Source organism: Hemiscyllium ocellatum, chromosome 20 (assembly GCF_020745735.1).
Source record: "Hemiscyllium ocellatum isolate sHemOce1 chromosome 20, sHemOce1.pat.X.cur, whole genome shotgun sequence".
Classification (NCBI taxonomy): domain Eukaryota; kingdom Metazoa; phylum Chordata; class Chondrichthyes; order Orectolobiformes; family Hemiscylliidae; genus Hemiscyllium; species Hemiscyllium ocellatum.
The window spans coordinates 17663213-18606869 of record NC_083420.1 but is presented as its reverse complement, the minus strand read 5'-3'; the positions used below and the strand labels follow the sequence as shown (position 1 = coordinate 18606869).

Sequence of the window (943657 nt, the reverse complement as noted above, 5' to 3'; positions counted from 1 at the left end):
TTTTACTCTGTTTCATTTCACCTTAACATATCCTTCTAGCTTGACTTTTAATGGTTCCTCCACATGTTTAACTCGACCATTCAATGCAAGCTCCAGATTCTAAACATCTTCAATCCTTTCAGAAAAGATGGGTTGGATATTACTTGGCAACATGACCTCAATCGTGAGGTTGGGGAGTGTATAGTGGACAGGAATGAAATAAAGAAAAATCCAAAGGCATTTTGTAAGAATATTAGGGGTGAAGGGATAATCAAGAAAAATGTAGAGTTGATTAAGGATCAAAGTGGCAATATATGCATGAAGAAGTAGGCTGTGTAATTATAAATACAATTTGAAAATAGAGATATGTGCCTTTCCAGCCTATGTCCAGAGGTCTACATAGGGTTTGGTACTGTGTCCTTTGCTCTTTGCAGTATAAATGTATGATCTAGACATGTGTAGGAGATATGACCTGTAAGTTCACAGATGACACATAGAACATAAGAAATCACAACAGGGTAGGCCATTAGAGCCCTTCAGCTTGTCCCACCATTCAATACAATTACAGCTCATGTGCTATTTCAACTCCACAATATTTCAAAAAATAATCTGCATCCTTTTTAATTACTTTGTGATTTAGATTCAAACACTGCAGCAGTTAAGTCAAAGCATTCATTATTCTGACAGCAAAAATTCTTTTGAATCTAGGTTTTAAATGAATGTCGTTTTATTCTGCAACCTTGTCCCCTAGTTAGAGGCTTCCCTCTCTAATGGAAACATCTTAACATCTATCCTGTCGAGCCCTCTCAGAGTCAAATAAGTTTCAGTCTGGTCACCCCTCATTCTAAACTCTAATGAATAAAAACCTAACCCATTTAAATATCATTCACAAGTCAAACCTTTTGTTTCAGGAGTCAGCCGAGTTAATCTCGAACACAGATATATCCTTCTTTAAATACTTGACTAAATCTAAACAGTCCTCTAGTGTGGGTTTCACTAGCACCCTGTACCAGTTGTAACAACCTGTAGCAATTACAACCAAAATTGCATTTGCCTTAATTACTTGCTGCACCAGCATGCAAACTTGAGTTACATGCACAGAACACTCCGTTCCCTCTGATGTACCTTTTTGGAGTCTCTCGAAACAATAGTCTACATTTTCATTCTTCATACTAAAGTGCATGATCTCAATTTGTTACATCAAACACCATCAGCCAAGTATTTCTTTCCCATTAGGAGAAAGTGAGGACGGCAGATGCTAGGGATCAGAGCTTAAAAATGTGTTGCTGGAAAAGCACAGCAAGTCAGGCAGCATCAAAGGAGAAGGAGAATCGATGTTTCAGGCATAAACCCTTCTTCAGGAATGAGGAGGGTGTGCCAAGCAGGCTAAGATAAAAGGTAGGGAGGAGAGATGTTGGGAATGCGATAGGTGGAAGGAGGTTAAGGTGAGGGTGATAGGCTGGAGAGGGGGTGGGGGCGGAGAGGTCAGGAAGGCGATGCTGAGTCTGAGGGTTGGGACTGAGATAAGGTGGTGAGGGGAAATGAGGAAGCTGGAGAAATCTGCCTTCATTCCTTGTGGTTGGAGGGTTCCTAGGCGGAAGATGAGTCGCTCTTCCTCCAGGAGTCATGTTGCTATGGTCTGGCGATGGAGGAGGCCAAGGATCTGCATGTCCTTGGCGGAGTGGGAGGGGGAGTTAAAGTGTTCATCGACTGGGCGGTTGGGTTGGTTGGTGCGGGTGTCCCAGAGGTGTTCTCTGAAACGTTCCGCAAGTAGGCGGCCTGTCTCCCCAATATATAGGAGGCCACATCGGGTGCAGTAAGGGGATGGGGTTCAAGGGCGGAGGAGCGGGAAGTGGAGGAGGTGCGGTGAAGAGCATCGTCAACCATGTCTGAGGGGAAATTGCGGTCTTTGAAGAAGGAGGTCATCTGGGTTGTTCGGTATTGGAATTGGTCCTCCTGGGAGAGACGTGGTGAAGACGAAGGAATTGGGAACATGGGATGGCGTTTTTACAGGGGGCAGGGTGGAAAGAGGTGTAATCTAGGTACACCTCTTCCCACCCTGTCCCCTGTAAAAACGCCATCCCGTACTCCCAATTCCTTCGCCTTCACCGCATCTGCTCCCAGGAGGACCAATTCCAATACCGAACAACCCAGATGGCCTCTTTCTTCAAAGACCGCAATTTCCCCTCAGACGTGGTTGACGATGCTCTCCACCACGTTCCCTCCAATCGCCACCAGGACAGAACCCCACTAGCCCTCACCTACCACCCCACCAACCTCCAGATACATCGGATCATCCTTCGTCATTTCCGCCACCTCCAAACGAACCCCATAACCAAGGATATATTTCCCTCCCCACCCCTATCAGTGTTCCGGAAAGACCACTCCCTCTGCGACTCCCTTGTCAGATCCACATCCCCCACAAACCCAACCTCCACTCCCAGCACCTTCCCCTGCCACTGCAAAAAATGCAAAACTTGCGCCCACACCTCCCCCCTCACTTCCCTCCAAGGCCCCAAGGGATCCTTCAATATCCATCAGAAATTCACCTGCACCTCCACACACATCATTTACTGCATCCACTGCACCCGATGTGGCCTCCTATACATTGGGGACACAGGCCGTCTACTTGCGGAATGTTTCAGAGAACACCTCTGGGACACGCACCAACTCAGATTTCTCCAGCTTCCTCATTTCCCCTCCCCCCTTTTCTCAGTCCCAATTCTCAGACTCAGCACTGCCTTCTTGACCTCTCCACCCCCACCCTATCTCCCTCACCTTAACCTCCTTCCACCGATCGCATTCCTAATGCCCCTCCTCCCTACCTTTTATCTTCACCTGCTTGGCACACCCTCCTCATTCCTGAAAGGCTTATGCCCGAAATGTCGATTCTCCTTGTCCTTGGATGCTGCCTGACCTGCTGCGCTTTTCCAGCAACACAATTTTAATTTCTTTCCCATTCACTTAATCTTTATGTATAACCTTGCAGGTTTCAAAGGTCCTCATCACAACACACCCTTCCACTTATTTATGTATTAGCAGTAAATTGGGACATATTACACTGCCCTTGCCATATCATTTACAGAATACAGGCCCTAGGACTGATCCTTATGGCATGCCATTAGTTATGTCTTTCCAAACTGAAAAAGACCCATTAATCCCACTCAGCTGTATATGCATTAGCCTATCTTCAGTCTATTATTCCCCACTATTGAGAGTTCCCAGCTTGTGCAAAAAGCTTTTACATAGTAAACCTGGAATTCAGAAGACATTCAATTTTCTATACACATACACAACCAAAATGGTTCCTTTTTAACCCTGTTTATATCAAGTAAATTACCAGAATGTCAAGTGTCAAACATGTTCTCCCTTTAATGAAACAATATTGATTAATTTTACTAGCTTTTCTTAAATGTCCTATTATTTCTTTAATAATAAACTGCAATTTCCCAATGGCAGTTGTCAGGCTAACTAGTCCATGGTTTCCTGCCTTCTGTATATGTCCATCCTTAAAAAGGGGTGTCACATTGGCAAACAACCAAGCTGCTGGAACCCTTCCAGAATCGTGAGTTCTGGAACATTTCAACCAACACTTCTTTCTGCAGCCAATTCTTTTAAATCATTGGATATAGGCCATCACATCCTAGTGAGCTGTCTTCTAAGTTGGTGAAAGTTTTCCCTCATTATAGACTTTTACAATATGCTTTATGGCTCTTGAACATAAACGTTAGAAATAAGAACAACAGGACACCATTTGTCACCTCAAGTCTGCTCCCCATCTTGGTTGATCTGCTATTCCTCACACTTATTTTCCTGTAACCTTTGATTCCCATACTGATTGGGAATCTCAGCCTTAAATGTGGAGCAGACACCACCCTCAAAACAAATCCCTCAAATCTTAAATGGACACCCCTTTAGTGTTCTCTACCTTAAAGATTGATGTAAATATTGGCATGTTATTTCCAAGTTATCTATCCCCCAGTCACATCCTTCAAGGGACCAGAACACATTAGCTTTAAATATTTCTTGCCAATTTCAGTCAATTGTCCCTTTTTGTTAGCTTAAGTCAACTGCTGCTGATTCCCAAAGGAGTCCTGGCCAATTTGTAGGTCTTAATTTTTAAAATGTAAACTCCTCTGCTCCACATTTTCAGCCAGTGGTCCATTTTACACCACAGTCCTTTAATGGAAGATTTCTATTTAGATTAGATTACTTACAGTGTGGAAACAGGGTCTTTGGCCCAACAAGTCCACACCGGCCCACCGGGGCGCAACCCACCCATACCCCTACATTTACCCAACACTACCAACAATTTAGCATGGTCAATCCACCTGACCTGCACATTTTTGGACTGTGGGAGGAAACCAGAGCACCCGAAGGAAACCCACAGACAGTCGCCCGAGTCGGGAATTGAACCCTGGTCTCTAGCGCTGTGAGGCAGCAGTGCTAACCGCTGTGTTGCCCACAATCTGCTTAAATGCCTACCACTGCTCATCTGCAGACCTTCTTCATCCACTTGCCTAACCTGCTTAGATAACTTTCTGCATACTTCCAAGTGCCCTGATTTAATTGGATGACACTGACTGGAGACTAAATTATACACCCTCAAACGGAATTTGAAATTCTACCGGTTTGCAATCAGGTCTCAACTATCCCTTTATTAATGCAGCATCATTACATCTAACTCGAAGATCTGGCAGTAGGCTATACAACATACCGCTCTAAGAACAAAGTGTGATGCACTCATGCTTTGTGACTTCCATAGCATACTTGCCCTTTGACCTGTCCAGTCAACTTGCAAATAAAAAACAATGGAATTTGCATTATCCTTCTTACATACCATTACTCAGCAATTTAGTCTGTTAGGTTAGATTAGATTCTCTACAATATGGAAACAGGCCCTTCAACCCAACAAGTCCACACTGACCCTCTGAAGAGCAACCCACCCTGACCCATTCCCCTATAATTACCCCTGACTAATGCACCTAACACTATGGGGCAATTTAGCATGGCCAATTCACCTGACCTGCACATCTTTGGACTGCAGGAGGAAACCAGAGTATTCAGAGGAAATCCACGCAGACACAGGAAGAATGTGCTAACATTATATACACACACACCCACACACAGTTGCCAGAGGCAGGAATTGAACCCGGGTCCCTGGCGCTGTGAGGCAGCAGTGCTAACCACTGAGCCACCATGCCGAGGTATTCTTGATAGGTCTGTAGATGACTCCCAACTGTGACTTCCTTACCTGGGTGTTTCTACATTTCACAATCAATTGCATCTTAACCACTATTACCAGTATACGGAGATCTTCAAAGAATGCTATCTCCCCTCATTTTCCTGCAGGATGTAGAATAGTTCTATTACGTTTCCAGTCCTGATCATCTTGCAACTACATTTCTGTAGTAGTTATCAAAGCATATTTATTTTTGTTTGTGCTGTCAATTCACCTATTGTTAGAGAGTGCAAATGATTAAATAAAGCAGGCAGGGCAGTAAATAAACTGAAAGTACAGAAGTTACTATTGCTACTCATTCTGGCTCAAATTCCTGCAGCAATATTTTCCTCCCTTCCTGTCATTTATTCACCCCTACAATACCTTGTGCCTGACTTCTGAAAAGCAAAAACTACCCTATGGTCTTCATTTGGTGTAAAGCCTCCTACCACCAGGACATTTGAACCATGCGGGGATTAATGAAAAACAAAAATGTTGGAAATCCAAAATATTGCAGGAGAAATTCCATGGAACTGTTAAGTGCCTTTGAAGATAAAAGAGTTGGGTCATTTGTCTTCAGAATTACATTTCTCCTACTCAAATCAAAGCCAGACATTTAATTGAGTTTTAGTCATACAAAAGCAGGCCCTTGGACCCAACCTATCCACAATGACCAGGTTTTCTAGACTGAACTAGCCCTATTTGCCTTCATTTGGCCATTTCTTACCCACACACTTGTCCTAATGCCTGTAATGTTGTAATTGTACCCACCTCTATCAATTTCTCTGGCAGTTTGTTCCACACACCACCCTCTGAAAAAGTTGCTCCTCAGACCCCTCATCTTTCCTCACTGGATTTAAACCTATGGCATCTAGTTTTGGACACTCCCTACCCTGGGGAAAAGACCTGGCTATTCATCCTTTCCATGCCAGTCATTTTAATACATCTCTAAAGAAGTCATCCCTCCACTTCCTACACACCAGATGCCCCAGTCTATCCTTTTAGGTTAAACCGTATTCTCTGTAGCTTGTAAAATCTTTTGCTTCCTTTTAGCTTAAAGACATTCTTCCCATACTAGGACACCCAGAACTGAACACAGTACTCCAATGTGGCCTACCAATTTCTTGTACAGTGACAATGCACTGACCGATGAAGAAAAGCAGGTCAAACTCCTCCTTTACTACCCATAGCAACAGTTTCACGTACGGATCTGCACACCAGGTCTGTAATGCTCACTATGCAAGTCCTGCTCTGGTTTAGCTTACCAAAATGCAACACCTCATTTACCTGCAGTAAACTCCTTGGCTCACTGCATCAAAATCCCCATTGTATTCTCAACTTTTTTTCACTATCCACTATACCAATTTTGGCTTCATCCACAAACTTACAAACCATACTTCCTATATAGTCACATCTAAAATTGTTTTATACATTGGAAACTGACCTAGCACTAATCCTTGCAGCACATCACTTGTCACATGGCTTCAATCTGAACAACCTATCACAACTGTCCCCTGGTCAAGCTAGCTTGATTTCCAATTGGCTAGTTTGCCCCATACCCATGTGATCTGACCTTCCCCCAACTAATCTAACATGAGAACATTGTCAAATATTTGCTGAAGTCCACTACTGCCTTTATCTTGATCACTTTAAAAAACTTAAGCTGTTCAAGCAGATTTCTAAAATATATATAGATCCTGTCTCAATACCTCCAATTTACCCACTACTGACATGTTAGTCTCACGAGTCTAATGCCTGGCTGTTCATTACAGCCTTTAAATCGCAGAAAATGAGCCACCCTCCAGTATTCTGGCACCCCACTCATGGCAGGTGATACAAATCACCACTAGAGGACCCCACAATGTCCTGGATACACTTCCAACTGATTTGCATGCTGCTCTGGTAGTAATCCAAAATTAAGTAGAGCATTTCAAAATTTTAAACTGCTCAAAGCTTCACAGCTATTTTGTATCATTCCATGAACCACACATGGATCCTTTGTCCAAGTTCCTCTACAGTCTAAAGCAGTTGACTGTGCTAAGGTTTCAGGATATAGCTAGAGAACTATCACTATCATTCTCTATTAGGATTTTCTCTAAACCACCCCATTCTGCACTCCCAATGGAAAAGAATGTTATGAAACTGGAAAGGGTTCAGAAAAGATTTAATCAGGTTGCCAGGATTGGAAGGTTTGAGCTATTGAGAGGCTGAATAGGCTGGTGCTGGTTTCCCTGGAGTGACAGCTGAGGGGTGTCAATGTAGACACTTATAAAATCATGAGGGACATGGTTAGGGTCAGTAGACAACATCATTCCCCTGATCTGGATGAATCCAGAACACAAGGGCATAGATTTATGATGGGGAAGACTCAAGAAGGACCTAAAAAAAGTCCAACTTTTTGCAGAGGGTGGTATATATCTAGAATGAGCAGACTCAATTCTGCTTCACTCCAGGAGACTTGCTGTTATTCCATTCAAACTACACCAGCTGCCTTAATATATTCTAATCAGACAAGCTATTCAATACTGAACCATTTTAAAAAGGCATCTAGACAAATAAGGAGTTGAGGGATATGGGGCATGTGCTAGTAAATGGGACTGGATTAGTTTAGCATCTCTGGTTCAAATTGTTCATGCAGACTAAAGGGTCAGTTTTTGTGCTATAAACCTGACTGACCAGTCCTTTGGTTAGTTTGCAGTCCCCCTAATCCTCTGTAGACCAGGTGGGAGAAGAAAAAAAACAAACTATTCTAAAAGATTTGGCTTCAGATCATTCTTACACTTAATTTCAGACTCAATTCTGCTCCACTCCAGAGACTTGCTGTTATTCCATTCAAACTACACCAGCTGTCTTAATATATTCTAATCAGACAAGCTATTCAATACTGAACCCCACAATATTCAATTACATGCTCTTTTAGCCATTTAATTCCAGTACTGGTTAGTTTTGCAATGAAGTAGTGCTCAAGGGCCTATGCTCATTAACAGATCAGCAATTCTTAAATCCAGATATTGTGGGACTAAGAACAGATTAAGTGCTGTAGATTACTTGAATATTTACTACTTCTTGCAAGATAGATGCCATAGAATTTTTTTTTTTTAAAAAAAACATTGTTGTTATTTTCTTAGGCAAAAAGAAAGTGCATACAGAATTATGCCTGTGACACTGGGATAGCTAGTCATCATGACAATTGTTTGACAAGTTTTACACCAAGTTCAGAGTCAAAATTTGGAACAATAAAGTCAATTGAACTACTCAATCTAGTAACAACCAGAATTATGGACATAGCATCCTCATGAACCCTGTTGGCACCAATGAACAACTACACATACATTAAAATGAACTTTTATTCAAAAACAGACAAAGCACAGATAAAACATCCTGAATGTGCATCTCAAGCAGTTAGCGGTGTTGCAATTAAGGATTGGATCAACCATTCTGTACCAGTTTCAGAATTCATCCAAATTCATAACCTGCAACAAGAAATATTTGGTCAGTATCATACTAACTGATTCAAAAAGTGCAAATGAGCCTCAGCCACAAAAATATTAATCATGTATTGCTAAATGCAACACTTTCATTGGAGATGTCAGAAATAAAGAAAGGCTCATCACAGGCTCAGCACTTGCAGATTTCCAAGAGTTGCTTTTAAAACTTAAAGTGCAATTTCATCTACAGCTTCTGTCAAAATGTTACACTGATTAAAAAGCCACAAGTGTAGCCAGGAACTGTTAAATCTTAATACATACAGGACAGTGCCTACATAGGCATACTTGACAGCCAACTGCCACACACTATCACAGTATGGTAGAAAATACATGTGATCAAGAGAAATTCAGTTCAATCTGGAGTAATCTGTGTTCTACATTGGATAGCACCTCAAACCTGCCCTCCCATTAGAGGAATTTTATTCCTGGCCCCAAAAGAAAGTTACCAATACAAATGGACCTTTAATTGTGTAGAATTAGAGATGTTATTCAAGACATTATAATTATGCAGTCACCATCCACCACAGCCTCCAAGTTAACATTTAACAGTTCTCACCATTAGCCTGCCACAAGTTGATGCTGAAATATAATCTGGGCTGCTAGTCAGTATTCCATTAGTTACCATGGCACCTGAAATTACATGAAAGTCTTATGTTTGATTAGATGGCATTTTTAAAAAATTAAGCCTCCGACTACACAATGACCAGCCATTTTAATAAGCCACTCATTAAACAGGTCAGAAAAAAAGTTTAACCACAAGTTCAGCATTTGTAAAGTTCAATACAAACATTAATTCTACAAAATGCATTCTTTTGAATGTCTGGTATTTAAGACTTATAATAACATTTTATTACCAGGTACTTCACCTGTGGAACATACAAGATGGCATGGCCCATTAGTGAGCAGTGCATATGATCTGGATTCTGAAATTGCCAACTTCAATCACCCGTCTTGACTTTTCAAAACACCATCCAATTTGCTATTGGTAGTGGTCCATTGGTCTTCAACTGCATGAAAACAATGAGCCAAATTATAAAACTTCAGCAAATTAAGTTGTCAGAAATCAGCATTATTTTTAACAATACCAGGTGCCAGAAAAACATCTCAGACTGAATACTTGTAAAGTTCTTTAAAATCTTGCTTAATACTTGAAACGGTTAAAGGTGGATAAATCCCTAGGACCTGATCAGGTGTACCTGAGATCTCTGTGGGAAGCTAGAGAAGTGATTGCTGGGCCTCTTGCTGAGATATTTGTATCATCGATAGTCACAGGTGAGGTGCCAGAAGACTAGAGGTTGGCAAATGTGGTGTCACTGTTTAAGGAGGGCAGTAAAGACAAGCCAAGGAACTATAGACCGGCTAGCCTGACCTCAGTGGGGGCAAGTTGGAGGAAATCCCGAGGGACAGAACGTACATGTATTTGGAAAGCCAAGGACTGATTAGGGATAGTCAACATAGGTTTGTGCATGGGAAATCATGTCTCACAAACTTGATTGAGTTTTTTTTGAAGTAGTAACAAAGACTGATTAGGGCAGAGCAGTAGATGTGATCTATATGGACTTCAGTAAGGCATTCGACAAGGTTCCCCATGGGAGACTGATTAGCAAGGTTAGATCTCATGGAATACAGGGAGAACTAGCCATTTGGATACAGAACTGGCTCAAAGGTAGAATACAGACGATGGTGGCAGAGGGCTGCTTTCCAGCATGGAGGCCTGTGACCAGTAGAGTGCCACAAGGACTGGTGCTGGGTCCTCTATTTTGTCATTTACACAAAAGATTTGGATGCAAGCAGAAGAGGTACAGTTAGTTAGCAAGTTTACAGATGACCCCAAAATTGGAGGTGTAGTGGACAGCAAAGAGGGTTACCTCAGATTACAACAGGATCTGAATCAGATAACCAATGGGCTGAGGAGTGGCAGATGACATTTAATTCAGATAAATGCAAGGTGCTGCATTTTGGGAAAGCAAATCTAAGCAGGACTTATACTAGGTTTGTAACTCGGTTAAGGTTTAGGCTGTAGGTTTGATATCCAGATGATGTTACCTAGCCAGGTAATGAAACATCTGGATATCAAACCTACAGCCTAAAGGGCTTATACACTTAATGACAAGGTCCTAGGGAGTGTTGCTAAACAAAGACTTTGTGGAGTGCAGGTTCATAGCTCCTTGAAAGGAGAGTCACAGGTAGATAAGATAGTGAAGGCAGCGTTTGGTATGCTTTCCTTTATTGGTCAGAGTACTGAGTACAGGAGTTGGAGGTCACGTTGCAGTTGTACAGGACATTGGTTAGGCCACCGTTGGAATATTGTGTGTAATTCTCATCTCCTTCTCTAGGAAGGATGTTGTGAAACTTGAAAGGTTCAGAAAAAAGATTTACAAGAATGTTGCCAAGGTTGGTGGACCTGAGCTCCCTGGAGCGTCAGAGGCTGAGGGGCCAGAATTAGGAGGGACATTGATAGGATAAATAGACACAGTCTTTTCCCTGGGGTCATGGAGTCCAGAACTAGAGGGCATAGGTTTAGGGTGAGGGTGGGGGAAAGAAGATATAAAAGACCTAAGGGGCAACTTTTTCCACAGAGGGTGGTACATGTATGGAATGAACTGCCAGAGGCTAGTACAATTGCAACATTAAGAAGCATTTGAATGGGTATATGAATAAGGGTTGGGAGGGATATGGGCTGGGTGCTGACAGGTGGGATTAGATTGGGTTGGGATATCTGATCAGCATGGACTGAAGGGTCTGTTTCCATGCTGTAAATCTGACTTTACACTGGCACCTCACCTAACAAGATAGAAAGGCACATTACGCGAGCAATGTAATTAACCCATTTGATGAACTCAAGACTCCAGTTATCCCACTTCAAGTAATTAATCTTTACCTGTTTGCACTGCTGATAGACTGGTCAAGTTTCAGAGATACTGCTGTCAGTGATCCATCAGCATCTTAGCATGGTTAGCCTAAGATTACATAAAACTGTATAAGCTGATATTAAAACTATTAATTTAAAACTGTCCTTAAAATTAAGCCTCAGCCACAAAAACAGTAATCAAGCATTGCTGTGATGCAACACTTTCATTGGAGATGTCAGAAAGAAAGGCTCATCACAGGCTTTGCAATCTACTTAAAGACAGTCACAGGCCAAACTATCTTGACCAATGCTTCAACTTTAATTCAAGACACCTTCAAACACCGTCCACAAATGGACAAAACAATTTACTGTTTTAAATCAAGCTATTTCACTTGAAACATTAGCTTCCTTTGACAATTAAACAATTTAATTTATACAGCATGGCAATATCCTTTACCCCACAAGAGGTAAGTTAGACATCTTCTCCAAATGAACTTACCACAATTGTGCCAATTTGCAGGCACAGTGCACTTCTTCCAATTCATATCTACAGGATCTAGAAATAAAAAAAGTTTTCAAACTTCAAATGAACAAAACTATGCTGAGCTGGCAAATAGTAAAAAGCATCTTTGCAAGGGTTTTTAAGCCTCAAGTTTTTGACTATTTCCTGAGACAGAAAAATACCTAAATATATGCAAAATAACCAAACCCAGCATTACATCATGTTTAGCAGCATGGCTTTAGCACTTTTTCCACACTGATTCTAGCATGGTTATTTATGGTAGTCAACAACAGTTTGGCCACCAGATGGAAACAATACATGGCAATTCAGTATACATCCAACCAAGTCAGGGAATTGCATACTTAGTGGTCATGTAAAATACTAACATCACAGTCACAATTTAAAATATTTAGTAGGCAATTCAGCCCAATGTTACTTCTTTGACCTATGTTGGGCTCAACCCATAAAAAAAACTGATATACACCTGTCAGTCTTTGTATTTAGACAGTAATCAAGCATTACTTATATGCACCATTGACTGATTAAGGTTGTACAATTCAGTGAATGCTGTCAGACGTGCTTAGCTTCAAAATTTCCAGCATATGCAGTTTTGTTTTACTATCAAATCTATCCTTGCTCATGCACTTAAGGAATGCATCTGCTACCCACCTCAACCACGAACCTGAATTTACAAGCTATTACACAATCAATGCTTCAAGCTAATTTTAATGCACTTCCAAGCATGGTTAAGAGTAGGCTCAATTGAGACATGCAAGCACATGTTGGACAATTACTTAGGTACAAGGAGAAACAAGAGTCTGGGATTAAAATGAAGCAGATTCTAAGCAACAAGCCAAACATTGCAAGTTTGAAGAGCTGAACAGCCCCTTTTGAAGTTTTCTGGAGTCAGTCTCTCGAAGGGTTCATAAGAAACCAGGGATCAAAGCTGCTTCATTAATTTCCCTTTGTTACAACTGTATAGGACATTGCTCCACAAGTGGCCTAACCATTGTGTGTAGTTCTGGTCGCTCCATCAGGAGATTGTGAAACTTGAACGGGATCAGAAAAGATTTACAAAGATGTTGCCAGGGTTTGGAGAGTTTGAGTAAAAAGTGAGGTCTGCAGATGCTGGAGATCAGAGCTGAAAATGTGTTGCTGGTTAAAGCACAGCAGGTCAGGCAGCATCCAAGGAACAGGAAATTCGACGTTTCGGGCCTGAGCCCTTCATCAGGAATAGAGAGTTTGAGCCAAGGGAGGGGCTGGGGCTGTTTTCCAGTGTGTGTCAGAGGCTGAGGGGAACTTTAAGTATAAAATCATTGGGGGGGGGGGGGGGGGGGGGGGGGAGAGAAAGGGGAAAGGGAGGACGGGCACATGGTTAGGGTAAATAGATAAGGACTTTTCACCAAGAGGGCCCAAAAACTAAAGAGAGCATAGGTTTCGGGTGAGGCAGAAGATTGAAAGGGACAACATTTTCACACACAGGGTGCCACGTGCATTCAATGAGCTGCTAGAGGAAATGGTGGAGGCTGGTACAGTTACATTTAAAAGTTAGGTGGATGGCTATGAGTAGGAAGGGTTTAGAGGGATAACCCTCATATAGTTTGTGAGGAGGATCAAACTAAGCATTTATTGCACAAAAAAAAAAGTGCAGGTTAAGCTATGTTAAATTGCCCGTAGCGTTAGGGGAGGGTGTAAATATAGGGGAATGGGTCTGGGTGGACTTGTTGGACAGAAAAGCCTGTTTCCACACTAAGTAATCTAATCTAACGGCTGCAAACGGACGGCGCGGCAACACATCGACAGGAGAAACCCGGCAGTAAGTGAGATACTCCCCACCTCATTTAAAACACCGCTTTCTTTAAAAAAAAATTTTTAACCTCGCAAATGCGCGATACTAGGACTGATGGCTAACAATTACAGATGCTAACAGCCCAGCATTACCTTATCGTTTCTTTTTATTACCTTAACGCTACCTCAGTTCAACCCAGTCTCCGGCGTAAAGAGGACGATCTTCGCGCACGTTCGAGAATATACGATGGCCGCCTGTCAATCACCCACCCAACCCTCATGCCTATTGGCTCATTAGTTTAATTGACGTCTCAGTTAGCCAATAGAATCCGGGCCATGGGAATAGTACGACCGCATTCCGTCCAATCCCTGTTGACGGGGGTGGTGCTCGGTCTCGGGGGTCGGCGTCCGCCGTGTCGCCGCGCCGCCAGCTGGGTAATATAGTCCGGGCGTTCGCCCACCGCCGTAAGTAGCGGCCCCTGGAAACTACAGACCCCGGCATGCTCCACGAAAGTCGCGCATGCGCAGCCACGGGGTCTCGGTCAGTTCCTTGAAATTCCGGGCAGTTGGTAGACGATGGTGTTTGAACATGTCAAGCGTAGCGATTTGCGGGTAAGGACATAAGTTTGGGTGAATGGAGTTTTCCTCTCCCTTTCCCTTCTGCGTGTGCGGGAGTACTTTTCACACTGTTTATGCAAATGGTTGGAGTTACATGTCTGGAAAATGGATCCAGACTTGGAGGAGGATCTGTCAACACAATCCACCCGAGAAGTGGTTCCGACAGGAAGGGGGGACATGGTCTAGACTTTCCAGGGTCTCCCGATGGACGGATCTGGTCACTCGCTGTCTTCTCCCCTTCCCTCAGACCTCGTCAGTGACGGCTGAAATCCTGGGCCGTCTGTCACCGCCACCCTGGGTCCTGCCGCCCGCCTCAACCCTGGGTCCCATCTTTTGTCAACCATCAGGTGCTGTGCATTGCCAATTCATTGCCAGGCTGCTGTGTGCAAGAGAGAGAGAAGCAGATGACCTGTCCTGCTTGCATTCACATCGATAGCCTGAGAAACACCCCCACCAAGCGTGCTCTTGCAGATCAAATATTTGCAGTGATGCAAATCTATGGATTGCATCCACCCTCCCATACGCACACACACACACTTTTGCAAAAGGCCTTTGTAATTGCTACCTCTTCCTAATCGTAAATTATGGTCTTGCATAACCTATCTCCTTTTTAAGATGCTCCTTTAAAATTTTCCCCTTGTCCCAATTCATCTTGCCTGCGCAGTACTTTGAGACTTTTTTTTTACATTGTTAAAGGTCATACACAAGGTGCAATTTATAAGATCTACAATAAATACATCTGCTTTTAGAGAAGGTGTAATGTTCGAGTCTGGCGTCCAAAGTTTGCGTTAAGTAGGGAGTTATTATTTTATTGGAGAAACACGAAAGGAAGACTACTGCTCTGGGTTTAAAAAAAGTGAGTGGCGCATAGTTTTATATCTTTTATATCTAAAACCGTCATATTGCAAGTTGCCACAACAAATACAAATAAAGCCTTAGGACAAGCTCTGCCTGACCACATCACCATACTGGATAGTTTATCACTGTAAAGGGGAAATGCTTAGATGAGTGTCAGGACTTGTGCAATAAATATGTCCTTTAAAATTACTGCATACAGAAGTATAATTGTTGATGATACTAGCCTATTATTTATAAATAATTGAAAGTCAATTAGTCTGCAAATACAGTATATGAATTTATAGGGAGAAATATACTTTTAACAATGTTTTTGAACTTTTTTAAAAAGACACTACTCAATTATTAGACTTTCTCTTAAATGCTGGGCAAATTCGGCAGGTCTGGCAGCATCTGTAAAACGAAATTGAGTTAGTAGCTCAATGTAACTGTTTGTCTCTTCTCAGCTGCTGTTGGACCTGAGCTTTTCTAGCATTTTCTGTTATTTCAGATTTCCAGCATCTGCAGTATTTTTGCTTTTAGTTTGTCTTAATATCTGTAACAATCTTTACGGGTGGAGGTAGGACCTAATTTTTATTGTGCCATTTATCTGCAATTTTTTACTGTAAGTGCTATTTGCTGTCCTTATGATCACTAATTCGGTTGAATATTGTACAGCCCCTGGTACATTAGGTCTTTCCATCATTTATTACTATCTCCCAGTCAAGAATATTGATAAATTATGTAAGTAAGAGTGATCTCCTAAATATGCCATTGCAATAGCTAGTATATTTAAAAGTAATTTATAGCTGTCTATCTTTTATCCATTTCACAGCTTATCCTTTCATACTTTTACCTGTAATTCCTTCATAGATTCTTAGTCAAATGCTTTCTAGACCTGTAATTTGATGTAAAATGATTTGTCCCCACATCCTGCTGTCACTTAAAATGGTTTTAAATTAATTTTTACAGCACATTACAGGTGACGCGGTGGCTTAGTGGCTAGCACTGCTGCATGGGTTTGATTCAGCCTTGGGTGACCATCTATGTGGAGTTTACACATTCTGCTTTGTTTGCATGGATACTCTGGTTTCCTCTCACAGTCAAAAGCTGTATGGGTTAGGTGAAGTGACCATGCTAAATTGTCCATCATGTCCAGGGCTGTGTGAGCTAGGTGAATTAGCCATGGGAAATGCAGGGTTAGGGGTAGGGGTAGAGGGCTGGAATGCTCTTCAGAGGGTTGGTGCAGACTCAATGGGCCAATTGGCATCTTGCCACACTCTAGGGATTCTATGATTCTAATTTGAGTGATTTAATTTTTCATGTAGTGACCAGTAACGGTCAATTAAGATCAAGAAATAGTCTTCTCGTTCTGCAACCGTATCATGTAGAAATTCACTGTTTTAAAAATCCTAAGGGAGGAGTAAGCTAATAAATTACCTTGAGCAGACCACATTCTCCTGGCATGATTTCCAGATCAAACACTACAGCTTAAATATTAAAGCAGCCACCATCAAATTGTCCATGTATGGCCACAATCTACTGTCCCATCTGCTTTCAATTGCAGCTTGAGTTTTTTTTTCCGAGTCTGCACCAATGTGTATTTTACAATTGTGGAACTGATTCTGGAGTGCATGCAATCTGTGGAATGTTACTTCAAAGATTTGTCAACTTTTAGCTGCGTACTGAGTTTAAGCTGTTAAATATTTTTATTTGCTTTTGGGAATCAAGTGTTGCTGCCGAGGCTAGCATTTATTGCCAATCTTTAATAGCCTTTATGAAGGTGGTGAACTGCCTTCCTGAACCGGTGCAGCCCGTTTGGTTCAGATCACCAAAGTGTTGTAAGGAAGGTGGTTCTGGGATTTTGACCCAGTGACAGTGTAGGAACTGCAATATCAATTCAGTCAAGAACACTTGAAAGAAAATTTGCAGGTAATTGTGCTGCTATGTTTCTTTTGCTCTTGTCCATCTATGTGGTAGTGGATGCAGGTTTGGAAGGTGCCGTCTTTGCAAGTTGCTGCAGTGCACCTTTTAGATGGCACACACTGGATCAGTTGAGCTGCTTTCTCTTGGATGGAGTCAACAGTACTTTTGGAGATGCACTATTCAGGCAAGTGAAGAGCATTTCATTGTGCTCCCGAACTGAGACTTGATGCAGTCTTTGGGAAGGCAGGAAGTGTCACTCACTGCAGAATTCCCAGCCTCTAACCTGCACCGGTACTCAGTATTCAAATGTTCATTCAGTTCAGAAATTGATCATTGGTAACCTCCAGAATGTCGAAGACAGGGTACTCAGTGGTGGTACTGCCGTTAAATGTTGAGAAGAGGTTGTAAATTATCATTGCCTGCCACTTGTATGATCTGAATGTTACTTGCAATTATTAATTCTTCCAAACTGATATACAAACAAAGTTTGGGAGAAGATTTGTAGCTCGGGTGCTCGTTGTTGTGGTTCTGTTCGCCGAGCTGGGAGTTTGTGTTGCAAACGTTTCGTCCCCTTTCTAGGTGACATCCTCAGTGCTTGGGAGCCTCCTGTGAAGCGCTTCTATGATGTTTCCTCCGGCATTTACAGTGGCTTATCTCTGCTGCTTCCGGTTGTCAGTTCTTGCTGTCCGCTGCGGTGGCCGGTATATTGGGTCCAGGTCGATGGGCTTGTTGATAGAATCTGTGGATGAGTGCCATCAACAAACACATCGACCTGGACCCAATATACCGGCCACTGCAGCGGACAGCAAGAACTGACAACCGGAAGCAGCAGAGACAAGCCACTGTAAATGCTGGAGGAAACATCACAGAAGCGCTTCACAGGAGGCTCCCAAGCTCTGAGGATGTCACCTAGAAAGGGGACAAAACATTTGCAACACAAACTCCCAGCTCGGTGATATACAAACAGGTTAACAGAGTTGATGTTTCTAGTTAGAATATATGGCACAACATTTAAGAACCATCAATGTGATTGTGAAGAGTGAAACAAATTTAAAACTCTAGAGAAATTATTTTAACTCTCCATTTGAATTAGCTTTGCAATGACTTAATTTTCAATGAATAATGTTCATATTTTAAAAACTTGGATACATTATCAAACATTGTTTCTGGTTATTAAATGGATGTTATTTTTGCCTTTTATTGATCAACTAACTTGACCTCTTCTTGGCCATGACATTTATTCCTGTCTGAAGGTTGGAAGAATCTTTATCTTTGCTGCTTCCAAGTTAATCTAATTTTGAAGTCATTACACGAGGTTCATATTCCTGCCAGAGGGCTCTGAGTTTTCTGTTATTATATGTTGCATTTTACAGTATTCTGATGCTTTATTAAATATGTGCTTTATAAAAGTCAGTAAATTTTCTTCATTTTCTGCAAAATGATAGTTCTAAATATGTCCTGACACTAACAAAATAGCATTTTAAAGATTTCAAATTGCCAACGGTGCCTGTAGTATGCAGAAACGTTACTGAGAGCTGGAAAACCCACCTTCAATTTCTAGGTTTTTTTTGCACCTTCCTATACTTATTCTATCTAGTTCACGTACAAACCTGGGCTATAATGACAGTAACACATTGCAGCTATCTGTATGATCATGTTAATCCTATCCTTCTGCTGTAGTGTCATTGATCCTTAGCTTTTGAATTCAGGTACCAGTCTATGAAAATGCTATGAAATGAAGTCTTTGTCTTCTTTCAAACTGAATAATTGACAAATTATTTCTTGTCTTTATATGTTTAGATTTTTGTTTATTTCTGTAACTTGAGTGCTAACTTTGTCTATTTGTTGTTGAAAGTTCCATTTTTTTTACACAAAACATTACTTTCATCAGTGAATTCCTTACAAAATGTGTCCAGTAGTTGCCATTCCTTATGTCCCACTGAGTGATATTGTATCAAAGCTTCACATTATTACACTGACTAATCGTACTGACTTGTTGCAATATATATACTTGGCTTTTCCACACTGTGACTCCTCGCTGAAATTGGTCACTTTTTTTTAAAAAGGTTAAAAATCACACAACATCAGGTTATAGTCCAACAGGTTTAATTGGAAGCATTAGCTTTCGGAGTGGCGCTTCTTCATCAGGTGGTTGTGGAGGACACAATTGAAAGACACAGAATTTATAGCAAAAGTTTACAGTGTGATGTAACTGAAATTATACATTGAAAAATATCTTGATTGTTTGTTAGGTCTCTCCTCTCATGCCCTTCTTATTAAAGTTAAGTGCAATTTAGTTCTTCCAGTTTTGCCTTGGAAACAGTCTACTTTGTAATTTTTAACTTTTGCCTGTTTTTTTTGTAAAGAAACATTTATTATTCCATCCTATGCCCTTAGAATAAAATCCAACCTAAAAGTCATTGAAATGATAAATTATAGATCACCTGCTTACTAAGATAATACTCCTAAAAAATAGGGGTACTGCCACAAAATACATAAGAACGGAAAATTATGTTTGATGGGCTACACATGAAGCAACTCCTGCAATAAAGTAGTATCAGATTTATTTTGAGCGAAGTAATCACTTAACATAAATTCCCATGGGGGAAATATTGTGATGTGAAACATGACATTGACTGTTTCTGCCATGAAATAATAAGACCATAAGATATACAAGCAGAAATTAGGCCATTCAGCCCATCGAGTCTGCTCCGCCATTCAATCGTGGCTGATAAGTTTCTCAACCCCATTCTCCTTTCTCCCTGTAACCCTTGATCCCCTTGATACTCAAGAACCTATCTATTTCAGTCTCAAGTATCCTCACTGACCTGGCCTCCACAGTCTTCTATGGCAGTGAATTACTTAGATTCTCCACTCTCTCGCTGAGGAAGTTTCTTCTTATCTCTGTTCTAAAAGGCTGTGCTTTTACTCTATGGCTGTGCCGTCAGGTCCTAGTCGCTCTTACCAATGGAAACATCTTCCCAACATCAACTATATCCAGGCCGTTCAGTATTCTGTATGTTTCCATTATATCTCCACTCATCCTTCTAAACTCCAAGTACAAACCCAGAGTCCTCAAATGTTCCCCATATGTTAAGCTTTTCATTCCTGGAACCATTCTCGTGAACCTCCTCTGAACATGCTCCAGGGCCAATACATCCTTCCTGAGGCTTCACCTACATAAAAGGAGATGGTGTGCCATTTGCCATCTGCCATTTGCAATGTCTGAATTGTACAGATAACTGCTTATGAGTGAGCAGAATTTAAAACTCCGTTGTATGTTTTAGATTTTAACTAATTAGAGTGAAATAATTTCATTTGTTTAATTTCAGTAACTTAGAATTACTTCGCTGTGACTGTACAGACTATTGTGAGGGAATGACAAGTACCATACAGTGGTTCTGATTCTTTGTTGCTCTGGTTGCTGAATGATATTTCAACATTCAAGCTTTCTTATTGAAAGATAATATTGAATGGAGATTTGCTGCTTCAGTTTAGACCACTTTGAGAGTTAGTGTGTGTCGGTATGCAATTTGACTATCACTTTTGTGTAAAAATATGAAGGGTTTGGAGAGATATGGGGTGGGTGTTGGCAGGTGGGACTAGATTGGGTTGGGATATCTCTTCGGCATGGACAAGTTGGGCGGAAGGGTCTGTTTCTGTGCTGTATATCTCTGATCTATCTAAAAAAATGAAAAACTATTCAACAGATTGAAATCTGATTTCCAAATAAATGGTGCTATTGTACAGGAATCAAAAGCTGAGATTAATTTAAAAGTAATATGTTCCTATTGCATGTCATGATAATGTCCTGTTTCTCAAGTTGAAATGTACCACTGTTTTCTTACTTTGCCTATCAGTCCTGTAGATCTTGATCTCAAGTATAGCAAAGCAATACTTGACAGACTGAGTACTTTTGAAATTGAGAAAGACTGCTTCAGTTTGATGTGACATAGCCCTATGGTTTAGATGTAACAAACTAGAAACTTTGGCATTTGTAACCTTAACGAGGAGCAATGTGATTAAGCACTTCTTATCTTTGTAAATTACTCACTGTCCAGATGATCAGTCCATTAGGGAAAATCATTTCCTGTACCCCAATATACTGTTCTGTTTATTACATGCTAATAAAGAATTTATCACCTGAGTAAGTTATTACTGCAAGATTTTCTTCACCAATATTTTAAGATTGAATTAATTGATTTAAATGTATTTCTCCTGTGAGGTAAACCTCATTGTTTGCTTATTGTCCTTGACAACATTTTTATTTTAATGGAGGAAATCTTTAGTGAAGTGAGAAAAACAGAGTTAGCATTTCAAATCCGTGATTTCACCCAAACTGGGAAAAGTTGGATATTAGGTGTTAAGCAAGTGAAGTGAAGTGGGATGGTGCCAAAGAAAAAACAGAGGGAAGCTTAGAATAGAAAGTAGGAGAAATGATGTAATTTGAAGTGAAAAAGCTAGGTCACAAGCATTGGTATGGAGACTAGAAATAAAAGCAGTATCTCTAGTGGAGGTGTGAATGGCAGAATGACGAACAAAACCACAAAACAAATGGGAATATAGCCGAAGCCTACAATTGAAGGAAAAAGGAATGGATACCATGATCTGAATTAGTTGAACTCCTCGTTGAGTCTGGAAGTCTACAATGTGCCTAAATGAAATATAAAATCCTGTTCCTCAAGTGTTGGCCTGGGTGAGAACATTGTAGGACGATGATTCTCAACCATTTTTTGGCCAGGGCCCCCTGAGGAGCTCTCCTCTGGCTCCAGGGCCCCCCTTTCAAACAGGGACACAATACAAACAGACAGAAAATAATTTATTATTAAACACCAAGAAAACTTGAACATTCTGACATACTGGGCAAAACTTAAAAAAATACTATGAAATTAAACACCCATCAGGCCTAATGTGATCCTTGAGCTTGATGCTTTTCTGCGTTGAAACTGGCTGCTATAGGAAGCTGTGGTTGGAGAACTCTGCATGTAACCTAGGTGGAAAATTAAAATGACAGGATTCTGGAAGCTTGGCAAAGTTTGTGGGCTGAGTGGAGGTGTTTGGCAAAGTGGTCCTCTGCTTTCTATTTGGCCTCCTCTGTAAACCAGATCTTGAGCTAATTCGAAAACTGTAAAAGAAACATCTCTATTTTAGAAAGGAGATACACATAAAGTAGGAAACTGTAGGCTAGTTGGACTAACATCTGTCTTTGTCTCATTTCTACTCATTCAATAACAGATTCCAACATTTTCACAATCAGGTAGAATAAAAATGGTTTTATGAAACTGCAATCCCTGTTTGACAATTTCTTTGGTGTTTTATGGATGTAACAAGCTAGCTGGATAAAAGGAAGCCAGTACATGTTGTATGTGTGTATTTCCAAAAGATATATGGTAAGACTTGACTTAAAAAGTCATTACCAAGATGAGAATTAAAGTAAATATGAGCAGAGAACTATGGGCTAATGGGAATCAGATGAGAACAAATGGTTATTTTAACATTGGCAAAGTACAGCTAGAGAGATCCAATAGATTTGGGTGGGGCCTCAACTAATAATTTATATTAAATGATATATAAAAAAGGAATTGATTATAATGTAACCAAATTTCCTGAAAGTGTAAAACTAGGTACGGAAGTATGTAGGGACATTGGAAGAGGAGTAGGCCATTCACCCCCTTGAGCCTGTTCCACTTCCACCTGTGAGATCATGGCTGATCAGTGGCCTTTACCTAATAGTCCCTAAAACCTTTGCTTAACCAAAAAAAACTATCTTAGATTTAAAATTAACAGCTGATCTTGCGTCCAATGTCTTTTACGGAAGAGAGTTCCAAATATATATTCTTTGTGTGCAAAAGTGCTTCTAACTTTTCTCCTGATTGCTTTGGTCTATGTTCATAGCATTTTAAAGATCTCTGCACCTGAACCCCCAAGCCTGTTCGACATTGACCGCCTTTAACTTCATACCATCTAGAAAGCATCCTGATCTATACATTTTCAGTCCAAAATGGATTACCTCACACTTGCTTACATTGAACTCCCATCTACCACAGTTCTGTCTATTTACCTAGTCTACTAATATCCCTATCATCTATATTGTCTACAATGCCATCCATCTTTGTGTCATCAGCAAATTTGGATACATGACTCTATATGCCATTATCCAAATCATTAATAAATAAAGTATATAATTGAGGCCCCAACACAGATCCTTGTGGGACGCCACTTTTATGTCCTGTCAATTAGAGTACCTATCTATTATCTCTACGTTCTGTCATCTGCCACACAACCAATTGCCCAGTCATATCAGTAATTTGCCTTCAGTTCCATGGGCTTTAATTAACTGTCTGTTATCTGGGACTTCATCAAATGCCTTCTGGAAGTCCATATGCACAACAGCCACAGACATTCCCCTGTCCACAAACTTAAGTCACTTCATTAAAACAAAAAATCATTTAGGTTTGTCAGCATGACTGATGTGTTGTAAATCTACGTTGATTCTCCCTGATAGGGTAAGTGATTAAAATTTTTCAAAAATCTTTGATTATAGACAATTTCCCCACCACTGATGTTAGGCTTGCTTTCTGTAATTCCTTGTTTTTTCTCCTTTGCCCTTCTCAAAAAGCACAGTGACATGCAGTTTTTCAATTCAGAGGAATGACTCTTGTATCTAGAGAACTCTGAACGATATAGCTAAGGCATCCTGAATGTGCTGCCCTCTTTCTTTTAACTCCCTGTGACAGAAACCATCAGCTCCTGGGGATTTGACATGTTATAATTCCATTAATTTCCTTGTGACTTCTAGCAAACTATCCTCCCTTTCTACTGTAACTACAAAGGAAATGTTATATTCAACATGTCTGCCATTTTTCCATAGTCATTGACAATGACCTCACTTTCAGTGTCTAATGGATCAAATTGCTTATGACCACCCATTTTCCCTTTCTGTCACTTTAAAATTTCTTCTTATTGATTTTGTAAGTCCTTCCTTTTTCTTTTAGGCTGTCCCTTGTCTCTTTAATTGTCCAGGACTGTATTTTCTGTGAAGTGGAGCCTTTCCCCCTCTGCTATAAACTGGTATTGTATCATGTTAAATATTCCTTTAAACATCCTCCACTGTTCTTCAGTTGTTTCACCCATTAGCAGATGTTCTCAATTTACTGTGGAAAGTATATTGTGAAGAGGATACAAAGTCAACAGTTATGGTTTTGATATCCTTGACTGGGGAGGAATCTACTTACTCTGGAAGCAGTAAAGAGAATGTTCACCACATTGATTATTGGGGCGAAGAGCTTGAATAAGGAAAAAGGACATAGGAGCTCAGAAGATTCAGACGTGAAGTTCTTACATACATAAAATTCTGAACAGTCTTGACATCAGTGTTGAGGAGATCTCTTCTCATGGGAAATCTAGAATTAGGGGGCACAGTAAAGATGAAGTCACTATAGACTTACCAGACCATAGGACTGCTGTCTTTTTGCAGAGAAGCGGCACAGTGGCTCAGTGGTTAGCACTGCTGCCTCACTGCGCCAGGGACTCTGGTTTAATTCCACCCTCTGGTGTCTATCTGTGTGGAGTTGGCACATTCTCCCCATGTCTACGTGGGTTTCCTCTGGGTACTCCGGTTACCTCTCACAATCCAAAGATGTGCATGTTAGGTGCATTGGCCATGCTAAATTGCTAGTGTTCAGGGATGTGTAGGTTAAGTGCATTAGTTAGGGGTAAATATAGGATAATTAGGTAGGGGGAATGGGTCTGGGTGGGTTACGTTTCAGAGGGTCATTGTGGACTTGTTGGACCGAAGGGCCTGTTTCCACACTGTAGGGATTCTCTGGACTTCAGAGATGACTGCGGGTGGCTTAACCTGAGGATCACCCAACTTGAGACGAGCCTTGCAAAGGTTGAGAAGGAGAGTCTTTCATGGTAACCTCAGCCAAATAAGCAATCTTCCTTTAATATGGAGATGAGAAATTTCTTATCAGAGAGATTGTTAGTCTTTGGAATTATTGATGCAAGCCAACAGTGGAATTGGGTCATCGTATTTACTGTTCTTTCAGTGTTGTTGGGTGAAAAACTGAGAATTCACACCTAAATTGTATTGTGGGTCGACCTAATCAGCATTTAAAGAAGGAAGCCCACCAACACATTCTCAAGCGCAACTAGGAATGGGCAATAAATGCTGGCCCAGCCAATGATGGCTATGATGCATGAATGAATTAAAGAGAGTTAAAGGCTGACTTAGAATAGATTATTGATCTACAAGGTAGTCAAGGTTATGGGAGCAGGGTGGAATTAAGGGTACAATCACACAAACTATGGACAGGTTTGAGGGACAAAATAGCCAACTCCTGCTTCTATTTCTTGTGCTGTTATATTGCTACAATGAGATCAGCAAATACAGTGTAATAAATTTAAAGAACATTTCAGGAAACCGAGCAAAGTTTGAGTGACCCTTTGTGCAAGATTTCAGTTTTGTGCACGGGCAGGACTCCAAGCTCTTGGTTATGTTAGTTTGTTTCTCCAACATTCAGTTGCACTGTCTCCAACATCAGAGAGCAATGTAAACTTGAGGAACGAAATTTGCATAGTTAGAGTCATGGAGTATTACAGCACGGAAACAGACCCTTCAGTCCAAGCAGCCCAGGCTGAACATAATCCCAAACTAACCTAGTCCCACCTGCCTGCTCCTGGCACATTTCCCTCCAAACTTTTGTATTCTTTTAAACATTGTAATTGTACCCATATCCACAGCTTTCTCAGGAAGTTGATTCCATACACAAACTACCCTGTGTGTAAAAATAAAAATTGCGTCATGTCTTTTTTAAATCTCTCCCCTCTCACTTTAAAAAAGGTCCCCAGTCGTGAAATTCCCCCACCCTTGGGAAAAGGCAACTACTATTAACTCTATCTATACCTCTCATTATTTTATAAACTTCTATCAGGATGCCTCTCAACCTCCTACGTTCCAGTGAAAAACATCCCAACCTATCCAATCTATCTTTATAACCCAAACCTTCCATACCCGGCAGTATCCTGGTAAATCTTGTCTGAATCCTCTCCAGCTTAACAATATCCTTCCTCTATCTGGGCAACCAGGACTGGACACAGTATTCCAGAATAGGCCTCACCAAAGGCTTGTACAACCTCAACATGATTTCCTAACTCCTACACTCAAAGGGCTGTATAATGAAGGTAAATGTGCCAAATGCCTTTTTAACCACTCTGTCTATGTGTGATGCAAACTTCAAAGAATTATATAGCTGCACCTCTAGCTCCCTCTGTTCTACAACACTACCCAAGGCCCTACAATTAGTAGTATAAGCCCTATCCTTGTTTGTTGTACCAAAATGCAGTTCCTTGCATTTAGAGTCATAGAGATGAACAGTGTGGATACAGACACCTTAACCTGTCCATGCTGACCAAATATCCGAAGCTAATCTAGTCCCATTTGTCAGCACTTGGTCCATATCCGTCCAACCCCTTCCTATTCATATATCCATCCAGATGCGTCTTAAATGTTACAATTGTACCAACCTCCACCGCTTCCTCTGGCAGCTCATTCCATACACGCACCAACCCCGGCACCATCCTTTTAAATCTTTTCTGAACCCTTTCAAGTTTCACAACATCCTTCCAATAGGAAGGAGACCAGAATTGCACATAATATTCTAGAAGTGGCCTAACCAATGTCCTGTACAGCTGCAACATGACCTCCCAACTCCTATACTCAATACTTTGACCAATAAAGGAAAGCATACCAAATGACTCCTTCACTATCTTATCTACCTGCAACTACTTTCAAGTATTCAGATTAAACTTTATCTGCTGTTTTCAGTCCATTTACCCATTTGCTCAAGATCCCTTTGTAATCTTAGAAAACCTGTTTCACTATCTACAATGCCACCAATTTTGGTGTCATCCATAAACTCACTAACCATGCCTTCTATATTATCCTCCAAATCATATACATATGCAGCACGATGGCTCAGTGGTTAGCACTGCTGCCTCACAGCACTAGGCACCCAGGTTCAATTCCCGCCTCGGACAACTGTCTGTGTGGAGTTTGCACATTCTCCCCGTGTCTGTGTGGGTTTCCTCCGGGTGATCCGGTTTCCTCCCACAGTCAGGTCAGGTGAATTGGTCATGCTAAATTGGTGCATTAGTCAAGAGTAAATGTAGGGGAATGGATCTGGCTGGGTTTGTCTTTGGAGGGCCGGTGTGGACTTGCTGGGCTGAAGGGCCTGTTTCCACACAGTAGGGAATCTAATCTAGTCATAAATGACAAACAAAAGAGGATCCAGAACAACCCTCCACCATTACACTGTGTCCTGTTGTTAACCAATTATGTATGCAATTGGGAGACTCACCCAAAATTCTGTGTGACCTAACTTTACTGATTAGTCTACCATACAGAACCTTGTCAAAGACAACTAAAATCCAAACAAATGTCTTACCAATCTACCATCATCAATCTTTTTGGTAATTTCCTTAAAAAACTCAATCAAGTTTGTGAGACACTATTTTCCGCACACAAAACCATATTGACTATCCTTAATCAATTTTTTGCCTCTCTAAATGTCCATAAATCCTATCTTTTACATTCACCTCCAACAACTTACCCACAACTGAAGTCAGATTCACAGGTCTTTATTTCCCTAGTTTCTCCTTACAATCTTTCTGAAACAAAGGTACAACATTAGCCACCCTCCAGTCATCAGGCTCTTCCTGTCTTACTTTCCACAACGTTCTGGGATACATTAGATCGGCTCCCAAAGATTTATCCATCTTTATTTTCTCAAAGACCACCCAAACTTCCTCTTCTGTAATGTGAACTGTTTTTAAAACTTCAAAGTTATTTTTTCTGCATTCCCTAGATTCCATTTCTTTCTCCACAGTAAAAACTTGCAGAAAATATTCATTTAGTGTGTCTCCCATCTACTGGCTTCAACACAAAGATAACCTCCTTGATCTTTAAGAGGCCCGACCCTTTCTTTAGTTACCCCCTAGCTTTTAATGTATTTGTTGAATCTCTTTGGCAGATAAGGGTAAGGATAATCCAATGTTATCTCATATTCTCCTCTTTGCCTTCCTGATTTCTCTCCTAAGAATGCTCCTACACTCTTTATATTGATTAAGAGATTTAATTAAACCAAGTTGTCTATACTTAAAATAAGATTCTCTTTTATTCTTAACTAGAACCTCAATATTTTTATTCATCCATTGTTCCTTAATCCAACCAGTCTTACATTCATTCTAATAGGAACAAAATGCTTCTGAATTCTCATCATCACGCTCTTGAACTCCCTCCACCTATTAGATGTCCTTTTAACTGCAAACTGTCTACTCCAAAAACCTTTTGAAGTTCTTGTCCCCGTCATTAAAATATGCTATATTCCGATTAAAAGCTTTAACTTTAATGGAAGGCTTATCCTTTTCCATAACCATTTGTGTAAAACGTTTTCACATAATAACTCCTGCACTCATTTGTTTCCTTTATCTTCACAGCTTTCAATGTTGTTCCTTTGCTTTTGTGTTGCAGCTGTTCATCATTTTGTCATTCACATTTCCTCTCAACGTATATTTGTCCCACTGCCGCTCGCTTTTGCCTGGTACCATCAACTAATCTGCTGTGAAGTAATCATGTAATCTATCCTGTCTTCTATACAATTGTGCCTCTTGTTGTTTTTCCACCCTTTCTCCTTTCACTTGCTTAAAACTTCCTTGCATCTGAATCCCAATTCTGATGAAGGGTTACTGATTAGTTACTGAACTAATTTTTCTCTTTTTACAAATGCTGTCTTTCTGCTGAGTATTTGCAGCATTTTCTGTTTTTATTTCTTATTTCCAACATTTGCAGTGTTTCTGGACAGGTTGGGCCTCCTTAAGTTAGTTGTTGGAAATGTGTTTTACCCTCTGGAGTTTGTGATCCGCTGACGTCAGTTTTTCAGTGGTGTAACCTTTAGTGTCTGCCAGACAAACTCTATTGGATCAAATCTGGGTTTTTCCAGTTTATTTGCATATCATTCTGTCAGCCACATGCCTTTCTATGTACATCATTGGCAAACTGACTGCCTCCGAAAGCAGCTGAAAACCAAGGGAAGATAATTCTCTGCAGTCAACACTTTTGTTGTTCTGAAGTTGCTTTTAAAATCATACTGTTGCATTGTTTTTCTTTACACCGTAATAATCAGTATTTCTGTGCTGCAGGTAATGTGGGTTTGAACACTTTCAGATTAGATTAGATTATTTATAGTGTGAAAACAGGCCCTTCGGCCCAACAAATCCACACTGACCTGCCGAAGCGCAACCCACCCTGACCCATTCCCCTCATTTATCCCTTCACTAACACTACGGGCAATTTAGCCTGGCCAATTCACCTAACCTGCCCATCTTTGTAACTGTGTGGGAGGAAACCGAAGCACCCGGAGGAAACCCACGCAGACACGTGTGGAGTTTGCACAGTCGCCTGAGGCGGGAATTGAACCTGGGTCTCTGGCACTGTGAGGCAGCAGGGCTAACCACTGTGCCACCCACTATACACTGGGCTTGTATTTTGGAAGAGTGAGATGAAAAATTCTCAATATTGATACGAGAACTCTTGAACAAGTAGGAGAATCAGAGTCAAAACTTTTTTTCTAAAAGCAAGGTCCAACTTTTGAGAAAAGAAATGTTTATTTCTGAGCAGTTTATTACACTTTAATGTGTTTCAGCAACTTGTCTTGTTTTTAAAGCCTTTCTCTTGCCTGCAAACAGTCTACTCCAATCAACTTTTGAAAGTTTTTGTCTCCTGCCATTAAAATTTGCTATACTCCAATTAAAAGCTTTAACTTTTATGAAAAGTTTATCCTTTTCCATAACCATTTGTGTGAAACATTTTCACATCATAACTCCTGCACTCATTTGTTTCCTTTATCTTCACAGCTTTCAATTTTGTTCTGACTTTTTTTGCTTCGGAGTTGCAGCTGTTCATCATTTTGTCATTCATATTTCCTCTCAACATTTTTTATTCTTTATTTGTCCCACTGCCGCTCGCTTTTGCCTGGTGCCATCAACTAATCTGCTGTGAAGTAATCATGTAATCTATCCTGTCTTCTATACAATTGTGCCTCATGTTGTTTTTCCACCCTTTCTCCTTTCACTTGCTTAAAACTTCCTTGCATCTGAATCCCAATTCTGATGAAGGGTTACTGATTAGTTACTGAACTAATTTTTCTCTTTTTACAAATGCTGTCTTTCTGCTGAGTATTTGCAGCATTTTCTGTTTTTATTTCTTATTTCCAACATTTGCAGTGTTTCTGGACAGGTTGGGCCTCCTTATGTTAGTTGTTGGAAATGTTTTACCCTCTGGAGTTTGTGATCCGGTGACGTCAGGTTTTCAGTGGTGTAACCTTTAGTGTCTGCCAGACAAACTCTATTGGATCAAATCTGGGTTTTTCCAGTTTATTTGCATATCATTCTGTCAGCCACATGCCCTTCTATGTACATCATTGGCAAACTGACTGCCTCCGAAAGCAGCTGAAAACCAGGGGAAGACAATTCTCTGCAGTCAACTTATTTCTTTTGTTGTTGTTTTTAAAATCATACTGTTGCATTGTTTTTCTTTACACCGTGATAATTGGCATTTCTGTGCTGCAGGTAATGTGGGTTTGAACAGTGGCTTGTATTTTAGAAGAGTGAAATGAAAAATTCTCAATATTGATACGAGAACTCTTGAACAAGCAGGAGAATCAGAGTCAACACTTTTTTTTAAAAGCAAGGTCCATCGTTTGAGAAAAATGTTTTTTCTGAGCACTTTTTTTTAAAAGCAAGGTCCATCGTTTGAGAAAAATGTTTATTTCTGAGCAGTTTATTAAGCTTTAATGTGTTTCAGCAACTTGTCTTGTTTTTAAAGTCTTTTCCTTTCTTGTATTTCTTCCTTGTTTTACAATATTGAATCAGACTGCAACACTCAAAGAAAAACAATCTGGCAAGTTTAGCCATATTCTCTTTCAGAAGTGCAGTCTGATTAGACCAACATGTTTGAAGATTTCCAGGCTAACATTTTTCAGAAATCGGATTTTCTGGTTCCGAATAGAGTGAAGCGTCCTTGCTGCGTCTGAAATGTGTGCTTTTTTTTCAAGTATGTTTGAATCTGGATATTCTGAGTTCCCCACTAATGTGACGTTTAGACTTGAAATGCAAAATAAACAGTTAAACTCTGAGGTCATTTTCCCCACCCTGTGGATGCAAGCACAGTTTGTGTTGCATCATTTTGTTCCATTCAGTTTTGTGTTATTAGATTGGAGCAGATTAGATTCGCTTCATTGCTGCAATGTTATATTTTGGTTCCTCCTTTTGATTTTAACCATCATCTTAGAATTCTGAATATGAAATTGAGTTAAAATTAACACCAAACTGATACAATCAAGCAAAACAATTTGAGATCAAGAAGATTTGAATATTGATTGAGCAGATTTGCAAAACTGTAAGCCAGTGTGCCCAAGCTGCAATGTCTTTAAGATACTTGGACCTTCTGTTTTCTGTATTTGTCAAGTTACAAGTTCGTTATTTGACTTTTAACATTGTATTCTGTGCGGTTTATCCAATGATAACCTGACTTCCGTTGGGTTGCTGCCACTGCATTTTAGAGGTTGGGACGTTCAGGTCCGTTTGTGTGTTTGTGCTTACAGCAGGAAAGTTTGTAAAATGTTTGCTTTGAGAATACAGGAGAAACTTTTCACTGCTTCTGCAAAATACATCAGTGAGGGACTGATGTTACTTTGTGTAAAGAGATGACTAAACATTCCAGTTTTTCCCTCCTTATTGTTTTATAGTCTAAAGAGTTATTTACTGTTGCTCAAAGTACAAGATGAATAGTATTTTCTATGATTGACAGTGATGCCCATCATTATTTGGTGTGTGCAGAAAGTGATCTAGAGTGATAGTGATGCTCATTTTGATACTGCATTTCTGCTTCTTTTCACTGTGTTCAACCACACATATTTGAATCTTGAATAAAGATATTTGTGTCTGTCTGAGAATGTAATCATAGCATTTGGTTGAGTTGTGAAGAGCATGTAAGAGTCAGCCACATAACTGTGGGTCTAGGGTCACATGTAGGTCAGACTCGGTAAACATGACAGATTTCCTTTGCTGTTAATTGAAGTTAAATTCCACAAGCTGCCATGGTGGGATAGGAATCAGTGTCTGAGTGAGCATGGGTTCCTTGTTTACTAGTCCCGAGCTCTCCAGCACCTGCACTGGATTAATTGTTAGTACCTGCAGATTCAAAGAAGATGCTCTCATGTTAGCTAGTTAATTTCAGATTTTGAGAAAAATAACCATACATCTGCTTCCCTTCTTTATCTTGATCTTATTCTGCACCTTGAGTTAGAAACCCTGTTTATATATAGGCTTCTGCTTCTGCTGCTACAATAAGTCAAGTGATTATTGCAATATAAACAGAGAGGGGGTGGATTTTATGTTCTTCCACTGGCCATTTTGAAAGCGGGGGGCGGCGTGCAAATTCCTGTAGGTAGTCTTCCTATCTGTTTAAAAATTCCCAGTGGGAATGGGGAAGGTGTTAGGTAGTCTTGAATCTATTAGTATTCTTAACTGGCTAATTTGCAGCCTTCTGTCATTCCTGCTATTATTTTAGGGCAAAGGAAGTGGGGCAAAACCACATGCTTTGCCAAACAAGAATCCCAGCAACTTCAATTCTCTCTAGGCTGGTGTTGAGCAGTTACTAGGTGGAACCTCCCTTGCATACAAATCCTTCCTGCCAGCAACTTTGTTAATAAGCAGCCTCGGGGCAGAGGTAGGATTCTCGAAGTTCTGTGCTGTAGATTGCAACATGTAGCTGTTTCTCTTTACCTGTGCTAACTTGCTTTTGTTCATTTGGAAATCTTCTTTGTTTCACTGGGTGGTGCAATTAGTTATTTACCTCTGGGCTTGAAATTAACTCAAATTATATAAATGAAACAATCTCCTAGCTGTTAGGATTTGAAATGAAATAAGTTTGCATTATTCTTGATCTAGAATAAACTGGAATGTGCGCAATTTCTCTTTATTTCAAAAATATACTTTATTCGTAAATTGTCTTTGTATACATGGTAACTGAAGCAGTTTGCTTCTCTACAGTACCATTTGAAGAAGCAAACCAACATTGGAATTTGACTCAATTCAATAAACAAACCAAAGGCATCTCTTACTTGTACAAGGCTATTTGAATATATTAAAGGCACTGGGAGGATCCAATAACTGAACAGAGCCCCCCCATTTAACTTTGGCAGAGACACCTTGGATGGTGGTCTTTCCCCAATGCACTTTGGCAGCAGCACCCTAAGCTTTAGTGCATCCCTCAGCATGTATTCTTAGACCTTGGAATGTACCAATCGGCAACACTCAGATGAGGTCAACTCTTTGCTAGAAGACCAAAGAGCATCTTTCACTGAGTTAATGGTCCTCCAAATGCAGTCAATGTTTACCCAGATGTGCATCCTGGGGAACAGTCCATACAGCACAGAGTCCTGCATCTTGGAGATGCTCAGTATAAACCTTGACCTGCATCTTTTTCCAGACTTTCTTTGCAAAGACAAATCCCAGACGAAGATGTATGTCAGTGTCACCATCCCCCGCCCCCTGCAGCTGCTTCAAGGGCAGTGTGCGGTGGTGCAGACCGACCAGGAGTACATGAAGGATCTCACAGCTGGTGCTCTTCTCATCACCTGCCAAGCAATGTCTTGATACTTGTTGGAAAGTTCAGGTGATGTGGCATTCTGTCAAATGACTTTGACAGTGTGCTCAGGAAACCAAGCAACAGGATCCACCTTCTGCTTTTCCAGCAGGGTCTTGAGGACGCTACATGCTGACCATCACTTTATGGACTTGTGGTGTTTTTCTTTGCAGGTATCTCCATGAAGGTCAGATGATATGGAATAGTCCAACCGTTTGGAGCATTCCACGACAATGGGGCCAGACCCCTCTTTCACAACATTAGGAATAGTTAGAACCTCAGAATGCCATGACCCTTGATGTTTGCGTACTTGTGTACGCACAACTTGATGCATCTGCACACAAAGGTGGCTATCCAGATGAGAGCAGTGATGGGTACGTTTCCCCCTGCCCATCCAGGTGTCCTTGCAGACGCAGTTCATCTTTAGACTTCCAGATGAAGTGGAAGATGGCTCGGGTAACTGCCACGGCACAGGTTCTGCAAATGGGCCAGACCTGCACTATGTACAACAACAGACAGAGTGCCTTGCACCTGATGACTCGGTGTAAATCTGCAATGGAGAGAGAATGGTGCTCCCAAAAGGCCAATTTCTTCTTCACCTTGGCAACACGCTCCTCTCAAATATTTGCGCAAGCCCCAGCCCTTCCAAACCATATTTCCAGCACCTTCAGGTGAAGGCGATAATGGATTGGTCGCTCCAGTTCCTAAAGAACAAGCGTCCCTCTTACCTTGACTGACTTTGACACCTGAGGCCAGTTCAAACTGGTCAAATCCACACACACAACTGCTGAGAATTGTCTTTGCGGCAGTCAGTTCTGATCTGACTGAAAGATTGCCTGAATTTAGAAATGGGCAGAGAGTAAATATTGTGATCTCTTCCAGCTTTCACTTCTTGTTTTATTGCTCAAAAAGCAAATCATTGCAGAAAGATATTTTAACTACAAACTCTCTGTTTGCAAAAGCAAGATGTAGGTGTGCATCCTATACCTTTTCAGGTGTACCCACTCTCTGACTTGACTGCACACTTTGTTAACAGAATAGCTGAATGGCCCAATTGTAATGTCTGAACACTGGGGCTTTTTTTCTTTATAAAGGCTTAAGGGGTGTATTTAGTTTTTGGAATGATACTCATGGCTGTCAATTTGACTGTATTACCTTGCAGTACCTGTTCCATATCCAAATTTTTGTCTTTCCTGACTGTATGCAATTCATAGCATTGAATGATTAAACTGTACTTGGTCTCCTTTTACTCATGACTCAGAATAACGCGCACTCGTTTACAGGGCAGCATATCTTCAATCAGAAGTTACGCATTTTGAAATTCTAAAAGTAGTCTTAATTGATTAAGCATGTCACATACAACAGTTAAGTTGAGATTGAACCAGGGATTTTCTTTGAAAATTAATTACTCACCTAGTGTATGTGTAAACACTGTCTATGTGAATTAATGTGACTTACACGTGGAGTATGTTGAGGGGCAACTGCTTCCCAAGAGTAATAACAACCTTAAACTGACAACTAGACAACTGCAACGGATGGTGAGGAGAGCTGAGAGAAGATCAGTGGGGTCTCTCTTCCCTCCATTACAGGCATTTATTCCACATGCTAGTTTGGAAAGGCTACAAGCCCCACGCACCCCTCACTCAAATTCTTCTCCCTCCTGCCATTTGGCAGAAGATAATGGCACATTCAATCTCTCACGGCCACACTGTGCAACAGTTTCTTCCCCCAAGCCATCAGGCTCCTTAACACTGTGATTGGACTCTTTCCCATCTGAAATTCATTGCACAAACTCGAATTGGTGCTAGGAAAATATCTATTATTTATCATTCTTCGATTACACTGTAACTTGAATGTTTTGCACTTCTTATGCACTTTATGCCGCGTATGATTATGTAGTTTGTGCTGCCCATGTAGCACCCTTGGTAGAGTCATAGAGATGTACAGCACGGAAACAGATCCTTCGGTCCAACCTGCCCATGCCGACCAGATATCCCAACCCAATCTAGTCCCACCTACCAGCACCTGGCCCATATCCCTCCAAACCCTTCCTATTCATATACCCATCCAAATGCCTCCTAAATGTTGCAATTGTACCAGCCTCCACCACTTCCTCTGGCAACTCCATTCCATACACATATCACCCTCTGTGTGAAAAAAGTTGTCCCTTAGGCCTCTTTTATATCTTTCCCCTCTCACCTTAAACCTATGCCATATAGTTCCGGACTCCCCCACCCCAGAGAAAAGACCTGGTCTATTTATCCTATCCATGCCTCTCATAATTTTGTAAACCTCTATAAGGTCATCCCTCAGCCTCCGACGCTCCAGAGAAAACAGACCCAGCCTGTTCAACCTCTCCCTATAGCTCAAATCCTCCAACCCTGGCAACATCCTTGTAAATCTTTTCTGAACCCTTTCAAGATTCGCAACATCTTTCCGATAAGAAGGAGGAACATTGTCTTGTTTTTATTGTATCTGTTGTATATGGTAGAAATGACAAATAAAAACTACTGTACTGTCTACTCTCGAGAGCAAAACAAGTTGGAAAGCAAATTGATTAAAGTGATTTCTTGTCCCTGATAAACATTGAACTGTATATGGATTCTTTTGCTGTTTCTTGACATTATTGTGTTGAGCTATTTTAAAATTGACTTTTCAATTATGGCTTTTCTGTCTGTCTTAGCCTTTAAAGAAGTTAACATTATCTGATTAAATTTCTGGTCAAATGACCAGAAGCTTGGACAAAGGAAAGTTGGGAGGAATGTTTAAAGGAGGAGTGTGAGCTCGAGGTGTTAGGGGGAATTCTGGAGCTTTGTGCATGGTCACCTGAAGGTACAGTCACCAATGGTACAGCAGTTAAAACTGGGGGTGGACAAGATGCTAGATGTCAAGAAGCACAATATTTGCAAGGGTAGTGTGGCTGCTGGTGCTTAGAGATAAGGTTAGGCCACGGCGTGACTTGAAAACCCAAATAACATTTAAAAAATCGGCGGTTGCTTGACCGAGAGCTAATGTACCTTAGGAAGTATGTGCATAGTAGATTTGCTTTGAGTTAAACACTGGTAATAGAGTTTGGGTGACTGCAGGATCAGAGGAATTAAAACATGGGAGACATGCTGGGATGCATTGGTACAGTCAGGTCTAGAGGTAGTAGGATACCAGTGAGCTACAGGTGAAGTTGGGTGGTGTTAAGGAGGTGGAAGTTGGTAATCTTAATGGCATGAATATAAGTTTGAAGGCGTATATCTAGATCATTAAACACTGAAATTGCAAACTGACATTTTTACTCTGACTGTCAGGCAGGGGGATGAATTCTGTAGCTAGGGAACAGAGTTTGGAGCAGGGTTTTAACAAAAAAAAACCATGGCTTCAGTCTTCGACAATTGGAAAACATTTCTGTCCACCCAGTACTAGTTGTCAGGTGAACAAGCTGATAATTTAGCAACAGTAAATGAGTCAAAAGAGGTGGAGGTTTGGGTGTCATCATTGTACATGTGAAAACTAACACAGCATTTTTGGGTGGCATGTACGTAGGAAACAAGGAGCCAAGCTATGTCCTTGTGAGATACCAGAGGTACTAGTGTGGTTTTGAGAAGAGAAGCATTTGAAAGTGATTCTTTAACTACCATTCCATAGATAAGAATGGGACCTCAAGTGATAATCTACCCAGCTAAAAGGCTGTCGAGTTGGAATGGGATGGTATTATCAAGCATGTCAAAGATGCAGACAGGTTCCTCTCTTGATTTCTGTTTTATTACTTTATGCATATGATTTTACATTGGATTCAGTTAAAAATCACATAACACCAGGTTATAATCCAACAGGTATATTTGGAAGCACTAGCTTTTAGAGCGCTGCTCCTTCAGCAGGTGGTTGTGGAATATAAGATCGTAAGTCCCACAATTTATAGCAAAAGTTTACAGTGTGATGTAACTGAAACTATATAGTGAAAAAGCCCTGGACTGTTTGTTCAGTCTCTCATCTTTTAGAATGAACATGTTAGTTTCAGTTCTTTCATATGTAAATCACAGAACTTTTTTAAAGTTGTGTTCTCAAGTGAACTTTAACAGTTGGTGTCATGTCGGCCCAGATAATACATTGAAGGTGTTAGCTGCCCTGTGTGACACTCTCTGGGCCACAATGGTCAGACTGATTCTAATCTTAAAAAAATGGATTTACAGAATCTTACATGGATTCATGCAGTTTTTGAGCACAATAAAATTTACTTCTGCAAGTACAGATTCACCCCCAAACTTAGATGCGTGTGTGCATGTGGGTGTGTTCATAGGTGGGGTTTGTGTGTGAGAGAATGTGAATTTAGAGGTATAAGTCTGAGAGGGTGCGCGTGAGTATGGGAGTGTATGAGAGAGAGCCTGTACATGAGTGTGAGTGTGAGTGTGAGTGTGTGTGTATTATATATAGTGCAGTGGGGTCACCTGTAGTGTGACATGAACCTAAGGTTCCGGTTGAGGCCATCGCCATGGTTATCGAACTTGGCTATCAGCCTCTGCTCAGCCACTCTGCATTGTCGCTTGTCCCGAAATCTGCCTTGGAGGACAGTCACCCGAAGGTCTGAGGTCAAATGTCCCAGACTGCTGAAGTGTTCTCCAACTGGGAGGGAAGACTCCTGTCTGTTGATTGTTGTGCAATGTCCATTCATCCGTTGCTGTAGCCTCTGCTTGGTCTCACCAATGTACCATGCCTCAGGGCGTCCTTGCCTGCAGCGTATGAGATCAACAATGTTGGCTGAGTCGCATGAGTACATGCCATGTACATGGTGGGTGGTGTCCCGATGTGTAACGGTGGACGCTCTGACACATCTTGCAGTGTCTACTGTGACAGGATTGTACGGAGTTGTCCTGAAAGCCAGGCAGATAGCTAAAAAAAATGATCTGTTTGAGGTTTAGCGGTTGTTTAAAAGTGAGGAGTGGAGACGTGGGGAAGGTCTTGGCGAGTGCTCATCCGCCTTGATAAGGTGTTGCAGGTCACAAAGAACATGGCGTGGTTTTATTTGGCTACTGGGAAGTACTGAACAATGAAGGGTCCCCTGTCGGTTGCCTGTCTCCTGAGGAGGTCATTTCAGTTTCTCGCAGTGGCACGTTGGAACTAGCAGTCAATGAGTTGAGCATCATACCCCATTCCTATGAGGGCACCCTTGAGTACTTCCAAATGCCTGCAACATTCCTCATCTGAACAGATCCTGTGTGTGTAGGGCTTGTCCTTAGGGGGTGGCTGTTTTTGTATGTTTCGGGTGGAAGCTGGAGAAGTGTACCATTGATGTTATCCATTGGTTTACGGTAGAGTGAGGTGCCCATCCTTGATGGAGATGCATGTGTCCAAGAATGAGACAGATAGTTGAGAGTAGTCCATGTTGAGTTTGATGGTGGAATGAAACTTGTTGATGTCACTATGTAGTTTTATCAGTGACTCCTTGCCATGTGTCCAGAGAAAGAAAATGTCGTCAATGTACTAGTTATATAGTGTTGGTTGGAGGTCCTGCATTGAGAAGAAGTCTTGTTCGAACCTGTGCATGAAAATGTTGGCATATTGGGGGGCAGATGTGGCCCCCATGATTGTTCCGTGTGTCTGGATGAAGAACTGGTTGTCAAAGGTGAAAATGTTGTGGTTGAGGATAAAGTGGATGAGTTGTAGGACATTGCTTGGAGATTGGCAGTTGTTGGTGTTGAGTGCTGAGGATGTTGCTGTGATGTCGTCACCGTGGGGAATGCTGGTGTAAAGTACTGAAATGTCCATTGTGACGAGAAATGCTCCCAGTTCGACTGGTCCGTGGGTGCTGAGTTTCTGCTGGAAATCTGTAGTGTCGCGACAGAAGCTGAGGTTCCCAGCTATTTTAGTTTGTGCATCCTGGTTTATAATCTGAATGTCAGCATAGATTCTTAAATCTGGTAGAAGAGCCAGACTGTTGTTTGCTCTAAGCACATGGGTCCCTGCTGTGCTGAATCAGATGTCTGATGGTAGCAAGTTGCCACTCAATAGCCCTCAAGGTCAATGATCAGTTGTAAAATAAACAAAGACTTGCATGCTTAGAGCACATTCCATGACCAATAAATGTTTCAAAGTGCTTTACTAACTTTTGTCATGCAGTAGTGTAAGGAACCATGTAATGAACATTTGTGCACCATTCTTTTCTTCAATGACCATAATATTTTGCCTAATAAATTTAATGTTGGAGAAAAAAATTGGGCTAGCTGGTGTGGTTAAATCACATTTGACAATAAACTCTGGATAGTCCAAGTATTCAGTCCTGGGAAACTGCAGAAAAATAAAAGCAAATTACTGCGGATGCTGGAATCTGAAACCAAAAGAGAAAATGCTGGAAAATCTCAGCAGGTCTGGCAGCATCTGTAAAGGAGAGAAAAGAGCTGATGTTTCGAGTCGAACTGACCCTTTGTCAAAGCTAAAAAAAAGGGATACTGCAGCATTGAATAGTGAAATGATCTCCCAAAGAGTAAGTTAATCATTTTAATCATGCTGTCACAAATAGGGATCTATGCTAAAGGCAAACACTAGCCAAGGTTCACTTATAAATAGAACTGTCTCTGGTGTAGGATTAATTTTTGTTGAAGGATTAATTTTTGTATTATGTTTTAATGTGCCTTAACTGTTACTGTCATAAATGACTTGTACCTTCAAACAAAATTGTTTTCTGTAAGGATCTTCATTAATCATTTGCATCACATGATATTTCTGTATATTTAATAGGGTTTGATCATTTTTAATAATGTGCAAAAGTAAAGGGCTGTATTACTGGTACAGCAATGTCCTTTTTTGAAATATTTGTTTTAAAAGTATGTCATCTGCTATTTATTCTTTTACTTGTTGCTTTTACAAATATTTTGAAGATTTTCCCCAGCTTCAATATATCCCTTGCCTTACCAAAGAAAACCAAATAATTTGAATATAGGCGTAGTAAAGTCATGCTCCAATAGCACAGGAGCTTGGTTAGACCACTCTTGGAGTACCGTATATAGTTTTGGTCTTCTATCAATCACCCAGACGTGTTCCCAGGATGTTGGGTCAATTGTAAGAAAAGAGAATGAGCAAACCCAGCCTATATTCTCTAGAGTTTAGAAGAATGAGATGCAATCTCATCAAAATTGACAAAAACATAAAGGGGTAGACATGGTCAATGCAGGTAAGATATTTGCCTGGGTTAGGGAGTCCAGATCCAGTGATATAATTTAAAGATAAGAGAGGTGCCACTTACGCCCAAGATGAGGGCAATTTCTTCTACTCAGAGGATTGTGAATCTGTGGACTTTACAGCAGAAGGCTGTGGAAGCTTTTTATTTGTTGGTTAAGGTAGTGATTGATAGATATTTGATTATCAGTGGCATCAAGTTATGAGGATGGGTGAATAAAAGTCATTGAAGTGTAAGATTAGACATGAACGTGTCAAGTGATGGACAGATTCAACAGGCTGAATGGCCTACTACTGTTCCTACATTCCGACTCGAATACTGCCATTAAGTTGATCTATTTGTGGAATACTACAGGTGCTGGAAATCTGAAATAAAAACGAAATGCTGGAAACTCTCTGTGTCAAGCTGCATCTTCCCCTCACCTCCATTAGCAACCTTTTTATCTTGAGCTCTGAGCACCCTAACAGCCTGTTCCTTCTGTCTTTCTGTCCGCAGCTTTTTAAAAAAAACACAATTTTCCAACCCCTTTGAGTTCTGGAGAAGAGTAGTTTTGGACGTGAAATGTTGAATCTGGTTGAGCACTTTAGTTTTAATTTGAACAACGAAGGGTACCCTGTCGGTTGCCTGTCTCCTGAGGAGGTGATCACAGTTTCTCGCTGTGGCACATTGGAACTGGCAGTCAATGAGTTGACTGCAGGATTTTGCTTTTATTGAGACCTTACCACATTACCACAAACTCTCCACTCCCCTCATTCTTTTTGTCATGTTACTTATATTTGAATGCTGTCACTTGAGTAAGAGAAATGGCAGATCACGTTGTGTGAGGAAATTGAGTAATCTGTTTGCTGTTAATTACTGCTCAAGAAGGAAGTGTTGCTGAACAAAGAGTACAGGTTCACAGCTTCTTGAAAGTGGAGTCGCAGGTGGATAGGACAGTGAAGAAGGCGTTTGGTATGCTTTCCTTTTATTGTCAGAGTATTGAGAACAGGGGCTGGAAGGTCATGATGCGGCTGTACAGGACATCGGTTAGGCCACTTTTGGAATATTGCATGCAGTTCTGGTCTCCTTCCTATTGTAAAGATGTTGTGAAACTTGAAAGGGTTCAGAAAAGTTTACAAGGATGTCGCAAGGGTTGGAGGATTTGAGCTACAGGGAGAGGCTGAACAGGCTGGGGCTGTTTTCCCTGGAGCATCGAAGGCTATAGGGTGATGTTATAGAAGTTTATAAAATCATGAAGGGCATAGATATGATAAATAGACAAAGTCTCTTCCCTGGCTTGGAGGAGTTCAGAACTAGAGGGCATAGGTTTAGAGTGAGAGGGGAAAGATATAGAAAAGACCTAAGGGGCAACTTCTTCACGCAGAGGGTGGTACGGGTATGGAATGAGCTGCCAGAGGAAGTGGTGGAAGCTGGTACAATTGCAACATTTAAGAGACATTTGGATGTATATGAATAGGAAGGGTTTGGAGGGATATGGGCCAGGTGCTGACAGGTGGGACTAGATTGGGTTGGGATATCTAAGCGACATGGACAAGTTGAACCGAAGGGTCTGTTTCCGTGCTGCACATTTCTAGGACTCTAATCAAATTGACACAAAAGGAGGGCATTTGACCCATCATGTCCAAAATGATCAGGTCACTTTCCATTCCTGTTCTATCCCTGTAGCCATGTGGGTTTATTTCCATCAAGTGTTTATCTGGTTTCCTTTTGAAATCATTCACAGTCTCCGCTCCTACGTTCATAGTAGCAGCGGGTTTGAGGTCATCCCCTCCCATTGCATAAAACAAGAAAAGGTCTTCACCACAGAAGTTCTTTCCTGCCTTCTTCTTCTCTTCTCTCTCCAACCCCTCCCCCCAGTATCTCTTTCCAAAATCTTCAATCTATGCCCCCAGTCCTTATAGCATGAACAAATGGTAACAACTTTTTTCTTTATTTATCATCCATACCTTTAATTTCTGCACACCTCTAGCAAGTATAATTGGCTCTTTTGGAGGATGAGGAGTGGGTGGAATTACCCACTTTGTTCATTTACCTCCTCTTCACGTATCCCTCATGATGGTTAACAAAACCATTTTATTAGTCACATTTAATTAATGGGCATTTGGTGAAATGAGTACTTATATTTATTACTGGTAACTTAATATTTCATTTTAAAGATGTGATATTCTGATGTGTGGTGTCATAAAGATGGTTGCTAATTAGATGCAGGTTTAAGTTATACATGCTTTCCCTTGATCGTTAAGCTCATTTTAGTTGGAATCAGGAGCAGGAGGATGTCATTCAGCCTATCCAGCCTGCTCTGCCACTTTCCAGCATTATTCCCCATGGACTTTGACACCTTCAATATCTAGAAATCCGTTGAACTCTGTCATGACATAGTCCATGACTAAGCATTCACAGTCCTGTGGGGAAGAGGATTCTAAAGATTCACCGCCATCCGATTGAAGAAATTCCTCCTCATCTCAGTCCTGTATGGCCTACAGCTTACCAGATGTTCCATCCTCTCAAACTGGACAACAACAATCCTTATCCATATGAAACAACCTTCCTGCATCCACCCTGGAAGAAGTTTGTTTGTCAAAAAGATCTCCCCTCTCCCTTCTCAGCTGTGAAGAATATAGCCAGTGTCCTCATTGTCTCCTTACCTAACAATCCTACATCCTAGAATCACCTGATAAGGAGCAGCGCTCCGAAAGCTAGTACTTCCAAATAAATCTGTTGGACGATAACCTGGTGTTGTATGATTTTTAACTTTGTGCACCCCAGGCTAACACCAGCATCTCCAAATCATCCTAGAATCAGTCTGGCGAATCTTCCTTGGGTAAAGAAATCTGTTCTACTGGGACTGTCTCATAGCTTTATAAACCAAAATTGTAAATTCAAGGACATTGGGCGGCACGGTGGCACAGTGGTTAGCACTGCTGCCTCACAGCGCCTGAGACCCGGGTTCAATTCCCGACTCAGGCGACTGACTGTGTGGAGTTTGCACGTTCTCCCCGTGTCTGTGTGGGTTTCCTCCGGGTGCTCCGATTTCCTCCCACAGTCCAAAGATGTGCGGGTTAGGTGAATTGGCCATGCTAAATTGCCCGTAATGTTAGGTAAGGGGTAAATGTAGGGGTATGGGTGGGTTGCGCTTCGGTGGGTCGGTGTGGACTTGTTGGGCCGAAGGGCCGGTTTCCACACTGTAAGTAATCTAATCTGAAGACATTAATATTACTACTTTGAATTTACTCAGTTTATCTTGCATCTTAACAAAGTGTTAACTTTTGGTAATTTAGGGGCATTCAGTAGTACTGTAAATGAATGCATGCTGTTTATCAAGAGCAAGTCATACCTGCAGCATTGAATGGTAAGGATAGAGGTCCGCTTGATTTTGATACTGGTTTGCTGTTTTGAACTGGGTCAAGCTACAGTTGTTAAGTGAAACCTCTCACATCTCATCCTAACTGCAATTAAAACAGTGCAAACATAAGGACTTCTAAAGAAGGGTCACTGGACTTGAAAAGTTAATTCTCCTTTCTCTCCACGCATGATGCCAGACCTGCTGAGTTTCTCCCAGTCATTTCTGTTTCAGATCTTCAGCATCCTCTGTTCTTTATTGTGTTCAGGAATAGGGTCATGATTGACTTCTCATCCCCCGAGTGTATTCGTCTTTTATTATTCAGATAGCTAAGTACATTCCAGCTGTTTGTGTCTGTGTTCCATAGTACTCCTCTCTCTTCCCCAGCTCCCGGATAATGAAACAAAATGCTGCAAAATGCAGAAGGATGTTTGAAAGCATGCTTAGTAAACGCACATTGTTTCATTCACTAGCTGATGTTGCAACATCTGACTGCATCGCAGCCCTTTGCACAGAGGACTGTGTCTGACTTTACATGCATTTGAATAGTAATTAGTAACCTTCAGAAGGAAGTTGCATATTCATTGATATTGTGGATGTTGCTGCAGGAGAATGGAGGGAAAGGCCTGCACCTGGTATTCCGGTTCACTCTGCACATCAGCCCATTTATCTCGCTGCTGTGTGAGTGGTTTTGTACAGCTGCAAATATGAAGGCCTTAGCCAGATTCGGAAAAAAAAACATTTCTTGGAATAAGCTGCCATTGGTAGAGACGGGTGCAATTACAGTGCAAGATTTAAAAGATGTTTGGACAGGTACGTGAAATAGGAAAGGTTTAGAGGGCTATGGATGAGATGCAGGCCAATGGGACTCGTTTAGTTTGGGATACCTGATTGGCAAGGACGAATTGGACTAAAGGGTTTGTTTCTGCACTCTGACTCTACTTCAAAGCTGATATCTGCTTTTGTATCAGCAACCTAACCAGTGATGGGAAGTGATAGTGATAACTAAATTCCCTCACCCTTGTGGCAGCTGTTCTTTTGATCCCCTGGGACTGAATGAGTTGATACTTCATGGTCATGCTGCTGTTGGAGGCACAGCTGATGCTGACACTGCATGGTCATGACGATAACTGACTGCAACTTCCAACCAAATCACAAGGGACTAATTTTAAGCAGGGCTCTTTCTTGACTTGCTTGCAATATAAATCCTCCAGGCTAACCTGCTATCCCAAACTAAATGCTCCCATGTCCCTGCATTTGCTCCATATCCCAATAAGCCTTTCTTATCACTGGGGTCAAGGGAGTCCAGAACTAGAGGGCATAGGTTTAGGCTGAGAGGGGAAAGATATAAAGGAGACCTATGGCACGCCTTTTTCATACACCGGTGGTACGTGTATGGAATGAGCTGCCAGAGGAAGTGGTGGAGGCTGGTACAATTGCAACATTTAGGAGGCATTTGGATGGGTATATGAATAGGAAGGGCTTGGAGGGATATGGGCCAGGTGGGACTTGATTGGGTTGGGATATCTGGTTGGCATGGACAAGTTAGACCGAAGGGTCTGTTTCCATGCACTTCTCTATAACTCTATGCATGTATCTGCCCAAATATCTTTTACATCTTGTAATTGTACCCATCTCTCCCATTTCCACTGGTAGCTTATTCCATGAAATGGTTATTTTTATCAATATAAATTGCAAGCATGAAATGGTTCCAATTTACACAGGACTTTACCAGTTGAATTTTTGTTAAATATTCTTGAGGATAACCTGTATTTGGTTGCCATCTTGTGAGCCTCACTGTAACGTGGAGACATTTTGAGACCAGGTTTCGGTATAGCTCGGAGGACATCGTCATCTTGGCTGTTGTGGCCAGCTGAGCTTCACTCCTTGCCATGATTTTAGTGTTTCAGATGGTAGAGATGTTTTAGTGGCTCAAGGGGTGAACCGGTATCATCGCATACTCCCCATTTATCCTTTGCTGATAGCCACTGTGTTAATGTGGGTTGTCTAGGTGTTAGACTCACCAGATAGGATTATTAGCGCAGACCAGGTATTGCAAATGTTTCTTTCTGGATTTGTAGTGTTCAACCACTTACCACTCAGTTGAACTATCAGGGGAAAACTTTGTGTTTCTCATTAATGGTCCAGTGATATCCATAATTCTTTCGAATTGACCAGAAATTTTTTTTTTTTTAATTGACTCCTCTGAAATTGATTGGAGTTTAGAAGATGTATTAAAGGTACTTCGGTTTTTGTTAGTTCTAAAATGCTTTGGCGGGTCGATGTGGACTTGTTGGGCCGAAGGGCCTGTTTCCACACTGTAAGTAATTTAAGTAAAGTTGGTGTTGATGTGCAAATAGTTTTTTTTGTCAAATTGAAGAGCAGAAAATGGAATAAAAAGACATCTCTTATAACATCATGCCACTTTTGAATCATGTAAACAGTAGGCCACTTCGAGGAAACTAATCTGGACTGCATTATTTCCTCTGCGGATTGCAGATGGAAAGGAATGTAGGGATATTTCTGGGAAATCCAGTGTTTGATTTCAGCTAATGAAAAGCAGACATTCTCTAGCAAATATGGCTAGAACAGATGTAAATAAATTAGGACCTTAAAAAAGAAATCAAGTGGTGCCAGAGTGGCTCAGTGGTTAGTACTCACAACCTCAGGGATCTGGGTTCAAATCATCCATTGGGTGACTGACTGTTTAGAGTTTGCATGGTCTCCCTGTGTTTGTGTGGGTTTCCACTGGGTTCTCCACAGTTCAAAGATGGGCAGTTAGGTGGATTGGCCATGCTTAAAATACCTATAGTATCCAGGGGTGTGCAAGCGAGATGGATTAGCCATGGGAAATGCTGGGTTACAGGGATAGAGTAGGAAGGTGGGTTGGTATTTGGAGGGCTGGTGTGAACTCGATCGGCTGAATAGCCTGCATCCACACTGTTATGATTATATGATAAATATTGATTGCCTAATGTAATCTTTTGGCCTTTATTGGTTGCTTCATTTTTCTTGCCTTCTCTATTACCTGCTGAACCCGTATACTGTTTTTTTTTGTGATTTATGCATGAGGGCTCCCAAAGCCCTGAAGCATTTTACTACAAGATTGTTGTAATGTACATTTTTCTGGGTGAATTTATACTAAATACATTCTCCTCAAAAAAAATGGTCAAGTGGAGGTTGTGTGAATGGCAAAATATCAATTTTTTGTAACCCAGAGAATGTTGGTGTCTAGAAGTTGCTGCTCAAAATGGGGGTGAGGCTCATTTAAGCAATACTTAGAAGTACCTTGAAATATTTTAAACTATAAGGTCTGAGATAAAGCTGGAAAATGAAATTAGCCTGAACGTTTTCTTTCTCAACTAGCACAGACTATAACTATCTGCCTAAGTCCTTACTGTCCTTTGCATTTTACCTTCTTGATTGGTCCGTGGGGACTAATACAGGTTCGTGACCTTGGCAAAGTTCCAGATTCCAGTCATGTTCAGCATTTCACATGGTGGCTGCAACTCTAAGCTTCAGCATAAGCTTGGAACAAATAGCTGTAGACCAACACTATTATTACATCCATAATTTTACTTTATCCTGCTGAAAAAATTTCATACTAAATGAAGTTAATTTTTTTTTTGGATTAATGCTGTATGTGCTTCACCTAATCCATCAGGAAGTGACATGGATGAACTCTGCAGTACTCCCTCTGATTTACATTGAGAGTCCTGTGTAACATTGCTCTTTCTGCCTGTAGATCTATTGATGCAGAGCTGATACCATGTTATGATACTAGGCAACAGGCCTGGGATTGGTACAGAACTAACTCTTGTATGTTTCTGAAAAAAAATGTTGCTAATACTCCACAAGACAAATCAAAAATGCCAAATTTCAAATGATCTCAATTTATCCTTTGGGAGAATTAATTGCTAATTGATTGTAAAGTCAACACTGATACATTCATTAATGATCTGGATGAAAGAACTGAGGGCATTGTTGCTGCATCTTCAGATGACAGAAAAACAGGTTGATGGACAAGTAGTGTTGAGATGGCAGGGAGGCTGCAGATGGATTTGGACAGTCTGGGAGAGTGGGCAAAAAGGTGGCAGATGGAATACAATGTGGGAAAGTGTGAAGTTATGCACTTTGTAGGAAGAATTGAAGTGTAAATTATTTTCTAAATGGGGAAAGCACAAAGGGATTTAGGAATTCTAGTTCAGGATTCTAATTCCGTGTAGGTTCAATTGACATTTAGGAAGGCAGACACATGTTAGGCATTCATTTCGGGAGGACTAGAATACAAGGTTGGGGATTTACTGCTGAGGCTCTGGTCAGACTACATTTGGAACCTTGTAAGCAGTTTTGGGCCCCAAACCTTAAGAACGGTTATGTTGGCTTTGAAGCGAATACAGAGGACGCTTGCAAGAATAAACCTGGGGATAAAGGGCGTGTCATATGTGCAGCAGTTGAAAACTCTGGATCTGTACTCAGTGGATGAGGAGAGATCTGATTGAAACTGAAAGAATACTGAGAGGTCTGGATAGAGTGAATGTGAAGAAGATGTTTCTATTAATAGGAGAAGTGGAGGGTATAGACACAGTGTGAAGGGATGACCCTTTAGCACTGAGCTGAGGAGGAATTTCCTCAACCAGAGGGTGGTGAATCTGTAGAATTCATTGCTGCAGAGAGCTGTAGAGGGCAGGTCATTGAGTATTTTTAAGACAGAATGGATAGATAGATTCTTGATTAGTAACGGGATTAAAAGTTAGGGAGAGAGAGCAGGAGAATGGGGTTGAGAATCATGTCAGCCGTGATCGGATTGTAGAGCAGTCTCGATGGGCTGAATGATCTATTCCAATATCTCATGGTCTTTTGACATGTTGCCGAGGAGAAAACACCAGGGAACCATAGGCTCCCCACCTTCTGGGTAATTCAAAAAAGTTGCGAAGACTGAACATTTTCTTTTCTTCGCAGGGAATGGGTCTCTGAGAGTGAATGCCCACTGCCCATTTAAAACAGATGAGGCAAAATGATTTCTCAGTTGAGATTCTTTGGAACTCTGCTTCCACTACCTTTTAAAAGTAGAGTCTTAGAATATTTTTAAGGCAGGGTGGGGTGAGGAAGGTTATCAGATGTAGGTCCGAGTGCAAAGTTAAAGTTCAAATCACATCAGCCATAACCTTTATTGAGAGAAGGAGCAGACTCGAGGGATTGAATGGCCTACTTTTGGTTGTAATTCCTGTGTTCACCTCTGGCAAGCATAAATGAACCATGTTATGAGCTTGACTATCTTCAGTTGGTTGTTAGTGTAGCTGTAAGCGCCATTAAAGATTGAAGAGTCCTATGAAATGAGTTTTCGGTTTTGAACAATGACCTGGCTGAACCTGGTCTGCGTATTTCAAATAATGAAAGAAACATCTTTCATTTGAGTAGTCAGTCACTGGGATTTATAGCATATATACTTAGTATTGTACAGGCACTGCAATTCATATGTGACAGTGCACTTTGTATGATCGGCAGAATGTACTTTGAGCCTTGCAGTTTTATTTTTCTTGTTTGTCACAAAGACTGAAAGAGAAAAAGCTTTATCAACATGTAACACCTTTCAGCTATTCTGTGATGGAGAGTACGATTCAGAGTTTTGATTGTGGAAATAAGTTAAAATTCAGATTCCTTCCACTGTGCAATTTTCCTTTTTTCTAAAAAAAAGTATATAATGTTCTAACATTGTTTTCTGTGATCTCTGGGTAATGTTTTGTTTTCTGAATATTCTACTCAAACTGAAAATGTGTGATCGATACTATGTTTTGAAAGAATTTCTCACTGTCCAAATACAGTATAAAATATGCACATGCGTGCACACACACCACGAGCAGTTCATAATTTATATTTTCTTCCCCAATAATAGGGAATGGACTTAAAGTAGAAGACTGGGTGTTGCTCTAGATTATGACCTCAACCAAGAACAATCGCTACAACCGTTTCTCTGGAGGTGCCGCGAACATACCTGTGATAGACAATACCAGCATTGTAAGTGCCATGTATCATGCCAAGTAGATGGAGTTGATCTGTTAGGAGGTAAACCCAAGAATTTCTACATTATTTCCCTGGAACAATAAGTTTTTATGGCATTTTCTGAAATTTGAAACCGCAAATTGAATAGCAGAGCATGTGCAGAAAGCATGGAGAACTGTAGGGCCTGTCCTTTTTGTTGTTTTAGCAACCCTCAAGTCCTTTTCAATCACTAATTGCCAGAGGGAAGGGAACCAAGCAAATACTACCCAAATACGTTGTGTCGGAGTCTGAATTTCAATGGGAAAATAGCGGGGATTGTAACTTGGAAGACAGCCAACAAAATTTTATAGTAATCTAGTGAATATAGGTGAGTAATTGGTACTGCCATTGCCATCAACATCTCTGGCTCCCATTGTTGCTGTTATTAAATACGAATGGATATTGGACGATAATATGGTCAGAATTGACAGCAAATGTTTTTGCCATTCCCCAAAGTAGATAACCTGTTGACGTGCACATAAGACATGCGTATGGGTAATGGACCCTGGGGAATTTTTATTGGTAGACTCACTTATGGAGACTGACTTCAGTAAAGAATCAATCCTGTCTAGAAAGTGGAGGTGGACAGTATTAGCTGAAAAAGCAGGTTAATGGTATTCACCCAGAAAGCCTCCATTCCTACAATAGTATGCTTGAAAATTTACCCAATACAGATGCTACAGCATAGAAGCCTTTTTACTATGTAACACTTTTCTTTTAGTTTATTATATATTTTGTTAATTACAGGAGTTATGAAAGAGATCATCAACCAGTCAGGAACCGTTATTAAAATTAGTTTTATTGAATTGTGTTACATTGCTGCAGCAAATCCAACTGTCAGGTGTTTGAATGAGTGCCATCATGCTGCCACTCCTTTCTCTTCTAGTGGTGCTCACATTGGGGAGAAATGTGGTGGAACTTAGCTAGATACAAATCCAGTCAACCCAAAATTCTAGCTAGGGATCTAAACTGATTGCATTACCACTGCATCCTCTTCTCCAGACCAGGAATTTAAACCTTTTTTATTTTCCTTCAAAAACAGACAAGGATGGAAACTACTTTTGGTCCAGCGTATTCTACTGTTACAACCATCACTAAAGGTAAGCATGACTGTTATTTGAAGACCACACAGGATTGAGTGAGTGTAGTGAAACTTTAATCATCTGATAAGTTTGAAAGTCTCACCAATTCTTGATAGTCTATCCATAAAAGAAGACTGAAAAGAAGGTACTGTGGTTAGCACTGCTGCCTCGCAGCACCAGGGACCCGAGTTCAATTCCACCTTCGGGTGACTGTCTGCGTGGAGTTTCTACATTCTCCCCATATCTGCGTGGGTTTCTTTCGGGTGTTCCGGTTTCCTCCCACAGTCCAAAAATGTTCAGGTTACTTAGATTGGCCATGCTCAATTGCCCATAGTGTCCAGTGGTCTGCAGGCTTGGTGGGTTAATCATGCGAAATATAGGGTAACAGGGATAGGATAGTGGGGTTGGGATGCTGTTTGGAGGGTCACTGTGGACTTGATGGGCCAAATGGCTTGTTTCCACACTAGAAATTCCATGATTCTATCTGTGTTGAATTATCCTTCTGAGCTCGTCAGCTGCGGTCTACAGTCTTTTTATTTGTGTGATTGAAGTTTTAAAGAGTAAAATGTATAATTCCACAGCACTTTCTTGGTTCACTTACTACTGATTCTAAATGTTACCATATGTTGTGGATTGGTCTATAGCAAAATGAAGTACTGTTCAGTCAAAGTGGTCGAAATAAATGCACAGCTATCAATTTATTATTAATTCATTGCTAAGTATGTCAGCCTATAATGACAAGATTGCACTGTATGGACATATTAAAATCTAAAGTTAGTCAGGACGCTAAAGTGAGTCACCATTAGAATACCCTTGAGTACAAAATTTGCTGTTGGCACATTTTATTTGATTACAAGTAATGAAATATTTGTCTAGCAGTTAATTTTGATGAAGTACTGACAGGAAATGATTTTATTATTATGATAATGATCCTCCGTGATAGATTTGAAGGAGAAACTAAACTGAGGCAGCCCTGGCCTGGTGTACCACATGAGAAAAATAGAAATATTGCTGTGACATGCAACTTTAATCACACATTAATTTTCAGGCATGCTAGGTCCATATATATGAAATGTTATGTTTATGCCAAACCATAAACCAACAAATAATAGTTACACCAGCCTTGACATTTTTAGTGAAACTGTCAGGAATGTGCCTGTGCAAAGGTCTGTAGAGAGATGCAATGATTTTTATTGAGGTTTGACCCAGCAGCTCTGTGACGGAGGACTTGGCGCAATACGGCTGTTCACCAAGATCCACACAGAGACAAACATTGATCAAACCTGAAGGACCATCAATTCAGAGAAGGACGCTGTTTGGTCTGTCTGAAACTTATTGCTGTTCCAGTGCAAAGAGTTGATCTTGACTGGCACATTCCATGGTCCAGGGCTATGTGCTGAGGGACACCATAAAGCTTAGTGCAACTGCCAACTAGGTGCAGTGGGGAAAGACCACAGTCTAAGATCTTTCGGCTGAAGTATAGCAGGGGTCTAAGAAGATCTGAGACCCCCTCATTTGCCTTAAAGAAATGTAAAAGGTTTCCTTTCATGATTATAAAATGCCTTTTTGTTGCAACTGGATTCAGATTGTAACTAGGAATATCAAAAGTTCGTTGTATTTTCTGCAAAGTCTTGTATTTTTATAATAATTTGTGAATCAAATATATTTTTGATATTAAAAACCCGTATTGACTAGAGAGAGAAAGAATCTATGCGTTCCTTTAGCTAAGGCAAATGGCAATGGGGAATGCATGAAATATCATGCAATTCCCCCACTTTCTAGTTGTTTTCTTATCCCACCATTTACATTCACCTTTTTCTCAATGTTTCCTTTTTTCCTTTCCTTCCTACAACATTTTCCTCTACCTTTCTTTCCTCTCCACCATTCCTGTATTTTCACGCTTCTTTCAGTGTGTTTCTGTCTTGCCTTTCCTCCATTATTATTTCTTATCTCTTCCTTTTGCCTCCCTATCATCATCATCATCTTTATTTAAGCTTCATGTCATGCTGTATTGCTTGGCTTACTTCCTGCAGTATTGGAAAGGAATAGATTGTGTGTAACAGTGCAAAAATGCACAGTTTGAACAGATCTGTTAATCTGGGCATGGCAGTTTTAAAGTAGCCTGGAGAAAACTGTTTAAATGAATATTAGCAAGTTGGCTTGCAGAGAGTTCTGGTCAGGGCTTCCAGACTGTGATAGGCACAGGCTGCAGCAGTGACTTCAGTTGCAGTACCTAGGAAGTATTTCTCATTATTCAGCAACCAGCATTTGAAATGCTAGATTTTTCTGTGATTGGCCATAACCAATACATAACTTGACAATAAAATGCTTGACCAAGTACAAGTTGATGCATTAAAAGTATTTAGATTTTGTACTGTGAGAAAACACAATAAAAATACACTTTGTGGAATGTTGAAGTGCCAGTTTTAGACCATTTTAAATGAAGGAGGGATAATTTTATTCTGTTGGTGTACAGCTGATGGGACAAATACCTTCAAGCAGCATCGACGGACCCCTTCATCGTCCAGCACCTTGACCTATTCACCAAGGGATGAGGATGATGTAATGGTAGGTACTTTGCAGCTACAGTTTCTTTCAATATCTTTAGTATTGAACTCTACCACCATGTCCTCAAATCCTGTACTCAGTTGGAAAAACTCCAAAGGGTCCAAGTTCTCTAGCCTTCTGAAAATGTTACAGACCTCCTCTGAAGCTCCCCCTGTTCTCTGGATAGTAATGACTTACGAGTGCAAAAATATTCCTGATAGCTTGATTCTTTATGTTTAGGAATTGGCCTCCTATCCCACTGTGTCGCTTCTTCTATTTCTGTGTCCTTTTGAGTAATACAGGTAACCATGATACAACATTCCAGTTGCCTCATCAGGATCAGGCACAATTTTAACGTCTCAAATTCAAAGTCACAACCTTAGCTGTGTATGCCAATGTTTTGTTTTCTTTCCTTGCCGTGTTTGTTTTTTCGCTGTATATTTTGAACTGAGTTTTAATGACCTTTCCACCGAACTTTCTAAAAGTGCTTTTCCTACTATGACCTCATGTAAATCCCATTAAAGGTATAACCTATGGTCTCACCTCTACTTAATCTCATGACATTATGTTTGCTCCTGTTGGGTTGTATCAGCCACCTCACTCTCTGCCCAAAGACCTTGCATGCCTGTATCTTTCTGGTGATCGCACTATATCAAGGTTAGAATTACCTAACTTGAACATCTTGAGCAATATTCTTACTTCTAAATAATTAATAAACATTTAAGTCAATGATTGTTCCAATGGCAACTCTATGGGACTCTACTGCTTGTACTCTGACACTTTTTGACATCATCTCAGACACACATCAGTCCACTTCATTATTTTACATGTTCTATGGTCATGCACCAAGTAAAACACTAAAAAATAGGAACAAGAGTAGGTCATTTGACTTTTTGAGCCTGCTCTGCAACTCAATAGGACCATGGCTTGTCATCTATTTAGAACCCTGTTTCTGCTTTTGCCCCATACCCTTCAATCCCTTTAGCCCTAACAACCATATCTGTCTCCTTGAAAACATTCAACGTCTTGGCCTCCACTGTTTTCTGTGACAGAGAATTCCATAGACTTATTATTCTCTAGGACAAGAATTTTTTCCTCACTTTGGACCTAAATGGCCTACCCCTTATCCTTTAGAGGGTGACCCCTTGTACTGGACTGCCTTGTCATCAGGAACATGTTTCCTGAATTTTTCTGTGTTGCAGTGTTAGAATTTTATAGGCTTCCATGAGATTCCCCCCTTATTCTTCTGACCTCCAGTGAATATAATCCTAACTGATCTAGTCTCTTTTCATATGTCAGTCCTGCCATCCCAGGAATCAGTCTATCATGAATACTAGTATCAACTGTTTTCATCAAATGCAGATGGATAGTAGCTGCTTTGTCACCCGCATGATCCGTAAGCTCCTCCAAGCATAACTAAAATTAGCCAGCAATAACCTGGCTTTTCCGAATTCATATTGCCTTTCTCTCATCACACTGTAACTTTTCATATGATCCTTTGATCCTCTCTCATAGCTTTCCAAAATTCTCCCCCACAATTGAGGAAAGTCCATAAGTCTCTCGTTTTTGAAGGTCTATTTATCTTCTATTTTTGTTTAAACAGTTCCACTTTGTTTGCTAACTCTGTGATGATGACTGCATTCTTGTGAACTTTGAACAATTACTATATTAAATGTATTAAATATGTCAAGAATCAAATCTAATTTTTTAAAAACCTTGTTACAGACTTACAGGCTTACTGTTTGTAAGTATTATTGGAATAGGTGCTGTTGAAAGAAGTAGTCACTGGGAGAGTGGAATTTGGCAAATGTCCACAGTTTTCACCTCAGGAAATGGTTGCTCCATATCTGAGCATTTTCAGAGAAATGGGACATTATATATATAGGATTGAGCTATTACATTTTAACAGCTCCGTTTGGGTTATACTTTGTGTCCCTAAGGTTGTGGGAAAGCTGTGTTCTCGTTGCAACTCCTAATTAAGTAGCATGAAACTTAGAGTGGACCCTGCAATTCATCATGCTTTTAAATAAATGAAGACCTGCTGAATTTTTCTCTTCACCTACCATTCTATATTCAACTTTAGATTAGATCAACGACATAGTGTAAATTTGAATGATAATAAGTTAACTTTTTTTTGACCAAAACTTGCCTTGCTTGTCCTAAGTACCTTCCTGAACTGTTTCTGAAAGTTAAATGCAAATTTTTAAGTTGTCTGTGCAAAATATGTCAATGGCATATTTTATTGCCCTTGGTTAGGCCCCCAGTGCAGGAAACAGCAAAGTGCGACTCATGTTAATTGAATAGCAGGAAATCACCAGATTTGCTGGGATAGAAAGGTTGCAGTGATTAGGACAAGTGCTGCTGCAGAGTGCTAATGTTGTCGTAGTTAGCCCAGCAAATGCCTTTACTAAGTTATTAGAATGTGGAGATAAAGCGATTTTTAACTGAAGTCCCAAGGTAATTTCTTGTGTATTTTCTTGTTTGAAGTGAAGTACAAGATACTAGGTTTTATTTATCTTGTGTTTGAGTTACCTTTATGGCTGACTGCTTTTGTGCCATTACAACGAGTTGGTCTTTGATGTGCTTTTCCCAGCACTTGAATCCTGTGGTAGCATGGCTACGTTTTATAAATAGTTAGGTAAATGGAACTGCGGAATAGTTTATAGTTTTTGCTCCTTTTGGATCTGTGAAATATATATTATTACTCACTGAATGTTGCATTGAAATGGGATTTAATGCTGAATTTGTTAGACCAACTCAAAATGTATTCAACACATTAGCTGCATTGTTAAATTGTTTATTAATGATTTGTATAGAAAGTGTTCAGTTTAATTCTGACTATTTCTGTTTTGAGCCTGCACTTAAAATAAACAATAGTGTTAAATGGTGTAAATGATAATGATCAGAGTTATATAAGTAGAAAATAAATCCTGTTTGTGTATAGTGTATGAAATGCAAACAATAGTGATGCCTTTTTGCAGCCTCCTATCAGTACTCCACGTCGGTCAGACTCAGCGATATCTGTTAGGTCACTACACTCAGAATCCAGTATGTCCCTACGATCTACATTTTCTCTGCATGAAGAGGAAGATGAGCAGGTGTGTGAATTGTCAGTCTTGGGAATTGTTTGGGGAAGGGAGGGCAGTTAAAATGAGATTTAGTTATACTTAAAACAGGCAAGAGCTTAGATTTCCGCATCCGTAACGTTTTCTTCTGTGCATTTTTATCGCTTTATGATTTAAATATAAATGTAACTAAATCCAGTCAAGAGATACAAAATTCAAGCTACCACTAAAATGTTTCAGACTTTTGTCTAGAACTAGAAACATAACAATTGACTTAGTCTGGTGATCAACTAACAAAATTGCTGAAATGACAGAAAAGTTTCCTTTGCTGAGTCCTTCAAAACTGCCACTTATCTTGCTATTTATTTGTAAGATTTTATTTAGAAATTTTTTAATGAAAATGAAGTGAGGAAGATAAAGTCAAACTAAGTTAATAGCTTGTTAAATAAACTTAAACTTAAAAGCAAGCTAATTTGCATTCTCTGTGAAGTAAATCATAATTTTAAATTGTCAGCATGTCACTCTGGTTTGACTTTTTTGGTGTCCATACCATGAATAATAATCTAATTTGTTTATTCCAGGGACCATTGGTTTTTGCAGAACAGCCTTCGGTGAAGTTATGCTGCCAACTTTGTTGCAGTGTGTTCAAGGATCCTGTCATCACAACATGTGGAGTAGGCATTATAATTCTGAATTTTATTATATACTCTTTTTATTTTAAAGTTTGGAATGCATTAATGAATTGTTGATGCAATCAATACCCCAGCAGTAACGATCCCATGCAAGATAGTAGCATTTTTACAGGACAGTAAAATGATAAGAAATTTCATGTAATATTCTTTCAATGAGAAAAGTCCACAGCTTTTGTAGTTCAGTTGAAGCACTGCAGTATTTGAATTGACCATACCTTGCACTCCAAATGCTAAAGATGAGTGGGCAAGAATGTGGCAAAACTAGCTGTCTGACTTGAGTCTCTGGCATCTTTGAGAACCAAGAGTTCATCTGGAGTGATGGCCGGAATTTCTGCGTTGTTCTTTTTGCTGGGGAGTTTTCCCACTGAGAGTGGGCACTCATTAAATGACTGCAATGTGAAAATAGTGCACTTAGGTTGTACTGCGTTCCTTTCCCTTTTTAACAATGTGTATCACTTTGCTCGCTAAGTTGGTGGGTTTGTTCTCACCAGTTCAGTAATCAAACCAACAACCTGAGCTACAAATCTCCAAAATCTTAATGTGAATCGTGTTAATCTTTTTGATTCCTTGCATATAATTTTTATTTCTTGTGGTTATTATTCAATGTGATTCTGATTGTAATTAGTTACTTTTTGTGTGGAGTAAAGAAGTTATTCAGTGTTTGGTTTTTGTATGTGCCCATGAACTTAGCTTCAAACAAAAGATAATTCCAATAAATAAAGATAATGATGTTTTTGGTATGGCATTTAACAATAATCATATTTGGGTTCAACTTTAGTATATAATATTGCTTTGTTACCAGTCCGCTAGTTTTTTTTTTGGAGATATCATTTACAGAATGGTCTCCTTGTTAGCTGCATAATGTTAAAGCTCTCACTCAGGAAACTGAATTTTCCTTGTTAGCATGGAAAATCCCTTCAGGAAGCAGGCATGTTGGACATGATATCCAAGTTTGACAAGTGTTTTCAACATACTGTGCAGCTGCAGGAATTAGAATGGGGAGGTAGTTAAATACCAACAAAATGAAGCTTGCAGTCCCATGCCAGTAGCTGGTACTGAGGAATAAGTTGCATGTTTTGCACGATCTTGTAAATTAGTCATGGCTTTTACTGTAATTTGGGTGAATCATGGATGTTTGGCTGGGGGGAGGGGATCACCCTGTGCAGAGTTGGCACTTTTTTGTTTCTTTTCAGTTGAGTCAGGAAGGAAACCCTTGTAATGTATCAACTTAGTACATTAAACATGCTGCTGGAATGAACCAGTTTGAAACACAGCTTTCAATTCTTGTGAATCTTTCTTGCAATAATTGAAATGGCACTTGGTAACACCAGTGTTTCTTTTTCTTTAAAATAGCACACATTTTGTAGAAGGTGCGCCTTAACATCTGGTAAGTGCCAGCTTTTCTGTACTAAACTACTGTATCTTTCACTAACTGCACACCTTTCACAGGGATTGATAAAATTTAATGTTTTAAGCCACCTATGAGCATTTTTTAAAAAACTACATTCACAAAGACCTGTCACAGCAGTTTATAGTTTGAACATCATAAGTTGCAACATTTTGTTTTGCAGAGAATAAATGAACCATACAGCACAGCACCACTGTCTTGAATATTTTTGCTTCCTTTTAACTACTTCTTTTTGTGCTTTCAGAAAAGTGCCCTGTTGACAATGCAAAGCTGACAGTTGTAGTTAATAACATAGCTGTGGCTGAGCAGATTGGAGAGTTGTTTGTCCATTGTAAATATGGCTGCCGGCCAGGTTCAAATGGAAAACCAGGGGCCTTTGAAGTTGACCCATGTGGATGTCCCTTCACTGTTAAATTGAGTGGTAGAAAGTAAGTTGAACTTCTTAAAAAATAAATGTGTATCATCACTCAGCTAATTTAACAAATCACTTTTCAGCAAAACTCTGCAATTTGCAGTTTTTACGATTTTTAAAAAACTGGGCAAATATCCAGTCAGATCTAAAGCATGTGTTGATTGTACTCATCGCACTAATTTATGAGAAAATGTTTTCCAGTGTTTGAAATTATCCTTCTTGGGAGACAGCATCTTTGCGCACAGCAAGCAGTCTCATTCTTTAGTTGAAAAGCTTGGCATACATGACTTCCTGTTTTACTGTCACTGTCCCTAGACATTATTCACGTCTCTTGAAGGCCACTATCTGGTTCTTCAGATAAGCTGACTCTGGCAGAGAATGGATTATGTTTTTAATACAAAAGATAATGCATGTTAGTAGATACTGAATGTTAGTAAATTAGACAAAGTAATAACGTGTTTCAATTGGCTGCTCAATTACATTAATCTGCATTAAAAAATTAACCTCAAACTTGATTAAACTTTAAAATTGTCAACATATTATTTGAGAATAAGAAGTCAACTATGCAAAAAAAAAGCAGTAATTCCTATCCAGCTGTGGCTGTAAACAATATTCCCATATCTTTTGTACATACACTCGGGTTTTGGGATCAAGAGTTTGAAGGCTATAATTAGCTCAAGAACTTTGATTCCTATCAAACAGGTTTGAAAGTTAAGATAATGGATCTATCTTGATCTAAGGTGCATTTTTAAACTAAACATACATTATACTGCTTTTGATTTCTAGCCACGTAGATTATACTAAACATATTTGCAAATATCCTCCCAGAATAATCTAGTGCACAAGGTGTTTGTCATATTTTTCAAGTGGTTGCTTGAGTTTTGTCTCATTGCTGGTAAATCTGGGGTCAAACCTTAGTACTAAAGTTTACCATGTAACCCATGCTATTGCTTCATTGCAGTACTGAGGGCTTGCTGTTTTGTTGAAGATTCTCTCCTTTAAATAAAGACCAAAGTTCGAGGCAATTAACGTAAATAATTCGATGTCATATTATTGAGAAAGAGCAAAGCCATCTCCCACATAAATGAATTGAATATTAATTTTACTTAAAAAAGACTGCGGATGCAGAAATGCTTGCGAAACTCAGCATCAGTTATAAAGAGGAGCTTTTGGACTCAAAATGTTAACTGTTTCTGTCTCCACAGATGCTATCAGATCTGAGTTATTCCAGCATTTTCTGCCGTCATTCATCTTGATTGTTTCAGCATGTTACTTTTGTGCAAACTGGCTGCAGTGCTCGCAAGTAACAGTAGTGGCTGTTTCACCATCCTTCTCTTTGTGAAATGTTTTGGGAGATTTTGAAATCGGGAAAGGCACTAAACGAATACAAGTTTCCGTTTTCTCTCGTCCTTTTTTCTCTGTCCTGTAGATTGTAATTCTTCACTACTGTTTCATTACGGCCAATGATTTTTGGGGGCAAGCATTCGTACCACAGTCCCTCAAACCTCCCCCACCCTCACAAATACAAAGGTGTAATATTGGCTTAATCAAACTTTCACTAATGAACTCTGCCTGCCAGAGTGTGTCAGATTCCTGCACTTGAGGCAGACTATTTGAATCTGAAGTGCCAGCTTCCCATTTTCAGTGCAGTCCGCCTGTTAATCGTTGTTATTGTGGATCAGATAGGTCAATCAAACCATGGCTAATATAACAGTCTTGGTTGAAAACATAACCTTATTTCAATAGTGACACCATGTGCTTTTATTATAGTCTACTTGACGCTGGAGTATGTGCAGAAGGGGCATTTTATAATGTGATCTCAAAATTTCTCCTATTTCAGTTTTTGTGACAAATCCTTTTTGTTAACTAAATTCAAAGGTCTTAGAAATAGATGAAGGCTTAACGAAGTAGAGCACATGAAATAACTGCTTTTTAATTGCAAACCTTGTGTGTAACTGCTGAGAGTTGAGGGTGATGAGTTGCTTTTACATTTGCAATACAGATCAGAGAGTACGTGTACTGATACAAATTGAATGCGCGTTTCCTCATTAAAGGTTTCATAGAAAAATTGTAAACTGATCTGTTTATGAAATTCATTTATAATCTTGCTACAAATAACAACAGAATTGATTCCTGAATTAAATAATCTTATCAGAATGAGTTGTGTTGCTGCAGAGACCATGAGGGCAGCTGTGACTACCGACCATTTCGTTGTCCTAACAATCCAAATTGTCCCCCACTCTTAAAAATGAACCTTGATGCTCATCTTAAAGAATGTGAACACATCAAATGTCCTCACTCCAAGTACGGGTGAGTATTAGTGCTTCTGCACAGTATCAGCTCTTCACTTGCTCATTTTGTTTTAATCCGCTAACATGAAGTTTTATTTCTCTGAAACTTGGTTAATGTTTTATTCACTAACTCTAAAGGACAATCAATGTGGCACCATTATTCAAGGTATAAAGGGATAAGCCAGAAAACTTCAGGCCAGTCAGCCTAAATTCAATGGTGGGGAACCTATTTTGAGGGGCAGGCTTAATCTGCACTTGAAGAGGCATGGAATAATCAAGAGCAGTCAGCATGGTTTTGTTTAGCAAGATGTTTTTGTGATTTGTATCCAGTGGTTTTCAGCAATCAGTGTTGTGGTCCTTGATGTTTGTGGTTCGACTTTAATGTAAGAGGTTTGATCACTGAGTTCATAGATGATACGAAAATTACTGGAGTGGTAAATAGTGAGGAGGATAGCCTTAGATTACTGGAGAGTGTAGATAGACTGGTCAGTTGGGCAAATCGGTGACAAATGGAATTCAATCTTGGTAAGTGAGAGGTGATGCACATAGGCAGAACAATATGGCAAGGGAATGCATGACGAGCAGTAAGACCCTTGGAAGGACTGAGAATCAGGGTGGCGTGCTGTGCAAATCCACCAGTCCCTTAAGATAGCTGAACGGGCAGATAAAGTAGTTACAAAGGCACATGAGATACTACCTTTTATTAGCTGAGTCAGAGTTTAAGGGCAAGGAGGTTATGCTAAAACTGTACAAAAAGTTGGTTAGGCCACAACTAGAATATAGTGTACAGTTTTGTAATCCGTATTGTGGGAGAGATGTGATTGCACTGGAGAAAGTGCAGAGGAGATTTACCAAGGTGTTGCCTGGCTTGATGCTCTAAGGAAGAGGGATTCGTTAGTTTGGGGTTGTTTTCCTTTAATCACGGGAGATTGAAGGGGGAATTGATTGAAAGGAATAGAATTTATGAAGGGGCTAGACAAGTTGACAGGAGAAAGCTTTTCCCCTTGATGGACAGATCAGTGACCAGAGACTGTAGATTCAAGGTAAGGGGCAGAAGGTTTAGAGGAGATTGGCTGAAAGATATTTCTTCATGAGTGTGATGGGAATCTGGAACTCTCTGCCTGTAAGGCTGGTAGAAACAGAAATCTGCATTTAAAAAGTATTTAGATGTGTACTTGTGATGCCATGGAATGCAAAGCTACAGGCCAATTGCTGGAATATGGGATCAGAATAGATAAATAGTTGTTTTTGACGAGCACAGACTCTATGGTTGGGGGGCTTTCTCGGTGCTGTAGGTCTCTGTGACTCTACGAGACATAAGTTGAATATAGTGAATTACATGTCTGTATATTACCAGATAAATTGCAAGTGAACAGAGCACCAAGCTATTTTTATTTCGTGATTTCATCATTTGAATAAAAGTTTCTCACAGACTGCATGTAAACTACAATCAGTATTGCATCCATCAGTCAACCATCAAGCCATCACTTGTTTTGTGAACTGGAGCTTGTTAAATCAAGGAATGTATAGATCAGAAAATCTGCAGATAGTTCAGAGATTTGCAGCAATTATGATGTAATATTAACTGAGTAACTTCCAGTAGCCCAAAGTAGACTGGAACACAAGTGGTGCACATAGTTAAACAAGGGAATGGTACTTGGACTGCATTCAGGACCACATTTTTGATATTTCTGGTTTTAGTCCAATAGAGGAAGAAATATTGCTCAATTTAATTCTGGGAAATGAAGTAAATCAACTCATCAAACAGCAAAAAGCTGAAGGACAATAGAATTAGTTTTGTTTTTGTGAAGAATGACAATTATGCTAGTATGAATAACCTCTGGCTATGCTATAAGATGATTTTCGGTACAGACTATGCACTGTCATTCATTTTTTACTGTGAAATTGTTTAATTGGCTTCAATCCTGCCTTTACAAAGAAAGTTTCAGAATTCTCATTTACGAATAGAGTATTAATATATATGTAAACGAGCAGTTGATACTTTCCAGCATATTCGAGGTAAACCCAATCATCTTGAGAAATCTTTTTTTTAAACTTTTGTCAGTCAGGAATGAAGTACCCGTGTCTCCGATCATTGCAAACCCAAAGCTCCACCCAGTTAATTTTCCCAGGCCATAAGCAAACCTGTGGAACTACGTGAAGAAAAGGAAGCTCTGATTGTGTTCTAGTCAGCATTACTCCTTTAAAGAAGCATTACCCAAAGTTACTTAACTTGCCTTTGTCACATTTGTTGTTTGTGGGTGTGTGCTTTGTAGAAAAAATTCCAACTTGATTTCCAGATAATTAATTCTTTTGAGATATTTCTGAGAAATATGGTAAGATGCCTTATTTCACTTCCTTCTGTTGTTGTCTCAACTTTTTTCCCCTTTTTGTGCTTGCACTTCCTCATTTTGGCTCCTTTCTTTCTGGAAAGAAATTGCAAAGTACAGCAGAACGAAACAGAATACTTGATTCCTGTTTCATTTGCCAATGTTAAAATTCTTTGATCTCTGATTCAGTGCTGCTGTAATTTTATTTATCTGACATTACTTTTCACCAAACCAATTATAACTATCATAAGCTTAATTGAGCTTTCAGTTGTGTCATTATGCAAATACCTATTTAAGCCATTCAAGAGTTGAGCATTACATTAAACGCAGTAGGAACCATAATGCTAAGTTTGTTAATATTAAATTATGACTTCCACAGGGCCAATCTTTTCCTTTATGCATTCATAAGAAATGTTCTTAATTCGGTAGGTACTAGGAAAATGGCTATATCACATCCTGCAAATGCAATAGATAGAAGCCAATAAATTGTTGGCTTATAATTGATTTGCTCATTACATTTTTGCCCTGTCTTTCTACCCACTCCTGAATCAGATGCACGTTTGTTGGAAATCAGGACACCTATGAAGCCCACCTGGAGGTGTGCAAGTTTGAGGGTCTGAAGGAGTTCCTGCAGCAAACTGATGACCGCTTTCATGAGATGCAAGTAGGCCTGGCTCAAAAAGACCAAGAGATTGCCTTCCTTCGATCAATGCTTGGGAAACTCTCTGAGAAACTTGACCAGTTGGAGAAATCATTGGAGCTAAAGTTTGGTAAATAAAACTTACCAGGAGATTCTCATAACTCAAAACCCAAGAATGCCTTACATTTATTACTGTTAGCAGAGAATGACTGTAAAATTTTGAGTCATAATGATGCTAAAAATCAGTCTGTATATTTAATTCTTTAAGATGCAGTATTGTTTTAGTTCCAAAATGCTCCAGTCTTGTTTCCAGGTTATAAATGTTGAGTATTTTGTTAATTTTCTAAAAGCTAACATTTATTAATGTGCCAAGTCAGACTGATTGACTGTTTCTAACTCCAGATAGACCTTTCCCAGCAGACTTTCAATTTTTAAACAACATAAAACAGATAAATGATATTGTCTTGTTGTTCAAGGGAAGAGGCAACTGAAAATGATTGAAAGCCAGCACAAAATTCTTAACTGAGAAGAGGAAAAAAAGAAAAGCAGTAAAGCAACTTATTCATGTTAAACTTAATTGCTTTTTTGTGATGGCACAGTATGTTAGCTCATTGGCATGAGGTGATTTGCTGGATTACTTGCATTCGTCCTGCCATTAAGAATGGATGATGCTATTGGCCGCAAAGGTCACAGTGCTTTTGATATCGCAGTTTCATTAAGGCATGTTCCTCAAGAGAAGAAATCAAAACTGTATCAAGTGGCTTCTTATTCAGGTTGGAATCTTGACTAAGTTGTTGATGTTCTGTAACTTTTAGAAAATAAGCTTTCCAAGCTCTGTTATTAAACCTATTCATTGTGTCAGTAACTTGAGAAGGCAACTGTTGGAAACAAAATAATGCATATGGACATTGCCGGACCCTTTTGGCACTGCAAGTGTTAACTGATGTCTTAGTGATGTAGCCAGTTCATTACAACATGAGGTTTGTAATTATAATGGACTGGTGAATGTGTTATTTATTGTGGACTGGGAATTCACATGAAGATGATCTGGTGTTTCAGATGTTTTGGATGAGAACCAAAGTAAACTTGGTGAGGATCTAATGGAGTTCCGAAGAGACGCATCAATGCTAAGTGTAAGATCCATGAAGTTTGTTTCTTGATATCAAGTTGTAGCTGAGGTTGAAATACTGTTTTATGACTCAAACTCAAAATGCTGGTTCTGTTTACTGTGCCTGCAGCTCTTGAGTTTACTTGCCTATGTCAGACAATCCATACTTCTGGGAAATGAGGATGTTTGTTTTCTGCAGAGTGTACAGATGGCACATCCTGATAGTCTTGAGATTGCTGGCAGCTGTACACAGCAATAGAGTTCAAAAACGCATTTAGAGTATTGTTGCAAAACATGGAAAGATGTAAAACAGGACAGTATGTGTTCAGTTCCTATTTCCTAAAATTGTCTATTAAGCTAAACGTGGCACAAAGCTTCATTCCACAATTTGTTTTTTGGGAAATTGGATTTTTTAAAAATTTAACCATTAAATCTGTTGTCCTGGATTTTCAGGACAACTCTTTAAGCGTTGGTGTTCTTATAGCCCTGAAATAAGCAGTTCAGCTTAGAATGGCAGTTACTGTAAGATATTTCTGTAACTTAAAATTTTATAGAAGGACAACATTGGAGAAAATTGTCATTAAATAGCACAAACGAAAATCTGTATCCTCCAAAGTATGTACGTGTAATTGGGAGTACATTATGTATCATAAGTAAATTTTGTGTTTTAAAATCAAAGCAATTTGAATTTTTTATAATTTTCTCTTGAAAGATTGTGAATCTTTGAAATTCACCATCCTAGAGTGCAGTGGATACAGGACACCGAGTAAATGTCAGGAGAAGATAGACAGATTTTTAGTTAGTGAGAGCTTAAAGACTTAAGGAGAGCATACAGGAAAGTAGAATTGAGGCAAAAATGAGATCGGCCATAATCCTGTTAGATGGTGCAGCGGGGTCAAAGGATTGAATTTCCTGCTCCCAGTTCTTATACTGTTGCATAACTAATAGGTGGAGAGTGAATCTTTTAAGAGTAGGCCTCCTCAGTGCTTTTGATTGATACCAGTCTTTTGCATACTCCCAAAGCATAGCTTTGAACTGGCTTCTTTGACGTCGGCTCTATAAATAGACAGGTCATCTTGTTTATAAGAAAGCTTAATTTACATACAGTGGTATGTAAATGCAATATAGTAATCACTGCAGAATATCAATACAATGCAATAAAATAGAACCATTTGTTATTGATTCCATTCCGTCATTTGTATTTCAAAACAGAATACAGATGTTGTAAATACCTTTTTTGTAAAATTAATTCAGGGCATGTGGCTTCATGCCTGGACTAGCATTTATTGCCCAGAAAGGGGTTAAGAATCAAATCATATTGCAGTGAGTTTGGAATCACATGTAGGCCAGACCAGGTAATGATAGCAGATTTCCTTCCCTAAAGGATATTAGCAAATGTGAGCCAGTGAGTTTTTCCTGGTAATCATCAATGGGTTCATGGCCATTATTAGCCTCTTATTTCCAGATTATTATTGAGTCCAAATTCCACCATCTTCCATGGCAGGATTGGAGGCCAGGTTCCCCAAGCATTACGTGGATCTCTGGATTAATAGTCTCGCATTAATACCAATAGGCTATGGATTATCCCTAACTTTACCTGTGGTGGAATTTAACCTTTGTGTATAATTTCCAATATCCTAATGCTTTTTTGCTTTGTCTTCTGATCAGATTGTCTTTGGTCATTGTCTATAATCTGAAACAAAAAAAAATGAAATCTTGAGGATACTTTGCAGATGACACAGTCATTTTTAAAAAATCAATTCAAAATATTAGTATGACTTCAGTATGGTTTTGAAATGTATAAGACAATGTAGAAAGAATCTTTTCAACGTATAAACCTTGTTGTCCTAATATAATGTCCCCATAATATGCTAATATGTAGTTTGATAGTAATGTGAATTTCATTTTATTACAGGATGAACTTTCACACATCAATGCCAGGTTAAACATGGGAATCCTGGGCTGTAAGTACTTTTTTAAACAATGCTTGCTTTCAAAATGTACACAGTTACAAACATAATTCCTATATACTTTGTGAATGTTGAGTAATGTAAAATGGATATATAGGGTAAGTCTGTTAATTTCCTCCATGAAATGTATCATCATGATGGTTTTTGATAAATAATATTGGCATAAACCTTCTGGCTCCAATAGCCCAGATGCTGATGTTCTTTCATTCTGTTTACAGCTTATGACCCTCAGCAAATATTTAAGTGTAAGGGTACCTTTGTGGGCCACCAGGGTCCAGTTTGGTGTTTATGTGTCCACTCTACTGGCGATCTGCTCTTCAGTGGCTCTTCAGATAAAACTATCAAGGTATGCTTTTGAACATTTGTTAGAAGCTGGGCACTTATTGTCTCTCCACAAAGCACCTCAAGAATATCAAAAATTATAACTGTTGTAAATCCTCCCTCAAACTCCACCTACTATTTGGAAACTATTTTTCTAAACTCTGTGTATATCGTTTCATTTAACTTATCTGTTCATGAAATATAGGCCTCATCGGCAACTCTCGCATTTATTTCATCCCTATTTGCCATTGAAAATGGTAATGAGCTGCCTTCTTGAACTTCTGTCTTTGGGTTACCTTCGGCGCTATTAGGAAAGGGCTTCCATGGCTTTTACTCAGCGACAGAGAAGGAACAGCAATATAGTTCCAACTCTGGGTGGGGTGTGTCTTGAAGGGAACTTGCAGGTCATGGCATTCTTGTATGCCTCTCCTTCTCCTTTTAGGTGATAGCGATCGAGGGTTTGGAATGTGCTGCCCTGAATTACTGTAGTCCATGTATTATCAGGACATCTGCAGCATTGTTAGGATCGGCTCAATGCTTTCCCTTATTGACTCATTACTTTTGCAAATTAATGTGATTCGAAAGACCCCCCATCCATCCCTTCCCCCAAACTATGCTTTGTCACTTTAATTATTGTTCAATGTCTGTGAAGGAAATTGGGACAGTTCAATATTGAACAAATTGTAAAAGTATAAGTTGTCATCTGTTTTCATTGTCACTAAATTATTGGCTTTTGTGCATGCTCCACAGTGCATAGTGAATTGTAACTTCTATAACTTTGAAAGGTTTCCTTCATGCATGCCATCAAACTCCTTTTTAAAAAAAAGTATACCAAAAACTGTGCACTTGAGAACATTTGCAGTTTTGTATGCTATTAAAAATAATTTTATAAAAATATCAGCTCTTTCTTAACCATATCGGCTTTGCATTAAATATTCAGTAATGAGGCAATGTGATGCTAAGACAATTTAATGAAGACGTCTTCCAAGTTGGTTCACAGATGTTTAGCAATTTTAGAAATGACTTTTAAAATAACCAAGAAAGTATGTCATCAGATGAAATTAAGTATTTAAATGTTTTGTTAAATCAGCAGTCAAAGATGTTTGTATGTGCATGTTAAGTATTCATATGTTAATACTACAAAGCAAATGTTATTCCTGGTTGCTTTTAATGGTTGTTGAGTTGGAAGAATTAAATTGTCATTCATACAGACAAAATAGAGTTTCTACTCCATTATTAAAGATTAAGTCTGGATCTTTGACATCCGTTTTAGGTATGGGATACATGTACTACATACAAATGTCAGAAGACTCTGGAAGGACACGATGGTATAGTTTTGGCTCTGTGCATTCAAGGGTATGTAATGTTGTACGAATTTTACACTAATCAGTTTGAAAACTAAAGCTATCCTTACTTGGCTCCTATTCCTTTTGTAGATAAACAGTCAGTTGTTTATCTTACCCTTTTGCACATTATTACTTCCACAGTATTGATCTCCAAGCATCACCTATTTCTCATGTCCCTCATTGACATCATCCAAAAACATAGTAGACATGGGGAACTAATGCAGTGGCCTCAGCACCATTTCTGTGGACTGCCTCTTTGCCTCTGGTTTATCATGCTGTTTGCTCAATATTTGCATATATGATGAGCAGAAATTCCCTTCAGTTAAGATTTGGGAAGATTGAAACTAATTACCCCTGTCTCCGCTTGTCAGTAACAGAAATACTTCTTCCAAACTTCTGTTAACTCAACGCTTGTCCGTTCCGGTGCTCTCCTAGCTGGAACCCATCTTGCACCTTTCATAAACCTGTTCAACCAAAACTTTATCCTTGGTGTCCTAATGTCCTCTTTGCTAATCACTGCTGTGCTCATTGATCTACATGGGCTTCAAGTAAAATTTGGTTGCAAAACAGTTCAGTGAAGCGTAATGGGAAGTGTTGCTCTGTTTAAAGGTGCCATATAAAAACTATTTGTTCTTCAGGCATTTATAACATGTGGCTTTCTAAGTATAAATTTAAGTAAAATGTGCACTCAAAATTAATTTTGAATTTTTGTTTACAGGAACAAGTTGTACAGTGGCTCTGCAGATTGTACAATAATTGTAAGTCTGCCAATTGCAATATGTAAGGAACTTAAAAATCTCTCATGACTTGTATTTGAATTAGTTAAAATTACAATTTCACAACTATATTACTTTACAAATACGTTTTTGGAAATTGTTATGGGATATTTATTACATTTTGTTTCTGTGCATGTGTATCAGTGTGTGCTCTCCATCCTTCTCCCTCCCTGTGGCTGGCCCCTTGTAAAACTGCTTATTGTTGGAGTTGTTGATGAATTTCTCCTATTGAATCGTTTCCTCTCCAGGTTTGGGATATTCCAGCTTTGCAAAAAGTCAATACCATCAGAGCACATGACAATCCAGTTTGCACTTTGGTATCATCTCACAATATGCTCTTCAGTGGCTCGCTCAAAGCTATTAAGGTATTTAATCAGTTGAAAGATCACACACACTGACCTCAATGCTTGCACGTTTGAAATGTAAAATATTTGTTCTGCACACTGGCTTATGTAAACCATAACGAGTGACCTTTTTGGTCATTTGTTTGAATCCCACATTTTGTGAAAGACTGGACAGTTGTCTTACCAATAATACATATCAATGCAGAAATGGGCACTGCACATTTTTTATATATTAATTATCTAGGAGGTTTTCCATTTTATTAAGTTATTTTCATGTAATTTCTTCTTAAGGTTTGGGATATTGTGGGAACAGATCTAAATCTGAAGAAAGAACTCACCGGTTTGAATCATTGGGTGCGTGCGCTGGTGGCCTCTCAAAACCATCTTTACAGTGGATCCTACCAGACTATCAAGGTTACTTTAAAGACCCTTTATCTTTACACGTAGTACATTTTTCATATTTTGTGTTCCATTCACAAGGTTAATGGTTCTATGTATTAAATAACTGCTCTGCAAATTGTGAGAATAACATTTTCAGTAATGCTTTTTGAATGATGATTAAGCTTTATAGTATGGCAGCTACTAATCTAATATATATAGCTTTTTTTAATATTGGTACTTTAACTAAATAATAGGCATTTTAAATGCCTTGAAATCTCTTGTAGTTAATACGTTAACCCCTTCCAGGGCTAATATTGGACCATATTCGTATTTTCCCTTCTACTGTTTACAGAGCTGCAAACTTCTTTAATGGTTGAAAATCTAATGTTTTGACTGGCTATCAGATGGCTTTGTATTTTATATCAATATTAGAATCAAAATACTTGGGCTTTTATCTTTGGAAGGAATATGGAGGCAAAGTTGAAATTGCAGTATGTGTGGACTTTGTAGCAATCATTGCATTTAACCTTTATAAGTCAGAAATTATCATCAGCTCTTAAAAGTTGATTAAATCTGAAATATAAGCTCTGCAACTGTATTTTTCATGGGAAATATCTGTACACAGAATGCTGTTCCAAGATTCTTTTTGCAGCATTCTTTGCAAATAACCAGTGCTGAATGTCATGCTAAGAAGTTAAAATAAAACACAAGTATCTATGGTAACAATTTGATAAATCTTAACAGATGTAGTACTGTTCAATTTTTCCACTTGTATGATTTGTGATGATGAGGATCCACTACATTAAAATTACTATTTAAAAGGCCTCATCCCATTCATATTTACAAGCAGATCTTAAAACTCAAGTTAAGCTCTCATCTATGCACTATTGTTGTAATGTTTACTGAGTTATCATTTCATAATCATATTATATAGCTACAGAAATTACTTGCCAATGATGCTAAAAAAAATCTAAATTTGCTTAGTGGATTAACCTGAAGTGTGTATACGCCATTTAATCATATTTAATCTTTAAGCATTGATGAATTATAATGAGAAGTATTGAGTTCTATACCTGCTTGCAGACTGAGTGCTTTGTGTCCATTGGATTGTCAATTACATTAAATAAAGGTCAAAGTAGATCAGACATCATTAATTATAGTGTTGCAGAGATTTGATGTGTTGCTAACTTCAGTGCTATAGGGTCCTTGTCTTTTTCTCATATTTTACATTATTCTGCTTACAATGATAATTTGCATCATTTACATGCACTTATGCATCTTTTTCTTGATGAAGATTTTTTAACAGTATTAATAGCCACCTTTTACTCTGAACTATAAAGTGTCTCTGAATTTCATTTTTAGATCTGGGACATAAGGACTCTAGAGTGTGTGCATGTACTGCAGACTTCTGGTGGTAGTGTATACTCCATCGCAGTTACTAACCACCACATTGTATGTGGAACCTATGAATATCTTATCCATGTAAGTATTACTCTTTTGAAAGATGAACTTTATGACTCTGTACTTCAAAGGATTTGGTTGACCAAGTATGACGATGGTTTTCTTCACAGGTATGGGATATAGAATCAAAAGAACAGGTTCGAACGCTGACTGGCCATGTCGGCACAGTGTATGCATTGGCTGTAATTTCAACACCAGACCAGACCAAAGTCTTCAGTGCATCTTATGACCGATCACTTAGGGTAAGTTATGGTTTCATGTGAAACTGTAAGTAATTCAGGCAAGCAGATCCAATTCCTGAAAACCCGGTGCCAATATCCTTCCTACTTGTGTCATCATGTACAAAATCAGAAATTGCTGGAAAATTGCGCTTCGGCAGGTCTGACAGGAAATGTGGAGAGAATTCAGAGCAAGCGTTTTGGGTCCTGAGGAAGAACTGTTCTTAGCAAGGGTCACTGGACCTGAGCTATTAACTCTGATTTCCCTCCCCAGGTGCTGCTGGACCTACTAAGCTTTTCCAGTAATTTATGCTCTGTTTCTGATGTACAGCATCTACAACTCTTTTTGGTTTTAATTTAGATTGGATTACTTACAGTGTGGAAACAGACCCTTTGCCCCAACAAGTCCTCACTGACCTGCCGAAGCGCAACCCATCCAGATCCATTTCCCTACATTTACCCTTTCACCTAACACTACGGGCAATTTAGCATGGCCAATTGACCTGCACATTTTTGAATTGTGGAAGGAAACCGGAGCACCCGGAGGAAACCCACGCAGACACTGGGAGAACGTGCTAACTCCACACAGACAGTCGCCTGAGGCGGGAATTGAACCCGGGTCTCTGGCGCTGTGAGGCAGCATTGCTAACCACTGTGTCACCGTGCCGCCCTTACCATCATGTAGTTGTGCAAAATATACTTGCAATTAACATTTGCACCATTTACAGCAACTCAAACACATGAAGCAACACCATCAGAATGGCTGCCTATTGATGTGGGAGAATATGTTTGCATTGCTGTAATGTCAGTGCTAGCTGCAGTTAGATTTATTTCCCTATGACAGTCTCTATATGATCCCATTATTACATTTCCCCCTAATAGCTGTTCGGATAGCTATTGTGTTCTGTCAGACTAAATTCGTAAAGATTCTAGGCTTCAATGCTTTCCTTTTGGGGCTTGGTATCCCATGAAACCTTTAATTATGCAACAATCCTAGTGCCTTCCCTGTTGTTGTTTAGATGCATACAGAACAAATCAAACAAAGAAAAGCACTAATCAGGCCTTTAGACAGAGATTGAGTCAGCTGCAGTCTGATGCAGACTTTTAAATAGTTCCATGGATATTTTAGGGCTAAAGTAAGGGTTCTGTTGTACTAATGTGAAATGTAACTGTGCCAAATTGATAGTTGATGCTTTCCTCACCAACAATAAAGAAAAAGTGATTAAAGTAATGTAGTTATTTTATCACTGGTAGAAGAAGTGCCTTGTAACGTTGTACAAATTAATCCTGTCATTTCCCAGAATAAAAGTTTCTTGTACAAATAAATATTTTAAATTAAATGGCTGTTCCAATCACATCTGTTATTCTGTGAAATTGACTCTGAAAATAAAACACAGGAAAGGAGCGCAAGAGCAAAGGGGATGGTCCCACAAAGTGTGCAGAATAAACAAGATCATGGCTGGGCTGAGTTTGACCTCCCTTCTCCCGCCTGTTCCCCATTACCTTTGACTCACCTACATTTTGATTCAATTCACATTTTGAATACAAGATTAGGAAGGGCGTGAACAGAATGGATAAGGAGCAACTATTCTCCTTAGTTGAAGGGTCAGTTACGAGAGCACACAGGTTCACGGTGAGGGGCAGGAGGTTTGGGGGGGAGATACAAGGAAAAGCTGTTTCACCCAGATGGTGGTGACAGTTTGGAATATGCTGCCTGGGCGGGTGAAAGAAGCGAATTGCCTCACATCCTTTAAAAAGTATCTGGATGAGCACTTGGCATGTCATAACATCCCGGGCTTTGGACCAAATGCTGATAAATGGGATTAATTTAGAGGTCAGGAGTTTCTCATTTGTCGGTGCAAAATCGATGGGCAAAGGGAATCTAGAAAGTATATGATTCTATGAAATTACTTTTCCTTGGCTCTCTCCCTCGTTCTAAATTTCTTTCCTTCCTGCTCCCTCAACATTGACCCTGTCACGTCCCCTCAGAACTTGTCTTTCAATAACTTGAACTTCTTTGTGTTTCACACAAGTTCCCTCTGTACTGCATTATCCTGTAGTCTCTCTCCATTTAAATATTTTCCTTTAGTTATTTTTCTAACCTACAGTTTGTCAATTTTGTTTTGATCTCCTTGCTTATCATACCTTATATCCCTTTGCAGATTCTTTGTATCCATTTCGCAACTTGCTTTCCTATCTATTGTCTGCAAATTTTATTAGTCCATTCAGTCCCTTCATGCAAGTTTTTGACATCGATTGTAAATAGTTTTGATGCATGCCAGTAATTCTTAAAGGTAAATTAGAGGCACGGTACTTGGAAAAGCAAAGTTTAACTTTGGCACGCTTGCTGTGCGCTCAAAGGGCCATCATGTCTTTAAACTTAAATACATCCATGTACTATCTCAAGTTGTTAATGTGTTTTATATTCTTTAAAATATAGTGCTGTTTCCGTTCCTCATATCCGTAATTATAATTTGGTCTAGGTTTGGAGTATGGACAACATGATCTGTACACAGACATTGCTCCGTCACCAAGGCAGTGTTACTGCTCTTGCTGTGTCCAGAGGGCGACTCTTCTCCGGTGCTGTGGACAGTACAGTTAAAGTAAGCAACTTTGGTTTATTTTATAAAGTGATGTAGCAAACTGTTAATGCTGGGTGTAGCGATGTAAAAAAAAATACAACAGATCTGTCAATATCTGTAAGGACCATATGACATTTAAGATCCCTACATTGCAAAATAAGATCAAGGTGCAAGAGAAACACAGCAGATGAGGCAGCTTCTTGGGAAAGGAACAAAATTAAGATTTTGAGTCAAATGGCTCTATTATGGCTACATTATATTTTCTTTGCAATAACAGAAGCAATTTGCCAGGATTCATACTATAGAAAGGGGATATTATTCAGTCTGACCTGAGAAGAGCTAAAGAAATGCTTGATTGGAAAGTTTTTTATGAAGTCGAGAGATGGAGGCTTAAGAAAGTTCAGGAGTGCAGGAATGAGCGAGCTTGAGACTCTCCAGTAGATGTTGGACAGAAGAGGGAAGCTGAACCATGGACAAGCCAGAAAAGTACAAGGTTTCAGAGTTAGTGATAGGGTCCTGGAGATTATGGTCCAACAGAGAAACCCAAGGAGTTCAGTTCCATCATTCCTTGAAAGTGGTATCACAGGCAAACAAGGTGGTGAAGAAGTGTTTGGCAGACTGTCTTCATTGTAGGGTTTGAATTACAAGGATAGACTGGAACTTTTTCTCCCTGGAGTGTAGGTGGTTAAGGGCTGACCTTAAAGATGTCTACTAACTCATGAAGGGCATTGAGAAGGTGAATAGAAAATATCCCTAGGATAGGTTAGAGGTGAAGGGGAAAAGATTTAAAAAGTACCTGAGAGGCAACCTTTTCACACAACGGGTAGTGCGTGTATGGAATGAACTGCCAGCGGACGTGGTCGATACAGTTACTACATTTAAAAGGTGTTTAAACAGGTATGTGAATAGGTGGGGTTTCGAGGGCTATGGACCTAACACAGGCAAATGGGACTAGTTTAGTTTGGGAAACCTGGTCAGCATGGTCGAGTTGGACCGAAGGGTCTGTTTCTGTGCTGTAAGGCTCTGTAACTCTATGTAAGTGAGGGTGTAGAAAAGATAGGGTTTTTAGTGCATCAAAGCCATGGAAGGATTTAGGAACTAATCTTCAGACCCCAGGGCTCTGCTACTGCTTTAAATTCTTGGTCTTCACATCTATTACCTTTCTGCATGAGCACGGTTGGGGCGTAGGGAATATCAGTATGGGAACTTGCCCTGATGAAATCATAACCTGTTGCACTGGAGCTGCAATACACAGCCTATTGGAGCATGTCTATATTGCACAAAACTTGACCTATAAGTCCTTCTTTTAGGGCATATAATACTTAGACAACATCTGGAGCTTGTTTTATTGTTGAATGTTTGGGTCATTTTAATACAAGTCAACCAAATTTGGTTAAGGGAGCGCGGAACTTGTTGAATCACTCTTGCTTGAGACACACTAACCCTTACATTGCTTTTCCTTCCCTTCCAGGTCTGGACCTGTTAGGACACAAGGTTGTATTAAATGTTTGGAACGTTGTCCTGTGGCTCACCTTTGTAGATTTATTTTGGAATGGAAGTGATGCCACTGCAACTTGGTGCCACAGTGCAATCTGTTCTAAGATTGCTATCTGATTTCAAGACCGACCAATATGGCATGCTTTCTACAATAGTGAAAACCATTGCAATACAATGGGGAAAATCACGCTCTGATATTGTCAGTTTATGAAGTTAACAGTGTTCTTAATTAATTGATTGGTGACAGTAGGAGAGCAGAAGGCTTAAATACACACTGTGGAATAGCTTTGGAAAACTTTTTATGGGTCGAAGATTTTGCATGTGTGTGTGTTTGTGAAAATTGCTGGGAAATTTCTGTAGTTCATTTCAGAGCTTCAGCTACAAATTGTCCACTGCAGCATTGGAGGTGACGTACCTTCCAGTAGACTGGCAGTCTCTGCCTATCATTTTAGAGATGCTGATTTAGATAGTGACAAGCGCACACACATGCACACGCACAATTTTGTGGGCCGCAGCGAAGTAAGTGATTCAACTGATGCATTTGCTAACCTTAATTTGACCTGTGTTTACTTCTACAAGAATAAATTGTAATATAATAAGGTAGGCAGATTATTGAAGCTGTGATCTTCTTACCTTCTGAATGCTGCCTTAAAAGAATTGTAATGAAACAGCTGTAATGAGGTACGATTTTTCCATCACTATTTCCTCTCAAAGGCAAATTCCATATTCCAAAGTTCTACTTTTGCCAATGTACTTGTGGCTGAGGCATAAGAACAATTTCACATTGAAAGTAAAATATACTGCTGCTAAATTTTGACTTGTTTTATAGCGATTTATAAAACAAAATCGCTGTGTAATTGCTGTAATAATGAATTAATAAGGCTTTAAACCTAGACTGTTCCAGAACAAGCTTACTGCAATCAGTGTTGTACATTTATTGATCTTCAACATGCAGTATATGAATTTTAATACTTTAAGAATGATTAAGTCGACCTGACTAGAAGTACGGGACCTTCTGAAGAAAATGTAAACTCTTGTTGCGTTGTTTTGAAAATTGTAACTGTATAAAGTCTTCCTGCTCCCATTTGACTTCCTAAAACACCTTCATAGGGCTTCTCTGAAAATTCACCAAGTTAATGGACGTCATGATGTGGTACTGAGCTCCATTATCTGAGACTTTCTCTACGTCCGTCCCTGCTAGTTAGCTTCTGGCTAGCTGGGCGAGCAGTCACTGTACTAGCTGACTTCTAGCTGAGCAAGGCAGAGCTCAAAATTATCCAGGCTTCCCACTCTTGACTGTCATGCAATGATCATTTTTAAAAGTCATATGGATTTCAGGTCATAGAATCCCAACCGTGTGAAAGCCAGCCATTCAGCCCACTGTGTCCGCACTACCTGCTGAAAAGTATCCCACCCATACCAACACCGTCCCTGTAACCCTGGTTAATCCAATTAGCCTGCACATCCTTGGACACTATGAGCAATTTAACATAGCCAATCCACTTAGATTGCACATCTTGGACTGAGGAAGGAAACTGGAGCACCCGGAGGAAACTCACGCAGACACGGGGACAATGTGCAAACATGCAGTCGACTGAGAGTGGAAATGAACTGGGTCACTGGTGCTGTTCCCCCACCCATACATAGCCAGTTGTCAACTTTTGAATTGCCTACTTGAGAGGACACCGAGAAGAGTTAGTTGCAGGGTGTGGAAGTGTCCCTCCCATAGTCACATGCTACTAAGGTTAGCAAGATTGGGTGAGGAGATATTATGCAGTGACCATAAGGTAGTGACTTCCAGTACTGGGAAGTACTCTGGAAGTAGCATTCAATGTGAATGATGTATTGATGTACAAAGTTGCTTCTTGTTACAACTCAAGAGAATGTTTTGTTTACCTGTTTGAGTGCATATTAATCCACATTTAACAAGCATCTCATTCATGTGGACCTAATGCAGCAAAGCAACACCCATATAAATCTTCATCTTTCATAAGTGGTCCCAGTCCTAAAACTTATTAAACAAATCTACTTGTTTAGCTATTCTGTAGTATAGTGTAAGTCTAATCAATTGACTTTTGGAAAGATAGATTTCAACTAGAATAAGGTTGATGTGTATAGATTTGCCTGAGTAAACGTCCATGAGCTAAGAAGATAGTATGAATTTGAATAGATCATGTATTTCAATGAGTTACTTATAAAAGTATAAGTATCATGTGCTTTCAGATTCTGAATGGAAATCAATATTCAATAACAAAATGTGACAGGATGTTGAATGTGTTAACTATGTATATGAGAATTACAGGTATACATTTGCAGTTTACAATGCAAACATATATTTCATCAGTGAAATATAGTATTTACAGTGAGAATATTTGGTTTAAAATTAGCCTGTTTTAAAAATTTGTTTTTACTAATGTAACAAGTGCCTAATTTTTAGAATCTGTTTGTACGTGAATTTAGCCCTTAATGCATCACTCTTGGCTTTGGTTGTGCTGATTTTTCTTTTGTTTTTGTATATTCATTTGAGATATTGGTATTGCTGTTAAGGCTACTCTTCATTGTCCATCCTTAATTTCCCTTGAGAGAGTAATGAGCCTTGAACTGCTGTAATCCATATGGTGAAGGTACCCACAATGCAGTACAGCATTGAACTTTGAACTAGTAGAAGGTAAAGAATTAAAGCATTTCTGCACATCCTTTTTACACATTTCCAAAAAGTGCCCTAGGTGAAGAAAAAGAGCTAGGCTCCAACAGCTGAAGGTGAGAGATAACTGACAGCTGCAACCAAGTACATTTGTAAGGCACAGTGCCATGAACTAGTTCAAATATTCGTCTCATCTCCTTCCTGTTGATAGAAAAGGCATAATCACCATGGTTTATCAATCAGAGGATCTGCATTGCATGCATATGAACATATGTGCTTAGCATGGATGTATTTTGTATTGAAATAGAGAATGTCCTTTTAAATGCCTAATTTTCTAAAACGTAAGTGTCTTGGAGAATGAACAGTTGGAAATAAAACAGAAGAGGAGAATGCTAACTTTTTGCATGGTTTGTATTGTCTTGGTTTCAAAGAAACACTGTTCAGAAATGCTTCATTTGTTTTCTTCAGGAGTTCAGTAATTGAAAGCCAGACCATTATCTCAGAAATGCGGTTTGAACTCTTGGTTTGAGGATACCTTTTAGAGAGATTGTTCAAAGGTAAAGTATTTTGTTGCAGTCTTGCTGAGTGCATACCTGATTGAGATATAGATTATAACTTGTCACCCCAATTCACTCATTTATAGCAACAGCCTTATGATAGCAGAGCCCTAGTTTAAGCAGAACACAGTGTGGCTAATCAGTAATGCATTTATTGAGATTTCATTATGAGTAATAAGGCCTAAAGTAAAAGTGTAATCGTGAAGCATAGCAACTCTGAACCACTGCAATTGGAGAGCATACATCCATCCATTTAGCTGCTGCTTTAAACATCTGGTACCCACTAACTTAAAGAAGCAACCAAAGTTCCCTTCAGTTATTTTGCACCTGTATTGTATTGTAAAAGTTATGACACTCGATTAATGGAACCGATGTATCACGTGACTGTAAATTTTTATCATTTTGTTAATATTTACAACAATAAATCTTCCTCCTGAATTTTTGTGTATAATTTGCACTAGTAGCTCAGTGCTGGAGTAATTCTGTGTAAGATATAAGTGGTGAGGTAGGGAGGAGTTCTGGGAGTACCGGTGTCCGTTATATCATATACATATCTATACTAGTGAGTGGTTTTCTGTAAAATGTAAAGGGTGTGCATATAGGTCTTCTTGTCATCCTTTTATCCATCCAGTTTTCTGTACATTTGCACCTCTTGGGCATCATCTGTAAATGGAGATGTGTGTTTCCATCGAACAGAGGTAAGCAGCAGAGTCCCCTGCAGGATCTTTGCTTTTCCAATCAATAGCATCATTCATAGACCATAGGAACTTGGGAATATTTGCTTGGTTCTGTTTCTCACCCTCTGAAGCCCTCTCTCACTCATCCCACCCCAAAACAAAAGCTCTCCCCCTACTCTAAGGGATCTATGTTACAGTCAAGTCAGTGATCTACAATGTGTTTTCAAAAATAAACCCAAATCTTATGGTCCATATTCATTGCTGAAAGTGTAGTTGTTCAGCATTTAATTATCTAGCTAGTTTTGGATTAAACTGAATTCTAAATGAAGTATTAACTGTTTGCTTAATCTTTAAGAAAAGCCCCCAGTTTTAATTCCTGGCTAGTCCTGGGATCGCAGCGTGCAATGTAATGACTGACCTCTGCGCGTGTACTCAGGAGGATGACAGTAGCCTCCTTCCTGATCCCTTTCTGCAAATGCTGCAGGAAAATGTATGTCAGGTGGAATCAAAATTATATTCTACTGTCGCCCCTCCAGTCTTTCCCTCCACCCATTCACCCTTCCCCACTACCACTGTCCCAGGCAAGTAGTGTGCTGCTTTTATCAATGTTTAGTTTAAAAACTTGAATTTCCATTGTGTCTTTACAATCTCAAAGCTGTCAAAATGCTTAACAGTCAACAGCCGAAGTCACAGAGCTGATGTGAGGAAACTGAGCAACCAGTTTGAGCACAGTAAAATTCCACAGATAGTTATCAGACTGGGTGTTAATCTGCCTTGAGTGACTTTTGTTTGGGGGATGAATATTGAGGTTTCCCAGACTAATTCCTGGGATGACAGGACTGGAGAGATCACTGGAGTTTAGAAGAATTATTTGTGCCCCCAATAACAAGGTGGTGAATCCCATAGAAAACGATAATATTCTAACAGGACAAATGCAAGAAGCATGTTCCTGATGACTGGGCTGTCCAGAAACAGGTCATGGTGTAAGGCCACTGGATAAGCCATTTAGGACCTAGCAAATGAGGACTTTCTTCACCCAGAGAATGGTGTAGCTGTGGGATTCTGTGCCACAGAATGTAGTTGAGTCCCAAGCATTGGTTTTCAAAAAGAGTTAGATATAGTTCTTGGGGCTAAAAGGACCAAAGAGAGAGTGGGGAAAAGGATCCTGAGATAGGTAGTCAGCCATGATCATTGTGAATGACAGAGCAAGGTTTTGGGGCCAGATGGCCTATTCCTGCTCCTGTTTTCTGTTATGACTAAGAGGGCGAATGGAGGCCTTGGCTTAACCGCAATTTCAAAAAGAATAAATAGGTAAAACACCAAAATTGGATTTTGTGTGCAAATAATATCCTTCTGGCAAGCGCCGGCTTTAGCTCAGTAGTTACTTCGATTTCACTCAAATCCTTCTGGCAGATGACTGTATCGGCGCTGCCTCGTGCTCCCACGAGGAGGTTGAACAGTTCATCAACTTTACCAACACCTTCCATCCTGACCTCAAATTCACCTGGACTGTCTCAGACTCCTTCCTCCCCTTCCTAGACCTTTCCATTTCCATCTCAGGCGACCGAATCAACACAGACATCTACAATAAACCGACTGACTCCCACAGCTACCTGGACTACACCTCCTCCCACCCTGCCCCCTGTGAAAACGCCATCCCATATTCCCAATTCCTTCGTCTCTGCCGCATCTGCTCCTAGGAGGACCAGTTCCAATACCAAACAACCCAGATGGCCTCCTTCTTCAAAGACCGCAGATTCCCCCCAGATGTGATCGACGATGCCCTCCACCGCATCTCCTCCACTTCCCGCTCCTCCGCCCTTGAGCCCCGCCCCCCCCCAACCGCCACCAGGACAGAACCCCACTGGTTCTCACCTACCACCCCACCAACCTCCGTATACAGCGTATCATCCACCGTCATTTCCGCCACCTCCAAACGGACCCCACCCACCACCAGGGATATATTTCCCTCCCCTCCCCTATCAGCGTTCCGCAAAGACCACTCCCTTCATGACTCCCTCGTCAGGTCCACACCCCCCACCAACCCAACCTCCACTCCAGGCACCTTCCCCTGCAACTGCAGGAAATGCAAAACTTGCACCCACACCTCCTCCCTTACCTCTCTCCAAGGCCCCAAGGGATCCTTCCATATCCGCCACAAATTCACCTGCACCTCCACACACATCATCTATTGCATCCACTGCACCCGATGTGGCCTCCTCTATATTGGGGAGATGGGCCGCCTACTTGCAGAACGCTTCAGGAACACCTCTGGAATGCCCGGACCAACCAACCCAACCACCCCGTGGCTCAACACTTTAACTCTCCCTCCCACTCCACCAAGGACATGCAGGTCCTTGGACTCCTCCATCGCCAGAACATAACAACACGACGGTTGGAGGAAGAGCGTCTCATCTTCCGCCTGGGAACCCTCCAACCACAAGGGATGAACTCAGATTTGTCCAGTTTCCTCATTTCCCCTCCCCCCACCTTGTCTCAGTCGATTTCTTCGAACTCAGCACCGCCCTCCTAACCTGCAATTTTCTTCCTGACCTCTCCGCCCCCACCCCACTCCAGCCTATCACCCTCACCTTGACCTCCTTCCACCTATCACATCTCCATCACCCCTCCCCCAAGTCCCTCCTCCCTACCTTTTATCTTAGCCTGCTGAACACATTTTCCTCATTTCTGATGAAGGGCTTTTGCCCGAAACGTCGAATTCCCTGTTCCTTGGATGCTGCCTGACCTGCTGTGCTTTAACCAGCAACACATTTTCAGCTGTGTAAAAGAGCAACAGCAATATTAAAAAGTGGGCATTGAGAACATTCTGACCCAGTTGAAAGCAAAGGCAATGTTTATTCTGACATCAGTAAATCTAGTTCATCTGGTATTTACACACTCCAACTCTCACAATAGATCAAGTGGCTGCCTTTCTATATTTAACCAGTTGAAAACAGAACAAAAGCACTGTATTAGTCTGGAGATGGCAGAGGTGCCTGAGATTGTGAATTTTTTTTTGTGAATATAAGTCTTCCAAAACAGATTTAATACTTTTGAGATACAGATGTCCAATTAATTGTAACCACAAGAAAGACTGCTCAAAATACACAATGGAAGAAGATCGTATCTTTCCATGAGCCTCCAAGATCAGATCAAAGCAGTTTCCCAACACTTATCTTGCTTCCCTCTTTGCTGCTCTTGATTTCAATCATATCCTGCACCTCTTTAAAATAAATCTTGGATTTTTCCTACACCTGCAGTCACCATGAGTAGAGTCATAGAGATGTACAGCATGGAAACAGACCCTTCGGTCCACCCCGTCCATGCCAACCAGATATCCCAACCCAATCTAGTTCCACCTGCCAGCACCTGGCCCATATCCCTCCAAACGTTCTTCCTAGCCCTTAAGTGACACAGGCTTCGATCAGTCATTTGGGAAACTGGCAGCAAACAGCCAACCAAGTTTTGAACAGTGAGATGAGAACTTTACTTGAGTGACAAGTGACCTGTTTGCATCCTTCCTTATCCATTACCATGCTATTGTTATCCAGTCTTGCCTCAATTATATGCAATTTCCTATTCTCTCACCTGCTGGATAGAAACTAGACACACTGCTTGCTGTTTCAGACAGTAGTCCTCAGCATCTCAGGGAACACTTCATAGGCAGTGGCTATCCCCACTCAAACATGTTCAGAAGTTTGTGCTGGATCTGTAACTTCACTCCACCTGTATGGCACATCTCTGACATACACAGTTCTGCTGTTTGGAGCGAGCTGGCAACTTTCATTGTAATGCTGCTGCTAGGACATTGAGCATAGGGACAGGCACCAGCTGATGGGTTTGACCAGGCTGCAACTCCAAACTCCTCACTTGTACTCTTAGCACGGAGTCACTGTTCGCCGACTTGAACACTCTCAGCATCTCTGTCTTGCCTTGCATTTTTGCTCTTTATCTCCTCAGAGCATGTGAGCTAAACCTTGCAAGACTCTTAGGGTACAATTGCATTTATCATTCATTGCACACTTTCACAAAGAGTTCAAAGTTATCTGTAGTCCTGGGTGTGAAATATATGCAGAATGGAATGCAAATCTTAGTCATAAACAACCAAGTCAACTCCATTTGAGGATAGTCCTCCATCTGAAAAAGAAGTGATTGCAGCAAACTTTAAAGTGCTTCTGTCTTCCCTTGCTGTTTAGAACAAACAAGGAAGTAGACATGTTGCCAAATAGTCTGTGTTATGCCAATCTCTCACCTGCACCATGTGCAAGCAGCATATGGAATCCCTACATTGCGGAAGCAGATCGTTCAGCCCATCAGGTTCTCACCAACCATCCAAAGAGCATCCACCCAGACTCATCTTGTAACCCTGCATTTCCCACGGTAATCCACCTAGCTGCCCATCCCTGAACACAATGGGAAATTTAGCATAGCCAATCTACCCAAACTGCACATCATTGGATTATGGGAGAAAACTGGAGCACCCAAAGGAGACTTATGTAGACAGGAAGAGAACATGCAAACTCCACACAGTCAGCTGATGTACAAACAGACTGATTAAAAATATCTATTAACTAGTCCTTTCTAATTGCGGTAAATCCGTAATACTCTGTTCCCTAGTTGGGTCCTTAAAATATTGCTTCAGAAAGGCATCTTGTACACACTGCAGAAATTCACCAGTCCAGGGAGCTGTGGTAAATCAGCAAGCACATGGAGAGATCAGTCAGTACTGTCCATCCAGTTTGTCAGGGGGTGGGCCATTAAGAGTCCTGGGGCCATCAACAGTCTCAACCACTTTGACTTTGACAGGGGGCCAGTGCAGAACCATAATTAACCTAACGAAGCTGCAAGGCCAGGATTGGGGTAATGTTGAGAGCTTAAGTCATTATTCAAAAGGGTGTGTGGTAACGTGTGGAAAATCAGCACTGTGGGGCACAACAGGGAGTGCAAGGACAAAAGGAACTTGATAGGGGGATACGGGTTGGAGGGTCATTGATTGCTGAACAATTTCCTATTTTAAATGTGCACTAGAAATGGAAAATGGCTGTGACCACACCCGAAGTGGGTACAGTAAGTGTTTATTTCCTGACTGAGTGTGCAAGTTATAGATGTGAGGCCCTTAAGGTGCAATTACCTTCACCATACATTTTCACAAAGAGATTGAGTTCTCTGCCTGCCTAGATGTGAAATACAGGCAGTATCCAACTGTGTGGGATATAAACTTTAGTCATAAGGAATTTTGAGTCATTGCAGATTGAAGATTGTCATCTCTTTAAAAGAGATGACAATGACAAGCAACCTTAAAATGGCATCTGAGGGCGATTAATTACAAAGGCAATCCGAAATTCACAGGCCTCCTGAAATTGTAGAACTGATTCCCTCTCACCTTAAATTGTAAGTATTCACCAACATGCTCTTACATGCAATGTTGCTGTTCTTGGGAGGGGATCTCCTACTGTATTTATGCAATGGTTTGTGTTGTAATCATTGGAATATAGTCACTATGTCAAAGATAGCTAATAAAACTTAAGTGTGACCCATCAAAAGAAATTGAGATGAAACAAGAGAAAACCCTTCGAGCTCAGTCCAAGCTGCTATTATCTACATTACAAGCAACCTTTTGTTTTAATATATATGAAAAATTCAAACTGAGACTTTTATGAGCAACTCAGGTCTCATACAGTACTTTAGGACTCAGACTCCAGGAGCCAGCTATGAAGCACTGTGCCTATTATAATTAAGGCCTCTTGATGCTCAAGGTCACAGCTGCATAAGCTTAATTTTGCACTATACAAGAGATCCAAACACATTCAGAAAGAAACTTCTGCTGGGAAGCATGTATCGGGGAACAAACCTGGAGGCAGATGAACAATATCTATGTAACAGACAATACAAGCTTTGAGAAGGAGAAGCCAAAGGAGTTACAAGCATTAAAAAAAACATGGGGATGAATTTTACCAGTAAAAGCTGTGTCAATTTTGACAACTTTCATGGAGGGCTTCCCTCTGTGAACACTAGAGAATTTTCTCAATACTATTCTTAATAACCCGTCTTTTTAGCAATGTGTCCTATCTTCTCACTTGCCAAAGGTGGGAGTAATCATCATTGCTGGTGATAAGGTATTGGGGAATCAATGATTGAAAGCCTCCATTTTAAATCTCCAATAGTTTGTCTAACAAGTTTAAAATGGAAGTCGCAGTGATCATGAGAAAGAAATAAGGAATGTGAGACTCTTGGCACAAATTTGTAATTCTGCTCCCCCAGGCACAGCAAATGAATAGAATACTGATAAATGTTTAGCTTTATCTGCTTTGACACAAGTAGATGAAGAAACATTTTAAAATCAATAGCTTTGCTTTAGGTCTGTGAGAACCGGACTAAAATGTGCTAATCATCGAATTTTAATTATGGGAACATTAATTAGAGGTAGAAACACAATGTTGTGGGCGATGAAAGAATACAAAATCGTTAAGTACATAAGGGCTAGAAAATATGCTGTCTTTTTGCTAAAAATTAGAGATCTCTCATTAGTCCATCCAGGGATATCTCGATTGATACTCTGAACTATAGACTACTGATCTCTCGCTGGCTTAATCAAAATAAAGTAAGTTTTAATATTGAAAGTTTTGTGTGGTCTGAGATTTTCTTTTTGAGTCAACACTGGGACCTCCCAGGATTTCTTGCACTGATCTCTTTTTAAAGCCTGGCCAGGTATTATCCTTCACTATATAGATAATGGCAGAGCAACCAATAGAAACACTTCAGGATCCATAGCTCACATAACGTCATTGGAAGATTGCTGCTGTTCTCCGAGCTCTGCAGCATCCATCAGCTCCTTTCATTGCCTGCTGCAGTTATGCAACATATTCTGTCTGAACTATACTGCAAAGACTCTTCCAGATTGATCCAAACATTGGAATCTCATCTTCATCAGACTATTGCCTGCTCCACAACTGCTCTGGTCAATGAATGGGCAGTATTGCAGGTTAGAAGCATCAAGTAATGATTGCAGAGGGTAGCCCTTGTCTCCCAGTATGCATGGCATCCGTCACTTGACTGTTTAGCATAATCTTCCAAACGGTAGGACATAGAGGACTCTGACATGGACAGCAGTATAGTACCCCTAGATGGGTCAAACTCCTAGAATCCTCACCAAGCAGCCTTATGGGAGCTAAACTCAGAAAAGCAACTCCCCAACATATCCTCAAGGATGGGTAATGCATAATTGGTGTGTCAATCATGACTACATATTCTAGACTGCAAGAAAGTACTGCACTGGACAACACAACAACATGTTAAATCTGGCAGCATCTATGGAGAGAAGTCAGAGTTCATGTTTCAGGTTCAGTGACCCTATGTCAGAACTGTTTTGTTCAGTTCCAAGCAAGCATCACTGGACCAGAAACGTTAACTCTGATTTTTTTTTCCACAAATGCTGCCAGATTGGGTGGTGGTGATGGTCCAGTGGTATTAATACTAGACTCTTAACCCAGAGACCCAGGTAATATCCCTGGGACCTGGGTTCAAATCCCACATTGGGCTCAAGCCCTGGATGAGGCTTGAACCAATTCAGATCTGAAGGGTTATACCTGAAATGTCGACTTCTCCACCTCCTAATGCTGCCTGGCTTGCTGTGTTCCTCCAGCTTGTATACTACAGGCGGCCAAATAAGCAGAGAATTTGTGTTAATGCTGAAAATTGTTGACATGAAGCACTACAACCGTATGGTTCCAAATTGATTGTACCTGCAGCTGAGGGAACCTCATGGAGTTAAAATGGCAATCTATTCACCTTGATGGTGTTACAATGTTAGTGTAAGCAGTGCCTGGCAGGATTAATATAAAATGTTACATTGAAATACATCAGGTCTATTTGTTTGATGCAGATGGTGTTCTCCTCAGTAAACTTCAGCTTGACACTGCTGCATTCACATTTTGAAGTCCTCGAGTCAAATACTGATCCAAAGCACTGTTTTTAAACTCATCATTTTTACTCAGACTTGAAACATGAAGCTGCAGAATTGGGATACGAAAGAAAATCTTGGGACCAGACAAAGTTGTGAAACCTTGTGCTCCCTGTGAAGGGTCGCAGAGTCTAGCAAGGGAACACTTTCCCAAATAGAGTTAAACAGCACAGAAACAGACCCTTTTGTCCAACTCAACCATGTCGACCATAAACTAGTCCCATTTGCACAATATGACAGAGTATCAAGGAAGAAATAAGGGGATGCTGTCAAAAAGGTACGGCATTTATCACGGGGGTTTTTAACCTACTTATACATTGGAAAAACCATACAGAGAAAAACCGTTTGGATAAGGATTTCATTGAATGTTTTCAGGACAATTTCTTAGACCAACATCATATGTCACCAATCAGACTGCAGGCTATACTAGACCTGGTTTTGACCAACAAGATAAGATTCATTAAAGAAAGTGTCCCCGGACAGCAGTGAGCATAATATGATGCATATAGTATGATAATGTAATATTTACATACAGTTTAAGGGGAAGAAGTGTAGGTCCAAGACTAGTCAAATAGAAAGGCATGGTGCACAACAACTCATTCAAAACTGGTGTGAAAGGAAGACCTGTATTTCTGTAGCGCCTTTCACAGCGTAAGGATGTCCTGAAGCATGCTGCAACCAATGAAATTCCCCAGAAGTTCTTTTGCTGTTGTAGGAATGGAAGAAACAAATATTATTGTGATTTGATCTGTTTCAGTGATGTTGGTTGAGAGGTAAATATTGAACAGACACTCAACCTTTCAAAAAAAAACAAAATTTGTTCACGTTCCAATTGGTGTGGGGAGTCAGGGGACACAGACTGTGGGCATTGTAAGTGGTCAATGGGAAAAGTGTAGGTGCTATAGTCTTTCAAGGCCATCAGCTGCTCTGTCAGAAAAAGAGAGAGAGAGAGGACCGTGGGACAAGCAGCAACAGTGCAGCAACACCATGGCATTAACAGGATGAGAAACTGCAGGGGGCCAGGAGCATGGAATTGACAGCAGTCTTCGGAGGCCATTGGTGTAGCACAGACTGCAACAAAACAGGAAACTGATCCTGTGAATGTACATTGAGCAACAGATCTGTTAGCAAGCTGGTGTTCATAATGAATTGGGATGAGAAAGGATTAAATGCTTCCAGGATGTTTATTTACCTCCACTACTTTATCTGAAAGCCCATTCCATTGTCTGATATCTCTGTGTGAAGGATCATGTTCTGACTGTCACTAGTACCTCACCCATTTTGATTTCTGTGTCCTCCTCCAACCTGCATCAGGCCTCTTGTCTGTATCTCTGAATCTTAACCAATCTATTATTGATAGCTGTCCCCTCAGCTGCCTGAAATTCCCTCTCCAAACCCCTAATTCCAGTTTTATCTTTTCAATATTATTGGACATTTTCCACGTTGCTATGCAACTATTTCTCTGCATGAAGTTAGCTCCAATATTTCCATATAACACTTGATACTATGTATTAACCTCACTGTATTGCCTAAGTGCTCAAACGCCTCCTTAATTTCTTGGCAGCTAGAGGACATAGAGTACTCGAGATGTAATCTGAACAGCATTCTGGTCAACTTCCTCGGAACTGTATTGTAATATTTTGGCTCCTGTAATTTAATCTTCTCCTGACATTAGGCGGGCGTTTTAAGCATCAAATCTGCAAATGTTTCCAACTTAGATCTTAACTGTTTCGATATCATTCAGTGTGTAAACACCACACACTGTTCCACTTATCAGCATTAAACATCATGAACCATTATTCTGCCTATTTACGTCAAGCTTATTCACCAGTTTCTGAGCTGCCATTGATGATATCTGCAATTTGCAGTGAGTCTCTGATGCCGGTCCATTGATGTGAATGACAGATGACCGAGGTTTACAACTTAGTACCTTTATCCTGCCTCAACGTGGCCTTTCCAACAAGTACCCATTATTTCCAATGGGTGTGTGTGTGTGTGTGTGTGTGTGTGTGTGTGTGTGTGTGTGTGTGTCTTCCTAACACAGGCTGGCATTACAGGTGGTGGATGGTGGATGTATTCCCCTTGGCTCTTCTACTGAGTGTGGCTTCACCTTCACGTTTGGCTGGACTGATTGATACTCCATTTGCCTTTTTGTAATTTTACCACAAAGGAATCGGTTCATTAGATCTCTGGCCCTACCCTGTGATCGCTTCTTACTTTTCTTGGCTCTTCCTTCCTCATTTCATGGCTATTGACCCAGCTGCTCTGGCCTGTCCTGATCCTGTTCACTGGATGTTAATCCTGTTTAACTCCTCAGCTCATTTTTCAACCACTCCAGAGGGTAGCTCTGAATCATCTACAGTTTTGAGTGGAACAAAAAAAAAAGCCTCTCGTCATCAATTTGGTCAAGAGGACAGTGCTGTGTGAGGTCTGGAGAAAAAGGTGGTCAAGACATTAAAAAATATTAAGACGTTTTAAAAAAAGATTTTGTTTTGCCATTTTCTTTGAACCCAGATACATTGAAAATAGCAATGAAAATAAATCAATTGTCTATTAGCCAACCATCAGCCATTAATTATAAGGGTCTGTTTCTGCTTTCCAATTCTTCCAGTGAATCATAAAGGTGGTTGGATTGGTTGACCAAAGGCTGGAATGTTTAATTTTTAAAATTTATTAATTGGATATGGGTAATTGCTGGCTAAGCCAACATTTATTGCCCACAGGACAATTGAGAGTCAACCATATTGCTCTGGGTCTGGAGTCACATATAGGCCAGACTGGGTAAGGTTGGCAGTCTCCACCTGACTGAAGGGAGGAGTGACCCAGGTGAGCTTTTGTTTCCTGACAATCAGTAAGCCTTTCACAGTGATCATTAGACCTATAATTGCCAATTTTATTTTGTTTTAAATTGTATTCAAATTCCACTATTTGCTAATGGCAGTATTTGAACCTGTGTTCCCTAGAACATGACCTGGATTAATAGTTATAATATCAATAGACCATCACCTACCCAATGGGAGAATCTCCAGGAATAGTCACAACCAACAACCCAATTTATCAAATGTCTTTTGGAATTGACCCCAAGCCATGAGTTTGCTCAAGATGGCGCTGTCTCAAACAAGTTGACCCAGGCAGGATGCTCCCATTGTGATGTCAGCTGCCGACTAGGTCATTGTCAACCCAGCACTGGCTATACCTATACCTGGGGTTGGAAATTGCCATCGTGTTGTTTAAAGAGTGCATTGCTCAGTATTGCACTGTGTTTATTCCAGTGACCTTCAAAGCTTAGATGATATCAAGGGGGTTGGAATGTAAAAGCAGCGATGTGCTACTGAGACTTTATAAAACTCTAGGTAGGCGCCATTTGGAATACTGTGTCCAATTCTGGGCCCCACACCTCAGGAAGGACATACTGGCACTGGATCATGTCCAACAGAGATTCACACGAATGATCCCTGGAATGGTAAGCCGAACATATGATGAATGGCTGAGGATCCTGGGATTGTATTCATTAGAGTTTAGAAGGTGAGAAAAGATCTAATAGAAACTTAAAAGATAATGCATGGCTTAGAAAGGGTGGACGCTGGGAATTTGTTTCCATCAGGCGGGGATACTAGGACATGTGGGCACACCCTTAGAATTAGAGGGGGTCAAATTAGAATGGAAATGAGGAACCATTTCTTCAGCCAGAGAGTGTTGGGCCTGTGCAATTCATTGCCACAGAGCGCAGTGGAGACCTGGACATTAAATGTCTTCAAGGCAGAGATTGATAAATTCTTGATCTCGCGAGGAAGTAAGGGCTATGGGGAGAATGCGGGTGAGTGGCATTGAAATGCCTATCAGTCATGATTGAATGGCGGAGTGGACTCGATGGGCTGAATGGCCTTACTTCCACTCCTACGTCTTTTGGAAAGATGAAGACCATTTGTTCACGGGACCTTTGCCAGTTCTTAAATTATTGAGCGATTCACATTGCATATGCTTTTACTGCTATCGCCTTACAATTGTCCCCCCTTCAAGCATTTATCCAATTACCTTTTACCTCCCCCTCCCCCCAATCCAGCAATGCATTCCAGATCAGCATCTTCTCTGAAGAATTCACCCCTTCTCCCCTCTAGTGCTTTCGTCCAGTGACCTATAAGTCCTCTGGTTACCAATCCTACTGCTAATGAAGACTTCTTATTGTCAGCCATGATTCAGTCAGAGCGTCCTCATCTTCTGAGTCAGATGTTATGGATTCGAATCAAACGACTTGAAGACAAAATCTAGGGTGACAGTGTAGTACTGAGGGAGTCCGGCATTGTCACAGGTTTCATCCTTTAGATCGGAATCTCTTATCACTAATATGGGAAAGAGCTGGGACCATTTCCTGCCTAACCAGACTGAAGGTTAATGCTTTGATCAAGATCACAAAATCAGATTTCTTGAGCAGCACTAAAAAAAGGGAGTCACCCATTTAAAACTGAGATGAGGCAAAGCTTTTGTTTCTCTCACTGGAATCTTTGATGCTCTCTTCCTGAAAAGGTGACGGACGAAGACTCTTTGAATATTTTTTAGGAGAAGGTGGGTAAGCTCTTGGTAAGCCAGGGGGTGGAAGGTTATCAAGGGCAGGCAGGAATGTGGATTTGAGGTTACAATCCAACCAGCCATGATCTTATCAAATGGCAGAGCAGGCTCAAGGGGCTGAATGGCCTCCTCCTGTTCCAATGATCTATTCCTCTTTGTGGAAGATTACTGTTTGCGAATTGGCTCCTGTGCGTCTTTGTTATTTATTCACAGGATATGGGTGTTGCTAGTTAGGCCAGCATCTATTGGATGGGATGGGATTGACAGCACACACAGGCCAGAGTAGGTACAAATGGCAGATTTCCTTTACTAAAGGAGAACCAAAGGTAGTTTTCACAACAGTGTCTATATAGTCTAATATTTTATTACATTCAAATTTCACCATCTGTCACAGAATCCCTACAGTATAGAAGCAGGCCATTTAGCCCACTGAGTCCACACCAATCTTCCAAAGAGCATCCCACCCAGACACCCCATCCCTGTAACCCTACATGGCTAATCAAGCTAGCACATCCCAGGACACTATGGGCAATTTAACATGGGACGAAACCCACAGAGACAGGGGGAGAATGTGTAAACACACAGACAGTCACCCAAGGGTGGAATCAAACCTGGGTCCCTGGCACTGTAAGGCAGGAACGCTAACCACTGAGCCACTGTGCTGCCCTGTCATGGTGAGATTCAAACTCAAGTAGACAGAAGGATAGCCTTTGTCAATTACTAGTCCAGTGACATTACCACAAGACAACACCTCCACACATAGAACATGTCAATCTTGACTTAACATCAAGAAGCACCCAATTGGCTGTGAAGCACATTGAGATCTCCCGTGTCCTTGAAAGGTGCAATTATTAATGCAAGCTTTAATGTGTTAGCGATTAAAATAAGGGGAAAATTAGCCAAAAATAACCTTTTTTTCACATTTATTTAAAGCCAATGGCAGTAAATGCAATCAGTCAAGCACAACACTGCCACATGCCTGTCATGTTGGATATGATACAGGCATTGGCAGAGTTCAACAGGACATACACATTTTGCAGCCTGACGCTGGAGGAATTCCACTGAAAATGTAGTCCCTTGTTTTAAAAGATAAAAATAAACTGGCTTCCCAGAATACATTAAGTGGACAATTTTCTCTCCTTCTAACTCTCTGTATATAAGATTGAAGTTTTTTTTCTTGTAGATAAAACTGACAAGAAATGGAATCCTCTTCAAACACCACAACACACCTAATAACATTAATCACTCCCAATAGAGCACAGAGTAGCATGAAGCGTCAAGATGCATAGCTTTACATAATGAAAATACGATACAGTTTCATAACTTAATAAAAATATAACAGTCATACAATTTTTTTATGGGCTTTCTAAATTTTTTGTTTTTTTACAATTTACATCAGTTATTTTTCAGGCTTTGAAGAAATTTCAAAACTGTGACAAACACACTGGGTCATTGGACACGATATAAGACAATTAATACCTCAAATCCGAGAATTACAATTGACACTTTTTTTTCAAACCACAGGCAGATAGATGCATTCATTATAATTCAGGCGTTCAACCAGACTTTATATACGGTTTGTACAATTGTTAATACAACAGGTGTGTTCCTCCCCAACACACATACAAGTGAAAGTCAAAGTAAAACTCAATGTCATAAAGTCATTGACAAAAGAAATCTTCAACTTAAACAAGGCACGTCATTGTTCATTAAAAAAATGCATACAATGCTTTTGCTTCAACATTGAAAATCAAATGAAAAAAATCAACAAAATTAAAATGATAATCTAAAAACATCATTTATATATATCTTATTTAAAAATGGTTTCAAAATAAAGTAGAATTTAGCTTGTGCTCGAGTTAATATCTTAATATATAATTTAATATAGATAGAATCTTGGGTCAGTAAAATCTCTCACCTGTGAATGGGATCATTTGCAAGTTTTTAAAACGTTTTTCTGTTTTACTTTCAAAAGGGTGATGATGTAGTTTGGATTTCCATACTAGGAAATTCTAATACTTTTCCTTCATAAATCTCTATTTCTGCAATGACCTAAATCTGCCACAGGGAGGCAGAAGAAGCACATCCAGAACTACCTAACTGGCCAAACACTTTTTTAAAAAAAGTTTCCAACATACTTTAACCAATAAGGCTGGTGTAATTATAATGTGTGCAAAAGCCCCTAGGGATCCTTGAGCTTCCAACCACGCCAGGGAATTTAAAATGAATGTGTGAATAAAATGTTCCTTGTTCATAATCCTTTTGCAAGAGGAGAATATTGCGAGAGCATATTGCCCTGTCATACTATTTGCTTCTTTTGTACTCTCAACCCTGGTTTGAAAACAGACCAGACAACATGTTTAGGACAGCTTGGTATCATGGCTATATATCAAGGAATTATTTAACATTCCTCAACTAATTTGAATAAAATGATTTCTAACTTAAGGGCACATCCAGTTAGGACAACCTGTGATGTCTGCACTAAACCAGGGCTGTTGTGGATACATGATGCACAAATGGAAAAGGAAAATCTCTCCATAGTGCAACTGTGGCCACTAGAACAGACTAGGGAACACTGAATAACATGACGCCTCCCAGTGACATACTCAGCCATTCCTGACCCAGTTATCCGGCTTAACCACCTGAATGTAACATTATAGTTGTTGCTCTATATCTACAGCGACCATGAGAAAGAAGACAATGACTATATGACAAGCCTTGTGTGTCTCCGTTTTGTTTTTAATTTGCTACACTGCAGATGACGACAATTGAGTAGACGCCAGTTATATACAGGAGCGAAATCATAAAGGGGACGAAGGGGACAGATAGACCTTACGGTTGGGATTTCATTTCATTTTTTTCTTGTGAGTCAGTATGTCTTTCTTGCTACGGTTTTGCAGACAAGTGGTTTTGACCAAAGAAACCTCACTGGGTGAAAAAAATTACAGGGCTACAGTGTTGGCTTGACTGTAGACAAAAGGATATTTTGTGAGTACATTAAACAGACCTCTCCAGGTCCATAAAACATTGAAATTCTTGAACTGTTTGAATGAGGAACTCTTGATAAAACTGACTACAAAAAAGAATATGCAAACATTTTCCAAAACATGGCCCGATCTATATCAATATAAAGACGGCCTGGTGAGAAACATTAACTAACGGCTTCAAAATCACAGAGCACATCAAGCACAGGGTCTGAGTTCACTCAAAACAAATCAACATTTTTGAAAAGTATATTACGCTTTGTACTCTGCGGAAGGAAGACGCCCTTCCACCTTGGCAAACTAAATCCGTAAACTTTGGCAATTCAGCATCTCTGGCACTGACTAAGCATCCAGGTCTTTCCCTCTTACACTCCTTTAGGATTCTCTGTCTGTTTTACTGGGAAGTGAGCCCCAAGAATCTCAGTCAAGCGGAAAGGGTGCTGTACCATTTGATACTGATAGCAGGGGAATCCGAACAAATTGGTCCCCAGGGTTTAGGAGACATAATCAATGTCCAAACGGTTGATTGCTCTTAATAAAGTACTTTCCTTTCCCCCTCCAACTCTATGTTGATTTAATCCCTCCTCTCCCCTTCACTGTTTGATCACACAGCATTGCCCTTTGATGTGAACGGCACTGCTTGTCACTGGCCACTTGGGAGTTTCCTTTCTTCCTGGTGGAGGAATATCAATAAAGATTTACACACTAGTTGTTCTTCACTGTGTCCTATACCTGCGCACACATGACATGGGGGCTGGGGAAAAATAAGCATTACCACTTTCAGTGTGGGGAAGGAAAAAAAATGTAAAAATTAAAAAAAAAGTACTTTCCCTGATGCATACTTTAGATGTAGAGTCTTAGTCACTGATGTGCGCTCCCAGTGCATTGCTGAGGAGGTGCTGCACTGTTAGAGCTGCTATATTCCAGATAGATGTTAAACCAGGACCCTAATTGTGCTGTTAGGGATCCCACATGGCATCATTCAACACAGAGCAGGAGCGTTCTTTGAATCAAGATCGATGTGGCACTTACATTACTGAACCAGCTGAATTATGCGATTATTCCAATGCCATGTCCCTCGGTTAAGTGGGTGCAGCTCTGACCTTTGCCAGGTGGGGGCTGAAGTCCTGCTCCAGAGGATTGGAGCTAGGCTGACACTCTGCTGCGCTGTCTTTCTGGTGAGATGTTAAAGGTGTAAACGTGTTGCCTACCCTCTCAAATCAGTATGAGAAGATTTCATGACATTATTCTGAAGAAGAGTTAGGGACATCCTTCCTGCTGTCCTGACCACTCATCCATTCACTAAAAAAGATGATCTGGTCATTTATTTTGTTGCTTTTGGGAGCTTTCAGTGTACAAATACAAATGCTGTGTACCCTACGTTACAGCACTCTCTACATCTCAAATGGCTGGAGGCAGTGTGACAGCCTGAGGTCATGAAAAACATCATATAAACGCAAATTCTTTGCTTCTTAAACCCTGCTACTGACTGAGCATGCACCAAAATCCAGAGGAAGAAAATCAATGGAATAAAAGTTGCTCTCTTACAGCCCACACCTTTACAGCATTTACACAAATATTTTACACAGGTAACAAAATGTTCAAGAGGATGGAATTCAGATTATCCATTTTTAAGCTCTTAAATGAAACAATTCATGTGGAAAAAAAGAACTCTCATGATTACAACAGATTTGATGAACCGTTTGAGCGAATGGGAATGACTGCACTTTGACTGAATGAAGCTCAGCAATAGTTAGCCTTGAGTCAAGGACTTTATTCTAACTGTATTGACAACTCCTGGTTTCATTCAGTCTCACTTTCGGCTCAATCCTTCTTTCATAAGGTACTTTCAAAAGGTTTCGTCGACAATTTGTCAAACCTCATTCTCTGTCACCAAAGCTTTTGCCTGTCAATCTGAAATTCAGTTATATTTTTTCATTGCAATGATTTGAAATGAGAATTAATATGCTTTATATTCACATGTTTAATTTGTACTATTCCTCCCCACTCTTCCTCCTCAACAAAAATCGAGTTCTAATCAAATAACACTATAGACAGGCAATAAACTCTCTTGCTCATTTGAATGCTGTCATTTCAGATTATTGCACCTTATTTTTTGATTTACTTGTATTCCTGAAGGTTCAGATTCACTGGTCACTGTTCAAAAGCCCTCTGGCACATCCCAATTGGTCATTATTTAATTGGGAACCTGGACCCTGATGGTGGCCGTCCATTCCACTGTGGCAAAATTATGCTCCCACAGGCTATATGGATGTTTTGCAACAGAAGAGCCGATTCCGATCAGGAGCAGGAAATCTGACTGAACAGTTTTCGTCCCTGGGCCAGGGAGGCTACAGTGAAGCTACTGTTGCTGCCCTTTCTCCTGACACAGCTGCATGGAGCAAACACCCACTAAATCTTCCTGTGGGCTCAATTCCTCCGCTAATGTGTCAGCCTCTCCTTCCTCCTGAGCCAATCGAGCGTTGTTATACAAACATCGTACCTCCCTCTAACCCTGAATCGCAGAGTCACCTCTGCCAGATCTAAAAGGTCAGTGACCTAAAGTATTGGTTTGGTTTTTTTTCCTCCCAGAGATGCTGAGCATATCTGGCATCGTTCTGTTTACTATCTCCATTTGACCACCGATTGACAAAACTACTAATCCTATTAAACACAAGACATAATAAAAAAGCAGCCAGCCCAAATTAGCCTCTTGTCATTGTCATTGCACTCGGGGGATTAAAAAACAACTTGAAATTTAATGTCACAATTTAACCATGTCCTTGTGTGTCATCTCCATCATCTGTGATGAATGTTTACAAACCTATCTTATTTCTCATGCTTACAGTGTACATATACATCTCACATTAACACCTTGTCAAAAAAATGTATTCTAAGAATTTAAAGATCCTTGTCTTTGCAGGATCTGAGATCGAATGTTATAGCAATTTAACCTTGCATCATCTGTGTCTGCTGCAGATCCTGAATCATTAACTATTTCATTACTGGTTTGGTTGAAATGTGGTCTCAGTAAATCGAATCCTGCAGATCTTCATACAAGGAGATCCTGAGGTAATCGAATTGGGTTTTTTGTTCTCATTCAAATCATACAAACGTAAAAGGAAAAAAGAAACAGATGGGTTCATAGAGGGGAATTGTGTCTGAGACTGGTCTGGATAGGATTTTAAAGATCACTGTGCCCACTTTGAGTCCTGAGGTTTTCTTGCCTTTCACTGCTTCGCCTTCACTCTAACATGGCATCCAGTTGGTCAGCCAAGTCATCAAACATGCTCCCTATGTCGTCTAGAATGCTGCCTGTGCTCTTAACTTCAGATGCAGCCCTGTGGAGAGAAAAACCATTACAGTTCATCTGTATGAGTAATTGAAAAATTGAAAGCCTATTTATTTAGTCAGCCGAATCGTTGAGATATACTCTGTCTCAGTTATTACTTCAATATTTTTAAAATTTACTCCACTTTAGAGTCTGTCAAAAAGGCAGCAGGCATTTTTAGATGTGCCTATTTCTGCCATTGAGTGTTGAGATACAATATGGTAATCCACTTGTTCCTTTTAAATCAAATGCTTTCCTCATCAACAGCAGTAAGCTTTTATTTCCTCATCTGTTCCATTCCCCCACCTCCTCCATCTCTTGATTCCTTGCTAGAGCAGCAAACCGCCATCCATGTTTGCTCATTTATGTTTGTCTTCACAGTATGCTGTTTCATTTGTGGCAGTCATGAGAGAGAGAAGTTCAAGTCATTAGATCGGGGAGTGAATTCTTACTTCGCTTAGTCCCCTCAAGTCCCGCGGGCACGCCGTCAGACAACCCGATACCAAACGGGGCATCGACCCCCAGACCTGAGCCCAGTTTGTGTTGCTTCGTTTGGTGAACAACAACTACTTATCAATCAGAATAAAAGCTGGATTCTGGAAATACAAAATAAAAACATGAAGTGCTGGAGAAACTTAGCAGGTTTGGAAGCATCTGTGGAGAGAGAAACAGAGTTAACTTTTTGAGTCTGGTACAACTCTGCTTTGAAGACGAGTCGTATGGACTCAAAACATTAATCCTATTCTTTGTCCAGAGATGCGGTCCAACCTGATGAGCTTCTGTAGCATTCCCTGTGTCTGTTTCTCAACTAGGATTAAATTCCAACTTCTTGTCGAATTCCAGTTTTCATTGCCCCGCCATTTATAGCCCTATCCCGAACTCTGGAATTCCCACCTGTGTGCATGGATGAGACAGAGGCAGCTATGAAGGGAGATTAAATTGAATGGCGCAGTTGTAATTGTTGTTGTGTTTGAGGAGGTGAATGAGTGGGGGTTAGTGGTGTGGCATACAGCAGGTGAGGGAAGATGCTGCAGGAAATAGTGAGACCGACAGAGTTTCAGCCTTGGTGCGAGGTGGGTACAATAGCAGAGATGCATTCAGTGTGAAGTATCAGAGAAAAGACTTACATTGGTGGAGTGGAGATCATTGACCTTCTTTAAAGTTGACATGGTGGCTCAGTGGTTAATGCTGCTGCCTCATAACATTAGGGACCCAGGTTTGATTCCACTCTCAGTGACTGTGTGGAGTTTGCACGTTCTCCCTGTGTCTGCGTGGGTTTCCTCCAGGTGTCCTGGTTTCCTCCCACAATCCAAAGATGCGCCGGTTATGTGGTTTGGTCATGCTAAACTGCCCATAGTGTCCAGGGATGTGCAGGCTGGGTGCATGGGAAATGCAGGGTTACAGGGATAGGGGTTAGGTCTAGGTGAGTTGCTCTTCAGAGGGTCAGTGTGGACCCGATGGGCCAAATGGCCCTGTTTCCACACTTTAGGGATTCTATGACTTTTTCAACAGTGCTGGGCATTCTTCCAGATGGATGAGACTACATTGGTTGGGGGTGGGGACTAGACTGGCAGGCTCTGGTATTCCAGGTGGCACAGGTAAGGCAGCCTGGGCACTACCCTATCCAGAGGGTTGAGGAGATGCATTTGGAAAGAGGTGGGCAAGAAATTGTGCTACCTCTCATAATGAAAAGCCCCTCAGAAAGGGTGATGCAACTTGTATTCAACCAAATTTTTAAAAACGACATTCAGCCCAATATTTCCACATGTGGGGAGAAATTAAAAGAAAGCTCCTTAGGATAGTTACCAGGAAATCTCTGAAGGAATTCAGGAGAAAGGTGTTTACTCAGTGACTGATGGGAATGTGGAACTCCCTACAACAGGGAGGGGTCGATGTGCACAGTACGTAGACACATTTAAAGAGAGACTAAACAAGCAGCTGAGGGAGGAGCCAATGGAGGGTCACACTGACAGAGGAGGATGAGGAGAAGTGGGCATCAGATTAAGATCAAAATAGATCCCAGCAAAGACTGTTTTAGTTGAGTTGTCTGTATCCATTTGTGAAATCCTCTGTACATTGTGTACTGTCTGTACTGCTCTGTTACGTGGAAACAAACATCTCTTCAATTCAACCAGTTCTTGTCCTCCAGTTTCTCCCTTACGTTTCTAATAATCATGGCCCAAATTGTGGAAAAGCAGGAATATTTTGGTGGGAAATGACCAGCACAGATGTGATGGACCAAATGGCTTCCTGTCCTGTAATGTCCTCCGATGCCTTTGTCAGTTGTGCAGGAACAAACACATCTGCAACTTAGAGGGTCCTAACCCCAATCTCCGAAGACCAGCTGAATCAGTGCATTTTATTTTGCAGCTCTCCCTTCTTGTTGCTGCTGAATCTTGTGCCCGTTCCTGTGGTGAGATGTGTAGCTGGAAGGGAAGGGTGTCCTATTGACTTCCAGCCTTCACCAGGCTGAGATTACCCATGGATGGCCCTCAGTACCTGCCACCCTTTCGGGCCTCAATTGGCAAATTAGGGAAGACCCTCATCCCACTGCCCACTAGTACTAACCCAACCCAGACCCCATAATGGACCCTCTTGAGAGTGACTGATTGGCTCGGGAGACTTTTATTTTGAATAAAGGAGGTTGAGGCCATGTTTAATTGAAGTCATCGAGCCATATAGCACAGACAAGGCACTTTGGCCCATCATGTCTAAGCTGACCTACCTATATTAATCCCACTTTCCAGCACTTGGCCCATTGGGGAGCTCAAAACTATAGGACATAGGTTTAAGGTGAGAGGAGAAAGATTGAAAAGGACCTTTTCACACAGAGGGTGGTGCGTGTATGGAATGAGCCATCAGAGGAGGTGGTGGAGACTAGTACAATTACAACATTTCCATCTAGATGGGTATTTGAATAGGAATGGTTTGGAGGAATACAGGCTGGGTGCTGGACCGAGTGTAGAATATCTGGTCAGTGTGGACGGATTGGACTGAAGAGTCTGTTTCTGAGCTGTATGACTCTATGGCTGTCATTATTCTGTGCTCATTCACATAACGTTTTAAAGATTGTGAGGTTTCCCACTTCCACCACCTTCCCAAGCAGCGTATTCCTGATTCCAACCACCCTCTGGGTGGAAAAGCAATTCCTCAAATCCCCTCAAAACCTCCCACCTTACGCTTTAAGATTACTGCCTCTCATTACTGACTCTTAATCTAAGGGGAGGAGCTGCTTCTTATCTACTCTGTGCATGCCCCTCGTAATCTGACATGCCTCAGTCACATCTGCCTTCAGCCTCCTCTGCTCAAAGGGGAACTACCCAGGCTCACTCTGTGTCAACAGTATATCCAGCCCTGGCAACGTTCTGGTGGATCTCAGTCTGCACTCCTCCAGTGCAACCACATCTTTAGAGAGTACAAGAGTATACAATCCTGAGAGCTCTAGACAGAGTGGATAAGGAGACCTCGCTAGAGAGGACGACAAACAGTAAGCATAGAGGACGAGGCATCATTTTTACTTAGTCAGTAGAGGGGTTGGGGGATTTGGATGCCTTAAGAATTGTCGAGTCCCTACAGTGTTGAACCAGGCCCTTCAGCCCAATAAGTCCACATCAACCCTCTGAAGAATAACCCACCCTGGCCCATTCCCCTACCCTATATTTACCCCTGACCAATGCAACTAACCTGCACATCCCTGAACACTATGGGTAATTTAGCAAGGCCAATTCACCTGACCTGCATATCTTTGGACTGTGGGAGGAAACCAGAGCACCCAGAGGAAACCCACGCACACAGGGAGAATGTGCAAATTCGACACAGACAAACACTCGAGGGTGTAATCGAACCTGGGTCCCTAGTGCTGTGAGGCAGCAGTGCTAACCACTGTGCTACCATGCCGCTTAAAGGGCGGGAGAAATACTTATAGCATTTAAGAAGAAATCAGATCTGCTCTTGAAGTGCTATAAACTACAGGGGTTACAGACCTGAGGGCTGGAAAGTGGGGTCAGATGGTGTAGGTTCCTGTTAGCCAGCACACACACACACACATACACACACACACACATACACACACACACACTATGGGCTAAATGACCTCCTTCTGTGCTGCCCATGCCTACGGTTCTTTGCCCACCTTAACCGTGAGGCAAACCCAGGCACTATCAACCTCAGTTTGTCGCGCGCATGACCGAAGCTACACTGAGCGACTTACTCTACTTGTTGCCCCTCGTCGTGTTTGATCTTCTCCTCCACGGCCTGTAGAGCTGCTGCCAGTGAAGCGCTGGTCTCTTCCAGCTTCAGTTGTGCTACTTCAGTGGTGGCCATCTCAGTGGAAGAGCCAGCTATCGAGGACCTGGGTGGCTTGACCGGGACTTGCTGGGGCTGGGCACCGGCGATGGGTTTAGCTGGGCTCGAACACAGGGACGGCGGTGTGCTTGCTGCTTTGATGGTCGGTTGCTTGGCAGGAGAAGGGACAGGGGTGGGGCCTGCACTCAGGGACTGCAGAATGGTGTGGGGTTTGATGGGTTTGGGTGGGGTCAGGGGGGGAGGTAGGATTGGTTTCGGAGACACAGGGGGTGGGGCACGTTTCACTTCTGGGGAAAGAAAATGATGGAGAGAAATATCCATGTTAAGAAAACCAGCAATAGACACCGATTACATTTGAGCGTAGCTGAATAACTGGGCCTGAACAAGACACCTGCCAGACAGCTTGAGGGTTAGCACTGAAGAAACTACCCTCATGTGCTGTTTCACCATATATAACACTGTCCCCTTCATACTGACTCTATAAGCCCCTCCAAGCCACTCATGAATTCTGGGTCATCCAAGATGGAGGACAGGAAAAATTTCTGCCTGTAACAGCCTTTTTTTGAAGTATTTTAGGTGCTGGAGGTGATTCCCTCAAATTCCAGGAGCAGCAATTACTGTTTTATATGCTGTTGCATTGTTTTGGAACTTTCAAACAAAAAATCAAAACAACAGCAGTTTTGAAAAGGAGAGGGACAGACAAAGGAAGCACATGGTGAGGTCAGTGCAGGAGAGAGATAGAAAGAAAGAGAAAGAAACTGACACCAGAGAGAACCTGCACAGTTACCGCCTTTGCTGTTTGAACTCATGTATCGCTGGACATTGGAGTGCGTCTGGGAAAATTAACAAACAGTGAAATTCATAACTGATCTTGGAGGAACTGTTTGATCAAAGTTCACAGCACAGAATTAGATAAGTTAATCGCTGTTTTAAGTAGCCTACAGAGAATCTGCAGTAGTGAGCAGAGTGGGTTCTTTCTTGATTATATGTTTTTTGAGATATGTTTTTTGACTAAACTTAAAATATAAGCTGTAACTATTAATCTAATCTGGAGGACTGTTTTGTAGAGGAATAAGATGGTGTTATTTTCTGGGTCTGTAGATTGTGAAGGAGCAAAAATGCCCTTTAGTAGAGTGATACGTACTTCTTATCAGATGTGGGAGGTTAAAGAGAGTTTAAGGATTATTGTGGACTATATCTGCAATAAATGCTGTTGGTTGTAAATCTTATCAGATCGAATGCATCGGTTGGAGAGACAATTAGAAGCAATGAGGAATTTGCAACAGCAACAGTGTTGATGGATGGCAGTTATAGGAAGGGGGGAAAGTCTCAGATACAGTCACATAGATGGGTTAACTCCAGGAAGAGGTAGGCAGCTAGTGCAGGTGTGCTCTGTGGCTATACCCATTTCAAACAGGTATGCTGTATTGGAAAATGTAGGGGCTGATGGATTCTCAGGGGAACATAGCACGAACAGCTAAGTTTCTGGTATTGAGACTGGCTCTAAAGCAACGAGGGGTACATCAGCTTCCAAGAGATCAGTTGTGTTAGGGGATTCTGTAGTCCGAGGTACAGACAGACGTTTCTGTAGCCAGCAGCGAAAAATCAGATTGGTGTGTTGCTTCTCTAGTGCCAGGATTAAGGATGTCTCAGAAAAGGTGCAGAATGTTCTCAAAGGGGAGAGGGGCCAGCAAGAGGTCATTTTTTCACACTGGAACCAACAACATAGGAAGGGAAAAGGTTGGGATTCTGAAGGGTGATTACAGAGAGTTAGGCAGGAATTTAAAAAGGAGGTCCTCGAGAGTAGTAATATCTGGATTACTCCTAGCTAGTGCTACAAGCTAGTGAGGGCAGGAATAGGAGGATAGGACAGATGAATACATGGCTGAGGAGCTGGTGTATGGGAGAAGGAGTCACATTTTTGGATCATTGGAATCTCTTTTGGGGTAGAGGTGATCTGTACAAGAAGGACGGATAGCACCTAAATTGGAAGGGGACTAATATACTGGCAGGGAAATTTGCTAGAGCTGCTCAGGAGGATTAAAACTAGTAAAGTTGGGGGGGGGGGCGGGGGGGGGGGGGGGGGGGAGGTTGGGACCCATGGAGACAGTGAGGAAAGAGATCAATCTGAGACTGGTACAGTTGACAACAGAGTGAGTCAAACCGTCAGGGCAGACAGGGACAAGGTAGGACTAATAAATTAAACTGCATTTATTTCAATGCAAGGGGCCTAACAGGGAAAGCAGATGAACTCAGGGCATGGTTAGGAACATGGAACTGGGATATCATAGCAATTACAGAAACATGGCTCAGAGATGGGCAGGACTGGCAGCTTAACGTTCCAGGATACAAATGCTACAGGAAGGATAGAGATGAGGCAAAAGAGGAGGGGGAGTGGTGTTTTTGATAAGGGATAGCATTACAGCTGTGCTGAGGGAGGATATTCCTGGAAATACATCCAGGGAAGTTATTTGGGTGGAACTGAGAAACAAGAAAGGGATGATCACCTTATTGGGATTGTATTATAGACGCCCTAATAGTCAGAGGGAAATTGAGAAACAAACTGTAAGGAGATCTCAGCTATCTGTAAGAATAATAGAGTGGTTATGGTAGGGGATTTTAACTTTCCAAATATCAACTGAGACTGCCATAGTGGTAAAGGTTTAGATGGAGAGGAATTTCTTAAGTGTGTACGAGACAATTTTCTGATTCAGTATGTGGATGTACCTACTAGAGAAGGTGCAAAACTTGACCTCCTCTTGGGAAATAAGGCAGGGCAGGTGACTGAGGTGTCAGTGGGGGAGCACTTTGGGGCCAGCGACCATAATTCCATTAGATTTAAAATAGTGATGGAAAAGGATAGACCAGATCTAAAAGTTGAAGTTCTAAATTGGAGAAAGGCCAATTTTGACAGTATTAGGCAAGAACTTTCAAAAGCTGATTGGGGGCAGATGTTTGCAGGTAAAGGAACGGCTGGAAAATGGGAAGCCTTCAGGAATGAGATAACGAGAATCCAGAGAAAGTATATTCCTGTCAGGGTGAAAGAAAAGGCTGGTAGGTGTAAGGAATGCTGGATGACTAAAGAAATTGAGGGTTTGGTTAAGAAAAAGGAAGCATATGTCAGGTACAGACAGGATAGAGCGAGTGAATCCTTAGAAGAGTATAAAGGCAGTTGGAGTACACTTAAAGGGAAATCAGGAGGGCAAAAGGGGACACGAGATAGCTTTGGCAAATAGAATTAAGGAGAATCCAAAGGGTTTTTACAAATACATTAAGGACAAAAGGGTAACGAGGGAGAGAATAGGGCTCCTCAAAGATCAGTAAGGCGGCCTTTGTTTAGAGCCGCAGAAAATGGGGGAGATACTAAATGAGTATTTTGCATCAGTATTTACTGCGGAAAAGGATATGGAAGATATAAAATGTAGGGAAATAAATGGTGACATCTTGAAAAATGTCCATATTACAGAGGAGGAAGTGCTGGATGTCTTGAAACGCATAAAAGTGGATAAATCCCCAGGACCTGATCAGGTGTACCCTAGAACTCTGTGGGAAGCTAGAGAAGTGATTGCTGGGCCTCTTGCTGAGATATTTGTATCATTGGTAGTCACAGGTGAGGTGCCAGAAGACTGGAGCTTGGTTAAGAAGGGTGGTAAGGACAAGCCAGGGAACTATCGACCAGTGAGCCTGACGTCGGTGGGCAAGTTGTTGGAGGGAATCCTGAGAGACAGGATGTACGTGGAAAGGCAAGGACTGATTAGGGATAGTCAACATGGCTTTATGCGTAGGAAATGATGTCTCACAAACTTGATTGAGTTTTTCGAAGAAGTAACAAAGAGGATTGATGAGGGCAGAGCAGTAGATGTGATCTATGTGGACTTCAGTAAGGCATTCGACAAAGTTCCCCATGGGAGACTGGTTAGCAAGGTTAGATGTCACGGACTACAAGGAGAACTAGCCATTTGGATACAAAACTGGCTCAAAGGTAGAAGACAGAGGGTGGTGGTGGAGGGTTGTTTTTCAGACTGGAGGCCTGTGACCAGTGGAGTGCCACAAGGATCTGTGCTGGGTCCACTACTTTTTGTCATTTACATAAATGATTTGGATGTGCGCATAAGAGGTACAGTTAGTAAGTTTGCAGATGACACCAAAATTGAATGTGTAGTGGACAGCGAAGTTTACCTCAGACTACAATGGGATCTTGATCAGATGGGCCAATGGGCTGAGAAGTGGCAGATGGAGTTTAATTCAGATAAATGTAAGGTGCTGCAGTTTGGAAAAGTCACTTATACACTCAATGGTAAGGTCCTAGGGAGTGTTGCTGAACAAAGAGACCTTGGAGTGCAGGTTCATAGCTCCTTGAAGTAGAGTCACAAGTAGATAGGATAGTGAAGGTGTTTGGTCTGCTTTCCTTTATTGGTCAGAGTATTGAGTACAGGAGTTGGGAGGTCATGTTGCTGCTGTACAGAACATTGGTTAAGCCATTGTTGGAATATTGTGTGCAATTCTGGTCTCCTTCCTATTGGAAAGATGTTGTGAAACTTGAAAGGGTTCAGAAAAAATTTACAAGGGTGTTGCCACGGTTGGAGGATTTGAGCTATAGGGAGAGGCTGAACAGGCTTGGGCTGTTTTCCCTGAAGCATCTGACCCAAAACCATCCGAGGCACAAGGTTGTGGGTTCAAATCTTATACCAGAGACTTCAACACTAAAGCGAGGCAGAACACTCCAATGCAGCACTGAGAGTGAGCTGCACTGTCAGATCTTTCCAGCTCAGACCTTGAATCAAGTCTGTGATTGCCATTCAAGTTGATGTAAAGGGGCCCCATTTTGAAGAGTTGGAGAGTTCTCTCTGGTATCTGTGTCAATACTTAACCCTCAGTCAACACATCACAAAAACTGATGATCCGATTATTAATGCATGACACCAGTGAACACATAGTTTAATTTTTATTCCCATTCATTCATGGATTGGGGAGTCACTGGCTACGTCAGCATTTATTGTCCATCCCAGAGGGCAAATAAGAGTCAACCCCATGGCTGTGGATCTTATAGCATTCCCAGCTACCTTCACCACCCCCCCAGCCCCATCCCACCCTCCCATTTCTCTCTCAGCCCCCTTGGGCAACCCTACATTCCTGATGAAGAGCTTATGCTTGAAACATCAACTCTGCTGTTCCTTGGATGCTGCCTGACTGACTGTGCTTTTCCAGCACCACACCATTCGACTGTGGATCTGGAGTCAACATGCTTTCTTTCCTTAAAGGACAGGAGTGAACCAGTTGGGTTTGTCCAACAATCAACAATGGTTTCATTGTCACCATTATACTTTTAATGTCAAATTTTTATTGAATTTAAATTCTATGTAGCAGGAATTTGAACCCAAGTCCCTGGGACATTACCTGGGTTTCTGAATTAGCAGTCCAGTGATGATGCCATTAGGCCATTGCCTCCCTCTAATTGGCTGCAACATACTTTGGGGCATCCTATGGTTGTGAAAGATGCTATTTCAATGCAAGTTCTTACTTCCCTTTCTCTATTGGCACTTTGGTACCATGAAGGACTCTCTTTTACAACCCTGTCCCTTGCCTGAGGTTTGGTGGCCCTCAGACTAAATTGCCACCAGTCACTTGTCTCTAATGAGAACAGTCTCTGTGGTCTGGTAAGACTAAAGCGACACAATAACAACAACAACTGCCAGGGGCTGTGAACCCTTGCCTTCATAATTTGATTTCCTTTCCCTCAGGGGACTCAGCACGGAACCTCACAGTACATGACCTCGGATGGATATAAAGGCCTATCATATATCTCAAAAAACACCCCAAATTAGAAAACATATTACTTATTCTTTCAAACATGGGGGTGTTGAGTGCTGTGCTAAGCTGACAGAAAAGAGGAGTTGAGGCTTGGGGCAGATTAGATGTGATCTTGGGGAGGAGGGATGAGGAGCTGAATTGCCAACTCCTGTTCTATTTCTTACATTCTTCCTAATTTGTGGGCGCCCTAGGTTAAAAAACCATCATGTTTCCCTACAAAGGCTAGTGTCAGATTAACATAAGCGCATTCTCCTCTAAAATTTACTTCGACACGAGCATAATCTACTTTCTGAAGGCAGACCACACCATTACTATATTGCACTGTGACGATTAAATGGCCAAAGGTCAAAACATGCTTCTTTGAGCAGAGAAGTAGAATTGTTACTCTAATCATCCCCTGACAGGTTCATATTGTATATCTGCCCCCCGTCTGTACTTTGAAGATGATCGTTGACCTTTTACATTAACCAGTGGTGGTTACAGAGGTCAACAGTTCTATAGATCCCTTCAGAGAAATGTCAACCATGTTAGTGTGCAACTGGAGTCACACGCCCCTTAAAGTTGACCGTTTTCCGTCCATCATGGATGTGACTGAAAGTAGAAAATGGGAATAAATGCCACCATACAGCCCATCGAGTGTGGTTCACAATTGAATATGATCATAGCTGCTCCTCTCAATCAATGCCATATGCCCACTCTCTCTCAAACCTTTGACATCAAGATCATCAAGGGCACTGAAGCCTGGTGACTCTTTGTGAGCTCTCTACAGCAGATCTTATTCATACACATCTTACAATCGTTCTGCTCTTTTAAAACTCAATTCTAAGTCTGTAAAAGCTACTAACAATATTCTCTCTGTAACATTGCATTCTTAACTCTGTTACCCTAATGTACTCTGTAGGGTATAGAACATAGAACATAGAAAAGTACAGCACAGAACAGGCCCTTCGGCCCATGGTGATGTGCCAAAGATTGCTCCTAGTCTAAATTAAAATAACCTAACCTACACATCCCTCAACTCACTGCTATCCATGTGCATGAACAGCAGTCGCTTAAATGTCCCTAATGACCCTGCTTCCACCACCACCACTCTTAACACATTCCATGCATTCACAAATCTCTGCATAAAGAACCTAGCTCTGACACTTCCTCCATACCTTCCTCCTAATATCTTAAAACAATGACCCCTCGTGCCAGTCAATCCTGCCCTGGGGAAGAGTCTCTGGCTATTGACTCTATCCATGCCTCTCATTACCCTGTATACCTCAATGAGGTCACCTCTCTTCCTCCTTCTCTTCAGAGAGAAAAGTCAGAGCTTAGTCAACCTCTTTTTGTAAGTCATGCCCTCCAGTCCAGCAGCATCCTGGTAAACCTTCTTTGCACCTTCTCCAAAGTCTCCGTATCTTTCCTATAATAGGGTGACCAGAACTGGGCACAATATTCCAAGCGTGGTCTCAGAGCTGCAGCAAGACCTCACAGCTCTTAAACTCGATCCCCCTGTTAATGAAAGCCAAAACACCATTGGTTTCTTAACAACGCTATCCACTTGGGTGGCAACTTTGAGGGATCTATGTATTTGAACACCAAGATCCCTCTGTTCCTTCACACTGTCAAGAATCCTGTCTTTAAGCCTATATTCAGCATTCAAGCTCAACTTTCCAAAATGCATCACTTCGCCTTTATCCAGGTTAAACTCCAACTGCCATTTGTCAGCCCAGCTCTGCATCCTGTCGATGTCACACTGAAGCCTACAATAGCTCTTGGTAGTATCAACGGCACCTCCAACCTTTGTGTCATCGCCAAATTTACTAACCCCCCTCTCAATCTCCTCATCCAAGTCAATTATTAAAACTACAAAGAACAGAGGCCCAAGAACAGTGCCCTGCGGGACACCACTCACCACTGACCTCCAAGCAGAATATTTTCCATGTACAACCACTCTCTGTCTTCTGTCAGCCAACCAATTTTGAATCCAGATAGCCATATCTCACTGTATCCCATGCCTCCTGACTTTATGAACGAGCCTACCATGGGGAACATTATCAAATGCCTTGCTGAAGTTCATATACACCACATCCACTGATCGACTTTGTCGACCTGTCTCATCACCTCTTCAAAGAACTCAATAAGGTTTGTGAGGCATGACCTGCCCCTCAACAAAGCCACGCTGACTGCCTTTAATCACGTTATTCTTTCCCAAATAATCATAAACCCTATTCCTCAGAATTCTTTCCAAAGCCTTGCTGACCACAAATGTAAGACTGACTGGTCTGTAATTGCCAGGGATTTCCATATTCCCCTTCTTGAAAAGTGGAATAACATTTGCCTCCCTCCAATCTTCTGCTATCACCCGTGGAGAGTGAGGAAGCAAAGATCTTCGCCAGTGGCTTATCTACCTCCTTTCTCACTTCCTGGAGCAACCTAGGATAAATCTGGTCTGGCCCTTGGGACTTAACAATCTTAACGTGTGCCAAAATTTCCACCACATCAACTTCATCAATCTTGACCTGGTCAAGCCTGTTTCCCAACTCCTCAAAATTCTCATTCACAACAAGGTCCCTTTCTTTAGTGAAAACTGAAGTGAGAAACTCATTTAGGGCTTCCCCTATCTGCTCAGACTCCACACACATGTTCCCTACATTATCCCTGATCGGCCCTACCTTCTCCCTGGTTATTCTCTTATTCCCTAATCCTTCTTGCCAAACATTTTTCATGCCCCCTCCTGGCTCTCCTCAGTCCATTTCTGAGCTCCTTTCTAGTAGGCCTGTAATCCTCCAAAGCTGTGTTAGATCAATGCTTCCTCCACATTACGTAAGCTGCCTTCTTCCTTTTGACGAGAAGCTCCTCTGTTCTCATCATCCAAGGCTCCTTAGTCTTACCCCTTCTTGCCCCTTTCAGAGGAACAAATAGTGCATCACTCGCAACAACTGCTCCTTAAATAGTCTCCACATGTCTGCTGTGCCCTTTCTGTGGAACAATTGCTCCCAATCTGTACTTCCCAACACCTGTCTGATAGCATCATAATTTCCTTTTCCCCAATTAAATATCTTCCCTTGGTAACCGCTCCTTTCCCTCTCCAAGGCTATGGTAAATATGAGGCAGTTGTGGTTACTGTCACCAAAGTGTTCGCTCACCTCGAGATCTGACACCTGTCCTGGCTCATTGCCGAGCACCACATCCAAAATGGTCTTTCCCTTCGTTGGTCTGTCTCCTTACTGAGTAAGGAAACTCTCCTGAACACACCTGACAAAAACAGCTCCATCCAAACCATCTGCACTAAGGAGGTTCCAGTCAATATTGGGGAAGTTGAAATCACCCATAACAACAACCCTGATAAATTTACATTCTTCCAAAATTTGCCAGCCTCTGAGTTCTTCAATCTCCCTCAGGTATGATCTGCCTGTACAGCATGCAAAACAAAACGTTTCACTCTACCCAGGTACATCAAAACCTCTTTAGTGTCTAGAAAATTATTTCTCTCTTAAACATATTCAGTGATTTGGCCTGTGTGACAAATGTATCACTTTTTGGCTCTGGAGACCAAAATGGAATGAGTTGGGGTTTATTTAATCCAACAGCTTCACAGTCCCTTATAAATTAAAGAAGTCCTCAAACTGTTCCAGTGGGATTTAACCCCATTAACTCTGCTCTTCCAATGACATAACCACTAGTAAATTCATCATTGTCTCAGATCTGATAGAGAGATGTGACTGGTCATTAGCTTAACCTGAGGGTCACCACACTCAGCTGAAGGATAAGATTGAGAAGGCCACACTTTTATGATGACCTCAGCTGGTGTGCAAATGGAACTTGTGCTGTAGGGCAATGGATGACAAGTCAATCATCCAGGGTAACTGAGCTAACCAATCCTAAGCCAAGTTAGCTGGACAGTTGGCTTACGATGCCAAGTGACGCTAACAGCGTGGGTTCAATTCCCACACCGGCTGAGATTACCATGATGGACTGTCTTTGTGGACCTCTCCCCTTGCCTGAAATGTGGTGACCCTCAGGTTGGACCACCACCTGTCATCTCTCTCTCTAATGAGAGAGCAGTTCTACTGTCCTCTGAGATTATGATGACTTTACGTACCCTTGCACCATGTTACTGCTGAACCAAGTGAGCACTAACGCTGGATATCTAGCACATTAGGAACTAACCCGTCCAAAGTATTAGCTATTTTATCATACCTTATTTATTTCGCAATTCAAAACGTGTTATTTTTTGGCATGGCAGTGTAAATTTAAAAGGAAGATCTTCTATAATTACTGCATGTCTTTTGAGTGTTGGCTTGGCTTCTTAAAACTGAAAAAGCATGCAAAACATGGAGATGGAACAGTAATTATTGTAGAACAAAATGACCTCACAACAAAATACTATTTGATTTGGTGAGATTTAATTTATTAATGCTACAGTGTCTGCTGATAGCTAAATAAACACGCAAAAAAAAAAGCCAGGCTCCGAACTTGACACGTGAGAAATTCCTGTGTTCAAAACAATGTTGCTGTTGAGGATATGGAGGTGTCAAAGTCGGACTGGGGTGGACAAGGCCTAAGTCACACAATGCCAGGTTATAGTCCAACAGGTTTATTTGAAATCACAAGCCTTGGTAGCAGTGTTCTGAAAACTCATGATTTCAAATAAATCTGTTGGATTATAAAGCTGGTGTCTCATGACTTCTGACACTGCTGTTATGTCGTCAATATCTTGTTTCTTTTTAAAGGAAGGATTAATTTCTGGGTAAAACGAACCTACCCTCTACTTAGAATGAATTTGCCCACAGTTGCCCAATTCCAACTTTAAACCTTACAAATTGGAGGTCGCAATTGATAGGTTTGTTTTCCTAACAGTGACCAAAGATTTTGCACGTGTCCTTTAAGAAACTCTTTAAAACCTACCTCTTTGATCTAGCTTTTGTTTACCTACCCGTTACCTCCTTTTGTGGATGGGAGTGAAATTGCCCATGTTTTTGCTCATTTGGCCTAATATTTCCCTTTTTGTGGCTTGGTTTTATTATGCCTCTGAAAGGGCCTTGGGAAGTTCCATCACTTTAAAGATGCCTAATATTTGTTGTTGTTCTGTGTAGCATAGCAACATGCACTTCCCAGCATGCCTCTTGTCATTCTTACAGGTTAAGCTGCCATCTTTCAGAAACTCGTGAAATTTTGTAAGTGAAAACTCATGAATGAAAACAGTAATCATGGGATGGTCACCTTGGATAATTGTATCTATCAGTCATTCCAATGTGTGTGGGAAAACTAGCAAAAGAGAAATTAATTTCACAGGAATATTTTAAATGTTATCACATTCTCCATCCTAACACTCATTAAAACAGATTCAATTGGCTGATCTGACTGCATTCCTCAAATCCATGTTGCTACCTACCCTCAATAACCATTCATCCCTTTGCTTAATAAAAATTCAAATACGTCTGCCTTGAAATTGTCTGGAACCATTCTGGGAAATCTATTCTGCAAACTCTCAAGGATTTCATATCCTTCCTAAAGGCTGGAGTTCAGAACGAGACCCAATTTACCAATCGATGGCTAACCAAAGCTTTGAGTTCAGCATAACATCCCTTATTTAGTGAAGTCATCTACTACATTTGCTGCTCACAATGTGGTCTCCTCTACATTGTGGAAACGGAGTGTAGATTGGATGACCGCTTTACAGAACACTTATGTTCTTTCCACAAAAAAGACCCTGAGCTTCCAATGGCCTGCCACTTCAATACACCACACTGTTCCCTGGCAACATCTCAGGCTTGATGCAGTGCTCCAGCGAAACTCAGCACAAGCTGGAAGAATCGCACCACATTTTCTGTAAGGGAACTTCACAGCCTTCTGGATTCAATATCCAGTTCAACAACTTTAGGGTTTGAGACACCTTCTCCCATGTCCTTACCCCAAACCCCGACACACATTGGCCTTGTCCTCATATGGTCTGCTGTTACACACAACCCATTGTTAGCCACTGATTGTTCCTGTTAGTAGCTATTCATTCTCCCAGACTAATTGTTACCTACTCCTTTGTCTGTCCAACTGTTCTTATCTCTCCTTGGGCTCTATCACTTACTCCTTACCCCCCTGCCCATACCCTATCTTCTGAATAAAAAAAAACAAACTTTTCCAAGCTACCATCAGTTCTGAGGAAGGGTCATTGGAACCGAAACAGTAACTCTGATTTCTCTCCACAGATGGCGCCAGACCTGCTGAGCTTTTCCAGAAAAGAAATCTTAACTACATTACTGACAGCTAAAACTATGAAAAGCGATGACGTGGAGATGCCGGTGTTGGACTGGGGTGGACAAACTCACAAGTCACACGACACCAGGTTATAGTCCAACAGATTTGTTTGAAATCACAAGCTTTTGCACTTCACCCGACAAAGGAGCAGAAAGCTTGTGAATACAAATGAACCTGTTGGACTATAATCTGGTGTCATGGAGCTTCTAATGTTTTGCAAAAAGCAAGTATAACTAACAGAAACAATTTCCTCTGATGAAGCAATCTAAAGCAAATTCACCAAAGTTCCTCAGACAGCACCTTCCAATTGCTTCCATCTAGAAGGACAAGGGCAGCAGATACTTGGGAACCCACTACCACCTTCAAGCTCACCTCCAAACCACTCACCATCCTGACTTGGAAATATATCACCGCTCATTCACTGTCGCTGGGACAATACCCTGCAATTTCCTCCCTAAGGCCATTGTGGGTTAACCAACAGCAAGTGGAGTGCTGCGGTTCAAGAAGGCAGTTCACCACCACCTTCTCAAGGGGGCAACTAAGGACGGGCAATAAATAGGGACAGCCAGTGATGCCCACATCCCACAAAATTGTATAAATTATAGAAAAGGAATGTAGCATTAAAATGAATGGCCATTCAGGGGGGAAATTAGGAATCACATTTTCCATGCTGAGAGAAGTTACAATCTGGAGTTTATAACCATAAAAGGTGTGGAGTTTGTAAGATAGAGAATGAAAGATTTTTGTTAGGCTAGGGTAACTTGGAGTGGAAGTGGGTAACACAGGTGTAGAGAAGCTATGAACAAACTGAATGCTGGAGGAGCAGAAGAACATAATCCTGATGCTGCACATTGTCATTCTTCGGAAAACAATAGCATAGTTAGATTTAACAAACTCCAGCGTAACACTGAGGGAGTGCTGCACTGCCTGAGATACTGTCTTTTGAGTGAGAACACAAACCAAGGCCAAGTCTACTGGCCAATGTTACTCTCTCAACCACCATCATAGAAGTGGTTTATGTGGTCACTACGACATTGAGAGTTGTGAGAATTTGCTGCCACACTTCTGACATTGCGGCACTAACCACACTTCAAATCTGCTTAATTCTTGGTGTGCCATTTGGGACAACTGACAGTCACAGAAGGCATTATGTAAATGCAAGTCTTCCATTCTTTCAACAGTTGATTCTGGTCTGTAGTAATATTTGTCGACTCTGGGAATATTTATAGGCAATTTGAATGTTTGTCGACTGTAAGAATGTTTGTCGACTCTGGGAATATTTCTGGACCGTTGGAATATTTGAGGGCTCTTGGAATACTTCTGGACTGTAGTAATATTTGTAAAGTCTGGGAATAATTACGGACAATATGAATGTTTATGGACTGCAGGAATGGTTGTAGACTCTGGGATATTTCTGGACTGTCATAATTTTCAAATGACTGCAGGAACGTTTGTGGATTCTAGGAATATTTACAGACTATAGGAACGTTTCTGAACCATAGGAATGTTCCTTGACTGTAGGAAATGTTGTGGACTTAGAATATTTATGGACTGTCAGAATCAGAGGGGGAAGAGGATGACAGCAGAAATAAATGATAAGAAGTAGGAAAATGTACCTGGACTCCCAGGACCGGGCAATGGAGACTTCTTGGCACTCGCTGCTGATGGTCCATGTCTTTTTAAACCTGTTGGCTGGGTAAGGGAGGGTTTCGGAGACACTGGAGGTTTAACAGGTCTTTTTATCTCCCCGTCTGAAACGTGGGAGGCGTGATCTCCGCTGTTTCTTCGGGGGATCTCTCCTACAGTTAAGAAGCTCGGATATGTCTCTCCTCCTGTCATGTCTGACACCGGCCTTCTCTTGATGGTTCCTGTGCCATTCTGAAGCATCGCGTGGTGATAGGCCTCTGGAGGAGATTCCAGTTGATCCTTCTCCCTGGTTTTTGGACGCCGCTTGACGGTATTTGACTCTGTTAAATGGAAGGCCATGACCTCCTGCTGCTGGGTGGGTCTGGGCTTCCCTCTGCGTTTCAGTGTGCTCGTGAGTTCGAACGCAGTGAGGCTGGAATACTGTGGCCTCACGGCCTCGGAGTTGATCTGGAGGTGGGGTAGACATTCTACGCCGTTGGTTTTCAGCGGCTGGCGAGGCCGTTGCTTGATGGTCAGGTTTCCTTCCTCGGCGAAGGGCAGGTTCTCCGAGGAGCTGTTCCTTGATGATCCGGCCGGATCCACCTGAAGGCGGTCGGTGGGCGCCTCGGCTTCACGCGCGGGTTTCCCGCCGTTGGCTCGCTCCTTCTTGGCAGCGACGATCAGGCCCGTGACGGGTCCGCTGATGGTCCGCCTTCGGTTGATCACCTCGCCGTCCAGCCCGATGGCATCGCGGGACCTGTCGAGGGGCCCGCGCTTCACGGTGGCTAGCACGGTGGCCACTCTGGAATGTTCCGAGCTCACTGGCTGCACCATCGGGCCGTAGGTGCTGCCGCCGCCCTTTTCCGCCTTGAACGACCGGTGCAGAGTGAGGGCCCGGGCACCACCGCCGATGGACGACATTTCCAACATGGCGGCGATGCTCTTTACGCTGCCGACACTGCCCGTTTCCACGGTTCCCCCGACATCACTAGCTCTCCGCTGCTCCTTAAGCCTGGCCTTGGCGTCGGGATCCTTGAGGCTGCCCATCTCCTTCTCCTTTGGCAGGTCATCACCCAGGTTGGTGCTGGATATGGCTGAGCTCGACCGTTTCGGGGGCGGCGGCGGCGGCCCTTTCTTCTTCGGCCTCAGCGCAAACGACTGGCTTCGGTTGACGTTTTTGTCCGCAGCGGCTGAGTGCCCCCTGACCGAGTGGCTGCGGGCCACGTGCCTCTGGATCGTGGCATAAGGCCCAGCATCGGGCAAGGCCAGCTCGTCCTTCTCCTGCTCGCTGTCAGACATGGCGTAGCGGCTCACGCTGTGCGCCCGCTTCTTCGGTCTCGAGGGGTCTCCCTCGGAATCATCGGTGTGCGGAGGGAGGCAGAGCACGGGGACGGAGATGGGCAGCACAGGGACGGCCTGCGCCAGCGGGCTCGACGTGTGGCCAGGCGCTGCTGACCCCTCACCTTCCACGGGCTGTGGGACCACGTAGGCGAATCCTCGGTGGGTGGGCGACTGGGGCAGAGACCTCGGGGACATGGGCCGGTCTGTCTGCAGGAGCTGCGGGATGGGCTTCACTTTGGCCGTGGCCTGAGGGACATTGAGGGTCTGCGGAGAGGAAGGCCTGGGCTTTGTGGGCGTTTGCGGTGGGGTGAAGGTTGACATCGACACCAGCGCTTGGTGAGGGTGACAGAAGGACTCTCTTGGCTTCCCAGGTGCCGGTGGCACACTCGCTCTTTGAACCCCTTGCCGGTGACTGCGCCTTGTGGGACCGACCACTTCCGTGATGATGGATCGTTGGCTGGGGCCATCGAGGTTTTCCTGGCTTTTGGACAGGGCTGCCTTTTGCAGCTTGCTCCCTCCTCCTGCTCCTTCCTGAGCAGTGCCATTTGGCTTTACCTTGGCACTACTGCTGCTGTCACTCTCCTGGATGGCCCCCTCTGGTTGGTAGGCAGTGCCCTCTGCACCAGGTCCAGCGTGGTTGGCTTGCTTCGGCTCAAGGCCGTCCTTCCCATCTCCGGCACTGGTCATGGCAACTTGCAGCTCGTTGCTCAGCTCGCTGTCCTGGAAGGTAGACATCTTGGGAGACTGGCATTCAGCATTTTCACCCTGAGGAGACTCTATAGCCACAATTTCCAACGACTGGGGGGCTTTCTTCTTCAAGGTGCCAGACTCATAGCGGGTAGCTCGCTGGATTTCTGCCAATTTCTTCACAGCGAGCATAAACTTCTTTTGATGACCTAACAGAATTTTTAAAAATACAAACAAGTTAACTCCAAAATGACAACTTCCAATTTTCAATCATGATTCAACACAGGACAGGCTTCACAGGAAATACTACTGGCTAAATACTGTTTTGAAACACTGAATGCTTCTCTCTCTCTCTCTCTCTCTCTCTCTCTCTCTCCGTGTCTCTCTCTCTGTCTCTGTCTCTTTCATTCTCTCTCGGTCTGTCTCTGTCTCTCCCTCTCTCCCTCTCTTTCTGTCTCTTTTTTTCTCTCTCTCTCTCTTTGTGTTTCTCTCTCTGGCTCTATCTCTTTCATTCTCTCTCAGTCTGTTTCTGTCTCTCCCTCTCTGTGCCTCTCTCTTCCCTCTCTTTCTGTCTCTATGTCTCTCTCTCTCTCTCTCTCTATCTCTTTCATTCTCTCTCAGTCTGTCTCTGTCTCTCCCTCTCTATCTCTCGCTGTCTCTTTGTCTCTCTCTCTCTCCGTGTCTCTCTCTCTGACTCTGTCCCTTTCATTCTCTCTCAGTCTGTCTCTGGCTCTGTGCCTGTCTCTCTCTCTGTCTCTGTCCCTTTCATTCTCTCTCGGTCTGTCTCTGTCTCTCCCTCTCTGTGCCTGTCTCTCTCTCTCGCTGTCTCTTTGTCTCTCTCTCTCTCTCTCCCCCCATGTCTCTCTCTCTGTCCCTGTCTCTTTCATTCTCTCTCAGTCTGTCTCTGTATCTCCCTCTCTGTGCCTCTCTCTCTGTCTGCCTCTTTGTCTATCTCTGCTTCCGTTACAACTTTGAATTTATCTTGAACTTATCCTCAGGAATGATGCACTTTTGAAAAACAGTACATTTCACGAAACCATGACATTAGAAAGTAAAGCTTTGATTTTGCTTTTCGATCTGAAGCTAAAATATTTTAGGCAGGTCCAAATTTCTTTGTTTTCCATATTGTTTCAGATTTTAGGTGGTTTTGTAATTTGAGTCCATTGATTGTACTTTGACCATTATCTGCTTTGAAATAGGGCACTTTGAAAATGACAGAAGTGGTGCACGAAATCGTTGTTTGAACAGAGAGTCTGATTGGTTGACAATAATTGGGTTAGTGCTAGGTAAAAGGAGTAGACAAAGGCAACTTCACACAATTGTATTTGAGGTATTTAAACACTAATACTCAGAGGGCCTGAATTCAAACCAACTGCGACCCAGTCCTGGTTTAAATAGAACAGCCAAATGTTCTGCAGATCTACTTTCATCGGTTTAAATGACTCCTCTTCATATTGTAACTTCACACTGTCTGTAACTGCACTCTGCAATTGCAATCTGTCTCCAATTGCAACCTGACTGTAACATACCTGTAAATTGCAAACTGTAAATTCAGCCAGTTTGCAACAGCAATCTGTCTGTGACTGCAGTGTGTTGGTAACTACAACCTGGCTGGGACTGTAACCCAAGTTGTAATTGTAAATCCACCCGTAACTGCAATCTGCCTGTAGCTCCACCTTGCCTGTAATCACAACCTGTCAGTAATTGGTGGCACGGTGGCACAATGGGTGGCACGGTGGCACAGTGGTTAGCACTGCTGCCTCACAGCGCCAGAGACCCAGGTTCAATTCCCGACTCAGGCGACTGACTGCGTGGAGTTTGCACATTCTCCCCGTGTCTGCGTGGGTTTCCTCCGGTTTCCTCCCACAGTTACAAAGATGTGCAGGTCAGGTGAATTGGCCAGGCTAAATTGCCCGTAGTGTTGGGTGAATGGGATAAATGTAGGGGAATGGGTGGGTTGCGCTTTGGCAGGTCGGTGTGGACTTGTTGGGCTGAAGGGCCTGTTTCCACACTGTAAGTAATCTAATTGCAAGTTGTCTATAGAATCAGCTTGTCAGTATCTCCTCCAAGGAGGGGTCTTAGCATAGACTGGTATTAGAACACATTTGTGAACATGATTCAGGCAAAACTGTTAAAAATCACAGTGTTGCCAATTTGTTTCCTTTTTAATCTCTAATTCACACTGATTAAGAACATAAGTGCTCAAGGTCTAGCAAACAATAATGTGATAATGACCACATCATCTGTTTTAATTATGTTAGTTGAGGAATAAATAATGACCACAACACCAGGGAGAGTCTGACTCATCATGACAGTGCAATGTTTCCTAACATTTCAGAAGGAAGACTTGAGGGCCCTCATGAAGAAACCTTCAATTTAATATTTTGCCCAAAGGCCAGCACCTTGGGCAGTGCCCTAATCCTAACCCTAATGCATGAGATGCCCCATTGGCATTACTGCACCTTTACCAGCTTGCACTTTGAGTGAATACCAACAGCAGCAAAAATCTGAGCTGAACGGTGACAAATCTGACTGAGAACCTACGGAATGACCCACTCCCGGAAGGTCCATAAGACCATAACATATAGGGGCAGAGTTAGTTCATTCAGCCCATTGAATCTGCTCTGTCATTTAATCACGGTGGATGTGTTTCCCCACCCCACTCTCCTATCTTCTCCTCAAAACGCGTGATCACCTTACTGATCAAGAACCTATCTACGTCTCTCGTAAAGACACTCACTGACTTAGCCTTCTGTGGTAATGAGTTCCTCAGCTTCACCACCCTCCGACTAAAAAAATTCCTCCTCATTTTAGTTATATAGGGTTGCCCTTTCTCTTTGAGGCTGTGCCCTCAGGTCCTAGTCTCTCCTCCTGGGGAATCATCTTCTCCATGGACACTCTATCCACATCCAACCCAATCATTCATTGCAAATGTTTTCCCAGAAACATTAGATGTTGAAATACTGTGAGGAATTTGATATTGTGTGATAACATTAAACAGGCGACAGTGGCTCAGCACCATGTTTTATATTATGGGAAAACAAAATCAGAAGAGGCTGGCATGACCTTGGTTGGAACACCACATGCTAGCAACATTTAAAAGAGGACCGATACAGCCAAAATAGCTGCAGATGTAACTTATGTGCCTGTCTGTAGGGAAAGAGAGCAACTCACAGGATGTCACAACTGAAGATACAAATGGAACATCAAACAAGAACACTTCAGAGGGGCAAGAGATAAGTCAAAACAGGCTGAACTGTGATTTTCTTGTGAGTACAAAGATAATGAGGGCTGTTGACTCCCTAGTCAATAGCAACTCACACCAGCAGATTATATTCCAGACTGCAGACAATTTTTCTCTTTGAAGAATGCACAAAGAAAGGGGTTTAAAGGCCAGTTTCTACTCTACTGGAGTGTACTAGTGGGATTGAGTATTTTCCTTGTGTAATGTGTGTCCTAGTCTGGGTTTGTGAAAGGCACAGTGGAAGATTTATCCCTGTGGAAGCTTATCCCTGTATTATAGGCATGTGGACTCTCTCATTCTGACAGCTCGCAGCCAGTTCACTGGGAAGGCAAACAAAAACAAATGGAACAGCAAATTGGCTCTCTCTGGTCCTGAATGCTGGAGTTCATAGAACATAGAACATAAAACAGTACAGCATAGTACAGGCCCTCCAGCCCACGATGTTGTGCCGAGCATTTATCTTAATCTAAGATCAATCTAACCAACACATCCCTCAATTTACTGCCATCCATGTGCTTGTCCAGCAGTCGCTTAAATGTCCCTAATGTCTCTGACTCTACTATCACCACTGGCAGTGCGCTCCACGCAATCACCACTCTCTGCATAAAGAACCTACCTCTGACATCTCCCCTAAACTCTCCTCCAATCACGTTGAAATTAGGACTCCTTATGGCAGTCATTTCTGGCATGGGGAAAAGTCTCTGGCTATCTACTCTGTCTATGCCTCTCATTACCTTGTACGCCTCTATCAAGTCACATCTCTTCCTCCCTCTCTCCAATGTGAAAAACCCTAACTCACTCAACCTCTCTTCATAGGACAAGCCCTCCAATCCAGGCAGCATCCTGGTAATTCTTCTCCGCACCCTGTCTAAATTATCTACATCCTTCCTAAAATGAGGTGATCAGAACAATATTCCAAGTGTGGTCTAACCAGGGTTTCATAGAGTTGCAGCAAAAACTTGTAGTTCTTAAATTCAATCTCCCTTTTTAATGAAAGCCAAAACACCTTCTTAACAACCCTATCAACTTGGGTGGCAACTTTAAGGGATCTACGTACATGGACCCCAAGATCCCGCTGTTCCTTCATACTACCAAGAATCCTATCTTTAACCCTGTATTCAGCATTCAAATTCGACCTTCCAAAATGAATCACTTTGCACTCAACCAGGTTGAACTCCATCTGCCACTTCTCAGCCCAACTCTGCATTCTGTCAATGTCTTGTTGTAGCCTGCAACAGCCCTCAACACTATCTACAATACCACTGACCTTTGTGTCACCGGCAAACTTACTAACCCACCCTTCCACTTCTTCATCCAAGTCACTTATCAAAACTACAAAGAGCAAAGGCCCAATATCAGTTCCTTACCAACCTCCAGGCAGTATCAAAATTGAAAGGATTCACAACATCAAAATCTTAACCAACCTGAAAAACTTGAAATTGATGCTTGCTACCAATGCCAATGCCACAATATTTAATCACTTACCTTTTAGGTGAGAGAGTTCATCCTTTGTTAATGCTTTAGGGTTTCCTGTTTGGAGCTATAACAAACTGGGGAGCCTTGTCTGAAGGCTGGGCATAACAAGCTGTAAAGCAGACTGCCTAATGACTGATGTTATACTAGCACACAATCAGGTTGACTGCTAATGTGCCTCAATGAGTACACACTTCCCTCTCAAATCACATTGTTGTAGGTTGAAGTCCACTTGGGAGGCAGTGCTGCATTGAAACATTGAATTGACTTCTTCCTCACTAGGGTCCTTAAGTCTGCCCACTCACCTGGATGGAAAACAGCCTCTGGTGTGAATGAGCAGGGGTATCAGAAAAAATCCGCAAGGATGTTGCCATGATTGGAGGTTTTGAGCTATAGAGAGAGGCTGAAATGGCTGGGGTTATTTTACCTGGAGCGTCAGAGGCTGAGGGGTGACCTTATAGAGGCTTATAAAATCATGAGGGACATGGATAGGTTGAATAGTCGAGGTCTTTTCTCCACGGTGGGGATGTCCAAAACTAGAGGGCATATGTTTAAGGTGAGAGGGGAAAGATTTAAAAGGGGCCTAAGGGGCAACCTTTTCACACAGAATGCAGTGTGTGTATGGAATGAGCTGCCAGAGGAGCTGGTGGATACTGGTACAATTACACTTAAAAGGCATCTGAATGCTTATATGAATAGGAAGGGTTTGGAGGGATATGGGCTAGGTGCTGATAGATGGGACTGCATTAGTTCAGGATATCTGGTCGGCATGGACAGGTTGGACCGAAGGGTCTGTTTCCATAATATACATCTCTATGACATTAACATAATTAACAAAAAACTGAACAAAGAACTGCGGATGGTGTAAATCAGCAACAGAAACAAAAAATATCAGAAAAACTCAGCAGGTTTGGTAGCTTCTGTGGAGAGAAAACGGAGTTGACCTTTCTGAAGAACCTGTTCTGATGAAGGACCTCTGGTCCTGACATGTTAACTCTGTTGTCTCTCCACAGATGTTGCCAGAATTTTTCCCAGCAATTCCTGGTTTGGTAACAAAAGATTATCTGGTCATTAGCACGTTACTGCATGTTGGACCTTGCTGTGCAGAACTGACTGCCAGGATTCCTACATTACAACAGTGACTCCACTTTAACTGCATGTAGCTCGCGAGAAAGCAGGCAAGTTGTGGATTGGAAGGCACAAATTAAATGCAATATCTTCCTTAATCTTGTTTATTTAACTCACAACTAACACTACTGACATCAAATCAAATAATTATTCCTCTCATTTCAGTTAAAAAGAGATCACTATAACAATGGCCGCATTGCATATACATTCGTTGGCTGCATTAAATGCTTTGGAATGTTTTACAGAACGTGAAAAGTGTTCATTAAATTCAATAATATAAAGTAAAACAAAGAATTGCGGATGCTGAAGCACACCAAAACAGAAACTTGGAGAAATGTTGTTAACATTAACTCTGCCTTCTCTCCACAGATGCTGCCAGAGCTATTGAGTTTCTCCAGCAATTTCAGATAAATGTAAGTCCCTTCTCCCCATAGCTATGATCGAAGAACTTGCCCCAGCAAAAGGGTAATGATAGTTTCAAACTGTCTCTGAACCATATAAAGCAGGACAGAACATGCTGGGAAATAAACTGAAAGGGTTTGAGGTTGTGCTAATTGGCGAAAGGCAATGGCAAAAATCCCCCCGTATATTCCATTGCTTCCTCAGTAAGGAGCTTTGGTTTTGTTTCTTTGTGAGTAACTGCATGTCCAGTGCCAATAATACACTTCAAAGTGCTTCTTTATCCATTGACCTTTAAAATCAAGAGTTGCCTTATCCTCCCCACTCACAGAGACCCCACAAGTCAAGACACACTAACAAATTATGTGTCTCGATTCACATTCATCTGCTTTTAAGCGCTTTTTGGTGCTAAAAAGCAGGCCCTAACTTTGCTTCACCAGTGCATCTTGATGTGTTCATTTCGTAGCAGTCTTGCCGCTGAGTCAGAAGATGTGGGTTCAGACTTTAGCACAGAATTCCAGGCTAATTCCCAGGGCTGCACTGCAAGAGGTGATATCTTTCCAATAACATGCCAAGCTGATGCCTTGTCTGCCCTGACAAGTAGATGCAATTATGCTTTGGCACTATTTTGAAGAACAGAAGGAGTGCAGTCCCCAATGTCCCATTCAGCATCCATCTTTCCACCAAGATGGCTATAAATCAGATTATCTGGTTATGATTGCATTGCCATTTGTGGGATCTTGCTATGCTCAAAATGGCTGCTACATCTTCGACATTACAACAATATCTCAAAAGTACTTCACTGGCTCAGAAGCACTTTCAGCCATCCTCAGGTTGCGAACAACATTACTGAAGATTCCTGATGAAGGGCTTTTGCCCGAAACGTTGATTTTCCTGCTCCTCAGATGCTGCCTGACCTGTTGTGCTTTTCCAGCACCACTCTCATCTTGACTCTGATCTCCAGCATCTGCAGTCCTCACTTTCACCTTACAACATTACTGAAGTCTATCTTTATAAATATGAAATAAAGTATCACGACCAGGCATGCCCAACTTAATGAAATACTATTATTTGTGGGTGGCACGTTGGCACAGTGGTTAGCCCTGCTGCCTCACAATGCCAGAGACCCAGGTTCAATTCCTGCCTTAGGCAACTGTCTGTGTGGAGTTTGCACATTCTCCCCATGTCTGCGTGGGTTTCCTCCCACAATCCAAAAATGTGCAGGTTAGGTGAATTGGCCATGCTAAATTGCCTGTAGTGTTAGGCAAAGGGGTAAACGTCTGGGTGGGTGGCACGTTGGTGTGGACTTGTTGGGCTGAAGGGCCTGTTTCCACACTGTAAGCAATCTAATCTATTGTCTTCAAAATTCAATTGAGGCTGCTTTGTGAACAATAATAGTTAAATTACATTAATTTAGTTTTGCTGATGATTAATGTTCCAAATACACAGCAAAACAGAAACTGGTTACACAATCCATATCAGTATACATCCAATTGTAAATAATTACATTTGGAAAGGATCCCATCAAAAATGATGAAGGTTTAAACTTAACAGTAAAAACAATAACCAAAAGAGAAAATGCTGGAAAATCTCAGCAGATCTGGCAGCATCTGTAAGGAGAGAAAACAGCTGACGTTTCAAGTCTAATTGACCCTTTGTCAAAGCTAGACTGTAAACGTCAACTCATTTCTCTCCTTACAGATGCTGCCAGACTTGCTGAGATTTTCCAGCATTTTCTCTTTTGGTTTCAGATTCCAGCATCCGCAGTAATTTGCTTTTGTCCAGTAAAAACAGTAAACCTTTTACAAGTGTGACACATTAAAATATATTTCCAAACTATAGTCTGACACCAGTTCTGTTTTCATCCCAATGGGAATACCATGACCACCGATAAAATAGATGGGCTGGTCTGAGAATTAACTCAGACTGAGAATTAACAGTTAATTGTTCTTGCTAAATCTCCTTGTCAATGATGACCCAACCAACCAAGACTCTCTTCTCATGCTAATAAAATAATATTCCCTTTGTTCAACTCTTTTTTGTGTTCCAGCCCTGATGAGCTTCAATATCTGGTCTTTTTTCAGCAATATTTAAATTCTGTATGATCAAGCAATTAAGATAAAATTCTTGGAATCTGGGTTGTACTGATTGGAGTAGACTCAATCGTAATCTTTGAAAGGGAATTGAGTATCTACCTCAAAAATATAACGTCACAGAGCTAGGGGAGAAAATACAGGAAGGTGGGTCAGTGCATAAACATGGTGGCACAGTGGTTAGCACTGCTGCCTCACACACCAGAGACCCAGGTTCAATTCCCACCTCAGGTGACTGACTGTGTGGAGTTTGCACATTCTGTCTGGGTTTCCTCTGGGTGCTCCAGTTTCCTCCCACAGTCCAAGGATGTGCAGGCCAGGTGAATTAGTCATACTAAATTGCCTGCAGTATTAAGTGAAGGGGTAAATATAGGGGTATGGGTGGGTTGGTGTGGACTTGTTGGGCTGAAGGGCCTGTTTCCACACTATAAGTAATCTAATCTTTCTAAGAGCTAGCACAGGCAGGATGGGTCAAATCACCCACTCTGCTTTCCAGAGATTCTGTGTTTAATAAACCTTTTCCACTGACATGTGGGGGAGGTCATAAACATTCAGCACCTCAAGCAAAACATCTGGCATGAAAAGGACAACTATCACTCACCCAACTTTGTGATGCCAATTTCCTGGAGGTCCTCCCAGGTGATGTCAGTGATGAACTCAATGTTTTCATAACCGTTCTCCACTAGTGTCTTGTAATATTGAGCCAGGCCAATAATGGAGAGCCATTCCATCAGGTCATTCTTGAAAAAGGAAACAGAAAGCTGTTGAGAGCATCTTTGTGTTAGAATATGAAGAGTTTAAAGTGAAAAACCAATCTTTCCCCTGCCAATTGACAGGTGCCAATTGACAGGTTAGTTGTTTAGGATTTAAAATGTCACTGCAATCGAGCTTTTCGACATTGGTAAAGGGGTATTTGCATTTCCCACATCCAATGGAACTTCTGCTAATGTGTTTGCTTCAGACATTGAATACTTACTTGACGTCACCTTTAAATATGTTTCTGATTTGGAAGCATTTGTACAAAGTAGGCCATTCAGCCCCTTCGAAGCCTGATCTACCAATTCATAAGATCTTAACTGATCTGCATGCAGCCTCATCTCCACAATACCTTGTAACTTTTCTCCCCCTTCCTTATCTGCCTCTGCCTTAGAAATATTCAGTATCTGCCCCACCACCTTTTCAGAAAGAGAGCTCAAAGACTCAGGACCCTCAGTGAGAAAAAAAGTCTTCTCATCTCTGTCTCAGATAGACACCCCCTTAATTTTGAACAGTGACCCACTCCCAGCTCTAGATTCTCTTGTCAGAGAGAGCATCCGCTGTAGGATCCCTCAGGATCTTGCTTGTTACAAGCTGGGAATTGCAGCCAGAACTCAGTTGACATTTCATCGGTCAGGTTTCAGCTGAAGCTTCCTTGAAAATGGGATAAAACTTTCCACGAATCAGTGCAATGCCTCTTTATTACAGCCTTGGCTGCAAATGCTGCTTGCGTTCAGCAATCAAAGTGGTGAAATGATTTCAAATCACAGGAGCACACTGCTCGGTTTAACTGAAGTGCCAAATTTGCTTATCATTGTATTCGAGGCATCCGTTTAAATGACGTTACAATTTGGAAACATGCGTCAAAGGTTGCTTTGAAATAAATCAGCTGCTCAATTGCAGTGCGATTTATACCTGTCAAAGCATCTCATTTGACTGGGGTGCCTTGCACATTGGGGGATTCTGTTGGTCAGTTCCACAGGGAAGAGAAAGGAGGACAAGTTGCTACCACAAATACTGTACAGATATCCCCTCCCTCTCCCCAGTGCCCTCCCACCCCCCATCAGACACCATCCCGAACTTTTAATCACTCACCACAGAAATGCCTAATACTTCCATGAAACTCTCTCAAAGTTCACCGTTTTAGACCTCAGTATTAATGACAAAACCAACATTCGGTTAGCTGGAGAGTGACGGGTGTTGGAGGAATGGTGGGGATGAATATAAAGGGTATTTCTGGAAGTAGGAACTGGCAGATTTCAAGCACTCAGTTCAAAGCTCCATGGAGCTCTGGAGATTTTCCAGAGCTATTGTTGGTAGCAATTCTGTCGGAGTTCAGTCATGTCTCTTTTTCTCTCTTTCAGAGAAGCATGTTAACCACTGAATGGTATAAAAGGGAGGGTGGGGTGGGATCTGTTCTTTAGAAATCAACTTTCAGTCAAAGGAGATCAAAGTGAAAAATCAAAAGACACACTGAGCATAATTGAGGCAAGATAATAGGAGTCTTTCTCTCCTGCTATTTTGGTCAGCAAAGCAGTAAGGAAACTGTGACAGGCAGCCTGTGCAATGGACAGACAAAAAGCTTTTTGATTCTCTGATTTTCAAATGGCTGTATAATTTTGACAGGCATTCATGCAAAACAACTTACAGCGCTGACTATGCTGTGAGGAAAACTGGAACCAGTCTTGGGGTCCTCATTTTCTCAGCACGTGCTTACGAAACTGAAAATTCCACATCTATTTTTGCTCATCAGAGAACTATCGTGGCCCTTGATCCGTGTGTAAATAGGCAAAACCACCCATGCTTTTAGACAGTGAGACAACTGATGGTGGTTTAAACCTGAGGGTCACCACACCTCAGACAATGGGAGAGGGTGAGAAGGAGAGTCCTCATGGTAACCTCAGATACGAGAGTGTGGAGCTAGAAAAGCACAGCAAGTCAGGCAGTATCCAAGCAGCTGAAGAATTGACGTTTTGGGCATAAGCCCTTCATCGGGAAACGTTGATTCGCCTGCTCTTCAGATGCTGCCTGACCTGCTGTGCTTTTCCAGCAACACACTCGCGACTCTGATCTCCAGCATCTGCAGTCCTCACTTTCTCCCAGTAACCTCAGATAGTGTGGGAATTAAACCCACGCTGTTGTCATCACTTGCATCCCAATCCAGCCATTCAGCCAACTGAGCTAACCAAGTACCTTGTACAGCTAGAGACTAAAAGCAATAGCTATATGTCAGAAGGCAATAACAATATGTAGGCACAGCCTTACTGTAGCGGAGAAATTGAATATTGACCCTTCAGCCACTGAGGCTGACAACATTATAGCTGACATGTGAGAATTCAGTCTGACGTATCTCAAATATCTCTTGGTCCTTGTACATAAGGGCCTGGTATCCATGCCAGTGATAGATAATATAGAGAAAAATCTGTATTGTCTGCTACTCACTTTATGAATGAACTGTGACTCAGTCAGTAGCAGTCAGCTCTTGATCAGAAGGCCATGGATTCAAGTCTTACGCTAGGGATTTAAGCACTAATTCAGCATTAACACTCCCAAGATAGCATGAAGGGAACACTGCACCAATGTCTTTTGAGTGAGACATTAAATCAAAACTCTGTGTGTCCTCTTAGGTGAATGTAAAAGATCTTTTGCGTGGCACCATTTTAAAAATGAGCAGTGGATTTATTGCAGGCAACAGTTATCCTTCAGTTGATAGTACTAAACCAACAAGATCTAATCATTATAAAAAGCTTGCTGGGCGTCAGCTGGCCTTTTTTTTGTATGACTACAGTGATCTCACTTTCAAAGTGCTTTTTGTTCACTGTGAAGCATTTTGGAAGTGCTGAGGTAACAAAGAGTGAATATAAATCTTTACTTTGCATTCACCACAACACCTCTCTTCCCAGAGCAATATTTAACAAAGCTGATCTCTCCCTGTTGCAGAAATTGGGCAACTATTCCTTTTGCCAAAGAGGGAAAAAATGTTCCTTTTAATTTTCCATTTTACAGCATAAGGAATACTTCATATGGAAAAATGAACCCTCCCCCAAATTACTCTTAGTTTTATGTGTTCATACTATGATTGAGCTCACATGGAGCTCTGCTACATGTTGTGTTAAATTGTACCATTCACCCATCTGGTTTTGTGCTCATGACCTACATTGACTCTATCTGGCAATACCTCAATTTCAAAACTCTTACAAATGTTTTTGCATTCTTCCATAGCTTTACCTATCCCTTTCTGTGTAATCTCCTGCAGCCTACAACCCATTGGGATCTCTCTGTTTCTTCAAACCTGCTCTTTTGGTTTTCCCTGATTTTAATGCTTTACTAACCCCAAATCTTTAGTTGCCTAATCCTAAATTTGGGATTTTCTTCCCTGGATTCCTCTGCTTCTCTGTTTTAAGGAACTCCGACCTCTTTGGTCATCAATACTGACATCACCTCTTCCTTGATAACATTCCTGTGAGACACTAGATAAGTTTAACTACTATGTTAAAGGTGTTATATAAATTTAGACTTGCTTCAACGGCATACACATGGCTAAAGTAAAATGAATTCAAATAATTGTACTTTGAGAACAATGTGAGCACAGTGGTCAAAACATGCAGCTTTAAAAGAAAAATAAAGTAAACTAACTTTATTTTGTGTCTGCAAGCCACTTAGCCACTGATTAAAGAACAAAAAGTGTACACACAGCAAACACAGCACAGAAACATGCACTGCAAACGTAACGTTCCTTTCCACATGGGTTATTTATTTATAGTAATAGTGTCAACATTTCTGCAGATGTTGGAAATATGGGATTTTAAACATCTGTGGGAAAATGCAGTCTAATACATAATGGATAGAAAATGAACCCTCAGACAGGGCTGCTTACGCAGACCCTGTCAGGCAATCAAAGCTTTGGAATTATTTCAGGATAAAGCATTTCTATTATTAGTGAATAACTAATTTGCAATCTTATAATAATTATTACAACATACATGGTGTTTTAATTTTGTTTCCTTCCTCTGATAATATTGACAATTGTGTTAAAAATATATTAATCATCAAAATGTAAAACAAAACATTCAGGTTTGGCTGTTAATACAAAGCACTGTAGTGCAAGTCACACAGAAGTATTTATTTATACATTTTTATTTCCTTGAGATGATATATTATTGCTTTTCATGCTATGCAAAAGAAAGACAAATTACAATTTTCACAAATACACAAAAAGCACAATAAACACACGACACACAAAATGCAGTTATCTCTCAATCACACATGCAGGAGTATTTCGATGAATTAATTATTTTTTTCAGATTACATTTCAGACATCAAATTTTTAATTTTGTCAAGTTGGGAATAATTAAAGCCCAAACCGCAGCTTTACTCAAACTAGGATTTCCTAAGCTTCAAGTCCTTTGTATATTTTTTCATTCCTGTTGTGCATTATGACTTTTACTCATGGAGTAATTAACCTATGGAATTGATTTAAAATCTCCTATTAGAACCTCAGCAAAATTACACTGCAGCATTAAACCCAAGCTCATAACCCATGAATTAGCTATGGGCAGAAGCATTTTGGGAGTGTGTAAACTGACTTTTGGTTGTAAACTGATAAAAGAAATGGTCCTTGTTCATTAAGCCACATATAAAGGACAAAATAATGCTGGTTATGGTCACAGCTCACTGGAAAAATCCATCTCCTTGTGATTTATGTCCTCACTTTCTGTTCAGGTTGGCTACTCCACCAGGAAAACAATGGGATTCCATCTCATTCCCATGTGCCTTAATTTTAATCCTTTACTATTATTATCAGCTACACAACAATTATACAAGCCACTGATTGTTTATCCCCACAGTCAATATCCAACATAAACTTTACTTACAGAGCTTAAGCTCATGACCATTATAGGCTTCTGAGCATAATTGAGAGCGCTGGTCATTCAGGTAATCAATTATGAATTCATCCAACTCAACAGGAGAATAAAATCCTAGTTTCTAGATGAACAACATTGAGCAGTGCTGTTCCCAAAATGCCCAAAGGACAAAAGCTGGATGCAATGTTAATTGGACAGAGTTAGTCCAAATATTATGCTACGGTAGTTTTTATTCTGGTAAAGTGCTTTACTTCATACAGATTTATAGGTATAGCAAGCTTTCTCCATTATATTATCTTAAGGAACCACACAGAAGAGATAGGTACAGTGTGTTATAAATAGATACATCTTAGATGCATTCTTTTTATTAGCAAAGGGTTGATAACAATACAGCTTAAATGGATAGGCCATGCTGTCTTAGAGACTGTTGCCATTAGAACTTCCATAATCAAACGCAAAGAGTAGAACGTGCACGTTTGGGTACAACTAATTACTCAGGCTCTGGAACCCTGTCACCTCTCTAACCGGGTGCTCCTGGCAGCAACAGAATGACTAGAAGAAAATTTGGCCAGAGGCTTGAAGGAGTGTTGGAAGATCAGTTGTGTTGTCCTCTGCCCTCTCCTCCAGAGGGGTGCCACTTGGGCTAGAAGAGGATGAGAAAGAGGAGATAGAGTGAAACTGGACTAAAAGTGGGGAGAATATTATACTGCTAGGAAACGTAAGTAGCAATGGTAAAAGTAGGGTATTGAGTGATTGTTTCACCATTAATTCCAAATGCTAAAATATACTATCCTCATGGATTCGAACTGGTAACGAAGTGCAGACTGAGTCTTAGAATGCTGGTTTGGCTGGAAAAATGATGTTCCAGCATGAAGTGTACATTCCATCATTGAAAGCATATCAAAAGCTGTCTGACAAATTTTCAAAGGTGCTTCCTCCATTTCTGATTTGAATCTGGCTCTGCACCAGATGCTCAGATTTATTTTCAATGAATCTAATAGTATTCTATTGTAAACTGCACAGAATTGAAGTCTGACTTACTTGTACGATGAATCAGCCCAGAATTTGTTGAATGATAACAGCATGTAGCGCACACAGGCCAATATTAATGTACAAGTGATTCAGCAACTTCACTATAAGGAGGGATTCTGCATGAACTGTGAATTGCCACTTGTTACTTGGCAATTTGTGCCTCTCTTGCCGGCTATCTCTCCATGAAGCTGCTACATTTGGACATTTAACAATTAAATTCACCACAGCAAGTCTTATTTGGTAATTTACTCAATAAATTATGATAATTGTTAATGATTAGCATTCAGGGTCTTAAGCCTAGAAATTGAACAAGTCTCAATCCTTCAGGTAATGAACGTATCCAGAGATTTAAAAGATGCCTTACATCTTAAAATTTAACTTTTATCCCCTTTCCTCCCTGTCTTTTTCTTGCTCAATATAGTTTATTTTCCCCTATATTTATTTCTCTTTCTGTACCTAATTGAACATTGCTGTCATCTTCAAGTTACCATTCCTCTGAGTTTATTTTTCAATCCTTAGAATTTTATTTGGTCAAAGTAGAACTGTTGCTCTTGATTTTCATCGAGACCCCACATGACCTGTTGTCTTTGCCAAAGCACTATCAGTTCTTACATTCAGGAACTCTGTCAGCAAAAGTCTTTAAACTTAAGGATGCAGGAACATATTTATCTAACAGGACACATTACGAAATGCTCCTCTTCAGCAAATTCTGGGCTATATGTCTGAACAGGATCTATTTATGTTCAATCTGATTTGATTAGATTCCCTACAGGAATCTGTGGAAACAGGCCCTTTGGCCCATCAAGTTCGCACTGACTCCCTGAAGAGTAACCCACCCAGGCCCATTTCACTCTAACTAATACACCTAACACTATGGGCAACTTAGCATGGCCAATTCACCTGACCTGCACATCTTTGGACTATGGGAGGAAACTGGAGCACCTGGAGGAAACACACGTAGACACGGGGAAATGTACAAACTCCATACAGACAGTTGTCCGAGCTCGAATCGAACCTGGGACCCTGGTGCTGTGAGGCAGCAGTGCTAACCACTGAGCCTCTGTGCTGCCCGTAATTCTAAATCTCTTGATTTATCATTTTTTTGTTCTATGTAAAACCTGATCTTATTAAATTTCAGGTATTGATTCCCACATACAATTTTGAGTAACGTATTTGCAATTGTAAAATCATTAATTCTAGTTGGTAAGTGTTGTTTTGCAAATCTTTTTAAAGCGATCTAATGCTACGAAGATTCCTGTGAATGATTCCTAACTTTGGACTCTTATCCTCAGGAATGTCTTTAAATCAGTAGGGAAAGCAATTGCGTGCAATGCAGGGTGCAAGGATAAGGTTGGCATTCAGGAAGAATGTCCTCACTGTTTGCATGGTTTCTACTCCAGGTTGGGGAGACTTTAAAGAATCTTTTTGTGGGTAATTCAATGGTTGGGAGGGGTACAGTTCATGAGAGGCAGATTGTGCATGGTCTTTGGAAATGGAGGCTTGATGAGGTGAATGACCTTAGTTAAATCCAACATTTTTTTTACTGTGATAAATTCAAAGCTTATCGAGGCATGGGGAAGAAATTAAAACTAAGCAAACAATGGGAAAACCATCAAGTCGAGACTATAGTGAGAACTGTAATATTTGAAAAGGAAACGCATTGGAGTATTGCCTCTTATAGGGAGAGGTACTTAACACCCAATGACAAAGACACTCCTTGCTTAAGTCATGGAACTAAATCCAATTTCTGGCTAGATTTACCTTTACAGAAAATAATTTTACATTTTAGCCTTCAGCACAACAATCCACTTTAATGAGTAGCTCTTTGCCATTCAGAAAAAAAATGGTGAAGTTTCATTGGGTTATTGACATATTGACAATAAGTCTCAGTTTGGCTAATCTCACTGAGGAGTCAAAAAGTGTAGTGCTAGAAAAGCACAGATGGTCAGGTAGCGTCCGAGAAGGAGAATCGATGCTTCAAGCATGAGCTCTTTATCACGAATGAGTGGGTGGCCCAAGGGGGATGGGAGATAAATGGGAGGGTGTGGGGCTGGGGAGAAGATTGGTTGATGAAGGTGGAGGGTGATGGTGATAGGTCAGAGAGGAGGGTGGAGTAGACAGGTGGGAAGGAAGATGGACAGGTAAGATAGTTCAAGAGAGCAATGCTGAGTTGCAGAGATTGATTTGGGATAAGGTGAGGGAAAGGGAAATGAGGAAACTGGTGAAATTGACATTGAGCCCATGGGTCCCAAGATGGAAGATAAGGAGTTCTTCATCCAGGCATTGGGTGGCTAGAGTTTGGCGGTGGAGGAGGCCCAGGACTTGCATGTTCTTGCTGGAGGAGGAGGGGAATTTAGAGTGTTCAGCCACAGGGTGGTGGGGTCGTTTAGTGCATGTCCCAGAGATGTTCTCTGAAACATTCCCCAAGTTGGCATCCTGTCTTCTTGATGTAGAGGACACCACTTCAAGATCAATGGACACTGTAGATGACATGTGTGGAAGTGCAGGTAAATCTCTGTCAGATGTGGAAAGATCTTTCGGGGCTTTGGATGGAGGTGAGGTGGAAAGTGAGGACCGGGGGTTTCTGTCCTCGTTGCGATCGGAGGGGGAGAGTTCAAGTGCAGAGGTGTGGGAAGTGGAGGAGATGAGCTGAAGGGCATTGTCTTTCCAGCACCACACTTTTCGACTCTGATCTCCAGCATCTGTTGCCCTCGCTTTCTCCTAATCTGAGGAGCAGTATTCGTAGCAGGCACAGTTCTGGGCATTGTTGACTGTAGCTCCTAGTTGGCCATCCATCCAGGTATTGGCAGATATCTGGGCCAAGACTGTAGTGCCCCCCTGTAATGCGAGTTGCCCTCTCTATTTGAATGCATTTCTGAAAGCTGGACTTTGAACCACCCCACCTCAACATCTCTGCCTTTGGTCCATTCTGTGGATGCACTGCCTTGCTGTGGCTAATTAGAAAGGGAATAAACCCTTTGGCAGTCAATTTCATTAGCCTTGGCTGTTACTGCGATACACATCCATATGCCCAGTCTCCATATTTTAATCATGAATGAATGAATGAAAGGAGTTATACACAATGAGAAAATAAAAACATTTCTAATGCCACCTATGTCTTTTTTCTAGACTGTGCATAGCAGGTCTCAAGAGATTGATCTTCAATTCCTGGAAATTTCAGACAGTCTTGAAGGGTTTGCAACTGTGCTGGAACATCATGTTCCTTGCTGGAAGTAGCTAATTGGGAAATTAATGTTATTGTTTCACATTTATGGTAGAATATGGGGTGTGACCCTGTATAGCACTATAGTAAAGCATTACAAGTGCTGTGAACTACAAACATATTTCATAGCTCCATACATTCTGCTCAGTTATTTATCTGAGGAGTGTGCGTGTGTGTATTGCAAACTTTGCTGGCTGGGCATATAACCAGTCTGTTTGTTGCACAATACTCTGGATTTTTATTCCATCAGTTAGTCTTCACATACTTAGGCTCTAAGCTCTTAAGCTCACTCCTCAAACCTATCACTGTTCTTTAAGACATAACTAAATCTTATCCTCTTTGATTTCCTGTCCTTACAGATCCTCCTGTCCTCAATGATCTCATGATTATTATATGTTATTTTAGACACTGGCAATCATGGCTGGTGGGACTAGATTGTGTTGGGATATCTGGTCGGCATGGACAGGTTGCACTGAAGGGTCTGTTTCCATGCTGTACATCTCTATGACTCTATGAGCGAATCAACCAATGCTGCTGTATCAGTAAATCACAGGCACAAAGAGCAGATGTACCAGGATAGCATGATCAAAGTTAAGAACACATCAGAGGTCATGTTAATATCCATTGAATATTAATGGGGATGTTGCATGGTTATACCGTCACGAGACTAGTAATGTAATGTGTTGGGGGCATTCCAATCTCATGAAGGCAACTGGAACTTAAAGTTAATTCATAAATCTGGAAGTGAAAGCTCTTCTGAGTGGTAGTGATCATGCAACTACTGTTAATTGTTGTAAAGACCCACTTCACTTAACAATGTCCGTCAGGGTAGGAAATCTGCATTTGTTACCTTGTCTGGCCTCCACGTGATACCAGACCCACAGCAATATGGTCGATTCTTAACTCCCCTTTGAAATGGTGCTAGCAAGCCACTCAGACCAAAGCAATGGAAAATGGGCAACAAAGACTGGCCTTGCCAGCAACGCCCAAATCCAGTCAAAGAATAACAAAGCACAGACTTGCTGCGAACAATTTTCATTACTGAGAAACACAACGCCTGGTAGCCCCAGTTAAGCAATGAGGAGTGCATCTCTGCATGTTGATTTGCAATGGTCTTTCGTGCACATGACTATGGAGTAATACTGGAAGTAAAAGGAGTACGTTTAATGACTGGAACTCATTGCATTTGGCTCTTTAGACAAGGAATATGGTTAGCTGGCTGAGGAGTTCACATTAGGATATTCCTTCATGCATAGTTTCATTCTGCAGTCACAAAAGGATTCGGTTTTTAAACAGAGTGAATGGTTGGGATTAATGCGCAAAACCCTTCAAATAGGCAGTGATGTTTGTGAATTTGCCTGGTTGGATAATGGGAACAAACTATTCACATAATTCAAGTTGCAGTGTGACTGGTGCCTTCCGCAGTTCCCTACTCTTATACATCTTTTATTTACCTTCGAAATAAAGGCCACAGCCCATTTGTAATTTGTGGGTTTTTGTGATTCACACACTGGGACTCTCTAATCCCCCTGCATTGCAGCTCTCTGTAGTCTTTCTCCATTTAAATAACATGCAATCCTTCTATTCTTCCTGCCAAAGTACCAAAACTCATATTTTCCTACATTATACATTACATGGGTGGCACAGTGGCTCAGTGGTTAGCATTGCTGCCACACAGTGTCAAGGATCAGGTTTAATGTAACCCTCGGGTGACAGCCTGTGTGCAGTGTGCATGTTCTCCCAGTGTCTATGTGGGTTTCCTCTGGGTGCTCCAATTTCTTCCACAGTCCAATGATGTTTGGCCATGGGAAATGCAGGGTTATGGGGAAAGGGTGGGGGTCGGGCAGGGGTCTGAGTGGGATGCTCTTCAGAGGGTCAGTGTAGACTTGATGGGCCAAATGGTCTGCTTCCGCATCTCAGGGATTCTATATTTCTATGATAACTCTCTGGCATGTTTCTGCTCACTCGCCAAATACGTCTATATCCCTCTGTAGACTCTTTGTGTCATTCTCACTACTAGTCTTCTCAGCTATTTTAGAGTCATCTGCAAATGTGGCAATGGTACATTCACTTTCCTCTTCCAAGTCATTAATATATCAGCAATTGTCAATATGTATTGTCAGTAACTCTCACCTAGCACTGATACCTGTGGCACTCCACTAGTTATAGGTTGGCAGCCTGAAAATGCCCCTTTAACTCCAACTCTCTGCGTTCTATTAGTTCGATTGAGGCAGTGCCTTGGGTCATGTGTGTTCAAGGTGCTATACGAATGCAGGTATTGCTGTCTTCATGGGGGGTTACTGTGCATGACACAGGAACAAGCCTCAAAAGGGTCAAGATCTGCTGGCAACTTAGATCATGGAACAAAGTACCTGCTCGCCTCAGAGTTCACGCAATCATTTACAACCAAGCATCTTTACAGAAGGCCTGGCACAGAAAGGAAGCATTTAAAAAAGGGATCTAATTAACAGCTATGGCCACAGCTATCAGATTACGACACTTCCATTTACTCCTAGGCTTCTGGAGCACCTGTGTGAAATGGGCTGAAGTACTTAGGTTACTTACAGTGTGGAAACAGGCCCTTCGGCCAAACAAGTCCACACTGACCCTCCAAAGAGCAACCCACCCATACCGCTACATTTACCCCTTCACCTAACACTATGGGCAATTTAGCATGGCCAATTCGCCTAACCTGCACATTTTTGGATTGTGGGAGGAAACCGGAGGAAACTCACACAGACATGAGGAGAATGTGCAAACTCCACACAGCCAGTTGCCTGAGGCGGGAATTGAACCCAGGTCTCTAGCGCTATGAGGCAGCAGTGCTAACCACTGTGCTACCGTGCTGCCCATACTTAGATCTGTCCACAGTTAGCCACAACCTGGGGATGTGACCCAAAACTAGTAGAGCTCCTCATCAATGTGCAGAAGGAGATTTCTCCTTAATCTACAATACTTTTTGAATTCTGAGACTGTCAGTTTGGGTTCCCATTGCCTTGACAACCCTGACCTTGATTTGTGTGCACTGTTTAATTCCAGTCTCATCTCCATCCATTTTCACAAAAACTGTACGAAAATTGCAAAGCAACATTCAAACCATGTGACTGGCTGGCAAAACCCATTCACAGAATTTGATGCGAAAATAAACAGAAACAAACAAAGACTTATTCCAACTGAAGGTGCAATACTACCAATTGTTGAAGGTTTTTACAATTTATTTCAGTTCAACCCTTCCTAGTTACAGAAGCATGCAGCTGATTCGGGCAGCGCAGCACTGACAGTAGGTTGATAGGGATTGGGGGATGTGGACTCTGAAATTGGGTGCCTTGCCATGGGTATTGCTCCTGGTGCCAACTTAACCACTCAGCTACAGTTTTCGATATGGTGGAGGAGGTGTTGGGTAGCTGTGCATCTGTGGGTTAATTGAGGCCCTTAATTGGCCATTTGAATTCCCCTTCCTCCTCCCGTCACAATTTCTCCCACAGGTAGGAGCATTTAGTGCAAAGTGTGAAGCCCTAAAGCTTTCGCTGCACAGGTTGTGGTGGTACTTCCTTCCCAGACCTCTACATTGAGGCTGATCAGATTGTAACAAGGTCAGTCAGCTAGGCCTCATAGAATGAGTTCCCAAATTGAGGCTGTTAACCTGGTTCAATCAGGGAGCCCCGACTAACAGTTAAAAACAGGAATATATTGCCTTTTGATGTGAAGGGCACTGCTTGTCACAGGCCACTCGGGTGTTTCCTTTCTTCCTGGTGGTGGAAATTAAAGATTTGTACATTTTGTGTCTCTCACTGTGTCTCACACCTGCACACACACACCATGGGTGCTGGGGAAAATAAGCACTACCACAGTTAGGCGGTAGTGTGGGGGAAAAGGAAAAAAGAAAAATATAACCAGGAGTTGTAAGGGCAAAAAAAATAAAAAAAAATAAAAAAAAAGGAATATATTGCCTTTTGATGTGAAGGGCACTGCTTGTCACTGGCCACCCGGATGTTTTCCTATCTTCCTGGTGGTGGAAATTGAATAAAGATTCGTGCACCTTGTGTCTCTCAATGTGTCTCACACCTGCACACACACACCATGGGTGCTGGGGAAAAATAAGCATTGCCGCAGTTAGGCGGTAGTGTGGGGGTTAATAAAAAGAAAAAAAGGGAAAAAAAATAAACAGGGCATTTTGTGAAGGGCACTGCTTGTCACTGGCCACTTGGGTGTTTTCCTATCTTTCTGGTGGTGGAAATTGAATAAAGATTCGTGCACTTTGTGTCTCTCACCTGCACACACACACCATGGGCGCTGTGGAAAAAATAAGCACTACTGCAGTTAGGTGGTAGTGTGGGGGTTAATAAAAGAAAACAATAAAAAAAACAGGGGCGTTGTGAAAAAAAAGAAAAAAGGAAAAAAGAGAAGAAAAAAAAACAGGAATATCAGACATCCTATTTGCCCTTAGAGCTGGCTCTGAGGGAGCTGGATCAGCGTCACCATGTGTAAATAAATGGGGTCTTGCTGACGGGACACCAGTCTCTGTGGAGTTATTTCAAAGGCCTTCTCGCAAGGTCTCCAAACCCCACCTTCCATAATTTCTCCTACCCTCTCCTATTCACTCTGGCACCCTACCCATCCTCACCTGACTCTATTAGCCTGGCCCTGACAGTACCCTTCCCTTATCATTACATCTGGCTCCAGTGACGGTGACCATGGGATTGGATGCCGTCCCAGGAGTGGCCACTGCTCCCAGTGGCGCTGCTGCATCAAGAGAGATACTACTTGACTGACGACCAGCTCTCATAGGCAAGACGCACTCTGAGTTTGGAATGAATAGTTGCTCTCAAAGCACTCAGTATCCTGAAGATCAGTTACCCAGGAGCAATTCAAATTTCTATCTAGATGTCACCATTTAGTCCTTAAAATCTGTTTGTCCATTCAATGAGGTAATGGCTAATGTGCGACCTAATTCTGTAGATTCCTGTTACCATACTGAACACATTTAGCAGAACCTAGGGCATAGAGCCAACATTACAATTACACCTTTCCAGCTCCTTGTTTATCTAAGACAAATAAAATCAGGAAGTTTTTTATTGTTTCCTTTTATTCCCATTTCATAAAATTATTTTATGGTAATTATTATCATCAAATTTTATGTAAGCAATAATTTGAGATTAGATAAAAATGACATTACTCAAATTATATTGTGAAATACTCATAACAAATGCATGAAAGGTTTCAGGTGGAATCAATCTCCCCGCTATTTTAAGATGAATAGATTAACACTGATAAAATAATAAGCTGTTAATGTTATTTCACAAACAGCATTGCCTTTCTTACTAATAATGAAATACAGCAAGGCTCCTTTTAATGGGGTTTCAGTGACTGAATGGTCAATATTTGAAATGGTGTTACTAGGGAGACAATGGGAGCAGTCTGTATCAATTCATCGAGCTGCAACCTTAGATTGATTTCAGTAAATAATACTTTGAATGAACAATTTGAGAGATGGTATATAGTGGGCATAGCATACTTCAGAGGAACAGGGGACTTTAGGTCCATGTTCCCAAAGTTCTTCATCATTTTGCTGGGTCTGTCGTTAGCCAATTGATAGAGAATGATTGCTGTGATTGGACACCAAATCCATTATTGCAGCATCATATAACCAGTATGGCAGAAGGCAAACTAGCAAGACCTGGATCGTTTTACAGTAGTGATTCCTATATTATAGTGTTAAACAGGTGATAATGAGTCAGGGACCTGCTGTTGTCATAGAGGGTCTTAAGGCGCACCATTAGCACAGGTTCTGGGTTCAAATCCTACCTTTCCCAAAAGTGTGTTGTAACATATCTGAATCGGTTGATTAACTATATTAGTCATGATTTTCAATCCCACTGAAGTCAATGACAAGTGTTTCTTTTTCCGAATTTCCCTCTACTTAAAACCTCTATTCAAATGTGTTTTGATTTTGTTGTATAACATGTCACAGGGTTGTGAGCTGTTCAGCGAAGGGTATGACATTTAGTTCCATCACAGTATAAGGCCCCAAAAAATCGTGAACATAATTTTCTCTCCCAGGCTTAGTCTGATCTGTTCACTTTCCATCAATTTACAATATATGTTATCTTTAATTATTACCCAACACATACTTGGGTCCCAGGAATCAATCTCATTTGCCAAAGATTTACAATGCAAATTAGATTCAAGCATTTTGGAATGGATGGGATGGCAACTGAGATGGGAAAAATGATTTTGTTTTGGGTTAGGGTTGGATTAAGGATTAGAAGATGCTATGGATGGGTACTGGTGGGGGTGAGGTTTAGGGGTGCGGGTTGGGGGGGTGGTGGTGTGGTTAGTGGGAAGAAGGGTTGAGGACATACTGTCCCCTGGTTGTCAATGAACAGCCTTTTGAAACGGAAGTATGTGATAAGACTTACTGGCTGGTAGTTGGGCAGCCACTCTGAGAGATTCAGTCGATTTATTTCAATGGCAATCTTTTTCCTATGTCCAGGTTTTGTTACTCCAATTGCTGTTAGATCCTAGAACACAGAGTTTGTTACAATTGAAGATGCCATTGGTGAACCTGAAACTCACAAATGGAAGCAGTGCTAGGCCATCGCTTACAATTACTAAGTTCACTTCAGCAGGTCTTCAAAAGCTGGCCAAACCATGACACCCTTCCAGGGTCAACAGTGATTCGCTAAATTGTCAGGTTGTATATGTTTTAACACAACAATGCCACAACAGCACAGTCCTGTCAAAAAAAAGTTCAGAGTTAACAGGTATTTTAAATGGAGACCCAAGCACCTCAGGGTACAGTTGCCGATGAGTTTTAGGTCCGCAAGTGGAAAATTTCACTTTTATTTTGCAATGGCAGGGCACAATTTTAACCTAGCTGAAAATGTGTTGCTGGTTAAAGCACCGCAGGTCAGGCAGCATCCAAGGAATAGGAAATTCGACGTTTCGGGCATAAGCCCTTCATCAGGAATGAGGCCTCATTCCTGATGAAGGGCTTATGCCCGAAACGTTGAATTTCCTGTTCCTTGGATGCTGCCTGACCTGCTGTGCTTTAACCAGCAACACATTTTCAGCTGTGATCCCCAGCATCTGCAGACCTCATTTTTTACCCACAATTTTAACCTAGCTCACCCAGTGGGAAGCATAAGGCATGCGCACTTTCACATCAGGCACAATAACATAGTGGCACAAATGTATATAGTTTCTCTCTCAACAGGCCCTGCCAAACCTGCTGCGTTTCTCCAGCACTTCCTGTTTTTATTTCAGACTCACAGCATCTGCAGTAATTTGCTTTTATTATTCTCCCATGTTTTAAGTTTCCTGACTGGTTGACTTTGTCGAAAATTACCCTTCGAGCTTCTCAAAACCATTCAGCTGGATGCACGTTCCTCGTAGTGTCAGAATCTCAGATTTGGCCTCACTCTGCATTGAGTCTGCCACAGTCAAGAGTGTTGATGCAAGTGGCCTCACCATCTCTAGGTTGTGAAGGCACAAGAAATGTCACCTCTAAATCCCAATGTCTGAGTGCTGCTATCCCATAACCTCTCCGAGGGCAGACTGTATATGTGGAGACTAGAAGAAGTCAGTACAGGGACATATTGTGCTGGACTTCGGTTCTCAAAGAACTTGATTGAATTATCCACCAAAAGACCATGGAACAACACTGGAGCCAACAGTTTCCATCTGAACTCAGTCTAAACTGCGCCTGGAGGTAACCTGCAACCTCTCCGAAGCTCTGGATTCAGGTGCTGGATTGCAGTGATAAGATGACCACAGCAGTCCATAGTATCATGGTGAGGTGGGGGAAGGATGGTCATTTTAACACAAATTATCAAGACATTGGGGTGAGGGAATACTCATGAATTCAGATGAAATGCCAGTTGTAAACCAAGCTCAATATTGCTCTTGTCTGACTCCGAAACTCGTATTACATTGTTTCCTGGTGGGTGTACGTTGAAAGACTCCCCCATAAATAAGCTGGGAACCTCAGGGTTATCTAACACTTGAATCTGTGGTCTCAGGGCAGTCTTAGACTGTGTTTAGGGGCTGGGGCAACAAGGATGGGTCGGGCTTTCTGGAATGTTATGACTCCAGGATTTTGTAACTCCCCTGCTTTTAGGTAAGACCCTCAGGTCAGTGTTTGAGTGGGTTGGTTTGGCGGGGAGCGGGTTGAACCAGAATGCCTCAAATTGTTAGAATGTCTCACCTTCGGGGCAGGTAAATCTGGTTTAGAAAGTCTTGCCCCTAGGACAGCACGCCTCCTGTTGGTTGAGCTGATGCCAAAGTTGTGGAGACGTTCATCACTTGCTCGACACTCACCCTCCTTCTTAGCTGAAGGAGGGTGAATGGAGACGGGAGCCTTTGAGAGGGAAAAACGGGGAAAGATCAAGGGCAAAGTGTGAAGGAAGGAAGGAAGGAAAGTACAGCAGACAGTTGTATGTAGAGTCATTGACAAATCAAGGTTAATCTTGAGTTGCTACTGCCTTGCTACCGGGTTAACCTCGATTCCAACCTGACTGTACACACAAAGCCCAGTGCCATTCACTCACAACTTTCCAACTTCATCTGCCTACGCTCAATGCAGCTTCGACTGTTTGACTTCTTTATTAACCAGGCATCTTGAGTCTCCCTAAACAATTATGAAGCTGTTAACAGGGAAACCACAGGCTTCAGACAATTTCCACTCAATATACAGGGTAATTCCCAGCACCTTCATTTTAACATTTCATCAGCACAGGAACTGTGAAGGATTTTGGCTTGAGCAGACCAGCTGCTTTCTGATGGCACATGGTATTCCTGGTTGACATTATTCTGCTACCCACTGCCTGGCCAAAATACACAGGGAGATTGATGTGTGCAGGCATCATTCCCGATCTGCAGATTTCTTAATAGATTGCCATGAAGTATTGCTTGTTTCATTTTTAAGAGACTGTCCGGCACTTTAGTTTTAAAATATCATAGAAAACTGAAGCATCCGCCTGACCTCAAAAGCATATACAAACAACCAAGGAACAAGAGTAGACCACTTAGACCTTCAAGCCTTTTCTCAATAAGATCGTGGCTGATCTGCTTTTAACCTCAACTCTCCATTTCTGCACATCTCCAGTAAACCTTTAGCCCCTTGGTCATCAAAAATCTATCTCTGCAGAAAAACATGTAAAGCATTTGTCTCAAATGAGATTCCACTCAGTGCTGGGTTAACCTTAAAACTTAAGGTGTCACAACATGCCATGGACCTTGTATCTGGACAGTGGATATCTGCTCCTTATCACTGTTAGTTTGACCCTTAATGTGGTATAAAATCAGCTGTCTTGACTGTCAATGTGACATTATCCATTAAAACCCCACTAAATGGTGCTCTACAGAACTGTTTGCTCTTTCCATGGAGCCTTTGAACTACAAGTTGCACCTTTTTGTAATTCTGCCTTTGCAGAGTTTGCCAGGCCAAACCGATATATTTTTAGAGGCTTTTTCGCCAAAGGCATCAATATGCAATCAGCGGAGCTGGAGAAATAATTTTGACTGGTCCGAGAGTCAAGAAGGAGAGGACATAATGTTAGAATCAATGCCAGGGCATTGAGGGACGAAACCAAGGAACACCTTCAAATACACTAAGGGTAGCAGGGATGCGGAATTCTCTTTTCCCAAAAGAGTGTGGATGCTGCAACAACTGGACCTTGCAAGACAGCTCTGATTATTAAAATAAATGGAGAAAGGGCATTAACTGCAGCTGAGATACGGCCAAGTGGCGGTAATTCAAGAAAGTGGCAGTTCTCAGTAATTCCCTGATTCTCACCCCAATTCTTTCTGTCCTTGGACCTACTTTATCAAACACCAGCTTTTAAAGAACCCAATTGGTGTTGAGTTTTTAAACTTTTGAAAATATAGGTTCTGTTGCTTTTGAAGAGAGTGGTGGAAGATTACAGACGATTAGCATGATTAGTATGAGTCACTGAGTCAGGAAGGATGATTGAAGGGAGACAATTGCAGGCATACCTGAACAGCAGTGAATGAGGAGTCAGACTACACAACAAAACCTTCTAATGATCTTCGTAATAAACAATGACAGTCCTCAATAAAAGAAAATCTGTAAATGAAACTCGATAAATGAATTAATACGGGATGTCAGGAATCTTATCTTCTGCATATTAGGTAGACACTGGAAAGAAGCCTGCAGTTTCCCTTAAGGCTGTTCTGAGTGAATAATTGAGAACAATTTTCAACTCCTACGGGTTCAAATGATGTGCAGTGGAATATGAATACAAAGCCTAGTACTTCTATTCCATTAAGGTTTAGCGCACAAATCTTGTGTGCGGTATTAGCATATGAACCACTATTGAGTTTGTCAGAAATTGTTTTGTCTGCCATTTTAATCAATTTGTTACTGCTAAGGAAGCAGGCACAGCCATTTCATTCCAACACAAGATCCATTTGGAGGCCAATAGCGTACAGAGAGATTTTGCTCACCAGCACCTCTTTTTAACTGCTATCTCCTCCTGCCGTTTGTGGACTTACCTCAGGGGTCATGCGGCTGATAGTTGGAATGTCATAGCCAGCATTGATAAAGTTAGCAGCATACTGCTGGAGTTGGAATTCACTAAGCCAGTTATAAACTGTCTCTGGGCTCTGGATAAAGGATGACAAAAAAAAATGGAACGTGAAAAGCGCGTTAGAATTCGGCGGTAAAAATCTAACCTTAAGACATTCCTTCCTCTAGAAATCTGTTTAATACTGGAGATAGTCAAGCTCATCACAATAACGTTAAAGGGACCATGTCATATTGCAGAGAGAATGTGTAAGGCACGAAACTCTATGGAGCCAACTGGATGGAAGAATGGGTTGACATGACGACAGCCATACAATCATGAGCATCCATTGCATTTTTTGAAACTGCTCAGGGCACCCTCATCATTACTAAGGATTCCATTCTCCCTCGGTAGTCTCCTTGTTCAAACCTGTGGAGATTCTGTCAAGGAAGAAGACATTTTTCTGCAGACCGATACAAATCTTTCAAGTCTTCTTTGACTAACTCCAGCTGCTATGGCAACGCAAGGTGCCATGGCCTGAGTGGACTAGGCTTGTTGAAGATTTGGGACCCAAGATAAATAAGTTCCCATGGCAGTGCCTGTAACTATTACTGACCTGTAAATGAGCGCAATCAGAAATTCAGCGAGCTTTTTTGTTGTGTCCCATCATTCCACATCCTTCCCCTCTGCCAAGCTAAATAAAGAATGGCTTTGTGTTATCAGATCATGAGTGGACCATTCCATTAGGCTACTGAACTTTAAATCTGTTCTCTGGTTTTTGCCAACTAAAGTAAAAGTGATGCATAAGAATAACAGAGCCACTCTAATGTGTTACAAAACTACAGAGGTTACACGAGAGGGAGGCTGGTGGAAACAGGGTTGAAGGGTCAAAGCATGAAGTCTCAGAATGGGATGAACGTGGAGAAGAGTAGGAGGTGGATTGCAAATGAGAGAGTGCCTGATGTTCAGGGCTATGGTAGGAAGTATACTGTGGGAGGCTCTAAAAGGTTGATTGAGGAGACAGTACAACGGGAAATGTTTGAAGTTAGTAATGAATGGTATCTGCCATAAAGTTGAAGAACCTGAGAGCACCTCCCACGTATTGGAGGTGAGAATGAAATGCAGGGGTGAGGAGTTCAGGAAACGGTGGATTTGTTCACAGTTTACATTGATACCCACCATAACTCATAGGATTGAAACTAAGAGCTCCTTTTGTCAAAGTCACTGTCCATGTGGAACTTACTCAACAAAAGTCAGAGCATCTCTGGTTTCGTTGGATCGCAGCTGGGACAATCTTATGGATGTTGGCAAAGACTTCAAGGTCCCCAGGCTGGGGAGAGGAAGCTCAAAGAGGAACGCTCCTGTTCATGACACATATCTTGATGCTTGTGTGTGCATGTGGTCTTTGAGTATTGACGGTAGCATTCCTAACAATACAAACTGCCCTGTGGCTCAGCAAGTGATAACCAGAGTATTGAATACAGGAGTTGGGAGGTCATGTTGCGGCTGTACAGAACATTGTTTAGGCTACTGTTGGAATATTGCATGCAATTCTAGTCTCCTTCCTATCGGAAGGATGTTGTGAAACTTAAAAGGGTTCAGAATAGATTGCCAGGGTTGGAGGATTTGAGCTACAGGGAGAGGCTGAACAGGCTGGGACTGTTTTCCCTAGAGCGTCAGAGGCTGAGGGGTGACCTTATAGAGGTTGATAAAATCATGAGGGGCATGGATAGGATAAATAGACAAAATCTCTTTCCTGGGGTGGGGGAGTCCAGAACTAGAGGGCATAGATATAGGGTGAGAGGGGAAAGATATAAAAGAGACCTGAGGGGCAATGTTTTCACGCAGAGGGTGGTACGTGTATGGAATGAGTTGCTAGAGGATGTGGTGGAGGCTGGTACAATTGCAACATTTAAAAGGCATCTGGATGGGTATATGAATAGGAAGGATTGGAGGGATATGGGCCGGGTGCTGGCAGGTGGGACTAGATTGGGTTGGGATATCTGGTCGGCATGGACGGGTTGGACCGAAGGAACTGTTTCTATGCTGGACATCTCTATGACTCTCAGAACTGGCAATTAGAACTTAGTCACATAGAACAAGAAATCTCCTGGCTTTGTGGAATTAATTGGGCTTAATCGTAACAGCAGTCCCTATGGTTATGATGGAAACTACCTACCCAAATGTAATTCCTAAATTATATACCGTAGTACAAAGAATATCTCTTTTGAGGGAGAGGCTGGAACCAGAGACACGGTTTAAGCAGTCTCCCATTTAAGAAGAAGAGGAGGAGAAATGTTAGCTTGTGGAATTGTCTTCTCCAGAGAGGAAAGTCATTGACTATTTTGAGGGCCAAGTTAGATTCTTGAGTGACAAGGGAGGCGTGATCATCAGGGAATACAGGAATGTGATTAGATTAGAAACAGATTAGCCATGACCTTATTAAATGGTGCAGCAGGCTTGATGGACCAAATGGCCTGGTTCTGCTTCTAATTCACATGTATATACATATGAATAGTATGTCTCCATTGGTACGGGGTTCTAATTACACCATGACAGTTTTCATTCCAAATGTGCACAGCCAAATGGGACACAATGAATGGCTCTAAACTAGAGACTGAAGAACTACGCAAATACTACCCCCTTCTCACTAACGCTAACTCCCTCTTTATAATATATTTGATCTTGGTGTGAGCCAATACAGAAACCGAATGGTAATGAGTACAATTACAACAGTGGATTTGCATATGACCTTTAACAACATAATCGTCAAACCCCTTGCAAAAAACTGCTTCACATTTGTAAGGTAACATTGACAACTGAATGATGTATGTGTGTGCCTGCATTCAAAATACGAGCATGATTTAAAAACAAAATCTTTCTGAAGCAATTCATGAAAATGTACACGATAGCCATGCTAATCTGACAAACTGATTATCTGGTAGAATACCAGTGGCCAGTAAGCGTATGCAGATTGAAGCAATTCCATTTTGGAATGGCTGTCATTTGAGTGAAATGGATTGTATTTGGAGAGAGGATATCATTGTATTTGTCCATTCGTCAGGATAAGCTGCTCCAGTTAAGGCGATCAAAGCAAATGTTAAATATGACATGGGTATAAAATTCAAACGATAATTAATTTTTTAACACAGAATTTATTGAAAATATTGGTTTAAAAAATGTCACTGCTCTCATACATCGCTTTGCTGAAAGTGTCGACTGAGATCATGGATTCAGGGCCTACTCCAACAGCATCAGATCAAAATCATCACAGAGGGTACAATACTGAGGGAGTGCTGCTCTGTCAGACATACAATCTTTCAGACAAGGTCTTCCCTCTCAGGTGAGTGTAAATAAACCCACAGCACTGGTTTCACACTGAGGAAAGAGTTCTCCCAGTGTTCTGGCAAATATATCCCTTATCCACTATCACTACAAACAGACTGTTTTAGTTTCTGTGAACACATTGCTCTTCATGGGATCTTGCTGTGCTCAAGTCAGCTGTCCTGGTCCCCATAATCCCACAGTGATTATGCTTTACAACTTATCTCATTGCGTTAAAGAGTACAGAGTTATCCAGCGATATATGTCCCTCCCCACCCCTATCAGCATTTCCACAGAGATCATTCCCTCCATGACTCCCTTGTTAGGTCCACCCCCTCCCCCGCCCCCCCAACAGCCCACCCTCCACTCCCAGCATCTGCTGTTGCCACTGGAAGAGGTATAAAACCTGCACCCACATCTCCCCACCTCACTACTGTCCAAGGCCCCAAAGGATCCTTCCAAATCCAGCAGAGATTTTCCTGCACATCTAACCACATCCCCTACTGTGTCTGTTGGTGTCGATGTGGTCTCCTCTACTTTGGAGAGGCAGGACACCAACTTGCGGAATGTTTCAGAGAATTCCCCAGGACACACGCACCTAACAACCCCACCGCCCTGTGACCAAACACTTCAATTCCCCATCCCACTCCATCAAGGACATGCAAGTCCTGGGACTCCTCCACCATCAAGTCCGAGCCACCCGACGACTGGAGGAAGAACATCTCATCTTCTGCCTTGGGACCCTGCAACTACGTAGCATCAATGTCAACTTTGCCAGTTTCCTCATCTCCCCACCCCCTACCTTATCCCAGATCCAACCCTCCAACTCTGCACCACCCTCTTGAACTATCCCACCTGTCCATCTTCCTTCCCAACGATCCGCTCCACCCTCCACTGCAACCTATCACAATCACCACCCCCCCCACCTGCATCCACTTATCGTCTTCCCAACTATCTTCACCCCACCCCTAACCCCACCCCTCGTATTTATGTCTCAGCTCCCTTCCTCTCCACATTCCTGATGAAGGGCTTATGCCCGAAACATCGATTCTCTTGCGCCTCAGATGCTACCTGACCTGCTGTGCTTTTCCAGCGCCAAACTTTTTGACTCTGAGTTATCCAGAGATCATCAAAGGTAATGTACCAGTCTCCTGACTGTTTATGAAGTTTGGAGTTCCAACAGGGATGCCGATCAACATTCCAGGGTCACGCCCCACCAGCTCCTATCCAAAGTTTTGGGGATGGGGTTATGTTGAACTCTTGGTGTGGAGGAACGTTTGTTGTGAGGGTTCATGAAATGGGGATGGACAGAATCCGCCCCTTGTGAAAGAATGAACTCAGTGCTATGGTAGTAAAGAATCGGGGTAACGCCGGCCAAACAGCTTTTGCTTGACAGGATTACTAAAATTTACAAGTATTGATTCCCTCAGAGATTGATCATTTTGCCAGTGACTTTACTGTGATTTGCACATGCTCAGAGTTGGGGTTATTTTCACTGAGAGCCTACTAAGTTACAACTCTAGGTAGAAGTGAAGAAAAGGGACACTTTGACATGAGGACCGAGGGGGTGAGGCTAAGCTGGGAGATGCTATCTGGACAGTGGGGTCAGGTCACTCAGATAAGAAAGCAATGTGTCCTTGAGTATTGTACTGACATAAGAATGAAAGATCTTCAGAGAGTGACAAGAGAGGGGCCACAACCAGCCTCCAGGTCACTAATACAGAAATATGGGACACGCCATTTGGCCCATCAAGTCCACACCAACCCCCTGAAGAGCATCTCACCCAGACCCACCCCTTACACTATCCCTGCAATCTTGCATTTCCCATGGCCAATCCACACTTTTGGACTGTGGGGGGGAAGTCCACGCAGAGAATGTACAAACTTCAAACAGTCACCCAAGGCTAGAACCAAACTCAGGTCCCTGGCGCTGTGAGGCAGCAATACTAACCACTGAGCTATCGCACTGTCAGGTCACTCTGGGAGATTTGCTGCTTAACCCTCAATACAACCACACTAAAAAATACCATTGTCCATCATGATCCTTCAGGGATATATCACCGTCCATAACCTAGTTGTCTGAAGTAAATTCCAATAATCACTGCAGTTAGTTTCCTGCTCTGTAATCACTGAGTTCCAGGATTTATCCTTTCATTCTATCTGTCTTCAGTTGATCAAAAATAAGCCTTTTCTGAGGCTGTTTCTCGACATTTTTTTGCAAAGTGATAAACTTAGCAACTCCTTTACGTCTTTAAATAATATAATTGAAGCAAGAAGAAATAATGGCTTTCTATTGTGTAGGACATTGCTATGTACAAATCAGCTGCTGTTCCTCTACATTAAAGCAATGACAGCACTTCAAAGAGGAATAAATTGACATCCTGAGGTCATTAAAGATACATATGTCTACATATAATTATTTTCTTCACTATCCCATCAATGGTTCCTGCCTGTTGCTTGCTATATATCACAATAACTAACCCAGTGATCGAATACTGCCTGTGCTAGCACTCCCACATATCTGTGGATCACTAATTAATTTACCAATTAATTACTGCCTGTAACTCACTCCCAATTCTCTGTGAATGCTTAATTAAGCCAGAGGTTAAATACTGCCTGTCTCTATTCCATATGTCCATTGATCAACAATCAACTATTCGATAACTCTTTGATATAACCAATCTCAAATTAAACAATTAATCTGCAAGATATATGTCATACCTCACTCACATGGGAGTTTTCTGTCAACGTATGTTCAGCTCGAAATGAAGCAAAATTCCGCCCCAGCCATTAACACTATTATTTCCCACACAGGTTAACCCAAGATCATTCACAGGAGACATCATATAATCAATTATTTTTCCAAAACAGCAGTGGAGCAAAGACCAGCGACGAAGAGACAGGAATAGAAGCAAGGCTCTAGTAGTTCCCATAGCAACACACACATCCATAAGTTTGTCTTTCAGCTTTCATTTTGAAACAAGTTACAGCGAGAGGGAGACACGGGCCATTGACAATATTATCCAGGCAGGGGCTGATTTTTACAATCCAATTTCAAACACTTACTCAATTTTAACAGTGATCAAGCAATAATCAAGCATCTGTTCTGCAATAGGATATGCCCAATGGCTTTAAAAATATCATGCTTTGGATATACTTACAACATGAAGGGTTCGTGTGGCACAGTGATAGTGTCCCTACGTCTGTGCCAGAAGACCCAGTTCAAGACTCCAGAGATGTATCATTACATCCTTGAACAGGTCAGTTTAAAAAAAAACTTACAACTTAATGCTGCAAGACACGCTGGTAATGAAGGACTTTCTTGAACTTTATCGGCACCCTCCTTGAAAGATGATGTCAGTGGTTTAATAAACAGCTACTGCTAGCTATTTGTGTAACTGGATATTGCACGAATACACAGACTTAACCTCTCACCTTGAACCGATCAAAATGCTAATTGGTATCAATCTTTCCCTGGCTCTGATTATCATTTTTATTGATGGCCTCTTTATGTTCTGCCGGGGTATGTTGATTTCAGTTCCTCACAGTGTCACTGACTGGTGCTGACCTGAAATGTTGGCCAGAATTATCCAGGTCTTTTGCCAAAATGTTTCAGAAAGCCTTTTGTCTGAGTGGGGACAGAGTGTATGTGTGTGTCTGTATGTCCGTCTGTGTGCATGTATGTGGCTGTGTGTATGGTGTGTGCGTGTGTGTGTGGCTGTGTGGTCATGTGTGTGCATGTGTATGGCTGTGTACATGGTGTGTGTGTGTGTGTGTGGCTCTGTGCACGGTGTGCGCATGTGTATGGCTGTGTGCATGGTGTGTGCATGTGTGTGGCTGTGTGCACGGTGTGTGTGCAAGTGTGTGTCTGTATGCATGGTGTGTGTGTGTGTGGCTTTGTGCATGGTGTGTGCGCATGTGTGCGGCTGTGTGTGGGTGGGTGTGTGCATGTGTGTGTCTGTGTGCACGGTGTGTGTGCACGCGAGTGTGGCTGTGTATGAATGGCGTGTGTGAATGTCTGTGTGCATGTATGTATGCCTGCTTGTGTGCACGTGTGTGTGTGTGTGTAAGTCTGTCTCTGTGTGTGCATGTATGTGTGTGTGTCTGTGTCAGTGTGTCTGTATGTGTGTGTTTGTATTGGAGTGTGGAGAGGGGTGCCCAATGTCTTTCTATCACCATGACATCTTTCCAGCAGTGGGAATAGTGGCTGAATGGCAGTTAATGGCCACTTTCAATCTCCAGGAGAATTTTGCCCGCATCAACCTGTGGGCTGAGTGGGTTGTTTTTGGGAGCGGGGCCGAGGTGGGGGAGGAGCAGTGGTTGCATTTGGCTCCTCCCTAATGGTTGCTCCAAGGCCTTAGGACAGGATCTTCAGATGCTATGGCACTGCTTTTCATAATGACCAAACTGCCTTTCCGATCGCTAAGGCCTCTCTGCCTGGCTCTGTGAGCAAAAACCAAACATCCTGCAGTGAATTCATTAAGGGACGGCACGGTGGCACAGTGGTTAGCACTGCTGCCTCACAGCGCCAGAGACCTGGGTTCAATTCCTACCTCAGGCAACTATCTGCACATTCTCTCTGTGTCTGTGTGGGTTTCCTCCCACTGTCCAAAAATGTGCAGGTTACGTGAATTGGCCATGCTAAATTGCCCGTGGTGTTAGGTGTAGGGGTATGGGCGGGTTAGTCTTTGGAGGGTCGGTGTGGACTTGTTGGGCCGAAGGGCCTGTTTCCACACTGTAAGTAATCTAATCTTTAAAAAAAGGGACCAAAAACAGTGATTGTGCAGCAGCCCAAACATTAAGAGACCGACAGGTGCCACAAGGTAAGCTTTTAACCTTGGTTCATCTGTCTCCCTTGGCTGGCTGCTGCGACCTCTCAACCCTTGCAGAGGACACTAACAAGTGTGGTTTCTGAATCCAAACTCTAAATTTTTAGAATGGACTGTGATTTGAGCATAGTGCGTCAGGGATCCAGTTGTTGGCTGGATGGAATTGTGCGCAGGAGATTTTGTTTACGTCTTTTTTGGGGAGTTGGCTAATTTTCCCATCAGGCAATCTTAACTGTTTCCCAAAATTCCACACATTGTTGTCAATTCCAGTTACCTTTTATCAACGGTCTCCAGCCATTGAATTGGATTGATCCTGGGGTTGCAGTTCCGGCAACAGTCATCACTACTGGTGGCGCTGTTGAGGCTGCTGAGCTGCTGACCATCAGTGGCACAATGTCTCCTGGGATTCTGTCACCAGCCAAAGTGGAGTCACTTCCTGCTTTCTGCTTTAGGGGGTGTGACTATCGCCTTCTCCAAAAATTTCAGTTTGATACTTCTGTCACTTCCTGCACAGATGTTGCCTGACCTGCTCGGAATTTCGACCATGTTCCATTTGCAGTCCAAGTTTCAAGCACTTGTTGTATGTATTGTACTGAATTCAAAACTGTACTGAAGGTGCCTTGGTTTGTCAGAGAAACAGAACTCAACATGGTCACATCCAACTGCAGGCCAAACCTTGAGTGCATGAGCATTTTTAAATAACCACCATTATGTCTCAGACCCTTGAGCCATTGGAGCCACCACTGGCAGAATGGGGTTGATGTATTTCTCTTCATCTTTCCCAGCACTTCTATACCACAAGAGTCTGCTTGGTTTTAGTAGCGTGTGCTGCTTCCATTTCAACCATATTCCCTCCTAATGCTCCACTACAACATCTTACAATCTCTATGTCTTACAGATGTCATTACTTACTCTCACAGTGTCTTCAATTGTCTTATGTTAATATCACTTCAGCTGTTTAACCTATATTCTGTTTTCCACTTAAGTAATTTGCAGATTACTCTGTTTCTTTGAGCTTGTATGCATGCATGCAAGTGTGTGTTTGAATACAACATGTGTCTGAAATATGTGTACATGCATGTGTGTGCATGTGTATATTTGGGCAAATAACTGTATGTGTTTGATGGTGTGTGTGTGTGTGTCTGTGTAAGTGGGTCAGCATCTGTGTGTAGGTGCATAGGTTGGTAGGTGTATGGTTGTACAGGTGTGTGGGTGTGTGTATGGTTGGGGAGGTGTGAGTGTAGGTGGGCAGATGAATGGATGTGTAGGCATGTGTGTAGAGATACGTGTGTAGGTTGGTGTGTGTGCATGTGTAGGTTTGTGTAAGAGCGCATGTGGGGGTTTATATATAGATGGGTGCATAAGTGCGAGTGTGTGAGTGGAGGTTTTTGTGCAGGTGGGTTTGCGTGGATATTAATGTCTGTAGGTATGTGTGTGCGGGAGGGGCGTGTGAGTGTGTGGGTGGGTGTGAGTGTGTGTGTAGGTAGGTGTGCGTGTGTGTCAGTGTGAGTGTATGTGTGCAGATGTGTAGTGTGACTGTGAGTGTAGGTATGTTTGGGTGGGTGTAGGTGTGTGAATAATATGCGTGTGTTGTTTGTGTGGGTATGGGTGAGTATGGAGTTTGTGTGGGTGAGATTGTGTGTGGGTGTAACTGTGTGTGGATGTGAGTGTGAGTGGGTGGGTGTGTAGGTGAGTGTTTATTGTGCCTGGGTGTGTGTGAGTGTGGAGGTGAGTGTGTAATATGTGTGGGTGTTTATTGTGTGTGGGTGTGTGTGTGAACATGTAGGTGGGCATGTAATGTGTGTGGGTGTGTGGGTGTGAGTGTGGAGGTGAGTGTGTAATGTGTGTGGATGTTTATTTTGTGTGAGTGTATGTGAGTGTGCAGGTGGGTGTTTATTGTGTGTGGGTGTATGTGAGTGTGGAGGTGGGTGTTTATTGTATGTGGGTGTGTGTGAGTGTGCAGGTGGGTGTTTATTGTGTGTGGGTGTGTGTAATGTGTGTAGGTGGGTGTTTGTTGTGTGTGGGTGTGTGTAACGTGTTTAGTTGGTTGTTTGTTGTGTGGGAGCAGCTGAGGATGTGACACATTCTCTTAAGGACATTAATGAACAAGTTAAATGTTTACAAAATTCTGGCTGATTTCACCGTCATTCTGCAGTGTGTAATTTTACCAGATTTAATTAACTGAATTCACAATGTGCCTCTGTGGAATTTAGATTCACATCTGCTGGATTACTGGTCAAGTATCACATACATGAGACCAAGACACTCAGATTAAAGGGACTAGAAGCAGCAGCTTCAGCCAAACCATCAAATAGAGCAAAGTAGCCACAGGAACATACATGAATCTGGCATCGATCAGTCTGAGACTCAGTCATTTCTTGTGATACCAATTTTGCAGCTTGTCTTAATAATATCAATAAGTACATGATTAAATACAATCCCAGAGGGGAGACTGAAAGTTCATTCTGACTACAGGGAAACTGTCCAAAAGACAAGGAAGTCTTTCAGCTTTCCCAGAGAACCGATTGGCAGCAAGTGGAATGTTTGATTTTATAATACAGCCCCTGAGCAGCAGATGCACTGTTTGTTTTCTTGGCATGGCTTCGGGGCCTTATTGCTAGGCAAGCTGTCACTTGGTGGCTGCTCTCATATGGCACAAACAGCAACCATGAGCCACGAGTGGATAAAGAACAGAATGTCACAATCTAGAGTGGGTCAGTAGAAAGACTGAGAAACAACTTTTATATTATTGCCAATGGCTTTCTCAAAGAGTGAGCAGAGACATGATGGGCTGATTGGCCTCCTTAGGGTCGTGTGGGATTCCATCGAGCCCCGCCAATACTGTGGGAGACTCGGCACATTCTTATTGAAGGTACCGTGCAAATACATTTGTCAGGGAAGGGTTAAGAGCACATTCTCAAAGGCGACAGTTACTCACTTGAAAAACCTGTACATCAGTCTCACAATGAAGTGAAATGCAATGTAAATTGGATTGGTTATGTCTGTCAGCTCATTGAAAGGAATTTCAGCAGATCCAAGTCTTTTACAAGAATAAACGATTACTCACCGTCTTCCTGCTCCGCTCTCACCAGAGATTTAACTGCGTGGAATGAAAGAGAGAGAAAGAGAGAGAGGTAGAGAGAGAGAGAGAGAGAGAGAAAGAGAGAGAGGCGTGGAAACCAAAGGCTGACAGCTCTGAACCACTGCAGCTTTATTTAGAGAGTCTCTATCACGGTGGCTCCCACACTTACTTACCTTCGTTTCTGACTGTGCCTCAGCTTTCTTCAGCTGTGGCTCACTGTATGGTTGTTCTGCCAAGGGGCAGCTGGATCCGCTCTGGTGCCGGGCAGCTCCTGCAACAAAACAAATCGAGAATATCAAACAGGCCACATTTACATCTTTGTGCATGCATCAAACCTAAACTAGAACTGCATAGATTTGACAGCGTGCAAACAGGTCATTGCACGCTGGTGTTTGTGAGGTGTATGAATCTCCTCCCACTTATCTTCATCTCACCCTATCAGCAAAACCATTCGTTCATTTCCCACTCATCACTCTGTTCGGTACATCTTGTGCCTCTGCGCCACTTAGCTCTAGGTTCAAGTTTAACTCCAGTGCCATTCCAGTGCAGTGCTGAGACAGTGCTGCATTGGCAGAGGTGCTGTCTTGTAGATGAGACATTAAGTCAAGGCTGCATCTGTCTGCTTTGGTGGATGCAATATGTTACGTGGCACTATTTCGAAGCAGGGGAGATCTTCCCCGTGTTCAGGCAAACACTTGTCTCTTGGTCAATATCACAAAAAATAATGAACTATCTGGTTATTACCCACACTGCTGTCTGTGGGAGTTTGCTCTGTACAAATAAGCTCTTGTGTTGTTTGAATAATGTATGATGTGACTTCACTTTAACAGTATTTAATTGGCTGCAAAGTGCTGCGAGCTTTTCAGTCGTCATGGAAAGCACAATATAAATGCATCTTTTTAAAAAAATCAACACATCTATGTTGTAGGGGTATGGGTGGGTTGCGTTTCGGCGGGTCGGTGTGGACTTGTTGAGTTTCCACACTGTAAGTAATCTAATCTAATCTAAAAAATTACCAATCTCAACTCTTCTCTGTGTCAGTAAGCCCCAGTTTTTCTAAGCAGGTTTTCCTGAGTTTTCTGTCGCATTAACTTATATTTATCACACCAAGTTCTCGTCTTCCCTGTAAATGGAAACATGCTCCCCAATTCTACCCCATCAAATCCTTTCCAAATGTTAAAGATATCCATCTGACCTCACCTTAAGCAGGAAGAATCAAGCTTATCCAATCTTTACTGATAGAGAGAGCACCTCTGTTCTGGTTTCGTGCACGGTATGTGCCTCAGCTGGCTAAACAGAATCTAACCATGTGTTTGAACCAGTCCACACTTGGGGGATACCATTATCAAAGGGTTAATGAGGCCTGTTTTCCAAAGGTACAGTGTGAAGAAAAAAGGTGGAAGAATAATTTCACATCAGGCAGTATTCCCGTCAACCGATGACCGGTATTCCATTGTGAATGAGCTGAGTGCACGGCTTTGTAAAATGCTATTTGTGTTGGACTTCTTTTGATAACTTAATAAATCTGTGAACCTTGTCAAAACATACTTGTATCTATTGTGGATTTGTACTTGACCAGATCCTTAAGTCTTACAATTGGATTTCAAAATTGGACAATATATCGAGGCAAAACCTTTCCTGCCTGATTAATGTGAGCATTGGAGAGAAATTTGTGGAAATGGGGTGAAATCCAGCAAGGAGCTTCCTGATGTTGGGAAGAAAGAACCCCTTTTCCAAATCAAGTGTTGGATGGTGAACTGAAATTCTCACTGGTGAGCAGGAGCATGTCTATTTGCATGGAATCTTGCCCATTAATCTCTCATCTCACTTCATCCAATTGCAGTTTCCCATCTGCAGAACAGGAACTTGAGACTGAGAATTCCCAACATGAAAGTCAGAGTAGGTACCTGGTGACTCTGACTGGCTCCTCTGGCACCCAGCTCCAACATTCAGGGCACACTACATGGGCAGCAACCGCATGCACCTCACATCCATAGACCTGTGCCAGTCTCTAAACACCCTCCAGGCACATTTCCTATCCACTTACACCTTATCACCTTGGAATGCAACTACAAATTGGACTGTTGCTGCTATAACAGTCTGTGTGTACCCAGCTCACAGTGTGGGTTAGGCATCATCTCAGGGCTGCTCACTTGCTCTCTTAGTGCTCACTCACATTGTGCCTACCTCAATTCCTGCAGCATCCCTGCCCTGCCTTTTGGCACTTTGGCCCCTCATCTTAAAGGATCAAAGTACTTGCATCTTGCTGAGTACAGGCAGCTTGTCGTGCTGATCCACAGTGACCAGTCAAACTGGATGGCACGGTCTGAAGTGAATTGCAGACCGACAGCATGTGTCAGCAGCCCACACTGTATGGGCATCAACAATGTGCCAGACTCGATGTGGAGATTAATCCTCAGTCAAGTCAAAGGTGGGGTGGGGACCTGGGCTGCTCTCAGACAAGGGGTCCCAATACAGTGAGACAAAGCGACATCTGCAATCTGTCCAATGGCTTGGCCACAGTCAGTTGTCCACTTGGGCAGTCAGGACTCTGGGGAGAGCCTGTCTCATTACAGTCCCCAGTCAGTACCGCACGTTCAGTCAAGGGATGCACACATTCAGCATTCAGGGGTCTGCACTGGGTTGAAGCTGTCCATCCGTCCAAGTTAGTCAGTGGATGGGCTAGGAGGTCAGCACAATGAAAATCAAGGAGGGTTACCACAGGAACACAGCAGTGGTAGGAAAGTGGTGCGATTTGATACTGGAGATTTGAGTCAGCAAGCTGGGATGCTGAGGGGACAAAGATGGTGAAGGGGTCAATTTAGTAAAAAGGGGGAAAGCCAATAGCGCCTGGGAGGTTATGGGATGTGTGGGGAGGGTGCCAAGTATGAGCTGTGTTGCTTTTCATAATCGCTGAAATTCCCCAACGTGAACAATGAATGGAAATGGCTGTGGCCATGCCCATATTGCACAGTCAGTGTTATCTTTTCTTCACTTCTGATGGTCAGGATTCAGGATGGTGATCAAGAGGTGACCACATCAATAGTGCAGTTACACAGGACCATGTGCAAACATATCATTGGGCATCTGAAAGGCATGCACTGTCCAATGTTCTTTCTAACCCCTTCACAGGATGAAGGCATCTCATTTATTGCCCAGAGGGCCACTGTTGTGAGCTGCAAACGCTCCTGATTGTGTCATTCATTGGTCACTGCAAGTTAAAGATAGTCATGTCTGTGAAGTATAATTCTTCAAGGGTGACCTTAAAAATTGCAGCTGCTGGCCAGAAAGTGCAAAAATAATGCTAGATCTCCTGCAACTATACTTATATCCTATCACTTGGTGTAGTAAGTATAATGCAACATGTTCTTACATGTAACTATGCCATTTCTGGGTGTGATGGGCCTGGTAGGTCCCAATTTTAGTTTTCATGCAATCTCTAACTCTCTGCAATATGAGTGCTGATATATTTCTTGGAATAAGGTCCAATCTCAAAGGGATCTCAAGGCTTTTCACAGCCCTTCGTTGTCAGAGTGCTCTGGTTCGGCTGTCCAGAGGACTATGTTAAGCCATCATTTCTAAGTGATGTAGAGCACTGACTGCTCACACTGATAAATACCTGCTTTGTTCCTTGCATTGACCATGCAGGATCATTGAAAGGGTGACTGTTGGATCCAGCCACAGCAGGGGCTGTCATTGCCGTTGCTGTGATGCAACCGAAGTGCAGAGAAATTCAGATTAAACCAGCACCAGTTGTCTTTCTTTAATAAGAGAGCAACTCTGTGGTCTGTGAGACTATGGCGACTTCACCTTTACATCTATGATCATCGATACCAAGTCTTAGAAGTCTATGCCAGGCGTCCAGGGGTTTTTCATGATGCCTTTATGTTTAACTGGAAATCTATGAATAGCATATGTTACAACACAGGGTAAACCCCTTCGCTTAATTTAAACCAGCAACACAGAAAAGATTTATCCCATGCGGTAATCTGTGAAAATTGGAGAGGCCAAGAACTATTCCCAAAAGTCACTACTTAAAATAAAAATTAACATCATTTTAAAGGTCTAAGAGAGAATAATTAACCAACAACTATTTACAACTCTTTCCTCTAACCTATCATTTATTTTCCTTTCTATAATACTAGTCCGATAAACCCCTGATTAAGATTTACTAAAATTCAACTTTCAAAACCCGGCAGCTGTCAAATCTTCCCTTTGTATCTTCCTCTGTAGATTTTCTTCTTCTTAGGGATTTCTGTTTCACAGGGCACTGATCGATTAAGGTACCTTTAAGAGAGCAAATTTTCCGGGCAGTCTGCAGATGTTGGAGGCTTAGCAAATCTCTCTCAACTGTTTACATTTTCCCCATCTTATAACCCCAAAGTATCGGATTGTGTTATTGGCTTTTGATATTGTCAATTTAGTAAGTTTAAACTGGATTGGAGGTTTTTTTTGGGGTATAATTTAAACAGATTGGCCTAATTCAAAAATTTTTTATGTCTCCATGCAACCAGCTACACTAGCTGCTGGATCAAAAGGTTACATTGTATCTTATTCAGAACACTTGGTGCTGACAGGTAGTTCAGCTAGCTTTTAACTCTCTTAATGATACAGTACACTTCTACACCTTTATAACACCTCCCCCTTAAGAAAAAATGAACCCATCATAATGAAAAGATTTTTTTTCTATTCTTTAAATACATTATCCGAACATATAGATAAATTTAATCTAAGTTGACCTTAACTTCTTTTCAAACAAATACAAATCTAATCTCAACGTTATCAGTTAAATCTGCGATTACATTCTTACCACTCGCAACATGTACGTTTTTTAAATTAAAGGTGTGTAACATAAAACGCCAACAAAATAGTCTCATATTCTTGTCTTTATAGTGTTCTAAGAATGTAAGTGGATTGTGATCTGTGTACACCACCGTCTCTGACACATTGTTCATGACATACACATTAAGATGTTGTAAGGCCATTGTTTCTAGGCGGTTTGCGGATCATGTCGGGCAGAGGGAAAGGTAGCAAGGGTTTGGGCAGGGCAGAGTGAAGTGGCACAGCAAGTTCTTTGAGACAACATCCAAGAGATCACTGAACCCACTATTCAGTGCCTGGCTTGCCTTGGTGGTGTCAAACGCATCTCTGGCCTCATATACGAGGAGATGCGTGGGGTGTTGAAGGTGCTCCTGGAGAATGTCATCAGGGATTCAGTCACCTACACGGAGCATGCCAAGTGCAAGACTGTTATCACCATGAATGTCGTGTATGCGTTAAAGTGCCAGGGGTGGACCTGTACAGTTTTGGCGCTTGAAGATAGCCTCTAAGAAGAAACGTGACTTGTAAACCAAAAGGTGACATTGTACCTTGTTCAGAACACTTGGTGCTGTCAGGTAGTTCTGCTAGCTTTTAACTCTCGTAAACATACAGTACACTTCTACATCATCATAACACATACAACCTGAAAGATAGGTCACCTCATTTGAAAGGTAGCTGGGAAGTTAGAGTGGCTGGAAGATGTTTTGACCTTCATGTTACAGGTTATAGCTATGAATGTGTTCACCAGTTTGTTAGAAGGGTAATCTGTAGACTGTGAAGTTGTTAAAAGAGCAATACTCAATGCTTAACAACTTACCTCTGAAGCTTGTCAAATAAATTTAAGATCAAAGTTGGTGAGAAGATTTGTAGCTCGGGTGCTCGTTGTTGTGGTTCTGTTTGCCGAGCTGGGAATTTGTGTTGCAGATGTTTCGTCCCCTATCTAGGTGACATCCTCAGTGCTTGGGAGCCTCCTGTGGAGCGCTTCTGTGATCTTTCCTCTGGCATTTGTATTGGTTTGAATCTGACGCTTCCGGTTGTCAGTTCCAGCTGTCCGTTGCAGTGGTCGGTATATTGGGTCCAGATCGATGTGATTATTGATTGAATCTGTGGACGAGTGCCATGCCTTTATGAATTCCCTGGCTGTTTTCTGTTTGGCTTGTCTTATAATAGTAGTGTTGTCCCAGTCGAATTCATGTTGCTTGTCATCTGCGTGTGTGGCTACTAAGGATAGCTGGTTGTGTCGTTTCGTGGCTAGTTGGTGTTCATGGATACAGATCGTTAGCTGTCTTCCTGTTTGTCCTGTGTAGTGTTTTGTGCAGTCCAAAATCCCATGCAAGGACAGAAGGTGTCAGTACACTTACCTGTTAATACTCGTACCTGTCTCTGGGAAGCCACTAAAAGTAAGGTTCATTGGACCTTATCAAATCAAAAAGAAATTTAATGATGTGAAAAATGTTATGTCACGTTGATATATTCATGATATTATGACAGGGAGGATCCTCAAAACAGGTGTCTTTACAGTGGTGAAAAATGTAGTAAGTGAATTCGGATAATAAGAGAAATAAGAAACGATTGGATAAGGGTGGCACAGTGGCTCAGTGGTTAGCACTACTGCCTCCCAGCACCAGGGACCCAGGTTCAATTCTTGCCTCAGGCGACTGTTTGTGTGGAGTTTGCACATGCGCCCTGAGTCTGTGTAGGTCTCCTCCCACCATCCAAAGATGTGCAGGTCACGTGAATTGGCCACAGTAATTTGCACATAGTGTTAGGTACATTAGTCAGAGGGAAATGAGTCTGGGTGGTGGAGTGTCGGTGTGAACTAGTTGGGCCAAAGGGCCTGTTTCCAGACTGGAGGGTATCTAATCTAATATCTAAAAATAATATGGAGATGCTGGGAAAGTTAGGTAGATTATTCCAGAAAAGTAACACAGTTTCTTACTCAAGCTATACAGACAAATAAACTAATAAACCAATTTTTGTAAACAGGACAGGAAAATATTCTTGGCTATGCATCATATTAATGTAGGGGATATATTACCCATAAAACAATATACTTATTGACTCAATCTAGAGATGTTTGCCAAAGAAAGAGAATAACTCAAATTCGTAATGCCCAATGATGTTATTAAACTGAGAAATAGTAGTTGAAGCTCACTTATTGTGATGTTGCTGAAACTAAATGGATCACAATAATTATATGACAATAATCACAAAATCAACAGAGTAATGAAGCTGCATTCATACCGGATTTCACATTTGAAGAATTGCATTGTGATGACTGGACAAGGATGGTTTGTTTCAAAATTTGACTTTTTCAAAGGAAAATAGTAAGTTCTTTTTAACTGATACAGCCCAAGAAATATCAGATTTTGTCACACCGGACAGATTTTATCATTATTAAAGTTATATGATTTGAATGAGAAGATGCAGCAAAAAGAAAACAACAAGATTATCAAAGGATAATCTAACTGTGTTGTATCCAGAGGTATTCAGTCAAACCAAAGAAGAATGTTTACAACACTTGACAAATTGTTTGAGTACAAAGAGACCATTTGGTCATAAATTTGATTAAAAGTGGATCAGCCAAAGTAACTTCGAGTGAAAAATGAGGTCTGCAGATGCTGGAGATCACAGCTGAAAATGTGTCGCTGGTCAAAGCACAGCAGGTTAGGCAGCATCTCCTATTCTTGAGATGCTGCCTGGCCTGCTGTGCTTTGACCAGCAACACATTTTCAGCAGCCAAAGTAACTTATTTGGGTCACTCTGTGGGACAATACCAAGTAGCTCTTAACAGAGCAAAATACAAGGGACATCTTGGATTTTCTCATGCCAAAGACAAAACATAAAATTAGGTTGTTATTGAAAGTTCATTCTAATCTTCAGAACTTTAATGGTTCCTTTGACAAGCTTGTTAAAGAAAAGCTAAACATTTGAATGGTCAACAGAATTTCGAAGTGTCTTTGACAACTTGAATGCTGTATTGACTACCATAACAGTTTTAGGGGCATCAAATTATGCCAAGCTGTTTAACCTGGCTGTTGATGTCAGCAATGTCAGAGTTGGTGCAGTGCTTTGATTGAAGGTCAAAATAGGCATTGAATAACTAGAATCCTTGCAGTCTGAAAGCAGGCCATTCAACCCACTGACCCTCCAAACAGCATCCCACTCAGAGCCCCAATCTAACCTGTAATCCTGCATTTTCCATTGCTAATCCACTTAGCCAGCACACCCTTAGATACTATCAGCAATTCAGCGTGATCTATCCACCTAACCTGCACATGTTTAGACCATAGGAGGAAACCATAGAATGTGGGAGAAGTCAATGTAGAAATGGGAAGAATGTACAAACTTCATGCAATCACCTGAGGGTGGAATTGAACCCAAGTCTTTGATGCTATGAGACGGTAGCTCTAATCACTGAGCCACCAGGCCACCCAACTACTCAGTTATTTCTCTACAGAATTGAATTTGTGCCAACAGAAATATTCATCAGTGGGGAAACAGATACCAAACCTGGTGCTGGCTCTGCAACATTTTGAAATCTATAAATTCAACATTTCTGCAAAGGCTGTAATTTACATGATCTTCAACTTCCTTGAATAATTTTATAACAACCTGAGAACTGTTTTGTCACAGTTTAATGTTAAAACCATACATTTTGAAAACCATTATTAGAATCATACGGTGTCGAAGAAACCCTTTGGCTCACTTAGGCCTGCTTTTCAGAACTACTCTAAATCTGCACTAGTCCCACTTTACAGCAGTTAACCCATAACTCTGAATGTTACAATATTTCAAGAGACATTTGTGGTGTAGCAAAAAGAGATAATACTGTGGTGGATGTGAATTTAAGAGCAAATATTGAGCCAAACAACATGAACATGCATAGAATATCATTGTGTGGTTAATGTAAACATATTATCGCATTTAAAGTAAACTGCAAATAGTAATGAGAAAATTTTAATCAAAAATCAAAATGCCTTTTAAAGATATCGTTTTAATTTTGTGATGAACGTTTATAATAGAGTGTTATTATTTTGGGGGAACTTGTATTTAGACAGAAATGGATTTTTGATGTTTAGTTCTCTGAAAATTTTATAAAGGGCCAGAAACAATTTCTTTCAGAATTTGGTGAAGACAGCGTTTTCAATAAATCATGCAACTTAGGCTAAATAACTAGACAAGCTACCTGGTCAGACTAAGTTGAACCAAGTTAGAGTCATAGAGTCATAGAGATGTACAGTAGGGAAACAGACCCTTCGGTCCAACCCGTCCATGCTGGCCAAATATCCCAACCCAATCTAGTCCCACCTGCCAGCACCCAGCCCATATCCCTCCAAACCCTTCCTATTCACATACCCATCCAGAGCCTCTTAAATGTTGCAATTGTACCAGCCTCCACCACATCCTCTGGCAGCTCATTCCATACATGTACCACCCTCTGTGTGAAAAAGTTGCCCCTTACGTCTCTTTTATATCTTTCCCCTCTCACCCTAAACTTATGCCCTCTAGTTCTGGACTCCCTGAACCCAGGGAAAAGACTTTGTCTATTTATCCTATCCATGCCCCTCATAATTTTGTAAACCTCTATAAGGTCACCCTTCAGCCTCCGATGCTTCAGGGAAAACAGCCCCAGCCTGTTCAGCCTCTCCCTGTAGCTCAGATCCTCCAACTCTCGCAACATCCTTGTAAATCTTTTCTGAACCCTTTCAAGTTTCACAACATCTTTCCGATAGGAAGGAGACTAGAATTGTACTCAATATTCCAACAGTGGCCTAACCAATGTCCTGTACAGCCACAAGATGACCTCCCAACTCCTGTACTCAATCTCTGACCAATAAAGGAAAGCATACCAAACGCCTTCTTCACTACCCTATCTACCTGCGACTCCACTTTCAAGGAGCTATGAACCTGCACTCCAGGGTCTCTTTGTTCAGCAACACTCCCTAGAACCTTACCATTAAGTGTATAAGTCCTGCTAAGATTTGCTTTCCCAAAATGCAGCACCTCGCATTTATTTGAATTAAACTCCATCTGCCACTTCTCAGCCCACTGGCCCATCTGGTGCAGATCCTGTTGTAATCTGAGGTAGCCCTCTTCACTAAGTGTAAAATATGAGGTCTGCAGATGCTGGAGATCAGAGCTGAAAATGTGTTGCTGGTTAAAGCACAGCAGGTCAGGCAGCATCCAAGGAACAGGAAATTCGACGTTTCGGGCATAAGCCCTTCCTGATGAAGGGCTTATGCCCGAAACATCGAATTTCCTGTTCCTTGGATGCTGCCTGACCTGCTGCGCTTTAACCAGCAACACATTTTCAGCCCTCTTCACTGTCCACTACACCTCCAATTTTGGTGTCATCTGCAAACTTACTAACTTGAACTTTTACAAATCAGAAAAGAAAGAGATCAGTGGCTAGAAGATTGAGCTCAGAAGAAAACGATACCACCGCATATGCCGGTCAGCAGCTGCAAAGCAGTCAATGTAACTGGAAAATGCACTAAGGGTTTCCCCTAGAGTTCAGTGAGAATGTGTGTCTTGGGGAGATACAGAACCAACCACATCTGGTGAATGTACAGAAAATCACCAAGAGATAATGTTACAATCTCGTCAGTTAAGTAAGAAATTAGAGAGAGACGGTAAGCATCTTACCTAACAGGGGTTGAGTATCTGTAAAGAACATTGCTGGGGATAAGGGTTAAAACTTTTTTTTATGCTTATGATACAATCTTTACAGGTTGTCACACATACAGAGCTTTGTTTTATTTATTTCACTGTGGAATAAACTTATGTTTTTTTATTTTAAAGTACATTGGCACCATTGCGTAAACCATGTTCTCTGGCTGACCAATCTTCAAAAATAAAATTTCTGGTCTATCAATCTATTCACTCGAGGGACTGACTTATCCAGCATGATCAATCAGCTGGAATGATGAAAGTGCGTGTACATTTCCATTGATAAGAGCTGCCCATTGGCACATCATCCAAATGCACACATCTGAGACTTTTTACAATTCATTTGTGGGACTTGGCCATTACTGGTTGGCCCGCATTGACAGCCCATCCTTAATTGCCCTTGAGAAGGTGGTGGTGAGCTGTCTTCTTGAATCATTGTAGTCCACTTGGTGTGGGTTGACCCATAATGCAATAGGGAGGGAATTCCAGGATTTTGACCCAACATCTGTGAAGGAACAGCAGTATATTTCCAAGTCAGGGTGGTGAGTGGCTTGGAGGGAAACTTGCAGATGGTGGTTTTCCAATACCTGCTGCCCTTGTCCCTCTAGATGGAAGTGGTCAGGGGTTGGAAGGTGCTGTCTAAGGACGTTTGGTGAATTTCTGAGATGAATGATAAGGCCTCCATGCCTGCCTGTACTTGCATTCATTCTTTCATGACATGTAGGCATTTCTGGCAAGTTCAGCATTTATTGTTCATCCCTAATTGCCCTTGAATGGAATAGGGTCTTCGCACCATTTCAAAAGATGGTTAAGAGTCAACCACAGTGCTGTGGACCTAGAATCTCAAGTCAAATCCAGGCGAGGTCAAGATGACAAGTGTCCCTCAGTTGAGTTTTAACAATGATGAAGGTGAGTTTAATGATTCTATTACAGATTTTAATTCTAGATTTAATATTAATTTAATTCTATTACCACCAGCTGCCAAAGTGGGATTTGAACCTGTATCTCCAGAACATTAGTTACAGACTATCCAGTGACATTACCACTCCATTCTCATAGCCCCATGCACTTGCAGTGTGCACCTTCCAGCAGGAGTTACTAGAGTCAAGCTTTGCTTGAGCAATAACTTGTGATTGGGAACAGTTGGGCAGTATATCACTGGCTGCAGGGTGCAGACAGTGGTGGTGTTAGTTAAATAATCTGGTATCCAGCATCTCTTGTGGCAAGGCAGTACAATGATCACCGCAATGCCTCTCCAGGTGAAGTAACTGGTCAACACTACCACATGAAGAAAGGTGCGAGGACATGTGAGTTGCTTATGAAATAGCTCCCACTTTCTGAAGCAGTAAAAAGAGAGAAAAGCAAATGCAGCTTATTTACCTTATTAATCGAACTGGAATTATTCCCAAAATCAATGCATATATTCCATCATGTCAAGTCACACATCAGGTGGCTGGTGAAATTATCCTCATCTTAGAGGAGAGGGGAGGAGGAATTGGCATGCAGCAGTAAGAAGTTCAGGCACCCATTTACCGCAGCATGAATTAAATACATTAATTTTTAAAAGCGATTAAAGTTATCTTTGTGACAAATTAAATCTCCCAGTAATACACAATAAATCTCATCAATGTAATGTCTTATCATAAATTGCTCAATTATATTATGTTACCACATCAGAGCTCATGTATAAACAGTAACATCTGAGTCCATTCCTTGCAGCGTATATACTCACCAATCTGTCAGTCTCCTCATAAATGGAATGGAACACAAATAACATGCTGCAAGTTGTTCACTCATTTCCCACTTTGTGTCCCCACTGAAGACATTTTAAATGATGCAGCGAACAGTTTCACTTGCACTTTACTGAAAAGGCCCAAAGCTCAAGGCCTACCTGCAGGCTGCTCTGACTTGGTGACTCCTTCACCTCCTGCAGTCTCTGGTGCGGATCCCTTCGGAGTTAGCACTGTTTGTAGTAACTGTAACATTTATAAAAAGACAACAGCTCAGGTTTGTTCTGGCAGAGCCACCGACGGCATCAACAATGATTGTTGGCATCTTAATAAAAAGAATCTTTCCAGGTTGAAGAGACACAGCCGAGGATGGGCGGCAGGTTTCTTTCAGAAACAGTTGTGGTTACAACAGCTCAGGGCACTTCAGCGTGTTCCCATTCTGTCACAATGTCTGCAAAAACAGCTTCCCTTCAGTTTGGTTGCTATTTAAGGGATAGCTCTAGGTTGCGCGACACAGAGACAGCTCCTGGTGAGTGAATTGCCTTCCGTGTGCTAAATCCCCTTTCTCCTTAAAGTCACAGACATTCTCTCAGGTGGTTACATGTTTAGTCTGTAGCATCAGAAAGCATATGGAGGGTAAATGAAAGTTACCGTTTACAAAAAGGCAATAGCTTTGGATTAGGAAGTTGCACATGTATAAGGGATTGTAAAAGGTGATGAAGTTGTATTGATATATAATATGTTGGTACATTTGCTCAATGATTATGCTACAGGCCAGGCATCCCAGAGCATAGCAGTTCAAATCTCACCATGGGAAGTTTGGACATTCAATCACAAAAGTGATCCTGTTGTCAGACTGGAGTGAAAATCCATCTGGTTCATTCATATCCTCAGGGATCCAAAACCTACCATCCTTATGTGCGTTGGTGTCCATGGGAGTCCAGTTCATTGTTGTGAAATCAAGGACTATTTAGCTCTAGAAAATAACGCAATGTAGATCTTTGGTGAGACCACATCTTCAGTACTGTGCAGTATACTCAATACTTGCCTCAGAGAGAATGCGTCAAAGATTCACGATGTTGATTCTTGCAATGAGACCACTATTCTATGAGGAGAGATTGAATGGGAGGGGCCTGTGCTGGTACTTAAAATGATGAGAGGTGATCTCATGCAAACATATGAGATCCTGGGAGGGTTTTACAAGGTAGGTGCTGAGGGGCTGCTTTTCCTTCCTGGAGAGTCTAGAATGCAGTGTTTCAGGATAAATCAGCCTTTTAGACTGAGCTAAGGAGAAATTTCTTCACTCAGAAAGGTTGTGAATCTTTGGAATTCTCTCCCACAGAAAGCTGTGGATGTTCAGTTATTGGGTACAATCAAGACTGAGATCGTTGTTCATGAAGGAAATCAAGGAATATGGGAATTGGATAGGAAAGTTAGGTTGCAGTGGAATATTCTAGAAGAAAGTGAGGACTGCAGATGCTGGAGATCAGAGCTGAAAATATGTTGTAGGAAAAGCACAGCAGGTCAGGCAGCATCCAAGGAGCAGGATAATCGACGTTTCGGGCATGAGCCCTTCTTCCTCATTCCGGAAGAAGGGCTCATGCCCGAAATGTCAATTCTCCTGCTCCTTGGATGCTGCCTGATCTGCTGCACTTTTCCAGCAACACATTTTCTGCAGTGGAATATTGTACTGAATCGTGGAACACGCTGAAATGTTCTCTTCCTGTGCCTATATTTTTTCTTCTTATAAACACAAGATGAGCAATAACTGCTACCTGGGGATGGTAAACATGACCTAATAAATGGTCGATTTGTCACAAAAGCCAATGTACTAAAAATTGGTCTCTGTTATGCCTTGCCCCTTACAATATATAACCCACTGACTACTCCTTTACACCTTTGAGAATGTTTAGCAAGTCTAGCAATTGCTGTCCATCCGTAACTGCCCTTGAACTGAGTAGCTTGCGAGGTTATTTCAGTGAGTAAACCACATTGCTGTGGGTCTAGAGTCACATGTAGACCAGACAGGGTAAGGATGACAGGTTTCCACCTCTGAAACAGATCAGGGAACCAAATGGGTTTTTACAATAATCTGGTAGTTTCCTGATTACTATTACTGAGGCTCACATTTTATTCCAGATTTATTAATTGTATTTAGATTTTCCTCAGCTGTGACAGTGTGATTTTCAGCTCATGTTTCTGGAGTTTTGCTCCAGGTCTGATTAGGAACCCAACAATACATTCACAACATCTTATTTCCCAATCTTCTGCTTCTGGAGTGTTTATTATGCCGTGACTATGCAATAGGAGGTGACAAACATTTGGCTGATAATACAGGCAGTCCCTGAGTGGTGAATGAGTTCTGTTCTCGAGCCCACTTGCGAGTTGGTTTGTACACAAGTTGCAGCACAATTTAAAGTAGCCATTCGTAAGTACAGGAAACATTCATGTATTGGATGGTTAAAATTACAATCGTTTTAAAGTGGGGACATTGTTAAGTTGATGGTCATAAGCCAAGGAGCTGATGACTGTATGGAGCTACTTTTGATAATCAGTGCAGCTCCATTGCTGCCCTGAACCTTGAAGCCAAACATCTCCAAGAGAATTGCAGCAGCTTTTAGATGTTAAGGACTGAGGCTGGTTCCTCTCTAAATGGGGCAGGATGCTATTCGGCCAGCACTGAGTCTTGCATGGAGCTGTCTCCACACTACCCCAGTGCTCCAACCCTACCCTCCACCACCACCACCACCACCACTATCAATGAGTCTCAAGCCTTGCAGTAGCACGTTTCGCACTGGCCTGCACATCCCAACTATTTAGAAGAGCAGACTACACGATACAATATTTGCTTGCTGTCTTCCTCGATGGTACTGACTGGGGGGGGGGGCGGGGTCATCATGCAATCTAACCAAACTTTCGTGCAATCTAATGTTTATGTCACTCTCTAAATAAACATTCTGCTTCCACGCTGCCAAATAAGAAGATATTTTAAGGCTCCCTTAGTTTGGGAAGGCAGAAGCATTGATGAAGTTTGTGGTCAGAATGAAGATTTTATAAGGGGGCAGCACATTTTAAGCCTTAATGTACATTAATTTCCCTTAAAGGCTCATCCACATTCCTGTTAAGTTGTCTGTGAGTGGTGATCAAAACATTACAAAAACCTGGCAAATCATCCATACTACTGTTAACATCAAGCAGTTGGAGAGGGTTTTAATTAAAGGGTCCAGTCTACATACTTTCGAATCAACCTGTTTATGACATACCTCTGCAGCTGGTGGGTCTTCAACCTGGGCCTTCTAGCTTCAAGTTAGGGACACAGGCAGCCTCTGAGGGACAGTCTATTTTAAATAGCAACACAGGTAACGACAGTGACAATGTGTATAGTTTCTGTGACCTTAATTGAGTCACATTGCAATTTGTCTGATCAGTCTAGAAGATAAACTCGCTCTGGGAAAGGAATATCTATAATTTATAGAATTGAAACTCCATGTATTTCAGATCATATGGCTATTTTTTCAACCAACCTGTTCAAAAGAATTATTACCACTTTTGGAGCAGGTGGGACTTCAACCCAATTTTTTGGCTCAGACATAAGGACACTACCATTTATGCCACAATAGCCCCAGATTGTGTAGCTATGTCAGTAATCATAATGGTATTCAGAGGCAGTTAAATATGAAATGAAGTCATCTTCAATTGTTGGCCTATTCCTATTATATACTGCAGGCAGGAGATTGATAAATCATCACTAAATTTCTATTTTTTTTATTCTGAATCTCCTGTTTCTTTTTAATCTATTCCCCAATCACTATATTTCTATTGGTTGCCAGCACAGACCCCCCACCAATTGGATAATGAGTTTTTAATTGGTATCTTAAAGCTTCCAAAATTGAGGCAATCATGTCCAGATTGGCAACTCATCAGCTTACTGATCAAAGGATGATTATTCATTAACCGCGATAGAGAAAGTGTAGGGATATAGATCTCTGGCTTTGTTTCTACTGCAGTGTTGCAGTGTTTCCAACCTCCAAGCTTCTGAGCTCCTAGTCCCCAAGCTACAGAGTATTTTATCTTGGTCACACTGTAGAGAGCTGCTGAGGTGTCCCCACCTCCATCACATAAGGTAATCAGCCCAGGTTGTCATAGAGAAAATGACTCACAACAAAACCCATAATGGCGGGCATGGCCAAACAGGCAGCAGGAGAGGTATGAAAGGATGAAGGAAATAACTATGGGTTCATGTGCGTGTTGCATACAGCATTATAGGCACTGAGGGTTCATTCCAGAATCAATCTGACCTGTCACAGGACAGGCTCAGGGCTGGCCTTGCTTGATGAGCTCAAACACAAATGCCAACAGCAAGTAGCACAGTGCTTCCCAAACCTTTCCCCATTGTGAGCCCATAGCGACTGCTCAGTGAGTTGCCTGCTAGGGCAAGGGCGCGGCTGTTATAATGCACTTGGTGTCTCTCAATGGTCACAGCTACCTTTGAGCTCTTGACCCCAAGATTTCAGCTCCTATGGGAAACCCGGCCATAGTGACCCAACAGCAGCTTTCCCTGGCTGATTCTGATCAAGGTCTTCGGGATTAGTTGTCATGACAACCCTGTCTGAGCATGGCTGGTTAAGGGCAGAGCAGAGAGTGAGCTGGAGCCTGGGTAAGTTTGGAAGGGAGGCAGAGGTTGTGGTGCACTGGTGATGTTAGTGGACTAGCAATCTAGGACCCTCATTTCCTACATGTGGCGATATTGGTTCAAATCCCATCGTGGCAGGGCAAATTCAATAAAAAGCTAGTCCAATGGTAACCATAGAAACACTGTTAATTGTTATTAAAAACCCATCTTGTTCCCTTTAGCAAAGGGAATCTGCCATTCTTACCAATGTGACTCTAGAACCACAACAATGTGGGTTCATTCAATGACAATGACTGGACAATAAATGCTGACCTAGCCAGTGATGCCTGCACCCCGTGAACAAACTTATAAAAATCAATTTGGACATTTATTGTTGCGAATCATAAGGTGAATGAAATAACCAAAGCCTGTAGGATGTAAGAAACTGTGGTGCAGTTGTTGGAGAAACTCAGTAGGTCCATTCGGTGACTGTCTAGAGAAGGGTCACTGGTATCAAGACGTTAACTCTGCTTTCTCTCCACAGGTCCTGCTGAGTTTCTCCAGCATCTGCTGTTTGTTATTTCAGATTTTCAGCCTCCAGCGTTTTGTACGTGGCTGTGTCCCACATACAGAACCTCATTCTGGCACTCGGTGAGCGAGAATACAATGAGGAATACATGCCACTTCTGAAAGAGCACGTCATAGGATAGTAGTCCATGAATACATGACAGTCACATCATATTCCTTCACTTTAACTATTTCCTCCATGTAACGTCCATGGCCTCTGATCACTGGTATGGAAAGTAGTTTATCTACTGAAGTAAGATCTCCAGTGGAAACTTCAAAGTACCTTACTCCCTTCGGGAGCCGAGGCTGTAGCGGTGCCTCCTGCACTCTGTCCACTTCCTGAGCTCCGAACGCTGGCCACGCTTCCTGTGCTCCCTGCACTGCTGCGGTCCCCACCTGCAACAAAAAGATCAGAGCCGGGTTCAGGGTGCTGCTTAATGCTGCTGCTTGTCAGAAACACACAAGTGTACCAGTGGGAAACAACAGCTTTTGGTACACGATTGCTGCGGTAAGTGTTTTCCCAGTCTGATCCCACTCTCCCTGATTCCCAAAACAGGTGCACCAATCTCTGACCTAACTGCCCTCTTTCGAGAATCCCATACTTGCAACTGTCCTGGATAATGGAGCATGTACGGAGCGGACAGGAAAAGCCAGGTCATGGTGTTGATATTTTCCTTTGACTGGACTCCATAGAATCTGCCAGTGAATGGATACCATGTACACAGAGAGAGTGACTGGAACCTGAAATAACTCCAAAGAGGCCAGTATTCCATCATCAAGTCACCCTTTATTTACACATGGAGAGCCCTTGACCCTGATCCATCTCCCTCAGAGCCAGCTCTCAGAGTGAACAGAACCTCTGACTCTCTTGTTTCTATCTGTCAGCCAGGACTCCCTGATTGGACCAGGTTAACAGCCCCAACCAGGGAACTCATTCTACAAGGACCACCTGGCTGACCTCAGCCAGAGAGTGGTGAATCTATGGAATTCATTGCCACAGAAGCCTGAAGTGCAAAGAGACTTGGGAGTTCTAGTCCAGGATTCTTTCAAGGTAAACTTGCAGGTTGAGTTGGTAGATAGGAAGGCAAATGCAATGATGGCATTTATATGAGAGGACTTGAATAAAAAAGCAGGACTTTACTTCTGAGGCTATATAGTGCTCTGGTCAGACCACATTTGGAGTATTGCTCACAGTTTGGGGCCCCATACCTCAGGAAGGATGTACTGGCACTGGCGTGGGTTCAGAGGAAGTCCAGGAGAATGGTCCCAGGAATGAAAAGTTCAGCATATGAGGAATGTTTGTTGATGGAGTTTAGAAGGATGAGGGGAGGAATCTAATTGAAACATACAGAATGGCCTGGACAGAACAGATTTTGGGAAGAAGTTTCCATTGGTAGAGGAGGCTAGGACCTGAGGGCATAGCCTTAGAGTAAAGGAACAACTTTTTAGAACAGAGATAAGGAGAAACTTCCTCAGCCAGAGAGTGGTAAATCTGTGGAATTCATTGCCACAGAAGGCTGTGGAGGCCAGGTCATTGAGTATATTTAAGAGATAGATAGGATCTTGAGTATCAAAGGGATCAAGGGTTACAGGGAGAACATGGGAGAATGGGGTTGAGAAACTTATCAGCCATGATTGAATGGTGGAGCATACTTGATGGGCTAAATGACCTAATTTCTGCTCCTATGTCTTATGTTCTTATCACCTCGTTCCAATCACTGCAGAAGCTATGACAACTGTCTGTTAACTAGGGGCAAATCTGCTCAGAGTGGGTGCAGTGAGATAGGTTGCCCCTTCAGTCCGTGTTCCACTGGGTGCTAAGCAGAATGTAACTGAATGAGTCTGCACACCATCACTTGCCTGGCATCTGTCACTGAGAGTGGATTGATCCCCTAGCTATCAGTGCGTGCTGGTCGGAAGGGGTAAACGGTAACTGTTCTCATGTGCTTGGCCACTGAGGTAGCTTTAAGGAGCATCTTAAAATGTGAGCAACAGAGAGAGGGAGAGATGAAAGCAGCACATTTCGGAGCTAATGGCCTCGGGAGTTAAAGCCATGGTCCCCCAAGGTGTGGAAATTCAAATCAGAGCCGATCACTTATTTATTGCTTCAGGATCACTTCCTGAAACACAGACAGCCATTTCTAGGTGGGATGTTTTCTGCTTCTGACTGTGTTCCCCCATTAGCTCCAACCTTTTGAGATCTCTGAGGTACTTCATACAACTTGCAAATCTTGATATTGAAACAAAAACAAATCCTCCAAGGATATCGATTCTCAGTCTTTGGTTGGTTTCGCAATGCTTTTGCAGCCCATTGACGAACAGGATATTTTTAATCTGCATCACGCTGTACCTCAATGAGAAACAATGTGAAACTGTACAGAAAGATGCCACAGTTTCCACTGTGCCCATGCTGGCTCCTTGTAAACCACCCTGTCCTACTCTCCTCTCCTCTTCCCTCAGAGCTCTTCAAATGTTTCTCCTTCAACCACTGATCCACTTCCCTTTGGAAATATGCTATAGAATCTGTGCTCACCTCCCTTTCATGTGATGCATACCTGATTATATTAACTCTGCGAAAATAAATCTCCCCACTGGTCTTTCATTGATTATCTCTAAAAGTGTCCTCTGCTTACTAACCACCTGCCAGAGAAAATCATTTCTTCTTTATTACTCCCTATCAGTCCAGCCCCCTCATCATGTGAAGGCCTCTCTCACATTAATATTCCTGGATTCATCTGCAGGTCTCAAGAGGAATGATCCCAGCATTTCCAGTCTTTCCGCATTATCCCAGATTTAGCCAATCCCCATTCACAATGTGGGATAGTAATTCCTTTGGCAACTTCAGAGAGTGATTATATTCCGAATAGTATGGGAAGGAGGACGGAAATATAGATGGATGTGCCAGGTGACTAATGGGGAAGTGACCATTGGAAGCAGGAGCATGTGGTGATAAATCCAGGAATTTATCCAACTAGAAATTTCAGAAAGCTTTTGAACATAGAGAACCAGTTTCCTACCTTGTCCTGAAAACACAGGCCTACAATATAGTGGAGGCTGGTTCTGTGCTTGCTGTTCAGTGCCGCAGCTGTATCATGGCTGGCACATCTGCCATTGTGTGAAATTGTTTTCAATGCACCCTCCCCATCCACCCATAGAATGAAGCCAAATACAACAGTCTTGCCACAGACATTACTTCAGTAATTAAGGCAGGACATCTCTCTGTGAGGAATTAACAAGCAGTGAAAACAGGCACAGACTAGGAGCTGTTACATTCACACCTTGTCAGTACATTTAAGAAGCTGAACCAATTCATTATCTTTCACATATATATCGACTTTCAGGAGTAGGTTGTGACAGGACTTTTTGTGTAAGTAACAGGCTCCAGTCACAGAGCCTTTAAGTGCTAGTGTTATGTAAAATTTAAAATCTACTCTGTACATTTTAAGTACATTCAGTGAATTGTGTTAATAGCTTGCCTCAAAATGAGCTAATTTAATCTCTTTAAAGGTTTGCATGCTTGAGCAGACCACTTTTTTTTTAAAAGCCTGTGTATTTTTAAAACATTGCAATTAGAGTGGCCCAATCCTGGCTTTAACCTCCCTTGTATTCATTCTGAATTCTGTTGCACATTTTCCTAGCATTCCCATGTTTTAGATTAGAATCCCTACAGTATGGAAACAGGACCTTCGGCTCAATAATTCCACACCAACCCTCCGAAGAGTAACCCACCCAGACCCATTCCCCTACCCTATATTTACCGCTGACTAATGCACCTAACACTATGTGCAATTTAGCATGGCCAATTCATCTGACCTGCACATCTTTCGATTGTGGGAGGAAACCCACGCAGACACAGAAGAATGTGCAAACTCCACCTGGGTCCCTGGTGTTATGAGGCAGCAGTGCTAACCACAGAGCCACCATGCAACCCTTTTAGTGACCTACACATTAAGAAATGCTTCGATTTATAAACTCTCATCTTTGTTTCCAAATCTCTCCTTGGCCTCACCATTCCCAGACTGCAATCTCCTCCAGCCTCAGAACCCTCTAAGATATCTGCGCTCATCCAGTTCAGGCCTCCTGAACACCCCCTTGTTTAATTACGTTGACACTGGGGGCTGCACCCACAGCTACTGAGGTCCTAAGCTCTGCAATTCCATCTCTATCTCATCTAGCTCTCTCTCCATAATCAGGACACTCTTTAAAACATAACTCTAGCCAAGCTTTTGATTATCTGCTGTAATATCACCTTATTTATATAGCTCATTATCCAATGGATACCACTCCTCAGAAATGCCTTATATTATGTGTGCTCTAAGAACATAAAGTGTTGACTCTGATAAATTATACAGCTGCAAGTCAATCCAGAATACCATGTGCAATTCAAGAACTGAAGCTCTATGTGATGTTTATTTCCTTATATTTAAATTCAACCTCAGAAATCTCAAACATCTTTAACTTTGATATTATTCACTCTGAATTTGGACATGTATTATCTGTGAATATTAAGAGATTTCCCAAAACCCCTGCACAGAAGGAAGTACAGGGGTATGTCTTTGTAATATATTTGTAAGTGTTTTAGTCCTCACACACTGGTACTTGAAGCACAGGCTAATTTATGAGGTGTTAATAAAAGCTACAATTTGGAACTGGATGATTCTGCTTGGCTGCAAAATGCAGTAATTTGAGGGAAACTGGGTAAGATAAGAAGTCAGGTAACAAAAGGATTTCATATCCATCTGTAGACACATCGTGACTAAAATCGCACTGTCTGGTTTTGGACCCTGCAGCATTTTATTTGTGGCTGTGGGTTTTGTCTATGATTAGCATAGCTTCATATCTATGACCCCAAGGATTTTCAGGCCGGGTGAGATGTGAAAACCAGTCTTCTCTTTTTGTAGCCTGGCTTCATTAACATTCTGTCGATGAGCTGCTCATCGATCACCAGGGAGATGAAATCTGCAGGTACCATTACAGAATGAGGCTGAGCTTTGTGGGGAAGGAGGTTATGATACCTGTGGATGGGAGGTCCATGGACGGTAACATTATTTTTGTCTTAAAGCCTTTCATAGTGAGCGAATGAGGGAACTATCCACTTACCTTCTTTCTCGTGCTCCCTTGGCAGTTTCTGTCAAGTCACACAGAAAAGTGAAGGCAAAGTGAACCTCTGTAAAGCAGGCATTAAGTTTGGTTCTCCCATCATGGTGGCATTCCATACTGAGCAAGGCAAGGAAAATTGCCCCTCTCATTTTGATTTTGTCTAATCCTTTTGCACGCATATATGCGTCAATTAAAAGAAGCACTTTGGGCGTTTTTTTTCCAGCACTGAGGTCACATGATATCATCAAACCTAACCCAGACTCAAAATTAGGATGCACTCATCTACAGAATTTACTGGGGCCGGATGGCACTTAAGGAGGTGACAAAAGGACAAATGACAGATAACAGAAACAGGAGACATCGCTGGGTAGAATTCATGAAACCCAAAGACACGAGAATATAAGAGAGATTATTGCTTGTGATGGTTTTGTACAATAACAGTACTTCGACGTGATTTTTCTCTCTGGAGCTGTTCGCCCCTTTCTAATGAAATCAAGTAGTTTGCAAGTGTCTGATTCCATGCCTTAATTAAATGTAGCAGAAAATATTTTTGTTTGTCACACCCATACCTTGCAGCCACCCCGACTTGGCAACAGTTTTGTGAAAATATGACAAACACTCGGCCAAATATTTCAAACTAAAATCCAACTTCAGGGGATGAGCCAATGCAGAAGGGAGGCCATTTGGCCCATCATGTCAATATTGAGAGGTATTCAATTGGTCCCACATTCTTGGGCAGAATCCAAAATTGAGCAGGTCATTTGCTGTATGTTCTGTCCTGCACTAACCTGAACAGCAGAAGGTTAGGTTACATTTGACATTACATTGACATCAACACAATGAGGAAATTCGCAGGACGTGAGACTTTGATTCCTAGACGTATCTACCAAAGTGGTGAGTTGGCTTCAGTCTTTGTGATACATGAGTTATTCATGTGTGGCTGGTTGACTGGGTTGATTTGAGCCAAGCATTAACCCAATTGGCATCAAATTAAATTGAATGAATTCATGCTTGGGACAGGGTTCCCATAGCATGTTGCAGGCCAGGATTTGGAGTACATCCTACCTTTGAAGGATGGTATGGCATGATTGGCATCTCCTGCTGACAGGCCTGAAATATTCTGGGCTTTACAGGATAGTAATACAATCTGTAATGTTCAAGGGCAATTTGGATGCTGCAATTAAAGAAATGAAGCTACACTTGGTTATCAGAGAATGTGGTGACCACCAGCAAAGTGGACAATAAGTGCCAAAGGAATAAAAGGTACATCTGTATTTATATAGTGCCTTTTCCAACCTCAAAATGTCATTCTGTGAATCATAAATTACATTTTTTTATAGTGTGGCCATTTTGTAATATTGGAAACATAGCAGCAATCTGACCAATCTTTTAAAGTATTGAGTGAGGATAAATCTTGGCCAAAGCATTGCTGAGAACTTCTGGGGACAAAAAAACAATGCTTTCTCTTGGGGCTACAGCAGCAGATGTAGTGAGGCTCCCAGAATTCATTGCTGAAGCAGAAATGAAATGTGGCTGGAGACGCTTTCACCGAATCTACCTGCAAATGGCTTCCGTAGCACCCAGATCTCCTCAGGCGCGGTCGTGACTGGTTGCACTGGAGACAGATGGGAAGGACTCGACTCAGAACCACGGGAACCTGCAGGAATGTCAGTCACATTTTGAATGTGCTATTTTTTTTTAAAAAAACTTTCTCTCTCTTCCATTCCTTTTCACATTTCAGATTAAGTTGTGGTGTGTTAACAATACTAAGGCAAGATCTTGCTCTATCTGTCCATGGCACAGAGTGAAAGGGGGTTGGTTTGATATGAGACCCAGCAGCTCACCCGATCTCTAATTTTGTTTTTGTACAGTTCAGCAAAAATAAATGAGCAAAGAAAACAGATTCAGCACATTAAAATTCTTATCATCTAATGTTTGATGCCATTTCCCCACAGCTATAATTCAGAAGTTATAAGTGAGGCCGAGTGAATGATTATTCCCACCATTTTTTTTTCTAATTTGCTTTTACGGTTGTCGTCAAGTCCCAGTCTTTGAGAGAATTTGGTTTCAACGTTTGCCCAATTCATTGCTGTTGGTGATATCATATCATACGATGATGGGAAACATTCACTTGTGACATATCCTGGGAATAGGCCATTCTCCCTTTCCTCTCTCCATTGAAGGTGTTTTGGAATCATAAGAAGGTAAGGCATGATGTGAGAGGTCTGACTTCATTCTTGTGACCTACCAGAGTCCTAGAAAATGAAACATGCATGCCGAAGGCTCCAAGCCAGAGAAACAAATCCTTCACAACAACAGAGACACATAAAGCAGACAAATTACAGATGATGAGGAAGAATAGCACACATGAACACAAGCATCTTTGATAGTTCATCAGCTACTGTGCACAATATTTCACACAACTCCTCATTTTGATTCTGGTGTTGTTTCCATTTGGTCAAAAGTTTGCCTGACCAATGTCCACATACTATTAGATTAACAGCAGAAAATGATAAAGAGCCACTGGATCAAAATCTCAGACAGTGTAGGTTTACAGCAACTGGATCATCAAGGAAATGGATTAGAGAGCACGCGATCAGCTGGGGAATACAGGTAAAGGCAAATGGGTATCAATGACACTGAGTTGACAGTTGCTGGATCACCTGGAGAAACAGTACATCGCCTGGAAAAATGGAATAAAAACTGTTTCATTAGCTGTGGAGATAGTCGCATTGTCGACATTTTAAGGACAACAGTGTTCCCTGAAGGACAGCTTTACAAATGCAAACCATAAACATTGACAGCTATATTGTTTGAATAACAAAAAAATCAACCTTCTATTGGAGTTCATTTTATTCTATTGTAGTAACATTGCTGCAGCACTTTGAAAGGTTCATTTTGGAGATTTTCACAAGTAGGTCGGGAATGTATGATTGTTTAGCAACTCTAAAGCACAAGGAATCCAATGACTAGTTCCAACCACGTCTTCACTGCATTAATAACTTAATCTCCATCCACACACTAAAATCAGCCATAATTTGACAAAATCTTGAATCACACATGGACCATTATGCTTTACAAAATTCCTCTGTTCAAATATGCGTTCTGCTGAAGCTAGGTGAAGGAACAGTGTGTAGCTATTGTAAAATTACCATTCAAATCATTGATCTAAAACTGGGGGAAATACGTTTGATACAACCACATCACATTCATTATTTAATAAATTGAAGTAATTAACATTTGCATTAATATAGCTGCGTTCATCAGCTCAGAACTTCCCAAAATGCTTTACAATTAATGAAATCCTCCCACAAACACCAATGAGTACAAGCAGATAATCTGTCCTCTAATGCGGGTTGATGGACAAACATTGCCCAGGTCACAGAGTAACTCCTCTTCCTTACCAAATAACGTTGTGGGATCTTTTATGTCCATTTTAGAGGGTAGATGGGGCATGGGTTAATGTCCATTCCAAAAGCTGAATCATGCAGTACCCTTCAGCAGTGGCACTGGAGGACCAGTCCGAAATTGTGCTCAAGTCTCTGGAGTGGACCATGAAGAACCACTAACATTATAACTTAGAGGCAACCAAGCTACAGTTGACATGATTGCATGTGAGTTGAGAATTGTAATTGTTGTTGACCAAAACTTGAGAAAATGTTGAGGGATAATGTTAACATTAACACTGAAAATTAAGGAATCAACACTGCAGGGGAATGTCAGTTGTTTTCCCACTGTTTTCTCAATCTCTTACCCTGATTTTATTGTGCTTTGCAATTCTATGTACAAACTAGCATCAAAAAATTTAATCTGCTGATGTAGAATGCATGCTGACTAGATAAAGCACATTGTGCACATGTTTACTACTTCTGAATTAGTCTGCCTATACTGGGGTGGCATGGTGGCTCAGTGGTTAGCACTACTGCCTCACAGTGCCAGGGACCCAAGTTCAATTCCTGCCTTGTGTGGAGTTTGCACATTCTCCCTGTGTTTGCGTGGATTTGCTCTGGTTTCCCCCTGCAGGCCAGGTGAATTGGTCAAGCTAAATTGCCCGTAGTGTTAGGGAATGGGTCTGGGTGGGTTGTTCTTCGGAGGGTCAGTGTGGACTTGTTGGGCCGAAGGGCCTGATTCTACAGTGTAGGGAATCTAATTGAATCTTTTTCTAATCATAAACCTACTCCTGAGGTGGCTTTATCACTAGCCTGAGGTATTTCAGGGATGGAGTTGCATCAGAGGCTGAAGGGCAGGTGACCATTGTAATCTATTCAAACCCTCCCATTGCTCAAGCCCCTTGATACAACTCATGTACCACTGAGACCCACTGAGAAATTTTAAACAAAAGAAGTATGTTTCAAGCCAATGGAAGCATAGGTTCAAAGAAGAGGAAGTGCTCGTTGTAAAGATCCCAAATTGTATTTTCAAAAGGAGATGTCTAAGCTCGTCCAAGATGCATATTTTACAATTACTCAACATTATAACAAATGCTTTAGAGAGCATTTTAAAAATGTAAAAAGATGTTCAGAGATCTAATGAGCTACTTTGAATCTTCCTTATGTAATTCAGAATTCATGGAATATCATCCCTTCAAGTGAGGTTCTGCACCTGGACATGTAATGGGATTATAATTTAACATCCGTTTGGGAAAACCAGCTATGTTGAAGATCATTAAAGGATGGTATCTTCATTTCAAATTCACACATCAGGGAGTTTTAGTTTATATCTAATTGAAATGCTGCATGCAGTGCTTTCTGATCAGCTCTGGGGTGGTGAGGGAGTGGGTTGTTGAGTGCGACCCTGCCCCCCTTTATAGTTCACAGCTTTGACGACTGTTAATTACATGGTGTAATGTCTGTCAAAACGTGATGAAGCTAATAATCAATTTTGTCAGTTTCAATGAACAAAAAAAAAGCTGTCTGTCTCTCTCTCTCTCTCTCATTCATTCCCTGCTGTTACCTATTGTCATGGCAACAACGGAAAATGCAACTGGGTTTTTACTGGGTTGGTGAGATGGCAAGACCAGAGATGCAGGGGATCGGTATAGAGGGTTAAAGAGAGATTTAGTGGGGGCATCTAAAATTATGAAGGCTTTTGCTGGAGTAAATAGGGAGAAACTGCTTCCACCAGCAGGAGGGCCAGTAACCACAACACAGAGATTTAAGATGCTTTCAAAAGAACCATAGCCCCACAAGGAATAAAATAGTTAAGCAGGGAAGTGGTGTGAAGAAGAATGTACTGCTTGATACAGTGATTGCAGCAGATTCAACAACAATTTTCCATCAGGAAATTTGATAAATAATTGTCATTTTCAAGTCTATGGGGAAACAGCATAGAAAGTGGAATGACTGGGGAGATCTTTCAAGAAGCCAGTACAGATATGATGGGCTGAATAGTCTCCTTCTGCGCTATACGAGTTACTCAGATCAATGGTGCCAGCACTTAGCTTGTCAAACAAATGTACTGCTCGATGCACTGTAAGACTTTAAAATGTACCTGCTTCTTCCATGATTGAATTTGTTGGAAATATTATGTACTTACCAATAAAGATTATGTCAGGCAGAAAGTAAAGGGACTAGGGATAGGATGGCGGGAGGGGCTTGGTCTGGATGCGATGTCCTTTGGAGAGTTAGTGCAGACTTGAAGGGCCAAATGGCCTCTTTCTGCACTGTAGGGATTCTGTGATTCTACAACAAGCATAGATATATTTATTGGTATAGTTCTGAGGCTGTAGAGTGAGAGGTGTACTTTGCAGGAGCCCCCAGTAAAGATACGTTAACCAACTTGTTCAGAGATAGAACATAGAACATTCAGTGCAGTACAGGCCCTTCGGCCTTGATGTTGCACCAATCTGAGATGTGAGAAACCAATCTGAAGCCCATCTAACCTACACTATTCCATTCTCGTCCAAATGCCTATCCAATAACCATTTAAATGCCCTTAATGTTGGCGAGTCTACTACTGTTGCAGGCACTGCATTCCACGCCCCTATTACTCTCTGAGTAAAGAAACTATCTCTGACATCTTCGAGTAAAAAGTGAGGACTGCAGATGCTGGAGATCAGAACTGAAAATGTGTTGCTGGTTAAAGCGCAGCAGGTCAGGCAGCATCCAAGGAACAGGAAATTCGACGTTTCGGGCATAAGCATTCCTGATGAAGGGCTTATGCCCGAAACGTCGAATTTCCTGTTCCTTGGATGCTGCCTGACCTGCTGCGCTTTAACCAGCAACACATTTTTGCCTCTGACATCTGTCCTGTATCTATCACCCCTCAATTTAAAGCTATATACCCAATCTAGCCATCACCATCCGAGGAAGAAGGCTCTCACTGTCCACCCTAACTAACCCTCTGATTATCTTATATGTTTCAAATAAATCACCTCTCAACCTTCTTGTCTGTAATGAAAACAGCCTCAAGTCCCTCAGCCTTCCCTCGCAAGACCTTCCCTCCATATCAGGCAACATCCAAGTAAATCCCCTCTGAACCCTTTCCAAAGCTTCCACATCCTTCCGATAATGCAGTGACCAGAACTGTACTCAATTCTCCAAGTGCGGCAGCACCAGAGTTTTATACAGCTGCATAATCTCATGGTTCCGAAACTCAATCCCTCTACCAATAAAAGCCAACACACCGTATGTCTTCTTAACCAACCTAACAACCTGGCTGGCAACTTTCAAGGATCCATGTACATGGACACTGAGATCTCTCTGTTCATTTACACTACCAAGAATCTTACCATTACCCCAGTACTCTGTAATCCTATTACTCTTTCCAAAGTGAATCACCTAACACTTTTCAGCAGTAAACTCCATTTGCCACTTCTTAGCCCAGCTCTGCAGCTTCTCTATTTCCCTCTGTAACCTACAACATCCTTCATTACTATCCACAACTCTACCAACCTTAGTGTCATCCACAAATTTACTAACCCATCCTTCTATGCCCTCATTCAGGTCATTTATAAAAATGACAAACCACAGTGGACCCAAAACAGATTCTTGTGGTACACCATTAGTAAGTGAACTCCAGGATGAATATTTCCCATCAACTTCCACCCTCTGTCTTCTTTCAGCTAGCCGATAGCTGATCCAAACCACCAAATCACCCTCAATCCCATACCTCCATATTTTGTACAATAGCCTACAATGGGGAACATTAACAAACACCTTACTGAAATCCACATACACCACGTCAACTGCTTTACCCTCATCCACCTGTTTGGTCACCTTCTCAGAGAACTCAATAAGGTTTGTGAGGCACAACCTACCCTTCACAAAACTGTGTTGACTATCCCTAATCAGCTAATTCCTTTCTAGATGTTATAAATCCTATCTCTTATAACCCTTTTCAACACTTTACCCACAACCAAAGTAAGGCTAACTGGACTATAATTACCAGAGTTGCCTCTACTCCTCTTCTTGAACAAGGGAACGACATTTGCTATTCTCCAGTCTTCAGGTGTGACTCTGTAGATAATGACAACATTGAGATCAAAGCCAAAGGCTCAGCAATCTCCTCCCTAGCTTCCCAGAGAATCCTAGGATAATTCCCATCTGGCCCAGGATTCTTAGCTACACTTTCCATAATTGCCAGCACCTCCTCCTTGTGAACTTCAATCCCATCTAGTCTAGTAGCCTGTATCACAATATTCTCCTCGACAACATCACCTTTTCCAGTGTGAATACTGACAAGAAGTATTCATTTAGCGCTTCCCCTATCTCCTCTGACTCCATGCACAACTTTGCATTACTATCCTTGATTGGCCCTAATCTTACTGTAGTCATTCTTTTATTCCTGATATCCCCACAGAAAACCTTAGGGATCCTATCCGCCAACGGATCCTATTTCCATGTCTCCTCCTGGCTCTTCTTAGCTCTCTCTTTATATTTTTCCTGGCTAAACTGTAACTCTCAAGTGCCCTAACTGAGCCCATGTATCTGATCCTAACAAAAGCCTTCTTCGTCTTGACAAGAGATTCAAGTTCCTTAGCAAACCATGACTCCCCTCTCGACCACTTCCTCCCTGCCTGACAGGTACATACTTATCAAAGACACGCAGCAGTTATTTCTTGAAAAAGCTACACATTTCAATGGTGCCCATTCCCTGCAGTTCCCTTCCTCATCCTATGCAACCTAAATCTTGCGTAATCGAGTCGTACTTGCCTTTCCCCTAGCTACAAGTCTTGCCTTGCGGTATATACCTATCCCTTTCCATCACTAAAGTAAACATAACCAAATTGTGGTCACTATCACCAAAATGCTCACCTACCTCCAAATCTAACACCTGGCAGGGTTCATTACCCAGTAATGTGGCCTCGCCCCTTGTTGACCTGTCTACATACTGTGTCAGGAAACCCTTTTGCATACTTTGGACAAAAACTGACCCATCTAAAGTACTTGAACTATAGTATTCTCAGTCAATATTTGGAAAGTTAAAGTCCCCATAACAAATACCCTGCCACTTTCGCTCCTATCGAGAATCATCTTTGTTGTCATTTCCCCTACATCTCTGGAACTATTCGGGTGCCTATAGAAAATTCCCAACAGGGTGACCTCTCATTTCCTGTCTCTAATCTCATCCCAAACTACCTCAGTCGATAAGTCCTCAAACGTCCTTTCTGCCACCGTAACACTGTCCTTGACTAACAATGCTGCCCACCTTCCCGCGCCCCTGCCCTTTTACCATTTTCTCTGTTCTTACTGAAATATCTAACTCACAGAACCTTCAGTAAACATTCCTGTCCCTGCTCTATCCATGTCTCTGAAATGGCCACAACATCGAAATCCCGGGTACTAACCCATGCTGCAAGTTCACCCACCTTATTCCAGATGCTTCTGGTATTGAAGGAAACACACTTCAAACCAACTTCTTGCTTGCCGGTGCACTCTTGCGGCCCTCAAACCTTATTTCTGACTTCACTACTCTCAACCTCCTGTACACTGGAACTACAATTTTGGTTCCCATCCACCTGCTGGATTAGTTTAAACCCACCCCAATAGCCTTAGCGAATGTCCCCCCCACAGGATATTGGTATCCCTCTGGTTCAGGTGAAGATCATTCTGTTTGTAGAGGTCCTACCTACCCCAGAAAGAGCCCCACTTATCCAGGAATCCAAAACCCTCCACCCTGCACCATCCCTCTGTGTTCAACTCCTCTCTCTCCCTATACCTCGCCTCGCTAGCACATGGCACGGGCAACAAACCAGAGATAACATCTCTATTTTTTCTAGCTCTAAGCTTCCACCCTAGCTTCCTGAACATCTGCCTCAAATCCCCATCTCTTCCTACCTATGTCATTGGTGCCTATGTGGACCATGAATTGGGGCTGCTCCCCTCCCCCTCAAGGATCCCGAAAACATGATGGATGTTATTATACACTTTTGGAGCAGGTGGGACTTGAACCTGGGCCTCCTGGCTCAGTGGTATGGACACTAGCATTGTACCACAATAACCCCCAGCCCCTTTTCCATTATTAGACTGCCAGTCATATTGTTGCTGCCTAAGAGTCAGTTCGGGACGTACTGGCATGTATGTAGCCGGCTACTCCCAATCTTAAGGCTCCTGTCTTAAAGTTCCCATCTGCTGAAAGTATTCAAACAAGCCCCTTAATTAAGGTTCATAAAGTGAGTAGGTGCCACTTTGCCTGATCATACAGTAATCTGGGGTCACTGTGTCAAATCAACTGATGCAAGACTGCCTCAATCAGTGCTGAGTTGGGGGCTGGGTGGTGTGAGACAGTTGGAAGGGTGGAGGGATTGGATGCTCCCCGTTGTGTTTCACTGTTATTAAGGGGATACAGGGCAAATGTCAGCTTATGTGGTTTGGCCACAGATCAGCCACAATCTCACTGAATTCTAAATAGCTTATTCTATCAGTTATCAGTCAATATGCAGTGAAAAGAAACATGGTCCACTGAGGTAAAGTGTCAATATAGTAACAGTCTTCAATCATCCACCTCACCCTCTTGCTCCCTATTCTACTCCATCTGTTCTCAGTAACAGGTTTCCATGCACTGGAAATATTGATTTAACTTTGTTTTGTCTGTTTCCCATTAAATTACCATCTGTCTCATACATCAACGCACCCCTCGACGGTGACATTCTATTGTGGCAAATGGGATTTTATTACAAAATGATTGCCTGGAAGTATTGATTTCAACAACAGCAACCAGCCAGCTTTAACCTTCCTTTGTTTGGAGATGGTGATTGACTGGTTTCTAAAGGTCTTCAAGTTGACAGTGCCTGCAGCTTGAGGAATAGACAGAGCTTTGTTCCATCAGAACATGGCTGTTCTGTATCTCTATTCCATCTACTCACCTATGTTCCATATTGCTTCACCACCTTAACAAAAAAAAACTTTGGATGTTTCAATGACATTCATAGGCTTTTGGGGAGGCAAGAGTAGGAGATATCCCCTAGCCTTTAAGTGACAAACTGCTGTCAAATCTAACTGACCTGGCCTGCATTTATGTTCAGAGAACCTAAACCAACACAGCCAATTATTCCAATCTTGCTCTTGTTGTCATGTTACAACAACTTAAGAGCCTTTAATTGAAATCACAGAATCCCAGAAATGTAGGAGCAGGCCATTTGGCCCATCAAGTCCACACCAAACCCTCCAAAGAGCATCCCACCCAGACCTGCCCCATCCCTGTTACCTTGCATTTCCCATGTCTGTTCCGCTTAAAATTGACACGATGGACAATTTAGCATGGCCTAACCTGCACCTCTCTGGACTGTGGGAAGTAACTGGAGCATCCAGAGGAAACTCATGCAAATGTGGGGAGAATGTGCAAACTTCATACAATCAGTCACCCGAGGCTGGAATTGAACCCGGGTCCCTGGCACTGTGCTAACCACTGAGCCACTGTGCCGCCCCTGAAGTATGCTTTCTACAGTGGTTAAATATAACGAATAAGTGAATAAAGTCTATTTATACGTACTCTCCTCTTTCAGCATTACATTCCTCTTTCTCTTCTTCTCAATTTATCTTTCCCAATCTCTCCTGAAGATATTGACACTTGCTGTGTTTCTATTCTCATGTGGCAACTTCTAATACATTGTTTCAATGGTCATTCTCTACATACAATATAAGATGGTATGCAAGTATAGCTGGATAATACACAAGAAGCCTATATCTGCCTTTACCTGGGTTCCAAAAATGAACAGGGATCACTGAGTAATGGTCATCAGCAAGAATTGTGGCTGATTTCCCTTCTACTTCAAAATGGTACTGAGGCAATTTGCAGTCTTTTCCACTACTGATAACCAAATGAGATGAGTTATCTAATTACCTCCCAAACTCCCAAAATGGTATTGCCTAAAAGGGCGTTGCTGATGAGAGATTGGACAGACTGGGGTTGCTTTCCTTAGAGCAGAGGAGCTTGAGAGGGGAAACAATTGAGATAGATAAATAGATTATGGGCGGCACGGTGGCACAGTGGTTAGCACTGCTGCCTCACAGCGCCTGTAGACCCGGGTTCAATTCCCGACTCAGGCGACTGACTGTGTGGAGTTTGCACGTTCTCCCCGTGTCTGCGTGGGTTTCCTCCGGGTGCTCCAGTTTCCTCCCACAGTCATAAAGATGTGCGGGTCAGGTGAATTGGCCATGCTAAATTGCCCGTAGTGTTAGGTAAGGGGTAAATGTAGGGGTATGGGTGGGTTGCGCTTCGGCGGGTCGGTGTGGACTTGTTGGGCCGAAGGGCCTGTTTCCACACTGTAAGTCTAATCTAATAAAATTAAGAGGGTCATAGACAGGGCTGATAGGAAGCAAAACCCGCCCCCTGGATTGAGGGATAGGTGATCATGGGGATAGGTTTAAGGTAAGGCTGAGAGGCGATGAGAGGGAAAGCTTTTTCACCCAGAGGGTGGCTGGAATCTGGAACTTACTGCCTGGTAGAAGCAGAAATCCTCATAACATTGAAGAAGTATTTCAATGTACACTGGTGATGACAAGATCAAGTGCTGAAAAATGGGACTAGAATAGTCCCATAGTCCCAAAATAGGACTAGAAATAGGCAGCATGGTGGCGCAGTGGTTAACCCTGTTGCCTTACAGTGCCAGGGGCCTGGGCTCGATTCCTGATTGACTGTGTGGAGTTTGTACATTCTCCCCGTGTCTGTGTGGATTCCCTCTGGGTGCTCTGGTTTCCTCCAACAGTCCAAAGACTTGCAGGTCAGGTGAATTGACCTTGCTAAATTGCCCATAGTGTTAGACACAATATTCAGGGGTATGTATAGGGTGGGGGAATGGGTATGGGTCTGGATGGGTTACTGTCCGGAGACGGTGTGGACTTGTTGGGCTGAAGGGCCTGTTTCCATCCTGTAGGGAATCTAATCAATGGGTAGGTGATTGTTTTTGGCTGTCTCTTTCTGTGCTGTAGATCTCCATAATTCTTTGACAAGGGAATCATGTGCATTCGACTGTCAGCGCTTCCACCAAGCTGTCCTGAGTTGGAAATATATCACTATTCCTTCACCATGGCCACATCAAAATCCATAAACTCCCTTCTTAAGTGGAATGTGGGTGTGCCTATTGCACATGGATCACAGCAGTTTAAGAAGGCAGCACACTAACAACTTCTCAGGGCGACTGGGGATGAATAATAAAAGCTGCCCTTGTCACCAATGATGAAATACCACGAATAAGTAAAACCAAACTCAGCATCCCATTGGGTCAGCAAGGGAAGGACATTCTTAGAATCCAGGAAGAGGTCTTTCAGCCCATCAAGCCTGCACCAACCCTGTCCCCATAACCTTTCACTTCCCATGGCTAATCCACTTAGCCTACACATCACAAGAAACTATTGGACAGTCCACCTAACCAGCAGATCTTTGGATTGAGGGAGGAAACCATAGCACCCAGAGGAGACCAACGCAGATATGGGGAGAACTCCACACTGACAGTCACCCAAAGCTGGAATCGAACCCGGGTCCCTGGTACTGCGAGGCTGCTGTACCAAACTCTGAGTCACTGGGCCATCCATTCTGCTTATGCATTGGTTCATTACGTGTGTTTTTCCAAATGGAGGCAAGCAAATAATCAACTGTTGGAGATTGGGGTCCCTTTAAAACTGAATATTTTCCAGTATTCGCGACATGGCATGAACTGTTGTTTAACTGCTGTTACAAATGGGCAACTGCCTGAATTAAGGAACTGTGTTTCTGAAACTCCCATCATCTAACTTGCTCCTTTTGTTAAATCCACATTATATTTACAAAGGGAAAACAATCTGTTGGAGATCATAGCCAGGACTCCACGTCCGTTATTCCAGAACCCCTGCAGTGTGAGGCAGCATCCTCACTTCACTTGGCAGGAGAATGTGTACAATCAGATTGGGCATTTATTCTGTTCCTCAAACATTGCCCACTGCCAATCCAGCAGGTAGCCATTCTTTCTTTGTGCTTGTTGTTGAAAAAATTCGTTTCTGAAAAATATGTTTGTAGAGAGGCCACATGCATTTGGAAGGAAGTCTCTCCATAGGGCGGCACGGTGGCTCAGTGATTAGCACTGCTGCCTCACAGCACCAGGGACCCGGGTTCAATTCCAGCATTGGGCGACTGTCTGTGTGGAGTTTGCACATTCTCCCCGTGTCTGCGTGGGTTTCCTCCAGGTGCTCCGGTTTCTTCCCACAGTCCAAAGATGTGCAGGTCAGGTGAATTGGCCATGCTAAATTGTCCATAGCGTTAGGAGCATTAGTCAGGGGTAAATGTGGGTGGGTTACTCTTCGGAGGTTAGGTGTGGACTTGTTGGGCCAAAGGGCCTGTTTCTGCACTGTAAGTAATCTAATCTAATAAGTTCGTCTCTGATTTAGTTGCAGTTAACTCTTGTTCGATTTCATTAGCTTTCATATACATCCTTTCATGTATTCCTAAAGTTTCTGCAGAAAGAATTTCTTCATATTTATTTGTCTTAACTCTTTTCATTTATTTTTAAGTTTTAGAACTGTCCCTTTGAATATTATTGCTTATGCTCTTCGTGCTCAAGATCTTTTTTTGGTCATTGTCACTAGAGGTTGTCAAAAGAGACTGTGACTGTTTCAGACAAAGAAAAAACTGTTATCAAGTGCCAATAAATGTTTTGATGAGCACTTGCAAAATCCCACCAACCAGGCCTGATCCTGAACACAACTGTACATTTTTATTTCGAAAGTAACACATTGTAAAATCGACTTTGAGTCTTTAAAGTGTAAAATGGGTGATGCAAATTGATAGTCTGTCCACCATCTTTCCTGAGCTTGACTCCTGTTGACTTGACTAGAGATAAGACCTTGCAAGACAGAACATCAGTCAGAAGCATTCACTATTACCCACTGTGCACTGCTGCAATTGAAAACCATTCTCACAGTGCAGCTCACTTTTGTACATTTTCACAGAATCCTATTAGCACAGAAGGAGACCATTTAGCCCATCTTGACTCTCAGAAAAAGACAGTCCCATTGCTTGTTCCCCTGCTTTTCCTCTACAATCTTTCAACTTCTTTTTCTTCTTAAGTGTATGAGATATATTATATTAGACTCCCTACAGTGTGGAAACAGGCCATTCGGCCCAGCCAGTCCACACCGACCCTTTGAAGAGTAACCCACCCAGACCCATTTCCCTACATTTACCCCTGACTAATGCACCTAACACTACGGGCCAATTTAGCATGGCCAATTCATCTGACCTGCACATCTTTGGACTGTAGGAGGAAACCGGAGCACCGGAGGAAACCCACACAGACACGGGGAGAATGTGCAGACTCCACACAGACACCCTCCACACCCTTCCCCAAGGGTAGAAATGAACCTGGGACCCTGGTGCTGTGAGGCAACCACTGAGCCACCGTGCCACCCCATAAAAGGAGTATCTAATTCTCTTTTGAAAGTTACTATCTATTTCTACATTTTTCGCCTAAACAACCTGTTCAGGGATGTTATTACACACCTCTGAAGCAGGTGGGATTTGTAGCTGGGCCTCCCAATTCAGGGAGGAACATTACCACTGCACCATGAGATGAGATACCAGCCTTTCAAACAGTGCATTCCAAATTGTAACACATTGATACCAGAGAAAAAGGTTTTATCATCTGACCTCTAGATCTTTAATCTAATGAGACAAAAAAAAATTGCAGATGCTGGACTCCAGAATAGAAAAGCAGGATGCTGGAAGAACACAGCAGGCCAGGCAGCATCAGGAGGTGGAGAAGTCAACATTTCAGGTGTAACCCTCCGTCAGGACTGGGGGTGGGTGTGCAGATTACCCCCATACCACCCGTCTCTTGAGCCTATTGTTGCAGCAATGCTACCTGAATAAAGTCACTGTTAGTTTAGTACATGACCCTGCCAGTTCTTTTACACACGAGCCATCCTTTAAGAAAGCAAAGAAACTTGAAAAGTAAATACATGAAAATTAAGGCACATTAGCTTCTTATACAAATGATCCAGGGTTTCCCAGAAGGAGCCAATAAAGTCAAGGAGGAAAAGGCAACAGGTAGCTGGTTTTAGAATTTAGCAGATCGGAAATTTGTTGGTTCTCACAACATGTTGGGGCACACCTTATTGAGATGACCTTTTGGGAAACACTGGCAACAAAATAAAAATAAATAAGCATTTGATAAACTACCTTGTCCATGGGGTAATTCTTCTATACTGCTATTGGCTCTGTGATAACCAAAGGAACTGAAAAGTGGCTGATGATTGAAAGGTGGAGGTGGAGGGGGTGGTGGCAGGGAATTAAAGTGGTGAGTGGAGTCACCATTGACTACTGTTGTGCCATAGGCCGTGAGCTGTATCTTGTGATATTGCTGAGAACTGTGGGGATAAATAACTGCGTCCCAAGCACCTAAAATGTTGAAACAAAGAAAAAGTAAAAAGAAAAGCAAAATGTAGAAAGCAACAATGAAAAAAAATCTCAAACTTAAAATGTTGTAAGCAAACAATAGAAATGCCTTTTAATTGTTACCATGTCCTAGAATATCAACATGCGTTAGTACAACAGGAATACCGATGATGGTTCCAAATAATGCATCATTTTGTATATTCCTGATTTATCCTTTTAGCCATGCATTGATAAGCATTAGGTTTCTGTGCATAACACAAAACAATATTCATCCTTTCACTTATTTAGTAGCATAGGGGCTATTCACAGACCAGGAATCACTGTGCTATTTACGGCTTTTTCACTTAAATGGGAAGATAAGAACAGGAGGAGACCATTTAGTATGCCTTCCAATATACAATAAAATAACAGCTGATTTGAACCTTAGCTTCATTGGTTCCAGAACCCTTCATTTCCTTCACTAACAAAATAAAAGTCAATTTCAGGTTTTGCAAGCTTCAACTGATCTTCCCACTTAGCCTCCCAGTCCTTTAAAAATCAAGAAATACAGCTTGAGGCTATCAATTAGAATCAAAAATACATCTGTACCGCTTTGATTGACAGGCTATCTGGTGTAGGATAGAAAAAATATGTGATGTATTACTATAGATGAATTTGTTGATGTTTCCCACAGGCTGCTATTCTATCAGAGGTATTTACAAATGCTTGCCTCATGTTCCAACATCTCCAAAAGCATTGACCTGAGCAAGGGTTGCTGAGTTCATATTTTGATTGTCAGTTTAAAGAGGCTGCTAAACCACAGAAGTATGATTGTATAAACGGGAAAGAGTTTGTCTGCACTTGAACACTTGAAGGGATTTAAAATCTTCAAGCAGGTTTTGTGAATGAGAATTTTTTTTCTCCCTATCGCCCTCGAAAGTATTTTAAGAAGTTTGCTTTTCCCATCTTCAAGGGTGAGATTCTGAAGTCTGCCCAAAATGGAATCTGGGACAGGGGCTATGGGGGAGTGGAAATAGAGGTTCAGCTGAGTCGTGAGAACTGAGCGCTGGGAGAAGGTGTGTGAGGGACGATGGGCTGGTGACTGAATAAAATCTAACATAATTGTAATTATGTCCCAGGAAATTAGGCAACCACTCGAAGTAGCCTACATCCATTCCCATCATTCCCTTTGATCCACTTGCAGACCTGTTTAAAAAAGTGATTGGAATTTCTTTTTTTAAAAACTGACAGCAGTAAAAATGTTTACGAAAGCACTAGGTTGTTTGAAAACCGCAGCAGGCTGACGAGAGCGCATTAGAAAATTAAACCTGCCATTTTTTTTCCTGGGTTGGCATGTATACGACACATGACTCTTCAGAGACCTCTCAAACAGTCAAGCAAGTCACTCAGTCGTACTGCAGAAGACAGCTCACAATAACCCAGTCAGAAATATCCACACCCCAACAAACACTGTCCCCGTTAGTGGCATCCATACCTCAACACTGTCCCAGTTAGTGACATCCATATCCCACCAAACACTGCCCCAGTGAGTGACATCCAAAACCCAAAAAACACTGTCCCAGTTAGTGACATCCACACCCCAACAAACACTGACACAGTTAGTGACATCCATACCACAATAAACACTGTCCCAGTGAGTGATATCCACACCCAAACAATGACCCAGTTAATGACATCCACACCCCAACAAACATTGTCCCACTGAGTGACATCCACATCCCAACAAATACTGACGTACTTAGTGACATCCAAACCCCAACAAACACTGATCCAGTTAGTGACATAAAAACCCGAACAAAAACTGATCCAGTTAGTGACATCCAAACCCAAACAAATACTGTCCCCATTCATGATATCCACACCTCAGCAAACACTGACCCAGTTAGTGACATCCACACCACAACAAACACTGTCCCAGTTAGTAACATCCACACCTCAACAAACACTGACCCTGTTAATGACATCCACACCTCAACAAACACTGTCCCAGTTAGTAACATCCACACCCCAACAAAACACTGACCCAGTTAGTGACATTCACACCCCAACAAACACTGACCCAGTTAGGGACATCCACACCCCAACAAAAACTGACCCAGTTAGTGACATCCACACCTCAACAAACACTGACACAGTTGGTGACATCCACACACTAACAAACATTGACCCAGTTAGTGACATCTACATCCCAACACAAACTGCCCCAGTTAATGACATTCAAACTCCAACAGACACCGCACACCCCAACAAACACTGACCCAGTTAATGACATCCAAATCCCAACAAATACTGACCTACTTAGAGACATCCAAACCCGAACAAACAGTGACTCAATTAGTGATATACAAACCCCAACAAACACTGACCAGTCAGTGACATAAAAACCCGAAAAAAATCTGATCCAATCAGTGACATTAAAGTCCAAACAAATACTGTCCCCGTTCATGACATCCAAACTCCAAAAAACACTGATCCAGTTAGCGACACCACACCCCAGCAAACATTGACCCAGTGAGTGACGTCCACAGCCCAACACATACTTCTTCAGTTAATGACATTCAAACTCCAACAGACACCGCGCACACCAATAAACACTGACTCAGTTAATGACATCCAAATCCCAACAAACACAGACCTACTTAGTGACATCCAAACCCGAACGAACAGTGAACCAGTTCATGACATCCAAACCCCAATAAAAACTGACCCAGTTAGTGACATCCACACCTCAACAAACACTGACCCTGTTAGTGACATTCACACCCCAACAAACACTGACCCAATTAGTGACATCCACACCCCAACAAACACTGACCCTGTTAGTGACATTCACACCCCAACAAACACTGACCCAATTAGTGACATCCACATCCCAACAAATACTGAACCAGTGAGTGACATCCACACCCCAACAAGCACTGACCCATTTAGTGACATCCACACTCCAACAAACAATGACCCATTTAGTGACATCCACACCCCAACAAATACTGACCTAGTTAGAGACATGCACACCCTAACAGACACTGACCCAGTTAGAGCCATGCACACACCAACAAAAAGTGACCCAGTTAGTGACATCCACACCCCAACAAACACTGACCCAGTTAGTGACATCCACACCCCAACAAACACTGTCCCAGTTAGTGACACCCACATCCCAACAAACAATGACCCAGTTAGTGACATCACAACCCAATAAATGCTGTCCCAGTGAGTGACATCCACACCCCAACAAGCACTGACCCATTTAATGACATCCACACTCCAACAAACAATGACCCATTTAGTGACATCCACAACACAACAAATACTGTCCCAGTTAGTGACATCCACAACCCAACAAACACTGACCCAGTTAGTGACAGCCATATCCCAACAAACACTGTCCCAGTTAGTGACATCCACACCCCAACAAATACTGACCTAGTTAGAGACATGCATACCTTAACAAACACTGACCCAGTTAGGGACATCCACACAGCAACAAACACTGTCCCAGTTAGTGACATCCACACCCCAACAAAAACTGACCCAGTTCGTGGCATCCACACCCCAACAAACACTGACCCAGTTAGTGACATTCACACCCCAACAAACACTGACGCAATTAGTGACATCTATACCCCAACAAACACTGTCCCAGTTAGTGGCATCCTCACCTCAACAAACACTGACACAGTTAGTGTCATCAACCCCAACAAATACTATCCCAGTTGGTGGAATCCACACCCCAACAAAGATTGACCCAGTTAGTGACATCCACTGCCTGTCACTAACAAACACTGGCCCTGTTAGTGACATCACGCCTCATTAAACACTGACCCTTTCAGTGACATCCACACACCCATTAAGACTATCCGTTGAGTGACATCCACACGCTAACAAACACTGACCCAGTTAGCGACATCCACAACCCAACAAATACTGTCCCAGTTAGTGACATCCACACCCCAACAAACACTGTCCCAGTTAGTGACATCCACGCTCCATTAAACACTAACCCTGTTAGTGACATCCACACACCCATTAAGACTGTCCGTTGAGTGACATCCACACCACAACAAACTCTGACCCACTTAGTGACAGGCACACCCCAACATAACTGTCCCAGTCAGTGACATCCACACCCCAACAAACATTGACACAGTTAGTGACATCTATGCCCCAACAAACACTGCCCCGTGTCAGTGACATCCACACCCAACAAATGCAATCGCAGTTAGTGGCATCCAGACCCGAACAAAAACTGACCCAGTTAGTGACATCCACACCCCAAAATAACTGACCCCATAAGTGACATCCACACCCCAACAAACACTGACCCAGTTAGTGACATCTACACCTTAACAAACACTGACCCAGTTAGTGACATCCACACCCCAACAAAAACTGACCCAGTTAGTGACATCCACACCCCAACAAACACTACCCCAGTTAGTGACATCCACACACCAACAAATACTGTTCCTGTTAGTGACATCCACACCCTAACAGATAATTACCCAGTTGGAGCCATGCACACACCAACAAAAAGTGACCCAGTTAGTGACATCCACACCTCAACAAACACTGACCCAGTTACTGACATCGTCACCACAACAAACACTGTCCCAGTTAGTGACATCCACACCCCAACAAACTCTGACCCAGTTAGTGACACGCACAACCCAAGAAAACTCAACCAGCCAGTGACATCCACACACCAACAAACACTGTCCCAGTTAGTGACATCCACACCTCAACAAACACTGACCCAGTTAGTGACATCCACACACCAACAAACAGTGTCCCAGTTAGTGACATCCATACCACAACAAACACTGTTCCTGTTAGTGACATCCACACCCTAACAGATACTTACCCAGTTAGAGCCATGCACACACCAACAAAAAGTGACCCAGTTAGTGGCATCCACACCTCAACAAACACTGACCCAGTTAGTGACATTCACACCCCAACAAACACTGTCCCAGTTAGTAACACCCACATCCCAACAAACAATGACCCAGTTAGTAACATCCACAACCCAATAAATGCTGTCCCAGTTGGTGGCATCCACATCCCAACCAGTACTGACCCTGTTAGTGACATCCACACCCCAGCAAACCCTGTCCTAGTTAGTGACATCCACACCACAACAACATTGTCCCAGTTAGTGACATCCAAACTCCAACAAATACTGACCCAGTTAGTAACATCCACACTCCAACAAACAGTGACCCAGTTAGTGACATCCACACCACAACAAATACTGTCCCAGTTAGTGACATCCACACCCCAACAAATACTGACCCAGTGAGTGACATGCACACCCCAACAAAAACTGATCCAGTTAGTAACATCCACACCCCAACAAACAGTGACCCAGTTAGTGACATCCACACCCCAATAAAATCTGACCCAGTTAGTGACATGCACACCTCAACAAACACTGACCCAGTTAGTGACATCCACACCCCAACAAACACTGATCCTGTTAGTGACATCCACACCCCAACAAACAGTGACCCAGTTAGTGGCATCCAGACCCGAACAAAAACTGACCCAGTTAGTGACAGCCACACCCCAACAAAAAATGACCCAGTTAGTGACATCCACAACCCAACAAACACTGTCCCAGTTAGTGTCAGCCACACCCCAACAAACACTGATCCTGTTAGTGACATCCACACCCCAAAATAACTGACCCCGTTAGGGACATCCACACCTCAACAAACACTGACCCAGTTAGTGACATCCACAACCCAACAAACACTGACCCAGTTAGTGACAACCATACCCCAACAAACACTGACCCAGATAGTGACATTCACACCCCAACAAACACTGACCCAGTTAGTGACATCCACACACCAACAAACACTGACCCAGTTAGTGACAAACAAACCCCAACAAACACTGATCCAGTGAGTGACATCCACACCCCAACAAAAACTGACCCAGTTAGTGACATCCACACTCCAAAAAACACTGTCCCAGTTAGTGACATCCGCACCCCAACAACTACTGACCCAGTGAGTTACATGCACACCCCAACAAAAACTGACCCAGTTAGTGATATCCACACCCCAACAAACACTGTCCCAGTTAGTAACACCCACATCCCAACAAACAATGACCCAGTTAGTGACATCCACAACCCAACAAATGCTGTCCCAGTTAGAGACGTCTACACCCCAACAAATACTGACCCAGTTAGTGACAAACAAACCCCAACAAACACTGATTCAGTGAGTGACATCCACACCCCAACAAAAACTGACCCAGTTAGTGACATCCACACTCCAACAAATACTGACCCAGTTAGTGACAGGCACACCTCAACCAACACTGATTGAGTTACTGACATCCACACCCCAACAAACAATGACCCAGATAGTGACATCCATACACCGACAAACACTGAACCAGTAAGTGACATGCACACCCCAACAAAACTCTCCCAGCCAGTGACATCCACACCCCAACAAACAATGACCCAGATAGTGACATCCATACACCGACAAACACTGAACCAGTAAGTGACATGCACACCCCAACAAAACTCTCCCAGTTAGTGACATCCACACCCCAACAAACACTGACCCAGTTAATGACATCCTCACCCCAACAAAAACTGACCCAGGTCGTGACATCCACACCCCAACAAATGCTGACCCAGTGAGTGACATGTACACCCCAACAAAAACTGACCCAGTTAGTAACATCCACACCTCAACAAACACTGACCCAGTTAGTTACATCCACATCTCAACAAACACTGTGCCAGTTAGTGACATCCACACCTCAACAATAACTGACCCAGTTAGTGACATCCACACCTCAACCAACACTGATTGAGTTACTGACATCCACACCCCAAAATAACTGACCCCGTTAGTGACATCCACACACCAACAAACACTGACTCAGTTAGTGACATCCACACTCCAACAAACACTGACCCAGTTAGCGACATCCACAACCCAACAAATACAGTCCCAGTTAGTGACATCCACACCACAACAAACACTGTCCCAGTTAGTGGCATCCACACCCCAACAAACACTGACCCAGTTAGTGACATCCACAAACCAACAAGTACTGTCCCAGTTATTGATATCCACTCCCCAACAAACATTGACCCAGTTATTGACATCCACCTCCCAACAAACACTGGCCCAGTTAGTGACATCCATGCCTCATTAAACACTGACCCTTTCACTGGCATTCACACACCCATTAAGACTGTCCGTTGAGTGACATCCACACCACAACAAACTCTGACCCAGTTAGTGACAGGCACACTCCAACAAAACTCTCCCAGTCAGTGACATCCACACCCCAACAAACACTGACCCAGTTGGTGACATGCACACTCCAACAAACACAGGCCCAGTTAGTGACATCCGCACCCCAACAAACAATGACCCAGTTAGTGACATCCACAACCCAACGAACACTCTCCCAGTTAGTGACATCCACAACCCAACAAACGCTGTCCCAGATAGAGGCATCCAGACCCGAACAAAAACTGACCCAGTTAGTGACATCCACACCCCAGCAAAAACTGACCCAGTTAGTAACATCCACACCTTAACAAACACTGACCCAGTTAGTGACATTCACACCCCAACAAACCCTGACCCAGTTAGTGACATCCACACCCCAACAAACACTGATCCTGTTAGTGAAGTCCAAAACCCAACAAATACAGTCCCAATTAGTGACATCCACACCACAACAAACACGGACCACATTAGTGACATGCATACCCCAACAAACACTGACCCAGTTAGTGACATCCACACCCCAACAAACATTGACCCAGTTAGTGACATCCACACTCCAAGAAACACTGTCCCAGTTAGTGACCTCCACACACCAACAAACACAGACCCAATTAGTGACAACCACACCCCAACAAATACTGACTCAGTGAGTTGAAAATGTGTTGCTGGGTAAAGCACAGCAGGTCAGGCAGCATCCAAGGAATAGGAAATTCGACGTTTCGGGCATAAGCCCTTCATCAGGAATGAGGAGAGGGTGCCAGGCAGGCTAAGATAAAAGGTAGGGAGGAGGGACTTCGGGGAGGAGCGATGGAGATGTGACAGGTGGAAAGAGGTCAAGGTGAGGGTGATAGGCCTGAGTGGGGTGGGGGCGGAGAGGTTAGGAAGAAGATTGCAGGTTAGGAGGGTGGTGCTGAGTTGAGGGAACTGACTGAGACAAGGTAGGGGGAGGAGAAATGAGGAAACCGGAAAAATCCGAGTTCATCCCTTGTGGTTGGAGGGTTCCCAGGCGGAAGATGAGGCGTTCTTCCTCCAACCGTCGTGTTGTTATGTTTTGCCGGTAGAGGAGTTAGCCTGCCTGAACTCGGATTTCTCCAGTTTCCTCATTTCCCCTCCCCCCACCTTGTCTCAGTCGGTTCCCTCAACTCAGCACCGCCCTCCTAACCTGCAATCCTCTTCCTAACCTCTCCGCCCACACCCCACTCCGGCCTATCACCCTCACCTTGACCTCCTTCCACCTATCACATCTCCATCGCCCCTCCCCCAAGTCCCTCCTCCCTACCTTTTATCTTAGCCTGCCTGGCACCCTCTCCTCATTCCTGATGAAGGGCTTATGCCCGAAACGTCAAATTTCCTATTCCTTGGATGCTGCCTGACCCGCTGTGCTTTAACCAGCAACACATTTTCAACTGTAATCTCCAGCATCTGCAGACCTCACTTTTTACTCTGACCCAGTGAGTGACATGCACACCCCCAAAAAAAGTGACCCAGTTAGTAACATCCACACCTTAACAAACACTGGCCCAGTTCATGACATCCTCACCCCAACAAACCCTGTCCTAGTTAGTGATATCCACACACCAACAAACACTGACCCAGTTAGTGACATCCACACCCCAACAAATGCTGACTCAGTGAGTGACATGCACACCCCAAAAACACCTGACCCAGTTAGTGACATTCACACCCCAACAAACACTGACCCAGTTAGTGACATCCACACCACAACAAACACTGTCCCAGTTATGACATCCACACCCCAACAAACACTGACCCAGTTAGAGACAGGCACACCCCAACAAAACTCTCCCAGCCAGTGACATCCAGACCCCAACAAACACTGACCCAGATAGTGACATCCATACACCAACAAACACTGACCCAGTTAGTGACATACACACCCCAACAAAAACTGACCCAGTTAGTGACATCCACACCCCAACAAATACTGTCCCAGTTAGTGACATCCACACCTCAACAAACACTGACCCAGTTAGTGACATCCCCACCCCAACAAAAACTGACCCAGTTAGTGACATGCACAACCCAACAAACGCTGTCCCAGATAGAGGCATCCACACCCCAACAAAAACTGACCAAGTTAGTGACATCCACACCTCAACAAACACTGACCCATTTAGTGATATCCACTTACCAACAAACAGTGTCCAAGTTAGTGACATCCACACCCCAACAAACACTGACCCAATTAGTGACATCCACACCACAACAAACATTGATACAGTTCGTGACATCGACACCCCAACAAATACTGACCCAGTGAGTGACACCCACACCACAACAACACTGTCCCAATTATTGACAACCACACCTCAACAAACACTGTCCCTGTAAGTGACATCCACAACCCAACAAATGCTATTGCAGATAGTGGCATCCAGACCCGAACAAAAACTGGCCCAGTTAGTGACAGCCACATCCCAACAAAAACTGACCCAGTTAGTGACATCCACACCTCAAAATAACTGACCCCGTGAGTGACATCCACACCCCTACAAACACTGCCCCAGTAAGTGACATCCACACCTCAACATTGACCCAGTTAGTGACAGCCATACCCCAACAAACACTGACCCAGATAGTGACATTCACACCCCAACAAACACTGTCCCAGTTAGTGACATCCACACCCCAACAAACACTGAACCAGTTAGTGACATCCACACCACAACAAACACTGTTCCTGTTAGTGACATCCACAACACAATAAATGCTGTCCAAGTTGGTGGCATCCACACCCCAACAAACACTGAACCTGTGAGTGACATCCACACCCCAACAAGCACTGACCCAGTTAGTGACATCCACACCCCAACAAACAATGACCCATTTAGTGACATCCACACCCAAACAAATACTGTCCCAGTTAGTAAAACCCACATCCCAACAAACAATGACCCAGTTAGTGACATCCACACGTCAATAAATGCTGTCCCAGTTGGTGGGATCCACACCCCAACAAACACTGAACCAGTGAGTGACATCCACACCCCAACAAGCACTGACCCATTTCGTGACATCCACGCCCCAACAAACAATGACCCATTTAGTGACATCCACACCTCAACAAATACTGTCCCAGTTAGTGAAATCCAGACCCCAACAAACCTCTCCCAGTTAGTGGCATCCACACCACAACAATCTCTGACCCAATTAGTGAAATCCACACCAAAACAAACATTGACACAGTTCGTGACATCCACACCCCAACAAATACTGATCCAGTTAGTAACATCCACACCCGAACAAATACTTACCCAGTTAGTGACACCCACACCACAACAACACTGTCCCAGTTAGTGACATCCACACCTCAACAAACACTGTCCCAGTAAGTGACAGCCACAACCCAACAAACGCTGTCCCAGTTAGTGACATCCACACCCCAAAATCACTGACCCCGTGAGTGACATCCACACCCCTACAAACACTGCCCCAGTTAGTGACATCCACACCTCAACATTGACCCAGCTAGTGACAGCCATACCCCAACAAACACTGACCCAGTTAGTGACAGCCATACCCCAACAAACTCTGACACAGTTAGTGACAACCAAACCCCAAAAAGCACTGACACATTTAGTGACATCCACACCCCAACAAACAATGACCCATTTAGTGACATCCACACCCCAATAAATGCTGTCCCAGTTGTTGGCATCCACACCCCAACAAACACTGAACCAGTGAGTGACATCCACACCCCAACAAGCACTGACCCTTTTAGTGACATCCACACCCCAACAAACAATGACCCATTCAGTGACATCCACACCACAACAAACAATGACCCATTTAGTGACATCCACACCCCAACAAACCTCTCCCAGTTAGTGACATCCACACCCCAACAAACTCTGACCCAATTAGTGACATCCACAACCCAACAAATTAGTCCCAGTTAGTGACATCCACACCCCAACAAACACTGACCAAGTTAGTGACATCCACACCCCAACAAACACTGACCAAGTTAGTGACATCCACTCCCCATTAAACACTGACCCTGTTAATGACATCCACACTCCCATTAAGACTGTCCGTTGAGTGACATCCACACCACAACAAACTCTGACCCAGTTAGTGACAGGCACACTCCAACAAAACACTCCCAGTCAGGGACATCCACACCCCAACAAACACTGAACCAGTTAGTGACATCCACACCCCAACAAACACTGACCCAGTTGGTGACATGCACACTCCAACAAACACTGTCCCAGTTAGTGACATCCAGACCACAACAATCACAGACCCAGTTAGAGACATCCGCACCTCAACAAGCACTGACCCAGTTAGAGACATCCACACCTCAACAAACACTGTCCCGGTTAGTGACATCCACACCTCAACAAACACTGACCCAGTTAGTGACATCCACACCTCAACAAACACTGTCCCATTTAGTGACATCCACACCCAACAAAGGCCCAGTTAGTGACATCCACAACCCAACAAAGACTCTCCCAGTTAGTGACATCCACAACCCAACAAACGCTGTCCCACATAGAGTCATCCAGACCCGAACAAAAACTGACCCAGTTAGTGACAGCCACACCCCAACAAAAACTGACCCAGTTAGTAACATCCACACCTCAACAAACACTGATTGAGTTAGTGACATCCACACTCCAAAATAACTGACCCCGTTATTGACATCCACACCCCAACAAACACTGTCCCAGTTAGTGACCTCCACACCCCAACAAACACTGACCCAGTTAGTGACATGCATACCCCAACAAACACTGACCCAGCTAGTGACATCCACACCCCAACAAACACTGACACAGTTAGTGACATCCACACCTCAACAAACAATATCCCATTTAGTGACATCCACACCCCAACAAACAGTGACCCAATTAATGACATCCACACGCCAACAAATACTGACCCAATGAGTGACAGGCACACCCCAAAAAAACCTGACCCAGTTAGTGACAACCACACCCCAACAAACACTGACCGAGTTAGTGACATCCACACAACAAACACTGTCCCAGTTATGACATCCACACCCCAACAAACACTGGCCCATTTAGTGACATCCACACCTTAACAAACACTGACCCAGTTCATGATATCCTCACCCCAACAAACCCTGTCCCAGTTAGTGATATCCACACACCAACAAATACTGACACAGTGAGTGACATGCACACCCCAAAAAAACCTGACCCAGTTAGTGACATTCACACCCCAACAAACACTGACCCAGTTAGTGACATCCACACCACAACAAACACTGTCCCAGTTATGACATCCACACCCCAACAAACACTGACCCATTTAGTGACGTCCACACCCCAACAAACACTGACCCATTTAGTGACATCCACACCTTAACAAACACTGACCCAGTTCATGACATCCTCACCCCAACAAACCCTGTCCCAGTTAGTGATATCCACACACCAACAAACACTGACCCATTTAGTGACATTCACACCCCAACAAACACTGACCCAGTTAGTGACATCCACACCACAACAAACTGTCCCAGTTATGACATCCACACCCCAACAAACACTGACCCATTTAGTGACATCCACACCCCAACAAACACTGACCCATTTAGTGACGTCCACACCCCAACAAACACTGACCCAGATAGTGACATCCACACCCCAACAAAAACTGACCCAGTTAGTAACATCCACACCTCAACAAACACTGATTGAGTTAGTGACATCCACACTCCAAAATAACTGACCCCGTTATTGACATCCACACCCCAACAAACACTGTCCCAGTTAGTGACCTCCACACCCCAACAAACACTGACCCAGTTAGTGACATGCATACCCCAACAAACACTGACCCAGCTAGTGACATCCACACCCCAACAAACACTGACACAGTTAGTGACATCCACACCTCAACAAACAATATCCCATTTAGTGACATCCACACCCCAACAAACAGTGACCCAATTAATGACATCCACACGCCAACAAATACTGACCCAATGAGTGACAGGCACACCCCAAAAAAACCTGACCCAGTTAGTGACATTCACACCCCAACAAACACTGACCGAGTTAGTGACATCCACACAACAAACACTGTCCCAGTTATGACATCCACACCCCAACAAACACTGGCCCATTTAGTGACATCCACACCTTAACAAACACTGACCCAGTTCATGATATCCTCACCCCAACAAACCCTGTCCCAGTTAGTGATATCCACACACCAACAAATACTGACACAGTGAGTGACATGCACACCCCAAAAAAACCTGACCCAGTTAGTGACATTCACACCCCAACAAACACTGACCCAGTTAGTGACATCCACACCACAACAAACACTGTCCCAGTTATGACATCCACACCCCAACAAACACTGACCCATTTAGTGACGTCCACACCCCAACAAACACTGACCCATTTAGTGACATCCACACCTTAACAAACACTGACCCAGTTCATGACATCCTCACCCCAACAAACCCTGTCCCAGTTAGTGATATCCACACACCAACAAACACTGACCCATTTAGTGACATTCACACCCCAACAAACACTGACCCAGTTAGTGACATCCACACCACAACAAACTGTCCCAGTTATGACATCCACACCCCAACAAACACTGACCCATTTAGTGACATCCACACCCCAACAAACACTGACCCATTTAGTGACGTCCACACCCCAACAAACACTGACCCAGATAGTGACATCCACACCCCAACAAAAACTGACCCAGTTAGTAACATCCACACCTCAACAAACACTGATTGAGTTAGTGACATCCACACTCCAAAATAACTGACCCCGTTATTGACATCCACACCCCAACAAACACTGTCCCAGTTAGTGACCTCCACACCCCAACAAACACTGACACAGTTAGTGACATGCATACCCCAACAAACACTGACCCAGCTAGTGACTTCCTCACCCCAACAAACCCAATTGCAGTTAGTGACATCCACACTCCAACAAACTCTGACCCAGTTCGTGACCTCCACGCATCAACAAACACTGACCCAGTTAGTGACATTCACACCTCAACAAACAATATCCCATTTAGTGACATCCACACACCAACAAACACAGACGCAATTAGTGACAACCACACCCCAACAAACATTGACCCAGTGAGTGACATGCACACCCCAAAAAAAAGTGACCCAGTTAGTAACATCCACACCTTAACAAACACTGACCCAGTTCGTGACATCCTCACCCCAAAAAACCCTGTCCCAGTGAGTGACATGCACACCCCAAAAAACCTGACCCAGTTAGTGACATTCACACCCCAACAAACACAGACCCAGTTAGTGACATCCACACAACAAACACTGTCCCAGTTATGACATCCACACCCCAACAAACACTGACCCAGTTAGTGACATGCATACCCCAACAAACACTGACCCAGCTAGTGACATCCACACCCCAACAAACACTGACACAGTTAGTGACATCCACACCTCAACAAACAATATCCCATTTAGTGACATCCACACCCCAACAAACAGTGACCCAATTAATGACATCCACACGCCAACAAATACTGACCCAATGAGTGACAGGCACACCCCAAAAAAACCTGACCCAGTTAGTGACATTCACACCCCAACAAACACTGACCGAGTTAGTGACATCCACACAACAAACACTGTCCCAGTTATGACATCCACACCCCAACAAACACTGGCCCATTTAGTGACATCCACACCTTAACAAACAATGACCCAGTTCATGATATCCTCACCCCAACAAACCCTGTCCCAGTTAGTGATATCCACACACCAACAAATACTGACACAGTGAGTGACATGCACACCCCAAAAAAACCTGACCCAGTTAGTGACATTCACACCCCAACAAACACTGACCCAGTTAGTGACATCCACACCACAACAAACACTGTCCCAGTTATGACATCCACACCCCAACAAACACTGACCCATTTAGTGACGTCCACACCCCAACAAACACTGACCCATTTAGTGACATCCACACCTTAACAAACACTGACCCAGTTCATGACATCCTCACCCCAACAAACCCTGTCCCAGTTAGTGATATCCACACACCAACAAACACTGACCCATTTAGTGACATTCACACCCCAACAAACACTGACCCAGTTAGTGACATCCACACCACAACAAACTGTCCCAGTTATGACATCCACACCCCAACAAACACTGACCCATTTAGTGACATCCACACCCCAACAAACACTGACCCATTTAGTGACTTCCACACCCCAACAAACACTGACCCAGATAGTGACATCCACACCCCAACAAAAACTGACCCAGTTAGTAACATCCACACCTCAACAAACACTGATTGAGTTAGTGACATCCACACTCCAAAATAACTGACCCCGTTATTGACATCCACACCCCAACAAACACTGTCCCAGTTAGTGACCTCCACACCCCAACAAACACTGACCCAGTTAGTGACATGCATACCCCAACAAACACTGACCCAGCTAGTGACATCCACACCCCAACAAACACTGACACAGTTAGTGACATCCACACCTCAACAAACAATATCCCATTTAGTGACATCCACACCCCAACAAACAGTGACCCAATTAATGACATCCACACGCCAACAAATACTGACCCAATGAGTGACAGGCACACCCCAAAAAAACCTGACCCAGTTAGTGACATTCACACCCCAACAAACACTGACCGAGTTAGTGACATCCACACAACAAACACTGTCCCAGTTATGACATCCACACCCCAACAAACACTGGCCCATTTAGTGACATCCACACCTTAACAAACACTGACCCAGTTCATGATATCCTCACCCCAACAAACCCTGTCCCAGTTAGTGATATCCACACACCAACAAATACTGACACAGTGAGTGACATGCACACCCCAAAAAAACCTGACCCAGTTAGTGACATTCACACCCCAACAAACACTGACCCAGTTAGTGACATCCACACCACAACAAACACTGTCCCAGTTATGACATCCACACCCCAACAAACACTGACCCATTTAGTGACGTCCACACCCCAACAAACACTGACCCATTTAGTGACATCCACACCTTAACAAACACTGACCCAGTTCATGACATCCTCACCCCAACAAACCCTGTCCCAGTTAGTGATATCCACACACCAACAAACACTGACCCATTTAGTGACATTCACACCCCAACAAACACTGACCCAGTTAGTGACATCCACACCACAACAAACTGTCCCAGTTATGACATCCACACCCCAACAAACACTGACCCATTTAGTGACATCCACACCCCAACAAACACTGACCCATTTAGTGACGTCCACACCCCAACAAACACTGACCCAGATAGTGACATCCACACCCCAACAAAAACTGACCCAGTTAGTAACATCCACACCTCAACAAACACTGATTGAGTTAGTGACATCCACACTCCAAAATAACTGACCCCGTTATTGACATCCACACCCCAACAAACACTGTCCCAGTTAGTGACCTCCACACCCCAACAAACACTGACACAGTTAGTGACATGCATACCCCAACAAACACTGACCCAGCTAGTGACTTCCTCACCCCAACAAACCCAATTGCAGTTAGTGACATCCACACTCCAACAAACTCTGACCCAGTTCGTGACCTCCACGCATCAACAAACACTGACCCAGTTAGTGACATTCACACCTCAACAAACAATATCCCATTTAGTGACATCCACACACCAACAAACACAGACGCAATTAGTGACAACCACACCCCAACAAACATTGACCCAGTGAGTGACATGCACACCCCAAAAAAAAGTGACCCAGTTAGTAACATCCACACCTTAACAAACACTGACCCAGTTCGTGACATCCTCACCCCAAAAAACCCTGTCCCAGTGAGTGACATGCACACCCCAAAAAACCTGACCCAGTTAGTGACATTCACACCCCAACAAACACAGACCCAGTTAGTGACATCCACACAACAAACACTGTCCCAGTTATGACATCCACACCCCAACAAACACTGACCCATTTAGTGACATCCACACCTTAACAAACACTGACCCAGTTCATGACATCCTCACCCCAACAAACCCTGTCCCAGTTAGTGATACCCACACACCAACAAACACTGACCCATTTAGTGACATCCACACCCCAACAAATACTGACTCAGTGAGTGACATGCACACCCCAAAAAAACCTGACCCAGTTAGTGACATTCACACCCCAACAAACACTGACCCAGTTAGTGACATCCACACCACAACAAACACTGTCCCAGTTATGACAACCACACCCCAACAAACACTGACCCATTTAGTGACGTCCACACCCCAACAAACACTGACCCATTTAGTGACATCCACACCTTAACAAACACTGACCCAGTTCATGACATCCTCACCCCAACAAACCCTGTCCCAGTTAGTGATATCCACACACCAACAAACACTGACCCATTTAGTGACATTCACACCCCAACAAACACTGACCCAGTTAGTGACATCCACACCACAACAAACTGTCCCAGTTATGACATCCACACCCCAACAAACACTGACCCATTTAGTGACATCCACACCCCAACAAACACTGACCCATTTAGTGACGTCCACACCCCAACAAACACTGACCCAGATAGTGACATCCACACCCCAACAAAAACTGACCCAGTTAGTAACATCCACACCGCAACAAACACTGACCCAGTTAGTGACATCCACACTCCAAAATAACTGACCCCGTTATTGACATCCACACCCCAACAAACACTGTCCCAGTTAGTGACCTCCACACCCCAACAAACACTGACCCAGTTAGTGACATGCATACCCCAACAAACACTGACCCAGCTAGTGACATCCACACCCCAACAAACACTGACGCAGTTAGTGACATCCACACCTCAACAAACAATATCCCATTTAGTGACATCCACACCCCAACAAACAGTGACCCAATTAGTGACATCCACACCCCAACAAATACTGACCCAATGAGTGACAGGCACACCCAAAAAAGACTGACCCAGTTAGTAACATCCAGAACTCAACAAACATTGACCCAGTTAGTCATATGCACACCCCAACAAACCCTGTCCCAGTTAGTGACATCCACACACCAACAAACACTGACCCAGTTAGTGACGTCCACACACCAACAAACACTGACCCAGTGAGTGACTTGCACACCCCAAAAAACACTGACCCAGTTAGTGACATCCGCACCCCAACAAACACTGTCCCAGTTAATGACATCCTCACCCCAACAAACACTGACCCAGTTAGTGACATGCATACCCCAACAAACACTGACCCAGCTAGTGACATCCACACCCCAACAAACACTGACGCAGTTAGTGACATCCACACCTCAACAAAAAATATCCCAATTAGTGACATCCACACCCCAACAAATACTGACCCAATGAGTGACAGGCACACCCCAACAAATACTGACCCAATGAGTGACAGGCACACCCAAAAAAAAAATTGACCCAGTTAGAAACATCCAGAACTCAACAAACATTGACCCAGTTAGTCATATGCACACCCCAACAAACCCTGTCCCAGTTAGTGACATCCACACACCAACAAACACTGACCCAGTTAGTGACGTCCACACACCAACAAACACTGACCCAGTGAGTGACTTGCACACCCCAAAAAACACTGACCCAGTTAGTGACATCCGCACCCCAACAAACACTGTCCCAGTTAATGACATCCTCACCCCAACAAACCCTGTCCCAACCAGTGACGTCCACACCCCAACAAACACTGACCCAGATAGTAACATCTATACACCAACAAACACTGACCCAGTTAGTGACATGTACACCTCAACAAAACTCACCCAGTTAGTGACATCCACACCCCAACCAACACCGAACCAGTTAGTGACATCCACACCCCAACAAACACTGTCCCAGTTAGTGACACCCACACCCCAATAAACACTGACCCAGTTACTCACATCCACACTCCAATAATCACTGACCCAGTTAGTGACATCCACACTCCAACAAACACTGACCCAGTTAGGGACATCCACACCTCAACAAACACTGACCCAGTTAGTAACATCCACACCTCAACAAACACTGACCCAGTTAGTGACATCCACACCTCAATAAACACTGACCCAGTTAGGGACATCCACACCTCAACAAACACTTTACCAGTTAGTAACATCCACACCTAACAAATACTGTCCCAGTTAGTGACATCCACACCCAACAAACAATGACCCAGTTAGTGACATCCACAACCCAACAAATACTGTTCCAGTTAGTGGCATCCACATCACAACAAACACTGAACCAGTTAGTTACATCCACACCTCAACAATGTCCCATTTAGTGACATCCACACCCTAACAAATACTGACCAACGGAGTGACATGCACACCCCAACAAAAACTGACCCAGTTAGTAACATCAACACCTCAACAAACATTGACCCAGTTAGTGACATCCATACCCCAACAAACACTGACCCAGTTAATGACATCCTCACCCCAACAAACCCAATTGCAGTTAGTGACATCCACACTCCAACAAACTCTGTCCCAGTTCATGACCTCCACACACCAACAAACACTGACCCAGTTAGTGACATTCACACCTCAACAAACAATATCCCATTTAGTGACATCCACACACCAACAAACACAGACGCAATTAGTGACAACCACACCCCAACAAACATTGACCCAGTGAGTGACATGCACACCCCAAAAAAAAAGTGACCCAGTTAGTAACATCCACACCTTAACAAACACTGACCCAGTTCATGACATCCTCACCCCAACAAACCCTGTCCCAGTTAGTGATATCCACACACCAACAAACACTGACCCATTTAGTGACATCCACACCCCAACAAATACTGACTCAGTGAGTGACATGCACACCCCAAAAAAACCTGACCCAGTTAGTGACATTCACACCCCAACAAACACTGACCCAGTTAGTGACATCCACACCACAACAAACACTGTCCCAGTTATGACATCCACACCCCAACAAACACTGACCCATTTAGTGACGTCCACACCCCAACAAACACTGACCCATTTAGTGACATCCACACCTTAACAAACACTGACCCAGTTCATGACATCCTCACCCCAACAAACCCTGTCCCAGTTAGTGATATCCACACACCAACAAACACTGACCCATTTAGTGACATCCACACCCCAACAAATACTGACTCAGTGAGTGACATGCACACCCCAAAAAAACCTGACCCAGTTAGTGACATGCGCACCCCAACAAACACTGACCCAGTTAGTGACATCCACACCACAACAAACTGTCCCAGTTATGACATCCACACCCCAACAAACACTGACCCATTTAGTGACATCCACACCCCAACAAACACTGACCCATTTTGTGACGTCCACACCCCAACAAACACTGACCCAGATAGTGACATCCACACCCCAACAAATACTGTCCCAGTTAGTAAAACCCACATCCCAACAAACAATGACCCAGTTAGTGACATCCACACCCCAATAAATGCTGTCCCTGTTGTTGGCATCCACACCCCAACAAACACTGAACCAGTGAGTGACATCCACACCCCAACAAGCACTGACCCTTTTAGTGACATCCACACCTCAACAAACAATGACCCATTTAGTGACATCCACACCCCAACAAACCTCTCCCAGTTAGTGACATCCACACCCCAACAAACTCTGACCCAATTGGTGACATCCACAACCCAACAAATACTGACCAAGTTCGTGACATCCACACCCCAACAAACACTGACCAAGTTAGTGACATCCACTCCCAATTAAACACTGACCCTGTTAATGACATCCACACTCCCATTAAGACTGTCCGTTGAGTGACATCCACACCACAACAAACTCTGACCCAGTTAGTGACAGGCACACACCAACAAAACTCTCCCAGTAGTGACATCCACACCCCAACAAACACTGAACCAGTTAGTGACATCCACACCTCAACAAACACTGACCCAGTTAGGGACATCCACACCTCAACAAACACTGACCCAGTTAGTAACATCCACACCTCAACAAACACTGTCCCAGTTAGTGACATCCACACCCAACAAACACTGTCCCAGTTAGTGACATCCACAACCCAACAAATACTGTCCCAGTTAGTGACATCCACACCCAACAAACACTGTCCCAGTTAGTGACATCCACAACCCATCAAATACTGTCCCAGTTAGTGACATCCACAACCCAACAAATGCTGTCCCAGGTAGAGGCATCCAGACCCGAACAAAAACTGACCTAGTTAGTGACAGCCACACCCGAACAAAAACTGACCCAGTTAGTAACATCCACACCTCAACAAACACTGATTGAGTTAGTGACATCCACACTCCAAAATAACTGACCCCGTTATTGACATCCACACCCCAACAAACACTGTCCCAGTTAGTGACCTCCACACCCCAACAAACACTGACCCAGTTAGTGACATGCATACCCCAACAAACACTGACCCAGCTAGTGACATCCACACCCCAACAAACACTGACGCAGTTAGTGACATCCACACCTCAACAAACAATATCCCATTTAGTGACATCCACACCCCAACAAACAGTGACCCAATTAGTGACATCCACACCCCAACAAATACTGACCCAATGAGTGACAGGCACACCCAAAAAAAACTGACCCAGTTAGTAACATCCAGAACTCAACAAACATTGACCCAGTTAGTCATATGCACACCCCAACAAACCCTGTCCCAGTTAGTGACATCCACACACCAACAAACACTGACCCAGTTAGTGACGTCCACACACCAACAAACACTGACCCAGTGAGTGACTTGCACACGCCAAAAAACACTGACCCAGTTAGTGACATCCGCACCCCAGCAAACACTGTCCCAGTTAATGACATCCTCACCCCAACAAACCCTGTCCCAGCCAGTGACATCCACACCCCAACCAACACCGAACCAATTAGTGACATCCACAACCCAACAAACACTGACCCAGTTAGTGACATCCACACCCCAATAAACACTGACCCAGTTAGTGACATTCACATCACAACAAACACTGAACCAGTTAGTTACATCCACACCTCAACAATGTCCCATTTAGTGACATCCACACCCTAACAAATACTGACCAACGGAGTGACATGCACACCCCAACAAAAACTGACCCAGTTAGTAACATCCACACCTCAACAAACATTGACCCAGTTAGTGACATCCACACCCCAACAAACACTGACCCAGTTAATGACATCCTCACCCCAACAAACCCAATTGCAGTTAGTGACATCCACACTCCAACAAACTCTGTCCCAGTTCGTGACCCCCACACACCAACAAACACTGACCCAGTTAGTGACATTCACATCTCAACAAACAATATCCCATTTAGTGACATCCACACACCAACAAACACAGACGCAATTAGTGACAACCACACCCCAACAAACATTGACCCAGTGAGTGACATGCACACCCCAAAAAAAAAGTGACCCAGTTAGTAACATCCACACCTTAACAAACACTGACCCAGTTCATGACATCCTCACCCCAACAAACCCTGTCCCAGTTAGTGATATCCACACACCAACAAACACTGACCCATTTAGTGACATCCACACCCCAACAAATACGGACTCAGTGAGTGACATGCACACCCCAAAAAAACCTGACCCAGTTAGTGACATTCACACCCCAACAAACACTGACCCAGTTAGTGACATCCACACCACAACAAACACTGTCCCAGTTATGAAATCCACACCCCAACAAACACTGACCCATGTAGTGACATCCACACCCCAACAAACACTGGCCCATTTAGTGACGTCCACACCCCAACAAACACTGACCCAGATAGTGACATCCACACCTTAACAAACACTGACCCAGTTCATGACATCCTCACCCCAACAAACCCTGTCCCAGTTAGTGATATCCACACCCCAATAAACACTGACCCAGTTAGTCACTTCCACACTCCAATAAACACTGACCCAGTTAGTGACATCCACACTCCAACAAATGCTGACTCAATGGGTGACATGGACACCCCAACAAAAACTGACCCAGTTAGTAACATCCACACCCCAACAAACACTGACCAAGTTAGTGACATCCACTCCCCATTAAACACTGACCCTGTTAATGACATCCACACTCCCATTAAGACTGTCCGTTGAGTGACATCCACACCACAACAAACTCTGACCCAGTTAGTGACAGGCACACTCCAACAAAACACTCCCAGTCAGGGACATCCACACCCCAACAAACACTGAACCAGTTAGTGACATCCACACCCCAACAAACACTGACCCAGTTGGTGACATGCACACTCCAACAAACACTGTCCCAGTTAGTGACATCCAGACCACAACAATCACAGACCCAGTTAGAGACATCCGCACCTCAACAAGCACTGACCCAGTTAGAGACATCCACACCTCAACAAACACTGTCCCGGTTAGTGACATCCACACCTCAACAAACACTGACCCAGTTAGTGACATCCACACCTCAACAAACACTGTCCCATTTAGTGACATCCACACCCAACAAAGGCCCAGTTAGTGACATCCACAACCCAACAAAGACTCTCCCAGTTAGTGACATCCACAACCCAACAAACGCTGTCCCACATAGAGTCATCCAGACCCGAACAAAAACTGACCCAGTTAGTGACAGCCACACCCCAACAAAAACTGACCCAGTTAGTAACATCCACACCTCAACAAACACTGATTGAGTTAGTGACATCCACACTCCAAAATAACTGACCCCGTTATTGACATCCACACCCCAACAAACACTGTCCCAGTTAGTGACCTCCACACCCCAACAAACACTGACCCAGTTAGTGACATGCATACCCCAACAAACACTGACCCAGCTAGTGACATCCACACCCCAACAAACACTGACACAGTTAGTGACATCCACACCTCAACAAACAATATCCCATTTAGTGACATCCACACCCCAACAAACAGTGACCCAATTAATGACATCCACACGCCAACAAATACTGACCCAATGAGTGACAGGCACACCCCAAAAAAACCTGACCCAGTTAGTGACATTCACACCCCAACAAACACTGACCGAGTTAGTGACATCCACACAACAAACACTGTCCCAGTTATGACATCCACACCCCAACAAACACTGGCCCATTTAGTGACATCCACACCTTAACAAACAATGACCCAGTTCATGATATCCTCACCCCAACAAACCCTGTCCCAGTTAGTGATATCCACACACCAACAAATACTGACACAGTGAGTGACATGCACACCCCAAAAAAACCTGACCCAGTTAGTGACATTCACACCCCAACAAACACTGACCCAGTTAGTGACATCCACACCACAACAAACACTGTCCCAGTTATGACATCCACACCCCAACAAACACTGACCCATTTAGTGACGTCCACACCCCAACAAACACTGACCCATTTAGTGACATCCACACCTTAACAAACACTGACCCAGTTCATGACATCCTCACCCCAACAAACCCTGTCCCAGTTAGTGATATCCACACACCAACAAACACTGACCCATTTAGTGACATTCACACCCCAACAAACACTGACCCAGTTAGTGACATCCACACCACAACAAACTGTCCCAGTTATGACATCCACACCCCAACAAACACTGACCCATTTAGTGACATCCACACCCCAACAAACACTGACCCATTTAGTGACGTCCACACCCCAACAAACACTGACCCAGATAGTGACATCCACACCCCAACAAAAACTGACCCAGTTAGTAACATCCACACCTCAACAAACACTGATTGAGTTAGTGACATCCACACTCCAAAATAACTGACCCCGTTATTGACATCCACACCCCAACAAACACTGTCCCAGTTAGTGACCTCCACACCCCAACAAACACTGACCCAGTTAGTGACATGCATACCCCAACAAACACTGACCCAGCTAGTGACATCCACACCCCAACAAACACTGACACAGTTAGTGACATCCACACCTCAACAAACAATATCCCATTTAGTGACATCCACACCCCAACAAACAGTGACCCAATTAATGACATCCACACGCCAACAAATACTGACCCAATGAGTGACAGGCACACCCCAAAAAAACCTGACCCAGTTAGTGACATTCACACCCCAACAAACACTGACCGAGTTAGTGACATCCACACAACAAACACTGTCCCAGTTATGACATCCACACCCCAACAAACACTGGCCCATTTAGTGACATCCACACCTTAACAAACACTGACCCAGTTCATGATATCCTCACCCCAACAAACCCTGTCCCAGTTAGTGATATCCACACACCAACAAATACTGACACAGTGAGTGACATGCACACCCCAAAAAAACCTGACCCAGTTAGTGACATTCACACCCCAACAAACACTGACCCAGTTAGTGACATCCACACCACAACAAACACTGTCCCAGTTATGACATCCACACCCCAACAAACACTGACCCATTTAGTGACGTCCACACCCCAACAAACACTGACCCATTTAGTGACATCCACACCTTAACAAACACTGACCCAGTTCATGACATCCTCACCCCAACAAACCCTGTCCCAGTTAGTGATATCCACACACCAACAAACACTGACCCATTTAGTGACATTCACACCCCAACAAACACTGACCCAGTTAGTGACATCCACACCACAACAAACTGTCCCAGTTATGACATCCACACCCCAACAAACACTGACCCATTTAGTGACATCCACACCCCAACAAACACTGACCCATTTAGTGACGTCCACACCCCAACAAACACTGACCCAGATAGTGACATCCACACCCCAACAAAAACTGACCCAGTTAGTAACATCCACACCTCAACAAACACTGATTGAGTTAGTGACATCCACACTCCAAAATAACTGACCCCGTTATTGACATCCACACCCCAACAAACACTGTCCCAGTTAGTGACCTCCACACCCCAACAAACACTGACACAGTTAGTGACATGCATACCCCAACAAACACTGACCCAGCTAGTGACATCCTCACCCCAACAAACCCAATTGCAGTTAGTGACATCCACACTCCAACAAACTCTGACCCAGTTCGTGACCTCCACGCATCAACAAACACTGACCCAGTTAGTGACATTCACACCTCAACAAACAATATCCCATTTAGTGACATCCACACACCAACAAACACAGACGCAATTAGTGACAACCACACCCCAACAAACATTGACCCAGTGAGTGACATGCACACCCCAAAAAAAAGTGACCCAGTTAGTAACATCCACACCTTAACAAACACTGACCCAGTTCGTGACATCCTCACCCCAAAAAACCCTGTCCCAGTGAGTGACATGCACACCCCAAAAAACCTGACCCAGTTAGTGACATTCACACAACAAACACTGTCCCAGTTATGACATCCACACCCCAACAAACACTGACCCATTTAGTGACATCCACACCTTAACAAACACTGACCCAGTTCATGACATCCTCACCCCAACAAACCCTGTCCCAGTTAGTGATACCCACACACCAACAAACACTGACCCATTTAGTGACATCCACACCCCAACAAATACTGACTCAGTGAGTGACATGCACACCCCAAAAAAACCTGACCCAGTTAGTGACATTCACACCCCAACAAACACTGACCCAGTTAGTGACATCCACACCACAACAAACACTGTCCCAGTTATGACAACCACACCCCAACAAACACTGACCCATTTAGTGACGTCCACACCCCAACAAACACTGACCCATTTAGTGACATCCACACCTTAACAAACACTGACCCAGTTCATGACATCCTCACCCCAACAAACCCTGTCCCAGTTAGTGATATCCACACACCAACAAACACTGACCCATTTAGTGACATTCACACCCCAACAAACACTGACCCAGTTAGTGACATCCACACCACAACAAACTGTCCCAGTTATGACATCCACACCCCAACAAACACTGACCCATTTAGTGACATCCACACCCCAACAAACACTGACCCATTTAGTGACGTCCACACCCCAACAAACACTGACCCAGATAGTGACATCCACACCCCAACAAAAACTGACCCAGTTAGTAACATCCACACCTCAACAAACACTGATTGAGTTAGTGACATCCACACTCCAAAATAACTGACCCCGTTATTGACATCCACACCCCAACAAACACTGTCCCAGTTAGTGACCTCCACACCCCAACAAACACTGACCCAGTTAGTGACATGCATACCCCAACAAACACTGACCCAGCTAGTGACATCCACACCCCAACAAACACTGACGCAGTTAGTGACATCCACACCTCAACAAACAATATCCCATTTAGTGACATCCACACCCCAACAAACAGTGACCCAATTAGTGACATCCACACCCCAACAAATACTGACCCAATGAGTGACAGGCACACCCAAAAAAAACTGACCCAGTTAGTAACATCCAGAACTCAACAAACATTGACCCAGTTAGTCATATGCACACCCCAACAAACCCTGTCCCAGTTAGTGACATCCACACACCAACAAACACTGACCCAGTTAGTGACGTCCACACACCAACAAACACTGACCCAGTGAGTGACTTGCACACCCCAAAAAACACTGACCCAGTTAGTGACATCCGCACCCCAACAAACACTGTCCCAGTTAATGACATCCTCACCCCAACAAACACTGACCCAGTTAGTGACATGCATACCCCAACAAACACTGACCCAGCTAGTGACATCCACACCCCAACAAACACTGACGCAGTTAGTGACATCCACACCTCAACAAAAAATATCCCAATTAGTGACATCCACACCCCAACAAATACTGACCCAATGAGTGACAGGCACACCCCAACAAATACTGACCCAATGAGTGACAGGCACACCCAAAAAAAAAATTGACCCAGTTAGAAACATCCAGAACTCAACAAACATTGACCCAGTTAGTCATATGCACACCCCAACAAACCCTGTCCCAGTTAGTGACATCCACACACCAACAAACACTGACCCAGTTAGTGACGTCCACACACCAACAAACACTGACCCAGTGAGTGACTTGCACACCCCAAAAAACACTGACCCAGTTAGTGACATCCGCACCCCAACAAACACTGTCCCAGTTAATGACATCCTCACCCCAACAAACCCTGTCCCAACCAGTGACGTCCACACCCCAACAAACACTGACCCAGATAGTAACATCTATACACCAACAAACACTGACCCAGTTAGTGACATGTACACCTCAACAAAACTCACCCAGTTAGTGACATCCACACCCCAACCAACACCGAACCAGTTAGTGACATCCACACCCCAACAAACACTGTCCCAGTTAGTGACACCCACACCCCAATAAACACTGACCCAGTTACTCACATCCACACTCCAATAATCACTGACCCAGTTAGTGACATCCACACTCCAACAAACACTGACCCAGTTAGGGACATCCACACCTCAACAAACACTGACCCAGTTAGTAACATCCACACCTCAACAAACACTGACCCAGTTAGTGACATCCACACCTCAATAAACACTGACCCAGTTAGGGACATCCACACCTCAACAAACACTTTACCAGTTAGTAACATCCACACCTAACAAATACTGTCCCAGTTAGTGACATCCACACCCAACAAACAATGACCCAGTTAGTGACATCCACAACCCAACAAATACTGTTCCAGTTAGTGGCATCCACATCACAACAAACACTGAACCAGTTAGTTACATCCACACCTCAACAATGTCCCATTTAGTGACATCCACACCCTAACAAATACTGACCAACGGAGTGACATGCACACCCCAACAAAAACTGACCCAGTTAGTAACATCAACACCTCAACAAACATTGACCCAGTTAGTGACATCCATACCCCAACAAACACTGACCCAGTTAATGACATCCTCACCCCAACAAACCCAATTGCAGTTAGTGACATCCACACTCCAACAAACTCTGTCCCAGTTCATGACCTCCACACACCAACAAACACTGACCCAGTTAGTGACATTCACACCTCAACAAACAATATCCCATTTAGTGACATCCACACACCAACAAACACAGACGCAATTAGTGACAACCACACCCCAACAAACATTGACCCAGTGAGTGACATGCACACCCCAAAAAAAAAGTGACCCAGTTAGTAACATCCACACCTTAACAAACACTGACCCAGTCATGACATCCTCACCCCAACAAACCCTGTCCCAGTTAGTGATATCCACACACCAACAAACACTGACCCATTTAGTGACATCCACACCCCAACAAATACTGACTCAGTGAGTGACATGCACACCCCAAAAAAACCTGACCCAGTTAGTGACATTCACACCCCAACAAACACTGACCCAGTTAGTGACATCCACACCACAACAAACACTGTCCCAGTTATGACATCCACACCCCAACAAACACTGACCCATTTAGTGACGTCCACACCCCAACAAACACTGACCCATTTAGTGACATCCACACCTTAACAAACACTGACCCAGTTCATGACATCCTCACCCCAACAAACCCTGTCCCAGTTAGTGATATCCACACACCAACAAACACTGACCCATTTAGTGACATCCACACCCCAACAAATACTGACTCAGTGAGTGACATGCACACCCCAAAAAAACCTGACCCAGTTAGTGACATGCGCACCCCAACAAACACTGACCCAGTTAGTGACATCCACACCACAACAAACTGTCCCAGTTATGACATCCACACCCCAACAAACACTGACCCATTTAGTGACATCCACACCCCAACAAACACTGACCCATTTTGTGACGTCCACACCCCAACAAACACTGACCCAGATAGTGACATCCACACCCCAACAAATACTGTCCCAGTTAGTAAAACCCACATCCCAACAAACAATGACCCAGTTAGTGACATCCACACCCCAATAAATGCTGTCCCTGTTGTTGGCATCCACACCCCAACAAACACTGAACCAGTGAGTGACATCCACACCCCAACAAGCACTGACCCTTTTAGTGACATCCACACCTCAACAAACAATGACCCATTTAGTGACATCCACACCCCAACAAACCTCTCCCAGTTAGTGACATCCACACCCCAACAAACTCTGACCCAATTGGTGACATCCACAACCCAACAAATACTGACCAAGTTCGTGACATCCACACCCCAACAAACACTGACCAAGTTAGTGACATCCACTCCCAATTAAACACTGACCCTGTTAATGACATCCACACTCCCATTAAGACTGTCCGTTGAGTGACATCCACACCACAACAAACTCTGACCCAGTTAGTGACAGGCACACACCAACAAAACTCTCCCAGTAGTGACATCCACACCCCAACAAACACTGAACCAGTTAGTGACATCCACACCTCAACAAACACTGACCCAGTTAGGGACATCCACACCTCAACAAACACTGACCCAGTTAGTAACATCCACACCTCAACAAACACTGTCCCAGTTAGTGACATCCACACCCAACAAACACTGTCCCAGTTAGTGACATCCACAACCCAACAAATACTGTCCCAGTTAGTGACATCCACACCCAACAAACACTGTCCCAGTTAGTGACATCCACAACCCATCAAATACTGTCCCAGTTAGTGACATCCACAACCCAACAAATGCTGTCCCAGGTAGAGGCATCCAGACCCGAACAAAAACTGACCTAGTTAGTGACAGCCACACCCGAACAAAAACTGACCCAGTTAGTAACATCCACACCTCAACAAACACTGATTGAGTTAGTGACATCCACACTCCAAAATAACTGACCCCGTTATTGACATCCACACCCCAACAAACACTGTCCCAGTTAGTGACCTCCACACCCCAACAAACACTGACCCAGTTAGTGACATGCATACCCCAACAAACACTGACCCAGCTAGTGACATCCACACCCCAACAAACACTGACGCAGTTAGTGACATCCACACCTCAACAAACAATATCCCATTTAGTGACATCCACACCCCAACAAACAGTGACCCAATTAGTGACATCCACACCCCAACAAATACTGACCCAATGAGTGACAGGCACACCCAAAAAAAACTGACCCAGTTAGTAACATCCAGAACTCAACAAACATTGACCCAGTTAGTCATATGCACACCCCAACAAACCCTGTCCCAGTTAGTGACATCCACACACCAACAAACACTGACCCAGTTAGTGACGTCCACACACCAACAAACACTGACCCAGTGAGTGACTTGCACACGCCAAAAAACACTGACCCAGTTAGTGACATCCGCACCCCAGCAAACACTGTCCCAGTTAATGACATCCTCACCCCAACAAACCCTGTCCCAGCCAGTGACATCCACACCCCAACCAACACCGAACCAATTAGTGACATCCACAACCCAACAAACACTGACCCAGTTAGTGACATCCACACCCCAATAAACACTGACCCAGTTAGTGACATTCACATCACAACAAACACTGAACCAGTTAGTTACATCCACACCTCAACAATGTCCCATTTAGTGACATCCACACCCTAACAAATACTGACCAACGGAGTGACATGCACACCCCAACAAAAACTGACCCAGTTAGTAACATCCACACCTCAACAAACATTGACCCAGTTAGTGACATCCACACCCCAACAAACACTGACCCAGTTAATGACATCCTCACCCCAACAAACCCAATTGCAGTTAGTGACATCCACACTCCAACAAACTCTGTCCCAGTTCGTGAACCCCACACACCAACAAACACTGACCCAGTTAGTGACATTCACATCTCAACAAACAATATCCCATTTAGTGACATCCACACACCAACAAACACAGACGCAATTAGTGACAACCACACCCCAACAAACATTGACCCAGTGAGTGACATGCACACCCCAAAAAAAAAGTGACCCAGTTAGTAACATCCACACCTTAACAAACACTGACCCAGTTCATGACATCCTCACCCCAACAAACCCTGTCCCAGTTAGTGATATCCACACACCAACAAACACTGACCCATTTAGTGACATCCACACCCCAACAAATACGGACTCAGTGAGTGACATGCACACCCCAAAAAAACCTGACCCAGTTAGTGACATTCACACCCCAACAAACACTGACCCAGTTAGTGACGTCCACACACCAACAAACACTGACCCAGTGAGTGACTTGCACACGCCAAAAAACACTGACCCAGTTAGTGACATTCACACCCCAACAAACACTGACCCAGTTAGTGACATCCACACCACAACAAACACTGTCCCAGTTATGAAATCCACACCCCAACAAACACTGACCCATGTAGTGACATCCACACCCCAACAAACACTGGCCCATTTAGTGACGTCCACACCCCAACAAACACTGACCCAGATAGTGACATCCACACCTTAACAAACACTGACCCAGTTCATGACATCCTCACCCCAACAAACCCTGTCCCAGTTAGTGATATCCACACCCCAATAAACACTGACCCAGTTAGTCACTTCCACACTCCAATAAACACTGACCCAGTTAGTGACATCCACACTCCAACAAATGCTGACTCAATGGGTGACATGGACACCCCAACAAAAACTGACCCAGTTAGTAACATCCACACCTCAACAAACACTGACCCAGTTAGTGACATCCACACTCCAACACACACTGTCCCAGTTAGTGACATCCACACCTCAACAAACACTGACCCAGTTAGGGACATCCACACCTCAACAAACACTGACCCAGTTAGTGACATCCACACAGCAACAAACACTGACCCAGTTAGTGACATCCACACCCAACAAACAATGACCCAGTTAGTGACATCCACAACCCAACAAATACTGTCCCAGTTAGTGGCATCCACATCACAACAAACACTGAACCAGTTAGTGATATCCACAACCCAACAAACACTCTCCCAGTTAGTGACATTCACAACCCAACAAATGCTGTCCCAGGTAGAGGCATCCAGACCCGAACAAAAACTGACCTAGTTAGTGACAGCCACACCCAAACAAACACTGTCCCAGTTAGTGACATCCACACCTCAACCAACACTGATTGAGTTAGTGACATCCACACCCCAAAATAACTGACCCCGTTAGTGACATCCACACCCCAACAAATACCGTCCCAGCTAGTGACATTCACGCCCCAATAAACACTGATCCTGTTAGTGACGTTGAAATCCAACAAATACAATCCAGTACCGTCCCAGTTAGTTACATCCACACCTCAACAAACAATGTCCTATTTAGTGACATCCACACCCTAACAAGTACTGACCAACGGAGTGACATGCACACCCCAACAAAAACTGACCCAGTTAGTAACATCCACACCTCAACGAACATTGACCCAGTTAGTGACATCCACACCCCAACAAACCCAATTGCAGTTAGTGACATCCACACTCCAACAAACACTGACCCAGTTAGTGACATTCACATCTCAACAAACAATATCCCATTTAGTGACATCCACACACCAACAAACACAGACGCAATTAGTGACAACCACACCCCAACAAACATTGACCCAGTGAGTGACATGCACACCCCAAAAAAAAAAGTGACCCAGTTAGTAACATCCACACCTTAACAAACACTGACCCAGTTCATGACATCCTCACCCCAACAAACCCTGTCCCAGTTAGTGATATCCACACACCAACAAACACTGACCCATTTAGTGACATCCACACCCCAACAAATACGGACTCAGTGAGTGACATGCACACCCCAAAAAAACCTGACCCAGTTAGTGACATTCACACCCCAACAAACACTGACCCAGTTAGTGACATCCACACCACAACAAACACTGTCCCAGTTATGAAATCCACACCCCAACAAACACTGACCCATGTAGTGACATCCACACCCCAACAAACACTGGCCCATTTAGTGACGTCCACACCCCAACAAACACTGACCCAGATAGTGACATCCACACCTTAACAAATACTGTCCCAGTTAGTGACATCCACACCCCAATAAACACTGACCCAGTTAGTCACATCCACACTCCAATAAACACTGACCCAGTTAGGGACATCCACACTTCAACAAACACTGACCCAGTTAGTGACATCCACACAGCAACAAACACTGACCCAGTTAGTGACATCCACACACCAACAAATACTGACCGGGTGAGTGACATCCACACCCCAACAAACACTGTCCCAGATAGTGACATCCACACCTCAACAAACACTGACCCAGTTAGGGACATCCACACCTCAACAAACACTGACCCAGTTAGTAACATCCACACCTCAACAAACACTGTCCCAGTTAGTGACATCCACACCCAACAAACAATGACCCAGTTAGTGACATCCACAACCCAACAAATACTGTCCCAGTTAGTGGCATCCACATCACAACAAACACTGAACCAGTTAGTGATATCCACAACCCAACAAACACTCTCCCAGTTAGTGACATTCACAACTCAACAAATGCTGTCCCAGGTAGAGGCATCCAGACCCGAACAAAAACTGACCTAGTTAGTGACAGCCACACCCCAACAAACACTGTCCCAGTTAGTGACATCCACACCTCAACCAACACTGATTGAGTTAGTGACATCCACACCCCAAAATAACTGACCCCGTTAGTGACATCCACACCCCAACAAATACCGTCCCAGTTAGTGACATTCACGCCCCAACAAACACTGATCCTGTTAGTGACGTTGAAATCCAACAAATACAATCCCATTTAGTGACATCCACACCACAACTAACACTGTCCCAGTTATGACATCCACACCCCAACAAACACTGTCCCATTTAGTGACATCCACACCCCAACAAACACTGTCCCAGTTATGACATCCACACCCCAACAAACACTGACCCATTTAGTGACATCCACACCCCAACAAACACTGGCCCATTTAGTGACGTCCACACCCCAACAAACACTGACCCAGATAGTGACATCCACACCTTAACAAACACTGACCCAGTTCATGACATCCTCACCCCAACAAGCCTTGTCCCAGTTAGTGATATCCACACCCCAATAAACACTGACCCAGTTAGTCACATCCACACTCCAATAAACACTGATCCAGTTAGTGACATCCACACTCCAACAAATGCTGACCCAATGAGTGACATGGACACCCCAACAAAAACTGACCCAGTTAGTAACATCCACACCTCAACAAACACTGACCCAGTTAGGGACATCCACACCTCAACAAACACTGACCCAGTTAGTGACATCCACACTCCAACAAACACTGTCCCAGTTAGTGACATCCACACCTCAACAAACACTGACCCAGTTAGGGACATCCACACCTCAACAAACACTGACCCAGTTAGTAACATCCACATCTCAACAAACACTGACCCAGTTAGGGACATCCACACCTCAACAAACACTGATCCAGTTAGTGACATCCACACAGCAACAAACACTGACCCAGTTAGTGACATCCACACCCAACAAACAATGACCCAGTTAGTGACATCCACAACCCAACAAATACTGTCCCAGTTAGTGGCATCCACATCACAACAAACACTGACCCAGTTAGTTACATCCACACCTCAACAATGTCCCATTTAGTGACATCCACACCCTAACAAGTACTGACCAACGGAGTGACATGCACACCCCAACAAAAACTGACCCAGTTAGTAACATCCACACCTCAACAAACATTGACCCAGTTAGTGACATCCATACCCCAACAAACACTGACCCAGTTAATGACATCCTCACCCCAACAAACCCAATTGCAGTTAGTGACATCCACACTCCAACAAACTCTGTCCCAGTTAGTGACCTCCACACACCAACAAACACTTACCCAGTTAGTGACATTCACACCTCAACAAACAATATCCCATTTAGTGACATCCACACACCAACAAACACAGACGCAATTAGTGACAACCACACCCCAACAAACATTGACCCAGTGAGTGACATGCACACCCCAAAAAAAAAGTGACCCAGTTAGTAACATCCACACCTCAACAAACACTGACCCAGTTCATGACATCCTCACCCCAACAAACCCTGTCCCAGTTAGTGATATCCACACACCAACAAACACTGACCCATTTAGTGACATTCACACCCCAACAAATACTGACTCAGTGAGTGACATCCACACCCCAACAAACACTGACCCATTTAGTGACATCCACACCCCAACAAACACTGGCCCATTTAGTGACATCCACACCCCAACAAACACTGACCCATTTCGTGACGTCCACACCCCAACAAACACTGACCCAGATAGTGACATCCACACCCCAACAAAAACTGACCCAGTTAGTGACATCCACACCCCAACAAATACTGTCCCAGTTAGTGACATCCACACCCCAATAAACACTGACCCAGTTAGTCACATCCACACCCCAACAAACACTGACCCAATTAGTGACATCCACACCACAACAAACATTGATACAGTTCGTGACATCTACACCCCAACAAATACTGACCCAGTGAGTGACATGCACACCCCAACAAAAACTGATCCAGTTAGTAACATCCACACCCCAACAAATACTGACCCAGTTAGTGACACCCGCACCACAACAACACTGTCCCAATTATTGACATCCACACCTCAACAAACACTGTCCCTGTAAGTGACATTCACAACCCAACAAATGCTATCGCAGATAGTGGATCCAGACACGAACAAAAACTGACCCAGTTAGTGACAGCCACATCCCAACAAAAACTGACACAGTTAGTGACATCCACACCCAACAAACAATGACCCAGTTAGTGACATCCACAACCCAACAAATACTGTCCCAGTTAGTGGCATCCACATCACAACAAACACTGAACCAGTTAGTGATATCCACAACCCAACAAACACTCTCCCAGTTAGTGACATTCACAACTCAACAAATGCTGTCCCAGGTAGAGGCATCCAGACCCGAACAAAAACTGACCTAGTTAGTGACAGCCACACCCCAACAAACACTGTCCCAGTTAGTGACATCCACACCTCAACCAACACTGATTGAGTTAGTGACATCCACACCCCAAAATAACTGACCCCGTTAGTGACATCCACACCCCAACAAATACCGTCCCAGTTAGTGACATTCACGCCCCAACAAACACTGATCCTGTTAGTGACGTTGAAATCCAACAAATACAATCCCATTTAGTGACATCCACACCACAACTAACACTGTCCCAGTTATGACATCCACACCCCAACAAACACTGTCCCATTTAGTGACATCCACACCCCAACAAACACTGTCCCAGTTATGACATCCACACCCCAACAAACACTGACCCATTTAGTGACATCCACACCCCAACAAACACTGGCCCATTTAGTGACGTCCACACCCCAACAAACACTGACCCAGATAGTGACATCCACACCTTAACAAACACTGACCCAGTTCATGACATCCTCACCCCAACAAGCCTTGTCCCAGTTAGTGATATCCACACCCCAATAAACACTGACCCAGTTAGTCACATCCACACTCCAATAAACACTGATCCAGTTAGTGACATCCACACTCCAACAAATGCTGACCCAATGAGTGACATGGACACCCCAACAAAAACTGACCCAGTTAGTAACATCCACACCTCAACAAACACTGACCCAGTTAGGGACATCCACACCTCAACAAACACTGACCCAGTTAGTGACATCCACACTCCAACAAACACTGTCCCAGTTAGTGACATCCACACCTCAACAAACACTGACCCAGTTAGGGACATCCACACCTCAACAAACACTGACCCAGTTAGTAACATCCACACCTCAACAAACACTGACCCAGTTAGGGACATCCACACCTCAACAAACACTGATCCAGTTAGTGACATCCACACAGCAACAAACACTGACCCAGTTAGTGACATCCACACCCAACAAACAATGACCCAGTTAGTGACATCCACAACCCAACAAATACTGTCCCAGTTAGTGGCATCCACATCACAACAAACACTGACCCAGTTAGTTACATCCACACCTCAACAATGTCCCATTTAGTGACATCCACACCCTAACAAGTACTGACCAACGGAGTGACATGCACACCCCAACAAAAACTGACCCAGTTAGTAACATCCACACCTCAACAAACATTGACCCAGTTAGTGACATCCATACCCCAACAAACACTGACCCAGTTAATGACATCCTCACCCCAACAAACCCAATTGCAGTTAGTGACATCCACACTCCAACAAACTCTGTCCCAGTTAGTGACCTCCACACACCAACAAACACTTACCCAGTTAGTGACATTCACACCTCAACAAACAATATCCCATTTAGTGACATCCACACACCAACAAACACAGACGCAATTAGTGACAACCACACCCCAACAAACATTGACCCAGTGAGTGACATGCACACCCCCAAAAAAAAGTGACCCAGTTAGTAACATCCACACCTCAACAAACACTGACCCAGTTCATGACATCCTCACCCCAACAAACACTGGCCCATTTAGTGACATCCACACCCCAACAAACACTGACCCATTTAGTGACGTCCACACCCCAACAAAAACTGACCCAGTTAGTGACATCCACACCCCAACAAATACTGTCCCAGTTAGTGACATCCACACCCCAACAAATACTGTCCCAGTTAGTGACATCCACACCCCAATAAACACTGACCCAGTTAGTCACATCCACACCCCAACAAACACTGACCCAATTAGTGACATCCACACCACAACAAACATTGATACAGTTCGTGACATCTACACCCCAACAAATACTGACCCAGTGAGTGACATGCACACCCCAACAAAAACTGATCCAGTTAGTAACATCCACACCCCAACAAATACTGACCCAGTTAGTGACACCCACACCACAACAACACTGTCCCAATTATTGACATCCACACCTCAACAAACACTGTCCCTGTAAGTGACATTCACAACCCAACAAATGCTATCGCAGATAGTGGATCCAGACACGAACAAAAACTGACCCAGTTAGTGACATACACACCCCAACAAATGCTGTCCCAGTTAGTGGCATCCAAACCCGAACAAAAACTGACCCAGTTAGTGACAGCCACATCCCAACAAAAACTGACACAGTTAGTGACATCCACAACTCAACAAACACTGTCCCAGTTAGTGACAGCCACACCCTAACAAAAAATGACAGTTAGTGACATCCACACCACAAAATAACTGACCCCGTGAGTGACATCCACACCCCTACAAACACTGCCCCAGTTAGTGACATCCACACCTCAACATTGACCCAGTTAGTGACAGCCATACCCCAACAAACACTGACCCAGATAGTGACAACCAAACCCAAACAAACACTGACCCAGTTAGTGACATCCACAACCCAATAAATCGTGTCCCAGTTAGTGACATCCACACCCCACAAACACTAACCACAGTAGTGACATGCATACCCTAACAAACACTGACCAGTTAGTGACATCCACATCACAGCTGACACTGACCCAGTTAGTGACATCCACACCACAACAAACACTGTCCCAGTTAGTAACACTCCCATCCCAACAAACAATGACCCAGTTAGTGACATCCACAACACAATAAATGCTGTCCAAGTTGGTGGCATCCACACCCCAACAAACACTGAACCTGTGAGTGACATCCACACCCCAACAAGCACTGACCCAGTTAGTGACATCCACACCCCCACAAACAATGACCCATTTAGCGACATCCACACCCCAACAAATACTGTCCCAGTTAGTAAAACCCACATCCCAACAAACACTGACCCAGTTAGTTACATCCACACCTCAACAATGTCCCATTTAGTGACATCCACACCCTAACAAGTACTGACCAACGGAGTGACATCCACACCTCAACAAACACTGACCCAGTTAGTGACATCCACACTCCAACAAACACTGTCCCAGTTAGTGACATCCACACCTCAACAAACACTGACCCAGTTAGGGACATCCACACCTCAACAAACACTGACCCAGTTAGTAACATCCACACCTCAACAAACACTGACCCAGTTAGGGACATCCACACAGCAACAAACACTGACCCAGTTAGTGACATCATCACCCAACAAACATTGACCCAGTTAGTGACATCCATACCCCAACAAACACTGACCCAGTTAATGACATCTTCACCCCAACAAACCCAATTGCAGTTAGTGACATCCACACTCCAACAAACTCTGTCCCAGTTAGTGACCTCCACACATCAACAAACACTAACCCAGTTAGTGACATTCACACCTCAACAAACAATATCCCATTTCGTGACATCCACACACCAACAAACACAGACGCAATTAGTGACAACCACACCCCAACAAACATTGAGCCAGTGAGTGACATGCACACCCCAAAAAAAAAGTGTCCCAGTTAGTGACATCCACACCTTAACAAACACTGACCCAGTTCATGACATCCTCACCCCAACAAACCCTGTCCCAGTTAGTGATATCCACACCCCAACAAACACTGACCCAGTTAGTGACATCCACACCACAACAAACTGTCCCAGTTATGACATCCACACCCCAATAGACACTGACCCATTTAGTGACATCCACACCCCAACAAACACTGACCCATTTAGTGACATCCACACCCCAACAAATACTGACTCAGTGAGTGACATGCACACCCCAAAAAAACCTGACCCAGTTAGTGACATTCACACCCCAACAAACACTGACCCAGTTAGTGACATCCACACCCCAACAAACACTGACCCATTTAGTGACATCCACACCTGAACAAACACTGGCCCATTTAGTGACATCCACACCTTAACAAACACTGACCCAGTTCATGACATCCTCACCCCAACAAACCCTGTCCCAGTTAGTGATATCCACACACCAACAAACACTGACCCATTTAGTGACATCCACACCCCAACAAATACTCACTCAGTGAGTGACATGCACACCCCAAAAAAACCTGACCCAGTTAGTGACATCCACACAGCAACAAACACTGACTCAGTTAGTGACATCCACACCCAAAAAACAATGACTTGCGCCCACACCTCCACACTCACTTGCGGAACGCTTCAGAGAACACCTCTGGGCCGCCCGAACCAACCAACCCAATCACCCCGTGGCTCAACACTTTAACTCCCCCTCCCACTCCACCGAGGACATGCAGGTCCTTGGACTCCTCCACCGGCAGAACACAACTACACGACGGCTGGAGGAGGAGCGCCTCATCTTCCGCCTGGGAACCCTCCAACCACAAGGTATGAATTCAGATTTCTCCAGCTTCCTCATTTCCCCTCCCCCCACCTTGTCTCAGTCGGTTCCCTCAACTCAGCACCGCCCTCCTAACCTGCAATCCTCTTCCTGACCTCTCCGCCCCCACCCCACTCCGGCCTATCACCCTCACCTTGACCTCCTTCCACCTATCCCACCTCCATCGCCCCTCCCCCTAGTCCCTCCTCCCTACCTTTTATCTCAGCCTGCTTGGCTCTCTCTCTCTTATTCCTGATGAAGGGCTTATGCTCGAAACGTCGAATTCTCTATTCCTGAGATGCTGCCTAACCTGCTGTGCTTTGACCAGTGACATCCACACACCAACAAACACAGACGCAATTAGTGACAACCACACCCCAACAAACATTGACCCAGTGAGTGACATGCACACCCCAAAAAAAAGTGACCCAGTTAGTAACATCCACACCTTAACAAACACTGACCCAGTTCATGACATCCTCACCCCAACAAACCCTGTCCCAGTTAGTGATATCCACACACCAACAAACACTGACCCATTTAGTGACATCCACACCCCAACAAATACGGACTCAGTGAGTGACATGCACACCCCAAAAAAACCTGACCCAGTTAGTGACATTCACACCCCAACAAACACTGACCCAGTTAGTGACATCCACACCACAACAAACACTGTCCCAGTTATGAAATCCACACCCCAACAAACACTGACCCATTTAGTGACATCCACACCCCAACAAACACTGGCCCATTTAGTGACGTCCACACCCCAACAAACACTGACCCAGATAGTGACATCCACACCTTAACAAATACTGTCCCAGTTAGTGACATCCACACCCCAATAAACACTGACCCAGTTAGTCACATCCACACTCCAATAAACACTGACCCAGTTAGGGACATCCACACCTCAACAAACACTGACCCAGTTAGTGACATCCACACAGCAACAAACACTGACCCAGTTAGTGACATCCACACCCCAACAAATACTGACCGGGTGAGTGATATCCACACCCCAACAAACACTGACCCAGATAGTGACATCCACACCTCAACAAACACTGTCCCAGTTAGTGACATCCACACCCAACAAACAATGACCCAGTTAGTGACATCCACAACCCAACAAATACTGTCCCAGTTAGTGGCATCCACATCACAACAAACACTGAACCAGTTAGTGATATCCACAACCCAACAAACACTCTCCCAGTTAGTGACATTCACAACTCAACAAATGCTGTCCCAGGTAGAGGCATCCAGACCCGAACAAAAACTGACCTAGTTAGTGACAGCCACACCCCAACAAACACTGTCCCAGTTAGTGACATCCACACCTCAACCAACACTGATTGAGTTAGTGACATCCACACCCCAAAATAACTGACCCCGTTAGTGACATCCACACCCCAACAAATACCGTCCCAGTTAGTGACATTCACGCCCCAACAAACACTGATCCTGTTAGTGACGTTGAAACCCAACAAATACAATCCCATTTAGTGACATCCACACCACAACTAACACTGTCCCAGTTATGACATCCACACCCCAACAAACACTGTCCCATTTAGTGACATCCACACCCCAACAAACACTGTCCCAGTTATGACATCCACACCCCAACAAACACTGTCCCAGTTATGACATCCACACCCCAACAAACACTGACCCATTTAGTGACATCCACACCCCAACAAACACTGGCCCATTTAGTGACGTCCACACCCCAACAAACACTGACCCAGATAGTGACATCCACACCTTAACAAACACTGACCCAGTTCATGACATCCTCACCCCAACAAACCCTGTCCCAGTTAGTGATATCCACACCCCAATAAACACTGACCCAGTTAGTCACATCCACACTCCAATAAACACTGATCCAGTTAGTGACATCCACACTCCAACAAATGCTGACCCAATGAGTGACATGGACACCCCAACAAAAACTGACCCAGTTAGTAACATCCACACCTCAACAAACACTGACCCAGTTAGGGACATCCACACTCCAACAAACACTGACCCAGTTAGGGACATCCACACCTCAACAAACACTGACCCAGTTAGTAACATCCACACCTCAACAAACACTGACCCAGTTAGGGACATCCACACCTCAACAAACACTGATCCAGTTAGTGACATCCACACAGCAACAAACACTGACCCAGTTAGTGACATCCACACCCAACAAACAATGACCCAGTTAGTGACATCCACAACCCAACAAATACTGTCCCAGTTAGTGGCATCCACATCACAACAAACACTGACCCAGTTAGTTACATCCACACCTCAACAATGTCCCATTTAGTGACATCCACACCCTAACAAGTACTGACCAACGGAGTGACATGCACACCCCAACAAACACTGACCCAGTTAGTAACATCCACACCTCAACAAACATTGACCCAGTTAGTGACATCCATACCCCAACAAACACTGACCCAGTTAATGACATCCTCACCCCAACAAACCCAATTGCAGTTAGTGACATCCACACTCCAACAAACTCTGTCCCAGTTAGTGACCTCCACACACCAACAAACACTGACCCAGTTAGTCACATCCACACCCCAACAAACACTGACCCAGTTAGTGACATTCACACCCCAACAAATACTGACCCATTTAGTGACATCCACACCCCAACAAACACTGACCCATTTAGTGACATCCACTCTCCAACAAACACTGGCCCATTTAGCGACATCCACACCCCAACAAACACTGACCCAGATAGTGACATCCACACCCCAACAAAAACTGACCCAGTTAGTGACATCCACACCCCAACAAATACTGTCCCAGTTAGTGACATCCACACCCCAATAAACACTGACCCAGTTAGTCACATCCACACCCCAACAAACACTGACCCAATTAGTGACATCCACACCACAACAAACATTGATACAGTTCGTGACATCTACACCCCAACAAATACTGACCCAGTGAGTGACATGCACACCCCAACAAAAACTGATCCAGTTAGTAACATCCACACCCCAACAAATACTGACCCAGTTAGTGACACCCACACCACAACAACACTGTCCCAATTATTGACATCCACACCTCAACAAACACTGTCCCTGTAAGTGACATTCACAACCCAACAAATGCTATCGCAGATAGTGGATCCAGACACGAACAAAAACTGACCCAGTTAGTGACATACACACCCCAACAAATGCTGTCCCAGTTAGTGGCATCCAAACCCGAACAAAAACTGACCCAGTTAGTGACAGCCACATCCCAACAAAAACTGACACAGTTAGTGACATCCACAACCCAACAAACACTGTCCCAGTTAGTGACAGCCACACCCTAACAAAAAATGACACAGTTAGTGACATCCACACCCCAAAATAACTGACCCCGTGAGTGACATCCACACCCCTACAAACACTGCCCCAGTTAGTGACATCCACACCTCAACATTGACCCAGTTAGTGACAGCCATACCCCAACAAACACTGACCCAGATAGTGACAACCAAACCCAAACAAACACTGACCCAGTTAGTGACATCCACAACCCAATAAATCGTGTCCCAGTTAGTGACATCCACACCCCAACAAACACTGAACCTGTGAGTGACATCCACACCCCAACAAGCACTGACCCAGTTAGTAAAACCCACATCCCAACAAACAATGACCCAGTTCGTGACATCCACACCTCAATAAATGCTGTCCCAGTTGGTGGCATCCACACCCCAACAAACACTGAACCAGTGAGTGACATCCACACCCCAACAAGCACTGACCCATTTAGTGACATCCACACCCCAACAAACAATGACCCATTTAGTGACATCCACACCTCAACAAATACTGTCCCAGTTAGTGAAATCCAGACCCCAACAAACCTCTCCCGGTTAGTGGCATCCACACCACAACAAACTCTGACCCAATTAGTGAAATCCACAATCCAACAAACACTGACCAAGTTCGTGACATCCACACCCCAACAAACACTGACCCAGTTAGTGACATGCACAACCCAACAAATACTATCCCAATTAGTGACATGCACAACCCAACAAACGCTGTCCCGGACAGAGGCATCCACACCCCAACAAAAACTGACCCAATTAGTGACATCCACACCACAACAAACATTGACACAGTTCGTGACATCCACACCCCAACAAATACTGACCCAGTTAGTGACACCCACACCACAACAACACTGTCCCAGTTAGTGACATCCACACCTCAACAAACACTGTCCGTGTAAGTGACTTCCACAACCCAACAAATGCTATCGCAGATTGTGGCATCCAGACCCGAACAAAAACTGACCCAGTTCGTGACATACACACCCCAACAAAAACAGACCCAGTTAGTGACATCCACAACCCAACAAACACTGTCCCAGTTAGTGGTATCCAGACCCGAACAAAAACTGACCCAGTGAGTGACAGCCACATCCCAACAAAAACTGACACAGTTAGTGACATCCACACCCCAAAATAACTGACCCCATGAGTGACATCCACACCCCAACAAACACTGCCCCAGTTAGTGACGTTCACACCCCAACAAACACTGACTGAGTTAGTGACATCCACAACCCCAACAAACACTGACTGAGTTAGTGACATCCACAACCCCAACATAACTGACCCCGTTAGTGACATCCACACCCCAACAAACACTGACCCAGTTAGTGACATCCACACACCAACAAACACTGACTGAGTTAGTGACATCCACAACCCCAACATAACTGACCCCGTTAGTGACATCCACACCCCAACAAACACTGACTGAGTTAGTGACATCCACAACCCCAACATAACTGACCCCGTTAGTGACATCCACACCCCAACAAACACTGACCCAGTTAGTGACATCCACACACCAACAAACAGTGACCCAGTTAGTGACATCCACACCCCAACAAACACTGTCCCAGTTAGTAACACCCACATCCCAATAAACAATGACCCAGTTAGTGACATCCACAACCCAATAAATGCTGTCCCAGTTGTTGGCATCCACACCCCAACAGACACTGAACCAGTGAGTGACACCCACACCCCAACAAGCACTGACCCATTTAGTGACATCCACACCCCAACAAACAATGACCCATTTAGTGACATCCACACCCCAACAAACCTCTCCCAGTTAGTGGCATCCACACTACAACAAACTCTGACCCAATTAGTGAAATCCACAATCCAACAAACACTGTTCCAGGTAGTGACAACCACACCCCACAAACACTGACCAAGTTAGCGACATCCACACCCCAACAAACACTGACCAAGTTAGTGACTTCCACACCCCAACAAACACTGACCAAGTTAGTGACATCCACTCCCCATTAAACACTGACCCTGTTAGTGACATCCACACTCCCATTAAGACTGTCCGTTGAGTGACATCCACACCACAACAAACTCTGACCCAGTTAGTGACAGGCACACTCCAACAAAACTCTCCCAGTCAGTGACATCCACACCCCAACAAACACTGACTCAGTTAGTGACATCCACACCCCAACAAACACTGACCCAGTTGGTAACATGCACACTCCAACAAACACTGTCCCAGTTAGTGACATCCAGACCACAACAATCACAGACCCAGTTAGTGACATCCGCACCCCAACAAGCACTGACCCAGTTAGAGACATCCACACCTCAACAAACACTATCCCAGTTAGTGACATCCAGACCACAACAATCACAGACCCAGTTAGTGACATCCACACCCCAACAAGCACTGACCCAGTTAGAGACATCCACACCTCAACAAACACTGACCCAGTTAGTGACATCCACACCTCAACAAACACTGTCCCATTTAGTGACATCCACACCCAACAAACAGTGACCCAGTTAGTGACATCCACAACCCAACAAACACTCTCCCAGTTAGTGACATCCACAACCCAACAAACGCTGTCCCACATAGAGTCATCCAGACCCGAACAAAAACTGACCCAGTTTGTGACAGCCACACCCCAACAAAAACTGACCCAGTTAGTAACATCCACACCTCAACAAACACTGATTGAGTTAGTGACATCCACACTCCAAAATAACTGACCCCGTTATTGACATCCACACCCCAACAAACACTGTCCCAGTTAGTGACCTCCACACACCAACAAACACTGACGCAGTTAGTGACATCCACACCTCAACAAACACTGACCCAGTTAGTGACAGGCACACCCCAACAAAACTCTCCCAGCCAGTGACATCCACACCCCAACAAACAATGACCCAGATAGTGACATCCACACCCCAACAAACACTGACCCAGTTAGTGACATCCACACCCCAACAAATACTGTCCCAGTTAGTGACTTCCACACCCCAACAAATGCTGACCCAGTGAGTGACATGCACACCCCAACAAACACTGACCCAGTTAGGGACATCCACACCTCAACAAACACTGACACAGTTAATGGCATCCACACAGCAACAAACACTGATCCAGTTCTTGACATCCTCACCTCAACAAACACTGTTCCAGTTAGTGACATCCACACCCAACAAACAATGACCCAGTTAGTGACATCCACAACCTAATAAATACTGTCCCAGTTAGTGGCATCCACACCCCAACAAACACTCTCCCAGTTAGTGGCATCCACACCCCAACAAACGCTGTCCCAGATAGAGGCATCCAGACTCGAACAAAAACTGACCTAGTTAGTGACATCCACACCCCAACAATAACTGACCCAGTTAGTGACATCCACACCCCAACAAACACTGACCCAGTTAATGATATCCAGACACTAACAAACACTGACACAGTTAGTGACATTCACACCCCAACAAACACTGACCCAGTTGGTGACATCCACACTCCAACAAACACTGACCCAGTTAGTGACATCCACACCCCAGCAAATGAACAATAGGTACTGAAACTATGAGTGGCAACAACCTAGCACAAATGCTGCTCCGACATAAATACAGTTGTGTAGTCTGTGGCTGTGATGACATGAAGCATATTCCAAGCCTGTTGTTTTACTGAACTTCTCACTCTTGATAAGGCTGGGTGCATTCTTTGACACAATTGGATTAAGTGTAAAAGTCAAACCCGACCTAAGAACCCATTAAACTGTCCATCAAAGGCCAGCGCTCCGGTCCGAACAGCGCTGAAATGATTGCCTGTTTATTGATGAGAGATGGACCATATAATAATCCAAAATTATTTTCTATTCTAGACATCGATACATCTTCAAAGCAATCAACTGAATGGAAAAAGCAAAATATTCATGTGCCTGCACAAACACCTCAATGCTCTTCTCTCCAGGTCGACTGTGATTCTGTCATGGATATCTCATCTATCATGGAATCCAGAGTGGAGCTCCAGTACTGTTTCCATGCTTTAATCGTTAGATTAATATTTACTGAGATTAAAACATGTTTCCCAATGACAAATATTTAGAAATCCACTCAAGGGAACGTTGAGTTTGATCTCCAGCATGTGTGATGCCCACAATTTCTGCTGATTTTGCTATCTTATGTCTTCATTTTGGGTGCCTTATATAAAGTGTTAAAGAGTCGTGAGTGTGGTACTCAAAAAGCACAGCAGGTCAGGCAGCATCTGAGGAACAGGGGAAGCGACATTTCGGGCACAAGTCCTTTATCCTGATGAAGGGCTTCTGCTGGAAACGTCAATTCTCCTGCTCCTCAGATGCTGCCTGACCTGCTGTGCTTTTTCAGTACCACACTCTCGACTCTGATCTCCAGCATCTGCAGTCCTCACTGTCTCCTCCTTAAAGTGTTAAAGCCCTAGATTTACTAGAATGATACCAGGAATGAGGGATTTTAGATACAAGGAAAGATTACAGAGATTGGGTCTATTCTCCTTGGATCAGAGAGGATGAAGAGGTGACCTGATTGCGGTGTGCAAAATGATAAACGATTTTGACAGGGTAAAGAAGGATATTCTGTATCTGCTGGTTGGTATCTCAGTAACTAGGGGTTACAATTTCAAGAATGTCAGGAAGAGAACCAGGAGTGAGATGAAGAGAGCTGTTCACATTTGGAATGCGCTGCCTGGGAGAGTGGTGGAGATGGATTCCATATGAGGTTTCAAAAGAGACCTGGATATATATTTGAAAGTGATGAAGTTAGCGGGCTATGGAGATAGGGCTGGAGAGTAGGCCAAGCTAGGTTGCTCATTCAGGAACCAGTACAGACATGATGGCTCGAATGGCTTCCACTCTGTCCTGTAAAAGTCCACGGTTCTACGTGTTTGTGAAATGGGATGAGGGAACTCTGACTGGGCATGAGAATCTTGATTGTAGTGTTATTTTTCATCGGCAGGTGCACCCAAACATTCAGTCAGATCGGAAAGACATGAGCGATGATTTGATCTGTTTGTGTTAGACTCTGCCTGCACGTTAATAGTTCAGTTTTATTCAAGAATGAAGCCACCTTCAGCAAGAGATGGGAGCAATGATATGGGATAGGGGTGGGGGGGTGGCCGTTGTGGGGGGCGGGCAGGGGAATAGAAATCATCAGTCTCCTTTTCAGAGGCATTTTCCCACTCGTGAATGTTTAACACAGTACCACTTCATTTGCCTCTGACATGTTGGCCTCAATCACTGCGTCTATCCAAGCAGTCTCAACTCAATCACTGTTTGCACAGAGACTCTGATGCACTCAGACACTCCCACCTCAATCGCAGAATGTGAGAAGTTTAGCCTTGAATTGATGTTTAAGACCAGACAAATGATATTTGCTCAACTTCCAACAGATTGTGCCTTTTGTGAAGCTGCATTGTAAATCTATTTTTGAACCCAATGTGAATTTATCAATGTTCTTAACCGGAGCTGGTTAACCTGCAGGTATTTTAAAATGGTGGTTTAAAATATTAAAAAATATAAACCTAAAATTTGTAAGAGGAATTATTTTCTCTTTTATACAAGAGATAGCTACTAACACATACATCTGGAGGTGTTACAACTGATAAATTCCTAATTTTGGGTATAACTCAATAATTAATACAGGCATTAAATATGAACCAGGGCCCTTCAGTCCTGAACTGGTAGAATAGAAAGCAGTATTAAAAACAACTTAGTGGAGAAAACAACTTGATCCATATTTGTCTGACAGCTTGAAACACATTTATCAGGCTCCCTAACACAAAGATGAAGAGGCATTTCTGTGTTTTACCTGATCTCTTGTTAATCACCTCCGCAATAGACGATGGGAAATAGCCCACTCTATCATTGCCAGTCCTGTTGTCGTGGATACAGCCTTTCCACCTCCCATCAGGATGCTGCTCCAGAACCTGATTCAGGGAAATCAAAGAAACTATAAATTGAAACACCGTTGGAAGAAACTTTGATGGCTTTTGATCCATTTAGTGAATGCCATCAGGCACTGTCTGGCAGAATAATGTGTCTGATAAATCAACACTAGATCTAAAGCCTTCTCTCAGTCTAGACTTGCAGCTCTTAATCGGAGATGCCCCTCAAGCCATAATCCTACTACTCACTCTCTAAACTCTGCTGCCCTTTCTGATGGAAGCGTTGTATTGGCCTTCACGCACAGTTCTCGGTGTTGGCTCATGCACTCAAGGATTACATTTACGAACGAATTAAAGGACATAATTCCAGTCTATCCTAAAGCAAAATGAGACTTCTGCTGTGAGAGGTATGAGAAAAGGCAAACTAACCTGTAAAGATATGAAGACTGAGAAAGCAGGTTAAATCAAGATATGGGAACAGGGCAGGGAAAAATGAAAAATAAATACAAAGAATGAAGAACAATACAGCACAGGAATAGGCCCTTCGGCCCTCCAAGCCTATGCCTCCGCATTTTGTCCTTCCATGCTAAAACTGCCTTCACCTACAGGATCCCTGCCTTCACCTGCAGGATCCCTGTCCTGACCTACAGGATCCCTGTCCTCACCTACAGGATCCCTGCTTTCACCGACAGGATCCCTGTCCTCACCTACAGGATCCCTGTCCTCACCTACAGGATCCCTGTCTTCACCGACAGGATCCCTGTCCTCACCTACAGGATCCCTGCTTTCACCGACAGGATCCCTGCCCTCACCTACAGGATCCCTGTCCTCACCTACAGGATCCCTGTCCTCACCTACAGGATCCCTGTCCTCACCTACAGGATCCCTGTTTTCACCTACAGGATCCCTGTCCTCACCGACAGGATCCCTGCCCTCACCTACAGGATCCCTGTCCTCACCTACAGGATCCCTGCCCTCACCTACAGGATCCCTGTCCTCACCTACAGGATCCCTGTCTTCACCTACAGGATCCCTGTCTTCACCTACAGGATCCCTGCCCTCACCTACAGGATCCCTGTCCTCACCTACAGGATCCCTGCCTTCACCGACAGGATCCCTGCCCTCACCTACAGGATCCCTGTCCTCACCTACAGGATCCCTGCCTTCACCGACAGGATCCCTGCCCTCACCTACAGGATCCCTGTCCTCACCGACAGGATCCCTGTCCTCACCTACAGGATCCCTGCCTTCACCTACAGGATCCCTGTCCTCACCGACAGGATCCCTGCCTTCACCGACAGGATCCCTGTCCTCACCTACAGGATCCCTGTCCTCACCGGCAGGATCCCTGCCTTCACCGACAGGATCCCTGTCCTCACCTACAGGATCCCTGTCCTCACCTACAGGATCACTGCCTTCACCGGCAGGATCCCTGCCCTCACCGACAGGATCACTGCCTTCACTTACAGGATCACTGCCCTCATCTACAGGATCCCTGTCCTCACCGACAGGATCCCTGTCCTCACCTACAGGATCCCTGCCTTCATCGACAGGATCACTGCCTTCACCTACAGGATCCCTGTCCTCACCTACAGGATCCCTGCCTTCACCTACAGGATCCCTGTCCTCACTGGCAGGATCCCTGCCCTCACCTACAGGATCCCTGTCCTCACCTACAGGATCCCTGTCCTCACCTACAGGATCACTGCCTTCACCGACAGGATCCCTCTATTCCCTTCCTATTCATGTACTTGTCCAGATGTTTCTTGAAAGTTGCTATTGTGTCTGCTTCCACTACCGCCTCTTCCAGACACACACCACCCTTTCTGTGAAAAACGCGCCTTGCACATCTCTTTTAAATTTGCCCCCTCACACCCTGAACTTGTATCCCCTAGTAATTGACCCCTCCACCCTGGGAAAAAACCTCATACTTTCCACTCTATTCATGGCACTCACAATCCTATAAACTTGTATCAGGTCACCTCTCAACCCCCTGTTTTCCAGTGATAACAAACCCAGTCCATCCAATCTTTCTTCATAGCTAAAATCCCCGAGACCAGGAAACATCTTGCTAAACCTCTTCTGTACCCTCTCCAAAGCATCCACATCCTTCTGGCAATGTGGTGACCAGAACGTTGCAAGTACGGCCTAACTAAAGTTCTATAAAGCCGCAGCATAACTTGTCTATCGTTACATTCAATGCCCCTACCAAAGGCCTTTTTTGCCCCTTCCATATCCAGCTGTATCCTCTGACAATCCTCCCCACTGCTCCACCAATCCTTGTATCATCCACAAACTCACTAACTAGACCAGCTACATTTTCCTCCAAATCATTTGCATAGTATCCTTCCGCCACTACCCTCTGTCTCCAATGGCTAAGCCAGTTCCGTATCCATTTTGCCAGCTCACCCCTGATACCATGTGAATTCACCTTTTGTATCAGTCTGCCATGAGGAACCTTGTCAAAGGCTTCACTGAAATCCATGTAGACAACATCAACTGCTTTTCTCTCATCAATCATCTTTGTTGCCTCCTCAAAAACCTCAATCAGCTTAGTGAGGCACAACCTCCCCCACACAAAAACCATGCTGTCTATTGCCAATAAGTCCATTTGCTTTTAAATGTGCATCAATCTTATCCCTGAGGATCTTTTTGAATGATTTCCCTTCCATTGATGTGAGACTCACAGGTCTGTAATTTCCTGGATTATCCCTGGTACCCTTCTTAAACAAAGGGACAACACTGGCTGTTCTCCAATCCTCTGCAACCTCACCTCTGGCCAAAGAAGATACAAAGATAACCTTCAATGCTCCAGCAATTTATTCTCTTGTCTCCATCAATATTCTGGGATAGATCCCATCAGGAGCCAAGAGGACTTAGCTACTTTTTTAAGATGGACGACACCTCTTGGAAGCGTTTCTTAATTTCATTAATGCTTTCTGTAAGGCTTTAGGTGATTAAAACAAGCCTTCTAATTCATTTATTGGTGTCTTGATGAGATCTTTAAGGTATTGGGACAACTGTTACGAAAACCTGGTCCAACCATCCTTATGAAAGACTCTGACTCATATTTGATATAGTGGTTATTGGCCAATTGATTAAAAAGTGGCTAATCCCACAGCAATTCCTGTTTGTGATGATGACTTTGCTTACAGCACCACCTGCTGTATTTCTGTTGCACTGCTGGAGCCTTTCTTTTTAATTACAGCTATAATTTTTGGCAACAGAACATTCATTTGCAGTTTTCAAATCAGAACTTGATTCCCTTCAAAGTTTCAAACGAACAAATCGCCCTGCCACTAACGATGTTCTTTCATGGTACAAGCATGAGTTGGATTGACTGTTGAGGTACTTATGCTCATCACTCTCCAAGTTGTCACTGTCACTGTCATCTTCTGACTCAGTGTCTTCACATAAGATGACGTTTCTTTTAATTTGTTCTTGGGAAGTCATTGCTGTCTAAGATAGTTTGTGCCGTTAACCGACAAAACAAGTTCTGCCCATTAGATTAATGAAGGACAGGTCTGGCTATCAAGGTTTTGAGTGTGTATTTTAGTATTCCAGTTGTTGATGGAAGTGCAAAGTCCATGTAGCTGACAGTAATATGTGTTTACTCTCCATGGCTGCAGAACAACATCCTTACATCTCAAATCCTCTTGCAATGAAGGCTAACAAACAATTTGGCATCTTAATTGCTTGCTGCATATGGCTGGTTACTTTCATTGACTGGTGTGCAAGGGCACCCAGATCCCAAAGCAAGGGTCCATGTGGTATCCTGTACTAACGGTGAGGAATTTTCCTTTACTAGTGTTGGATATTTTTCTTTTTTTCTTTCTCTCCCAGCAACCCCCCCAACCCCAAGGCTAGGAAGAATGTATCTTACGATGAGCTTGCAGCCATCATGAGGTGTGGGGGTGGGCTTGGTAGCCAAGTGGGTCCTGTCCTGTTGTTCATGGTCTGCATTAGTACAAGGTCCCAAAGTGTTTCTGGGCCTTATCAAGCCTACTGAATCCAAGCTGGGTCACCAAAAGGGAATACAGGACTGGATGTTCCTGGGGTCAAAATAAGAGGATGCTGGAAAAGCACAGCAGGTCAGACAGCATCCGAGGTGCAGGAAAATCAACGTCTTAGGCAAAAGCCCTTCATCAGGAAGGGCTTTTGCCCAAAGTGTCGATTTTCCTGCTCCTCAGATACTGCCTGACCTGCTGCGCTTGTCCAGCACCAGTCTAATCTCCAGCACCTGCAGTACCCACTTTCGCCAAATGGATTTTCCTGGGGCTGGAAAAATTGAGAGGCAGAAGTCCCATTTCCAACAGAGCCCAGCTTTGCAGGTAGGGGAGAGGGATAAAGTAGGAACCACACAGGAGACTATGTGGAACTCAGCAGGCCATTTTCTTCTGTTACAAGGGCATGAACCTGCAGAGTAACAGTCATAAATTGTTGGTGTAGAGCTAAATTCTCTTGAAGGGCAGATAAGGTCATCATCTGAAGTTTTGTTAAATCCCTTACCCTTTAAACTTTGACAAAAAAAACAGGCTGCAACTGTCACTGAAAGTTAAAAAAAACTCAGTTGGATTGCTTTGATTAACGGCCATATGTAACAGGTTAGCAGCATCTGGTCGTGCCTTTCTGAGTTTGATCCTTTGCTGACATCCCCCCAGAGGCTATTAGATTTTTGTGAATGCTTGAATCAATTTCAAAAGCTACAAATATCAAAGCAAAGGGGTTATGACTTTATAGCTTGGCTATTAAAAGATAGCTGGCTTTGATATAGCATCAGAATAGAAGTTTTCTTATCTTTATAAGGAATTAATTACTCAAGGAGATATAAAAGCTTGGATTGGATTTTATGAATGGGAGTATGTTCTGTATTATGAACGAGTGAGAGGTAAAAACATAAGAAATAGGGCTAGACATGGGCTATTTAGCCAGTCTACGTGATTATGGATCAACACAACATCTCAAGAGTTTACTTAGCTCCTCTTTAAATGCTTTCAGTCATCTAGTGTCCACTAATCTCTGCGGTACAGAATTCCAGACATTCACTACCATTTCTCTAAAGAGATTGCTTTGCATCACTGTTTTAAACAAATTCCCCTTATTCTGTAACTATGTCCCTAATTAAAGATTCTCCCCATTAATGCAAACATCTTCTCAACATCTATCCTGCCAAGCCCCCTCTGAATCTTGCCTCTTTCAATATGATCGTCCCTTATTCTACTTAACTCAAATAAATAAGGGCCTAACCTGTTGAGCCATTCTTGACAAGACAACCTTTTCAAGTTAGGAATTAGCCTAGTTAATTCTACATTGAATCACCCTCAATGCTAGTATATCCTTTCTTTAAAATGGGGTCCAAAGCTGTACACAGTCCTCCACTTGCGGCCTTGCCCACACGTTATACAGATATAAAACTTTAAATTCCAATTCCATAGCAGTAATAGTCAAAATTCCATTTGCTTTCATAATTACTTACTGCACCTGCATGCCACCATTTTTATGTTTCTTGCACAAGAATACCCAGAATCCTATATTTTGAGTCTCTCTCCATTTAAATACTAATCCGACTTTCAATTGTTCCTACCGAAGTGCATGACCTCATACTTTCCTCCATTAAACTCTATCTGTCAAATTTTGCCCATTTATTCCTTATGACCTTCTCACGACATGCCCTCCCATCTACTTCTGTATCATTAGCAAATTTAGATACCTTACACCATTGCTCTTCCTCCAAGTTAATAATATAGATAGAACATAATTGAGGCCCTAGGAGTGATTCTTGTGGCACCCTGATTTTGACTCAAAACAAACCTGTTGGACTATAACCTGGTGTTGTGTGATTTTTAACTTTGTCCAACCCAGTACAACACTGGCTCCTCCAAAACATGGTATTAATTAGATTGTTAGTTTTTAATCTTCACATAGTTACTGAGGTATCCCTGGGGTCGATGCCAACTGAGTGGCTGTGGAGGTTGCAGGAAGTGTTGAGGGACCATGGGCATTGGTTGGTGGTGAGTTGGCACAGAGGCTGTGAGGCGGGAGGTATGGGATACAAGGGTTGGGTTCACAAGGCTTACCAGCTGCTGATATAACTGTAAGAACAGAGGTAGGTCTCCTAACCAGCCCACCTTGGCACACGCCCAGCTCTATGGCTGCCTATGCTCTGCTTCCAGCATTGATCAGCTCAACTCCAACCCGCACCCATCCCTCAGAACGAACATCATGTGCTTCCAGGTACCATTTTACTGAGGCACGTCCACCAGAGAGGGAGACTTCCAGACTCAAGGTAGCTTTTGCTGTAGCAAACACTTCACGTCAATCCACTTGTACTAGCCATGATTGAGGCCTTCCACACTGCACTGTCTCTTTCCTGATATTGGGGAAGGTCTCAACCAGAAGCCTGGGTAGTCATTGATATAACTATACTTCAGTTATTGCCGCACACCAGGGTAACCAGAGCACTATCCGCCTTAATGAGGACAGAGTTAGAGAGAGTCTCTAACACTAAAAACATAGCTCTGACGATCTCCTCCCGACACAGACCATTTCAGGCTTGTTAATTGGGATGGCCAGTTGAAGGGTAAAGGGCTGCAGAGAGGGACATGGCGAATGATAAAGTTCATGTCGGCCAGGAAGCTGCTTTTAAACAACAAAGGAAGGAGGGCCACAGTTTGAAAGACCTAGCAGTTCAGACCATTTGTGGGATAGCGTTTGGTTTCAATGCCTTAGCGAGGGACGATAGGGGGTAGGGTGCATCAGCAGTGAGAGCTGGGAATAGCCAAAAACAGCGTGCAAAATACAAAGCATTAACAGAATCAGGTAAACTGGGAGAGTCAAGAAAGGCAGGAGGAGAGAGAAGACAGTCTGAAGACTAAGTGCAAGAGAAGAGTCGCTTATCTTGGAAACGTGCTGCATCATACAACTCAAACAAATGAATACTTCCCATACAATGCTATGGGCTAAAGCAGTGGTCTATTGTGATGAGCACATACTACCATTAGAAAAGTATATGACCATTGTCAATAGGACAAACAGAAAATGCAGGAACAGCTCTTTATTTCATCCACATGAAAAAAACATTTGCAAGAGGTCTTGCAATCCTCAATATGCGAAATTATTTATTGATAATCTGTACTGTTCCAAAGTTAATCTGGAGAATCTTAGATACACTTCTCATCCTTTTGGGTTTATCTGACACATGAATGTGAACGTGTCAATCATAAACAAAGTTCGACAAAATCACAGGAAATGAAAGTTGATTAAATATCACACTTACTGTAATAACGTCCCCTGTTTTCACATTAAGGCTGGTCAGGTCGTAATTGTTACAGTAGTCTTTCACAGCCCTGACCTGCAGGGCAGCAGAGGCATCTGAAAAAGCATGAAGAGGAACTATTAATTATAGGAATTGAATTTGGTGGACCTGTGAAAATGCTGCAATGCGTTGCCAGGCACTGTGATAGGCTGCAGCAGCAGAAGCCATTTCCATTCATTTTTCTTGAATCATTTGTGATAGGAAATAGCTATTTGACTGTCAAACATCATTTGTTCAGGTAAGGAAGAGTTGATTCGCTTTCCAATTGGAGTGGGAAGTCAGGGTGCCATGAGACTGACGTGTCAAGCAGCCAATGATGGGAGTATTGGTTAGCTTTGAGTTCACAGCTTCAGTTGCACTGTCAGTGGTGTCAGCTTTTGGATGAGATATTACTTACAGAGTCATAGAGTTATACAGCATGGAAACAGACCAGATATCCCAAATCAATCTAGTCCCACTTGCCAACATTTAACCCATATCCCATAACTCCGTGGGGGCATGGGAACCAGGACTGTAGCTTTAGGGTACAGGACCTTGAGTGTAGGGAGGTTAGGAATAATGCAGTGATCTCTAAGGAGGGTGCCTGTAACCAGAAGGGTGGATTGAAGTGTGTATACTTCAATGCCAGAAGTATAAGGAATAAGGTAGGTGAACTTGCAGCGTGGGTTGGTACCTGGGACTTCAATGTTGTGGCCATTACAGAGACGTGGGTAGAACAGGGACAAGAATGGCTGTTGCACGTTCCAGGGTTCAAATGTTTTAGTAGGATCAGACATGGGGGTAAAAAAGGGGGAGGCGTGGCATTACTTGTCAAAGATAGTATCACAGCAGTGGAATGGACGATGGAAGAGGACTTGCCATCTGAGGTAGTTTGGGCTGAGGTTAGAAATAGGAAAGGTGAGGTCACCCTGTTAGGTGTTTTCTACAGGCCTCCTAATAGTCCTAGAGAAGTAGAGGATAATATTGCGAGGATGATTCAGGAAAAGAGTGAAGGTAGCAGGGTGGTTGTTATGGGGGACTTTAACTTCCCAGATATTGACTGGGAGAGCTATAGCTCGAGTTCATTAGATGGGTCGGTGTTTGTACAATGTGTGCAGGAGGGTTTCCTGACACAATATGTCGACAGGCCAACAAGAGGGGAGGCTATATTGGATTTGGTTCTAGGTAATGAACCAGGCCAGGTGTTAGACTTGGAGGTAGGTGAGCACTTCGGGGACAGTGACCACAACTCGGTGACTTTTACTTTAGTGATGGAGAGGGATAATCGTGCGCCGCAGGGCAAGAGTTATAGCTGGGGGCAGGGAAATTATGATGCAGTGAGGCATGACTTAGGATGTGTGGATTGGAAAAACAGTCTTCAAGAGAAGAACACTAATGAGATGTGGGGATTGTTCAAGGAGCAGCTACTGCGTGTCCTCGATAGGTATGTACCAGTCAGGCATAGTGTAAAGGGCCTTGTGAGGCAGCCGTGGTTTAGTAAGGAATTGGAGTCCCTTGTGAAAGGGAAGAAGGCGGCATATGTAAAGATGAGGCGTGAAGGTTCAGTAGGGGCGATTGAGAGTTATAAGGTAGCCAGGAAGGAGCTAAAGAGGGAGCTAAGAGAAGCGAGAAGGGGACATGAAAAGTCTTTAGCTGGTAGGATTAGGGAAAACCCAAAGGCTTTCTATAGGTATGTCAAGAATAAAAGGATGACTAGGGTAGGTATCGGTCCAGTCAAGGATAGTAGTGGGAAGTTGTGTGTGGAGGCGGAGGAGATTGGAGAGACATTAAATCAGTACTTTTCATCAGTATTTACTCAGGAACAGGACACTGTTGCTGATGTGAATATGGAATCACAAATAATTAGAATGGATGCCCTGGAAATATGCAGGGAAGAGGTTTTGGGAATATTGGAAAGGATGAATATAGATAAGTCTCCTGGGCCTGATGGCATTTACCCCAGGATCCTATGGGAAGCTAGGGAGGAGATAGCAGAGCCATTGGCCTGGATTTTTATGTCGTCATTGTCAACGGGAATAGTACCAGAGGACTGGAGGATAGCGAATGTGGTCCCATTGTTCAAGAAAGGGAGTAGGGATAGCCCTAGTAACTATAGGCCAGTGAGTCTGACTTCAGTGGTGGGCAAAGTCTTAGAGAGAATGGTAAGGGATAAGATTTATGAACATCTGGGTAGGAATAACGTGATCAGGGATAGCCAGCATGGTTTTGTGAAGGGCAGGTCGTGCCTCACAAACCTTATTGAGTTCTTTGAGAAGGTGACTAAGGAAGTGGACGAGGGTAAAGCAGTAGATGTTGTGTATATGGATTTTAGTAAGGCGTTCGATAAGGTTCCCCATGGTAGGCTAATGCTAAAACTACGGAGGTATGGCATTGAGGATACATTAGAGGTTTGGATTAGGAATTGGCTGGCTGGAAGGAGACAGAGGGTAGTAGTTGATGGATTATGTTCATCTTGGAGCGCAGTTACTAGCGGTGTACCACAAGGATCTGTTTTGGGACCATTGCTTTTTGTTATCTTTATAAATGATCTAGAGGAAGGACTTGAAAGCTGGGTAAGCAAGTTTGCGGATGACACAAAAGTCGGTGGAGTTGTGGATAGTGAGGAAGGAAGTGGTAGGTTACAGCGGGATATAGATAAGTTGCAGAGCTGGGCGGAAATGTGGCAAATGGAATTCAATGTAGCTAAGTGCGAAGTCGTTCACTTTGGTAGGAATAACAAGATGATGGATTACTGGGCTAATGGTAGGCTACTTGGTAGTGTGGATGAGCAGAGGGATCTTGGTGTCCATGTACACAGATCTCTGAAAGTTGCCACCCAGGTAAATAGTGCTGTGAGGAAGGCATATGGTGTACTGGGCTTTATTGGCAGAGGAATTGAGTTCCGGAGTCCTGAGGTCATGTTGCAGTTGTATAAGACTCTGGTGAGGCCTCATCTGGAGTATTGTGTGCAGTTTTGGTCGCCATACTATAGGAAGGATGTGGAAGCTTTAGAACGAGTGCAGAGGAGGTTTACCAGGATGTTGCCTGGAATGGTAGGAAAATCTTATGAGGAAAGGCTGAGGCACTTGGGGCTGTTCTCATTGGAGAAGAGAAGGTTTAGGGGAGATCTGATAGAAGTGTATAAGATGATTAGGGGTTTAGGTAGGGTAGATACTAAGAACCTTTTACCGCTAATGGAGTCAGGTGTTACTAGGGGACATAGCTTTAAATTAAGGGGTGGTAGGTATAGGACAGATGTTAGGGGTAGATTCTTCACACAGCGGGTTGTGAGTTCATGGAATGCCCTGCCCGTATCAGTGGTGAACTCTCCTTCTTTATGGTCATTTAAGCGGGCATTGGATAGGCATTTGGAAGTTATTGGGCTAGTATAGGTTAGGTAGGATTCGGTCGGCGCAACATCGAGGGCCGAAGGGCCTGTACTGCGCTGTATCCTTCTATGTTCTATGTTCTATCCCTCTAAACCCTTCTTAAACATATTACCACCTAGATGTCTTTTAAATGTTGTAATTGTACTTGCCTCCACCACTTCCTCTGGCAGCTCATTCCATACATGCTTTGCAAATTCAGTGTAATATTTCCCAAATTATGACACTTCAGAAGTATTTAATTGACCATGTTCACAGGGGCTTGGGCTCATGAAAGGTGCTACGTAAATGCGATCACTTTTCTTCTTTATCATCGATGGATAGCCCAACACAGGATGTACTTTCAGACTTACCTCTGAGCATTTGCTTGATCTCTTTGCTTGCTTGGGTTGCTGTAAACTGATGAACAATGTCCAGGGCCGTCTGATTGTAAGTGTTCTTGATGTGTGCATTAATCCCACTCTGAAACACGATTCAATTGATCAACGTTAAGTGTGTGAAATGCACAGTCATTTTCAAGCCCGTCTTTCTACAAATAGTAATTCCGCAGATTTCAAGTGAATCACGAGATGGAATGAATGAAGTGATTAAAAGCAACAGATTAATTTAAGTTTGAAATGGGAATCACTTCATGCTTTGCATCGAGAAGTACTGACAAATAGCTATGTCAGAAAAGGAAAAGATTACTTTGGAAGTAGACCAATTTTGTCTTCAATTCGCTGTAGTTCCAAAGACATCAAGAGGGGTCTGGATATCGTTTAATACATGTGAGAGGAAGTTGATATTCAGGTTTTACATCATTTCTGTTTTAATTTCCATTGAAATCTGATGTGCCTCACATGGATTTACACAATATTCACAAATTATTTGTACCTAAGAGCTCTGTCTGCTTTTTATGAAAGACAGCCTGGTTAACGTAAGGATGTTAACAGTGATATTAAAAAGCAAGGTGGCATTTCACACAAAGGTGTTGGTTGGTTCTTGATTGTCACACAAATGCCAACAAAAAGCATCCCTTAAGATCTAGATGCAAACCAAATCCCTTTTTTTCTGCCGAGATTCTTCCCGTGGTTGGGCGGCACGGTGGCACAGTGGTTAGCACTGCTGCCTCACAGCGCCTGAGACCCGGGTTCAATTCCCGACTCAGGCGACTGACTGTGTGGAGTTTGCACGTTCTCCCCGTGTCTGCGTGGGTTTCCTCCGGGTGCTCCGGTTTCCTCCCACAGTCCAAAGATGTGCGGGTCAGGTGAATTGGCCATGCTAAATTGCCCGTAGTGTTAGGTAAGGGGTAAATATAGGGGTATGGGTGGGTTGCGCTTCGGCGGGTCGGTGTGGACTTGTTGGGCCGAAGGGCCTGTTTCCACACTGTAAGTAATCTAATCTAATCTAAAAAAAGTCTGTCTGAGAAAGAATTTGAATGCAACGTTCACTCGTGGGTGGAAAATGTGATCATTCGAGCTTTTAACATGTTAATTTGCTGGGTAATTTAGTGACAGAGGCACCATGGTTGAGTTCAAAAACAGAAACTGAAACTGCAGGAAAAGCTCAGCAGGTCTGGCAGCATCTGTGGAGAGAAATCAGAGTTAGCATTTCAGGACCAGTGACAGTTCTGCAGAACTGATGGTAGCTTGTAAAAAGATATTTTTTGTGTAGAAGATAGGGTGTAGGGAAGGGGTAAGGAGTAAACAGTAGGTGGAGATTGAGAAGAACAGTCAGACAGACAAGGGAGTTGTTAAGAGTCAGCCTGGGAAAATGAATGGCTACTAACGGGGACAATTAGTGGCTAACAATAGGTTGCATATAACAGCAGACTACGTGATAATAAGGGGAAAGTAAGTACTGCAGAGGCTGGAGATTAGAGTCAAGAGTGTGGTGCTAGAAAAGCACAGCAGGTATGGCAGCATCCAAGGAGCAGGAGAATCGAAGTTTCAGGAAAAAGCGCTTCATCAGCATTTGGCAGCACGGTGGCTCAGTGGTAAGCACTGCTGCCTCGCAACACTAGGGCCCCAGGTTCAATTCCCACCTCGGGCAACAGTCTGTGTGGCATTTGCACATTCTCCCTGTGTCTGCATGAGTTCCCTCTGGGTGCTCTGGTTTCCTCCCACAGTCCAAAGATGTGCAGGTTAGGTGAATTGGTCATGCTAAATTGCCCGTAGTGCTAAGTGCATTAGTCAGGGTGGAATGGGTCTGAGTGGGTTGCTCTTCAGAGGGTCGGTGCGGACTTGTTGGGCCAAAGGGCCTGTTTCCACACTGTAGAGAATCTAATCTAATCAGGAATACAGGTGATAATAAGGCCTATTGTATGGGAGTTGGGGCAAGGACATGGGAGAAGGTGCCTCAAAGCCTTAAAGTTGTTGAACTGCATATTGAGGCCAGAAGGCTATAGAGTTCCAAAATGGAAAGTGAGGTGCTGTTCTTCTAGCGTGTGCTGAGCTTCGCTGGAGCACTGCAGCAAGCCTGAGACAGAGATGTTGGTTAGGGAACATAGTGGCATATCCAATAGCTGAGCTCAAACCAGCAGAAGTCTCTCTACTGTTCAACTGAGTCCAATCGACTTCTATCTATCCATCCAAAGAACTTTGAGGTCAAATATCAATGCCAATCCCCCTAATGAGCTCCAGCCGACCAATGCACTGTCGTCATCAGGCAGTACATGTACTCACTCAAGCAGAGCAATTCTTCCAAGTATTTTACTCAGGACACCATTTAAACTCCAAAGTATGGCCATATTACAAAAACATAATAAACGTACTGTAAACATATTGTAAAAAATTCTCACCAAAATATTCCAATGTTAGCATTATTTTCCCCACTCCCAGTAATTATCCATATTTTTCCAGAGAGCAGATGAATTGTATTATTAAAATGATTGAATAATAATGTGCAATGGGACATGGGTAGCAAATGTGAATTGTTGAGTCATATTCCTACAGGTGGCGAATTGTTGTTATTGTGGATTCTAAACAAAATTGTCTCATTTTTTTCCTTGACAGCTTTTCTCTACCTTTTCTTTATGCCGATTTCACTATCTCGTTTCAATCTTTCTCCACCTCTATTTCCTTTCTTCTCTCAGTGCCTAATTTGAGTTTGAGCTCTCTAGTTCCATCCTTCCTCTGTTTAGATAGAGTCATGCAGCACAGAAACAGACTCTTCAGTCTAACTTGTCCATGCCGACCAGGTTTCCCAAACCAAACGACTCCCATTTGTCTGTGTTTGACCCATAATGCTCTAAACCTTTCCTATTGTTGCACCTTCCAAATGTCTATTAAATATTGTAACTGTAGCTGCATCCACCACTCCCTCTGGCAGTTCATTCCACATATGATGGCCTAGTGGAATTATTGCTGCACTGTTAATCCAGAGACCCAGGTAATGTTCCAGGGATCCCACTACAGCAAAAGATGGAATTTGACTTTAATAAATATTAAGAATCTAATAACTACTATAAATTCATTGCCAATTGTCGGGAAAACCCCACCTGGCTCACTAATGTCCTTTAGGGAAGGATACTGCCATCCTTACTTGGTCTGGCCTACATGTGACTCCAGACCCACGACAATGTGGTTGACTCTCAATGGGCAATAGGGGATGAGCAATAAATGCTGGCCTAGCCAATGACACCCTCGTCCTGGTAAAGGAAAGAAAGAACCGTCCTGTGTGTGAAAAAGTTGTCTGTCAGATCCTATTTAAATCTTTCGCCTCTCACCTCAAAACAAATGCCCCCTTGTTTTGAACTCCACCACCCTAGGGAAAAGACCTTTGCTATTCACTTTATCTGCGCCTCATGGTTTTAAAAACCTCCATAACGTCACCTGTCAACCTCTTACGCTCCAGGGGAAAAAGTCTCTCCTTATCACTCAAACCCTCCAGTCCCATAAATATTTTCTGCACCCTTTCCAGTCTAATAACATCCTTCCTATAGCGGGGAGACCAGATCTGGACACAGTAATCCAAAAGTGGTCTCATCAACATCCTGTACACAACACAGTGCAAAGAAGCAAAATTAAGACCCTACATGGAGACAAGCAAGTCTGTCTAACTGGGCTAAAATTTGATTTAAAAGGTTTCTCTCAGAGCAATCCTTACTTCCAGTAGCAAACGGACCACTTCTGTCTTCCCACAGAGTGCGGCTTCATGTAGAGCTGTTCCAGCCTTGGTCTGACGATTGATATCAATTCCAGCTTGCAGCAGAAGCCTGTAACATACCAAAGAAAAATGCTAAGAGGAAGAAAACAAGAAAAATAAGAACTAAAATGATAAAATATATTTTATAGCAAGCATGCATTTCGATCTCACCACTTTGATTTATGCATACAATTTTTAAAACGTCAAAGGAAAGTTTATAGAGCATTTTAAAAAGAAATGTGTAAAGCTATAAAGATTTTTGTGATTATCTCCAGGAGAAAAGGGGGAGATTAGTTTTACAGTATCATCCTGAAAGGAAATCTTAGCCACTCACACTTCCCCTACATTAAGTGCTTAGTTCAGACCGACTCCCTCAGAAATGTGTCAAGTGTAAATGAAATCACTGAGGCATGCAGAAGCCACACTGTTAACAGCTGGAGGCAAGGAATGATTGACGTCAGCTGACAATAAATTCAATACAGAAAAGCACCTACCCAGGCCAAGATCACACAGCCCATCTTGTCCACTCTTTCAACCATGCTTGTTTGAAGAACTTCTCGAAACTCAGAGGCAAGAGTGTGGTGCCCTCCTCCACCTTTGTGTCCCATTGATGGACTCTTGTTGGAGTGGGTTTGTTACTGGGTCAGCAATCTCAAAACCTAGGGGGTGTGAGTTCACACTCCAGGGCTGGAGCTGAAAAGGTATGCTAACACGGCTATGTGGTCAGTGGTCCTGTCTTTCAGAAGTGCCCTGTCCAATCCATCAGGTGAATGTAAAAGATCCCATGGCAGTATTTTGCACAAGAGCAGGAGTGTTTGGTATCCTGGCCATCATTGTCACTCAATTGCTCTGATTAAGGACAAGGGAATGCACTGTTGTTTGATTCCACAGTTCTACAGGTTATAACACCAGATAAAAATACCTTTCCTTATCTATATCAAGTTTTAAATTTAAAAGTCTATCCATTAGGTTTCTGAAAGGCACAATAATTGGTTTATTATCAACACAATATTTTTCAATGAAGCTGCAGTCGTTGGCTAATGTAAGCAGTGAGTAATATAAAAATATAAATGCTCTGCCTTTCAACATCCCTATAAACACACACATGCACACATGAAAACATATACACACACACATATACAGACATTCACATACATTCACTCGCACTTTAGGAATAGAGAGGGGTAAAGAAAGATTTCCATGCAGAGGTTGGCATTCTGGAAGCAATATTCTTTGTCCATGATTGGTCATGAAGGGAAAAGAATAAAGTGTTGAATGTTTAAAGTCTGTCGCTCGCACGTATGTTCTAATCATTACCCATGCACGGCTGTGGCTGGAATCTTTCACACATCTCACATCAGGAGGATTTACTTTTCAGAACTGGGAGACATCAACTGGGTAGCATCTCATCGCAGGGTTTTTGATCTTAGTTAAAGGCCAAATGCAAAAGCACTCTCTATCTCCTCACTCATCATGTCCCAAGAGGCCCAACAGCAAAGCAAACAATTATCGCTTGTTGAAAAATAAATCTCCAATATGAACAATGATCTTTCAACAAACTCTTTTAAAGAAATCACTTCAGATATTGCCACAAAACTTGAAATAAAGCCATTTTCCACAATCCTTCAAACCTTAAGTCCTCTGAGAAATATTAAATTTAACAACTGTCTTCATAACAAAATCAACATAATGAGAAACAGATTTTCTGGGAATGATAATGCTGCTGTTTGTCACATTTTTTGTATTACAATGGTGACTATACTTGAAAAATACTTCACTGACTTTAAAATACTCGGAAATGTCTGGTGATCATGCTAGGTGCTATAGAAATGCAAGTCTTCCTATTAATCCAGAGATGAATTCCAATCCCACCATCCCAGTTTGAAGATATCAATTCAGTTTCAAAAGTCTGAAAGTATACTGACATCACTCAGGTTTCTGGACTTCAATCTCCCAAACTTAATATCCAGCCTGGTCACTCTGACCAGCAGATAAAATGTACTGCATAACAGGTTGCAACAGAGGAACAAGTGAGACTGTAGTGGAATTCAATAGAGGCAGTACCGTTGTGACTTTAAGAAGTTATTTTTTTAGATTAGATTACTTACAGTGTGGAAACAGGCCCTTCGGCCCAACAAGTCCACACCGACCCGCCGAAGCTCAACCCACCCATACCCCTACATTTACCCCTTACCTAACACTACGGGCAATTTAGTATGGCCAATTCACCTGACCTGCACATCTTTGGACTGTGGGAGGAAACCGGAGCACCCGGAGGAAACCCATGCAGACACGGGGAGAACGTGCAAACTGCACACAGTCAATCGCCTGAGGCGGGAATTGAACCCGGGTCTCTAGCGCTGTGAGGCAGCAGTGCTAACCACTGTGCCACCGTGCCGCCCTTCACGGATTTTCTCCTGGTGTTTTTCTTTTGAAGAGCAGAGGCACTGAGCAGTCTACCAGAGACAACAGAGTAAACAGCTTGGGAGGCCCTTGGCTTTTCTTTCAAGCAACCTGAATGGGTGTGGCCAGCTCTCACCAATCTGGATTTCTGGCTGTTTAGATTTAGCTGATAATGTGCTGCTGGAAAAGCGCAGCAGGTCAGGCAGCATCCAAGGAACAGGAAATTCGACATTTCGGGCATAAGCCCTTCATCATCCAAGGAACAGGAAATTCGACGTTTCGGGCATAAGCCCTTCATCAGGAATCCTGGTGAAGGGCTTATGCCCGAAATGTCGAATTTCCTGTTCCTTGGATGATGAAGGGCTTATGCCTGAAACGTCGAATTTCCTGTTCCTTGGATGCTGCCTGACCTGCTGCGCTTTTCCAGCATCACATTTTCAGCTCTGATACTCCAGCATCTGCAGACCTCACTTTCTCCTGTTTAGATTTAGCTTCAAGCAGAAGCTATTGGAGTCTCAATAGAGTTGGAGGCTTCAGTGAATATCTCCTGGCTGCTATTCTCTCTGATTTTCCTCTTGACGTTTTTGCCTCCTGGATTGAAAAACTTCATGTGAGAAGCCAGGTCTGAATTTTCCTTGTTGCCAAGGGATGTGTTTATGGGATGTTACTGCATTAGAACGGTTAATTAGTAATAGTTACTGTATCTATTAATCAGTTAAGCTTTCCAATAGAGTTAAGTTATTCTAAATGCCTCTTTCTTTGGTTGCATTTAAATAAACTATTTTGCTTAACGTCAAGTCGTTTGACCAGTCACAGCGGATCTGGAACAGACACTTCACATTTACCTTTAGGTTAGGGTCTAGGCTACCTCTTAAAATATTTTGAGGGGTTCTGGTCTGGTCCATAACACCATAAAGTGTAAATCAGACACACAAGTCTGAAGAAGATAACGTTTGCTTAGTTACACTGTCAAAGGCAATTAACATGACCAAGAAATGCCCGCCTTGCCAATGGTGCCCACAACCAGAGATTAAGAAGAATACTCAAAAGGCTGGAATCCTCCCAAAACGTATTGGTAACTGATGGGACAAGATCCTCCTGTGGTTGCTGGGCTTAGACTTTGTGGCATAAATGAGTTTTGAGCTCACATCACACCCAGAATAATACGGCCGTAGAAAAGGGCGGCTGGATTTCGACCAATATCTCAACTTTTACCAAAACCAGTCACTTTTATTTTTCCACCAATAGGTAATCGATCTCTTCCTCTTCAATGGCTTGCCCAGTTTCTGTTCTGCAGCAGGTACTCTAATTCCTTTTCCACCGCCTATTACATGTTGAAACCTCTCAATCACTGGACAATTTAGCCTTCACAACTAGCCTTTGTGAAGATTTTGAAAAACTGTATCATATCTAATCAGCCATGCTCTTGTTTCAGTTCCTGAGTTTCTCTGACCAAGTCTCGGTATAGACATGTTGCTTTTCCCTTTATTTCTTGTGAATTGTCCTGATGAGTACAAAACAAAACAAAACATTGACACAATGTATCTTTTTTCAGTGACACTGTTTATTGCTCTGTATCACCAAACTAATATTCTTCTAGGAATTTGTGAGGAATTGCTGAGCTAAAATAGACCACAATCTACACTTTGTGCTCACAGAGAACAGTTTCTAACATCTAATTCTCCTGTGAAGGACACTGTGAGGGTGATGCCAAAATGTGGAGAAGCTTTGAGATTCAGACACCCCCCCTCAATCCACTTACCTTCCCCTCCAAACAGTCTGGGTAGAGATCTAAATTGCAACCATATTCCAATTTGGTTATGTGACGGAGTGGGTGGGGGCGGGAGGAAGCAAAACTATCTCTTCCACTGAATCTTGCTCCTGAACATAACGAAGAATCTCGACAGAGCAGCTGTGATGAAGACCTTGCCACTCATGGAGAAGTACAAAACTGGGAGCCAGTCACTTATAAATCCAACAGGAATTCATATGAAACTTCTTTACTCAGCAGGTGGTCAGAATATGGAGGTCACTGCAACAAGAAGATGTGAATAATGTGGATATATCTAAAGGACCACCGATTTAAACATGTAAGGGAGAAGGAAGAAGGTTATGTTGATGTGAGATTAAATGGGATGTGAGAAGGCTAAACTCTGACAATAGTCCACTTAGTTCCAATGGCTTGCCTTTGCCCTGAAAATACTATGACAAAAAGGGAAGGACCAGGACTGTGTAGTCAATGTTATAGTAGGCAATGTTTGTGCATTTTCTGACCTCTTATAATTTTTTAAGAGAGTGACAAAAAACATACCAACCTGGCAGTGGTATTTTCACAATACAACAAAACAACTTTGCCCCCATTTTTGTGCTGAGCTGTAGAATGTTCAGCCCTGGCACGTTGGGCTGGATTTTGCGTTCCCCACAATGGATGTCCATGTGGTGTGGGTAGGCACAAATACAATGGGGGTGCTGAAATTGGTAGCCAGCCCACAGTTTGTCAATAAGCACCAGTGGGTCAACTGAACTTGTTACCAAATCAACGAACTCCAATAACATGCTGCCCTTATCATAGTAGATGTTGGAGTGGGTGTAACCTCTCTTAGGCAAACTGTTTACAAACCGTGAGGAAGTGGCATGTCTTTTTGATTGGGATGCCCAAAAGGCACCATCCTACCCATGCTGTTACTCCCCCCCTCGCCGATACTCCCCCTTGCCTGAGATCCAAAGGTAATACTCCCTCTCCTCCCCAAGGCCTCACCTGGGCTCCCCGATCCTTCTTTGTCTGATCTCACAGCCTCTTCCGACTATCCTCACTCCATGAGCCATGTTCTCTTCATTCATGAGATGACTTGCAGTCCAAGTCAGCTTTGACAAAGGGTCAGTTAGACTCGAAACGTCAGCTCTTTTCTCTCCTGACAGGTGCTGCCAGACCCGCTGAAACTTTCCAGCATTTTCTCTTTTGGTTTCAGATTCCAGCATCTGCAGTAATTTGCTTTTATTTTAGGCAATATACAGCCTTGAGAACACACTTTGGCCAGTCAGATGCATGCTAACCCTTTACAGAAGTTGTCCAACTTCACTTCACTTCCCTTGTATGTCAATCCTCTTTAACTGCACATCCAATTGCATTTCAAAGACTCGTGTGGAATCTGATTTCACCATCCTACCAACCAGTATATTCCAGATCTTGACAACCCAAGATTGAATAGCAACACTTACTTTAAACAATTCAATGGACACCATTTCCCTACGTATCCAACTACATTCACATGCTATGCTCTCAACCTCAAGTATCACTTGTGATAACTCATTTTATAATGGCTGCTCTTTTATTACTAACTTGCCATTCTGTGAAACCATAATTTAGATGTTCTTTGCCCTCCCTTTCTAGATTTCCCTGACCTATTTTTAACCACAAGAAAATTCTCCCCAAATCTTCAGAACTATAACCTCTCAGCCTTGCTGTCATTTTAATGAAATCTTGACATTTTGAGTTTTGATAGTTCATAGTTGAGATCTCCAGTTTAAGATTCTAATACCCTTCCTCTAATAGGGCAAGTCAGACTTGCACCAACACAAAAAGGTAAATATTTTAAATGTATCTATTTATTTTGGTACCTTACCAGAGTTTAACAACTTTGGCAGAAGGCATCTTCTCACGGCCAAGGCCTAGTGACAAGGCTTCCACTGGGCCAAAATGGTGGCATTGGATGGACTCCTAGTGGGGCGGTCTGCTAGTGCGGTGGTCTCTGAGTGGGGTGATCTCCGAGTGTGGTGGTCTACGAGTGTAGCAGTCTCCCAGTGTGGCAGTATCCTAATGGGGTGGTCTCCCAATGTGGCGATCTGTGAGTGGGCCAGTCTCCTAGTGGAGTGGTCGCCTAGTCATTGGTCTCTCAGTGGAACGGTCTCCTACTGTAGCGCTCTCCCAGTGGAGTGGTCTCTCAGTGGGGTGGTCACCTAATGTAGAGCTCTCCCAGTGGGGTGGTTTTCCAGTGGAGCGGTCTCCTAGTCAGGTGGTCTCCCAATGGGGTGGTCTCCCAGTGGGGCGATCTCCTAGTCGGGTGGTCTCCCAATGGAGCAATCTCCCAATGGGGTGGTCTCCCAGTGGAGGGATCTCCCAGTGGGGCAGTATCCTAGTGAGGCGGTCTCCTAGTGGAGTGATCTTCGAGTGTGGTGGTCTCACAGTGGGGTGGTCTTCCAGTGGAATAGTCTCCTACCTGGGTGATCCCCCAGTGGACTGGTCTCCCAGTGGGGCAGTATCCTGGTGAGGTGGTCTCCGAGTGGGGCAGTCTCCCAGTGGGGCAGTCTCCCAGTGTGATGGTCTCTTAGTGGGGTGGTTTCCCAGTGTGGCGGTCTCCCAGTGGGTTGGTCTCCCAGTGTGGTGATCTCCCAGTGGGGCGGTCTCCCAGTGGGGCGGTCTCCCAGTGTGGTGATCTCCCAGTGGGGTGGTCTCCCAGTGTGGCGGTCTCTCAGTGGGTTGGTCTCCAAGTAGGGTGGCCTCCCAATGCAGCAGTCTCCCAGTGTGATGGTCTCTTAGTGGGGTGGTCTCCCAGTGGGGTGGTCTCCCAGTGGGGTGATCTCCCAGTGGATTGGTCTCCCGGTGGGGTGGTCTCCCAGTGTGGTGGTCTCTCAGTGGGTTGGTCTTCCAGTGGGATGCTCTCCCAGTGTAGCAGTCTCCCATGTGATGGTCTCTTAGTGGGGTGGTTTCCCAGTGTGGTGGTCTCCCAGTGTGGCGGTCTCCGAGTGTGGCGGTCTCCCAGTGGGGTGGTTTCCTAATGGGGTGGTTTCCCAGTGGGGTGGTCTCCTAGTCGGGTGGTCTCCCAATGGAGCAATCTCCCAATGGGGTGGTCTCCCAGTGGAGGGGTCTCCCAGTGGAGCAGTCTCCTAGTGGAGTGATCTTCAAATGTGGTGGTCTCACAGTGGGGTGGTCTTCCAGTGGAATGGTCTCCTACCTGGGTGATCCCCCAGTGGACTGGTCTCCCAGTGGGGCAGTATCCTGGTGAGGTGGTCTCCGAGTGGGGCGGTCTCCCAATGGGTCAGGCTCCCAGTTGGGTGGCCGCCTAGTGGGGCGGTCTCCTAATGGTGCGCTCTCCCATTGGAGTGGTCTTCTACTTGGTTAGTCTCCCAATGGAACAGCCTCCCAGTGGGGCAGTCTCCCAGTGTGATGGTCTCTTAGTGGGGTGGTTTCCCAGTGTGGTGGTCTCGCAGTGAGTTGGTCTCCCAGTGGGGCGGTCTCCCAGTGGGTTGGTCTCCCAGTGTGGCGGTCTCCCAGTGTGGTGATCAACCAGTGGGGTGCTTTCCCAGTGGGTGATCTCCCAGTGTGGCGGTCTCTCAGTGGGTTGGTCTCCAAGTGGGGTGGCCTCCCAATGCAGCAGTCTCCCAGTGTGATGGTCTCTTAGTGGGGTGGTTTCCCAGTGGGGTGGTCTCCCAGTGTGGCGGTCTCCCAGTGTGGTGGTCTCCCAGTGGGGTAGTTTCCTAATGGGGTGGTTTCCCAGTGGAGTGGTCTCCCAGTGGGGTGGTCTCCCAGTGGGGTGGTCTCCCAGTGTGACAGTCTCCCAGGGTGATGGTCTCCAGTGGGGTGGCTTCCCAGTGAGGTGGTCTCCTAGTGGCATGGTTTCCCAGTGGGGTGGTCTCCCAGTGAGGTAGTCTACAAGTGTGGTGGTTTCCCAGTGGTGTGGTCTCTCAGTGGGGTGGTTTCCCAGTGGGGTGGTCTCCCACTATGGTGGTCTCTCAGTGGGGTGGTCTCCCACTATGGTGGTCTCCCAATGTAGGGCAGGAGAGGCAGTCTAATCCAGGAGAGGCAATCTTGGCCTGGAGTGGAGGTCTCATCTCCATCATGGAGGTTTCCTCCCGTGGTTCTGGGCCTTCCAGCAGCCCAATGTGATGGTCAAGACCTAGCAGAGAACTCTCATCCTTGCTTCAGAGGTGCTTCCAGGTTTTCCAATGACGCAGCCTGGAGACCCAGTCCCGAAGTGGCGGGGCGGTCTCAGCCCGGTTTTCCAGTCTACCCAGAACCCAGGAGCCGTTATTTGAACTGTGATGAACTTTGAATTTATTTTTCTTCTTATGTATGACTTCTATTTAGGTGCTGTGGTATCGCGACTTATAAATCTTTTCCGTTTTTTTATGTACCAACATGTGACAATAAATTTCTGTTCTATTCTATTCACAGTTGAGGTGAGGGTGGAACCTGCAAACTACAATTCAGAGCCAAGGTGATCCTTTCCTTCCCATTAATTATTAAGGGTCAATATTGTGGGCGGCACAGTGGCACAGTGGTTAGCACTGCTGCCTCACAGCGCCAGAAACTGGGGTTCAATTCCCGCCTCAGGTGACTGACTGTGTGGAGTTTGCACATTCTCCCTGTGTCTGTGTAGGTTTCCTCTAGGTGCTCTGGTTTCCTCCCACAGTCCAAGGATGTGCGGGTCAGGTGAATTGGCCAGGCTAAATTGCCCGTAGTGTTAGGTAAGGGGTAAATGTATGGGTGGGTTGTGCTTTGGCGGGTTGGTGTGGACTTGTTGGGCCGAAGGGCCTGTTTCCACACTGTAAGTAATCTAAACAAAAACATGGAGCTGGAAAGATATAACAGGTCAGGCAGCATCGGAAGAGCAAGACAGTCAACATCTCGGGACACTTCATCACTATTAAGATTGTTAAATTCCTTTCATAAGCTCTCAATTTGTGAAGCACTTAAAAAAACTCAAATATTTCTGAGTACACTTTCAGAAATATCACAGATTCAGCATGAGAGACAGCTGCTGCCACCTTGTGTTGAGTGTTTTAACTACAGCAGTCCCATCAACTCAACACAACAAGAATTGATTTAGCATAAACCAGGGCTTTGAAATTGAATGACGCCCTGCCCCTTACTCAATATGAACTAATCCTAATTCCTGCTGGACAGCCTAATTTCTCCTAAAAACATAACTTTATATTTGTGAAAAAATAAATTTCTCTGTTGTGCAGTGAGGTTTCAACAATTTTTGAAAGGATAATAATTATTGTTGAAGTTTGTTTATAATATGCAGCACCTGCTTTAATTATACTCTCAATCTTTATTTCACTATCTGTAAGAGTTCACCTTCTCTAAGTACGAGCTGGATATTTAACTAGTAATGGATTGAAGGTAATGGAGAGCGGGCAGGAGAGTGGAGTTGAGGCTGAGATGAGATCAGTCATAATCACATTGAGTGGTGAAACAGGCTTGAGGGTTTGAATTTCCAATCCTGCTCTGAATTCTCACTCTCCTATCACAAAAAGTGTATGTTAAGACATGAAGTTCCTGCTGAGAATTCTACGAAGTGATTGATGGGTGCTATAGGTGATGCTGAAATGAAATAATCACCAAGAAAGTATAAATCCACATTATTGATATGACAGGATCTTTGTTGGCAGTTTTGTTTTCCCAAGATTATCAGTGAGCGAGGTCAATTTGTTGCTGATTGAATAATCAGGGCCAATATTGTCACAGAAAAAGCTGAACTACACAATTCAGCTCTGAATGTGTCTGATCCCATCTGTGGTAATGAGTAGTTGACATCCTATCATTTCCACCCTCCTCCAGTACAAGATGTTTATTGCTAATCCATCATGTCAACTCCACACTGAAGACTTACAGGAACTTGGATTCAGACCCTGGTTATGGCACTGCCCTTTAAATAAAATGTTGAAAAGCACCGATATTTCACAAGAGAAAGGAACAATTTTTATCAATAACACCAAAACAGTGATTACTCTGTGCTCTGATTACAATGCTGCACTGGTATGAAATGACTTGTCCAGTCATGTTCTTACCAGTTTACCTAATGAGTTCCAGGTCAATTTCATGGTGATATCAGTGAGCTCCTTTCAGGGTCACAAATGACATCTAGATGACTGTGACAAAGGCAACACATCCTTCCTCATCCTTCTCGCACCCTGTTTGTAGCCATTGAGATGTTTGACCACACCATCCCCCACCAACTCCTCTCCATCATTGGCCAACTGGCTGGAATTGCTTTCAACTGGGTCCATTGCCATCCCATCAAAGCCAGAAAAACACATGCAATGGCTTCCCTTCCTGCCCATACCATCACAGATGGCAACAGTGGCACTGTAGGTAGCGTTCAGGCTCCTGTGCCTGTCTGCTTCAGACCAGTCATATCCTTCTCTCTCTCTTTCTCTCCCTCCTTTCTTGTCTTTTTCTTTCTCCGTTTTTGAGATTCTTCATCCTCTGACATTGTGGGGAAGCTGCAACGTTAGCGGCAGGGTGATGTTTTCACTGATAGCAATGCTCAGAGTAGGCACTCCTGGCTGCAGTAGGGCTGAAGCATGGAATGTTGGCAGGGTTGGCATTGCCGTACCCAGAGCAGGCACTCCTTGAGGCCAGGGACACCTTGTAGAGACCTTGTAGGAGCTTTGGAGCTGTGTATGAAGACCTCTTGTACAGAGGATGAACTCTATTTATGTAAGTTCTTTTCCTTCTCCTACTCAAAATGGCAATTGTTACAACATGGAGTAAACCCTCCTGCTTAATTTAAAACCAGCAACACAAAAAAGATTTGTTCCATGCAGTAATCTGTAAAAATTCGAGAAGACAAGAACTATTTAAAGTAAAAATTAACAACTTTATTTCTTAAAGTATAACAGAGAATAATTAACTAACAACTATGTACAAGTCCTTACTCTAACCTATCTGTTACCTTCCCTTCTATAAACTAGTCCAGAAAAACTCTCAATTAAGGTTTACAAAACAACACTTCTCTCAAAACCAGGCAGCTTTTGGTTCTTCTATTTGGATCTTCCTGTGTCTTTTCTTTTTAGGAATTTATGCTTCACAGGTTACTAATTGAAAAGGTACCTTTAAGAGAGCTATTTTACAAGCAGTCTGTTTACATGCTGGTGGTGTGGCAGTTCTCCTTCCAACTGTTCAATTTTCCCCAGTCTTATACCCCCAAAACATCGGATTGTGTCATTGGCTTTTAAAATTGTCAATAGACTCAATTCAAACTGGATTGGAGCTTGATATTTTTCGAGGTATAATTTAAACTGATGGGCTGAATTCAAATCTGTTTTTGTCTCCAAGCAATGAGCTAATTGAGTTCTTTGATCAAGTGTTACATTTTACCTTATTGAGAACACTTGGTGCTGTGTCCAACAGTTCTGCTAGCTTTTAACTCTCTTAAAGGTACAGTACACTTACATCTTCATAGCACACTCTTCACTGTATCTTTCTAGACATATGACAATAAATCACTCACTCACTCAATCGCTTCTGGTATCCCCTCAAGAATCTGTCTTTAGCCCCCACATAAATGCTGTCCCTTAGCTGACATCAGCCAATAACACAGCAATCTCCACAAGAACACTGCCCAGATAGACAGATTCTTGATCAGTAGGGGGACTATGGGTTACTGGGAAAGGGCAGTGAAGTGGATGTTGGATGTTAGATCGGCCATGATTCTATTGAATGGTGCAGCAGGCTCATGGGCCGAATGGTCTACTCCTGTTCCTACTGGATATGGTCTTAACATCCAGCTTTACTTCACCAGCACCTCTTCCGATCCTCCCACAGTTTGAGTACTGTTTGCCATCCAGCATAGGATGAGCAGAAGTTGCTTCCAGTTAAATATGGAGGAGATTGAAGCCCTTGTCTTTAGTCTCTACCGCAAACTGTGCACCCGAGTCATCAACTCCAGCCTTCTCCCCGGCAACTGTGTGAGACTGTCCCTAACTATGACTTTGGTGCCACGTTAGAACCAAATGAGCTTCCAACCACAAAGTCACGCCATCATAAAAACGGCCCACCTCCATCTCTGGAACTATGCCTGTCTTTGCTATTGGCTTGGCTCATCAGGGCTGTTGCAGAGCAGCACTTGTAGCCCTGCCTCTGAGCTAAAAGGTTTGGGTTCAAGTCCCATCCTCTCCAGAGATGTGTAACAATATCTGCATCTGAAAGCCCCATCCATGTTTTTGACTGGTCCCTACTTCTATTTCCAATGCACTCCTAGTGGCTACACCATACACTCATTGATGAAAACGTGACATCATCCAACTCTCCACTGACTGTATCACAACTAATACCAAGCCCAGTCTACAAAGCTCCCCCCGCACCCCCCCCCCACCCCGCCCCCATGCTCAGTGATCAACATTTAGCAATGCCCATGATTTTCACAGTCTCAAATTTGTCCATGGCTTCCTCCTTCCCGATCTCTGTACTCATCGCCAGCCTAACAACTCCTCAACAGTCCTGCATTGCTCCAAATCTGAACTCTTGGGCATCCCTGATTTTAATTGGCCCACCATTGGTCATTTGCCTCTGTTGACAAGACCCTCAACTCTGGAATCCCCTTTGCAAACCTCTCTGCCGTATTTTCTTCCCTTGATATACTGGTTAACAATTATCTCTATGACTAGGTTTCTGGTACATCTACCTTCATATCTTGTTATGTGGCTTTGCTTCATGGTGCACTTGTGAAGCAACTTAGGATGTTTTTGAAATAAATCAAAAGTGGCCAATATCCCATCACCAAGTCACCATTTATTTACGGAGTCTTTGACATTGATCCAGCTCCCTTCGAGTGAACAGGATGTCCAAAACTCCTGTTCTTCTCTGTCAGCCAGGATTCCCTGATTGGATCAGATTAACAGCCCCAATCAGGAACTCATATTCTATGAGATCCACCTGGCTGACCTCGTTACAATCACTACAGTTTTATAATATTAAAGGTGCTTTATGAAGCCTAATGGTTGTTACTGTTGAATCCAGTCTGACAGGGGATGAAACCATTTGCAGAAAATTTCCACTTGAATTAATTCAGTTAAATTTAATCAACAAGGGACTTAAAGAAAGGGTAAAAAGAAAGAGGGGCCAGTCTACATCAATGGGTTGTTGGCTGCTTTCCCATAACCTGCTCTCTGTTCTGTAGCAATGCTGTGACTGTAATATTGTTCCTTTTATTAGATTAGTATCTTTCTTATCTTCCACTTGGCATGTTACCAAGAGGAGATATTAAGAAGGTAGCACTTGAAAAAATCCAGCCAACATGGAACCAATCATTTGTCAATTACTCAGTCAATATTTGTTCTACTCAGAGCACATTTCACTTGAAGGCATATCTGTTTTATATCAGGGCATTAAGTTCAACTGTGAGTTTTAAAATTGAAAATTTGATCAAAACTACCCTAAAAAATGTTGGTTCAAAATTTCTTTATAAAAACACTCACCATCACATCAAGGCCCAAGGTCAATCTCAGCAGGAAACATCAGTGTAACAGGGTGTGTGTGTGTGTCGGAGTGTCTGTGTGTGTATGTCGGAGTGTGTCTGTGTGTGTTTGTGTGTGCGTGTGTGTGTGTCGGAGTGCGTGTGTGTCGGAGTGTGTGTGTGTGTGTGTGTGTGTGTGTGTGTGGTGTGTGTCAGAGTGTGTGTGTGGTGTGTGTCGGAGTGTGTGTGTGGTGTGTGTCAGAGTGCATGTGTGTGTCTGTGTGTGTGTCTGTGAGTGTGTGTGTGGTGTGTGTCGGAGTGTGAGTGTGTGTGTGTGCGGTGTGTGTCAGAGTGCGTGTGTGGTGTGTGTCGGCGTGTGCGTGTGTGAGTCGTGTGTGTCGGAGTGCGTCTGTGTGTGTGTGGTGTGTGTCGGAGTGTGTGTGTGCGCGCGTGTGTGCGGTGTGTGTCGAAGTGTCGGAGTGTGCGTGTGTGGGTGTGGTGTGTGTCAGAGTGTGTCTATGTATGTGTGTGTGTGGTGTGTGTCGGAGTGTGTGTGTGCGTGTGGTGTTTGCGGAGTGCGTGTGTGCGTGTGTGTGTCGGAGTGGTGTGTGTCAGAGTGTGTGTGTGTGTGTGTGTGTGTGTGTGGTGTGTATCAGAGTGCGTGTGTGTCTGGGTGTGTGTGTGGTGTGTGTCGGAGTGCATGTGTGTGTCTGTGTGTGTGTCTGTGAGTGTGTGTGTGGTGTGTGTCGGAGTGTGAGTGTGTGTGTGTGCGGTGTGTGTCAGAGTGCGTGTGTGGTGTGTGTCGGCGTGTGCGTGTGTGAGTCGTGTGTGTCGGAGTGCGTCTGTGTGTGTGTGGTGTGTGTCGGAGTGTGTGTGTGCGCGCGTGTGTGCGGTGTGTGTCGAAGTGTCGGAGTGTGCGTGTGTGGGTGTGGTGTGTGTCAGAGTGTGTCTATGTGTGTGTGTGTGTGGTGTGTGTCAGAGTGTGTGTGTGCGTGTGGTGTTTGCGGAGTGCGTGTGTGCGTGTGTGTGTCGGAGTGGTGTGTGTCAGAGTGTGTGTGTGTGTGTGTGTGTGTGTGTGGTGTGTATCAGAGTGCGTGTGTGTCTGGGTGTGTGTGTGGTGTGTGTCGGAGTGCATGTGTGTGTCTGTGTGTGCGTGTGTGGTGTGTGTCGGAGTGCGTGTGTGCGTCTGTGTATGTGTGTGGTGTGTGTCGGAGTATCGGAGTGCGTGCGTGTGTCTCTGTGTGTGTGGTGTGTGTCGGAGTGCGTGTGTGCGTGTGTGTGGTGTGTGTCAGAGTGCGTGTGTGGTGTGTGTCGAAGTGTCGGAGTGCGCATGTGTGTGTGGTGTGTGTTAGAGTGTGTCTGTGTGTGTGTGGTGTGTGTCGGAGTGTCGGAGTGTGTGTGTGTGTGTGTGTCTGTGTGTGGTGTATGTCGGAGTGCGTGTGTGTGTGTGTGTGTGTGTGGTGTGTGTCGGAGTGTCGGAGTGTGTGTGTGTGTGTGTGTCTGTGTGTGGTGTATGTCGGAGTGCGTGTGTGTGTGTCTGTGTGTGGTGTGTGTCGGAGTGTCGGAGTGTGTGTGTGTGTGTGTGGTGTGTGTCGGAGTGTCGGAGTTTGTGTGTAGGTATGTGTGTGTCGGAGTGTGTCTGTGTGTGTGTGGTGTGTCGGAGTGTGTGTGTGTGGTGTGTCGGAGTGTGTGTGTGGTGTGTCGGAGTGTGTATGTGTGTGTGTGTGGTGTGTCGGAGTGTGTGTGTGGTGTGTCGGAGTGTGTATGTGTGTGTGTGTGGTGTGTGTCGGAGTGTGTGTGTGGTGTGTCGGAGTGTGTGTGTGTGGTGTGTGTCGGAGTGTCGGAGTTTGTGTGTGTAGGTATGTGTGTGTCGGAGTGTGTCTGTGTGGGTGTTTGTGTGTGTTGGAGTGTGTGTATGTGCGCGTGTGTGTGTGTTGGAGTGTGTGTGTGTGCGTGTGCGTGTGTATGTGTGGTGTGTGTCGGAGTGTGAGTGTGAGTGTGTGTGTGTGTGTGTGTATATAGTCTGTGAGCTCTATAGTATGTTTTTTGAGGAGGTGACGAGGTGTGTAGATTAGAGTCATGCACTTCTAACCACTAAGTCACTGTGCCACGCCAAATGCCAACCATTCCATTCCCCCAGTTTCTCCATCTCTGTTCCAATCATGCTACTTTCTGTAACAGAAAGTCTGGTACACTTTGCTTCTTCCTCAACTGAGGATTCCACCCTTGCCCCCTCCCCAGTATCAGACAGGACCCTCAACTGTATCTGCCCCATTTCCCACACTTCTGCTCTCTACTCTTACCCTCCCTCACAGACCTGATAGGAGTTCCTCTTGTCCTCATTTTTCACCATATCAGCCTCCACATTCACAGTATCATTCTCTGCCACCTGCAGCATGATGCCAGCATCGAACACATTTTCCCTTCCTCTCCCTGTCGGCATTTCAAAGGACTATTCCCTCCGTGGCACCTGAGCGCATTCCTCATTGACCCCTAGCACCTCATACCTTTCCCATGCCCTTGCAGGAGCTGTAACGCCTGTCCTTTTCACCACCTCTCACCTCACTGCCTGGGTGAAGCAATGATATAGTTGAAAATGTGTTGCTGGTTAAAGCACAGCGGGTCAGGCAGCATCCAAGGAATAGGAAATTCGATGTTTCGGGCATAAGCCCTTCGTCAGGAATGAGGAGAGGGTGCCAGGCAGGCTAAGATAAAAGGTAGGGAGGAGGGACTTGGGGGAGGGGCGATGGAGATGTGATAGGTGGAAGGAGGTCAAGGTGAGGGTGATAGGCCGGAGTGGGGTGGGGGCGGAGAGGTTAGGAAGAAGATTGCAGGTTGGGAGGGTGGTGCTGAGTTGAGGGAACCGACTGAGACAAGGTGGGGGGAGGGGAAATGAGGAGACTGGAGAAATCCGAGTTCATCCCTTCTGGTTGGAGGGTTCCCAGGCGGAAGATGAGGCGCTCCTCCTCCAGCCGTCGTGTTGTTATGTTTTGCCGGTGGAGGAGTCCGAGGACCTGCATGTCCTCGGTGGAGTGGGAAGGAGAGTTAAAGTGTTGAGCCACGGGGTGGTTGGGTTGGTTGGTCCAGGCGTCCCTGAGGTGTTCTCTGAAGCGTTCCGCAAGTAAGCGGCCCGTCTCCCCAATGTAGAGGAGGCCACATCGGGTGCAGCGGATGCAATAGATGATGTGTGTGGAGGTACAGGTGAACTTGTGGCGGATATGGAAGGATCCCTTGGGGCCTTGGAGGGAAGTGAGGGAGGAGGTGTGGGCGCAAGTTTTACATTTCCTGCGGTTGCAGGGGAAGGTGCCGGGAGTGGAGGTTGGGTTGGTGGGGGGTGTGGACCTGACGAGGGAGTCACGAAGGGAGTGGTCTTTGCGGAACGCTGATAGGGGAGGGGAGGGAAATATATCCCTGGTGGTGGGGTCCGTTTGGAGGTGGCGGAAATGACGGCGGATGATACGCTGTATACGGAGGTTGGTGGGGTGGTAGGTGAGAACCAGTGGGGTTCTGTCTTGGTGGCGGTTGGAGGGGCGGGGCTCAAGGGCGGAGGAGCGGGAAGTGGAGGAGATGCGGTGGAGGGCATCGTTGATCACGTCTGGGGGAATCTGCGGTCCTTGAAGAAGGAGGCCATCTGGGCTGTGCGGTGTTGGAACTGGTCCTCCTGGGAGCAGATGCGGCGGAGACGAAGGAATTGGGAATATGGGATGGAGTTTTACAGGGGGCAGGGTGGGAGGAGGTGTAGTCCAGATAGCTGTGGGAGTCAGTCGGTTTATAGTAGATGTCTGTGTTGAGTCGGTCGCCTGAGATAGAAATGGAAAGGTCTAGGAAGGGGAGGGAGGAGTCTGAGACAGTCCAGGTGAATTTGAGGTCGGGATGGAAGGTGTTAGTAAAGTTGATGAACTGTTCAACCTCCTCATGGGAGCACGAGGCAGTGCCGATACAGTCATCAATGTAGCGGAGGAAAAGGTGGGGGGTGGTGCCAGTGTAGTTGCGGAAGATGGACTGTTCCACATATCCTACGATTGCGGTTGTTCGCAAGTTTTACATTTCCTGCGGTTGTTCGCAAGTTTTACATTTCCTGCGGTTGTCGCAAGTTTTACATTTCCTGTGGTTGTCGCAAGTTTTACATTTCCTGCCCCACACATTGCGCCCACATCTCCTCCCTCACTTCCCTCCAAGGCCCCAAGGGATCCTTCCATATCCGCCACAAGTTCACCTGTACCTCCACACACATCATCTATTGCATCCGCTGCACCCGATGTGGCCTCCTCTACATTGGGGAGACGGGCCGCTTACTTGCGGAACGCTTCAGAGAACACCTCAGGGACGCCTGGACCAACCAACCCAACCACCCCGTGGCTCAACACTTTAACTCTCCTTCCCACTCCACCGAGGACATGCAGGTCCTCGGACTCCTCCACCGGCAAAACATAACAACACGACGGTTGGAGGAAGAACGCCTCATCTTCTGCCTGGGAACCCTCCAACCAGAAGGGATGAACTCGGATTTCTCCAGTCTCCTCATTTCCCCTCCCCCCACCTTGTCTCAGTCGGTTCCCTCAACTCAGCACCGCCCTCCCAACCTGCAATCTTCTTCCTAACCTCTCCGCCCCCACCCCACTCCGGCCTATCACCCTCACCTTGACCTCCTTCCACCTATCACATCTCCATCGCCCCTCCCCCAAGTCCCTCCTCCCTACCTTTTATCTTAGCCTGCCTGGCACCCTCTCCTCATTCCTGATGAAGGGCTTATGCCCGAAACATCGAATTTCCTATTCCTTGGATGCTGCCTAACCTGCTGTGCTTCAACCAGCAACACATTTTCAACTGTGATCTCCAGCATCTGCAGACCTCACTTTTTACTCGAAGCAATGATATATTTGTATTTCTTTCAAATTAGCCACCTGTATTCGCTGGTCACATGGTTCTCCTCTGCATTGGGGAAACTAAATGCCGATGGGGATGACCTCTTGGCAGCGCGGCCTCAGTCTGTAAACACGAGCCAATCGCTCACCATTTTAATCCTCCATCTTGCCCTCGTGCTCACATTTCTCTCCTTGCGCTGTCTCAGTGTTTCAGGAAATCTAGATCGAGGTTTAGGGAACAGCAGCTCATCTTTTGATTGGGCACTTCACATTCTACTCAACAATCTATTCAACAACTTCACACCATGAAATCTGTTGCCCATTTTGACTTTGTTTTGCCATGTGCTGGCCTGAATCGTGTTTTCTTTTTTACATTTTCACTCTTGCTGAGAATTGTTCATAATTCCAGCATTCACACTCGGTCTGGACCAATACTTTTTTTCTTTACTTCTGGCATTACCAGTGCCTTTGTCTTTTGTTTTATGACATCTTTGACATTTTGTCCCACCTTCCAACTTATCCCTCTGTTCTTCTCCTTTCTGCCTTCCAACAGCATAAACCCCAGCACATTTCTACCTCCCTTCAATTCTGAAGAAACCATATTAGACTCAAGACGTTAACTCTTGTTTCTTTCTGCACAGATGATGCCAGACTGGCTGAGCATTTCTGGCATATTAATTTCATTTCATTTCCAGTATCTGCAGTGTTTTGCTTGTATTTTTATTATAGAGGCCTCAGAATTTGAATTTCATTGCAAAAAAAGATAGCATTGACAGAAGTGACCATCAAGCTGGGAAATCATCAAGGAACCTTATGACCTTAGTTGTCCAGCCTGGCCTACGAGTGATAAAAGCAGAAGTCGCTATAAAAGCTGAGCAGGTCTGGCAGCGTCTGGGGAGGGAAATCACAGTTAATGTTTCGAGTCGAGTGACCCTTCCTCAGTTCCAAATAAGTGGTTGGTTTAGCTCAATTAGCTAGATGACTGATCTCCGATACAGTGTGATGCCAACAGTGTGGGCTCAATTCCAAAACTTCACAATCTCTCCCTTTGCCGGAGGGACAATGACCCTCATGTTAAACCACCACCAGTCATCTCTCCCTAATGACAGACTAGTCCTATGGTCTGTTAAGACGATGGCAACTTTACCTTTATATATAGCTCCACTCTATTGTATTTGACTTTCAACCACTCTCTATAGTGACCGAGCAAGCCACTTGACTGTAGAAAATCTTCCATAGACTGCAACAGATTGAGGAATGCCACTAACATCTTCTCAAGAGCAACTAGTGCTGGATGATCAATTCCAGCCTTGCCAGTGGATAAATTAGAAAGCTACAAGACAAATTTTCCTTTGTTTCTTTAAATGATAGGTTTGCTCCACTCACAGTCAAACCTCATTTAATAGATTCACCAACAGCATGTACTGAGCACTCACTTATTAGAAAGTCATCATGACCTTGCAGATTGGCAGTGCTGTGATATCCCAGACCCACATCGTACAGTGGAATAAGTATTAGGGCCACAGCACCATCTTGATCCTCCTGTTGGTTCTGTTTATACTGTTGTCTGGAACAATGCCTTTAAAGAGCAGGGTAGGTTAGCTAGGCACTAAGTAAACATTTCTTATCATAGACAGTGGTTAGAATGTGGAACTCGCTCCCAGAAGAAACAGTTGAGGTGAATATTTGATGCATTTAAGGGGAAGTTAAATAAACACAAGAAAAGGAAAGAATATGAGGAAAGGGTGAGAAGGGGGACGTGGGAGATTAAAATCAGGGCAAGATTTATATGGCATCTAAACAGCTATATAGGTTAGATGGACTGAATGGCCTGCTGCTGTGCTGTAAATATTATGTTAAAGCTTGTTGTGGTTCTGTTCGCTGAGCTGGGAGTTTTTCTTGCAAACGTTTCGTCCCCTTTCTAGGTGACATCTTCAGTGCTTGGGAGCCTCCTGTGAAGCGCTTCTGTGCTGATTCCTCCGGCATTTATACTGGTTTGAATCTGCCGCTTCCGGTTGTCAGTTGCTGTCCGCTGCAGTGGCCGGTATATAGGGTCTAGGTCGATGTGTCTATTGATAGAATTTGTGGATGAGTGCCATGCCTCTCGGAATTCCCTGGCTGTTCTCTGTTTGGCCTGCCCTATAATAGCGGCAGATTCAAACCAGTATAAATGCCGGAGGAATCAGCACAGAAGCGCTTCACAGGAGGCTCCCAAGCACTGAAGATGTCACCTAGAAAGGGGACAAAACATTTGCAAGAAAAACTCCCAGCTCAGCGAACAGAACCACAACAACGAGCACCCGAGCTACAAATCTTCTCACAAACTTTGAACACCTACGGGCGAGAGACGCTAAGACAAGCCAGGAAATGGGAATCCTGTGCTAACCGCCTAAGCGCCACATATGAACAACTCCGATTCCTGCATGAATGCCGAAAGAATCGAATCCTTCCACCATGTGTCAGATACAGACCACCAGTCAACAATCCACAAGCCAGGGACACAGCCAGACAGAACGGACTCAGGATGATCCAGGTAATGATTACAGATGCTCACAACAGACTTCACAAATATAGACAAGAAATTGCGCGCCAAAAATCGTTAATTTCAAAAACCACCAATCAGGAATGGACCCGGACCATAGAACAGGCCATCACCATAGGGCAGAACAGGACCACACACCGCAGAAAAACGGCACTAAAAGAAAAAATGGCCAAACTAACACACAACGAAAAGGACACCACAACACATACCTGGGTTAAAAACCTTTCACACAGACAGCTCACAGACACGGAAAGAACAATACTGGCCAAGGGACTTAGCTACAACCACAGGGAGGCCAAGACAGCAGACTTCCTAGCAGCACTAGAATGCACACTCAGAAACAATGGATTGACAGAAGAGACACAACAAACAGTGAGACAAAGTATCGTACCCCTGATAACAAGGAAAACACAAACACACAACCTCAACACCAAGGAGAAAGAAGCACTAAAATCACTAAGAAAAGATAAGACCATAATCATACTACCAGCAGACAAAGGCAGAATGACGGTGATACTGGACAAATCAGATTACATTCAAAAAGCTGAAGAACTACTTGCAGACACCAACACCTACCAAAAGAGGGAGTTTGACCCCACTCCACAGCTCACCAATAGGATAAACAACACACTGAGGACGCTACAAAAAAAACGGACAGATAACCAGGACTGACCTACAAAGAATGAAACCGGAAAGCAACAACACCCCCAGATTCTATGGACTGCCTAAAGTACACAAACCAGACATCCCACTCAGACCCATAGTATCACTACCAGGAACACCATCACACAAACTGGCTAAAGAGCTACAACAGAAACTGAAACACCTGATCAGCGGATCCAGACACTCTATACAGTCAACACAAGAATTCTTGGACATTATCAGAAATATACACGTAGACAAGGAAGAAACCATAGTCTCATTCGATGTAACGGCACTGTTCACTTCTATTGACAAAACCCTAGCCAGAGAAACAATATCCAACCTGCTGGACATACACAACAGACAACAGGACGCTGAACCTATTAACAAAGACAGCATACTTAAACTACTGGACCTGTGCTTCACAACACACTTCACATTCAACAACCAGATATATGAACAAATCAACGGAACACCCATGGGCTCACCGATCTCCGGACTCATAGCAGAAGCAGTAATGCAAAGGTTAGAAAAAACAGTTTTAACGCAATTACAACCCAAACTCTGGGTCAGATACGTGGACGACACCTTTGTAATCATTAAAAACACAGAAATAGAGAACACACACCAGATCATCAACATCACACTCACAGGAATCCGATTCACGAGAGAGGAAGTAAAGGACAACCAGCTCCCATTCCTAGACGTGATGGTACAGAGAACACCGAACGGAGAATTCACCACAAAGGTATACAGGAAAGCCACACCCACAGACCGTCCTGAACTATGAAAGCAACCACCCCAACACACACAAAAGAAGTTGCATCAGGACACTATTCAAAAGGGCCACAGCACACTGCAGCACACCAGAACTACAAAAAGAGGAAGAAGAACACCTTTACAATGTATTCACCAAAAACGGATACCTGCGCAATTTCATCAACAGTTGCCTTAGGGAAAGACAATGAAATGAGGACATGCCACAACCCAAAGGACTGGCCACACTCCCATACATCAGGAGCATTTCTGAACTGACAGCCAGACTGCTGCGACCACTAGGACTCATAACAGCACACAAACCAACAGCCACCCTCAGACAACAACTCACCAGGACAAAGGACCCGATACCCAGCATGAGCAAAACCAACGTAGTGTACAAAATCCCACGCAAGGACTGCAAAAAACACTACATAGGACAAACAGGAAGACAGCTAACAACCCACATCCATGAACACCAACTAGCCATGAAACGGCACGACCAGCTATCCCTAGTAGCCATACACTCAGATGATAAACAACACGAATTCGATTGGGACAACACCACTATTATAGGGCAGGCCAAACAGAGAACAGCCAGGGAATTCCGAGAGGCATGGCACTCATCCACAAATTCTATCAACAGACACATCGACCTAGACCCTATATACCGGCCACTGCAGCGGACAGCAACTGACAACCAGAAGCGGCAGATTCAAACCAGTTTAAATGCCGGAGGAATCAGCACAGAAGCGCTTCACAGGAGGCTCCCAAGCACTGAAGATGTCACCTAGAAAGGGGACGAAACGTTTGCAAGAAAAACTCCCAGCTCGGTGAACGGAACCACAACAACGAGCACCCGAGCTACAAATCTTCTCACAAACTATGTTAAAGCTTATTCAGTTAGAAAATATTATTCAGATTCTTGCAGGTTCCTTCTGCATTCACAACCCACACCATATCAAATAGGCGCAGATCCTTAGAGATCTCAGTGTCAAGATTAGAATGGTGCTGGAAAAGCACAGCAGGAAAATCGACGTTTTGGGAAAAGCCCTTCATCAGGAATACTTCCAGCACCGCTCTAATCTTGACTCTAATCTCCAGCATCTGCACTACCTGATTCTGCCCTTGGAGACCTCAGTCAGATGTTTACAAACTTCTAATCATGTCACAGTCCCCTGACTGACTTCAGTAGCTCTTCTGACTTCGCCAGGGGCTACCTTAATCAAAGACTGCAGTTTGAAAACCTGTGTTTTTATGTTGCGTGGCCTGAAGCAGAGGTGCAGAGTAAATGAAGGATGTTGACCAGGTGGATTCCATTGAGGATGAGTTCCCCCGGTGGGGTTGTTAACCTGGGCCTATCAAGGAGCTGTGGCTGACAGATATAAACAGCAGTTCAAAGTTTGGGAGAAGATTTGTAGCTCGGGTGCTCGTTGTTGTGGTTCTGTTCGCTGAGCTGGGAATTTGTGTTGCAGACATTTCGTCCCCTTTCAGGATGTCACCTAGACAGGGGACGAAACGTTTGCAACACAAATTCCCAGCTCGGCGAACAGAACCACAACAATAAACAGCAGTTTCAGAAGGACTCTGCTTGTCACTGGGGCGTTTCCTTTCTTCCTGCTGGTGGAACATGAATAAAGTTTTATGCACTCACTGTTCATTCACTGTGTCTTACACCTGCACAGAAAAGAAAAAAAAAAGGAGTGTCAAACAACTTGTTCACGCTGACAGCTGGCTCTGAGGGGGCTGGATCAGTGGCAACAACTCTCCACATGCAAATGAAGGGTGACTTGGTGATGGGATACTGGCCTCTATGGAGGTATTCTTCTGCTCATAGCTGGCTGCAAAGAACCTCTATATTGTTCAACACAAACTATAAACAGCAGTCTCAGGGATTTTCCTCGCTCTAGGGGCTAGCTCTCAGCTAGCTGATCACAGCCCATGTGAGGGTGACTGGACCTCCGCAGAGTTATTTCACTATCCTGTACTTTTACCCTTGTGTGGCAAACTCTCTGTGGGCTTACACACTCTATACCCATAACCTCCTCCAACCCTACAACCCTCCAGGCTCTTTATGCTGCTCTGTCTCTAGACTCTTGTGTGTTCTCTACTTTCTCTGCTCCACCTGTTCATTCAACCTCTACACCCTCACAGCCATGTCTCTTCCTTCAAACCGAACTCTCTGATCAATCTCTTTAGTTACCCTGATTAATGAATTGTTTTTTGACTCCAGTGTTAAGTTTCAGCTGATAATTTTCCAATGAACTGGCAACAAAGAAGGGGCAATAAAAATACAAACATCCTACATAAATTCTGCACTCAAATTTGTGAGGGCTACTCCATCGACTAAAAACATGTTGTGATTATTTTACACTGCGGAGCTGGTTCCATTATTCCAATGCAACAGTTTCAAACTGTGGTCTCTAGGGGGTGATGCCAACTCAATATTTTTCAGAACACTGATTTTCAGTGCAATGTCCCACAGATACTTTGAGTACAACCACACCACTGTACAATACTGTCATACTGACGCACAGAGCTGGAGCAAGTGATTGATTACGACAAATGACTTGTTAATACTCAGATCCTGGAATTTTCACCATATCTGGAACTTATTTTGAACAACTCTTGGTACTTTTTTTTTGTTGTTCTTTCATGGGATGTGGCAAGGTCAGAATTTGCGGCGCTTGGATGAAGTGTGAAGATTTTTTTTTCTACTCAGTTGTTAACTGCATCAAATCAAACGCCTTGCTCACCTCGTGTCAGCCTTTTCACCTCTGGGTCATAAGATCAAAAGTAAAGTTCCTAATTGACAATTTTGAGGAAATTATCAAGGCTGATATTCCTGGCACAATACTGGGTTGGAGCTGGCAGAGGGTGCGGATGTGGTGGTGTCAACTTTCAGATGGAACATTAAATCAACACCGTTTTGCCCTACTTTAAGGAGGGCAGCTTCAAGCAGATCTCTCATTTTTGCGCCACAAAAAAAGTTTATTGTGGTCAAAAAACGACAAGAACTACCTGTGGTTCGCAACGTTGGTCAAGAATAGTATCCAATCAAAGCTAAGGTATACAAAGTGGCAAGAATTAGTTTTAGATCAGAGAGTTAAGTTTCTTTTCGAAACCTGCGGTGGATGACTAAAATGCTAATAAGAAAAATATTATGAAAGGAAAATGGCAAGCAATATATAAACAGCAAAAGATTCTGAGGCATACAAAAAGAAAAGGAGTATGGGTCCTTGGAGAGTGAGACTGGGGTTTGATAATGGGGAACAGATAATTCAATCCAATGTTTTGCACTGTCACTATCAACATCTCAAGGATAATGAATAAGCAACATGCTAATGGGAGGAAATGTCTCTATCAGAAGGGGCTAATTATTTGGATTAGAAGAGACACCTCTGTTCAAGATTGGAGGGAGACAGAAAGTAGGAAACTATAAGCCTAACAACTGTCACTGGGAAATTACTAGAATCGATTATTAATGAAGAAGTAGCAGGACATTCAGAAAAGTTTAATGCAATCAAACAACTAACATAAATATATGAAAAGGAAATCATGTTTGACAAACCTGATAGAGATTGTTGAGGATTCAAAAAGCAGAGTTGATGAAGGAAAACCAGTCAATGTGGTGTTTTTGGCATTCCAGAAGATTGTGATAAAGTGCCACATAAAAAGTTATCGAACAGATAGGAGTTCATGGTAATGGAGGTAATGTATTAGCATGGATTGAGGATTGGTTAAGACACAGCAGTCAGAGGGAAAGTGGATTGATGGGTATTATTCAGGTTAGGAAGATGTAACTAGTGGAGTACCCCAAGGATCAGTCCTAGAATCTCAATTATTTACTCTCCATATTAATGACTTGGATGATGGGGCAGAATGTAAATTATCCACATTTGCTGATGATACAAAAACAGGTGGGAGGGCATATTGTGACGAGGACAAAAGGAACCTGCAAGGGGATAGATATCCAGGTTGAGTGACAGGGAAAAGAAAACCCGGCAATTGAAGGTTAAGGCAGGAAAGTGAGAATTTATGCACTGGGAAGAGTCAAAAGGCAGATTGTTCTTTACTGGGAGAGACTTTCCAAAATAAAACCACAGGGGGTTTTGGGCTTTCTTATCTAAGCAAATCAGATTCAGTAAGCAATTAAGAAGGCAATAAGAATATTTTCCTTTATTGCTAGTGGGTTGGAGTTAAAAATAGGGAACTCTTACAACTGTACAGAGCGTTGGTGAGAATGCACCTGGAACACTGAGCACAGTTTCAGTTGCCATATTTAACGAAGGATATTCTAGTATTGGAGACAGTTCAAAACAGATCATTTGACTGATTCCTGGAATGAAGGGTTGACTTTCCAAGAATGGCTAAATAGGCTAGGCCTTTATTCAGCTGAGTTTAGAACAATGAGTGGTGATCTTATTGAGGCTTACAAGATTCTGAAGGGACTCGACAGAGTAGAAGTTGACATGATGTTTCCGCTAATGGGGGAGATCTCAAACTAGGGCACATTATTTAACACTGAAATCTGACAGAATTCTTTCTCCCAGAGAGCAGTGAATGTCTGGAACTCTCTACTTTAGAGTTTGGGGGGCCAGATCACTGGAAATGTTTAAAGACGAGGTAGATTGATTTTTGAACTATCGAGTGGTTGACAGCTATGATGAACTGACACAAAAGAGGAGTTGAGAGCTGCAGCAGATCAGCTTTGTGTAGGATAGGCTTGAGGGGCTGAGTGGCCTACTCCTGCTCCTATTTCTTATGTCCTTATGTTCAGAGAATAATAGCCTCAGTCATTGATTTTTAGTCATCTATCTATTACTATTTGTGGGATCTTACTGCACAGAAGCTGGACTCTGCATTTTGCTCATCACCCCAGTGACTACATTTCAGAATTAGTTCAATGGCCATAAACATTTTGGGAAGTCCTAAGGATGTGAAGGTTGCTTATAAATGCAAAACCGTTTTATGTATAGCGTGCAGCTACCATGATCAGTTCATCATCTTCAGTACAATCAACAGCTCGAATTTGACTAAAAGTTAGAGACAATGGTCAAATTTTAATTAGGATTATTCCTGGTGCTAAAAACAGAAGCAGCTTAATTGGACATTACCCAGAAACCTAAGGCTGGTTGCTGTGGAAACATCTCCTTGTATTCTGCTGTAGCATTAATTGTATTCAGGCATCTGTTTAATGAAGGTTCAATATGTTTCTCTGTTAGTGGACAAAATGTGTACAGTGGGATCATTCTTTCATTGTATTGGAGAAGGTGAGGAATTCTGACAGGAGCCACTTTTGCTGAACTATGCCAACAGTTCCCATGCTCTCAGGGCACCGGACTAGCCTCAATTCCAAATTCATACATTTTCGCAGCCTGATTGTTGCATACCATTTGCTGTTCTGCCAGAGACATTATGAACAAAGACCTTCAGTATTTAATTCAAGGTCATTGTTTGAAAGCCAAAGGAACATCGACTGCAGCAACTCTCAATCTTTCTGCTTCTGAGGAATTCTGAAAAATTCCACTGACATCCTAAATTATTAATATTTCTGAAATACAACAGTTATCAAATCATGTATATTTATTATTGTTGTACCAAACAACAATTCTCACACCAGTTTTCAAACCTTGGTTTCTACCCAGTGCAAGGCCATTTTAATTTAAATAATAACACCAAAGCAACACTCATATTGCTGTGAGGCAGAGATGGCTCTAAGAGAATATGAAGGCAGATTGGTGCCTTCCTAGCTGATAATTTTACCTTTTTCTGGTATGGCTGATGATTACATGACATTCTGTCTGATTAAAGTCATACTGATAACATTACGATCAAAATCAAGAACTTCCAAAGAGACACAAATTTCCCAAATGACTATTGGAAATAAATTGGCAAACAAGCGTTCACTATTCAGATTTTCTCTCACAAGCGAACTAAAGTTAACTTAGATCAAACATTCATTAGCAGAAAATCAATGCGCCAAATTAGAGAAAAGGCACTTCTTGCAATAACAAACTAATGCAATTCCTTTCACTGTGCGCTGCACTACTGCCAGATATGCAGCAACACTCAAAGCATCTCTCAGCTCTTCAGCTGGTTCACCTTTCCTTGTCATGCTAGGTTCAAAATGTTCATATCCTTTGAACATCATTTCACCAGCCTGAGTGTTTTGGATCCAATATTGAACGGCAAGACCCATCTCTGTGATACCCTTCTTTAAATCTCCAAGAATGTTGTTTATTTTCTTAGCTCCATTTTGATAGAAAACCAACTCTCACCAGCAGACTCTGTTTGGCTTTTAGTGGGACTATCTTTACCTCTTCTCCCCAGCAACATCTTCTTTGTCTCTCTGTTTCTCAAATAACAGCTGTCTTTTGCCTGTGAAGCGCTGAGAGTTAATTCTAAGTTAACAATCACACAACACCAGGTTATAGTCCAACAGGTTTAATTGGAAGCACTAGTTCACTTTGAATTCAAATATGTTTCCATTTGAGTTTCTTCCCCATGGCAACAAGATCCCATAAGCAAGTCTCTGAACAGGTCTTTATCATGACTCCAGTATCCCCCTTTTTATAGAGTTTTCTGCTTCACCTTAAGTTAAAGGGGACATTTCAATCATTGTCATCTTGTAAAGTTCAACATTCATAAGTCACAGTTGTATTAAACTTTTAATATAATCCGGATATTTCAAAATGTTTCACAGAGCAAACCAACTTCAGAATACAGAATTCAAATCTGCAAACCATGTGAATGTTCCCTCCTAATAGTATCCACTTAATTTATGGGGAATAATGGTGTTCTTTCTGAACATCCTTGGGTTATTTTTGGTGTGTAACCATCTACTCAATTGAAATACTATGATTCATAGTACATTTTGGATCAGTCATTCCGTCATGTTTGATTTAAAAGGGATTATTTTTAACCAAAATACTTGCTTAATGGGTACTATAAGCCATGCCTGTTTAAATTCCTGGATTTTACACACAATCTTGGTCCTAATTAATGATTACTATTCTTGAACTTGCCAAAGATGCTAAAAAGCTGCAGTTCTGAGGGTCATCAGACTTGAAACAATAACTTACATTTCTCTTCACAGATGTTGCTCGACCTGCTGAGTTTTTCTAGCAACTTCTGTATTTGTTAAAAATCTGCAGGTTTAGTACTCAAACCCTGATTAGACTCTTCTTGTACCCAATCCACTGAGGGTGTGCAATAATCCTGTTAACCTCACATTGGGACAGTGCTCGATTACTCAGGCTCTTGAGGGGAGGGAAGGGAACTGCCCCTGGAGTTCCTGATGCAGGAGGTCCAGAGTAGGAAAGATGTCTTCTAACTACAGGAGGGGAAGAAATTGAAGAAGACAAAGGCTTAGATAGCTGGGGGCTTGACAGAGCGTGCAGTTCTGGTCATCGCACTGAGGGAAAGGTGGGGAGGCTTTGGAGAGAGTGCAAAAGAGATTTACTCTGGTGTTGCCCGGATTGGAATTGTTTAGCAAGAAGGAGAGATCGGATGAACCTGGATTGTTTTCGCTACAGCGTCGGAGGCTGAGAATAGGTATAAAATTACGAGGGGCATGAATAGGGTGGAGTCTTTTTCCCTGGCTGGGATTACTCGGGGCATGGTTTTGAAGTGAGATGGGGAAAGTTTAAAGAAGATGGGTGAGGCATTTATTTTACACAGAAGGTGGTAAGTGCCTGGTACACGTGAGGTAATAGAAGCAGATACAATAGCAAGGTTTATGAGATATTTAGACAAACACATGGACAGACAAGGAATAGAGAGCGATACAGACCTTGTGCAGGCAGATGGGATTAGTTTACAATGACAACATGGTCAGACGTGGTGGGCTGAAGAGCTTGTTGCTGAGCTGTACTGTTCTATTTCTGTGCTGGGGCCTTGCTTTGGGGGTTAACAGACAGTTTCTGATTCATGGTGACAAAATAAGGTCAAGTTCCTTCTTATTAAATGGAGCTTCAGGATCTTAGACAGTGTTTTAGGGATTGAATTCCATGACTATTTTCATGACTCTGTGAAAAACGTTAGTTCTTCACCCGTTAAGTTACCCCTTTCAGTATTTCATTCATTTGAGTTGTCACTGCAGTTATCCCTGGTTTAATTAGATTAGATTCCCTTCAGTGTGGAAACAGGCCATTTGGCCCAACAAGTCCACACCAAACCTCCAAAGACTAACCTGCCCAGACCCATTTCCCACTGACTAATACACTTAAAATTATGGGCAATTTAGCATAGCCAATTCACCTGACTTGCATATCTTTGCACTGTGGGAGGAAACCAGAGAACCCGGAGGAAAAACACGCAGACACGGGGAGAATGTGCAAACTCCACACAGAGGCAGGAATTGAACCTGAGTCCCTGATGCTGTGAGGCAACAGTGCTAACCAGTGGGACATCCCCACAGACTTTATAATTCATCCCTAATTGTACTTGAGAAGGTGGGCAGGGTATATACCAATAGTTGGTAAGATGTGTCAGAAGGAATTATAAAGTAATGTTGGTGGCGATTGAGAATGTAATGTATTTAAATTCTTCCACCTTTAGTTGCAACTGGGTCGGCTCTTGGCTGTTCTGGAGGGAAGCTCAGGACAGGAGGTAGCATTCTCCTTCTTTAATATTATATTTCTAGCCATTAATAAAGTCAGGTGATAGTCTCATAAATTTTTAATGGAAGTGAGAATTGGCTGGGTATCATAACAGGAGAAAGTGAGAACTGCAGATGCTGGAGATCAGAGCTGAAAATGTTGTGCTGGAAAAGCACAGCAGGTCAGGCAGCATCCAAGGAGCAGGAGAATTGACGTTGCGGGCATGAGCCTGAAGAAGGGCTCATGCCCAAAACATCGATTCCCCTGCTCCTTGGATGCTGCCTGACCTGCTGTGCTTTTCCAGCAACACATTTTCAGCTCTGGGTATCATAACAGGAAAGTAATTATAGCCTAACTAAGTTCAGAAGCTGAAAATAACTCTTATTGTTTTCTCATTGTAAGAAGCTGACGTAAGGATTAATTTCAGTGTGACATGTTGACATACAGCAGTAGAGACATAGAGTCATGCCAACATGGAAAGACCCTTCAATTCAATCAGTCCATGCAGACCATAATCCCAAACTAAACTAGTCCCACCTGCCTGCACTTGGCCCATATCCCTCCAAATATTTCTTATTCACGTGCTTATCCAAACGTGCATGCCATACACAAGATTGTTACTGTTGTGCAATGTTTTGTGGTCAGTACGTCGGTATGTCTTTAAGAGACATGGTATCATGACTGTATCAAAGCATGTGATCAGAGTGTATAAAGTTTCAGGACACCGTTTTATTTGGGTTCACTGGAAGCATGCATTATTTTAATAGTTAAATAACACTATTAACTGTTATTTAATCATTTAACTTTAGCCCAGACATTGGTATGCCTGGGAAATGTAATATTTGCATATATGAGCAACTGTGATAAACACATATTGGATCTTTCAATCGCACATGATCTGGATCTAGTTTCTTATGTTATGATAGACAACATAAGCATCATGTGAGGATATCCTGATGGAGGAAAAACCAGAGCAATTACTAACATAGATTTAAACTTCATGTGGAAAGTCTTTGACACAGGGGCTGAGTAACTATTCTGGAAAGTAAAATTCTATAAGTATGATTAAGTGAGAAAATTAAAGATTATCACAGAACAAAGAGACAATTTAATATCCAGTCTCTGTATTTAAAAGCCACTATGAAAAAGAATAAATATTTAACTGCATGCATAATTAAAGGAACTCTAAAAGCAATGAGATAAATGTTCCCTCTTACTGAAATATCCTCCCTTTATTCTCAGGATGCAAGCCTTACTGATGCTGAACATTTATAGTCTTTCCCCAGCCATGACTGGGCTGGGACTGGAGAGGTTCCTATAACTGAGAGAGCAGCAGGAGCTTTCCAGTCGGGTGGTATGGTTCAAACAGCTTGCTGTGATTGTGGTTCTGTTCGCCGAGCTGGAAGTTTTTGCTGCAAACGTTTCGCTCCCTGTCTAGGGAACATCATCAGTGCTATTGGAGCCTCCTGTGAAGCGCTGCTTTGATGTTTCTTCCGGTATTTATAGTGGTTTGTTCTTGCCGCTTCCGGGTGTCAGTTTCAGCTGTAGTAGTTTGTATGTGGGGTCCAGGTCGATGTGTCTGTTGATGGATGTTCTTGCCGCTTCCGGGTGTCAGTTTCAGCTGTAGTGGTTTGTATATGGGGTCCAGGTCTATGTGTCTGTTAATGGAGTTTGTGGATGAATGCCATGCCTCTAGGAATTCCCTGGCTGTTCTCTGTCTGGCTTGTCCTATGATGGTAGTGTTCATATGATGTCCTACCATCATAGGACAAGCCAGACAGAGAACAGCCAGGGAATTCCTAGAGGCATGGCATTCATCCACAAACTCCATTAACAGACACAGAGACCTGGACCCCATATACAAACCACTACAGCTGAAACTGACACCCGGAAGCGGCAAGAACATCCATCAACAGACACATCGACCTGGACCCCACATACAAACTACTACAGCTGAAACTGACACCCGGAAGCGGCAAGAACAAACCACTATAAATACCGGAAGAAACATCAAAGCAGCGCTTCACAGGAGGCTCCAATAGCACTGATGATGTTCCCTAGCCAGGGAGCGAAACGTTTGCAGCAAAAACTTCCAGCTCGGCGAACAGAACCACAACAACGGACACCCGAGCTACAAATCTTCAACCAGACTTTAAGCTTGCTGTGAGTCTGGAGTCGCAGGTAAGAATGGCACATCTCCTTCTCTGAAGGGTAGGACTGAATTAGTGACTTTTTATGACAATCTAATAGCTTTGTGAAAATTATCAGTGAGATTAGAATTTATTCTAGATTTAGCAATTGATTGAACATTAATGTTGGATCCTATCCCAAATGCATTATTCCAGGTGTCAGGATTACTAGTCTGGTGATATTAGCAGTGTGCTACTATTCTGCTGTAATTAGGTGTCAGCACGGAGGAAGCAGACACAATATTATGCATTTATTTTTAAAATATTCATTAAAATAAAAGGATAACTAGTACTTCTATACACGAGTGACTGTCAGCTTGGATCTTCTCTGACATTGGGAGTTTTGGTGGTACATTCTCGCGCTATCTCCTGTAATTTAACTGTTCTCATGGCAATACTTGCACAGAGACAAATGTGATGGAGTCATCACTCCAAGTTTATCCTGGGAGTATCACTGAATCTGTAATCAGCTACATTGTTAACGTATTACTCTTAATTATCCTCAGCTTCCCCAAAATTCTCATGATGACGCTATATATGTTTTTGAATGAAATTATCTTCCACAAGACAATAATGACCATAATTTATAACAATACTCAAACATCAGGGTAAAAAGGAACAGATTAGACCGTAAGTGTTCAGAATAATTCATTTGGATTGCTTGCACATTCACGTTGCACGCAATACTGGTTTTCAGTAAAATTTCAAACCAAGGCCCTGACTTTTGCCATGATGGAGAATGTCTCTGTTACAGTGAAAGTGCTGGAAAAAGTTCTGGGATTCCAAAAACTGCCTGCAATCCTGGCATCTCTCATTTTCATGGGGGTGGGATTGCGAGGGTCCATAGTTCACACATGTGCAATTCCTGGAGACAGTTAGCCAGTTAGATGACCTGTTGTCTCCATTAAAATTGAATTTTAGAATTCCTGGCATCTGCAGTTCTGAGATTAGACCACACAAGTGTTCACAATACCTAACTTCCTGCTAGCCAGGGTATCTCTTTCAAGAGTTGAGGTGCCCTGTGGATATGGTACCAGGGCAACTTGAGGATGGGGGTCAGAGGTCTTTGAGGGAGAGATGTCATGTTTTCTTTGAAAGTAGGCTCAGAGATCCTTCAAAGGAGGGTCAGGTGCCTTTTGGGATTGTGTAGAAGGTTGTGTATAAATGATGCAGAAACAAATTGGAGTTGTTCAACTATTCACCACTTGCGAAGATGGGTCAACCAGCCAAGATGAGTCAATAATTGTTAATCTGTCACAAGTTTCAATAAGTGTCAAAATGCTCTTAATTAAAAAGAATGTTCTTCTCAATATAATCTACAATATATGCTTTCAACAATGTAACTATGTGCAGGGGTTGTAGTGGATACTCAATGAGTTGGAATTGTAGCTGAAGGCAGAAGATCAATGGGTGGAGACAGGCACTATTTGGGTATTGGGGTATGAGGGGCCATGTGGAATGAGGAGATAACTTAGGTTGCAATGATTGGCATGGGGGGGCGGGGGGGAAGGTGTACATAGGAACAATGAAGTGGGATAAGGAGTAAGGGCTGGGAGAACGTTTATATTTCTACTTTGTTGAAGAGCTAAGCTGCTCCTTTGGATCTGTTCCTGGGTCACCTTTTGGAATTGTGAAACAATATGCTGGTGCGTAAATAGTGCATGACTTCAAAGGAACTGATAGAGTTAGCAAAGAACTCTCCAAAAACTAAGTGGCGTTAAAGAAAACAGTGCAAAGTGTTTCATGGGATCTGTTCACAAAACAAACCATGATAAAATTTGTGTGGCATGACTATTTTCCCAAAGTATCATTTTACAATGAGGTACCTCTTAAGCCAACATTTTGATGGTCAGCTCTAACTGCTTATTAAATGGAAATGCTTGTTGACATCAGGGATTAAGTACTGTGAAATGTTTTTTTCTCAATAATGGATTGATTGACGGAATTTCACTTTATTTACTCTCGTTTTCTCATCAATGAGAGAGTGTGTTTTTCCGTTACTAACATCATCAATAGATGCTGCCAGCATGCTTCCTGGGTCTTCCCATGATGGATACTGGGTGAGTTGGCATGGAGATGGAGGAGCAAGGGATGACAGTTGGGGGCCATATAGGTTGGTATAGGATGACATTGACATCATAAAGAGCAATTGGGATGATTGGGGTAGTGGGTGGCACAGATGGTGTAAGGGGCTATGGGGGATGGTTAGGTGGGCATATGATGTCTTAAATGGGGCATGAGGAGCATGGGGTTGGGTGAAGGAGAGGGAGCAGGAGGGATGTTTTATGTTTTAGTCTTCAGTTTCAAACTTTTACCACAGTTCTGGAGTCCAAGTATCTCAATGCAACTTCCAATCCAGCCTGCCTCACCTCTGACCAAACAAGCAGGAGTGCAGCCTGCCATTCTGATAGGATAAACCCTGGTTCCACAAAGCTGACCTATCTCCAAGACTCAAACTAGGAGCAAAAATCAGAAGTAACATCTGCCAGGACAGTATTCAGGGAAACAGCAGAGAAGCTCCCACCCGTATGTCCTGATCAATGTTTATCCCTCAACTTCAAATTCACTCATTCGCACCTCAGTGTTTGAAGGATCATCCTGTATGTCAATTGGGTGCTGTGGTCCCTTCATGATAACAAGGACAACCCTTCAAAAGTACTGCATTGGTGTAACGTGCATTGAGATGTCCAGAGATTATTCAAGGTGCTATAGAAAAGCATAATATTTCTTTCATGATTTGAAGATGTCAGTGTTGGATTGGGGTGTAGAAAGTTAAAAATCACACAATACCAGGTTATAGTCCAACAGGTTTGATTGGAAGCACTAGCTTTCGGAGCGTCGCTCCTTCATCAGGTGGTAGTGGAGCCAAAAGTTATTGCTTCCAAATAAATCTGTTGGACTATAAACTATTGTTGTGTGATTTTTAACCTTATTCCTTTCATGCTATGTTATTTCTGAAAAACCCAAATCGGTAACTCAGCTGCATGCGATATTGACTCAGTGAAATCCCTGCAATCAGGACTGACATGTATAAGTAGGAGGCTAGGACTTGGAGGACAGCCACAACGTCTTTTAGTGGTGTTTGCAAGAGAGCAACTAGACCCTGGACTTTTACTGGCTATAATGTCATGCAAGGGTCTAGATTAGAGTGGTGCTGGAAAAGCACAGCAGGTCAGGCAGCATCTGAGGAGCAGGAAAATCGATGTTTCGGGCAAAATCCCTTTATCAGGAATACAGGCAGAGTGCCTGCAGAGTGGAGAGATCATTCATCTCTCCAGCTGCAGACTCCCTGCCTCTATTCCTGATGAAGGGCTTGTGCCCGAAACATCGATTTTCCTGCTCCTCAGATGCTGCCTGACCTGCTGTGCTTTTCCAGCACCACTCTAATCTAGACCCTGGTTTCCAACATCTGCAGTCATTGTTTTTACCTTTTACATAATGTCATGCAACTAAATCGTTTCCAGCAGATGTCACCAGCACTTTTCTGTCCCCAACACATTTTGCTGATTGTTCCATCTCAAAACCTTACAGCTTCCAGCCACCATGCATCCCTATTCATTCATCATTCATATCTAAAAAGCATCTTACACTCCTGCACATCCTATTATTTTCCTTCTCGTGGGGATTTCACTTTCCATTAACTCTACTTTCAGTTAAAAGTGTATTTTTAAAACATTGCGACAACAAACTGTAACATTGGAATGCAAAGTGCGTGCAAAATTCTGACTGACAATCTGTTTGTACAGGAGGAACAGGGACAGAAAGGTGCCTCAATCAGCCATCATGCACAATTTGGAATCCTGTCAATATTGAAGCAGGTTGTGGATGGAATTGAGTGACAGCATCATCAGTTTGACACACTCAACTGTCTGAATCAACACTGTTACACCAGTCGGCTGTGCAAGTTTGCCGTCCTGTATGAAAGAAAAAGCAATTTGCCTTCTGACTCCGGGAGAAAAGTGCGGTTTGGTGATGAGAGGATGCCTGACAACATCTGCGTTGCAAATAGCAGAGAACCGTGACAGTAATCTCACTTGCAAAGAGGTGCGGCTCCTCAGAGTTTCGAGGAGTGACAATGACAACCAGTCAGGATTGGTGACACAACAACAAAAGACATCGCTAGCTCTGCATGCTCCGGTGACTCAGTGGGTGACACTCTGACTTCTGAGGCCAGTGATTTAGGGAAAAAAACAATTGGCAGGCAGTGCTGAGGGATCTGTGGTACTTCTTTAAACATTGGCAGTAAACTCTTCTCCCTGATATCCTGACTAATACTAATCCCTTTGATCACCAGATTATCTGGTCATTATCACATTGCTGTTTGTGAGACCTTACTGCCTGCAAATTGATTGCTGTATTTCCTACAATTTGTGGGCGGCACGGTGGCACAGTGGTTAGCACTGCTGCCTCACAGCGCTTGAGACCCGGGTTCATTTCCTGACTCAGGCGACTGACTGTGTGGAGTTTGCACGTTCTCCCCGTGTCTGCGTGGGTTTCCTCCGGGTGCTCCGGTTTCCTCCCACAGTCCAAAGATGTGCGGGTCAGGTGAATTGGCCATGCTAAATTGCCCTTAGTGTTAAGTAAGGGGTAAATGTAGGGGTATGGGTGGGTTGCGCTTCGGCGGGTCGGTGTGGACTTGTTGGGCCGAAGGGCCTGTTTCCACACTGTAAGTAATCTAATCTAATTGAACCACATTTCAAAATGATTGGTTGTAAAGCATTTTCAAATGTACTGACATTGCAAAAGGTGCTACAGAAATACAAGTTCTCTTCTTTTTGTGTTGGGTGTACTGTGAAGATTTGCTTCTTTGTAAATGTTGCCATGTTGATGTTTGAAGGGGACAGTGCAGGTATTCCGGTCTCGATAGGATTCAATCTTCACTCTGTTAAGTTTGCCAAATCCAGGTTCAATCAAACACCGGGTTGCACATCCATTTGAAGAATCACACAATAGAAGTGGGCAAAGTTAAAAATCACACAACACCAGGTTATAGTCCAACAGGTTTAATTGGAAGCACACTAGCTTTCGGAGCGACGCTCCTTCATCAGGTGATTGAAGTGCTCAGTGTCCTGCTCTGTGTCAGTTCTCACTACCAAATGAAACAAAATCAATCTGAAGCTCTTTCAAAACCCATACCACAATAATATGAATGGCTTGCAATTATATATCACTTTAATGCAATAAGGTGTTCCAGGGCACTTTGCAGGATGACTCTGACAATGATTGATACCTGTAGCCAAAAGAGGTAATGGAAGATTGTCTCAAAATTGATCAGAGTTCTGTTTGAAGGAACATCATAAAAGTGGAGAGGGTGGAGAGTGGTTCGGAAGGGAAACACATACAAAGAACAAAGAACATTACAACACAGGAACAGGCCCTCCAGCCACCAAGACTGTGCCAACACATAACACCTTTCTAAACTAAAAAGCTTTTGCCTCCACTCAGTCATTATCTCTTTATTCCCTGCCTATTCATATATCTGCCAAGCTACTTCTTAAATGTTGCTATTGTATCTGTCTCCACCACCTCCACTCGCCATCCTCGGTGTCAAAAAACTTGCCTCTCACATCTCCTTTGAACTTACCCCTTTTACCTTATCTGTTTCTACCCTGGGAAAAAGACTTTGACTATCCATTCTATCCATGCCCTTCATAATTTTGTAAATTCCTAACAGGTGGCCCCTTACCCTCCAATGTTCAAGTGAAAGCAAAGCAAGTTGGTTCAAACTCTCCTCATAGCTAATACCCTTAAACCATGCAACAGTTTCTATATCCTCTCCATAGCCTCCACACCCTTCTGGGAGGGTGGTGACCAGAACTGTACACTTTTTCAAATGGAGCCTAACTAAATTTCTATACAGTTGCAACATGTCTTGCTCATTTTTATACTCTATGTCCTGATCAATGAAGGCAAGCATGGCATAAGTCCTTTTGGCCACCTTGTCCACTGTATTGCTACTTTCAAAGAATGGTAGACCTGTGCACGTAGATCCATCTATATGTTGATGCTACTATGGGCTCTGCCATTTACTGTCGACTTCCCCCTTACATTGGGTCTTCCAAATCATTTGGAAGATTTGTTTGTCTGGATTAACATCCATCTTCCATTCCTCCATCCAAATCTCCAGCCTCTCTATACCCTGCTGTATTATCTGGCAATCCTCCTCACTATCCACATCACCCCCCCCCCGCAATCTTTGTGTCATCTGCAAACTCACTAATCAGGTCACCTGCACTCTCTTCCAAATCATTTATATATATATATATATTACAGACAACAGGGGTTCCACTATCGATCCCTGTGGAACCTACAGGTCACAGATCTCCAGTCAAAAAAAACACCCTTTCACCACGACTCTGTCTTCTATGATTACGCCAATTCTGTGTCTATCTTACCAGCTCACTGCAGATCCCATGAGTCTTCATCTTTTGTATAAGCCTGCCAATGAGAGATCTTGTCAAAGGCCTTGCTATGGGCAACATCTACCACCCTGCCCTCAGCAATCACCTTTGTCACTTGCTCAAAAATTTCAGTCCAGTTTGTGAGACATGAACTTCCCTGCACAAAGCCATCACTAATAAGTCCATACTTTTCCAACTGTGAGTAAATTCTATCCATAAGAATCTTCTTCAATATTTTCCCTACCACTGATGTAAGGCTCACCAGCCTTAATTTTGCCAGATTATCCCTGTTGCCTTTCTTAAACAAAAGAACAATGTTGGCTATTTTCCGGTCCTCTGGGACCTTGCCTGTGACTGAAGAGGATGCAAAGATTTCATAAAAGACCTCAGTATTTTGGATATCTCCAATAAACAACGTTTTTTTGCCTGTCCTTTTAGAAATGGAGATCAACTGCACTCTGCACTCCTACAAATCTGCATGCTTCACCCTTTCAGAGATCTGAAATATCACCTCAGAAGCTTTGGTATCCATTTGAGAAGGTAGGTAGAGTGTTTGCTTGATTCCTGAAGGACAGCACCTCTGACAATACAGCACTCCATGATTTCCACACCAAACTGCCAACCCAGAGCAGTACTCACATCTCAAATATAAACCCTCCAGCTTTATGGCTCATTATTGAGCGTGCAATCTTTGAGTGGGGAGTGACAGTCAATGTTCACAGGTTTGGTTCTCCTGTCTCTACATGAACAAACTTTCTCAACTAGATAGAGTGATCCTGATCAAAGTCAGTTTCTCTTCAGCCCAAGTGCGATGCTGAACATTGTTTTTATTTTAATGCTGTTCCAAGTTCATACTTTGGAGAACTATTTTGTTTAGTAGCAGTCTCATAGAAGACATTATCTCTCCAATCATCAGAAGTGATACGTATTATAAAATGAGAAATTGAGTCTATTATGAATCATTAAAAGACAGGCACAGCAGTTGGTGTAAAATCTGTATTGCTATCGCCCTGAGTCTCTAATCCTTGCTCCCTTGGTGATTTTGATCTACAATCTGCTCTTGGATACTTACATGACCATTTGCCCTTAATTATAGCAAAATCTAACAGTAAATGCAGCCTGATGTGACACTATCATAACCATCTAAAATGGATGTATTATACACTGAACATACATACAGCTGCTAATGCATTTATTTAAATAGACTTATAAAGACAAATCATTTGGTTAAATATAGAGAGCAATATTAAATAAATACAAGCAAACCTTCATCAATTAACTACCCTTCTTAAAAAATGCATCAGTCATAAAATACAAGTCATAAAATTGTCATTTAGATTTTTCAAGATAAAATTCTAATTACTGGCAAAGCAAATTAAGTAGTTGTGTTGCCAGGTACCAATTTTCATGTCTGTGAAAAAATTGTTAATGGTGTAATGTTTGTAGATGCTGCATTATTTGGTTTCCAGATAAGAAATACTAAACCATAATCAACAATGACTTTGTATAAATATGCAAAGCAAGCTCAACTCGATCTACACAATCTGGTCAGCAGAAACTTTTGTGTGTACCTAATGGTATTTGTGCAATGCACAAGTTACCTCAAAAATTACCTTTATATCGCTCCTTTGAAAATGCGGAATGCCCCAGAGTGCTTCATAGCAGCATTATCACAAAACGTTTGATAAACAGCTACGTAAGGAGAGATAAAGGCAGTTAAATCAAAAGCTAGGCTAAAGGGGCATCAAGAATGAAGAGGGAGTAAATTTCATGAGGTAAGGGCCCTAGCAGCCGAAAGCATGAACACCAAAAATGTGGACCGATCAAACTCAGCCCTGAACAGAATGAGACCAGTGCAAAGAACTAGGAAGGCTGTTTGATGTTCCAGAGGTGGCAGGCGGTTGAAGCCATGTAAGAATGACACACATTTTTTAAAATGGGGCATTGTTGGATTTAGAGTCCAACTGGCAAGACAGCACAGGGACGATGGGCGAATGGAACTTGGCGTTAGTTAGGGCCCAAGTAGAAGAGTTTTTAATGTGCTCAAGTTTATTTAAGATGCAAGCTGGGCCAGAAAGCACTGGAATAGTTTGGCTTTCAATCAGTGCTTCCTCCACATTTTTTTGGATAACGTAAATCTAATCTTTAAAGCTTACAATTAACCTGGAATCAATTGCTTTTTGTTCAAGAGTGTTTCAAACTGTTTGTAAGAGAAGGCGTCTCTTCATTTCACTCCAGTAAGGTCTGGCTATACCCTATTCCGCACAATTAGTTCCAGTCTCACTGACCTGTGAAAATAGTTTCTGTCTCTATTGACCCTGTCACCCTTAATCACTGGGAAACCTCAGTCTAATCACATATATCCTTCCTTTGTGAGGTGATCAATTTGCATTCCCAACCAAAGGGGCAAGTATAGGCCATATGCATCTCAATTCTGGTCCAACATTCACTAAGCACATGGTTGATCCAATTGTGGCCTTCCCTCTGATTTCCCGCTTGGCTCCCATAATCCTTGACTCCCTCATAGACCAACAATTGGTCTTATTCAGTCTTGAATATATTCAATGAGCCAATGTTCTTGAATATATTCAATGAACAAACATCCCTCTGGTCCAAAAAAGTTCTCCTCACCTCGGTCTTATATGGGAGACTATATGACACCTCTTATGCTGAAACTGTGTTTGTCAGTTGTAGATGCTTTCACAAGGGGAGACATTCTCCCAACATGATACCCATCAAGCTCATTAATTACACAGCTTACAGAATTCTTGCCTCCTTACACATTGTCCAATTATCCACATTAAAATTCATTCTCCATCATTTCCCGCTCTTCCCAGCACCTTCTGTAAGAATTGGTCAGATCTACTCCAATCCTGTCCATATCATCAGTAACACTAAGTTTAATATTGGTGTCAACAATAAGATAGTATTTGTAATGCAGCGGGAATGTCCCTACTACTGAGCCAGGAAGCCCAGATTGAAGTCACACCTGTTCCAAAGATGTGTAACACCATCTCTGCTATATAAGCACCCCTTGTGGTGCAGTGGTTGTAGTAAATATTACAATCAGAACTATCTCGCTCTTCAATTTTAGTTATTGAAAATACAATGAGCAAGGGTCAAGCCCGCAATGCTTTGTGTGCACGTATTGATTACTGATTAGTTACCACTGGGCAGAATTTTCTCTTTGGAAGCTAACTGTCATGGCACGTCCAAAATGCAGGAGGAACCCAGGCTCAATGTTAGGTCAGATTTTGGATGCCGTATTTAGAAGGAGCACCACCAAACCTCTACTCATCATCACCAGTCACTCCTGGAGATGACAGAGACCGGGCAAAAAATGGTACCTCCTGCAGATTCTTCAAGAGCGAAGGATGTTCTTTTCTCTCTGGTTGGCAAGAAGAGGCCATCTTGAGTGACAAAGCAGCCTGGGAAGAGGCGGCTGCAGAGGTCAATGCCTGTGGGAAGCCCAAGATAATCCAGCCCAAGGGACGAACGATTCACCCTTGCTCTGCCAAGGTATGTGCCACTGTCCAGTCAATCCTTCTTGCCCCTGAGTGTGAGTGAGCTATTGCCAGGTTGCTACTGATGAGGATTGCAACACAGGAGGTTGGAAGCCTTATTTGCAGTCACACCCATTATTTCAGTTACCAGTGTAGCATTACTGACACCGCAGTGCCTTTCATACACCAACCAGAGATCACAGGTGAAATTTAAAAGGAACTGTTACAATCAACAGCATCATCAGGTCACCAACCTTTCAACACAACCAGGAAAACCAGCACAGCTTATAATTGATTACCAAAAGCCTGCATGGGACAAGAACACAGCCACAAAAGGTGCCCCTTTGAATTCACATGAGCAAGCTTGTTGGGCTTCACTTGTAACACTGTAAACATTTAATCACACATGAGACTGCATATGACTGTGAAAGGCTCATCCTGAATGCCAAGCATTTGTGTATAGTAACAGCTTGGGTTGTGGGTCCTGATGAAGAGTTCTTCCCGAAACATTGACTCTCCTGCTCCTCGGCTGCTGCTTGACCTGCTGTGCTTTTTCCAGCTCCACATTTTATCAACTCTGGGTTACAAAGGAGCCAAATAACTAAAGAAATGGGTCCTCACCCGGAGGTCTATCCCCTGGGTACACACCTCATATATACCCAGTTGGGTTTGTGGAGAGAAGTCTTTCCTGTTGCTAGTTTACAAAACCACAACGGCCTGGCGTGTTACAAATATTTATGACGTGCGAATGAATGCACACCAGGCAAACCCAGCCTACCTGAAAACCTCAAAATCTAACAGCAAAAAGTTAAGCAGGCATCAGGTAAGTCAATGTGTTGCCTCCTTCTTAACCAGGTAGGCTAGCCTGAAACATTCAGCCCATCCCTACTGTCCTACACACCTTGGGTACACAGAAATCCAAAGAAACAAGAGAGGTTGGAGTAAGTATTGGTCAGCAGCACATTCTAACAGGCTATAATAAAAAGCAAGGATACTGGAAATCTAAAATAAAAACAGAATATGCTGGAGAAAGTCAACAGGACAGGCAGCATCGTGCAGAGCGAAACAGAGTTTTGAGTCCAATATGACTCATCTTCACAAGAAAACATTATAACATTGGGTAATGTAATGAGACACTCTTGAATGTATTACCTCCACATCAACAATTAATTTTCCAATTATCTTTATCTTTGATTGTTACTAATTGGTTTTTGAGTGACAGTTTAGCAGGAGGAGACAAAAAGACCACCTTGAAACTACTTCAAAAGCCTTGAAGGGAAATAGAACAGGAAACATGGTGGAGGGAGCTAACCTTATTATGTCGATATGTCCATTCTTGGCAGCTAGGTGTAGAGGGCTGGTTCCATTGGGATCAGTGATGTCCCCAGGCTTTGCTTCAAGAAGAGCAGCACACATGTTACTGCTTAGGAGTAACTGTACCACCTGAATGAAATATCCGAGAGATTCAGTGAACACTAACATTCGAATAACCAACATATCACTCAAAGAACTGACAACAACTTCTATTTATATAGAGCAGTAAAATGTCCTATGTGTTAACGTCTGATCATTTTGTTTAGGGTTGTTGATGTCTTTGTTTAATGTCAGAGAATCAGGTGGCAGACGTTAACTGACTTTGAGTACGTATAAAACAGTAACAGTTTCCCACTAACTTGGGACTTAGATGAGGGAGTTTGAATGAGCTTGTCAATAAACTCCTCAAGTTGGGACAGGGATACAAACAGTTCACAGAGAAATATTAACATGTTAAGCAAGCGGGCAAAAAGCTGGCAAATGGGGCATAATGTGAGAAAATGTGAAGTTGTTCATTTTGGAAGGGACATCAAAAGAACAGAATATTAATTAAAAGGAGAAAAATAGCAGAAAGCTGCAACACAAAGGGATTGGGGGGTACTTGTACATGAAAGTGCAGCAGGTGATCAGGAAGGCTAATGGAATGTTGCCCCTTATTTCAAGGCAGGGGTGTGTAAGAGTAGGCAACTGTGAAAGATATTGGTGAGACCACATCTGGAGCACTGTTGGTATCTTTATTTAAGGAAAGATATCATTTCATTAAAAGCAGTTCAGAGAAGGTTCACTAGGATGATCCCCGGTATAGGGGGATTGTCTTGTAAACAAAGGCGAAACAGGTTGGGAATCTACTCACTGAAGTTTAGAAGAATGAGAGGTGATCTCATTGAAACATTGAGGATTCTTAAGGAGCTTGACAGGGTAAATGCTGAGAGAATGTTTCCTCTCCTGAGGGAGACTAGGGCCAGAGGGCAGCCTCAGAATAAAGGGGGCCAATTTAGTTTAAATGATGAGAAATTGCTTCTCTTAGAGAGTTGTGAGTTGTTGGAACTCCTGGTCATAGAGAGCTGTGGGGGAAGAGTCCTTGTTTATATTTAATCAGATATTTGATCAGGAGGGGAATCAAGGGTTACAGGGAAAATGCAAAAAAATGGATATGAGGAAAGTCAGATCAGCCATGATCCTACTTAATGGCGGATCAGGCTCGAGGGGCCAAATGGCCGACTCCTGTTCCTACTTCTTATTGAAACTAACCATCTTCTCACAAAGAAAAACGAATATGTCCTAGCTTCCAATTGGCTTGGATACTAATAAAACCTAAGTTTCTTCTAAGGAACAATAATCAAACCAAATTTCATATTGAGCAACATGAGGCAGTTGAAAGCTTGATCAAAAGGTAGGCTTGAAAATGAAGAAGATGTTTCAGGAGGGAGTCCCAGAATGCGGCTTTGATGGCTAAAGGTAGAGCATGGTTGAGCAATTAAAATCGGAGAATGGAAAATGAGAGGTGAGAAAGGCCTGGCCTGCTAGGTGTATCTTGGATTGTAAGCCAGGAATGTTCTTTTGTAATTGTCATGGTAACAAGGTTTGGTGTGCAGACGGAGCTCATGTATATCGCTCAGATTACTGCATTATTAAGTAAGCTCATCCATAAAGCTATGAATTGCTGAGCTCTAAGACATTTCCTGTGGATTTCCTGCAGAAAAGCCCTGAATTGTTGGTTGGTCTGGAACATGATGGCCACGGTTTCTGAGTATATTGCAGGCATCATCACTTGGTGTGGTATCATAACTTGGTGTGGAACCTGTTGCCAGGCTGACAGGTTTCACAGCTCAGAGACAGCTCACAACTAAGAGGTGTCAGATGTTACCGAAGTAGGAGCTGAAAAATGTGTTGCTGGAAAAGCACAGCAGGTCAGGCAGCATCCAAGGAGCAGGAGAATCGATGTTTCGGGCATAAGTCCTTCTTCAGGAATCTTCCTGAAGAAGGGCTTATGCCCGAAACGTCGATTCTCCTGCTCCTTGGATGCTGTCTGACCTGCTGCGCTTTTCCAGCAACACATTTTTCAGCTCGGATCTCCAGCATCTGAGTCCTCACTTTCTCCCCGTTACCTAAGTAGGACACATGTATCAACACTAGTACCTCAGATCTGAGGTATATAAAAAGAAAACAGAACACATGCTGTATGGCTTGCAGGAAATGAACACAATTACAGATTTTCCTTAAATACAACCTGTGAGCAGGGCTGAAACAGTTGGAATGGAATTCTAAATCACCAAAATAACTGCACCAAGCTATTTTTAGGAGGGGGGCTGTTTGCTACCATTTTGTTCTCTCCCCAGAATGAACACTGGAATTCCTGATTTCTCAAAGGAAGGCACAGCACTTAAAACAGAGAGCTCATTTTCAGACTTTACTGAAACTCTTAAAACCATGATGGACATTACCAGACTGCAATAGCTAATAATATCCTACAGTGGTGATAATTGACAACACTGAACTTACCCCAACTCTGCCAAATTCACAGGCCAGATCCAAAGGTGTCTTTCCAGCAATGTCCACTATACACGGGTTTGACTGATGTTGCAAAAGCATCTCGGACTAACACAAAAAAAAGAAGAAAACATGGGATTTAGTTGGGTCCTTTCTCAATTTATACCATCACAGTATTTCCTTGGGTATTCTCCTGCTTTGCTCTTGTGACTGTGGTGAAAGCCCAATTTAGGCCAGGAAATAGGGTTGCAACTAAGCCTTTTCAGTAAAGTTTTGGGTGGGGGGAGGAAGAGGGCCCAAAGAAACTGATCCTCAAACTTAACAAATCAGATGGGGGAAACCACCAGGAGGGTCTGCAACAGCTTTAGAAATAAAAAGAGAAAGTGTTGGAGTAACTCAGCAGGTCTGGCAGATCTTTAGAGTGAGAAACAGAATTAATACTTCATGTCTAGTATGACTCTTTGTCAGATATAAATATTTTCTTATAAATGGCAAAAGATTATAAAGCAGTCCTGTTAAGAAGGAGATAAGTGTTCATTAACTTTATGGAGCACATGACTTCTTGAGCCCATACAATGCTCTGAGTGCAGAGGCTGAGAGTTGCATGATTTGCTCCAAATATTTCCAGACAACCAGCATTTTCAAAAAATAGATTTCCAATTTTATACTGGAATTTCAATTAACAATATAATAGGCTCTATCGGTGGTTAGGTGAATATCAGTCTTTGTAATGATACTTAATCTCCTGGTAAGTGGTATTGGGTACTAGGAAACTTTGATTAAATTAACCACTATATTAGTGAATTTGATTGAGAATGGGTTGAATTTAACTGCTCAACAGTCTCAACAATTAAACAGGCTGAGGGTGCTCAAAGCACATATTCATAAATAATGATCAGAATTAGTCATAATAATGGAAAGGCATGTGTGCAACATAGACAAGCAAGAGACAAGAAAGAGAGACAATGAGCAAGCTAATAAAAAAGCAAATGCAGCAGAATACATAATACAGAATACATACTTTGAAGACTGGGGGGGGGGGGAGGCGATTGGTAACTTATGAAGTACATAGTATTTGTACTGTGCAACATCAGCCGAACTGAGATTAATGAATTTAAAAATCAAGACAGGCACATTGAACCAGCCAACACATCTACAGCTTTAAAAGATATACTGTATATACTCGTGTGTACGTTGATCTCATGCATAAGTCAACCCCTTATTTTGGCCAAAAAATCTTGTATTTTCTATATATATCATGTACAAGTCGACCCTAGTTCTTCATAGTTACAGAGCAACATTTATGTGTCAGTGTGCCTGCCCATTGCACTCTGCTCTGGCTTTCAAGTCTGCCGGTCGTACTGTTCCATTCCAGGTCTCTCAGTCTGCAGCCGTCGTGCTCCGCTCCAGTTTTCAGAATTACTGTAATGTTACGATGGTACAGAACGATCGCCGTATCTGCGGGGTTGGTTTCTGCTGTCTCAGTTACCTGTGGTTCACCATGGCCCAAATATATTACAGGGAACATTCCAGAATCAGAGACAGGGGGCTGCTGGGAAGGTAAATTTCCCATTGAAATGAATAGGTTCGCACCTACCTGCAGATTCTGGCTTCTGCAGTAGGTCTTGGAACATACCCCCCCCCCCCATGGATACAGAGGGAGTACTGGACCATTCTCCCATAGCAAGCAGAATGGAGACAATAACTATTCAATAATGGCCATAATTCTTTTTCCTTTTGTTGTTTATTATTTTATATGGAGATCTGGCTCTTGTTTGTCCATTTTTTGACTCATACAAAGCATGAATTTCATCCCCATGAAAACAATACATTGTATATTAGTCGACTCCCTAATTTCAGCTTTAAAAAACCATCTTCAAAATTTGACCTGTACACAAGTATATACGACATTTCAGTTTTCCTTTTAGTTTGAGTTTCTTTTCAGGGTTAAGAATATTTACAATCGTCAGAGCTAGTTGCGGAGCACATATAGTGTAATTAATACTTAAATTGACTACAGTGCTGTAAGATTTAGCAATAGAACCATAGAGTCAATGGAGATGTACAGCATGGAAACAGACCCTTCTGTCCAACCCGTCCATGCCGATCAAATATCCCAACCCAATCTAGTCCCACCTGCCAGCACCTGGCCCATATCCCTCCAAACCCTTCCTATTCATATACCCAACCAGATGCCTCTTAAATGTTGCAATTGTACCAGCATCCATCACTTCCTCTGGCAGCCCAATCCACACACGTACCCACCCTCTGCGTGAAAACATTGCCCCTTCGGTCTCTTTTATATCTTTCCCCTCTCACCCTAAACCTATGCCCTCTAGTTCTGAATTCCCCCAACCCCAGGGAAAAGACTTTGTCTATTTACCCAATCCATGCCCCTCATGATTTTATAACCTCTAATAAGGTCACCCCTCAGCCTCCAGCGCTCCAGGGAAAACAGCCCCAGCCTGTTCAGCCTCTCCCTATAGCTCAAATTCTCCAACCCTGGCAATATCCTTGTAAATCTTTTCTGAACCTTCTCAAGTTTCAGAACATCCAATAGGAAGGAGACCAGAATTGCACGCAATATTCCAACAGTGGCCTAACCAATGTCCTGTACATCCGCAACATGACCTCCCAACTCCTGTACTCAATACTCCGACCAATAAAAGAAACGCCTTCTTCACTATCCTATCTACCTGTGACTATACTTTCAAGTAGCTATGAACCTGCACTCCAAGGTCTCTTTATCCAGCAACACTCCCTAGGACCTTACCACTAAGTGTATAAATCCTTCGAAGATTTGCCTTCCCAAAATGCAGCACCTTGTGTTTATCTGAATAAAACTCCATCTGCCACTTTTCAGCCCATTGGCATAGAAAAGGTGAAGCAATATGAACTTGTTACTCTGCTGATATTTCATCCCTATATAAGATATCCAGAAAAAGTGGAATGATTTGGGTCTTTCACTGCATGTGATTGACCACTGTCCAAAATATAGAGTCAGGACACCAAGGTTCAAAACAAACATTACGTTTATTACAGATTAACTGGTGATTTTATTACAGGACCCATAACAACTGTAGTATAATAACATATATATGTTTATATAGAATAGGTGTACCCTGGAATGCAAGCTGATGAAACCCTGACTCTGGGTGTCCTGAAAGCTATAAAACAATTTTTGTCACTAGTTAACATTTATATATCATCTACACTTTTCCCCAACCTGTTATATCTGCGAGTGCCTGGTTCCTGTTGGACAAGATCAAGTTATTCCCAAACAAAGGTGTGTTGTGCTGTTTGACTTGTACATCAAAAGGCCCAAGGAGAGTGGAAGAGTCAGGCACTGGTCAAAAATCTGAACATTCATTCGGTATCAGACATTGGAGAGGCAATCTTAAAAATGTACACAAGATTATAAAGAGTGTCAAAAATCAAATCCAATTATAATTTTGCAAGAAGACATAAGTACAAACTAGTAAAAGGTAACTTTGGTACTGATATCGATTTCCGTTCTTCACATGCACCACATGTGGAATGGACTTGCTATCTAACTGAGGACAGAGGCTGTGCTCTTTCAGCATGGAGATGTCAGCATCTGCTGAGGCCAACTCAGAATGGAGCAACCTTTCACATTTTGAACAGTTTTCAACTATGAATGTACACAGCTGCCACTGTTGTGGCTGTGGCTGTGGTCATTGGTACAATTTCTGGAGTACTGATCATCCCCTCCATTCTCTGAAGGGGAACCTCTGTGTTACATCAGTCATGTTTCAGCCCCAACACCCAATGGGTAAATTCCATTCTGCATCTTCATGGCCCCATTGTTGCTTCAATTGGTTACCTGCCTCTTGTAGGTGAATAGTTGTTGTGCCTCTGACCTGGCTAACTCAAAAATGCCTGACAGGACTAGATACAGAAAAGCAGGAAAGCCACTCTCCCCTGACACTGACTGCCTCTGCCTTACATCCAAGGCCACTCAAAAATCTGTAACGGGTAGAAGTACTTCCCTTGTCCTTGCGTCACATCCAGGTTGATTCTCATGCTCCAACTGTTGCTTCTGTTTTCTGTGTGGACTGAACTATATACAGGAATACATCCATCCGAGATTTCAAAAAGTGCTTTCCCCATATCTTTGGGAAGTCTGGTATTTCAGATTTTTTTTTCTTGATTCTTTCATGTGATGAATGAATCAATAGCCAACTGAACTAACCCAACACCCATACCTTTACATAATACTTTGACTAACAGCGGTTAATTTATGAGGACAGCTTATATAATCCTGCTCTGAAACCCCCTGAGTATAAAAGATTTAGGGTTGAGGTATTTGATGTTTTTAAGATGATTAAAGGAGTTTATGGAATAGACAACAGGATATTTATTACCTCTGGGAAGCACATTCTAATGACAGGAAACAGTTTTTCACATAAAAGAAATGTCAAAATCTTGAATCTTTTCCTCAGCAAGGCCTTTGAGAATAGGCTTCAAGTGAAAACTGTAAAACTTTGAGACTGAAAGATCTTTGCTTGAGAAAAGTATTAAAGGATTTGGAAGAAAGGTGGGCAAATAGAATCAAGATTGAGATCAGGCATAATCTAATTGAAAAGTGAAACAGAGTTAAGGGGCCTCTCTGGGTCTCTGCGCTCCCACATCAATGCAATCCGAGAAATCGCTATGGTAATTATTGAGCAGTTCGGGAAGTTTGATGAGCAGTAGAGAGGATTAGACAGAGTTGTGAAGTAACACCAGGCTGGGAGGATCCGTGCAGCAGGGTGCTCTGTCAGCCTAACAATACAATGCAGGGAATTTATCAGAACTTTGCACGTCACTCGCATCCTTCAGGGGCTATAACAAGATTCTTGCACCAGGGCCCTGCAAAACTCAGTGTCCTCCACTTATTCAGAAAACATTCCGACAGAAAGGATGATTAGATTAGATTCCCTACAGTATGGAAACAGGCCCTTTGGCCCAACAAATCCACACCGACCCTCCGAAGAATAACCCACCCACACCCATTCCCCTACATTTACTCCTGACTAATGCACCTAACACGATGGGCAGTTTAGCATAGCCAATTCACCTGACCTGCACATCTTTGGATTGTGGGAAGAAACCGGAGCACCCGGAGGAAACCCACGCAGACACAAGGAGAATGTGCAAACTCCACACAGACAAACGTCCGAGGCAGGGATCAAACCTGGGTCCCTAGCGCTGTGAGTGCTAACCACTGAGCCACCGTGCCACCCTCAGATGGGTCCATTCCATTAGGGTAAATGGTGGTGAAGAGTAAAAGGAATTGATGCCCATTTTGAATGGGGTAGGGGGAGTCAAATGGCTGGATGAATCGGTAGAATTCTAATTGACATCGAACTCAGCAAGGTGGCTACCAAATTCCTTCTGCTGGGGTCTTCCTAGTTCTGTCCAGAATTCTGTGTCATTATGCAGCTGCTGTGCTTAGAACACAAAATGATTCTGAAATGTTGGAGATCTTGGAACGACTAAACACAGAAACGAAACTCTAGCTCATAGGCCTGTACTTGAACAACAAGCCCAGTTCTGCTTAGTCACAACGACACATCACCATAAGTCTCAGGAATCTGTCACTTGCACCCTTCACATCATTCTGGACTCAACCCTGCATCCAGTAATTTCAGACCAATGACTCTGTCCACTCATTTTGCTTCCATTTCTTTAAAAGCTTTGATCTTAGTCTTGTTGCTTTCGCTTTTGGATGGTAGTCCATTCTTTCAACTATTCATATCTCTTTAATAGTGATTTTATTATTCACAGGATGAGAACATCTCATTTATTGCCCAACACTAATTAGCCAGAGGGTAGTTAAGAGTCATCCACATTGCTGTGGGCCTGGAGTCACCAGGTAAGGGTGGCAGTTTCCTTCCCTAAGGACATTAGTGAACCAGATGGATGTTTCCTCTCCCTTGACAATTACTCTTAACGCCAGTCTTCTTTATTGAATTCAAATTCCACTACCTGCCATGGTGGGATTTGAACCCAGTCCCCGGAATGTTATCTGGGTTTCTGGATTAATGGTGTGGCGATAATAACACTAGGCCATCCCTTTCACGTTAACAAGTCATTTGTTTCTCAACTGTCTAATTTCCACTCCCTTTAAGTCTGTCCCAGCAACACTTCAATCAGTTAATGTTTCCCGTTATATTGCTAAAATCGTGCTCTTAGTCTTTTTCTACAGTCACCTAATTGCCTGACGCAAGGCCTGTTACATTTCTAATTTTTCCCAGCAGTATGAAACGTTAGCTCTGTTTCTCTTCCCACAGATGCTGGTGACCCACTGAGTAGTTCCAGCAATTTCTGTTTCTATTGCAGATTTCCTGCTTTAGTATTTTGCTTTTGCACCTATCCAGGTTTCTGGTTTAAAATGGCATCAGGGCATTTTAAATGCCAGTCATAGATGCCTTCCCCTGTGAAAGTGCGACATTCATACATCATTTCATACAGTTCCTTAGGTTGTGCAGAATCTGCACAAATGAATAAACATCATCCATTGTACAGAATCGGAAATATCTGAGGGCAAGAAGAAAGGGAGAGTTCAAATGTACCTACTTTGGGTGAACCATTTCAGTGATTTGGCATCATGTCACACAAGGCTACAGGTAATTCTTTGACATTTCATGATATTTTGAAATGAAAATTATTGAACTGGAACCAAATCCCTTCATTCAGCTTCCTGTTTGATCTTGCCTGGCTTTTCCTTCCTGCTCGACAGGACTCTTATGATGAAGAATGTCACAGCCACTTTGTGCTTTGTCTTTCATATAATAACTCTTGACAAATGAGACTGAAAAGGACATATTGAGATACCCAAAGAGCAAATCAGTTCCCATTTAGCATCAAAGGCTTTCTTTTCTTCTTGGATGCCACTGTTGAAAGGATGTTTCCAGCAGCTGTAGTTGAGATACACAGACTGCCAGTTCCTGTACACTAGGTGGCTATTCATGGGCAGATGGAGTCAAAAGCATTGAATTTCAGCAGGGCATGGTAGAAGCATTTCAATTTTACTTCGCAAACAACACCAGCTGTAAAGCAGACAGGTAGCCTCAGGGGTTTTGTGGATACAACCTCTGCAAATGTTAAAGGTCAATAACAGGCACACTAACCTCTGCAAATGTTAAAGGTCAATAAACAGGCGCACTGACCACTACAAATGTTAAAGGTCAATAAACAGGCGCACTGACCACTGCAAATGTTAAAGTCAATAAACGGGCACACTAATCCTGCACACTCTGATTAGTAACATGGCTGAGAATGTTAAAAATCCTACAACACCAGGTTATAGTCCAACAGGTCTATTTGGAAGCACTGGCTTTCGGAGTGCTATTCCTTCATCAGGTTGGATTATAACCTAGTGTTGTGTGATTTTTAACTTTGTCCACCCCAGTCCAACACCGGCACCTCCAAGTCACGGCTGAGAATGCGACAGTGGTGCAGAAGCGACACTGGGAGCCACAAATTGGAATGTAACATCTGAGATTAGGAATTCCAGGATTGAGCCTTCTCCTGAGGCACACTTGATGGCGGATCTCTGTTTAAGGTTTATCTAGCCTCAGCAATCCAGGCTTGAGTAAGGAACCTCAAGCAGACTAAAACTCCCTGAAGTTGTATATGCCTTTTCTCATTTGAGTGAATTATCTAACTTCATTACCCTGAACGTTTTTCATGCACAATCCAATTCCCAGTCAAATGTTTCAACTGACTCTGTTTCCTCACCACCTGCCCCCTTTCCTGGAGTGCATTCTGAAATCACATCAACTTGCTGTGTTTAAAAAAAGAATCCACCTCAAACCCTTAGAATTCTTTTGCCAAGTGTTTTCAGTCACGGTGCAACAGAGATAATGTATCATTTTGTATGGTGTGTTGGAATCTTTGATCCTGCAACTAAAAAAATTCCATGGCATAAAAATTGACTTTGCAAACTGCAGGAGATGAAAAGAAACATATCAGGAACTCTGCTCCTTGGCTTGTTTCTTCCCTTGGTGAAGGTTTAGCCCATTAAATCTGTTTAACACACGCATAATTCAATCATCTTTTGCTTCATCTTACTCAAGAGAGAAACAGAAAATATCTGACACAGAAAAAGTTCTCTCCTCACCACTTCATAGTGTCCGTGCTGCGCAGCAAGGTGCAATGGGATTTGGCCTTCATCTGATTGGGAGTTGAGACTCGACCCTGCCTTCAGGAGCATTTTCATTGGTTCAGCCTTCCCTTGCCACGCAGCATAGTGCAACGGCCTCATAGCTATTGGCAGGAGGGAGAAAAGAAAACAAGATTAACTCACCTCACAAAACATTTCACTAATTTATTTCAATAGTACACAGGTAATAATTTTTTTAGTACATATAGCTGACAAATCATCCCAACGGAATTAAACCGCCAATGATAGATCCCATCCTCGTTATACCTCAATTGTGTCCTAATTACCATAAAGTCCAACTTGGCTTAGTTGCATTGTGCCCAAAGAATGTCCTTCCCAATCTTCCAATAGCAAGTGTAAACTTGGGCCAAAAAATGGACGCATTCCAGTTTCAGTATTGTTACACCTCTTATTGTAGCTCTGCAGTGGTACAGGAAATGCTTACTCTTTATGGGACAGAAGGTATAGAATTGAAATAAAATTTTGAAGGGCAAATAGACTGGAATCCAAATGTACAAACAGTCAATCTAAGTTCAGTGATTGAAAAAAAAACCTGTTCAGCCTTGACCCGAACAATCACAAAGCCCAACCTCCCATCTTCAGAATCCATGTACCAGGCCCGCTGTCAAGGAAAGGCCGCCAGCATTCTCAAAGATCCATCCCACCCTGGCAATGCTTTTCTACAACCTCTATCATTGAGGAGAAGGTACAGAGGCCTGAACATACACACCAGCCAGTTTCGAAACAGTTTCTGAATGTAGTATTCTGAACAGAATACTGGATGAACTCAAAAACTCTTAACATTCACCTGCACCTGTGTTCTTGATTTTGCTGCTGCTTACCTATTATTTACTTATCTTTGCTACTTAACTCTGTGATCTGTCTGTATTGCTCACAAGACAAAGCTTTTCACTGTGCCTTGGTACACATGACAATAAATTCAATTCGATTCAATTCAACATTTCTGTGCAGCAAAATGATAAATTTACCGTGACGTTTTTGAACTAGTAATTAGTTTTCCCCTCTGAATATGCAATGAACATCACTGTATCTCCCTGCAACTTTGAAGGTATATGCAAAATGGATGAAGATTTATGCACGGTGGTGACACTTTTACTGCCAGATTACATTTTAATTCTCCAACACGACAAAACTGCGCATGAATCCATTAAAATCATACTTTTATAGTAAGTTATTCCAACTAATTTTTCACTGCAATGACAACTGAGCTCTGGCTAAGATTCTGTGTACGCTCATTTTGTGGCATTATTGCCTCTGAATGAGTAGATCCTTTTAATAATAATCAACTTCCTCAGTGCCCAGTTTCTTTCATGTTTTTGATTTGCTCTACTGATGTCAATTGCAGTGGATGTCTTAGAACAAGGCTTGCACAGTATCTTCCAGGAAGCTGCGCACTTGCGTTGGTTCATTAAAATATTGCCTGTGGGTTCAATCCCTATCCCAGCAGCTTGAACATATCACTGAGACTGACGGTCCCATTGCAGTGCTGAGGGAGTGTGCATTGTTGGTGGTTCCAACTTTCAGATGTGGTACTAAATCATGGCTTTACAAAGTATGGATCACAACCCCCACTGGGATCAAAAGACAGATTTTGAGGTTGCAAGAGGCTGTGAGGGCTGTGGTAGAGCTTAGGCTGAATGCTAAGAGGTGAAAGACCTGTTTAAACCATGCATTCTTTCTCACGGTAAATGACTGACAGATCTTCGAGGGCTAATTGCTGCTGCAAAAAAGAAGTTCTGTGAAATAGTAATTGCGCTTTTTCAAAAAGCTCTGCAGTTTAACACTTCCTATCATGCTCTACTGACACAGCAAACTGAAGGCCTTCATCTGTCCTGTCACACTCCCACCACAATCCAAACTCAGCAACCCTCCAAATTTTCACCCTGGACTCACAATAAACCTGGTGCAGCGAAATGGAATCACACTGGAAAAACATCTGGAAAGCTTTGTATTAAATCAAGGTCCCTTCTGCCCTGATACACAGATTTGAAAGAGGCATGGGGAAGAACCCCTTGGTGTCCCGCCTCTATTTATAGATAATCAACATTAATAAATAGATCATCTCGTCAATTGATACAATGTTGTTTGCAAATTGGTTGCCAGATTTCCTATGCTGTCAGTGTCTACACTTCAAACAGGAATTAGAGCCTTTAAAGCACTTCTTAAGTCCATGAAAGGTGATATATAAATGTAGGTTTTTACTTTCTTGTGAGAATGCTACTCATTGCGTTAAAAGAAACTGTGATATAGATTATATAACACTCCAGCCAGTGATGATTTCACTCAAGAAAAGTCGGTTATAATGGAAAATCGGATTAGCAGAGTTAGGCACTACAATAGCCTACTCTGATATTTTGGAAATATAAATTTTCTCTTTTTGAATTCTTAATTTCATTACAGTTAAGATAAAATCGTACACTTATTGGGACATACCACCTCACGGATTGTGTCTTCACGTTCCTCACTTTTATAGCACAGTCCCAGGACTGATAACAGATTAAACTGGTTGGGGATTTTAGAACCAGGGGGTCACAATCCGGCAATTAGGTTCTGGAGAGATGTTAGGAAGCACATCTACACAGAGGGTGGCAGTTGTTTGGAACTCTCTTCCACACTGGCTGCAGATGCTGGATCAGTTGTTAGTTTTAAATCAGAGGTAAACTTATGTTAAGCAAAGGTATTAAGAGTTCTGGGCCAAAAGCAGGTATATGGAGTTAAGCCACAGTTCAGCCATAATCTCACTGAATAGTGGAACAGGCTGAAGGGGCTGAATGACCTTCTTCTTTTCCTGTGTGACCTGATCAATTGCTGTCTTATTCAGTCAGATTCTAAAATTGAGAAATGGAGCTGATTATGTTGAATGGATGGTTATTGCCTGCTTAACACTAATGTCTAAAGTCAGAATTGTCCTCAAAGTGCTCTCACAAAAGCACTTTTATCCCAGATCGAGAGGTCCAGTTTGGTTTAAATATCCTCGACTGCACTGGCTATAGTAGACTCTGGCAAGTACCCAAATTGCATTTTGCACTGACTGGCATTCATTTAAGTGTGAGTACCCTCCCCTCTGTAGAACACCTTAACCTTCACTCCTGGGACCACATTCAGACCTCAGCCCAGACATAAAGAACCGGGGTTAATTCAAACACCATAACTAACTGTGCTCTCTGAAAACTGGAACGGAGACCTATCGACAGGCAAATCAGTTCAAACCATATTAACCATAATCAGTTATAACTGTATTTCAGCTAGGCTGTACCTTGGAGAACAGATTGCATTTTGTAAATTGTAAAACCAAAGAAAGCAATAATTGGAGTTAACCACATGAAATTACTGACGTCTTGTGCAGAATCTCTTTAATAAAACAGAATATACATTGTGCATGAGGCATTCAGGCAAGGCAATGAAACAAGTCCTGCAAGGTCTCACTGCAGTGTTGCTCGGTGAATACAGCATCTTGTTATTGGGCTGAGATTGCATTAATTGTATTGCCTTGGGAGAAAGTTAAAATCATAGAATTGAAATCTTAAGTGTCACCTTTATTGTCCTTGATATCCACCGTAGCCTGGGCTTCAATCAATAGGGAGATGAGCTCAGTGTTCCCATTGAGTGCAGCATGGTGCAGAGCAGAAAATCTGCAGAAGTAAAGAACGAGGAAGCCGTTAGCCTTACAAAGAGGTCAAATTTACCAGAGCTCTAAGCAGAGTATGCAGTATAACATTGCAGAGGACAGAAACACACTCACCATTTTGTGGCTTCCCTAATGCTTTAGTTGGTGTCATGAGCATGGAAGTGAGCTACATGAACAGAGAGGACCCTCAACTCTTTCCAACCCACCCCTCCCGTCTACTGTGAGTTTACAAATCCTGTTGGCTGTGGGGGAGGGTGAAAACTACAGGCTGAAAGCCAGGAAAAGAATTTGTCCAATCATTCTCACTGAAGAATGTATCTGTGTTGGGGTTCATTTGTAAAGCCTACCTGGCTACCCTGTCTTGGACCACACATGGAGAATGGTCACAGTAAAATAGATGCCTATGGAATTGTACTCCAGCATGACACAGTATTTTCTGAACAACAGGAGAGAAATCCTTCAGTTGGCTTAGAGAAGTCTGCTCTATAAACCACTAAATATCCCATATTGATGAATTTCCCTTGGCTTTAGGCATTTTTTGACAAGTATTACAAAAATGAGTAAGCATGAGGTATCCTTATCAGCAACACAAGAGTTCCCACTGTGCTAACTATGGTGGAGAGGAGATGAAAGAATCAGCTACATCATTATCATCATCAATAACTCCCATTCAGCTCTATGGAAATCCAAGTGAGCTACTTTTAAGTTTCTGACACTAGCAATTTGTCACGGTTGGGTATTAGCTCAGATTAACAGGGAACATTGGTGAAAAGGCACTTAAGTGAAATATGGAAACCTGTTGGTGCCGCATAATGATGGGTTCCACAATTAGAGCTTCTACTTTAGGTGCATCCAGTTTTGAAAGGCTTTGATACAGGAGCCACATATTTAACCCAACACTTTTAGTTTTACAACACATCTCAGCAGGGATGAATGAAAGACTGTTTTAATGAGCCTATCGCTGAATTTTATTCTAACACTTAGGCTCCATGGGCATTCTCAATCTCTAAATGATTGGAGCATTCCCACATTGAAAGTGCTGGGATAAAACAGTCTTTGTGGATATGATAAAAATTAACGAGCAGGTCTGATCTTGGTCACTGCTACCAAACCCATTCTGCAACAGGAATTTTAAAAGTAAGTATTTACCTATACACTCTAATTTAACAAAAAAAATCTTCAATGCATTGCCTTGGATACAAAGTCCTTGCTTCCTCACAGATATTGTTAATAATGATTCGCTCTCCTCAAATGCTGCCTTTTGGAAGCTCTGCCATATACATGATAGATAGGCAACTACATAAAGCACTAGATGAACACTGGTGGTCTGATGCTGTTCCAATGTAGAAACAGCTATGATAACTCATCGTACTTGACAGGTCTTCAAAATGCTAATGACTACATTAGTGCAGTGTTGAGTTAGTCACTGTGTAAGTTTGGAGCACACACATCAAATCTTGTTCCAGGCAAAGGGTTTTACGACCAAGCACACCTAGGGGTATTCACTTGAGTATAGAAGATTTAAATTGATTTAAAAATTTAACTGAACAGATTTGGAGGAAAATTATTTCCTCTGGTGTGGTAGCTCAGAGCCAAAAGCCTTAAAACAACTGATACATGATGGGAAAGAGTGTGTTAATGATGATGTAAGCGTGACAACAACAGTCAGATGTTGCCCAGATGAGGGGATTGAGAAAACTGCACCACATTAGCTGTCATGCACATTTAGAATGCAAACAAATAATTCACTGGAACTGCAGGGAGTCAGACACTTTTAAATAAGGTAAAGACGGGGGGGGATCCAAGATGGCGGCGACCCAGCAAGACTGAGTCCACAGTGCTCTACCCAAAACTTGGGAAAAGTGGGCTATCCACCCCCACTACACTCACTAAACCATTTATAATAGTTGTTAACCTTAAATAGTTACCTATTAGTACATTTAAATAGTCTAATACTAGCTGGAAAATGAGTAAAGGGAAGGGAACAGGCGGCTCTAAGAAAGCAGGGACCCCTCCCCCACCCTCTCCCTCTTCAGCTGCAACAAAGGTGTCTTCAGCTACTTCAGGAGATTTACCAATGAAGATGAGCTTTGAGGAGATGTTTGCCAGGTGGGAGGCGAAGATTGATGCTTTTATCGATGAGTCTCGGCAGAGCAGAGAAGCACTATCAGCCGAGCTGCAGAAGCAGGGCAGAGACATTCAGGAATTGGAGTGCCGAGTCAGAGAGGTGGAGTCAAAGGCCGCAGCCTCAGAGACTGGGATAAAATCAACAGCCGACCACATCCGTTTTCTCGAGAATCGAGTCCAGAACCTAGAAAACCACATTGATGACCTCGAAAATCGATGTCGTAGAAAAAATATTCGGTTGTTGGGCCTGCCCGAGCAGGAAGAGGGAGGTCAGCTGACAGCATTCTTAGAGCATTGGCTACCACAACTTTTAAATCTGCATAATGGATCAGGCCAGGTAAGGGTAGAATGGGCCTACCGGGTCACAGTACGTGGGCCCGGCTCAACCCAGCGCCCACGCCCGGTCCTGTTCCAGCTGCAGAGCTATAGGGAGAGGCAGATGCTCCTGGAAGCCTCAAGAAATCTGGGAAAAGATCCCCAAGCTATGACCCACAAAGGATCCAGGATCATGCTGTTCCAGGACTTCTCCCCAGCTTTGGTCCGAAAGAGGAAGGCATTCGATGAGGCGAAGAAGCGTTTAAGGGACTTAAATATCCAGTACTCCTTACGATATCCAGCGACGCTACGCCTTAGCCACGAAGGATCCATATATAACTTCGGATCACCGGAGAAGGCTAAGGAATTCTTGGACTCTCTTAAATAAACTGTAAGAGATTGTGGATGCTGGTCTGCCTTTCCCATTATTTTGGTTTACATCCCTTCATCTTTTCTTATCTTTCCCCCTATGTGTGTATGTATATATATATATATATGTTGGGGCGTTTGGTTAATGTTGATGGGGAGAGGTGGTTACCTTATTCTATTTTACTTCTGTTTTTAGGAGCGGGGTTGTTTTTCTTTCCCCTGTTATTTTGTGGTATTATATTTAAGTATTACATGTTGAGATTGTAATCTTATAGTTATATATGGTATTAATATTCCCAAATATATTTAGATGTGGGTGTGGGTGGGGGTGGGGTGTTCACTGTTAACTCTAGCTTTATATTATATTTGAATTCTCCTCATTTTATTGAGGAACACCTGGGTCAAGGGTGGGGCACTGGTTGGAAGAGGGTAAGATGAACTGTGGGAGAGGAAGTGACACTCCCTGGGAACAAGGGAGAAAATCTCCAATTCGGAATGTTTTATATTTTTTATACTTAGAAAGAGTTTTTTGTTATATTGTTTTGAGTGTATCAGAGAATCTTTACTTTTGTAAATCTTGTATGATCCATGCTCGGGATGTTCTAGATAGGGTTTCCCCTCCCGAGGGGTCTCGGATCTGTCCAGATGATTATGGCTGAGCAGTCGGTTAAGTGGTGCACCTGGAATGTCAGGGGGAGTAATTCGCCAGTTAAAAGGAAGAAAATATTATCAAATCTTAAGAAGGAGAGAGTTGATATAGCTCTCCTACAGGAGACACACCTGTCGGATAAAGAACACTTAAAATTACGACAGGGCGGATTTGATCAGGCCTTTTTTTCCTCTTTTAATTCAAAAAGCGGGGGAGTCGTTATCCTTGTCCGGAAGAACTTCCCTTTGAAAATTCTAAATCAGATAAAAGACGAATCTGGACGATATATTTTGATTAAAGCCCTCATAAATGGAGAGGAATATGGGATCTTAAATGTATACTGCCCCCCTGGCACACCCCTTTAAATTCATAACGGAAGCTTTTTCAAAACTGATGGCCTTTGGTGCCCGTCATACAATTATAGGGGGAGACTTTAATTGTATTATGGATCCGGAAATAGACAGGATTCCCAAGAGTGCCTGCCGCTGGAGTATCTCCCAGATATAGACAACTGGCGGACCTGAATAAAGAATTAGGATTGGTAGATGTATGGAGATGTCTCCATCCACAGGGTAGAGATTTTTCTTTCTACTCTAATCCACATAAATGTCACACAAGAATTGATATGTTTTTTGCCCCATCGATTTTTCTAAACTCTATAGCAATCTGTAAAATAGGTACTATAGCAATCTCTGACCATGCCGCTGTATACATGGAAACTAAGGTAAAGAACAATGGGACATCTGCTCGGCATTGGCGTATGGACCCCTTCCTGATAAAAGATAGCAAATTTTTAAAGTACTTCTCCCAAGAACTTAAAACTTTTTTAGAAATTAATACTGGTACGGCTAGCAATCCATCAATGATGTGGGAGACCATCAAAGCTTATGCACGAGGTTTGATCATCTCCTATTCAGTGACCCAGAGGAAAATGAAGGGAGAGCAACAGCATCTGCTCGAAGCTCGCCTAAAAGCAGCCGAAACAGCATACGCTGATAGACCTTCTATCACAAAATTGCAGAGGATTACAGCTCTTAGGACAGCTTTAAACACCACGCTTACTCAAACGGCTAAAAGGGAAATATTATTTGCGAAACAAAGATTATATGAATATGGCGACAAACCGGGAAGATACTTAGCATTTCTTGCAAAGAAAAAGAAAGCCCCTCAAACTATTCCGACCATCAAGGAAAGTACAGGTACCCTGACTCATGATCATAAAAAGATCAATGCGACCTTTAAAGAATTTTATTCTGAACTATATAGATCGCAGGATTGTGAAGATAGGATTAGGAGGATGCAGTCATTTTTAAAAAATTTGACCTTCCCGGGCCTGACTCCGGAACAGGTGTCGGCCCTAAATACCCCTTTAACAGTCCAAGAGATACTTGAGGCAATTAGGCAACTTCAGAGCGGAAAAGCACCGGGCCCGGATGGTTTTCAAGCTGAATTCTATAAAGAATTTACAGGAATATTGGTTGACCCACTTATGGATATGTATAATTTTGCGCATAGTCAGGTCTGTCTCCCGCCCACGCTGAAAGAAGCAAATATTTCTCTTATCCTCAAAAAAGGAAAAGACCCAGAAGATTGTGCATCTTACAGACCAATATCCTTACTAAATGTAGACTTTAAAATTCTCTCAAAAATGTTAGCACTAAGACTAGAAAGGGTACTGCCATATATTATAAAGGAGGACCAGACGGGATTTATTAAGGGCCGCAGATCATCCAATAATATCAGAAGGGTCTTGAATATGATCCAAGCCTGTCATCAGGAAAAGATACCAGGAGTAGTAATTTCATTGGATGCGGAAAAGGCATTTGATAGGGTTGAATGGTCATATTTATTTTACACATTGGAAAGGTTTGGCGTTGGACAGGTGTTTACCAAATGGGTTTCAACATTGTATAATGACCCCAAAGCAGCTGTTATTACTAATGGGTTAAGATCGGATGGCTTCAGTGTGGGTAGGGGCTGCCGTCAAGGATGTCCTCTCTCACCATTGTTGTTTAAGCTGATAATCGAACCATTAGCAGAAGCCATCCGGACTGATCCTAATATAACGGCCCCGAGGATTGGTACAGGTAAACACAAAATTACCCTCTATGCAGATGACGTTCTCTTATTCCTCAGTAATCCTTTAATGTCAGTGCCTCGTCTAATTCAAGTTATTAATACATTTAGTGCATTCTCAGGCTATAAAATTAATTTTTCAAAATCGGAAGCCATGCCAATGGGTGGTCTGGCTATGATACCCCACTTAATGGACGGATCCCCTTTTCCCTTCCGTTGGTCCCTGGAGGGCTTCTTATATTTAGGTATTTTTATCACGCCAGTATTTGATCAGCTGTATAGGGCTAATTTTGTACAATTAATGGAAAGGATAAGGCAGGACCTCCAGCGATGGAGAGACCTTCCGATTTCCTGGCTAGGGAGAATAGCATTAATTAAAATGAATGTTCTGCCCCGTCTCTTATATCCTATGAGAATGCTCCCGCTGATGCTGCCAAGGCTAGCCCTACGTAAATTATATGGCTGGTTGGGCTCCTTTATTTGGAACCATAGACGGCCCCTTATTAAGCTGAAGAAGCTACAGCTTCCACAGGCAAGGGGAGGACTGGACTTCCCAGACTTTAGGAAATATCAGTTAAGCTCCCTACTAAGTTACATAGCTGATTGGGTTTCATCTGATCCACAATCAATTTGGCTGGATATCGAAGCCTCCCAAGTAAAATACCCACTTATTAACCTTTTATTTTCAGATAAGAGGAAAATCATTACAGACCACTGTAAAAATCCCATAATATTAAACACAATTAAGGCCTGGAATATAATGCGGCAAAATGAGGGTAACTCACATAAAACATCCCCCCATGCACCAATAGTAGGCGCATGGGGATTCCAACCGGGGATTACAGATGCCACCTTTAAACTCTGGAGATCCAGGGGCATCTCATGCTTAGGGGACCTATTTAAAGATGGGATCCTGATGTCCTTTGAGCAGCTGCGTCTGAAATTCGGAATACCTAATGGGGATCTCTTTCGATACTTCCAAGTTCGAGATTATATACAGAGGAAGACTACATTAATAGATAGTCTTTATAAATCAGACAGAGAACGTAATGTCTTACGACCAGCGGGGGCATCCTCCGTTAGTACTATATACCATTTGCTACATGATGGAGTCTCAGGGGACATGGATGACCTGCTTAAAACATGGGAGCAGGACTTGGGGCTAGAAATCTCTGAGGATATGTGGAATGACATTTGGGAAAATGCTAGAAGAATTGCTATCTGTAACAGAACTCAGGCTATCCAACTAAAGATACTTCATAGGGCCCATATAGCTCCGGCTCGACTGGCAAAATTTAAGGCAGGAGCATCTCCAATGTGTCCTAAATGCAAAATAGAGGTGGGTACTCTTGTACATTGTCTGTGGACTTGTCAGAAAATCCGCAGATACTGGACTAAAGTGGCAAATACCCTGACAGAAATTTTAGGAACGGAAATTAGGGTGGACCCTGTATCTCTCCTTTTGGACTTTTCGAACCTCTCATCTCTGGATATGCATGGGAAGAGACTATTTTCTATTCTCTCTTTCTGTGCAAGGAAAAATATTTTGGTGAACTGGGTGGCTGAGGGCCCCCCTGGACTTTCAAATTGGCACAGATTAATTATGGAATATATCCCCCTTGACTTCCTCACAAATATGGTGCACCGAAAGACTGAATTATTTTATAAAATATGGCAGCCCTTTTTGAATTATATAAATGCAGATATTTCGGCTATCCTAACAAGGGCTTTTATTTAGTGAAGATTTCAGACCGGGCTGCTCCGGGGCCCCTTGGGAGAGGAATCCTGCGCGAATACGGGTTTTATTATATTTGATGTTTATACATTCCGAGCATGTAAGAGACTTAGGTATACACTCTGGTTAGTTATAGGTTAGATTAGTAGAAAGTTGAGTTTTTTTTCTTTCTTTTTTCGTTTTTTTTTTCCTTTTTTTTGTTTTCTTTCTTTCTCTTTTCTTTGTTAAATTATGACTATTGTATATATGATTTAATTGTACATCAATGTTTGTATTTGAGAGTTTTGTTTATTTTTGTAAATTTGCAAAAATGTTAAATTTCAATAAAAATATCTACAAAAAAAAAGGTAAAGACAGAGATGCATCAGACCGAGAGGTAGAGCAGCCTCAAGAATACAGTACAAACATCATAGGGTTGACACCCCACAGTAGGCAGGATCCCTGAGATCACAGTAGTGAGGCTGGAGTCCATGGGAGCTGCAAGGTCCGTGCAGTGAGTGGTCACAACACAATCCAATTACATTAAAATCAGAATTGGGCCATTTCGGGGTGACATCAGGATTAGTGCATGTCTGGAAATCTTCCCCAACAAGTTATTGAGGTTGAGGGTTGATTGGAAATTTCAAATTGACAGATGTTTGACAAATTGACAAAGATGGTAAGGGTTTGCAGAACCAGGATTACTAGACAGAGTTAGGAGGCAGATCAGACAAAATTTCATTGAATGGTGAGACAGGACCAGAGGAAGGTGCCTGGAGCCAACAATTTGGAACTCCCTGAGTTTCTGATGCTGCATAATACAAAACCCTAGCCATCAAGGAATTACTCAGTTTCCACTGCATTGACATGGGTTAATTCATTTAAGAGAGTGGTAAAAGGAGAAAGATTCAAAGAAATACAAAGGGTCGTTAAGTTAAACTAAGACATATTCATGTCTCAGGGACTGGGAAAGGGTCACGACTGAAATGTTTATTTATCTTTGCTTAAATGCGGATCAACGTACTGCATATTTCCACCACTTTCTGTATTTATTTGAATTGAGATGCCACACCATGAGAAATGGGATTTAAACTGTTTCCTAAACTACAGCACTTCAACAGGACCTGCTCAGCTGAGAAGTGCTTTACGACATCCTGAAATCATAAGAAGTGCAAACTAAATGTAAGTCCTCTCTTTCTCCTTTCACATTGTCATATCCACTTGCAGAGAGATTAGGAGTTTTGCCAAAGGTATAGTGCCCCATCATTAACAATGTGAATGTAATGAAAACAAAAAGCAGTGACAAATCATTTATTCATTTTTGATTTACATTTATAAATACTGGCATGCAAAGAATATCAACATGTTCTCCAGGACTTGAATTGCCATTAGTTTCCTGATAGATATTTGACATGCTGTTTGCTGCACTCTTGACATTGTCCAGTTTATTGATGGATCCCACCCTTTTGCCCTCAAAGGCTTCCTTATCCATATTGGGAAGACAACCTCAGTGAAAGCAGTTGCCCTCTGAAGTAGAGTCGTAACGCTGTCCCCAACTTCATTCAAAGAATGGGCGATGGGCATCATGGAGCATTAGTGCATTCAGGAGATTGACATCTGGTGAAGCTGGGATTTCAATCATCTTGACTGACTAAAATGTCAGCCATAAGCATGACATGTGGCAAATTGCTGCTATGCTCAGAAGCGAACCATCTGTCTCTACTTAGCCATGCCAATAAATGCTGATTGCTGTCCCTTCTTCCCATTTTGATTCAAGAAGGGTACACCAAACTGGGTAATGAGGACGAGAGCAGAATGGAAGCAACTTAAACAGTGTCAACAAACTGGGCATGGATTAGCACCAGTCCTTGATCGTTATCAGGTGGCAAGAGAGTTATTGTTGCAAAGCAGCTGCTTCCTGATGCATGTAGCAGCTGCATGTTGCACAGCCCTACACCGAGCAGAACCCAGCGATGCAGCATGCTTCTGGTGGATTCACTAGATGCAGCACATTGTTTAGAACAAGTCAAACAGTCACACAGCTTCCTTGCTATACTGCTTTTCAGCTCACTGGTACCAAAACTCTTCATAGATTTTAAAACATTCCTCGGGAATTATAAGAACAGTCCTTAGAGTGGTCTTCTTTGGTACAATTGTTGTCTTTTGAATGAATAATTCAGTAAATGGTTGAAACAAACTTTGTAAATGGAAAGTATCAGTTTTATTTGTGGACTTAGTCCATGATCCATCCCTCTGGATCACCATGTTAACGTAGTAGGACAGGCTTGGATGCTCCAGTGATCCCTGATACAATGGTGTTGCCTCTGTGTTATCTACTGAGCTTTTTAATATTTTTTCACTATTTCTTGCTGTTTCAATCTTCTGTGAGTAGGTTTAATACTTGGATTGCTTCTGCAGACTTGTTAACTGCAGGTTGCTGCATTCACAAAGACTGACTGGCTCTGCAAGCTCTTAAACTGTTGAAGACTGAAAATTACACTCTGACTGCACGTTTAACTTCTTTCTTCAGCTTGGATGGCTTTGGATAACTTTTCTTTCAGGTTATCACCGTGGCTTGCAGGTTCAAGAGATAGTGGTGGGCAATGCTTCTATATTGATTTCTGCTGAAACTATCTGGAATCACTTGGGTAGATTCTGTCATCAATCCTTCTTGCTGGCACCTGCCTAAGCCACTGACATCACGTGGGAGAGATGCCCACACAAACTCTTTGGCAGAAGGTAGTCATAATCATAAAGGATTATTAGATTAGATTAGATTCCCTACAGTGCGGAAACAAGCCCTTCGGCCCAACCAGTCCACACCGACCATTCAAAGAGTAACCCACCCAGACCCACCTCCCTCTGACTAATGCACCTAGCACAATGGACAATTTAGCATGGCCAATTCACCTAACCTGCACATCTTTGGACTGTGTGAGGAAACCAGTGCACCTGGAGGAAACCCACGCAGATCTTACTTAATATCTAGTTAAAATACACCTGAGATTGTCTCTCTTCTGATACTCAGATGATCAAATTAAGATTAAATACACATGAGCTACATACTGTTAACACTAAGAACAACCACTGTAGTACTATCCATCCTCTGGAGAACACTAATGTGGAACGCGGAGGATACACATCTTTGTTTCTCCCAGTTCTTTAGTTCTTAATTTCCTAATGGATAGAACTTATCTTGCAATGCTAGTTAACATGTTTCACTACTATCACTTACACAACACCTAGTGTTTTCATCTTCAGCAACACAAAATTTAGAGAGGAATAAAAATACCCAGTATTCCTCCTGTTTTTTTTTGGTTTATCAATCTTATGAAATATGTGATACTGCATACAGGTCTTTAACACAGTGCTTCAGATCCTCTTTGAACCTTGATCTCTTTGCTCTGCTAATGTCAGAGTAGCATTATCAATAGCATAGCCATAATCTTAAACATTGATAAAAGGAAATAAGTCAAAGATTTCTATCTTGCACTCATCAGGACTAAAACATAATAAAACAATAATTTTTGGTGGCACGGTGGCACAGTTGTTAGCACTGCTGCCTCACAGCGCCAGGGACCTGGGTTCAATTTCCGCCTCAGGTGACTGACTGTGTGGAGTTTGTACGTTCTCCCCGTGTCTGCGTGGGTTTCCTCCGGGTGCTCCGGTTTCCTCCCACAGTCCAAAGATGTGCGGGTCAGGTGAATTGGCCAAGCTAAATTGCCCGTAGTGTTAGGTAAGGGGTATATGTCGGGGTATGGGTGGGTTGCGCTTCGGCGGGTCGGTGTGGATTTGTTGGGCCGAAGGGCCTGTTTCCACACTGTAAGTAATCTAATCTAATCTAATAATGTTGTGAAGTTGCAGGCGTGCACTGTACCTTTAAGAGAGAGTGAATGCTGTTCTGAACTGAGAGATTATCTGTATATCTGCCTAGATGGCAATCCAAGAGTGTACTAGAAAATTGAAAATATGCAACTTTGGCTGTGGAATGGATACCTGAGTTTTGGTTGCTGTTTTGACAATAATTTGAACTTAACCAATCAGTTTAAATTATGCCCCAGGATACTAAAACCCAATCTAGTTTGAATTTGTTGTTTTGCCAACATTGAGCCAATGAGACGATCTGATGTTGGGGGTAAAAAAAATTAGAAAATTGGAGAGAGAGCAAGACTGAAATGCAATGAGAGCTAACATCTTGCCTACAAGAAATTAGGAAACACTATCCAAGGTACAGTACACACCTTCAACTTCATAACAATAAGAAATAGACTTGATAAAAGTCACACCAACTTACACAACAAGAGAAGAGGATAATGATCAGTTGGTTGTCATGGAGATGCTGCAAAATCCTTTATTCCTGCATCAAAGTCAGGAACAAAGATTGTAAATAATTGACACTCTAGTACCAATTCCCTGTTGTATCCAACTAGATCTGGTTTGCCAACCTGAAAATGACCCATCAATCACAACTCTCTGTATTAGTTGGCCAATCTTCTATCCATCTATTATTGCCAGCACCATGTCGTGCAGTCAACATTTAACGCCACCTTATCCAATGTCTTTTGGCAATTCAAATATGTCACATTGATGTGTTCCAACCCTGCTGTTTCATTCACAAAACTTTGAATGGGTTTTCCAAATATTATTTCCTTTTGTAAAACCACGCTACCTCTGCTTGATCGCATCATGATTTGGTAAATGTCTTCTAAATAATGAGTTCCAACATTTCCCAATGACAAGTATCTGGATAACTGACCTCTTTTCAGTTACCTACTTTTGTGAATAGAGGTCTCACATTTATCTTTTTCCAATTAAAATCTCTTCTTACTACACTCGTAGTCCCTTCTTTTAAGACTTTGTGCCCAGGCCATTAGGCCAGAGAACTTGTCAGGCTTCTGTCCCATTAGTTTGCCTCATTAAACATTGATAATGATTATTTTAACTTTGTCTCTTCCTTTTTTCCTCTTATTTTCTCCCATTAATCACATAGTTAAAAATCACACAACACCAGGTCGGACCTGTTGGACTATAACCTGGTGTTGTGTGCTTTTTAACTTTGTCCACCTCAGTCCAACATCTCCAAATCATTATTCACATAAATTTAGTGTCTTCTACCATGAAGACAGACACTAAATACTTGTTCAAATTCTCTGTCATTTCTTTATTTCCTGTTACTAATTACCAACTTATTATCTCAGGAAGAAATGTTTAATTTACTTATTTTCTTCCTTTTTTATATATTGTTGCAGAAGCTCTTACTGTCTGTTATTGTATTTCTTCCTAACTTACTCACATAATAATAACAACCTCATAATAATCATGATGGGAGACTAGAATAAACTGCCTAAAAGGGTAGTTGAGTCAGAGCCTCTTATAACATTTAAACAGTATTTAAACATTCATTCGTATTGCCATATCCCCCAGGGCTATGGGTCATGACCTTGAAAATGGGATGAATGTAATCAGTTCTTCGTTGAGGGACCCAGACACAGTGGAATGAATAGGCTCCTTTTGTGCTGTAAATGTCCATGAGTCTATAATCTATTTTAACTTATCCTTTGTTTCTAAATGCATCTCTAATCCTCTGGCTTTATACCACTCTCCATATTAATGTGTGCCTTTCCTTTGATTATGATAGCACCTTTAACTTGCTTAGTTATCATTCATTTTTTCTCATAGAACCTTTCTTTTTCAATGGAGTATATCTTTGTTCAGGATTATGAAATTTCACGTTTAGTCTGTGCCATTGCTTATCCAATGTTTATATTCTAACCTATTTTACCAGCCCACCCCTGCCAATTCTGTCTTGGTACTTGTGTAATTGTCTTTATTTACGCATAAGATACTTGATTCTGAGCTGACTTTCTCACCCTCAAACTCAATTTAAACGTGTACGATGTTATGATCATTCTCCCCTAATAGATTCCCTTTTCTATGAGATCATTAATTATTTGACGCTACTGGCCCTGCTTTACAATTATATTTTCTCACCCCCTGATTTTTGTACCACAGTTTATGGTCAAAACGAGATGGAATGCAGGACCACCCTGTTAATTTGAAAATTTTATTGCTTGACTTTGAAGATCGGAGTTGCTTGGGGCCACTCATACAAATGCAAAGTGTTTTTTGCAGAAAACAGCCAAGGAAACTGAAAAATTCTCATTAAATTTTGCAGCTCAGTGGACTCATTTGAAATGTTTGACATTTGAGAAACTGCAAATTGATCAGTCTAGAATGTCTAGGATTGGCAAACTGAACCCTATTGAATAAAGATGTACACATACAGCGTTGGAGGCATGTACAGAGGAGCACTTGCCAAAATTTGTGCATTCCCTCAGGGATAAAGAAAGGAAGATTTGGAGAAAGACAATTGCTGTGACACAAAATTTGAACCGTATAGGCTTCTTAAGCTTTGATTCGTAACTCGCCTTTCTCCCTGAGGAAAAGACCAAGATCAAAGCTTAGAAACTGTTTGACTTTGTACACCGTTGGGTACTAACTGAACAATATAAACCTGAGCTTCAGAAATAGATTATTTTATCAAAACGTGTTCACAGTGATATGTGCTTAGAAATTGGGCATGAACGAGATGTTAGGATCCAATGGAGATAATCTGAACCTTCCCTTGATCAATTCCAATGTTGTTGCTTTTCTTTCCCAATACAGATGCGTACAACTCTGAGGCACATAACAGAGCGTGTGAGCTGGAACCATACTTGGTAGCTGGTTTAATGTAGAAGTTGGCCTTTAGAAACGGACGATAGCCATGATGTGGAGGGACGGACAAAGTTAAAAATCACATGACTCCAGATTATAGTCCAACAGGTTTATTTGGAAGTACATGCTTTCAGAGCACTGCTCCTTCAGGCAGCACTCCCAAAGCTTGTATTTCCAAATTAACCTGTTTGGACCATAACCTGAGGTTGTGTAATTTTTTTCTTTTATGTAGATATCTTTATTAAACTTTTCTTTCTTTATAAAATCATAAAAAAGGAAGACAAATTACAACACCAGCAAACATTATTCTGTATACATATAACATGAAAAAAAAGAAAAAACTCCACAACAGCAACAATATGCCCAAAACACAACTATACCCAGTACAGACAAACCAATAAAGGTTGTTAATGAACAAATGAACAGCACAACAAAACACTAGCTCTCGACCTCCGACAGCACTAAGTCTTGCACATAAAATATTCAGAATTCTTCCTTCAAGGACATCAAAAACACTAAATCTGAATATCATGGCTACACGAGCCTTAGTTAAATGGCAGATAAATCTGCGTCCAAGTAGTCCAGAAAGGGCTGCCCTTTCCTATAAAATTTTCTGTTTTCTGATGCACCATATTTGTGAAAAGGTCAGAGGGATATATTCCATAATAAGCTTAAATCAGCCCAGCAAACCTGGAGGGGGTGTGGTTCCTAGTGCAGAAAGTGAGGATATTTAAAAACTACTTTCCCATGAGCATCCAAAGAGGGTATATTGGATAGGCCCAGGAGGAGAGAGATAGGATCCATCTTAACCTCAGCTTTTAAAACCCATTCTCCAACCCCTGCCACAGAACTCCAACATGTACCGAGCCTGTGGCAGGACCATAAACAATGAGTGAGTGTACTGATATTTATCTTACACTTAGGCCAAAAGGGGGGTGCTCCTATCTTAAACTTTTAGAGGCGGTCTGGGGCCAGATAGACCCAATGCAAAATCTTTAGCTGAATGGTATGGGTCCTATTACAAATTGAGATCTTTCTCACATTCTCACAAATGTCCCCTCATGTCTCCATAGAAATTTCAACCCCCACATTCCCTCTCCCAAACCCCACAAAGCCACTTAACGACCCCCCCCCCCCGCCATGATAAAGCGTACTAATGCAGAGAGTACTTTTTAGTATAAAGTACCCTCTTCTCCAAAGTAGATCTGCAGAGGTTGGTCAAGAGCGTGGTCTCTTTCTGAATAAAATCCCTGACCTGGAAAAAAGCGGACAAGATCTTTGCTAACTAGACTATATTTATGGATTATTTGGTCAAAGGACATCATTATTTCACCTCCAAATAAATCACCAAACAGGAGATTCCCCTGGCTGCCCAGAGCCTAAATTCAGGTATGGTAATATTCCATGGCCACTTTCATTTTATCTAAGAATAAAAGGCTGATGAGGAGACATTTTGTCTGGTAGGCCTCAATATCTAGCCACATCGATGCTGGGTCTTTACAGGCCCAAACACTAACAAACAGAAGAGAACCTAATTGGTATCTTCTAATATCTGGAAAATTTAATCCCCCAAACAATGAGACAACTGTAGTTTAGACAACTTGGTAAGATGCTGTCTACAGTGCATATAAAAGAGCTAAGGCAGCCATTAAGTCTCTGGAATATTTGCTTTGGGAAAATTAGAGGAAGCATTCGTATAGGATAGAGCAAACGGGGGAGGACATTCTTTTGATAAGAGATGCCTGGCCTAGCCAGGATATTGGAAGCACTTCTCATTGCTGAAAATCTTGCTTAATCCTGTCAAGCAAGTGAGCAAAATTGGACTTAAACAACCGATAAAAGACAGGAGTAATACAGATGCCTAAATAAGAAACACCCTCCTGTGAACAAAGAGGATTAATGAGGGTGGAGAGGTGGACATGATCTATATGGATTTCAGAAAGGTGTTCAACAAGGTTCCCCACAGGAGACTGATTAGCAAGGTTAGATCTCATGGAATACAGGAAGAACTAGCTATTTGGATACAGAACTGGTTCAAAGATAGAAGACAGAGGGTGGTGGTAGAAGGTTGTTTTTCAGATTGGAGGCCTGTGACCAGTGGAGTGTCACAAGGATCAGTGCTGGGTCCACAACCTTTCATCATTTATATAAATGATTTGGATATGAACATAGGAGTTATAATTAGTAAGTTTGCAGATGATACCAAAACTGGGGGTGTAATGGACAGTGAAGATGGTTTCTGTGCTGTACATCTCTATGACTCTATGAGATGGACCAATGGGATGAGGAGTCGCAGATGGACTTTAATTCAGATAGCTGGATTTTGGGAAAGCAAATCTTAGCAGGATTTATACACTTAATGGTAAGGTCCTAAGGGGTGTTGGTGAACAAAGAGACCTTGGTGTTCAGATTATAGCTCCTTGGAAGTGGAGTCACAGGTAGATAGGATAATGAAGAAGGCATTTGGCATGCTTTGCTTTATTGGTCAGAGTACTGAGTACAGGAGTTGGAAGGTCAGGTTGCGGCTGTACAGGGCATTGGTTAGGGCACTTTTGGAATATTGCGTGCAATTCTGGTCTCCTTCCTAAGGATGTTGTGAAACTTGAAAGGATTCAGAAAAGATTTGCAAGGATGTTGTCAAGGTTGGAGGATTTGAGCTATAAGAAGAGGGTTGAATAGACTGGGGCTGTTTTCCCTGGAGTATCGGAGGTTTAGGGGTGGCCTTATAGAGGTTTATAAAATCATGAGGAGCATGGATAGGACAAATAGACAAAGTCTTTTCCCTGGGAGTGGGGGAAATCCAGACCTAGAGGGCATAGATTTAGGGTGAGAGGGGAAAGATATAAAAGAGAACTAAGGGGCAACTTTTTCATGCAGAGGGTAGTATGTGTGTGGAATGGGCTGCCAGAGGATGTGGTGAAGACTAGTACATTTGCCACATTTAAAAGTCATCTGGATGGGTATATGAATAGGAAGGGTTTGGAGGGATATAGGCCCGGTGCTGGCAGGTTGAGTTGGGATATCTGGTTGGCGTGGACGGGTTGGACCGAAGGGTCTGTTTCCATGCTGTACATCTCTATGACCATTTGAAGGGGAACCATAGATCACGCTCGAGTTGTGTGATTTTTAACTTTCGAAATGGAAACAGAGCGTGTGGCAAGTGCAGACTGACACCTGAAAATGAATGGTGTTTATATTTTCAGGTAGCAGCCCATCATAAGAAGTGTGCAATCAAGCAGAAGAAAACGCTGTAAAATAGAGGCTAAATCTACACAAAGCAAGGAGGGAGAAAAGGTGAGAACAGTTGGAGGTCAGGTGGTCATTTCTATTTAGATTTAGAAAAGGCAGATTACATATAAATTACACTGAAATTGATCTCAACAGATAAACTGAGACAGGATCAAAAAACTAAGCAGCAACACACTCTTCTCCGTCATTCTCAACAAGCATCAATTGTACTTATTCTTATTAATCTTGAACCTCATCTATTTCTCTGTGAACATTGGCTATTGTCTATCTATCTGGGTATTGTCAGGCCTGTGTTCTGTGGTCTCAGCACAAGGCTGTGGAATTTCTTCACTCATCCTTTACCTAAAGTTTGAGGGACCTTTAAGATCTGGGATTTAAAATCATAGAATTCCTACAGTGTGGAAATAGGCCCTTCAGCCCAACAAGGCCACACCAACCCTCCAAACAGTAACCCACACCCAAACCTGTTCTCCCTGCCCTATATTTACCCCTAACCTACACATCCCAGAACACTATGGGCAATTTAGCAGGGCCAATTCACCTAACCTGCACATCTTTGGACTGTGGGTAGGAACCGGAGCACCCGGAAGAAACCCACGCAGACACTGGGAGAATGTGCAAACTCCACACAGTAGCTCAAGGTTGGAATTGAACCTGGTTCCCTGGTGCTGTGAGGCAGCAGAGCTAACCACTGAGCCAGTGTGCCACCCCAAGGGGGTAGAGAATGCCAGCATCAATCATTTAAGCCCCCAGATACAGAAACATCCCAGCAGAGCTGCTGGCCAGTCTGAGGCTGGCAGCTCTCCATTGGCAGAGGCAGTGCCACTGGGAGTGATGGCTGGTTCCAGTAACATGCCCAAGAAGAGACCCAAGCCAGCTAAAGGGACACAGGGGAATGAGGCTGAAGTAGGGGTGGGCACCTTTCAATAGAAACTTCTTCCCAATGCTAGGCTGCTCATTCAGACATGCAGTGCTTTTCATGAAGGACCCCCATTGGAAGGCCACAAACAAACTCAATAAGGTTTGATTCTTCATCTCCCTCATCCTTTGCCGGTTGAATACCAGTGGACATGGGATGGAGCTTCGAGGTGGACACAAGTCTTGCCAATCTGGTCTTGGTCAACTTGAGGTGAGATAGCAGCAGGGCACCTCAATGATTACTCTCCCAACCAACCTGGGGAAGGAGCTCAATTTACCTCAACCCCCCTCTTCCAAGTGTCAAGCAATATGGATTCTGTTTCCATTATTATTCCTGGTCCACATCCTAGTAACATGAGGGGTTTCCATACAATAGGTTAAGGTGGAAGCGTTTCTGGCCGGAGGATTTACAACAAGACGATGTGGATTAAGGATAAAGTGGATAATCAGGAGAGATATATTTACCTGGGAAGTTACGATGATCTGGAATATGCTGTCTGAAATAATGGTAGAAGGAAGCAACGTCGTAAATTTGAAATAACATATTAAATTGTAAATCAATTTTATAGAGTTTACAGTGAAGGAATAAGGGACTAGGAGTCACACAGGCACCTGTATAATAAACTTTGGGTTATATGACTCTGTGTCTGGACTTTTCTGGTCAGTGATGGACTTGAAGATGGGTAGTGAGGTGGGACGTATAACGTACCTGACCTTACCACATTCCCACCCCCACCAGAATTAAATTCCAGGTAAGAAGGTCTATGGTTAATCTTCTAGGCTTTGCTGCCATTGACTCCCTTAACTGACCAATTAATGAACAGATAAAAGCCTCTTCCCACCACCAATGAGATCAAGTTCCATTAACATGTAGCAAGAAGTGAAACTGCATAAAGTTGCTTGTTACTGGGGGAGCTGGTTGATGAAGGGGTCCCTCAATCAGAGACTGATCAAGGGACTGGACATTGAGGAAGGGGAATGTGACTGCTGAGAGCCCTTATCTCTAAAATCTTCTCACCATAACCCCACTCACCCTAACTCCGAACACATGAAACCCACATATTTTTTACACGGGTCCTGAGCCGAATCTAATCCTGGGACTCCAGGTGATGAGGGATGAGTGTCCTTCTCACAGCAAACACAGCCTTTTCAGAGGCTCTACTGAATGCAGGAGCTGCTGGTCACTTGTTGGAGTCCGTCTCTGGGGGTCTTGCACTCCAGGTGAAAGCCCAGCAGTGATCTCAGTTCTGCCTGATTGGTGTGCATCCTTCCATGGGCACCCCCTAGAGGGGGGGACAGCCAGCTCCCTCACCGGCTCTCCAGCCAGATCATGAGATCCCAGGGCCTTGACAATTCTGTGCTATGATTCTATTCAATGTGAAGAGAAACCTCTTCACCTCTGCTTTTGTTCCTTTGATGACAGTCTGAAAACTATGCCTTCTAGTTACTAACTCACTGTCTAGAGAAATAGCTTATTCAGTTCTTTTCATCAAGAGGTCTCCTCATTTCAAATGCCTGTTTTTGATCCGCATAGCACTTGGGAGAAGTAATTGGAAAAGCAGTGCAAGGCATTGAATTAAGCACACTGCACGAGGTACATACTGACGCACAATGAAGAGGACTAGCTTTTAAGTATGATTTTTGTTTTCTATTATGTATTCAAATCAATGGATTGGAATTAGCCTGTGACAACTCTGATTCATGAATAATTTGTTAGACACTCTTCCTTAAATTAGCGGTTATACATTTTGTTAATGGAACTTTCTTAGCCCAATCTAACACTATAACAATACTCCTTTGTTGAGCTCAATATTCTCTGAAATCATGCATCCTGTGAAGATGCTCGTAAATTACACTGAACTGACAACAAAGAAAAAGGCCGTTTTAAAACTTCCACAGAATGTGCGCAGTGTTGGCTATGTCAGCAATTATTCCCATCTTCAACTGTCCTTGAGAAGGTGGTGGTGAGCTGCTTTCTTGAACTGCTGCAGTCTGAAATAACTGCACAGAGACCCGTATTCTGTCACAAAGTCATCCTTTATTTACATGTACACTGGCTGTGGCCAGCCAGATCAGAGTCAGTCCCTGAAGTGAGGAGATTCTGAATCTCCTGTTTATATATTTTTTTCTTTTTTTTCTTTTTTCAGGTTCTCCCAAAATAAAGCAAAAACCAGCAGCAGCAGTAACACACTGACTGTAGCCCAACCAGCACAGAGTCAGTCCCCTGACCTGAGGGGATTCTAAATCCACTGTTAATTTCTTTTTCTTACCTCTGCACTACTGCCTAATTGCGGTACTGCTTATTTTTCCCCAGTACCCATGTTGTGTGTGTGCAGGTGTGAGACACAGTGAAAGACAAAACGGGTGTACAAATCTTTATTCAGTTTCCACCACCAGGAAGAAAGGAAACACCCGAGTGGCCGGTGACAAGCAGTGCCCTTCACACCAAAGGGCAATGCATTTTTTTTCCCTCAGAGCCAGCTCTCAGAGTTAGCAGGATGTCTGACACTTCTGGTTTTTTTTAGTGCTTGTCTTTTCCTCGGCACCCATGTTGTGTGTGTGCAGGTGTGAGACACAATGAAAGAGACACGGTGCATGAATTGTTATTCAAATTTCCACCACCAGGAAGAAAAGAAACACCCAAGTGGCCAGTGACAAGCAGTGCCCTTCACATCAAAGGGCAATGCTTTTCTTACTAGCCAGGGCTCCCTAATTGGACCAGATTAAAAACCCCAATCAAGGATCTCATCGTCAATGAGATCCACCTGGTTCCAATCACTACGTAGTTCATGTGGTGTAGATAGACCTGCTCTCAGGAAGAGGGTTCAAGGATTCAAGAAACACTTATAATTTTTAGTTTGGATGGTGGGTGGTTTAGAGGGGAACTTGGAGAGAACTTCCCATGCTTTTACTGCCTTTGCCCTTCTTGGTGTTAAATAGCAGAGGTTTAGAACATAATGTTGAAGGACTCTTAGTTAGTTGCTGCAGTACATCTCATTAGTGATACACAATGGTGTCACTGTGCTTTGGCAGTGGAGGGAGTAAATGTTGAAGGTGCCGAACTGGGTGCCAATCAAGTGGGCTGGTTTGTCCTCGATGGTGCGGAGCTTCTTGAGTTTGTTGGGCTTGCATTCATCCAGGCAAGTGGAGAGTATTTCATCATCTTTTATGACTTTTTGCCTTGTAGATGGTGGAGTGACTCGGGGATTGAGTTTGCAGGTGAATTACTTGTGACATAATTCCCAGCCTCTAACCTGGTCCATCTCTTACACCGTGAATAGAGAGAAGCCAACATTTCAATCACTTTTGCATGTAAGAAAATGGAAACTGCCCTAGTACATACTTGAAACTTTCTTGGGGTAAAAAATGGGGTCTGCAGATGCTGGAGATCACAGCTGAAAATGTGTTGCTGGTTAAAGCACAGCAGGTTAGGCAGCATCCTGAATTTCCTATTCCTTGGATGCTGCCTAACCTGCTGTGCTTTAACCAGCAACACATTTTCAGCTTGAAACTTTCTTGACCAGATTTACATATATATGGATTTCTCTTTAAAAGGCAGGTCAATACAACAATAAAATATGTGCATAAACTCACACTTTCCTGCATCAATTAAGACAGAGATCAATACCAAGTTTGTTTCTTTCTCGAGGGATGATTTTTTCATTCACTCTTTGCATTTGCAACATTTACCACTTACTCATTGGAATTTGAACCATTCAACTGAAGAAATTACATTTGAATTTTCAAGTTGTTTATCTTGACTGGGAATGTTTACAAAGGTTAGGTGGATACCACCCAAGATACTGAGCCTTGATAAAATTAGCAAGCCAAAAGCTAGACGTTGATTGAATTGTGTACCTGGACCTGTTTATGGATGATATAGGCTGTAGTGCATAACTTCCATTCTGTTCCTATCAAGGTCAATAGGATAGGTTCAATGTATATTGTAACAAGATCAGATGATTTGCAACCTCACAAAATTAGAAGCTTGACAGCCTAGGAACAACTTTTGATGTGTGGTCACTGTTACAATATGGGAAACAGGGCAGCCTGTATGAGTAGAGCACACTCTGAAAACTGCCTGATGTTCTGGACATTGGTTTGTACCAACAAGCAGAGATGACATTGGAATGTTAGAAGTGTGGGAACAGGAGTAGGCCATACAAGCCCTCACGCCTGATGCACCATTTGATGAGGTCATAGCTGATCTGCAGCCTGACTACTAAAAGATGTGCCACCAACTGGATGGGGAGGAACACAGTCCCAGTTCCTGTTGGACGTCTGCAAACAGAAACCCGCAGGCCTGAAAATGACCAACATTGTACAACTTAGCTTTTCTATCTGCCTGCAGTATGTTCTCTCTGATATAAGTATAGCATATGCATTCAGAGCTACATGCTAATAGCCAAACTGCATCATCAGTGTTGTCATATGATGTCAGATCACATGGAACTGGGACATGACTGAAGAGGTCTGGTCAAATCCTGTATGTTCAAGCTTCTGTAATTAGTGCAACTGCTTAATAAAGTTGCATCAGTTTTCATCTTCACGGTGCCCAATCCTCTTTATTTTTCTAAAGCTCTAAAAGTCCTGCTTGTGATAATTATACAACAAGGAAGAATTGTGAATCATAGTTTCTCCAGGAATTGCTTCATATCCAAGATACCACCACAAGAGACCCAGGAGAAAAAATAAATAAACTTTGTCTTTTTATTCCTTCATCTCCCCGAACACTTTGATCATTATTTAAAAATATTCAATGCAGCGAAAATGGCTGCTTCAGAAACAGGGAGAAAGTGAGGACTGCAGATGCTGGAGATCATTGACAACTGCAGGTGCTGGAGCAGGAGATTTGACGTTTCGGGCATAAGCCCTTCATTCCAGATTCTCCTGCTCCTCGGATGCTGCCTGACCTGCTGTGATTTTCAGCACCACACTCTCAGCTCTGCTTCAGAAATAGTCAAGATCAATCCATTGCAATAACAAGGAGTCTGTCCCATTTCAGTTGGCAATAGGAAGGAAGTGCATGGAGCATGGACCACCAGTAGGAGGTACAGTGATGTAGATCAGTAATCTTACTACATTATTAATGGAAACAAGCTAGTTAATGCTCTGGGCCTGTGAATTCAAAATCCACCAGGGCAGATGGAGAAATTTGAATTCATTTATGTTTAAAAGCCCATCCTTTCACTGATGCCCTTGAGGGGAAAGATATCTGCAGGCCTACATGTGATTCCTAACCAACAACCACGTGTTTGCCTCTGAAATGGGTTACCAAGCTATTCAGTTGTATCAAGCCACTATGGAACTGGATGGATTATTACCATCTGAGCACTGGGAAATGCTAACACTGGATATCCTTGTGGAGATAAAGTGAGGTGGGAAGTGAGAGACCTGGAAAAATGGTGCACTGAGAACAACCTAGCTCTCAGTCCCAGCAAAACCAAATAACTCATTATTGACTTTCAGTGGGATGTTACTCATGACCCCCTACACATTAACAACACAGAGGTGGAACGAGTGAAGAGTGTCAAGCTCCTGGGAGTGGTTATTCACAACAAGCTTTCTTGGACTATTCATGTGGGTGCACTGGTTACAAAGGCCCAACAACCTCTCTTCTTCCTCAGGCCCTTAAGCATGATGACAAATACCCTTGCCAACGTTTATAGCATTGATAGCATTCTGTCTGGATGTATCACTACCTGGTATGGCAACTGTACCATTCAAGATCAGAGATGGTTACAGAGAGTGGTGAACTTTGCCTGGACAATCACAAAGGCCAATGTCCCATTGAAAGAATCTATCTACCAGGTCCGCTGTCAAGGAAAGGCCACCAACATTCTCAAAGGTCCATCCCACCCTGGCAATGCTTTTCTACAACGTGTACCACTGAGGACATGGCACAAAAGCCTGAACCTTATGACTTGGCAAATTTACCAGTACTATCAAGCCAGGGGATCAGCCCTGATTGTGTGAAGAGTGCAGGAGGGCATTCCAAGGGCAGCACCAGGCAGACCCAAAAACGAGATGTCAACCTGGCGAAGCTACAACACAGGACTACCTGTGTGCCAAACAGCAGAACCAGCATTTGATAGTTATGGATAAGCAATCCCACAACCAACAGGTCAGATCTAAGATTTGCAGTCCTGCCACATTGAATTATGAACGGTAGAGAACTCATAAATAAATAAATAACAGAAGGAGGAGGCTTGACAAGTATTTCAATGATGGGCTGAACTCCAAAGCCGAGGGAAAAATGATTGTCCTTCACATGGAAGCCACCTTCGACCAAGTATGGCATCAAAGAGTCCTATAAAAACATGGGTCAATGGGGATCAGGGGAAAGCTCTCTGTTGTTTGGGGTCTTACCTGGCAGTAAGGAATATGGTTGTGATGGCAGTCATTTCAGTCCCAGGCCATCTCTGCAGGAGTTTCTCAGAGTGGTGACCTATGCCCAATCACCTTCAGTTGAAGCAGCCTATATCCATATGGAGCAAGACATGGACAACATTCACACTCAGACTGACAAGCAGCAAGCATTATTTGTGCCCAACAAAAGTGCCAGGCAATGCCCAACAATAGAGAATCTAACTTTCTTCACTTGCTGTTCGATTGCATTACTGAGTCCCCCACTCAACATCTTGTGGGTTACCAGTAACCGGCAAAGCCCACATCACCTGAATAAACTAAGAAATAATTCTGAGGTGAGGTGATTTGAGACAGGAGACTGTGCATGGGAATTTTCCTCTAGGCCTCTGGCCCTGGCCTTCAGCAACAAATGAGGGTCAGAAGACCACACTGTGTGGGCAGCAATCACTGAGCTAGGATTTTCCCAGGACTGTCTAATTATGATGGGCTCCCCAAGTTTGAGAGTCAGTGGGAGATCTCCAGTGTGGAAACAGCAGCAGAGTGGCTCAGTGCTTAGCATTGCTGCTTCACCGCACCAGGGACCTTGGTTCGATTCCACCCTCAGGTGACCGTCTGTGTGGAGTTAGCATATTCTCTCCATGTCTGCGTGGGCTTCCTCCGGGTGCTCTCATTTCCTCCCACATTCCAAAAATGTGTAGGCCAGGTGCATCAGCCATGGGAAATGCAGGGTTATGGGGATAGGATAGCAGGGTGGACTGAGTGGGATGCTCTTCAGAGGGTCAGTGTGGACCTGATGGGCTGAATAGCCTGTTTTCACAATGTGGGGATTCTATGTAGCAAAGTGAGGAACAGGGTGCTTTGAAAATGGAGAATGTCCTCTGGGGCCTCATATTTCTTGTGTGTCTGGGCCTCTCACTTTCCTCCCTCTTAACCCTTCCACCAAACATGCGTGTTATTTGTCTCCTTTTCATGATTCACTAAGCAATGACAAACAGCTGCTTGTAAAATGGTAATGTCCATTCTGGACAAACAATTACAGAAATAGTCCAATATTCGCAGCATGGGTCATTAATATCAAGAGCAAATATGATACAATGCAGTCTTAGTTTGTGTGCGCCCTGTAGGTGATCTTACTGTGACTAATAAACAAACCAGAGAGTACAAATTTTAATCTTAACAGCATTGTACATTATTGTGAATTTGACAGGAAGAAGTCCCATTAGCTATTTATAATGTGCAGATCCTAACATTGCTTTTGGTAGCTGTCTCATTAACGTGACTTGCACACTGCATTGTACATAATGATTGTAAATTCATATTTGCAGAAAAGGTTCAACACTTGCAATGCCGAATGCCAGACTTTATTTTACATATTATCCCTACCTGCTTGACACAGAAGGAAAACACCATGTTGCACCTCACTTGTTTCATTGGTGTAGGTTTGAAGGAGGGAGAGACAGGAGGTAGGAGAGGCAATGAAGGAAGAGAGAGGATGGCCCATAAACTCACTGCTACCTGGACCCTCCTCCCTCCCCAGGCAAGATCAGCCACTGAGGCAGGTCACTGCTAAAGAGCTTCGAGTAAAAAGTGAGGTCTGCAGATGCTGGAGATCAGAGCTGAAAATGTGTTGCTGGTTAAAGCACAGCAGGTTAGGCAGCATCCAAGGAACAGGAAATTCGACGTTTCGGGACGTTTCGACATTTCAGCCTTTCCTGATGAAGGGCTCTGGCCTGAAACGTCGAATTTCCTGTTCCTTGGATGCTGCCTAACCTGCTGTGCTTTAACCAGCAACACATTTTCAGCACTGCTAAAGAACTTCCCAATTACGTTAAGTATTAGGCTTGCTAACTAATGAGAACATTAGTTCAATGTTAGTTGAACTAATTAGATTCAATTAGTTAATTAGTGGTGAACTTATGCGTCATAAAATTAAATCTATTGTTGCAAGCATTTTGGTGAGCTCTGTGACACATATGCAGAGAGAAGGAAAAGTCTGCGATATTGCAGTTTTTCTCTCAACTTCTATACAGGCTGACTCCCGAAGCAGTTCCATATTAAATATCAGCACTTCTGATCCAAGATGGTCCATGCATTAAACAGTGGGAACATCCAAACCTTCTCTATCCTGATGCTTGCAGCTTCCCTCTCCCACTAGGGCCCGGAAAACGATGAGACTGGGGGGATCCCACAGCCCCAGGACCACCTCCTAGGGACTGGCAACGGCCTTGGTCTCGGGCTCCCATCCAGGGAATCTCTCCTGTACTGTTGCACTTCAGGCTGAAAGAGCAACTCCCAATCTCAAGTGTAACAAAGTCTTTAAGAGGGGATGCTTCTAACTACTGTTACTGTGGTTATATCTCACATCTGACATGCCATATACCTTTAAGAGACATCTTATGATATCATCACGATATCTTAACATGTGACCTGATGATGTCAAGGTCTCAGTCTCCATTTTAACTGAGCCACTTGCAGCATGACACGGTAATAGTTTGAAATTATTGGAGTATCTGTGAGTGTGATACATGCAGATACCAGGAGCTATGGTGAACATGTATTGAATCTTTCAGTACCATGTTACTCAAATCTAGTTCTGAAGTTTGGGGAGATAACATAAATATCACCTGATTGAATATGAATGACCCTCCTAAAAGTAAAAGGTTAAATTGCCAGAGTTCTACTTTCTCATAAGAGAGAGAGACACCTGGTAGTGGTTTATCCTGAGGGTCAATTGACTTAGGTGAGAGGAGGGGTTGAGAAGACAAATCCTTTGTGGTAATCTCAGCTGGTGTGGAATTGAACCCATGATGTTGGTATCATACTATATCGTAAACTAACTGCCCAGCCAACTGAGCTGAAAGGTTATTGCTGCATCTATGGCAGATCAGTTCAGTTACTTTTCTAACTGGTCCTTCTACATAGTGTACGGCATAATTTCTGCTTTGTTTTCAAGAACTATATCATACCTAACATGCAAACCATCACTTTGACAAATCCCACACCACATGGCTTCATTTTGCACTCTTCCACATCCACTATACCCATGTCTCTCTTTATACCATATCCTCCATCTGATTTAGTTTGGTTTCCCTGTATTCAGCCTTTCTTCCCTTTAGTATAAAGCTGCTGAGCTTACCCTTTACCTCAGCAGCAGCAACAATAAGGGGGAAGAAGGAATAGGAGAGATGTTAGCTCACCATGGAGCATTGTGGCTATTTCCTGAGACAGTACTCATTGTTTGTTCTGGACAATGTGAAGGACTCCATTGGTGACAATGAGCTGGGGAAGAGGTACACCAGTAGGCTAAGGGAGTGCCCCATATCAAGGCTGGAGCATGCAGCGAAGATCAGGGACCGAGGCTCCACATAGACAACCAATGTTTTGCATCTTGATTCATCTTGCCTCCCACTTCCCAAATTTGAAAGAATAAAAGGCCTTTGACCTTGGCCCATGGCAGTTGGGTTGAGGAGAACCAGTGTGTTGGGCAGATTGGAGGTACATATGCCAATGGGCAGGTGAGATGGTCTCTAGGCTCACTGCTGCACTCTACTGAAACCCCTTGTTCCCAATACCCTGATCTGCTGGAAAGTCACCTCCGGTCAGGTGGAGTTTGCCCTGCTGCTGTTGGATAGTGCAGCTGTGTCACAGCCTATCACCACCATCCAGCCTCCAGGAAAATGGCCAGAGGGCAAAATGGGGAGGGTGTGCCTCTTTATCTCTGTTCAGACCTTGATGGTGATGGGGGTCACAATTTAGCCCCTATGTGTTAAAACCTCCAGGAAGCCACTGTATCGCAGTTTGCGATTACACTGTAAGACTTTACTGTTTTGCAATCTATTTCACAGTTCAGCGACCATTTGATTGTGATGACAGAAGATTGGGATCCTCAAATAACCTGCGTAATGAGCACGACTACATTTTAACATTTCCAAAAAAACTTGATTAAGAACATTTATTTAGTGTAAATGCATTTTTTTAAAAATTGCACAGGAGATCAAATTGTGATCCAATCACTGTTCTAAATATTTTGTGGAAGAATAGTGCATGACAGTAAAGTCAGTGTTGGTCCGTGTCACACTTCGGAAATCCTTTCCCCATTGTGTACAGTGACTGCATCAGAGCCCAGCTGAATACAGACAGATTCTTACCCCTCGAAGCTTGAGGTTTTCCTACAGGACATGTCACAACCAATTGATAACAACTTGAATCTTGTCTTTCTTGAAAAGCAGACAAAAACCAAAGACACTCATTTTTAAACCCAGAATGAAGGATCAGGATTTGCCCATTCAAGCCATTGGTTCCTGTACCAAAGGTTAGTTCCAGATGACCCAATGAGTATACTATCAGATTCCTGTCGAACACTGGCAGTGTCCCTACCTCTGGACCAGGTTACAAATTGCACATACTCCAGAGATGTGTCATAACATGATTGGACAGGTTGATTATGTAAAAAAAGTCATATTTGATCTAATTCCATGTTGGTTCCATAACCGTTAATAAGAGTCAAAGAGATGTACAGTATGGAAACAGACCCTTTGGTCCAACTTATCCATGCTGGCCAGGTATTCCAAATCAATCCAGTCCCATTTGCCAGCATTTGGCCCATATCCCTCCAAACCCTTCCCATTCATATAGCCATCCAGATACCTTTTAAAATGTTATAATTGTACCAGCCTCCATCACTTCCTCTGGCAGCTCATTCCATAGACACACCGCCCTCTGCATGAAAAAGGTGCCTGTTAGGTCCCTTTTAAATCTTACCCCTCTCACCTTAAACCTATGACCTCTGGTTTTGGAATCCCCTGTTCTGGGGAAAAGACCTTGCCTATTTATTCTAACACTTGTTTAATAAAAATCTACAAATCTCAGTTTTGAAATTTTCATTTAACCACCAGTCTAACTAGCCCAGTTCTGAAGAAGGGTCACTAGATGTGAAATGCTAACTCTTGTTTTTTCTCTACAGGTATTGCCAGACCTGCAGAGTTTCTCCAGCACTTTCTGTTTCTCATTGTTTCAGCATCCACATTTTATTTTAGTCTCACTAATCTGCTCTATACTCATTTTTTAATTCTCAGAATCGACCCAGATTTATAGCACAATGATGTACATTCCAGTTTCCCATTATCCATAATTTGAAGAAATATTTCCTGATGGTGCTCCTGAACACATGAATAAAATAAATAAATGAGGGAATATATAAAATACATAAATTGAGAAAAATAACCACTCTGATATCCGGAGCCAAGACTTCCAAGTACTGAGATTTTCTTTGCAGTATTCAAAAGGATCTCTGTGCCTTTGAAATTTTTTGAGATAACTATTCTGAAAACAGTTTTGTTTTCCAAAGTAGGTATTTGCAGACTCACTAAAGAATATTTGAAGCTGTACATTTTAAACTTCAATGTTTCCCTGCAGCTGGAGGGAAAGGGGGGGTTGCCACAGAGCTGCATTATTCTGTTCTGTGTGAAGTTTCTTATTTTATATTCACTAACTGATAAAAGCCCCTTCGGGCTGCGCAAATAGCCGAAAGATAAACATCTTCAGAAATAGCAGGAAATGTATTGTTTTAGTTACTTAAGTGTCTACACGTTTTTCATTCGGATGATGAAGACCATCCATGCGTTCATGCAGATTTGATGAAATTGGAGGAGATACTGTCTCTGGACAATCCAGAGGCCCAGACTAAAGCTCTGTGTGACATGGGTTCAGATTTCACCACAATAGCAAACTGGAATCGAATTCAATTAATAAATCTGGAATATGAAGACGGTCTCAGTGATGGTGACCATTTCATCAATTGTTGTAAATCGATGATCTGATTCACTGTGTCCTTTAAGGGAAGGAAATCTGTCTTTCTACTTGGCCTGGTCTGTGTGTGACTCCAGACCCACGGCAATATGGCTGCTTTTTAACTGCCCTCTGCAGTGGCTGAGCAAGCCCTCAGTTCTGGGGCAACTGGCAATGGGCAACAAAGGCAGGCCATATTCCTGATGAAGGGCTTTTGCCCGAAGCGTCGATTTCGCTGCTGCTTGGATGCTGCCTGAACTGCTGTGCTCTTCCAGCACCACTAATCCAGAGTCTGGTTTCCAGCATCTGCAGTCATTGTTTTCACCTCGTTGATTTTAACCCTACTGCAAATCCTCTTGTAAGGATGCCTGACTTGAAGAAGTTTTCCTCCTCCCTCTGCAAGAATCTCAGGGAGTCCCTCTCCCACTGCAACTCCCAGGTCATTTCCTCTGCCCTGAAGCTCTTTAACCATGTCGTGAAACAAACTCGCTACCACAGCCACATTTGCTTCCTCATCAATGTGGACTTCAACAGTTTCCTCATTTCCCCTTCCCCCACCTCACCCTAGTTCCAAACTTCCAGCTCAGCACTGTCCCCATGACTTGTCTGGACTCGTCCGACCTGCCTATCTCCTTCATCCCCTCCCTCACTCACCCATTGTACTCTATGCTACTTTCTCCCCACCCCCACCCTCCTCTAGCTTATCTCTCCACACTTCAGGCTCACTGCCCTTATTCTTGATGAAGGGCTTTTGCCCGAAACGTCGATTTCGCTGCTCCTTGGATGCTGCATGAACTGCTGTGCTCTTCCAGCACCACTAATCCAGAATCTTGTTGGCAATATGCCTACATCCCAAAGAATATATTTGAAAAGGCCTATCTTTTGGCCTCCTTAATGAAGCAAACTGCCTGCCCTTATTTGTTCTGAAGAAGGGTCACTGGACCCAAAGCGTTAGCATTGTTTTCTCTCCAGTGATCTAACCAGACCTGCTGAGCTTTTCCTGCAATTTCTGTTTATGTTTCTGTCTTTATTTGGTATGTGCCTCTCTGTGACGCCAGCTCCACACCAATGAAGGAGCAGAGTGGAAATCTGTGTGGGATACACGTAGGAGATAGGATGAGACCTTTCAACCCCTCAGCCCTGCTATACTATCCAGGTTGTGGTTGGTCTGTACCTGTACCAGCCCATGCAGAAAAGCTGCCGGACTGCCCTCCAGGTGTATGACATCCCCCACCACAGATAAAATATCAGCAGAGCAGAATGAAGTAATTGGTGACAATTTATTGACCAAGAAAGAGTCTCAATAAGCCCTAAAGAGACCAGGTAATCTGACACCTCCTTCACAACCCCCCTGTAAAATGCCAGGTAGGTTGGTTTTAGACAGGAATGTAATGGGAACACCACTTGCTGCATTTTATGAATCACCCACCACCAACCCATTGACTGGATGGAGAAGGCAAAATCCAGACTGAGATATTTTGAGTTTGTTTCATCTGGAACAGCTCCTAACAGCCACTCCTATACTGATGAGTAACAGTGGATGCTGTTGACAGTAAGCCCTCAGTCTATGGCAATATGTCCAATTGACAAGCTTTCTGAAGACTGCTGTTGGATGCTACAGGCACAGCAGAATGGAGAGATCAATTTCCTTAGCTTGCTGCACTGACACTTCATCTATCTATATTTCTGAAAGAGCCAGCGGTCTATATTAGAAAAAATAAACAATGTTTTCCTCATTTGGATAGTTCATAGCAATTAATGTCACACCGAGTCCCCTCTCCTCCCCTTCTCAAGCTATGTGCACTTTTAGTGTGAAAATTGAACTGAATTGAATTAGTTTTATTGTCACATATATTCACATGAGTACAGTGAAAAGTTTCCAAGTCATCAGTTATGACGCCATCTTAGGTACAAACGTACCTAGTACAGGTTCTTGTGTTCAAATTCTTAGGAAAAAAATATGAAAATAAAGAAATAAGAAGTCCACCATTACAGACTGACACAATCAGTAAAGCATTTGATTTCTTTCCATTGGTCTGAATATAGTTTTCCTGTCTTTTTCCTCCTCTTCCTGAGCTTCTGTTTCTCTGTCTGCACTTCCTGAGTTACATCTCTTTCAACTCCTTTTTCTCTTTTATGCCTTCTCCCATCTGCCTCCATCTTTCCTTATCTTCTCTCCTTATCTCTCACCTCTTTGATCCAGTTACCTTTTCCCATGCATTCTCTCCTTTCTCCCTCTTACACAGCAGTTCACTCTGTTAAATTTGTCCTGTTGATACACATAATACTGTCTTTTCCTCACACACACTCATAAGAGCAATCAGTAGGACTCAGTGAGAACAATCAGATCACTGGGTTCTGCACACTAACTGCAGCTAATCTACCCTGTCACCAATTTAGACCATAAGACCATAAGACATAGGAGTGGAAGTAAGGCCATTCGGCCCATCGAGTCCACTCCGCCATTCAATCATGGCTGATGGGCATTTCAACTCCACTTACCAGCATTCTTCCCGTAGCCCTTAATTCCTTGTGACATCAAGAATTATTTCCAGCCTTATGATCATTAAATACCCCTTTGCACCAAGAAGCTCTATCTCTTTGTATTTACTTGCATTTTGAACTAGGTTTATATCAGGAACCAGACAGAAATCTGGCGGGCCCATCAGTGGCTACAGATGCAACCTTCCAGCTTTTCAGACTTTCATCAAAAGCATGTAAATAATTCACTTGAGTGAAAGCAAATCATGAATCTTCCTTGCACAATAAGCGCTTGTCAGTTCCAAACCAGTACATAATAAAATCAGAATAAGGACATCAACAAGAGTCACACATTGACATGGTCACAGACTCATACAGCATGGAAACAGACCCTTCGGTCCGACTAGTCTATGCTGACCACATTCCAAATGAATCTGGTCCCACCTGCCTGCTCCTAGCCCATATTCCTTCAATCCTTTCCTATTCATGTACTTATACAAATTTCTTTTAAATATTGCAACTGGACCTGCATCTCCCACTTTCTCTGGCAGCTCATTCCACACACTAATCACTCTCAGTGCAAAAAGGTTGCCCCCTCATGTCCTTTTTAAAATTTTTCTCCTCACATGTCCCCTAATTTTGAACTCACGCATCTTAGGGAAAAGACCTTTGCTGTTCACCTTATCTATGTCCCTCATGATTTTCTAAACATCTATAAGGTCACCCCTCAACACCCAGTGAAAAATGTCCCAGCCTATCCAGTCTATTGTTTGCAACTCAATCCCTCCATCCCTGGCAACATCCTGGTAAATCTTTTCTGAACCATCTCCAGTTTAAAGTCATCCTTCAATAACAGGATGAACTGCACACAGTACCTCATTAGAGGTCTCAGCAATGTCCTGTACAACTTTAATGTGACATCCCAACTCCTATACTGAAAGATCTGAACAATGAAGGCAAGTATACTAAATGCCTTTTTAACCACCCTGTGTATGTGTGACGCAAATTCTTTCTGAACGTCTCAAGACATCACCTCCAGTCTCTGACTGACCCATCAGCTCACCAGGCTTAAAGAACATTTAAGATATTTTGCCAGGTAATAAATAGTAGTACTGAAAAAGAATGTGAAAAGTAACCAATCTTCTTTCATACCCCAATGATTTTTGTCCAGGCTTTTACTCACACCAAGAGATGAATCTTTAAGTCCAAGAGTGTTCTGTGGGTCACTGGGAAATATAAATGGGCAGGAATCTGCAAACTGTAAATATAATTCGGATACTGCTGAATCCTCCAAAACAAACAGCTAGCTGAGCAAAATTCGGCCTGGATATGGATTTCTCTGGATTAAAAATAATCCACTTGAAGGTTTCATGCCACACTGCAATTTAATTTGACAATCAGAAAATCAATCCAAACAAAACATGAGGTTTAGAAAAAAACTGATTAGATTTTACCACCTGGTGGGGCATTTGAGTCATGTACTGGCAACAAATTAATTATACATATTGTATTATCATCAGCTGAAAAGGCGAGTGTGGGGTATTGCCATCCCTTAGTCCTTGGCCGTTTCATGTTTAGAAATTGAGCTGGAATAAAGTCCAGACCAATGCCATAAATCCTCTTCTCCCAACACTGCAGACTTTAAGTACTTTAACTCCAGCCAACTCTAAACCAAATCCTAAATAAAACATGAGACCCCAGAGTAAAACTGTGCGCAGTTCTGCAATATTTTTGAGCTTGGTGTCTTAGTCACATTTTTATGACGTACAAAGCTATAGGAGTGTGGATGATTAATGCAGCCTGAGCTCATACAGGATTTATACGTAGAACTTGTGAAACTATATGAAGTCAAGATGGCCGTTCTTTGATGACTCATCATCTTCCTCAAAGGCATTGATGACTGGTGTACTGGAGTTTCTTATCTGTCTGAAATGTTTGGTCAGAGTAAAACATAAAGTGGAAAATAGTCCTGTGATCCCTCAAACTGGACCCAGTATTAAAATGGACTACTTTCCTAAGATGCACTACACCTTACAATCGAAGATTGTATACCTTCCTGAAGATGAGCGCTATTTCTTTAGGCTCAGATGGATGAAGATTAGATTAATTTAGGATATCTGCTAGGTATCAACAAGTTGGACCAAAGGGCCTGTTTCTGTGCTGTACATCTCTATGACTCTATTTACTTTGGCTTTCGGCCTAATGTAATGGAACAGGAAATGTCAAATCCTGATGTGGATTGAGTAATATAATATTCGATCCCCAGGCCATTCAACTGTATCTTCTTCCTGATCAATGTAAAAAATGTCCAGAATAAATGGTTCCAGCTTGCGCCAAAAATTAAAAACCGTTATGAAGCATGTAGGTAAACTTTCTTATGCAGCTGTGATGACTATTTATTTTCCAGCTACCTGTCAGAAATCTTTACTTCAGAGCCTTTGGAGAGGCCTTTTCCAAACATCACTGAAATAGTTTCACTGGAGATCTACATGCCTCCTCAGTTCTTCCGGACAATTGCACTCCCTCTTTGCAACAATGTGAACAATACCACGTGACATCCAGCAAGATGGACATCAGAACACAGGTAAGCTATTCAGCCCCTCAAACCTATTCTGACATTCAATTAGATCTTAACTGTTAGTAATTGTAGAAACCTGAAGGCGTGCAGAGACTCCTAATTCCAGCCTCTTGAGTATTTCTGATTTTCAACTGTCCGCCATTGTCAGCTGTGTTGTTAACTCTTTGGACCCAACCCTCTGTAATCTCATCCTTAATCTTCCTGTTTCTCTCCTTCCTATAAGACACTCCTTCCAACCTACCTCTATGTATCCACAATTGGTTTCCATCCTTGGGGGTGGCATGGTAGCTCAGTGCCTCAGACCGAGAAAGACCCAGGTCTGATTCCACCTTCAGTCAACTGTCTTGTGTGAAGTTTGCACATTTTCCCCATGTGTGCATGAGTTTCCCCTGGGTGCTGCGATTTCCTCCCACAATCCAAAGCTGTGCAGGTTATGTGGATTGGTCATGCTAATTGCCCTATTGTGTCCAGGGAAGTGCAGGTTAGGTAGGTTAGAGTCATAGAGATATACAGCACGAAAACAGACCTTTCGGTCCAACTTGTCCATGCCGACCAGATATCCCATACCAATCTAGTCCCACCTGCCAGCACTCGGCCCATATCCCTGTAAACCCTTCCTATTCATATACCCATCCAAATGCCTCTTAAATGTTGCAATTATACTAGCCTCCACCACTTCCTTTGGCAGCTCATTCCATTCACATACCACCCTCTGCATGGAGTGTTCACAGATATCTTCAACCAATCCTTGCCATGATCTGAAGTCCCCACCAGCTTTAAGAAGATCACTGTCATCCCAGTATCAACAAAAAAAATGTAGCGTGCTTCAATGATTACAGTCAGGTAGCTCTAACATCCATAGTTATGAAGTGCTTCAAGAGACTGGTCATGGTTCACATCAACTCCAGCCTACCAACTGATTTGATTCTTTGCAATGGGAAATGCAGGGTTACAGAGATGGTCTTCACTGTGGACTCAATGGGCTGAATGGCCTGCTTTCCATACTGTAGTGATTCTATTAATAATGAAGTACATTGATCTGGTATCAAATTTTGCTTGATAAAGCCCCTATAATGCATCTTGAAAAGTCTTTTGTGACATTACAGGTGTTATACAAATACAAATTGTTACTATTAAGGCCATTGAGTGTTGCAATTTGGGTTATATCTTGACTTTCAATTTATGCTTAAAGACACTTTGAACAAACCATGATGGTTTAGAATATTTAACAAGGAAAGATTAGTCAGAGGCTGTAGAAACTATGTCGCAGCCTCGTGCTCATGATGGGAGTTCCATTCATCATGGTGGCCACTTTGCTATAACTAGAATGTCAATAGCAGAGGATGCAAGCTCAAATCCTATAACGGCAGCAGCTTGAGAAATTGAAGTCAGTTTTAAAAATCTGGAAATAAAATGCTGGTATCAGCTAGAAGTCATCATGATGCCATCGAAGTTTGGCAAAGATATCTGCTGTGTTATCCCAGCTGCTGTGGTTTCAGTCCCATTCCAACATGGGCAACCTTTAATACATAAGTGTGCAGTAAGTTTTGACCTAGTTAACAATGCAGATTTGACTACATTGCTGACTACACCACCCAGGCAACTGATTTTAATGCCAATTTGATATTACACATATAAACGATTCTGTTACTTTATACATGAGGGCAGCAGAGTGGCTCAGTGGTTAGCACTGCTGCCTCAAAGCGCCAGGGATCTGGGTTTGATTCCAGCCTTGGGTGACTGTGTGGAGTTTGCACGTTCTCCCTGTGTCTATGTGTGTTTCTTCCCACAATCCAAAGATGTGCAGGTTAGGTGAACTGGCCATGCTTAATTGCCCATAGTGTTCAGGGATGTATAGGTTTAGGGGCATTAGTCAGGGCAAATGTAGAGTAATGGGATGGGGAATGTAGAGTAATGGGATGGGGCATGGGTCTGGGTGGGTTACTCTACAGAGGGTCAGTGTGGACTTGTTGGGCTGAAGGGCGTGTTTCCACACTGTAGGTATTCTATGACAATCCTGGAGTACCTACTTCCTTTTGGCATAGAGTATGAGCAGTGTATTGTAAATTGTTCTTTTTAATTTGGCACTGTGACCTAACACAAGCATATTCTGCTTTGAGAAAAATTCAAAACAGGGTAAAGATTATTCCAAATTGAAGTCAAATGAAATAAACTTCCTTTTCCAGATATGCGCATCCCTAATTACACCCAGCCTTCCTGGTTGTTTTTACAACTGTTTCTTTACACAACACATGCCTTATTCAGCAAGAGCCCAGTTTGACTAGATGAAGAGTCAGCATTCATAGCAAAGATTAAAAATGTATTTGCCTTTGTGTTGAAACTCATTGACAGACACAGAGGCCATTGATCTGAAAATCTAATTGCCAAGAGCACTTTTTTTAACAGGTAATTCAAATTGTACCTCTTCCTTAACAACAACTTCCATACTTGAAAGTTACATGCACGGCTTCACTGTGCAGACAAGATAGCTGCAGTTTCAGGATAAGGAGTCAATCATTCAGGACTGATATGAAGAGAAATTCCTTTTGATCGGAGAGTTGTGAATCTTCAGAATTCTTTACCGCAGAGGGTTTGCGGGTGTTTCATTAGCGAATCTATTTGTGGCTGTTGAGAGAGATTTTTGGTCTGTCACAATATCAAGGAATATGGGGAATGGATGGGAAAGTGTATTTGAGGCTACATTAAACTGAGATAGTGTTGATACAATGTTTAAAAAGTATTTGGATAAGTTCATAAATAGGAAAGTTATGGAGGGATATCAGCCAGGCACAGGCAGATGGGAGTAGTTTAGTTTGGGAATATGACCCTCTGGTTGGACCAAAGGGTCAGTTTCTGTACAACTGAATGAATGGTGGATCAGACTCAATATTTTATATATCTCAGAGCAATCCACAGATGACAGTATTTGTTAGGTATGCAACGGGTTTATTTACAAAAGTCTTAAAATACCTCTGTAATCACAAAGTGTGTGTGCTCATGCTTTTAGATCAGTTTTTATTATGTGTGGGAAGATACAAGTAAAATTATCTTGTTGAATGGCACTGCAGGCTCGAAGGATTGAATTTCTTACCACTGCTCGTAATTCTTATCTTTTCACAAGGAAATTTGACATAGTTACCAGGTTTTTCCAGCATTATCTGTAATTACTTAGGGTAGGTCAAGCTTTATTTTCAAGACTTGCTTGCTGAATCAATTCACAACACGCCGTGAGATAAATGGAACATAAGTGGACACTAAGTTCTAGTGGCCAGTACCCAAAAAATCTGCTTGTGATACCAACTCATTTACTTGGGTACTTCTTCCATTAATGCCTTTTTTATCAGTATGTTTAAAAGTTCCATTCACAGTGTAAGTGATAAGAAATTCTTAAACACCCTGTCTCACTTAATTATGCACTTTGCTGGACTGCAAAATGAAATCTACCCTCCATTTTAAAAGTTTTTTCAAGAGGTTTAGTCCACTCAAGCAGATATGACTTGGGCAGTTCCAGAAATATTGTGAAGCTGCCCTGCGTGATGGATAACTTCAAAACATTTTGGAAGCACTTTCCCAAGCTATGATCCATGTTTCCTTAAATTCTTTGGGCAGATGACTCGCCTTTTAATTGGTGAGAAACGAAAAGCCACATTTTCTTTCCAGTTAATGTTTTGACAATGTCATTGCAGACACGTCAAACATCAAAATGGGCAGCTAACAAGGGTATCATTTTCTTAAATGGGCTTAATTGTTCAAAAAAAAGTTCTGTCTTAATGAGCTTGTTTGGATATCACTGGGAGACTAGAAACTGTGATTAAATGAACACCACTCATTGTGACTGAAATTTGTAACATGCATGTGTTTGATTAAATAGGAGAAAGTGAGGACTGCAGATGCTGGAGACCAGAGGTGAAAAATGTGGTGCTGGAAAAACACAGCAGGCCAGGCAGCATCCGAGGAGCAGGAGAATCGACATTTCGGGCGTAAGCCTTTCTTCAGGAATGAGGCTGGTGTGCCAAGCGGGCTGAGCGCCTCATCTTCTGCCTCGGAACCCTCCAACCACACAAGATGAATGTAGATTTCTCCAGCGTCCTCATTTCCCCTCCCCCCACCTTATCTCAGTCCCAACCCTCGGACTCAGCACCGCCCTCTTGACCTGCAATCTTCTTCCCGACCTCTCCGCCCCCACCCCCTCTCTGGCCTATCACCCTCACCCTCACCTCCTTCCACCTATCGTATTCCCAGCGCCCCTCCCCCAAATTCCCTCCCCCCTACCTTTTATCTCAGCCCGCTTGGCACAGCAGCCTCATTCCTGAAGAAGGGCTTATGCCCAAAACGTCAATTCTCCTGCTCCTCGGATGCTCCCTGGCCTGCTGTGTTTTTCCAGCACCACATTTTTCAACAGTGTTTGATTAAATCCAGGTTCCATTCAAGCTGCAAAGGGGCTCAGTAATGACTGTTCCCCAAGAGAGAATCGAACCATCTCCTTTGAATAGTCAACACATTACTGCTGCATTAGCAACATCCTTACTAGTTACTACCAACCAGAAACATAACTGCACCAGCTATATATATTCTGCAGCTACCAAAGTGGGTTAAATGCTGTAGTGAGTAACTCAACTTCTAACTCCCAAAGCCTGTCCATCATTTACATGGTGCAAATCATGAGCTGGAAGGAATACTCTCCACTTGCTTGGAGGAGTGTAGCTCCCAAAACACTTGAGAAGCACAACACCCATCCAGCACAAAGCAACTCACTTGATTGACGCCTTGTCCGCAATCTTCAACATTCACTTCCTCCAGCACTGAAGCAGAATTGCAGCAGCATACAACAGCCACAAGATGGACTGCAACAACTCACCCAGGCTCCATCAACACAACCATCGACACGTAGCCTCTGAAAGAGAGGCTTCCACATGTTAACGACGCAACATGCACACTCCTGTCCACGTCACAACCATCCTGACTTGAAGCAATGTTGCAGTTTCCTCATTAATTTTGGGTCAACAAATCTGGAGCTTCCTTTCATATAGCACTGTGGGCATGCTCTCCATATCCCCACGTCTCCTACGGTGTGCTGCATCTCAAAACAGCAGCTCAATACCATGGTCTCAAAATTTGCTGCGCACGTTTCCTACATCACAAGTGGGGATCTCATTTGAAAACTTCTTGATTGTTTTCCAAAGTGTCTTGTGATGCCCTGAGACAGTATAAAGAGTGATGCACTTCTGAGTTGATTTGACTTTGTTTTTGCTCAGCAGGCAAAGGTCTGAATTTAATGCCCCCACCTCCTTGAGAATGGACTGGGAGACTGTGGGAGTGTTCATGAGACAGGAAAGCAAGGGATGGAGAGCCTAACTTCTCCTCACCTCCCCAGTACCTCTCCTCCAAGGCCTTTACCCTGCTCCATGTCCTGCAATTGTTGCAGTTCCAGCAGTGGCCACCACTCCTGGTGGTGCTGTTGAGTGCAAAGAGCTGTGGGGCCCTCTGATTGGAGGCAGGATCATCCTCCTGGAGGCCTTTCAACACCAATAGCAGGGCAGGTTTTTAATCCAATTTGGACAGCCCAAGAAAGGCTATAGATGAGTTGTCAGGGACTCTCTGGGAGGCATAGAAGATGGCTAATACAGTCATTAAATTCAACCTCAAGTCTCTTTGTACTTTTCAAAATAGAATATTGCAGACAGTGGGAAATGTGAAATAAAAACAAAAAAGGTCACAAATAGTCAGCAGGTCTGGCAACCTCAGTGGAGACAGTAACACAGTTACCGTGATCTTCCATCTGAACAATATTAACTGTTTCTTTTTCTACAAGATGCTGCCTGATCCATTGAGAAATTCCAGCATTTTCCATATTTAATTGATTTGTATTTTAGTAATGCTGATGTGCAATTCTGGTCTCCTTCCTATCGGAAGGATGTTATGAAACTGGAAACGGTTCAGAAAAAATTTACGAGGATGTTGCCAGGGTTGGAGGATTTGAGCTACAGGGAGAGGCTGAATAGGCTGGAGCATCAGAACCTGAGGGGTGACCTTATAGAGGCTTACAAAATTATGAGGGGGCATGGATAGAGTAAATAGGCAAAGTGCTTTTCCTGGGATGGGGGAGTCCAGAACTAGAGGGCATGGATTTAGGGTGAGAGGGGAAAGCGAGTTTTGAGAAGATTTGTAGCTCAGATTGAGGTTCTAGATGTAGGCTTGCTCGCTGAGCTGGAACCAACATACTTAAACAGCAGCTCCTCAACTTGGAAGACCCTATACAAACAACGAGCAAGACTAATGTCATTTACAAAATACCAACTGTAACAAACACTACATTGGACAAACAGGCAGAAAACTTAGCCACCAGGATACATGAACATCAATTGGCCACAAAACGACATGACCCTCTCTCATTAGTATCCTCACATACAGATAAGGAAGGACACCACTTCTACTGGGACAACACATCCATCCTAGGACAAGCCAAGCAGAGACACACATGAGAATTCCTAGAAGCATGGCATTCCAACTGGAATCTATCAACAAATGCATTGAGTTAGACCCCATCTACCACCTGCTAAGAAAAAGAACAGGAAATTACATCACCACAGGGAATGACATCACCAAACCCAAACAAAACCCAAACATTAAAATAGAAAGCAGGAATCATCAGCAGTGCTTTGCCCGGAGGCCCACTGAAGATGTTACCTAATAGGGTGACGAAACGTTTGGACATGAACCTTCCAGCTGAGCGAGCAAACCTTCATCCTGAGAGGGGAAAGATTTAAAAAGGGACCTAAGGGGCAACTTTTTCATGCAAAGGGAACGAGCTGCCAGAGGTGGTGGAGGCTGGGATCATTACAACATTTAAAAGGCATCTGAATGGGTATATGAATAGGAATGTTTTAAAGGGGTATGGGCCAAGTGCTAAGAGATGGGACTAGATTAATTTAGGATATCTGGTCGACATGGATGAGTTGGACCTGTGAGTTTCTGTGCTGTACATCTCTATAACTCTATGACCCTATAACGGTGAATTGAATGATCAGCCACAATCATATTCAATGGAAGAACGGCCTCAAATATCTGAACAGCATACGTTTCTCTGCTTAACAATTACTTCAGATCAAGTTACTTTAACAGTTGGGTTGGGGGTGTTGTACTAATTTGCTGTTGTATGAACAAGCATCGCATGTTTAAAGCAACTTTGCTGCTAAAATTGCTCACACTCGTAAGTGGTTCAGCTGTGGTTTATTAATGTTTTATCACTAGATTCTTTATATCTCAAAGAAAACATCAAATGAGTGGAGAGAAGAGTCGGGCATGGTGAATAACAGATATCCAACTTGTTATCTCATGTTCTTGCTCAAATTTATAAGAAGCCTTTCAGATAGAAGTGAGTGCGCAGGTGCGGAGATTTTGGATACAAAAATAATCTGGAAAACACTGTCCAAAAGATTGATGGATATTGATTCAGCACTAACTTCCAAAAGGTCCAGGCGAGAAAAGCAATAAAATTGGTGAATGGTACAACTTGTATTAAATACTTCAAAATGGAGGACCATTGCATTCATTCCCAAGTACTGTTATTTTATCATGATTTCTCCCTCCATGGAAAGTTGGATACCTTAGAAAGGACAAAACTTGCAGGGGTGTTGGGAAAGAGCAGGGAATATCGGAAATCGGGCTGCACTTTCAAAGAAATGAGAGATGTGATGGGCCCCCGGTCTCCTTCCCATGGTATAGTTTTAATGGAGCGTGGCTCAGTGGTTAGCACTGCTGCCCCAAAGCACAAGGGATCCAGGTTCGATTCCAACTTGGGTCTGTGTGGAAAGTTACAAATCACACAACACCAGGTTATAGTCCAATCAGTTTAATTGGAAGCACTAGCTTTCAGAGCGCCACTCCTGCGTCAGGTGGTTGTGGAGGACACAATTGTAAAACACAGAATCTAAAGCAAAAGATTACAGCGTGATGTAATTGAAATTATACATTGAAAAATACCTTGATTGATGGTTGGGTCTTTCATCTGTTAGAATGACCATGATAGTTTCACTTCTTTCATGTGTAAATCACAAAACATTTTTAAAAAGTTACATTCTCAGGTTAACTGTAACAATTAGTGTCAGCCAGATAATATGTTGAAGGTGTTAGCTCCGTGTTCCCTGTCTGTGCCATAATGTTTAGACTGATTCTAACCTAAAAAGTGAGATAACAGAGTCTTACATGGATTCATGCAGTTTTTGAGCAAAGTACAATGTAACTCTGCAAGTACAAATTCACCCCACAAACGTATATATATATGTGTACATGTGGGTTTGTGTGTGTGTGTATGTCTGTCTGTCTGTCTGTCTGGGGTGGGGGGTTGTGAGGGTGAGAGAGTGTGCATATGTGTGTGTATGTGAGTGTAGAGTGTCTAAGTCTGTGAGAGGGTGCATGTGTGAGCGTGGGAGTGTGTGCCTGTAGGAGCGTGTGTGTATGTGTGAGTGTGTCTGGGGTGGGGGGTTGTGAGTCTCTATGAGAGAGAGTGTATATGTGTGTGTGTGAGGAAAAGTGCTCGAAGTCTGTGAGAGGATGCACGTGTGAGTGTGGGAGTGTGTGTGTCTGTAGGAGTGTGTGTGAGTGTCTGTGCGTATAGGAGTGTGTGTGTGTGTGTGTATAGTGCAATGGTGGTCACCTGTAGTGTGACATGACACACTACAGATGACCACCATTGTACGATACACAGACACTCCTACACACACACACAAACACACACACACATACGTATGCATCCTCTCACACTTAGACCACTTTACACTCACACACACACATATACACTCTCTCACAGACACACACAACCCCCACCTCAGACACATACACACACACTCCTACAGACACACACACTCCCACACTCACACATGCACCCTCTCACAGACTTAGACACTCTACACTCACATACACACACATATACACTCTCATACTTACAACCCACCACCCCAGACAGACAGACACACACACATGCACACATATACATACACGTTTGTGGGGTGAATTTGTACTTGCAGAGTTACATTGTTCTTTGCTCAAAAACTGCATGAATCCATATAAGACTCTGTTATCTCACTTTTTAGATGAGAATAAGTCTAAACCTTATGGCACAGACAGGGAACACGGAGCTAACACCTTCAACATATTATCTGGCTGACACTAATTGTTACAGTTAACCTGAGAATGTAACTTTTCAAAAAGGTTTTGTGATTTACACATGAAAGAAGTCTACGAATAGGAAGGGTTTGAAGGGATATGGGCCGGGTGCTGGCAGGTGGGACTAGATTGGGTTAGGATATCTGGTCTGCATGGAGGGGTTAGACCGAAGGGTCTGTTTCCATGCTGTACATCTCTATGACTCTAAGTGAAACTATCATGGTATTCTAACAGATGAAAGATTCAACATACAATCAAGGTATTTTTCAATGTATAATTTCAGTTACATCATACTGTAAACTTTTGCATACATACTGTGTCTTACAATTGTGTCCTTCACAACCATCTGATGAAGGAGCAGCGCTCTGAAAGCTAGTGCTTCCAATTAAATCTGTTGGACTATAACCTGGTGCTGTGCGATTTTTAACTTTGTACACTAGTCCAACACCAGCATTTCCGAATCATGCCTGTGTGGAGTTTGCACATTCTCCCCATGTCTGTGTGGGTTTCCTCCGGGTGCTCCAGTTTCCTTCCACAGGTTAGATGAATTGGCCAAGCTAAATTGCCCATTGTGTTCATGGATGTGTAGGTTAGGTGCAGTAGTCGAGGGAAATGTAGAATAATAAGGCAGGGGAATGGGTCTGGGTGGGTTACTCTTCAGAGGGTCAGTGTGGACCAGTTGGGCCAAATGGCCTGTTTCCACACTATAGGGATTCTATTCTATGAAATGGTATGGATTTAACAGAGCTGGTAGGCTCTAGGAGACATTCACAGAACAGGATAAGTTAGAGACCAGCCTGTTTTGAATCAGTAAACTGCTGTCAAATGCTTTGACTCCTGTCTAGTCTGAAGGAAGTTTCCAGTTGATAGCCACAGGGCTGCATTAGCAAGTAGTAGATTATTCCGATCACTTTTTAACTTGACAGGAATGCAGCTGATCCCATTCCCCAGAGTGGGAAGGGGATCCATTCCTGCATTCTGCCTATACCAAGAGCAACAGAGCTCTCAGTCAATGACATATCAGTCCACACCCATTTCTACAGGGACTTCTTACACACTGCAATATTTGCCAATTGTTTAAATGGTCATTTTTAAACACATTTCTATTGATTCCCCTAATCAGCATTACAAGCAGAAAGACTACCAGTAATGCGTGGTAACATTCAGATGAGCTAATCTCCTAGCTAATTCCTTTGGTATACAAGATAAAAATAGGTCATGAATGTCATAAATCATCATGCGATTATTTCCCAATTATTAGGAAATACTTTTGTTAGCATTTTTCCTGTTCATTTTAAATGCAGTTAAAGTTTCTTTGAAGAACCTAGCTTTCAGAGCCTTTGTCAAATGCATTATAATTATGTCTACTTTAGTACATTAAAATATTTATCTCAGTCAGACCAACTGGGAAAATTGTGGGAAATGTGTTCAATATATTTAGGAAGCTTTGAATAAGTGCTCCGTGTCTCAGATGAGGAGCGTGGACAAATTCTGGATTTGGGAATCTGTGACCCATGTAAATGTCAGTGAAAGTCAAGCCATTAGTGAGCTCATAGGGTTAACCCATATCCTGTCTATAGAGTCATAGAGTACGGAACCAGACCCTTTAGTCTAACCAGTCCATGCCGACCACATTCCCAAACCAAATTAGTCCCAGCTGCCTGCTCTTCGCCCATATCCCTCCAAGCATTTCTTAATAATGAACTTATCCAAACGTCCTATAAATGTTGTAACTGTACCTGCATCGACCACTTTCTCTGACAAATTGTTTCACGCAAAAAACACTCTCTATGTAAAAATGTTGCCCCTCATGTTCTTTTTAAATATTTCTCTTCTCACTTTAAAAATCATGAACTCCCCCAACCTAGGGAAAAAGATCCTTGTCATTCATCCTATCTATGCCCCTCATGATTTTATAAACCTCGATAAGGTCACCCCTCAACCTCCTACGCTCCAGTGAAAAAAGACCCAGCCTTTCCAGTCTATTTTTACATCTCAAAGTTAAAAATCATATAACACCAGGTTATATTCCAACAGGTTTAATTGGAAGCACACTAGCCTTTGGAGTGACGCTCCTTCATCGGGAGACAATCACCTGATGAAGGAGCATCGCTCCAAAAGCTAGTGTGCTTCCAATTAAACCTGTTGGACTATAACCTGGTGTAGTGTGATTTTTAACTTTGTACACCCCAGTCCAACACCGGCATCTCCAAATCTTTACATCTCAAAGTTTCCTTTCCTGGCAACATCCTGGTAAATCTTTTCTGAACCATTTCCAGTAAAATAATATCCTTCCTATAACAGTGCTTCAGGAGAGGTCTCACCAATGCTCTGCATAGCCACAACATGACGTCCCGACTCCTATACTCAAAGGTCTGAGCAGTGAAGGCAAGACTGCTAAGTGCCTTCTTAACCACTCTATCTGCTTGTGACACAACTTCCAAAGAATTATGTACCTGAACCCCTAGGTCTCTCTGTTCTACAAAACTACCCAGGGCTTGACCATCACTAGTACAAGTTCTGCCCTTGTCTGTTTTACCAAAATGCAATACCTATATACAGGTAAGAGGATGTTGTCAGGAATGGAGAATTTTAGTCATGAGGCAAGACTTGAAACAAGGAGGGCAAGAGGAGATTTCATTGATGTGCTAAAAATCACGAGGTGCAGACACAAAGTCTGAAAGCAGAGAGAGATGACATAGATCTCCGTTAATAGGCAGAAGGGTTGGAATCGGAGTTGAGGAGGAAATAGTGCCTCCCTTGACCGGCTATTGCCAGTCCTTTGGCAGCTCCTGTGCAAACAGATGACTTGAAAACATTAACCAGAGTTTCAGCACCTTCCTCAATCATTTCCAACCATCTGGTCTGGTGCCTGAGCACGTGTAATAATTTCATCTCACACGTGAATTATGTCTGAATGTAGACTGCACAGATGATTGTTTTGTGAGGTGATTGGAATATTTTGTAGGGGCTTAATTTCCTCGTTTCTATAGCGTCCCTCTCAAAATTCTTGTCTACACTTGTGAACCTGAATGTTTATTTAAGTATTTAATTGAAATACACCGAGGACTAAAGAGCAGATCTGGGACAAGTGAAATTGATGGTGGGAGTTTTATATAAAGGGTGATAAAACAAATCCCAATGAGTTTTAAATCTTAGCTGATTCATATTTCCATTGATATTTGTCTACAACAGAAAACATTTGTTCCAATCTACTTCACACTGACTGAAGTTCAGTTCTGTTACCCTGCATGACAACAGCAGATAAGGCGGATCTTGCTCTGACATATCCAGGTCTTTCCAACACCACCCCAGACCCCCAGCCCACCCCCCTCCCTTCCCATCCTGTCACCCTCACAGCTCACCCTCCCCACTCCTATCCCCACAAACCTCCATCCCAAATCCAGCAATCAAAACGTGTCTGGAAGTCTGAATACCTCTGGCCCTAGTACTTAAGTTTGTCTGGGCTTTGCTTTATGCAGTTCCTTAAGTCCAGCCATGGAAAGGAAGAACTGTATTTACATAGCACCTTTTGCAACCGCAGAACATTTTGAAGCACTTTACAATCAATGAGGTGCACTGAATGCATTTACTGCTGTGACGTGAGAAATTCAACAGTCAATTTACATGAACCAGACTCTGACAAATAATTAATGATTTGTTCTGCAATGTTTGATCAAACACAATCATTGGCCAGGTCACCTCAATCTTCTCCAAAGATGTGCAGGTTAGGTGGATTGGTCACGCTGACTTTCTGACGCTGACTATGGTGCCCAAGGCTCTGTAGGTTAAACAGATTATGGGTGCGATGGGGAAAGGGACTGGGTCAGGGTGAGATGCTCTTCAGAGGGTTGATGCAGACTCAATGGGCCAAATGGCCTCCTTCTGCACTGTAGGGATTCTATGGTTCTAATCTCTGGTTCTATGGGATTTTTCTTGCCTGGGTGGAAGGGCAGAAGAGGATTTCTGTTCAGCACCTTTTCTAAAAGATGCAACAGTACAGCATCCCCTCAGTGTACAATGTTTCACTGGACATGCCAGGCTGGGTTCACTGCTCCAGTCTCTCGGTTGGTCAAGAACAAAACTGAAGCCAATGGGAAATGGAAACAAATAAACCCATTCCCAGGCTGAGACAGAAACAGAAAGTGCAGGAGGAACTCAGCATCTGTGGAGAGAGAGAGAGAGAGAGACAGAGAGAGAGAGAGAGAGAGAGAAAGAGAGAGAGAGACAGAGAAAGGGTTAACATTTCGAGTCCAGCCTGACTCTTCATCAGAACCCAGGCCCCAGCTGAATTTGCTGCATTAATGATACGGTCAAACTGGAATTCAATCTGTAAAGGAGGAACCAAACTCCCCCACGAACATCCACAGACTGCGCAATGTATTCAGTTAAATGCATGACAGCCAATTATTTTTGACATCTAAGTGTCAAAATGCCCAAGCAAACCATGGCAACTAGTGAAAGATCACACAAGCAGCTCCATGCGTTTGTTCAGCCAAGTTAGCAGAAAAAAAGGGGCTGGAATCTTCAGAGGGGAAGGATAATGATAGGAGCTGGTTCTATCACCAGAAGTGACAATGAGAAATAGAAGGACCATTCATCTAACTGAAAGTCCCCAATAAAGGAAAATAAAGATTAGATTTCCTATTCAGTAGCATTGCTTCCTTGCTTGTGGTTTAACAATTTTCCCTAATATCTGTTTAAAATTGGCTCCAAAATGATGCAGGAATGCAACTGAGGATTGGAGGCAAGCAGCATAGGATAGACATAAGTTGTTAAAAAATTAGCTACAGGGCAGGATTTGCTGTTTATTACTTCTGTATGTTATTCAAATCCCATCAAATCTCAAGACTGGAGTTAGCACTCACAAGTACATTGGAGAAAGGTTGACACTCCCCCATGTGACTGACCTAAACTGAGACAAGCAAAACAACCTGGGGGAAGACCCACAAATGTAGCAGTGCTCACTACAAGCATCAGATTGTGGGGCTACCTCAAGCGTTTGTGGCACAGTAGCTCAGTGGTTAGGACTGCTGGGCAAAAGAGAGGACTGCAGATGCTGGAAACCAGAGTTGAGATTAGAATGGTACTGGAAAAGCACAGCAGGTCAGGCAGCATCTGAGGAGCAGGAAAGTCAACATTTCGGGCAAAAGCCCTTACATCAGGAATAGAGGCAGGAAGCCTCCGGGGTGGAGAGATAAATGGTGGGGGTGGGGGAAGAGAGAGAGATAAATGGGGGTGGGGTGGGGGTGGGGGGAGAAAGTAGCAACAAGTACAATAGGTGAATGCTGCCTCACAGTGCCAGGGACCTGGGTTTGATTCCACCCTTGGGCATCCATCTTCATGGACGTTGCCTTGTGTCTGGTGGGTTTCCTTTGGGTGCTCCAGTTTCCTCCTGCAGTCCAAAGATGTGCAGGTTAGGTGGATCGGCCATGCTAAATTGCCCATAGTATATAGGCTAGGTGGATTAGCCATGAGAAATGCAGGGTGACAGAGATGGGGTCTGTGTGAGATGTTCTTTGGAGTGGTGGTGTGGGCTTGTTGGGCCAAATGGCCTGTTTCTGCACTGTAGGGATTCTATAATTATTACAACATAATAAAGGAACTAAGTCACACAGAATGTCTCTGCTGTACTTGGCAAATTACTTCAAGATCCTTCCTTTTATCTTGCCTTTGAGACGATCATAGAGAATCCACTCTAGGGTATATTCTGGACTCTGATCAACGTGCTTTGCAATCTTTAATTGATGTCATTTTCCTCTTGAGAAAAATAAAGCTGCTTCTCTGGGTAAACATGGCCTCAATCACTTGCTTGATGCTGGAATAAACTGCAGATCAGTTTCAGTGGCAGGTGCCAGTGTTGGAGCAAGGTGCTTAATCCCACCATGACCCTTACACAGTATCTACAGCACAGAAACAGGCCATTCAGCCCAACATTTCCATGCCAGTATTTACAGCACAGGAACAGGCCATTCAGCCCAACATTTCCATGCCAGGTTAATGGTCCATATGAGGCTACTGCCATCACTCTTTATCTAAGTCCATCAGCATTGGTGAACTTCATTGGTTTACATTTCTGGCTGTTGTCGTTGCCATGGCTCTCCCTCAAGGTCGAGGATGATGATTGATGTATTTATGGGCTGTCAGGTACCTTATGAGTCCAACCTTAGTTTTGAAGGTTCTTCTGCACTCAGCACAGTAATTCCAGCTAGCAGATCGGTCTTTGCTTGCTGCTGCCTCGCTTTCCATTCTCTTCTCTTTTCTTCTAGTTCTACACATCTGTTGGCTTCGAAAGTTGCTGTTCCTTCTCAGATGATGATGTTTGCCAGAGTTGCCTGTCCTTGGCATTGGCTTCCCAATTGTTGATGTCGATGTTGCATTTCTTCATGTTGGCTTTTAAAAGGTCTTTAAATCTCTTCTGTTATTTGCCTCTTTTATGTTTACCTTCTTTAAGCTGGGAGTGGAAGATATGTTTCGGCAGACGTTTATTGTTCATCTGAATAATATGACCACGCCATCTTCATAGGTTCTTGATGATGTAGGCTTCAATGCTTGTTGTTCTTGCTTCATTCAGAATGCTGACATTGGTTCTTCTAACTTCCAAGCTGATCCTCAAGATGTTTCAAAGACAGCGTTGATGAAACTTTTCAAGTGCCTTCAGATGTCATCAGTATGTTGTTCCCGTTTCGGATACATATAGGAGCATTGGGATCACCACTGCTTTGTACACTACCATTTTGTTCTCAGTACAAATGTCACGATCATGAAAGATTCTTGTTTGGAGACATCCAAAAGCTGTTCCAGCACATTTAAGACGATGTTGGATCTTGTCACTAAGGTCGACATTGGAGGAGAGGTGACTTCCTAGATACAGAAAGTGGTCCACATTTTCCAGGGTTATTTTTCCAAGTTGAATTGATGGTTCTACCCAATTTGTCTCAGTTGGTGATGGTTGGTAGATCATCTGAGTCTTCTTGGAATTGATGGTAAGTCCAAGTTTTGTGTATGCACGGTTGAAGACAGTCAGAATCTGGTGTAGGTAGTTTTATGAGAGGGCTGCGACACTGTTGTCGTCTGCATATTGGAACTCAATGAGGGAACTCATCAATGACTTGTTTTTGGACTTAAGACGGGCTGGTTTGAAAAGTCTGCCATCTGTTCTGTAGACAACTTCAATTCCTGGGGGTAGATCATCCTTGATGATGAGGATGATTGTTGCAATACAGATGGTGAACAAAGTTGGGGCAATCATGCATCCCTGTTTTACTCCTGATCTGACTTGAGAAGGCTCACAGTTACTGTTGCTGACCATAACTGTGGCAAGCATGCCATCATGGACAAGCCTCAGGATTCAAATATACTTTTCAGGGCATCCAAAGGTGGACAGGACATCCCATGGACTTCCCCTGATACCGAGTCAAAGGCTTTGGTGAGGTTGATGAATGCCATGTATGAAGGTTGAAGTTGTTCATGACAGTTTTCTTGTGGTTGTCACATAGTGAAGATCACGTCGATTGTTCCACATGATGACCTAAAACCGGCTGATGTCTCCGGAAGGACCTTCTCAGCTACAGGCTTGAGCTGGTTGTTTATGACATGGGGGTGAGGATCTTTCCTGCTGTTGCTAACAGGGAAATTCCACGCAAGTTTCCACATTCAGATCGATCACCTTTCCTTTTGTAGATCGTAACAATTGCTGAATCTCTAAGATCTGTTGGTAGGTCTTCATTTATCCAGGTCTTGAGGAGAAGGTGATGCAGTTGGTAGTGAAGCAGATTACCTCCAATTTTGTAAACTTCAGCTGATATTCCATCGAGTCCAGCAGCCTTGTTGTTTTTCAAGTTTCTGATGGCTTCCTTGACTTCTTCAAGTGTTGGTATTTTGCTTAGAGAGTCATCAATGGGCTGTTTTGAAATGTTATTGATCACATTCCTGTCAAATGAGATGGTTTAATTTAGAAGATCTTCAAAGTGCTCCCTCCATCTAGAATTGATATCAGCATTGCTCTTCAGGATGGTTGAACCATCTTTGCCTTTGAGAGGGGCTTGACCATAAACGGATGGGCCAATAATAGCTTTAGCTGTGTTGACGGAGTCTCGAGTGTCATTGATGTCCGCTAGTTGTTGGATTTCCTGAGCTTTCTTCCTCCACCGTTGGCTTTTCAGGTTTCGGGTGCTCTTCTGCACTGCAGCCTTGAGTTCCTGATCGCGATTCCTTTCGTTAGCCGATTGTTGGTAATTCTGTTAGCTGATGAAAGCTTTTCTCTTTTCATTGATAAGATGTTGGAGTAGTTTGTTGTTATCATCAAATGAATCCTGATGTTTTCTTGTCTTGAACCTAATTGTTTCTTTGCAGGAGGTGATGATAGTCTTCTTCAATTGATTCCAGTAATCTTCTATGGATGGTGGGATTTGTTGAGGCAATTGTTCTTGAGAATGTTGTTGGAACATCTGTACACGGTTGATGTCTTAAAGGATGTCAACATTGAATTTCTTGATAGTGTTCTGATTTTAGTGTTTCCTTCTGGGCTGAATCCTCATTCTCATGGTGATGAGATGAGTCAATGGTCTGCCCAGTTCCCATCCGCACCAGTAACAGCTCTTGTTATCAGTACAACTTGTTGGCCCCAAGATGTTACGATGATGTAGTCGATGAGGTGCCAGTGTTTGGATACTGTCAGGAGATTTTATGCCTGTTTTCCTGGTGAAATAGGGTGTTTGTAATCTCCAGATTGTGTTCAGCACATATGGTGAGGCGGAATGTTCCACTGACATTGACCTTGCCAACTCCTTCCTTACTTATTATTCCAGCCCAGAGCCGATGAACTTTCCTGACTCTGGCATCAAAGTCTCCCAAGAGAACGATCATGTCATTGTCGGGAACAGGGGAAAGGACATTGTCAAGTTGGGCGTGGAAGTTCTCCTTTACTTGGTCTTCAGCGTCCAGAGTTGGAGCATAGGTGCTGATGATGGTGGCATGTTGGTTCTTAATGAGCTGGATTCACAGAGTCATGAAACATTCATTGATTCCCAGTGGTTATTCTATCAGCTTCTGAGTTGGGCTGTTTTGGATGGCAAAACCTACTGCATGGATCCTCGATTGTTCAGGATCAAGTCCTTTCCAGAAAAAAAGTGTATTGACCTTGTTCTTCCTTTAGTTGCCCTTCTCGAGCTCTGCAGATCTCACACAGAGCAACAATGTCAAAGTTGAAGTTTTGGAGTTGCCGTGCAACAAAGGCAGTTCTCCTCTCTGGCCTGTCTGAGTTTGGGTTATCCGTCAGAGTTCAGGTTCCCAATTTCATAGTTTCACTTCTTGATGTTTTCCGATCACATGATGTTGATCCCTCTGGACACGGCTTTCCAGACAGGATGGGGTGAAGCAGACTATTTTTAGGGCACCTTTTCTGGCCCCCTCCCAGTTCAGGATGAGCAGAGTGGATCCTAAATAGGGCTGCTCAGACATGAATACTGCTACTGAACAACTTTCCTGCTCCTGCCCAAACGCTGAGTGACTGAATCAAGTATTCACCGCTTTCATGCTGGTCCGTGACTGGGAGTTTCCAGCCATCCCATTGCCTGCTCCCGTCTTCCACCCCCCATCGCCGAAAGACTGGAAGAAGTAGCCTACAGAGTGAAGATACCTGTGCATGTATTTGTTTAACGTATCCTTGATGGTGCATTCCAAGAAGCCCACGATACTTCACAAATCAACCAACTGATTCCAATGGCATGGGTACCCACGACGAATGGAGCTGATGGTTTTGTTGCAGCTTCATCCACCTTCAGTGAGCCAGTGAGTTTGAAGTAACTTCATCCACCGTTGAGATCTTGGTTGGATTGTTCTTTGTCAGGGACTTCACCCTCGACCTTACCGCCATGGGTGACCCTACGAGGAGCACAGATCCAGGTGGCATCACTCACGAAACCTCATGACTACATAAGCTTCTCCACCACGACAAGGTGACAATGCACAGAGAGTTTTCTAGGTGTACGTTTTCTGTATTAAGATGGTGCTAGTGAGTGGCGATTCTAAACAACAGTTTTCACTGTATTTGTAATAAATACATGTGACAATAAATAAAATCAATATTCCTTTATTCACTTCTCCTTCATGTGCTTACCCAACTTCCCTTTAAACATGTCTATGTTCTACCTCTCAACTGCTCCATGTCATGGAATCACAGCATTATTAGGCCATTGTGCTTGAACTGGTTCTATTATCTACTGCCAATCCACCCTTCCCACCCCCCCCCCCCGCCGCCGCCCCCCCCCCGCCCCATCCCTGCACACCTTTACTATCTCAACAGCCCTCTTGAATGAATCAATATGGCAACAAGTTCCATATTTCAATTTCAATCCTGAACTCATGATTGATTTGTGAGTGATGATGCACTCCCCAGCTCCCCTGCCATGGTCTGGGGTGCTCAGACTCAATAGTAACCCAGAGTGTGTTAACCTCACCCCCTTGGCGGCAATGATGTCATTGATGGGTGTGAGCTGGTCACCACCGACAGAGCTCATGAACACCAGGCATGTGTCCTCTTCTAATTATAAACAGGGGTTGGACATGAACAAGTTACTCCTGCCCAAGTAATGTGAAATATTTAAGATATAAATCCAACAGCTGACAAAGAATAAAACAAATGGCCCCTTTCAGAAATGTTGGTGTATGGATCATAGGATCCCTACCATATGGAAGCACGTCATTTGGCCCATCAAGTCCACACCAACCCTCTGATGAGCATCGTACCTAGACCCATCTCCCTGCATTTCCCTGGCTAATCCATCTAATTTACACATCCCTGGACACTATGGGGCAATTTATGATGTCCAATCCACCTAACCTGCACATCTTTGGACTGTGGGAGGAAAGCAAAGCACCTGAAGGAAACCCACACAGACACGGGGAGAATGTGCAAACTCAACACAGATAGTGGTCCTGAGGATGGAACTGAACCCGGTTCCCTGGTGCGGTAAGGCAGCAGTGCTAACCACTGGGGTAGTGAGAGAGTGCCTCAATTCTCTACATTTTGGAGGTTTATCTGGATGATCGGGGAGATGGAGTTGGGAGTTCACATGGAGGCGCTGCACAATTGTAAATTCCTCCTTATCTTTGGAGGTAGCAGATTGAAGTAAACCGTGAAAGGCCCTTCAGTGAAAAGACCACTAGCCTCATCAGCTCCATTCTTATGTGTCTCAGGTTTCCTTTCTGTATGCACCATCTGTGTTGCCCTGACAGTGCTGCCTGGATTCAGTGTCCTGACAACTCATTGCTACGGACAGTGCCCACTTTGGAAGTCCATTACCATGCAGGTCTGGCACAAGTTTGCGATCACAATCAGGACCACGGCTGGTAAATATATATCGGCTAGCAATGCAGACTTGTGTCCATAACCTGACATTGTTAACAACACCAGACTTAACACAGAACAGGCTAATTATAAACTGGATCATTTGATGAACAGCCAAGTGAACAAAGTGAATGGCCACATGAGGTGTAAGTGATAACAAACAGGAAATATATATTGTATATATTCAATATGGTGGGAGAAATTTTAATTCCCCCCAAAAAACTTGGTTGGGTCAGGTGAGAATTTAAGGTGTTAAAACTCTCAACCCCAACCCTCACCCATATCCAATCTGTCCCCTTGGCGTTTAATGGAGGTGAATAAGGAAGTGAACAGATCACAGGTGCCAGTTTGGTTATTGAAATATTGTAACTAGTATCACATCAAATCCATTTTTCAGGTTTGACAGTGACTAGGGATATCTCAGGACTCAAAAAATTCAAATGCACAAAGGGACAGAGACATTGGGAGAAAACAGGTGTGTTTATAGCACAGCTTGGGGGCCAATAGAAAGAGGAGAGTTTACCTGCCACCACTGCCTCACTAGCTGCCTGCCTCCCTCTTATATTACCTCGGCTTATCCAAAGACCGTTCCCACCACATATGTCAAGGATATAGTATTCCCAGCCAACTGATCAATAAGGCTGACTTGCCAGTAATATCAGATGCTCCACCCAGCCCCAGACCTCACAGCTTGACAATCCCACCCCTGTCAATGGAGGTTTTGGTATCTAGAATAACTCAGGTTGAAGTTTCTGTGCTGGAGGGTGATTGTTGCAAAATGGCAGGGGTTTATTTGGCTTTCAGGGAATGAACACTTCTTGACAATGATATCCCCAGAGAGGTCATCAGGCTATTTTAGCCATCATAAGTAAGTCCACACTAACTAAGCCACATGGGGAATGGGGGCTATCTTGTCAAAATAATTTTACAGCTGCAAATGTGTTGCTGGTCAAAGCACAGCAGGCCAGGCAGCATTAGCCTGCTTGGCTCTCTCTCTTATTCCTGATGAAGGGCTTATGCTCGAAACGTCGAATTCTCTATTCCTGCGATGCTGCCTGGCCTGCTGTGCTTTGACCAGCAACACATTTGCAGCTGTGATCTCCAGCATCTGCAGACCTCGTTTTTTACTCGAAAATAATTTTACAGTATAGTGGGTTCAGAACAAGGAATATCCATGGATTTCCATCTTTTAATTTATGGACTGGAATCTGGGCAACCCGTTTGAAGCAAATGCAGGGTTCCGAATGAACTTTCACCCACACAGATTATCAAGCCGATGTCTGAAACAGATGCCATCCATCCAGAGTAGAAGTCATGCAAGGGAAGCTTCATTGGGTTAGATTTGATGAACTAGGGTAGGAGCTTAGCACAAACCAACTAGATCTCCTGACTGTAAATCCCATACAACATTTGATTAAAAGCAAAGTTGATTTAAAATATCAATATGGAAAAGTTTGCAAGGCTGTGCAGGTAGAAAAGGGCTGTACCAGGGATGGTAACAATGTAGCAATAACAATAAGACCATGAGATATAGGAACAGAATTAGGCCAGGTGACCTATCGAGTCTGTTACTCCACTCAATCATGACTGTTCCCGCCTTAAGCGACTGACTGTGTGGAGTTTGCACATTCTCCCCGTGTCTGCGTGGGTTTCCTCCGGGTGCTCCGGTTTCCTCCCACAGTCCAAAGATGTGCCGGTCAGGTGAATTGGCCATGCTAAATTACCGATAGTGTTGGGTAAGGGGTAAATGTAGGGGTATGGGTGGGTTGCACTTCGGCGGGTCGGTGTGGACTTGTTGGGCCAAAGGGCCTGTTGCCACACTGTAAGTAATCTAATCTAATCTAATACATTCCACAACTCCATTCTCCTGCCTTCTCTCAGTAACCCTTGATCCCCTTACTAATCAGGAAACTATCTATCTCTCTCTTAATACACACAATGACTTGGCCTCCACATTGTGGATTTTTATTCGTAATCAAATCTCTGTCATTTTCCTCTGGTATTTCTCACCTTTTATTTTATCAACTGGGCCAACTTTCAATGATCACATACCTTATTGTGGAACTTTGAACTACATACTCTCTATCTATTGGTATACAGGATCATCAATGGCACTGTATCCAGGCGAAAAGAAGACTGTTTCACATAGATTTGAAGTCAAGATGCATTACGGTCTGTGCACAGCTGAAGACCATGAGAGGTAGGAGCAGAATTAGGCCATTCAGCCCATCCGATCTGCTCTGCTAGTCGATCATATTTCTCAACCCCAATCTCCTGCCCTCTCCCCATAACCCTTGATCCACTGACTAATCAAGAACCTATCTATCACAAAATACCTAAATGATTTGGCCTCCACGTCACTCTGTTGTAATGAGTTCTACAGATTAACCATGCTTTGGCTGAATAAATTCTCCTGACTTCGGTTCTGTGGCTTCGGGTTCTAGTCTCTCCTACTATTGGAAACATTGTCTCCGCATCCACTCTATCCAGGCCTCTCTGTATTCTCAAAGTTTCGATCAGATTCCCCCGCATCCTTCTAACCTCCATTGAGTACAGACCCAGAGTTTTCAACCGCTCCTCATGTCACAAGCCTTTCATCCCTGAGATCATTTTTACAAACCTCCTCTGGACCCGTTCCAACACCACTACATCCTTCCTTAGATACAAGGCCCAAAACTACTCACAGTATTACAAATGTGGTCTGACCAGAGCCTTAAAAAGCCTAAGCAGTACATCTCTGATCATGTACTCTAGCCCTCTTGAAATGAATGTTAATATTGGTTTTGCCTTTCTAACTGCCAACTGAACCTGCATGCTAACCTTAAGAGAATCCTGGACTAGAACTCCCAAGTTGCTTTGTGTTTCAGATTTCTGAAGACTTTCCCAGTTAGAAAATACTGAATACCTTCATTCTTCCTGCCAAAGTGCATAAATTCATCCTTTCCCAGTAAAAAATGAGGTCTGCAGATGCTGGAGATCACAGCTGCAAATGTGTTGCTGGTCAAAGCACAGCAGGCCAGGCAGCATCTCAGGAATAGGGAATTCGACGTTTCGAGCATAAGCCCTTCATCAGGAATAAGAGAGAGTAGCCAAGCAGGCTAAGATAAAAGGTAGGGAGGAGGGACTAGGGGGAGGGGCGATGGAGGTGGGATAGGTGGAAGGAGGTCAAGGTGAGGGTGATAGGCCGGAGTGGGGTGGGGGCGGAGAGGTCAGGAAGAGGATTGCAGGTTAGGAGGGCGGTGCTGAGTTGAGGGAACCGACTGAGACAAGGTGGGGGGAGGGGAAATGAGGAAACTGGAGAAATCTGAATTCATACCTTGTGGTTGGAGGGTTCCCAGGCGGAAGATGAGGCGCTCCTCCTCCAGCCGTCGTGTTGTTATGTTCTGCCGGTGGAGGAGTCCAAGGACCTGCATGTCCTCGGTGGAGTGGGAGGGAGAGTTAAAGTGTTGAGCCACCGGGTGATTGGGTTGGTTGGTTCGGGCGGCCCAGAGGTGTTCTCTGAAGCGTTCCGCAAGTAAGCGGCCTGTCTCACCAATATAGAGGAGGCCACATCGGGTGCAGCGGATGCAATAGATGATGTGTGTGGAGGTACAGGTGAACTTGTGGCGGATATGGAAGGATCCCTTGGGGCCTTGGAGGGAAGTGAGTGTGGAGGTGTGGGCGCAAGTTTTACATTTCCTGCGGTTGCAGGGGAAGGTGCCGGGGGTGGAGGTTGGGTTGGTGGGGGGTGTGGATCTGACGAGGGAGTCACGAAGGGAGTGGTCCTTGCGGAACGCTGATAGGGGAGGGGAGGGAAATATATCCTTGGTGGTGGGGTCCGTTTGGAGGTGGCGGAAATGGCGGCGGATGATACGTTGTATGCGGAGGTTGGTGGGGTGGTAGGTGAGAACCAGTGGGGTTCTGTCTTGGTGGCGGTTGGAGGAGCGGGGCTCAAGGGCGGAGGAGCGGGAAGTGGAGGAGATGCGGTGGAGGGCATCGTCGATCACGTCTGGGGGGAGTCTGCGGTCACTGCATTCCATCTGCCTTTTCTTCACCTACTCTCCTAGCCTGTCTAAGTACTACTACAGCTTCCTTGTCTCCTCAACACTACCTGTTCCTCCACCTATCTTTGTGTCATCTGCAAACTTAGCAACAACGCCCTCAGTTACATTCATATAGTGCCTTTAAGGTTCTGAAACATTCCAAAGCATTCCCAGGACACCATTCACGACAAAACAGCTTGCTTGATTTGCACTCCATCCATTACCTTCAGTATTTACTCCCTTTGCCATGGATGCACAGTGTGGCAGAAGTGTGCATCATCTATAAGAAGATCTGCAGGTACACATCAAATGTCCTTTGACAGCATCTTCTAAACCCCCAACCTCCATCACCTCAAAGGACAAGGACAGCAGATACACAAAAATACCACCACTTGCAAAATCTCCTCCAATCTAGATTCCAATCTGATTTGGAACTATTTTGTTTTTCTTCATAAGTGTTGTGTCTAAAGGATTGCAAGGGGCCATTATGAGAGGGGAGCTGAGGTCTTGAGGGGGATAGTGACATCATGGACAGGTTTGAATTTGAGGATCAGCATTTTAAGTTTTTTTTCATGTAATGAAATCTTGTATCCTGCGCACATAGCAGATACATGGGAATGCCACCACCTATAAACTCCCCTCCAAGCCACTCACAATGCTGACATAATATATAGGAACTAATTACTGAAGATGCTGGAATCTGTACTGAAAACAACAAATGCTGGAGATCACAGCAGGTCAGGCTGCATCCATGGAGGGAGAGAAGACTTGCTCTCTCTCCATAGATACTGCCTGACCCGCTGTGATCTCCTGATTTGATATATCAGTGTTCTCTCACTGTGCTGGGCCAATGTTCTGAAGCTCCCTTCTTTACAACACTGTGGCTCCACCTACACTGAACATCATGTAGTGGTTCAAGAAAGTAGCTCACCACTACCTTCTCACGGGCAATTATGGATGGACAGTCAACATGAGCCTAGCCAGCAGCACTCATATCCCCTGAATGAAGTCTTATAAAATGGTAGGGAAGGTGAAAGGAGGGCACCAGCTGAAATAATGCAGCAGTAAATACAAGAGGTGCTCCAGGCCCCCTGACTGTTTACCCATCTATTACTCGCCTCTGATTGCTGGCTTTTCCATATATTTTTACAGGTCCTCAGCGTGTGACAAAATGGAATTTGTCCAACAGTTAATGCCAAATCAATCACTATAAAAACAGGAGGGGCCCACCAGAGAGGCTCTAATGTCAACCCAGACAAACGCACAGCTACACTACTTTATCGCCAACACCAACCACTATTGAAATCATGACTTTAAGTAAGCAACCCAATGATGCCAGCTGTGGGCTTAATGGTGGCATTGTTGTCCCCATTCTCCCAAGCCCACAAACCACTCCAGAGGGACCATCTAGATTGGTGCACCTTCGACCAAGCTAGACATTCTACCTCCAATCTCCTCTGCTTTAACTGATGTCCCTTTAAGCTGGACTCGATCTTTTGTTCCAAGTCAGAGGAGCTAAATGAGTACAAGTACTGAGGGAGCGCTGCAGTGTTGGAGGTGCTGTCTTTGGAATGAGTTGTTCAACAAAGACCTCTTTCCAGGCAGCCACAAAAGATCCCATGCTCATTGTTAAATGAAAGTTAACGTTAAAGCTTTAGCACAGTTGGCTTGGCAGCTGGTTTGTAATGTAGAGTGATGCCAACAGAATGGGTTCAATTCTCACACTGTCTTATGTTACCATGAAGAATTCCCCTTCTCAATCTTACCTGAAGTGTGGTGACTCTCAGGTGAAACCACCAGCAGTTGCCTCTTTAATAAGACAGCAGTCCTATGGTTCTGGTAAGACTACAGGTTGTTCTGCTATAACATGTTTTTCGTTAAAGTAAATTCACTGTAACCCAATTGATGAATTGGGGACACTGTTTCTAAAACGCGAACTTTAAAACATGTGGGTGGCATGGTGGCTCAGTGGTTAGCACTGCTGCCTCACAGCACCAGGGACTCGGGTTCGATTCCACCCACAGGCGGAGTTTGCACATTCTCCCCGTGTCTGCGTGGTTTCCTCCGGGTGCTCTGGTTTCTCCAACAGTCCAAGGATGTGCAGGCTGGGTGAATTGGCCATGCTAAATCCCCGTAGTGTTCGGTGCATTAGGCAAGGGTGAATATAGGGTCGGGGTGGGTTACTCTTCGGAGGGCCGATGTGGGCTTGTTGGGCTAAAGGGCCTGTTTCTGTATTGTAGGGAATCTAATCATGTCAGCTGTAGCACGACTACATCACCAACACTTTAAGCGCTGTTTCTAAAGCGTGATTTTTCTATGATGTAGGGTTGCACAAGAACACAACCATCACGGCATAGAAGAACGACTTGTAGAGTGATTTTACCCCTACAATGTTTTGTTTGTGGGAGCTTGCTGTGGGCGACAAAGCCTGACTTTATACAGAGACCTTCATTAACACAAGACATCCCATGCCTTCCAGCCACTGTTGATGTGTAGTCATTGTTCAATTATAATAATGCTTGCTGCATTCCCTCTGTTACAACAAACAAGAGTTTTATTGGCTGGAAAGCATTTTAGGACATTCGGGGGGCAATGCTAGATAAACATGGGCTCCTTATTTCTGAACAATGTAATAATGATGATGGCATCGTAATCGTGAAACTGCCAAAACCAACATCATTGAAAAGCAGCACTGACATTATTTCCTTCAGGCACTGCAGATGTTGCTGACTGAGTGAGTATCTCACCAAGGGGCAATCATCAATCTATTCAAATCCAACATACCTGTTCAAATTATACCTTTTGTAATGTGTAGACAAGTGGTGACACATCTTGACGTCAAATAGAAGCTCAAATGTAAATACATAACCAGAAGCACTTTAACTATAAATATTCTGCCTTCTTTTATAATTGCACAAGACATTTCTGTGAGAATGAATGGTGCGATGTCACCTGTGTTTCTATAGTGACACAAGCAAAAGGCCCAGAGGCTGGTAATATTTATTTAAGGCCGACAAAAAAAAAAGTTGAACTTTACCTGTTCACTGAAATCAGAATAATGGAATCATTCTACCGCTTGTAAAATATTCAGGGTTTTTAAATGATGATAGTGCCCAGCAGTTTAATAACAGACTAATAAGCATAACATACTGAGTAACAGAACAAATGAATAGCAGTGGATGCTACTACAGTTCAACCAAGGTTCATTTTTCTTTTCTCAAGAGCTGTTGCAATTCTCTCACATATTTCCAAAACCTCCAGCTGCAGGGAAGCCTGGCCCCAGTCCCAGTCATCACTGCTGCTCTGCATTGGTTGAGAGCAACTGAAGTAACTTGGTCTTGCCAAGCCGGACTTCCACAAGAAGTAACTACTTAACTAACACAATCAGTAGTTGGTTTAATTGATGGGTCGGTGGCAATGGATATATTCTTGTCTTCACCCAGATGGCTAGACATTTGGTTCGCTTTAATAGCTTTTCCTGCCTCCATTTTCCGCTGCTTTGGAGTCAGATGTTTTGACCATATGTACACACACATACACACACTCACACATACACTCTCACTCTCTCTCTCACACATAACACACACAAACACACTCTCACACATAACACACACACACACACACACACACACTTCTCTCCTCCTCCTCCTACCCCAAAAGGTTGGGGTGGTGGGAATCTGATGCTTATCTGTTTTAAATTATTCAACAGCTCCATTGGAGCGCAGTCACTTAAGGAAGGATCATGGCAATGATCCCTCACACCTCAAGAGTGTGGGGAGAGAGTGAATCCCAACACACGTTCAATGGATGGAATGGCCTCTTCCAGTGCCACAAATGATTCCACGGCATATTTCCCATTGACAGACACCACCTGACTTGGTTGGCCAGGGTTAAAATCACCCCGAAAGTGAGTTTGCATTGATGAGGCACCATTGCACTCTGTGTATAAATGCTGCCCAGTTGTCTTTTCTGTGGAGTTTTAACCGGTATTACACAATTACTCACGACGGCTTACACCCTTTTGTTATCTTCATTCAGCAGCTTTGAACTCTATCTAATTGAATTTCCATTGCTCTTTTTGTTAGGGAATGGCCAGAATGCATGAAGAGAAAATGTATTTTTTTATGCAAAGCTATATTCTCTTCACCATGCTCTTGTTTAAGTTTTTTTAAAGAAGCAAATGATCAACACTGCTACACTCTTAAGATGGTTGCTGCAAACACATAACATGCTATAAACCTTCCAGAACATTCTGCAAGTCAGAACCAACTGGGCCTTATGTACCTTGTTAATGCCTGGAGATTCACCCTGCTATCTATTGTGAATACAAAAGCCTAGAGATGTTCAGGCACACATGGAGACCATGACAGAGGTGAATTGCAAAGCACAATGGTCCAAGACCATGGTAATGGCAATTAGCTGTTGCAATTGACCATCAACACCACTGCAACAGGCAATGGCCATCTTGATGAGGATAATCAACATACCTCGTTTATCAGACTGGCTTTAGTAGAAATCACCCTGTCATGTGATTGAAACTGGGCTTTTTGAGCAACTTTTAAAATATTTTCATTCTGACTTCATTGCTGACTTAACATTCCAAGAAGAACAGCTCCAGGCCTTAGCAACTGGAAGGCCCGCTCTCCATCTCTCTTCCTCTTAAATGTCTCCTCGCTGGAAGGAACCTTGGGCTTCATCAACCACTCTGAACTAACTCTCCAAGACCAAAAACATCCATTTGCATTCAACTCCCAGGAAAAGAATTGCCACAAGATCACCAAACTGACAGACTTCCAACTGGACCGTGACTTTCTTGACTTAACAGTCAAGTAAATCTTTGCATTTTAAGGAATTCATAATTTAAAGTTCCTTCTATTTCTCTTTCTGTCTACCTTGTATGGTTGAGTTAAATAATGAAGCAACTTCCCCATATTTCAGACATTTTGTCAAATAAGCCCTAGTTTTGATTTCATCTTGAGGAATTCTGTGATGGGTTTATTTCTAAGATTAGAGGTCAAAAAAATACACAGTTTGGTGAACGTGCCTTGGCCTATTGGGATGGGGTTAAAATAAAAACGAAAACGGGATATCATACAATACAACGCAAGTTCAGGCATAAGAGGGGAAGAGTAATCACAATTTAAATTCAACCCATCGTTCCATTGTCGATGACACAACCTGCCAGTGATTTTGTCCTTCACCCTCTTTGTTGTGGAATGGAGGGCCAATTGCTCTTTTGTAAATGTGATGGGATGTCTTTACCCTCTCCGACATGAAATGTGCAGCTGAACTTTCCTTCACGTGTCAAGAATCTGATATTGGGACAATTTCCAGATTCTGACCACTCCAGTCTCTGAAGTCCACAATGATCTCATGAGAGGTGGCCAATTAATGAGCTGCCTCAATATTCGGTATTCAATAGCAGGCAGTGGATGGGAGGCCCAGTTGGAGAGCCTGCAGTGTTAGACAGCAGTCAGTCCAAACGGGACAGCTATCGTTGGTGAAGCAGAAAGGGGCAAGTCTTCAAAGTCACCTCAAATGGAGGATCTGTCAGAAATGTGAAGAAAATTGAAATGAACAAAAGCCCATGGCCACTCTTGCCATCAGCATAGCAAGGATAGCCTTTCGAAGGATTGACTGTGGCTGCAGTCTTTACATCCTTTGTATCCTCATCGGTAGGACATTAAGGAGACTCTCTGGGAGCCTCTGGCCTACTATTGTGAAGTCCCCTTGGTAGGTGCTGGGCTGTGGACTCAACTGACAGCTGAGTCTGATTCACGGGAAATGGTGACAATTTCCACCCATGATCTCCCGTGAATCACTGGTTTGCCTTTCTACTAAACCATTGAAAGGATGAGATAACACTCGATCTCAGGCCAATGCATGAAGAATAGCAGCCACCAGTCATGTGAATCAATGTCATATTCTGCTAGTTTTAGACATCCCAAAATCTCAAGTTCTTCTATTCACTGATCTTCATAATTATTACACTGAAAGCTAGACTTTCCTTGGGGGGGTGCCCAAAAGTGAGAGATCCAAGGAGCACCAGAATTCCGACATCACCTGCACATTCAGACTTTGCTTATGGCCTCCTTGGGTAGTTCACCTGAAGGAAAGATATCATTTTGGTCTGGACTAGCAACAGCCTCTGATTCTGTTCAAGGTGGTCAGGGGATTTGGTGTTGTAATGAGGAATGGGACAGGGGATTAGATGATTATGATTCAGAATAGGTGCTGAACAGACATACTGTAAGTCACTGACAGACCCTCCCCAGGACAGGTAACAAATATTAAACAGGACTTACTCCAAATATCTCAGGACTCAAATCAACATTTATAAATGGCTTAATCTCCATGCAAGGCTGCTATCCAAGACAAAAATGCACCCCACAAACTAGTGTACAACCAATTTTGATTACTATGTCCTTTTTCAGACCAACATTTTAAAGATAATGATAATTAAACATTACACAGAGGGCTCTGTAACATTATTTCACATGAACAGGTATATGAAGTGCTCATTAGTCTACACTTTTTAGACTATTTATTTGGTGTATAGAGAAAGCAGATGGGTGGCTGAAACCAATTTTCTATCACTGTGCATTCAGAATAATACATGTCAATGAACAGCATGGCACTGGGATGCAAATTCAGGATATAACCTTGTTTCTGCAGCGAAGTGTTGAAAATGCTGAGTGTCAGTTAAATATGACAGTCATTTCTTACAACGACACACTAAATCTAATTCGTCATTCTAAAGTGTTCTGTGATTAGTTCTGGACTGAGCTGCAAAGTAGAATTTTATTCATGTGATGCCTTGAGACTGAAGGGTTCAGAGACATGTTCTAATACATCCACTTACCCATCTAGATCTTGAAAGTTCACATTCACTCTCTTGGCAGATCCTAACAGCTCTGCAAAAGGAATAGAAGAAAAAAAATTAGAAATGAGCAGAGGGAGAAAATTGAACTACACAAAAACCATCAGCACAGAGGGTGGCTATTTGACCCAGCCAATCTGCACTGGCCAAATGAAAAACTTTCTGATTAATTCCATTGCCGTACTCTTTCACCTTGGCCTTGCAATTTCTTTTCCAGCATATACGGAGAAAAAAACTTGCATTTCTATAGGTCCAATGCACTTTTACAGCCAATGGTCTACTTTTGCAATGTAGTCACTGGTGTGTGATGTAGGAAATATACAACAGGATGGCACAAACAGCACTATGGCAAACAACTAGACAAGTTTTCTTTTGCGATCCTGATTGAGGATTAAATATTAGGGTGCTTCTTGTCAAAAATGTGCCATGGGACTTTTTACATCTATTTACCTACTAGAGAAGGCGTAATATTTTACCTTCTCTTGGGAAATAAGGCAGGGCAACTGAGTGAAGTGTTAGTAGGGAACACTTTGGGAGTAGATTAGATTAGATTACTTACAGTGTGGAAACAGGCCCTTTGGCCCAACAAGTCCACACCGACCCGCCGAAGCGCAACCCACCCATACCCCTACATTTACCCCTTACCTATCACTGCGGGCAATTTAGCATGGCCAATTCACCTGAATTCACCTGACCCGCACATCTTTGGACTGTGGGAGGAAACCGGAGCACCCAGAGGAAACCCACGCAGACACAGGGAGAAGGTGCAAACTCCACACAGTCAGTTGCCCGAGGCGGGAATTGAACCCGGATCTCTGGCGCTGTGAGGCAGCAGTGCTAACCACTGTGCCACCGTGCCACCCCAGATAATAGAACAATTCTATTAGTTCTGAAATAGTTATGGTTAAGGATAGATCTTCCATAAAAGTTAAAGTTCTTAATTGGAGTAAGGCAAATTTTAAATGGTATGAGACAGGAACTTTCAAAGGATAATTGGAATAGACTGTTCACAGGTAAAAGGATGACTGACAAATGGGAGGCTTTCAAAAGTGTGACAATGAGACTTCAGGGCATTATATTCCTTTTAGAGTGAAGGGTAAGGCTGAGAAGTGTAGTGAACAATGGATGAATAAAGATATTGAGGTTCTGGTCAAGTATAAAAAAAAGTCATACATTAGATGTAGACAACTGGGATCAAATTAATTTCTTGAAGAGTATAAAGTGTGAGAGAAATAGTGTCTCAGAAACTTGATTGAGTTTTTTGAGAAAATAACCAAAAAGATTAATGAGGGCCGAGTGGTAGACACTGTTTACACGGACTTTAGTAAAGCCTTTGACAAGGTTCTGCTTGGTACACTAATTAATAACATTGGATCCCATACGATTCAGAAAGAGTTTGCCAATTGGATACAATGTTGGCTCGATGGTCGGAGACAGAGGGGGTGGTGAAGATTTGTTTGTTAGGCTGCAGGCGTGTGACCAGCAGTGTTTCACACCAACTGATAATGGGTCCGTGTTTGTTAATCATTTATATAAATGATTTGGATGAGGCTGCAAACTGGTTTCTGCTGACCAGGGAAAAGTTCTGCTCACAAGAGTGAACAGAGCACAGTGACTGTTTACTTCACTGTTACAAGAGAGTGGGCAGACACACCACTTCCCAGACTCCACTTTTACAAAATACCCCACGGCACTATTTAAATGCAATCAATTTCTTTATTTGAGCACGATTGAGAATAAATCTCCACCAAGACCACATTGCATAAAGTTAAGATAACCTGCAGTGCAGTTTAAAAAAAAAGGGACTAATATTTACTCTCATTTAATATACACTCAGTATGCTGACGATTCCTCTCCACCCTCCCTGGAGAGCTGCAGTTGCCTCCTTGGTATGGAAGAGAATTAGAAAGGAGATTTATTGAAGTTAAGAGACATAGCTTTGGCAACAGGCCAAAAGCAGCAGCTGTCTGAAGTGCAGGAAGATAGCAGCTCTGCTTCTATTTAATAAAGCTACATTTAGTACCTCGAAGAACGGGATTTTTTTCTGGGGGTGCAAGTTTGGGATAAAGTTGCCTAAGAATCTCTCAGAGCAATTGGGTAAAGGTATGGTTTATCAACAGGCAGAAGGAAAACAGGTCCAGCTGAGAAACATGGTCCTGACAGATCAGAGAGAAGGGGGGGAGAATAAGGTTACGCACCTTGCCAGGTAGTACCGGTGAACTGAAAACTTGCCTTTATATGCTGCATGATGTGACTGTAAAGTCAGGAAGTCCCAAAGCAGTTGACAGCCAAAGAAAGTTTGTAGCATAGAAAATTTAACAAAGGCTCACAAATAAGAATGTGATATAATGTCCAAATCCTCCATTTAGCTGGTGATTGAGGGCTAAGTATTGGTCAGGAGAGTGGCAAGGATCCCGATGCTCCTCTTTAAATTAACGGCATGGGATTTTCTGTGCCCATTTGAGAACGCAGAGCAGCTTTTGTTTAATGTCTCACACAAAAGAACAAAAGCAGAGATGCCTTTGGTAATGAATGCAAATAGGATTTGTTCACAAAAGGAAGACAGATGAAATGTGATCCTCTTTCTTAGCCATATAATCCTTCTCTCTTGCTCCATGCTTTATTGTATGCCCGAGCACAGGGTTAGGCGGACAAAATCTTGGCAAGGGATGGTAACTTGAACAATGCAGTATTGCATCTAGATGTACTGACTTGTCAACCTCATGTCCTGGTGGAGGATGGGAACTTGTCACCTCAGGGTTCAACTGTGAAGAGCTAATGTGGAGAGGCTTGTGGGTAAGTAGGTTGCCAAACCATTCCTCCATAGAATAATGAATAACATATCATGAAAATGTACGGCACAAAGCAGATGATGCCTGGACCATCATACCCATGTCCTTTCTATGAAAGATCTGATCAGTCCTGCTCTCCTCCTCATTTACTAAAGCTCTTAGTTTTCTCCTTTCTAAATAGTTACCCAATTTCTTTTGGAGGCTATGATTGAATCAGCATCTACCACCCTTTTAGACTGGGTGTTCCACTCACTATGTTAAGCAAAATCTCCCCATCCTCCTTCTTCTTTTATCTTAAGGTTATGCCCTTCAGCACCCCTGTCTTTGGAAACCGTTTCTCCTCATCTACTTGATGAAAGGTCCTCATTATTTTAAGCACTATCAATAATTTTTCGAAAAATGTAAGGACATGAGAAATATGAGGTGATGGAGGCAATTTGGAGTTTAACCATGCTCTGCTATTAACAAGATCTTCCATCTCAATTCTACAGATACTCCCGTGTTCCCTCCCTCTATTACGGCATTATTATCCAAAAATCAACAAACTTCTGCCTTCATTTGACTCAAAGACTGAGTATCCATAACCTCTCTGGGGTAGAGAATCCCAAAGATTCACAAACCTTAGAGTGAAGAAATTTCTCCTCATTGTAGTCTGAAATGGCATGTGGGGAAAGCAGCATCTCCCCTGTCAAGAGCCTAAAGAATTTTATATTTCATTTAGATATCATTGGAGAGAGAGAGAACACAAAATAAAAACAAGAGAGAAACAATGTAAAAACAGGTGAATCGAGCCCTAAGATGGCTGCCTTCAGTAAAATGCGTATTCCAGCCCCTTGGCCAAAATTTAATAGACAGGTCTGGCCGGAAATGCTACACTCGAACTGGAAAGGTATTTGGCTGAGGATCTGCACAAAGTTCAGATTTTGGCAACTTTTACTGCACTTAACCAATTTGTCAGTTTTCTTTATTGCCATAACCATTTATTATTTATTCAGTAATTCAATCTGAAGGAAACCAATGGAAAACATTTCATAGATGTTTTCTTTTAAAATCAACTGACTTGTAAGACCCAAGATCCTGAATCCTGGAAAAGTGCTGCACTGGATTGATTGGATTGCAGTTGTTGGACATTGGAGCAGGGGTTACGGCAGGACACTTTGCTGCTTGGATGGCTACTTACTGCTTAAGCAGTAATCTCAATACAGGAACTCTATCTGTAAGTGAAAAGAATTTTGTATTGTGTGAATCAAACCATCCACTGTGTCTATTTGAAGAAGGCAATGAGGTATTGCTGGTGTCCTCATAGAACCATAACGTCATATAGCGTAACAGAAGGTCATGTCTGTGTTGGCTTTCTGAACATAAGAACTAGGAGCAGGAGAAGGTCTTCTGACCCCTTCAGCCTGCTCCACTATTCGATAACATCATGGCTGATCTTTTCATGGACTCTTGCCATAACCACAGCACAGTGACTCAGTGATTAACACTGCTACCTCACAGTGCCAGGGATCCGGGTTCAAATCCGGCCTCAGGCAACTGTGTGTGGTGTTTACACATTCTCCCTGTATCTGCATGGGTTTGTTCCAGTTTCCTCCTACAGTCCAAAAATGTGTGGGTTAGATGAGTTGGCCATGTTCAATTGCCCATAGTGTTCAAATGTGTCGATGTATTAGTCAGGGGTAAACATAGAATAACAGGTTCAGGGAATGGGCGTGGGTAGGTATCCTTTGGAGGGTTGGTGTGGATTTGTTGGGCTAAATGGCCTATCCCCACAGTGTAGAGATTCTAGATTCTATGATACACTGTTCAAAAATCTATCTACCTTTTTCCTTAAAAATTATTTAGCAAGGTAGCTTCACAAGACAGAGAACTCCACAGATTCACAACCCTTTGGGTGAAGAAGTTCCTCCTCAACTCAGTCCTAAATCTGCTTCCTCTTACTTTAAGGCCATGCCTCAGTTCTAGATTCTGGATCAGTGGTGCTGGAAGAGCACAGCAGTTCAGGCAGCATCCAAGGAGCAGAGAAATCGACGTTTCAGGCAAAAGCCCTTCATCAGGAATAAAGGCAGAGAGCCTGAAGTGTGGAGAGATAAGCTAGGGGAGGGTGGGGGTGGGGAGAGAGTAGCATAGAGTACAATAGGTGAGTGGGGGAGGGGATGAAGGTGATAGGTCAGGGAGGAGAGGGTGGAGTGGATAGGTGGAAATGGAGATAAGTAGGTAGGACAAGTCCGGACAAGTCATGGGGACAGTGCTGAGCTGGAAGTTTGGAACTAGGGTGAGGTGGGGGAAGGGGAAATGAGGAAACTGTTGAAGTCCACATTGTTGCCCTGGGGTTGAAGTGTTCCGAGGCGGAAAATGGGGCATTTTTCCTCCAGGCGTCTGGTGGTGAGGGAGCAGCGGTGAAGGAGGCCCAGGACCTCCATGTCTTTGGCCGAGTGGGAGGGGGAGTTGAAATGTTGGGCCACGGGGCAGTTTGGTTTATTGGTGCGGAGATGTTCCCTAAAGCACTCTGCTAGGAGGCGCCCAGTCTCCCCAAAGTAGAGGAGACCGCATTGGGAGCAACGGATACAATAAATGATATTAGTGGATGTGCAGGTAAAACTTTGATGGATGTGGAAGGCTCCTTTAGGGCCTTGGATAGAGGTGAGGAAGGAGGTGTGGGCGCAGGTTTTACAGTTCCTGCAGTGGCAGGGGAAGGTGCCAGGATGGGAGGGTGGGTTGTAGGAGGGGCGTGGACCTGACCAGGTAGTCACGGAGGGAATGGTCTTTGCGGAAGGAGGAAAGGGGTGGGGAGGGAAATATATCCCTGGTGGTGGGGTCTTTTTGGAGGTGGCGGAAATGTCGGCGGATGATTTGGTTTATGTGAAGGTCGGTAGGGTGGAAGGTGAGCACCAGGGGCATTCTGTCCTTGTTATGGTTGGAGGGGTGGGGTCTGAGGGCAGAGGGGCAGGATGTGGACGAGATGTGTTGGAGGGCATCTTTAATGGTGACTGACTTGACATTGACCATTAATGAAGACCGACTTGACAATGACCATTAATGACAACCGACTTGACACTGACATTTTTTACAAACCCACCAACTCCCACAGCTACCTGGCTTACATCTCTTCCCACCCTACCTCTTTAAAAAATGCCATCCTGTATTGCCAATTCCTCCACCTCCACTGTATCTGCTCCCAGGAGGACCAGTTCCACCACAGAACACACCAGATGGCCTCCTTCTCTAGAGACCGCAATTTCCCTTCCCACATGGTTAAAGATGCCCTCCAACGCATCTCGTCCACATCCCGCACCTCCACCCTCAGACTCCACCCCTCCAACCATAACAAGGACAGAACGCCCCTGGTGCTCACCTTCCACCCTACCAACCTTCGCAAAAACCAAATCATCCACCGACATTTCCACCACCTCCAAAAAGACCCCACCACCAGGGATATATTTCCCTCCCCACCCCTTCCCGTCTTCCGCAAAGACCGTTCCCTCCGTGACTACCTGGTCAGGTCCACGCCCCCCTACTACCCACCCTCTCATCCTGGCACCTTCCCCTGCCACCGCAGGAACTGTAAAACCTGCGCCCACACCTCCTCCCTCACCTCTATCCAAGGCCCTAAAGGAGCCTTCCACATCCATCAAAGTTTTACCTGCACATCCACTAATATCATTTATTGTATCTGTTGCTCCCGATGTGGTCTCCTCTACATTGGGAAGACTGGGCGCCTCCTAGCAGAGCGCTTTAGGGAACATCTCTGGGACACCCGCACCAATCAACCACACCGCCCCGTGGCCCAACATTTCAACTCTCCCTCCCACTCTGCCGAAGACATGGAGGTCCTGGGCCTCCTTCACCGCCGCTCCCTCACCACCAGACGCCTGGAGGAAGAACGCCTCATCTTCCGCCTCGGAACACTTCAACCCCAGGGCATCAATGTGGACTTCAACAGTTTCCTCATTTCCCCATCCCCCACCTCACCCTAGTTCCAAACTTCCTCAGCACTGTCCCCATGACTTGTCCGGACTTGTCCTACCTGCCTATCTCCTTTTCCACCTATCCACTCCACCCTCTCCTCCCTGACCTATCACCTTCATCCCCTCCCCCACTCACCCATTATACTCTATGCTACTTTCTCCCCACCCCCACCCTCCTCTAGCTTATCTCTCCACACTTCAGGCTCTCTGCCTTTATTCCTGATGAAGGGCTTTTGCCTGAAACGTCGATTTCGCTGCTCCTTTGATGCTGCCTGAACTGCTGTGCTCTTCCAGCACCACTAATCCAGAATCTGGTTTCCAGCATCTGCAGTCATTGTTTTTAACCTCAGTTCTAGTTTCACCTGCCCAGTGAAAATAAAGTCCCTGCCTCTACCTTATCTATCCCCTTCCTAATTTTACACGTTTCTGTAAGATCTCCCCTCATTCTTCTAAATTCCAATGACTATAGTCCCAGTCTACTCAATCTCTCCTCATAAGCCAACCCTCTCAACTCTGGAATTAACCTAGTGAACTTCCCCACCACCCCCTCTAGTGCCTGTACATCCTTTCTTGAGGAAGGAGACCAAAACTGCACACACTACTCCAGATGTAGCCTCACCAGCACCCCATACAGCTGCAGCACAACCTCCCTATTTTTAGACTCCACCCCTCTCGCTAATAAGGACAATATTCCATTCACCTTCTTAATTCTCTGTTGCAGCTGCAGACCAACCTTCTGAAATTCATGGACAAGGACACCCAGGTCCCTCTGCACAGCAGCTCGCGCAGCTTTTTCCCCATTTAAACGAGCCAACCACTCCTCCTGCTTTGTCCCTTAGATATGAACCTTTTAATATAAATCCAATTTTCTTTTGCACTATTCATTCTTTAGTTAATATAACTCGAACTGATTAAATGAAGCATTTACCTCACTTTCTGTGTGTGATTCTGCTGCATGGGCACTGGCCACTGTGTCCGTGACATAGAAACGTTTGGTTACACTTCAAAATAACAATTTGCTGAGAGGTGCCTTTCCACTTTTTGAAGTTAGGTCTTTGTAACTACAAGCCCCTTTACTCTTGGTTAGACTCGTATATGAACTGGATTCAACTGTTGTGTGTGACGCAAATACAATTCATCATGGCTTGTTTCTGAGAACCTCTATCTTTGTCGTTCTACTTCAATATACATAGGTCTCGGAAGGAGAAAATCATATTTGGTGAAATGATACAGAGTGAATTATCAGAGAGCTGCCAGAACCGATAGTTCATGACATTGGTAAGTAGCAATTGCTGAACATTTAAATATATTTCAGTATAAAAGTTTATTATTGAAGAAAGAGACTTACTGTCAAATGTTTTTGTCTTATACTCATCAGGACCGATGCAAAAACTCCAAATCTCATAGAGTCATAAAGATGTACAGCATGGAAACAGACCCTTTGGACCAACCCGTCCATGATGAACAGATATCCCAACCCAATATAGTCCCACCTGCCAGCACCCGGCCCATATCCCTCCAAACCCTTCCTATTCATATACCCATCCAAATTCCTTTTCAATGTTGCAATTGTACCAGCCTCCACCACTTCCTCTGGCAGCTCATTCCATACATGTACCATCCTCAGTGTGAAAACATTGCCCCTTTGGTCTCTTTTATATCTTTCCCCTCTCACCCTAAACCTATGCACTCTAGTTCTGGACTCCCCGACCCCAGGGAAAAGACTTTGTCTATTTATCTTATAATCCCCTCATAATTTTGTAAACCTCTATAAGGTCACCCCTCAGCCTTCGACGCTCCAGGGAAAACAGCCCCAGCCTGTTCATCCTCTCGCTATAGCTCAAATCCTCCAACCCTGGCAACATCCTTGGAAATCTCTTCTGAACCCTTGCAAGTTTCACAACATCTTTCCGATAGGAAGGAAACCAAAAATGCACGCAATATTTCAACAGTGGCCTAACCAATGTCCTGTACTCAATACTCTGACCAATAAGGGAAGACATCCCAAACGCCGCCTTCACAATCCTATCTACCTGCGACTCCACTTTCAAGGAGCTATGAGCTTCCACTCCAAGGTCTCTTTGTTCAGCAACACTCCCTAGGACATTCCCATTATGCGTATATGTCCTGCTAAGATTTGCTTTCCCAAAATGCAGCACCTCACATTTATCTGAATTAAACTCCATCTGCCACTTCTCAGCCCATTGGCCCATCTGGTCCAGTTCCTGTTGTAATCTGAGGTAAACCTCTTCGTTGTCCACTACACCTCCAAATTTGGTGTTATGCAAACTTACTAACTGTACCTCTTATGCTCACATCCAAATCATTTATGCAAATGACAAAAAGTAGAGGTCCCAGCACTGATCCTTGTGGCACTCCACTGGTCACAGGCCTCCAGTCTGAAAAACAACCCTCCATCACCACCCTCTGTCTTCTACTTTGAGCCAGTTCTGTATCCAAATGGCTAGTTCTCCCTGTATTCCATGAGATCTAACCTTGCTAATCAGTCTCCCATGGGGAACCTTGTCGAATGCCTTACTGAAGTTCATAAAGATCACATCTACTGCTCTGCCTTCATTAATCCTCTTTGTTACGTCTTCAAAAAACTCAATCAAGTTTGTGAGACATGATTTCACACGCACAAAGCCATGTTGACTATCCCTAATTAGTCCTTGCCTTTCCAAATACATGTACATCCTGTCCCTCAGGATTCCCTCCAACAACTTGCCCACCATCGCAATCAGGCTCACCGGTCTATATTTCCCTGGCTTGTCTTTACCGCCCTTTTTAAACAATGGCAGCACGTTAGCCAACCTCCAGTCTCCTGACACCTCACCTGTGACTATTGATGATACAGATATCTCAGCCAGAGGCCCAGCAATCACTTCTCTAGCTTCCCACAGAGTTCTAGGGTATACTTGATCAGGTCCTGGGGATTTATCCACATTTATATGTTTCAAGACATCCAGCACTTCCTCCTCTGTAATTTGGACATTTTGCAAGGTGTCACCATCTATTTCGCTACAATCTATATCTTCCATATCCTTTTCCACAGTAAATACTGGTGCAAAATACTCATTTGTATCTCCCTCATTTTCTGCGGCTCCACACAAAGGCCGCCTGACTGGTCTTTGAGGGACCCTATTCTCTCCTAAGTTACCCTTTTGTCCTTAAAGTATTTGTAAAAACCCTTTGGATTCTCCTTAGTTCTACTTGCCAAAGTTATCTCATATCCCCTTTTTGACCTCCTGATTTCCCTCTTACTTCCTTTATACCCTTCTAAGGATTCACTCGTTCAATCCTGTCTATTCCTGACATATGCTTCCTTCTTTTTCTTAACCACACCTTCAATTTCTTCAGTTATCCAGCATTCCCTATACCTACCAGCCTTTCCTTTCACCCTGACAGGATTATACTTTCTCTGGATTCTCGTTGTCTCATTTCTAAAGGCTTCCCACTTTTCAGTGTCCCTTTACTTGCGAACATCTGCCCCAATCAGCTTTTGAAAGTTTTTGCCTCATGCTGTCAAAATTGGCCTTTCTCCAATTTAGAACTTCAACTTTTAGATTTGGTCTATCCTTTTCCATCAGTATTTTAAAACTAATCATGAGTCATATGGTGTACAAACAAACCCTTGATCCAACTTATTCGCACCGACCAGATGTCCCAAACTGATCCAGGCCTGTTCGCCTATTCCTCTAAACCCTTCCTATTCAAAAGGAACAACAATTTAAACTACATGAGAAAAAAAAGGTGCATATTTATTGGCAAGTGGACTCTGATTATTCAAGTAAGGCCTTGGAGCAGGCACCAGAGAAATAATGTCCTGCAGCTGTTGTTTAATTTCAAAAAAGGCAAATATACTCTGATTGGTCAAAGCATTGTCATAAGGAATTCATTGGGGAACAGTTGTTTCTTAAGTTTTTGTTTAACTGAAAAGGGTACAAATGTTTGGACATGTCCTTTGTGTCTGCAAAAGGCAGGGCTCCTGCATATGAAGATATGTAGCCTCAAACAAGCCTTAGTCAGCCACATAGTGAGGCCTGATGATCATCTTAAATTGGTTGTTAATGTTATTCTTAGTGTGCCCATAATTATTCAGTTTGTGCTGTCCAATTGGAAACTCACGCCTGAAGTTGGACAGAATGTTCTGGTCTTTGCAAGCATGAGTTGAATGAATACTTTGACACATAGTCAAAGGGATATGCTATTTGTTACAATCCATCAGTCATTAGGATCCATGACCTACATACCTGGCATCACACTGGCACTAAAATTTACATAGCACATTACTCATTTATGCAGTAGATAGAACATCTTTTTGGCTTGACAGCAGCATCCAGTTGGTGGAGAATATTATACATATTGCTCCTGAATTGTCAGTGTGCAAGCACCCACCATTCATCCTCCTATCTCTGTTACTGAACATTAAACCTCCCTAATGTGTTTGAACTGAAATGCTGAGAGTAAACATAATTAGAATCATAGCACAGAATAAGGCCCTTCAAACATCATGTCTGTGATGGCTTTTTGGAGCTATCCAATTATTCTCAGCTTTAGGACTCTTGCCCTGTCACCCTGTCATTTTCTTTCTCCTTTCAAGTACATCTTTTGAGAGCTCTTATTGAATTTGCTTCCAATGCCCTTTTAGGTGATACATTCCAGATCATAATAACTCTCTATGTAAAAAAATGTACCTTATGTTACTGCTGGTGCTTTTGCACTTCACCTGAAAAATGTGATCGCTGGTTACTGAGCTGCCTGGTACTGGAAACTGCTTCTCCTCATTTACTAAGCCATTGAGGATTTTGAACATTCACATCAAATCTGCTGCTAAGCTCCTCTGCTCTCAGGACAACAACCCCAGTCTTTTCACAAAAACCCATATCCCTTCTGAGTGCATTCTCCGATGTTTGTTTTATTTTTAACGCACTGGTGAAAATAAATGACAACTCCAGGCAACACACAAAATGTTTTTTGTAAATAATTACCATAGCATGGGTCAATTCTTTTGGAGAAGCAATATAATGTGAGGCTCTTCACAGAAACTGTCAGAAAGCCTTCACTCAACTCTCTCACTGGTAGGCAAGTGGGATTCTATGGAGTTTGGCTGGCTGCATTTGACATTAAAATAACAAGGTTGCTAACCTTTCACGCCAGAAAGGCTCTTTATCTTTTTTTCAGAATGAGGTAGGGGAAATTTAACAAATGCAAAATGTGGAGACTAAAGTGTTTTATCAGATGAGGCCACCAAGTGACTGAGTGCAGTTAAGTATCAGCATGTTCTGTTTTAACTTATTAACACTGCAATCAGAATTCATTTATAGAATCATTTAACAGCCAATTAGAAACGCAATAGGAATTATTTAAATGATATATGAAGATGCATGTTCAAGTACTTTGATGCTATTTTATACTTGTTGGAATAATCCGAATGATTCCGCCTCAAGGCATGCTTCATTTTCCTCTTTTCTTTCATCCTGCTTTAAATTAACTTTCTCTTTGCAGCTGAATGTCTCATAAATATAATGTATCACTGCCTCAGTGACAAATCAAAAGTGTTCTTCTTCAAACCTTCCCAAATGCTGGGAAGGGTGATGTTTACTATCTGGACTCAAAGTTTCCCCCAGTGGTGAGGCCAAAACCAGTCTGGGAGTCACTGAGTCAAACTACAGCACAGCAAGCATGCTGGAGGCCCTATACACTACCCTGATAATGAAAACTTCCACAACTATCGGCAGCTGACCAACATGGAGGCTAAGCTGTCAGCACACAGCCCACTCACAAGTAATTACACATCACACAAAAACCAGGCAATGATTACTTCCAAAAGGAGAGCTTATCACCAGCTCACCTTGACCATTGGGTGGCACAGTGGCTTAGTGGTTAGCACTGGTGGCTCAAAGCGCAGGGTCCCAGGTTCGATTTCAGTCTTGGGCAACTGTCTGTGTGGAGTTTGCACATTGTCCCTGGTCTGCGTGGGTTTCCACTGGGTGCTCCGATTTCCTCCCACAGTCCAAAGATATGCAAGGTAGGTGAATTGGCTATGCTAAATTGCCCATAGTGTTCAGGGATGTGTAGATTAGGTGCATTAGTCAGGGGTAAATGAAGAGTTGGGGAATTGGTCTGGGTTGGTTACTCCTCAGAAGGTCTGGTTGGGGCAAATGGCCTGTTCCATATTGTAGAGACTCTACTAATACCTTCACTGAACCTCTTGCTATAAACATCCTTGGAATTACCATTGACCAGAAACTTAACTGGACCATATAACTACTGTAGTTATCACAGCAGGTCTGAAGTAAGTAACACCTCATGACTGCTTTCTTCCATTGACAAGGCCTCTGTCAGGAGTGTGACTAATATAGTGTCCTGGATGAATGCAGTCAACTTAAATCATCATTCATCCATAACTTCAAATATTCACACCCTGCAACCACTCAAACTGTGACTCCATGCCTACCATCTCTAAGACGCACTGCAGCAAGACACCAAGCGTCCATTGACAGCATCTTTCAAATGGCTGACCTCTACCAGGAGTAAGGTCAAGGACAGTGAGTCCATGGAAAACCCTCCAAATCACACACCATCCTAACCTGGAAATATAATGCCATTCCTCCAAAGTCCTGGATCAAAGTCCTGCAACTCAGTCCTTAAAATAACTGTACCTATGTTAGATGGGTTGGAATGGTTCAAGAAGGCATGGGCAATAAATGCAGGTCTGGATGGTGTGTGACCACACAAATCAATCACAAAAAAGATTGTCTTTTCTCACTATATATGTCCCATCAAGATTGACATTACTATTCCTCTTGTCAGATGATTCAAAAGATGGGCAGAATGGTGGCTGAGCAGTTAACACTGAATCATAGAATCCCTACAGTGTGGAAGCAGGCCATTCAGTTTATACGGACCCACCCAACCCCTGCATTTCCCATGGCTAATTCACCTAGCTTGCACATCCCTGGACACTATAGCATGGCCGATTCACCTAACCTGCACATCTTTGGACTGCAGAAGGAAGCTGGAGCATCCAGAGAAAACCCCAGTGGACACTGGGTGAATATGGAAACTTCACACAGACAGTTACCTGAGGGTGGAATTAAACCAGGTGCTCTGAGGCAGCAGTGTTAACCACTCATTTAGACAACTCGAAGGACGCACTTCCTTTAAAATCCAAATCCTTCTGAGTCAGCAGCCTGACCAACCTGACCACCTTGCATTAGAAAACTTTCAATCAATCTTATCTGAGTAATTTTTTACCAAGGAACATCTACTCACTTTCAAATGTAACTGCTGTGATCATTTACTGGGACAGGAATCTCCCCAGATACATTTGGGATTATCCATTGATGCTTAAACTGATAAACTATTTTAAATTAATTCTAGATGTGCCTCTGCTTCTAAACTTTAATAGCATTTTGAGGAATTTTTGTGCTCTTGACGCTGCAAGTAGTTTTGGGAAATAGCACACTTCCCGACTAGTAGCAAAGATTACTGCAGTACAGAGGAACAGCTCTCTTCCAGCAATGTGAAATAAGACAATATTCTGACAATATTTCAGAATAGTCAGACATCAAGAGTGGTGGCATAATAGACAGTGAAGAAAGTTATGTAAGATAGAGATCTTGATCAATTGTGTCAATAGGCTGAAGAGTAGTAGATGGAGCACAGCTACCAGAACTGCTGTGCTTTTCCAGCACCACTCTAATCTAGACTCTGTTTTCCAGCATCTGCAGTCATTGTTTTTACCAAGTGGTAGATGGAGTTTAATTTGGATAAATGTGAGTTTTACATTTTGGAAAAACAATGACAAGACTTATACTATGAAAAGTAGGGCCTTGGGGAGTGTTGTAGAACAGTGAGACTAGGGGTTCAGAATCATAATTCTTTGAAATTTGCATCACATATAGATAAGATGGTTGAAACGGCATTTAGCATGCATGTCTTCATTGTTCAGACCTTTAAATATAGGAGTTGGGATTTTCTATTGAGGATATACAGGACATTGAGAAGGCCTATTCTGGAGTACTGTGTTCCGTTCTGGTCACCCTGTTATCAGAAGGATATCATTAAGTTGGAAAGGGTTCAGGAGAGATTTACCAGGATGTTGCCAGGTATGGGAAGTTGGAGTTATGAAGAAAGGCTGGATTACCTGGTATGTTTTTTATTGGAGGAAGTATAGGAGGTTGAAAGGTGACCTTATAGAGGTCTATAAAATAATGAGGGATAAAGATAATGGTGGTTGTCCTTTCCCTAAAATGGAGGAATTTCAAGATGAGGGGTACATTTTTAAGGTGAGAAGAGAAAGATTTTGAAAAGACATGAGGGGCAAAATGTTTACACAGAGGGTGATTCGTGTGTGGAATGATCTTCCTGAGGAAGGGTTGATGTGGGTGCAATTCCAATGTTTAAAAGACATTTGGATAAGTACATGAATAGGAAAGGTTTGGAGGGATATGGGCCAGGAGCAGGCAAGTGGGAGTAGTTTAGTTTGGGATTATGTACCAAAGCTGCATGACTATGATTTTTAAAGTAAATTCTCAAGGTTCTAATTATATATTTATTCAGTCTGTTAGTGAAACTCCTCAGTGTTGTTGATACCATTGAGTGGGTGCTGGTTTCGATTATGCTATTTGATAATGAAATATTTGAAAGCTCAGGGACAATTGAAGCCTTTACAAATACCTATCACATCCTGAAAAGCTTCTTAGAAGTAAATATTCACTTTGGCACAGCTTAACTCATCTTAATTTCAATTTTAAAGTGTAATATTTTGTAGAAAAGAAGTCCGGAGAGATCTAAGTAAATTCATTCTGCACCATTCATATTTCCTGAGAACAAACGGATGCAGAATTTGAGGCATATTTGCAGTCAACGAAACACAGTAGCTGTTATTCTAGTTGAGAAAATTATTTATTTTGCTCTGTCATCTGCAAAACTGCATGGGTCAGTGAATCTTATAACCACTGACAGCAATACACTACTGAATGTGACTGTACCGGGATTGTGAAAATAAACATTTTTTTTTACTTTAGTTTTCTGACAGTTTGAATTCTAGCACTGGCTTTATTTCTGAGGTGACTGGACAGAGTAGTAGAAGAGGGGTTGGTTCCCTTGCCTGGATAATCTAGAACATAACATGGGGCACCACATTGCCTCAGGGGTTAGCACTGCTGCCTTACAGTGTCAGGGACCTGGGTTTGATACCTCAGGTAGCTGTCCATTTGGAGCTAGCACATTCTCACCATGTCTGTGTGATTTTCCTCCAGGTGCTCTAGTTTCCTTCCACTGTCCAAAGATGTGCAGGTTAGGTGGATTGGCCATACTAGATTGTCCATAGTGTCTACAGGTGTGCAGGCAAGGTGGGTTAGCCATGGGAAATTCAGTGTTACAGAGAAGGGGTGGTTTGGGGTGGGATTCTCTTCAGAGGTTCAATGGGCCGAATGGCCTGCTATCATACTGTAAGGATTCTATAACAGCCAAAGCAGAGGGTGTGGCCTCAATCACCTGAGATTGCAATGAAGAATTTTTTTTTCCCTCAAATTGTTTTGAAACTTTGGAATTCTCCACCAATTTAGGTTGGGAGTCTTCCATCGATGAATATATTTAAGGCTCAGACAGAAAGATTTCTGGTCTCTCAATAAATCAGGGAATAAGAGCAGCAAGCAGGAATGTGAAGGTAAGCCTAAGGTTAGCCAGGATTGCATTGAATAGCGGAGCAGACCAGAGGAGCTAGACGGCCTGCAAATCTTCTGATTACAGATGTTCTTTAGCTGTGTGGGAGGTGCAGTGGGCAGTGGCCTCTTCTAAGAGTGCTGTGCAAATTACACTCATACCACTGTCTATTTCACCAGCAATCCCCATTCCATTAGCTCTGTGTGACATACAACGACACAGGTTTGACAGCTCAGGAACAGACCATTTGCTCCACTTGTTTTCCACACACACCCTCCTTGCCCCTCTTCCCCCTAACAACCTCACCTTATATTCCATTCTCCCTCACGTGCTTTTACAGCTTTCCCTACTGTGCAGCGGGAGAAATATGAGAAAGACGGAACTGAATCATGGGATAAAAAAACCCGAAAGAACTGTGTATGCTGGAAATCTGAAACAAAAACAGAAATTGCTGGAAAATCTCAGCAGGTTTGGCAGCATCTGTGGAGAGGAAGTGGAGTTATAGTTTAGTGGGCAGGGACCCTTCTTCAGAACTGAAGTTCTGATTCGTTCAGAGATTTTCCAACAATTTCTATTTTTATTTCTGAATCAAGCGATAATTATTAAGCCTTACAGTTATTACTGTCTCCAAGCATTAAGCCTTCATAGTCTGCATTTTGCACCTGTATAGCATAAAACTTGAAAAGTGAAGAACAAGCTTGTCTTGATCATTTAATCCCAACACTGCCATTCATTAAAAAAAAGCTCATAGCCACCTGGGGCATGACACTCAGAACTAGGCTTGTAAATGAAGTTTGGCACTATTTTCAGACTTTAACTGATGTTTTACCTACTCTGGACAATGGATTAGGTATTTGCTATATATTCTGGTGCTCAGAAAATTGTGCCCAAATCCAGATTGCAAAACCTAAAATTTAAAACTTCAAACAGAAGCCTTCACTAACATTGGCCTATATGCCCTGGAGCTTGGAAGAATGAGCTGTGATCTTATTGTAATGTACACAGCTCTCCCTGGGTTTGAAAGCGTGGTTGCTAAGTGGATGGTTCCCTTAGCAAGGCAGTCAAGCATTCATGGTCATGGTCTCAGGATAACAGGTCAGCCATTTCAGACTGAAACAGCTCAAAATATCTTTACTCAGGGAGGAGTGCCTTGTTGGCATTCTATACCCTGGAGAATTGATGATGTTCTGTTACTAAATATATTTAAGGTTGGGAGTGATTGATTTTCAGGGAATTAAGATATATATGCATCTTATCAAGTGGGAGCGAGCTTAAGGGGTTATTTCTTATATGTTTAATGTCCTTACATGTAACATAGATCAATTTTTTGCTGTATTCTATAGTGCCCTGAGAGCTGAACATAGAACATTACAGAGCAGTACAGGCCCTTTGGCCTCAATGTTGTGCCAACTTGTGAAACCAATCTGAAGCCTATCTATCCTACACTATTCCATTTTCATTCATATGTGTACGCAATGACCATTTAAATGCCCTTAAAGTTGGCGAGTCTACTACTGTTGCAGGCATGGCGTTCCTTACTCTCTGAGGTAAAAACTACCTCTGACATCTGTCCTATATCTATCACCCCTCAATTTGAAGCTATGTCCCCCTTATGCTAGCCATCACCATCCGAGGAAGGTGAGCTTGTATCTAAGCTTAATGCCACCAAGCACCACATCAAAGAGTGATCACAAAGATTTTCCCATAGTGCCTAATCACTAGCACAAGTAATGGAAGATGGGCCAATGGAATATGGTAGCATAGTGTTCATTTTGCTAGACTTGTAATCCAAAGGCCTGACAGCAGCGATGGAGGGGGTAACTGTGTTTCACATATGGCCAATGCTCCAGACCTGCTGAATAGTTTCTGTCCAGATTTTCAGCACCTCCAGCTTTTTGCTTTTGCTGTAATCCACATGCCTGGTCTAATAACCCAGACATGGGAGATCGAATTTAGTTAATTAAATAACTGGAATAAAACACTAGAACCAGGAATGGTGACTTTGAAACTACTGAACGGTCAGATTAAGAAACAAACTTGATTGATTCACTTGAATTCCTATCGGAACAAAATCTGCTATTTTACCCAGTCTGGCATACAAGGTGGAATGATGGAAACTGGGAATGTTCAAGAGGCCAGATTTGGAGGAATTTTTGGACAACGATGGGACTGTGGATGTGACAGAAACAGGGGGAGATTTGAAAAGCATAAGGAGAATTTTAACAAAGATGTTGTCAGACCAGAATCTTAGTTGGGATAATATAAAATTCATCATAGAATGGAACAGCTTTGTTACACTCACAGCGATCCATTAGTTCACAGCACCGATATGGCCAGAGTACTGTATGATTTCAATGTGGAATTGGATACAGAACTTGGAATTGAAGGGATCATAGAATTTGGGAGAAAAGTGGGAACAGGCTATTGAATTGAATGATCCGCCATGATCATAATGAATCTATATCATAATGAATGGCAGAGCACGTCCAAAGGGCCAAGGGCTCAGGCCCAAGACGTCATTTCTCCTGCTCCTTGGATGCTGCCTGACCTGCTGTGCTTTTCCAGCACCACACCCTCAACTCTGATCTCCAGCATCTGCAGTCCTCACTGTCTCCTCGAAGGGCTGAATGGCCTACTCCTGCTTCTACTTTCTATATTGCACAAGAACGAGTATTTAATTGGCTTTAGGGGAAACTTGGATTTGCCACATGGCAGGAAACAAAGACACTGAGGGGTTAAGAGATAGGATAATGAGTTGCCACAATCATGTTAAAATCTGTTTGTTTTTGTCTTGGCTTGTATGTGACCCAAAAAGAAAGGATCTGGATTTTTGCCATTGCCTCTGGCATCAGCTGTACCTAGCATTGATTTTCTGAAGCCATCTGCCTCTGCCTGTTAATCTGAACGGTCACTCACCTCCGTGCGGTCAAACTTTCGCAAAGAGCTGAGCTGCAGGTTTTTGCTGCTATAAGTGACCTGATTGCAGCAGTTTTTTGGGAAGGAGGGAGGGATTCACATTTGAAGGTACCAAAGTGCTGAGCATCTGCACTCCAGACATTGCTTAGCTTGTGAAGGAGTCACAAAGACCTATGACATGGAAAAATACCCTCCGGCCCATTGAGTCTGTGCCAGTCAAAAACAATCACCTAACTCGTCTAATTTGCCAGCACTTGCCCTTGTATGCCTAGGCATTGCAAATGTGCATCTAATTACTTCTAGACTGTTGTGAGGCTTTCTGCCTCTACGACCCTTACAGGCAGCAAGTTCCAGATTCTCACTTCTCTCTAAGTGAAGAGGAGTTAGCACTGGTGCCTCACAGCACCAAAGACCTTGGTTCAATTCCTGCCTTGGGCAACTGTCTGTGTGGACTTTGCACATTCTCCCCGTGTCTGCGTGGGTTGCCTCTGGGTATTCCAGTTTCCTCCCACAATCCAAAGGTGTGCAGGTCAGGTGGATTGGCCATGCTCAATTGCCCACAGGGTCTAGGGATGTGCGGTCTAGGTGGGTTAGCCTTGGGGAATGCAGGGCTACAGGGTTGGGGTGAGTCTGGGTGGGATACTCTTTGGAGTGTCTGTGTGAACTCAATGGACCGAATGGCCTGATTCCACACTGTAAGGATTTCAATGATGGTAAACCTCCTGCCCCACACCTTAAATTTATTCCTCCTTGTATTGGAGCCCTCCACTGAGGGGAAATGTTCCATTTTTTGTACTTACAATTTTATACATCTGATGTCAAATAAACACATTTTTCCTCTTCGTTTTTATTTCTTCATAGAGGAGGTAGGAATACAGAGTTAGACAGTGAAGGGGGAGCACTACAGAAACGAGAATGGACACAAAGGGGCTGGGGCTGTTTCCTTGCTGTTTCTCTTAGTAAGATTAAAAACTTGTTCTGATTGTTGTTGTTCTTGGCTGCAGGAGAGTAACATTGGGTGACTTTGGAATAAAGTATGATAAAGCTATCATTTTTGGTTCCATCCTCCAGGGTCCTTGAGTGTGTGACAGTGCAGAGTGGTTGTATATATACATATAAGCAGTGAAGATAGGCACAAGATATATTGCCTGCAATTTACTGGCAAATATTGTTAAATATTTATTTTGGACTTGTAAGCAGAGCCTCCAAAGTGCAATAAAAATCCTTGGTCTTCAATCATATCATATTCATTAGCATATCGTCAAAAAATGCCCAAAACTAAATGTCTACAATATTAAAAATAACAACCATGGCAACGCAGTGATGGGAGGGAGAATGTGCAGGGTGCTCTGGAAAGCTGAGATGAGGCTTAAAAATTCATAGTAATTAGATCCAAGGTGAATTTGCCCTCTCGTCTTTTATCCAATTTTAGCTCCTGACTGTACTGCTCCCTCAATCTTTTATCAGTGCCCAAGGAGTAGAGTGATTTAAAAGGTGTGAGTTCAACTGCCCATGCTCTGTTGTCTTTCAGTAAAAAATGAGGTCTGCAGATGCTGGAGATCACAGCTGCAAATGTGTTGCTGGTCAAAGCACAGCAGGTTAGGCAGCATCTCAGGAATAGAGAATTCGACGTTTCGAGCATGTTCTAACCAGCAGAGGCCAACCATGTTTCCTCTTCCTGTCATTTATTATGGGTTGGGCATATAAAAACTATTGAAATCACTTCACTGGTTGTGATTATTTCTGTAGCACCGCAGTTATAGAGTCATAGACTGTTAGAGATGTACAGCATAGAAACAGACCCTTCGGAACAACTCGTCCATACCAACCAGATATCCCAACTCTCGAAACGTCGAATTCTCTATTCCTGAGATGCTGCCTAACCTGCTGTGCTTTGACCAGCAACACATTTGCATCTGTTGTCTTTCAGACAAGATGTTAAGCTGAAGCTTGGCCTATTCTTTCTGATGAAAGTAAAAGATTTCATTGTGTAAATATTTCTCCTTCAACCATTATCACTAAAACAGAGCACCTCTGTTCATATGGTCATTTATCATATTGCTGTCTGTGGGAGCCTCTTATGCAGAACCTGACAGCCATACTCTCTAGATTTCAACAATAACCTTTCTTCAATAGATTGTTTTACAGTGACTGGAAATCACTTAAGACAACTGGAAGGCAGTATAGAAATGTAAGTTCTTCTTGCTGAGCACTAGGTGATAATCTCAAAGGTGTCATCTGGGTGGCTTTATGACTAGGAAGGGTTTAGAGGGATATGGGCCAAGTGCTGGCAAGTGGGACTAGACTAGGTTGGGATATCTAGTCAGCATGGACGAGTTGGACCGAAGGGTCTGTTTCCATGCTGTACATCTCTATGATCCTAAGACTCTGTGTCATTCCTCAGGAACTACAGTCGAATAAACTAGGGCTAGGGTCCAAAGCCATTTTTGGAACTAAAATTGCTCTAAACGGCCACTCTGTTGACCTGTCCAAAGGAAAGGGAGTCTAACAAGTAACTTGCAAGCTTAATATCAATGTTGATGTTCTAACCAGCAGAGGCCAACCATGTTTCCTCTTCCTGTCATTTATTATGGGTTGGGCATATAAAAACTATTGAAATCACTTCACTGGTTGTGATTATTTCTGTAGCACCGCAGTTATAGAGTCATAGACTGTTAGAGATGTACAGCATAGAAACAGACCCTTCGGAACAACTCGTCCATACCAACCAGATATCCCAACCCAATCTAGTCCCACCTGCCATCATCGGGCCCATATCCCTCCAAACCCTTCCTATTCATATACCCATCCAAATGTCCTTCAAATGTTGTAATTGTTCCAGCCTCCACCACATCCTCTGGCAGCTCATTCCACACACGAACCACCCTCTGTGTGAAAAAGTTGCCCCTTAGGTCTCTGTTATATCTTTCCTCTCTCACCCTAAAGCTATGCCCTCTAGTTCTGGACTCCCCCACTCCATGGAAAAGACTTTGTTTATTTATCCTATCCATGCCCCTCATGATTTTATAAACCTTTATATGGTTACCCCTCAGCCTCCAATGCTCCAGGGAAAACAGCCCCAGCCTGTTCAGCCTCTCCCCGTAGCTCAAATCCTCCAATCCTGGCAACATCCTTGGAAATCTTTTCTGAACCTTTTCAACTTTCACAACATCTTTCCAACAGGAAGGAGACCAGAATTGAACGCAATATTCCGACAGTGGCCTAACCAATGTCCTGTACAGCCGCAACATGACCTCCTTACTCCTGTACTCAATACTCTGACTGATAAAGGAAAGCATAGTCTTCTTCACTATCTTATCTACCTGTGATTCCATTTTCAAGGAACTATGAACCTGCACTCCAAGGTCTCTTTGTTTAGCAACACTCCCCAGGACCTTACCATTAAGTTCATAAGTCCTGCTATGATTTGCTTTTCCAAAATGCAGCACCTCGCATTTATCTGAATTAAACTTCACCTGCCATTTCTCAGCCCATTGGCCCATCTGATCATGATCCCGTTGTAATCTGAGGTAACCTTCTTTGCTGTCTACAACACCTCCAATTTTGGTGTCATCGGCAAACTTACTAACTACATTTCTTATGCTCACATCCAAATCATTTATATAAATGATGAAAACTAGTGGACCCAGCACCGATCCTTGTGGCACTCCACTGGTCTGAATAACAACCCTCCACCACCACCCTCTTCTTCTACCTTTGAGCCAGTTCTGTATCCAAATGGCGAGTTCTCCCTGTATTCAATGATATCTAACCTTGCTCATTAGTCTCCCATTCTGAACCTTGTTGAATGCCTTACTGAAGTCCATATAGATCACATCTACTGCTCTGCCCTCATCAATCCTTTTTGTTGCTTCTTCAAAAAAACTCAATCATGTTTGTAGACTTGATTTCCCATGCACAAAGCCATGTTGACTATCACTAATCAGTCCTCGCCTTTTCCAATACATGTACATCCTGTCCCTCAGGATTATTTCCAACAAATTGCCCACCACCAACATCAGGCTCACCGGTCTATAGTTCCCTGGCTTGTCCTTACCACCCTTCTTAAACAGTGGCATCACATTAGCCAACCTCCAGTCCTCCGGCACCTCACCTGTGACTATCAATGATACAAAAAGCTCACTAAGAGGCCCAGCAATCACTTCCCTATCTTCTCACAGAGTTCTAGGGTACACCCAATCAGGTCCTGGGGATTTATCCATTTTTATGCATTTCAAGACATCCATCCTCTGTAATATGGACATTTTTCAAGATGTCACTATTTCGCTACTTTCTATATCTTCCATATCCTTTTCCACAGTAAATATTGATGCAAAATACTCATTTAGTATCTCTCCCATCTCCTGCGGCTGCACACAAAGGCCGCCTTGCTGATCTTTGAGGAGCCCTATTCTCTCCCGAGTTACCCTTTTGTCCTTAATGTATTTGTAAAGATCCTTTGGATTCTCCTTAATTCTATTTGCCAAAGCTATCTCATGTCCCCGTTTTGCCCTCCTGATTTCCCTCTTAAGTATATTCCTACTGCCTTTATACTCTTCCAAGGATTCACTTGATCTATCCTGTCTATACCTGACATAAGCTTCCTTCTTTTTCTTAACCAAACCCTCAATTTCTTTCGTCATCCAGCATTCCCTATACCTACCAGCCTTTCCTTTCACCCTGACAGGCATATACTTTGTCTGGATTCTCGTTATATCATTTCTGAGGGCTTCCCATTTTCTAGCCATCCCCTTACTTGCAAACATCTGCCCCCAATCAGCTTTTGAAAGTTCTTACCTAATACCATCAAAATTGGTCTTCCTCCAATATAAAACTTCAACTTTTAGATCTGGTCTATCCTTTTCCATCACTATTTTAAAACAAATAGCATTATGGTCGCTGGCCCCAAGGAGCTCCCCCACTGACACCTCCATCACCTGCCCTGCCTTATTTCCCAAGAGCAGGTTACCTTTTGCACCTTCTCTAGTAGGTACACCCACATATTGAATCAGAAAATTGTCTTGTACACATTTAACAAATTCCTCTCCATCTAAACCATTATCACTATGGCAGTTCCAGTCTATGTTTGGAAAGTTAAAATCCCCTGCCATAACCACTCTATTATTCTTACAGATAACTGAGATCTCCTTACAAATTTGTTTCTCAATTTCCCGCTGACTATTAGGGGGTCTATAATACAATCTCAATAAGGTGAACATCCCTTTCTTATTTCTCAGTTCCACCCAAATAACTTCCCTGGGTGTATTTCCGTGAATATCCTCCCTTAGTACAGCTGTAATGCTGTCCCTTATCAAAAATGCCACTCCCCCTCCTCTCCTGCCTCCCTTTCTGTCCTTCCTGTAGCATTTGTATCCTGGAACATTTAATTGCCTGTCCTGTCCATCTCTGAGCCATATTTCTGAAATTGCTATGATATCCCAGTCCTAACCATGTCCTGAGTTCATTTGCCTTCCCTGTTAGACCTCTTGCATTGAAATAAATGCAGCTTAATTTATCCATGCATCCTTGTTCTCTGCTTTGTCCCTGCTTGCCCTGACTGTTTGACTTGCCTTTGTTCTCAACTGTACTAGTCTCAGATTGATCTCTTTACTCACTATCCTCCTGGATCCCACCCCCACCTCCCCCACTCCCCTCCCCACCTTACTAGTTTAAATCCTCCTGAGCAGCTCTAGCAAATTTCCCTGCCAGTATATTAGTCCCCTTCCAATTTAGGTGCAATCTGTCCTTCTTGTACAGATCACATCTACCCCAGAAGAGATTCCAATGATCCAAAAATGTGAATTCTTCTCCCATACGCCAGCTCCTCAGCCATGCATTCATCTGCTCTATCTTCCCATTCTTGCCCTCACTAGCTCATAGCACCGGGAGTAATCCAGATATTACTACCCTCAAGGACCTCCTTTTTAAATTCCTGCCTAACTCTCTGTAATCTTCCTGCCTAACTCTCAGAATCTCAACCTTTTCCCTTCCAATGTCGTTGGTGCCAGTGTGTACAATGATCTCTTGCTGGTCCCTCTTCCTCCTTGGGAACGGTCTGCATCCTCTGTGAGACATCCTTGGTCCTGGCACCAGGGAAGCAACACACCATTCTGGTTTTTTTGCTTATGGCCACAGAAACGTCTGTCTATACCTCGGACTAGAGAATCCCCTAACACAATTGATCGCTTGGAAGCCGACATACCTCTCATTACATTAGAGCCAGTCTCAATACCAGAAACCTGGCTGTTCATGCTACATTCCCCTGAGATTCCACCAACCCCTACATTTTCCAAAACACATACCTGTTTGGAATGGGTATAGCCACAAAAGACTCCTGCACTAGCTGCTTACCTCTCTTACCTTTCCAGGAGTTAACCCATCTATGTGACAGTATCTGAGACTTTCCCCCCCTTCCTATAGCTGCCATCCATTGCATACTGTTGCTGTTGCAAATTCCTCATTGCCTCAAACTGTCTCTCAACCAATCCACTCAATTTGATAGGATTCACAGCCAATGGCATTTATTGCAAATATAGAACATAGAAGGATACAGCGCAGTACAGGCCCTTCGGCCCTCGATGTTGCGCCGACCGAATCCTACCTAACCTATACTAGCCCAATAACTTCCAAATGCCTATCCAATGCCCGCTTAAATGACCATAAAGAAGGAGAGTTCACCACTGATACGGGCAGGGCATTCCATGAACTCACAACCCGCTGTGTGAAGAATCTACCCCTAACATCTGTCCTATACCTACCACCCCTTAATTTAAAGCCATGTCCCCTAGTAACACCTGACTCCATTAGCGGTAAAAGGTTCTTAGTATCTACCCTATCTAAACCCCTAATCATCTTATACACTTCTATCAGATCTCCCCTAAACCTTCTCTTCTCCAATGAGAACAGCCCCAAGTGCCTCAGCCTTTCCTCATAAGATTTTCCTACCATTCCAGGCAACATCCTGGTAAACCTCCTCTGCACTCGTTCTAAAGCTTCCACATCCTTCCTATAGTATGGCGACCAAAACTGCACACAATACTCCAGATGAGGCCTCACCAGAGTCTTATACAACTGCAACATGACCTCAGGACTCCGGAACTCAATTCCTCTGCCAATAAAGCCCAGTACACCATATGCCTTCCTCACAGCACTATTTACCTGGGTGGCAATCCTCAGTAACCCATAAACTCTCCCTAACCTCCCACATCCAATAAGAAGAGCATCTCAATCTACTAAGGGCCATTTTTTGCTTCTTTCAATCTACAGACCCAGAAAATAGCGGTCTACAAAACACTACTCCAGGTTAAATTAATACTTATGGATTATATTTTAAGTTTAATCAAGAGACATAGCTCAATAAAACATATAATCAGGACAGAACCCACTCTACTTACTACTGCAGACTTATTTTAAGGCCACGCTTAAAATCCACTTATCAGCTTCTATGCAGTGACCGCTCCAGACAGGTTCCTCCAAGGTCAGTTGTAAATTTCACTGCTTGTTAATTTTCCCAGACACACTCCGATGTCCAGCGATACAAGATTTCAAACAGCAAAGGCAGTAACCGTGCAGGTTCACTGCTCTGTCAGTTTCTTTCTCTCTCTCCCCTGCACTGACTGACGATGTGCTTCCTTTGTCTCTTTACTCTTCCTTTTAAAACTGCTGTTGTTTTGACTTTTTTTCTCCAGCGTTCCAAAACAATGTAACAGCATATAAAACAGTAATTGCTCCTGGAGTTTTGAGGAAAAACCTCCAACACCTGAAATACCTCAAAAAAAGCAGCTGTTACAGCCAGAAACCCAACCTGGATTGCCCAGAATCCTTACTTCACCGGCAATGGTGATGGCTCATAACGGAGGATCTTTACTCTTCACAAATTAAACAGTGAGTGAATGATGTAAAATGGCAGTTGATCCTCAACTCTTGTAATAATCCACATTTCAGCAATTGTGTCCACCATCAGTTCTGCCCAGACAGCTGTGTGGGGGCTTTAGGACCCTGCAGAAACCTTGTTGCAATGTTATGAAGCTGTTCCTCACTGGACACAAATCGCATTAGGTGGGCGGAATTAGATAGAGTATGAAATCAGGGGAGAGAAACACTAGAATGAAGCGATGGAGTTATGGAATAGTCTTTCAATGATGTAACAGTAGGAGTTGAGCATGGTATATCCTATATTACCCTGCAGAGTAGAATTTAATCTTATTGTGCAATAAGTGGGTGATAGGGAAGACTGAGCATGAAGACATCTCTTGATCTTGCCTTTTCCTGGTTCAGGCTGTTTTGGATGTGGACATAAAACACATGACAAATGGAGAAGTGCTAAAGTTGAAAGCCAATGGTGTTTCTCCCGTTCTATTTTCAATGTAAGTAGTGCCTCGGAAAGTGTAGCAGTGATGAAGATCAAGAAACAAACTGATGATCTTTTGGAGCACTGAAGAATATAAAACAACAACGTTCTTCAAGAATTCTTCAAAAACCTCAAAACAGAAAACACCTGTAGGAAATCGCTAAAGACACCCTTAAGTCAACAAAAAGATTTTGCAGCTAGCAATATGAGAATTAAATGTATACGCGAAATAAAATAAAGCAGTGGGAGCAGTAACCGCCTCCTACAAACTGAGAGGATACATCAGATTGAGTACCTATGATTATTGGACACCCAAAGCACATGTGATCCTCTAGAGAAGAAATTCTGAGATTATAGACTGAAAAGCAGAGTTAAGATTCCTGGCAGTCACTCAGCAACTTTAGACTATTAACTTGACGGCACAGTTAACAACAAACAAAATTAAGAAAATTCTTCAAAAACAGGTTTAAAGTAAACTGATTGACAAGATATCAGGAATATGAATTGTTTCTTGGAACTTGAAGTTTCAAAATTCTAACAATGAAGTTACTGAAATCTTTAATACTTTGACAGTTTAAGTGACACATGCAAGTTTTATTCAGTGGCTAAGATATTCTATTGATGTTACTTGGTAAAATATGACATTACAGCAACAATAAAAGGACATAAATTTGATCAAATGGTAACAAATTCGTCATGAAATTACTCTAAATATGGAAAATCTAACATGGGCGATGTCATGGCTGCCATCTTTGTTACAGGCAAATCACTGACTCTGACTGAATGGCACAATTCCAAAAGGCTTCTACCCAGAGACCTGTTAGAAATCCTTTAGTCATATTTTCATTCATTCTTAAGAAGACACCATATTCCTCAAGAAATACTGAATGTTACATTGAAGACATCCCTTAGAACAAGAGAAACTCTAGTAGCTTTCAGTTTTAGCTGAAGGAGAACCCTAAAGCTTTCTATAGCTATGTGAGGAATAAAAGGATGACTATGGTAGGAATAGGGCCAGTCAAAGACAGAAGTGGGAAGTTGTATGTGAACCCTGTGGAGATTGAAGAGGTGCTAAATAAATATTTCTCATCGGTTTTCCCTCAGGAAAAGGAGAATATTGTAGAGGAGAAGAATGAGATATGAGATATTAGACTAGAAAGGATTGAGGTTCATAAGGTTATCAATTCTAGAAGCAGCAAAAGTAAACAAGTTCTCTGGGCTGGATGGGATGTATCCAAGGATTCTCTGGGAAGCTAGGGAGGAGGTATTGGAGCCTTTGGGTTTGATCTTTGAATTGACATTGTCTACAGGTTTAGTACCAGAGGACTGGAGGATTGCAAATGTTGTGCCCTTGTTCATGAGATGACTCAGGTAATTATAGACCAGTGATCTTTACGTCTGTTGTAGGAGAAGTTTTGGAAAGGATTATAAGAGATAGGACTTATAATCACCTAGCAAGCAACAATTTGATTGCAGATAGTCAACATATTTCATCAAGAGCAAGTATTGTCTCACAAACCACATTGAATTTTTTGAGAAGGTGACCAAGCATGTGAAAGAGGGTAGGGCAGTTGACATAGTGTAAAACTTTGATCAGGTTCCACATGGTCGGCTGTTGGAGAAAATATAGAGCCATGGGATTGAGAGTGAGTTAGCAGTTTGGATTAGAAACTGGCTTTCTGTAAGAAGGCAGCAAGTGGTGACTGATGGAAATATTCAGCCCGGAGTCCGGTTAGTAGTGTTGTGCTGCAAGGATCTGTTTTGGGATCACTGCTGTTTGCCACTTTTATAAATGACTTAGAAGCTGGCATAGGGGGACTTAGATAAACTGCAGAATTGGGCTGAGAGGTAGCAAATGGAATTCAATGCAGCTAAGTATAAGGTGATTCACTTTGGGAGGAATAACAGGAAGGCAGAATACTGGGTCAATGGAAAGATTCTTGATAGTGTGGATGTTCAGAGGGATCTTAGAGTCCATGTACATAGATCCCTGAAAGTTGCCACCCAGGTTGATAGTGCTGTTAAGAAAGCATATGATGTGTTGAGTTTTATTGGTCGAGGGATTGAGTTTCAGAGCGGTAATATCATGCTGCAGCTATACACAAAGCTAGTGCGGTCTCACCTGTGTACAGTTCTGGTCGCCCCACTACAGGAAGGATGTGGAAGCATTGGAAAAGGTACAGAGGAAATTTACCAGGATGTTGCCTGGTCTGGAGGGAAGGTCTTATGAGGAAAGGTTGAGAGACTTGGGTCTGTTCTCATTGGAAAGAAGAAGGCTAAGAGGGGATTTGATAGAGACATACAAGATGATCAGAGGATTAGATTGGGTAGACAGTGAAAGTCTTTTCCCAAGGATGATGACTTTAGCTTGTACGAGGGGGGCATAACTACAAATTGAGGGGAGACTTAAGACAGATATCAGAGGAGATTCTTTACTCAGAGAGTGGTAAGGGTGTGGAATGCCCTACCTGCCAATGTAGTTAACTCAGTCACATTAGGGAGATTTAAACAATCCTTAGATAAGCACATGGATGATGATAGGATAGTGTAGGGAGATGGGCTTAGATTAGTTCACAGGTTGGCGCAACATCAGGGGCCGAAGTGCCTGTTCTGCGCTGTATTGTTCTATGTTCAACATTCTACAACAATTGTGACAGCTACAAACATTCAATAACAATTTTATTCACCATAAAATACAAGGCAACAAAATGAGTCTGACACAAGGAAACCGTTATCGTCTAAATGGAGAAAATAAGCTACAACTTCAAGTGCCCATCAACCAGCAATCAATGCAACAAAATTATTCAGTCTTAATCTTTCCACCAAAAAATTTCAAACTATCAGATCCACTTAACCAATTAGCAAATATGAAAATCAAAATCCCAAAGATTTCAAACAGCGTTAGTATCAGACACCAAATCAACTGTAGGATAGGCTAGCAGACTTCTCCACAACATGCAGAGAATACCAAATCATGTGTTAAGTAGAAAATAAATTGATGACAAGATATTTTTAACAATCTCTCAAAAACTTCGAATCAATTTTTCACTCTAAGAACAAATAAGGCATGGGATAGATCACAACTCAGTAGCAGATACCAACTCCTCAGAAAATCTTTAGATATCTTTATTAATGACTTATATTTATTGTTTGAACCATGCAACTATGGAAATTTACAAAAGGCACACATATGTGACAGAAACCAGTGACGATTCTTCGATAAATCAATCAAAAGAGGAGCTAGATTAAGGACTCCATTAGCTTTGGACACAGAGTCGGGAAAACTGTTGAAGAAGTATTACACAGCAAAATTTCGATTTAAGGCAGAACATTCTGCAGAATGCTGATTGCTCAAAACATAACAGAGTATTCAGGAGGTAGACCTCATATCTGAAAAACATACCATTTGTGACAACTTCAACACAAAAACCTACAAGCTAGGCCACAGTATCTTGTCACCAGAATGGTTCTAAAAACCCCCATTAGCAAAGACAAATCTGTCCAGCCTTACTCTAATAAATGATCATTGTAGGAAAAGAGGTCACTTATTGATGATGTGCTGCAGTCTAAACAACACACCAAGCATTAAATCAAAGCAATTTTTTTCCAAAATAACATGAGCATTCGTGCCTTAAAACAGAATCTCAAAGAATAAATCAATACTGTAATGGGCTGAAAATGTGTTGCTGGAAAAGCGCAGCAGGTCAGGCAGCATCCAAGGAACAGGAAATTCAACGTTTCAGGCATAAGCCCTTCATCAGGAATGAAACGTCCGAAACGTCGAATTTCCTGTTCCTTGGATGCTGCCTGACCTGCTGCGCTTTTCCAGCAACACATTTTCAGCTCTGATCTCCAGCATCTGCAGTCCTCACTTTCTCCTCCAATACTGTAATGGAACAAGTTCCCTTGTTTGACTAAAAAACTATCTGTGAATGAACAACACCACACTCTTGTCTGAGATGAAAATTACTTGATCCAGATGCTAATGACAGCAAAGTAGAAACAACCGAACTTCTCCACATGTTTCTGCACTACAGCAACGTCAACCCCTTTAACAAATATGATGTATTCAGTGTCTGTCATCATGCTGTCAGATTGATCAAAATCCTAACCGCACAGAAGCCAGCACAAAAGAAAAACAGTTCACCAACTTCAGTTCAAATGTTTCTGTACCTTGTCATACACTTTCCCTATGCAGCTATTGACACAGCTGAATCAACTCAAAGACTTGGAGTGAGGTGAAAGATATATGGAAAACATGCAAAGTAAATGTTGTAAGCAGCCTTGACTCATTTGAAAATGATAATTATAAATGTTCATCAATATTTATGATGGGAAAGAAAAGCGTGGGGTGCAGTGTTGTGTAAGGGCTTTAGCAACCTGCAGAGACCTTGAGAAGGTGTCACAGAGTTGCTCCCCACTGGGTATAAATAGCACAGTGCGAGCAGAACTAGTTAACTTACGAGGTACAATGAGAGAAACATGCATCGAGAAAAATGTGGAGGTGACTAATCTGAATCAAGTGATTGTTATGGAATGGTGTTTCAATAATGCAAAGGTGAACATAGAGCCTGGTATATCTCAGATTAGCTTGCATAATAATATTTTGTCTTAATATAAACAGGTTACAAAGAAGCCTAAGCCTGAAGGCAGTTCTTGACCTTCACTTCTCCTTAACTAGTCTGTCTTGAATGCAAAATCTTGGAGAAAACTCCGTGACAAAAGATTGACTCTGAGTCAATAGGTGAAAGTTCAAATCCCACTCCGGAGTCTTAAGCACATAATCAACGCTGACTCCCTGTGGCTATCCTGAGGGAGTACTGGAGATGCTGACTTTCAGTTGAAGTGTTAAGCCAAAGACGCAAAAGATTCCATTATATTACTTGGAAGAAAGGCTGGAAAGTTCTTCCTAGTCCCTAGCTAATATGATTCTGATCCTTGTCACGGTATGGAATTAATGAAAGAACTTGATGGAGCAATTTTCATTGCAGCAGGATTTTTGTTTTCTATTCATTCACAGGATGAGGATGTCACTGGCTAGGCCAACATTTATTGCCTATGCCAGAATGCATTTCAGAGTCAAGCACATTGTTGAGAGTCTGGAGTCACATGACATCCAGACTAGGTAAGGATGGCAGTTTCCCTCCCTAAAGGACATTAGGGAGAGGCTTTCCCCCAACAAGTGGCAATGGATTCATAGTCATCATTTGACTCTTAATTCAAATGGAGATTCCAACCTGGCTTCCGAGAACATTACCTGACCTCTAGATTAACAATCCAGTAATACTACCACTAGGCCAGCACCTCCACCATGATGCTCCAAAGCAGTTTGCAGCCACTTAAGTATTTTTGAACTGTAATAACCATTATGATGTTGGAAATGCAGCAGTTAACTCCCTCAAACAGCAATTTGATAAAGACCAGACCATCTGCTTCAGCTGTTGATCGAGGGATGCATTTTACCTGGGCCACCACAAGGAAAATTCCTGCTCATCTTTGAACCTTTGTAATTTCTTTATGTTTGGCACCTCCAACAATGCAGTGTTCTGACTGGTGTTCTGTCCAGGGTACATGTGATATGCTTGTCTTTATCAGTCAGGGCATTGAGTATAGGAGTTAGGAAATCATGTTGCACCTGTACAGGACATTGGTTGAGCCACTTTTGGAATATTGTGTGCAATTCTGGTCTCCCTGCTATAGGAAGGACGCTGTGGAACTTGAAAGGGTGCAGAAAAGATTTACAAAAATGTTGCCAGGTTTGAGGGCTTGAGCCACAGGAAGAGGCTGAATAGGCTGGGGCTGTTTTCCCTGGAGCATCGGAGGCTGAGGGGTGACTTACAGAGGTTTATAAAATCATGAGGGGCTTGGATAGAGTAAATAGGCAAGGTCTTTTTGCCAGGCTAGGGGAGTCAAAAACTAGAGGGTGTAGGTTTAAGATAAGAAGGAAAAGATTTAACAGGGACTAAAGGGGCAACATTTTCACACAGAAGGTGGTGCATGTATGAAATTAGCTTTCAGAGGAAGTGGTGAAGGCTAGTACAATTCCAACTTTTAAAAGGTATCTGGATAGGTATAAGAATAGGAAGGGTTTGGAGGGATATGGGCCAAGTGCTGGCAAATGGGACTGGATTAATTTAGGATATCTGGTCAGCACGGACGCTTTGGACCAAAGGGTCTGTTTCCGTGCTGTACATCTCTAGGACTTTATGATGCTAAATGCCTGGAATAAAACTTGAACCCAGCTGATGGTCACAGTCAGAGGTGACAGTCCAACACATTCGGTGCAACACCAACACACTCAGAAACTTGTGAATGTTTAACTTCTACCACATTTCCAACCCTTCCACAGGAGAAGTTATAAGCGGTTTCTTTTATTCAGAACTTCGCTGCAGAAAAAGCAATTGATTTTGAAATGATTTGACTCCAGCAACAGGTTCACAAAGTCCTTGATCAGCAGGCCACACTCTTACAGTTCCATTCTTCAAGTGTCAATGAGGCGTGCTGTGTGACAAGTGTTTGATTTGCAAACACAGTTAATCAGCTGCACCATGCTGCAATCTCTCCAGGAGCCTTCCTGATTTACAACCTCCATTGCCAGGAGAGTGATCAGCTGCCTGGTAGTAATCGTCATGCTTTGCTTGGGGCTCGGAGAGATGAGATGCCAGCCCAGAACGGATAATGCGCGATTCCAGAATCCGACAGGTCACACAGTCCAATGCACACACCCACCCACGGTCCAGTTACAGCATCATGTGGACAAACACAGCGCATGCTGCGCTTGATCACTGCTCCCAAACTGTGTGTCTCATGTTATTATCATATCAAGCAGAAAGCAAAACAAAGTGGTTTGTGCTGATGCCAGGTTTTTCAAAGAGGGAATATTCCTCTGTCAGGGTCATGAATCTTTGGAATCCCCCTACCCTGGAGAACTGTGGAGACAAAGTGTTTTTAAAAGTCAGTTTTTGAAGGACAGGCAGGAAAGTGGAGTTGAAAGCCAAGATCAGATCAGTCATACCCTACTGGAGTGGTTCAGTAACCGCGATCGGGTTTACTTTGGCTCCTGTTTCTTATGTTCCGATGGTCTGAAGCAATTGGGCTTGGGATTTGGTCACATCTCACCCACCCTTTCCAGTCCCTGCACCCTGCCGGCTGAAAGTTGGGAAGATCAGAATTACCCAACCAAAAGGTCCCTCTAGTTCATGTTTTACCATGTTACTAATTGTGTGACACATCAATAACAGAGTTATTGGCTTATCGAGCCACAGCAATCAATCCCTTATCAATGAATCTTTGACAGACTTGAGGTAAGGAACATTCAGAGTAGCGGGGCGCTATGGCAACCATAAGCTCAGAGCTGTCTGATCCTCCCAAACAACCTCAACTGATCAGACATCAAGTCTCAACTTACTCACATATTGCCTGGGATTTTGTTCCTGTGACAGACGAGACACTGCCAACCCTTCTCGTTAGTCTCACCCACTCCACATCCCCATAGCCCCCTCAATCCCCAGCCAGTTGCAGTAACAGTGGGATCCCCAATTTGTGTAGTGTGGGGGGAGGCCTGATGCAGTTGTGCACCCGCTGTTGCATTTCCCACCGGATTCAGGAGCCTGAGGCCAGCGACCCTTTCCATGAAGACTGTCAAACAAACAGTCAGAAGCAGGCAGCTCTCTCCTTCCACTGCACCATCGGGAGCAGCAGCTTCTGCTGGGAGTGCTGAGGCCTTCACTGGGGATCATCACTGGGGTCAGACACAAGTGCAGAGGGATTGGCCTTCACCTTCCAAAACCCAATTCCTGATACAAGCTCCATCAACTGAGGACTGAAGGAAGCACACTCAATCACAGGCCAACCCAATGGGAGGCACCTGTGAGTGAGTCCCATTTAATCCCTCAGCCACTGCTCAATGTTACTCCATCAGGCCGCAGGCTAAATTAAGTTCCATTCGCTGTCTCTCAAGATAATATTTATGTTAAACAAATGATTATTCAGTTTCCCTGTTTAGGCCCACCTTAATCTAAACCTCTGTCATTTGCAGAGAGTAGGTGTGAGATACTGCGTCGACATTGTGGCCAGTTGCTCCCAACGCAAGGACCAGAGGCACTAGCACTGATCACTAATAGGTTGGAATAATCTTCTGACAGTATTCAAGCATAAAGGCAGCAGCTAGGAGGTAAAACTTCGTCAAGGCAATATTGTTTTCATATTGGCTAACTATACAATTACAGGAGTTTGTTCTTCTGGATGGATACCAATATTCTGGGGTCATGGTAGAACCTGAATGCAATGAAAATTTAGAATTAATGCTCTGAGGCCTTCTAGTATCATTAAGAGATTAATGATGACCTTTGTTAATTGTTGGAAAATCTGTTTCATTAATGTCTATATTATAGAGAACAGCAGTCCCTATTTATATTATGGAGAATTTAGAATTAGAATCCCTACAATGTGGAAACAGGCCCTTCGGGCCAACAAGTCCACACCCATCCTCTGCAGAGTAACTCACCCAGACCCTATATTTGCCCCTGACTAATGCACCTAATCTATATATCCCTGAAAACCATGTGCAATTTAGCATGGCCAGTTCACCTGATCTGCACATCTTTGGATTATGGGAGGAAACCCTCACAGACACGGGGAGAATGTGCAAGCTCTACACAGACAGTCGCCCGAGGCAGGAAGCGAACCCAGGTTCCTGGCACTGTGAGGTAGCAGTGCCATAGGAGGAAATGTCCTTTAGGAAAGACACTGCCTACATGTGATTCCAAACCCACAGCAATGTGGCTAACTCTTAAATGTCCTTTGGGCAACTAGAGATAGGAAATTGTCCTTTGTATAATCTTCCCCGTGTCTGTGTGGGTTTCCTCCAGGTGCTCCGCTTTCCTCCCACAATCCAAAGATGTGGTGGTCTAGCCAGTGACACCCATATCCTGTGAATTTTTTTTTAAATTGTATCAAAAATGTATAACTAACTCACATTGGCTGTCCATCAACCTTCAAGACTTTCTTACTCACACTTAAAATCAAAATACATTAAAGGTGGTTAAAATCTGATTAGCCATAATCTTATTGAATGGCAGCGCAAATGGCCCATTCTTGTGTTTTGTTTGAATGTTCATAAGCAAAGGATCTCTCTGGGGTAATATCATCTGGAGCCAGAGTATCTCCAGCTGTGTAACTGACTTCCATGTGATGGATAAGAGTTGGATAGAGCTCTCAAAGATAGTGGAATTAAGGGTTATGGAGATAAGGCAGGAACAGGATACTGATTAGGAATGATCAGCCATGATCATATTGAATGCCGATGCAGGCTCGAAGGGCTGAATGGCCTACTCCTGCACCTATTGTCTATTGTGACATGAACTAGTATTTTATTTATCAGTCTTCATTCTTTAAAGACAAATAATAACGCAAACAGCTTTTCAAGTTTTATAAAACACTATATCCTCTGTATATTACCACACACAATGGGGATTTGTATATACTGGAAGTTCTATACATGGCAGATATTAAATATATTCAAAACAAATCTCTTATATACATTTCTGAGTCACCTCTATGGTAATACAGAGGATATTGTATTCCAGAAAGACAGGGCTGCTATAATTATGGGATATAGTTAACACTTGTAACACGTGACATTATCAAGGTGTAAATGCTAAAACCTTTCAAACAATATTTACAATTATTTCCACTCCTTATACGCGATCCTTTATCGATTTTAAATGTTTTGTACTTCAATCCCCCCTCTGCAGAATGTAAAATTCCACATCCTTACTGGCCAAACAGTCACACAAAGTCAAGATTCTAATCTGCACTGTGACCTGTAACTAACCCCATTAAGAGTTTCAAGAATCTTTAAAAGGACAAAATTTAGAGATGCCAGTGTTGGACTGGGGTGTACAAATCACACAACACCAGGTTATTTGGAAGCACTAGCTTTCAGAGCGCTGCTCCTTCAGCAGGCAGTTGTGGAGTATAAGATCATAAGACACACAATTTATAGCAAAAGTTTACAATGTGATGTAACAGAAATTATATATTGAAAAAGACCTGGATTGTTTGTTAAGTCTCTCATCTTTTAGAAAGACCATGTTGGTTTCAGTTCTTTCATATGTAAATCGCAGAACTTTTTTTAAAGTTATGTTCTCAAGTGAACTTTAACAGTTGGTGGCATGTCGGCCCAGACAATACATTGAAAGTATTAGCTGCCCTGTGTGACACTCTCTGGGTCACAATGGTCAGACTGATTCTAATCTAAAAAATGGATTCACAGAATCTTACATGGATTCAGGCAGTTTTTGAGCAAAATAATATGTAATTTTGCAAGTACAAATTCACCCCATAAACTTATATCTATATGTGTGCATGTGGGTGTGTGTGGGTAATGGGGGGGTGCGGGGGTTATGAGTGTCTGTGAGAGAGTGTATGCATGTGTGAGTGTGTGAGTATGAAGGGGTATAAGTCTGTGAGAAGGTGCATATGTCAGTGTGGGAGTGTATGTGTGAGCGTATGAGAGAGGGTCTGCGTGAGTGTATGGGTCTGTAGGAGTGTATGTGTGAGGGTGTGTGTGCGCACATGTGTTGAAGTGTGTATGTGTGTGTCTGACTGTCTGTGTGTCTGAGTCTGTGTCTGTGTGTCTGTGCATAGTGCGACCGGATCACCTGTAGTGTGACATGAACCCAAGGTTCCGGTTGAGGCTATCCCCATGGGTATCAAACTTAGCTATCAGCCTCTGCTCGGCCACGTTTCGTTGTTGCCTGAGCTGAAGTCTGCCTTGGAGGACTGTCACCCGAAGGTCCGAGGTTGAATGTCCTGGACTGCTGAAGTGTTCCCGGCTGGGAGGGAACACTTCTGTATGTTGATTGTTGTGCGATGTCCGTTGCCGTAGCCTCTGCTTGGTCTCGTCAATGTACCATGCCTCAGGGCATCCTTGCCTGCAGCGTATGAGATCAACAATGTTTGCTGAGTCGCATGAGTACCTGCCATGTACATGGTGGGGAGGTGTCCCCACGCATAATGGTGGTATCCATGTCAACGCTCTGACACGTCCTGCAGCGTCTACCGTGACAAAGTTATATGGCGTTGTCCTGAAAGCCGGGCAGTTTGTTGTGAACAATGATCTGTTTGAGGTTTGGTGGTTTTTTAAAGGCGAGAAGTGGGAGTGTTGGGAAGGTCTTGGCGAGGTGCTCATCCTCATTGATGATGTGTTGCAGGCTGCGAAGATTCTTGAAACTCTTAATGGTGTTGGTTAAAGGTCACACTGCAGATTGGAATCTTGACCTTGTGTGACTTTTCGACCAATAAGGATGTGGAATTTCTGCCATTTACGTATGAAAGAACTGAAAGCAACATGTTCATTCTAAAAGATGAGAATAGTAACAAACAATCCAAGTCTTTTTCAAGATATAATTTCAGTTACATCAACTGTAAATCTTTGCTGTAAATTCTGTGTTGTACGATCTTATACTGCACAACTATCTGAAGAAGGAGCAGCGCTCCGAAAGCTAGTGCTTCCAAATAAACCTGTTGGACTATAACCTGGTGTTATGTGATTTTTTTAACTAAAAGGACAAGGTTTACCTTATATTTTAAAAAGCCCAGTATTCCTAACCTTATACTCTCATTCGTACTAAGCATCTCAAGGGGATAATTCAAATGGAACATCTTGTGAACCTGTACATTTTCCCCCAATTAACCCTTACTTGCATCATTTTGATGTAAAGTTCATTTTAATTACATTTTCCTGCTATGGTTAGATTAGATTCCCTACAGTGTGGAAACAGGCCCTTCGGCCCAACCAGTCCACACCGACCCTCCGAAGAGTAACCCACCCAGACCCATTTCCCTCTGACTAATGCACCTAATACTATGGGCAATTTAGCATGGCCAATTCACCTGACCTGCACATCTTTGGACTGTGGGAGGAAACCGGAGCACCCGGAGGAAGCCCACACAGACACGGGGAGAATGTGCCAACTCCACACAGACAGTTGCCCAACGCTGGGATCAAGCCTGGGACCCTGGTGCTGTGAGGCAGCAGTGCTAACCACTGAGCCACCGTGCTGCCCTAAATCAAATTTAGGTCATGTGCAGGAATTTACATCGGAGTCAGCCAAGTTAGAAAAAATGATTCACTAAAGACAAGAGAGGACAGAAGAGGACAAAATGGTCATGGAAGAGAAGAATGAAAGACCCATAAGGAATGAAACAAAAAGGAGACTGAGAAAAATGTAACCACTCTGATTAGTTTCTATTTCTGTTCAATGTATAGAACAAAACATCACAGAAAGGGGCCTAACTTTAGCGTATCAGGCTGGCTTTTTTTGCTCCTTAACCACATCAATATTTTGCATTTATGTAGCACCTTTAATATAGTGAAACATCCCAAAGTGCTTCACAGTAGAACTGAAAGACAAAGAAACTCCATAAGAAGTGATCAGTATGTTTGTCCAAAAGCTTGATCAGGGAGATAGGCTTTAAAAGACATTAAAAAGGAGATGGAGGTAGAGAGATATAGAGATTTAGGGGAGAGATTCTCAGAGCTTAGAACCCAGACAGCTGAAGTTATGGACCCAATAGTGGAGAATAGGAGTCCAGAACAGGAGAAGTGCAGAGATCTCAAAGGGTGGTGGGGTGGCAAGTGGAAGCAGAGATAGGGAGGGCTGACCTTAAACATTTAGTATCGTCACACAAACCTCCTCCAATCTGAGCTCATCTCACTTTACCAGCATATTGCTGTGTTCCTCATTCCTTTAAGTATTTCCCCAGCTTCCCTTCCAGTGTGTCGATGATCTTCACCTGAACTGCTCCAAATGTCAGTGAATTCCACATCTTAAACCCTCACCAACAAACAAGATTCTCCTGAATTCTCTATTGGATTAATTAGTGAGTTTCTTACATGATTGTCCCAGTACTAACTTCCTCTAACCTTTGAATAAATCTTCAAATCTTCTATGAAACATATTGGTCTTCAATCCAAACTTCCTTATTTACCACACACCGCTGTTTTCAGGCACCTGGATTTATGACATGTGTAATTCATGACAGGTATTTATTTATTTTTCTTGCATTCTATTCAAAATGCTGCTGGATTGTGGCGAGAATTGAAGCTTTTCACTGTATTTTACTGTATTATTCATTGTAGAATGCATGTGACAATAAATCATTGAAATTCAAACTATATTGGAGTCACAAAACAGTGCAACTTATCAAACAGCAATTCTGCAGCCTTGCATACACGGAACCGAGAATACAATACACAATGGATACAGAATTTTCAGCTGACCTTTCTCCTTTCCTACACTAACGGCGCTGCTGCAGGTTATTTAGTTTAGTGACAAAACCTGCCTCATACCTCAGTCATTTACAGCTGTTTATTGAGCTTCAATGGCTCTCTCCCCTCCTTGGACATGCTCAGCACCAACTTCTTGCCACAACCCACCTTCCACACAAAAAAATATGAATTAACAGCCACAAAAATAACTTTCATACAGTGCACCTCTAATTGAACATGTGCCCAACGTGCAGACCTGCACCCTGGTAGTGCAGGCAGCTGTCTGCCCCCATATACAGAGGTCCAGTTGATAAGATTTAACCTGTCAGATAGTACTGCAACATTGACATCAGAAGAGACAAGAAAGGCAGAGGGCTTTTTCAGGGAATAACAGTACGACAGCACCAGTATTTCCCTTCAATGCCACATTCCCAATCTGGTCAGTAAATCAATAATTACAGCCCATTGACTACTATCATTGTTTAGAGGAGGCATGAGGAGTTTATTTTGTAATCATTCAACAGATTATCAGGATGGAGAATGTTTAACTTGAAAACTTGGTGGAAGCTGATTTAATAATCAATGTTATAAAGTGATGGGCTAAGTACTTGAGGATGACGAATGTACAGGATTACAACGAAAAGAGAGGGATCTGAGGACAAAATGCAATTTCTCTTTTGTGGTACAGCTGTGATAGGCTGAATGGCCTCCATTTGTGCTGGAAGATCCTTTCATTTCAAATATTTACTTCCTCACCCTCTCCCATCACCTGCCGATATCATCTGACTGGCCGGGACAGAGCAAAGGGTTTACAAAGGTTGGCTCAGTACCCAGATCATGTTGGGTTTTTTTTTACAATGTCAATTGTATTTTTAATATTGGTTGTGTACTTCCATTTTCATTCCCAGTAAAACATCTTGCAAATTCTTACGTGAGTCCTTCAAATGATGCAGACAAATACACCATCAACATCCCAAACTCCCACATTTACCGGCGGTATGACTGGCTCCAGAACCTGTAATACTGGTGCAATGTTATTGGCTTCAAGAGCAGTTTTATCTACTGGCCTCAACTCCCATAGTGCACTGGTGTTTCACTGGTCCAGTGCTCCTTTTTTGATCCCTTCTTTGGGTCCCCTGTGGCAATTGGTGGGCTCCAACTCCATAGCTGCTCCCCCTGCTTGTTTGGGTGGTTGGGAATTCATCAATTGTGAGTGAAGAACTCAATCCTATGCAAGTGTATTTGCATTTTCCCTAGACAACCCAAAACACTGGAAACAGTCTGCGTATATGTACCTCAGAAGAGCTGAATTCTAAGCAATTCATAACAAGCATCGATGGATGTGGCTCAGCCTATTTTGCCAGCGTCAGCCGTTTGCAAGAACTGTGCAATTATTCCCCTCCTCACAGCTTTTGTCTGATAATAGGATTTGGAAACCCAGCGATGGGTCATACGGGGTTGCAAACAATTCTGGGCAGGGAGAGCTGAAAATCTGAAGTAATAATAAAAAGAGGAAGCATTCAGCAACCTCTGTGAAGTGAGGGAAGGAAGGTCAATACCTCAGCTCAGTGAGGAGTTCTGATGAAAGGTCGTCAATTTGAACTGTTAGACCTCCCTTTCTCTCTTCACAGATGCTGTCTGACCTACAGCATTCCGCAATTTCTGAGATCTCCTTCTCTTTGTCTCAGCAACCCTCAGTAATATTCCATCCCCAACTCCTAATTGTGTTGTAATTTATTGCAGCAGTTACGCTATTTTTGCTGGTCGTGAATGTGCCATCTTCCCCTTGCATTCGTGAACAAATAGTTCATACCCCTTACCCCGGTCACCTTCTGAAAACAAAGGACTCTAAGTGAACAACTCACCAGGCGAGCAGGAGAATCAGCGTTTATTGCTAACACAAATGTTTATTTTAGCCACTGCAAGATCCTAGCCACTTACACAGAGCTTTATTGAGTTGAACAGAAAAGGACAGGGACTGACATTTCGGCTTTAATCTGCAAAATATCTGCATTTTCCTCTCTCAACCAGTAAACCATGCAAGCTTTTCTGAAGTAAATTGACACAGACTTCCTCCTGTCTTTTAGGTGGTCCAGGGCAAGTGCAACATTGACACAGGTTGAAATATAACCTTTCCCACAAAAAAAACTCTCTACCAGAATTAATAGTTGAGGCAGAAACTATTATTTGTAAATTCATAGAATCCTTACAGTGTAGAAGCAGGCCATTCAGCCTGTCGTTTCCACACTAACCCCTCCTCCCCCCCAACAATCTTACCCACATCATCCCTGCATTCCCCATGGCTAATCCATCCAAGTCTGCACATCCCTGGACAATTTAGGATGGCCAATCCTTCTAACACACACATCTTTGGATGATGGGAAGTAACCCAGACAGACATGACAAAACTCCACACAGACAATTACCCAAGGCTGGGATTGAACCTAGGACCGTAGCAGCAGCACTAACCACTGAGCCACCATGCCACCCAATAGTCAATATTACATTACAAATGTAGATGAACAACAAGGTGGGTTGTGAAGATTTTTCTGGAGGGGGGAGATCGTAAATGTGGTTTAACCTACTTGATCATCCGATAATATACGAGTGTAATGTAGACTGGTTTGGGCTTATAGCTGCTGTTTAATAACCTACACTCAAGGATACCACTATTAGTGTGTGAGTCTGTGTGTATGTGTGGGGAGTGAGGGGTGAGGAGGGGGGAGGTGGGAGAGAGTGAGTGAGGCTTGCTATGAGTAATAGACTGCCATATTTCCCACAATTGGAATACAAGCCACAGTCTAAATAAATGCTATTTGTTTGTACTGCCCTGGATCTCCTGACATCAAGCTGGGACCTGAGATGTGCACCCACACCCACCCACAAGATTGTGCTCCTGATCCCTCTGTCCTTTGCTACCTATTTGCCATCTCACCATTCCGCCCGCTTGCTGTCCTGTACCCTCATTGCCATCTCAATCACGTGTGGGGCAGCAACATCCCAGGGGAGGGGGGGAATGGCCATTGCCATGGCGAAGAGATATGGAAGGGGTTGGGGTGGGGGCGCGGACAGGGTGCTGAGGAGTGTGGTCATGAGTGAGGTTCAGGGGCAGGGCAGGGATGAAGAGGTGAGCGAAAGATGAATGAGAAGTGAGAGGCTGAGAATGCAGCAGCAAACCTAGAGCAGCCAGAACAGCCCCTTTTGATGCAACCAGGTAGCTACAATGTCAATGGCAGGCACTGTGACTCCATGTGCATGCAGTGAGCACTCTGTCACTACAGCAGAAACAAGCACCGTCATTGGGATGATGACAGTCACTTTAAAAATTATTCAACTTTTCTCTTTCTTCTTCACATCGTAACTCCCAACTAGCCCTCTGAAAATTCTCTGTTTCTGCATTCCTTACACTCCACCATTGGTGACTCAATTGCCATGGCCTTAAATTCTAGGATTTCCTCCATAGCCCTCTCGGTCTATGTCTCTCTCTCTCTCTCTATATCCAACAAGCTCTCTGCTATGTGCATTGGGTAGAATGATGTCAAGACATTGGGGCTCTTGTCAGACGGTTGGGGGAGGGGTCAATGGGAAACCTCCCAGGAGAACAGCTGCCAAACCACGTACCATTCAGGTAGTGGCAAAGCCATCCCCTGGAGTCAACAAGCTGGAGTAGAGCATTCATCCAGTGAGAGCTCCACTCAGTCAGCTGGTAATTGGTCTTACCCCCAGCAGCGCCTTGGAGAAGCTTAGACTGCTGCTCAAACAGTATGTCTGGAGTCCCAATGTTGCAGAGGCCCCAGGTCGAACATAGGTGTTGTAAAGATTGGGGAGGGGGTGGCGTTCTCGAATTGAAGGTCACTGTGTAGAGGAAGCAGGAGGTTTTGCCAGCAAAGATGGGCAGACAGTGGCCTCCTCTTGCCCAACGTCCAGTCTTCGATCAGATATTGATTGCCTCTGACTGAGGGACTCTACTAATGCAGGGCAGCAGCTATCAGGGAAGCTGCATCTGTAAACCACCTGCCTTCAGCTGAAGCAACCCCAGCAGCTCAAGCATCAGGTATGGAAGTGGTTATTAATTGCCCATTAATAGCATCAGTTCCAGAAGGTCCATAATGGGCTTTGCCAACCAGAACTTCATTCTAGCAGAGGAAGAGTCTCACTGGGTGAATGCTCTACTCCAGCTTGTAGACTTCAGGGGATGGCTTTGTCACTGCCTGAGTGGTATATGGTTTGGTGGCTGTTATCGTGGGAGAGGCAGCGCAGGTTTCACATTGACTGTGAAAGTGTTCTTCCTGACTCCAAACCTGCCACTCACAGAGAGCCCAGAGTCCTAGCCAACATACAAAAAGAAATCATTGACAAAACTATTGTACTAAACCCTCCGATTACACATGCGATAGCAACATTTTCTGTATCAACTCTTTGTACAGACGTTAACAAGGCTCATAGCTTCTTATTTTAGCTTAAACTCTACCCCAAAGAAGACTGTCTCAGCAGATGGCACTAAAGATGGTATCATGCCAGCAGTCAAGCCTAACTCCACAGTATGAATGTTTCTTTGCAGGTTATGCTGACAGGCTGCTGACAGTGCCTCAACATTAACATCAGTCAATGATTCATATCTTTGCTTCACCTACTTCTGAATAAAAACATGCCACAGCTGATACAGATCACCAAGGCTGAAGAATATTGTTAAACACACTTGGTCATTTCTCACACATCCGTCATTGGGCCTGCTGAGAAAATTTAGCAAAGGTCAATTTTTCTTCCCTTAGCCCCCCAAATTGAGCTTTCAATCTTAAGGTGGTGTCTCTTTTAAGTGCTGCAAATGTGTTGCTGGTCAAAGCACAGCAGGTTAGGCAGCATCTCAGGAATAGAGAATTCGACGTTTCGAGCATAAGCCCTTCATTTTAAGTGGTAGATATTTTTGTGATTTGTAATTGGCAGTAACAGTTCTTGATTATTCGAAGTGATCAGTTCCATCCTAATTATAGATAGTCAATCTCTCTCTCTCTCTTCCTGCAAAGTCTGATGTCACACGACACCAGGTTATAAGACAACAGGTTTATTTGAAATCGCAAGCTTTCAGAGCGCTCGTCCCGTCCGGCACCACATCATGGCTACCATCTCTTTCTGCACTAATAGCAAGGGCTGGACATTTCTTGCACAACGTCCCAAGAGAGATTGACTGGGAGCCCACAGCAAGTCGTTAGCAGGGATTCCAGACTGGTTCAGATTCAAGAAGCCTTTCCAATAATTCTGAACCGATACAATTGAAGTTACTATCCACAAAACAAGCAAATCCTTCATTACTCAATCACCAAGTAATTTGGAGCAAGTTTATTTCTCATTTACTCAACAGTAATCACCAATCAGATCTAGGACTTGGCACTTAATGCTTGGGGGACGGACTTATAGAAATTGAAAGTTACACTTTCAAGTTTTTTTTTCACTCATGGAACATAGGTATCGCTGGCTGGGCCAGAATTTACTGCTGTCCTTAGTTGCCCCTTGAGAAGGTGGTGGTAAGTTGCCTTCTTAAACTGCTGGATTCCACATGCTGTAGGTTGGCCCACAATGCCCTAAGGGAGTGTGTTTACTTGTTCTGGAAAAGTTTGAGAAGTGAAGACTATGGGACCTTCTCATTGTTATCAAAGGAAGTATCCACTTAGGAGCACAGGTTGATTGACAGTTCAGCAAACCAATCACTATCAACCCCTTCCCACATTCCACCAACCATGTGAGTGTCAGCTGTGGCCCAGCTGGGAATACCCTTGACTCTGAGCTTGAAGGTTCAAGTTCCACTTTGAGATTTGAGCACAGAATCATCCACAGATATCCCAATGCAGTGTTCAGACAGTGCTGCACTGTCAGAGGTACCATTGTTCAGATGGGACATTCGGGTCCTACCTATCATCTCTCTTAAGTGGATGTACATGATCCGCTGGCCCTGTTTCACATTACCCAGTGTACTATAACATTGCAATAATACAAAATGTAAAGGTTTGAAGAGACTTTAAGACAACAGAATTGAAACAGCATTTGGCAAAAGAAGCAAATATCAAGAACAAGTCGGATCCCTTGAACTCTCTGAGGAATCTCTGGCTGAAGCTGCTAGGACAGCAAATACAGCATGACAAACAGAATGATACAGCAGACTTGACTTTTATATCTAAAGAAGAACGTTCAAGAGCACCATTTTAATCCTTTATCTTCCAAAGAAATGTATTCCATACCAGTAAAGGATAAGGCAAACTAAGCAACAACCCTCCTGTAATATGATTGACAATGTGAAAATTCCCCATTCACCAGAAAACCGTCCATAACACAGGTGATTGAAGAAACCTAACCTCACAACCAAGTAATGAACATATCTTCTTCAACTCAAGGGTATCAGCAAACTGAGAAAAAAGATTTGCTCCAACAAAAACAGAGACAAGTTACCTCCAACTTCATGGAGGCCAGACAAAAGCCAACAAGAAGAAAAAAAAATGCCTTATCTGAATATCCAGGAAATCTCAAAAAACAGAATACCTTTTCAAATCAAAGTGCTATTGTCTGGTTTAGGAATCCTGGAGAGTATTTGTTTTAATAGTGAGGCAACCTCCATGATGCATCTTCATGAGTTGATAGGTCCCTCCGATGAACATATGGGACAACTATCTGAGAGGAGTTCCTCTGCAAAGGACATTTAGGGTTTAGTGGCCTCCTGATAAGGTAAGGGACCAACGACCAGGTTTGGCTGAAGCAATTGCCTTTGAGGAGGACATCAAGAGATGAGATATCCTCTTGCAGGTGAATGGTTTATAGACTGAACAAGACCAAGGACAGAATCAAGGTCAACAGTCCTCAAACTAAAGATCTACTAAATCTTCAAGTCAGAAGAGACTGCAATCTGGAAGAACTATATCAGCACCAGCCTGGCTGAACTTGTGAGGAGATGGGATAGTGCTAAACGTAATTATAGACATGAATATATAAATGAAGAAAGATTTTGGGGGCAGATGTTGTAGAAGGTAATTCTGCAAGAGTTAATATTGAAGTTGCATTAGTCTCCTTCCAATCTGATGATGTCACACAGTTTTTGGGTAGAAATCAGGTTGTCTAGAAATGGGGGCAGTTTTATCATTTCTGGTTCCTAATAGGTGTAAGCAGCTACACCTAAAGCCAGGTTAATGCAACCTATACCTAATGTTATCATGCCTCTTGTTATGTGAGACAAGTTTCTCTTATTAAGACTCATGACTGGTCTATCTATCTATAGTTATATAGGTCATCAGACTCAGCATAGAATGGACAGTTCGTAGCAGCACCCTACATCAATTGCTCTGAGCCCGATGTGACAGATTATACTACGACATAGGAGTTTGCCACAAACAATGGCAGCAATTAACCATAAATGGGGATGTTTCTTGTATCTGGAATTCTTCAGTGAACTGAAATGCAAGATGGGTGTTTTCACACTAAGAGGAAGGCGAACTGAAGACGAAATCCCCTCAAAAGTTTATATTATGTCTTTCACCAGCCCAGGACATACAAAGCTCTTTCGGACTAACTGTATACTTTTGAAGTGCATTTGAGCACAGAATAGTCTTTCACAGCTTAAGCCACGTGATATTATCCAAGTAATCTGATTTAGATTAAGGCTAGGGCAGGACACAGAAGATAGCATCCCTGATTTTCTACAGGGAAGTCCATGGGAACTTTACATCCATTTTGCAGTGCCCATAGGCTCTCAGTTTTAATGTCTCATCCGAAATTCAGCTTTTCCAACAGGGCAGCACTCCTTCAGTACTACACAGGACTGACTGGCTTGGTATATGTATTGCGCTCTCTGGAAGCCTCTTCAAATGCATAAATCTTTGAGGTGTGAGTCTCTGCAACTGAGCCACACCTGAGACATACTTTGCTGGCACCATCATTACCCTGGTAACCATCATCACCATTTCAATCACTCCTAGTCTCCCTGCTATAGGAAAGATGTTGTGAAACTTGAAAGGGTTTAGAAAAGAGTTACAAGGATGTTGCCAGGGTTAGAGACTTTCAGCTATAGGGAGAGGCTGAACAAGCCGGGGCTGTTTTCCCTGGAGCCTCGGAGGCTGAGAGATTAACTTATTGAGGTTTATAAAATTCATAAGGAACATGGATAGGGTAAATAGACAAGATCTTTTTCCAAGGGTAGAGGGGTCCAAAACTAGAGGGCACAGGTTTAAGATGAGAGGGGTAAGTTTTGAAAGGGACCTAAAAGAGGCAACGTTTTCACACAGAGGGTGGTACATATATGGAATGAGCTGCCAGAGGAAGTGGTGGAGGCTGATACAATCACGACATTTAAAAGACATCTGGATGGGTATATGAATTGGAAGAGTTTAGAGGGATATGGGCCAAGTGCTGGCAGATGGGACTAGATTAATTTAGGATATCTGGTGGGCATGGGCGAGATGGACCAAAGGGTCTGTTTCCGTGCTGTACATTTCTCTGACTCCATTGAAAGTGCTGGTTTTTGCCATCTTCACTCTTCCATTAACCAAGTGGACAGTTTACACGTGACATTAGCACACTTCTGATAGTAGGTGACATCCTGACCTTTCTCCCCCATATTTTAGAGCTGAATTTTTTAAAAAAAATCAGCATGAAAGTGCTCATATAAACCCTTCGAGCCAAGGTCCGACACTAAATAAACATTTAGCTTTTCATTTTAAACTGCCATCCATTGCTTTTATTGCAGCTGTTGTATTTATTTGCTGTCAGTAAAACCAAATGGGTTATCAATAAAAATGTAAATCAGAAAGGCAACTCACAAAGAGCTCAGAATGGAAGAGTTGCTGTAGTTCACAAGACCAAGACACTGAAAGGAAAAGGGTTTAATTTAAAAAGAATTCATGACAATAGTTGAGCCAGTGTTCAGTGAAGACTGACATGATGGAAAACACTTAGAAATTCAACACTGACAATACATTTGTATGAGAGAACAATAGCACTTCATATTGCTTTTATTGTAAACCAAATGGAGTTATAAAAAGAAATAAACAAACACTTTTATTGCTGGGAACCCAATAAATTGTAATTGATCTGTCAAAGTGTTACATTTATTACTTTGAGTCCACTCCCACTTCATTCCAGGCACTGGAACACAAATACTCCACTCTTTGAATTGCTGACTTTTAGATGAGACATTATACCAAGGATCTGTCAGACAGGCATAAACATCCCAATGACACTATCTGTGGAAGAGCAGGCTATTCCTGGATGTCTTGGCCAATGTACTATCCATCAAAATCATTTAATTGGCTGCAGTATGCCTTTGAGATGCCCAGTCGTAATTTCTCTTGTTCAAAAGTAATAATTAATTAAACAGTGTTGACCTTTGACAGACAGCTACCAGCAGGTGGAGCAAAGGGATTTTCGATTTAATGTTTTTGTCCCATGATCTGACCAGGTCTGTGGTCAGCAGATGGATTATTAAAGACAAATTCCAGGGCAATAAATTATCGTGACTAATGCTAGAAAAAGACAGCTTGCTGTTAAAGCTTTTCATTTTGTGCTCATCAGGACTGATGCAAGAATGCTAACTTTCAAAGGAAACAACAATTTATGTGAAAAACGGATGCTGATTGGTAGGCAAAAGGACTCCGAATGACCATGGTGTTGCCATGGAGGATGCATGAGGATTATATTAAACCAAATTTGAATTTTGTCACTTAGGTCAGTACATGTGAATCTTCTCAGGAATCTCCAGGGTACCTTGCTGCTTGGCAGTGAATCCTAAGCCCTCAAGTACCCAGAAGGACAGAGGAAACAGCTGGCTGGGGATACCACTTTAAAACCACACAACAATCCAACTTGCCAATATATCGCTATTCTTCATTGTTATTGGGGTTAATGTCCTGGAGCTCCCTAACTGATAGTATGCTGGAAGCATCTTCATCACACAAACTATAATCACTCAAAAGGCCTCACTACTCCCTCCTTGACTGGTAACCAAGGCTGGAAAACCAACATTGCCCTGGCTAGCAATGGCTGCATTTTGAGACTGACTGAATAACAAATCACACCAAGTACCAAAATACCAAAAATGTATAAATGTAAGGATAACCCCACAGCATACTGTGGAAAAGGAACTCCTGGAATATACTCAGAATCTAGTCAAAAACAGGAAGGCAGAGAAGAGAGAGATGTTGGGCCTATGGACTCAGTTTGGGAAGGACCTTTTGTGCTGCCACTGGGCCAGATGCTTCAGGTTTTAGTCCCATCTCAGAGCAGTATCTCACATCAAAGGCCACTGCGGTCTGCCAGGCATAGTGTACTCCCTGACAGTAATAAAAACAAAGTCACCGACTCTAACCCAGCATCTCAAGAAATGAGGAGTACCTAACAGACAAGATAAAATCCTGGACTGCTCTGCATTCTGGAACAATAATCCATAAAGTTGCCTTCAGTTTATTTTCCTTCACTGGTCTTGTAAATTGTGCCCTTTAACCAGTTAGCTGTACTTCCTGCAAAGAAGTAAAAATAACCCAAAAGAAAGAGATTGTAAAACAGACAATCCTGGCAAGCAAAACAATCATCCTTGTGACCTCTGAGGTCTGGGGACCATTGACTGCTTCCCCAGTTTTCTTTTCCCTCCACCCATAGCACCATTATTTTTGTCTGTCTATGCCTGTTGAGTAGAAGGTTTTGGGGGTTAATGGGCCAAACACAGACAAGTAGGACTAGTTTAGTTTGGGAACATGGTTAGCATGGAATAGTTAGACTGAAGGGTCAGCTTTCTTGCTGCATGACTCTATGACTCTGTCTATAAGTGTATGGGATGGGAGTTTAGAAAGGGTTCGTGTTTAAGTTTTAGAATTACATGTTGATAGCTCATAGTTGTTTAATTGTGGTTAGAATAAATTAATTTGTAATAAATAGTAATTGTAGTTAAGTCAGAAATCCGCTCTGTGTTTTCTGTTAGCCTGGGTCTATCCAACTGGTAAATTAATGATTTTGCATATATTGATTAAATTTTAACTTTTGTTGCAACTATGGGAAAAGAGGGGCTTGATTTCCAATACATCACACCATTACTTTCTCTCTCTTGACTTTTTACAAGATAATTATGAATGTGCAAGGTAATTTGGCCAATTTTAATTCATTCAACTCCATGCAGCGATCTTACAGTCCATACATTTTAGCACCCAACTGTTGTATGAATCCAATATTATCACCTCCTTTACTCTTCAGAGAGGTTCTATTCTACTCATTAACTACTCTTCACGTGAAGAAGAATTTTCTAGCATCGGTCTTAAACCTCCTCTTGTTTGCTTGAATCTGGAGTGCCCATGTGTTCCTCTCATTATTTAATCTGAAGTACTGTACAGGTGTTACTAAACTTGGAGAACTGTCATAGTTCTTGTTTCCATAATGTGAAAGGTTTTTTTTAAGTGTTGGAGAAAATGCAAAACAAAACGAATACAAGACAATACCAAAGCTGACTGGTCATTGATATTAGGAAAGGCTTAATAGGGTGAAAATCTTTGCTTTGAAATAGAGATAGCCGAGGAGCAACCTATTAAAGCTCTTCAAATTATGAAGGAGTTCTATCGCGTTGACAGGGAGAAGATGGTTCCCATTGTAAGAAGATGAAAATTAGAAGCCATAGAAATAAGATTGTCACTTATAAACCCAATAGGCACTTCAGGATAATTAATCTTTATCCAGAGAATGACAAGAATGTGGAATTCACGACCAGATCGGGTAGTTGAGACAAATAGCATTGATCGTCTTTGAGACAAAGTTAGAAAGATGGAGAAAGGAATAGAAGAATGTGCTGGAGGGTGAGATGCAGACATATTAGTTGAAAGTGAGGACTGCAGATGCTGGAGATTAGAGTCTAGATTAGAGTGGTGCTGGAAATGCACAGCAGGTCAGGCAGCATCCGAGGAGCAGGAAAATCGACGTCTTGGGCAGGAGCCCTTCCTGATGTGCATTTCCAGCAGACATATTGGTGGCAATTCATGAGGAAGAACAAATGCCAGTATGGACCAGTTGGCTTGAATGACCTGTTTCTGTGCTTTGATTTCGTGTCACGTATATTATTGCAGATTTGTCTTTTCCATTTCCCTGCCTTTTATATCTTTATAGGTTCATTTTGCAGAGATCAGCCTTCTAGACTAAAATGTCTATATTACTTCTCTCCTCATAACAGCTGGATCACTATTTTTGCTATTTTCATTTCCTTCTAAATGTGAATAATTTGCTCCTCCTTTAGAATTATCAATCACATGCCCTGCAGCCAACTTTTTGAGCAGTAAAACTGATGTGCAACAGTGAAATTCTATTTTTGTATGATTAGAGCACTAAATGTTCCTGAGCCCACCATTTTATCTCACTTATGCAGTACTTTCTGGGAATATTCTGTTACACCAAAAGTGCTGCTGTGTTTTTCGGAGAGTTTTAGTTCACATGGGTGGGGAGATGAAAACTTAGCTAACACTTTGTTTATAAACTATAAATCTGTGGAGAGTTCACACAATATAAGCTGGCAATAATTTACCATAATTCACAGAATGGTGTGTACAACAATGAAATTCCCTAAATAATGAACAAAAGATATGAGTGGAATTCTTCAGAACTCAAGAACGGTCTTTGAAAAATATTCTTCCTTAAGTGCATAGATTATTGAAGGAGTATCCTTTTTCAAAGATCCTTTTAGAATTTTGCTCAGAGGCATCGTGAATGAAATGTCTGCAATGGACTGTGATGTCTAACTTTTGCATTTCTATGAGTTATACCTTGGAACACTTAGGTCTGGATTAAAGTGTACCATCATCCCTCAGTTCTCTGAGGGTTTCAAATCGTAACCACTTCAACTCTCAGTGTGTGCTAAGGTAGATAAAAGCAGTTCTTTACAGGATGAAAAGGAAATCAAGAGAGAAAATTAATTAAAGACATTAACAAAGGAAAGGGCTGCATTTCATTCTATGATATTACATCTCAAAGCTGCTACCGAGAGAGAGAGAGTGACACACACACACACACACACACACACACACACACACACACACACACACACACACACACACACACACACACACACGCCATAAAAAGAGTATTGCGTATACAATGGTGGTACCATGGTAGTATGGATAGAAGATTGGCTGGTTCATATTGGCAGCATGTGATGAGTGAGTTCTTGCAGGCTTCTATTGGGGATCTCAGCTTTTTCTAATAACTCAATGATTTAGATAAGGGGAGCAAAGGTATGGTAGCTAAATCTGTGGATGAATAAAGATAAGTAGGAAAAACGGTGGTGAAGGGGTAGAAAGGAGGTAGCAGATAGATATAGTTAAGTTGAATGAGTGGAGAAAAGTCTGGCAATGGAAAAGTCCACCGTGGAAAATGTAGAATTGCTCACTTTACTAGGAAGAATAAAATAGAGTATGAGTTAAATGGAGATTGGCTGCAGAATTCTGAGGTATAGGGGGATCTAGTTGTTCTGGTGTATGAGTCACAAAAGGTTAGCATGCAAGTACAGTAAGCAATTAAGAATGCAAATGGTTGCCATCATTTTTATAAAAAGAATCAAACATAACAATAACAATGTTATGCTTTAGTTACATAGGATCACATTTCGGACTCATCATTTAAGGACCGAAGTGTTTTGGAGGCAATTTATAGAAAGTTTATTAGTTTGAAACCTGGAATGCCTGGGTTATCACATCAAAACGTTTGGACAAGCTTGTTTCCACTGGAGTTTCAAAGAGTGAAGGGTGATTTGATTAAAGTATGAAAGATCCTGAGTGGTCCTGACAAGGTGAATGTAGAACTGATGTTTCCCTCTGGTGGGTGACTCCAGAACTTGAAGGATTGGCTTGAAGTTCTTGAACTTGAACTTCAAGGAAGAAAAAGAAATTTAAAAAACTGCTAACCATTTCCTTTCACTCAAGATGTATGTTGCAAGCATTAATAAAGGGGTTAAGGTAATTATTTGAAAAATATTGTGACCCAAATAGTCCTTTCACCCTCAAATAAACAACAGACTGGTTGGAAAAGTTCTAGATTAGAATGAATGACAAAAGTAGTTGGAAGAATTGGCTTCAGTAAAGCCAAGCAATGGATGGGGGATTTTTAAGCAAAGTTCTCTGCTCCTAGCCACTATTTTCAGTATGTGCATGTGCCTGGATGTTGGGGAAAGAGAAACCGGATGGTGATGGACTACCTGGAGGATTAACCGTACTCACTCAAATCTAATGGCTCAGTCAGCTGGTGCTTTCTGAAATGTGGTTCCTTGCCAATCATCACTGTTGATACGCTTCGTTCATTCATCAGTCAGCGTGCAGCTACTGGAATACAGGGGCAAGTACAGGAAACGGGGGCTGCTAGTGAAAAGGGGAAAAAGGAACTAAGCCATCTGCAGTATTGGAGTAGGGCAAACAGAGGATCAAGTTGCAATCATATCAGTCTGTGGAGAACATGCACAATTAACCTGAACTATCAATTCTTCCACTGTTTATGAGCTCCACAAGGGACTGTAGACCGAATATTAATTTGATTTTCTGGGAAATTGATTAAAAATGTGAACATTTCCTCATGGTTCTGCCTATGATCACAGTGATGTCAGGGGATCAAAGAGATTGTCAATCATTCCTTCTGAGCAATTAGTTATTTGTTACTCAGAGTGTTCAAACTGGGACATGTTTCCCTTGCACCCTGCCTTGCATCAAATGTGACTTCTCTTTGTCACTGCCTTCAGTGTCATCAATTTGCATTTCCAAAGCACCTTTAGTGCTCCAAGGAAGTGTACCACAATAACATTTAACATCAAGCCACAGTTGGAGATTTAAGGGCAGATGCCCAAAAGCTTGGTTATAGTGTTGAATTTGAAGGGGTGTCTTATAAGGAGGCATGTGAGGTGGAGAGGCAGAGCAGTTGTGGGAAGAAATTTCAGAATTTCAAGCTTAGGCACTAATTGATGGAGGGATTAAAATTGGAAATATGCAAGAGATTAGACTGGATGAGCACAGACACCTTTTTCGAGGGCTGGGGGAGGTGAATGGAACAGAGAGGTACAATGTCAAAAAAGGATTGAAAAACAAGGACAAGAACTTTAATGAGCCAAAGAGCAACTTTGCTTCAGTTTCCTTTTAGATTTTCCTCACTTTGCGGTATTTGAAGTATCTTTTCACCTTCTGGAACTTAAATTGACTTTGTATCTCAATCCTCCAAAATGGAACTGCCTAGATTTGATGTTTGATTGTAAAACTGGAAGCACTAAAGATGTGGCAGATTTTTGCAATAAGGTGGAAACTGCCTGGTGTGCCGAGATTGACTTGCACCTCTGGGATCTAAGTTCAAATATCGCCTGGACTAATGGAATGAAAACTTCTGCTGTGTGCTTTTAGTAATGTCTTAACAAGAAATGAATGCTTGTGTTCACTGCTGGCAAAGCCATCATTCATTACTCATTGTATCTCAGCCTAAATTCGAGTCAGGTTCCTGACTTTAGCACATTCCTGGAGATTTTGTCACTTCATCTCTAAACATTACCCTTGCTCTTCACTATTGTTTTCACTATCGCTCTAGCAAACAAACAAAAATGTTAAGAGGAAATAAAACACTTTTAACACTCTTGTGATTGTATTTATTCTTTTGCGACCTTCATGCCAGGACAACACTGGCAGAGTTGGAGACCTCCACCAAAAGCCAAGACCATCACACTGAACCAAGACTATCACACAAAACAAGACTATCACACTGAACCAAGACCATCGGACCAAACCAAGACCATCAAACCAAACCAAGACTGCCACACTAAACCAAGTTAAAAATCACACAACACCAGGTTATAGTCCAACCTTTCTATAACCTGGTGTTATGTGATTTTTAACTTTGTACACCCCAGTCCAACACCGGCATCTCCAAACCATGACACTAAACCAAGATTGCCACACCGGACCAAGACTGCCACACCAAACCAAGACCATTACACCAAACCAAGACCATCACACCAAACCAAGACTACCACACCAAACCAAGATTACCACACCAATCCAAGACCATCACTATGAACCAAGACTGCCAAACCAAACCAAGACTGCAATACCAAGCTGAGACCACCCCTGTGGAAGACGATGCCTCCTCTTCGCTGGGCCCGGACCACGAGAAAATGGCTTCTGCTGAAGAAGTTAAATAAAAGGCAAGATAATAAATAGAAACATAAAGAACAAGCAGAGAAAGAAATAAAAAATAAAAGGCGACAGTGTAGATGAGCTTGAGGTTTTTGGGTTGAGCAGCCAGCAAGCTGCGCTCTGCTGCCCTTTATGGTATGGAGGTCTTCTTCAGCACAGGCTTCCAGATATTCCAGCTGCCTAACCTGGTGATCTCCAGCTCCAGTCCTGGTGTGGAGGTCTCATCTCACCATGTGGAGGTTTTGAATTCCAGCCTGGAGTGGCAGTCTCCTGTTGTGGCTATCTTTGTCCTGGTGTGGAGGTCTTCTTCAGCAATAGCTTCCAGGTATTCCAGCGTTCATTGTCTTAATCAGCTTTCCTTGAATTGAAATTGATCTGAGACGACCTCTGTCTTTTTTCTTCATATCTCTGACTTCTGTCATGAATACAGGCACTGTCGTATGGTGACTTATAAAACCTTTCACAGCACTGTCTTTGTAATAATGCACGTGACAAATTGCTATTCTATTCTATTCTATTCTATTCAGTGGTATCCAAAAGGTTTAACCATTCAATTCTGAAGGCTCTGTGACAATCTCGGATGTTGGCAATGCAAAGTGGTCTTGTTTAAGTGCCCCTAATTGGACACAAGTTAGCCCCAGGGATTTAAAGCAGTTATATTTTAAGTAAGGGTAAAGTTTCTCTTTAGTTCATTGGGTACGCATTCAGAATTGCAATCATTGCCCATTGTTGGACCAACCAAGCAATCAATCATGAAAAATAGATCATAAGTAATGGTGCTTAATAATCTGTGTGTTCTCTAGAATAGATGTCCAAGTAATAAAGCAAAAACTTTGTGCTTCAATAAATCTGTGAAATTTGTAGATTGAACCAGGGATAGTTGGGAATTAATCAATGGGAATAGTTTTAAAGAATATTTTATGCTGAAAAAATGGCACTGTTTTTTTTTGTTGTGGTGACTTGGTAAATTGGGACCAGAATACCAATGGCAGAGCATAAACAAGTGATGATATATCGGGTTATTCCTCATCCACCCACCTGATTCTCCCATTGGGAGGGGAGAGACTATATAATGCCAATGTGGTATGCTGCTGCCCATTTTGCAGCCTTTCACTGACATATTGATTTACAAGGGCCTTGTATCACACTAGTGTGGGGAATTCTAATTGGAAAAACATTACAGTCATATCAGTGACTGAGGGGCAAAGTCAGAAACTTTGCTTTCTGATTGAAACCCATCTCCGAAGGTGGAGTTATGTGTCTTGCCTGAAGCTCCTTCCTATTGGTCTTTCAGCTTTGAAAGCCCACCCATCAGCCCTAGACTGACTGCTCTCTGGCTGCTGTTTGACCAGTTCAAGGTAAACCATTGCACTGTTGCAAATTGGTGAACCCCATTGAGGTCAAAGTCAAAATCCTGACCCCCCCCACCCCCCACCACCCCCACTCCAATATACTCAATTGACTGTGAAACACTCTGGGACATCCTGAGGTAAGGAAAGGCACAGTCTTTTTTTTCTTCCTCTCCCTCAAGACAAGCTTAATTTGGCTGCACTGCCCTTCTTCTAGCAGCCTTTGTGACCAAAGGTTGGCGGGGATTGTGAGGCTTGCTCTGTGGGTGTGAGGACACTAGCGGGTAGAAGCAGTTTGAACATCATCAATGTGAAAGACTGCTTACCTCACAACCACAGTGACCTTGTCCCCAGCTCTCACACCAGTCTGATTCATTCACAAATAGGAATAGCCCATTTAATTAACCCTGTATCTTCTTTTGCTAAAGTAATGCATGTTCTAAAGTTCCTGCAGAGGTATTCACAAGATCTGTTCATTGGAGAGAGCATGTTCTTCGTTACGAATACTTTCTGACAGACAATTACAGACCTTACAGGCAGGAGAACTGTTTAAGAAGCATGTAGTCTATTGCTCTACTGGATTCTGATTGACAAGCCACTGGATATAACTTGTACCAAGCTGCATTTTATTTGTGCCACTTCAGTGATCTTCACTGCTCTCTCATTCCTTGTCTGTCTCCTCAAGAACCAGGTGCTAGCTGAAGATAAGATGGAGTTGTTGCTAACAGATCACAAGGTGGAATGTTGCAATGCTACAGATTACAGATCTGTGCTGTTTACACACTTATTTTGTGCAGGGTGTAGACTACAGTTGATGCACTAGACTGGCTATGCTTCATCTTCATCTTTTGTGTCATTTGTTTTACAGACCATTCTTTTATTTTAATAATCTCAGCTATGCTCACATTAACACATTCAGAACTCCACACAGGTAAAATGATGGCATCTAGCTTATGCACAGCACCTTATATATCTTTCAAGTTTACAGAGGACCCTCAATTATCTGGCATTTGATTATCCAAATTTTGGATTATCCAGACAAGATCACAAGGTTCCGATGCTTGGCTAAACTGTGTTATCCAGCATTCGATTATCCAAACATTCGATTATCCAAACATTCGATTATCCGAACATTAGATTATCCAAACAACGTACTCCCCGCCGTGTTGTTTGGACAATCGAGGTTCCTCTGTACATTGCTTCAGGATCTTCAAAGAATGGGACCAATTCACTGGAACACTGCTTTTATAAAAGTTATTCAATTTCTAACAATATCTCAGCATTGGATTAATTCATACACTCAAATTACAAACTGTAATTTGAAAATTCAATAAAGCAAATTAGCCCTCTCTGTAATGTGAAGAAAGAAAAAAGAATGCACTTCCGTAGCACCATTCACAACCACAAGGTGTCCCAAAGAGTTTTTTTTAGCCAAAAGGACATTTTGAAGTAGTGTCATGATTGCAATTCAGAAAAGGCAGCAGTCAATGTGAGCAATGCTGTGACACAGATGTCTGGTATATATCTTCAAGGATACACAAACAGGTTTCAGTTCAGGAAAATAATTTCAGCTGTAGTAGAATGGTTTGGGTTTATGTAGACTCTGCACTGTAAGATTTGTGTCGATATTTCAAAGCAATCAGAACTGAAGAGACATTTAGGCCATCAGATCTGGAAGGGATGTTCTCGGCCATATAAACTAAAAAAAATGCCAGCTAAGTAAGAAATGAAAGATTTAAGATAGAAGCACTACTTCAGTGGGATTGAGTATCTGCAGGGGACATTGCGGGGAAACAGATTGAAACTTTGCTTTGAGGTTTTTGTTCCGATCATTCTAAAATGTCTTACACATACTTAGCTCTGATTTTTTTTTTCCTTTTAATAAACTTGCGTTCTCTTGTTAAAAGAGATTGATAGCCTTGTGAGTATGTTCAATAACTAACCACCAAGGTAACCAACTGCAAAAATTTTAACTGATGATCTTTCAAGCCTGGTGTCACAGTGGGTTCTGACTTGGCCAGTATTACTTTCAGCTGGATCAGAACATGGCAAAAGCCCAGCAGCAGCAATAAGTGAAATGACCAGATCAGCTCTTTCGGATGTTGGTTGAGAGATAAATATTGATTGAGAGACTAGGGCAGAACTCCCTGGTGCTATGCAATCTTTTACACCCTACTGAGAGGGCATATGTGGATCAGTTTAACTCAGTCTAATCTGAAAGGCAGCACCTGCAATAGTACAACACTCAGCAGATTAGCTTGGCAGGGCTTTTTATCTTCTTATATTGTAAATATCCTGGTTTTGTAGGATCAAATGGCAGAGGAGCAGGACTAGATCATCTGTCTCCTCAAGTTTGCCCCTCCATTTGACTAGATCATGGCTGATCTTCTACCTCAACACTATCTACCTTGCACTAAGCCAACACTGCTTGTTATCTTTATTATGTATTGATTCCTGGTCTTGAATGGACATTCAGTCATTTTCAGCCATGGGATCCACCAATCTTATTCCTTGTACACTACCTGCCTGGCCACAGATGAATAATAGATCACTGCAGATGACATTGAGTGTCTATGCATAGTTATATCGTGCCAGTGCGTCTGGCTGGCTTTCTCACTGAGTGTCTCATTTCAGTCAGACAGAGTTATAAATCTTGCGATCAATAAGCAGTGAAGCTGATTGGAATATTATGTGTCAGAATCAATACTCACAATGCTCAGGTTGCCCCCAAGGACATTTTCCCTTAATCAGCAACAGGATACACACGGCCCTGTCTGTGATCTGTCAGTGTTTTTGGTTCCAGGCTGAAGAGATGCATTGGCTCATCGCATCGCAATAACATTGAGTGGAAAAGGATACGGGAATATGTTACAATGCATCAAACTGGAATTTAAGTTTCTCGGCAGGGTGAAGGAGGCGGGAAGGAAACTGGAGAGTCTACTACCCTCACTCCCCCCTGCTGTCTTCGCCATTGATTGTAAAGTAGGAAGGAGCTGGGTTATAGATGGTAAAAAAGCTTGCTTCTCAATTACAAGCTCCCCAAAGTCAATATATACCTGCCTTTAGATTCCCCAACTCTGGTGTTGACTCTTATGCGTTTGAGTTATCGTTGTAAAAAGTGTGGAATTTTTGTTGCAGCCACATTCAAAGATGAACATGACTCACACCTTGGCATGAAGACTGGTTTGGAGAAGTTGTGATTGGGGCAGATTGGGGTGGGGGTTGTGGAGTGGGAGGTGTTGGTGGTTGTGGGGAGGGGAGGTGTTGGTAGGGTTGGTCCATGTCCAAATGACATGGTAGGTCAGGTCATCATGTGGCAGATGGTTAATAATGCCGTCAAAATCTATAATTGTAAAGGTCTCCTGTTCTCTCTCAGGAGCAGTTCCTTTTATTCTGTGAAGGCCCAAATATCTTCTTAAAAAATGGTCGGAATCTTCCCAGGCCACGAACGATGGGGGCCATGTTGAGAAATTTTATGGGAAGATGAAATCACATGGGAAGTTCTCAATGTCAGGAACAACAAGTCACGTTTTCCATCCAATTCTCGATGTTGAGGCGAGATTCTCACACTTGAGTAGCCTGAGGCTGCTATTAACAGGGATTATCGCTTAGTAGCACCTTCATTACGACTTCATCTCATCACGTTCATATGCGTGCTCCCATCATCACTGGATCAAACCTAGGCAGTAGAGAAGCACGAGCCTAGTGGTATTATTGCTCAACTGTTAATCCAGACACAGAGCTAATGCTCTGAGCATCTAGGTTCAAATCCCAGCTGGGAGAATTTGAATTCAGTATTTAAAGAATCTGGAATTATGAGTCCACTGATGACTATGAGTCCATTGTCAATTGATGGAAAAACCTATCTGGTACACTCATGTCCTTTAGGGAAGGAAAGTGCCATCCTTAACTGGTCTGGAAATACAGCAATGTGGTTGACCTACAACTGCCCTCTGGGGAATTAGAGATGGGTAATAAATGCTGGCCTAATCAGTGACACCCACATCCCATGAATGAATAAAAAAAAATCAAGAATGTCAGAGGAGATGACTTGGTGACTCCAGCTTGACTCTTGCCTCACTATCCTGGACATCCGGCACCAATGTCTTAGGGCGCGAAGACAACACCAAAAATACAGAGTAGATTGTTAATGAGGTGGGTTTGGGACTATAGTGTAAGAAAGCATGCAGAGAGAAACCCTCAATGACGCTTAATGAAAATGACTCTTTCCCAAAGTACAGTAAGATGCATCTCAACGCCATTGAATACCACTTCCATCATTCCCAGCTGCAGACCTTTGTCACCACACTATAGCTGGCAGCTCCATGAAGGGAAAATTGGACCTGACAAGTTTATTACAATTTTTTGAGAAGGTAACAAGGAGGATAGATAAAGGGCAAGCAGTAGATATAATATATTTGGATTTGATAAAGTATTACACTTAAGGCTACTGAACAAAATAAGAGCACATAGTGCTGGGGATAGAATATTAATCTGGATGGAGAATTGGTTGACTAACAGAAGACAGAGAATTGGAGTAAAGGGGCTACTTTTAGGGTGGCAACTTATACTGAGTGGACAGCCCCAGGGATCAGGGCTTGTGCCACAAATATTTACACTATGTATCTATGAATGATTTGGATAACAATAGAATGTACTAACTTCATAAATAATACAGAACTAGGTTGGAACAATTAACAAGAATGATACAAAGAGGGATACAGAGAGAGAAAGCATTGTAAATTTGGCAGGTGGAATGTAAAGTGTACAACTGTAAAGGCCTCCTGTACTCAGAATCAGTTCCCATTTTTCTGTGAAGGCCCAATATATCTCCTCAAAAATGGTTGGAATCTTCCCAGGCCACGAACGATGGAGGCCATGGTAAGAAATTTGAAAGAATCACATGGGAAGTTTTCAATGTCAGGAACAACAAGTTCCACACAATTCTAGATGTCAAGGTAAGCTTTTAACCTACTGTTCCAATACAGCTAGAACGTTGACATTTACCCTACACAATCTGGAAAACTGCCCGAGGATGTCCTGTCCACACAGAAAGCAAGGCGAATCCAACACAGTTAATTCCCAGCCTGTAGTCTGCTCTCACTCCTCAGTAAGTGGTCATCAAGTATATTGATAGCAGGGATTCAAATCACGGTGTGGGGACATGAGCTCATCCTGTCAAACACAGGAGCTCTGCCCATTATTGAATGGAATAGTAGCCTTTCCCTGTCTGGTGCTACATGACCCACGTTAGCAGCAATACTTTTAACATTTGCTGTGCTCCTGCTCACAAGTTGCTGTACTTGGGTGGCACAGTGGTCCAGTGCTTAGCACTGCTCCCTCACAGCACCAAAGACCCGAGTTCAATTCCATCTTCGGGCTGTGTGGAGTTTGTACATTCTCCCCGTGTCTGCGTGGGTTTACTCCGGTTTCCTCCCACAGTCCAAAGATGTGCAGGTTAGGTGGATTGGCCATGCTAAATTACCCACAGCATCGTGAAAGGTGCAGACTAGGTAGGTGAGACTTGAGAAATGCAGGGTTACTAGGGTAGGGGGGGAAGGTTGGGCGGGATGCTCTTCAGACGATCAGTGTGGACTCAATGGGCTGAATGGCCTGCTTCCACATAGTCGGGATTCTATAATTCTACTTGGAACTGCCCGTCCTGCTGAACTTTGCAGTAATTGTTTGCAGCACTTTTATGAGATACAAAGTTAAAAATCACACAACACCAGGTTATAGTCCAACAGGTTTAATTGGAAGCACACTAACTTTAGGAGCGACGCTCCTTCATCAGGTGATAGTCGACGGCTCAATGCTAACATAGAATTTATAGCAAAAACTTACAGTGTGATGTAACTGAAATTTTACATTGAAATATTGATTGTCTGTTAAGCCTTATATCTGTTAGAATACAGTGATAGTTTCACTTCTTTCATGTGTAAATCACAAAACCCTTTTTTTAAAGTTGCATTCTCGGGTTAGCTGCTAACAATGGCGATAGCTAGACAATATGTTGAAGGTGTTAGCCCCTTGTGTTCTCTGTCTATGAGCTGATGTTTAGATTGATTCTAATCTAATAAGTGAGGTAACAGTTTTACATAAATTCCTGCAGAGTTTGAGCTCAGAGTTCTACATGAATGTATGCAGTTTTTGAGCAAAGTGCAATGTTACTCAGCAATACAAATTCACCACACAAAATACATGTGTGCATGTGGGTCTTTGTCGGTGTGTGTCTGTCTGTCTGTCTGGGGTGGGGGTTGTGAGGGTGAGAAAGTGTGTGTGTGTGTATGTGTGTAGTGGGTGAAGAGTGTCTTAAGTCTGTGAGAGGTGCATGTGTGAGCGTGGGACCTTGGGTTCATGTCACACTACAGGTGACCACCACTGCACTACACACACACACACACACACACACACACACACATACACACACACGCAAACATACACATATTTCTACACACACACACTCTCACATACACACGGACACAGGTACACACAGACGCGCACACAGACACCCACACATACCCTTATAGACACACACACTCCCATGCTCACACATGCACCCCCTCACAGACTTAAGACACTCTGCACCCACCACACACACACACACACACACACACACACACACACACACACACACACACACACACACACACACACTTTCTCACACTCACAACCCCCACCCCAGACAGACACACACACACAGACAGACAAAGATCCACATGTACACATATATTTCATGTGGTGAATTTGTATTGCAGAGTTATATTGCTCTTTGCTCAAAAACTGCAGGAATTTATGTAAAACACTGTTATCTCACTTATTAGATTAGAATCAATCTAAACATCAGGTCATAGACAGAGAACACAGGGGGCTAACACCTTCAACATATTGTCTAGCTATCACCATTGTTAGCAGCTAACCCAAGAATGCAACTTTAAAAAGAAGGGTTTTGTGATTTACATGTGAAAGAAGTGAAACTATCACTGTATTCTAACAGATGAAAGGCTTAACAGACAATCATTTTTTCAATGTATAATTTCAGTTACATCACACTGCAAATTTTTGCTATAAATTCTGTGTTAGGATTGAGCCCTCCACTATCACCTGATGAAGGAGTGTCGCTCTGAAAGCTAGTGTGCTTCCAATTAAACCTGTTGGACTATAACCTGGTGTTGTGTGATTTTTAACTTTGTACACCCCAGTCCAACACCAGCATCTCCAATTTATGAGATACAGTATCACAGAATTGTTCCAATGCAGCAGGAGGTTGGTCAGCCTGTTGAGTCTATGCTCGCTCTCCATGTGAGCAGGTTACTTTGCGTCATTCTCCTGCCTTCTCCCCATTTGCTTGCACACTGCTCCTTTTCAAACAACTGTCTGATTCCTTCATATAATGCATTAATGACCCTACCTCCATTACACTCTCAGGCACTGAACCCAGACCCTAACCTTGTGCTGTCTGAACCAGATATTCGTCACTGAACACTTCGAATCTGTGCCCTCTCATTCTCAAAGCTTTCACTAACGGAAACATTTCCTCCCTATTTACTCTGTTTAGCCCTCTCGTGATTCTGAGTACTTCAGTCAATCTTCTCTCAGCATTCTCCAAGGAAAACAGTCCTAAATGTTCCAACCTATCCTCAGCATGAAAATTCTTCATCCCTGGAAATATTCTTGAAATCCTCTTCTGCACTCTCTCCAATATTGTCCAAAAGTGTGGTGCCCAGAACTGGATGGAATACACCAGCTGAAGCCAAAACAATGTTTTATTTAGATTCCTTACTCTTGTACTCTCTATTAATAAAGCCAAGCATACTGGACGTTTTATTCAAGATTATTTCATTAGATTCCCTACAGTGTGGTAATAGGCCCTTTGGCCCAACCAGTCCACACCGACCCTCTGAAGAGTAACCCACCCAGACCCATCTCCGGGATGGCTAATGCACCTAGCATTATGGGCAATTTAGCATAGCCAATTCACCTGACCTGCACATCTTTGGATTGTGGGAGGAAATGGGAGCACCCGGAGGAAACCCACGCAGACACGGGGAAAATGTGCAAACCACACACAGTCACCTGAGGCTGGAATCGAACCCAGATCCCTAGCGCTGTGAGGCAGCAGTGCTAACCACTGAGCTACCATGCCACCCCCTCTTACTCCACTGAACTTTGTTTCTCCATAATAAACTGTTCCTACTCTGGATCATTCATTATCCTTTTCTGCAGTTACCCTAAATCACAATTTACAGTGATCCCTATCCCACAAATATTCTCCACCGTTACTTGATCTGCTTAGTTCCCACCATGCTCAAGTATCAAGTCTCAGAGAGCTTCCTTTCTCATTATTCTGGGAGCATACTGCTGTTGAAAATTCTGAATACACACTATGAGCTCTTGCTCCTCTTTGCCCTTTGTGTTCCTCCTATACCAGTCTATATTCAAATCATTAAAAAACCCTATTATAACACCAGGAAGGATGTGGAGGCTTTGGAGAGAGTGCTGAAGAGGTTTACCAGGATGCTGCCTGGAGTAGAGGGAATGAGCTATAAGGAAAGGCTGGACAAACTAGGGCTTCTTTCTCTGGACTGGCAGAGGTCTTTTAGAAGTTTATAAACTTATGAGAGGCATAGATAGGATTGACAGTCAAAATCTTTTTCCCAGAGTTGAAATGTCTAATACTACTGGGTATGCATTTGAGGTAAGAGGGAGAAAGTTCAAAGGAGATGTTAGGGGCAAGTTTTTTACTCAGAGAGTGGTAGGTGCCTGGAACGTGCAGCCAGGGTAATGGTGGAGACTGATACGGCAGGGGCGTTCAAGGGGCTGTTAGATAAGCACATGAATAAGTGAAGAATGCAGGGATATGGACCTGGGGATTAGTTTAACTTGGTGTCACATTTGGCACAACATCATGGGCTGGAGGGTCTGTTGCTGTGCTGTACTGTTCTATGATCTAACTCTATAATTTTTGTACTTTGCTGTAGCTTCCTTGCAAATTTATTCCTCTACATCCTTCCCAATAATTTATGGCCTATAGTCAACTTTGCACAATGTGATAGAAAAGTGGGGATGAGACTCTCAACTGTTCTTGGAGGCAACAGCATGAATAATGTACAAGCTAGTACAGGAGGAAGATGGTGGCACAGTGGCAACATCACTGGACACATTATTTGGAAGCCAAAGCTGATACTCACGGCTCAACTCCCATCATGGCTTCTATTAGAATTTTAATTCAGATTATTACTTTAAAAGGTCTGGATTTAAAACTAATCTTAGCCCTGGTGATCTATGACACCATCACTGATCGCCATAGAAACACTCCAACTCCCCCTCCCACACCACCAAGGACACGCAAGTCCAGGGTCTCCTCCATCAGATTATGGCCACCCGACGCCAGGAGGAAGAACACCTCATCTTCCACTTTAAGACTTTCCAACCACACGGGATCAATGTGGATTCCACCAGTTTCCTCATTTCCCCTCCCCCCACCTTATCCCAGTTCCAACCTTCCAGCTCAGCACTGTCCTCATGACCTATCCTACAAGTCCATCTTCCTTCCCACCTATCCACTCCACCCTCCCCTCTGACCTATCGCCGTTACCCCCAACTCCATCCACCTATCGCATTTCCAGCTACCTTCCCACCCAGCCCCACCCCACCCCTTGGGCCAACTCCTCATTCCTGATAAAGGGCTTATGCTCAAAATGTCAACTCTCCTGCTCCTCAGATGCTGTTTGATTGGCTGTGTTTTTCCAGCACTACACCTTTTGACTCTGATCTCCAACGTCTGAAGCCCTCACTTTCTGCCACAGAAGTCTATCTGGTTCACTCTCCTGTCCATATGAGGTCCGGCTCCATGGCTCAAGACGGACAGAATATGACTCTTGACTGTCCTCTGAAATGGCCTCACAAGCCACTCAATTCAAGGGCAATTAATGCTGGGCTCTGCCAGCGATGCCTACAACCCCTGGAAGAAAAAAATAATAAAAAATGGTCTGTTGTCCACAACAAACATGAGCCAATGTGAATGAACAAAATAAAAACTGAAAAATTGTGGCTGCTGTGAATCAGAGACAAAAATAGAAATTGCTGGAAAAGCTCAGCAGGACTGGCAACATCTGTGGAGAGAAATCAGAGTTAACATTTCAGATCGAGGGACCCTTCCTCAGAACGGGTCCAGTTCTGAGGAAGGGTCACTCAACCTGAAACATTAGCTCTGATATCTCTCCACAGATGCTGTCAGACCTGCTGCGCTTTTCCAGAAACTTCCACTGTTGTCTCGAATGAACATGTTGACTGTTTCATCAGCCAGATGTTCCCTCCTGGGTTACAGTAAGCTTGTCTGTACCTGACTATTAAAAATACAATCTCTTAAACAGGCTTTGACTGGTTCAGTTGATCATAGCATTGCATAGAAGGGCATGAAGCCATACTGTTCTACTTAGATGATCTTATCCAAGTTGAATGTTGCAGGAACCAGAATAGGACCAAGCGTCCCTGTTGCCCTGTTCAGTGGGCTTGCTACAAGGCAAAGAGTCTGCTGGGATTCATTGTCTAGCTCCACATATGGTTGCTTGAGATGGCATTTGGGCCCCCAGTAATGAGTCAATGTCTCCAACTCCCTTTCCCTGATAAGGGGCTTTGGAATAACCTGATTTCAACATTTCTTATATTACAAAAACATCATTTTTCAAAAAAAAAATTGGATGTAAAATCATTGGCTGGAAAATACTGAGATTGTGAAAGATGATATATAAATGCAGGCCTTTCTTTCAGTGCCAGCAAGACACTAACATATGGCCTAAGAGCCAGGGACACTGATGATTTATGTAGATGTATAAATACTGACTGTTGTAGGAACGTACATGATTATAAAATTACTGCTTCAGTTAAGAAGTGAAGTTGCCCGTGTATAAATCTCCTGTATCTTTTCAATGGTTGTTTATTTATGCTTATTCTAAATAAAAATAAAGCCTCAGAGGACTGCATGCATCCTGCCTTTTATCTACACTGATTCTGTAATAATTCAGCAGTAAATGCTACTTCCAGAAAAGATTAATAATGGAAGTGAGAACCCAACTGTGTGCGCGACTATCACCTCTCCATATATATATAGAGGTCCTTTTCGCCCATTTGCTGAGATTCCTATTCCATCAGGTGCTGAAAATCCATTCATGGTGCGTTTAGCTATAGATGTCAAATCTACTCTTTACTCGTTTTCCAACAAAGAAATACCAAAGAATGCTGGATCCAGGGAAATATCCCAGGCATGTACCTGAGAACTTTGCTAAACTGAGACAAAACCAGTTTATTGAGATATGAACAGAACTAAAGCCTTGAGTCCCGTAACCAAGTGAGATGCTTGAAATCAGGAGCTCATCACATAAGAAACCACAACCTTTGACAACAGGAAGAGAGAATAATAGGCTTGCATTTACCTAACTCTTTTCACAACTCTTGGATGTTCCGAATGCTTTAAAATAAGCAAAGCACCTTTGAAATGTAGACATGTTTGGAATGCCCGAAACAAAGCAGCTAATTTGTGCAAAGCAAGTTCACGTCTTTGTGGGAAGAAAAAGCAAAAGAACTGCAGACGCTGGAGATTAGAGACTAGACAAAGTTAAAAATCAGACAACACCAGGATATAGTCCAACAGGTTTATTTGGAAGCACTAGCTTTCGGAACGACACTCCTTCATCAGGTGGAGAACCATCTGAAGGGGCGTCCCTCCGAAAGCTAGTGCTTCCAAATAAACCTGCTGGATTTTTAACTTTGCACACTCCAGTCCAACACCGGCAACTCCAAATCAGAAACAAGACAGTTATAGCTGGAGAAACTCTGCAGATTTGGCAGATCTGTGTAGAGAGAGCAAAGTTAACCTTTCAGGTCCAGTGACCTTTCCTCAAAGGTTAACTCAGTACCAAGACATGGAACTGATTCCCTTGCATCTCGAATTGCAAATAAAATGCAGACTACTGTCACACGAAATGATGCTGTTGCTGACAGATGTGGACCTGGGAGGGGAAGGGTTCAGTCTCGTAGAGAGAAACTCTTCATGAAAGCCAATGAAAATGACACTTAGTTGATTTCTGGTAAAATTCAACCCAATGTATTCAATGTAGTAAAAATGACCCTGGACACACCACAGGATCAATATAAAACAAAATGTCATAGAGCAAGATATTCAGACAGGCAATCTATAAACTAGTTAAAGGGAGTGATTTATAATGACACTTTTAAATAAGTAAAGGGAGTGAGAAAAGCAGAGAGATTTAGGGAGGAAGTTTTACACCTTATTTCTTCAGTTGCTTTGGCAGCTCCAGACATGGGTAATAGAGGAGTGATTAAAATTAGGGGTGTGTCTTGCAGAGACAGCAGTATAGCACCTCCAACTCAAGAAGCTGAGGTGGTGGTGATTTTTTAAAAGAAATTTAGCTTTTAAACTACTTTCCCATGACCAGAACAAGGTCCCTAGGCCACGGCTCTCTGTAATCCTGAGGTAAGACAATGCTAAGCTTATTGACTGACAAACCACCATCGAAACCATGAAGTTTCAACATCACTCAAACTGTGCAGTTAGCCTGAAGAGAATGGAACTGCAAAAATATTAAGCAAATCAACTGTACTTTCAGAAACAAAAACCGAAATTGCTGGAAAATCTCAGGCAATCTTGCAGCATCTGTGGACAGAAATTAGAGTTAACAGAAGGATCATTGGATCCAACACTCATTGGTGTTTCTTTGTTAGAAAACAAGGGTGGGTTTGACATCTATAGCCAAACGCACCGTGAATGGATTTGCAGCACCTGATGGAATAGGAATCTCAGCAAATGGGCGACAAGGACCATTATATATACAGAGATGTTACTGTTCAGCGATTCCTGTTTTTGTTTCAGATTTCCAACACCTGCAGTTCTTTTGGTTTTTGTCTAGTGTCCATTCATGATTGCAGCTCATTACCAAAGTTGGGGGTCACTTATTATCCTTTGTGTCAGGGTTTTTAATCTTAGGGGTTTCCAACACTCCAGCATTGTCCTGGGGTCTTGGTGGATTGACGTTGGCCTCTGGGATACTGAAGTAAGCAACACATCAAAGAATAAAATCACTGGGGCCTTAAAGCAAAGGGCTTGATTCCTTCATTTTATTTCTGAATGCTTGCTTCTCAGCACTAAACATTTGAGAAATGTGGAAAATGAGTGAGGCAGGTTGGAGATAGACAATAATATTGTAGAACCCCGACAGCTGGACACTGGCCATTTGACCCATTGAGACCACACCGACCCTCCAAAGAGCATCCAACCTACCCCCCTACCCTATCCCTGTAACCCCAGATTTCCCATGGCTAACCTACCTAACCTGCATACCCTGGACTCTATGGGCAATTTAGCAGGGCCAATCCACCTAACCTGCATACTTTTGGACTGTGGGAGGAAATCAGAACACCCGGAGGAAACCCATGCAAACACGGGGAGCATGTGCAAACTCCACACAGACAGTCACCCAAGGGGGGAATTGAACCCGCTGATGAGGCAGCAGTTCCCACCCCAATAATGACAAAGACTCCAGGTCTATGTCCAACCAGGAACTTGCAACCCTGATTCGGGTCCTGATTAATCTTTTAACAAATTCTTCTGTTTAACTAATTCACATTTGGTTGTTATCTAAAGTGTAAGAGATTGCAACGGCTTTGGATAAGGTCGGCAAACAGAAGCTGATCCCATCATCTCATGGAAGAAGGAATCAGAAAATAAACTGTAAGATTTTGGGCAGCCAATATAGGAGTGGGCTTTTGTAGAGTGATGGTGTACCCGCTAACCTTTTAAATTGCTGCGGAGCACCAAGATACAAAGATCTCACCCCCATTTCCGACATTTGTTTTTGCTCACTGGAAATCCAAGCTTATTTGAAATACATGCTGTGTTCAAACAAATCTCATTTTTCTTAGTCTTAACCTGTAGTGTGGGAGTCACAAATTGATGAAGTAGATGCAAACACTCTTGAAGGGAGGAGACATTTCATTTAAGTGTTGTGGTGTGAAGACTTTTAAATCCCCTGCTCTCTAATTTTGAATAATACATGCTTAAGCTGTCAGTGAGGGTGCCGAGAAATTCCCGATGGACTCTTTTGCTCGACCAATTGGTGTACGTGAAACAAAAACATCATCACTTGCTTCAAAGCTTTAATCAAAGCCTTCGTTGACTTTTCCCAGGAGCTGTTATTTTGTAACTATGAATGTCTGGCTGAGTTTCAAAAGCTACAATTATCTCAACAAGAGTATTTTGGGTTTACAGTATGACTAACTACTTAAAAAAGACTTTTTTTAATGTGGCTACTGTATTTGGTATGTGTTTGCTTTAATGACAGACTAGTTATTTGAGGAGATTTAACAGCTTTGAATAGGTAAAAGTCAGCAACCTATTAGATTGTTGGAGGATTCTTTTAATTCTCTACATGGCTCCTAAGGTCAGCTCATGATGGATACTGAATGGGTGGTGGCAGCGATAGCATGGGCAACTAGAAGCAAGGAGTTGGGTTGGCGTGAAGGTGAATTGGGAACTGTAAGAGGAAATGGGGTTCAGATGTATCTATTGATACAGAGATGTAATGGGGGAGTAGGGATTTTAGAGGTGAACGATAAGTGGATTGAACTGCTTGAAATGTAAAATAGGATTACTACAGTATGGAAGCAGGCCATTTGTTCCATCATGTCCAAACTAACCCCGCCAAAGAGCATCCATCCAAACCCACCCCTCCTTCCCCATCCCTGTAACACTGCATTTCTCACAGCTAATCCACCTGGACTGCACATCCTGGACACTATGGGCCATTTAGGTGAGGTAATCCACCTAACATGCATATCTTTCGACTGTGGGAGGAAAATGGAATGCCCGAAGGAAACCCACGCAGACGCAGGGAGAATGTGCAAACTCCACACAGACAATCACCTGGGGGGTGGAATTGAACCCGGGTCCCTGGCTCTGTGAAGCAGCAGTGCTAACCATTGAGTCATCGTAAGTGGAACAAAACATGTGAGGTGAACTTTCTCATCCCCTCTTTCCCACCCCAGAGCTAAACTGGATATAACAGGGCTCTCTAAACAAGCAGGCCAAATGAGTTGCAAAATTTCCGATTTGATCTATTCAACTTGGTGGTGGAAATCTGGCCCACAGTTGGGTTTGTGTGGAAGGGCATTTTGTTTCATTAAGTGTTAACGATCCTGGGATATTCTGCCTTAACAGTGCCAGAAACAGGGACAATCAATGATTGCATAAGGAAATAGACAGGCAACTTAGGGAAGTAAACTTGCTGGGAAATGCGAAACAGGACTGACTGCACTACTTTGTGGAGGGCCAGTGTGGGCTCGATGGGCCAAATGGCCTCTTTCTGTTCCATAATTACTTGATCATTTTATGAGCACTGTGAAAAGAAACAATCCTCAATGAATATGAAAACTGTAAGACATTGGGCCATTTTAAATAAATCTGGTCATCATTTCACTGTCAGTTACCTGAGTTTATTTGGGCTCTGTGACAAAAGTGCTAAAAAAAATTAGGAATAAACCATAACCTACAATTTTTCCCCTGGGCCCCTTGCAGCAGAGTCCTGCAGATTAGTCTGTAATTCCAGGAGACTCTAGGGAAATGCTAGAGGTTGGCAACTTTATAATAAATGCAGCCAATTGCACCGGATTTGAGATCTACCAGCAGAGGCCTAGCAGAAAGCAGGTGGTGGGGGAGGGGGCAGGAGGTCAAAGGTCAAACATTAAGAGCTGGCCTACATACTCAGATTGATATTTAATTTCTGAAGACTCACCATGTAGCCCCTGCTCCGAAACAGGTTTCACTTTCCCATTCAAAGCAGGCAGCCAGTGTAAGGTGAGGGGAAAACAAATTATATAATCACCAAACCACCAACATGGAAACACAAAAAAATCAACAGTTCCCTCAGAACGAGGTAAATATCCCATTGTTCTCCTGACAAGAACCATGAAAAAAGCATGAAATGACCGTTTGTTAAGAACAAAAATGGTGAAATGTGCCATAGATTACTTTGCGCATGCCAATCACTCTTGATGTGTTTAGCCCACCACAGCAACACTGTGTTCGGGTCTGGTGTGTCTGCTAATAGGGTTCAAATCAGGTCACATATCCCACCGTGGTATTCTGCCTCAGTGAAGATTTTCCATTCAGGATTTTCCCAGGATCCTCCCAACCCTTGTTACAGCCATTATTACCTTCTGTAATAGATTCTGACAACCTTGGTCCTAAAGGTCTTTTAAGTGTAAAACAGGGCTGATTATTAGGAGGAAAAATCAATTTAGTTTTCTACAGCACAGTACTTATGGATCCCTGCACTGGCAGAGGACTGTTAACAGTTAGATTGGAACCTGCAGTCATTTTTCCAGGCTGGTAATATGATTAAAACTGCACAGTGCCTCATGGACTGAGAGCTACATCTATTTTACAGCACAGTACAGAGTGGCAGATAGAAACATTATATTCATTGTATAATCCCCCACTGTTCCTGGTTTCAGATGTGTTGAAATGGGAAGGTGCAGCTCTCAGATATACCTGTGGGCAGGTATTGGACAGGGGATGTAACACTAGAGAGCTGGTCCCTTTTGGGAATTTTTGTACCTGACTTGTCAGTGGCTGGTGAAGGTACACAGTGGAATTCCCAGCCTATCAGTGGACAAGACTGAGTCAAGTACTTGTCAGTACAAGGCAGCTTGTGCCATAGAATTGAGCACACTATGGAGACTGACACCCCTGGCACATGTGTGAGGGAGCGCTGCACTGTCAGAGATGCTTTTGAATCAAACATTAAACTGAAGGTCCTCTCAAGGACGGACTTAAAATAACATTCTTTATTATCTTATGCCCTACAGTTTCTGATGGATTGTATAAAAGAGCATATTTTTCTAAAAACACTGTGTTCAGATTTTTTTTCTCTACGTGGGGCATGACAATAAAGTTGGAAAAACATGGTGATGACAATCGTGCCACTGAGAAAACATTTTATGGTTTTCCCCTGAAGCTATTATGGGCGACTTCTGAATCTCACTGTTGAGTGACATTTCCAAGCATTTACATCTCATCATACACCCAATGTGCCTTATATCATTCACAATTCTCCTCTGCTTCCCCTAGTTACTCAATGGTGCAAATTCCTGACATGATAATCAAGCTGACTACCTGGTGTTTGCAACTCGTCGTTAAGTTGCCCTTGTCCAGCTTTGTGTTTCGCGAGATGTTCCATCTTTCTGCTCAAGCCCCTGTCCACACAAATCATTGTCAGCAAAGAACTAGGCCCATCACTTGGTCACACCTGATCTCAGACTGACTCAGGCCTTTCAATACTGAATTTGAGGTTCAGGAGTGCCTCGGGCTAGCATGCTTCTGCCAGGTCAGTTTACACACAGGGACTCACTGACATCCCATGAATTTGTTTATGGCTCCTAGCTCACTTTCTGACCTTGCGCTCACCAGCAGGCCATCCGTCTCAATGGCTGACCTTGCTTGAAGTGCAGAGGTGAAGCAGGGAGCTTGTCCCAGCTCAGAGCACCAAGCAGTCAAAGTGGTTGCTGTTTGGCAATGGTCTGTGCCAACAGCATGTGTTAGCAGTTTATACTGCAAATAAACTTCATGTGTTTCATCCAAATGGCCATTTCTGAAAGTTACCAATCCTCAGTGGGGCGAAGAAAGTCTTCAGTCAGTCAAGTGATACCGCCATACTCAGTCAAACAGGCTTGGCTGATTCCAGTTGAGATGGTTAGCCAGAGGTAGTCAAGCTCATTGTTTTTGCATTCATGTATGAGCTGTGGGTGTCGCTGGCTGGCCTACCATTTATTGCCCATCCCTAATTTCCCCCCTTGAGAAGGTGGTAGTGAGCTGTCTTCTTGAACTGCTGCAGTCTACCTGCTGTGGGTTGACCCACAATGCCATTAGGGAGGGAATCCTAAGATTTTTTTTGACAGAACAGCGATATATTTCCAAGACAGGATGGCATGTAGCTTGGAGTGGAAGTTGAATATGGTAGCTTTCCCATGTATCTGTTGTCCTTGTTCTTCTAGATGGAAGTGGTTGCGGGTTTGGAAGGTGCTGTCTGAGGATTTTTCTGCAGAGCATCTTGTAGATAATACATACTGCTGTTACTGAGAGCCATTGTGGAGGGAGTGATGCTTGTGGATTTGGTGCCAGTCAAGTGGGCTGCTTTGTCCTAGATGGTGTCAAGCTTCTTGAGTATTGTTGGAGCTGCACCCATCCAGGCAAGTGGGGAGTATTCCAACACACTCCTGACTTGTGCCTTGTAGATGGTGGACAGGCTTTGGGGAGTCAGGAGGTGAGTTACCAGCCACAGTATTCCTAGTTTCTAACCTGCTCTTGTACCTGCTATGTTTATGTGGTAAGTCCAGTTGAGTTTTTGGTCAATGGTAATCCCCAGGATGTTGATACTGAGGATCTGTATCCTTGGAATCCAGGGACCAGGCCACACTCAGCTCTGCAGGTCAAGTCTGGAAATTACAGGTAAGTCAGTCAGGATGCTGTGAAGACATTCATCCTGGTCAGGAGGTTACGTTTAGCTGCAATGAGACAAAGTGAGGGATTGCGTGTATTGGAAGTGGATGGAACAGCATGAGTGGAGGCAGCAAAGATAGGAGGTGTCCACATTGAGTGAGTAGGAAATGCAGAAGGCAGCAAGGGTGTGTAGTTTGGGAGGCTGAGGTGGGTTGAATCAGCACATTGCATGCAATAGTGAGAGTTAACATCCATGATCTTTGTTGAGTGTGTCATGGCAGAGTTAGCCCTAACCCATGTGGGGCAGAGAAAATGATCGCCTTCACCCTGTTTTTCTTTCAGTCCAGGACATGGCACTGACCCAGACCAATGTCTGGTTCCACAGTTCTTTATTCATTCATAGGAAGGGGGCAACATTTATTGCCCATCCCTAATTGCTCAGAGGGCAGTTAATAGTCAACCACATTGCTGTGGGTCTGGAGTCACATGTAGGCCAGAGCAGGAAAGGATGGCAGATGGCCTTGCCAAAAGTAAATCAGATGGGTTCAAACAAAAAATGACCATGATTACCCTGTTGCCATTAGGCCAGCGTTTTATTCCAGATTTTATTGAATTCAAATTTCACCACGGTGTGATTCAAACCCATTTCCCCACAGCATTGGCCTTAGGTTCTGGATTACTAGCCTAGGGATATCATCAGTACACCAATGCTGCCCCTCCTGTTGGTGGTCACCTGGATTAAGGAGGGGTGTCCTCTCCCACGTGCCCATCCTCTTGATTGCTCCGTCACAAGTACTTCCCTCTCCCCTGCTGTGTGACCTTCGGGAAGGGTGTAATCAAGGTGCCACTAGAGGTGAAGAGTGGGAACACCATGTGAGAAAAGGTGACAAGCTGAGTATTGTGTTCAGTTCTGGTCACCACATTACAAGAAGGATGTGGAGGTTTTGGAGAGGGTGCAGAAGAGGTTTGTAGAGAGTAGAGGGTATGAGCTGAGGAGAAACTAGACAGAAGATTATAAACTTATGAGATGCATAGATAGAATTGACAGACAAACTAGATTATTTTCACAGGCATGGCAGAGGCTGAGGGGAGACCTTTTAGAAGTTTATAAACTTATGAGATGCATAGATAGGGCTGACAGTCAAAATCTTTTTCCCAGAGTTGAAATGTCTAATACTAGGGGACATGCATTTAAGGTGAGAGGGGGAAAATTCAAAGGAAATGTGAGGGGCAGGTCTTTTTTACACAGAGAGTGGTAGGGGTCTGGAATGTGCTGCCAGGGGTGGTGGTGGAGGCAGATGCAATAGAGGACTTCTAGGTAAGCACGTGAATAAGCAAGAAATGGAGGTATATGGACCTGGGGCAGGCAGAAGGGATTAGTTCCATTTGGCATCACGTTCAGCACAACATCGTGTGCCGAAAGGCCCATTCCTGTGCTGTACTGTTTTATGTTCTATGAGGCTCTTATGAAGACATGCATTGAGAAGGTGAGGGAAATCATTCCTGGTGAGTCAAGAAAGTCACCCATGGACTGTCTCACCAAATCTCATGATTGAAGTGGTAGGAAGGAGGGGAGTTTCTCTCCAGGACAAATCGTCCCATTATTTCCATTTCTTGCCACCTCCAGGAGGGGAGAAATCACGCCTACATTTTCTGATGCCTCTAACATTCATCGTGTGAGTGTTGCTCACAGCAGAGCTCTGAAAATTTGTCTCCCAACAACTGGAGCACAACTGGATGGCTGTCTATCAGCAATCCTGTCCAAAGGTGGAAATTGCTCCAGTCACTGTAGTGTAAAGGGTTAATGCAAATATATACATGAGATTGTCCACATCATCACTGGGTCACATAGCTACCAGGAGATGGTTCCCCCAAGCAGCATTCTGGCAAATATTGTGTCTTGTCCTGTACATTGTTGAGTATTTATAATGTTTACATGAAAGATACTGTTTGCAGATAACTTAGACTTCTGCAATTTGTACTCACTCCACACCTGGACCCAACCAAACCACAGTGACGGCACAGAGTCAGTGCGGTTTAAACTACAAACTGAGGTCGAGGAAACTCACAGCTTCTGGGCCTGAACAACACTGAAGAAATATGAAAAGAAAGAAATCAAAACCAGCGTTCCATCTGTGTGGGGTGGGGATTACTGTAAATACAATGCTGCTGCTAACTGAGCCACAAACATCTCTTCCCATCAATCCCAGGACAATCAAATTCAGGGCAGAAGTGGAGCAACGAATCAGGAATGGTCCTGTTCGATATTCCCTTCATGACTAAGCAGTGAAATAAAAATCTTCCAATGCTGGCACAACAGGCTGGGAGTGAGGCAGTTCCACTGAAAATGTAATTCTGGTAAAACCCACTGATTTGGAGACAATACCCCTTGTTTTGTTTTTTAATGCTTACCCTGGATTGGGCATTGCTGGCAAGACTGGTACATAATGCCCATTCTTGGTTTCCTTTGAGGAGGTGATAGGTACCACAGCCTCTAATACAAGTGTGTGGCTTGCTGGGCATTTATAAGTCAACCATGTTGCTATGGGTCTGGAGACACGTATAGTCCAGACCAGGCAGATTGCTTACCTGAAGGACATTTTGTGAAGCAATTGTTTCTTTTTTCTTCGTGGTAGTTATATGGTTACCATTACTCATCACTAACATTACTAATCACACAAGCATTAGCCTTTCATTTCAGATTTTTAATTTACCGAATTGAATTTCAATTACTCAGCTGCAAAGATGGGAGTTGAACTCACATCTTCAGGTCATTAGTCCGGACTTCTGGATTTCTAGTCTAGCAATAGGATGATTATAGAACTGTAGCCCTAGCATGTTTAATTGCCAAGCAACAAATTAACCTCTACCACCAGAATGTCATCAATGGGAAGCTGTCTATCGAGATCTGATAAGGGGAATTCCAATCTTAGAAGTAATGACCAGGAGGTCTCTGCTGATTGCTTTGAGGGTAAATGTCAACGGATTTTCTCCCCTTGGATATTTTTTTGCTAAATCCTCCTAATTATTTGCATCCCTCTGAAGATTACATGTATAAGAGAGTCTTTGCACTAGCATAGATCAAACAGGGGTCATTAGAACCAATTGCAAAGTGACTTATAGCAGCTGTTGGAAAATTAATTATGAAACATGAGTACAGCTTCATCAAAATGATTCTAAGTCTTAAAGGGTTAAATTGTGAAGACTGGTGTCTAATTGAGGGTGATCTAATTGAAGTATTTAGGCTGCTCAGAGGAATTGACAGAGTACATTGAGAGGAACTGTCTTCTCTACTAGCTCAGTCCAGAACAAAAAGGCACAAATGTTAAAATTAGGATGAGGCTGTTCTAAGGCACAAAGCAAGCTCAAAGTCTATTCATTCCAAAAAACTGTCACAGAATCTCTAGAGTGTAGAAATAGGCCATTCAGCCCACATCGACCCTCTGAACAGCATCCCACACAGGTCCACCCCCTACCCTATCCTTGCGGCTAACCCACCTAGCCTGCACACTGCAGGCAAATCCACCTGACCTGCACATCTTTGGATGGTGGGAGGAAGCTAGAGCACTTGGAGGAAACCCACGCAGACATGGGGAGAATGTGCATACTCTACACAGACAGTCGTCCAAGTGTGGTACTGAACCTGGGTCCCTAGCGCTGTGAGGTAGCATAGCTAACCAGTGAGCCACTGTACCACCCCTTGTTGGGACAGGAGTTCAATTAAAAATGGCTAAAGTGAGAACAATAGACTTCTGCTCAGCAAAGGAGTTTAAGGGTTAAGGATCAAAGGGGCTAAAAAAAGCTACCATCTGTGATTTCACTGAAAGTGGAATAAGCTGGTGGGCTTGAAATGACCTACTCCAGGTCCTTGGATTCTCCAGTCAATAATCCCTATTCTACTGACAAGGAGTGAACATACAGTCACCTTATTGAAGTCACTCACTTGTATTTATTTGCTTTCAAAAGAGCCCTGTTTGCCTGAGGAGTCAGCAATCATTAACCATTTCCTCCCTGGATACTGCCCACTGGTCCAGCAGCCGGTATGACATGCCCCATCCCCGACAGTTTTGACAGGATCTTAAAGAACAGAAGGAGCCTGTAGTGAAGGATCTGAACGGGTTAATGTTCAGAAGTGTGTGAGTCGCACCACCCACTGCAATGATGTCTGAGGTCCCCCTGGAAGGAGACCTTGCAAGGATTGATGTGAAGTCAGATATTCTACTTTACTGCTCTATATAGTTTACACGTTTCCAGCAACCTTGTTTCTGTGAACATGCAGGAGATGCTGTCATCTCTGCTAACTAGAATGAATAGCTTCTATACCAACCTCTTACAACAAGGACCATTTGGCCCCTCACACCTGAGCCTTGTTCTGTTCTCTAACCTGACAGAAAATTCATCTACAAATGTTATAGATTGAATTTCCTTTTGAAAGTTCTCAATCTCTGGCTTCAGGGTCAATTTTACATCAAAATGGCAGTTTCATGGCTTCAGCCTGTAATGGGGCACAGAGGGAGGGTGGTGGGGGGAGAGATTAGCGACACGGGATGATCTTCTACATTGCTAAGTCAAGGTTTTATGTAAAAAAGGCAAATGTGTAAACCTTGCAACCTATGCTTTTCGATTGACTGCACAGGATTTTAGTATCTGGTTTTTAATATTTGAAATTGCATCCCTCCACCACCAACCCCCACACCGCAATTGCTAATTAGAAAGCTCGGCCCGAAATGAACAGTTGTCCCTGGCAACCTGCAACTGCAATTGAGAAGGAATGCACAAAATAATAAGCTTCCGACATTCGAATGTTATTACAGTGCATCCTATCCCATACAAGCAGACCAGTTCACCTGCAGTTTGTTCTCTGCCATTTGCGTCAGGCAGCATGGCCCATTTACTGCTGTGGTTAGAATAGGAAACTTTCCAGCACATGGAGTATTTGAGGTGACTAGCGCAGCATGTAACAGTGCATATCTAAGACACCAACTTGCCTTGTGCAGTGCTTTGAGTATTGCAAAATTCTACACAGCATAGAGTCATAGAGATGTACAGCAGGGAAACACTTCGGTCCAACACGTCCATGCTGACCAGAGATCCTAACCTAATCTAGTCCCATTTACCAGAACGTAACCCATATCCCTCTCAACCCTTCCTATACATATACCCATCCAGGTGCCCTTTAAATGCTGTAATAGTGCCAGCATTCACCACTTCCTCTGGCAGCCCATTCCATATCAGAGAGGCAACATCAAACAAACTCATAGACCCAGTCACGTTAGATGCTATTACAAGAGCTCACTGAAAGCTTAGGCCATGGGCAGACATTTACAAGGGGGAGTAGGTTGGACTTCTACACCCCCATCCTGCCCCATATCGAAGCAATGTTAGCAGGCAGGTCACAGATTGAGAAGGACTTCCTGTTGAGGTTTGACAGCCTTTGGAACTCCTAACTCCAGAGAGCTGTGGGGCAGACTCCTTGTGTGTGTTTAAGGCTTAGATCATTTCTTGATCTGTTGGGGAATCAAGGGTTATGGGAGAAGAGTAGAAAAGTGGACCTCAGCCATGATCCTATTGAATGGCAGAGCAGGCTCAAGGGATTGAACAGCCAATCCTGTTCCTATTTCTTATGGTCCCATGTTCTAAGAAACACAGACATAATGCTCTGCGGACAGGACCAATTGGTGGGGGAGAGTAGAAGCCCAACCTACTCCCCTTGTAAATGTCTGCGCATGGCCTAAGCTTTTGGTGAGCTCTTGTAATAGCACCTCACGTGACTGTCCCTTAGTGAGGAGAGACACACCCTCCCAGCATGTGAGTAGTTCCAGCAGTCATGGTAAAAGCCATGACTAGTACCATTCCCAAGAAGAAGGTCCAATGGATCCTGGAGTGAGTTTGCCCCAGGTTAGTCAGTGGGGAGGATTCGACCATGGGATTGTTACTGTGTCGAAGGGATCCTTTCACTCCATTGTGCTCAGCTTAGGGAGGGGTTGAGGAGGTGGGGAAGGAAGGGAAGGGGAGATACGATCTCTAGGGTGGGGGCAGGTTGCCACCATTATGTTTGGGTTTCTTCCCAAAAAGTAGAAGCCTTGCCTCCAATCCCACCCTCGCTGAAAACTTTTTTAAATAACCTGCCCACTCCAGCTTGCGCCAGCGAGCGCAGGGGATTATGGGGGTCATCTGGCTCATTAGCAAGGTCATTTGACCTGTAATGAATTCCTTAAATGCAGTAGATGGGCTTTCTGATTTTGGTGTCCAGCTACATATCATGTAACGGGGGTAAGCTTGATACTGAATGTAAAGATGTTGGGCACTTACTTGAGCCTATATTATTCTCTGTTCCCACTGAAAACATACTGAGCAGAGGACCATAAAATCCAACTCCATCTCAATAGAGGCAAGAAATAGAGTGAGGGAGGTCTAAGGAGGGAATGCTAGATATTATTTGGGGTGGCATGGTGGCTCAGTGTTTAGCACTACTGCCTTACAGCACCAGGCATCTGGGTTCAATTCCACCCTTAGGCAGCTATTTGTGTGAGTTTGCACATTCTTCCCCTTTCTGAGTCAGGGATCCGGGTTCGACTCCAGCCTCAGGCGACCGTGTGTAGTTTGCACATTCTTCCCCGGGTCTGCATGGGCTTCCATCGGGTGCTCCAGTTTCCTCTCACAGTCCAAAGATGAGCAGGTTAGATGGATTGGCCGTACTAAATTGCTCATAGTGTTCAGGGATGTAGAGGTTAGGTTGGTTAGCCACAGGAAATGTAGGGTTACAGGGAAAAGGTAGGGAGATGGGTCTGGGTGGGATGCTGTTTGGAGAGCCAGTGTGGATCTGTTGGGCTGAATGGCTGGTTTCCATACTGCGGGGATTCTGTGTGATTATGGCCCTTGCAGCTGGAGCATGGCCACCACAAATGGAACAAGTAACATCAGAAGTCCACAAGAGACCAGAACATAAGGGGAAGCGAGGAAAGAATTAGGAGGATATGCTGATAGAATCAGATGGAGGAGAGTGGGAGGAGGTTCATGGGAAGCATTTGCCAGCATTGGTCATTTGGGTGAAATGATCTCTACCTCTGCTTTGTAATTCTATGTAGCCCCCCATGTCTACATTCCCATTTCTACCTCTTTCCCACCAAAGGGCAGTTATGGAAGAGTAGCAAAAATTCCTGACCAAAAGTCACGCAGTTTGATGTGCACACCTTTACTCACACTCACACACTGCAGCAGGAAGCCATTGACCAGTGCTCAACAACCTTGGATGCATTTTCCTTCCCTTCGTCTCTGACATGAAGTGAGGTGAGGAGTTTGAGGATGGGAAAGATAATGTTTTGTGGATATTTCACTGAAGTCTCATGTGGAAAATAACTGGGGCTGTTAAACTCTGGGAAAGTGGGTGATAATAGATTGATTGGCAGTCATAAGGTCGTTGTGATTGGATCAATTGGACTGATCAAGTCATTGCACCATACTGGAAGGAATGGAGTCACCATCTCTATAATGGAGAACCACTTGGTGAAGAGGTGATGCCTCAAAAGCTAGTGCTTCCAAATAAACCTGTTGGACTATAACCTGGTGTTGTGTGGTTTCTAACAACAGAGAAGGCACAGAAGCAGAGACAGAAAGAAATAGCCCAGACAGCAATTGCCGCGCTTTTATTATTGTCCTTAGTTTCTGTGAACATAGGAGTAGAAATAGATTGTTAGGCCTTTGAGTCTGTTCTGGCATTCAATGAAATCACGACTGATCTTGTTACTTCCTAAACTCCACTTACCTGTCTGCATCCCATAATCTTTGATTCTCTTGTCTCTCAAAAATCTATCTGACCCAGCCTTGACCAATTTCAATGACCCAGCCTCCACTGCTTTCTGGGAAAAAAAATGCCTCTGTGAGGAAAAATCCTCTTCCTCTCTTGAATTAATAAGGGAGACAACTTATTTTTGAAATGTGTTCCTTAATTCTAATCTCCCCCACAAGAAATTTCCACCTGACTTCCACCCTATCAAGCCATCCTTGGATCTTACACATCTCTAGGTAATCATCTCTCATTCTTCAAAACTCCACTGGGTATAAGCTCAACCTTGCTTCATCAGATAAGCCCTTCTTCACAGGGATAAGTTGTGAAGCTCCTATGAGCCGCTTGCTTCTCATGTAGTTATATCTTTGTTTGCAAATAAGGAAACCAAAACTGGACACAATATTTCAGATGTGATCTCACCATCAATGAACTTTAACATCCCACTTGCCTCCCTCATCACTTGCTGTACCTCATACATTTTGGGCTTCATGTATTAGGACACCCAGGTCTCCCTGTACACCAGAGTTCTGTAATTTCTCTCCATTCTTCTTGTCAAAGCAGACAAACTCACCTTTACACATACAACTCTTGACAACTTACCTACCTACTTCTGTTGGTGTTATTGACAAATTTAGCTACTGTCTTTTTGATATGTTCCTTCCTCCAAGTCAGTGACATAGACTGCAAATAATCAAGGCCCCAACACTGATCTCTTTGATGTCCACTTACATACCACGTGATGGGGGTAGCTTGGTGCTGGTTGCAGAGATGTTGGTTTGAACAGACCATTAGTTTCAGTCGGCTAATCCAAAATGAACGCAATTATTCTTGTTCCCCGCTTTTTGTTAGTTCACCAGTCCTTAACTATTTCTAATATGGTATTTCTCGCACTATTTACCCTGAACTTACACAGTAACCTTTGGTCTGGCACCCTATCAAATTCCTTACGGAAATCCAAGAACTCAACATCTATGAGTTTCCTTTTATCTACATTGTTTTGATGCTGTTTAAACTGGTTTGGCATGGGGCTGGGATACAGAGTGCAGGTACACCAAGGGGCGATGCATTGTCATATATAGAAGGAAAACCAAGTCAGCCTGAAAAGCAGAGTATATAGTCGCATTAAGACAAAAAGGTGTATGGCAAGGTTGGAATGGCATTATTTTAATGCAAGGAGACTTCCAAGTAAGGTAAATGATTTGAGAGTGTTGATTAACATATGGGAATGTGATATCATTGATATCACGGAGACATGGCTGAAGGAGGGCAGGACTGGTAGCTCAATATTACAAGGTTGAAAAATGTGTTGCTGGAAAAGCGCAGCAGGTCAGGCAGCATCTAAGGAGCAGGAGAATCGACGTTTCGGGCATAAGCCTTTCTTCAGGAATGCAGGATTCCTGAAGAAGGGCTTACGCCCGAAACGTCAACTCTCCTGCTCCTTGGATGCTGCCTGACCTGCTGCGCTTTTCCAGCAACACATTTTTCAGCTCTGATCTCCAGCATCTGCAGTCCTCACTTTCTCCCAATATTACAAGGCATAGAATCTTCAGACAAGACGATAGTAGGACCATGTAAAAGCGGTGATGCCATAATATGGTTCAAGATGTCAATAACTGCAATGAGGATGGATGATATCTTAGAAGGTTCCTCAAAGCAGGTCATATGGCTAGAACCTAAAAACAAAAAAAGGAACAATCACATTGTCAGGAGTGTATTATAGACCCCCGCCCAGACAGTATGGGAGATATACAAGGACAGATATGTGGGCATATCTCAGAGGGATGTAAGCAACAAGTAATAGTAGGAGGGGATTTCAACTTTCCTAATATTAACTGGGATAGACAAAGAGTGAAAGGAGGACAGAATTCTTAAACTGTATCCAAGAACGCTTTTTAAAGCTACACATGTAAAGTCCCATGAGAGGGTAGCACCTAATTTTAGGGAATGAAAGTGTGCAAATGATAGGATTAAATTTACAAAGTGGAGGAGCGTATTGGTGATATTCTCCATAACTCAGTAAGATTTAAGGTCATTCTGTGAACCAGACATGGAGTTCTTGAATTGGGAAAGGCTGATTTTAATATGATTAAATAGACTCTCTAAATGTCATCTGTCACATGTCTGCCTACTTTACCAATCTGTCCACATCTACTGTTGCTATCTTCCCATTGTTTATTGAATATATTTGATGCTTTTGAGAATAAGGGAAAAAAATATTTGAAGAGGGAATACCTAATTATTCCCTTCTCGCATTTTCAGGGCACCCCATGGCATATTGCAGCCAATGAAGTAGTTGCGAAATTTAAACACTGACATTTTGAATGAAGAAATTTTTTATTCATTTACTGGATCGGGATATCATTGGCTATTATTGTATTGCCTATCCCTAATTGACCAGGGGGCATTTAAGAGGTAACCAGCTTGCTGTGGGTCTGGAGCCATATGTAAGCCAGACCAGAGTAAAGACAATAAAGGGCATTGGTCAACCATATGGTTGTTTTCAACAATAGTTTCATGGTCATCATTAGTCTCTTAATTCCAGGTTTTGATTATTGAATTACAAAGTCCACCATCTGCCATGGAAAGATTCAAACCTGGGTCCCCAGAACATTTCCCGATTAGTAATCTAGCAATAACTACCACTAGGCTATCATCTCCTAATCTATGTATGGCAAGGCTACCTGAATGAAAATGAAACTGAGTCTGGTTTTGGCACTGACCATCGAGAGATCAATATTGGCGCAGACTGCCTCCCTGCTCTCCGTCAGAGACCATCAAGAGAAAGTCACTTTTCAGAGACAGCAACACAAAATCGAGGCTGGCATTCCCAAAGCTACACTGTGAGGGTGCTGAATTGCCAGAGGTGTCAATTCTCAATAGGCTGTGTGCTCTCCCTCATGGCTTTGAGAAATCCATACCAATTTGTTGAAAAGTGGTGAGTTTACCTCTGGTGTCCTCGCCAACATTTGTTCCGGAACTAACATTTAAATAGATTGTTGACTCTTTTTAAGATCTCACTATTTGTGGGATCTCATTTTCTGCACATTGGAGCTGCTGTGTTTCAGACAGTATAACAATGAAGACACATGAAAAATGGCTGAATAATTTGCAGCTAAGCAATTTGGAATGTCCTGAGATCAGGAAAGGTGTTATCTTCCTTTTTTTGGCCAAAGCTGATTCAGAATTTATAGAATCCCAACAGTGTGGAAATAGGCCCTTCGGCCCAACAAGTCCACACCGACCCACCGAAGAGTATCCCACCCAAACCCATTCCACTACCCTATTACTCTACATTTACCTTGACTAATACACCTAACCCACACATCCCTGAACACTATGGGCAACCTAGCATAGCCAATTCACCTAACATGCACATCTTTGCACTGTGGGAGGAAACCTGAGCATCCGAAGGCAACCCACACACACATGGGGAGAATGTGCAAACTCCACACAGACAGTTGTCCACGGCTGGAATCAAACCCAGGCAGCAGTACTGTACACTGAGCCACCATGCCACCCAAACTATTTCTCCTATGAAAAGCAATAGGGTCACTCATAGAATACACAAATGTTGAGGTTTAGCAACTTAATGTTGTAAAATAAATCAGATACCCCATTATTGCACATTATAACAATGTCTTACACTCAAGCAATGTCATGCCTCAACAACAGGATTTAAAGAAATTTAGCTGCAAGAAGTCGACAATTGTAGAATTACAGTTACACGACATAGCATCACACGCCTTGCAAAGAGACTGATTGTACAGCCATTTTAGTGACAGGAAGAACACACATCATTTACAGGGACTGCCGTCTCATTATAACAACTGTGGCTGTGGAAGTACATATTATTCCAGTTCCTGACGATACTGCTACTTCTGAAGGAGTTATACCCACATCACATGGAAAATGATCACTGCAGTTATTAGAATCACAGGAAATATATATACGGATCAATTATTGAGACATCTATCTGTAAAACTATTATAGTTACAGAAATTTTAAAAATCTCCCAGATAGAGAGTTTGCATGTCAAGTACAGTTACAAAGATATAGATGGTTTATTTAAATTCCCATCCTCCTTAATTGGTTAGATAGATACATCAGTTTGACACTTGTCATTGCAATTATTGCGGCCAAAGGAAATACATACATGGCATCATCTTCTGCACAATACACTTAACATGTTCAAGTCAGAAGATGCAATTTTAGCTCAGATATAAAGCCTCATTATGATGCATAGCTTAATGTTGTTTAGTGTAATACAAAATGACCATATTCTGTAACTTCCAGGTTTAGAGATCAACTATCAGCTACTGAAGTTACTAGGGGTTCAAGCATTCAGAGAGATAGAGGTCTGGTGCAACTACTACAGTTATGATACAAATATATCAGCTGTGTTGATAGCTGTGCCTTCACCTGCCTGAGTCCCAAGATCTGAAATTCCTTGCCTAAACCTCTGACTCTCCACCTCCTTGATCTGCCATAAGATCACCTTAAGAGGCTCAGTATCAAAACTTGCTTTCGAATATGTGAAACTGCTCAGGATATTTCCTAACGTTAAAGGCACTATGTAAATACAAGTTGTTATTGTCAGTTAGACATTAGTAACATAAGAACTAGCTGGATAGTAGTCAATGGAACTGAGGTCTAGCCTGTTGATAACCTCCAGCAATATGTTGGCATGATTCTTAAAGTGCTATGTTACCATGGGTTCTTAAAGTGACATGTTCCCATGGTTCTGAAAGGGATCTGTAAGCATGCTTCTGAAAAGGAAGCAGGCACCTTGTGAATAAACCTCTAGGAGTGAAGCTATGATAAAGTATGTGGCCATACGCCCCAAATGCTTCTATTTCTCGTATCACTTTGATCTTCTTGGAGCTTCCATTAGCACCACAAGTGTCAAATGCTGAAAGTCAAGCAAATTTGTAAAGGTAAAGGCACTGTGCTGACCCCTCTGAGTAATGCTGATGTTATCTAGCCTTAGGTTCAGTTCTTTGATGCAACTCAAAACATGTCGCACCAGCACAGACCTTAGAACAGCAATGAAAATAGCTGCTCAGTCGGCAGCCAGTTTCTTCCCCTTGCATCAAAAATTATTCCTGTTCTCCAAAATATGGTGCCTTTCAGTATGAGGCACTGCGCTGTTGAAGATACACCAATTGACTGGAGAATAACTTCACGGTCCATACATAAGCCTTCACAGTGCTCTGCACATGGCTGGATTTGACCAGAGAGTCAATGAAGGGGAGGATGCTGCTTTTAATTTTCCAGCACCCATGTTGATGTCAGATTCACGCTGACTGTCCTGCACAAGCATATGCTGATGGATGAGGTACTCACCCATTCAGTAGCTATTAAAACCACATCTGTTGAGTCCTTTCACTTGAAGGCAGTACTGGGAAAATCTCTGGTTCACCCCAGATAGCCATAAGCAACATTTTATGTTTAGGCTTTTGTATCATTTAAAAGGCTTGAATCACGAGGAGAGATTGAGTCATTTAGGCCATTACTTATTAGAGTTTAGAAGAATGAGAGAAGATCTAATTCAGAGAAATAGATTGTGGCACAACATGTCGGAGGGCAGTTTTAGAATAAGAGATGGCAGATCTAAAACCGAGATGAGAAGGAATTACCTTTCTCGAAAGGTCTCAAATCTGTGGAATTCATGACCCCAGAGTGTGGTGGATGCCAGGACACTGAGTGAAGGTTAAGGAGGAGACAGACAGATGTTTAGTCAGTAACAGGTTAAAAGGTGATGGAGAATAAGCAGGACCGTGGAGTTGAGGCCGAGGTATGATCAGCCGTGATCGTATTAAATAGCGAAGCAGGCTTGAGGGGCTGGATGGCCTTCTCCAGCTCCTAGTTTTAATGTTCTTAAAGTGATTCTCTCTCTCTCTCTCTCTCTCTCTAACAAGAAGGTAGCCCTACAGTCAGGTTGGACTGTGGTGATATTACTTGTTTGTTGGCCCTGATGGTTCAGCGTGGCTACACTCCAGGATGGTCCTATCACCCCTGGGAATAAAGTCTAATCACCAAGGCATTAACACAACCAACTTAGGAAGTCAATCACTGGGGCATTCAAGAGAAACTATGTGCTTTATTTGAATACTTCTGGGGATATAATGGTGACAGGAAGCAAAACATTGTTTTGACTCCCAGCTCCCCCTCCCTCAAGATTTAGCTGAATAGATAATGAAGAGTCTCTGTGTTTTCCAATGCGCTGTGAGAAAGTGGGGATTCATGAGGGTTGCTGTATAAGGATCAAGAGGGTGAGGGCAGGCTGGTTGGGTGTAAAGGGTCATGCATTGATGTTTACATGGATACCTCCAAACAGAGATGTCCAGTCAAGGGTTGGATTGTATGTTGCTCTATAGAGTGTCTGAAGATAAAGGGGCTTGTAAAATGCAGTATGTGGCTTGTCCAACCCCTCCCCATCTGCTCCTCATTCTGTCTCTGATTTAAGAGGGGGTGTGGTAAGGATTCAGTGCCCATCCTTGGCCTATTGAGAACCTTAAATGGCCAACTAACGGCTATCTAATTGTCCTTATTCCCAACTCACTGCTATTTTACTGGGGCTAGGGCCCATGCCTAGTGGGAGGGCAGGTGACAGGCTAGGCAAGGGGGAACCTCTTCTGTGGACCCCCTGAATCCAAAGGCACTCACCCCCACCTGTGTAACACAAGCAGTTGCCCCATTGAGCTCACGCAGCCCAGTCCTTCAAAGCCAACACTGCACTCCCATAAGCCCCTCACCTTGGCCCACCAACTGTGCTTCACCGATACCCTGGACTTAGCTTTTGTTCAGCCTCGGTAACCTTCCCTTGTTTGGAGACTCCCTGTAGTCTCAGAAGTCACTCAAACTTGGCAAGGCTAGGGACTTGGGCTTTCATCACAGGGGTCTGGCCTGGAGCCAACTGAAGGGGATACAGTCACGGAGTGTTAGTGATACTGGACTAGGAAACCAGAACCCTCGGCTAATATTTTGGGAATATGGGTTCGAGTCCCACCACAGCAAATGCAGAAATTTGAATTCAATAAAAGGCTAACCTGATGGCAACCACTGTTGACGATTGTAAAAGGAAATCTGGTTCACTAAGGTCCATGAGGAAAGGAAATCTGTCATCTTTACCTGCTCTGATGGACATGTGACTCCAGCCCCACAGTTGACTCCCGACTGCCCTATGGGCAATTAGTGATTGGCAATAAATGCTGGCCAAGCCAGTAACATCCATGTCCCATGAATGAATAACAGAAACACTCTGCAGAGTAGAATGGTTGAGGCTTTTTCAAGGGCAGACTCCCAGCTGATGAGTGGGTGAGTAGCATGGTGCCCTGTAAGATTTAACCCCCATGTCAGTCTATCTCAATGAGAAACAGTGTCTTGGACACACTGAACATGTCTGTTTCAAATGTACAAACTGGCAGCATGAATCATTTTAACTTAAAGAATAGCTTGGTTTGTTAACATGCGGGGCCTATTGATCAGTGACCCAATTGCAGAAATGCTTCTGATTGTGCTCTTTTCTTTAAAATTCATGCAGATCGCACCCCACCCCTCCTCCTCTTCTTCAGGTCTTGACTCATTGTTGGATCAGGTTCCCCTGACCATTGCATCCTTTGCCAAATGACCTTTGGCAAGTCTAAATACCAAGTGTCAAAAGAAGATGGGAACTGAGAGATCCCAGCCAAATTCAATCCTGACTTCGCCAGATAGTGACACACTTGGGTACATAGTCAGGCCAAGAACAACTTGCATTTATATAGCATTGTTAAACACAATAAAATCAACCTCTATGTGCAGCACAGGGCTAATTTTCAGATTGAAGACAATCTCTAGCTATTAATGGAGAAGTTTAGACAAGGGGAGTAGAATCTGGATCAAAGGAAGTGGTTTGTCAGAGGTTTAACAGAGAAGCAGAGAAGTTTAGGAAGCGAGTTCCAAAAACAGGAGATCAGAACCTCCTTTCACACAAAAGCACCAAGATTAATTGCAGATTGGCTTCAGGCAACAGATTCAAGAATCATGGTCAGATTATTTGTTAAGTGCCACACTGGAAAGAATAATTGTGCTCAATTCTGAAAAGGATATTCTAGAACAAATTAAATCAGAGCATGGCAATTTTGTGCCTTTTACTACAAGCCACAAGCTGTGTAGTCACAGCGCCTTCTAACAGGAACTTTCATGCATGATAATTCCACTTCACAGGATATACAAATTACTTGCGTTACAAAATTGCTTCAACAAAATATCTTTCGGGATGTGGCTGACAAACTTTTGAAAGACACTTTCTCAGGCATAAAGCCAACGTAGTACCTCATTGCTTATCCTGGACACCACATTATTTTCCATCTGTTCACCACCCAATTGGAACTCAAAAAAATTGTGACGTATTAAACATAAGCTTGAATTCCCCCTCCCTAAAATCCTTCATCTCACAGCTTACACTGCCTAAGCTCATATTGACATCTAAAAGCAATTGAGGTTTGTGGCAATCTGGTTTTGTTTTGGACTGTGGATTAAACAATAGGAAACGATACTGTTTTAAAGATGTCTGCAGTTTTAAAAACCTAAGTTGACTGGAGCACATTGTGAATTGTTATATGATGCTGCCTTGTCGGAGTACTGAGAAGGGAAACACCAGACACTGCCTTTGTGTGGTCAGGGCAATTTTGCCCAGAGAAATGCTTTTTATTAGCCTTTCAGTTGGCACTATTTGTTCTGGGCTCAGGAGGGCTCAGCATAGTGTGACAATGCTGGAGGTTTAAGAAGTTATTTTGTCCCTATTTGTAAGAGAAGTTTAGGACAGAGGTACTGAGCTGTCTACGTGGACAGCCAGTAAACTGCTTGGGAGGTCTTGGGTTTTTTAAAAGTTGAAACAATAGAAGCAGCTTGGAGTGGTGTGGCTGCCTCTGACATACCAGGATTTCTCATTTTTCATCTTTTAGTTTTACTGTTGGAGACTCAGCAGGGCTGAAAATGCTGGAGTGTTGAAGAAGTAGAAGCAATCTTTTCCCTCTCTCGGTTACAGCTAGAAGTGTTTCTCTCTACTGCTGGGTTACCTGGGAGACAAATCTAATTTTGCCAAGGGACGTGTTTATGGGATGTTACTATACAGCAACAGTTAATTAGTAATAGCTAGATTAGATTAGATTCCCAACAGTATAGAAACAGGCCCTTCAGCCCAAACCAACCCTCCAAAGAGTAATCCATCCAGACCCATTATCCTACCCTATATTTACCCCTGACTAATGCACCTCACAATACGGGCAATTTAGCATGGCCAATTCACCTGACCTGCACATCTTTGGACTGTGGGAGGAAACACGAGCACCCAGAGGAACCACACAGATAGAGGGAGAATGTGCAAACTCCACACAGACAGTCACCCCAATGCTGGAATTGAACCTGGGTCCCTGGTGCTGTGAGGCAGCAGTGCTAACCACTGAGCCACCATGCCACATTTAATTGATCTATTATTTGGTTAGGTTGCCCAATAGAGTTAAGACATTCTACGTTCTTCTTTATTTTGTTATATTTGAACTATAGTTTAGATTAGATTAGATTACTTACAGTGTGGAAACAGGCCCTTCGGCCCAACAAGTCCACACCGACCCGCTGAAGCGCAACCCATCCATACCCCTACATATACCCCTTACCTAACACTACGGGCAATTTAGCATGGCCAATTCACCTGACCCGCACATCTTTGGACTGTGGGAGGAAACCGGAGCACCCGGAGGAAACCCACGCAGACACTGGGAGAATGTGCAAACTCCACACAGTCAGTCACCTGAGGTAGGAATTGAACGCAGGTCCCTGGTGCTGTGAGGCAGCAGTGCTAACCACTGTGCCACCGTGCCGCCCTTAAATAGTCTTTAAATAAATTGCATTTTACTTAACACCAATAGTTTGACCAGTTGCATTGCATATGGAACACGGCATTTTATATTTGCCTTAAAAATAAGAAAATGTTAGGCTCTAGGCTACCCACTTAAAGTATTTTGAGGAAGTCTAGTGATTACAGCTCTGTGAGTGAACAATACTGCAGAACCATCCAGCCTGAAAAGAGAAAATACCCATTTTTCTCTCTCCTTTCTGAGTGGACAAGTCAAAGAAAACCCCCAGAGCTAATTATTCCCCCTCACCTTTCCCTTTGCAAGTTGCTCTCTCAGCAAATCCCCTGTAGAAAAGAAAAGGAAAACAAAATACCCTCGGGGCACTAAACGGGAGAATTATCAATCGGTGAAATGGAAGACTAAAGGTTGGTGCACCCACAACATTGTATCATCAGCAAAGAGTTGAAAAACATGGAAAGGACCTAAAATGAAACAACACATCGATGTCAGTGATCCAAACTGGTGCTAGATCTGTGCTTCTCTGACACTTTTTTCCCCCTCACATCCTTAATAATTATGTCTAGTTTATTTGTATGTCTATATATGTATGGGTATTTTAAGAAAGCAGTAGGGTTTAAGAGTCAGAGATTAGATATTCAACTTGTCAATCTTATGTCATTGGTTAAATCCAGATTGCTTACAATAAATATTTATTTTCTTGCTAATGATAGAAGCTTGGTGTGCATTTTGTTAAAGTTCAATGAGACAATTTGATTGAATTGGGAAATTCAGAGGTTTAATAAAGTTTTCACATTTGTGACAACTGCAGGTATAATGGAGTTTGATTTCCCATGCGCTACCTGAGCTAACCATGATAAGTGCTTTCCTTCAGCATTGACTGGAAATTATTGTGCATATGCTTTCTGTGTCCTGAGTGAGATCTCAACGTAGATCATGGTGGAGACAAATGAGCTTCTAAGACTATTTGCATTTGAACAAACTTAGTTACATTCCACATGTGGCAAGGTTAAGCCTCGATGGTTGCACACCAATACTGCACTATGAGTGTAAGTGCACTGTTATTTATTTGGCATTTCGGCTATCCAATCAGCTTTCACTTGCTACTTTGGTCTCTACGTCACTAATTTCATTACTGACCACTGGGGAAGTGGTTCACTTGAGCATCCTTTGTAAACTTGCTCATGGAAGTCTTTATGTTAAGCGTTCATCCATGATGTCATATCCTTGAGTTTGGACTGAGTTTGACAGGATTATAGGGATGAGTTTTTACTCCATCTCCTAACTTCAAATCTGTTTCTACCCGAATTCTGGGAGATGGGAGTTATACTGCATGACAGTCCTTACTCACTCAGTCTGAAATCCCAGTTGTTGAGATTTCAAATGCAGTTCCTCAGGGCAGTAACCTGATCTCATGATGAATTTGAGCACTGGGAAGAACTGACGGCTGTATATAGTTTACAGCAAGTTTGACCAATAATTTTCACAGAAATTATTTTTACTTAGTTTTCTCTGTTGCTTATTGAAAGGACATTATTGGCCATCATGGCCAAAAGCACTGGTGCATTTTACTTCAGCACTTTAAAATCTACAATGCGATGCAGCAAACATGCTTCCTGAAAGCTCTTCAAATAAATAAAGCAATTTTGTAACATTGGATTCATGTCCTTTTGGGGTCATGTGTTCAGCGGGGGTTAAAAATACAATCTTGGAAATGTCATGATTTCAACTTCATTTGCAGTCAATGACACTCTAAGTTTCCCATGAGTTGCCAACATTAAAGTAATCATTTTTCAATGACCTGGAGTTATAGATGGCCAGATATTTCGGGGCTGACAACATAATTTCGGTGGCTTGCAGAGTCAGGGAGAGGATCACTGACTAGAGATTCCCATAAACACTTCGGCTGGTTTTCCATTCAGTTCATGTATGTTGAGTAACAGCAGAAAAGGCTACTGCCATTGGCAACAGCCACTTGTAAACCTATCTTTTACAAATTATATCGTTCCAGTTCTAACATGCTGTAGGTTGACCACTGGCAGCTTCTTTAATTGCAGCCAACATAACCTTAGATCACTCCCACCCTCTTCTATTGGTGCAGATACATAAGTTTGCAAACACATACCAACAGATTTAAGAACAGCTTCTTCCCCACTGTTATCAGATTTATGAATGAACCTATTATATATTAGAGTTGATCTTTTTCTGCACCTTCTCTGTAGCTGTAACACTATATCCTGCATTCTGTTCTATTACCCTGATGTACTAAGGTAAGGTAAGACTTGCCTGGTTAGCATACAGAACAATCGGGCTAAGATAAAAGGTAGGGAGGAGGGACTTGGGGGAGGGGCCTACTTTTTATCTTAGCTTGCTGGACACACGTTCCTCATTCCTAAAGAAGGGCTTATGCCCGAAACATCAATTCTCCTGCTCCTTGGATGCTGCCTGACCTGCTGCACTTTTCCAGCAACACATTTTCAGCTCTGATCTCCAGCATCTGCAGTCCTCACCTTCTCCTAGCATACAGAACAATACTTTATACAGTATCTCAGTACATGTGACAATAATAAATCAAATCAAAGTTGGTCATGCACTTACTCCCAAGTCTGGAGCACATAAACTAGGGCAATACTCCAGTGCAATCACAGGATGTCCCAAAACACTTTACAGACAATGAAGTAGTTTAGATGTGTAGTCCCTGTTCTCTTGTAGGAATCATGGCAGCCAATTTGCCTGCAGCAAATTCCTACAGATAACAAGAAGCTAATTATATTATTTGTTTGTCTGGGTGTTATTTGAGGATTAAATGATGTTTGGGGACACAGGGAAGATCTCCTCTGCTCTGTTCTTCAAAATACAGCCAGTGGATCTTTACTAAGGAAGGGTAGACGTTGTGCTTGTCGGCTGTTCGGTATTTCCACAATGATAGCTACTTGGGATTGTAAATTTCTGCACTGGGCAATGTTCCCTGTGCAGGTGTGTGTGCGTGTATGTGTGTGCATGTGTGTGTGTGTGTGTGTGTGTGTGTGTACGTGTATGTGCGTGTCAGCGTAGGCACAACAATTACAGCATTGAATTCCAATTCCGGAAATTACTGCCGCACATGGTCCTCTACCATTAACGTTCTACAGCAGCAGTGTGACCATCTCCAAGATTCACTACTGAAACTCACCAAGGCTCCTTAGACACCAAAACCCATGAGCACGTCCATCTAGAAGGACAAAGGTAGCAGATATAAGGGAACACCACCAACACGTGGGCGGCACGGTGGCACAGTGGTCAGCACTGCTGCCTCATAGCGCCTGAGACCCGGGTTCAATTCCCGACTCAGGCGACTGACTGTGTGGAGTTTGCACGTTCTCCTCCGGGTGCTCCGGTTTCTTCCCACAATCCAAAGATGTGCAGGTCAGGTGAATTGGCCATGCTAAATTGTCCGTAGTGTTAGGTAGGGGGTAAATGTGGGGGTATGGGTGGGTTGCGCTTCGGCGGGTCGGTGTGGACTTGTTGGGCCGAAGGGCCTGTTTCCACACTGTAAGTAATCTAATCACTTGCAAGTTCTCCTCCAAGCTACTCAGCATCTAGATTTGGAAATATGTTGCCATTCCTGGGTCAGCATTCTGAAATCCCTTTCTTAACAGCAAATGGATTGCAGTGGTTCAAGAAAGAAGCTCACTATCACCTTCTCAAGAATAACTAGAGACGGGCAACAAATGCTGACTCAGCCAATGAATAAAAGCAAACAAAACAAATCTTGAGCTGCAGATCTTTGCGCACATGAAACAGGGCATTTCACAAAGTAGTGGGATCTAGAGTGCAGGATCATAGGAGTATGAATCTATGAATTAGGAAGAGGCCATTCAGCCCCACAAGGATGCTTGCTCCCCCATTTGATAAGATCATAGCTGATGTGACTGTGGCCTCATATTGTCCCCTCTACCCCTATACTCTTTGACTCCCTTGTCAATCATGAGTCCTACAGTCCCAACCTTAAAAATCTGTTTCCTTTTCTTCTTTGCAGTCTTTGTGGCTCATCACTGAGGTATTGGGAGCCGATGCATGATGAGGTTGGATGGGACAAGTTTTGGTGCCATTCTGAATTGACAGTGAGCTCTCGCAGTCCTTAATGTTAATGCTGTCATGTTTCAAAGAGTGTCTTTGTAACGTTTTCTTTTTCTTCTCTGGAACACTGGCCATGTGAGAGTTGAGAAAACAGGATCTGGTGGGAAAGACACTCTTTGGCCATTCAGGAACATGCCACAATGATCATATTTTGCTTGTGATCCTGTTTTATGTGATCAATAATATCAATTTTCTCAATCGACTGAATCCAGTTGATAAACAGGGACAGAAAATTCATTACTTCAGAGATTTGTACAAAGTCAATAAACATTTTGACTGAGATCAACTTGGAATCAATAACAACTGTGTATCACTGAATCCATTCAAAACCCTGTTGATTGCTATCTCCTGTTGGCCCAGTGGCTATTTCTTTGTCCACACGAGCTCTTCTGGTGAATTCACAGGTAGAAATTCTGCCAGTGAGAAATCCTGGCCACCATTTTGAATGGTAGACCAAGGGGGATTCTTAGTGGGTGCCACAGAGGGAAGACCTAACATGCTGCATCTTTATTTATCTAAAATGTATAATTTGATTTTGGTTTAACTGATGACTCAATTAGCTGAGGGTTTAATTAGCAGCACATGGCCAGAGCAATGATAGCATTTCGGTACAAGTAAGCTGCATCTTATTACTGTAATTAGTGACACTTCACCTTCCTCCCATGTTGTTCAATGATGAACTGAGCCTGTGGCTCGGATACAAATTAGATAGGCTGCTGAAAGTGCTCATTGTGCAATCTCAGCATTACAGTATTTCCAGGTTGGGGAACCAAGGGGCCATGAAGGTAAAATTAGAGCTGACTGCTTTCAATAACAGGCTGGCTTCACATTCTCAAAAAAAAAGAAAAGGCTTGTATTCACACAGTTGTCTTCACAACCTTCCGATGCGCACAGGCCACCTCTGCCAATGTGTACATTTGGCAGTGTTGTAATGTAGGAAATGTGACAGCCATTCATGCACAGTAAGCTCTCAAAAACATCAGTTTTTCCATTTCAGGTTCAGCTGAGACACACACACAATGACACAGCACTATTTGTTGTCTGTAAGCATAACAATGGAAGTCAGCTTTGACAAAGGGTCAGTGAGACTCGAAAGGTCAGCTCTTTTCTCTCTTTACAAATGCTGCCAGACCTGCTGAGATTTTCCAGCATTTTCTCTAATGGAAGTCACAATGGCAAGTTTCAAACAAGCCTAATGACATAAAAAGTCCATGATCTCAATGTTCAGATGGTGAACAGGATGGCATACAGTCATAGAGATGTACTGCAAGGAAACAGACCCTTCAGTCCAACTCATCCATGCCAACCAGATATGCCAACCCACCTAATCTAGTCTAACCTAAACTGAACCACCTGATGAAGGAACAGTGCTCCAAAAGCTCGTGCTTCCAAATAATCCTGTTGGACTATAACCTGGTGTTGTGTGATTTTTAACATTGTACACCCCAGTCCAACATTGGCACCTCCAAATCATAATCCAGTCCCATTTACCAGTGCCCAGCCCATATACCTACAAACCCTTCCTATTCACATATCTATCCAGATGCCGTTTAAGTGTTGCAATTGTATCAGCCTCCTCCACTTCCTCTGGCAGTTCATTGCATACACGTACCACTCTCTGCATAAAAAAGTTGTCCCTTTGGTCCCTTTTATATCTTTCCCCTCTCACCCTAAACCTATGCCCTCTAGTTACGGACTCACCCACCCCAGGGAAAAGACTTTGTCTATTTACGCTATCCATGCCCCTCATGATTTTATAAACCTTTATAAGGTCACCCCTCAGTCTCGAATGCTCCAGGGAAAACAGCCCCAGCCTGTTCAGCCTCTCCCTATAGCTCAAATCCTCCAACCCTGGCAACATCCTTGTAAATCTTTTCTGAATCCTTTCACGTTTCGGAACATCTTTCCGATAGGAAGGAGATCAGAAATGCACGCAATATTCCAACAGTGGCCTAACCAATGTCCTGTAGAGCCATAACATGACCTCCCAACTCCTATACTCAATGCTCTGACCAATAAAGGAAAGCATACCAAACACCTTCTTCACTATCCTATCTACCTGTGACTTCACTTTCAAGGAGCTATGAACCTGCACTCCAAGGTCCCTTTGTTCAGCAACATTCCTCAGGACCTTGCCATGAAGTGTATAAGTCCTGCTAATGTTTGCTTTCCCAAAATGCAGCACCTCGCCTTTATATAAATTAAATTCCATTTGCCACTTCTCAGCCTATTGGCCCATCTGATCAAGAACCCGCTGTAATCCGAGGTAACCTTCTTTGCTTTCCACTACACCTCCAATTTTGGTGTTATCTGCAAACTTACTAACTATGCCTCTTATGCTCAGATCCAAATCATTTATATAAATGACGAAAAGTAGTGGACCCACCACCGATCATTATGGCACTCCACTGGTCACAGGCCTCCAGTCTGAAAAACAACCCTCCACCAACACCCTCTGTCTTCTACCTTCAAGCCAGTTCTGTATCCAAATGGCCAGCTGTCCCTGTATTCCATGAGATCTAACCTTGCTAACCAGTCTCCCAAGGGGTATCTTGTCGAACGCCTTTCTGAAGTCCATTTAGATCACATCCACCGCTCTGCCCTCATCAATCCTCTTCGTTACTTTTTCAAAAAACTCAATAAAGTTCGTGAGACATGATTTCCCACACACAAAGCCATGTTGACTATCCCTAATCAGTCCTTGCCTTTCCAAATACGTGTAAACCCTGTTCCTCAGGATTCTCTCCAACAACTTGCCTACCACCAACGTCAGGCTCACCAGTCTGTAGTTCCCTGGCTTGTCCTTACCACCTTTCTTAAATAGTGGCACTATGTTAGCCACCCTCCAGTCTTCTGGCACCTCACCTGTGACTATTGATGATACAAATATCTCAGTAGCTATGTCTAGAAAGTCAGGTGACATACCAGGATAGCAATTGACCCCAAAAGTTCTCCCTGGGCTTTTAAATGGATTGAGTTGGGGTAGAGTGAGGTAGAAAGGTCATTTGGTCTCTATATCACTTTAGCACCTCGAACTATATTCATTGAAGGCAGCTCAGAGGCAGATACACTGCCCAATTGGAAGTGGTTAAGAGCCAATTGAAGCCAATTATCGTGAATTAAGAGTCATATAGGCACTGATTGGAATTTCATGTTGTCAAAGTTGGCAGCCCATTGCAGCGTGTTCAATGGCCAAGCCAATATGGGATGGAAAATCCAGCAAGTTACCCTACCCAGACCAGAGATGTGGCCACTGGTCATCTCCTGGACAGATTGACCCTCCTGGATCACAGTCTGGAAGCTGTGGCTTCATGTAGGTCCCAGAGTCTCCATGGCCAGCAGCTCCCACCTCGGTCCATGGGGCTACCCCTCAGTGAGTAATGAAGAGTTGCCCATTCATCCTCCAGTGCTGGGGTTCAATCTGCTTTTTTTCTTATTCATTGACAGGATGAGGACATCACTGACTGAACCAACCTTCACTGCCCATCACTAATTATCCAGGGGAATGTTAAGAGTCAACCACATTGTTCTGGGTCTGGAGTCACATAGAGGCCAGACCAGGTAAGGATGGTGGTTTCCTTCCCTGAAGGACATTAGTGAACCAGGTAGGTTTTTCTGACAATCAGCAACATTTCATGGTCATTATTAAAATCTTAATTCCAGATTTTCATTGCATTCAATTTCCATTATCTGCCAGGATGGAATTTGAACCTGGCTCCCCAGAAGGTTACCAGGGTCTCTGGATTAATAGATTAGCAGTAAAATCACTAGGTCAGCGCCTCTTCCAGACGGGACACAGCGCGCGATCCAAACTTTAATTAGCGAAAGGGCTTTGAAGATTGGTTTGCTGTTGTGAACGTGTCTAAATCATATGAGGTTGGGAGCCAGAATTCGGCCAACTTCACGCTTCCAATCCTGATTGAAAATTCAGCCTTAAACCATGGGCCTTGTTTCACCTCCTTCCATTCTGTGTACAGCCCAACTTCAATCAAAAATATTCTTTGCTTTACACACGGTAGTATCTGAAGTAACTAGCAGGAAATTTACTCAGTGTAAAGCTGTAGAAAACTGGATGTATGATACCATGAATAATGACAACGAGAGAGAACAATAATGATGCACAGACAATGACACTGAGAGAAAGAGATGGACTGACAGAAATGAGGGGAGGAACATTCTTTCAAAAGGAAGAGACAGAAGACTGAGGTCCAAGTAATTGAACTGAAATTTTGTCTCATGCTCAAATGTTGCTGAAATATCTCAGGCTGAGGTTCTAGCTCAGCAAGCAAACTTACATCCAGTTGCTGAAGTATATTCCAGGAGCTGGAAGAGTTTGCACAGAAGCCTGGAACAATGCTCTGAAAGGACTGTGACAACTTGGAGAGCAGAGCTCATTGATGATACTGGCTGAACTTTTACAAAGATAGCGCTTTCTTCCACCTGCATCCTCAAAGGTGTTTCATTCATTCACAGGATGGTGCTGGTTAGGCCTGGGATGTTTTCCACCGCTCCCAGATTGGACTTGCGAAGGTGATGGCAAGAGCTGGTGAGAGCTGGCTGTGCTCCCTCAGAAAGACAGCTGGCAGATGCTCCTTTTTTAAAGAGGGCTTTCTGTCCTTTAAATATGGCATCCTCTCCTGCATGGGGATCAGGTGACATCCAAAGGTAAGCATGAACATTGGACCATTGTAAAATGACACTGGAGAAGTAGTAACGGGGATCAAAGAAATGGCAGAGGATCTGAATAGGTATTTACATCAATTTTCACAGTGAAAGACACCAGCAGCATACCAGAACTTCAAGAGAGTCAGGGAGCAGAGGTCAGTGTAGTGGCCATCACTAAGGATAAGGTATTTTGGAAGCTGAAAACTCTAAAGGTGGATAAATCATCCGGACAAAATGGACTAAATAATAGGGTGGTTATGGTAAGGGATTTTAACTTTCCAAACATAAACTGGGACTACCATAGTGTTAAGGGTTTAGATGGAGAGTGTGTACAAGCCAATTTTCTATTTAATATGTGGATGTACCTACTAGAGAAGGTGCAAAGCCAGACCTACTCTTGGGAAATAAGGCAGAGAAGGTGACTGAGGTGTCAGTGGGGGAGGCCTTTGGGACCAACGATCATAATTCTATTAGTTTTAAAGTAGTGATGGAAAAGGATAGACCAGGTCTAAAGATTGAAGTTCTAAATTGGAGGAAGGCTACTTTTGATGGCATTAGGCAAGAACTTTCAAAAGCTGATTGAGGGCAGACGGCTGGAAAATGGGAAGCCTTCAGAAATGAGATAACAGGAGTCCAGAGACAGGATATTCCTGTCAGGGTGAAAGGCAAGGCTGGAAGGTATAGGGAATGCTGGATGATTAAAGAAATTGAGGGTTTGGTTAAGAAAAAGAAGGAAGCATATATCAGGTAAAAACAAGATAGATCGAATGAATCCTTAGAAGAGTATAAAGGCAGTAGGAGTATACTTAAGAGGGAAATCAGGAGGGCACAAAGGGGACATGAGATAGCTTTGGCAAATAGAGTTAAGGAGAATCCAAAGGGTTTTTAAGGACAAAAGGGTAATTAGGGAGAGAATAGGGCTCCTCAAAGATCAGCAAGGTAGCCTTTGAGTGGAGTCATAGGAGATGGGGGATGTACTAAATGAGTATTTTGTATCAATATTTTCTGTGGAAAAGGACATGGAAGATACAGAATGTAGGGAAATAGATAGTGACATCTTGAAAAATGTCCATATTACAGAGAAGGAAGTGCTGGACATCTTTAAACACATAAAAGTGGATAAATCCCCAGGACCTGATCAGGTGTAGTGGGTAAAAAGTGTGGTGCTGGGAAAGCACAGCATGTCAGGCAGCATCCGAGGAGCATGAGAATCGATATTTCGGGCATAGGCTTGCGGGTTGGGGGCTGAGAGATAAATGAGAGGGGGTGAGGTTGGGGGGAATGTACTGAGAAAGCGATAGGTGGATGAAGGTGAGGAAGAAGGTGATAGGTCAGAGAGGGAAGTGATAGACAGGTCAGGAGGGCGGTGCCAAGTTGGAGGCTTGGAACAGGGTTAATGTGGGGGGAGTGGAAATGAGGAAGCTATTGAGAACCACATTGATCCCGTGTGGTTGCAGGGTCCCAAGGCGGAATATGAGGTGTTCCTCTTCCGGGCGTTGGGTGGTAATGGTTGGCGGTGGAGGAGGCCCAGGAGCTGCATATCCTTGACGGAGGGGGAGGGGGATTTGAAGTGTTCAGCCACGGGCGGTGGGATTGGTTGGTGCGGGTGTCCCAGAGATGTTCTCTGAAACGATCCGCATGAAGGTGTCCTGTCTCCCCGATGAACAGGAGACCACACTGGGTGCAACAGATGCTGTAGATGACATTGGTAGGGGTACAGGTGAATTTCTGATGGATATGGAAGGGTCCCTTGGGGCCATGGACGGAGGTGAGGGGGGTGGTGTGGATGCAGGTTTTGCACTTCCTGTGGTAGCAGGAAAAGGTGAGAGAAGTGAGGTGTGGACAGGTGGGTGGTATTGATCGGACAAGGGAGTCGCGGTCTCTACAAAACACTGATAGGGGTGGGGAGGGAAATATATTTTTGGTGGTGGGGTCTGTTTGGAGGTGGTGTAAGTGGCAGAGGTCTGCTGAGGTTGGTGGGGTGGAAGGTGAGGACCGGGGACTTCTGTCCTTGTTGCATTGGGAGGGGTGGGGTTCAAGGGCAGTGGTGCGTGAAGTGGAGGAGATGCGCTGGAGGGCACCGTCAACCACGTGGGAAGGGAAGTTGTGATCGTGGAAGAAGGAGATCATCTGGGACTTTGAGATGGATTGGTCATCCTGGGAACAAATGCAGTGGAGGCGGAGGAATTGGGAATAAGGGATGGTGCTTTTACAGGAGTTAGGGTGGGAGGAGGAGTAGTCTAGGTAGCTGTGGGAGTTGGTGGGCTTGTAATAGATGTCTGTGGTTAGCTGGTCACTGGAGATGGTGATGGAGAGGTCCAGCAAGGGGAGAGAGGTGTTGTTCCGCCATTTGATCATGGCTGATATGTTCCTTAACCCCATCTTCCTGCTTTCTCCCCATAACCCTTCAACTTATTACGAATTGAAAATCTGTCTAACTCTTCCTTATACTTTCTTCCTGACCTCTCCGCCCCACCCCACTCCGGCCTATCACCCTCACCTTGACCTCCTTCCACCTATCACATCTCCATCGCCCCTCCCCCAAGTCCCTCCTCCCTACCTTTTATCTTGGCCTGCTGGACACACTTTCCTTATTCCTGATGAAGGGCTTGTGCCCGAAACGTCGAATTTCCTGTTCCTTGGATGCTGCCTGACCTGCTGCGCTTTAACCAGCAACACATTTTCAGCTTCCTTATACTTACTCAATGTCACTTTGGGGTAGTGAAGTCCACAGGTTCACAACCCTTTGTGAGAAGTAGTTTTGCCCCAACTCTGTTTTAAATTTGCTACCCTTATCCTATGACTATGACCTCTCGTCCTAGAATACCCCACAAGAGGAAGCATCAACTTCATGTCTGTTTTATCCATATCTTTTATCATCTTGATTCATAGAACATCGAACATTTCAGAGCAGTACAGGGCCTTTGGTCCTCGATTCCCTTAAGGTAAACAAGTAGGTTCAGTTGGCAGTTAGGAAGGCAAATGCAATGTTAGCATTCATTTGAAGGAGGCAAGAATACAAAAGCAGAGATGTACTGCTACTGCTGTATAAGGCTTTGGTCAGACTGCATTTGGAAAATTGTGAGTAGTTTTGGGCCTTGTACCGAAGGAAGAATGCGGTGGTGTTGGAGCGGGTCTAGAGGAAGTTTGTAAAAATGATCTCAGGGAGGAAGGGCTCATGATTTGAGGAGCGGTTGAAGACTCTGGAGCTGTACTCAATGGGGTTTAGAAGGAGGAGGGGGAATCTGATCGAAACTTTACAGAATACAGAGAGGTCTGGTAGAGTGGACATAGAGACAATGTTTCAATAGTAGGAGGGACTAGAACCTGAGGGCACAGCCTCAGAGTGAAGGGATAACCCAATTGAACTGAGATCAGGAGGAATTTCTTCAGCCCAAAGTGTTGGAACTGTGGAACTCATTGCCACGGAGTGCTGTGAGGTCATGTCATTGACTGGATTTAAGATTGGTAAAGGGGTCAAGGGTTATGGGGAGAGGGCAGGAGAATGGGGGTTGAGAAACACGATCAACTGACAGAGCAGACTGGATGGGCTGAATGGCCTAATTCTGCTCCTATCTCTCATGGTCTTCAGCTGTGCATAGACCGTAATGCATCTCGACTTTGAATCAATGTGATAAAGTCTTCTTTTCGCCTGGATACAGTGCCAATGATGATCCTGTATACCGGGAGATAGAGAATAATTGTTTCAAGGTTCCACAATAAGGTATGTGATCATTGGAATAAGTTAAAATTGTCACTAAGAGCAGACTGAAAGATTAATGAAATGAATCAACACTTTTGTGGATGTACCCAGGAAGTTATGAAAGTGTTAATCATGACTAAGTGTTAGTCATGGTTATTAAATGGACCACATCCTCACACAAATAAAAACACATTCTTATTTAACTTGTGCCAATGCAGTGTCACCTTGGAGTTGTAAAATAAGTAATAAACAATAATAAGAAAAAACATTAAGATCTCACTGCTCTCCTTTGAAGCAAAATGCCAGTTCTGAAATAATTTGGTTATCTCTGAAGTTCATGGCATGCTGGGCATGTACTGTGTGTTCAGCAACTGCATTCAACACAATGTTGGATATGAAATATTTATAGCATCTCTGAGATTAGATGAGAGAATAGGCTTTATTCAAACACAAGATTCTTAATGGGTTCCAACGTGAGATGTAAATCGAACAGATCCCTACCATCAATGAACACCGAGGTAGAAAATGATGCTGTCAAGTAGGACTTTCCTAGTTTGCTATTGACTGCTGCCACGGAATAAGAAGAAATAAAACATATGAAGTGTCCAGGTTCCTACAGCATGTTTCATGATTTAAATTGTCCAAAGAACTTCAACGGTAATGATGCACTTTGTGAAGTGTAGTTACTGTTGGAGTGCGGGCAACATGACACAGGCAAATCCTACAAATCCCAATACAAAAACAGTCAGATCATCTGATACTTCGGTGATGTTGCGAGAGATAAATATCAGCCAGGGCACCAGCCAAACAGCCTGCAACTCTTCAGATAACGCCTTGGAATCTTTAACAACCAGCTGAGTGCACAGAAGCAGTCTTGGTTTATGGATGTACAAAATAGCAGCTGAAACAGGCTATTTGGCCAGTTACACAGCACGGATACAGACCCATCTTCCATGTTGTCTGCATCAAGCAACTTTTCCAAATTGAACAATCCCAGTTTCCTGGATCTATGTCCTGGAACTTGCCTCCACTATTCAATAAAATCATAGCTAACCTGTCTGTGTTTTCAATTCCACATTCCCATTATCCGGAGAACCTTTGATTCTTTTGCCAAATGGGAATCTGTCTAACTCAACCTTGGAATGTTGTTGTGGTTCTGTTCGCCGAGCTGGGAATTTGTGTTGCAGATGTTTTGTCCCCTGTCTAGGTGACATCCTCAGTGCTTGGGAGCCTCCTGTGAAGCGCTTCTGTGATGTTTCCTCCGGCATTTATAGTGATTTGTATCTGCCACTTCCAGTTGTCAGTTCCAGCTGTCCGTTGCAGTGGCTGGTATATTGGGTACAGGTCGATGTGCTTATTGATTGAATCTGAATCTGATTGAATTTGATTGAATACAGATTCAATCAATAAGCACATCGACCTGGACCCAATATACCAGCCCCTGCAGTGGACAGCTGGAACTGACAACTGGAAGTAGCAGAGACAAACCACTGTAAATGCCGGAGGAAACATCACAGAAGCGCTTCACAGGAGGTTCCCAAGCACTGAGGATGTCACCTAGACAGGGGACAAAACGTCTGCAACACAAATTCCCAGCTCGGCGAACAGAACCACAACAACGAACACCTGAGCTACAAATCTTCTCCCAAACTTTGATCAACCTTAGAATATTCACCCCATCTCCACTGACTTCTGAAACTGAAATTTCCGAAGTCACACAACTCTATGACAGAAAGGAAATATCCTCCTCTGTCCCAAAAGGCAGCCCCTAATTTTAAAGCAGTGTCTCTTAGTTCTGGACTTATGCAAAGATAAATCATCACTTCCATGTCAAGACCATTCAGGACCTTTACCATTTCATTTTAAAAAGACCCTGGTACTTCTGGTCACATAGCGCTTTCTCAGTACTGCATTGGATTACGCATTAGTGAGGACTGCAGATGCTGGAGATTGGAGACAAGATCAGAGTGATGCTGGAAAAGCACTGCAGGTCAGGCAGCATCCAGGAGCAGAAAAATCGACATCTTGGGCAGGAGCCTGATTCCTGATGAAGGGCTCCTGCCCGAAATGTCGATTTTCCTGCTCCTCGGATGCTGCCTGACCTGCTGCGCATTTCCAGCACCACTCTAATCTTGACTGCATTGGATTGTCAATCCATGTTATCATAGAATCCCTGCAGTGTGGAAGCAGGCCATTCAGCCCACACCAACCCTCAGAATAGCATCCCACCCTAGCACAGTAACCCTGCATTCCCCATGGCTAACCCACCTAGCCTGCACACTATGAGCAACTTAGCACAGGCAATCCATCTAACCTCTGGACTGCGGGAAACAAGTGCAGAAACTGTCAGAATATGTAAATGCTCCTCAGACAGTCACACAAGGCTGAAATCGAGATAAAAACAATGACTGCAGATGCTAGAAACCAGATTCTGGATCAGTGGTGCTGGAAGAGCACAACAGTTCAGGCAGCATCCAAGGAGCAGCGAAATCGACGTTTCGGGCAAAAGCCCTTCATCAGGAATAAAGGCAGTGAGCCTGAAGCGTGGAGAGATAAGCTAGAGGAGGGTGGGGGTGGAGAGAAAGTAGCATAGAGTTTTATGGGTGAGTGGGGGAGGGGATGAAGGTGATAGGTCAGGGAGGAGAAGATGGAGTGGATAGGTGGAAAAGGAGATAGGCAGGTCGGACAAGTCCGGACAAATCATGGGGACAGTGGTGAGCTGGAAGTTTGGAACTCGGGTAAGGTGGGGGAAGAGGAAATGAGGAAACTGTTGAAGTCCACATTGATGCCCTGGGGTTGAAGTGTTCCAAGGCGGAAGATGAGGCGTTCTTCCTCCAGGCGTCTGGTGGTGAGGGAGCGGCGGTGAAGGAGGCCCAGGACCTCCATGTTCTTAGCAGAGTGGGAGGGGGAGTTGAAATGTTGGGCCACGGGGCGGTGTGGTTGATTGGTGCGGGTGTCCCGGAGATGTTCCCTAAAGCGCTCTGCTAGGAGGCGTCCAGTATCCCCAATGTAGAGGAGACCGCATCGGGAGCAACGGATACAATAAATGATATAAGTGGATGTGCAGATAAAACTTTGATGGATGTGGAAGGCTCCTTTAGGGCCTTGGATAGAGGTGAGGGAGGAGATGTGGGCACAGGTTTTACAGTTCCTGCAGTGGCAGGGGAAAGTGCCAGGATGGGAGGGTGGGTTGTGGGGGGGGGGCATTGGCCTGACCAGGTAGTCACGGAGGGAACAGTCTTTGCGGAAGGCGGAAAGGGGTGGGGAGGGAAATATATCCCTGGTGGTGGGGTCTTTTCGGAGGTGGCGGAAATGTCGGTGGATGATTTGGTTTATGCGAAGGTTGGTGGGGTGGAAGGTGAGCACCAGGGGCGTTCTGTCCTTGTTACAGTTGGAGGGGTGGGGTCTGAGGGCGGAGGTGCAGGATGTGGACGAGATGCGTTGGAGGGCACGTGGGAAGGGAAATTGCGGTCTCTAAAGAAGGAGGCCATCTGGTGTGTTCTATGGTGGAACTGGTCCTCCTGGGAGCAGATACGGCGGAGGCGGAGTAATTGGGAATACGGGATGGCATTTTTGCAAGAGATAGTTCTTCCTAGTTCCCTGCCACTGTGTGCTAACCATCGTACCATCCCGTACGTGCTGGGAGAAAGTGATCACTGCCGTATGTGCTGTGGTATTGTCCTGGCTCACCCTTGTGTGTCATTGGCTGCGGGATGGCTTCGGGATCAGCTTGCATCAGCAAGATTGTGGAAGGCACAGAGGATCCTCTAAACTCATCCAAACTGTGTTCCCAGACAATGAGTGGTGAGCAATAGAGGGACAGCATTGACTGCTGACTTGAAGAAAGCTGACCTGAGTCTGTCTGTGGATAGGGAAAGGGGAACGTGCATCCATATAAACGCACACACACACAATTGTAACATTCCCTGATAGGATCATCCAGCCTATGAAGAGAAGGTAATTGGGATCAGCTCAGAAAGGATTAATGCAGCTCTTATCACGGTGCGGCTCTTCACTTTGATAAGATTGCACATGCCCCCAGGGTCAGGCAGTGACTGCAAAGCCACTGAATCTTTCAGTACGTTCAGCAGATTGCCAGCAAACTGGAGGCTGCGCAGTGAGAAATCTGATTCCGTCTTCACCTCTGCCGGTCCCAAAGCACTGAGATCGATGCAGCCCCAAGCACCGATCGATAAGGCAGCGCTGTGCTACCCATCCTCTCCGTCCTACAGCACCGCACAGACATTTCAAGGCCTCTCTGCACAATTGAGGATCTGTTTCTCTGCTGTTGTATGTGGACAGCTGCACTCTTCCCTCCAAAGCAATGGAAATATTACAAAGGGACCCTGAAATACTGACACAGCGATATTTTCACTGTGCTGTGATGACATTATTGCAGCAACATCTGCCTCCCTTAACCCAGCACCTCCACGCATTGCAGCTGAGACAACAATCAGGCAGATAAGGAGACCGCACTTATGCCTCATTGAATAACCATTAGCCTGAAGATGTGACTTTGCCATTAAGTCCTTGTTTCTCAACCTAAGGCGAAGTGCAGGACACAGCCGTTAGAATATGCACCATAGCTCAGCAGGAGCTGAGTGTTGGTAAATCCGACACTGGGGCCTCAAATCCTACTCACTCCACATTAGAACAGTTAGGTTCTGGATGGCTGGCAGGGACACGATGGGCCAAATGGCATTTTTTTCCATGCTGTTAAAACTCCATGATTCTCTGACTTGAGATCTGGGCTTACAGTCCATGTGCAGTGTGCAGGGAATATTTAAGTGTTGGGAGTTGCAGGTTTAACATAGGAGTAGGCCACTCAGCCCATCAATTCTGCTCTGAGTGGAAGAGTGTGGTGCTGGAAAAGCACAGCCATCTGAGGATGCTGCCTGACTGGCTGTGGTATTCCAGCATCACATTCTTCCACTCTGATCTCCAGCATCTGCAGTGCTCACTTCCTCCCACCAATTCTGCACTGCCATTTAATGGAACCGTGGCTAATCTGATGATCCTCAAATTCACCTTCCTGCCATTTCTCCAGAACCCTTGATTCCTCGACTGATTAAACATCAATCGCATCCTTTAATATACTTAATGAAATTGTCTCCGTCAGCCCTCTGCAGGAAGGAATTCCATAATTCTCAATCCTCTGCCTGATTTTTGTGGGTGAAATGTTAAAGCAAGGTCTTGTTTGCCATCTCAAGTGAATATTTTTTATTCTTTCATGGGATTTGCTGCTATCTCTAATTACCCTTAAACTAAATGACTTGCTCAGGCCTTTTCAAAGAGCAGTTAAGAATCAACCACACTCCCTTGAGTCTGGAGTCTCATGTAGGTCCAACTGAGGACTCAGGCAATGTTTACTTTTCCTACTGGTCATTTGAAAACCCATGGGCTTTTAGAAGAATCAATCACTGTCACCAAGAGTAGCTTTACACTCCAGATTTAATCACTGAATTTAATCCCACCCCCTGCTGTGGTGGGATTTGAACCCATTCTCTCAGCATATTACCTGGGCATCCAAAATATTGGCTCATTGACAATATCACCTGACCACCATTACCCTTGGAGTCTAGGAGATCCTATGCCATTTCTATCTAGGGGCCAGTACCAGCTTTTTGGTTATACTATTTACCAATACTTAAAAATACAAATGATCTGGCCAATAATATGTTGTCATATTTGGGAAACTGTGTTTCACTGTGTTTCCTGCACTAAAACTGTTCAAAAGTACTTTGTGGGCTATAATTTAGGATATTTCGAGGTTGTGATAGGCATTGCAGAATTTTTTAAAATGTGATTTATTTTTAGAACATAGGACAGTACAGCACAGGAACAGGCCCTTTGGCCCATGATGTTGTGCCAAACTTGACACCAAATTAATCTAATCCCTTCTGCCTGCCCTTGGTCCATATCCCTCCATTCCTTGCATATTCATGTGCTTCTCTAAAAGTCTCTTAAAAGCTCCTATTGTATCTGCTTCCACCACCACCTCTGAAGCACATTCAGACTCCAATCACTCTCTGTGTAAAAACTTGCCCCTCAAATCTCATTGAACTTCCCCTCTCGCCTTAAATGCATGCCTCCCATTATTACATTTTTTTCCCTCAGTTTTCAATGTAGTTTCATTTACCATCGAGAAGCCTCAGTTTTCTTTAAGAGATATGGTTGCAGGCTCCATTTGTGCCAAACCACGACTCAATGCTTGTTTTTCATCAGTCGTTTCCCCTTTCTTGAACTTATTTGTTGTTTTTTTTAAAGTTCACTCCTGGGTTGTGGATATTGCTGGCCAGACCAGTATTTACTGTCTATCTGTAATTGCTCAGAGGACAGTTCAGAGACAGTCACGTTGCTGTGGGTCTGGAATCACATGTAGACCAGACCAGGTAAGGAACAACAGATTCCCTTCCTGAAAGGATATCAGTGAATGATTTGGGTTCTTACAAAAATCAACAATCAGCTCTATTCCAGATTTCCAGAAGAATCAAGTGAACTTTTGGGATTTGTACTGGTATTTCAGTATAAAGTCAAACCATTTAATGATGTATTTCTTTTTAATAGAATCATACAGCTTAGAATGAGACCATTCACCTGTCATGCCTGTACTGGCTCTTATAAAGATCTGCCTAATTGGTTCCTGCTCTTTCCGCACAGCCTTGCAAATTTTAATTTTTCAATGTTGTATTCACTCGAAGTGACTGCTGAATTTGCTTCTACCTTCATTGAAATCCAGATCATAATAACTTGCAATACAAAGGAAAGTCTTCTCACCTACTTTAGTTCTTTTGCAAAATATCTTTATTGTGAAAGACACAATGAGCGAAATTACATCTGAATCACCGTCTTTTGTACATGAGAATGTATAGCTTTTATGAAGGAACATTCTTTAATCCCCAGTTTTCACTTCAGTTTACAAAAATCTCTGCGAGATGCATTTTGATGGTGCCCTTGAACTGGTAAAAATCGCAAGATGCTTCACAAGATGCTTCACAATAGTGAGGAGCAAAGAACATTAGATCCTGAACCATTTAAGACGGCATCAGGATGTGAGCCAAGGCCTGGTCAAAGATAATGGTTTTGAGGAATGGGAGGGATGTAGGGAGTTGGAAGAACTCCTCAATGGAATTCCAACATTTGGGAGACTCAGTAGGATGAAATTCTAAGATCCGTAAGAATCCAGAGAAATGTACTGAATGGCATGTAAGGATGGTCTCCTGGGGTTCTGCCAAGATGCTGGTAACTTGGGAGGACTTCATATCTGTAGGGTCAATGTGAATGACTTGGACTGTGTATCAATACTGCAGGTGAGATATCAGTACAGTCCTAACCTGGTATTAAATCCAGGTGATGACAGAGATTAGCACAAACCAGAACACTTGCACTGATTCAACTCATTATTAGTGTGGCTCGTGACATCTGATCTACGCTGAGTAAGTTTAATATTGGCATAAAACTGATACAACTTTGCACTATTACAAGAAAGAGAATGCCTCTTAACATTGCTAGGCTGTATTCATCTTTATCATTTCAGTCACTGTACCAGGCTCCAAACATATCTTGACTGAAAAAGGCATCTGCAAAAGATTAGTGAGTGACTGGAACAAAACAGCAAATACAAATTCCTCACAGTTCACTACAAATAGGACACATTCCCTTGAAAGCTTTTTGTTGTCTTTAGTATCGCCGATTGCTTTACTGAGCATTTCAGAACACTCCTGAGAGGTCCCAGTGCAAATCAATGAACACCATTGCATGTTGCTGCAAGGTCAAGGACATGCATTGCATTGAATCTGTCCATATTGATTAATGGCCCTTGTGTGTTCATCAAAAGCCTTCGCTCTTCACCTATTAGAGCAAACAAGAGCTTTTGGTTGACATGAATGAATGGATGCAAGAAGTCTTGTGTGCCAAGTAAGAAACCCAAACGACCATTTGAAATGTGAAGGCAACATTGACATTGAGCTTAAATAAAGCAAAGAATTTTTGTGCAACATTTCAATGGTCCTCATTCATTTTATAGAAGCACTAATGTTTTACTAATTACAGAAACTATTGGTTACACTAAGCATCCAACAAACGCCAGAGAGCAAAAAGATGCTGTGAAATGTTTACGGGTCTGGTTTGAACATTGAGATAGATCTCAAGCGATGTTCCATTATTTGTATCATTCTGATATCACATACTGCCATTTGAAAAACAAGCACTGAAAATAGAACTGACACAAAAACTACAAACAAATATAAGAAATAGGAACAGGACGAGCCCATAACTTCTTCACCCTTCAGTAAGAACATGGCTGATTTACCTCAGTTTAATTTTCCAGCTTTATCTCCATATACCTTGATTTCCTTAACAAAATTCTATCAATCTCAGTCTTGAATATATACACTGACTGAGTTTGTACAGCTCTCTGAGTGTTCGAAATGTTCACAAATCTTGAAGCAAAGAATGTTCTCCTTATCTCAGTCCTAATTGGTCCACCCTTTGTCCTGTGATTATGTTGTTGACCATTATAGAATCCCTACAATGTGGAAGCAGGCCCATTCAGCCTATTGAGACAACATTGACTCTATGAAAAGCATCCACCCAGACCCATGCCCTGTTCAGAGTCATAGGTATGAACAGCACAGAAATAGACCCTTCGGTCCAACTCCGTAACCCTGATTTCCCATAGCTATCCCACCTAACCTACACACCCCTGGACACTACAGGTAATTTAGCATGGCCAATCTAACTAACCTGTATATCTCTGGGCTGTGGGAGGAAACCCCACTTAGACATGAGGAGAATGTGCAAACTCCACACAGACAGTTGCCCGGGGGTAATTGAACCTGGGTCCTTGGTGCTGTGAGGCAGCAGTGCTAACTACTGAGCCACCATGTCACCTCACTCTCAAGTTAGGGAAGCAACCTCTCAGTATCTGTCCTGTCAACCCCTCTAATGATTACTGACAACTGATATTACTAATCAGCATTTAACTGAACATTCAAAGTACATATTAAGCTGATGACTTTTAATTTACTTGAATTGCATTGTATATTTTAGTGGCCATTGGTTAGCAGGAAAACAACGCATTCATTTTTTGTGAGAAAAGAAACACTTGCATTTTTATAGCGTCTTAAAGATCTTGGGACATCACAACACATCTTACAGCCAATGAAATACTTTTAAAGTGTAGTCACTGTTGCAATGTAGAGAATATGGCAACCAATTCAAACACAGCGAATCGTAATGTGTTAACAATCAGAAAACTTGCTTTTGTCATGCTCATTGAAGAATAGATATTGATCAGGACACTGGGGAGCACTCCCTGACATTTCTTTGAAATAAAACAACATAATGTTTTACTTTCACTTGACCAGACAGATTGAGCCATAGTTCAATGTCTCATTCAATTCCTGGTACATCCAACAGTGCAGGCTCCCTCAGCGCTGGAGTCCGTGTCCTTGAGCCCAGGACCTGAACTAAACCTAAAAACTTTCAGTTCAGAGGTGAATGTGCAAGCAACTGCATTTAATGGTTCAGAACTATGAGCTGAGGGATGCACTGAAGCTCAGGGCAGCTGCCAATAAAGGTACAATGGGAAAGGTCCATTACCTGGAGGCTTCCAGCCCTGGTACACTGAGGGTCTGCAATCAGTGTAAAGCCTCTTAGAGTGTACGCACCGCAGAATGTTTAACATAAAATGTTAAACCTGCTGTGGCAAGTGTAGTGACACCTGTGACCATCAGTGTATTGAGAGAAGCTGATTGGTTTACGCATCACGCAGTGTCAGACATGAATTTCTACAAATTTTTGGAAATTGTTTTGGAAACATATGTTTGGAAAGAAAGACAAAGGAATTAGCATGGCCTGCTATGTTTCCACCTCTGAGTGACCCTGCCAGGGAGAGGTCAAACTGTCAGCAGTTGCCTGTCTAGCGGCAATGTGTTGCCAACTTGAACAGCGAAGTTCTCTCTTTGGCGCATGTTGATGATGTTCCCAGGAGCTTCCTCATATTGTACAACTCCTTCTGAGTGGGACCCTGGGGGCAGCCTCCCAGCAGCAGGCCAAGAGGGTACTGGTGCTTCCCATGATTCTCCTCATTATGGAACCACAGGGGTCAGAAGGCCATAGCGACAAGCAGGAGGGGAACTCCCCCTCCACAGTGAGGGCCTGGCAGCTCTGTCCTTCATTCCTCAACTTTGCTGAAATGTTCTTCGGCCTGAAATGTTTCACTCAGTTTCTCTTCACCGACGCTCGTCAGTTTTATCTTCAGTTATCAGTTTTGCTTGTTTACAATGTAAACCAGTTACTTAGGGTATCAGATCAAGCTTTGGAGAGAGAGGCGAAGGCTCAAGGCAACACCTTTCGTTTTATTTATTCTTTCACAAGATGAGAGGGGAAAGATATAAAAGGGACCTAAGGGACAACTTGTTCACACAGAGGGTGGTGAGTGGATGGAATGAGCTGTCAGAGGATGTGGTGGAGGCTGGTACAGTTGCTGCATTTAAAAGGCATCTGGATTTGTACATGATTAAGAAGGGTCTAGAGGGATATGGACCAAGTGCTGGCAAATGGGACTAGATTAGGTTAGGATGTCTGGTTGGCATGGACGAGTTGAACCGAAGGGTCTGTTTCCGTGCTGTATATCTCTATGACTCTATGCGGGCAATGTTGGTGGGATCAGTATTTGTTGTGCATTCCCGAATGATTGATGTTTTAGGCCGTTTCAGAGCTCAGTTCAGAGTGAATCGCTGTGGGTCTGCAGTCACGTCAGCCAGACCACAGAAGGATGGCAGATTTCTTTCCCGTAAAGGCTTTTTTTATGACAATCGAAGGCCCGGTGATCATGATTGAGACCAGCTTTATGTTCCAGTTTATGTTAATCGCATTCAAATTCCACCACATTCGACCCCAGAGCATTAGCCTGGGTTGCGGGTACAGTGGCATTACCATGTCACCAGCATCTCCCTTCCCTTTATGTCGAATGATAAAGACTAACATCTCCCTCCTTGCTGCCTATCATTTAAAGGTTAGATGTCTTTATCAAGAAAACACTGCCTAAATTCTCCTTTCAAGGCGAGGAAGTTGAAGAATGAGGACCCTCAACCCATGTGGAAGTGAAGAGTGAAGGATTCAAAATGGAAAAGGTTTCACTGCAATTTCCCCAAAAATCAATAGACCTCTAAACACTTTCCCCTCCCTCCAGCTCCTGCGGATTAAGAGGCTGGTAACTAGTACTGAGAAATATCTTGGCCTTTAACAAAGACAGTAATGCTTTATTACCACAATATTCTCAAGTAATTACTCTGTTTCAACTGAATAATTAATTCTTTCTAATTACTCTGGTGATCAATAGACTAAGTTCCAGAAGGAATTAACCATGTTACTGCTGGAGACAAAGGCTGCTGGAGACAAAGACAGTGAAAAAATCTGACTCTAGTCGGATATGAATGGATCTTTCAGAGCCCGGCTTCCTGCTTATAAGATGGTTTCATTTTGTTTGTATGTTGTTATATTTTCCACACATCAATCCATACATGCACAGAAAATGGCAAAACCTCAGCAGACTTGTCAAATGTCTTGTGCTCTATCTTCCTAAAGTCCACAGAGATCTTGCTCCCAGTGTCTTTGCGCAGAACCTGGGAAATTAGCTTGGTCTCTGTTCCCAGCTTCACTCCGTTGTATTAACTAGAGTCAGCTGAATCTGCTTCAGGGGCTTTCCAACTGACCGTGACATTCCTGGAGGGGTCGGTGCTGGACTGGGATGGACAAAGTTAAAAATCACACAACACCAGGTTATAGTCCAACGGGTTAATATGGAAGCACTAGCTTTTGGAGCGACACTCCTTCATCAGACAACCATCTGATGAAGGAGCAGCGCTCCAAAGGCTAGTACTTCCAAATAAACCTGTTGGACTATAACCGGGTGTTGTGTGATTTGTAACTTCACAAAGATTGGCTGACAGTTCTGGGGGCTCCACAATAAAGCCATCCAACCACCCCAATGGGTCAATCAGCCTTTGAGTTCTATCAGCCACACTTACAATATAACTAATCCATTAAAATGGTGAATGAAATTTTTATTTTTACAAAAACGATGCAATTCCTTTGTAGGAATTGTAGCCAACTTGCTCACGGAAGTGCCCAGAGCTTAATCTTGAACTACTGGAGAGTTGGCAACACTACTGTTGGGTAATGAAAAGGAGCAAATCAACCAGGATTCCTTCTCATGATCACAACGTAGTCCCAGTCATTAGAGATATACAGCACAGAAATTTGGCCCATTGTTTTGAACTAATGCAGAGTCAAAACACCTAACTATTCTAAGCCCATTTTCCAGCCATTGGCCCATTACCTTGTATGCTTTGGTATATCAAATGCACATTCTCAACACTTTTTAAATGTTACAGGAAGTGAGTTCCAGATTTCCATCACAATGTGGGTGAAAAAGCTTTTCCTGACATCCCCTCGAAACCTGCTGCCCCTCACTTTAAAGTTATATCCCTGGTTTTTGATCTTTTCTCAAGGGGAAATGTTTCTTCCTATCTACCCTATCTATGCCACTGGTAATGTTATGCATCTTAATCATGTCTCCTGTCAATCTCCTCTGCTCCAACGAAAATAATCCAATTCTGTCCAATTTCTCTTCAGAACTGAAATGTTCCAGTCCAGGCATCATCCTGGTAAATCTCCTCTATACCCTCTCCAGTGCTATCACATCCCTCCTATAATACGGCTCACAGAACATGACAAAATACTCCAGCTGTGGCCTAACCAACACTTAACGCAGTTTTAGCATAACTTGTCTGCCCTCAAACATAATGTCTCAGTTAATAGAGGCAAGTATCCCACGTGCCTTCTTAACCACTTTAAAGGATGTGAGCATGCACACCAAGGTCCATCTGATCCTCAGTGATTCCCAGGCTCCGATGGTTCCTGATCTATTCTCTTGCCTTGTTTGTCCTGCTCAAGTGCATCGCCTCACACTTATCCAGATTGAATTCCATTTGGTATGTATCAGCTCAGCCTGTCAAAACCCTCCTGTAATCAAAGACTACCCTCCTCACTATTTGCCACCCCAACAATTTTCATATCATCCACAAAATTACTGATCAATCTTACTTTGTTCAAGTCTATATCATTAACATGTACCCCAAACAGCAAGGGATCCAATACTGATCCCACTGAACACCATTGGAAACAGTCTTCCACAAAAAAAAACCCCTCAACCATCACCTTCTGTTTCCTGCCACTCAGCCAGTTCTGGATCCAATTTTCTAAATTTCCTTAAATCCCATGTCCTCTACCTTTCGCTTACGTTTACAAATGCCTTGCTGAAGTCTACGTAGGCTACAGCAAATGTATTGCCCTCATCTAGACACGTGGTCACCTGTTTGAAAAATTGAATCAAATTGGTCAGACATGATCTCCCGCTAACAAAACCATGTTGACTATCCTTGATCAATCCATGTCTCTCCAAGTGCAGATTTAATCCATCCCTCAGAACCAGTTCCAATAGTTTCCCTGTTACTGAGATTAGACTGACTGGCCTATTGTTTCCTGGATTATCCTTTACTCTCTTCTTGAACAACAATACCACAGTGACTGTCCTCCTGTCCTCCAGCACCTCCCCTGTGACCAGAGAATGATTGAAAATTATTTTCTTCCTTGCCTCACTCAACGGCCTGGGATACATTTCATCCAGTCTGAGAGGAGAAAGTGAGGACTGCAGATGCTGGAGATCAGAGCTGAAAATGTGATGCTGGAAAAGCGCAGCAGGTCAGGCAGCATCCAAGGAGGAGGAGAATCGACATTTTGGGCATGAGCCCTTCTTCAGGAATGAGAGAGTGTGCCAAGATAAAAGGTAGGGAGGAGGGACTTGGGGGGGGTTGTTGAAAATGCGATAGGTGGAAGGAGGTCAAGGTGAGGGTGATAGGCCAGAGTGGGGTGGGCGCAGAGAGGTCAGGAAGAAGATTGCAGGTTAGGAAGGTGGTACTGAATTCGAGGGTTGGGACTGAGGCAAGGTGGGGGGAGGGGAAATGAGGAAACTGGAGAAATCTGACTTCATCCCTTGTGGTTGGAGGGTTCCTAGGCGGAAGATGAGGCGCTCTTCCTCCAGCCATTATGTTGCTATGGTCTGGCGATAGAGGAGTCCAAGGACCTGCATGTCCTTGGTGGAGTGGGAGGGGAGTTGAAGTGTTGAGCCACGGGGTGGTTGGGTTGGTTGGTCCTGGTGTCCCAGAGGTGTTCTCCGAAACGTTCTGCAAGTAGGCAGCCTGTCTCCCCAATATAGAGGAGGCCACATCGGGTGCAGTGGATGCAGTAAATGATCAGAGTGGGGGTGTAGGTGAATTTATGGTGGATATGGAAGGATCCCTTGGGGCCTTGGAGGGAAGTAAGGGGGAGGTGTGGGCGCAGATTTTGCATTTCTTGGTTGCAGGGGAAGGTTCCGGGAGTGGAGGTTGGGTTGATGGGAGGTGTGGACCTGACGAGGGAGTCAGGAGGAAGTGGTCTTTTCGGAACGCTGATAGAGGAGGGGAGGAAATATATCCCTGGTGGTGGGGTCCGTTTGGAGGTGGCAGAAATGACGATGGATGATACGATGTATATGGAGGTTGGTGGAGTGGTAGGAGAGGTCCAGTGGGGTTCTGTCCTGGTGGCGATTGGAGGGGCAGGGCTCAAGGGCGGAGGAGCGGGCAGTGGAGAAGATGCGGTGGAGAGCATCGTCGACCATGTCTGGGGGGAAATTGCGGTCTTTGAAGAAAGAGGCCATCTGGATTGTTCGGTATTGGAACTGGTCCTCCTGGGAGCAGATGTGGCGGAGATGAAGGAGTTGGGAAAATGGGATGGTGTTTTTACTGGGGGCAGGGTGGGAGGATGTGTAGTCTAGGTAGCTGTGGGTGTCGGTCGGTTTATAGTAAATGTCCGTGTTGATTCGGTCACCCGAGATAGAAATGGAGAGTCTAGGAAGGGGAGGGAGGAGTCTGAGATGGTCTAGGTAAATTTGAGGTCGGGGTAGAAGGTGTTAGCAAAGTGAATGAACTGTTCAACCTCCTCGTGGGAGAACGAGGCAGCGCCGATACAGTCATCGATGTAGCAGAGGAAAAGATGGGCAGCGTTGCCAGTGTAGCTGTGGAAGATGGACTGTTCCACATATCCTACAAAGAAGCAGGCATAGCTGGGGTCCATGGCTACTCCTTTTGTTTGGAGGAAGTGGGAGGATTGGAAAGAGAAGTTGTTCAGAATGAGGACCAGTTCAGTCAGTCAAAGGAGGATGTCAATGGAAGGGTACTGGTTGGTACGGTGGGAAAGGAAGAAGCGGAGGTCTTTGAGTCCTTCGTGATGGGGGATGGAAGTGTACAGGGACTGGATGGCCATGGTGAAGATAAGGCGTTGGGGAGCGGGGAAGCGAAAATCATGGAGGAGGTGGAGGGTGCGGGTGATGTCCTGAATGTAGGTGGGGAGTTCTTGGACTAAAGGGGACAGGACCGTGTCGAGGTATGCAGAGATGTGTTCGGTGGGGCAGGAGCAGGCTGAGACAATGGGTCGGCTGGGGCAGTCAGGTTTGTGGATTTTGGGCAGGAGGTAGAAGTGGGCGGTGCGGGGTTGTGGGACTATGAGGTTGGAGGCGGTGGATAGGAGATCCCCTGAGGAGATGAGGTTATGGATGGTCTGGGAGATGATGGTTTGGTGGTGGGAGGTGGGGTCATGGTCAAGGGGACAGTAGGAGGAGGTGTCTGTGAGCTGTTGTTTAGCCTCAGCGGTGTAAAGATTGGTGCGCCAAACTACCACCGCGCCTCCCTTGTCTGCCGGTTTGATAGTGAGGTTGGAATGGAGGGAGTGGAAGGCTGCACGTTCTGAAGGTGAGAGGTTGCAGTGGGTGAGAGGGGTTAATGTCGCGGCAGCAGTTGACTATGAAGAGATTGAGGGCAGGTAAGAGGCCAGCACGGGGTGTCCAGGTGGATGGGGTGTGTTGGAGGCAGGAGAAGGGGTCGTCAGAGGGTGGGTGAGAATCCTGGTTGAAGAAGTAGGCGCGAAGGCGGCGGAAGAATTGTTCATTAAGAGCGCCTCATCTTCCACCTAGGAATCCTCCAACCACAAGGGATGAACTTGGATTTCTCCAGTTTCCTTATTTCCCCTCCCCCAACCTTGTCTCAGTCCCAACCCTCGAACTCAGCACCACCTTCCTAACCTGCAATCTTCTTCCTGACCTCTCCTCGCCCACCCCCACTCCGCCTATCACCCTCACCTTAACCTCCTTCCACCTATCGCATTTCCAACACTCCTCCCCCAAGTCCCTCCTCCCTACCTTTTATCTTAGCCTGCTTGGCACACTTTCCTCATTCCTGAAGAAGGGCTCATGCCTGAAACGTCGATTCTCCTGCTCCTTGGATGCTGCCTGACCTGCTGCACTTTTCCAGCAACACATTTTCAGATCTACTCTGAGAGGTCTATCTACTTTTAAGCCTGTCACACCACTTCGATCCTCCTCATAGTTTATGTTAATTTCTTTAAGTACATCACAGTCTATATCCACCATCGTCCCTCTCACTAGTGAATACCAGCACAAAGTATTCACTTAAAACCCGACAGCTCCAGCACAAATGATCACTGTGGCCCTTAAAAGGCCCTAGTTTTTCTCCAGTTGTCCTTTTATCCTTAAACTATTCATAAAATAGTTGAAGGTTTTCCTTTATTTTGTCTGCTGTTATCACTTCATACTTCCTGTTTGCTCTCCTCATTTCCTTTGTTAATTCCTTCTCGTACATTCTGTACTCCTACAGGAGACCTGCTGTCTTGAGCTCTTGGTATCTGCCAAAAGCCTCTCCTCTTCTCTGTATCCAATCCCGGATATCCTTCTATATTCAGGGTTTGTTGGATTTGTTGGTCCCTCCCTTTATGTTTATTAGAATATGTTAGCCTTGTAATCTCCCTACTTCCTTGTTGAATGTGTTCATGCTTCGACACAGATTTGCAATGTCTCTGTTTTCAGTACACTTTGGCCAACTTATACCTGACCTTATTAAAATCAGTCTTCTAAACTTTGATTTCAGGCCCATCCATATCCTTTTCCATATCAGCTTTGAATCTAACAGGGTTATGATTACTGTCTGCAAAATACTCCATCACTGATACTTTAGATTAGATTACTTACAGTGTGGAAACAGGCCCTTCGGCCCAACAAGTCCACACCGACCCGCCGAAGCGCAACCCACCCATACCCCTACATTTACCCCTTACCTAACACTACGGGCAATTTAGCATGGCCAATTCACCTGACCAGCACATCTTTGGACTGAGGGAGGAAACCGGAGCACCCGGAGGAAACCCACGCAGACACGGGGAGAATGTGCAAACTCCACACAGTCAGTCGCCTGAGTCGGGAATTGAACCCGGGTCTCAGGCGCTGTGAGGCAGCAGTGCTAACCACTGTGCCACCGTGCCGTACTCCAACCATTTGACTAGCTTCAGTATCTAAAATTAAATCCAGGATCACCCTCTCTCTTGTAGGGCCTTCTACATACTGACTTTAAAAAAAGGAGCTGACAAATGTGTTGCAGGAAAAGCGCAGCAGGTCAGGCAGCATCCAAGGAGCAGGAGAATCGACGTTTTGGGCATAAGCCCTTCTTCAGGAATGAGGAAGGTATGCCAAGAAGGCTAAGATAAAAGGTAAGGAGGAGGGACTTGAGGGAGGGGCGTTGGGAATGCGATAGGTGGAAGGAGGTTAAGGTGAGGGTGATAGGCCGGAGTAGGGGTGGGGGCGGAGAGGTCAGAATGAAGATTGCAGGTCAAGAAGGCGGTGCTGAGTCCAAGGATTGGGACTGAGACAAGGTGGGTGGAGGAGAAATGAGAAAGCTGGAGAAATCTGTATTCATCCCTTGTGGTTGGAGGGTTCCTAGGCGGAAGATGAGGCGCTCTTCCTCCAGGTATCATATTGCCATGGTCTGGCGATGGAGGAGGCCAAGGACCTGAATGTCCTTGGCGGAGTGGGAGGGGGAGTAAAAGTGTTCAGCCACCGGGGCAGTTGAGTTGGTTGGTCCGGGTGTCCCAGAGGTATTCTCTGAGACATTCCGCAAGTAGGCGGCCTGTCTCCCTAATGTAGAGGAGGCCACATCGGGTGCAGCGGATGCAGTAATTGATGTGTGTGGAGGTGCAGGTGAATTTGTGACAGATGTGGAAGGATCCCTTGGGACCTTGGAGGGAAGTGAGGGCGGAGGTGAGGACGCAAGTTTTGCATTTCTTGCGGTTGCAGGGGAAGGTGCCGGGAGTGGAGGTTGGGTTGATGTGGGGTGTGGACCTGACGAGGGAGTCGCGGAGGGAGTCGTCTTTCTAGAACGCGGATAGGGGAGGGGAGGGAAATATACCCTTGGTGGTGAGGTCTGTTTGGAGGTGGTGGAAATGACGAAGGATTATACGATGTATCTGGAGGTTGGTGGGGTGGTAGGTGATGACCAGTGGGGTTCTGTCCTGGTGGTGATTGGAGGGGCAGGGTTCAGGGCGGAGGAGCGGGAACTGGAAGAGATGCGGTGGAGAGCATCATCAACCACATCTGATGGGAAATTGCAGTCTTTGAAGAAGGAGGCCATCTGGGTTGTTCGATAATGGAAATGGTCCTCCTGGGAGCAGATGCGGTGGAGGCAAAGGAATTGGGAATATGAGATGGCGTTTTTACAGGGGGTAGGGTGGGAGGAGGTGTAGTCTAGGTAGCTGTTGGAGTCTGTCAGTTTATAGTAAATGTCCATGTTGATTTGGTCGCCCAAGATAGAAATGGAGAGGTCTAGGAAGGGGAGGGAGGAGTCTGAGATGGTCCAGGTAAATTTGAGGTTGGGATGGAAGGTGTTGGCAAAGTGGATGAACTGTTCAACCTCCACGTGGGAGCACGAGGTGGCGCCGATACAGTCATCGAGCGGAGGAAAAGGTGGGGAGTGGTGCCAGTGTAGCTGCGGAAGATGGACTGTTCCACATATCCGACGAAGAGGCAGGCATAGCTGGGGCCCATGCGGGTGCCCATGGCAACTCCTTTGGTTTGGAGGAAGTGGGAGGATAAAAAAAAGGATGCAATTTAAGAAATGGGCGGCACGGTGGCACAGTGGTTAGCACTGCTGCCTCACAGCGCCAGGGACCTGGGTTCAATTCCCGCCTCAGGCGACTGACTGTGTGGGGTTTGCACGTTCTCCCCGTGTCTGCGTGGGTTTCCTCCGGGTGCTCCGGTTTCCTCCCACAGTCCAAAGATGTGCGGATCAGGTGAATTGGCTATGCTAAATTGCCTGTAGTGTTAGGTAAGGGGTAAATGTAGGGGTATGGGTGGGTTGCGCTTCGGCGGGTCGGTGTGGACTTGTTGGGCCGAAGGGCCTGTTTCCACACTGTAAGTAATCTAATCTAAAAAAAATTCCACTCCCTCTAAACGTTTCAGTTATTTGGAGGGAAATTGAAATGCCCCACTATCACTAACTTTTACTTTTACACTTCTCTGAAACTTATCTTATTCCAACTCTTCTATTTCTCTCTGATTGTTAAAGGGCCCAATGTCCACTTCCAGCAATGCAATTGCTCTTTGTTGATTTTTAAGTTCAACCTATATGTTGTCTGAGATGTTAATCCTCTATATTAACATCCTGAGATGTTAATACTGCTATAATTGATTCCCTGATTAATTTTGCAATGTCCTTTCCTGTCTCACCTGAGTCACAGAATTATGGTAGAAGAGGTCCTTTGGCCCATCAACTCTGTACCACCAAAGCTACAGTCAATCTACATCCATCCAGCACCCAGCACTTGGCCCATTGTTACGTTATATCCTGGAATATTGAACTGCCAACTCTGCCTCACTCTAACTCATGTCTCAGTGACTCCAATGACATTGTATACCCATATTTAAATTTGTCCCTTCGACTCATTTACCTTGATCAGACTCCTTGAATTAAAATAAATACTGTATGATTTAATCAAACTCCCTTGTGTCTTAACTGATTGAAAATTTCTATGTTGTGAAGCTGAAAGAGTTCAGAAAAGGTTTACAAGGATGTTGCCGGGGTTGGAGGATTTGAGCCACAGGGCGAGGTTGAACTGGCTGGGGCTGTTTTCCCTGGAGTGTTGGAAGCTGAGTTGTGACCTGATCGAGATTTATAAAATCATGAAAGGCAGGGATAGGATAATTAGACAAAGTCTTTTCCCTGGGATGGGGGAGTCCAGAACTAGAGGGGATAGATTTAGGGTGAGAGGGGAAAAGATATGGAGGCAACTATTTCATGCAGAGGGTGGTACGTGTATGGAATGAGCTGCCAGAGGAAGTGGTGGAGGCTGGTACAATCACAACATTTAAAAGGCATCTGGATGGGTATATGAATGGGAAAAGTTTAGAGGGATATGGGCCGGGTACTGGAAGGTGGGACTAGATTGGTTTGGGATATCTGGTCCTCATGGATAAGGTGGACTGAAGTTATGACTCACTTGCTGTCTCTTTTAACTTTAGCTGTGCATCTGGACTTGCTGAACCTTCTTTCAAGATCCCACCCCCTTGCCAAATTATTTTAAACCCTCCCCACAAGTAAATCTGCTCGTAAGAATGCTGGTTCCATTCCGGTTCCGATGCCAATGTTGATTTGCTTTGATTTATTATTGTCACATACACCGGGGAACAGTGAAAGGTTTTGTTTTGTGTGCAGTACAGGCTGATCATACCATCCAAAGACCATAGGGTGACTGAACAGAGTGAGGAATACAAAGTTACAGCTGCAGAGAAGGTGCACAAAAGCAAGATCAACATTAGATTTGAAATTAGAGAGGACAAAGTGAGGACTGCAGATGCTGGAGATCAGAGCTGAAAACGTGTTGCTGGAAAAGCGCAGCAGGTCAGGCAGCATCCAAGGAGCAGGAGAATCGACGTTTCGGGCATGAGCCCTTCTTCAGGAATGAGGTCCATTCAGGAATGAAATTAGAGAGGTCCATTCAGAAGTTTAATAACAGCAGGGAAGAAATTGTCCTTGAACTTGTTGGCATGGGCATTTAAGCTTTTGTCTCTTATGCCTGACGGGAGTGGTTGAAAGAGATTATAACCAGCATGGGAGGGGTCTTTGGTAATGTTGGCTACCTTTCCTTGTCAGTGGGAAATGTAGATGGAGTCAATGGGTGGAAGGTTGGTTTGCGTGATGGACTGGGCTGTGTTCACAACTCTCTGTCTGCCCCTAGAAATGCTTCCAATCTCACAGAAATCTAAATTCCACTCTCCTACACCACCTCTCCAGTCATGCACTCATCTGGATTAACCTCCTATTTCTATACCCACGAGCACATGGCAGCTTAGGTAATCCAGAAATTACTATCCTTTGGGTTCTGTTTTATAAGTGACCTCCTAGCTCCCTAAATTCTGCATGCAGAATTCATCTTTTCTCTCCCTATGTTGTCAATACTGAGATGGTATCTGTGATGTAGTACAGGTTAGCCCAACAGATCAACTAGATAAAAGTGATCAAATAGATTTATACATTCATGTTAGTGCTATTTATGTGACTCTGCTGGTTGTAAAATGGTCAACTTGTGTGCCTGGATAAACACGATGCATATAATTCAGGTTTAGCTGAACCAGTGTGACAGATCTCTGAGAACTCTGATAAATAAATGCGTTTCTTTTCATATTTGTTTTGTGTGACATACTCATCATTTTCACTGCATCAGAGAACCCGTAACAGATTGACTGAAAATGCAGTAATGAGTACGAGATCTCTTTTCTCTGAGCGAGTTTGTGTGGGATTAGGGATCAGCCTTCCAGGTCTGTTTAACTGCCGATTAATTTCCCACTAATATCTTTGTTAATGTGTAATAAACATTTAATTTCAGATGAGAAGGCCCTGCTTACTCTCTCAAATGGACGGAAAAGATTCCACAGCACTATTTTGAAGGAGAGCAGTGCCCTGGTCAATATTTGTCCCTCAACCCACATTGTTCATGAACCAAAATATCCAGGCATTTTTGGGAGCTTACTGTGTGCAAATTGGCTGCCATATTTGTGATATTCCAAAGGTGACTGCATTTCATTGGCTGTAAAGCACTTTGGGATACCCTAAGGTGATCTCAGGTGCTATATAAGGTGCAGGTCTTTCTCAAATCTAATGATTACCCATAACTCTGGACCAGTATTAAGCCCTTACATTAAATCTTTAAGTCTCCAAATCATGAGGAGCTTGAGAAAGTAGATCACAAGAGACTGTTCCCACAGGTGGAGGAATGGAGAAGAAAGAATTGGCAACAGAAGCAATGAAGACAGAAGATGAAACTGGCACACATCGGAGAGTGGTTTGGATCTGGAATTTGCTGCCTGAGAGTGTGTGTGGAGATAACTCCATCAAACCATTCAAGAGGGTTTGGAATTGTTGCGTGAACTGCAAAAAATGTCGCTATTTATCAGGAGGGAAATGCGAGTTACAAGGCGAGGGAGAATGTCATGAAATGCATTTTGCTTTCTAGGAGCAGGTGCTGATACAACAGACCAAATGGCCTCCCAAGCTCTGGATGGAATAGAATTGATGGCATGAGGTCAGACAGGATTAGAAATGAAAAATCACAACCCTGACCATTCCAATATTTTTACAGTGGTTCCTTGCTAATTTTATCCAAGTTGGGCAGAGTGAGGGCTAGCTGCCTCTCTGATCTCGATGTATGAATGACCTCATCCTAGTGTGTGGTGTGTGACAAGGGATAGTCCATGGTAGGGAGGGGCAAAGACTGTCTGATGGAAGAGAAAGGAGATGGGAGTCTAAGCTGCCAGCCACCCAGGCACGTGACTGCCTGTGGCCCAGCCGGACCAGACATCAATGTTGCTGGAGGATTCACAGATGCTGCATTGCTGCACACTTCAAATAGCTTGATCTAAAATTTAAATCAGGAGCCATGGTGGGTTTTGGGACTGCACTCACTCGCATATTGTCCTGTCTCTCTGAAGCTTTGCACTTGATTCAGAACACAGCTAACTCATAACGGTACTCTGGCTCACAACGCTCAGTTGATAAACCTTCTTCTAACTCCGCCAAAAATGCCAACCCCGAATTAGAATCCAGAGCAAAAAAACCAGAACAGTTAAGACAGAATGACTTGAAGCTTTGTGTATCCAGACATGCTTCACAAAAAATGGTATTATTCTGATTCTTGTCCAATGTATCACTCATACACTTAAACATTTTAGTGGGGGGATTATAAAGGATCCAAAGTTTGGCTTCTCCCTTGGAATCTGAACTGTTTGTGATTATGTGCATCCACCAAGACACTGCATGCCCTCTCTCAGATGTGGTCAGGATCACTTGACTTAGGTTCAAACAGGAGAAAGTGAGGACTGAGACGCTGGAGATCAGGGTCGAGAGTGTGGTGCTGGAAAAGCACAGCAGGTCAGGCAGCATCCAAGGGGCAGGAGAATCAACATTTCGGGCAAAAGCCCTTCATCATTCCTGAAACGTCAATTCTCCTGCTCCTTGGAAGCTGCCTGACCTGCTGTGCTTTCCCAGCACCACACTGTCAACTTAGGTTCAAAGCGCACAGGCTGAAATTGTCTTATTTCACCAAACAGTACTGACCCCTTCCCTATCCCCTAAAAATTCAAAGCTTTAATCTTTCCATCCCTTTTCTCTTTCATGGAATGTGCACATCATCAGCTTTTACTGCCCTTGAACTGAGTAGCTTGCCAGGCCATTTCCGACAGCAGGTTAAGCATCAACTAGATTGCTGTGCATTTGGAGTCATATGTAGACCAGACGAGGCAATGCCGGCAGATTTCTTGCTTTAAAGGGGCACTGGTGGGTTTTAACAACAATCAAGACTAGACTCATGGTCACTCATATGGAGAATAGTTTTCAATTCTAGACCAAACTGAATTCAAATTCCATTACTTTTCATTGTGGGTTTTGAACCCATGACGGCAGAGTTTCAATGTGAGCCTCTGGATTCAGAGATAAGGCTAAAACAGAAATACAGATGAGTCTGTCAGTCACTTGTGAAGAGTAGATAGTAAAACATCGTGGTTATTACACTGGATATTACTAGCAGCATTGACAGTCAGTCAATTCTGAGATTCTTGGTTTTGCAGGTTGACAGAAATTCCTTAGACCCGGTTCCTTATGACAGTGGCTGGTTGGCATCACAGAGAGAACAAGAACCTTTCTCTTTCTTTACTTGCACTGCAGGGGTGTGTTATGGGTGTTCTCAAAGCTGTGCCACACAGTAGGATGTCTGGTCACTAGCACATACAGACCAGGCTAGAAACATGCTTTTAACCCTGCCTTTTTAGTTCATATCTCCCTGGGTGGGCAAAACACAAACATTCCTGTAGGAGATGTTTTCCTGCTGATAGGGGTTTGATTGGTAAGCCCTGGTTGTTTCTGCTTTTTCAGACTTTCCACTAGAAGTTTGCCTGACTCTGGGTGGCATTCTGAATTCCCCTGCATTGACCTTATGTCCACAGTCCTCTTACCCATATCAACCTTTATTCCAGAAAGCACAGTGGATGACTCTTAATTTCTCTCTGAGCGATTAGGGATGGGCAATAAATGCTGGCCTAGCCAATGATACCAACATCCCTATGAATGAAAAAAAAGATAGAATTAAAAGGTTGTTGTGTCCATAACTGATCCAGGGTTATGATCCATGGGCATGAAAACGTACATGATATGCAGTAATGTGTCTCTGTCAATAAAAACTCCTAATGTCTAAGGAATAGGCTCCAGACTGCTTTCCTTCAGTGTTGAAAAGTGTGGTGCTGGAGAAACACAGCCAGCCAGGCAGCATCCAAGGAGCAAGAGAGTTGACATTTCGGGCATAAGCCCTTCATCAGGAATGACTATCTAATACATCATGGTGATTTTCTCAAAGGTTGTTTGCCAGAATTACATTCTCCAGGTTGGACATAGTTAAGTGTAAGAAAAGGTCATTAGCTGGAGTTGTGGTAAATAAATCTATACATATTTATTTATATGTAGATACTAACAACAGAGCCCTTTAAGATATCAATATTTATTGCTGTACAACAAGAATTCAGAAGCATTGTTCCTTTAAATATTGCCGCTCTCGCCCTGCCTGGAAAATTCTAGTTCAAGCTGGAAGGGAAACCAGCTGTGCATACTGCTCTAAATGGGCTGAAGTTAAGGCCTGGATTGCTTCTACAGCTCGTGCATAGATTGGGGTTTGGCGCAGTTAATTTTGCTATCAGACCTGGCAAAGCGCAGAATTCATGCATAATATAATACTGCTGCCTCTTGTGAGTCTTCCTCCCCTAACGGTTGACTCTGTGAGAACCACAGAGGATTGTCCTGGCTCTTTTCCCTCATTGATTTGAGAAACAATATAGTTGCAACTTCATTAATATTTCCAAGGCTAGCCCGCAGTGTCTGACAACGTCTTGGCGTATGGAACCATTTCCTTAGGTTCAGAGTTGCACTTCTGGCAGTATTCTGTCACATTGCTAAATACCGTGCTGAGACAGAGATGGATGCTCTGCTCTCTGAAGATCAATTGTATTCCTGCTGAGGGACTGAGGGACTGAAGGTTAACATAAGTAATTCTTCACCACCATACTCAGGCAGAAAGCTTATGACTGTTAACATCAGCGAGAGACAGATTCCTTGGCTGGAATAACAAACATGTCTGCAGAGCAACTGTAGGGAAGAAGTTATCTCTCTAATGTAACTTCATGGAGGGGGTGTTTTAACGACGTTAACAACAACATTAGCTTGCATTTATGTAGCACCTTTTATATTGTAGAACTTTGAGGGACAGTTCACAGCGTTGAAATCGGGCAAAATCTGACCACAAGCCTTCAAAGGTAGGTTTTAGGTAAAGTCATATTGTAGAAAGGAGAGGTAAAAATGTTTGGGAAGGGAATTTAAGAGATAGACAGCTCACTGCTAAGTGAGTCAAATAAAAACAAAGGTTATTGTTAATTGTATCAATAGAAGTTAAGCATGGGTCAAGGACATTGATTGACTGATTACTTCAGCATGTTCAAAGAGATATTTGGGTGTTGCACATAGCAGCCCTGAGCAATAGCCAATTAAAAGGAGGTGGTGATTTAAGGCTTTTCTCTCTGGACTAGTAATCCAGCGGAATGCTCTGGATATAAACTTCAAATTCCACCTCACCAGATGGTGAGATTGAATTTCTCGCTTTCACCAACTTGGTCATTACCATTGAACAGAAACTGAGCTGCACCAGCCATAGCTGAAAATGTGTTGCTGGAAAAGTGCAGCAGGTCAGGCAGCATCCAAGGAGCAGGAGAATCAACGTTTCGGGCATGAGCCCTTCTTCAGGAATCAGCCATAGAAATTCTGTCATTATTAGAGCAAGTCAGGGGTTGAGAACTCTGTGGTGAGTAACTCATCCTCTAACTGGTCATAATGGTTTGGTTAGCTCAGTTGTCTGGACAGCTGGTTTGTACTGAAGTGATTCCAACAGTGAGGGTTCAATTCCTGCAACGGCCAAGGTTACTGTGAAAGACTGTCCTTCCTGACTTCTCCCATCACCTGAGATCTGGTGACTCTGAGATTAAAGTACAATTGGTGGTTTCTTTCTAAAGACAGAGCAGTCCTACGGTCTGGTAAGACTATGGAGATGTTACTTACAGTTCAGGAATGTGATGGAACACTCTCTACTTGCCTGGATGAGCGAGAGTCAACAATAGTCAAGAATCTTAACACTGGGCAGAACAAAGTCGCCCGTTTGATTTGCATCCCATCTAACACCTTCGACATTCACTTTCTCCACTGCTGATGCACAATGCCAACAGTTTGTATAAACTATACATCACTGGATCTCACAAAGGCTCCTTTGACAGCGCCTTCCAAAGCTGCAACATTACCTGGAAAGACAAGGATAAATGGGAACACTTCTACTCTTTTAAGTCCCCTCCAAGCCATCTGAACCATATCACTGTTCCTTCACTGTCACTTCGTCATATAAACATACAGCATGGAAACAGACCATTCGGTCCAACTTGTCCATGCTGACCAGATATCCTAACCTAATCTAGTCCCATTTGCCAGCACTTGGCCCATATCCACCCTTCGATCCAGATGCCTTTAAAATATTGTAATTGTACCAGCCCCCACCACTTCCCCTGGCAGCTCATTCCATACATGTACCACCCTCTGCATGAAAAAAGTTGCCCCTAGGTCCCTTTTAAATCTTTCCCCCCTCACCCTGAACTGATGCCCTCCAGCTCTGGACTTCCCCACTCCAGGGAAAAGACCTTGTGTGTTTATCCTATCCATGCCCCTCATGATTTTGTAAACCTATATAAGGTGACCCCTCAGCCTCCAGGGACAACAGCCCCAGCCAATTCAGCCCATCCCTATAGCTCAAATCCTCCAACTCTGGTAACATCCTTGGAAATCTTTCCTGAATTCTTTCAAGTTTCATAACATCCTTAAAATAGAAAGGAAACCAGAATTGCACACAATATTCCAACAGTGGCCTAACCAACGTCCTGTACAGCTGCAACGTGACCTCCCAACTCCTGTATTCAATATTCTGACCAAGAAAGGAAAGCATACCAAACACCTTCTTCACTATCCTATCTACCTGCGACTCCACTTTCAGGGAGCTGTGAACCTGTATAAGTCCTGTTCTGATTTGTTCTTCCAAAATGCAGCACCTCACATTTATCTAAATTAAACTCCTCAGCCCATTGGCCCATCTGATCAAGATCCCGTTGTAACAGGAGGTAACTTTCTTCGCTATCCACTACACCTCCAATTTTGGTGTCATCTGCAAACTTAATAACTATACCTCTTACACTCGCATCCAAATCATTTATATAAATGATGAAAAGAAGTCGACCTAGCACTGATCCTTGTGGCACTCCACTGGACACAGGCCTCCAGTCTGAAAAACAACCCTCCACCATCACCCTCTGTCTTCTACCTTTGAGCCAGTTCTGTATCCAAATGGCTAGTTCTCCCTGTATTCCATTCAAAATCCTCAAATTTCCTCCTCACAGCACTATGGGTGTACCTACAGCACTTCACCTGTGGTGGTTCAAGAAGGCAAGGTGCCAGTTTCTCAAGGGCAATTAAATAGTGATCTCGTCAGCGATGCCTGCATCCTGTAAATTAATTAAGATGTGATTCACATACTTCGAGGCCACTTGTATTTTTTCAGACTTGAGGAGTTCCACTTCCACGTGCACATGGGTTTTCCAAGGTTATTTGAAGATGACTGCTCATAATGTTGCAGCACCTCTGCCCAACCCTCCTGACTGTTGACCACCCAGAGAACACCATGTTGGGCAGGCGCCTGGAGCTCTTTGTTGGCCTGCTCCTGGGCCTGGCCAATGTGGCCATCAACAAGTCCAGCAACAAGCAGCTGAGGCTGTCCCTTTCTGTGGCTACGTTAGTGTCTGTGTGTGCCTGGACAGAGAGCATGTGATGCCCACTGCATGCCCACAGTCGTCTCTGACCAGTGAGTAGCACAGGGGCTGGATTGCATTTTCACCCCCACAATGACATTATGAATGAATTCAACAAGCATTCATTAAAGTTTCAATCTCATTACAGTGTCCTTCTAAAGGGCAGATCATTAATTAACTTGTTTACTTTTCATTATTTGGCATTCAAAAGTCTATAACGAGACATTCATTGTCGCAGGGCAGAGTTAAATTAGGAGATACACATCTGCAGTTTTTCACTCTGTAAAGAAAATCAACTCCTTCTAAAAACTAGCTCTGGTTTCTCCTTTCGCCAACTGGTTATCAGGCATGTGACAGTTACTTATTGAAGCTGTCATACTCTGAGAATATGTCAAGCAGAGCGATTGTAGATGGAGGGGTCACCATAAATACTGTCTACAGAGGTCTTTAAAAACTTGTAGGAACTGTCATCTACGTGTAGGAAATAACTTTCTCATCTGACATTAACAAACTTCTTTACATTACTCTGTGCAGTGAATGATGGACCTGATCAACCATGTAGCTTCAAGGGCGGCACGGTGGTTAGCACTGCTGCCTCACAGCGCCAGAGACCCGGGTTCAATTCCTGCCTCAGGCGACTCCCGGTGTGGAGTTTGCACATTCTCCCTGTGTCTGCGTGTGTTTCCTCCGGGTGCTCCGGTTTCCTCCCACAATCCAAAAAAATGTGCAGGTCAGGTGAATTGGCCGTGCTAAATTGCCCCTAGTGTTAGGTGAAGGGGTAAATGTAGGAGTATGAGTCTAGGTGGTATGCGGGTCGGTGTGGACTTGTTGGGCCGAAGGGTCTGTTTCCACACTGTAAGTAATCTAAAAAAAATTTGATGAGGTAGTGACTTAACCTGAGAGACTATCAGTACTGACTGTTTCAGATTTAAAGAAGATTTCCTGTCGTGTCTATTCTCCAAGAATAGATGACATGACAATCTTACAATTAGACCTGCAACAATATTGAAGGAAGAGCTCAAGATATTATACACTTTAACAGGTAAGGGAAGGAACTATTCTGATGTAATTATGCTGTGCTTATAAATAATGAATGTTCCTGGAAAGAGCTGATTATGAATATGTAAATTCTGCACAAGATATTTGTTAGCTGTCATTGCTTACCTAATAAAGCTTTTGGTTAAGAACCTCTTTAAAAGTCAAACTATTAGTCCCTATGCTGGAAACACGCCCACACATTCCCACAAATGTTACAAGTTTAACTGTATCACGATTAATTGGCCACTACACTTTTTTTGTTTTACAAGAACCCAGTTTTAGGCAGCTTACAGATGTCATGGAACACTATTTGCATTTCAGTTGTGGGATATGCTGTTCCTTTTTCCATTCACTCACTTCAGCTTCACTAGCAAGGTATCATTCAACTCAATTGTTCTCAAGAAGGTGGTAGGGAGCTATCTTCTGAAATCATTGCAGTCCATACAGTATAAGTACACCCGCAATGGTGTGGGGGAGGAAGTTCCACTGGGTTTGCCCAGCAACAAGGAAGAAGCAGCAATCTAATTTCCACTTGGGATTGGGTATGGCTTGAAGGGACACTTGCAAGTGATGTTGGTCTTTCCTACTGTCTGACAATGTAGGTGGTAGAGTTTTATGTTTGGCATGAATTGGCATGAGGTATCTGCTTCCTTGCTGTATTACTGTATGATTCCATAGCCCTTGACAAATTAGTACAATGCATCTTATAGATCCCAGACGCTGCTGCCATAAGTTAAAAATCACATAACACCAGGTTTAATTAGAAGCACACTAGCTTTCTGAGCGCAGCTCCTTCATTAGGTGGTTGTCCGAGCGGCGCTCTGAAAGTTTAGTGTGCTTCCAATTAAACCTGTTGGATTATAACCTGGTGTTGTGTGATTTTTAACTTTGTCCACCCCAGGCTAACACCAGCATCTCCAAATCATGACTGCTGCCATAATGTGTCAGGAGTGGAGGAAGTGAATATTTAAGAAAGTGAATGGGATGGTAATTAAGCAGAATGCTTTGTCATTTAAGCTACTTGAGCATTGGTATATTTGCATTGATTCAGAAAGGTGAGTGGTCTCATCGCAAGCAATTTTCGCAATTCTCAAACTCTATTCCTTCTGAGTAGCAATATTTTGTTGCATGACAACTACTTGGCACCAAACACTTCAATGTTTGTGAATAACGGTGAAGCTGCAAATGTGTTGCTGGTCAAAGCACAGCAGGTTAGGCAGCATCTCAGGAATAGAGAATTCGACGTTTCGAGCATAAGCCCTTCATCAGGAATAAGAGAGAGAGAGCCAAGCCGCATCTCCTCCACTTCCCGCTCCTCCGCCCTTGAGCCCCGCTCCTCCAACCGCCACCAAGACAGAACCCCACTGGTTCTCACCTACCACCCCACCAACCTGCGCATACAACGTATTATCCGCCGCCATTTCCGCCACCTCCAAACAGACCCCACCACCAAGGATATATTTCCCTCCCCTCCCCTATCAGCGTTCCGCAAGGACCACTCCCTTCGTGACTCCCTTGTCAGATCCACACCCCCCACCAACCCAACCTCCACCCCCGGCACCTTCCCCTGCAACCGCAGGAAATGTAAAACTTGCGCCCACACCTCCACACTCACTTCCCTCCAAGGCCCCAAGGGATCCTTCCATATCCGCCACAAGTTCACCTGTACCTCCACACACATCATCTATTGCATCCGCTGCACCCGATGTGGCCTCCTCTATATTGGTGAGACAGGCCGCTTACTTGCGGAACGCTTCAGAGAACACCTCTGGGCCGCCCGAACCAACCAACCCAATCACCCCGTGGCTCAACACTTTAACTCCCCCTCCCACTCCACCGAGGACATGCAGGTCCTTGGACTCCTCCACCGGCAGAACACAACTACACGACGGCTGGAGGAGGAGCGCCTCATCTTCCGCCTGGGAACCCTCCAACCACAAGGTATGAATTCAGATTTCTCCAGCTTCCTCATTTCCCCTCCCCCCACCTTGTCTCAGTCGGTTCCCTCAACTCAGCACCGCCCTCCTAACCTGCAATCCTCTTCCTGACCTCTCCGCCCCCACCCCACTCCGGCCTATCACCCTCACCTTGACCTCCTTCCACCTATCCCACCTCCATCGCCCCTCCCCCTAGTCCCTCCTCCCTACCTTTTATCTCAGCCGGCTTGGCTCTCTCTCTCTTATTCCTGATGAAGGGCTTATGCTCGAAACGTCGAATTCTCTATTCCTGAGATGCTGCCTAACCTGCTGTGCTTTGACCAGCAACACATTTGCAGCTGTGATCTCCAGCATCTGCAGACCTCATTTTTTACTCGAATAACGGTGAAGCCCATGCAGGATATGCATGCCCTGTTTAAAGAAGCAACCAAGGATTTGCAGAGGACTGAGAACATGCTTGAGAACTGCTCAATATGTGATACAGGAGGTTCAATAAGGATCAATCCAAATCTTGCATACTGGAAGGGAAAAAACAGAAGGGGGCACCCTGACTTAATGAATATTGTCTAACTATATGGAACACAGACTGAAAGCATTCAGTGATTGGTAGTGGCTTAACTCTGATCCATCACTAGAGTGCATCATCAACAAAGTACACAGAATATTGAGTTAGATTACCAAATCACTAAAATATCAGAGAAGTGCTGCTAGGATGAATACAGTATGTGCCATATTTTAATTAGGTTGGTGACTAAGACCTTTGTTGTTAAATGAGTTTTGTCATGACTTGATCAGTCTGAGGCATTTCACAAAGATCATTATTTGCCAATGTTCAAATCTAATCGTTGTGACCCATTTGGTTGATTTTATGCCACTTCCTGTGACTACTTCTGTGGCAACGAGTTACACAGACCCATCACTCTCCGAGAGAAGGAAGACCTCAACATATCTGTCCTAAATGAGTTATGCCTTATCCTGAGGTCATGCCCCCTTAATCCTAGACTAGTACATAACCACACAATCTGAATTATTTGAGTACAGGAATCAAGGTGTGCCAGAAATAAAAATGAGGTAGTTTGATTTGATTTGACTTAATTTATTATTGTCACATGTATCGAGATACAGTGAAAAATACTGTTTTGTATGCAAACCAGACAGATCATGTAAGGTAGGGTAATAGAACAGAATGCAGCATATAGTATTCCTGCTGTAGGGAATGTGCAGAGGAAAATCAACTCTAATGTACGAGACGTCCATTCCTAAGTCTGAAAAGAAGAACTTTCTAAAGAGCTGTTCAGATAAAGAAAGAAGCCACACAACCTGCAGAGGAATGCAAACAGTCAGCAATTAAACAATAGTTTCATCTCCGGTCAACTGTGGCTCAGTGAGCGGCACTCTCAATTTGGAAACAGCGAGTAGCAGGAACAAAGCCAATCCCAAAAATCTAAAGCACAGAAACTGAGCTGACACTTCATTGCAGTTCTAAAGGAGCACTGCACTTTGGAGGTCTTTTGTTCAGATGAGATATTAAAGCTTTTGCCCTCTCACAGGGGCATAAAAGATCTGATGGAGAAAGTGAGGACTGCAGATGCTGGAGATTAGAGTCGAAAAGTGTGGCGCTGGAAAAGCACAGCAGGTTGGGCAACTTCCGAGGAGCAAGAGAATCGACGTTTCGGGCATAAGCCGGAAGGGCTTATACCCGAAACGTCGATTCTCCAGCTCCTCGGATGCTGCCTGATATAAAAGATCTGATGGCAGGGGAGTAAACTCTGTTTACTCGTCAATCTATATTTGTCAACCACATCATATTGAATGAGGAAGAAAGCTCAAGGGGCTGAATCATCTATTCCTGCTTCGAGTTCTCATTGTTCTCATCACCAAAGTGGGCCATTGATGGCATTCCCATTTGTGGAACTCGCAGTGTGCAAGTTGGCTGCTGTGTTCCTATAATATGTCAATGCCATCTGAAATCTTCACTGCCAGACCATATCACATCGGAGCAGTGGCAGGCCATTCAGCCCATCAAGTCTGCTCTGCTATTCTATGAGTTCACGGCTGACCCCATCGTCCTCACCCTCACCTTCCTGCCCTTTGTGCACAGCCCTTGGTTCTCCGAATTACCATGAATCCGCCCATCACAGCTCCAAATGTACTCCATGATCCAGCTACCACAGCCCTCTGCAGGGAAGAGCCACCACCCTCAAGGAGAAGAAAGTCCTCCTCATCTGCCTTAAATGGGTCACACCTTATTCTGAGATTAGATTAGATTCCTGACAGATTCCCTACAGTGTGGAAACAGGCCCTTCGGCCCAACAAGTCCACACTGACCCTCCAAAGTGTAATCTACCCAGACCCATTTCCCTCTGATGAATGCACCTAACACTATGGGCAAGTTAGCATGGCCAATTCACCTGACCTGCACATCTTTGGACTGCCCCTTAATCCTAGACTATCACATTACCTGAAATATTTGAGCACTGGAATCAATGCATGCCATAGGGAAAAAAAATTACGGTAACAGTACCTAAAGAGCATGTTCAAAACAAAATAAAACACACAGCTGGTAAACAATTGTTGTGTAAAATGCCTCAGTTCCTAACATGAGAAGCATGGCCCAGGCAATTACTTTCTTTGATATGGTACTGAAACAGCTGCACTGGCATATATATAGAGATTCTGCTCCACTCCTAATACTGAATTAGACACAGAAGGCTTGAATATACTAACATTGCTATAGTTATGCTGCAACTCGATTCCCTCTAATAAATTCAATTGCCATGGTAGCGTGGCGTAGTATGTGTTGTAAGCCGATTTGTGAGTGTTCCACATGATACATTGAAGATATGAGCAGAGGGGGAGCATACAATGCTACTTCTTTCAGCAGAGAGGAATCTCCTGCTTGGAGAGCACTCACCCTCTGGTCTCTGACGGTCACAGTCCTGCCTGCTTTAGACCCTAGTCCTTCCCCCACCATCCCGATTTCCATGAGTGACTAGCCTGTCAGTAATTTGACTTGGACTCAGGGAAGTCACTGGTCCTAATTCATTTCCACAGGAAACTACCTGCTGCAAATTGTCCATGGCAACCCAGAAGGCGAATGGAATGTCGGCCAGTTAATCTCACAAGGACAGACGTTTAAATCATGGAAGTGATGTTTCAGCCTCAGTTGGATCTCATCGGGAGTAATGTGTTTCAGTTTCAGGCAGCAATCTCGGGAAAGTTATTTTCAAACAGGAGATTGATAGATTTCTGAAATAATGTCGAGAGATTGGATTAGAGGTTATAAATTGTATAGAAATGAGCCATGTTATAATAGAAGGGACTGAATTGCTGGCATTCACATTTCTTCTCTTAATATGAACCTATCAATAAAAACAGGCAGCACTTTGGCGTATCTCTCCACAAATACCTACATATTCTTGAAACTGCAAATCCACAGTTTAATCAAAGTGAAGGAGCAATATAGGAAAAGTAAATGAACTTGGTGAAAACTTGCGGTTCTATCCATGAATTAAAAACACATCCTCACGTAGACTGGCTCACCTCCTGTGTAACTAAGTAGTGGAGCAATGCAGACTGAAGATGTCCCATGTCCAACTGCTTGTCTGTGCTACAGTCAGTGATATCAGGCAGGCCACAGCCCATATAATGTGTACGAACAACAGATAAAGCCCCAGGATAAAGCGAAGAATTTACTGTCAACAGGATAACAACTCAGACTTACACAGCCCCAGAAGGGAAAACATCCAGAGCACTTTACAAGACTCTCATTACGCAAACCTTTGATGTGAAGTTGCCCCCATTTTGGCAAAAACAGTGAAAAAGACAGCCATATAAAGAGAGACATGAGGATAGGTAACCTGATCAAACAAAGTTTAAAATCACACAACATCAGGTTATAGTCCAACAGGTTCATTTGGAAGCACTAGCTTTCGGAGTGGCGCTTCTTCATCAGGTGGTGGTGTTGAAGGAACAGCACTCCGAAAGCTAGTGCTTCCAAATGAACCTGTTGGACTATAATCTGGTGTTGTGTGATTTTTAATTTTGTAAACCCCAATCCAACACCGGCACCTCCAAACCATGACTGATCAAACAAGCACATCTTAAGGACTATCGTAAAGGAGACAGGCGACATAGGAAGAAGACAAACAGAGAAGTTTAAAAAGGATCTCTCAGAAGTTAAGAGCCCAGAAAACTATAGTGATGGAGACCAAGAGAGAGTGATAAAAATCAGGGAAGGACAATTAAAGGACTGGCCATGAAGAGTGGCCGTTCAAGTCTGGAGTTGGTGAACATTCTCTGCCAAACACCGACGAAGAACGCATAACCGGAGTGACTGGAAATATTTCCAGGGAGGAATGTCATGTCATCTAGCCCAACCATTTTACATTGTTGGTGAAATGTAAAAGTGTACAAGATTGTCAGATAAGGTTAAATGCAATAACCAAAACAGGGTGAGACCACAATTCCCAGCCTGACTGAAGGTAACCCTTTCTGAAGGCCACCGTGCTGCACATGGCTAATAGCTCCCTCATTAGAGAGTGCTGGCAGTTTAACCTGCTTTAGACTAGGTGAGGTTGAGAAGGCAGGATCTTTATAATGGCTTCAACTGGTGTTATCTACATTACAGATCAGCCACTCATCCAACTGAGCTAACCAACTCCAAGGTATGCTTAATTAATTGAATTTAAATTCCAGCAGCTACCATAGTGGGATTTGAACCCAGGTTCCCAGAGAATTAGCCTGCGTCTCTCGATTCTAAATACTCGTTAAATGACATCACCTTCTCCACAAAACAGGCTGGAGGGAGCTGTGAACATAGACATAGCACAGTACAGCACAGAACAGGCCCTTCAGCCCACAATGTTGTTCCCCTTGAAATATTTGATAAAAGCATTACCATTTGTGGAACTCGCAGTGTGCAAGTTGGCTGCTGTATTCCCTATAATATGTTAATGCCATCTGAAATCTTCACTGCCAGACCATATCACATCGGAGCAGTGGCAGGCCATTCAGCCCATCAAGAGTGCTCTGCTACTCTATGAGATCACGGCTGACCCCATCGTCCTCACCCTCACCTTCCTGCCCTTTGTGCACAGCCCTTGGTTCTCCGAATTACCATGAATCCGCCCATCACAGCTCCAAATGTACTCCATGATCCAGCTACCACAGCCCTCTGCAGGGAAGAGCCACCACCCTCAAGGAGAAGAAAGTCCTCCTCATCTGCCTTAAATGGGTCACACCTTATTCTGAGATTAGATTAGATTCCTGACAGATTCCCTACAGTGTGGAAACAGGCCCTTCGGCCCAATAAGTCCACACCGACCCGCCAAAGTGGACCCTGCTCCACAGTCTTTCAAATGAATATTAAAAGCTCAGGTTGTTATTAGAGTCATAGAGCCATATAGCATGGAAACACACCCTTCGATCCAACCAGTCCATGCCAAACATAATCCCAAACTAAACTAGTCCCATCTGTATGCTCCCGGTCCATTTTCCTGCAAACCTTTCCTGCTCATGTACTGATACAAATGTCTTTTAAATGTTGTAATGTTCCCACACCCACTGCCTTCTCAGGAGTTCATTCCACACAGGAACCACCCTCTGTGTAAAAAAAAATTGTCCTATGTTATTTTAAAATCTCTTTCCTTTCATCTTAAAGATATGCCCTCGGTCTTGAAATCCACCATCCCTCGGGAAAAAACACCTACCACTCACCCTATCTCCGGCCCCTCCTGATTATATAAGGTCACCTCTCAATCTCCTATGCTCCAGTGAGAAAAAACTCAGGCTCTCCAATCTTTATTTCTATCTAAAACCTTCCATACCCAGCACGTCCTGGTAAATCTCCTCTGAAGTCTCTCCAGCTGAATAATATCCTTCTTATAACTGGGTGACCAGAACTAGACACAGTACTCAGCAATGTTCTGTATAACCTCAACATGACATCCTAACTCCTCTACGTAAAGGATTCAAGCAAGAAAGAAGTTTCTCTTCTACTATGTTTACTCCTGTGTTGGGGATAGCATGGATACTATTATTCTAGAAACACAATGGTTATGTTATTCAACCAGCAGTATGCCCAGTAATCCAGTGACTTACTATAGGTTCAAATCTCAAGCTAGCAGTCTATATTATCACCATGACTGGTATCAATAAAATTGACCATAAATCCAGCTGGTTCACTAATGCCTTTTAAAGAAGGAAGACTGGCTGGTCAAGCCTCTATATCTAGGCGAAAGTGAGGACTGCAGATGCTGGAGATCAGAGTCTAGATTAGAGTGGTGCTGGAAAAGTGCAGCAGTTCAGGCAGCATCCGAGCTGTCAAGCCTCTATATCTCTCCAGCCCTCCATCAATGCTAGGACGTAGTCTTTCTCAAGAAGCTGTTCAGGGAGAAGACCCACAACCTTTTTGATGATTGGGTTGTATACAGAGGTGAAAATGTGTTGCTGGAAAAGCGCAGCAGGTCAGGCAGCATCCAAGGAACAGGAGATTCGACGTTTCGGGCATGAGCCCTTCATCAGGACTGAAGGGCTTATGCCCGAACCGTCGAATCTCCTGCTCCTTGGATGCTGCCTGACCTGCTGCATTTTTCCAGCAACACATTTTCAGCTCTGATCTCCAGCATCTGCAGACCTCACTTTCTCCTAAAATATATGCCAACCTTACTATTGATACTTGAATCCTAAGGATAAATATTAAAGATTATTGCTAGTTTCTGTTCTCAATCTGTTCCCACTTTTGCACCAAATCTTGTGAAACTTGAAATGAACTAATTAATAGATTCGGAAACCCATCTTGGATTCTATTAATTTATTTCTGCATGTGTTGAATATTGTATAAATTAAGATGTTGTTGATCACTTCAACTGTTAACTTTCTGAACAAATACCAATATTAGTTCCAAATCCACACTGTGATTCAGTGAAACAATATGTTTTTACATTTTATTCGCTTATTAAGGTAGGGTCAGAAAGGGACAAGAAAACTGGCCAGACAACCCCTCAAGTTGTGCCACCATTCAGTGAGAGCAACGTGGATCTTACTTTAACTTCATACTCCTTCATAATCTTCCCGAGCCAACAGTCATCAGTTGCAGAGTTATGAATTGAGCTAGCACCTACTTCTTCTCATGAGGTCGCTCCATATTTATTTTACCCTTTGTATGAAGACACAATTTCTAACCTCTATCCTAAATGTAATGGTTCTGATTTTAAGTTTACATTCATGGGCTTCCAACACAAGACTGACTCTGTTTGCTATTAAATCCTTTAAAAATTCTAAAAGAAAATCAATTAAATCATGCTTTCGCTGAACTCCAACACTGCATTAAAATCACCTCCAAGTTCACCGTCAGACATCATGGAGCCTTAGCTCAGGGGAAGACCAGTTACTGGAACCAATATTCCATTTCCAGCAATGGATCCTTCATATACACGAGCGTAGGTCAAACATCAAACACCCCTCGGTTAACTCTACAAACTGAACTGGTGCAGTTCTACAATGAGAGAGGAGCCATTCATGATCAGGCTGACATCAGTCGTACTTATTAAAATTGAAACATCAAATACTCAGACTTAGAGTCATAGAGTCATTGAAATATACAGCATGGAAACAGGCCCTTCGGTCCAACTCACCCATGCTGACCACATTTCCTAAATTAACATAGTCCCATTTGTCAGTGTTTGGTCCATATCCCTCTAAACCATTCCTATTCATGTACCCATTCAGATGCCTTTTAAATGTTGTAATTGTAGCAGTCTTTCTCTGACAGCTCATTGCATATGTGCATCCTCTATGTGAAAAAGTTGCCCCTTAGGTCCCTTTTAAATCTTTCCCCTCTCATCTTAAACCTATACTTTCTGGTTTTGGACTCCACTACCTTGGGGAAAAGACTTTGGTTATTCACCCTACCTATGCCACTCATGATTTTATAAATTTATATATGGTCACCTCTTAAGCTTCCAACACTCCAGGGAAAACAGCCTCAGCCTATTCAACCTCTCCTTATAGCTCAAACCCTCCAACCCTGGGAACATCCTATCTCTTTTCTGAACCCTTTCAAGTTTCACAATATCCATCCTATAGCAGCGAAACCAGAACTGGAATGCAATTTTCCAAAAATGCCCTGTACAGCTGCAACATGACCTCCCAACTCCAATACTCAATGCATTGACCAATAAAGTTTGAAATTCAATGACAACAAGTCTATTGCCATATTAAAGTGGATCTACACTTTAATTTTCTTTTTACAGAGTTCACTGGTCTGCTTGGCAAGCAACAAGAAAAAATCTTTTATCTCTCATCCCATTAAAGAGTAACTTATCAGTCTTGCTGACCTTTTTCATCAACTCAGTATTTCCTGCCATTGTGGTCAACAGGATCCTCAGCCATGTCCAACCCATTTCCCACACTTCTTTCCCTACCCCTTCTCTTCCACAACAATAGGGTCCCCCTTGTTCTCACTTCCTACCTCACCAGCATCCACACCCAAAGGATCATTTACCGCCGTTTCCGCCACCACCAGGCACACATTCCCCACCCCTCCCTTGTCAGCATGCTGCTCTTAGTCCACTCCTCCTCCATCCCAACACACCCTTCCCATGCAATTGCAAAAGGCGCAACACCTGCCTGTGCACCTCCTCCCTCCACACTATCCAAGGTCCCAGACACACCTTCCAGGTGAAGCCGTGATTTATCTGCACTTCACTCAATCTAGTCTCCTGTATTTGCAGCTCAGAATGTGGTCTTTCTACCCTGGGGACATGAAATGCAGAGTTTATCTAGCTTCTCCTCCAAATATATCTACCCAACTGTTTCAATCTTACCTTGAATTCCACTATCTATCCACTACAGGGGCAAATTAATTTCTCTGAATTCCCTCTGGATTTACTAATAAGCACTTTTTATTTATGATCTTTAGTTTTAGACTTCAGAAATGGCAATGTCTACCCTCCGTATAATTTTTGCAAAACACCTACACTCTAAGGTTACCCTGAGATTTTAGTTGCCTGCTACTTCAATACACCAATGTGTTCCCATGCCAACATTTCTGTCCCAGGTCTGCCAGGGGTCCCTATATGGGGAAGGAACCTATTGTTCCCAAACCCTCTGCATCACTGGGTTATTTCTCACCTCACATCTTGGTGTGTTGTACACTGGTCATTAGACACTGATCATTCTGATTTGTCAGCAATTCCACATCCAATGACTACCAGAATGGCAGTAGACCATCTATATGGAACTTGGTCTTTTTCCATTCAGAAATCCCTATCTGCCTTGGAGTTACCTTGCTGCCATAAATACAAATAAGTTCACCTTGTCTTCTGGTTAAACGTGACAACAGGAATGTTACTTGACTGAATAAATTGGATGTGTATATTCAAAGATATTTTGACAAAAATCTTTCCAAAGATCATACAAAATCAACAAACAACCAGCATTTATCTAGCACCTATAACATCATAAAACATCTCAAGGCTCTTGTGTACTGGACATTTTTGATCTGCAATATATTGCTGCATGTCCACTATGCAGAAATGTCAAGAAATCATGTCTCATTCCAGTATGATTCTGCTGTGTGATGTGACAGCACTTTGGAAATTGACATAAAACAATTTCAAAACATGAATGATGGAAATATGGTGATAATCTCTTGTGGGATTTCGAATGGCTTTGGAATGAGATTTTATCAAAAGGTAGCATACTATTTCCTTATATCTGTATTCACTCACTGATCTCTATTCATAGTTTAGTGAGATCCTGCCCTGTATTTAGCGGCTACGTATGCAAAACACCTCCCTTTATCTTGAGTCAGCGGGGACAAAGTACAGCAATACAGCAATGACCCTTCTGTGTTGTCAAAATTATTCAGCTGTTACCTATTCCATACAATTTGTATTGTTCTCTCGGATTGAACTACAATTTCAAGATCCTCCGATTAATCCAGCTGCTACAGAAGCTTGTCAGTTCAAGAATAACGTAGTACAGTATTTCTATTGCATTTTCCCAAGTGGCCCGTGTGTATTTTCTGCTGCTTTTGTAGCTGAGCATCATTGCTGAGCACTGAATGTGCCCTTGGCTTTCCAAACACACAGCATTATTCTCCAGTGAAGCAGCAAGAGAAACGATTAGAAGCTGTTACATAGAACCATATAGAATTTACAGCATAGAGACAGGCCATTCAGCCCAAACAGTCTGTGTTGGTATTTATGCTCCTCCCATTTGTCAATATATCCTTTTTGTTCCTTTCTCTCTCATGTTTATCTAGCTTCTCCTCCAAATATATCTACCCAACTGTTTCAATCTTACCTTGAATTCCACTATCTATCCACTACAGGGGCAAATTAATTTCTCTGAATTCCCTCTGGATTTACTAATAAGCACTTTTTATTTATGATCTTTAGTTTTAGACTTCTTCAGAAATGGCAATGTCTACCCTCCGTATAACCTTCCTGTACTGCAGAAAAGAAAGATAATCCAGAACATTCACAATACTCTTACAAACGACTAAAAGAGATATCTGCAGTACATTGCTTTCATTTCACTCAGTCTCACTGCAGATCTCGGAAGGATTAATATCTAAGCTCATGACTTCAGACTGAGGTATTAATCTGGGCAGTTGAGAGGTAGAATATTCAGCAGTGGGAACCAAATGAAATATCTGTTCACTTTCTATTCCTAAACAAAAAGAGATAAAACAGTGGTTTTACTGCTGTGTCGATAACTATGGAGGTCAGTATTGCATGAAATATCATCTACAATGATCGATACAAAATTGATTACAATCCTGTGTGGTACAGGATCTGTCCCTTTTACAGCACGTCATGAATTTTTTCGGAGACAATACCTTGCATCAATTAAAATGTAATATCGCAGCTGGGATAACACTTTAAATACAAGTCCAGTTAGAATCAGGGAGGCGAGAGACCTCAGGGTATTATTGCTAGACTATTAGCCGAGACCCAGGTAACGTTCTGAGGAAATAAAAAGCAAAAGGACTGCGGATGCTGTAAATCAGAAACAAAAACAGAAATTGCTGGAAAAGCTCAGCAGGTGCAGCAACTGTGAAGAGAAATCAGAGTTAATGTTTCAATCGTTTCAGAATTCTGAGGAAGGGTCACTCGACCTGAAACGGTAGCTCTGATTTCTCTCCACAGACGCTGCCAGACCTACTGAACTTTTCCACTAAATGTCTGTTGCTGTTAACGCTCTGGAGACCTGGTCTTGGCAGATGGTGGAATTTGAATTCAGCACAATTCTAGAATTAAGAGTCTCATGGTGACTATGAATCCATTGTCGATGTTGGAAAAACCCATCTGGTTCATTAATGTCCTTCAGGTGTGGAAAAGTTCTGTCCCAAATTAATCTGGCCAACATGTGATTCCAGATCCACAGCAATGTGGTTGACTCTTAACTGCCCTCTGGGCAAATATGCATGGGCAATTCCTTCACCCTCTGCATGAAGAATGTCCTTCAGGCCCCTTTGAAATCTTTCCCCTCTCACCTTAAACCTATGCCCTCAAGTTTTGGACTCCCCTACCCTAGGAAAAAGACCTTGGCTATTCACCCTATCCTGCCCCTCTTGATTTTACTAACCTTTATAAGGATCTGGAGTCTCCTGTGGGCAAGACCAGGTAAGGGAAGCAGTTTCCTTCCCTATTGCACATTAGTGAACCAGGTGGGCTTTCCCAACAATAGTTTCATGGTCATTATTAGACTCTTAATTCCAATCCTACTTGATACATTTCTAAATGCAATATTGCTCATGGATTATTGTGGTCTTTACCCAGTTCTGACCTTGAGTTGTTCTTCCCAGGTATCACAATGCTTTCAGTGACAGCCCAAGTTGGCCTCTCTTTGCTGTTATTATAAGCCGTAACCACTACAGAGGTGAAAGCTTAATTACTGTCCTTTGCACACCTAATGCACAGCAAGCATGTGTTCCAGCCTCCAAGCACAATGACTCAACACAAATACCTATTATTATTGTTCACCCTAAATAGATATGCCAGCCATCCAAATACACCAGTTCCAACAGCTCAGTAACAACCTACATCCCTTTAGTGTAACCATGCTGCAATCTTTCCACAGCTTTTCCCTACTCACTTGGGCTGCCAATGCTGGTTGGACGGTTCTGGCGAGTCACCTCCCCTTGCCTACTCTCCTTTCATTGGTCACCCAGTGTCCCACCTTCCCAAAAAGTTATGAAGCACAGAATTGTTAAGGTGCAAAGGGAGACCATTCACCATGCCTCTGCTGTCTCTTCAAATGAGCATCATGACCCAGTGCCAATCTCTTGCCTTCCCCCCACCCCCACCCGTGTACATTATTATCATCCAGATAATCATCCAATCTTAAACATCTCAATTGAATCCGTCTCCACCACACATTCAGGCAGTGCATTCCCTACCCTAACAAGGGAAAGCCACTATAGTCCTACCTGACCAGATAGAGAGAGGGAGACTCATTAGAGAGAGGTGACTGGTGGTTGTTTAACCTGAAGGTCACCACGCCTTGGGTAAGGGGACAGGTTGAGATTGAGAGTTCTTCATGATAACCTACTCGCTGAATGAAAAGCATTTTTCCTCACTTCACCGCTTCTGCAGAGCACTCTAATCCAGACAAACAATTAATCGGAAAGTGACTGAATGATATTTGACTGCCAGATGAACCTTCTGGGGATCGACTTTAAATGGAAGGAGTGTGGTCAGATGTCCCACTACCCCCTGCAACCCTGCAGCAATAATACCCTGGAGGTGGCCTTAGTGAGATCAGGAAGGAGTTCCCGCTCCTCAGTAATAGGAAATCCCAGCCTCAAGAGCTGCCCGTCAATTGGATTGTCTTGTACCTCCATCATCCCTGTAACACCAGGAGACAGCACGGCCCATTGCTTGAGGCTAGAGGCAGCACCAAGGAAGAGGTGAAAATGGATAGGCTTTGGATAAATCTGAGGCGTTTGGACTGGCATGGCTGCAAGGCCCCAGAAACCTGATGCCATCGGGGACATTTGGTGACATGGACCTACCTCTCACTGTGCCCTCATGGAAGCTAAACAACATCCTTAAATGGTCACTAATCACCCATTTGAGGGCCTCAAAAGGCCTCAGAGCTGCCTTATTTCTTTCCCAATTCAGCACAGTATAACAGACAGGTCAGTGTGGAAGGGAGCACCCGCTATATTTTACTTAACTCTCTGCCTTCAAGTGGGCTGTAGAATTCACCACCACACTTTCTCCATATTTCTGATATTTTCTGTAGCCAACATACCAAATTGGTGAAAGAAAACAAGGTTTGAAATTCTAATTTTTTAATGCCCCTCCAATTTGTCAGAACATAAGACAAAGCAGGAGAAGGCTATTCGGCCCATTGAGTCTGCTGTGGCCTCAACTCCACTTTCCTTGCTGTTTAACTCAGCCTTGACTATATTTGCCATCTCAGCCCCCACTGCTCTCTAAGGAAGAGAATTCCATTCCTCAGTGAAGAACTTCCTCTTCATCCCTCTCTTAAATGGGAAACCCCTGGTTTTTAATTGTGCCCCATGTGGAGAAACATACTCACAAAGTAAGTCAAAACTGCTTCAGAATCTCACTCAAAATGATCACCTCTTACATTACAAATAAACTCCAAATGTCTGTATGTCCACAAGGTAAGCCCTTTTCTTGTAAGCCTGACCACAAGAATCAGCCATGTGAACCTTCTCTGAACCTTTTCCTGAATGAGGCCTGCAGCATATCAATCTTAGTATTAAATTCCTGGATGCTCCAGGCCAGTTTTGGAGGGTTCATAACCTTATGCCTGACGACACTCACTTTAACTTAGCGACTGTAGCCAGTGCAATCAAGCCACCTACTCTTTTCTACTATAGTAACCGGTATAATTTTAGCACGGAAACAGCCCCTTGCTTCCCACTCCCATTAATATCCTTTGAAGAGCAAATTTAATGAATCTGGTTAAAAATAATTGTTGTTAAGAGCTGTTGTGAGTCCCACAAGCTAAACCAATAGGCTTTGAGTCTCATTAATGGAGCTACAGTGGATATGCAAAGGGAAAGCGTGTGTTTTTGTTCTGTGGGATGTTATTACTGTCTGTAATACTATACTGTAACAACAGGGAGCTGGCACGTAACTGGAGCCTCGAAGTCTGATGGAATTGTTCATAGCACATACCGCACATATCAGCAATAATATCAGTCAGTTGTTTCCTTTCATTAAGGTGTGAGGGATGAAAATTGTCCTTCCAGGATTTTGCGAATTGCAGCTGAGTCTGAAGAAGATTCAAAGTCCCCATGCCTTCAAAAAAAATATTCAAATACACTGCTGAGTCTCTCCCCAGCCTGGAATGATTAGGACCAAGTCATCTCCGGATTTCAGAACTTTCTAGATTATAGATTGAAGCTATAATGCTTTACTACAACTCTAGGAATCAAAAACACAGATGCAAATATTTAGCTGAAACATAGATTGCAGATAAATCAGCAATAAAAATTGCTTTTCTTATCCAAATTTGTACCTTCCATATACCTGCTCCCAAAGAGCTACATTAAAATGATGGCAATGACATCGTAGGAATGCTTCAGTCTGCTTGAAACATTTCCAGACAACTTGGTGCTTCTGAAGAGTAGATTTATAGACCACAGAGGTCATGGTTTATTAGCAATTGCAATAAAGCTATCAAATCTGTTCTCGTGACAAGCAAATCCTTATCTATAAACCATGCAGGAACCAAAACATACTCAGAGCTCTTTTCAATTAGAAGCAAAATGGCCTCCTCCTGCATTGTAATTACTTTGTGATTCTGTGGAAAAGTTTCATTGTTTAATTGTGTATCAATGGGGAAAATGCTTGTTTTGTACGTACTGTTAATGCATGAAAAACGGCAAAACTTGATAAAACTCTGTATTTATATGACCACAGGTAGGATATCCCAAAGCATTTTCATTCTTTGTTGTGTAGATAACACAGGTGCCAATCTGCACCCAGCAAACTCTCATACACAACAAAGTGATAATAATGAGATGGTTTATTTTTGTGCTGTGTGTTTGATTAGGGGATAAATATTGACCAGAACACCATTGAAATAGTGCCCTTGTATGTTTTATCTACCTGGGTGGGCAGACTGGGCTTTTCAAAAGGTGAACTATAGGAAAGATGTTGTTAAACTGGAAAGGATACAAAAGCAATTTACAAGGATGTTACTGAGACTGGGAGGTTTCAGTTGTAAGGAGAGGCTGGATAATCTGGAATGTTTTCCCAGTAGCATCAGAGGCTGAGTGTGACTTTACAGAGGTTTATAAAATCATAAGGAGTCATGGATAGAGTGAATAGCCAAGGACTTTTCCCCAGAGTAGGGGAGTTCAAAACGAGAGGGCATGGATTTAAGGTGAGAGGGGAAAGATTTAAAAGAGACCTGAGGGGCAACTTTTTCACACATAGTGTGGATGGAAGGTGCTGCCTGAGAAAATGGTAGAGGTGGGTACAATTACAACATATAGAAAACATTTGGACAGGTACATGAATAGGAAAGGTTTAGAGGGATATGGGCAAAACGCGGGTAAATGAGACTAGTTCGGTTTAGGAAACCTGGTTGGCATGGGTGAGTTGGGCCGAAGGGCCTGTTTCCTTGCTGTATGCCTCTACAACTCTAATGCAGAGATGATGCACTCCACATTATACAGAACATAGATAGAACATAGAACAGTACAGCACAGAACAGGCCCTTCAGCCCACAATGTTGCGCCGACCACTGATCCTCATGTATGCACCCTCAAATTTCTGTGACCATATGCATGTCCAGGAGTCTCTTAAATGTCCCCAATGACCTTGCTTCCACAACTGCTGCTGGCAACACATTCCATGCTCTCAGAACTCTCTGTGTAAAGAACCCGCCTCTGACATCCCCTCTATACTTTCTTCCAACCAGCTTAAACCTATGACCCCTCGTGTTAGCCATTTCTGCCCTGGGAAATGGTCTCTGGCTATCAACTCTATCTATGCCTCTCATTGTCTTGTATACCTCAATTAGGTCCCCTCTCCTCCGCCTTTTCTCCAATGAGAAAAGTCCGAGCTCAGTCAACCTCTCTTCATAAGATAAGCCCTCCAGTCCAGGCAGCATCCTGGAAAACCTCCTCTGAACCCTCTCCAAAACATCCACATCTTTCCTATAATAGGGCAACCAGACCTGGACGCAGTATTCCAAGTGCGGTCTAACCAAAGTTTTATAGAGCTACAACAAGATCTCATGACTCTTAAACTCAATCCCCCTGTTAATGAAAGCCAAAACACCATATGCTTTCTTAACAACCCTGTCCACTTGGGTGGCCATTTTAAGGGATCTATGTACCTGCACACCAAGATCCCTCTGTTCCTCCACACTGTCAAGATTCCTATCCTTAATCCTGTACTCAGCTTTCAAATTCGACCTTCCAAAATGCATCACCTCTCATTTATCCAGGTTGAACTTCATCTGCCACCTCTCAGCCCATCTCTGCATCCTGTCAATGTCCCGCTGCAGCCTACAACAGCCCACTATACTGTCAACTACACCTCCAACCTTTGTGTCGTCTGCAAACTTGCTGATCCATTCTTCAATCTCCTCATCAAGTCATTAATAAAAATTACAAACAGTAGATGCCCAAGGACAGAGCCCTGTGGAACACCACTCACCATAGACTTCCAGGCAGAATATTTTTCTTCTACTACCACTCGCTGTCTTCTGTTGGCCAGCCAATTCTGTATCCAGACAGCTAAGTTCTCCTGAATCTCATTCCTCCTGACCTTCTGAATGAGCCCACCATTGGAACCTTATCAAATGCCTTGCTGAAATCCATATATACCACATCCACAGCTCGACCCTCAACAACGTTTCTAGTCACATCCTCAAAGAACTCGATAAGGTTTGTGAGGCATGACCTGCCCCTCACAAAGCCGTGTTGACTGCATTTAATCAAGCCATGCTCTTCCAGATGGTCATAAATCCTATCCCTCAGAATCCTTTCTAACACCTTGCAGACGACAGACGTGAGACTTACTGGTCTGTATTTGCCGGGGATTTCCCTATTTCCTTTCTTGAAGAGAGGAATTACATTTGCCTCTCTCCAGTCCTCAGGTACAACTCCAGTGGAGAACGAGGATGCAAAGATCTTCGCAAGTGGCGAAGCAATTGTATTTCTCGTTTCCCAAAGCAGCCGAGGACAAATCTGGTCCAGGCCTGGCGACTTGTCAATCTCGATGTTTGACAAAATTTTCAGTACATCAGCTTCCTCTATCTCTATCCATTCCAGCATACATACCTGCTCTTCAAAGGTTTCATTCACTACCAAGTTTGTTTCTTTCGTAAAGACACAAGCAAAAAACTCATTTAGGGCTTCCCCTACCTCCTCAGATTCCACACACAAGTTCCCTAGGCTATCCCTGATCTTTCTTTGACCAATCTCTTATTCCTCACATAAGTGTAAAATGCCTTTGGATTTTCCCTAATCCGTTCTGTCAAGCCTTTCTCATGCCCCCTCCTGACTTTCCTCAGACCATTTTTGAGCTCCTTCTTCGCCTGCCTGTAATTCTCTAGAGCTGAGCTTGACCCTAGCTTCCTCCACCTTATGTAAGCTACCTTCTTCCTTTTGACAAGAAGCTCCACCGCTCTCGTCATCCAAGGTTCCTTTATCTTACCCCTTCTTGCCTGTCTCAGAGGGACATATTTATTCATCACTTGCAACAACTGTTCCTTAAACAGTCTCCACATGTCTATTGTGCCTTTACCATGGAACAATTGCTCCCAGACAATGCTTCCTAACTAATGTCTAATCGCATCATAGTTTCCTCTTCCCCAATTAAATATCCTCCCATTTTGCCTAACCCTCTCCTTCTCCATAGCTATGTAGAATGTGAGGCAGTTGTGGTCACTATCACCAAAATGCTCTCCCACCACAAAATCTGATACCTGCCCCGGCTCGTTTCCGAGCACCAAGTCTAGAATGGCCTCTCCCCTCGTTGGCCTGTCAACGTACTGAGTTAGGAAACCCTCCTGAACACACCTTACAAAAACAGCTCCATTCAAATCTTCTGCTCGAAGGAGGTTCCAATCAATATTGGGAAAGTTAAAGTCACCCATTACAACAACCTACCACGTCCACACTTTTCCAAAATCTGCTGACCTATGCTTTCTTCAATCTCCCTGCTGCTATTTGGGGCCTGTAGTAAACCCCTAATGAGGTGACTGCTCCCTTGCTGTTCCTAATTTCCACCCATGCTGACTCGGTAGGCAGATCTTCCTCGACTATGGAAGCTTCTGTAGCTGTGATACCCTCTCTGATTAGTAGTGCTACACCCCCTCCTCTTTTTGTGCAAAGGAAATATGTGCACAGGAAATTCATTCACAAGAGTTTTAAGATTTCATAAAATATTGTGTTCATCTGCAGCTCTAACTTTAAGCACCTTCTACAAAGTCTATTAATTTTCTTTCAGTCATCACACCAGGCTTAACTAATCGACCATCGTGAGCATCAAAAGAAACAGACACATATAATCACACACAGATCAATCGAACACTATTGCCAACACTATCAGTGCAGTGCTCCCTCATGACTGCATTGGAGCGTCAGTCTAGATTTTTGGCTGAAGTTCTGGAATGGGGCTTAAATCCACAATCCTCATACTTAAACATGAGAATGCTGTCAACTGTGGCACAGATGGCACTTATAAAAGAAAGGATTTGCACTCAGTGAGAGGAGATTGTGATAATAATAGCTATAACCTTTTACATACATGGTCAAGCCCACCAAGCTCCTCCATTGGTTGCATCAAATTATAGTAAGTCTTTTTCTATGCAGGTTGGCACAGCTCTAGCCTGGCATTCAGTTTGCAAGATTTTAAATGTCTATACATCAAGAATGTTGGCAGAGATGTGTCAGTTTTCCATTTAAAGGAAACCAAACCATTTTCTTCTGTTGTTTTCCCTTGCCAATTCCCCTTGACGGTATTTATCCATTGGCTATGCCTCACTTCACTGATTAAATACTGAGAAATGTTCAGAAGAATTAACAGCGGCAGTATAAATGCATTCCAATAAAATGCATTGCCATCCTAGAGAACTGAGGGAGGAATTCTATTCCTGAGGGAGTGCTGCACTGCATTATGTTTAGGATGTGGCCCTATCTGCTTCATATGCATGTAAAAGATTCCATGCTAGTTTCAAAGAAAAAAAAGGAAGGCTGAGCTAATATTTATGCCTTAACCGACAACTCTAACTTGAAAATCTAGCTATTTCTGCAATTGCTCTTTGAGGAAGCATGCTACATGCAAACTAGCATTCACATTTCCCTCTTCATCATTGTAATTACAAAAGTACATCGTTAGCTGGGAAGTCTTTTTGGACAATCCTCCAGTTGGGAAAGGTGGTTGGCCTGAGCAGAAGTCTTTTTGTCACACACTGAACACTGGGAAAACATCAAGCAGGAAATTCAGTTCAAAGGTGTGCACGTTATGTGGAATGGCCATGCTAAATTACCCATAGTGTTCAGGGATGTGTAGGTTAAGTGAGTTAGTCATGGGAAATGCAGGGTTACAGGGAAAGGGTGGGGGATGGATCTGGTTGGGGTGCTCTTCAGAGGGTCAGTTTGGACTCCTTGGGCTGAATGGCCTGTTTCCACAAGATAGGGTATCTATTCCATGGATGTGCAATTTTAAAAAAAGTTTCATGGGATTGACATAGGTGCTGTTAGTACTTGATTATCCAAACGAGACGGGGGGGGGGGGGGGGGGGGAACGTATTTTGTTCAGATAATGGATAACGTTTTCATGGAATCTTGAGATCTTGTTCGGATAATTTGAACTTCAGATAATTGATGTTTGGATAACCGAGGTTGTTCTTTATATATTGCCCATTTCTAACTGCTCTTGTTAACTGAGAGGTCAGTTCAGACAAGGTTACAACTGCAGATTTCTTTCCAGAAACGGACACTCATGAACCAGATTTTTTTTCTTAACCACAATCAATGAATGATATGGTCATGATCATTGAGACTAATTCTCAATTCCAAATTTTGTTCAATTAAAAAAAACATTAATCCAGCTGTTGTGGGATTTGAACTCTTACCCTGAAACATTAGCCTCTGGGTTACTATGTTAGTGACATTATCATTAAAGCACCATCTGTCCAAGTTCGGCCATCTACCCAGCTGGTTCTCGTCATCGTGAACCAAGAGTTAGATGGACTCACATATAAAAGGGAACCTTTGGGATATAATACGTACATATTTTGGGATATCAACTCCCTATAGTGTAAATAGACACCACTTGTCCCATTCAGTCTGCACCGGCCATCTGAAAAGCACCTTACCCTGATCCCTGCCCCACATTTACCATAGCCGAGCCTAATTCACCTCGCCTACATGTCCCTGGGACACTTTGGGGAATTTCGCAATCCATCAACCTGCACATCTTTGGACTGCGGGAGGAGACCAGAGGACCCAGCAATCTCCAGACAGACAGTCAGTCAAAGGTGGAATTGAACCCAGGTCCTTCGTGCTGCAAGACAAAAAAATCTGCAAATTCTGGAAATGAAGGTGGACAAGCAGGAGGCTAGCAGAACACAGCAAGGCAGGCAGCATACACCCGAAACATTGACTTCTCTACCTCCTGATGCTGCCTGACTTGCTGTGTTCCTCCAGCCTCCTGCTTGTCTACCGTGGTGCTGTGAGGCAGCAGTGCTATCCATTTTGCCACCACGCCACATCACACAGGATGTATGAGAAGTAAGGTACCCTCAGGAGGAAGAGGTGACTTATTTGTGAGCCGATGATGTTTTCTGGGAAGATCGAGAGGGAATGACGGTAAGTGTCACCAGTCGGCTTGTCTGTAAAGGTAAGTGGGAGGTCCTGACCAACGTAGCATTTGATTGGCTGTCAGAATTACGCATCAGGAGGGATACACTACAGGGCAGAAGGACCATCCAAACAATTGTGAAGATTGTGGAGTCACTGCAAGGTGGACTCATTGGGAAAAGCACAATGGGGCGGCAAGAACTATGGGAGGAAGACCTGCTGAGGAAGAGAGATGGCAAAATGGAAAGATTGCAGGAAGCAGAGATATCACAGGGTATGGAATTCGAAGGGAAGTGTGTAAGGCAGGAGGCTTGGGGGTAGGGAGAGATTATGGGATGGAGAGATACGTTAGTGAGTGAAATCATGGGCACGTTGAGATCAGTAGAGGGGTTTGTAGGAGAGATCAGGAATGTTTTTCTTTCTTGTTCCCAGAAATTTAAAATAATTACTTCTTGTTATGGTTCTGTTCGCCGAGCTGGGAATTTGTGTTGCAGACGTTTCGTCCCCTGTCTAGGTGACATCCTCAGTGCTTGGGAGCCTCCTGTGAAACGCTTCTGTGATCTTTCCTCTGGCATTTGTAGTGGTTTGAATCTGCCGCTTCCGGTTGTCAGTTCCAGCTGTCTGTTGCAGTGGTTGGTATATTGGGCCCAATATACGTCTGCAGCACAAATTCCCAGCTCGGCGAACAGAACCACAACAATGAGCACCCGAGCTACAAATCTTCTCCCAAACTTTGAATAATTACTTCTACATACAAAATGCTGGAGCTTCAGTGAGTGCATTTCTTGCTGTCCTGTTTATTAAGGATGGACTGACGGATTTTTTTCTCAGTGGAACCAAGATGTATATTCACATAAAAGCTCCTAACTCGGTACAAATAATATAACGATGTAACATTGGGGAAGGGAGATTGCAGGGGATAATGAGGACAGTTTACGGTATTCCCTATCTCCCTTTAATTGCTGGGGTTTGGAGTAGTGGAAAACGGGTGTTAAATACAAAATCAGGGGCATGGAAGTTCATTTAAGTATCATACTTACTGGCTTGCTCTCAATACATGTCAACTCCAAAGTGGCTCAATTTAGACCAGGCGTGGGGTGGTGTGTAGGCCTGAATGCACTTTTCCATTTTAAACATCTCACCAAAGCCCTGAGGAGGCTGTGGAACTTTGGTAATTCTAGAGGGTCAGAATTATAAAATTCCTACAGTGTGGAAGCAAGCCACCCTGCCCATCAAGTCCATACCAACCCTCTGAAGAGTATCCCACTCCTACACGTTTTGCTGTAAACTTGCATTTCCCATCGTTAACTCACCTAACCTGCACACCCCTGGACACTGTGGGGAATTCAGCATTGCCAATACGCATAACCTGCACATCTTTGGACTGCAGGAGGAAACCACAGCACCCAAGGGAAACCCACAAAGACATGGGGAGAGCATGCAAATTTCCATCCGTCCAAGGTTGGAATTGAACCCAGGCCCCTGTTGTTGTGAGGCAGCAGTTCTAACCACTGAGCCACCATGCCACGTATGCTAATGGTCTGGAGGGGATGTGGGTTCTAATTCCTCTACGTCAATGTGATTATGATTTTTTTTAATTCAAGAAAATTATCTGGAATAAAAAAGTAAACCTGTTGATATTGCCAGGTAAAAAGAAATTGAGAGATAAATTTATCTCTCCACTCTGCAGGCACCCTGCCTCGATTCCTGATGAAGGGCTTTTGCCCTAAACATCAATTTTCCTGCTCCTCGGATGCTGTCTGACCTGTTACAGCACCACTATAATCTAGACTCTGGTTTCCAGTATCTGCAGCCCCTTTTTTTTAAAAAAAATGCCTGGTTCATTAACGTCCTGATCTGGTTTGGCCTCCATGTGACTCCAGACTCATCATGACTGACTCTTCATGGCCCTCTGCGCAAGTAGGGATGGGCAGTACATGCTGATATAACCAGTGAAGCCCACATCCCATGAACAAAAAAATTTCCTCTCACACATTCCCAACCTGCCTGGTGGCCTGAGTGTTCCCCACCAATGGACTCTTTCTCACCTTATGACAGTGACGATTGTAAGTTGTCAATCACGCCATTACCATTGTATCCTGCTATTATCAGCACAGTAAAAGCAAAAGATGAACCTCACCCTTTTTCATTTAGCAATTTGTACATTCCTTATCCAAACATCCCAGTGAGCAATGGGCTGGATATAAAGCAGTAAAAGAGACTGACACAGTAGAGATGGAATCAATACTTTCTGAATAGGTGGGGAGATCATTGAGGTTGAGGTGAGCAAACAGCGGGTAGTGAGAAGTTGATTTCTGCTTCAGTTTTGTTACAATTGTGCGAAGGGGTTGGATTCTGTTTTGGTGCTACATGTTTCCTCAATTGTAAATATTAACATGTATCATTCAAAACTCATAGAATTTCAATTTTGGGGTCCTCATATATATTTCATATGCATTACTTCCACTTTAAATCATTCAAATGGTTTCAGTGTCCATTAGGCTGCAGTTCAAATTACAAAAAGCTCCAGTTCATGATGTAATACATAGTACAACTCATCACTTATAATGTGACACTTCAAAGCAGTTTGGCAATGAAGTAGACTCTCTGTCACAGTAATTGATTATAATGAATTTCTGAAATGATAGTTGCTGACTTTGATAACCTGGGATCCAGGCAATGCTCCCTCCTGAGGACTAGAGTTTGATGATACCCATTTCATGTCCTTTACTTTCCTTATGTTTTATTTGCTTTTCCCATCAGGATCCCATCCATTCTACTTATCCTTTTGCTCCATCTAATCCAATATGCATTACTTGGTATGTCCATAAAACATTGACCGCAGCTGCACTGGTCTCCCAAGCACTAATGAAAGCATTCATCATGAGGTGGACCTGGGCTGAACAATGACCATGAATGTATGCATCAATGCTGACTTACTGAGATGGTTGTGGGTTTAACTTCCACTCCAGTAATTGTGGAGTGGAGACACATTCCACTTCCTAATGTTGTACCTGGGTCTAAAGAGTCAATATTGAGGACTGCCATAAGCACCATCCACCATGATGATGTCATATGGATTTGTGGGAACATCTGGTCCTGCTCAAAGTCTCTGTAAACATGTTGATTAGATCAATGTAGCTAGTTGCCAATACTGCAATAAACTATAACTCATTAACTACAAAAGATTCTTCAGTTAGACACCAGGAAATAGTTTTCCTCTACCACACTAGATCAATCATACCCTGTAGCTTCCTACATCTAAGGAGGATGGTGACAACTATATTCATACAATGTAGTGAGCTGACACTACATACAGCACCACCACAAGGCAACTTTGAGGAAGTGCACCATGGTCAGAGGTGCCATCTTTTGGACGAGATGTTAAACTGAGTCATCTTAGATTGATAAAAAAAATCATATGGCACTCTTTGAAGAAGGACATTGGTTATAATGTGCTTTTGATTATTTAGTTGAACAGCAGAGCAGGCTTGTTGGGTTAAATGTCTTTCTCCTACTCCCGTTTTCAACGTTGGAAGCTGAGGTTGTGAAAGTGCTATACAAATGTAAGTATCAATCACTTTCTTTTAGTTTCCTCAGTTTGCTAAAATGGTTCGGCTAAATTACATTCAACTGGGTTTACTATTATTTTTAAGCTATTCAGCTATGTTTCGAGACTCAGAATCATCCAGCAGGGAAGGGTATCTCCACTCTCCATACTTAAAGCATTATTGATTTTGATTTAAAAACTGAAGCCATTAGCTTGGACTCTGCCATTCCTACCCATATTCTCAGTACAGTGCACTGATTCTCGACTTGATCAATTGTCAGTTTCAGACTCCACTGCTAAACTCTGTTTGTCCCGGAAACATCCGATCTTCACCAAGGGCATTTACCTTTCCCAAGCAGAAGGGCCTGTGTTTATATGATACTTGTCATGACCTCAATGGCCAATTAACTATTTTTGAAGTGAAGCCAATGTAGGGGATGAGGCAATCAATTTATGTGCAACAAGCTCCCCCAAACAGCAATGGATTGCAACACACGGATCATCTGTTCAAAGTTTGGGAGAAGATTTGTAGCTCGGGTGCTCGTTGTTGTGGTTCTGTTCGCCGAGCTGCGAGTTTGTGTTGCAGACGTTTTGTCCCCTGTCTAGGTGAAATCCTCAGTGCTTGGGAGCCTCCTGTGAAGCGCTTCTGTGATGTTTCCTCCGGCATTTACAGTGATTTGTATCTGCCACTTCCGGTTGTCAGTTCCAGCTGTCCGCTGCAGTGGCCAGTATATTGGGTCCACGTTGATGTGCTTATTGATTGAATCTGCGGATGACTGCCATGCCTCTAGGAATTCCCCGGCTGTTCTCTGTTTGGCTTGTCCTATAATAATAGTGCTGTCCCAGTCGAACTCATGTTGCTTGTCATCTGAGTGTGTGGCTACTAAGGATAGCTGATCATGTCGTTTCGTGGCTAGTTGGTGTTCATGGATACAGATCATTAGCTGTCTTCCTGTTTGTCCTATGTAGTGTTTTGTGCAGTCTTTGCATGGGATTTTGTACGCTACATTGGTTTTGCTCATGCTGGGTATCTGATCCTTCGTCCTGGTGAGTTGTTGTCTGAGAGTGGCTGTTGGTTTGTGTGCTGTTATGAGTCCTAGTGGTCGCAGTAATCTGGCTGTCAGTTCAGAAATGTTTTTGATGTATGGTAGTGTGGCTAGTCCTTTCGGTTGTGGCATGTTCTCATTCCGTTGTCTTTCCCATAGGCATCTGTTGATGAAATTGCGGCGTATCCGTTTTTGGCGAATACATTGTATAGGTGTTCTTCTTCCTCTTTTTGCAGTTCTGGTGTACTGCAGTGTGTTGTGGTGCTTTTGAACAGTGTCTTGATGCAACTTCTTTTGTGTGTGTTGGGGTGGTTGCTTTCGTAGTTTAGGACTTAGTCTGTGTGTGTGGCTTTCCTGTATACCTTTGTGGTGAATTTTCCATTCGGTGTTCTCTGTACATCACGTTTAGGAATGGGAGTTAGTTGTCCTTTTCTTCCTCTCTAGTGAATCGGATTCCTGTTAGTGTGGCATTGATGATCTGGTGTGTGTTCTCTATTTCTGTGTTTTTAATGATTACAAAGATGTCATCTACTATCTGACCCAGAGTTTGATTGAATTTGCCGCAAGACTGTTTGTTCTAACCTTTGCATAACAGCTTCTGCTATGAGTCCAGAGATGGGTGAGCCCATGGGTGTGCCATTGATTTGTTCATATATTTGGTTGTTGAATGTGAGGTGTGTTGTAAGGCACAGGTCCAGTAGTTTGAGTATGCAGTCTTTGTTGATAGGTTCACCGTCTTGTTGTCTGTTCTGTGTGTCCAGCAGGTTGGCTATTGTTTCTCTGGCTAGATAGAGGTGAACAATGCCGTTACATCGAATGAGACCATAGTTTCTTCCTTGTCTATGTGTATATTTCTGATAATGTCCAAGAATTCCTGTGTTGACTGTATAGAGTGTCTGGATCCGCTGATCAGGTGTTTCAGTTTCTGCTGTAGTTCTTTAGCCAGTTTGTGTGATGGTGTCCCTGGTAGTGATACTATGGGTCTGAGTGGGATGTCTGGTTTGTGCACTTTAGGTAGTCCTCTGTTTTCATTGAAAAATAAATACCCAATCTTCTTAGACTGTTGACCTGGGATCTTTTAAATTAGCAAGTTATATAGAGCCCAAGTTTAAGGTCTTATTCAAATGACTGCACCTCCAATAGTGTAGCATTCCTTCAGTATTATGGTCAGATCTCTGGAGTGGGACTTGAACCTTCAGTTGGTAGCAAGGTTGCTACCAACTGAATGCTATTGGATATCTGCCCTTGGTCAGGTTTGAAGTGAATCTGCATCAGATTGAAGTGCAGGATAATAAATGACGATGCATTTCCAGCAATTTTCCCTTTCTTTGCATTCTAAATTTTTCAATATTACCAGACAGCAGTCAGTCCAGGTAGATTGAAACAGCCGAATGGGAGGGGCGTGCAATTCACCTCTTGCAGTGCAGGCAGTCATATGACCAGTTATGTCCAAGCTGCAGAATCTATGATCTACTGCAAACCCTACTGAGTGTTGTAAATAAAAAACATCTGATTCACTAATGTCCTTCAGCAAACAGAACAACCCACACATAACTCCAGACCCACAGAGAAATAGTTGATTCTTTACAACTGCCTGAAATGACCTATCAGAACACTCAGATCAAGGGCAGTTAGGGATAGGCAATCAATGCTAGCCCAAAGTTAAAAGTCCCACAACACCAGGTTATAGTCCAACAGGTTTATTTTTGGAAGCATGAGCTTTCAAGGCACTGCCTCTTCATCAGGTGGTTGTGGGACAGGACAATAAGACACAGAATTTATAGCAAAAGGGTGAAAGTGTCATGCAGCTGTAATGATATATTAAACAAATTTTAGATTAAGTCTTTCATCTTTTATAATGGGTATGCTAGTTTTGGTTCTTTAATATGTAAATCCCAGAACTCCATTTAAGTTACATTCTCAAGATAGCTTCAGCTTTTCTAACACTAGGTGCTACCTCCAAATCAATGCTAGCCCAGGCAGTGGCGCACATATCCCATGAATAAACCTTTAAGAAAATGTATAAAGGTGGTTTTTCGGATGAGATTTGAAAGTGATGTCCTATCTGCCTACACTGGTGGATATCAAAGAACGTACAACATGATTTGGAAGAAAGGCAGCCGAGGTGTCCCCAGTGTCTTGGCCAGTTTTTACCTGTCAATCAACAACATTTCAAAACGGATTAACTAGGCATGATTACATTGCTGTCAGTGGGAACAAATTAATTGATACATTTCCAACATTACAACTGTATTTAGGAATGTACTTCTTTGGCTGTAAAGCTCTCTGGAATCTCCTGAAGTTGTGAAAGGTGTTAAAGAAGTGTAAGTCTGTTTGTCCATCTGTCTTTCCCTCTTGGAGTTGCTGTGATACGGAGCATATTCCAGAGAGGTTGGTGGCTGCTGATTTCACAATAACTTTCAAAAGGGAAATTAACATAATGTTAAGGGGAATTTCGAATAGAATTAGGGGGACTGAGCTGAGGAGTAGGGATAATTAGATAACTTTTCAAAGAACCAGCATAACCACAATGGGCCAGGTGGTCTCCTGTATTGATTCATTCTATAATACAAAGCAATGGGCATTGGCTTCCAATGTGAATACTCCTGAACGGATTGCAGCAAACAAGTTTATAGTATTCTCACTGCCTGAGCCACTCAAACTATCAGCCAGACCCCATGGACTAAAGCACAAAATAAATTGGTTTTAATTCTCTTCTTGATCATTCATTCCTATCACCCTGTCAGATTTAAATAAAGTAACATCTTATCAATAATAACAAAGATGAGAGAGAGATTATTTTCTGGGCAAAATCTTGTTCTGTCTTCTTTTTGAAAGAAACCAATTACCAACACTTATCTTATCAACTGAGACATTATCTCCAATTTAATTGTTTACTTTCAGCTCTGTGGAAAATGCTCCTTTCACTGTCTGGGTTATGGAGTGTCCCTTATGGATTTCAAAATTGGTTCATATTGGAGTTAGTGTAGTGAACCATTGGGCGGGGGGGGGGGGCGGGGGGGGGGGTGCTGCTTCTTTGTTCAGAACCAGCTGTGTCGATGTTGCAAATTCTTATTTGTGATTTTTGAAATACTTGTTTGCAGAATGTGTACTTCGTCGGCAAGACCAGCATTTATTGCCCATCCCTAACCTCCCTGAGGAAGGAGATCATGGCCACTTCCTTGAACTGCTGTTGTTCATGAGGTATTGGTGTACATCTGTCGTACTGTTAGTGAAGGAATGGCAATATTTTCCAAATCAGGATGGTATGTAGCTTAAAGGGGAACCTGCAGGCAGTGGAGTTCCCATGTTTCTGCTGCCCTTTTCCTGACAGAAGGTAGAGGTCACAGGTTTGGAAGATGCTGTCAAAGTAGTGTTGGTGAGTTGTTGAAATGCATCCTGTAAATGGGACATACTATTTCAGTGTGGGCACCAGAGGGGAGGGATTGAATACATAAATATATCTAAAGTGGTGAATGGGCTGCCAATCAGTTGGCTGCTTTGTACTGGATGATGTTGAACATCGTGAGAACTGTTGTAGCTGATTTGATCCAGGCAATTGGACAGTATTCCACCACCATACCAGACTTATGCTCTGTAGATGGTGGACCGGTTTTGGCAAATTAGATGGGTTACTCACTGCAGAGTTTCAACTCTCTGACCTACTCCTGTAGCCACATTAGTTTCAAATGCAGCTTTTGGTTCTAGAGACTGGCATGATATCTTCCCACAATGTTACACTTCAGCTAAGAGGTGGGCTTTCAGCTACTTGGGCAGTGACCCAGTGAAGCCCATTTCCTTTGGTATTGCCCAAGGCTGAACGATCTGTGTGGCTCAAATGGATGTTAGAAAGACACAAATGCAACAAAATCGAAGTAACCACATAAAACTCTTCCGACCAACCATTTCAGCTACACGGCAGTGCTTGTGGAGCGGGACACTTAGAACCAATCGAAGGAAACAACAGGGAGATGGCGAAAGACAAAACAAATAGCTTTTTTTACGGGGCTAACATTTTGGGGATATATTTGAATAACTTGAGAAATGAATTGTGGCTCTACATACCAGGTGACATTGGACCAATGAGGCTTGACTTCTCCTTTTGTTGCTGGGGTGAGGAGGCAGAACAGGAACTGTAGGGTCCGCTTAGCTCCTGCTTCACTCAAGTTGATTCAATCAAGATTCAGATGCTGGCCATGTTGTAGAAAGGAGGGTAATTACCAAAGGGGTTTCTGGGCCCAATTAGGTTAAAGAAATCTTGTGACATTGGGCAGGGTGGGGATACAGATGGATAAGAAGAGGTTCTGCAAACAGGAAGCTGGCAACGGCTATATGTTGAAGAGTTTCAAGCTCTCTCAATGTCCCTTTACTTTCTCTTGCAGCTCCAAAAAGCCACCTTCACCAGCAGAACCTGCTACTACATGTGGCCATAGTCCTGAGGCAGGCCTCATTATTCTGTCCTGCCTGGCCCCGTCATCATATCTGGCTTAGTGGTGATGGAAGAGCACAGCAGTTTAGGCAGCATCCAAAGTGTAGCGAAATCGACGTTTCGGGCAAAAGCCCTTCATCAGGAATAAAGGCAGTGAGCCTGAAGCGTGGAGAGATAAGCTAGAGGAGGGTGGGGGTGGGGAGAAAGTAGCATAGAGTACAATGGGTGAGTGGGGGAGGGGTGAAGGTGATAGGTCAGGGAGGAGAGGGTGGAGTGGATAGGTGGAAAAGGAGATAGGCAGGTAGGACAAGTCCGGACAAGTCATGGGGACAGTGCTGAGCTGGAAGTTTGGAACTAGGGTGAGGTGGGGGAAGGAGAAATGAGGAAACTGTTGAAGTCCACATTGATGCCCTGGGGTTGAAGTGTTCTGAGGCAGAAGATGAGGCGTTCTTCCTCCAGGCGTCTGGTGGTGAGGAAGTGGGGATGAAGGAGGCCCAGGACCTCCATGTCCTCGGCAGAGTGGGAGGGAGAGTTGAAATATTGAGCCACAGGGCAGTGTGGTTGATTGGTGCCGGTGTCCTGGAGATGTTCCCTAAAGCGCTCTGCTAGGAGGCGTCCAGTCTCCCCAATGTAGAGGAGACTGCATCGGGAGCAACGGATACAATAAATGATGTTAGTGGATGTGCAGGTAAAACTTTGATGGACGTGGAAGGCTCCTTTAGGGCCTTGGATAGAGGTGAGGGAGGAGGTGTGGGCACAGGTTTTACAGTTCCTGTGGTGGCAGGGGAAAGTGCCAGGATGGGAGGGTGGGTCGTAGGGGAGCATGGACCTGACCAGGTAGTCACAGAGGGAACAGTCTTTGCAGAGGTGGAAAGGGGTGGGGAGGGAAATATATCCCTGGTGGTGGGGTCCATTTGGAGCTGGCGGAAATGTCGGCGGATGATTTGGTTTATGCGAAGGTTTGTAGGGTGGAAGGTGAGCACCAGAGGCGTTCTGTCCTTGTTATGGTTGGAGGGGTGGGGTCTGAGGGCGGAGGTGTGGGATGTGGACGAGATGCATTGGAGGGCATCTTTAACCATGTGGGAAGGGAAATTGCGGTCTCTAAAGAAGGAGGCCATCTGCTGTGTTCCATGGTGGAACTGGTCCTCCTGGGAGCAGATACGGCAGAGGCGGAGGAATTGGGAATACGGGATGGCATTTTTGCAGGAGGTAGGGTGGGAAGAGATGTAATCCAGGTAGCTGTGCGAGTCGGTGAGTTTGTAAAACATGTCAGTGTCAAGTCGGTCGTCATTACTGGAGATGGAGAGGTCCAGGAAGGGGAGGGAGGTGTCAGAGATGGTCCAGGTAAATTTAAGGTCAGGGTGGAATGTGTTGGTGAAGTTGATGAATTGCTCAACCTCCTCGCAGGAGCACGAGGTGGCGCCAATGCAGTCATCAATGTAGCGGAGGAAGAGGTGGGGAGTGGTGCTGGTGTAATTACGGAAGATCAACCGTTCTACGTAGCCAACAATGAGACAGGCATAGCTGGGGCCCATACGTGTGCCCACGGCTACCCCTTTGGTCTGGAGGAAGTGGGAGGATTCAAAGGAGGAATTGTTAAGGGTGAGGACCAGTTTGACCAAACGAATGAGAGTGTCAGTGGAAGGTAACTGTTGGGGACGTCTGGAGAGGAAAAAACAGAGGGCTTGGAGGCCCTGGTCATGGTGGATGGAGGTGTAGAGGACTAGATATCCATGGTGAAGATGAGGCATTGGGGGCCAGGGAAACAGAAGTCTTGGAGGAGGCGGAGGGTGTGGGTGGTGTCTCAAACGTATGTGGGGAGTTCCTGGACTGGGGGGATGGACAGTGTCGAGGTAGGTAGAGAGGAGTTCAGTGGGGCAGGAGCATACTGAGACAATGGGTCGGCCAGAGTGGTCAGGCTTGTGGATCTTGGGAAGGAGGTAGAACCGGGCAGTGCGGGGTTCCCGGACTATGAGGTTGGAAGCTGTGGGTGGGAGATTTCCTGAGATGATGAGGTTCTGTATGGTCTGGGAGATGATGGTTTCGTGATGGGGGGGTGGGGTCATAGTCGAGGGGGCAGTAGGAAGAGACGTCCTCGAGTTGGCGTTTGGCTTCAGCGGTGTAGTGGTCAGTGCGCCAGACTACCACTGCGCCCCTTTTATCCGCTGACTTGAAGGTGAGGTTGGGATTGGAGCAGAGGGAGTGAAGGGTTGTGCGTTGTGAGGGTGAGAGGTTGGAGGGGAGGAGGGGGGTAGACAGCTGAGGCGGTTAATGTCCTGGCGACAGTTGGAAATGAAGAGATCGAGAGCAGGTAATAGGCCAGCGCGGGGTGTCCTGGTGAATGCAGTCTGTTGGAGGTGGGCGAAGGGGTCCTCGGAAGATGGGCGGGAATCCTGATTGTGAAAGTAAGCTCAGATGTGGAGGCGACGGAAGAAGTGTTCGACGTCGCAGTGTGTATTCAATTCATTGATGCGTGGACGGAGGAGGATGAAGGTGAGTCCTTTGCTGAGGACTGATCGTTCATCCTCAGTGAGGGGGAGATCTGGAGGGATGGTGAAAACTCGGCAGGGCTGGGAGCTGGGATCTGGTGTGGGTGTGGAGCTGGGAGTGGGGCGGAACCTGTAACTAGAGTGGGTGTGGTGGTGGGGGGAATGGGGGTGGAGTCATGAGCAGGGTTAGTGTTCCCCTCGGGGTTCTGGGAGGTGGGGATAGTGACAGTGGGGTCTGTGGGGGGTGGGGCGTGTCAGCAGAATGCAGGTGAATGGTGCTGGTGGGAGCGGAAGTGGTGGTGACCACGGCAGTAGGGGTGGCAGAAGCCACTGAGTGTGTTGCATCAGCGATGATGTGAGGAGCGGAAGTGATGTCACGTGTGATGCATAAGGAATTGTGAGGGGTGGATGTGGTTGTGGGAGTAGCCATTAAGGGGCGGAAGTGACATCATCAATCAGCGTGGGGGTGGCAGCTGCATCAGCCATATGGCTAATGGCGTCTGAGTAGTTTCCGAGGCCAGGGGAATCTTCTGGAATGTTTGAGGAGCACTGGTTATGGAGGTGGGTAGATAAAAGTTTGTTGTACTTACAGTTTTTGATGTTTGAGATGGAATTGAAATACTGTTTGTTGAGAGTATGAATTCTCCTGAGGATGTAGTACAGAGTGGGTCCTTTGCAATTCTGAGAGAGTGTGACCCTCAGCTGAGGCAGGGCTGACTGCAGAGAGGTTAGGCGCCGGCGCATTACTGCAAGCGTGGAGCGGATGATCTTGAAGGAGAACCGTTGCTAGTGTTTTTGAATCTGTAGTCTGTACTGTTTGTCCTGTTCGGGTCCAAACTCTGCTGGTTTAAAGGTGGTCTGGAGTCCGTGTGGGATGAGTTGGTTACAATTCCACATAATTGACTTTTAACAAGCCCAGTGGCTTGTTGAATGATGATTTAAAAAATGTCGTGTGATCTTCAAATTTACGTGTCCACATGCCTTACACACTACTGGACAGTGACATTACAAGGGTCAACAGATACCATGATGCTGCATTTTATGTTTATGGTGATTAAAAGTTTATTACATTTATTAAACTGATTTATAATATGTCCATTTCAGCTTTGCATTTATTTAGCTACCCAGCCTCAACAGCCCTCTGTGGTTAAGAATTCAAAAAATTATCTACACTCTTGAAAAAGATTCCTCCTCATCTCTGTCCTAAATGGGCAACCCCTTACATTGAGATTTTGCTATGTGGTCCTAGACCCTCCAGAAGGGAAAACAGCCTTATTGTATCTTGTATGTTTCAATTAAGTCACCTCTCATTCTTCTAAACTCCAATGAGAATAGGCACCCAACGTATGCAACCTCTCTTCATAAAACTCTCACTCCATATCTGAGATCAACCTGGTGAACCTTCTCTGGACTGCCTCCAATGCCAGTATATTTTTCCTTAGATAAGGAGCCCAAAACTGTTCACAGCATTCCAGCTGTGGTATAACCCGTGCCTTGTGTAGGTTTAGAAAGACCTCCCTATGGTTATACTCTGTTGTATTTGAATTCAAGGACAATGGCCCATTTGCCTTCCCTGCTGAACTTGTACACTAAGCTTTTTGTGATTTATGCACAAGGAATCCCAAACCCCTCTGTGCTGTAGCTTTCTGGAATCTTTCTGCATTTAAACCATATTCAGCTCCTCTATTCTTCCTGATTAATTCCATATTTGGTCAACTTTACAACACTGACCACCAGGATGGGATTAAAGGCAAACGAGATAGCTTTTGGTCTTCTTTCATTTCACAATTCCTACATCTCTTGACTTTGATAAATCTAAACCCAATCATTTGCAGATCCAGCTCTCTTTCGGTTAGACTCCATGACAACTCCTATTCGGTATGATCATGTTCTCGTGTAGGTTCTTTGAATATCAATACAAGCTCAGGCCATATACTACTGTATAGGGGCAGCATGGTGGCTCAGTGGTTAGCACCGCTGCCTCACAGCACCAGGGACCCGGTTCGATTTCTCGGATGACTGTCTGTGTGGAGTTTGCACACTCTCCCTGTGTCTGCGTGAGTTTCCTCCGGGTGCTCCAGTTTCTTCCCACAATGCATAGATGTGCTGGTCAGGTGAATTGACTGTGCTAACTTGCCCATTGTGTTAGTTGCATTAGTCAGGGGTAAATATAGGGTAGGGGAATAGGTCTGGATGGGTTACTCTTCGGAGGGTCGGTGTGGACTTGCTGGGCTGAAGCGCCTGTTTCCACACTGCAGGGAATCTAATTGTTTTTAAATTATCATAACACTGTACATGATGGTAAGGCTACAGAGTGTGAGGCTGCAAGCTGTATAGGTTCCAATATCTAACTGGAATCCCTAAACATGATCATAACAAGGTCACAGTGATATCACTGCTTACCTCAGAGGGTTGTTAACACAATCATCATTTCCTACCGTTGTGTATTCAATCAGGTGTTTTAATGTTAACCATTTCTACAGGCAGTAACTGAATGTTTCAGGTTTAATGTGATCAGGTCTATTATCTGTCTGACATCTGTTAGCAACTAGTCAATTCTTCTTGTAGGAAGTGGAAACGATGGCTACAGCTGATAGTCAGACGCTCACTCCCATTGGGCCTCTGTCACTTCACTGACTGACATCCATGCTCTGACGGATACCCAGAAACAATGTTCATGTTAACAGACCCACGTGATGCGTTACTGCCAGATACAAATAATTGCCTTTGATTCTTTCAGAAGCTAAATGCCAATGCGGTGTAATAGGGACAGAAAATGCTGCAAATACTCAGCAAATCTGGCAGCACCTCTGCTGGGATAAGCAGAGGTAATGTTTCAGGACAGAACTGGTAAAAGTTAGAGAGCTAACATTAAAATTTCCCTGACCTACAGAGAGTTACCAGCATTTTCTATTTTACTTTCATAAATTCAGCATTCTACTGGTGCACTGTACCGTGTGTTGCATAATTTAATTTGACTTATCAAAATTAGATATATGCGGAGAAAAACTATAGTTTTAAATCGGTCATGCAAACAGTGATATATCATTTTACTCATAAAGGATCCATTATCGTCATATCATCTCCCACAATGAGCTACTCAGTCAGTTGTGCTGAATGTTTCAACCTCCCATATTTCAGGAACACAGCCTGCATTTGTATTTCATTTTCATTAAACTTACGGCATGCTTATGGTGTAAAAGCTTCTTAAGCTGAGGGGAGTGGCCTATTACAAGTGTCTCCATTTTTAAAATCAAATGGATTTTTATGTGGCAAAGCCAGCTTTCTCTCCCAGCAGCTAATCAGGCATCCTATGTTAATGCATCGTCTGCAAACTGCATGTATTTCAATTGGAAAGAAAAAGAGCATTATAAACAATTACTAATGATCAATGCCTTTTATACACACAACACTCCACCACAACTCTTTAGTAATTGCTTTGAGGGTAGGAGACAAAAGTGTGTTCAGTAATTTTTCAAAACACGTCCTGTGATGATTTTGAAATTTTGTTCTAATTAATTTGGGAAACCCTCAACTATAAGCTGGCTTTAGGACTCTGCACACAATAAAGGGGAGATTCCTCCCCCATCTGCCTTGATTTTTTTTAATGATTTCAGAAAAATGGGGGGAAAATGAGAAAAGGGTGACAGGAAGCATTTCATTTCATCTCTTCAGAATACTGCATACCTAATAATGCAGTTTGGAGAGTAAAGTCTCCTGTGTAAATACTATCAGGAGTGCGGCAGGCAATTTGCATCTCCCTCAAACAGCAATAAAATAAATAAACTGTTACTCAGTCTCAAGGCTACGGTTTGGGGAATAAATATTGGCCAGAACACCTTGGTGGATTTGAAAACCACCTGTCAGAGTAAATGGGACTAATTCTAATTCAATAGCAGTAATCTCAATAAAAGGTTTTGAAAAATGCTTTAGCAAGAAGGTCCCAGATAAGGGGGAAGGCATATTAAAATTGATCTCACTGCCTCTGGAAATCGTAATAATCCTCTATGATTTACACTCTGATCCCTTTGTGGAAAGTACATGTGATAGATTTACAAGAATGGTTCAAGGGATGAGGAATTTCTGTTATCTAGATAGATAGGAAAATCTGTACTTGCTTATTCTGTCATGAGGGTAGAGTTATAATAATACTTATTGTAAAGGATGGCTTTATGTTTAAAAGAGGAAGCCAGGAGTCTGACAAAATGGCCCCCAGAAGTCACATGACTACCCTTGTGGATTCAAATGGAACCAGACCACATTTATCACAGAGTCATTACGGTATAGAAGGATGCCATTTAGCCCCTCAGGCCTGCACCAGTTCTATTACTTAGTATTAATTTTCTGACATTTCCACATCTCCCTGCATACCATTTCTATCTAAATAATCACCCAATCACCTCCTGAATGAACCTGTTTCCACCACATTTCCAGGTAGTGCATTCCATATGCAAACTACTCACTGTGTGAGAAAGCATTTTCTCATATCACTCTTGCTTTGTTCACGCATCACTTTAAGTCTATGCCCTCTCATTCTTTTCTCTATTATAAGCAGGAACTGATTCTCCCCATCTACCCAGTCCAACCTGTGTATGATTCTGAAAACCACTACCAAATCTCCTCTGAGTCTTCTTCTCTCCAAGGAGAGCAGTCCCAACTTCTTAAATCTAGGGGGTCTTTTGAAGTTCAAAGAATGTTTTGAGGGTAAACAGAAACTAATTGACGCTGGCTTCCATAGAGTTCTGAAATAGCTCCTCCTATCTCACCGGGAACCTGATAGAATGAGAACGATTAAGACAGTTAAAAAGCTAATGACCTTGGCCAAAATCTCTACAACTGGACTAACCCAATCGTTAATATGGAAGCATGATTCAACAATTTGAGTTGGCAGCCATTTTTAACTTCTGGATTGTTTCGAAGTTGGCTGTGTCTGTTGCAAATGCAACTAAAAGAGCCAGACTCATTGCACATTGAGTTGCAATATCTGTAAATGTCACTGACAACTGCCTGCACCTGAAAGATTTCCTTGCATTTAAACCTATGTTTACTAGGCTTGTTCTACACTGCCTCAGGAAAGTAGCCAACATAATTAAACCCCCCTCCCACCCGGTTATACTCTCCTTCCTCAGGCAGAAGATATAAATGTTTGCAAAAACATACTAACAGATTGAAGAACAGCTTCTTCCCTGCTGTTGTTAGACTTATGAACAGAGCTCTCACATCTTAGAGGTGATCTTTCTCTGCACCTCTATGTAGCTGCACCAGTATATTATGCATTCTGGTCTATTACCCTGATGTAATTATGCAAGGCGTGATTTGTCTGGTTAGCATGCAAAACAATACTTTTTACTGTATTTCAGTACAGGTGACAACAATAAATCAAATCAAATCAAAGAATACCTCCCTTCTCATATCAAATTCCCTGCATTGGGAGGTTTAATAAATTTGCCTCCACTTTTAAAAAGAGAGTCTAACCCAACACTCCCTATGCTGCCCACTTCCTGCGTGAAGTGGCAGGACAAGTGTGCAGGATGGGTGACCAGGGTTTGATTCCTTCACCCCTCCCTGGTCACTCTGTTCTCCCCTTGCCACTCCCCTCACCAGTGCAGTTGCTTCTCTCTCCCCATCCCATTCTCCCCTTCACCTACTCACATATTCCCCCTTCCCCCACACCCTCCGATAACCTTTGATTCCCTTGTTTGCAGACAGATTGGATGGAGAGAATTTGTTCTTATTGGCAGAAGGACTGAGGACTGGAGGACACTGGGATTGGTGGGGTGGGGCAGGTAGCTGAACGGCAACAGAATCAGAAGGTGACAATGACAGACTAACATCTTTAGGCAGCAAGTGGAGTGTATAGCCAGAGAATGTGGCTGAGAGGAGATTCAACCATGGTTTTCAAACAGAAGTGGTAAATCCCCAAAAGGAAACAAATGAACTGCAGGGCAAAGGGGAAAGGTTGAGAAGGTGGACAACTGTACTATTGGTCAGCCAACCACAACATTCGCCTTCCAATAACCAATCAGAAACCAAACAGATTCTTAATTTTCTGATTTGAAAATCCTGGACACTAATTCAAAAATTTTTCTTTCCTACATCTAACAGTTTTTCTTACTAAATGAACAAAAGTGTGTTTTTTTTAGATTAAGCCTCAATTTTTAAAGCCCCTTGGATATTTCTCCCATGTGGCTTATTGCAGTCTCTTCGAGATTAAGTTTGAATTCCTAGTGACTCCAGGACTAGCCCTAACCTTATCTAACTCTAATCATGGAGAACTGGAAAACCTACTTCCACAGACACAGAAGATATTCTGATTGGCATCTTGACCAACCTCTCCAATAAGCATCAACAGCTCCAGAACAGACAGTGAGAAAAATGAGCTGTCGTTTCTTTTGATGAATAAAAGTCCATTAAGCGAACATTACATGCATATTTAAACTTTACTCTGAAGTGGCTAACAAACAGCAGCACAGGTCGTCACAGCATTGCAGGCAACTCCAATAAAAAATAAAAAAGAGAAATGATCTGGAAAGGGCAAAATTCTAATTTTGCAATTACAAAAGCGAAGGGAGGGGCTAATGCAGGTTTGAAATAAAATTGATTTTTTTTATCCCCCTTATTCTTTTAATACAAAATAAATTGACGCATAAGAGGCTATTAAAGAAGGTTCCAGACATTAAAATAATAAATTACTAGGCCTGTACTGGGGATTGAACAACTGAAGGTTATAGGCCAGAGCTGAATGACAGTTTAATCAACCATTGACTTACTCAGTATGCTGGGCCACATCCTGTCCAACTGGTGAGGATATGCTGTCTGACTAATGGTTATTTCTTCTTCCCCTTCACTTATTCTCTCCCTATCTCTAGCTACTCTCTGCGGTAAGCTCCAGTTCATCACCCACCTGAACCTAAAGGCAAATCCAGGCCAGACACAAAATTCCCATCGCTTCTCACTTCATATTTTACACAGAGTCCAACATTGATACCCAGCAGCTGCATTCCCCAAACACGCTGTTGCCACATTTCATTAACTGTAAATGCACTGGTTGCTGCAAACACGTAGATTTTTTTCTCATTAACTGGATGATTTGTATCATTTATTTCCATATAGATATTGCTGAAAAGTTAATGATTAAATGGATCGAGCTATGATAATTGAAAATGCACCCCATCCCTCTAACCCAATCAAAAATCATCTTCACAAACTTCACAAAAATTAATGCGCACAGAGTGCTGATGGCCAGATTGGAGAAATGTAAATTATTTTGTATATTTTTAACTGAATTTAAGTAGAGAGGGACAATTTATTTTCAGTCTTTTTTTTTCATCTTGCTCCCAAAGTAACTTTACCTTATTGAAGAAGCTTGATGGAGGGGCACTATGTTGATCAAACTGCAGTGCCTTGCTACAGGGGCTGGACCTTAGTGAAGGGTCCATACCCTGGTAAAAGGGATGGACCTTGGTGAAGAGGGTAGTACCTCGGGACGGTATCCTGGTGGACGGGGTATTGCCCTGGTGGAGGGGACAATATCCTGGTGAAGGGGCATTATCCTGGTAAAGGGGGAAGTACCCTGGTGGAGGGGGGCAGTATTGTGGAGGTGACAGTACCCTGGTGGAGGGGGCAGTACCCAGGTGGAGGTGGCAGTATCGTGGTGAAAGGGCATTACACTGATGGAAGGGGCATTATTGTGGTGGAGGGGGTAGTATTCTGATAAAGGGGGCAGTATCCTGATAAAGCCACCCCATTCCACACTGGAGATATGGCAGGACATTGACCCCACCTGCTGAGGCCTTCCACTGCGTTTTGCCAATGTCTAAAACCCATCATGGGTTAGGAAAATCCAGCCTGCTGTTTTTATAGAGGAGCTATTATATCAAGGAGAGGGGGAGGCAATGACCTAGTGGTATTATTGCTGGTCTGTTAATCCAGAGACCCAGGTAATAGAATCATAGAATCCCTACAGTGTGGGAACAGGCCAGTCGCCCCAACAAGTTCACATCGATTCTCCAAAGAGTATCCCACCCAGACCCATTCCCCTACCCTATTACCCTATGTTTATCCCTGACTAAGGCACCTAACCTACATATCCTTGAACACTACTGGCAATTTAGCACAGCCAATTGCACATCTTTGGACTGTGCGAGGAAACCCACACAGACATGGAGAGAATGTGCAAACTCCACACAGGAGGGAATCGAATCCGGGTCCCTGGCACTATGAGGCTGCTGTGCTAACCACTGAGCCACCGTGCTGCCCACATTCTGGGGACCTGGGTTTGAATTCTGCCATGGCAGATGGAGGAATATGAATTCAAATAACTGGAATTAAAGTGTCTAATGAGGATCATGAATCAATTGTTGGGAAAAGCCCATCTGGTTCACTAATGTCCTTTAGGGAAGGAAACTGCCAGCCTTACCTGGTCTGGCCTACATGTGACTCCAGACCCACAGCAATGTGATTGAGTCTTAACTGCCCTTTGAGCAAATAGGGATGGGCAATAAATGCTGCCCATCCAGCAATACCCACATCCTGTGAATGAATTTTTAAAAAGTGACACCTCCTAGGCAGGTGAAAAATTCTCCATTGCACTGTTCTGAAGAATAGCTGAAACATTCACTCTTTGTCTTGCCTAATATTTATGCTTCAACCATCATCGCTAACAGAAGGCCTTGGCATTATCACATTGCTGTCTGTGGGGACTTGCTGTGTGCAAATTGGCTGTTGAATGTCCTTTATTGACTGCATTTCTGAGGCATTTTACTCTATACAATCACCACAAACACTGTTGACTTTGACAGACACAAACATACAGGAACAGACCATTCAGCCCCTCTTGAGCATAACCCACCATCTAGTTGGTTCATAACTGATCTCTACCTCAGCTCCATTATCAGGTTCAGTTGATGGGCATCAGAAGTGGTTGATTGGCTGTCCCTCTCCCAAGCCCTTTAGGAAGAGCGGGGACACCTATTGAAGATGACCCAATTCGCCTGCCGTTATGAACTAAGCGAAAGACCAAACCTGCTTTTGGGGAGCAGCTGGGTTTTCCAAAAGCACTGCCACAAATCCTGCAAGGCAGCAAGGCCTAACAAAAGTTGGGTGTGGAAGCGGATCCCATGAGAGTCGCAAAAGCAAATGTAAACAGAGCGAGGGGAGCTGCTGTTAACTCCAACTAGGGATGGGCAGTAAATGGGCAATAACCAGCCAATGATGACCATGTCCCTTGAATAAATTAAAAGTGCCAGTCTGAAATAGGTCTTCTATATGGGAACACGTGGCTGAAAAGATGCTTGAAAAATGCATTAACAACATGATCACTGGGACATGGTTGGTTTAATAAAATTAACCTGACTAAAGTTATTATTTTGTATAATACATTTAATACCATCCTACGATTCTCAGCATGCCTCAGTGTAATTAGGAATTTATAGTGACACAGTGGATTAATAGCAGAAAAGTTTGATGTGATTGTTAGCTTTTTAATCTTCCCAGTCCAATACTCTGCATTTCAACAGGGTGCTGTTAGAAGAGAAACAGTAAATCCATTCATTGCAACATTTTAATGCCTGTCGTTGTAAAAACATGCAGTTAGCAATGGCATACCATGATGAGTGAACTCATTATGGAATAGCACACGACTGTATTCTGTAGGTACACTGCACCACATCTCAAGTAAAACTGATGCACTTCATTTGAAGTAAGAATGTTCATTTAGGTAGCGACTTTGGATGGCCCAATAAACTTTGCAGTGAAATAATTCCTTTCAGACTCTAGGCATCACTGTTTTTGAATGTCAATGTAGTAATCAATTTGCAGACAGAAACATCTGAGATGATGTCCAGTTATTGATATATTGGCTGTTGGGATAGATTCCATTGGAGAATAATCATTTGCTGTTCCTGAAGGGACATCATAGGCTGTGTCATAAGCAGGTTTTAAGATTTCATCAAAAGATGAAAGGTTTCATCAGAATTCTAGGGTCATTTGATATTTACATCTCTGATGGTACTTCACAAAATAAAGAAGCACCATTTTAATGTTGACAAAGAAAGAAGCTATCATATCCCTATTGCCCATACCAATCTGAAAGAATATTTCTAGATAATGGTTTTTAACTTGTGAGTCAAAGTGATGCCCCAAATATGCAGGAACTGTGAAACATTGAGGTACAACACCTGGATCTAAAATAGCAATAAATTGTTTTAAACCAGATGTGCACATGGACCAGGCTCCTGAATCTTGCATTGTAACTTACAAGAAAGGCTGAGTCTTGATATGTTTGCAGAGTTACAGAATGACAAGTACCGATTTCCCCCGTCTCAAAGTGGCCCATTAATTTCTGACTGCTCAAAGCTGTCAACATTTGCTGAGATCAAGTGTCTGCCTGACCTCATTCTTCATGCTGGCCTTGTATTTGTTTCTGCTTTTTATTCCTAAGGAATTACAGAAGTTTTCAGAAATATTACACTGGTGGCATTCATTTAAGAATGCAGTTTATCCATAAAAGAATGGTTTCTATCAAAGCGATGGCAGCTCATTTAGGAACGCATGTTGTAATGCTATTGAACTTTCAGTTTGATTGATAACACTGACTGGAGTTTGATATGTTATTAAATCATGGCAGTTCCATTTATTTAACTGGTTTACTCAAATATGAATAAATTTTATCAAGCAGTCTGATGTTGGTCTCATTTGAGTTTGGGAACTTCATTTCAATAGGTGGCTTAATATATTGTCCTGTCTTCTCTTTTCCATCCTAAATCTTCATAGTCATACAGGCATAGAATCATAGAGTAATACAGCATGGAAACCTTCAGTCTAACCATACCGTGCTGATCATTATCCCAAATTAAACTAATCCCACCTGCCTGATCCTGGCCCATACCCCTTCAAACCTTTCCTGTCCTTATCCAAATGTCTTAAACATTATAATTGTACCCACATCCACCACTTCCTCAGAAGGTTCATTCCAAACACGAAGCACACTCCGTGTAAAACATTTGCCCCTCATGTCTTTTTTAAATATCTCTAATCTCATTTTAAAAATGTACGCCCTAGTACATTGAAATCCACCAATGTGGGAAAACACAAACACTATTAACTCTATCCAAACCCCTCATTATTTTATAATTTTGTCTAACTTTGCCTCTCAACCTCTCACGTTCCAGGGAAAAGAGTCCTAGCCTATCTTTATTAGTCAAACCATATCCGGCAACATTCTAGTATCTCTCTTCTGAAATATTTCCAGCTAAAAGCCTCACACAACCTCATTTCCCACACATCCACCTCCCCTATACCTGTCACCCAGGATTTATAATTATAGAAGGCTTAAAGTCTTTGATCTTCCCCAGCAACCAAGTCCAATAATGCTATGTCACTAATTCCTGACTTATTTTGTCTATGCAAGCTTTGTGAAGGTTTGTAGCTCAGGTTGAGGTTCAGGGTGTAGGTTTGCTCGCTGAGCTGTAGGTTTGATATCCAGACGTTTCATTACCTGGCCAGATAACATCATCAGTGGCGACCTCCAAGTGAAGCGAAGCTGTTGTCTCCTGCTTTCTATTTATATCTTTCTCCTGGATGGATTCCTGGGGTTTGTGGTGATGTCATTTCCTGTTCGTTTTCTGAGGGGTTGATAGATGGCATCTAGATCTATGTGCTTGTTTATGGCCTTGTGGTTGGAGTGCCAGGCCTCTAGGAATTCTCTGGCATGTTTTTGCTAAGCCTGTCCCAGGATAGATATGTTGTCCCAGTCAAAATGGTGGGGTTTTTTCATCCGTGTGAAGGGCTATGAGGGAGAGGGGGTCATGTCTTTTTGTGGCTAGCTAGTGTTCATGTATCCTGGTGGCTAACTTTCTTCCTGTTTGTCCTACGTAGTGTTTGTGGCAGTCCTTGCATGGAATTTTATAGATGACGTTGGTTTTGTCCATGGGTTGTACGGGGTACAACAGACAGTTGCACCTACTCTGAGCCGAAAAATGGAAGGAAACAAACTGAACACACAAGAAAAGAAAGCCCTAGAAAACCTCAAAAAAGACAAAAACATTGTTATATTACCTGCAGACAAAGGTCGGCTCACACTCATCCTGAACAGAGGCGACTACATAGAGAAAGCCAATGCACTACTCGCAGACACCAACACCTACCAAAAGGTGGCGCTAGACCCGACCCCACAATTAGGAAACAAAATTACATATCTCCTAAGAAAATTACACAATTCCGGACAATTAAACAACATGAATTCCAGAAAATGAAACCCAACAGGACCAACAACCCATGATTCCACGGACTACCAAAATCCATAAACCAGGAGCCCCCCTCAGACCTATAGTCTCACTACCCAGAACACAAACTTACAGACTGGCCAAAGAGCTACATGCGAGACTGAAGTACCTAGTAGAAGAGTCACAGCACTCCATCCACTCCACCCAGGAATTCCCAAAAATCATCAAAAACACCAAAATAGAGGAAGACGAAGCAATGATCTCATTCGATGTAACAGCACTATTCACCTCCATCAACATCGACCTAGCAAAGGAAACACTCGCCACACTTGTAGAATAGACCATCACACACACCCCAACCACCATCAATCACATTACCAACGAAAACATCATGAAGTTAGTGGACCTGTGCCTCACCATTCACTTCACCTTCAACAACATAGTCTACAAACCAATGGCACATCCATGGGATCTCCGCTACTAGGATTCATAGCAGAAACTGTAATGCAAAAGCTAGAACAAACAGCCCTACCAATCATCAAACCAAAAATCTGGGTTCGCTACGTAGATGACATCTTTGTCACCACAAAATGAAATAAGATAGAAGAGACATTTAACATCATCAACAACACTCTCACAGGCATAAAGTTCACCAAGGAGGAAGAAACTGACAACAAACTTGCATTCCTGGACGTCACAGTAGAAAGAAAGGACAAGGGAGAATTACAAACCTGCATATACAGAAAACCGACAAACACTGACCAAATACTCAACTACACCAGCAACCATCCCAACACACACAAACAATGCTGTATCAGAACACCATTCCAACGAGCCACCACACACTGCAGCACAGACAAACTTCGAAAAACAGAGGAGAACCACCTATACATGTATTCAAGAAGAACGGATACTCAAAAAACACAGTGCACAGATTCCTCAAGAACAAACCACGATAAGCAGACAAAACACAGCTAGAAACCCTAACCACCTTACCATACATCAAAGGAGTTTCAGAAATGACAGCCAGACTACTGAGACCCCTCGAAATCCTAGCAGCACACAAACCCACCAACACTCTCAAACAAAAACTAACAAACTTAAAAGACCCAGTACAACCCATGGACAAAACCAACGTCATCTATAAAATTCCATGCAAGGACTGCCACAAACACTACGTAGGACAAACAGGAAGAAAGTTAGCCACCAGGATACCAGCTAGCCACAAAAAGACACGACCCCCCTCTCCCTCGTAGCCCTTCACACGGATGTAAAAAAAACACCATTTTGACTGGGACAACACATCTATCCTGGGACAACACATCTATCCTGGGACAGGCTAAGCAAAGACATGCCAGAGAATTCCTAGAGGCCTGGCACTCCAACCACAAGGCCATAAACAAGCACATAGATCTAGATGCCATCTATTAACTCCTCAGAAAATGAACAGGAAATGACATCACCACAAACCCTAGGAAAGATATAAATAGAAAGCAGGAGACAACAGCTTTGCTTCACTTGGAGGTCGCCACTGATGATGTTACCTGGCCAGGTAATGAAACGTCTGGATATCAAACTTACAGCTCAGTGAGCAAACCTGCACCCTTATTTTGTCCATATTTTCCAGGGACACAGGTCAGTCAGGTTGTTGGGAGAACCTTTCTTCTCCCAGTCATAAAATTGGACCTTTTACATTCAGCTGAGTGGATGAAGAGGACCTTAGTTTAGACCATATTACCATAAGACATAGGAATGGAAGTAAAGCCATTCGGCCCATTGAGTCCACTCTGCTATTCAACCAAGGCTGATGGGCATTTCAACACACTTATCCGCACTCTCCCCGTAGCCTTAATTCCTTATGAGATCAAGAATTTATCAATCTCTGCCTTGAAGACATTTAATGTCCCGGCCTCCACTGCGCTCCATGGCAATGAATTCTACAGGCCCACCACTCTCCGGCTGAAGAAATGTCTCCTCATTTCCATTCTAAATTGACCCTCTCTAATTCTAAGGCTGTGCCCACAGGTCCTAGTCTCCTCGTCTAATGGAAACACATTCCCAGCATCCATCCTTTCTAAGGAGAAAGTGAGGTCTGCAGATGCTGGAGATCAGAGCTGAAAATGTGTTGCTGGAAAAGCGCAGCAGGTCAGGCAGCATCCAAGGAACAGGAGATTTTCTGCAGATGCTGGAGATCAGAGCTGTTCTCCTGTTCCTTGGATGCTGCCTGACCTGCTGCGCTTTTCCAGCAATACATTTTCAGCTCTGTATCCTTTCTAAGCCATGCATTATCTTGTAGTTTCTATTAGATCTTCCCTCAACCTTCTAAACTCTAATTAATACAATCCCAGGATCTTCAGCTGCTCAACATATGCGTGGGCAGCACGGTGGCACAGTGGTTAGCACTGCTGCCTCACAGCGCCTGAGACCCGGGTTCAGTTCCCGACTCAGGCGACTGACTGTGTGGAGTTTGCATGTTCTCCCCGTGTCTGCGTGGGTTTCCTCCGGGTGCTCTGGTTTCCTCCCACAGTCACAAAGATGTGCGGGTCAGGTGAATTGGCCATGCTAAATTGCCCCTAGTGTTAGGTAAGGGGTAAATGTAGGGGTATGGGTGGGTGCGCTTCGGCGGGTCGGTGTGGACTTGTTGGGCCGAAGGGCCTGTTTCCACACTGTAAGTAATCTAATCTAATATGTTAGTTTAACATCTCACTAGAAGACAGTACCGAAGACATTGCAGCACTCCCTCAATACTGGACACAGAATGTCAGCCTGGATCAAGTTTCTAGAATAACAAAAATGCTAGTTACTGAGTCATGGCTGACATTTAAGCAGGAAGGATGTAAATTGGATCTTCAACAATGTTCCCAATGTGCTATTCTAGTGCAGGAGCTAATGAACAGTGAAAAGGAGAGAAACTATACTTAACAGCTCTTCTTCATAAAACGTAATCAGAGCACATTAAAAATGCAACAGTGGCTATGTTGGAAGATCAATTTGAAAATGTGCTTCCTTCTTTCATAATAGGGAATTAGAATAGCCAGTCAAGTCAAAGATATTTTGAGTATCACAAATGAATCCAACAGTCAGAATGTCTTCAAAATGTCCTGAACTTTCAAGAACAATTACTTGCATTTAGATACCACCTTTAACATAGGAAAACACAATGCTTCACAGAGACATGGGAAATGGCTTCTGAGCTGCAGCGTCAAAGGCGGGGTGACTGAAAGAATGTTCAGTACGATGGCATTGAGGAGGGTCATAACGGGGGTTTAAAGAGCAGAACATTTTAAGAAGGGAATTCCAAAGCATCACCTGAAGTGGTGGTGGGAGGAGCTGGGGAGGGAGTGGGGGGTGGGAGGTTCAAAGAGTATTCACAAGAGGCCTGAACATCACAGGGAGCTGTATGGGGATAGAGGTGATTGAAGAGATACAAGTGCCTGAGATCATGGTGACATTTAAAGAAAAGGATGAGAATGTAAAGTTTGAGGCCAGACCAATGGAGGTCGATGAGCCCAGGTATGCAAAATCCAGTGAGGGATAGCACACGGACAGCAGGAGTTTTGGATGAGGTTTATTGGAGCTTCCATGCTGAGCAAAATAACATTGGAGAAATTGAGTTCTGGAGTTGAGGTAAGGGGGTGAGGGCAGATGGTGTCAGGCTAGATGGGAACCGCCATACCTTGCTGCCATCTGATTCACTATGGAGCCAGGAGCGGGGAAATCCAGCTGGTGACACCATGTGCCAGCCACCCCTTTTGGCTCCACATCCTCCATCTATGACGAAACATACAAACAAGAATAGGCCACCCCAACACTCAATAAAATTGTGGGCTGATCGAATTTTAACCTCAACTCTACATATCCCCTACATATCCCCAATAAACTTTCATCTCCTTCGGGGGAGTGTCCTCTGTCTTAAAACAAAACTCATTGACTCAGCCTCCACAACTGGAAGAGAGAATTCTAAGTGTTGACAATCTTCCAAAAGAAGAAATTTCTCTGCATGTTTACCTTAAATAATCACCCCTGAGCCTATTATGCCTGCTCATTCTATGTTTGCCAGCTGGGGGAAATGGACTCTAAATGTCTATTCCATTACGCTCTGTAAGGATTTTATATATTTCATTGACTTAACCTAGGACTGCCCCTCCCAACACAAGAATCAGTTTCATTAACCATTCTTTTTCTCCTTCCAAGGTAAGCATATCCTTCCTTCAGTTAAGATGACCAAACGTTTACATGATGCAATGTTGGCCTAGACTTGCGCTGACAAACCCAATCATCTGTCACCTCAAGGTTTCAGTGATATTTCAGAGACATTATCGAGGGTCTTCTGAGGATGCGTCATTAAAAAGAGATAAGTTTACACTTCTGTTTGTGTTGTTAGTTTGTGACTGTGCTCCCTTGTTTGTCACAGGGGATCCTTGGAAAAAAGCAGGGTCAGGATGCAGCTGGGCCGGAACTTGTGAAATCAGTCCAAATATTACTGGCAGAGGCAACTTGGAGCATGCAATGTGTTTCTCACAATGGGGAGGCAGGGGCTTTGGGCTTGGTGGCACAAGCTCAATGTTAGTTATTCCTGTCTGCAGTTCACTAATTACCTCTCCAGTTTTCCCAAAATAGCCAGAATAGAATTCAGAAATGATTCCGACCCCAGAGGCAAAGCCTCAACTAAAGAGTAAGAACCATAATTGAACATGAGCAGGGATGGCATTGGCCAAGTGGAAGCCATGCAGATATATGGCATCCTGAATGGATCGAGTGGTAGGCTTTAAGATCTTATGCAGGGCTTAACAAACTCACATCTGACTGAGAAGTTGTGGGATTCAGTCTCCAGAGAGTTGAATCTAATGTCCATTACTGCACTGAGGATGGCTGCATTGTTTACAGGTTACAATCCTTTGGGTGAGATATTAAACCAAAGCAACATCTGCCCAAAGAACTATTTCAAAAAGATCAGGGGAATCCTCCACAGAGTTGGGAATAATATTCGTCCAATAACTGACAGTGCAAAAACATCACCTGGATATTATCACATGACTCTTGTGGAACCTTGTTGTGCATAAATTGGGTCACATTTCCAAAAGCGCACCTGTATGACCAGGGTGACCAATCATCCCAGATCTTCAGGGACTGTCCTACAAATGTGACTTGCTTTCTACCATGTGGTGTACACCTTCCCAGGATGCATTTTGTCCCCAAATTCGTCTGTCACTCAATTCTTTCTGTTTCTGCATGTGTTGGCCATTCCCATGCCACAGACCCGACCTGCTCTTACAGCCATGCAATTTCCATGGATGATCCAGTTCACTTTCTGATCGATGGTAACCACCAGGATATTGATAGTGCGGGGAGTCACTGATGGTAACATTGTTGAATGTCAAGGGTGATGGTTAGATTACCTTGCTCGAAATTGTCATTACTTGGCACTTGTGTGGTGTGAATGCTACTTATCAGCCCAAGCCTGGGTATCACCAGGACTTGCTGAATTTGGACAGGGCCTGTTTCAGTGTCTGAGGAGTCACGAATGATGCTGAACATCATGCGATTATTAGCGAAGGACATTACCCTGAGGAACTCCTGCAGAGATGTCTTGGAGCTAAGAGGATTAACCTCCAACAATTGGTATAGTAGATTTTGGTAGGTATGACTCCAACCAGTGAAGAGAATTCCCCGGGATTCCTATTGACTCCAGTTTAGCTGAGGGTCCTTGAAGTCTATTCAGTATAAAAGTGCCTTGAAGTCAAACGCAGTCACTTCCACATCACCGCCAGGCTTTCTATCCATGTTTGGACCAAGGCTATAATGAAGTCAGCAGGTGAGTGGCCCTGGCAGAATCCAGACTGAGTGTCAGTGAGCAGGTTGGGTGTTTTGCATATGTTGACCTGGAAGTCCCATGACTTGTTCTTATGGCAGATACTTGGGTTGTATAATCACAGTGGTAGTATAACCATCTCTAGTGGGCCCACTTTCTCAGTACAAATTTGGCAACTGTACACAACTTCCCCACAACTCCCCACCTCCATGCCCCCTCCCCATTTTATCCCACCACCTTCAGTCCATGGGCTCACCAAAACTATCCTTTATGTTTTTCTAGGTAAGTTGGTTACCCTGGTGACAAGAGATCAATAATACACTTACTTGGCCGTTGAAACTTCCTGATGGTTGTAATGGACTGATTTAAAGCAGCCAGTTTACACACAGCAAACCCCCACAAGGCAAAGGTGTTGATTATCCTTTTATCATAAAAGCAATATCTCTGCGGGATTGCTGCAGGACACCTTTACGAGCGTCTATCTCAGCCTGTTCTGAGCCTTTGAATTGGGGCTCAAAACAATGGTGTGTTGAGGCAGAGGAGAGAATGCAGCTCACTGACACACAAGAAATGATGTGAGGAATTAGCCTGCCAGGCTGGCATAGATGAGATGGTGAATTGTGGGCATCATTAATGTCAAATGATGAATAAAAAGGGAATATCACCAGGACGCAACTGAATCAACACAAGGTTGGTGCCTGTGGCAGGCTAACATTGGACATGAGACATGGAATGGAAGAAATGAAGTGTGTCTCATTTGGCTAAAACATCTCATGCGACTGACTTAAAGCTGAAGGAGACTGGGCCCAACCCCTGTGGATGATGCCAGGAAATCTGGAGTGTGAACAAGCAGGTACAGTACACGTTTAAATCCAACTCATTCCATCAGCTAATGATGGCGGAGGAGGTAAGACACGAGCAGCTTCACATCCGCCCTTTTCACAGGGGAGTATCCAGGAAGACCTTGCTTCCTGATGACGTCCTCAGTCTGGGCTACGATGGGAGCTGCAGCTTACAGAGCCCAGTGCACCAGATGGTGAAAGTGCTGCAGCAGTGACATTCATAACCTGGCCTTCAGATGACTGTGTTTTATTTCTATTAATATCTTCCTAAATTACATGTTTGTTGTTCAAAGCACCAGATGTCCGCTCCTGGATTTATGTTAATCCCCAGGTCAAAATTGTGCTGCTCATGGTTTGCCTCTCTTTTCTGCTCTCTTGCCCATGTCCAGGCTGAAATGTAGCTCCCCCTGGAATTGACTGTGATCACACAGTACAGTGGGTGGACTTTAACGTACTTCCCCCTGTGTTGGATTTGGTGGAACATTTAACCAGGCAGGTTGATGGTGGGCTGGGGCCTGTTATTTTCACCCCCAAAACGTTCATAGCTGGCCTCACTGACCTGCTGCCAGCTGAGGCCCTCAAGTGGACAGTTAATGCCCACTTCATTCAGGGTCTCATCCCAATGTTCTTGGTAGTAACTCAGGGGACTGAAGTGGGCTGAGGTGTTTGCCCATTCTCCGAGGGGAATGGGGAGTGGGAGAACGAACATGTCAGCTGACCAAAGCTGAATGAGAAAGTCATGTGATGAGATTTGCAGGAAAGTATCCACTCATTATTGGCAACCCAATGGCAGACCCCAATCTAAACAGAGTCTGAGAGAAGCCCTGTGTTTCAAAAGGTTTTGATGTTTAGCTGGTTCTGCAGGACTTGAAACAAAATGTTCCCTTTTTTGGTGCTGCAGCCTCATTTAACATTGATGATGCATGGCCCTCCCCTGATGCTCCTTATCAGCATACCTGAACTGCTTTCACAAATCTATTAGGCCAGGCCTGGTCAGGCTGCTCCTGAATAAAACATTTTTCCTTGCATTATGCATTTGGCTCCATTTATTGAATAGAATTAAAAGGGCACTCAATAACGAAGGCAGGTGCTGCAGTAGACATTCCTTCTCCTTCAGGCATCTGTGCTGGAATGGAGCCTAAAGCATTGGAATGGAAGTTTCCCTTACATTACTGATTAGAACTCTCTGCTCCTCAATCGTTTTCCACTTACTCATCTTCCACTCTCTTTGTCCCACCATTGGTGGCCATTCCATGAACAATCTCAGACCAAAGCTATTTGGCAAATTTTTGCTACAAAAGTGAATACTCTGCCTTTTCTCGATACTATACTTCATCTGCCCTGCACCCCATTTCTTATTAATGCAACACCAGATTCCTCAGCAGCTCCCTCAGCATTCTCTGGATTATCTCTCAGGAACCAAGCCCAAATTGCCTTTCTCGCCTTTGAAATCCTGCAAAACTGTGAGTAATCATTTAGTTACCTCTCTGAACATCTCCTGCTTGCAACTGGTGATGATTCTGGTCTGATTATGTCACATTGTGCCACAGTAAAAATGCTACAGAATTGCACACTGGTGTTATAATGTGTATTATAATGTTCTATATTTGTGCTGTAAAAAGACCAGACTTGCGTGAACCTCACAGCTTTCAAAATCTCCCAAAGAGTAATTAAGTACTTGTGAAGGTTGGTAACTGTTTAGATTAGATTAGATTACTTACAGTGTAGAAACTGGCCCTTTGGCCCAACAAGTCCAGACCGACCCCCCCCCAAAGTGCAACCCACCCAGACGCATTCCCCTACATTTACCCCTTCACCTAACACTACGGGCAATTTAGCATGGCCAATTCACCTGACCTGCACATCTTTGGACTGCGGGAGGAAACTGGAGCACCCGGAGGAAACCCACGCAGACACGGGGAGAACATGCAAACGCCACACAGTCAGTCGCCTGAGGTGGGAATTGAACTCAGGTCTCTGGCGCGAAGTGCAAGAAACATGAGCACTGTTCCCCCAACAGTGACAATGGGCAAATCTTCAGTTTTATTGGTAGTGCTTGAGGGACGAATACTGGCGAGGACTTGAGGGAGAACTCACCTTCAAAGCACTGCCACAAGATTTTAGAACCAGCTCCTTGGTTTGAAGTTTCATCCAAAAGATGGCATTGTTGTCTGTGCAGCCCCTTGCCCCTCCTCTGTACTGCATTGAGAATGCCAACCTTGTCATGTCCTCAATCTCCGAGTTTTAACTTTTTTTTGATGCAATGGGCAAGAGGTGCCTACATTGCAATAAGGATTACCACACTACAGCTATTGAGAGACACACTGAATTTTCAGAAAGGTACTGTAAAAATGGTGAGTAAGAGAAAAGCGATTGAGGAACAGAAAGGCCTCACCAGTAATGTAAGAGAAATGTCCATTCTTTGATGCTTAAGAAACACAGCATATGAAATATGGGCGGTACAGTGGCACAGTGGTTAGCACTGCTGCCTCACAGCGCCAGAGACCGGGGTTCAATTCCCGACTCAGGCGACTGACTTTGTGGAGTTTGCACGTTCTCCCCGTGTCTGCATGGGTTTCCTCCGGGTGCTCCGGTTTCCTCCCACAGTCCAAAGATGTGCGGGTCAGGTGAATTGGCCATGCTAAAATTGCCCATAGTGTTAGGTAAGGGGTAAATGTAGGGGTATGGGTGGGTTGCGCTTCAGCGGGTCGGTGTGGACTTGTTGGGCCAAAGGGCCTGTTTCCACACTGTAAGTAATCTAATCTAATCTAGAACAACTCGCATTTATAACATGCTCCTCATGTATCAAATTTAAATTCAATTAATAAATCAAAAATATAAGGTGAGCCTGAACAGCTTCATCAATTGTAAAATGCATCTGGTTCACTTTCTTTGAAATTTTATGTCACAGGTAGACAGGTTGGTTAAGAAGGCATTTAGCACGCTTGCCTTCATTGCTCAGACCTTTGACTGTAGGAGTTGGGACGTCATGTTGAGGTTGTACAGGACATTGGTGAGGCAACTTCTGGAATACTGTGTCCAGTTCCAGTCACCCTGCTCTCAGAAGGATATTATTATTAAACTGGAGAAGGGTCAAGAAAAGATTTACCAGGCTGTTGCCGGGAATGGAGGTTTGAGATATAAAAATAGACAGGAAGGACAGGGAAGTTTTCTCACTGGAACGTAGAAAGTTGAGGGGTGACTTTATTAAAGTTTATAAAATCGTGAAGAGCACAGATAAGGTGAGTAACAAGGGTCATCTCCCTAGGGTGAGGGATGTATGTTTTTAAGGTGAGAGGAGAAAGATTTGAAAAGGACATGAGGAGCAAATATTTTGCACAGGGAGTGGTTCGGTTACGGAATGAACTGCTAGGGAAAGTGGTGGACGCTGATACAGTTACAATGTTTAAAAGACATTTGGAGAAGTACATGAATAAGAAAAGTTTGGAGGGACATGGGCCAGGAGAAGGCAGCAGGGACTAGTTTAGTTTGGGAACATGGTCGGCATGGACTAGTTGGACTGAAAGGTCTGTTTTCATGTGACTCCTTGACATCTGCCTCTCTTACCTGATCTGCTTAACTGTGACTCCAGACCCACAGTAACATGGGTGACTTTTAATTGCCCTCTGAAATAATCGAGTGAACCATTCTGTTCAAAAGGGAGATGGGCAAATGTGAGCAATGTCCACGTTCCACAAAAGAGGAAAAAACAATCCTGACTAAGCCGAATACAGATGCTTGCTTTCCAAATTCATAGTGGGTTTACTTGTACCAGCAATAACGGACGGTAATGGCTGTCATTTTGAATTGCCCCATGTGGTTTTCAGGGTGAGAATCCTAACACAGTGATATCCCTGCTGAGGGCACAGAGAGTTACACAAACCTTCAAGTGATTCACAGCACAATTAATGGATAGAAAAATCTCATTACACAGCAGAAACACGCTCAGCGCCCCACCAAATCCAATTGGGAAATGAAAAGCCTTTGGTTTTGTCCAGCTCAGTGAGGAAGCAGCTGTTACTGTTCATTTCCTACCAGTATGACATGAAACATAAGACCATTCTAACAGCGTTGGAACTCATGAACACTGGTAATTAATCTAGTCATCTGTACAGAGATGTCAGTGTCACTAATGTGGTATGCATTTGAGCCCAAATATTCATTAATATTGACAACTGCAGCATATAAACTGGTCGCAACCACACTCCCTATTTTTCTCTGCCCACCTCCTCCCTGTTTCCTGACTGTTGTTAAGATATATCCAGAGCTCTGGTTTCAATCATATCTGGAGCTATGTGTATAATTATGAGCATTGTACTTCAGAAAGGATGTATTGGCCTCAGAAATATTACAATATGGATTCGCCAGAACATCATTGAGGGTCCAAAGGATCAAATATAAAATTGCAGAAATGAGTCTTTACCCTCCTTGGAAATGATTGGAGGTCTTAGGATTTTGAGAAGATAGAGTGAGACAGACAAAGAACTCTGTTGGTGGTGTTATATAAGATATTAGTGCCTGAGATGGTTAACTGACATAGGCTCTCACTTGTATAATCGGAAATCTGAGGGGAGATTGGTAGTGAGTATTTATTTGAAATTTTCATACAAACAATAACCAGTAAATGCTTGGGGGAGTGATTCTGTTTGAGACAGTTAGGATCTGAAAGGGTTAACTGTCATTCCAAGATAAGCTCCACCCATCAGGAAAGAAAGGACTGATCCTGGGAGGAGCGAGAAAGAGTCCTAATGTGTCTTCAGTGTTTTAATCAGTGATTGTTTTTCGTGTTAAAACAGCAAGGTGTACTTCAATTTAGCCTGATGCCTCACCCAGGATAATCATGCATCTCAGATGTAACGTAGCTAATAATGACTAAGAAATAACTCCAAGAGACAGTAATCCCATCACCAAGTCACCTTTTATTTACACATGCATAGTACATGGATTCTGACCAGCTTGCTCAGAGCCAGCTCCTAGAGTGAGGAGGCTGTCTGAATCTCCTGTTGATATCTGTCAGCCAGGGCTTCCTGATTAGCCCAGGTTAACATCAGGATCTCATATACAAAGATATCCATTTGACCCTCCTTCCAATCACTACATAAATCTTTTTACTGTTTATCAAGATTAAGCCTACCTTCTGCTGAAAACTTTGTGTGGGCATTCCTCCCCACTTTGTGGCATTAGCTCAGACTGACACCAATGAGATGGATTGATGGCAGCAAATTTACCCATAAAAATGACAATAGGCTGCCATTCCAAACTGGTGACCAACCAGAGAGGAAAAAGGCCCTTCAGCCCAACAAGTCCACACCGACCCTCCGAAGAGTAATCCACCCAAACCCATTCACCTACATTGAACACCTAACCTACACATCCCTGAACACTGTGGACAATTTAGCAAGGCCAATTCACCTAACCTGCACATCTTTGGATTGTGGGAGGAAACTGGAACACCCGGAGGAAACCCACGCAGACACAGGGAAAACATGCAAACTCCACGCATACAGTTGCCCAAGGCTGGAATCGATCCCGACTCCCTATGAGACAGGGGTGCTAACCATCATGTGGCATACTGTTTGGATCCACTGTCTCTCGCCACACACAAAAACAAGTGGGATCTGAAGATTTCATACACACGGCCTTAAAGAAATCTTCATTTCTTGAAAGACAATAAATGTAAAGTCACCAGAAAAAAAGAATAATCCTTCAGCACAAGAAAAAATTCCAGTCAGAAAACTGAATGTATTTTAAAATTTTCAGCAGCTTAAAAGGACACACCGACTGTTAGCGTCTGTGAGAGCAGCAGTTAAAAGGCTGCAGTTCCTGAGGCAGCACGAAACCTGTCTGTAAACACTCAAATCAGTCAGAATCAGTGAAACATATTGGAAAAGGTTGTGAAGACCAAGCAAAGCTTTGCCAAAGCCACAAGTGGAAAATTCCAAATTATAATCCTGAGCTACAACGACCAACATCGGACTCCCTATGCGACTTAATTTCCTGAGGACAAAGGTGTAAATTCTTACTTTAAAAGGAAAATTCCAGACTCAGAAGCAAAAAGGAAACTTAAGTGGTCATTTTAAGCAAATGAGAATTGTTATAATGGCTCCAAAAGATACTGAGGAAACCTGCAAGTTAAAACAAGTTAATAGGTTCAGAAGGTTGGGAAAACAACAAACAAGCATGGCAGCTTTGAAGGTCGAAGAAGAGTTTATGGAAAAAAAATGTTCAGAAGCGAAACTGCAATTTTTGTTGTTCAATTGAAGTTATTGTCTTAAGGTGATAAAATTAGCATGATGCCAAATTTATCTAAGTAATTCAGAACACAAAGGCTGGTGAAGAGATGGAAATGACTCTACAGTACAAAAATGGATGTAAACCTCACAGAGAGAAAGGGGAAAATGGTACGAAAACAGGTTTCCCTCCATTTTGTATAAATGTTAAGATACAGTATTTCCTCAATTTCAAATACCTAAATGATACCTACATAAATGTAGTCATGATTTGGAGATGCCGATGTTAGACTGGGATGTACAAAGTTAAAAATCATACAACACCAGGTTATAGTCCAACAGGTTTAATTGGAAACACATTAGCTTTCGGAGCGATGATCTTTCATCAGGTGATTGTCACCTGATCACCTGATGAAGGAGCGTCGCTCCGAAAGCTAGTGTGCTTCCAATTAAACCTGTTGGACTATAACCTGGTGTTGTGTGATTTTTAACTTTGTACATAAATGTAGGCAATGTTCACAATAAAATGACAGCACAGTGGCTCAGGGAGCGGAATTCAATTCCAGCCTTGGGCGACTGTCTGTGTGGAGTTTGCACATTCTCCCTGTGTCTGCGTGGGTTTCCTCCCACAATTCAAAGATTTGCAGGTTAGGTGGATTGGCCATGCTCAATTGCCCCATAATGTGCAGAGTTGTATAGGTTAGGTACATTAGTCAGAGGTAAATGTAGAGTAATAGGGGAATGGGTCATGGTGTGATACACTTCGGAGGGTCAGTATGGATTGGTTGGGCTGAAGGGCCTGTTTCCATACTGTTGGGATTCTACTCTAATCCGGAACATTTCAAAGCTTTTCAATTTCAATTTAACAGGAATTAAGGCTTTTTTTTGAAGTGACAGAACTTTAAAAAATTCATAAGAATAAAGCTCTTAAGCACAAAGCTCTATTAGCAATTTATCTTTGTTATCTAATAATTAAAGAAAAATCATTACAACATTCAGAAAATGTGCTGATGAAGATTCAATATCTAGAACAATTTAAAACACCAAACAATAAAGTCAGTTACTGTCACAGAAAAAAGTCCAGCAATAGGTTTTAAGTAAATCGAGGACGGGAAAATTTTCTGGTTGTAACAGGCTGCTCCTTTTTAAGGTATTTTTGGTGCTGGAGGTGATTTTCTCAAATTCTAGAAGCAGCAATTACTATTTTATATGCTGTTATATTGTTTTAGAACTTTTGGGGGAAAAAAGTCAAAGTAACAGCACTTTTAAAAGTGAGAGGAACAGACAAAGGAAGGTGAGGTCAGTGAAGGGAAGAGAGAGAGAGAGAGAGAGAGAGAGAGAGAAAGAAACCCACACTGTTCCGTGACACAGCAGTGAACCTGCACAGTTACTGCCTATGCTGTTTAACTCATGTATCACTGGACACCGGAGTAGGAAAACTAACAAACAGTGAAATTCACAACTGATTGTGGAGGAGCCTATTTGGGTAAGGTCACAGCACAGAAACAAATAAGTGAATAGTTTTAAGTGTAGCCTTGGGGCCAAGCTGTAAGTCTGTAGCAGTGAATAAAGTGAGTTCTTTCTTGATTATATGTTTCGTTGAGATATGTCTCTTGATTAAACTTAAAAATGTAAGTCATACGTATTACATTAACCTGGAGCAGTGTTTTGTAGAGGAATAAGACAGGGCTATCTTCTGGGTCTGTAGGTTGAAAGAAGCAAAAATGGCCATTACTGATGCTGAAAATGTGTTGCTGGAAAAGCGCAGCAGGTCAGGCAGGATCCAAAGAGCAGGAGAATCGATGTTTCGGGCATGAGCCCTTCTTCAGGAGTGGCCATTAGTAGAGTGATATGCTCTTCCTGTCAGATGTGGGAGTTTATGGCGAGTTTACGTGTTACTGAGGATTATATCTGCAACAAGTAAACAGCTACTCTGCTGGAGGTAGAAGCTGGAATTCCAAAGCAGCACAACAGTACAATAGGATCAGCAACTCAAACACGCCCAAGAAGCTCATCAGACTCTGTCAACTTTCAGAGACAAAGACACTAAAATATCAAACCATTGACCAAAATGACTACAATTAGATTCCCTACAGTGTGGAAACAGGCCTTTCAGCCCAGCAAGTCCACACCAACCCTCTGAAGATTAACCCATCCTCCTACTCTATAATTCCCTCTGACTAATGCGCCTAACACTCTGGGCAATTTATCTGACCTATACATCTTTAGACTGTGGGAGGAAACCAGAGCAGCTCGAGGAAACCCACACAGATACAGGAAGAATGTGCAAACTCCACATAGACAGCTACATTAGGTGAGAATTGAACCTAGGTCCCCGCCACTGTGAGGCAGTAGTGCTAACCATGCTGTCCAATGAAATACCTTGAAATCTTTTGATGTGAGAAGCTTGTGTTCCCAATGTGGAATTTTTAAAAAATCACATAAGCAGATGCAATGTCCAGCTTTATCAAGGCACTTTTATAAGAAAGTAGGTTATTTTCAGAGTATATATGCAAGAGTGAAAAGCAACTGTTAAATGCAGAATTAATGATACTAATGGGCACAAAGACTGTAAAAGAGAACACCTCAGGGACGCCCGGACCAACCAACCCAACCACCCCGTGGCTCAACACTTCAACTCTCCCTCCCACTCCACCGAGGACATGCAGGTCCTTGGACTCCTCCACCGGCAGAACATAACAACACGACGGCTGGAGGAGGAGCGCCTCATCTTCCGCCTGGGAACCCTCCAACCACAAGGTATGAATTCAGATTTCTCCAGTTTCCTCATTTCCCCTCCCCCCCACCTTGTCTCAGTCGGTTCCCTCAACTCAGCACCGCCCTCCTAACCTGCAATCTTCTTCCTGACCTCTCCGCCCCCACCCCACTCCGGCCTATCACCCTCACCTTGACCTCCTTCCACCTATCCCACCTCCATCGCCCCTCCCCCAAGTCCCTCCTCCCTACCTTTTATCTTAGCCTGCTTGGCTACTCTCTCTCATTCCTGATGAAGGGCTTATGCTCGAAACGTCGAATTCTCTATTCCTGAGATGCTGCCTGGCCTGCTGTGCTTTGACCAGCAACACATTTTCAGCTGTGATCTCCAGCATCTGCAGACCTAATTTTTTACACAAAGACTGTAAAACGCTACCACAAACACCTCTGGAAGAAAATCCAGAACAAAAAGACACATTTCATTGGAAGACATGATATGCCACCTTTGTAAGATATGAATCAACCTTTCCGAGTTGAAACGGTAAGATTTGTTAACAGCCATTCAACTATTTTCAACCTTGATACTGGGTGACTGTTACAGCATTAGCTGAGAAAAATGAAACTTCTGTCAGAAAACTGCATGGTACAAGCAGACCACTGTACAAAATTAAATGAAAGTTGAAGATAGTTTCAATATCATATGAAATGGATACATGTCATTAGAACCCAACTTACTCACTTTGAGTAGAAATGCAAGTAAAATTCTACCCTGTGCAAAAGTGCCCCAACCAGCTCAGAAGCCAAACTCCAAAGATCAATTTAACATGACTCAACACAAAGAGAAGAAAAAATATCACGTAAGATGAATTACATTGCTATCCTACAACTATTTATGATTGAGAGGTCAGAAGGTACAAGAGATTTCTCAGGTTTGGAGGAATTATTAAATTGTCTTCCAACTATGAACAAAACTCTAAAATCTGATCTTTGAATATCCTCAAAACTGCAACCACCAGAAGTTAGTGGCTGACTCTCAATGCAGATAGTTCAGCTGACAGAGGAAGCAGTATCAAAACAATAGCCACCTTTACTATCTGTCATTGATCCTGATGAAAATTATACCTTTTTATCGCAAACGCATATGTGAAAGAATGGCGTATACACAAGGATACATCCCATTATGAGTCAAAAGGAAAGATTAATTCTTTCAGATGTACAGCTATCTTGTTTGATACAATTTTAGGAATCTAAAGATCTTTGACAGGAGGCAAATGTTCAACTGCAACATTGCTGAGGATGTCCTCTGGTATCAAAGATCATCCGAGGAATCTTAGTGCCACCAAATGTGGCATTGAACTGTACTTTAATATCTTATCCTCAATCAGCAGATTTCCAACTTCTGAGAGAAGCTAACCAGTATTCTAAAGTGTTCTCCAGTTTCCTAAGCAGTTTTTCAGTGAATGTTCTTAGTATTAATAGGAAATAGTAACATGCCACTTAATCTTAAGTTTAGCCTGAATGTCTCACCCAAAATAATCATGTATTTTAGATGTAGTGTAACTAGCCAACAAGTACTATGTAATAAACCTTTACTGTTTATCAGAATTAAGCCTAACTTCTGCCAAATATGGCATCTGGACATCCCTTCCAACTAGGTATCAGTAACTCAACAAACACCCATTAGAAAGATTGATAACAATGATTCTACCTATATCATATAATCCCTACAGTGTGGAAACTGACCCTTCAACCCAACAAGTCCACACTGAAGAGTATCCCACCCAAACCCATTCCCCATTTTACCGCTGACTAACACATCTAACCTACACACCCCTGAACACTACGGGCAGTTTAGCTTGGCCAATCCATCTGACCTGCTCATCTTTGGATTGTGGGAGGAAACCCACGCAGACATGGGGAAAATGTGCAAACTCCACACAGTCAGTCCCTGAGGGTGGAATAGAACCCAGGCCCCTGGTGTTGTGAGGCAGTAGTGCTAACCACTGAGCCACTGTGCTGCCCCAAATCGTGATCCTTGTGCCAGGGGATATATCTTTAAAGACTTGCCATTGATGAAATACATTTTCACAAAGTGTGGTGTATGTGTGGAACTCGGATCAAAGGTCATTGACCTAAATTGTCAGCTCTGTTTCTCTTTTGACAGATATACCCAGAGCTGCTGAGTATCTCCATAATTTGTGGAAAAAACATGCAAACAAGTCCTGCAAAATATGATATCTAGAGACAAAATTATATAGAACCTTACAGTCAGCACAACCTCCCTGGATTTACAATTGGTTATTAACGTTTAACTGATTCAGTAGCAAGATTAATGAGAAATGGTATGTGGTTGATTTAGATTTGAGCCTTTTGCAGCAGTAGTCTCAGGCTGGTGGCAGATTTTAATTAATGATTTGATTATTGTTGTGAAGCACAATCCAACTCTTAGATTTGTAATACTTTGAGGCATCAGAGAGCAAGTAATCATCTAAAGTTAATTCATTTGTTCATTCCTTGCAATAAGTGGTATATCACAATTTCTAAATTATTACTTCCAAACTTGTAATTACAGGATAAATTCTATAGTAGGATTAATATTTTCTTTCCAATCTTTATCATAATGCAGGCAGATTTACTCTTCAATTTAAAAACCAATGTGATACCTCATGACATAGTATCACATGGACAATAAATCAATAATCAATAAAGCCAGTCACACATTGTTAAAGAACATATTTGGTTAGGGCATGGTTACAAAAATGGAAGGCAATATAAGTAGCAATTAAGATGAAAAACACAGTGCATTTAAGCGGAAATAGATAAATACGTATGGGAGAAGGGAGTAGGAGGACATGCTGACAGACTTGATGAATAGAGACATGAAGGTTGATTATTTATAGAATAAATTCCTAGCATAGACCAGTTGGGTCAAATGGCCTGTCTCAGTGCATGACACTCTTTTAAAATTCTGACAAAGTCAAAATTCCTATCTCTCTGCAGCCTCTTAATCAGGTAACATATTTGCACAGAGTACTGCAATTAATACATATATGCATACACACAGGCACACACACAGGCACACACACTTTCTTCTTTTTGCTGCTCGCACTTTCAGTGTTCCTGATCCTACATCTGTGCCAGGAAAGCTGAGTCAAGTCCCACCTTCCAAAGGTATATCACAGCATCTCTGAACAGGTTGATTCAAAATATATCTCACTGCACCTGTTCCTCAGAAACTTTGTGGACCATCCTGAAGATTTGAGTTCCTGTGTAAGAGTGTTTAATGAAATCTGGGACATGTAGAATTAATCAGACAGTGTGTTGCCTGGACATATGTAGGTTGGCGATTCTTCAAGACAGCTGCCATTTGAGACAGAAAGTTAGGGGTAAATATTAGTCAGGAAGTTAAGCAATACATGTAAGCAGGACAGGCTGGTGACTAGTGCATGTTAGCCAACCAGAACTATCCTTATTGACAACTGCCAGAAGACTGATGCTTGTAAATTGGAGTCAACTAAAACTAAATGTGAAAAGAAACAAACATATTAACTTAATAGCCAGCTGATATGATTCTTCATCATGAAACCATTGCAAAAGAATATTTTTAGATATTTTCAAATGAACTCATTCAGAGATGTTGTGACACATCTCTGGAGAAGATGGGACTGGAAGCTGGCCTCCTGACTTAGAGCTGGGGACATTATCACTTGCCTGACACTTAGCACATTGAGTCAAGTAGGAATTCATTTAGAGGAAACCTTTTCGCAGAGGATTGAGAGTTTTGAGAAGATTTGTAGCTCAGGTTGAGGTTCTGGATGTAGCTGAGCTGGAAAGATCATTTCCAGATGTTTTGTCACACTACTAGGTAACATCTTCAGTGGGCCTCCAGACAAAGCACTGTTCATGATTCCTGCTTTCTATTCTTATGTTTAGGTTTCTTTGGGTTGGTGATGTAATTTCCTGTGGTGTTGTCATTTCCTGTTCTTTTTCTCAGGGGGTGGTAGATGGCGTCTGACTCAATGTGTTTGTTGATAGAGTTCCAGATGATGTCCAACCGGAACTCTATCAACAAACACATCAAGTTAGATGCCATCTACCACTGCCTGAGAAAAAGAATAGGAAATGACATCACCAACCCGAACAAACTCAAACATACAAATAGAAAGCATGAATCATGAACAGTGCTTCACCAGGAAGCCCACTGAAGATGTTACCTAGTGGGGTGACAAAACATCTGGAAATGAACCTTCCAGCTCAGCGAGCAAACTTACATTGAGATCGGAAGTCTCAATCATAATGACAATCTGAACTACAAGACTTCCTCTACCAAAGAATCATGGAAGGAGAGTTCTTTAATAGGATTTCTTTGACATCTGAAGAATATTGATAAATTGAAGGCTCCAATGAATGCAAGACAAGATGCTAAGGCAATGAAGTAACATGAAATTTCCCAGGCCAGCCTGTGTCTTCAGAACTAATGAAAATCCTGTTAGGGCAGCAAGCATTGTGTTACTGAGATGTTCTCGCCTTCACAAGATGCAAACATTGAAGATGAAACCTGCAGCAAAACCGTCTGATAACCATTCAGAGTTTCCATTTACAAAGAGTTCAGGACTGCCACTGACAGGAGGCTCTGCAATCGTCATGCTTGGAACCCATGGCTTTGTTTCCTCAGTATGGATTGGGTTATGGGTGGGTGAACAATTAATATAATGACAAATTAATTGGATCAGCACCTTGGCATTTTCGAGGGTGACACAAAGCAGGTGTGCTACCTGTCCCAAGTCAAACTATAGTTCAGAAGAAGAGTCATACTAGACTCGAAACATTAACCCTGTTTTTCTTCTCTCCTCAGTTGGTGTCAGACCTGCTGAGTTTCTCCAGTGCCTTCTATGACCAACTCGGTCTGGTTTGTCAGTTATTGTTCGACAGGGAAGGGTGGGCTGTGGAAAGATTGAAATTATGCCATTGATGACATTCACGTCACCTTATAATCCTGTCCATTTTCAAGTAAAACACAGTTGGCAATCTAGTGCTACACTGGAGGAAAACATTTGGAAATATCTGCACAGAGCAAAGGAAAGGGAATAAAAACTTGAGACCTTCCATTATCTAAAGATATCCCAGAACTTTTTAAAGTATAGTCACTGGTGTGGTGTAGAAACTACAGGAGCCAATTAGTGCACAACAAACCCCCACAAACATAAATTATGTTAATGTCTTGATAACTTTTTTTAGTGATGTTGGTCAAGGGCTACACATTGCCCTGGATACCAGGGAGAATTTCCCTGGTCTTCTTTGAAATGGGATTGTGGAATCTTTTGCATCCATCGGAAAAGACAGGTGGGCCTCATTCTCACTCTGAAAGACAGCATCAGCAACAATACAGCCCTCCCTCAGTGTTACACAGGGAGAACCAGCCTAGATTATTTGCTAACATCTCTGCAGTGGGATCTAGACCCAAAACATGCACTCTCCAAGGGATGAATGTTACCCACTGAGCCAGAGCTGGCACTCCCAACAACAAAAACCGAATTTTCAACGTTCCTCAGTCCACAGGGATTCCTTTAAAGAGCAAATATTTCCCAAGGTGAGAAACTGGTAAAAGCAGAGATTTGTGATACTGCTTAGCTTCCATAATCACAACCTCATACTTTCTGATGATTGTTTAGGGGAATATCAGAGCACTCTCCATTTGTCCCCTTCAGACTTGATCCGTCATTGTTGCTGACATGCATAAGTTATCAGTGATGTCCAGAATACAATACAACAGAATAGAAAGGGGCAATCTATTGCAGAACTAGGACATACTGAATATCACATATTGGCTGGGAATCTCCATAACTGAAGGTTAATCCTATTAAACTTTCCCCTATCTGTCAGTGGAGGCAGAGGATTCTGCATGAATCACTGAGAGGAGCAAGTGTATTTGACACAACTCCTGGGAGTCCTTCGTAACAAGCCACCTAAAATACACCAAGTTCTGTAAGGCAGTAAGCTGCTTTGTTACTTTCAACAGATGCCTCTTCAGTTTAGACTTACCAGTGGTCTGTCTTTTATCATGAATGATTAAACTTACACTTGATTCAGAAAGGAGGGTTGCTGACAGTGAATTATCCACACCAGTATATAATAATAATAATAATAGCCATCCGATTCCCTTCTGAAAGTTGCTATTGACTCTGCTCTCCCCAGTCTTCCATGCTGATCATAACAACTTGTGAATCAAATGTTCTGATTTCTCTTTGGATGGAGAGACGGATGGAGAGATTTTCTGTGCCATTTTGATTTTGTCCTCATCCTTTATCCACTACTCTCCTCCACAAAGTGTTGACTCTTACTGATGATGAGGATGATGAGGCTAACTTTATGGGTGACTCGGAGAATAAAATGCTGGCTCTTAAAGCTTGGAAGCCATTACATTTGAAATTGTCCCTGGCCCTGCACTGTACTATAAATAATTACATACAATTTACAGCACAGATACAGGTCATCAGATCTGCTCCTTATGAATGGTTATGCTCCACAGGTCTCTGACCACCCCATTTCATCACATTCTGTTTTTGTAGAAGGGTTTGTTGACAAAGTATGCTGGAAATTGAAACTAAAAACAGAAAATGCTGGAAATGCCCAGCACATTTTGGCAGCCTTTACGAAGAGCTGAAAGAGAGTAAAGTCTTCAGCTTGATTATCTGCCACATACCCTTCTGTGCCTTTTATCCTCATTTTTTAAATCATCTCCTTTAAAGTGCATCTCAAATATTCCTCATGGTAATGAGTTCCACACTGTAATCATTTTCTGAATAAGGATCTTTCACCTGAATTCCCCGTTGAACTTATTTGTCATGATTTGCCATGATGAATCACCTGATGAAGGAGTGGCGCTCTGAAAGCTAGTGTGCGTCCAATTAAACCTGTTGGACTATAATGTGCTGTTGTGGGATTTTTAACTTTGACATTATTTGTGACTGTCTTAAATTGGTGGTCCCTAGATCTGGACTCCTCCCACAATCCCACACAAATCCCCAAGACAAATACTGGAGAAGGTGACTGGGTTTGAATATTTTTAAAACCTTCTTGCAGAAAGTGCCAGCCAAACCTATCTCCCACCTCTTGCTTTTATGTTTTGTACCCAGATTGCTAAAATTATTTTTGCCACCCAACTGGAACTTCACCCCACTTTGGTTCTGACACACTGCATTCCATCATTACCAGTGCCTGGCATTAATAAAAACAGCACAGAACAACAATGAGAGGTGATTGCGAGCAGTGCATGTGACTTAAATCAAAAGCAGATAAGTTCAAAAAAACAGAAGGGATTTCTTCCAAAAATGGGCGCACATTTCTGATTGACAATAGTCACCAAACGCATCTTTAATTACTCCCTGCCTACTTTCAAATCATGTCGTGCAGTAAAGTTATTGTGGGGAATAGACTGCAGTATTGGCCTCTATACTGTTTCTTGGTGCATTAGGATTGTTGATTTATTGAAGCTGATGATTATGACACGACTTGGAGCCAAACTACAACTACTTGACCCATTAACCAAACAGATTCTGACAAAGGAAATACTTACACGTAAATTAGTTGGGAATTCTGACCATATGGCTGTTGACATCCTTGAGAGCTCAACCTGGCTTCCCCTATTTGGCAGGGAGGATAAATGAGCACAGCATGCCTGAGAAGACAGATATTCCTTGGCTGAACATGTCAAAGAGTCTGGCTCTCCATCAATTCTTCATGAGGCCCTTGACCATATCAAATCCTAATGTTCCTATTGCAACGACTCACTCACTCTCTGCCCCGTTGTGTTGGTCTTCACTAGTTCAGCTTTTCATCTGTTTCTTTCTTCACCATGGTATTAAATGTAATGCTAGGTTACCCACCAACATGGCATAGGGCTGTGCATGCCAGTTTCACCCACTCAGGTGTAATATATTACACAGGAATAGGAGTAGGCCATGCAGCCTCTCGAGCCTGTTCTGCCATTCAATGAGATAATGCCTGATCTGTGGCGTAACGGGGACCGGTTACTTTTTTGCGCAGAGGGTGGTGCGTGTATGAAGTGAGCTGCCAGAGGAAGTGGTGGAGGCTGGTACAATTGCAATATTTAAAAGACATCTGGATAGGTATATGAATATGAAGGGTATAGAATGTTATGGGCCAAATGTTGGCAAATGAGACTAGATTAATTTCGGATATCTGGTCAGCATGGATAAGTTGGACAAAGGGTCTGTTTCTGTGCTGTACATGTCAATGTCTCTAACTGCCTTTAGCCCCCAATACCTTTGCCTAACAACATTTTATCTGTCTCACATCTAAAATTAACAATTAATCTAGCATAAACTGTTTGTGGCAGAGAGTTCCAAACATCTACCACCCTTTGTGAGTCAAAGTTTTTCCTAGCATCTCTCCTGAACGAACTCTGCCCCTGAGTCTAGAATCTCCAACCAGTCGAAATAAGTTTATCAACTCTTGTCTTTTCCTAATAACATCTTGAAGACATTGATCAGAGCATCCCCTGACTATCTAAATTTGAGATAATGCAGGACTAATTTGTATAATCTCTCTTTGTAACTTAACCTCTGGAGGCCAGGTATCATTTTTGCATCATTTTGGCAGCTGTACTCCCTCTAAGGTTTGTATCTCCTTCTAAAGGTGTCATGTTCAGATTTAACACAGGAGTCCAAGTGATGTCTCCAATGAATTTGAAAAAAAGCAAGATGGCTTTGGCAAAGGATCAGGAACCAAAATTAATCACCCATCTATTAGATGGCACCCACATTCCAGTCAGCTATCTCTCAGGTCTCATTAATAACCCTGCCACGTTGGTCCAAATCCTCCCAGAAGGCACCCAACCAAATCCAATCCAACACACACTCATCAGCTCAATCCCCTGCTGTTTTTAAGCCAATTCAGGTAAAGAAAGATTCCGATTAAAGTATGGAATCTTTCAGCAGACTGGCAGGTATCCAGCTAGTACATCATCACACTCTCTGGCTCAGACTTAGGATAAACAGTGAAATATTTGCAAAGGTGCCAACCTAGTCCTTTCCAAATATATTTGGTTTCAGATAGACAGTCACTGTTCTTGCTTTATTCACTTGCTCAGATTTATTGCAAATGTCTTAAGCGTTATAACAAACTTCCCCTTTCTTCTTGCCAGTCAAATTAGCAGGAGAACTGTGAAAGGTTATGGCACTCTTAGTGACAACATTTGGAAAAAAAAGAGTAAAATCTAAGAAGTTGGCTTTCTTTCCCAGAATCGTCTGCTTTCATGATATTCCTTTCATGAAATTGACTGACAGGCAATAATATGAATTTATTACAACTCAGCTTTGAATAGAGAGAGTGTGTTTATACTGCAACAACACGTTCACCTCTGAGGATAGGAGACTGACTGGATTCTTCAACTTTTCTTGGCCATATTCAACCCTAGACTGTTGCTAAAGTTACCTCGGTAAAAATTATGAGATTATGATTGATTTATCCATGCACTGTTCTTCAACATTGTCTCACTGATTCACTAAATACATTTTTTTTAAACTGCAATGTTATCTAATTTATTTGACATTGAATTTGTGTGAAACTACCAATACCTGATGCATTTGAGCTCTTTATTTCTTGAACTTTAGAAAAAGGCCAATTGACCTTGGGGTACCTTCAAGTAGCTCCTAGGCTGATCTATGTATCAACTCTATTACTGCTCTGTTAGCCTTTGCCAACTGAAAAATGCCAATCACAATCTTGAGGAATCAATGTTCACAACCATTTCTTTTCTTGCCTTAATTCCTTAATGAGATGCAGACAGCATTTATTACCCCATCTGTAATTACCTGTGAAACAAGTGCCTTGATAGGCCATTATAGAGTTGAGCCAGATATTTGCATTACCTGGTACCTTCCTGATGTCTATGAGATACAGATCGCTGCCAGAATTTTGCTCTTTGAAAATGAAACTAAGTTTTATTGAAGCAATGCTGTGTGTAGTGACCGTTTCTGAGAAGCAGGGACCTCTGATTACCATGTTAAAAAAAAGTACAAATTAACTTAATTAACTTAATCAATAATTCTGATCCTTCATTTTATTATGTGGCATAATCTTTGCATTTATACTTAGAATATATACATTCTAGAAAAGTATACTTTTCAAAATAAAACCAGAAAATCTGTTTCCAGTTGTTGTATATATAGATACAATTTATGATACAGCATTGTCAACAGGAATGTGGCAATATGAGAACGGGAGTAATCTTTCAGGTTCCTTGAACTCCATGAGGTCAGCATCCCATCACCAAGTCGCCCTGTATTTACACAGGGAGAGTTCTTGACGCTGATCCAGCTCCCTCAGAGCCAGCTCTCAGAGTGAACGGGATGTCTGACAATCCTTTTCTTATCTGTCAGCCAGGGCTCCCTGATTGGACCAGGTCAGCAGCCCCAATCAGGGAACCCATATTCCATGAAGTCCAGCTGTCCTCATTACAATCACTACAGTTTCATCATGGCTGATCTATCTCTTAGCCTCATTCTTCCACTTTGGTTCTGTAACATTTAATTTCTTGCCCTAACTAAAATCAATCAGTCTCTGGTTTGAAATTTTTTATGCACTATTATTATTTCAATGCTTTTTATATTTGGAAATGTGAAATTTTATTTTCATTGATAGGATATGCGCATCTCAGCATTTATTTGATTTGGTAAGCTGCCTGCTTTTTGGTCGTTTTGCTGGGTCATTTCAAAGGGCAATTGGGAGTCACCACATTGCTGTGGGTCTGGTGTCACATACAGGCCAGGCCGGGTAAGGAGAGTAGATTTTCTTCCCTCAAAGACACCAATGAACCAAATAGGTTTTTATAACAATCTGGGCCTTTGATGGTCACCACTGCTGAAAATTACTTTTATTTCAGATTTCTTTCATTATTTGAATTTAAATTCCCAACTGCTGGATGGGATTGGAAATCACCATCTCCAAAACATCAGTAGAGTGTCAGTCATCCAGATCTCTGCATCGCTGCTGTCATAGAGTCATAATCATTGAGTTGGACAGCATGGAAACAGACCCTTCAATCCAACTCTTCCATGCCAACCAGATATCCTAAATTAACCTAGTCCCATTTGCCACCATTTGGCCCATATACCTCATATATGGCCCTTATACCTCCAACACTCCAGGGAAAACAGCCCGAACCCTATTTAACCTCTTCCTACAGGTCAAACCCTCCAACCCCAGCAACAAGCCCAGTAGCATAACTACAAAGCTACCATTTTGTAAAGTTTATATATAAAGAACAAAGAACAAAGAAAATTTACAGCCCAGCAACAGGCCCTTTGGCCCTCCAAGCCTGAGCCGATCCAAATCCACTGTCTAAACCTGTCACCCAATGATATGACAGAACATTCTCAAATACATTTTCTAGAATTTGAGAATCTGTCTCTAATTCTAAAATATGCATAACTATCAATAGTTTATTTATTGGCTTTAAGTCTTTAATACTTGAAGTTACTCAAGATTGTGATTCCTGTAAGCCAATGGATTTTCCACTGTGAAGTCAACAGTTTTTCTATAGAAGCATGGCTACATGACTGGTGACATTGTTCACTCTTTTAATTTAGTACTTTGGCAGCTGATTGCATTAAGATGTTTTCACAAGCACTAATTGCAAGGAGTTAAACACAAGTCCTTAACTGATTTAAACCATTGAAGTGCTCACCTTGCACTAAAAGCTAACATAGAAGGAAGCTGGATCTTGTTTAACTGCCAGTTCCTTCTGCCCTCCACCTTTCAAATTTCTAGCAGCTGGAGACGATTAAACTCAACGAGTATTTTGCTGCCACTTCAACTCCTAGGCTTTTAGAATCAGGATGAGTGAGAGAGAGTAAGATGTCTCCTCTTACTGTGAGTTTGAATGGATCTGGAATTATGTTGGGGCAGCATCAACCTACTTTCCAGTGAATAAAGATTCACAAACACACGGCTCATCACAATTCAACATGAATTGATGCTGAATTAGCAGACTCATTCTTAGGACAGCTGGAAGCTGAAGAGGATTCTTGTCTTCCCATCACACAATAGAGGTGCTGACAACGCTAAATTGAGACAAAAGAATTGATTTCCTTTGGTGAACTGGCAACCACATAGAACAGTTATAAGATCATCGCAAGATGAGTGAAGGACGTTATCATGAGATAATTGTTCACACGATCTGATGGTAGTCGAACTCCTGGGTTGATTTTCCAGCTCTCTGGTGGCATTTTGGGAGGTGGGGTGGTGGTGGTACTGTAAAATTGAGTGCCATGGCATTGGTGCCATTCCCAGCACCTTTTGTCATGATTTTACAAACAATGGTTTTGCTTGATTTGATTTATTATGATCAAATACCGTAGATACAGGGGAAAGATTTTTCTGCATGCAGTACAAGCAGATCATACCGTACAAAGTGCAGAGTGAGGAATACAATGTTACAGCTGTACAGAAGGTGCACAAATAAAACATTAAATTGAAAGTTTGAGAGCTCCATTCAGAAGGCTAATTACAGCGGGGGAGGATCTGCTCAGGAAACCTGACCAGCTGTGGGCTTTGCCTGTCCCTGCTGGGCTTTAAGCCATGAGAGGGGAGGTTCCTTTGGAATGAAGAACGCACTAGCACATGGAGTTTTGGGCTAAGCTAGGGGGCAGAGGGTTCAGTTCTGAGCAAGCCAGATAAGCCGAAGGGGGAGAAAAGAATAGAAAGGTATGTTGATGGGCGAGAGTCAATAGGAGGCTCAGGTGGAGCAGAAATACTCACATTGAATCTTTGGACCAACAGCAGTTTCTGTGCAAACATTTGATGTGTCAGATGCAGATAATCTTATTTTTATGTGTTTAAAGAACATGTGTCTCACTGTCCAAGCTAGCATTTATTACCCATCCCTGATTGCTCAGAAGGTGGTTACATGTTAACCATACTGTTGTGGGTCTGGAGTTGAATATCGGTCAGACCAGGTAGGGAGAATAGTTTCCTTCCCTAAAGGATATTAGTGACCCAAATAGATATTCCCTGAGGTATTTATTAAATTCAAATTCCACCATGGCAGAACTTGAACCCATGTCCCTAGAACATTACGAGGGTCCCTGGATGAATAATCCAGTGATAATACCACCCGGGCAATACCTCCCCCATTGGAGGGAACGTACTACTATATGGGGTAACCTCAAAATTAGAGCTAGGTCAATGAAAATGTAGGGAAGATGTTAACAGGAATCTGGAATTGCTTTTATAAAGAGTAGATGATGGAGTAGTGGTAATGCCATTGACTGATAATCCAAAGACCCAGGCTAATGCTGTGGGGTCATGGGTTCAAATGGCACTACAGCATACTCGACCAAGAATTGAAAGCAGTAATTGTGACCATGAAATTGTCATCAATTCTCATAATGAACTTATCTGGTTCACTTTCTGATACATGCCCTTTGGGGAAGGAAAACTGCCATCCTTAGCTGGGCTGGCCTGTGCATGACTCCAGACCCACAACAATATCCCAAAGATTTTATGGGGAGAGAATCCCAACAATCAAATGGATGTTTTTACAGCCTGTTACTGAAGTGAATTAATTATGGAAAATTTTCACTCCACTACAAGGTATTGACTTAAAAACAGAACCTTCTAGATCTGTACCATTGCAGTGTGAGAGAAGGCATTTATTCATTTCAGTATAGATTTACTTTTTGCGATAAAAATGGGAATGGCTACTATGCATACCTATTTTTACTAATGTCACAAAAGATCATTGCAATTCATTTAGTAAAAGTAAGCAGAACTCATTTGTTTCCTTTTCTGAGCTATGAGCAGTTTACATGGAAGGTGACTAACCTTAGCCAACTATGAGATGGACCTGCGGCAGGAGGGTTTAAAAATGTTAATAAATGAATGACTCACCAGAGGCAGCATTAGAACTAATCTGTCCGTCTTTGTCGGAACAACAAACTATTCCTTCTTGTAGCACAATGTAATCTAATCCCTGTTGATGTCTCTCAAGGCTGAGTCTCACAGATTTCACACACAAATGAACTAATATTGCACAATGACAGCAGCATTGGATTAACGAGGATGAACTGTCAGAAACTACGTTATGTTTGCATGTGTTGTGTCTGTGTTGTCTCCTGTTCTACACTGTGTCTGCATTTTCCCTTGGGTGGCAAGCCTTGATGCATAACTGGCACACTCTGTTGAAGCAGCTTTAATAAATACTTGCTGGCACCAGAACATTGCCCTGCATAGTTCCTGGCACTAATTTATTTTCAACTATAGAAAAAAGGACAGGCAGCCAATAACTCATATCAGGTACCTGTGTTTCTGAGAAAATCTGCCTCCCTTGTAGCTGATCTATGGGATTTTCCAAATTATTTTGAGTCATTAAATTTGTAGGAGAGCAATAAAATTCAAATGGCAGCGCCTCAGGCGTATTCCCAGTTTCCGGCAAAAACGAGCTTACAGAAATCTCATTATGGTGTACAACAGCAAAAGGTTGTTCATTGATGATGTGTGTCTGGACATTGGGATGCACCTGGCAGGATGACTGGTGTCATCACTGCCACCACCATCCTTGATTTATTAACAGAGAGGCACTCAGCTGTCTGACCAAGAGGATAGCAGCATTGCATGACTTAACTATTGCAGGCCGTGTAGAGTGATCACAGCAACACAACTGTTCCTGGTCCTGTTAGCTGCTCCTTACAACATTACTCTGCATCCAGTTGGAATAAGGTGTCTGGAAATGTCCAGACGATGAAGGGCCTTTTAAAACCAAGATCTAGAAGTGCTGGTGTTGGATTGGGGTGGTCAAGGTCAGAAGTCACATAACACCAGGTTATCGTCTGACTGGTTTATTTGAAATCACAAACCTTTGGAGCACTGCTCCTTCATCAGATGACGTCTACTTTACCTGAGGAAGGAGCATCGCTCCGAAAGCTTGTGATTTCAAATAAACCTGTTGGACTATAACCTGGTGTCAATATGACTCTGACTTTTTAACACCAAATCTAATTATCACTCATTTAACTCCATTACAGTGCAGGGTGAGTTGCTGTTTATAATTTTAAGGAACATCTAATAGGCATCTGCAAAATTATGAACTGATTAAATTGGGTAGATGTGAAGGAGATGTGTTCACATATTGGGTAGCCCAAAGCTAGAGAGTGTTTCACAGAAGGAAGTCACTAATAAATTCAGCTGGAATCACAGGAGAATCTCTCATGTCCACCGACAGCCAGCGAATCAGCTCATGGGTCTACCCCTCTTGGGCAATTTTGGATGGACAATAAATGTTGAGCTAGCTAGTGACACATGAACAAGGAATTAAAGTCAAAAGAGTAGAACTTTTTACCACAAGCTGTGTTTGGGGGCTAGTTGTGGCATTATTGGAGAAATTAGATAATTATAAAAGTGAGAATAGATTAAAAGAATGTGCCGATTGAGTTGGATAAAATGGAAAATGAGCTTTGTCAGTTAATATACTGTTAATGCCCAGGCAATATACTGTTAATGCCCAGTTAATACAAAGTCAATGCCCAGTTAATATACTGTTAATGCCCATTAATATACTGTTAATGCTATCAGATATCAATGTGTGAGCTATTACCACATTTCTTGCCTCACTCCTATCCAACGCCAATATTGTAAGAGACGATAGCTGTTAGCAACCTCACTGATTTTTCATTATTTTTATTTTATTCTTTTATCAACTTTGGTTTGGAGCTGTGAACTGGGAACTGTGAGATAAAGGTGACTATTTGTCTGTTGGTAACAGCTTGTGTTAAAAGGAAAACAGATCATCAAGCTTTTGTTTATTCATGTGGCCAAAGCTGGAAGTTAATTGAAGGTTGGCCCCAGGTCAAAAGATTCTGTAGATGCTTAGTCACCGGGAAACAGCTTTATGTTTAATCTGAAGTTGGTTATTCATGAGGTCAGTGCCCAGGAATTGGTTCAGGCAAGTTTGGAAAAGATCTTATGCTCAAACAGATGGCAGATGTTGAATGGCAATTAGAACCTTGTGAAGGAGATGGGCAGTCAGGAAGAGGTCAGATTTTGAATGGGGCATTGGCTGCGTTTTCAGTAAAAAAAAAAGGAGCCTGGCTGTTGATGCTACAGAATGAAGTTTTGAAAGCTCCTTGCCTGACCTCCCATAAGCAGCTTTTGGAAGCTACAGGGAATAGACCACTGAGTTATAACTATTACTAAATTATCTGAGTGAACTGTAAAAGGTGATCCTGATCGAAATCCTCACAAAACCAACTAAGGAACTATGCCTGTGAAAAAACACACTGTGAAAGCCATTTAAGTAATCTGGCCAATTGTGTTGTCTTGTTTCATTAATCCCTTAACTGTGTTTATTTATTCGTCTGTCTTTTGTCTGAATCAGGCTGTAAACCAAGGTTTTTGGGTTTAAAGAATAGATTGATTGGATTCATTTGCTGTTGAGTTTTACTCTGTTGAATTTCCTGTATTGTTAATAAATCACGGAGTATTTTGTTTAAGATACAAGCTGGTGTCTGCAATTTTTCATTAACAGAATCTGGAATTGGTTATTCAAATATCTGATTAGGAACCATTGGGGACAATTTTGAGGGTGTTTGAAGGTTTCAATTTTATTGTGATGTGAATCAGAGGTAGAAAGGCTGATTTGGTTTGGGTGTCTGTCACTGTATAGTCAAATTAGCCTTAATACACAGTTTTCCTGATGACTCCAGAATACAATCTCCCTTTTCTCAAACTCTTGGGAGTAGAGAATTGCCATGAGGACAGAGCTCGAGAGAACTATTGTCATGCAGGCAATCTTCAGACCATGGAATCTTTTGCTACAGACAGTAGCTGAGACCACTTAAGAAAATAACAGATAATTTTGTACAATAGGGAAACGTGTAGAGAGAGCAGGATAGGGGATTACGTTTAGATTGCTTTAGCATAGAGCTAATGGCAAAGGCTGGAAGGACTCAAAACGTTAACTCTGATTTCTCTCTGCAAATGCTGTCAGGCCTGTTAATTTTTTTTTTTGCAATTTGTTTTTGTTTCTGATATACAGAATCTGCAGTTTCTTGTTTTTTTTTAAAATTTTTTTTTCACAGTTCAACAATGTTTTACATTTTCGGCAGTTCCACACCGGTGTCTCATTCCTAAAGAAGGGCTTATGCCCGAAACGTCGAATTTCCTGTTCCTTGGATGCTGCCTGACCTGCTGCGCTTTTCCAGCAACACATTTTCAGCTCTGATCTCCAGCATCTGCAGACCTCACTTTCTCCTCCTAAGGAGTTGGGAGGTCATGTCATGGCTGTACTGGACATTGGTTAGGCCACTTTTGGAATATTATGTGCAATTTTGATTTCCTTCCTATCGGAAGGATGTTGTGAAACTTGAAAGGGTTCAGAAAAGATTTACAAGGATGTTACCAGGGTTGGAGGATTTGAGCTACAGGGAGAGGCTGAACAGGCTGGGGTTGTTTTCCTGGAGTGTCAGAGGCTGAGGGGTGACCTTATAGAGGTTTATAAAATCATGAGGTGGCATGGATAGGATAAATAGACAAAGTTTTTTCTCTGGGGTGGGGAAATTCAGAACTAGAGGGCATAGGTTTAGGGTGAGAGGGGAAAGATATAAAAGAGATCTACGGGGCGACTTTTTCACCCAGAGGGTAATACGTGTATGGAATGAGCTGCCAGAGGGAGTGGTGGAGGCTGATACAATTACAACATTTAAGAAGCATTTGGATGGGTATATGAATAGGAAGGGTTTGGAGGGAAATGGGCCACGTGCTGGCAGGTGGGACTAGATTAGCTTGGATTATCTGGTCGGCATGGATGAGTTGGACCGAAGGATCTATTTCCGTGTTGTACATCTCTATGACTATGACTATTATATGCTGAAGGATAGCATATGATGTTGTCTCCTAGCTCAGCAAGCAAAATCAACTCAAAGTTGATCATTCTCCAATTTGGAACTTATACTGGTGCACCAGTAACACAAAGAAAAGCATGCAATAGTTTGATAGATACTTTCTAAACAAGCTGATCAGATGTTATGACACACCTCTGGAACAGGGCGGAATTGAACATGGGCCTCTTGGCCAAGAGATAGGGACATTACCACTGTGCAACAAAAACCCTGAGACAGCATTGATATCGTTCAATGGCTGAGTGTATTCCATGTATTTATTATCGCTTCATGGAAGTACACAAGTCAGACCAAGCCACCTTTATCTTATTCTAAATGGAGTCTGTTACTAGTGCGGGAGTACATTTGCCACACAGCCATCAGCAATTCAAGAAGGGGCTGACTATTATCTTCAAGTTACATCCCGTCCTGATGTGAAAATATATCACCATGTCTTCACCACTCCAAAATCCCAGATTTTGTTTTGGTGGAATGGTAGTGTACCTACCTCTGAGCCAGTATACCTGGATTCAAGCCCCAGCTGTTCCAGACACAATAACATCTCTGAACAGGTTGATTACAAAATACTTGCACTGATATTTGATGAAAGGAAATATCCTGCCTTTCCAAACACCCCAAAAAGCTTCCCACTTAGTTCAGTATTTAAAACAGCCACAACCCATGCAAGATTAATAAATAAAACTATTCAAATCAAAGTAAAATACCATAGATGCTGAAATAAAAAAACAGAATGTGCTAGAGAAACTCAGCATCTGTGGACAGAGAAACAGAGTTAATGTTTTGAGTCTGATTACTATCTTTGGAACTGAAGAAAGCAAGAACATGATAGTTTTGAATCTGTTGGCAAAGGGCAAGGACAAGTGAGTGGGCAGATGCTGTAAATCCCCAAAGCAAAAGACAAAGGAATTGCTAATGGCATTCAAGGACAGATCTAGGTGCAAGATAGGTGTTAATGATCAGTGTGAATAGTAGAAAATAGGTACAAATAAGGATAAATCCATGTCTTTGAGACACCGGTGAGGAACTGCCGATAATGGAAAACACTGTTGAACTGTGAAAAAAAAATCAAAAAAAACCGAAGAAACTGCAGGTTCTGTATATCAGAAACAAAATCGGAAATTTCAAAAAAAAAATTAACAGGCCTGACAGCATTTGCAGAGAGAAATTAGAGTTAATGTTTTGAGTCCAGTATTCTGAAGAAATGTCACTGGAACTGAAACATTCACGTTGATTTCTCTCCACAGAGCTCTTCCAGAAACTTCTGTTTTCATTTGTGGAAGCATAATGTTTGCCTGACAGTCACAAATCAACCAAGTCTCTGTTCAATAGTGGGGACTGCTAGAGGAGGGAGTTCGATACAAGAGCTTGCGTAGCCTTCAGGAATAATTCAAAACCAGAAATGGCAACCTAAATTTTGCTCACCTACTTCTAAATAAGGCACCTTTAAGTGTTACATTTGTGGCTGCACATACTGTCACAGGGCGAGTCAAATAGAAAGGCCCAAACAGTATAAGAAATCTACTACAAGCCTCCAGTGTAAGCTGGAGTAATCTGGCCTTCGGGGGATGAATCTCTGATTATGGAACTCTGTAAAAACATGCCAGTGCTGCACAGTCAGAACAACTAGCTTATTCATTCTAGCATGATGTGTGTATGTGTGTACGTGCATATGAATATCTGTTTTCAGGCGAAGTTAAGTATATTCTGACTGACTAATCCTTCATATATCTTTTCTCAAAAGGCTGCTTCTGCACTGCATACTTCAGGTCAAAATACATAAAACCTACAAGCAGTTAACATTTTTAAAAGCATATGATATATTTTTTTTCCCCAAAGCGAGATGTTTGGTGCACTTCTGTTAGATCTTCCTGCATTGTCGGCACACCTGTCCTTTTATACATCTCAAACCCATATCTCTGGTTGAGCCCTTGAGGGCAATATGTTTCTGGATTTAAGACATGACTAACTCAGTGCAGCGTATATCCCAGCAAAATTCTTGCAACTGCTACATTGAGAATTCACCTTTCAATTCTGGCAGGATTGTGCTTAGAGTAAAACAGGCCGTGATATGAAACCACCCCAATAATACAGAAAAAAGACCATTTTTTCCATAATTCCAACAAATGAACTCTTGCTTTTACAAAAATCACAGTGATTCTGCTCCAAAAAAATGAACATAATTCTGTTTTCTGTTTGATGTGTTAGGCACAGTCAAACAGAATTCTGAAACTATTTGTAATTGGTGGCCCAGTGGTTAGCACTGCTGCCTCACAGTACCAGGGTCCCAGGTTTGATTCCAACCTTGGGTGACTGTCTGTGTGGAGTTTGCACATTCTCAACATGTCTGCATGGGTTTCCTCCGGGTGCTCCAGTTTCCAACCACAGTCCAAAGATGTGCAGGTCAGGTGAATTGGCCATGCTAAATTGCCCATAGTGTTAGGTGCATTAGTCAGAGGGAAATGGGTCTGGGTGGGTTACTCTTCGGAGGGTCGATGTGGACTTGTTGGGCCTAAGGGCCTGTTTCCACACTGTAGGGAATCTAATCTAAATTGTATGAATGCCAGACTGGGTACAAACAGTCTGAGGCTATAACAAAGAATGCTGGAAAAACTCAGTAGCACCTCTTGAGAGAGAAAAACAGCGTTAACGTTTTGAGTCTAGTACAACTCTTCTTCAGAACTGAGACTGTTCTTGCTAGATTTGGAGGTGCATATTTGCAATCTCTATCTCTGTACAGATAAAGTCATAGAAATGTACAGCACAGAAACAGGCCCTTCGGTCCAATGTCGATCAAATATCCTAAATTAATCTACTCCCATTTGCCAGCATTTGGCCCATATCCCTCCAAACCCTTCCTATTTATATATCCATCCAGATGCCTTTCAAATGTTGTAATCGTACCAGCCTCCACCACCTCCCCTGGCAGTTCATTCCATACATGCACCATCCCCTGCATGAAAATGTTGCCTCTTGAGTCCCTTTTAGATCTTTCTCTCTCACCTTGAATCTCTGCCCTCTAGTTTTGGACTGCCCTACCTTGGGGAAAAGACGTGGGCTATTCACCCTATCTATGCTCCTCATGATTTTATAAACCTGCTGCAGGGGATAACCCCAGCCTACTCAGCCTCTCCCTAAAGCTCGTCCTGTTTCTCCACCTGGTTATACACAACAGTGGATGCAATAGATGGTCATTTGAAGATGACCAATGGAACTTGCCTAGTGTCCTGGATAAAATCTACCAACATCACTAACATAAGGAATTTTAAAAATTACCTTTTTGCTATTTATGGGACCTTATAAAAGCTACTGTTGTGCTACTGAGACTTTATAAAGATCTGGTTAGGCCCCATTTGGAGTACTGTGTCCAGTGTTGGTCCCCACACCTCAAGAAGGACATACTGGCACTGGAACGTGTCCAGCGGAGATTCACACGGATGATCCCTGGAATGGTAGGTCTAACATACGAGGAACAGCTGAGGATCCTGGGATTGTATTCATTGGAGTTCAGAAGATCAAGGGGAGATCTAATAGAAACTTACAAGATACTACATGGCTTGGAAAGGGTGGACGCTAGGAAGTTGTTTCCGTTAGGTGGGGAGACTTGGACCCGTGGATACAGCCTTAGAATTAGAGAGGGTCAATTCAGAACAGAAATGCGGAGATATTTCTTCAGCCAGAGAGTGGTGGGCCTGTGGAATTCATTGCTGCAGAGTGCAGTGGAGGCTGGGGCGCTAAATGTCTTCAACGCCGAGATTGATAAATTCTTGATGTCACGAGGAATTAAGGGCCACGGGGAGAATGCAGGTAAGTGGAGTTGAAATGCCCATCAGCCATGATTGAATGGCAGAGTGGACTCGATGGGCCGAATGGCCTTACTTCCACTCCTATGTCTTATAGTCTTATGAACAAACTAGTGGCTGCATCTGCCACATCAACATGATGTCTGTACTTAACTTCCATGGCTGTACGTTTGAACAACATCAATGCTGAAATGCGTGTCTTAAAAATCAGTGGCAAGGCCAGCATTTGTTGGCCATCCCTAACTATCCCTGAACTTCGAGGCTTTCTAGGCCATTGCAGAAAGCAGTTAAGAACCAGCTACATAACTGTGGATCTGAAGTCACATCTAGCTTAAGATTGCAGATATCCTTCCCTGAAGTGGAATTAGAAAACGGATGGATTTTTAAACAGTAATTGATAATAATTCTAGAGTCACCATACAAAGTTTAGCTTCCAATTTCTGACTTATTAATTGAATTTTCAGTTCTACCAAGTGCTCTGTTGGAATTCTGAACCTATGGCCCTAGAACATGAGCTAGTCCCTCTGGATTACTAGTGCCATGTTACTACTATGTTACCAAAGTGTCATGACCAAACTTGGCATGGTAAATACTTCCAATTAGGAGATAGCAGAACTCATTCTTTCTGTTCTCTTTGGAGGAGATATTTAAATTGCTCAATGCCTGTCAGGTTTTTTTTGGGTAGATAGGTAGTAAAGGAGAAATGAAGTTTTTCACGATGCCAAATGAATCATAGAAAGCATTCTATCTGGATGCATCATGGGTTGGTACGGCAACTGCTCTACCCAGGACCGTAAGAAGCTACAGAGAGTTGTGAATACAGCCCAGACCATCACGTAAGCAAACCTTCATCTACCCATTGGAAAAACAACCAATGTCATCAAAGGCCCCTCCAGTTATAATCTCTTCCAACCTCTTCCATCAGCAGAAGATACAAAAGCTGAAACACCCATGCCAACTTCCATCTAAATGGACCTTCAAATTTCAAATCTAACGTTGACCTTGCTTTTTGTGAATCTTCTCTGTAGCCATAACATTGTATTCCTCACTCTGTTCAAGTAGCCTATAGTCTTTGTATAGCATGATCTGCCTGTACTGCATGCAAAACAAAACTTTTCACTGTACTTAGGTACATATGGCAACAATAAATCAAATCAAATCAAATCAAATGTTAGGGTCAGCTTTTACCTTTCTTTATTCTACATACTTCTGATACTGTCTTTGCTTTGCTGAGGTGGGGAAGTCCCAGCTCCTTATGCCTCAGGGGTATCTTCCTCATCCCCGATGCCTCGGCAAACGTTGGTAATATTTTCAGGATAACAACCTGGAAACCCTTCTTTGCGATTGCCTGGGTGGTTGCCTCAGAGATTTCTGGGGTCTAAGATTATTTATTGAGTTTCAGTCCTTCAGTGAGAATGTTTGATGTACTTTATAGACAGATTCTTACAAAGGCCTGAACAGTAGGTTGCACATTGGCGGTTCAGCTTTAGCACCTGGGTCTGGATCCAAACCAGCCCAATATTTTGGATACCCAATCTATCCCATTGGCCAGAATGTACTATTGCTAATGATCTGTGCTGCTTCATTTTTAAAATATTTCATTTTTATTATTTTAGCATAACATAATCATTTAAATAAAGGAATGCATATTTCAGGACCCGCAAGTTAAGGACCTTGTTCTCAACCTTCCCAGTTATGTCATCAACTTAATGTCACCTATTTGGCTACTTGGGACCTATGTGAAAGTGAGCATCAGCATCAGTGCTAGTGAGCTCACAGCATCAAGCTGATAGAAATGGTCAATGTCATACATGGAGTAGGATGTCTGAGGTGGTAGATTTGCCCAGGCTTATTTACCGTTTGTCTAGGATTGGGACATCGTAGATGGACCACTCTGCACTCATCCATGCCGTAATTAACCAGGGCAATCCCCGATAATGAAAGCAGAAAGTTAAAATGCAATGCTTTCATTCTCCAGCACTCACATTTTTTGCATTGATGAGCACAAAAACACTCTTAGTGCTATTTTTAAATATCAGATTATTGCTTCTGAGCTCATCTCCCAGAACAGCTTCTCAATTGATACATTTTCACTGTCTCTCTGATTCTCTTCCTCAGTTCTCCCTATCTTTAAATGAGAAAACCTTCTAATACAATTTGCCTCAAATTATTTCTTATCTCTGGAACCGAGAGGTGTTGACAGTGGAAGTGTTACCAACCTCATTAAAATAGGTGACATTAAGTTGATGGCATAATTAACTTGGGAAGGTTCGGGATAAGGTCCTTGCCTCGTGGGTTCTGAAATATGCATTCCTTATTTAAATGATTATGTTATGTTAAAATGATAAAACTGAAATAATTAAAATATGAAGCAGCACAGATCATTAGCAATAGTACATTCTGACCCATGGGACAGATTGGGTATCCAAAACATTAAAGTGTTTCATTATCATAAGGACTTTGTGTAGCATTCTTTTTCTTAACCACATAAAGTGCTCACTGCAACCTAGACTAACTTCCAATAGCAAAATTGGCCAACATTTACAATTTAGCAAACAGCTTCAAGAAATGCTCACCAGAATTATGTTCATAAGCAAGAAACTAGAATAATAAAAAGGTTATGCAAACAATAGCAACAGAGTTTGGTTAAGAGTTATTAAGCATCCTAAGGGCTAGATACAATCTGATCTAGGAGATGTATGACGAATACACTGTTATGTTACATTTTGTACTTGCTACATGTTCAGCTGTAGCTTTGTCCTCTCGCGTTCATTGTCAATGCTCTGTACTTGCTCCAAAACAGTGTTCATTCCTACTTAAAATACAATTGCTTTTGTCTTAATTTAAGAAGTCCCAAACCTATTTATCAAGAACAAGAACAACTGGGATTCAGATGGCATAGTCAAATGGCCCAAGATACCCCACAAAAGCATTAGCCACATTTGATACTCAGCTCGGGGATATTAGGATAGGTGACCAACTATATGGTCAAAGAGGTAGTTTGGGTAGGTTATCTTAGAGCTGGAGAGAGAGCTAGTAAAGCATTACAAAAGTTAAAGATTTTAAAAGGCATGCTGACTTCTACAACTTACCTGTCTTTTTTAGATACAGGATGACAGAAAGCATGAGCCATATTTCACGTTTATCAAGAATGACTAATTATTATAAAGAAATACATTTTAGCTATGGATAAATAATTATGAACCATTGATATATACCTCTATTAGTTAAAACACTAAACTCCTTATAAACCTCCCCTCAACACACATATACAGACAGACGTAAATTGGAAAAAAAACTTGTGTGTTATGGGTGGAAGTAAAGACTGGAAAAGGGGTTCCAGAGATGATTCTTGTGCTGATCAAACACTGCTTCTTAATCTTCCTTCTCCAGATACCTTCTCTTGTTTGCAGGAGGCACAGGGTGACTGATTCACAGTTCGATCCATCAATTAATAGTCACAGCTTACAGCAACTGCAAAGGGGAAATAAACCAATGCTATGTTTCAGGTTACAGCAGAGCATAAACAGCTCCTTCAGAGGTGGATGGCTTCTGACAAAGCGTTCACACCTCCTTGGGAGCTAATCACAGAGCCGTTGGCAGGCAGAAGGTCTTTGTCTTTGTCTTTAATAACTAGCCACTCATCCACAAACTGAGCAGCTACTTGTACCCCTTGTCTCCAGCTCATCTGCAAACTAGCAACCTGCTTGAACTAGCAACCGCGGAAACTGTATGTACAATTTTTGTTGGATTGCTTGCTTTCTTTACTTTTCTCATTTCAGTCCACCATCAAATATACATTATAAAATTCTGGCTGTAGGTTGCTCGCTGAACTGGAAAGTTCAGTGAGCAAACCTACATCCAGAACCTCAACCTGAGCTACAAATCTTCTCAAAACTCACATATATTATAAAAATACAATCCTTACACCGCCCATAGAGAGATTAGACCTTGGAGATCAGTGATGAAAATCAACAAAATGCAATAAGGCTTTTGCTAACGATTAATAACTAAACAATTGGCATTGATTTAATCAGATTCTCAGAGCTTAGTCATTGCAAAGACCCAGCAGTACTCATTTTCTCTGAAGTACAATAAGATCAGGAGTTCCTACCTTGCTAGGCAAGTATTCTGGGTGTTGTTGGCATATTAAAGAAAGTGACTGACCCCTGTTGTTCAAACACTTGTCTAAGGCTTTGTGAGTCCTAGTCCTCAGGTAACAATTCCACTCAGCAAGACTAATCCACTATGTTCAGAGTCACAAGGAAGATCCACAGTAGGAGATTTTAAATCTCAACATGGAGTAACCTGCAAAGTAATCCGAATACCTCGAAGGGGATTGATTACACTAATTGATCCTCAAGGTATCGATGTGATGAGCAGGAGGTTCTTCCACAACTAGGCCCTAATTAGCGGCAAAGAACATTTTTAAAAATTGATTTTTTTTCAAAATCCTAACACAATTCTGAGAATAGATCAATTACGATGTCAGACTTCCAAGTCCTGATGATTTAGACAGATGCAGTTCTAAATAGAAATTAATGATTCCAGCTTTTATTTTCTCTGTTTGAGGAAAAGTAAAACAGCAAAGTCAGACATTACATTTGTATAACACCTATCACAACCTCAGGACATCACAAATCTCTCTGAAGACAAATGTAGTCACTGATGTAAGGGAGAAATGAGACAGGCAATTTGTGCACAGCAGGTTCCCACAAACAATAAGGTAATAATGATCAGGTCCTCAGTTTTAAATGTTGACGGCCCTGCTTAATGGCCCCTAATTGAGGTCCTTCAGTGTGCAAATGAAGCAGCAAGTTGATCCACATTTAGGCCAGTCCTCTGGCCATCCTCAGAAACATCCCCTGCAGCAGATACTGGGGGGAGACATCCCAACACGGCTGTCCTCTCAGCAACCACTACTGACCCCACCCCACCGTTCCTCACTGGGAACTAGTGAAATTTACCAACTTAACTTGGCTTCTCTCTCCATCTGATGAGTCTCTCCAGCATTTGCTGTTTACCTGCTGAAACGTTGTGTTGTTCCTAAGGCATCCCACATCCTAGCCTCCACACCCCTGCTCTGTAGAGGTGCTAAGCAATGGTGTAACTGTGCCCTCAGCGTTGGGAAATTCAATCCCCATTCATATATTCCACAATTTGTCTTAACCATTGTCTGCTAGCACTGCAAAACAAATTTGACTTATTTCACTTTTGGTATTAATTGTGTGTTTCATGACAATGTCTTATCCACCAAATCACTTGTCGAAAATAAATAACATTACATCAATACCAAGGGAATCATCATAGTCCATTTTAATATTAAATTACATGCCAATGCTGCAGGTGGAAAACTGTAACAAAAGGGATAATATGCCTGATGTTAACAGGTTTTATTGGGATAATTTACAGCCCAGTCAGACGCGTCACTGCGATATACCTGCAGAAAAACTGGGCAGATTTATGATTTGCCTCCATTCCTGGAGCAGCTCTGAAGCTGCCGTTCAGTGCCAACAATTCTCCATGTGGTGTGTTGGTTCCATCTGCCACAGAATGACCTGTTCTCAAATGGTGTTAATTAAATGCCTTCAGAACTGGAAAGCAGGCTGCTTATGAAGCGACTGATCATGGTGTTTTATTCCACTCATGAACAGGCTCAATGCTACATCTTGAAGCAGCACTCAGAAATGCCATCAGAAGCAGGCACCTTACCACTGGGAGAAAGGCCTCTTTGTCACTGCCTTGACCATAGTCAAAGATACCTAAACCTCCAACAACAGGTGGCGACAGTGAGGGAGGCTTGAATAGTCACGGCCAGGACCTACAGCAGCAGGTGGCAAGAGTGAGTGAAAGCAGCAGGAACACTGTATCAGGCCCTTTCTCGAAAAAAATGTGGTCTTTCAGTGAAGGAGGCCTCATGAAAAGAAGGAGCAGACAGATAAAGTGTCTGCTCCACCCAATGCAAACTGCAGGTATCATTCCTTGTAAGTACTTCCTTGTTTAACCTTAGTTACCCTTCATATTTGTAATGATCAAATGCCAGTGGAATAAAGAATCCTGCTTCATGATCTTTGGACCTTTCATGTGTTCAAATCTCATGTTGCACAAGCAACAGTAACAAATTCGATTGCTCACTCCCCTGTGATGCAGGCTATTAGCCTGATAGCTTCCTCTGACTACAGACATAATACAACAAGAAAGGACTTAATATCCCCGACATATCTGAACCAGCATCCAACATCTATGGGAAGATGAATTAAAGCCATAGTTCTATTAAATAAATGGCTTGCATTTACCTTTCACTGTGTAGTCAATCAGTCATTTATTACAGGAAATACATGCAGCAAGATCCCACAAACCACAATGAGCTAACGGTCAGGCAATCTGTTACTAATGATGATCAAGGACCACTCAGCTTCTTATTCATTAGTCTTGGTCAAAAAAGAGCTGAATTCCAGTGGTGAAGTGAGAGGGACAGCCCTCGATATCAAAGCTACATTTGACCGAGTGTGGCATCAAGAAGCCCTGGCAAAACTGGAGTCAATTGGTGTCAGGGGGGAGAGCTCTCCTGTGGCTGGACTCAAACTTGACCCAAAGGAAGATGGTCATGATTGTTAGAGGTCAGTTATCTTATATCCAGGACATCTCTGCACGACTTCCTCAGGATCGTGAGTTAGACCCAATCATCTTCATCAATGACCTTCCCTCCACTTATGTCAGAAGTGGGGATATTCACTAATAATTGTACAATGCTCAGCAGCTTTCAGGACTCCAAGAAGATACAAATGTTTCAACACCCATACTAACAGGTTTAAGAACACCTTTTCACCTGCTGTTCAGACTTATGAATGGATCTCTCATGTATCAGAATTGATCTTTCTCTGCATATTCTTTGTAGTGGTTCTATTACCCCGATATCCCAATGTAAGGTATGATTAATCTGGTTAGAATGCAAAACAATACTTTTCATTGTACACGTAACAATAAATCAAATCAAATCAGACACTGAAGCAGTCCTTGTCCAAAGCAGCAAGAAAAGTGGCAAGTAACATTCACGCCACATAAATGCCAGGCAATGACCATCTTGAATAAGAGACACCACTCCTTAACATTCAATGGCATTACCATCACTGAATTCCCCCATATTAACATCCTTCAGGTCACCATTGATCAGAGACTCCAGTGGACTTGGCATATAAATACTGTGGCCACAAGAGCAGATCAGAGATGAGGAATATTGTTGAAAATAATTCACCTCTTGACTCCCCCGAGCTTGTCCAACAACTAAAAGGTACACGTCAGGATTGTAATGGAATAATCTCCACTTGCCTGGATGGGTGCAGCTCCAACAATACTCAAGAAGCTTGACACCATCCAGGACAAAGTAGCCACTTGCTTGACAACACATCCACAATCAGCAGTCCCTTCACCACCGACAGTAGAAATTCACCAAGGATCTTGAGACAGCACCTTCCAAACCCACACAACCACTTCCATCCAGAAGGACAAGGGCAGCAAATACATGGGAACACCAACACCTTCAAGTTCTCCTCCAAGTCACTCACTATCCTGACTTGGAAATATATTGTTGTTCCTTCACTGTTGCTGGGTCGAAATCCTTGAACTATCTCCTGAGTGGCATTGTGGGTCTATCTACAGCATATGGACTGCAGCAGTTGAAGGAGGCAGCTTAGCACCACCTTTGCAAGGCGACGAGAGACCGGCATTAAAAACATGCTCAGCCTGAGACACCCACATCCCTCAAGTGAATAGAAAAACATGACAATGCTGTAGGAAGCTATTGCATCAATTGTTGTACCCGGAACTATGTTCACTTATGCCATTCAACAACTATTTGATTAGATTTATTTAAAATCTACCTGCTCCTGGGAAATTAGTTCCACAATTAAGTGTATAAAATTGATTATTTTTCTGACAGATAGCAAGAAAGGAAATAACAAGGCAGTGCATTTATATAGCAGCTTTCCTGTCTTCCAGACATCACAGTTAATCCCTTATGTGGTTACTGCTGTAATCTAGCAAACACAGCAGCCAAACGGGGACATATAACCTTTTTCCATCCAGCCAAGCAAACACACAGCACTTTACCTGAATATTCTATTAAATGACAGTATATCTCGAGAAAAGTGACTTCTTAAGCCCTGAAGGGGAGTTTGAACCTAAAATATTTGACTCAGAGACAGAAGCCCTAGTACAGGCCAGTCTACTGCTTTGCTTCTGCATTGTACTTTACTCAAAGCCTCATACAGGAGCAGAAATATGAACAGAAGTGAATAAACCTCAGAAGCCAGGTTCTTAGTGGTTTCTTTGCAAGCAATGTAGGGGGAGGTATTGAGGAGAAGTGAACAGTATTGTCAGGTATGGAAAGCAAGAGGGTGAGAAGACTGAAATTCTGGATTGGAAAGGAGACATTTAAGACAGAAGGTGTGGAACATTTTCAAAGTCCCACAGAAACAACAAGTAGAATAATCCCAGGTGGGTTCATTCAGACTCAGACACTGGACTGATCAGAGAGACAGCAGCTCGTCAGATCAAGAAGATTCAATGTTTGGGACTTGGGAAAGAGAAAAGCAAACAGGTGAAAGGGCCTTTGTCACCTGAACAAGGGTTGGATATTACCTGCTGGAGTGTGTTTTGGCAGGGGACATAGAGAGGGTGTAACCTTTAATATTCTCTACAGATTTGTATATACACGTTGGCATAGTCTGCTCGTATTCTACAGGGCTGAAAATGTGTTGCTGGAAAAGCACAGCAGGTCAGGCAGCATCCAAGGAGCAGGAGAATCGACATTTCGAGCATGAGCCCTTCTTCAGGAATGAGGAGAGTGTGCCAAGCAGTCTAAGATAAAAGGTAGGGAGGAGGTACTTGGGGGAGGGGCGTTGGAAATGCAATAGGTGGAAGGAGGTTAAGGTGAGCGTGATAGGCTGGAGTGGGGGTGGGGGCGGAGAGGTCAGGAAGAAGATTGCAGGTTAGGAAGGTGGTGCTGAGTTTGAGGGTTGGGACTGAGACAAGGTGGGGGGAGGGGAAATGAGAAAAGTGGAGAAATCTGAGTTCATCCCTTGTGGTTGGAGGGTTCCTAGGTGGAAGATGAGGTGCTCTTCCTCCAGCCGTCGTGTTGCTATGGTCTGGCGATGGAGGAGTCCAAGGACCTGCATGTCCTTGGTGGAGTGGGAGGGGGAGTTGAAGTGTTATCCTACAGGCAATGGTATGCTCGTGGTAAGTTGCAGGATTTTGCACTTGGAGACTTTGACTAACATTCAGAAGACGGGAGAGAAACTCCCACCACAACGGTCAATTAGATTCAATTTATTAATAAATCTGCAATAAATGTTAGGCTCATCAATGGAACTACTTCCAGATTCTCACAAAAAGCCATTAGGTCATTCATTGAATGATACAATCTTGCAGTATAGAAATAGTCCTTTAGCCCATTCAGTCTGTAACGCCAGAATTACTATATCTACGCTAGTCCCATTTTCATAGTATCCTCACATAGTGCAAGCAGGCCATTCAACCCATCAAGTCCACATTAACCCCCGGAAGAACATCCTACCCATCCCATCCCCGTAACACTACATTTCCCATAGCTAACCCACTTAGCCTGCACATCTCTGGAATTTGGCATGGCCAATCCACCTAACCTGCACACCTTTGGGCTGTGGGAGGAAAGCGGAGCACCTTGGGGAAACCCACACAGACTTGGGAAGAATGTGCAAACTCCACACAAATGGAGGCTGGAATCAAACCCAGGTCCCTGGCGCTTTGAGGCAGCAATGCTAACCACTGAGCCACCATGCCAATCCCAGCCTAAAGCTTGAATGTTATGACATTTTAAGTGCTTATCCAGATACCTTTACAAGGTTGTGAGGAATTCTGCCTCAACTACCCTCCCAGACAGTGCATTCCAGGTCCCTACCACCTGTAGCGAGAGCAAAAAGGTTTTCCTCAAATCTACTTTAAATTTCCTGACTTCCATTCTAAAAATGTTCTCTCTCGTTAAATGAAGGAAAGAGAATGTTGAAGGGCAGCACGGTGGCACAGTGATTAGCACTGTTGCCTCACAGCGCCAGGGACCTGGGTTCAATTCCCGCCTCAGGCGACTGACTGTGTGGAGTGTGCACATTCTCCCCGTGTCTGCGTGGGTTTCCTCCGGGTGCTCCGGTTTCCTCCCACAGTCCAAAGATGTGCGGGTCAGGTGAATTGGCCAAGTTAAATTGTCCGTAGTGTTAGGTAAGGGGTACATGTATGGGTGGGTTGCGCTTCGGCGGGTCGGTGTGGACTTGTTGGGCCGAAGGGCCTGTTTCCACACTGTAAGTAATCTAATCTAAAAAAATTCAGGAACGGAAATCTGCTCATCAGCCCTGGTCTAGACTCTCAGTCCTGAGCTTCACAAACTTGCTCAAAAGCAATAAAATCTGGCCTTGACGGTGGTGCGCACACTCAAAGAATGAATTCAAAAAACACATGTATCCATGATACAGCCAAAGCTGCAGGAGCCAATGTACACAATGTTAACTGGAATACATTGGAAGTTGGAAAACTTTGACGGGCAATCCAATGCATGGTTCCGGATTAAACATTCATTCTATGTAATATATTTGGAACTGATTGATTGGTATACACATTTTTAATGGAGACTGTCCATCTATGATTTTGATATAATTGGCCATATTACCATTTGAGGCCAGCAGTGATGCTACAGCATTAATCATCACTGGGCTTTTATCCTGTTGTGAAAATGTACCTCATTAGAGTTTGCAATAGCACATTCACCACAAGAGTTCGAAAGTCACCTCGTTATGAACAATTCATCTCTTTCAATGGATCACCTATTTGGACTATTGATTCGTTAATGCAGTTTCACATATTAACTCCACTCAGAACTGTGAAAAGAAACAGGATTGAATAAATTACTGTTGACTGGGGGAGTCACTCTCTCCAAGGTTTCTCCAAACACTTCTGAGGGAGTTAACTGACGCAACAGTGTTGCTTCCCCAGAGCTGGCTGCTAAATGGCTCATTTTTCTGAGGGGTGTCTTGGCATTGGGTTTTGGAGCTGCTCTGTCAGGGGGATCCTCACAGTTGAGTCCAATCCCAGTCTCCAACTCCGTCTGCCTTCTGGGTCCGAGCTGTGGGAATGTTGGGTAATAACATCTTTCAAACTGGGAGCTCTTGGGACCACTTAGTGTGGTTTAACCTCTATTGCCTTGCCTGCTGAGATCAGCCCAATTCAACTCAAGCCTTCCCTCTCTGTGAAGCTCACTTTTAAAGAGCATTAAGGGACTACAATACGCCACAGACCCCTTGAGTAGGATTCATAACTCAATAAGGCTGGGGCTGTTTTCTCTGGAGCGTCGGAGGCTGAGGGCCGACCTTATAAAGGTTTATAAAATTATGAGGGGCATGGATAGGATAAATAAACGAGATCTTTTCTCTCGGATGGGCAAGTTCAGAACTAGAGGGTGTAGGTTTAGGGTGAGAGGAGAAATATTTAAAAGGGTCCTAAGGAAAATCATTTTCACACAAAGGGTGGTGAGTGTATGGGATGGGCTACCAGAGGAAGTGGTGGAGGCTGATACAATTACAACATTTCAAAGGAAATTGGATGGGTATATGAATAGGAAGGGTTTAGAGGGATATGGGCCAAGTGCTGGCAAATGGGATTTGATTGATTTCGGATGTCTGGTCGACATGGAAGAGTTGGACTGAAAGGTCTGTTTCTGTGCTGTTCATCTCAATGATGCTAATAAGATCAGGGCTACCTGTGGTACAGTGGTAGTGTCCCTGCCTCTGGATCAGGAGAGTAAAAAATGAGGTCTGCAGATGCTGGAGATCACAGCTGAAAATGTGTTGCTGGTCAAAGCACAGCAGGTCAGGCAGCATCTCAGGAATAGAGAATTCGACGTTTCGAGCAGCATTCCTGATGAAGGGCTTATGCTCGAAACGTCGACTTCTCTATTCCTGAGATGCTGCCTGGCCTGCTGTGCTTTGACCAGCAACACATTTTCATCTGGATCAGGAGATCCAGGTTCAAGTCCCACCTGCTTGTAGTGCGCAAGAACATCACTGAGCAGATTGATTAGAAAATTGATTGAAATAAAATAAGATCAGGACTGATCTTCCCCACATGAAATTCACTTTCCTGCCCCATTGGCCATATCACTAGATTCCTCCCTTAATGTCCTGTGCTCTGCCAATCCAAGTCTTGAATATACGTAAGTATTGAGTATTTAGAGTCCTCTAAGGGAGGGGAGTTCCAATGATTCACAAGCTTCCAAACAAAGAAATGAGATCTTATCTCAGTCAATCACATCTCACATTTGTACAATACCTTTAACAAGGTCAAAGGTAAAAATCACACAACACCAGGTTATAGTCCCACAGGTTTATTTGAAAGCACTAGCTTTCGGAGTACTGTTCCTTCATCAGGTAGCTGTGGAACAGGATCATTAGACACGGAGTACCTGATGAAGGAGCAGCACTCCAAAAGCTAGTGCTTCCAAATAAATCTGTTAGACTATAACCTGGTGTTGTGTGATGTTCAACATTGGTGAAGTGGTTCCAATTGGGAATGCTCAAGGTGACAGGATTGGAAGAGACAATGTCTCAGACGATTGGATGGCTGGAGGAGATTACAGAGATAGGGAGGGGGCAATCTTGATTTGTCACTTATTTACACAGAATCTGCCTGACCTAGCATTTTCAAGCTGAACTTTCTGATTTCCAATATCTTCAGTAGTTTGCTTTTCACTCAGACCAGGTGAACTGACAATCATAAAGGTCACAGATCAATGTCACACATCAGTGTGTACTAAGCCATGGAACCCATTTTGATCCTATAAGCTTCACTGTGTATGCAAGGAAAATTACTAATAAGGACTGTAGACATAATAGAGTGGCCGGTCTCATTGTGGAGTACATTGGGAGTTAATCTGTGGAGACTGCATGGTTTGTATGTATGTGACCCAGTCCACCTTTCCATTGTTGGTTTGACTTTCTCTCCTGCTATCAGGGGATATTAAAGAGTGCGATCATACAATGCTGCTTCTGCTGAACTGCTGCAATGACATTACTGCTGCATAATGGTTGAACTAGCTCCAGAACAAGGTAGTCAATGCAATCAGTCATCGTTGTCTTTTATTACCAGTTAGGTTTTCATTCAAGCTTTTGAATGGGTGTGAGCTGACCAGAGAGATGTAATAAATAAAATAACAACAGAAAGTGTGACATCCTGTGCAGCTTGGCACTAGCCTTTATGAATGACGGTGTCTCCAATCTGGAGACCTTGATATCTTGAGGATAATTAACAACAGTGTGAAACTATTTGCTATTAATGAGGAACAAAGCACTGCTGACTCTCTGCAAATTGTCTCAAAACCTTTTCTGAGAAGTTGTCTGATCAATGCTCTCTCATTAAAAGCTGTGTTTAAGTCAGTAATGGGCTGGCAAATGATATTGATTTTGATGGAGGATTTGAAAGGGTCCTTTGCTTACATCCCCAATTGGTTCCCAACATTCCTTAATGACTTCATTGATTTACTGTCTTTAAATAGTTGCTTCATGGTTGTAGCCACTGAATATGGGGCCTTTGTTAGCCAGCCAACATGGCGGCCTCATTTCCTCACAATGCCGAAAAGCTGGAAAAACAAAATCAACACATTGAAACATTTCTAATAACGAACTCGACTTGGAAAAGATAAGCGCTGCTGCTATTATTGTTAGCAATAGTTCAGCCAATCGCTCCAGACGCATGGCTAATGAAGAGACAAACTGCAGCATTCTCTCAGTCAGAAAGGGTATTGACAGGAGGCTTAACAGACAGAAGACTAATTGAGAACTGCAGAGTTTGCCAATCTGTTCTTAGTGTGGCAGGATGCGGCTTTAATGGCCACTGAGAAATTGTGCCAAGGTATTTATTTTTGTCGATCATTGCCAGTGAAATATTGTTTAGTTCAGTAACTTGCTTGTGCAATGTGCGTGGGAAGTCAGAGAAAAGTCAGCATCTGCTAAGAGAAATCAAAGTTAACATTTCAGGTCCGGTGATCCTTCCTCAAAACCGGACCTGAAACATTCACTTTGATTTCTCTTCACAGATGCCGCCAGACCTGCTGAGCTTTTCCTGAAATTTCTGTTTTTGTTTCTGACTTACAACAATTCTTTCAGTTTTTATTTGGATGAATCATATCCTCCAGTAAGGGGTCGAGGAAGTCCAGGACAAGGAGGTATAATGTTAAAATTTGAGGCAGATCATTCAGGGCTTACATCAGGAAACAATTCTTCACACAAAAGAAGAAATGAAAATCTTGAAGGTTCTCACCAAAAATACCGAGGCTGTAAATCAACTGAAACGGCAAAAACCGAGATGGATAAGGTTTTTGATGGGCAAGGTTATAGACTGGTAACCAGGAGAAAGTGAGGACTGCAGATGCTGGAGATCAGAGTCTAAACGTGTGGTGCTGGAAAAGCACAGCCAATCAGGCAGCATTCAAGGAGCAGGAGAGTCGATGTTTTGAGCACAAGCTCTTCATCAGAAATGGAGGGGGAGGGGGTAAGGGAGCTGAGAGATAAATGGGAGGGGATTGGGGCTGGGGGGAAGGTAGCTGGGAAGGCAATAGGTGAATGAAGATGGGGTGATGGTGATAGGTTAGAGAGAAGGGGGGAGGAGATAGGTGGGAAGGAAGATGAACATGTAGGTCCCTTCAAGAGGGCAGTACCGAATTGGAGGGTTGGATCTGCTGGGGGGGAGGGGAGATCAGGAAACTGGTTGGAGGGTCCCAAGGAGCTACCAATAAAATCAGATAAAAAAATGAAATAAGACTATAAAAGATCAAATGAATATCACTCACTGCAATTACAAGATCCCATGTTATTCAGCAAGCATTTAAAAGTATCTCTTGAACTCAATCTAAAATACAATGGTTTTCACTGTGGCCTTTTGCAGTTTTGCTGCATGAAATAAGATTACTTTTTTATTCATTTGTGGGAAGTGGGTTCACTGACCAGCATTTATTGCCCATTTCCTAGTGTCCTTAAGAAGATGGTGCTGAGCAACCTTCTTGGTCCACTGCAATCCTTATTCACTGCATATGTACCCACACAGTGTTATTCAAGAGGGAATAAGACAGACATAGATATGGTAGATAGAGATAAAATATTTCCTTTGTTAGGCTCCAGAACAAAGAGGTATAACATTAACTATTGAGCTAGATCCTTCAGGGATCATATCAGGGAAAGAAAACTCACACAAGGAATAGAAATCGTGAAATTTCTTCCCAAGTTGAAACACCAATAATACTGTGAGGGAGGATCTCCCAGGATTTTGATCCAGTGAAAATGAAGGAATGCTGACCTAATTCCAAACCGGGATGTTGAGTGGAAACCTGTGAACAATTCATGGTTTTCCTGTGCTCCTGTTACTAAATTCCTTCCAGGCTGGTACAGATCATGACATTGAGAGATCCTGTCCAGGAAGCCTTGGTGAGTTTCAGCAATGTATTGTTAAAAAGCATGTAGTAAACTAACAGTGGAGGGTGCAAATGTTTAAGACGGTGGATGGGACAATGATCAAATGGATTGCTTTGTCCTTTATAGTACTGAGCTTCCTGAGTGACATTGGAGCTGAATCCAATGAAGAGTATTCCATGACACTCCTAACCAGTGCCTTGTGCAGTCAGGAGTTGAGTTACTTGTCACAGAAGTTCCAGCCTCTGACTAGCCCTACTTCATCAAGCTTTTCCTGTAGTGTTTTTTTCCATCCAGTGGATCATGGTTGATCTGTGTTTCAATTTCACTTCCCCACATTTGTTGTAAATTCTTATGGGCTACTCTAAAGTACCCACCTACACCACCACGATGGAGTGACAGTCTACTTAATGATAAATCTATAATGAGTGACAACAATCAATGATGGTCATCAGTAGATTCTTAATTCCTGGTATCTTCCAGGTATTTCAGGAATAATCTGAGTTCCATGTCTTCCTGTCCTGGGAAATGAGTTTCTTGACCTTCAGTTCCAATGGATGGTATTTGTACCCATTCACAGCTTCCAACACAACAAACCCAACAGAAATATAATTGGAGAGTGATATGAAATGGACTTTCTGACTCACTATTATCCATTTTGTACTATCACAGACAATGTCAAAATTACCCTATTACCTTTTAGAGATTGGCAATTCAGCGTATGTTACTGAGCACACCCCGAGTGAGTCCCTTGTGATTTCTGCAGCTGAATGCAAGGAGAACAGACTTTGTCTCCAGGGATTTCTGTCCCCAGCCTCCAAGTCAACTCACACTGAGAAGGTCATTAAGTGATGATTGCCCTCCCAAATTCTATTCTAATTTGCTTATAAGTGATAGTTTCATCCGTTGGAGTCTCATTTCATGCACTGTTACTGCATAGTTTGCCATTTGCTTCCCCCCTTCACTACACCCACGCAAAAGGAAGAGTCACTGTTCAGCTTTATATCACGAAGGACACAGATTCGACTGCCCTTTAACCTCCTGGCTGAAGCACTATCAACTGCATAATTTAGATCCTGTTGTTCAAATTCCAGGCAGAATGGACAATGGAACACAAAAAATGCAGTGTCATGTTTCATTTGGACTTAACCCACTTGCTTAGCTTTCTTAGGTGTCAAGGTTAATATGGGGAATGTTCTCATGAATTCAATTCAATTGAGATCGACTGGGGAGGACTGGGAGAATAGGTGTTGTGCAGATGATTTTCAAGTACCTACAAAAAACATGGAGAGACTAGCTGATGTGAACATTTCATACACTTCTGTAATCTCCTATAGATTAAACAGTAAAACAGCAGTCTGTTGCAAAGGCATTGCAATTCTTAAAATCAATGCACAGGCAGTCCTTTTACACGGCAGGATGACACAGAACTCAGATAATACCCACGATACCTGGAACACCTAGAAGATGCCAGAATTAAGAATCTACTGGTGATTACCATTGACTATTCTGGCTCACTAATGTTCTTCAGGGAAGGAAAGGTGCCATCCTGACCTGGTCTGGCAGATATGTGACTCCAAGGAGAAAGTAAGGACTGCAGATGCTGGAGATCAGAGCTGAAAATGTGTTGCTGGAAAAGCGCAGCAGGTCAGGCAGCATCCAAGGAGCAGGAGATTCGACGTTTCGGGCATAAACCCACTTCTAAACCACTTCCAGCCAGAAGGACAAGGGCAACAGATACATAGGAACCTGCAAGTTCCCCTCCAAGCTATTCACCATCCTAACTTGGAAATATGTCATTGGCCCTTCACTGTCACTGGGTCAAGATCCTGTAAATCCCTCCCTAAGGGCATTCCTGAAGAAGGGCTTATGCCCGAAACGTCGAATCTCCTGTTCCTTGGATGCTGCCTGACCTGCTGCTCTTTTCCAGCAACACATTTTCAGCTCTGATATGTGACTCCAGACCCACAGCTATGTGGCTGACTCACACAACTACTCTCTGAGATGGCCTGGCCATCCACTCAGTTGTATCAATCACAACGAAGTTTCAACAAAGAAATGAAACTGGATGAACCATCTAGAATCGATTAAGGCAACGGAACAACAGCAGAACCAGGCCTGTGGATCCTGCAAAGCCCTCTTTATTAACATGTGGTGGCTACTGTCAAAATTGGGAGAGCTGTCTCACAGGCCAGTCAAGCAACAACCTGACATAGTCATTCTCACAGAACCATATCTTACAAACCATGTCCCAGACACCACCAACACCATCCCTGGATTTGTCCTATGCCACCAGCCGGACAGACTCAGTGGCAGCACAGTAGCATACAGTCAGAAAAGAGTTGCCCTCAGAGTTTTCAACATTCCTGCCAAACCCATGAATTCTTGTGGTTTCAGGTTAAATATGGGCAAGGAAACCTCCTGGTGATTACCACATACCATCCTCCCTCAACTGATGAATCAATGCTCCTCCATGTTGAACAACATTTGGAGAAAGCACTGAGGGTGGTAAAGGTTGAAGAACGTCCACCTCAAGAGGGGCTCAGCAGCAACACTACAGCTCAAGCTGGTCGGGTTCTAAAGGATATATCTTCTAGACTGGCTCTAGAAGGACCAACAGCAGGAAAAAAACATACTTGATCTCACCCTTACCAATCTGCCAGCTGCAGATGCATCTGTCCATGACGGTATTAGTAAGAGTAACCACCACACAGTCCTTGTGGAGGCGAAGTCTTGACTTCTCTTTGAGAATCCCCTCCATTGTGCTGTGCGCCACTATCATCTTGCTAATTGGGACAGACTTCAAACATATTTTGCATCTCAAGACTGGGCATCCATGAGGCATTGTGGGCCATCAACAGCAGCAGAATTGTACTCCAGCACAATCTGCAACCTCCCCCACTCAACCATTTCCATCAAGCCAGAGCATCAACCCTGGTTCAATGGATAGTGCCAAGAGCATCAGGCATACGTGTTGAAGCTGCCTAACAGAAATAATTGCATGCCAAGCAGTGTAAACAGCAAGTGATTGACAGAGCTAAGGAATCCCACCACTGGTGAATACTTCCCACTTGCCTGGTTAAGAGCAGCTCCATCAACACTTTAGATGCTTAACACCATCCAGGACAAAGCAACCCACTCGATTGGCAGCACATCCACAAGCAGCCACTCCCTCCACCACTGACGCTCAGTAGCAGCTGAGTACTATCTACAAGATACTCTTCAGAAATTCACCAGGCATCCTTAGACAGCACCTTCTAAACCCACTTCCAGCCAGAAGGACAAGGGCAACAGATACATAGGAACACCACTACCTGCAAATTCCCCTCCAAGCTATTCACCATCCTAACTTGGAAATATATCATTGTTCCTTCACTGTCACTGGGTCAAAATCCTGAAAATCCCCCCCTAAGGGCATTGTGGGTTAACCTAGAGCATTTGGACTGCAGCAGTTTAAGAAGGCAGCTCACCCCCATCTTCTCAAGGGCACCTAGGGATGGGCAACAGCCAAAGAAGCACTCCTTACACATAGCCACTGTTGCACTGTTGAACTAGTCACTCCAGCACACTCTCACAAAAGATAAATTTGACTGATTTCTCCCCAGAAGTGAGCTTGCCATTCTTCATTGGTAGCTCCTTGATCTATGATACATTAGTTCAGTTTATGGGGTCCACAGATGCAGTCAGTTTTTTTTTAATATCATGATTTTTTTCATAGTTACTGACTAAGTAACTTAAGGTGTGAAGTTTTTTGTTTATAAACTCTAGCTTTTGCTTACATTGCATTAAATAATTGTTTTGTCCTGTGCATGATACAGGATTTAAAAATGTTGGTGGCCTTCTTCTTAAATAGCTGCTTTCCTTGTCACAAAGACAGGCTGACAATGCTGTTAGTGAGGGAATCCCAGAGTTTTGACATAGCAACGATGATAGAACAGTGACATATTTCCAAGCCCTTCTCCCAAGCAGTTTGCCTGTATTGTAATGTGATACTTATTAATGGGGTGAATGTCTTTTTTAGTCTCTCTCCTGATAATACGGGATGCAATGAATCCACTTAGCAATCTACAAATAGAAGCTCAGCATAATGTAGTAGTGGGTCTTGTTGCATTGCAGTTGGAGCACTGTCTGCATAATTCTGGTCATTATGTTATAGAAAGGTGCAAGGAAATCAACAATCAGAAAGATGATCATAGAGCTGTGGGCCTGTCTGTCTGTCTTTTCTTCCATCCTCCTTTTGATTGGGTTGTTAACTTACACTGTTGGGCAAAGTACTGCAATGCTTTGCCATTCCTTTCTGCAGGAATGGCTGATCAGGAAAATCGGCCCCCCATCAGGCATATGGGAAGGACTGACAGACCTTGATCAACCACTCGGTCTCTTGGTTAACAAGTCGGACTCAAACTGTGAGTTTCATTTGACCTAGAGGTAGAGATACTACCGCCTCACCTTAACCCCTGCATGTGCTAAAAATATAAGACCATTACTAGAATGAACAGGAAATACTTGGCTCTGTTCTCTGGAAAAAGGGACCGTGAAGGTAACCAAATCGAGGTCCTCAGAATTGTGAAGGAGTTTGATGGAAAGAAGACATTTCCACCTATAGGGAAAACAAAAATTATTTGCTATAAGATACTCACCAATAAATCCAACAGGGAATTTAAGAGAAATATTTTCACTCAGAAAATGGAGAGGATATGGAACACACTACCACACAGAGTAATTAAGACAAATAGTGTTGATCAACTTAGGGGCAACTAGATAAAGTGAGAGAAAGTGTTGAAGTATGTGGGGATACCATTGGATAAAGAACGGTTAGAGGAGTTGTGCTGAATGACTTTCCTGAGCTATAGATTCTATGTAATTCTCTATAATTTACAAAATGTTTGAATATGATTGGTAATTTTGTTTGTTTCAGATAACATGATAGAGACAGGAGCTGAGAGACATCGGTTATTGCCAGACAACATTACACGATATATGGATCATGGTGAACTTGTCAACAGAGTTTCACACTAAACCATTTACTCTTCATTTCTGTTACAAACTTCCTATCAGAGACATTCCGTTTGACTGAGAACATAAGTACAGTGGCTTTACTGAAACCCTGAGTGTACTGATCAGTGACAACTTGAGTGTAGGCATGGAATCATTGAACATTTGCAACAGAAGAGGAGGCCATTCAGCCCATTATGTATATGTCAGTTAAAGTCAAAAAGTGTGGCGCTGAAAAGCACAGCAGATCAAGCAGCATCCATGGAGTAGGAAAATCGACATTTCGGGCATAAGCCCGAAAAGGCAACTCTCCTGCTCCTCAGATGCTGCCTGGCCTGTCGTGCTTTTCCAGCGCCACACTTTTCAATTCCGATCTCCAGCACCTGCGATCCGCACTTTTTCCTATGTCAGTTATAGAGTCATAGAGATGTACAGCATGGAAACAGACCCTTTGGTCCAACCCGTCCATGCCGACCAGATATCCCAACCCCATCTAATCCCACCTGCCAGCACCCGGCCCATATACTTCCAAACCCTTCCTATTCATATACCCATCCAAATGCCTCTTAAATGTTGCAATTGTTCCAGCCTCCACCACTTCCTCTGGCAGCTCGTTCCATACACGCACCACCCTCTATGTGAAAAAGTTGCCCCTTAGGTGTCTTTTATATCTTTCCCCTCTCACCCTAAACTTATGCCCTCTAGTTCTGGACTCCCCCATCCCAGGGAAAAGACTTTGTCTATTTATCTTATCCATGCCCTTCATAATTTTGTAAACCTCTATAAGGTCACCCCTCAGCCTCCGACGCTCCAGGGAAAACAGCCCCAGCCTGTTCATCCTCTCCCTATAGCTCAAATCCTCCAACCCTGGCAACATCCTTGTGAATCCTTTCCGAACCCTTTCAAGTTTCACAACATCTTTCCGATAGGAAGGAGACCAGAATTGCACGCAATATTCCAACAGCGATCTAACCAATGTCCTGTACAGCCTCAACACGACCTCCCGACTCCTGTACTTAATACTCTGACCAATAAAAGAAAGCATACCAAATGTCTTCTTCACTATCCTATCTACCTTCGACTCCATTTTCAAGGAGCTATGAACCTGCACTCCAAGGTCTCTTTGTTCATCAACACTCCATAGGACCTTACCATTAAGTTCTGCTAAGATTTGCTTAAAGAAGAACAACTAGTCTAAGCCCAGCTTCCTGCACTAGATCCATGCTCCTGCAGGTTATGCCTCTTCAGATGAACATGCAAATACCTTTGAAGTGTGATTTGTTTCAACCATCCTTACAAACAGTGAGCTTCAGAACCCTGTCATTTTCTGTGTGACAAAATGTCTCCACCATTCCCTCTAATCCTATGTCCAATTACTTTAAGTGTATGCCCTAAGAGTTATAACCCTTCTGCTAAGGTGAATATTTACTCTACTAGCTCCTCATAATTTTGTACATCACAAGTACAAAATTACTTGGATTGCGAGGATGATTCAGGAGAAGAGTGAAAGTAATAGGGTGGTTGTTATGGGGGACTTTAACTTTCCAGATATTGACTGGGAAAGCTATAGCTCGAGTACGTTAGATGGGTTGGTGTTTGTCCAATGTGTGCAGGAGGGTTTCCTGACACAATATGTAGTAAAAGGTGAGGTCTGCAGATGCTGGAGATTAGAGCTGAAAATGTGTTGCTGGTTAAAGCACAGCAGTTTAGGCAGCATCCAAGGAACAGGAAATTCGATGTTTCGGGCCAGAGCCCTTCATCAGGAATCTTTTTTTTCGGGCGTCCCAGAGGTGTTCCCTGAAGCGTTCCGCAAGTAGGCGGCCCGTCTCCCCAATATAGAGGAGGCCACATCGGGTGCAGCGAATGCAATAGATGATGTGTGTGGAGGTACAGATGAATTTGTGGCGCACATAGAAGGATCCCTTGGGGCCTTGGAGAGAAGTAAGGGAGGAGGTGTGGGCGCAAGTTTTATATTTCCTGCGGTTGCAGGGGAAGGTGCCGGGAGTGGAGATTGGGTTGGTGGGGGGTGTGGACCTGACAAGGGAGTCACGAAGGGAGTGGTCTTTGCGGAACGCTGATAGGGGAGGGGAGGGAAATATATCCCTGGTGGTGGGGTCTGGTTGGAGGTGGCGGAAATGACGGCGAATGATACGCTGTATACGGAGGTTGGTGGGGTGGTAGGTGAGAACCAGTGGGGTTCTTTCTTGGTGGCGGTTGGAGGAGCGGGGCTCAAGGGCGGAGTAGCGGGAAGTGGAGGAGATGCGGTGGAGGGCATCGTCGATCACGTCTGGGGGGAATCTGCGGTCCTTGAAGAAGGAGGCCATCTGGGCTGTACGGTATTGGAACTGGTCCTCCTGGGAGCAGATGCAGCAGAGACGAAGGAATTGGGAATATGGGATGGAGTTTTTACAGGGGGCAGGGTGGGAGGAGGTGTAGTCCAGGTAGCTGTGGGAGTCAGTCGGTTTATAGTAGATGTCTGTGTTGAGTCGGTCGCCCGAGATAGAAATGGAAAGGTCTAGGAAGGGGAGGGAGGAGTCTGAGACAGTCCAGGTGAATTTGAGGTCGGGATGGAAGGTGTTGGTAAAGCTGATGAACTGTTCAACCTCCTTGTGGGAGCACGAGGCAGCGCCGATACAGTCATCGATGTAGCGGAGGAAAAGGTGGGGGGTGGTGCCAGTGTAGCTGCGGAAGATGAACTGTTCCACATATCCTACGAAGAGACAGGCATAGCTGGGGCCCATGCGGGTGCCCATGGCAACTCCTTTAGTTTGGAGGAAGTGGGAGGATTGAAAAGAGAAGTTATTCAGGGTGAGGACCAGTTCAGTCAGTCGAAGGAGGGTGTCAGTGGAAGGGTACTGGTTGGTGCAGCGGGAAAGACAGGCCAACAAGAGGTGAGGCCAGGTGTTAGAATTGGAGGTAGGTGAGCACTTTTGGGACAGTGACCACAATTCGGTGACTTTTACTCTAGTGATGGAGAGGGATAAGTGTGCATTCAGGGCAAGAGTTATAGCTGGGGGCAGGGAAATTATGATGAGATGAGGCAGGACTTAGGATGCGTGGCTTGGAAAAGTAGTCTTCAAGGGAAGGGTACAATCGATATGTGGAGCTTGTTCAAAGAGCAACTATTGAGTGTCCTTGATAAGTATGTACCTGTCAGGCAGGGAGGAAAGGGTCGTGTGAGGGAGCCTTGGTTTAATGAGGAATTGGAATCCCTTGTTAAAGGGAAGAGGGCGGCCTATGTAAAGATGAGGCGTGAAGGTTCAATTGGGGCGATTGAGAGTTATAAGGTAGCCAGGAAGAATCTAAAGAGAGAGCTAAGAGCAGCAAGGAGGGGACATGAAAAGTCCTTGGTTGGTAGGATTAGGGAAAACCCAAAGGCTTTCTATAGGTATGTCAGGAATAAAAGAATGACCAGGGTAGGAATAGGTCCAGTCAAGGATAGTAGTGGGAAGTTGTGTGTGGAGGCTGAAGAAATTGGGGAGACACTGAATGAATACTTTTCGTCAGTATTCATTCAGGAACAGGACATTGTTGCCGATGTGAATATTGAGTCACAATTACTTAGAATGGATGGCTTTGAGGTATGTAGGGAAGAGGTGTTGGAAATTCTGGAAAGGGTGAAAATAGATAAGTCCCCTAGGCCTGATGGCATTTATCCTAGGATTCTCTGGGAAGCTAGCGAGAAGATTGAACAGCCATTGGCCTTAATTTTTATGTCCTCGTTATCTACAGGAATAGTGCCAGAAGACTGGAGGATAGCAAATGTGGTTCCCCTGTTCAAGAAGGGGAGTAGGGATAGCCCGAGTAACTATAGAGTTGTTGAGTCTTACCTCTGTTGTGGGCAAAGTCTTAGAGAGAATTGTAAGGGATAGGATTTATGAACATCTGGATAGGAATAATGTGATCAAGGATAGTCAGCATGGTTTTGTGAAGGACAGGCCGTGCCTCACAAACCTTATTAAATTCTTTGAGAGGATGACTAAGGAGGTGGATGAGGGTAAAACGGTAGATGTGGTGTATATGGATTTTAGTAAGGCGTTTGTTAAGGTTCCCCATGGTAGGCTACTGCAAAAAATACGGAGGTATGGCATTGAGGGCGAGTTGGAGGTTTGGATTAGGAATTGGCTAGCTGGAAGAAGACAGAGGGTAGTAGTTGATGGTAAAGGTTCATCTTGGAGTGCAGTTACCAGCGGTGTTCCGCAAGGATCTGTTTTGGGACCACTGCTGTTTGTCATTTTTATAAATGACCTGGAGGAGGGGCTAGAAGGTTGGGTGAGCAAGTTTGCAGATGATACGAAAGTCGGTGGAGTTGTTGACAGTGAGGAAGGATGTGGCAGGTTACAGTCGGATATCGATAAGCTGCAGAGCTGGGCAGAAAGGTGGCAAATGGAGTTCAATGTAGCTAAGTGTGAAGTGATTCACTTTGGTAAGAGTAACAAGAAGATGGAGTACTGGGCTAATGGTCGGATCCTTGGTAGTGTGGATGAGCAAAGGGATCTTGGTGTCCATGTACACAGATCTCTGAAAGTTGCCACCCAGGTAAATAGTGCTGTGAAGAAGGTATATGGCGCACAGGACTGTAAGAAACTACAGAAGGTATGTACACAGCCCAGGCTATCACAGAAGCCAATTTCCCATTCATGGACTCCAGTTACACTTCTCAATGCTGCAGAAAAGCTGCCAACATCATCAAAGACCCCTGCTTATGCTCTCTTTTAAACTCTTCCATCAGGCAGAAGATGCAGAAGCTTGAACACACGCACCAACAGGTTCAAGACTCTGCTGTTATTCAACTGCTGAAAGCACTTCTTCAATTTCAAGTAATGTTGATCTTACTAATGTGGATCTCGCTTTGCGCACCTCTGGTGTAACTTTGTACACCTCGCTCTGTCTGAGCACATTTTGATTTGTATATCCTTGTTTGCCATGGTCTGCCTGTACTGATCGCAAAACAAAGTTTTTCACTGTGCTTAGGTACATGTGACAACAATAAATCAAGTCAAATCAAGTCAATTGAATTTAAAAAAATGAAAGTGGTGTTTCATCATGCTATTGTGAAGCTGTTCTCAGACTTGCCATAATGTGATGTGCTTAGATCTTGGTCACTCCCATTTTGGTCTCCACTCCTTCTCTCTGAAGTAATACATTTTTTTCTATTCTGCATTGACAACAGTGATTATTGTTGGATTGCAATGAGTCTCCATGTAATGCTGCCTTCCCTTTCCAAACCAGATAATGTGATGAAACGGCCATTTTGATTTATTAATGACATCAAGGATAACCAATAGGCAGACATTCTGCTACGTGTGTTGAAGGTAATGTCATGGACCTTGAGAACAAAGCTCAAGCTGTTCTGGAAATGTTGACGTTTATGACAGAGTCCAGGCAGATCCTAGCCCTGGTCACCACCCTCTGAATGGAGAGTTAGTCACAGCTATAAGGTAGCAGGAATGGTGTTTACAATGGATCTCAATACCCTGAGACTGGAATGAGGTGACTGAGGGGCAGAGTGTTGGTGAGGAGACACAGAGATATGGAGAAAAAGACAGAATCATTGCTGCACATTAATGTCCCCTACAATTGGGAAGCATGATCTGTTGCTAATGGAATTTAAAATGAGTGAATTTCATGAGCCAATCCACACTGAACATCATGCATTGCACACTGATTTGGAATTCGAAGTCCTTAACAATCAAGCATTTCTCACTGACCGTGCTCTGTGCAGAGTTATTCATATAGGGGATGTCATGTTTGATGAATACTATTATCTGGGTGATTTATTAAGCTGTTCTGGCAGCAGAGGGTACAGTTGAACGGAGGCCTTACACAATCAGTTGATGGCTCTTTTTGCCGTTATGTAACTGGATAAATCCAGATGCAGGTTGGTTCAGATTTCTGGCTATCAATTATTCTGGCAATTCTGATGAAGAATTGAAATCAGGAGAACACTCCAGTTAATCCCACAAGGGGAACAGAAGCTACAACAGCTTCAGGAACAGCAGTGATCAGTTAAAATGTGGAAGCACCCTCATTGGGATTGGTCACGAGATCCTGAGAGATTCTCTGACTCTGCCTCTGTGACTCCTCCTGGTCTGTCTCTTTACTCAAGTTGGCAAAGGGAGAATCTTCACTCTTTATCTGTCTTAATCATATCCTTCAGAGCCAGGGAACATGAATATGAACATTGCCAATCCCAGTATCATCTCTTCAAGCCCGTTTTAATGGCATGGCAATTTAATACTCATTACAGATAGGTTCTCATTCCGGATTCAGGGATATAAGAACTGTCAAGTGATGCTCAAATTAACTTATCATTTAAAAATAAACAAATCAAGGAACATGCTGTTACCTTGACAGTTTAATGCTTTCTGAAATGATTTCCAATCTCCCTTGTCATTTATTCTGCTGTAGATACATGTTTTAATGGCACACAATGGACAGGATTCATTTAAAGGAAAGACAATGGTTACAAACTAGATTGAAACTCAACCTAAGATGGTATTCAACACTCTGTTATCCTAGGGGATCAGAAGGGATTCCGTGCTCTTTTCAAGAAACTGCATTGCTTTTGCAAATATTGGGCCAAAGCACAGACTACGCTGTTTAAAACATCGATACGAAAGTGGAATCCAGCACAGAAGAGAAATGTAAACTCTATTTCTCAACTAGTCGTAGCATAGGAGTGTCATTAGAGAAATGGTTGCAAATAATGTGAGCACAGAACAAAGGAAGCATTGCATACCCAGAGAAAAGGCTGTGGGAGGAGGCCTAAGCAACGTTTGCTAAAGGTGAGGCAAGGGACAAGGGAGGGACCAGTTAATTCTAGCTGTATGTCAAACTTCAAAGACTTTTAAATAGGCTGTAGCTAAACTGGCACCACCCTCACCTCTGAGTCAAACCTTATATTACAATAGCATGGTGGAATTGGGACCATTGTGAATCTTTGCATTCAATCAGCAGCTCATCTAGCATTTGGTCAAGTATCATGAAATCAAGGAGTCATAGCCATTATCATTCTTTCTCACAAGTGACTTCAAAATTGCCCCAAACTGGATGGTTTTGCGATCTATAAATGAGACTCAAGTGTCAAAGAATAGTAGGTGAAGGCCCTTAAACAATACTCAGTCATGCACTTGTCAAAATAATGATTTCCTACAATAAAATAAACATGCTTTTGAAACTGAATAATATAATTCCTCAATTGTTCTGCACTTAAGCTCCACTATAAAGTGTTAATTCTTTGTATTATCAAGCATATCATTTTAGATCAAATTATTATGTGATAAACAGCTATTTTTCCACATGCCTTACTTCAGACTCTGAGTTATTATTAGCCTACCTACTTTGCCTGGCCTACTCTATTTAAACAATGATCTGTATATAAAGTAGATCAGAAATGATAGAAGTAAAATAGAAGATCTCAAACTAAAAGTAATGGCACATCTCACATGCATATTATCTTGAACTGCAGAGCATTGCATTTAATTAGGCACCAAATTTTAAGCACGTACCCAAACTTTGACCACAAGGGATATCTTACAAAGATGGACTTTTGGAGTTGAGTTCAATTAAAATTGTTAATTGGAAAATTAAATTAGATTGTTTTATATTGTCAAAAATGATAAACTTCAAAGAACCATGACTTTTAAAAAGGATGTTCATAGCTGAGAGATTCATAAGTATTTAAGACAGAGATATCAGCAATATCAATGAAAAGAAAGACTTCCATTTGTATGCATAGACATAAATAGAATATTCAACAGGAAAATGGGCCATTCTGCCCTGATGACCCATACTGGTGGTTAAGCTGGTTGGTGATTCTAGAACTAGGGGGCATAGTCTGAGAATTAGGGCCAGACGATTCAGGAGAGAAGTTAGGAAGCACTACTACACACAAAGGATAGTGAATGTTTTGAACTCTCTGCCAGCAACGGCAGTGGATGCTGGACCAGTTGTTAATTTTACATCTGGGATAGATCATTTTTAAGCAAGGGCACTAAGGAAAATTGAGTTAGGCAACAGATCAGCCATGACCTCATTAAATGGTGGGACAGGCTCAAGGAGCTGAATGAAGGGCTTATACCTAATATATCAACACTCTTGGTCCTCGGACGCTGTCTGACCTGCTATGCTTTTCCAGCACCACACTTTTTGACTCCAGAGGCTGAATGGCCTATTCTGTTTCAATAACTGTACATATGTTTGTCTTTTTCTCTTACTCATTGGATGTGGACATTGCTGCCTGCAACTGCATTAATTTCCCATCCCTAGTTGCTCCTTAGAATGCATTAGTGAGCAACTTTCTTGAACTGCTACAGTTCACAAAGTATAAGTATATTCACATACTGATAGAGGGAAGAGTCCTAGGTGGCTGACCAGTGACAGCAAAGAAATGGTGAGTTTGAAATTAGGGTGGTATGTGCCTTGAGAGATTGGAACTTGTGTCGGGTGGGGCCTTGCAAGCGATGTTCACAACTCAGGGAGAAACTTTGAAAAAAGTTCCAACAGCAATAATGTCAAGAACTTTAGTCTCCCCTGTCAATGGAAATGGCTCAGGTTTTTGATGAATGTCCAATGACAGATCTATTCAACTATTTTCTGTGAGTGCTGACAGTAGAGTGTGGCAGTGTTCCCATAAAACTTGTTTTAAATCATTGTGCTTGCCTTGAGTTTAAGGGGGGAAAATGACACAAGCACTGTAGTGTTGAGAACATTATTTTTCTCTTACATTTCATGTAATCTAATGAGGTAATTTTAATGATATTTTCACATAGGATTTTATTTGCGACACTTCAATGTATTGTTGGAGTCGCAATCTGTGGTTTTCAGTGTCTTAGGTCTGTAAGTAAGGTGATGATCCTGATGGATTGTTCTAATTTAAATGCGGGAGATATAAAATGAGCTGCCAACTTGTTATTAGCGCTTATGCACTCATACATAACACAAAGGCAAGCTCTCCTCATGACTGTCTCATTCAACAATACCAAATCAGTACTTTGAAAGATATGATAATTACCCAGAGGTAGATAGAGAGGATTCTTTGTTCAATACCAATTGATACCCACCTATACAGATGATCTAGTCATTTATCTCATTGCTGCATGGGAGGTTGCTGGATACAAATTGGATGCTGTGTTGCCTACATTATAATAGTGGCGACATTTTCTTGAATAAAAAATACAGAATTTGCTATAAAGTCATGAGACTATGAAAGGTTCCAACCAAAAAAGTGATCCATCACCTCCACTTGATATTCAATGAGATTGCCGACACCAAATCCTCCACCAGTCCCCATTGACTGGAGATTTAACTGCAGCACTTACATACGCTGTGGCTACCAGAGCAGGTCAAGGACTGGGAATTCAGCAGTGATTAACTCAACTCTGAACTCCTCATACCTTACCCATCATCTACAAGGCACAAGCCAGGGGTGTAATGGAATGCTCTCAACTTGCTTGGGTAAGTGCTATCCCAACAACACTCAAGAGCATTGACACCAATTGGAATAAAACAGCCCATTTAATGGTCACCTGATCTATCATCTTACCTAGTTACTCCCTGCAACACTGCACAGTGACAGCAATGTCTCCAAAGTGGACTTGTCAAGGTATCTTCAGCAGCACTTTCCAAATCACCGAATAGAGATTTCCCCCACATTGCAGCAACAGCCTTAATTCTGCACTTACGTCACTGGAGCTGGACTTGAACTGCTAACCCTTGGACCTAGAGACCACTGACCTAGTCTTAAGGCAGTATTGCCATGCGACCCAAGGCTCCACAACAGGAAGAAATATGGGACCTTTGCAACTTTCACCAAATGTTTCAGAATCACTTATAAGCTGTGATTTTGAACAGACTTTTCAAATTGTGAAACATGCTCTTGTTGTGAAACTGACAATGGACTTTAAATGTCAGTAGTCCCAAGGGACTCTTTTTTAGACAATATAATCCCTTTAAACTTGCTTCTTCCTTGCTAGCAGCTTGAAATATAAATTCCATTTAATTTAATCAGCTAAAATTTATTCAGGGTCGATACCATGTTTTATTACAGCACTCTGGGCTTTCTTAATTTAGGTCAGTAGTAACATTACCGATATAGTGACACTATTCATTTTTGTGATATAGAATTGATTTGAAGTTAGAGTAGGGGTATATTTACATAATTTATAACTGTTAACAGTGTCTAATTTGCATAATTAATCAACATGTTATCCAAAACAATTATGTTCTTCAATTTTCCAAAAGGTTGATTTTATCTTTCATGGGTTGCTTGCAGAATTCAACTCTGTAATTTGTCTGTAGTTGCATTATGTTCTAAGTGCCGTATTGCTGACAACAGGACAAATGCAATCGTAAAAACACTAAGGAAGGTCTCAAGACCATCCCTGAAAACGTCAAACGTAGCCACTGCCTCATAGGAGACCTGGATTGTGACAGAGCAAACTCAAGAAGGCTTATTAGAGACAGCACATTGAGACACCTCATCAGTGACATGTGGGGGAGACATCGAGGTGTCGGAGGGCCTGTTCAAAATTCCAACCAACAAATCAACCCAACCCTTCAAGTACTACCTGTTCCATGCCTGGGAGAGGCTACAGAACACTCATTGGACTTGTCAGCCATCTCAGAATCCCTCGAAATGTGGAGGTGACAAGTCATCCTTGATCCTGATGGACTGCCTAAGCTTTATGTTTTTGTAAAGATGGGACTTGTAGCTTGATCTTTCGGGAATTGAATAGATATTTGTAGAATGTCATTTGAAAATTAAGGTCCTCTGAACAGCTGAGCTCTGGAATTTCGGGCTGTTGATACAAGTTAATGTTAACTTTGGTTTTAAAAGCAAATGGATTATGGGAGGGAGGGCAAAGTGAGGGAGATAGATTTTGAAGGGATTGAGTTATGGCAGGCATCAATTGCAATGAGTTACACGGCAGTGAAGATGCAAAGAAGATGAAGGTCACATTAGAGTACATCCAGTCAATCTAGCTGGCAGTCAACTAATTGAGACCATTACCTCACCCATTGAATTCAGATCTCCCTACTACAGGAAAGATGTTGTAAAATTTGAAAGATTTACAAGGATGGTGCCAAATTAGGCTGGGGCTGTTTTCCCTTGAGTGTCAAGGCTGACGGGTGATCATATAGAGATTTATAAAATCATGAGGGGCATGGATAGGATAAATAGGCAAGGTTTTTTTTCCCTGGGGTGTGGGAGTCCAAAACTACAGGGCATAGGTTTAAGGTGAGAGGGGAAAGATTTAGAAAAGACCGAAAGGGAAAACTTTTTCATGCAGACGGTGGTTCGTGTATGGAATGAGCTGCCAAAGGAAGTGGTGGAGGTTGGTACAATGAGAGCATTTAAAAGGCATTTGGATGGGTATATGAATAGGAAGACATATGGACCAAATGCTGTCAAATAGGACTAGATTTATTTAGGATTAGTGGTTGGTATGAATGAGTTGGACCAAAGGGCATGTATTTGTGCTGTATATCTCTATGATTCTAAATGGGACTAGGTTAATTTAGGATATCTGGTCAGCATGGATTAGTTGGGCTGAAAGGTCTATTTCCATGCTGTACAGCTCTATGACCCTATGCCCTTCAGCCACAAACACTGAACTCTGCTTTCCAATAACCTCCACCTTTCCTGAGCATCTTTCTGCAGCTGTATCATGGCAATCCCTACTCCAATGGGAGTCTCCCACAAAATTCCTATTGCTAGTACCCCTCCAGCCCATCAACTCCTTTATCCCATCAGGTTCCATTCATGAATGAGATGGCTGGTTAAGCATTTGCAAGAGCCTGATATACTGCAACCAGCCTGGATCAGGTGTGCAATTTCTGAATTTCATACAGATGTGACTTGGTCCTGAACTCCCAGGGTCAGGTGTGCCATCGTGGCATCAACTCAACTGTTCAAGCATCCTCCCCTCTTCACTATGCCAAACAATCCATCCACAATTGTAGACAGTGGTGACCTACCCAAGATCAAAACCTCTGCTCAAATCTTCATGCCTGTTGCGCTGAACTTTCGTGTTGCGTTGCTCATAAGACCCTCCCATTTAGGCAACACAACTCATCTCAATGGATTCGCTTCTCCCTGTGAGCAGCGCTGCAATTGCCAAGACCAGTTGGTTGTTAGGTAAGTGTCAAGGCTGGAGTTGGAGAATATTAGCCATCAGACATTCTGAACATGAGCACTGCACCTCCCAATCACCACTGCACGCAAAGATCTTGAGTTCCACCCACACTGCAGCACCATGAATGCATAGTCCAGACTGACACACCTGGTGCTGCACTGCACAGATTCTGCCTTTGGGGTGAAACATTAATCTAAGATCCTGTCTGCCATCTCGGATCCGATATTGTGATGTTAAGAAGAGTGGGCAGCTTTCCCAGTGTACCGACCAGCATTTATCCACTAACCAACATCAGCAAAAACAGATGTTTTGGTTACTATTGCTGCTTTTGGAATCTTGCCATGAGCAAACTAGATGCCACACTTCCCATGTTACAATAGTGATTACATTTCAAAAGCATGTAATTTGCTGTAAAGTGCTTTTAGATTGTTCGGCAGTTGCAAAAGATGCAAGATAAATGCAGGGCTACCTTCCTTTTGCTCTGTCCACCACAGCATCTGTGTTATGAGTTGAGCCAAGTTATGAGCTGCACTAACCACTATTGTCACATGCTGTAGAGGCTCCATACTGGTAGTCATAGATGTCCTTGTAACAGATGGCCTGGCTCTGTGCCCTACAGCCTGCTGAACAGATCCCGCAACGACAGTTCCTCACAGTCATGGCCGAGTAGATGTGCCAGGGTCTACTGGCGGCACCTTGGAGCGTTGGGCAGTCAGAACTAGCCAATTACACTGGCATAGTTTCTCACATACAGTGCTGCTAAAAGTGTGACATACTGTGACGGGGATAAATCTGATGAAGAATCCAAAAGTAGTTAGTGAGACACTGTTATATCTTCATGGTGCCATTAGGTCATCTGTCATTGCATTATTTAAGGGTGTAATTCTCTATATGCATTTAACACAGGAGCAGGAGGTAGTCATTATGCCTGTTGACTTTGTCCCATCATTCATTTACATCATAAAGGAACTGTGAACTTGCCTCTGCTTTTGCTTCCTATCTCCTGATATCCTTGCCCAATAAAACTCTCAGTATTGACACTTTCTATTGTCCCAACATTCCCAATATTTTGGGGGAAGTCAGTTTCAGATGTCCGCTAAATAAAAACTGAAAGAACTGCGGATGCTGTAAATCTGTTCTGAGGAAGGGTCACTCAACCTGAAACATTAACTTTGATTTCTTTCCTCAGATGCTACCACACGTGCTGAGCTCTTCCAACAATTCCTGTTTCTGTTTCTGATGTCCACTGATGCTTCCTAATTTCAATCCTAAATGGGAGAAAGTGAGGACTGCAGGTGCTGGAGATCAGAGTCAAAACATGTGGTGCTGGAAAAGCACAGCAGGTCAGGCAGCATCCAAGGGAGCTGGAGAATTGATGTTTTGAGCATAAGCTCTTCATTGGGGGATAACTGATGAAGAGCTTATGCTCAAAACGTTGATTCTCCTGCTCCTCGGATGCTGCCTGACTGGCTGTGTTTTTCCAGAACCACACTTTGTGATTCACTTGTAAATGGCTGAGCTCAAATTTTAAGGCTGTTCTGGATTCACAAATGTGAGGAAATAGTTTTTCAATAACTACCATTGAATCTTGTAATCATTTAAATATCGCCAAAAACACAAAGAAATACAAAGCTGATAAGTAAACCTGAATTGTTAATTTAATCCTTTAAGTTCTGGTACCATACTGGTAAAGCTTACTGCATCTCTTCCCTGCTAAAGGCAATGGATTGTAAAAATGCCAATATAATATCTTTATTCTAAAAGGGAGAGAGGCAGACAGTAGAAAATCCTAGCCCAGTCAGTTTTAACATCTGTTTTCTTATTTTTTAGATTAGATTACTTACAGTGTGGAAACAGGCACTTCGGCCCAACAAGACCACACCGACATGCAACCCACCCCTACATTTACCCCTTCACCTAACACTACAGGCAATTTAACATGGCCAATTCACCTAACCTGCACATTTTTGGATTGTGGGAGGAAACCGGAGCACCGGAAGGAAACCCACGCAGACACAGGGAGAATGTGCAAACTCCACACAGTCAGTCGCCTGAGGCGGGAATTGAACCCAGGTCTCTGCCGCTGTGAGGCAGCAGTGCTAACCACTGTTATCAGGAAATTGTTAGAATCTGCTATTAAGAAAGTAATAACAGGACATTTGAAAAGTCAAAATGCAATCCACCTGGTTTAATGAAGGGTGAATCGTATTAGACTAATTTTTCCAATTTTTACTCACATTCTTTGAAGATGTGATTAGCAAAGTAGATAATAGCAATCCTGTAGATGTGGTATATTGGGACTTCCAGAGGGCATCTGATAAGGTGTCATACAAAAGGTTAATTCCCAAGGTAAAATCACATGGGTTAGGGGTAATCTGTTAGTTCGGTTCGTGGGCTGGCTAACCAACAGAAAGCAGAGAGTCAGGATAAATTGGTCTTTTTCTGATCAGAAAGACTTAATTAGTTAGATGTCACAGGGTTCAGTCTTCAGGCCCCAACTATTTATAATCCATCATAATAACATGGATGCAGGGATACAAGTTGCTATAGTCAAATTTGCCAACATCACTAAAATAAGTGGGAAAGTAACTGACAATAATGTTTACAAGTGGATATGGATAGCTTGGGTGAATGCGCCAAAACTTGGCAGATGGAGTTTAATATGGATTATCCATTTTGGTTGGAAGAATAGAAAGTCAACCCATACTCAGTGTTTAAAGAATACACGACACTGGGCTGTTGCATTTCACACAGGAAGCCCAAGTTGCTATGGCAACATGCACTTCCACATGCATTTTACAGTCTGGAGTTATGGTAGAGAACCCAACATTCTTTGCGTTATGTAGCTGGCTGGGACTCTCACCCACCTACTTGTGTCGGAAGAAATTTGTAGTTTGAACTTTATGACCAAATCATGAACATGCCAGCCTTGGCTATTAGGTCCGAACCTAGGACTTGAACTTGTAGCATCTGGAACATCAGCCACCATGTCACAAGACATCTTTCCAACAGCCCATAAGGAAAAGAGAACCAGAAACAGGGCTTTCAAAACTGAAAAGAAGTCTGCTGATGATAACTGCACTCAGCTTTGGCCATGAACAATTCGATGAGAGAACAATGGGAGTGGGATGGGCTCAGCTTGAGATCTCAAGTTGGACAATCCATTTCACCTTCCTGGCTAATTATGGTAAGACAACAATTTAGTCTCAGAAGACAAAGGCAACAAGAGTTGCAAACAACATGGTAAAGGAATTGCTTTCTTTGTCAAAACCAGAAAATGAGGAAATCATGTATGATGCCAATGGCATGAGGAAATATTCTTCCTGTGTGAAATGAAAAGAAAGTTTGAGCAGATTTCCAACATGGTTCAATTTTGACATTTCTTTGTGTAGTAGCAAAACAATGCCATGGCACTGTGGCATAGTGAGCTGCAGTGTTAAATTGTTCACATGCCGTTAGCTCAAGAAAAATATCTCCAAATCGCTGTCCATCACCCATCCAGAATGATGCTCTCCTTATTTCTGCATTATTTCCTGAGGATTTCTTAGCTTTTCCCTATCAATACTGTTTGTCTTTTGTTAGGGTATTGGATCATTATGTAATATTAGCGTGTAAAATCCAAGCCCTCTCCACTCCATTCCATTCTACACTTTCCCCCAACCTGTCCCTTTTTATCAAAAATATTTTTAATTGCTACCTTATTCAACACAAGAAATGTGAGTCGGTACTTGAGTCAGGCCCACAAGAGCAGAAAGAGATCATGAAATATTTTAGAAGCTTTAATTTCTTGTTGAAATTTGAACACGCACTTTGCTGGATCAAGACGTGACTCGAGACGCAGATTCTGGATCAGCGGTGCTGGAAGAACACAGCAGTTCAGGCAGCATCCAACGAGCAGCGAAATCGACGTTTCGGGCAAAAGCCCTTCATCAGGAATAAAGGCAGTGAGCCTGAAGCGTGGAGAGATAAGCTAGAGGAGGGTGGGGGTGGGGAGAGACGTGACTCCTGCTGATCGTGTGGTACAAGTTGATTACGTTTCTGGAAGGTTCTAATCAGCGACTACCAGGATAGTGTTCAGGACTTGCCATATTCCTAGAATCTCAAGCTGTCCAACGTGTGGTATGTGCAGTCAAATCAAGACAGCAGGAAACAGTATGTTTCTTTAATATGATCTGCTAAACAACATGGAGCTATCAACACTCATTATGCCTGATCTGCTATTTATAACCGAATGGTAATCTCACACAATGAACAATGGTTTTTGACCAGGGGTTCAGGATCTGAATGTAGTTAAATAAACTGGCTCATCCTGTCATGATACCTTTTTTCTTTCCAAAAAGGGTTTATCACACATTTTCTGAACACTTGCTTTGGGTCTGGTAAAAATCTAGTCTACTGGTAACACCTCAAATCTCTGTAGAAAAGCAGATTCCAGATTTAGATAAGCCTGCCTCAAGTCGAATATCCCGTCAAAGCTTAGTTCTCTGGAAGACTCTTGTTATCACTGGAAATGCAAGTGTGCACATTAACATCATAAACTTCATCAACTTAAAAAGGAATTGTTCAACTTTAGCTAACTGCACCCACCTGATCAAAAGCGTCGAAGAAGAAGGACCTTCATAGCATCTCTTAATGTCCAGATCTTTGATTTACAAGTTATTCTTAATTGTAACCTCTTTTATTTCTTTCCTTTAAGCAGTTTTCTATCCTACCTGCAGGCTTGTGTTGCGACAATCGTCCCTCATTCATGTTGGCATGTTTGAATAAACCATACTTCAGTTTTAAACTCTAAGAAGAATTTGTTGCAGGTCATTTAAACAAAAATATATTTCACAAACCATAATTCAAAAGGGAAAAGGAATACACAAAAGATGTTTACAAACACCTCTGATTATGAATAAACGAGGAGAAAAATGAAATAATTCAATTTACCTCCCTCCCTTGTCCATAACACGTTTTTAGAAGAAGAATAGAGAAGGATAGCAGTTCAAGTTTAGAGGCAGCGTAGAGACAGAGGCATCTGGAGCAGCAAGAAAAAATGCAGCCAAAATCTGACAATAAAAATGCTCAGCAGATCAAGCAGTATCTGTACAGAAAGAAACTGAGTTAAGATTTGCTCTTCTGTAGTGATTTTTACAACCTCTGGGTGTTCCAAAGCACTTTCCAAGCAATGGAATATTTCTTGAAGTACAGGAAACATGACAATCAATTTGTTCACAGCAAACTCCTACAAGCAGCGATGTTTCAGTAATGTTGATTGAGGAATAAATATGAGTCCTGGATATTACGAAGAACGCCTCTGGTCATCTTTAAAGATGGTGCTGTGGAATCTTTTGCATCCACCAGATGGGGCAGGTAGGACATTGCTTTAACACTGAGCTATCGAGAGAATCTGAATAGGCTGGGGCTGTTTCCCCTGGAGCATTGGAGGCTGAGGGGTGACCTTATAGAGGTTCATAAAATTATGAGGGGCATGGACAGGGTGAACAGCCAAGGTCTTTTTCCCAGGGTAGGGGAGTCCAAAACTAGAGGGCATAGGTTTAAAGTGAGAGGGGAAAGGATTTAAATGGGACCTAAGGGGGAATTTTTTCACACAGAGGGTGGTGCGTGGTACATTTAAAAGGCATCTGGATGTGTACATGAATAGGAAGGTTTTAAAGGAATATGGACCAAATGGTGGCAAATGGGACTAGATTAATTTATGATTTATGGTTGGCATTGTTGTGGTTCTGTTCGCCAAGCTGGGAATTTGTGTTGCAGACGTCTGTGGATGAGTGCCATGCCTCTAGGAATTCCCTGGCTGTTCTCCCTGGCTCATCCACAGATTCAATCAATCAGCACATTTACCTGGACCCAATATACCGACCACTGCAGCGGACAGCTGGAACTGACAACCGGAAGCGGCAGATTCAAACCACTACAAATGCCGGAGGAAAGATCACAGAAGCTCTTCACAGGAGGCTCCCAAGCACTGAGGATGTCACCTAGACAGGGACCGAAACGTCTGCAACACAAATTCCCAGCTCGGGGAACAGAACCACAACAACGAGCACCTGAGCTACAAATCTTCTCACAAACTTTGAATATGGTTGGCATGGATGAGTTAGACTGAAGGGTCTGTTTTCATGTAGTACATCTCTACATCTCTATGGCACTATACCATCTAAAAAACTGGGGTTATTCTCCATGGAGAAAGCGGAGAGCAAATTTGATACGGCTGTTTAAATTCATGGAGCATTTGGATCGAGTAAATGAAGAGAAATTGTTTCTAATAGCTGAAGGGCCAATGAGCAGAGGATAGAGAGTCAATATGAGAAGCAAAATCTTTTCAACAATAAACGGTTCTGGATTTGGAATGCACTGCCTGATAGGATGATGGAAACAGATTCAGAATGGTACTGGATAAAATCTTAAAGGAAAAGACATTGATGGGATATGGGAATTGCTCTTCAAAAGCACCAGCAGAGAGTTGATGGGCTTAATGGCCTCTTTCCGATAGGTTGTTCCAAAATTCTATAATAATACTAACATCAAACAAATCTGCTGGTAATCTCCTACTAAAGGCACAATTTCCTGAGACTATAAAGTACTTGCAAAATTTAGAATCAGGCTATGAACCTTCTGCCTGGTATTTTAATTGCCCTGAGGTATACATTGTCTGTAGAGTATGTAAACCAATCGAAAATTCCTTTAAAAAGCATTAATGGAGGACCAGATTTACATGACCAATGGATTTGGCATTTCATTCCGTGTTATAAGCATAAGGTAGATCTTATTTTACAAGTGTGGGTAAAATAGACACAAACTATTGACTGAACATCTCAGGATTATGGAACTTATTTGACATACAGCCAATAATTGAACTATTGGGACTATTAAATGTCACAATTGATTGATGGCTTGAGTCAAGGTCAAGATGCCTGCTTAAATTTGCTTTTGATAACAATATGTTAATGAAGACTGAGGCAAGCAAAATAAAATGACAACAAGTGACAAAGTGGACTTAAATTGAGTACAAAACACTGCATCATTGCAGCTCAACTACAATCTCTGTAAGCATAAAGCAAACAAAGGGAAAGTGCAACCTCAGAACAATATTTGATGACACAGTGGACCTAGTGTTAGGCAGTAAAATCATTTTAATAGGCCACTGCTGTCATTGTAAACTTGTCTCACAAAACAATTGACAAAGTGCGCTACACTGATTAATGCAATGCATGTGCTCAGCCATCTGGGAAATTATACTGGGCTATCCACTTGATCAGCAGCTTGGCCACCACCTTAAATACCCATCTCCTCCACCACTGGTGCACTGTCCGCAACTTGACAAGATTTCATCAGCTTCACTTCTAAGACCCAGGACCTTCACTCCCTTGAAGGACAAAGGACTACAGGCCAATCATCATCGCCCATCTTCCCTTGGAGGACACACAACATCCCAAGTCGAACATATATTGGCTATTCCTTCATCATTGTTGGGTCAACATTCTGGAGCACCCTACTTCGAGCACTGTGAAAGCACCTTCATCACCTGAACTGCAATAGTTCAACAGGAAGACTCGCCATATGAAGGAGTGTGTAGGGCTGGGAACAAATGCACTATCGCTGTCCATATCCAGGGAACATTTTTAATCACACATCAGTTGGTGCTTACTGTGCTTCACATGAGGCACCTAAAACATTTTGATCTTATGGTCAACTGTCCAAAGTGGCCTCAGCCTGAGAACATTCTTGTACAGTAGCATATTACGACATCAATGAGCCAGTGGTCTGGGGTGGCTGAGTTCAAATCCTGCCATGGCAGTTTCGGAATTGATTGCAGTTAACTGAATAGAGTTGGAATTAAAAGTTCATATCATTAATGGGGATTGTTGGAAAAATCTGACCGGCTCTTCAATGCCCCTTGAGCAAAAGATACCTGCCATTGTTACTTGGTCTGGCCTCTATGAGACTCCAGAGCTGATTCTTATCAGGACTTTGAGGTGGTCTGGAAGCCATGGAAGTAATTCCATAACCATCTCTTCAAGACTGATTGGCAATACAAGCAGGCCTTATCTCCCATCCCGCGTAAGTGCTCTCACTTAATCTCATTCTCTGGAACCCCTTCTAGAAGTTAATCCATGTCATGTATGATTTCAGGCTGAATGGAGTTACCATTACAATTTTCTTTCTTCATTCATGGCATGTGGGTACTTGACCAGAATTTATTACCCGTCCCAATATGTCTTGTAGAAGGTAGGGTGACCTGCAATCTAGAACCATTGTCATCTTTGGGTGTAAGAATCCCACAGTGCTGCTAGGAAGGGAGTTTGAAGAATGTGACCCAGTGAGACTGAAGGATTAGTAGTATATTTCCAAGACAATATGGTAAGTGGCTTAGAGGGGAAACTTGCTCCTGTATATATCTGCTGCCCTTATCCTTCTAGATAGTAGAGGTCATGGGTTGGAAGCTGCATGCCGCACGAGCTTTGGTGCATTTCTGCAGTGCATCCTGTAGATGGCACACACTGCTCCTTCTTTGTGTCTACAGTAAAAGGAGTTAATCTTGAAGCTGGTGAATGCAATAGCAATCAAACAGGCTGCTTTGTCCTGGATGGTGTGAAGCTGCTTAAGTGTTGTCAGATCTGCATGCACCCAGCAGTATTCCATCACACTCCTGAATTGTGCCTTACAGATGGTGATCAAGCATTGACAGGGGGCATGAGGAGAGTTACTCATCGCAGCATTCCCAGCTTCTGATCTGTTTTTGTAGTCACAATATTTATACAGCTGGTCCAGTCCAATGTCTGGTCAATGGTAACACTCAGGATGTTGATCGTGAGGGATTCAGTGTTGAGGATTGATGGTTAGATGTTCTCTTGCTGCAGATGGTCACTCCCTGGCATGTGTGTGGCACCAATATTACTTGCCATTTTACCTGCCAGGTGTGGATGTTGCCCAGGCTTTGCTGCAAAGGGACATGGAAAACATCTGTTTCTTAAACGTCACAAATGCTGCTAAACAGTGTGTAATCATCAGCAAGCATCCCACTTGTGACCTTATAATTGAAAGGAAGTCACTGATGAAGCGACGGAAAATGGTCGGGCCTAGGACACTACCCTGAGGAACTCCTGCAGAGATGTCCTGGAGCTGAGGTAACTGACCTCCAACAATCACAACCATCTTCCTTTGTTCAAGGTTTGACTCCAACCATTGGAATGGTTTCCCCCAATTCCCTTCACTTCCAGTTTTGCTAGGGCTCTGTGATGCCATACTTGGTTGAATGCAGCCCTGACGTCAAGGGCAGTCACTCTTACCTCACCTCTGGAATTCAATGCTTTGTTCATGTTTCCTAGCTTTTGATCTGTTTTTGTAGTCACAATATTTATACAGCTGGTTCAGTCCAATTTCTGGTCAATGGCAATACTCAGGATGTTGATCGTGAGGGATTCAGTGTTGGCAATGTCATTGATTGTTGAGGAGAGATGGTTAGATGTTCTCTTGCTGCAGATGGTCACTCCCTGGCAAAATAATAAAGTCAGGCACTGAGAGGCCCTGATGGAACCCAAACTGCAAGTTACTCAGTGGGTTATTCTTTTGCTAGTGCTGCTTGAAAGCACTGTCGAGGATCCCTTCCATTACTTTGAGGATGATTGAGAGCAGACTAATAGGGCAGGGAGTGGGTGGGTTGTATTTGGCCTGCTTTTTGAATACAGAACACACGTGTGCAATCTTTCCATATTGGAGATGCTTGCATTTTAATTGTACTGGAATTGCCTGGCTAGGGGCAATACAAGTTCTGGAATATGCATCTTCAGTATGACTCTTGGAACATTGTCAGTGCACATATAGTTTTCAGTATCCAGAATTTTCAGCTATTTCTTGATTTCACTCAGAATGAATTGAATTGGTTGAAGATCTGCAATGCTGGGGACCACAGCTGGAGCCAAGATGGAGCATTTCTGGTTGAAGATCGTTGTGAATGTTTCAGCCTTTTCTTTGCACAGATGTGCTGGGCTCACCGTTTGTCCATAATGGGGATCATTTTTGCAATCTCTTCTTCCGCTGAGTTGTTTAGTTGTCCACCACCATGCATGACTAAATATGGAAGGACTGCAGAGTTTAGGTCTTATCCATTGGTTGTGGGCTCATTTGGATCTGCCTATTGTATGTTGTTTATGCTGTTTATGCAATGTTGTAGTTTCACCAGGTTGACACCTCATTTTTAGTTGTGCATGGTGCTGTTCCTGGTATGAATTGATAAAGTGCGGTGCTGGAAAAACACAGCAGGTCTGGCAGCATCTGAGGAGCAAGAGAGTCGATGTTTCGAGCATTATCCTTTCTCAGTCCTGATGAAGAACTATGCCCAAAATGTCGACTTTCTTGCTCCTCACATGCTGCCTGACCTGCTGTGCTTTTCCATCACCGCACTTTACCAACTTTGACTTCTCCAGCATCTGCAAGGTTCACTGTTTCTTAGCTGTTCCTGGTGTGCCCTCCTGCAATCTTCATTAAACGGGGGTAGATCGCTTGGCTCAAACACTGGTAGAGTGGGGAGATATACCAGACCATGAGGTTACATATTGTGAATACAAATCGACTGCTGACAGTGAACAGTGCTTCACAATGCCCAGTTTTGAGTCGCGAGATCCATTTTGAAGTCTGTGTTATTTACCACGGTGGTTGTGTCACTCAACATAATGGAGTGTATCCTCAATGTGAAAATGGAACTTGAGAAGCTCTTGTCTTAAACAAGATACAGGTTATTACATGTAACCCAACGCAAGTTGCATTGGAATGATAGACATTGTTCCAAAGATTATGAGGGAGTCATAAATGGTAGAAATGTACCCTTTCTCCCTGCCCAGGTCCTCAATGACATTATCATAATAGGGGAAGCTTAATGAATATTAGCTCTTTTGGAACTAAAAATGGTTTACAACAGTGATTCAGGAATGAATTGAGCAGCACTCACAAAAGAGAAGTAAGGAACATTTTTTCCCTTCCAGATTCCTTGCAATGAAATGGGAATTAATTAGACACTGAGGTGGGTAGTGAGTGTTGAGAAGATTTGTCACTTTGATTGAGGTTCTGGATGTAGGTTTGCTTGCTGAGCTGGAAGGGTCAGTTTCAAACATTTCGTCACCATACTAGGTAATATCATCATGGCCCACTTTTTATTTATGTGTTTAGGTTTCCATGGGTTGGTGATGTTATTTCCTGTGGTGATTTCATTTCCTGTTCTTTTTCTCAGGGCTTGGTAAATGGGATTCAAGTCAATGTATTTGTTGATAGAGTTCCGGTTGGAACGACATGCTGTATTGGAAATGACTGCCAGACTACTCAGACCTCTTAGCATCATGGTAGCCTAAAAACCCACCAACACACTAAAACAGCAGCTAATGAACTTGAAGGACCCACTATAGACAACAAGCAAAACTAATTCATTTACAAAATACCTTGCAAGAATTGTAACAAAAACTACAATGGACAAACAGGCATAAAACTAGCCACCAAGATACATGAACTAGCCACAAAAAGACATGACCCACTCTAACTTGTATCCTTTCATACAGGTGAGGAAGGACACCACTTTGACTAGGACAACACATCCATCTTAGTACAAGCCAAACAGAGACATACTCGGGAATTCCTAGAAGCATGGTATTCCAACCAGAACTCTATCAACAAACACATTGACTTGGATCCCATTTACCACCCCCTGAGAAAAAGCACAGGAAATGACATCACCACAGGAAATGACATCACTGACCCAAGGAAACCTAAACACAAAAATAAAAAACGGGCCATACCACCAATGCTTCATCCGGAGGCTCACTGGTGATTTTACTTAGTATGGTGACGAAATGTCTGAAACCGAACCTTTCAGCTCACCGAGCAAACCTACATCCAGAACTGAGGCATGGTCATTATTCATCTGTCTCCAGTAGAAGGAAAGGGCTTGTGTCAAGCATTTTAGTAATGATTCAAAACAAATCTTGTTGTGCATGCTCTTGGTAAGATTATCCACACCATGAAATAGATCTGCAATCTGTTCCCCATTTTTGATTGTTTATCATCTGAATGAGCACATTTAATTTATCAATAGGTTCACCCATGCAAACAATGATCTTATTTAATACAAGCATTTTGTTTTCATTCACAGGACGAAAGCTTCACTGGCCGTGTTAGCATTTATTGCCATCCCTAATTGTTAAGATTCAACCACATTGCTGTAGGTCTGGAGTCACATGTAGGCCAGACCGGATAAGAATGGCAGTTTCCTTCCTTAATGGAATTTAGTGAACCAGATAGGTTTTTCCTGTCAATTGATTCATGGTCATCATAAGACTCTTAATTTTAAATGTTGATTGAATTCAAATTCTACCATCTGCCATAATGGGATTCAAACCCAGGTCCCCAGAATATTACCTAGGTCTCAGGATTAACAGCCCAGTGGTAGCATCACTAGGCCATCAACTCCTCAATAATATAGAATATGTAGAGTGTTTAAAGGAGTTTAACTTGCTTACTCCCTATGTGCAATGTCAAAGAACATTTGTTACATTTTGCTATAGACACTTTAAATAGAAACACAGGGGTTAACCACAATAATGGTGAAAACAATCAAGGTACAATGGCAGAAATTTAACTCTCAAGTTTAGATTAGATTACTTACAGTGTGGAAACAGGCCCTTCGGCCCAACAAGTCCACACTGACCTGCCGAAGCGCAACCCACCCTTACCCCTACATTTACCCCTTTACCTAACACTACGGGCAATTTAGCATGGTCAATTCACCTGACCTGCACATCTTTGGATTGTGGGAGGAAACCCACACAGACACGGGGAGAATGTGCGAACTCCACACAGTCAGTCACCTGAGTCGGGAATTGAACCCGGGTCTCTGTGCTTGTGAGGCAGCAGTGCTAACCACTGTGCCACCATGCTGCCCACTAAGTTCATGAAATAATAATTTACAACCAGCAGCAGCTAACTAATACTTCACAATGCACATCTGGAGTGAGAAACACTCCATTTTCACAGCAGAGAACAAACATAAAATCAGCCATTGATCCAACTTTGTCCACCATGAGTCTCCACCAATGAGGGGATGTTTTCTGGGTGGTGTATTCCTGAGGATGTTGATGCTGATAATGAAGCTTCATTTCACTGAACTCTTGAACTTCCTGGCATGTTCAGAGCCAGGAAATGTACGGATTTGTAACCAATGCAGCACAGCCGGACAAGAAATGAGAATTGTTATGATTCCAGCAGCTTCAACAACTGGACAAGTCAAACCTCAGAATGAAATCTGCCTTGATAGATCTTTCTCCCTTTGTCTAATATTGTGGCCTTTGAAACATAAAGTCAAATCTGTAGCCTGATGGGCTTAATAATAAAACAGAATTTTATTACATCAAAGAAATAAAATAAACCAAGTTATCTAAATATAGCAGAGTTTGAAAAATCTCAAAATACATTGCAAAAGGAAATTATCTCCATGAGGACTTACCCTTTGCCCGTACAACTCAGAGCTTAGACTTCTTTTAATAATCTGCAGGGCTCCAACAAAGCACTCAGGGTCTGAAAGTTTCACAAATAATAACCCTGACATTGAGATAACTTATTCCTTAAACTGCTCTAAACAATTTCCTTTCCAAGAGACTATGCTTACTTATGAAGTCAGTACTTAATACACAAAATGGGCAGGAGAGAAACAGGGCATTGTTTTGCCCAACTGGCTCATGATGTTATCTATGCTCCACACACGCATCTTTCCACCCCTCTTTAACCCTACTATCCCTTCTGCCTCATGTGCTTCTCCAGCTTCCTCTTAAAGGTATCTGTACTACCATTCCAACCACTCATTGCGGTTCAAATTTTAACCATTGTCTTGACAAAGTTGCTTCACTTGAATTCTCTGGTGGATTTATTAGTGGCTATGTAGCATCTATATTTACAAAACATTCTTTTATCTGGGCTCAAGAGTGAGGCTCCCACAGTGGAATTAAGAGGTATGAAGATTTTGATAAGAGTACAAAACTTGAGTTCTTTCCCCAACTTTTTCCACTGAGCAAGGAGAATTCAAGAGCATCACAGATATATCCATTGATCAAGAGACTAAAATATCCATTAAACATTCAGTACACATTCCACAGCAGTAACACTGATCATATTGTGGTGTTCCTCAGAGAGTCTCACGACTGATTCACTGAGAAGCAATCTTGGCTGAGGTTTCTCAGTGGATATTATTCCGAATCAAGCAACATGTTGTCTTTAGCTACATTGGAAAGCTGTTGGCAATGGAACTGTTGAAAGCATTTATACCCTTTCTGGATCTATCTTTTATTCGTATACTTATCTCATTGCTTACACCCTTTTGTTATTTAATCCTACCTCTGTCCCTGTAACTTCCTCTACTTCTCTCTAATTCTGTATTGTTGTGTGTCCCCAACCTGTACCATTGCACCACTGGTGTCCTTGCTTTTATCCCACGTCTCTGGAATTCCCTTCCTAAACCCCTTCATTTTTCACCTTTTCCTTTCTTAATGTTGCCTTTTTGGCAATACCTTCGGTCATTTGTCCTAATAACTACTGTTTGTAATTAAGTACACTCAGTGTAGATTTGTTCATGGAAGCCATGATGTAGAGGTGCCAGTGTTGGTTTTCTGTATACTGATAAAACCTTAAGTTATCTCGGGACTGTGACTTGAAAGACGTTCTGGGATTTACATTAATCAATTGAAACCTGCATCCCCAATCTAAGTGATTAAAAACGTAACAGCAAGCTAGGTTTGTTCAATATATTGCATCAGTTGTATGACACTATGTTCTTCTACTTTAAATTCTGTGTCCTAAGATCCTGCCCCACTATCTACCTGATGAAGGAGCAGCACTCCGAAAGCTTGTACTTTCAAATAAACATGTTGGACTACAACCTGGTATTGTGTGATTTTTAACTTTGCTCATGGAAGATCATGTCTGGGTAGTACTATGGCAAAATATTGTGAACACTGGCAATCTAAAGTAAGACCAAAACGTGCTGGAAATATTCAACAAAATGTCCTTTAGAGTTCTAATGATAGGTTACTGACCTAAAACATTAATTCTGCTTCTCTGTCTACAGATGCTGCTGGACTTACTGAATAGCTCCAGGAATTTCTGATTTCATTTATGTCCAACTAATTTGATTTCATATTCGAATCATAGAATCCTTATAGTGTAGATGCAGGCCATTCAGCCCATCGAGTCCACACCGACCCTCCGAAGAACATTCTATCTAACACACCCCTTATCCTGTCCCTGTAATCTTGCATCTCCCACGGCTGATCCCTGGACACTATGGGCAATTCAGCATGGCCAATCCATCTAACCTACACATCTTTGGACTGTGGGAGGAAACTGGAGCATCCAGTGGAAACCCTCACAGATACGGCGAGAATGTGCAAACTCCACACTGACAGTTGCCTAAGGGTGGAATCGAACTTGGGAACCTTGGCACTGTGAGGCAGTAGCACTAACCACTCAGTCAATGTGCCACCTTGATTTAAGGTGGTGACAAGGAGAGTAGTACATTTGATGTAGCCTACAGGGGTTTAAGAAGGCATTTGACAAGTTTCATATGATGGACTGGTCAAAACAGAAGACAGTGATGAAATCCAACAAAAGTAGCAAAAAGGGTTAAAAAAAATAAGCTGAGTGACCACAGACAAAGGGTGATGCTCACTGGGTGACTTTGTGGTTGGAAAGTTGCTTCTATTGGGGCCTCCACAGCGTTCAGTATTAGGTCCTTTCCTTTTCATGCTATATAGCAAAGATACAAACTTAAATGCAGGGGACATCCTTCAAAAATTTGCAGAGGATAGACTAAAATTGACTAGACCTAGGAATAAAATAACAATGGATTGATCAAGTGACAGAAAGGGACAAATGAAATTTAATCTGCAAAAATGTGGGGTGATGTATTTGGGGAGGGCAAACAATGCAGTAGAACGCACACCTAAATGACAGAATACTGACCAGCATGGAATAATAGTGAATGTTTATAGATACTGAGTACAATGGGCAGTACATGGATGGGAATACCATCAAGTAGTAAAAAGTGAGGTCTGCAGATGCTGGAGATCAGAGCTGAAAATGTGTTGCTGGTTAAAGCACAGCAGGTCAGGCAGCATCCAAGAAACAGGAAATTCGACGTTTTGGGCCAGAGCCCTTCATCAGGAATGAGGAGAGGGTGCAAGGCAGGCTAAGATAAAAGGTAGGGAGGAGGGACTTGGGGGAGGGGCGATGGAGATGTGATAGGCGGAAGGAGGTCAAGGTGAGGGTGATAGGCCGGAGTGGGGTGGGGGCGGAGAGGTCAGGAAGAAGATTGCAGGTTAGGAGGGCGGTGCTGAGTTCGAGGGAACCGACTGAGACAAGGTGGGGGGAGGGGAAATGAGGAAACTGGAGAAATCTGAGTTCATCCCTTGTGGTTGGAGGGTTCCCAGGCGGAAGATGAGGCGCTCTTCCTCCAACCGTCGTGTTGTTATGTTCTGGCGATGGAGGAGTCCAAGGACCTGCATGTCTTCGGTGGAGTGGGAGGGAGAGTTAAAGTGTTGAGCCACGGGGTGGTTGGGTTGGTTGGTCCGGGCGTCCCAGAGGTGTTCCCTGAAGCGTTCTGCAAGTAGGCGGCCTGTCTCCCCAATATAGAGGAGGCCACATCGGGTGCAGCGGATGCAATAGATGATGTGTGTGGAGGTGCAGGTGAATTTGTGGCAGATATGGAAGGATCCCTTGGGGCCTTGGAGAGAAGTAAGGGAGGAGGTGTGGGCGCAAGTTTTGCATTTCCTGCGGTTGCAGTGGAAGGTGCCGGGAGTGGAGGTTGGGTTGGTGGGGGGTGTGGACCTGACGAGGGAGTCACGAAGGGAGTGGTCTTTGCGGAACGCTGATAGGGGAGGGGAGGGAAATATATCCCTGGTGGTGGGGTCCGTTTGGAGTTGGCAGAAAGGACGGCGGATGATACACTGTATACGGAGGTTGGTGGGGTGATAGGTGAGAACCAGTGGGGTTCTGTCTTGGTGGTGGTTGGAGGGGCGGGGCTCAAGGGCAGAGTAGCGGGAAGTGGAGGAGATGCGGTGGAGGGCATCATCGATCACGTCCGGGGGGAATCTGCGGTCCTTGAAGAAGGAGGCCATCTGGGCTGTGCGGTGTTGGAACTGGTCCTCCTGGGAGCAGATGCGGTGGAGACGAAGGAATTGGGAATATGGGATGTAGTTTTTACAGGGGGCAGGGTGGGAGGAGGTGTAGTCCAAGTAGCTGTGGGTGTCAGTCGGTTTATAGTAGATGTCTGTGTTGAGTCGGTCGCCCGAGATAGAAATGGAAAGGTCTAGGAAGGGGAGGGAGGAGTCTGAGACAGTCCAGGTGAATTTGAGGTCGGGATGGAAGGTGTTGGTAAAGTTGATGAACTGTTCAACCCCCTCGTGGGAGCACGAGGCAGCGCCGATACAGTCATCGGTGTAGCGGAGGAAAAGGTGGGGGGTGGTGCCAGTGTAGTTGCGGAAGATGGACTGTTCCACATATCCTACAAAGAGACAGGCATAGCTGGGGCCCATGCGGGTGCCCAAGGCAACTCCTTTAGTTTGGAGGAAGTGGGAGGATTGGAAAGAATACCATCAGCTGTATTCTCCCCTCCAAGTCACTTTCTTGACGCGAGTGGGGTCAGAAGCAAGTAAAGTCTATCCGAATAATGGAGATTGTTCAGAAAATAAGTTACCTTTGTGAAAGGATGTAGTTTGTGAAACTTCCAGCGATGGAACTGTAGTTTATTAAAACACTGAGGAAGTCTAAACTCTCAGCTGTGTGAATGGTGATGGACGAAAACCTCACAATTCGAGGGTCAGAAACTTAGCAGAGGCAATTAAATCTAATCTGCAGATTTTTTAGGGAACGAAACCTTCTCTGGATTTTTAAGTAAGTGTAAAGTGATGGTATTCAGGAGTAGATGGGATGCTGTTTTGTCATGTGTTTTGCAACCTTTCAGATTGTTATTATATAGTTAGCTTGCTTTGCTTTATTGTATTTTACTTTGTTTTGTGTAATGAACTGTGTTATTGTTAATACCAAATGTGCAGCGTTGTGTGCATACGTTTCAGTGAAAGACGGACACACTAAATTGAAGAAAATTTGATCTATCAAGCCAGAGTTCACTCTGGGATGTGACCTGTCCTGTCGTAACATTAGCTGGGATCACAACACCAGCAATAGAATAAATAAGAACATTGTCGGGAGCAGACTGGATGGGGCTTTTAGACCCTGTAGGAGAGAGAGGAACAACAGACGCCCTTCCTGATTTATGGCAGATCCATAGGTGAAACAACCAATGACTCTGTTGTGAACATTATTTGCCCAAAGATAAGCACTGAAAGGAAATCAATTGTGCCCTTGGACATAACACTGTTTTGGTAGGAAATGAGATTTCACTTTAGAATCCATTTTCACTCACAAGTATTGATTGGGAGCATTATTCAATAGAGTGAATCTCTTCTACGTCTTCAGTGCTGCACGTTTATCATTCATACAAATGGGAAGTCTCAAATTCATTTTGCAATTAGATGAAAATAATGTACAAGGAAAGGAATTTAAACTTAGTAATTTGCACTTCAGTTCAGCTCAGGTCGTGGTCATAAAAATGCTTCTCATCTCCTGAATCCCTCTCCATGATCTACAAAATCAATTAACAATGGATACTGTACTCATTTCAAACAGTATAAGAGATCATATGTTCCAGGGTGTAGCCCATTCCGAAATTGAGGCACCTGACTGTAAGAATTAAAGATCGGGGAAAAGTGCTACATCTCATATCCCTGCCCAGGAGATACTTCACTGTTAATTCCTAAGATAACGTAACGTCAATACTAGGGAGGTTTGAAAACATAAACTTCTACAACAGCATACTAGTTGATTTTTACATTGAAAGCATAATACTGAAAATGCTGGAAATGTGAAATAACAAAGTGCTGGAGAAACTCAATAGGTCTGGCAGCTTTGTGGAGAAATGCCTGATTTTGCCATCAGCCTTAGGTCAGTGAGTAACACTATTTATTGATTGAATTATAAGGTTTTTGGGTTTTACTTCATGCCCACTGAGTTGAATGCTAAATCTAGCCTAACAGTTCCCATGTAGCATGGGCACTGCACTGACTGCAATGCTGTCTTATGGATGTGTTGGTAAACCAAGGCTCTCTTTGCTCTCCCAGGTGGATGTAAAAAGATCACATGGTATTCTTTCAAGGAAAAGCAGGTGAGATCTCTCTGGACTCAACAGTCATAATCGGGTCATCATCACATTATTGTTTGTGGGAGCTAATGCAGTTAAATTTATGGTTTGTGGGAACTTACACAAGTAAATTTACCGTGTTACACTTCATAGATTGCAAAGCACTTTGGTTTATCCTTATTGAAGAAGATAACTCAAGCTTGAATCCTATTTATATGTGTTTGGAACTAGGTCAGTGAGTTATAAATGTTCAATTTAATTTTAGAGTTAAAGCAATGCTTAATTAACTACTAGATTATCCATTCCCCCTTTCCCAATTTAATATAGAAACATCGAAAATTCGACCAGGAAAAGGCCTTTCAGATCTTCGAGCCTGTTCCACCATTCAATATGAGCATGCCTGTTCATCTAACTCAGTTCCCTGTTCCTGCTTTCTCCCCATATCCTTTGATCTTTTTAGCCCTGAAGAAGAATATCTAACTCTATCTTGAAAATATTCAACGCTTCAGCCTCAAGTCCTTTCTATCATAGAAACTTTCACTGGCTCACCACTCTCTTGGTGAAGAGATTTCTCCTCATTTCAGTCCTGTCCAGTATCTTTAGATTGTGACCCTTGGTTCTCCACTCCAGTCATCAGGAACATCCTTCCTCCATTTGCCCTGTCTAGTCCTGTCAGAATTGTGTAGGTTCCTGTGAGATGTCATCATCCCCCATTCTTCTAAATTCCACCAAATATAGTCCTAACTGATTCAGTCTATATTAATCTATGATCTCCCTTTAAATTATTAAATAATGCATTCGTTTCTTAAAATTCAAATCTCAAGCAACCCTGAACTGTTCTTGTGAACACTGTAATTACATGGCTCTCAGATCTCTCCCATGGTAAACAAGAGCTGCAGTAAACAAAGGTAGTCTACACTGTCTTGGCCTCTTGCTTCTTTCTCAGCTGAAAGGGCATTGTTTTCTGTACTGCGTTCTCTGCACAGTTTGGTTGCAGAGTGAGCCTTCCTGTCAAAGGGTTATAACAAGACGTGATGCCAGTACAAAGAGTCTGCGAAGGAATATCGATAGGTTAAGTGAACAGGCAAAATATCTAGTCGATGAAATATAATGGTTGAAAATGTGAGGCTGGCCAACTTGGCAGGCAACGTGGAAGGACAGATTATTCAAACAGAGTGTCCGCAGAATGCTATGTTTCAGATTGTTCTGAATGTCGCTGTGCGTGATTCACAGAAGGTTATCATGTAGGTACAGCAAGTCTTTAGGAAGGCAAATGGAATGTTGGCTGTTATTGCAAGAAAATAAAAGTAAGGATGACTTGCTACATCTATACGGGGCCTCAATTACTGGGTATAGTTTGGGTTATTATTCCTGAAATAGAAGCAGCTCAGGGAAGGTTTACTAGGATGAATCCAAATGGGTTTTGTTATGAGGAAAACTTGAACTGGTTAATGTTATACTCATTGGAATTTAGAAGCATTAGAAGTCACCTTATTGAAACCTAAAGGACTCTGAGCGAGTGTGACAGGGTGGATACGGAGGGAAGGTTTCCCATCATACAAGAATCTGAAAAAATGCAGCACAGTTTTAAAATGAGGAGTCTTCCATTTTGGAAGGATGGGAAGAGGGAAGAGGAATTGTTTCTCTCCAAGGATCATTACTCTTAGTAATTCTCTCCCTCCAGAGAGCAGTGGAAGCTGTGACATTGGTAGGTTCAGCAACAAAGTTCTCATCCACAAGGGAGACAAGGGATATTGAGGGGAGAGTCAGCGAAGGAAACTGGAGTTAATGACACAACCAGATCAACCATGATCTTATTGACTAGAAGAGCAAGCTCGTTGAATTGAATACTCTCGTTGCTACTTCTTATGATTTCATGGTTTTATTTCATCACCCATCAGCACTCTGGCAGACAGGCGAAACGGGAAATCCCAGATTATTAGATTATTAAAAATGAGCAATTGGATTTGCTCCAGCAATAATCCAGTGCAAACAGTGACTTAATTAAACCAAAGACCTGTAATTCACTGGCTCAGTCCCAACAGAGTCTATCAGAATACTTCTCAAGATATTAACTTCCGCATTAAAGCCAGAGAGGTTGTTGGAAACAGTTATATCACCGTGACTAATTGCTAATGTTTGATAGATGAAATTAAATATTCAATAGCTCAATGCTACGAATTTTCCTTTAAGTTGTCAAGTACAAGCAGCGCTTTTAAACCAGTAGGTACACCAGATGCTATCATCATAAAACACACTGGGCAATAGGCATGCTATCAGAATGACTAATGCGAGTACACAAAGCTGCCCACAATTATAATTCAATGCTTCCACTACCACATTCACTCAAACATTCAACACAGATGAAGAACAAAGATGAAGTGACATTTACAATGGTAGTAATAGTTGGTAGTTGCAAAGCTTCCCAAGCCACTCACCTACCTCATTTGATTTGAGATAAGGGAAAGGCATGTAAGTGACCTTCAGTCCTCGGGACATTTCAAAGGGGTGTGCAGCCAAGGAATTAAAACTGAAGGGTCAGATGGAATTTAATGTGTCTTGGCTCCTGGCCCCCACATCTGGAGAACAGGCAGAAACTCAGGTACCTCCATTGGAGAGAGCTGCTGGATAAAATGCCTATGAAGTGGTCAGCATCGTGAGTGGAAATATTACCCCTGAGGGAGGCCAGCCAATGACTGGTTGGAGGCTCTCTATTGCTGATCAGCGCCACTGGAAGCAGTGGTAGGTGTTGGTATTGCACCCACCAGAGACCCTGGATCATGAAGGGAATCCCAGGCAAAGGGGAATGAGTGCAGGTGGGAGTCATGGGGTGGAAATGGTTAGAGTTGGTGGAGATGGTGGCTGTCTGTGGTACCACTTCCTTATGCTGGGTAACATAAATCAGGCACTATGTGCACCTGAACAAGGAATTCCTGGAGTCCATCAGCGTTGCTTTTTGGGCACCAGTGTACTTACTCTCCCATGGACTTAATTGTCCCTGACCACTATTTATCCCCCAGTATCTTTAAAGCAAACTAACTGTCATGATCACACTGCCGTTTGTGATTAATTGCTGACCACAACTTGGCCACATTATAACACAATGACACTTCAAAAATCATTAACTACTTGGAAAGTGTTGTGAAACAGCCTGAAGTTGTGAAAGCAGCTATATAAATGCATAGATTTATTCTTCAGTCATTGGTCCACTTGTTGTCAAGCCATGTGCAGGATCAGAGGCATGATACCAGAAAATAAATATTTAAGGCCCTTTGGTAAACTTCAGTGTTTAAACTTTGCAAAAAAAACCCTTTAACAGAGGTTTCCAACTTGAGGCAATAAACAAAATCATTGAGGTGGGATGTGGAGGTATGGTAGTTGGCTTTCAACAAAGAGTTGTTATGATCTAGAATGCACTGCCTTTTTTAAAAATGTATTTATTCACAGGGTATGGGCATCACTGGTAGCATCAGCAATTATTTCCCATCCCTAATTGCCCTTGAGAAGATGTTAGTGAGCTGCCTTCTTGAACTTCAGGGATGGAGACACTCACAGTGTTACAGGGCAGAGAATTCCAGGATTTTGACCCAGTGACAGCGAAGGAACAGTGATATAGTTTCCAACGTTGGCTTGTGAGTGGCTTGGAGAGGAACTTGCATCTGGTGGAGTTCCCATGTATCTGCTGCCCTTCTCCATTTGGATGTATCGTTTGCAGTTTGGAAGGTGCAGTCTAAGGAGCATCTTGCAGATGGTGCACACTGCTGACCCTATGTGTCAATGGTGAAGGGAGTGAATGTTTGCAATGGTGGATGAGGTGCCGAGCAAGCGGACTGCTTTGTCCTGGATGGTGTCGAGGTCTTGAATGCTGTTGAAACTGCACCCAACCAGGCAATTGGAGAATATTCCATCACATTCCTGATTCATTCCTTGTTGATGGTACACAGGATATGGGTTGTCTGCTCCAGAATACCCAGCCTCTGACCCATGCTATTTATTCATCACGTTCAGCTTCTGGTTAATAATTATCACCAAGGTATTGGTAGTGGGGGTTCGATGATGGCAATGCCACTGACTATCAAGGGAAGGTAGATAGATTTTGTCTTGTCAGACATGGTCTTTGCTCTGCATTTGTGAGGTATGAAAGCTACTTGCCATTTCTCAGCCTGAGTCTGAGCGTAGTACTTGGTCTTGTTGCATTTGAACATGGACTGCTTCAGTATCTGAGGAGTCACGAATGATGCTGAACGTTGTACAACCATCAGTGAACGGTAACACATGTGACCTTACGATGGAGGGAAGGTCGTTGATGAAGCAGCTGAAGATGGTTGGGTCTAGGACATTACCCCGAGCGTGGTGAAAGCTGATTTTATTATAACTGTCATCAGAATTAGGCAAATATGCGATGTGCAAAATAGTAGAGCTGTGGGGAAAGAACAGGGCACATGGGTCTAATTATGTAACTCACTTAAACAGTGTATGATGGGCTTCCTATTACACGGTATCATTCTATTCCATAGCTAAACCTGTTCCTGACATCAATTCCTACTTCGTTTAGATCCATGAACCAATTCATCTTGCAGACGAACGTCAATCTTGTCATTGTCCAGCACTGCAGGCCTTTACCTTTTCACTGTGATTTCCTAATCTTCTTTAAAATTGACTCTCTGATTCAAGATAAAGTCGCCTTCCTTATTTCCTGCCTGATGCTTCACATGGAACATTTACAATATCTTTAGTAACTGAGGTATGTGCCTTCCTACCAATTTTCCTTTGGCTCCAGTCCAGGTTGTACAATCTCAGTGAAGTTTATAGCTTTCCCCCCCATCAGCCTGCTCCAGACAATTCATCACGTTCGATGCTGGACTGTAAAATTAAGTTACATTAGGCAGTGCAAATTCACACATGGTCTGAGTGAGCCAGCCAAGAAGAAGATGCACAGTGCAGTGCCTCACAACCTCATAGGAAATAACACAGCAGCCAATCCATCTACAGAGGACAATCGACGTACAGCAAGTCTATTGGGATCTGTGAGGTTTCCCTATGGTAAACCTTTGCTAATTGGCTGAAGGGACCAATCCTTCAGAAGCAAGTTCTACCATGAAGCTGCCAAGTGGTGTTGTGGGTTGCTGTTTGCATCTGCTGCCAGGCTGTATCAGCCACTGGTTATCATGGTGCTGTGTGCTAGCTCACAGGTCATATCATTACCTTTGCCTTCTGTCAGTTAGTGACTTCCTGGTGTCACAATTGACATTCAGGGGTCTACAAAATTTCTTGAGGCAGTGTTTTTGGTATCCTACTGGTCACCTGACTTCAGCTATCTCAATGTAGAAGGTCCTGGGGTAAGTGACCTTTGTCCATTCCATGGAGGTGCCCGAGTCAACAAAGTACTAACAACCTTTGTGACAGAGTTGGGAATGGTAACAGTCCTATTAAGAAGACCCACATTTATATTGAACATTTCATAACTGCAAGCCATCCAAAGTGTTTACAGCCAATGAATCGTAGAACATGACAGTGCAGGAGGCCATTTGGCACACGTGACTGTCCTTATTCTCTACAAGACCAATTCAGCTACTCCCACTCCCCTGCTTTCTGCTGGAGCCTTATAATTCCTTCAGGTAAATATTCAGGGCCTTTTCAAAACAATGATTAAGCCTTCCCTTTCTATAACAATGAGTATTCTCGAAGCATCGTCACTGCCCTCTGGATAATTAGAGAAGGCCAATAAATATTGGCCTTGCCTGTGACACCCACATCCCGTGAATTAACTTAAAAGAAACTGAGGAAATAGTTTTAAGAATAGGAAATAATAGTACACAGCAGGCTCCCACAGCAACAATAAATGAAATATCAGCCATCTGTGAAAAGTATTGGTTGAGAGGTGAAGCAGCTGAAGATGGGTGTGTCTAACACATAACTACCCTGAGGTTGTTGGAGAGCTCAGGTTACAATTGGAGCGCTCTGCACAGTTAGTGCCCATCTCTGACCCAGGAGGCCTAGCGTCAAATGTCTACCTGCTCCAGAGTTGTACTATAACGTTTCTGAATAGGTTGATTAAAACTATCTAGCTTGAGGCATTCATGCAAGCGGTGTCCTGGAGTTGACTTAATTGACCTGTATACCTGCAGTCCATGTCATCAAGGCACTGCTAAACAGGGAGTTCCAAGGTTCTGACTGAGTAATAATGGAAGAATGTTCCAAGTCAGGATGGTGTAGGGAGCACACTGATGGAGCCTTGGTGTAACATCTTGTATCTAGCATCAGTGCAGCACTCCCTTGGTCAGGAGCTGGGACAGAAATCAAAGGCCCCAGTGCTACACTTGATCTATGCCCCAAGCCTGAGCACAGCAGGTTCCCTGAAGCCTAGGCCCCTGTTAATTGGGCCCTGATATACCCCATTGTCTAGGCCTGAAATATCAACCTGGATTTTCTTATCCAAGTGTATGAAGTGGAACTTGAACTTGTAACCTTCTGAATTAGAGTTAAAAGTGCTACAGACTCACAATAAAGCCAACACCTGTCATTAATGGATTTTGCCTTAGCTCTCACCTCTCACCCATTTACCAATTAAATAATTATGTCAGAGGATCGGTTCACAAGCACAATTAATGGGTTGAATTTTATAGCCCACATCTGTCCACAGAGTATGCTTTCAGAGGGAAGCAAGTAATTAAAAAAAATGTCCAAGTGGCTAGTCCACTGTCTCCCCACCCAGCCCAACATGGTCCCCATTATATAGGGGAGGAGGGAAGAGATAGTGGTCAGTAAGTCTGCCCTTTGACCTACTGAACCCCTTAAGTGGCCAATTATAACTTTTCTCGGGCCCTCAATTCATTATACACTGGCCATTCAGGTCTCCTTGGAAAGGGAGTATGCAATGTCCATCAGTACTCTCGATGCCTTTAGAGAGAGCGGGCCATCGCGAGGGACATAGTGCTTAATGTCCCCCTCTGACTCCATCTTGATTTGGTAGTTTCTCCCTCACTCCCTACCTCCCCTGACACTTTAAAGGGGTTGGCATGTAAATATCGAACTGGGGGTTTTGCTTTAAGTATCTAACTGGGTATTTTACTATAAATATCGAACTGGATGTTTTACTATAATATATAACTGGGTGTTTTATTGTAAGTATCTAACTGGGGATTTTACTGTAAATAGCTAACTGGAGGTGGTTAGTGATTTAAAAGGAAAACAAACAAAAAAGGGGGAAGAGTGATTTTGGTGGTGGGAAAGACGCTCAATAGTGGGTTATAGCACTTCCAACTGTAAAAATATACACTAGCCAGAAGTAGAGATCACGAGCTATTTCTCACCAGCTTTGGTGAAAGGACAAGAAAGAAGAGGGTTACCTCCTGCGGGTTGTGTCCTGTATGCAATAGAGGGTAAGCCAACTCCTGTATAATCTCCTCCATCCCCCCACACCCCCAACCTCACCAATTCCCCCCACCTTGCTTTGTATGGTCCTATCTGGCCTTCAAAACCCAGCATACCCGCCCTCTCCCCACCAACATTGCCAACTCTCTCATTGCCCACACCAGACGCCCCAATCTCTCTCTTCATCCATAATTCAGGACTTTGTTATTCACAGCTCAGCGTCAACAGTCAAGTTGTTCTGGGACTAGCATAGCTGCCAGGCCACAGAGCCAGGAGCTCCTGATGGATGGAAGCCAGACCCCACCTTGTTCAGGCTGAAGGCAGTGGGAAATGATTACAGGACAACCTCATTTCAAGCTGGTCGATTCATGAGCAACTTTGAATGCACGTATTTTCCTATTGTTCACTTTCTGGAGCTCGTTGAAACACAGGGAGAGGCCACTTAATCCCCGTGAGTCTGCCAGTCAAGTTGTGACTGGTTGCTGCTTTAACTTCATCCACATACCTATCTTCAATATCTTTGAAAACTCTTACCTGATGGATATTCATTCACCCCAGTCTTGAAAATATCATCTGATGCAGCCTTTCGAAGGAGAGGATTCCAGAATTCCACTGCCCTCCATGTGGCTGAAGAAAACAATGAAATCGTTTTCTTCTCTATCTGTCCATCAGTGGATTTGTAACTAAGTTTCAATCCACAGCGAGAGAAAAGTGTCAACAAGGACCTCGCAGGAGATTTGCTGGTAATTGCAACTGAAACAGATACCAGGGAAAACACAGCGTCTTTACTGCAAGATATTTAGAAGGTAGCCATGCTAGATTGTAATAGGGCTTAAAAAACAGTGCAGATCATTCAAAATGCAATCACTTCTCATGATTGCAGAGCTCTTGTACAAGATGAATGAGTTTCGAGGGCTTACAAAGGCCTTTATCATCACTGGCAAACCTCAAATGGCAATAAGATAGCTTCTAAAATAGAAATCACCATAAACGCCTTGGCTGTAGCTAAACTCATAATAAAGTCCTGGTCCTCGACAGACTTGGTCTTGAAGATGAGTGTACTCCGGCCTATTTGTGTATCAAGTGTAGTTCAAGACCTTCATTTTGATATTGTGTTTGATTTATTACAGCATGATGAATGACCATTCAACGGCACATAATTCAGTAAAATTATTATTCCATATCAAAATTGTCGAGTCGGCAGGATCATATTACATTTATATATTGAGAGGTGCTGCCAGTCTAAATGTTAAATAGGATGTGCTATTCAAAGAAAAATAATAATTGAGAAGTTACTTCGAGAAGTGACCTCGAGCAGACTGTAGCTTGCCCTTGTAGCACTTAGTCTTTCAGTGTACAATCTAGCCTGCATTTCTGAGCATCTCATTCAGTAATCAACTGATACTGGACTCTGACTCACAAACGAGTTGAAAGTGTTTCAAAGCCTCAAACTGTTGGAGATACTAAATAATGAAAAGGAAGCTTAAGGGTCCTGTGACTTACTTGCCCGTAAGTGCAACAATGTGCTGTAAAGTTCAAATTTGCCTTTCTGCTGAAAAAAAAATTAATAATATTGCAGAACTCCCATTTCCTTTAGACTGTGGAACTGGAATTGCTTTTGCTTTGGCATTGAACAGATCAATTTCTACAGTTGGGTTTCAAGATTTATCTGCAAAAGAACTGACTCTCCCAGTGTTCAATATTTATGTTTTACATCGTAATGTGTACAATGCAACAACAACATGCCTCTGGAATGTAACTGGAGGAAAAAGGGGGATGCAAGCCAAAGGCAATGATATTAGGAGGTTTGCCCAGATGCTGTTTATTGACTGGAACAGTCATGATGGGCCGATTGGTCTTCACCTGTCAAGCTGAAAATATTAGGATGCTTGCCCCGGTCTTGTTCATTAAATAGCATAATCATGAGGGGTCAATTCAACATTTATGACACAGATGGAGGCCCATGATTTCTACATGTCTAAAAGTTTGGTCAGAAAGGTGGACTTGGAAAGAAGGAATTTGGATAATCAGAGAGATTTGGAGAGAGAATTCCAAAGCTTGGAGCCCAGAGAGCTAAAGGCACCAATGGTATATAGATTAAAGGGAATTACTCCCTTAATCCTGGTATAGATAGAGAGCATATGCAAAAAGAACTATGTCAGGGTGCCGTCAGATCACATGGAACTGTCAGGCTCCTGACAGTGTGTCATTCTATACCTGCCCTCTGTATATGTTCAACAAACTCTGTCACTGTTTACATAGGAGAGTGCAGATCCCACATTACTACATGGTGGAATCAAAGTGAAGGTGAGATTCAAGATGGCAGAAATGGAAGAATGGGGCATTGTGGGAACTTTGCAGGTTTGGATGAGGCAAGTGAAATAGGGAAGACAAAGGCATTTAAAGGATTTAAACACACAGACAGGACTTTTAAACTAAGGGCTTGGGAACCAAGTCAGGAAAAACAGGTGTGTTTGGTGGAAGGTACCAGGTATGGGATAAATATAGGAAACACAGGTTTAGAATCAGAGGGCAAAAGACAGGAGAGCAGCTACAGTGGCATTGGAATAATCAAATCTGGAGATAAGATGAGGGTTTCAGAGGCAGATAGGGCTGGGAGTAGCTTTTATTACAGAGATCTAAACAGAATAACATAAATTGTAGAACCTGAACTACTCGAATACTGAGTATTATCTCCGATTAAATCTCTTTTCTTGTTAAGTGGGCCATTTCACCTGACTGCCATACTTTGGACAATATACCAGTGACAACACTTCATAAATCTTTCATTAGCTGTCAAGCTCTTTGGATTTGCCCTAAAGTCATGAAAGGTGCTACATGAACTCAAGTACTTTCTTTCTTGATGTTGAGATCTCAAGATTCAACTGGTTTACCTTGTGTTACAATCCCAACAGATGTCATTACTGGAAATGCCAGATCCCAGACCAAAATCTTGCTAGATCATGGGTTTTTTTTGTATTTTTTACCTAAGTGCTGTCTCATTGAAGTATAAGCATGTAACGTTGCAGATTTTAACAATATAACAGAAGTTTATTATGCAAAAGAAATGAAGTTAAATAGATAAATCAATCTATTTACATAGAATACAAATTCAAAGAGTTTTAAACACATTAAAACGTAAAATCCTATAATCCCAAAATACTCCTATACAATATTTAAAGAAATCTCTACAGTACCTAATCTAAACAGTATTCAAACCAGAATCTCTTTCTCAAATAAATTTGTCTTTAACTCCTATTTGGAACCTCTGATAGATTATTCCTGGAACTATCATATACCTGAGGTTTAGCAAACTCAGCTTCAAATTATGTTCACGGTTTTATCCCAACATTTCTAATCTGGGACTCTTAGTAACTCCTTACTCTAAGATCATCAAGTTTACTATATTCTCCCTTTCTCAGAGGCTCTGCTCTAGACATACATTTCCATGCAAGGACTTCACAGAACTGCTAAAACATAGTGTAAAACTGAAACAAAACTCTTTCTTTTGAGCTGTGGATCTTAGTCTTAAGTTTAAAGGAAACTGACTCAGTCTCAAAATTGCTAATAGAAACCTTAAGGTACAATTGTCTGCAATGTTAGGTTGTGAAATAATAAAATAAAATTAGAACAAATCATACTGTCAAAGTAACCCTCACAAACTGTTTTAAAGAAATCACCATGGCTACAGAAAATACTTACAAGTTAATTCTAACTTCAAACATGGAGAAGATCCAAATGTTACTCACTCAAAATTCAAAATCCAAACTTAAAAGAGTTGACATTTTAAATATTAATCAGAAAGTTTATATCATACTTTGTTCCTTGTTTCTACGTGACTTTCCTATTCCATCTTACATTCTGCAACAGCTTAGGTGTCTTTACGCAAACAGAAATAAATCTGCACAAACTATTGATTAACTGGAGCTTGTGACTGGAGGATCTGTGGTGCTGCAGAGATTCCCTGCAGCTTGAATATAAACAGCTATTAAATCCCTAGTGTCAGAGACAAGAGCCACGTAAAATCAATGAACAGCAAGTAAGGTCAGTGATAAATGTCCATTGCAAGCTTGGGCATGGATGAGAGCGATGAATGTTTTATCTTCAGGTTTAGTGCTGAAATATAGTGTCAGAATCTTTCTCCCTCCTCACAAAACAACCACAAAATGCTAATCAGTACAGCACGACAAATTTTCTGGGGCAGGCTGGACTAACCAAACATGTTCTGTCTCTCCGACATTAATTACATGTTTCAGCAATTGAAGTGAAATTAATGGCAGGTTTCAAAACATTCTCCTTTGCAATCAACCTCTTGCCTAGTTTAGAGTGAACCCAAGATTAATAAAGATGTGACTAGGGTCTTCTAGAGTGGAACAAACACTATCGCAATTCCCTCCGGGTCAGGTTTATCTGTCATCTGCTAAGAATTTAGCTCAATTCCCAGGGTGACTTTTCAAAGAGTGTGTCCTCTTGGAATCCACAGGATTAATGCCTGGCTTGCTGCATCCCATTTTCAAAACTATCTATTCTTCAATGAAGGATGAGCACAGCTGTTTGGGACAGGTGTAGGAGTACACTAACATTCTGAGATTGCAGGGGACAAGGGTCACTGATTCTTACAGAGGACTCATCTAACACAGTGGATTTAGTATCTGGGGCCAGACAAATCACTGGAAATGTTCTGCAACATATTGCACATGAGTGACCGAAAGGGTTGCCCTCAACAGAGATTATGACAATAAAGGGAAATGGGGAGCAGGAAGGGAAGTGGAGTTGAAATGTAAGATCCGCCTTTGCCAATATTGAATGGGAGACTAGGTCCTAGAGACAATATTGTTGACTCCTGCTCCTACTTCTTGTATTATTTTGTCCCTGGATCTGGAAATTGTGAAATAAATAATAATCTTTTGTAATCATTCCTTTCATCTCTCCTAAAATACATTTCTGATTTTTGATTTTCTTCATTTATAATAGATTACAGAACATTGAAGAAGTCAAAATGAAACCTATACAGAGATCGCTTTACATTGACATAAATCGACAATGGCATCTTGCATTTGGGTAGAGCCTGCCTTTCGTGTTGGAAAACAGCTCAAAGTGCTTCAAGGAGTAGAGGCAGCTAAAAACTGTTGCTCAGCCAAAAACAGAGATATTTAGGATGGTTGATCAAAAGCTTACTAAACACCAGGTTTTACTAAGTGACTAACAAAGGAAGAGGCAAAGAGATTTAGGGACAGTTTTCCAGAGTTTAAGACCCAGGTGGCTTTGAACATGGCCACCCACAATGGAAATTTGGGATTCCCAAGAGGCCAGGTTAACAGAAGTGCAGGGATCTTACAGGTTTATAGTGCTGGGAGATATTAGAGAGAGAAAAGGGAGAGTGAGGTTGTGAAGTCTTATGTATTTTAGTTCTGTCTGACAGAAGAGGAGGTGACAGTATTCATAGAAGGATGTGTTCCTTTGCTTCAGACTTAGTGACAGTGTGAAATACTAAGAAGTAAAAAGGATACTTTATGTAGTGCAGACTGCATCTCTGTCACCCTGCCACTAGCCCCAGCTAGGTGAACAGATCAATTGCACCAATTCCCCTTTCTCTTTCCCACTCTAACAAACCTTTGCTGTTAGACTGAGACAACAATTAGAATCCAACACACTGGGGAAACCCTTCTTGGTGTTTGCTGCAGGTTTTGTCCATTTCTCAAAGCACTTAACCGATGTCATATTTCAGTTTCCCCTCTTGTGAATATTTTTGAAACACAAAGGACTAATAGGGTTGCAACTTTAAACATAATTTTAAACATAACTTCTCTATCACAAATCTTATTTATAATGCCTACATTCATTATTCACCACTGTTAAATGACAAGACAAAACTCATCTCAAGAGGGTTGGAATATAAAAGCACTGTTGTGCTACTGAGACTTTATAAAGCTCTGGTTAGGTCCCATTTGGAGTACTGTGTCCAGTTTTGGTCCCCACACCTCAGGAAGGACATACTGGCACTGGAACGTGTCGAGCGGAGATTCACACGGATGATCCCTGGAATGGTTGGTCTAACATACGAGGAACGGCTGAGGATCCTGGGATTGTATTCATTGGAGTTTAGAAGATTAAGGGGAGACTTAATAGAAACTTACAAGATAATACATGGCTTGGAAAAGGTGGACGCTAAGAAATTGTTTCCGTTAGGCGAGGAGACTAGGACCCGTGGACACAGCCTTAGAATTAGAGGGGGTCAATTCAGAACAGAAATGTGGAGACATTTCTTCAGCCAGAGAGTGGTGGGCCTGTGCAATTCATTGCCACAGAATGCAGTGGAGGCTGGAACGCTAAATATCTTCAAGGCAGAGATTGATAAATTCTTGATGTCACGAGGAATTAAGGGCTACGGGGAGAATGCGGGTAAGTGGAGTTGAAATACCCATCAGCCATGATTGAATGGCAGAGTGGACTCGATGGGCCGAATGGCCTTACTTCCACTCCTGTGTCTTATGGTCTTATAAACAATTACAAAGGCTGTGAGTGAAGTTTCTGTAGCATTGATCATGGTCAACAATTTTACCAAACTCTTCTCACTTTTTCTCTTATTCCATAATCCCCAACGACCTTTCTGTGTGTGCAAATATCTTCTGTGCTTGTTCTATATGTGTCTACTCCCTGTATGCTTCTTAATCAACTTCCTTCTATCTGAATCTGATTCTCTCTTTGCATACGCTTTTTTTCTTTCTCTCTCTCCCTCTCTCTTTTTGTCTGTATGCCCCTGATATGCACTTATGTACTTCCATTCTGCCGGCCTGTAGTTTTTCAAAGACACTTCCACTCTCAGTTTCCACACACTTATTGCAAGATGCAAAGAAGCAGATTCAAAGTTTTAAATCTCCATATTGCCTGCCAGCTCATAAGCGCCTAACCGGGAACTGAGTGTTGAGGAACATGTGTTATGCAAATAGCCCAGAAGTGAAGTACAGAGCATGAATACTGCTGAACCAGAAAAAAAGAGCTGTGATGCTGAAGATTTGCAACCTGTACACATCAGGACAAATGCAAGAATGCCGCTTTTCAAATGATCGCAGCAATTTATACTCCAGGAGAAAAAGGGTGACAAGTCGACTCTGATTTGCAAAAATGTTGAAATGCAGAAAGCAGTAGATAACAATAGGCTCCTTGAGCCTTCGAATAATTCAATAAAGGAATCTTCTGTTTGCAGAGAATATTTCCTAGCATGTGTATATATGCCATTTCCAGGAAGCATAATGAACCACATCAGTTGATTATCTTGTCTTCAGTAATGTAAAATGCTGCAGTCAAAGTCAGGGTGGGCTCTGAACTAGATCCAGCGTACACAGTTCTCTGGGGTTTTTTTGTTTGTTTCAGTGTAAAATGTTGCGGTTCTTCGAAATTTGTCACTCTAGCAATTGCTGTGATGAGTTTAAATGAAAAGTATGGTATCATCTCTCTCTTTTCAGCAATATTAACAGGTAATATCCTGCTATCTTCAAATGAAAGAATGGAAACTACAGCAATTCTGTAAAGGAAAGAGAAAATTAATTCCTATTCAGAAAACAGCTCCAAAATTAATGAGACTAAATAATAACTGAAAGAACTGCAGATGCTGCAAATCAGCAACAAAACTAGAAATTGCTGGAAAAGCTCAGCAGGTCTGGCTGTTCTGAGGAAGGGCCACTGAACACAAAATGTTAACTCTGATTTCTCTCCCCAGTGCTGCCAGACCTGCCGAGATGTTTCAGCAATTTCTGTTTTAGTCTCCAAAAACTAAGGAGGATGTTCACAGTTGAATTGCAAAACAATACTGAAGATGGAATTATTCTTGATTGTTGTTAAGGGTATCTTGGATATTCAAAATGATAAGCTAACAGCCCCAGGGTCACTTGGCTAAAAGTAGAGTGTACAATTCCGCCAATGGTGAGGGTTCAATTCCTGCACCCTCCAACTGGGTTCTCAGAGCCCATGCTTTTGCTTTTCCCCACAATGGTATCACAGAGCAAGAAATTATGAGCAATGTTTGGTTAATGAAGATGCTGCTTAGAGAGAGAAATGTACGTGTCACCATGTTGAATTCACCATTTGTCATAACCTGCACACAAGACCATTTTCTTTCACTTGCAATTGAGCAAGTACAGCTTTGAGTTGAGTTCTTATTGCAAATGGAAACATTGATTAAATATTTAAGATTTAACAAAGTCATTTTACACCCTACTTCCCTGCCTCCATAGTCAGATAGAGAGGGCCTGATTTTAACATTGTAAATATCTGACAGGGAAGTAGGATGCAAAATGACTTTGTTAAAACTTAAATATTTAATCAATGCTTCCATTTGCAATTTTTAAGTGGATACATTTTGACTGGCTAAAATTGGGCAACACAACTGTGTTAGAAATCAAGTGGGTGGGGGTGGTCTTAGTATTACCACCAGACTAAGAATCCAGAGACCTAGCTAATGTTCTGGGGGCTTAGGCATTGCAGGTGGTGAAATTTGAATACAATAAGAAAAATTTGGTGTTAAGGGTATATTGATGATCATGGAACGGTTGGGGAAAAAAAAATCTGGCTCACTAATCTCTTTCAGAGAAAAGAAACTGCTGGTCTGGCCTGCATAGGACTCAGACCTACATAACATTGTTCACTTTCAACTGCCCTCTAGGCAGTAAATGCTGAGCTAATCAGTGATGTGAAAAAATAATTTTTAAAGAAGTAACATTATACATTCTAATAGGGTCAGTCCCCATTGACGCAAGTTCCCCAGAACAGCTTCTTATGTGGGCAAGATATTCAATGTTGCCAACCGTGGGTCAAATTGTATTATAGTGCAGCCAAATTATCAGAGAGTTTGTAACTAGTTTATTTATGGCAGTTGTGTTCAGAGTGGAATTCACCTTGGATCAGATATTCTGTCCAAAGCTAGATTGCCAATTTGCAATAGTTTACGAAGTCAGGGTTTTTCACAATTTCTTCTGAAATGCAGTCTGAAGTATATTGAGTTGGTCTATCTTTCAGCAAACTGATCTGGTGTTTACAGAGTACGGCTATCCCTCAGTGAATCGTTCACACTACCGAAAGGAACTTTAACTCCCTGGCACAGGTGAGCCTGGGTCTAGTGGGATTTTAACTTGTCTTTTTCGTTCATGAACTGTGGGTGTTGCTGCCATATATTACCCAACCTGAGGATCCCCTGCACTGGGTGACTTGCTCAACTATTTCAGGTTATGAGCCAACCACATTGTGGCATGTATGGAGCCATATAAAAGATAGGCCAGACCTGATAAAGAGGGCAGAGTTTCTTCCTTAAAGTGCATTCATGAGCCAGAACTTTTATGACACTCACCAATGGTTGCACCGCATCAAACTTTCAATTCCCAATGTTTATTGATGAAATGTATTCATTGAGTAAATTTAAATTTCACCAAGTACCGTTGTAGGATTGGAACCTATGCTCTTTGGGTATTAACCTAGGCCTCTGGATTAGGTAAGGTCACCATGGTCCCAGAGGGGAATAGGGCTGGTTTCTCATTGGAGAGAAATGGCAGGTGGTGGTTTAACCTGATGGTCACCACATGTCAGGTGACAGAGAAGACTGACAAGGTAGGACCTTCATAGTGACTTCAAGGAGGGAACTGGATCCATGCCATTGGTATCAATACATTGCAAACCAACCATCCAGCCAACTGAGCTAACCGACCCCCCCCCCACCCCCACAATATTGCCGCCTTAACAACATTATCATTAAACTAACACATTTTCTTAAAGGAAGGAACTGAGGATGCTGGAAATCAGAAACAAAAACAGAAATTGCTGGATAAGCTCAGTGGGTCTAGCAGCGTCAGTGCAGAGAAATCAGACTTAGCAGTTCAGGTCAAGCCACCTTTCCTTAGAGTTCCTCAGCGTACTAAGAAAGAGTCACTGGAACCAAAACGTTAACTCTGATTTCTCTCCACAGATGCTGCCGAACCTGCTGAGCTTTTCCAGCAATTTCTGTTTCTGACCTCCCCTTAAAGGCCTGACTCCCAATCAATGTTCCCTCTAGGCTGCGCTGCCACACAGCCACTGGGAGGTTCCACATTCACCAAATGGCATGATAACATACTGCCTTCCATTTACAGAACTGCTGCCATCGATGGGCCTTGGTGGTCCAGGCAGCAGAGAAAACAATTAGAGGCAACTTTGCTCCTTAACCTATCCCCAACCAACCTTGTTCCTGCTTTTAGTGGAGCCTGGGCAGAAAGGTGTTAGTAATTGCTCCCAGGGTGAAGGGTTGACAACTTAACTGTTATACTGGCTGTGTGCCTTATACATTTCCAAATAAACTCATCAGCTAAAGAAAGTCAAGAATTTCAGGATCCAGTAGGTGACGAATAAGTAAATTACTTGCTGAATCTTGGGTATATGCCTCCACCACTGGATATACCAACCCTCTTCCCGCTATCCTTCCAATTGTCCCCTATCCCTCACCAAAGCCTCCAATCTTGCCAACAACAGGAGCTCTTTGCTCCTGGGGACATGGCTCAAAGCCACCCTATCCATCAGCCATTTCTCCAGTGATCTCCACTCACCTCTGGTTGGGAAAGCAGCCAGTGCCATCACAGTGTAGGCTTCTGAGTTACAGTAGTTACAATTCCACAATGAGTGGGCAAATCACAATGTGCAGGATTTCAGCTCTGTGCCAGGCCCCTTTTCTACATGCCAATGAGCATATGATACCACACACGGAACCGCTACAGTGGGGTAAGAGGCCAATCAGCCCATTGAGCTTGCAATGACCCTCCAAAGAGCATCCTACCCAGACCCAGTCCCCTTACCCTATCCCTGTAACCCCACAATTACTACATCCCTGGACACTACGGACAATTTAGTATGGCCAATCCACCTAACTTACACATCTTTGGACACACCAATGGTTTAAGACTGCTATCTTCTTCTTCAGAGTAATGAATGTTGAACAATTAATATTGGTTATGCGAAAGTGAGGACTGCAGTTGCTGGAGATCAGAGTCGAGAGTGTGGTACTGGAAAAGTACAGCAGGTCAGGTAGCAGGAGAATCAGAATTCCTGATGAAAGGCTTTTGCCCAAAACGTCGATTCTTCTGCTCCTCGGATGCTGTCTGACCTGCTGGGTTTTTCCAGCACCACACTCTTGACAATAAATGTTGGCTATGTCAGCAAAGCCCACATCCCGTTAGACATGCATAAATAGCACAGTTCATTTCAATGCAGTGCACACAGGTACAAACAGAAAGCATGTGAGGAAGGAGGACAGGTTGGTTTAATGTGTCTTGTTTACACAACATTTACAGCGATTAGCACTTCACTTCATTTCAGCTGCAAATTTGCAACAATAATGAGTGAGGAGCTGTTTCAGATTCTGATGGAGTTCTCACGACACTGTGTTAGAATCACTTGCAGCTGTCATCAATAACAACAATTTGCATTTAAAAACAGAGGAGAGATCTTGTGGCAGAGTTAGTATTCTTATCTCTCTGTCAGAAGGGACTAGGTTCAAGACCCACCCGCCCCTGAGATGTACTGTAACATGTTGACTAAAAATATAGGAGACCTTTATGGTGGAGTGAAAACGCTCCTGCCTCTGGTCCCAATCCCACCTGTTCCAGAGGTGTGTCATAACATCCCTGGTCAGGTTGATTAAAAATGCCTTTAAAAATGTCAGAGGGTATCCTACATTGATTCATAGGAGCCAAATCAGCCAAAATGTGAAATGTCTGGGTCACATTTATGAGCAGATGTGAATGAAAGCTTGGTCAGAGAGATAGGCTTTAAGGAGTATCTTAAGGGGGGAGAAAAGACGGACAGAGAGACTTTGAAAGTGAAATCCAGAGCCTGGAGTCCAGACAAACAAAGGCATGATTATGGATTGCTGAATATCCAGGATGTTCAACAGGCCAGAGATTGACCACTGCAGAGACGTTGGAGTGTTGTACATTTAAAGAAGGTAATAGAGATTGGGAGGGGTCAAACCATAGAAGGATTTGAGGCATTGCTGAACAGAGAGCTAACACAGATCATTGGTTGGTTGGCAAGTGGGATATAATGTGGGAAAATGTGAAATAGTTTATTTAAGCAGATAGATTAAAAACTAATTTTCTAAGTGTTGAGACTTAGAACTCTGATAGGCAGAGGGATCTGGGTGTTCTGGTATATGAATCCTAAAGGTTGGCATGCACGTACAACAAGTAAAGCTGATAGAATGTCATTATTTATTGTGAGTGGATGCAATGGTAGGTTCGAAAGTCTGGGTTCAAGTTCCAAACTACCCAGACATGCTCTGTAATGAATCTGAACAGATTGATTCAAAATATTTACTTTATTAAGAAGTTTCCATTTCACGTCACCAGTGAGACCACGTTTGGAGTACTGTGTACAGTATTGGTCTCTTTATTTAAAGAAGGATACAAATGCACCAGAAGCAAATTAGAGAGAATTTATTAGACTAGTATCTGGTATGGGCAGATTGTCTTATGATGAAAGGTTGGATACAATAGGGGTTTGTGTCCACTGGATTTTAGCAAGAGGTGATGGACCTTTGTGTAAAAGGACGTACATAAATCTTGGAAGGTGTCAACATAGGTCAACAGGATGGTGAAGAAGGCATCCTGGATGCTTGCGTTCATTAGCCAGGATGTAGAATAAAGGAGCAAGGAAGTCTCATAACAACTTTATAAAACATTAGTTAGGCTACAGATGGAATACTGTGCGCAGTTCTGGTTGTGATACTATCAGAAGAATGTGATTGTGCATCCTAGAGAGGATGCAGAGAAGATTCACCAGGATATTGCCTTGGGATGAAAAGTCTCAGTTATGAAGAGTGACTGGAGAGGCTGGGTTTGTTTACATGGGCGCAGAGTAGGCTGAGGGCGGATCTGATTGAGGTATGTAAGATTATGAGAGGTATAGAGAGCGTAGATCATGAGAATCACTTCCCCACGTGTAGAACCAGAGGGCACATATTAGGTGAGGAGTAAGTGGTTTACAGGAGATATGAAAAAAAGTGTTTTCATCCAGAGGATAGTAGAAAAATGGAACATGCTGCCTGAGAGGCAGGTACTTTCTCAATATTTAACAAGCAACTGGAGGAGCACTTAAAATGCCAGAGCATGGTAGGCTTTGGACCAAGTGCAACTAAATGGGATTAGTGTAGTTTAGTGCTTGTTGGTCAGCATAGACATGGTGGGCAATAGGCCTCTTTCTATACTGTATGACTCTATGACTTGATTTAAACATGCGAGACGCTGAGGGGGCTTGACATGATGGATGTGGAGAAGATGGTTCTTCTTGTGGGAGAATCTAGAACAAGGAGTCACTGTTCAAAAATAAGGGGATTTAAGTCACAAATGAGATTAAATTTTGTTTTCCATGTGTAGCTTTCCTATCTCAGAATCTAAGGATTGTGAACTCAAATCCCACTTCAGAGAAATAAGAGTGATGGAGTGCTGCACTGTTGGCGATGCCATCTTCTAATGAAAATAACAAACAAACTCTCCTGTTACCCTGAAAGTTTAAAACAAATCCCATGGAATTATTCAAAGGACCCTTTCCCAGATACAGTCATCGAGTCATTGTGATTTACAGCACTTGAAACAGGCCTTTTGGTCCAACTTGTCCATCTTGACTAGATATCCAAAATTAATCTAGTCCCATTTGCCAGCATTTGGCTCATTTCCCTCTAAACGCTTCCTATTCATGTATCCATCCAGATGCCTTTTAAATGTTATAATTGTACCAGCCTCCACCACTTCCTCTGGTAGCTCATTCCATACACGTACCACCGTCTGTATGAAACAGTTGCCCTTAGATCCCTTTTATATCTTTCCACTCTCACCTTAAGCCTAGGCCCTCTAGTTTTACCCTGGGAAAAAAGAGCTTGGCTAATTACTCTATCCATGTCCCTCATGATTTTATACACCTCTGTAAGGTTACCCCTCAGCCTCCAATGCTCCAGGGAAAACAGTCCCAGCCTATTCAATCTCTCCCTATAGCTCAATCCTTCCACCCCTGCAAAATCTTTGTAAATCTTTTCTGAATTTTCACAACATCCTACCTATAGCAGGGAGACCAGAACTGAATGCAGTATTCCAAAATTGGCCTCAATAATGGCCTGTATAATGGCAACATGATCTCCCAGCTCCTATACTCAATGCATTGATCAGGTGTACCAAATGCCTTCTTCACAATCCTATCTACCTGTGACTCTACTTTTAAGGAGCTATGAACTTGCACTCTAAGGTCCCTGTTTGACAACTCTCCCCAGGACCCTACAATTAAGTGTATCAGTCCTGCCCTGATTTGCCTTTCCAAAATGCAACACCTCATATTTATCTAAATTAAATTCCATCTGCCAGTCCTTGGCCCATGACCTGGTCTGTTGATATTTATCTCTTACCCAACATCTCAAAAATAGACTATCCGACCCTTATTTCTTTGCTTTTTCACCCAAGAAGTTGATATGTGCAAGTTGCCAACAAATTTCCTGCATTACAACAATGGTTCCACTTCGGTAAGTACTTCACTGGCTTTGAAGTACTTTAGGATATCCTGATGGAAAATGCGAGATAAATCTACTTCTCTTATTGCAGTTCTGCTAAGACAGGGTCTAAATCACTGTGAAGCAGAATTCAACAACAAACACCACCTATCGGTTCTTTAAAATGACAACCTTGCATGGAATCACATTCGTACTACAAGCATTTGAAGGTTAGATGTTGGTAAACCGGAGACCCCATATACTTTCGAGGCAAACGCTTTCTCCAATCTAGATTGCAGCCTGACCCACGAAAAGGATTAAACCAGTGGCAATACCTCCTGAGTTGGAGCCGGACTTAAAACAGTTTTCAGTGTATGATCTGAGATCTCGGTTTTGTTTAATTTTTATAGATCTGAATGAGCTTCTCCCAATCACAGAAAGGCATTCCAGTGTCATCAATATTGGTACGTGCCACAGGAAAAGTTGCTGGGATAAGCAGTAGGAAACTTACACACTTACACACACACAGATACAGGTACGCACACACAGCTACAGGCTTGCGTACACACAGACACACGGGTATAGCACACAGACAGACACAGGCACACAGTTACAGGCGCGCATGCACACACACACAGATACAGTCATGCATACAAACACAGGCACACGTGCACACACAAATACAGGCACACAGTTACAGGAACACACAGAGATACAGGCACATGTGCACACAAACAGGCACAGGCATGCACACACAAATACTGGGGCACAAACCGATACAGGCACACACGTGCACACAGACACAGGCACACACAAACACACAGTTAAAGGCACTCATGAACACACATATGCACACTCACACACACATACAGGTGGGAGTGCACACACAGGCACACAGATACAGGCACAAACAGACACACAGTTACAGGTGCACATGCACACAGAGATACAGGCACACACACAAACAGATACAGGCATGCACGCACAGATATAGGCACGCACATAGATACAGACACACACACACACACGCATATAGACACAGGTAAACCATACACAGATACAGGAGCACGTGTACATACACACACAGATACAGTCACACACATAGTCAATGAATCAACCAACTTAGGCTTCTAAGAAAAGCTAAACACTATTGCTGTACAATCATAAACTATTATGACAACAGAGTTAAATTTTGAAATAGGTAAGTATTGACCAACGTCCAGCAGATCTGCAGAAACAATTCAAGCTGTCCATTTCATTGCATTTCAGGGGCTCCATGGATCTCTCAAGGTTGAAAGGGATACTGCACCTCTGTTAGGGTGTGTTTACTAAATGGCCTGCTGTTTAAATGACACTGTGGAGGAATATGACTTGTCTGTGGCTGTGAGAATTCATTTGCTGTGTTGTTTACCAAGTCCCTGTATCCTGATCATGATTCAAGGAACCAAGTGAAAACACATTTCTGCTGCAGAGTTTCTTAATCCAGCTTATACTTTCAGCACTTCTTGGCAACTTGTCCAAGTAATGGATTGATCAGTCGAATGCCGCCTGTAGAAACATCATCAAAACAGACTGCCTGAATTGAGCCGTCGACTTTACTTTCTGTAGAAGACATCATGTTGATACAGATTTTTAAAGCCAGACATCTGGGAAATTTGGTTTGCAAGGTGTCTGTACTGGGAATTTAACAATTCCCTAAACTTGTCACCTTCTTTGTTGTCAAACACGTCCAGATTCTGAATTGGGAACAAAGTTTCAGTCACGGCGATGCTGTACCTGAGTCCTACAGCATCCCTATTGCAGTCCTGTGACATTTTCCCAGACCATATTTATCATCTCTGTGAAAACTATTGATTTCGTGCCAAGTGCTAAATTATGGGTAGTTCCATCTATTTGTCTTCTGTCAAATGGGAACTGAATTCTTAACTGTTATGTCCCAGTAAACACTGAAATTGGTGTGCTAATAACTAACTGCAATTATTTCCAAGCCCTCTAGAACATTCTGTCAGTGAATAACAAAGGAACACATGAGAAGTGTAATTGTTATAATGTGCTTACTCCCATCAGGAGGCCAGCTCATACTCAGTTAACAACATGCACGTGCCATACACATCAGAAACACTGAAGCCACCCTGCTGTTCTGGTGCAAAAAGGTCTAAGGGCAAGCCGTTAACCTATGAACGGTTCCTGCACTATTTTTAACTCACTTTACAAATTGACATTCCCCCCTGCACTCTGACCTGATGTTAAAAATACACAAATTTATGTAACGAGTGTGCACACATCGCTGACAAGCATCAGTTGATACATCAGGCTTACCCTGCACTCAAGATGCCTGAGGATGCCCTATGGCCACATCATTTTCTGGGGAAAGGAACAGGACTAATGGGGGATGGGGTGGGAAAAAGCACTGGAAAATACCTGACAGCAGCCTCCCTCCCCCCATTTGACACAACCACCAGCTTTCATGCCTCATATGACCCTCTTTCCACCCCTCTTCATTTTATCCCATTAGCTCATCATTCCCCTTGATCACATTGATGCTGTTGCCTCATTATGGTTCATGGTGGTAAGTTCCACATTCTAAGCGATAATCCATTGAAAGACCTCCCTCCTGCTTCCCACCCACTGTTTCAGTGCTGTCTTTACACAGAAAGGCAGTGATTAACAAGTGTCTTGTGAACACTACACAAGAAACCACACCAACTTAAGGGAAAACAAGCAGCTGTTCTGCTATATTGTCTCATCTATCCCCAAGGATACACCATGGTTTCGTTGTACTTCCCTTAATGAAGAATTTACATTTATGTAGAACCTTTCATGACCTCTGGAATTTTTTTTTCGTTCACTCATGGGGTATGGACATTGCTCGGCGAAAGTGAGGACTACAGATGCTGGAGATCAGAGTCAAGATTAGAGTGGTGCTGGAAAAACACAGCAGATCAGGCAGCATCCGAGGAGCAGGAAAATTGACATTTTGGGCAAAAGCCCTTCATCAGGAACATCGATTTTCCTGCTCCTCAGATGCTGCCTGACTTGCTGTGCTTTTCCAGCACCACTTTAATCTTGACTATGGACGTTGCCAGCTAGGCCAGCAGTTATGGGTCATCCCTCATTGCCTTTGAACTGCCCACTGGGCAATCACATTGCTATGGCTCTGGAGTCAGCCAGACCAGGTTCGGACAGCAGTTTCCTTATCTAAAGGATATTCGTTGACTACAGGGATTTTCCAAAAACAAACAACAGCTGCATGGCCACCATTCGATTCTTCAGTCCAGACTTTAACTGATTTCAAATTCTACCGTCGACCATGGATTCCCAGAACATTACCAAGATCTCTGGATTAATAGTCTCGCAATAATATCAGCTTCCCCCTTACAGCTCCCACTTTACAGCTAATGATGTCCTTGTGAAGTGTGGACCTTGTTGTAAAAATGTGACAGCCGATTTATGCACAAGAAGCTCCCGGGGACTATAAGCAGTTAAAGGCTGGAAAATGTAGCACGGCACAAATACCTGTGAGCGTCCCCTCGCTTCTCTTTGAAATGATGCCATGGGATCTTTAACATCTATCCAAATGGGCAGGTTGGGTATTGGTGTAAAGTCGGCACCTCAGACTGCGTAGCACTCCTTGAGTGTAGCACTGGAGTTTCAGCTGGGGGAGTGGGGTTGGAATACCTGATGTACTGGCTCAGAACACAGATTGCACCCAACTGCTGCAGGACAATCACTCACTCTCCACGCTCATTTCAATAGACGTTCGTGGCACCCTAATATAAGTCAGAGTGTGGCATTGTGAGCAGTCCCTCAATTCAAGGATAAAGTCGACTCATGAATTTCTGCCATGGGTCTCCAAGTCAGCAAACAATAAACAGGGAAGTGTGTATATATACATGTATGTGTGTGTGTTTATGTGTGTGTTTACATGTGTATGTATGTGTGTGTGTTTGTATACATGTGTGTTTGTGTGTATATATACGTGTGTGTGTGTGTGTGGTGGGGGGGGGGGGACTGGGTTTTAAAGTATATCATATGCAAAAGAAAGAGCACTTTAACTCCTTCAGATGACTGTGCCTGCCTGCAAGATTCCACGTTGAACTCTAACCCTTGACGCAGATTTACAAGCTACCTCCATCTCCACATTCATTCGCACTGAAATGTAATCAATTCGAAACGACAGTCCCACGGGAAGCAATCCCTGCCATCCAAACAGTCAGCCAGAGGGTAGGAGAGCCTGATATTTGTCTGATGACAAGAAAACACAGTCAGTCAATCAGGCAGAATAGCCACCCAGAGGGAAGTTAGTAGTCGCTGGGCCATTGGATGGGAGGTGGTGACAGGAGGGGAGGGCAGAAGGGGGATTGGTAGAGAATGACAGCCTTCAGTCCTGATGTGGAAGCATTCCAAAGCGCAGCCTAAGCAACATCAAATGAAAGTACATGTGGCTCTTGCAGCTCTGTCACGTGTGAGTATCAGCACTGGAAAACAAAACCTGAGCTGACACTGTAGCATTAGACTGGCAGCAATGGTTGAACACGTGACCAGAGGTCTTCGAGCTTGGAAGGTGGGGGTGGGGTTGGAGGGGTGGGGGGGGCGATATAATTCACTCTGAAAAGAACTGGGCTGAAGCTGCTCATCAATTTTAATTACACGTTTTAATATGCTGCCACATTCAAGACTTCTAGTCCATAATTAATTAAAACCATTTATGGAAGGAGATGGAAATTGGAATTTAAATACAACCGAGTAGTTGGTGGGAGCATACAAGGATTGCATTATTCCATACTGTGATTCATTAGACAGACAAGCATGTAACTCAACACTCTCAGCACACAAGGTTAGAATTCCTCTGCACTAAAGGCACACTGCACTTCCAAACAAAACGTCAACTATTTTCATGCTCTGTGTATCAGCCAAAGTCTAAGGATGTATTATCCAACTGAAGGTCACTTTTCCCCTGGGCACAGACCACAGTGTCGTAGTTTTCTGTAAACAGCACTGACCATTTGAGATAAAAATATATTCAGGTTCTATCAACAGAATTGCAACACTCCATAATGTTCAATTGTCCTTTGGTACAGTTAATTAAGGATACTGAAAATCTGGCAGTCAATGTATTTTTTTAAATGCAAAGTTTCCTTTTAATCTTTCACAGAGTATAAATGTTGCTTGCCTGTCCTTACTTGGCCCTGAACAGAAGCTGGTAATGGACTAACTGTATAATCTGCTGGGCCAGTTAAGAGTAAAAAATGAGGTCTGCAGATGCTGGAGATCACAGCTGCAAATGTGTTGCTGGTCAAAGCACAGCAGGTTAGGCAGCATCTCAGGAATAGAGAATTCGACGTTTCGAGCAAGAGTCAACCCTTAAAGAAACATTTAGTGAGTAGGAACATTCTCCATAGACAACCAATAGCTTGCAGTACTCTTTGTGATATTAGAGTTTTCCATTTTATTCTCGAATGCACCTGGTGGGATTGGAATATGTTCTTTAGGTCATTAGTCTAGGTCTCCAGGTTACTCAGGCCAATAACACTGTCACTATGCTGTTCTACCCTCAGCACAGAACAGCCTTTGGGGGATCTGGGATATATATGATGTGGTTTATGTACAACTGTTCTTCCATGGGAGGTGCTGGACAGAAATAGTAGGCGACTGAACCAGGTTGCTACAAAGGGAGCAGCCTCTGCTAAACAAAATGGAAATGCTGATATATATTTTATGGTGGGATCAGTTTAGTCCCCTCACAAGATACTTAACAATGTCTTCTTGAAGTCAATAACTGATAACTAACCTATTACACTAGCATACATGGATCCCAGTCCATACAATTAGAAACAATTATTTTCTTGCTTCGTCTCGATTCTTTGTGATCTATTTCCTTCCTGATTCCATCCCTTCCCCCAACTCACCGTGACCTGAGGAGCTGAAATTTTATGTTTCCAGGAAGTCCCTCTAAGTGACAAGTGACTATTTTCTAGCCACGAGTCTTGGCACTGAGTATCAGCAGGAAGCTTAACATGGAGTTGTTTCTCCAACTCACTCAGTGCCAGGGTATACATTGGGCTCAGTGAGTGGAGGCCAGAAAGAGCGAATCACAAAAACCCCTCTCTCCTAATACATCCCAATTGTCATGCCCCGCCCCCTTATTTCAATGAGCAGCCAAGATAAAGGGTCAAACCTGTGACCATCTCCAGGTGAGTTAAAACAGAACATGCTCACACAGCCTTCATGAGGGCTGAAGTAAAATGTTGATGAGGTTCTGCACTAAATTCCATTCATTACCACGCTTAGCAGACAGTACCCTCACTCCCATGTCTGAAATTTGTAACACTTGTGAAAGTGCTTTAGGACTTCCAAATTTGGGATGAGAAGTTGAAGAGAAGTCTTGTTCACCCCATCTCCCACCACCCACCACCTCCCGGTGTGGATGTAAAACATTTTCTGGCATTATTTTATAGGGAAAGCTTCCCTGTCTCCGAAGCAATGTTTATCCCTCAAGGAACATCCTGGAAATAAATTATCATTATCCCACTGCTGTTAGTGCGAGCTGGCTGTGCAGAAATTGGGTGCTGCATTTCAATGATGGCCACACTTCATAGAATAGAATCCCCTTTAGTGCAGAGAGAGGCAATTTGACCCATCAAATTGGCACTGACCCTCCAAAGAGCTTCCCACCCTGACACACACCCTCTCTCCAGAAATGTGTATTTCCCATGGCTAATCCACCCAACCTCCCTGGATGCTATGGGCAATTTAGCTTGGCCAATTTACCTAACTTATACATCTTTGGTTTTATGAGGAAATCAGAGCACCTGGTGGGAACTAATACAGACACGGGGAGAATGTGTAAGCTTCATATAGTCTCCCGAGGGTGGAATCGAACCTGGGTCCCTGGTGCTGTGAGGTAGCAGTGCTAACCACTCTGCCACCATGGAGGACTTCTTCTATCTTGAAGGATGCTTGAGAAATCCATGCCTCTATTTCTTTAAGGAAGCTTACTACTGAAATCCTCCAATTACCATCCCTTGACAATTCCCCCAGTCCTTTTTCCCTTCACTGCCTAGAGGTTTTTGCCAGAACTTAATTTTATAATTTCTGTAAACTTGCATCTGGCAGAACATCACATGGCAAAGCTCCTGTAAAAGCATTAAGATTAGATTTCCTACAGTGTGGAAACAGGCCCTTCGGCCCAACCAGTCCACACCGACCCTCCGAAGAGTAACCCATCCAGACCCATTTCCTTCTGACTAATGCACCTAACACTACGGGCAATTTGGCGTGGCCAATCCACCTGACCTGCACATCTTTGGACTGCGGGAGGAAACCGGAGCACCCGGAGGAAACCCACGCAGACACAGGGAGAATGTATAAACTCCACACAAACAGTCGCCCGAGGCTGGAATCAAGCCTGGGACCCTGGTGCTGTGAGGCAGCAGTGCTAACCACTGAGCCACCGTGCCGCCCTAAATCAAATTTAGGTCATGTGCAGGAATTTACATTGGAGTCAGCCAAGGTAGAAAAAATAATTGACTATAGACAAGAGAGGACAGAAGAGGACAAAATGGTCATGGAAGAGAAGGAAGAAAGACCCATAAGGATTGAAACAAAAAGGAGACTGAGAAAGGTGGAAATGATCAAGGGGAAAGAGAGAGATGAAGCAGGAGAGAGGTAAAGAGCAATGACGATGCAGAGGGGAAAAAATACTGAGCAGGAAGAGAGCAAGAGGAGAAAAGGAAGGAGAATGAACATGAAGGGAAACAGTGAGAAGGGGAAAGAAATTGAAGGAGAATAAGAGAGAAGTGGAGAAAAATGAAGGGGCAAGTAACAAAAGGGAGGGGGAGTGAGTGAAGGAAAAAATGAGTGAATGGAAAGAAAAGAGAGAGCAAATAAAAACAAGCAGAGAACAGGCAATTATCACCACAGACATTGAAAGCAGAAAATAAATGGTCCCTACAAATGCACACAGGATAGCTGCAGGCAGATGGTGTACTACAGCAATAAGATATGTCTGGCCCATGGAGAAATCAGAATGTCAGTGCTTCTTTCCTGCCTCGACAGAATGCTGCAATGTTCATTATCACTGTGTGCACAGACTAGTCCACAACCCCTTAGGATCTACTATGGTCAACTGTCAGACCTGTGGCTCACCACCGACTTCCTTGTTTACGTTGAAAATGCTCCTGATCTATTCCAAGCTGTTTTTAGTGGTTATTGCAAAGAAATGTGCACACATATTTATTGGACAAATTATAGGATGGGGAACCATGTCAACACATCAATTTGAGGTCTTTTTAATCTTTGCAGCTTTAATTTGTCTGGAATAAAGCAAATTTAGGAATTGGAAAGCGTAAGATTTGGAGTTGGCCATTTAAATGTGCCGGGATCAATGCACGAAAACAACACTCAAATAGCCCTGCACCAAACAGACAAAGCAGACCATTGATACACAGATTGAAACATTCACTCCCTCCACTACCACTGCTCAGTGGCAACCATGCATACCATCTACAAGATGCACCACAGTAACTCACCAAGGCTCCATCAACAAGAGTTTTCAAACCTACTCCAAAGTCCCACTCCAAAAGACAAGGGCAATGGATTTCCCACCTGCACATTCCCTCCAAGTCATAGCTACCTGACTTGAAACAAAATTGGTGCCCCTTCGCCATTGTTTAATCAAAATCCTGGAACTCACTACCTCACAATATTGGCAAAAATGGAGTACAGAGATTCAAGAGGATTGCTACAGTGTTGGGCTTAAAATTGATACTACCAACCCAGACTAATAAGAGTTAATTGTTATGGGTTAATTGGACACAACTGTGAGCAACTGAAGCAAATGTTGCATTGAAAAAGTACCCATCAGACAGCAACACAGTGTGAGACTCATTTGTTTAATGTATACGTCAGTGGTTTAACCTAACCATTTAGCTTTAATATATATACACACACAATTATAAATTAATACTTATTAATTAAGTATTTTAACCCAATAAATTAGCTATATATTGATGTGCACACATCTTCTTGTAACCATTTTGGTCAGACCTTATAGGAATCTGTTCAGCACTTTCAGTCCAACAACACAACAGCTCACCATCACCTCGGCAAGGGCAGATAGGGATAGACAATAAATACCAACCCAATCAGCAATGCCCACACCCTCAGTGTGAAGAGAAAGCACAAGGGGATTAAAGGGAAAATCGTATTTCCACTCCTGAGCATACCAAAGCTTACACTGTAACATGTCTGCTCAACAGCACAGTGAAATGGATGGTACACATCAATAAAATGCTGACGTGAACCCTGGCTGATGTTGTTGGAGATGAAGAATTAATGCAAGCAATGCTCCTGTCTCTACAGAGTCCACTGAGAGGCAGCTGCTTTATTCCAAGTGCAGATTAGAATAAAGTCTGCCAATAGTATCTTCTGGCCTCTCCTCCTTCCTCAGGGTAGATGTGTAGCTGAGCCAGCCCGCAATTTCCTCGTTCAACATGAACGTGCTTTTCAGTCTCTCTTAGCGGCTTTTAGTGCTCTGGAACGTTCATCATTATGTCAGCGAGCAGTTTAAAGCTTCATTTCATCCAACTTCCTTTTTTTGATTTCAACACAGAAATCAATAATGCTGCCCTTTCAGAAAAACAAAACTGACAATATATGCAACAAAAAACAAACTGGAATCAGCTTCAGTCATGACATTTTAAGGTGGGAGGTTGGCTGAGTCAAAGTTAGCCCAATTGCTTTTCTGATCCATTGTACCCAGACCTCAATCCATCAGGTACATGGCTTTTAATTGAACAGACCAAAGTTAATGAATGCGCTTTTTGTCATGTTTGTAACAGAGTTCAGTGTTGTGTTATATCCCAGAGCAAGCATACCTTTAAGAGGTAAACACATGATATAATCGCCATATCTTAGCATGTGACTAGATGGGTCTGTCTCCACCTTACTGAGCTCTCTCTTGCAGCATGACAGGCTGAGGGAAGCATTTTACAATTTGCTTGATTTAAGCCCAGACACAGAAGTGGCTCTGATTGTAACGTGTATATACAGATACAAGGAGCTGTAAAGCTTATTGCATGTTTCCGTACGTCATTTTTTTTTCAGAATCCCAAAGTGTGGAAGCAGGCCATTTGGCTCATCGAGTTCAAACTGCCCTTCTGAGGAGCATTCCCCTCAGACCCACGCCACTACCGTATCCCTGTAACCCTGCATTTCCCACAGGCAATCCACCTAACCGGCACATCTTTGGACTGTGGGAGGAAACTTGAGCACCCAGAGGTAACTCACACAGACAATGTGCAAACTTCACACTGACAGTCGGCCAAGGCTGGAATTGAACCTAGGTCCGTGACGCTGTGAGGCAGCAATGCTAACCACTGAGCCACCGTGCCGTCAAACTAACTCCTATGTTGTGGGAGCTAACATAAGTGTTACCATATCAAGTATGAATACATTGCTGAAAGCCCATCTCCAAATCTGCAGCAGCTCTTCTGGACGAAACAGATCAGGTTTAGCTGTAGAGGGTATTTACAGGAGCTGGTTACCTGCTAGCACCAACAACATGTTGCTTAGTAACATTGAATGGGGAATTACAATAAGAATTATATTAAAAAGTGTGGGAAACATCACATTGGAAAAATGAATTGGAAATTACATTTTAAACAGTTTTGGAAGGTTGCCAGACCAAATAAAGGAATATTAGTCTTTTACAGATGAAAGCAAATTCAAGAGGTCACGGAGTCTGAAATAATTTGTTTCTCTGTATCTTTCTATCAACATGAGAAATGGTATTTGACACTGGTTGGTCACAGAAAAGTGAGGCCCTTTACTGGCCACCAACCGACATTTCTTTTGTAGGTTATTCAGGACAAAGCAACTGTAACAGAGTGAATGGAAACCCTAATATTCAAGGAGCACATTCCATTAACTTCAGATCTCCTACAACAGTGTGCAACCGACAAAGTATTTTTTAAAAGTGTACGCACTGTGATAACATAGGAAGCTCAGCTATCAATTTGCACACAGGACACTCAGGACAGCATGACTGCCTTACAGCACCAGGGACCCAGGTTTGATTCCACCCTTGGGGACAGTCTGTGTGGAGTTTGTATATTCTCCTTGTGTCTGCACAGGTTTCGTCCGGGCGCTCCAGTCTCTTTCCATAGTCCAAAGACGTGCAGTTTAGGTGGATTGGCCATTGGATATGCAGGATTACAGGGATGGGTGGGATGCTCCTTGGAGGTCCGGCATAGATTCAATGGGCCGAATGGCCTGTTTCCACACTGCAGGAATTCTATGGCTCTATGACATCTCTGCAGGAATTCCTCAGGGTAATGGCCGAGACCCAACCATCTTCAGCTGCTTCATCAATGATCTTCCCTCCATCATAAGGTCAGAAGTGGGGATGTTTACCAATGATTGTACAATTTGTACAACTCCTTAGATACTGAAGCAGCTGTGTTCAAGTGCTACAAGTTCGGGACAATATCAAGGCTTGGGCTGTTAAGTGGCAAGTACATTTGTGCCACACAAATGCTGGTGATGGCTATCTCCAATAAGAGACAAACTAACCACTGCCCTTGACATTCAATGGTGTTACTATCAAAAAATCCTCCATTATTAATATTCTAAGGGTGACCATTGATCAGACACTCAGTTGGACTCAGAACATAAACACAACAGCTGCAAGGGCAGTCATAGACAAGGAATATTGTTGTGACTAACTCACCTTCTGACCCCCCCAAAAGTCTGTCCACCATCTACAAGGCACAAGTCAGGAGTCTGATGGAATACTCCCCACTTGCCTGGATGGGTGCAGCTCCAACAACACTCAAGGAGCTTGACACCATCCAGGACAAAGCAGCCTGATTGATTGGCACTACATCCACCAAGCATCCACTTCTTCCACCACTGACGCTCAGTTGCAGCATTGAGTACTGTCTACAGATGCACTGCAGAAATTCACCAAAGATCCTTAGTCAAAACCTTCCAATCCCATAACTACTTCCATCCGGAAGGACAAAGGCAGCAGATACATGAGAATACCACCATCTGCCGGTCCCCCTCCAAGCCACTCGTCATCCTGACTTGGAAATATGTCACCGTTTCTTCACTGTCATTGGGTCAAAATCCTGGAATTCCCTCCCTAATGGCATTGTGGGTCAACCCACATCAGGTGGACTACAGCGGTTAAGAAGACAGCTCACCAGCACCTTCCCAAGGGCACTGAGGACAGATAAGAATGCTGGCCCAGACAGCCCAGACAATGATGTCCACATCCCAAGAACACGCAGTAATGTGATAGTAACTAGACAATCTGTTTATTTTCATGATGCTTACTGTGGGATTAAATCCCAATCAGATTAGCAAAATGAATGTGCATGACTTCTTCAAATGGGACTGTGGGATCTTTTGCATCTAGCTGAGAGGGTTTAATGCTTCATCTTAATAACAATACCTCAGGCAGTGTAGCACTCCCATCAGTTGTGCCCTGCCGTGGGACATGAACTTATGAACTTCCAGGTAATATATCTCATCAATTTCACTTCTGAGGACACAAGGTAATAGCTTGAGAAATTATCCTGATGTATCAATGGATTTCTCCTTAGACACAGAACCCTTTCATTCTGTTTGTCCAGAGATGACCAAGTTTGGGCATTCAAAGGACAAGCAACAGCTAACACTGCTGGAGAGAGAGAGAGAGAGAGAGGGAGAGAGAGACAGAGAGGCAAAAGATGAAAACACCATGTGAAGATAGTTCAGTGAGAAATGCAAGAGTTTCTGGTTAAAATTTAAATACAAAAAGCACATTTGTAGTACAGTATTATACTGAATGTTGAATTTAATGGAAGTGACTGACATTGAAAGAAAAAGAAATCAACATTGAACGTTTGTGTCTTGTATCTTACAGTTGTATGGGCATGGGAGATTTGTTTACTAACACCGTGTCCATTATTAGTTCGTGGATTTTGCGTGATACCCATATTTATTGTCCACCTCTAGCTACCCACAGTCAATTGAATTGAATTATTTTTTGTCACTTACAATGAGTAATACAGTAAGATACAGTGAAAAGCTTCAACTATCACCCAATTTGGTGCCATTTTGAATTGTTTAAGAATAAAACAAGTTAAAAGATATCACTAGAAGAAAGTCTCTCTTTGTTCCACTGCCTCCACTATGAGTCCTGAGCCACCTCACCAACGACACCTGCACTGTCACCCGTCCCTCACCATCTCGCGCCATCTGCACTTGACCCCCAACGTAGGAGTCGCCACTTTTCAGGTGCCATCTTCTTACCTCCAGGACCCAACTCACTGATGCGAAGTGCCACGCTGAACCCACACTCACTAGGAACCCACCCCGCCTTGCCATTAACCAGGAGTCTCTGCCTGCGCTGCCACCTGATGACGTCAGGAGTTCCCATTCTGGGCATACCAATGCCAAGAATCCCACTCTATTCCTATGGCAATCAGGCCACAATTTCCCCAAGAGCCCTCCTCCGGCTGCCATCCTATGAGATGTTGCCTTGCCAGTACCGCTGCTACCTCTGATCAATGGAGGAGTTTTTCTGTCACTACTACTGGCCCCAAATGAGGACATCCTTGCTGCCACTACCAGTCTTAAACCACCAGGGGGCTGCTGCCATTCCCCGCATGGCCAGCTCTCAGTGCCAACCCAATGCCGCCAGAAAGATAAACAAAAGCAATAAAAATGAGAGAAAGCAGGTGGGAGCGGATGAGCCCCAGGCAAGAGCCTACACACAGCCGCTATCTTGGAACCACTGTAGGGGCTTCAGTCGCAGTAGAGTTTGAGTAATAGGCTGAGGACCAATTCCCATTCCTATGTCAGCCATCTTGTGTGGAATTGTTGTTCAGTGCAGAAAATAAAACAAATGGAGGCTAGTAGGGCACCTTCTCTGACAGACATCAGGATGCCAGTCCAAGGTTTTCAACAAACATAAAGCTTTGTAGTCATTTCCTAACGCCAGCCTGTCATTTCCAAAATGTACTGAGAGACCACAGATGTCTCACTCACTGGTTTTCATCCATGGAGGACAAACATAGAATAGAATCCCTCCAGTGTGGAAACAGGCCATTTCGCCCAACATGCCCACACCAACCCTCCAAAGAGTGACCCACCCAGACCTATTCCCCCTTAATTAATGCACCCAGTCTGTACAACATGGGCATTTTAGCACGGCCAATTCACTTAACCTACACGTTTTGGACCATGGGAGGAAACCAGAGCACCTAGACTAAGCCCCATGCAGACACAGGGAGAAAGTGCAAACTCCACACTGACAGTCACCCAAGGCTGGAATCAGACCCAGGCACCTTGAGGCAGCAGTGCTAATCACTGAGCCGTCGTGCTACCCCAATTAGAGCAAGGAAAGCAATGAATTTCCACAAAAGACACTTGCAACAAAAAAGGCAATGCCAATGGCACGAGTCTTTGGTGTGTTCTGCCAACCGTGTCTAAAATATACCAACAGGTGAAGCAAAGGGCAGCTTTTAACCTTAAAACTCTATCAGGCCGCCATACTCAGCAAGTCCCACTGAACAATGCACGGTCCTGTTTATTAAGAGACATTCACAGTACGCTCTAGTGAGTACAGCTCCCTTTTTAATACATGAATTATTTCAAACATCAATTCAGGATGCATAAACATTTTTGCATGAATTCAGCTGTATTTGGCCAATTTGCTCTCATAACAAGCATTGTTGCAAAACAATCTGACCTAGATACCAAAGATTAAAATAACCTATCAACCCAACACATGCCAATTGTTAAGAACGATATTTATTCATTCACACCAGCAATTTGGATTTATGCCACTCTTAAAAAGGTGAATCCTGCTCTCTGTGTTTAAGTAGGTTTCCAGTGGATGCTTCTGTGACTAATCAGAAATGCCTCTCTTTGCATTGCTGTAGTGTTGATTGCTCTGTACTAACACTCTGCTGACTTTGCATTTATAGGCCATATATCTGACAAATGTACGTATCGCAGTGACTTTACTCAGGACAATGGATCTTCCAACTTGTTTAGATGTGAACAAGGTGAAGAACTCTGAATATGGGAAAACAAAAACCTGCTTTGTGTTATTATAAGATCTTTATCTCTAGCATTAGAAAGCTAGGCACTTCTGAACAGTTTGATCAGAAAAATACTCATAGTAAATATTTTTTTAAGTAAATGAACCAAGAACATGAACACTGCCAGGGATATAGTGCTTTATTTCCTCATAAGAAGAAAAACAAAACAGAAAATAGGGGGAAAAAAAAGAAAGCTAGGAAGTTATGTTTCCATTCTTTCCTATTCCCAGCCTGAGAATCGGTATTCAACTTTTTTGTCATTCAACCATCTTGATGGCCTAATTAGAACAAGCTGAGAAAAGCTGCATTAATATAAGGCTTTTCACAAGCTCAGAACATCTCAAAGCACTTTAGAACCAACAAATTACTTTCTGAATTGTAGTCATCATTGTAATGTAAAAAACACAGACTCAATAAAGTGTGGCTTTGAGAAAGGCACAGCAGATCAGGCAGCATCTGAGGAGCAACAGGGTTGACGTTTTGGGCATAACCCTTCATCAGAAAATGCAGCAAACCACCACAAATAACAATGTAGTTTTTTTTGCCCATGCAAATGCAAAATTTAATTGCATCATGATATCAGTAGAACCCAATGACATTCACAATTCCAGTTAATGGTTAAAAAGAATAACATAGCCAAAGTTTACATCTTAAAACCTTTCCTGCAACAGGTGACTGAAAGACTGATGACTAAAACATTACTGTTATAGACAACTTAAACTTTGAACAACAAAGAGGATCATTCCCCTTTCAAACGTACCACACATTTCACATTCCATACAGTTACAATTCTTATTGCAAATGATATGCAGTGGCTCCTTGCTTTGGATTTGCATTTTCATGTTTCACCTACCGGCAGCTTCCCTCAGTTTTTATAGAGTTTAGGAATCCACCTGGAACAGTAAAGTCTATCTCAATGGATTTTCTCCCCCCAGTCACGCTTAGACAAACCTCCTGCAGTCTTTAGATCCCTCTGAGATGCATCTCTTCAACTAGAGATAGTCTCATTCCCACAACCAGTTCACAAAGGCAAGCAACATATTTGCTCTTAACCACCTTGTCTATCTATTTGACCACACAGAAATCTTTGTTTGTCTGTCTGTCTTTGATACTCATCCTTTGATTTTTGATGTCTCCGTGCCTGGAATCAACCAGACTTCGGAGCAGGCCACATGATCACTTCCACTTTACCTGAAGTAAGGGCACAGTTCCAAAGCCGAACATATCATATAGGTTTCATTATTTCAGCTGTTGTTGTCCTGCTCAGAAGGGCTAACTGAGTGCGGTGGGAATCAAACACAGGATCTTCCACAGTTTGTATATTTCCTGTACTCATGGCTAAGCCACTGGGAAGCAAGGTTGTGGGAGGGAAGTCTTGGGGGCTGCGTGACAGTAGAGAGTTTGCCCAAGTCTGTTTTGGCCCCAAATGTGTTAGTAGCTGATTTTCCACCACACCCACAGAATCCTTCTGGGATATGGTGAAGTCTATCAGGAGGATAAAATGTTGGTTTGTATTTTTAAAGAGAACAGTCACTTAGGTTCAACACAGTTTTTTTTAAAAGAATCACATCAGCTAATTACAACATAATTACTTTTGGGGGGAAAAGCTACCATCCTATGTGAATGGTAATTGTGCATCGTGCATAATGGCAGCAATATTTCATTTCATTTTTTTTCCCCATCTACTCTGAAGCCTGGGTCTGTTCTCTGGGGTATCCTCTCTCTCTTTCACTCTGATATCTCCTCTAGCCCACAACCATCCAAGGTCTCTGCAATCCTCTATTCTCATTGCCCCATCATTGTAAACGTTCAACTACCTTAGCCCTTATTCCTGGAAATCCTTCACTAAACTGCTCCACCCCTTTTCACCTTTAAGAGACTCCATAAACCCCTAACTTTTTCACCATCCTGACACTACCTTACGTGCTTTCTTGACAATTTTGTTTGTTAATGCTGCTCTGAAGTACCTTGAGACATTACGTGCACCACATAAATTGATACTTCAACTGGGTTATTCGTTAGTAGGTCACGCAGCATCCGAGAAGCAGGAGAATCAACTGATGAAGGACTCTTGCCTGAAACATCAATTCTCCTGCTCCTCAGACGCTGCCTGACCTGTTGTGCTTTTCTAGCATCACACTCTTGACTCTGATCTTCAATATCTACAGTCCTCACTTTCACTTGGGTTATTCTTCAGCCATGAATCTAGGCAGCCTATTCAGCTTTGGAAGGCATCACAGCCAGGCTTGGCTCTACCTGCCCTAAGTGCCATTTTTGAACACTCCCAGCAGGACTGATTGAAAGACAATGTGGTGGGCTGTTAGATGGGGTTTTCCCCATTCTGGTTGCACCTGCAGAATAGATGCCACTAACACTGCCTAGCCTGAAAAGTAATCCTGGTCAGCCTGGATGAGTTAGACTGAACAGTCTGTTTCCATGCTGGATAATCCTATGGGACTGATATTTTTAAGAGAAGGCAGCCCTCTCTGTTGCTCTGGCCACTGTTTATCTCTCAATCAATAACCCAAAAAACACAGATTACTGCTCATTACTTCATTCTTGTTTGAGGGATTTTGCTTTCCATTCCATGCTCCAACAATGAATACATTTCAAAAAGCAGTTAATTATTTGCAAAGGTCATGAAACACACTCTAAGAACGCATCTTTTTTTTTGCTTTATTGGCTTTATCTGCAGTAAGCTGTTTATTATTTTATTTATGGTGCCTGCTCTCCGATTCTCAATTTCTATCTCTTTTACTGCATACCATTAAAGTAATTGAGCATGCAATCCTCTCTGTATACTCCGATAGGGTCTTCTTAAGGATTCATAGTTATAGTCTGTCATATGCAATGCAGATAGAAGTGAGTTCATGTGATTCTAAAAGCATGAGGAGAGCATTTGCATTTAACAGACTGTAGTTTAAGAGGAGAGCTGATTATCACCGCCTTCTCGGAGCAACTAGGGATTAGCCATTGTTTCTGGCTTTGATAATGATGCCCACATCTAGAGAATGATATTTACAAAAAGGATATCATTCAAATATGAAAAGTAGGCAACACAAGAAGCAATGAGCATGAATCACAGAACTAAGTCATGCTATTATGTCTGGAGAATACCCTGCTATAAACTATCATAACAATGATTAATTGAGAGGATTCTGTGAAATCTGTGTTTCCCCTCTGCAGAAACATATTCTTGAAGGTGTTAGGTGATCGAGATCACGTGCGAATATTAAAAGCTGAAAGGGTCACAAGGGTACCATATGTACAAGGGCCTTGTCTAGTCTGTCTGTAAAAGCATCCATCATGAACCCCTTGTCAAGCCACCCACGTCAAAGACGTTGTAGACGAACCCATGAGACAGCAGTAGGCACAAACATTGACACCAGACCATGACTATTTGCTTTTGGCTCTAAGCAGATGGGAAGTGTTTGACTTTAATTAAGTTTTACATCACAAAGTTGTGCCAAGTTACATTTAAAGGTTGGAGGCTCCCTCACAGAAGTGGTAGAAATTAGAAGTTGTTTGTTTAAAAGCAGCTGGGAGTACTTCAGCGGTCACCTCTCCAGGCCCTAAATCTAGCCGTCACTGAGATGGAGAACTACGTTCCTCTGGCAGTGCTCAGCTAGTGACAAAGAGCAGGCCCAGTCTGTCCACACTGTTTCTATCTGCAATGCACACATCATGGTTGCTGGAACTAGGCAAAACAGTTGAAGTGGCATTGGGTAGCTCCAGAGGAAACGGGCTAAATATTAGATCGAGGAGAAAGTGAGGACTGCAGATGCTGGAGAGTCAGAGTCAAAAAATGTGATGCTGGAAAAGCACAGCAAGTCAGACAGCATCTGAGAAGCAAGAGAGTCGACGTTTCGGGCATATGCTCTTCATCAGGATTGTGACATCCTGCTCCTCGGATGCTGCCTGACCCACTGTGCTTTTCCAGTGCCATACGTTTTGACTCTAAATGTTAGGTTTGCTCACTACATTTTGTTTTTTCTCTTCACCCACACTGAAGGATTTGCTAGATAGAGGGAAACAGTTTCCCTTCGCATGGGGCCAATCAGAACTAAGAGAATGAACTAGAACTCGGCCCTCTGAATCATATGTTCCAATACAATCAGCACTTATTCTTCAAGTTCCAGTAAGTATAGGTGCACCCTAATCCATACTTCTGATAAGATAACCCTTCATTCCGGGTACCAGCCCAGTGACGTTCATTTAAACTGCCTTCCATATGGAACTATATCCATCCTTAATATATGAATTCACGAATGCATATGAATGCATCCTTATATATGAATGCATGAAGCATTAGAAATAAGGTGGATGAGCTTGAGGCTTTTTTGGAAATTGGCAGTTACGATGTTGTGGGGATGACTGAGACATGGCTGCAGGTGGACAGGGCCTGGAAAATGAATATTCAAGGCTATACGTGGTATCGTAAGGAAGGACTGACTGGCAGAGGGGGTGGGGTGGCCCTGTTGGTAAGGAATGATATTCAGACCTAGAATCAGGGAATGTAGAGTCAGTATGGATAGAGCTGAGAAATTCTAAGGGTAGAAAGACCCTAATGGAAGTTATCCACAGGCCCCCATACAAAAGCCTGGATGTAAGTTGAATAAGGAGCTGAAATTGGCCTGTCGCAAAGATATTACTACAGTTGTTATGGGGGATATCAACATGCAGGTAGACTGGGAGAATCAGGATGTTACTGGACCCCAAGGAAGGGAGTTTGTGGAGTGCCTCCGAGATGGATTCTTAGAACAGCTTGTGCTGGAGCCTCCCAGGGAGAAAGCAATTCTGGATCTGGTGTTGTGTAACGAACCGGATTTGGTCAGGGACCTCAAAGTAAAGGAGCCATTAGGAGGTAGTGACCACAATACAATAAGCTTTAATCTGCAGTTTGAAAGGGAGAGGGTAGAATCGGAAGTGACAATATTTCAGTTGAATAAGGGGAACTATGGAACTATGAGGGAGGAGCTGGCCAAAATTCAATGGTTCAATACCCTAGCAGGGATGGCAGTGGAACAACAATGGCAGGTATTTCTGGGTATAATGTAGAAGATGCAGGATCAATTCATTCCAAAAAGGAAGAAAGATCCTAAGGGGACGCAGGGGTGGCTGACGAGGGATGATATAAAGACAAAAGGGAAAAAGTATAACATAGCAAAGATGAGTGGGAAATCGGAGAATTGAGAAGCTTTTAAAGAACACCAGAGGATAATGAAAAAGGAAATACGCAACGAAAAAATAAGGGACGAAGTTAAATTGGCCAAAAATATAAAGGAGGATAGTAAAGGCTTTTTTACATATGTGAAAAGAAAAAAAATGGTTAAGACTAAAATTGGGCCCTTGAAGATAGAAATGGGTGAATTTATTACAGGGAACAAAGAAATGGCAGAAGAGTTGAATTGGTACTTTAGACCTGTCTTCACTGGGGAAGACACGAGCAATCTCCAAGATGTAACAGTGGCTGAAGGACCTGAACTGAAGGGAATTTATATTAGGCATGAAATGGTGTTGGACAGACTGTTAGACCTGAAGGCTGATAAATCCCTGGGACCTGATGGTCTACATCCCAGGGTACTGAAGGAGGTGGCTCTAGAAATCGTGGATGCATTGGTGATCATTTTTCAATGTTCTATAGATTCAGGATCAGTTCCTGTGGATTGGAGGGTGACTAATATTGTCTCACTTTTTAAGAAAGGAGGGAGAGACAAAACAGAGAATTATAGACCAAAGTTAAAAATCACACAACACCAGGTTATAGTCCAACAGGTTTAACTGGAAGCACACTAGCTTTCGGAGTGATGCTCCTTCATCAGGCGGCAGTGGAGGGCTCAATCCTAACACACAGAATTTATAGCAAAAATTTACAGTGTGATGTAACTGAAATTATACATTGAAAAATTGATTGTCTGTTAAGCCTTTCATCTGTTAGAATATCGTGATAGTTTCACTTCTTTCATGTGTAAATCACAAAACCTTTTTTTTAAAAAGTTGCATTCTCGGGTTAGCTGTTAACAATGGAGATAGCTAGATAATATGTTGAAGGTGTTGGCCCCCTGTGTTCTCTGTCTATTCCATGATGTTTAGGTTGATTCCAATCTAAAAAGTGAGATAACGGATTTTACATGAATTCATGCAGTTTTTGTCAATTATAGACCAGTTAGTCTGACCTCAGTGGTGGGAAAGATGCTGGAGTCAATTATAAAGGACTAAATTATGACACATCTGGATAGCAGTAACAGGATAGGTTAGAGTCAGCATGGATTTATGAAGGGGAAATCGTGCTTGACTAAACTTCTGGAATTTTTTGAGGATGTAACTCTGAAGATGGACAAGGGAGATCCAGTGGATGTAGTTTAGATTAGATTAGATTACTTAGTGTGGAAACAGGCCCTTCGGCCCAACAAGTCCACACCGACCCGCCGAAGCGCAACCCACCCATACCCCTACATTTACCCCTTACCTAACACTATGGGTAATTTAGCATGACCAATTCACCTGACCCGCACATCTTTGGACTGTGGAAGGAAACCGGAGCACCAGGAGGAAACCCACACAGACACGGGGAGAACGTGCAAACTCCACACAGTCAGTCGCCTGAAGCGGGAATTGAACCCGGGTCTCTGGCGCTGTGAGGCAGCAGTGCTAACCACTGTGCCACTGTGTTGCCCACGGCTTCAGAAAGCCTTTGATAAAGTCCCACATAGGAGGTTTGTGAGCAAAATTAGGGCACCTGGTATTAGGGGCAAAATACTGACATGGATTGAATATTGGTTGGCTGACAGGAAACAAAGAGTAGTGATAAATGGCACCCTTTCGGAATGGCAGGTGGTGACCAGTGGGGTACCGCAGGGATCAGTGCTGGGACCGCAGCTTTTTACAATGTACATTAATGATATAGATGAAGGTATTAAAAGTAATATTAGCAAATTTGTTGATGATACAAAGCTGGGTGCAGGGTGAAATGTGAGGAGGATGTTAGGAGAATACAGGGTGACCAGGACAGGTTAGCTGAGTGAATGGATGCATGGCAGATGCAGTGTAATGTGGATGAATATGTGGTTATCCACTTTGGTGGCATGAACAGGAAGGCAGATTACTACCTAAATGGAGTCAAGTTAGGGAAAGGGGCAGTACAACGAGATCTAGGTGTTCTTGTACATCAGTCAATGAAAGCAAGCATGCAGGTATAGCAGGCAGTGAAGAAAGCTAATAGCATGCTGGCCTTCATAACAAGAGGAATTGAGTATAGAAGCAAAGAGGTCTTTCTGCAGCTGTATAGGGCCAAGGTGAGACCGCACCTGGAATATTGTGTGCAGTTTTGGTCTCCAAATTTGAGGAAAAACATTCTGGCTATTGAGGGAGTGCAGTATAGGTTCACGAGGTCAATTCCCAGAATGATGGGACTATCTTACGCCGAAAGATTGGAGTGACTGGGCTTGTATACCCTTGAGTTTAGAAGACTGAGAGGAGATCTGATTGAGACATATAAGATTGTTAAAGGATTGGACACTCTGGAGGCAGGAAGCATGTTTCTGCTGATGGGTGAGTCCCGGACCAGAGGACACAGTTTAAAAATAAGGGGTAGGCCACTTAGAACAGAGATGAGGAGAAAGTTCTTCACCCAGAGAGTGGTGGGTGTACGGAATGCTCTGCCTGAGAAGGAATTGGAGGCCAAGTCTCTGGATACTTTCAAGAAAGAGTTGGATAGAGCTCTTAAGGATAGTGGAATCAAGGATTATGGGGATAAGGCAGGAACAGGATACTGACTGAGGATGATCAGCCATGATCATAATGAATGGTGGTGCTGGCTCAAAGGGCAGAATGGCCTACTCCTGCACCTATTGTCTATTGTCCATTGTCTTAACCTATGAGGTGCTGTTGATATCCAGGTTACTCTCTGAGATCTATGTATAATGCCAAGAATGAATTGAATTTTGAAATACCACATTCAATTCTGGTTTCTCGGCTATAGGAAAGATGCTGATAAACGTGAAAGGGTGCAGAAAAGATTTATAAAGATATTGCCAGGGTGGGAGGGAGAGGCTGAATAGGCGGGGGCTGTTTTCCCTGGATCGTCGGAGGCTAAGGGGTGACCTAATAGAGGTTTATAAAATCATGAGGGGTATGGATAGGATAACTAGACAAGGTCTTTTTTCTAGCGTAGGGGAGTCCAAAACTAGATGGTAAAGGTTTCAGGTGAGAGGGTAAAGATATAAAGGGGACCTAAAGGGCAGCTTTTTCATGCAGAGGGTGGTACATGTATGGAACAAATTGCTAGAGGAAGTGGTGGAGGCTGGTACAATTACAGCATTTAAAAGGCATCTGGATGGGTATCTGAATAGGAAGGGTTTAGAGGAATATGGGCCAAGTGCTCGCAAATGGGACTAGATAAATTTAGGATATCTGTTCAGCATGAACGAGTTGGATCGAAGGGTCTATTTCCCTGATGTACAATAATGTGACTGTTCAGAAGCGATATCAAGAAGCATTTCTACGCGCAAAGAGTGGTGATAGCCTGGAACTCTGTGTGCAAAAGACTGATTGATGTCTTGGGTCATTTGAAAACTTCAAATGGTGACTCGTCGAACTTTGTCCGGTGAGGTGAATGAAGGTTATAGACTGACTGCAGTCTAAAGGAGTGAAGACATAGATCAGCCAAACAGGGAAACAGGCAGGAGGGATGAATGCTTTCCTCTATGATCACCCTGATTTTTGAACTCAAACAATTCATGAAAATAGCTTAGCGTATTCAGGTAGCAGTCAGTCCTTCCTTTCTCTTAGCAATATGCACTTCAAATCTGAAGATGAAATTGGAATAAGGTAACCAAGACCAGACTGGAGATATTAACCAACACATTCAAGTCCTCCAGCCTAAAAAAAACTCAATTTATCCATTTGAATTAAAATCAGACATGAAATGTTCCCGTCATAACAAGCAATTAGTGGCAAAAAGTAGACCGAGTATTTCCTCTTGTTCAGGACCATCAATCGTGACATCTTTCAGACTGGCTTAAACAATCCAGAATGCTCTACTTGAAGAAAAGCAAAGAGCTCTCCCCAGTGTTTCAATCAGCAATTATTCCTCAAACAGCATCACTGAAATTGGCCAATATTGGCCTGCTTTCCATGAGCACTTGCTTTTAGCAAAATGCTAGTTCCATTGCCTCCATTGGCATGTCCTCCTGCACTCTCCATTGGTTCAATGAAGCATACCAGCAGCAGGCATACCTGAAAATGAACTGTCAACCAGGTGAAGCCACCAAACAGGAACTGCTAGCATGACAAATGACATTAGCAGCAAGTGATACACAGGGCTTAGTGTGTATGTGATACACAGAGCTTAGTGTGTACGTGATACACAGGGCTTAGTGTGTATGTGATACACAGCGCTTAGTGTGTATGTGATACACAGCGCTTAGTGTGTACGTGATACACAGCGCTTAGTGTGTAAGTGATACACAGAATTAAGAGCTAAGCAACAAATCAGATCTAAGCTCTGCATTCCTGCCACATCCACTCATGAATGGTGATGGACAATTAAACAACTCACTAAAAGAGAGGCTCCACAAATATCTCCACCTCAATGGTGGACATCAATGCAAACGATAAGGCTGAAGCATTCGCAGTGATCTTCAGCCAGAAGCGTTGACTGGATGATCCATCTCAGCCTTCTCCAGCGGTCCCCAGCATTAACAGATACCAGTCTTCAGCCAATTCGATTCACTCAACATGATATCAAGAAATGGTTGGAGGCACTGATACTACAAAGACTATGGCCTTGACATGATTCAAGCAATAGAAATGCAGACTTGCTGCTCCCCTGGCCAAGCTCTTTCAATACACTTACATACAGGCATTTCTCAACAATGTGGAAAATTACCCAGGTACGTCCTGGATATAAAAAACAGGACAACTCCAACCCAGCCAATTACCACTCCATCAGAGCACCCTTGATAATCAGTAATGGAAGTAATCAGTCATGGAAGGCGTCATAAACAGTGCTATCAAGCAGCACCTGCTCAGCAATGACCTGCTCAGTGATGCCCAGTTTGGGTTCTGTCAGGGCCACTCAGCTCCTGACCTCATGACAGCCTTGGTCCAAAAACGGCCAAAAGAGCTGAATTCCAGAGGTGAGGCAAGAGTGATAGTCCTTGACATCAAAGCTGCTTTTAATTGAGCGTGGCATCAAGAAGGAGAAAGTGAGGACTGCAGATGCTGGATTCTTGAAGAAAGGCTCATGCCCGAAATGTCGATTTTCCTGCCCTTTGGATGCTGCCTGACCTGCTGCGCTTTTCCAGCAACACATTTTCAGCTGTAGCATCAAGAAGCCCGAGCAAAACTGGAATCAATGGGTATGGGGGCAAACTCTCTGGTGGTTGGAGTCATCCCTGGCAGATAGAAAGTTAGTCATGGTGGTTGGAGGTCACTCATCTCAGCTCCAGGACATCTCTACAGGAATTCCTCAGGTTAGTAGCCCCGACTAAACCACCTTCAGCTGCTTCATCAATGACCTTCCCTCCGCCATAAGGCCAGAGTGGGGATGTTCACCGATTGCACAATGTTCGGCATTGAACATAGAACATTATAGCGCAATGCAGGCCCTACAGCCCTCGATAATGCATTGACCTGTGGAACCAATCTGAAGCCCATCTATCCTACATTATTCCATTTTCATCCTTACATTTATCAAATGACCATTTAAATACCCTTAAAGTTGGCGAGTCTACTAGTGTTGCAGGCAGGGCATTCCACACCCCTACTACTCTCCGAATAAAGAAACTACCTCTGGCATCTGTTTCTCTATCACCCTTCAATTTAAAGCTATGTCCCCTCGTGCTAGCCATCACCATCCAAGGAAAAAGGCTCTCACTGTCCATCCTATCTAATCATCTAATTATCTTATATGTCTCAATTAAGTCACTTCTCAACCTTCAGTCCAATGATAACAGCCTCAGGTCCCTCAGCCTTTCCTCATAAGACCTTCTCTCCATACCAGACAACATCCTGGTAAATCTCCTCTGCACCCTTTCCAAAGCTTTCACATCCTTCCTATAATACAATGACCAGAAATGAATGCAATACTCCAAGTGTGGCTGCACCAGAGTTTTATACAGCTGCAACATAACCTCATGGCTCCAAAACGCAATCCCTCCACCAATAAAAGCTAACACACCATATGCCTTCTGAACAACCCTATCAACCTGGGTGGCAACATTCCAGAATCTGTGTACGTGGACACCAAAATCCCTCTGCTCATCTACACTACCAAGAATCTTATCATTAACCCAATACTCTGCATTCCTGTTGCTCCTTCCAAAGTGAATCACCTCACACTTTTCCGCATTAAAGTCCATTTGCCACCTCTCAGCCCAGCTCTGCAGCTTATCTACATCTCTCTGTAACTTACAACATCTTTCTGCCCTATCCACAACTCCACCAACATTAATGTCATCCGCAAATTTACTAACCCATCCTTTTGCGCCCTCATCCAAATCATTTATAAAAATGACAAAGAGCAGTGGCCTCAAAACAGATTCTTGCAGTATATCACTAGTAACTGAACTCCAGGAAGAATATTTACCATCAACCACCATCCTCTGTCTTCTTTCAGCTATCCAATTTCTGACCCAAACCAAGAAATCACCCTCAATCTCATGCCTCCATATTTTGTGCAATAGACTATCGTAGGGGACCTTATCAAATGCCTTACTGAAATCCACATACACCACATCAACTGCTTTACCCTCATCCACCTGTTTCGCCACCTTCTCAAAGAACTCAATAAGGCTTGTGAGGCACACTTACTCTTCACAAAACCATGTTGACTATCCCTAATCAACTTCTTTCTCTCTAGATGATTATAAATCCTCTCTCTTATAACCTTTTCCAACACTTTACCCACCAACGAAGTAAGGTACACTGATCTATAATTACCATGGTTGTCTCTGCTCCCCTTCTTGAATGAGGAGACAACATTCCCTATCGTCCAGTTTTCTGGCAATTTTCCTGTAGGCAATGATGATATAAAGGTCAAAACCAAGAGTTCTGCAATCTCCTCCCTGGCTTCCCATAGAATCGTAGGATAAACCTATCCGGCCAGGGGGCTAATCTATTTTCACACGTTCCAGAATTACTAACACCTCCGCCTTGTGAACCTCAACCCCGTCTAGCTTAGTAGCCGATCTCCTCACAATCCATGCACAACTTCCCAATATTATGCTTGATTGGCTCTAATCTTACTCTAGTCATTCTTTTATTCCTGATATACTTATAAAAAGCTTTAAGCATTTCAGTGCTGGAGCGAGTGGATGCTTGTGGATGTAGTGCCAATCAAGCGGGCTGCTTTTTCCTTCACTATCAACACCAAACTACCCCCCCCCCCCACCAAACTTTCGCCATCTTCTCTGTTCTTACGGAAACATCTAAAACCCGGAACCTTCACCAACCATTCCTCTCCCTGCTCTGTCAGCAGGGGAAGGAATGCTCTGTTCAGCACTATTCATGACTCCTCAGATACTGAAGCAGTCCATGTTCAAATGTAACAAGATCTGAACAATATCAAGGCTTGTGCTGAGAAGTGGCAAATAACATTCACACTAAACAAATGCCAGGCTGTGTCCATCAACAATAAGAGACAATCTAACCATTGCCCTTTGAGATTCAATGGTGTTACAATCACTAAATCCCCACTATCAACATCCTGGGGTATTACCAATGATCAGAAACTCAACTCGAATCACCACATAAACACAGTGGCTACAACAGCAGGTCAGAGGCTAGAAATACTGTGGCAAGTAACTCACCTCCAGACTCCCCAAAGCCTGTGCACCATCGACAAGGCACAAGTCAGGAGTGTGATGAAATACTCCCACTTGCCTGGATGAGTACAGCTCCAACAACAATCAAGAAGCTTGACACCATCCAGGGCAAAGCAGCCCGCTTGATTGGCACTACATCCATAAGCATCCACTCGCTCCACCACTGAAACTTAGTAGCAGCAGTGTGTACCATCTACAAGATGCACTGCAGAAATTCACCAAAGATCTTTATACAGCAATTTCCAAACCCACTTGCAGCTCGAAGGACAAGGACAGCAGATCCATTGGAACACCATCCCCTGCAAGTTTACCTCCAAACCACTCACCATCCTGATTTGGAAATATATCGCTGTTCCTTCACTGTTGCTGGGTCAAATTCCTGGAATTCCCTTCCTACTGGAATTGTGGGTCAACCCACAGCAGGTGGACTGCAGCAGTTCATGAAGGCAGCTCACCACCACCTTCTCATGAGCAACCAGGGATGGGCAAGAAATGCTGGCCGGCCAACGACGCCCACCTCCCACAAATGAATAAAACAAATTAATACATTTTGAACGTATTTCACTGAATGAAACTCTGAAAGGTGATACATTAATGCAAGTGTTTTCTTGCAATGGAATAGCTTTGTTAAGAAGCTAGGTACATCGGGAAAACTAACTTTGAATGGTGCCATAGGAACATTTACACCCAGCTGAGAGAGCTGATGGATCATCACTTCAAGGCCTTATCCAAGGAACAAGCAGGAGGCTGGAAGAACACAGCAAGCCAGGCAGCATCAGGAGGTGGAGAAGTCAACATTTTGGAATGAAGATTTTGAAGAAGGGTTACACCCAAAACATTGACTTCTCCACCTCCTGATGCTGCCTGGCTTGCTGTGTTCTTCCAGCCTGCTGCTTGTTTACCTTGGATTCCAGCATCTGCAGTTTTTTTTGTCTTACCCAAGAAACAGCATCCTCCAAAAGTGTCACGTGCCCTCAGTCAGGCATTGAGGTCATCCAATATCACTCAATTCAAATGGTTCCAATCTTTTACCTCAACATTTCAGATTAATCCTCACTTTCATGCAATTGTTCGACATCAAGAATACTGAACTATCCCACTTCATCATTATTCACCAGGAGACTTTTCATTAGTACCCAGGTCAATCAAATCTTGACTGAACAAATTGATGATACTTATTACAGTTAAAAAATGTAAATTACAATTGGCTAGCACAGTAGCAAGGAGCAATTGTCTTTGTATTTCTGGTAATAAATCAATGCAATTATTTTACTCAATATTAAATTAATCAACTTTTTTTTAATTAACAAAAATCTCATGAAGAACAGAACATTGATGGGTAGAATACAAATGTCGATTCTTAAATGTTCTACAAAATATGGTGAGATACACTGTCAACTGGCCTTAGTTGAATATTGGATGTTGTAAAGTTAGATTGATATCCCAGAGTTATCCTCGGTTATTTTGTGAAATCTACAAGCAGGCTCCCAGAAGCTGTCCTTATGAATGTGGTCAGCCACTTCACTCTGGATGTAAAATAAACAAAGCTGTACTCATCCTAGAACTCTATCCCTAATAACATTTGATTATACCCACATCACAAATAATGCAATGGTTCAAGAAGGCAGCTTATCACTTTCCAAAGAATAATTAAGGATGGCCAATAAATGTTGACCTTACTAGTGGCATCACATCCTATGAATGAATGAGTTAATAAACAAATAGTTTGGGTAGAAAGCATGGCTTGGTAAAAGGATGTGCCAGGGTTGGAGGACTTGAGCAATACAGAGAGGCTGAACAGGCTGGGGTTGTTTTCCCTGGAACGTCGGAGGCTGAAGGGTGACCTTATAGAGGTTTACAAAATTATGAGGGGCATGGATAGGATAAATAGACAAAGTCCTTTCCCTGGGGTTGGGGAGTCCAGAACTAGAGGGCATAGGTTTATGGTGAGAGGGGAAAGATGCAAAAGAGACCTAAGGGACAACATTTTCATGCAGAGGTTGGTACGAGTATGGAATGAGCTGCCAGATGAAGTGGTGGAGGCTGGTACATTTGCACATTTAAAAGGAATCTGGATGGGTATATGAATAGGAAGGGATTGGAAGGATACGGGCTGGGTGCTGGCAGGTGGGACTAGACTGGGTTGGGATATCTGGTCGGCATAGACAGGTTGGACTGTTTATGTGCTGTACATCTCTATGACTCTTTTTTGGTTCAACGTTTTGCTTATATTTTGGACATTATAAATATGAAATGAAGATTGAGAAATAGCTTCTCAGACAGAACAGTACACAAGACAACATGAAATGTTGATTTTAAATGGATAATGTGGATGTTAAATGGATATGTGATGTGGAGATGTGATGCCTTACAATCCTGACATTAGACACTTTCTCAAGCTGGATTTTGATTCAGAACAAAAGTTGTATTATCTGATACACAACATTTTCTGCCTCTAACATGTATATTTGATGCTGAAGTGCACTCACTTAACCTTGACTAACACCCAAAATTCATAAGTTATTTTAATAGTTTATATTTCACTGTATGTAATTGAACTCATATGTGTGTCAGTTAACAAAATTGTAATTTCTCATATTAAAACATACTTTCTTTACTTTCCTACATCATTTTCCTCCTTTGAAATATTCCTTAAAACCTACCTCTTTTTATCTAATTCTAATATCTCCCTCTGGGGCTCAGTGAAATATTAAGCTCTGATGTATTTTTTGTGATGCATTTTGGGAAATGTTGTTTTGTCAAAGGCACTTTAGAAAATAAAACGTTGCTGTTGTTTCAATCAGCAAGGAGCAACACATCAACTGGGAAGCTGGGGAAAGATTATTCCTTCTCCTTCTTTAGGGAATTTTAGTCCAGAGTGATGCCTCTTGAGCTTTGGTTTGGAATATATTACTCAGCCACAGGTGCGTGTTGCGATATATTGTGAAGTATTTTACAATTCAGCTTTCAGATACCTTTCATTCACAGATAAATACTGACATCCTACCACAACTCCCCTGGGCTCCTCCCAACTAATTCTGGATAGATGTTTGGGTGCTTTTTCAATTGCCTCACTTGGCACTTTGTGCCACACTTAGGATTGCCAACTCTTTTTGGCTACATTCCTGGAGATGTCATCCTACCTCCATCTGTCCCTCCCTATCAAACAGCAAATATTTACCATCTCTTATGCTTGAGAACTCAAAAGTGTGCAAAGAAAGTGGTTGAATACAAAAACAGCCAGGTAATTTTTGATCCCAAAATCTGGGAGTGCTAGGGTTGTGGTCATTGGGAGGTAAACATGCTAAATAGTTCAATGAGCACCCCAGCATACTTGAACTCACCCATTTTCTGATTTTAACTGAGGGAGGGGAGGGTGGGAGAATAATCTGCTCTCAGGAGGATGATGGCTTGTTGAAAGGTTTTAAGGATGTTACTTTTTTTTTAGATTAGATTACTTACAGTGTGGAAACAGGCCCTTCAGCCCAACAAGTCCACACCAACCCGCCGAAGCGCAACCCACCCATACCCCTACATTTACCCCTTACCTAACACTACAGACAAACATGCCTCCATTCTAACATAGTTTCTATTTTCAATTACTGTCAATGGTGATTCCCTGTCCTTAGGAAATTGGACCAATAAAAGGAGGGAAGACAGTCTGCAATCAACAGGTGACTGTCTTTACAGCACTGCTTGTGGGTCGAGATGAGCAGATATGTTTGTTCCAGATCTCCAACCCTGGCATTGCTCATTGCACACTCCACAGTCTCTGAGTAACAACCCTGCCCCTTCATTCCCTCCCCGATACAATTTATTTTAATAATATTCCTGTATATGTGATGAAACATTTGCATTGAAATAGTGCCATTCATGACTCCACAACATCCTAAAGTGCTTTGCATCCAATGAAGCACTTTTTTTGACGTGTAGGCACTGTGGTATTGGGGCAGCTCATTTGCCTACAGCAAGGGTTCACTGACAGTTATGTGAACAGTCACCAGATAAGCTGTTTTACTGCTGCTGTTTGAGGGATGAATTAAAGTCAAAATAGTCTTTGGCACTTTAATACAGCAGCTTGAAATGCATCATTAAGACTGAGAGACATCAATTCTACTGTACAGGAACAAGTCATTCAGACCAACTAGTCTGCTGTATTTATGATTGTATGTGTCTCCTCATACCTCACTTCATCTAACCCTATTAAGACATCATTCCACTACCTGCTTTCACTTATGTCAACCTATCTTCCCCTTAAATGCATCCATAAAATTTGCTTCCACTACTCCCTGTTGGTAAGGTCCCCGCATAATATTCTTACTCATCTGTGTAAGAATTCTTGTGTCTGCATTCCTTAAATGATTTATTTGTACCTCATTTTTTAAGTATAGCCCCTAGTTATGGCACCTCACACAAATAGAAATTTATTCTCCGACTCTACTTCTTCATTACATTAAAGATCTTTATCAGATCACCAGAGAAATGTATTTCAGTGATACACATGACATTCTAAAATGCTTTAGAGCCAACAACGTGTTGTCAAAGTGAGGTTACTGTCATGATATAGAAACATAGCAACCGACTTACACACAGCAAGCTCCCACAAAGCAATGGAATAACGGCCCAATGATCTGTTTCTGTGAGATCAGTTGAGGAAAACACATTGTCAAGAATGCCAGGGCAAAATCCCTGTTCTTTTCCATGGGATTTGTTGCACCTCTCTCAACAGGTACACATCGTTTCATTTTTAACATTGCAACTGATAGACAGTGCAGTGTCCTCTCTATAATGGACTGGGGTGTCCCCTCTTATGATTATTCTTGTATCTAAGTCCTGGAGTGGGACTTGAACTCGCAGCCCCCAGAAAAAGTAGGGTGATGTGCAATGTGTCACAACTGCCATTGAAAGAGGAACAGGTCGTTTAATCTTTACTAATAGCATCAGTCTCTCAGTTTGGGTAACATCCTAGCAAATGAGTATTGTACTTTGCAAGGACCTCCAGACACTGCTTCTGGTATGGAGACCCAGATACTACACGGACCTCTAAGTGTGATAGGTTCACTACAAGTTTAACACGCACAAGAGACTCTTCTGTTAGTTATATTTTCTTTAAATGGGACTTAATTCTTGATAGGTACACGAGGAGACCATTCAGCTTTTGGAAGACTTTTGTAGTAATTTTCAAAATCATTAAGGGTCTGAACGGAGTCAATAGGGAGAAACAGTTTCTACTCGTAAATGGACTGAGAATCAGACAGTACAGTTTTAAAATGTTTTACAAAAGAAGCAAATCAGAGGTGAGAAAAATGTTTCTCTCACAGCAACTAATTGGAATCTGAAACGCACTGGCTGGAAGTATGGTAGAGGCAGGTTCAATTGAGGTATTCAAGATGAGGCAATGAGATGATTATTTGGATACTAACTTGCGTAGGATTTACAGTGAAAGGTGGGTGGGGGGAACATTAGCATCATGTTAAAGTTCCCACAAAGTTGGTGATGATACAATGGTCCGGATAGACACTTTCTATACCACTGCACTTTCTGTTTCTGTGAAACTTGTCAATTAGCTCAAACCTGATCTGTTTCTTAACTCTCATCTTACCACCTAGGTTCATAACTGCTATTAGGTGTGTCAAACAAACACATTTCCAATTTTTGAAATTTTCAGTTGAGTGCTCTCTGCCCAATACAATCTTCTGACAGCAGTGTGTTCAGTGGTTTTCACGGTACAAATACTTAACAATGGTGCACTGAAACATAGAAAACAGGCGCAGGAATAGTCCATTTGGCCCATTGAGCTTGCTCTGCCATTCAATATGATCATGGCTGATCATCCCACTGACTAGCTTGTTCCTGTTTTCTCACTACACCCTTTGACCCCTTTAGCAGTTGATGCCTAAGAACTAGATCCAAGTCCTTGGAAGTATTCAATGTTTTGGCTCAACTGCTTTCCATGATGGAATTCCACATGCTCACCACTCTCTGGGTGAAGAAATTCCTCATCTCATTTCTAAGATGGCCTACTCCATATCCATATCCAGTTCTGGTGTCTCCAGTCCTCAAGAACATCCTTCCTGTCTCCTCCTGTTAGAATTTTATAAGTTGCTACAAAATCACTCTCATTCTTCTAAACTCCAGTGAATATAGTACAAACCGATCAAGTCTTTCTTCAGATGTCAGTCTCCTCACCCAGAAATCAGTCCGGTAATGCTCTCCCTGCAGAACCAGAACATCTTTCCTCAGATAAGGAGACCAAACTGCACACAATGATCCATAAAAACCGAAAGAACTGAGAATGCTGTAAATCAGAAACACAAACAGCAATTGCTGGAAAGGCTCAGCAGGCCTGACTGCGTCTGTGGAGAGAAAGCAGAGTTCACAATTCAGATCGAGTCACCCTTCCTCAGAATAGTCATGATTGACAATCACCTGGTGAAGGAGCGTCGCTCCGAAAGCTAGTGTGCTTCCAGTTAAACCTGTTGGACTATAACCTGATGTTGTGTGATTTTTAACTTTCTCAGAATACACTACTTCACATGTGATCCCAACAAGATCATTGATATAAGCGATAATTGTACAATCAACTGTCAACAGATAAAGAATTCAATGGAAAGCAAAGTACTGGATGTGCCTTTCAAGATGTTCCCTATTCAGTATTGAGCGGCTTCTGAATGTTGATAGAATTTCTAAAGTTAAAAGGTTGACTGCATACACATTTTGTTACCATTCATAACATTTTACCATTCTATTCCAGAAATTTATTTTCTAATTTAGGAATAATCATTGAAATCAAACCCTTAATCAATGAGTGCAAACAGTGAAAATTGTCAGGCCATGACAGGATTTATGACTATTCGGAAAAACGTAGTTTGATTAAAGATAGTCAGCATGGTTTTGTGAGGGACAGGTCATTCCTCAGAAGCCTTACTAAGTTCTTTGAGGATGCAACAAGACAAGTTGATAAAGGTTGAGCAGTGGATGTGGTGTATATGGATTTCAGTAAGGCATGTGATAAGGTTCCCCACGGTAGGCTCATTCAGAAAGTTAGGAGGTAGGGGATACCAGGACATTTGGCTGTCTGGATACAGAGTTAGCTGGCTGAACGAAGATAGCGTGTGGTAGTGGATGGAAAGTATTCCGCCCGGAGGTCGATGACCAGTGGTTTCCTGCAGGGATCTGTTCTTGTGCCTCTGCTCTTTGTAGTTTTTAGAAATGGACTGGATGAAGGGTGGGTGGGTTAGTAAATTTGCCGATGACACAAAGGTCAGTGGAGTTGTAGATAGTGTTGAGGGCTGTTGCAGGCTACAACAAGACATTGACAGGATGCAGGGTTGGGCTGAGAAGTGACAGATGGAGTGCAACCTGGATAAATAAAAAGTGATTCATTTTGAAAGGTCAAATTTGAAGCTGAATACAGGGTTAAAGACAGGATTCTTGGTAGTGCGGAAGAACAGTGGGATCTTGGGGTCCACATCCATATATCCCTCAAAGTTGCCACCAAGATGCTCAGGTTGTTAAGAAGGCGTATTGTGTTTTGGCTTTCATTAAAAGCAGATTGAGTTTAAGAGCTGCGAGATTTTCCTGCAGCTCTATAAAACTCCCGTTAGACCATATTTGGAATATTGTGTCCAGTTCTGGTCGCCTCACTATAGGAAGGATGTAGATGCTTTAGAGAGGTGCAGAGGAGATTTACCAGGATGCTGCCTGAATTGGAGGGCTTGTCTTATGAAGAGAGGTTGAGCTAGGGCTTTTCACACTGGAGAGAAGAAGGAAGAGAGGTGAACTTGATAGAGGTGTACAAGGTAACGAAAGGCATAGATAGAGTAGATAGCCAGAGACTTTTCCCCAAGCCAGAAATGGCTGTCACGAGGGTTCGTAATGAGGGTAACCTTGTAGAAACCTAACAGGATTAGACAGGGTAAATGCAGAAAGGATGTTCTTGAGGACTGGAGACACCAGAGCTGGGTCATGGATATGGATATGGAGTAGGCCATCTGCGAACTGAGATGAGGATTTTCTTCACCCAGACAGTGGTGATTGGAGGAAGGTTTAGGGGAGATGTCAGGGGTAGGTTCTTTACACAGACAGTGGTGAGTGTGTGGAATGCACTGCCAGTGATGGTAATAGAGTCAGATACAGTAGGGACATCTAAGCAACTGCTGGCAGTAAATTGAGGGATGTTAGGTTGATCTTAGCTTAAGGTAAATACTCTGCACAACATTATGGGCTGAAGAGCCTGTACTGTGCTGTATTGTTCTATGTACTATCTCCAACCCTTAAAGGTAGCACACCATGCACTAGGGAGGTGACAGCCTAGCAGTTTTATCACTGGACTGTTAACCGACAGACCAAGGTGATGTTCTGGGGACTCAGGTTCAAATCCCACCATGGCAGATAGTGGGATTTAAATTCAGTAAAATTCTGGAATTAACAGTCTGATAATGATCATGAATCAATTGTCAGGAAAAACCCATCTGGTTCACTAATGTCCTAAAAGGGAAGGAAATCTGCCATCCTTACGTGGTCTGGCCTACATGTGATTGCAGACCCACAACCATGTGCTTGACTCATAACTGCCCTCTGGGCAATTAGGGATGAGCAATAAACGCTGGCCCAGCCAATGATGCCCATATTCCATGAATTAATAAAAAGTAATTTTAAAAAGTGCATGTGCACAGCACGCAGACAGAGTTCAAGATAACATATACACATACACACTACTCAAGATAACATTTGCACATACACACAGCTCAAGATAGTATACATACACACATACTGATGTCCGTAAGGCTTTATGAGTCCAGACATTCCATACAGCATTGTTTCTTAGATGCACATAAATATGCTGCATAATTGACTTCCTGAAGAATCTGTCACTAGGGGGCAGACTGATGCACAGCATCAGTCAGGCAATGGCCATCTCGTGAGGATGGGTCATATGTCAATGCCAAATTTATTGTTCTTCAGCTTCAGCCAGATGCTAACACACTGTGCTGCATCACCTCATTGTGTCAAAGGGACAAATTATTTAAAAACTCTTTTGTGGTAAAAAAGGAAAACGATTATATACTCTATTCTCCATAATCTGCTAATATATACTTCCTGTCCTGTTGTTCTCACATAATTACCTCAACTCCTCCATGTTAAAAGCAGGCTGTTTTTCAAATTCAAATAAAATGTTCTATATAGTATATGTTACTCATTGGCCTTTACACTGTTCCTTTTGCTGCACAATACTTCTTGTAAATTCTGTATCCCCTAACAACGTTCCTGCTGAACTGTGTTTGTGTATGGTTAATGAGAAACCTGGACAGTACCACACAGATCCGAGACCATGTTCCCTTCTAGCCCCTGCTGAGTTGCGCAAAAGAATCGAACGTTCCTGTACATTGAAAAATCTGACCGGGCACATAAAAGAAAACAAAATGCAAAAGGGAATATTGTCCCCCACAGAGCACTTTATACATAATAATTTTTTAAGGCGAGATGAAGTGAACACTAGGAGGATGCTCATGTGAAGCAAGTGGATACAGACCAGTTAGGCTCAATGGCCTGGTTCCCCAATGTTAATTTGATGTAAGAAAGCATTCATAGACCAACTAGCAACAGGCAGTGAGCTACAGGCAGTCATTCGATCATAATTCTCTTCCTAAACCTTTTGTTACTTCTTTTGTGGTTCATCACAATGTCATTAAGTGCATCTCAATTAAGAGTCTCTGATTGAATTATTGCCAGGGACTCAGAGGATTCCATTACCTGACTGGAATAATCCACCTTTTTGCTCTACCGTCATGTTTCTCCACAGTGTCACACACCAGCTGTGTCCAGCTGTGGTGCAGGATCTGTGAATTCATGTAATTCATTTAGCCCATTTTGAGTTCTTCAAATGTTCCAATTTTAAAATAATCAGAAGTAAAGCTTTAGCCTTGGTCAATGGTTAGCTTATGTCATAACTATTGCTGGAGGTTACAGGTGTAGAAAGTGGCCTTTTCAGAGCTAAACTACAGATACAAGGATTAAAAATAGGAATAGGTAACAGATATTTACAACGATTAAAGTAAAATCAGTTGTTATTGCTGCCATCCAGTTATGTGCATGAAGATGATCTTTCCACAATGAAGGGGATTGAAAATTTGGAGCGGAATCTTCACAGGAGTAACGTGGGCTGAGGTGAAAAATTTAGAAGGTCATGCTAGGACTTTCTTAACGTTGGGAGCAACAAGTCACATTTTTCCTACTGAGTTCCAGATGTCGAGATGAGATTCTCACTTGTGAGCAGCGAGAGGCCTATTAGCAGGGATTATTGCCTATGAACATCCTCATTACCAGATAACTTCACCTCATTAATATGCAGACACACACACACACACACACACACACACACACACACACACACACACACACACACACACACACACACACACACACACACTTGACAGCCAGTGGCGTTCGCTCCAGGCTGACTTCTCTGCAATGTGATAGCACATCTCCAGTCCACTTAGTGCGTGCTGCTGCACTGCCAAGCTGCCTTTTAGAGTGCAATGGCAGCTTTCAGTGGAACAATATAGCAAGGACACTAGGTTAGAGACAGGCATCGAGACTAGACCAAGCTGCTCGCTACTCACTCAGATAGTGCCTACCTGGATACTCTCAGCATCCCTGCCTGGCCTTTTTGTGCTTTTCCTCAGGTGTGCTTTAAAGGCTCATGTTACCTCTGTCTTGCCTGGTAAGCTTGTCATGTAATCACTAGAGATAGACATAAAAAAAAACGCTGCAGAAACCCAGCAGATCTGGCAACGTCTGTGGAGAGAGGAACACAGAGTTCACGTTTCGAGTCCAATATGACTTTTCTTCAGAACTCCAGAGGCTGGACACGTTGCTGTACAGCATAGTGCTATGTCCATCTCATGCCAATATGTTCCAGCAACTCATGAGGCAAAGACACAGTGTGAGCATTAACCGAGTTGCCATGTCTCCAGATAGAGGGCTAGTAGCATTCAGTCAGGTCAAGAGGGAGAGGCTGAACAGGCTGGGGATGTTTTCCCAGGAGCGTCGGAGGCTGAGGGGGTGACCGTATAGAGGTTTACAAAATTATGAGGAGCATGGATAGGATAAATAGACAAAGTCTTTTCCCTGGGGTTTTCCCAGAACTAGAGGGCATAGGTTTAGGGTGAGAGGGGAAAGATATAAAAGGAGACCTAAGGGGCAACTTTTTCGCACAGAGGGTGGTACGTGTATGGAATGAGCTGCCAGAGGATGTGGCGGAGGCTGGTACAATTGCAACATTTCAGAGGCATTTGGATGGGTATATGAACAGGAAGGGTTTGGAGGGATATGGCTGGGTGCTGGCAGGTGGGACTAGATTGGGTTGGGATATCTGGTCGGCATGGACAGGTTGGACCGAAAGGTCTGTTTCCATGCTGTATATCTCTATGACTCTATAAAGAGGACAGTCAGGGGATACCCAGGACAATCAGTCGAAGGCAATGTCGGCTATCAGTCCAGGCGCTTGGGCAAGGTCAAACAACTCTTGGGGCAGTCAGGCTGAGGGGATCCATCTCATTGCTACCTGGGGATTTGACCACGGTCAGTCTTGCTGGTCAGGTGTAAATGGCCAAGGGATCTGTAGGTGGGGAGCTTCACAAGGCATGGGCAGGGGTCTGGTCAGTCATCAAGCAGGGCTGCTGGCCAAACTGGCCATGGGGGTGGGGCACAGTCAGTTGGAGGAATTGGCAGAATGAAACCGCTTTCGAAGGACCCCTTGTAGTGTTCATCATAATTGATGCTGTGGTAACTGCCTGTTTAGCTAGCTGAGAACAGTCATGTGACTTCAGGGAGCCATCATGGAAGATTCGGTGCACATTCTGAAAGTCAGTTTAGTATCTTTTACACAATATCCCTGTATTATTTTTACATTAGAAATGACAGCACAATGAGGATAGATTGCCTTCGCAGGATGGAACAGTTTCATCAGGAATTTTCAAACAGATAATCTAATAACTTCTGACCAATATACCAACTCTTCAGGTTGGTCATGGAATCTTTTCATGCCCATCTGAAACAGGGGTCTTGGGCCCTGCATTGGTGTGTCAGTTTGGATACTATGCGCAGGTCTGTGAACTATGACTTGAAACTTCTGTCTTACTAAAGCATTGATAGATGCCCATTATAAGGTTTTGTTGAGCAGCTGATTGTGGAGGTTTTTTCATTGGACAGCATGCAATGTGGTTGCCAAGTGTTGTTTGAGGCACACACAAATTTTAATTGTCATTAAGATATCCCTTTCCTTGAGATTAAAACAGGAATAGCTGTTACAATGTTGGAATTACCACATTTCACGCTGTTACTCTTAGAAACATACGGCCACTTGGTCAGTGAACCAGAGCAATTGACGGCACATTGTTCCATCCACAGAGAACAGAATAATATCACACAGGGACCATTGCTCTGGTCATAAATGTGGAAGGATAGCTATGTCCGACAGGGCTCATTACCCCAGCCTTGAGGAAGAACACGGCAGTATCTTGTCAGACTCACTGTTCGCCAATGAAAAGTGTAGCCAACTATTGCTGCAGCCATGAAAAATTCAGGCTACATTATGACAGGGGACCGTTTTAGTGGTGAAGAGCAGCCTTGCATAAGGCTCATTGCTGCATCAATGAAGAGTAGACACATCCCTCAAAGTATACTGTGATAACCAACTGAGCTCTACAGACAGGAAATGACCACTAATCCATGTAGCCTGTCCCTCCCAAGTGTCCTGCCTGGAAAAGCACAATATGCAAACCCAACCCTTGCTCAAAACCACGTGATCTCCAAAGACAGGCAACAAACTTATTAAAAATCCCAACCAATAGAGATTCCCAGACAGATTTGGGAAAAATCATACTCTCCTCTGACCACAACAATAGTTCAGAACTATACAACAAGACCATAAAACGTAGGAGCAGAAGTAGGTCATTCAAGCCATCGAATGTTTTTCACCATTCAGTGAGATCATGGCTGTTCTGATAATCCTCAATTTACCTGCTTTTGCCCCATAACTCCTGATTCCCAAGACCCCAACTGCTGTTTCAGATGGGCATCAAAAGATTCCATGACCAACCTGAAGAGTTGGCATGTTGGTCAGAAGTTAGTAGCTTATCTGTTTGAAAATTCCTGATTTAAATATGTCCATCTCAGCCTTGGGTATACTTAATCACCTAACCTTGACAGCCCTCTGTATTAAAGAATTCCCCTGAGAGAAGAAATTCCTCCTCTTCCCTGTCTTATCACTATTCTCCATCGTGGTTCTTCCTGTCATTTGATGTTGAAGAGAGAAATGTAATGATTACTCTATTTTCATTGTTATTTTGGGAGATCTAGTAACTATAGGCCAGTGAGTCTGACTTCAGTGGTGGGCAAAGTCTTAGAGAGAATGGTAAGGGATAAGATTTATGAACATCTGGGTAGGAATAACGTGATCAGGGATAGCCAGCATGGTTTTGTGAAGGGCAGGTCGTGCCTCACAAACCTTATTGAGTTCTTTGAGAAGGTGACTAAGGAAGTGGACGAGGGTAAAGCAGTAGATGTTGTGTATATGGATTTTAGTAAGGCGTTCGATAAGGTTCCCCATGGTAGGCTAATGCTAAAACTTCGGAGGTATGGCATTGAGGATACATTAGAGGTTTGGATTAGGAATTGGCTGGCTGTAAGGAGACAGAGGGTAGTAGTTGATGGATTATGTTCATCTTGGAGCGCAGTTACTAGCGGTGTACCACAAGGATCTGTTTTGGGACCATTGCTTTTTGTTATCTTTATAAATGATCTAGAGGAAGGACTTGAAAGCTGGGTAAGCAAGTTTGCGGATGACACAAAAGTCGGTGGAGTTGTGGATAGTGAGGAAGGAAGTGGTAGGTTACAGCGGGATATAGATAAGCTGCAGAGCTGAGCAGCAATGTGGCAAATGGAATTCAATGTAGCTAAGTGCGAAGTCGTTCACTTTGGTAGGAATAACAAGATGATGGATTACTGGGCTAATGGTAGGCTACTTGGTAGTGTGGATGAGCAGAGGGATCTTGGTGTCCATGTACACAGATCTCTGAAAGTTGCCACCCAGGTAAATAGTGCTGTGAGGAAGGCATATGGTGTACTGGGCTTTATTGGCAGAGGAATTGAGTTCCGGAGTCCTGAGGTCATGTTGCAGTTGTATAAGACTCTGGTGAGGCCTCATCTGGAGTATTGTGTGCAGTTTTGGTCGCCATACTATAGGAAGGATGTGGAAGCTTTAGAACGAGTGCAGAGGAGGTTTACCAGGATGTTGCCTGGAATGGTAGGAAAATCTTATGAGGAAAGGCTGAGGCACTTGGGGCTGTTCTCATTGGAGAAGAGAAGGTTTAGGGGAGATCTGATAGAAGTGTATAAGATGATTAGGGGTTTAGATAGGGTAGATACTAAGAACCTTTTACCGCTAATGGAGTCAGGTGTTACTAGGGGACATAGCTTTAAATTAAGGGGTGGTAGGTATAGGACAGATGTTAGGGGTAGATTCTTCACACAGCGGGTTGTGAGTTCATGGAATGCCCTGCCCGTATCAGTGGTGAACTCTCCTTCTTTATGGTCATTTAAGCGGGCATTGGATAGGCATTTGGAAGTTATTGGGCTAGTATAGGTTAGGTAGGATTCGGTCGGCGCAACATCGAGGGCCGAAGGGCCTGTACTGCGCTGTATCCTTCTATGTTCTATGTTCTATCTTTTAAGTTTTTGTGATCTAGGCTACGTTGGCTGAAAAAGTGATGGGAGAAATTCAATGATGACTTTGAAAAGAGAATTGGAGAACGACTTGAAAACATTTGTGGAGTGATTTGGAAAGAGTGGGGCAATGCGACCAATGAAAAAACAGCCAGCACAGCTCAATGGACCAAATGGCCTCCTTCTTCATTCAAACATCTCTGCAATCCAATTAGAAAATAGGCCCTGTTGGTGTAATAACTTGTTGGTAAATGTGGGTAAGTCTGGAATTGAGTTAAGGCCTTTGTGCAAGAGCAGAGGCACTTATAAAATCAGTTTTTCCGTCTAACAGAGTGGGAAGACACTTCTGACTTTAACATGTTGCCACAATTTATTCACAACTGTGCATCCTACAATTCAATAACTTACTTATTCATTGAAGAGCTTTTGAAAAATATCAGAGGTTACTGATAAAGAGGAAGGGCTCTGTCATTACATTGCTTCCCAGAATATTACTCCAAACTTAAGAGAGGAGACTGGACGAGTCGTTGAGAATAGAGCATTTTGAGGCTACGCGCAAAGAAATCATGCGTAACACGTGCAGTTATTCTGTCTTTACGATTATTCATTACTCATTCCAGTGATTAATAAGGGCAATTCTGAACTGCAGTGGTATCTGGAAGTGGTTTGTTCATTCCTTTATTCCTAACTCAGCAATTGCCTCTTGGATTTCCGATCCTTTGATCAGAGATAATGAATAGCAACAAGACTCTCAAAATTCTCCTAATAGCTACGGTACAACCAATTATATCTGAGGAACTTAAGGAGTCATACAAAGTTCTGGATTTTACTTCAGAATGGTGATACTATGGTCAGATTGACAGCAAAGTGATTCTGGAATGGTAGTGCAAAATTAAAAATCACACAACACCAGGTTATAGTCCAGTAGATTTATTTGGAAGAACTAGCTTTCAGAGTGCTGCTCCTTCATCAGAAAGCTAGTGCTTCCAAATAAACCTGTTGGACTATAACCTAGTGTGTGATTTTTAACTTTATGCACCCCAGTCCAACCCTGGCATCTCCAAATCATGACTGGTATGGTAATAACATTTTCAACTGAGTGGCACAGTTCCAAGAGAGCAATGGGACCTTGGTGTATTTTAACTCCCAGTTAAAGGTCCCAATTTCAATCCATGGCACACTGGGCAGTCCCCCAGAAATGGGCTGGAAAATAGAGGACCATTTTGGTAAATGGTTCCATATCACCTTTTTTTCATGATTATGGAGATGTATCTCTCTAACTGCATCCCATTGCTATCACTGCCACCTATTCTAAACCCTGTGACTTTTTCAAGAATATTTCCAGTTCCCGTTTGACTATCTAGTCTGAAATACAGAACAGCAAATGCTGGAGAAACTCAGCAGCATCTGTGGAGAGAAATCAAAGCTAATGCTTTGAGTGCAATATGACTCTTTCTCTGAAGTGAAGTTTAGGTTGCAGCAGTTCATGGTGCAGAACTAATAACCTGGAGCTACGGGGTTCAAATCCCACCACAAAAACAGTAGAATGTAGGTTCAACCAAATAAATAAATCTCAAACAAAGTGTCTTGTTGACTATAAAACTGCTGATGAATTTTTACTACGATGAAACAAATGGACTGCAATTAAATACAGATCTTAAGGAAAAAATAACAGATGGCTTCATTGCAAGCCTGGAGAGTTGAGAATGCTGGCTGGGAAAGTGTTTTACTAAGAATCAACAGGTTTACTCAGGGAATTAATGATGGGTGGGTGTGTGTTTATACACAGAAATGAAGGAGGCCAAGAGCTACTGAAAAAGGAGGGATATTTCACCTTTGACTCAGTGGTTGCATAATTGTGTCAGTCTCTGAAAGGGTTAATACTGAGACGGATATTAAGCTGAGATGATTTCATTTGGATCTGGTAGGGTACAGATTAGCATCTTACAGGAAGAAGACCTGTCATTCAGATCTTCCTCATAGACACTGCTACAGAAACCATTATCTCAATGTCACTTGTAGTCGGTGAATATTATGCAATAAACTACATCTTAAGACAAGAGCCTCTTTTCATTGAATCATAAAATTTCTACAGTATGGAACCAGTCACACCAATCTTCCAAAGAGCTTCCCACTCAGACCCACCCCTTACCCTATCTTTGTAATGCTGCCTTCCCCGTGGCTAATCCACTTAGCCTGCACATCTCTGGACACTATGGGCAATTTAGCATGGCCAATCCACCTAACCTGCACATCTTTGGATTGTGGGGGGAAACCGAAGCACCAGGAGGAAACCCACGCAGACACAGGGAGAATGTGCAAACTTCACACAATCACCCGAGGGTGGAATCGAATTCAGGTCTCTGGAGCTGTGAGGCAGCAGTGCTAACCAATGAGCCACCCTTTGTTGGCCAGTAAGCATATTCTGCCTGATACATTAAACCAAGTGGGTCCTGTAGGTCACTACTCTAAAAAACGGGTGATGGCAATTAACTTCAGCCATGATGAGCCATTGCCTCATTCAGCATGGTGGTCAATGGTGAAAACTGCTCATACAGCAACAGTCACCAAAAATATCATTGTCCAACAAACTGTCTAGCTAACACGGCACAGGTAGGGATGTGCTTGGAGGGAGTTCGAGGAAAACCGAAAGGAATTTGGGAGGTGATGTGCTCCAGGATACAGGAGAGGAAAGGGAGGTTGGAGAGGGGGTTACTGTTTACATGACTCCCTGCCTCCAACCACCACATCCAGTCAACAGTGCTTATTCAATCATCAACATTCAGAGAACTTTAATGTATTCAAAGGAAATGAAAACGAAAAGCTTTTTATTTACACGTCACTGGGATATTTCTTGGAGCAGCATCCTGGAAGAGTAATTTCTTCAGACAGCAGACCACCAGACAATGAGTATAAGGATTGTACAACTTTAGGAAAGTAAAGGATTATCTTTGTATCACTCTCCTGTTGGATCCACTACCTTATATTTCTCACACCAGCACTTACCATTTACAACTGCCAAGCTGTGACATGCTTTGGCAGTACAACACATACAAGGCTATGGGCCTGTGCTGGAAAATGAGATTACAATAGGTAGGTGGCTGTTTTTGACTGGCGCTAGTGCGATGGGCCAAAGGGCTTTGTTCTGTGCTGTTGATCTCTATGACTCTATGACTCAGCCCAAGTCGTAATGGGATCAGATGGTGGGGAAACATAAGTAATTCATCACGTTTCCTACATGTACTCTTGTACAGCGTTCCCTCTACACTGTGCAGCTGTGTAGTTGCTCAGAGGTTCAGTCCCTACTGCTTTATTAGCTGGCAAGCAGAAAAATGATGGGGAAATCCTGCTGATCATTTCTAGCTGATGTCGGGACCTCGACTGATTTGATAAAATCCTCGCTGATATTTCAGATTGATAAACCAGTCAATCCCTTAAGCCTGTTTACCATTTGACTATGGCTGATCTGACTCAACGCCACTTTCTTATGTGAAAAAATATTTTGCAACTATATGTATGTGTGTAGTAGAATTAGACTTCCATATTTGCAATCTTCATGCATTTCAAGATTTTCAAAACATCAACTCCATTTCCCTTCAGCTTCTGGGTTCTGGTGGCTTCATTTCTCACTTGATTCTTGGAATTGCTTATCAGATCTTCATCCTCAATGTAAATATTAGCCAAGGAGCAGGATTACTGAAATTTGTCCATGTGAGTTGTGTATATCGCTGTAATAAAGCAGCAATAAGTGCTTCGTTAATAAAGAAAAACTTGCACTTGGAAAACTCCTGTCATGGCCTGAGGTTGTACTTCACAAGAAATGAATTATTTTTCGAATGTGACTATGATTATTTTAAGACATGAACCCTGTGTTGTAAATGAGCTTTAAATGAGAGCAATGAACAGTGTCTATACTGAAGCATTGGACTTCATCTGCTGTACTTCTTCAAACTTAAAAGAAACTCAATTTGATTTTTCTTTGAAACTACTGCATATTTATGTAAATTTACTTGGCCTATATGGCCAGCAAAGCCCTGACCCTATCGTGTACTGACAGCAAGCAAGGGGATACATAAGATCAGAAAATGCTGGAGATACTCATTGAGCCTGGTAGCACCTGTGGAGGGGGAAAAAGATTTAACATTTTGAGTCGAATAGGACTCTTCTTTGGAACTGCAGGGGGCTAGGAGCGGGATGGTTTTTAGATATTATCAAACTGTTCAGATGTTATGGAGACAATGGGATTTCAACCTGGACCTCCTGGCTCAGAGGTAGGGACACTGCCACCACATCAATGAGAGCCCAGTAACATTTTTTATACTGTTAAAAAAGGACTAGGTGCAGCAAATGTAACAGATGGTGAAAGTGTCCAGTGCAAAAGGAAAAGATCTTCTCAAATGCGAATGGTAAGAGGGGAGAGATACAGATGAAGAGCATAGTTAATGATAGCTGTGAATAACAGATAATAGGACAACTCAGCTGACAGAGGTACTGCTGGAAGTGAGTACAATTTTGTCATTTAAGAAACATTTAGACAGGTACATGGATGGGTTGGTATGGAGGGATATGGACCTAACACAAGCAAATAGCACTGGTTTAATTGTGAAACAAGATCTGATTGTGGGGATGGTGGGGAAGGGTTTATAATCAAAATGGAGGATGGTGTTCATGGTCTGAAGGAGTCCAACTCAATTTCAAGTCCTGAGGACTGAAAAGTGCCGAAGCAAAAGCTGAGGTGCTGTTTCTACAGCTTATGCTGGCCTTTGCTGGAACACTGCAGCAGGTTAGGACAGGGATGTTAACATGACAGCAAGACAATGCATTGAAATGGCAAGCGACTGAAAAGACAGGTCATTCTTACGTTCCAAGCTGTGGTATTCCATAAGGTCCGTACCCAGTCTAGGTTTTGTTGAGAAAGCTGAAGGGACAGCATCTCATTTCCTCCTCTTTCCCTATATCCTGACATTTGTTTTTAATCCTACAGGTACTACCCAATTCACTGATGAAAGCTCTGACTGAATTTATTTCCAGCATCCTATTAGACAGTGTATTCTTGAGTATAGGAAGTAGTTGCATTAAAAAAAACTCTTCACCTTCTCTCTGATTCTTACCCTTAAACCTGTGACCCTTGGCTACCGACCTTTCTACCCCTGGAAATAGGGTTTCTTTAATCACTCAATCAAACCCATTCATGGCTTTAAAAAAGGGGGAAAATAATTGAACTGGAAGAAAGGGGGAAGAAGATCGGTATGTAAAGGAAAGCACAAAATAAAACTCTTAGATTTCCACTCAGTGATTTAATTAAAGATTCAGGCAACTACAACCTGCTCAGAGTTTCCATCACCTTGTCTTAGAACATGACTGCATCCCATAGGACATGATGTGGTCATTCCCAGGGATCCACTAACCTCCATGTTAGGAGAATGCCTACACTTGGTACCTCTTAATTTTGATAAGCAATCTAAACTTTCAACTTGCTGTTTCTTAACACAGAATGCACATTTAAGAAGCTGATTAACATCCATCCTCCCCACACTTCCCCTGCAATCTACTTATTGCAATCTGCTTATCTTTCAACCTAACAGATCAGTTCAATACCTCATTTGTTATTAATAAGCCCCATCTCTAGCTGGTACAATTGTTGACATGCTATTTCTAAACTACCCAGCATTGTAGATACAAGAGTGAAATTCTGTTTCGTGTGCAGTACAGGCAGATCACACCGTACAAAGTGCATTAGGGTAATAGCACAGAGCAAGGAATACAAGGTTATGCCTGCACAGAAGGTACACAAAGAGCAAGATACACAGTAAATTTAAAATTTGAGAGGTCCATTCAGGAGAAGAAGTTGTTCTTGAATCTTTTGGTATGTGTGTTTAAACTTTTGTATCGTCAGTCTGCAGAAGAGGTTGGAAGAGATTATAACTGCGGTGGGAGGGGTCCTTCATGATGTTGGCTGCCTTCTTGAGGAAACGGGAAATGATTGGAGTCAATGGATGGAAGGTTGGCTTGCGTGATGGATTGGGCAGTTGTCAGAACTCTCTATTATTTCGAGAATCATTGTCAAATATCTGCTATAAATTATAAATGCGGGTGTTGCTGCTCCCCTGGTTAGATTTCGTCTTCAGCCTTCAGCTGGGCAGGAAAGCTGGCGATGGAGCACCTCAGACCTTGGTGAATAGAAGCATAGAGATGTACACCATGGGAACAGACCCTTCGAACCAACTCGTCCACACCAATCAGGTATCCCAACTCAACCTAGTCCCGTTTGCCAGCGCTTAGCCCATATCCCTCTAAACCCTCATATACCCATCCAGATGCCTTTTAAATGTTATACTTGCCCCAGCCTTCACCACTTCCTCTGGCAACTCATTCCATACACACACCATCCTCTGTGTGAAAAAGTTATACCTTAGGTCCCTTTTAAATCTCTCCCCCTAAACCCTATGCCATCTAATTTTGGACTCTCCACCCTAGAGAAAAGACTTTGGTCTACTCATCCTATCCATGTCCCTCATGATCTTATATACCTCCATAAGCTCATCCCTCAGCCTCCGTCACTCCAGGGAAAACAGACCCAGCCTATTCAACCTCTCCCTATAGCACAAATCCTTCAATGATGGCAAACTTTTAAAACATTTTCTGATCCCTTTCAAGTTTCACAACATCCTTCCCATAGCAGGAAAACCATGATTTCACACAGTATTCTAAAAGTGGTTGAACCAATGTCCTGTACAGCTGCAACATGACCTCCCAACTCCTATCCTCAATGCACTGACCATTAAAGGAAAGCATACCAAACGCCTTCTTCATTATCTTATCTACCTGTGACCCTAATTTCAAGGAATTATGAACTTGCACTCCAAGGTCTCTTTGTTCAGCAACATTCCCAGGACCTACCATTCAGTGTATAAGTCCTGCTGAGATTTGCTTTCCCAAAATGCAGCACCTCGCATTTATCTAAATTAAACTCCATCTGCCACTCCTCAGCAAATTGGCCGATCTGATCAAGATCCTGTTATAATCTGAGGTAATCTTCTTTGCTGTCCGCTACACCTCTAATTTTGGTGTTGTCTGCTTAATAACCACACGTCCTATATTCATGTCCATATCATTTATATAAATGACAAAAAGTAGTGGACCCAGCATCAATCCTTGTGACACACCACTGGTCACAGACCTCCAGTCTGGATAGCAACCCTTCACCACGACATTCTGTCTTCTACCTACGAACCAGTCCTGCTATCCAAATGGAATGAAGGAACAAACAGCCTACTTCCTTAACTAGTCAGACTCAAGCACTGAGAAAGAAACAGCACATAGAAGGGAAGAGGTAGAATTACAGTCACATTTATGACAAAAAGTGTGTTCAAGAGAAAAGAGGGTACAGATGATGAGGAAGAGAAAGAGAAAGAGAAAGGAAAAGTAACAAACTGAAGAACATTTTAAATCTTGAAAATCTCTTGAGAACAATTTCCATGCAGCAACAAGGAGGCAGCCTTAAATATTCCCTTTCTGAATTAGAGAGGTTAAACTAGAGAAGTTCAATGCCATTGTAGGAACATAAAATTATATAATTAAAAAATGTCCTTATGCAACTGAATACAAGCCCTCTCTGCGGGTGACTTCAGATGACAATGAATACACAAATTCTCTCACAAAGAGCTTTCATCTGCACTATGGTTTTTCTGAAGCTAACAGAAGGGCAGTGAAAATCAGGTACCAACTTGTATCAATTCCCAACCCACAATGTAGACCTAACCATAACTCAGAAAGTGAGTTTTCAATGAGTTAAAATCTTGCCCGATTACTGTATTATTTGTCACAAATTGCTGAAGGATTGAGAAAGTCCATTAGGTGCAGTAGGCCTTTCAGCCCATCAATTCTGCTTTGCCATTCAATGATCATGGCTGATCTGATCATTCTCAACTCTGCCTTTCAGTCTTCTTCCCATAACCCTGGATTCCCCGACTGATTAAAAATCTGTCTGACAGAAATGATAACAAATGGCATTAAATTCATTATTTTGTCTGCTAGATCTGGCCCATAGTTTTTATTCTGTATGGCTAATGACAAGGCTCTTCACAAAACTGAAGAGGAATCATATCAATTGTACTGAAGGAACCAGGGCTTCAATTTCAGGTGCATAAATTAACTTTTCTTATCCTTATTCTTTCTTGGGACATGGACATCAGTAGTAAGGCCAGCATGTGCTACCCATCCCTATTTGCTCTTGAACTGAGTAAATTGCGAAACCATTTCTAAGGCATTGAAAGTCAACCACATTGCTGTGGCTCTGAGGTCATGCGCATTAGATCAGGTAAGAAACAGCAGATTTTGTTTCCTAAAGGGCATTTGTGAACCAAATGGGATACCACAACAATTGATGCTATCTTCACAATTACAATTCCACGGTGGCCCAGTGGTTAGCTCTGCTACCTCACAGCGCCAGGGACCCGGGTTCAATTCCCATCTCGGGCAACTGTCTGTGTGCACATTCTACCCGTGTCTGCGTGGGTTTCCTCCAGGTGCTCTGGTTTCCTCCCACAGTCCAAAGATGTGCAGGTCAGGTGACTTGGCCATTCTAAACTGCCCGCAGTGTTACATGGATTAGTCAGGGGTAAATGTAGGAGAATGGGTCTGGGTGGGTTGCTCTTCATAGGGTCGGTGTGGACTTGTTGGGCTGAAGGACCTGTTTCCACACTGTAGGGAATCTCACCTAATCATATACGTGCCACACTCTGCCTGAAAAAGCTGCCCCTTAGGTCCCTTTTCAATCTTTCCCTTCTCACCTTAAACTGATGCCCTCTAGTTTTGGGCTCCCTCACGCCAGAGAAAAGACCTTATCTATTCACTCTATCCATGCCCGTCATGGTTTTATAAACCTCCATAAGGTCACCCCTCAGCCTCTGGCACCCCAGGGAAAACAGCCCCAGCCTATTCAGCCTCTCCCTATAGCTCAAACCCTCCAACCCTGGCAACCTTTTCTGAACCCTTGCAAATTTCACAACATCCTTCCCACAGCAGGCAGACCAGAACTTCATGCAAGATAGCTTTCAATTCTAGATCTATTCACTAATTGATTTGAAATGTTGTCATGATGGGATTTGAACTTGTAGTCCTACAGCATTAACTAGGTAATCTAACTTATGAGCTGAAAATGTGCTGCTGGAAAAGCGCAGCAGGTCAGGCAGCATCCAAGGAGAAGGAGAATCGATGTTTCAGGCATGAGCCCTTCTTCAGGAATCAGGAGAGTGTGCCAAGCAGGCTAAGATAAAAGGTAGGGAGGAGGGACTTGGGCAGGGGCGTTGGAAATGCGATAGGTGGAAGGAGGTTAAGGTGAGGGTGATACGTGGAGTGGGGGTGGGGGCGGAGAGGTTGAAGAAGATTGCAGGTTAGGAAGGTGGTGCTGAGTTCTGACCTGCTGCGCTTTTCCAGTCAAACTCAGCACCACCTTCCTAACCTGCAATCTTCTTCCTGACCTCTCCGCCCCCACCCCCACTCCGGCCTACCACCCTCACCTTAACCTCCTTCCACCTATCGCATTTCCAACGCCCCTCCCCCAAATCCCTCCTCCCTACCTTTTATCTTAGCCTGCTTGGCACACTCTCCTCATTCCTGAAGAAGGGCTCATGCCCAAGACGCCGATTTTCCTGCTCCTTGGATGCTGCCTGACCTGCTGCGCTTTTCTAGCGACACATTTTCAGCTCTGATCTCCAGCATCTCCTCACTTTCTCCTAGAAGAGTCTAACTTACGAGCCCAGTGACTGCTATTCCATGGTCTCCTAATGAGGAACCATCAGAAGTCGACTGATCTGTAACTATTAAATATCTTTTTAAAAATTCATCTCAACCTGTTAAAAAATTCTATAAATCATTCAGTGAACAAACTATCTAAATACTTAATGGAAACATTCCATACAAAGTTACCCAATAAGGTTTGGATGTGCTTTGTCAAAGTGAAGAACAGGTTTCCTCTTTCTGTAAAGTCTTGCCAGCAGTGCATGTGAACTGTTACTATTCACAGAGATTTCGTTTTGGCACTGAGTAAAAGCAGAAATTCATTAACATTTTTTTGTTAGGCAGTGGCTTTCAGGCAAAGACAACTTCAAGCAAATCCAATACATCAATTTACTTTCTTTCAGCTTCTGTCATACATTAAAGAGACATCATGATTGTTTAAATAATGTTCGAACAAGGATACAGAATGCCAACAAGTTATTTTGTATGTCAGCTGCCAGTGCAGTTATGTTAGACTCAGTCAGACTTGACAAAACCCTTGAGTTAGAGTCATACAGTCATTGAGGTCTACAGCATGAAAAAGAGCCGTTCAGCCCATCAAGTCTGCATCGGTCAGAAACAGCTACTTATTCTAATCACACTTTCCAGCACTTGGCACAAAGCCTTCTGTCCCTTGGCATCACAAGTGTACATCTAAATATTTCTTAAATAAGTGTTAGGGTGCCTCATTTTAAGTTGCTTTGATTGAATGCTGTAATTTCAATGTAGTCATGTTTAGGTTCGAGGATTCACATTAATATTCTTTTGCGCTGGATGTGACGTAGGTTCATGAGATCTGATTCGCACCATTTTGAAGCCACACTGCAATCCTCCTAGCACTCGCCTTCCAGTTCATCACCATCCTCTCCCAGAAAACCCCAAAATGCTGCTAACTCCCCTGCTGGAGAACTAGGCTGCTCACCATCTCCCCAGTTACAGTTCACACTCTCAATCTCACACCCTCAGCAAAAGGGAAAGTGAAGTGGCGAGCATAGACTTGGCAAACAAGACAGTGAGTGAATGGGAGAGTCAGCAACAAGACTGATCAGTGATGGAGAAAGGTGAGGTAGAGGAGAGACAGCAAGAGAGAGCTGAGTAGAAATATACATGACATTTCAATTATATTCTTAAATTTATATCATTTTAAAAGTTATTTCATTTGCAAACAGAATAATTCAGAAATGCATAGTATTTAAACCCACTAGGTGAAATATTTTGTTATGAACATTCAAGTTAGGAGCAGTTGCAAGCAAATCAGCCCATCTGTCCTGTTTTACCATTAGGATCATGGATGGTCTAATTGTGGATATAATCCCTCTTCCCATCTAGCCCTGATTAGCACTGGCTCCATTGTTAGTCAAGAATCTATTTACTTCTGTCTTCAAAATATTCAATGACCCTGCTTTTGCCAATTTCTAAAGCAGAAAGTTCCCAATACTTTCAATGGTTAAAGAAATAATTACTTGTCACCTTCATTTTTACTGGGAAACCTCATTTTTAAACAATGTCCCTGAATAGAGTTCTTAAACACAGTCAAATATAACTTCCCTTTCTAAACAAAAATCATGTTTGATTTTCTAAGTGTCCTGCTATAATCTCCTTAATGATAGATTCTGGAACTTTGCCTCTGACAGACATTAGGCTCGGGTGGCACGGTGCCTCAGTGGTTAGTATTGTTGCCTCACAGCGCCAGGGAGCCAGATTTTGATTCAGGCGACTGTCTGTGTGGAGTTTGCACGTTCATGCTCGCCACTTCACTTTCCCTTTTGCCGAGGGTGTGAGATTGTGGAGGTGACCGTAACTGGGGAGATGGTGAGCAGCCTGGTTCTCCAGCAGGAGAGTTAGCAGCATTTTGGGGTTTTCTGGGAGAGGATGGTGATGAACTGGAAGGCAGGTGCCAGGAGGATTGTAGTGTGGTTTCAAAATGGTACCAATCAGATCTCGTGACCCTACGTCACACCCAGCGCAAAAGAATATTAATGTGAATCCCCTGCTCGTGGGTTTCTTGCGGGTGCTCCAGTTTCCTCCTGTCCAGTCCAGTTTCCTAAATCCGTCCAGTTTCCTCCAGTACAAAGATGTGCAGGTCAGGTGAATTGGCCATGCTAAATTGCCCATAGTGTTAGGTGCATCATTCAGAGGGAAATGGTCTGGGTGGGTCTAGACAGATACATGAATGGGCAGAGAGCAGAGGATACAGATCCTTAGAAAATAGGCGACAGGTTTAGATAGAAGATCTGGATTGGCGCAGGCTTGGAGGGTCGAAGGGCCTGTTCCTGTGCTGTAATGTTCCTTGTACTTTTTTTTGTACTTAGACAGTAACGTCCTATTTTCTGACTCCCTCCTTTCTTGAATAGAGGAGTCACCTTCACGATTTTCCAAACCAGTTGCACCTTTCCAGAATCCAAGAAGATTAAAACTGATGCATCCACTATCTCAGCAACCATTTATTTTAACACTCTGCAATAAAGTCCATCTAGACCTGGGGCCTTGTCCAATTTTATTTCTAATAATTTTCTTAGTATCCTTTACCTGGAGATTTAATTCTTTTCATGAGATATTACTTGTATCTTCTACAGTGAAGTAAAAAGTGAGGTCTGCAGATGGCTGGAGATCAGAGCTGAAAATGTGTTGCTGGTTAAAGCGCAGCAGGTCAGGCAGCATCCAAGGAACAGGAAATTCGACGTTTCGGGCATAAGCCCTTCATCAGGATTCCTGATGAAGGGCTTATGCCCAAAACGTCGAATTTCCTGTTCCTTGGATGCTGCCTGACCTGCTGCGCTTTAACCAGCAACACATTTTCAGCTCTTCTACAGTGAAGACAAACACAAAATATCTCAACAACTTATTTGTGCCATTTTCTTATTTACTATTATTAATGACCCAGACTAACTCTCCAAAGGACCAGCCCTAATATTATTTATGCTTTCCTTTTTAAATATCTGTAGATCTATTATCCGTTTTGAATTTCTAGTTAGCTTTCTCATTTACTCTAACTTATCCTGCCTTATTAATCTTTTAGTCATTCTTTCCAGTTCTTTATAGCCTATCAAATCCTCTAAATTACACAAATCTTTGCAGAATTTATTTTCTTTCAGTTTTATGTGATATTTGACATCCTGAGTTAGCCACAGATGTTATGTCCTTCCCATACAATCTCTTCTCTGTTGTCTGCTCCTTTTTTGGGAAAGGTCCCGCAGGACTGAACATCAGCTGTACATTTTACAGTAGTTATAATAGAAAAGCTGAGTCACTGAACATTGCTTGATTTAAATTCGCGCTTTCAAATAACACAACTACATTGTTAAGTGTGGAATCACTGCAAACAGAAGCTGGAATATCAACAAAGCTCTAACAGTAACACCAGAGAACAGCCAAATTATTGCAGGCTGGTCAATTTTCTAAATTATAAACAATAGCCTGATGATAGCATGTTTTACCTTTTATGGTCTGGGTGTGTTCCAGAAGTAAAGTCAGTCCTGTATGGGCCAACATCGAAAATGTCCTCCCCAAAGCGTTTGTACAGGAAGGGCAACCAAACCAAGCTAAGGTGAGACATCTACCTCTCAGGAAGACAGCTCCTCGAGATCGAGATTTGATTAATGAGCTGCTCTAACAGCCCCAATCACACCATAACACTGCAGTGGACACTGGTGGGACTTCAAGCATCTCCATAAAGTGCACTAAACAGGGACTGGAGTGAGGTAATGCTTTTGGAGTTGGAAAGGTTTGGATGCAGTGTTGGGGTGGGGTGACAGGTTTTGGAGAGTTAACAGGAAGGAACAAAGATAGAGGGCAATAACTTTGAGGGTGGGGTGTTGCCCCCAATGTGCATAGGGATACTCCCCCACTTAATACAACCTCTTAGTGTAGCTTCTGTTCCCCATCACCACCACCCCATCCCCTGTACCTTCTCTACTGCTTTTTCAAGGGAGCATTTTCGGAGCATTCTCTGCACTCTGTCCCACCTTCATTGACCCTGGGTAAGTGGAGGTAGAATGAGACCACCTAATTAGACAGTTAAAAGCCTCAAGAGGCCTCAAGTCCAGGCAGCCAAATGGGCATCTTACCCACGAACCTCTGCCCTCCCTCCACACCCCCGTTCATGTCCCCACCCCCCAACCTCCTCATTGGGGCAGTGGATCAGAGTGGACAAGTACGTCTTTGGTGGCTACCCAATGCTTTTTACATGGCACCCACCATAACTTTACCCAGCAAGATGGTGTAAAATTTAAAGTCTAAGTAAAATTTTAATTCTAAGACCTTATAGGCATCTAATCGCTGCCAACATTGAAGCATGGAAACTGAATTTCTATGTTACAGATTCACTCTAAACTGCTTGAAAAACATTTCACAAAAAAAATCACCTTTCTACATTATATTTTGTAAATGGTTAGGAAAATGATCTTCTCACTTTCATTAAACATCAAAGTAATCAATAAAGTCAGACTATTAAAGATCAAAGCACAGCCTCTAAACACTTCCACATGCCAAAGCTGCAATTTATTAATCTCACCTTTCGGGCATGTCTTCCTCAACTCCTTAGAAAGATGGCAGCTTGAGAAGGGATTGAAACCTGGTGTTTGGGGGTGATGCTCCATGAGACAAGTTCTCAGAAGGAATTACTGACTCCTCTATCGGGTGCAACGTTATTTAATTCTTTTGTGGTTCATTACTGGAAGCAGTAGCTGAAGAGTTTATTGACCGAGACTCATTATCCAGCACTTTCAGACGGAAGCAATCACCCACAACAAAGCCAAGGCACAACTTCCTTCATGAAGGGCTGGCGTTGGTACGCTAAGCCAACGATAAAATAAACATTCTTCATTTTGATAAATAATGAGCCCCATTAGTGTCCTAGAGGTATAAATATTCAAAACATATATTGGTTGTATTGTTAAAACTTAATTATGCTCCTTGTGTTCAAACATATTATTGCTCAGGCAATCAATACTTGAAATACTATTATGCTAACATCAAATTACTTGCAACATCTCCCGCCTAAAAATAGTTCTTTAATACTAAGTGAGGTAGGGCAGAATGAGTATTGCAAAGATGTATTGTTGGTTTAAGCAGCAATAACTATCTGGTTTTAATATAAGCCATTAGTTCTCAGACGTGAAAGACTGAACTTGCCCAAATGTTTTAAGTTGAAATATATTCCACTTAACAGAAAGAAAGACTTGCTCACAGCATCTTTTCATAACCTCAAAGGTGCTGTAAGAAATTTCCAGCCATTTTTGAAACATAGTTATTATGCCAATATTAAAAATACAGTAGCTAATTTGAGATAATGACCAGATAATCTATTATTTAGTGATGTTAGCTTTGGGGTGAATATTGATTTGACAGTGGTGAGACTTCCCTGGTTTCCTTAGAAATAACATTAAACAATATTTTGAGTTCACCCAAGAAGGAAAACCAGGCCTTAATTGAAAAATGACGTTTGTCTACCTGTCCTAGATTTTGGGGCAGATTTTCACTTCTGCGTTGGGGAAATTTGTAAACTTGACTTGGAAGCTTGAGTTGCTCACAAGAGTCAAGCACTGACCCCATAAAACGTACAGAGGCAACTGCAAGTGTTGTCAAGTGCTGTGGTAGACTAGTTAAAAGGTGCACTTGATGTTCTGAGACTTTGTCCCAGTACAGTGAACTAAGATTAAATACAACCCTCTAACCCCCATTGCTCACACGCCCTCAACTCTGTTCATTCCCCACAAATGCCAGTCCCTAGTCACCCTTGAGAAGGTGGTGATGAGCTGCCCTCTAGAACTGTTACAGTAACAATGCCCTTAGGAATTCCATCATGGGTAGACTTCAGGCACCATGTGAAGTAAAATAACATTCTAAGTTTCTATTGAAGAACTCACTATTAAAAAATACTCACTGCTAACATTAAAATCTCCTCAATCCCTTAATGCATTATTCAATTGAATATTTCAAGTATTTAGTTCCTTATGAAATCAAATATTTGTATTCATTGCATATCAAAGACAACTGATCTCTTTATAGCCCCTTGAAGCTCAGAATTAAACTCTGAACTGGCAGTTACCTCACTGTGATACTGATTGGCTTTGAAAGCAGTCCAGCAGCATTAATCATATATTGACAAATCTCAGGCATATGTCAACAAACAGTGAAACAGAAGCATTGTTTTGTTTTAACTGCAGGTTGGATTTATTTTTAGATTTGAAGGGCTTGGGAATTTGAATGACTTGACAATGTGCAGGTTCACAAAGCTCACTCCATGTTTTACACACATTGATGTTTAACTCTTCACAATCTCAAAGGCACCTTACCTTTCTGAAAGGAGCCTCTTCAAGAAGGTACCTTATCTCTCCAATTGAATTCAGCAGCTTTACATCTATTCTTCAAAAATCAAAAGCCATGAATCATGTTCTGAAAATCCCAATACAAGTCAGGAAGCTTTTATCCAAAAACCTCAGGATCAACCAAGAATATTTCTGGTTTTCGGGTACACTTCCTATGGTCTGTTCACATTTGAGGCATGTAAAATTGTCTTTCCAAAAGGCCTAAACTCAGCACGTCTACAGGTCTGCTTTCAAAAAGATCTTGTGCTTTTAAGAACTTCTTGGTTTTTAGCAATGCTGGTAAAGGACCTATAATGGAAATTGTCTCTGTTTGAAGAAAGTTTGCACTTTTAACCAGGGTGGCAGGTATCTCTATGAGAGACAAATGTGCAAAGTACAACTTGCCCTTGCTCATCCCACTTCCAGCCCGTGTTCCCCCTAATTTTCCCTGCAGCTGTGTGGACAAGTGAGGTACATGAGTGGCAGTAACCTCTGAAATGGGAGCTCAATGTTCTGTGACTGCCAGACACAACGGTCAGCTGTGAGCCCACACAGCTCAGACACAACATTCCCCTGTCCCCCATCCCAGTGAAAACGGTGGGTGTCAGGTTTGGGGTGGGAGTTCAAGAATTGGGCTTCATTTTAGCTAAGGCACAGAGCACAGCTCTCTTTGTGAAAATGCTGAACGCTATAACCAAGTGGGACTTGAACCTGCCGCACTCCTGCCTGCAGTGCTGCAAGCAGAGCCACAGCTGACGTCCATGGCAATGAGATTAGCCATCGATTTAAAAATGAATCTCAAATTAAATTTAAATCAATCTCTGCCAATGACTTATTCTTTCCTATGTATCACACCCGAAAGTATTGACAGTTCATCAAATCAAACGCATGAAGGAAAGGTCGAAAATAAACGACACACATTTCAGTATGCATCGCAGATTGGCACTGCAGCTATCTACAAGAATTGTGAAAAGAACAGAGAGATTTTCTTCCCCAGTCAGCATAAGTTTATCCCATTAGATTCTTTTGTGGTCCACAATGGATGAGCAAGGGTTCAGTGGGATATTTTAGAATTAGAATCCCTAAAGTGTGGAAACAAGCCATTCGGCCCAACAAGTCCACAGTGACCCTCCAAAGAGTGTCCTACCCAGAACCATTCCCCTACCCTATTACTATACATTTACCCCTGAACACTATGGACAGTTTAGCTAGCACCACCATGCTCACTGAAGCCTGGGTGAGAGGAAAAGCCCGGCCAGCCTAAAGGAATTCCATAGGCTTCAGCTCACAGGAAATAATGTGTTAGTCAGGAGGCACTTTGGAATGTGCTGAGAATACAGAGGAAAGAAACAGAGTGTAGGCTGGTTTATTTACAACATTAGATAAATATTTTACACAGTATTTTAGAACATTCACAGCTAAAAAGAAAATTGGGCAAAAGCTCAAAGCTTGTGTTGACTTCATATTTACAAGTCTCAATTACAGTTTAATAAAGCTTGATCCAACCTGATCGCCCATGGAGTCACAATTACCATTTATTCTGGTGTACACTGACCCTAACGCCTCAAATGTAAAGCATTTATTCTCTGTTTAAATCACGTCACAGCTGAGCACCTCCAATGACACTGAAATCTCCACGGTAATCACCATCACTTTGCCTCCAGCCTCTTGCCTCTCCGCCATCACTTTCTTTCAGCCCACCATGAGCTGCTGTGCATTCAGCCATCTAGAAACTTCTTCCATTCCAATAGATACTGTGGTCACGCTGACTGATACCATCTGAGATGCTTCTGGGTAAATTCACTCCAATCACCAATCCCTCTTCTTGGTATCATGCCAAGTCACTGGTACCAAGTGGGAAGGGATGCCCACACAAAATCTTTGACAGAAGAGAGAGTCGGGCTTGTTGAACGGAGTGGGAGTACTACTTTATTACTTAACAGTTACATTACATCTTAGTTATATCAGGATCCCTAGTAAGGCCTCAGGTTACACTTAAGAGGAAATAGCATTACTGTTTAGCCAAGGGGAACTTCACACTTATATCTCACAGGTTAACTCTTCCCAAGAACAGCCCATCGTATCCTGATGGGTAGAGTTTGTCCATCCTTAATTGCCCAGAGGGCTGTCAAGAGTCAACCATATAGCTATAGGTCTGGAGTTACATAAAAGCTGGACCAGATAAGGATAGATTTCTTTCTGCATTAATGAAGCAAATGGGCTTTTATGACAAACAATAGTGCATACCTTTTTTAAAATGCCAATTTTTATTTAAATTCAAATTTCACCCATTGCCACGGTTTGATTTGAACCAATATCCTCAAAACATTAACTTGGGGTTCTGGATTACTGGATCATAGATGAGATTCCCTACGGTGTGAAAACAGGCCCTTTGGCCCAACAAATCCACACTGACCCTCTGAAGAGTAGCCACCCAGACCCATTTCCCTCTGAATGATGCAGCTAACACTATGGGCAATTTATTATGGCCAATTCACCTAACCGGCACATCTTTGGGCTGTGGGTGGAAACCAGAGCACCCAGAGGAAACCCACGCAGACAGAGGGAGAACATGCAAACTCTGCACAGTCACCCAAGGCTGGAACCTGGGTTCCTGGCGCTGTGAGGCAACAGTGCTAGCCATTGAATCACTGTGCGGACCATTGATAATACGACCACCTCCTCTTCGCTAGGTGAGCCCATCTAATTTCTCTCAACATCCTTTATTTCGCTGTACTTTCCTGAAGCTTTTGGGGGTGCTTTTATAACAACATTGGAAGTCAAGGGGTTGATTTTTATTGTCGCTGTCTGCTCTTGGACCAGAAGGAAAACCTGAAGTTGCTGCAGAAACAGTAGCTCTGTTGATTGGCACACTATATGCTCCAGATTTATCCATTAGAGGTCATGAGGTGGAGCCCGAAGGGTGCCCAAATGAGGGCTGGTCTCAGACATTGTGAAATTATACCTTCGGTTGACTTATGCAAACTTTATTTCTGCTGCTGTTTACACAAGGCCAGCCCACAATGTAGTACTCTTTAACCTTGAGATCCCTGTGTACCTGCTAATATTTTCAGGAGGTCCCATTCTCCCCTGCAAGACAGAAATTGAAGCAAATAACATGATTCACATGACTAGCCTTTGCAAACAGGAAAGCATTCATTTTATCGTCGGACATAGAATCAGTGAACATCAGAGAAAGTGTGCAGCCTGGAAGAATGTTGAGTTTTGTTTTTATTGGAAGGTATGAGTGAGTTTCCACAGGTTGGCTGAGCTTGTGTTACTAATGTAACAGACTGGACTCAAGTAGGTCAGCACCATTTCTTTCCTCTATTCATAGGATTCTGTTGCTGCTTCACATTAATGAGATTTGTGTTGTATCGAACATGCAACCCCCCCACCACCACCAACCCCCTTTCCTTTGCCCAGCAACTGAAATAACTCCACAGGGGCTGGTATCCAGCCATCCGGTCGCCCTTTAATTACAGACAGAGAGTCCTTTACACTGATCCAGCCAGCTCTCAGACGGAACAGAACCTCTGACACTCCTGTTTTGTTTTCCTTTTTCTTCTTTCTCTTCTCTACAGAGGACGGTATCCTATCTACATGTGCACAATACTTGACATTGATCCAGCTCCCTCAGAGACAACTCTCAAATCAACAGAACCCCGACACTCCTATTTTTTTTTTGCGCAAGGCACAGTGAAAGACACAAGATGCACGAATCTTTATTCAGTTTCCACCACCAGGAAGAAAAGAAACACCCAAGTGGCCAGTGACAAGCAGTGCCCTTGACATCAAAGGAACAGAACCTCTGACACTCCTGTTTCTACCTGTCAGCCAGGGCTCCCTGATTGGACCAGGTTAACAGCCTCATTCAGGGAACTCACATTCTATGAGGTCCACCTGGCTGACCTTGGTACAATCACTACAGCAACCGACTTCCCATACCCTGAAAATCTAATCTAGCCAGGCTGTGGGGAAAGTGATATGCAAGAAGGAATCATATGCAAGCTTGGTTTTGCAGTTAACAAAAAGGAAATCTTAAGAAGTCCCAGTGTGCTTCACCAGGAACTTATTAAAACTACAATTAGCAAACAAATTTTAATTTTAGCAAAGAGACAATTGCAATAGGAGGATCATTGTTTTCGACAACAGGCCTGTGGGGAGAGCATTCCATTCCCTTGATGGAGCCAGAGGTATACCTCTGGTCTGCTAACTAACTATCAGCCTCTATCAGCTGCCAATTCCAGACTGTTGTCACAGAGTAAACCTCTTCTGAAAATAGTATTATGGTTTGTCACAGGAAGAAAGTCTTTTCAGATCATTCTTTGCAATAAAAATATCAATTTGGAAGGAATAGGTAGGTCCATGATTTCACAACAGTCTTCCAACTGTTGAAATCTTCCAAAATAAAACCCAAAAAGGTGCTGGAAATCAGAAACAAAAACAGGAATTGCTGGAGAAACCTCAGCAGGTCTGGCAGTGTCTGTGGAGAGAAAAACTGAGTTAAATGTTTCAGGTCCAGTGACCTGTCCTCAGAACGGTCCAATTTTCCCAGCAATTTCTGTTTTTGTTTCTAATGGAATTTTCCGCCCTGACATGGCTTCCCAACTTGTAAAACTGGTGCAGTAAGAATGGAGGCTTGTTCCACAAGGAGAAAAATAAGAGAGGTAATCCCAACGAAAAGCATTCCTTACTGCCGTTTCCGTAGGTTGGGTTCACACATCTTCCAGAAGTTAGTTCCAGTGTGATTCAAGTTGCCCAGGGTCTGGGTGGCACCCGATCAATTAAAAATGATGGTTAACTCTTTGCAGTTTGTGGAATAGTAGGAATAAAACCACAATCTGTCTTGATGGAGGCTACAATTTATGGAGGCCTACAGCATCTTCACTCTTGACTATTTTCACTGTAAAACTGACGGAAAAATAACCTGCAGCTGATTCTTTTACAATCACTTCAAACTGACATCATCATGATCTTATACAGTTGCCTAGAGGAGATATCAGAAATTCCCGCTGATGGAGCATCCTGAGTGCTCGCGTGCAAAGTTGATTGCATGTAACCACTCACACATATCTATAGCACTTAAATATAGATCAGTTTGCCAAGGTGCTTTGTTGGAGAGTTTATCAGATAGAAAGCTGACATCAGATAAAAGAAGGTGTTAAGATAGGTGTGACTAAATGTTGGGGCCAGAGAAATAGGTTTTAAAAAAGCAGAGGTTGAGAATTTTATGCAGGAAACTTTTACAGCTAAGAATGCAGACAAGTGAAGGCATGATCTGAATAGGGAAATTCAACAGCCCCGAGTTGTGTGAGTACAAAGCACCCTGAAGTCACAGGCGGTTACAAAGCTACAGAAGGAGAGGGATGTCAACTTGGTAGCTTTCTCACCCTCATTTGTCTGCACCAAGTTCGTTGAGTCATTAGGGACTCGTGGGCCATGTGCTGAACCAGCTTCAGCTCTCCCATATTTTTAAACTCGTTAAGTTCTCGTACGTCACAATTTACCCCATGGCAAGGGATCACTAAATCGTGTGCCACTTCTGGTCACCGTGACATGGAAATCAGGCCATCAATTCATGTGTTGCCAAAAACCATCACACTCCAAACAGAGCAGTTCGAAACGTTACGAGATATCAGCAAAGGAATTGCAGGGCTTAAACTAGGGCACAAAGAGTCGAAATGTGAGAGATAGAAGCTAGCAGGTGAATGGGAGGAATTGACAATGCTTCCACAACAGGAAGTCTACACAGAAACAGCAGCAGACCATCTAAACTCTCCAGTCTGTTCCATCAAACAGTCTGAAGGGAGAGTATTCAAGCCCATTACAATGCTAAGGAAACACTGTATGGTGAGGCATGCTGTTCTTTGAAATAAATATTAAATCAAAACCCATCTGTTCATTCATTTATAAGTTAAAGATCCTCTAATATTACTCACAGATAAGAAGCGACATTGTCTGCTATTATAAGCCAACTGATTTCATGAGTCCTTCCTGCTGCTGTTATCTGTGGGATCTTGCTGTAATGTATCTGCTCTAGTGTGGAACACAAATCATGCTCTTCACCCCAATCCCTGCTCATGAATCAGTTTGAAAGGCAAGATGAAAAATCACACCAGCACAATCTTGTTTCAAAGAAAGAGTGATGGGTGGGGTATTTAATGTCCTTTCCAGAGCCCATCAGTTTCCATAGAGAATAACTCAGCAACACTTTTTAAAACCATTCTCTCATGGGATGAGGGCAGTGCAGACAAGGCCAGCATTTGTTGCCTATCTATAACTGTCCCTGAGAACGCAGTGGTGAGCTGTCATTTTGTACCACAGCCATCCATCTGGTGCAGATATCCCCACAATATAGTGAAGGAGCTCCAAGATTTTGACCCACTAGCAGTGAGGGGATGGTCATACATTCCCAAATCAGGATGTTGTGTCTGCCTCTAAAGAGAAGTTTCCTTGTATCTGTTGTCCTTGCTCTTCTAGATGGTAGAGGTTGGAGTTTGGAAGGTGATGTCAAAGGAGACTTGTTGAGTTTTCGCAGTGTGTTTGTAAACAGGACATACTGCAGTTACCAGGCATTGGTGGTGGAATGAATGCTGAAGGTGGTGGATGTGGTGCTAATAAGTGGACTGCTTTTTCCTGGATCATGTTGAGCCTCTTGAGTGCTGGTGGAACTGCATTCATCATCACCCTGTGCCTTATGAATGGTGGAGTTAGGAGGTGAGTTGCTCACTGTCTAGCCTCCCTAGCCAAATTTCTGAGCCTCTGACTTACTCTTGTCATCACAGTAACTAAAAGGCAAGTCCAGTTTAGTTCCTGCTGAATGGTACTATCACCACTCCCGTCCGATGTTGACAGTGGGGAATTCAGTGATGGTAATGCCATTGAATGTTAAGGGACAAAGTTAGATTCTCTCTTGTTGGAGACATTCATTGCCTAGCATTTGTGTGGCATAATAATTACTTGCCACTTGTCAGCCTCAACCAGAATACTGTCCATGCCTTTCTGCATTTGGACGTGATCTGTTTCATTACCTGAGATGTCAGAAATGGTGAAATCATTAGCAAGTATTCCCTCCCCCCCCCCCCCCCCCCCACCTCTTCTGACCATATGATGAAAGGAAGGTCATTGGTGAAGCAGCTGAAGGTAGTTGGGCTGAGGAACTCCTGCAGAGATATCCTGGAGCTGAGATGACTGACCTCCGACAATCACAAATATCTCCCTATCTGTCAGTATGACTCCAATCAGCAGAGAGCTTTCCATCTGACTCCCATTGATTCCAATTTGCCTTGGGTGGTTTCTTCTTGATGACACACTAGGTGACTTGTGACCTTGATGTCAAGGGCTGCTACTCCAGTCAATAAATCCACTGAGAAAGATTAAAAGCATATATAGGTGCACTTATTTTCATTTGAATAAGTTTTGCCTTAGGCAGTTCTGTCTCACCTTCTGACATGCTTGTTTTACTTCCATCATTTGAAGACATGGCAATTAATTAATTAAGCAGTTTCTAATTGTAAAGCAAGGAACAACCTACTTATTGAAAGACAAGCATATTAACAATAGTGAAGTGACCATTTGCTCTGGTGTAACTCAGACAGACTTTAACCTTGACCCACCAAATCTCCTTCCCAAATACGTGTCATTCATATTAAAGTGGATTACTGTGACACTGAGGAAAAATAAAACTGAAACATCATCTGGTTAAGCTGCGGGACACATGCTGTTAACATCCCCGCTTTCACTGATGAATGGTGAGATTGGTCTTCTGTGTAAGCTGATACGCAATTACTTATTAAAAGTATATTACTGTAACCATCTCTATTTCTGCCCCTCGGAGTCAGGTCATCCTGTCAGCAGCTGCAGTATCTAACCAGGGACTCCCGTGTGGGTTTAAGCGAACTATCTACAATAAATCTTTCTACTGCAATGCTGCAAAGAAATTGCTCAGTTAACAGTCAGTGGTATTTGACTTTTATGGTGATTACTTCTCAAGGTGGATTCCAGGCAAACAGAATGAGACTCACTCCTCGCTTTAGAATCATTTTTTAACTTATTATTCATTCACAGGATGTGGGCATCGCTGGCTGGGCCAGCGCTTTTCGCCCATCTCTAGATGCCCAGAAGGGCAGTTAAGAGTTGACCATGGGTCTGGAATCACATGTAGGCCAGACCAGGTAAGGATGGCAGTTTCCTTCCCTACAGGACATTAGTGAACCAGATGGGTTTTTCCCAACAATAGTTCATGAGCATCATTAGACTCTTAAATCCCGATTTTTATTAAATTAGATCCCACCATCTGCCAAGCTGGATTTGAACTCAGGTCCCCAGATTTGTTTACCCGGGTCTCTGGATTAATGGTCTTGTAAGAATACCACTAGGGCCTCTCATCATTAAAAAGCATTACTGAAGCTAAACCTCCTTGAAATCTCCAGAAATTAAAAGATTAATCTCCCAAACATAATGTGAGAAGTAAATAATTTGGGGTCGAAGGCAGGCTTTTGCAGATAATGTTTCAATTTTATTTTTCCTCATTGTCACAGTAATCACCTTTAATATGAACAACACATATTTGGGAAGGGTTTTGAAATTTTTAAATTTGTTTTCATACTTTCATTCACTACTTCAAGGAATATTAGACTTAAAAGAAGGGAAAAGAACAGTATAACCGGTGAGTGACAAATTCTGCTGTGGCTTGTCTTGTCTACCTGAAAATGGAACACCAGTGTATATCCTACACTTACTACAAAATATCCTGGCTTCACCCCTGGGAATGAGCATCGAGGTTGATGGACTGGGTAGGATAATTGGGAGCCAAGTGATCAAACCACAACATCCAACTGGAACTGGTGAGCTAGGTCTGAGCACAAGGGAAAGCAGGACCCATTTTTCAGTAAAGTTAATAATTCTTGGAGAGAGAGAGGACATTGAGTGGGCCTCACCATTAGCTTGATTCGCAATGCTGAAACATAATTCACCAGAGTGTCTTTGTCACTGTCGTCAATCACTTGCTAATGAATATAATAGTCCACCTTGGAAATTCTGTGTCACCGGTCAAATATCTGAGTGTAAGGTTTATAGCACCTATAGTGGTCGGAAGAGGAAAAGAGATCAAAGAGGCAAGTTGCTATCAATTATTGGTTTTCTGCAATTGTGAGGTTCTGTAGGCAGTCTAGCGTGTTTAAGGCGATTTTTACACAGAATTTTAATTTCTGCTCAGCACCACATCTGGTTGTTGAGTGAAACCTATGCACCTTGATGATATGATCAAATCCAGTTCTCAACAAAATGGCTGACAGTTTGCTCAGCATGCCAAGCAGGAAAGCCACAGGAACAAGTAGAATGCCGGTTTAAATATCTCACCGAATCTTCCTGTCAGCCAGTGTTTCGCCCAATACCACCAGTTTCACAGGAGATGGATCAACAGAAAATTGTCTCCAAGTAGTCCTCATAGGCCAACTCCTACTCCATTCATATTTTCAAGATTAGATTCAGAGTAGGGCTTTGAAAAACTGGCCCTGCGTGTGCCATACATACTGCAGAGGTGATGCCATCTATTGAAGAGAATAATGTACGGCCATTTTCAATATCAAGGACTCAATTAACCAGGGTTAAAGGGCAGTATAAAGAACAATTTGTAATACAAGGTACTTCCTCTACAGTGTTCAGGTGAATCATTAAAGCAGAGGCTGTGCCTGCCCTTTCAGGCAGAAGCAAGTATCATGCCGCATCACTTTGCAGAGCTGGGCTGTTCACCCAATCTTCCTGGCTCACATTTATCCCTCATCCAGCATCACTACAAAACAGGACCTCCACCCATTATCATATTGCTGTTTCTGGGAGCTGGCTGTGCACACATTGTCTGCTGCTATTTCACTGGAGACTACATTTTGATGGCTATTTACTCTGCACTTTCGGGGTCCTGCAGTCATAAACACGAAGGGTAAGCCCAACTTCTTATTTTTCTTTAAAGACAGAAATCCAATTTCTTCTCAGCACACGGGAGTGAGTGAGGACTGCTGGAGATCAGAGTCGAAGAGTGTGGTGCCGGAAAAGCACAGCCAGAATCGACGGTGAAAAGCTTATGCTCAAAATGTCAATTCTCCTGCTCCTCGGATGCTGCCTGACCAGTTGTGCTTTTCCAACGCAACACTCTTCGACTCTTCTCAGCACACAACAATCCTACAAAACCACAGTCAGTTGACTTAGAAATTTCTGCATCGGAGATTGCTCCTTCAGGAATCGAGCCTTTGCTAGCATCATCCCAGGAACCGTCTATTGTAATGTATCTCCATTTCCCTAAATACTTCAAAGGCCTTCATTGAAGTCACTCTCAAGTGTCATGATGCAATTGTCTTCAAAGACACTTGTACCATTGTTTTTCATATTGGACTGCATATTAATGCAAAATAAATCCTTTCAGTTCATCTCTTCTGCTTCTCTTATTGGTTTAATGTTCCATTAGACTTGAAATTTGAGATTGGCACTTGGAAGAATTTCTTCAAATCAACAATAGTAATACTTGGAGTAGATTCTCAGGAAATCTCATGGGGGCAGACATTCTAGAAGTCAATCAAAAAGCCATTGACTGACAGAATGGTGGTTGGTGGGGATGGTGTAGATCCTTTTTTCTGCATGAATGAGCAATAATAGCCTAAAGCGCCTCCCATCCACTGAGTGGTACTTCAACATCCTCAGTGGAAATAAGGAGGGAAAAGGCATGAATAACTCAACTGCGTCAAAAGCAATATTAGCACAATTACTTCCTTCACAATCCAGTCAAAGATCTCCTTACGCCTCAGTGGCTAAGCATCTTGGGTGGTGAGGTACTGAACCACAGACCCCTAGCTTGAGTTGAGTTCAGTAATGACATACAGGGTCAGCTGAGAGGGGACTACGCTGAAGACTGGAAAATGGAAGGGTATCCTACCACTGATCACTGTGTTGTTTTGTCATCTGAAATGAGTGGAGAGATCAGATGAGGGCAAGACTTGTCGATAATGCACCCCACAACTAACTGGCATAATAAGATTCACCTTTCAGGTTACACATAATTTAACAATTTGCAAGTGTACTTCAGCCTGTCACTGCTTTACTTGATGGAGAAGATAAGCTGAGAAAACAGGATCCAAAAACCTGCTAATTATATCAGTTTTACTGATGATTACTTTCTTACATTTCATACAAATAATGGGCCTTTTCTCACAATTTAATGGCCCCCATTATTCCTCTTCAAACAACATCCATTCTTTTGACTGCAAGTAATTAAGCCTCTCTCATCTATAACCAACCAATCAATCAAACGTCTGGCTCCCTGATGTCTGCTCATTTCATTTCAAGAGTGCTCAACCAATCTCTTCAAAGTCAACATGGTTTCGGGAGTTCTGGTATTATTTGTAACTATTCACTGCTGTTTCATTAAATGGGTCATACAAACTATCCAGTTGTTCTTCTACCACTTACTGAAGCATTCTCGGAACTGACCTGATGCAAGATTTGGACGGCAGGGGTCTGGATGTGACACCTAAGTGCTGTTACAGTTTCTGAATCCAACTGCTTGCCTCAGAGGAGGCTTTAGACGTGCACACTGGGTAGGGAACATGGTGTAATTTTCCATGGATAAGGCAGTCATTGGACAACGGGTGAGCTCATTTCCTGTGAAGGATGGTGAGCCAGTGCAGGAAGTCACCCTGTTCCCTGGCCAACATCTCTGTCTCAGGCTTACTGCAGTGCTCCAGTGAAGCTCTACGCAAGCTGGAAGAATAGCACCTCACTTCCGGCTTGGGGACCCTGCAGCCTTCTGAACTCAGCGTCGAGCTCAACAATTTTGGGCTTGGGGGTACTTCTATGTCCTTATCCTGACCCCTACACACCAGGCCTTGGTATCACATGCTGGAAATTACTGCTCAAATATCTGATTGCCAGCATCCACAGCTCTTGCGGCTTTGGTATGATTGTGATGGAATTGAGAAGCTGCCATGTGCAGGCTAGTGTTGCTATTTCTAGCACCTTCCTGCAAGCCCCCCCCTCCCCAGACACGGCAAAGCCAAAACATTGGGGCATCTGCTTCACATTATTTCCCAGAAGGAAAACAACTGCAAAACTTGCAAATGCGATAAACTGGTCCCAATCTTCTTCCACAATTCAAAAAGGAGCTCCCGTGAGACCAGTACATTCATTTCCAGGTACTGCTGCTCTATTGTCCTTCTGGGATCTTTGCTCCAAATTCACACCATCTCAGTGTGGTACTGGTTTCAGAGTAACCCCAGCTCCAGCAGGAGAATGAGCAGTAGATGTTGGGTCTGATCATAGTTATTTTGACCACAAGGGTACAGTTATGCTTATTCTGACTTTCACTGGCGGAAGATGTGAAATGAAAATGAAAATTGGGAGGGCTCTATTACAGTCGAGAGTATATTGCTGGAAAAGCACACCGGGTCAGGAGAATCGAGTAGGAGGAGCAGGAGAATCGACATCTCGGCCATAAGCCCTTCATTGGGAATGAGGCTTGTGGGTCAGGGTTGAGAGATAAATGGGAAGTAGCTGGGAAAGCGATAGGTGGATAAAGGTGAGGGAGAAGGTGACAGGTCAGAGGGCCAGTGATGGACAGGTCCAGAGGGTAGGGCCGAGTTGAAGGCTTGGGACTGAGATAATGTTGGGGGAGGGGAAATGAGGAAGCTGTTGAAATCCATAATTTATCCTGTGTGGTTGCAGGGTCCCAAGGCAGAATATGATTAGCAGGACTTATACATTTAATGGTAATGTCCTAGGGAGTGCTGCTGAACAAAGAGACCTTGGAGTGCAGGTTCATAGCTCCTTGAAAGTGGAGTCACAAGTAGATAGGATAGTGAAGGTGTTTGGTATGCTTTCCTTTATTGGTAGAGTATTGAGTACAGGAGTTGGGAGGTCATGTTGCGGCTGTACAGGACATTGGTTAGGCCACTGTTGGAATATTGCATGCAATTCTGGTCTCCTTCCTATCGGAAAGATGTTGTGAAACTTGAAAGGGTTCAGAAAAGATTTACAAGGATGTTGCCAGGTTGGAGGATCTGAGCTACAAGGAGAGGCTGAACAGGCTGGGACTGTTTTCCCTGGAGCATCGGAGGCTGAGGGGTGACCTTATAGAGGTTTACAAAATTATGAGAGGCATGGATAGGATTAATAGGCAAAGTCTTTTCCCTGGGGTCGGGGAATCCAGAACTAGAGGGGATAGGTTTAGGATGAGAGGGGAAAGATATAAAAGAGGCCTAAGGGGCAACTTTTTCACGCAGAGGGTGGTACGTGTATGGAATGAACTGCCAGAGGAAGTGGTGGAGGCTGGTACAATTGCAACATTCAAGAGGCATTTGGATGGGTATCTGAATAGAAAGGGTTTGGAGGGATATGGGCCGAGTGCTGGCAGGTGGGACTGGATTGGGTTGGGATATCTGGTCGGCATGGATGGGTTGGACCGAAGGGTCTGTTTCCATGCTGTACATCACTATGACTCTATGACTCCATGAGGCCTAACAGGTAGACAATCCCCTCCAGCAGCTTACTAACCAAGCAGCAAGTTGCAAATTGTGCACAATCGATCATTGCCTAAAAACAAGGGGAAGGAAGAAGATGGTTTTTGCCTATTAACTGGTTGAGGCTGCTAATACATTACAGATCTTTGTTCTTGATCCTTGTCTCCAAAGGCAACCTGCTGGTTACAACTGAGAGTTAGTAAACCTGCTATACCAAAGCCAACTAAGTTGAAAAGCTCTCCATCTCATTTTCCTTGATGTCCCATTCTTGCTGCTTTCAGAAAACAAGACAGTACCTTCCCCATGGTTATAGTTATGACCCAACTATAAATTACAGGAAATTCAGGTACAAAAACCCTGACCCCTGCATCACAGTTTCAGACGTTTGCCCCAGCAAAACAATCCACTACTTACTTCATCTGCTGAACAAAGTCATCCTAAATTAAATGTCAAAATATCCTTCCTATTTACTCCTTCTTTACTCAAATGTCAAACATTTCTAGCAGAATGGCTTCAGTGACTGAAAGTTTTAGGTGAGATTGATCATTTCAATAAATTTAAAATGTATTCTGGGAAATGGTTATGAGTTGAACTACTTTCAAAGTAATTATTTGTGTTGGAAGTGATTACAAAGGGTTTGGGCCTTCTCCAGTAACCCTTCTCGAATGAGCAGTTCAAAAACCATCTCTGTACTCTGACACGTGTATGGTGCTCTGAAACCCTTTTTGTCCAATCTTTGTCATACTGAGGTGCCACAGTCAACATCCACCAATTGACCCAGATTGCTGGAGAGTATGGAAGATGACAAATATGTCTCCTATGAAGCGTGATGATCAAAAATTGCATGGTCACTCCAACCTTGCACTTGTTAAATTGTAAGCCCAGATCTACTACAAATTAAAAAAAAACTGAAGCAAACACTTCAGCAAGCTGAATACACCAAAACCAGTTCCACACTATGTACAGAGTAGTGGTGACTAGGTTAGTTTTTGTTGTGTACGAATACTTCCAGCAAGTTCCTGAAAACAAATTATGAGACGTACATAACACCATTCCAACTGCTTCCATCAGCAGTCATAAAAGATAGAAAACAAAGACAATCCCATCTCGCCAACTGAACTCAAACATGTTATTTAAAGATCATGAATCCTGAAGCCTGATTGCATGGTGCATCAAATCAGTAAGCATCCTGCCCCATGAGAACACCAAAAGTCTTAAAAGTATAACTTGTAATTGTCTTGTTTCCTCAGAAAAGCTTCAGAACAAATGGTCATGTATTAACACAGCTAATTTATAGCCACTAAGAATATATTCCCTCTGCCACCAGTTAGATAGTGACTTTGCTATATGAAGAACTAACTAGTAAATTAACATTTAAAAGACCAAATTTACTCTCAGAAATAGCCTTTCACTTGACTAATTATTGATCAAGTATTTCTGACATTTATTTTTATAACACAAACTAGTCCATTTCATGCCACTATTTCAGTTTTCAGTACAGTACCCCAAAGCCATTTTGGAAAGGGTTAACCTATTTTTAAAAGACATAGTATATGACCAACAGGATTAGAAAATTATTTTCATCACATCTTATGGTTCCTGTTTTATGCATTATGCAATAAATCTCAAGAAATGGAAGATGGCAGGCTGCTGTTGAACAATGTACTTTGCCATGAAGCACAATGATTTCAGACATTCCTGAATGTTGAGTTTTCCAATTCTCCAGATTCAATTTATTGCCTTCATTAAAATAATTGCAGTGTTCATTCTGGTTCCTTTATATTTTCCTTTGTCTTCTTCATGTTAAAGAGAAATAGAAGATCACAGGGCCACCAAGGGACTAGGATTAGCATGGGCAACATGGGATGTATGACTTCCAACTGAGCACTGCTCTCATTCATTCTCTGAAATAGGCTGTTACATTACTTCTGACTGTAAATGAAGTGATGCAACAGAGCTCCAACAATGAGGGTATTTTCCAAAAACATAACCAATGCATCAGAATGCAATGAGAAGTTGCTTTTGGGCTCAAATTTCATTAGAACAAAGTGGGCAGGAACCTCACAGAACCATAAACCAAAAAGACAGCCAGTCATGGTGCACCAGATTTGTTTGCAGGTTGTCACTGAAGGGAGAAGGGAAGAATGAATCTCTAAAACAAGTGCATGCAGAGGGGAAGACCAATCCAGTTCATAGAACATAAAATAATACAATGCAGAACAGGCACTTCGATCCTCTATGTTGCACCGATCTGTGAACTACTCTCAGCTCGTCCCCCTACACTATCCCATCGTCATCCATGTGCTTATCCAAGGGCTGTTTAAATCTCCCTAATGTGGCCGAGTTAACTACATTACCACTCTCTGAATAAAGAACCTGCCTCTGACATCTGTCTTAAATCTATCACCCCTAAATTTGTAATTATGTCCCCTCAGACATGCTAATGTCATCATCCTAGGAAAAAGACTTTCACTGTCTACCCAATCTAATCCTCTGATCATCTTGTATGTCTCTTACAAATCTTCTCTTAGCCTTCTTCTTTCCAATGAGAACACACCCAAGTCCCTCAGCCTTTCTTCACAAGACCTTCCCTCCAGACCAGACAACATCCTGGTAAATCTCCTCTGCACCTTTCCCAATGCTTCCACATCCTTCCTAAAATATGGCAACCAGAACTGTACACAATTTTCCAAGTGTGGCCGCACTAGCGTTTTGTATGGTTGCAGCATGATATTGTGGCTCTGGAACTCAGTCCCTCTACCAATGAAACCCAACACACTGTATGCCTTCTTAACAGCACTATCAACCTGGGTGGCAACTTTCAGGGGTAACTTTAGGAAACTTGTTCAGCAAAATTGCACAAATTCTAGTCCTACTCCCTTCCAACCACCTAGTCCCAGCTCCCAGTGAGAGACCATACAGCCTCCATTTAACCAAAGCTGCCACTAAATTAATGTGGGTTCAGGGATAATGAATATCAATTGGCTGGTTAATGGGTCTATTTGACATCCCACTGCTGGCACCCAGAAATTCCCACATCTGCCCCGTTGCTCTCCGACTTGATCTGGTTAGGGGTTTCTTTGCCACCCAGAGACAGACGCAGGACTTCTTCCATGATTAAGTGGGCTCAGCCACCATGTTATCCCAACATGATGGGCTACGTAACATCCAACCTCAGTATCACAAAATCCAGGTCAAGAACTTACTGGATTGTCACAACAAATTCACTCAGCTCTCTGATGTCCATTAGGAAATGAAATCTGCCATTCTAACCTTGTGTGTCAACTTTGTGAGTCTAGTCTCACAGTAATGTGGTCAACTCCTGACTGCCCAGCTGGCTCACTACGGCCTTCTTAAGCGCAATTAAGAATGAGCAGTAACCCTCACCTTACCAGCAATGCCCACAATCTGCAAATTTATTTAAAAAAAGGGGGAACAGAACTCTTGTATAGAAAGTCCTCATCTTTTCAAGAGCCCAGTGACCCCAAACTCTCATTTTGTGCACAACTAATGAAAGCTCTTTCTACCTATTGTACAGTCGATGGAAGACCGTGAAGAGAATTTAATCACCCAGTTAGAGGAGTTGGATAGACCTTCAGGACGTCAGCCTCATATCCTAGATAATACTTTAAAGATTAGAAAGCAAGTCTCTTAAATAATTGGCTCATTGACCTCTTAGCAAAAGGAGCTGCAACTCAATGATTGTAGAAGAGCCCTAGAATGAGGGTCAGGCAGAGCAACACTTATGGAAAGAAGCAGATGTTAATCCGTTAAACAGATGGATAACGTTTTGCAGCTCTCACCTTAAGTTCCTTAGTTACCTACATTTAAATGTTCAAGGCTGCCCCAGTGTCATCTATTGTTGCAAATAAAAAGGCCCACCCGACCCCTGCTTGTTGCAGCCTGCCCAACGAGTTGTCCAGTCAGTGGATGGAGAAGGAGAAAGCGATTGAAAGTGTACTGGCACCAGACTGAGAAATCCCGGCTGGTCAACCGACTGTGAAGTGCTCCCAGAGATGAGAGACTCAAGGGTGGGAGAGGTACAAAGTCCAAGTCTAAGAAAGTAAGTCTGCTTTCAAGTAAAAGCATCTAACAAGTTTTCTCATCGATAGCATGCCATCAGATACAGAAAACAGGGAACATTAACCATAAGGTTTACTCCTGTCATACAAAGGAAGCTGGAAATCTGAAATAACAACAGAAATGGCTGGAGAAACTCAGCAGGTCTTTGGTGAGAGAAACAGAGTTACCGTTTTGAATCCATTTTTCAGTACAATCATGTTTCTTCATTACCCTGCAATGCTGTGGCAATGATACATTCCTGACTAAATTAAAGAATTCAATTACAAGTTTCATATTTATTAATAATTTGAATATGTATTTTTCGGTTAACTTCAATGATTCTGATCATGTTTGTTCTGAATGCAAAAAATTTGCCTTTGGTAGCCTGGCAAACTGAGGACAATCCCAAACCTATATTGCTAACATTGACCTCAATGTTTCATTTTGTCTAGCCCTGAGATGGTGGTTTCAACTTGAGTAAATAGTCCAAGGTGTGTTCAGAGGCAGAAGTGGGTAAAACTGGCCTCTATGTCAAAGATGGAGATGATAGGAGCTGTAACCAGAAATAACACCATTAGAACCAGATTTCACGATAGTTTCTCCAGAAAGGAAAGTAGGAGCTGGAAGAGTGTAATCCATGGCAAACTAAAATTCAAATCAAGGGGCTTCATTCACTTAATAGAAGTTGCTGAGCGAGGCAACGCTGTATCTAAAGTGGTGTTGACTTGCCAAGAAAATCTATTTGCTTTTAATAGTTTAACTCAGAATTAGTTCCATCAAGTCTTTACTTGGATTTATAAAAGCAAATATTATTTTGTCAAATTTAACACTATGAAATAATAATCAACCATGCTGCTGTGGTTAGTTGGAACATTCCCTTCCTCTCAGACTTACTGAAGGTTGTTCAGAGAAATATTTGAACACTGTTATTGCTGCAATGCAGCTGTGTTTTAGTAACAGAGCCAGTGCAATCCCAGCCATAGTGACAGATAGTCTGGTTGTAGTCCAGACAGTCCTTGTTGTAGACCAGACATGCATATCAAACCCTTCCAGGCACATAAGGATTAGGACTGGTTCTGTGTTTTATAATCATAATTAGGCATAGCTCTCATTAATTACAGAGCAGCGTAACTTTTCCAGAACTGAATCGAAAGGTTCTTCATACTCAAATAAAATCAAAGTACTCCAGATGATGGAAGCGTGGAAGAGAAACAAAAAGTGTTCGAAATACTCAGCAGGTCAGACAATGTCTTTAAAAGGAAATAGTGTTAACCTTTCAGGTTAAGTATAATTTCTACAGAAATGAAGGAAGGTAGAAATGTAGTGTGTTGCTTGCCATCCCTTTAATTGTACATAACTCATCAAATGAATACTTTTCCTCATTGTGAAGAAGACATATTCAACTTAAAACACTATTTCTGTTTCTCTCTCTATAAATGCTGCTCGATCGGCTGGGTATTCTCAGCACCTTCACACTGTCTGACACATCCAATGTATGTGATTAAAACATTTGAAGAGATCTATTATCAGAGTATGGACGAAAAACTCTTGAAGCATTTGGATAAAGCAATCAATACAGAGCAAAACACTGTAAAACAGCTTGCATCTTGAGGAAAATAGTAAGGATGGTAAAGGATAGACCGGATCTGAAAGTTGAAATTCTAAACTGGAGGGAGGCTAATTTTGATGGTATTAGGCAAGAACTTTCAAAAACTGTTTGCAGGTAAAGGGACAGCAAGAAAATGGGAAGCCTTCAAAAAGAGAATGACAAGAGTCCAGAGACAGTATATTCCTGTTACAAAGAAAGGAAAGGCTGGTAGATGTTGGGAATGCTGGATGACTAGAAAAATTGAGAGTTTGTTTAAGAAAAAGAAGGAAGTATATATCAGATATAGACAGCAGTGATCCAGAAAAGTATCCAGAAGAGTGTAAAAGCAGTAGGAGGAGACTCATGAGGGAAATCAGGAGGGCAAAAAGGGGACATGAGATAGCTTTGGCAAATAGAGCTAAGGAGAATTCAAAGCATTTTACAAATATATTAAGGACATTAGGGAAGGCTGGTAGGTATAGGGAATGCTGGATGACTAAAGAATTTGAGGGTTTGGTTAAGAAAAAGAAGGAAGCATATGTCAGGTATAGATAGGATAGATCGAGTGAATCCTGAGAAGAGTACAAAGAAAGTAGGAGTATACTTAAGAGGGAATTCAGGAGGGCAAAATGGGGACATGAGATAGCTTTGACAAATAGAATTAAGGCGAATCCAAAGGGTTTTTACAAATATATTAAGGACAACAGGGTAACCAGGAAGAGAATAGGGCTCCTCAAAGATCAGCAAGGCGACCTTTGTGTGGAGCTGCAGGAGATGGAGAAGATACTAATTTTGCATCAGTGTGTACTGTGGAGAAGGATATGGAAGATATAGAATGTGGGGAAATAGATGGTGACATCTTGAAAAATGTCCATACTACAGAGGAAGAGGGGTTGGATGTCTTGTAACACATAAAAGTGGATAAATATCCAGGACCTGATCAGATGTACTACCCTAGAACTTTGTGGGAAACTAGGGAAGTGATTGCTGGGCCCATTGCTGAGATATTTGTATCATTGATAGTCACAGGTGAGGTGCCGGAAGACTGGAGGTTGGCTAACATGATTCCACTACTTAAGAAAGGTAGTAGGACAAGCCAAGGAACTACAGACTGACGTCAATGGTGGGCAAGTTGTTGGAGGGAATCCTGAACGACAGGATTTACATGTATTTAGAAAGGCACGGATTAAGGATAGTCAGCACGGCTTTTGTGCGTGGGAAATCATGTCTCATGAACTTGATTGAGTTTTTTGAAGAAGTAACAAAGAGGATTGATGAAGACTGAATGGTGGATGTGATCTATATGGCAAGATTAGATCTCATGGAATACAGGGAGAACCAGCCATTTGGATACAGAACTGGCTCAATGTTAGAGACAGAGGATGGTGGTGGAGGGTTGGTTTTCAGACTGGAGGCCTGTGACAAATGGAGTGCCACAGGGATCGGTGCTTTATCCACTGCTTTTCCAAATTTATATTTATGATTTGGATGTGAACACAGGAGGTATAGTTAATAAGCTTGCAGGTGACACCAAAATTGGATAAGTAGTGGAAAGCGAAGAAGATTACCTCAGAGTACAGCAGGATCTTGATCAATGGGCCAATGGGCTGAGGAGTGGCAGATGGAGTTTAATTTAGATTAATGTGAGGAGCTGCATTTTGGAAAAACAAATCAGAGCAGGACTTATACATGTAAAGGGTAGGACTCGGGGAGTGTTGCTGAACAAAGAGACCTTGGAGTGCATGTTCATAGCTCCTTGAAAGTAGAATTTCAGGTCGATAGGATAGTGAAGAAGGTTTTTGGTATGCTTTCGTTTATTAGTCAGAGTATTGAGTACAGGAGTTGGGAGGTCATGTTGCACCTGTACAGGACATTGGTTAGGCCACTTTTGGAATATTGTGTGCAATTCTGGCCTCCTTTCTATTGGAAAGATGGTCTGAAACTTGGACGGGTTCAGAAACGATTTACAAGGATGTTGCCAGAGTTGGAGGTTTTGGGTTACAGGGAGAGGCTGAATATGCTGGGGCCATTTTCCCTGGACCATCGGAGGCGGAGGGGTGACCTTCTAGAGGTCTATAAAATGATGACAGGCATGGATAGGGTAAATAGACCAGGTCTTTACCCTTGGGTGGGAGAGTCCAGAACGAGAGGGCATAGTTTTAGGATGAGAAGGGAAAAATTTAAAAGGGTCCTAAGGGGCAACTATTTCACACAGAGGACGATGCATGTATGGAATGAGTTGCCAGAGGAAGTGGTGGAGGCTGGTACAATTACAGCATTTAAAAGGTATCTGGATGGGTATATGAATAGGAAGGGTTTGGAGGGATATGGGCCAAGTTCATAGTTGCTTGAAAGTAGAATTGCAGGTCAATAGGATAGTGAAGGTGTTTGGTATGCTTTCCTTTATTAGTCAGAGCATTGAGTATAGGAGTTGGGAGATCATGTTGCAGATGTATAGGACATTGATTAGGCCACTTTTGGAATATTGCATGCAATTCTGGCCTGGCAAATGTGACTAGATTGGGTTGGGATATCTGGTCGGCATGGACGAGATGGACTGAGTGGTCTGTTTCTGTGCTATACAACTCGATGACTTTATGACTAATTCAGTATCTGAAAGGAGGAGTGACAGATGATAAAATTCTTCATTAAGTACAGCAGGATATCCTGGACATTGTTTCAACTTGAACTTTCAAATCTTCCTGTTTCAGGAGGTACAACATCAAATATTGCATCTGGGTTATAGAGCTTTTAAAGGCAACTCGAAAAGGGATGAGTACTAGCTCACAGTGAATGCAGACTGGAGGGAAATCATGTGAATGTCAGCTTGGAGGAGAGGGCTGTGCATCCTGGACAACATGAAACACTCAATGTCAATGTCATAAAGGTGGTGGTTTGGGCTTGTCCTCAGTCTGCCTGGTTACCACAGACAGATGGTCTTCATTCAGAACAAATATGATCAGAATCATTGAAGTTAATTTAAAAGTCAACTCTCAAATTATTAAGAAATATGAAACTCATTATCAAATTCTTTAATTTCATTGGGAATGTATCAATGGCAAAGCATTGCAGGACAATGAAGAAACATGGCTGTAGTGAAGCAGAATCAAAATGGAATCAAAACATTTACTCTGTTTGCTTTCCTATGGATCTTCTCTTGCCTTATTTGTTGTGTTTTTTCAGTTCTCCAGCATCATCTGTGCTTTTCTTTGCTATGACCGGTGCAAACCTCAATGGCTGTCATTTAAAATGTGGCACTACCTCTGAAAATCAATCTATTTTTCAGGTTGGTTAAACAAGACCTTAAAAGAAGCAATATTGAATGTCGAATGACAGAGCAATATTGCAGTATAGCACTGAGCAGCAGGAAGAAGGCCTGTGTCTGTGGTTTCCACATGACACGCTCTCAATCTCAGATGTGCTGTTGAAAGAGTAAAATTAAGCAAGTGTCTTCCATGGGAGAAATTGTCGTGCCAGTTACTCTGAGTTTTATTCACCTGCAGCTCAGAGACTGTGATGACAGAGGTCAATAATTACATTACCAAGCGAAAACACAGCATCAGGAAGCCAAGCTGAGAAATTCACTAGTTGGTTGGGGAATGCTGACTATAGAAAAATAAAAAATACTGATCTGTCTCAAAGTAAAACTTACGTGAATTTCTACCAATAACATCAAATTATTGCTTCTTAGAATTGCAATCATAACCTTGTGTGGTCTTCAGCCTAAATGATTCAAAAGAGTTTTGTGGGGAGGTGATGGTCTAGTGTACTATCACAGGACTGTTCATCCAGAGACCAAGGTAATGACCCAGGTTTGAATCCCACCATGACAGCTAGAGGGATTTGAATTCAATAAACTTCTGGAATTAAGAGTGTAATGATGACCATTGTCAGGAAAAGCCCATCTGGTTCACTAATGTCTTTTAGGGAAGGAAATTGCCATCCTTACCTGGTCTGGATATCATGTGACTCCAGACCCACAGCAATGTGGTGGGCTCTTAACTGCCCTCTGGACAATTAGGAGTGGGCAATAAAAGCTGGCTTGGCTAGCCATGCCCTCACCCCTCGAACAAATGAAAAAAAGCCTTCAGGTTTGATCTCCACGTGTTCCAATGTAACTGAAATGCCATAAAGGAGCAGGAAGATTTATACAATCGGCCTCAGTGTCACTGACCTTTTGGGGAAACATTTTGGCAAGGGAAAACTAATTAATAAATAATTAATGCTCCCAATTATTGTCCAAATCACACAGATCTCATTAGATATTAGGCTGATTAGAGTCGGTGTGAACTTGTTGGGCCGAAGGGGTTGTTTCCACACTGCAGGGATTCTCTGATCTATGATTCTATGATGAGATAGTGAAATATTGGGCTCCTATGTAATGCCCTCCATGTTGGAATAGCCTTCTGTCATTCATTACTCATAAACATATATTTTTCAGGCTGGAAAAGGCTTGAGGCATCGCTGTTTTTCTACCCCAGTGACATTATACTGTTTTGAAAGAATAATAGTAAACAATGATGCATATTACACAGTACAAGACATCTTGATTTCAATTATGTGGAAATGTCAGGAAGAAAGAATACTGTCATCAGAAATCAGATGCAGAGTAAATTAAATCCTAGTTTTAATAGTTTCCTGGCGATTTGGGGATTGGATTCTAATTTCTATCAATTTGTTTCTGTGAAACTGTAAGCATCTGAATTTACTCCTGTTGTCCCTTTGAACTGGATGTTTGCTGTTAATTGAAGCTGTTATGCACGGATTAAAATAAACTCCAGCTGACACAGAGTGAGTGAGCACAAATCCAGAATTATGAGCTCATGTAAATTTTGGTTAGCTCAGTCACAATCGGCTGCACCAGAAACCATCATAGCTAGGAAACAATAATGTCTTCCCCAAGGGAATGTAACGAGAGCCATAGAAAAATAAAAGTAAATGATTATACTTTCACCCTGAACTCAGACATGGAAAGTACTCAACTCGGGTCGTAGTGACGTTGTCTCAAGAAGTGCTTAGATGTGCACTTGCAATGTCAACACCACGGGTTGAATGCTGTAATATGTGATTAGAATATTTAGGTGGTTGGTTTTGACTGGTGCTGGTTCAATGGGCTGAAGGGCCTTTTTCAATGCTGTAGACTCACTACATCGGGGGCAAAGGAAAACATAATTTCCCTAAAAGACTCATGGAATACAGGGAGAACTAACCATTTGGATGTAGAACTGGCTCAAAGGTAGAAGACAGAGGGTGGTGGTGGAGGGTTGTTTTTCAGCCAGGAAGCCTGTGACTAGTGGAGTGCCACAAGGATCGGTGTTGGGTCCACTTCTTTTCATCACTTATGTAAATGATTTGGATGTGAGCATAAGAGGTATAGTTATTAAGTTTGCAGATGACACCAAAATTGGAGGTGTAGTGGACAGCAAAGAAGGTTACAACAGGATCTTGTTCAGATGGGCCAATGGGCTGAGGAGTGGCAGATAGAGTTTAATTTAGATAAAATGTGAGGTGCTGCATTTTGGAAAAACAAACCAGAGTAGAACTTATACAAATAATGGGTAGGTCCTGGGGAGTGTTGCTGAACAAAGAGACTTTGGAGTGTATGTTCATAACTCCTTGAAAGTAGAGTCGTAGGTTGATAGGATAGTGAAGAAGGTTTTTGGTATGCTTTCCTTTATTGGCCAAAGTATTGAATACAGGAGTTGGGAAGTCATGTTGCAGCTGTACAGGACATTGGTAAGGCCACTGTTGGAATATTGCGTGCAATTCTGGTCTCCTTCCTATTGTAAAGATGGTGTGAAACTTGAAAGGGTTCCGAGAAGATTTACAAGGATGTTACCAGGGTTGGAGAATCTGAGCTACAGGGAGAGGCTGAACAGGCTGGGCCTGATTTCCCTGGAGCGTCGGAGGCTGAGGGGTGACCTCGTAGAGATTTATAAAATCATGAGGGGCATGGATAGGATAAATAGACAAAGTCTTTTCCCTGGGGTCAGGGAGTCCAGAACTAGAGGGCATTGGTTTAGGGTGAGAGGGGAAAGATATAAAAGAGACCTAAGGGGCAACTTTTTCACGCTGAGGGTGGTATATGTATGGAATGAGCTGCCAGAGGAAGTGGTGGAGACTGGTACAATTGCAACATTTAAAAGGAATCTGGATGGATATCTGAATAGGAAGGATTTGGAGGGATATGGGTCAAATGCCGGCAGGTGCAACTAGAGTGGGTTGGGATCTCTGGTCAGCATGGATAAATTGGACCGAAGGGTCTGTTTCTGTGCTGTACATCTCTATGACTCCATTTGCTTACCTGTCCCGGATTCAAACTCTAGTTGGGCAGTGTTTAATGGAGTTTCTCCAGTCAGTTGGAAAGCCAGGAAGAGCACTTCTTCGCCTCCTTTTGGAAACAGTTGCTGCACTAAGTGCCAATCAGCAACAGAGCAGTATTGGGCCTTCCTCAGGTTCATGGCCCCGAGGGATAGAGGTCTCATCTACCAAGAGCTGCGAACCAATTGGCTACTTCTCATTGCTCAGCAGCGCTATCTGGCAGTGGTAGCCACTGCCAGCATTACACTCACCCAAGACCAAGGATAGCCAAAGGACCCAGACGAGTGGCAGCAGGAAGAGGGTTGTGGGGATGGCGTTCCAGAGCAAGGGCAAAAGGTGGCTCTCAGCAGGATATGGAGCAAAGGTGGGTATAAGGACATGAAGTAATAAATGCCCTGATCTCACTGAGTGATGCACCTGGCTCAAGGGGCTAAATAGCGCCCCCCTCTTCCCAATGCTCTTATTTAAAGTGGTATCATTGGGATGGCATGATTACAAAACTGTAAGTGTACAGCACATCATGCAGCAGTCAGCAAGGCCTTACTGATATGAAATACTTCAGCCTTGTCATAGACTGCCTGTGAATCTGACAGTAACATCCATTCAGGGACACAGCTTTCTGCTGCGTCTCCTGACTGAACTGAACCAGCCAATTCTAAATCCACAGAACACTGAGCAGGATGTCCCACGAGGCAGTGAGATACAGAATGCGGGATCTGCTTCCTTTTCTTTCATCACTTCCTCACAATGAATGCTTTTGGACAAAGGACACAAGAACAGGAGGAGGTTATGTGGCCCCTTAGGCCTGGTCAACCATTCAATGGTCGATCTAGTTGTGATTTCAGTTCTTTCCCTCATTGCTCTCAACTCCCTTGTCTATCAAATAACTATCCAACTCGACCCAGCCTCCACTACCCTCTGGGGAAAAGAATTCCTCACTCGAATAATTCTTTGGAAAAAAGCTCTCCTCATCTCTGTTTTAAAAAGGAGACCTCTTATTCTTAACTAATGTCAGTTTTAGTCTTAAGTAGAACCATCCTCCTCGTATCCACTCAATCTAGAACCCTCAAGATCATTTGGAATAAGACCACCTTTTATTCTTCTAAACACGTATGGATATAGGCCCAATCTGTTTGGTTCTTCTTGACCAGATAAGCTCTTCAACTCAGGAATGAGTCAAGTGAAGCATCTCTGAGCTGCTTCTAAAATGTTAGTTTTTGCAAATGAGACCAAAAGTGAACACAGTACTCCAGGCGTGGTCTCATCGATGACCCTTACTGCAGTCACAAAACGTCCCCTGATATATATTCCATTCCTCTTAGAATAACCGAAACAAGTTTGGAATCAGAGCGAGATGTATCTTGAAGGATTAGTTGTTAATGTTTTGAACATCTAGTCACAATTCCTTCCAGTTGTTATGACGATGCTACCATGGTTCAGAGAGAGCATCAGAGTAGTGTGTGTCTGTTTTGTCCTCCCTGGAACACCGATCACTTGAGATTTGAGAAAACTGGATCTGCTGAAAGAGAAGTGCTTTAGCCATCCAGACACTATAGTGCTTACAGTGTATCATTGAATCATCAGTGGTATTTTACCGAGATAAAGTGCTTCTCTAAATTTGCCACATCATGAATTTATATTCTCTTCTACATGGGAATGACAACTTTTAGTGCCTCAATTCTGGCTTTCAGTTTTATAGCTAACAGTATCTTCAGATTGAATCAAACTGTAATATTGAAAGTGAAGTCTGATTACCTTTTATCTACAAATGGCTTTTCTGCTTTTCAGTTTTTCACTCCACGTACTCAGAATTGTCAATTTAAGGAATGCCTGGAAGTGATTACACCGAGGATAGCAAAAAGATTTTTACTTTGAACAGCAATGCGGGGAAGAAATATATTTAATTTAAAAACAAGGCTCTTGAAGCCATCTCCTACTGCACCTCAATCTATTCTGGGAGCCCAATACTTCAGAATCCCATCTCCATTATATCTGACTCCCTTCTGCCATTGCAACAGCATCAAGTGAGAAAGTAGAATCACAGAATCCCTACAGTGCAGATAGAGGACATTTGGCCCATCGAGTCAGCACCCACCCTCTGAAAAGCATCCCACCGAGATCCACCCCCACCCAATCCCTATTGTCCCACATTTCCCATGGCCAATCCACCTAACCTGTACATTTAATAGAATAGAATCTCTACAGTGTGGAAACACGCCTTTTGGCCCAACATGTCCACATTGACCCTCCAAAGAATAACACACCCAGGTCCATTCCCCTACTACTCTACATTTACCCCAGATTAATGCACCTAACCTACACAACTCTGAACACTATGGGCAATTTAACAATGGTCAATTCCACCTAAACTACACATCTTTGTGGGAGGAAACCAGAGCACGCGGAGGAAACCCACAGAGACACGGGGAACATGTGCAAACTCCACACAGACAGTCACCCGAGGCAGGAATCAAACCCAGGTCCCTGAACTATGAGGCAACTGTGCTATCTACTGTTCAAGTCCCATCTGCTCGAGAGGTGTTTAATAGTGTTGCTGAATAGCTTGATTTAAAAAGATATCTAAAAAGAGGAGGCAGCCAATTAAAAAATGACCTTTCAGAAAATTGCTTGGTAAGGGGGCATTGCCAGCACACAGTGGGCCCGGACCTGCCATTGTTTCCAAACCTGAGCCAGTAGGAAAATCTAATGCATTGTCCTGAAGAATCACTAACGTTTCCACAGATTGGTCTCCAAATTCCTATCCAAATTAGTGCGAAAATATTCATGAGCACAAACTTATGAAGGCTTTTTTATTTACAAGGTTACTTTTTGATTTCATAGAATTGCTCAAGTGGAAGCAGGCCATTCAGCCCATTGAATCCACAGTAACCCTCCGAAGAGCACACCAACCTGACTCGTTCCTTACGCTATCCCCATAACCCTGTATTTCTCATGGTTAATCCACCCAGCCTGCACATCCCTGGACACAATGGAGCAATTTAGCACAGCCAGCCTACCTAACCTGCATATGTCTGGACTGTGAGAGGAAACCCACACAGACACGGGGAGAATGTGCAAATTGCGCCTGAGGGTGGAATCAAATCCTGGTCCCTGGCTCTGAGAGGCAGTAGCACTGACCACTAAGCCACCATACCCCCCCCTACCAATTTACTATCATTTACAAAATGTGAGACACTTATAGTAAAAATATCCTGGGTTAATTTTGACAGTCATTCACATTGACAGAGATTAAACCACTCTGCAGAATCAAGAATTCAATAACAGTTTACTGAATGAGGTGGCTGCACACGTGGTGATTAACTTAACAACAAGAAAGCATTATTACGAGAAATTGATTTCAGATGTGTTTCTGAATACAATCTCCTACCCCTAACCACTGTTAACACTGCTGAACTGAATAGCATACAATCCTGTTTATTTTTGTTATGAAGTAGTTTTACTGTGAGTGATTGACACTCAGAATTTGAAGCTGAACTCATTACATGAAACAATTAGATTTTAAACACAGAGATGCATGTGTCAACAGGCTCTAGACTGGTCTGAAAGGCCCATCAAATAAAGCAACAAAAACAAGTACTTATATCAAAGCAAAGCATTGCATTTGCTGGCAATCTGAAATAAAACTCAGAAAATACTGGAAGAATTACCAGATCAGGCAACATCTGTGGAGAGATGATCAGAGATAATGTTTCAGGTCAATGACCTCGTATCAGAACTGGAAAATATCAAGATCCTCTGCACTTTCCAAACCCATGACCACTACCATCTAGAAGGTCAAGGGCAGTAGTTACATGGGAATGTTAGCACCTGCAAGTTCCCCTCCAAGCTACTCACTGCCCTGATTTGGAAATATGTCACCGCTCCTTCACAGCTGCTGGGCAAAATTCCTGGAATTACCTCCCGAATGGCATTGTGGAATTACCCAAAGTACATGGACTGCAGCGGTTCAAGATGGCAGCTCACTACCATCTTTTCAAGGGCAACTAGGGACAGGCAGTAAAAGCTGGCCCAGCCAGTGACACCCACATCCCCCAAGAGATTTAAAAAATTATCCCAGGTTGTAAGCAAATACAGAGAGAGAAAAAGGAGAGATTAGGAAGTGATTTTGGTGGTAGGAAAGAGCTGAGAGGGGCAAAGTCAAGTGATATTACAAAGGGGCAATTAGGCAGGACTGAGTCTACATGTGGATAAGGGATTGGAAGCACATCTCAGAGTCAAATATGACACCAAGGTATGCAAATAGTGTCCAGCCTCAGACAGATGCCAGGGAGAGGGATCAGTGACCAGGGAGCATAGTTTGTCTTGGGTCTGAAGACAATACTCTGTAATACAGAATGGAATCACTACAAAAGGGAGATGAACAAAATGGAACACAACATTTGATTCCTTATATAATGAAAATATAAGAACAATGACGTGATTGCAACTTTCAGGATCTCTGCCATATATTCATTAAGTGGTGATGGAAAACAATGTTCCATTGTTTGAATACAAGTGTATTTTTACAGTAGAAACATTAGAAATAAAATTATACTGCAATATAGATAGATTAGAGAGAAGTTAAAAATAGTCTTCTGAACTTAAGTTGATGAAAACTGCATTAAGTCAATGGTTCTGGATCTGTGCCATTCTTTGCATTAAGTCTGTCAGTGTCGGAATTTTACAGGATCTCAAACAGGGCTTTGGGTGAGCCTGGATTGAGGTGAAGTCCATAACAAATATACAGCTATTATCACAATTCTCAAGCACAAAATAGAGATGAAACCTGAAGAGGAGTTACATCAGAACATTGATTTCTCCACCTCCTGATGCTGCCTGGTTTTCTGTGTTCTTCCAGCCTCCTCCTTGTCTACTATGGAACATTTGGAAGCAAATAAAGCCCCATTTTCTGTGGCCAAAATTGGTTCTATACCATTAGAATATACAGAAGTAAGGAAGGGTTTCTTAAAAGGTTTAACACTGGCTTGTGGACTGTGTGAGAACTGGATTGAGACCATTGGCTATTGCGTGTAAACAGCCCTTCCACCTCTCAGGAAGACACTTATGGAAAATAGTACAGCATCTGGAGATACCTGCCAAGGGAAATGGGATGACTTATTGGGCTGTAGCCACTTAGAATCATTGGGATAGGGGAGAAGAAGTATCTTCTAAACTGCTGAACACTACAGATTGATGAAGAAGGGGCATTATGGTGGCTCAGTGGTTAACGCTGTTGCCTCACAGCACCAGGGATATGGATTCAAATCCCCCTTTAGTCAACTATCTGTGTGGAGTTTGCACATTCTCCCCATGTCTGTGTGAGTTTCCTGTGGTTGCTCCAGTTTCCTTGCATAGTCTAAAGGTATGCAGGTTAGGTAGATTCGTCCTTTTTCAAATTGCCCATAGTGTACAGGGATGTGCAGGCTAGGCGGATTAGCCACGGGAAATGCAGGGTTACAGGGATGAGTCTGGGTGGGATGCTGTTCGGAGTGTTGGTGTGGACGCAATGGGCTGCATGGCATGTTTCCACTCTGTGCAGATTCTGTGAGCTGCATTATCAGTGAAGAGGACCTTATATACAAACTTAATGTGAGATCAATCAAAACGTTATCTCACCACACTCTGATATATGAGTATGTATCAGAAATAAGCAGCTAGCATACATGAGCAGCAAGAGCTAAATGCATTGTTACTGTTGACTAATGGCTTTAGAAGTGTATAAGAAGTAAATGCACCAGCTTTCCCATTTTGGCAGAGTGGTATTCTGCAAAGCTGCATTCGATCAGGTGATGAGGTCTCTATTTCTGCAACCTCCTCCGAAACAAGCAGACCTCTGAGCTCCTCCATCTCAGGCCTTGTGTGCAAGACTCACTTGCTGTGGTCCACTGCTGGTCAAGCTTTTAATAATTTACAACCTGAGCTTTGGAATTCCTTCCAAAGATCCCTCCACCTCCGTCTCCTCCGCAAGATGTTTCTCAAACTCTACTTTCTTTTACTCAATAAATAGCTTTCTGTTTAATTCTGCTCCTGTGAATTGCCTTGGAACTTGATAGCTATGGCAAAGGTGCTATGCAAATGCAACTTTGATTATAGATGATGGGTGGATGTGAGGTGTACAGAACCTGTTAGTGTATGCCAGTTTTATCAGCTCTGTAAACAGATTCTGAAAGATTAGCCCTGGTGATCATCCAACCATTTGATTACATTTACTTAATCTTGGAAAGCCTTATTTGGATCAATTTATCAATAATATTCACTTTCAGACATTAACAAATAATGTTGCCACAGTTTGTTGATTTAACAAAGTAGAAATAAATCAAAAAAGTTAAAGAAAACTGCTCTCATATAGACAGATCTGAATATCTGTTCATCTGACATCCATCTAGAACTGCAAGGGCAGGGATCATCACCTAGTCATTGAGCGAGCTGGGAAAACACATTGCATTCAATAGAACTAATTACAATGGGAAACAAAAACACTTGCATTGTCAATAGAAAGTTGACAACTGATAGTCAGCATGTTACATTGCTGTGTTGCTGTTGCCAGGTTTATTTAAGTCACAGTTAACCTTAAGGCTCCTTGTGCCTTAGAAACAGCAGCCGTTTTCCTGAATAAAATACTACATCAAAGTCATTAGATTTCTGACGAACTGGAACAGTAGGAAAGCCAGATTTGAAACAATAGCTGGTTGAAAATAGGCCACATCTGAATCTATGCATGAGGTTTCTCAGTACTCGGGGTGAAAATCTAATGTCTCATTTAGTTAAAAAAACAAAAGAAATACAAAGTTCATTTTAATAAATTGAAAATTGCAAACAAAGTTCAACAACAAAGACAAGGAACAATTGCACCCAAACATGGATGTTGGTGCTTGATAGTACAAATTAAAACCTTTGGTTTTGTGTGTATTGTAATGTAAGTTTTGTTTTACACTTCATTTTAATCCTTTTGACTGAGGAGGTCAGTTGAATACAGGTGAAGTAGAGTTGCATGTGCACGTGCTATGTTTTACATGTCCAGCTAATAAGAACATAGGAACAGGAGGCCATTCAGTCCTTCAACTTCTTCGACTGTTCAATTACATATTGATTGTTCTCTGATTTAACTCCAAAAATCCACCTTGGTTTTATACAACTCTTGCCTTGCACCTCAATCATCTTCCAAACTGGTGATCACTTCATTTAGATAAACAAGGAGAATAGATTCATGGGAGCACCCCCACCTTGAAATCACTCACTATACTCACTTGGAACAGTATCTCTGTTCCTTCATCATTGCTGAGTCAAATCCTTGGAACTCCATCCTTGACAACACTGTGATGTCCTCCAGGGAGAAAGTGAGGACTGCAGATGCTGGAGGTCAGAGTTATGAAAAAGGTTCCTGATGAACAGCTTATACTCAAAACATCAACTGTCCTGCTCCTTGGATACTGCCTGACAGGCTGTGCTTTTCCAGCGTCACACTTTTTAACTCTGATCTCCAGCATCAGCAGACCTCACTTTCTCAGAGTCACTGCTCTGCCTGCTTGACCAATGTGAGAGGAGATGGTAACTACCAAAGTTGCTTGTGGATATGGGAGGTCAATATTTAAAAAGATTGGAAAGGGTACTGATGAGCAATATTATATTCTGAGAACTGATCAGTGGAACCTGTCAAGTAAATTTATCTATTACCCTGACAAAGGAGCAGCGCCTTGAAAGCTAGTGTTTCCAAAAAAACCTCTTAGACTCTAACCTAGTGTTGTGTAATTTTTAAACTTTGTACACCCCAGTCCAACAGCAGCATCTCCAAATCATATCTATTTCATCTGTGGTATGATTCCCTGCTCCTCAGATGCTGCCTGACCGGCTTTTCAAGCACCACTCTTTTTGACTGTGATGTCCTGTACCACATCAACAGCAGAGCTTCAAGAAGGCAGTTCATGACCAACTTCTCAAGAGCAAATAGGGATGAACAATAAATATACATTCCAAGCTCAAACAAACAAAAAGGATTGATTCTCCACCTTGACAGGTTTTGCAGGCGAAGAGAGTTCCAACTTCTTCAGCAACCTTAGTGTCACAAGGTCAATCTGGAATGGCCTAGCTGTGGTTTCAAGGTTACACTTTCCTTGAGCTGGAATAGGACCCCCTTGACATTGGGGGTCCTGGTCAGTTGCAGTGAGCTTACTCTGGTTTCAGAGCTTCATGTGCAGAAATTGCATTTCTGCTTGCCATCCAGTTAGGAAACCACCCCATCTTCCAGCCTCACTGAGAACACTTTCACCACACAAACTGCAGCAATTCAGCATGGCAGCCACTTCTGCAAATTCAAAAAAAAACTAATGATCAATAAATGTCGACATTGTCAACGATATCCCGCAAATTATTTCTTTTTGAAAAACACATTACAAAACACTGAGATGTCTTTCACCATGAAAAACATCAAATTGACCATGTTAATCCCAACTGGGATTGCCACTGGACATATTCTTGGACTGTAATCACACAAGACTTCCAAGTGCTAGACAGTTTTCCTCTATTTCCAATATTTGCTAAATTAAGAAATTGAAGTATTTAAAAAAACACCATTTTCAATGGCCCTAGATTTTTCTCCCAGAACAGAATAATCTTCAATCCTCCAGGAATTCCAGAGAAATCCTGGAATGTTGGCAATCCTATTCTAAACTATCGCTGCAAATGTGTTGCTGGTCAAAGCACAGCAGGCCAGGCAGCATCTCAGGAATAGAGAATTCGACGTTTCGAGCATAAGCCCTTCATCAGGAATAAACTATGTTGATTACAGAAGAAGGGCTAATGCCAAACAATGAATGGTTAAGTATTTCCTTGGAGCTAGATCCCAAGGCAAAAACTGGAGCTCTGCAAAACCATTTCACAGAATAAACATCTTGCAGTGAGCAAAATATATGATAAATACTAATATATTCAAATGAGGATTCAAAAGAAACTTCCTTTCCCAGTTTTTGGTCAGAATGTAGTACCCTTTATCCACTGGGTGAATAACTGAACAGTATCTCCCCACCAGGTATTGATTTCTTCACTTTCAAATGGTCATATTCCAGGGAGAGACAGAAAAAAAATGCAACAAAGGCATTCTGAAGCTCTCCTTGAAGCTCAGCAGCATTGACATTAATGACTGAGAGGGTTTTACTGTCAATCTTCAAAATAGCCAAAAACTGTCCATTATGCTGCACAGTCACAATGGCCCATTGATGAGGTGCAACGGAAGCAGAGAAAGAAAAAAAAGAGGCAGATCCTGAGCCCAGATCCTTTTACCTCATTGGACATTCCACCTCATCCCCCAATATCTGAGCATCGAGAACTAATCAGTTCAACGACATAAAGACCCACAGCAGAAATTCGCAATCCTGAGTAGACATCATCCTCAAATTGAGGGATAGCTGCTGATGGAGACTAACAATGGTAGGCTTACAACAGAAGTTAAACAAGTACACGAATATAAAAGCAACAGAAGGATGTACTATAAAGTGGAGATGAGGAAAGAGTGAAGTGTAGCATAAATATCAGCATAAGCTGGTTGGGCAGAATGGCCTGTTTTTGTGCTGTAAATTCTACACAGGAGTCAGAAAATGTATCCAGTACAATAAAACATTGAGATGGCCAAGGCAAGACTGAGCAGTCAAAAACCAATTCTATCATACCTTTTCTGGATAGAAAGATTAAAAAAAAAGGAACAGAGTAGGCCATTTGGGCCTTTCAGCCAGCTCTGCCACTCATTATGATCATGCTGGTCATCCAACTCAAGATCCCTGTTCTGTCTTATACCCAAACCCTTTGATCCCTTTCACAGTAGGAACTATACCTATCTCCTTCTTGAAAATATTCAGTGTTTCGACCTCAACTGATTTCTTTGGCAGTGAATTTCCACAGGCTCATCACTGTCAGGGTGAAGAAGTTTCTTCTTGTCTCAGTCCTAGACGGTCAACCCCATATCGTTAGATTGTGACTCCTGGTTCTGGACTCCTCAGTCCTCAGGAATATCCTTTCCATGCTTACCCTGCCTATTCAATTTAGAATTGTATGGATTTCTATGAGATTCCCCCTCTCATTCTTTTGAAGTCCAGTGGATATAGTCCTAACTGATCCATACTCTCTTCATTCATCAGTCCAGCCATCCCAGGAAGCAGTCTGGAACTGAATAGTCAATTCCCACCTCAATATTAGATCGAATATTTCATGGTATTATTTCAAGAAATTCAATAGCACTGCCCAAAATATGAATAAAGTGTAGGTCAATATTTCTCTCATATCTTTGCTTAACAATTCCAGATTATCAGTGGTGTTTGGGATGTTTTTGTCAGCAGAATGATTTTGGGGCAACAAGGGTTAAAGTATGGGGCAGATTGCATTAACTTAGTTTAATTCCTGAGTTTACAAGACTAAGGAGTAAACAAATTGATCCGCTTAAAATGGTAAAAAGATTTGATCGAGCAGACAGCGAAAAACTATTTTCTCTGATCACAGAGTCTAAAATGAGGGGATATAATGTTAAATGTAGAGCTAGGCTGGTCAGGCTGATGACAGAGAGCATTTCTTCACACACTGCAGAGTTGAAACATGAAATTCTGACCCTAACCCCTGCCTTCCACCACCCCCACAAAAAATTGTTAAAATGTGAGGGTCAAAATAAAATCTCAAAACTGAGTTTATTAAGAGTATACTTAAATAAGGGCAGTAAGGAATACAAACTCAAGTTAGGAAATCCAAATTGTTTAAATAATCATTCATGAGACCTGGGAATCTCTCATTGATTGCTCATCCATAATTGCCTTTGACTTTCAATGGTGGTAGTAAGCAGCCTGTTTGAATCACTGCATGTTTTGGAGTGCAGGGAAACCCACAGAATCATAGATTCCCTACAGAGTGAAAACAGGCCTTTCAGCCCAATAAGTCCACACGAACCATCTGAAGAGCATCCCAACCAGATCCATTCCCCTACTACTGTACATTTATCCATGAAAAATGCACCTAACCTGCACATCCCTGAACACTATGGGCAATTTAACAGGGCCAATTCACTTAACCTACAATTCTTTGGACTGTGGGAAGAAACCGGAGCATCCGGAGGAAACCCACGCAGACACGGGGAGAACATGCAAACTCCACACAGACAGCCCCCCCAAGGCTATATTTCGAACCTGGGTCCCTGGCACTGTGAGGCAGTAGTGCTAACCACTGAGCCAGCATCCTGCCCTCAGTGTCGTTAGGAAAGGAGTTTCCAAGATTTTGACCTCGTGACAATGAAGGAACGGCGATATATATTTCCAAGTTAGGATGATGTGTGACCTGGAGGGGAACCTGCAGGTGTGATGTTTCTATGTATCTACTGGCCTAGACCTTCAAGCTGGGAGAACTCACAGGTTTGAAACACACTGTCAAAGGAGCTGGGGTGAGTATTTCACTGCATGTTCCACACGGTGGCTGTTGCTGTCCATCCTGCAGTTAAAGGATATGAATATTGAAGGTGGTGGATGAGGTTCCAATCGAATGGGTTATTTTAAACTGACAGGAGTCAAACTTCTTGAGTGTTAGTAGAGTTGCACTGATCAAGGCAGTAGCCCTAGGTTACTGTTAGTTGTTTGGATGTGTTGGGACAGCAGAGCTTAGAATGGATTTGTTTCTTGGATCACCTTGGCTCTGTTGATCACTTGCTGCTTACACTGAATGACATGCAAACAGTCATATATTGTAGCCTCACCAGGCTGACACCTCATTTTTAGGTACGTCTAATGTTGCTTATGGCATGCCCTCCTGCCCTCTTACTGAATGAGAGTTGATGCCCCTGTTTGATGATAAGGGTAGAGTGGGAGTTATGCCAGGGTGTGAGGTCACAGATTATGTTGGAGTACAATTCCACTGCTGTGTCCCTTCTGAATGTTCAGCCTTGACTTGCTGGATGTGTTTGAAGCCTGTCCCATTTACTAGTGTTAGTGCCACATGACAAAATGGTGGGTTTGCTTAAAGTCAAGATGAGACTTTGGCTCCCCAATGACTGTGCAGTGGTATCTCTCTCACGGCTACGATCATAGACAGTCACATCTATAGCAGGTACATTGGTGAGAATGAGGTCAAGTAGATTTTTCCCTTTTGTTGGGGTTCTTTCAACATCTTCTGCAATCCAGTCTAGCAGCCTTGTCCTTTGGAACTTGACCAGCTTGGTCTGTAGAGCACCTAATGACCCAGACAAGGGCAGAGATGTCAATGAAAACACCCACCCAGACAGCCATTGTGTGCCCTTGCCACCTTCAATGCTACCTTCACGTGATATTCAACATGGAACAGCTGTGGAGGCCCAGTGGTGGTGCTGAGGAGTGGTTGTAGGTGGTAATCAACAGGAGGTTTCCTTGCCCATGTTTGATTTGATGCCATCAGACTTCATTTGGTATGGAGTCAAAATTTGGTGTTTGCAGGGCAATTCCTTCTTGACTGTAGTTTCTGTGCCACTGTCTGTGTTGGATCTATCCTGTTGGATAGGGCATACCCTGGGATGGTAATGGTGGCATCTGGGTCATTGTCTGGAGGGTATAACTCAGTGAGAGTGACAGCTTGCTGATTGACTGTTTTGTGGGACAGCTCTCCCTATTTTGCCACCAGATGTTAGTAAGGAGGATAGGGGCACTAAATTTACCATAACTTTGATGCTGGCCAGGCCATCCAATTTAATTCCTTTGTTTGGACTTTGTAGTAGTTTGACTGGCCTGCCAGCCATTTCAGAGGGCAGACAAGAGTGAACCACATTGTGGTGGGTCTAGAGTCACACGTAACCCAAACCAAGCAAAGATGGCACATTAGTCAACCAGATGAAATTTTATGACAATTAACAATGATTTCATTGCTGCTATTAGACTGTTTGTTATCTCCAGATTTTATTGAATTAAATTTTCATAGTCTACTGCCATGGGAATTAAGGCCAATAAACTTTAAATCTAACTGAATAATCGAAACAGGTTTAAAATGATGTGCCTTCTTGGACTAAACACTGCAGTTGCAATGCTGTCCTATATGTTAGCTCAGGTAACATTTAGCACAAAGACTTGGTACTTGTTGAGACAGATGTCTTGAAATTCATTAACAACACCATCGACTTCCACTGTTATAATATCTCATATACATTGTCTGGTCTCAGTGCTTACTGATGTTACTACAAGTTACACGCACAGCTGACTGATTAAACCTGCCATACTGACTCCATTGCCTGAACGCCTGACTGAGGGTTTGGTGGGTATCTTTATGCGACAGTGTTAGGTGTTGTGATGTCATGTTACTGTTTTAAAGGATCACTGACTGCCCTGGAATCTCTGCAATAACAAACAAAGAAGCTGATTGGCCTACACCAGTTCATATGTTAGACAAGGGGAAGGCAGTAGATCAGCAAGTTCACCATTATTTGAGATTATTTAGTGAAAATGTATCTAGCAGTGCAGTGAAGGCACAGTCATTACTCAAAAGCACTGCTGCACTCCAGTATCCCACAAAGTATTTTATATGCTGTTAGAGCTTATAACCACCACTGCAAAGTATTTAATTTTCATCAGACGATGTCCTTTCAAGTGCAAGAATTTGTTTGCAGACTATCAGTCAAACCTGGCTGTTAAAATTATCCCCATTACTACAAAACACCAACTCTGCAAGACTCGTTAAAAGCAATATTGAGGTGGGAGATCAGCATATACTCATACATCTGTTTAAGGTCACGAGTGCGCCGAGTTGAAAAACATCAGGCTCCAAGATTGGGTATACTTAATGCTGCGTTTCTTTCCAAATCTGTCCTCCCCCCACATCTGCAAAACTATAATTATTCTTGACATGTAAAAGCCAAAGAACAGAGTAGGTTTGGAGTGGGGGGGAGGGGAGGGGAGAAAGAGGGAGAGCTGCACATTTCATATATCACGAAAGGTGGAGCTTCATTTTGTCATTAGATTTAGTGACAGCAATCGCAAATATGACTATTCTTAACAACAACTCAAAGCCAATTAGTTGTAGACAGCCCATTTCCAACTGAGAGAAAGTGTGATAAAAATCCACTTCATTAAAAAAAAGACAGAATTTTAATAGTCAACCAGATGAGGGTGGACTCGTCTCTTGAAAGGGACAGCGCCATAACATTGGTAGATGAATTTTTTTCAGGCAATTTTAGTTCTTGGGAGTTGTCATGTATTAAAGCGTCTTCCCACACCCCGCAGTAGGTAAATCTTTGTTGGTTTAAAAATATAATATTGCTTTATCTGAAGAAAAATGTCTGGGATTTCTTCCAGGTCCTTAGTTTCCTTCCACAGTCCAAATATGTGCAGATTAGGTGGAATGTCCATTCTTCATTGCCCATAGTGTCCAGCGTCGTGTAGGCTAGATGGTATAACCATGAGAAATGCAGGGCTACAGGGATAGGGTGGATGTGGATAAGATACTCTGTGGAAACTCGGGGTGAACTCAATGGGCCAAATGGCCTGTTTCCACACTGTAGGGATACTATGAAATTCCAACAATAGTGAAGTTGTGGTTGATCTGAAAGCAAGGACAATGATGTTGTTGCCAGGCAACATAGCTGCAAGAGACGTTCCCCCTTTAAAATGAGGCAGCCTTTCTGCTAGCCTGAAGCTTATTTCCGAATGGAATACTTAAAAGTACTGGAGATCCTGCACAAATAATATTGCAGAACGTATTTCTTCAGAGGGAAATTTCAAACTGACAGTATACTTTGCAAAATTTCCCAGGAATTATTATGCTTTATAGAGGTGAGGATGTAATGGCTGAGAAAAGGTAGGAGTTTCTCGGTCTTGCATCTTGTACCTGTATCAGGTACTCCCAGGTCAGGTGGAATATGGATATGAATAGGGAATTGGTCCCGTACTGAAATGTATCACATGTATTGCTTTCGGGATTCTAAGACTGCCAATGTAATGCCAAATAATTCCAAATTAGAACAGCTTTATGCAGCAGCAAACATCCATTAGTAACTGAGTTGTAGCTGCTGCTTGTAACAATAGCTTGCTTAGTACCTTTCGCACAGAAAAGCATCCCATGCTGCAAAATTCATTTAATTTCAGCCTCTTTACAATCATCAGCGAGATAATACTTTAGCTCATTGGTGTGGACTGGATTAACATGAGGTCTAAAGTTAGCCAGGTAGCAATAAGTTAAACCACATTGCAGTCTGCCACTGGAATTCAACTGCCATTTTAAACAAGGCTGAAAAGTAAAGGTTGATGGTTTATTTTATGTGGGTCAATCATTAATCTAAAATTGTTTAGTGGCTTTCACCACCACCATTATTTTTCAACTAGCATCCTATGCTCCCCATCAACTAAAAGCACTGAAACGGACCACATCATCTGAATAGTTGGTCTCTCTGCTGTAAACATCTGTGTAAATGCTTAATCACCTCATTCCATATTTGTGGGATCTTACTGTGCATGTGTAGCCTCCAGCTTTATCTACACAACTGTCATCATATTGTAAGATGATCTAATGTAAGCATTACTGTGAAAGATTTCTGAGGGCTTTGCGTGTTTTTTCTCTCTAAACTGGCTGAGTCTATTGAAAACACCAGAATGGGTTCATTGGCTTCCATCACTGGAAAGATTTCTGACTTCCTGTTGCTCGCTGGGGACAACTAGCGGCAGATACTCAATGCTGCTGCTTTAGTGCTCAATGCAGGGATTCCTAAATGATTCGAAATGTTGAGGCTACAGGATCTGAAGCAGGAATGATAGTCACAAGACTCTGAACAGGTTGTACCAGCTGTGTGCCCACTCTAACAGTTCAATATTCTCACAGGCCACCCAGCCACTCCCAACTACCCCCACATGCCTCACAGAGAGGTTGCAAGAAGTTTCAAGTCTTAAAATGGGTCACAGTGGAAAGATGTTTAAGGCTTATTGGATCCTGACTCAGTTCACAGTGTGTACACCAGCCACAGACTCTAATATTTGGCCAATATAGTTATCTGTTTGACATCACCATTGATATGACATAGTGATGAGTACTGCTGCCTCACAGCAGCCCCAGGGACCCAGTTCAATTCTAACTTCAGGCGACTGTCTGTGTGGAGTTTGTACATTTTCCTTCGGGTGCTCTGGTTTCCTCCCACCATCCAAAGGTGTGCAGGCTCGATGGATTAGCTATGACAAATGCTGGGTTACGGGGAGAAGGTGGGTGGGATGCCCTTCAGAGGGTTAGTGTTGACTCGATGGGCCAAATGGGCTCTACCCATACTGTAGGAATTCTATGGTATTAGTTACAAAACTGGCATTTCCAAGAGGTTAAGTACACCAGTTATTTTGGGCTGGACAGGAGACTGAAATTTTGTCGCCTCCATTTTCAACAAACTGCCCCATTTTACCTCTGTAGGCATCGCAAGCATTAACAATTTATTCTGCTGTGTTGGAAGAGCAACTCAAGTCCTGCTGGGGTCTCTGGAAGAATTGGGAGAATGGCAATGATCTGGGGTGGGGAGTTGCAGAAGCTGTCCTGGGGCTTGTTGTTTTAGCCATACAGGTTCATTCTCTTCCTTAGCTTTTGTCACATTTCGATGGCTTGCTCAGCCATCTCGAAGAGCAGTCACCCATTGCTGTGGGTGTCACATCACATGTTGAGGGCAGGGGGTTGTGGGGCTGCCACCAGCTAAGAATAGCATTTAAAGGGCATTAGTGAACTAAATGAGTTTTCATTACATTCAACATGGTTGCCACTAGGTGAGCTTTTAATTCAACTTCAGCCTCTGCCACAGCAGACTTTAAAGCAGGTCCTCAGAATGTTGGGATTCCTAGTTCAGAGATGATGTCATTGCACTGTCACCTTCCTATTTGTCAGCACTTCTGTTTGATGATGCTAGGCATTAAGGATCCCAAGGCTGCTGGTGTGAAGAGAAGGAGAAAGGATTTTTCTGATGTCCATAACTACCTGGGATCTTGCTATGAACAGCTCTGTCAATGCTTCATCATTACACTAACTACACTTCATGAGTACCTCATGGGCTGCAAGACAATTTAAGACATCCAGAAATAATGAAAAATGGCAAATAAATGCAAGAATTGTCATTTTTTTCTTCTGTATGCTATTTTTGGGTAAGGCTAAAGCAATGATAAAAGTAAATGTGGAGGCTAGTTCAAATTAACGCAAACACAAAAGGTTCTGACTACTAGAAGGCACCTTGATGCATTGATTAAAATGAATAGCTAAGTCATCAAGCAATAAGGTCAAACATACAAGAATCACAGAGCCAATTAAATTTGTCTTGCATGTGTGACAGGGTCACGGAATCATAACACACTGCTGTGCATGGGCACATATTTTACAGAACGTTACCTGATCAAAAAAGTCAACTCTTCTCAGACTGATGCTACGTATAATTAACACAATGTTTTCCATCTGGAAGTGTTTTACCACATCACATTCTACTTTAATATGGTATACAGAAAACCGACAAACACTGACCAAATACTTAACTACACCAGCAACCATCCCAACACACACAAACAAGCTGTATCAGAACACTCTTCCAATGAGCCACCACACACTGCAGCACAGACGAACTTCGGAAAACAGAGAACCACCTATACAACGTATTCAAAAAGAACGGATACTCAATAAATACAGTGCGCAGATTCCTCAAGAACAAACCACGACAAGCAGACCAAACACAGCCAGAAACCCTAACCACCTTACCATACATCAAAGAAGTTTCAGAAATGACAGCCAGACTACTAAGACCCCTCGGAATCCTAGTAGTACACAAATCCACCAACACTCTCAAACAAAAACTAGCAAACTTAAAAGACCCAGTATAACCAATGGACAAAACCAATGTCATCTACAAAATTCCAAGCAAGAACTGCCACAAACAGTACGTAGGACAAACAGGAAGAAAGTTAGCCAACAGGATACCAGCTAGCCACAAAAAGACATGACCCTCTCTCCCTCGTAGCCCTACACACGGATGAAAAAAACTACCATTTTGACTGGGACAACACATCTATCCTGGGACCGGCTAAGCAAGGACATGCCAGAGAATTCCTAGAGGCCTGGCACTCCAACCACAAGGCCATAAACAAACACATGGAAGTAGATGCTATCTGTCAACCCCTCAGAAAATGAACAGGAAATGACATCACCACAAACCCCAGGAACCCCATCGAGGAGAAAGATATAAATAGAATGCAGGAGACAACAGCTTCGCTTCACTTGGAGGTTGCCATGGATGATGTTACCTAGCCAGGTAATGAAATGTCTGGATATCAAACCTACAGCTCAGCGAGCAAACCTACACCCTAAACTTTAATATGGGTTAGGGAGATAAGAACTTAAACAAATCCAGTCCATATTGTATGTAAATACTGTTACGTACAACAAAATAACCTGTTGTTATATAGCACCTTTACTGTCCCAAGGTGTTTCAAGTCTTGGGCAGTTTTTGACATTGAGCTACATCAGGGTATATCAAGACAAGTGACCAAAAAGGTGAGCACTTTAAATGAGCAGAACCAGATGAGGGAGATTCAGAGATTGAGACTTGTGAGAGGGAATTACAATGGTTAGGCCCTAGGAAGCTGAAGCTAAAACTACCAACAGTGGAGACAAAGGAAATTATGGATATGTGGAAGAGGCCAGATTAGAAGGAATGAAGGAATCACAGAAAGTTTTAGAGTTGGAAAGACTGACCAATTTAAGGAGGAACTGGGGCCAAGGATGGCTTTGGACTGTTAATCCAAAGTAATGTCCTGGTCACTGGTGTTCAAATGCTGCCAAGGCAGTGGGTGGAATTTAAATGTACTTTAAAAAATGGAATTACAAGTCTAAATTATCATAAATCCATTGCTGATGGTCTGATAAACGAGTTTGGCTCCTGTATGTCCTTTAGGGAAGGAAACTGTTATCCTTACCTGGTCTAGCCTACATGTGTCTCCAGACCGACAAAAATATGTTTGACTCTTAACTGCCTTCTGGGGAATTAGGGATGGGTAATAAATACTGGGCCTAACTAGTGACACCCCTATCCTATGAACAATTTTTTTAAAAAAACTTTGTTTCCCGAGTCCTTTAGTTCTTTGAAGTTTCTCTTTATTTCCTTCACTTCTTCACAGGAGACAAAGAGTGATTGGTTCACACATTATGAAGTCTTTGACTTATCCGTTAAAAGCAACAGCTTATAAAAAATGTTGGGTGAAAATAACTGGCTTTCTTCAATTTCAAGTATTATATACTGCAGAGATAGAGAGAGATACCACCTCCCTTTCAAGTGGTCTGAAGGCTTCCACTGTATCATTAACACCCACAAGCTGTTCACTTACCCAGGAACCAATCAGAGAGTTGTCATCAGCTTGATGACCTGTAGCATCCACAACTGGTTACAATTCCACAAACCAATCAGCGACCTGATACCGACCGATTCTCATTTTACATGAGTTCCAGTGCCATGTCATCTATTTACACCATTCTTCACTGTTTGCAAAGCAACAGTGTAAACACAACTTACAATGAGTCTCAGTATCTTGCTTTATAAAACTGCTACAATTGCTTCTTCAGTTTTTGTTGCAAAAGAATCCTACTCCCATTAAAAATAAGGTAAGATAAAAAGACGTGGTCTTTAACCAGCGCAAAACTCAATTCAGTTTATTTCCACCAAGAATGCTAATGGAGAGGCTAGAGCCTGTACTGGACAATACAGCCCAATTGATAAGCAGCAGAAAGCTGACTTGGATTTTCAAACTTGTGGACGAAATGGAAAACTGAGAAAGCTAAAGACAATTTCATTACATTGAAGAAGGAGTGAATTAGTTGAGAGAATGTGCATTGAGCCTTTATTTCAAAACAGAAGGCAAATAGATAGGTCCATATAATTGACGGAATACTATGGTTTCAGTATCTGGCTCAGTTTCTAATACTTGCCCCCCAAAGATACCAATTTGAGTCAAGATATTTTGCTGAGGAGAATCACACCAGGTAATAAGTCAATAGATCTCCCATTGCTTCCTAGTACATAAGGTGATTAAAGGAATCAATTGAAGGAATCAATTGGATAGACAGGTGAAAATGAAACAAGTGAATAGGCTAATGGCATGCTGGTTTTTATTTATACAATACTAGAATACAGCAGAATAGAAATTATGCTTTAGCCATACACAATTTTAGTTAGACCACATGAAGATGAGTTTCAGGCACCATGCCTTGTTGGTTTACCAGAATAATACTTTTAAGAATCTACACGGGTGAAATTAAGACTACAGATTGTATAAACAAGGGTTGTACCTGCCAGAATTCAAAAATGTTAAGGGATCAATTGATGGAAGATTTTAAAATAATAAGGGGAGAAGATATTTCTGCTCATTTGGAAGTCTAGGACTGGGAGAACAGTCAAAAAATTTTGAGTCAGACTTTTCAGGAGATAAATTATTGCTTTGTACAAAGGATGGCTGAGGTTAGACCTCTCTTCACAACTGTCAATTTTTAAAAAGTATTGATTGATTTTTGTTAGCCAAAGGTATCAAAGGATATGGATCAAAGGGGGCAGTACAGGGTTAGGTCACAGATTGGCCATGATCTCATAAAATGGCAGACCAGGCTTGAGAGACTAAATGGGACAGCAAGAGGCCAAAGTTCCTGCAGGTCCATTTGATTTGGGAATTGTGAACAAGACAGCATAAACGTAACATCGGAGCTAGGCCATTCACGGGCACTGTCAGGAAGCAGTATTTTACACTGTGTGATGGAAATCTGGAACTCTAACATCCAAACAGGTTTAATTTCAATGAAAATTTCAGTAGATTCTAAGAGATTGACAGAATTTCATTTGACAAAAGGTGTGGAATGTTATAGAATGAGGGCGGGTAAATGGAGTTAAGATCCAGTTCATCCATGATCTAAGTTCAAGATGAAATAAGCTCAAGGAGTTATAAGGTCTGTGTGTGTGTGTGTGTGTGTGTGCGCGCGCGCGCAGTGTGCCTTCCTGCCATTACCTTTTCAATTGATTCATGATCTATTGGTGCTTAAATGAGCAGAGAACAGTAAAATAATATGAGAATTCATAGCAATAAAGAGATAGAGCCCAACATTCATTACAAATGAGGGGGGCATTCCATCAATAGTCCTTAATCATCATCCATGAGTATTCCCTTCAATCTAAATAAATATCACACAGAACAACAGTCTGACTGTACTATTCCTATTAATAAAATATAATACTTGAGGCATTTGGGAGCTGAAGTGCATATGAAGCAGACACAGTGCACAGAGTAATTCCATCAGAATTATAAAGCAATCAAATAGAGAGAAAATAACATCTAAAAGCCAGATTCACCTATTTTTGTGCTACTGTAAAATTTCGGCCCAACGTAATTTAAAAAATTATGATAGAAAGCATCACATTAAGTTGTCAAAACATAGTTTTTGAAATTAACCTACAGCCACGGGGAAAATTTGGCAATACTCTGAAGCTGTGAATGAATAATATATTTTACAGGAGATCAGCAGAATTCTCCCACTGAAATACTAATGCACACCATTGTTTTACTTCTTCGAAGATTTGGTCCTTATAAAGGCACAAGCCTATGGTATCTGCACGCAGTAGCAAACACACTGACCTGTATAGTCTGCACACATTGTTAGTGCATCTTATAAACCTTTATTCTTCCTATAATTTAAGGTATTGTAACTGGTACCCTTGCATTTAGTCTTCACACAGTGTCAACTTCTTCATTCTTCATCAGTGATTTTTTTTGCAAACATTTACAGTATCAGTACATGTTCTTTGATTTAGTATTAATTGGAAACCAAAGCACAAGGTGATGTTAACTCAATTGTGGGTTTACTGCTGATCACAAATTTTACTGATCAAAACTAAAATGGGCCAAATTAGTCAGTTAATCTTATATTATCTGTTGTCCCGTCTGGTGAGATTATAATGGATTTTAATGTGTCATTCTATCAGAGCGCGAGTACATTCTGGGTTTATTTATTTCCATTCCTTTATTTTAAAGTTTTGCCCTTCTCAGTTTGAAGAGGTTAAAGCATATAGTTAAGTCCATGTGATGTAAGCTCTTCACAAATAATGTATTGAAAATCCAAACAGAAACAGATCATACAGGACCACTCCATCATTCAATTAAATTATTGCTGACCCCAGCTCAACTTCATCTTCCCATTCTTTGCTCTTAGTTCCTTCATAACCTCACTGAACAAAAGAAAACTATTGAAAATTTAAACTGATGCAGCATCCACAGCCTTCTGGAGGGAATTTCAGATTTCCACTATCTTTTAATTCAATAGCTGCTCCTGATTAACTTGGTTCTAAGTATTAGTCTTTTGTTCTGGATTCACCCCCCAAGAGGAAACAGTTGCTCTGTATCTATTCTAATGAATCTACTAATTATTTTAAATATTTTGATTTGATCACTGTCAACAATCTAAACTGAAGGAATAATCTATGCTCCAAAAACCTGTCTTCATAACCTAACTTTCAACCCTACTGTCATTCTGGTGAATCTGCAATTTATCCTCTCAAAAGCCTTCATAAAAACCGAACATTGAATTCCAGATGCAGTCTGGCCAAGCTTCATCAATTTCAACTGCCTTGAGATAAAAGCAACCATTTCTACCAGAACTCTAGCCTGTAAAGGCCTCTTGGTCTTGACACACCGATCATTTAAAGCTCCTGGACTCATCATTAAGGAGGTCAATGAATGGCCTTAGACTTGCTCATATTGAACACCATCTGCCATGGTTTGACCCATCCTTTTCTTTTTGTTTCTGTACTGAATCCTCCTGACTTTTGAAGACAGAAAGTCAATGAAGATGCAGATTTTTTTAAATTATTGAATTTATGACATCTCTTTTGGACAGAGTCCTTCAAGGTAAACTCAGCCATTACAAAAAGTGAACCCACGCTGTTGGCATCACAAACCAGCCATTCGGCCAACTGAGCTAACCAATTAAATACATGCTGAAACATTTTCAAGTGGAATGTTATGGAAAGTGTTTCAAAATCAACTTTCCAGCATACAACATATTCCACACTAAGACAATTTAGTACAATTTCCATACTATTGGTATTTACAGCATACATGGAGAAAGTGAGGTCTGCAGATGCTGGAGATCATTTCCTGAAGAAGGGCTTATGCCCGAAACGTCGAATCTCCTGCTCCTTGGATGCTGCCTGACCTGCTGCGCTTTTCCAGCAACACATTTTCAGCATTTACAGCATACATACCATGCTAAGCATACAACTGGAGCGACGCTATATAGTTTTCAGGCACTTGGGTAGAATAGCTAAAAAGGCTGTGGTGGTCCTTACCCCTCGTACCATCTTTATTTTATATCCTCTGAAGGCTCAGTTAGTACAAAAACGGTCTGGTTTGGAATTGAATGCCACAGACCAGGCAGGATGACATTTCAGTCTTAAATCTGTGCTACGTTATCTGACCTTAGTGATGGAGGTTACTAGTAATCTCAGCTGGCCAGATTAAAGGAATGGATGGAAATCAGAGTTAGCCACATCAGTTGATCATGATTGATATCCGTTTTTGAAAGGTTGCAATGTACGGGTCACTATTCAAGAGAGATGTTGGTCACTTTCTTCGCATTGTGATGCTCCCACATTGAAACAGCCAACCCTTGGTCTAATATTGCTCTTACAAATAGTGAGTGCCCAAATGGAGAACCAAATTCAAGCTGTTTGATGTTCTTTCTCAAATGATAGCCACATATAAGATGTGTAAAAGATGTCCAAGCCCTCCACTTTATGCTGGACCCAGATTCTCCTATATTCAAATACCATGATTCTTAACTTTAATCTTGATCAGCTCATTCAAAGGGATAGCACAATGATGCACATTAGGATTTAAGACCGCAGAACTCAGTCTGGCAAAATACATTATTCATAACTTGCAGCACTGCCTCATTTTTAGCTTGTAATTTAAGTTTAAAAGGCTATATTTTAATAGCTGAAGAAGGGCTCATGCCTGAAACGTCGATTCTCCTGCTCCTTGGATGCTGCCTGACCCAATGCGCTTTTCCAGCAACACATTTTCAGCTCTGATCTCCAGCATCTGCAGTCCTCACTTTCTCCTATATTTTAACAGCTCATTGTTTCCTAACATAGAACTTCTACTTGACTCGACAAGAAAGAATTTTCAATGCAACAGGAAGTTGGACTAACTTGGCTCTGAAATGCTATTAGTTGTCTGTCATTTGATGGTGACTGGCTCATAATGAACCACAGCCCTGGCAAATGTCAGTGTCTTCAGTCATGGAAAAGGATTGGTTGTTGCGCCATCATACTTATGTTCCTATATGGTTATGAAGTGCAAATGCTATATTAAAAAACATCCAGCAGTCCTGCCACTTAGATGTCACAGTCATTCAAATTCACTCACAAGTAATTGGCTACAGTCAGTCATCAAGCATCAATGAGCAGGAGCCTCATGCTTCTGCCAGGCAGGATCATTCATTCTTAAAGCACCAGTAAAACATGTCACTCAATGATACAAACTCATCTGATGTTCGTCTTATTGTTCAATAGAACAAAGCACTTTGTTTTCTTTGAGAGAAATACTTCACTGAACTATAACCCACATTAAGTATAGGCATTGTGAGAGTGTGGGGTGGAAATTGCATGATAATTCATTCATTTTATTACAGTACCCAGTACTTTCACAATTTTTTTTACAATGGTAAATAAGTCAACACATTGACATGTCAAGCAATACTCTGATCTGATAAACTCCAATTCTCTGGAAACAATAATAAACTCAGAAAAAATAATGCCCGCTTTCTCCTCCCATCCAATTGCCACTCCAAATACAATGAGCATCTCTAATTTAGATAATAAGATCAGGCACTGTAAAACTGCATCTACTCATTCAAATTACATTTAATTGCTCAATGTACCCCATATTATTAAAAAGCATGTCATTTGTATTATCATGTCTTTTGCAAAGTGAAGCATGGTGCTTAGTTATTAAATATGGTTGTAATCTGATCATTTTTCCAAAGGAAATTATACTTTGTCCAATATTCACTAAGTCACTGAAGAGTCGTCATACAACAGATTTCTCTTCTATTTTCAAAAAAGTGAATAATACAGAACGTCTTATAGCTGCATCAAACATTTCAGCAATAGATTAGAAAATTTGAAAGAGTACACATATTAAATGATGCGCAAATATCAGCTCTTGATAAAATATAAATGGGACAATCTCTCCAACAGAAAACAACAAATACTTGCCTTTATACAATGACTTTCTGAATTTTGGGACATTCCAAAGGACTCTTACAGTCAGATAAGAACAATATTGGGTGGAAACCAAGCCTTAGCTTTATATCTCACCAAAAAAAACACCCTTGACATTTCAGCACTCCTTCAGTATTGCAGGGATCAGTATACTATATCCCTAGAGTGTGAACTGAACCTACAACCTTTTGACTCAATGGTGATATCTCCACAAAGCCAATACAGTAACAATGGAATCTGTCATGCACCTTTACATTATGATCTGCAAATACAACTATTTCATTTCTCCATGACTTGATATTGAGAGGCAGCTTGTAAACAGTCAGCACCACACAATACTTGCATAGTAGGTGGCCCCCTATATTCAGAATAGAGAATCTCGAAAGAGGATGCAAGTGGATGCCTTATAGTGGATGTTCCCCCTATCATCTACAAGATATGGTGTGGCAACTCATCAAAATTTCTTCAACTGTTTCTTCAGTAACCATGACATCTACCAACCAGCAGAGCAAAGACAGCAGGTACATGGGATCACCACCTCTAAGTTTCCCTCCAATGTTCCAATGAACACATAAGGCAAAAGGGAGGACTGCAGATGCTGGAAGTCAGAGTCTAGATTAGAGTGGTGCTGGAAAAGCACAGCAGGTCAGGCAGCATCTGAGGAGCAAGAAAATCGACATTTGATGAAGGGCTTTTGCCCGAAATGTCGATTTTCCTGCTCCTCGGATGCTACCTGACCTGCTGTGCTTTTCCAGCACCACTCAAATCTTGACAATGAACACATAATCCTGACATGGAAATGTTGCGATTCTATCATCATCGCTGGCTCAAACTTCCGCAGCTCCCTCCCTATCACTGCTTTGGGAGTATTGTGGTTCTGGGAGGCAGCTCATTAGCATTTGTTCATGAGCAATTAATGCTGGCCTTACCAGTGACGCCCACATTCTACGAATAAATAATATTTTAAAAAGAGGCATTCAGAATGAATCACCACTTTTGCCATCCACTTTGCCAATAGTGTTTCTAGGGCAACGCGGGTAGCATACTGAAAGCAGGATGCTCTGGGATGGGGGAATGAAGGAGTTTAAAATGGGAAATATTTGCCGTGGGGCAGAGAAATGAGTAGGAAGTGGGACAAATCAGAAATCTCTTTCCGCCTGTCAATTTAAGCATAGTGGATTGAAAAGTCTCATTCCGTACGATTTTATGATTTTTACCATTGTGGTGACAAAGCACAAAGCCATCCATCCTAAATCTAAGTGCTTCAACAAGCAGCTCGGCTTCCCCATTACTTTCTGATTTATTGTGCAATTTTGTAGTATTCCATTTCATTGGTTTGATAGCTTTGTTTAAAATAAAATCTGTATATACTTCCAAAGTATTCTGCAAGACCCACAGTAATTCTCCTTCCTTGGAGTTATAAGCAGTTTTACGACAACGTACTATAGGTAAGAAAAATCAATAAGGCTGTACAAAGCAACTAATTCTGTTCGGGCCAACGTTCATTCCCTCAATCCGAATCCATCTTTCACTTTCCCTCAGCATGATACAGTACATTCCACAACCTTCCCCAGAAGAACATCTTTTTATTCTCTGAGTTGGATGTTACAATGAATAGGAAAGGTTTGGAAGGGTGTGGTTCCAAGCGCATGCAGTGGGACTAGTTTAGTTTGGGATTATGTTCAGCCAAGGACTGGTTTGACCTAAGAGTCCAGTTCGGTGCTGTATGACTGTTATGACTCAATGTCTCTTAAGCGGTTTCAGATTACTTACAGTGTGGAAACAGGCCCTTCGGCCCTACATGTCCACACCGACCCACTGAAGCGCAACTCACCCATGCCCCTACATTTACCCCTTACCTATCACTACAGGCAATTTAGCATGGCCAATTCACCTGACCTGCACATCTTTGGACTGTGGGAGGAAACCAGAGCACACCCACTCAGACACAGGGAAAATATGCAAACTCCACACACAGTCAGTCGCCTGAGGCGGGAATTGAACCCGGGTCTCTGGCGCTGAGGGGCAGCAGTGCGAACCACTGTGCCACTGTGCCGCCCGGTTCTAGAGAATGTTATAAAAAGACTGAATTTAAAATGAGAAGAATAAAAGGCACGCATGTATTCCCTTTTCCTCTCTCCAAGTTTAATAAGTGACAACCAGAAAAAAAGTCAAAATTTTGGCATTTTGAGCTGAGCTGACAAGCTAAGAGATTCTGGAAAGTAACAGAAAGAGACGTCAACCTAGATACAGTTGGATGATGGATATTATAAAGGAACATAGGAACAACTTGAGAGCAGCAGAAAGCCACTCAAATCTTCAACTCTGCTCCATCATTCAATAAGGTCATAGCTGATCTGCTTGTGGTCTCAAGCCCATATAGCCCTTGTCTCCCACATTTATCAAAAAGTCATCCAACTCAACCCGAGAATAAATTCAATGGTACAGCTTCCACTGGGGAAGAGAATTCCACAGATTAACACTCCTCTGAGAGAGGAAAATTCTCCTCATCTTCATCATAAAAAAAGAGATCTCCTATTCTTAAATTGCGCCCCCAGTTTGAGTTTTCCCTCACAAGAGGAAACATTGTGCCAGTACACTAACCATCAAGCCCCCTCAGGATTTTATATATTTCCAGAGCATTCAACTCTCGTTCTTCTAATTCCAACAGGTACAGGTCAACCTTTCCTCATAGGAGAACCCCCATCATCCCAGGAACAGGTCACATAGAGGTGTCACAGAACCAGTAAACCTCGATGGATGGGTGAGGGTGGCACAAGACAGACAGAATTGGCACACCATGACAGCAGGTCTCCTGCAACTTCATAAGAAGGTTGCTCACAATCTAATGCCAAATTTCTAGAGGTTTGATGCTGGTGAGTGCATGAGAATTGGCCGTACAAGTACGGTTTTACACCATTTTCCCTCCACTCGCTGTACAGATCAATCACTGGGTGACAACTGTGGCTCAGTGGCTTTCACTCCCACTGTTAAGATAGAATGCCGTTATTCAAATAGGAGTCTAGAGACTAGAGAAGAAGACCTTGGCTGACATACTCAGTGCTCCAATGCTGAAGGTGCTGCCTTATGGATGATACCATTCGTTCCAACTATCCACTTCACCCTTGGAGACCGTGGCTTCCCTTCTTATATCTAGGCTCTACCTACCCTCTCAGGTATATAATGCCACTGTTGCCAAGCAGAATTGGGAATTCTCCTGGCATTTTGGCTAAAATTAACCTCTTAGCCAATATGCTGAAGCAGGTTTTTTGGTCACTGTCATGTTGCTATTTGTGAGACCTTGCTGTATATAAATGGACTGCCATGTTTCCCACATTACAACAGTGACTCCGTTACTCATGTATTCTTTTGGTGGGCTGTCCTAAAGCTGTGAAATGCACAATATTAAGAAAGAAAGCCTTCCCTTTCTTCCTTTTCATAACCTTGAGACATTCTAAAGCACGTTACATCCAATGAAGTATTTTGGCAGAAGGCGTTTATCCTTCTCATCTTGCACTTATCAGGACAATTCACAAGAAGTAGAGGGAAAACCTGTATAAGAAGAGAATGCTGAGTGGAACCACATCAATATTTAGGAACTGTAATTGATCGAAGTAAAGATGAATAAAGCATTTACAGTGGATTCTGATAGGTCAAGATGTTTCCACAGGGAAAACACTACGGTCCACTTCCTATACACTATAAATTGTTGTTCTTTTTACATTGGCATTTGATGTGATCGATCCTGATGAATGCAAGATGAAAAGCTTTAGCCAAATTTGTCTTTTTTCAGCAGTATTTAGATTTTGGAAGTGTAGTCACTGTTGGAATGTGAGGAACTGCATAGTCAATTTAGGCAAAACAAGTTGCTGCAGTTAACAAAGTCATCGTAACAAACATTCATACCCTCTACCAATGATGGACAGCAGCAGTAGTATGTACCATCTACAAGGTCCACTGCAGAAATCCACCTTTAGACACCAAGGCTTCCACAGCCACTACCATCTAGAAGGACAAGGGCAGCAGATACATGAGAACACATTCACCTGCAAATTTCCCTCCAAGCCACTCACCATCCTGGCTCGAAAATGTATCACTATTCCTTCTTTGTCACTGGGTCAAAATCCTGGAATTCCCTCCCTAGCAATATTGTGGTCTACCGACATCAGATGGACTACAATAGTTCATGAAGGCAGCTCACCACCACCTACTCGAGGGCAGCTATCAGTGGGCAATAAATACTTGCCAGCCAACAACATCCCCATTCCATGAATGAATACAAAAAAAAGGCAATTGATTTCGTCCAATTGCTTCTTTTCCTTAATGCTTATTTAAAGACTCCATTGATTATATAACTGAGGCATCACAAGTCTTTGTTTCCAACTGCAGCATCATACACACAGAGTTCAAAATGTGCATTCAGAATTAATGATTGGACAGGGAATCACGTCAACATCTAGAGTCATAGAGATGTCCAACATGGAAACAGACCCTTCGGTCCAACCCAATCTAGTTCCACCTGCCAGCACCTGGCCCACCAAACTCTTCCTATTCATATACCCATCCAAATGCCTCTTAAATGTTGCAATTGTACCAGCCTCCACCACATCCTCTGACAGCTCATTCCATACACACACCACCCTCTGCGTGAAAAAGTTGCCCCTTAGGTCTCCTTTATATCTTTCCGCTCTCACCCTAAACCTATGCCCTCTAGTCAAGATCCTGTTGAAATCTGAGATAATCCTCTTCGCTGTCCACTCTACCCCCAATTTTGGTGTCATCTGCAAACTTACTAACTGTACCTCTTATGCTCGCATCCAAATCATTTATATAAATGATAAAAAGTAGAGGGCCCAGCACCGATCCTTGTGGCACTCCACGGGTCACAGGCCTCCAGTCTGAAAAACAACCCTCCACCGTCACCCTCTGTCTTCTATCTTTGAGCCAGTATCCAAATGGCTAGTTCTCCCTGTATTCCATGAGATCTAACCTTGCTAATCAGTCTCCCATGGGGAACCTTGTCAAATGCCTTACTGAAGTCCATATAGATCACATCTACTGCTCTGCCCTCATCAATCTTCTTTGTTACTTCTTCAAAAAACTCAATCAAGTTTATGAGACATGATTTCCCATGCACAAAGCCATGTTGACTATCCCGAATCAGTCCTAGGAATAGGTTAAGCAGGTGGTTGAAGTCAGGATGAATAAAGCAATTACAGGAACAGAGTGGGCACATGGCATTAAGACCCATGTCCATGCAGAGGGTAAAAACTTTACACAACTGTGGTGGGTTGGAGTGAGGAACAAGTATTTGCTTCTGTTCACTGTCTTTAATGGATTCTAAGGCACAATTCAGAACTGAGACTGCAATAAAAGTAGAAGGAAGGGGAAGAGGTAGGTTTTCATCAGACTGATGTTCTAAGCCATTAGCCAACTGCAGGAAGAGCTTCTCTCCATGCACATTCTATTTCAATATTTAAAGGGGAACCTGTCCAAAGTAAGGCCACTGATTGCGGCCACATGACAACACCTTTCACATGGTAAAATATCACAATGTAGCATATAGGAGCTCTGTCAGATAACATCTGACAATGAGCTGGAGGATGGGTGGCCACAGGCTTGCTCAAGGAGGTGCACAAGTCATGAAAAGGTCAGAGAAGGAGAGAAACACTCACACACACAATAGTTGGCTTCTATGGCCTGTATCCACATTGTAATTTCCACATCATTTTCACTGTGATTGTGTTGAAGGTCAAAAGGCATGGAATTGTCACCGCAAACCTCAAACTGCTAAAGTCTGGCAGAAATCCAAGAATCATCCCAATTGAAATAAAATGTACCTTTTAATCTGTTAAGGCATATCACAGCACAGGAGTTGGCATTGCTGCAGTTGGCATTTTATGTTATATCAATTAGAGGATAAAAACGGTGATTTTAATTCATCATACCAACTTGCAGTGAAATCGTATAACTACACATATGGCATGATCATAAAATAACAATGGAACACAGAGATGCTCTGCAACACTTTGACATGATTTTGGAGTATCATGGAAATAGACAGCATGGAAGGAAACCATTTGGCCCATCGTGTCTTTGCCAGCCATAGAAAAGCTATCAAGACCTATCCTGTTTTCCATTTCTCAATCTTCAATATTAATGTTAATGCAAATCCAAGTAATTTTTAAACTCTAAGAGCTTTTATGTCTTCAGTTTCAAACCTTTAGGGCCCCTCTCATCATTGTTCTAAATATTTTGTCCCATCCTCTCTGAAAAACACTGCTTCATGGTTCAGGGCTGCAGCGTCAGTGACTATGCTCTCAACCAAGAAACCGACCAGTCCATACTTGTATGATCATGGGAGGTGGGAACAGGACATTGGACTTAGCATCATACACACAGAGTTCAAAATGTGCAACCAGAATTAATGATTAAACAGGGAACCACATCAATATTTAGGAATAGGTTAAGCAGGTGGTTGAAGTCAAGATGAATAAAGCAATTACAGGACAGAGTGCCACATGGGATTAATACTTTGGAGAGGTTTGGTCTCCCCTTCATTAGAGTTGCACACACCAGACAAAGTTGCCAACTTAATAAAGAAAAATTCTAATAATGTGGATTGTGCTGGCAAAGTCACTGTTTATTGCCCATTTTTATGAACTCCTTGCTATACCACTTCAGAAGGCAATTAAGAGCCAACCATCTTGGGGCTGAATTACAAGGGCTCTGGATTCCCCACCTCCTTGATGAAAAGCACAGGGGTGGGTAAGTCTGCAGCCATGTGAAGGGTTGACTTGCTCCCCTTGTACATGAACAAGTCCCGCCTCAGAGAGATGCAGGCCAATAAGAGATTAGCAGCATTCCAGTACCAGCAGCATCACCTGGAGCAGTGGTCATTACTGGCACTGCACTAGGGACTCGGACAATTGTTCGGGATTCAGCTCATCAAGTGAAAATGGGTGCTCATGTTGGCAGGCCCCATTGTGGGTATGGTGGGGAGTGGGGGGGGGGGGGGGGGGGTCAGAAGTTTGAAGGCTGGGGATAGGAAAAGCATTAGTTATGGTCCTGAGTTGGACCCATTAGGAAGAGGTAGTCATCACCACACCCGTCCCCCAATCCACCCTCAAAACCAACCCTAACCTAGCTACCTGCTGGGCAGGGCATCTGGCATTAAGCTTCACCTTCAGCTATTTAAATCCTCAGTTTATCCTCAGAATAAGTTCTATGATCTCCTCAGTTTATTGCTTAATAACTATAACTTGCATCAGTAATAGTAAAATGTCCCTCAATATTTCACATGAGGCATTATTTGATCAAATTTGACTCTGAGCCATCCCTGGTGATATCAACATAGTTAACCAACGATGTATATTATAACAAAAGCTTCAAGGAGGAGAGAGGAGTGGTAAAGGGTGGTGAGGTTTTGGGAAGAAATTCCAGAGCTTAAGGCATTGTCAGCTGAAGGCTTGGCCACCAAGTATGGAGTACCAATAAGCAAGAAAACAGACTGTGCAGCACAAGAGATTTTCAATAGCTATCTCAAGGAAAATAGCATCATCATCACAGATATGATCATTATTGGTAAACACTGATACAATGTGCAGTCAGTGAACTTAGAGAGCTGACAGAGAGAAATCCAACAATTTATTTGCACAGGACCCACATTCAAAATCTACACCCAACGGGGTCATGCAGAGGTCAAAGGGAGAGTCAACCCACAAAGGTTGTCAACACCAGAAAATAACAAATGAATGCATTGTATGTGAACTTGCTGTGAAATCAATAATGAACTATTTTTAAAGAGATATGGTATCCTCCCCTGAAAGACCTCCCATGTATCCAATAAATGGATTTTGTGAAACACAACCAGGACGGACTCACATCTCCAAACTGACAGTTCCCATTGTGGCAAATAATGCTTCGAACTGATTCCATCATTCTTAATCACAACATGCTTTATTCACATCAAAATACTTTAACACTCTCCCATAATATTGTGCACACCCTGTACCCTTCAAATGATTATTCTATCCTTTATATTTGGGGAAAAAAAAGAGTCAAGCTTTAGGCAAGCACACAACTGAAATAGATACCCCTTCCAATATTATGGTGTACATCATCAAGTTAAGAAATCCTCACCATGTCTTGTTTGAAAGGATTCCACTTTCATCTCACTTGCAATCAGGATAGACTGGGGAAGACATCACTCCTTTATCCCAGACAACCCTTCTGAAAACACTGTTATTACTACATCAGAGAGTTTGCCAACTCAAGGTCTCCCTCGTTTCATCCTGGCTAAGTTTAGAATTGGGATCTATCATTTCAAGCGCCTCCCTGCAAAAAGTGCTTCTAATTACCAGAAATGCAGCATCTATCGCTTTGTAATCAACAGGCACTTGTCAGCCTACCAATCAAGGGGTTAAATCATAAATCGCCCCGGCCATTTGGGGCGTGCGAGCCAGTGAGCATCCGGCTGGAAGTGAACGTCCCGAGAAGGTGGGGGAGCAGCATCATGTCAAACGGGTGTGGGGTCACTGCACCTGTCACAGCCAATACCCCCCTCCAAGCCTCTCCTATCACACACAGCAACTACACCCTGCATAGAGTGGGTCAAGCAAGATCTCCAGTTAGGACTTCCTCAGGAGCGACGCTCTGAGCTATTGCCTTGTTCTGGAATTAGCCATTTAACCAGTTTAGTCACTGGCCTGATTTTCTCTGGTCGGCCACTTCTTGCTGTAACAGAACAGTGCAACCCGCCAGCAGCACCACCTTCTTGTTCGAAATGATTCACTGTGTTTTGTATCTCGCCACAAACCATCTGCAAATCTCTTGCCCCAGTGATGGGGGAATCGAGGATCCCCAGCATTGACCTTAGCAAACCTCAATGTCCAAAATGCGCTGTTAGATCAGAGAGCACCGGCTAAGGGAATGCAAGGGAGGGCTGTTTGAGACAGGCAGCACTATTTGGGCTAATGCTACGCTCTCACCGATTACTCCATATCAAGAGTCGCCAACAGCATCTGGAAAGCAGGGGAGCCCATATTGAACAAGAGACCAAACTCCCTCCCCTCCTACTCCACAACAACAGGACATTTGCAAAACACACGTACAAAAAAAAACCCACAGGCACATTCACATCAGCCAATTGAACGGTGTGTAAAGGGTACTCACTCGCTTTGCCTTGTTTCGGCCTTTGCAACAGCTTCTGCACTGCAGGTACATCTTCGGTTTTGACAGCTTGCAGTAATTCCTGATCTTTCCCCATGGCTTGTTGATGTGTGTATGTATGTATGTGCGTGTTTTTATATCCGATGCATCCTACGTTTTAGGAGCTGGAGAGAGACAAGAGAGAGAGAGAGAGAGGAAGATTGTGCCTGGCAGTGTGAGTGCATGGAGGCAGGGACAGGGGGAGAGCTACCGATGGGTCATAGGCATAGCCAGCCAACACCTCGCCTCTTGTTTCACGAACCAAAACAGCTCTCTCCCCCACACCTCCCACCCCACCCCCCCTCCCCCCCTCCCCCGGATTATTTTTAAAAAGGACAACACAAAAGCCTCCCTTTCTGCCTTCCAGGCAGAGCGGTGCCTGCACTAGGTACACAGCGGCGATGCCATGGTTCCTGCCTTAGTCCGTCTTCAGTCCCATCGCTTCCCGCAGCCGCTGCCTCACTCTCTCTCTCCCCCCACCAAGAGCTGCTCTCTGCTTTCAATGCTCCTACTCTGCCGCATGGCGGAGGAAGATTGTACACGATCCAAACCATCACATCCCTCTCATACCAAATAGGACAGATCTTGGGACAAGGCAGGTTTATTTCAGGAAGCATTCTTAAAGGAAACCCCCACCAAAGCAGGGGGGGGGGGGGGGGCGGAGGTGGTAGTGAGGGACGACGGTGGAACTAATCCCTGTAAAAGTCTCTGGTTTGTCACCATTTCTGAAATGATCAAATCGCGGTACGTTCCAGCGTTTCCCCAATTCTTCCCACCACTGCAATATTTATGTTCAATGTTGTACAATTATTGGTCCATAGTCAAGAATTAAACCGGTGAAAGTGCCATTGAAATATTATGCTTGTCACAATATTAATTGATGGAAATAGATGCTGTGACATCAACTTGGAAGAGACTGTTCCAAAGCTTTCTGTTATGCAGGATTAAGAATTGCATGATGATGCAGTAATGGTACGCAGAGTTGCCAACTTGCTGTATCAGAAACCAGCGTTACATTTGGCGCTTGCGATATTACGGTAGAAATAGCGCCAATTTGAAATGACAGCGGACTGGCGTCTCCGGAAATGTAATAAACCCTGGGCAAGAAGCAAACGTGGCTTCCATCAATCATCCCTCCCATCAGCACAGCCCTCTCCCACTTCATTACGCCTCTTCGATTATACGCCTCTACGACGACAGCTCAATTCCGATTAGCACATGTTATTTATTCACCCCCTTCCCCGCCATGTTAACCAGTTATCATTGAGCAGTTTGGTCATTCTCTGACTGGTTCCTTATCCGGTCAATCCATAATTGAACATCCCATCTGTGGTCTGGGCTCAAGTTAGTTATTTGGGAATTAACTCCACACCTGTCTGAAACGCAGTGTCTTATTCTCCATGGGCTATTTTTAATCTGGAAGCAATGCTAATGATGCCCTCTGACTTGAGGCCTTACTTGTCATCAAGATTTGTATGTGCACTGGGTGGCAATTAATTTGGAAATGTTTTCAACGAGTGAGTGATAGGCTCAAAGTGTCTGAACCCCTGTCGTGTGTGCAAATTATCACTGTCATGACGGTTCTAATTTGGGAGACTACACTATCAACGTGTTATTTTCTGTGTGGCATGATCCAGTAACCTCACCATTCACTTGTGTTGTGCACATCATTTAGAGATAACAGAGAGGGGTGATGCAGGGAAAGCTGCTGTTGTGGTGTACAGAGACTACTCAAAGGCATTCCAAACAGGTCCATGCAACAGATGTGTGAAGTAAATCGTGAAATGAAAGGTATGGCAGCAAAATGGAGAAAAAAATTATCTGAGTGGTAAGAAAAAAATGTCATGGGTATTTTTTAGACTGAGAAGATGTTTGTAATTGAGTTCCCAAGGGGTTAGTATTGAGACCCTTGCTTTCCTGTTACAAGTATAAATGACGTAGGTTTGGGTGTACAGGGGACAACATTTTGGTATACGGATGACACAAACCTCCAATAAACTGCAAACTGTGAGCATTCACAGAGTCATAGGGATGCATGCACAAAAACAGACCCTTCGGTCCAATTTCTCCATACTGACCAGATATCCTAAATTAATCTAGTGGCATTTCAGCCATCCCTTTTAAACCCATCCTATTCATGTCCTCATCCAGATGCCTTTAAATGATTTATTTGTCCCAGCCTCCATCACTTCTTCCAGCAGCTCATTTCATACATGCACCACCCTCTGGTGTGAACAAGTTACCCCTGAGATGCCTTTTATATCTTTAATCCCTCACCTTAAACCTATGCACTCTCGTTTTGGGCTCCCCTACCCTAGAGGTAAAGATCTTGGCAATTTACCCTATCCACGCCCCTCATGATTTTATAAATTCCCGGTTTTACCCTGATACAGTCTGGAATGGGAACAGTGTTAAATGATCTTTACTCTCCTGAGTGGGCGATTGATGACTTAAGATGAACAAATATCACACAGGGAGTCTGAAAAGCAAAACCCTGTCAGGTTTGTCTGAAGACTTCAGTGAAAGGATGGGGGTGTGCATTCTTTATCAAGTACCCCACTACCTTTTCTTCCAACCTCCTAATTCCCTGGTCAACAAACCTCTCCCACAAACCTGATTTGATCGTGATTCACTAGTGGCCTTGGACTTCATTGCATTACCAGCATCAGCCACCCATCCCAGTGGCACCATGTGCAATGGCAAGATGCTGGCGTCTGATTGGCCAGCAGCGCTCAGTGAGTGGGTTTTTAGCCCTAGTCTGCCCTAGTCTGAAGTGTGCAGTTAGAAGGCTGTATCATCCACTGACACACTGTACAACGCAGATGCCAATGGTACTTGGTTTGTCCTCAATATTCCAGCTACCATCCTCTGTTAATCCAGTGCAGTGAGCAGAGAGATATCATCAGCCATTTTTAGGTTAGATGCATGTGGATTTCCATTGACTCTTATAAAAGTATTTGGTGGTTTCCAGAGCTGTTTAAGGCTGCCGAAGTTTCTCAGGAAAGCGGAAGCATGTGCTGAAGAACCTTGTCCTGACTGTGAGGACACTGCGCAAGTCAGTTACAGGGCTACAATAACGGTTATCTGCTTGGATAAGCATGACTGAAAGAATGGACAGAGATCGCACAGAGCAGGACAAGTGACTGGAAGATTGAGGACGAAGAGGGAGAAAAGGATTCTCAGTGGAATGCCTGATATCTGAGTCCGAATGGAGCAATTCTCCCATTGCAAGGAACTGTGTGTGAGCTTTCATTTTAGTAGACATCCTTGCTGGAATTGATCACCTTCCAGAGCCTCACTGCAACCTCAGAGCAGGGTGAGAATGTCAAGACCAAAAGCTGTGAAGATTCTAGGTTGCAGAATATTCTAGCTGGCCATTTCCCTGGTCCCATCAGGATCTACTCTGAGAATCGATATTGCACGAAAGCTGAAATAATTTCAGTTTCCCTTCTCAAACAAGAAGCAGGATACAGAGCAGATGACTTTGCAGTAAGTTTTCAATATTCCACTAGGCATCTGCATTTGAACAATCTAAAGTAACCAAAGATGACATTGTTTGAGGGCATAGTCCATGTGGATATGTACATCCCACATATACGAATTAAAATCAGTTCCATGCTTCCGCAGGAAATGTAATAGAGCAGACGTTTCAATGTCGCTTCTGCAGCCTGGAACACTCTGCATTATAGAGCAGGGCAGTGAGGTATCATCATGATTCGATAATGCCTACTACAGGCTGCACAACCTCATCATCATGAGGGCACTGCCCACGTTGCCAGATAGGGCACCAACTGAGGAAGATGAGGAGGTAGAAGAAGTGAGGAGGCAACCAACATAGCTCGTTTCTGGCCAGGCTTTCCAGGAATGACTCATCCAGAATTCCTGATGAAGGGTGTACGCCCAAAGCATCGATTCTCCTGCTCCTCAGATGTTGCCTGACCTGCTGTGCTTTTCCAGCACTACACTCTCAACTATGATCTCCAGCATCTGCAGTCCTCAATTTCTCCTCATGGTGTATTGGTTAGTAAGTTTACATCACATGGAATACAGGGAGAACTAGTCATTTAGATATAGAACTGGTTCGGATGATGGTGGAGGGTTACTTTGCAGACTGGAGGCCTGTGACCAGCGCTGTGCCACAAGGGTTGATTCTGGGTCCACTGCTTTTCCAAATTTATATAAGTGATTTGAATATGAACATAGGAGGTTAGTAAGTTTGACACCAAAACTGGAGGTGTTGTGAACAGCCAAGAAGGTTACCTCAGAGTACAATGGGATCTTGATCAGATGGGCCAATGGTGGAGGTGTGGCAGATGGAGTTATACAGGACTTATACATTTAATGGTAAGGTCCAGGGGAGTGTTGCTGAACAAAGAGACCTTGAAGTACAGGTTCATAGTTCCTTGAAAATGGAATCATAGGTAGTTAGGTTAGCAAAGAAGGCATTTGGGATACTTGCCTTTATTGGCCAGTGCCTGAGTATAAGCGTTGGAAGGCCATGTTGCAGCTGTACAGGTCATTGGTTAGGCCACTATTGGAATACTGTGTAGAAGTCTGGTCTCCATGCTACAGGAAGGATGTTGTGAAACTTGAAAGGGTTCATAAAAGATTTACAAGAATGTTGCCGAGGGTAGAGGATTTGAATCTTAGGGAGAATTTATTAGGTAAAATTAAAATTGAGGTTTTGCTAAACTTGGAGCCAATATAGGTCAAGGGGACATAGGGTGTGATATGGGTTAACACAGACAGCAAAATGACCCTGATTTTATCGAGGGTAGAAAATGGAATAATCAAGTTTAGAGGTGTCAGCAGCATGAATGGGTGTTTCAGCAGCAAATTAACTGGGATAGGAACAAAGTCTAATGGGTGGCACTGGAGAAGCATAATAGGTCAGGCAACATCCTAGAAGCAGGAGAGTCGACGTTTCCGACATAAGCCTTTCATCAGGAACAGAGTAAGGTGGTGTTAAAACGGTATTGTTTGATTATCTTTTGTGTAAAGGGTAGTGAAGGCTTTATGGGAAATGAAAGCTGAGGAGAGGAAATTTGCATAATTATTCTTGCCCAGAATTAAAGAATTTATTTATTTTTACTCTCTGTCTGTCCCTGTAAAGTGCACTGGGTTAATAGCAGGAAAAGTACAATCAGAAGTCCTCTCAGCGGGAGCCAACTGTGTGAGAGCTATTAAAAGAGGAATTACTAAATAGTGGTTACTAAATCTGGAGATCTATGATCAGTGTTTACTAATGAGATTTATCAGCTCTGATTCCTTTCAATTGACAGCAAGAGGTTTGTTGATGAATCCCTAAAATTCACAGCTTTCATTTTCAACTGAGTGTATTGACGAGAGTAATTCACAATAGCAGTGCTTAAATGCTCAAGTAAATTAAAGGACGCTATAAATGTGAGCTCAACTTGTTTCTGTCTGAGGTGGGCATCATCTCATACTAAAGGCAGGCATAGACTCAAAGTATCAGGGACTCATTTCAATTACTGAGGGGCAGCGCTTGCAACTTGTGATTTCTTGGATGTTTTTTTAAAATCCAAGCTGATCTGAGGTTATATCCACTGTTTTGCCTCTTTTAGGAGACTTCACGGGTCCAGAGTGGGATAAGAGTGTAAACATTGTGATACAAAACAATTCCAATTGTATGCAACGGACTGGACTTAGCAAAGAGTGATTTCCTGTACATGTAAATTTTAGTTGACATTGAGATTTCTGAATGAGTTCAACCCTGTTAGCACACTGAAGGTCCTTCATTGGCTTAGTTAGAGTTACACATTGGGGCAATACCTTATTTCTAATGCACCCTGATTCTGATGACCTTTTGTTCTTCTTCCTAAATGAGATTCACATTTTAAAGATCAATTGAGGTTGTCCCTTTTTGCAAGCTTATGCTATCTGACGGTTGAATCACTGGAGCATGATATCTGGCCAGAATATCAAATATCAAACAAATTGACTAGCACACATTTGAGTTTGCTGTGATTTCATGATCCGTTTGTGTCCAAAACAGCTCAGGTCTGTGTCCAAACCAGGCTGACTGTCCTTTCTTGGTGGCTTCCAAAGAGAAGTTCAGCTGTTGTCCTGTTCAGCTGGTTGTGGAGATCCACTGGTACTGTTTGCAGGACTGATATTGTCACCAATGTTTCTCCTTCACTCAGTCTCAGCAGTAAATTAGCTTCTTATATCAGTGCTGCTTATGAGGTGTTGCTGGCTTGGAAAATTTGCTATATCACTTAAGCAGTCTACTCGTGCTAATTCACAGGCATCTTTTTTTGGCATGAAGAAAAATTGAATTTTCAATAATTTGAATTGAGTAGTTGGAATAACACAGTCAAGTGGGAATCTAGTGATTAAAAATTGAATTGTTGAGTAATGTGAATTAAATGACTGGGCATTAAGAGCTCACTGTGTTCCATAAAACCAATTCTCTTTGTGAAGAGCTTTGAGACTTTTCACTAGTTTGTCACAAAAAACAGAGTGAACTTTATGTTGTACTTTTCACAAACTCATGATGTCCCAAGGGAGTTTATGGTCAACCAGGTACCGTTGAAGTGTGGATGCTGTAGTAGTACAGCCATTATCAGCCAATTTAGTGTCATAGGAGCATATAATGCCCATGGCACAGAAGGAGGCCATTTTGTTCATTCTGTCCAATTCAGTTAGTCCCATTCCATCATACCTTTCTTGCAACTATGCAATTTATTTTTCCTCTGGTTCTTACCCAATTCACTCTTGAATGTCAAATTGAATCTGTTTCAACACGTAAACCAATGCAACACATTCCAGATCCAATCTCGGGTACTAACTGAGTCATATTACAACAGAATGATGTCACTGGCAGTACTGGCAGGAGTACTGAGTCGGTGTGTTTCACACATATACAGAGAGTGTTTTGAGGGTGTCAGCAGACATTGCTTTCCAATGATGCCATTTTTAAACCTTCATTCACTGGATGTGAGCTTCACTGGAGCATTTATTGCCCATTGCAGAGAGTAGTAAAGAGTCAACCACATTGCTGTAGGTCTGTAGTCACATGTAGGGCAGGCCAGGTAAGGATAGCAGTTTCCTTTCCTAAAGGACATTAGTGAATCAGATAGGATTTTCCCAACAATGGATTCGCGGTCATCATTGGACTCTTAATTCCAGATTTTTATTGAATTCAATTTCCACCATCTATCATGCCTGGCTTCAAACCCAGGTCCCCAGTACATTATGTAGGTCTCCGGATTAACATAATATCGTCTAACCCACAAGGACAGGGGCACCGAAGGAGAGCACATCTTCATGACTGTAGTTTTGCAGGACAGTTCACACAGAGTTTCCGTTCAACATTTTGCAACTGTTTTCAAAATATTAAGGGAAAATAGGTGGGGTGGATCAGGAGAAATTGGACTTTACATACTTTGTCTCAGTGTAATTTCTGTAGAGTTTCCTGGAGGACTTCTCTCGGTGAGACCTAGTGTGTTTTCTTGTGCAATTATCCCTAACACACCTCATTAACCTGACCCTGCGGTGGCCCAATCCTCCCAGTCACTGCAGTGAGATGCCCTCCTCACTGCGGAGAGATTCTGGATCAGACTGGCATCCCTGGCTCTGTTGATATATTTAGAAGGCCACTGCACACCTGGGCATGGGCTGGAAGTCCAGAGCAGCCCTACATAGTTTGTGACATTTGGCCTGGACTTGGCAAGATTGGAGAGATCGGCATCCCACTTTACAGACAAGGACCTGGGAGTTTTTTGGATGGGGTGGTGCACAGACACAATGCCCACTTCCCCAGGACTGACAGCGGAAGCTACAACATTTGATATTGCCAGCCTGTTCCGAATTTGCCACCTGGTCAGTGTGGTCTCAGACATCTGGAGGATTACCCAGCAATGTTGGAAGGAAGTCAGTTGTCCTCTCCACTCTGCTAGGCTGCATGCCATCATCTTCTATCTGCTGCTCCACACTCACTCTGTCTCTGCTACTGCACCCACGTTCCATCAAGGTTTATGCTCTATTACTCTTGTTATCACATGCAATATCTTCCCACACTCACTCTCAACCCTTGACTGCTTGTCTTGCATGATCTCTGCACTCACTCAGGATACCTCGCCACTTTTGCCCCTCCTGCACCAGCACTGTTGACTGTACCAGTCTAACTCAGTCCCTCTTTTATCACAGGAGAATGCAAAGCAGAATCGGGTCAGAGAGCCAGATGATTGAGTGACGAGCTAGAGTGCCAGGTCTGACTTCCATGTCAGGAATTTCTACCCAGTGCATGAGAGGATAGGAGACTGTATGTTAATGAGGTGAGATTCCGTGTTAATGAAAGTGATAAGGAGCAGTAGTCACCCTTTATAGGCCTCTCGCCATTCCCTGGCGTGAATCTCATCTCAATGCCCAGAACAAAGGGTGCCTTGTTGTTCCCATATTTGTGAAAGACTTCGTTGGATCTCTTCCATGATGCTGCCAGATTTCCTTCCACAGCCCACATCATTCAGGACCTTACATGATTCAGCCCATTGTTTATGCTGTTCGGACAGCCTCAGACAACCCAAAAGGTTGTGAATCTGTGGAATTCCCTGCCCAGTGGGAGCAATTGAGGCTTCATCGCTGAATGTTTATAGGGCAAAGATAGGGAGATTTTTGAACAGCAAAGGAACTAAGGGTTACGGTGAGTGGGTGGGTAAGTGGGGCTGAGTCCATGAAAAGATCAGCCATGATCTTATCGAACGGCAGAGCAGCCTCGAAGGGCCAGATGGCCTACGCCTGCTCCTCGTTCTTATGTTCTCGATGAAAGGCCATATTCTAACAATTAAGGCCAGACTTTTAGAAGTAAAATCACGAAACAGTTATTTGCATGAAGGGTGGTGGAGGTTTGGAACTCTCTCCCATTAATAGCACTTCATGCCAGATCAATTGTTTGTTTTGAAACCAAAATTGCTCGAGTTTTATTGTCAGGAGCTAATATGGGATGAGGTTGGGTATGTGGAATTATGTTGCAGATCAAGCTGGGCTGATCTGAATTGAAGAGATCTTCTTATTCTCATATGTTCAACATGAAGACTTCAGATGTCCTTTTTGTTTGTCTCTGATTAATTTTATCGTAATGTGAATCTGCAAACTGTACACTACTGCATGTTTCTCACTCTCTCACTGCGCCCCCACTTCAGCACAGATAAGTTTTGGACATTGGTTTCCTTTTAATGATTTAAACACTTGAAGCAATTATCCTCAGCTTCTATATACTTAGACCAAAATTTATTATGTTTATTATTCCCAGACTCTCCAAAAATAATCTTACATAGGCCCCACAGGGTGGTCAGTAACAACATTGATCTCTTCACCTCCCTTCATTCTTTCCGATGAAGCTTCTGCCTTCAATATGCCTTACAAGCTGCAATCAGCTCATTCGCTCCATACAAAATGACAAGAGGAGAATGTGTACCTTCTCATTCCACAGCACATAGGTTACATGATACCATTGAATAAGCACCCAACTGCAATCCCCTTACACACTCAAGTGGACAAACACTCCACTTGATTTGCTCAATGCAGGTGAATACACACAAATTTGCTTCAACTGACTCTTATTGTGTTAAGTCAAAGACTTTGTGAATCAAGAAAACAATATATTCGAATCAAAGAGGCATTTAAATTGCATATCAAAGGTATTCCTTCACAATTGATTGAGGTTAGTGAAAGGAGCTTATATTAAATTATTGCTAGTCGTCCACTGAAAACAAGTATTTGGTGAGGTAAGATGTCAAATAAAAGAAAGCTGTTCGTGAGTTCGCCAGAAACTGGAGAAGAATAGTTAATCCAACCTGCTCCAAAGCAATATTTTCTCAATTTTGTTTTATTAAATTTCTGTTTACGTCAGTGTGAAGTATCTTACAACGTCTGCTCGAACTTAAAGATTAAGGTTCAATCCCATCAATTGCAGAGCTGGGTAACACCAGTTCTGAACAGATAAAGTAGAAAATACCTGAAGTTAAACGCATGGTTAGAGTGCAAGTTAAAAAAATGTTTTTAACCCACTTTGACTTTGATGAGCTTTCATTCTTCCTTATTGACTTTTTAAGATCTACTTATGCATTGTTCACAAACCTATATCTTCTGTTCACCAATGATTCAAAGGAGCTCACAGAATGATGTCGAGTCAGAAGATCAGATTTGGTAGGAAGCGATCTGCATGGGTTTGGTATGCCATGTTTTTATGGATAATATAACTCCATCAGTAACTTCCTGGATGAAGATATAATTGATGTGTGTTTTGCCTCCAGCAAGCTATTTGTACTTGATGTGACAATGACTGCGTTATACCTCCTTACGTGAAAACTAAATATGGTATTGAAAGATCCACCAGGCGTTTATCATAGCTCAATAATAACTATGAATATTACATTCACAGACACATTGATGTCTGGACCAACGTTAAGCTGAGGAAGGATCACTCGACCTGAAATGTTCACTCTGATTTCTCTCCATAAATGCTGCCAAACCAGCTGAGCTTTTCCAGCAATTTCTGTTTTTGCCAATGTTAGGCTGGATGCTGCCTGGCCTGCTGTGCTTTGACCAGCAACACATTTGCAGCTGTGATCTCCAGCATCTGCAGACCTCATTTTTTACTCAAAGGTTACAAAGAGTAGCAATGTCAGTTTGTCATGCTTCAAGTGGCCTGGGTTAAGATAGAGTCTGAGACCTTTAAATCCTCAAGCTCATATGCTATGATACAATAGTAATATCTGAAAGGTATATTGACATACTGTGCTGAACATTAAAGGGGCTTGAACACTATGATGTCTAGTGGAAAATGTGACAAAATCACATGAGAGGTTCAGTGAGACCTTTCTCCAGGCTGGAGAGAAGGGAAGTGACAATTACAAAGAAGGACAACTGGGTTTGAAAGGGTGGTATATGATTTAGCAAGTATAACGATGGGGCATTGGACTTGGAGAACGCTGACTTTCGGGGGGGAGCTGTCATACAGCTGGCATCGTCACCTCGTATGTCAGGGATGAGAAGGTAGAAAATGTGTGCATGTGCAGGTTCACATAAATAGGTTAGCTGGGATCTCAGAGGTGTGAAGCCTTTGGATTCACAAGGACTACCAAGAAGGAGATTTGGATATTCAGAGTCTCACTGACATGTAAAGGTGGAAGCTGGAAACCTCTGTCCAAAAACTACTCACTGTCACCTTCCATTGTGCTGGAAATTGAAACTGTGAATCCAAATGGCTGTCATCACACCTGGAGGGAGTGGGGTAGGTTTCGTGACCTGTGAGAGAGGGGGCTGTAAGTCTCACCAATGTGAGACCCTTTAGACAGCAGGAACATTATCCACAGACTCATGCACTGTCCAGTACATAGACCTGCAGCTCCTCTAACCACTGGCGATCCAATGCAATGGCACCCTGGATGCTGTACACCTCCATGCCCCACACATTACTGACCACTTCACTCAGCACCAACACTTTTACACACAGAGACAGGAGAAGAATAATGATGTTTGACCAAGACAGGCGTTGGTACCAGCAGCACCCATTACCGAGATACACCTTGTTCTTTGTGCTTCTGGATGTTGCATCAGGCTTTCAATGTCAATCCCAGGGTCCTTCCTGGATAGAACTGGAGTCAGCCTGGTACCAAGCTGGTACAGTTATATTCAGATCTACACAATAACTCAAACAGATATATTGCAAAACCAGTTCCATTTATTTAAAGCTGAGACTTTATACACAGTGTGCTATCACCTGCAAGAAACCCTCAAAAGAATGTTCCTTTTCTTCACTCCAAATATTTCCCAGTGTTGTTCCAAGTTTCATTGTGGAGGTGGAGGGTACCTGCTTGGCAGTGGAGCGTGCTGGTGCTGGATGTTCAGTTGGGTGACCCTGGGGTATTTGTGACTGAAATGCCAAGACAGGCTGGGGGCCTTCTTGCTACAGGTAACTGGAGTCTCCTTGACATAATGGCATGAGAGGGAGAGGTGGAGAATGGAGAGCCTGAACACTTTTGAAGTGTCCTGAGAGGAGACTCTGGAGGTGTTATTCCTCCTCCAGCTGGCTACCTCCGAGCATTGCTCTGTCTCTTTGTGAGGACGGGGCACTTAGAATGTGTGCCAGGTTGTCATTATGTCTTTAGTTCTGAGGGCAATAGAGAGTAGGTGCAGGTACTTCACTGAGCTCTCCATGACAACCAGTGAGGCAGACAGATGTTCACATGCTTGAGGAAGGCCAGTCCACATGGCCTGGTCAAACCTGGCATAGGAAGATGGCTGTGGTTGTTAGATGTCAGTCATCTCAGCTCTAGGAAATCTCTGCAGGAATTCCTCAGGGCAGTATCCTAGGCCTCATTATCTTCAGCTGACTTACCCTCCATCATGAGATCAGAAGTTGAGGTGTTCATTGAAGATTGCACAGAGTTCAGCACCATTCGTGACTCCTCAGATACTGAACCAGTTGTGTTCAAATTCAACAAGATCTGGACCATATCCAGGCTTGGGCTGACAAGTGGCAAGTAACATTCACACAACACAAATATCTCTCACCATCTCCAACAAGAGACAATCTAACCACCGCTTCTGACATTCAATGGTGTTACCATCACTGAATCCCCCACTATCAACATCCTGGGGGTTACCATCAACTAGAAACTCAGTTGGACTTGCATCAGTCCATGCAATGGAAGATACATTGAAGATCCCACTAATACTAAAGAATATGCCAGAGGAATTAAGTCCATCACCATTACTAAAGTAGTATTAGACAAACTAATGGGGCTAAAGGCTGATAAGTCCCTTGACCCTGATGGCTTGCATTATCAGATCTGAAAAGAGGTGGCTATGTAGAAAGCGGAATCACTGGTTGTAATTTTCCAAAAATCCATAGATTCTGGAGAAGGATCAGAGGATTGAAAAACTGTGAAACTCCTAATCAAAAAAGGAGAAAGCAAAAAGCAGACAACTACAGCCTGATTAGCCTAACATTCTATTGCTGGAAAAGTATTGGAATCAATTATTAAGGAAGTAATACATTGGAAAATCATGATCTAATCAAACAGAGTCAGCAAGGCTCCCTGGATGGGGAAATCATGTCTGACTACTTCACTAGAGTCTTTCAGGAAACTCTCAACCAGAGTGCATAGAGAGGAATTTTAAGTTGTGTTATATTTGGACTTCTAAGAGGTTTTCAGTAAAGCATCTCATAAAAGGTAAAGTCATAAGAGCTCAAGATGTTGGAGGCAGTATATTGTCATGGATAGAGAATTGGGTCATGGACAGAAAACAGCGCATGAGGATAAAGGGTTCTTTATCAGGGTGGTGAACTGGGACCAGTCGGGTTCCATAGGGATCAGTGCTGGGGCTGCAACCGTTTACAATATGTATTAATGACTTGGAGGAAGAAAGTGAATGTACTGTCACCAAATTTGCAAATGACACAAAAATAAATGGAAAGGCAAGGTGTGAGAGGGATGCAAACAGTTTACAGAGAGATATTGAAAGGTAAAGTAAGTGAACAAAAAATTAGTAAATGGAGCATAATGTGGGAAAATGTGAAATTGTTTGTTTTGGAAGGGAGAAAGAAAGAACAGAATATTATTTAAATGGAGATAAACATCAGAAAACTGCAATGCAGAGGGACTTGGGGATATTTGTACATGCAACAGAAAAAGCTATCTTACAGCTGCAGCAGGTAATCAGGAAGGCTCATGAAATATTGGCACTTATTTTAATGGGGTTGGAGTATTAGAGTAGGGAAGTCTTACTGCAACTGTGCAAGGTGCTGGTGCGACAACATCTGGAGCACTGTGAGCAATTTTGGTTCCCTTATTTAAGGAAAGATATTATTTCATTGGAAGCAGTTCAGAGAAGGTTCATTAGGATGATCCCCGGTATAGGGGGCTGTTTTGTAAACGAGGGCTAAACAGATTGGGACTCTATTCTGGAGTTTAGAAGAATGAGAGATGCCCTAATTGAAATATGTACCATTCTTAAGGGGCTTGTCAGGGTAAATGCTGAGAGGATGTTTCCCCTCCTGGAGGAGTCTAGGACCAGAGGGCAGTCTCAGAACAAAAAGACACCAATTCAAGACTGAGATAAGGAGGAATTTCTTCTTTCAGAGGGTTATGAATTTTTAGAACCCCTTGCCAAAGGGCGTTATGTGTGGGGGAAGAGCTTTGCATATATTCAAGGCTGAGGTAGATAGATGCTTGATCAGTAGGGACTTCGAGGGTTATGTAGAAACTGTAGGAAAGTGGACGTGAGGAATGTCAGATCAGCCATGATCCTATTGAAAGGGACTGAAGAGCCTACTCCTGTTCCTATTTCTTATGGTCTTATCAAAACAGTGGATACATGGAAAAGGTCAAAGGTTAGGAATACTACAGTGAGTAACTCATATCCTGACTCTCAAAACCTGTAGAAAGATGCTGCAGGTAATAGCGAGAGGCTCCTTTGGAGGTGGGTGCAGTAGCAGAGGGTAGAGTAAGAGTGAGGCAGCAGAGAGTATGGTACTGACTGACATGAAGCACCAAAGGTCATTGACATTCTTGTGGTACTGATGGCCATTCCTCTGGACTGATGAGACCGTACAGATCAGAATGGTGACCTATGATAAGGCTGCCAGGCTCAGGTGGCATGGCCTCCTCTACCGGTCCGAGAGAAAAAGGAAGCCCCTTCCTCGACCACTACATCTCCAGGACCTCCAGAGCACCATCGGAGAATCACATTGCTATTTTCTCCTTCTCAGGGGCAAAGATTGTCCTCTGGCCAGCAAGGCAGCTTGAAAATGCCGGCACTCATCTGGGTGCACACTGAGCTTTTAAAGATAGCACCGGTGCCAGGAATGCCAGTCTTTGTGCGGCTATCCAGGAAATGGCACATTGTAGTTGGAACAGTGAGTGGATGTTTAGGGCTAGAAACAGGTGATAGGAGTGTTTGGGGCAGGGTAGGTGAGTTAATAAGTTGAATTCAGTTAGATATGGCGAGAGATCTCCTTCGATGTTGCAGAGAGAAAACCTCCATAAATCTTGATGAAAACGATTTTTAGCCAAAACAATGAAGGATTCTGCCCACTGTGTCTCTAATGGTATGCCAACTTATTGACTGAAAGACTTAACACAACAATCAGGGGTTCAATCATGTGACATAATTAGGTTGACTGAACTAGAGGTGCCATCTTTCCAAGAAGAATTTAAACCAAGGTCCTCTTCAGATGGATGGGAAACATCCAGAGTCGAAGATTTGGTGACCTGATCAACATTTTCTCTTAGTGTGGGACCTATTGTGCTTCCCTGAAATTTCCTGGGATGTCTGTTCTTAAAGGCAGTAAAAATGCAAGTTATTGGTCAGTGTAGAAACAAAGACAACATCTTTTGGAAACGTTGCTTCCAATTGTTCAGGAATCATTTACCACCCTTGAAGATTCAGTGAGGTGTTATTTTTATTACTGTAGTTAGAGGGATGACTAGGCTGAAAAAACACATCAAGAACAGAGAATCCTTTGACATTATATTCTCTTCAAATGTATCAAACGCTGCCCTGAGGAACATTTCTTACATACATGGCAAGGAGGATACAGCAACACTATAGATAAGGTATAATTTATTTATTGTTCAGATCATACTATGCACCATCTGTCACTATGGTAACAGTTTGGTTGAAACTGGCTCTACAGAACAAGTTGTCTCTTTGATCCTTGAGATCCAGAAAGGGAAATACTTTTAGCACTGAGAATAGCACAGCGTTAGAAAAGGAAACCTTAACAAAGTGAATATTACAAAAATAATCGAAGCTATATATTGAGACGAAACACAATACTGCTCCACGTCAGCTGTGTTTATCATCTTTACTATGTAACAGCTGCTGATTTTAACACTGAATATCGCAGCAAAAATACAGTGAGCGTCTTCAATTACTGTGCCTGAGGTTGTAAAGTTTTACAAAGAAAGTTACTAGGAGTTTTATATCTCTTCATTTCTTCAGCTTCACACCATCTATGCTGAATTTAGACAATCACCAAGTTAAAGACATCAAACCCATTGTAAAGGTTCACTGATCTCCCAAATTGTCAAGCACTGTTCTTAGGATGACTAAGCATTGTCGTGGGGGCTAGCTGGTCTAAATCAACTAGGAGAAAGTGAGGACTGCAGATGCTGGAGACCACAGTTGAAAAATGTGGTGCTGGAAAAACACAGCAGGTCAGGCAGCATCCGAGGAGCAGGAGAATCGATGCTTCAGACATAATTCCTGAAGAAGGGCTTATGCCCGAAACATCGATTCTCCTGCTCCTCCGATGCTGCCTGGCCTGCTGTGTTTTTCTAGCTGGTTTAAACCCAAAATGGTCATTTGTGAATGGTCAGTTCTGAGAAAAGGTCATTGGACTCAAAACATTTATTCTGTTTCTCTCTTCAGAGATGCTGCCAGACCTGCTGTGTTTCTCCAGCAGTTTCTGTTTATGTGTGGTCATTTCTTATACCTGATCAAGATATTTTAAATAATGGATGATGTCTGTATGTAGCACGTTAGGACCAATGGGATTTGACAGGAAAGTGGGAGTCATTTCCTTTATTGTTGTGTAAATCACAATGTGGGTGTGAGTGCCCTGGAATAATGTGTACTGGGATCCCCTTCCTATTCATGACTTAAATTATCACCTTACTATCTTCAAATTATTTTCAAATGTATTAAACAGACATCATTGCTTACTTGTCACACACAAATCAACATTCTTAAAAAGTGAATAAACAAATTGAATTATTTTGGAGATAGTAAAGACTGCAGATGTTGGAAGTCAAGGTTGATAAAATGTGGAGCTGGAAAAACACAGCTAGTCTGACAGCATCGGAGCAGCAGGAAGGTCGACATTTTGGTTCAGGACCCTTCATCAGGATATCTATTGTGATGAAGGATCCTGATGAAGTCCTGATGAAGGGCATTGACTTTCCTGCTGCTCCAATGCTGTCAGACTAGCAGTGTTTTTCCAGCTCCACACTTTATTGAATTTGACTTATCTTTTCCATTTTATTAGGCTTTATAATTTCCCCATTCCTCAAATCATTAGAGTAAGTGTGATATTTCTGTTAATATGATACCAGCCACACTTTGTTGTTGCATAATCATATATGAATAACATGACTAAAATGCACAAGAACATGTTACTAAAAATATAGCTACGCACAGAAGTTGAAAGGTCATTTTTGGGAGACATCTCAATATTATGAAGCATTGAACTGATGTGCAAATTAATTGATACATTAGATTTATAGACAAGAACATTTGCTTGTGGCAACTCCTCTTTTATCAATCCTGGGAAGTTTTCCCTTTGATAGAACCTTCACAGCACCTCAGCCATCTGGATGGAGAAGGGCAGCAGACACATGGGAACACCAGCAACCTGGACCCACTAACCAGGGTGCACACACCACAAAGAATTGGACAGATACCAGTATTTGTTTGTGTTGCTGGGTCTTGTGGAACCCCATACTTGACAGAGAGCACTGCCATCCCTCTGCCTGCAACAGCTCATAACAAAGGCTCACCATTGTCTTCTCAAGGGCAGTGGAGGTTAGAGATGGATTCTGGCTTTTCCAATCACTCACACATCTCCAGCATAATACACACTATGCATTAAACCAATCATTGAGTCTGTGATTTATGCGCAGCGAGAGCAAATATGCTGCAGCTGTTTGGTTTTAGACAACATCTGTTCAATAGAGGCTGTTCAATTAGAAAATATGAATGTGAGCTTTCGTGATTGCAAGGGTTGGGTGAGGCTAACTTAGCTGCCTCCTCTTGTGCTGCACTTCATTCCATCCTTACCTTTCCATAAAAGAAAATGTCTCCTGTTCCTATAAATCAAACAAGCCTTGCAATGTTAAAACGGGGAGGTGTTGTGAAAAGCAATCACTTTTCTTTGCCAATTGTTTCAGTGCTGGAACTAAGGTAAGAATTTGCCTTGTAGATTAGATTCCCTACAGTGTGGAAACAGGCCCTTTGGCCCAACCAGTCCACACCGACCCTCTGAAGAGTAATTCACCTAGGCTCATTTCCCTCTGATTAATTGACCTAACACTATGGACAATTTAGCATAGCCAATTCACCTGACCTGCACATCTTTGGACTGTGAGAGAAACCAGAGCACCCGGAGCAAACCCATGCAGACACGGGGAGAATGTGCAAACTCCACACAGACAGTCACCCGAGGTTGGAATCAAGTCTGGGACCCTGGTGCTGTGAGGTAGCAGTGCTAACCACTGAGCCACCGTGCCGCCCAACTAATATCAGACTAGAACAGGAACAGGAAAACATGACAAGGAACTGCATTTTAAATATGCCCCATCAAGTTTGTAGGCGGGGCACCGTCCTCAGAAAATCCAGCAGTGGTCTACCCAATGCCTTCCGCCCTCCCCTGACCTGATCTTTCATTTAAATTGGTGTTAGAGGCGGGTCAGTGTCCTGTCTTCTCTTGGTCCTGTTGAACCCACACGTTTAGCTATGCGGGCTCTTGTTAGGTAAGACGGGGTACCATTGAAAGCACCATCCCATGACCACACACTCCCTTCCCCTTTAGTCTTCCTTTCATCACCCCCCTCACCTCACAGACCAAGCCCTCTGACTTCATCAACTACCTTGCTGGTTCATAGAACCAGACAGAACATAAGAGACCGTTTGGCTCATTGAGTCTGGGATGACCTATCCACACTAATCCTACCAATCTTAGCACACTTCAAGTGCTCATCCACGTACTTTGTGAAAATTCCTGCCAGGCAATGCATTCCAGATTCCTCCCACCCTCCGGGTGAAAAGTGTTTTTCTCAAACCCCTTCTAAACCTCATTATTGAGACTACAACTGAGGGGAACAATTGTTTCTTCCAGGTAGGCCCTGGACTTAACTTCAGCCTGGTCTCCATCATTTGATTGTCCCATAGTGCTAGAAGTGAGCACCACTTGAACCCTGGCATGGAAAGATGGAGGCAGAAGGATCATCCTTAACCAGTTCACTTCCTGTGAAACATTAAATGGCTGTGGCACAGCTGGTGTCACTGGGAGGCAATTCTACATGATCTCTTTGGGTGTCAAAATGGGAAACTTTGATATTCGAAAAATCCTGTCCATATCCTGCCTTTTTGAACAGATGGTTGGATCAATTCCTGCTGTCAGATTTTCCAAAAACATTTTCAGAATCACCATTAAGAATGTGTTTTTGTTCTCTCAAACAGTGAGCTACAGGGAGAGGCTGAATAGGCTGGGGCTGTTTTCCCTGGAGCATTGTTGGCTGAGGGGTGACCTTATAGGGGTTTATAAAATCATGAGAGGCATGAATAAGATGAATAGTCAAGGTCTTTTCTCCAGGGCAGCTGAGTCCAAAACTAGAGGGCATAGTTTTAAGGTGAGAGCGGTAAGATGTAAAAGGGAACTAAGGGACAACTTTTTCATGCAGATGGTGGTGTGTGTATGGAATGAGCTGCCAGAGGAAGTGGTGGAGGCTAGTACAATTACAACATTTAACAGGCACCTGGCTAGGTATATGTTTAAGAAGGGTTTGGAAGGATATGGGCGAAATGCTGGAAAGTGGGACTAGATTAATTTAGGATATCTGGTCGGAATGGACAAATTGGATCAAAAGGTCTGTTTCCGTGCTGTAAATCTCTATGACTCTAATCTTACATAAGGCTAGAGTTTTAACAAAAACAAAACTAAAAGATTTGTGTGCATCCTGATTTATTTAAAGAGAATGTTTGGTTTATTTTTATACTGTGTTACTGTGGCAAATTAGAAAGATTCGTAGTTTGGGAAATTTTGGATCTTTAATCTTGGCAAATAGTTTAAAACTGGTGCCAAGTATAAATATTTGTTCATTTAACAGAAGTTGCTTTCAACTAGGATGCAGCCTGTGTGCAATAAAGCAATAAGAGAAGATAACTCCCGAGTGTGAGAATTTTCAGTACATTATGAGTCCTGTGGGAGGCCACAGCCTGAAATCTCCTCCCTAGATAAAATTCAGACATTAGATCAAAATATGCACCCAAGGTCACACACATTTTGGTGATGTCAAGTAGCTTCAACTAATCTCCCCTTCGTATTCGAACACAACCAAAATTAAAACAAGAGCACATTGGCATAATCAATTTGCTTCGTGGGGGATAGGCGTGAAGATGATAAATATGGAAACTAGATGATGCATCTCTTTAAGTATCACATTAAAGCTTCAACGCATTTCACCATCATTCATGCAGAGCCAGCACAGTATGTTTGAGGTCCTGCAATCAGAAAAGCTTTTAAATGTATAATGTGTCTTTTACCTGTGTCTTAAAAATCCATTCAGAAGATCAGAAAATAGACAACAGCATCTCTTTTGTGGTTTCTGGATAAAATACCATATCAGAATGACATTTTCTGAGTGTTCCCTATATGTTAGCCCTTGAAATATATGCCTTGCTGAGACAGATGAGTTGAAGTTTATTAATAACACTGACTAGAATCCCAGAAGATCTCAAACTTATACAAAGTTTGGGTTCTTACTGAGTGTTACTTACTGTGCTTATTACCCGTGCTGACCAGAAAGAACAAAGATACAACAACAGCAAATAAACTGTGACTATTACTGCTGAAGGTAAGGCAGGTATTTTTAAACTGGACCATCACACGGAGTGATGTTATCTAAGCAGTCTGTCTGGATTGGGATCAATGCACTGATACAATATTTCTCCTTTATTCCTTTAAAGAAGAGGTAACCCTTTTCTGCAAAATATGAAGAAGGATATATGTGGGCAGTTATGTTGACACATTAAAATAATGTATTGGCACACATACAAAGTGACTAGTTCTAATCGTTACACAATTATCATGGTTTAGTTGTGTAGCTTCACTCTGCGATGTGCCATTGTAGATCAATGTGTATCATTTGTCAGAGATGTGTGTTTGTTTTCCCTCACTAACATTGTACTTGCAGTGTCAGATTCATCTTCCTGTGTGACATTTGATTGGTCATATGCAGTTCTGTTATGTTATCAAATTCTTTTCATCAGGGCTTGATTTTGCTCCTACATTGGTCCTAAATTCCCGCCTCAGGCGATTGACTGTGTGGAGTTTACACGTTCTCCCCGTGTCTGCGTGGGTTTCCTCCGGGTGCTCCGGTTTCCTCCCACAATCCAAAGATGTGCGGGTCAGGTGAATTGGCCATGCTAAATTGCCCGTAGTGTTAGGTAAGGGGTATATGTAGGGGTATGGGTGGGTTGCGCTTTGGCAGGTCAGTGTGGACTTGTTGGGCTGAAGGGCCTGTTTCCTCACTGTAAATAATCTAATCTAATCTAAATTGGTCACAATATCCTTTCACAAAACCACGTGTTCAAAGACAATCTCAAACACTTATATGTAGCTCTGGTTCAAGCTAGAATAACTGTTTGCACGCTCGTTGATAATGTACTTTTACTATTTTCTCCCTTCTTTCCAATAATGTGTTGTGTTCATGTGATTGGGTGGTAAGAATGAGGGGAAGAGGAATTTGGTGTGCCCATCTCCTAAACATGAGAGCTGCTGGTGAGGTTACGACATTGCTTTGAGGTGTACATAAGAATACATGAAATAGGAGTAGGAGTAGGCCATTCAGCCCCTCAAGTCTGCACTACAATTTAACACAATCATGACTGTTCTATCCCAGGCCTCAACCCCTCTTTTCGTGCCATCTCATGATAGCCCTCAAAATTTCGGATATCTCAACAATCTATCTACCTCCTAATACATTCAGTGATCTAGCATCATAGAATCCTTACAGTGTGGAAGCAGATCATTCCTCACACCAACCCTCCGAAGAGCATCCCACCTGCCTTGGATGCTGCCTGACTTGCCTTGATCTCCAGATTTTTTTGTTTTCAGCTCAGGCATTACAACTGGCTCTATCATTGTAAAATGTGGCGAGTGGAGTATATGAGTTGAAGGTATTGTGATGGAAGTGGACACCCTCACCAGTCTGGCTGAGCTTGGGAACAGAGGCACTCTCGGTCAACCCACAACAAGACCCCCAAAATAATGCCATGCCTCAACCAAACAGTTAACATTTTCTTCAAGAACCAGGTTGGCAGGCCACTGGATCCTTGCCCTGCCAGCTCTCTGTTTGGAATATAAAAAAACTCCACAAAGACAGTTACCTGAGGGTGCAATTGAATCTGGGTCCCTGGCACTGTGAGGAAATAGTGCTGACCACTGAGCCACCATTCCACCATCAAGCCTCGACAACTCTCTGAGGTCAAGATTACAGGGTTACATTATCCCACGGGAGAAGAAATCCCTTCAGATCTTCATTTTAAATTAATGTCCCTTTACTCGATAACTATGTTCTCCAGTTTAAGATTCCTCCACTAGTAAAAAAAAGCTTCTCAAAATTTACCCTGTCAAGTCCCCTCAGAAGTTTGTAAGATCGAATAAGATCACTCCTCATTCTTCATACTTCGGGAGGAGGCAACAGCCTAGTGGTATTATCGCTGGACTGTTAATCCAGACACCCAGAAAATGTTCTGGGGACCAGGGTTCAAATCCTTCCATGGTAGAATTTGAATTCAATAAATATCTCGAAGTAAGAATCTAATGATGACCACAAGTTGATTGTTAGGAAAAACCCATCTGTTCACTAATGTCCTTTAGGGAAGAAAACTGTCATCCTTTCCTGGTCTACATGTGACTCCAGACCCACAGCAATGTGGTTTGGCTCTTAACTGCCCTCTGGGCAATGAATGCTGGCCTAGCCAGTGATGCCTTCATACTGTGAATGAATAAAAAAAGGTCTAACCTGTTTAGCAGTTCATAATTAGTCAACTCTTTCATCCCTGTGGAGCCTTGTGTTGTACTTTGGGTTTCTCTGGCCAGTTGGCTAATGTGCTTCTATAAAAGAATGTATCTTGCAGATGTCATGAAACACTACACACTGTATTGGTTGGTTGGCAAACCACACAAAAGTTAGATGTTTCACTGATCCTGTTGTCATCAACAAGAGTTGTTACAAACTCGAGCAGCTGTAGAAGTTGCTGTCCTACAACAATGTCTTTGAATTTGGACCCGTCATCGAGCATTGAATCAATCATACATCCTTTGGGTTTGTCTAGAAGTACTTCTCTGAAGGACATGGTTGACATAAAAGCAATGTCCAGTCCATAAGTCTTTCAGCTAAGCCAGTTTTGGTGAAATCATATTCCATACTTTTTGTGTGAAAATCTGCCTATGAACCATTTCACATATTTGTTGCTGATTAATGTCAGCAAGCCTTGAGTGTCATAAATTAAGTATGTTAAGCTGGTCTTCAAAAAGCTGGAAAATTTTGTCAGAATCTCTTCAGTCATCATTAGAAATATCATCTCCGAAAACAATAAGGAATTTGACTATAGCAGTTATTTGACGATTCATGAAGTAAAGATTTATTCGTTGTTTCTATAGTTGAAACTCTGGCAATGTCTCGGTGGATTGTCAATCCATATTTCAGTATTTGTTTTACATTTTCCTTCATAGTTATTTGCTTTTAAATATCCTGAATATGATCATTTGTATTACAGATCTTTAGTTTCATTTTTAAAATATTTTATTGGTGCTTTAAAAGGTTTGTTTTATACGTTGCATCAATGCCAAGGGAGAAAAGAAGTTTAAGTCCTATTCACTTTTCACACTCTTCACACCTTTCTGAGAAGCAAGGTGGTGAAATCAATTGACATCGGGAATGAAGAGAGACCTCAGCAGTATGGAGGACAATTTCTTTCTGTGGCTCATACTCTGCCTGAAGATCACTTTCCTGGAGATTGCTCCAGTGTCAAGATTTCTTGCACCATGTACAATATTCCTGGTGGTCTGGCATTAAGCCAAATTGCTAAACTGCTGGAGAGACTGTGCACTTTTCAACACCAGAGAAACTGTGATCATCCTTTCCTTAAATAAAAGGATTACTTGTGTGTTCCTTGAAGTTGAGTTTAGAATATGTTTCACAATGGATTGGAGCACTTTTGCCCTTGAAGTTTGGTTGTGAGCATCTGCTCTGAACTCATGTAGATGATTAGTGATGTTTAGGGAAAGTCTTCACAATGGCTATTGCTCTAATCACTTGTTACCATCAACTAGCTGCCATTGTTGTATGCTTTCTGGGTAAAACACCACTTCCTCTGTGATATGAACAGAGTGTTCTTTGTATGTTCGAGGTTAGCCCTTGCAAATCTTGTATACCATGAAGACTGGGTTTTTGTTGAGGTAGATATATTGAAGTTTATTAACAACCCTAACTATGTATACTCCTATAAGATCTCAGACTTACACATAGCCTGTGCTTAATGACTACAGATAGCAGAGGTACAGTAACTGTAAGTAGGCTTCTACTTCTCTTACTGCTGCTGCTACGAAAGATACCTATGTGCCCTGATGCCACATAACTGTCTTAAATATACACTGACTATCCAGTCTGGGATCTATGCAATAATACAATGGTCTCCAATCAGATTTTTTTTAAATCTCAGAAAATCACAATTACAAGTTTATAAAAATGATTTTCTTCCCTGATATACCCAGATATTAAGTTATTTTTCAATTTGTCTCAGTTTATCAAATATCGATAGATGCTTTTATAAGTGAAAAAGAAGACTTGCTTACAACATTAATATATTTTGAATAAAAGGAAAGGCCATCATCGTGCCTATTTTGTTTCTTTTTGCACTGTGTTATCCCCATGAGGTTAAAGAGCCTTGTAGTCTTGCAAACCCATGCCACCTAAGTGAACACATTGGACAGAATGGTTTGCCCTCTGTGGTTTGCAGGGGACTTAAATCACACGAGATGGAGGTGGGTGGGATCCTACTGCCTTCTCACATCCACCCAGGTTAAGTTCATCATGGGAAAGCCCTTGAACAGCCTCCTGAAACTGCTACTAATTGAATCCCTTGACTTGGCAATTAAGTCCCATTTAAGAGCCTCATTCTGTCTCCATTGCTATGAACTCAGCAGCAGATGGAATTCATGGGCACTGGGGCAAACTCTCCACTGGATGGAGTCATACGTGGCACACAGGAAGATGGTTCGATTGAGGGAGATTAGTCACCTCAGCTCCATTTCTGGAGGAGTTCCTCAGGGTAGTACCCAAGGGCCAAACATCTTCAGCTGCTTCATCAATGACCTTCGCTCTGTCATATGGTCAGAAGCCGGCATGTACACAAATGATTGCGCGAGGTTCATGACTCCTCAGATACTGAAATAGCCCGTGTTTCGGCACAACAATATCTGGACAATATTCAGGCTTGTGCTAACAAGTGGCAAATAACATTCATACCACATAAATGCCAGGCAAAGACTATTTTGAATAAGAAGCAATCTAACCATCATTCCTTGACATTCAATGATATTACCATCACTGAATCCCCTACTATCAACATCCTTGGAGTTATCATTGACCAGTGTGGGAAAAAGATTTGCTACCCTGCCCACCCACAGCATGGCCACGTGAAAAACACTGAAACTGGCTGGCAAAACACACAAATCAAGCCTGCGAATATATACAGAATGCATCCACAATGCCCCAGTCTTGGCCAAACAGGCGAACAAAGAAACCAGACATGGCCCAGCTATTCCCAGACCGGAGAATACACTTCCCAAACAGCCTTCACAGTAAAGCTCCCAGCCCCGATGAGTACTGCGGTCCCCATATCCTAAGGGCAGGCTCATTTTCCATTGAAACCAATACTGCATAAACAAAGAGGTAGACCAAGAGACTGCAGAAGACATCGCTTGCAGGAGGAACACAATGGACAGACCTAAATGCCAGGAGAAGAGACATTTACACATATTCGCGTGGATGAGAAATACAATGAAGAATCCTCTAGAAAACATTCTCACCCACTCACGGAGATGGCTGGAATCTCCTGTATCAATTACAAATGAATTGCTCCTGATGGATGCTTGATTAACTTCCAATCAGTTTATTCTTGTTTTAATCACTTTACAATTTTCACCATTGTACTGTAACTGCTTGACAATAATTATTCTTGTGTTGTACCCCTATAAAGCGACACAGTGGCTCAGTGGTTAGCACTGCTGCCTCACAGCACCAGGGTCCCCAGGTTCAATTCCAGCCTTGGGCTACTGTCTGTGTGGAGTTTGCACTTTCTCCCCGTGTCTGCGTGGGTTTCTTCTGGGTGCTCCAGTTTCCCCCCACAGTCCAAAGAAGTGCAGGCCAGGTGAATTGGCCGTGTTAAATTGCCCGTAGTGTGAGGTGCATCAATCAGAGGGAAATGGGTCTCGGTGGGTTACTCTTCGGAGGGTCAGTGTGGACTGGTTGAGCCGAAGGGCCTGTTTCCACACTGTATGGAATCTAATCTGATCTAAAGCATGCCTGCACCTTCTATTCGTTTGTGGTCTCTGATCCATTTGGCTGAATTTCTCCGACAATCAGAAACTCACCTCGACTGGTGACATAAACATGGTGGCTACAAGAACGGGTAGAGTAATACAAAGGCATTTAACTCACCTCTTCATTTCCCAAAGCCTGTGCATCATCTACAAGGCACAGGTCATGAGGGTAATGGGATACCCCAGACTTACCTAGATGGGTGCAGCTACAACAACACTCAAGTGGCTTGACACCATCCAGGACAAAGCAGGCCGCTTGATTAGCAGCACATCCACAACCATCCATTCCCTCCACCACCAACGCTTAGAAGCAGCAGTGTGTATTATCTACAAGATGCACTGCTGAAATGCACCAAAAATCCTTAGACACACCTTCCAAACCACAGCCTTCCATCTAGAAGGACAAGGGCAGTAAATACATGGGAACACCACTACCTTCAAGTTCCCCTCTAAGGCACTCACCATCCTGATTTGGAAATATATCACTGTTCCTTCACTGTCACTGGGTCAAAATCCTGGAATTCTCTCTCTTATTTTGGGTCAACCCACAGCAGGTGGACTGCAGCGGTTGAAGAAGACAACTCACTGCCAGTTTCTCAAGGGCAACTAGGGGCAGGCAATAAATGTTGGCCAAGCTGTGACACCCACATCCCACAAATGAATAAAGTAGGATGTGCAGGGAGAAAATAATCCATGCTTCCTTGTGAAGATCAAAGAGGAATCCTCATTGAAAACACTCAGTACTTGATCAAGGGACCCAGCATTGGAGAAGGGGAGGCTTTCTAAGAATCTAACCCTGCAAACCCCATATCCATTATCGGTGCCTTGTATCTCATAGAATCCTTACAGTGTGGAAACAGACCCTTCAGCCCAACAAGTCCACACCAACCCTCTGAAGAGTAACCCACCCAGACCCATTCCCCCTACCCTATATTTACCCTTGACTAATGCACCTCACCTACACACTCCTGGACACTAGTGGCAATTTAGCATGGCCAGTTCACATAACCTGCACATCTTTGGACCGTGGGAGGAAACTGGAGCACTTGGAGGAAACCCAGGCAGACATGGGGAGAATATGCAAACTCAACACAGTCATCCAAGGCTGGAATCAAACCCAGGTCCCTGGAGCTGTGAGGTAGCAATGCCAATCACTGAGCAATCATGCCATCCCTTCATGCATCCCTTCTTTATCTAAGGCCTCAGTTGAATGCTATAACAATAGTAACCTCAGTGCTTCCAATGATAGCAGTCTCTGATTAGCCGAACACTCTTGGCAGTCGGGATTTTCACTGACTCAGGGTCCTCGTTCCTGAGGTAAATCCTGCTCTTGCCTAGTTAACTGCCTGTGTGGAACAAGAGGTAGTGGATCTTCTTGAAAAAGACCACGCAGGAGATTCACCAGCTCTCCAGCCAGTGAGGACCCCATCATCCCCACAAGGGATTCCAACTGTTTTTCTCTCTCTCCTCAGAATCTGCTCAAAACTTGGTTCAATTTTCAGCTTCCTCAGTATTTTATTTTCCTTTCTACACTTGCATATTAACAAGGCCGAACATATCTGCAAATATTTCCAATAAGAGAAGGAACAGGGGGAAGGAAAGGGCAACTTAAACAGCCCATTACTGGTTGAGCTTTATAATGTGGAAAACCCATCTGACTGAGATACCAACAAATGTGACCTCAAATTCCCATTCACCAACAATCCCTCAATTTACCTTCTTTCTGTAACTGCAACACCTTCTCAAGAGTAACTATGGGTGGGCAGGAAATGCTGGGCTTGCCTGAGATGCTGACATCTCCCTAGGAATGAAAAAGAACTCTAGCATTTCTCCTGAAGCAAATGGAGTAAAATCTGAGGTTAACCTAACATTACAATCGGCATTATTTACCCCTAACTGATTGCATTGATAAGCGAGATTGCATTAACTGCACTTGAACACTCGTGCACAGTGCTGTACAGTATTTGAGTCTATGCTCATCTGTTTAAGTGTCAATCTCTTTCCTGGCTGCAGGCATTGTGGAAGGCTTCCTCTATTTTGCTTTTCATGGACAAAACATAAATAGGTTCTTTACGCTCACATATAGTAATTTAATACAGTTTATCCCCTCTTTTGAGTATTCTGCTCCTTTTCAAAGAAATGAATAGGAAATAGCTTTATAGTGTATTACTGAGAAGAGCTAATTTCTCCAAATCTTTCCCATGTAGTGTCTGACAATTAAGTATCTCAGCCTCTTGTATAGAGTTGCCTTTTCAAGACCATTGTCATCTAAATCATGTTGGGTCCCACTCAGGCCTTGAGACCCGGTGCACTAGACAATAGACGCGTTGAAATCTAGAGATCAAGACTCTGGATTCTGGGTACCTACAGTAGAAATAAACAACACATCTTAGGGAAGGTATCTTGGCTGAGGAGGAGTGACTAGAATGATACCAAGATTAAACAACAAAGAGAGATTACACGAACTAAAGTTGTATTCCCTGAATGGAATCTTCCATTACAGAATCCAGCCTGGCAGTGGGAGTCACTTGGGGTTGGTGTGGGCTTTCCCACATGATCACATGGGTTGTGGTTCATTATATACACACAGGAACCTCGATTACCCAAACAACACGGGCAAGGAGTATTCTGTTTGGATAATCAAATGTTCGGAAAGCACAGTTTAGCCAAGCTTTGGGACCTTGCCATCTTGTTTGGATAATCCAAAATTCGGATAATTGAGGTTGGGATAATTGAGGTTCCTATGTACATATGAGACTTTGCGTGAGTACAATAGCGATCTGATGGGGAAGTGGCTGGCAAGAAATTCCAGCCCGCACTGGCACCTTCTGAGGTCAAAGGTCCTAGCAACACATCTCATGGCCATCCAGATAGGTATTTCCTCACTGCAAGCCAGGAGCAGCCATCAATCTGCACTGATAGCCACAGCCCCGGAGATACCTATGTCACAACAAAAGCGGGCCCTGAGGTTTAGTGATGCTTGAGGTTCTGCTCCAGGCCACCCAGGAAAGATGGGAGATCCTCGTTCCCCAGTGAGGGCGCCAAGCGAAGCTTGATTCCTTGCAGGAATGGGATGAACAAGGTGTCACTGTGTGCTACTGCAGGCTGACACTCACAAGGGCATCACTCAGCCTCACTCTGCCAGTTTGAGGCATATCAGAAAGGACGATCGGGTACATACCACAGCATCACATGGAGCATGTGTACTGAATGGGTGACAGCCATCTCATGTTGTCAATGCTGTCCTGGTCCCAATATTGTGCACTGCTTAATCACTTAATGGGACGGCTCAGATGCTGGATCAGTTATAAATTCCTATGAAATACTCATAATCCCCTTGCCATAACACTAAGTCCTTCTGTTTGTCTGGCTACAGGACAGGGTTGCCTAACAGTAGGAGGGAGTGGGTCCACACCCTGCTGGTGCCTAGCAACGGTGTCGACTCTGGCAAATGTCATCATGACAAGCCAAGCAGTGGCTTCATCTCAGAGGACTCTGATTGTGCCCTGGCTTTCCACCTCTTTCTGCCAATAATCCTATTGTCTTCAGCAAGACAGGACTGTGCTGGAGATCCTCAACATGCCCGGGCCCTCCAGGGCTTGAGTGACCAGAGGGCAGCTGCCAGATTCATCACAATCTACTTGCTCAGAAAGCTAAGGAAATTCAGCATGTCCATAAGGACTTTTACCAGTTTTTACAATGCACCATAGAAAGCATCCTATCCGGATGCATCACAGCTCGGTATGGCAACTGCTCTGTCCAAGACTGCAAGAAATTGTAGAGAGTTGTGAACGCAGCCCAGTTCATCACAAAAACCAGCCTTCCTTCCATTGACAGGAGCGGTACAGTGACTCAGCAGTTAGCACTGCTGTCTCATAGCACCAGAAACCTGGGTTCGATTCCACTCTCAGGCGACTGTCTGTGTGGAGCTTGCACCTTCTCCACATGTCTGCGTGGGTTTCCTCCAGGGTGGTCTGACTTCCTCCCACAGTCCAAAGATGTGCATGTTAGGTGGATTAGCTATGGGAAATATAAAGTGGCAGGGATGGGGTAGGAGGTCTGAGTGGGATGTTCTTTGGAAGGATAGTGTGGACTTGCTTGATCAAATAGAGTCATAGTGATGTACAGCATAGAAACAGACCTTCCGGTCCAACCCGTCCATGCCGACCAGATATCCCAACCCAATCTAGTCCCACCTGCCAGCACCTGGCCCATATCCCTCCAAACCCTTCCTATTCATATACCCATCCAAATGCTTCTTAAATGTTACAATCGTACCAGCCTCTACCATATCCTTTGGCAGCTTATTCCATATACGTACCACCCTCTGCATGAAAAAGTTGCCCCTTAGGTCTCTTTTATATCTTTCCCCTCTCACCCTAAACCTATGCCCTCTAGTTCTGGACTCCCCGACCCCAGGGAAAAGACTTTGCCTATTTATCCTATCCATGCCCCTCATAAGGTCACCCCTCAGCATCCGACGCTCCAGGGAAAACAGCCCCAGCCTGTTCAGCCTCTCCCTGTAACTCAGATCCTCCAACCCTGGCAATATCCTTGTAAATCTTTTCTGAACCCTTTCAAATTTCACAACATCGTTCCGATAGGAAGGACACCAGAATTGCATGCAATATTCCAACAGTGGCCTAACCAATGTCCTGTACAGCCGCAACATGACCTCCCAACTCCTGTACTCAATACTCTGACCAATAAAGGAAAGCATACCAAATGCCTTCTTCACTATCTAATCTACCTGTGACTCTACTTTCAAGGAGCTATGAACCTGTACTCCAAGGTCTCTTTGTTCAGCAACACTCCCTAGGACCTTACCATTAAGTGTATAAGTCATGCTAAGATTTGCTTTCCCAAAATGCATCACCTCGCATTTATCTGAATAAAACTCCATCTGCCACTTCTCAGCCCATTGGCCATCTGGTCAAGATCCTTTTGTAGTCTGAGGTAACCATCTTCGCTGTCCACTATACCTCCAATTTTGGTGTCATCTGCAAACTTACTAACTGTACCTCTTATTTTTGTAAATGGCAAAAAGTACAGGACCCAGCACTGATCCTTGTGACACTCCACTGGTCACAGGCCTCCAGTCTGAAAAACAACCCTCCACCACCACCCTCTGTCTTCTACCTTTGAGCCAGTTCTGTATCCAAATGGCTAGTTCTCCCTGAATTCCATGAGATCTAACCTTGCTAATCAGTTTCCCATGGGGAACCTTGTCGAACGCCTTACTGAAGTCTATATAGATCACGGTCTACTGCTCTGCCCTCATTAATCTTCTTTGTTACTTCATCAAAAAACTCAAGTTTGTGTGACATGGTTTCCCACACACAAAGCCATGTTGACTATTCCAAATCAGTCCTTGCCTTTCCAAATACATGTACATCCTGTCCCTCAGGACTCCCTCCAACAACTTGCCCACCACTGAGGTCAGGCTTACTGGTCTATGGTTCCCTGGCTTGTCCTTACCACCCTTCTTAAAAAGTGGCACCATGTTTGCCAATCTCCAGTCTTCTAGCATCTCACCTGTGCCTATTGATGATACAAAGATCTCAGCAAGGGGCCCAGCAATCACTTCTCTAGCTTCCCACAGAGTTCTCAGGTACACCTGACCAAGTCCTGGGGATTTATCCACCTTTAACCGTTTCAAGACATCCAGCACTTCTTCCTCTGTAATCTGGATATTTTGCAAGATGTCACCATCTATTTCCCTCCAGTCTATATCTTCCATATCCTTTTCCACAGTAAATACTGATGCAAAATATTCATTTAGTATCTCCCCCATTTTCTGTGGCTCCACACAAAGGCTGCCTTGCTGATCTTTGAGGGGCTCTATTCTCTCCTTAGTTACCCTTTTGTCCTTAATATATTTGTAAAACCCTTTGGATTCTCCTTAATTCTATTTGCCAAAGGTATCTCACGTCCCCTTTTTGTCCTCCTGATTTCCCTCTTAAGTATACTCCTACTTTCTTTATACTCTTCTAAGGATTCACTCAATCTATCCTGTCTGCACCTGACATATGCTTCCTTCTTTTTCTTAATCAAACCCTCAATTTATTTAGTCATCCAGCATTCCCTATACCTACCAGCCTTCCCTTTCACCCTGACAGGAATATACTTTCTCTGGATTCTTGTTATCTCATTTCTGAAGGCTTCCCATTTTCCAGCCATCCCTTTACCTGCGAACATCTGCCTCCAACCAGCTTTTGAATGTTCTTGCCTAATACCGTCAAAATTTGCCTGTCTCCAATTTAGAACTTCAACTTTTATATCTGGTCTGTCCTTTTCCGTCACTATTTTAAAACAAATAGAATTATGGTCACTGGCCCCAAAGTGCTCCCCCACTAACACCTCAGACACCTGCCCTGCCTTATTTCCCAAGAGTAGGTCAAGTTTTTCACCTTCTCTAGTAGGTACACCCACATACTGAATCAGATAATTGTCTTGTACACACTTAGGAAATTCCTCTCCATCTAAACCTTTAACACTATGGCAGTCCCAGTTGATGGTTGGAAAGTTAAAATCCCCTATCATAACCACCCTATTATTCTTACAGATAGCTGAGATCTCCTTACAAGTTTGTTTCTCAATTTCCCTCTGCCTATTGGGGGGGTCTATAATATAATCCCAATAAGGTGATCATCCCTTTCTTATTTCTCAGTTCCACCCAAATAACTTCCCTGGATGTATTTCTGGGAATATCCTCCCTTAGCACAGCTGTAATGCTATCCCTTATCAAAAATGCCACTCCCCCTCCTCTTTTGCCTCCCTTTCTATCCTTCCTGTAGCATTTGTATCCTGGAACTTCAGCTGCCAGTCCTGCCCATCCCTGAGCCATGTTTCCGTAATTGCTATGATATCCCAGTCCCATGTTCCTAACCATGCCCTGAGATCATCTGCCTTCCCTGTTAGGCTCCTTGCATTGAAATAAATGCAGTTTAATTTATTAGTCCTACCTTGTCCCTACCTGCCCTGACTGTTTGACTCACTTCTGTTCTCAGCTGTACCTGTCTCAGATCGATCTCTTTCCTCACGATCTCCCTGGGTCCCACCCACCCACCTGACCAATTTAAATTCTCCCAAGCAGTTCTACCAAATTTCCCTGCCAGTATATTAGTCCCCTTCTAATTTAGGTGCAATCCGGCCTTTTTTTACAGGTCACTTCTCCCCCAAAAGAGATTCCAATGATCCAAAAATGTGAATCCTTCTCCCATACACCAACTCCTCAGCCATGCATTCATCTGCTCTATCCTCCTATTCCTGCCCTCACTAGCTCGTAGCACTGGGAGTAATCCTCGAGGATCTTCTTTTTAAAATTCTACCTAACTCTCTGTAATCTCTCTTCAGAGTCTCAACCTTTTCCTTTCCAATGCCGTTGGTTCCAATGTGGACAATGACCTCCGGCTGGCCCCTCTTCCCCGTGAGAACATTCTGCACCCTCTCTGAGACATCCTTGATCCTGGCACCAGGGAAACAAAACATCATTCTGCTTTTTCTCTGCAGGCCACAGAAACATCTGTCTGTACCTCGGACTACAGAATCCCCTAACACAATTGATCTCTTGGAAGCTGATGTACCCCTCGTTGCATTAGAGTCAGTCTCAATACCAGAAACTTGGCTGTTTGTGCTACGTTCCCCTGAGAATCCATCACCCCCTACATTTTCCAAAATAGCATACCTGTTTGAAATGGGTATATCCACAAAAGACTCCTGCTCTAGCTGCCTACCTCTCTTACCCTTCATGGAGTTAACCCATCTATGTAACTGTATTTGAGACTTTCTCCTCTTTCTTTAACTGTCATCCATCAAATACTGTTCCTGTTGCAAATTCCTCATCGCTTCTATTTGTCTCTCCAACCGATCCACTCGATCTGATAAGATTCGCAATCAACAGCACTTATGGCAGATATAATCCGCAGTAACCCTTAAACTCTCTTTAAACTTCCACATCTGATAAGAAGTACATATCACTGCAAAGGCCATTTTTGCTCCTTCACAATTGATAGACCCAGAAAATAACACCGTCTTATTCCTCTACAAACACTGCCCCAGGTTAAATTAATAGCTATGGCTTATATTTTAAGTTTAATCAAGAGACTTATCTCCAAAAACATATAATCAAGAAAGAACCCACTGTACCCACTACTGCAGCCTTTCTCTTGGAGAGACTTAAAACAACAATTAACTTATCTGATTCTGTGCTGTGAACTTCACCCAACAGTTCCTCCAAGATTAGTTGTGAATTTCGTTGTTTGTTAATTTTCCCAGATCCACTCCGATGTCCAGGAATACACGAATTCAAACAGCAAAGGCAGTAACTGTGCAGGCTCTCTCACTCTTGCTCCCACGTGCTCTCTCTCTCTCTCTCTCTTTCTCTCCTGCACTGTCCTCACCATGTGCTTCCTTTGTCTGCCTTTCTCCCTTTTAAACTGCTGTTGTTTTGACTTTTTTCTTCCGAAGTTCCAAAACAATGTAACAGCTTATAAAACAGTAATTGCTGCTACTGGAATTCGAGGAAATCACCTCCAACACCTAAAATACCTCAAAAAAAAGAGCAGCTCTTACAGCCAGAAATTTTTCCCATCTTCCATCTTGGATTACCCAGAATCCTTGACCGTCTTCCACACTGTAGAGATTCTATGATTCCATCTATATTTCCCACTGCCTCAGGGAAGCAGCCAACATAATCAAAGATTCCTCCCACCCTAGTTATACTCTAACCTGTTTTCTGTACTTTATAAATTAATATATTCTAGCTAAAAGTAAGTAATTATGAACTGTTGACCTAATTAACTCCACTAGTTAAAAATCGAACCATCCTAAAGACTTCTTCCTCTACACTGCAGATTGATAAAGACTGGAAAAAAAACTTGTATGTTACAGGTGGAGATAAAGACTGAAAAAATAGTTCAGTAATCCCTATCCACGGGGATTCCAGAGATGACTCTTGTGCAGATCTGAACATTGCTTCTCAATCTTCCTTCTCCAGATACTTTCCCTTGTTTGCAGAAGGCAAGGGCGACTGGTTCACACTTCTAAAGGTTTTTGACCTATCAATTAATACTCACAGCTTACAGCAACTGGAAAGGGAAAATAAACTGGCTAACTTCAGGCTTAAGATGTCGCTTACTGCAGAAGTAAAATCATATACAAAAATTAAAAATTCTGTTGTAGAAGATAAGACCATAAGACAAAGGAGTGGAAGTAAGGCCATTCGGCCCATCGAGTCTACTCCGCCATTCAATCATGGATGATGGGCATTTCAACTCCACTTACCTGCATTCTCCTCGTAGCCCTTAATTCTTTGTGACATCAAGAATCTATCAATCTCTGCCTAGAAGACATTTAGCGTCCCGGCCTCCACTGCATTCTGCAGCAATGAATTCCACAGGCCCACCACTCTCTGGCTGAAGAAATGTCTCCGCATTTCTGTTCTGAATTGACCCCCTCTAATTTTAAGGCTGTGTCCACGGGTCCTAGTCCCTAGAACAGTAAGCTTGGCAATAAAGGGATAGAGATTGTTTTTTCTTATCTGGGTCAAGAAGTGATTCAAAACCAATAACCTATTGTATAATAGTCATTTGAATGATTAGTATCTTCAAATTTGGAAACATTGGAATATTTATAAATCATGAATATATTTCAAGAAATTTTGGGAATCAACTTACTAGCACAAAAGCTTTGATTTTTCATCACATACAAAATAGGGGAATGGGTCTGGGTGGGTTGCCCTTCGGAGAGTGAGTGTGGACATGTTGGGCCAAAGGGCCTGTTTCCGCATTGTATGTAATCTAATCTAATCTAAAAAAAAATCACAATTCAAATAAACCCTTACATTTCTTTTTTGGGTACTCAGCAAAAGACAGCAGGGGTATGGTTTAAAATATACAGGTCAGAAAGAAGCAGGGAAAATGAATGGTAGGATACAAAGTCTACAAGAAAAAATCCAGCAATGACATTACAGTGTGCTTAATCTGTTGAAACACATTAATGTTGTAGAAGAATTGTGTGATTTTTCTTTCAATAGGTGTTTTTCCACAGATTATAAAACATTAATACCTGGGTTATCTCAATTTCGTTATGCATGTAATTTAAGATGATAGAAAATAAGCTGACAGACAGCCTGGATTGAAGTCGCAGAACTGCAAGTCATACAGATAAATATTCTTTTAGATGTAGTCCAAAGAAATGGCTAATGAATTGCAAGGGCACCATCCAACTTAACAGGATCTGTGGTTTCAATTGAAAGTAAAGTAAAGAAGCGGGTAGAATTACTTTTGGATTTCTATGGCAAAGAATCATGAAGAAAGCTGTGAAATATAGGTTTAATCACCTCTACTTCTGTGGGGAAGGACAGAGAACTGAGAAAAGTCAGTAACTGAGGTTACGCAACAGTGAGGACTTGGAAGAGAATGTGTCAGACAAGAGCAAGGAACACTTATTCATTCTCTCTTCCACCAATGCACAGTGGTGGCAGTGTGCCAGCCACACACTAAAGCTCACTTGTCAGCACCTTCCAAACCCGTGCCACCTACCTAGAATAATAAGAGCAAGGGAACACCAGCACCTGCAATAATCCCTCCAAGCACCTGACAATTTCCTTCATCGTGTGGTTTGATGCCACACTATAGGTTTGGGTTCAAGGCTGATTCGATAAAGAGAAAGAAAAGTCAACAGATGTCTTCAGGCTTATAAAGTAATACTGTCTTCTACATTTTCTTACTATCCTCTGATTTTGTAGTTATGTTAATCACAGGCTAATCTATTTCATTAGTGTATTCATGTCCACATGCTTTTTCAAACCTTTTTACATTCTAATCTAGTGTAGGCTGTTCTATCGCCACCCATACTGCGCTATTTATGCTCAGTGATGTGTAGCTCCATGACATCATCACAAGCAATTTACCCTCTCGTAAGCACTGATCAACATGTTCAAATGAGCTACTTAGATTACTTTTATACAACATTCAAACTGTCTTCCTTACCAAACCTCCAGGCTTCAAACCCCAAGGCCCTCACCTCCAGTCCAGAAAGGACCTCGCTTCCCATGACAGCTTCCAGTCCAAGACTTGCCTCTCCATGACAGCCCTACATAATAGGAAGGGTTTAGGGGGACTTGAGCCAAATGCTGGCAAATGGGACTCGTCAGTATGGGATGTCTGGTCAGCATGGGTAAGTTGTACTGAAGGGTCGGTTTCCAAGCTGTATGACTCTATGACTCTACGACCCTAGGTGCAAAGTGAGTCAGCACTAAGTAGGCTAGCAGAGAGCCTTGAGATGAACGCTGCTCCAATTCATAGGATCAGTGCCTGGCAACAGCATTACAGTACAAGATGTTTCTGTACTCTAGTGTGCAGTATTGAAGATCAGTGATGATATGTGATGATATAATGAGGTTGGTGCATGTTTGATCCAAATATTCATGGACTTGGCTGGGGGTACAAATGGTTACTGCTCATGGAGGGTGTCTGTAAATATTGTGCTGTCCAATGTGGAGGCCTGCAGCAATGAGTTGGAGACACCAGGTTCCTTCTCTGACTTGCATGTTCAGAATTGCCACCATATAGTTTCTTTCTCGCATGTGGCAGAGTAGGAAACTCTGCCTCAAGGAGGCAAGGTTAGGTACTAATGAGATGTACATGTGTTTCTCACCTATCATTAGTGAGGATCTTGCCATTATAGTCTTGTTTGGAAAATTGAATTTTATTTTCGTGAAGTTGAGCATTTCATTTTTCTGATTTCACCATATTTTCCCAGTTTATATGAAATTGCCCATTTTGCTCAGTGGCTGGCTGGAAGCATTCAGCCAGAGATTCAAATCCAGAAGAATTATGTCCCCATCTCAATTCCTTAGGATTCTACTTAATTGAGCCGTTACAGTTTCTTGACCATGGACTGTGAAAACAATTCAATGAATCCTTTTCAAGTCTGCTAGACATGAAATTTTCACATACCTGAGAGCCTTAACTTTCTCTGTTCTCATAACCTGCAATTCCTAATCAAGGTTTCCAGATATGGAAGCTTTAAAAACTAAACTTCTGGCTGAGATGACAACCCTGAACTCCCTCAAGAGGAGAAATTGAACTTGGTTCTAAAATCAAACCTAAAGTTTAAAAAGAAGCTCAATCTTAGATTTTTCTAAACTGAAAACAGAACTAATGACCTTAAATGTTTACAAAGTTAAAAATCACACAACGCCAGGTTACAGTCCAACGGGTTTAATTGAAAGCACACTAGCTTTCGGAGCGACGCTCCTTCATCAAGTGATTGTGACCTGATGAAGGAGTGACGCTCCGAAAGCTAGTGTGCTTCCAATTAAACGTGTTGGACTATAACCTGGTAATGTGTGATTTTTAACTTTGTACACCCCAGTCCAACACCGGCATCTCCAAATCATGACTTAAATGTTTACACTACCTTAATAAAGTCAACAATATAAACATCTTTCCATTAATATTACAAGTGTCCACAATTGCCTGCTTTCTGATGAATGCTGGACTTATCACTCTTCCAGAAGGATTCTCTGACTTTTTTTGAAAAAAACCCATTTCCAGCAAGAGTCAACACCTGTGTGCTTTTGTTTTGAAATCTGTTTAAGTCTAAAAGTTATGTATGTTATACATACATACACCTTTTCTTCGCTCTGTGTACAGACTCTTCTGGGAGTCGATATTTACTATTTAAACATGATCTCGACAATGCCTGATTACTCTTGAAATGAAATGTGATCAAAAGCTGACACCCTCTGTGTGAAAAAGTTGCCCCTTAGGTCTCTTTTATATCTTTACCCTCTCACTCTAAACCTATGCCCTCTAGTTCTGGACTCCCCAACCCCAGGGAAAAGACTTTGTCTATTTACCCTATCCATGCCCCTCATAATTTTGTAATTTCACTGTTTGTTAATTTTCCCAGAAGCACTTCGATGTCCAGCGATACATGATTTCAAACAGCAAAGGCAGTGTCAGTTTCTTTCTCTCCTTCTCTCCTGCACTGACATCACCATGTGCTCCCTTTGTCTGTCCTTCTCCCTTTTAAAACTACTGTTGTTTTGACTTTTTTTCCCCCAAAGTTCCAAAACAATGCAACAGCATATAAAACAGCAATTGCTGCTCCTGGAATTTGAGGAAATCACCATCAGCACCTAAAATATCTCAAAAAAGGAGCAGCTGTTACAGCCATAAACTTTTCCCGTCCTCCATCTTGGATTACCCAGAATCCTTTTTGGTATTTGTAAATTTTGATGCATGTATTGATTATTCTTAAGCCCTTGAGGTAATTTCATTTAGTAGAATATTGTTAGGATTACTATCTCATTGACCTTCCCTCATTTTATTGTCTTGTGGTATTCTTAGTTTATAAGAATCTTGATTGTTGGAAAGATTGCTGTTGTAAGACTAAAATTGGAACCCGTTGAAATTTCTGCTATTTTAAACATTGTTTTCAAGGTAAAGTATAGTTTCCATTTCCCAAAATGGTACTCTCATAGAGATGAACAAAGGCAATCTTTCTTCAACATGGGTTTTCAGTGGATAGAAACTTTCTCAAAATATCTTCACTGGATAAGATTAAATGATGGTTTGACAGTATCAAGATGTCTGCTGACATCATTCATGTTGATTTCTTTCTGAGTCTGAGATATTTTCAAACAAAGTCAATGCCATGTGATCAGTTACATGCTCTTTCCCTCTACCCAATTTTTCATGTTTTAATGAATAAAATTAATACAAACTGATAGTTGCAAAATAAAGCCTATTTAAACTGTCATAATAAGGAAGATTCACTAACCTCACCAATAATTTGAAGTGCAATAATGATTCTTCTTGTCGATTTGTTGTTTTCATTTACAAACTATGCTTTTTAAGCCTGTAACCGATGAATTATCTTAACGGTGGTAGGCAACGTAATGGAAAGGGTACTGAGAGATAGGATTTATGAGTATCTGGAAAGACACTGCTTGATTAGGGACAGCCAGCACAGATTAGTGAGAGGTAGGTCTTGCCTTACAAGTCTTATTGAATTCTTTGAGGAGGTGACCAAGCATGTGGATGAGGGTAGAGCAGTGGATATAGTGTACATGGATTTTAGTAAGGCATTTGATAAGGTTCCCCATGGTACACTTATGTGAAAAGTCAGGAGGCATGGGATAGTGGGAAATTTGGCCAGTTGGATAGAGAACTGGCTAACCGGTCGAAGTCAGAGAGTGGTGGTAGGTGGTAAATATTCAGCCTGGAGTTCTGCAGGGATCAGTTCTGGGTCCTCTGCGGTTTGTAATTTTTATTAATGACTTGGAAGAGGAAGTTGAAGGGTGGGTCAGTAAATTTGCAGATGATACGAAGATTGGTGGAGTTGTGGATAGTGAGGAGGGTTGTTGTCAGCTGCAAAGGGACTTAGATATGATGCAGAGCTGGACTGAGGAGTGGCAGAGGGAATTCAACTCTGTCAAGTGTGAGGTTGTTCATTTTGGAAGGACAAATAAGAATGCGGAATACAGGGTTAATGGTAGGGTTCTTAGTAAGGTGGAGGAGCAGAGGGATCTTGGGGTCTATGTTCATAGATCTTTGAAAGTTGCCACTCAGGTGGATAGAGCTTGTAAGAAGGCCTATGGTGTATTAGCGTTCATTAGCAGAGGGATTGAATTCAAGAGTCGTGAGGTAATGTTGCAGCTGTATAGGACCTTGGTAAGGCCACATTTGGAGTACTGTATGCAGTTCTGGTCGCCTCACTTTAGGAAAGATGTGGAAGCTTTGGAGAGGGTGCAGAGGAGATTTACCAGGATGTTGCCTGGAATGGAGAATAGGTCGTACGAGGATAGATTGAGAGTGCTAGGCCTTTTCTCATTGGAATGGCGAAGGATGAGGGGTGACTTGATAGAAGTATATAAGATGATCAGGGGAATAGATAGAATAGACAGTCAGAGACTTTTTTTCCCCGGGTAAAACAGAGTGTTACAAGGGGATATAAATTTAGGGTGAAAGGTGGAAGGTATGGGGGGATGTCAGGGATAGGTTCTTTACCCAGAGAATGGTGGGGGCATGGAATGCGCTGCCTGTGGGAGTGGCAGAGTCAGAATCATTGGTGACCTTTAAGCGGCAATTGGATAGGTACATGGATAGGTGCATAAGCTAGGACAAATGTTCGGCACAACATCGTGGGCCGAAGAGCCTGTTCTATGCTGTATTGTTCTATGTTCTATGTTAACTTGGTGTTATCTTCATCATTGAGTAAATATTTCAGAAAATTATTAGCTTATTGTTAGAAGTCTTAACTGCACTCTTCAGTTTGGGTTTTATTTTGGGTGGAAACTAAACTATTTTTATCCCTTCCCTTCAGGGAACAAATTTGTTTTGGTTGTCCAGTAAACAGTCTATTTTCCAGGGCACTTCATTCACATTTATTCCCTGAGTTGTTAAAGGACTTTAACTGCTCTCAAGGCTTTTACTTCCCCTATCACTTGCTGTAAAAGGGTTTTTTTTAAACTTATGGTGCCCTCTCTCAAGTAGTTACCTGTTCAGACATGTTTCCTTCCCAATAACTATTTAGCTTTCCAGGCCATTAGCTTGTCATAAAGCTGTATCAATAATTTCTTGAAAAAATACTTCTTGTATTCTTCTTTCTCCATGTTACTCAAATCCATTTCCAAATGTTTGCTGCTGCCTTGATTTTCTAAGCAGTGGATTCTGAAATAACTCCGCATAGACCGGAATCTTGTCACCAACTCATCCTTTATTTACACACGCATAGAACTTGACACTGGTCTGGCTTCCTCAGAGCCAGCTCTCAGAGTGAACAGGATGTCTGACACTCCAGTTCTTATCTGTCAGCCTGGGCTCCACGATTGGACGAGGTTTACAGCCCTAATTAGGGAACTGATTAATGTACCATTGAGAAAGGTATGGACACTAGGGAACTTGGGGAAACCGTACTGTGTCAGTTGGAAATTATAGCAGCGCTTCACAGAAGGCTCCACAGCACTAAGGGTGTCACCTAGAAAGAAGACAAAATGACTGCAAGCCATCCTCCCAGCTCAGTGAACATACCCACAACAATTGCAACTTGGACTTGAGCTATAAACCTTAACAGTGATGGCTTGAAGAATGTCCATATTACAGAAGAGGACATTAAGATAAATAAATCCCCGGGATCTGACGAAGTGTATCCCAGGGGAATTCTGGGAGGCTGGGGGGAGTTGTGGGGCTCCGAGAAGAGATATTAGTATCATTGACAGCCATGTATGAAGTGCTCAAAGATTGGAGAGTGGCTAATGTTATGCCATTATATTTAAGAAAGGCTGCAGAGAAATGACTGGTGAGCCTAACGTCTGTGGCCAGTAAGTTGTCAGAGGGAATTTTGACAGACAGGATCTACAGATATTTACAGAGGCAAGGACTCATTTGGGTTAGTCATTTGTGTGTGGGAAATCCTGTCTCATGAATTTGATTAAGTTTTTTGAAGGGGTGACCAAGAAGGGCAGTGTGGACGATGTTGTCTACATGGACATAGCAAGGCTTTTGATGAGGTAACACGTGTAGATTGTTGAGTAAGGTTAAATCGAATGGGATCCAGATAGAGCTAGCCAATTGGATACAAAATTGGCTTGATGGTAGAAGACAGACAGTGGTGGTAGATGGTTGCTGATCAGACTGGAGGCCTATGACCAGTGGTGTGGCACAGGGATCAGTTTTGGGTCCACTGTTATTCATCATTCATATAAATGCTTTAGAACAAAGAGATCTAAGGGTACAGGTTCATAGATCTTTGAAAGTAGAGTCACAGGTAGACAGGGTGGTGAAGAAGGCTTTCAGCATTGCTTTCAGCTGTCAGAGCACTGAGTATAAGAATTGGAAACGTCTTGTTGCAGCTGTGCAAGACATCAGTGAGACCACATTTGGACTATTGCATGCAGTTCTGGTTAACCTATTGTAGAAAGGATATTATTAAACTAGAAAGAGTGCAGAAAAGATTTACTAGAATGCTACCTGGACTGAAAGGTTATAATGAGAGGTTGGAAAGGCTAGGATTGTTTTCCCTGGAGCATAGGAGACTGAGCGATGACCTTATAGAGGTCTATAAAATCATGAGAGGCATAGATTAGGTAGCTGACAGCTGTTTCCCATGGTAGGGGAGTCTAAAACAAAAGAGCATAGGTTTGAGGTGAGAGGGGAGAGGTACAACAGGGTCCAGAGGTGCAATGTTTTCATACAGAGGTTGGTGCGGGCCTGACAGATGAAGCGAGTACAATTTCATCATTTAAGGAGCCATTTGGACAAGTACATGGATGGGATAGGTATGGAGGGATATGGATCAAACCCAATCAAATGGGACTAGGTTAAAATTGTGATAACTGGGCGGCATGGGCAAGGTGGGCCGAACGTTTCCACGCTGTAGACCTCTATGACTCTATGACTCTAACTTATATTCCATGAGGTCCACCTGGCTGACCTCATTACAATCATGTAGCTTGATGCCATAGTATGAGATTGGGTTCGAGGAGAAGGCAAAGTTAAGAACCTCGACTTCAATGTAACACTACTTATTACACTTTCACATTAAATACTGCTATAGATGGAATCTAGATATAACATACTCTGATCTTATAATTACTTTAACTACATACTAATCCATCAATTTTGTGAATTCACGTCCACGTGCTCTTTCAATCCTTCGTGTGTTTTAGTCTGTTGTAGTATATTCAAACTCTGTATACACTGTGCTATTTATGGCCAGTACAGCTGCATGACCTCATCACAAAGTTGTTCTAGGGTCCTGAAGCCCCCCCACACAACAGATTCCTCTTGATATCCAACCACAAAGGGTGAAAATCCTGGTATTTCTTATTTCAGCACAGTGGTGAATCTTTGGTGTATGGTCTGCAAAGGCTCAGGAAAGCACTCAGCACTACCTTCAGAAGAGAAAATGCCTGGGAGACTTGCATTTCACTTTAAAAAAAACCCTCAGATTGCACAGAGAGAGAGAGAGGGGAGCGGTCACACAAAAGAAATGATGCTCATAGGAGACAAACTTTGATTGACAAGCTGGATGTGATATGTGTAGTGATTATAATGAGGTCAGCCAGGTGGACACCTAGAATATGAGTTCCCTAATTGGGGCTGTTAATCTGGTCCAATTGGAGAGCCCAGGCTGACAATGTCAGAGGTTTTATTCACTCTGAGAGCTGGCTCTGAGGGAACTGGATCAGTGTCAAGGACTCTCCGCATGTAATTAAAGGCTGACTTGGTGATGGGATACCAGCCTCTGTAGAGTTATTTTACTATGCTCTCATTTAACAACATCTGCAGCTTGGCTGTTTCAGTGAAAATGTATTCCTGCATGTGTCCTGACAGGGAACTGGCTTTTCCTGAGTACATTAGTTCATCCTTCCTCAGTACTAGCAAACAAAGCTGACACCAGCAACAATCTGTCAGCATGATTTTCACAAACAGCATATCTGAGTAATTAAAACCAAATGCAACATCTCTCTTTTCCCTTTTAGCTACTTAATTTGGAAAAGGTATTGAATGCAAATATGAAATTCTCAGTTCTGCTCACTGAGATTCCCAGTTTTTTAAACTGTGTCAAATTAAAACTTTATCGTGTATGTTTATACCTTGATGTGAACATTTATTATTTCTGTTTATTTTTAGTCCTTTTGCATGTTGATTCTAACAATTGTTCACCAACTAGAAAACACTGGATGTGGTTCATTGTACTTGTTCCTTGATGGATCAAAGGTAAGGGTGACATCTAGTGGATAAAGAAGAAATGAAATCTCGTTACGTTTGAAAAAAAATGCAAGTTTTGGGCTTTACTTTCGTGGAGGCTATTCAAAGGTAGGGGTGGCACAGAAAAGGGTTCACTTCTTTTCACTAATGAAATTCGTAGTCATGGACCCACAACTGTTCTCCCTTTTCCTTGTTACATCTACCTTATATCATTACTCTAAGGACTACTGCTGCTCTAGCTGGGCCAAAGGGACCCTTCTGAGCTCGATCACTCTAAGGCACGATGAGGTGGTAATTGGCTCAGATGAGCTGAAGAAGAGGAAGTCAGATAAGGAAGGGGAAGCTTTCCTTCCCAGAGAGAAGAGACAGTAACTAGCCAGTAATGCTCAAAAGTGAGGGTACTGGTCATACTAGAGGTCAATGCAAATGAGCTGGACAAATATTTTGAAAGCTCTACTGGTTTCAGTTCTTCCCAGACTTAAAGGCATCACCACTAGATCCTTCCTCATACTGTGATTGTTATCCTATCCATTACCTTAAAATCCAGCTGTAAGTACCTGCAAATTTAGTTTGTGATCTCAGTTGGTTACCTCAGGTCAGGACAGATATTGAGTAGAAGCCAAGTGCTTTCCTGCAATAGAATTTGAGTCAGACCAGGATTAATTCAAGGTTGCCAGTTATTACTAATAATGTAGCCTTGGAGCTAATTTGGCTGATGGAGGTGGGTGGGGGCCTTGTGGATGAGGGTGGTAGGTTGGCGAGAGATGAAAGACAGAAGGTTTGGGTGATGTGTCAGGTTGAGTTGGAAATGAGGGAAATACTGACCTACATAGCCAGAAGGTCGTGCTGGGAATTGCAGAGATATGTTGGTCAAACCTAGACGGGAAAGACAGGTATCAGTGGTTTCTGGTGTGTGTGTGTGTGTGTGTGTGTGTGTGTGTGTGTGTGTGTGTGTGTGTGTGTGTGTGTGTGTGTGTGTGTGTGTGTGTGTGTGGGGGGGAGTGGGAGGGAGGGGTGCTGGTGATGGTGGCAGTGGAGGGATGCTAACAAGACCAGAGGAATGGAGTTGAGACCACAATCCCATCAGACATGAACTTTTTAAATAGTGGAGAAGTTGTTCTTTCTCCTAGGTTTTTATAATTGGCTGGACTATCCACTACTGGCTCCAGCACTGGTTCCTGGCTTCCGAAATAATAAACACTGCGTGTGTTATTTTTGGAGGGGGTGGGGATAAATTTGTTTTCAGAGAGAAAGAAACAAACACAAAATGGGTTATCAAAGGAGAAAATAAAAATGTCGTAATGAGGTGGAAGAATGTTCTGTGTAGTTCCTTTATTTAGTTCAGTGCCATTACAGTAATGACACAAGTAATGTTTCGTTTCCATTTTTTAATTTCAACTTTAGCTGTGGCTGCTCTATTTTTGGGTCCCACAATCTGATTCATCACCTTGCACTGAAATGCTTTGTGGAGCTTGAAGAACGTCAGATACTTGTGCCTTTTCTACAGAAATTCCAAGACCACAAATATTACAAGGAAGGCTGACAACATTTCACTTTGGAAACAGATCATAGGAATGTTGGCACAGATGGTTTCAATTTGGCTGATTGAACCTGTGCTGCGTGCATGTTGGTACTATCTGTGCAAACTCATTTCTTTGTTTTACCCCCAAGCCTATTAATACAGGTTTCCTTCTGTTTGTCTGTTTGTATACTCCATTAGTGGATAGTTAGCATTACAGTGCTTCTTCTCTGGATTACGAAAAGCCTCCCTGAGTCTAAAGCTCTTATAAATCTTGTGATTGATCCACTTTCAATAACCTGCTTGTGCTTACAAAGCAATACATTTTTGGTTTGATCAAGCTTGTCTTTTTACGGTTCAAGAAATATATCTGTTTACATTTCTGGTTACCAATACACCAATCAGCAAAAATAATTCACAATTCCCTTCTCTAATCCATTCGTGACTTTTGAACCGTCCAATTTGGTCCTACCCTAACCTCTTAGTTCCAATGTTTTTCTTTTCAATTACACCCTTGACCCAGTAGATATTAAGCTAAAATTTGCTGAGTTATCTGAAATAAATGAAATTAAGTTAAATGAAATGAGAAGGCGAAAACACACAAAGCTTGGTGGTGACCTAATGATTAGAAAGGTCACTGGTCTTAAAGTGTTTCTGTGTTTTACTGAAAGAATGCGTATGTTTACATCAAGAATTATAACTCCAAAAGGAAAGGATTGAACTGTCACAGTAATTCCAGAAAAGTTGAATTTTGTTTAAAACAGATGCAGTGAATCTGATGTGATAATCTGGGCTATTTCTCAGCTGAATTCATGATTGTCATGGAATTGAGCTATGTAAATATCATGCAGTTGATTGGAGGACATAAAAATGGTCAACAGTGGGCACAAACTAAAGCTAAGGTTGAAGTTTATTAACTGTAACAGATAAACTCCTTTCCGAGGAGACACAAGTTCTAAAAGGTTAGTAGATCAAACTGATGTAAAAATTGTGATATTTGCCAGTAGTTGAACCGATAAGACATAGTAGCAAATATTAAGCCATTCAGCCCATCAGGTCTGCTCTGTCATTCAATCATGGCTGATAGGTTTTTCAACCCCATTCTCCCGCTTTTTCCCCATAACCCTTGATCCCCTTGATACTCAAGAACCTATTTATCTCAGTCTAAATATACTCAATGACATGGCCTCCCCTGCCTTCTGTTGCAATGATTTCCATAGATTCACCACTGTCTGGCTGAAGAAGTTTCTCTTTATCTCCATTCTAAAAGGCCTTCCCTTTAGTCTAAGGCTATGCCCTTGGGTCCTAGTCTCTCCTACCAATGGATACATCTTCCCAACATATAGTCCGTATAGGCCATTCAGTATTCTGTATGTTTCAATTAGATCCCCCCTCATCCGTCTAAACTCCCTTGAATATAGACCCAGAGTCCTGAAACATTTCTCATATGTTAAGCTTTTCATTCCTGGGACCACTCTCATGAACCTCCTCTGAACACAGTTCAGGACCAATACATCCTTTCTGAGATAGGGCTCAAAATGGTGCACAATACTCCAAATGTGGTCTGATCGTGGCCTTATAGAGCCTCAAAAGTACATCCCTGCTTTTATATTCAAATCCTCTCAAAATAAATGCCATCATTGTATTTGCCTTCCTAACTGCTGAGTCAACCTGCAAGTTTACACTAAGAGAATCCTGGACTAGAACTTCCAAGTCTCTTTGCATTTCAGACATCTGAATTTTCTCCTCATTTAGAAAACAGTCCATGCTTCTATACTTCCTACCAAAGTGCATGACCTCACACTTTCCCATGTGGTATTCCATCTGCCACTTCTTTGCCCACTCTCCAAATACTTCTGCAGTTCTCACCCACCTCCCCCCCCCCCCCCCCCCCCCCCTCCCCATTGCTACCAATTTCTCTACCTATCTTTGTATTGTCTGCAAACTTAGCCAGAAAGCTCTCAGTTCCTTTATCTGGAATGTTAATGTATCAAGTGACAGGTTGTGGTCCCAACACTGAGCCTTGCGGAACAACACTTGACATCATTGATCATTTGCTGAGACTGGGGATAGGGTCAAGACTTTGTGTACCTATGTGGAAAGAGTTTTATAGAATCCATACAATGGAAACAGGCCATTCAAATCATTACGTCAACACCAACCCTCTGAAGAGCATTTCACTCAGACATTTCCCATACCACCAAATCCCACTCACACATACACATATTTCCCATGGCTCTTTCACTTAGCCTGCACATCATTGGACACTATGGGCAATTGAACATGGCCAATCCACCTAACTTACACATCTTTGGATTGTAGGAGGAAACAAGAACAAGGAGGAAGCCAACACAGACACGGGGAGAATGTGTAAACTCTACGCAGACAGTCACCCAAGGTGGGAATCGAACTCAAGTACCAGTCCCTGGTACTGTGATGCAGCAGTGCTAACCCCTGAGCCACCATGCCACCCCCAAAAAATTCTTGCCTCACTGCAAAATTACCTAGCTCAGAAGATCATGTGAAAGAGTTCACTTGTGATTGTAAGGAGTAAGATTTATGCAGTTTTGTTTTTGCAGGGTATTTTGCTTTAATAAAGTACATTGGATTTTTCTGTTGTTAGAACTGCCTTAGGTTATTGATAGTCAGAATAAACACAAGGTGGGAACAAAAGATTAGATTAGATTACTTACAGTGTGAAAACAGGCCCTTCGGCCCAATACGTCCACACTGACCCTCCGAAGAGCAACCCCATCCAGACCCATTCCACTGCATTCACCCCTGACTAATGCACCTAACACTACAGGCAATTTAGCATGGCCAATTCACCTAACCTGCACATTTTTGGACTTTGGGAGGAAACTGGAGCACCCAGAGAATGTGCAAACCCCACACAGACACTTGCCTGAGGCAGGAATTGAACCCAGGTCTCTGGTGCTGTGAGGCAGCAGTGCTAACCATTGTGTCACCATGCTGCCCTAGAAGCCAACTTGCAATCAGCCATCGCACCACCGGAGCTTTGCTGGAAATGCAGCAGAAACCCCACAGACGTGCTCAAACTGGGGTTCAGCTGTGGATTCTAGATGGGGAGCTAGTTAGGACAGAGAGTAGTTCAGAGTCAATCAAATTGGTGTGGTGTTACATGAAGGCCAGGCGAGGGGTTTTCCTTCACAAAAGGATTTTAGTGAATTGAGTGATTTTTTTTTCCCAGAAATTGATGACAGTATCATTGTCATCATTACTGAGGGTGGTTTTCAATTTCAGATTGATTAGTTTATTGAAATTAAATTCCATTGGCTGCCATGGTGAGATTAGAGTCCCTAGAGTATTACTCAGGGTGACTGAATTGCAGGTTTAATTACATGACCATTACACCATCATGTTCCCTCTCACCCAATGAGTTCAGGGAGTTGAATGAAGTGGTAGCTAACAGAAGGTGAGAATCAGCAAATAGTTGTATATTTTAGAAAGCTTTTATCGAAGTGCATCATGTAAATAAGAAAGAGGAGCAACCTATGGAGAAACCTGTGTGGTGTCCACATCAATAACATTTCATCTTATATTGTCGGGGCTATTCTCATAATAGAATAGCATACATAAGGATACACATTCTCTTGCATGCAATATCAATGTCATTGAAATTCAACAGTTCCATATTCGTTGAAATTGCATCAGAAACACTACTCTCAATTAAATCCTTAATTTAACTCTTATTTTAACTTGGCAACTTCATTTCTTTAACATTGCATCAGAAATTCAGATTATTAACAGGTTAAAATGACAGTGACAGTGTGTTGGGAAGAAAAATAAACTGTTTCCATGATTCATAGGGGGTTGGGAACTTTTTGGACGGCTGCAAAATATTTTTTGTGTGGAAACTGGGTTAACTTTGGCCTGATGAAGGAAAATGGATGTACCAAATATTAAATCACACTCCTGAGTTGAGTATGGAACACAGTGTAGGTTTCTCATGTGTCCTTCAACCTAACCCTGGAAAATCAATCACCATTTATCTTGGCAACAGTCTGGGCAGTATCTGTGAACAGGGCCTGTTTAGTCCTTAAAGGTCTGGACTTCTTAAAGAAAGTGTATCAGATTAATTGTTTCTTTTGGTTGGTTAGAATCACTGCGTAAATACAAACATAAAATGATAAGACATTTGTTTGGCATGGAAAATGGAAAGCTTTTATTGTATTTCTTGTTCTGGAGGACCTTACAATTACTGCAAAATTCTCAACCTCTCTCTTTTTCTGTACAATTGTTGTTTATTGGCATGCTGACCTACTGCTGACAGATTTAGGTGCAAATGAAAGAACAAAGCAGGATCTGGATATTGTTACGTTTCACTGTTTTCTCATGAAGATTTAATGGAAACACAGTATAGATCCTGTAGCTAAGCAATTTCTTGTTCTTTATCCTGAAAACGTTATGTGAAGTTCTTTGGAAATCAGCTGAAGTGAAAATATTGGGTGGTATCTTGTGTTTTTTTTCAGAAGCACTATGGAGGTGAGGCTAAAAGCAGTAGGTACTTCCCCTCGGGGGCTGGCCAGGTTTTCTCAAGCCATTATGTTCCTGGCAGCTCATTGCATTTGCATGTCAGGGTAACCAGCCAAATGTAGGCAGGTCATTCTGTCCCCTGTCAGGACAATACAGGTACCAAATTCTGGCCAACATCTTTGAAAGGCACCCAGACAGCACATCACTCTTTGTAACCCAGGAGCATCTTGCAACCCCTGCTCACAACCATCCCTCCCCACTTGCCCCACAACACCCCCGAAGATATCAGACAGCTGCCAAAGAAAATCTTCACCATGCTTCCCCATGAACCTTTTCTATTGAATGCCCTTTCTGTTGTGGTTTGTTTTCAGTAGAGCCCCCTTTCCATCTAAGATTCCATTTCACTTCAGCACCTTTTTCAGCTGAGCCCTGCTGTCTCCACCTCATTGGGCTTGTTGGTGTCAGTCAGTATGGCTGCCTTGCTTGCCCAGGCTAATGGGCCCAAACAGCTTTCTCCTTTTAAACTCTAAATGTTTAGCTATGAGACACAAGACCACGTAGGAGTGTTCTCATGAGTTATTTCGGTTACATTTCGCTCTATATACTGTAGGTATTTGTGAAAAGATATAGCTTGTTTATGAAGGAGCCAAGTAACAGAAGAGATTTGTACTCACTGAAGCTTGGAGGAAGAAACCTACCTCAATGTGCAGTTTGCTTTGTGAACGTATCTATTTTAGGCTAATAATATTTTGCCCATGATGGTAATTCCAGCAGCCTGGGAGAGTAATGATTACTCATGCTTTGCTAATAATTGAGAAAGAAAGAGCACTGCTTGTCACTGGCCACTCGAGTGTTTCCTATCTTCTTGATGGTGGAATGTGAATAAAGATTTCTTCACTCGTTACTGTTCACTGTGTCCGACACCTGCACACACATGACATGAATGCTGGGAAATAAATAAACACTACTGCTGTTAGGCGCGGTGGGAGTTTTTTCAAAACAAAATTGAGAAAGAGAAGTTTGGGAACACTGACCTACCTGAAAGGTTCAGAGTTGGGCGGCACAGTGGTTAGCCCTGCTGACTCATAGTGTCAGAGACCCGGGTTCAATTCCTGCTTCAGGCAACTGTCTGTGTGGGTTTGCTCCGGTTTCCTCCCACAGTCCAAAAATGTGCAGGTTAGGTGAATCGACCATGCTAAATTGCCTGTAGTTTTAGGTGCAGGGATAAATGTGGAGGAATGGGTCTGGGTGGGTTGCTCGTGGGTGTGGACTTGTTGGGCGGAAGGCCTGTCTCCACATTGTAAATAATCTAATCAAAAAAAACTTTATTGCCAAAGCTTTTACACACTTTCCAATCACAGCGTTAAATTCTTCGATTGTTGTCAGAGAAGAACACTTTATATTTAGAGAATATTTATCAATGTTAGAATATGCAAAATCTTACTGTTTACAGAATGAATTAGATCTAAATCTTCTTATTAAGTACTAAAGTATTTATACCCCTTAGCTGCAATAAAGCTTTGGACTTAAAAACTTATAATAATACTGAAAAGATGACTCTACCTTTGTTACTAGCAACAGTGTTGTACGGAGTATCTCAGCAACATGTTGTCTTGGATCAGCTTGAACTACACTCACTTACCTAGACTGGATCAACAACAAACACAGAAAAAGAAAGTAACGTTTACTGCATTGATCAAAACTAGGTGGAACACACGAAGAAGACTGATGTCAAATTCCGACTGACTGGAAAAGTCCTTTCTTGACCACTGCCATGATTTCACCAGAAGTGGCCCTTTCACTGGGCGTCCAATGAAGTTACGATGGTGGAGAAGTTGCAGCTTTGAAGTAATTCCTGACAAATATCTATCAAACTGTAATTACCCCTTCACTATTATCTATGATCTTCGTGTCTAAATTATTTGTTGGCCAACACAGTAATAGAAATGTCACGCATGGATGTTCAATAAATAAGCTAGATATAAAATGGAGGACCCTCTTCACATTCACAGTCTAGCTATTAAAGAAGTGGATCATTCTAGCAAGGGCCAAAGCACACATAAAATCTAATTTGAATTTAAATTAATTCACATCCTTCCTCATTTAGCAAAATCCATGAAATGGTACTTGGCAGAAAAATATTCTGATTAACTAAACATATTTAAATTCAGGGCTTAGATTCCATAATTATTTTCTATTTTGAGTTCAGATTAACATAAATAAAAGAAATGCAGCTGATTTAATCAGTTAGAATATTTTACTAATAAAAGGATTAAATAAAAAGCTTAATCCACCAGACATAGTATACTTTCTTAATAAATAGGCCCCTGGAACTTAAAAGCTTACTTAGTTTTGTTCTTTAAAAATTGAATTCACATTTTACCATGTTTATGGAAAGAAACTGCTTATGCTGATTACTATAAATGTTCCATAAAATAATAACTTTATAATTATGGGGAAGAAGAATTTCCAAATAACACACCTTGATATATTTGGCAAATAATCACCATATCTATCAATCATAAAGAAAATTGTAGCATTTGGAGGAATATATGCTTAGACAGCAGCTAGCTATGTTGCTGTGGTCCAGCCACTATTTAGGGTCATGGAGTCAATAGAGATGTACAGCACAGAAACAGGCCCTTCGGTCCAACTTGTCCATGCCAATCAGATATCCCAACCAAATCTAGTCCCGCACCTGGCCCATATCCCTCCAAACCCTTCCTATTCATACACCTATTCAGATGCCTTTTAAATGTTGCAATTATACTAGCCTCCACCACTTCCTTGATTCCATACACGTGCCACCCTCTGCATGAAAACGTTGGCCCTTAGGTCTCTTTTATATCTTTCCCCTCACACCCTAAACCTATGCCCTCTAGTTCTGGAATCCCCGACCACAGGGAAAAGACTTTGTCTATTTATCCTATCAATGCCCCTCATGATTTTATAAACTTCTATAATGTCACCCCTCAGCCTCCAAAACTCCAGGGAAAACAGCTCTAGCCTTTTCAACCTTTCCCTATAGCTCAAATCCTCCAACCCTGGCAACATCCTTATAAATCTTTTCTGAACCCTTTCAAGTTTCACAACATCTTTCCAAAAGAAGGAGACCAGAATTGCACACAATATTCCAACAGTGGCCTAACCAATGTCCTGTACAGCTGCAACATGACCTCCCAACTCCTGTACTCAATACTCTGACCAATAAAACAAAAAAAAACACCTTCTTCACGATTCTATCTACTTGCGACTCCACTTTCAAGGAACTATGAACCTGCACTCTAAGGTCTCTTTGTTCGGTAACAGTCTCTAGGACTTTACCTTAAGTGTATAAGTCCTGCTAAGATTTGCTTTTCCAAAATACACCACCTCGCATTTATCTAAATTAAACTCCATCTGTCATTTCTCAGCCCACTGACCATCTGATCAAGATCCTGTTGTAATCTGAGGTAACCTTCTTCACTGTCCACTACATCTCGAATTTTGGTTTCATCGGCAAGCTTACTAACTATACCTCTTATGCTCACATCCAAATCATTTATATAAATGATGAAAAGTAGTGGACCCAGCAACGATCTTTGTGGCACTCCACTGGTCACAGGCCTCCAGTCTGATAAGCAACCCTCCACTATCATTCTCTGCCTTCTACCTTTGAGCCAGTTCTGTATCCAAATGGCTACTTCTCCCTGTATTCCATGAGATCGAACATTGCTAACCAGTCTCCCACTGATGAAGGGCTTGTGCCCGAAATGTCGAATTTCCTGTTCCTTGGATGCTGCCTGACCTGCTGCGCTTTAACCAGCAACACATTTTCAACCTTGTTGAACGCCTTACTGGAGTTCATTCTTCAAACACAATTACCTGGTCACCTTAAATAACTGGCCAAGAATATAAAGAGAAAATCCTGAAGAAACACAGCTAGTCTGAAAGCATCTGTGGAAAGAGAAACAGAGTTATTGGTTTGAATCCAATATTACTCTTCTTCAGAACATTTTCAGACTTGAAGTGTCAACTTTTGTTTCTGACTCCATGGATACTGCCAGACCAGCGTGGTTTTCCAAAATGTTCTCCTTTTATTTCAGATCTCTAGCACCTACAGTATTTCACTTTTAATTAAACACCTGGGCTTTCAGAAGAAGAGTCAGATTGGGCTAAGGTTAGCTCTTTCTATTTCTCTACAGACGCTGCTTGACCTGTTAAATTTTTCCAGCACTTTCTACTTTGATTTCAGATTTCCAGCATCTGCAGTTTTATTTGATATATTATGTGAAATAACTGGTCATTGGCTTCCAGTCCACTTCTCAAGGAACCCATTTAGACATATTAGAACACGAACAACAGTGTATAAAAAAAATATATCATGTGAAATAACTCCTAAAATACTTACAGAATTATATTTTTCATTAATTCACAGGATGTGGGTGTTGCTGGCTACGTATTTATTGGGCAGTTGCGAGACAACCATGTTGCTATGGGTCCAAGGTCACGTGTCAGCCAGACCAGATAAGGATCAAGACAATAAAACTGCAGATGCTGGAATCCAAGGTAGACAAGCAGGAGGCTGGGATAACACAGTAAGCCAGGCAGCATCAGGAGGTGGAGAAGTCAACACTTCTTCTTGTTCGGCCAGGTAAGGAAGGCAGTTCCTTCCCTAAAGGACATTATTAAACTGAATGGGTTTTTCCTGATAATCATAAATGCATTCATGGTTCTTATTAAACTTGTCACTCCAGATTTTTATTGAATTTAAATTTTGCTGTCTATCTGTTGTGGCAGGATTTAAATCCAAGTCCCCAGACCATTATTTGGATCTCCAGATTAGTAGTGGAGTGACAATACCACTAGGCCATTGATTCTCCTACATATTGGGTAGGGGGTGGAGGTTAGGTCTGTAATTTTTTTTAGTGTATGGTCCACAATTGGTATTTACATATAATAGTGTAAAACTTCATAACCCACCAATCAGGTTGCAATGTACTCAAAATGAAATTTCTGCTTGGTGAAAGTGAACTGCCTATGAGGAAGGGCAGGTTGGAAGACTCAAAGAATATTTAATCTACTATGGTCATCTGAGGTTTCATCAAGGGTTATGGTGACTTTCCAGGAGACACTTTGTGGATCTCACAGGGAAAATGCTATTTCTTTTGAGGTTGTGCTGAATAAGTTTGTGCATTGAGGGACGGTCATGGCAAAATGCTATTATGGCTAAACTATTAATTCAGAAACTCAGCTCATGTCCCAGGGACCTGAGTTCAAATCACACCATGGCACATGGTAGAATTTGAAATCAATAAAGAATCTGGAATTAAGTGCCCATGATGACCATGAAACCATTGTCAATTGTTGGAAAAACCCATCTTGTTTGCTAATATCCTTTATGGAAGGAAATGTACCATCTTTACCTGGTCTGGCCCACATGTGGCTCCAGACTCACAGCAATGTGGTTGACTCTAAACTGCACTCCAAGCAATGAGGAATGGGGAAGACATCCTTGCCCAGCCAGAGACATCCATGTTCCATGAGTGAATTTTAAAAAATGACTGAGACATTGACTCTTTATGATCACTGATCTTGTAATTTTCTCAAACTCTATTTTTTGTGCTAAATTACTCTCATAAGCAGTCCACGTTGAATTGATCAACTTCCAATATGTCTACAACACTATGTGCATGTCTACCTACATGTTCGCACTACTTTGATTAGTATAAAGAACATGGGGCTAATTTCTTTTTAGAGAGAGATGACTGATGATGGTTTAACCTAAGGGTCACCATGTCTTCAATGAGGGGAGAGGTTGTGAAGGAGAGTTCTTCATGGACGCAGTATTGTAAAACTAGGCTGGGAGAAGCATACTCTATCATCACTGCCCGGCTTCAATGTTTATTTATAGCATGGCTTCCTATGTCTACACTTCCAAAGCACTAATAGTAAATGTGCACCTTTTTTGTGACTGATTCTGCAGACTTGTATTAGTCCAGACATTAATATCACATAGGATAATGGCTAACTGACAGTAAACAACAGTGTTCAATTGAGCTGCTTTGATACCACTATGAATTTTGATGGTGAAGATTGCCTATTGAAGAATACCAGGATACTCTAATTGATTTACGACCTTTAGCTTCATGCCAGCTACTTGCAAATATATACCTATTTAAGTAACATTTGCCTTCTGCATTGACATGTCTATCAAAGGAGACTAGCTGGCTAACAAGGCTAATAATTACATAGAACCTGCTGATATGTAATGATTCTTAATAGGTATTGCAAAGGGACGATGGACTATCAGTTAAGCATGCATTCTACTTTGACTAATAGATAAAATATAAAAGCATTGTCAATCCTTAGTTATATAGAACTTAAAGCACCAAAACAGGACTTTTGATTCATGTCTAGCTCAGCTAGTACCTATAAATGTTGTAAATGTTGGAAGAATATAGATATTCAGTGTAAAGCTAATACAATTTAAACAGAGGCAAAGGTTGTGTGATGTGTATGTTCCACATGAGCTTTTTCTCCTCTTATTTCATCCAACCCTGTCTGTATTTCCTCTGATCTTTTCTTGTTTACGTTTGTACTGAGAAACAGTTTCTGAGCCAGTACAGTTAAAAGGTGCCTTGCGGCAAACACATGTACAAATAGTCCCAGAGTCTATGGCACACACACACACACACACACACACACACACACACACACACACACACACACACACACACACACACACACACACCTCAAGAATTTATACTTAACCATCTGGTTAACATAATAATGTTACTCACAGCTCACCTTTAAAATAAAAAAGGGCATGTCTGTTAAACGTGGAACAACAGTATGTAAACCTCAGGGTTGGCAGCTATGCACTCAGTCAGTGACCTAATGTGCCAGAATCAGAGGTGCACAATCTTATCATGTACACACATAGCAGCAAAGAAGGCCATTCAACCCATCATCCTATACTGACTCTCTGAAAAAGCAACCAGTTAGCCCCACGTCTTTCCTCTCCCTATCCAGGCTCTGCAAACCTATCCTTCCAGAAGGATGTTGTGTTAGGGTGTAGGGGGCTGTAAGGGCTCATGTTAAGGCGTGTCATAATCATCAGTGACCATGATACATTTGGCAGAGGAAGTAGGAAGTAGCTTAGGATCTCCTAGAAGTAAGACATACACCAGTTTGATCTTCCTTATAGTCACTGTAACAATATCTATTATGAAAATCTGGCTTGTAGTTTGTGGCTATCATGCACTAAACAATATTTTGTTAAAGAGAAGAGTCTCTTCTCACTAGAATAACAAGTGGATATCCTCTGCCACACTGGGACCCTGTTGGTCCCTATCCTAAAAGAGGATGGTAGCAGCAAACGTATCTTATAGTGGGCTGTAGTTCAGAGAGTTCTGACAATAGGTTGAGCAGTTCTTATATATCAGTAGTATGTTTCAGGCAACATATTCCAGATCATTAATAAAAGTATCTTTCCTCATCATCTCTCAACATCGTTGGACAATTACGTTATTAAACCTATCCTTTGGTTACTGCCAACAGAAATAGATTCTCCTGAGTATGAGCTGCCAGAGGAAGTGATGGAGGCTGGTACAATTCAAGCATTTAAAAGGCAGCTGGATGGGTAAACGAATAGAAAGAGTTTAGAGGGATATGGACCAAGTGCTGGCAAATGGGACTAGATTAGATCAGGATATCTGGTTAGCATGGACGAGTTGGACTGAGGGGTCTGTTTCTTTGCTGTACTTCTCTATGACTCTATGTGTTCGATCAGAATTTTAAAAGCCTTGACAAATTCTATCTTTAACCCTCTCTGCACCAGAGAGAACAATCCCAGCTTCTCTAGTTGCTCCAGGTCACTGAGTCACCTCCTCCCTTGTGCTCCTTGCAACATGACATGGAAGTGGAAAATCTACTCAAGGTGCAAAATGAAAGAAAGGCAAGATAAATCCTAACTCAAAGTGATTTCTTCAAAGCTGAACTAGTTCACACACTGGGCTGAGTTTTACATGGTAATTGTCAGGGGTGAGCCTTTGGGCATTGCTTGGCTTGAAATAGATTCTCTGCCCCCATTGGGATAGAAAGTCCCATTTTTAGAAGCTGCCAGCCAATCAAATGGCTGCCAGCTCTCTGGCCCCAGCAGCACCACTGAGCACGGTGGCCACTGCTAGAACTGCAGGAATTTGCTGTACACATAATTACCGCGTTTACTGCTTTCAACAGTCACTGCACTTCAATTTTTAAAAAAATCTTCATTTATAATTGGGATGGCAGGTATTCACAAAAGATGAAATACAAATGCAGGTCCTTTTTCCATCTTTTTCACTGTGTTGCCATTCTGACAGCTTACGTCAATGTTTTGTGAGTTGCATTATATTTAGCCAGTGATTGAAGAAGTATCACGGTTTGGTAAGTCATGAGTCAAGTTGCAGTGGGTTTTAGAACACTTTCATTTCCTGCCCACCAGTTCAGTAGATCACATATCTTACAATTCTTTGAATTTATAGTCTGTTTGTTTGCAAAGGGTTTTGAAGACAGTGATTGGATAATATTGTTTTGTGAGAAAAAGAGCAGTAACGTTTGGTTGACGAGCTAATCTTGTTGAAATGTCATCATTATCACAATTAGTTATGTGCTGACATGCACATCACAGAGTGTAGAAACCACACCACCAAATGGCCGCTGACATTTTATTTCTTCTCTGCACTCATTAATTACTCCCACACTCTTTGTAATTTTCCAGTCTCTACCTGAGCTTGAGACAACTTCTGAGCAGATACATGTAGACATCGACATTAAGTTTGTGGGTGACCAACACATTTCACATTTCAAACAAATTTGGTTGAGTGACAGGAAACAAGGTCTGTGGTTAATACTTATGAACCAGAGAAAGGTTTGTAGCTATGTTCGTCAGGGGATGGTACAGAGAACCTCGCTGTTCGTGACATATATGAATGACCTAGAGCTTAGTGGTCTCACTTCCAAAATTTGTGGAAAGTGCAAAACTTGGAAGTACTGGGACATTGTCATACTTCAAACAGACAGACAATTTGGTGGAATGGGCAAATAAGTGGAAAATAATATTTAATGCAGGTAAGTGTGAAATGGCTAATCTTGGTAGGAAGAACTTGGAGAAACAATACAAAATGAAATGTACAGTTCCAAAGCAGCTGTAGCAGTAGACAGACCTGGATATATATGTATATAAATTATTAAAGGTGAAAGGACAGGTTACAAGACTGGTTAATAAAGGACACTCATATATTCAATGCACTGACCAATGAAGGCAAGCATACCAAATGCCTTCTTCACTATCCTGCCTACTTGCGACTCCATATCCAAGGAACTATGAACTTTGTTCAGCAACACTCCCAAGGAACTTATCATTAAGTGCATCAGTCCTGCTCTGATTTGCCTTTCCAAAATGCAGCACCTCACATTTATCTAAATTAAACTTCATCTGCCACTCCTTGGCCCATTTCTGTGTAGACTTTGCAAAAAAGGTACATTGGAATTTGATATTCTTCAGTGTTTCCATTCATTTGCAAAAAAAGACATTTTCTAATCATGCAAGGAAACTATTTACATTCCCATTAGGAACATGAGGTTTCTTGAAACTTAGCAGACCCTTGTTATATTTTGGCTGAAAGACCTTAGACTGTGACCTTTCCCCTTGGTGGCAGATACCCCAAGCTTTAGTGCAATCCTCAGCATGTAGTCCTGGATATCAGAATGAGTGAGTTTGCAACACTTGGTCAAGGCCAACTCTTTAAGCTAGATGACCAACAAGTTTCAGACAGACCAACGAGCATCTTTCATTGAGTTGGTGGTCATCCAGGTGTGTCTCGGTATGTGGCCCAATGAAAGGACCAAAGACCACAGAATCCTGTATCACGGAGCTACTCGGACAAATCTGGAGAAAAACCATTGCATCTCTCTCCAGACCTTCTTTGCAAAAGTACATTCTCTTGTATGACAGGCTGTTCCTGTAGGCACTACGGGATTTCATATGAGAGCAATGGGTTTTTATTTAATGGTTTTGTGTCAATAAGAGTACTGCATTACCTGTCAGTCAGTGATGCTCTTTGAGGAGGATGTCGGTTGTGCGACCTCCTGCAACCGCTTTGAGGGCAGCATGCAGTGGCAGAAGGGGCACAGTTTGTATAGACAGTGACCTTAATTAAACTTGTCTGAAACTCTGGTTCAGCATCACACTTTAGGAAAACAGGAAAGCATTGGTTAGAGTATAGAAAAGATTTATGAGAATGGTCCAGGGATGATGGACTTTAGTTGTGTAGATGGTTGAGAGAGGTTGGACTCTTAATTGTTGGAGAAGAGAAGTTTGGGAGACACTTTGATAGAGGTATTCAAATCATGGTTGATAAATGATTCATTGAGAAAAATATTCCCATTGGTGATGGATCAGGAACAAGAGAGTACAGATCTAAAGTAATTGGCTGAGGAAGCAATGGTGAGCGGATGAGAAAACAGCAACACAAGGAGAAACATGTTAATGCAACAGGTTGTTAGGATCTGGAATGTACTGCCTGAAAGGGAGGTGGAGACATGTTCACTTGAGATATTCAAGAGTGATTTGGATCATAATCTGAAAAGAAAAAGATTACAGGGAGAAGATGGGGAAGTGACACTCCGTGAATTGTTCTGATTACAAGCCAAAGAGCCTCCATTTGTGTTGTACCAATGCTGCAATTCCGAGTAGCTTCTGGTGCTGGTACTTTTTGAACCTCCTGAGTTTGATAGGAAAGACATCCTCCTCAAAGAACATCACTGACTGACAGGTAATGCAGTACTCTTATTGACACAAGACCATTAAATAAAAACCCATGGCTCTCGTATGAAATCCCGTAGTGCCTACAGGAATAAACACCACATCCTACAAACTGATACAACCCCACCTCTGGATGACACACTTCCTGGCTGACTCCAAACATGTACAATTGCAACCTGGGAAAGTGAACCGAGTGGTAAAGTCATGGGTTTGGACGATCCACAGAAAATCCAGACAGCACACAACCATTCGAGGATGCACTACGGAAGATGTGGCCATTCAATAGGAACAGGAGGCACAGCTCAAATTCTGACTGAGACTATCCCTAAGAAACAGCCATCACCGACATACTGAACTCTCACCCTGAGAAATCTATTCCTAGGGGAATAGAACCATTCATACTGTGTCAGCTGCAACAATTGAGTGAATTGACTCTTCCTCAGCCATTTAAATAAAAAATTGCTGCAACAAATGTCTGAGGGCCCTCTTATGGCACAGTGGTAGTGTCCCTACCTCTGCAACAAGAGTTCCTGCTTCAAGTCCCACCTGCTCCAGTGGTGTGTAATAACATCACTGAACAGGTTGATTAGGAAAATAAGGTTTTCTTTAAGAACTGCCCTCTGGTTGATTTTTACCTCCTTCAGGGAAACACTAATCTTAAGCCTGTCCTTGATGATATGACTAATGTCACAAACCTGATAAGTTGATTATTATGAACCTGCATCTTGTTATTTTATTAAGTAATGTTTGATGCATAATCTTATTGAGGTGAAGAGGAATAGTTTCTCCCAGAGGGTTATAAGTCAGCGACCAACTCCTGTTCCTATTTCTTATTGTCTCATGGTCTTAACATTGCTATGGTATCCAACCAAAGATATTCCCTCTGCTGTGCTTTGGATGCTATTGTCAGTTGAAATCTTCCTACCACCCCACAAGCAAGTACTAGATAGATGATAAAGGTAAGTAGTCCTTCTACAGGTCTAACAGAAGTCACTCCAATCTTGTCTACATCTCTAATAACCAGGACAGAAATCATTTGATAATGACATCCATATAATTGGGGAAGGGGGGCAGCAGCACAGTGGTTAGCACTGCTGCCTCACAGCGCCAGGGACCCGGGTTCAATTCCAGCCTCGAGTGACTGTCTGTGTGGAGTTTGCACATTCTCCCCGTGTCTGCGTGGGTCTCCTCCGGGTGTTCCAGTTTCCTCCCACAGTCCAAAGATGTGCAGGTTGGGTGAATTGGTCATGCTAAATTGCCTGTAGAGTTAGGTGCATTAGTTGGGAATGGGTCTGGGTGGGTTACTCTTTGGAGGGTCGGTGTGGACTTGTTAGGCCAAAAAGGCCTGTTTCCAGACTGTAGGGAATCTAATCTAATCTAATTTAGAATTCTCAGTCATTATGTTGTGTCTTTGACTGCATGTTCCTTCCAAGATCGGCAAACAGGACTTCCCTGGAAAGCAGGCACTCATTGGGATTTTGACAGAGAAGCCTCATGAGCTGGACTAGAAATAGGTTCAGTGTCCAATTAAGAACAGTGGGTAGGCAATTAGAGGTCTTCTAGCTTCAGTGAAGTAGCAGGCTGTATTGGAAGGTCAAAAACAGAGCTGGGGCTTCATGAAGATGCACAGCGAGGTGTGTGGGGTTGAATTCATCTAAAGGGCAGTCACATTCAGGCAGCCAGGATGGGGCCCTAAAACTTTGAGTAGGCTAACACCCAAGTCTACTGTGCTGCGTCCTCCTCTGGGAACCTGAGCTTAACCCATCTAGGGTGGAAAACTGCAAGCTGCCTAGAAAATCCCAATTACGTCCTTTGACTGCACTTAATTAGAAACTTAATGAGCCTAATTGCTTACATGCCAAGAGTGAGCAGGTAGCCGAGCTGGTCCAGATCCCATTTCCATTAAAAATGGCCCAGAGGTGGGATGAAGCTGAAAGCTGGCATGTCACAGCGACCTCTGATCTCGACCTGGGCAGGACCTGAAAACACAAACCCATTCATTCACAAATCTTTGAAGAAATAGAGACAATATTGGATTGTGATCAGGAAAATTATTTCCAGCAGCAGGCAATGAGTTACATTCATTAAGGCACAGGAAGAAGCCATTCAGCCCATTAAGTTCATTGTCAGCTCTCTGCACAGTCATCCAAACACTTTTACCACTATTGGTCTGCAAAAGTAGTTTGTAGATACGCATATGAATTAGGAGTAGGCTATTTGGCCCCTTGAACCTTCTCCTCCATTCAAATAGATCTTGGCTGATTTGATTGTGTCATCATTTTACACGTCAGTCAACCGTGCAAAAACATTGACTCCCTTGTTTATCTATCTCTGGCTTAAAAATATTCAAAGACACTGCCTCCACAGCACTCTGGGGATAAGAGTTCCAAAGACTCACAACCCTCTGAGGGAAAACAACTCCTATTTTAAATGGATGAGCCTTTATTTTTAAACTATATACCCCAGTCATGGACTCACTTTCAAAAGGAAATGCTTTTTCAGCATCCACCCTGCTAAATCCATCAGTAGTTATATGTCCCTATACAATTGCATCTTATTCTTCTGGATCCAATGGGTATAAGCCCAGCCTGTCCTGTTGTTCACTTCTGGCTCCTTTTCAGATTTTAGTGCTTTGAAAATAGAACATGTCAATTCAGTGATTAATTTTCCAATGTCAAATCCCACTGCTGTTCTGTTCCTGGATTGCCCAGTGCAGCTTAAAAACACAGCGAAAAGTAACAAATATTGTATTGGTAAAATACCTGTTAAAAATATGTTACCAAGTGATAATGAACACCTGCTTCTATCATACTACTGAGGAGGGCAAGGAGCTGGAAAACAATATGAAATACAATTGAGTACATGAATAATTCAATTTCAAGGAAGTAGAAACACAGGAATTACTCAACAAACAAGTGTATTTATCTTGCTTTTCACTGACCTGGAGCTTTCCAGTGCAAACAAATGACTCATGACTCAAACTAAATCCATTAGTGAAAAAACTTGGGAAATGTTAGGTGCAAAGTAGGGTTGTGCAACCTTTCTCATGGGGAAGGAGAGCGAAACATTTCAATTTTTCTCTCACTCATTGTCTAGTGAGTAAATTTCAGGCAGGTGAAGTTTGTTACAACAACAAACAAGAATTTCAGAAAAAAAATCCATATATTGATAATTGATGAAAATGACATTAACAGCTGCTAAGCAGCAGAGCTAAACCATTTTTTTTCACCTTTCACACAACAAGTAGAATTAAAGAGAAGTAAGAGGACTAGACTTCAAATCCTGATCACCAGGGAAGGATGTGAGAACTCAGACTTAGTTAAGGAGTTGGATTTTACTAACACTGATTGGGGATAACTGCTTGGTGGATCACAATCTGAATTGCCCACAAAGTTAGTGGTCACTAGTGGGTTGTCTTTCAGCCTGAGCTTTCCTTCACCATCAGCTTGCTTTGTGGAGGAAAAAGGAGAAGTTTGTGTGTGTATGTGCCCAGCCTAGTCTCACCCATTCACTTGCATCCACTCAGACAACCACTCACCCAAGTCTATGTACCCATTCTCTCTCTTTCTGTCACTCTCTCTCAAACACACACACACACACACACACACACACACACACACACACATCTTAGGAGCTTAAAATCCTTCTGATTCTATCCACTCATAATTAGACATTATTTGGCTTTGTAAATTAGTGCCATATTTTACATCAACTATTAAATCAGGGGAGCCAAGATGGCGGTGACCCAGTAGGTCTGCCCAGAACCCAAACAAAGTGGGGCACCTACCCTTCCTTCACGTCTTAAACTGTTAAAAATAATTTTTTTTCCCTAGCTACTAGAATTACTTTGCACCAGACTCGAGCAGTTTGGTGCATTTTAACATGACTAAAGGAAAAGGAGTATGGAGCTTGCAACAGGCATGGACCCCCTCCCGCAGTAACGGATGCACCCACGGCCACTGCATTGGCCTCCGTGGCCACCTCGGGGGACTACAGAGAGGAGCTTGGTCTCGGAGTTCGTAAAACTCTGAGAGAGGAGACCCATGCCAGATGGGAATCGATGTCGGTCTCACTGCAGAGGCACGACCTGGAGATTCAGAGACTCGGACAGCGAGTTGAGGGGCGGAGCAATGGGCCGCGGCTTCCGAGACCGCGGCTGAATCCTCAGCAAGTCTGGCTCAGGTTGTCGGAAGAATATCCAGCTGCTGGGGAATCCTGAGCAGGAGGAGGAAGGCCAACTCGTCAGCTTTTTGGAGCAATGACTCCCACAGTTTCTGAGGCTTGTTGGGGAGAATCTGCTATCGGGGTACCTACATTGGGGCTAGGGAGGGGAGCACCATTATTAAAAGCAGACACTGTCAGATACCAGCTAAAACACAGCCATGTAAAGTAAACCCAGCCACTGCAGGACTGTCTGCCTGGGGCCACATTCCTGGGGGATTAGAACATGTCCGTCAGTTTCAGATCATCCTGTTACACTCTCATTGTTAATAAAGGAAACCGGTAACTATCGGATAGTGTAAATCGCACCGATACTACACTTGATTGATAAAGTACTTGCTAATGCCTCCGCTGACGTCAAACTCATTCGGGTCCTATGTTAAATGATAATATCTGTATATTCAACTATGGAGAACTATTGTGAACGCCCAGACAGCCAGACGCATGGCAATGAGGAAACCCTTCCAAACAATAAACTTTTAATTTACAAGATCGGAAACTGCCGAACCCAGGATGTCTACCCATTGTTCGGCACAGCAGGAGTGGGACAGGTATCTCGGGGCAGCCAATAGAGACACTAATCCCCTCACAGACAGGTGAACCGACCAATGAAAGAGCCGAACAAGGGGAACCTGACCGGGAACTCGAGGAAGCGCGAAGTATAACTGCACCAGATCCGAAGGAAGAGACAGAACGCCTTCTCCAACGAATTTGCATGCTTTTGAATTCGTTGTATAGTTTGCCAGTTTTGATTCTGTAATAAACGGTGTTTTTGCTCCAAACTCTAGCCGGTTTGATCTCTCCTTCCAACGAACACGTAGAGACGAGACCATTCGGTTTCCATCTCAACAGATGGTGAGCCTGACCGTGGGAAGGGAAAGAGACGACCGCAAGTTGGCCACGTTGGCGGACCAGAGGGCAGACAAACTTTCGGCCGAACTTTTAAAAGGTGAGGAAGCGCCTGTTAAAGCAAAGACTTCCAGTAGGTAAAATTTTTTAGTTAGTCAGTCTTTGTCTGCTCCCTGATCCTCACCAACACAAACAGTACTTTTAAATCAGTTTGGCAGCAACGTTGCAGAGTCCATACTGGTAAGCTATTTTCTCACTTCTTCACTAATACCTGCCTGTTCTCGCGGTACTGAAGTGACTAATTGATCCATGGCTAGCCTTAAGTTAATGCGCAGTTTTTGAGTTGAGTTTTACGCGTGGATTTCGGATCCTGGACGCGGTTTTTGAGTTCAGTTAATGCGTGGATTTCAGATCCTGGACGCAGTTTTTTGAGTTTGAGTTTTACGCGTGGATTTCGGATCCTGGACGCGGTTTTTGAGTTAAGTTAATGCGTGGATTTCGGATCCTGGACGCAGCTTTTTGAGTTTGAGTTTTACGCGTGGATTTCGGATCCTGGACGCGGTTTTTGAGTTAAGTTAATGCGTGGATTTCGGATCCTGGACGCAGCTTTTTGAGTTTGAGTTTTACGCGTGGATTTCGGATCCTGGACGCGGTTTTTGAGTTAAGTTAATGCGTGGATTTCGGATCCTGGACGCAGCTTTTTGAGTTTGAGTTTTACGCGTGGATTTCGGATCCTGGACGCGGTTTTTGAGTTAAGTTAATGCGTGGATTTCGGATCCTGGACGCAGCTTTTTGAGTTTGAGTTTTACGCGTGGATTTCGGATCCTGGACGCGGTTTTTGAGTTAAGTTAATGCGTGGATTTCGGATCCTGGACGCAGCTTTTTGAGTTTGAGTTTTACGCGTGGATTTCGGATCCTGGACGCGGTTTTTGAGTTAAGTTAATGCGTGGATTTCGGATCCTGGACGCAGCTTTTTGAGTTTGAGTTTACGCGTGGATTTCGGATCCTGGACGCGGTTTTTGAGTTAAGTTAATGCGTGGATTTCGGATCCTGGACGCAGTTTTTTGAGTTTGAGTTTTCGCGTGGATTTCGGATCCTGGACGCGGTTTTTGAGTTAAGTTAATGCGTGGCTTTCGGATCCTGGACACAGTTTTTTGAGTTTGAGTTTTACGCGTGGATTTCGGATCCTGGACGCGGGTTTTTCAGTAAAGTTTATGCGTGGATTTCGGATCCTGGACGCAGCTTTCTGAGTTAAGGTAAAAGCGTGGCTTACGGAGCCTGGACGCTTTCTGAAATTAATTAATACAGCGCTGACCGCACTTGACTGATTGGATCCTTTCTTTTTTAGTAAGCACTTTATCTCTGACAACTATCGATAGACACACTCGCTGCTAGCATCCTAAGGGGACAGAGGGCGGATCTCATCTCCTGGATAGGGTTTACCTGCACAGGCGTTTGCCTTAGACCGGTTGTTAAGAGCAGAAATCTGCCACGCGAAGGTCAGGCTTTTGAAAAACGCACTGGGTTTAAAGCAGTACCCACCAGGTGAGATCCGTCATGGGGGACTTGAACTTTGGACCACCAAAAATGACCCAATTTCGACCATTACGCCCCGGAGTGCCCTGGTGGCACCTCACGGTTGGCACAGACGTAACTTGGCATGCCCAATTATTACTGGACAGTGTAACAGTGCACAAGACAGCACTGGATCAAGTGTTTAACCAAGCGCCCGCCCAAAAAGACCTGATATTGACGAGACTAAAAGAGACCTTCACAGATACGGCGCTAATGACCAAAATTTTAAACGGTCTCCTACTCTCGCCGCAGTATTCAGTGCGGCAAACAATAGCCCTAGGGAAACCCCCTACTGATTGGGCACCACCGACCGCTGAAAAATCCCTGGGGTGGAAGACGAAACTGTTAGTCACAGTCAACCCGCAGTGGCAAGGGGGCCACTGTACCTCCACCACAGCCCCAGTCATTTCGGACGCCCCTGCCAAACATGTCACTAAAACTGGGGACAGGGGACTGCGACAGGCTGAGACGAGAGTACGGACACACCGACAGTATGCGTGGATTGGCATGTATGTGGATGAAAACCAGTGTGGGGCCGGCCCAGTGAGAGAGGGAGTGAGTGAGTGAGTGCAGTGATTTTTAACAGACGTGGCGAACGGAGGTGTCGCAGCAAATGTTTCATCCCAGATCTCGGTGTACAGTGGACCGGCGCCGTCAGCCTGAGTGACGGAGAGGGACCGTGGAAAGCCGCCCAGCAGCCGAAAGCAGTTTTACTGCTGTCAGAGTACGTGAGTATTGTTCCCTACACTTAGCGGTTTGGGATTGATCACTTAATGGTCTGGGATTTTTCTCCACAGTCTCGTCTTGATTTTTAGGATTAAATACCGCTTGTTCCCCCACTATCACTTTTAATTACTCTTATACTTGGGAAGGAATACCTAGATGTAGGGAGGGGGCGCAGGAAGGGATGGTGGAGCTTTTTATTTTAATAACACTACGGTTGTGGAATCCTAAGACGGTAAATCCCGGGGTGTCCTGTGCTCACCCTAGTTTTGGCGGGTCACCCTTCTCTGGGCGGGTCACCTTAGCTCTTGGCGGGCTTTCTTGCTTTTGGCGCGAAGGCTCAGGTTGGGCGGGGCCAGCTGACTTTTGGCGCGAACGGTCAGTTGGGGCGGTGCCCGTTCGCTTTTGGCGCGAATGCTCCCTCATGGTAGGATTGCACACTCTAGAAGGGGCTGCTCGCCTGCGGACGTTCCGCGACCCTATTAGCTCAACTACCGCGCCACCACTACAGCGATGAGTCTCTCAAGCGCCATTGCCCTACTCCATGGGATTAATCGATGAACAGGTCCTCTTCAGTTACTGGGATGTCGATATGAATCATGCCTCTAACCACATCTTGTTTGACAGGTTGTACCTTTTACTATTAACTATAACGTCCCGACCAACAACATGCGCATTGCCGTATCGCCATACTGTGCGTTTTCATTTACAATGTTTTGTATGTCCAGTGTTTGGCCGTCCCACTGCCCAAATATCCCCCAACCCACTTATTTTTGTCTCTCTCTCTTTTCCCCCCGCTGGTCACAGGCCTCAGGCCTCCAACTAGGACGTGCTACTCAGCCCACAGCAGGGTGCTTAGCCCATCTCTCTTCCTCGCGGCCACTCACTCATCCTTTTGTCCGCCTACATGATTGTTTAGGCCATCCCTTTTCCCCTCGTGTTCACAAAGTGCCAAGAACGAAGGGGGGGCCCAACCACTCCTTCTTCCCTCTATGCCCTCCAAATTTTTCTGCCCCTTCTCACGAACCCATTTTTATCCTTTCTCCCAAGTCCACAGATTTTTTCTTTCGCTAAAGCATTATGGACGCTCATTTTAAAGCAATTTCCTCCTGCTACTTATCTCCCCCCTCCTCAAGTTTGCGGCTAGGGAGGGTTGAGCTACTGCTGCCACAGACACTGCCATTTCCAGTCCCTAAAGCGGGTATAGGCAACCATGCTGGGTGAAGATGTCAGCCAGTCTACCTGTCTGAGGCTACACTCTCCAATGCTTTGAACATGCAACCTGTAACTGCCAGTCAGTACCAAACCTTCCCATTGAAATCTCGTACAGACTCCTCTTGCCGATTGTGCTGCCCTATCCTACAACCCCGCTCCCCATTCCCCACGCCATAGTCACGCCCCTTCATCGTTTTCTCCCAAACCCACACACTTTATGTTCACCGCCGGATCTGAGGTCGTCTTAGTTCTGTCTTTCATTCAGCTTGCATGAATTCAACTGGGTCTTACTGAATAGAAGATCCGCGGATCCTTACGCTCCATCTCTTTTAAGGTTTTCAGCTCCCTGAGGTTTTCTACCAGGACACAGTAACTCATCTTCTGGCCTCATCTCTCCATTAGGGCATTTCACTCACTATGCTTCCACTGCCGTACTCTGCGCCCCATCTTCTTTCCAAAGTCTTATGCTCCCTGAGGTTTCCTACCAGGGTTCGTCACGTCGTCTCCAAAACCTAAATGGCTTCTTTCCCCAATCTCATGCTCCCTGAGGTTTCCTACCAGGACTTTCCCCACTCTCATGCTCCCTGAGGTTTGCTACCAGGATTCGTCACGTCATCTCCAAATAATAAATGGTGCCACCGCCACTGCAAACTTAAAGGTTCCCGACCCCTCTGTTGCACTGTGGGCGCTCACGCCTGCCTTTCATTTTTCTCTGTTACACTCCTGGCCAACGCTCTCTTTTGTCCTCCACCGCACCTACAGTACCGGCAGCACTTTGCCGTCGCCTTTTGCTTGAAGGCATTATACATACAATCGCCTCCCACAGGGATCAATACTCAGCTCCTGCCCAAATCCTTCAGTCTCTTCAACTGCGAGGAGTCCTCTCCAACTCATCTGTTCGTATCTTTTGCAAGGCGCTGGTTCGCGCTGAGAACAGCAGGGTCACCAGGTTCCTTTATGATTCTTTTCCCGGGGTATCTTTTAAAGGCTGTTACTTCCCTCAAACTGATCAAATCCTCAAGTGTCAAACGGAAGAAAGTGCTACACAGACAATTTCTGTCCTGACCTGTCTGACCATCCTTTTATGATTCTCTCTCTCTCCCTCTCCTTTACACAGGGATGAAGTCCGATATGCCCGCAGCACCTGCGCATTCTCTTTTGGCTAGGACACACGGCCCTTCACACACACAGATTCTTGCATACACAAGGATTATACTTGCACCTCTCGTCCTGTATCTCGTTTGGGGGGACAAGTCCCCTCAGGCAAACAGTCCAATTTCGTCCCACCGCAAATCTCCTAATTGCCCAGAGTTTTACATTGTCCCCCTCTCCATAATCATCATCATCATATCTTATACTGAGCTGGCTGGAAACACATAGGCCACCGCACGCACCACTTCTCTCATTGCTCCAGGTCAGCGCAACCTAATATATCCCTAAAGTCAATCAATGAGACGGGACCTGACGGGGAGGTGCAGAAAGAGAGGGGATCATGCAACCCCACCTTGGCACAGTTTCTACGTAGGGTTTGGGTTGCTGCCCTTCTACACCGACATGGGTCCATTTCACTAATATCCTTACTCTTCATGTACTTTATTCCGCTCTCTAAACTCTTCATTCAGCCTTATCTTAAGAGATCCACCTTGTTTATCATGGACTCCGCTTCGAGCGGGCAAATAGCCGCCAGGATAAGCTTGTGCCCTTTAGCAGGTGGCTCAACCCCTTTTTGTCTACATTGGTCTTTCTCCATGGTATAGGCGCCTTTCCTGATGTTACCAATACTTTCTGCCTCACAGTCGCGGATCGCTCCAATATCCTACCCAACTGTCTAGGGGCGACAATCCTGCCCTGCCTGCTAAAGGGGGTTCCCGGCTGCCTTGCCGCTTATTCTGCGCGCCCTGTGAGGCTAGGGGCATCTCCTTCTCTTTCCTAACCACACACTGGAATTTCACCTGCTCTATTGTCCTATTACCACAGAGCTGATGGGGATCCTCATCATTTCCACATTAATGACCCTTATCCTAAACGGTCTCCATGGGTGGCTCATCAAACGATTATCCTACGACAGCCCCACTGGTTGTGCACCCCGAGCACGGGCAGTTCCCCGGGATACAAATCGATACTACTTGTGCCCCTTGCCGTTCATTATTAAAGCGTACCATTTGCCTTCCCCTATGCAGTCTACTGTGGTCCCCTTCTCACTATCACCAATCCCACTTCCCTCTCGAGGGACTTACTCTATTTTTCGACACAACTCTTGGCCAAATGTTTGTTACTCTTCAAACATTGCGTTTTTAATACATACAGGCGTCTGTGCTATCTCTCCGGTGCGTGTCGGCTCCCTCAATGGCTTTCTTTCGAATCCGTCTGATCCTGTTGTACTCATGACTAACTTTTCATCTTCATGTACGCTAAATGAAGCCTGGTTGTCCAAAGAGCCCCCACTTATTTATTTTGCCCGTTTAAATTGGGGATATGTGAATTGATCCTTCCATAACAGCGGGTGGGTGAGATGTACTATGTGCCTTAGCAATTGAGACACTGCTGTTCTCGCAAGCGGCCTTTGCGGACTGTCCAGTATTCCTGACTGGCCTCAGCCACCCTCGGAGGCCACTGACCATGCTACTGAGCTGCCCACGCCTGTCCTTGGGGTGGTGAAACGGATGTCGGCACCGATTACTCAATGCAGCACGACTGGTTAGCCAATGACGGGTAAGATCCCTCGGGCGAGGGACAACCTAAGACAGGCACAGTCGCGCATTGACATAGGAACGTGTGGCCTCCGTTCGTCTCCATTTGATGAGATTTCTGCCTGCTTGCATCCGTGTCGGACGGTTGAACAGCACTGCTGCTCTCTGGAGCATACTGATCTACGGGACCACCGGGGCACAGTACAGTTTCACACTGGGTTTCACATCTCTAGCGGGTACCTAGCTGCTGGTACCAGGCTGTTCCTACTCCCTTTCCAAACTTACAACACCTACTTACAATTGCCGGCTCTTTGGACTACAGACTTGCGTTTACTAAATGGCTTACTCATTCTAACCCACTCGCGTACATTCCGCCAGCTCTGAATGACTTATTGCAATGCTTGTCTAATCCTGTGCTTTTCGTTATTTCTGCAGACACTGCCTCAATTACTTCAACTATTAGTTTAGCTTAGCATGCAGCTGTGACCATCTATTGCTTAATTGTGTAGCGGCGCGTTTTTCAGGGCACCCTTCATCCCCATATGACTGTCTCCGTAGAACCGGCGAGTCCGGTCGATACAACACCGGACACCGGTCGCCTCGTGGGGTTGCGTTCCTTACGGGATAAGGGGGTGTGGCCTCTTTCGAGGCCAAGGGAGGGAATGTTGGGGAGAATCTGCTATCGGGGTACCTACATTGGGGCTAGGGAGGGGAGCACCATTATTAAAGCAGACACTGTCAAATACCAGCTAAAACACAGCCATGTAAAGTAAACCCAGCCACTGCAGGACTGTCTGCCTGGGGCCACATTCCTGGGGGATTAGAACATGTCCGTCAGTTTCAGATCATCTTGTTACACTCTCATTGTTAATAAAGGAAACCGGTAACTATCGGATAGTGTAAATCGCACCGATACTACACTTGATTGATAAAGTACTTGCTAATGCCTCCGCTGACGTCAAACTCATTCGGGTCCTATGTTAAATGATAATATCTGTATATTCAACTATGGAGAACTATTGTGAACGCCCAGACAGCCAGACGCATGGCAATGAGGAAACCCTTCCAAACAATAAACTTTTAATTTACAAGATCGGAAACTGCCGAACCCAGGATGTCTACCCATTGTTCGGCACAGCAGGAGTTGGACAGGTATCTCGGGGCAGCCAATAGAGACACTAATCCCTTCACAGACAGGTGAACCGACCAATGAAAGAGCCGAACAAGGGGAACCTGACCGGGAACTCGAGGAAGCGCGAAGTATAACTGCACCAGATCCGAAGGGAGAGACAGAACGCCTTCTCCAACGAATTTGCATGCTTTTGAATTCGTTGTATAGTTTGCCAGTTTTGATTCTGTAATAAACGGCGTTTTTGCTCCAAACTCTAGCCGGTTTGATCTCTCCTTCCAACGAACACGTAGAGACGAGACCATTTGGTTTCCATCTCAACAGGCTGGAGTGTGAGATAGGCTGGGGGCAGGTCGAGTGGGCCCACCTGGTCACACTGCGCAGGCTTGGATCGGACCAGCGCCCCCCGCCCGGTCCTATTGCAACTCCAGCATTATAGAGGCAAGCAAATGATGCTGGAAGTCTCTAGAGCATTGGGCAAGGATCCCAGGCTATGGTGTACAAGGGATCAAGAATTATGTTTTTTCAGGACTTTTTCCTGGTTGCGATTCGCAAAAGGAAGGTCTTTGATGAGGTAAAGAAGCATCTGAGGGACCTGAATAATCAGTATTCCACGAGATATCTAGTGATACTGCGTTTCAGCCATGGACGGTCTGCGTTTAACTTTGGTTTGCCGGAAAAGGCAAAGGACCTCTTGGATGCTTTGCCATAGACTGATTGGCCTGAATTATACGGACAATTATTTTATTCTGCCCCTTCCACCCCCCTCCCCACATTTTCTTCTTTTTGTGTTTGTCTGTAATTTGCTTGGTTTACCTTGTTGTTGGGGGGCGATTTTGGCTTTCCTTTCAATATATTTTGGGATTATAATTTTATATAATTTTTTTATATTGTTGTTCTGCCAGGAGTGCCTAGGGTTACAGTATGGAAGGGATGGGTTGGGTGCCCACTTTTAACTTTCTTGTCATAAGAGATTGTTTTTTTTTAACTTTGTGGTGTCTGGGGCAGGGGCATGGCTCCAGCTAGGACGTAAAAAGTGAGGCCTGCAGATGCTGGAGATCAGAGCTGAAAATGTGTTGTTGGTTAAAGCGCAGCAGGTCAGACAGCATCCAAGGAACAGGAAATTCGATGTTTCGGGCAAAAGCCCTTCATCAGGCATCCCAGTTAGATTCCCAGCACTGACATATGAACCCTTTTCTCCTGAAAGTAGTAAGTTTATAGAATACTTTTCACAGGAGTTTAAATTGTGTTTGAGACATCAACGTGGGGACAGCTGGCAACCCATTGGTGATGTGGGAGACTGCCAAGACTTATGCACAGGGTTTCCATTATCTCTTACTCTATGACCTGGAAACGACAGAGAGGAGAACAGCAATGTCTGCTTGAGGTTTGCCTGAAGGCAGCTGAGTCAGCATATTTTGATAGGTTGTCCATAACCAAGTTACAGTGGATTATAGCCCTCAGGGTTACTTTGAATGCTACACTTACCCAAACAGTAAATTGGAGATCTTATTTGTGAACAGAGACGCAGTGAAAGCATTTGATTGGGTGGAATGGCCGTACCTTTTTTAAGTCGCGGAATGGTTTGGTCTTGGAAAAGTTTTTACCAAATGGGTGGCAGTGCTGTATTCAGATCCAAAAGCTAATGGTATAAGATCAGATAGTTTTAGTGTTGGCAGAAGCAATCGTCAAGGGTGCCCTCTTTCACCACTATTATTTACACTGGTGATCGAGCCGCTGGCAGAAGCCATTCGGATGGATCCCAATATAACGGCCTCGGAGGTAGGATCAGTTAGGCATAAAATTACTCTTCATGCAGATGATGTCCTTCTCTTTTTAACTGATCCAATGACATCTGTGCCCCGATTAATACTAGTGGTCAATTTGGTGTATTTTCAGGGTACAAAATTAATTTCATGAAGTCAGAGGCCATGCCTGTGGGGAGTCTTACCAGTGTGTCCAACTTTAGGGATGGAACCTATTTCCCCTCTCAGTAGTCACCGGGAGGTTTTTTGTACTTAGGAATTTTTATTACCCCAGTTTTTAATCAGTTATATAAACATGCAGTTGTTAGAGAAAATTAGGCAGGATCTTTGGCGCTATGAAGATCTGCCACTATCTTGGTTGGGCAGACTCTGGTCAAAATTAATGGTCTTCCTCATCTATTATATCCCATGAGAATGTTCCCTTTGATGTTGCCAAGGCAAGCGCTGCGCAGGCTTTATAGCTGGCTCAGATCTTTTATTTGGCATCATAGTCAACCTCTTATTAAGCTGGATAAATTGCAGCTTTCGCAAGAACGTGGGTGGGGTGGAGTCTAGATTTTCCAGACTTTAGGAAGTGCCAACTGATTCCTTGTTATGCTATGTGACTGATTGGGTCTCTTGTGATCCGCGAACAATCTGGTTGGATATTGAGGCCTCTCAGGCAAAATGCCCCCTTATTAACCTGTTGTTTATGGTCAAGATGAGAACTCTTACACATCACTGTAAAAGTCCGATTGTCTGATGGTAAAGGGAGATCCAGTGGATGTAGTATACCTGAACTTTCAGAAAGCCTTTGATAAAGTCCCACATAGGAGGTTAGTGATCAAAATTAGGGCACATGGTATTAGGGGCAAAATACTGATATGGATTGAAAATTAGTTGGCTGACAGGAAACAAAGAGTAGTGATAAACGGCTCCCTTTCGGAATGGCAGGTGGTGACCAGTGGTGTGCCGCAGAGGTCAGTGCTGGGACTGCAGCTTTTTACAATGTACATTAATGATATAGATGAAGGTATTAAAAGTAATATTAGCAAATTTGCTGATGACACAAAACTGGGTGGCAGGGTGAAATGTGAGGAGGATGTTAGGAGATTACAGGGTGACCTGGACAGGTTAGGTGAGTGGATGGATGCATGGCAGGTGCAGTTTAATGTGGATAAATGTGTGGTTATCCACTTTGGTGGCAAGAACAAGAAGGCAGATTATTGCCTAAATGGAGTCAAGTTAGGTAAAGGGGCAGTACAATGAGATCTAGATGTTCTTGTACAGCAGTCAATGAAAGCAAAGCATGCAGGTACAGCAGGCAGTAAAGAAAGCTAATAGCATGTTGGCCTTCATAACAAAAGGAATTGAGTATAGAAGCAAAGAGGTATTTCTGCAGCTGTAAGGGCCCTGGTGAGACCGCACCTGGAATATTGTGCGCAGTTTTGGTCTCCAAATTTGAGGAAAGACATTCTGGCTATTGAGGGAGTGCAGTGTAGGTTCAAGAGGTCAATTCCCGGAATGGCGGGACTATCTTACGCTGAAAGAATGGAGTGACTGGGCTTGTATACCCTTAAGTTGAGAAGGCTGAGAGGGGATCTAATTGAGACGTATAAGATTATTAAAGGATTGGACACTCTGGAGGCAGGAAGCATGCTTCCGCTGATGGGTGAGTCCCGAACCAGAGGACACAATTTAAAAATAAGGGGTAGGCCATTTAGAACAGAGTTGAGGAGAAACTTCTCCACCCAGAGAGTGGTGGGTGTATGGAATGCTCTGCCCCAGAAGGCTGTGGAGGTCAAGTCTCTGGATACTTTCAAGAAAGGGTTGGATAGAGCTCTTAAGGATAGTGGAATCAAGGGTTATGGGGATAAGGCAGGAACAGGATACTGATTTAGGATGACCAGCCATGATCATAATGAATGGTGGTGCTGGCTCAAAGGGCAGAATAGCCTACTCCTGCACCTATTGTCTATAACACAGTCAAAGCTTGGAGGATGATGTGGCAGGGTGAGGGCAATTTACAAAAAAACCTCCCTTTTCACTCCTATAGTGGGAACATTGGGATTTCAGCCAGGTTTGATGGGCTCTGGCTTTAAGCTTTGGGAGTCCAGAGGAATCTCCTGTTTGGGAGACCTATTCAATGGGGAGGTCAGGATGTCCTTCGAACAGCTGGGTCAGAAGTTCGGGTTACCTAAGAAAGATCTCTTTTGATATTTCCAAGTCAGAGTCTTCGTACATAAAAAGACTACATTGATGGTTAATCCTTACAAATTGGACATGGAGAGGAGAGTGCTCTGGTCAGCGGGTGCTCCCTCAGTTAGCACTTTCTATCACTTAATAGGTAGTAGGGAGTGGCTATATAAAACCTGGACTCAAGAATTAGAGATGGAAATCTCCTCAGAGATGTGGGAGGAGGACATTTGGGAAAATGTTAGGAAGATCTCTATTTGTAATAGGATTCAGGCTATTCAGTTGGAGGTACTTTATAAGGCCCACCTGGCACCAGAATGGCTTGCGAAGTTTAAGGCAGGAGCATCCAATGTGCCCCAAGTGTAAAATGGAGGTTCGTACTCTTACCCATTGTTTATGGACATGCCACAAGATCTGCAGGTATTGGGATGATGTAGCAAGTGCTTTGGCAAAGGTTTTGGGAATTGAGATTGGGTTAGATCCTGTGTCCCTCCTTTTGGGTTTTCCAAATCTTCACTCTCTGGGAAGAAACTGTTTACTATTCTTTCTGCGCAAGGAAGAACATTTTAATGAGCTGGGTATTGGAAAATCCCCCAGGACTCTCGTGCTGGCATAGGATTGTTATGGAACACATCCCCCTGGACTTCCTTACAAGTATGATGCACCAGAAAACGGAATTGTTCTATAGTACATGGCAGCCCTTTTTGAATTATATTGATGTAGTTGTATCGGCTATATTATCCAAGGCCTTTGTCTAGCGGTTTGGGGACCTGTGGGGGGAAGAATCCCATATAAATACGGGTCTACTCACTATTGCTCCGAGTGTTGGGAGCTGTGATGAGTGTATGCTGAGTGTAGTAATTTAATTGAATGTAACTTAAGCTACCTTCTTATAACTTGGTATAAGTTTATTTTGTCTATTTATTTTTTTTCTTTCTTATTGGTTATTTATTGAACTGTAGATTTATAGAGTTTTTTTATTCTTTTTGTGTTTTGGTAGCTGGTGAAGTAGATTAGTAGTTTGTTTTTTCTTTTTGTTTTGTATTTGTTATTATATTGTACAGTGGTCCTACTATTTTGTACTAGTTTTGTAATTTTGTAAAAAACCTAAAGACTTTTCTTCAATAAAGGCATTTATATGAAAAAACTATTGGATCCGAGAGTTTGAAAGTTGGAGATTAGAAAGTTGGAAAAAGGAAAAATTATGTTCAGGCTTAAAATATAACCAGCTGGTCAAAGATGCTCTTAAACCCCCTAGGGTTTTGATATCACAGTAAATGTTAAAATATAGCAAAGTTTAAAAACAACAGGCTCATAGCCAACAACAGCAAACACAGCTGAGCTTGCCGTAGGGAATAGTTTAGTGGCAATATAGATAAATCCAACGCTTCATGATAGAGCAGTAAAAAAAGTAAGAGATCACACTGAGGAAAGTTTCAAACTAGCAGGCACAAGTACTGTACAAAAGGATTCTGAAACTAACTCAATATGTAAGGTTTGACAAGGATATTAGTCAAACCAGTTAGAGGGAACTGCTGATCGATCTGCTTCATGTGAAACTGAACAAAGCTGTTTGCTAATGCTAGAAGAATGTCAATCATATTCTGGTTGAGTGTTACCGGAAGTGTTAAAAAATTGCATTTATATAGTGCTTTTCATGATCTCAGCAAGCTTCATAGTCAATCAGTTTTTTTGAAATGGAAGCATTGTTGTAATGTGGGAGACATGGCAATCAATTTGCATGAAGCAAACTCCCACAAACACTGGTGTGATAGTGACCTGATAATTGTTGACCAGTTGACTGGGGGATAAATATTGGTCTTGATCCTTTTGCCTTTCTCGGAAAGAGTGCACTGGATCTTGCACATCCACCTGAAAGGGCAGACATGTCTTAACTTCTTATCCAAAAGACATCACAGCATTGGACTACTGCTCTAAAATTTAAATGTTCCCCAAACCTGAAATTAGACTAAAACCTACAATCTTCAGAGTAGGAAGCAAGACTTGGCTGAGATGTGGCTTACAGCATTATCTTTTTGTCTAGTCAAGTGAAGGTTTGTGCTAAAAGAATATAGGTACTCCATCTACATTCAAGATCAGATGGTCAGAGCAGTATTCCACACTTGATAGTTCTTGAGGAGAGGACAACATTTTAATGCCGAAGAGAAATATGGAGCCTGGTGCCAACTTGTATTAGACATGGAAGGTGATCCCTGGACTAGAATCAGATCAACTTCATTTTGGAACTCTTTACAGCTATGAGGAGCTGACCCTTGCTCTGCATCCCCAGACAGCTTACCAGTGAAATATAACGAGATTTCAGAGCACTAGGTCATCAACAACAGCCCTCAGTCACATATGCAATCAAGAGTGAGTTAAAGATTGGCAAGTTTCTTTGGGATTATTGCAGGACTGAAAGGATCAGAGTTGCTCAACAGGCCATGGTTATTCTGAATTCAGCCAGCTCTCAAACCACAGCAATTAGTGTAATTTGATTTGGGAAAGAGGTATGAAAGTGACCATAAGTGCCTTTGTGCAAAGGCCCGAATATAAACTGTGGACACATGTACATCAGCCTTTCTCATCTGTCTAGCAAAGCTCCTCTGGTACAATGACCATGTGGGGGCAAGGCTCTCCAGGCCTATAGTTAAAGTTTGAAATACCTATATTCTTAACTCAACCCACTCCACAAGTACTTTGATGTATATTGTCTTATAAAATTGAGTAGTTCATTTTTAATGTATTAGCTTTCAACAATTTATAGCTACAGTAATTAACTATAAAATTGAAATATGTTCTGATCATGAAAAGTTATGTATATTGATATAGTTAACGGGGAAGGTAATGGATATGAGAAGAGAGTTTGCTGCATGTAACGCTGGCCTGAATGTCACAGAAAAGTCTATTTAACCATTCATTAAAATGAAAGGAAGAACTTGCATTTAAAAAGGACTTCCTGATGCACTTGCCAGTCAGTCACATACTTTTGAAGTGTATTCATCACTGTAATATGCAACTAACTTGCATACAGCAAGATTCCACAAGCAATAATTAAACAATGACTTGCTAAACAGTTCTCACAATGTAGATAGCTAGATAATATTTAACAGGACACAAGGTAAATTACACTTGTCCTTCTTCATAGATTGCCATGGGATATTTTACATCTACAAATGTGTTGCTGGTCAAAGCACAGCAGGTTAGGCAGCATCTCAGGAATAGAGAATTCGACGTTTCGAGCATAAGCCCTTCATCAGGAATAAGAGAGAGAGAGCCAAGCCGGCTGAGATAAAAGGTAGGGAGGAGGGACTAGGGGGAGGGGCGATGGAGGTGGGATAGGTGGAAGGAGGTCAAGGTGAGGGTGATAGGCCGGAGTGGGGTGGGGGCGGAGAGGTCAGGAAGAGGATTGCAGGTTAGGAGGGCGGTGCTGAGTTGAGGGAACCGACTGAGACAAGGTGGGGGGAGGGGAAATGAGGAAGCTGGAGAAATCTGAATTTTCCCCCCACCTTGTCAATTCAGATTTCTCCAGCTTCCTCATTTCCCCTCCCCCCACCTTGTCTCAGTCGGTTCCCTCAACTCAGCACCGCCCTCCTAACCTGCAATCCTCTTCCTGACCTCTCCGTACCCACCCCACTCCGGCCTATCACCCTCACCTTGACCTCCTTCCACCTATCCCACCTCCATCGCCCCTCCCCCTAGTCCCTCCTCCCTACCTTTTATCTCAGCCTGCTTGGCTCTCTCTCTCTTATTCCTGATGAAGGGCTTATGCTCGAAACATCGAATTCTCTATTCCTGAGATGCTGCCTAACCTGCTGTGCTTTGACCAGCAACACATTTGCAGCTGTGATCTCCAGCATCTGCAGACCTCATTTTTTACTCGAATATTTTACATCTACCTGACTGACAGATCTTAATGCCTCATTCAGGAAAACTCTAATATTGCAGCACTCAGAGACAATGCTGTGCCCACTGGGTTGTGCTGACACTGTCACTGTGACAGTCATCAACATTGTGTAATTGAAGAAATTAAGGATTTTTGTCACTTTGTTATCTTCCTTGGGTCATACATATCCTCCATAAATATTCAACTGCTGTTTGAATATAATTTTCAAAAACATTAAATCATCTGGCTATATTTCTGGACTTTGTTCAAATTAATATTTTTCTGCTGTTAGACCCATTGATAATAGCAAACACTTTGTTTGATGTGAAGACAAAAGTCTAATTTCTTTCTGCATTTGCACAATGATTAACATGACTAAGCATCTTTCTTAGGGCACCAAGATCTATCACAGATTTCTATGGAAATTACTTTGAAATAAGCTTGGAAGCACTTTCAAACAGTCTCCAGCTGCTTTTAAAAAAAATAATGCCAAATAATATTTCTTTAGAACAGGAGGCAGCTTCTTTAATATTAAAGAATATAATAACCTGCAATGAATTTCCAAACAATAAATTCAGTTCATATATTGTAACAGACAACTGACAGGATGTGAAAACATCTTCTGTCTAGCTCTGTCCTATTTGTATTGTGATGTACAATCACAGGATATTGTTATTTTCAGGAACTCAGATTCAAAAGAGGAATGACACTAGATTTACGTTTTCAGTTCCACAAAGGTGACTTTTTTTGTAACTAATGTTAGAAAATCATTCTGAGCAATGAATTTTTTCGAAGAAAGTATGTGACCTAAGTTAAATAATATGATCAGCTACCTGGAGAGTCAGTTGCTGAATGTTTACAGTGTTGTGTTTTCGGACCTACACAGAAACAAATGGTCAGGGGCCAAAATTAAGTTCAGTTCAGAAGGTGAGACCTCATCCTAGTCGTAGGATTTTTAAAAATGTTGTAAAAATCTCCAGGTTGTGACAGTCTACATTGTGGAAGTCTCCAGGTGTTGAATGTTGGTAAAGCTGTCAGAATTCAGCTGTCAGGTGATACGGTGGTTCAGTAGTTAGCCATGCTGCCTCACAGCACCAGAAACCTGGGTTTGATTCCAGCCTTAGGTGACTGTCTGTGTGGAGTTTACACATTCCCCCACATCTGTATGGGTTTCTCCTGCATGCTCTGGCTTCCTCCCACTGTCCAAAGATGTGCAAGACAGGTGAATTGGCCAGGCTAAATTGCCCATAGTGTTAGCTGCATAAGTAGAGAGAAATTGGTCTGGGTGGGTTACTCTTCTGAGGGTTGATGTTGACTTGTTGGGGCCAAATGGCCTCTTTCCATACTGTAGGGAATCTAAACTGGAAAGAGTCAATTCAATAAGAAAACTTTAAGTTAAGATACAAATGATACTACTTCATTGGGATTGAGTGATTGCACAGGATATTGCTGGGAAAAGGTTGAATCTTCCTTTTTTGCTTTCATATTAAGATCTTTCTAAATAATCTTAAATGTGGATAGTTTTGTTTTTCTTTTCTTTTGTGTAATAAATGTGTTCTTGTGTCCACTCCCTCATGTGATCTGGCCTACCAGCACTGGCCCTGACCTGTCCAGACAACTGGCAGATGAACACAAATTACTTTGTCCGTGACAGCCCTACCTCTCAGACTGGCCCCGATGGAGACAATATACTCATGCACATGCTAAAGTGATGTAGCATACTGATGTACGACAAGATGTACACACCCTTGATCAAGGACTGCTGCACAGCATGGATACCTGCCTGGTTGTCTGACTGTGCTGGTTGCCAATGCAAGGCAAGGCATAGTATAGCAGACCTGTATGAAGACCTTATGTCTTTGTGAAATGCCTACTCCCAAAGATACTCTGCTATTAACTTTCTTGCCATAGTTGTAGGTACCAGGTGAATGTGTGCTGAGAAAGCAAAGAAGCATCCCTGGTACACAGTCTGGTCCAGGCAGTGAAATGGGTTCCTTTACCTGTGTGGTATCTGTTTCCAATATAGCCATATCCTGTTGGCTACTGGTGTGCCCTCTCAGAGGGACATAGTGACAGTGTATTGGAGGATGCCAGTATGGTGGCATTGCTTCTCTGAGAGTGAAGTGGCCAACGTCCATGGTGAAAGCTTGTGTGATGCTGGTGCTAGACGACTGTGCCTTGCTCACTCATTCAGATGTGGCCAACATGGGTTTCCTGGAGCAAGCAGCAGGTTGAACCCACACTGGATCCCATGTCGAGTTTTCCTGACATCTAGTTTGTATGGTAGGTTTGATAAGATCACAAGTGATGGTGAGTTGGCCGTTAACAAGCTATTCAACAAATAGCAAAGATTGTCACTTGGGAACTCACCACAGTGAGTGAGAATCTTGGCACGTCACTTGAGAAAAGGATGAATTTCCTGAAAAGAACCTATGGATATTCCTCAAAAGGGGAATGTAAGATCTTGTGGACCTGCTGGTAATCCTCCTGCCTCTGAATCAGAAGTTCTAGTTTCAGGTCCCACTTTAGGACATGGTGGCCACATTCCTTAATGTGCCCATGGCAAGTAATAAGAATGGTAGAGATTTCTGAAGAGCTATGCTGGATGTGGAATGATGATAGTCAAACTGTAACCACTTGCTTCTGCCTGACAGACATCAATGTCAATGGTCCCTTGAGGAATGTGGCTAATTATTGACAGACTGCTTCAAGAAAAAGTTATGTCAGCTTGGAGAATTCTGATGGCTAAAAATGGGATGTGCATTGTTTAATCTTCATGAAACCAGACAAGTCAGCCAACAAAGAAAACTTCTGCTTCCTAGCACCAGCTCAGTGATGGTTTACAGACAGCAGAACCACTAGTCTTCATGTTCCTTCATACTGCTCTTGCACTCAACATTACTTCGATATAGATCCATGATAGCTGCTTTCTTCATACATAAAGAGTTACAGTGGCCAGAATAAACTTGAAGACCTTATGTCTTTGTGAAATGCCTACTCCCAAAGATACTCTGCTATTAACTTTCTTGCCATAGTTGTGTCAACCATTTCCTTTACAAATTCCTATATCCACCTTAATATTATGGCATTTCAGTTCTATTCCCTATGATTGCAGCATTTTGATTAGCATTTCGTAGCACCTAAGCCACTCAGCACAATGAAAACTCAACCTGTGATGAACTTTTCTGCTTTTTGAACTGTTTTGCTAATCAACTATAATGAAAGTCTTAACTTTACTCATATTACCAATGCCAACTTTGTTCATTATAATTTCCTTTATACCTCATTTAAATTAATTTTTTAATTCTTGCTGCTGAACGAAAACAGTTGTGCATGCTCACTTTTTAAATAAATGCATTCAAGGGATATGGGCATGGCCAGCACTTGTCGCCCATCCCTAGTTGCCCTTGAGAAACTTCTGCAGGCTATTTGGTGTAGGTAGACTCACAATACTGTTAAGGAAGGAATTTCAATATTTTGACCCAGTGACAATGAGAGAACAGTAATATACTTCCATGTTAGCATGGTGAGTGGCTCAGAGGGGAACTTGCAGGCAGGGGTATGTCTACTGCTCATCTAGATTGTCCCACTTCTTACAAGCTGGTGGATGTACTGGTTTGAGCTTATCTATCCTGTCGGCCACTGATCCAAGTTTCCACAACCAACTTCACTGTCCCTCTCCTGAATCAATGATGAAAATAAAGACAAATTTGACTAATGTTTTAACTTAAAGCCTTCTAAATTAATTGAATTTGAATAGTAATTAATTTGTAACGTGATAGGTATGAAATAGTTCGAAGTAGAGGTATTAAAAGTGCATCTTGGATTTGTATCAGTGATTCACAATCTCTGAAAAGTAGGTTGGAGAAGTGCTATTTAGTCACCAGACAGTCTTCAGTGCCATTCTCTTACCTGTTTCTCATCCACCTCCACATTCTTCTTTTACAAATGACAGTCTAACTCCCTTTTGAATACCTTGATTGATCCCAAATCCATACATAACACGTCAAATTTTTAAAAGGCATATTTTTCAATTAGAGACACGTTATTTCAAGGTCAACAGCAGAGTTATTGTTATCAGCGGGGAATGTTTGCAGGAAAGCTCAGTGAATTAAGTGCCAATCACTAAAGTGGGCAGCAGTAAACTATTCTCTGGATCATGGACCCCAGGGGCTCAAGTGACACCCTCTGAGACATATTGGCCAGTTAAAGGGCAGCAACTCTCTATTGCACAACTGGGACTGGTGGGAGCTGGCATTATTGCTAAGTTGAAGAAGGGTTACAACCAAAACATTGACTTCTCCACCTCCTGATGCTGCCTGGTTTGCTGTGTTCTTCCAGCTTCCTGCTTGTCTATCATGGATTCCAGCATTTGCAGTCCGTTTTTGTCTCCAAGGCTATTAATCCAGTCATTAATATGTTCTGGGGTCCAGGCACTGAATCCTGACAAGGCAAATGATGGAATTTGAGTTCAATAAAAAATCTGAAATAAAGTCTCATGGTGACCATGAAAACATTGACAGTTTTTGGGGACTATATAAGATCTAGGAGCAGAATTAGGCTATTCGGCCCATCAAGTCTGCTCTGTCATTCAATCATTGTTGGTATGTTTCCCAACCCCAATCTTGTGTGTTGTCAGTTGTGGGGAAAACCCATCTGCTTTGTAATGTCCTTTAGGGAGAGAAATCTGCTGTTCTTCCCTCATCTGGCCTATGTGTGATTCCAGACACGCATGAACGTGGTTGGCTCTTAACTGCCCTCTGAAATGGCTAAACAAGCCATTCAGTTGTAACAATCTCGAGAAAGTCTCAAAAAAGAAATGAAACTGAATGCATTCATCTGGTAAAGGCACCAGAAAGATTACAGGCAAACACAGCCCTGTCAATCCTGTAAGGTTCTGCTTCCTAACATCCATGGGGGTGGGGGGGTGCAAAATTGGGAGAGCTCATCAAGCAACAGCCTGACATAGTCAAACGTACATAATCATCTCTTACAGACAGTGTCCCAAACACCACCATTACCTTCCTTGGATATGCCGAATCTGACCTGCAGGGCAGACCCAGTAGAGGTAGCAGTGCAGTCACATACACTTCGGAGGAAGCCGCACTAGGAGTCCTTAACATTGACTCCAGACTCCATGAAGCTTCATGGCATCAGGTCAAACATGAGCAAGGAAAACTCCTGCTGATGACCCCACACAGTCTTCCTTTGGCTGATGAATCAGTCCGCCTCCACGTTGAACAACACTTGAAGAAAGCACTGAGGGTGGCAAAATCATAAAATATACATTGGGTAGGGGAGTTCAAACACCGGCTTCATTTTTTTTTCTTTTGTTTTACTGGAGCAGAACCCCTGACACTCCTGTTTTTTTTTGCTTTTTCTTTACCCCCACACTACCGCCTAACTGCAGTAGTGCTTATTTTTAACACCAGCTTTAGACAGCCATAAAGGGTTAGATGATTGGTTGTATCAGAATTTCAATAATTAATTGTTACTCTCAGCTGTAATGTTTGGAAGGACTATGTGTTGCATGGAAACAGGATGGGCTCCCAATACATCAAATCTTCTTTTTATTTTTAAAACTGCAAAAAACAAACTGGCCAAAGTGATACAAGAGACAGGCAGCATTAAAGGAGCAGGAAAAATCGACATTTCGGGCAAAAGGCTTTTGCCCAAAACATCGATTTTCTTGCTCCTTGGATGCTGCCTGACCTGCTGTGCTTTTCCAACACGACTCTAATCTTGACTCGAATCTCCAGCCTCTGCAGTACCTGCTTTCGCCAAAGTGATACAAGAACCTATTCATGACTTCAGACTGCGTTGAGAGTAATGAGCACCTGATTGTTTTTGATGTTTTTTTAAATTTCATTCAAAGACCTCAGACCTTCTAGAGCTGATAAATCAAAAGTTTGTGCTGAACATCCTGAAAAGACTGCAGTGTCATTCGTCAAATTAATTAAATGAAAAGGGCAAATTTTGGCTGAATGCAGATGTTGCTGGTCAAAGCACAGCAGGCCAGGTAGCATCTCAGGAACAGGGAATTCGACGTTTCGAGCATAAGCCCTTCATTAGGAATGAGAGAGAGTAGCCAAGCAGACTAAGATAAAAGGTAGGGAGGAGGGACTTGGGGGAGGGGCGATGGAGGTGGGATAGGTGGAAGGAGGTCAAGGTGAGGGTGATAGGCCGGAGTGGGGTGGGGGCGGAGAGGTCAGTAAGGAGATTGCAGGTTAGGAGGGCGGTGCTGAGTTGAGAGAACCGACTGAGACAAGGTGGGGGGAGGGGAAATGAGGAAACTGGAGAAATCTGAATTCATACCTTGTGGTTGGAGGGTTCCCAGGCGGAAGATGAGGCGCTCCTCCTCCAGCCGTCGTGTTGTTATGTTCTGCCGGTGGAGGAGTCCAAGGACCTGCATGTCCTCGGTGGAGTGGGAGGGAGAGTTAAAGTGTTGAGCCACGGGGTGGTTGGGTTGGTTGGTCCGGGCGGCCCAGAGGTGTTCTCTGAAGCGTTCCGCAAGTAAGCGGCCTGTCTCCCCAATATAGAGGAGGCCACATCGGGTGCAGCGGATGCAATAGATGATGTGTGTGGAGGTACAGGTGAACTTGTGGTGGATATGGAAGGATCCCTTGGGGCCTTGGAGGGAAGTGAGTGTGGAGGTGTGGGCGCAAGTTTTACATTTCCTGCGGTCGCAGGGGAAAGTGCCGGGGGTGGAGGTTGGGTTGGTGGGGGGTGTGGATCTGACGAGGGAGTCACGAAGGGAGTGGTCCTTGCGGAACGCTGATAGGGGAGGGGAGGGAAATATATCCTTGGTGGTGGGGTCCGTTTGGAGGTGGCGGAAATGACGGCAGATGATACGTTGTATGCGGAGGTTGGTGGGGTGGTAGGTGAGAACCAGTGGGGTTCTGTCTCGGTGGCAGTTGGAGGAGCGGGGCTCAAGGGCGGAGGAGCGGGAAGTGGAGGAGATGCGGTGGAGGGCATCGTCGATCACGTGAGTTCAAGAGTTGAAGAAAAAGCATGCTAATGAATCTATATGGCCAGGATGCAGATGCTAACCATCCTTGCAGCGTATGCTATTCATAATGTTTGCCTTCTGATGCTTATCAAAATATTCATTATTGACACAGTTGGCTTCAATCTGCTGCCATTTCCTTAATTTTAGAGTACTCTTATGACGCACATGAATAAATGACACATTGCTCAGAATAGAAAGAGAAGAAAAAGCTAAGACGTTACAGTGAATTTCATTAAATAACTAGGATGAGGCACAATTCTCAATATTAAGGAAGTAAACCTTTATTTTAAATATTGCATTTTAAAGAGATCATTTGCAAATAGAAATGTATGAGAATTTCATTAATGTTTCATATCATGTTCAGTTTTGACAAGCACATTTTTATTAAAGTAACTCTTTTAAACTCATTTTCTTTGTGTTGCAAACTGATTGATTGCTGCTGGTGAGACCATCAGACCAGATTATTAAAGAAGGCATATGGGAATTTGAAGTAGGAATATTCGTGCAAAACTTTCTTTGCATGGAGACATTTTTAAATTAAAAAGCATACAAATGGGAAAACTAATGTGACTGAGAAGTGAAAGTTAGATAAACTCTTATGAAAGAAAAAGACTTACATTTATATAGCACCTTTCATGTCTGCAAACTATTATAAAGTACTGACAGCCAATGTAATGGATTTTGAAGTGAGTCACCATTGTAATGTAGGAAATGCAACAGCCCACAGATTCCCACAAACAATAATATCGTTGTGACCAGATAATCTGAGCGATGTCGATTGATGGTTCATAATACAGAACACCAGGAAAAACTTCTCTGCTCTTTGAAGTTGTGCATAATGAAACCCAAGGCACCCTGATCGGAGCAAATGTTTCTTTGGTCTGATATTTCATCTGAAAGACAGGACCTCCAATGGTGCAGCATGCTCATACATTAACTCCTTGTCACTTACAAATGGTGGAAGGAGTGGGATACAGAGAAAATAAAAACAGAAATTGCTGGAGAAACTCAGCAGGTCTGGCAGCGTTGGAAGAGAGAAAGAAAAGTTAACATTTTGAGTCCAGTGACCCCTCTTCAGAACTGTTTGGAATGGTTCTAGAGAAGGGCACTGGATTCAAGATGTTAACTCTGATCTCATTCCACAGATTCTGCCATACTTGCTGGGTTTCATCTGCCATTTCTGTTTCTGTTTCAGCTACCATTTTTTTTCTTCATTACAGAGAAAATACAGCTGTTGAATAATAATGTACTATTCAATATTATCAAGCTGTAGCTTTACAGAAATTGAATTCATGTTGTTAAACAAATCAACCAAGCATCTAGTGGCAAGGGCAGTCCACTAGACTGCACTGATACTTCTACAACATTATTTTGATAGGGACAGAATACAATAAGCAAAGAAGCTACTTTAAACCTTTTTTTATGCAGTGAGTTGTCATAATCTTGATTTTAATAACCTCTATCAAATCTGTTATCAACCTTTTCTTCTCCGGGGAGAACACTCCCCGTTTCTCCATCTATTTACATAATTGAAGTTTCTCATCCCTGGAACCATTTTCGTGTTTTTTTAAATGGATCTTTTATAATGCTTTTGCAGCCTTCCTAAAGTGTACTAAATTGAGCACCATTCTTCAGTTGAGGCTATACCACTGAAGAGTACTATTGGACTTGAAATGTAAACTGCTCCTCTGTCCATAGAGCTGCTGAGTTTCTACAGGCTTTTCTGATTTATTTCAGGTCTTTAAATGAGGTTGTGCCTGTGTTGTACACAGGCTTAACACCTTGCTTTTGTACTCTGTGTCCCTATTATGTCCAAGATCTTGAATAAAGAGAACAAAGTTGTGGAACTTACATGCTCTCAAGACTTCATGGAGGTTATGGCCCGTTTATTGAATTCTAAGTAAAATGCTCACATTGCGATACTTCTTAGTTAATGCCAAACAACCTGGTGAAGCAGGTAAAAACAAGGACTGCAGATGCTGGAAACCAGATTCTAGATTAGAATGGTGCTGGAAAAGCACAGCAGTTCAGGCAGCATCGGATGCTGCCTGAACTGCTGTGCTTTTTCAGCACCACTCTAATCTAGAACCTGGCAAATCAACTTTATAAATATTGAATTGCATTCCATAAAATTTTGATTATTGCCTAGAATTAATTTGTCATTTATCACTCTCAAATCTTACAATTCAGTCCTGTTCTTTATTTTGCTTAAGATTTTAAATTGAATTAAATGTAATTTGATTTAACCTAACTTAATTTAATTATACATTTCCGGCTTTGAACTCTGCACGCCTTCCCAAACTGGAAAGGCGTAATTGCAATGAATCGCTATACTTGAAAAGTGTGGTACTGGAAAAACACAGCAGGCCAGGCAGCATCCGAGGAGCAGGAGAATCAATGTTTCGGGCATCAGCCCTTCTTTAGGAATCATTCCTGAAGAAGGGCTTATGCCCGAAACTTCGATTCTCCTGCTCCTCGGATGCTGCCTGGCCTGCTGTGTTTTTCCAGCACCACACTTTTCAACTCTGGTCTCCAGCATCTGCAGTCCTCACTTTCTCCTAATGAATCGTTATACTGTTGACTAACAAACTCTGGATTAGAGTGGTGCTGGAAGAGCACAGCAGTTCAGGCAGCATCCTAGGAGCAGTAAAAATCGACATTTTGGGCAAAAGCCCTTCATCGGGAATAACATCAGGGCTTTTGCCCGAAACGTCGATTTTCCTGCTCCTTGGATGCTGCCTGAACTGCTGTGCTTTTCCAGCAACACTAATCCAGAGTCTGGTTTCCAGCATCTGCAGTCATTGTTTTTACCTTGTTTACTACCAAAATTTAGGGTTTTTTAGATGCAACAAAGTATGAATATAGCATTTTCTTCCTTGAAATGGCATTCATAATGTTCTGACTTGTGTAACACACAACTGGACATTTTCTCCACACTGAAGGATGCTACAAAAATGCAATTTGCAAGCTTAGACAAGTGATAATGAGCTGCTTCATGGAAAAGCATTTCACAATCAGCTCCTGAATTAGTTATAACGGACTAATTCCCCCACCACAACCTTAAATTGTTGATTAAAAATACATACAGAACATTCTTATTCCAAAAAATTCTACCGCCATCTAAAATATTACAGCATTAAAACTCTTTGCAAATTAACACATGCAGAAAAACTTGCAAACTCAGACACAAAGAGCGTCATCACATCACGCGCGGAATCTCACGACGTCGCTACTTAACGTCATGTAGCTCCGCCCCATCCCAGCCTTACCATGTGACCCTGCCCAGTAGTCACGTGCTTGCGGGAGACCCAGGAGTCAGGAGACCAGTTCTTGGTCCGGTTGCCAGGGTCTGGAGCCTCGGTTGTCAGGGGTGCGGCTAGGTTACCAGGGGAGGTGCCTTGGTTGTCAGGGGTGTGGCCAGATTACCAGGGGTGGTGCCTTGGTTGTCAGGGGTGCGGCCAGGTTACCAGGGGAGGTGCCTTGGTTGTCAGGGATGAGGCTAGGTTACTAGGGGAGGTGCCTTGGTTGTCAGGGGTGCGGCCAGGTTACCAGGGGAGGTGCCTTGGTTGTCAGGGGTGTGGCCGGGTGACCAGGGGTGGTGCCTTGGTTGTCAGGGGTGTGGCCGCGTTGCCATGGGAGGAGCCCGAGTTATGAGGGGCGGGCGCGCTGTCCTTGAGCGTACGGGAGCGCGCGGTGGCAGCGTCGACGCAGCGGCGGTGTTGGCGGGTGCAGGTGAGGAGGACCGTTCTGGGGAATTGACGCGGCCGTTGGTTCCCGTTAACGGTCACGCCGACCATCCCTCAGAACCGGTAGGTAAAAGACCCACCCGGAGTGGGCGGGAGTGCGTCGCCTTGATCGCCAGTGGAGTCCCGTGGGTAGCGAGTGTCCGGCCTGATGTGGGGGTGGGGGGGGCGTGTGAGGAGAATGGGTTTGGGAGGGGGGTGAGTCAGGACTTGTTGTTGTCGTTTGGCCTTTGGGCCTTGTCCAGTATTCGGGGCGGCTTAAAATGGGCGCTGATCGTGCAGAGGCGGCGAAGGGGGTTCTCCACATGTGACAGGAACTGCAGCAGACCCACTGTGGCTTTGCAAGTAGTTACAGCGTGGAGAGAGAGAGAGAAAAAAGGGGTGGAGTTTTATCTCTTTAAAGCTGCCCTTTTAAAGTGTATTTTATATTTGCAGTTTTATTTTCGAGCGAATGTCGCGCTTGCTGTGAATTCCTTTTAAAAATTGTGCCCACTTTGTAATAACATACGTTTTTGTTAAGTTGCAGGTGAATTGATATTGGGTGGTGGTGGTGGTGAAGGTTGGCAAAAAGGATCGTGTTGAGGGGAGGCTTGCAGGACCCACCAGCCATGAATGTAATCAAAGGTGGCCTGGCACTGTTCTCTGCCAACTCGTGTTCAGCCTACACAGAATTAGCCAGAAAAATTTCAGAGTAAGCAAATATCCTTTTTTATAAAGTTATCACTATATATTACTCTGGATTGACTGATTTTTCTATTTAAAAAGTGTATCATATTTTAGAAACAGCCTGTGCAGTACTATGTTTTAAAGCTTTTTTTTAATAAATCATAAAATTGTACAGAAAGAGACCCTATTGCCCATTGAGTCTGTACAAGCAAAAATACATTGCTACCTACGCAAGTCCCACTTTCCCAGACTAGACTTGCAGCCTTGAATGTTATGATATTTGTTATTTATCCAAGTACTTTTTAAAGGTTGTTAGGTTACTTTCCTCAACTATGCTCCCAGGTACTGCATTCCAGACACCCACCATGTAGGTGAAAAACCATTTCCTCAAAACCACTCTAAACCTACTTCCTTTCAATTTAAAAGTGTGCCTCTTTGTCTTAACAGTTCAACTAAGGGAAACAACTGCTTTACATGCCCCTCATAATCTTATACACCATTATCAGGTTCCTCCCTCAATCTTCTCTGCTCCACTGAAAATAACCTGAGCTAATCCAGTCTTTTTTTTCATGGTTGAAATGCTCTATACCAGACAACATCTTGGTGAATGTTTACCATTCAGTGACATGAGCAGATATTACTATTTCCTTTTTACCTCTATTAATATCATAAGCCTGATTTCTTATTTTGGTTTTTGCTTGTTTTGCTACAGAGGAGTTAACCTACTCTTGCGTTGCGTACACCTATATAGACCTACTTATATATGTGCAACTGATTCATGTATGGAGTCACCTTGGGAGAATTAGTATGTTAACTCCTATTCGTTGCTTGATAGAAGTGCTCATTTTATTGAGCAATCACCTACAATCATAACATTTGCCAAATTATAGGCATATGTTCTTGAATACTGTAAAATGTTATGCAAATTCCTAGTATTTTTAATGTCCCTTAATAAAAATGCTACAAACAGAATAAACTATTCTGCATTGTCTCATGTGAACGAAAGTACAATTTGGACACTAGATTTCACAGTAGATTGAAGATGCAAACTTCAGTATAGACTATGTATTCTAAAAGAACAATTAGGTGTAATACTGATTTATTTCAGCGTATTTCTACCTTTTCATCTTTTATTCTTGGGAGCAAGTATGAAGTGTTTTTTTTTCGCCCTCTATTCTTGTTCAGTTCAAACTGTTCTTGGTCAGTAGACTTAGTACCTTTTTTACATTTTAATATTTACAAATTTTAAAAGGTAAGGTGTGTTTTTTTTTCACTTGTGCTGCTTCAGCATTTTATTTGTGTAATGCAGTCTTTTTAAGTAAATTGAGTGTAACTAGCAGGAATTGATTATAGCATTTTCTTTGTACCTCTATGTTGCACCATTGCTGACTTTGATGACATGATGAACAATTGTTCCACCTGCTGGTGCAGAATTGTAAAGATCAGGTATTCGTTGTGGTAGATGAACCCCAGCATCTCAAATGTTCTAAATGGGTACCATGCCCTTGATTTTTGTGAAGTTACTGTAGTAGGCAACATTTCTTGCTCTGTTCACTATCCAGTGAATTTTTGAAAGTGGGCTTGTGGACATGTCAAGTGAGGACATTTCTATAATAGCTACAATACTTGAAGATTCTGCTACTGCCCTCTATAGGAGAATAGTGGGTTAGATAAATCTGACCTTCCCTCCTGCTGCTCCCATGGATTACAAAGTCTGTTGACAGACTGAAGATTAACAGGGGGCAATCAGTGACCATGCAGCCAAAAACATGAGAAAGCCTTTTCATGAAAGGGGGGCTACAAAATGCTTAGAAAGCACTGGCTTCTGTGAATGGCAAATAAATGTTGGAGTTTAACTATTGAGAGTCAAAGAAAATAACATGCAAAGAATTGTAGGTTTGGTAGGGGTTTTGCACCTTTTTAAAGTAATTTAACGAGGAAGTAATTTTAAAGTAACTGGCACAAGTATTTGAGGGGAGCTGAGGCATAAATATTTTCGCTAAAATAAAGAAGATCTGGAACTAACTGATAGAAGTAGAAACCCTCATCAAATGTGTGATGTACAAAAAGTACTGTAAACTACAAGTCTATAGATCAAGAGCTGGGAAGTGTCATTAGGCAGGATAACGTTTTCAGCTGATGCCTGGAATAGATCAAATTGCCATCTACTATGCAGGAATTCTCATTTTTTGACTGTGGGGAGAAGTACTGTTAAAAGTAACTTTGCAGTTAAATATTCCTGTGTCAAAAATGTCTGTTTATGTCAAAATTATGCATTCCCTTTATTAATAGGTGGCATTATCAGTTTGGAACCTTTTGTTGTTTGGATGGACTTTTCTCTGCACCCATTTCATTCTTATTAAATTCAGTCATGAAAACCACTCCCGTTAGGGGTTTTTAACATAATCCTGAGCTAAAAGTTAATTCTAGATGCTTATAATTTTGCAACGTGCCTTTAGTTTTTGTGTTGCTTCTCAAAAGATTCTGATCCAGCTGCTGTCATTTTGACTTTCATGATACATTACTCTATATTACCAATTTTTTTCTACTTGTGATAGAAATATGTACATTTCTTTGAAGTTACAGAAGTGGTAGTGATCCTTGGATTTGTAGACCTCATTAAAATCCTGTTCTGGAGCCCAGACTGTCATGTTGCTTGATGAGTCACTGATTTCTCTTCAAAGAATGAATCTTTACATCCTGTCCAGTTGAATGGGTTTTCAATATGCTTGCCGCAGGGTGAATATTTACTAGTAATTTGGATATAGTTATTCAAATAATTCATTTAGATTCACATTGAACATAAGGCTCATGCTTTCTCCTGACTTTTTAAAAATCTGATTTTTAAAAAAAACCTTTTATGACTTTACTGCTTTATTGGAATGCACTTTACCTTGGTCTGCCCTAGATTTGAGCTTTTTTTCTCCTGAACTGAACATTGTATAAAGCCGAGTGAGGTATGCCGCAAGTATAAAAGGTTTCGATTACCTCAGTGAAGTCACTAGTTTTCAAATGTGAGCAGTTTATTCAGCACATTAGGGAAGGCAGACCTGTCACTTGCCCATTAAGCAGCATGGGCAGTTTCCAACTGAGGAGGTCATTGAGTGATTATGCCTGACAAGCCATTAATTTTTTTTAAAATTCTCTATTCCGCTTTCCTCCAGTTATTAGAACATCCAGCTTATTTGTGGTGTCTACCCATGTATTCACCAGGAAGATGAAGAAGCATTGTAGCCCAGACAAATAGTCAATTCTGGGATTAGATATTCATTGTGCTGGGCCACTTCACTACATTGTTGATTAAACGTGATTTTTAGTTTGGTCACGCCTATGAACGAAATTATGATTGCCAGTTGTTATCGGTGTTATTCTGTTGTGACTATTATAATAAATATGCTTGAATATAAATTTTATAGGTAAGTATTAGTACTTCCTTTCTATCTCTGACCCACTGCTCCCCCAAAAGAGTTATATACTTTTTTAATCTCAGTATTTTTGGTTACCCTTTTAAAGACATGTCCTGTGTCTGTGCCATAATTTTATGTAAAAGTTAACAATATGGTTTTTGAGGAACGATTTATTTGAGGGTTATTCCTCATCTTCAATTTTAGGCGACTTGGCGTAGAACCGGGTAAAGTTCAAGTATACCAAGAAGCTAACAGAGGTAAGTGCATAATGTAAAATATTTTAGTTTAATAAAGTTTCTTGGGAATTTTGATGCTTTCAGGGCTTATTTGCACTCTAAGCGTTGCTTTGTGAAGTACTGTTCTTCATGTATAGCTTTTGTCTCTTAAAAAATTTTAAGGATTATTTGAATACTTTAAGGTTTAGGCTGATGAAATAGAGCAAATGTTTCAAAACAGCAGTGTTACATTACATTTGCTAAGCTTGAAGCATCTGGTAGAAGATGTTTTATAATTCATGATTTTATAAACCTTTATAAGGTCACCCTCAGTCTTCCAAGCTCCAGGGAATAAAAGCCCCAGCCTATTCAGTGTCTCCCTCTTATCCAAGCCCTCCGATTCCGGTAACATCCTTGTAATTCATTTCAGAACTCTTTCAAGTTTAACAATAACTTTTCTATAGCAGGGAGACCAGAATTGAATGCAGTATTCTAAAAGTGGCCTAATCAATTACCCATATAGCTGCAACATGACATCCCAACTCCTACGCTCAGTGCACTGACTAATGAAGGCAAGAGTACTAAAAAGCTCCACCACCTATCTACCTGTTTCAAGGGATTATCCAACTGCACCCTTAAGTTTCTCAGTTGGTCATGGGCCTCCAGTTTGAGAGAGAGTCCTCTGTCTCTGAACTTCAAGCTAATTTTGTACCCAATTGTTTAGTTCCCCCTGGTTTCAGCATCACCAAACCCTGCTAAACAGTCCACCATATGGAATCTTGTTGATTGCCTTGCTGAAGACCGTATAGACAATGTCCACTGCTCTGTTTTCATCAATCATCTTTCTCACTTCAAACAAAATCAAATCAATTTAGCAAGACACGCTTTCTCGCACACAAAGCCATGTTGATTGACCCTATGTGCGAGAAAGCACATCTCACTAAATTGGTTGAGTTTTTTTTAAGTGACAAGAAGATTGTCTACTGCTCTGCTTTCATCATTGTCTTCAACAAAGCATTCAACAAGGTTCTGCATGGTAGATTGGTTAGCAGGGTTAAATCGTGTAGAATCCAGGGGGAGCTAGCCAATTGGACACACAATGGCTTGAAGTTAAGAGACAGGACTGTCTTTCAGACTGGAGGCCTGTGACCAATGGATCCAGAGTCACAAGGATCAGCGCTGGGTCCACTGCTTTACATCATTTACATAAATGATTTAGATGTGAATATAGGAGGCATGATTAGTAAGTTTACAGATGACAAAGTTGGCGGTGTAGTGGACTGTGAAGAAAGTTACCGCAGAGTACAAGGGGACCTTCACCAGATGAGCCAGGTTTCAACTCCCCTGCTGCTTGGATACTGCCTGACCTCTTGTGCTTTTCCAGCACCACATTTGTTGACTCTGACTCCCCAGCATCTGCAGTCCTCACCTTTCTCCTAATTAGTCATTACCTGTCCAAATGCATTTAATTCCTGTCACTCAGAATGCCCTCCAGCAACTTGCCCACCACTGGTGTGAAGCTCGCTAGTCTATAGTTCTCTGGCTTTTCCTTATCACCTTTCTTAAATAATGGAAATGCATTAGCCAACCTCCAGTCTTCTGGCACCTCATCTGTGGTTCTCGACGATACAAGTATCTTAGCAAAAGGCCAGCAATCTCTTCCCTTGCTTCTCACAAACTTCTGGAAACACCTAATCAGGTCCCAGGGTTATCCACCTTTTCTGCATTTTGAGTACCACCACTTCTGTAATATAGCCACTATATATTTATGTCTCCAAATTCTCTGGCTTCCATATCCTTCACCACAGTAAATACTGAGGCGAAATACTCATTTAGTATCTCATGTCTTCTGTGGTTCCACACATAGTTGGCCTTTTTGGTCTTTTAAGGGGCCCAATTGTTTCCCTAGTTACGTTTCTTTTGCTTTTAATGAATTTGTAAAATCTCTTTGGCCAGTAGGTTTAAGGAGAATGCAAAGATATCTTGTGTCCCCTTGAATGAAATACTAGAAGCTCTCAGTGACTGGAATTGCAAATGTTGATTGCCTTCAGAAGAAAGGGGAGGTGAAAATGCCAGAATATAGGAATGCGTTTTCATTGCAATGATCTTTCTGATCTGTTACTTGGATATGTTGAGCTAGGGTTGACCTGGTATATTTTGATATGACATAGTGCAGCTTATTGCTTGGGAAGCTGGGTAAAGCTACAGGTTTTCAGTGTTGTCCCCGAGGTTGCAATTTGGTTTCTCTTTCTGAGTAGAACTGAGCTCTGCATCTCATGAGTAAACCAAAAAACTTATTCTCTTGAACTTAGACTCAGTAAACGTAAATAGTGACAACAGTTAGCCTATGCATGACATTCTCTTAAACAGAAAGGAGTAACTTGCTGTTTTTTAACTGCAGAAACTTCATTGAAATTGAGATTATTCTGGTAATGAGTCCAAGGCTCTGTAAACTCTAATCCTAAATTGATTCATTGGTCTATCTATTGCACAGCTGCATATTTGCAAGAACACGTAAGACAAAGCTAATGAGCTATCTGTTTTGTCTGTACCACTAGACAAAAGTGATAGTTTGAAATGAAAAATCTACAAGAATATTCATTGTGTGTTGTATAGTACTAAGCTTTTTTTTAAGATGGTGTTTAAATTAGATGCGCAAGTGTTTAACATACATTACAATTGTGCTGATTTTTAACTAGTATTTAAGATCGCCTTCACCATCTTCATTCCATTTTCGTGTTTGAAAAGGTATCTGTTGGTGAACCTTTGCCAGAGTGGTTGCATATCCAGAGTGCATGCGTGTGTTAAAAAGGCCATGCAATTGGTGTCAGCTGTTTTTTTTATTTTGGGGCCAGATCAAATTTAGGCTGCAGGATTTTTATTTGGCAAGGGAGATGATTGAGGTATAGGTTACTTGTCACAAGCACAACTGTTGCTGAGCTAGTTAACATAAATACACGCGTTCTGAGTCAACATCCCACTTTCTATTTCCTGAAATGTGAATTTACCTCAGACCTGTGGTGAAACCATAGCAACTGTTTTGTGCACAAAATGTTTACTTGAATTATACAGTAAAAAGTCAATCAAATGCGTTTCACCTTTTTTATGTTTGATTTTAAATCGATCTCTTTGGACATGACACACCCTCCAGGTTGAGTGGCACTTGACTCTGGCTCTTCCGGCCCAGAATTATCAACACTGCCCCTTCTTCCACAAGACCCCAGGAGCATCTCTAGGTGGCCTGAACCAATTCACAGATTAGTTGTTGCTTCCATATCTGTTTTCTTTAGTTTAAAGTTTTCAATTCTAATTATTTTCTCACCAGATTTTGTGCCCTTAAAATAACTTGCGAGAAATTTTCCAAATGTTACTGTGTCACCAGGTTTTGCACAATTTACTTGATGTATGATGTTTTGTCTGGCAAGAGGCCTGATTGAAATTTTGGGCGCCCATAATCCGCATTCCATTAGGCAGTAGTTCACAGCAAAACATAGCTAATATTACTCTGCAACACTAAGTTGCCTTTTTGATTGTACGCTTATTTTTAGTTTTGGGCATCTCTGGCATGGTGTCTTCAATTTTCACCCAATGGTTTGTCTTGAATATACTTGCAGAAGAGTTGTTTATGCTATAGGAGTAAGTTTTGTTTTTTTTCATGCTTATTTGTATGGTGCACAGTTTTGGTCAGGATGCATTCGTTAGAAACTGCTATTCTATAAATTCTGAAACAAATACTTGCTTTGCAGTTAGGAAAAGAAAGATGGGCTTTATCTCATCAACCATAGACTTAATTATAATTACAGAAGCATAACTACATGTACAAAGTCTGTATGACTGCTGAGAATGTGATCTCATGTTATTGGAATTAAGCTTTGCCACGTTGTGTAGGAAGTCTTTTCATCGCCGATTATCAGTGCTATTAGGCTAGTTAGGCCTTCCTAGGTATTTATTAAAAAAATGTGAGTACTCCTTGATTTTTACTCTAATGTGCTTATGAAGATTTTTTTTTCTCTCAACTCTTGCATTCATATACATTCTCACAGTTTATAGTGGAATGTTGGTAGGAATTGAAATGTTTTGTCCATTATAAAAATAGAATGGTCAGATTGCATCTAACATTCTTGTGCATGAATATTTGTGCAAACAAGTTCCTGTAACTTTTTTTAAAAAAAGCGTAAACTATTCAACACTTCTGCCAGTCAAGATGATCACATTGACCTGTCCTTACATTAAATTCTGTAACCTTAGATCATTCCTCTGGCAGAATATTCAAGAACTTAATCAGAATAAGGGAGGTTATTTGGAAGTATCTGTTTAAGTGCAATTACACTCTTGGAAGTAAGAAACAAAGGGTGTATGATGCTAATTCTAATTGGACAGCTGTGGCTGATAGAAACCAATGATCGTGCAGGTACCTGCTGCTCATAGGTAAACTTTCATGACTACATTTGTTCCATTTTAGAGATTTTATTACATTTTGAATAATGAGTGTGAGATATAATCATGCATATAATATGACTAGTATGATCTGCCACTGCCCGAAATAGCTGATGCTTTAATAAGGCTGTGACTTTATAATTAACCTCAGTGGGAATAACAAACAATTAGTGCTGTATACTATTCACAATGTGAGGAATTCTTAAGTGGTAAGGCAAAGGTCTCTTGTGCAATGGTCATGTTCTAACCTCTGAGCTAGAACACTAAGATTCAAGTCCCATCTGCTCCAGAGCTGTGTAATAATATCGCTGAACAGGTTGATTGGAAATTATCTCACTATTAAGACAAAAGGACTCTTTTGGTACAGTAATGGTGCCCCTAGCTTTGAGTTGGAAGGTCTGAATGCAAATCCCATCTGTTTCAAAAGTGGGTTGGTGGCACCTCTTAAATTCAAAAATATCTAACTGTCTCTACAGAATCTTGGCTGCCTCTTAGTGTTAATCATTGGATGATCCACTGCATTAACTTAAATTGCAAATTAAAACATCTTGTTCTCACAGTATCTACATTTTAAACTACTACAAAATTAGAGGAATCCTACCATCTGTAGCCCCTCAAACCTGTTGAAGTAACTTGCATGTTCTATTATTTGGCTACCGGATTAGGGGATTAATCAGCTCTAAGAATACTTTGTCCTGCATGTCAGTAACAGAGTCAAAGAGATGTACAGCATGGAAACAGACCCTTTAATCCAACTCGTCTATGCCAACCACTTATCCTAATCTAACCTAGTCCCCTTTGCCAGCACTTGGCCCATGTCCCTCAACTCTTTCCATTTACATACCCATCCAGATGCCTTTTAAATGCAGTAATTGTACAGCCTCCACCACTTCCTCTGGCAGCTCATTCCATACACACACCACCGTCTGCATGAAAAAGTTCACCCATAGGTCCCTTTCATATCTTTCCCCTCTCACCCTGAACCTATGCCCTCTGGTTCTGGACTCCCCATCCCAGGTAAAAGACTTTGTCTGTTTATCCTATCCATGTCTCTCATGATTTTATAAACCTCTGAGGTCACCCCTCACCCTCTTGACATGCTAGCAAAATGGGTGTGATTTGCCCATTTAATTTCTCTTTGTGGTAGTTAGGGCCAGTTTCTTTGTCCTTGGCAATTTGAGGGTGAAAAGCAAGACAACATTCTGGCACTTTACAAAATGCATGATTTAAGTGCAGTCATACCTTCCTGTTCACTATGATGTTTGTATGTTAATGAGCATGATACTGAATTGGCTATATATGGATTTGGTTGCATGTTCCACTTTTCCCACTTCCCCAGTAATTCCCACTGGTTAAATGCAAGTATTTTCTATCTGAGTCTTGTACAAACAAATTGGCATAAATTATCAGAGTAATTATAAGTTGATAGTCCTTTTAGTGATGTGGTTGTTGACATTTCAAAAGCCTCTGGTCTGACTGATGTCTGAACTTGCATTGCCAATACTTCTGTTTAGTGGTTGACAATTGTAACATAGTAAAATTATTTGGACTACTGAGAACATGATCATCATGTGCTCCTTTTCCTGTTCCCAGGAAATTCAGCAGTGATGTGTTATATGGAAGTGTATGAAAAAGGGCCTTGGTTTATTCATTTCTGCTTTGAATTCTAATACATTTGGAAAGACAAGAAAATTGACTGAATATAATTTGTTTTATGGAAATGGATTTTTACATTTGGTCAAAGTTTTTAATGTATTTAAGTTGTAGCATAATGTCTTGTATATTATCAATTAAGTACCTTTTTTGTATTTTGAACAAAGTTATGCAAATTTTCTTTGAAATCATTTGCACGCATTAGAAATAATTCCTCCTTTGCAAATTAAAATTGTCTGTAGTACTGAGCTAACCAAAGAAGGGACACCTGAGAATGGTAGTGATGCATAAATGTGAAAGGTAAATTTCTCCAATCACAACTGAAATCACTGTTGTTGTGTTCTGGAATGTGGATCGAAGTACAATTTTCATGATAGTTTTGCAGAGCAGGTTAATAAGATAGCAGGATGGATGGGAGCCTGAATGTAGATTTAGAACGAAGTGAAGCAATACGCTTGTGCTTGGAAAGCAGTGAAAATAAGAACTAGAAAATAAATTTCTCCAGTTGCTGCAGCGCGCTTTCAGTTAATGTTGTAGTGTGTTAACTTGGGTCTCTGGATTACTAGTCCAGTGATGTTAGCATGACATCACTGTTTGACCTTGGTGAATCCAGAAGAATAGACTATGGTAGAGTGCAGATCCTTGAGGGTAGAGAGATAGAATACAGGCTTTATGCAACCGATGGGATACTGTTATTATCAGAAGTTTAGAACGTAAGGGAAGTTATGCTAGAGCTCCATTAAATATTTAATAAGGTATACCTAGAGTATTGCCTATAATTCTAGTTACCATTGTAAAGGAAATATATTTTCTTGGGATCAAGAAGGTAGAGAAGATTTAATTGAGATATATAAAGTTATGAAGAGCTAAGATATGTTGATTGAAAGCGCTTGTTTACCATAGCAATAAGGTCAATAATTAGGGACTGTAGCTTTACAGTATTGAAAGAATACTTAGGAGCGCAGTTGAAATAATTATTTAAGCAAGAAAGGTGGTAGAGGTGGAGGAGTGAAGCTTTTGCTTATGGACCTGAAGTGCTATAACTGCAGGGTAGTGAACCAAGAGTTGAAGAATGTGATTTAGCTAGCTAGCCTGCTTTCTGCTATCATGGATATGAAGGACCAAATGTCCTGTTGGAACTTTTGTATTTTTTTTCTAATTTAGGCAAGTGATTTCCTTAATTGGTGAATAATTTGCTGGTAGCATAGCATAGTCATACAGCATGGAAACAGACCTGTCCACCCAACCAGTCCATGTCGACCGTAATCCCAAAATGAGCCACTGTCACCTGCCTGCACTTTGCACATATCCCTCCAAACATTTCTTATTCATGTACTTATCCAAATGTCTGAAAATATTGTAACTATACCCACATTCACCACTTCCTCTGGAAGTACATTCACACACAAACCATGGTGCTTTTCAAAAAAAAAGTTGCCCCTCATGTTTTTTTAAAATCTTTCCTCTGTCATTAAAAATACACCCATTAGTCTTGAAATCCCAGGGAAAAGACATCTGATATTGACCTTTTCCACACGCCTCATGATTTTATAAATCTCTGCAAGGTTGTCCCTAAACTTCCTACATTCTAGTGGGAAAAAAAGTCCCAGCCTCTCCTTCTACCCTAAATCCTCCATTCCCAGCAACATCCTGGAAATCTGTTTTGAGCCCTCTCCAGCTTAATAATATCCTTCCTGTAACAGGGCAACCAGAATTGGACACTCTACTCTAAACCAGTGTCCTGTGCAATCTCAACATGTCATCCCAACTCCTGTATTTAAAAGTCTCCGCAATGAAGGCAAGTGCTATAAATGCTCTCCAAACTACCTTGGCTGCATGTAATGCAAACTCCAAAGAATTATATATCCAAATCCTTCGGTCTCGTTGTTCTACAACTGTACTTTTAAGGCCATACTTTTAATTGTATAAGTCCTGCCTTTATTTGTTTTTACCAAAATGCAGTACCTCCTCTAGCCAAATTAAACTCCATTTCTCATTCCAGTTATTATCCAACACAGATAATTGATTAAAATCTGATTGAAGATTTGTAGCTCGGGTATCCATTGTTGTGGTTCTGCTCGCCGAGCTGGAAGTTTTTGCTGCAAACGTTTCGTTCCCTGGCTAGGGAACATCATCAGTGCTGTTGGAGCCTCGTGTGAAGCGCTTCACACGAGGCTCCAACAGCACTGATGATGTTCCCTAGCCAGGGAACGAAACGTTTGCAGCAAAAACTTCCAGCTCGGCGAGCAGAACCACAACAACAGATAATTGAGTCTGGTAGTTTTTCTGAAGGAATATTATTGTCATAGCTGCTTTTCTGAACTGTGAGCATTGTGATAGCTGCAAAATACAATTGCTCAACATATTTCCTTTACAATGGTGTCCTTTTTAGTAGTTGAAATGCCAGAGCATTGAGTTTTGATTAAGTAACTGTTAAAATTCTGTTTCATTGGTCAGAGAACAGATTAGATCCAACATTTGAAGGTTAGCATATTGTTAACTATATACGTGAGGATATATATTTGCATGTGAATTGTTCCATGGTCTGAATTGACTTTGTGTCATATTTGACTTCTCATTGTCTGAGGAAACTGATGTGTGATTGTGTTTGAGTGCCAGGCTCTCTGAAAGGGAGACTCATCAAAACAAGGACTGCTGCAGCTATGCAGATATTGATTCCACCCACTCTACAGGCATACATTTCATGGCATCCTGGACCAGAACCGTTTTTTACTCCATGCAAAAAAAAATTTACTGCATGCAAAGAACCTGGAATTGGGTTGGGATTGAACTGTCCGGAAGGCTGGATCTCCTCTCTGAAGAGAGGGCTGAGACAATTTATAATAGATCTTCAAGATTATGAAGGGGTGTGAATGGATTAACGTGGGAAGAATCTTTCTAACTGCCAGTCAAAAATCAGTGCCATAAAAATATGATCATTCTACGTAAATCCAATAAGATATGGAGGTGATACTTTAGCTAGTGTGCGGTTTGAATGTGAAACTTGCTGCTGTATAGGCTAGCTGAGGCAAATTATGTTTGAGGACAAGTTCAAGTGCATAAACGAGAAAGGAGTAGTAGAAAAATGTTTGTATTTAGATAGGTGTAGGAGGAGCTTCATTTGAAGTATAAACACCAGTACACAGTGAAATTGGGCAAAGAGGCCTGATTCTGTGCTTCAAGTTACATATTTCATTCTGTTTCTGTGGCAGATTGTCAATAGAAATGTAAACTATGGTTGCTACTGGGTGAATTAAAATAATTCTGTGCAGAAAGTCCCAGTTCTGCTAGATTGAACAGGTTGTCTTGTGTTATTGAATGACATTTTTGGCGACTTAAATTTGCTGAGGAATGACATTGTTAATTACTGAAAACACAACCAGTAACCTTGCTTGTCATTTATTTACTAATCCACGCTCCTAAAAATAAATGAAAATACTTCAGAGCATTTTTAAAGTAAACATTTCTATCAGCAAGTCATGCATGAACAGCTGCTATGAAAGGAAAGATCACTTAGTTCTGCTCCATTGTATCTTTGTATAGAGAAAAAAATTGAAACATTACTTAATTTTGTTCTGTTAGGATTTGCACTTTTGTGAATTGGGATAAACAGACGATGAATTGGCATTCAGAAAATTAACTTCATGCATTTAGTCTGTAATAAGTTGACTGTTGCCAGCAAGAATGTGTTGCTGCTAATGAGCTTGGTTGCAAGAATGGATTTGGCTGCAGTAATCTAGGAATGATTGCTGCAGTTTGTAATGTCAGAACAAAGCAATACTCCTCTGTGGTGTGAAATAATTTAATTTGTAAACCGTAGTGCTAGAGAAACATTACTTGCAGATCATACGGTCATGGAGATGTACAGCGCAGAAACAAACCCTTCGGTTCAACGTGTCTGTGCCGACCAGTTATCCTAATTCAATCTAGTCCCATTTACCAGCACTTATCCCTCTCAACCCTTCCTATTCATATACCCATCCAGGTGCATTTTTAAATGTTGTTGTAATTGTGCCAGCCTCCACCACTGCCTCTGGCAGTTCATTTCATACACACATCACCTTGGGAAAAAGTTCTCCTTTAGGTCCCTTTTAAATCTTTTCCCTCTCACCTTAAATCTATGCTCTCTGATTCTGGACTCCCCAAGCCTGAGGAAAAGACTTCGTCTAGTTACCTGGTCCGTGCCTCACGTGAATTTATAAACTTAAATAAAGTTACTCTTGAACTTGAAAAGTCAACTAAAATTAATCTCCTCCATCTTGTACAACGGCATAAGCACAGAATGCTGAGATATAGGCTTTGTGGTAATATCACTAGCTTAATAATCCAGAACCCCAGGTCAATGTGGGCTCAAATCCTGCCATGGGAGATGCCATTTTCTGAAGCAAAGCTTGGTCAATTGCACAATGAAGTCCCTGTACAGTTCCTTGGTAGTTCTGTCACAGAACAGCACTTGTCCTGTACCAGAGTCATCTTTTTTCCTTCGTCATTCCAATTGTAATGACTGAATTGTAGTATCGTATTTGTGAGCAGTTATGTGCTATGGACCGTTGACCAGTATGGCTTGATGGGTTGCAATATTCTCAGTTACCTGAGACAGGAGAAACTTGGTATTAAGGCTACTTTTCACTTGTGAACTGAATGAATGTAAAGAAGAGCAAAGAATCATTGGATTATGTAAACAAGTTTTTCTCGCTCTCACTCTTGGCCAAGAGCATCAGTATCCTAAAGTATTTAAAATCAATCGCAGAGAAGTCTGTTTGGTGTTTGAATCGTATTTTGATCTTCTCTGCTGTAAATCAATTTTCACCTGCAAATTTGTAGTCCGTAGTGAAACAATGGTGCTTGTGGACGTTGAAAAAAGTCTTCCACAGATAATCTAGTGATTTCTTTGTCTTGGCTTTCGCCTTTCTCAGCAGCAATTTCAATTTAGTTGAGAGGATGTATTTACCTCCAGATGCAATATTGTCACCAAACAGATGAGCAGTAAGTGCATTGAAGTACTCCGCCATACATAATCCTTTTAATTGTTGAATTCTCCTTCACTTCTCCTCCTTTTTCATATAATGAAAGAGCTGATTGACTGGATTAAGACAGAAGCTAAAATGAAGAAACCTTTTTTAAAAAATGTATTTTGGAATATTTTTGTCTCGAAGCAGAAATTTGATATCCCTCTAATAGAAAATTTGCCTTTCTGGACTATATGTGGGTCTTTATAAGTAATTCAATTCATGAAGTAAATCTGGAATAAAAAGCTCATGACATTAAAGATGATCCTGAAACCATTGAATTGTATTTTCAAAGCCATTCATGCATTTTAGAGAGAGAAATCTTCATTCTTCATCTGATTTGATGTATGTGATTCCAGATCCACAGCAGTATAGTTGAATCTTGGATATCCCTTGAAATGGCTTAATAAGCTACACAGCTATATTTAAAAACTATCTTTGCAGTATATATTGTAATGGGTAATAAATGTCCAATAACCTTGCCATTGACACCTACATCCTTTACTTAATTTTTAAGAATCGTAGCATTTGCCAGTCATTTAAAAACCTAGTTAGCCCCCTCGACAAGGATGGTTTCAAGGAGTTTTACAGTGAGACAAGCAACATAAAAGAATTACTCATCAAATGGTGTCTCAACATCACAGTCTCTAGAAAACTACAGATTCACTATTAACTTTTGAATGAGTGGACTCCAGAAACTTGTCATTTTTCGTGGCATTGTTCAGTATGGAAACACACCGTGTCCATGCTAACCTTCTCTGTATCGTTCCAAAAATATGAAAAGCTTCACGAATTTGTCATCCTTCCATGCCAACCAGATATCCTAAATAAATCTAGTCACATTTGCCAGCGTTTGGCTGATATCCTTCTCAACCCTTCCTATTTGTATTCCTATCCTGATGCCTTTTAAATGTTATAATTGCCCCAGTCTCCTCCACTTCCTCTAGCAGCTCATTCCATACATGCACCCTTCTCTGTGTGGAAAAAGTTGCCCCTTAATTCCCTTTTAAATCTTTTCCCCCTCACCATTTAGTTTTGGACTCCCCAACCACAGGGGAAAGACCTTGTCTATTTATCCCTCATGATTTTATAAACTTGTATAAACCTCAAGTTCTGATGTTCTGATGAAAATAGCCCCAGCCTAATTAGCATCCCCCTATACTCAAACCCTCCAACCCTGGAAATATCCTTGTAAATCTTTTCTGCATCCTTTCAATTTTAACAGCATCTTTCGTGTAGCAGAAAGATCAGAATTGAATGCAATATTCCAAAAGTGATCGAACCAATAGTCTGTACAGCTGCAACATGACACCCCAAATCCTGTACTTAATGCACTGACCAATAAAGGCAAGTATGCTATCAAATTCCACATTTACCACCCTTTCTACCTGTGACTCCACTGTCAAAAGGGTGAATCCTGACCCTTTTTCTTTTGCTGTTTTTGCAACTACCTAATGTGGATCTATAAGAATACAAATTAGAGTATGATGAGAGAAAAGCGGTTTCACGTACAAATATATTGTCTTGTTTTGTTTTGCGCAGTACGAGATCCTGGAAGTATCAGTAGTGATTGTGGTCCAAAATCTTTTGTTTCCTGAAAATGTAGAATATATAACCATGGAATATTTTACCCAAGTAGAATTTCCCCATCTCTCTCCAGTTGCTTCTACTGGCCAATGTTTCTTTTTTTTAATTAATGTTAGATATTCCTAAATTGTCAAATGAACCTATTCTCCATCTTATGCTGTGATATTTGCACAAGTAGTTAGGGATTAATCTGTGGAAAAGTGGTGATTAGCAATGTAAATTTAAACTCCATTTTTAAGTTAACTTTTTAACTTTCTTCTTTCTAATAGAAACAATAGTACAGATTCAGGAGTCTGTCAGAGGAAAAGATGTGTTTATTATTCAGACTGTTTCAAAGTAAGTAATATTAAATGTAATTCTCTACTGTGCATTTCACTGATCAAATAAGGAACGTAATTTTGTGCAATTTGCACATGGCTTTTGCATGAGATATATTTTGAAAATGAAGTTTTAACTCCAATCTCTGGTTCCTTTGATTTGAATTTAAAGTTGGGTTTTGTAATTTCAGTATTTAAATGCAACCAAAGCAAGAACAGCACTTCTGCTACTTGATTTACAACAGAATAAATATTAAACTAACCTTTTCATTTTTCAGAGATTGCTTATACATTTTAAAACTTGGAGCTCTCTCTAACTGTAGAGAACCAAATATAAAATAGAAAATGGGGCAAAATACAGTATATAAAAGACTCGTTTTGATTTTAAGTGGTCATTTTCTCTGTTAATGGATCATTTTTCATAATAATTGGTCACACTTGTAGATCTAATCTGGTTTTCTTCAAAAAGTTGGTCTCAGCTACAGATCTGGCATGAGTTGAAACTCTTGATAGATTCTAAGAAACATTACTGTGTTTTACTGGCCTTTTGTTATTTAAAAGAAACCTACGAATGACTGCCTCTATTCACAGTGATTGTTCAACCTACCTGACTACAAAAAAAACCTAGCAGTATCTCTGCTCTTGCATAAAGATGGATTGCCAATCTATCAATTTGATAATTTGTGCAGAGCTACATTAGGAATGTCTGCTGTTATGGACCAGACTCAACACCTCAAAACATTTTTAAGCAGGTAGCCCAGACCATAACTTTGCTATGTGTTTTAGCTAAGTGTATAGTGGATATTCCTGCTGTGAATTAGCTGGTCAGACTGTTGAGTTTTAAACAAACAGAATTTGTTTACAAAATTATGAAATGAAACACAATGAACCAAAAATAGAATACCCAAATAACTTAATATCCTATCCGAACCCGACAGGCTATCCTGACTTAATGAATCTGCTCCAAAATACTTGCAACAGTCCCAATAAACAAACCTCCTTAGCACAAAGAGTAAAAATGACACAAAAAGCTTGCAGGTTACCAAGTCAGAAGGACGGAGAGTACCAGGTTGGACTTGCTCCAGCAGCCTGCCTTCATGCATGCTGCTGCTGAATTGAATAAAACAACTGAGCTCCAAGACTGGCTGCATCCCTTTTCTTCATACAAATTATTTTAAAACATGGAAGTCTTCTGCCTAAGGCAATAGTATCTGTTAGCTGTGAACAAATGGGCCCTAAAATCTATCAAAACTCTTAGACTTTTGAGTCTGGGCCATTTACAACCTCTGAGACAAACCAAGGATAATCTAACCTTGTCAAAGGAGCAGGTTTGCCACACTACCTATTAATTTTCAGTTTCGTGTGACACCAGGGGAACAGTGTTATTGTGAATGGCCAAGTGAATAGTTTCAGCAGTTTAAAGTCGTGTTCAGCTTTCAGATTTTCTGTTGATCTTGTTTGAGGGTGACTTTTTGAAAGGGGGCAAAATAAGGGGAAAGCAAGTGATATCAATTCAATATAAATAGATTATAGAACTACTTTACAAATTTATAACTTTCTTTTTTCTTATAACAGGGATGTCAATTCCACCATTATGGAACTTCTTATCATGATCTATGCCTGTAAGACCTCATGTGCCAAGAATATCATTGGTGTAATCCCTTACTTTCCATACAGCAAGCAATGTAAAATGAGGAAACGCGGTTCCATTGTGTCCAAGCTTCTCGCATCCATGATGTGTAAAGCTGGTGAGTTGTGTTTGAGCTGCTTATTCTGCAACAATGTTCAATGGAGCTATACCAGTCCTGTGTATCCCAGTGTCTTCTCAGGGGAAGAGTATTTTTTATTTAGAGGAGAAAGTGTGGGCAAGTGCAATACCAAATCTGTTCAAAGCTGGAATCCAGAAGCACAGCACCGAGTGATAACCAGTTGATCTGTTTTTAGTGATCATCAATGATAAATGTTGATCAAACACTGGGTGATCTTTTGTGTTCTACATATGCTGTGAAACTGGAAAAGCACAGCAGGTCAGGCAGCACCCGAAAAACAGGAGAATCGATGTTTCTGGCACATGCCCTTCATCAGGAATGGGTGGGGTGTGTCTGAGAGATAAATAGATGAGGAGGTGGGACTGGAGTGGTTTGGGGGAAGATAGCTGGGAAGGTGATGGTGATAGAGTGGAGCAGTTAGGTGGGAAGCAAATGGAGAGGTAGGACAGTTCAAAAGGGCGGTGTAGTTCAACCTGACAAATCCTGCGTCCCCTCCATCCCACAAAAGCGCTTCTGCCGAATCTGTTCCCATGGGGAGCATTTCCACTCCACACCTTGTCAAATGGCCTCATTTCAAAGACCACAATTTACCCTTCCCACATGGTCAACAGTGCTCTGTAGTGCATCTCCTTCACTTCCTGCACCTCCACCCTTGATCTCCACTCCTACAACTGCAACAAGGATAGAACCTCCCTGGTTCTTTCACTTCGCCAACCTCTGGATACAATGCATCATCCTCCACCATTTGTGCCACCTGCAGTCAGACTCCACCACCAGAGATTTCTGTCCTCTTCCCTATCAGCATTCTGCAGAGACCAGTCCCTCTGCAACTCCTTCATTAGGTCCATACTCTTTCCCCTCCCAAAAACCTACCCTTCACTCCTGGCACCTTCCCTTGCTGTTGCAAGAGGTGTAAAACCTGTGACCTCACCTCCCCCCACCCTCCCTCACTTCCATCCATGGCCCCAAAGGATCCCTCCACATTCAGCAAAGATTTTCCTGCACGTCAAAACACCTCATCTACTGTGTCTGTTGATCTTGATGTGAACTCCATAATATTGGGGAGACAGGATGCCAACTCATGGAACGTTACAGAACATCTCCTGGGACACACATACCAAGCAACCTCATCGCCCTGTGGCCAACCACTTCACTTCGCTTCAATTCCCCTCCCACTTTGCCATTCAAAGAGGAGTCCTCGTCTGCCGCCACTGCCAAATCCTAGCCATCCGATGCCTGGGAGAAGAAAGCCTCATCTTCCACCTTTTTTTTGGAACCCGCCAACCACATGGCATCAATGTCAATTTCGCCCGTTTCCTCATCTCCCCTCATCCCAGATCGAACCCTCCAACTCAACACCACCCTCTTGAACTGTCCCACCTGTCCATTTTCCATTCTAACTATCTACTCCACCCTCCGCTCTGACCTATTGCCATCACCCCACCTGCACCTAGCCATCGCCTTTCCAGCATACCTTACCTCCAGCCCCAATTCCCACCCCCCAATTCCTGATGAAGGGCTTATGCGCAAAACGTTGATTATCCTGCTCCTGGGATGCTGCCTGACCTGCTGTGCTTTTCCAGCGCCACACTTTTGATTCTGATCTCTAACAGTTGCAGTCCTCACTTTCTCCTCTTATGCTGTGGAAAGCCTTGCATTCATTGAGAGAACTGAGAGCCTTTCAGTTGAGATTTCAAAATCAAGACCATGTTTGTCCATGCTGTTTTCTGTGTTGCCTTGATGTTGCCCAAGGTTATTTGATCAAGTCCTAGAATGGTGATAGAATGTCTAGTCTTCGTGTTTTGTGAGATTAGTGGTGGTAGTGTACAAATGAGTAGATCTTTTACTTTGCAAAACAAAACGAAATGGTATCATTGAAGGGCAGCAATTATTGTTATTAAACCCAGAGTGGGTCAGGAAGGAACAGCATACACCAGCATAAAAACAAGAGCAGTTGGAGTTGAAGCAAGGGAATTTGTAAAAAGGCAAACTTTATGGTTCTTTACTTAAATACATATAGTATTTGGAGCAAAATAAACCAACCGCACAAATACAGGTTAATGGGTATTACCTTATAACCATTGTGGATATTTGTGCAAGGCAATTGAAGCTGGCAATTGAATATTCAAGAATGTGTATGTCTTCGAAAGAATAGGGAGGAAGCAAAGTCTGGTGGTGTAGCTTTGTTAGTATGATGTGAAATAAGTAAGATAGTAAAAAATTATTTTGGATCGGATTATATAGGATCTGTGTGGATTGGTATAATAAATAACAAGAGGAGGATGACTGGTGGGAGTAGTCTGTAGGCCTCCTAATCTATTTTCTATAGGACAGATGTTTTGTGGTAATGTTGTGATCTTAAACAAAAAACCTACTTTTTATGTGAATGACTTTACTGTTCGTGTAGATTGGGGTAAAATAAATTTGACAAAGTTAGCCAAGAGGAAAAAAATCATATGTATTTTGCATCTTGTAAAATTTCCTTGAGGGAAAGTGACCATAACACAGAATTTGCATTCAATTGGAGATGAGAAACTTGAGTCAGAAATAACTGTGTAAACTTAAATAAGGATATGTACATGGGGATGAGGGCAGAATTGACTGGAAAGAACTAAGAAAGGAATTTAGCGGAAAAGACTGAACAATTAAATTGTTCATGACTTGCAGCAACATTTATCCCATTGTGAAGGATTTTAGGAAATGGATAAACTGCCGAAGGTTAATGAAGGAAGGTAAAGATCATATCAAAATTACAGAAAGAAGTCATGCATGTAAACCAGGCAATTGACAATGTTTTAAGAACCAACAGAGGATAGATGGAGTGACACTAATGTTGAAAAAAATGAGGAGGTTGAAGAAGGATAGGATAGGCTTGAACAGGCTAGGAGAGTGGGTAGAGGAGTGGCATATGAAATACAATGTGTGAAAGTGTGAGGTTATGCTCTTTGGTAGGCAGAATAGAAGTATAGACTATTTTCTAAATGGGGGAAGGGCTTTAGAAATCTAGCACAAAGGAACTTAGAAATCCTGGTTCAGAATTCCCTTATGGTTGACATGCAGGTTCAGTTGGCAGTTAGGATAGCAAATCCAATGTTAACATTAATTTTGAGAGGGCTAGAATGCAAGAGCAGAGATGTGCTGCTGAGCCTGTTTGTTTTAAGGCTGTAGTCAGACCATATTTAGAGTTTTGTGAGCAGGCTTGTGTCCCATGTCGAAGGAAGGATATGCTGGTCTTGGCGGGAGACCAGAGGAGGTTCTTAAGAATGAACCTAGGAATGAAGAGATTGTCGTAATGAGGAGTGGTTGAAGACTTGGGGCCTGTGCTCCGTGGAGTTTAGAAGGATGAGCAGCAATCTGATTGAAACTCTCAGAATATTGAGAGGCCTAGATAGAGTGGACATGAAAAAGAAGTTTCCACTAGTACGAGAGACTCTGACCCAAGGGCATGGCCTTGAAGTTTAGAATTGAGATTAGAAATTTCAGTCCGATGAATTTGTGGAATTCTTGGCCTCTGTAACCTTCTGTGGTAAAGTCATTGTCTTTAAGACAAGGATAAATAGGATTTTCATTAGGAAAGGGATCAATGGTTTTGGGGAGAAGGCAAGAGAATGAGGTTGAGAAGTAGATCAACCAGGATTGAACGGCAGAGGCAATTCAAAGGCGAAATGGCCTAATTCTGCTCCAGTTTCTTATACACTTCATTGGGTCAGTGCAGATTTGAAGGGCTAAATGACCCCTTTCTTCACTGTAGTGAATCTATAATTCTAGTGAGTTTTGAGAAGATTTGTAGCTCAGGTTGAGGTTCTCGATGTACGTTTGCTCCCAATGAAAACGGACCTTCCAGCTCAGCGAGCAAACCTACATCCATTCTATGATTCTATTCAATGATGTTATGACTCTTCAATCAGAATCCTACTTGTCTACAGTCCTTCTGAAATAAATTTAATAGTGGTAATCTATGTAGTCAGGTTGCATTAGTCAGAAAATAACTGAAGTTTTCCAGTATTTTGATTTTGACTAGTTTTCTATAACAGTGCAAAAACTATTTCAAAACATTTGGTTGTTTAGTTGCTGGTTGTATCTTAGCAATTCTGAGGAATTTAGTCACCATTAGAATTTCTGTTAAATGTTCAGTTGCTTTGAAAATGTTCAATTTAATTCTTGCATGTCTGCTTTTTACTATTTCTTAAATCTCATTTTTTGGAAGTGTGGATTGTTTGGCGTTCAAAGATGATTTGCAGCTAAGGTAATGTGCAATTTAGTTTAAGAGGCAATAAAACTTTAGATTACTGCATCAAGTGAGAATAGATTGAGATAAGGTGTGGTGAATTGGCTGGTCAACAAATGGGTAAAAGAGGTGTTTATTGCAAATGAGCTGTCATCCCCTCTATTGCAGCATATCACCTTCATTCGCAAAGCGCCATATTGAACAACTCGTTCATATTCTCTTGAGCGTTTTGTTTGGGCACAATATGTTCTTAAAATTTGCAGAGTAAATACGGTAAAAATATGCATACTGTATGTTTGGGAGTTTCTTTCTCTGAAATTATCTTTTGCCAGTGTTTTTCTTACCTTTTCCAAGATATTTTGAATATGAAGACTGAATTGTGCAAGTGCACTTCAACAATGACAAATGTTTTGAAAGGGCGACAATTTTTCCTGGTGAACAAGGCTAACTTGCATTATAGTTTGGGGTGAATGAAAAGAATTCTGAAACAAGACATTAATTTAACAGTGCAGTTGTTAAGGCAAATTAAACATTTTATTTTGTGATTTGACTGCTGCAACTAGGGCACTATCTGGATAAGAAATCAAATTGTTGCATTTATTTGTATTTATTTGCACACTCTCCTCAGGTTTGACTCACTTGATTACAATGGATTTACATCAGAAAGAAATCCAGGGATTTTTCAATATTCCAGTTGATAATCTGCGAGCGTCCCCATTCCTCTTACAATACATTCAGGAAGAGGTGAGGTTAATGGAATTATTCACTGACATTGTATGATTTCAGAGATGAGACGCACTGTTAGGTGTCACCAATTATGTGCACAACTGTCACTTGCTTTACAAAAAATGTATGTATAGTTCAGTGCTATACTTTTGAAAGAAGTTAAACTTGGCAGTAGGTTATACTGCTTTGAATAAATTTTAATAAATGATTAACAACCTCGGATCTGTGCTGCGTATAAAATTTAGGTTTCAGTTTAGCATAGCCACATAGATTGTAGAACCACTTGATTATCAAATGTGTAAAAGTGTGGAATTGCGTGGTATAGTTTAGTGCTGAACACATATTGCACTTGCAGAACCCAGTTCAAGACTCACCAGTATCTATGGTGTCTAAGTATCTACTGCATAAAAATGACCATTCCAACACTATTTACATTTGTTCTTCCGACATCAGCAACTTGGGAACAAATAGAAATGAGGGAATCTGTTTTAAGAAAAATCCCTAAGCTACAAAAATGTCTGTTACTTTTCTCACATTGTGTAGTTTATAAAATTGATATGAAAAGTACATTAGTGTTGATTTCTCAAATAAATTTAGAAATCTAGTCAAACTAAAATAAAACTGCTTGTTTTGCTGTAGCTCAACCGTATAAACAGCACTGATTATAAGGTATGCATAGCACTCTAGAAATTCAAGGACCGGGTGTGATTTGATATGAGTTTAACAACTGAAACTAGTAACTAAATCTAATGTTCATAGTGTGCTTCTTTGTAATGTCTATGCTGGCTTTAAAATATTAAACTAATTATAATGTGATATGAGCGGAGATCAAATGTTGATGATCTGCATGATGGAATGTAAGGTTTTAAGTTATTCATATCTACTTCTCTCCCTCTTCCCCCCTGATCTTTCTTTCCTTGTGCAGATCCCTGATTACAGAAATGCAGTGATTGTTGCAAAGTCACCAGCTTCTGCCAAAAGGTATGTATGTGTCAAGATAGATTTTTCTTAAAAAAAATCTATTCATGAGATGGAGTGCCACAAGGATCAGTACTGGGTCCTCTACATTTCGTCATTTATATAAATGATTTGGATGCAAGCATAAGAGGTATAGTTAGTAAGTTTGCAGATGACACCAAAATTGGAGGTGTAGTGGACAGTGAAGAAGGTTACCTCCAATTGCAACAGGATCTTGATCAGATGGGCCAATGGGCTGAGAAGTGGCGTTTGGAATTTAATTCAGACAAATGTGAGCTGCTGCATTTTGGGAAAGCGCATCTTGGCAGGACTTATACACTTAATGGTAAGGTCTTGGGGAGTGTTGCTGAACAAAGAGACCTTGGAGTGCAGGTTCCTAGCTCCTTGAAAGTGGAATCACAGGTAGATAAGATAGTGAAGAAGGCATTTGGTATGCTTTCCTTTAGTGGTCAGAGTATTGAGCTGAAAATGTGTTGCTGGTTAAAGCACAGCAGGTTAGGCAGCATCTCAGGAATAGGGAATTCGACGTTTCGAGCATAAGCCCTTCATCAGGAATGAGAGAGAGTAGCCAAGCAGGCTAAGATAAAAGGTAGGGAGGAGGGACTTGGGGGAGGGGTGATGGAGGTGGGATAGGTGGAAGGAGGTCAAGGTGAGGGTGATAGGCCGGAGTGGGGTGGGGGCGGAGAGGTCAGTAAGGAGATTGCAGGTTAGGAGGGCGGTGCTGAGTTGAGGGAACCGACTGAGACAAGGTGGGGGGAGGGGAAATGAGGAAACTGGAGAAATCTGAATTCATACCTTGTGGTTGGAGGGTTCCCAGGCGGAAGATGAGGCGCTCCTCCTCCAGCCGTCGTGTTGTTATGTTCTGCCGGTGGAGGAGTCCAAGGACCTGCATGTCCTCGGTGGAGTGGGAGGGAGAGTTAAAGTGTTGAGCCACGGGGTGGTTGGGTTGGTTGGTCCGGGCGGCCCAGAGGTGTTCTCTGAAGCGTTCCGCAAGTAAGCGGCCTGTCTCCCCAATATAGAGGAGGCCACATCGGGTGCAGCGGATGCAATAGATGACGTGTGTGGAGGTACAGGTGAACTTGTGGCGGATATGGAAGGATCCCTTGGGGCCTTGGAGGGAAGTGAGTGTGGAGGTGTGGGCGCAAGTTTTACACTTCCTGCGGTCGCAGGGGAAAGTGCTGGGGGTGGAGGTTGGGTTGGTGGGGGGTGTGGATCTGACGAGGGAGTCACGAAGGGAGTGGTCCTTGCGGAACGCTGATAGGGGAGGGGAGGGAAATATATCCTTGGTGGTGGGGTCTGTTTGGAGGTGGCGGAAATGACGGCGGATGATACGTTGTATGCGGAGGTTGGTGGGGTGGTAGGTGAGAACCAGTGGGGTTCTGTCTTGGTGGCGGTTGGAGGAGCAGGGCTCAAGGGCGGAGGAGCGGGAAGTGGAGGAGATGCGGTGGAGGGCATCGTCGATCACGTCTGGGGGGAATCTGTGATCCTTGAAGGAGGCCATCTGGGCTGTGCGTTGTTGGAACTGGTCCTCCTGGGAGCAGATGCGGCGGAGACGAAGGAATTGGGAATATGGGATGGAGTTTTTGCAGGGGGCAGGGTGGGAGGAGGTGTAGTCCAGGTAGCTGTGGGAGTCAGTCGGTTTATAGTAGATGTCTGTGTTGAGTCGGTCGCCCGAGATAGAGATGGAAAGGTCTAGGAAGGGGAGGGAGGAGTCTGAGACAGTCCAGGTGAATTTCAGGTCGGGATGGAAGGTGTTAGTAAAGTTGATGAACTGTTCAACCTCCTCGTGGGAGCACGAAGCAGTGCCGATACAGTCATCGATGTAGCGGAGGAAAAGGTGGGGGGTGGTGCCAGTGTAGTTGCAGAAGATGGACTGTTCCACATATCCTACGAAGAGGCAGGCATAGCTGGGGCCCGTGCGGGTGCCCATGGCAACTCCTTTAGTTTGGAGGAAGTGGGAGGATTGAAAAGAGAAGTTATTCAGGGTGAGGACCAGTTCAGTCAGTCGAAGGAGGGTGTCAGTGGAAGGGTACTGGTTGGTGCGGCGGGAAAGGAAGAAGCGGTGGGCTTTGAGTCCTTCGTGATGGGGGATGGAGGTGTACAGGGACTGGATGTCCATAGTGAAAATAAGGCGTTGGGGAGTATTGAGTACAGGAGTTGGGAGATCCTGTTGCAGCTGTACAGGACATTGGTTAGATCACTGTTGGAATGTTGTGTGCAACTCTGATCTCCTTATCAAAAAGATGTTTTGAAACTTGAAAGGGTTCAGAAAAGATTAATAAGGATGTTGCCAGGATTGGAGGATTTGAGCTATAGAGAGAGGCTGGACAGGCTGGGGCTGTTTTTCCTGGAGCATCGGAGGCTGAGAGCTGACCTTTTATAGAGGTTTATGAAATTGAGGGGCGTGGATAGGACAAATAGACAAAGTCTTTTCCTTAGAGTGGGGGAGTCCAGAACCAGAGGTCATAGGTTTAGGGTGAGAGGGGAAAAATATGAGAGAACTAAGGGGCAACGTTTTCACGCAGTGGGTGATACATGTATGGAATGAGCTGATCGAGGAAGTGGTGGAGGCTGGTACAGTTGCAACATTTTAAAAGGCATTTGGATGGGTATATGAATAGGAAAGGTTTGGGAGGGATATGGGCCGGGTGCTGGAAGGTGGGACTAGATTGGGTTGGGATATCTGGTTGGCATGGACGGGTTGGACCGAGGGGTCTGTTTCCATGCTGTACACCTCTGACTCAGATGTTGTCCTTGATGACTACATGGCCAGCATTTATTGCCCACCTCTAATCGTCTCTAGTCTCTGTGGTTAAAGGTACATGCATGTTGCTATTCCGGTAAGTCTGTTCCAGTATTTTGACCAGAGGTAGTGAACGATCGATGAAACCTTGTAACATTGCATTGATGATTTTCCTCTTAATTCTATCAAAAGAGACAATATTTTCCTTTGTTCTTTCGCTTGTTTCTCTTTTTTTTTAATTGAAAGTTTTGTGCTTAAAGCAAATATGCCTCTATTGTGTAATGTTACAAATGAGACAACTTCTGTTGGCTGGCTGTTTCTTTGAAGACCAATCGTTTTCTATTTCAGAGCACAGTCTTTCGCTGAGCGGTTACGTTTAGGAATCGCAGTGATACATGGTGAAGTGCAGGATGCAGAGTCCGATTTGGTTGATGGCAGGCATTCGCCACCTACAGTGAAAAATGCAGCTGCTATACACCCCAGCCTGGAAATACCTAGTGAGTCTACAGTATAATAGATCCTTGTTATTTTAGTTGTGCAAATTGAATGCTAATACACATTAGTCAATACTTTGGATAAATGAAATAATACTCCATCATTCTATTTCAAAAAGTAGATTAATCGTGTTATTCTAAGCCATATTCTCAATATGTTTTAAAAACATTTTTCATTCAAGTTTAAATGCTGTTTCACTGGGCTATTTTGTTTATTACTAACTGTACAATAGTGTTGTTTGGATATGTAGATTTAAAGGCATTTCCACAAGCTTTATATTGTTTGTCCTTCTAAAAATACCTTAAAACTTACCTTAGTCACTGCATAATAATTTTCAGTGAGCGATTGCTTGGTGTGAAGTGAATTGCTTGCTTCTATTGGAATGAGCTTATGCAATGCAACAGGTGTAATTATCTTCTTTTTATTTTTCTTCCCATCAGTGGCAATTCCAAAAGAAAAGCCTCCAATCACAGTTGTTGGGGATGTAGGAGGAAGGATAGCTATTATTGTGGTGAGTTTACCCTTGAAAGTCTTGCAAACAGTAAGACTATACATAATAAGGAAATGTTTAAAAATAGTCATAAAGAAAGATCTTCTATTTCCAAGAAATAAGTTCAGAAGGTTGCTGAAAATGTAAAATAGCAAAACAGATTAACTGTTTTTTGTTTTTTAAAAGCAGCTTTTAAATAGAATATGCAACACACGGATTCTGGATTAGTGGTGCTGGAAGAGCACAGCCGTTCAGGCAGTATCCAACGAGCAGCGAAATCGACGTTTTGGGCGCTTTTGCCCGAAACGTCGATTTCGCTGCTCATTGGATGCTGCCTGAACTGCTGTGCTCTTCCAGCACCACTAATCCAGAATCTGGTTTCCAGCATCTGCAGTCATTGTTTTTACCTATGCAACGCACGGACAGACCTTTCTTTGTTCACCCAGTCCATGCAGGTATTTGTTTAACTTGGGCTTCCCTTCTGCAAATTTGGCTTCCCCTTAAATGCATCAATACTGTACACCTCAATTACTCCCTGTGGAAGAAAGTTGCACATTTTCATCACTCTTTCAGTAAGGAAGTTCTTTCTCAGTTTTTATAATACATTGCTTTCATTTGTGACCTACACACCATTGTTGAGATGGAACAAGTTTAATGCTGGAAAATGAGATGGCAACTGATGTTAGATTGTAGAAAAGTACCAATTTATCAAAACTTGAAAATCCCTTTTTCTTAAAAAGGCACTCATTTTGCAAAGATAGTGCAGGCAAACTGGATGGAGACTTTTAGTATAAGCTAGCTTTTAACTTTTGCGATGAAAGTTAAGGCAACTTGATCTTCAGTTAAAATGAACTGGCGATTTTATCCTCAAACCTCTCCCATGATGCAGCAATTCCAGAATAAGTGTACATTTCTTCAAGGTTAGTTGAATTTTATTCGCAGACCTAGTGAGTCAAATTAATAACAATTGCCACTCTTGATTTATAATTCAACATTTTTAGTATTGCAGTGAGTGTACATTGACTAAGGTCAGATGCAGAATTTCAGCTTTTTGGAATGTCTGGATTCATTAAGCTAAGTTTTAACATTCATGAAAACCTATGAATATAGTCAAAGAATTTTAGAACTGTTAAAGGATTATCATTTAGACACATTTTATTACCTTTTTGGTGGGAATCATGGGCTTCATTCACATTAATTTGATTTTAAAGCTTGAAGTTTGGTGGTAAAGCCTGTTGTCCTTCTTTGTCTTTTGTAAACAAATGGGTTCACTGTTAACATTCAGATTTCACTGTATGCTGGCACAGAACCAATGAGGTCCTTGTGTTAGTCATTATTCATTTAGTAATAGAATAAAGTCACTGTGCTTTGCCAAACCAACAAAACTATAATTTGGTTATTCATCATAGTAAACTAATTGTCAGTACATTTCTCCTTCAATTTGTTTGAGCAGAGGGGAACAGAATGTTCAGTTTTTAATGCTAACCGTTATTGACATCCAAATTTCAGCAAGTTCAGTAGCTTCATTCATGTCAGGGAATGTTCAGTGCTGCTTGCAATTACCCTTAAATAATCTAGTGAGAGTGGGGAAATATGACAATGCAGGTTAGCCTGGGGATTTTTTTAAACAAAGTCCTAACTCTAATCTTGAGATTGTCTATCAAATTTCAAATAAATCAAATAATAGGCAATTTATTTAGCTTTGTAAGCAACAAGCATGTTTTGTAAATGAACTTTGAACTCATGTATTATTTATTTTTAGAGTGATCATTTGGATCTTTAGCCGAACAAATCCTGTCAGTTAAAGTTCCTACTTTGTTGCAGGATTTTCATGAATCTTATTGAGTATCTAACCACTGATCGAAAGTTATGTTTTGCAGTTTCCTGGATCAGTCATTTTTGGTGTTGATGCCACATAAGTGGGTTTGTGCCTCACTGCTTTCTGAGAATGAAATGTGTTAGGGCTTATGCTCGAAACGTCGAATTCTCTATTCCTGAGATGCTGCCTGGCCTGCTGTGCTTTGACCAGCAACCCATTTGCAGCTGTGATCTCCAGCATCTGCAGACCTCATTTTTTACTTAATATTGTCCCAACCTTCTTTCAGTTAAGGCATTCTTCATCAGTCAACAGAGTGCCTTTTTCAGTCATTTTAAACTTCTGTATCAGGATCCAGAGAAACATGTAATACTTAAGTTAAAATTTAAATTAAATATACTTTAAATTTAAAGTAAAATTAAAGATTTTTAACATTTGAATTTTTTGACAGGATGACATAATTGATGACGTTGATAGCTTTTTAGCAGCTGCAGATACATTGAAGGAGAGAGGGGCTTACAAAATCTATGTCATGGCAACTCATGGACTTTTGTCATCTGATGCACCCCGATTGATCGAAGAATCTGCAATTGATGAGGTAACTAAAGTCTGGCAATAGGCAGTTGACAATATTGAATTAATATTTATAGGTTTTTTTCCTGTATTTGTTGAACAAAAATGTAATTTAATCTATTTTGTTGTAAAGTGCATTTGTTGAGGGGGAAGGAGAGGAAGCTATTCCTTATTACAGCTCATTATTCAACAATGCAGACTTATAAATCATTGGCAGAGTCCTGATTTTTGAATTAACATTTTCCTGTTAATTATACACATTGCTCTTCCACAGGTGGTAGTAACCAATACAATCCCACATGAAATCCAGAAACTCCAGTGCCATAAAATAAAGACCGTTGACATCAGCATGATCTTATCTGAGGCCATTCGAAGAATCCACAATGGTGAATCAATGTCATATCTATTCCGAAATATTGGTATGGATGATTGAAATGATCCCTAAGGCCAACTTGAAGTGCACCTTTACTTAACTTGGCAAGAAAGTATCGTGATTCACTGGTGCAAAATCTTAAAATTTCTATCAGAAAGGCCAACTTTGTAAAGTGAATTTTTAAGAAACCATGCTGAATACGGAGACTTAACTACATAAGACTTCAGATTTTCTTTGCTGTTTTGTAAAAGCTAAGAAGTATGACCAAAATCCCTGTTTGTTTTTAATTGCTTTTGTATTTAGGTGTATTGTATTATGTTTTACATGACGTAGCTGCATATTTGCTCTTGAAGATAACCTGCTCCAAGCTAAGCACAAAAAAAAGGAATAAACATAAGCACCTGAAATAGCCAACCTGGATTGTGCAAACTTGCTATATTGTGACTATATTTCAATATTCTTGATTGATATAAAGCACTTTGGGATGGTTTGAAGTCATGAAAGGAGCTATATAAATGCAAGTTCTTTGTATGAACTGGGATTTTTAAAAGTAATTGTTACATATTTCAGATGGTGAATTAGTTGAATAATTTAAATTTAATTGCTTGATTTTTCCTTCTCAATAAGGAATAAATTTTAAATGATCTGTGTGGCTTTTAACCATTTTGAAAGTCTTTATAATTTTTTAGAACTTTTAATATTGCTATACCTTCAATGATTATCCTCTCAAACCTCCTGCTTAGTGCTGCATTTTCTTAAGCACAGTTCTACAGCTAACATGGTCCTCTATTATTAGTTATGGGCAACAAGGCAAGATTCTCGGTGTATTTGGCCCTAGGGCATCAGAGTCAGATTGTTTTCTAACATTGTAATTGACCATGCACTAGACATACACACAACAGCTAAGAGTGGGAAAGCTGATCGTACATCCTTTCTTACCTCTGCAGCCCAAGGGCATTGGCAACAATTGTGATGTTTTACTGTCTGCTAACATCACATTCTGTAGGAACTGTGAATAAATCTATGAACCTTTTAATCATATTGTTAAATTCTACACCATGCAGTTTATTAAACTGGCTGCATAATGTTGGGAGCTGTTCATTTTGTTTCCAAATTTATAGCCTGTCACTCATTGTAAAAATTGTGGCTCCACAATTTTGCAATCATTTAAGATCTGAACAACCATTTAAATTGTGTAGGAGTCTGTAGAAGGAATTATTGGCTTTGTGGCTTAAGTTGAGAAAACATATTTGCATAGTTTTGTACTCTGTGTAGTTGCCAATTCATACATCAGGCTACGTGGACTGATTTTGCACTAATATGTGATTGGTTAATCTTGACAGTGTCAAAATGGCAAACTGCATTTCAGTTTGATAGCTTTGGATTGTCCTTGTATAAATGTGAGATTGAGGGTCCTCTCCTGTAAGAATACTCCTTTTTGTCAACTAGATCTATTAACATTGACAAAATAAGAGAGATAATTGTCTTAGGGTAAGTTTTTCGTTGTGCTGGACTCCTTCAATGAACAGAACTGAATTAATTAAATAATCAATTATCAGTTAAACAATAAATGCACTGTAGATCAGTTAGCACCTGAAAAAGATATAAACACTTGATTACAAACGTGGCCATACCAGAAATATGTTTTTTTTCCAAGATTAGTTATTCTAAAGGGAATTTGTGCTGTAATTTTTTCAAATCTTTTTCCATGGTCTTCAAAGACTTCAGACCAGGCCAAGAAATGATTTGCTTGCAAATGTAAGCATTGCTAAGATAGTGCTGAAAATGTGTTGCTGGTTAAAGCACAGCAGGCCAGGCAGCATCCAAGGATCAGGAAATACGACGTTTCGGGCCAGAGCCCTTCATCAGGAATGAGTCATTCCTGATGAAGGGCTCTGGCCCGAAACGTCGAATTTCCTGATCCTTGGATGCTGCCTGACCTGCTGTGTTTTAACCAGCAACGCATTTTCAGCTCTGATCTCCAGCATCTGCAGACCTCACTTTTTAAAGTATGCAACAGAAATTCTAGGTATAGGATAAAAAGCTATTTGTGGAGCCATGAAGCTTTATTATAAGCAATCTATTTGTGAAGCATGAATGAGGCAGAAGTGGACATTATTGTTTTCCTACAATGTTATTTGATTGCTTAGTGGAGTTTTATTTGTAACATACCAGACTCTAGTATTAGATTTAATTAAACCTCCATTTTCAACCTAGGAAAAAATCTTGACCTCGACCCTTCCTAATTAATACATAAGTATTTGCTGTTCCCCAACTATTCTGGAATGGAATTACTGTTAATTGTTGTCAATTTTCACTTGATACAGGCCACATTAGGAAACTGAATGCGGTTCGCTAATACACTTTAGTGAAAAGAAATAAGATACCTTCATCTCTGGATCTTGTTAGTTTCTGACTGAGAATGAAACTGAGCGCGTGATGCCTTGGGACACCAGTCAATATACATGTTCTTGACTTAACTAGACAGGTCAGGATCCTGTTGCCTGCATCACACTTACCTGGTTGATCAAAAGCTGGCTTGGCCTTTTTACCGATGGTACCGATGAAGACCTGTCCCTATCTGTCTCATTTTAATGAGTGTCTTTCCTCCAGGACTCTTACCATTACTTAAAATGAGCAGTTTGTGATGGTATGGCCCAGCCCCAAAATATTTTGTTTCCCAGCAGCTTGTGAGTCATAGACTTATATTTCTTCTGTATTTCGAAGGATTGGGAACCTTTGGTGCCTCTGTTAATAATGAAGTATCTTCTGTGATGTTGCTCATTGTTACTTGAAGGGGCAGGTATGTCATTTGCCTATGTTAGTTACAACAAGCTTAAATTGCTCTCCCAGAAGTGAGTAGGATAACTGGGTATCTTGTCACATTCATGAGGTAACAGCACCATCCTTTGGATGATTTAAAACTCGCAATTGTATTACGTAATAGGTAAGAAAGGTAATATTGAAGTGTTACTAATGCAGGGAGATCTGTTCTCGAAGTTGTCACAGTTGTCGAGCAGATTGAAAATGTTACACTTGTTTTAAACAGACAGAAACAAATTAAGAGCAAAATTTAAAAATAAACTGTCTTTGTGAAAGTTGATCAGAGGCAAAGCTGGAGCTTTGCGACAAATGCTGCTGATCATTAAAAAAATTCAGGGAAGATCCCTGAACTGATTTCAGGGTATCTCATCAGAGAAATTGGCATCAAATTGACTTTTGGATTTATTTTTAAAAGTTACATTATCCTTAGAAGGAATTGGTTGTATTAATAACAGATGAAGAATTATGGATGTAGTGTATATCACAATACATATCAAATCAAATTTTCTATCTTGCCGTGAGCACGACTACAGAAGTTCCTTTATTACAAACAAATATCAATTATATCAATACAATAAATGCAGAAAGTTTATTTGGCTGTTACTGATCCTTTCATCAGATTTAAGCATCTGATATTTAGGGTTAACTATTAAAATAATGTTAGCATATATTTGGGCACCTTGAGGTGTTTTTTGTCATTAACTATCTGGTTCACTTTTCACCACATAGCATGAGATTCTTGTCTGGCTTCAGTATTTTTGGAAAATGGCTCACTGCAAATTGTATGCACACTAATCTGTATGTTCATGTACTTTTTAGATTGTCTTTTGAAGTTCAGAGTTTGTAAGTGACATTCTCTTAACAGGTTGTGGGTCTGTTCTTAAAAAGTGAACATTGGGACTTTCAACAGTTGATACAGTTCTCCTTCATGCTGATGAAAGGGTCTAATGCTAAATCCAAACATTCTTTCAGCTGCTGTACGATATTTTTCACAGCTTGCCTTGTGCTTGGAGGAGGTTACTTGTCCATCATCTGTTTATGCTAAACCTTAGTTTTTTTTTAAAGCTACTTAAGAGAATAAATCAATACCCAAGTCTAGCTTTCTTTAATCAATGTTGAGTGAAATCCTTTTTTTTCCCTTCCCTATTCTGCATGAATTTTTTTTTTGGTTGGGATTTGCATGCTTCCCTTCAACATTTCTTCTCACATTTTAAATATTTGAATATTCTCAAAATCCACACTCCTGTTTTCATGTAAGAAATATTGCTAGTTTAGAGCACCTGAAGGTACTACTTGTACTTCAGAATTGAAGAGCTAAAGTGGAAATGTTCATAAATAAGTTGCAAATTTAACAGTAAATTTTAAATGTTGTTATAATTGAGAATGTAATGAAGGATACGTGATTGTAAATTGTCTTGCGCAGTTGTGCAGATGAAATTAGCAATCTTTTGAAAGTAACTTTTTTTATTTTGTGTGTTTTGTTCTTTTTTCTCTAAAATTCAGGAAGGTTTCCTGATTAATGGTCAAGTGACCATTGAGGCAGGTAGACTTTTTATGTGTGTATGAGGTAACGTTGCTGAAGAGTGGACCCCAGGGATCGCACCAAAGACACCCCTGCTCCCGCCATGTACAGCATAGTAATGTCTCCACCTCAGAAGAGAATTCAAAACCAGAACGTTTCCCTGGCTTTCTAATAGATTGAGTGCTTCACCAACTGTGCCCTGAACCAGTTTTTTAAAAAAAATCTTGTTTGCGTGTTAACTTGCTTAAATGTGTGATCAACTGCAGATAATGCAAACACTATCTGGTTATCATATTGCTCTATTAGAACTATGTAACTGAATAATAAGACTAGAGAATATGAGAAAACAGGCTTGGAACTTTGCATACTTTCTGGTTTTTACATAATTTGTTTCCAATTGGCTGGTAAATGTGTTCACTGATCAAAGTATATATTGACTGGCTTAACAATTTTATAAGATTTTTCAATGTTATATTAAGTAAATGGCAGTGGAAGTAGTCGTGTTTACCATTACTTGATAGCTACAATTTGTTTGATTTTGATTATTTATTACTGTGCAACTGTGTCAATTTAAAAAATTTTACTCTGCCATTTCTTCCCCTAACTTCCCAGCTTTAAATTGGACTTTGTTTTAAATATTTCTGTTTATCAGCGAAACTGACTAGAAGGACTTAAAGAACTATTGCTGATCAAGTTCTGTTAGCATCAATCGTGGGTGTCATTGATCCAAAAGCTTTGAAGCTTCATTTTCAACTCTGTGTATCTTCTTTTGAGTGTTCTCTAATTGCCAATGCAGTTTCAGTGATGTGGTTACTGCTTCCCTGTTGAAGGCAATCATTCAAATTTAAAAAATCATAAATAGGCAGAGTGAAAGTATTGCAGCTTTTTTTTTCAATGGCAGTTTGCAGTAGGACTTTTGCTGGAAAACAAATTGAGGTTGTTCATATTCTTTTTTATGTAGGACTGATAATATCAGCGTGAAGAGAGATTTTGCCTTTGAGCCTAGGCAAAATCAACACCATGGTCCCTGATGTACAAGGACAAGGTCTTGCATAATGCTCCATCTCTTGCCAATTCTGCTGTGATAAAATTTAATAAAGCTTCAATAGGAAAGATGAATGTTTTTAATTTATTTATTTTTTAGATTTTGATGTCTTTGTATATTTATAATAGAAACTTATGCATTATACACAGCTTTGCAAAGGTCTACAAAACACTGAAAATTACTGTTAAAGGTTTCTGTGCATGTGCCCATCTGTTATTTTGCAATGGGCCTCACGGCCATGTTTCCACAGAATCTTGGTATTTGTTTGTACGTCTTGCATTTAGCTGAAGTGTAACAAAATTAATTAAAAGTTTGGAGAAAAAAGTACTAAATTGCAATGTGTGAGGACTTTTTTTAAGTATATCTGGTTAAGATATTATATTAAAAATTTGGAATAAGAGCTCTTTTGTGCTAGAGGTTTAATACTAATGTGCAGATTGAATACTATGTGCAGGTAAAGATAACTTGCAACATCTGAAATTTTTAAAATCTTTACCTTAAGCATAAATTAAGTCATAGTGGCCTAATTAATTATATTTCTTAAATCTCAAAAGTGGATCTTCTTTACTGGATGATTAATCACGCAAGTGAGATTTACAGGTAATGTGCAGCAATGCATATCTAAAAGCTGGATTTCAGTTATAACCCCTTGTTGTGACTAACTTTTTTAAAATCCTCATTTGTATTTATCAGTAGGCAGGCTACAACTCCACTCTCTTTGCCCTTTTTAAAAAGAAAATCTATGAACTGTTATGTGTGACCTTCAACTGTTGAGGTGGCTGTCAAAGCCACACTAGCCACTTTCTGTATAATTTTTAAAATATATTTGGGCTTGTCAAATTAATAGGAGGGAGAAATCTTTCAATGGGGTCTTTTTTTTTCTTTGCACAATTCCACTTGGTGTTAGTAGATTTTTTTCAGGTATAATTTAAATGCTGAAAGAATGAGTCAGATTTTATGGTTGGAGCAATTTTTTTTTGCTGCTGACCTGGATAAAACAGGCCATAAAGATCTAGTGATCCCTGTGGCATTGCTTTTACCCTTTGCTAACATTTGATTGAAATTAATATCAAGTCAAACGGAAATGTGTCATTGAGGTAAATAAGCCAACGACATTTAAATTCTCAGTCAGCAAACAAGGAAATAAACCTACTTTGCACTATTTCAACAGAAATTAAGAACTTGGCATCAAGTGTCAGTTATATCTCTTTCAATAACTTTTGCAGGATTTTCTAATTAGATTACTTGGGTGAAAGAACAAATGATTTATATTTGAGTGCAGCCTTGGTGGAAAGTTCATACTCTTGAGTAATTCTATAATCACTCACACCAACTAATCAGTTTCAGAAGAGTAATTGTGCAAGCTCCAGGCATTTAATTGGTAAGGGCTTCTGTTTTTTATGACCATTATAACAGAACAACAGGTGTGGACTAAGTTATCAGTGGAAATAAAATCAGAAATAAAGTAAACAGCAACAGCTTGCATTTATATAGCATCTTCTTACATGGCTTCACAAGCCTTATCAGCTGAAACTAAACGGTGAACTCTTGCAGAGGTAATGGGACAGATGGCTAAGAGTTCGGTCAAAGGTTGAGTTCACGTCTGGAGCATTAGTTCAGATCTCAGGATTGCTTGTCTTGTAAAATTGAATCTGCTGCTATGCTGTGGGTGTGTGTGTGTTAAATATGTATTATTTTAATATTTGCAATTTTGGAGAAGTCCTTCCAGGGTTTCCTTTCCAGTATGTTGAGGGTATTCCCTTCTTTCTTTCTGCTTAGTGTTGGTGCTCCTGTCTGTTTGATGGTCTGCTGGATTACTCCCAGAAGTCTGTTGTCTTTCCAGTTGGATTCCAGTCCAGGAAGTCCTTTTTGTCTGTGTCCCTATGATTGAAGTTCATCCCTCATGCTAGGATGGCTTTTTCGTTGTCTGAGTGTTGTTGGTCTGACAGGTTCTTTATTCAAATCTCTGAATTGTTCATGTTATTGCTGTGTGTAAGCTTGACCAGTTTTTCTTGTAGGGCTTGCCTTTTTTTGTCATGGTCTGCTATTGTTTAGTGTTGATGGTTCGTTCTAGGGTACTCGTCCATTCGTGGTCAGTCGAGTTAGTGTACAGTTGTTTTGGTGAAATTTCTCATTTGTATTTGTGGAGTCATTTATCATTTCTTGTGGCATTCTGTGGCTATTCTGCTGTTCTTCTGGCTTGTAGGGTATTGAGAGGTGGTTTGTATTGAATACATCTTGGGAATACTTATTTCCTGAGACATTCTTGTAGGAAGAACAGTTGTTGGCATTATTTGTCATATCACACTGTAAATTTTTGCTATAAATTCTGTTAGGATTGAGCCCTCCACTATCACCTGATGAAGGAGCGACACTCTGAAAGCTAGTATGCTTCCAATTAAACCTGTTGGACTATAACCTGGTGTTGTGATTTTTAACTTTGGTCTGTTGTGGGTGATATCACAGTCAGTTATTTTTGAGAGATTGGTAAATGGGGTCCAAATCAATACATTTGTTAGTGCTGTTGCAGTTGAATGCCAGGCCTTCAGGAATTCCTGTGTGTGTCTTTGTTTAGCCTGTCGCAGGATGGATGTATCGTCCCAGTCAAACTAGTGGCCCTCTTCGTCTGTGCGTGGATACTAGTGATAGTTGGTTATGTCTTTTGGCAGCTAGTTGGTGCTCATGTATCCGGGTGGCTAGTTTCCTGCCGCCTATTCAGTGTAATGTTTGTTGCAATCCTTGCAGTGTATTTTGTACATGACATTTATTTTGCATATGACGTTCATTTTGCTGGTTGTTGAGTCCTCTTAAATTCATAAGGAGCTGGTTTAATGTGGTGGTAGGTTTGTGGCTACCATGATGCCTTGGGGGCTGGAGTAGTCTGGTCATTATCTGAGATATCTTTAATGTATGGTAGGGTGACTAGAGTTCCTGGACGTGTTGTCATCTTGTTTAAGTCTGCTGTGTAGAAATCAGTGGTTTGTGCTTATCAAGTACCCATTCCTGAAGTCGTTGATCTGTTGTTTTTCCTCTGCTTCTCTGGGTGTTGCAGCGTGTTGTGGCTCATTTAAATAATGTCCTGATGCAGTTCTGTTTGTGGGTGTTGGGATGATTCCTCCTGTAGTTGGGTATCTGATCAGTGTATATGGTTTTCTTGTAAACGCAGGTCTGTAGCACTCCATTGGCTTTGTACCCTACCGTGGTGTCTAGGAAGGGGAGTTTGTTGTTCCCTTCCTCTTTGGTGAACTTTATACCGGGAAGAATATTGTTTATGTTTGTGGGGTTTCTTCTAACTTGTTGCATTTTCATGATGATAAAGGTGTCATCCACATAGTGGTCCCAAAGTTTGGGCAGGATTGTGGGAAGGGCTGTTCGTTCTGACCTCTGCATAATTGCTTCTGCTGAGAGTCCTGATATTGGTGATATCATAGATGTCCATATTGATTTGTTTGTAGGTCTTGGTGTTGACTGTGAAATGGGTTGTGAGGCACAGTTCTAATAATTTGAGGATGTTGTCCTTGCTGATGGATTTGGTGCTGTCAGGTGTTTGTCTCTTTGGATCGTCTAACAGTGAGACCAGTGTTTCTTTGGCTAGGTGATTATTGATGTGAATAGAGCCATCCGGTCGAAGGAAACCATGACCTCATCATCCTCCACCTTGGTGTCTTTGATGTTAAGGAATTCCTGGGTGGGGTGAATGGAATGGCTTGTGGATTCCAGACTTGGTCTGTTTATCGATGCTCTTGTGCAGGTTGCCTGCAGCTCAGACCTAATGTAGATAAACTGATAGGTATGCTACATTGTGGCTGAATTTCATCTTGTTTATTCTGTTATGCATACATTATTATCACTGTGTTAAAGTTTTCTAATAGACATAAACATCATTATTGAGTCTCTGGATGAAGCGCTGGTGGTATGGTCCACTTTGTGTTTAGGTTTCCTTGTGTTGGTGATGTTATTTCCTGTTTTTTCTCAGGGGGTGGTAAATGGGATCCTGGTAAATGGGATCCAATGTGCTTGTTGATAGAGTTCCAATTGGAATGCTATGCTTCTAGGAATTCTCGCACGTGACTCTGTTTAGCTTCTCGTAGGATGGATGTGTTCTCCCAGTCGAAGTGGTGTCTTTCCTCACCTGTATGTAAAGATACTTGTGAGAGTGGGTCATGGCTGTTTGTGGCTAGTTGATTTGGATCCCATTTAGCACCCCCTAAGAAAAAGCAGGAAATGACATCACCACAGCAAATAACATCAACCCAAGGAAACCTAAACACACAAATAAAAAGTGGGCTTCATCCAGTGGCTCACAGATAGTGTTACCTAGTATGGTGACGAAACATCTGAAACCGGACCTTCCAGCTCAGTAAGCAAACCTACATCCAGAACCTCAAATTGAGCTACAAATCTTCTCAAAACCCCTAAGATCTAAACAATGAGTTATTTTTGTTGAGCAAGATTAATAATCCTCACATGTTTGATCCGACTTTTATTGATTCTGAAATATCATCTGGCTAAACAAAAATTTTAACCTGAGTTATTCCTGTGTTTTGGTAATATTTAATTTACAATTAGGTTCAAGAAAGGCCCTTAGAAAATTTAAACAACTCTAACTGCACACAACAAAAATCACAAGTTTGATTTCTGGTTTGTATCGTAGGGGGTTGAACTGCAAATATGAGAATATTGGAGCAGGAGTGGGCCACACACGATATGTGCCTCTTGCTCCATTCAATTAGATAATCATTCCAGGACATCATCACATTCAAGGCAGATTTTCCGGTGCAATACTGAACAAATATGCCACTGTTGGTGTCTTTTTTTTAAAAGTAGACTTTAAAGCAAATGCTTGTCTGTCTTAAATGCAAGATCCCATTTCATGATTTTGAAGGTGGCCAGAAATGTTGTCCAGGCCAATGTTCTTAAACAGATAACATGTGTTTGATATTGTTTATTAATACCTTTTATTATTAGTGCTATGTAAGTTGACTAGCACACTTCTTTAACAGTGACAATATTTCATGAGTATTTCATTGTGCAAAATGTAGATATATCCAGTGGTTGTGAAAAGTGAATAAATGCAACTTTTCTTTCATGGCTGGTGATTTTGTATCTCAACGCTATCTACCCGTCTGTACCTCAACACCCCAGTTACACCTGATAATGGATAATATCTTTATGTACCATTTTGACATTTTTTAATTGCCTCCCTCAAGGCGCAAAAGCTGTTTATTTTCTTTGGACCAATTTTCAGATTTTCATTTGCCATTTGCATGAAGTGTTTTTTGACATTTGATACTGAGAAGCTTAGCTTTAATTTTGATCTGGAATGTATGTTGTACTAACGTAGTGTGAATAAAATCAGCAATTGTTATGTCTTTTGCACTCCAGGAAATACTTTGTCTGTAGGTATTGCAGAAGCACAAAATTAGTCAAACTCAGCAGTGATGGTTCCTTTCCACTCGTTCTGTACTTGAAGGTTCTGTTTACATTGTCTTGGTTCACAAGCAAAATGGCTACAGAATGCAACAGGCATCAATAGAAATATACACCAGTGTGAGATGTTCGTTTTTATAAGTATTGCCTTTATTTAATGAGATTGATCCACCAGAGAGGATGGCAATGCAACTGTCCAATAGATAATCTGATTTGGGTTTGGCACCAAATTTCCAATATCCCAAAGATGAAAATCCAAAGACTTGAACAGAATTCAGTGAATGATGAAAACTATTGTGGGGTGTTTAGCATCACACTACAGAAAGTTGTTTCATTTTGTTGCATAAAGTTGTCTGGACTAAGTTGCACTTTAAGTGAAGCAGAAAAATGAATTTGCAGCTTAATAAAAGATCATTTCATCTAACCACTTGTCCAATACTTATTGTGGTAAATTTCAAAGCCCACCTCTTATATTCTATTTTTCTCAAATGGTACTTGATCTATTTAGAGAGCTGTTTACAGATAAAGTTACAAAATACCTTTTAGCTTAGCTGTGCATAATTTAAGCTGTGGTAAGCATGTTTTCTGTTAATCATGTCTGATGCTGTAAAGTGACCAGCTGGCAGATTGTTATACTGTTTGCATACCTCATGACATCCTTCGTTATTTCCTATTTGTTATGCATTAAAATGTAGGCCTTTTAAAATGTTGGCTTTAATGGCCAATTGTCCCTTATATATGTTTTGCATTCAAAGTCCAAATCCATTTAGAATTATAACAGACCATGAATGGGAAATACATTTAATTACAATTCTTGTCTGACTTGAATGAATGACCTGTTTTCTCATTTCTGCCTCCCCCCTCGACCCAACTGATCTAATTTGTTTCCCTGCACACGCATCAATTTCATTAACCTCCTGAACGAAGGAGTACTTCCCATTTCGTATTTGGTTTCAAGACCTTAACACCCTTCCAACCTACAGGTCTAGCAAAGATGTGGAAGCTGTGGTGAAGGTGCAAAACAGGTTGTCAAGGATGTTCCCTGGAGTGCAGTAGCTGCAAAAAGAGGTTGGAACAACTTGGATTGTTTACATCAGAGCATTGGAGGGCTGAGCTGATTGATAGAAATATATAAAATTGAGGCATGGATGGGTAGATATGTCAAATAGTAGGGGTCAAATGTTTAAAGTGAGCAGGGGAAAGTTTGAAGGAGAGGATACTCAAAGTATGCCAAGGGAGGTGATGTAAGCAAATAAAATAGCAATGTTCTAAGAATCATTTAGATAAATGAACAGGTAGGAAGGAGAGGGATACAGACCATATGCAGGCAGAAAGGACGAATTAAGAATGGCAGCATGGTTGGTGCAGAATTGGGCCTGTTCCTGAACTCTACAATTCTGTTACTTCAGTTACACTGGACATTGGAGAGACCATATCTGGAATGCTGTGTGAGCTGTTTGGTCTCCTTATTTAAGGAAAGGAGTGTCTTGGAGATGGTTTGGAGGAAGTTTTCTTATGAGGGTAGGCTAAGCTTATTTACATTGAAGTTAGAGTGAGGGATGACTTGATTGAACTGTATAAGGTCCTGAATGGCCTTGACAAACTGGTTGTGAAAAATATTTTTTTTTGGATCAGTCTAGAATGTAGGGGTACTTTTAAAATTAGGGGTCGCATTTTCAGAACAGACCTGCAGATTTCTTTGAACTTCCTTGAAACAGTGCAGGAGGTCAAGGACTGATCAGACAGAGGGTGATATGATTGCACTTTAATGTAGTACATCTTCCCTATTGTGTGGTGACCAACGTTGCACACAATTTGCAGCTGGGGCCCAACCAAAGCTCTGGACAACGCCAACACGGTCTTCCTGCTCATATACTCTTTGCCATAACTGATAAAAGTATATGTTCTGTATGCCACCTTGACTTCTCTATTAACCTCCCTTTCCACCTTCAAGGATTTGTGGACAAATATCCCAAGGTTCCTCTATTCCTCTGTGCTTCCACATCTCTTTCCATTTGTTGAGTACTTCCTTGTATAGCTCTTTCCAAAGTGCATAACCTCACATTTATCAGGATCAACTTCCACCTGCCTATCTGACCAATCCATTTATTTTGTCTGAACTACATCAACTGCCCTACTCTTATCCAAACACTTGGTCCCTTCCTTGAAAACTTGTTTTAACTTTGTTAGGCATGATTTCCCTCCATTAAAGCCATGCTGAATATCCCTGATCAAATATAACCTCCAAATGGAAGATTGCTTGACTCTTCACTATTTTTACCAGTAGTTTCCCTATTGATGACCAATGGGCATCACTGGTTTACACTCTCCGAGGCTAACTCTACCACCTTCTTGTAACATGGAACCATATTAGCAGTTCTGTAATCCTTTGTCACCTCCATTGTGGCCAGACACAATTTGAAAATTTGGGCGAGGATTCCTAGAATATAACCTGTCCACACCTGGGCATTTCTCTACTTTTAAATCTATCAAAACCTTAATACCACCTCGCTGCTTATATCAATCTGCTCAAGAGCTTAACAGTCAGAGACAAAAAAACTGCCGATGCTGGAATCCCAAGTAGATAAGCAGGAGGCTGGAATAACACAACAAGTCAAACAGCATCAGGAGGTGGAGAAGTCCTGAAGATGGGTTATACCTGAAATTCAGACTTTTCCATGTCCTGATGTTGCCTGGCTTGCTGTGTTCCTCTTGCCGCCTGCTTGACTGCCAAGGACTTGGATCCTCCTCCCAAGTAAAGACTGACGTGAAGTACTCATTTAACACTCTCTACCAATGTCCTCCACCTACACGCACGGATTGATCCTTTGGTCCCTGGTAATTGTCTTCCCCCAAATGTACTGGTAAAATATCTAGGAATTCTCCCTCGTCTTGTCTGCCTGCATTCTTTCATGCCCCCCACCCTTTCCTCTCCTAATTCCTTTCTTGAGTTTTCCCCTCCACTTTCAAAAGTCCTGTAGGGCATCTGTTGTTTTCCTCCTTTTTATTTTACCTATTATGTCATTTTTTTCCCCCTTTTTATCCAGTTTTGAATATTTCAGGAGATCCATGGGCCTGCTACTCCTATGTTTCACTCTAAAGGGGACATGTTGGGCCTATACTCCCCCAGTCCCTTTTTGAATGTTTCCCACTGGTCTGCTGTACACTTATCCTCCACTAGCTGTTCCCAGTCTACTTTTGCAAGATCCTGCCTTATTTTAATACAACCTGCCTTATCCCAGTCCAAAACCCTTTTTTGCTGACCATCTTTCTTCCTTTCCATAACAAACTCAAAACGTACAATGTTGTAGTCACTATCTCTTTGAACACCTGTCCTGCCTCATTTCCCCAGAGTTAGATCTGCCACTGCACTGCCTCTTATAGGGTGTTGATATAAAAAGCTCTCCTGTTTACATTTTGAAAACTCTGCCCCTCTAAGTCCTTTATGCTATGATAATTCCAATTACTATTGGGGTAGTGAAATTCCTTCACATAATTACTATCATTGTTTTCACATGCTTTAGTGAATTGATTATGCACCTGCTCATCAATTGCCTGCTGATGGTTCAGATCTATAAATACACTCCTCACAGTATGACTGACCCCTTCGTATTCCTAAATAACGCCCATAAATCCTCATTTGGTGACTCTTTCAATAAGTACCGATTCCTCTTCACTGCAGTTTCGTCTCCCTAACAAACATTGAAGGAGGAATGGGACTCTGGTTGAAGAACTATTGTGGGCATTAGAACACTATCAATCTCCAATGCTGGATCCATTTATCTGGTCTGAAGTCTCAGCACCAACATAGGCTTAAATCAATTTGAAGAGTGCTGGTACTAACATACTTGTGCCTCACCTGAAATGTCTATGATGCCTTTGGGTATTACGGATAGCACCATGAAGAACTACCTGTGTTTATTCAAGCATGAGGCCCAGAGAAAGTAAACCTGGCAGTCACAACATACAGGACACAGATGTAATAAAAAACAAACGATGCAACAGTGCCTCCACGTTTACATCCTCCCCTGTCCTGTCTGAGATCCTGTTGTGCAGAGCAATTTTTTTTTTAAGTAAAAAATGAGGTCTGCAGATGCTGGAGATCACAGCTGCAAATGTGTTGCTGGTCAAAGCACAGCAGGCCAGGCAGCATCTCCGGAATAGACTGACTCTCTCTTTTCTAGTTCTGTTTTTTTGTTTCTTTATTTGTTCTATTCCTTGCACCAATTCTTTTTTGTCTGAAAATCTCTCCTGCCTTCTACTCCATTACCCTTTTCTTTTTACCTTCCTCTCCTTGCATTTTAAAACTTGTTCTGTCTCTAATGTTAGGCAAAAGTGAGGACTGCAGATGCTGGATAGCTTTTCCAGCACCACGCTAATCTTGACTCTAATCCTGTCTCTAGTGTTGTCCAGTTCTGATGGAAGGCCAATGATCTGAAAATTGAGCTGATTTTTTCCTGTCCCCGAGTAGGTGACCTGAAGATTAGAGGTTGGTGTTGGGAGAATTAAGGGCCAGAAAGGTTTTCCATCTCTGATTCTGAGCAATGTTTCCAGGGCCAGCCTGGGAATAGGTTTGATTGCATGTGCAACAGAAGAGCCCAGTAAATTATGATGGTTAATGCTGTAGGACTCCCTCCCTGGTCTAACATTGTGATTCATGAAGAAGGGCTCATGCCCGAAACGTCGATTCTCTTGCTCCTTGGATGCTGCCTGACCTGCTGCGCTTTTCCAGCAACACATTTTCAGCTAACATTTCTGGACTCTGTTATCAATGGCACATAACTTGGAAACTGTTCCACTAAAAATGGTGTAAATTTATTTAAACTACTAAGCAAAAGTGCATACAACAGCACTAGTTGTGTGGATGGCAAGTTAAGTTTTGTCTCAGATGGTCAATCAGTTGACCGATCTCCCAAGTACATCTCTGGAGTGGTTGACCTGAACCATTTCACTTACTGCTGTGACATTGTCTTCAAGATCTGCCTTTATTCTTCTTTCTAGCAATGAAAGGTTTTTGACTGATTTGTTTTTTATTACATCTGTGTCCTGTATGTCGTGACTGTCAGGTTTACTTTCTCTGGGCCTCATGCTTGAATAAACACAGGTAGTTCTTCATGGTGTTATCTGTAATACCCAAAAACATCATAGACATTTCAGGTGAGGCACAAGTATGTTAGTACCAGCACTCTTCAAATTGATTTAAGCCTATGTTGGTGCTGAGACTTCAGACCAAATAAATGGATCCAGCATTGGAGATTGAAGGTTCTAATGCCCACAATAGTTCTTCAACCAGAGTCCCATTACTCCTTCAATGTTCCATTCCACCACCATGTGATAAACTCTGCAGATAGAACTCTAACACAACCAGCTTAAATTTATCAAAAGGAAAGAAGAAAAGGATAGTTACAAAATTCAAAGTGGTTATTTAATAAAGCAAGTAATGCCTTCAGTTGGAGGTAATTATTTAGCCTCCATCATTTCACTGCTTGTACCAGAGGTGGGGTTGACCAGAGAAAGAGACAGAAAATCCAGCCAATGGTAACTGTCCATTTGCTTGACCTTGTTTCTAACATTTCTTGTTTTATTTCAAGCTCCAACAGTATTGTTCTATTGTTTATTGCAAAAGGGAACTTTCAGTTAATGGAAATAATAAGCCAAACCTGCTTTCTGATCTTAATTGATTTGTTCTTTCAATTTACAAAAAAGTTAACGTTACATGCAGTGAAAGGTGACGAAACATAATATGAAAGCATTTGGTAAAAAAAGAGTTTCTGTTCTAAAGAAAGTTAAAGTTGCCGTTGACCCAGAGAAAGTGAGGACTGCAGATGCTGGAGAAATCCGAGTCTATAATGGGGTGCTGGAAAAGCACAGCAGGTCAGGCAGCATCCGCGGAGCCGGAGAATTGACATTTTGGGCATAAGGCCTTCATCAGGAATGTAGGACTTATGCCCAAAATGTCGATTCTCCTGCTCCTAGGTTGCTGCCTGACCTGCTGTGCTTTTCCAGTGCCACACTTTTCTAGTCATGATAGACCAAATCTTTCATTGGATAGAGACAACGGGTAGTGAGTTTAGCCATGCCTAAGGTGAGGGCAAGATTGAGTAGGTGGGATTTCTGTGATTACTGCACCCAATGCAATACCTGCTTTTGGTATCTCTCTGCATTGCAAATCAGCTGTCCAGCCAACTGAACTGAGCTCAACCTCTCCCAACCCTTGCTGCAGTTTCCTCGATGTTTCCCTAATCAAACTGTCTAGCGACATTAGTACATACCTCTAGAACAGAATTCCTACAGTGTGGAAGCAGGTCATTCAACCCATTGAGTCTACACTGACACTCCATAGAGGCATCCCACCCCAGCCTTATAATCCTGTATTCCCCATGGCTAATCCACTTAAACTTTACATGCCTGGACACTTTGGGCAGTTGAGCGTGGCCAACCCACCTAACCTGCGCATCTTTGAACTGTGGGAGGAAATCCATGCAAACACAGACAATGTACAAACTCCACATGGACAATCAGCCGAGGGTGAATCTGAACCTAGGTCCCTGGTACTGTGAGGCAACAGTGCTAAACACTTAGCCCCTGGAGCAGATAGGGCTTGAACCTAGATGACCTGGCTTTGAGTTAAGGACACTACCGCTGCACTATAAAGAGCCCTTCTGTATATTTTGAACAACACAATAATTGAA

The 943657-nt window shown here is 42.6% G+C and overlaps 3 protein-coding genes, 1 long non-coding RNA gene and 2 other non-coding genes across 18 annotated transcripts; 2 read left to right on the top strand and 4 right to left on the bottom strand.

The window, feature by feature from the left end:
* Window positions 1–8529: 8529 nt before the first annotated feature.
* On the bottom strand, window positions 8530–14076 carry LOC132825155 (uncharacterized). 4 transcript variants are annotated; one of them, XR_009645757.1, is made up of 6 exons: window positions 13983–14036; window positions 12039–12095; window positions 11570–11648; window positions 9555–9695; window positions 9245–9318; window positions 8530–8673 (listed from the first exon to the last, which is right to left on the bottom strand). It is a non-coding gene; the product is annotated as an uncharacterized LOC132825155 (long non-coding RNA). The 4 variants fall into 4 exon arrangements; XR_009645758.1 differs by having other exon boundaries at window positions 14004–14036; XR_009645759.1 differs by lacking the exon at window positions 12039–12095 and having other exon boundaries at window positions 14004–14076.
* LOC132825616 (small nucleolar RNA SNORD60) lies at window positions 8729–8819 on the bottom strand. The gene has a single exon (XR_009645799.1). It is a non-coding gene; the product is annotated as a small nucleolar RNA SNORD60 (small nucleolar RNA).
* Window positions 11714–11801, bottom strand: LOC132825617 (small nucleolar RNA SNORD60). The gene has a single exon (XR_009645800.1). It is a non-coding gene; the product is annotated as a small nucleolar RNA SNORD60 (small nucleolar RNA).
* Window positions 14077–14357: 281 nt separating the features above from the next.
* On the top strand, window positions 14358–80569 carry traf7 (TNF receptor-associated factor 7). Of its 3 annotated transcripts, XM_060840543.1 has the most exons (21): window positions 14358–14441; window positions 50314–50435; window positions 51502–51559; window positions 54018–54109; window positions 57070–57186; window positions 57735–57827; window positions 59199–59232; window positions 59498–59681; window positions 61841–61975; window positions 64839–65056; window positions 65986–66059; window positions 67950–67998; window positions 68223–68350; window positions 69599–69681; window positions 70390–70429; window positions 70696–70812; window positions 71083–71205; window positions 72535–72654; window positions 72744–72875; window positions 75335–75454; window positions 76905–80569. In XM_060840543.1, the coding sequence occupies exons 2-21, from the start codon at window positions 50355–50357 to the stop codon at window positions 76917–76919; spliced, it is 2013 nt and encodes a 670-aa protein (XP_060696526.1). In that variant the 5' UTR covers window positions 14358–14441; window positions 50314–50354; the 3' UTR covers window positions 76920–80569. The 3 variants fall into 3 exon arrangements, with proteins under 3 accessions (XP_060696526.1, XP_060696527.1, XP_060696528.1); XM_060840544.1 differs by lacking the exon at window positions 57070–57186; XM_060840545.1 differs by lacking the exons at window positions 14358–14441; window positions 50314–50435; window positions 51502–51559; window positions 54018–54109 and adding an exon at window positions 56426–56545.
* Window positions 80570–99448: 18879 nt separating this feature from the next.
* Window positions 99449–801838, bottom strand: caskin1 (CASK interacting protein 1). The gene is made up of 21 exons (XM_060840179.1): window positions 801755–801838; window positions 389017–389068; window positions 322175–322272; window positions 318578–318723; window positions 310462–310557; window positions 307958–308088; window positions 263520–263628; window positions 259787–259895; window positions 256030–256124; window positions 248678–248795; window positions 183698–183796; window positions 177323–177435; window positions 172022–172106; window positions 159810–159907; window positions 148391–148501; window positions 144295–144396; window positions 128601–128739; window positions 119609–119871; window positions 117625–119506; window positions 103860–104241; window positions 99449–99659 (listed from the first exon to the last, which is right to left on the bottom strand). The coding sequence occupies exons 4-21, from the start codon at window positions 318719–318721 to the stop codon at window positions 99563–99565; spliced, it is 4173 nt and encodes a 1390-aa protein (XP_060696162.1). The 5' UTR covers window positions 318722–318723; window positions 322175–322272; window positions 389017–389068; window positions 801755–801838; the 3' UTR covers window positions 99449–99562.
* A 92728-nt stretch (window positions 801839–894566) lies between these two features.
* Window positions 894567–931853, top strand: prpsap2 (phosphoribosyl pyrophosphate synthetase-associated protein 2). Of its 8 annotated transcripts, none has more exons than XM_060840175.1 (12): window positions 894567–894729; window positions 895184–895354; window positions 898941–898993; window positions 911907–911973; window positions 913530–913702; window positions 918580–918695; window positions 919603–919658; window positions 922747–922895; window positions 923334–923404; window positions 925651–925797; window positions 926047–926158; window positions 931452–931853. In XM_060840175.1, the coding sequence occupies exons 2-12, from the start codon at window positions 895272–895274 to the stop codon at window positions 931469–931471; spliced, it is 1047 nt and encodes a 348-aa protein (XP_060696158.1). In that variant the 5' UTR covers window positions 894567–894729; window positions 895184–895271; the 3' UTR covers window positions 931472–931853. The 8 variants fall into 8 exon arrangements, with proteins under 8 accessions (XP_060696158.1, XP_060696160.1, XP_060696154.1 ...); XM_060840177.1 differs by having other exon boundaries at window positions 930472–931853; XM_060840171.1 differs by lacking the exon at window positions 931452–931853 and having other exon boundaries at window positions 895190–895354; window positions 926047–926748.
* The last annotated feature ends 11804 nt before the right edge of the window (window positions 931854–943657 follow it).

Excerpts from the sequence above, each read along its gene's own strand:
- traf7 (XM_060840543.1), top strand. The coding sequence starts at position 50,355 with ATGACCTCAACCAAGAACAATCGCTACAACCGTTTCTCTGGAGGTGCC. Across the intron at positions 50,436-51,501 it reads TGATAGACAATACCAGCATT|ACAAGGATGGAAACTACTTT; the intron begins GTAAGTGCCATG and ends CTTCAAAAACAG. Across the intron at positions 51,560-54,017 it reads TGTTACAACCATCACTAAAG|CTGATGGGACAAATACCTTC; the intron begins GTAAGCATGACT and ends GTTGGTGTACAG.
- caskin1 (XM_060840179.1), bottom strand. The coding sequence starts at position 318,721 with ATGAGGCCGTTGCACTATGCTGCGTGGCAAGGGAAGGCTGAACCAATG. Across the intron at positions 177,436-183,697 it reads GCTACGGAAGCCATTTGCAG|GTGGGGACCGCAGCAGTGCA; the intron begins GTAGATTCGGTG and ends TTTTTGTTGCAG. Across the intron at positions 148,502-159,809 it reads AGGCACAGTCAGAAACGAAG|AGCCCAGAGACAGTTTATAA; the intron begins GTAAGTAAGTGT and ends TCCTTTATCCAG.
- prpsap2 (XM_060840171.1), top strand. The coding sequence starts at position 895,272 with ATGAATGTAATCAAAGGTGGCCTGGCACTGTTCTCTGCCAACTCGTGT. Across the intron at positions 913,703-918,579 it reads ATCCATGATGTGTAAAGCTG|GTTTGACTCACTTGATTACA; the intron begins GTGAGTTGTGTT and ends CACTCTCCTCAG. Across the intron at positions 922,896-923,333 it reads CCCCAGCCTGGAAATACCTA|TGGCAATTCCAAAAGAAAAG; the intron begins GTGAGTCTACAG and ends TCTTCCCATCAG.